Genomic DNA, 1,153,433 nt, shown 5'->3' with positions numbered 1-1,153,433 from the left:
ACACAGAGGACACATTTTAGACGTGTTTTCAGTTCCACATGTGCGAGGAGAATACGTTTATGAGCCACCTTGCACACATGCAGCATTACCGCTGTACAAGGTGGCCTTAAAAACGTACAAACGCCTGGGGGAGGGGGGACAGGTTCCCTTCAATTTCAGTTCTTGTGTCTGCGTGGCTTTTGCAGGACACGATGCCGGCTGCACAGCAGGGGAACAGCTGGCGGTGCTGAACCCCACTGACACATTGGCTGGTGTTTTTCTCTGTGCAGCTAGCAGTACCAGGCCCCAACTGGCGGTGTTAGAGCCCGGGGTCAGCAGGAGGAGGAGATGGAGCAGAGTGTAGGCCGAAGCCTGCACTGGCGGCAGCTTTGGGTCTGTTGTGCCTGCGTGGCAGTTGCAGGACACGTTGCCGGCTGCACAGCAGGGGAACAGCTGGCGGTGCTGAACCCCACTGACACATTGGCTGGTGTTTGGCTCTGTGCAGCTAGCAGTACCGGGCCCCAACTGGCGGTGTTGGAGCCCGGGCTCTGCAGGGGGAGCAGAGTGTAGGCCGAAGCCTACTTGAACCAATTTCAAAGGTAACCTTTAACCCCCCCTCAGGGGTTACAAAGTAGAAGAGCCACAGCTTATGCAGCAGTAGTGCTGCACAAGTCAAAGGTTGCTCTTTTAATTTTGCTCCTTGCACACGCTGAATGAAACACGTATAACATTTAGCCCTTTATACAGTCAAACTGTGTTGGAGGCGCGAGTTCCCTTTGTAATGAGACGCAGCACAGATGTCAAGAATCCCACCTTGGTGCTGGGTGCAGCCTCCTGAGCGCTGTTATTTGCTGTACAGGAGTCTGCGCTGTCGTGTTATCCCCTGGCCTAGCGCTGTTAGCGCTGCCCATCTTCTGACATCATTTAATGTCGGCCGGTGCGGTTCGCGATGACCATGAATCCCAGCCCCGCAGTGTCTTAACACTGTTAAAACACTGCGGGGCTGGGATTCATGGCCTGGCGCAGCACATATGTTCGCCTCTCACACTCGGGTCCTTACACCCGCTTCAGACTGTGCGGCGTCAGCTGATCCCTTATCGCATGCCACGGCCATGAAGCCGCACAGTCTGAGGAAGGCGGAAGGAGATGAGGGACAGGCGAACATATGCACTGCTCATGCCCATCAATCACACCCTCGCAGTCAAAATAAATAAGACACCGAGGGGCGTTGTGTCGGGCAGGGCTGCAGCAGAGGCGCAGCCAGCCAAACAATGATGCCAGAAGACGGGCAGCGTTACCAAGGAGCTTGTTGCGTGTCAATACAAAGGAAAATCACACCTGAGGGACGTTTTAATGGTCACAGAGGACACATTTTAGACGTGTTCAGTTCCACGAGTGCAAGGAGAATACGTTTCTGAGCCACCTTGCACACATGCAGCATTACTGCTGTACAAGGTGGCTGTAAAACATAGAAACACCTGGGGGAGGGGGGACAGGTTCCCTTCAATTTCAGTTCTTGTGTCTGCGTGGCGGTCGCAGGACACGTTGCCGGCTACACAGCAGGGGAACAGCTGGCGGTGCTGAACCCCACTGACACATTGGCTGGTGTTTTTCTCTGTGCAGCTAGCACATCTGGTGGTGTTAGAGCCCAGGGTCAGCAGGAGGAGCAGGGGGAGCGGAGTGTAGGCCGAAGCCTGCACCGGAGCAAGTTGAAAGGAAACCTTTAACCCCCCCCCCCCAGGCATTTGTAGCTGAAAGAGCCATTGTGTACAGCACTAATGCTGGAAAAGGTAAACTTAGCTCTTTTAATTATGGTCCTTGCACATGCTGAACCTAACACTTATGAAATGTGTCCCCTCACAGCGTTAAACCGTCCGGTAGGTGGAACTTTCCTTTGTCGTGTGACGCAGCACAGCCATCATTTTTACCCCCTTGGCGCCGTGCGCCGCCTCCTCAGCGTTGTTTGAATCTGTCCCGGAGTCTGCGCTGTTAGGTTAGCCCTTGGCCATGCACACATTTTGCGCTGCCCGTCTTCTGACATCATTTGGTGTCAGGCTGGCTGCACCTGTGCGGGTGCGCTGGCCGAGATCCCGCCTCGCAGTGTCGTCTAATGTAATCCCACCGCGGGCCTGGGATCCGTGGCCATGCGCAGTGCATATCCTCGCCTCTCACTCCCCTCCCTACGGCTTCTTCAGACTGTGCGGTGTCACGGCCGTGGCATGCTATTAGGGATCAGCTGACACCGCACAGTCTGAAGAAGCCGTAGGGAGGGGAGTGAGAGGCGAGGATATGCACTGCGCATGGCCACGGATCCCAGGCCCGCGGTGGGATTACATTAGACGACACTGCGAGGCGGGATCTCAGAAGATGTCAGAAGACGGGCAGCGCAAAATGTGTGCATGGCCAAGGGCTAACCTAACAGCGCAGGCTCCGGGACAGATTCAAACAACGCTGAGGAGGCGGCGCACGGCGCCAAGGGGGTAAAAATGATGGCTGTGCTGCGTCACACGACAAAGGAAAGTTCCACCTACCGGACGGTTTAACGCTGTGAGGGGACACATTTCATAAGTGTTAGGTTCAGCATGTGCAAGGAGCACCACGAAAAGAGGCACTTTTTCCCTTTGCATCATTACTGCTGCACAAGGTGGCTCCTTCAGTAACAAACGCCTGGGGGGGGGGGGGGACAGGTTCCCTTAAATTTAACTTGTTGTGCCTGCGTGGCGGTCGCAGTACACGTTGCCGTATACACAGCAGGGGAACAGCTGGCGGTGCTGAACCCCACTAACACATTGGCGAGGTGTTTGGCTCTGTGCGTACGGCACTTCTGGACGGCAACTGGCGGTGTTGGAGCCCAGGGACAGGTGGAGGAGGAGGAGGTAGGAGGGATTGCCACACACACAGCAGGGGAACAGCTGATGTTACTGAACCCCAATAACAGAGGAGGGACTGTTGACTGTGCGTACAGCACTTCTGGACGGCAACTGGCGGTGTTGGAGCCCAGGGACAGGTGGAGGAGGAGGAGGTAGGAGGAGGTAGGAGGGATTGCCACACACACAGCAGGGGAACAGCTGACGTTACTGAACCCCAATAACAGAGGAGGGACTGTTGACTGTGCGTACAGCACTTCTGGACGGCAACTGGCGGTGTTGGAGCCCAGGGACAGGTGGAGGAGGAGGAGGTAGGAGGGATTGCCACACACACAGCAGGGGAACAGCTGACGTTACTGAACCCCAATAACAGAGGAGGGACTGTTGACTGTGCGTACAGCACTTCTGGACGGCAACTGGCAGTGTTGGAGCCCAGGGACAGGTGGAAAAGCAGAGGAACACAATGTAGGCCGAAGCCTGAGAAAGTCGAAAGGGAACCTTTAACCCCCCCCCCCAATGCGTTTGTAGCTGAAAGAGCCAGCTTGTGCAGCACAAAAGATGCAAAAGGAAAAGGTGGCTCTTTTCATCATGCTCCTTGCAAACACAGAACTAAACACTTATAAAATGTGTCCCCTGAAACCGTGAAACCGTCCCGGAGGTGGGACTTTCCTTTGTAATATGACGCAGCACAGCCGTCATTCCTACCCCCCCGGCGCCGTGCCCCGGCTCATCAGCGTTGTTTGATTCCGTCCCGGAGCCTGCGCTGTTATGTTATCCCGTGGCCAGGCACACTTAGCGCTGCCCATCTTCTGACATCATTTGGTGTCAGGCTGTCTGCGCCTGTGCGGCCGCGCTGGCCGAGAGCCCGCCTCGCAGTGTCTTCTGATTTAATCCCACTGGGGGCCTGGGATCCATGGCCATGCGCAGTGCATATCCTCGCCTCTCACTCCCCTCCCTACGGCTTCTTAAGACTGTGCGGTGTCACGGCCGTGGCATGCTATTAGGGACCAGCTGACACCGAACAGTCTGAAGAAGCCATAGGGAGATGAGTGAGAGGTGGAGGTTCAGATATGCACTGCGCATGTCCATGGATCCCAGGCTCCCAGTGGGATTAAATCAGAAGACACTGCGAGGCGGGCTCTTGGCCAGCACGGCCGCACAGGCGCAGCCATCCTGACACCAAATGATGCCAGAAGACGGGCAGCGCTAAGTGTGCCTGGTCACGGGATAACATAACAGCGCAGGCTCCGGGACGGAATCAAACAACGCTGAGGAGCCGGGGCAGGGCGCCAAGGGGGTAGGAATGACGGCTGTGCTGCGTCATATTACGACGGAAAGTCCCACCTCCGGGACGGTTTTACGGTATCAGTGGACACATTTTATAAGTGTTAAGTTCTGCGTGTGCAAGGAGCTAAACAAAAATAGCTACCTTTTCCTTGTGCAGCATTACTGCTGCACAAGGTGGCTCTTTCAGTAACAAACGCCTTGGGGGGGGGGGACAGATTCCCTTACATTTCAGTTGTTGTGTCAGCGTGGCGGTCGCAGGACACATTGCCGGCTACACAGCTGGGGATCAGCTGACGTTACTGAAACCCAATAACACTGGGTCGTATGTTTTGACTGTGCAGACGACACTTCTGAGCCTCAACTGGCGGTGTTGGAGCCCAGGAATTACAGTTCAGGTGGTAGAAAGATGAACACAACAGGAGACCTGGATACTGTAGACAGTCACCTAATTATTTAATCAGGAAGAGGAGTGGCAAATTCCTGCGAGATCCAGGCCTTGTTCATTTTCAGGAAAGTAAGCCGGTCAACGTTATCGGAGGATAGTCGCATGCGACGGTCAGTTAGTACACCACCTGCAGCACTAAAGACACGTTCCGATAATACACTGGCCGCAGGGCAAGACAGCACCTCCAATGCATACTGGCTTAGCTCTGGCCATGTATCCAGCTTTGAGACCCAAAACTTGAAAGGGGAAGAGCCGTCTGGGAGTACAGCAAGAGGGCAAGACATGTAGTCTGTCACCATCTGACGGAACCGTTGCCTCCTGCTGACTGGAGCCGTCTGTGATGGTGTAGACTTTTGTGGTGGGCACAGAAAACTGTGCCACAGTTGGGCCATACTGGTCTTGCCTTGGGCAGAGGCACTGCTTCTGCTCCCTCTTTGTGCAGAGCCTCCACCACTGCCTGGATGCACTGAGCTGCTTTGGAATGCACTAGCAGCACTTCTCTCAGTTGGAATGGAGAAGATGATGGAATTGACCAGTGTGTCTTGGTACTCCCGCATTTTTCGCTCCCGGTTCAATGGTGTGATGAGGCTTTCTACGTTGTCCCGGTAGCGAGGATCGAGGAGGGTGAACACCCAATAATCAGACATGTTGAGAATGTGGGCGATGCGGCGGTCGTTTCTCAGGCACTGCAGCATGTAATCCACCATGTGCTGCAGACTGCCAACTGGCCAAGAAACGCTGTCCCCTGCTGGAGGCGTGATCTCTGCCCGCTCATCATCACCCCACCCTCGCTGTACACACTGAGTACTGGACAATTGTGTAACTCCCTCCTCTGGACGGATGTCTTCCTCCTCCATTGACTCCTCCTCATCCTCCTCACAAACTGTCCCCTGCCTACGCGTTTGTGAGGAACCACGTGGCGCTGACTGTCCAGAAGATGATGGAAATGGTGAATCCTCATCCTCCACCTCTTCCACAACATCATCCCTTAGCGCTTGCAGTGATTTTTCAAGCAGGCAGATAAGGGTGACAGTCATGCTGACTAGTGCATCATCTGCAACTCGCCATCCGCGTGGAATAATCAAAGGGACGCAAAACCTGGCAGACGTCATTCATAGTGGCCCACTCTGTGGTTGTGAAGTCTGTACGGTGCTGACTGCGACTTCTTTGCGCCTGAAGCAGCTGGTACTCCATTACAGCTTGCTGCTGCTCACACAACCGCTCCAACATATGTAACGTGGAATTCCACCTGGTAGGTAGGTCACATATGATGCGATGTTCCGGCAGGCGGTGTCGGCGCTGCAGAGCCGCAATGCGCGCTTTTGCCGTGCTGGAACGCCGCAAGTGAGCACACTCTAGGCGGACCTTGTGCAGCAGTGCATCAAGATCCGGATAGTCCCTCAAAAAGCTCTGCACGACCAAATTGAGCACATGTACCAGACATGGGATGTGAGTGAGGTTGCCGAGGCCCAGAGCTGCCACCAGATTTCGGCCATTATCACACACTACCATGCCTGGCTGGAGATTCGCTGGCACAAACCACACATCGCTCTCCTGCTTGATGGCATTCCAGAGCTCCTGCGCTGTGTGGCTACGATTCCCCCAAAAAATTAATTTCAAGACGGCCTGTTGACGTTTAGCCACGGCTGTGCTCATGTTGGTCGTAACAGGTACACGTTCATCACGGGTCCATGTGGAGGTGGACTGTGACGGCTCCTGCAGCGATGATTCTGAGGAACTGGTGTAAGAGGAGGAGTCAATGCGTACAGAATTGATTCCTGCAATCCTTGGAGTGGGCAGGACACGTCCTGCGCCACTCGCACGGTCTGTACCCGGCTCAACGACATTAACCCAATGGGCAGTGAGGGAAAGGTATCGCCCCTGTCCATGTTGACTGGTCCACGCATCGGTGGTGAGGTGGACCTTGCTACTGACGGCGTTCAGTAGCGCGTGTTTTATGTGTCCCTCCACATGCTTGTGCAGGGCAGGGACGGCTTGCCTGCTGAAGTAAAAGCGGCTGGGCACATTGTACTGTGGGACTGCCAATGACATCAAGTCACGGAAGCTGTCAGTCTCCACCAGCCTGAATGACAGCATTTCCAGTGACAGAAGTTTGGCAATGCCTGCAGTCAGAGCCTGTGCTCGTGGGTGGTTTGACGAGAAAGGCCGCCTTTTCTCCCATGCCTGTACTACCGATGGCTGTAGACTGGGCTGGGAGTGTGTGGATGACTGGGAAAGTGGTGCTGCGGGTGGAATTACAGCGGGTCTCTGGACAACAGGGCCAGAGGTTCTTCCACGGCGATCCTGGGAGGAAGCCGAACCAGCTGTGTGTGAGCTGGAGGAAGAGGCAACACGAGCTGAAGAGGTGGTAGCTGCCGCTGTTGGTTGGCCTAGCTCTTCAGTGTGTTTTTCTAACTCCGCCGGGTGCCTGGTGCGCACATGTTTCCACATTTTGGAGGTATTGAGGTTGCTGACATTTCGACCTCTTTTGACTTTTTGATGACACACCTTGCATCTGACATAGCAAATGTCATCTGCAACTGTGTCAAAAAAGGACCAGGCACTGCAAGTCTTGGGAGCGCCCTTTTTGGCTTTTGGAAGAGACATGCTCCTAACGGGTGCCAAAGCGGAGGCTGCAGGATCCGCAGTCTTTTCCCTCCCTCTCCCTCTTTGGGCCGTACGGGGAATCTCTTCCTCAGAGCTGCTCCCACCACCTTCCTGTCCCTCACGCCAAGATGGGTCAAGGACCTCATCATCTACACTACCCTCTGCCCCCAACTGCTCCTCCTGGGTAGTCTCAGCAGCAGAGCACGCACCAGTAAGTGGCACCTGAGTGTCATCATCAGCTGATGCGGCCTGCGATGTGGTGACCGGAGCCACTGGCCCACCCGCCTCTTCAGAGGAAGAGAGAAAAAGCTGTTGGGCATCACTGCACCCTGCCTCTTCTTCCATTTCTCCAATGCTGCTTGGCTGGCCCCCTGTTTCCAAGCCAAGAGATTCAGAGAACAGAAGTAGAGACGGCTCCTGCCCTGGGCTCTCTGTCTGCCTGGGCAATTTGGCAGGTGGTGAAGAGACAGATGGCTGCTCTCCAGTGCTCTGTGTCTGAGAGGATGTGGCACTAATTGAAGTTGATGCATTAGCTGCCATCCATCCGACAACGGCTTCAATTTGTTCTTCACGCAGCAGCGGTGTACGGCGCTCTGACACAAAGCTGCGCATGAACGACTGTTGCCTGGTGAAAGTGGGTGCTGATGAGTCACCGGTGGCCGCAGCAGGCACAGAATCCCCATGTCCCCTCCCTGCTCCGCGCCCACGCCCACGTGCCTTACTCACTGCCTTCTTCATCTTGGTTGACTGATAAAGATAAGCAGAAAAGTACTAACGGCTTTGTGTGCTTCCTGAACAACTCCTCCTAACAGGTATAAGAAACACTAATTTTCTAAAGTGTGGACTAGACTTTAATATGAGCTAATGTGGCCTACACAAATGTAAAGTGGTGTAACTGGTGTGTTTGGTGAACTTTATTATTTATTTATTTTTTGGGGGCTGAACTGACAACGGATAGAGCTGCAGTCACACGGAGACCGTGCAGACAGCCGTAAACGGCGCTGCAAGGCCCAAAAACCCTCCTCTACGTTATCCTATCTAGTGTTTTTCCACAAATTAGCTGGAGACGGGTGGAAAGACACTAATAGGAATTTTTTGAAAAAATGTGCAGCAGCCTGCACTACTTAAAACAAAATGAAAATTGATTTGGCGGTATGACGCAGTGAACAACCCTGAGCTGGAGACAACCAGGCTATGGCTGCTCATAGACTACAGGGCGAGCTGCAGTCACACGGAGACCGTGCAGACAGCCGTAAACGGCGCTGCAAGGCCCAAAAACCCTCCTCTACGTTATCCTATCTAGTGTTTTTCCACAAATTAGCTGGAGACGGGTGGAAAGACACTAATAGGAATTTTTTGAAAAAATGTGCAGCAGCCTGCACTACTTAAAACAAAATGAAAATTGATTTGGCGGTATGACGCAGTGAACAACCCTGAGCTGGAGACAACCAGGCTATGGCTGCTCACAGACTACAGGGCGAGCTGCAGTCACACGGAGACCGTGCAGACAGCCGTAAACGGCGCTGCAAGGCCCAAAAACCCTCCTCTACGTTATCCTATCTAGTGTTTTTCCACAAATTAGCTGGAGACGGGTGGAAAGACACTAATAGGATTTTTTTGAATAAATTAGCAGCAGACTACACTACTTGGAAAAAAAAAAAAAAAGGACAGTATGAGGCAATGAACCACCCTCCCTGAACTGAATACAACCAGCTATGGATGGCCTATGTGGCTGCACTCAGACTAGAGAGTGGGCTGCACTCACACACACACACACACAGACCTTGCAGATCGCTGTGAAAACAGCGCTACAAGGCAAAAGCAAGGTGAATAGTAGGTGAACACAGCGGTTGCTAAATTAGCCTTTGGAAAGCACAAAGAAGCAAATCGCTATCTCTAAACTGGCCCTCAGTCAGCAAACAGCGTCCTGTCACTAACTGAATTCACAGCAGAGTGATCGCAAAATGGCGCCAGCGACTTTTAAACTGCATCATGACATCATTTCAGCAGCCAATCACAGCCATGCCAGTAGTTTCATGCCCTCCATGCTGAACAGGATGTGCCCACACTTGAAATCATTCTCATTGGCTGAATTTCTGCATTTTGAATCTGGGAACTTCCGATTCCGGTATCCGATACGCAGCAAGTATCGGAATCCCGGTATCGGAATTCCGATACCGCAAGTATCGGCCGATACCCGATACTTGCGGTATCGGAATGCTCAACACTAGTGATAAGGTTAAAAAATGTTTGTTTGTCATTTAAACTCATTGATGGTGATGTGTGTCAGGGCTCTTTATATCACTGAAAGCAATTGCAGATACCTGTGCAAATTAGTTTGGCAGGTGTGTCCAAATAAAGGCAAGACTACTTAAGAAGGCTGTTCCACATTATTAAGCAGCGTACATTTTTTGCCAAAATGGGAAAGAAAAAGGATGTGTCGGCTGCTGAGAAGCAACAAATTATGGAGTATTTAGGTCAAGGCATGACTACAATCAACATTGCCAAGACACTTCATCGTGATCATCGCACAATCAAGAAGTATGTAGCTGATTCCCAGCACACACGTGTGCGTGCTGATAAGGAAAAATTGAGGACTCTTTCCAACAGGCAATTGCATAAGGTTAAAAGAGCAGCTGCAAAAATGCCTTGTCATAGCAGCAGACAAGTTTTTGAAGCTGCTGGTGCCTCCAACGTCCCCAGAACAACAAGATGCAGGGTCCTTCAGAGGTTTGCAGCTATGCGTAAGCCATCCTGTCGACCACCTCTATCCACTGCACACAAGCAGAAATGGCTCCAGTGGGCCAAACGATACATGAAGACTGACTTCCAAACTGTTTTGTTCACCGATGACTGCCGTGCAATGCTCGATGGTCCAGATGGACGGAGTGGAGGATGGCTGGTTGATGGACACCCCATGAAAACACGGCTAAGGCACCAACAAGGAGGAGGTGGAGTAATGTTTTGGGCTGGAATCATGGGGAGAGAGATTGTCGGCCCCTTTATGATCCCTGAGGGGTAAAGATGAACTCCATAATCTATGTAGAGTTTCTAAAACAACACTTCCTGCCATGGTTCAAGAGGAAGAACCGTGCTTTCCGCAGCAAGATCATTTTCATGCATGATAATGCATCGTCTCATGCTGCAAAAAACACATCTGCATCTCTGGCTGCTATGGGCATAAAAGAGGACAAACTTATGGCGTGGCCACCATCTTCCCCTGACCTCAACCCCATTGAGAACCTCTGGAGCATCATCAAAAGGAGTGTCTATGATGGCGGGAGGCAGTTCACATCTAAGCAACAGCTCTGGGAGGGTATTCTGTCCACATGCAAAACAATTGAAGCAGAAACCATCCAAAAACTGACAAATTCAATGGACGAGAGAGTTCAGAAGCTTCTTTCGAACAAGGGGTCCTATGTGCGAATGTAACATCACCTAGAATAAAGTTTTCACTTGAAAACTGTTTGATTTCATTTTGTAATAAGCTGATAATGTTTATAACTTCACAATTGACCATTTTCTGTTCAAAATAAAAAAAGAAGGGTGAAAACTCTGCTGTGCATAATAATTTGGAACAGGCATTTTGAGTGTTTATTTTTTTTAAAAAGATACTGTTTTCATAGGCAGCTTGTTCCAAAACGTTGCAATTATACTAGAATAGTAGATGACTGGAAAATAACAATGACTGCAATTTAGAGAAAATATGAGGGAATATTATTTGCATAATAATTTGGAACACAGTGTATAAATCTAATGGATATGTAATGGTTTACTGTATGTAAACCATGTCTCCTATCTGTCGGCATCTGCAATGATTGAACAGAAGAATTATCAGCTATTCTGCTTTCTATCTCTCTATGAAATATAAAGATATATATACAGTATATATTTGTGTGTCACTGATGTATATATACAGTACAGACCAAAAGTTTGGACACACCTTCTCATTTAAAATTTTTTCTGTATTTTCATGACTATGAGAATTGTACATTCACACTGAAGGCATCAAAACTGTGAATTAACACATGTGGAATCATATACTTAACAAAAAAGTGTGAAGCAACTGAAATTATGTCTTATATTCTTAGTTCTTCAAAGTAGCCACCTTTAGCTTTGATGACTGCTTTGCACACTCTTGGCATTCTCTTGATGAGCTTCAAGAGGTAGTCACCGGGAATGGTTTTCAATTCACAGGTGTGCCTTGTCAGGTTTAATAAGTGGGATTTCTTGCCTTATAAATGGCTTTGGGACCATCAGTTGTGTTGTGCAGAAGTCTGGTGGATACACAGCTGATAGTGCTACTGAATTGACTGTTAGAATTTGTATTATGGCAAGTAAAAAGCAGCTATATAAAGAAAAACGAGTGGCCATCATTACTTTAAGAAATGAAGGTCAGTCAGTCCGAAAAATTGGGAAAACTTTGAAAGTGTAACCAAGTGCAGTGGCAAAAAACATCAAGCGCTACAAAGAAACTGGCTCACATGAGGACCGCCCCAGGAAAGGAAGACCAAGAGTCACCTCTGCTTCTGAGGATAAGTTTATCCGAGCACCAGCCTCAGAAATTGCAGGTTAACAGCAGCTCAGATTAGAGACCAGGTCAATGCCACACAGAGTTCTAGCAGCAGACACATCTCTACAACAACTGTTAAGAGGAGACTTTGTGCAGCAGGCCTTCGTGGTAAAATAGCTGCTAGGAAACCACTGCAAAGGACAGGCAACAAGCAGAAGAGACTTGTTTGGGCTAAAGAACACAAGGAATGGACATTAGACCAGTGGAAATCTGTGCTTTGGTCTGATGAGTCCAAATTTGCGATCTTTGGTTCCAACCACCGTGTCTTTGTGCGACGCAGAAAAGGTGAACGGATGGACTCTACATGCCTGGTTCTCACTGTGAAGCATGGAGGAGGTGTGATGGTGTGGGGGTGCTTTGCTGGTGTCACTGTTGGGTATTTATTCAAAATTGAAGGCATACTGAACCAGCATGACTACCATAGCATCTTGCAGCGGCATGCTATTCCATCCGGTTTGCGTTTAGTTGGACCATCATTTATTTTTCAACAGGACAATGACCTCAAACATACCTCCAGGCTGTGTAAGGGCTATTTGACCAAGAAGGAGAGTGATGGGGTGCTACGCTAGATGACCTGGCCTCCATAGTCACCAGATCTGAACCCAATCGAGAAGGTTTGGGGTGAGCTGGACCGCAGAGTGAAGGCAAAGGGGCCAACAAGTGATAAGCATCTCTGGGAACTCCTTGAAGATTGTTGAAAGACCATTCCCGGTGAATACCTCTTGAAGCTCATCAAGAGAATGCCAAGAGTGTGCAAAGCAGTCATCAAAGCTAAAGGTGGCTGCTTTGAAGAACCTAGAATATAAGACATAATTTCAGTTGTTTCACACTTTTTTGTTAAGTATATAATTCCACATGTGTTAATTCATAGTTTTGATGCCTTCAGTGTGAATGTACAATTTTCATAGTCATGAAAATACAGAAAAATCTTTAAATGAGGTGTGTCCAAACTTTTGGTCTGTACTGTATATTATATATATGCATACACCTATACTATGTGCATATTTCTATTCTATCTATTCTATTGCAACCTGTCAGTGTGATTTTACTGTACACCACACTGAATTGTCAGCTTTTCAAAGGACACCGATGCGTATTTCTCTGATGATCCGTGTGGTGTGCAAGTTTTTCTGGCACCCATAGACTTTCATTGGCGTTTCTCGGCCAATATGCAGTGCAGATCGCAGCATGCTGCGATTTCACTCAGACATATAATACGGCCGAGAAAAAAACGGATGATTTGAGCTGCCCCATAGATTAACATTGGTCCGAGTGCTATGCGATTTTTTCTCTCATAGCACTCGTCCGTATTCCTCTCTAGTGTGACTCCGGCCTTATAGTTTGCCACCGTGATTGGGTTGCCTGGTTAGGGGCCCACTCAGAAGTTTTCCCCCCAACGCTCCAAACCCCTAGCTACGCCTCTGATGTGGACTTTCCCCATAGACTACCTCTTTACTTAAGAGGGTATATTATTCACATCTAAAGCTTTTTTTTAGCTTTAGACTGGAACTAATGGTATCAATAAATTAATGATAAATTCTAGACAAGGGAACATACACTGAGCACCAGAATGAGAGACCCTGGTTTGCCACAAGAAGGAAGAAAGGAGGTATAAAGTAGCAGTAGTAGCACATGTGCCTTGTCACTCCCTTGAAATGCTATGGCATTGACAAAAACAGCCCAGCTGTCACCTCCTCTGCCAATACCCTGTAGGTCAGTCTTTCATTACATCCTGGAAACAATGCTGTACTACATGCTCCTCCTGCCCCCTATTACTGGCCTAAGCAGCCATGTCCTGTGCTTACTGGCTCTGAGGAGAAGAGAGATTTACGAAGGAGCACTGCTTTTTATTCTATTAGACCTATTTCAGAACAGGACAGTAAAGTTTACCCATGACTGAATTTAAGATCATTGATACTAAGTATATTTTCTTAGGCCACAATGAGTTTTTGTTCAGTTTTTGATGCTACATAATCACTGTGTCAAAAATGCAGCGACTTACAGCTCCAGCAAAGTGGATGGGACTTATAGAAATCTCCTTCCACTGTGCTTCTTTTCTACTCTTCATAAACTCACCTGTGGTGCGTGTTTGAAATTCTCAACATGTCAATTTCTCTTAGGCTAGGTTCACATTTGCGTTCAGGAGGGCTGCAGATAGCTGCTTACTTCCTCCCTTCTTCCTCCCTGAAGCTCCGCCCACGCTCCGCCTACTGCTGTATGCATCCTGCGTGTCCCTTCGTAGCCATCTTTAACATTGGGTATGCAGCAGGGACTTGCGTTGTATGCGGATGCTTCTGCATGCGGCGATTTGAAGTGTGCGGCGACCGCACGAAAACAGTGGCTTTTCCCCACATACGGGGTATCGGCATACTCAGGAGAAATTGCACAACCAATTTTGTGGCTCATTTTCTCCGTTACCCTTGTGAAAATAAAAAAAGTTTGGTTCCAAAGTAAAGGCTTTGTGAACAAAAGTAAAATGTTCATTTTTTTTTTCCACATTGCTTTAGTTCTTGTGGAGCACCTGAAGGGTTAATAAACTTCTTGAATGTGATTTGGGCACCTTGAAGGGCACAGTTTTTAGAAAGGTTGTTAGGCTACTTTCACATTAGCGTAGTGCACTGCACGTCGCAATGCGACGTTGCGGCGCACCGACGTATACTGTGGAAGCGCCGCACAACAGGGGCAGCGAATGCTGTTTTTCAATGCATCCGCTGCCCCATTCTGAGGTGCGGGGAGGAGGAGACGGTGTTCCGGCCGCGCATGCGCGGTCGGAAATGCTGGACACGACACACCCAAAAACGTTACATGCAACGTTTTTGGTGGCGACGGTCCGACACAACACGACGCACGACGGTTGCGACGTGTGGCAATGCGTCGCACTGCGTCGCTAATGCAAGTCAATGGAGAAAAAACGATGCATAGCGATGTGCAGTGCACGATGCTTGTGTGAAAGTAGCCTAATATTTTCTGTCATATTGACCCCTCAAACTCACTTCAAATGTGAGGGGGTCCCTAAAAAGATGGTTTTGTAAATTTTGTTGGAAAAATTAGAAATCGCTGGTCAACGTTTAACCCTTATAAAGTCCTAACAAAAAAAAAATTATATTTCCAAAATTGTGCTGATGTAAAGTAGACATGTGGGAAATGTTATTTATTAACTATTTTGTGGAATATGACTCTGATTAAATTAAAAGTTTGAAAATTGCAAAATTTTCAAAAAATTTTCCAAATTTCCTTTTCTTCATAAATAAACAAAAGTAATATCAAATAAGTTTTACCACTAACATCAAGTACAATATGTCACAAAAAATTGGCTTGGTCATTAAGTACAAAATTGGCTCTGTAACTAAGGGGTTAAAACGTGACATACCAAAAAGACACACAAAGCACAATAAAAACACATATAAAAAACAAGAAAAAACACAAGTACTTAATTTAACAGGTGCAAAAATTCTGCAAAAAATCTGCATCATCAAAAATTCACCAAAAACTCATTGTGGGAATGTAGTCTTAAAGGGGTTGATCCAGATAAAATAATAAAGCTTATACTCACCTCCCGTGTCAGAGCCGTTCCCGCGATGTATACACTGCGCTCTCCCCAGGGCTGTGATGCAATGTTGTGATAGGTGATGCCAGCACCCAATCAGTGCTGGCTTCACTGTATCTGCCTTTGGACAAACTGAACATGAAGAGGAAGCCAGGAATCAGCTGCGGCCCGGACTTCCTCTTCATGTTCAGTTTGTCTTAAGGCGGAGACAGTGACGCCAGTGCTGACTGGGTGGCGGGCATTACATGTTATTCCACCACATCACAACCCCGGGACCGTGAGCACTAGTGTTGAGCATTCCGATACCGCAAGTATTGGGTATCGGCCGATATTTGTGGTATCGGAATTCCGATACCGAGATCCGATACTTGCCGCATATCGGATACCGGAATCGGAAGTTCTCAATTCAAACAGCACAAATTCAGCCAATGAGGACTGATTACAAGTGTGGGCACATCCTGTTCAGCATGGTGGGCATGAAACTACTGGCAAGGCTGTGATTGGCTGCTGAAATGATGTCATGCTGCAGTTTAAAAGTCGCTGGCGCCATTTTGGGCTCACTCTGCTGTGAATTCAGTTAGTGACAGGACGCTGTGTTCTGACTGAGGGCCAGTTGAGATAGCGATTTGCTTCTTTGTGCTTTTCCCAGGCTAATTTAGCAACCGCTGTGTGTTCACCTTGCTTTTGCCTTGCAGCGCTGTTTTCACAGCGATCTGCAAGGTCTCTGTGTGTGTGTGTGTGTGAGTGCAGCCCACTCTCTAGTCTGTGTGCAGCCATAGCTGGTTGTATTCAGGTCAGGGTGGTTCACTGCCTCATACTGTTCTATCCATTCCATTGTCCTTTTTTGCAAGTAGTGCAGGCTGCTGCACATTTTTTTCAAATAATTCCTATTAGTGACTTTCCACCCGTATCCAGCTAAATTGTGGAAAAACACTACATAGGATAACGTAGAGGAGGTTTTTGGGGCCTTGCAGCGCCGTTTACAGCTGTCTGCACGGTCTCCGTGTGAGTGCAGCTCGCCCTGTAGTCTGTGTGCAGCCACAGCCGGTTGTATCCAGCTCAGGGTGGTTCACTGACTCATACAGTTCTATCCATTCCATTGTCCTTTTTTGCAAATAGTGCAGCCCGCTGCACATTTTTTCAAATAATTCCTATTAGTGGCTTTCCACCCGTATCCAGCTAAATTGTGGAAAAACAGTACATAGGATAACGTAGAGGAGGTTTTTGGGGCCTTGCAGCGCCGTTTACGGCTGTCTGCACAGTCTCCGTGTGAGTGCAGCTCTCCCTGTTGTCAGTTCAGCCCCCAAAAAATAAATAAATAATAAAGTTCACCAAACACACCACTTTACAGTTGTGTATGCCACATTAGCTCATATTAAAGTCTAGTCCACACTTTAGAAAATTAGTGTTTCTTATACCTGTTAGGAGCTGTTCAGGAATAAGCACACTAAGCCATTAGTACTTTTCTGCTTATCTTTATCAGTCAACCAAGATGAAGGCAGGGAGTAAGGCACGTGGGCGTGGGTGCGGAGCAGGGAGAGGACGTGGGGATTCTGTGACTCATCATCACCCAGTTTCAGCAGGGAACAGTCCTTCATGCGCAGCTTTGTCGGAGAGCGCCGTACACCGCTGCTGCGTGAAGACCAAACTGAAGCCGTTGTCGGATGGATGGCAGCTAACGCATCGACTTCAATTAGTGCCACATCCTCTCAGACACAGAGCACTGGAGAGCATCCATCTGTCTCTTCACCACCTGCCAAATTGCCCAGGCAGACAGAGAGCCCAGGACAGGAGCCGTCTCTACTTCTGTTCTCTGAATCTCTTGGCTTGGAAACAGGGGGCCAGCCAAGCAGCACTGGAGAAATGGAAGAAGAGGCAGTGTGCAGTGATGCCCAGCAGCTTTTTCTCTCTGAGTCTGAAGCGGCGGGTGGGCCAGTGCCTCCGGTCACCACACCGCAGAACGCATCCGCTGATGACACTCAGGTGCCACTTTCTGGTGTGTGCTCTGCTGCTGAGACTACCCAGGAGGAGCAGTTGGTGGCAGAGGGTAGTGTAGATGATGAGGTCCTTGACCCATCTTGGCGTGAGGGACAGGAAGGTGGTGGGAGCAGCTCTGAGGAAGAGATTCCCCGTACGGCCCAAAGAGGGAGAGGGAGGGGGAAGACTGCGGATCCTGCAGCCTCCGCTTTGGCACCCATTAGGAGCATGTCTCTTCCAAAAGCCAAAAAGGGCGCTCCCAAGACTTGCAGTGCCTGGTCCTTTTTTGACACAGTTGCAGATGACATTTGCTATGTCAAATGCAAGGTGTGTCATCACAAAGTCAAAAGAGGGAGAAATGTCAGCAACCTCAATACCTCCAACATGTGGAAACATGTGCAGACCAGGCACGCGGCGGAGTTACAAAAACACAGTGAAGAGCTAGGCCAACCAACAGCGGCAGCTACCACCTCTTCAGCTCGTGTTGCCTCTTCCTCCAGCTCACACACAGCTGGTTCGGCTTCCTCCCAGGATCGCCGTGGAAGAACCTCTGGCACTGTTGTCCAGAGACCCACTGTAATTCCACTCGCAGCACCACATTCCCAGTCATCCTCACACTCCCAGCCCAGTCTACAGCCATCGGTAGTACAGGCATGGGAGAAAAGGCGGCCTTTCTCGGCAAACCACCCACGAGCACAGGCTCTGACTGCAGGCATTGCCAAACTTCTGTCACTGGAAATGCTGTCATTCAAGCTGGTGGAGACTGACAGCTTTCGTGACTTGATGTCATTGGCAGTCCCACAGTACAATGTGCCCAGCCTTTTATTTCAGCAGGCAAGCCGTCCCTGCCCTGCACAAGCATGTGGAGGGACAAATAAAACACGAGCTACTGAACGCCGTCAGTAGCAAGGTCCACCTCACCACCGATGCGTGGACCAGTCAACATGGACAGGGGCGATACCTTTCCCTCACTGCCCATTGGGTTAATGTTGTTGAGCTGGGTACAGATCGTGCGAGTGGCGCAGGACGTGTCCTGCCCACTCCAAGGATTGCAGGAATCCAGTCTGTACACATTGACTCCTCCTCTTACACAAGTTCCTCAGAATCATCGCTGCAGGAGCCGTCACAGTCCACCTCCACATGGACCCGTGAATGTTTACCTGTTACGACCGACATGAGCACAGCCGTGGCCAAACGTCAACAGGCCGTCTTGAAATTAATTTCTTTGGGGAATCGAAGCCACACAGCGCAGGAGCTCTGGAATGCCATCAAGCAGGAGAGCGATGTGTGGTTTGTGGCAGCGAATCTCCAGCCAGGCATAGTAGTGTGTGATAATGGCCGAAATCTGGTAGCAGCTCTGGGTCCCGGCAACCTCACTCACATCAATGTCTGGCACATGTGCTCAACTTGGTCGTGCAGAGTTTTTTGAGGGACTATCCGGATCTTGATGCACTGCTGCACAAGGTCTGCCTAGAGTGTGCTCACTTGCGGCGTTCCAGCACGGCAAAATCGCGCATTGCGGCTCTGCAGCGCCGATTCTGCCTTCCGGAACATCGCATCATATGTGACCTACCTACCAGGTGGAATTCCATGTTACATATGTTGGAGCGGTTATGTGAGCAGCAGCAAGCAGTAATGGAGTACCAGCTGCATCAGGCGCAAAGAAGTCGCACTCCGCGCCGTTCAGACTTCACAACCACAGAGTGGGCCACTATGAAGGACGTCTGCCAGGTTTTGCGTCCCTTCGATTATTCCACGCGGATGGCGAGTGCAGATGATGCACTAGTCAGCATGACTGTCCCCCTTATCTGCCTGCTTGAAAAATCACTGCAAGTGCTAAGGGATGATGTTGTGGAAGAGGTGGAGGATGAGGATTCACCATTTCCATCATCTTCTGGACAGTCAGCACCACGTGGTTCCTCACAAACGCGTAGGCAGGGGACACTTTGTGAGGAGGATGAGGAGGAGTCAATGGAGGAGGAAGACATCCGTCCAGAAGAGAGAGTTACACAATTGTCCAGTAGTCAGTGTGTACAGCGAGGGTGGGGTGATGACGAGCGGGCAGAGATCACGCCTCAAGCAGGGGACAGCGTTTCTTGGCCAGTTGGCAGTCTGCAGCACATGGTTGATTACATGCTGCAGTGCCTGAGAAACGACCGCCACATCACCCGCATCGCCCACATTCTCAACATGCCTGATTAGTGGGTGTTCACCCTCCTCGATCCTCGCTACCGGGACAACGTACAAAGCCTCATCACACCGTTGAACACACTGGTGAATTCCATCATCTTCTCCAGTCCAACTGAGAGAAGTGCTGCTAGTGCTTTACAAAGCAGCTCAGTGCGTCCAGGCAGTGGAGGAGGCTCTGCACAAAGAGGGAGCAGAAGCAGTGCCTCTGCCCAAGGCAAGACCAGTATGGCCCAACTGTGGCACAGTTTTGTGTGCCCGCCACAAATGTCTACACCATCACAGACGGCTCCAGTCAGCAGGAGGCAACGGTTCCGTCAGATGGTGACAGACTACATGTCTTGCCCTCTTGCTGTACTCCCAGACGGCTCTTCACCTTTCAAGTTTTGGGTCTCAAAGCTGGATACATGGCCAGAGCTAAGCCAGTATGCATTGGAGGTGCTGGCTTGCCCTGCGGCTAGTGTATTATCGGAACGCGTCTTTAGTGCTGCAGGTGGTGTACTAACTGACCGTCGCATGCGACTATCCTCCGATAACGTTGACCGGCTTACTTTCCTGAAAATGAACCAGGCCTGGATCTCTCAGGAATTTGCCACTCCTCTTCCTGATTAAATAATTGGGTGACTGTCTACAGTATCCAGGTCTCCTGTTGTGTTCATCTTTCTACCACCTGAACTGTAATTCCTGGGCTCCAACACCGCCAGTTGAGGCTCAGAAGTGCCGTCTGCACAGTCAAAACATACGACCCAGTGTTATTGGGTGTCAGTAACGTCAGCTGATCCCCAGCTATGTAGCCGGCAGTGTGTCCTGCGACCGCCACGCTGACACAACAACTGAAATGTAAGGGAACCTGTCCCCCCCCCCAGGCATTTGTTACTGAAATAGCCACCTGTTGTGTATCTGCTTTTTGGGCTCCCCTGGTGGTTGCTGGTGGTACTGGTGGCTTGTTTGCACTTTGCTTCTTCTGTTCACCTGCTTCCATCAGTGTTTGGGAGTTTCCTATTTAGCCTTGCTCTCCAGTCATTTCCTTGCCGGTCATCATTGTAACCAGAGCCTTCGGTTGCATGTTCCTGCTACTAGTCTGCTGATCAGCTAAGTGGACTTTGTCCTTTTGTTTTGTACCTTTTGTCCAGTTTGCAGTTTTTGTAATTCTCTGTAGCTGGAAGCTCTTGCGGGCTGAAATTGCCACTCCTGTGTCATGAGTTGACACAGGAGTCTTAAAGTAATTTCAGGATGGTTTTTGAAAGGGTTTTCAGTTGACCGTGAAGTCCTCTTTTGTATCCTTCTGCTATCTAGTAAGTGGACCTCTCTTTGCTAAATCTACTTTCATACTGTGTATGTCTTTTCCTCTTAATTCACCGTTATTACATGTGGGGGGCTGCTATCATCTTTTGGGGTATTTCCCTAGAGGTAAGCCAGGTCTGTTTCTTCCTCTACCAGGCGTAGTTAGTCCTCCGGCTGGCGCGTGGCATATAGGAAGCCGTAGGTATGCTCCCTGGCTACTGTTAGTTGTGTGGTAGATTTAGCTCACGGTCAACTCGAGTTTCCATCACCCGAGAGCTCGTTCGTTACTTATGTGTTTTTTACGTTCCCTTGCCATTGGGAACCATGACAGTATGACCGGCCCACAAAGTGTTAATTGTTTGGGCTGAAGCAGGAGAAAAAGAAGTGTTGAAGGGAAATTTTTTTTTTTTTTTCTTTCTTTCCCTCAGAGTTTTGCTGCCTAGCCCTTAATTGCTGTCTAGCTGCTTCTTACCTCCTCTTAACCCTTGAATGGCTCTGACCTTAGCTGTTTAACATGGATGTCCAGAGTTTGGCTGCAGGTTTAAATAATCTTGCTACGAAGGTTCAAAATTTACAAGATTTTGTTATACATGCTCCTATTTCCGAACCTAAAATCCCTACACCAGAGGTGTTTTCCGGAGATAGATCTCGGTTTTTGAATTTCAAATATAATTGTAAATTATTCCTTTCTCTCAGACCTCACTCCTCAGGAGATCCTGTCCAGCAGGTTAAGATTGTTATCTCTTTGCTGCGAGGTGACCCTCAAAATTGGGCATTTTCATTGGCACCAGGGGATCCTGCGTTGCTCAATGTGGATGCGTTTTTCCTGGCTTTAGGGTTGCTTTATGAGGAACCTAATTTGGAGATTCAAGCTGAAAAAGCTTTGATAGCCCTATCTCAAGGGCAAGATGAAGCGGAGATATACTGCCAAAAATTTCGTAGGTGGTCTGTGCTTACTCAGTGGAATGAGTGCGCCTTAGCGGCAAATTTCAGAGAGGGCCTTTCTGATGCCGTTAAAGATGTTATGGTCGGGTTCCCTGCGCCTACAGGTCTGAATGAGTCCATGACAATGGCAATTCAGATTGATCGGCGTTTGCGGGAGCGCAAACCCGTGCACCATTTGGCGGTATCTTCTGAAGAGACGCCAGAGAAAATGCAATGTGACAGAGTTATGTCCAGAAGCGAGCGGCAGAATTATAGGCGTAAAAATGGGTTATGCTTCTATTGTGGTGATTCTGCTCATGTTATATCGGCATGCTCTAAGCGTACCAGGAAGGTTGACAAGTCCATTTCAATTGGCACTTTACAGTCCAAATTTATTTTGTCTGTAACCTTGATTTGTTCATTATCAGTTATTACCGTGGATGCCTATGTGGACTCGGGCGCCGCTCTGAGTCTTATGGACTGGTCCTTTGCCAGGCGCTGTGGGTTTGATTTAGAGCCTCTGGAAGTCCCTATACCTCTGAACGGTATTGATTCTACACCTTTGGCTTGTAATAAACCACAGTTCTGGACGCAAGTGACTATGCGTATGACTCCAGACCATCAGGAGGTGATTCGCTTCCTTGTGTTGTACAATTTACATGATGTTTTGGTGCTTGGATTACCATGGTTACAGTCTCATAACCCAGTCCTTGACTGGAAGGCTATGTCTGTGTTAAGCTGGGGATGTCGGGGGGCTCATGGGGACACTCCTATGGTGTCCATTTCGTCATCTATTCCATCTGAGATTCCGGCATTTTTGTCTGATTATCGTGATATTTTTGAAGAGCCTAAGATTGGTTCACTCCCTCCTCACAGGGATTGTGATTGCGCCATAGATCTGATTCCTGGCAGTAAATTTCCAAAGGGTCGTTTGTTTAACCTATCTGTACCTGAACATGCTGCTATGCGCGAGTATATTAAGGAGTCCCTGGAAAAGGGACATATTCGTCCTTCTTCATCACCTTTAGGAGCCGGTTTTTTCTTTGTCTCTAAAAAGGATGGCTCTCTGAGGCCTTGTATTGATTATCGTCTCCTGAATAAAATTACAGTCAAATATCAGTATCCGTTGCCTTTGCTGACTGATTTGTTTGCTCGCATAAGGGGGGCTAAATGGTTCTCTAAGATTGATCTTCGTGGGGCGTATAATTTGGTGCGAATTAAGCAGGGGGATGAGTGGAAGACCGCATTTAATACGCCTGAGGGCCATTTTGAGTATTTGGTAATGCCTTTCGGCCTTTCTAATGCACCTTCTGTCTTTCAGTCCTTAATGCATGATATTTTCCGGGAATATTTGGATAAATTTATGATTGTGTACTTGGATGATATTTTGATTTTTTCTGATGACTGGGAGTCTCATGTTCAGCAGGTCAGGAGGGTTTTTCAGGTTTTGCGGGAGAATTCTTTGTGTGTAAAGGGTTCAAAGTGTGTTTTTGGGGTTCAAAAAATTTCATTTTTGGGGTATATTTTTTCCCCTTCTTCTATTGAGATGGACCCTGTCAAGGTTCGGGCTATTTACGACTGGACGCAGCCTACTTCTCTGAAGAGTCTCCAGAAATTCTTGGGCTTTGCTAATTTTTATCGTCGATTTATAGCTGGTTTTTCTGGCGTTGCTAAACCTCTGACGGATTTGACTAAAAAGGGTGCTGATGTTGCCAATTGGTCCCCTGCTGCCGTGGAGGCCTTTCGGGAGCTTAAGCGCCGCTTTTTGTCTGCCCCTGTGTTGCGCCAGCCTGATGTTTCTCTTCCCTTTCAGGTTGAGGTCGATGCTTCCGAGATCGGAGCGGGGGCGGTTTTGTCGCAGAAAAGTTCCGACTGCTCAGTGATGAGACCTTGTGCGTTCTTTTCGCGAAAATTTTCGGCCGCCGAGCGAAACTATGATGTTGGTAATCGGGAGCTTTTAGCCATGAAGTGGGCATTTGAGGAGTGGCATCATTGGCTTGAGGGTGCCAGACATCAGGTGGTAGTTTTGACTGATCACAAGAATTTAATTTATTTGGAGTCTGCCAGGCGCCTGAATCCTAGACAGGCACGTTGGTTGTTGTTCTTTTCCCGGTTTAATTTTGTGGTCTCGTACTTACCGGGTTCTAGGAATGTGAAAGCAGATGCTCTTTCTAGGAGTTTTGAGCCTGACTCTCCTGGGAATTCTGAACCTGCTGGTGTCCTTAAGGATGGAGTGGTTTTGTCTGCTGTCTCTCCAGATTTGCGACGTGCTTTGCAAGAATTTCAGGCGGATAGACCTGATCGTTGTCCGTCTGGTAGACTGTTTGTTCCTGACGAGTGGACCACTAGAGTCATCTCGGAAGTTCATTCTTCTACTCTGGCAGGTCATCCGGGAATTTTTGGCACCAGAGATTTGGTGGCTAGATCCTTCTGGTGGCCTTCCCTGTCTCGAGATGTGCGTGTTTTTGTGCAGTCTTGCGATGTGTGTGCTAGGGCCAAGCCTTGTTGTTCTAGGGCTAGTGGGTTGTTGTTGCCCTTGCCTATTCCGAAGAGGCCTTGGACGCACATCTCTATGGATTTTATCTCGGATCTCCCTGTTTCTCAGATGATGTCTGTCATCTGTGTGGTGTGTGACCATTTTTCTAAAATGGTTCATTTGGTGCCATTGCCTAAGTTGGCTTCCTCATCTGAGTTGGTCCCTCTGTTTTTTCAAAATGTGGTTCGCTTGCATGGTATTCCGGAAAACATCGTTTCTGACAGGGGTACCCAGTTCGTGTCTAGATTTTGGCGGGCAGTCTGTGCCAGGTTGGGCATTGATTTGTCCTTTTCGTCTGCTGTTGTGAATTTGTTTTTTGGGCTCCCCCGGTGGTCACTGGTGGTACTGGACTTGTGTGCTTCACTTTCTCTGTTCACCTGTTTCCATCAAGATATGGGTGTATCCTATTTAGCCTTGCTGCTCAGTTATTCTAGTGCCGGCCATCAATGTAACCAGAGCCTTTCTGTTGCATGTTCCTGCTTCTAGACTACTATCAGCTAAGTTGGACTCTTAGTCCTAAGTTTGTTTTGCATTTTTGTTCCAGTTCACAGTTATGTTATTTTTCTGTAGCTGGAAGCTCTTGTGGGCCGAAATTGCCACTCCGGTGTCATGAGTTGACACATGAGTCTTAAAGTAATTTCGGGATGGTATTTTAATAGGGTTTTCAGCTGACCGTGAAGTTCCCTATTGTATCTTCTTGCTATCTAGTAAGCGGACCTCGCTTTGCTGAACCTACCTTCATACTGCGTATGTCTTTTCCTCTGAACTCACCGTCAATATATGTGGGGGGCTTCTGTCTCCTTTTTGGGGGAATTTCCCTAGAGGTAAGCCAGGTCTGTCTTTTCCTCTATTAGGGTTAGTTAGTCCTCCGGCTGGCGCTAGGCGTCTAGGGATAAAATGCAGGTACGCCACCCGGCCACTGTTAGTTATGTGGTAGGTTTAGCTCACGGTCAGCTCGAGATTCCATCACCCAAGAGCTAGTCTGTTGTTTAAGTTCTCTGACGTTCCCTTGCCATTGGGAACCATGACAGTATGGCCGGCCAAGGGTTAAAACCGTTGGCAGAAGAAAGGAGAGAAAAAGAAGTCTGCAGATTTTTTTTTGATTTTTTTTTCCTTCTGAGTTTGCTTTTTAGTTGACTCAGTTGCATTTCTGCTCTAATTGCAGCCTTTGTCTCTCTCTCTCCTTCTAATCCTTGAATGGCTCTGATCTCACCTGATTAAAATGGATCCTCAGAGTTTGGTTACAGGTTTGAATAATCTTGCTACGAAGGTTCAAAATTTACAGGATTTTGTTATTCATGCTCCTATATCTGAACCTAGAATTCCTATACCAGAATTTTTCTCTGGGGATAGATCTCGTTTCCTGAATTTCAAAAATAATTGTAAACTATTTCTTTCCCTGAGATCTCGCTCCGCTGGAGATCCCGCACAGCAGGTTAAGATAGTAATTTCCTTGCTGCGGGGTGACCCTCAAAGCTGGGCATTTGCATTGGCACCCGGGGATCCTGCGTTGCTCAATGTAGATGCGTTTTTTCTGGCTTTGGGGTTGCTTTATGAGGAACCTAACTTAGAGATTCAGGCTGAAAAAGCCTTGATGGCCCTATCTCAAGGGCAAGATGAAGCTGAAATATACTGCCAAAAATTTCGTAAATGGTCTGTGCTTACTCAGTGGAATGAGTGCGCCCTGGCGGCGAATTTCAGAGAGGGTCTCTCTGATGCCATTAAAGATGTTATGGTGGGGTTCCCTGCACCTACAGGTCTGAATGAGTCCATGACAATGGCTATTCAGATTGATCGGCGTTTGCGGGAGCGCAAACCTGTGCACCATTTGGCGGTGTCTTCTGAGAAGGCTCCAGAAAATATGCAATGTGATAGAATTCTGTCCAGAAGCGAACGGCAGAATTTTAGGCGAAAAAATGGGTTGTGCTTCTATTGTGGTGATTCAACTCATGTTATATCAGCTTGCTCTAAACGTACAAAAAAGGTTGATAAGTCTATTTCAATTGGCACTTTACAGTCTAAGTTTATTCTGTCTGTGACCTTGATTTGTTCATTATCGTCAATTACCGCGGATGCCTATGTCGACTCTGGCGCCGCTTTGAGTCTGATGGATTGGTCCTTTGCCAGGCGCTGTGGGTTTGATCTAGAGCCTCTGGAAGTTCCTATACCTCTGAAGGGTATTGACTCTACACCATTGGCTAGTAATAAACCACAATACTGGACACAAGTGACTATGCGTATGAATCCAGACCACCAGGAGACGATTCGCTTCCTTGTGTTGTACAATCTACATGACGTTTTGGTGCTCGGATTACCATGGTTACAATCTCATAACCCAGTCCTTGACTGGAAAGCTATGTCTGTGTTAAGCTGGGGATGTCAGGGGGCTCATGGGGACGTACCTTTGGTTTCCATTTCGTCATCTATTCCCTCTGAGATTCCGGAATTTTTGTCTGATTATCGTGATGTTTTTGAGGAGCCTAAGCTTGGTTCACTACCTCATCACAGAGATTGCGATTGTACCATAGATCTGATTCTGGGCAGTAAATTTCCAAAGGGTCGTTTATTTAATCTATCTGTACCTGAACATGCTGCTATGCGAGAATATATTAAGGAGTCCCTGGAAAAGGGACATATTCGTCCTTCTTCATCTCCCTTAGGAGCCGGTTTTTTCTTTGTATCTAAAAAAGATGGCTCTTTGAGGCCGTGTATTGATTATCGACTCTTGAATAAAATTACAGTCAAATATCAGTATCCTCTGCCACTGCTGACTGATTTGTTTGCTCGAATAAAGGGGGCTAAGTGGTTCTCTAAGATTGATCTCCGTGGGGCGTATAATTTGGTGCGAATTAAGCAGGGGGATGAGTGGAAAACCGCATTTAATACGCCCGAGGGCCATTTTGAGTATTTAGTAATGCCTTTTGGTCTTTCAAATGCCCCTTCAGTCTTTCAGTCCTTTATGCATGACATTTTCCGTGAATATTTGGATAAATTTATGATCGTGTATCTGGATGATATTTTGATTTTTTCGGATGACTGGGATTCTCATGTCCAACAGGTCAGGAGGGTTTTTCAGGTTTTGCGGGCTAATTCCTTGTGTGTGAAGGGTTCTAAGTGTATTTTTGGGGTTCAAAAGATTTCTTTTTTGGGGTACATTTTTTCCCCCTCTTCCATTGAGATGGATCCTGTCAAGGTTCGGGCTATTTGTGATTGGACGCAACCTTCTTCTCTTAAGAGCCTTCAGAAATTTTTGGGCTTTGCTAATTTTTATCGTCGATTTATAACTGGTTTTTCTGATGTTGCTAAACCTTTGACTGATTTGACCAAAAAGGGTGCTGATGTTGCTGATTGGTCCCCTGCTGCTGTGGAGGCCTTTCGGGAGCTTAAGCGCTGCTTTTCTTCCGCCCCTGTGTTGCGTCAGCCTGATGTTACTCTTCCTTTTCAGCTTGAGGTCGATGCTTCCGAGATCGGAGCTGGGGCGGTCTTGTCGCAGAAAAGTTCCGACTGCTCCGTGATGAGACCTTGTGCGTTCTTTTCACGAAAATTTTCGCCCGCCGAGCGAAATTATGATATTGGTAATCGGGAGCTATTGGCTATGAAGTGGGCTTTTGAGGAGTGGCGTCATTGGCTTGAGGGGGCTAGACATCAGGTGGTGGTATTGACTGATCACAAGAATTTGATTTATCTTGAGTCTGCCAGGCGCCTGAATCCTAGACAGGTGCGCTGGTCGTTGTTTTTCTCTCGGTTTAATTTTGTGGTCTCATACTTACCAGGTTCTAAAAATGTGAAGGCGGATGCCCTTTCTAGGAGTTTTGAGCCTGATTCCCCTGGTGATTCTGAACCTACAGGTATCCTTAAGGATGGGGTGATATTATCTGCTGTTTCCCCAGACCTGCGACGGGCTTTGCAGGAGTTTCAGGCGGATAGACCTGATCGTTGCCCGCCTGGTAGACTGTTTGTTCCTGATGATTGGACCAGTAGAGTCATCTCGGAGGTTCATTCTTCTGTGTTGGCAGGTCATCCCGGGATCTTTGGTACCAGGGATTTGGTGGCTAGGTCCTTCTGGTGGCCTTCCCTGTCTCGAGATGTACGAGTTTTTGTGCAGTCTTGTGATGTTTGTGCTCGGGCCAAACCTTGTTGTTCTCGGGCCAGCGGATTGTTGTTATCTTTGCCTATTCCGAAGAGGCCTTGGACTCACATCTCTATGGATTTTATTTCTGATCTCCCTGTTTCTCAGAAAATGTCTGTCATCTGGGTGGTGTGTGACCGTTTTTCAAAGATGGTCCATTTGGTGCCCTTGCCTAAGTTGCCTTCCTCATCCGAGTTGGTTCCTCTGTTTTTTCAAAATGTGGTTCGCTTGCATGGTATTCCGGAGAATATCGTTTCTGACAGGGGGACCCAGTTCGTGTCTAGATTTTGGCGGGCGTTCTGTGCTAGGATGGGCATTGATTTGTCTTTTTCGTCTGCGTTCCATCCTCAGACTAATGGCCAGACTGAGCGAACTAATCAGACCTTGGAGACTTATTTGAGGTGTTTTGTGTCTGCGGATCAGGATGACTGGGTTGCCTTTTTGCCGTTGGCGGAGTTTGCCCTCAATAATCGGGCTAGTTCTGCCACTTTGGTTTCTCCTTTCTTTTGCAATTCGGGGTTTCATCCTCGTTTTTCTTCCGGTCAGGTGGAGTCTTCGGATTGTCCTGGAGTGGATACTGTGGTGGATAGGTTGCATCGGATTTGGGGACAGGTGGTGGACAATTTGGAGTTGTCCCAGGAGAAGACTCGGCATTTTGCTAACCGCCGTCGTCGTGTTGGTCCTCGTCTTCGTGTTGGGGACTTGGTGTGGTTGTCTTCTCGTTTTGTCCCTATGAGGGTTTCTTCTCCTAAGTTTAAGCCTCGGTTCATCGGCCCGTATAAGATTTTGGAGATTCTTAACCCCGTGTCCTTTTGATTGGACCTCCCAGCATCTTTTTCTATACATAATGTCTTCCATCGGTCATTATTGCGCAGGTATGAGGTACCGGTTGAGCCTCCCGCTCCGGTGTTGGTTGAGGGTGAATTGGAGTACGTTGTGGAGAAGATCTTGGACTCCCGTGTTTCCAGACGGAAACTTCAGTATCTGGTCAAGTGGAAGGGCTACGGTCAAGAGGATAATTCTTGGGTGATAGCCTCTGATGTTCATGCCTCTGATTTGGTCCGTGCCTTTCATAGGGCTCATCCTGATCGCCTTGGTGGTTCTTGTGAGGGTTCAGTGCCCCCTCCTTGAGGGGGGGGTACTGTTGTGAATTTGGTTTTTGGGCTCCCCCGGTGGTCACTGGTGGTACTGGACTTGTGTGCTTCACTTTCTCTGTTCACCTGTTTCCATCAGGATATGGGTGTATCCTATTTAGCCTTGCTGCTCAGTTATTCTAGTGCCGGCCATCAATGTAACCAGAGCCTTTCTGTTGCATGTTCCTGCTTCTAGACTACTATCAGCTAAGTTGGACTCTTAGTCCTAAGTTTGTTTTGCATTTTTGTTCCAGTTCACAGTTATGTTATTTTTCTGTAGCTGGAAGCTCTTGTGGGCCGAAATTGCCACTCCGGTGTCATGAGTTGACACATGAGTCTTAAAGTAATTTCGGGATGGTATTTTAATAGGGTTTTCAGCTGACCGTGAAGTTCCCTATTGTATCTTCTTGCTATCTAGTAAGCGGACCTCGCTTTGCTGAACCTACCTTCATACTGCGTATGTCTTTTCCTCTGAACTCACCGTCAATATATGTGGGGGGCTTCTGTCTCCTTTTTGGGGGAATTTCCCTAGAGGTAAGCCAGGTCTGTCTTTTCCTCTATTAGGGTTAGTTAGTCCTCCGGCTGGCGCTAGGCGTCTAGGGATAAAACGCAGGTACGCCACCCGGCCACTGTTAGTTGTGTGGTAGGTTTAGCTCACGGTCAGCTCGAGATTCCATCACCCAAGAGCTAGTCTGTTGTTTAAGTTCTCTGACGTTCCCTTGCCATTGGGAACCATGACAGTATGGCCGGCCAAGGGTTAAAACCGTTGGCAGAAGAAAGGAGAGAAAAAGAAGTCTGCAGATTTTTTTTTGATTTTTTTTTCCTTCTGAGTTTGCTTTTTAGTTGACTCAGTTGCATTTCTGCTCTAATTGCAGCCTTTGTCTCTCTCTCTCCTTCTAATCCTTGAATGGCTCTGATCTCACCTGATTAAAATGGATCCTCAGAGTTTGGTTACAGGTTTGAATAATCTTGCTACGAAGGTTCAAAATTTACAGGATTTTGTTATTCATGCTCCTATATCTGAACCTAGAATTCCTATACCAGAATTTTTCTCTGGGGATAGATCTCGTTTCCTGAATTTCAAAAATAATTGTAAACTATTTCTTTCCCTGAGATCTCGCTCCGCTGGAGATCCCGCACAGCAGGTTAAGATAGTAATTTCCTTGCTGCGGGGTGACCCTCAAAGCTGGGCATTTGCATTGGCACCCGGGGATCCTGCGTTGCTCAATGTAGATGCGTTTTTTCTGGCTTTGGGGTTGCTTTATGAGGAACCTAACTTAGAGATTCAGGCTGAAAAAGCCTTGATGGCCCTATCTCAAGGGCAAGATGAAGCTGAAATATACTGCCAAAAATTTCGTAAATGGTCTGTGCTTACTCAGTGGAATGAGTGCGCCCTGGCGGCGAATTTCAGAGAGGGTCTCTCTGATGCCATTAAAGATGTTATGGTGGGGTTCCCTGCACCTACAGGTCTGAATGAGTCCATGACAATGGCTATTCAGATTGATCGGCGTTTGCGGGAGCGCAAACCTGTGCACCATTTGGCGGTGTCTTCTGAGAAGGCTCCAGAAAATATGCAATGTGATAGAATTCTGTCCAGAAGCGAACGGCAGAATTTTAGGCGAAAAAATGGGTTGTGCTTCTATTGTGGTGATTCAACTCATGTTATATCAGCTTGCTCTAAACGTACAAAAAAGGTTGATAAGTCTATTTCAATTGGCACTTTACAGTCTAAGTTTATTCTGTCTGTGACCTTGATTTGTTCATTATCGTCAATTACCGCGGATGCCTATGTCGACTCTGGCGCCGCTTTGAGTCTGATGGATTGGTCCTTTGCCAGGCGCTGTGGGTTTGATCTAGAGCCTCTGGAAGTTCCTATACCTCTGAAGGGTATTGACTCTACACCATTGGCTAGTAATAAACCACAATACTGGACACAAGTGACTATGCGTATGAATCCAGACCACCAGGAGACGATTCGCTTCCTTGTGTTGTACAATCTACATGACGTTTTGGTGCTCGGATTACCATGGTTACAATCTCATAACCCAGTCCTTGACTGGAAAGCTATGTCTGTGTTAAGCTGGGGATGTCAGGGGGCTCATGGGGACGTACCTTTGGTTTCCATTTCGTCATCTATTCCCTCTGAGATTCCGGAATTTTTGTCTGATTATCGTGATGTTTTTGAGGAGCCTAAGCTTGGTTCACTACCTCATCACAGAGATTGCGATTGTACCATAGATCTGATTCTGGGCAGTAAATTTCCAAAGGGTCGTTTATTTAATCTATCTGTACCTGAACATGCTGCTATGCGAGAATATATTAAGGAGTCCCTGGAAAAGGGACATATTCGTCCTTCTTCATCTCCCTTAGGAGCCGTTTTTTTCTTTGTATCTAAAAAAGATGGCTCTTTGAGGCCGTGTATTGATTATCGACTCTTGAATAAAATTACAGTCAAATATCAGTATCCTCTGCCACTGCTGACTGATTTGTTTGCTCGAATAAAGGGGGCTAAGTGGTTCTCTAAGATTGATCTCCGTGGGGCGTATAATTTGGTGCGAATTAAGCAGGGGGATGAGTGGAAAACCGCATTTAATACGCCCGAGGGCCATTTTGAGTATTTAGTAATGCCTTTTGGTCTTTCAAATGCCCCTTCAGTCTTTCAGTCCTTTATGCATGACATTTTCCGTGAATATTTGGATAAATTTATGATCGTGTATCTGGATGATATTTTGATTTTTTCGGATGACTGGGATTCTCATGTCCAACAGGTCAGGAGGGTTTTTCAGGTTTTGCGGGCTAATTCCTTGTGTGTGAAGGGTTCTAAGTGTATTTTTGGGGTTCAAAAGATTTCTTTTTTGGGGTACATTTTTTCCCCCTCTTCCATTGAGATGGATCCTGTCAAGGTTCGGGCTATTTGTGATTGGACGCAACCTTCTTCTCTTAAGAGCCTTCAGAAATTTTTGGGCTTTGCTAATTTTTATCGTCGATTTATAACTGGTTTTTCTGATGTTGCTAAACCTTTGACTGATTTGACCAAAAAGGGTGCTGATGTTGCTGATTGGTCCCCTGCTGCTGTGGAGGCCTTTCGGGAGCTTAAGCGCTGCTTTTCTTCCGCCCCTGTGTTGCGTCAGCCTGATGTTACTCTTCCTTTTCAGCTTGAGGTCGATGCTTCCGAGATCGGAGCTGGGGCGGTCTTGTCGCAGAAAAGTTCCGACTGCTCCGTGATGAGACCTTGTGCGTTCTTTTCACGAAAATTTTCGCCCGCCGAGCGAAATTATGATATTGGTAATCGGGAGCTTTTGGCTATGAAGTGGGCTTTTGAGGAGTGGCGTCATTGGCTTGAGGGGGCTACACATCAGGTGGTGGTATTGACTGATCACAAGAATTTGATTTATCTTGAGTCTGCCAGGCGCCTGAATCCTAGACAGGTGCGCTGGTCGTTGTTTTTCTCTCGGTTTAATTTTGTGGTCTCATACTTACCAGGTTCTAAAAATGTGAAGGCGGATGCCCTTTCTAGGAGTTTTGAGCCTGATTCCCCTGGTGATTCTGAACCTACAGGTATCCTTAAGGATGGGGTGATATTATCTGCTGTTTCCCCAGACCTGCGACGGGCTTTGCAGGAGTTTCAGGTGGATAGACCTGATCGTTGCCCGCCTGGTAGACTGTTTGTTCCTGATGATTGGACCAGTAGAGTCATCTCGGAGGTTCATTCTTCTGTGTTGGCAGGTCATCCCGGGATCTTTGGTACCAGGGATTTGGTGGCTAGGTCCTTCTGGTGGCCTTCCCTGTCTCGAGATGTACGAGTTTTTGTGCAGTCTTGTGATGTTTGTGCTCGGGCCAAACCTTGTTGTTCTCGGGCCAGCGGATTGTTGTTATCTTTGCCTATTCCGAAGAGGCCTTGGACTCACATCTCTATGGATTTTATTTCTGATCTCCCTGTTTCTCAGAAAATGTCTGTCATCTGGGTGGTGTGTGACCGTTTTTCAAAGATGGTCCATTTGGTGCCCTTGCCTAAGTTGCCTTCCTCATCCGAGTTGGTTCCTCTGTTTTTTCAAAATGTGGTTCGCTTGCATGGTATTCCGGAGAATATCGTTTCTGACAGGGGGACCCAGTTCGTGTCTAGATTTTGGCGGGCGTTCTGTGCTAGGATGGGCATTGATTTGTCTTTTTCGTCTGCGTTCCATCCTCAGACTAATGGCCAGACTGAGCGAACTAATCAGACCTTGGAGACTTATTTGAGGTGTTTTGTGTCTGCGGATCAGGATGACTGGGTTGCCTTTTTGCCGTTGGCGGAGTTTGCCCTCAATAATCGGGCTAGTTCTGCCACTTTGGTTTCTCCTTTCTTTTGCAATTCGGGGTTTCATCCTCGTTTTTCTTCCGGTCAGGTGGAGTCTTCGGATTGTCCTGGAGTGGATACTGTGGTGGATAGGTTGCATCGGATTTGGGGACAGGTGGTGGACAATTTGGAGTTGTCCCAGGAGAAGACTCGGCATTTTGCTAACCGCCGTCGTCGTGTTGGTCCTCGTCTTCGTGTTGGGGACTTGGTGTGGTTGTCTTCTCGTTTTGTCCCTATGAGGGTTTCTTCTCCTAAGTTTAAGCCTCGGTTCATCGGCCCGTATAAGATTTTGGAGATTCTTAACCCCGTGTCCTTTTGATTGGACCTCTCAGCATCTTTTTCTATACATAATGTCTTCCATCGGTCATTATTGCGCAGGTATGAGGTACCGGTTGTGCCTTCCGTTGAGCCTCCCGCTCCGGTGTTGGTTGAGGGTGAATTGGAGTACGTTGTGGAGAAGATCTTGGACTCCCGTGTTTCCAGACGGAAACTTCAGTATCTGGTCAAGTGGAAGGGCTACGGTCAAGAGGATAATTCTTGGGTGATAGCCTCTGATGTTCATGCCTCTGATTTGGTCCGTGCCTTTCATAGGGCTCATCCTGATCGCCCTGGTGGTTCTTGTGAGGGTTCAGTGCCCCCTCCTTGAGGGGGGGGTACTGTTGTGAATTTGGTTTTTGGGCTCCCCCGGTGGTCACTGGTGGTACTGGACTTGTGTGCTTCACTTTCTCTGTTCACCTGTTTCCATCAGGATATGGGTGTATCCTATTTAGCCTTGCTGCTCAGTTATTCTAGTGCCGGCCATCAATGTAACCAGAGCCTTTCTGTTGCATGTTCCTGCTTCTAGACTACTATCAGCTAAGTTGGACTCTTAGTCCTAAGTTTGTTTTGCATTTTTGTTCCAGTTCACAGTTATGTTATTTTTCTGTAGCTGGAAGCTCTTGTGGGCCGAAATTGCCACTCCGGTGTCATGAGTTGACACATGAGTCTTAAAGTAATTTCGGGATGGTATTTTAATAGGGTTTTCAGCTGACCGTGAAGTTCCCTATTGTATCTTCTTGCTATCTAGTAAGCGGACCTCGCTTTGCTGAACCTACCTTCATACTGCGTATGTCTTTTCCTCTGAACTCACCGTCAATATATGTGGGGGGCTTCTGTCTCCTTTTTGGGGGAATTTCCCTAGAGGTAAGCCAGGTCTGTCTTTTCCTCTATTAGGGTTAGTTAGTCCTCCGGCTGGCGCTAGGCGTCTAGGGATAAAACGCAGGTACGCCACCCGGCCACTGTTAGTTGTGTGGTAGGTTTAGCTCACGGTCAGCTCGAGATTCCATCACCCAAGAGCTAGTCTGTTGTTTAAGTTCTCTGACGTTCCCTTGCCATTGGGAACCATGACAGTCTGCATTCCATCCTCAGACCAATGGCCAGACGGAGCGAACTAATCAAACTTTGGAGACTTATTTGAGGTGTTTTGTGTCTGCGGATCAGGATGATTGGGTTGCCTTTCTGCCGTTGGCGGAGTTTGCTCTTAATAATCGGGCTAGTTCTGCCACTTTGGTTTCTCCTTTCTTTTGCAATTCAGGGTTTCATCCGCGTTTTTCATCTGGTCAGGTTGAATCTTCGGATTGTCCTGGAGTGGATGCGGTGGTGGATCGGTTGCATCGGATTTGGGGACAAGTGGTGGATAATTTGGAATTGTCCCAGGAGAGGACTCAGCAGTTTGCTAACCGTCGTCGTCGTGTTGGTCCCCGCCTTCGCGTTGGGGACTTGGTGTGGTTGTCTTCCCGTTTTGTCCCTATGAGAGTTTCTTCTCCCAAATTTAAGCCTCGGTTCATCGGTCCTTATAGGATTTTGGAGATTCTTAACCCTGTTTCCTTTCGTTTGGACCTCCCGGCATCTTTCGCTATCCATAATGTGTTCCATCGGTCGTTGTTGCGGATATATGAGGTACCGGTGGTTCCTTCTACTGAACCTCCTGCTCCTGTGCTGGTGGAGGGTGAATTGGAGTACGTCGTGGAGAAGATCTTGGACTCCCGTATTTCCAGATGGAGACTTCAATATCTGGTTAAATGGAAAGGCTATGGTCAGGAAGATAATTCTTGGGTAACTGCCTCTGATGTTCATGCCTCGGATTTGGTTCGTGCCTTTCATAGGGCTCATCCAGATCGCCCTGGCGGTTCTTGTGAGGGTTCGGTGCCCCCTCCTTAAGGGGAGGGTACTGTTGTGTATCCGCTTTTTGGGCTCCCCTGGTGGTTGCTGGTGGTACTGGTGGCTTGTTTGCACTTTGCTTCTTCTGTTCACCTGCTTCCATCAGTGTTTGGGAGTTTCCTATTTAGCCTTGCTCTCCAGTCATTTCCTTGCCGGTCATCATTGTAACCAGAGCCTTCGGTTGCATGTTCCTGCTACTAGTCTGCTGATCAGCTAAGTGGACTTTGTCCTTTTGTTTTGTACCTTTTGTCCAGTTTGCAGTTTTTGTAATTCTCTGTAGCTGGAAGCTCTTGCGGGCTGAAATTGCCACTCCTGTGTCATGAGTTGACACAGGAGTCTTAAAGTAATTTCAGGATGGTTTTTGAAAGGGTTTTCAGTTGACCGTGAAGTCCTCTTTTGTATCCTTCTGCTATCTAGTAAGTGGACCTCTCTTTGCTAAATCTACTTTCATACTGTGTATGTCTTTTCCTCTTAATTCACCGTTATTACATGTGGGGGGCTGCTATCATCTTTTGGGGTATTTCCCTAGAGGTAAGCCAGGTCTGTTTCTTCCTCTACCAGGCGTAGTTAGTCCTCCGGCTGGCGCGTGGCATATAGGAAGCCGTAGGTATGCTCCCTGGCTACTGTTAGTTGTGTGGTAGATTTAGCTCACGGTCAACTCGAGTTTCCATCACCCGAGAGCTCGTTCGTTACTTATGTGTTTTTTACGTTCCCGTGCCATTGGGAACCATGACAGCCACCTTGTGCAGCAGTTATGCTGCACAAGGAAAAGGTAACTATTTTTGTTTAGCTCCTTGCACACGCAGAACTTAACACTTTTAAAGTGTGTCCACTGATACCGTAAAACCATCCCAGAGGTGCAGCCGCGCTGGACGAGATCCCGCCTCGCAGTGTCTTCTGATTTAATCACACTGCGGGCCTGGGATCCATGGGTATGCACAGTGCATATCTTCACCTCCGCCTCTCACTCATCTCCCTCCAACTTCTTCAGACTGTGCGCCGTCAGCTGATCCCTAATAGCATGCCACGGCCGTGACACCGCACAGTCTGAAGAAGCCGGAGGGAGGGGAGTGAGAGGCGAGGATATGCACTGCGCATGGCCATGGATCCCAGGCCCGCGGTGGGATTACATTAGACGACACTGCGAGGTGGGATTACATTAGACGACACTGCGAGATGGGATTACATTAGACGACACTGCGAGGCGGGATCTCGGCCAGCGCGGCCGCACAGGCGCAGCCAGCCTGACTCCAAATGATGTCAGAAGATGGGCAGCGCTAAGTGTGCCTGGCCAAGGGATAACATAACAGCACAGGCTCCGGGACAGAATCAAACAACGCTGAGGAGGCGGCACACGGCACCAAGGGGGTAGGAATGATGGCTGGGCTGTGTCACATTACAAAGGAAAGTCCCACCTCCGGGACGGTTTAACGGTGTGAGGGGACACATTTCATAAGTGTCTAGTTCAGCCTTTGAAAGGAGCATAATTAAAAGAGCCACCTTTTCCTTTTGCATCATTAGTGCTGTACAAGATGGCTCTTTCAGCAACAAACGCCTGGGGTGGGGGTTAAAGGTTCCCTTTCAACTTGTTCCAGTGCAGGCTTCGGCCTACACTCTGCTCCTCCTGCTGACCCCGGGCTCTAACACCGCCAGTTGGCGCCCGGAAGTGCTAGCTGCACAGAGAAAAACACCCGCCAATGTGTCAGTGGGGTTCAGCAATGCCAGCTGTTCCCCTGCTGTGTAGCCGGCATCGTGTCCTGCAAACGCCACGCAGACACAACAGACCTAAAACTGCCTCCAGTGCAGGCTTCGGCCTACACCCTGCTCCCTCTCCTCCTGCTGTCCCTGGGCTCTAACACCGCCAGTTGGTGCCTGGAAGTGCTGGATGCACAGTTAACACTTGCTGCCGTGTTATTGGGGTTCAGTAACGTCAGCTGCTCCCCTGCTGTGTGTGCTGCAATACCTCCTATCTGCTCCTCCTGCTGACCCTGGGCTCTAACACCGCTAGTTGGTGCCCGGAATTGCTAGCTGCACAGAGAAAAACACCAGCCAATGTGTCAGTGGGGTTCAGTAACGCCAGCTGTTCCCCTGCTGTGTAGCCGGCATCGTGTCCTGCAAACGCCACGCAGACACAAGAACTGAAATTGAAGGGAACCTGTCCCCCCCCAGGTGTTTGTATGTATAACAGCCACCTTGTACAGCAGTAATGCTGCATTTGTACAAGGTGGCTCATTAAGTTACTCTCCTTGCATACGCCGAATGCAACACGTCTAAAATGTGTCCCCTGAGACCATTAAACCGTCCCTGAGGTGTGACTTTCCTTTGTAATGACACTCAGTGACCCCCTTGGTAGCGCAGCCCTTCTTCTGACATCATTGTTTGGCTGGGTGTGCCTCTGCGGCCTCCCTACCCGACACAACGCCCCTCGATGTCTTATTTATTTTGACTGCGAGGGTGTGATTGATGGGCATGAGTATTGCATATCTTCGCCTGTTGTCACTCATCTCCTTCTGCCTTCTTCAGACTGTACGGCTTCATGGCCGTGGCATGCGATAAGGGATCAGCTGATGCTGCACAGTCTGAAGCAGGTGTAAGGACATGAGTGTGAGAGGCAAACATATTGACTGCGCAAGGCCATGAATCCCAGCCCCGCAGTGTGAATTACTGAAAAGACACTGCGGGGCTGGGATTCATGGGCATCATGAACCGCACCGGCCGACATGAAATGATGTCAGAAGCCGGGCAGCGCTAACAGCGCATGTCCAAGGGATAACACGACAGCGCAGACTCCTGTACAGCAAATAACGACGCTCAGGAGGCTGCGCCCAGCACCAAGGTGGGATTTTTGACAGCTGTGCTGTGTCTCATTACGAAGGGAACTCCCGCCTCCAAGACAGTTTGACTGTATAAGGGGCTAAATGTTATACGTGTTTCTTTCAGCGTGTGCAAGGAGCAAAATTAAAAGAGCAACCTTTGACTTGTGCAGCATTACTGCTGCACAAGGTGGCTCTTCTAGTGTGTAACACCTAAGGGGGGTTAAAGGTTACCTTTAAAATTGGTTCAATTAGGCTTCGGCCTACACTCTGCTCATCCCGCAGAGCCTGGGCTCTAACACCGCCAGCTGGTGCCCGGAAGTGCTAGCTGCACAGAGAAAAACACCAGCCACTCTGTCAGTGGGGTTCAGCACCGCCAGCTGTTCCCCTGCTGTGTAGCTGGCAACGTGTCCTGCAAAAGCCACGCAGACACAAAGCTGCCGCCAGTGCAGGCTTCGGCCCACACTCTGCTCCCTCTGCTCCTCCCGCAGAGCCTGGGCTCTAACATCGCCAGTTGGCGCCCAGAAGTGCTAGCTGCACAGAGAAAAACATCAGCCACTCTGTCAGTGGGGTTCAGCACCGCCAGCTGTTCCCCTGCTGTGTAGCTGGCAACGTGTCCTGCAAAAGCCACGCAGACACAAAGCTGCCGCCAGTGCAGGCTTCGGCCTACACACTGCTCCCTCTGCTCCTCCTGCTGACCCTGGGCTCTAACACCGCCAGTTGGCGCCTGGAAGTGCTAGCTGCACAGAGAAAAACACCAGCCAATGTGTCAGTGGGGTTCAGTAACGCAAGCTGTTCTCCTGCTGTGTAGCCGGCAACGTGTCCTGCCAAAGCCACGCAGACACAAGAACTGAAATTGAAGGGAACCTGTCCCCCCCCAGGTGTTTGTATGTATTACAGCCACCTTGTACAGCAGTCATGCTGCATTTGTGCAAGGTGGCTCATAAACTTATTCTCCTTGCACACGTGGAACTGAACACGTCTAAAATGTGTCCCCTGAGACCATTAAAACGTCCCTCAGGTGTGACTTTCCTTTGTAGTGGCACGCAGCAACCCCCTTGGTAGCGCTGCCCATCTTCTCACATCATTGTTTGGCTGGCTGCGCCTCTGCGGCAGCCCTGCCCGACACAACGCCCCTCGGTGTCTAATTTCTTTAGACTGCGAGGGTGTGGTTAATGGGCATGAGCAGTGCCTATCTTCGCCTGGCACTTATCTCCTTCCGCCTTCTTCACACTGTGCGGCCTCATGGCCGTGGCATGCCATAAGGGATCAGCTGGCGCCGCACAGTCTGAAGCAGGTGTAAGGACCCGAGTGAGAGGCGAACATATGTACTGCGCAAGGCCATGAATCCCAGCCCAGTGTGAAACAATGTAAAGACACTGCGGGGCTGGGATTCATGGGCATCGCGAACCGCACCAGCCGACATCAAATGATGTCAGAAGACAGACAGCGCATGGCCAAGGGATAACGCAACAGCGCAGACTCCTGTACAGCAAAATGCGATGCTCAGAAGGCCGCGCCAAGCACCAAGGTGGTATTTTTGCCAGCTGTGCTGCGTCTCATTAAGAAGGGAACTCCCGCCTCCACGACAGTTTGACTGTATAAAGGCCTAAATGTTGTACGTGTTTCATTCAGCGTGTGCAAGGAACAAAATTAAAAGAGCAACCTTTGACTTGGGCAGCATTACTGCTACCCAAGGTGTTGCTCTTCTAGTTTGTAACACCTGAGGGGGGGTTAAAGGTTACCTTTAAAATTGGTTCAATTAGGCTTCGGCCTACACTCTGCTCCTCCCGCAGAGCCTGGGCTCTAACACCGCCAGTTGGTGCCCGGAAATGCTGGCTGCACAAAGAAAAACACCTGCCACTCTGTCAGTGGGGTTCAGCACCGCCAGCTGTTCCCCTGCTGTGTAGCTGGCAACGTGTCCTGCAAAAGCCACGCAGACACAAAGCTGCCGCCAGTGCAGGCTTCGGCCTACACTCCGCTCCCTCTGCTCCTCCTGCTGACCCTGGGCTCTAACACCGCCAGTTGGTGCCCGGAAGTGCTGGCTGCACAGAGCAAAACACCCGCCACTCTGTCAGTGGGGTTCAGCACCGCCAGCTGTTCCCCTGCTGTGTAGCTGGCAACGTGTCCTGCAAAAGCCACGCAGACACAAAGCTGCCGCCAGTGCAGGCTTCGGCCTACACTCTGCTCCCTCTGCTCCTCCCGCAGAGCCTGGGCTCTAACACCGCCAGTTGGCGCCCGGAAGTGCTAGCTGCACAGAGAAAAACACCAGCCAATGTGTCAGTGGGGTTCAGTAACGCAAGCTGTTCTCCTGCTGTGTAGCCGGCAACGTGTCTTGCCAAAGCCACGCAGACACAAGAACTGAAATTGAAGGGAACCTGTCCCCCCCCCAAGGTGTTTGTATGTATTACAGCCACCTTGTACAGCAGTCATGCTGCATTTGTGCAAGGTGGCTCATAAACTTATTCTCCTTGCACACGTGGCACTGAACACGACTAAAATGTGTCCCCTGAGACCATTAAAACGTCCCTCAGGTGTGACTTTCCTTTGTAATGACACGCAGCAACCCCCTTGGTAGCGCTGCCCGTCTTCTCACATCATTGTTTGGCTGGCTGCGCCTCTGCGGCAGCCCTGCCCGACACAACGCCCCTCGGTGTCTAATTTCTTTAGACTGCGAGGGTGTGATTAATGGGCATGAGCAGTGCCTATCTTCGCCTGGCACTTATCTCCTTCCGCCTTCTTCACACTGTGCGGCCTCATGGCCGTGGCATGCCATAAGGGATCAGCTGGCGCCGCACAGTCTGAAGCAGGTGTAAGGACCCGAGTGAGAGGCGAACATATATACTGCGCAAGGCCATGAATCCCAGCCCAGTGTGAAACAATGTAAAGACACTGCGGGGCTGGGATTCATGGGCATCGCGAACCGCACCAGCCGACATCAAATGATGTCAGAAGACGGACAGCGCATGGCCAAGGGATAACGCAACAGCGCAGACTCCTGTACAGCAAAATGCGATGCTTAGAAGGCCGCGCCAAGCACCAAGGTGGTATTTTTGCCAGCTGTGCTGCGTCTCATTAAGAAGGGAACTCCCGCCTCCAAGAAAGTTTGACTGTATAAAGGCCTAAATGTTGTACGTGTTTCATTCAGCGTGTGCAAGGAACAAAATTAAAAGAGCAACCTTTGACTTGGGCAGCATTACTGCTACCCAAGGTGTGGCTCTTCTAGTTTGTAACACCTGAGGGGGGGTTAAAGGTTACCTTTAAAATTGGTTCAATTAGGCTTCGGCCTACACTCTGCTCCTCCCGCAGAGCCTGGGCTCTAACACCACCAGTTGGCGCCCGGAAGTGCTAGCTGCACAGAGAAAAACACCAGCCAATGTGTCAGTGGGGTTCAGTAACGCAAGCTGTTCTCCTGCTGTGTAGCCGGCAACGTGTCTTGCCAAAGCCACGCAGACACAAGAACTGAAATTGAAGGGAACCTGTCCCCCCCCCAAGGTGTTTGTATGTATTACAGCCACCTTGTACAGCAGTCATGCTGCATTTGTGCAAGGTGGCTCATAAACTTATTCTCCTTGCACACGTGGCACTGAACACGACTAAAATGTGTCCCCTGAGACCATTAAAACGTCCCTCAGGTGTGACTTTCCTTTGTAATGACACGCAGCAACCCCCTTGGTAGCGCTGCCCGTCTTCTCACATCATTGTTTGGCTGGCTGCGCCTCTGCGGCAGCCCTGCCCGACACAACGCCCCTCGGTGTCTAATTTCTTTAGACTGCGAGGGTGTGATTAATGGGCATGAGCAGTGCCTATCTTCGCCTGGCACTTATCTCCTTCCGCCTTCTTCACACTGTGCGGCCTCATGGCCGTGGCATGCCATAAGGGATCAGCTGGCGCCGCACAGTCTGAAGCAGGTGTAAGGACCCGAGTGAGAGGCGAACATATATACTGCGCAAGGCCATGAATCCCAGCCCAGTGTGAAACAATGTAAAGACACTGCGGGGCTGGGATTCATGGGCATCGCGAACCGCACCAGCCGACATCAAATGATGTCAGAAGACGGACAGCGCATGGCCAAGGGATAACGCAACAGCGCAGACTCCTGTACAGCAAAATGCGATGCTTAGAAGGCCGCGCCAAGCACCAAGGTGGTATTTTTGCCAGCTGTGCTGCGTCTCATTAAGAAGGGAACTCCCGCCTCCAAGAAAGTTTGACTGTATAAAGGCCTAAATGTTGTACGTGTTTCATTCAGCGTGTGCAAGGAACAAAATTAAAAGAGCAACCTTTGACTTGGGCAGCATTACTGCTACCCAAGGTGTGGCTCTTCTAGTTTGTAACACCTGAGGGGGGGTTAAAGGTTACCTTTAAAATTGGTTCAATTAGGCTTCGGCCTACACTCTGCTCCTCCCGCAGAGCCTGGGCTCTAACACCGCCAGTTGGTGCCCGGAAATGCTGGCTGCACAGAGAAAAACACCCGCCACTCTGTCAGTGGGGTTCAGCACCGCCAGCTGTTCCCCTGCTGTGTAGCTGGCAACGTGTCCTGCAAAAGCCACGCAGACACAAAGCTGCCGCCAGTGCAGGCTTCGGCCCACACTCTGCTCCCTCTGCTCCTCCCGCAGAGCCTGGGCTCTAACACCGCCAGCTGGTGCCCGGAAGTGCTAGCTGCACAGAGAAAAACACCAGCCACTCTGTCAGTGGGGTTCAGCACCGCCAGCTGTTCCCCTGCTGTGTAGCTGGCAACGTGTCCTGCAAAAGCCACGCAGACACAAAGCTGCCGCCAGTGCAGGCTTCGGCCCACACTCTGCTCCCTCTGCTCCTCCCGCAGAGCCTGGGCTCTAACATCGCCAGTTGGCGCCCAGAAGTGCTAGCTGCACAGAGAAAAACATCAGCCACTCTGTCAGTGGGGTTCAGCACCGCCAGCTGTTCCCCTGCTGTGTAGCTGGCAACGTGTCCTGCAAAAGCCACGCAGACACAAAGCTGCCGCCAGTGCAGGCTTCGGCCTACACACTGCTCCCTCTGCTCCTCCTGCTGACCCTGGGCTCTAACACCGCCAGTTGGCGCCTGGAAGTGCTAGCTGCACAGAGAAAAACACCAGCCAATGTGTCAGTGGGGTTCAGTAACGCAAGCTGTTCTCCTGCTGTGTAGCCGGCAACGTGTCCTGCCAAAGCCACGCAGACACAAGAACTGAAATTGAAGGGAACCTGTCCCCCCCCAGGTGTTTGTATGTATTACAGCCACCTTGTACAGCAGTCATGCTGCATTTGTGCAAGGTGGCTCATAAACTTATTCTCCTTGCACACGTGGAACTGAACACGTCTAAAATGTGTCCCCTGAGACCATTAAAACGTCCCTCAGGTGTGACTTTCCTTTGTAGTGGCACGCAGCAACCCCCTTGGTAGCGCTGCCCGTCTTCTCACATCATTGTTTGGCTGGCTGCGCCTCTGCGGCAGCCCTGCCCGACACAACGCCCCTCGTTGTCTAATTTCTTTAGACTGCGAGGGTGTGGTTAATGGGCATGAGCAGTGCCTATCTTCGCCTGGCACTTATCTCCTTCCGCCTTCTTCACACTGTGCGGCCTCATGGCCGTGGCATGCCATAAGGGATCAGCTGGCGCCGCACAGTCTGAAGCAGGTGTAAGGACCCGAGTGAGAGGCGAACATATGTACTGCGCAAGGCCATGAATCCCAGCCCAGTGTGAAACAATGTAAAGACACTGCGGGGCTGGGATTCATGGGCATCGCGAACCGCACCAGCCGACATCAAATGATGTCAGAAGACAGACAGCGCATGGCCAAGGGATAACGCAACAGCGCAGACTCCTGTACAGCAAAATGCGATGCTCAGAAGGCCGCGCCAAGCACCAAGGTGGTATTTTTGCCAGCTGTGCTGCGTCTCATTAAGAAGGGAACTCCCGCCTCCACGACAGTTTGACTGTATAAAGGCCTAAATGTTGTACGTGTTTCATTCAGCGTGTGCAAGGAACAAAATTAAAAGAGCAACCTTTGACTTGGGCAGCATTACTGCTACCCAAGGTGTTGCTCTTCTAGTTTGTAACACCTGAGGGGGGGTTAAAGGTTACCTTTAAAATTGGTTCAATTAGGCTTCGGCCTACACTCTGCTCCTCCCGCAGAGCCTGGGCTCTAACACCGCCAGTTGGTGCCCGGAAATGCTGGCTGCACAAAGAAAAACACCTGCCACTCTGTCAGTGGGGTTCAGCACCGCCAGCTGTTCCCCTGCTGTGTAGCTGGCAACGTGTCCTGCAAAAGCCACGCAGACACAAAGCTGCCGCCAGTGCAGGCTTCGGCCTACACTCCGCTCCCTCTGCTCCTCCTGCTGACCCTGGGCTCTAACACCGCCAGTTGGTGCCCGGAAGTGCTGGCTGCACAGAGCAAAACACCCGCCACTCTGTCAGTGGGGTTCAGCACCGCCAGCTGTTCCCCTGCTGTGTAGCTGGCAACGTGTCCTGCAAAAGCCACGCAGACACAAAGCTGCCGCCAGTGCAGGCTTCGGCCTACACTCTGCTCCCTCTGCTCCTCCCGCAGAGCCTGGGCTCTAACACCGCCAGTTGGCGCCCGGAAGTGCTAGCTGCACAGAGAAAAACACCAGCCAATGTGTCAGTGGGGTTCAGTAACGCAAGCTGTTCTCCTGCTGTGTAGCCGGCAACGTGTCTTGCCAAAGCCACGCAGACACAAGAACTGAAATTGAAGGGAACCTGTCCCCCCCCCAAGGTGTTTGTATGTATTACAGCCACCTTGTACAGCAGTCATGCTGCATTTGTGCAAGGTGGCTCATAAACTTATTCTCCTTGCACACGTGGCACTGAACACGACTAAAATGTGTCCCCTGAGACCATTAAAACGTCCCTCAGGTGTGACTTTCCTTTGTAATGACACGCAGCAACCCCCTTGGTAGCGCTGCCCGTCTTCTCACATCATTGTTTGGCTGGCTGCGCCTCTGCGGCAGCCCTGCCCGACACAACGCCCCTCGGTGTCTAATTTCTTTAGACTGCGAGGGTGTGATTAATGGGCATGAGCAGTGCCTATCTTCGCCTGGCACTTATCTCCTTCCGCCTTCTTCACACTGTGCGGCCTCATGGCCGTGGCATGCCATAAGGGATCAGCTGGCGCCGCACAGTCTGAAGCAGGTGTAAGGACCCGAGTGAGAGGCGAACATATATACTGCGCAAGGCCATGAATCCCAGCCCAGTGTGAAACAATGTAAAGACACTGCGGGGCTGGGATTCATGGGCATCGCGAACCGCACCAGCCGACATCAAATGATGTCAGAAGACGGACAGCGCATGGCCAAGGGATAACGCAACAGCGCAGACTCCTGTACAGCAAAATGCGATGCTTAGAAGGCCGCGCCAAGCACCAAGGTGGTATTTTTGCCAGCTGTGCTGCGTCTCATTAAGAAGGGAACTCCCGCCTCCAAGAAAGTTTGACTGTATAAAGGCCTAAATGTTGTACGTGTTTCATTCAGCGTGTGCAAGGAACAAAATTAAAAGAGCAACCTTTGACTTGGGCAGCATTACTGCTACCCAAGGTGTGGCTCTTCTAGTTTGTAACACCTGAGGGGGGGTTAAAGGTTACCTTTAAAATTGGTTCAATTAGGCTTCGGCCTACACTCTGCTCCTCCCGCAGAGCCTGGGCTCTAACACCACCAGTTGGCGCCCGGAAGTGCTAGCTGCACAGAGAAAAACACCAGCCAATGTGTCAGTGGGGTTCAGTAACGCAAGCTGTTCTCCTGCTGTGTAGCCGGCAACGTGTCTTGCCAAAGCCACGCAGACACAAGAACTGAAATTGAAGGGAACCTGTCCCCCCCCCAAGGTGTTTGTATGTATTACAGCCACCTTGTACAGCAGTCATGCTGCATTTGTGCAAGGTGGCTCATAAACTTATTCTCCTTGCACACGTGGCACTGAACACGACTAAAATGTGTCCCCTGAGACCATTAAAACGTCCCTCAGGTGTGACTTTCCTTTGTAATGACACGCAGCAACCCCCTTGGTAGCGCTGCCCGTCTTCTCACATCATTGTTTGGCTGGCTGCGCCTCTGCGGCAGCCCTGCCCGACACAACGCCCCTCGGTGTCTAATTTCTTTAGACTGCGAGGGTGTGATTAATGGGCATGAGCAGTGCCTATCTTCGCCTGGCACTTATCTCCTTCCGCCTTCTTCACACTGTGCGGCCTCATGGCCGTGGCATGCCATAAGGGATCAGCTGGCGCCGCACAGTCTGAAGCAGGTGTAAGGACCCGAGTGAGAGGCGAACATATATACTGCGCAAGGCCATGAATCCCAGCCCAGTGTGAAACAATGTAAAGACACTGCGGGGCTGGGATTCATGGGCATCGCGAACCGCACCAGCCGACATCAAATGATGTCAGAAGACGGACAGCGCATGGCCAAGGGATAACGCAACAGCGCAGACTCCTGTACAGCAAAATGCGATGCTTAGAAGGCCGCGCCAAGCACCAAGGTGGTATTTTTGCCAGCTGTGCTGCGTCTCATTAAGAAGGGAACTCCCGCCTCCAAGAAAGTTTGACTGTATAAAGGCCTAAATGTTGTACGTGTTTCATTCAGCGTGTGCAAGGAACAAAATTAAAAGAGCAACCTTTGACTTGGGCAGCATTACTGCTACCCAAGGTGTGGCTCTTCTAGTTTGTAACACCTGAGGGGGGGTTAAAGGTTACCTTTAAAATTGGTTCAATTAGGCTTCGGCCTACACTCTGCTCCTCCCGCAGAGCCTGGGCTCTAACACCGCCAGTTGGTGCCCGGAAATGCTGGCTGCACAGAGAAAAACACCCGCCACTCTGTCAGTGGGGTTCAGCACCGCCAGCTGTTCCCCTGCTGTGTAGCTGGCAACGTGTCCTGCAAAAGCCACGCAGACACAAAGCTGCCGCCAGTGCAGGCTTCGGCCTACACTCTGCTCCCTCTGCTCCTCCTGCTGACCCTGGGCTCTAACACTGCCAGTTGGTGCCCGGAAGTGCTGGCTGCACAGAGCAAAACACCCGCCACTCTGTCAGTGGGGTTCAGCACCGCCAGCTGCTCCCCTGCTGTGTAGCTGGCAACGTGTCCTGCAAAAGCCACGCAGACACAAAGCTGCCGCCAGTGCAGGCTTCGGCCTACACTCTGCTCCCTCTGCTCCTTCCGCAGAGCCTGGGCTCTAACACCGCCAGTTGGTGCCCGGAAATGCTGGCTGCACAGAGAAAAACACCCGCCACTCTGTCAGTGGGGTTCAGCACCGCCAGCTGTTCCCCTGCTGTGTAGCTGGCAACGTGTCCTGCAAAAGCCACGCAGACACAAAGCTGCCGCCAGTGCAGGCTTCGGCCTACACTCTGCTCCCTCTGCTCCTCCTGCTGACCCTGGGCTCTAACACTGCCAGTTGGTGCCCGGAAGTGCTAGCTGCACAGAGAAAAACACCAGCCAATGTGTCAGTGAGGTTCAGTAACGCCAGCTGTTCCCCTGCTGTGTAGCCGGCAACGTGTCCTGCAAACGCCACGCAGACACAAAGCTGTCGCCAGTGCAGGCTTCGGCCTACACTCTGCTCCCTCTCTTCCTGCTGACCCTGGCTCTAACACCGCCAGTTGGCGCCTGGAAGTGCTAGCAGCACAGAGAAAAACACAAGCCAATGTGTCAGTGGGGTTCAGCAACGCCAGCTGTTCCCCTGCTGTGTAGCCGGCATCGTGTCCTGCAAACGCCACGCAGACACAAGAACTGAAATTAAAGGGAACCCTTCCCCCAGGCATTGGCATGTATAACAGCCACCTTGTACTGCAGTAATGCTGTATTTGTACAAGGTGGCTCATTAAGTTACTCTCCTTGCACACGCCGAACGCAACACGTCTAAAATGTGTCTCCTGAGAACATTAAACCGTCCCTGAGGTGTGACTTTCCTTTGTAATGACACGCTGCACCCCTCTTGGTAGCGCTGCCCGTCTTCTGACATCATTGTTTGGCTGGCTGCGCCTCTGCGGCCGCCCTGCCCGACACAACGCCCCTCGGTGTCTTATTTATTTTGACTGCGAGGCTGTGATTGACGGGCATGAGCAGTGAATATCTTCTGCATGCTGCCACTTCTTCTCCTGTGAACCATGTTTTTGGATCTTGGATTTTATCTTTAATAAATTTTGATATTTTTGGAAGCTGGATTTTCTCCTCTATTTGTTCCAGTGAATATCTTCGCCTGTTGTCACTCACCTCCTTCCGCCTTCTTCAGACTGTACGGCTTCATGGCCGTGGCATGCGATAAGGGATCAGCTGGCGCCGCACAGTCTGTAGCAGGTGTAAGGACACGAGTGAGAGGCGAACATATTGACTGCGCAAGGCCATGAATCCCAGCCCCGCAGTGTGAATTAATGAAAAGACACTGCGGGGCTGGGATTCATGGGCATCGCGAACCGCACCAGCCTACATGAAATGATGTCACAAGACGGGCAGCACTAACAGCGCATGGCCAAGGGATAACACAACAGCGCAGACTCCTGTACAGCTAATAACGACGCTCAGGAGACTGTGCCCAGCACCAAAGTGGGATTTTTGACAGCTGTGCTGCGTCTCATTAAGAAGGAAAGTCATGCCTCCAAGACAGTTTGACTGTATAAGGGGCTAAATGTTATACGTGTTTCATTCAGCGTCTGCAAGAGATTCAAAACTTAAAGAGCAACCTTTGACTTGTGCAGCATTACAGCTGCACAAGGTGTGGCTCTTCCAGTTTGTAACACCTGAGGGGGGTTAAAGGTTACCTTTAAAATTGGTTCAATTAGGCTTCGGCCTACACTCTGCTCCCTCTCCTCCTGCTGTCCCTGGGCTCTAACACCGTCAGTTGGTGCCCGGAAGTGCTGGCTGCACAGAGAAAAACACCAGCCAATGTGTCAGTGGGGTTCAGTAACGCCAGCTGTTCTCCTGCTGAGTAGCCGGCAACGTGTCTTGCAAACGCCACGCAGACACAAAGCTGCCGCCAGTGCAGGCTTCGGCCTACACTCTGCTCCCTCTCCTCCTGCTGACCCTGGGCTCTAACACCGCCAGTTGGCACCCGGAAGTGCTAGCTGCACAGAGAAAAACACCAGCCAATGTGTCAGTGGGGTTCAGCAACGCCAGCTGTTCCCCTGCTGTGTAGCTGGCAACGTGTCCTGCAAATGCCACGCAGACACAAAGCTGCCGCCAGTGCAGGCTTCGGCCTACACTCTGCTCTCTCTCCTCCTGCTGACCCTGGGCTCTAACACCGCCAGTTGGCGCCCGGAAGTGCTAGCTGCACAGAGAAAAACACCAGCCAATGTGTCAGTGGGCTTCAGCAACGCCAGCTGTTCCCCTGCTGTGTAGCCGGCATCGTGTCCAGCAAATACCACGCAGACACAACAGACCTCCAAATGCCTCCAGTGCAGGCTTCGGCCTACACTCTGCTCCCCCTGCTGACCCTTTGCTCCAACCCCACTAGTTGGGGCTCTAAGAAGACAAGCTTGAATAGGTCCCCATCCTGGTTCCAGTACCGTCAGCTGGTTCCGGGCAGAGCCTTTGGCTTAGGTGCCTCCCTCTGGGTATCCGAGTTCCACCAACGTCAGGTGGTCCTTGGTAGTGCTTTCAGGCACGGGTAGCTCCTGCTTAGTAACCGGGTTCCAGTAATGTCAGCTGGTCCTCGGTAGTTCCATTGGCTCTTGGACCTTCGGCTACCCATCCGGGTTCCAGTACCGTCAGCTGGTTCTCGGCAGTGTCATTTGCTCTTGTACCTTCTGCTCCCCATCCTGGTTCCAGTACCGTCAGCTGGTTCCGGGCAGAGCCTTTGGCTTAGGTGCCTCCCTCTGGGTATCCGAGTTCCACCAACGTCAGGTGGTCCTTGGTAGTGTATTCAGGCACGGGTACCTCCTGCTTAGTAACCGGGTTCCAGTAACGTCAGCTGTTCCTCGGTAGTTCCATTGGCTCTTGGACCTTCGGCTACCCATCCGGGTTCCAGTACCGTCAGCTGGTTCTCGGCAGTGTCTTTTGCTCTTGTACCTTCTGCTCCCCATCCTGGTTCCAGTACCATCAGCTGGTTCCGGGCAGAGCCTTTGGCTTAGGTGCCTCCCTCTGGGTATCCGAGTTCCACCAACGTCAGGTGGTCCTTGGTAGTGCTTTCAGGCACGGGTACCTCCTGCTTAGTAACCGGGTTCCAGTAACGTCAGCTGGTCCTCGGTAGTTCCATTGGCTCTTGGACCTTCGGCTACCCATCCGGGTTCCAGTACTATCAGCTGGTTCTTGGCAGTGTCTTTTGCTCTTGTACCTTCTGCTCCCCATCCTGGTTCCAGTACCGTCAGCTGGTTCCGGGCAGAGCCTTTGGCTTAGGTGCCTCCCTCTGGGTATCCGAGTTCCACCAACGTCAGGTGGTCCTTGGTAGTGCTTTCAGGCACGGGTACCTCCTGCTTAGTAACTGGGTTCCAGTAACGTCAGCTGGTCCTCGGTAGTTCCATTGGCTCTTGGACCTTCGGGTAGCCATCCGAGTTCCAGTTCCATCAGCTGTTTCTCGGCATTTTCTCAGCCTTCTTGTACCTTCTGCTACATTTCCAAGTTCAAGACCCTAAAGACGATGACTCGGAAGACCACCCCTAAGATGACGACGACACCAGAGACGACAACCACTGAGATGATGACGACCCTGGAGACGACGACGACATGGGAGACCGAGAAGCAGAAGAACAAGAGGCTGCAGAACAAAGAGCAGAAGAACATTAAGCATAACACTAAATATCAGAGCAAAAGATATTATCTAAATTATAAGCAGAAGAAGACTAAGCAGTGTATGGGGGTGAGCCCGTTCCTCCTCGTGGTGCCCCTGGATAAAGCCTGATGCTGCAGGCCAAACTGAACGCGGACAAATCTAACTCTTTTGTGACAGGCAGAACGGAAGGTGTAATCTTCAAACTTTTATAGATAACAACTACGGGAATGCCTGTCACAAATAAGAATATGATGAAGAATTTGAATATGAAGAAGAATAATAGTTAAATAAAAAGAATATGAACAATGTAACAAAAAAAAATTATAGGTAGAAAATGAAGAAGAAGATGAATAAGGTGAAGAAGAACTTGATGTCAAAGATGCTGATGATGATGAAGAAGAAAGTGTGGGAGAAGTAAAAAAGAGGGTGAAGGGCGTGGAAGTAGTGAAACATCAATATCTGACAAAATAAAAAAAATCTTAACATAGTCAATATCTTTGTAACTCCGAACGTCTTAAAAAAAAATTAAAATTCCTGCTATTCTATTTGATTGGGCTAAACCTCTATGCCTTTAATGTCTCCGCCACCTCCCCGAATACATCCTACATTATTCTTAGTTGTTTTCCTTCATGTAGAATGAACCTACAAGGAAAGAAAGGGTTTATTTTAATTCTGATATTTTCGTCCCTTTGACTTGCATTGGTATCGGGTATCGGTATCGGCGAGATCCGATATTTTGCCGGTATCGGCCGATACTTTCCGATACCGATACTTTCCGATATCGGAAGGTATCGCTCAACACTAGTGAGCACCGATACCACTGGAATGGCGCTGGTACGGGAAGTGAGTATAAGCTTTATTATTTTATCGGGGCCAAACATTTAGTTTAAGAAGAGGTTGTCCTAGTAGTGGACAACCCCCTTAAAGTCTATTTATATTATATGATATTTACACAGGCTGACCATGCTTGAGATGCGCACTGACCAATCAGTAATAGCTTGGTCAGTGCGCATAGGCTTCCATTGTTCTTGGCAGCACAGGTTATATTCACACATGACAATGCACTGCGGTGAATAATGGTCTGTTGGGTAAGCTCATTTCACCCAAAAGACAAACATCTTAGGCTGGGGTCACACTTGGCGTAAGACAATACGCCACGTATTATACGTCCGTACTACGGCCGTAATACGGAGAAATGTTCCCAAAATATTGATCCGTAGTCAGGGTGTGTCAGCGTATTTTGCGCATGGCATCCTCCGTATGTAATCCGTATGGCATCCGTACTGCGAGATTTTCGAGCAGGCTTGCAAAACCGACATCTAATGGATTTATGTGCTCAAATGTTCGGGAAAACATATATACAGTATATATATATATGTCATTGAGACACATATATATATATTCTGTATTTAGATTTCATTCAGCGTGATATCTGTGAACAGCCGGTAATTCAATTGCCGGCTTTTCATTTCTCCTGCACAAACCCGACAGGATATAAGACATGGTTTACATATAGTAAACCATCTCATATCCCCATTTTTTTTGCATATTCCACACTACTAATGTTAGTAGTGTGTATGTGCAAAATTTCAGCGCTGTAGCTGCTAAAATAAAGGGTTAAATGGCGGAAAAAATTGGCGTGGGCTCCCGCGCAATTTTCTCCGCCAGAATGGTAAAGCCAGTGACTGAGGGCAGATATTAATAGCCAGGAGAGGGTCCATGGTTATTGTCCCCCCCTGGCTAAAAACATCTGCCCCCAGCCACCCCAGAAAAGGCACATCTGGAAGATGCGCCTATTCTGGCACTTGGCCACTCTCTTCCCACTCCCTGTAGTGGTGGGATATGGGGTAATGAAGGGTTAATGCCACCTTGCTATTGTAAGGTGACATTAAGCCAGATTAATAATGGAGAAGCGTCAATTATGACACCTATCGATTATTAATCCAATTGTTTGAAAGGGTTAAAAAACGCACACACACATGATTTAAAAGTATTTTAATGAAATAAACACAGCGGTTGTTTTAATAATTTATTTCTCTCTCAATCCATTTGCAGGCCCTCGCTTGGCAAAATAATAAACGCACAAGATACATACCTTCTGATGTCCTATCACGTCCCACGAGGTAATCCATCTGAAGGGGTTAACTAATATTACAGGCACGAGCTGCGATAAACCACTCGCTCGTGCCTGTAAGCCCCGGGTGCTGAAAGGAAAGCTGGATCTGTACTTACATTGAGTCGCGGTGATGCGCCCCTGCTGGATGTTCTCATGAACTGCAGCCTGGGAACTTTTTCCCATGCTCCAGGTCATATGAGGACATCCACCAGGGGGCGCATCACCGCGACTGAAGGAAATGTAGGTCAATGACCTACATTTCATTCATTCGCCGGGGAATTACAAGCACGAGCACACAGCTGCATTAGCAGGGCTCCTGCCTGTAAAATATTTTAACCCCTTCAGATGGATTACTTCATGGGACGTGACGGTTCAGCTGAGGGTATGTATCTTGTGCGTTTATTATTTTGCCAAGCGAGGGCCTGCAAATGGATTGAGAGAGCAATAAATTATTAAAACAACCGCTGTGTTTATTTCATTAAAATACTTTTAAATCATGTGTGTGTGTGTTTTTTAACCCTTTCAAACAATTGGATTAATAATGGATAGGTGTCATAATTGACGCTTCTCCATTATTAATCTGGCTTAATGTCACCTTACAATAGCAAGGTGGCATTAACCCTTCATTACCCCATATCCCACCGCTACAGGGAGTGGGAAGAGAGTGGCCAAGTGCCAGAATAGGCGCATCTTCCAGATGTGCCTTTTCTGGGGTGGCTGGGGGCAGATGTTTGTAGCCAGGGGGGCCAATAACCATGGACCCTCTCCTGGCTATTAATATCTGCCGTCAGTCACTGGCTTTACCATTCTGGCGGAGAAAATTGCGCGGGAGCCCACGCCAATTTTTTCCGCCATTTAACCCTTTATTTTAGCAGCTGCAGCGCTGAAATTTTGCACATACACACTACTAACATTAGTAGTGTGGAATATGCAAAAAAAAATGGGGATATGAGATGGTTTACTATATGTAAACCATGTCTCATATCCTGTCGGGTTTGTGCAGGAGAAATGAAAAGCCGGCAATTGAATTACCGACTTTTCACTAACACCGCTGCGTATGTCTCGCAAGTCACACTGCTGGTCCATGTGGAATCCGTATTTTTCTCGCCCCCATAGACTTTCATTGGCGATTTTTTTTGCGCAATACTCTGACAAACGCAGCATGCTGCGATTTTCTACGCCCGTACAACGCCGTATATTACGGATCCGTAATATACGCCTGATAGGAGCAGCCCCATTGAGAATCATTGTGCCGTATGTAATGCGAGTTTTACGGACGTAGTTTCTGCGCTCTTACGTCCGTAAAACACGCATGTGTGACCCCGGCCTGACTCTCTCGTTGAGTGATTAGTAGTCTGCTTACATTGGAGAAATGAATGTTCATGATAATTATGCAATGTAAATGCTACTTTATTGCAGTAAGCATGAAGATATGCAAAGTGAAGGTCTTAAAGGAAATCTGTAGGTAGAATCAACTATCCTAAGCTGTCTATATGAGCTTGTAGGTCATAGGAATCTGAATAAAATGATATCTTGATATCTGCAATCCCATGTCTTATTCCAAAGAAATCCAAATTTTCATTAATATGTAAAAGAGCTGTTAAGATCTATGGGGCGGGAATAGATCTCCATAAGAATCTGCCTCCAGAGCTCATTTTAAATAAAAAGGGGCATTACCAGTGTGAGACATGTAGATCAGCATAGCAGATTGTCAGACTTTACATATCACACAGATAAGACCTCCTTTCATTTACAGCTCTGGAGGCAAATTCTCAGGGAGATCTATATCCATCCCATAGATCTTAACAGCTCATAAATTTGGATTTCTCTTAAATAAGACTTTGGGTTGCAGCTATCACAGCATCATTTTATTCAGCTTCCTATGAGCTACATGCCCATATAGATGACTAAGGAGGGTTGATCCTGTTTAAAAGCATTGTCTATTTATCCTATTAGATAATCCTAACAGTTCACAAAAACACAAAACTTCTTGCACAAATAGCGCACAATGAAACAATCAAAATACAGAACAGAAAAAGATATAGACACAATTTGAACAATAATACAAAAGGAAAAAATTAAAAAGCACAATAGAGAAGCTAGTAATAGAGAAATTACAAGTCTCCTTTAAGACGTTAATGGTAAGATAGCTCATGCTATCAAGAACATGAGTTATTAATTGTTCCCATAGGAAGATCTTCTCTCCAAATGTATAATTCAAATTGAATTGTTGAAAATGGAAGCTCTCTATGCACTTAATTCCGTTTTCTTATCTTTCAGAAAACTGATCCCCAAGGACTTGTTTCTTCCAGAAAGTTAAAATGAAGACTTTGATTGTCATCATACAACTATATTTTATGTACATGTTTGTAATTATCAAAGAGTGACATATTTGCAAAAAATGGAAAAGTTATTTTCTATTAACAATATTTTATAGCCCAGCATTTCTACCTGGATATCTGCAATCAGCTGTAATCTACAGTATGGGGCAACTGACAGCACATGTCTAATTATTACATAGTTCCCATTCAAATCAGTGGGCTGTAGTGTAAGGCCCCCTTCATGAGTCAGTGTTTCTAGTTTGTGTGGTGACTATTTTCACATGTACTGGAGACACTTACACATGCAGACCCATTATAATCCATGGGGTTGCGCAATGTCCATGTGTTCACACGGACCACGTGTCAGTGTGACCCACATGTGGACATGTCCATTTTTTTCTGGCAGCACAACATCTCTGTGCTGTCTGTGTGACACGTAACGAAATAGAATGCAGAATAGATATGACAGATGTTTAGGTGTTAGATGGGCAAAGATAGAGATAGATAGATAGATAGATAGATAGATAGATAGATAGATAGATAGATAGATAGATAGATAGATAGATAGATAGATAGATAGATAGATGATATATAGATAGATAGATAGGTATTGGGTAGATAGAAAGATATCCATGAGATATTCAATTAGTGCCGTGTATGTCTAGTTTACTGTACATTTATTTAGCTAATAAATAAATGATAAAAACCGACGTTCGGTCCCCCCTTGTGACGTCACTTTCAGTATGGAGCGCTGAGACGCTCCAAAAGGGGGAGGAGACTAACCAAAGTGTTTCAAAGAGGCTCCGCTGATGAAGAAGAGTGCAGCCTCTTTGAAAAGCGTTGGTTAGTCTCCTTCTCCCCCTTTTTGAGCACCTCAGCGCTCCATACTGAAAGTGACGTCACAAGTAGGAGGAGCCTTTCGGCCATTTTTTTCACTCCTCGTGGTTTCCAGGAAGCGCTACCGGCCGGAGAGTCCCTGGTCCCACATTGTGCTCCACCACATGGCACATACAGTGCCGCAGCCCCGGTCATCTGCAAGCAGCAAGTAAACCTCCAGCAGCGCACCGCACTCCGCAGCATCCAACACATGTAGGTAAGCTGATAGCTACAGGTTTCTCTTTGGTGACAGGATTACGGGCTTATTATGCGGGCAGTTTGTTGAGTTGTCTCATTTTTATCATTTAACCATTGTTACTATCATTCTACTAATTGGAGTAGAATTGTTGCTTTGCTTGGTATTTGATCCTTGGGTCACTTTGTAGGGTTTTCGCCAGTATTATTCTATATTCCTACCATAGCTAAAGGGCTGGAACTGCTGAACATACATCCACCAAGAGATATAGCCAGCAAGGAAGTGCAGTGAAGGGTGAACATAATAATAATAATAATAATAATAATAATTTTTTATTTATATAGCGCCAAAATATTCCACAGCACTTTACAATTAAGCGGGGACATGTACAGAAAATAAATTCAGTACAAGTTAAGACAACTTTAACAGTGACATTAGGGGTGAGGTCCTTGCTCGCAAGCTTACAATCTACAAGAAAAACATAAAAATCATATAAAATGCCACTAAAAACGTGATATAGCAAACCAAAACGAGAAAATGCGAAACAACTGGAGAGGAGCACACCAAGAAGAGAAAACAAAGACAACAGAAACCATCAGAATTTGGACAGGTAAGAAAGAGGAATAGCTCAGCAGACAGAGGAACTGACTATGTAGCATCAACAGGTCACCAGATCGAATCTACAAATCAAGCAATGACAGCTCATTCCAAATCATTCCATTTCATTAAATCATCACACAGAAGCTGTGGTGGCGGGTCAATTGTTGCTGTGGCATTCACATACATTGTAGGGAAATATTGGGATACCATATGTGGAAACACAGAGGGTTGGTTGGGCACTCAGCTCCACTAGCCAGAACCGCATGGACCAGGGGTCGTCCCATCGAAAGCCTGCCCTTCTTTTAACATGGGCATAACGCTACTCAGACAACACAGGGTGAGGGTAAAACAGTGTGGCAATGCTTTATTGAATCACAAAACAGGCAGATAACATGTAGAACAGTCCCAGCAAAATACCCAAAGATGGTGCACATTACAGAGTCTCACCCTTCCACTGACTCACTGGGATAATGGCAGCTGTTACTTCAAATCTCCCAGGGTCATCTACTCCACCTGTGGCACGCACACAGAGAGGAGGTAACGACAAGTGTAGTAAGATAACAGTCTATTCAGGTACAAGGCCAGTTGACTGAAAGAGCACAACCTGGCTTCCCTGAGTATCTCTATGGAGCCAGGCAACTGGCGGGCCTCAATCCTGGCTTTCTCCAAACGTTCCCATGGTTCAGCGATGGTCAATTGAGCAGATCTGCATTCTTCCAACCGGGCCCGAGGGGTCCCCTAGGTTGTTTCTTGTAGAATGATAGATCCATGTCCCTTGTGATGGAGCCATGATGTATCGGCAGTAGTGTTGAGCATTCCGATACCGCAAGTATCGGGTATCGGCCGATATTTGCGGTATCGGAATTCCGATACCGAGATCCGATACTTTTGTGATATCGGGAATCGGTATCGGGATCGATATTAATGTGTAAAATAAAGAATTAAAATAAAAAATATCGATATACTCACCTCTCCGACGCAGCCTGGACCTTACCGATGTAACCGGCAGCTTCCATTCCTAAGAATGAGCGCTTTAAAGACATTAGATGACGTCGCGGCTTGTGATTGGTCGCGTGAGCGGTCACGTGACCGCCACGCGACCAATCACAAGCCGCGACGTCATCTAAGGTCTTTCAAGCGCTTGAAAGGTGAGTATATCAATATTTTTTATTTTTATTCTTTATTTTACACATTAATATGGATCCCAATCCTAATCGGCAGCAGTCCTGTAGGGTCCCTTGGACTTTCGGATGTCTTGACAGAATCTCTGGCTGTCTCTCTCTCTGTCTCTCAGTCTTCCTGTACACAGGCAGACCCTCCTTTTTATAGGTCAAAACTTTTTATTTAGGCATTCCACCACAGGCTTGGGGGAAGGAGGTAGGAGGTCATCCCTCACTGCTGGAGTGTTCAAACAACATGCAGAGATTGTCCTTCAATTGCAGAGCACAAATGGGTCATCAACATATTAACAACATTCAAACATTGTGCTTTTGTTTCCCAAATATAGTAGAACAATACTAGACATGGTGCTTCTTAGAATTATATCCTCAGAGGTCATAGTCTCTGGAAGCACAGGGGTTATCTCTGCAACTGTAACTCTATAACCATGGCAACAGATTGAAGGTTATCACTGTTCTTTACTTCAGTCCACTTTGCACTGATGAGGGGTCGTACCCTGAAACACTGTGTCTTCAAATTGAGATTCTGATTTGGCTTTTATCCTAAGTCATGTGACAAGGCTCATTAAGGGGTCGACATTGACTTTTAGGATTGCTACTTCCAATAGGTGGCACTAGAGTTCTAGTCCTCTTCCTCTCTGAAGAGACAATTTGCATATATCCCAGTGGAGCATTACGGCTTTAAGTCTCCTCATCTCAGCATGCTTAGCATGTCAATCTCTGCAAGAAGAAACAATACTTCTTGGATATCGGTCAGACGCCTCTCAGTCAAAGCAGATCTCCACTTTGCACTGATGAGGGGCAGTACCCCGAAGCAAAGTGTCAGCAAATTGAGATTTTGGTTTGGCTTTTATCCTAAGTCATGTGACAAGGCTCGTTAATGGGTCAACACTGACTTTTAGGATTGCTATTTCCAATAGGTGGCACAAGAGTTCTAGTCCTATTCCTCTCCGAAGAGACAATTTGCTTACTTCAGTCCCAGACACAAATAGGACAGAGGATGATGAATCAGAAGCTTTGTAGAATGAATAGGTATTTTCTTCTGATCAGGACAAATGACACTGGCATGTCCCACTTTCTTATATGTTGAACATTGGCCTGTATAAATATAAGTCTGTTTAGCTCAAAGGGCCCCAAGAACAGTAAATGTTATATGCCCTGATGATCAGCTGTTAAAAGGAGAGGGTTGCACTACTGCCATGCCTCTCTTACAACTGAATGCAGATGGACTCTGAGATATTAATGACTAGTGATGAGCGAATATACTCGTTACTCGAGATTGTTCGAGCATGCTCGGGTGTCCTCCGAGTATTTTTTTAGTTTTCGTAGATTTAGTTTTCCTTGCCGCAGCTGAATGATTTACATCTGTTAGCCAGCATAAGTACATGTGGGGGTTGCCTGGTTGCTAGGGAATCCCCACATGTAATCAAGCTGGCTAAGAGATGTAAATCATTCAGCTGAGGTGAGGAAAACTAAATCTCCAAGCAGTAAAAAATACTCGGAGGACACCCGAGCGTGCTCGGGAAATCTCGAGTAACGAGTATATTCGCTCATCACTATTAATGACCTATCCTAAGGGCTTGGGCAGATGTTATTCTATGGGACCACGCACATGTCCAATCTTTTCCTGTAAATCAGATCGCACTCAGTCATGATAGTCAGTTGGTCCATCAAAAAAATTGAACCGCACTCAGATGACATCTGAATGCAGTCCAATTTTCACGAACATACAGAATGGAGAAGATGGAAAAAATTTTGATCAAACTCTGATCAGAATAATGGGACCAATTTTCTCGGAGATGGAAATATACGGTCATGTGTCCCTAGCCTAAGGATCAGGGGCGGACACTCACAGCTTGGGGCCCCTGTGAAGGAAATGTGTCTGGGCCCCCCTCCTTTTAAGGCGACAAAGCTACATATATATATATTTTTGCCGTGAAGGGGCAGTGGGCTTCATACAGTCTGATCAGAATGTTAAACTGAAAACCTCATGTTCAGTATTTAAATTTTTGCCTAGCGGCTTTAGATCAACGTATGATTTTGGGATGTGCGGTTCATGCTCCTTTTTTTTCTTTTTGCACATAGCATGTAATTGTCTCTTTTTTTGGACCAGCACTCCTCCCATTTGGCTCAGGTGATTTTAATTAGCAGGAGACTGCAAAGTAAGGGGTCTAGCCCATTTTGGCTCTCACTGAAGAGCTGGAGGAAGGTGAGTTGAAATGCTCCCTTCATTTTGGTGCTGGTGCTGTGTGGGGGCCATTGTTGCTGTGGCTTTGTGCTGGTGGGGCGGCGCGGTCTGGAGTCTTGGGGACTCAGTCTCGCAGCATGGGTGCTGTGGGGCAACAGGCCGTCCGCCCTGCTGGTGCATGGCCGCTGCGGCGGTGGTCGCCGCACGGCTCCGCTCCGTTAGGGCGTTAGGACCCACTACGAGGTTTGCCGTGAAGGGGCAGTGGGCTTCATACAGTCTGATCAGAATGTTAAACTGAAAACCTCATGTTCAGTATTTAAATTTTTGCCTAGCGGCTTTAGATCAACGTATGATTTTGGGATGTGCGGTTCATGCTCCTTTTTTTTCTTTTTGCACATAGCATATATATATATATATCTATAATATAACGCTGGGAGCGTCACTCTGTCCGAAGCCTCTATAGACTGCGCAAGCGCAAGCGCCGGCGCAGTCTGGACCGCACAGAGCGACGCTCCCAGGAGATCGCGGTATGCGTAAGCGCTGAACGCACACCGCGATCTCCACCGGACAAGCAGGGACAAGCCAGGAGGCGGAGGGTGAGTATACTTACCTGACCCGTTCCACCGACGCGCTTCCGGGCCGTGACTGTCCCCCTGCTCCCGGAATCGGCGCCTGCGCAGTCCGCGCTTTCCGGCGCCATTTTCTTGAAGACACATTGCAGTGTCTTCAAGAAAATGGCGCCGGAAAGCGCGGACTGCGCAGGCGCCGACTCCGGGAGCAGGACCAAGAAAATGGCCGCACCCAGCACAGCCGCTGCGCCCAGCACAGCCACGCACAGCCACGCACAGCCGCCGCACCCAGCACAGCCGACCATAGCCGCCCACAGCCACGCACAGCCGCCGCACCCAGCACAGCTGCCCACAGCCACCCATAGCCACGCACAGCCGCCGCACCCAGCACAGCCGACCACAGCCACGCACAGCCGCCGCACCCAGCACAGCCGCCCACAGCCACGCACAGCCGCCGCACCCAGCACAGCCGACCACAGCCGCCGCACCCTGCACAGCCGCCCACAGCTACGCACAGCCGCACCCAGCACAGCCGACCACAGCCACGCACAGCCGCCGCACCCAGCACAGCCGACCACAGCCGCCGCACCCTGCACAGCCGCCCACAGCTACGCACAGCCGCACCCAGCACAGCCGACCACAGCCACGCACAGCCGCCGCACCCAGCACAGCCGACCACAGCCGCCGCACCCTGCACAGCCGCCCACAGCTACGCACAGCCCACAGCCACGCACAGCCGCCGCACCCAGCACAGCCACCGCACCCAGCACAGCCGCCGCACCCAGCACATCCGCCGCACCCAGCACAGCCATGCACAGCCACGCACAGCCGCCGCACCCAGCACAGCCTCCCACAGCCGCCCACAGCCACGGACAGCCGCCGCACCCAGCACAGCCACCGCACCCAGCACAGCCGCCCACAGCCACGCACAGCCGCCGCACCCAGCACAGCCACGCACAGCCGCCGCATCCAGCACAGCCGCCCACAGCCACGCACAACCGCCGCACCCAGCACAGCCACCCACAGCCGCCGCACCCAGCACATCCGCCGCACCCATCACAGCCGCCGCACCCAGCACAGCCGCCACAGCCACGCACAGCCTCCGCACCCAGCACAGCCACGCACAGCCGCCCACAGCCACGCACAGCCGCCTACAGCCACAGACAGCCGCCGCACCCAGCACAGCCACCGCACCCAGCACAGCCGCCGCACCCAGCACAGCCGCCCACAGCCACGCACAGCCGCCGCACCCAGCACAGCCTCCCACAGCCGCCTACAGCCACGCACAGCCGCCGCACCCAGCACAGCCGCTGCACCCAGCACAGCCACCGCACCCAGCACAGCCGTCCACAGCTGCCGCACCCAGCACAGCCGCCCGCACCCAGCACAGCCACATCACATACAGCCGCCCGCACTCAGCACAGCCACATACAGCCGCCCGCACTCAGCACAGCCGCCCGCACTCAGCACAGCCGCCCGCACTCAGCACAGCCGCCCGCACTCAGCACAGCCGCCACAGCCACGCACAGCCTCCGCACCCAGCACAGCCACGCACAGCCGCCTACAGCCACGGACAGCCACCGCACCTAGCACAGCCGCCGCACCCAGCACAGCCGCCCACAGCACAGCCTCCCACAGCCACGCACAGCCGCCTACAGCCACGCACAGCCGCCGCACCCAGCACAGCCGCTGCACCCAGCACAGCCGTCCACAGCTGCCGCACCCAGCACAGCCGCCCGCACCCAGCACAGCCACGTCACATACAGCCGCCCGCACTCAGCACAGCCACATACAGCCGCCCGCACTCAGCACAGCCGCCCCGCACTCAGCACAGCCGCCCGCACTCAGCACAGCCGCCCGCACTCAGCACAGCCGCCCGCACTCAGCACAGCCGCCCGCACTCAGCACAGCCGCCCGCACTCAGCACAGCCGCCCGCACTGATGGGGGCGCAGGATGGAGCAGCACGTGATAGGATGGGGGCGCAGGATGGGAGCACATGACAGGATGGGGATGAGGATGGAGCAGCACATGACACGGTGGAGTGGCACATGACAGGATGGGGGCGCAGGATGGAGCAGCACATGACACGGTGGAGCAGCACATGACAGGATGGGGGCGCAGGATGGAGCAGCACATGACACGGTGGAGCAGCACATGACAGGATGGGGATGCAGGATGGAGCAGCACATGACACGGTGGAGCAGCACATGACAGGATGGGGGCGCAGGATGGAGCAGCACATGACACGGTGGAGCAGCACATGACAGGATGGGGGCGCAGGATGGAGCAGCATATGACAGGATGGGAGCAGCACATACCAGGATGGAGACCATATTCCAATATAAATGCTCGCCACCCGGGCGTAGAACGGGTTCAATAGCTAGTATATATATATATATATATATATATATATATATATATATAGCTCCACACACACATACATGTATATATTATTATTATTATTTATTGTTATAGCGCCATTTATTCCATGGCGCTTTACATGTGAGGAGGGGTATGCATAATAAAAACAAGTACAATATTCTTAAACAATACAAGTCATAACTGGTACAGGAGGAGAGAGGACCCTGCCCGCGAAGGCTCACAATCTACAAGGGATGGGTGAGAATACAGTAGGTGAGGATAGAGCTGGTCATGCAGCGGTTTGGTTGATCGGTGGTTACTGCAGGTTGTAGGCTTGTTGGAAGAGGTGGGTCTTCAGGCTCTTTTTGAAGGTTTCGATGGTAGGCGAGAGTCTGATGTGTTATGGTAGAGGGTTCCAGAGTAGGGGTGATACGCGAGAGAAATCTTGTATACGATTGTAGGAAGAGGAGATAAGAGGGGAGAAGAGAAGGAGATCTTGTGAGGATCGGAGGTTGCGTGTAGGTAAGTACCGGGAGACGACGTCACAGATGTATGGAGGAGACAGGTTGTGGATGGCTTTGTATGTCATGGTTAGGGTTGTGTACTGGAGTCTCAGGGCAATGGGGAGCCAGTGAAGGGATTGACAGAGGGGAGAGGCCGGGGAATAGTGGGGGGACAGGTGGATTAGTCGGGCAGCAGAGTTTAGAATAGATTGGAGGGGTGTGAGAGTGTTAGAGGGGTGGCCACAGAGCAGGAGGTTGCAGTAGTCAAGGCGAGAGATGATGAGGGCATGGACTAGGGTTTTTGCAGATTCTTGGTTGAGGAATGTACGGATTCGTGAAATATTTTTGAGTTGAAGTCGGCAGGAAGTGGAAAGGGCTTGGATATGTGGTTTGAAGGAGAGATCAGCGTCAAGGATTACCCCGAGGCAGCGAGCTTGTGGGACTGGGGAGAGTGGGCAGCCATGCACTGTAATGGATAGGTTCGTTGGGGGGGTCGCGTAAGATGGGGGAAAGATGATGAATTCTGTTTTGTCCATGTTAAGTTTCAGAAATCTAGCTGAGAAGAAGGATGAAATAGTGGACAGACATTGAGGGATTCTGGTTAGTAGGGAGGTGATATCTGGTCCAGAGATGTAGATCTGTGTGTCATCAGCATAGAGGTGATACTGGAGGCCATGAGATTCTATGAGCTGTCCCAGGCCAAAGGTGTAAATGGAGAAGAGCAGGGGCCCAAGGACTGAACCTTGTGGGACTCCGACAGATAAGGGGCGAGGTGAGGAGGTGGTGTGTGAGTGGGAGATGCTGAATGTCTATAATGAATGAATATATATTTCATAGTCTCCTTTGTTATGCATATTGCTGTCCCTTATACAGTGCCCTCTCTTGTTATGTACAGCACCGTCCCTTACATGTTGGATTATATAGAGCCCTGTTTTTTATTACATACCGTCCTGTCTTGTTAGCTGTATAATGCAATGATGGCTGATGGAGCAAGGGAAAGCTTCTTTTGCAAAGGAGGAGCTGATGGACTGGTCATTTGGTCACCGGCTCCTCCATCAGCAGTCATTTTATATCTAACAAGAGAGGGGTCTATGTAATAAAAGAGGGCACTGTGAATAACCAAATTAACAAGAATACACTATGTAAGAGACAGCACTATACATAACAGCAGAGGAAGCTATATAATAAGGGACGGCACCATGTATAACTAGAGAGGATGGTACATAATAAGGGACGGTGTTATACATAATAAAAGAGGAAGCTATGTAACTAAGGATGGTGTTATACCTAATAAGTGAGTACACTATACACTAAGGCACTGTGCTATACATAAGTGAGTATACTATATACTAAGGGACTGTGCTATACATAAAAATTGACTACACTATATACTGAGGGATGTGCTATACATAATAAGCAAGTACACTATATACTATGGGACTGTTATACATAATAAGTGAGTACACTTTATACTAAGGGACTGTGTTCATCATAATAATCGATAATAACATCTGCCTCCACCTCCCCCTGTTCCTAAATCCATAATAAATCTCCCTTCCTCCCATCCCAATCCCCCACACCCCTCATTGTCCTCCTTCCCCCACCCCCATGATTGCCCTCTTCACCACCTCGATCATTGCTTTTTTCCCCACCACCCCATTTTTTCCCATTCCACCACCCCCATTATTGTCCTTTCCACTGCCACCATCATTGCCTTATCCCCACCACCCCATCATTACCCATTCTGTGACCTCCATCATTTCCTCCTCCTCCACATCCCCATTATTGCCATTTCCACCATTTCCCCCACCACCCCATTATTGCCCATTACACTGCCTCCATTATTTCCTCCTCCCCACCACTCCCATTATTGCCCTTTACACCACCCCCATCATTGCTTTCTCACCCACCACCCCTATCATTGCCCTCTCTGTCAACCCAATCATTGACTTCTACCCCATCATTGCCCTCTCCGTCAACCCAATCATTGCCTTCTGCCCCATCACCCCATCATTGCCCTCTCCGTCAACCCAATCATTGCCTTCTGCCCCATCACCCCCATTATTGTCCTCTCCGTCAACCCAATCATTGCCTTCTGCCCCATCACCCCCATCATTGCCTTGTCCTCCACCCACACACACAGACACATCAAGCACCATTCACCTCTTTCTACACACACACCTAAACTCTGTACACGGTATCCTGCAGCCTCGGCGGCGCTGAATGACACCGTCATTTAGCCGCTGCTGTGTGAGACAGGAAGCACGAGCAGGAAACAGGATGGATCCCTGAAGCTCTGCTCCTCTGCCATTTTCTCTTGCAGGCAGTGGAGCTGCAGGGATTTCTCCCTGCCTGCCACACATGAGGGCAATCTGGCCAGGAGCCCCGGAATCCTTGGGCCTGGTGAAACAGGCCAGATTGCCCTCATTATTAGCCACCCTGCAGGGCCCCCCCACCTCCGGCCCTGGTGCAGCCGCATTGGTTGAACAGGTGGTGGTATGTCCGCCTTTGCTAAGGATAGGCCATCAATATAAAGATCTCAGACAACCCCTTTAATCACTGACATATCAAATGTTCTAGAGCTTTTTGTAGTGGCCATGCGCTCTAACTAATAGATTTGGATATTTGGATCCTGAGTGCGGAACTCTTCTAAATTTTCTCAGAATTCCAAATAGAGAAAATAAGCTTCTTAAAATAGACATCTAATTTAACTTATTGACTGAAATGTGGCAGGTATTCATAACTATTAGTTATATAAATGGGCATTATTTTGTACAGATTTTACTTATAATAATACATTATATAATATTCTTTATATACACCAAATATCTATGTGCATATATCTGTTGCTGTGTATGTGTGTACCCAAGCTATCTGAAACAGTCAGAATTTTCGTGTATGGTTCATTTTCCTAATACAAGCCTTGCTGCTCCTACGCACACTTGGTGTTCTGCTGTGCTCTATTATACTTGCAGTGCCTGTCTAGATATTTCTTCTATTACCTGCCTGCTATAGCTGCCCCCACAGTACCACTTATAAGTTATAACCTTTCACAAGTCAGTATTTTGTCTTACAGTACAAAAGCAGATTAATATATAATTAATATTCTCGCCTATTGGTACATTTTTGCTCCTTATATTTGGAATTGGCTACACAATGTTGCTTGTTAATAAAGCATTCAGTATACTTTACCCTGAAATACACATACTATATTTTTTATTAGCTATTGCTCTGAATTGAGACACTACTACAATGAAAAATGTATCTTTATGCCCAGGTTCCACAAAAACTGGGCCAAGGAATGGAAATGTATTAATTGTAAATTTTGTAGGATGTCATCGCATTAACATTAAAAAAAAGACTGTTGGGGAACACCAGAGTTACAGTGCTGAATAGTGGGGGATTCAACAGATAAGGCTTATTATGTTATGATATTTTCTCATCTTGAGCATTTTATGATTATCACGGACAACCATGAAACGACGCTTAAATAGCCTTGAATCACATGGGGCATCGATCACATTCAACTTCTTTTTAGAAATTTAGGACGTATCAAACATTAATGGACCGTGAGGAGGTGAGTAACAATATTAAACCCACATGGGGCATTGTATAAAAGTGGAAAGACACATATGTCAATCTCATTAGGGGCCAGAATGGGATGAATAAATTTACATTAAGTTTACACTAAGTTTACCCTAATTTACACTAAGTTTAGATTACACTTGACCCATACATCTGACTTCTGTTAATATACAGTGTATATATATTGTATACTTGTAGTATTTTCCACAATAAAAGCTTGTCACTGGGGTCGGCTGATGGGACTACCACTCACATCAGCCTACGACTGCTGCCACTAATAACAGTAATAGCAGGTGGTGGCTGATGGGAGTATTCATCAGCCGGCGCCTGTGTTCTAAATGAATAATTTAAAAAAAGGCATGGGTTCCCCTGTATTTTTGATAACCAGCCAGGCAAAACTGACAGCTGCAGGCTGCAACCTTCAGCTGTCAGCAATAGCAAGGCTGGTTATCAAGAACAGAGAGATCCCCACAAGTGATGAGCAAATATACTCGTTACTCGAGATTTCCCGAGCACACTCGGTTGTCTTCCGAGTATTTTTTAGTGCTCGGAGATTTAGTTTTTAGTTTCCTTTGCCGCAGCTGAATGATTTACAGCTATTAGCCAGCTTGATTACATGTGGGGATTCCCTAGCAACCAGGCAACCCCCACATGTACTTAGCCTGGCTAATAGCTGTAAATCATTCAGCTGAGGCGATGAAAACTTAATCTCCGAGCACTAAAAAATACTCGGAGGACACCCGAGCGTGCTCGGGAAATCTCGAGTAGCTAGTATATTCGCTCATCACTAGTCCCCACTTTAAATAAATAATTTTAAAAAGATGGCGTGTGGTCCCCCCATTTTTGACAATCATTCACGCTAAATCAGACAGCTGGGAGATGATATTCACAAGTTAATAAGTGTAGATGGATATTGGCCCCCACAGCCTAAAAATAGCAGGCCATAGACGCCCAAAAAAGGTGCATTTGTACCCAGCTCTTCCCACTTGCCCTGTGGTGGTGTCAAGTGGGGTTCAAATTTGTGGGGTTGATGTCACCTTTGTATTGTTCAATCACATCAAGACCATGGGTTATTAATGGAGAGGCGTCGATAAGACACCAATCCATAACTAATCCTGTAGATATATTGTAAATAAACCCACGGCCAGAATAAAGTCTTATATTTAAAATAAAAAAACACACTTTTAGTTTTTTATTTATAAATAACAAACACAGTTATACTCGCCTAACACCCATTCCATTGAAGCCCTTGTCTCCTGTAATAAAACAAAAATAAAAAAACTAAATATTCCTTACCTGTCAATCGTTCTGTCCCATGCCATAATTCATGTCTGGGGATAACAGTTTTCAACCTGGATGGTGCCAAGATGTGACCACACAGGCTGAGAACCACTGATGAATGAGCTACTGCGAACTCAGCCTCAGTGACTAGCGATGACATCATTGAGGTTACTGCAGGTCACTAAGGCTGTGTTCCTTGCTGGGACTCTGAACTGCGCTGACCTCGGTGAGCTCACTGCTAGCACAGTGAGAAAACGTTTTTTATATTTATTTTTGTTAAAAGACTTTATTCTGGCTGTGTGCTTATTCACAATACTACTATAGGATTAGTAATGGATAGGTGTCTTATTGTTGCCTCTCCATAAGTAAACCATGGGCTTGATGTGAACTCCACTTGCCACCACCACAGGGCAAGTGGGTAGAGCTGATTTTTTCCAAAATTATGTATTTAGAGCGCAGACACCGGCTGATGAATACTCCCAGCAGCTGCTCCTGCTCTGGTTATTAGCAGCATCAGGTGTAGGCTGATGGGAGTAGTACTCATCAGCTGACACCAGTGGCCAGAGGTAAACTTTTTACCTCCAATGATAACTGCAGGTTCATGATGTCATTTGACAGCTTGGGAATCGCGGCTGTCTGACCAGCGGTAATGATTTTACCGCCGATCAGAGGCAGTGTTTGCCGCGCTGTCATGCACATGACAGCGTGGCAAACACTGGATGTTTGGGCCCCCCATTCAAGTCAATGGGGTCTGGGTTTGGGTACTATTCTGGTACCTGAACCCAAACTTTTTTTAACTGTTCGGCTGAACCTGTCGGACCCAAACATTAAGGCTAGGTTCACATTGCGTTAATGGGTGTCCGCTAGTGGACTCTTTTACATGGCGCAATTGTCGCAATTAACGCTATGTAACGGGTCCGTTAGCGCACCCATTGACCGCAATGTGCTAACGGGTCGCTAACGCATCGCTGACGCATGCCATTTTCGCTGCTTGTAGCGTCCGAGGTCCGTTCCTCGCTAGCGCAGATCGGGCATCTGCGCTAGCGGGATCGCCAAACGCGATCCCTTTTGGGACATTGCGTTAGCGCAATCCGCTAGCGTATGCGCTAAATGGATTGCCCTAACACAATGTGAACCTAGCCTAAGAGGTCTGCCCATATCTAGTAAGTACACCTCCCCAACTTCATTTCTTATCTACCCAGAGTTTTTAAAGCCTTCCCCCTCACTTTCCACAGTGCAAATCACAGTATATTTTTATTAATTGTTTGGAGAACCAGTTTCTCCACTTACTTACACTTTCTGTACTAGAGCAAGTTCTCATTAACATTAACTTTGTTTGACCTTTTAATAGCATGAAGACAATAGCCAAACATTTTCATACCTTACTAATGCACATACATTAAGGAGGTTGTCTATTATTTTAACATTGTTGACCTATCCTTAGCATAGGTCATCAATATCTGATCGGTAAAGGTGGGACACCTGGCACACCCGCTGGTCAGCTGTTCTAGGTGTCGATGGCGACTGGAAAGGCTCAGTTATGGAGTTGCTCCATCTACTGACATCCGGGTACTGCACATCTGCCCCCTATTCAAATCAATAGGAGGTGGATGTGCAATACCCGGCCACGGCTACTATCTGCCGATGGAGCAGCTCTGTAACTGAGCACTTCTGGCCACCGCCAGCACATAGAACAGATGATCGGCAGGGGTACCAGTTGTCGCATATCCATCGATCAGACATTGATGACCTGTCCTAAGGAGTGGCCATCAATGTTAAAGTAATATACAACCTCTTTAAATTCTAAATAGGAAATCATATTGACTTATGTATAATAAAAACAAATCTGTAAAATCTAGCTATTCCTTTTCAATATTCAGATTTCTAATCTTCTAATCTAGTCTTTGAGCTAGTTGAGGGAAATCTGCTGCTATAGTGTCTTCCAAACACAGTACATATAGATATGAGGGATTACTGTTTTCTTGCCTTAATGTAGCACACATGTAGAAGCTGCATCAACATGAAGGAAGTTATTTAGCAGTAAGTACACATACTAGAAAGCAGCAGTGCCGTCTCTGTGCCTCTCCACTCCTCCACCTCATCCCCTCTCTAATAACTTCAATATTCTACTGTAATCTGATTGCTCTGTGAGCTGGCAGTCCATCTTATTATAAGCAATTTTTCAGAATTAATTTTGCCTTCAGGATGCAAGAAAAATAGAGATTTGGATGTTTCGCCCCCAGCAGTTTGCACCCCAGCAGTTTGCCCCTGGGTACATTTTGCCCCCGCACATTTCATCCCCTTCATTTAGCCCCCAGGATGTTTCGTCCCCACACATTTCACCCCCCCACATTTCGCCCCCAGATGTTTCTCCCCCAGCAGTTCGTCCCCCAGCAGTTCGCCCCTGGGTACATTTCGTCCCCAGCATTTGGCCCCCAGGATGTTTTGCCCCCACACATCTCACCCCCGCACATTTCGTCCCCAGCAATTCGCCCCTGGCTACATTTCGCCCCCGCACATTTCATCCCCAGCATTTGCCAACCAGGATGTTTCGCCCCAAGTAGCTCACCCCTGGGTACATTTCACCCCCGCATATTTCATCCCCAGCATTTCACCCCCAGGATGTTTCGCCCCTGCACATTTTGCCTCCAGCAGTTCACCCCTGGGTACATTTCGCCCCCGCACGTTTCGTCCCCAGCATTTGGCCCCCAGGATGTTTCGCACCCACAGTTCGCCCCTGGGTACATTTCACCCCCCACATTTTGCCCCCAGTTGTTCGTCCCTGGGTACATTTCACCCCCGCACATTTCGTCCCCAGCATTTGGCCCCCAGGATTTTTCACTCCCGCACATTTCACCCCCGCACATTTCGCCCCAGCAGTTCACCCATTTCGCCCCCAGCAGTTTGCCCCCGAATGTTTTGCCCCCGGCAGTTCACCCCTGGATGTTTCACCCCTGGATGTTTGTACCCTTGTGGTTCATGAATTCCCGTCCGTCATCAATGTTTCGCCCCCAGCAGTTCGCCCCTGGATGTTTGTACCCTTGTGGTTCATGAATTTCCGTCCGTCATCAATGTTTTGCTCCCAGCAGTTCGCCCCCGGATGTTTGTACACTTGTGGTTCATGAATTCCCATCCGTCATCAATGTTTTGCCCCCAGCAGTTTGCCCCCGGCAGTTCGTCCCTGGATGTTTGTACCCTTGTTGTTCATGAATTTCCATCCGTCATCAATGTTCCCCCCCAGCAGTTCACCCCCAGCAGTTCGCCCCGGATGTTTGTACCCTTGTGGTTCATGAACTCCCATCTGTCATCAATGTTTTTCCCCCAGCAGTTCGCCCACAGATGTTTGTACCCTTGTGGTTCATGAATTTCCATCCATCATCAATGTTTCGCTCCCAGCAGTTCGCTCCGGGTAGTTCGCCCCGGATGTTTCACCCCTGGATATTTGTACCCTTGTGGTTCATGAATTCCCATCCATCATCAATGTTTCGCCCTCAGCAGTTTGCCCCCAGATGTTTGTACCCTTGTGGTTCTTGAATTTCCATTCATCATCAATGTTTCGCTCCCAGCAGTTCGCTCCGGGTAGTTCGCCCCGAATGTTTGTACCTTTGTGGTTCATGAATTCCCATCTGTCATCAATGTTTCGCCCCCAGCACTTTGCCCCCGGCAGATCGTCCCTGGATGTTTGTACCCTTGTGGTTCATGAATTCCCGTCAGTCATCAATGTTTCCCCCCTGCAGTTCACCCCCAGCGGTTCGCCCCCAGATGTTTGTACCCTTGTGATTCATGAATTCCCATCCGTCATCAATGTTTTTCCCCCAGCAGTTCGCCCTGGCAGTTCGCCCATGGATGTTTGTACTCTTGTGGTTCATGAATTCCGGTCTGTCATCAATGTTTTGCCTCCAGCAGTTCGCCCCCGGATGTTTGTACCTTTGTAGTTCATGAATTCCCATCTATCATCAATGTTTTGCCTCCAGCAGTTCGCCCACGGCAGTTCGCCCCTGGATGTTTTTACCCTTGTGGTTCATGAATTCCTATCCATCATCAATGTTTCGCCCCCCCAGCAGTTCACCCCCTGCAGTTCGCCCCGGATGTTTGTACCCTTGTGGTTCATGAGTTTCCGTCTGTCATCAATGTTTTGCCCCCAGCAGTTCACCCCGGCAGTTCGCCCCAGATGTTTGTACCCTTGGGGTTCATGAATTCCCATCTGTCATCAATGTTTTGACTCCAGCAGTTCACCCCAGCAGTTCGCCCCCGGATGTTTGTATCCTGTTTTGCCCAAAGAATTTTGTGTTTGGATGTTTCGCCAGTTTGTCCTTGTGGTTCATGAATTCCCGTCCGTCATCAATCCACATGCAACAAAAGTACTGTACAGAGTGCTGTCCAGGATGAAGCACATGCGGAGAGGGGGAAGGGGAACTTTCCAGAGGGCTGTGATCGAACAGCCTTGAATGTATCACAGGAAGCCTGAATCCGTCCACAATTTCTGCTACCAAGGGGGCCCGACTTCCTTAGTAACCACTGAAATCCTGCAGAACACAGAGCCTGCTGCTGTAACTTGGATGGGACTTTTCACACAAAACTAAATAAAATTTAGAAAATATTATATTTAAAAAAAAAACTAAAGCTCCTGGAAGGGGCTCTCCATTGGAAAAGATCAGTGCACAGGTACTATAACATATCAAAAGTTTTTTGTTTTTTTTAAGAGTTACACTTTAAATATATTGTTCTGCAATGTTGGTTGGTTTTGACCAATTGTTAATATGTTTCTGGCTGTTTGTAAAGTTATTTCTCTAGAAAACTCAAAGTTTTGGAATAAAAAAACCTGTAACTTGATCACATTTTTACATCTTAGACCAAAAATATGATTAGTGAGAAGTGAACCTGCCAAAGTTCTGTTCGGGCAGTTCTGTCCCAAACACAAGAAAATCCGAGTTCAGATTCAGCACCCCCAAACTATCATCTCCATTGAACTCAATGGGTATGGAGACTCAGAGGAGTGGAGGATCTGTCCACCACATCCTCATCACTGACCAGATAGTAAAATGAAAATATTTATATTGCTACTTACCCCTTTGCTGACATGGAGGGTCCTCTTCAGTCCTCTTCCATGCACTTCCACATTGTGTGAATATGTCATCGTAACCGAGGGAATCCCTTTCAGGATCCCTAGCTAGGGATTCCTTTGGTCAGGAAGACTCTCCACACAGGTCGGGACCTCAGCAAAGGGGAGAGAAGTGATTTTTATTTTCTGAGCAAACTCCGAACATTGCCTGTTTGGGGTTGATGTGGTTGAACCCAAGCAGGCAATGTTCGATACGAACCCTGAACTTTCCAGATCGGGTTTGCTCATCACTAGATACAGTATGATATGTAATGGATGACAACAAGAAGCCATTAAGTGTAACATCACTAGTACATGACAGTAAAATGATGGTCACTTGTCTTAGATCAGGGGTGTCAAACTCATATTCACCAACGGCCACACCAATTTAGTGGTTGTCCCCAATGGGCCATTTGTTACTGAAAGACTGGATGCACACAACCGAGTCCCGTCCAGAACATGCATTTCTCTGCACAGAGCAGTGCATGCCCCTGTATAAGGCATGTCACGGTGGATCAGCTCTTTACCAGGCGCTGTCACATCTTCCCTGGATCTCACTGAAATCGTGGAGAGCTATGGCTGCAGCTTCCAGTCACTTGTCATTGTCATTGGTGCTGAAAGTTGCTGATAAGCAGCTGGTTCAATGCAGAATACAACTGGACCCTATTCTTGCCCTAATCTGAGGAATGGGCATCAATAGAAAAAGGGATCCTGAAGTGAGAATACCACTTTTATCTGCTACTCCATTCTTTGGTATACTGGCAGAGTGTTCTGTGGGGGCCAATCCCAAAACCCCCTTCTAAAGACCTGATAAACAGGTTCTGTAGAAGCTGGTTAACCACCACTTTAAGGCCCCGTCTCACATAGCGAGATCGCTAGCGAGATCGCTGCTGAGTCACAAGTTTTGTGACGCAACAGCGACCTCCATAGCGATCTCGCTATGTGTGACACGTACCAGCGATCAGGCCCCTGCTGCGAGATCGCTGGTCGTGTCGGAATGGCCTGGACCTTTTTTTGGTCGTTGAGGCCCCGCTGACATTGCTGAATCGGTGTGTGTGACACCGATCCAGCGATGTCTTCACTGGTAACCAGGGTAAACATCGGGTTACTAAGCGCAGGGCCGCGCTTAGTAACCCGATGTTTACCCTGGTTACCAAAAAAAACAAACACTACATACTCGCCTTTCGGTGTCCAGGTCCCTGGCCGTCTGCTTCCTGCTCTCACTGACTGCCGGCCGTACAGTGAGAAGTGAGAGCACAGCAGTGACGTCACCGCTGCGCTCTGCTCTCAGTGTACGGCCGGATCTCAGTGAGAGCAGGAAGCAGACGGCAAGGGACCTGGACACCGAAAGGCGAGTATGTAGTGTTTGTTTTTTTTGGTAACCAGGGTAAACATCGGGTTACTAAGCGCGGCCCTGCGCTTAGTAACCCGATGTTTACCCTGGTTACCCGGGTGCTGCAGGGGGACTTCGGCATCGTTGAAGACAGTTTCAACGATGCCGAAGTCGTTCCCCTGATCGTTGGTCGCTGGGGAGAGCGGTCTGTGTGACAGCTCCCCAGCAACCACACAGCGACTTACCAACGATCACGGCCAGGTCGTATCGCTGGTCGTGATCGTTGGTAAATCGCTTAGTGAGACGGGGCCTTTAGTTCAGGAAAGCCAATATCTCAGTTCTGCAGAGATGGTTGATGGGATTAACCCTGTAGTCAGTCAACAATCCCCCTGCTTCCATACATAGCCTGCATTAAAGGGGTATTCTCATGCCGAACAGCAAAATAAGGCAGCATGTCTTCAGCAATCATGTTGTGGTAAGCATGCAGGCGATCTTCCCCTCCTGGTACTTACCTAGAGGTCTTCTGCTCATCTTTGCCTGATCTCCTGGCTGTATTGGATGGCGATCGCCATGCTGGATCCAGAGGCCACCACGAGTCCTTTCCTTCTTCCCAGCTTCCTCTTCTTCTGCCTGATCTCATCATGGCACTGCGCATGCGAAGCAGTGTCTTGGTGACAAGAGAGGCATCCTGCCCCCTGGATTGACTGATGAATGGGGCATGAGTGACGTCATGTCAGTGAGCGGCCTGGAGACATTCGGCCTCACTGCTGCGGCATTCATCATGCTTCATGGATCAGGGATCCAGGCAAGATGAAAAGACAGCCAGAGGCATGATGTCTTCATCATGGGTGATAATACTCCTTTAAGGCCAGCCAGAAGAGACACTGGGTGAGCTGCTGAAAAGGCAGCCACAGGAATCCCCAGCAATTGGGGTCCTGTATATTTTACCACCAGGTATGTTCAGCCCTAGATGTTTTGTTCCCTGCATGTTGACCCCAAAAGTTGAGGGTGAAACATCTGGGGTCAAAATGTTAGGGGCGAAACATCAGATGGCGACACATCCAGGGACAAAATGCTGTAGGAGAAACATTCGGGTGCGAAACATCTGGGGGCGAACTGCTGGGGGCGAACTGCTGGGGGCGAACTGCTGGGGGTGAAACATTGATGACAGATGGGAGTTCATGAACCACAAGGGTACAAACATCCGGGGGCGAACTGCCAGGGGCAAAACATCCAGGGGCGAACTGCCAGGTGCAAAACATCCGGGGGCAAAACATCCGGAGGCGAACTGGACAGGGGCGAACTGGGCAAACTGCTGGGTGTGAAATGTGCGGGGGCAAAACATCCTGGGGGCCAAATGCTAGAGACAAAATGTGCGGAGGTGAAATGTACCCAGGGGCAAACAGCTGGGGCGAAATGTGGGGTGCGAAACATCCTGGGGGCCAAATGCTGGGGAGCAAATGTGCAGGGGCGAAATGTACCCAGGGGCGAACTGCTGGGGGTAAAATGTGCGGGGGCGAAACATCCTGGGGCCAAATGCTGGGGACGAAATGTGTGGGGACGAAATATACCCAGGGGCGAACTGCTGGGGGTGAACTGCTGGGGGAAAAAAGCTGGGGGTGAAATATCCTATAACCAGAAAAATATACATTTAAATGGAACCTGTCATGTAAAAAAACACTATTAACTTGCAGATATGGGGTTAACCCTAGAACGCATACCCATAGAAATCTACACATTCACGCACCTGGGGCCTTTTAGGCCTGTTTACAATTATCATGGAATAACTCAAATAAAAATACTTTTCAAAGTTTATTGCAAAGTAAGGATGCATTCCCACTAGCGCAGGGGTCCGCCAGGACGGGATTCCGTAATGGATCTGACCTCCTGGTGACCCCAGCTAAGGCTGGCGGACGCATACCTGGGGCCTCGCAGGCCTGCCAGGTTACTTGTTTTCTATTTTCTGTAAAAATACTTTAGTTTAAATTTTGAAACTCTAGGTATTCCTCAGGTATATAGTTGTTAGTAATTTCCAGTTGTTCATATATTTTTATGTTATAGGCATTTCGGTATAACAATCTTTTTTTGGGACTACCCCATATTCACGCACCTGGGGCCTTTTAGGCCTGTGTGCAAATAACACGGAATAACTCAAATAAAAATACTTTTCAAAATTTATTTTATAATTGCAAGGTAAGGATGCATTCCAGCTAGCGCTGGGGTCCGCAAGGAGGGGATCCGTAATGGATCTGACCTCCTGGTGACCCCAGCTAAGGCTGGCGGAATCCCGCCATTCCGGCAGCCTTAGCTGGAGTTACCAGGAGGTCAGATCCATTATGGATCCCCTTCTGGCAAACCCCAGCGCTACTGGGAACACAGCCTAAGGCTACTTTCACACTAGCGTTTTTTTGCATACGTCGCAATGCGTCGTTTTGGCGAAAAAACGTATCCTGCAAAGTCGTCTGCAGGATGCGTTCTTTCCCCATTGACTAACATTAGCGACGCTTTGCGACGTATTGACACACGTCGCAACCGTCGTGCGACGGTGGCGTCGTGTTGTGGCGGACCGCCGGCAGCAAAAAAGTTACATGTAACGTTTTTTTGTGCTGACGGTCCGCCATTTCCGACCGTGCATGCGCGGCCGGAACTCCGCCCCCACCTCCCCGCACCTCACAATGGGGCAGCGGATGCATGGAAAAACAGCATCCGCTGCCCCCGTTGTGCGGCGCTTGCACAGTATGCGTCGGTACGTCGGGCCGACGCTAGTGTGAAAGTAGCCTAAGATGTGTATATTTCAAAACATAATTATGTGCATAAAACGCCAAATATAGGCATTCTATATGCAATTTTTTTATGAAAACATTTTTTGGTTGTAGCAAACTTGGTGCAGGAATATTTATTTGTAACTTTACATATTCCCCCAACAATTCTCGCATATTATTTTTTCGGCTGAATGCTCCTTGCATACATTTTGTCCGCAAGTAGAACAGAAACGCTCCGATTTTCTTTCCTTCTTTGCTGGACAACTATAGCAGCACTTTCTTTTTTTTTTCCTCTTTGCTCTGGATGTTCCAGAAAGCGTATTCCACATCGGATCATTGCCTCCATAATTTGCCTTGATAAGCATATCATGCTGCTTCTCTCCATCATAGTAGGCATCAAAAGTTCATAACAAAGTTCTGTCCAAAATAAAAGTCTCTTGTCTTTCCTGTTGGCATGGAATTCTGGATTAGTTTGACAATAAACAATGTAGCTATTGAGGGCTGACACATCAAGGATATTGGAAAAAAGGGCAACAGGCCAACGTTTAGTCTGCCTTTTGCACGAATACTCTCCAATCATTTCATCCATCTTGTCGACACCTCCTTTTGTCTTATTATAATGCAGTATGATTTCAGGTTTTTTTTTCCTGTCATTGGTGTTAATACTTCCATCATGATGCATTGTACTCAGTAATATCACGGATTTTTCTCTTTCTTGGCTTTATAAGACACCATTGTTGCTTGATTGCAGAAACCGAATACACTCTCGTAGATTGTTCGCTGTGCATTGTGCTTCATGATTGGAGGAAATTCGCGGCGGTTTGGCCTCATAGTACCAACAAGTGTAAGTTGCTTTTGAAGCAAAAAGTTGGCCATTTCAAAATTGGTAAAGTAATTATCCATTGTAATATTTGTATTATTTTTTTTTTATTTTTTTTATTATTTTTATGTTGTCATGCAGAATCCACACTCTTCCCAGCAATAGCAGAGTCATAAAAGTTCTTCCCCAGAAACAATACAGACAAAAAGACTGAGTATCACATGTAAACCTAGTACAGGCCTAAAAGGCCCCAGGTGTGTGAATATGGGGTAGTCCCAAAAAAAGGTTGTTATGCCGAAATGTCTGTAACATAAAAATATATGAATAACTGGAAATTACTAACAACTATATACCTGAGGATTACCTAGATTTTCAAAATTCTAACTAAAGTACTTTTACAGAAAATAGAAAACAAGTAACCTGGCAGGCCTGCGAGGCCCCAGGTATGCGTTCTAGGGTTAATCTGCAGGTTAATAGAATTCTGACACCATGCGGTCGACATGCCAGGAGGAGATGAACTTTATTTCCCCGGCAGTCTCGTTCTTTCAGTCATTGGGGCAGCGCTGATATGGTTTCAGTCATAAAAGCAGTGGTTGTATCCGTACTTCTGTCACTGACTGCCTGCTCAGCATATTTTTTATATTCACATGTTGTATTGATTTATGAAAGGTTTGTAAAAAATGACAGTGACCTGTTAGATGATGCAACCTACCCCCCAACTACCTCTATTGCATAACTCAGATGCCTCTGCCTTTCTTTTCAGTTTGGTTCCTCTGCATTTTATCTTCTGCAGTATACTCATACCTCCCAACTTTTGAAGACGGGAAAGAGGGATAAAGTTTGTGGCGCACAACGTGCGCCGCGGCAAATTTTAGGCCTCTGACCACACCCATTCATAACTAGTCACACCCATATCCATGTCCCTACCACACCCATTTAGCACTGCTGATCACACTGTTTCATAAAGAATAATTATAAACAAAAAAATATGGCCACACAGTGCTCCATACTGTATAATGGCCACACATGATGCTCTTTACTGTATAATGGCTACACAGTGCTCCATACTGTATAATCGCCCCACAATGCTCCATACTGTATAATGGCCCCACATGATGCTCCATACTGTATAATGACTGCACATGATGCTCCATACTGTATAATGACTGCACATGATGCTCCATACTGTATAATGACCGCACATGATGCTCCATACTGTATATTGGCTGCACATGATGCTCCATACTGTAAAATGACCGCACATGATGCTCCATACTATATAATGACTGCAAATGATGCTCCATACTGTATAATGGCCACACATGATGCTCCATACTGTATAATGACCACACATGATGCTCCATACTGTATAATGACTGCACATGATGCTCCATACTGTATAATGACTGCACATGATGCTCCATACTGTATAATGACCGCACATGATGCTCCATACTGTATAATGACCGCACATGATGCTCCATACTGTATATTGGCCGCACATGATACTTCGTACCGTATAATGGCCACACATAGCTACTCCTACACATGCGGCTGCGCTCCGTACACTTTGCACACACGGCTCCGCTCCGTACACACGGCTCCACTCCATACGCCTCATACACGGCTCCGCTCCGTACACCTCGTACACATTCAGCTCTGCTCCATACACCTCGTACACAATCAGCTCCGCTTCATACACCTCGTACACATTTAGCTCCGCTCCATACACCTCATACACACACGGCTCCACTCCATACACCTCATACACAGACATGGCTCTGCTACATCCACACTGTACACCTCCTGACCCCACACAAGGCAGCTTACTTACCTCATCCAGCAGCACCATGGCAAGTTGGCAACCAGCACAGCCGAGTCCTGCAATCCACGGCAGTCCCGATCATGTGACCTCTGACTCCTCCCCTCCTGTGACCTCATGACAGGTCCTGTGCGCACAGAGCAGCCAATATATGGTGTAAGGCTCTGTGGGTACAAGGATGACCGGCTGATACATTGCACACCTGCCAACCAGTGCGGGACATACTTGTCCTGGCCGTGACAGCAGGGGAGACTGTCAAAATCGGGACAGTCCCGCTGGATCCGGGACGGTTGGGAGGTATGGTATACTGTGTCTCATGTTACATGACTATCTGTAACAAGTAACCCCATTTTGGAAACTACATCCCTCAAGGAATTTATTTAGAGGTGCTGTGAGCACCTTGAATCAACAGGTGCTTCACAGAATTTGATATCGTTCAGTCGTCAAATTGAAAATTGAGATTTTTCCACAAAAAAATGTTACTTTAGCCCCAAATTTTTGATTTTCACAAGGGTGACAGGAGAAAATTAACCTCAAAATTTGTATTGCAATTTCTCCTGAGTAAGCCGATACCCCATGTGTGGTGGGAAACTCCTGTTTGGGCTCACTGCTAAAAGCTCCGAAAGGAAGGAGTAACGTTTCTGAGAGCAGACTTTGATGGAATGGTCTGTGGGTGCCATGTTTCATTTGGGGAGCCCTTGATGTGCCTAAACAGTGGAAGGCCCCTCCCAGAGTGACCCCATTTTGAAAACTACACTCTTCAAGGAATTTATCTAGCGGTGTGGTGAGCACCTTGAAACACGCAGGTGCTTCACAGAATAAAAAATAACATTTTTCCCACTAAAATCGTGCCGATTCACAACATTTTTCATTTTCACAAGGGTAACAGGAGTAAACAATTTCTACTCTGTGCACACCAATACCCCATATTTGGTTAAAAACAACTTTTGAGGCAAAATACAAAGCTCGGGAAGAAAGGAGCGCTTTGAAATAATAAAGGACTTTATTATTATTTATAATGACGTCAGTGAGGTGAACAGAGCTCAAATTTCTAATTTCATCGCGATTCACTGAACTACGCTAGCTCTTGCAAGCTCAGTATCTATGCTGGCTGGCATCATGCCAGCATTCAGACTGCCAACTAGAGGTAGCAGAGCTAGACTGTCACTTCATTTTTGGATTCATGGCAGCTCTGGTTTCACTATAATTTAAATATAGCTGTTTTCATTTAACGCCAGCAAGAGCTAATGTCAGTTTCCTTGCTGGCAGCTTCTGTGTTGCTGGTCAGCTGATGTGGGTGGTAAGCACAACTCCCACCATCCTTTAAATAGTCACCTGAGGCATCAGCTGAGACCAGCCGATGAGATGGGCCGTCTCTGGTACCAGCGTGTATCAGCTGCTTGAGGTCCTGGTTCTGAATCATCTGCTGTGTGGCGCTTGCAGCAGAAGCTTGAAAGCTAATTTTCCTTATTCCCTGTCTTTGTCTGTCTCGTGCTTGTCACTATACCCCTGTGTTTACACCATATGCAAGGGTGAGGCTAGCGTCCTTGCCATTCAGTGCACTAAACAGGGTATAGTGGGGTGACTGCTAGGGACGAGGCACATGATGGTGATGGGGGGAAGAACCCGCATAGGGTATTAGGGGAGCCTAGGGATAGGCACATGCTGAGTTAGGGGGTGCCCCATCCCTCATTCCCTATTGTTAGGGCATTCCTCCCCCTTTTTCCATCCCTGTTGTTGGTGTTTGTTCTGCCGTCCAATGGTCCAATCCTTGTGGGTCATGACATTATTGTAAGAAGATGGATCGGACCTGGGGTACCTCTCTTGCGCCGGTTCCAGAACTATCAGGGCTGTCACCATTGTTGCCCAGGGGAAAGCTTTCCAACCCGGACCGACCTTTGCAACCGACAGTAGGGAGCGTGACGAGAATAAAAGGCGCTGTGCGCAGGAAAGAGAGGGGAGACTTGGTGGGAAGACAGAATGTGCAGCAGGGCAAGGTTGGTGCTCTGTCCCCTTAGCATCGTGATAGCGCAGGCTCACGCTGTAGACTCCCTGTGTCCAGGTAAACTGACCGTGGACAGACTTCTGCAGTGTGCCCGTCGTCTCCTTTGACCGAAAGCTACAGACATTCTGGGCTGGTGTTTGCTGCGCGTGTGCCGCCTAAGACAGAGCGAGTGACTCATCCAGAACTGTACCATTCCTCATCCGCTTACTGCTGCCGAGCTGAGTAACGCTCCGGTGGTGCTACAAACTGTGCTGCACTCCATACAACGAACCTTGTATCTAGGACCACAAGGGCTCACCATTATCACCGGGAAAGAGACCCTCAGCTCCTTCAGGATGCCTTCGGAGTCATCACGCACCAGTTGCCTGAGCACCACCGTCGGGACTAAAGTCTCTGCAGCCAGGGATCAGGCGAAACTGATAAGATAACACTTTCATGAACAGTTGCTTTGTTTGTTTCCTTACCCCGTACTCATATATTGCTAGGATAACTTCCTGCAAAACCCTGATTAACTCATTACCTCCCTGAGTAGAATATACCCCTGTTAACAAATCTGTTAACTCTTGATCTGCCTCCTATCCGTTACTGCATCCCACTAGCTGCCCACCAACCCGTATTTTTTTCCTGTGAACCCATGGCTCATGCTGCGACCTTTGCTCACCTGAAACAGACCCTCATGGATGAGGTTATCGAGTTGCAGACTCAGGTGTTGCTGCAGCTTCAGCAGGTGATGGGTTTCTTGGTCTCGACTCAAGTCCTGGCTCAACTGGAACCCAAAATATCTCTCCATGATAGATTTTCAGGAAGGAGAGATAAATTTGTTGTACAAATACCCAAGTGTGACACCATTCTAAAAACTGCACCCCTCAAGGTGCTCAAAACCACATTCAAGAAGTTTATTAACGCTTCAGGTGTTTCACAAGAATTTTTGGAATGTTTAAATAAAAATGAACATTTAACTTTTTTCACAAAAAATTTACTTCAGCTCCAATTTGTTTCATTTTACCAAGGGTAATAGGAGAAAATGGACCCCAAAAGTTGTTGTACAATTTGTCCTGAGAACGCTGATACCCCATATGTGGAGGTAAACCACTGTTTGGGTGCAATGAAGAGTTCGGAAGGGAAGGAGCACCGTTTGACTTTTCAATGCAAAATTGACAGGAATTGAGATGGGACGCCATGTTGCGTTTGGAGAGCCCCTGATGTGCCTAAACATTGAAACCCCCCACAAGTGACACCATTTTGGAAAGTAGACCCCCTAAGGAACTTATCTAGATGTGTGGTGAGCACTTTGACCCACTAAGTGCTTCACAGAAGTTTATAATGCAGAGCCGTAAAAATAAAAAATCATTTTTTCACAAAAATGATTTTTCGCCCCTATTTTTTATTTTCCCAAGGGTAAGAGAAGAAATTGGACCCCAAAAGTTGTTGTTCAATTTGTCCTGAGTACGCTGATACCCAATATGTGGGGGTGGAACCATCGTTTGGCGCATGGCAGAGCTCGGAAGGGAAGGAGCGCCATTTGGAATGCAGACTTAGATGGATTGGTATGCAGGCGTCACGTTGCATTTGCAGAGCCCCTCATGTACCTAAACAGTAGAAACCCCCCCACAAGTGACCCCATATTGGAAACTAGACCCCCCCAAGGAACTTATCTAGATGTGTTGTGAGAACTTTGAACCCCCAAGTGTTTCACTACAGTTTATAACGCAGAGCAGTGAAAATAAAAAATCCTTTTTTTTTTTCCACAAAAATTATTTTTTAGCCCCCAGTTTTGTATTTTCCCAAGGGCAACAGGAGAAATTGGACCCCAAAAGTTGTTGTCCAATGTGTCCTGAGTACGCTTATACCCCATATGTTTGGGTAAACCCCTGTTTGGGCGCACGGGAGAGCTCGGAAGGGAAGGAGCACTGTTACTTTTTCAATGCAGAATTGTCTGGAAACCCCCCAATTATAACTGAAACCCTAATCCAAACACACCCCTAACCCTAATCTCAATGGCAACCCTAACCACACCCCTAACCCTGACACACCCCTAACCATAATCCCAACCGTAAATGTAATCCAAACCCTAACCCTAACTGTAGCCGTAACCCTAGCCCCAACCCTAACCCTAGCCCTAACCCTAATGGGAAAATGGAAATAAATACTTTTTTTATTTTTTTATTTTTCCCTAACTAAGGGGGTGATGAAGGGGGGTTTGATTTACTATTTATAGTGTTTTTTTATCGGATTTTTATGACTGGCAGCCATCACACACTAAAAGACGGTTTTTATTGCAAAAATTTTTTTTTTGCGTTACCACATTCTGAGAGCTATAATTTTTCCATATTTTGGTCCACAGAGTCATGTGAGGTCTTGTTCTTTGTGGGACGAGTTGACGTTTTTATTGGTAACATTTTCGGGCATGTGACATTTTTTGATCGCTTTTTATTCCGATTTTTGTGAGGCAGAATGACCAAAAAACAGCTATTCATGAATTTCTTTGGGGGGGGGGGGGGGCGCGTTTATACCGTTCTGCGCTTGGTAAAATGGATAAAGCAGTTTTATTCTCCGGGTCAGTACAATTACAGCGATACCTCATTTACATATTTTTATGTTTTGGCGCTTTTATACGACAAAAACTATTTTATAGAAAAAATAATTATTTTTGCATCGCTTTATTCTGAGGACTATAACTTTTTTATTTTTTCGCTGATGATGCTGTATGGCGGCTCGTTTTTTGCGGGACAAGATGACGTTTTCAGCGGTACCATGGTTATTTATATCCGTGTTTTTGATCGCGTGTTAGGCTACTTTCACACTAGCGTCGGGCTCGGCCCGTCACAGTGCGTTGGGCCGAGGTTACCGACGCTAGCGTTGTATACGCCGCACAACGGGGGCAGCGGATGCATTTTTCCAGCGCATCTGCTGCCCCATTGTGAGGTGCGGGGAAGGTGGGGGCGGAGTTCCGGCTGCGCATGCGCGGTCGAAAAAAGCGGACCGTCGGCGGCAAAAAACGTTACATGTAGCGTTTTTTTGTGCCGACGGTCCTCCACAACACAGCGCAACCGTCGCACGACGGTTGCGACGTGTGTCAATCCGTCGCAATACGTCGCTTAATGTTAGTCTATGGGGAAAAACGCATCCTGCAAGCACTTTTGCAGGACGCGTTTTTTCGGCCAAACGACGCATTGCGACGGATTGCAAAAAACGCTAGTGTGAAAGTAGCTTTATTCGACTTTTTGTTCGGCGGTATGATAATAAAGTGGTGTTTTTTGCTTTTTTTTTTTACAGTATTCACTGAAGGGGTTAATTAGCGGGACAGTTTTATGGGTCGGGTCGTTACGGATGCGGCGATACTAAATATGGCATCACATTTTATTGACAGATCACTGATCTAACACTTTGCTGTGCACTGTGTCAGATCAGCGATCACACAGCACAGCAGGGAGGCTTCCCGGCGCCTGCTCTGAGCAGGCGCTTGGTAAGCCACCTCCCTGCAGGACCCGGATGCAGGACCCGGATGCAGCCCCGCAGCCATTTTGGATTCGGGCCTGCAGGTAGGAGGAGGTAAGAGACCCTCGCAGCAACACGATCACATCGCGTTGCTCCGAGGGTCTCGGGGAAGCACGCAGGGAGCCCCCTCCATACGCGATGCTTCCCTATACCGCCGGAACACTGCGATCATGTTTGATCGCAGTGTGCCGGGGGTTAATGTGCCGGGGGCGGTCCGTGACCGCTCCTGGCACATAGTGCCAGATGTCAGCTGCAATAGGCTGCGCTCCCCCCGTGAGCGCGGCTGATCGCTCTTCGCTATGGACGTACTATTCCGTCCTTGGGAAGTAGGGCCCACCCCACATGGACGGAATAGTACGTCCAATGGTAGAAAGGGGTTAAACCAATGGTGTCATTCAAAAGTACAACTTGTCCTGCAAAAAACAATACCTCACACGGCCATATTGAAATGAAAATTAAAAAAAAAAGTTATGGCTTGAAGAAAAAGGAGAGCAAAAAATGCAATTTAATTATGCTGTAATCATAAAATGTGATATTCTGGTTTTTATTTTTAGATTCTGTCTCACAGTTGAAGTGTACCTATGATAAAACTTAGACCTCTCCTATCTTTGCAGCTGGGAAAACTTGCAAAATCGGCAATGTATGAAACACTTATTTTCCCCACTGTAGCCATTATATTAAAAAAAAGGAACGTTTATACAAGCCACTAGGTTAGTGTTGCTCTGATCGAGCGCTGCATTCCTCTATATAAACTTGTGCCCTGTCTATTTATAAAATACAAAAATGCATTTAGATTTTTCCTGGCAAAAAGTTATTACAACCATATGAAAATAGAATCAACAATCGGTAGGGCCTGCTAAAATATTGCACAAGACATCTCTTCTTACAGATTCCTATGGGATGACATGGGCCTTGCATAAAACAGACTAACCAACCCGTATTAAAAGCAAAAAAAATACGTTACTGGTAACGTTTTCTCATAACAATGTAATTTAAATGTACTCAATTAAAACTTTAAGGCTATGTGCACACGTTGCGGAATTGCCGCGCAAAGTTCCGCTGCAGTTGCTCAACTCCTGCCGCGGGTATATCGCATCTGGAATTGGCATGCGTATTCCCGCTAAACACTAGCGTTTTACAAGCGTAATTAGTTCGCAGAATGATTGACAGGTTGGTCACACTTGTCAAACATAGCGTTTGACAAGTGTGACCAACTTTTTACTATGGATGCTGCCTATGCAGCATCAATAGTAAAAAGATCTAATGTTAAAAATAATAAAAAAAATAAATAAATTAAAAAAATGATTATTCTCACCTTCCGACGTCACCCGATCTCCTCAGCGGTGCACGCGGTGGCTGGGATGCTGTGTGCGAAGGACCTGGGATGACGTCACGGTCACGTGACCGCGACGTCATCCCAGGTCCTTCGCACACAGCATCCCTGGGAACGGAAGCCGCTGCGTGCATCGCTGAGAGGGGGGAGGACTCCAGGGGCCATCAGAAGGTGAGTAAATCCCTATTTTTTTATTTTAATTCTTTTTTTTAACAATTATATGGTGCTCAGTCCGTGGAGGAGAGTCTCCTCTCATCCACCCTGGGTACCATCCGCACATGATCCGCCGGTAATGGTGTTTCCAGGAGTCCATCATGACAGCACCCCCAGGAAGTAGTCCTTCTTATCCTTGATAGGGACAGGAACACAGAAGAGGTTAAATAGCCCATTCCCCACCACCACCCTCTAGTGATTATTCCAAGTACCACACCAGGATGGATGCAACAATGTTTTTATTGAATTTACTTTCTACATACGTTTGTGTCACATAGCAGACAGGAAAGCCAAGGGAGGGAATATAAGGGGTGCTGTCATGATTGACACCGCTACCAATAGGACTAATTCTTACTTTCCAGGACATCCCTCCTGACGGCACCACCAGGAGAAATACCAAATAACTCCTACTAGGGTGGAATCATGGCTTGGAGGACTTTCCTCCCAAAAGGTCAACGGTTGGTTTGACAAAGTCCATCTTATAAGGTCTGCAAAAAGTATTTAAACTTGACCAGACTGCAGCTCTGCAGATCTAATCCACAGATGCCCCTGCGCTCTCTGCCGATGAAATCGAGATTACTCTTAATGAGCGAGCTTTGATGTTCTTTGGAGTTCTTCCCACCGAGATGTAGGCTGCGATGATTGTTGACTTTATCCACCTAGCAAGCGTAGATTTTGAGGTTTTGCTCCCCTTGTTTCTTCCTGCAAATTGGACAAAGAGGTTTGAGTCCATTCTTCAGTGAGTTTTAAGTGCTGTAGGACTGTCCTCCTCACACCCAAGGAGTGGAATGAGCATTCTTTTTCATTACAATAATTTTTTTTTTTTTTACAGAAGGCGGGTAAGAATCTCTTGACTTCTGCAAAAGCCGGTAATCATTTTAGGAAGGAACGCCATATCCAGTCTTGGAATGAAACAGTCCTCTTGAATTTTTAAATATGGGTCTCTTATAGAAAGGGCCTAAATTTCACCTATACGTCTTGCTGACGCTATTGCTACCAGGAAGACTGACTTGAGAAATACATATCTTAGGATGGCCTGGTCGAAAGGTTCGTATGGTTTCTTGCACAAGGTGATTAAAGGGAAGGTGCCACCAGTTTTCTTGTAGTTTGTTTTTTTGTGAAATTAAGCTTAAAATAGTAAATAAAATGTATTAATGCAATGTTTGCACTGTTTGCAAACATTTCTATATGAAAAATATTATATATTTTCTTACAAATATATATATTGACCACTAGGGGGAGCATTTTCCGTTTTAGACCTCAAGCAGCTATAGTAAGACTTACCAGCTTTACTGTTAGCTGGAAAATCTGGGCAGTAACTGCTGACATCAGCATTTCCCTCCCCTTTTGGGTGGTCTAATATCCCTGGGGCAGAATGAAGAGCAGCATCACAGGGCAGAGCCATTTTGTGTGTGACTGCCCTGTGATCTGCTATCACCAGCAGTTACTGCATCAGAAGCACAGTTAGTTTATGTGGTGTGTATGGAGCAGCATTGTCTGTGCAGAGCTGTCTGTGACTCATCCCTCAGTAAGGTAAGAAGGAGCTCCAGGTCTGCAGTGAATGGCCAGGCATTGTGGAGGGAGGGGAGAGATACATTGTATGGCTGAGAGAGGTGTCAGGTGTCACCTCTCTCTGCAGGCTGGGAATGAGGGTCTGTGTGTGAGGGGGGAGGCGGAGACACAGCAGAAGAAGCACATAGGGCAGCGTGTGAGGGGCAGAGGATGTCTGCCCAGTGCCTGGAGTACAGAGGGGCAGTGCACTTCTCTCCTGTGATAGAGAGTAAGTGGAGCTTGGCAGAGAGCACTGGGCTATAATAAAATGGCTGCTAGTCACACCTACAGCAGTGAGTTGTGCAGCCCACAGAGGCATGCCCAGCTCACTGCTAACACCTCTCCAATGTTATAGATAGGGTCAGCGCCGGTCTATTATCTCCTATGTCCATGGGGTGCTGTAAAATGACACTGTTAGTGCCCTGCTACTGCTGCAAAACCAAGATGTCAGCCCCCAGTTCCTTCTTTAAACACATATAACACACGAAATCTGTTTCACATGCATTTAAAACTTGGTTATAGCAGCATGTTATGCTACATTACAGTGATTTATTAATAATCTACAAACGCGGTACCTTACTTTTAAAGAAGCCTGTAAATTGTATTTCAGGCTTCGCACTTGTTCTTCAGGGAGTGAGGATCAGCATATGGGGATTATAGTCTCCCTTCTCATGGGTGATCCCCAATCCTGGGCCTTCTCCTTGCCGACCGATTCACCATCAGCAGTTGGTGAATGAACTTTTCATGGCATTGGCACTGGTGTATTGGAATACAGATGGCATCTCCCTGGCTAAGTCTAGACTCCATAAAATCAAGCAGGGGGGCCAGTTGGTTGAGGAGTATTGCTCGGAGTTTCGGAGATGGGCCACTGACACAAAGTGGAATGATCCTGCTCTTAGTAATAATTTCTGTCAGGGTCTGTCAGCTAGGCTTCAGGATACTCTGGTGCAGTATGCTACTCCTGGGTCGTTGGAAGCCACCTTGGCCCTTGCTATCCAGGTGGATAGATGCCTCAGGGAGAGACATACACCAAATCTACCCCCTGTTGTTCTTTCTAGGGAGAAGGACACATTAGTGCAGACAGACGAACCCATGCACATGTGAGGAGTCTCCTCTCAAACTAGGTTCCTTTTGGTTCGCCAAGTGATGGGTGCATGTTTTTTCTGTGGTGGTCTGACTGATCATTACATCAATGTCTGCCCAGCTCGCGCTAAAGTACGTACTCCATCACAAAAACTGTGTTCCCCTGGTCATGTGGTGGGATACAACCAGGGTGTGTTCATTTGCTCCACATTTACGTCTCAGTGTACCATTCCAGCTGAAGTGGTGGTTGGTGGAGAAGCTTAGACCATACCGATTCTTGTGAATTGTGGAGCTGGAATCAATTTGGTGGATTCTCGCTTTGTTCAGACCCATGGTCTAATCAGTATGACGCTGGCGAAACCCATTACCGTTCGGGTGATTGACTCAGTTCCTCTCAGCCAGGGGAGTGTGATCCAGGTTGTAGATAATATTAACCTGCGTATAGGGACTCTTCATGAAGAGTCCCTGTCGTGCTATGTCTTGGAGGGTATGCCTACTCCCATCGTCTGAGCCTTCCCTGGCTGAAGAGTCACAATCAGGTCATAGATTGGCATTTCAAGGAAGTAGTTAGTAGGTGTTACGCCGGTGGCAGTGGGAACCAATAGTGGACCTACTGGACCGTGATACCGAAACTCCCCCAAGCGAGCGCACCAGATTTTTCCAACCCCTATACAGGGATCATTAGGGAGCAAGCTCAGAGGCCTCTAGTACCATGGATGCCAGGACCAGGGGTCGGCTCAGGGGTAGCACACTAACAGAAATGGGACTGGGAAGTAGGGAGAGGGATAGAGCAAAGCGGGAAAGGCGCGGGAGATGTATGGAAGAGGTAAACCACAAGATGATGAGGGTACATGGCAGAGGGAGGCCAAAGTGGAGATGGTATGCAGACTTGAGAAGAGACGGAGGAGGAGATGGTAGCAGGCTCCAGGAGGATGCATGACAGAGGCGGACACTGAAAGAAAAGCAGGGAGACAAGGGGTTAAGGCATCAGCAATATAGGGCATCAGCAAGCGGCAGCAAGACGGGCCGGGATATGGGAGATTAACTCAACAATCAGGTGCCTCCACTAAGGGAGGGTGGCCTGAAATACCTAATGCCTGCCCCCTATTGGCATGTCAATACTGCCGGGTCAGGTCACAGCGCTGGATAAGGGGGATGAGGGAGTGTGTTGACGCGCCCGAGTAGGCACATGCCAGGAGACAGTCCAGGGAGAAGCCTGCAGCAGCGTGGGAGTGGCGACGATGAAGGGGGAAGGAGTGGCGAGCGTGGTGACGGCAGTGACAGCCCCGGGGCCGATGGCCATGAGCATGGTGGTAACAGTTGGGACTAGTCTTGTAAGGACTTCCTCCCCCTTTTCTATCCCCATTGTTGTTGTTTGTTGTGCCATCTGCTGGTCAAGGGATAAATAAAATATACAACTTTATTAGTCAATACAATAAAAATATGTGGAGGTGGGGGAAATGGCAAGTAGAGCAACGGACACAATTCCACGTGACACTCACATAATAGAAACATGTGATATGGAAATTTGGTTTGGATAAATTTATCCCTGTGTGTGCTGCGGCCGCTCCCAATAAGACTGAGTATTTTGAGCGCTCATCAAGAATGAGACTGCACAACATTGTGTCAATAACATTCCATCAATACTGATACTTTATTGTACATATATAGTTTTATAATTGCATATAGAAAGGAGTGGTTAGGGGTTGTTAGGGGTGGTTAGTTAATTACCATATTGTCTAGCTATTATTTCATTGGCTGACTGAGTAAATAATGTATTTAACTGAGTACATGGCATATTCGGACTGAAGTCTACCTGGCAACAAGCTGATTTAGCACTCTTGGATGTAGCTGTCACCCTTATCCTGCTATTTCAGCAAGACTTAGCGATATTCTAGACATTACTTCAGGACATCTGGCCTAAGTTCCTGTTTTTAGGTGTCTGAATCATACCGGAAAGTACCAAGAACCATCTGGCCTAGCTCATGTGGTTAAATTGAGCAATTGATTATAAACTAGCTGAGTATATAGATATATATATATTTGTCTTTATGTAAGTATATATGATTTAAAGGAGTATACATGCAAGTGAGATCTATATGATATATATATTTCCATCACAAGCCCCCCTTAGATATCACTCGCCCTAATCCTAGCCTCCTGTCCCAAAGCGCTGCAACTCTTTTGTGCTGCCGGTGAACTGACGCAAGCCTAACGCCTGCGCCCCACTCCACACAGACTTTTCGCAAATGGGTGGTCAGAAGATCTGTCCCTAACCGGGGTTCGTAGCAATCAGTCTCTTAGTCAACAGCATGTGTAGTGTATTCTTTATCAGGTAGGTCATCTATTCGGTCAGGCACGGCCTCCACAACATCATTCTGGCTTGGGTGTCATCTTATGGTAGGGGAGCTTTCTTGCAATATGATGAGTGGATCCAAGTGGGTCTTCCCTCCAGTTTCACAGAGGTTGGTGTCATCAGCAGCACTTGAACAGGACCATCAAATCTGGAATCGAGTGGTGTTACAAACTTTTTTCACCAACACCCAGTCTCCTGGCTTCAAGGAGTGTGTACCGGACACTGTATCTGGATCTGGCAATGAAGAAAAAAACTCGAGAATGGATGTTAGCAAGTTTCTTGGTGAGTTCAATTTACATAAGCAGACAAAGTATATTGCATAATCAGCTGCTGAGGGAAAGGATACCCCTAACCTGGGACTATACCCAAACAAAATTTCATATGGTGACAGCTTTTCTGGGCCTCTGGAAGTGTGCCTTACACTAAGTAGTGTGATTGGGAGGGTCTCCTGCCAGGGTTTGCGTGTCTCTTGGGCAACGTTCAACACCCTGTTCTTAAGTGTCCCATTCAGTCTTTCCACTTTCTCGCTACTCTGGGGATTGTAAAGAGTGTGTAGGCCTAAGTCTGACCTTACTGCTGACTAGATCTCTCGTGTGAGATTTGCTGTGAATGCGGGTCCCTGGTCACTCTCTATCACTTCTGGGACCCCATAGCAGCATATCTCGTCTCTGAGAATAGCTTCTTTGCAGTAGTCTTTGCTGACTGGTTCCACTTTGGGAAAGCTGCTGGCCATCCTGAGAACACGTCCATGACCACAAGGGCATATTCGAATCCTCCACTTGGTGGCATTTGGATGTGGTCTATCTGGATCCTCAGGAAGGGGTACAGTGGTCTGACAAGATGATGGGTGGGAACTTTCTCCATTCTTCCAGGGTTGCATTTGCCGCAGGTCAGACAGCTGCTAGTGAACTTGGCTGTTAGGGTGGAGATCCCTGGAGCGAACCAGTAAGCACCAATCAGATCATTCATCTGTGTCTTTAATCTGTGTGTGGGCCCATGTGCCCACTAGACCACCATAGGGTACATGCTTCGGGGTAAACAGGGTTTGTAGACCATTGCGTATACGCTTCCTTCTTCATGTGTTGCTCCCTTCCGCATCCAGCATTCCTTCTTGTCATTTTGGGGCTTGCTCTTGCAGCTTTTTGAACAGATCACAGGACGTCATTTGGTCAGGTTTCTTGTCTTCAGTCGTCATGTAGTAGCAGTCCGGCTCTACGACCTCTCTCAGTTTTCCATATTGTCTTCCTTTGACTGCTTCTTTGGCTGCCATATCCGCCATGTTGTTGCCTCGTGCCTCTACTGTGTTTAGTTTTCCATGCGCTTTGACTTTTAGTACTGCCACCACTTTTGGAAGTTGGAGTGCGTTCAGCAGGTCCTTAATGGCTCCATGATGCTTCACGGTTGTTCCGCTTGCTGTGATGAAGTCCCTTGCAGCCCAGATGGGTCCAAAGTCCTGTGCTATGCCATGCGAGTACCTCGAATCGGTATACATGTTTACAATCTTGTCTTCTGCCATCTAGTAGGCCTTCGTCAGCACTATCAGTTCTGCTTCCTGGGCTGACAGACCAGGCAGCAGACTTCTGGACCACAGGATCTCTTGATTGCTGGTCACTGCACATCCTGTGTGGAATCTTCCTTCATCATCTGCAAATCTGGAGCCATCCCCATAGAGGATCAACTCTGGGTTGGTCAGTGGCTCTTCTGCCACCTTGGGTAGTCCTGCTGTTTCCTGTTGCATGATGCTGAGGCAATCATGGTCACCTGTCCAGAGCAAATCCAGATCCCTTTGGAAGGCATCATGCAGATTTTGATCAGAATTTTGATCTGAGGGTCCATATCTGTATCCCCCCTTGGGAGTGGGAGTAGAGTGGACAGATTGAGAACTGTGCATCTGCAGATGGTGACATTGTCGGGCAGGAGTACAGAGCACTGGAGGCAAAGATGCCTGGCAGTGGAGAGATGTTTTCGCTGGGTTTGGTTGAGGATTGCTGAGATGTCATGCGGAGCCAGGATTTCCAATGGTTTTTCCAATGATGTCAGCAGTCCCGTCCAGGAGGGCATGTGCTGCTCTCATGAAGGAGGAAGAGGCTCCCCTTGCAACTGGATCCAGGCGAGCTGAAAAGTAGTCCAAAGGTCTCTGCTTTCCCCCCTGAAGCTGTGTCAGGACTCCAGTAGCAAGGCCTTCTTTTCCCATCAAGTTGTGACGGAATGGCTTCTCGTAGTCAGATAGGCCTAGTGCTGGCGCTGAGACTACAGAGCCTTTTAACTTCTTCAACGAGCTGAAGGCTGCATCTGTCAGGAGGAATGGGGTCACGCTGACGTATTCACACAGAGGCTGCATTAGGACTGAAGCATCAGGGATCCAGACTCTTCAATACGAAACTAGACCAAGGAAGGCCTGTAGCACCTTTGGAGTTGTTGGAGGAACCATCTTCTCCACTGTGGTCTTCCGGTCATCTGTCAGGTGTTTTCGCCTGGTGAGCAAATGTGTCTCTGGAACGTAACTCGCTTCAGACACCACTGGACTTTTGTTCTTTGAGACTTTTGCAATGCTGCTCCACCAGGTAGAGTAGGAGATACAAGAAATAGGCTTTACACGTGTCAAAGCCAACTGCACAAAGGAGTAGATTGTCCACTTATTGTAGCAGGGTTACTTCTGCATGTTCTGGGACCCAGTTGGTGAGGACTGCGGACATTGCTTTGGTGAACTGTGAAGGGCTGTTCTGGGCCCACTGTGGCATCACTGTCCATGTGTGGTGTCCCCCCTGGTGCGTTAAGGCAAACAGGTACTGGTCATCCGGATGAAGGGGAACACTGAAGAAAACATTAGCCAGGTCGGTCACTGTGAACACTTTTGCTGTGGCAGGCACATTTGAGAACAGAGTGTGCGGATTCGGCATAATTGCAGTTTCAAACACCGTGGCGTCATTCACAGCTCTCAGGTCATGTACCATTCTGAACTTGGCTGGCTCTCCTTTTACAGTCTTTTTCTTGACCGGGAAAAGCCGGGTATTACAAGGCGATGTGCAAGGAACAATGATTCCTATTTCCAGGTAGACCTTCAGTAGGTCAGAGGCAGCTTGACTCTAGGCCTGGCCTGGGCCTTACAAGGGTACGAGGTACATGGCTTGAGTGACACCCGTACTGGGGCAACTTGAGGTTTTCTCACGTCCTGGGGTCCCTTAGACCATAGACTTTCTGGTACTATGTCCAGTACCTCCTTGGGTAGGCCTCATCGGTTGTTTAATGTTCTTGTAGGGCCGCCAGCATGACTCTTCTTGGGTCAGGGATGAAGAAAGTGTCACTGTCCCATCTTCCTGGAACACTGTGGTTGCCTTCAGCTTCTGCAGTAGGTTCGCTCCCGGCAGGTTGAGTGGAAGGTCCTTGACACCACAAACCTGGACAGGATAGAGTGTCCTGGCTGAGTGCACACGCTCAGTGGCTTTGTAAGCTGAGAATGTCTGACTTGACCATCAATGCCCATGCGAGACACAGAGGATTCTGATAGGCAGGTGGGATCAGCGAGTTCCACAGGTGTCATCACACTTCTGGCTGCACCACGTTGGATCTGACAATGCCATCCATTTTAAGGGTAATTTGAGGTATTGGTCCTGCAGATGGGGTTTTACGTGTCAGGAGCATAGTGTCTTGCGGACCTGGCTTGCTTGCCTCTGTCCTATGGACGGGGTACTTCACTGCTTTCTGCACTTCTTCCTTGACCTGTTTCTCTGGACCAACTCTTGGGTTGCATGGGTGCTCCGCACTGGTTCCGGAAATGGCCAAACTTGCCACAGATGCAACACTTGACACTTCTTCTGTCTTCGTAGGGTGGTTGCGCTTCCAGGTTAGTGGTCACCATGAGAGGGGCCATCTTCTGCTACTTTGGCTACTGTGGACAACGGCATGACGGGTACCGTAGCGGCAGCGGGATCTGGCCTGCTGACTGAAGCTGCGGTAGTGAGATAGGGCCTGCAGGTGCGTCAGTGGTGAGGCCCGGGGGTGCCATGAGACCGGCGGCTGCACCCAACCCCAGGTCTTGGGGCATTACAGGGGCTGTGGCTGCATCTGCCATCACTTCTTCCCTTTGCTAACCTTATTGAGGTCGGTGTCTCCTCTCCAGAGTCTGCAGCGGTTCTTCCGGTATGTCGCTCGGCACTTTGCAGCATCTTCACCTCTGGCTCCCCTTCCGGCGTTCTCAGCAGCATGGCAACCGTTTCCTTCTTCGCACTCTTTGTGGCGCTATAATGGTGGCAGTTTTGGCTATAATTGGCAATAAACAGTCTCCTAGGCGTACATAAACTATTTTGCTGGGTCAGTCCACTGCCATTGACCTGTTCTCAGGCCTAGCCACTATCAGTGGTTTCCTGATTGGCTGTCTCAGTCCATGCACAAAGGCCTGTTTATCTGGTCATGAATGGTGAAGCCCAAGTCATGGAATACTTGCATTACTCTGCCATGAAACTTCTTTACAGACTCTGTCTTGTCTTGGCTCATGTCATGTAAGCTGAGGGCTTGTCCTGCCAATCTACCTTTGGCCCACTCTCTGAGCTGTTCAATTAGCTGTGGCCCTGACTCCCAAGCATGTACATCTAATTCTGCTGGAAGTTTAAATTGTTCCTTCATGATTGGCCAGAGTGCATCGCCTGCTTCTATTTCCATTTATGGCCCAGAGATCATTCCAGGTGGCTGCATATGTTTGCTGGTTCTGCTACATTCTTCAGTAAAATGGCATGGGATGCATCCCTGGGTCTGGAGGATTGTCACCTAACTTGAAGTGCAGTGCACATAGTGTAATGGTGGTGCCTCTATCTGCCACTGCATTCTTGGTGCCTGTGGGTTTCTTTTCCTAGTACTGGACAGCATGTATGATGTTCCCTCTTCATCTTCATCAGAGGAATAGTTGTGATAGCGTGTACTGGGGTCGTACACTGACTGATTTTGGACTTAGAAGTTGCCTTTTTTGTGTGAGGATGTCTCCCCCCTCTGCTGAAGCTGTGATGGATTAGGCTTATAATTGTATGTTGTTATGAATGCAGGCAGCTCTGACCGGTGCCGAAGTAAGTTGTACACTATCAATAGATGGTGATATCAGTCCTCCCCCCTCTGCACCCAGGGCTGAGCTGTCTGCTACCTGATGTGTCTGGGGGTTGCCTACTGCATTTTGTGTAAGGGGATTTTCACTTTCTTTCCCCAATATCACAACTGGCAATGGCTGGATTGTGCCAGGGACATAGAAGGGGAACCTTGTGCTTTAAGCATCACATTGTTTGAATTGGGCGTTGGCCCAGCAGAAGAAGAAGAAGAGGAAGAAGAAGGAGGAGGGGTTGATTAAAAGAGTATAGGAGGAGGAGGTGAGTGAATAAGGAGGAAATAGGTGTGGAGAAGGAGAATGAGGAGATAGAGAGAGATAGAAAGGTGCGGTAAAGAGAAAGGAGGAGAATCAAGGTGTGCAGAAGGAGGTGGAGAGAGAGAGAAAGAAGAAACAGGAGGATTGGTTGAAGGGAGTAAAAAAGAGAGGAGATAGGTGTGGTGGGGGAATGGAGAAGGAGGAGAGAGAGAGGGTGAGGAAAAAAAGGAGGAGGAGATGGGAGGTGTGGAGGAGAGAGAGACGGAGAGAGAGAGAAGAGAAAAATGTGGAGAAAGAGGAGAGGAAAGGAGAGTGAGAGAGAAGAATGAGGAGAGAAAGAGTGACAGAGAAAAAGGAGGATAGGGAAGAACAGAACAATAGAGAGGAGCAATGATGCCTTCTCCCTGTAGGGAGGGACGAGGCGCGCCACATACTGTGCAAAAAAAAAAAAAAAAACTCCCTATACCATGGATTCTGCTGAGAGCAGACTGCGCAGATCCAATATCTCCCGTCTCATACACACAAAAATCACTTCCTGTTTGCTCACATATCTTTCTGTACCACCTAAACGATGTAAGCTCTGCTGCCACTTCATACCATGTATTAGTATTCAGCAATTTAACATCAGCTAACTGCCCTTATTTTCCTTTCTACGTCATGCCATTCCGCAGCTTGAAGTCTGCCATTCTTATGAATTTCACATACTTTATAACTTCCAAAATTCTTCACATACTTAACACCTTCGTGTTCTGCCACTATCTGGGGGGCTGTTTTCTCATCAGGAAGTAAAAGACCCTCCTGTTGCTGGGCCACCTTATACCCCATGGCAAAAACCAAAATAAAAAACAAACAAAAAAGGAAAAAAACAGCAAAAACTTCTAAAAATTAGTATATAAAAACTCCAAAAAAACCTGGTGCACGATCAAAAACTCAAAATTTTGATACAGAAGGAAAAAACTTTTTTTTTTTTTTTTGAAAGATGAAAAATGTAAAGAGATTGAAGGAAAACTTTGGAAAACTTAAAAAACTTTAAAAAAAAACTTTAAAAAATATAAAAAACCAGAATAAAGACCTTCAAATGAGTAAAAAGTAAAAAAAACAGCTATATTTTTTTTCCTTCTCTCTGCGCTCAACGCAGTCAGAGACACACACTTCCCCTTTTCTTATGCTATTGTATCCAATATCACTAAAATCACGTATCTGAAAACACGTCTGTCGCATCAAAAATGATAGATACAATTTGTTTCACTTCTTCACAAATAGCTACACATAGCCAGCATTGCAGAAACAGCCAGGAAAAAACAAAACAGATGTGACAGTGTGATTTACGATGCATATATCTCTGCTTGCAGAGTGGAAAAGGGGAAGTTCAGAAAAGAGAAAAAAAAACAATTGTATGCACTTAAAACAGAGATACATGAATCGAACCAAACAGATACAGACGTCCGGGAGAAACCGTTGCCCTTTTATTCTGTGACACGTGCAGGTTGCGCTGGGAACAGACTACTGCCAATCGCACTGGGCACACCTGTGCCCGAGCCACCTGAGTGAGAAGCACAACAAGCGGGAAATCTACCACCCCGGTCCGGTCATCCTAACTGGATTGCCAGCACTACGGGAATCTGCAGTAGCCCTCTAAGTTATAACTACCCGTGCCTGGAACATGGGACTACCTGCCCTGGAACTACCTGTCCCTCCTATGCACGGGAATCCTGCAATAACTTATCGAGCGATTTGACCTCCTGCGGTCTGTTACCCAGCAACCACAAGCAAAACAGTCACCGTTCCTTCCTTGTCTCCTGGATCTCACACAAACACAGAACACATACACGGCACACAGCAGACACCTTGACTTATATCCCAGGGTTTGGATACAGGCTTTGGACTTTTTACACTACCTGGGAATGCGGTGGTGACCACACCTGACCGGCAAGAGGTATAGACCCGGACTGGGCACAGGGGACTTTCAGGTAAGATGATAACATTTTCTTACCTTACTTATGGTGCTGCGCAGTCTCCGTCCCATGAACCAAGGCCGTGGCCAACACCTCCGTCTCTCCGGTCAGCAGGGTCCCATGTGTTTCGTCCACGCCTCGCGTTGGGGGCCATTTGATATGGAAATTTGGTTTGGATAAATTTATCCCTGTGTGTGCTGCGGACGCTCCCAATAAGACTGAGTATTTTGAGCGCTCATCAAGAATGAGACTGCACAACATTGTGTCAATAACATTCCATCAATACTGATACTTTATTGTACATACATAGTTTTATAATTGCATATAGAAAGGAGTGGTTAGGGGTTGTTAGGGGTGGTTAGTTAATTACCATATTGTCTAGCTATTATTTCATTGGCTGACTGAGTACATAATGTATTTAACTGAGTACATGGCATATTCGGACTGAAGTCTACCTGGCAACAAGCAGATTTTGCACTCTTGGATGTAGCTGTCACCCTTATCCTGCTATTTCAGCAAGACTTAGCGATATTCTAGACATTACTTCAGGACATCTGGCCTAAGTTCCTGTTTTTAGGTGTCTGAAACATACCGGAAAGTACCAAGAACCATCTGGCCTAGCTCATGTGGTTAAATTGAGCAATTGATTATAAACTAGCTGAGTATATAGATATATATATATTTGTCTTTATGTAAGTATATATGATTTAAAGGAGTATACATGCAAGTGAGATCTATATGATATATATATTTCCATCACACATGTATAAAATGAATCAAAATGAAACATGAAAGTCAAAAATGATGTGTGAGAACTAGTGTTGAGTATTCCGATACCGCAAGTATCGGGTATCGGCCGATATTTGCTGTATCGGAATTCCGATACCGAGATCCGATACTTTTGTGGTATCGGGTATCGGTATCGAAACAACATTAATGTGTAAAATAAAGAATTAAAATAAAAAATATTGCTATACTCACCTCTCCGACGCAGCCTGGACCTCACCGAGGGAACCGGCAGCGTTCTTTGCTTAAAATGCGCGCGTTTACTTCCTTCCGTGATGTCACGGCTTGTGATTGGTCGCGTATAGCAATATTTTTTATTTTAATTCTTTATTTTACACATTAATATGGATCCCAGGGCCTGAAGGAGAGTTTCCTCTCCTTCAGACCCTGGGAACCATCAGGGATACCGTCCGATACTTGAGTCCCATTGACTTGTATTGGTATCGGGTATCGGATTAGATCCGATACTTTGCCGGTATCGGCCGATACTTTCCGATACCGATACTTTCAAGTATCGGACGGTATCGCTCAACACTATTCTCAACACATTCCACTATCTAATGAATAAAGATTTACAACTGGAATATTTAATTCAGTGATATCTAGGATGTGGGATTTTAGTGTTCCCTTTATTTTTTTGAGCAGTGTATGTGTGTATATATATATATATATATATATATATATATATATATATATATATATATATATATATATATATATATATACCGTATATACTCGAGTATAAGCCGACCCGAGTATAAGCCGACCCCTAATTTTGCCACAAAAAACTGGGAAAACTTATTGACTCGAGTATAAGCCTAGGGTGGAAAATGCAGCAGGTACCGGTGAATTTCAAAATTAGAAATAGATACTCCATACCATTCATTATGGCCCCATAGATGCTCCACATAAAGCTGTGCCATATATAATGCTCTGCACCGTTCATTATGGCCCCATAGATGCTCCACATAAAGCTGTGCCATATATACAATGCTCTGCACCGTTGCCCCATAGATAGCTGTGCCATATATATAGTGCTCTGCACCGTTGCCCCATAGCTGTGCCATATAGTGCTCTGCACCATTGCCCCATAGCTGTGCCATATAGTGCTCTGCACCGTTGCCCCATAGCTCTGCCATATAGTGCTCTGCACAGTTGCCTCATAGCTGTGCCATATAGTGCTCTGCACCGTTGCCCCATAGCTGTGCCATATAGTGCTCTGCACCGTTGCCCCATAGCTGTGCCATATAGTGCTCTGCACCGTTGCCCCATAGCTCTGCCATATAGTGCTCTGCACTGTTGCCCCATAGCTGTGCCATATAGTGCTCTGCACCGTTGCCCCATAGCTGTGCCATATAGTGCTCTGCACCGTTGCCCCATAGCTCTGCCATATAGTGCTCTGCACAGTTGCCTCATAGCTGTGCCATATAGTGCTCTGCACCGTTGCCCCATAGCTGTGCCATATAGTGCTCTGCACCGTTGCCCCATAGCTCTGCCATATAGTGCTCTGCACCGTTGCCCCATAGCTCTGCCATATAGTGCTCTGCACCGTTGCCCCATAGCTCTGCCATATAGTGCTCTGCACCGTTGCCCCATAGCTCTGCCATATAGTGCTCTGCACCGTTGCCCCATAGCTCTGCCATATAGTGCTCTGCACCGTTGCCCCATAGCTATGCCATATAGTGCTCTGCACCATTGCCCCATAGATGCTCCACATAAATCTGTGCTGCTGCTGCTGCTGCAATAAAAAAAAAAACAACACATACTCACCTGTCTTGCTTGCAGCTCCTCGGCGCCATCTTCCCGGCGTCTCTCTGCACTGACTGATCAGGCAGAGGGCGGCGCGCACACTATATGCGTCATCACGCCCTCTGCCTGAACAGTCAGTGCAGAGAGACGCCGGGAAGATGGCGCGACGCCCGGCGTGTGGAACGCGGACAGGTGAATATGACATACTTACCTGCTCCCGGCGTCCCGCTCCTTCCCCCTGCCTGTCTTCGGTGCCGCAGCCTCTTTCTCTATCAGCAGTCACCGGCACCGCTTCATTAGAGAAATGAATAGGCGGCTCCGCCCCTATGGGAGGTGGAGCAGCCTATTCATTTCTCTAATGAGCGGTCCCACGTGACCGCTCAGGGGAAGAGGCTGCGGCACCCGGAGACCGTGGGACGGGCAGGGGGAGCGCCAGGAGCCCCGGAAGCAGGTAAGTATATGACAGTGCTCACCCGCCGACCCCACCACCGATCATGACTCGAGTATAAGCCGAGGGGGCACTTTCAGCCCAAAAATTTGGGCTGAAAATCTCGGCTTATACTCGAGTATATACGGTATATATATATTTATATAGTATGCATACATACAGTGCCTTGTGAAAGTATTTGGCCCCCTGGAACTTTTCAACCTTTTCCCACATATCATGCTTCAAACATAAAGTTACCAAAGGTAAATTTTTGGTGACGAATCAACAACAAGTGGAACACAAATGTGAAGTTGAACAAAATGTATTGCTTATTTTAAATTTTTGTGGAAATTAAAAAACTGAAAAGTTGGGCGTGGAATATTATAAGGCCCCTTTAACTTAATACTTTGTTGTGCCACTTTTTGCTGTGATTACAGCTGCAAGTCGCTTGGGCTATGTCTCTCAGTTTTGTACATCAAGAGACTGAAATTATTGCCCAATCTTCCTTGGCAAACAGCTCGAGCTCAGTGAGGTTTGATGGAGATCGTTTGTGAACAGCAGTTTTCAGCTCTTTCCACAGATTCTCGATTGGATTGAGGTCTGGACTTTGACTTGGCCATTCTAACACCTGGATACATTTATTTGTGAACCATTCCATTGTAGATTTTGCTTTATGTTTGGGATCATTGTCTTGTTGGAAGACAAATCTCCGTCCCAGTCTCAGGTCTTTTGCAGTCTCCAACAGGTTTTCTTCAAGAATGGTCCTGTATTTGGCTCCATCCATCTTCCCATCAATTTTAACCATCTTCCCTGTCCCTGCTGAAGAAAAGCAAGCCCACAGCATGATGCTTCCACCACCATGTTTGACAGTGGGGATGGTGTGTTCAGGGTGATGAGCTGTGTTGCCTTTAAACCAAACATCATTTGGCATTGTGTTATGATCTGGTGGCCTAGGAGCAGCATGGACGAGCTCTGGAGTAGGTGGCCTCTATACTGACCGCAGACCCTGAACTTAACACCGCAACTATAAGTAGCCGTGGGATGTTCCTGTCACTCCCTCGACACCTCGTCACAGCCAGAGGACTAATTACCCCTAAAGAAAGAAACAGGAAAACTATCTTGCCTCAGAGAAAATCCCCAAAGGAAAGACAGCCCCCCACAAATATTGACTGTGAGAGGAGAGGGAAATTACAAACGCAGACTGAAAACAGAATTTAGCAAAGGAGGCCTCGCTACCTAGAAAGAAAAGACAGGACAGAGTACTGTGCGGTCAGTATTAAAATACTACAAAAATCCACCACAGAGAATACAAAAATCTCCACACCTAACTAAAGGCATGGAGGGTAACTCTGCGACTCCAGAGCTTCCAGCTTGGCTGAATAAATCCTTACACAGACAAAGCTGGACAAGAAAAAACATAGCAATTCACTGAACTATAAAGTCCACCGCATGTGGACTGCAAAAACAAAGCCAGGACTTATCTTTGATGATTTGGACAATCCAGCAGGAGAAACCAAGCAGAGATGTAAATCCTCCAGAAAATAATGGACAACTGGCACTCACTAAAGGGTGAAGCCAGACTAAATAGCCCCGTCCAAAGTGGAAGCACCTGATGACTGCTGTGAAGGACAAACAGCAGCACTACCACTTATAACCTCCAGAGGGAGCCCAAGAGCAGTACCCACAACAGAATTCACAACAGTACCCCCCCCTTGAGGAGGGGTCACCGAACCCTCACCAGAACCCCCAGGCTGAACCGGACAAGCCAAATGGAAGGCACGAACCAAATCGTCAGCATGAACATCGGAGGCAACCCAAGAATTATCCTCCTGGCCATAACCCTTCCACTTGACAAGATACTGAAGCCTCCGTCTTGAAAAACGAGAATCCAAGATCTTCTCCACAACATACTCCAACTCCCCATCAATCAACACCGGGGCAGGAGGATCAACAGAGGGAACCACGGGCACCACATATTTCCGCAACAAAGATCTATGAAAAACATTATGGATGGAAAAAGAGGCTAGAAGGGCCAAACGAAAAGACACTGGATTGATAATCTCAGAAATCCTATAAGGACCAATAAACCGAGGCTTGAACTTCGGGGAAGAAACCTTCATAGGAACATGACGAGGAGACAACCAGACCAAATCCCCAACCCGAAGCCGGGAACCCACATGCCGACGACGGTTGGCAAAATGCTGAGCCTCCTCCTGAGACAACACCAAATTGTCCACAACATGAGCCCAAATCTGCTGCAAACTGTCAACCACAGAGTCCACCCCAGGACAATCAGAAGACTCAACCTGCCCTGAAGAAAAACGAGGATGAAACCCAGAATTACAAAAGAATGGTGAAACCAAGGTAGCAGAACTAGCCCGATTATTAAGGGCAAACTCGGCCAATAGCAAGAAAGCCACCCAATCATCCTGATCGGCAGACACAAAGCATCTCAAATAAGTTTCCAAAGTCTGGTTAGTTCGCTCGGTTTGGCCGTTTGTCTGAGGATGAAATGCGGAAGAAAAAGACAAATCAATGCCCAGCTTAGCACAAAAGGACCGCCGAAACCTAGAAACAAACTGGGAACCTCTATCGGACACAATATTCTCCGGAATGCCATGCAAATGAACCACATGCTGAAAAAACAACGGAACCAACTCAGAAGAGGAAGGCAATTTAGGCAAAGGTACCAAATGAACCATCTTTGAAAACCGGTCACAGACCACCCAGATAACAGACATCCTCTGGGAAACAGGAAGATCCGAAATAAAATCCATAGAAATATGCGTCCAAAGCCTCTCAGGGACCGGCAAAGGCAAAAGCAACCCACTGGCGTGGGAGCAGCAAGGTTTGGCCCGCGCACAAGTCCCACAGGACTGCACAAAAGAACGCACATCCCGTGACAAAGAAGGCCACCAAAAGGACCTACTAACCAAATCTCTGGTACCAAAAATCCCAGGATGGCCAGCCAACACAGAACAGTGAACCTCAGAAATCACTTTACTAGTCCATCTGTCAGGAACAAACAGTTTCCCCGCTGGACAGCGATCAGGTTTATCAGCCTGAAACTCCAGAAGAACCCGTCGCAAATCAGGGGAGATGGCAGAAAGAATCACCCCCTCCTTCAGAATACCAACCGGCTCAAGAATCCCAGGGGAATCAGGCAAAAAACTCCTAGAGAGGGCATCAGCCTTAACATTCTTAGAACCCGGAAGATACGAGACAACAAAATCAAAACGGGAGAAAAACAGGGACCATCGGGCCTGTCTAGGATTCAGCCGTTTGGCAGACTCGAGGTAAATCAGATTCTTATGATCGGTCAAGACCACAATACGGTGCTTGGCCCCCTCAAGCCAATGTCGCCACTCCTCAAATGCCCACTTCATAGCCAACAACTCAGGATTGCCGACATCATAATTGCGTTCCGCAGGCGAAAACTTTCGAGAAAAGAAGGCACATGGTTTCATCAAGGAACCATCAGAATTCCTCTGAGACAAAACGGCCCCTGCCCCAATCTCAGAAGCGTCAACCTCAACCTGAAAAGGAAGAGAAACATCCGGCTGACGCAACACAGGGGCAGAAGTAAATCGGCGCTTAAGCTCCTGAAAGGCAGAAACAGCCTCAGAGGACCAATTAGCTACATCAGCGCCCTTCCTCGTCAAATCGGTCAGGGGTTTAACCACACTGGAGAAGTTGGCAATGAAACGGCGATAAAAATTAGCAAAGCCCAAAAATTTCTGAAGGCTCTTCATGGATGTGGGCTGGATCCAATCATGAATGGCCTGAACCTTAACCGGATCCATTTCTATAGATGATGGAGAAAAAATGAAGCCCAAAAAAGAAACCTTCTGTACTCCAAAGAGGCACTTAGACCCCTTCACAAACAAGGCATTATCACGAAGGACCTGAAATACCATCCTGACTTGTTTCACATGAGACTCCCAATCATCTGAAAAAATCAAAATATCATCCAAATATACAATCATGAATTTATCAAGAAAATTCCGAAAAATATCATGCATGAAGGACTGAAGCACAGATGGGGCATTAGAGAGTCCGAATGGCATCACAAGATATTCAAAATGGCCCTCGGGCGTATTAAACGCAGTTTTCCATTCGTCACCCTGCTTAATACGAACAAGATTATATGCCCCTTGAAGGTCAATCTTAGTAAACCAACTAGCCCCCTTAATCCTGGCAAACAAATCAGAAAGCAAAGGCAAAGGGTATTGGAATTTGACCGTGATCTTATTCAAGAGGCGATAATCAATACAGGGTCTCAAGGAGCCATCCTTCTTGGCAACAAAAAAAAAACCTGCTCCCAATGGAGAAGAAGATGGCCGAATATGCCCCTTCTCCAAAGACTCCTTTACATAGCTCCGCATGGTGGCATGTTCAGGCACAGACAGGTTGAAAAGTCGGCCCTTAGGAAACTTACAGCCTGGAATCAAGTCAATAGCACAATCACAGTCCCTATGCGGTGGAATGGAACTGGACTTGGGCTCATCGAAAACATCCTGGAAATCTGACAGAAACTCAGGAATTTCAGAAGAGGGGGAGGAGGAAATTGACATCAGAGGAACGTCATCATGAACCCCCTGACAACACCAACTAGTCACAGACATAGATTTCCAATCCAACACCGGATTATGTACCTGTAACCATGGAAACCCCAGCACAATAGCATCATGCAAATTATGCAACACCAGGAAACGACAATCTTCCTGATGGGCTGGCGCCATGCACATGGTTAACTGTGTCCAAAACTGAGGTTTATTTTTAGCCAATGGTGTAGCATCAATACCCCTCAAAGGGATAGGACTCCACAAAGGCTGTAAGGGAAAACCACAACGTCTGGCAAATTCTAAGTCCATCAAATTTAAAGCGGCGCCTGAATCCACAAATGCCATGACAGAGAATGACGATAATGAGCAGATCAGGGTCACAGGTAACAGAAATTTAGGTTGTACAGTACTGATGGTAACGGAATTAGCGATTCTCTTGGCACGCTTAGGGCAATCAGAAATAACATGAGCAGAATCGCCGCAGTAAAAGCACAACCTATTCTGACGTCTGAATCCTTGGCGTTCAGCTCTAGACACAATCCTATCACACTGCATTGGCTCAGGACTCCGCTCGGAAGACAATGCCATAGTGTGCACAACTCTGCGCTCACGCAATCGCCGATCAATTTGAATGGCCAGAGACATAGAATCACTCAGACCTGCAGGCGTGGGGAAGCCCACCATAACATCTTTAACAGATTCAGAAAGACCCTTTCTGAAAATTGCCGCCAAAGCATCCTCATTCCACTTAGTAAGCACAGACCATTTTCTAAATGTCTGGCAATATGATTCTGCCGCTTCTTGACCCTGACACAGGGCCAACAAGGTTTTCTCAGCATGATTCACAGAATTAGGTTCATCATACAATAACCCAAGCGCCTGAAAAAAGGTGTCTACATTAAGCAAGGCCGGATTCCCAGATTCCAGGGAAAATGCCCAATCCTGCGGGTCGCCACGTGACAGAGAAATGACAATTTTTACCTGCTGGATAAGATCACCAGAGGAATGGGGCTTCAGAGCAAAAAACAGTTTACAGTTATTTTTAAAGCTCAAAAATTTGGACCTGTCCCCAAAAAACAGATCGGGGGTAGGAATTCTAGGCTCTAAAACAGGAGTCTGCACGATATAATCAGAAATACCCTGTACTCTAGCAGCAAGTTGATCCACCCGAGAAGCAAGTCCCTGAACATCCATGTCAGCGCCTAACTCTTGAGCCACCCAGAGGTGAGGAGGGAAAAAAAAACACAACAGAGTACAGAAAAAAAAATGGCTCAGCACTTTCTTTCCCTTCTTTTGAGATGCGGTTAACTCATTGTTGGCCAGTTGTACTGTTATGATCTGGTGGCCTAGGAGCAGCATGGACGAGCTCTGGAGTAGGTGGCCTCTATACTGACCGCAGACCCTGAACTTAACACCGCAACTATAAGTAGCCGTGGGATGTTCCTGTCACTCCCTCGACACCTCGTCAAAGCCGGAGGACTAATTACCCCTAAAGAAAGAAACAGGAAAACTATCTTGCCTCAGAGAAAATCCCCAAAGGAAAGACAGCCCCCCACAAATATTGACTGTGAGAGGAGAGGGAAATTACAAACGCAGACTGAAAACAGAATTTAGCAAAGGAGGCCACGCTACCTAGAAAGAAAAGACAGGACAGAGTACTGTGCGGTCAGTATTAAAATACTACAAAAATCCACCACAGAGAATACAAAAATCTCCACACCTAACTAAAGGCATGGAGGGTAACTCTGCGACTCCAGAGCTTCCAGCTTGGCTGAATAAATCCTTACACAGACAAAGCTGGACAAGAAAAAACATAGCAATTCACTGAACTATAAAGTCCACCGCATGTGGACTGCAAAAACAAAGCCAGGACTTATCTTTGATGATTTGGACAATCCAGCAGGAGAAACCAAGCAGAGATGTAAATCCTCCAGAAAACAATGGACAACTGGCACTCACTAAAGGGTGAAGCCAGACTAAATAGCCCCGTCCAAAGTGGAAGCACCTGATGACTGCTGTGAAGGACAAACAGCAGCATTACCACTTATAACCACCGGAGGGAGCCCAAGAGCAGAACCCACAACAGAATTCACAACAGCATTGTTGCCAAAAAGTTTGATTTTTGTTTCATCTGACCAGAGAACCTTCTTTCACATGTTTGATGTGTCTCCCAGGTGGCTTGTTGCAAACTTTAAACAACACTTTTTATGGCTAACTTTGAGAAATGGCTTTCTTCTTGGCACTCTTCCATAAAGGCCAGATTTGTGCAGTGTATGACTGATTGTTGTCCTGTGGACAGACTGTCCCAATTCAGCAGTAGATCTCTGCAGTTCATCCAGAGTGATCATGGGCCTCTTAGTTGCATCTCTGATCAGTCTTCTCCTTGTTCGAGATGAAAGTTTAGAGGGACAGCCGGGTCTTGGTAGATTTCCAGTGGTATGATACTCCTTCCATTTCAATATGATAATATGATCACTTGCACAGTGCTCCTTGGGATGTTTAAAGTTTTGGAAATCATTTTGTATCCAAATCTGGCTTTAAACTTCTCCACAACAGTATCACGGACTTGCCTGTTGTGTTCCTTGGTCTTCATGATGCTCTCTGTGCTTCAAACAGAACCCTGAGACTATCACAGAGCAGGTGCATTTATACGGAGACTTGATAAAACACAGGTGGATTATATTTATCCTCATTAGTAGTGTTGAGCATTCCAATACCGCAAGTATCGGGTATCGGCCGATACTTGCGGTATCGGAATTCCGATACCGGTATTCCGATACTTGCCGCGTATCGGATACCGGAATCGGAAGTTCCCAGATTCAAAATGCACAAATTCAGCCAATGAGAATGATTCCAAGTGTGGGCACATCCTGTTCAGCATGGAGGGCATGAAACTACTGGCATGGCTGTGATTGGCTGCTGAAATGATGTCATGATGCAGTTTAAAAGTCGCTGGCGCCATTTTGCGATCACTCTGCTGTGAATTCAGTTAGTGACAGGACGCTGTTTGCTGACTGAGGGCCAGTTTAGACATAGCGATTTGCTTCTTTGTGCTTTCCAAAGGCTAATTTAGCAACCGCTGTGTTCACCTACTATTCACCTTGCTTTTGCCTTGTAGCGCTGTTTTCACAGCGATCTGCAAGGTCTGTGTGTGTGTGTGTGTGAGTGCAGCCCACTCTCTAGTCTGAGTGCAGCCACATAGGCCATCCATAGCTGGTTGTATTCAGTTCAGGGAGGGTGGTTCATTGCCTCATACTGTTCTTTTTTTTTTTTTTTTCCAAGTAGTGTAGTCTGCTGCTAATTTTTTCAAAAAAATTCTATTAGTGTCTTTCCACCCGTCTCCAGCTAATTTGTGGAAAAACACTACATAGGATAACATAGAGGAGGGTTTTTGGGCCTTGCAGCGCCGTTTACGGCTGTCTGCACGGTCTCCGTGTGACTGCAGCTCGCCCTGTAGTCTGTGAGCAGCCATAGCCTGGTTGTCTCCAGCTCAGGGTTCTTCACTGCGTCATACCGCCAAATCAATTTTCATTTTGTTTTAAGTAGTGCAGGCTGCTGCACATTTTTTCAAAAAATTCCTATTAGTGTCTTTCCACTCGTCTCCAGCTAATTTGTGGAAAAACACTACATAGGATAACGTAGAGGAGGGTTTTTGGGCCTTGCAGCGCCGTTTACGTCTGTCTGCACGGTCTCCGTGTGACTGCAGCTCTATCTGTTGTCAGTTCAGCCCCCAAAAAATAAATAAATAATAAAGTTCACCAAACACACCAGTGACACCACTTTACATTTGTGTAGGCCACATTAGCTCATATTAAAGTCTAGTCCACACTTTAGAAAATTAGTGTTTCTTATACCTGTTAGGAGGAGTTGTTCAGGAATAAGCACACAAATCCATTAGTACTTTTCTGCTTATCTTTATCAGTCAACCAAGATGAAGAAGGCAGTGAGTAAGGCACGTGGGCGTGGGCGTGGGCGCGGAGCAGGGAGGGGACGTGGGGATTCTGTGCCTGCTGCCGGCACCGGTGACTCATCAGCACCCACTTTCACAAGGGAACAGTCATTCATGCGCAGCTTTGTCGCAGAGCGCCGTACACCGCTGCTGCGTGAAGAACAAATTGAAGCCGTTGTCGGATGGATGGCAGCTAATGCATCAACTTCAATTAGTGCCACATCCTCTCAGACACAGAGCACTGGAAAGCAGCCATCTGTCTCTTCACCACCTGCCAAATTGCCCAGGCAGACAGAGAGCCCAGGACAGGAGCCGTCTCTACTTCTGTTCTCTGAATCTCTTGGCTTGGAAACAGGGGGCCAGCCAAGCAACATTGGAGAAATGGAAGAAGAGGCAGGGTGCAGTGATGCCCAACAGCTTTTTCTCTCTTCCTCTGAAGAGGCGGGTGGGCCAGTGGCTCCGTTCACCACATCGCAGGCCGCATCAGCTGATGATGACACTCAGGTGCCACTTACTGGTGCGTGCTCTGCTGCTGAGACTACCCAGGAGGAGCAGTTGGGGGCAGAGGGTAGTGTAGATGATGAGGTCCTTGACCCATCTTGGCGTGAGGGACAGGAAGGTGGTGGGAGCAGCTCTGAGGAAGAGATTCCCCGTACGGCCCAAAGAGGGAGAGGGAGGGGGAAGACTGCGGATCCTGCAGCCTCCGCTTTGACACCCGTTAGGAGCATGTCTCTTCCAAAAGCCAAAAAGGGCGCTCCCAAGACTTGCAGTGCCTGGTCCTTTTTTGACACAGTTGCAGATGACATTTGCTATGTCAAATGCAAGGTGTGTCATCACAAAGTAAAAAGAGGGAAAAATGTCAGCAACCTCAATACCTCCAACATGTGGAAACATGTGCGCACCAGGCACCCGGCGGAGTTAGAAAAACACACTGAAGAGCTAGGCCAACCAACAGCGGCAGCTACCACCTCTTCAGCTTGTGTTGCCTCTTCCTCCAGCTCACACGCAGCTGGTTCGGCTTCCTCCCAGGATCGCCGTGGAGGAACCTCTGGCCCTGTTGTCCAGAGACCCTCTGTAATTCCACCCGCAGCACCACTTTCCCAGTCATCCACACACTCCCAGCCCAGTCTACAGCCATCGGTAGTACAGGCATGGGAGAAAAGGCGGCCTTTCTCGTCAAACCACCCACGAGCACAGGCTCTGACTGCAGGCATTGCCAAACTTCTGTCACTGGAAATGCTGTCATTCAGGCTGGTGGAGACTGACAGCTTCCGTGACTTGATGTCATTGGCAGTCCCACAGTACAATGTGCCCAGCCGCTTTTACTTCAGCAGGCAAGCCGTCCCTGCCCTGCACAAGCATGTGGAGGGACACATAAAACACGCGCTACTGAATGCCGTCAGTAGCAAGGTCCACCTCACCACCGATGCGTGGACCAGTCAACATGGACAGGGGCAATACCTTTCCCTCACTGCCCATTGGGTTAATGTCGTTGAGCCGGGTACAGACCGTGCGAGTGGCGCAGGACGTGTCCTGCCCACTCCAAGGATTGCAGGAATCCATTCTGTACGCATTGACTCCTCCTCCTACACCAGTTCCTCAGAATCATCGCTGCAGGAGCCGTCACAGTCCACCTCCACATGGACCCGTGATGAACGTGTACCTGTTACGACTGACATGAGCACAGCCGTGACCAAACGTCAACAGGCCGTCTTGAAATTAATTTATTTGGGGAATCGAAGCCACACAGCGCAGGAGCTCTGGAATGCCATCAAGCAGGAGAGCGATGTGTGGTTTGTGCCAGCGAATCTCCAGCCAGGCATGGTAGTGTGTGATAATGGCCGAAATCTGGTGGCAGCTCTGGGCCTCGGCAACCTCACTCACATCCCATGTCTGGCACATGTGCTCAATTTGGTCGTGCAGAGTTTTCTGAGGGACTATCCGGATCTTGATGCACTGCTGCACAAGGTCCGCCTAGAGTGTGCTCACTTGCGGCGTTCCAGCACGGCAAAAGCGTGCATTGCGGCTCTGCAGCGCCGACACCGCCTGCCGGAACATCGCATCATATGTGACCTACCTACCAGGTGGAATTCCACGTTACATATGTTGGAGCGGTTGTGTGAGCAGCAGCAAGCTGTAATGGAGTACCAGCTGCTTCAGGCGCAAAGAAGTCGCAGTCAGCGCCGTACAGACTTCACAACCACAGAGTGGGCCACTATGAATGACGTCTGCCAGGTTTTGCGTCCCTTTGATTATTCCACGCGGATGGCGAGTGCAGATGATGCACTAGTCAGCATGACTGTCCCCCTTATCTGCCTGCTTGAAAAATCACTGCAAGCGCTAAGGGATGATGTTGTGGAAGAGGTGGAGGATGAGGATTCAGCATTTCCATCATCTTCTGGACAGTCAGCGCCACGTGGTTCCTCACAAACGCGTAGGCAGGGGACAGTTTGTGAGGAGGATGAGGAGGAGTCAATGGAGGAGGAAGACATCCGTCCAGAGGAGGGAGTTACACAATTGTCCAGTACTCAGTGTGTACAGCGAGGGTGGGGTGATGACGAGCGGGCAGAGATCACGCCTCCAGCAGGGGACAGCGTTTCTTGGGCAGTTGGCAGTCTGCAGCACATGGTGGATTACATGCTGCAGTGCCTGAGAAACGACCGCCGCATCGCCCACATTCTCAACATGTCTGATTATTGGGTGTTCACCCTCCTCGATCCTCGCTACCGGGACAACGTAGAAAGCCTCATAACACCGTTGAACCGGGAGCGAAAAATGCGGGAGTACCAAGACACACTGGTGAATTCCATCATCTTCTCCATTCCAACTGAGAGAAGTGCTGCTAGTGCATTCCAAAGCAGCTCAGTGCGTCCAGGCAGTGGTGGAGGCTCTGCACAAAGAGGGAGCAGAAGCAGTGCCTCTGCCCAAGGCAAGACCAGTATGGCCCAACTGTGGCACAGTTTTCTGTGCCTGCCACAAAAGTCTACACCATCACAGACGGCTCCAGTCAGCAGGAGGCAACGGTTCCGTCAGATGGTGACAGACTACATGTCTTGCCCTCTTGCTGTACTCCCAGACGGCTCTTCCCCTTTCAAGTTTTGGGTCTCAAAGCTGGATACATGGCCAGAGCTAAGCCAGTATGGATTGGAGGTGCTGTCTTGCCCTGCGGCCAGTGTATTATCGGAACGTGTCTTTAGTGCTGCAGGTGGTGTACTAACTGACCGTCGCATGCGACTATCCTCCGATAACATTGACCGGCTTACATTCCTGAAAATGAACAAGGCCTGGATCTCGCAGGAATTTGCCACTCCTCTTCCTGATTAAATAATTAGGTGACTGTCTACAGTATCCAGGTCTCCTGTTGTGTTCATCTTTCTACCACCTAAACTTAAATTCCTGGGCTCCAACACCGCCAGTTGAGGCTCAGAAGTGCCGTCTGCACAGTCAAAACATACGACCCAGTGTTATTGGGTTTCAGTAACGTCAGCTGATCCCCAGCTGTGTAGCCGGCAATGTGTCCTGCGACCGCCACGCTGACACAACAACTGAAATGTAAGGGAACCTGTCCCCCCCCCCAAGGCGTTTGTTACTGAAAGAGCCACCTTGTACAGAAGTAATGCTGCACAAGGAAAAGGTAGCTATTTTTGTTTAGCTCCTTGCACACGCAGAACTTAACACTTATAAAATGTGTCCACTGATACCGTAAAACCGTCCAGGAGGTGGGACTTTCCTTCGTAATATGACGCAGCACAGCCGTCATTCCTACCCCCTTGGCGCCGTGCCCCGGCTCCTCAGCGTTGTTTGATTCCGTCCCGGAGCCTGCGCTGTTATGTTATCCCTTGGCCAGGCACACTTAGCGCTGCCCGTCTTCTGACATCATTTGGTGTCAGGATGGCTGCGCCTGTGCGGCCGCGCTGGCCGAGAGCCCGCCTCGCAGTGTCTTCTGATTTAATCCCACTGGGGGCCTGAGATCCATGGACATGCGCAGTGCATATCTGAACCTCCACCTCTCACTCATCTCCCTACGGCTTCTTCAGACTGTGCGGTGTCAGCTGGTCCCTAATAGCATGCCACGGCCGTGACACCGCACAGTCTTAAGAAGCCGTAGGGAGGGGAGTGAGAGGCGAGGATATGCACTGCGCATGGCCACGGATCCCAGGCCCGCGGTGGGATTACATTAGACGACACTGCGAGGCGGGCTCTCGGCCAGCGCGGCCGCACAGGCGCAGCCAGCCTGACACCAAATGATGTCAGAAGATGGGCAGCGCTAAGTGTGCCTGGCCAAGGGATAACATAACAGCGCAGGCTCCGGGATGGAATCAAACAACGCTGAGGAGCCGGGGCACGGCGCCAAGGGGGTAGAAATGACAGCTGTGCTGCGTCATATTACGAAGGAAAGTCCCACCTACGGGACGGTCTCACGGTATCAGGGGACACATTTTATAAGTGTTTAGTTCTGTGTTTGCAAGGAGCATAATGAAAAGAGCCACCTTTTCCTTTTGCATCCTTTGTGCTGCACAAGCTGGCTCTTTCAGCCACAAACGCCTTGGGGGGGGGTTAAAGGTTCCCTTTCGACTTTCTCCAATCAGGCTTCGGCCTACATTGTGTTCCTCTGCTTCTCCTCCTGTCCCTGGGCTCCAACACCGCTAGTTGTTGCCTGGTAGTGCTGTACGCACAGTCAACAGTCCCTCCTCTGTTATTGGGGTTCAGTAACGTCAGCTGTTCCCCTGCTGTGTGTGTGGCAATCCCTCCTATCTCCTCCACCTCCACCTCCCCCTCCTGTCCCTGGGCTCCAACACCGCTAGTTGCCGTCCAGTAGTGCTGTACGCACAGTCCCTCCTCTGTTATTGGGGTTCAGTAACGTCAGCTGTTCGACTGCTGTGTGTGTGGCAATCCCTCCTATCTCCTCCACCTCCACCTCCCCCTCCTGTCCCTGGGCTCCAACACCGCTAGTTGCCGTCCAGTAGTGCTGTACGCACAGTCAACAGTCCCTCCTCTGTTATTGGGGTTCAGTAACATCAGCTGTTCCCCTGCTGTGTGTGTGGCAATCCCTCCTACCTCCTCCTACCTCTTCCACCTCCTCCTCCTCCACCTGTCCCTGGGCTCCAACACCGCTAGTTGCCGTCCAGTAGTGCTGTACGCACAGTCAACAGTCCCTCCTCTGTTATTGGGGTTCAGTAACGTCAGCTGTTCCCCTGCTGTGTGTGTGGCAATCCCTCCTATCTCCTCCACCTCCACCTCCCCCTCCTGTCCCTGGGCTCCAACACCGCTAGTTGCCGTCCAGTGGTGCTGTACGCACAGTCAACAGTCCCTCCTCTGTTATTGGGGTTCAGTAACGTCAGCTGTTCCCCTGCTGTGTGTGTGGCAATCCCTCCTATCTCCTCCACCTCCACCTCCCCCTCCTGTCCCTGGGCTCCAACACCGCTAGTTGCCGTCCAGTGGTGCTGTACGCACAGTCAACAGTCCCTCCTCTGTTATTGGGGTTCAGTAACGCCAGCTGTTCCCCTGCTGTGTGTGTGGCAATCCCTCCTACCTCCTCCTACCTCCTCCACCTCCTCCTCCTCCACCTGTCCCTGGGCTCCAACACCGCTAGTTGCCGTCCAGTAGTGCTGTACGCACAGTCAACAGTCCCTCCTCTGTTATTGGGGTTCAGTAACGTCAGCTGTTCCCCTGCTGTGTGTGTGGCAATCCCTCCTATCTCCTCCACCTCCACCTCCCCCTCCTGTCCCTGGGCTCCAACACCGCTAGTTGCCGTCCAGTAGTGCTGTACGCACAGTCAACAGTCCCTCCTCTGTTATTGGGGTTCAGTAACGTCAGCTGTTCCCCTGCTGTGTGTGTGGCAATCCCTCCTATCTCCTCCACCTCCACCTCCCCCTCCTGTCCCTGGGCTCCAACACCGCTAGTTGCCGTCCAGTAGTGCTGTACGCACAGTCAACAGTCCCTCCTCTGTTATTGGGGTTCAGTAACGTCAGCTGTTCCCCTGCTGTGTGTGTGGCAATCCCTCCTATCTCCTCCTACCTCCTCCAGCTCCTCCTCCTCCACCTGTCCCTGGGCTCCAACACCGCTAGTTGCCGTCCAGTAGTGCTGTATGCACAGTCAACAGTCCCTCCTCTGTTATTGGGGTTCAGTAACGTCAGCTGTTCCCCTGCTGTGTGTGTGGCAATCCCTCCTACCTCCTCCTACCTCCTCCACCTCCTCCTCCTCCACCTGTCCCTGGGCTCCAACACCGCTAGTTGCCGTCCAGTAGTGCTGTACGCACAGTCAACAGTCCCTCCTCTGTTATTGGGGTTCAGTAACGTCAGCTGTTCCCCTGCTGTGTGTGTGGCAATCCCTCCTACCTCCTCCTACCTCCTCCACCTCCTCCTCCTCCACCTGTCCCTGGGCTCCAACACCGCTAGTTGCCGTCCAGTAGTGCTGTACGCACAGTCAACAGTCCCTCCTCTGTTATTGGGGTTCAGTAACGTCAGCTGTTCCCCTGCTGTGTGTGTGGCAATCCCTCCTATCTCCTCCACCTCCACCTCCCCCTCCTGTCCCTGGGCTCCAACACCGCTAGTTGCCGTCCAGTAGTGCTGTACGCACAGTCAACAGTCCCTCCTCTGTTATTGGGGTTCAGTAACGTCAGCTGTTCCCCTGCTGTGTGTGTGGCAATCCCTCCTACCTCCTCCTACCTCCTCCACCTCCTCCTCCTCCACCTGTCCCTGGGCTCCAACACCGCTAGTTGCCGTCCAGTAGTGCTGTACGCACAGTCAACAGTCCCTCCTCTGTTATTGGGGTTCAGTAACGTCAGCTGTTCCCCTGCTGTGTGTGTGGCAATCCCTCCTACCTCCTCCTCCACCTCCTCCTCCTCCACCTGTCCCTGGGCTCCAACACCGCTAGTTGCCGTCCAGTAGTGCTGTACGCACAGTCAACAGTCCCTCCTCTGTTATTGGGGTTCAGTAACGTCAGCTGTTCCCCTGCTGTGTGTGTGGCAATCCCTCCTATCTCCTCCACCTCCACCTCCCCCTCCTGTCCCTGGGCTCCAACACCGCTAGTTGCCGTCCAGTAGTGCTGTACGCACAGTCAACAGTCCCTCCTCTGTTATTGGGGTTCAGTAACGTCAGCTGTTCCCCTGCTGTGTGTGTGGCAATCCCTCCTATCTCCTCCACCTCCACCTCCCCCTCCTGTCCCTGGGCTCCAACACCGCTAGTTGCCGTCCAGTAGTGCTGTACGCACAGTCAACAGTCCCTCCTCTGTTATTGGGGTTCAGTAACGTCAGCTGTTCCCCTGCTGTGTGTGTGGCAATCCCTCCTACCTCCTCCTACCTCCTCCACCTCCTCCTCCTCCACCTGTCCCTGGGCTCCAACACCGCTAGTTGCCGTCCAGTAGTGCTGTACGCACAGTCAACAGTCCCTCCTCTGTTATTGGGGTTCAGTAACGTCAGCTGTTCCCCTGCTGTGTGTGTGGCAATCCCTCCTACCTCCTCCTACCTCCTCCACCTCCTCCTCCTCCACCTGTCCCTGGGCTCCAACACCGCTAGTTGCCGTCCAGTAGTGCTGTACGCACAGTCAACAGTCCCTCCTCTGTTATTGGGGTTCAGTAACGTCAGCTGTTCCCCTGCTGTGTGTGTGGCAATCCCTCCTACCTCCTCCACCTCCTCCTCCTCCACCTGTCCCTGGGCTCCAACACCGCTAGTTGCCGTCCAGTAGTGCTGTACGCACAGTCAACAGTCCCTCCTCTGTTATTGGGGTTCAGTAACGTCAGCTGTTCCCCTGCTGTGTGTGTGGCAATCCCTCCTATCTCCTCCACCTCCACCTCCCCCTCCTGTCCCTGGGCTCCAACACCGCTAGTTGCCGTCCAGTAGTGCTGTACGCACAGTCAACAGTCCCTCCTCTGTTATTGGGGTTCAGTAACGTCAGCTGTTCCCCTGCTGTGTGTGTGGCAATCCCTCCTATCTCCTCCACCTCCACCTCCTCCACCTGTCCCTGGGCTCCAACACCGCTAGTTGCCATCCAGTAGTGCTGTACGCACAGTCAACAGTCCCTCCTCTGTTATTGGGGTTCAGTAACGTCAGCTGTTCCCCTGCTGTGTGTGTGGCAATCCCTCCTACCTCCTCCTACCTCCTCCACCTCCTCCTCCTCCACCTGTCCCTGGGCTCCAACACCGCTAGTTGCCGTCCAGTAGTGCTGTATGCACAGTCAACAGTCCCTCCTCTGTTATTGGGGTTCAGTAACGTCAGCTGTTCCCCTGCTGTGTGTGTGGCAATCCCTCCTATCTCCTCCACCTCCACCTCCCCCTCCTGTCCCTGGGCTCCAACACCGCTAGTTGCCGTCCAGTAGTGCTGTACGCACAGTCAACAGTCCCTCCTCTGTTATTGGGGTTCAGTAACGTCAGCTGTTCCCCTGCTGTGTGTGTGGCAATCCCTCCTACCTCCTCCTACCTCCTCCACCTCCTCCTCCTCCACCTGTCCCTGGGCTCCAACACCGCTAGTTGCCATCCAGTAGTGCTGTACGCACAGTCAACAGTCCCTCCTCTGTTATTGGGGTTCAGTAACGTCAGCTGTTCCCCTGCTGTGTGTGTGGCAATCCCTCCTATCTCCTCCACCTCCCCCTCCTGTCCCTGGGCTCCAACACCGCTAGTTGCCGTCCAGTAGTGCTGTACGCACAGTCAACAGTCCCTCCTCTGTTATTGGGGTTCAGTAACGTCAGCTGTTCCCCTGCTGTGTGTGTGGCAATCCCTCCTATCTCCTCCACCTCCACCTCCCCCTCCTGTCCCTGGGCTCCAACACCGCTAGTTGCCGTCCAGTAGTGCTGTACGCACAGTCAACAGTCCCTCCTCTGTTATTGGGGTTCAGTAACGTCAGCTGTTCCCCTGCTGTGTGTGTGGCAATCCCTCCTATCTCCTCCACCTCCACCTCCCCCTCCTGTCCCTGGGCTCCAACACCGCTAGTTGCCGTCCAGTAGTGCTGTACGCACAGTCAACAGTCCCTCCTCTGTTATTGGGGTTCAGTAACGTCAGCTGTTCCCCTGCTGTGTGTGTGGCAATCCCTCCTATCTCCTCCACCTCCTCCTCCTCCACCTGTCCCTGGGCTCCAACACCGCTAGTTGCCGTCCAGAAGTGCTGTCCGCACAGAGCCAAACACCTCGCCAATGTGTTAGTGGGGTTCAGCACCGCCAGCTGTTCCCCTGCTGTGTATACGGCAACGTGTACTGCGACCGCCACGCAGGCACAACATGTTAAATTTAAGGGAACCTGTCCCCCCCCCCCCAGGCGTTTGTTACTGAAGGAGCCACCTTGTGCAGCAGTAATGATTAGGGTTGAGCGAAACGGGTCGATCATTTTCAAAAGTCGCCGACTTTTGGCTAAGTCGGCGTCTCATGAAACCCGATCCGACCCCTGTGCTTGTCGGCCATGCGGTACGCGACTTTCGCGCCAAAGTCGCGTTTCAATGACGCGAAAAGCGCCATTTCTCAGCCAATGAAGGTGAACGCAGAGTGTGGGCAGCGTGATGACATAGATCCTGGTCCCCACCATCTTAGAGAAGGGCATTGCAGTGATTGGCTTGCTGTCTGCGGCGTCACAGGGGCTATAAAGGGGCGTTCCCGCCGACCGCCATCTTACTGCTGCTGATCTGAGCTTAGGGAGAGGTTGCTGCCGCTTCGTCAGAAGCAGGGAGAGCGTTAGGCAGGGTCCACTAACCACCAAACCGCTTGTGCTGTAGCGATTTCCACTGTCCAACACCACCTTCGGTGTGCAGGAACAGTGGAAGCTATTTTTTTTTTTTTTTTCCTCAGCGCTGTAGCTCATTGGGCTGCCCTAGAAGGCTCCGTGATAGCTGTATTGCTGTGTGTACGCCACTGTGGAAACCAACTGCTTTTTTCAAAGCACATATCCTCTTGTTCCTTTCTGCACAGCTATCTTTTTTGTTTGTCCACACTTTTTATTTAATTTGTGCATCAGTCCACTCCTATTGCTGCCTGCCATACCTGGCTTAGATTACTGCAGGGAGATAGTAATTGTAGGACAGTCCCTGTTTTTTTTTTTTTTTTTTTTTTTTGTGGGAGATTAAGATTGGCATTTCTGCTACAGTGCCATCCCTGTGTGTGCCATCTCTCACTGAGTGGGCCATAGAAAGCCTATTTATTTTTTCCGTGATTTGTGTTCTAAATTCTACCTCAACACAAAAACACTACATCAATCAGTGGTAGAAAAATATTGGCCTCAGTCAGGGCTTGTGTGCCACTGCTGTGTGTGCTATCTCTCATTCAGTGGGCTATAGAAAGCCTATTTATTTATTTATTTTTTTTCTTATTATTTGGTTTCTAAAGTCTCCCTGAAAAAAAAAAAAAAAAAAAAAACAGTGGGAGAGTAATATTGCCCTTTCAGCTTGTGTGCCAGTCTTGACTCCTGGGTGTGCCACCTCTCTCTCATTCAGTGGGCCATAGAAAGCCTATTTATTTTTTTGGTTTTTTTAATATTATTTGGTTTCTAAAGTCTCCCTGAAAATAAAAAAAAAAAAACTTAAAAAAACAGTGGGAGAGTAATATTGCCCTTTCAGCTTGTGTGCCAGTCTTGACTCCTGGGTGTGCCACCTCTCTCATTCAGTGGGCCATAGAAAGTCTATTTATTTTTTTTTTTAAATATTATTGGGATTCTAAAGTCTCCCTTAAAAAACAAAAAATACATAAAAAAAAGTGGGAGAGTAATATTGCCCTTTCAGCTTGTGTGCCAGTCTTGACTCCTGGGTGTGCCACCTCTCTCATTCAGTGGGCCATAGAAAGCATTTTTTTTTTTCCTTGATTTGTGTTCTAAAATCTACCTCAACACAAAAACACTACATCAATCAGTGGGAGAAAAATATTGGCCTCAGTCAGGGCTTGTGTGCCACTGCTGTGTGTGCTATCTCTCATTCAGTGGGCTATAGAAAGCCTATTTATTTATTTTTTTTTTTCTTATTATTTGGTTTCTAAAGTCTCCCTGAAAAAAAAAAACAAAAAAAAAAAACAGTGGGAGAGTAATATTGCCCTTTCAGCTTGTGTGCCAGTCTTGACTCCTGGGTGTGCCACCTCTCTCTCATTCAGTGGGCCATAGAAAGCCTATTTATTTTTTTGGTTTTTTTAATATTATTTGGTTTCTAAAGTCTCCCTGAAAATAAAAAAAAAAACTTAAAAAAACAGTGGGAGAGTAATATTGCCCTTTCAGCTTGTGTGCCAGTCTTGACTCCTGGGTGTGCCACCTCTCTCATTCAGTGGGCCATAGAAAGCCTATTTATTTTTTTTTTTAAATATTATTGGGTTTCTAAAGTCTCCCTTAAAAAACAAAAAATACATAAAAAAACAGTGGGAGAGTAATATTGCCCTTTCAGCTTGTGTGCCAGTCTTGACTCCTGGGTGTGCCACCTCTCTCATTCAGTGGGCCATAGAAAGCATTTTTTTTTTCCTTGATTTGTGTTCTAAAATCTACCTCAACACAAAAACACTACATCAATCAGTGGTAGAAAAATATTGGCCTCAGTCAGGGCTTGTGTGCCACTGCTGTGTGTGCTATCTCTCATTCAGTGGGCTATAGAAAGCCTATTTATTTATTTATTTTTTTTCTTATTATTTGGTTTCTAAAGTCTCCCTGAAAAAAAAAAAAAAAAAAAAAACAGTGGGAGAGTAATATTGCCCTTTCAGCTTGTGTGCCAGTCTTGACTCCTGGGTGTGCCACCTCTCTCTCATTCAGTGGGCCATAGAAAGCCTATTTATTTTTTTGGTTTTTTTAATATTATTTGGTTTCTAAAGTCTCCCTGAAAATAAAAAAAAAAAAACTTAAAAAAACAGTGGGAGAGTAATATTGCCCTTTCAGCTTGTGTGCCAGTCTTGACTCCTGGGTGTGCCACCTCTCTCATTCAGTGGGCCATAGAAAGCCTATTTATTTTTTTTAAAAAATATTATTGGGTTTCTAAAGTCTCCCTTAAAAAACAAAAAATACATAAAAAAACAGTGGGAGAGTAATATTGCCCTTTCAGCTTGTGTGCCAGTCTTGACTCCTGGGTGTGCCACCTCTCTCATTCAGTGGGCCATAGAAAGCCTATTTATTTATTTTTTTAAATATTATTGGGATTCTAAAGTCTCCCTTAAAAAACAAAAAATACATAAAAAAACAGTGGGAGAGTAATATTGCCCTTTCAGCTTGTGTGCCAGTCTTGACTCCTGGGTGTGCCACCTCTCTCATTCAGTGGGCCATAGAAAGCATTTTTTTTTTTTCCTTGATTTGTGTTCTAAAATCTACCTCAACACAAAAACACTACATCAATCAGTGGGAGAAAAATATTGGCCTCAGTCAGGGCTTGTGTGCCACTGCTGTGTGTGCTATCTCTCATTCAGTGGGCTATAGAAAGCCTATTTATTTATTTATTTATTTTCTTATTATTTGGTTTCTAAAGTCTCCCTGAAAAAAAAACAAAAAAAAAAAAACAGTGGGAGAGTAATATTGCCCTTTCAGCTTGTGTGCCAGTCTTGACTCCTGGGTGTGCCACCTCTCTCTCATTCAGTGGGCCATAGAAAGCCTATTTATTTTTTTGGTTTTTTTAATATTATTTGGTTTCTAAAGTCTCCCTGAAAATAAAAAAAAAAAAACTTAAAAAAACAGTGGGAGAGTAATATTGCCCTTTCAGCTTGTGTGCCAGTCTTGACTCCTGGGTGTGCCACCTCTCTCATTCAGTGGGCCATAGAAAGCCTATTTATTTATTTTTTTAAATATTATTGGGTTTCTAAAGTCTCCCTTAAAAAAACAAAAAATACATAAAAAAACAGTGGGAGAGTAATATTGCCCTTTCAGCTTGTGTGCCAGTCTTGACTCCTGGGTGTGCCACCTCTCTCATTCAGTGGGCCATAGAAAGTCTATTTATTTTTTTTTTAAAATATTATTGGGATTCTAAAGTCTCCCTTAAAAAACAAAAAATACATAAAAAAACAGTGGGAGAGTAATATTGCCCTTTCAGCTTGTGTGCCAGTCTTGACTCCTGGGTGTGCCACCTCTCTCATTCAGTGGGCCATAGAAAGCATTTTTTTTTTTCCTTGATTTGTGTTCTAAAATCTACCTCAACACAAAAACACTACATCAATCAGTGGGAGAAAAATATTGGCCTCAGTCAGGGCTTGTGTGCCACTGCTGTGTGTGCTATCTCTCATTCAGTGGGCTATAGAAAGCCTATTTATTTATTTATTTTTTTTCTTATTATTTGGTTTCTAAAGTCTCCCTGAAAAAAAAAAAAAAAAAAAAAACAGTGGGAGAGTAATGTTGCCCTTTCAGCTTGTGTGCCAGTCTTGACTCCTGGGTGTGCCACCTCTCTCTCATTCAGTGGGCCATAGAAAGCCTATTTATTTTTTTGGTTTTTTTAATATTATTTGGTTTCTAAAGTCTCCCTGAAAAAAAAAAATAAATAAATTAGGTGGGAGATTAATATTGACATTAGTGCTTGAGTGACAGTCCTGCGTGTGTGTCATCTCTGTGATTTTGTGCCACAGAAAACAGAGTGTGTAACATTGTGCCTGATTTTCCTTGTGGTCTCACCAACCTGTTAAGGGATATTGAAATCATACTGAAGTTATAGCTCACCGTGTAAGTTGTTTGACAGCAACAAATAAAGTTACTTTGGTTAAGATTTTAAAACAATGAGGAAGTCTGGTGCAAGAGGTCGTCGTGGGCGTTCATTGTCAGCTGGTAATGATGGTAGTGGTAGTGGAGCATCAGGTGGTCGTGGGGATAAAAATATTCCACCTAAGTCTGGAGCTGTGGAGCCAGTTTCGTCGTCAGGCTACACAAGGCCTCGAACGCTCTCTTTTCTGGGAGTAGGAAAACCGCTTTTAAAGGCGGAGCAGCAACAGCAAGTTTTGGCTTACATTGCAGACTCAGCCTCTAGCTCTTTTGCCTCCTCTTCCGAAACTGGTAAATGTAAAAGCAGCGCGTCGCTTGTGGATGTTCACGGTCAGGGACAAGTCGCTTCCTTGTCCTCCTCAGCAAAAACTACAACAAGAGAGAAGGATGCAGCAGGCGACACAACGGGTCACTCCATGGAGCTCTTTACACATACCGTCCCTGGCTTAGAAAGTGAAACATTTAACAGGCCATGCCCATTACAAGTATATTCTGACATGGAGTGCACTGATGCACAGCCACAGCCAGAGTACTATGCTGCTCCTTTGACTCAGACCACCACATTGCCCTCTCAGGGTACAGATCCACAATCAGACCCTGATGAGACTATGTTGCCCCGCCACGAACGCTATACCACCGACCGACACAGTGACACAGACGAAGTTGCACACGAGCTCGAAGAGGAGGTAATAGATGACCCAGTTATTGACCCCGATTGGCAGCCATTGGGGGAACAGGGTGCAGGCGGCAGTAGTTCAGAAGCGGAGGTGGAGGAGGGGCCGCAGCAGGCATCAACATCGCAACAGGTTCCATCTGCCGGGCCCGTATCTGGCCCAAAATGCGTGTCAAAGCCAAAACCTGTTGGAGGACAGCGTGGCCATCCAGTTAAAGCTCAGTCTGCAATCCCTGAAAAGGGATCCGAGTCTAGGAAGAGTGCAGTCTGGCATTTTTTTAAACAACATCCAACTGATCAGCGCAAAGTCATCTGTCAAAAATGTTCAACTAGCTTAAGCAGAGGTCAGAATCTGAAAAGTCTAAATACTAGTTGCATGCATAGACACTTAACCACCATGCATTTTCAAGCCTGGACTAACTACCAAACGTCCCTTAAGGTTGTAGCACCCTCGGCCAATGAAGCTAGTCAGCAACGCAACATCCCTTCCGTCACTGTAAGGCCACCATTTTCCGCACCACCGGCAGTATCTGTGCAGGTTTCTTTGCCAGCCAAAAGCAGTCAGGGTCAGGGAACCACCAGTTTTGTAGGAGGAAATATTGCATCTAGGGCACCGGCGGAAACAATACCGTCTCCAACCGTCTCTCAGTCTGCCATGTACACCGGCACACCCGAAAGTTCCACGATCTCCAGCTCTCCAGTCCAGCTCACCCTACATGAGACTCTGGTTAGAAAAAGGAAGTACTTATCCTCGCATCCGCGTACACAGGGTTTTAACGCCCACATAGCTAGACTAATCTCGTTAGAGATGATGCCCTACCGGTTAGTTGAAAGCGAAGCTTTCAAAGCCCTGATGGAGTACGCTGAACCACGATACGAGCTACCCAGTCGACACTTTTTTTCCAGAAAAGCCATCCCAGCCCTGCACCAGCATGTTAAACAGCGCATCGTCCATGCACTCAGGCAATCTGTGAGTACAAAGGTGCACCTGACTACAGATGCATGGACCAGTAGGCATGGCCAGGGACGTTATGTGTCCATCACGGCACACTGGGTGAATGTGGTGGATGCAGGGTCCACAGGCGACATCAATTTAGGGACAGTTGTGCCTAGCCCACGGTCTAGGAAACAGTTGGCTGTAGGCGTTCGCACCCCCTCCTCCTCCTCCTCCTCGTCCTCCTGCAGAAGCTACAGCTCTTCCACAGAACGCAGTCTGCCAACCACTCCATCGGCAGATGACACTGTTGCACACCAGTTGTCCCATTATGGGCCAGCTACTGCCAAGCGTCAGCAGGCTGTATTGGCTATGAAGTGTTTGGGCGACAACAGACACACCGCGGAAGTTCTATCCGAGTTCTTGCAACAAGAAACGCAGTCGTGGCTGGGCACAGTAGATCTTGAGGCAGGCAAGGTAGTGAGTGATAACGGAAGGAATTTCATGGCTGCCATCTCCCTTTCCCAACTGAAACACATTCCTTGCCTGGCTCACACCTTAAACCTGGTGGTGCAGTGCTTATTGAAAACTTATCCTGGGTTCTCCGACCTGCTCCTCAAAGTGCGTGCACTTTGCTCACATATCCGACGTTCGCCTGTACACGCCAGCCGTATGCAGACCTATCAGCGGTCTTTGAACCTTCCCCAGCATCGCCTAATCATAGACGTTGCAACAAGGTGGAACTCAACACTGCACATGCTTCAGAGACTGTGCGAACAGAGGCGTGCTGTTATTTATGTGTGGGAGGATACACGGGCAGGCAGTAGGATGGCAGACATGGAGTTGTCAGGTGTGCAGTGGTCTAAGATACAAGACATGTGTCAAGTCCTTCAGTGTTTTGAGGAATGCACACGGCTGGTTAGTGCAGACAACGCCGTAATAAGCATGAGCATCCCCCTAATGCGTCTGCTGATGCAAAGTTTGACGCACATAAAGGAGCAGGCGTCTGCACCAGAGGAAGAGGAAAGCCTTGATGACAGTCAGCCATTGTCTGGTCAGGGCAGTGTACAGGACGAGGTAGCGGGCGAAGAGGACGTGGAGGACGAGGAGGATGATGGGGATGAGTATATTTTTAATGCCGAACCTTTCCCGGGGGCACAGGAAATTGGTTGCGTGTCACGGCCGGGTTCTGGTTTTTTGAGGGACACAAGTGACGTAGATTTGCCTGCAACTGCCCCTCAACCAATCACAACCAGAGATTTGACAACTGGAACTTTGGCCCACATGGCGGATTATGCCTTACGTATCCTAAAAAGGGACACACGCATTACGAAAATGATGAACGATGACGATTACTGGTTGGCCTGCCTCCTTGATCCACGCTATAAAGGCAAATTGCAAAATATTATGCCACATGAGAACTTGGAACTAATATTAGCAACCAAACAATCAACTCTTGTTGACCGTTTGCTTCAGGCATTCCCAGCACACAGCGCACGTGATCGTTCTCACACGAGCTCCAGGGGGCAGCAGACTAGGAGTGTTAGGGGTGCACACATCAGAAGTGGCGTTGGACAGAGGGGTTTTCTGACCAGGTTGTGGAGTGATTTTGCTATGACCGCAGACAGGACAGGTACTGCTGCATCAATTGAAAGTGACAGGAGACAACATTTGTCCAGTATGGTTACTAACTATTTTTCATCCCTTATCGATGTTCTCCCTCAACCGTCATTCCCATTTGATTACTGGGCCTCCAAATTAGACACCTGGCCAGAATTGGCAGAATATGCATTGCAGGAGCTTGCTTGCCCGGCAGCAAGTGTCCTATCAGAAAGAGTATTCAGTGCTGCAGGTTCAATATTAACCGAAAAAAGGACTCGTCTGGCTACCCAAAATGTTGACGATCTAACATTCATTAAAATGAACCACAACTGGATTTCGAAATCTTTTGCCCCACCTTGCCCGGCCGACACCTAGCTTTCCTATGAAAAGCTCTTGCCTGTGAATTACTTTTCTAATGTCTAATTTGCTGCAGCTGATTGTACAGCATACGACATGTTTACACCTCCCTAAATGGCAAAACTCCCCACACGGGGCCGTGGTATCGCGACTTGGCGCAAGCACCCGTGAGACTGCTGTTTGTCTGAAGAGGTGGGTGTGCTCGCTTTTGGTTGATGGCATTGCTACTGGGTCCCTCATAGTACAATGTAGTGTCTCTGGCGGTGGTGGTGCGCACCCAACGTCAGACACACCGTTGTAACATGAGGGGCCCTGGGGCGGTCCCGCCAGCCTCAAGAGAGTTCCCCCCTACCCCAGCTCAAAATGTGCTCTACCACGTGCAAAATTATGTCGCACAGCTCCACCAATCTTTAGTCTATTCGCTGACATCATTCAATGTCTGGCACTGACAATACAAATTTGTAGACATCTATGATGCAACTTAAAGTAGTCTGTGTCTGTGTCCTATATTGGCACCATTAAATAGTTACTGCCAAATTACTATGTCAGAAACTCAGTAGATGAGCCCACCCCTGTACCTAAGTATGCCACCTTTTTTTTTGTTTTGGTTGTTTTGCGAGACATTAACATCTATTTATATTTTGGGAGTACTGGGACAGACACTCCTTGCACTACTCCTCCACTCACCACCAAGCTGCCTGTGTATCCATGTAACCGCTGTAAAGCTGCCATGAGCCTATTGTTTGTTATTTTAGGCCTTTGATAGCCTGTCTGCGGTCCCTACTTTAAATACTCCTCCACTCACCACCAAGCTGCCTGTGTATCCATGTAACCGCTGTAAAGCTGCCATGAGCCTATTGTTTGTTATTTTAGGCCTTTGATAGCCTGTCTGCGGTCCCTACTTTAAATACTCCTCCACTGACCACCAAGCTGCCTGCCCGTGTATCCATGTAACCGCTGTAAAGCTGCCATGAGCCTATTGTTTGTTATTTTAGGCCTTTGATAGCCTGTCTGCGGTCCCTACTTTAAATACTCCTCCACTGACCACCAAGCTGCCTGCCCGTGTATCCATGTAACCGCTGTAAAACTGCCATAAGCCTATTGTTTGTTATTTTAGGCCTTTGATAGCCTGTCTGCGGTCCCTACTTTAAATACTCCTCCACTGACCACCAAGCTGCCTGCCCGTGTATCCATGTAACCGCTGTAAAGCTGCCATGAGCCTATTGTTTGTTATTTTAGGCCTTTGATAGCCTGTCTGCGGTCCCTACTTTAAATACTCCTCCACTGACCACCAAGCTGCCTGCCCGTGTATCCATGTAACCGCTGTAAAACTGCCATGAGCCTATTGTTTGTTATTTTAGGCCTTTGATAGCCTGTCTGCGGTCCCTACTTTAAATACTCCTCCACTCACCACCAAGCTGCCTGTGTATCCATGTAACCGCTGAAAAGCTGCCATGAGCCTATTGTTTGTTATTTTAGGCCTTTGATAGCCTGTCTGCGGTCCCTACTTTAAATACTCCTCCACTCACCACCAAGCTGCCTGCCCGTGTATCCATGTAACCGCTGTAAAACTGCCATAAGCCTATTGTTTGTTATTTTAGGCCTTTGATAGCCTGTCTGCGGTCCCTACTTTAAATACTCCTCCACTGACCACCAAGCTGCCTGTGTATCCATGTAACCGCTGTAAAGCTGCCATGAGCCTATTGTTTGTTATTTTAGGCCTTTGATAGCCTGTCTGCGGTCCCTACTTTAAATACTCCTCCACTGACCACCAAGCTGCCTGCCCGTGTATCCATGTAACCGCTGTAAAGCTGCCATGAGCCTATTGTTTGTTATTTTAGGCCTTTGATAGCCTGTCTGCGGTCCCTACTTTAAATACTCCTCCACTGACCACCAAGCTGCCTGCCCGTGTATCCATGTAACCGCTGTAAAACTGCCATGAGCCTATTGTTTGTTATTTTAGGCCTTTGATAGCCTGTCTGCGGTCCCTACTTTAAATACTCCTCCACTCACCACCAAGCTGCCTGTGTATCCATGTAACCGCTGTAAAGCTGCCATGAGCCTATTGTTTGTTATTTTAGGCCTTTGATAGCCTGTCTGCGGTCCCTACTTTAAATACTCCTCCACTGACCACCAAGCTGCCTGCCCGTGTATCCATGTAACCGCTGTAAAACTGCCATAAGCCTATTGTTTGTTATTTTAGGCCTTTGATAGCCTGTCTGCGGTCCCTACTTTAAATACTCCTCCACTCACCACCAAGCTGCCTGCCCGTGTATCCATGTAACCGCTGTAAAACTGCCATAAGCCTATTGTTTGTTATTTTAGGCCTTTGATAGCCTGTCTGCGGTCCCTACTTTAAATACTCCTCCACTGACCACCAAGCTGCCTGCCCGTGTATCCATGTAACCGCTGTAAAGCTGCCATGAGCCTATTGTTTGTTATTTTAGGCCTTTGATAGCCTGTCTGCGGTCCCTACTTTAAATACTCCTCCACTGACCACCAAGCTGCCTGCCCGTGTATCCATGTAACCGCTGTAAAACTGCCATAAGCCTATTGTTTGTTATTTTAGGCCTTTGATAGCCTGTCTGCGGTCCCTACTTTAAATACTCCTCCACTGACCACCAAGCTGCCTGCCCGTGTATCCATGTAACCGCTGTAAAGCTGCCATGAGCCTATTGTTTGTTATTTTAGGCCTTTGATAGCCTGTCTGCGGTCCCTACTTTAAATACTCCTCCACTGACCACCAAGCTGCCTGCCCGTGTATCCATGTAACCGCTGTAAAACTGCCATGAGCCTATTGTTTGTTATTTTAGGCCTTTGATAGCCTGTCTGCGGTCCCTACTTTAAATACTCCTCCACTCACCACCAAGCTGCCTGTGTATCCATGTAACCGCTGTAAAGCTGCCATGAGCCTATTGTTTGTTATTTTAGGCCTTTGATAGCCTGTCTGCGGTCCCTACTTTAAATACTCCTCCACTCACCACCAAGCTGCCCGTGTATCCATGTAACCGCTGTAAAACTGCCATGAGCCTATTGTTTGTTATTTTAGGCCTTTGATAGCCTGTCTGCGGTCCCTACTTTAAATACTCCTCCACTCACCACCAAGCTGCCCGTGTATCCATGTAACCGCTGTAAAACTGCCATGAGCCTATTGTTTGTTATTTTAGGCCTTCGAAGCCTGTCTGTGGTCCCTCCTTCCACTAGGCCTCCACTGACCAGACCACTGCTGCCCGTGTACCCCTGGAACCAATTTTAAAGTGCCTACAGCCAGCCCATTTTATTGTGTTAGGCCTTCGAAGCCTGTCTGCGGTCCCTCCTTCCACTAGGCCTCCACTCACCTGACCACTGCTGCCCGTGTACCCCTGGAACCAATAATAAAGTGCCTACAGCCAGCCCATTTTATTATGTTAGGCCTTTGAAGCCTGTCTGCGGTCCCTCCTTCCACTAGGCCTCCACTGACCAGACCACTGCTGCCCGTGTACCCCTGGAACCAATAATAAAGTGCCTACCGCCAGCCCATTTTATTATGTTAGGCCTTCGAAGCCTGTCTAAGGTCCCTCCTTCCACTAGGCCTCCACTCACCTGACCACTGCTGCCCGTGTACCCCTGGAACCAATAATAAAGTGCCTAGAGCCTATTTTTTTATTTAATTTAATATTAATAAAGCCAGGATGAACTACGATATACCACGCTATGAGCTACCCAGTTGACAATTCTTTTGCGAGAAAAGCCATCCCACCCCTCCACCTGCATGTTAAAGACCGCATTGTCCTTGCATTCTGTCAATTTGTCAGTCCAAAGGTATACCTGACAACAGACACATGGACCTGTAGGCCTGGCCACGGAAGGTTACGTGTCCTTTGTGGCTAAATGGGTTAATGTATTGGATGCATGGTCCACACAGGGGACAGCCTGCAAAGTCTGTCTGCAGTCCCTAATTCAAGTTGTCCTCAACTGAATAAAGCTGAGCTTCTACCTTCTGGCTCTGATTAACTGCTGTTTTTAAAAAAATTGGCTGTTCCGTCCTTCTAAAGGTGTCTGCCCCTGCCTCGTGTTGTCCTCAACTGAATAAAGCTGAGCTTCAACCTTCAGTTCCAAACATACAACAGAAAACTGGTACAATACAAAAAGTGGCCTCCAGCTACAAAAACTTTCTCCTACAAGTAGTTAACTGACAGTTTTTTTTCCAGTGAAAACACAGATATGGCATCCAACGAGTGTTGTCCTGTCTCGTCTTCTTTATATTATTGCCAAGAAGCTGCAACTGAATAAAGCTGAGCTTCAACCTTCAGTTCCAAATTACCATTTTTAAAAAAGCAATTGGCTGTTCCGGCCTACTAACGGTGTCTGTCTGCCCCTGCCTGGTGTTGTCCTCAACTGAATAAAGCTGAGCTTCAACCTTCTGTTCCAAATTACCATTTTTAAAAAAGCAATTGGCTGTTCCGGCCTACTAAAGGTGAATGTCTGCCCCTGCCTGGTGTTGTCCTCAACTGAATAAAGCTGAGCTTCAACCTTCTGTTCCAAATTACCATTTTTAAAAAAGCAATTGGCTGTTCCGGCCTACTAAAGGTGTCTGTCTGCCCCTGCCTGGTGTTGTCCTCAACTGTATAAAGCTGAGCTTCTACCTTCTGTTCCAAACTACCATTTTTAAAAATGCAATTGGCTGTTCCGGCCTACTAAAGGTGTCTGTCTGCCCCTGCCTGGTGTTGTCCTCAACTGAATAAAGCTGAGCTTCTACCTTCTGTTCCAAATTACCATTTTTAAAAATGCAATTGGCTGTTCCGGCCTACTAAAGGTGAATGTCTGCCCCTGCCTGGTGTTGTCCTCAACTGAATAAAGCTGAGCTTCAACCTTCTGTTCCAAATTACCATTTTTAAAAATGCAATTGGCTGTTCCGGCCTACTAAAGGTGAATGTCTGCCCCTGCCTGGTGTTGTCCTCAACTGAATAAAGCTGAGCTTCAACCTTCTGTTCCAAATTACCATTTTTAAAAAAGCAATTGGCTGTTCCGGCCTACTAAAGGTGTCTGTCTGCCCCTGCCTGGTGTTGTCCTCAACTGAATAAAGCTGAGCTTCAACCTTCTGTTCCAAATTACCATTTTTAAAAAAGCAATTGGCTGTTCCGGCCTACTAAAGGTGTCTGTCTGCCCCTGCCTGGTGTTGTCCTCAACTGAATAAAGCTGAGCTTCTACCTTCTGTTCCAAATTACCATTTTTAAAAATGCAATTGGCTGTTCCGGCCTACTAAAGGTGTCTGTCTGCCCCTGCCTGGTGTTGTCCTCAACTGAATAAAGCTGAGCTTCTACCTTCTGCCTCTTACTAACTGCTGTTTTTTTAAAAAATTGGCTGTTCCGGCCTACTAAAGGTGTCTGTCTGCCCCTGCCTGGTGTTGTCCTCAACTGAATAAAGCTGAGCTTCAACCTTCTGTTCCAAATTACCATTATTAAAAATGCTATTGGCTGTTCCGGCCTACTAAAGGTGAATGTCTGCCCCTGCCTGGTGTTGTCCTCAACTGAATAAAGCTGAGCTTCAACCTTCAGTTCCAAATTACCATTTTTAAAAATGCAATTGGCTGTTCCGGCCTACTAAAGGTGTCTGTCTGCCCCTGCCTGGTGTTGTCCTCAACTGAATAAAGCTGAGCTTCAACCTTCAGTTCCAAATTACCATTTTTAAAAATGCAATTGGCTGTTCCGGCCTACTAAAGGTGTCTGTCTGCCCCTGCCTGGTGTTGTCCTCAACTGAATAAAGCTGAGCTTCAACCTTCTGTTCCAAATTACCATTTTTAAAAATGCAATTGGCTGTTCCGGCCTACTAAAGGTGAATGTCTGCCCCTGCCTGGTGTTGTCCTCAACTGAATAAAGCTGAGCTTCAACCTTCTGTTCCAAATTACCATTTTTAAAAAAGCAATTGGCTGTTCCGGCCTACTAAAGGTGTCTGTCTGCCCCTGCCTGGTGTTGTCCTCAACTGAATAAAGCTGAGCTTCTACCTTCTGTTCCAAATTACCATTTTTAAAAATGCAATTGGCTGTTCCGGCCTACTAAAGGTGTCTGTCTGCCCCTGCCTGGTGTTGTCCTCAACTGAATAAAGCTGAGCTTCTACCTTCTGCCTCTTACTAACTGCTGTTTTTTTTAAAAATTGGCTGTTCCGGCCTACTAAAGGTGTCTGTCTGCCCCTGCCTGGTGTTGTCCTCAACTGAATAAAGCTGAGCTTCAACCTTCTGTTCCAAATTACCATTTTTAAAAATGCAATTGGCTGTTCCGGCCTACTAAAGGTGAATGTCTGCCCCTGCCTGGTGTTGTCCTCAACTGAATAAAGCTGAGCTTCAACCTTCTGTTCCAAATTACCATTTTTAAAAATGCAATTGGCTGTTCCGGCCTACTAAAGGTGTCTGTCTGCCCCTGCCTGGTGTTGTCCTCAACTGAATAAAGCTGAGCTTCAACCTTCAGTTCCAAATTACCATTTTTAAAAATGCAATTGGCTGTTCCGGCCTACTAAAGGTGTCTGTCTGCCCCTGCCTGTTGTTGTCCTCAACTGAACAAAGCTGAGCTTCCACATTCTGGCTTTCGCCCTATACTATCAGATATTAAACTGCATTTGGCCTACTAGTGTGGTTATGCCCTTGAAACAGTGTCTGCTGCTCTTGGGTTTGCTACTCCACTGAACAAAGCAATGCCGCCTGTTTAGTCCTGTTACCAATTTTGAACTGCATTTAGCCTACTTTATTCTTTGGCCCTATATCTGTTTCCTCCTCATCCTGCCCATTGCCCAGCCACTGCTAGATGAGTCTGCTGGTACATTGACCTAGACCACTACATTCCCCTTATACTCTACACAGCCAGAATCTGACCCTGCTGAAAGTAAGGTTCCCCTTCCCGCATGTTATACCACCTTACACAGGGACAGAGAGGAAGGTGCAGATGAAAGTGCAGGTTCCTTCATCAGGTGGGGGGGCATACTCGTTGGCGACGTCACTGGCACAGGGCCCCTCAGAGTACGCAAAAGTGTCGCTGCTGGTGGGAGGCGCCCCCGCCATGCAAACACACATCGCTGTACTTTGAGGGGCCCTGTGCCAGTGCCAATGCGAACGAGTGGGCCCCCCCTGCTTGCTCAGGATCACAGCACTTGCAACGTTGAAATACTTACCTTTCCCTGCAACACCGCCGTGACGTAGTCCGCATTTCCTGGGCCCACGAAAAACTTGAGCCGGCCCTACTCCCCCCACAACTTTTGCCAAATGACCCCCAATTCCCTATGCCCAACTATTATTATAAAGTTAATTAAGATTGACAAGCTTCAGAAACAAGAATGGATGTTTTTGGCATTAAAATGGGCACTGTAGGTGTTTTCCTGGCCTCCACTCACTGCCGACTATGCTTCCCCATTGACTTGCATTGGGTTTCGTGTTTCGGTCGATCCCCGACTTTTAGCGATAATCGGCCGACTGCACTCGACTCGACTCTGGACAAAATCGGGTTTCACAAAACCCGACTCGATCTTAAAAAAATGAAAGTCGCTCAACTCTAGTAATGATGCAAAGGGAAAAAGTGCCTCTTTTTGTGGTGCTCCTTGCACATGCTGAACCTAACACTTATGAAAAGTGTCCCCTCCTACCGTGATACCGTCCGGTTGGTGGAACTTTCCTTTGTGATGTGACGCAGCACAGCCGTCATTCTTACCCCCTTGGCGCCATGCGCCGCCTCCTCAGCGTTGTTTGAATCAGTCCCGGAGCCTGCGCTGTTAGGTTAGCCCTTGGCCATGCACACATTTTGCGCTGCCCGTCTTCTGACATCATTTGGTGTCAGGCTGGCTGCGCCTGTGCGGCCGCGCTGGCCGAGATCCCGCCTCGTACTGTCTTCTGATTTAATCCCACTGGGGGCCTGAGATCCATGGACATGCGCAGTGCATATCTGAACCTCCACCTCTCACTCATCTCCCTACGGCTTCTTCAAACTGTACAGTCTGAAGAAGCCGTAGGGAGGGGAGTGAGAGGCGAGGATATGCACTGCGCATGGCCACGGATCTCAGGCCCCCAGTGGGATTACATCAGAAGACAGTACGAGGCGGGATCTCGGCCAGCGCGGCCAGCGCGGCGCACGGCTCCAAGGGGGTAAGAATGACGGCTGTGCTGCGTCACATCACAAAGGAAAGTTCCACCAACCGGACGGTATCACGGTAGGAGGGGACACTTTTCATAAGTGTTAGGTTCAGCATGTGCAAGGACCATAATTAAAAGAGCTAAGCTTACCTTTTCCAGCATTAGTGCTGTACACGATGGCTCTTTCAGCTACAAACGCCTGGGGGGGGGGGTTACAGTTTCCCTTTCAACTTGCTCCAGTGCAGGCTTCGGCCTACACTCTGCTCCCTCTCCTCCTCCTGCTGACCCTGGGCTCTAACACCGCCAGTTGGGGCCCAGATGTGCTAGCTGCACAGAGCCAAACCCCAGCCAATGTGTCAGTGGGGTTCAGCACCGCCAGCTGTTCCCCTGCTGTGTAGCCGGCATCGTGTCCTGCAAAAGCCACGCAGACACAAGAACTGAAATTGAAGGGAACCTGTCCCCCCTCCCCCAGGCGTTTGTACGTTTTACAGCCACCTTGTACAGCGGTAATGCTGCATGTGTGCAAGGTGGCTCATAAACGTATTCTTCTCGCACATGTGGAACTGAAAACACGTCTAAAATGTGTCCTCTGTATGACCATTTAACCGTCCCGGTGGTGTGACTTTCCTTTGTAATGACACGCTGCAACCCCCTTGGTAGCGCTGCCCGTCTTCTGGCATCATTGTTTGGCTGCCTGCGCCTCTGCGGCCGCCCTGACCCACACAACGCCCCTCGGTGTCTTATTTATTGGGACTGCGAGGGTGTGATTGATGGGCATGAGCAGTGCATCAGTTCGCCTGTCCCTCATCTCCTTCCGCCTTCTTCAGACTGTGCGGCTTCATGGCCGTGGCATGCGATAAGGGATCAGCTGACGCCGCACAGTCTGAAGCGGGTGTAAGGACCCGAGTGTGAGAGGCGAACCTATGTGCTGCGCCAGGCCATGAATCCCAGACCCGCAGTGTTTTAACAATGTTAAGACACTGCGGGGCTGGGATTCATGGTCATCGCGAACCGCACCGGCCGACATTAAATGATGTCAGAAGATGGGCAGCGCTAACAGCGCTAGGCCAGGGGATAACACGACAGCGCAGACTCCTGTACAGCAAATAACAACGCTCAGGAGGCTGCACCCAGCACCAAGGTGGGATTCTTGACATCTGTGCTGCGTCTCATTACGAAGGGAACTCGCGCCTCCAACACAGTTTGACTGTATAAAGGGCTAAATGTTACACGTGTTTCATTCAGCGTGTGCAAGGAGAAAAATTAAAAGAGCAACCTTTGACTTGTGCAGCACTACTGCTGCATAAGCTGTGGCTCTTCTACTTTGTAACACCTGATGGGGGGTTAAAGGTTACCTTTGAAATTGGTTCAATTAGGCTTCGGCCTACACTCTGCTCCCCCTGCAGAGCCCGGGCTCCAACACCGCCAGTTGGGGCCCGGTACTGCTAGCTGCACAGAGAAAAACACCAGCCAATGTGTCAGTGGGGTTCAGCACCGCCAGCTGTTCCCCTGCTGTGCAGCCGGCAACGTGTCCTGCAACAGCCACGCAGGCACAACAGACCCAAAGCTGCCGCCAGTGCAGGCTTCGGCCTACACTCTGCTCCATCTCCTCCTCCTGCTGACCCTGGGCTCTAACACCGCCAGTTGGGGCCCGGTACTGCTAGCTGCACAGAGAAAAACACCAGCCAATGTGTCAGTGGGGTTCAGCACCGCCAGCTGTTCCCCTGCTGTGTAGCCGGCATCGTGTCCTGCAAAAGCCACGCAGACACAAGAACTGAAATTGAAGGGAACCTGTCCCCCCTCCCCCAGGCGTTTGTACGTTTTACAGCCACCTTGTACAGCGGTAATGCTGCATGTGTGCAAGGTGGCTCGTAAACGTATTCTCCTCGCACATGTGGAACTGAAAACACGTCTAAAATGTGTCCTCTGTGTGACCATTTAACCGTCCCGGTGGTGTGACTTTCCTTTGTAATGACACGCTGCAACCCCCTTGGTAGCGCTGCCCGTCTTCTGGCATCATTGTTTGGCTGCCTGCGCCTCTGCGGCCGCCCTGACCCACACAACGCCCCTCGGTGTCTTATTTATTGGGACTGCGAGGGTGTGATTGATGGGCATGAGCAGTGCATCAGTTCGCCTTTCCCTCATCTCCTTCCGCCTTCTTCAGACTGCGGCTTCATGGCCGTGGCATGCGATAAGGGATCAGCTGACGCCGCACAGTCTGAAGCGGGTGTAAGGACCCGAGTGTGAGAGGCGAACATATGTGCTGCGCCAGGCCATGAATCCCAGACCCGCAGTGTTTTAACAATGTTAAGACACTGCGGGGCTGGGATTCATGGTCATCGCGAACCGCACCGGCCGACATTAAATGATGTCAGAAGATGGGCAGCGCTAACAGCGCTAGGCCAGGGGATAACACGACAGCGCAGACTCCTGTACAGCAAATAACAACGCTCAGGAGGCTGCACCCAGCACAAAGGTGGGATTCTTGACATCTGTGCTGCGTCTCATTACGAAGGGAACTCGCGCCTCCAACACAGTTTGACTGTATAAAGGGCTAAATGTTATACGTGTTTCATTCAGCGTGTGCAAGGAGAAAAATTAAAAGAGCAACCTTTGACTTGTGCAGCACTACTGCTGCATAAGCTGTGGCTCTTCTACTTTGTAACACCTGAGGGGGGGTTAAAGGTTACCTTTGAAATTGGTTCAGTTAGGCTTCGGCCTACACTCTGCTCCCCCTGCAGAGCCCGGGCTCCAACACCGCCAGTTGGGGCCCGGTACTGCTAGCTGCACAGAGAAAAACACCAGCCAATGTGTCAGTGGGGTTCAGCACCGCCAGCTGTTCCCCTGCTGTGCAGCCGGCAACGTGTCCTGCAACAGCCACGCAGGCACAACAGACCCAAAGCTGCCGCCAGTGCAGGCTTCGGCCTACACTCTGCTCCATCTCCTCCTCCTGCTGACCCTGGGCTCCAACACCGCCAGTTGGGGCTCTAGGAAGACAAGCTTGAATAGGTCCCCATCCTGGTTCCAGCACTGTCAGCTGGTTCCGGGCAGAGCCCTTGGCTTAAGTGCCTCCCTCTGGGTATCCGAGTTCCACCAACGTCAGGTGGTCCTTGGTAGTGCTTTCAGGCACGGGTACCTCCTGCTTAGTAACCGGGTTCCAGTAACGTCAGCTGGTCCTCGGTAGTTCCATTGGCTCTTGGACCTTCGGCTACCCATCCGGGTTCCAGCACCGTCAGCTGGTTCTCGGCAGTGTCTTTTGCTCTTATACCTTCTGCTCCCCATCCTGGTTCCAGTACTGTCAGCTGGTTCCGGGCAGAGCCTTTGGCTTAGGTGCCTCCCTCTGGGTATCCGAGTTCCACCAACGTCAGGTGGTCCTTGGTAGTGCTTTCAGGCACGGGTACCTCCTGCTTAGTAACCGGGTTCCAGTAATGTCAGCTGGTCCTCGGTAGTTCCATTGGCTCTTGGACCTTCCAGCACCGTCAGCTGGTTCTCGGCAGTGTCTTTTGCTCTTGTACCTTCTGCTCCCCATCCTGGTTCCAGTACCGTCAGCTGGTTCTGGGCAGAGCCTTTGGCTTAGGTGCCTCCCTCTGGGTATCCGAGTTCCACCAACGTCAGGTGGTCCTTGGTAGTGCTTTCAGGCACGGGTACCTCCTGCTTAGTAACCGGGTTCCAGTAACGTCAGCTGGTCCTCGGTAGTTCCATTGGCTCTTGGACCTTCGGGTAGCCATCCGAGTTCCAGTTCCATCAGCTGTTTCTCGGCATTTTCTCAGCCTTCTTGTACCTTCTGCTACATTTCCAAGTTCAAGAGACTAAACACGATGACCCGGAAGACCACCCCTAAGATGACGACGACACCAGAGACGACAACCACTGTGATGACGACGACCCTGGAGACGAAGACCCTGAAGACCACCCCGATGACGACGACCCCGGAGACGACAACCACCGTGATGACGACGACCCTGGAGACGATGACCCTGAAGACCACCCCGATGACGACAACCCCGGAGACGACGACCCTGGAGACGACGACGACCTGGAAGACCGAGAAGCAGAAGAACAAGAGGCTGCAGAACAAAGAGCAGAAGAACATTAAGCATAAGACTAAATATCAGAGCAAAAGATATTATCTAAATTATAAGCAGAAGAAGACTAAGCAGTGTATGGGGGTGAGTCCGTTCCTCCTCGTGGTGCCCCTGGATAAAGCCTGATGCTGCAGGCCAAACTGAACGCGGACAAATGTAACTGTTTTGTGACAGGCAGAACGGAAGGTGTAATCTTCAAACTTTTATAGATAACAACTACGGGAATGCCTGTCACAAATAAGAATACGATGAAGAAGTTGAATATGAAGAAGATAATAGTAAAATAAAAAGAATATGAACAATGTAACAAAAAAAATAATAGGTAGAAGATGAAGAAGATGAATAAGGTGAAGAAGTTGATGTCAAAGAAGCTGATGATGAGGATAATGAAGAAGAAAGTGTGGGAGAAGTAAAAAAGAAGGTGAAGGGCGTGGAAGTAGTGAAACATCAATATCTGACAAACTAAAATAAAAAAAAATAACAGTCAAAATCTTTCTAACGCCGAACGTCATAAAAAAAAAAAAAAATCCTGCTATTCTATTTGATTGGGCTAAACCTCTGTGCCTTTAATGTCTCCGCCACCTCCCCCAATACATCCTACATTATTCTTAGTTGTTTTCCTTCATGTAGAATGAACCTACAAGTTTATAAAGGGTTTATTTTAATTCCGATATTTTCGTCCCATTGACTTGCATTGGGATCGGGTATCGGTATCGGATTAGATCCGATACTTTGACGGTATCGGCCGATACTTTCCGATACCGATACTTTCCGATATCGGAAGGTATCGCTCAACACTACTCATTAGGCATTTAGGACAACATTGGATCATTCAGAGATCCACAATGAACTTCTGGAGTGAGTATGCTGCACTGAAATTAAAGGGGCCAAATAATATTGCGCGCCCCACTTTTCAGTTTTGAATTTCCAAAAAAATTTAAAATAACCAATCAATTTCGTTCAGCTTCACAATTGTGTTCCACTTGTTGTTGACTCTTCACCAAAAATTTACATTTGGTATCTTTATGTTTTGAAGCATGATATGTGGGAAAAAGTTGAAAAGTTCCGGGGAGCCGAATACTTTCGCAAGGCACTGTATAATGTATTAGTATACAGTACATTATAAATTGTGATTTGCATCACTAGTACATTATGATCTGCAGCACTATGTCACTGACTATTAGGAAAACAGCAGACTAAATGTCCAGACAGATCTTTAGTCCTCTCTAGGTCCCCAGGTCCAACTCCCTTTGTCTCTGGTGATAGCAGTGGAAAACTGGTGACTTAATTGAAGGTGAGAGTCACGATTGATCACAAATTTAATTGATTAAAATTGAGATAGAAGGTTCATCATATCCTGGCCATCAGACAAGTTAGCACCTTTGCAAGCACCAGGGAGGTCCATACATTACTTCTGATAGTGTTGTAAAAACTCAGCACTTCAGAATAATACTCCTTAGAGGTTGTCCAAAATTAGAAAAAAAATACATGACTACTTTCTTACAAAATTGTCTTCATACCTGTCTACAGCTTGTGCACGGTATTGCAGCTCAGCACCATTTACTTCAATGTAGATGATTTTCTAAGCCTGGGCAACTCCTTTAACATCTGGTGGAAAAAGGCTAGTTGGAAGTTGTTAATGGGTAGATATTGATAGAAATACTTAATTTAAGCAATTGCCTAGAGTACATTTTCTTTCAGTGTCCTTTTTATGAATTGACATTTAGAGATTATTTGCTTGCTATAAATAAATAGGCTGCTGTGTCCTGTTCAATCTATCAAAATGTTTTACTGTAAATAAGACGATCGGTAAAAATGGAAATCATAACAATCCACCTTTTTCCTAAACAGCTTTTCAAACCATACTTGTCATATTATCAACAAATCAAAGCACTCTGTATACAGCAATAACATATGTACTTCTAAGTCAGCTGAAGAACAAGGAGGTCACTCAGGGAAACATCATCCAGCGTTGAGCAGATGTGAAGGACCAGGGATGGTAAGGAGAACAGTTGCCCACCCTGCTTGTGTCCATGCCCATGGTAGAAAGGATTAAAGGTTTGAGAAGGTATTAACTCCATACAGGTCCTTACTATTATAGGTGGAGCAATGGAAACATCAAAGAGCGGCTTTGCTACACTGTTTCTGTAGTTCCCACTCATTTGTGAGGGAGTTACATAAACAGGGTACTTCAGCTGCTCCTGACTGTTTTCATAGCTCCACCTGTAGTATTGATCGCATGACCAATGATGCCCTCTAGATCCAGCCTTAGGGCTCTTTCAGAAATGCTGATATTTCTGGTACTTGAAAAACCAGTATTGGAGATATCAGTGTCCGTGTGTGTAATACTTTTGACACATGTGACAACCGTGTGCCGCCCGTGTGCTGCATCAGTACCACACGTACCGGCTCCTGGGAAGCAGCTGTACTAATCACGCTATTCGGCTGATGAGACTATTCATTAGCCGCCACCTGTGCTATAAATAAATAGACAAAATGGCATGGGTTTCCCTGTATTATGATAACCAGTCAGGCAAAACTCACAGCTGTGGGCTACATCCCTCTGCTGTTAGCTTCAGCAAGACTGGTTATCATGAATAGAGGGCTCCCCACTCTGTTTTTTTTAAATTATTTAAATAAATTTTATTAAAAAATAGTGTGGGTCCCCCCATTTTTGACAACCAGCCATGCTAAAGCAGATAGCTGGGGGGGGGGGTGGCATTCTCATGCTGGTAATGGGCCATGGATATTGACCCCCCAACCTAAAAATAGCAGCCCACAGCTTCCTAGAAAAGGCACAGCTATTACATGCGCCAATTCTGACACTTTGCCTAGCTCTAGCTACTTGCCCTGTGGCGATCGCAAGTGGGATTCATATTTGTGGGGTTGATGTCACCTTTGCATTGTCTGGTGACATCAATCCCATGGCTTAGTAATGGAGATTGTCAATCCTATAGTTGTATGGCAAATAAACACACGGCAAGAATAAAGTCCTTTCTTTGAAATAAAAAGACAAAACCTTTTTTCGTTTTTTATTTAAAAATAAAAAACAGTTATACTCACCTAACACTCATTCCATTGAAGACATGATCTCCTGTAATAAAAGAAAAAGAAAATACCACCACAGCCCTCACCTGTCCGATGTCTGCCCAATGCCGTAATCCATGTCTGGGGATAAATAGTTTTCAACCTGGACAATGACAAATTGCGAACATTCAGGCTGAGAACCACTGATGAATGAGCTCGCAGCAACCGTGATCAGGGGTGAAGTCATCAAGGTTACCGCTGGACACTGAGTCTGTGTTTCCAGCAGGCCAGAACTGCGGTGACCACAGCACCATGAGAAAAAGTCACTGACTTCACCGTAGTTCAGCTCAGTGAGTTCACCGCAGATCACCGTGATACGAGGGCTTCAATGGTATGGGAATTAGGTTAGCATAACTATGTTTGTTATTTTTAAATAAAAATGGAAAAATGTGTTTTGTTTTTGTTTCAAATAAAAGACTTTATACTTGCTATGTGTTTATTTACAACACAACTATAGGATTAGTAATGTACAGGCGTCTTATAGACACCTCTCCATTACTAACACTGGGCAAAGTGCCAGAATTGGCGCATCTAATAGATGTGCCTTTTCTGGGTCGCTGCGGGCTCATATTTTTAGGCTGGGGGGCAATATCAATGGCCCATTACCAGCCAGACAATACTAGCCCCCAGCTCTCTGCTGGTTGTCAAAATGGGGGGACCCTACTCCATTTTTTTAAATTATTTATTTAAATAATTTAAAAAAAATAGTGTGGTGACTCCTCTATTTTTGATAACCAGCCTTGCTGAAGCTGACAGCTGAGGGTTGCGGCCCACAGCTGTCAATTTTGCCTGGCTGGTTATCAAAAATACAGCGGAATCCACAACATTTTATTTAGTAACTTATTTATAGCGCAGGCAGTGGCTGATGAATACTCCCATCAGCCACTGCCTGCTCTTACTGTTATTAGCGGAAGCAGGTGTAAGCTGATAGGAGTAGTAGTCCTAACAGCTGCCACCTGCTTTTGCGGTTATCAGTTGAATACAACTCTCAACATTCTCCACTGCTAGCGCTGATCTCAGCGAGAGCAGGGGAGAATGATGAGAGTGGTCTTCATCACCCGGCACTAAGGACAAGCGCTAACAGTACCGCTGCTTCCCAGGTGCCGGTACGTGTCACGCTGATGACACATGATGCCCTTAAAAACAGACATGTCAGGGTATTTTGCCCATGGACACACCGCCCGTGGAAGCACACTGACGAGCACAAATGCATTCAATTGAATGGATCTACATGTGTGTCTCCGGTACATGTGAAAACTGTCACCACACGTATCAGACACACTGAAACAGCCCTTATGTATAGCTTTTGGCACCAATCATGTTCCACTAAAGCATTTTCCAGGCTCACATTTCCTGATCGTGGTAATGTGGCTCTATGTTGGAGACAAATACTCTGCAATAAGCAGGATTTAAACTTATCAAAAAGCAACTGAAACCCGCACAAAGATGATGAGAATGTACAGATTTTGTCCCTGATTAGAACACAGGCGAAATTGCATAGCTATGATTATGAACATCTTTTGAATTAGGCCAAGTTCACACGGCAGTATTTTGGTCAGAATTTCACATCAGTGTTTGTAAGCAAAAATCAGGAGTGGGTGATAAATACAGAAGTGTCTCTATTATACTTTTCCTATGATTGTTACACTCCTGGTTTTGGCTTACAAATGTTGAGGTGAAATACTGACCAAATACTGCCATGTGAATGGAGCCTTAAAGGGAACCTGACAGCGTATATGCGCTGCCTGATCCACAGGCAGCATGTAGCACACACTGGCTGCATGATTGCAGCCATATTTGTTTAACCCTGAAACTCAATGGATTTTTAGATAAAAATATAGTTTAAAAGCCACTGTGGACCAAGCTACGTGGGATACCAGTCAGATAGATGAGTTACTGGTGGCTCCTGCCAAACAGATCCCCTAGAGTGACAGGTCTCTCCCTGTACACACACGCAGGGAGAGACCTGTCAATCGCTGGCAGTGGGTGAGGAGAAGCCTGCCCCCTGGCTACTATTAAACTACCAACTACCATATATACTCGAGTATAAGCCAACCAGAGTATAAGCTGAGGCACCTAATTTTGCCACAAAAAACTGGGTAAGCTTATTGACTCGAGTATAAGCCGGGTATGCATTGTTCCCTCATCCCTGTCCTGCTATGCGTGGCTCCCCCGTCTTGTCCTGCTATGTGTGGCTCCCCAACCTGACCTGGTATGTGTGGCTCCCCCTGTTGTATGCCTGGCTCCCCCCTGTCCCATCATTGTAAGCATGGCACCCTCCCAACGTCCTACTCACCCTCCTCGCACCATCGCTGCATCTCCATTGTCCCGGCGTGGCAGCTCCCCTGTGCTGAGCGGTCATGTGGTACTGCTCATTAAGGTAATGAATATGCACTCTATGCCAATGGGAGTGGAGATGCGTGCATATTCATTACCTTAATGAGCAGTACCACGTGACCGCTCAGCACAGGAGAGCTGCCAGCGCCAGAACAACAGAGATGCAGCAACGGAGATGCAGGGACGGCACCAGGAGGGTGAGTATGATGTCTTCTGGAAGCCGGCGGCTGCAGCTGCAGCTGTCACTGTGCCACAGCTGCCGGCTCCTGATGCTGCTGCTCCGCTGCTCCCTCTTCCCACCTACTTTCTGGACAATGACTCGTGTATAAGCCGAGGGGTGCATTTTCAGCACAAAAAATGTGCTGAAAAACTTGGCTTATACACGAGTATATACAATATGTTGTTTTTCTTTGAAATGCCACAGTGTTTCAGACTATAACATACTAGGCTGAAACCATGTGGCCAGTGTCTGATACATGCTGCCCATGGATTGGGCAGTATTTTTATCAGCTGTCAGGTTCCCTTTAAAGGCATGAATTCATTTTTCTATTGCCTAAAGTATGTAGCTTTTGTCAGTCAAGGCATCTTATTTGTTTGACGAGCAATTTTACACATTCTGCAATATACAGTATATCATGAAAATTACCAATACTTTATACAGTAGAAAATACTGCAATAAACAACTGGAGGTATTCACAAATTGACCTTGCATTCTTTCAGGTGTGGATTAGATGTACTACTGCGACTGCCCCCTTTGAAATGAGAAAATATGCGACCTAAGTTGACGAGGAAGGGGCAGGTAAATGGAGGCCACCAGGTAGGATGACTATGCATGAGAAATGCATAGTTATATTGTTGTCCCAGAGTGGAGGGTCACTTTAATTATGAATGGATATAATATCTATTATATTAAGACTCTGAAATTACATGGCTTATAAATGTTCATTATAATGCTTCTTATTTGTTAAATTAATAACTTAAACCTATAAATGTCATCACCTATTTAAACCATGAAAATTTACATTTTTTAACTGCTCCCTGGGATCAGATCCTATTAATTAAACTAACATTATTCTGATAAATGTGATGGCTCACAGCCTGTAATTTTACAATCCCTGTAAGGAATAAAAAATCCAATCTCTCCATAGGACACAGCATTGCTGAAGCTTTTAGTTATTAAAACCGGATGAGGAGAAGAAAACTGCAATTAGCTCAATCTGTTATTTTAAGACAAATTGGATTTGTAATCCTTCTTAACTATATAATACCTAAGGGAGTGCCCTGGGTGCACTTATGGAAATTGTAACATTTTACAAGCTAGAACCAAGGATATTTCCTTATATTTATTTCTTGGTGTGAATAAATAGCATATTACTGCTGAAAATTAATTACTTTGTGGCAAAATCGTGATCTGCACAGATTTAGGCTATGTTCACACGTTCAGGATTTCCATCCTTTTTTTTTCCTGACTGAATCTGCAGGTCTCTGCAGAAAACGCAGGTGCGTTTTTTGGTGCGTTTTTGGTGCGTTTTTGGTGCGTTTTTTGGTGCGTTTTTTAGTGCGGTTTTTTGTGCGTTTTGTATGCAGTTTTCTCTGCAAATTGTCTGTGTTTGACACAAATAAAGCTTTAACTGCAGTGGGGGAAAAAAAAAAAAGAAATGATGTCATTTCCTTGGCCAACCCTTTTCTTCTTCCATCCTCCATTTTGGGACTAAACACCAAAATGAGTGGACGTGTTTTGAATGACAGCGCTCCGCGTTTTGCGCCGCATGCGTCACTGCAGCGCACGCATCCGGGCGCAGAGGACGCAGCAAGTTGCATTTTTGCTGCGTCCAAAATCAATCAAAAAAAGGACGCATGCGGCGCAAAACGCAGCGTTGTGCATGCGTTTTGCTGCGTTTTACTTTGCGTTGTGTGTTGCGGCGCCGACGCTGCGGCGCACAACGCAAATGTGAACATAGCCTAAGTGCCACGTATTTCAGTGCCACGTGCCACGTATTTAAGTGCCACGTATTTAAGTGCCACGTGCCACGTATTTCAGTGCCACGTATTTCAGTGCCACGTATTTCAGTGCCACGTATCACGTATTTAAGTGCCACGTGCCACGTATTTTAGTGCCACGTGCCACGTATTTAAGTGCCACGTGCCACGTATCTCAGTGCCACGTGCCACGTATTTAAGTGCCACGTGCCACATATTTAAGTGCCACGTGCCACGTATTTCAGTGCCACGTGCCACGTATTTCAGTGCCACGTGCCACGTATTTAAGTGCCACGTGCCACATATTTCAGTGCCACGTGCCACGTATTTCAGTGCCACGTGCCACGTATTTAAGTGCCACGTGCCACGTATCTCAGTGCCACGTGCCACGTATTTAAGTGCCACGTGCCACATATTTAAGTGCCACGTGCCACGTATTTCAGTGCCACGTGCCACGTATTTCTGTGCCACGTGCCACGTATTTAAGTGCCACGTGCCACATATTTCAGTGCCACGTGCCACGTATTTCAGTGCCACGTATTTAAGTGCCACGTGCCACGTATCACGTATTTCAGTGCCACGTATTTAAGTGCCACGTGCCACGTATTTAAGTGACACGTATCATGTATTTAAGTGACACGTATCACGTATAAGTGACACGTGTCACGTATTTAAGTGACACGTATCACGTATAAGTGACACGTGTCACGTATTTAAGTGCCACGTATTTAAGTGCCACGTATCCCACGAAGATTTTCCATGGAGAACAGACACATCCAGAGATATGTCTGCTCTCCACGGATGCAGCAACACACTGACAGGAGCCATAGTTCCTGTCGGTGTGTCACTGCGCATGCGCGAGCGAGTTTACCGGCGGTCATTGACCCCGGCACTCTCGCTTAACGGCAGTGCTGCGTGGGAAAGTTCAACGCAGCTGTACTGCTGTTAACCGAGACGCCGGAGTCATTGAACTCCGGAACAGTACGCGACACACTGCTAGGAGCTTCGCTCCTGGCAGTGTATCGCCGGAGAGCAGCCGATCGGCGTGGGACACTCGTTTTATGGATTCTGCGGACAGGGAGTATGGATTTGGTTTATTATTTTGCGATTTTTTCCTGGAGGATCGAGGGCTTCGCCTACAAGTGTGCTGTTGGTGAGTATATACTGTGTTATGTGTTGTATGTACTGTACTGTGTGTCATGTATGTGTATTGTGTGTAGGTGTTTGGTGTAACTTTACCATTGTGCTAAGTCGCCGGACACAGGGACAACTCTCCCATCCTAATACCGGATGGGAGTAGTAGTCCATACGGCGACTTAGCACAATGGTGGCACTAGCGTCGCATGGGGACACGCACACACACACGCATACACACACACATACACATACACACACACACACAGACACACACACACACATACACACACACACAGACACACATACCAAATCAATCAAACGGCCGACACGATCCCCATGCGCCGGTATGCCTCCATGTCTCTCCGCCCACGCACTTCCGGCCCCGCACTTCCGCCGGCTTCCCCGCACTTCCGGCTGCAGCGGTTCTGCACAACAAACCGCAGTAAAACCCGCAGATATATTTTTGATCTGCGGGTTTTACTGCGATTTTGACCTCACAATGGAGGTCTATGGGTGCAGAACCGCTGCGGTTCAGGAAGAAGAATTGACATGCTCCTTCTTTTTTCCGGGAGCTATTCAGCACGGCTTTTTTTTTAAATTTCCGGACCATGTGCACAGTGTGTCCTGTTTTCCATAGGGTACAGTGTACTGTACCCTGCATGGAAAACAGCTGCGGAACCGCAGCGGCAAAACCGCCGCGATTCCGCGGTAAAAAACGCACTGTGTGAACATGGCCTTATATGTTTTCGGTACCCTGTAAACATATTGTTTACTGTATATAACATAAATAAAAGGATAAGTTCACACTGTCTTTTTCCTCAACTAACAACACTATCAAATGAGTTGTCCTTTTTTTGCATGATAAAACTCTGCTCATATGTTTAAGGCTAGGTTTCCACGATGAGCTTTTTGGTGAGTTTACCTGTTGCAGCTTTTCTGCACTTATTATGTAAGATAAGTTACTTGCATTGTTTTAAAAACTAAGTAGTGTCAAAAACTCACAAAAACGTATCGTGGGAACGTAACCTCAGGCTTTCAAAGACGCCAAGCCTTAAAAAGAAGTTAGGTTATGTTCCCACTGTGTCTTTTTCCAGCTGACAAAAACGTCTGTTTTTAAAGCATTCTATAGGTATTTTGTTTAAGCTTTTTTCAATCTTTTTGGGTGTCTTCACACTGTCAATTTTTTTACCTTTTTCAAAGCACCATTCCCGTGTTTTTTATTGCTCCACTGGAGTGGTGCTTTAAATATAATGTCTTTGCCCCCTGTCCCTTACTCACCTGCCGCAGCCTTCATCCTTTTCCAGTGTCGCTCCTTTTGGTCTCCAGCAAAAAGTGACCTGCTGGCAGCTCCATTGTTTGATGGAGCGGCGCGGAGGTCACTTTTCAATATAAGTCTATGAGAGCCTTGTTCTAGCCTTGTTCTGGCTCCCATAGACTTGCATTGAGAGCTTGTGATGTGGCTTCTGAATTCTGGCCAATCAGAAGTTGCACTCACAAGATGGCGCTGCGGGACCGGACCGGCATCGAAAAACAGTGAAGACTTACATTTATTGCAATCTTAAATCTATTAAAGGGAACCTGTTACCCCGTTTTTTCAGTATGAGATAAAAATACCGTTAAATAGGGCCTGAGCTGGGCTTTACAATAGTATATTTTTTGTCCCCTGATTCCCCACCTGTGCTGCCGAAATACCTTACCAGGTATCTCTGCTTCAGGAAAATGGCCGCCGCGATCTCTATCTGTGCATGCGCGGCATCCGACGACCATTTTCCTGAAGCCCCGGGCAGCAGAGCACTCCATCTGCACACGCGCAGCCTCAGGAAGATGGCCGTCGCCACGGAAAAGCCGGTGAATAGTGCAGATCGTGCTCTTTGTCTGCCGCTGTGCAGTGCATTCGGCAGTTGCGCATGCGCAGAACACTACGCCCACGCCGGGAAGATAAGCAAGAGGTGGGGGAGAAAAAGCCATTTCACCATGCCCTTTTGACCAGACCAGCGTGATTGACAGGCGAAAACGGCGACTCTGGTAAGGTATTTCGGCAGTATAGGTGGGGAATCAGGGGACAAAAAATATACTATTGTAAAGCACAGCTCAGGCCCTATTTAACGGTATTTTTTATCTCATACTGAAAAAACGGGGTGACAGGTTCCCTTTAAACAGTAGATAAAAAGCTAGCATTTTTTAAAACAAAAACACTGACAAAATACTCCTTCTAGTATCTTTTTAGCCTTTCCATTGACTTGGATTGTAAAGTATTGAGTGTCTTCCAAGCAGAAAATACCAGAAGAATGAACTTGTCACTTCTTTTAAAAGCTTGGCCCTTTGAGAGCTTTAAGCATTTAAAAGTCATTCAAAAGCCTGAACATTTGAACGGCCAGTCATTTTCCCATACAAATTAATAGGACCATTCTTTTTATAATAATATAATAATTTTTAGTGAAATTTTTTTAACCAAAAAGCACTAAAAAAACTGCAGAAAAAACTGTGCGTTTTTTGTGCGTTTCCACTGCATTTTTACCTCTCAGAAATGACCAAAAATGCTGTGGAATCCTTATGCAAGCTAATTCAATGACAATCCTGAAGTGTTGTGCACATGATCAGTAAGTATTCTTTGAGCATTTGCAGTGAGTTTTTTCTGCAGCATGTCAATTCTTTGTACATTTCTGCAGTGTTTTTCACCCATTGACTTCAATTGAGTCAGTCAAATCTGCAGCAAAAACGCAGGTATAAAAACGTTTTTGGATTTGATGAGTTTTTGTTTTGCATTTTTACTAGCTTCCTATGGTGTTTCCCACGCTATCATCTGTGTGGCACCGGAGAAGAGGTTCTCATCAGCGGTAATGCTACCGCCAGTAAGACCGTCGGTCAGAGCGCTGCAGGATCATGCTGTCAGATGTTATTATTATTATTATTATTATTATTTATTGTTATAGCGCCATTTATTCCATGGCGCTTTACATGTGAGGAGGGGTATACATAATAAAAACAAGTACAATAATCTTAAACAATACAAGTCATAACTGGTACAGGAGGAGTGAGGACCCTGCCCGTGAAGGCTCACAATCTACAAGGGATGGGTGAGAATACAGTAGGTGAGGATAGAGCTCGTTGTGCAGCGGTTTGGTTGATCGGTGGTTACTGCAGGTTGTAGGCTTGTCGGAAGAGGTGGGTCTTCAGGTTCTTTTTGAAGATTTCGATGGTAGGCGAGAGTCTGATGTGTTGTGGTAGAGGGTTCCAGAGTAGGGGTGATATGCGAGAGAAATCTTGTATGCGATTGTGGGAAGAGGAGATAAGAGGGGAGTACAGAAGGAGATCTTGTGAGGATCGGAGGTTGCGTGTAGGTAAGTACCGGGAGACGACGTCACAGATGTATGGAGGAGACAGGTTGTGGATGGCTTTGTATGTCATGGTTAGGGTTTTGTACTGGAGTCTCTGGGCAATGGGGAGCCAGTGGAGGGATTGACAGAGGGGAGAGGCCAGGGAATAGCGGGGGGACAGGTGGATTAGTCGGGCAGCAGAGTTTAGAATAGATTGGAGGGGTGCGAGAGTGTTCGAGGGGAGGCCACAGAGCAGGAGGTTGCAGTAGTCAAGGCGAGAGATGATGAGGGCATGGACTAGGGTTTTTGCAGATTCTTGGTTGAGGAATGAACGGATTCGTGAAATATTTTTGAGTTGAAATCGGCAGGAAGTGGAAAGGGCTTGGATATGTGGTTTGAAGGAGAGACCAGCGTAAAGGATTACCCCGAGGCAGCGAGCTTGTGGGACTGGGGAGAGTGGGCAGCCATTTACTGTAATGGTTAGGTTCGTTGGGGGGGTCGCGTGAGATGGGGGAAAGATGATGAATTCTGTTTTGTCCATGTTAAGTTTCAGAAATCTAGCGGAGAAGAAGGATGAAATAGTGGACAGACATCGAGGGATTCTGGTTAGTAGGGAGGTGATATCTGGTCCAGAGATGTAGATCTGTGTGTCATCAGCATAGAGGTGATACTGAAAGCCATGAGATTCTATGAGCTGTCCCAGGCCAAAGGTGTAAATGGAGAAGAGCAGGGGCCCAAGGACTGAACCTTGCGGGACTCCGACAGATAGGGGGCGAGGTGAGGAGGTGGTGTGTGAGTGGGAGACGCTGAATGTCCGGCCTGTAAGGTATGATGAGATATAGGATAGGGCGAAGTCTGTGATGCCAAGGGATGAGAAGGTCTGTAATAATAGGGAATGGTCCACTGTGTCAAAGGCAGCCGACAGGTCGAGGAGGAGGAGAACAGAGTAGTGTTGCTTGCTCTTGGCGGTTAAGAGGTCGTTGGTGACCTTAGTTAGGGCAGTTTCAGTGGAGTGGTGTGACCGGAAGCCAGATTGCAAGCGGTCAAAGAGGGAGCAAGAAGAGAGATGGGAGGACAGTTCAAGGTAGATGTGTTGTTCCAGTAGTTTGGAGGCATAAGGGAGAAGTGATATAGGGCGATAGCTAGATACAGAGGATGGGTCAAGAGAGGGCTTTTTGAGGATAGGTATGATGGAGGCATGTTTAAAGCTTGAGGGGAAAACACCAGTTGTTAGTGATAGGTTGAAGAGATGGGTTAGGGTTGGGATGAAGACTGTGGTGAGGTTTGGGATGAGGTGGGATGGGAGTGGGTCAAGTGCACAGGTGGTGAGATGCGATCTTGAGAGTAGAGTGGAGAGTTGATCTTCTGTAATGGTGGAGAAGTTGGTTTTGGAGGTGGAGGGCTGGGAAGTCGGGAGGAAGGGCTCTGGGGCTTGTTGACCAAAACTGTCTCTGATGCTATCAATCTTCTGCTTGAAAAATGAGGCAAAGTCTTCAGCTGAGATAAGTGGGGAGGGAGGAGGTGCTGGGGGATGGAGGAGAGAATTGAAAGTGTTGAATAACTGTTTAGGGTTGTGAGACAGGGAGGATATGAGAGATGAGAAGTAGGTTTGTTTAGCTGTGGTGAGTGTGGTCTTGAAAGTAGTGAGGGACTGTTTGAATGCGATGAAGTGGTCGTTGGAGTGGGATCTTTTCCATCTGCGCTCAGCAGCCCTGGAAGCTCGCCTCAGTTCTTTGGTCAGGCTGGTGTGCCAGGGCTGTCTGTTGATTTTGCGAGCTTTGGTATGTGTAAGTGGGGCAGCAGATTCCAAAGCTACAGCTATTGTGGTGTTATATAGAGCAGCAGCGTCATCCGCATTGTGTATGGAACTTATGTCTGTGAAAGGGAGGAGGGATTCGGAGAATGAATGTAGGTCAAGATGTTTAAGATTTCTGCGAGGGTGTGAAAGTTTGTGGGGTGGGGATTGTAGACATGGAGTGGAGAGGGAAGAGAATGTGAGAAGGTTGTGGTCAGAGAGTGGAAGAGATGAGTTAGAGAGGTTAGATAGGGAGCAGAGGCGGGTGAAGATGAGGTCCAGTGTGTGACCATCTTTGTCTTTGGCTGCAGAAGACCATTGAGTGAGGCCGAAGGAGGAAGTGAGAGATAGAAGTTTAGTGGCAGCTGAGAGGGAAGTGTCAATGGGGATGTTGAAATCGCCCATGATGATAGTGGAGATGTCCGCAGAAAGGAAATGAAGTAGCCAGGTGGTGAAGTGGTCAAAGAAGGTGGTGGCTGGCCCTGGGGGGCGGTAAATAGCAGCCAGTTGGAGGTTGGAGGGGGAGTAGATGCGCACAGAGTGCACCTCAAAGTAAGGGAGGGTAACAGAGGGTGGCAGTGGGATTGGGGTGAAGGAGCAGTTATCTGACAGGAGAAAACCAACTACTCCACCATGCTTGCTGCTGGAGCGGGGTGTGTGAGAAAGGTGGAAGCCACCGTAAGAGAGTGCAGCAGGGGAGGCTGTGTCAGAAGGGGTGAGCCAGGTTTCGGTGATGGCGAGGAAGGAAAGTTTGGTAGTAACAAAGAGATCATGGATGTAGGAAGGCTTGTTACAGACAGAGCGAGCGTTCCACAGAGCTCCTGTTAGTGGGACTGGGGAAGTGGGGGCTGGGCGAATGGGTATAAGGTTAGAGAGGTTACGGAAGTTTGTGATGGAGCGTGGATGGGAGGTAGAAATGACTGTGGGAATATGGTGAGGAGGACCAGGATTTGGAGAGATATCACTAGCAGTGAGAAGGAGCAGAGATAGTGTTAGCAGGTGGGAGCAGGAGAGGGCATGAGGGGGCTGCCTGTGCTTTGAGACAAAGGATTGTATTTTAAGGAACAGTTCTGAGGAGGAGGTGAGATGGATGGGGAGGATTGAAGAGGAGATGAACAGTTCCTTATTTGGTGTGGGGATTGGGGGAGGTAGCAGAAAGTGAAAGATTATAGGGGTAAAAGTGACAACAAACAGAAACATTGTTTGCAGTGCCTGGCCAGTTACCTTCAGTTCCAATTCAGGTTTTAATTCTAATGTAATCCACACTTTTAGGACACACTTCTAGGGATCACACTGCAGACTGAAGTCTATGCAGACTTTTGCTAGGCAATATATGGAAAACTAAGTGCGTTCAGGTGTGAAGCAGAGAGGAGTGGTCTCTGCTCATCTTGGTCAGAGAATTAAGGGTGGACCAGATGCATACAATCAAGCCTAAGTAAACAAGGTCATAAATATCACAGGGTAAGTTGAGGTTAGCTGAAAGGCATACCATGAAATTGCTAGGAGCAGAGGAAAGTCTGTGTGCAAAGCTGGGTGATGTACTATGTGCACTTCATAGCAGGAGAGCTGGGTGGATGAACATACCATGAAATTGCTAGGAGCAGAGGAAAGTCTGTGTGCAAAGCTGGGTGATGTACTATGTGCACTTCATAGCGCGACTCCGCAGCTGTGACCTGCAGTAATGCTACCACCGGTAAGACTGTCGGTCAGAGCGCTGTGGGGTCATGCTGTTAGATGTCAGTGTGACCCCGCAGCTGTGGCTGTGACCCGCAATGGTGACCCGCAATGGTAAGCTTACTGCAGGTCAGAAGGCGTGGGCTGATGAGACTGCTGCTCCCATCAGGCTACATCTGCTGTCATTGATAACAGTGACTGCAGGTGCCGCTGATGGGAGACGTAGTCTCATCAGTCGGCGCCTGTGCTCACAGTTTTTAAAAAGTAAAATAATTAGATACATATTCAAATAAAAATTAAAAAAACCATTATACTCACTTAACACCAAATCCCCAATGCCCTCGTTACCTAGAAAAAATACGCAGTTAAAAAAAGCATATGCATTGTAAATGTGTTTACGTCACATGAAAGCACCCAAGATACGCATGTAAACAAACATATTGTCAAGGGGTTACTGCAACAGAGTGGAACCAGAAGACCACAGTGTCTGGTTGCTCCTACTCCGCCGCTGAAAAGAAGCAATTCTCCGGTTTATTAAACGTGTTTATTTCTTCCAGCAAAACAGGGGTTAATCGGCCATGTTGGAAATTGCTGTGCTCAGTTAGCCACTCCTTTTCCCTATAAAATCTGGTCTCTTTTACCTAGTTCTTGTCAGATGTAGGTCTTGCTTCATACCAATAGGAGGTAGTGACGTTGGTATGAGGAGTGCTGGAGGAGTTAGAAGTGACTGTTGTTTGGTTTGTACGCTTGACCATCCCTTATCCTTCCCTGTTTTGCTTTCTTCCCCTTTATGCACACCATAGGATAAATTCCTCTGTTATATGTGAGTGAATATTTTGTTTGTGTGGAGTTTTCAGTTTCCCCTTGCTTTGTTGCCCTATTTGTTGGGTTGGTGTACTGCAGTGCAGATTAGTGCCCCCTCTTCCCTGGGTGGGGGAAGGAGACAGAAGAAGGGCTAACTTAGGAGATAAGGCAAGGGCGGATGCTCCAGCGTCTTCGCCATCTGAAGTATAACGGGCAACAGTGCGAGCTAAGGCGCCCCCTAGTGTTAGGGCTAGGAAAGGAGCCCCTGGTCCCAGGTACAAGAGGCAGAACAAACAGGAAGTTGCCAAAAAACAAAGTGTTCAATAAAGTTATGTCCCAACTAGTGATGAGCGAATATACTCGTTACTCGAGTGGGTGACCTCCGAGTATTTTTTAGCGTTCGGAGATTTAGTTTTCCTCACCTCAGCTGAATGATTTACATCTCTTAGCCAGCTTGATTACATGTGGGGATTCCCTAGCAACCAGGCAACCCCCACATGTACTTATACTGGCTAACAGATGTAAATCATTCAGCTGCGGCGATGAAAACGAAATCTCTGAGCACTAAAAAATACTCGGAGATCACCCGAGCGTGTTCGGGAAATCTCGAGTAACGAGTATATTCGCTCATCACTAGTCCCAACCCCTTACATATACACTTGCACGCTTTAGTGCTTTTCAGGTAGCACTTAAGGGTGTTTTTAGCTGCCTTATTTAACATAATAAATAAATAAACTATATTGGGTCCCTCCTATTTTTGATAACCAGTCAAGGTAAAGTTGACAGCTGCGGGCTGATGTTATCAGGCTGGGAAGGTCCATGGTTATTGGGCCCTTCCCAGACTAAAATTATCAGCCTGCAGCCACCCCAGAATTGGCAAATTCATTAATGCCCCAATTCTGGTACTTTGCCCGACTCTTCCCAATTGTCCTGGTGCAGTGGCTATCGGGGTAATGGTAGTTGGTGCTGATGTCAGCTGTGATTTCTCAAGGTAACATCATGCCCTGGTGTTAATAATGGTGAGGAGTCTATCAGACACCCTCCTTACTAACCCAGTAATCCAAATAAAACACAGGCAAAAAAAACTTTAATTTAATAAAGACTCCCCCACACTTTTCCTGGTTCACCAATTTATTAGAAAAAAAAAGTCCCATGCAGGTCCGTCGTAATCCATCGAATCCAATGTCATCCAAAAATGGATACCTGAAAAACATTAAATAAGAGAATGTCCATTGTTCACCAATTTATTAGCAGAAATGTTCCTACAAAGTTCTGATGTAGTTCCCTTAATTCAGCTCTGGCGTCTGTGAATAGAAGTAAAGTTCCTGCTATTCACAGGCGCCGGGTACTGACGACAACACTCATCAGCGTTGCTGGCTCATGCTGCAGTAAGCGAGATCCAGATGTGGAATTTTCTGGAATAAGACATCGGATCACAGATATCAAGGTATCATTTTATTCAACTTTCTATGGCCTATGTACCCATATAGATGGCTTAGGAGGGTTAATCCCACTGACAGATTCCCTTTCCCTAAAGAGTTAAGCTTGCTAATTAAACCACTTCCAACAAATCAACTTGAAGAACTGGCTGTTTACCTTCTGCCTGATATATCCCACCTCATGAAAGGTGTAAGCGAGGTAATAATTTTTATTAATGTTCAAGTCGCCTGTCAGTGGTGTATGCGGCGCCCCAGGGTCCTGGTTGTCGCAGTGGTATTGCTTTCCTCTCGGGGAGAGTGGTGCTACGTTTGGAGGCGATGAAGAATAACTGCATCCAGGTAACACAATGCATGTAATATGTTCACACTCCAGACCAGAAGGGGGAGCTCTAAGCCTGTTTTAGGTGAACTCCCCTATAAGAACATCCTGATCTGGAGGGAAAGGGTTCAGTTCCTGTTATAAAGACAGAGGGAAAGGAAGCAAAGGAGCTGTGCATGCCCTCAGAGCTGCAGCTCCCAGAAAGAGACATTCAGAAGGCAGAATTGTATTGCAGCGAGCGTGAAGGAAGTCAGAGCAAAGGAGAGGATACCAGAAGGGGACCAGCACTACACAGGCTGCCTCCTAGAGGCGCAAAAGCCCAGTAGCCGGAACACCGAGGGAGTAAGGACCTTTATTCTTTGCTCCAGAGACCGGCAGGACAGCTAATTGCAGGTTACCTGTCCGTACCTATACCCAGGAGGCATGGTGGCACCCCTTAGAGGCTGGGGCATGCTAGAGTCCCTATAAACAGCCTCAAGCCACCAGTCATACGGGTTTTGTCCTATCCGACTACGGGGGACAGAGAGAGAGACACATCACATCTGTGAGACCCTTATGTGAAGCCATAGGCAGTTAAGGGACTACACCACTACAACGCAAAGGAAGGCTATTGATTTCCACCTGGACAAAGGGGACTCTGCACTTACCTCCAAACCGGCCGGACTCTGCCTGCCCTGTGATCTGGTGCCCTGGACTGTGGATACTGAAGTCTTCAGTAAAGGTAAAGAGACTGCAACCTTGTGTACTCGTTCTTCTCTGTGCCTCTCATCATTCACCATCTACACACCGGGAAGCCCTGAGGACATACTTCACTTGTGGGAAGGTATACCATCTAGCTGCCATAACATCACCCCAGCGGACCCATTAAAGCAGCGTCGGTCACCCTGACCGAATACCACAGGTGGTGTCACGAACACAAACTTTATCCCTTTAAAGACCTTTCCCTTTTACACGGATGTCCCAGGACCATGGACCGGGTCAGCCACCGTGACATCCCCCTGTGAACTGCAGGACCCGATACCGAGTACCCCACGGCCCCATGGGGGCGCTCCATGTACACTGTGTGTGTGTGTGTAAATATATATATATAAATACACTGCTCAAAAAAATGAAGGGAACACTAAAATACCACATCCTAGATATCACTGAATTAAATATTTCAGTTGTAAATCTTTATTCATTACATAGTGGCATGTGTTAAGAACAAGAAAACATAAAGATGATCAATGTACTTGCTGGATGGTGTGAGACATGATGTCCCAGATGTGTTCAATCGGATTCAGGTCTGGGGAATGGGCGCACAAGTCCATAGCTTCAATGCCTTCATCTTGAAGGAACTGCTGACACACTCCAGCCACATGAGGTCAGGTATTGTCTTGCATTAGGAGGAACCCAGGGCCAACCACACCAGCATATGGTATCACAAGGGGTCTGAGGATCTCATCTCGGTACCTAATGGCAGTCAGGCTACCTCTGGCGACCACATGGAGTGCTGTGCGGCCCTACAAAGTAATGCCATCCCACACCATTACTGACCACTGTCAAATCGGTCATGCTGAAGGATGTTGCAGGCATCAGATCGCTCTCCATGGCATCTCCAGACTCTGACACATCTGTCAATGCAAGCTGTGGCAAGAAGGTTTGCTGTGTCTGTGAGCGTAGTGTCCAGAGGCTGGAGGTGCTACAAGGAGACAGGCCAGTACACCAGAAGATGTGGAGGGGGCCATAGGAGGACAAGAACCCAGCAGCAGGACTGCTACCTCAGCCCTTGTGCAAGGAGGAACAGGAGGAGCACTGCCAGAGCCCTGCAAAATGACCTCCAGCAGGCCACAAATGTGAATGTGTCTGCACAAATGGTTAGAAACCGACTCCATGACGATGGTCTGAGTGCCTGGCTTCCACAGAGGGGTTTATGCTCACAGCCTGACAAAGTGCAGGATGATTGGCGTTTGCCACAGAACACCAGGATTGGCAAATTCGCCACTGGCACCCTGTGCTCTTCAGAGATGAAAGCAGGTTCACACTGAGCACAAGTGACAGACGTGACAGAGTCTGGAGATGCCGTGGAGAGCGATCTGCTGCCTGCAACATCCTTCAGCATGACCGGTTTGACAGTGGTCAGTAATGGTGTGGGGTGGCCCTCCATGTGCTCACCAGAGGTAGCCTTACTGCCATTAGGTACCAAGATGAGATCCTCAGACCCCTTGTGAGACCATATGCTGGTGCGGTTGGCCCTGGGTTCCTCCTAATGCAAGACAATGCCAGACCTCATGTGGCTGGAGTGTGTCATCAGTTCCTTCAAGATGAAGGCATTGAAGCTATGGACTTGTGCGCCCATTCCCCAGACCTGAATCCGATTGAACACATCTGGGACATCATGTCTCACACCATCCAGCAATGTCACATTGTACCACAGACTGTCCATGAATGCTTTGGTCCAGGTCTGGGAGGGGCTCCTCAGGAGACCATCCGCCACCTCATCAGGAGCAGGCCCAGGCATTGTAGGGAGGTCATACAGGCACGTGGAGGCCACATACTACTGAGCATCATTTCATTGTCTTGAGGCATTTCCATTGAAGTTGGATCAGCCTGTAACTTCATTTTCCACTTTGATTTTGAGCATCATTCCAACTCCAGACCTCCGTGGGATATTAGTTGTGATTTACATTGATCATTTTTAGGTTTTATTGTTCTCAACACATTTCACTATGTAATGAATAAAGATTTACAACTGGAATATTTCATTCAGTGATATCTTGTATGTTGGATCTTAGTGTTCCCTTTATTGTTTTGAGCAGTGTATATATAGATATAATTACATATATATTCACTTGCATTTGTTTTGTTAGTGCAAACATTATATTTGAACATGGTATGTAACGATATTATGATCTTCAATGGAGAATCTAAAAGAAGAGGTTGGACAAAGAAATTACATCACAATTCTTTTTTTTTTGTTAAATAATATATCTTTAATTAGCTTGCAAATCTGCAGAGAAAGCCGCATGAAAATCCGTATTAAATCCGCATCAAAATTGCATCAAAACTGTACGGATTTTCAACTGCATTTTCTGCTAAGAGAGGCAGAATCTGCGCAGATTTTTAAAAAGGCAAATCTACAACGTGCGCACATACCCTTAGTGAAATTTATGGGACCAAATAACTAAAAATTGGCATGTGCATATGTATTCACCCCTTTTTGCAATGAAGCCCCTAAAAAATTTCTGATGCAAGCAAATACATTCATAAGTCACATGCTTAGTGAAAGGAGGTCCACCTATGTGCAATCTAAGTGTTACATGGTCTGTCAGTATATACACATCTTTCCTGAAGGCTACAGAGGCTGCAACACCATTAAACAAGAGGCACCACTACCCAAACAACATCATGAAGACCAAGGGCATCTCCAAACAAGTCAGGGACAAAATTGTGGAGAAGTACAAGTCAAGATTGAGATATTAAAAATATCCTAATCTCTGATGATCCCCCAGAACACCATCAAATCCTTTATCATCAAATGGAAATAACATGGTACCACAGCAAACCTGCCAAGAGAGGGCACCCACCAAAACTCTCAGCCCGGGCAAGGAGGGCATTAATCAGAGAGGCAGCACAAATACCACAGCAGAGCTGCAGAGTTCCAAAGCAGAGGCTGGATTATCTGTCCATATGACCACAATAAGCCGTATACTCCATAGAGGTGTCCTTTATGAAAGAGTGGGAATAAAAAACTTTTATTTACAATTTTTGTGTGTAAGGTTCGTTTTGAGGTTGCCAAAAGACAAGTGGGAGACCCCACAAATGTCTGGAGGAAGGTGCTGTGGTCAGATGAGACCAAAATTGACCTTTATTGCCTCTAAGGTAAATGCTATGTCTGGTGCCAAAGCAACACAGCTCATCGCCCCAAGAACACCATCCCCACAGTTAAGTTTTTTTTTTTGCAGCAGGGACAGGAAAAATACTGAGAGTCAAGGGGAAGATGGATGGTGCGAAATACAGGGATACTCAGTGATTTGAGACTGCGACTGCTAAAGTAATACTTGAGTGGTTTAACTTCTTAACCCCGAAGCTTTTTTCTGTTTTGCGTTTTCGTTTTTTGCTCCCCTTCTTCTCAGATCCATAACTTTTTTATTTTTCCATCAATATGGCCATGTAGGGGCTTGTTTTTTTGTGAGATGAGTTGTACTTTTGAATGAAACCATTGGTTTTACCATGTCATGTACTAAAAAATGGGATAAAAATCCCAAGTGCAGTGAAATTGCAAAAAAAGTGCAATCCCACACATGTTTTCTGTTTGGCTTTTTTACTAGGTTCACTAAATGCGAAAACTGACCTGCCATTATGATTCTCCAGGTCATTATGAGTTCATAGATACCAAACATGTCTAAAATATCAATATCAATATCATTGAGCCACTCTGGGGAGATCTCAAGCGAGCAGTTCATGCTAGAGAGCCCAGGAATTTACAGGAACTCGAGGCTTTTTGCCAAGAAGAGTGGGCAGCTTTACCATCTGAGAAAATAAAGAACCTCATCCACAACTACCACAAAAGACTTCAAGCTGCCATTGATGTTAGAGGGGGCAATATCCGGTATTAAGAAATGGGGTATGTGAACTTTTGATCAGGGTCATTTGGGTGTTTTGGGTTGTCATTATGATGCAAAAAGAGAAAATACAGTAGATTGACAATGAATGGCTTCACCCAACCACTAACCACAACTGTATGTATAGCTCTGGCAAAATTTAAAAGACCACCACATCAAAACCCTGTCATGGCCAGCCCAATGTCCAGACCTGAACCCCATTGAAAACCTCTGGAATGTAATCAAGAGGATGATGGATAGCCACAAGCCATCAAACAAAGAAGAACTGCTTAAATTTTTGCGCCAGAAACTGTGTGGCAGACTTGTGGAAAGCATGCCAAGACGCAGGAAAGCTGTGATTAAACATCATGGTTGTTCCACAAAATATTGATTTCTGAACTCTTCCTGAGTTAAAACATTAGTATTGTTGTTTCTAAATGATTATGAAATTGTTTTCTTTGCATTATTTGAGGTCTGAAAGCGCTGGATGTTTTTAAAAAATGTTGACCATTTTTCTTTGTCAGAAAAAAAATACACAATTTATTGCTTGGAAATTCGGAGACATGTCAGAAGTTTATAGAATGAAATAACAATTTACATTTTACTCAAAAATATACCTATAAAGAGAAATATCAGACACACTGAAAATGTTGCAATGGTCTCTTAATTTTTGCCAGAGTTGTATATACTGTATGTATATAGAAAACTAGAGGAAGGAACATTCAAAATCTATTCGGAATTGAGCTTCTCTGTTCTGTGCTTTTTTATATTTAAAAAAAATGGGATAAAAAGGTGGATTAACTCCGCGCTGCTTGAAAGACAGAAGTCCAAATGGATATTAAGATGAAAAAGTGGCTTTATTCAACGCGTTTTGGAGTACTATGGCTCCTTCATCAGGAACACCACAAAAGTATAGTTATAAAAGTATACTTTTGTGGTTTCCTGATGAAGGAGTCATAGTACTCCGAAACGCGTTGAATAAAGCCACTTTTTCATCTGAATATCCATTTGGATTTCTATCTTTCAAGCAGCGCGGAGTAAGGCTGGTTTCACACTTGCGTTTTTGTCTGCAGCGTTTTTTGCACAAAAAACGCATGCGTTTTTTTCCCCTATATTTAACATTGAAAACGCATGCGTTTTTTTGCACATGCGTTTGGTCGCGTTTTCAAACGCATGCGTTTTTTGTCTGCATGCGTTCATTTTCAAAAATGCTACCTGCAGTATTTTCTTGCGCGTTTTTTTCGCGGCAAAAAAATGCATTGCTGTCTATGTAAACGCATGCGTTTTTAAGCACATGCGTTTGTTTGCGCTAAAAACGCATGCGTTTTTATAGAAAAAAAACAGAACTGAAGTGAACACACTGAAAAGCCACCCACCACCATCAAGGTGATAAAGGGATCTAAACCCTAACCCTAACTCTACCCCTAACCTCACCCCTAACCGTTTAATGAACATTTTCTGACAGTCATATTGCCACATATTTAAGTGCCACGTATCACGTATTTCAGTGCCACGTGCCACGTATTTAAGTGCCACGTGGCACATATTTAAGTGCCACGTGCCACGTATTTAAGTGCCACGTGCCACGTATTTCAGTGCCACGTATGCCACGTGCCACGTATTTCAGTGCCACGTGCCACGTATTTCAGTGCCACGTATGCCACGTGCCACGTATTTCAGTGCCACGTATGCCACGTGCCACGTATTTAAGTGCCACGTGCCACATATTTAAGTGCCACGTGCCACGTATTAAAGTGCCACGTGCCACGTATTTAAGTGCCACGTGGCACATATTTAAGTGCCACATGCCACGTATTTAAGTGCCACGTGCCACGTATTTGAGTGCCACGTATTTAAGTACCACGTATTTCAGTTGCACGTATTTCAGTGCCACGTATTTCAGTCACGTTTAGGGTTAGGGTTAGGGGTAGGGGTAGGGTTAGGGTTTTCTTGTTTTTTCTTGTGTTTTCTTGTGTTTTCTTGTGTTTTTCTATAAAAACGCATGCGTCTAAAAAACGCATGCGTTTTACCGCGTTTACATGCGTTTTTCACACATGCGTTTTTTTTTTAAAACGCATGCAGACAAAAACGCAAGTGTGAAACCAGCCTTAATCCACCTTTTTATCCCACTTTTTTTTTTTTTTTAACTCCGGCTGATCAGGAGGAGACCGGTGGATCTGCAGCAGCTAATATTTCTATGAACCTGTGTTTGGGCTTTATCTGGTGAGTAAAATCTGATTAGAGGTATCTCTTAATACCCAGATGAGACGGTATTGCGCTTTTACTTTCCTTCCAGCTTTTTCATATTTACTCATTTTATGACCATGACTATGCCAAAGATTTAACACCAGGTGGATTGGATATATAGTGATTATTTGAATATATTAAGATTTCAAAGTACACCAGCCTTATAAGGTGTAAAAGATCTATTTAATAACATAGGTGTTTTTACTGTGAAATCTTGAGATAATACTTATGCATGGCCCTGGTATTCCATGTATTCTATTCTTCAAAAAATGGGACATTGACATCTGCAGGAGAACAATTTTGTACCCTAATTATAGGATATATTACAAAATTTGGTATTTAAATGTATCCAACTACTGTTTTATAAAACAAATTGTAACCTATGCATTAAGAGAACTGCACAAATCAGTGCTGCCAATAATGCTGTAAACACGTCATTAATTGTAAGCAGAACATTTCCTATTATCATAACAGTTCTGCCATTTGTATTCTAACTCAGTGTAAAAACATTCTTCCCATGTAATGAGGCCATGCTGACAGTATCAGACAGTCCAGTTACAAACATACTAGGTAGCTTGTGCGTAAAACAATTTAGAAGCTAGCCAACATCTTTGGAATAGGGACATTAAAATCATGGGCAGCTCTACAAGAAGCTTGTGGTAATGGCAGAAGAAGGGTATAAGTTTATATCAGGTCGGCCAGTCCAATTAAAATGATGAAGGTTTGTCTAAACAGTTTATAAAGTTTGACATATTTTTACAGATTGGAACAGGGAAAGTCAAATACATGATGGTGCCGTTTTTAAACACATTTGTCATTGTCTTTATTGGTTTACTTTGCATAATGATAATAAAAAATAAATGTACAAAAAAGTAAAAAAGAAATTATACCTTACAGAAATGTGTCCTCTTCTCAAATATGCAAGCTTCATGATGAAAATTGAGTTTTGTTTACTTGTTACTGAAAATTATACTTTGGTCAGCTTGTAAACCTCCCTAGTGTTGTATGTGGAAATCTGTCAACTCTAAAAAGGAATTATAGGAGAGACATAATGTCACACAGCCCTCAAATACACCCTTCTCTTTACCATTTCACCCCTTTAAGGGATAAGGACTTACAACAGGACCTCAGGATTGTGCCCACCAGACAAATATACAAAGTTTAATAATAGAAGGATGGTTCAAGAATACAGATGAAATCAGAAGGCACAGATATAGGTGGAATGCCTAGGTCAGAATCAGTAGGATGGAATCTGAGGCAAAATTATCTGACCACCAGAGGGTTAATTCAGTCCAGGGTTAGCACCCTAGTCGGATAACAGGGATCAACTGTAGAAACAAAAGTATAAAATTATAACTGGCAAGGACTGGATTTCAAGGGAGGTGTCACAGGGTTACTGCAACAGTGTGGAGCCAGAAGACCGCAGCATCTGATTGCCCCTACTCAGGCACTAAGAAGAGGCTCTTCTACTTCATTTTAATGCTGTTTCATTTTTATGGCAGAATAGGGGTTATTCGGCCATGTTGGAAATCTCTGTGCTTGCAGCTGAGCTCAGTTAGCTACTCCTTTCCCCTTTATGGGCTCTGATACAATTCCTTGTCAGAGCTAGCCTTTGCTGCATGGCTTAAGGAGGGAAAGGTGTTCATTTGAGAAGGAGTGTAGGAGGAAGTTATCTGTGACTGTTGCTTGGTTTGTAAGTGTGGTAATTACCTATTCTTCTCTATTTTGGTTTATTCCCCTACCACCACTCCCCGGTTCATTCCTCTGTTATATGTGAGTGAAAATTTTGTGTGCCTGGAGTTTTCTGTTAACCCTTGTTTGTGTTGCCTTGTTTGTTGGGTTGCTGTACTACGGTGCACAGTAGCGACCCCTTTCCCTGGGTGGGGGAAGAGAACAGATGGAGGGATAAGTCAGGAGATAAGGCAAGGGCGGAGGCCCCAGCATCTTCACCTTCAGAAGTATCCCAGGGAGTAGGGTGAGCTAGGGCACCCTGTAGTGTTAGGAACAGGAAGGAGCCCCTGGTCACCCAACAGCTGTGTTGTGACAGGAAGATTTAGGCTTGGACTACACTATGACTTTGGCCAAAACACAGGTCAAAGATTGCTGAATGCTGCTGTGCCACTACACCACAGTATAATGCTCATGAAAATGGTCGCATTAAAACAAGCAAGGTACTGTGACAAGCAATTCACAAAATGGTTGCAGTACCACAATGCATCCTAGCAGGAAAAGTATGTTACAAGTATGTTCGATTTTTTAATTGTATTAATTGACCTTAAAATTCCGCATTTAGCTTTCGTTTTCTATCAGTGGTATGGGGAAAAAGACATATAATGCTATTGTGCTATACATTATCTCCTAAAAGACCACTCCACCCCATTGACTTTCACTAGTTGTGGGAACATAATAATTACCAAATCCTCGCTTGAGTGACAGATATTCCTAATGACACAGGCATAATAATAGAGTTTTTTGTAGAGGCACTATGTGGAGATACTAGGGTCAGTGAGTGCTCTCATCCTCTTGCCTGGCTGTCTTTAGAAAGACCACATGGATCAGGGCTCATCCTACTGAACCGTTCTCTTTCCTCATGGGCAGAATACTACTCAGACAACGCAGGGTGAGGATAACACAATGAACTGATACTTTATTGGATCATCAACAGTTAATAACATATATAGTACAGTCCCAGCAAATACACAAGATGGTGCAAATTACAGAGTCTTACGGTCACGTCCGAACACGAGTATGTCTGGCGGATGGCACAATAAATAGGTACAACGGGATGACAAAGAGAGAGGAAAGCCCTAACGGTAGGGAGTGAGTGATGGGACACCACCTGACCCTGACCTGTGCCTGTCGCTAAGCTTTCCCTAACACCATGTGTGGGTCCTCTCTCCCGCCGTCACGTGCCTTGTCCCTGGCTGTCACCTCTGCTAACTCTGGCTAGTGCACTGGCCATCAGGGACGCTAGCCTTGCCACTGCAGGTATATATAACACCGGGAAGCAGACAAACAAGGGACTGACAGATAGGGTTCAACTCAGCTCAGAATCCATGGGTTCACTGATGGGCAGTGTATCAAATCTGTATCCATCCAGTTGGAGCTATGGTGTCTTAGCTGCAGTCCTCTAGAGTCTCACTGAAGAAGGAGAGAGGTCCCTTTTTTACCCACAGCTGTCCTTCTGGGCATTATCCACAGGTTTGGGGGTGGGTGGCAGGAGGCAATCTCTCATTGTTCGAGTACTCAATAAACCTGCATATTTTGCCCTTCATTGTTTGCAGAGAAACAAGCTGCAGAGACTGATACAATAAGTAGCCAGCAGGCATTCACCAAATTAACAAACATAGATTGTAGAAAAGTATACTTTTGAGAACTGCACAAATCAGTGCTGCCAATAATGCTGTAAACACGTCATTAATTGTAAGCAGAACATTTCCTATTATCATAATAACAGTTCTGCCATTTGTATTCTAACTCAGTGTAAAAACATTCTTCCCATGTAATGAGGCCATGCTGACAGTATCAGACAGTCCAGTTACAAACATACTAGGTAGCTTGTGCATAAAACAATTTAGAAGCTAGCCAACATCTTTGGAATGGGGACATTAAAATCATGGGCAGCTCTACAAGAAGCTTGTGGTAATGGCAGAAGAAGGGTATAAGTTTATATCAGGTCGGCCAGTCCAATTAAAATGATGAAGGTTTGTCTAAACAGTTTATAAAGTTTGACATATTTTTACAGATTGGAACAGAGAAGTCAAATACATGATGGTGCCGTTTTTAAACACATTTGTCATTGTCTTTATTGGTTTACTTTGCATAATGATAATAAAAAATAAATGTACAAAAAAGTAAAAAAGAAATTATACCTTACAGAAATGTGTCCTCTTCTCAAATATGCAAGCTTCATGATGAAAATTGAGTTTTGTTTACTTGTTACTGAAAATTATACTTTGGTCAGCTTGTAAACCTCCCTAGTGTTGTATGTGGAAATCTGTCAACTCTAAAAAGGAATTATAGGAGAGACATAATGTCACACAGCCCTCAAATACACCCTTCTCTTTACCATTTCACCCCTTTAAGGGATAAGGACTTACAACAGGACCTCAGGATTGTGCCCACCAGACAAATATACAAGGTTTAATAATAGAAGGATGGTTCAAGAATACAGATGAAATCAGAAGGCACAGATATAGGTGTAATGCCTAGGTCAGAATCAGTAGGATGGAAACTGAGGAAAAATTATCTGACCACCAGAGGGTTAATTCAGTCCAGGGTTAGCATCCTAGTCGGATAACAGGGATCAACTGTAGAAACAAAAGTATAAAATTATAACTGGCAAGGACTGGATATCAAGGGAGTTGTCACAGGGTTACTGAAACAGTGTGGAGCCAGAAGACCGCAGCATCTGATTGCCCCTACTCAGGCACTAAGAAGAGGCTCTTCTACTTCATTTTAATGCTGTTTCATTTTTATGGCAGAATAGGGGTTATTCGGCCATGTTGGAAATCTCTGTGCTTGCAGCTGAGCTCAGTTAGCTACTCCTTTCCCCTTTATGGGCTCTGATACAAATCCTTGTCAGAGCTAGCCTTTGCTGCATGGCTTAAGGAGGGAAAGGTGTTCATTTGAGAAGGAGTGTAGGAGGAAGTTATCTGTGACTGTTGCTTGGTTTGTAAGTGTGGTAATTACCTATTCTTCTCTATTTTGGTTTATTCCCCTACCACCACTCCCCGGTTCATTCCTCTGTTATATGTGAGTGAATATTTTGTGTGCCTGGGGTTTTCTGTTAACCCTTGTTTGTGTTGCCTTGTTTGTTGGGTTGCTGTACTACGGTGCACAGTAGCGACCCCTTTCCCTGGGTGGGGGAAGAGAACAGATGGAGGGATAAGTCAGGAGATAAGGCAAGGGCGGAGGCCCCAGCATCTTCACCTTCAGAAGTATCTCAGGGAGTAGGGCGAGCTAGGGCACTCTGTAGTGTTAGGAACAGGAAGGAGCCCCTGGTCACCCAACAGCTGTGTCGTGACAGGAAGATTTAGGCTTGGGCTACACTATGACTTTGGCCAAAACACAGGTCAAAGATTGCTGAATGCTGCTGTGCCACTACACCACAGTATAATGCTCATGAAAATGGTCGCATTACAACAAGCAAGGTACTGTGACAAGCAATTCACAAAATGGTTGCAGTACCACAATGCATCCTAGCAGGAAAAGTATGTTACAAGTATGTTCGATTTTTTAATTGTATTAATTGACCTTAAAATTCCGCATTTAGCTTTCGTTTTCTATCAGTGGTATGGGGAAAAAGACATATAATGCTATTGTGCTATACATTATCTCCTAAAAGACCACTCCACCCCATTGACTTTCACTAGTTGCGGGAACATAATAATTACCAAATCCTCGCTTGAGTGACAGATATTCCTAATGACACAGGCATAATAATAGAGAGTTTTTTGTAGAGGCACTATGTGGAGATACTAGGGTCAGTGAGTGCTCTCGTCCTCTTGCCTGGCTGTCTTTAGAAAGACCACATGGATCAGGGCTCATCCTACTGAACCGTTCTCTTTCCTCATGGGCAGAATACTACTCAGACAACGCAGGGTGAGGATAACACAATGAACTGATACTTTATTGGATCATCAACAGTTAATAACATATATAGTACAGTCCTAGCAAATACACAAGATGGTGCAAATTACAGAGTCTTACGGTCACGTCCGAACACGAGTATGTCTGGCGGATGGCACAATAAATAGGTACAACGGGATGACAAAGAGAGAGGAAAGCCCTAACGGTAGGGAGTTAGTGATGGGACACTGTTGTGAATTCCGTTCTCGAACTCCCTCCTGTGGTCATGAATGGTACTTCGGTGAGTTCTGTCCGTGGACTCCCTCTGGTGGCTGTGAGTGGAGCTGCTGGTTCTGAGATTCCTTCCCCACTTGCCCTCGTTTAGGGCTAGGCTGGATTCGCTATTTAACTCCACTTAGATCATTACTCCATGCCAGCTGTCAATGTTTTAGTACTGGTTCAGATCTCTCCTGGATCTTTCTGAGGACCTGACTACTCCAGCAAAAGCTAAGTTCCGGCTTGTTCATTTGTTCTTATGGTTTTTCTTGCTAAGTTCTAGTCCAGCTGGCTTTCATGAAACTGCCTGGCTAGCTGGAAGCTCTGGGGGTGCAGAGTGGCACCACCGCACCGTGAGTCGGTGCGGGGGTATTTTTTGCACACTCTGCGTGGTTTTTGTAGTTTGTTGTGTTGACCGCAAAGATCCCTTTTCTATCCTCAATCTGTTTAGTTAACTGGCCTCTCTTTGCTAAAGCCTATTTCATCCTGTGTTTGTGATTTCCTCTTAACTCACAGTCAATACTTGTGGGGGGCTGCTTTTACCTTTGGGGAAATTTCTCTGAGGCAAGTGAGGCTTTGTTTCCTTTCTTTAGGGGTAGTTAGCTCTTAGGCTGTGAAGAGGCGTCTAGGCAGAGTCAGGCACGCTCCACGGCTATTTCTAGTTGTGTTGATAGGAGTAGGGTTTGTCCCGATTCCGTGTTTAACTATCAGGTCATTCCTGGTGCACCTAACCACCAGGTCCATAACAGTACAGCTGGCCCACAAAGTGTTAATGCATCTCAATAGAGGGAAAAGAGAAGTTCTGAGACCATTTTTTTTTTCTGCAGTGTGTTTTGCCTTTCTTTTCCCCTTAAACTCTGGGTGGTTCAGAACTCAGGTGTGGATATGGACATTCAAGGTCTGTCCTCTAGTGTAGATCAACTCGCTGCAAGGGTACAAAACATTAAAGATTATGTTGTTCAGAATCCTATGTTGGAGCCTAGAATTCCAATTCCTGATTTGTTTTCTGGGGATAGATCTAAATTTCTGAGTTTCAAAAACAATTGTAAACTGTTTCTTGCTCTGAATCCCCGCTCTTCTGGTGACCCTATTCAGCGAGTGAGAATCATTATTTCTTTGTTGCGTGGCAACCCTCAAGACTGGGCATTCGCCCTGGCGCCAGGAGATCCTGCATTGCGTAATGTAGATGCGTTTTTTCTGGCGCTGGGATTGCTTTATGATGAACCGAATTCTGTGGATCAAGCAGAGAAAATTTTGCTGGCTTTGTGTCAGGGTCAGGATGAAGCGGAGGTATATTGCCAGAAGTTCAGAAAGTGGTCTGTGCTTACTCAGTGGAATGAGTGTGCCCTGACAGCAATTTTCAGAAAGGGTCTTTCTGAAGCCCTTAAGGATGTTATGGTGGGGTTCCCCACGCCTGCTGGTCTTAATGAATCAATGTCCTTGGCCATACAGATCGATCGGCGCTTACGTGAGCGCAAAACTGTGCACCATTTGGCGGTATCCTCTGAGCAGAGGCCTGAGCCTATGCAATGTGATAGGACTTTGACCAGAGCTGAACGGCAAGAACATAGACGTCAGAATGGGCTGTGTTTTTACTGTGGTGACTCTACTCATGGTATCTCTGATTGTCCTAAGCGCACTAAGTGGTTCGCTAGGTCTGTCACCATTGGTACTGTACAGCCTAAATTTCTTTTGTCCGTTACTCTGATTTGCTCTTAGTCATCCTATTCTGTTATGGCATTTGTGGATTCAGGCGCTGCCCTGAATTTGATGGACTTAGAGTTTGCCAGGCGCTGTGGTTTTTTCTTGGAGCCCTTGCAGCATCCCATTCCTTTGAGGGGAATTGATGCTACGCCTTTGGCCAAGAATAAGCCTCAGTACTGGACCCAGTTGACCATGTGCATGGCTCCTGCGCATCAGGAGGATATTCGCTTTTTGGTGTTGCATAATCTGCATGATGTGGTCGTGTTGGGTTTGCCATGGCTGCAGGTCCATAATCCAGTATTGGATTGGAAATCAATGTCGGTGTCCAGTTGGGGCTGTCACTCCTTCTGAAGTCCCTGAGTTTTTGTCAGATTACCGGGATGTATTTGATGAGCCCAAGTCTAGTACCCTACCTCCTCATAGGGATTGTGATTGTGCTATTAATTTGATTCCTGGTAGCAAGTTCCCTAAGGGACGACTTTTCAATTTGTCTGTGCCAGAACACGCCGCTATGAGGAGTTATATAAAGGAGTCCTTGGAGAAAGGGCATATCCGCCCGTCGTCGTCACCATTGGGAGCAGGGTTCTTTTTTGTGGCCAAGAAGGATGGTTCTCTGAGAACTGGTATAGATTACCGCCTTCTTAATAAAATCACGGTCAAATTTCAGTACCCTTTGCCTCTATTGTCTGATTTATTTGCTCGGATTAAGGGGGCTAGTTGGTTCACCAAGATAGACCTTCGAGAGGCGTATAATCTCGTGCGTATTAAACAGGGCGATGAATGGACAGCATTTAATATGCCAGAGGGCCATTTTGAGTACCTGGTGATGCCATTCGGCCTTTCTAATGCTCCCTCTGTGTTTCAGTCCTTTATGCATGACATCTTCCGAAAGTATCTGGATAGATTCATGATCGTATATTTGGATGATATTTTGGTCTTTTCGGATGATTGGGAGTCCCATGTGAAGCAGGTCAGACTGGTGTTCCAGGTCCTTCGTGCTAATTCCTTGTTTGTGAAGGGATCTAAGTGTCTCTTTGGAGTTCAGAAGGTTTCCTTTTTGGGTTTCATTTTTTCCCCTTCTACTATCGAGATGGATCCTGTTAAAGTCCAAGCTATTTATGATTGGACTCGGCCTACATCTGTGAAGAGCCTTCAGAAATTTCTGGGCTTTGCCAATTTTTACCGTCGCTTCATCGCTAATTTTTCTAGTGTTGTTAAACCGTTGACTGATTTGACCAAGAAGGGTGCTGATGTGGTGAATTGGTCCTCTGCGGCCGTTGAGGCTTTTCAGGAGTTGAAACGTCGTTTCTCTTCGGCTCCTGTGTTGTGTCAGCCAGATGTTTTGCTCCCTTTTCAGGTCGAGGTTGATGCTTCTGAAATTGGAGCAGGGGCTGTTTTGTCTCAGAGAAGTTCTGATTGCTCTGTAATGAAGCCGTGCGCTTTCTTTTCAAGAAAGTTTTCGCCTGCTGAGCGTAATTATGATGTTGGCAATCGGGAGTTGTTGGCTATGAAGTGGGCATTCGAGGAGTGGCGACATTGGCTTGAAGGAGCCAAGCATCGCGTGGTGGTCTTGACAGATCACAAGAATCTGACTTATCTCGAGTCTGCAAAGCGGTTGAATCCTAGACAGGCTCGTTGGTCGCTGTTTGTCTCCCGTTTCAAATTTGTGGTTTCGTACCTTCTGGGTTCTAAGAATGTGAAGGCTGATGCCCTTTCAAGGAGTTTTGTGCCTGATTCTCCTGGGGTTCCTGAGCCAGCTGGTATTCTCAGAGAGGGGGTAGTTCTGTCTGCCATCTCCCCTGATTTGCGGCGGGTGCTGCAGGAGTTCCAGGCTGATAGACCTGACCGTTGTCCAGCAGAGAAACTGTTTGTCCCTGATAGATGGACTAATAGAGTTATCTCTGAGGTTCATTGTTCGGTGTTGGCTGGTCATCCTGGGATTTTTGGTACCAGAGATTTGGTGGCTAGGTCCTTTTGGTGGCCTTCTTTGTCGCGGGATGTGCGTTCTTTTGTGCAGTCTTGTGGGACTTGTGCTTGGGCTAAGCCCTGCTGTTCTCGTGCCAGTGGGTTACTTTTGCCCTTGCCGGTCCCGAAAAGGCCCTGGACGCATGTTTCCATGGATTTTATTTCAGATCTTCCTGTTTCTCAAAGGATGTTGGTCATCTGGGTGGTTTGTGATCGCTTCTCTAAAATGGTCCATTTGGTACCCTTGCCTAAATTGCCTTCTTCCTCTGATTTGGTTCCATTATTTTTCCAACATGTGGTTCATTTGCATGGCATTCCGGAGAACATCGTGTCTGACAGAGGTTCCCAGTTTGTTTCAAGGTTTTGGCGTTCCTTTTGTGCTAAGATGGGCATTGATTTGTCTTTTTCTTTGGCTTTCCATCCTCAGACAAATGGCCAAACCGAACGAACCAATCAGACTTTGGAAACCTATCTGAGATGCTTTGTTTCTGTGGATCAGGATGATTGGGTGACCTTCTTGCCATTGGCTGAGATCGCCCTTAATAATCGGGTCAGTTCGGCTACTTTGGTTTCGCCTTTTTTTTGTAATTCTGGTTTTCATCCTCGTTTTTCTTCAGGGCAGGTTGAGCCTTTGGACTGTCCTGGTGTGGATTCTGTGGTGGACAGGTTGCAGCAAATTTGGACTCATGTGGTGGACAATTTGACCTTGTCCCAAGAGAAGGCTCAACGTTTCGCTAACCGCCGTCGCCGTGTTGGTCCCCGACTTCGTGTTGGGGATTTGGTTTGGTTATCATCTCGTTATTTTCCTATGAAGGTTTCTTCTCCTAAGTTTAAGCCTAGTTTCATTGGTCCTTATAAGATTTCTGAAATTCTTAATCCTGTATCATTTCGTTTGGCCCTTCCTGCTTCTTTTGCCATCCATAATGTGTTCCATAGGTCGTTGCTGCAGAGATATGTGGCGCCTATGGTTCCCTCCGTTGATCCTCCTGCTCCTGTGTTGGTCGAGGGGGAGTTGGAGTATGTGGTGGAGAAGATTTTGGATTCTCGTATTTCGAGACGAAAACTTCAGTACTTGGTCAAATGGAAGGGCTATGGTCAGGAGGATAATTCCTGGGTTGTTGCCTCTGATGTCCATGCTGCTGATTTAGTTCGTGCCTTTCATTTGGCTCGTCCTGATCGGCCGGGGGGCTCTGGTGAGGGTTTGGTGACCCCTCCTCAAGGGGGGGGTACTGTTGTGAATTCCGTTCTCGAACTCCCTCCTGTGGTCATGAATGGTACTTCGGTGAGTTCTGTCCGTGGACTCCCTCTGTTGGCTGTGAGTGGAGCTGCTGGTTCTGAGATTCCTTCCCCACTTGCCCTCGTTTAGGGCTAGGCTGGATTCGCTATTTAACTCCACTCAGATCATTACTCCATGCCAGCTGTCAATGTTTTAGTACTGGTTCAGATCTCTCCTGGATCTTTCTGAGGACCTGACTACTCCAGCAAAAGCTAAGTTCCGGCTTGTTCATTTGTTATTTATGGTTTTTCTTGCTAAGTTCTAGTCCAGCTTGCTATCATGAAACTGCCTGGCTAGCTGGAAGCTCTGGGGGTGCAGAGTGGCACCACCGCCCCGTGAGTCGGTGCGGGGGTATTTTTTGCACACTCTGCGTGGTTTTTGTAGTTTGTTGTGTTGACCGCAAAGATCCCTTTTCTATCCTCAATCTGTTTAGTTAGACTGGGCTCTCTTTGCTAAAGCCTATTTCATCCTGTGTTTGTGATTTCCTCTTAACTCACAGTCAATACTTGTGGGGGGCTGCTTTTACCTTTGGGGAAATTTCTCTGAGGCAAGTGAGGCTTTGTTTCCTTTCTTTAGGGGTAGTTAGCTCTTAGGCTGTGAAGAGGCGTCTAGGCAGAGTCAGGCACGCTCCACGGCTATTTCTAGTTGTGTTGATAGGAGTAGGGTTTGCGGTCAGCAGAGTTCCCATTTCCCCAGAGCTCGTCCCGATTCCGTGTTTAACTATCAGGTCATTCCTGGTACACCTAACCACCAGGTCCATAACACATGACATCATTTCAGCAGCCAATCACAGCCATGCCAGTAGTTACATGCCTAACATGCAGAACAGGATGTGCCCACACTAATGATTCCTCATTGGCTGAATTAAATCAAACTGGCTCATTGCATTATGGGAACTTCTGATTCCGGTATCCGATATTGCAGTATCGGAATGCTCAACACTACTCTCCAGAGATGCTCAGTTGGGTTTAGGTCAGGGGTTGCCACCACCATGTTTCACTGTTAGGATTGTAATGGGCAGGTGATGAGCAGTGCCTGGTTTTCTCCACACATACCGCTTAGAATTATCACCAAAAGGTCTATTTTCGTCAAATCAGACCAGAGAATCCTATTTCTCAAAATCTGGGAGTCCTTCATGTGTTTTTTAGCAAACTCTTTGCGGGCTTTCATATGTCTTGCACTGAGGAAAGGCTGCTGTTGGGCCACTCTGCCAGAAAGGCCCGACTGATGGAGGGCTGCAATGATAGTTGACTCTGTGGAACTTTCTCCCATTTTCCTACTGCATCTCTGGAGCTCAGCCACAGTGATCTTGAGGTTCTTTACCTCTCTCAGCAAGGCTCTTCTCCCACGATTGCTCATGCTCAGTTTGGCTGGACTAGGAATACTTCTGGTGGTCCCAAAGTTTTTCTATTTAAGGATTATGGAGGCCACTGTGCTCTTAGGAACCTTGAGTACCGCAGAAATTCTTTTGTAACCTTGGCCAGATCTGTGCCTTGCCACAATTCTGACTCTGAGCACCTTGGCCAGATCCTTTGACCTCATGATTCTCATTTGGTCTGACATGCACCGTGAGCTGTGAGGCCTAATATAGACAGGTGTGTTCCTTTCAAAATCAAGTCCTATCAATTTAGTTAAACACAGCTCAACTCCATTGAAGGAGTAGAACCATATCAAGGAGGATCACAAGGAAATGGACAGCATATGACTTAAATATGAGTGTCTGAGCAAAAGGTCTGAATATTTATGACCATGTGATATTTCAGTTTTTCTTTTTTAATAAATTTGCAAAAATTTCTACATTTCTTTTTTTTCAGTCAAGATCGGGTGCAGAGTGTACATTAATGTGAAAAAAATTAACTTTTTTGAATTTACCAAATGGCTGCAATGAAACAAAGAGTGAAAAATTTAAAGGGGTCTGAATACTTTCCATACCCACTGTATATGGGGCTCATTATATACTGTATGGAGCAATGTATATGATCCCTTATAAACTGCATGGAGCATTATATGGGGCCCATTATATATTGTATGGCGCCGATTATACTGCATGGAGCAATACATGGGGCCCATGTAATGCTCCATACATTATATAATGGGCCCCATATAATGCTCCTCCATACAGTATATAATGGGCCACATATAATGCTCCATAGAGTAGAATGGACCCATGTAATGCTCTATACAGTATAATGGCCCCATATAATACTCCATACAGTATAATTGAGGCATATAATGCTCCATACAGTGTAATGGCTCCATTTATTGCTCCATACAGTATAATTGGCCTAATATAATGCTCCATACAGTTTAATGGGCACCATATAATACTCCTCCTTACAGTATATAATGGGCCCCATATAATGCTCCTCCATACAGTATATAATGGGTCCCAAATAATGCTCTTTACAGTATATAATGGGCCACATATATTGCTCCATGCAGTATATTATTGATCCCATATTTTGCTCTATACAGTATATAATGGGCCCCATATAATGCTCCATACAGTAAATAATAGGCCCTATATAATGCTCCTCCATACAGTATATAATGGGCCCCATATAATGCTCCGTAGAGTATAATGGGCCCCATATGATGCTCCATATTGTATAATGGGCCCCATATGATGCTCCATACTGTATAATAAGTCCCACATAATGCTCCATACAGTATATAATGGGCCCCATATAATGCTCCTCCATACAGTATATAATGGGCCCCATATAACACTCCATATAGTATACAGTGCCTTGTGAAAGTATTCAGCCCCCTGGAACTTTTTAACCTTTTCCCACATATCATACTTCAAAGATAAAGATACCAAATGTAAATTTTTGGTGAAGAATCAACACCAAGTGGAACACAATTGTGAAGTTGAACGAAATTTATTGGTTATTTTAAATTTTTGTGGAAATTCAAAAACTGAACAGTGGGGCATGCAATATTATTCGGCCCCTTTACTTTCAGTGCAGCAAACTCCCTCCAGAAGTTCATTGTGGATCTCAGAATGATCCAATGTTGTCCTAAATGCCTAATTAAGATAAATATAATCCACCTGTATGTAATCAAGTCTCCGTATAAATGCACCTGTTCCGTGATAGTCTTAGGGTATGTTTCCACGTTCAGGAAATGCTGCGTGTTTAACGCTGCGTAGAGCTGCAGCGTCAAACACGCAGCGTCCAGATGTTACAGCATAGTGGAGGGGATTTTATGAAATCCCGTCTCCACTATGCGTGGTAACACGCATTCGGCGGCCCTGCGATTCCGGACATGCGGCGCGTCTTTTTAAAATCGCAGCATGTCCGTTTACCTTGCAGCGACGCTGTGCCGCCGCAAGGGAAAACACAGGACTCTATGTGTGGGGAGTTATGATTCCGGATGTGTGCAATGAACACATCCGGCATCATCGCGTCTACAGAAGGGGCGGAGATTTGGGCAGAGCGAGTTTGCCGCTCCATCCAAACCGCCGGCCATCCTGAACGTGGACACGTACCCTTTGGGTTCTGTTTGAAGCACAGAGAGCATCATGAAGACCAAGGAACACAACAGGCAGGTCCATGATACTGTTGTGGAGAAGTATAAAACTGGATTTGGATACAAAATGATTTCCAAAACTTTAAACATCCCAAGGAGCACTGTGCAAGCGATCATATTGAAAAGGAGGGAGTATCATACCACTGGAAATCTACCAAGACCCTGCTGTCCCCCTAAACTTTCATCTCAAACAAGGAGAAGACTGGTCAGAGATGCAGCCAAGAGGCCCATGATCACTCTAGATGAACTGCAGAGATCTACAGCTGAGGTGGGACAGTCTGTCCATAGGACAACATTCAGTCATACACTGCACAAATCTGGCCTTTATGGAAGAGTGGCAAGAAGAAAGCCATTTCTCAAAGATAGCCATAAAAAGTCCATAAAAAGTTTGCAACAAGCCACCTGGGAGACACACCAAACACGTGGAATTAGGTGCTCTGGTCAGATGAAACCAAAATTGAACTTTTTGGCAGCAAAGCCAAACGATATGTTTGGCGTAAAGGCAACACAGCTCATCTCCCTGAACACACCATCCCTATTGTCAAACATGGTTGTGGCAGCATCATGGTTTGGGCCTGCTTTTCTTCAGCAGGGACAGGAAGATGGTTAAAATTGATGGGAAGATGGATGGAGCCAAATATAGGACCATTCTTGAAGAAAACCTTTTGGAGTCTGCATACGACCTGAGACTGGGACGGAGATTTGTCTTCTAACAAGACAATGATCCCAAACAAAAAGCAAAATCTACAATGGAATGGTTCACAAATAAACGTATCCAGGTGTTAGAATGGCCAAGTCAAAGTCCAGACCTCAATCCAATCGAGAATCAGTGGAAAGAGCTGAAAACTGCTGTTCACAAATGATCTCCATCAAACCTCACTGAGCTCGAGCTGTTTGCCAAGGAAAAATGGGCAAAAATGTCAGTCTCTCAATGTACAAAACTGATAGAGACAATCCCCCAAGCAACTTGCAGCTGTAATCGCAGAAAAACGTATTACGCTAAAGGAGCCAAATAATATTGCACGCCCAACTTTTCAGTTTTTGAATTTCCACAAAAATTTAAAATAACCAATAAATTTCGTTCGACTTCACAATTGTGTTCCACTTGTTGTTGATTCTTCACCAAAAATTTATATTTGGTATCTTTATGTTTGAAGCATGATATGTGGGAAAAGGTTGAAAAGTTCCAGGGGGCCGAATACTTTTGCAAGGCACTGTATAATGAATCTCATATATTGCTCCATACAGTGTATAATGAGCCCCATATAATGCTTCATATCTATATACACTCACCGTCCACTTTATTAGGTACACCTGTCCAACTTGTTAACACTTAATTTCTAATCAGCCAATCACATGGCGGCAACTCAGTGCATTTAGGCATGTAGACATGGTCAAGACAATCTCCTGCAGTTCAAACCGAGCATCAGTATGGGGAAGAAAGGTGATTTGAGTGCCTTTGAACGTGGCATGGTTGTTGGTGCCAGAAGGGCTGGTCTGAGTATTTCAGAAACTGCTGATCTACTGGGATTTTCACGCACAACCATCTCTAGGGTTTACAGAGAATGGTCCGAAAAAGAAAAAAAATCCAGTGAGCGGCAGTTCTGTGGGCGGAAATGCCTTGTTGATGCCAGAGGTCAGAGGAGAATGGGCAGACTGGTTCGAGCTGATAGAAAGGCAACAGTGACTCAAATCGCCACCCGTTACAACCAAGGTAGGCCTAAGAGCATCTCTGAACGCACAGTGCGTCGAACTTTGAGGCAGATGGGCTACAGCAGCAGAAGACCACACCGGGTACCACTCCTTTCAGCTAAGAACAGGAAACTGAGGCTACAATTTGTACAAGCTCATCGAAATTGGACAGTAGAAGATTGGAAAAACGTTGCTTGGTCTGATGAGTCTCGATTTCTGCTGCGACATTCGGATGGTAGGGTCAGAATTTGGCGTAAACAACATGAAAGCATGGATCCATCCTGCCTTGTATGGAGCATCTTTGGGATGTGCAGCCGACAAATCTGCGGCAACTGTGTGATGCTATCATGTCAATATGGACCAAAATCTCTGAGGAATGCTTCCAGCACCTTGTTGAATCTATGCCACGACGAATTGAGGCAGTTCTGAAGGCAAAAGGGGGTCCAACCCGTTACTAGCATGGTGTACCTAATAAAGTGGCCGGTGAGTGTATATAATCGTCTAAGGGGCACTTCCGTCTGTTTGTCTGTCTGTCTGTCACGGAAATCCCAAGTCGCTGATCAGCCCCGCCCTCGGCCACTAGCTCCGCCTATTTCTGCATGCGGCCGGCATGCGGCCTGTGTACCTATCTTTAACATTAGGTACGCAGGTCATGCCGCAGTATGCGGATGATTCCGCATGCGTCGTTTTGATGATGCGGCGACCAGCGTAGGACGCAGCTTGAAGCAATTTTTTTTTTCCGCATCGTCAAAACGACGCATGTGGAAGCATCCGCATACTGCGGCACGACCTGCGTACCTAATGTTAAAGATAGAAAAGAAAAATTGGAACAGCACAATGCTCACCAATGGGTGCCCGGCCTCCTGGGTAGAATGGTCCACTCATCTACCCAACTTGTATACATGAATAGAAAAAAGAAGGCAGCACTCCAAGTCCTCTTCAGGGTGAAATAATGTGAAGTTTATTCAGCCCACATCTCTGTGCGACGTTTCGGCTCACACTGAGCCTTTTTCAAGCAGTGGGTGTTACCAACAATAGTGTTTTTATAGGCATAATCTACCATAATTTACATAATTAACCATCAATCATTAATAAATACAACATTTTTATGACATATATACATAGAAAAGATCCTCTGTGCAATCCCAATCTCATAAAGTGACCTGTGCTAAAGTGCTAATATAATCGTATATCTTCACATTCATTTCTCTTGTTTTTACATATTCTTATTATTTTACAAAAAACCTTTATCACGTGCTTACATATATTCATAATTGTTTTCATTCCTTACCCTGCCACATATAGGTCAGACCACATGGAGGACGCTATATCTGCCATTATTGGCGTCCTACTTTCTCTACTGCGCATGTCCTGACATCATTCTCTTCTGTCATACCCTGCCAGCCAATCACAGTGTATTTTCCTTCGCGCATGCATTGAACTGTCGGCCAATAGCAATGTCATATTGAAATAATAAAAGATGAGCATGTTAAAAAACAGTGGAGTGTGAGAGCCTGCTATATGGAGAGATATTTGGCAATACATTATCACTTAAATGCATCCTCTGATAGCGATGGTATGGCATTGAAGGGGTATACATCAAGTTGGAGGTGCATTGGCAAGCGGAGATAGCCTGAAGAAGGTATTGTCCATTGTGCCAGAGTGTAAAATTCAAGTAATGAAGCCATAAAATATCTATAATCAGAAAAGATGCCCGAAATATGGAATATCGCTGCACTGGTGCCGCAATATAAATATATAAGCAAGGTCTTAAGTAAAATATATAAGAAGACATTAAGCCACATCCAAGATGGCGCTGCGGCACTAATAGAAGTGACAGTGCGCATGCGCGAAGGAAAATATACTGTGATTGGCTGGCAGGGTATGCCAGAAGAGAATTATGTCAGGACATGCGCAGTAGAGAAAGTAGGATGCCGATAATGGCAGATATAGCGTCCTCCATGTGGTCTGACCTATATGCGGCAGGGTAAGGAATGAAAACAATTATGAATATATGTAAGCACGTGATAAAGGTTTTTTGTAAAATAATAAGAATATGTAAAAACAAGAGAAATGAATGTGAAGATATACGATTATATTAGCACTTTAGCACAGGTCACTTTATGAGATTGGATATGTCATAAAAATGTTGTATTTATTAATGATTGATGGTTAATTATGTAAATTATGGTAGATTATGCCTATAAAAACACTATTGTTGGTAACACCCACTGCTTGAAAAAGGCTCAGTGTGAGCCGAAACGTCGCACAGAGATGTGGGCTGAATAAACTTCACATTATTTCACCCTGAAGAGGACTTGGAGTGCTGCATTCTTTTTTCTATTAATGTTAAAGATAGGTACACAGGCCGCATGCCAGCCGCATGCAGAAATAGGTGGAGCTAGCGGTGGAGGTGCGGCCGAGGGCGGGGCTTCACGGAGGAAGTCCGCAGCCCTCCGCAGCTGCTACAAACGCTAGTGTGAAAGGAGCCTTAACGCTGCTATAAACACTGTGTGACAAACTTTCTACTACTGATGCTGCCTATGCAGCATCAATAGTAAAAAGATATAATGTTAAAAATAATAAAAAAATTAAAAATGGTGCTATTCTCACCTTATGCCGTCCACCGATGTGCGCGAGCGGCGAGGCTGCCGCCAGCTTCCGTTTCCAGTGATGCATTGCGAAATTACCCAGATCACCGCTAAGTCATCTGGGTAATTTCGCAATGCATCACTGGGAACAGAAGCTGGCGGCAGCCTCGCACGCATCGGGACAACTTTGGTGGACGCTGGAGGGTGAGTATATAACTATTTTTTATTTTAATTCTTTTTTTAACAGAGATATGGTGCCCACACTGCTGTATACTACGTGGGCTGTTATATACTGCGTGACTGATATATACTATGTGGGCAGTGTTATATACTGCGTGGGCTGTGTTATTTACTGAGTGGGCTGTGTTATATACTACGTGGCTGCTATATACTACGTGGCTGCTATATACCACATGGCTGTGCTATATACTATGTGGCTGCTATATACTATGTGGCTGCTACACACTATGGGGCTGCTACATCCTACTGTATGTGGCTGTGCTATATACTACATGGCTGTGCTATATACTATGTGGCTGTGCTATACAGTATACTGCGTGGGCTGTCCTATTTTCTTGCATGGGCTGTGCTATATACTGCATGGCTGCTATATACTACGTGGCTGCTATATACTACGTGGCTGCTATATACTACGTGGCTGTGCTATATACTACGTGGCTGTGCTATATACTACATACTACGTGGCTGTGCTATATACTACGTGGCTGTGTTATGTACTACATGGTTGTACTATATCCTGCACCCCGAACCCCCGACATCCTGCGACCAATCAGCGACAGATACAGTCCAGCCACGAATTGACACGGGATTTAAACCACGTTTCGCTGATTGGTCGCGCACGGCTGGCCACAACCAATCAGCGATATTGGCGCGTTATTTAAACACCGCATAGGTCATTGGTCGTGCCCGGCCGGCCATTACCAATCAGCGACAGGCACAGTCCGGCTGCGAATTGGCACCAGATTTGAACCACGCTTCGCTGATTGGCCAGCTGGGCGTCACCAATCAGCAATATTGGTGTGGAATTTAACCCCCACTCACAGCGCGACGTACATACATACATACATACATACATATTCTAGAATACCCGATGCGTTACAATCGGGCCACCATCTAGTCTAGTATATAATCGTCTAATTCTATCTGTTTGTCTGTAACGGAAATCCCGTGTCACTGATTGGTCGCGGGCAGCTGGCGAGACGAATCAGCGATGGGCGCAGTCCAGCCGTGAATTCGGGATTTGAACCACACTTCGCTGATTGGTCACGCCCGGCCGGGTGCGACCAATCAGCTATATTGGCTGGAGATTTAAACCCCGCTGCGCTGATTGGTCGCGCCCGGCCGACCGCGACCAATCTGTGATATTGGCGTGGGATTTAAACACCGCTTCACTGATAATGTATATATTTTACCCAGAAAATCCTGTGTATTCATTGCATTATTCTTAAATCTTCATGAATAAACTACATACAGTACATATTCTAGAATACCCGATGTGTTAGAATCGGGCCACCATCTAGTAGTATATAATGGGCCCCATATAATGCTTCTCCATACAGTTTATATGTGCCCCGTATAATGCTCCATACAGTATATTATGGGCCCCTTATAATGCTCCTCCATACAATATATAATGGAAACCAAATAGTGCTCCGTACAATATAATTGACCCATATATTGCTCCATACACTATAATAAGCCCCATATAATGCTACATACAGTATAATGGCTTCAGATATTGCTTCCATACAGTATAATGGGCCCAATATAATGTTCCATACAGTATACTGGGTTTTATATAATGCTCTATACAGTATTTACTGGGTCCCATATAATGCTCCAGATAGTATAATGGGCCCCATATAATGATCCTCCATACAGTATATAATGGGCCCCATATAATGCTCCTCCGTACAGTATATAATGGGTCCCAAACAATGCTCCATACAGTATAATGGACCCCATTTATTGCTCCATACAGTATAATGGACACCATATTATGCTCCATACAGTATATAAATGGCCCCATATAATGCTCAATAGAGTATATAACGGGTCCCATATATTGCTCCATACAGTATATAATGGGCCCCATATAAAGCTCCTTATAGTATATAATGGGCCAAAATAATTCTCCATACAGTATAATGGACCCCATATAATGCTACATACAGTATACAATGGGCCCCATATAATGTTCCATACTATATATAATAGCTTCATATAATTCTCCTCCATACAGTATAATGGACCCATATAATACTCCATACTGTCATGAGTTTACCATGACAGAGAAGAGCCAAAAGACCGCAGCGCATGATTTCTCCTACTCCTGACCTGATTAGAAGCACTTCACCTTCATATTAAACAGTGTAAATTTCTTTTAGCAGCGCTGGGGTTAATCTGCTCAGTTGAGAGATCCTGCCCTTAAGGCTCTCAGCTGTGCACTGTGAGCCATTCCCATATCCTCTGTAAACTGGTACCTTCCTAGCGCTCATTGTCAGATTTAGCTTTTGCTGCATGGCTGGAGTTTGTTAGTGGTTACTACTGGAGAAGACATTTGGTGGATTTATCTGTGACTGTTGCTGGGTTTTGAGTGTGTGATAATTACCTTTCTTTTCCTACTTTGGTTTAACCCCATCCTTCATTCCCCAGTGCATTCCTCTGTTATATTGGTGAGTATATTTGTATGTTTGGTATCTTTCATCACCCCTCTTCGTATTACCTTGTGTGTGTATGTTTTTCATTATTTGTACTATTTGTACAGTTTTAACCCCTTAGTGACTACCAATATGTCTTTTTACTGACCTGCAATATAGGAGACTAGTATCCCCCGACGGGTGACAATCCAGCAGCTGTCAGCATTACACTACAGCTGTCAACTTGCTGCATCAGCCACGATCGGTGTTGGTACCAACTATATCCTTAACCCCTTAAATGCTGCTGTCAATAATCACTACAGAATCTAGATGGTTAAGAGAGTGTGGGGTCTCCCTCTTTAACCCCATTGGCACCCTGAGATCTTGATTGTGTGGTCCTGATGTTTGCCATGGCAATTCACAATCAAATAGCCGCCTTAGTGTCTGCCGGCTATAGGGGCCTGTTCAGAAGTTATCAGCATTTAGATGGTAAAAATACATTCCTTCATTCCTATTATGCCACTTTGCATTAATTCCTGAAAAGCACCTGAAGGGTTAATAAACTACCGGAAAGCAATTTTTAATATGTTGGGAGGTGCTGTTTTTAAAATGACATCACTTTTGGGGGTTTCCAATATATATATATATATATATATATATATATAGGAATTTTTATTAAATTTAAATAAATTAAATTTTTTTTATTTTTAGAAATAAATGCAAAAAAAATATCAACCTAGCTTTACCATTATCATGAAGTACAATGTTTCACAAAAATAATCTCTAAATCAACAGAATATGTTGAAGTGTTCTAGAGTTATTACCCACAGAAAGTGATACTGGTCAGATTTTAAATATTTGGCTTGGTCACTAAGGGGTTAACATTCTCAATAAAAAATCTTGTTTTCGGGATTATACTCCGTGGTGGTCTAGTACCTCTTGTCCTATCCAATTTATGAGTTAGGCCGGGGTGACACTTTTGTGTGTGCAATGCGAGAAACTCGCACGAGTCTCTCGCATCAATACCCGGCACTGCCACCGGCACTCGGGATCAGAGCAATCAGCTGCATAGAAATACAAATCCTTTTTAGATTTTCTTTTGTTGGAATATTGCGGTTGTGAACATATGATAAAGTTTGGGCACAGAAGGGAAAGGGAATGGTAGTCAGCTCACCACTAGGGTGGAGCGACTTTCATTATTTTAAGATCAAGTCGGGTTTTGCGAAACCCGACTTTGTCCAGAGTCGAATCGAGTGCAGTCGGCCGATTATCGCTAAAAGTCGGGGATCGACCGAAACACGAAACCCAATGCAAGTCAATGGGGAAGCATAGTCGACAGTGAGTGGAGGCCAGGAAAACACCTACAGTGCCCATTTTAATGCCCAAAACATCCATTCTTGTTTCTGAAGCTTGTCAATCTTAATTAACTTTATAATAATAGTTGGGCATTGGAAATTGGGGGTCATTTGGCAAAAGTTGTGGGGGGTAGGGCTGGTTCAAGGTTTTAGTGGGCCCAGGAAACGTGGACTACGTCACGGCGGTGGAGCAGTGAGAGGTAAGTATGTCAAGTTTGCAAGTGCTGTGATCCTAAGCAAGCAGGGGGGGGCCCACTCGTTGGCATTGGCACTGGCACAGGGCCCCTCAAAGTACAGCGGTGTGTTTGCACGGTGGGGGCGCCTCCCACCAGCAGCGACACTTTTGCGTACTCTGAGGGGCCCTGTGCCAGTGACGTCGCAAAGTATGACCCCCCACCTGATGAAGGAACCTGCACTTTCATCTGCACTTTCCTCTTTGTCCCTGTGTAAGGTGGTATAACATGCGGGAAGGGGAACCTTACTTTCAGCAGGGTCAGATTCTGGCTGTGTAGAGTGCAAGGGGAATGTAGTGGTCTAGGTCAATGTACCAGCAGACTCATCTAGCAGTGGCTGGGCAATGGGCAGGATGAGGAGGAAACACATATATAGGGCCAAAGAATAAAGTAGGCTAAATGCAGTTCAAAATTGGTAACAGGACTAAACAGGTGGCATTGCTTTGTTCAGTGGAGTAGCAAACCCAGGAGCAGCAGACACTGTTTTAAGGGTCCAACCACACTAGTAGGCCAAATGCAGTTTAATATCTGCTACTATAGGCCAAAAGCCTAAAGACTGAAGCTCAGCTTTATACAGTGGAGGACTACACCAGGGAGCGGCAGACACCGTTAGTAGGCCGTAACCACCAATTTTTGTTTAAAAAAGCACTTAATGACAGCCAGAAGGTTGAAGCTCAGATTTATTCAGTTGAGGACAACACCAGGGAGCGGCAGACACCGTTAGTAGGCCGTAACCACCAAGTTTTTTAAAAAGCAGCACTTAATGACAGCCAGAAGGTTGAAGCTCAGCCTTATACAGTTGAGGACAACACCAGGGTGCAACAGACACCGTTAGTAGGCCGTAACCAAAGTTGAAGGCCAAATGCAGTTTAATATCTGATACTTTAGGCCGAAAGCCTAAAGACTGAAGCTCAGCTTTATACAGTTGAGGACAACACCAGGGAGCGGCAAACAGTTATTAGGCCCCAACCACCAATTTTTTTAAAAAAAGCACTTAATGAGAGCCAGAAGGTTGAAGCTCAGATTTATTCACTTGAGGCCGACACCAGGGAGCGGCAGACACCGTTAGTAGTCCCTAACCACCATTTAAAAAAAAAAAAAACACTTAATGAGAGCCAGAAGGTTGAAGCTCAGATTTATACAGTTGAGGAAAACACCAGGGAGCGGCAGACACCGTTAGTAGGCCGTAACCAAAGTTGAAGGCCAAATGCAGTTTAATAGCTGATACTATAGGCCGAAAGCCTGAAGACTGAAGCTCAGCTCTATTCAGTTGAGGACAACACCAGGGAGCGGCAGACACCGTTAGTAGGCCGTAACCACCAATTTTTTTAAAAAACAGCACTTAATGAGAGCCAGAAGGTTAAAGCTCAGCTTTATACAGTTGAGGACAACACCAGGGAGCGGCAGACACCGTTAGTAGGCCGTAACCACCAAGTTTTTTAAAAAACAGCACTTAATGAGAGCCAGAAGGTTGAAGCTCAGATTTATTCAGTTGAGGACAACAGCAGGGAGCGGCAGACACCGTTAGTAGGCCGTAACCAAAGTTGAAGGCCAAATGCAGTTTAATATCTGATACATTAGGCCGAAAGCCTAAAGACTGAAGCTCAGCTTTATGCAGTTGAGGACGACACCAGGGAGCGGCAGACACCGTTAGTAGTCCCTAACCACCATTTTTTTTTTTAAAAACACTTAATGAGAGCCAGAAGGTTGAAGCTCAGATTTATACAGTTGAGGACAACACCAGGGAGAGGCAGACACCGTTAGTAGGCCGTAACCACCAAGTTTTTTAAAAAGCAGCACTTAATGACAGCCAGAAGGTTGAAGCTCAGCTTTATACAGTTGAGGACAACACCAGGGAGTGGCAGACACCGTTAGTAGTCCCTAACCACCATTTTTTTTTTAAAAAACACTTAATGAGAGCCAGAAGGTTGAAGCTCAGATTTATTCAGTTAAGGACAACACCAGGGAGCGGCAGACACCGTTAGTAGGCCGTAACCACCAAGTTTTTTAAAAAACAGCACTTAATGAGAGCCAGAAGGTTGAAGCTCAGATTTAGACAGTGGAGGACAATTTGAATTAGGGACTGCAGACAGACTTAGTGGGCTGTCCCCTGTGGATCATGCATCCACCACATTAACCCATTGCGCCGTAATGGACACGTAACCTTCCGTGGCCATGCCTACAGGTCCATGCGTCTGTTGTCAGGTGCACCTTTGTACTCACAGATTGCCAGAGTGCATGGACAATGCGGTCTTTACATGCTGGTGGAGGGTTGGGATGGCTTTTCTCGCAAAAGAAGTGTCGACTGGTTAGCTTGTAGCGTGGTACAGCGTAGTCCATCATGGCTTTATTAATATTAAATAAAATATATAAATAGGCTCAATGCAGTTTTAAATCGGTTACATGGATACACAGGCAGCATTATGGTCAGTGGATGAGGATTGCAAGGAGGGACCGCAGACAGGCTAACGAAGGCCTAAAATAACAAAAAATAGGCTCAAGGCAGTTTTAAATCGGTTACATAGATACACAGGCAGCATTGTGGTCAGTGGATGAGGATTGCAAGGAGGGACTGCAGACAGGCTAACGAAGGCCTAAAATAACAAAAAATAGGCTCAAGGCAGTTTTAAATCGGTTATATGGATACACAGGCAGCATTGTGGTCAGTGGATGAGGATTGCAAGGAGGGACCGCAGACAGGCTAACGAAGGCCTAAAATAACAAAAAATAGGCTCAAGGCAGTTTTAAATCGGTTACATGGATACACAGGCAGCATTGTGGTCAGTGGATGAGGATTGCAAGGAGGGACCGCAGACAGGCTAACGAAGGCCTAAAATAGCAAAAAATAGGCTCAAGGCAGTTTTAAATCGGTTATATGGATACACAGGCAGCATTGTGGTCAGTGGATGAGGATTGCAAGGAGGGACCGCAGACAGGCTAACGAAGGCCTAAAATAACAAAAAATAGGCTCAAGGCAGTTTTAAATCGGTTATATGGATACACAAGCAGCATTGCGGTCAGTGGAGGAGGAGGATTGCAAGGAGGGACCGCAGACAGGCGTACTAGGCCTAAAATAACTTAAAATAGGCTCATGGTAGTTTTAAATCGGTTACATGGATACACAGGCAGCATTGTGGTCAGTGGATGAGGATTGCAAGGAGGGACCGCAGACAGGCTAACGAAGGCCTAAAATAACAAAAAATAGGCTCAAGGCAGTTTTAAATCGGTTACATGGATACACAGGCAGCATTGTGGTCAGTGGATGAGGATTGCAAGGAGGGACCGCAGACAGGCTAACGAAGGCCTAAAATAACAAAAAATAGGCTCAAGGCAGTTTTAAATCGGTTATATGGATACACAGGCAGCACTGTGGTCAGTGGATGAGGATTGCAAGGAGGGACCGCAGACAGGCTAATGAAGGCCTAAAATAAAAAATAGGCTCAAGGCAGTTTTAAATCGGTTACATGAATACACAGGCAGCATTGTGGTCAGTGGATGAGGATTGCAAGGAGGGACCGCAGACAGGCTAACGAAGGCCTAAAATAACAAAAAATAGGCTCAAGGCAGTTTTAAATCGGTTACATGGATACACAGGCAGCATTGTGGTCAGTGGATGAGGATTGCAAGGAGGGACCGCAGACAGGCTAACGAAGGCCTAAAATAACAAAAAATAGGCTCAAGGCAGTTTTAAATCGGTTATATGGATACACAGGCAGCATTGTGGTCAGTGGATGAGGATTGCAAGGAGGGACCGCAGACAGGCTAACGAAGGCCTAAAATAACTTAAAATAGGCTCAAGGCAGTTTTAAATCGGTTATATGGATACACAGGCAGCATTGTGGTCAGTGGATGAGGATTGCAAGGAGGGACCGCAGACAGGCTAACGAAGGCCTAAAATAACAAAAAATAGGCTCAAGGCAGTTTTAAATCGGTTATATGGATACACAGGCAGCATTGTGGTCAGTGGAGGAGGAGGATTGCAAGGAGGGACCGCAGACAGGCCTACTAGGCCTAAAATAACTTAAAATAGGCTCAAGGCAGTTTTAAATCGGTTATATGGATACACAGGCAGCATTGTGGTCAGCGGAGGAGGAGGATTGCAAGGAGTGTCTGACACAGTTAGTACTGTCACAAAAAATAAATAGATGTTAATGTCTCGCAAAACAACAACAAAAAAAAAGTGTGGCATACTTAGGTACAGGGGTGGGCTCATCTGCTGAGTTTCTGACAAAGTAATTTGGCAGTAAGTATTTACTGGTGTCAATATAGGACACTGACCCAGACTACTTTAACTAGCATCATAGATGTCAACAAATTGGTATTGTCAGTGCCAGGCATTGAATGATGTCAGCGCATAGACTAAACATTGGTGGAGCTGTGCGCGATAATTTTGCACGGGGTAGAGCACAGTTTGAGCTGGGGGGGGAACTCTCTTGTGGCCGGCGGTACCGTCCCAGGGCCCCTCATGTTACAATGGTGTGTCTGACGTTGGGTGCGCGCCACTACCGCCAGAGACACTTTATTGTACTATGAGGGACCCAGTGGCAGTGCCGTCGACCAAAAGCGGGCACACTCACCTCTTCAGACAAACGCCACTCTAACGGGTGCTTGCGCCAAGTGGCGAGACCACGGCCCCGTGGGGGGAGTTTTCCCATTGAGGGAGGTGTAAACATATCGTATGCTGGACAAACAGCTGCTGCAAATTAAGAGATTGGAACACTCAGTAAGACCAGTCCACAAGCAAGACCTTTTTATAGGAAAGCTAGGTGTCAGCCGGGAAAGGTGGGGCAAAATAATTTGAAATCCAGGAGTGGTTCATTTTAATGAAGGTGAGATCATCCACATTTTGGGTAGCCAGACGAGTCCTTTTTTCGGTTAATATTGAACCAGCAGCACTGAATACTCTTTCTGATAGCACACTAGCTGCTGGGCAAGCAAGCTCCTGCAATGCATATTCTGCCAATTCAGGCCAGGTGTCTAATTTGGATGCCCAGTAATCAAATGGGAATGACGGTTGAGGGAGAACATCGATAAGGGATGAAAAATAGTTAGTAACCATACTGGACAAATGTTGTCTCCTGTCACTTTGAATAGATGCTGCAGTACCTGTCCTGTCTGCGGTCATTGCGAAATCACTCCACAACCTGGTCAGAAAACCCCTCTGTCCAACGCCACTTCTGATCTGTGTACCTCTAACACCTCTGCCCTGTAGCCCCCTGCAGCTTGTGTGAGAACCATCACCGGCGCTGTGTGCTGGGAATGCCTGAATCAAACGGTCTACAAGAGTTGCTTGTTTGGTTGCTAATATTTGTTCGAGGTTCTCATGTGGCATAATATTTTGCAATTTGCCTTTATAGCAAGGGTCAAGGATGCAGGCCAACCAGTAATCGTCATCGCTCATAATTTTAATAATGCGTGGGTCCCTTTTGAGGATACGTAAGGCATAATCCGCCATGTGGGCCAAAGTTCCAGTTGTCAAATCTGCGGTTGTGCTGGTTTGAGGGGCAGTTACAGGCAAATCTACGTCACTTGTCTCCCTTAAAAAACAGAAACCGGCCTTGCAACGCCACTAATTTCTGTTGGCCCAGGAGAAGCTTCCTCATTAAAAAAGTACTCATCCCCATCATCCTCCTCGTCCTCCTCCTCCTCTTCGCCCGCTACCGCGTCCTCTACACGGCCCTGACCAGACAATGGCTGACTGTCATCAAGGCTTTCCTCTTCCTCGGCTGCTGACGCCTGCTCCTTTATGTGCGTCAAACTTTGCATCAGCAGACGCATTAGGGGGATGCTCATGCTTATTATGGCATTGTCTGCACTAACCAGCCGTGTGCATTCCTCAAAACACTGAAGGACTTGACACAGGTCTTGTAGCTTCGACCACTGCACATCTGACAACTCCATGTCTGCCATCCAACTGCCTGCCCGTGTATCCTCCCACAAATACATAACAGCACGCCTCTGTTTGCACAGTCTCTGAAGCATGTGCAGTGTGGAGTTCCACCTTGTTGCAACGTCGATGATTAGGTGATGCTGAGGAAGGTTCAAAGACCGCTGATAGTTCTGCATACGGCTGGAGTGTACGGGCGAACGGCGGATATGCGAGCAAAGTCTGCGCACTTTGAGGAGCAGGTCGGGTAACCCCGCATAACTTTTCAGGAAGCACTGCACCACCAGGTTTAAGGTGTGAGCCAGGCAAGGAATGTGTTTCAGTTGGGAAAGGGCTATGGCAGCCATGAAATTCCTTCCGTTATCACTCACTACCTTGCCTGCCTCAAGATGTACAGTGCCCAGCCATGACTGAGTTTCTTTCTGCAAGAACTCGGACAGAACTTCCGCGGTGTGTCTGTTGTCGCCCAAACACTTCATTGCCAATACAGCCTGCTGACGCTTGCCACTAGCTGTCCCATAATGGCACACCTGGTGTGCAACAGTGGCAGCTGCGGATGGAGTGGATGTGCGACTGCGGTCTGTGGACGAGCTCTCACTTCTGCAGGAGGACGAGGAAGAGGAGGAGGGGGGCGAACGCCTACAGCCAACTCTTTCCTTGACCGTGGGCTAGGCAGAACTGTCCCAATATTGCTGTCCCCTGTGGACCCTGCATCCACCACATTCACTCAGTGTGCCGTGATGGACACATAACGTCCCTGGCCATGCCTACTGGTCCATGCATCTGTTGTCAGGTGCACCTTTGTAGTCACAGACTGCCTGAGTGCATGGACGATGCGGTCTTTAACATGCAGTTGGAGGGCTGGGATTGCTTTTCTAGAAAAGAAGTGTCGACTGGGTAGCTCGTAGCGTGGTACAGCGTAGTCCATCAGCGCTTTGAAAGCTTCGTGCAGCGCCCCAGAGTCCTGGTCGTTGCAGTACTGTGGCTCCGCCACTATGGGGAGCTATGGTGCGTCCGATGGCACTGAAGGAGTTCATCTGATCAGGTATCACAGACACCAATACATTTCACAGCCGGGCCTCCGGGGGGAGCTAAGGGTGCTATTCATTAGGCCACTCCCCACCATAGTGGGTAAACTGGGGGTCAGGCAGGAAGTTAGATCAGAAAGCTGACTGGGTTGGAACCAGGCAACACCTTGTGGCAGAGGGTGTTGTAGGGGAAGATACAGTAGAGTCTCTGTCAGGGGTGGGATCCTGACAGAGGCTTGGCAATGAGAACGAACGAAACGGGACCGTGCCTGCTCCGGGTAGCGGCGGTGCCCAAGAAAGGATTAGAAGAGAGATAGATTGTGCTGAGTGAGAAACGGGATCACGCAAAGGAGAAATACCAGTAGGAGTCGTGCTGTAAGACCGAAGCAACATCCTACTGAGGCGCACTACCGGTGGCCGGAACGCCGAGGGAGTAGAATAACATTCAGCTTCAAGCAATACTCCAAACAGCGGCAGGACAGTCAGTCTCAGGCGGGCTGTCTAACTCAAATCACCTATGAAGTCTTGGGAGGCAATTGTGGGAGAGGGGCGTCTCTAGGGTCCCGGAAGAACTCCAGGCCTACCCGTCAAACGGGTGCCGTTCCTACCCGAACCTCAGGGAGGGCGGAGGATTAGCAGAACATCATCTAGTCGAGTTGTGAGGGAACATCAGAAACAGACACAACAGTTGTGGGGTACTTTCCGTAAGCACAGCAGGGAAGGACTACAACACATAGCGCTAGGGGAAGGCACAGATTTCCTCCTGTGAAGAGAACTCTGGAAGTGTCATTGGACCGGCCGGACTTGCGCAGCCTGGTGAGCCGTATTCTGGATTGAGGACCCAGAGATCTTCAGTAAAGAGGTAAAGAGACTGCAACCTGGTGTCCTCATTATTTACCGTGACCTGCACCCCACAACTGCACCGTTACAACACCCCTTATTGCACCAGACGTCCCCCACTGACAGACAGGGCCACGGACCGGGTCTAGCCACCGTGACAACCCCAGAACTGAGACTCAGAGGCCCGGCTCCGGGTACCCCTTGGCCCTGCGGCGGTGTGGGGGCGCTCCAACTTGGCGTCACGAACAGGATCTACTTAAGCCTGAAGAATCAGGTCATGTGTGCCTTGGAACTGTGATTTACTGTGCTTGGACTGTACTTTATTGCAAAGACTGTGTGCTGCGCCACTTGCCGCCAAAATCCGCCGCCATTGCAGCGCTGAGGAGAGCGCCGGAAGAGAAGAGGGGCGTGGAGTGGGCGTAGGCAAGCTGGAGAGCACGAAAAACAATGGCCGCCCAGTCTAAATATTTCTGCACGGTGAGGACGTGTCCGTCAGCGGCAGAGATCCGCCTCCTAATCCTCAATGGAGGGCGAAGACCGAGAAAACGACACCGCCCACGAAGGAGAGAGCGGGAAAGAGACCCGGAAGCGACCCACGTGGAGGACGCCATGGCCAGCAGCTCTGAACCCGACAGTGGGGTTGAAGTGGAAACCTCCCCCGACTACCCGGATGAGCACAGCAGCCCGTCTTCCGTGGACAACACCAGATTCCTGAGGGCCGAGATGGAGGACTTATTCAACCAACTTCTCCAACTGAATGTGGGGGTCCAGGCTCCGCGCTTAGTGGTGCCGGCAGAGAGTTCCCGGACATCGGAGACCTCACCGGAGGAACCAGCGGGACCTGTCGCGGAAAGTGAACTCGCACCGATTGGTGAGTCCGCCGATCCTGCCCCGCTAGCAGAGGGTGTGTTAGTGGGCCCCGTTGCAGCGCCCCCTTCCCCTGGGACTCATAAGCTCCAACGTCTGTTGCCCTGGGAGGAAGCTACGGGCATGGAACATCGTATGAAGGCCCCGATCACACCAATCACCCTGTCCTGCGAGACCCATGTGGAGCGCACGGTATACCGCTGGGTGAACCCCGGACCCGACCTCATGGGATTCCCCGGGGTGGAGACGCGGGAAGGGGAGATGGTGCAGGCCCTGAGCTGGGACACATACCAGGCCCAGCTGGAACAGCAATGGAAGGAAGAGGACGAGGCGTACCGGGCTGGGATGGAGGCTTATCATCAGAAGGACCTGGCAGTAAAGGATCGGGCCTGCAAGGACCCCACCGCTCACCAGGCCCCGCGCAGGCAGGGCATCATCACCACCTTTAAGCTCCGAGGAGGCTGGGGCTTTATTAAGGAACCGGGGTTATACGCGGAGGTCTTTGTTAACCGCCGGGACGTTGAGTCGCATCTCAGGGAGGGCCACCCCGATCGAGACCTCTACCCAGGAGACAGTGTCATCTACACCAGACATTTTGGGGAGAAGGGGTGGTTCGCTCTGAATGTGCGCAAGAAGAGGTCAATGGAACCCCCGCCCAAGGTGCCGGAAAAACCGGCCCCTGTAGCCAAAGTGTCCCCGTGTGACCGGTCGGTGGCCACCTTGGTCACCCCCACCTGTACATTAACGGAAACTGTGACCTGCAGTCTGGCCACCACCACCACCACTGTAGTGGCCAAGGAGGCGCCTCCTCGAGTAACCGGTGTTCCTGCTGTGCCAGCACAGAGAGAAGTGGGGACACAGACCTTTATTACCGCACACGACCTGGTTGTGCAACAGACCCGAACCCATGGGGTGTACCTGGCAGCGGGAGTGGACCTGGAACCTGGGCTGCAGGGGTTCACCCGCCAGGTGGCGCCTCGTGGGGGATTCTGAAAAAGAGTAAGCATGAATGCTTTAAGAAAGTGTAAATAGTTCTTCTTTTTAACTGTTTGTTTACTGTTGCTGCTAAACCCGTTCAGGGTTAATTCCTTATGGATCCCTTTGTTGACCCGGGATCCTTGTTGTTTTGTTTATTTTTTCTAAGTTTTTGCACAAGTCTTAAAAACTGCCGCAATCATGAACAGTGCATGATACAAACTTCTTGTACATAGTTCACACCTTCTTAAGGGTGTTTCCTACTGGTTTTACTTAGAAAGAGACTCTTTGCGAAGATACCGCACCGGAGCCTTTGCTGAGTATGGACTGGTAGCTAGAGAACAAATGCTACCTCCTGAAGACTTGGTCCCTTCTTAAAGGGGACATCCACGTGTATATTTGAAGAATCGTATTGCTTTAAGATTGATGGATAGCAATAATGTCTTGATGAGCGAAAGTGATGATAATTCTTACATGTAAAAGTTATATGTATTTGATTGGTTAAATGTAGAGAAATGCAGATGATGTTTCCAGAAAGAAAATAGTAATGAAGATTGATGTTATAAGGGGATAGTTGAGAATGTTGATAAGAAACTAGGGATAGAACGTAAACCCTGAGTCTTCCATAGTAAGTTAGTTATTGTAAAGAAAGAGTTAATAATGTGTTACAGAAGACAGAAAGTGAACCCGTAGGGGTTGGGTAGTGAGTCCTCCTAGGAGCCATACGTAGACGGCTCAGTGCTTCTAAAACTGAAAGTAATGTTATGATCTATACTGTGTATAGAAGTTGAAAAGGCAGTAGGCCCTGGCTGAACGGGGCGGTCCTGTAACAGAAAGGAGAGGCAGTAGGTCTGGTGCCGATAGGACAGGCGGTCCTGCAGATTCAAAGAAGGAGAATGAAAAAAGTTAATTTACCTTATAATGTGATTATAGGAAGGTCTTTGGTGGATACAGAGTGTATGTCCTTAAAGGCAATGTTAAAGTATTGTTCAGCAATTTTTCCACTTAGTAGAATACCCGGTTGGGTAACAGGAGTTATTTATAGCCTGTAATTTATAATGTTTAATGTTTAACCATGTTTTGTAACGTTCAAGTATTCTCACCTCCCATAAAGGGAAGCTTGTTCAAGTATACGTATTGTTATTTGCACTCAACAAAAATTGTATGTCTTTTTGCTAAACTTGTATTGTTGTTTTCTTCTCAGTCCCGGAGTACTGTGTTTAACCAGGGGGGAGTGCAGCGCCCCAGAGTCCTGGTCGTTGCAGTACTGTGGCTCCGCCACTATGGGGAGCTATGGTGCGTCCGATGGCACTGAAGGAGTTCATCTGATCAGGTATCACAGACACCAATACATTTCACAGCCGGGCCTCCGGGGGGAGCTAAGGGTGCTATTCATTAGGCCACTCCCCACCATAGTGGGTAAACTGGGGGTCAGACAGGAAGTTAGATCATAAAGCTGACTGGGTTGGAACCAGGCAACACATTGTGGCAGAGGGTGTTGTAGGGGAAGATACAGTAGGGTCTCTGTCAGGGGTGGGATCCTGACAGAGGCTTGGCAACGAGAACGAACGTAACGGGACCGTGCCTGCTCCGGGTAGCGGCGGTGCCCAAGAAAGGATTAGAAGAGAGATAGATTGTGCTGAGTGAGAAACGGGATCACGCAAAGGAGAAATACCAGTAGGAGTCGTGCTGTAAGACCGAAGCAACATCCTACTGAGGCGCACTACTGGTGGCCGGAACGCCGAGGGAGTAGAATAACATTCAGCTTCAAGCAATACTCCAAACAGCGGCAGGACAGTCAGTCTCAGGCGGGCTGTCTAACTCAAATCACCTATGAAGTCTTGGGAGGCAATTGTGGGAGAGGGGCGTCTCTAGGGTCCCGGAAGAACTCCAGGCCTACCCGTCAAACGGGTGCCGTTCCTACCCGAACCTCAGGGAGGGACGGAGGATTAGCAGAACATCATCTAGTCGAGTTGTGAGGGAACATCAGAAACAGACACAACAGTTGTGGGGTACTTTCCGTAAGCACAGCAGGGAAGGACTACAACACATAGCGCTAGGGGAAGGCACAAATTTCCTCCTGTGAAGAGAACTCTGGAAGTGTCATTGGACCGGCCGGACTTGCGCAGCCTGGTGAGCCGTATTCTGGATTGAGGACCCAGAGATCTTCAGTAAAGAGGTAAAGAGACTGCAACCTGGTGTCCTCATTATTTACCGCGACCTGCACCCCACAACTGCACCGTTACAACACCCCTTATTGCACCGGACGTCCCCCACTGACAGACAGGGCCACGGACCGGGTCTAGCCACCGTGACAACCCCAGAACTGAGACTCAGAGGCCCGGCTCCGGGTACCCCTCGGCCCTGCGGCGGTGTGGGGGCGCTCCATTCGCTTTCAACTAACCGGTAGGGCATCATCTCTAATGAGATTAGCCTCGCAATGTGGGCGTTCAAACCCTGTGTACGCGGATGCGAGGATGAGTACTTCCTTTTCCTAACAAGAGTCTCATGTAGGGTGAGCTGGACTGGAGAGCTGGAGATCGTGGAACTAGCGGTGGTGCCGGTGGACATGGGTGAGTGAGAGACGGTTGGAGATGGTATTCTTGCCGGTGCCCTACATGCAGTGTTTCCTACTGCAAACCTGGTGATTCCCTGACTGCTTTGGCCTGGCGACGAAAGCTGCACTGATACTGCAGGTGGTGCGGGAAATGGTGGGTTTACAGTGAGGGAAGGGATGTAGCGTTGCTGACTAGCTTCATTGGCCGAGGGTGCTGCAACCTTTAAGGACGTTTGGTAGTTAGTCCAGGCTTGCAAATGCATGGTGGATAAATGTCTATGCATGCAACTTGTATTTAGACTTTTAAGATTCTGACCTCTGCTTAAGGTAGTTGAACATTTTTGACAGATGACTTTGCGCTGATCATTTGGATGTTGTTTAAAAAAATGCCAGACTGCACTCTTTCTACTATCGGATACCTTTTCAGGCATTGCAGACTGAGCTTCTTTAACCGGATGGCCACGCTGTCCTCCAACTGGTTTTGGTTTTGCCACGTGTTTTTGGCCAGATTCGGGCCCGGCAGATGGAACCTGTTGTGATGTTGATGCCTGCTGTGGCTCCTCCTCCTCCGCTTCAGAACTACTGCCGCCTGCACCCTGTTCCCCCAATGGCTGCCAATCGGGGTCAACAACTGGGTCATCTATGACCTCCTCTTCTATGTCGTGTGCAACTTCGTTTGTGTCACCGTGTAAGCCGGTGGTATAGCGTTCGTGATGGGGCACCATAGTCTCCGCTGGGTTTGATTCTGCCTCAGTACACTGCGAGGGCAATGTTCTGGTCTGAGTCAAAGAAACAGCATAGTAATCTGGCTGTGGCTGTGCATCTGTGCACTCCATGTCCGATTCAACTTCTAATGGGCATGGCCTGTTAACTGTTTCACTGTGTAACCCAGGAACGGTATGTGTAAAGAGCTCCATGGTGTAACCTGTTGTGTCGACTGACGCATCCTTCTCTGTTGTTCTGGGTGAAGGACACAAGGAAGCGACTTGTTCCTGACCAGGAGCATCCACTGACGATGCACTGCTCTGACATTTGGCACTTTCCGAGGAGGAGGCGAAAGAGCTAGAGGCAGAGGCAGCAATGAAAGCCAATACTTGTTCCTCCTGCTCCGGCTTCAAAAGTGGTTTTCCTACTCCCAGAAAAGAGAGCGTTCGAGGCCTTGTGTAGCCAGACAACGAACCTGGCTCAACAACTCGAGACTTAGGTGCTGTACTGCTTTTACCACGACCACCCGATGCTCCACCACCACTAGCATCATTACCAGCTGACAATGACCACCCACGGCCACGACCTCTTCCACTAGACTTCCTCATTGTTTGCAAAACGTAACCAAAGTAACGGTATTTGTTACTGTAAAACAACTTATAAGGTGAACTCAAACTTCTGTTGGATTTATATATACCTTTATAGGTGCCTGACACTGAAAGGAAAATCAGGCCCAATGTTACACACTAGGTTTTCTGTGCCCCAAAAATTTGAGACAGATGGCACACACAGGACCAGCACTCAAGCAGAAATGCCAATCTTAATCTCCCACTATTTATTTTTTTTTTTCTCGGAGAATTTAAAAAAAAAGAAAAAAAAACAAAACAATATTACACACTAGGTTTTCTGTGGCACACAATGAGAGACAGATGCCACACACAGCACTGGCACAGAGGCAGACTTGCCAATCTTTATCTCCCAGACTCCCACTATTAATTCTTTTTTTTACAGGGAGAGTTTACCCCCCCCCCAAAAAAATGGCCCAGTATTACACAGTGGTTTTTGGTGGCACACAATGAGACAGATGCCACACACAGCAATGGCACAGAGGCAGACTTGCCAATCTTTATCTCCCACTAATTATTTTTTTTTTTACAGGGAGAATTTAGAAAAAAAAAAAATTGGCCCAGTATTACACAGTGGTTTTCGGTGGCACACAATGAGACAGATGACATACACAGCAATGGCACAGAGGCAGACTTGCCAATCTTTATCTCCCACTAATAATTTTTTTTTTTACAGGTTGAATTTACCCCCCCCCCAAAAAAAAGGCCCAGTATTACACATTGGTTTTCGGTGGCACACAATGAGACAGATGCCACACACATCAATGGCACAGAGGCAGACTTGCCAATCTTTATCTCCCACTAATTATTTTTTTTTTTACAGGGAGAATTTACCCCCCCCCCAAAAAAATGGCCCAGTATTACACAGTGGTTTTCGGTGGCACACAATGAGACAGATGCCACACACAGCACTGGCACAGAGGCAGACTTGCCAATCTTTATCTCCCACTAATTATTTTTTTTTTTACAGGGAGAATTTAGAAAAAAAAAAAAATTGGCCCAGTATTACACAGTGGTTTTCGGTGGCACACAATGAGACAGATGACACACACAGCAATGGCACAGAGGCAGACTTGCCAATCTTTATCTCCCACTAGTAATTTTTTTTTTTACAGGTTGAATTTACCCCCCCCCAAAAAAAAGGCCCAGTATTACACATTGGTTTTCGGTGGCACACAATGAGACAGATGCCACACACATCAATGGCACAGAGGCAGACTTGCCAATCTTTATCTCCCACTAATTATTATTTTTTTTACAGGGAGAATTTACCCCCCCCAAAAAAATTGCCCAGTATTACACAGTGGTTTTCGATGGCACACAATGAGACAGATGCCACACACAGCACTGGCACAGAGGCAGACTTGCCAATCTTTATCTCCCACTAATTATTTTTTTTTTTACAGGGAGAATTTAGAAAAAAAAAAAAATTGGCCCAGTATTACACAGTGGTTTTCGGTGGCACACAATGAGACAGATGCCACACACAGCAATGGCACAGAGGCAGACTTGCCAATCTTTATCTCCCACTAATAATTTTTTTTTTTACAGGTTGAATTTACCCCCCCCAAAAAAAAGGCCCAGTATTACACATTGGTTTTCGGTGGCACACAATGAGACAGATGACACACACAGCAATGGCACAGAGGCAGACTTGCCAATCTTTATCTCCCACTAATAATTTTTTTTTTTACAGGTTGAATTTACCCCCCCCCCAAAAAAAAGGCCCAGTATTACACATTGGTTTTCGGTGGCACACAGTGAGACAGATGCCACACACATCAATGGCACAGAGGCAGACTTGCCAATCTTTATCTCCCACTAATTATTTTTTTTTTTACAGGTTGAATTTACCCCCCCCCCCAAAAAAAAAAAGGCCCAGTATTACACATTGGTTTTCGGTGGCACACAATGAGACAGATGCCACACACATCAATGGCACAGAGGCAGACTTGCCAATCTTTATCTCCCACTAATTATTTTTTTTTTACAGGGAGAATTTACCCCCCCCAAAAAAATTGCCCAGTATTACACAGTGGTTTTCGATGGCACACAATGAGACAGATGCCACACACAGCACTGGCACAGAGGCAGACTTGCCAATCTTTATCTCCCACTAATTATTATTTTTTTTTTACAGGGAGAATTTAGAAAAAAAAAAAAATTGGCCCAGTATTACACAGTGGTTTTCGGTGGCACACAATGAGACAGATGCCACACACAGCAATGGCACAGAGGCAGACTTGCCAATCTTTATCTCCCACTAATAATTTTTTTTTTTACAGGTTGAATTTACCCCCCCCCAAAAAAAAGGCCCAGTATTACACATTGGTTTTCGGTGGCACACAATGAGACAGATGCCACACACAGCAATGGCACAGAGGCAGACTTGCCAATCTTTATCTCCCACTAATTATTTTTTTTTTACAGGGAGAATTTACCCCCCCCCAAAAAATGGCCCAGTATTACACAGTGGTTTTCGGTGGCACACAATGAGACAGATGCCACACACAGCAATGGCACAGAGGCAGACTTGCCAATCTTTATCTCCCACTAATTATTTTTTTTTTTACAGGGAGAATTTACCCCCCCAAAAAAAATGGCCCAATATTACACAGTGGTTTTCGGTGGCACACAATGAGACAGATGCCACACACAGCAATGGCACAGAGGCAGACTTGCCAATCTTTATCTCCCACTAATTATTTTTTTTTTACAGGGAGAGTTTACCCCCCCCCCCAAAAAAATGGCCCAGTATTACACACTGGTTTTCGGTGGCACACAATGAGACAGATGTCACACACAGCAATGGCACAGAGGCAGACTTGCCAATATTTATCTCCCACTAATTATTTTTTTTTTTACAGGGAGAATTTAGAAAAAAAAAAATTGGCCCAGTATTACACAGTGGTTTTCGGTGGCACACAATGAGACAGATGCCACACACAGCAATGGCACAGAGGCAGACTTGCCAATCTTTATCTCCCACTAATTATTTTTTTTTTTACAGGGATAATTTACCCAAAAAAAAAAAAAAATGGCCCAGTATTACGCAGTGGTTTTCGGTGGCACACAATGAGACAGATGCCACACACAGCAATGGCACAGAGGCAGACTTGCCAATCTTTATCTCCCAGACTCCCACTATTAATCTTTTTTTTTACAGGGAGATTTTACCCCCCCCCCCCCAAAAAAAAAGGCCCAGTATTACATACTGGTTTTCGGTGGCACACAATGAGACAGATGCCACACACAGCACTGGCACAGACTTGCCAATCTTTATCTCCCACTATTTATTTATTTTTTTTTTCAGGGAGAATTAAAAAAAAAACAAAAACAAAAAAAAAACAATATTACACACTAGGTTTTCTGTGGCACACAATGAGAGACAGATGCCACACACAGCACTGGCACAGAGGCAGACTTGCCAATCTTTATCTCCCTGCAGTAATCTCAGAAAAGTATGGCAGGCAGCTATAAAAAGGACTGCTGCACACAAAAGTGTGGACAAACAAACAAGATAGCTGTGCAGAAAGGAAGGAACAACAGGATTTGTGCTTTGAAAAAAGCAGTTGGTTTGCACAGCGCACGGCGTACACACACAGCAACGCAGCTATCAGGGAGCCTTCTAGGGCAGCCCAGTGAGCTACAGCGCTGAGGAAAAAAAAATGTAGCTTCCACTGTCCTGCAAACAAAAGGTGGTGTTGGACAGTGGAAATCGCTACAGCACAAGCGGTTTGGGGGTGAATGTACCCTGCCTAACACTGTCTATCCCTGCTTCTGACGAAGCGGCACCTCTCCCTACGCTCAGATCAGCAGCAGTAAGATGGCGGTCGGCGGGAACGCCCCTTTATAGCCCCTGTGACGCGGCAGAAAGCAAGCCAATCACTGCAATGCCCTTCTCTAAGATGGTGGGGACTGAGATCTATGTCATCACGCTGCCCACACTCTGCGTCCACCTTCATTGGCTGAGAAATGGCACTTTTAGCGTCATTGAAACGCGACTTTGGCGCGAAAGTCGCGTACCGCATGGCCGACCCCACACAGGGATCGGGTCGGGTTTCATGAGACGCCGACTTTGCCAAAAGTCGGCGACTTATGAAAATGAACGATCCGTTTCGCTCAACCCTACTCACCACATCCAGAAGCGCCTTGCTGTATCAGGTGAAGCCGCACGGAGTCGTCCCAGTCCAGGACTTGGAAAGAAATCAAAGAAGAAGGAGGTCCTCCAGTGGCAAATATCCAATATATAAATTGATGATCTGGTTGGAATAAAAAGTTGTCGTTTATTATCTCAACATAAGAAATATAAAAACTGGTCATCTAAGAGGATGGCATGTAAAGAAACCGACGCGAAGTGCCCTAATCTTGTAGATTGTGAGCCCTCGCGGGCAGGGTCCTCTCTCCTCCTGTACCAGTTGTGACTTGTATTGTTCAAGATTATTGTACTTGTTTTTATTATGTACACCCCTCCTCACATGTAAAGCGCCATGGAATAAATGGCGCTATAATAATAAATAATAATAATAATAATCATGGTGTGTATCGCAACATACTGAACAGGATTCTGATAAACTTCCCCCATTCCCCACACAGGTGAGTTGTACAGAGACTGGATAATTACAGCAAATTTTAACCCAATAGGATGGGATTGGAAAGTACAAACAGATTACACAGACAAATAATGAAAAACAGCAAAGGAAAACCACTGATAAAAACAGAACATATTATGCATGACAAAGTTTCGCCTTTTTAAGCCCCCTCTTGATCCTCAACTTTGTAGTGCAGTAGTGGGTTATGGTCAGTGATGAATTTGTTTTTACCATGGTGTAGTTAGATTTCATCATTGATAAGGAACTTAAGCTTTGGTTCCTGTTTTGGCATTATCGACTACAATGGTATTCCTTCCTTGTGGCGAAGGTATTAAAGTGGAGGGGGTATTTGTTACAGAGAGATTAGTTTCATGTGCAAAAAAAAAATATCAGAAGGTTATCCTCCTGAGGTGTGTGAAATGATGAATTAACTGGTGTAGATTTTTGGAAGAAAAAAATGTAAGCGATCCAAGGATGAAAGGATGGGTGAAGGTGAGGGAATGGTGGGTGTGAACTCTGTAGTGTCCTGTTTCTTCATTTCATTTTTCAGTTTATTCAATTGCTCCCTGATACCTTAAATGAAGGGATCTAGGGGAAAAGGAGCAAATGCAAAAATGTAATAAAATAAAATCTCTAGATGAGGTCAGACATGTGACCTTTACAGCCAATCACTGGCCACAGTAGTGGCAGATCCTTTAATTAATTGTCTGTCCTGCTTATCCTGCCATAGAATACATTACAGCAGGTTTCTAAAGTAAGAAGCGAGCTGGCATTATCTACTAAGGCTATATTTGGCAACATGAGAATCAGACACATAATAATTTGCGAAGGATTATGTAACTGGGCAGTACTGTCTGAAGCAGTTGAGGTATTCTCCTCTTAGCCCTCAGGAGCACAGAACAGCCATTGGTACGGAGGTACACTGTGTCCTACAGCTTTGTACTATGTAATAAAGAGCACTTCTCTCCGGGAAGAGCATATTGATTTATTATTGTCACACAGACATAGCCTATAACTACGTGACAGCATCCTGTGATGAAAAGCACTCAATGGTTAAAGGGTTATTCCCAAGATAATGTGTTTTCCCTTATCCATATCTGGAAGGACCACAGGCAATGAATGGAGAAGAGGCCAAGCATTGAAAAGTCAGCTCCATTCAAGCTGAGGCTCTGCAGAGCCTGGTTCTCGTTCCTCATTTTCAGGATCACTGGTGGGCCCAGAGGTTGGATCCCCAGTAATCATGAAGTTATCCCTTATCCTTAGCTTAGTATTTTGGTAATAACACTTTAATAAGGGCACCTGTCAAACAGACATAATAATGGAAATGTGTGCAGGGGCAGATTAAGAGTAGCCTGGTCCCTGGGTAATTTAAAAGGTATGCCCCCCCCAGGTACCTGGTGTATCGCGTGACATGTCATATAGCGTCAGATAGATAGTGTCAGATAGATCATGTGATACATCTTGTGAGTAACACAGAGGTGCTCTGGGGCACATCTGAAAACATCAGCAATCGAAAATTTTCCCTTATGTACTGCACTATAAATAACATAGTGCTACACAAAATAGAGTAGGGGTGGAAGATTAATTTTCCTAAGGGGGCACATGATAGACCGTGACTATTGAGGACGCCGAACCAATAGGTTGAAATTAATTCTGCTTAATATTAATATAAAAACATAATTATTAATAATTGTATGAATTAATATTGAGCAAAATTAAGTATGCCGACATCCTCCAATATTCAGTATGACCAACAACATAGCCCCCTACATACAATATGAGCCCCCACAAGGCCCCTCAATCAACAACCAAAGCAATCAATCTATGGGGCCCTTATGCATATAAACCATAACAAAAAAAAAGGAAAAAATTATCTTGATTAAAAAGTTTAACCCCTTTACCCCCAAGGGGTGGTTTGCATGTTAATGACCAGGTAAATTTTTACAATTCTGACCACTGTCCCTTTATGAGGTTATAACTCTGGAACGCTTCATTGGATCCCGGTGATTCTGGCACTGTTTTCTCATGACATATTGTACTTCATGATAGTGGTAACATTTCTTTGATATGACTTGCATTTATTTGTGAAAAAAAAACGGAAATTTGGTGAAAATTTTGAAAATTTCGCAATTTTCCAACTTTGAATTTTCATGCCCTTAAATCAGAGACATATGTCACACAAAAAGTAACATTTCCCACATGTCTACTTTACATCAGCACAATTTTGGAACCACATTTTTTTGTTTTTTAGGGACCACATCACATTTGAAGTCACTTTGATGGGTCTACATGATAGAAAATACCCAAACGTGCACCATGCTAAAAACTGGACCTCTCAAGGTGCTCAAAACCACATTCAAAAAGTTTATTAACCCTTCAGGTGCTTCAAAGGAATTTTTGGAATGTTTAAAAAAATAAACATTTAACTTTTTTTCACAAAAAAAATTACTTCAGATCCAATTTCTTTTCTTTTACCAAGGGTAACAGGAGAAATTGGACCCCAAAAGTTGTTGTACAATTTGTCCTGAGTACGCTGATACCCAATATGTGCAGGTAAACCACTGTTTGGTCGCATGGCAGAGCTCGGAAGTGAAGGAGCACCGTTTGACTTTTTCAATGCAGAATTGGCTGGAATTGAGATCAGACACCATGTCACGTTTGGAGAGCACCTGATGTGCCTAAACAGTGGAAACCCTCAATTCTAACTCCAACCCTAACCCCAACACACCCCTAACCCTAATCCTAACCATAACCCTAACCACAAACCTAACGCTAACACACCCCTAACCCTAATCCCAACCCTAATCCCAACCCTAACCCTAATTTCAAACCCTAACCCAACTCTAGCCCCAACCCTAACCCTAACTTTAGCCCCAACCCTAACCCTAACTTTAGCGCCAACTCTAACTCTAACTTTAGCCTCAACCCTAACCCTAACTTTAGCCCCAACCCTAACCCTAACTTTAGCCCTAACCCTAACCCTAATGGGAAAATTGAAATAAAAACATTTTTTTATTTTATTATTTTTCCCTAACTAAGGGGATGATAAAGGGGGGTTTGATTTACTATTTATAGCGTTTTTTTAGCGGATTTTTATGATTGGCAGCTGTCACAGACTAAATGACGCTTTTTATTTCAAAAAATAGTTTTTGCATCACCACATTTTGAGTGCTTTTTTTTCCATATTTTGGCCCACAGAGTCATGTGAGGTCTTGTTTTTTGCAGGATGAGTTGATATTTTTATTTGTATCATTTTCGGGAACATGACATTTTTTGATCGCTTTTTATTCCGATTTTTGGGAGACAGAATGAGCAAAAACTGGCAATTCATGAATTTCTTTTTTTTGGGGGGGAAGGCGTTTACACCCTTCTGCATGTGGTAAAATTGATAAAACAGTTTTATTCTTCGTGTCATTATGATTACAGTGATAGCTCACCTATATCTTTTTCTATGTTTTGGTGCTTTTATACAATAAAATAATAATAATAATAATCTTTATTTTTATATAGTGCTAACATATTCCGCAGCGCTTTACAATTTTGCACACATTATCATCGCTGTCCCTGATGGGGCTCACAATCTAAATTCCGTATCAGTATGTCTTTTGAATATGGGAGGAAACCGGAGAACCCGGAGGAAACCCACGCAAACACGGAGAGAACATTCAAACTCTTTGCAGATGTTGTCCTGAGTGGGATTAGAACCCAGGACTCCAGCGCTGCAAGGCTGCTGTGCTAACCACTAACTATTTTATAGAAAAAATAATTGCTTTTGCATCGCTTTATTCTGAGAGCTATACATTTTTTATTTTTCCACTGATGGAGGTGTATTGTGGCTTGTTTTTGGAAGGACAAGATGACGTTTTTAGCGGTACCATGCTTATTTATATCCGTCTTTTTGATCGCGTGCTATTCCACTTTTTGTTTGACGGTATGATAAATAAAGCATTGTTTTTTGCCTTGTTTTTTTATGGGGTTCACTAAAGGGGTTAAATAGTGGGACAGTTTTATAGGTTGGGTCGTTACAGACACGGCAATACCAAATATGTGTACTTTTATTGTTTAGATTTTTTTTATCATTCAAATATTTATTTAGGGATCAAATAAATATTGATTTTTCTATTATTTTTTTATATATATATATTTTTAGAATTATTTAAAAAAAAAATGTATTTCATTCTAAGTTTTACATTGTGTCCCACTATGGGACAATCATTTTGTGCAGGCTGATCACTTCTATAGCATGCAGATCTGCATGCTATAGAACCTGTCAGCACTTTAGCTTCTATTACACTGACCTGAGAGACTTCCTGGTTATCACTGCGCATGACAGGATGTCTCTCAGGTCTGGAGACCCGGAGGTCGTCATGACATCGGGTCTCTATGGCAGCGATCGGGACCCTGCATCATGCAGTGGGGTCTCCAATCCAAAGGCAGAGGGGCTGTCAGCCCCTCTGCCGACTCCGAAATGCTGCAATCAGTGTTTCGGGGGTTAAAGTCCCTGGAGGCTGGCTCCCTAATTTGAAACACTATGGTGCCTCCGCACCTTGTTGACTGCCCCTATGTAGTCCGACCTCTACACAGACTGACTAGACATCCTCAATAGGTGATCAGATAATATGTAATGAACATATATAAATATGTACAATATAGATACTAGTGGACTGAGGTGTGTATCATCAATATTTTTCAACAATCTGACCAGAAAAAAAAAATAAAAAAGTCCAAGAAAAAACATATATGATGACCTTGTACAACAAAGAATAACCCTACAGAACATAAATGGCCATGTGGCAGTGCAATTAAAACCACAAACCATCCATATACCTCATAGTCACATTTCTATGGACATGCACTATCCTATATATATATATAGACCATATATGGCCTGAACATTTGTGAACTTAGCTTAATGGCATTTTTTTCTGACACGTTTCCCACATCTTTTGGTCATTCAGGGATTCATCAGGGAATTCCTCCAATCAGGACAAGAAAATGAGACTGTAAGCCGTACTACAATGAGGATAAAAGCTCACAGGCACAGGCAATATTCCCACCACAGAGCCCCCTACATACAGTATGAGCCCCCACATAGCTACCTATATAGAGTAAAAGCCCCACATAGCTCCTTATAAATAGTATGAGCACCCATATAGCTACATAGATAAAGCATGAGCACTGGCGTAACTCCTTACATACAGTATAAGCCCCAAATAGCTCCCTATATACAGAATGAGCCCCACATAGCCTCCATTATACTTATGTGCTCCCACATAACCTCCTATATGCAATATGAGATCGCACATAGCCTCCTATACACAGTATGAGACCGCACATAGCCTCCTATATACAGTATGAGACCGCACATAGCCTCCTATATACAGTATTAGCCCGCTGACTCAGTACTGGTGCGAAAGCGGAAGGAGAGTATAAATTTTTTTATTTTACAAAAGGGACTACTTCATTTAAAAATAGGTTGTCCTTGTAGTGGAAAACCCCTTTAAACCTACACATACCTTTATACCTTAACCCTACTAAAATAACTTCCTAAGCATGTTTTGGAAACCTATGATTGTCAGGTTTTCGACATTATGCTGGTAAACCTTATTTTTATGTTGTAATAACATCAATCAGATTTAATGTAGTCCATAATGACCAGTTTGTGCAACATATAATAAAGTAACTGCAATAATTTATTTTTAGACAGTGATCACTCATGTTATGTAACAGTTGGTAAAATTGCATAATAATAGGTGTTCCTTTTAAATTAGATAGATTTGCATAGATTGTAAGATTTGCTAGAGCTCTCACAAATCATTTGCAAATAGGAGCTACCTGTGAAGTATTGGAAAGCTTTGGGTAAAGTCGAGACGGGCAAAAGTAATATTGCACAGTGTACACTTTGTAAAAGAGAAGGGGGACCATGCTAATATCTTAAAATTGCTTCTGGGGTTCTGCAGTTGAAGGGAACCTGTCAATAGATCCACTTTTGCGCTGAACTTTCCTCCCACCTCTCATCTAAACTGCTTTTTGACAATCTATAATCTGGTTTCTGCCCCCATCACTCAACTGAGACAGCCCTGACCAAAATTACTAACGACCAACTTGCAGCCAAAGCTAACAGACAATACTCTGTACTCCTCCTTCTAGACCTGTCCTCTGCTTTAGACACAGTTGACCACTGCCTCTTACTACAGATCCTCTCCTCCTTTGGCATCAAAGACATCACCCTATCCTGGATCTCCTCGTACCTTTCCAACCGCACATTCAGCGTCTCCCACTCCCACACTACCTCCTCATCCCATCCTCTCTCTGTTGGAGTCCCCCAAGGCTCTGTTCTAGGACCCCTAAACTTCTCAATCTGTACACTTGCCTGGGACAACTCATAAAGTCCCATGGATTCCAGTACCACCTTTATGCTGCTGACACTCAGATCTACCTTTTTGGCCCAGACGTCACACCTCTGCTGTCCAGAATCCCAGAGTGTCTATCAGCCATATCCTCCTTCTTCTCCTCTCGCTTCCTCAAACTTTTCTCTACCGTCAATCTACTAAAATGCTTGTGCATGCCCTCATCATCTCTCGCCTTGACTACTGCAACATCCTTTTCTGTGGCCTCCCTGCTAACACCCTTGCACCTCTCCAGCTCCAGTCCATCCTTAACTCTGCTGCCCGACAAATTCATCTCTCTCCTCTCTACTCTTCCGCTTCCCCCCTCTTCAAATCTCTTCACTGGCTCCCATTCCCTCAGTGTATACAGTTCAAATTACTAATACTGACCTACAAAGCCATCCATCCTCCCAAGACCTCCTTCTCTCCTCCACACTTATTCGCTCCTCAACCAACCGCCTCCAATACTTCTCCCGAATATCCCCCATCCTCTGGAATTCTTTTCCCCAACACGTCCGGCTATCAACCACATTCGGATCCTTCAGATGGAACCTGAAAACCCATCTCTTCAGGAAAGCCTACAGCCTTCACTGACCCCGCTGCTTCCGCACCACTACCGGAGATACTGCCTCACCAACACCGGAGCTCCTGCAACCCTCAACCTATTGTCTCCTTCCTCATCATCCTGTAGAATGCAAGCCCGCATGGTCAGGGTCCTCTCCTCTCTGTAACAGTCTGTAATTGTTAGTTTGTTTACTGTAAGCGATATCTGTAATTTGTGTGTAACCCCTTCTCATGTACAGCACCATGGAATCAATGGTGCTATATAAATAAATAAATAATAATAAAAATAATAATAAATAATAGATCCATGCTGCCTGATTTATGAGCAGAATCAGAGAATGGCAGAGAGATTGCAGCCATGTTTGTCTTGTTAACATACTGTTAAAAGCCAACTGGGGACTATGTGTCTCGACTCACTGGTCCAAATTGGGCAGGATTGACAACTTGACTTTTTTTTTTGGACTGCTTACTAAAAATTCACTGACAAACAATATTTTTTGCAGACACATTGGAAAACCACAATGAATCATTATGATTATAAGTGATGCATGTCTATAACCCACAATTCTTGTAAACTGTAAAATGATGATAATTACAGTCAAAATATTCTGTATAAGTTTATTCAGCTTAAAAAAAAATCACAGACATCTTACATTTTTTTTTTTTTACCGGCAGGGCAAAAAAGTGTTCTATTTTTACGGACTGCCCTGGAATTTCTAGACGGTTGAGAACCCTGAAAGTGGATCCTCAGCCGGCTTCAAGTTGACTGACCAGTGACTCCCTTTGTTTATGATTCGAGATAGACCAGTCAGTCAAAAAGATTGAGTTGGGGAGAATCCGGACGGAGACTTGTTTTGTACTAGTCAGCTGAGACATTCAGACGTGGTGGGAGAAGTAACTGTTTTACTTGGGACATGCAGTAAGTACAATATCTGATTTATCACAACATTGAAGATGACAGGAAGCACAACGCATACCAAAGAGGTAATGAAGGCCAGTCTAGAATACAGTCCTGTCTGCTAATGATAATCCTTTAACAGCATAAGCCTGCAGATGTTGTACATGCCAATATTTAGGTGGATCACTTGATGCATCAGATATCTAGAGATTGACATTGATATAAAATGATTGACTAAAAGATCTTCTAACCAAACCTCCCCTTATGCTCAACAACACACTCCCTTTCTTTACTAATCACCATGCTTTTTTCATGGAAGCTGGGTAAAATACATTTCCGATAATCACGCAGCAAGCCTATTACATTCCTTTCTTGGAATACAAAAGAATTTGAAAGTAAGCATTTAACCTGTCCAATGTACGGTAATTTCCACCTAGCATTATACTGTACATCAAGTAAGACTCCAACGACATTGCCAAAAATTTGTGTGCCTACAAGCTATTTCAGTGACTCAGACTATTAATTTAACACTTCTCCAATATAGCAGTGGCTGTGAATATAAGTGGTATTATTTATTAAAATTTTATTCATTATTATAGGCAGTTTTATCACACTAATTGCATTCAGGACAAGATAATTCTATACTTGTGGGAGTTCATTTGTGTATGACCAAACCCTTAAAGAAGAGAAAGAAAATGAATAAAAATTGATTATTCTATAATGTAAAACACTGAGTAATTATAATTAAACATTTCTATCATTGCCGAGTATAGCATTAAATCTTGCATGATATGTTGATAAAAATCTAATTAAAAGGACTTTCAATGTATGACGTACCTACCTACTGACACTTTTATTTCTGATTGCAATAAATGGTGTTTGATATTAATGTTCCTGCATGTTACCCATTCCTGCATGTAGTCATACTATATCCTAATTGATACAAATCCTACAAACAGTGCGACTCACAGGTATATCATGACAGATGTTTACCCCAGATTTTTTTCTCCATTTGTAATTTACATTGAGCAGATGTTTGGAATAGTTTGGCTTGCTGAATAATTAAACTTCTGATTTTATAATGGATGCAATATATTCCATGACTCACTATTTGTTTTTTTTTCTTCTTTTATGGGTATTTGCCCCCTCTAAACATCTTTAGCATAACACATGATAGAAGAAATGGGGGTGGTCTGAAAGGGAGTATGGGCATGGGTGAGATGTGATGTGAGCTTGAGGACTTGACCACCAAAGTCCCTCCTACCTACACACAGGGCCGTCAGTATGCAATGTATATTTAATTGGTGTTGGATGCTGTAGCTTTAATATTTTGATCATAAAAGTATTTTTTTATTTGAATAGGACTTTGATATTCACATTTGCCTTCACATTTGAACAGCTGCATGTCTTGAATATTTTACGAACCACTGCAAAATCACTATCTGCCATGTGTCTTTAAAGTGTATTTGTCACATCACCATAAAAACTATTCAAGGTTTCCCCAAAAAGTCAAATTAGCCTTTATCCACAGGATAAGAGATGACTTGCTAATTGCTAAGGGTACAACTAATGGAACCCAGAATGATCCACAGATTGATGCTCTGGAACCCCGAGACTGGGAATCTGCTGCCCCACCCTAAATGGAATGTAGGTGCGCATGCGTGGCTTATGCTCCATTCATTGTCTATGGGACTGGTGAGTACAGTGCTTTGCTTTTTCTAGCAGTCCCATAGGCAATGAATGGAATGGAGGCCAAGCATGTGTACCTCCACTCTTGACTGAGCTACAGAGCTCAATTCTCAGGATTAGAGAGCCCCTTTATCAGAATAAATGGGGTTCCCGGAGGTTGGACCTTCAGCAATCAGCAAGTTATTGAATTGGGGATAAAGGGTTATTGTTGCCAAAAAATCAAGTTAAGTGTGATGCTGGTTATCATTACTTCTCACGGACAAGCCGGAGTCAAGAAGTCAGGGGTGAAATGCCAAAAGTGTACGTCAAAGGCAGAGGGACAAGACAGAAGAGTAAACAGGTCACAGTACAAGTTAGCAGTCCAAAAGAGTACGGATTAAGACAAAGGGGCTCGGCAAACGAATAGTCAAAGCGCTAAAAAAAGAGCATTGACCACACCTTTAAAAAATTATACATTGATCCAATGTCGTTTGAGAAAAATTTATAATACTGAGCATGAGAGCAAGACTAATAACCTCATGTTCAGTTTTATATATTTTTGCCTTGCGGCATTAGATCAATGTATGATTTTGGAGGCACTGTCCAGTCTCTTTTTTTCAGCATAAATGAATAACCAAGGGATCCAAAGTCAAGCAGCAAAAGATCAGAACAGCAGAACAATAAAGCACAAGGCATGCACTCAGCTAAGCAAAGCTGTGGCGGACAATGGTCTGACCATAGCCATCTAAATAGCCAGGCGATCACTGTTGTGAACTCTGTTCTCGAACTCCCTCCTGTGGTCAGGAATGGTATTTCTGTGAGTTCTGTCTGTGGGTTCCCTCTGGTGGCTGAAAGTGGAGCTGCTGGTCTGGAGGTGGCTTCCTCAGCTGCATCGTTTAAGACTGGGCTGGTTCCTCTATTTAACTCTGCTCAGATCGTTACCTGATGCCAGTTGTCAATGTATCTGTACTGGTTCAGATCTCAATTGGATCTCCTGATGACCTGTCTATTTCAGCAGAAGCTAAGTCCCTGTTAAGCTCATTTGTTGTTCATTTGTGTGCTGAATATATTTCTGAGTACCTGCTAAGTTTTGTCCAGCTGGCTATCATGATATTGTCTCGCTAGCTGGAAGCTCTGGGTTGCAGAGTGGCACCTACCGTGCCGTGAGTCGGCGCGGGGGGTTTCTTGCTCACTCTGCGTGGCTTTTTGTAGTTTTTTGTGCTGACCGCAAATATCCCTTTATCTATCTTCTGTCTATTTAGTAAGTCGGGCCTCCTTTGCTGAAACCTGTCTCATTCCTATATTTGTGCCTTCCTCTTAACTCACAGTCAATATATGTGGGGGGCTGCTCTTTTCCTTTGGGGAATTTCTCTGAGGCAAGGTGAGGCTATATTTCTCTTTAGGGGTAGTTACCTCTTAGGCTGTGAAGAGTCGTCTAGGCAGAGTCAGGTACGATCCACGGCTAATTCTAGTGTGTGTGATAATAGATTAGGGCTGCGGTCAGCAGAGCTCCCACTTCCCAGAGCTCGCTCTATTTTGCAGTTTTGACTATCAGGTCATTCCCGGTGCTCCTAACCACCAGGTCCAGCCATAACAGTACAACTGGCCACAAAGTGTTAATGCATCTCAATAGAGGGATAAGAGAAGTTCTGAGACCATTTTTTTTTCTCTGCAGTGTGTTTAGTCTTTTTTTTCCCCTAAACCTCTGGGTAGTTCAGGACTCAGGTGTTGATATGGACATTCAAGGTCTGTCCTCTTGTGTGGATAATCTCACTGCAAGGGTACAAGGCATTCAGGATTATATAGTTCAGAATCCTATGTTAGAGCCTAGAATCCCAATTCCTGATTTGTTTTCTGGGGATAGATCAAAGTTTCTGAATTTCAAGAATAATTGTAAACTGTTTCTTGCCCTGAAACCTCGCTCCTCTGGTGACCCTAGTCAGCAAGTAAAAATCATTATTTCCTTGTTGCGTGGTGACCCTCAAGACTGGGCATTCTCCCTTGCGCCAGGAGATCCTGCATTGCTTAATGTAGATGCGTTTTTTCTGGCGCTTGGATTGCTCTATGACGAACCAAATTCTGTGGATCAGGCAGAGAAACTCTTGCTGGCTCTATGTCAAGGTCAGGATGATGCTGAAATGTATTGTCAGAAGTTTAGAAAGTGGTCTGTGCTTACTCAATGGAATGAGTATGCTCTGGCAGCGATTTTCAGAAAGGGTCTTTCTGAGGGCCTTAAGGATGTTATGGTGGGGTTCCCCACGCCTGCTGGTCTGAATGAATCAATGTCCTTGGCTATTCAGATCAATCGGCGTTTGCGGGAGCAGAAAGTTGTGCACCATATGGCGGTGTCCTCTGAGCAGAGGCCTGAGCCTATGCAATGTGATAGGACTTTGACCAGAACTGAACGGCAAGAGCACAGACGTCAGAATGGGCTGTGTTTTTACTGTGGTGACTCCACTCATGCTATCTCTGATTGTCCTAAGCGCACTAAGCGGTCCGCTAGGTCTGTCACCATTGGTACTATACAGCCTAAATTTCTTTTGTCCGTTACTTTGATTTGCTCTTTGTCATCCTACTCTGTTATGGCGTTTGTGGATTCAGGCGCAGCCCTGAATTTGATGGACTTAGAGTATGCCAGGCGCTGTGGTTTTTTCTTGGAGCCCTTGCAGCATCCTATTCCATTAAGGGGAATTGATGCTACGCCTTTGGCCAAGAATAAGCCTCAGTACTGGACCCAGTTGACCATGTGCATGGCTCCTGCACATCGGGAAGATATTCGCTTTTTGGTGTTGCATAATTTGCATGATGTGGTCGTGTTGGGTTTGCCATGGCTACAGGTCCATAATCCAGTATTGGACTGCAAATCTATGTCTGTGTCCAGTTGGGGTTGTCAAGGGGCCCATGGTGATGTTCCAGCGTTGTCAATTTCTTCTTCCACTCCTTCTGATGTACCTGAGTTTTTGTCGGATTACCAGGATGTATTTGAGGAGCCCAAGCCCAGTGCCCTGCCTCCTCATAGGGATTGTGATTGTGCTATTATTTGATTCCTGGTAGTAAGTTTCCTAAAGGCCGACTTTTCAATTTATCTGTGCCAGAACACGCCGCTATGCGGAGCTATATAAAGGAGTCCTTGGAGAAAGGGCATATTCGCCCGTCGTCGTCACCGTTGGGAGCAGGGTTCTTTTTTGTGGCCAAGAAGGATGGTTCTCTGAGACCTTGTATAGATTACCGCCTTCTTAATAAAATCACGGTCAAATTTCAGTACCCTTTGCCTCTATTGTCTGATTTGTTTGCTCGGATTAAGGGGGCTAGTTGGTTTACCAAGATAGATCTTCGAGGAGCGTATAATCTTGTGCGTATTAAGCGGGGCGATGAATGGAAAACCGCATTTAATACGCCCGAGGGCCATTTTGAGTATCTGGTGATGCCATTCGGGCTTTCTAATGAGCCATCTGTATTCCAGTCCTTTATGCATGACATCTTCCGAAAGTATCTGGATAGATTCATGATAGTATATTTGGATGATATTTTGGTCTTTTCGGATGATTGGGAGTCTCATGTGAAGCAGGTCAAAATGGTGTTCCAAGTCCTTCGTGCTAATTCCTTGTTTGTGAAGGGGTCTAAGTGTCTCTTCGGAGTTCAGAAGGTTTCCTTTTTGGGCTTCATTTTTTCCCCCTCTACTATCGAGATGGATCCAGTTAAAGTCCAGGCCATTTATGATTGGACTCAGCCTACATCTGTAAAGAGCCTTCAGAAATTCCTGGGCTTTGCGAATTTTTACCGTCGCTTTATCGCTAATTTTTCTAGTGTTGTCAAACCACTGACTGATTTGACGAAGAAAGGTGCGGATGTGGTATATTGGCCCTCTGCGGCCGTTGAGGCGTTTCAGGAGCTGAAACGTCGTTTTTCTTTGGCTCCTGTGTTGTGTCAGCCAGATGTTTCGCTCCCTTTTCAGGTCGAGGTTGATGCTTCTGAGATTGGAGCAGGGGCTGTTTTGTCTCAGAGAAGTTCTGATGGCTCTGTGATGAAGCCATGTGCTCTCTTTTCTAGAAAGTTTTCGCCTGCTGAGCGTAATTATGATGTTGGCAATCGGGAGTTGTTGGCCATGAAGTGGGCATTCGAGGAGTGGCGACATTGGCTTCAGGGCGCCAAGCATCGCGTGGTGGTCTTGACGGATCACAAGAATTTGACTTATCTCGAGTCTGCCAAGTGGTTGAACCCTAGTCAGGCTCGATGGTCACTGTTTTTCTCCCGTTTCGATTTTGTGGTTTCATACCTTCCGGGTTCTAAGAATGTGAAGGCTGATGCCCTTTCAAGGAGTTTTGTGCCTGATTCTCCGGGAGTTTCTGAGCCGGCTGGTATTCTCAAAGAGGGGGTGATTTTGTCTGCCATCTCCTCTGATTTGCGGCGGGTTCTGCAGGAGTTTCATGCGGATAGACCTGACCGCTGTCCTGCAGAGAGACTGTTTGTCCCTGATAGATGGACTAGTAGGGTTATCTCGGAGGTTCATTGTTCGGTGTTGGCTGGTCATCCTGGAATTTTTGGTACCAGAGATTTGGTGGCTAAGTCCTTTTGGTGGCCTTCCTTGTCCCGGGATGTGCGTGCTTTTGTGCAGTCCTGTGGGACTTGTGCTCGGGCGAAGCCCTGCTGTTCTCGTGCCAGTGGGTTACTTTTGCCCTTGCCGGTCCCGAAGAGGCCCTGGACGCATGTTTCCATGGATTTTATTTCAGAACTCCCTGTCTCTCAAAGGATGTCGGTCATCTGGGTGGTTTGTGATCGCTTCTCTAATATGGTCCATTTGGAACCCTTGCCTAAGTTGCCTTCATCCTCAGATTTGGTTCCGTTGTTTTTCCAGCATGTGGTTCGTTTGCATGGCATTCCGGAGAACATTGTGTCGGACAGAGGTTCCCAGTTTGTTTCGAGGTTTTGGCGGTCCTTTTGTGCTAAGATGGGCATTGATTTGTCTTTTTCTTCTGCTTTCCATCCTCAGACAAATGGCCAAACTGAGCGAACCAATCAGACTTTGGAGACCTATCTGAGATGCTTTGTTTCTGCTGATCAGGATGATTGGGTGACCTTCTTGCCATTGGCTGAGTTCGCCCTTAATAATCGGGCCAGTTCGGCTACTTTGGTTTCACCTTTTTATTGTAATTCTGGTTTCCATCCTCGTTTCTCTTCAGGGCAGGTTGAGCCTTCGGACTGTCCTGGTGTGGATTCTGTGGTGGACAGGTTGCAGCAAATTTGGACTCATGTAGTGGACAATTTGACATTGTCACAGGAGAAGGCTCAACGTTTCGCTAACCGCCGTCGCCGTGTTGGTCCTCGACTTCGTGTTGGGGATCTGGTTTGGCTGTCATCTCGTTATGTTCCTATGAAGGTTTCTTCTCCTAAGTTTAAGCCTCGTTTTATTGGGCATTATAAGATTTCTGAAATCCTCAATCCTGTGTCATTTCGTTTGGACCTTCCAGCTTCTTTTGCCATCCATAATGTGTTCCATAGGTCGTTGTTGCAGAGATATGTGGCGCCTATGGTTCCTTCCGTTGACCCTCCTGCTCCGGTGTTGGTCAAGGGAGAATTGGAGTATGTGGTGGAGAAGATTTTAGATTCTCGTATCTCGAGACGGAAACTTCAGTATCTGGTCAAATGGAAGGGCTATGGTCAGGAAGATAATTCCTGGGTTCTTGCCTCTGATGTTCATGCTGCCGATTTGGTTCGTGCCTTTCATTTGGCTTGTACTAATCGGCCGGGGGGTTCTGGTGATGGTTCGGTGACCCCTCCTCAAGGGGGGGGTACTGTTGTGAACTCTGTTCTCGAACTCCCTCCTGTGGTCAGGAATGGTATTTCTGTGAGTTCTGTCCGTGGGTTCCCTCTGGTGGCTGAAAGTGGAGCTGCTGGTCTGGAGGTGGCTTCCTCAGCTGCATCGTTTAAGACTGGGCTGGTTCCTCTATTTAACTCTGCTCAGATCGTTACCTGATGCCAGTTGTCAATGTATCTGTACTGGTTCAAATCTCACTTGGATCTCCTGATGACCTGTCTTCTTCAGCAGAAGCTAAGTCCCTGTTAAGCTCATTTGTTGTTCATTTGTGTGCTGAATATATTTCTGAGTACCTGCTAAGTTTTGTCCAGCTGGCTATCATGATATTGTCTCGCTAGCTGGAAGCTCTGGGTTGCAGAGTGGCACCTACCGTGCCGTGAGTCAGCGCGGGGGGTTTCTTGCTCACTCTGCGTGGCTTTTTGTAGTTTTTTGTGCTGACCGCAAATATCCCTTTATCTATCTTCTGTCTATTTAGTAAGTCGGGCCTCCTTTGCTGAAACCTGTCTCATTCCTATATTTGTGCCTTCCTCTTAACTCACAGTCAATATATGTGGGGGGCTGCTCTTTTCCTTTGGGGAATTTCTCTGAGGCAAGGTGAGGCTATATTTCTCTTTAGGGGTAGTTACCTCTTAGGCTGTGAAGAGTCGTCTAGGCAGAGTCAGGTACGATCCACGGCTAATTCTAGTGTGTGTGATAATAGATTAGGGCTGCGGTCAGCAGAGCTCCCACTTCCCAGAGCTCGCTCTATTTTGCAGTTTTGACTATCAGGTCATTCCCGGTGCTCCTAACCACCAGGTCCAGCCATAACAGATCACCCTGAAATGGTGAAAACCCAAACTTTTATTTTCCCAAGGGTATCAGGAGAAAATGGAACACAAAATTTGTTGTTCAATTTCTCCTGAATACTCCAATATCTGATATGTAGGGGAAATCCACTGTTTGCATGCATGGCAGGGCTCAGAAGGGAGGGAGCACCGTTTGACTTTTTGAACGTAAAATTGGCTGAAATTGATGGCGGGCACCATCTCTTGTTTGGAGATCCCCTGATGTGCCTAAACAGTGGAAACCCCGCAATTCTAACTCCAACTCTAACACAGCCCTTAGCCCAACCCTAATCCCAACACACCTCTAACCACAACCCTAACCTCAACACCACCCTAACCCCAACACAACCATAAGCCACAGCCAACCTTAATCCGAACATAACCCCAACCCTAACCCCAACACAACCCTAACCCAACACAACCCTAACCCTAACACATTCCTAACCCTAGCTCTAACCCCAGCTCTAACCCCAACCCTAACCCCAACTCTAACCCAATACTAACTGCAGGGAATGGAAAAAATTTCAATTTTTTTCCATGTGCCCCCCATTTTCTTTCAGGAAAATAACATGGGGGGCAGGGAGACCGAGCAGGAGGATCCAGGGATGGCAGAGGTACAGGGGGGACTCAGGGTACCCCATTTCTATGCTAGATTATATCAGAGGAAAGAGAAATGAATTGAAAATCTGACCTTTTTTTGCGATCGCCATTATTCAGTGAATAACGGCAATCATGAGACTGGGGACTGTAAAAACTGACCTGAATCATGTTCTCTGGGATCTCAGCTACCCCCAGTAGCTGAGACTCCAGAGATTTTCTGTCGCTGGGGGTGCTATACCCTTATTTCTCAGCACCATTAAAAAGTGGCACTGAGGAATAAGTACCCTTCACTGTCGCCGTTAAAAGACATATCGACAGTCGTTAAGGGGTTAAAAAATGTTCCTTTGCAGAGATAATCTTATAAATGTGCACTGTTTGCTGTGTATTATGTAATGGCTATGTCTGACCATACAGGGACATGGTCTTATCATACCACAACTCATGGGCAGGGTAGGAAGCAAAAGAGAGTATACAGATATTACAGCAGGGGATCACAGCTGATTCTTTATGTGACATAAAGCATTTCCCTGCCTGTTTTTAAAAAATTATTTACCTCAAAGAATTATTTGCAATCCTGTGCTGTAATGTCTGTATACTTTTTTGCTTCCTCCCCTGCCCAGGAGATCCAGATACAGGTGAAATGAATCATGGAGGAGAGAGCGTCAGGTGACACTCCCTCTCCCATCATTACCCCTCTGCTTCTGAAGCAGCAGGAGCAATGATGTTATTTCACTATCTGTAGTATAGGTCATCAATATCATATCGGTGGGGTCCGACACCCGACATCCCCACTGATCAGATGTAACTATTATTTGCTTCAGTGGCAGCCACATGCAAACACTTTGAACAGAGCTGCACAGCGAAGTATCATTCAATATGTAGCATAGGCTGACGGGTACTGAAGAACATCTCCTATTCTTTATACGGCAAGAGAACACAGGATTGAAACCAAAAAGCTAGTGATGAGGGCTACAGATTAAAACAGGTATATGCACCCTGTTTGAAATCATAGATCAATGCTAAATCAATATGCTGTACGTGAGTATAACATTCCATGTAAGCTAACTGCGCAACTTATGAATTTTAAGGCGTCACTTATTGTCCCACCTTCTTAATGCAATGAGATCACTAATATTTGTATAATACAAGCACAATTAATGATTACCATATCATAATGGGTAGTAATAAAGCACAATATTACACAATAGTTAACTAAAATGGAAGTGGTCATACTTGTAGTATCAGTACTATTATCATTATATTATTATTATTATTATTATTTATTAACTAGATTGTGGCCCGATTCTAACGCATCGGGTATTCTAGAATATGCATGTCCCCGTAGTATATGGACAATGATAATTCCAGAATTCGCGGCAGACTGTGCCCGTCGCTGATTGGTCGAGGCAACCTTTATGACATCATCTTCGCCATGGCAACCATTATGACATCTACGTCGATACTGTGCCCGTCGCTGATTGGTCGAGGCAACCTTTATGACATCATCGTCGCTATGCTGTGCCCATCGCTGATCAGAGACGCGGGATTTCCAGGACAGACAGACAGACAGAACAACCCTTAGACAATTATATATATAGACTAGATTGTGGCCCGATTCTAACACATCGGGTATTCTAGAATATGCATGTCCCTGTAGTACATGGACAATGATGATTCCAGAATTCGCGGCAGACTGTACCCGTCGCTGATTGGTCGAGGCAACCTTTTTGACATCATCGTCGCCATGGCAACAATTATGACATCTACGTCGATACTGTGCCCGTCGCTGATTGGTCGAGGCCTGACAGCCTCGACCAATCAGAGAAGCAGGATTTCCATCATGACATCATCGTCACCATGCTGTGCCCGTCGCTGATTGGTCGAGGCCTGGCGGCCTCGACAAATCAGCAAATGAATAAATGGGACAGACAGACGGAAAATCCCTTAGACAATTATATATATAGATATTGCAACATTGATTCCATGGTGCTGTACATGACTGATACAGAGGGGTGAGGATCCTGCCCTTGCGGGCTTACATTCTACAGCAGTGCACTTTCCAAAATCATCAACTGCGACTCTGAGGTCAGCTTGTAAATTATAAAATAGTAGAATTTCTTATTCTTTTGTCATAACATATTGATAATGGAGCCAGGGTCGGACTGGGGTGCCTAGGGCCCACCAGGGGAATTGACTCTAGGGGCCCACCCCATGGCTACCATAAGCGGTTTTATTACTTTTCATTTTTTTGCCTCTCTCACTAAAACGTGAGCCTTTTAGCAAGCTGTACAGTGTGCAAAAGAGAACAGTATTGTGCACTGTTCTATATCAAAGTGTTTTTCGTTAAGTAATTTATTGATTGTAGTTAACAGAATCTGCTATTTAAAATCAGTAGTAGTTTTTCTCACACATAGAAATCCCTTGTCCTAGGTAAATTAACAAGTCCGTAAGCCAACGTAAACAATACTCAAAGTGAAAGCAAAATTTATCTAGCATTTTCAAGTGAAAAACTTTAATAAAATGAATCTACCTCTGTCACCATCTATCCACTCATATAAGGTATTTTACAATTGTCTTGAGAAATACCCAATATGTCAATATGCCAATATGTAGTGGTGTAAAACGTACCGTATATACTTGAGTATAAGCTGACCCAAGTATAAGCCGACGCCCCTAATTTTGCCACAAAAAAACTGGGAAAACTTATTGACCCAAGTATAAGCCTAGAGTGGAAAATGCAGCAGCTACCGGTAAATTTCAAAAATAAAAATAGATACCAATAAAAGTAAAATTAATTGAGACATCAGTAGGTTAAGTGTTTTTGAATATCCATATTGAATCAGGAGCCCCATATAATGCTCCATACAGTTCATGATGGGCCCCATAAGATGCTCCATACAAAATATGACCCATGTAATGCTCCATGCAGTTCATGATGGGCCCATAAGATGCTCCATACAAAATACGCCCCATATAATGCTCCAAACAGTTTATGATGGGCCCCATAAGATGCTCCATATTAAAATATGCCCCATATAATACTGCGCAAATGTTGATTATGACCCCATAAGATCTCCATAGACACATTTGCCCCATATAATGCTCCACAAATGTGGATTATGGCCCCATAAGATGCTCCATAGAGATATTTGCCCCATATAATGCTGCACATGGCCCCATACAGATATTTGCCCCATTTAATGCTGCACATGGCCCCATATATTTGCCCCATATAATGAATTTATCATGGGGGATGGGAATTTATCATGGGGGATGGGAATGGATCATGGGGGATGGGATCATGGGGGATGGGATGGAGGCTGCACTCACCCTGAAAAAATGTATTGCACTTTAGAAGCAGCACTGCAGGGTTAGAAAGAGAGATGCAGTCAGCACTTTCCGGGAGCGTGTCAGGCTCAGCAGCTCACCAAACAGCCTTCACTACAGTCTACAAGGCAGCCTAGGCAGGACAGAAGGAGCCTGTAGAGGAGAGAGTGCCTAGACAGTTCTTGTGGGGGTCAGACTCATTCACAGAGACACTCAAATGGCGGCAGGACAGCGGGAGCAGGGGCCCAGGAGAGCAGAGTGAAGTTAGTCAGTCACCGACTACTATTCACCACAGCAGCACACAGCAGGGCAGGAGACGGGAGAGCAGAGCGCAGCGTCACCACTTGATTAGTCACCATCACCAACAGAGCGGGAAAGCAGAGCGAGGTGCTTGTCACCGCCCACACAGATGTCCGTCAAGGTCCTTATACTGTGTGTGGCGACAGTGAGGGAGTGTCATGTCGGACGCTGTTCACACTAGGGCGTTCGACAGACAGCGGTAATTCCGCTTTTGTCCACTATGCGCTCAGTGGCGTCAGCTAGATTCTATCTAGCTGGTCCGGGGTTAATTTTGCTAGTACTCGGATTGGAAGCTGGGTCACGCCCACTGCCTTTAAATAGTTCTGCTGAACATTGGGCGTCGCCGATTATAGCTTCTGTCTTGTGCTTGGTTATCTCGGTCTGGAGTGGTGGTCTAGGAGAAAGAGTTTCATATCTGGTGGTGTATTACCCTTTGTCATATTTTCTCCTTCCTATATGTGTATTTGTTTTGCCCTGAGCACATATAGTGTATTCCTGTGTGACTGCGGCGTGGTGTATATTTTCCGTTATCCTTGTCTGTGCTAACTGTGGGTATTGGTGTGGTCTCCTCACTGGGTGGTGGGTGGTGGTTTCAGCTTAGGGTTGAAACAGGAGACAGGGTGAGGATGGAGGCCCAGACATGCACACCATCAGTGTAAACTCTGGGAGAGGGTCAGTCAGGGTTTCCCTAATCTGAGGGAAATCGCAGGGGCCCGGGTTGTAAGCTTTTGCCTACCTAGGTCTCCCGTGACAGGGAGCCAGCCAGTGTCCCCGCGGTCAGATGGTACGTGCGCGCGACACTGCAAAAACTTTGGACGCGCTTTTAAAGGGCCCGTTTTTTTAAAGGGCCCCCCTCGACCCCAGGGCCCACCGGGCATTTACCCGTTACCCCGCCTGGCCAGTCCGATCATGAATGGAGCACCCCATGAATCTGGAGGTCATTAACGGGGTGGTCACGGCGGCAGCGACCCGGTCCATGGCCCTGAGCGTCCAAGTAAAAGGGAAGAACTTTAAAGGGGTTGTTGAATAAAGAATACAGTTTGTTTGTGACGCAACCTGTGGTATTTGGTCAGGGATGACCGATGCTGCTTACAGGGATCCACTGGGGATGATGTTATGGCACCAGGAAAGGTATAGCTTTCCACAGGTGAAGCTGAATCTCCAGGGCTCCCAGTGTAGTAGAGACAGGTGGTAGATGATGTAGAAAGAATCAGAGGACACAAAGTCGCAGTCTCTTTACCTTTTACTGGTGTAAGGCAGCCACAGTCCAGTCTACGGATCACAGGTGAATGTATGGTCTGGCCAGCTTGGAAGCGATTCAGAAATCCCCCTAGCCAGGTGGGGTTGGAAGCCTTCCTGTCTGCACTGTGTTGTAGTCCCTTGCTGCCTTAGGCCTCACACAAGGTCCTCACTTTCTCTCTTTCCCTTTTAGTAGGACATTACCCGCATGGCAGGCAACTTGAGCCTTTTTACAGGTGTCTCTATGTATGACTCCGGGCACTATGTGTTGCTGTGCCTTCGGGAGTTAATGGTGGGCAGGCGAACTGCAATATTTTCATTAAGGGTGTGGTAAACTCCATTTAAACACAATACAAAACTATTTTTCCCTCGAAGAATTAATAGTAGCCCACAAGAAACATGCATGCTGTTGTAAAGATGTTTATGATGAGTTCATGTAAAATTGGAATTTTTCTTTAAATATACTTATTATCTACCATGAATGAATTCTCAAAAGTGGCTTTTTAAGTTTTAGAGGTTGCTGGTGTAGACTCTGAATTTTTCTTCTCCATCGAAGACTCTATTAGACATGTCAACTAGAAAGGAAAAATTAAACTGCTCCACCTAAGAAAAACAAGACTACCAATACATACTCCAGTGAGTCACTGATCACAGGGCACCTTTGGGAGTGGTGAGAATAAATAAACAGTAATAGAACAGATCCAGATATCAAAAGGGTTAAAGTTTACATAATGTCTTGTAGCATTGTTAATTCAGAAGCATGGGAAGTAATCATAGAATTTTCATGCTGCAGTTTTTGAAAAAAAAAAAAAAAAAAGCCATCTTCGAAAAGTTGTAAAATGTTTGTGCAACACAGAGTTATGCAATAATTTTGCTACTTTTGACATTTTCATTTTGAAGCAGCTCTGCCAAAATAGGTAGGAGGCTGAAAGGGGCTGTGGCGACACCAAATTCACCAAAAGTGTCAGCACTTTTTAAAGCTTATTTCTTTCATAGGGAAGGAATATGGACTATGTCTGAGAGTACAATAGCAGGATGAAAAAAGAAAAGGGAAAAAGCAAACTAGTGCTGACCCATACAGCATAGATAGCTGCTACTGACCAGTGAGAAGGGACACTGCTCAAAGACCTAAGAGAATTACTTTGTGTCTTACACTGTCAATTTTCTGGAATGTTATAGGTTCAACATGGGAATATCTTCAAACTTTCCAAGCATGAAACCGCAGTAACAATTTACACTGTAGAACCTCTTTAATCAATAGTTTAACCATTTGGTATATATGGACTTAGATGTACACTTGCTCCATGGTCTGCATGTATAGAGAAGGCCAATTATGCTAATAAGTGTCATCTTACTGTGATCTGACTCTCTTGCATAAGAGAGTCACATCACAGGTGCAGAGAAGACGAAGAACTTCATCTTGTCCATTTTCTGTGTTCCTGTAATTAGGACTGTACTTGGGATGACTTCCAAGTGCAGTCCAATGTTTAGACTTGACTAGGTGCGCATGATCCGATTTGCAGAACCACTCGCAGCATGCTGTGAATCGGCATTACTGCCCCGCAGTATAACATTGGTCCGAGTGCCATCCGATAAAACATTGGATAGCACTCGTCCGAGTTATAATACGCCAGTATGTACATTATATGAATAATGTAATTTGAAAAATGCAAATAGTGGTATTAAAAAAAATAAGCCCTCAAATACCTAGTTCTGGTTCTTCGAAGAAGGTAAGGAGGAAGCAAAAGTGCAAAGATGAAAAATGTCCCTGTCCTGGGCGGGTTTCTAATGCATGGAGACACTCATGGCATTGCCTCACAGGGTCAGCTGGATGAATGAGCTAAGTGAACAGTACAGCTCGCTCACTGGTGATGAATCATGCAGATGGCTCTCACAGCTGCCATTAGGTAGAGCTGAAAGTGCCTGTGATGTCATGAAACTGTGCTTGTGACTGTCTGTGTGCTCTGGGTCACATTGTGGAGATCAGGTTTCTCCTGCGCTGAACAATGACTCTGGATTATTTCTAGTAAAACGTGTTTAAGAGTTTCACTAATAATCACCTGCTTTTTCTAAGAACTAAACACCGGGACACTGCATAAAGCATGGAAGTCTCGGTAAAACAAATATGTCACATATGTGTTCAACATATATATATAAATATTATGCAAATAAAAGAATAAAAAATAACACCATTTAAAATTGAGAGTCCTCACTGGTTGATACCTTTTAATGGCTGACTGAAAAGATGGTAACAAATTGCAGGTTACAGAACCAGACCCCAATCAGAGGACAACAAATCATTCACTCCTTGCCTAGGAACTGTTCCAATATTTATGGACACAACTGTTTATCACTCTCCCATGACAGTTCTGTGCTGTGTTGTGCATAAATATGTGATTCTTCAGATGTTGTATTAGTCTATGCCTGATGAAGAGACGTATGTAGTCTCGAAAGCTTGCAATTTGTTACCATCTTTTCAGTTAGCCATTAAAAGGTATCAACCACTGAGGACTCTCAATTCTAAATATTTTTCTATCCACTGGCTAACACGGTACAAAGATATATATCTTTCCTGTAAAAAATAGCACAAATTTAGCTATAAAACTCAGTGGTCTACAGTGGCAGCGAGGATGTTGGGCATTATTCAATGAGTGCAGATTAAGGACAGACTTTAAAGAGACCCTGTCATGTAAAAAAATCTAGCCTGCAGATATGGGGTTAATAGCGCTCTGCCGCCGCACTGAGAGTTCTGCAGCCGGGAGGAAATTAACTTTACTCCTCCTGATATCCTGGGGCTTTCAGTCACAGAGGTACGGCTTCAGTCACTGCTCAGTACACAGTGAGCAGTGCCTATAACCACGTCCTAGCACTGACTGATGCACTGCTGAGCCAGCTCTGAGTCAGTGCCAGGGTATGGTCACAGCCGCTGCTCACTATGCACTAAGCGGTGACTGAAGCTACGCCGGCTGCACCCCTGTGACTGAAAGGAGGAATAAATAACCTATAGTACTGATCTACCCAATCATTAAGCTGGAGGGCATACGTATGCTCCCATGTAGTGCAAAAAGCATTGAGATCATATACAGAAAAATAGATAATCATAATTTTAAAACATTGTATAATACTTTATTGATAACTAGCAATCGTACAAACAATGAACATTGGACGAACATATAGAGACAGCCAGGGTTAGGCGGCCCTAAAAACTCACATAAGCCCAATTTATAGAGTTAGTATACAGAAAGTAAATTTAACCTCAAATGCATTTAGTTTCGTATTATGGAACAGGATTAAGTGTATAAATGTGAAAGACACTTGTCTGCTCATAGATAGAAAGCTTATATATGGCCATACAAACAATAACAGGTAAAGTGCAAGTGTCACATATTGTTGGCATACATAGTGATAGTGAACTATCAGTATAGCTATAACACTGTGTGAAGATTTTTCCACAGTAGCTAATAAATAAGGGAGTATCAACACCGTTAGACCAAGTTTATATTACCTGAATAGCTCTAATATGAGAAAAAAAATTCCTGAAGCCATAATTGCTGTGTAAGGAGCAGAGAGATACCGCAGCACCCTGCCAAGCTGCACATCAACGCGCGTCTCGCCCTCTAGGCTTCATCAGGAGGCATGGCTTAACTTTAAACAAGGGTTGCCTTTACAGTGATCATGATTAGAAAATCGAGAACAAGTGCGGGGGACCCTCCAATGACGCAGCTGGGAGAACATCCTGCATGGCTGGGCCAGTGGGGGGGGAACCCCTTACACACGTACATGCACACAACTTACACGTGCAGCAGAAGTCATATGGAAGCGTGTATGTGGGTGCCACCAATCGGCGCACGTGATCATGATGCCGCGCCTCTGGGACTGATGTAGGCGGTCGGCGCCGCACGTGATCAAAGGTAAGATGCATCATCATCCTACTGATCACCAAGGCAACCGGACACCCAGCCGGACTCCAGTGTGAGGCAGCGCATGAAAGAGGTGTGTCTGGGTGTTAAGCAGGACAATATAGAAGTGGGGCCATTATGCATGAGTACTCAATAGTAAGTAGACAGGTTCTAGTCCAGAGCATATAAGACTTAATTGCCTATAGATAGAACACTGTCTAAACAGATGGCTACATCGTAAATTCAATATATCGAATTATTTAAAGAGGAAGCCACTGCTTAATCCACAACAGTAAAGGATAAACAAAGAAACTGAGAAAATAAAAATATAATATAAAGAATAACAAGTGTTTTTGAAAAAAAAATAAAAAATAACAGGCATATTAGACACAGTACCAATAAATTATAATAAATATGTAATAAACTTTGCATGTTTCTGCTTTTTCTTGTTGACAGTTTGTGAATTGACTATACACTGTGTGCAGAATTATTAGCCAAGTTGTATTTTGATCCAATGATACTTTTCATACATGTTGTCCTACTCCAAGCTGTTCAGGCTTGAGAGCCAACTACCAATTTAGTAAATCAGGTGATGTGCATCTCTGTAATGAGGAGGGGTGTTGTCTAATGACATCAAAACCCTATATAAGGTGTGCTTAATTATTAGGCAACTTCCTTTCCTTTGGCAAAATGGTTCAGAAGAGAGATTTGACGGGCTCTGAAAAGTCCAAAATTGTGAGATGTCTTGCAGAGGGATGCAGCAGTCTTGAAATTGCCAAACTTTTGAAGCGTGATCACCGAACAATCAAGCGTTTCATGCCAAATAGCCAGCAGGGTCACAAGAAGCGTGTTGGGCAAAAAAGGCGCAAAATAACTGCCCATGAATTGATAAAAATCAAGCGTGAAGCTTCCAAGATGCCATTTGCCACCAGTTTTGCCATATTTCAGAGCTGCAACGTTACTGGAGAAACAAAAAGCACAAGGTGTGCGATACTCAGGGACATGGCCAAAGTAAGGAAGGCTGAAAAACAACCACCTTTGAACAAGAAACATAAGATAAAATGTCAAGACTGGGCCAAGAAATATCTTAAGACTAGTGTTGAGCATTCCGATACTGCAAATATCGGGTATCGGCCGATATTCGCTGTATCGGAATTCCGATACCGAGTTCCGATATTTTTGTGATATCGGAAATAGGAATCGGAAGTTCCTATAAGTTCCCAGGCGTGTGCGGTGCATATGGTTCCCAGGGTCTGGAGGAGAGGAGACTCTCCTTCAGGCCCTGGGATCCATATTCATGTAAAAAATAAAGAATAAAAATAAAAAATATGGATATACTCACCCCTCCGACGGACCCTGGACCTCACCGGTGCAAGCGTCTGCCTCCGTTCCTAAGAATGCAGTGAGTGTAGGACCTGCGATGATGTCGCGGTCTTGTGATTGGTCGCTTGACCGCTCATGTGACCGCTCACGTGACCGCGACGTCATCGAAGGTCCTTCCCTCTCTGCATTCTTAGGACCGGAGGCAGACGCTTGCAGCGGTGACAGCCAGGGCTCGTCCGAGGGTGAGTATATCCATATTTTTTATTTTTATTCTTTATTTTTTACATGAATATGGATCCCAGGGCCTGAAGGAGAGCCTCCTCTCCTTCAGACCCTGGGAACCATCAAGGATAGCTTCCGATATTTGTGTCCCATTGACTTGTATTGGTATCGGGTATCGGTATTGGCGATATCCGATATTTTTTGGATATCGGACGATCCAATCCGATACCGATACTTTCAAATATCGGACGGTATCGCTCAACACTACTTAAGACTGACGTTTCAAAGGTTTTATGGACTGATGAAATGAGAGTGACTCTTGATGGGCCAGATGGATGGGCCAGAGGCTGGATCAGTAAAGGGCAGAGAGCTTCTCTCCGACTCAGACGCCTGCAAGGTGGAGGTGGGGTACTGGTATGGGCTGGTATCATCAAAGATGAACTTGTGGGACCTTTCGGGTTGAGGATGGAGTGAAGCTCAACTCCCAGACCTACTGCCAGTTTCTGGAAGACAACTTCTTCAAGCAGTGGTACAGGAAGAAGTCGGTATCTTTCAAGAAAAACATGATTTTCATGCAGGACAATGCTCCATCACATGCCTCCAACTACTCCACAGTGTGGCTAGCCAGTAAAGGTCTCAAAGAAGAAAAAATAATGACATGGCCTCCTTGTTCACCTGATCTGAACCCCATAGAGAACCTGTGGTCCCTCATACAATGTGACATCTACAGGGAGGGAAAACAGTACACCTCTCGGAACAGTGTCTGGGAGGCTGTGGTGGCTGCTGCACGCAATGTTGATCGTAAACAGATCAAGGAACTGACAGAATCTATGGATGGAAGGCTGGTGAGTGTCATCATAAAGAAAGGTGGCTATATTGGTCACTAATATTTTGAGGTTTTGTTTTTGCATGTCAGAAATGTTTATTTCTAAATTTTGTGCAGTTATATTGGTTTACCTAGTGAAAATAAACAAGTGAGATGGGAATATATTTGGTTTTTATTAAGTTGCCTAATAATTCTGCACAGTAAAGGTACCTTCACACATAACGATTTCGTTAACGATATCGTTGCAACGTCACGCTTTTTTGTGACGTAGCAACGATCCCGCTAACGATCTCCTTATGTGTGACAGCGACCAACAATCAGGCCCCTGCTGGGAGATCGTTGGTCGTAGGGAATGATCAGGACCTTTTTTGGTCGCTGATCACCCACTGTCATCGCTGGATCGGCGTGTGTGACGCCGATCCAGCGATGTGTTCACTTGTAACCAGGGTAAATATCGGGTTACTAAGCGCAGGGCCGCGCTTAGTAACCTGATATTTACCCTGGTTACCATTGTAAAAGTTAAAAAAAAACAAAAAACACTACATACTCACATTCCGATGTCTGTCACGTCCCCCGCCATCAGCTTCCCGCACTGACTGGCAGTGCCGGCCGTAAAGAAGAGCACAGCGGAAGCTGACGGCAGGGGACGTGACAGACATCGGAATGTGAGTATGTAGTGCTTTTTTTTTTTTTTTAAACTCTTACAATGGTAACCAGGGTAAATATCGGGTTACTAAGCGTGGCCCTGCACTTAGTAACCCGATGTTTACCCTGGTTACCCGGGTGCTGCAGGGGGACTTCGGCATCATTGAAGACAGTTTCAACGATGCCGAAGTCGTTCCCCTGATCGTTGGTCGCTGGAAAGAGCTGTCTGTGTGACAGCTCCCCAGCGACCACACAACGACTTACCAATGATCACGGCCAGGTCGTATCGCTGGTCGTGATCGTTGGTAAGTCGTTTAGTGTAACGGTACCTTAATAGTTACCTGCACAAACAGATATCCTCCTAAGATAGCCAAATCTAAAAAAAAAACACCACTCAAACTTCCAAAAATATTAAGCTTTGATATTTATGAGTCTTTTGGGTTGATTGAGAACATACTTGTTGATCAATAATAAAAATAATCCTCTAAAATACAACTTGCCTAATAATTCTGCACACAGTGTAGAAATCAAGATGTGGACAGCCAAACCAGACGCACTCTCTTCAGAGGAGATGTACTTCAGGAAGTCCAGTAGTATCAAATTAAGGGCTCATACTCATTTGTGAGAAACTCGGAAGAGTCTCACATGTTAATACCCGGCGCTGCTGCCGGCACTCAGATCGGAGCGTGCAGCCACATAGGAATACATGCAGCCGCACGCTCCGCTCCTGAGTGCCGGGTGCAGAGCCGGGTATTGCCGTGCGAGACTCATCCGAGTTTCTCACAAGTGAGTATGAGCCCTTGTAATGAAATACTGAGAAGAATAGAAAAACAGTATAAAAGAGTAATGTGAATACACATTCATAAAAACATGAACAAAGGAAACCCTATAATTAAAATAGCACCAGATATTATAATAAAACAACATAATAATATTGTATTTACAAAAAAGACTTGAATCTCACAAACTCGGTCAGGTCATGTGGGGTAACAGTGTTCATTTTGTCTCTAACTGTAAGGCTGCCGTCACACTAGCGAGTTTTACGGACGTAAGAGCGCATAAAATACATCCGCAAAACACGCCTAACAAACGGCCCAATTATTCCCAATGGGTCAGGTCCTATCAGCCGTATATAACGCATCCGTAATATACGCCTTTCTACGGCCGTACAAAATCGCAGCATGCTGCGTTTGTCAGCGTATTGCGCAAAAAATACGCCAATGAATGTCTATGGGGGCGAGAAAAATACGGATTCCACACGGACCAGCACTGTGACTTGCGAGAAATACGCAGCGGTGTTAGTGAAAAGCCAGTAATTCAATTGCCGGCTTTTCATTTCTCCTTCCCCAACCCGACAGGATATGAGACATGGTTTACATACAGTAAACCATCTCATATCCCCTTTTTTTTTGCATATTCCACACTACTAATGTTAGTAGTGTGTATGTGCAAAATTTGGGCGCTGTAGCTTGTAAAATAAAGGGTTAAATCGCGGAAAAAATTGCGTGGGCTCCCGCGCAATTTTCTCCGCCAGAGTGGTAAAGCCAGTGACTGAGGGCAGATATTAATAGCCTAGAGAGGGTCCATGGTTATTGGGCCCCCCCGTGGCTACAAACATCTGCCCCCAGCCACCCCAGAAAAGGCACATCTGGAAGATGCGCCTATTCTGGCACTTGGTCACTCTCTTCCCACTCCCGTGTAGCGGTGAGATATGGGGTAATGAAGGGTTAATGCCACCTTGCTATTGTAAGGTGACATTAAGCCAGATTAATAATGGAGAGACGTCAATTATGTCACCTATCCATTATTAATCCAATTGTATGAAAGGGTTAAAAAACACACACACACGTTATTAAAAAGTATTTTAATGAAATAAACAAAAAGGTTGTTTTAGTATTTTATTGCTCTCTCAATCCATCCGGAAGACCCTCGCTTGGCAAAATAATAAACCAACAATATACATACCTTCTGATGAACTCTCAGGTCCCACGAAGTAAATCCATCTGAAGGGGTTAAATCATTTTACAGCCAGGAGCTGCGCTAAAGCACTGCTCGTGGCTGTAAAAACCCCGGGTGCTGAAAGGAAAGCTGGGTGATCTGTACTTACATTGAGTTGCGGTGAGGCGCCCTCTGGTGGATGTTCTCATGAACTGCAGCTTTGGAAAAGTTCCCACGCTCGAGTTCATATGAGTTCATCCACCAGAGGGTGCCTCACCGCGACTCAATGTAAGTACAGATCACCCAGCTTTCCTGGCTGTAAAATGATTTAACCCCTTCAGATGGATTTACTTCGTGGGACCTGACAGTTCATCAGAAGGTATGTATATTGTTTGTTTATTATTTTGCCAAGCGAGGGTCTTCCGGATGGATTGAGAGAGCAATAAAATACTAAAACAACCTGTTTGTTTATTTCATTAAAATACTTTTTAATAATGTGTGTGTGTGTTTTTTAACCCTTTCATACAATTGGATTAATAATGGATAGGTGACATAATTGACGCCTCTCCATTATTAATCTGGCTTAATGTCACCTTACAATAGCAAGGTGACATTAACCCTTCATTACCCCCATATCCCACCGCTACACGGGAGTGGGAAGAGAGTGGCCAAGTGCCAGAATAGGCGCATCTTCTAGATGTGCCTTTTCTGGGGTGGCTGGGGGCAGATGTTTGTAGCCAGGGGGGGCCAATAACCATGGACCCTCTCTAGGCTATTAATATCTGCCCTCAGTCACTGGCTTTCCCACTCTGGCGGAGAAAATTGCGCGGGAGCCCATGCCAATTTTTTCCGCGATTTAACCCTTTATTTTAGCAGCTACAGCACCCAAATTTTGCACATACACACTACTAACAGTAGTGTGGAATATGCAAAAAAAAGGGGATATGAGATGGTTTACTGTATGTAAACCATGTCTCATATCATGTCGGGTTTGTGAAGGAGAAATGAGAAGCCGGCAATTGATTTACCGGCTTTTCACATATATCGCGCTGAATTAAATATAAATACAGAATATATATATATGTGTCTCAATGACATATATGTATATATATATATATATATATATATATATATATATATATATACTGAATCTTGAATCTATATATATATACTGTATATATGTTTTACCGAACATTTGAGCACATAAATCCATTAGATGTCGGTTTTGCAATCCTGCGAGAAAATATCGCAGTACGGATGCCATACGGATTACATACGGAGGATGCCATGCGCAAAATACGCTGACACACCCTGCCTACGGATGACATACGGACCACTATTTTGGGAACATTTCTCCGTATTACGGCCGTAAAAAACGGACCGTATTGTCTTACGCTGAGTGTGACGCCGGCCTAACAATTTGCGTTTGAGATCCCCTCCTCTTATTCCCATATATACTCGATCAATCCCACACACTTTCAGACCTTTTGGGCTATTATTGTGTTGATTGCGAAAACGTCTGGGGATACTCTTACGTTTTTCAAAATCAATTTCTTTTTTTGCAATAACTATGCCCCTGTTATGTTCTTGGATCTGAATTTTTAGGGGTCTGGTGGTCACACCTATATATACTTGGAGGAATAAAGTTAATTTCCTCCCAGCAGCCGGGCTTTCAGTGCAGCGGCTGCACGGCTTCACAATGCAATTAACCCCACCTATGTGTCCGAGCTGTTATTTTTTTACAGTAACAAGGTTTTCTTAAATATTTGGTTACTGTGCCTATAGTGCCCATTCACTGCACCAGTGGGTATTAGAGAACTGATTAAAAAATAACCTAGTTTGCCGAAAAATAATTTTAGAAGACTAATTTCTCAATTTGATAATACGTAACAGTCGAAGAAGGCAACACTAATGTTAAAAATTATAAAATGCCTCCAAGAGGCAGCATGATGGCTCAGTGGTTAGCACTGTTGCTTTGCAGCACTGGGGTTCTGGGTTTAAATCCCACCAAGAACAACATCTGCAAGGAGTTTGTATGTTTTCCCTGCATTTGTGCGGGTTTCCTCCAGATTCCTCCCACACTCCAGACATACTGATAGGGACTTTAGATTGTGAGCCCCAATGTGGACAGTGATGATAACTTCTGTAAAGCGCTGTGGCATATGATAGCACGCAGTAGCATGGCTACCGGGGGGGGCAAAGGGGTCGGTCGTCCCGGGCCCCACGCTATGAGGGGATTCACCTGGAGCTAGGCTACGGTAGCTGTGTCAGTGTGCTGTGCACGCCGATAGAGTTACATTCTGCGGCAGAGCAGGGAGAATCGATCTCCCTGCTCTGCTACACAGCCGCTATGGGGCCCCTGAGCAGGCGCCTGGTGGCAGCAGTGGATCCTCCCCCACCCATCATCACAGGTTCAACTGTATCGGCTAGATGACAATACAGCTGACCACATTGATGAGACAATGAGTGTCACGATCCCTCTCCCATCATCCCCCTCTCAGCATCTGACGTCCCTGATGCAGACACTGACAGGGGTCACGATGACATCACTACTCGGCGCCTGCTGTCCGGAGATGTGCACGAGCATGGAGCAGCAGAGGAACGAGGAGGAGAGGTAAGTATTGGATGTATTTATTTTGTTATGGAGGTGCACTACTAAGGGGGTGCATTATATTACAATCTGCCTATAGGGGGCTGCATTTTATTAGTCTGCCTATCGGGGGCTGCATTATATTAGAGTCTGCCTATGGGGGCTGCATTATATTACAGTCTGCCTATGAGGGGCTGCATTATATTACAGTCTACCTATGGGGGGTTGCATTATACTATAGAGTCTGCTTATGGGGTGCTGCATTATACTAGAGAGTCAGCCTATTGGGGCTGCATTATACTATATAGAGTCTGCCTATGGGGGCCTGCATTATACTATAGAGTCTACCTATGGGATGGTGCATCATACCATATAGAATCTGCCAATGGGGGGGTGAATTATACTATATACAGTCTGCCTATGGGGGTGCATTATACTATACAGAGTCTGTCTATGGGGGCTGCATTATACTATATAGAGTATGTCTTTGGGGGTGCATTATACTGTATAGAGTCTGCCAATAGAGGCGCATTATGCTATATAAAGTCTGCCTATAAGGAGTGCATTATACTTTGTAGAGTTTACCTATGGGGCGTGCATTATACTATAGAGTCTGCCTATGGGGAGTGCATTATACTATAGTGTCTGCCTATGGGGAGTGCATTATACTATATAGAGTCTGCCTATGGGGAGTGCATTATACTATATAGAGGCTACCTATGGGGAGTGCTTAATAGAATATGGAGGCCTATGAGGAGTTAATTATAATATATGAAGGACTATCTGGTGCAATATACTATATAGAGGCTATGTAGGGGGCCATCATACAGTGTGGAGATTACAGTGACGGGGCCATCATACAGTGTTGGAGCCATCAAACAGTTTAGGGGATACTAAAAGGTCAGTATATATACTGTGTATAAGAGAGCATCATACTGTGTATAGGGGAGCTGTACAGGGGGGAGACTCAGGACATTATTAAATGTAAAGTGGGCACTTAGGCTGTGTGCCCACGTTGCATTTTTTATGCGTTTCCGCCGTGTTTTTTGCTGCAGCAGAAACGCTTACAAAACGCTTAAAAAGGCATTTCTATGCAATCCTATGGGATTCCGCTGTTGTTGTGCCCATGCTGCGGATTTTCCCGCTGGGAAATTGCATAGGCTACGTTCACATTTGCGTTGCGTCGGGCGCAGGTTCGGCGACGCATAGCAACGCATGCATCATGCACCCCTATATTTAACATGGGGGCGCATGGACATGCGTTGTCTTGCATTTTGTGACGCATGCGTCATTTTTTGCGCAAGCGTCAGGGCGCAGAGGACGCTGCATGATACAGTTTTTTTGCGCCAAAAATCATGCCAAAAATTGATGCATGCGTCACAAAACAATGCGTTTTGCATGCGTTTTGCATGCATTGTGCGTTGCGTCGCCGACGCAACGCCCAACAACGCAAATGTGAACGCAGCCATAGCGGTAAAATCCGCAGCATGTTCATTATTTCAGCAGAATCGCGTCGATTCCGCCATCATAGGATTGCATTGAAATGCTCACTTTACGCATGTGGCTATGCCCACCATGCATAAAGTGAGCGCTTCATGTGCGGATGTTACCCAGGGTTTGGAGGAGAGAAGACTCTCCTTCAGGCCCTGGTTACAATATTCCTTTAAGAAAATGAATTAAAATAAAAAATAGGGATATACTTACCTTCTGATGGCCCCCGGAGTCCTCCCGCCTCTCATCGGTGCACGTGGCGGCTTCCGTTCCCAGGGATGCATCGAGCGAATCACTTGAGATGATGTCGCGGTCATGCGACCGCAACGTCACAAAGGTCCTTCGCGCAAAGCATCCCTGGGAACAGAACATACCGGGAGCGCCGCTGAGGAGATCGGGGGCCGTCTGAAGGTGAGAATAATTATATTTTTTATTTTTTTTATTATTTTTAACATTCTATCTTTTACTATTGATGCTGCAGACCCTGGGTACCATCCGCACATGAATCGCTCACTTTACGCATTGTGGGCATAGCCACATGCGTAAAGCGAGAGTTTCAATGCCATCCTATAGCGGCGGAATCGCCGCGATTCCGCAGAAATAATGAACATGCTGCGGATTTTACCGCTATGCGATTCCACAGAGGGAAAATCCGCAGCATGGGCACAGCAACTGCGGAATCCCATAGGATTGCATGGGAATGCGTTTTTTTAAGTGTTTTCTAAGCGTTTCTGCTGCGGCAAAAACGAGGCGGAAACGAATAAAAAAAGCATCGTGGGCATACTGCCTTAGGGTGCATCATCCAGTTGTAAACAAGGTTACCTGTTAGGGGCCCACTCAGAAGTTTCATACCCCTATACCAAAATCCTAGCTACGCCTCTGATGGCACTATATAAGCAAAGCATGATAATCAGTATTATGCAAACTAAAAACTGTCCCAGCTTGGTATGAAGCTCATTGTGTACTTATACTTTATTAAGTATGTGCCTGTATCAGGATAGAAAAACATTAGCACCCTGATAGTACAAGATATTTGTGAAACATACCATTATGGCACACTTAAAACAAGAAGAAATGTCTAAGAACATGGATTTGATAATGTAATTCAATGGTGCCACCTACAGGCGTCATTGTATTTCTCTTTTTGTCAGATGCTGTACATAGCTTTAAAATATACTGTATATATACTTATTCATAGCCTTTAATCCTCCTTCACCACAGCTGACGATGCATACAATATACTCCATCTACCCTTTGTCCAATCCCTGGGTATAGGTGCTACTAGGAACAAGGCATCTGCATTATATAGACAACTGATATGACACATTGGTTCTTTCTGTAAAATACTCTATAGTTCATGTTTGGAAAGTGGGAAAATGTAGTAAATTTGAAAAACTAATCTCTATTTTCAGTTTTCTGATTTATGTTAGGTAAAATCTGTGATTTGACTTGTTAAACATAATTTGATATTTTGCACATTGCATGTAAATTGGTTCCTAATATATCTTTTTTTTTTTTTAGGATATAAAGGATTGGCTTTCAGCACACAGATGGGGGAAATACATTGTTGGGGAAATATAGGTGAACTGTTACCATCTCTTTTTTGTTGAGATCTGACACTCTTTTTTACACAATTTATGTATAGAGGTATAGATCTGTCTGTAATAAGCATACATTTTATTGTGACAGGGTCCCTGGTGCCGGTATGTGAGAGGAGATATGTGTCGCAAAGGTTGCTTTCCTGCATGATGTGAAAGCCATAAGTGTTTTCTCCACCATTATACAGCTCTGCCAAAAATTAAGAGACCACCACGTCAAAACCCTGTCATGGGCAGCCCAATCTCCAGACCTGAACGCCATTGAAAACCTCTGGAATATAATCAAGAGGATGATGGATAGTCACAAGCCATCAAACAAAGAACTGCTTAAATGTTTGCGCCAGAAGCAATGTGAAAGACTGGTGGAAGGCATGCCAAGACACATGAAAGCTGTGAGTAAAAATCATGGTTATTCCACAAAATATTGATTTCTGAACTCTTCCTGAGTTAAAACATTAGTATTGTTGTTTCTAAATGATTATGAAATTGTTTTCTTTGCATTATTTGAGGTCTGAAAGCACTGTATTTTTGGAACTTTGATCATTTCTCCTTTTCAGAAAAAAAATACAAAATGTATTGCTTGTTAGTTTATAGAATAAAAAAAAAATTTACATTTTACAAATAAAAGCTAAAAAAATCAGACAAAATGAACATTTTGCAGTGGTGTCTTAATTTTTGCCAGAGCTGTATGTGCTGAGAGCAATCCAGTCACTATACAGGCCTGGCTTTCATGGTAGGTAGGTCAGAGATATGTGGGATGCCTGCTCACCTCCAGAGTGTGGCTGGGGGGAGTTAAATGTCTTGCCAGTTTTGTTTTGCTCTGTCTGTGTGTGTGGAGGAAAGGAAGCCTCCATACTGAAGCTACTATGAGAGCTGCCATATGTGTAGTCCTAGAAGTACTGGGCAGGACGTTTTATGAACTGTTTACTTTCTTTTGAGCCAGAAAGGCTGTTTTTCTGTTAGCAATTTGGGTATTTTGGTTTATGACACAATAAAAAACCAAGAGACTTTAACCAAACGTGGTCCTGTGTCTACTTCGAGAAGCAGCTACAAGTCCTTCTCACTAAATTAGAATATCATCAAAAAGTTAATTTATTTCAGTTCTTCAATACAAAAAGTGAATCTCATATATTATATAGCGTCATTACAGAGTGATCTACTTCAAGTGTTTATTTCTGTTAATGTTGATGATTATGACTTACAGCCAATGAAAACTCAAAACTCATTATCGCAATAAATTAGAATGATTAACAAAAAACACCTGCAAAGGCTTCCTAAGAATTTATAAAGGTCCCTTAGTCTGTTTCAATGGGCTCCACAATCATGGGGAAGACTGCTGACTTGACAGATGTCGAGAAGGCAGTCATTGAAAGGAGGGTAGGCCACAAAAGGTCATTGCTAAAGAAGCTGGCAGTTCACAGAGTGATGCATCCAAGCATATTAATGGAAAGTTGAGTGGAAGGAAAAAGTGTGGTAGAAAAAGATGCACAAGCAACTGGGATAACCACAGCCTTGAAAGGATTCTTAAGAAAAGGCCATAGAACAATTTGTGGAAGATTCAGAAGGAGAGAACTGCTGTTTCAAAAGCCACCATATACAGACGTATACAGGACATGGGCAACAAGTGTCACATTCCTTGTGTCAAGCCACTCATGACTAGTAGATAGTGTTGAGCGATACCTTCCGATACTTGAAAGTATCGGTATCGGATAGTATCGGCCGATACCCGAAAAATATCGGATATCGCCGATACCGATACCCGATACCAATACAAGTCAATGGGACACAAGTATCGGAAGCTATCCTGGATGGTTCCCAGGGTCTGAAGGAGAGGAAACTCTCCTTCAGGCCCTGGGATCCATATTCATGTAAAAAATAAAGAATTAAAATAAAAAATATGGATATACTCACCCGTCCGGCGGCCCCTGGACCTTACCGATGTAACAGGCAGCCTCCGTTCCTAAGAATGATGAGTTTAGGACCTTCGATGACGTCGTGGCTTGTGATTGGTCGCGTGACCGCTCATGTGACCGCTCACGCGACCAATCACAAGCCGCGACGTCATCGCAGGTCCTAAACTCCTCATTCTTAGGAACGGAGGCTGCCGGTTACATCGGTAAGGTCCAGGGGCAGCCGGACGTGTGAGTATATCCATATTTTTAATTTTAATTCTTTATTGTTTACATGAATATGGATCCCAGGGCCTGAAGGAGAGTCTCCTCTCCTCCAGACCCTGGGAACCATACACTGGGAACTTCCGATTCCGATTTCCGATATCACAAAAATATCGGAACTCGGTATCGGAATTCCGATACAGCAAATATCGTCCGATACCCGATACTTGCGGTATCGGAATGCTCAACACTACTAGTAGACCATGCCAGAAGCATCTTACCTGGGCCAAGAAGAAAAAGAACTGGTTTGTTGCTCAGCAGCCCAAGGTGTTGTTTTCAGATGAAAGTAAATTTTGCATTTCATTTGGAAATCAAGATCCTAGAGTCTGGAGGAAGAGTGGAGAGGCAATCAATCCAAGCTGCTTGAGGTCGATCTGCTGGTGTACGTCCACTATGTTATATCAAGAACAAAGATAGCACAGCCATCTATCAGAAAATTTTAGAGCACTTTATGCTTCCTTCTGCCGACAAGCTTTTAGGAGATGGAAATTTAATTCTCCAGCAGGACTTGGCACCTGTCCACATTGCCAAAAGTACCAATACCTGGTTTAAAAACAACAGTATCACTGTGCTTGATTGGCCAGCAAACTCGCCTGACCTTAACCTCATAGAGAATCTATGGGGTATTGTCAAGAGGAAGATGAGAGACACCAGACTCATCAATGCACACGAGCTGAAGGCTGCTATCAACGCAACCTGGGCTTCCATAACACCTCAGCAATGCCGCAGGCTGATCGCCTTCATGCCACGCCGCATTGATGCAGTAATTGATGAAAAAGGAGCCCCGACCAAGTATTGAATGCATTTACTGAACATACATTTCAGTAGGCCAACACTGTGGATTTTAAAATCATTTTTCAAGCTGGTGGTATAAAGTATTCTAATTTACTGATATAATGACTTTAGGTTTTCTTTGGCTGTAAGCCATAATCATCAACATTAACAGAAATAAACACTTGAAATACATCGCTCTGTTTGTAATGAGTCTATATAATATATGAGTTTCACTTTTTGTATTAAAGAACTGAAATAAATTAATTTTTTAATGATATTCTAATTTAGTGAGAAGCACTTGTAAGTGAGCCGACCTTCCACATTATATACAGTACATTATGTACAATATAGGAAAGTTATGTTTATTGAGTCTACCAATAAAGGTCACTAAATGGAACTGCTACATGCAAGAATTCTTTGAACAAACAGAATCTTATCTCAGTAACCTCCAGCTATTGTGCTTTTGCCTTGAAAGTTAAAGAAGTAAAAGAACATTAGGAGTCTTCTAAGAATATGACTTATCAGTTCATTGTGACCTACATTAGCTAACAGAAGCTCATTTACTGCTCAGTTCTACCACACATTCCATTTTGCTACACAGTAAAAACTAAACGATTCTAGTTGTTCCTCTTTCCATTGCAGTTAACGATCAAGCTGACCTTTAATGGATCATTGCCATCAGTGAAAGATCACTTGATTGCTTAAAAATTAAAAATATTTGTATTGGGAAATACTGGAAAAATATGGGACAGTCTTCAGTGAATGTACAGTGCCAAAAGGTGGACCAGTAACCCCTTGTATGGACAAGGCAGGGTGAGGCCACACTTGACTTGAGCTACTCACAGCTTAATTACTAAGAACCTCATTTAATTTAATGTTATGTCAAAAGGCAGGAAAATTGTCTCTGCATTGGCTCACTTCATCCACTCCCATGTGTGGGTAGCTTGTGCCACCCATAGACCCAGTATGGCACCATTTCTTCAGTGACAATACTACCAACCTCATGCTTATCCTCCAACCAAGAAAAGTCAAGCTCCTTGGCTGACTGCTGAAGTTACCCAGATGGATTTCAAACTATATCTCTCATCATGATCCAACAATCCAAAGCAAGAGCAAAATTTGTAATATCTACTCCAGGGGACCTGATGGATGATTTTGAGTTTCAAGGGTTTTTTCCTGTACAGATACCCAGCCAAAAAGAATCAACTTCAATGCAAATGTTAAGCACTTAGACAGAGGAGAGATGATAGATGCATAGGAAAATCAACACCATCTATAATAATAATTGTATTTATATAGCACCAACATACTCCACAGCACTTTACAATTAAGTGGGGACTGGAGGTGTTCAAACAAAAAAAAATCACAAAGTAACATAGTTCAACAGTTCCGGGAGAAGTGAGTGCCCTGCTCGCAAGCTTACAATCTATAAGGAAATAAGGAAATAGGGGGACACAATAGGAAGAAATGCTTGTCATGTATGGTCCAGCCATCATTATAATAAATAGGGCATTCAATTAAGCTGCATGATCCGGTCATTAGCCAGTATCTGTTAAAGTACAGTTACTAAAGTGCATGGAGGAAATGAATAAGAAAAAACAGATTCTGAGGAAAAATTAGGAAGGAGGGAACAGAAGAGAGTTGGGTTAGTAAATTGAGGCGATAGACCTGTCTAAGGAGATGTGTTTTTAAAGCACACCTAAAAACGGTGGGGTTGGGTATTAGTCGGATTGTCCAGGGTAGTGCATTCCAGAAAACTGACGCAGCACAAGAGAAGTCTTGGAAATGGAAATGTGAGGTACAGATTATGGGGGATGTTAGTTTTAGATCGAGTGAGATTGGCCGAGGAAACGATTATGGGTCTCACTCAGGGGAAGCTGTCTGCCAAGCAGTACTGTTCTGAGTACAGGCAGTGGGCACCAGAAGTTTCTTGGAATGACTCAGCACTAAGAGGGTTATTCCAAAGAGGACTGTCCAAGCATTTAAAGGATGCGCTAGCCCTGCATCCACCACCTGATTTTCTGGAAGAAGCTATGACACATGCCATCTGTATGGACCGTAGGCTGCGAGAGAGGGGAGTGGTGAATCATGAGGCTCCGTTGTTACCTAATAAGCCTGAAGCCCTATCATTGATTGAGCCCATGGAGGTGGGGGTTATCTCCACAAAGGAAAGGGAGAGGAGATGCTGAAGAGAGAAAAATCTCTGTTTCTATTGTGGAGCTCCAGGCCATTGGAGAAGAGACTGCCCTCCTGTCCGCCGGTTTCCAAGGTCTTGGGAAACGCCTAGGTCTGGGTAGCTGCCGAGGAGGCTGCCCAGACCCTCAGGTACTGTCTTCCTCAATCTTCAAATTATTATTGAAAGTGGAACTTGGTGTGAACAATTGTTTTTTCCCCTCGTCTGCTTTTGTGGATTGCAGTTCTACTGTGAAGCTGACTGACTCTAAGTTGGTGGCCCATTGTGAGATAGGGACAGTCAGGTTAGGGAAACCCATGAAGGTCGTGGATATTGACTCTACACCTTTCACTAAGGAGGGGATCCTCTCCATTACTAAGGAGTTCGTCCTTAGGGTGGGCCCTGTTCATATGGATCATGTAGCCTGTTTTGTTCTGGACAACCTCCCTGCCGGGTTGGTCTTGGGGATCCCCTGGTTGCAATGTCATAATCCGGTCATTGACTGGAAGGCCCGGGAGATTGTTAAATGGGGGCCTAAATGTAAAAATAACTGTCCAATTTCTGTATCTGTGTCATCCGTCAGTCTGGAGGGTATTCTGGAGTACCTGAAGGACTTCGAGGACGTGTTCCCTGAAAGTCAGGCCGAGGGGTTGCCATCGCATCGCCCTTTTCATAGTGCCGTTGATCTTATTCCTGGGGCTAAGTTGCCTAAGGCCCGGTTGTTCAACCTTCCTGGTCCTGAGCGGTCTGCCATGAAGGAGTACATATCTGAAAGTCTCCGCAAGGGACATATTTACCCCTCTGTATCTCCTGTTGCAGCAGGATTCTTTCTTGTAAAAAAAAGACAGTGGCCTTCGCCCATGCCTTGACTTTTGGGAACTTAATAAGTTTACCGTGAGAAACATGTATCTCCTTCCACTCAGTCTGAGATAGCTGACCCAGGTTAATCGTCTGTAATCATTGTGCCTCTGTGTGTGTGTGCCTTGCTGTGTATGACCCGCTTTGCCCCCTGACTACTGCCCCTGTGTTTTGCTTGGTACTTCTCTGTCTATCCTGGCTTTCTGACCCCTTGGCTTGTTGCTGCCTAATCTGCTGTTTTGCCCCTGTGTACCTCGCTCCCGTCTGGCTCCTGACCCTTGCCTTGTCCTTTAACTACGCCTCTGCCTTAGTAGACTATGTCCTGCATTTTTGGTAGACCCTCTGTTCTTGCATGGTAGCTCCGCCCCATCACCCGCCCTTGTAGTGATCATGTGACCTGACTAGTTCAGGTCCTGTGTGCACTGTGTGCCTCATTCCTCCCTCTCCCTGCACTCCTGCTAGCGCCCCTTTAGGCTGCCTCTCTACAACACCAGGCAGCATCATTACAGTGGCATTACAGTGATTGGCTGGCCGCACAGCGTCATCAGGTCTATTTTAGACCAGGTGCCGCCCTGCATGTCACAGTCAGATCCGGACTCAGGCAGTGTAGGGAGGGTTGCTGCTGAGATAGTGAGAGATTTTCAATTTTATTAGTTTGTGTTGGTATACCATCTGTAGTACACAAATCCATCTCAGCCAACAGTCCTTCTGAGGACTAATCAAGGTGTATATAGGCAGGCAGTGTATGTGGGTATATAGATATCAGTGCTAGGCATGCAGGCAGTGTATGTGGCAGACCATTCCACTTCTGTCTGCTGCTGCTGCTGTCTATTACAGATATTTATATACATAGTCCGACTCCCAGGTATCCAGGGCCAGGAATAATTTTTTTTGGATCCTGATTTTTTTCTTTAAAAGCAATCCAGAGCACACCGTTTTTCTGCTCCATTTGCTGCTTGAACTGCGGAATACAGCCAGATCCTTTCTATATTACAGGGTAAAAATCCAGCTATTTTAAACAGAGGCTTGGCCGTCACATGGATCACATCTCAGTGCGCTGAAAATTCTACCATTTGTGGCCTACTGTTAAATCTTGTTGTAATGTCTTAGATAAGACACCAGTTTGCTAAAAAAAAAATTAGTTACCTACAGGCCAGCTATTTTAAACAGGGGTTTGGCAATCACACGGATCGCCTATTAGTGCGGTCAAAATTGTGCCATTTCAGGCTTCAATTTAAATTTTGTTGCAGTGTCTTATGCAGGTTATTAATACCAGTTTGCTGAGAAAGAAAATATTTACCTACAGGCAGGTATTTTACACTGGGGTTTATCTGCCACACGGATCACCTATCAGTGCTGTAAAAATTGTGGCATTTCAGGCCTCAATTTAAATTTTGTTCTAGTGTCTTAGATAAGACACCAGTTTGCTGAAAAAAAAAGTTACCTACAGGCCAGCTATTTTAAACAAGGGTTTGGCAATCACACGGATCGCTTATCAGTGCGGTCAAAATTGTGCCATTTCAGGCTTCAATTTAAATTTTGTTGCAGTGTCTTAGGCAAGTTATTGACACCAGTTTGCTGAAAAAAAATTATTTACCTACAGGCCAGATATTTTACACTGGGCTTTTCCATCACATGGATCACATATAAGTTTGCTCTAAATTCAGCCATTTGTAGTGAACGTTGAAAATATTTTACTCCATTGAGCTCGAAATGTTGCCCTTTAGGCTCGTGGAGATGGAAGCTTTCCACAACCTGATGGCAGCAGCTGTCCCTTGGTATTCGGTACTCAGCTACCATTATTTCTCTCTGTGTACCCTCCCTGCATTACACAAGCACGTGTCCCACAACATGTTGCAGTACCAGAGGGCCATTGTTGTGGAATTATTAAAAAAAATTCCCATCTGAAAACGCTGGTGACAGAGGTCACAGTTCATTGGACAACCAAGGAGTACAGGTGAGAGAGATACAACTCCAATCCAGCAGAGGCAGGGGAACACTGGCAAAAGTTCTGAGAGAGTTTTCTCAGACCATCCCATCACCCTGGCCCAGAGGTGCGGGGTACTCTCACAAGGAGTGCAAAGTTTGGGAAGATGCAGAGGGACTACCTTGCTGACCGTACCAACGTCCTCCGTGATTCCTCTGTGCCTTTTAATTATTGGGTATCCAAGCAGGACATGTGGCATAAACTGGCTCTCTATGCCTTGGAGGTCGTGGCCTGCCCTGCAGCTAGCGTTTTGTCAGAGCGGGTTTTTAGTGCCGCTGGTGAAATTATAACTGATAAGCGCCTCCGCCTGTCAATTGAAAATGCTGACAGGCTGACTCTTATAAAAATGAACAAGGGCTGGATTGGTCCAGACTTCTCTACACCACCGAATGATAACAGCAAAACATAACCTCCAATACAGTGTCTTTTTTTGGGAGGTGTATTCCCATGTACCTCTTCACACCCACACATGGGTATACGCTTCCTGGTTTGGGCTATTTGGTGTTATCCTCCTTCTTCTACTCATCCTCATCATCCACCACCACTAGATCACCATGGTGACTGTGGTCTGTGATGCAACAGCCAACTTATTGTGTAAAAGGGTGTTTTTGATGACCTTTAAAAAAAAGGTTACACAGTATGTTGTTGTGTACCCCCAGGGAACAATGTTTGTCAGCCCATACACTTAGTGTATAGGCATTACAAGAATAGGAGACCCGCTCTTTTAAATTGGGAAAAGACTTATAGGAGGACATCCTCCACGTCTCTTCAGGCACCACCACTAGAACACGAGGGTGAACATGTTCTGTGATGCAACAGCCACTATAGTTTTTTGCAAGGGTGTTTATGATGGCCATAAAAAAAATATTTACACAGTAGGTTGATGTGTACCCCCCAGGGGGAAATGTTTGTCATTAAAAATATAAGAGACCCGCTCCTTTAAACTGGGAAAACATTTTTCAGAGGCCATCCTCCACGTCTCTTCTGACACCACTAGATCACCAGCCAAGGTGCTCCATGATGCAACTGGATCGCCCCCCCAGAGTAGGGCAATGGGGTACTCGGCACCGGGTCCTATGGTTCGGGGGATGTCACGGTGGCTGACCCGGTCCGTGGCCCTCAGGGGTGTCCAGTAAAAGAGTTTATATATGGGCAAGGTGCAGTAAAGAATGAGGAGACAGGTTTGCAGTCTTTTACCTTGTTTACTGAAGACTTCAGATAGTATCCTCAGCCCGGAGCGCCAGATGACAGGGCAGGCAGAGTCCGGCCGGTCTGAAGGCAAATCCAGAGTCCCCTTATCCAGGTGGAAATCAGTAGCTTTCCTCTAGCGCCTGTGTGTTGTAGTACCTCCCTGCTGAGCTTCCCGGTAAGGTCCTCACAACTCTTGTAGATGTTCTAGATGTTATTTCTTCCTCTCTGTCCCCCAGATGGTATGGATAGGACAAACCCATATGACTGATGGCCTGAGGCTTTTTATAGGGACCCTAGAGACGTCCCGGCCCCCGCAAGTTGCCACTGTGTCTTCTTAGGTATTAAGGTCGGGCAGCCAACGTGGAATTGACTGTCCTGCCGGTCTCTGGAGCAAGGCTTGGAGACAGTTACTCCCTCGGTGTTTCTGGCTACCGGCTTCTGCGCCTCAGAAAGGAGCAGCTTGTTCCTGGCTGATCTCCCTCTGGTATGCCTCTCCTGTGCTCTGCTTTCCTGCACACTCTCTGCAGTATGTTCATTGTTCACCTTTTAGTGTCTTTTCCCAGGAGTTGCGGCACTTCATGCCAGCAGAGCTCCTCTCTTTCTCCCTGCCTGACAGGAACTGAACTCTGAACCCCCTTTCCCTCCAGATCAGGATGTTAAATAAGGGAGTTCACCCTGAACAGGCTTAGAGCTCCCCCTTCTGGTCTGGAGTGTGAACATGTTGTATGTGTGTGATACCTGAATGTGGCTGTCTTTCATTGCCTTCAGACATGACATCACTTCTCCCCTGAAAGGATAAGGACATCACTGGGACGACCAGGACACTGGGGCGCCGCACAACAGCCAAGTAATTTTTTTTAAGGGTGTTCAGGATGCCCGTTCCAAAAATGTTTACACAGTATGTTGAGGTGTAGCCCCCAGGGGGAAATGTTTGGCAGCCCATACACTTAGAGTATGGGCATTACAAGTATAGGAGACCCACTCCTTTAAACTGGGAAAACATTTTTCGGAAGCCATCCTCCACATTTCTTCCTTGGGGGATTGGAGTGCATGCAAATTTTGGGTAGGCCTTGTATTCACTTCATGGGCAAACTTTAAGTGACTTAAAAAATCATAATAATGGGAACTTTGGTTTCATGTGGCCATGCAGTACGTGGGTTCAAAGGCTTATTGGGGTGCGTGTAACTTTGGGGCAGGCAGGCCTTGCATTCAATGCATAAGCAAACAGTATGGGAGTACCAAATGAATAATGTGAACTAGGTATTCCTGTGGCCATTCAGTACGTGGCATCAAAGGCTTATTGGGGTGCGTGTAACTTTGAGTAGGCCTTGCATACAATCCATAATCAAACTGTATGGGAGTACCAAATGAATACTGGGAACATTGGTCACATGTGGTTATCCCTTACGTCTGTTGAATGGGTTGTTGGGGTGTGTCCAAATTTTGGGCAGACCTGCCACTCACTGCATACGCAATAACAGTAGAAGGGACCCACTGTTTAATAATGGGAACAACAAAGCATAGCTGGCTGATGGCTCTCTAAGACACGTTTCCTTACATACAAATCATTACCCTGGAAAGGATGTTCCTTAACATATTTCCCAGGAAAATCCATTTTAGTTTTGTTTTTGTATGTTTTATTGTGCACCTGTAAAAGTGGCATAAGACTCTGACAACATTGTTCACAGCTGTGACCTGGGAGTCAGAAATGCTTCCAGGGGTCTTCCCCATGATGTTCCCATGTCATATGAGCACTGTTTCCATCATTTTCAGATGTATTTAGACCTTAAAAGGACCCCCGGGGGGGTTGCGGCAAAAATGCTCAGTTTTCACATAGACTTACATTGGGCTCGTTGCTCGGGTGGAGAACCCGAGCATTCTAATTTTCTCGACCCAAGCAATGAGCACCCGAGCATTTTAGTGCTTGTCCATCACTAATAAACATATATTAATATGGTGGTAGTGGAAAATATTCAACCCCATGAATTATTACAAATCTCAAGATAAAGACTCAAGTGGTATGAAGAAAATCTACATACGTCAATGGTAGTAAGAGGGGCATGTCTAGTTGCAAGAAACACTCAGTCAAGAAAGAATAAATTGTACGTGAGGAGATATAAAAGTAAATGTGTACAGGTAAGACAGATGAGGTTCAACCCCTAGAATCCGAGATCCATGCCAAAAAAAAGATCAGAGAGTTAGATTAGATATAATTTATGAGAAGAGACGTGCATTGTTGGAAAACTCTCTAGATTGAATGCAAAGTATAGATATGTTAGGGCTCATACTCACTTGCGTGAAATACGGCCGAGTCTCACATGGTAACACCCAGCTCTGCCATCGGCACTTGGGAGCAGAGCGTGCAGCTCCATGTATTGCTATGCGGCCGCACGTTCCGCTCTGGAGTGCCGGCGGTAGAGCCTGGTTTTACCATGCGAGACTCGGCCGTATTTCACGCAAGTGAGTATGAGCCATTAGAGGAAAAGAAGGAACGGGATTATCTATTAGAAAATGGAAGCATTGTGGAAGTAAAGTAAGAGTATATCAGATAGTCAGGGGAAACTGTTTAACTGGCCTGGTATTTACTGTAAATGTACTAGTATGCTGACGTGTATGCACAAAGCAGGCCAAAAAGGAAGTAAGAAGAATAAAGAGAAATATCGGGTGAAAAAAATAGTGGTGAGGGAGAAAAGGTGGGGAGAGGAGGAAAGAAAAAAGAAGAAGAGGAACAGAAGGGGTGAAAAGGTGCAGACTGGGGGAAAGAAAGAGAGGGGCATAAAAATGAAGGGGGGAGAAAGGGGAAGGCAATACAAAATTATAAGAACATTAAATGGTTATAGGTAAGAATCCGTTGAAGCTTAAAGAGCGCGGCAGCACGGTGGCTCAGTGTTTAGCACTGCAGCCTTGCAGCGCTGGAGTCCTGGGTTCTAATGGACAACATCTGCAAGGAGTTTGTATGTTCTCCCCATGTTTGCGTGGGTTTCCTCCGGGTACTCCAGTCTCCTCCCACATTCCAAAGACATACTGATAGGGAATTTAGATTGTGAGCCCCATCGGGGACAGCGATGATAATGTGTGCAAAACTGTAAAGCGCTGTGGAATATGTTACCGCTATATAAAAATAAAGATTATTATTTATTAAAGAGAAAATGGTAGCAGGATGTTGGGATAATTGAAATTGAGCAGTGGGATGACATATTATCCTCAATTCCACAGCTGTCCACTAGTGAGGCACAAAGGCTAAACACGGTGTTTAGGGTTGTGATTCCTACGCATCCTCTGGTTTGTGTCTTGGGTTTTGTGGACTGGGTTGCTGAAGATGCAAACATAAGGTTGGCACTTACGAGAAGGTTTTACCAAATCAGGAAAATTATAGCAGCACACTGGTTGGTCAGGGTGCCACCTACGTTTAGGGATTTTATGGAAAAAATGAATCTAAATATGGGAGGACTGGAAAATACACCAAGGCATGGATGTAACAAGGTGGCATGGGGTGGTAGTCATAACCGAGTCCACTAGATCACAGTTAGTGAGCACCCCAGCCCCTTGCACATGAAAAAAACAGGAGTAGTCCCAACCCTGTACCACAGTCAAATTACCTTCTGCACTCGGTTGCTCTCCACACAGGAACAGCGAACTCCATATGCATCACATGCTCCGGTTCCAACAGTAGAGAAACTTGTTTAATAAAGATGAAATGAAGGAGATATGACTTCTTGTGCTTTCCCTAGCAAAGTCTATCACATCAACCACGGGTGCATCAGCAGAAACAGCAGCTTCCAATCGGCTCCTGGGAGCTAACAGTCTCTTGGAGAGCAACTCCTTAATCCTAGTGCCCGTTCCTATTGCCTGACAGTCCAGTGGCAATCCTTTCCCCAGCCGGGGGTCCTTTCTATCCCAAATGGGGACACACACATTCCCCAGATGGGGTCCCTTCTGTCCCAGACAGGGAAACATGTCTTGCCACTGTCAAGCCTGGCCGGGCTCTGCTGCAGAAGCAGGAAATTGCTGCTCCTTCCAGGCTGCTAACCCAGCCCCTTTATTAACTTAACTCTCTCTGTCCCTAAGCTTGTGCATGACAAACACAACACATCACAACACACATAGTATAAGAACAGGCATAACAAACACATTACATATTAATACATGACATTACAGTTTAAGCATAGATGAACCATCTGGGAGAATGGTACACACGTGTCTGACATATATAGGAGGAAGAAGGCAGTTGAGGGTCCCCGCCACCTCCTGACATGGATATTATGCCCTTACTTGGGTGTGCTGGGAAATATTATTTTTGTCGAGCAAGATATGTCTGATTAAGATCCCTGGAGTGATTCATATAAAATCTGTTTCCATAATGTCTTTCCTGTTTCAGGTGAAAACTAAAGAACTTGGAGACTTAGGACTTATCTTTCATAATGTTAAATTGCACATGAGTGTACGGATTGCCGTATTTAGCTTATATATGTTGATTAATATAATAAGATACTTGCTATTTGCTATGTGTCCCGAAACAAGGGGGTTGGGGGGTTGGATGGATGTAGTCTTTTGTTGTATGTTGAAAAATTCAATAAAAATGTATCTGATAAAAAAATAAGAGCATTAAATTTATATGAGGAAGATAATACTGTATGGGCTATGTTGTCTGTATATAGGTCAAGAGGATCCAGGGTGTGGGGTGGGATTCCCCCAATTAGAATAACCTAGAAAAATGAAACAATAAGGTGCTGTCATTCAGGTAGTATCTGTTACATTGTATTGTATGTACATTTACCATGGAATAAGATTGTAAAACAATGTATGCAAATAATATATGATAAGGCAGGGGACAATCTGTAGTCACCACCAGGCAGCATAAATCTAGTGACAGTGCTGACTGGAAACTGCTGCACAAAATACACTACCTTGTTTTTCATAGTCATCTGAACTCATTGTATTAACCCCTTCCCGACCTTTGACGCCATGTAGGCGTCATGAAAGTCGGTGCCAATCCGACCTGTGACGCCTATGTGGCGTCATGGAATGATCGCGTCCCTGCAGATCGGGTGAAAGGGTTAACTCCTATTTCACCCGATCTGCAGGGAGAGGGGGAGTTGTACTTCAGCCCAGGGGGGGTGGCTTTGCCCCCACGTGGCTACGATCGCTCTGATTGGCTGTTGAAAGTGCAACAGCCAATCAGAGCAATTTGCAATATTTCACCTATGAAAATGGTGAAATATTGCAATCCAGCCATGGCCGATGCTGCAATAGCATCTGCCATGGCTGGAAATCATGTTCTGCCCCCCCCCCACCGCCCCCGATCTCCTCACCAGTCCTCCGTTCTGTCCGGTACCCCCCTCTGTCCCCCTGTCCGCTCCCCCATGCTCCTGTCCGCTCCCCCCGTCCTCCGATCCCCCCATCCTGTGCTCCGATCCACCCCCCCACCACCCCCTCATACTTACCGAGCCTCCCGAAGTCGGTCCGTCTTCTCCCTGGGCGCGCCATCTTCCAAAATGGCGGGCGCATGCGCAGTGCGCCCGCCGAATCTGCCGGCCGGCAGATGCGTTCCATGTACATTTTGATCACTGTGGTAAACTTATCACAGTGATCAAAATAAAAAAATAGTAAATGACCCCCCCTTTATCACCCCCATAGGTAGGGACAATAATAAAATAAAGAAAATATTTTTTTTTTCCACTAGGGTTAGAACTAGGGTTAGGGTTAGGACTAGGGTTAGGGTTAGAACTAGGGTTAGGGTTAGGGGTAGGGTTAGGGTTAGGGGTAGGGTTAGGGTTAGGGTTAGAACTAGGGTAAGCGTTAGAATTAGGCTATGTGCACACGGTGCAGATTTGGCTGCGGATCCGCAGCGGATTGGCCGCTGCGGATTCATAGCAGTGTTCCATCAGGTTTACAGTACCATGTAAACCTATGGAAAACCAAATCCGCTGTGCCCATGGTGCGGAAAATACCACGCGGAAATGCTGCGCTGTATTTTCCGCAGCATGTCAATTCTTTGTGCGGATTTCGCAGCGTTTTACAGCTGTTCCTCAATAGGAATCCGCAGGTGAAATCCGCATAAAAAACACTGGAAATCCGCGGTAAATCCGCAGGTAAAACGCAGTGCCTTTTACCTGCGGATTTTTCAAAAATGGTGCGGAAAAATCTCACACGAATCCGCAACGTGGGCACATAGCCTTAGGGTTAGGGTTGGAATTAGAGTTAGGGTTGGAATTAGGGCTAGGGTTGGAAATAGGATTAAGAATAGGCTTGTGGTTAGGGTTATGGTTAGGGTTAGGGGTGTGTTGGGGTTAAAGTTGTGGTTAGGGTTGGGGTTAGGGTTAGGGTTGTGGTTAGGGGTGTGTTGGGGTTGGGTTGTGATTAGGGTTATGGCTAGAGTTGGGATTAGGGTTAGGGGTGTGTTGGGGTTAGGGTTGGGATTAGGGTTAGGGGTGTGTTGGGGTTAGTGTTGGAGTTAGAATTGAGGGGTTTCCACTGTTTAGGCACATCAGGGGGCTCCAAACGCAACGTGGCGCCACCAGCCAATCTTGCGTTCAAAAAGTCAAATGGTGCTCCCTCCCTTCCGAGCCCCGACGTGTGCCCAAACAGTGGTTTACCCCCACATATGGGGTACTAGCATACTCAGGACAAACTGGGCAACAATTATTGGGGTCCAATTTCTCCTGTTACCCTTGCGAAAATAAAACATTGCTTGCTAAAACATAATTTTAGAGGAATGAAAAATGATTTTTTTATTTTCATGGCTCTGCGTTGTAAACTTCTGTGAAGCACTTGGGGGTTCAAAGTGCTCACCACATATCTAGATAAGTTTCTTGGGGGGTCTAGTTTCCAAAATGGGGTCACTTGTGGGGGGTTTCTACTGTTTAGGCACATCAGGGGCTCTGCAAATGGAATGTGACGCACGCAGAACACTCCATCAAAGCCTGCATTTCAAAACGTCACTACCTCCCTTCCGAGCCCTGACTTGTGCCCAAACAGTGGTTTACCCCCACATATGGGGTATCAGTGTACTCAGGACAAACTGGTCAACAACTATTGGGGTCCAATTTCTCCTGTTACCCTTGTGAAAATAAAAAATTGCTTGCTAAAACATCATTTTTAAGGAAAGAAAAATGATTTTTTATTTTCACGGCTCTGCGTTGTAAACTTCTGTGAAGCACTTGGGGATTCAAAGTGCTCACCACATATCTAGATAAGTTTCTTGGGGGGTCTAGTTTCCAAAATGGGGTCATTTGTGGGGGGTTTCTACTGTTTAGGCACATCAGGGGCTCTGCAAATGGAATGTAACGCACGCAGACCACTCCATCAAAGCCTGCATTTCAAAACGTCACTACCTCCCTTCCGAGCCCCGACTTGTGCCCAAACAGTGGTTTACCCCCACATATTGGGTATCAGCGTACTCAGGAGAAACTGGACAAAAACTTTTGGGGTCCAATTTCTCCTGTTACCCTTGGGAAAATAAAAAATTGTGGGCTAAAAAATCATTTTTGAGAAAAGAAAAATTATTTTTTATTTTCATGGCTCTGCGTTATAAACTTCTGTGAAGCACTTGGGGGTTCAAAGTGCTCACCACACATCTAGATTAGTTCCTTGGGAGGTCTAGTTTCCAAAATGGGGTCACTTGTGGGGGAGCTCCAATGGTTAGGCACACAGGGGCTCTCCAAACGCGACATGGTGTCCGCTAACGATTGGAGCTAATTTTCCATTCAAAAAGTCAAATGGCGCTCCTTCCCTTCCGAGCCTTGCCGTGCACCCAAACAGTGGTTTACCCCCACATATGAGGCATCGGTGTACTCATAAGAAATTGCCCAACAAATTTTAGGATCCATTTTATCCTGTTGCCCATGTGAAAATGAAAGAATTGAGGCTAAAAGAAATTTTGTGTGAAAAAAAAGTACTTTTTCATTTTTGCGGATCAATTTGTGAAGCACCTGAAGGTTTAAAGTGCTCACTATGCCTCTAGATAAGTTCCTTGGGGGGTCTAGTTTCCAAAATGGGGTCACTTGTGGAGGAGCTCCAATGTTTAGGCACACAGGGGCTTTCCAAACGCGACATGGTGTCCGCTAACGATGGAGATAATTTTTCATTCAAAAAGTCAAATGGCGCTCCTTCCCTTCCGAGCCTTGCCATGTGCCCAAACAGTGGTTTACCCCCACATGTGAGGTATCGGTGTTCTCAGGAGAAATTGCCCAACAAATTTTATGATCCATTTTATCCTGTTGCCCATGTGAAAATGAAAAAATTGAGGCTAAAATAATGTTTTTTGAAAAAAAAGTACTTTTTCATTTTTACGGATCAATTTGTGAAGCACCTGGGGGTTTAAAGTGCTCACTATGCTTCTAGATAAGTTCCTTTGGGGGTCTAGTTTCCAAAATGGGGTCACTTGTGGGGGAGCTCCAATGTTTAGGCACACGGGGGCTCTCCAAACGCGACATGGTGTCCGCTAAAGATTGGAGCCAATTTTTCATTCAAAAAGTCAAATGGCGCTCCTTCCCTTCCGAGCCCTGCCGTGCGCCCAAACAGTGGTTTACCCCCACATATGAGGTATCAGCATACTCAGGACAAATTGGACAACAACGTCCGTGGTCCAGTTTCTCCTTTTACCCTTGGGAAAATAAAAAAATTGTTGCTAAAAATCATTTTTGTGACTAAAAAGTTAAATGTTCATTTTTTACTTCCATGTTGCTTCTGCTGCTGTGAAACACCTGAAGGGTTAATAAACTTCTTGAATGTGGTTTTGAGCACCTTGAGGGGTGCAGTTTTTAGAATGGTGTCACTTTTTTGGGGTATTTTCAGCCATATAGAACCCTCAAAATGACTTCAAATGTGAGGTGGTCCCTAAAAAAATGGTTTTGTAAATTTTGTTGTAAAAATGAGAAATCACTGGTCAAATTTTAACCCTTATAACTTCCTAGCAAAAAAAAAATTTGTTTCCAAAATTGTGCTGATGTAAAGTAGACATGTGGGAAACGTTATTTATTAACTATTTTGTGTCACATAACTCTCTGGTTTAATAGAATAAAAATTAAAAATGTGAAAATTGCTAAATTTTCAAAATTTTCACCAGATTTCTGTTTTTTTTCACAAATAAACTCAGAAATTATCGACCTAAATTTACCACTAACATGAAGCCCAATATGTCACGAAAAAACATTCTCAGAATTGCTAGGATCCGTTGAAGCGTTCCTGAGTTATTACCTCATAAAGGGACACTGGTCAGAATTGCAAAAAACGGCAAAGTCATTAAGGCCAAAATAGGCTGGGTCATGAAGGGGTTAAAGGGAACCTGTCAGCAGGATTACACGCCCCAACTATCTATATCAGGTGTGCACAATAGTTTTTGGTCCAAGGGTCGCAATGCGATACTAAACCATTCTCAAGAATTCAAAACATGTAAAGACTGAGGTACTTAAAGAGTAACCATTGTTTTAATTCTTATTTCATAAATCAATAGGACTCACGAAAATAAGCAACTTTGTAATATATTTTATCAGAAAAATGTGCTTCTTTCTGTGCCAGAATTGATCAGTCATTATCAAAATTCTCAATTCTGAGGTACAATCTGTATTCAGTGAAGACAGACTGTCCCATTACTGAGATAGATGGCGGCTCTTCAAAATATCCTCCCAAACTGCCCCTCGCAAAATACCCCTCCCCACACACACACGCACATACACTGTCCCTTTACAAAATATCCTCCGCACTGACCATCAGAAAAAAGTATCTCCCACAACCACTGACTCTCGCAAACATGTGCCCTCTTTCGGAATTGCCCTCCAGTAACATTAACCCGCTCGTTCCCTCATCCACAATGATAAGGCATTTAATCTTTGGCTCCTTGATGGAGTGATTACTATTGATCGCGCTGTCTCTGCTCCTCTGCGACACTTAGGTGCTGACGTTCCAGCAGCAGTGTGATGACGTCAGCATCATGCTAACTTCATCACGCCACTGCATATCGGGGCAGGGGTTGAGGAGAGCCCCCCTGCCCCATTCCTGGCGCCACACTGTTCAAGTGCATTTGCATCTGAAAGAGAAGCCTGTCCTAGAATGCAGGTACAGATGCATGTGAGCATGTGCAGTGGCAAGATCCTTTGCAGTGATATTGAGATGCTTATATTGTTTTTCAGAAAGAAAGGTCAAACAGAAGCTTGACAGATTTCTCTCAATAAAACAAGATGGCAGTTATTTTAATTTTACAGTGGTGACCTCCCAACACAAAGCAATTGTGATTTTGTTAATTAACATTAATTAATATCTAGCCACATCTGACACAAACGATGAATGTTGGTGTAAGGGGCGTAACATCCCCGGACGCAGAGATCGCCCACCAACGCCAGCAGAAACTTCAACTGGATATGTGTCCTCTGACACACATCCAGCTGAAGTGTATTGGAGCACACAGTCCCATCTGGTTCAGGAGAGGCAATACACACTGCTGTCCTTTGTGACGTGAAACATGGCAGTGACGTTATATGCTCCTTTCACACTCCCGAAGTCAGCTGCGGACTTCACAAGAGGACGTGCGTGGCAGGAGATTGAAGGAAAGGTATTTAAAAAAAAAATCTGTGGCCATACTAGTACATGGATAACTATGGGGGTGCATTATACTTTATGGATGACTATGGCGGTGGATTATACTTTATGGATGAATATGTGGGTGCATTATACTTTATGGATGACTATGGCGGTGCATTATACTTTATGGATGACTATGGGGAGCATTATATTTTTGGATGACTATGGGGTGCATTATACTTTATGAATGACTGTAGGGGTGCATTAGACTTTATGGATGACTATGGGGTACATTATACTTTATGGATGACTATGGGGTGCATTATACTTTATGGATGACTATGGCGTGCATGATAGTTTATGGATGGCTATAGGCTGTGCATTATACCTTATGGATGACTATGGGGGTGCATTATACTTTATGGATGACTATGGAGTGCATTATACCTTATGGATGACTATGGGGGTCCAATATACTTTATGGATGACTATGGGGTGCATTATATTTTATGGATGACTATGGGCTGTGCAATATACCTTATGGATGATTATGGAGTGCATGATAGTTTATGGATTATTATGGTGGTGCATTATACTTTATGGATGACTATGGGGTGCATTATACTTTATGGATGACTATGGGGAGCATTATATTTATGGATGACTATGGGGTGCATTATACTTTATGAATGACTGTAGGGGTGCATTAGACTTTATGGATGACTATGGGGTGCATTATACTTTATGGATGACTATGGGGTGCATTATACTTTATGGATGACTATGGCGTGCATGATATTTTATGGATGGCTATAGGCTGTGCATTATACCTTATGGATGACTATGGGGGTGCATTATACTTTATGGATCACTATGGGGTGCATTATACTTTATGGATGACTATGGAGTGCATTATACCTTATGGATGACTATGGGGGTCCAATATACTTTATGGATGACTATGGGATGCATTATATTTTATGGATGACTATGGGCTGTACAATATACCTTATGGATGATTATGGAGTGCATGATAGTTTATGGATTATTATGGTGGTGCATTATACTTTATGGATGACTATGGGGTGCATTATACTTTATGGATAACTATGGGGTGCATTATATTTTATTGATGGCTATGGGCTGTGCAGTATACCTTATAGATGACTATGGGGATGCATTATATTTTATAGATGAATATTGGGTGAATTATAATTTATGGATGACTATGGAGTGCATTATACCTTATGGATGACTATGGGGTGCTTTATACTTTATGGATAACTATAGCGTGCATTATACTTTATGAATAACTATGGGGGTGCATTATACTTTATGGATAACTATGGGGTGCATTATACTTTATGGATGACTATGGGGTGCATTATATTTTATGGATGGCTGTGGAGTGCATTATACCTTATGGATGACTATGGGGTGCTTTATACTTTATGGATAACTATAGCGTGCATTATACTTTATGGATAACTATGGGGGTGCATTATACTTTATGGATGACTATGGGGGTGCATTATACTTTATGGATAACTATGGGGTGCATTATACTTTATGGATGACTATGGGGTGCATTATATTTTATGGATGGCTATGGGTTGTGCAGTAAACCTTATGGATGACTATGGGGGTGTGTTATACTTTATAGATGAATATTGGGTGCATTATACTTTATGGATAACTATAGCGTGCATTATACTTTAGGGATGACTATGGAGTGCATTATACTTTATGGATGACTATGGGGGTGCATTATACTTTATGGATAACTATGAGGTGCATTATACTTTATGGATGACTATGGAGTGCATTATACTTTATGGATGACTATGGGGTGCATTATATTTTATGGATGGCTATGGGTTGTGCAGTATACCTTATGGATGACTGTGGGGGGTGTGTTATACTTCATAGATGAATATTGGGTGCATTATAATTTATGGATGACTATGAAGTGCATTAGACTTTATGGATGACTATGGGGTGTATTATACCTTATGGATGACTATGGGGTGCATTATACGTTATGGATGACTATGGGGTGCATTATATTTTATGGATGGCTATGGGCTGTGCAGTATACCTTATGGATGACTATGGGGGTGTGTTATACTTTATAGATGAATATTGGGTGCATTATAATTTATGGATGACTATGAAGTGCATTAGACTTTATGGATGACTATGGGGTGCATTATACCTTATGGATGACTATGGGGTGCATTATACTTTATGGATAACTATAGGGTGCATTATACTTTATGGGTAACTATGGGGTGCATTATACTTTATGGGTAACTATGGGGTGCATTATACTTTATGGGTAACTATGGGGTGCATTAAACTACATGGATTACAATGAGCTGTGCGATATATTGTACGGAGGACTATGGGGAGCGCATTGTACTTCTTCTATGGAGCCCCATGACTTCTGCGTACGCCCCTGGTGAGTATAATGGTTTATTTTCTTCTATACATTAAAGAACAGTGGCAGGCCAGAGGAAATATACCAAGAAGGGGAATATATATACTAGGATGGGGCCCAGGATAAGGGGCAAATAGCAGAAGGGACGATCTATGTACCACGATGGGACCAGGATGAGGAACATGTATACCAGGATGGAGGCTGTATATATCCATGATGGGGAGGGGGTGGAGTCCAAATCCTGCTCGGAGGTCATTAGACTCTAGATACACCACTGATTGGTGGCAGGCTGTATCACTGTGTGTTGTAAATGTCAGCCGATAGGATCACTTCTTTCATTTGTAATGCTACTTTGGGAAAATAAAAGCTGGTATCTGATTGGTGATCTTGATTATAACTATCAGGCAGGAAAGTGAAAGCAGTAATCTGATTGGTTGCTATGGGCAGCGGTTCTGCCTCACATCCACTCTATTTCTTCTGTATGAGGCCTATAAGTGTCATGTGACACACCGCTGTAGGACAGTGATTGCAGAGAGCGTCGTGCAGTGTCCTGAGGTAATGTTCTACACAGCCCTCACCCCTGAATCCATGACCAAAGATTTCTCAGCTTCTAGTTTAAGTTCTTGTTTCTTTTTTATTATTTAAGGAAACAAATATTGTAGTCTTGTCATATAATAGATTTTACGTACATACACTATTGGAAATGACTAATTTTAATAACCACTGATAAATTACATTGTAGTATGAAACCTAAAAAACTAAATGTCGCATAGGCCAGCATTACCTTGTTGTATTAATGCAGGATTAAAGGACAGAGATAGACAGACAGACATGAGATAGATAGATAGATAGATAGATAGATAGATAGATAGATAGATAGATAGATAGATAGATAGATATGGGATAGATAGATAGATAGATAGATAGATAGATATGGGATAGATAGATAGATAGATAGATAGATAGATAGATAGATAGATAGATAGATATGGGATAGATAGATAGATAGATAGATAGATAGATAGATATGGGATAGATAGATAGATAGATAGATAGATAGATAGATAGATATGGGATAGATAGATAGATAGATAGATAGATAGATAGATAGATAGATATGGGATAGATAGATAGATAGATAGATAGATAGATAGATAGATAGATAGATAGATATGGGATAGATAGATAGATAGATAGATAGATAGATAGATAGATAGATATGGGATAGATAGATAGATAGATAGATAGATAGATAGATAGATAGATAGATATGGGATAGATAGATAGATAGATAGATAGATAGATAGATAGATAGATAGACAGACAGATAGATATGGGATAGATAGATAGATAGATAGATAGATAGACAGACAGACAGATAGATAGATAGATAGATAGATAGATATGGGATAGATAGATAGATAGATAGATAGATAGATAGATAGATATGGGATAGATAGATAGATAGATAGACAGATAGATAGATATGGGATAGATAGATATGGGATAGATAGATAGATAGATAGATAGATAGATAGATAGATAGATAGATAGATAGATAGATATGGGATAGATAGATAGATAGATAGATAGATATTAGATAGATAGATAGATAGATAGATAGATAGATAGATAGATAGATAGATAGATAGATATGGGATAGATAGATAGATAGATAGATAGATAGATAGATAGATAGATAGATAGATATGGGATAGATAGATAGATAGATAGATAGATAGATAGATAGATAGATAGATAGATAGATAGATAAGAGTCAAAATTGGAACAGCATCTGATATTACCACAGTTGTGGTGCAGCGCTTTCCAAACCAATGATCCAATGGCTTCTAATAATAAGAGTAAAAAAGGAAAACAGCACAAAAAAATGAAAAAAGTGGGCTTTAATGCCTGAACGGCGTGGCAACGTTTCGGATATGATATGCTTTTTCAAGCTTGAAAGCTTGAACGTTCCTTTTTAACTCTTATTAGATAGATAGGTAGCATACCAAAACAAACACCCTCACATTAAGGCCAAATCATAGAGAAAAATATAAACTTTATTAATGCATAAAAACAATAAAATACAACCATAAAAATATTAGGGGTAGTGACCACCAGTGCAGCAGCAATGGTGGGTCACACACAGGATGCAACCTCAGTACACAAAGAAGTAAGGCAGCAGAAAGTGATTACATATGGAACATGTGTGGCAACAGGTATATAATAAATCCCTTTACATGGAGTAAGATATATGCATGTACATATGACACATAACACCATGCCCATAAGCAAAATCAATCAGCTAAAACAGCCTAACACAAATACTGACATACTGCATAGATGTAACATATAAATGTAAATATAGTTACCAGGAGGAAGAACCCGGGGACCCACCACACCCGACGCGCGTTTCGCACCGAAATGCTTCGTCCAGGGGTGGTTGGGTACTGGCCAAATGGGGGTTATATATTGGTCATGACCAATAGGAGCAAAGAGGAATTAAAATAAAAATACAAACACCTGTGACCATGCATCGTAGTGGACGAACGTACCTTAAGCCCAGACGCCGTGCGTGCAGCCCTAAAGGTAAAGTGCCTATTTTGCAGCACAAGTGCACCGTAAAGTGATCCACGTGGTTACGTGTATGGCGCTTGAAACAGGAAGTTTGTTCGGCGTCTCTCAGACGCTTACAACGCAGGCGCGCATTGCTAGGTCAGGAAACACATCTACTGCGCATGCGTACAATAAGGGAGCAACAGTTGCTAAAGCCAAGATACAACAACGCTGAACACAGAAGCCGGCAATATGCAGCCGCACTATAAAGTAATAGAATACAGGCGCATATGCTAAGTCTGATGCAGGAACGCACAGCGCAGACATACAAGGTGACGTGACAATATGAAGGAACCATTTATGAAAGGACAATAAAGATGGAACTGATAAGACCCAATAAGATAAGGGGAACTGGGAGTGGATAACAGGCTGTGCATATAATAAATACTGTGACATACACACACTGACTAGAAAAAAAAAATATTAAAGTGATAGCACAGAAAGTACAAATATGCACCAGTGAAGAGTGAAATGGACATGGTAAGTGAAAGATAGTGATGATCAAAAAAGAATATAAAATTAATACAGATAGTATAAAATTACTACAGATAATGAAATTAATGTGAAAATGGATGTGAGTATATCAAAGAGACACAACAGCTGGTTAATAAGTGAAAAACAGTATGGAGAAGACTCCATAAGCAGCCTATTAAATATATAAATATCACAGAAAAATAAAGCAAAATACAGTATGATATAAATACTAATAAAATAAAGTGACATAAGTGCATTCGAATAAATATGATTATTCCCAATAAGGGAACCACAAGCCAAGTGATGTATAAATAACAAATAACACAATATGTAACATATCCATAAAAGATTATATATAAATAAGTACAGATAATAGCTATGATAATATTAAAACATCAAAGAATTAATAATAACAACAACAAGAAGTGAAGATAAATCTGAAGATAAGTGTAATGCCACAAAGCACGTGTCCTCTTGAAGCAGCTGAAAATGACATCCTCTTGAAATATCATGATGGAATATAACCAAAGATACTAACCCCTAAAAAATACAATCAATTGTAAATAAAACACATGCAAGCAAACATATAATTTTTATTAAAATGAAGCCAGACTAAAAACATACAGAAGACAGCAATAAAAAGTCATAAAAACAATAGCTGGAACAGAACGGTCATATAGGTAAAAAGGGAACAAAGCTAGATAGATAGGTAGACAGACAGACAGACAGACAGACAGACAGACAGACAGATAGATAGATAGATAGATAGATAGATAGATAGATAGAAGGAATGGGATAGATAGAGATAGATAGATAGATAGATAGATAGATAGATAGATAGATAGATAGATAGATAGATAGATAGATAGATAGATAGATAGATAGATAGATAGATAGATATGGGATAGATAGATTCCAGAAAATGCGAAGTGAAGCCATTTAGGGAATGAATGGATCAGTGGTTGAGTCGTACATGACGCTCCATGCTAAGGGAGATAAAAGTTGCACATTCTGCTTATCGGTGCAGGTACCAGCAGCCAGACCCGCACCAATAATAACTTATCATTTATTCTTAGGCCACGTTCACACGTTCAGTATGTGGTCAGTATTTAGCATCAGTATTTGTAAGCCAAAACCAGGAGTGTAACAGTCATAGGAAAAGTATAATAGAAACATGTGCACAGGGTCGGACTGCGGTGCCTAGGGCCCACCAGGGTAATTAACTTTAGGGGCCCACTCTACAGCTACTATAAACTTTTGTTTAGATAATATACGAACAGGAATGTTAAACGTATTTGTAATAAACCTCGATAGGAAAATAAAGTGACTGTTCAAGCCAAGCAGATCATCATGGCGGCCAATCATTTATATACACCTTCCCACCTGCTTGTTTTCCATCCATGTCCATCCTTCTCTGACTTTATGAAGCCAGAGCAGTCAATTAAATTAGTGGGGGTGGAGAATGATGGAATACAAAAAGGTGGGAAGGTGAATGCACATGATTGGCCCCGTCGTGAAGCTCCGAGCAGCAGGACTTAGTTTGAACAGTCATTCTGTACTAACAGAGACCCTTTAAGGGTAACTTGTCACTTTGAGAAATGCTATTTATCTGCAGATATAGGGTTAATCTGCAGGTAAATGGGGTTTAAAGTCTGGTTAACTGGCTTAATGGGAAAGCGTTGGCTGCAGGGAGAAAATTAAGCTTTATTCTCCCTTCCGCCAGTTGCTTCCTGTGATGGGTCGGTGCAAGGAGGGAGACATTACAGTCACCGCTAACTACACAGCGTGCTGGAATAATGTCCCAGCACTGTGGATTGTGACATCTTCCAGGGAGCCCAACGTCAGGCTGGGCTTCACTGAATGACTAACATGGCAACAACACATGACAACCATCAGCAACCCGCAGCAAAAAAGAAGAAAAGGTCATATCCACATATACGGGAACACCTCAATGTATAAAAATACAATACTTTATTGGCAGGTATCAAAAATACATGAAGACAAAACACAGAAGCAAAATTTCTAAAAACACTAAAAACGCAAACATGCAACACAGACCTATACAAGTATCATGCCCTGATATAGGGGCAATGATAACCCACATCAATATTCCCCCAAGACAACAAGTACAAAATGGCTCTTGAAACATGATCAATTATATTATATATCGGAACCACAATAAGTAATCAATATATACATGACTCCATTAATATGCACAGTACCATATGGGCCTAAAGGGTAGTATGCTGGCGCAAAAGAAAAAAACCCAGGTTTTTTTTGTGTGTACCTAGTTCAGAGCACCAAAAGGCTCCTATCCCACATCTCTTCCCCAATTGCTCCTATGGCTCCGTTCTGAACCCCAGGATCCATGGGTATGAGTGCATATTGTTTTGAGGAATGGGCTTGTTAATCCTTGCCCCCTTTTCATCATTTTTATTTCCTCACTTTACATGCATTATTGATTGGAAAATGCCTTTTGGCACACACATATACATACACATACACACACATATACCATGCATACATACATATACATATACCATGCATACATACATATACATATACCATGCATACATACATATACATATACCATGCATGCACACATACACATACACCATGCATACATACATTCACATATACCATGCATACATACATAAACCATGCATACTTTCATATATATACACCATGTATACATATATATATACCGTGCATACTGTACATACATACACTTATACCATGCATACATACTGTACATACACATATACCATGCATACATACACATATACCATGCATACATACATACACATATACCATGCATACATGCATACAAAACTGTTCTGTGCATCGCGGCTGTCTGTGTGCGCGCAACCTCGCGCTTTTAAAAGGCCCGCTATTTTTTTAATTTATTTTTTCTTTTCTCCCCTTTACTGCTCTTCTGCAAGGGCCCACCGGGGATTTCCCTGGCACCCCGCCAGGCCAGTCCGACCCTACATGTGCACCACTTCTGTATTTATCACCCATTCCTGGTTTTGGCTGACAAATACTGAGACAAAAAATAATGACCAAATACTGAATGTGTGAACATTGCCTTAGGATATGTGATTACTTGTTTTCACCGTAGAATCCCTGTAAGTGCATATTTAATACTGTGTAATAGCCACAGGGCAGGGAGGGGCTAAACTTCCAAGTATTTAATCTCTATTGGAAATCAAGAATCTTCTCCTTTTTGATATCAGAGAGAACAAGTAACCTTCATACGCAACACAATCCACTATACCAAGACCAATACTCCCACATACAAGAAACAAATACCACCACATCATGACTAGACCACATGATACCACCACATGGTGACCAAATAATACCACATACAAGAGAAAAATAATGCCACAGGTAATACAGCAACCACCAGTGACATTATACACAGGAGCTCTGTATGTAGCGTCAGTGTACAGGTAATAAAAGGATCACCAGTGACATTATATACAGTTGCTCTGTTCATAGTGTATAGTGTACAGATAATATAGTGACCACCAATGACATTGTATGCAGGAACTCTGTACGCAGTGTTAGTGTACAGGTAATACAGGGACAACCAGTGACATTATACACATGAGCTCTGTACATAGTGTATAATGTACAGGTAATATAGTGACCACCAGTGACATTGTACACAGGAGCTCTGTATATAGTGTTGCTGCACAGGTGATACAGGGATCACCAGTGACATTATACACAGGAGCTCTTTATGTAGTGTCAGTGTACAGGTAATACAAGGATCACCAGTGTCATTATACACAGGAGCTCTGTATATAGTGTAAGTGTACTGGTAATAGAGATCACCAGTGACAGATAACACAGGAACTCTGTATATAGTGTATAGTGTACAGGTAATACAGGGATCACCAGTGACATTATACACAGGAGCTCTGTGTATATTGTCAGTGTACAGGTAATACAGTTATCACTGGTGACATTATACCCAGGAGCTCTATACATAGTGTCAGTATACAGATAATACAGTGATCACCAGTGACATTATACACATGAGCTCTGTATATAGAATCAGTGTACAGGTAATACAGGGATCAGCAGTGGCGTTATACAAAAGAGCTCTATATATAGGGTCAGTATACAGGTAATACAAGGATCACCAGTGACATTATACGCAGGAGCTCTGTATATAGTGTCACTATTCAGGTAATACAAGAGATCTGGTACTACAGGGATCATCAGTGACATTGCACACAGGAGCTCTGTATATAGTATACAGGTAATACAGTGATCACTAGTGACATTATACACAGGAGTTCTCTATATAGTGTAAGCGTACAGGTAATACAGTGCTCACCAGTGACATTATACATAGGAGCTCTGTATATATACAGGTAATTCAATGATGACTGGTGACATTATACGCAGGAGTTCTCTATATAGTATAAGTGTAGAGGTAGTACAGTGATCATCAGTGCCATTATACACAGGAGTTGTGTATATAGAGTCACTCTTCAGGTAATGCAAGAATTAGCAGTGACATACACAGGAGCTCTGTATATAGTATATAGTGTATGGTGTACAGGTAATACAGAGATTAGCAATGACATTATACATAGGAGTTCTGTATATAGTCTGAGTGTACAGGTAGTACAGTGATCACTGGTGACATTATGCACAGAAGCTCTGTATATAGCATCACTATTCAGGTAATACAAGGATTAGCAATGACATTATACACAGGAGCTCTGTATGTAGTATATAGTGTAAAGTGTGATAATGTGACTTACTACTGACGTCTGTATGTAATAATTATAGGGGATAACTCAGGAGACTCTTTGTGTGGAACAAGACAACTACAGGACACAGTTTTATAAGTGGTAAAGTCTATATTATCACACGGTGATACAAACAGGTGCAGAGAGAAACTCAAGTCCACAACACTTGGTGTAAATATTAAATGCAGCTAGCAGTCTATAGGAAACTTCAGAGGAAAATGCAATCACGCAGAAAGTCTATGAAGCACAATTATTCTTGAGGATACTTGACACGAATAAGTCCTTGCTTAGTCCAAAGCACAGATAGATATGCTTATAAGGCAGTTCAAATAATATCTTAGCTCAACCAGGGAGGCCTGGGTAATAGTCTCAGGTTCTTGCAGAGCAGCAACAGCTTACATGTCCAGCAAATGCAGATGGAAGTAAATAAGAGCAGCAGATGAAGGAGGATTACTGGAACTGGTGTATGCAGCAGGAACTCAGAGCAGAGAAGCAGGATAACCCCACAGGTTCACAGGAGCAGGTATATAGCTGTTACCTTTGGACAACTATCATTATTCCTGGATGCAGCACCTGAAGTGGCCAGAACAGGAGGCATTGGAATAACAGCATGATGGCAACAAGGCTAACACACGAGGGGTAAGTCAGCTACAGCGGTGCTGATTTTTTCCTTTTCTTCTTCTGTTTGATAACCTAAGAACTGTATCTCAGAATGATGGAACTCGCATTACTCCGGCTTAATATACAGATGGTTCTCTTTCAGACGTCTTAAAACAGTTTTGACATGTTCTTCATGTTCCTGTAGAGAGTCAGAAAAGATTAGTATATCGTCCAAATAGATCACTACAAACTGGTCCAAAAAATCTCTGAAAATGTCATTAGCAAGGTGTTGAAACGTTGCAGGGGTGTTACATAGCCCAAAGGGCATCACAAGAGATTCAAAGTGTCCATACCGGCATCTGAATGCTGTCTTCCACTCATCCCCTGGACGAATACGCACCAAATTATAAGCCCCACGAAGATCCATTTAGAGAACACCTTAGCATGGCGGACTCTTTCCAGTAATTCGGGAATCAGAGGCAAAGGATAACGGTTTCGTACGGTTACCTTATTGAGTTCCCGATAGTCAACACAGGGTCTCAGGGTCCCATCCTTCTTCTTTACAAAAAAGATAGGTGCCCCTGCTGGTGAGGAAGAAGAACGTATGAAGCCTTTGGCCAGATTTTCATCAATATACTCCTTTAAGGCTTGAAGCTCAGGTGCCGCCAAAGGGTATACGTTACCAAAAGGAATAGCTGCCCCAGGAAGCAACTCAATGGGACAGTCATAATGCCTATGTGGATTAAGCTGATCTGCATTCTTCTTGGCACAGATGTCAGAGAACTCTTTATATGCTTGAGGTAAAGAAAATACCTGTACATGTGGTTCCGTAGCCGTGGACTCAGGGACAGCTTCTGTTAACACTGAGTTGCTCCTTGATGGGAAAATAATCTCCTTGGTCTCCCAGTTGATAATTGGGTTCTGAGAACGCAACCAAGGAATGCCTAAAATCACAGGAAAATGAGGAGAAGAAATTAGCAAGAAAGAAAGTTGCTCCTGATGATTAGGCTCCAAAAAATTTCAAGGGGTACGGTCTCCTGATCCACAGGCCCAGAGATTAAAGGTGACCCATTCACTGTTTCCATGGTAATTGGAGAGGTTGTTTGCTGAATTTCAATACCATGTTCCTTGGCAAATGCGATATCCATGAAATTGCCACCTGCACCAGAGTCAATCATAGCTGCACTGGAAATCCACTGTCCTGAACACAGGATCTTAATAGGGAGAGAACAGTGAGAGTTCTTTTCCTTAAGCTCCTTGGGGGTGAAGTCATAAAAAGTGAATGGAATACAGCGTTTAAAGGCAGGCTACATTCAGAGATGTCAGATTCATCATCACAGTTTTCATACTCCCCTACTGCTGCTAGCACCTTGTTAGGCCGTCTAGGACACTTAGGACAATCGATCAAGAAGTGGTCAGACTGGCCGCAGTAGAAACATAGACATTCACGAAGGCGATGCTCCCGGCGCTCATTGATCTCGCGCCTCTGAATGGAATCAATTTGCATAGGCACCTCCTACACCTCCCGAGATGTTTTACCTGCAGGCTCTTTGGAAGGAAGGGAAAAGTTAGAAATACGGTTATATGCAGCAAATTTCTCCTGCCTACGCTCAGTAAGGCGAATGTCAATGTGCACACAATGCTGTATAAATGTCTCTAGCTCTTGTGGTGACTCAGAGCGAGCTAGTTCATCTTTTACAACCCCTTTTAAAAATAGGCAATTGTGCATAACTGTCCCAATTGGTATCTACCGCTAATCTCCTGAATTCAGTAGCATACTCAATAACAGAATGTTTAGCCTGGCATAAAGACAATAAAGCAGATTCAGCGGTTGCACGGCGATTAGGATCATCAAACATTAATGCCATAGCGGCCAAGAAATCATCCAAGTTATTTAACCGTGGGTCACGAGACTCAATCATCGGATTTGCCCAGGCGAGCGCTCGTGAGGTCAGCAGCATTATTACACACAATACTTTAGATCTATCAGTAGGAAAACGGTCAGCATGCACATCAAAATATAGCATACGTTGATTCACAAAGCCACAAAATTTGTCACGATCACCATTAAATCTGAATGGGGGCAACTTAGGTGGGCTAGCTGGTGGCGGTTGCCCAGAGGGAAAAGTCGCTTGTAAGCTATTTGCGTGCTTATGTCCTGAAAAGCCCGTCCATACTGGGACTCTATGCCAGCAAGTTTGTTTTCCTGGGCTGCCATGCGGGTGCTTAAGTCCTGCAAAGTCTGTCCAAACACTTGTTGATTGAGTTCAAAGCTTCCAAACTTCTTTTGCAGACCTTCCACATCTTTCTGCAGTGATCTAATTATGGAAAACACCTGCTCTAGTCTGCTTTCTGCAGTAATTGTTCCAGCAGTCTCCTTTCTTTTTTTTAGGCTAGAGTATCCTGTAATAATTATAGGGAATAACTCAGGAGACTCTTTGCATGGAACAAGACAACTACAGGACACAGTTTTCTTAGTGGTAAAGTCTATATTATCACACAGTGATACAAACAGGTGCAGAGAGAAACTCAAGTCCACAACACTTGGTGTAAATATTAAATGCAGCTAGCAGTCTATAGGAAACTTCAGAGGAAAATGCAATCACGCAGAAAGTCTATGAAGTACAATTATTCTTGAGGATACTTGACACGAATAAGTCCTTGCTTAGTCCAAAACACAGATAGATATGCTTATAAGGCAGTTCAAATAATATCTTAGCTCAACCAGGGAGGCCTGGGTAATAGTCTCAGGTTCTTGCAGAGCAGCAACAGCTTACATGTCCAACAAATGCAGATGGAAGTAAACACAAGCAGCAGATGAAGGAGGATTACTGGAACTGGTGTATGCAGCAGGAACTCAGAGCAGAGTAGCAGGATAACCCCACAGGTTCACAGGAGCAGGTATATAGCCAGGGAGTGACCAGAGGTGGAGTTTTATAGCAGGAAGACACAGTGCACATGAGACCAAAGACGCCATCTTGGAAAAGGGCAGTAATGCACAAAAGGTAATAAACAAATGTTCAGAGTCCTGACACTGTAGTCTTTCATCTTCACTTTTCTTCTTTATCAGGCGTAGACCAAGTAATCTATAGGTGATCACTTGTAAAGCACATTCGCCACTTTTTCCCCTGACTTCTATACTACATCAGATAAAGAAAAAAAGAGTCGTAGTGCTGCCCTGCACATTAACAGGACCTCCCTTTTGTTCCCCCCATGGAAGACAGTATCCTCAAAAGTAAATTATATTTCAGCAATAATAATTTCCCCTGATTGGCTCCTACAGTAATTATGTTCCTTACCTGCCACCATAAACCAATAATGTATGTTCCTCATTCTGGCCCCCATACAGTAATTATGCCACCCATCCTGGCACCCCTTTATATAATAACGTCCACGTTCCTGAACCCTATATTTAATAATATTCCAGATCCTGGACCACTTTATTTAATAATTTCCCCATCCTAAGCCCATTTATTTAATAATGTCCCTAATCTAAGCCCCTTTATTTAATAATGTCCCCACCCTAAGCCCAAATGTTTCCCCCATCCTGGGCCCCTATGTCACCTGTCTTAGGCCCCTTTGTCCCCCTGACCTAGACCTCTCAGCTGCCACACTCTGAGCCCACTACCCTGCCCATTCACAGAGGAAGGACAAAAAAATTATTTGCTTCCGCTTAAGGCTTCATATCCGGAGCGGTCGCTAAAATGGCCATCGGCTCTTGAGAGACAGCACCAGGCGTTAATGTCAGTGTACAATGCATAACAGTGATATTGATAGGCCGTCAGCCATTTAATGTCACTGCTATGCGCCAGGCAGTGACATCAGCGCCCGGCACATAGTAGTGACATTCAATAGCCAACGGCCTATCAGAGGCCGCGCACAGCAGTCATAGGTTGATAGGCTGGCAGCCATTTCAACATCACTACTGAAGTGTGCGACCCCTGATAGGCCCGTGGTCGCTCTAACAACATCAGTTACCTGCGGCGTGGATCTCCTCTATATCCAGCACGGGGGTACACCGACGGATTGTCCTGTGTCCCACTGAGCCAGTCCAACTCTGCATAAAGAGATGCTTTACTAGCCCAGAGTGGCAACTTTTCAGATGTGAACTTGAGAAAGGTTTATAGCTCAAAACTGAAACGTCGCCCCTAGGGGATAATAAAGCAAATCTTTACATTACATCTTTTTGGAGTGCTGCCTCTAGGTATTTCTTTATATCAGAAAGTTTTTTTTTATTTTAATTTAGGCAGATGTGGAAGAAATGCCGCAAAGTAAGAATCAATAATAGAAGTTTTAATAGTTGATGTTTATCAATTAACAAAATGCAAAGTGAATGAAAAAAATGAAATTTAAATCAAATCAATATTTGGTGCAATCATTTTGCCTTCAAAGCAGCATTAATTCTTCTAGGTATACTTCTACCCAGTTTTTTAAGGAACTCAGCAGGGAGGTTGTTTCAAACATCTTGGAGAACTAACCACAGATCTTCTGTGGATGTAGGCTTGTGCAAATCCTTCTGTCTCTTCATGTAATCCCAGTAATTTTTTATGATGTTCAGATTCGGCCTCTATGGGGTACTCCTTGTTCTTCTTTATGAATATACACTGCTCAAAAAAAATAAAGAGAACATTAAATCCCACATCCTACAGTAGATATCACTGAATGAAATATTCCAGTTGTAAATCTTTATTCATTATATAGTGGAATGTGTTGAGAACAATAAAACCTAAAAATGATCAAAGTAAATCACAACTAATATCCCACGGAGGTCTGGAGTTGGAATGATGCTCAAAATCAAAGTGGAAAATGAAGTTACAGGCTAATCCAACTTCAGTGGTAGTGCCTCAAGACAAGGAAATGATACTCAGTAGTGTGTGGCCTCCACGTGCCTGTATGATCTCCCTACAATGCCTGGGCATGCTCCTGATGAGGCGGCGGATCGGTCTCCTGAGAGATCTCCTCCCAGACCTGGACTAAAGCATCCGCCAACTCCTGGACAGTCTGTGGTGCAACGTGACGTTGCTGGATGGTGTGAGACATGATGTCCCAGATGTGTTCAATCAGATACAGGTCTGGTAACGGGTGAGCCAGTCCATAACTTCAATTCCTTCATCTTGCAGGAACTGCTGACACACTCCAGCCACATGAGGTCTGGCATTGTCCTGCATTAGGAGGAACTCAGGGCTAACCGCATCAGCAAATGGTCTCACAAGGGGTCTGAGGATCTCATCTTGGTACCTAATGGCAGTCAGGCTACTTCTGGCGAGCACATGGAGGGCTGTGCGGTCCCCCAAAGAAATGCCACCCTACATCATTACTAGTGTTGAGCGATACCATCCGATACTTGAAAGTATCGGTATCGGAAAGTATCGGCCGATACCGGCAAAGTATCGGATCTAATCCGATACCGATACCCGATACCAATACAGGTCAATGGGACACCAAGTATCGGACGGTATCCTGTATGGTTCCCAGGGTCTGAAGGAGAGGAAACTCTCCTTCAGGCCCTGGGATCCATATCAATGTGTAAAAGAAAGAACTAAAATAAAAAATAGGGATATACTCACCCTCCGACGCAGCCTGGACTTTACCGCCGTAACCGGGAGCCGTTGTACCTAAGAATGCGCGCTTGAATGGCCTTAGATGAGGTCACTGCGCTCTGATTGGTCCGTAGCGTGACCGCTACGCAACCAATCGCAAAGCAGTGACGTCTTCTAAGGTATTTCAAGCGCTTGAAAGACCTTAGGTGACGTCACTGCTTTGTGATTGGTCGCGGACCAATCAGAGCGCAGTGACCTCATCTAAGGCCCTTCAAGCGCGCATTCTTAGGTACAACGGCTCCCGGTTACGGCGGTAAAGTCCAGGAGCCGCCGGAGAGGTGAGTATATCCCTATTTTTTATTTTAATTCTTTATTTTACACATTGATATTAATCCCGATACCGATTCCCGATACCACAAAAGTATCGGATCTCGGTATCGGAATTCCGATACCCGCAAGTATCGGCCGATACCCGATACTTGCGGTATCGGAATGCTCAACACTAATCATTACTGACTCACTGCTAAACCATTCATGCTGAAGGATGCTGCAGGCAGCAGATAGCTCTCCACAGCGTCTCCAGACTCTGTCACATGTGCTCAGTGTGAACCTGCTTTCATCTGTGAAGATCACATTGCGCCAGTGGCGAATTTGCCAATCCTGGTGTTCTGTGGCAAATGCCAAGCGTCCTGCATAGTGTTAGGCAGTGAGCACAATCCCCATCTGTGGACGTCGGGCACTCAGACCATCCTCATGGAGTCAGTTTCTAACCGTTTGTGCAGAAACATGCACATTTGTGGCCTGCTGGAGGTCATTTTGCAGGGCTCTGGCAGTGCTTCTACTGTTCCTCCTTGCACAAAGGCTCAGGTAGCTGGGTTGTTGCCCACCTATGGCCCCCTCCACATCTCCTGGTGTACTGGCCAGTCTCCTGGTAGCGCCTCCAGCTTCTGGACACTATGCTGACAGACACAGCAAACCTTCTTGCCACTGTTCTCATTGATGTGCCATCCTGGATGAGCTGCACTACCTGAGCCACTTGTGTGGGTTGTAGAGTCCGTCTCATGCTGCCACAAGTGTGAAAGCACAACCAACATTCAAAAGTGACCAAAACATCAGCCAGAAAGCATTGGTACCTGAGATGTGGTCTATGGTCCCCACCTATAGAACCACTCCTTTATTGAGTGTGTCTTGATAATTGCCAATAGTTTCCATCCGTTGTCTATTCCATTTGCACAACAGCATGTAAAATTGATTGTCAGACAGTGCTGCTACCTAAGTGAACAGTTTGATTTCACAGAAGTTTGATTTACTTGGAGTTATATTCTGTTGGTTAAGTGTTCCCTTTATTTTTTTGAGCAGTGTAGTTCTTAATGACTATGGGCCCAATTCATCAATACTTTTAAAACCAAAAAAGTGGTGTAAACGCTTTAAAAAGTCGCAAAATGTTTACACAACTTGGAAGTGCACCAAAATTTTGCGACCTTTGTCATTTTCACATGTTTATACCAGCTCTGCCAAAATGGGCAGGGCTGGGGTGTGATGCCACAGCTCATCTTAATCATGATGAGCTGTTGCTTTCCCTATGTGAGATAGCAAGAACGCGGGATGCAGTGACGAGCAGGAGGCAGAACAAGAGTTAGCGGGTTTATTACAAGGATTACTCCATGCAGGGAGAGAAAGGGTTAAGGAGGAAATAAACTTGGGTTTCGTATCAGGGTAAGAACAAATGGTTAGGAAACTGATAAACTTATCAATCTGATGGTTTCCGTGCGATGGAAGCTTGAAATCCCACGATGGCGCTGTAGGTGACACGTGATGTTTCTGGCCTGTTCCTGTAGGAAGGTGAAGCACTGTCTCCCGATGGAAAAGGCATATCCTGGTTCTTTCAGGCAAGGTAGCGGGTTACCGAGGCGATGTCCACTAAGAGTAGCAGTCTCTGCTTCCACTGGAAGATGTCTCTGAACAACGTTGGTGCCGGGGATGTAGTTACCCTGTTCTGTTATGATCCGGTGACCTTGGAGCCGCATGAGACTTTCTCTGGAGTAGGTGGAACCTGTACTGACCGCAAACCATAAACTGACACCGCAACTAGAAGTAGCCGTGGGGTGTACCTAATACATCCTAGACACCTCGACACAGCCGGAGAACTAAATACCCCTATAGATGGAAATGGGAATTCTATCTTGCCTCAGAGCAGAACCCCAAAGGATAGGTAGCCCCCCACAAATATTGACTGTGAGTATTAGAGGAAAGACACACGCAGGCAGAAAACAGGATTTAGCAAAAGAGGCCACTCTAGCTAAATAGAAAAGGATAGGACAGAATACCAAGCGGTCAGCACCAAAACCCCAAAAATATCCACAGCAGATAATACAAAAACTCCACATCTAACCAAAGACATGGAAAGTATATCTGCATCTCCTGAGAATCCAACATGACTGAAAAAATCCAAACACAGTCTAAGCTGGACAAGAAAAAACAATGAATAGTACTGAATAGTAAAGCACACAGCATGTGTGCTGCAGAAACAAAACCCAGACACTTATCTTGGCTGATTTGGCAGCAGGGCAGGAAGAACCAGACAGAGATGCAAGACCTCCAAGAACAATGGACAACTGGCAAGGGCCAATGGATCCTGCAAACCCAAATACCCAGAGAGAGCTGCAATCAGCAGGGACACCTGCTCAGGACTGCAACCCAGGGACAACTGCACTACCGCCAACAACCACCGGAGGGAACCCAAGAGCAGAATTCACAGCAGTACCCCCCCTTGAGGAAGGGTCACCGAACCCTCACCAGAGCCCCCAGGCCGATCAGGACAAGCCAGATGAAAGGCACAGACCAGATCAGCAGCATGGACATCAGAGGCAAAAACCCAAGAATTATCCTCCTGGCCATAACCCTTCCATTTGACAAGGTACTGAAGCGTCCGCCTAGAAAAGCGAGAATCCAAAATCTTCTCAACCACATACTCCAACTCCCCATCAACCAACACAGGGGCCGGAGGATCAACAGAGGGAACCACGGGCACCACATATTTCCGCAATAAAGATCTATGGAAGACATTATGGATAGCAAAAGAGGCCGTAAGGGCCAATCGAAAAGACACCGGATTAATAATCTCAGAAATCCTATAAGGACCAATAAACCGAGGTTTAAACTTAGGGGAAGAAACCTTCATAGGAACATGATGGGAAGACAACCAGACCAGATCCCCAACCCGAAGCCGGGAACCAACACACCGACGACGGTTAGCAAAACGTTGAGCCTCCTCCTGAGACAACACCAAATTGTCCACCACATGAGCCCAAATCTGCTGCAACCTGTCAACCACAGAATCCACACCAGGACAGTCAGAAGGCTCAACCTGCCCCGAAGAAAAACGAGGATGAAAACCAAAATTACAAAAGAAGGGCGAAACCAAGGTAGCCGAACTAGCCCGATTATTAGGGCAAACTCGGCCAATGGCAAGAAAGCCACCCAATCATCCTGATCAGCAGACACAAAGCATCTCAAATTAGTTTCCAAAGTCTGATTAGTTCGCTCGGTCTGGCCATTTGTCTGAGGATGAAATGCGGAAGAAAAAGACAAATCAATGCCCAGCCTAGCACAGAAGGCCCGCCAAAACCTAGAAACAAACTGGGAACCTCTGTCGGACACAATATTCTCCGGAATACCATGCAAACGAACCACATGCTGAAAAAACAACGGAACCAAATCAGAAGAAGAAGGCAATTTAGGCAAAGGCACCAAATGAACCATCTTAGAGAACCGGTCACCAACAACCCAGATAACCGACATCCTCTGGGAAACCGGAAGATCAGAAATAAAATCCATAGAAAAATGCTTCCAGGGCCTCTCAGGGACCGGCAAAGGCAAAAGCAACCCACTAGCACGGGAACAACAGGGCTTGGCCCGCGCGCAAGTCCCACAGGACTGCACAAAAGAACGCACATCACGTGACAAAGAAGGTCACCAAAAGGACCTACCAACCAAATCTCTGGTACCAAAAATACCAGGATGGCCAGCCAACACAGAACAATGAACCTCAGAAATCACTCTACTAGTCCATCTATCAGGAAAAAACAGTTTCCCCACTGGACAGCGGTCAGGTTTGTCAGCCTGAAATTTCTGAAGAACCCGTCGTAAATCAGGGGAAATGGCAGAAAGGACCACCCCTTCTTTCAGAATCCCGACCGGTTCAAGGACCTCAGGAGAATAAGGCAAAAAACTCCTAGAGAGGGCATCAGCCTTAATATTCTTAAAACCCGGAAGATACGAGACCACGAAATCAAAATGGGAAAAAAACAAGGACCATCGAGCCTGTCTAGGATTCAGCCGTCTGGCAGACTCGAGGTAAATCAGATTTTTATGATCGTTCAAGACCACAATACGGTGCTTAGCTCCCTCAAGCCAATGTCGCCACTCCTCAAATGCCCACTTCATAGCCAACAACTCCCGATTGCCGACATCATAATTGCGTTCAGCAGGCAAAAACTTACGGGAAAAGAAGGCACACGGTTTCATCAAGGAACAAACAGGATCCCTTTGAGACAAAACGGCCCCTGCCCCAATCTCAGAAGCGTCAACCTCAACCTGAAACGGAAGAGAAACATCCGGTTGACGCAACACCGGGGCAGAAGTGAATCGGCGTTTAAGCTCCTGAAAGGCAGAGACAGCTGCAGAGGACCAATTCGTCACATCAGCGCCTTTCTTCGTCAAATCGGTCAAGGGTTTAACCACACTGGAGAAGTTAGCAATGAAACGGTGATAAAAATTAGCAAAGCCCAAAAATTTCCGAAGGCTCTTCACGGATGTGGGTTGAATCCAATCATGAATGGCCTGAACCTTAACTGGATCCATCTCCATAGATGAGGGAGAAAAAATGAAGCTCAAAAAAGAAACCTTCTGCCCTCCAAAGAGACACTTAGACCCCTTCACAAACAAAGCATTATCACGAAGGATCTGAAATACCATCCTGACCTGTTCCACATGAGACTCCCAATCATCGGAAAAAATTAAAATGTCATCCAAATATACAATCATGAATTTATCAAGATAAGTCCGGAAGATATCATGCATGAAGGGCTGAAAAACAGATGGAGCATTAGAGAGCCCGAATGGCATCACAAAGTATTCAAAATGGCCTTCGGGCGTATTAAAGGCAGTTTTCCATTCATCACCCTGCTTAATACGAACAAGATTATATGCCCCCCGAAGGTCAATCTTCGTAAACCAACTAGCCCCCTTAATCCTAGCAAACAAATCGGAATGCAGAGGTAAAGGGTATTGAAACTTGACCGTGATCTTATTCAAGAGGCGATAATCAATACAGGGTCTCAAGGAGCCATCCTTCTTAGCAACAAAAAAAAATCCCGCTCCCAACGGTGAAGAAGATGGCCGAATATGCCCTTTCTCCAAAGACTCCTTAACATAATTCCGCATGGCGGTATGTTCAGGCACAGACAGGTTGAAAAGTCGGCCCTTAGGAAAATTACAGCCTGGAATCAAGTCAATCGCACAATCACAGTCCCTATGCGGTGGAAGGGAACTGGACTTGGGCTCATCGAATACATCCTGAAAATAAGACAAAAACTCTGGAACTTCAGAAGAGGAAGAAGAGGAGATTGACATCAAAGGAACGTCATTATGAACCCCCTGACAACCCCAGCTAGTCACAGACATAGACTTCCAATCCAACACAGGATTATGTACCTGCAACCACGGAAAACCCAGCACGATAGCATCATGCAAATTATGCAACACCAGAAAACGACAATCTTCCTGATGAGCTGGCGCCATGCACATGGTCACCTGTGTCCAAAACTGGGGCTTATTTTTAGCCAAAGGTGTAGCATCAATGCCCCTTAAAGGAATAGGGTTCTGCAAAGACTGCAAGGGGAAACCACAACGCCTGGCAAACTCAAAGTCCATTAAGTTCAGGGCGGCGCCTGAATCCACAAATGCTTTGACAGAAAATGATGACAATGAGCAAATCAAGGACACAGATAACAGAAATTTAGGTTGTACAGTACTGATGGTAAATGAACTAGCAATCCTCTTTGTACGTTTAGGGCAGACTGAAATGACATGAGAAGCATCGCCACAATAAAAACACAACCTATTCTGACGTCTGAATCCTTGTTGTTCCGTTCTAGACAGAATCCTATCACACTGCATTGGCTCAGGCATCTGCTCTGAGGACAACGCCACAGCGCGCACAGTTCTGCACTCCCGCAAGCGCCGATCAATCTGAATGGCCAGAGACATAGAATCACTCAGACCGAAAGGCGTGAGAAACCCCACCATAACATCTTTAACGGATTCAGAAAGACCCTTTCTGAAAATTGCCACCAAAGCGTCATCATTCCATTTAGTCAACACAGACCATTTTCTAAATTTCTGACAATACAATTCTGCCGCTTCTTGACCCTGAGACAGGGCCAACAAGGTCTTCTCCGCTTGATCCACAGAATTTGGTTCATCATATAATAATCCTAAAGCCTGAAAAAAGGTGTCTACATTAAGCAAGGCCGGATTCCCAGATTCCAGGGAAAATGCCCAATCCTGAGGATCGCCACGCAGCAGGGAGATGACAATTTTAACCTGCTGAATGGAATCACCAGAGGATCGAGGTTTCAGAGAAAAAAACAGTTTACAGTTGTTTTTAAAACTCAAAAATTTGGACCTGTCCCCAAAAAACTAATCAGGAGTAGGAATCTTAGGCTCTAAAACTGGAGTCTGAACAATATAATCAGAAATATCCTGTACCCTAGCAGCAAGCTGGACTACACGAGAAGCTAATCCCTGAACATCCATGTTAGCACAAGACTCCTCAGCCACCCAGAGAAAAAGAGGGAAGGAAAGACAAAACAGGCTACAGAAAAAAAAATGGCTCAACACCTTTCTTCCCTTCTTCTGAGATGCATTTAACTCATTATTGGCCAGTTGTACTGTTATGATCCGGTGACCTTGGAGCCGCATGAGACTTTCTCTGGAGTAGGTGGAACCTGTACTGACCGCAAACCATAAACTGACACCGCAACTAGAAGCCACTCTAGCTAAATAGAAAAGGATAGGACAGAATACCAAGCGGTCAGCACCAAAACCCCAAAAATATCCACAGCAGATAATACAAAAACTCCACATCTAACCAAAGACATGGAAAGTATATCTGCATCTCCTGAGAATCCAACATGACTGAAAAAATCCAAACACAGTCTAAGCTGGACAAAAAAAAACAATGAATAGTACTGAATAGTAAAGCACACAGCATGTGTGCTGCAGAAACAAAACCCAGACACTTATCTTGGCTGATTTGGCAGCAGGGCAGGAAGAACCAGACAGAGATGCAAGACCTCCAAGAACAATGGACAACTGGCAAGGGCCAATGGATCCTGCAAACCCAAATACCCAGAGAGAGCTGCAATCAGCAGGGACACCTGCTCAGGACTGCAACCCAGGGACAACTGCATTACAACCACCGGAGGGAACCCAAGAGCAGAATTCACAACACTGTTCTTGACAATCTGCCTGGTCAGATCTAGGCCACACACTCTCGGCTGGTAGCGGAGTTGTGCAGGTCAGAGCTCCGGTAATCAGACTGGACGGACACACACTACCTCACGTCCCTCATGGTCAGTGTGCGCAAGATCTGAGGTACTGCATCGTGGGCCTGTGTTGTTGCGTAGCCCCGCAGAGAGTGAGTCAACCTTCTCCTGCTGCATGCTCTGTCTTCCCGCCAAGTGACCCGCTTTCCTGTGCACCACCCATTTATACCTGACACGCCCCCTACAGTTGAGTGCAAAGGTCTGCCCGGGTTGGAAAGCTCCCCCCCCTGTAACGCGTCTAATTTTTTCATAAACCCATAAACTTGCATTAGGGATTGTGATTCCAGAATCAGATCAACATTGGCCCATGCTTTTATATGAACCACTAAGTCCGCAAATGTACACAGACATGTAAACAGCCCTGTTGACCTTAAGATGTAATAATTCAATCCTTGAAAACCAAGTATAGAACTGAATGAGCCCTAAGGCTTTGTTCACCTTGAATTTTTGGAGTCCTCTCAACTAGGGTTGAGAGAAACGGATCAGACAATTTAAAAAATCACCGACTTTCGGCAAAGTCGGGTTTCGTGAAACCCGACCCGATCCCAGTGTGGGATCGGCCATGCTGTCAGCGATCTTCGCGCCAAAGTCGCGTTTCATATGACACTTTCAGCGCCATTTCTCAGTCAATGAAGGTGGACGCAGAGTGTGGGCAGCGTGATGACATAGATCTCGTCCCATCTTAGAGAAGGGCATGACAGTGATTGGCTTGCTTTCTGCGGCATCACAGGGGCTATAAAGGGGCGTGCACGCAGACCGCCATCTTACTTCTGCCGATCTGAGCATAGGGAGAGGTTGCTGCAGCTTCGTCAGAAGCAGGGATATTGTTAGGGAGGAAAGATTAACCCCCAAACCGCTTGTGCTGTAGCGATTTCCACTGTCCCACACCACCTTTTCTTTGCAGGGACAGTGGAGGCTAGATTTCTGTGCATCAGCTCTGTAGCTTATAAGGCTCCCTGATAGCTGCATTGCTGTTTGTACACCGCTGTGCAAACCAACTGCTTTTTTAAAAGCAAAAATCCTGTTGCTCCTTTCTGCACAGTTCTATTGTTTATTTGTCCACACTTTTGTGTGCAGCAGTCCTTTTTATTGCTGGCTGCTATACTTGTCCTAAGATCATTGTAGGGAGATTGTTATTGTAGTACAGTCCCTTTTTTTATATGTCTTCCAGCCACTTTCTGCCACTTATACTGTGTAGTGTAATACAGTGGGCATGTTTTTTTTGCAGCAGCAGTCTCCCACATATAAAAAGGGAGATTTATATTGCCACTAAGTGCATCTGCGTCAGTTCTGTTTGGCGTATATCTGCCAGCCACGTTCTGCCACTTATACTGTGTAGTGTAATACAGTGGGCCTGTTTTTTTTGCAGCAGCAGTCTCCCACACATAAAAAGTGAGATTTATATTGCCACTAAGTGCATCTGCGTCAGTTCTGATTGGCGTATATCTGCCAGCCACGTTCTGCCATTTATACTGTGTAGTGTAATACAGTGGGCCTGTTTTTTTTTGCAGCAGTCTCCCACACATAAAAAGGGAGATTTATATTGCCACTAAGTGCATCTGGGTCAGTTCTGTTTGGTGTATATCTGCCAGTCACTTTCTGCCACTAATACTGTGCAGTGTAATACAGTGGGCCTTATTTTTGCCGCAGTCTCCCACACATAAAAAGGGAGATTTATATTGCCACTAAGTGCATCTGGGTCAGTTCTGTTTGGCTTATATCTGCCAGCCACTTTCTGCCACTTACACTGTGTAGTGTAATACAGTGGGCCTGTTTTTTTTTTGCAGCAGTCTCCCACACATAAAAAGGGAGATTAATATTGTTTACACTTTCCCAAAAATGAGGAAGTCTGGTGGAAGAGGCCGTGGGCGGTCATTGCCAGCTGGTAATGATGGTGGTGGTGGAGGAGCATCTGGTGGTAGTGGGAAAAGCAAAATTGCACCTAAGGCTTGAGTTGTTGAGCCAGCATCATCGTCTGGCTACACAAGGCCTCGAAAGCTCCCTTTTCTGGGAGTAGGAAAACCGCTTTTAAAGCCGGAGCAGCAGGAAAAAGTTTTGGCTTTCCTTGCTGACTCAGCCTCTAGCTCTTTCGCCTCCTCGTTTGAAAGTTCCAAATTTAAAAGCAGAGAGTCGTCAGTGGATGCTCACAGTCAGGAACAAGTCACTTCCTTGTGTCCTACACCCAAAGCAAAAGTGAAGGATGCGGCAGGTGACACTACAGTTTACTCCATGGAGCTCTTTACACATACCGTGCCAGGGTTAGAAAGGGAAATAGTTCACAGCCCATTACAAGATGAATCAGACATGGAGTGCACAGATGCACAGCCTCAGCTAGATTTTTAGGCTGTTCCATTGACTCAGATCACAACATTGCCCTCGCAGTGTACTCAGCCAGAATCTGACCCTGATGAGACTATGGTGCCCCGTCCCGAACGCTATAGCACTTTACACGGTGACACAGAGGAAGGTGCACAGAACATTTAAGAGGAGGTGATAGATGACCCAGTTGTAGACCCAGATTGGCAGCCATTGGGGGAACAGGGTGCCGCTGGCAGTAGCTCTAAAGCGGAGGAGGAGGAGCCGCAGCAGGCATCAACATCGCAACAGCTTTCATCTGGCAGGCCCGTATCAGGCCAAAAACGTGTGTCGAAAACAAAACCAGTTTTAGGACAGCGTGGCCATCCGGTGAAAGCAGCACAGTGTGCAATGGCTGAAAAGGTATTCGATAGTAGGAAGAGAGTGCAGCGCCCCAGAGTCCTGGTCATTGCAGTACTGATGCTCCGCCGCTAAGGGGGGCTATGGTACGTCTGATGGCACTGAAGGAGTTCACCTGACCAGGTATCACAGACACCAATACACTTCACAGTCTGGCCTCCAGTGGGAGCTAAGGGTGCTATGTATTAGGCCACTCCTCACAATCTGGTAAAACTGGGGGTTAGATAGGAAGTTAGAGAGAAGCTGACTGGGTTGGAACCAGGCAACATCCTGTGGCAGAGGGTGTTGCAGGGGAAGATTCAGGGGGGTCCCTGTCAGGGGTGGGATCCTGACAGAGGCCTAGCGAACAGAAAGAACGTTACGGGACCGTGCCTGCACTTCATCGCGGCGGTACCCCAAGAAAGGACAAGAAGCGAGGTTTATTGTGCTGAGTGAGAAATGAGATCAACGCAACAAGGAGAAACACCAGTAGGAGTCGTGCTGTAAGACGAGGCAACATCCTACTGAGGCGCGCAGCCGGTGGCCGGAAACGCCGAGGAAGTATTGAGCTCCAGGCCTTACTTCAAACGTACGGCAGGACAGTCAGTTCTAGGTGGGCTGTCTCACCCAAAATCACCTAAGCAGACACAGGGGGCAACATTTGGAGAGGGGCGATTCTAGGGTCCCGGAAGAGCTCCGAGCCTACCCGTCATACGGGTGCGTCCTAGCCATATCATCTGGGGGGACGAAGAAGAACATCATAATCGAGTTGTGAGGGAACTTCAGAAACAGACACAACAGTTGTGACTTGTGAGGACTATCCCGTAAGCACAGCAGGGAAGGACTACAAGACACAAGCGCTAGAAGGTAGGCACAGATTTCCACCTACAAAGGGAACTCTGGAGGTGCCATCGGACCGGCCGGACTCGGGTAGCCCGGTTAACCGTATTCCGGACTGAGGATCCTGAAGCCTTCAGTAAAGAGGTAAAGAGACTGCAACCTAGTGTCCTCGTTATTCACCGCGACCTACACCGCACCACAACATCATCACATTCTCAACTTTCACTGGACGACCCTCAGCAGGGTCACGGACCGGGCCTAGGTACCGTGACAACCCCAGGACTGAGATGCAGAGGCCCGGTACCGGGTGCCCCTCGGCCCTGCGGCAGTGGGGGCGCTCCAACTTGGCGTCACGAACAGGATCTACTTAAGCCTGAAGAATCAGGTCATGTGTGCCTTGGAATTCTGATTTGTTGTGCTTGGACTGTGACTTATTGCAAAGACTGCGCATTGCCACTTGCCACCAAAAGTTCCCGCCAAAACCGCCGCCATTGCGGCACCATGTGGCGTGTCGGAAGAGCGGGGCGTGTCGTCGTGGGAGTAGCTTGGAAGAATGGCGCGAAAGTTGAGCCAGCCCCCCACAAGTACTACTATGTTCGGGAGATATGCCCTTCAACAAGGGAGGTCCGCCTCCTAGTCTGGGACGGCGGCGGGAAGAGGAACTGCCCCCCAGATGGGGGAAGGCCGGAAGCCCTGGACAATGCGGGGCAGAGCCAGATTGGCAAGATGACGAGCGAAGGTCTCCCAGAAGAGGGGGAGAAGGCCCGCACCAGTCCCAGCCAATGGGAGCTGAGCAAACTTTCACCAGGCTGCGAGGACCGGGAAATTCTCAGGGTGGAAGTGGAGGAGCTATGCCGTCAGCTTCGGAGTCTGTGTCGGCGAAAAGCCGCTACCAGTGAGGAGCCATGCCACCCCCAAGCGCTGGCACCGCCGGGGATACCGCGGAGGCGGATGGCGCCATTAACCCGGGCCGGGTGGCCGAAGAGCCCCTGCTTGTGGACATAGACTCCCCTCCACCCAGACCACCCGGACGGGTGTGTAGCCACCTTGAATGCGAGCGGCCGTGGGAGACGCTAAAGACCGCCGATGTCCCCTTACGGCCCACTGCGCAGCCCGTGAACCTCCAGGGTGAGTGGATGACCTTCAAGTGGACCCGCGCTACCACCAACTTGATCGGGTTCCCTGGAGAGGCTCAGCCCGAGGGGGAGAGCATCGAGGTTATCCACCAACGGGAATATTGCCAGCAGCTACGCCGACAGGAGGAAGAGTGGGCCCGTAAGAAGGAACTCCACCGACGGGCCGAGCGGGAAAAGGACCTCCAGGCCAAAATCCAGGTTAGGCGGGCAGCTGAGGAGGACTGGGGCCTGCAGCGCTATGGAGTCATCAGCACTTTTCGGATGCAGGGAGGTTGGGGCTTCATCAAAGAGCCCGGTCTCGCCTTGGAGGTATTCGTGAACCGGAGGGATGTGGAGGCACACCTCATCGAGGGACACCCAGGCCGGGATCTTTACCCGGGGGACCGCGTTCGGTACACCCGCCACTGGGGAGACAAACGGTGGTATGCTTTGCACGTGCGCAAGTACAAGCCAGAAGTGACTGTGCCACTTTCCTATGATTCCCCGGGACCGGCGGTCATTGCTCCAATCTCCTTGTGTGCCAAATGCCTGCGGACCATCACCCCGAGGAGAACCGTGAGTATACAGACCCCCATTAAGGGTGCGGATGCACTCTATGTGGTAGCCGGTGGTGGGCAGTACCCACGGAAGCCACCCCCAGTCTTAGAGGGATAAACCTCGATACCACGGAAATGTATATAGTTGATTGTTTTTCTTTTTGTTCTGCTGCTACAACCCGACTAGGGTTAACTCTTAAAGGGATCCCTTAGTTTACCCGGGATCCCTACTTTTGCCTTTTTGTTTTTGTTTCTTGTTCATCATTGTTGAAAAGAACTGCTGGATCATGTGCTGCATGATTACAAACTTATTGTAAATAGTTCGCACCTTCTTAAAGGTGCCCTCTACTGGTTTTACAAAGAAAAGGACTCTTTGCGAAGAAACTGTTCTTGGAAACAGCACCGGAGTCCTTGCTGTATACGAACTTGCAGCTTGAGAAGTTGCACTACCTCCGAGAGACTTGGTCCCCTCTTGAAGGGGACGTTCACCAATAGCACTTAAAGTCGAATAATGCTTACATGTCAAAGTTATATGTAGTTAGCTAGTTAATTGTAAGAAATGTTTAATAATGTGTTAGAGAATGAGGACAGGAAGTGAACCCGTACGGGGTTAGTCAGTGAGTCCTCCTAGGAGCCGTACAGATATGGCTCAGCGATCCTAAACTGAGAGAAGGTTGATAAGTTCTATACTGTGTATAGTAGCAGAAAGGCAGTAGGCCCTGATGAGGAATGGGGCGGTCCTGCAACAGAGCGAGAGGCAGTAGGCCTGGGGCAGATAGACAGGCGGTCCTGCAGATGTAAAGGTGGAAAATGAAGAAAAGTTGATTAGCCTTATAGTGTTTTATAAGAAGGTCTTTAGTGGATTCAGCGTATACGTCCTTAAAGGCCATGTTAAATTATTGTTCAGAAATTGCACTAAGTAGAATACCCGGTTGGGTAAGAGAAGTTATTTATAGTATGTTATTTAAAATATTAAACCATGTTTGTAACGTTCAAGTGTCCTCACCTCCCATAAAGGGAAGCTCTGTTCAAATTTACTTGTTATTGCATTTCAAAAATTGTATGTCTTTTTGCTGACATGTATTGTTGTTTTCTTCCCAGTCCAGGAGTACTGGATTTAACCGGGGGGGAGTGCAGCGCCCCAGAGTCCTGGTCGTTGCAGTACTGATGCTCCGACGCTAAGGGGGGCTATGGTACGTCTGATGGCACTGAAGGAGTTCACCTGACCAGGTATCACAGACACCAATACTGTTATGGTTTCCAATGGCAAGGAAACATCAGAAGCATAGAATAAACGGACAAGCTCTCGGGTGATGGAAACTAGAGCTGACCGCGATGCTAAACCTACACACCACACTAGAAGTAGCCAGGGGGCATTCCTGCGTTGTCTCTAGATGCCGCGCGCCAGCCGGAGAACTAACTACCCCTGGTAGAAGAAAACACAGTACTGGCTTGCCTCCAGAGAATGTCCCCACAGGAGATAGCAGCCCCCCACATATAATAACGGTGAGAGCAGATGAAAAGACACACGTAGTATGAAAGCAGATTTAGCACAGAGAGGCCCGCTAACTAAATAGCAGAAAGATACAACAGAGGACTTCGCGGTCAGCTGCAAAACCCTTCAAAACACCATCCTGAAATTACCTTAACTCATGTGACAACTCATGCCACTGGAGTGGTAATTTCAACCCAACAAGAGCTTCCAGCTGCAGAGATTCACATAAGTGCAAACTGGACAAAACATACAAAAATAGACTTAAGGACTAAAGTGTCCAACTTAGCTGAGCAGAAAACTGGGAGCAGGAACATGCAACAGAATCACTCTGGATACATTGATGGCCAGCATTAGAATGACTGAGGAGCAAGGTTAAATAGGATACTCCCACATCCTGATAGGAACAGGTGAACTGAGAAGACAAAGCTTGCAGGACACCAGTACCACAAGAGACCACCGGGGGAGCCCACGAACCGAATCACAACACAATACACTTCACAGTCTGGCCTCCAGGGGGAGCTAAGGGTGCTATGTATAAGGCCACTCCTCACAATCTGGTAAAACTGGGGGTTAGATAGGAAGTTAGAGAGAAGCTGACTGGGTTGGAACCAGGCAACATCCTGTGGCAGAGGGTGTTGCAGGGGAAGATTCAGGGGGGTCCCTGTCAGGGGTGGGATCCTGACAGAGGCCTAGCGAACAGAAAGAACATTACGGGACCGTGCCTGCACTTCATCGCGGCGGTACCCCAAGAAAGGACAAGAAGCGAGGTTTATTGTGCTGAGTGAGAAACGAGATCAACGCAACAAGGAGAAACACCAGTAGGAGTCGTGCTGTAAGACGAGGCAACATCCTACTGAGGCGCGCAGCCGGTGGCCGGAAACGCCGAGGAAGTATTGAGCTCCAGGCCTTACTTCAAACGTACGGCAGGACAGTCAGTTCTAGGCGGGCTCACCCAAAATCACCTAAGCAGACACAGGGGGCAACATTTGGAGAGGGGCGACTCTAGGGTCCCGGAAGAGCTCTGAGCCTACCCGTCATACGGGTGCGTCCTAGCCATATCATCTGGGGGGACGAAGAAGAACATCATAATCGAGTTGTGAGGGAACTTCAGAAACAGACACAACAGTTGTGAGGACTATCCCGTAAGCACAGCAGGGAAGGACTACAAGACACAAGCGCTAAAAGGTAGGCACAGATTTCCACCTACAAAGGGAACTCTGGAGGTGCCATCGGACCGGCCGGACTCGGGTAGCCCGGTTAATCGTATTCCGGACTGAGGATCCTGAAGCCTTCAGTAAAGAGGTAAAGAGACTGCAACCTGGTGTCCTCGTTATTCACCGCGACTTACACTGCACCACAACATCATCACATTCTCAACTTTCACTGGACGCCCCTCAGCAGGGTCACGGACCGGGCCTAGCCACCGTGACAACCCCAGGACTGAGACGCAGAGACCCGGTACCGGGTGCCCCTCTGCCCTGCGGCAGTGGGGGCACTCCAAGTGCAGTGTGGCAATTTTTTAACAAAGATCCGAATGATCAGTGCAAAGTTATATGTAAGAAATGCTCAAAGACCTTTAGCAGAGGGCAGAATGTCAAAAATTTAAATACAACGTGCATGCGTAGACATTTAACCAGCATGCACTTGCAAGCCTGCACTAACTACCAAACGTCCCGTACCGTTGGTGCACCTGCTCAGAATGAATGTAGTCAGCAACGCTACATTGCTTCTCTCACTGTAAGCCCACCAGTTAGGACACCACTAGCAGCAAATGTGGAGGTATCATCGCAAGGCCAAAGCAGTCAGGGAATCACAAGGTTTTTGGTAGGAAACACTGTATGTAGGTCAACATCTAGAATACCATCACCAACCCTCTCTCAATCTGCCATGTCCACCACCACCACCGCTTGTTCCACCATATGCACCTCTCCAGTCCAGCTAACCCTACAAGAGACTCTCGTTAGGAAAAGAAAGTACTCACCCTCTCATCCGCGTACACAGGGTTTGAACGCCCACATTGCTAGACTAATCTCGTTAGAGATGATGCCCTACCGGTTGGTTGAAAGTGAAGCTTTCAAAGCCCTGATGGCCTACGCAGTACCACACTATGACCTACCCAGTCGACACTTCTTTGCGAGAAAAGCCATCCCAGCCCTCCACGAGCATGTCAAAGACCGCATTGTCCATGCACTCAGGCAATCAGTCAGCAGAAAGGTTCACCTCACAACAGATGCATGGACCAGTAGGCATGGCCAGGGACGTTACGTGTCCATCACGGCACACTGGGTTAATGTGGTGGATGCAGGGTCCACAGGGGACAGCCATAGTGGGACAGTTCTGCCTAGCCAAAGGTCTAGGAAACAGTTGGCAGTAGGCGTTCGACAACCTTCTTCCTCCTCCTCCTCCACCTCCAGAAGCGAAATCTCATCCACAGAGCGCAGTCGCCCTACCACTCCATCCGCAGCTGCCAGTGTTGCACACGAGGTGTTCCATTATGGAACATCTAGTGGTAAGCATCAGCAGGCTGTGTTGGAAATGAAGTGTTTGGGCGACAACAGACACACCGCAGAAGTTCTGGCCGAGTTCTTGCAGCAAGAAACTCAGTCATGGCTGGGCAGTGTACATCTTGAGGCAGGCAAGGTAGTCAGTGATAACAGAAGGAATTTTATGGCTGCCATAGCCCTTTCAGAACTGAAACACATACCTTGCCTGGCTCACACCTTGAACCTGGTGGTGCAGTGCTTCATGAAAAGTTATCCGGGGTTACCAGCCCTGCTCCTGAAGGTGCGAAGACTTTGCTCGCACATCCGCCAGTCGCCCGTACACTCCAGCCATATGCAGAACCACCAGCGATTGCTGAAGCTTCCCCAGCACCGCCTAATAATCGACGTTGCAACAAGGTGGAACTCCACACTGCACATGCTTCAGAGGCTGTGCGAACAGAGGCATGCTGTAATGTATTTGTGGGAGGATGCACATACACGGGCAGGCAGTTGGATGGCAGACATGGAGTTGTCAGGTGTGCAGTGGTCGAAGCTACAAGACCTCTGTCAAGACCTTCAGTGTTTTGAGGAATGCACACAGCTGGTAAGTGCAGACGATGCCATCATAAGCATCAGCATCCCACTAATGAGTCTGCTGATGCAAAGTTTGATGCACATTAAGGAGCAGGTGTCTGCAGCTGAGGAGGAAGGAAGTCTTGATGACAGTCAGCCATTGTCTGCCCAGGGAACTCTCCTGGATGAGGTGGCGGACGAAGAGGAGGAGGAGGAGGATGATGGGGATGAATATTTTTGGGAGGAGGAAGCTTCTCAGGGGGCAATAGAAACTGGTGGCATTGCAAGGTCAGGTACAGGGTTTTTGCGGGAGACAACTGATGTTGATTTGCCAGAAAGTGCTCCTCAACCCAACACAAGCAGTGAATTGACACCTGAAACATTGGCCCACATGGCTGATTATGCCTTGTGTATCCTAAAGAGGGACCCCCGCATTATCAAATTGATGACCGATGATGATTACTGGTTGGCCTGCCTCCTGGATCCACTCTATAAAGGGAAATTGCAAAATATCATGCCACATGAGAACCTTGAGCAAATATTGGCTACCAAACAAGCAACTCTTGTAGACCGTTTGGTTCAGGCATTCCCAGCACACAGCGGCGGTGATGGTTCTCACACGAGCTGCAGGGGGCAACATGGCTGAGGTGTTAGAGGTGCACAAATCGGAAGTGGTGTTGGACAGAGGGGTTTTATGACCAGGTTGTGGAGTGATTTTGCAATGACCGCAGACACGACAGGTACTGCTGCATCAATTCAAAGTGACAGGAGACAACATTTGTCCAGTATGGTTACGAACTATTTTTCCTCCCTTATCGATGTTCTCCCTCACCCGTCATTCCCCTTTGATTACTGGGCATCTAAAATAGACACTTGGCCTGAATTGACAGAATATGCATTACAGGAGCTCGCTTGCCCAGCTGCTAATGTGCTATCAGAAAGAGTATTCAGTGCTGCTGGTTCAATACTGACTGAAAAAAGGACTCGTCTGGCTACCCAAAATGTTGATGATCTAACCTTCATTAAAATGAACCAATCATGGATTTCAAATTATTTTGCCCCATCTTCCCCTGCTGACACGTAGCTTTCCTGTAAAAAGGTCTTGCTTTTTGCCTCCTCTTACTGACTGCTCCAATTCCTCCATTTGCAGCTGCTGAATGTCCACCATAGGCCATTTTTACACCTCCCAAAATGGGCTGACTCCCCCCACGGGGCCGTGGTCACCACTTGGCGCAAGCACCCTTGCGAGTGCCGTTTGCCTGGACAGGTGGGTGTGCCCACTTTTTGCCAACGGCACTGGCACAGGGTCCCTCATAGTACAATGAAGTGTCTCTGGCGGTGGTGGTGCACACCCAACGTCAGACACACCATCGTAATATGAGTGGCTCTGGGCCAGTACCGCCGCCCACGAGAGAGTGTTCCCCCCAGCTCAAACAGTGCTCTACCACTTGCAAAACTTACCTCTCACTGCTCCACCACTGTTTAGTCTGTGCTGTTAAATCCTTCAATGGCACTGCCAATACAAATTTGTGGAAATGATAGATGATAGTAAAAATATACAGGGGCCCTGCCCTCCTTTTAGACCTGTGAATACTGTGCGCGAACTACCACTGTCTGCTACTCAGCAGAGGAACCCACCCCTCTACCTAGCTTTGCCACCTGTTTATGTAGGAACTTTTTTTGCAGACATTTAGCCCACTTTACTATTTTGGCCAACTAACTGTGTCAGCCACTTCTTCCAGTTGTCCTCCACCGAACAAAGCAATGCTGCCAGTTCACTCCTGTTACCAGTTTTGAACTGCATTTAGCCAACTTTTTTATTGTAGGCCTACTACCTGTGTCTGTCTGCGCCACTCATTACAGCTGTCCTCCACTGATCAAAGCAATGCCACCCGTTCACGCCTGTTACCAGTTTTGAACTGGATTTAGCCTACTTATTTTTTTGGGCCTACAAACTGTCTGCCCCTCATTACAGCTGTCCTCCGCTAAACAAAGCAATGACGCCACTTTTCTCCAGTTACCAATTTTGAACTGAATTTAGCCTACTTTTTTATTTTAGGCCTACTACCTGTGTCTGTCTGCGCCACTCGAGTCATTACAGCTGTCCTCCACTGAACAAAGCTGAGCTTCAATCTTGAGGCTTTCGGCCTGTATTTAGAATATGAAACTACATTTGGCCTACTAGTTAGGTTGGGCACTAGTATTGGTGTCTGCCGCTCCTTGGTGTTCTCCTCCACTGATCAAAGCTGAGCTTCAATCTTCAGGCTTTCGGCCTGTATTTAGAATATGAAACTGCATTTGGCCTACTAGTTTGGTTGGGCCCTACTAACGGTGTCTGCCGCTCCTTGGTGTTCTCCTCCACTGATCAAAGCTGAGCTTCAATCTTCAGGCTTTCGGCCTGTATAACATATTAAACTGCATTTGGCCTACTTGTTTGGTTGGGCCTACTAACGGTGTCTGCCGCTGCATGTTGTTCTCCTCCACTGAACAAAGCAATGCCGCCTGATTACTCCTGTTACCAATTTTGAACTTTATTTGGCCCACTTTATTATTTGGGCCTACTAACTGTGTCTGGCTGTCTGCCACTCATTACAGTTGTCCTCCACTGAACAAAGCAATGCCGCCTGTTTAGTCCTGTTACCAATTTTTAACTACATTTAGCCTACTTTATTCTTTGGGCCTATATCTGTGTTTCCTCCTCATCCTGCCCATTGCCCAGCCACTGCTAGATGGGTCTGCTGATACATTGACCCAGACCACTACATTCCCCTTGCACTCTACACAGCCAGTATCTGACCCTGCTGAAAGTCTGGTTCCCCTTCCCGCATACTATACCACCTTACACGGGGACAAAGAGGAAGGTGCAGATGAAAGTGCAGGTTCCTTCATCAGGTGGGGGGCATACTCGTTGGCGACGTCACTGGCACAGGGCCCCTCATAGTACACAAAAGTGTCTCTGCCGGTGGGAGGCGCCCCCGCCGTCAAACACCGCCGTACTTTGAGGGGCCCTGTGCCAGTGCCAATGAAAACGAGTGTGCCCCCCCTGCTTGCTCAGGATCACAGCACTTGCAAAGTTGAAATACTTACCTCTCCCTGCTCCCCACAACTTTAGCCAAATGACCCCCAATTTTCAATGCCTAGCTATTATTATAAGGTAAATTAAGATTGACAAGCTTAAGTAACAAGAATTGATGTTTTGGGCATTAAAATGGGCACTGTAGGTGTTTTCCTGTCCTCCACTCAATGCCGACTTTGCATTGGGTTTCGTGTTTCAGTCGGATCCCCGACTTTTCGCAATAATCGGCCGATTTCACCCGACCCGACTTTTGAGAAAGTCGGGTTTCGCGAATCCCGACTCGATCCTAAAAAAGTAAAAGTCGCTCAACTCTACTCTCAACACATGTGTTGGGGAAACCTAGCTCGTTAAATGGATGCTGTGACAGATGCCTAAGGCCAAGTTTCCACCATGAGTATTTGGTGCTTTTTTGATGTTACAGTTTTTCTGTAGCATTTCTGCAGCATTTATCTAAATTATGTAACTTGTGTTGTTTCATTGTGTTTTTCTCATGTTTTGCCTGCTGCAGTTTTTGTCTCTTTTTGGTCTGTCGTATGTTAACTAAAACTGCTTTTTTTTTTATAGTTCCTGTTACTTAGCTTTAATAAAACTTTGTTACCTATGTGTGGATTACACTCATTTTTAGTGCATTTCAGAAACTGCAGAAACACACAAACTGCATTTACTTTTTTACTTATGGATTTTGCTCATCATATTTAAGTTTAGCCGGAAAATCCACCAATAAAACGCCTACGGTATGTACGAGGTGTTGCAGATTAAAAAAATGGACTACAGGAGATTTTATACTGCATAAAAAAAGCATAAGATTTCTATAAATCCCATCCACTTTGCTGGAACTGTAATACTCTGCATCGTTTGCAAAAAAAATATTTAATGCAGCAAGGTGAGTATAATAAAACTTAACTTTTAATAAAACATATGAAAAATCCAACCAGAGTAGTACAACCTTAAGAGGAAGACATCTTGTTATCCCATGGATAATATATATATATATAGTTTTATATATATATATATATATATATATATATATATATATATATATATATATATATATATATATATATATATATTATAGTTATATATATAAAACTGGACAGACACAGGTGGACAATCTGTCCATGAAAGATCCAGACCTGAGATAAAATACACGTGCATAAATATGGCAGTGGTCAAAATGGCACCCATAAACAATGAGAAATTAATGGCTGGTTTTTATATATGTTTTATTAAAAGTTTAGTTTTATTATACTCACCTTGCTGCATGACATTGATGGACATGAGAGTGTTGGGTGAACTGGATGTCTGATCAGGGCCTGGCCACTGTTGGTGCCCTCTATTTTGTCCTTTGCTATATTTGCTCGGAGCAAAAATATACAGCATAAAAAATGCACGAAACACTCATCGTGGGAAATTCGTCCAACAGTGACATTTGAAAACTATATACTAATATGAGTTTCAGCTAAAGGACACATTATACGTTTTTTCATGACATACAGTGGGAATGGAACGTATTCAGTCAGACCCCTTTACATTTTTCACTCTTTGTTTCATTGCAGCCATTTGGTAAATTCAAAAAACTTCATTTTTTTTTCTCATTAATGTACACTCTGCACCCCATCTTGACTGAAAAAAAAAACAGAAATGTAGAAATTTTTGCAAATTTATTAAAAAAGAAAAATTGAAATATCATATGGTCATAAGTAGGGTTGAGCGAAACGGATCGGACATTTTCAAAAGTCGCCGACTTTCAGCAAAGTCGGGTTTCATGAAACCCGACCCGATCCCACTGTGGGATCGGCCATGCGGTCGGCGATCTTCGCGCCAAAGTCGCGTTTCATATGACGCTTTCCCCGCCATTTTTTCAGCCAATGAAGGAGTGTGGGCAGCGTGATGACATAGGTTCCGGCTTGCTTTGTGCGGCATCACAGGGGTTAAAACCGCCATCTTAACGTTTGGGATATAGCGATTTGCACAGTGAAACACAAACTTTGCAGGGACGGAGGAGAGAGAGAGAGAGAGAGAGAGAGAATTAAATAAATACCCATTGACCTGCATTGGGTTTCGTGTTTCGGTTGGCCCCCGACTTTTCACAATAATCGGCCGATTTCACACGATCCGACTTTCGAGACAGTCGGGTTTCACAAGACCCGACTCGATCCTAAAAAAGCAAAAGTCGCTCAACCCTAGTCATAAGTATTCAGAGCCTTTGCTCAGTATTGAGTAGAAGCACCCTTTTGAGTACAGCCATGAGTCTTCTTGGGAATGATGCAACAAGTTTTCACACCTGAATTTGGGGATCCTCTGCCATTCTTCCTTGCAGATCCTCTCCAGTTCTGTCCGGTTGGATGGTGAACGTTGGTAGACAGCCATTTTCACATCTCTCCAGAGATGCTCAATTGGGTTTAGGTCAGGGCTCTGGCTTGGCCAGTCAAGGATGGTCACAGAATTGTTCTGAAGCCACTCCTTTGTTATTTTAGCTGTGTGCTTAGGGTCAATGTCTTGTTGGAAGATGAACCTTTGGCCAAATCTGAGGTCCAGAGCATTCTGGAAGAGGTTTTCATTCAGGATATCTCTGTACTTGGCTGCATTCATGTTTTCTTCAATGACAACTAGTCATCCTGTCCCTGCAACTGAAAAACATCCCCATCATATGTCTTGCACTTAGGAGAGGCCTCCGTTGGGCCACTCTGCCATAAAGGCCCGCCTGGTGGAGGGCTGCAGTGATAGTTGACTTTGTAGAACTTTCTCCCATCTCTTCCTGCATCTCTGGAGCTCAGCCACAGTGATCTTGCAGTTCTTCTTTACCTCTCTCACCAAGGCTCTTCTCCCACGATTGCTCAGTTTGGCTGGACGGCCATGTCTAGGAAGACTTCTTGTGGTCCCAAACTTCTTCCATTTAATTATGGAGGCCATTGTGCTCTTAGGAACCTTGAGTACTGCAGAAATTCTTTTGTAACCTTGGCCAGATCTGTGCCTTACCACAATTCTGTCTCTGAGCTCCTAGGCCAGTTCCTTTGATCTCATGATCCTCATTTGGTCTGACATGTACTGTGAGCTGTGAGGTCTTAATTAGGCTGGTGTGTGCCTTTCAAAATGAAGTCCTATCAGTTTAATTAACCACAGCTGGACTCCAATGAAAGAGTAAAACCATCTCAAAGAGGTTCACCAGGAAATGGACAGCATGTGACTTAAATATGAGTGTCTGAGCAAAGGGTCTGAATACTTATGACCATGTGATATTTCGGATTTTCTTTTTTAATAAATTTGCAAAAATTTCTACATTTCTGTTTTTTTTAGTCAGGATGGGGTGTAGAGTGTATCAAATGGCTGCAATGAAACAAAGAGTGAAAAATGTAAAAGAGTCTGAATACTACCTACACTGCAGTTCTCGCGATGAGCTGAGCCAATCGCGAGAACTGCCGTGCCCGTGACCGCCGGGGACTGGGTTATCTCCGGTCACTAGCCAAGTTCTAAGATCTAATAAAAGAGTCTGTGTCATTATTTCAATTAAAGGACTTTATTCTGGCTGTGTCTTTATTTACCATATAACTATAGGATTAGTAATGGATAGGTTTCTTATAGACGCCTTTCCATTACTAAGCCGTAGGCTTGATGTCACCGGACAATACAAAGGTGACATCAACCCACAAATATTACCCCATTTGCCACCGCTACAGAGTAAATGGGAAGAGCCGGGTAAAGTGCCACAATTGGAGCATCTTTGGATGTGCCAAATGTGCGGTGGCTGTGGGCTGCTATTTTAAGGCTGGTGAGGGTCAAAATCCATGGGCCTCGCCAGCCTGAGAATACCAGGCCACAGCTGTCTGCTTTTTCTTTAGCTGGTTAACAAAAATAGGGGGACCCCACGCTATTTTTTTTGGAGGGGATCCCACTATTTTTGCTTACCATCCAAGGTAAGCAGACTTCTGCGGCCTGGTATTTTCAGGCTGGTAAGGTTCATGGATATTAGATCCTTACCAGCCTGAAATACCAGTCCCAGTATTAAAACTTGATTCCAGCTCACCTAGTAGCTCTATGCTCATCCACCTGGGGCTCAGACACCGGCCCCGCCCTGGCCTCACATCAAGGAAAATAGAAAAAATTGGAGTCCGGCTCAACAGGACTGGATTTTCCTTTTCTTTTTATTTTTCAAAAGAAAATGTAGTGCATACAAAAGAAAAATTTACCTGGTCGACATAAATTGACATGCTGCGGTCTGGAAAGACGCGGCACATGTCCGTCTCTGCGGGTGAGCCGTGGGCATCGGTGTACGCATAGTGGGCATGGGATTTCTTGGGATACCCAGCTGTAACAGCATCCTCTATGCTGTAACAGCTGGACGCTGCAATTTGGAAGCTGAAGATATACGCAGCATCCAACCCGCAGCGTTTACTGACTGTGTGCACATACCCCAATACATCTGCAAACAGGAAATCACATTTTTCCTTCCCAGAAGCCAACTTTCAATTAGCTTTATTTCAAGTGACAAAACAACTGCATGCAATGAAAAAACGCATCAAAAACGCCTGCGAAAAACGCAACTAAAATGCAGGTGACCTGCCAATGAACTCAGATGCAGATTTCGTGCAGATTTCACCTGAGTCAAATCCTGAGGAAATCCTGAGCATTCCTGATCATGTGCGCATACCCTGAAACTTTTCTGGCATATTTGCTAAATGTAGTGCTAAAATATGATGTGAACATGGCCTAAGATCACTGATGAACTAGTACAGGACAATGAGAAAATTTTACTTAGAAACAACCTAGAAGCATTGACAGCACCAGTGACCCCAGTGATTGGCTGCAGAGGTTACGTGTTCAGGCACAATAGCATAGCCAGCCACTAAATAAATATAAAACTTAGCCTTTAATATGTATACCTAAAAACAGTTTAAATAAAACATTTGCTGAAAGTGCTCATGGTTAGCAGTGCACTAGAAAAAAATGGCACAATCTCACCCAATTGTCGCCTCACGATCTACTGGAGATTTCTGTAACCTCAGGATCCGGATGCAGGAGGGGGGAGGTACACTAGGTTCTACTTTCCCTGTCGTGCCCAGTGTAAAAAAACTCCCGCCCTGACAAGGGCAGTACCCAAGTGTGAGCCTGTTTTTCTATAATGCCCTTGATAGATGTAGCCACCCTGGAAAAAATGTCTCCCTTCTTCTTCCCAACGCGTTTCCTCCCCTGTTCAGGGGGTTCATCAGGGGAAGTTGTCCAGGTTAGTGCCTTGGTGTAAAGGTAGAGCAGTCTCTACCTTTACACCAAGGCACCTATATTCTAGAGAGGTTATGTCTGCCACTGCAGAATACCCTTACTAACCTGGACAACTTCCCCTGATGAACCCCCTGAACAGGGGAGGAAACGCGTTAGGAAGAAGAAGGGAGATATTTTTTCCAGGGTGGCTACATCTATCAAGGGCATTATAGAAAAACAGGCTCACACTTGGGTACTGCCCTTGTCAGGGCGGGAGTTTTTTTACACTGGGCACGACAGGGAAAGTAGAACCTAGTGTACCTCCCCCCTCCTGCATCCGGATCCTGAGGTTACAGAAATCTCCAGTAGATCGTGAGGCGACAATTGGGTGAGATTGTGCCATTTTTTTCTAGTGCACTGCTAACCATGAGCACTTTCAGCAAATGTTTTATTTAAACTGTTTTTAGGTATACATATTAAAGGCTAAGTTTTATATTTATTTAGTGGCTGGCTATGCTGTTGTGCCTGAATTTTTGATAGTCAGATTGGTTTGGAGCCTGACGTTCCAGTCTTGTTGGCTGATATAGAGGTTACGTGTTCCGTAGTTATGACGCACCCCGTAGCCTGTCAGCAAAGACTGATAGCAGCACAGACATCACTGAACCTGCCGTGGATGAGTGCAGTTCATGTTGGTATTATACAAACCAGTATAAAAGCCAGTGTAAAAACATATTTATTCTTGGAAACTTCTTAAAGACTTAGAAATGCAGGTCACAAAACAATATGTTGTGTATCAATACAAAACATAAAACCATGTAATTCTCTTATTACTTTGCAGGAGTCTTTTTGTTAAGAAATGAGCACTGTTCTGTTTCCAGCATTTAAGTTTCTTTCGTTAGATTATGAGCATGAGGTAGGTTCATTTTTCTAGTTTTAACACCATTGACCGTATCCTGTACTGTTACAGTTTTCAATGAACTACGCCTTGAAAAGTAGTGTGTTTGGCACAAATGCCATTAAAATCTCACACCACTTTCCTAAACATAATAGTTTTTTCTTTGTGTTGAGTAAAGGTGCATGATATTCTAATCGCATGAACTGCAATCCATTTACTAAATATTCTACTAAAATGTATCCAAGCTGAACAGTGTAGAAACACCACCATTGAGTGCACTGCTCATATAACACAGATATACAAGGTGGGCCATTTATAAGGATAAACCTGGGTGGGCCATATATATGGATACACCTAAATAAAATGGGAATGGTTGGTGATATCAACTTTCTGTTTGTGGCACATTAGTATATGGGAGGGGGAATCTTTTCAAGCTGGGTGCAATTTTATAAATGGCCCACCCTATACATTCCTCAAAAGATAGGCCTGAATAATAGGATATACATGGCGTGCCCCATGGGGCCGTGGGGTACTTGGTACCGGATCCGACATGGCAGTTCTTAAAGGGAAAGGCCGCGGCAGCAATGACCCGGTCCGTGGCCCCGGGCCTCCAATAATAAAGCAATGTTTTTGTGGTAAATGGAAAATGGGAAAAAAGTTTATGGGGAGAAGAGGAAATGTTCGTGATGCCACCCATGGTGTTCCGCAATGAGGTGGTGGCCTGCATTGCAGTTCAGATCCTCTGGGGCAGATGGTGATGCAGCAGAGTTGGTGCAGCTCTCCACTGGTAAAGCTAACCCCAGGGCAGATGTAGTATAGAGATATAAGATGGCGGTGGTGACTATGCCAGACAGGTGCGATTGGAATAACGCAAAGGACACAACAAGGTGCAGTTTCCAGACTTTTACTTACAGTTCTTTATGGCACCCAGCCGGGTGTGCTGTGTCCTCCGGGTCTGTGGTCCAGCAAACTCCCAGGTAGATTGAACATGCACCTTTCCAGGATTCGTTACATATGCCTTTCTCTAGCCGTCTCTCTATGCTGGCTTCCACTTCTCCTGCCCAACACCTTACCCACAGTGTCCCAACCCAGCAGCCACTAACCTGGTCAGGGGACGTCCCCTGCGTCCCCTGGATTCTCTCCAGCTGCCTTTTTGGCAAAGTATGGGTGGATGTGGCTGTGACACTTGCAGAAGCCACAGTCTCCGGTTTCTTAGCTAGACTTGCAGTTAAGTTGACTTACTTACTTACTGTGACTTGGTCCCTCCACATCTGGATGTGGGCCCCATGGGTGGCTTCTGCCCTTCCCATGCCCCTAGGACCCCTTCTGTCCTTCTGGGAGCTTCTTTCTGTCTCTATTTCACTCTTCTTCCATTCTGTCTGTCAGGAGCTGCAGACCTGCACGTCTGTTCAGCTCCCCTTCCTCCCTCCTTCTCACTTTCTTTCCTAATTAGCTCCTCCCCTACTCTACCTACCCCTCCCACTCCCAAAACCCATTCCTATCCATCCTGGCATGAGGCCATCCTCCCTAAGGGTACCCCAGGTGCCCCGAATGAACTAGTGTGTGTTTGATGTGAGTGTTAGAGTCCTGGGTAGTGCTCCCTCATTACCTGAGAGTAGGATAATAATAATAATAATAATAATAATAATTTGTATTTATATAGCGCCAACATATTCCGCAGCGCTTTACAACTTATAGAGGGGACTTGTACAGACAATAGACATTACAGCATAACAGAAATCACAGTTCAAAATAGATACCAGGAGGAATGAGGGCCCTGCTCGCAAGCTTACAAACTATGAGGAAAAGGGGAGACACGAGAGGTGGATGGTAACAATTGCTTTAGTTATTGGGACCAGCCATAGTGTAAGGCTCGGGTGTTCATGTAAAGCTGCATGAACAAGTTAACTGCCTAAGTATGTAGCAGTACCGACACAGAGTGCTATTGACTGCATAAAGTGTATGAGAACATGATGCGAGGAACCTGATTATGTTTTTTTTTTTTTTTCTTTTCTATTTTTAATAGGCCACACAGGGATAGTTAGGTTAATGTGTTGAGGCGGTAGGCCAGTCTCAACAAATGCGTTTTTAGGGCACGCTTAAAACTGTGGGGATTGGGGATTAATCGTATTAACCTAGGTAACGCATTCCAAAGAATCGGCGCAGCACGTGTAAAGTCTTGGAGATGGGAATGGGAGGTTCTGATTATTGAGGATGCTAACCTGAGGTCATTAGCGGAGCGGAGGGCACGGGTAGGGTGGTAGACTGAGACCAGAGAGGAGATGTAGGGTGGTGCTGAGCCATGGAGTGCTTTGTGGATGAGGGTAGTAGTTTTGTACTGGATTCTGGAGTGGATGGGTAGCCAGTGTAATGACTGGCACAAGGTAGAGGCATCGGTGTAACGGTTGGTGAGGAATATGATCCTGGCAGCAGCATTCAGGACAGATTGGAGCGGGGAGAGTTTGGTAAGAGGGAGGCCGATTAGTAGAGAGTTACAATAGTCCAGGATACCACACCTCTGGATGAGGCGCAGTATCTCTGTGGCAACTGGACCCCAGGGGCGCCAAATACATTGACAAAAATATGAGATCGTTTCACCTGACAAATAATCATTTTTCTTGTACATCAAGTGATTAGCAGCCTGTGTACAAAGGAATAAAATAAGGCCTGCACACCTTTAGTATTAATTTAAGGTGCACAAATAGACTATATGGCCAATGTGTCAACATTAGTGTTGAGCATTCCGATACTGCAAGTATCGGGTATCGGCCGATACTTGCTGTATCGGAATTTCCGATACCGAGATCCGATACTTTTGTGGTATCGGGTATCGGGTATCGCAACAACATTAATGTAATAATGTGTAAAAAAGAGAATTAAAATAAAAAATATCGCTATACTCACCTGTCCGACGCAGCCGGGACCTCAGCGAGGGAACCGGCAGCGTTGTTTGTTTAAATTTCGCGCTTTTACTTGGTTACGTGAAGTCCCGGCTTGTGATTGGTCAGGGCGGCCATGTTGCCGGGACGCGGACCAATCACAGCAAGCCGTGACGAAATTACGTCACGGCTTGCTGTGATTGGTCCGCGTCCCGGCAACATGGCCGCCATTAACCAATCACAAGCCGTGACGTCACGGGAGGCTGGACATGCGCGTATTTTGAAAAGCGCGCGTGTCCAGCCTCCAGTGACGTCCCGGCAACATGGCCGCCATTAACCAATCACAAGCCGGGACGTCACGGGAGGCTGGACATGCGCGTATTTTGAAAAGCGCGCGTGTCCAGCCTCCCGTGACGTCACGGCTTGTGATTGGTCAGGGCGGCCATGTTGCCGGGACGCGGACCAATCACAGCAAGCCGTGACGAAATTACGTCACGGCTTGCTGTGATTGGTCCGCGTCCCGGCAACATGGCCGCCATTAACCAATCACAAGCCGTGACGTCACGGGAGGCTGGACATGCGCGTATTTTGAAAAGCGCGCGTGTCCAGCCTCCAGTGACGTCCCGGCAACATGGCCGCCATTAACCAATCACAAGCCGTGACGTCACGGGAGGCTGGACATGCGCGTATTTTGAAAAGCGCGCGTGTCCAGCCTCCCGTGACGTCACGGCTTGTGATTGGTCAGGGCGGCCATGTTGCCGGGACGCGGACCAATCACAGCAAGCCGTGACGAAATTACGTCACGGCTTGCTGTGATTGGTCCGCGTCCCGGCAACATGGCCGCCATTAACCAATCACAAGCCGTGACGTCACGGGAGGCTGGACATGCGCGTATTTTGAAAAGCGCGCGTGTCCAGCCTCCAGTGACGTCCCGGCAACATGGCCGCCATTAACCAATCACAAGCCGGGACGTCACTGGAGGCTGGACATGCGCGCTTTTCAAAATACGCGCATGTCCAGCCTCCCGTGACGTCACGGCTTGTGATTGGTTAATGGCGGCCATGTTGCCGGGACGCGGACCAATCACAGCAAGCCGTGACGTAATTTCGTCACGGCTTGCTGTGATTGGTCCGCGTCCCGGCAACATGGCCGCCCTGACCAATCACAAGCCGGGACCTCACGTAACCAAGTAAAAGCGCGAATTTTAAACAAACAACGCTGCCGGTTCCCTCGCTGAGGTCCCGGCTGCGTCGGACAGGTGAGTATAGCGATATTTTTTATTTTAATTCTTTCTTTTACACATTAATATGGTTCCCAGGGCCTGAAGGAGAGTTTCCTCTCCTTCAGACCCTGGGAACCATCAGGAATACCGTCCGATACCTGAGTCCCATTGACTTGTATTGGTATCGGGTATCGGTATCGGATTGGATCCGATACTTTGCCGGTATCGGCCGATACTTTCCGATACCGATACTTTCAAGTATCGGACGGTATCGCTCAACACTAGTCAACATATATATACATTATACGTCAGCACACTGCAGTTAATGAATGCATGAACTGCAATATTGCATGTTAAAAATGTAAGGTAGTTAGTTAACATTTTTTGATAAAAAAAAGAGCAAAAGCCATCCAACCACCTCAAGATGAACCTTTCATTTGGATGGTCTCTACCACTTGTGTCTGTCCTCTGCATGTGTCAAACCAGGTTTCATCTTAACTGGGAAAGTGAAAGGAAAAACAGGCATAGCTCGAATTTAAAACCTTGCTGGAGAAGATGGGTGGATAAAGGCTTCAAAGCAATAAGGGGGCTACACACCCAAAAGTATAGTGCAAAAAAATTTTTTTTAAAAAGAGCCTAACAAGGTTTTAAAAATGAGCTATGCTTGATTTCCTTTCATTTTCCCATTTTAGATAAGATAGACACAAGGGGCAGTTTGCCACATAGTTGAGGCACAAGTGGTTAGGGACCATCCATATAAAAGGTACACCTTACCGTTATTGGATGACATACGTCAGGCTTCTACCAACACTCTTTCTCCCTTGCCTGACATCACACTTTCACTTGTATTTGTATCCCAGATGCAGATAGCGTTAAAAACAATGATGGAGTAAGGAGCCGCCTGCTCCCTATTCCATTATTCTCCTTTCACTTCTGACATTTCAGTGTAGTGGGCACGATGCTGTCACTATGTCACACCCGCTTAGCGAAGCTTCCAAACATACATTGCAGAGACTGGAGCAGCGGACGAGGGTGGCAAGGTAAGTAATTTTCATTTTTTTATTTTTATATCATCAATGACTTTATCCCCATACACATAGTGTGGAAAGCTTTTCAGGCCATTAAATGTATGTGATGGACTGTGGGGGTGATTAAATTTTGTAGGGGCCATTATATTGTGTGGAGGGCTGTGTGGGTGTCATTATGCTGGGCTGAGGGCTATGTGGAGACCATTATACTGTGTAGAGGGCTGCACTGAGGCCACTATACTGTGTGTAGGCTATTATACTGCTTGGAGAGCTGTGTGGGAGCCATTATATTATATAGGGTCTATGATATTATGTCGAGGATTGTGTGGGGCCATTATACATTGTGGAAGGCTGTGTGGAGGGCACTAAACTATATGGAGGGCTGTATGGAGGCCAATATATTGTATAAAGTGATATAGGGGCAATTGCAATATGTGTTGAGCAATGTGGAGGTCATTATACTGTGTGGGGCCATTATATTGTGTAGAGTACTATAGGGTCAATTATGCTGTGTAGGCCCTTTATGCTATGTGGAGGGCTGTAGGATCATCATAATGTGTGGGTGCCATTATACTGTGTGGAGGGCTGTTGGGCTCATTAACCTGTCTAGAAGGTTTGGTGGCGGCCATTATATTGTGTAAAGGGCTATGAGGGGATCATTATACTTTTTGGAGGGCTGTATGGGCTGTAGTATTGTGTGGAATCTATTATACTGTGTGGAGGGCTACGTGGGATCTATTATACTGTGAGGAGAGATATGTTGGGGCCATGATACTCTGTGAAGAGCTGTGTATGAGGCCATTATGCTATGTGGGGGAGAAAAAAAAAAAGGAAGAAAAAGAAAAGGAAAGAGAAAAAGCCCCCCCCCCCGGCCGCGTCTGACAAGCGCATGTGGGCGGAGCCTACATCGCCCAATCATACAGGCCGGCGTCATGAAGCGGGGAGTCCTGGGAAGGTTCCCATTTTTTTTTTTTCCTCCGGCTCCACACAGGTGCTTGGTTTGGGATTGCACATGGGACTATATAAGGCTCTGGTTTGGCACATTATCACTCTGCCCCTTGAAAAAGCAGCAGCGAAACGCGTGTTGGGGTTTCTGTGCGGTGGGTCACGGCGTCCACGGGTAGGATATGCCTATCATTTCATCCCTATGTATTTTTGGCGCTGCACTGTCAGCTTTATTATAATGTGGCCGGGTTATTACATGTTACTTCCCACTTACATCCTGGTCTGTTTTTGCCTGTGATATGTGGCGTACTCTATTCCCATTTATTTTAGTGGATTTCCATTAGGTTGCTCTGTCCTCCATACATGCCATGTGATATGACATTCTGCCTTTATGTTTATTGTGCATTTTTTGGTATGTAGACTTATCATATATCTGTGAGCGCCTCTGTTCTATTGGATTGCCGGCCCCTGCCAGTTTGTATCATCATTCTGTAGACCTGTCCAGTTTTGCTTGTTTTCTTTGTTTTTATGTTTTGTACTTGTGTGTTTGGCTTTAATATTTGTACTATAATAAAGTTTCCATTACACTATGTGGAAGATTTTCTGGGAGGCCGTCATATTTTGTGTGGGGCAATTATACTGTGTGGGAGGCCACAATAAAGTATGTGGGGGCCATTATATTGTGTGTGAGAGGGAATATTATTCTTTGGGTAGGTATGTGTTGTGGACCATTATTTTGTTTATGGAGCTGTGTGGAGAGCATTATACTTTGTGGAGGACTGTGAAAAGGACCATTATGCGATGGGGACCATCATACTGTGTGGGGCCATCATATTGTGTGGAGTGCTTAGGGGCCCAATTAGTAAATTTGCTATGAGACCCCATGATTTCTATATACGCCCCTGACTGCACAGCTGCCAATAAATAAACATTCCAGAAATGCTGGCTCACAATAATCATGCGGTATAAATGGCTCTTTAGGACTGTAATGCTCAAAACAGAAAAGCTACACAATGCCAATTTTACTTTTTAACATGATGAAATAAAGATACCAAAGAAAAAAAGGGGAAACACTGGTGCTACAGGCAGTTGCTGGTGAAGAGACAATTGCTTACTGTAGAATGCTGCTGGTGAATACAACAGATTCTGTGTGGACCTGTTAGATAAGTAGTATAGATACTTGGTAAAAAAAAAAATATATATAGCATTCACCTGCGCTGTCTACATTACATAAGCAAAAATAAATAAATAAATAAATAAATGTGTGTAGTAAAGTGGATATAAGTTCAAAAAGCACTTACTCATTAGATCATCATTGATGATAAGGTATATTTTCTGATAAACCCTTATAGGTACTGGTAGAATTGTCTCGCTGGTATAGAGAGGAGCGGTTCCGAGGAATCTGTGTTGCCGCTGTACCGCTGCCGTAGCAGGACGGTGGGTTAGAACGATAGATGCGGCAAGAGCCACAAGACCGCGAAACCTCGCGTGCCCCGGCCGGAAGCAACGGGCGGAGCTACAGGTGACGTCACCAAGCTACAAGGCCAGAAAGAGCAGGTGTGCTAGACCAGCTAACAAACCAATGCATTTCAAGGGCTCTAGCCCTCTTCGTCTGACGTCACCTGTAGCTCCGCCCACCTCTCCGACCGCTACCTCAGCATTGCTTCCAGCCGGGGCACGCGAGGTTTCGCGGTCTTGTAGCTCTTGCCGCATCTATCGTTCTAACCCACCATCCTGCTACGGCGGCGGTACAGCGGCCACACAGATTCCTCGGAACCGCTCCTCTCTATACCAGCGAGACAATTCTGCCAGCACCTATAAGGGTTTATCAGAAAATCTACCTCATCATCAATGATGATCTAATGAGTAAGTGCTTTTTGAACTTATATCCACTTTACTACACACATTTATTTTTATTTATTTTTTTGCCTATGTAATGCAACATAGCGCAGGTGAATGCTATATATATTTTTTTACGAAATAAAGATACCATTTGGATAAAATCTGTGGTGCTGTACATTTATCTGGATGTTTTCATGGCTCCAGCTCCAACAAATAGTCTATGCACCTGGAGCGCCCCCAGACGCAGGACCGTGGGGTACTCGGTACTGGGCCTCTCTGTCTCGGTCCTGGGGTTGTCACGGTGGCTAGACCCGGTCCGTGACCCTGCTAAGGGGCGTCCAATGAAAGATGTGATGATGGTGCGTGGTGCAAGGTGCGATGAATAACGAGGACACAGGGTTGCAGTCTCTTTACCTCTTTACTGAAGGTTTCAGGATCCGCAATCCAGAGCACTGCTAACAGGGCTGGCTGAGACCGGCTGGTCCGAAGGCACATCCAGAGTTCCCTTTGCAGGTGGAAATCAGTGCCTACCTTCTAGCGCCTGTGTGTTGTAGTACCTCCCTGCTGAGCACCACGGGATAGTCCTCACAACTGTTGTGTCTGTTTCTGATGTTCTTTCTCACAACTATCGTATCTGTTCTGATGTTCTTCTCCATCCCCCAGATATGGCTAGGACGCACCCGTATGACGGGTAGGCCTGGAGTTATTCTGAGACGCCCCTCTCCCACAATTGCCTCCTATGTCTGCTTAGGTGATTTAGGTGAGACAGCCAAACTATAATTAACTGTCCTGCCGCTGTTTGAAGTAATGCTTGGAGCCCAATACTTCCTCGGCGTTCCGGCCACCGGCTACGCGCCTCAGTAGGATGTTGCCACGATCTTAAGGCACGACTCCTACTGGTTCTATTCTCCTTTGTGCGGTGATCTCGTTTCTCACTTCTCCACAATAAACCTCGCTTCGTGTCCTTTCTTAGGATGCCACCGCAACGGGTGCAGGCGCGGCTCCATAACGTTCAGTCCTTTTCGCTAGGCCGCTGTCAGGATCCCACCCCTGACAGAGACCCCCCTGAATCTTCCCCGTAACACCCTCTGCCACAGGATGTTGCCTGGGCAAAACCCAGTCAGCTTCTCTCTAACTTCCTATCCAACCCCCAGTTTTACCAGATTGTGAGGAGTGGCCTAATACATAGAACCCTTTGCTCCCCCTGGTGGCCAGAGTGTGAAGTGTAATGTGTGACTGTGATACCTGGTCAGGTGAACTCCTTTAGTGCCATCAGACGTACCATCACTCCTCTTAGTGGCGGAGCGTCAGTACTGCAATGACCAGGACTCTGGGGTGCTGCACTCCCCCCAGTTAAATCCAGTACTCCCGGACTGGGAAGAAGAACAACAATACATGTTAGCAAAAGACATACAAAATTTTGAAATGCAATGAACAAGTAAATTTAACAGTGCTTCCCTTTATGGGAGGTGAGGACACTTGAACGTTACAAACAGAAACATATTTACATTTTTACTCAAGGTTATAAATAACACTTATGACTAACTCAACTATAAATAACCATCATTACCCAGCCGGGTATTCTATCTACTAAGTGCAAATTTTTGAACAATAATTTAACTTTTCCTTTAAGGGCGTATAAGCTGAACCCACTAAAGGCCTACTATAAAACTCTAAGATATAAATTAACTTTGTCTTTATTTTCTAAATACAACACTTTTACTTTGAACATGCAGGACCGCCTGGCTTCTCGTCCGGGCCTACTGCCTCTTTTCTTCTATTAGCTCAATTTTTATTCACAGTACAAGATCAATCAATCATCTCTCTATGTTTTCCTGGAGGACTCACTAACCCCTACGGGTTCACTTTATTGAAATTCGGCTTTCAACTCTTTCCTGTCCTCAATCTCTAGTAACATCATTAAACAATTCCTATTGCTATCTAACTAACTACATACTATCCCTATGTAAACATTATTACAATCCAACTTTTTCTTAAGGCAACATCATACTTAAGTGCAACACATGAACATTCCCTTTAAGAGGGACTCAAGTCTCTTTGAGGTAGTGCAGACTCTCTATCTGCAAGTCCGTTTAAAGGCAAGAGCTTCTGCGCTGTATTCAAGAGCAGTCTTTTCAAAAAGCTCTCCTTTTTGTAAAACCAGTAGGGGGCACCTTTAAGAAGGTGCAAACTATTTACAACACAGTTTGTGAACCATTCACCGTCCATGATTCGGCAGTCTTTGTAAACAATGACGAACAAAAACAAAAACAAAAAGCAAAAACAATAGGGATCCCAGGTAAACAAAGGGATCCCTTTAAAAATAACCCTGGTCGGGTTTAAAGCAGCAAAACATCAGGAAAACAAACAAGTAACTATTTACATCCTCATGGCGCCGAAGTTTACTTAAACCACTCTGGAGGTAGCACCAGCGGGGGTAGTCCCTTTGGATATTGGCTACCGCCGGGTACTACGTAGGGAGGTCTCTCTTCCCAATTGGTGGTAACCGTGGCCTGACCACAAGGGGCGCCTTCACCATGGGGGACGATTTCACCGGCACCTTAGTCGGGGGTGTCACGGAACTTCCCCTTTTGTGGACGTTCAAGGCGAACCACCCCTTTTCTCCGAAGTGCCGGGTGTAGGTGACCTCATCCCCCGGGTAGAGATCCCGGTCCGGGTGGCCTTCCCTGAGGTGGGACTCTACATCTCGCCGGTTTACAAAGACCTCGGCATACAAGTCTGGTTCTTTAATAAAGCCCCAACCCCCACGGAGTCTAAAAGCCACTACGGTACCTCGCCTGCACGGGGCCTGGTGGGTGGTGTGGTCCTTGTAGGCCCGGTTCTTCACCTCTAGGTCCCACTGGTGATGGGCCTCCCGCTGGGCCTGATACTCCTTCCCTTCCTTCTCCCACCGTTGATCTAGCTGGGCCTGGTATTCCTCCCAGCTAAGGGCTTCCACCATCTCCCCTTCCTGCGTTTGTACTCCAGGGAACCCCATGAAGTCTGACCCTGGGTTCACCCAGCGGCATACGGTCCGCTCTGCATAGACCTCTCGCGCCACGGTGATCGGCGAGATCGGGTCCTTGAGGAGGTGCTCCATGCCCATGGCCTGATCCCAGGATGGAAGGTGCTGGAGTCTATGGGTCCCAGGGGGAGGTGGCTGTTGTGAACTCTATTTCTGGGCTCCCTCTTGTGGTCACAAGTGGTACTGTGTGAGTGCTGTCTTTCTGCAGGTTTGTGACTGGCATCAGCTGTCTCGTTATCTGTGGGCTGGTTTTCTATTTAAGCTCACTTGGACTCTCAGTCTATGCCTGCTGTCAATGTATTCAGTGCTATTCTGATTCCTTCTGACTACCTTGCTCCCAGTCTCTTCAAGAGAAGCTAAGTTTCCGTTTTGTTCATTTTTTGATCATCAGTGTTCTATTTGTTTCTTGTCCAGCTTGCTAATATGTGATTTCCCAGCTTGCTGGTAGCTCTAGGGGGCTGAGTTTCTCCCCCCACACCGTTAGTTGGTGTGGGGGTTCTTGAATTCTCAGCGTGGATATTTTGGTAGGGTTTTTTGCTGACCGCACAATTCGCTATCTGTCTTCTGCTATCTAGTATTAGCGGGCCTCATTTGCTGAATCTGTTTTCATTCCTACGTGTTGTCTTTTCTCCTTACCTCACCGTTATTATTTGTTGGGGGCTTCCTATATCTTTGGGGTTATTTCTCTTGAGGCAAGTGAGGTCTTGCTTTCTCTTTAGGGGTAGTCAGTTTTTCAGGCTGCGTCGAGACGTCCAGGATTTTAGGCACGTTCACCGGCTACCTTTAATGTGTTTGGATAGGATCAGGTTTTGCGGTCAGTCCAGTTACCATCTCCCTAGCGCTCGTGTCTATGTTTAGTTACTTAGCTAGTATTTCCTGTGATCCCCAGCCACTGGGATCATAACAGTACAGCAGGCCCATAATAATGTCTGTGTCAAGTTGGGGTTGTCAGGGGATTCATGGCGATGTCCCTTTGGTGTCAATTGCTTCCTCCACTCCTTCTGAGGTCCCTGAGTTTTTGTCGGACTATCAGGATGTATTTGATGAGCCCAGATCCGGTGCCCTGCCTCCTCATAGGGATTGTGATTGTGCTATAAATTTGATTCCTGGCAGTAAGTTCCCTAAGGGACGACTTTTTAATTTGTCTATACCAGAACATGCCGCGATGCGGAGTTATATAAAAGAGTCTTTGGCGAAGGGACATATTTGCCCATCCTCCTCCCCTCTTGGTGCAGGATTCTTTTTTGTGGCCAAGAAGGATGGTTCTCTGAGACCTTGTATAGATTATCGTCTTCTAAATAAAATCACGGTCAAATTTCAGTATCCTTTGCCATTATTGTCTGATCTGTTTTATCGGATTAAGGGATCCAGTTGGTTCACCAAGATAGATCTTCGTGGTGCGTATAACCTTGTGCGTGTCAAGCAGGGGGACGAATGGAAAACAGCATTTAATACGCCCGAAGGCCATTTTGAGTACTTGGTGATGCCTTTTGGACTCTCTAATGCTCCTTCTGTGTTTCAGTCCTTTATGCATGACATTTTCCGAGAATATCTAGATAAATTTATGATTGTGTATCTGGATGACATTTTGGTCTTTTCTAATGATTGGGAGTCCCATGTGAAGCAGGTCAGGATGGTGTTTCAGGTCCTGCGTGCTAATGCTTTATTTGTGAAGGGCTCAAAATGTCTCTTCGGAGTACAGAAGGTTTCCTTTTTGGGTTTTATTTTTTCTCCTTCTACTATTGAGATGGACCCAGTCAAGGTCCAGGCTATTCATGACTGGACTCAGCCTACATCTGTTAAGAGTCTTCAGAAGTTCTTGGGTTTTGCTAATTTTTACCGTCGCTTCATCGCTAATTTTTCTGGCGTGGTTAAGCCCTTGACGGATTTGACCAAGAAAGGTTCTGATGTGACTAATTGGTCTCCTGCGGCAGTGGAAGCCTTTCGGGAGCTGAAGCGCCGGTTTTCTTCAGCTCCAGTCTTATGTCAGCCTGATGTCTCTCTTCCTTTCCAGGTCGAGGCGGATGCTTCTGAGATTGGAGCAGAGGCTGTTTTGTCGCAGAGAAGCTCTGATGGCTCTGTGATAAAGCCTTGTGCCTTCTTTTCAAGAAAGTTTTCGCCTGCCGAGCGGAATTATGATGTTGGTAATCGGGAGTTGTTGGCTATGAAGTGGGCATTTGAGGAGTGGCGACATTGGCTCGAGGGAGCTAGGCATCGTGTGGTGGTCTTGACTGATCACAAAAATCTGATTTATCTCGAGTCTGCCAAGCGCCTGAATCCTAGACAGGCTCGTTGGTCGTTGTTTTTCTCCCGTTTAGATTTCGTGGTCTCGTACCTGCCTGGTTCGAAGAACGTGAAGGCTGATGCCCTTTCTAGGAGTTTTGTGCCTGACTCTCCTGGAGTTTCAGAGCCGGCTGGTATCCTCAAAGAGGGAGTGATTTTGTCTGCCATTTCCCCAGATTTGCGACGAGTGCTGCAGAAATTTCAGGCTGATAGACCTGACCGTTGCCCACCAGAGAGACTGTTTGTCCCAGATAGATGGACCAGCAGAGTTATTTCCGTGGTTCATTCTTCGGTGTTGGCAGGTCATCCTGGGATTTTTGGTACCAGAGATTTGGTGGCTAGGTCCTTCTGGTGGCCTTCCTTGTCGCGGGATGTGCGTTCCTTTGTGCAGTCCTGTGGGATTTGTGCTCGGGCTAAGCCTTGCTATTCTCGTGCCAGCAGTTTGCTTTTGCCTTTGCCTGTCCCGAAGAGGCCTTGGACGCACATTTCCATGGATTTTATTTCAGATCTTCCAGTATCTCAGAGAATGTCTGTCATCTGGGTGGTGTGTGATCGTTTTTCCAAAATGGTCCATTTGGTGCCCTTGCCTAAGTTGCCTTCCTCCTCCGATTTGGTTCCTTTATTTTTTCAGAATGTGGTTCGCTTGCACGGCATCCCTGAAAATATTGTGTCTGACAGAGGATCCCAGTTTGTGTCCAGATTTTGGCGGATTTTTTGTGCTAAGATGGGCATTGATTTGTCTTTTTCGTCAGCCTTCCATCCTCAGACGAATGGCCAAACCGAGCGAACTAATCAGACGTTGGAAACTTATTTAAGATGTTTTGTTTCGGCTGATCAGGATGATTGGGTGACTTTTTTGCCATTGGCCGAGTTTGCCCTTAATAATCGGGCTAGTTCTGCTACTTTGGTTTCGCCTTTTTTCTGCAATTCTGGTTTTCATCCTCGTTTTTCCTTGGGTCAGGTTGAGCCTTCTGACTGTCCGGGGGTGGATTCTGTGGTGGATAGGTTGCAGCAGATTTGGAACCATGTGGTGGACAATTTGAAGTTGTCACAGGAGAAGGCTCAGCGCTTTGCCAACCGCCGTCGCGGTGTTGGTCCCCGACTTCGTGTTGGGGATTTGGTATGGCTGTCTTCTCGGTATGTTCCTATGAAGGTTTCCTCTCCTAAATTCAAGCCTCGCTTCATCGGTCCTTATAAGATTTTGGAAATCCTTAACCCGGTGTCTTTTCGTTTGTACCTCCCAGCATCGTTTGCCATTCATAATGTGTTCCATAGGTCTTTGTTGCGGAGGTATGTGGTGCCTGTGGTTCCTTCTGTTGAGCCTCCTGCTCCGGTGCTGGTTGAGGGTGAATTGGAGTACGTGGTGGAGAAGATCTTGGATTCTCGTATTTCCAGACAGAGGTTTCAATATTTAGTTAAGTGGAAGGGCTATGGTCAGGAGGATAATTCCTGGGTTGTCACCTCTGATGTCCATGCGGCCGATTTGGTTCGTGCCTTCCATGCGGCTCATCCTGATCACCCTGGGGGTCTTGATGAGGGTTTGGTGACCCCTCCTCAAGGGGGGGGGTACTGTTGTGAACTCTATTTCTGGGCTCCCTCTTGTGGTCACAAGTGGTATTGTGTGAGTGCTGTCTTTCTGCAGGTTTGTGACTGGCATCAGCTGTCTCGTTATCTGTGGGCTGGTTTTCTATTTAAGCTCACTTGGACTCTCAGTCTATGCCTGCTGTCAATGTATTCAGTGCTATTCTGATTCCTTCTGACTACCTTGCTCCCAGTCTCTTCAAGAGAAGCTAAGTTTCCGTTTTGTTCATTTTTTGATCATCAGTGTTCTATTTGTTTCTTGTCCAGCTTGCTAATATGTGATTTCTCAGCGTGCTGGTAGCTCTAGGGGGCTGAGTTTCTCCCCCCACACCGTTAGTTGGTGTGGGGGTTCTTGAATTCTTAGCGTGGATATTTTGGTAGGGTTTTTTGCTGACCGCACAGTTCGCTATCTGTCTTCTGCTATCTAGTATTAGCGGGCCTCATTTGCTGAATCTGTTTTCATTCCTACGTGTGTCTTTTCTCCTTACCTCACCATTATTATTTGTTGGGGGCTTCCTATATCTTTGGGGTTATTTCTCTTGAGGCAAGTGAGGTCTTGCTTTCTCTTTAGGGGTAGTCAGTTTTTGTGATTGGTGGCGTGAGCGGTCACATGGGCGGCCACGACTAATCACAAGCCGTGACGTCATCTAAGGCCCTTCACGCGCTCATTCTTAAGAAGGAAGGCTGCCGGAAAGAAGCAGGGCGCGTCCGAGGGTGAGTATATACCTAATAGGAATATACTCACCCTCGGCTTCTTTCCGGCAGCCTTCCTTCCTAAGAATGAGCGCATGAAGGGCCTTAGATGACATCACGGCTTGTGATTGGTCGCGGCCGCCCATGTAACCGCTCAGGTGACCAATCACAAGCCGCGACCTCACCGCAGGTCATTCACGCGCTCATTCTTAGGAAGGAAGGCTGCCAGTTAGTACCAGGGTGCGTCCGAGGGTGAGTATATCAATATTTTTTATTTTGATTCTATATTTTACACTTAAATATGGATTCCGATACCGATTTCCGATATCGCAAACATATCGGAACTCGGTATCGGAATTCCGATACCAGATTCAGAAGATCGCCGACCTCATGGCCGACCCCACACAGGGGTCGGGTCGGGTTTCATGAAACCCGACTTTGCCAAAAGTCGGCGACTTCTGAAAATGGCCGACCCGTTTCGCTCAACCCTAGTGGAGATCTGACTGCTGTGCTCTTCCGGGTAGCTGGGGGTCCTCTGCTTCAAACCCGCATTCTGGGTCTGAGCAAATGGCTATGGCGTCCTCCACGTGGTTTACTTCCTGGCCTTTTTCCCGCTCTCTTCTTCGTGGGCGGTTTCGCTTTCTTTGTCTCCACCCTCCATTGAGAATCAGGAGGCGGATCTCGGTGGCTGACGGACACGTCCTCAAAGTACAGAAATATTTAGACTGGGCGGCCATTGTTTTCGCGCTCTTCAGCTTGTTTACGCCCACTTCCACTTCTTCTTCTCTTGCGCTGCTCTTAGCGCTGCAATGGCAGCGGTTTTTGCGGGAATCGGCAATACACAGGCTTTGCAATAAGTCACAGTTCAAGCACAATTCAGACACAGTTCCAAGGCACACATGACCTGATTCTTCAGGCTTAAGTAGATCCTGTTCGTGACGCCAAGTTGGAGCGCCCCCAGACGTAGGGCCGCGGGGTACTCGGTACCGGGCCTCTCTGTCTCAGTCCTGGGGTTGTCACGGTGGCTAGACCCGGTCCGTGACCCTGCTAAGGGGCATCCAATGAAAGATGTGATGATGGTGCGTGGTACAAGGTGCAATGAATAATGAGGACACAGGGTTGCAGTCTCTTTACCTCTTTACTGAAGGCTTCAGGATCTGCAATCCAGAGCACTGCTAACAGGGCTGGCTGAGGCCGGCTGGTCCGAAGGCACATCCAGAGTTCCCTTTGCAGGTGGAAATCAGTGCCTACCTTCTAGCGCCTGTGTGTTGTAGTACCTCCCTGCTGAGCACCACGGGATAGTCCTCACAACTGTTGTGTCTGTTTCTGATGTTCTTTCTCACAACTATCATATCTGTTCTGATGTTCTTCTCCGTCCCCCAGATGATATGGCTAGGACGCACCCGTATGACGGGTAGGCCTGGAGTTATTCTGGGACCCTATAGACGCCCCTCTCCCACAATTGCCTCCTATGTCTGCTTAGGTGATTTAGGTGAGACAGCCAACCTATAATTAACTGTCCTGCTGCTGTTTGAAGTAATGCTTGGAACCCAATACTTCCTCGGCGTTCCGGCCACCGGCTACACGCCTCAGTAGGATGTTGCCACGATCTTAAGGCACGACTCCTACTGGTTCTATTCTCCTTTGTGCGGTGATCTCGTTTCTCACTTCTCCACAATAAACCTCGCTTCGTGTCCTTTCTTAGGATGCCACCGCAACGGGTGCAGGCGCGGCTCCGTAACGTTCTGTCCTTTTCGCTAGGCCGCTGTCAGGATCCCACCCGACAGAGACCCCCCTGAATCTTCCCCGCAACACCCTCTGCCACAGGATGTTGCCTGGGCAAAACCCAGTCAGCTTCTCTCTAACTTCCTATCCAGCCCCCAGTTTTACCCAAGTGTGAGGAGTGGCCTAATGCATAGAACTTTTGCTCCCCCTGGTGGCCAGAGTGTGAAGTGTAATGTGTGACTGTGATATCTGGTCAGGTGAACTCCTTTAGTGCCATCAGACATACCATCACTCCCCTTAGTGGTGGAGCGTCAGTACTGCAACGACCAGGACTCTGGGGCGCTGCACACCCACTCACCAAAAAGTGGAAAGATGCAGTCAAGGTCACCTGAAAGAGTGAACTGTACTGATAAAGTATACCTATAATTTTAGAATGTTTTTTTTTTTATACGTTATGCCCCTTACACGTGCTGCTGATCTTTGGCAGTCTCAGTCCTGATACATCCACCTATAATTCAAGAAAACAGCTCTGACATACGTCATACACAGAGCATTGTTTGGGATCAATAGAAAGTCTTTGAAACCATGCTCAAAGCTGTTTAAGGCCATTAGACTTTCTGTTGCACACATGCACTATTGGGGTGGGTGATCTTAGCTCCTGTTCAGTTGCCAATCAACAGGATGTGTAAACAGCTTCAGACTGGAGCACCTTGGGCCCACCAGAGAAAATCATTATTAGCTACATAGAAATACATACATCATTAATCACTATGTAGCTACATAGAAATAAATACAAGTCCACCAATTGTGCGGTAAAACACGCTAATATCAGGGTGTAATAAAAGGTAGTACATGTCTTAATTATGTAGCAGGGGTTGGGGTAGCCCCCCTCATAGAATATAAAGTAGTGCCCTCAAAAAATATAAAGCAGCCCTCATATAGTATAATGCAGCCCCCTCATAGAATATAATGTAGCCCCACTCATGGAATATAATGCAGCCCTTCTAATATAGTATAATGCAGCACCCCCACAGAATATAATGTAGCCCCCTCAGAGTATAATGCAAACCATCTTATAAGGTATAATGCAGCTCCCCATAGAATATAATGTAGTCCCATCATAGAGTATAATGGCAGCCCTCCCTCATATAGTGTAATGTAGCCCCCCACAGAATATAATGTAGTCCTCTCAGAGTATAATGCAGCCCCCCACAGAATATAATGTATCCTCCTCAGAGTATAATGCAGCCCCCTCATAGGGTATAATGCAGCCCCACTCATAGGGTATAATGCAGCCCCACTCATAGGTTATAATATAGCCCCCCTCATAGGGTGTAATGCAGCCCCCCTCATAGGGTGTAATGCAGCCCCCTCATAGGGTATAATGCAACCCCTCATAAGGTATAATGTGCCCCCCACAGACTAAGTTTAAACCCATACATGAAAAAAATTTACTTGTGTCATCACTGTTTTGCATCAGTGTACGATCTGTGTGTCTGTTTTTACCAACAATCGTTAGTATTTTTCATGTGTGGATAAATTACAAAGATTCTTCTATCCTTTGCAATGTTAAATACATGCAGCTCACATATTGTACACTGCTGCCGTCAGTGTGCTGGACGGATTTTTCACAGACCTATAACTTGTATTGACCCTGGTCATCCGTGATGTCAGAGAAATATGCAAATTGTCTCTTCGGAGAGGAAGAAGACTAGAACTCTAGGTCCACCTATAGGAAGTAGCAATCCTAAAAGTCAATGTTGACCCTTTAATGAGTCTTGTCACATGACTTAGGATAAAAGGCTTTTATCCTAATTCATGTGACAAGGCTTGTTAAAGATTTAACATTGGCTTTTAGGATTGCTGTCATGATCCAGGTCGGGGTTTGCTTCTTGCTTTTCTTTCCCCAGCCTGGTTATGGTTGAGTTAACCTTTCCTGCCTCTCTTTGGTTTGTGGGTGGCTATTTATTGGTGACATTTCTGATAACATTCATCAGTGATAGTTCCAGTCTCTGGCTTGAGCAGCTGACCCGTATACCCTAGTGATCCGTCTGCCTCTGACTACCCGTATTTGTGCCTGATCTGTTCCCTATTCCTGACTTAGTGTGTGTTTGGTGGTTCCCTACAGTGTATGACTCGGCTTGAATTCTGAACCCTGCCTCCTGCTTTCCCTCTGGTACTACACTTCCCGTCTGGCTTTGACTCTTTGGCTCGTACCCTGATGTCTTCTGTGTCATGTTTTGGATCCTGCTCTCCCGTCTGGTTCCGATTTCTTGCTTGTCTCTGACCACATGCATTGCTGTGACCTTTGGTACTTCGTCTTCCTGTTTGTTGCTGACTGGCCTGTCTGACTACTCTGCCGCCTCCTAGTGGCGCTCTGCGCTTTGCACTGTGGTGCTGCAAGGTGAGTGATACCTGTTTCCCCTTACCTGCGCCCCCTAGTGGAGGTTTCGGGCAACTGCCTAGCAGTTACGTTACAATTGCTACTTTCTATAAGTGGCACTATTGTTCTAGTCTTCTTCCTCTCTGAAGAGACAATTTGCATATTTCCCAAAGGAGCATTGCAGCTTTAAGTCTCCTCATCTTGGCATGCGTAACATGTCACTCTCCGCAAAGAGCAACGTTACCCCTGTGATACCAGAGAAAAACCGACATTTCTCCGAGTTTTGCACGGACATGCGGTCTGTGAAAAAAGACGGACATGTGAATAGCACCATAGATTATAATGGGTACATGTTGTATTAATGGAAAAAAAAGGATACAACATGGACGTCTGAATGAGTCTTTAGGCAAATACAGTTGTGCTCAAAAGTTTACATACCCCGGCAGAATTTTTGCTTTCTTGGCCTTTTTTCAGAGAATATGAACGATAACACCAAAACTTTTTTTCCACTCATGGTTAGTGGTTGGGTGAAGCCATTAATTGTCAAACTACTGTGTTTTCTCTTTTTAAATCATAATGACAACCCAAAACATCCAAATGACCCTGATCACAAGTTTACATACCCTGGTGATTTTGGCCTGATAACATGCACAGAAGTTGACACAAATGGGTTGGAATGGCTACTAAAGGTAACATCCTCATATGTGACCTGTGGTTTAGATACACTGTGGGGCTCAGAAGGGAGGGTGGCATTTGGATTTGGGAGCGCAGAATTTGCTGAATTTCTTTTGGAGGGTGAGGAGCCATTTCGCCTTTGTACTACCAGTAATGTGGAAGCCCCCTATATTTCCATTAACACATAACAGACCTGAATGGGGACTTGCTTTTTTTGTGGAAGCTTTTCATAATGTTTGGGATCATATCTATCCGGCGCTCTACGCTGAGCACTTACTTTGGGGCTTGCATCTAAATCTCTGTGTGACGTGATTCAAATGAAAACCCGGAGGGATCCATTCGCTATAATGAGGCAGTAGAGTTGCTCTGGACTCCGTCTGGCCTCTGTTCAGCTGTGTCATTCTTTTCAGAAGTGCACAAAACTGTGGCCGACTGCACTTTTATGCAAGCCTAAAAAGACAGACACCACTGGATCACGGGTCAGATGGCATCCACAGTACCTACATCTGCCTCATTATAGGGAATCTACCATTGAGGGTTCTGTCTGAATCACATATTTCAGAGCTTTACACTAGTGATGAGCAAGCCTGCTCGCCACTACTCGGTGCTTGCGATGCTCGGAGCTCGCCAAGTATTTCCGGCTTTGCTCGGTGGGAGTTCAGGTCACCACCCTGCATGTTTGGTGCTCTTTAGAGCGCCAATCAACATGCAGGGATTGTCTACCGCACACTTTAATTCCACAGCCATGTTGTTTGTGGCATTAGCGTGATTGGCTGGCCGTACAGCGTCATCAGGTATATATCAGACCTGGCGCCGCCCTGCTCGTCACAGTCAGCTCCGGAATCAAGCAGTCTAGGACAGTTGCTGCTGAGATAGGAAGAGATTTTCAATTTTATTAGTTAGTGTGGTTATACCATCTGTAATACACAAATCCATCTCAACCAACAGTCCTTCTGAGGACTAATCAAGGTGTATATAGATATCAGTGCTAGGCAGGCAGGCAGTGTATGTGGCAGACTTCATTGCATATAGCAAGAAGGTCCATTCCAGTTCTCTCTGCTCCTGCTGCTGCCTATTACGGATATTTATATACATAGTCCCTGGTATCAAGGGCCAGAAAAAAATTTTTTGGCTCTTAATCCTGATTATTTTATTTAAAAGCAATTCAGAGCACACTGTTTTTCTGCTCCATTTGCTGTTTGGCACTGCAGAATACAGCCAGATACTTTCTATAAACGGATTGCCTATCAGTGCGGTCAAAATTGGGCCATTTCAGGCCTCAATTTAAATTTTGTTTCAGTGTTTTAGCCAAGTTATTGACACCAGTTTGCTGAAAAAAAAAATATTTATCTACAGGCCAGATATTTTACACCAGGGTTTTCCGTTACATGGTTAACATATAAGTTTGCTCCAAATTCAGCTATTTGTAGTGAATGTTGAAAATATTGTTGTAACGGGGTCTGCTGTGCTGGAGTACCTCTTTCAGTTCCACCCTGTGTTTTAGGAGGTCCACTCTGCTTTGGCTGGATTCTGAAGAGACTGGAGTGGCTTCATTACATGGGCGCATATAAAATATCACTGCTTCTCCACGTATTTCCAGTGTGACAACTCTTTACTCACAGGACACAGAATATATATCACAACAGATACAGAGGGCAGGCCAATTCAAAAGTGGCAGGCCAGACATACATTACAATAGCCGCAGGTGGCCGGAGCCTGACGATATTTACTGTGGGAATTACAAAGGTGGGGGAGGTCAGAAGGAGAATATCTTGTCCCCTCTGCCCAGGGGCGCAGCCTGTGGATGATGCATTAGGGACATGAATCTCACATGGAACCTATTATACATACATATGACTGCACAACATATTCTGGGTGCTGGGGGTTCTGTAACATGGCTCCCCCTTTCAGCGACGCGATCGGCATACACAGTCTGATCCTTAACGGATCGGTTTGGGGATGACTGAAGTTTATGGGGTTGGTACAAGTTACGTTAGTCCATCGGCGTTACCGTTTTGTTTGCCGGGTCTGTAGTGGATGGTGAAGTCCAGAGGTTGTAGGGCTAAACTCCACCGCAGTAATCTGGCATTGTCTCCGGACACCCGATTAAGCCACACTAGGGGATTATGGTCCGTTAGGAGGGAAAACTGTCATCCATACAAATATGGTTGTAACTTTTTGAGTGCCCATACTACTGCCAACTATTGAGACGCAGGTCTTTACTCACTACAGTCAAGTAAATAAGGCAGCACACTGCAGTGCTGAAACATGCAAACATGAAACATGAAAACTGAACTGCATTACTGCACTAGAAATATGAAAAATGAGAGCGTTTAGTGCATAAAAATGGCCAATTTTATGTGTACCTGGTAGCCACTTTAGAGCATCTCTTGTATACCAGGTCCTACGCTTTCCTTTCCTCGATGAGAATAAACGTCTCCATCTGAATGGGTACCTGTGAAAACTGGATATACTATTCTGTCCTTACAGAGGCCTGATCCAGAGGCCACTAAAATGTTTCCGTTCCTAGTGTCATACAGTAGGGGACCTGACTTTAAAATAGTTTGTAGCATCTAGTGTGTTATAGAGGCCTGATCCAGAGGCCACAAAAAATTATTCTGTTCATAGTGTAATACAGTAGGAGACCTGACTTTCGAATAGTTTGCAGCATCTAGTGTTTTATAGAGGCCTTAACCAGAGGCCACCAAAAATTATTGTAGTCCTAACATCATACATTAGGGGACATCTCACTTTCAAATTGTTTGTAGCATGTCTTCTTTGTCTTACAGGCCTCATCCACACTCAAACAATTCTTTCTTCTGGGACTAACACGATACAGCAAACCATATTTTACATTGGAATTTACTGTCATTGAAATTCAGCTGTTTGCAGAGGAGGTGCAGAGGTGGTGCAGAGTTTAAAATCTAATTTTTTGTTGCTAATACTGTGCTCTTACTACACTTAAAGCATGACTGGGAAAAAGGAAGGCCATGGTGGAAGGGTAACTAGGCTTGTTGTTCAAGGTGTACGTGGGGTAGGAGGTAATGTTTGAAAGCACAAGTGCACCATCGCCACGGCCTATACAAAGACAACTGGCAACTTCTTTTACTGGATGGGCTACTCCACTACTTTCTATGACAGCCACAAAGCGGTATGTCTTTTTCATGAAGCCCAAAAAGTGCATGTGCTCAAGTGGATGGCATGCTCCCTCCACCTCAACATCATACTCAGTACAGTCCGCAGAGGTGGCACCCAAATTCCCTTGCTTCCCCAACGTCACAACACTCCAACCGTACAACTGACTGTATGGAACCACAGATGGGTGAGTCTGAAGAGGTATTCACACATTCTATGGAATGATCATCAGAAGTGTTCTCTAAAGTTTCACAGAGTCAAGAGGAGGAAATCTGAACCAAGACCCAAATTGTTTTAGCTTGGATCAGGGGCAGGACGAAGCAGGGTCAGAACTGCTTCCTGACCCAAGTCATCAGATGCTAACCCCTAGAGGGAGAGGTAATCCTGATGAGACTCAGATGTCTGAGGTTCACGTGGATGGTACTGTGCTGTCAGGGCAGGAAGAGGAGGAGTGGGATTCCAAGGGCGAGGATAACACAGAGGTTGATGATGATGAGGTGTTAGATCCCGGTTGGCGTGAACAAAGAGGCACACAGCTGAGTAGGTCATCTGAGGAAGAAGACAAGGACGTTGTGCCATAAATCACAGATACGTAGTGATGCAGATCCGACAAGCAATGCACCCTCAGCCACAACTGTGGCTGTGACCAGCAGCATCCGTGGGTCTGCAGCTCACAAGGGTGGCAAGATTTGCCTAGCCTGGGCCTTTTTTGACACTGCAGAGGATGAGCCAACTCATGTAATATGCCAACTTTGCAAAAAAAAACTGAGTCGAGGTAAAAAGTGTAATAATTTGACTACTATATGTATGAACCTTCACATGTGCAATAAACATGCGTTACTTTCGGAATCCCACTGCACTACAATGCAGACCTCAACAACCATCAGCCACCCCATCAATTGCATCTGCTGTTTCTTCTTCCTCCTCTGTTACTACTGCCAGGCACTCCTTCTCGATGGCCGCAAAGCTTACTTCATGGGGCAGTAGTTTCCGACTCAGCAACCGGGTGTTCTTGGCCGTCCGGCCCGACTTGGCTCAGAACTGTCCCCAATCCAAACATAGAAGCCTCCGTGTGAACAATGAAACGTTTAGTTGGATCGGGTGCGGCCAATACAGGGGTATTGGTGAGGGCGTCCTTTAGCTGGCGGAAGGCTTCCTCACACTCTGGGGTCCAGGTTACCTGGCGGGGTTGGTTCTTATGGGTCAGATCAGTGAGGGGCTTGGCTACGCTGCTGTAATTGGGGACGAATTTCCTGTAATACCCTGCTGTCCCTAGAAATGCCATGACCTGGGTTTTCGTGCGTGGGGTGGGCCATTTGGCTATGGCCTCAATCTTGGCTGGTTTTGGTCGCTGTTTCCCACTTCCCACCCAATGTCCTAAATACTGAACCTCCGCTTTTCCCACGTGACACTTGTTTGGGTTCAGGGAGATTGCGGCCTTGTGGATCCTGTCTAATACTGTCTCTAGGTGATTTAGATGTTCTTCCCATGTCGCGCTGTAGATGGCGATGTCATCCAGGTAGGCACACGCATAGTCCTGGAGACCATCCAGAAGCCGGTCAGCCAGCCTCTGGAAGGTCGCAGGGGCATTCTTCACCCCAAATGGCATAACTCGAAACTGGAATAAGCTGAACGGGGTGACAAATGCAGACTTGGGAATAGCGTCAGGACTAAGCGGAATCTGCCAGTAGCCTTTGCATAGATCGATGGTGGTCAAATACCTTGCCCCCGCCAGCCGGTCTAACAGCTCATCCACGCGCGGCATGGGATACGCATCCGTCACCGTTTTCTCATTGAGCCTGAGATAGTCTACACAAAACCATGTAGTCCCATCCTTCTTGGGCACTAACACTACGGGGGATGCCCAGGGACTATCTGATTCTTCATTGACCCCTAAGCGCAACATCTCTCGTATCTCTTGTCACATCCCTTCTCGTACAGACTCAGGGACGTGGAAGGGGGGTTGTCTCAGGGGGGTCTGATCCTGGGTCTCAACCTTGTGTTGTGCCAGGTGGGTGTACCCAGGTCTCCCCAAAAACATCCTCTGTCGCTGCCTCAACAACGCCTCTGCCTGCTGTCTCTCCCGGGGACCTAGGTCTTCACCCCAGTGTACCTGGTCCCATGTTTTAGACTGAGTCCTCTCCCCTAAGACATCAGGCAAGGGGAGTCCGGCTAAATCCTCTGCTTCAGGTGCACAGATGGCCACTACCTCTTCAGGGCGCTCCCGGTAGGGCTTCAGCATGTTCACGTGGAACATGCGGACAACCCTGGGGTCGTCACAATCGGCGACATTATAGGTGGTGTCGGCTATTTTCCCCACTACCTGGTAGGGCCCCTGCCATGCAGCTTGGAACTTGTTCTACCTAGTGGGTTCTAACACCAGGACCTTCTGTCCTATCTCAAAGGTGCGTTCTCTGGCCCTCCGATCGTACCATACGTGCTGGTGCTGTTGGGCCACCTGCAGGTTCCCATGTACAGCCTGGGTCAGCTCCTGCAGGCGGTCCCGGAATTCCAGCACATAGGGTACAATAGGTACCCCTTCTATGGTGCCCTCCCCTTCCCAGTGTTCTAGCACTAAGTCTAGGGGTCCCCTTACCCGCCTCCCGTATACCAGTTCAAATGGGGAGAACCCCGTGGATTCTTGGGGTACCTCCCGATAGGCAAACAGGAGGTGTGGCAAGAATTTCTCCCAGTCCCTATAGGTCCTGGTAAAAGTCACAATGAGTTGTTTTAAAGTCCCGTTAAAGCGTTCACACAACCCATTGGTTTGCGGGTGGTACGGGGCACTCCTAATGGACTTTACGCAGCACAGTTTCCACAGTTGGTTGGTCACTTCTGCTGTAAACTGGGTACCCTGGTCTGAGATAATCTCCTGGGGAAATCCAACCTGTGAGAAAACCTGGAGCAGGACAGCTGCCATCGTCTCTGCCAATATGTTAGGTAACGCAACCGCCTCTGGATACCGTGTGGCATAATCTACCACTGTCAATATATACCTTTTCCCTGACAGACTGGGTTTGGCTAACGGCTCTATCAGATCGATCCCTACTCGGCTAAATGGCTCCTCCACAATGGGGAGGGGGCGTAATTTGGCCTGGCAGCGATCTCCTCTCTTGCCAATGCGCTGGCAATTGTCACAGGTCTGGCAGTACTGACGAACATCATAGGTTACCCCCGGCCTAAAGAAGTTTTGTGTCAGATGATGCCCGGTGCGACTGACGCCGAAGTGCCCGGCCAAGGGTATGTCATGAGAGATTTGCAATAACTCCTGCCTGTACTTCTTGGGAACTACCAGCTGTCATTTTATAGTGGGGCTCGTCCCTGTGTGGTGCTGCTCGGTAACCCGGTAGAGGAGTCCCTGCTGCCATACAAACTGATCCCCTTCCAGTACTCCTCTCCCCTCCTGTGCCTTCCACGATATCCCTCTAATGAAGGATCCTCAAGTAACTCCTTCTTAAATTCAGCTGGGGTGGCCCAAGAAATGTGTCTGGCTATGGGAATACGTGTAGGGCTGAGGTGTGTTACCTGGGCCTCCTCTGAGTGTGATTCCGCCTCCTCTGCTTGAGCTTGTCTCCGGGTGGTCACAGGATATGTCTCAGCCAGAGGGCCGACCGAAAAGGCAGACAACATAGGCCCCAAGTCATTTCCCATCAAGACATCTGCAGGCAATTCCTCCATCAAGCCGACCTCAACCAGGCCAGGTGAATCCTGGCATTGGGCAGTCGATGTATGGCTCCCCCTGCTACACAGACTGCCACTATCCGGTCCGTCTTCTCCTGGTCCCGGACGAGATGAGGCTTCACAAGGGTCAAAGTTGCTCCGGAATCTCTTAGTCCCTGTATACGTTTCCCATTAACCCACATGACCTGTCTATGCTGTTGTCGATTATCTGCCTGGGCCACCTGCACGGGGTCTACTTCATGCAGCACTTCCTACATCTCATCCATCCCCTGGTTAGTCATAGCCCCCAATGCCGGATCAGCTTCGCCTTGGTAGCAGTGTACAGCGGCCCGCCTGAAGGTAGCTGTTCCGCCTTTGGCCACTGGGTACGCTGAGTCCGGTTGAGACATTGTCTTTGCAGGTGGCCCAGCTGATGGCAGGTGTGGCATCGCACCCCAGGGGGACTGTGGTAGGTCGGGTTTTGAGCTGGTCCCCCGACAATCTTCTGTGGTTTGGGGGCTTCCAGACCCATGGGAGGACCCCTAGTGACCATCTTTGATCCGGCCGACAGACCTCCTGGCATCACGGTGTTCGTCGGCTAGACGAGCGGCCTCCTCAAGAGTAGTTGGTCGTCTGTCCCGAAGCCATTTCTGTGTCTCAGGGGTTAGTCCATTAAAGAATCGCTCTAACAAGAAGAGCTGGAGGACGTCCTCCTTAGTGATTGCTTGGCTCCATTGTACCCACTGTAGCAGTGACCGCCATAATTTACAGGCCCATTCAGTGTGGGTATCGGTTACCCATTTTATAAATCTGCGGAACTTTTGGCGGTATGCCTCTAGTGTCAGCACATACCGGGCCAAGATCAGTTCTTTGATCCGCTCATAGTCCATACAGTCCTCATCAGGCACCGTGCGATAGGCGTCCGCTGCCCGGCCGGTCAGCTTGCTGGCCAGAATCTGAACTCGTTCCTCCGACTTCACTTGATGCAGGGCACACTGCTGCTCAAAGTCCTGCAGAAAGCCATCAATGTCTTCCTCTGCCTCCCCCAACTGTCGGAAGGCATTATACTGGATCTTTTTGTGGCTTACTGTTGAAGGTACCTGGGCAGAGGCCAGAGCTCCCCCTGCTCGCTGACTCTCCTCTCTCCGCTCTGCCATCTCTATTTTGGTCCGCTTTGCCATCTCCATCTTGGCTAGCTCTATCCTGGTCTGCTCTGCCATCTTTTCTTTCAGATCCGTACGCACATCAGCCATCACCTCTCGTGTGAGCTCTACTGCAGGGTTTGGGCCATAGAACGCCAGCCTGTTCTTTACCTCCCTCTGGAATTCAGTCTCCTCCACGTTCACATTGGGGGGCGCTGCACTGTTGTGTTCCATGATGGCTGCTATCAAATCCGCTTTTGTTTTGTTGCTGGCGATTAACCCTCGAGCTTCCACCAGGTCTTTTAATGTAGTCCTCTTTAACTTCTGGTAGTTGTTTTCCATTCATTCCTTTCCTCCTGTAGATGGGGTATCACATCCCGCTGTCTGCCACCAGTGTAACGGGGTCTGCTGTGCTGGAGTACCTCTTTCAGTACCACCCCGTGTTTTAGGAGGTCCACTCTGCTTTGACTGGATTCCGAAGAGACTGGAATGGCTTCACTACATGGGCGGATATAAAATATCACTGCTTCTCCACATATTTCCAATGTGACAACTCTTTACTCGCAGGACACAGAATATATATCACAACAGATACAGAGGGCAGGCCAATTCAAAAGTGGCAAGCCAGACATACATTACTATAGCCGCAGGTGGCCGGAGCCTGACGATATTTACTGTAAGAATTACAAAGGTGGGGGAGGTCAGAAGGAGAATATCTTGTCCCCTCTGCCCAGGGGCACAGCCTGTGGGCTGATGCATTAGGGACATGAATCTCACATGGAACCTATTATACATACACTAGACTGTGGCCCGATTCTAACGCATCGGGTATTCTAGAATATGCATGTCCCCGTAGTATATGGACAATGATGATTCCAGAATTTGCGGCAGACTGTGCCCGTCGTTGATTGGTCAAGGCAACCTTTATGACATCATCGTCGCCATGGCAACCATTATGACATCTACGTCGATACTGTGCCCGTCGCTGATTGGTCGAGGCCTGGCGGCCTCGACTAATCAGAGACGCGGGATTTCCAGGACAGACAGACAGACAGACAGACAGACAGACAGACAGACAGACGGAAAAACCCTTAGACAATTATATATATAGATATGACTGCACAACATATTCTGGGTGCTGGGGGGTTCTGTAACAATTGTACTCCATTTAAAATGGGCAAAGCGTGTGGAATGGGACAGGGAAGTGGACGTGATGGTGATGGTGCATGCAGAGTCCAAGGCCATGGGCAAGCTGAAATTCTGCCACAACAAACACTCACATCTTCTCGCCCGACCTTCCAGTCCCAATTACTAGGGGACCGCAGCAGCACACCACTATTGAACCCAGAGCCATGTCAAAAGGTTGTTGGTTGGATAGTGGATAACACTTCCAGTCACTTTGCTACCACCATCACCACCACCCTGTCTTCCATATGGTCAAATCTTAGTTGCCGTGAGTCTGGACAGCATATTCCTCTCCCTGATCCTCCTTTCTCCCACCATGCCGAGTGCTTGGAGACAACTGATCCCACACTTGGACACTCTGAAGAGCTGTTCACTTTTCCATTTAAAGATTTGGGCCTCTCGCCCAGTCCACTTGAAGCGGGGCCAGGGGAGATCGCATGTAGTGATGCCCAAATATTTGAGCACCCATGGTCACACTAAGGCGATGGTGAGAAAATGTCAAGATGTGGACGATGATGAGACACAATTGCCAGAAAGTCAGGTGGAGGACCAGGGTGCGGAAGTGGAGGACGAGATGGTGGATGATATAATGATTGATCCAAGCTGGCAGGAGGACATGCAGAGCGAGGACAGCAGCACACAGGGGAAGGGAGGCGTAGCACCCCAATTGGCAAGAAGAAGCAGTGTGGTGGCCGCAGTGGTCTTCCCGAGTCTGGTTGTTTTTTAAAGACTCTGCCGATAACCCCATTTTCACCACACGCCAGGCCTGCATCAACAGGGGTAGCAAAACTACCAGCCTAACCAACACCAGCTTGATCAGGCACATGGCAGCAAAGCACTCGACTTTGTGGGCCGAAACCCAGGGTCCAGGAACAGTATCTGCGGGTGACACCACTGCTTCTTCCGCTGTTGTGCGTGCAAGCCAATCCCCTGTCCATGGTGAATGTAAAGATGCCTCCTGCCCTGCACCTGGTGTTGCAATCACTCAACTAGCACCATCAGCAAGCATGTCCTTGTCCCAGCGCAGTTGTCCATACCCCAGTTCTTGGAACGCAAGTGCAAATACACAGCCAACGTCCCACAGGCCACACTACTAAATTCATACATTTCTTGACTGCTTGAGCTCAAAATGTTGCCTTTTAGACTCATGGAGATGGAAGCTTTCCGCAACCTGATGGCGGCGGCCATCCCTTAGTACTTGGTCCCCAGCTGCCACTATTTCTCCCGGTGTGCTGTTCCCTAATTACACAAGCACATGTCCCAAAACATTAGCCGTGTCCTCAACAACGCAGTTACTGGGAAAGTCCACCTAACCACGGTCACGTGGATAAGTGCTTGTGGGCAGGGATGGTATATCTTGCTGACAGCACACTGGGTTAGCATAGTGGAAGCCGGGACCCAGTCAGACCTTGGGATGGAACACGTCCTCCCTATGCCGAGGATTGCGGGCCCTACGTCAATCAGGGTTGCCCCCACAGTCTACAGCTCCTGCACCTCCTCCTCCTCCTCTTCAGCCTCCAACTCCGAAATGACCACATCAGTCACAAGCTGGAAGCACGGCAGCACTGCCTCAGTCAAATGGCAACAAGCTGTGTTGAAGCTAATATGCTTAGGTGACAAACCGCACAATGCTGAAGAGTTGTGGACAGCTCTGAAAGAGCAGGCAGATCTGTAGCTGACACCGCTGAACCTACAGGAATGATCATGTGTGACAATGGCCAGAACCTAATGGCAGCTCTGAGGCGAGGTGAGTTCACACATGTTCCATGCCTGGCCCATATGCTTAACCTCGTGGTTCAGTGTTTTCTCAAAAGTTACCCGGAGCTACCAGATCTGCTCGTCAAAGTACGCCACCTGTGTGCCCAATTTAGAAAGTCAGCTACAACATCCACTGCCCTTGCCGTGCTTCAGCAGCATTTGCAGCTTCCGGCTCACCGACTGTTGTGTGATGTCCCCACGCGTTTGAACTCTACACTGCAGATGTTGGAAATGATTTGTGAGCAGAAGAGGGCAGTTGTTGACTACCAGCATCAACAAGGCCGTCGGTATTCAGTTCAGACTCCACACATAAGACCTCAGGAGTTGACATGGAGGTCACAGTTTGTTGGACAACCAAGGAGTACAGGCAAGAGAGATATAACTCCAATCCAGCAGAGCAGTGGAACACTGGCAAGGTTCTGGGAGAGTTTTCTCAGACCCTCCCATCACACAAGCCCTGAGGCACGGGGTATTCTCACAAGGAGTGCAAAGTTTTGGAAGATGCTGATGTTGCTGACCGTACCAACGTCCTCCATGATTACTCTGTGCCTTATAATTATTGGGTATCCAAGCTTGGCACGTGGCATGAACAGGCTAGGCCTTAGAGGTCCTTGCCTGCCCTGCCGCTAGCATTTTGTCAGAGTGAGTTTTTAGTGCCACTGGTGGAATTATAACTGATAAGCGCATATGCATGACAACTGAAAATGCTGACAGGCTGACTCTTAGAAAAATGAACAAGGGCTGGATTGGGCCAGAGTTCTCTACACCACTGATAACAGCATAACATAAACTGAAATCCAGTGTCTTTCTTTGGGAGTTGTATTCCCATGTACCTCTTCACACCCACACACGGGTATACGCTTCCTGATTTTGGCTATTTGCTGTTGTCCTCCTCCTTCTCCTCATCATCATCCTACACCACCAGGGTGACCGTGGTTCGTGATGCAACACCCACATCATTTTTTTAGAGGGTGTTAATGATGCCCGTACCAATAAAAAAAATGTATACAGTATGTTCATGTATACCCCCGGGGTAAATGTCTGTCAGCCCATACACTTAGTGCATGGGCATTACAAGTATAGGAGACCTGCTCCTTTGTAATTAAAATATTTTTTATGAGGCCCTCCTCCACATCTCTTCCAAGGGGTATTGGGGTGCGTCCAAATTTGGGCCAGCTCAAGCATTCACTGCATAGGCAAACAGTATAGGAGACCCACACCCTTTTGGGCCTTTGCCCCCTGTTGGGACCAGCAGTATGGAGTGGGCTGCTTTCTCACAGAACCTTCCATCCCCTGGTATCTCTCGACCAGTCCATCGGCATTCCGGGATCACCCTGGGCAATGAAAGTCTGTACGGGCCTCGGCAGGGAGTGCACAAACCGGTCCATCACCACCTGTTCTACCATCTGTGCAGGTGTAGAGGACTCTGGCTGCAGCCACTTCTGGACCTGGTGCAACAGGTCAAACGTTTGTCCCGGTGATACGCCCAACGGTGAACACGCTAGGCCCTGAGAGTGATTGTTACCCCCAAGCGTGCAATAATCTCCATTTTTAGCTTGCCATACTCTTTAGCGTCCTGCAAAGCTGAATCATAGTATGCTTTCTGGGGTTCCCCCGTCAAGTATGGCGTATGTAATGCTCTATTAATTGGCCTCCCCCTTACTCCACTTTCCTTTCTCCAGTCCATCCGTAATGCAGCAGCCAGGGTCGTCCATCTGGCTAATCGGTATTTGGACGCGTACGCTCTTCGCCAGTCATTACACTGGCTGCCCATTCATTATAGGATCCAATTCAAAGTACTTGTTCTCACCCACAAAACTCTCCACAGTGCAGCACCCCCTTACATCTCTTCCCTCATTTCTGTCTGTCGGCCTAGCCGATCGCTGCGCTCTGCAAATGACTTTTGACTAACCTCTGCACTAATCCGTACCTCCCACTCCCGACTCTAAGACTTCTCCCGTGTTTTGCCAATCCTCTGGAATGCTCTACCCCAAGAAATTAGGACCATCCACAACTTGCACAGTTTTAGGCGTTCCCTCAAAACACATTTGCTCAGTGCAGCCTATCACATTCCCTAATCAAAGTCATTTTATATGTGTGTGTGCGTAGTCCATTCACTATCTCTATCTATCCCCCACTCCCTCAAGACGGCTAGACCATCATTGTAAATATACACCTGTACTTTGTGTCTCCCTCACCTCATTGTAGATTGTAAGCTCTCACGAGCAGGGTCGTTTTATTTTGCTCTAATTATTGTATTATTGTTAACGTTGTTACTGATGACTGTTGTGTTTGAAACTGTTAAACTGTAAAGCTCTGCGGAATATGTTGGCGCTATATGAATAAAGATTATTATTATTATTGGGGTGCATCCACATTTGGGGCAGGCCTTGAATTAACTTCATGGGAAACAGTGTGGGAGTACCAACTTCCTAATAATGGGAACATTGCTTTCAGGTGGCCATCCTGTATGTCTGTTCAAAGGGTTATTGGAGTGCGTCCAAATTTTTGGAAGCCCTGCCAATCACTGCATAGGCAATAACAGTATAGGAGACCCACTGTTTAATAATGGAAACAACAAAGCATAGCCGACTGATGGATTCCTCGTGCGGTGTAAGTGATTAGGTGACTTTATTACAACGATACCAGATTTATATCGGATTTTTATTTTTGGCTGCTGTCACAGCCTAAAAAACGCTTTTTATTGCAGAAACTAGTTTTTTGCATCACCATATTTTGAGAGCTATAATTTTTCCATATTTTGGCCAGAGTAAAGTTAGGGTTTGTTTTTTATGGGATGAGTTGACTATTTTATTGGTACCATTTTCAGACACATTACATTTTTTGATCGCTTTCTGTTCATATTTTTGGGAAACAGAATGAACAAAAACTAGCAATTCAGGATTTTTGGGGGGAGGTTATGTCATTCTTTTTGTGGTAAAATTGATAAGGCAGTTTTATTCTGTGGGTCAGTACTATTACAGAGATACCTCATTTGTATCCTATTTAAAGTTTTGGCACTTTTACACAACAAAAACTATTTTATAGAAAAAATAATTATTTTTTGCATCGCTTTACTCTGAGAGCTATAACTTTTTCATTTTTCCACTGAAAGACCTGTATTATGGTTTGTTTATTGCGGAACAAGATTATGTTTTCGTGTTTATTTATATCCGTTTTTTTGATTGCGTTTTATTCCACTTTTTATTCAGCGGTATGATGATAAAACATTGTTTTTTGCCTTGTTTTTTTGTGGTGTTCACTAAAGGGGTTAACTAGTGGGATTGTTTTATAGGTCGGTCCTTCTAGACGCAGAGATACGTGTACATTTATTGTGTTTTTTTGTTTTTTTCATACAAATTTATATACAATATCTTTTATCTATATCTATAGTGCGTCGGGGTGCACTATTACAGGACGTGGTGACCCAGAAAGGTAGATATTAGTACCTCCCATAGTATGCACTTTTGCACTTTTATAGGATCGTTTGTTTTTGCTGTGTTATGGAACACTAACCGGGCATTGCACAGTGCACATTTGCACTTTGCACTGCTACAGTGCCTAAAAGTAGTATTCAACCCCCTGCAGATTTAGCAGGTTTAATAAGATGCAAATAAGTTAGAGCCTTCAAACTTCAAACAAGAGCAGGATTTATTAACAGATGCATAAATCTTACAAACCAAAAAGTTTTGTTGCTCAGTTAAATTTTTATAAATTTTAAACATAAAAGTGTAGGTCAATTATTATTCAACCCCTAGGTTTAATATTTTGTGGAATAACCTTCGTTTGCAATTACAGCTAATAATCGTCTTTTATAAGACCTGATCAGGCCGGCACAGGTCTCTGGAGTTATCTTGGCCCACTCCTCCATGCAGATCTTCTCCAAGTTATCTAGGTTCTTTGGGTGTCTCATGTGGACTTTAATCTTGAGCTCCTTCCACAAGTTTTCAATTGGGTTAAGGTCAGGAGACTGACTAGGCCACTGCAACACCTTGTTTTTTTGCCTCTTGAACCAGGCCTTGGTATTCTTGGCTGTGTGCTTTGGGTCGTTGTCTTGTTGGAAGATGAAATGACGACCCATCTTAAGATCCTTGATGGAGGAGCGGAGGTTCTTGGCCAAAATCTCCAGGTAGGCCGTGCTATCCATCTTCCCATGGATGCGGACCAGATGGCCAGGCCCCTTGGCTGAGAAACAGCCCCACAGCATGATGCTGCCACCACCATGCTTGACTGTAGGGATGGTATTCTTGGGGTCGTATGCAGTGCCATCCAGTCTCCAAATGTCACGTGTGTGGTTGGCACCAAAGATCTCGATCTTGGTCTCATCAGACCAGAGAACCTTGAACCAGTCAGTCTCAGAGTCCTCCAAGTGATCATGAGCAAACTGTAGACGAGCCTTGACATGACGCTCTGAAAGTAAAGGTACCTTACGGGCTCGTCTGGAACGGAGACCATTGCGGTGGAGTACGTTACTTATGGTATTGACTGAAACCAATGTCCCCACTGCCATGAGATCTTCCCGGAGCTCCTTCCTTGTTGTCCTTGGGTTAGCCTTGACTCTTCGGACAAGCCTGGCCTCGGCACGGGAGGAAACTTTCAAAGGCTGTCCAGGCCGTGGAAGGCTAACAGTAGTTCCATAAGCCTGCCACTTCCGGATGATGCTCCCAACAGTGGAGACAGGTAGGCCCAACTCCTCGGAAAGGGTTTTGTACCCCTTGCCAGCCTTGTGACCCTCCACGATCTTGTCTCTGATGGCCTTGGAATGCTCCTTTGTCTTTCCCATGTTGACCATGTTTGAGTGCTGTTCACAAGTTTGGGGAGGGTCTTAAATAGTCAGAAAAGGCTGGAAAAAGAGATAATTAATCCAAACATGTGAAGCTCATTGTTCTTTGTGCCTGAACTACTTCTTAATACTTTAGGGGAACCAAACAGAATTCTGGGGGGTTGAGGGGTTGAATAATAATTGACCCTCTGAAAAAACTTTTCACAATTTAAAAAAAAAATAAACAAAGAAATAACATTCTTTTTTGCTGCAGTGCATTTCACACTTCCAGGCTGATCTACAGTCCAAATGTCACAATGCCAAGTTAATTCCAAATGTGTAAACCTGCTAAATCTGCAGGGGGTTGAATACCATATATACTCGAGTATAAGCCGAGATTTTCAGCCCAAATTTTTGGGCTGAAAGTGCCCCTCTCGGCTTATACTTGAGTCATGATCGGTGGTGGGGTCGGCGGGTGAGGACTGTCATATACTAACCTAGTTCCGGCGTTCCTGGCGCTCCCCCTGCCCGTCCCACGGTCTCCGGGTGCCGCAGCTCTTCCCCTGAGCGGTCACGTGGGACCGCTCATTAGAGAAATGAATAGGCTGCTCCACCTCCCATAAGGGCGGAGCCGCCTATTCATTTCTCTAATGAAGCGGTGCCGGTGACCGCTGATAGAGGAAGAGCTGCAGCACCGGAGACCAGCTGTCTGGGGGAAGGAGCGGGACGCCGGGAGCAGGTAAGTATGTCATATTTACCTTCCCTCGTTCCACCCGCCGGGCACCGCGCCATCTTCCCGGTGTCTCTCCGCACTGACTGTTCAGGTCAGAGGGCGCGATGACGCATATAGTGTGCGCGCCGCCCTCTGCCTGATCAGTCAGTGCGGAGAGATGCCGGGACGGGACGCTGAGGAGCTGCAAGCAAGAGAGGTGAGTATGAGTATGTGTTGTTTTTTTTTTATTGCAGCAGCAATGGCACAGATTTATGTGGAGCATCTATGGGGCAACGGTGCAGAGCACTATATATATGGCACAGCTATGGGGGAAAGGTGCAGAGCACTATATGGCACAGCTATGGGGCAACGGTGCAGAGCATTATATATATGGCACAGCTATGGGGCAACGGTGCAGAGCACTATATATATGGCACAGCTATGGGGCAACGGTGCAGAGCATTATATATATGGCACAGCTATGGGGCAACGGTGCAGAGCATTATATATATGGCACAGCTATGGGGCAACGGTGCAGAGCATTATATATATATGGCACAGCTATGGGGCAACGGTGCAGAGCACTATATGGCACAGCTATGGGGCAACGGTGCAGAGCATTATATATATATGGCACAGCTATGGGGCAACGGTGCAGAGCATTATATATATATGGCACAGCTATGGGGCAATGGTGCAGAGCATTATATATATATGGCACAGCTGTGGGGCAACGGTGCAGAGCATTATATATATATGGCACAGCTATGGGGCAACGGTGCAGAGCACTATATGGCACAGCTATGGGGCAACGGTGCAGAGCATTATATATATATGGCACAGCTATGGGGCAACGGTGCAGAGCATTATATATATGGCACAGCTATGGGGCAACGGTGCAGAGCATTATATATATGGCACAGCTATGGGGCAACGGTGCAGAGCATTATATATATGGCACAGCTATGGGGCAACGGTGCAGAGCATTATATATATGGCACAGCTATCTATGGGGCAACGGTGCAGAGCATTGTATATATGGCACAGCTTTATGTGGAGCATCTATGGGGCCATAATGAATGGTGCAGAGCATTATATGTGGCACAGCTTTATGTGGAGCATCTATGGGGCCATAATGAACGGTATGGAGCATCTATTTTTAATTTTGAAATTCACCGGTACCTGCTGCATTTTCCACCCTAGGCTTATACTCGAGTCAATAAGTTTTCCCAGTTTTTTGTGGCAAAATTAGGGGGGTCGGCTTATACTTGGGTCGGCTTATACTCGAGTATATACGGTACTACTTGTAGGCACTGTATGTGATGCAGTGGTCTTTCTAGTTAGTTTGTCCACACGTATTAGTTCGTTTAATCTACTCTAGTTGGATCATTTTTTTGCACTATTTTATTAAAACTTTCACTTGTGGGAAGTACTATTTCTTACATATAAACTGGGTCAGCCACCATCATTTGTCTACTGAATTATTATATGTATTGATTTTTAATCCTGTTGTGCGCACATTGTTTGTTTTTACTTGCCAATTATAATTAATAAAGGCACTTTTATATCTACATTGTGCCTGGTACGTTTTCCGGTTATCCATAGGTCTGTTGGGTTTGCTTTATAATTAATATGCTGCAGCATGATCGCATATCTATTGTCCATATAATTAATTTGTTTCATGTAATCCTAATATTCTTAAAAATAGTGTATTTGAAAATGGTGCCGGCCACGCCTGCGGAGTAGCAGCTATCGGCGATCACCAGCAGCTCCATCTTGGAGGAGGACTTTTTTTTTTCCTCTAGCAAGATGGTGCCGCCGGCGCCATTTTCAAACTGATTTTTTTTTTTAATGAATGTCAGGATTACATCAAACGAATGAATTATATTCACAATAGATATGCGATCATGCAGCAGCTCATGCGCTACCACTAGCACCTGCCTGCAGAAGGGTGATTTTTTTTCCAAGCTATATATATATAATATTCATTATGTAAACTAGTGGGCAGGTCACTGAGGAATCTGTGACCTGTCAAAAGCCATACTGGTGAATACCTAAGCAGAGCACCATATAGAGCCCTGCCCACAGTCCTGCCCCGAAACACGAGAATATAGTTTACTCAAAACTGAAAATAAAGATTAAACAACAACCACAAGACGGATTTCGTCAACCAAGGTATAATTTTAATCAGTATAACGGCACCGACCTGACAGTGTGTAGGTTACTGTGCATAATCCTGCTGACAGGTTCCTTTTAAGTGGGGTAGTTTTGAAAATGGAGTAACTTTTATTTTTGCTGTTTCTAACCACAAATTGCTGCATTTGGAAAAACTACATAATAAATTCTGGGATTCATTTTATGTTAAGGTTCCTAGTGAAAATGAAAAACTGTTAGTTAAATCAATTTTTCTTAATTAAATGGAATTCAACAAAATTGATTTTCTTTTATTTTTCCATTATTTTTCATATTAATAACTGAAACATCTGAAAGCTGTTAAAAATGAGGTCCAGCCTTTTGTTAAACTGTCCCAACTTTATTGAGATATGAATCAACTTTAGATATGTGGTCTATGTTCTCTTGTGATTAAAATATGGCTCGAAAAGATTTAAAAATCATTGTATTCTTGTTATTTTTACATATTATGCAACATCCCCCCAACTATTTTTTTAATTGAGGTTGTATAAAAAAAAAAAAAAACAGGTATAAAGTTAGAGGTATAAAGTCCATATTTTTTTTCTAATAAAAAAGTTACAGTATGTCTGCAAGAACATATCATGAGTGACCTAACCTTGATTCAGGCTTGCATAGAGAGAAAAGGTACACTACTTCCATAGCATAATACAACTGGCCATTACTATAACAGTATTCCTTAAATATTTTTCTTTATATAATTTTATTGATAGTGAATAGTGTTGAGCGATACCGTCCGATACTTGAAAGTATCGGTATCGGATAGTATCGGCCGATACCCGAAAAGTATCGGATATCGCCGATACCGATACCCGATACCAATACAAGTCAATGGGACACCAAGTATCGGAAGGTATCCTGATGGTTCCCAGGGTCTGAAGGAGAGGAAACTCTCCTTCAGGCCCTGGGATCCATATTAATGTGTAAGATAAAGAATTAAAATAAAAAATATTGATATACTCACCCATGCGGAGGCCCCTGCACCTTACCGCTGTTAACCGGCAGCCTGCTTTGCTTAAAATGAGCGCGTTCAGCACCTTCCATGACGTCACGGCTTCTGATTGGTCGCGTGCCGCTCATGTGACCGCCACGCGACCAATCACAAGCCACAACGTCATTCTCAGGTCCTAAATTCCTAGAATGAGGAGGCGCGTCAGGGTGCGTCAGAGGGTGAGTATATCCCTATTTTTTATTTTAATTCTTTATTTTTTACATGGATATGGATCCCAGGGCCTGAAGGAAAGTTTCCTCTCCTTCAGACCCTGGGAACCATACACTGGGAACTTCCGATTCCGATTCCCGATACCACAAAAGTATCGGATCTCGGTATCGGAATTCCGATACCGCAAGTATCAGCCGATACCCGATACTTGCGGTATCGGAATGCTCAACACTAATAGTGAATACATGTCTATTATGAGAAACAATAAGCAATGTTTTTTATGTTTTGCTTAATTAGAATTACTTGAAGCAAAAACTTGCGACATCATGGATGCTGATCCCATTTCCCAAAGAAATTCTGCAAGAAGAAGAATATTTTCACAGCAACATATTTGTAAATGACTTATATAGAACACCATGGAAGAGACGTATGTTACTTTACTGTTCAACGAAAAGTTTTTAAAATGTAGTTTTAATATCGAAAATACGTACCACACAATGCATCTGGAGCGCCCCCATGGGGCCGTGGGGTACTTGGTACCGGGTCCTTCGGTTCACAGGGGGATGTCACGGTGGCTGACCCGGTCCATGGCCCTGGGACATTCGTCTGTGTAAAAGGGAACGGTCTTTAAGGGGAATATTCGTGACGCCACCTGTGGTATTTGGTCAGGGTGACCGACGCTGCTTTAAGGGGTCCGCTGGGGTGATGTTATGGCAGATAGATGGTATACCTTCCCACAGGTGAAGTGTATCCCCAGTGTTTCCCAGTGTGTAGATGGTGGATGGTGAGAGGCGCAGAGAAGAACAAGGACACGAGTTTGCAGTCTATTTACCTTTACTGAAGACTTCAGCATCCACATTCCAGGGCACCAGATCACAGGGCAGGCAGAGTCCGGCCGGTTTGGAGGCAAGTCCAGAGTCCCCTTGTCCAGGTGGAAATCAGTAGCCTTCCCTTGCGCTGCAGTGTTGTAGTTCCTTACTGCCTATATGGCTTCACGTAAGGTCCTCACAGATGTAATGTCTCTCTCTGTCCCCCATATAGGATAGGACAAACCTGTATGACTGGTGGCTAAAGGCTGTTTATAGGGACTCTAGCACGCCCCAGCCTCCACAGTTTGCCACCGCACCTCCTGGGTGTAGGGCAGACAGGTAACTTGAAATTATCTGTCCTGCCGGTCTGTGGAGCAAGGCATGAAGGTCGTTACTTCCTCGGTGTGCAGGCTACCGGGATTCTGCGCCTTAAAGGAGGCAGCCCACCACAGCGCCACCTAGTGTCAAAGTCAATGCCACTACTATTCCTTCAGTTACAGAGCTTACAGCCCCTCCAACAGTCACTACTACAACTGTGTGCATAATCACTACCACTGAGACTACTGCTGCCGCAAATACAATAGCTGACAACCGTACTAATGACTTGACCATGCATGATGTTGATGTAGTATCCGATGATGATCTGGATACAAATCCTTCTGGGCCAGGACGTGTCCGCTACCGACTGGTACCTTGCATACTGCTATAATAAAACAAAGAAAGCTTGAAAAGCCTGTAAATAGTTAACTGCCTTTTTGCTCCTAAACCCTATCAGGGTTTTCCATTTAAAGGGGTCCTCAGTTCCAGGAGGATCCCAAGTTCTACACATGTTTTGCACAAGTTGCTCTATTTAAAGACACTGGAGTCATGGACAGTGAGTGGCTCAAAAACTTTTCCTGTACAAAGTTGGCACCTTCTTAAAGGTGCTTCCTACTGGTTTTACAAAGGAAGCTTTTACAGAGACTGCTTTCAAAGAGACTGTTTCTAATGTTGTTAGAAAGTGTTTTGTCTTACAGAGACCTGAAGAAAAACCCATTGGTGTGGCAGAATTCTGGGTCAGGATACACGCCTTGTAGCCCGCCTAAGGCCAATGTGGGGGGTTCGTAACGGGTCCCTCGCATCACGTTACTTTTGTTGCTAAGCTGACTTGAATTTTGATGTGATTGATATTTGCACTACCTCAAAATGAAAGACTTAACTGTTGTTTGCACCCTTAAAGGGATGTTAATTTGTTGCACTTTTCCTAAAAGTGATAATGTTTGAAAGTATTGAGCAGTTAGATAGAATTGTATTAATATATAGTGAGTTAATATAATGATAGCTAGAAGAAGTTGAGATTTTGATCATATCGTACGAAGGTGGTGAATGATGTACTTTTGAATAAAATGAAGACTTAGATGGATATACTTTAGATCAATTGAAGAAGATAAAGTAAACCTTTTCAGGTTGTTCTCCTCCAGGTACTCGCTGGTCACCATCTTCTCTTCTAGGTTGTCGGTCACACGCGCACTCTACTCCTCCATGTTCTGGGGCGGGGCTCCTTCTTCTTCCCGACGTTGCAAATCAGGAGGTGCACCTCTTTGGCTGCTGGGCACGTCCTTGTCTCATAGCAGCAGTCGAAGGGGGCACTCATCACTTTTGGCGCCGCTTTGGTAGTCTCCTCCCATGTTGGCACGCCCTTCTTCACCGACGCTCCTCGTGGCACTGTAATGGCGGCGGTTTTGGTAGGATTTTTTGGCGGCAAATCACGGTTCATTAGTCATACAGTCTTTTAGGCGCACATGACCCGATTTTCAGGCTTTAGTAGATCATGTTCATGATGTCAAAGTTGGAGCGCCCCCATGGGGCCGTGGGGTACTCGGTAACGGGTCCTTCGGTTCACAGGGGGATGTCACGGTGGCTGACCCGGTCCATAGCCCTGGGACGTCTGTGTAAAAGGGAACGGTCTTTAAGGGGAATATTCGTGACGCCACCTGTGGTATTCGGTCAGGGTGACCGACGCTGCTTTAAGGGGTCCGCTGGGGTGATGTTATGGCAGATAGATGGTATACCTTCCCACAGGTGAAGTGTATCCCCAGTGTTTCCCAGTGTGTAGATGGTGGATGGTGAGAGGCGCAGAGAAGAACAAGGACACGAGTTTGCAGTCTATTTACCTTTACTGAAGACTTCAGCATCCACATTCCAGGGCACCAGATCACAGGGCAGGCAGAGTCCGGCCGGTTTGGAGGCAAGTCCAGAGTCCCCTTGTCCAGGTGGAAATCAGTAGCCTTCCCTTGCGCTGCAGTGTTGTAGTTCCTTACTGCCTATATGGCTTCACGTAAGGTCCTCACAGATGTAATGTCTCTCTCTGTCCCCCATATAGGATAGGACAAACCTGTATGACTGGTGGCTAAAGGCTGTTTATAGGGACTCTAGCACGCCCCGGCCTCCACAGTTTACCACCGTGCCTCCTGGGTGTAGGGCAGACAGGTAACTTGAAATCAGCTGTCCTGCCGGTCTCTGGGGCAAGGCATAAAGGTCCTTACTCCCTCGGTGTGCAGGCTACCGGGATTCTGCGCCTTAAAGGAGGCAGCCTGTGTAGGGCTGGTTCCCTTCTGGTATCCACTCCTTTGCTATGACTTCCTTCACCCTCTCTGCAATACAGTTCTGCCTTCGGTGTGTCTCTTTCTAGGAGCTGCAGCTCTTAGGGCATGCACAGCTCTCTGTTCTTTCTCCTTCGTTCTCTGACAGGATCCCACCCCTGACAGGGACCAACTCACTGAGCTGAGCTCAGCCAGCAACTCACTAACTTTCCCTACAGGCGACCAGTTTTACCTATGTGGGGAGTGACCTAATAAATAGGAGCAAGAGCTCCCCCTGGTGGCCTGGAGTGTGAAATGTGTTGCATGTTTGTGATACCTGGATGCAGTTGTCCTTCTTTGCCTCCAAACGTAACATCACTCTCCCCTAGAGGAAAATGACATTACTGCAATGACCAGGACCCTGGGGCGCTGCACATCCATAGTCAAAAGTATTTTCCATGAGACAAGTAACAATATGACATTAGACCGATGAAAGGGACATGAAATTCCACATCTTAATTTTGATAAAGGCCTATTTTTACAGAATTATTTCTCATGCTAATGGCGAACGATTTATGGTTTAAAAATTATTCACAATGATCTGATGGACGTGTCAATCACGGTAATGATAACAGTTATGCTCTTTACTATTTAGCATCAAACTATAATGCAGGAAATTTAGCAGTAGAAGAATCATTACTAAACATATGATAAAATCTAACACATGGGAAAAGCTTTAAGCAGATTTCCTAAAATCAGGCAAAGTCTCACAATAGCTTTGTTACACCCAATGGTGGCGCACGTTGATTTGTGGAACCACTGTGCCACAGGGCAGGGCCTGACTAGGAAGGGGAGTAGCTAAGCGGCTACCAGATATTCACTGGAGCTTCAATTGGTGGAGACAGACTGGCCTGCAAGTAGCTGCCTGGAATCACTCCTAGGCAAATCCCATACTGCAGTTGCTGAACCTAGAAGTCAGGTTCACTGACAATAATTAGGGCTATGTTTAGACACACTGGTCTAGGATATTGGATCAGGGACTGGCTGCACATGGACCGGGGACAATGTTTAGATAATGGGACCAGGTGACTTCGGGAACAGGACTGGCAGCCCCCGGATCAGGGGACTTTGGATTCAAGACTGGCCACTCTAGGACCACAGGACAATGTTCAGGCACTGGCCACATCGGGATCAGGGGACTTCAGATTCAGGACTGGCCACTCCATGTTCAGGGGACATCATTTATAGGACTGGTCACTGTAGGACCAGCGGACTACGGATACAGGACAGCTCACTCCAGGACTAGGGGACTACACTGTAACCAGGGTACAGGACACTGACTGCACTGGGACCAGGGATTCAGGTTCAGGACTCTGGCCACACTGGGACGAGGGATTTGGGTTCAGGACACTAGCCACATCGGAACCAGGGATTCGGGTTCAGGACTCTGGCTGCAAGGGACGAGAGATTCGGGTTCAAGACACTGGCCACACCTGGATCTGAGATTCGGGTTCAGAGCACAGGTCGCACCGGGACCAGGGGACCTCACAACTGCACTGGTAGGACAATAACTACCTAATGGCTCAGTTCGTTGCTTAGCGACTCCCTAAGGGAGAGGGAGCCTTTTACACAAAATGCCTCCCAGTAATTGCCTGGGAGCCATCTTGCAGATGAACACATTATGTTAAATGCTTCTCAGCCACAAGCTGAGGACATTTACTATATGGACGCACTGCACACCAGGAAGTAGCAGAAGCACTCCGGGGGAACCAAGCTGTAGGACTGGGGCAGTGAGTAAGTCGGCATCCCTTCATGGACAGAAAAGGGGATAATAGCATTACAAGTTTGAGTAATGCTGTGTTCACATTTTTGTCAGGAGTTCCATTTGGAGCCTTTGTTATAAATTCCTTAACAATTCAAATTCCTTAAGAAATCTTAAGCAAATTAGCTAATCTAAAAACAAGAGACATCTTAGCAAAATATGGTTTAATTAGGCTGATTTCACACATCCGTTTTTTGCCGTCAGGCACAATCCGGTGAATTTTGAAAAAAACAGATCCGGCAAAAATTGCCGCTGGATCCGTTTTTTTCTCATAGACTTGTACTAGCAACGGATTGCAATGGATGGCCTCACGTTTCATCCGTTTTTCTCCGGATCCATCAAAAATTTTTTTTACGGCGGCCGGAGAAAACAGACATAGTAACATTTTTTGTGTCCGTCGGAAATCCGTTGCCAAATTGTCTGCAACAAGCTTTCCTACATCCATTATCTTGTTATTACTCACAAACTTTCCTTTCTCGCCATCACCGAAACCTGGCTCACCCCTTCTGACACAGCCTCTCCTGCTGCACTTTCGAATGGTGACTTCCACCTTTTTTTTCACACACCCCGCCCCAGCAGCAAGCATGGCGGAGGAGTTGGTTTTCTCCTGTCAGATTAGTGCTCCTTCACCCCAATCCCACTGCCACCCTCTGTTACCCTCCCCTCCTTTGAGGTGTACTCTGTGAGCATCTACTCCCCCTCCATCCTCCAACTGGCTGTCATTTACCGCCCCACAGGGCCAGCCACCACCTTCTTTGACCACTTCACCACCTGGGTACTTCATTTCCTTTCTGCGGACATCCCCACTATCATCATGGGCGACTTCAACATACCCATTGACACTTCCCTCTCAGCTGCCATTAAACTTCTATCTCTCACTTCCTCCTTCAGCCTCGCTCAATGGTCTTCTGCAGCCACTCACAAAGATGGTCACACACTGGCCCTCATGTTCACCCGCCTCTGCTGCCTATCTAACCTCTCTAACTCACCTCTTCCTCTTTCTGACCACAATCTACTCACATTCTCTTCCCTCTCCACTCCTTGTCTACAATCCCCACCCCACAAATTTGCACAACCTCGAAGAAATCTTAAACACTTTGATCTACACTCACTCTCTGAATCCCTCCTCCCTCTCACAGACATAAGTTCCCTACACAATGCGGATGACGCTGCCGCTCTATATAACACCACAATAACTGTAGCTTTGGAATCTCTTGCCCCTCTCACACATACCAAAGCTTGTAAAATCAACAGACAGCCCTGGCACACCAGCCTGACCAAAGAACTGAGGCGAGCTTCCAGGGCTGCTGAGCGGAGATGGAAAAGATCCCACTCCAACGAGTGCTTCATCACATTCAAACAGTCCCTCACTACTTTCAAGACCACACTCACCACAGCAATACAAACCTACTTCTCATCTCTCATATCCTCCTTGTCTCACAACCCTAAACAGTTATTCAACACCTTCAACTCTCTCCTCCATCCCCCAGCACCTCCTCCCTCCCCACTCATTTCAGCTGAAGACTTTACCTCATTTTTCAAGCAGAAAATTGAGAACATCAGAGACAGTTTTAGTCGACAACCCCCAGAGCCCTTCCTCCCAACTACCCAGCCCTCCACCTCCAAAACCAACTTTTCCACCATTACAGAAATCCAACTCTCCACTTTACTCTCAAGATCGCATCTCACCACCTGTGCACTTGACCCGATCCCTTCCCACTTCATCCCAAACCTCGCCAGAGTCTTTATCCCAACCCTAACCCATCTCTTCAACCTATCACTAACAACTGGAGTTTTCCCCTCAAGCTTTAAACATGCCTCAATCACACCTATCCTCAAAAGCCCTCTCTTAGCCCATCCTCTGTATCGAGCTATCACCCTATATCACTTCTCCCCTATGCCTCAAAACTACTGGAACAACACTTCCATCTTAAACTCTCCTCCCATCTATCTTCCTGCTCCCTCTTTGACCGCTTGCAATCAGGCTTCCGGTCACACCACTCCACTGAAACTGCCCTAACTAAGGTCACCAATGACCTATTAACCACCAAGAGCAAGCAACACTACTCTATCCTCCTCCTGGACCTGTCCTCTGCCTTAGACACAGTGGACCATTCCCTGTTGCTGCGGACACTCTCATCCCTTGGCATCACAGACTTGGCCCTATCCTGGATCTCGTCATACCTAACTGTCTGAACATTCAGCGTCTCCCACTCACATACCACCTCCTCACCTCGCCACCTATGTGTCGGAGTCCCAAAAGGCTCAGTTCTAGGACCCCTGCTCTTCTCCACTTACACTTTTGGCCTGGGACAGCTCATAGAATCTCACGGTTTTCAGTATCATCTCTATGCTGACGACACACAGATCTACATCTCTGGACCAGATATCACCACCCGACTAACCAGAATCCCTCAATGTCTATCCGCTATTTCATCCTTCTCCGCTAGATTTCTAAAACTTAACATGGACAAAACAGAATTCATCGTCTTTCCCCACATCTCACGCGACCCCCCCAACGAACCTATCCATTACAGTAAACTGCTGCCCACTCTCCCCTGTGCCACAAGCTTGCTGTCTCAGGGTAATCCTTGACGCTGATCTCTCCTTCAAACCGCATAACCAAAGCCCTTTCCACTTCCTGTCGCCTTCAACTCAAAAATATTTCACGGATCCGTACATTCCTAAACCAAAAATCTGCGAAAACCCTAGTCCATGCCATCATCTCCCGCCTCGACTACTGTAACCTCCTGCTCTGTGGCCTCCCCTATAACACTCTCACACCCCTCCAATCTATTCTAAACTCAACCGACTAATCCACCTGTCCCCCCCGCTATTCCCCGGCCTCTCCCCTCTGTCAACACTGGCTCCTCATTACCCAGAGACTCCAGTACAAAAGCCTAACCATGACATACAAAGCCATCCACAACCTGTCTCCTCCATACATCAAAGACCTCGTCTCCCGGTACTTTCATGCACGCAACCTCCGATCCTCACAACATCTCATTCTCTACTACCCTCTTATCTCCTCTTCCCACAATCGTATACAAGATTTCTCTCGTGTATCACCCCTACTCTGGAACTCTCTACCGCAACATATCAGACTCTCACCTACCATCGAAACCTTCAAAAAGAACCTGAAGACCTACCTCTTCCGGCAATCCTACAACCTGCAGTTGACCGATTGACCAAACCACTGCACGACCAGCTCTACTCTCACCTACTGTATCCTCACCCATCCCTTGTAGATTGTGAGCCCTCACGGGCAGGGTGCTCTCTCTCCTCATGTACCAGTTGTGATTTGTATTGTTCAAGATTATTGTACTTGTTTTACTATGTATACCCCTCCTCGCATGTAAAGCGCCATGGAATAAATGGCGCTATAATAATAAATAATAATAATAAATAATTCATCATTTGCTAGAATGGAACCCTATGGTGCCGGATCCGTCCAATGATGGAATCCGGCGACGAATTCCATTTTTTAACTGAGCAAGCTCCATTTTTTTTTTTTAGGCTATGTTCAGTTGCTGATTCTGGTTTTCTCTCTCTCTCTCTCACCCCGGATCAGCTAGTCGTCTTTTCCTGGAACAGCTATTCGGATCCGGCAAAAAAAACAGATCCGTTGCATCAGTTTTTCACAATTTGTGACGGATCCGTTTTTGTCAAAATTTGCCAGATTCAGCCTGACGGCAAAAAACTGATGTGTGAAAATAGCCTTAGTGAGGTCCATCAGGCACGAGCAGCATTTCATTTTGCTACTAATTCATTAGCGTAATATGACACAGCTGCTCTTTGTATATATATATATATATCTTTATTTCTTTTTATTGTAAATACAGCTATTCCAATCTGCAAAGTAAATGAAGAGAACCCGGTAACAGAAGTGTGGAAAAGATTTGTGCCTTTTACAGACTTTCTGGAAAAGTATGTGAATGTAGATTATCTATTTATCTATCTATCTATCTATCTATCTATCTATCTATCTATCTATCTTATCAATTTATCTATATACAAAAATAGACAGCACCTTTTGTGTATTGATATGCATGCAAACACTCAATATGTATATAAATCTTGAACTTCATTACTGCTATATAGACTGTACTAGTAAAATTGAGGTATCTAGGGCATAAATCGGCTAATTTGTGGTGCCCATCAGCCATAACAAGGCATAGCTTTGTTGATGGAAATCTACTCTATCACTTACCTCTCCTGAACCAAAGCTTGGACTGAAGGAAGGAGTGCTTAGCCAAAATGTGAAGAAAGTCACCCCCAAAGCTACAGTACAAGAAAAAAACCCAGAAACATAATGATTAAATACCCTGCAGTAAATAAATAAACAGCATAGTGGATTAAAATAATATATGGTACTTAGCTAACATGTTTTTTGATTTAAAAAAATGCGAAAGCCATCCAACCTCGTCACGACGACCGTAATTTGGATGGCCATAACATTAATATTAAAATCCTTACCTTTTGTCAAGTGACATGCATGTAGATAAGTGCTGAGAGGGACTGAGCCCAACTAGTGGACCCATAGCCGAGGGAGACCACATCAATAATGCCCAGCTCTAAGGCTGGTTTCACACTTGCGTTTTTGTCTGCAGCGTTTTTTGCACAAAAAACGCATGCGTTTTTTTTCCTATATTTAACATTGAAAACGCATGCGTTTTTTTGCACATGCGTTTGGTCGCGTTTTCAAACGCATGCGTTTTTTGTCTGCATGCGTTCATTTTCAAAAATGCTACCTGCAGTATTTTCTTGCGCGTTTTTTTGCCGCGAAAAAACGCATGCGTTTTACCGCGTTTACATGCAGATAAAAACGCAAGTGTGAAACCAGCCTAAGAAAGGCAGGCCACACCTTATATGCACATGATACAAACAGACTGAAAAAACACAAAGGTATGAACTGGGAATAAAAAGCAAAGCAGCAACTCCTAAAAGAATGAAGCAAATATACACTGCTCCAAATAATAAAGGGAACACTGAAATCCCACATCCTAGATACCACTGAATGAAATATTCCACTTGTAAATCTTTATTCATTACATAACGGAATGTGTTGAGAACAATAAAACCTAGAAATTATCAACATAAATCACAACTAATATCCCACAGAGGTCTGGAGTTGGAATGATGCTCAAAATCAAAGTGGAAAATGAAGTTACAGATTGAACCAACTTCAGTGGAAAAGCCTCAAGACAAGGAATTGATGCTCAGTAGTGTGTGTGGTCTCTACATACCTGTTTGACCTCCTTACAATGCCTGGGCATGCTCCTGATGAGGCGGTGGATGGTCTCCTGAGGGATCTCCTCCCAGACCTGGACTAAAGCGTTCACCAGCTCCTGAACAGTCTGTGGTGCATGGTGCGAGACATGATGTCCCAGATATGTTCAATCGGATTCAGGTCTGGGGAATGGGCGGGCCAGTCCATAGCTTCAATGCCTTCATCTTCAACTGCTGACACACCCCAGCCACATGAGGTCTGGCATTGTCCTGCATTAGGAGGAACCCAGGGACAACCGCACCAACATATGGTCTCTCAAGGGGTCTGAGGATCTCATCTTGGTACCTAATGGCAGTCATGCTACCTCTGGCAAGCACATGGAGGGCTATGCGACCCTCTAAAAAAATGCCACCCCACACCATTACTGACCCACTGCCAAACTGGTCATGGTGAAGGATGTTGCAGGCAGCAGATCGCTTTCCTGTGTCTCCAGACTCTGTCACGTCTGTCACATGTGCTCAGTGTGAACCTGCATTCATCTGTGAAGAGTACAGGGCGCCAGTGGCGAATTTGCCAATCCTGGTGTTCTGTGGCTAATGCCAAGCGTCCTGCATGGTGTTGGACTGTGAGCACAACCCCCATTTGTGAACGTCAGGCACTCAGACAATCCTCATGGAATCGATTTCTAACCTTTTTATGCACATTTGTGGCCTGCTGGAGGTCATTTTGCAGGGCTCTGGTAGTGCTCCTCCTGTTCCTCCTTGCACAAAGGCTGACATAGCGGTCCTGCTGCTGGGTTGTTGCCCTCCTACGGCCCCCTCCATGTCTCCTGGTGTACTGGCCTGTCTCCTGGTAGCACCTCCAGCTTTTGGACACTACGCTGACAGACACAGCAAACCTTCTTGCCACAGCTCACATTGATGTGCCATTTTGGATGAGCTGCACTACCTGAGCCACTTGTGTGGGTTGTAGAGTCCGTCTCATGCTATCATGAGTGTGAAAGCACGACCAACATTCAAAAGTGACCAAAACATCAGCCAGAAAGCATTGGTACTCAGATGTGGTCTGTGGTCCCCACCTGCAGAACTACTCCTTTATTGAGTGTGTCTTTATAATTGCCAATAATTTCCATCTGTTGTCTATTCCATTTGCACAACAGCATGTGAACTTGATTGTCAAACAGTGTTGCTTCCTAAGTGGACAGTTTGATTTCACAGAAGTTTGATTTACTTGGAGTTATATTCTGTTGTTTAAGTGTTCCCTTTACTTTTTTGAGCAGTATAAATAGGTGCAAGCTGCTGCTACTGCAATATACAATCTTGTGCAAAAGTTTTAGGCAAGTTATGGGAAAATGCTGCAAATTAAGAAAGTGGCAGTAAGAAAATGCTGCAAATTAAGAAATTGTTAATAAATTATTTTTATCAATTAACGAAATGCAAAGTGAATGAACAAACGATACATTTAAATCAAAGCAATTTTTGGTGTGACCACTGTTTGCTTTCAAAGCTGCGTCAAATCTTTTATGTACACTTGCATAAAATCAGGGATTTTGTAGGATTATAGATAGGTGTATTAATGACAAATTACACTGCACAAGTGATACACAGTTATTAAGTGAAACAGAAACAGCCACGTAGGACACTTAACCCCTTAATGACTGCTGATACGCCTTTTAACAGCGGCAGTTAAGGGTACTTAAACAACAGCGCGCTTTTTAACGACGCTGAGGAATAAGGGTCTAGTGCCCCCCAGAGTCAGAATTTCTCCAGGGTCTCGGCTACTGGTGGTAGCTGAGACTCCAGAGAACATGACATTGTCTTTTACCAACCCCGGTGTTGCGATTGCCGTTATTAAAGGCATAACGGTGACCGCCAAAAAAGGCAGATTTTCCATTTAATTTCTCTCTCCTCTGATGTGATCGCACATAAGAGAAGAGAGAAATAGGGTCCCCTGAATCCCCCACGGTACCTCTGTTGTCCCTGCAACCCCCCACGTGAAGTCCCCTGGGCTGCCAACGTCTTCTTCCATGAGAAAATGGTGGGTGCATGCACAGTGCGCCCGCCAAGATCTGCCGGCCGGCACCTGGCAACAATAGGAACATTTTTCCTATTGGTTCATTTTGATCACTGTGATAGACCCTATCACAGTGATCAAAATTAAAGAAAATAGTAGATCAAACCCCTTTTATCACCCCCTTAGTTAGCTAAAAATAATAAAATAAAAATGTTTTACTTATTTCCATTTTTTATTAGGGTTAGAGTTTGGCTAAAGTGAGTTGAGCTAAAGTGAGTTGGGCTAAAGTTAGGGTTAGGGTTGGGCTAAAGTGAGATTGGCTAAAGTTAGGGTTAGGGTTGGGCTAAAGTGAGTTAGGCTAAAGTTAGGGTTAGGGTTGGGCTAAAGTGAGCTGGGATAAAATTAGGATTAGGGATGGGCTAAAGTGAGTTGGGATAAAGTTAGGGTTAGGGCTAAAGTTAGGGTTAGGGTTGGGATTACGGTTAGGGTTGGGATTAGGTTAGGGGTGTGTTAGGGTTAGATTTGTGGTTAGGGCTATAGGTTTGGGTTGGGATTAGGGTTTCATTGGGGTTAGGTTTGTTGTTAGGGTTATGGTTAGGGTTGGGATTAGGGTTAGGGGTGTGTTAGGGTTAGGGTTGTGGTTAGGATTATGGTTAGGGTTGGGATTAGGGTTAGGGGTATGTTGGGGTTAGGGTTGGAGTTAGAATTGGGGAGATTCCACTGTTTAGGTACATCAGGGGGTCTCCAATCGCGACATGGCACCATCATTGATTCCAGCCAATTTTAAGTTCAAAAAGTCAAGCGGTGCTCCCTACCTTCTGAGCCCTTCCATGTACCCAAACAGTGGCTTTTCCCCACATATGGGATATCGGCGTACTCAGAAGAAATTGCACAACAAATTTTGTGGTCGATTTTCTCCTATTACCCTTATGAAAATAAAAAAATTGGTTCCAAAGTAAATTTTTTGTGAAAAAAAGTTAAATGTTCATTTTTTCCTTCCACATTGCTTTAGCTCTCGTAAAGCACCTGAAGGGTTCATAAACTTCTTAAATGTAGTTTGCGCACCTTAGGGGTGCAGTTTTTAGAAAGATGTCACTTTTGATTATTTTCTGTTATATTGACCCCCCCAAAGTCACTCTAAATGTGAGGTGGTCCCTAAAAAATTGGTGGTGTAAATTTTGTTGGAAAAATGAGCAATAGCTGGTCAACTTTTAACCCTTATAACTTCCTAACAAATAAAGTTTGTTTCCAAAATTGTGCTGATGTAAAGTAGACATGTGGGAAATGTTATTTATTAAGTATTTTGTGTGACATATCTCTCTGATTTAAGGGCATAAAAATTCAAAGTTTGAAAATTGCAAAATTTTCTAAATTTTTGCCATATTTCCATAAATAAACACAAGTCATATTGAAGAAATTTTACCACTTACATGAAGTACAATATGTCATGAAAAATCTTTCCCAGAATCAGTGGGGTCTGTTAAAGCGCTCCAGAGTTAAAATAATATAAAGTGACAGTGTTCAGAATTGTAAAAATTGGCTTGGTCACTAATGGGGTTAAAACTTGGTGAGGAACAACCAAAATCTACTACAAAGTTGAGATTGTCAAAGACAATTTCATGTAACAGGTCATGCACCATGGCATAGCTGAGCATATTAATAGCACACAGGGTAGTAATAGGGCATCAGGAAGGTGTCTCACTGGCATAGATTTTAAAGCAGACTGGGGTTTCATGAAATTCAGTTAAAACTCTTATCAAGAAACACCAACAAATGGGCAATATTGAGGATCACAGATACTGTATAGGGTTTGGCCGAAGACACGCAGTGCAGCAGATGAAAGGCACATCATGTCAAAACTGGAAGATGTCCTATTGTCCAAGCTGACAGCAACCAATAGGATCCCATTGCGCTTATCTGTTTGGGATGTCTTGCCTGAAGTAGTCTTCATGGAAGAATTACGACCAAAAAAACATATCTTTGACTTGGAAACAAGGCCAAGTGACTCAGCTATGCACGTAAGTACAGGAACTGTGGTGCAGCAAATGGCAACAGGTTCTCTAGCCTGATGAGTCAATATGTGAAATATTTGACTTCACAGCAAGTCAGTCGGTATCAGAAGGACTGGAGAGCCATAAACTAATGAGTGTCTGCAGGCAACAGTGAAACATGAGGAGCTTTCTGGTAACTTTGTGGCTGAAGTTCAGCAAATGTAATTCGGGATATGGTCAGGATTAATGGTGTTCTAAATGCTGAGAAAATCAGGCAGATAATTATCCATCATGCAATACCATCAGGGAGACTTCTATTTTCTCCAAATTTATTCTGCAGCAGGACAATGACCCCCAAACATACAGCAAATGTCATTAAGAACTTTCTTCAGTGTAAGGCCATGTTCACACGTCCAGCATTTAGTCAGTATTTTAGATCAGTATTTGTAAGCCGAAACCAGGAATGGGTGAAAAATGCAGAGGTGGTGCACATGTTTCTATGACATTTTCCTCTGATTTTTCCACTCCTGATTATGGCTTACAAATACTAATGCTGAATACTGAATGTGTGAATGTAAGGGTGGTGGACTGTGCTGTCTCGTTTCTGCTCCTCAAGACACCAATCGCGTTATGTGTATTGTGTAGTGTGAATAATGTCTTGCATCTTTGTATATACCGTGATGTAATATGTTCCTATGTGAAATTAGTAATGTACAGTATAGGATGTGATAATATAATGCAAAGTGTAAGATGCAGCTAGTTGACTAGTATAGGTAGTGATGATGTTGGCAAGAGATCAGCAGTGAGCAGTGATGATGGAGTGGCAAATCTTGTTCGCACAGAGCGAGTCGTCCAAGGAGAAAGGAGGCCGAAGATGATTGTGCCAGCTCATGGACATGGTGAGCAAGGAGGTGAGGCCATTCGGTCTGCTGGAGAAGATCAAGGCCGAGCAGGTGCCAGGGCTGTGGACAACAGCCTGGTCTGACAACACATCATTTTATCTTAATTAACTTAATTTTCAGTAAGCCAGGAGGAATAGACTGTTATCTGTGTGTTGACTTTGGAATTTATGTGTTTCTTTCTGTTGGTCAAGACTCTGACATGTTGACTTTTCTTTTAGGTTAAATTGATATTTCTAAATGGTTGAATGGCTAATGTTTGCATCTTATGTCAGCTCCTACAACTCAGTCATTGAACAATGACGTTTGCTGATATGTTGATTACACATTCTCCAGGCCAGCCAGTTTGTTGACATGCAAACTAGAGGAGGAAAAACTATGCAAATATTTTAAATAATTAAGCAATAATATGTGATTTTGTCACCATTCTTCCTCTTTACCTCTGGATGCTGCCTTGAAGGACAGTTGTTAACTATAAAAAGAGGATGTGTCCCTCTCTAACATCATACTGATATACAGTGGGTACAGAAAGTGTTCAGACGCCTTTACATTTTTCACTCTTTCATTGCAGCCATTTGGTAAATTCAAAAAAGTTTACTTTTTTTCTCATTAATGTACACTCTGCACCCTGTCTTGACTGAAAAAATACAGAAATGTAGTAATTTTTGCAAATTTATTAAAAAACAAAAACTGAAATATCATGTCATAAGTATTCAGACCCTTTGCTCAGTATTGAGTAGAAGCACCCTTTTGAGCTAGTACAGCCATGAGTCTTCTTGGAAATGATGCAACAAGTTTTTCACAACTGGATTTGGGGATCCTCTGCTATTCTTCCTTGCAGATCCTCTCCAGTTCCGTCAGGTTGGATGATGAACGTTGGTGGACAGCCATTTTCAGGTCACTCCGGAAATGCTCAATTGGGTTTAGGTCAGGGCTTTGGCTTGGCCAGTCAAGAATGGTCACAGAGTTGTTTTGAAGCCACTCCTTTGTTATTTTAGTTGTGTGCTTAGGGTCATTGTCTTGTTGGAAAATGAACCTTTGGTCAAGTCTGAGGTCCAGAGCACTCTGGAAGAGGTTTTTATCCAGGATATCTCTATACTTGGCCGCATTCATGTTTCCTTCAATGACAACCAGTAGTCATGTCCCTGCAGCTGAAAAATACTCACCATAGCATGATGCTGTCACCACCATGTTTCACTCCTGGGATTGTATTGGGCAGGTGATGAGCAGTGCCTGGTTTTCTCCACACATACCTCTTAGAATTATCAACAAAAATGTCTATCTTCATCTCATCAGACCAGAGAATCTTATTTCTCATAGTCTGTGAGGCCTTCATGTGTTTTTTAGCAAACTCCATGTGGGCTTTCATATGTCTTGCACTGAGGAGAGGATTCCATCGGGCCACTCTGCCATGAATGCCCAACTGGTGGAGGGCTGCAGTGATAGTTGACTTTGTGGAACTTTCTCCCATCTCCCCACTGCATCTCTGGAGCTCAGCCACAGTGATCTTGGGGTTCTTCTTTACATCTCTCACCAAGGCTCTTCTCCCACGATTGCTCAGTTTGGCTGGACGGACAGGTCTAGGAAGACTTTTGGTGGTCCCAAACTTCTTCCAGTTAAGGATTATGGAGTCCACTGTGCTCTTAGGAACGTTGAGTACTGCAAAAACTCTGATGTAACCTTGACCAGATCCGCTCCTTGCCACAATTCTGTTTTTGAGCTCCTTGGCCAGTTCCTTTGACCTCATGATTTTCATTTGGTCTGACATGCACTGTAAGCTGTGAGGTCTTATATAGACAGGTGTGTGTCTTTCCAAATCAAGTCCTATCAGTTTAATTAAACACAGCTGGACTCCAATGAAGGAGTAGAACCATCTCAAGGAAGATCACAATGAAATGGACAGCTTGTGACTTAAATATGAGTGTCTGAGCAAAGGGTCTGAATACTTATGACCATGTGATATTTCAGTTTTTTTTTTTTTATAAATTTGTAAAAATTTGCAAGAATTTACCAAATAGCTGCAATAAAACAAAGAGATACAAATTTTAAAGGGTCTAAATACTTTCCATATCCACTTTATGTCCAAGACACCCAGAGATCCAAAGATCCAGAGACTCTTTGCAAGACAGCAGCCAATACATCATGGCTCCATCACGAGGGACACAGATTTAACATTCTATAGGATTTTAGCTTAGGTGACCATGCTCCCAGCTGAAAGAATACAGATGTGCTCCATTGACCATCACTGAACCATGAATACATTAGTGAAAGCCAGAAATGGGACCCACCGGTCACCTGGCTCAATGGAGATGTTCGGAGAGCCAGGTTGTGACCCTCCAGTCAACTGGCCTTTTACCTCAATGGACTGTCATCTTCCTAAGTTTGTCATTAACTTCTCTCTGAGTGCGTGCCACAGGTGGGGTAGTCAGTCCTGGAAACTCTGAAGTAACAGCTGTTCTTATACCGGCGGTTCAGCAGAAGGGTATTTTGCTGGGACTGTTCTATGTGTTATTTGCCTTTTTTATGGTTCAATAAATTACTGCCACGCTGTTTTACCCTCACCCTGTGTTGTCTGAGTAGTGTTGCGCCCAAGGTAGAATGAGAGCGGGTCTTCAGTCAGATGATCATTGGTTCATGCGGTTTTGGCTAATGGACTAGGGCACCCACTGACCCCTGTGTCGCTACACCTGTTTGGCAGACAGCGGAAGGGCCAGGCATCTAGAAATCTCCCAGACACCAGAGATTCCTCCTCTGACCCCTAAGGCTTCCCCTCTATCCCCGGGTGCACCTTCCCCAAGTATGAAGGTCATGCCGAGTCCTGGGAACATGCCCCTCACATCACAAGACAAGTGTATTGGGGAGGTGATCCAGGCCATGAAGTAGAGGGAGCAGTGAGTCTGTACTCAGTTAGACGGTCCTGACAGAGAGGAGCTTGGCCAGCAGATGACCCAGGGCACCATGAGGCATTATGATCATGGACAGAACTTCGGCTTTGTCATGGAGAAAAGGACGGGACACAAAATCTACATCAACCCCAGCTCCCTTCGGCTTGAGCCTAGCCTGTAAGAGGGCAAACATGTCCAGTTCCCGAAGGAGGTGGCAACATCCAGGATTTTCACATCTCCAAGAGTGAGAGTCAGAAACCCCAGTACCGGGGCAGATTTAAGCTCCTGTTAAGTCATGGCAGAAAACCGGGTCCCGGGACTGTCAAGTGTTAGCGGCCAATCCAGCCATGGTGTACATGGCTCAGGGAGCGCACATGACCATGTGTGTAAAGAGAGTAAAGGCCAAGGAAACCTGGGTCTGAACACAGCAACTTAAAAGCTTGTCACAGAAGGAAAGAAGGAGTTGGTCGAGAGGGCCCACTTGTGCCGATTGCACACATGTGCATTTCCCAGAGCTCAAAGGGGGTCCAAGACCCACAAGATCCTGGACTCTCCAATGTTGATGGCCACGGACTGCCTAGAAGTTTACCCCCCTTTCTCAGTTTTGTTGCGCTCTTTGAGCATCCCCCTGCGGGAGTGCAAAGACGCTACAGTCACTGGATGGTCCTACACCCTCTGCCGTGACTGGATTCCTACCAGTGGGGGAGGATACTTAGAAGGGAATATGTAGGGGGGAAATGGATTTTGTCCCATAGGCACTGTGTCCTTGCAGGAAGGACATATGTTTGGGGGGAGGTGGGATGGAAAACCTGACATCTCAACTGCATTGAAGAAGTTGGGTTGTGTTCCTGGACTGTCAGGGCTATTGATGTTTTAGCCTGAACTCTTTGTTTCTGGGGTCTCTTTTTTTCCACTCCTGATTATGGCTTACAAATACTGATGCAGAATACTGAATGTGTGAATGTAAGGGTGGTGGACTGTGCTGTCTCGTTTCTGCTCCTCAAGACACCAATCGCGTTATGTGTATTGTGTAGTGTGAATAATGTCTTGCATCTTTGTATATACCGTGATGTAATATGTTCCTATGTGAAATTAGTAATGCACAGTATAGGATGTGATAATATAATGCAAAGTGTAAGATGCAGCTAGTTGACTAGTATAGGTAGTGACGATGTTGGCAAGAGATCAGCAGTGAGCAGTAATGGTGGAGTGGCAAATCATGTTCGCACAGAGCGAGTCGTCCAAGGAGAAAGGAGGCCGAAGATGATTGTGCCAGCTCATGGACATGGTGAGCAAGGAGGTGAGGCCATTCGGTCTGCTGGTGAAGATCAAGGCCGAGCAGGTGCCAGGGCTGTGGACAACAGCCTGGTCTGACAACACATCATTTTATCTTAATTAACTTAATTTTCAGTAAGCCAGGAGGAATAGACTGTTATCTGTGTGTTGACTTTGGAATTTATGTGTTTCTTTCTGTTGGTCAAGACTCTGACATGTTGACTTTTCTTTTAGGTTAAATTGATATTTCTAAATGGTTGAATGGCTAATGTTTGCATCTTATGTCAGCTCCTACAACTCAGTCATTGAACAATGATGTTTGCTGATATGTTGATTACACATTCTCCAGGCCAGCCAGTTTGTTGACATGCAAACTAGAGGAGGAAAAACTATGCAAATATTTTAAATAATTAAGCAATATTATGTGATCTTGTCATCATTCTTCCTCTTTACCTCTGGATGCTGCCTTGAAGGACAGTTGTTAACTATAAAAAGAAGATGTGTCCCTCTCTAACATCATACTGATATACAGTGGGTACAGAAAGTGTTTAGACGCCTTTACATTTTTCACTCTTTCATTGCAGCCATTTGGTAAATTCAAAAAAGTTTACTTTTTTTTCTCATTAATGTACACTCTGCACCCTGTCTTGACTGAAAAAATACAGAAATGTAGTAATTTTTGCAAATTTATTAAAAAACAAAAACTGAAATATCACGTCATAAGTATTCAGACCCTTTGCTCAGTATTGAGTAGAAGCACCATTTTGAGCTAGTACAGCCATGAGTCTTCTTGGAAATGATGCAACAAGTTTTTCACAACTAGATTTGGGGATGCTCTGCCATTCTTCCTTGCATATCCTCTCCAGTTCCGTCAGGTTGGATGATGAACTTTGGTGGACAGCCATTTTCAGGTCACTCTGGAAATGCTCAATTGGGTTTAGGTCAGGGCTTTGGCTTGGCCAGTCAAGAATGGTCACAGAGTTGTTTTGAAGCCACTCCTTTGTTATTTTAGTTGTGTGCTTAGGGTCATTGTCTTGTTGGAAAATGAACCTTTGGTCAAGTCTGAGGTCCAGAGCACTCTGGAAGAGGTTTTTATCCAGGATATCTCTGTACTTGGCCGCATTCATGTTTCCTTCAATGACAACCAGTAGTCATGTCCCTGCAGCTGAAAAATACTCCCCATAGCATGATGCTGCCACCACCATGTTTCACTCCTGGGATTGTATTGGGCAGGTGATGAGCAGTGCCTGGTTTTCTCCACACATACCTCTTAGAATTATCAACAAAAATGTCTATCTTCGTCTCATCAGACCAGAGAATCTTATTTCTCATAGTCTGGGAGGCCTTCATGTGTTTTTTAGCAAACTCTATGTGGGCTTTTCCTTGCAGGTTCAGGACATATGTTTGGGGGGGGTGGGATGGAAAACCTGACATCTCAACTGCATTGAAGAAGTTGGGTTGTGTTCCTGGACTGTCAGGGCTATTGATGTGTTGGCCTGAACTCTTTGTTTCTGGGGTCCCAACCCAGTGGGACCAGTGTCAAGCTGATCCATCAAGGAGAAAGACCTTATCTGCCCCCCGGAAGAGAGATTGCTCTTTGTGTTGTGCATTGGTGTCTTGTAGGTGTTTGGATGTTCGAAGACGACCGTCATTAATGAGGGAAGGAATGTAAGGATGGCGGACAGAGCTGTCGGGTTCCTGCTCCTGAAGACACCAATCGCATTTTGTGTATTATATAGTGAGAATAATATCTTGCATCTTTGTATATATCGCTATGTGACATGTTCCTGTGTGATGATAATAATGTAGAGTATAGGATGTGATAATATAATTCATAAAGTAAGATGTAGATAGTTGACTGAAATACAGGTAGTGACAATAGGGTAAGTTAGGATAGAGTTAATGTTTGGGACTAGCCCACAGTGGCGGGGTTAGTGATAGGTCAAGTGACTGCTGTCACGATCCATTTTTTTCAGAGTTGCTGGGTTAGCTGATGTGGGTGGTGACCACTCCCACCATCCTTTAAATGATTACCTGATGCATCAGCTGACTGTTGGTGATAGAGTTTGCTCTATGGAGACCAGCCGTGCAGTTGAAGCTCTGTGGTGTCAACTTCTTATGGAATTTTGGAGTTCTGTTTCTGTGATATCTGTGGTGTGGAGCTTGACAGCAGAGTCTGGGAGCTAAATGTTGTGTTTTCACCTTGTCTTTCTCATGTTTGTCAATGTCCCCTGTGTTGAATCATTTGCAGTGGTGAGGCTAGCGCCCTTGCCGGCCAGTGCACTAGCCAGGGCAGTGCAAGGTGACAGCAAGGGACGACACTTTAGGCATTAGGGGAGTGCAGCAACAGACTCAGGTTTGAGGTTAGGTGGTGACCATCCCTTATTCCCTATCGGTAGGGCCTTCCTCTCCCCTATACCATCCCGTTATGTGTGTGTTGTGTCGTCCACTGACCGACCCCCTGCTGGGTCGATATATATTCTATGACATTATCACTAGTGTTGAGCATTCCGATACCGCAAGTATCGGGTATCGGACGATACTTGCTGGTATCGGAATTCCGATTCCGAGATCCGATACTTTTGTGGTATCGGGTATCGGTATCGAAACAACATTAATGTGTAAAATAAAGAATTAAAATAAAAAATATTGCTATACTCACCTCTCCGACGCAGCCTGGACCTCACCGAGGGAACCGGCAGCGTTCTTTGCTTAAAATGCGCGCTTTTCCTTCCTTCCGTGACGTCACGGCTTCTGATTGGTCGCATGCCGCCCATGTGGCCGCGACGCGACCAATCACAGCAAGCCGTGACGTAATTTTCAGGTCCTTCTAGGCATTCAGTATTTTAAAATTACGTTCCGGCTTTGTGATTGGTCGCGTCGCGGTCACATGGGCGACGCGACCAATCACAAGCCGTGACGTCACGAGAGGCAGGAGAGATGCAGAAATAGGCATCAGGACCTGAAATTACGTCACGGCTTGCTGTGATTGGTCGCGTCGCGGTCACATGGGCGGCACGCAACCAATCACAAGCCGTGACGTAATTTTAAAAATGCGCGCGTCTCCTGCCTCCCGTGACGTCACGGCTTGTGATTGGTCGCGTCGCCCATGTGACCGCGACGCGACCAATCACAAAGCCGGAACGTAATTTTAAAATACTGAATGCCTAGAAGGACCTGAAAATTACGTCACGGCTTGCTGTGATTGGTCGCGTCGCGGCCACATGGGCGGCACGCGACCAATCAGAAGCCGTGACATCACGGAAGGAAGGAAAAGCGCGCATTTTAAGCAAAGAACGCTGCCGGTTCCCTCGGTGAGGTCCAGGCTGCGTCGGAGAGGTGAGTATAGCAATATTTTTTATTTTAACTCTTTATTTTACACATTAATATGGTTCCCAGGGCCTGAAGGAGAGTTTCCTCTCCTTCAGACCCTGGGAACCATCAGGGATACCGTCCGATACTTGAGTCCCATTGACTTGTATTGGTATCGGGTATCGGTATCGGATTAGATCCGATACTTTGCCGGTATCGGCCGATACTTTCCTATACCGATACTTTCAAGTATCGGACGGTATCGCTCAACACTAATTATCACCAACCGTACTTTTTTCCGGTGAACCCATGGCTCAAGCTCAGGCTTTTGTTCAGCTGATCCAGACCCTCACAGATGAGGTTAAGGAGCTGCGGTGTCAGGTGGTGAAGCAGCTGCAGCAGGTGTTGGGGTTCTGGCTCTCGACTCATGTGCAGGCTCAATTGGAACCCAAGATATCTCTCCCTGACAGGTTCTCTGGAGGGAGAGATAATGTTTTGGTTTTTAAAGAGGCCTGTACGTTATGTTTCAGGCTCCGCCCTTGTTCTTCGGAGAGTGAGAAACAGTGTTTGGGGATTATAGTCTCACTTCTCAAGGGTGATCCCCAATCCTGGGCCTTCTCCCTGCCGACCGATTCGCCATCTTTGTGGTCAGTGGACAAGTTTTTTGTGGCATTGGTGCTAGTGTATTGGGATCCTGATGGCGTCTCTCTGGCTGAGTCTAGACTCTGAAAAATCAAGCAGGGGGTTTGGCCGGCTGAGACGTACTGCTCAGAGTTTCAGAGATGGGCCACTGACACTTAGTGGAACGACCCTGCTCTTAGGAGTCATTTCTGTCAGGGTTTGTCAGGTAGGCTACGTGGTCTTATAGTCATTACATCAATGTCTGCCCATCTCATTCCAAAGTATGTACACCATCTCAAAAGCAGCGTCCCCCTGGTCGTGTGGAGGAAGGCAACCAGGGTGTGTATATTTCCTCCATCTTTTCATCTCAGTGTATCATTATTCCTGCTGAAGTGGTGGTTGGCGGGGTTACTGAGACTATATCGATGCTTGTGGATAGTGGAGCTGGAGTCAATTTGGTGGATTCTCACTTTGTTCTGACCCATGGTCTGATTGGTAGGACGATGGCAAGACCCATTAGTGTTCAGGCAATTGACTCTGTCCCACTCAGCCAGGGGAGGGTTACTCAAGTCGTAGATCATATTAACCTGCATATAGGGACTCTTTATGAGGAGTCCCTGTCATGCTATGTCTTTTCTAGGGTATGCCAACTCACATTGTCCTAGGTCTTCCCTGGCTGAAGAGACACAACCTGGTCATAAATTGGCGGTCCAGGGAAGTAGTCAGCTGGGACCAGTCTTGTGAGGACTCCTGCCTGGGAGCTACGATCTCTGCCGTCTTTCTCCAACTCACCCCTTCTTCTCCATTGGGCGCAGCTGAGGTGCTGCCACAGAGTAGGGGCAAGACTCATCCCTCACCACAAGTAAACCCTGCATTTCTGAGCCCTCGTAGGAGGAGGGGTCAGGGGAGAGTGGTGGTTCCCTCTGTATGTTGTGAGGGTAAGAGTTTGGTGACACAGGGGGATGCCTCTGTTGTCAGTTCCTCAAAGATTTCATCATCCTTTGGCAAACGCATGCGTGGAAATAAACGTTCCGGTCCGGACCTATGTGTGAATCAATAAGTTTTGGTGTCCGCCAAAAACATCTTGTGGTACGCAACTGTGACCTGGAGTTCTAGGGTGATTGGGCCATATCAGGTGTCAGCCATTCTCAGCCCGGGAATTTTCCAGCTGGAGTTACCCCCAATAATGCATATACACAACATATTCCACAGCTCAGCGCTCTGGAGCTTTGTTGAGCATACGCTATTGACATCTCCATCTGGCTGCGTTTGCCGTAAACCTGACGATTAGGTGACTGCGGAGGTGTACCCTAGTGGATCGAGGCGTCCTCACCGTATGTCATTACTGGTGAGGTCTGGTGTTGAGGGTCCAGAGGCCCCTCATTGAAAGGGGGTACTGTCACAATCCATTTTTGGATTTGATGATCCATTTTTGGATTTGTAGCAGCTCTGGTTCAACTATGTTTTAAATGTAGCTTATTTCCTTTCAGGACCAGCGGGGGTTAATGTCAGTTTTCCCTCTCTGGCAATTTGCTGGAACTGCAGAGTTGCTGGGTTGGCTGATGTGGGTGGTGACCACTCCCACCATCCTTTAAATGGTCACCTGATGCATCAGCTGCCTGTTGGTGATTGAGTTTGCTCTATGGAGACCAGCCGTGTAGTTGAAGCTCTCTGGTGTCAGCTTCTAATGGAGCTTTGGAGTCCTGTTTCTGTGATATCTGTGGTGTGGAGCTTGGCAGCGGAGACTGGCAGCTAAGTGTTGTGTTTTCACCTTGTCTTTCTCATGTTTGTTACTGTCCCCTGTGTTGAACCATTAGCAGTGGTGAGGCTAGCGCTTTTGCCTGCCAGTGCAATAGCCAGGGCAGTGTGAGGTGACAGTGAGGAATGAGGTTCCTGATGGTGTTGGGGGGAAGGACCCACTTTGGGCATTAGGAGAGTGCAGGGACAGACTCAGGTTTGAGTTCAGGTGGTGACCATCCCTCATTCCCTATCAGTAGGACTTTCCTCTCCCTCATACTATCCCGTTGTGTGTGTGTTGTGCCGTCTGCTGACCGACCCCTGCTGGGTCGATATATATTCTGTGACAACTGCTTTCTGGGAGTTAGGGAGTTTGGGTTTGGAGTGCGCAGTGAGCAGTGCTGCCTAATAGGTAATTCAAAGTGAAAGGAGACTAAGGACTAAAGACTGATGAGATAGAGTGGCCTTCCAGAGAAGGGTCCTTAGATTGAATGCCAAGTCACATACCCCAGGGCTTGTAACAGAGAAGGTAATGGATTTAAGCAGGACTAGTGGGAGTCCCACGTTCAAGAGTTCCATGGCGTCAGTAGTTGTAGAAATCTGATGCAGAATAGATTTGCAAGTAAGGAGAATTGCTGATCAGGACTGTGGTGTTAAAACCAGGTTTGTGGCAAAGTAGAGAGAAACATTGTGCCTCACAAGCCTTGGAGTTAACTATGAAGGAAGGATACTGAAAGTGAAAAATGCTTTATACTGTAAAGGAACCATCAAAAAGACTTTGCAGCTGCTATCCCCATTATATAACTCTTACCAAGTTACCTTTCAGTAAAGAGTTTATTTTGGAATGGAAGTCTCTCTCATTGAACTGTAAAACATCTGGTCCTGGCCAGCCCACAACACTGGCTACCGGTGGCCTTCATGGGCGTAAGGCCCTCACAGCACAATTCGACTAACCCAGCCAGGACCACGCATTCATGTAGCGCGTCAGGTCGTAAAAGGAGATGAGTGCCTTGCCCATGTCTACCGCCCCACGCCATGCTACATGAACATGGTCTTAAACAGAAATAGGAGTCCTGGAAGTGATGATATGGCTCCCACAGAGCCCTGATCTCAACATCAAGTCTGTGTGGAATTACATGAAGAGTGTGGAATTACATGCTTCCACAGAAGAACAAACTACCTGCCGATTTCCTTCAAAAAATGTGCGTACATATAGCTGGAAGAATTGATATTTTGAAGGAACGGGTGGGCGCACCAAATATTAATTTGATTTACATTTCTCTTTCAGTTAATTCACTTTGCATTTGGTTGATAAAAATAATCTATTAACACTTTGTTTTTAAAGCATTCATAACTTTGCAGCATTTTTCTCCACACCTGCCTAAAACGTTTGCACAGTACTGTATATATATCAAAAAGTGCAGCAGCACACTGTGAACACCAGTCTATCTATTGTGATCAATAGTATCCATAAATATAATAAGCATCTTACAGTAGCTTATGTAAGCTGCAGTAAATACAGCTAATTCTACAAAACAATACTTGCTGTGTCTATAAATGACTGATTTTTACTATGTTTCCTGATTTATTGGGCTGTACAGCAGGTTATAGAACACAAAGACAAATAAAAATGAAAGCAAAATATTAGGTGCAGGATGAAAATATAAACGTAAAGCCAACAAGTTAATTTGTTATAAAAGCGGGAGCACCGCTAACCAAGACGCAGTCCGCAGGTCCCACACACAGGGCAACAAACTACCGTGGGCTAGACATTACCTCACCATCAACTAGCACTACCCATGTTTCTAAAAAACTAAGGATTTGCTTGATTTAGGCATTCTTATCTACATACCAAGCGATGGTATGATTAAGACTCGGGAGAGTCGAAATGTCATGTTTTGTTGCTAGATTTGATCGCTTTTCCTTATGTTTGTAGAATTGCTCCCATGTGTTACCTATATTGAGTTATGTTGAATAAATTCACACTATCTTGCATAATTGACCACTAGAGTGTGCGGTGTCTCTCGAATAATATTTGATTACTGGGACTTTTTCTAGTCCGTGACACCTGCACCTCGCCTTAAATTGACTGAGTGCACACCATTGTACCTTATCTTACTATCCTTTTTTGATTAGGCAGTCTGCACTATGTAAGAAAATATCCACTGATATTGTTCCAAGTTCAAACCCTTGCTCTCAGGTGGACCTAGAAGACGTGTATTCTGTGCCTGAACTTTATGTGCCTGAGGATAAGGATGTTCAAAAGGAATGTTGGAAGACTACTCTGCCAACGACCTTGGAAGGTAACACAGAATTTATATGGATTAGTCAGTAACATTGTGTTTCATTGTGAACATCTAGGAAACTGCATAGCTATTTCACTGTTATCACCAATGTACTTTAAATGCAGTAATCAAACAGTAATTGTTGTGAACTTCTCTAACTCGGCATTTAATAGTCCATAAAGTCAGATAAAGTAGCAATTGCTTAAAACACAGGAATGTAGCAGAAAAAAAAATTAAGGGTTTGTCTACGATAAAAAATTATTTTCCCCATTGAAGGGAACCTGTCACCCCCCACCCCCCCCAGGGGTTTGTAACTAAAAGAGCCACCTTGTGCCAGGGAGGCAGGTCTTTCCCCCCTAATCCAGATGCCTCCCAGCCGTCACTCATAGCCTCTGCATGCCGGGCGCCGCCTCCTCTTTCTTCATCAGCGTCCCCGGCGACTGCGCTGTAAGTTCGAAGGGCAGCGCAACTGCGCATGCCCGAAAAAAAAAACAGCTCAGGCGCTGGGGACGCTAATAAAGGAAGTGGAGGCGGCGCGCAGAGGCCATGATTGACGGCTGTGAGGCGTCTGGATTCGGGGGGAAAGACCTGCCTCCCTGGCAATTTCACGGTATGAGGAACAAATTTCAAAACCGATTCTTTCAGCAGTGCCAGGGACCCGAACTAAAAGAGCCACCTTGTCAGAATGCAGCAATAGTGCTGCACAAGGTGGCTCTTTTAGTTACAAACGCCTGGGGGGATGACAGGTTCCCTGTAAGCAGACAGCACTAGTCACTGAGCCAAGTGATTGGCTGCAGAAGTCACATACGCTGCAGTCTATCATCATAGGCCAGATCGGACACAGAGAAGCTGGACCTGGAAAGTGAGTATGTGTGAGTTTATTATTTGTACAGCTTTAACCCTATGTGTAAATAAATATCAATCCCTCTTTGAACCCCGTTCTGGCATCTGCTGTACGTGTATGGTGCAATGGGCAAAGAGTTTCCTCAAAGCACTGTACATGTACAGAAGCGAAGCCATATCCATCAGCAGTGAATGTCAGCTGTGTATTATAGCTATGGACACGGATAGTGCTAACATCGATTGTAGCAGTTTCACTAAAATATCAATAGCCATTGAAGACTGTAGACGATTGTGAGCAGGAGGGGGGTACTTTTTTCACTCTATCAGTCCATCCAGTGGTAGGATGCTGATGGTTTTCTATGACAACCCAAAGCCAAAGTCTTCCAGGTTTGCCAAGTCTGGTCGCCTGTTCGGGCCTGCCATAAGCAGATTCTAAGAGGCCTTATGTCAATGTAAAACTGACAGAATCAAAACCCTGCAATACATGAATATCGCAGTGTAATAGACCAATGATCAGAATAGGCAAAGTATAAAAACAGAATGTGCATTTTTGTTCATTCCGCATCATTCATTAAAACAATCTATGAACCCCAGAATGGTAAAAATAAAAAATACAGATCATTTTGCAAAAAAAAACCTCTCATACAGGTCAGGTCTGCAGCAAAAAGTAGAAAACCATAAAAATGGTTACAAATTGGATGTCATTGTAACCATATCAACTTCATCTATAAATCTGTTTCTTTATCCCATGGAATTGCAGTTTGTTCATTCACACCATAAAAATTAGATTAAAAAGTGATCAAAACTAAAGCTAAGCATACTTGTTTGGAAAACTTTCGCCAATCTCAAATTTGCCATGAATGTTACACATTCAAATTTGTGTTCGGATTCCCGAGCTATTTTCCTAAAAATCAGCAAAAGTCGGCCAAAGTTTGGTAAATGACCGACTTTATTAAGGGCTCTTTCAGGGTATGTTTCCACGGGCCGGATGACATCTGGATTAGCTGCGGATTGAACGCTGCATACAGCTGCAGCGTTCAATCCGCAGCGTCCAGATGTTACAGCATAGTGGAGGGGATTTTATGAAATCGCGTATCCACTATGCATGCGAACACGCATCTGGCGACCCTGCGTTTCTGGACATGCGGCGCGTCTTTTTAGACTGCAGCATGTCTTTTTATCTTGCGGTGATGCTCCGCAAGGTAAATAGCACAGTTGTACGTATAGGGTGCGGCGATTCCGGATGTGTTCAATGATCCGGAATCACCGCGCATACAGAAGGGGGCGGCGCTTTGAGCGGAGTGGGGTTTCCGCTCACACAGGAGAAGAAAAATTATGTTGTGGCACCCCAGGAGTCTGGTTGTCACAGTGGCATTGCCTCCCTCATGGAGGGTGATGTCATGCCTGGAAGCAAGGAGGGGTCCCCTTACCAGGTAATACCAGCATCCAACACCTTCCTGACTCCAGGCCAGAAGGGGGAGCTCTAACACTCGGTTTCAGGGGAGATTCCCTATAAGTTCTGGCCTGGAGGCAGTGTTAGTCAGTGTGATTCTAGTGAGAAGGCTGAGAGGGGAGGAGGCAAGTCGAGGAGAACCTGGGGAGTGGAGCTGTAGCCAGGCTCACCCCAGAACAGAGCGCTGATAAAATAGGACGCCAGAGTCCTTGGCTGTGTGGATGCTGTACGCCCCTACAGCTGAATCTGGAGAGCAGGGAACTGCAAGCTCCTTGGCCACACTCAACGCCTGGAGGCACCACAGCAGACTAAGATCTGGGGTTGCCAGTGAAAAGGCAGTGCCCGTGATAAGCTCACACTGTCTGCCATACAGGTTAGAAGCAACACGCAGGAGAGGAACTTGAGCAGAACTTAAAGCAGCAAGGACCTAAAAGAATAGCGCAGAAGGAAGGCATCCAAACCCACCTGGCTAGGTGGATCCAAAGTTGCTTCCAGGCTTCCCGAACCCCATCATCACATGTTACCCGTGCCCCGGACTGTACCTGCAACTAACAAGTAAAGGTAAAGGAAACTGCAATCCTTTTGTCCTCCAGTCATTTCCCGCACCCTCAGTCCTGCACCCCATCATCTACGATCCCTTACCAACTATACCAGTAGCCCTGGGGCCCCGCTTCACCTGTGGGAAGCAGAACCATCCCAGCTGCGTCACTATCAGCCCCAGCGATCCCCTTAAGCAGTGTCGGCCATCCATTGCCGAACACCACAGGTGGCGTTATGAACTAACTCCCCATAGACTCTATTTCTCCTTCATTTCATTAATTTTATTGGACGCCCAGGGCCACGGACCGGGTCACTGCTGCCATAACAATCCCCTTAAGAACCATCTGACCCGGCCCGAGTACCCCACGGCCCTAGCGGGCGCTCCAATTTCATTGGGATCACTGAAACTTGGTTGGAAGATACACATGATTGGAATACAAGGCTAGAAGGATACAACTTATTTGCGAGAAACAGACTTAACAAACGAGAAGGAGGTGTCACATTGTATGTTAGAAAGGCATATATCTGCACAGAGATTGAAGTTTCAGAGACTTTGAGTTCTGTGGAAACTGTTTGGGTAAGAATACAAGGAGAACACAACAGAAAGGACACCATTGTAGGCATTTACTAGAGGCTGCCTGTGCAAGCTGAAGATATGGATGAACTCTTTATTCATCAACTGGCCAAGTTCTCCAAAAAATATGACATAGTGGTCATCGGAGATTTCAACTATCCAGACATTTGTTGTTAATCTCTCTCAGGCAAAACTATCCGGTCAAGAAAATTCTTATCCTCTTTTGCTGACAACTTTATCTTCCAAAAAGTAGGGGAGAAAACAAGGGGATCTGCTACCTTGGATCTAATACTTATGAACAGGAAGGAAATGGATGAGGAAGTAAGAGTGGCTGGGACTCTAGGAGGTAGCGACCATGCTATATTAGAATTTTGGATAACTAGAGGAGGAAGACCTGTGAAGACTCAGACTTCAAGGTTACATTTCAGAAAGGCAGATTTTAAGGGATTCAGAAAGAGAATCGTAGAGATCCAATGGCTGGATATCCTTAAGGACAAAAATGTCCAGGAAGGATGGGAAATCTTGAACAATTAGATTCTCAAAGCACAATCATTAACAATTCCAAAAAGAGGGAAGAATACGAAGCATTTAAGGAAATCAGGATGGATGAACACAGAACTTAAACACATGCTAAAAAGGAAGAAAGAAATGTTTATCAAATGTAAAGAGGGAGGTATATCTAAAGAACAATATAATGCTGTCTGCAGAACCTGCAGGGCATGAATCTGATTATCCAAAGCTGACAATGAATTAAGGCTTGCAAGAGACGTCAAAAGCAGCAAAAAAGGATTTTGGGGATATGTCAAAAGTAAAAGAAAAGTCAAAGATGCTATAGGATTTTTACAGGATGAAAATGATGAAATGGTAAGAAAGGATGCTGAGAAGGCCGAACTTTTAAATTCAGCAAAGCATTTGACAAGGTATCTCACACCATCCTGATTGAAAAAATGACTAAGTATGGAATGGACAAGGCAACTGTTAGGTGGATTCATAACTGGCTTAATGATCGGACCCAAAGAGTGGTCGTAAATGGCTGCACATCCAGTTGGAAGAATGTCTCAAGTGGGGTACCACAGGGTTCTGTACTCAGCCCTGTATTGTTCAACATCTTTATCACTGATTTAGATGAAGGAATTGAGGGTACACTGATTAAATATGCTGATGACACAAAGCTAGGAGGAATAGCTAATACTAGAGAAGAAAGAGAGAGAATTCAAAAAGATATAAATGAACTGGAGCAATGGGCAGCAACTAACAAAATGGTTTTTAACAGGGGAATATGCAAAGTACTACATCTGGGCAATAAAAATGAAAAAAGCATAAACAGAATGGGAGGAATAGGGCTAAGTAACAGCACATGTGAAATAGACTTGGTTATACTAATAGATCATAAAATGAACATGAGTCAACAGTGTGATGCAGCAGCAGAAAAGGCAAGTGCAATTCTGGGATGTATTAACAGAAGCATACAGTCTAGATCATGTGAAGACATTAATGCCCTCTACTCCTCTTTGGTCAGACCTCATCTGGAATACTGTGTCCAGTTTTGGGCACCACATTTAAAAAAAGACATCAACAAACTCTAGCACGTTCAGAGAAGAGCGACCAGAATGGTGGCCGGTCTGCAAACCATGTCCTATGAGGAATGGTTACAGGATTTGGGAATGTTTAGCTTGCAAAAAACAAGACTGAGAGGAGACTTAATAGCTGTCTACAAATATCTCAAGGGCTGTCACATTGTAGAAGGATCATCTTTACTCTCATTTGCACTAGGAAAGACTAGAAGCAATAGGATGAAACTGAATGGGAGGAGACACAGATTAGATATTAGAAAAAACTTTTTGACAGTTAGGGTGATCAATGAGAGGATCAGGCTGCCACGAGAGGTGGTGAGCTCTCCTTCCATGGAAGTCTTCAAACAGAGGCTGGACAGACATCTGTCTTGGATGATTGAGTGAATCCTGCTTTGAGCAGGGGGTTGGACCAGATGACCAGGAGGTTCCTTCCAACTCTACCATTCTATGATTCTATGAATTTTGTGAGAAGCACATATATATATATATATATATATATATATATATATATATATATATAAAGAGAAGCAGCACCAGCAGGGGCGTACATGGAAATCATGGGACCCCATAGCAAAAGTCTGAATGGGCCCCCTCCACCCCCTCCTCATGCTCCGCCTTCAACAACTGGTGGCCGCCCTCACATGTACAACTACTTCCGGTGGGGCCCAGCATACACTGCTCTCTTTGGCTGGAAAGCTATGTCAGCCAGGGGGTGTGGTGTCCTTTTGCAAGTCCAGCCAGAGAGTTCAGCTGGGAACAGTGCAGGACTAGAAAGCAGGAATTAGGAGGAGCCAGTTACAGAGTGACGGCGGCGCGCACATTTAATTAAAGGCAAACGGCACAGCATAGCCCAGGGGCGGACATTGACAGCTTGGGGCCCCTGTGCAAGAAATGTGTCTGGGCCCCCTCCTTTTATGGTGACAAAGCTACATAAATATAAATATATATACAGTGCGTACGAAAAGTACTCACTCTTTGCTTCATTGCAGCCATTTGGTAAATTCCAAAAAGTTCATTTTTTTCTCATTAATGTACACTCTGCACTCCATCTTGACTGAAAAAAACAGAAATGTAGTAATTTTTGCAAATTTATTAAAAAAGAAAAACTGAAATATCACATGGTTATAAGTATTCAGACCTTTTGCTCAGTATTGAGTAGAAGCACCCTTTTGAGCTAGTACAGCCATGAGTCTTCTTGGGAATGATGTAACAAGTTTCTCAAACCTGGATGGATTTGGGTATCCTCTCCAATTCTTCCTTGCAGATCCTCACCAGGTCCGTCAGGTTGGATGGTGAATGTTGGTGGACAACCATTTTTAGGTCTCTCCAGAAATGCTCAATTGGGTTTAGGTCAGGGCTCTGGCTGGGCCAGTCAAGAATGGTCACAGAGTTGTTCTGAAGCCACTCCTTTGTTATTTTAGCTGTGTGCTTAGGGTCATTGTCTTGTTGGAAGGTGAACCTTCGGCCAAGTCTGAGGTCCAGAGCACTCTGGAAGAGGTTTTCTTCCAGGATATCTCTGTACTTGGCCGCATTCATGTGTCTTTTAATGAAAACCAGTCATCCTGTCACTGCAGCTGAAAAACACCCCTATAGCATGATGCTGCCGCCACCATGTTTCATTGTTGGGATTGTATTGGGCAGGTGATGAGCAGTACCTGGTTTTCTCCACACATACTGCTTAGGATTATAACCAAAAAGGTCTGTCTTCATCTTATCGGACCAGAGAATCTTATTTCTCATTGTCTGGGAGTCCTTCATGTGTTTTTTAGCAAACTCTATGCGGGCTTTCATATGTCTTGCACTAAGTAGAGGATCTGTCGGGCCACTCTGCCATAAAGGCCCGACTGGTGGAGGGCTGCAGTGATAGTTGACTTTGTGGAACTTTCTCCCATCTCCCTACTGCATCTCTGGAGCTCAGCCATAGTGATCTTGGGGTTCTTATTTACCTCTCTCACCAAGGCTCTTCTCCCACGATTGCTCAGTTTGGCTGGACAGCCAGGTCTAGGAAGACTTCTGGTGATCCCAAACTTCTTCCATTTAAGGATTATGAAGGCCACTGTGCTCTTAGGAACCTTGAGTACTGCAGAAACTCTGTTGTAACCTTTGCCAGATATGTGTCTTGCCACAATTCTGTCTCTGAGCTCCTTGGCAAGTTCCTTTGACCTCATTCGGGTCTGACATGGACTGTGAGCTGTGAGGTCTTATATGCCTTTCCAAATCAAGTCCTATCAGTTTAATTAAACACAGCTGGACTCCAATGAAGAAATAGAACCATCTCAAGGAGGATCACAAGGAAATGGACAGCATGTGACTTAAACATGTGTGTCTGAGCAAAGGGTCTGAATATTTATGACCATGTGATATTTCAGTCTTTCTTTTTTATTAAATTTGCAAAAATTTCTATATTTCTATATGGAGTTCAGAGTGTACATTAATGTGAAAAAAATGAACTTTTTTGAATTAACCAAATGGCTGAAACAAAGAGTGAAAAATTTAAAGGGGTCTGAATACTTTCTGTACCCACTGTATGTATATATATATATATATATATATATATATATATATATATATATATATATATATATATACTGCTCAAAAAAATAAAGGGAACACTTAAGCAACAGAATTAAACTCCAAGTAAATCAAACTACTGTGAAATCAAACGGTCCACTTAGGAAGCAACACTGTTTGACAATCAATTTCACATGCTGTTGTGCAAATGGAATAGAAAACAGATGGAAATTATTGGCAATTATCAAGACTAGTGTTGAGCATTCCGATACCGCAAGTATCGGGTATCGGCCGATATTTGCTGTATCGGAATTCCGATACCGAGATCCGATACTTTTGTGGTATCGAGAATCGGTATCGGGATCGATATTAATGTGTAAAATAAAGAATAAAAATAAAAAATATTGATATACTCACCCTCTGACGCGCCCTGGTTGTAACCGCCAGCCTCCGTTCATAAGAATGAGCGCTTGGAAGTCCTTAGATGACGTCGCGGCCTGTGATTGGTCGCGGAGCGGTCACGTGACCGCAACGCGACCAATCACAAGCCGTGACATCATCTAAGGTCTTTCAAGCGCTTGAAAGACCTTAGATGACGTCACGGCTTGTGATTGGTCGCGTTGCGGTCATGTGACCGCTCCGCGACCAATCACAGGCCGCGACGTCATCTAAGGACTTTCAAGCGCTCATTCTTATGAACGGAGGCTGGCGGTTACAACCAGGGCGCGTCAGAGGGTGAGTATATCAATATTTTTTATTTTTATTCTTTATTTTACACATTAATATGGATCCCAGGGCCTGAAGGGGAGTTTCCTCTCCTTCAGACCCTGGGAACCATCAGGATACCTTCCGATACTTGGTGTCCCATTGACTTGTATTGGTATCGGGTATCGGTATCGGCGATATCCGATACTTTTCGGGTATCGGCCGATACTATCCAATACCGATACTTTCAAGTATCGGACGGTATCGCTCAACACTAATCAAGACACACTCAAGAAAGGAGTGGCTCTGCAGGTGGGGACCACAGACCACATCTCAGTACCAATGCATTCTGGCTGATGTTTTGGTCACTTTTGAATGTTGGTAGTGCTTTCACACTCGTGGTAGCATGAGACAGACTCTACAACCCACACAAGTGTCAATGGAACATCAATGCAAGCTGTGGCAAGAAGGTTTGCTGTGTCTGTCAGCGTAGTGTCCAGAGGCTGGAGGTGCTACCAGGAGACAGGCCAGTACACAAGGAGACATGGAGGGGCCATAGGAAGGCAACAACCCATCAGCAGGACTGCTACCTCAGCCTTTGTGCAAGGAGGAACAGGAGGAGCACTGCCAGAGCCCTGCAAAATGACCTCCAGCAGGCCACAAATGTGCATGTATCTGCACAGACGGTTAGAACCTGACTCCAAGAGGATGGTCTGAGTGCCCGATGTCCACTGATGGGGGTTGTGCTCACAGCCCATCACCGTGCAAAACGCTTGGCATTTGCCACAGAACACCAGGATTGGCAAATTCGCCACTGGCGCAATGTGCTCTTCACAGATGAAAGCAGGTTCACACTGAGCATATGTGACATACGTGACAGAGTCTGGAAGCGCCGTGGAGAGTGATTTGCTGCCTGCAACATCCTTCAGCATGACCGGTTTGGCAGTTGGTCACTAATGGTGTGGGGTGGCATTTCTTTGGAGGGCCGCACAGCCCTCCATTTGCTCATCAGAGGTAACCTGACTGCTACTAGGTACCGACATGAGTTCCTCAGACCCCTTGTGAGACCATATGTTGGTGCGGTTGGCCCTGGGATCCTCCTAATGCAGGACAATGCCAGAACTCATGTGGCTGGAGTGTGTCAGCAGTTCCTGCAAGATGAAGGCATTTAAGCTATGGACTGGCCCACCCATTCCCTATACTTGAATCCGATTGAACACATCTGGGACACCAAGTCTCGCATCATCTACCAACGTCACGTTGCACCACACACTGTCCAGGAGTTGTAGGGAGGTCATACAGGCACGTGGAGGCCACACACACTACTGAGCATCATTTCCTTGTCTTGAGGCATTTGCAATGAAGTTGGATCAGCCTGTAACTTCATTTTCCACTTTGATTTTGAGCATCATTCCAACTCCAGACCTCCATGGGATATTAGTTGTAATCTACGTTGATTATTTTTAAGTTTTATTGCTCTCAACACATTCCACTATGTAATGAATAAAGATTTAAAACTGGAATATTTCATTCAGTGATATCTAGGATGTGGGATTTTAGTGTTCCCTTCATTTTTTTGAGCAGTGTGTGTATATATACTGTATATATATATCCACACACACATATATATATATTACATAATCTTCTTTATTATGTATATTGCTGTCCCTTATACAATGCTCTTTCTTGCTATGTACAGCACCGTCCCTTACATATTGGATTATATACTGTACTAGCTATTGAACCGATCTACGCCCGGGTGGCGAGCATTTATATTGGTATATGGTCTCCATCGTGGTATGTGCTGCTTCCATCCTGCACCCTAATCTTGTCATGTGCTGCTACCATCTTGGGCCCCCATCCTGTCATGTTCAGTCCCCATCCTGTTTTGTGTGCCTCCATCTTGTAATGTGCTACTGTCTTCCTGAGCACTCATCCTGTCACGTGCTCCCATCCTGTACCCCAATCCTGTCATGTGGTGGTCCTATCCTGTACCCCAATCCTGTCATGTGGTGCTCCCATCATGAGCCCCCATTCTGGTATGTGCTGCTACCATCCTGCGCCCCCATCCTGTCATGTGTGTAATAATTATAGGGGATAACTCAGGAGACTCTTTGCGTGGAACAAGACAACTACAGGACACAGTTTTATAAGTGGTAAAGTCTATATTATCACACGGTGATTCAAACAGGTGCAGAGAGAAACTCAAGTCCACAACACTTGGTGCAAATAATAAACGCAGCTTAGCAGTCTATAGGAAACTTCAGAGCAAAATGCAATCAAGCAAAAAGTCTATGAAGCAGAGTTATTCTTGTGGATACTTGACACGAATAAATCCTTGTCTTAGTCCAGACACAGATAGATATGCTTATAGGCAGTTCAAATCATATCTTAGCTCAATCAGGGAGGCCTGGTTAATAGTCTCAGGTTAATGCGAAGCAGCAGCAGCTTACATGTCCAGCAAATGCAGGTGGAAGTAAACACGAGCAGCAGATGAAGGAGGATTACTGGAAACTTGTGTATGGAGCAGGAACTCAGAGCAGAGTAGCAGGATCACCACACAGGTTCACAGGAGCAGGTGTATAGCCAGGGAGTAATCAGAGATCAGGAGCTGGATGCAAGGCAGAATACTCTAGCACAGTCTGAAGGCTGGGGTGGAGTTTTATAGCAGGAAGACACAGTGCACATGAGACCAAAGACGCCATCTTGGAAAAGGGCAGTAATGCACAAAAGGTAAAAAATGTTCAGAGTCCTGACATTGTGCTACTCTCTTCCTGAGCCCTCATCCTGTCATGTGCTCCCATCCTGTGCCCCCATGCTGTCATGTGGTGCTCCCATCCTGCACCCCCATGCTGTCATGTGCTGCTCCCATCCTGCGCCCTCATCCTGTCATGTAGTGCTTGCATCCTGCACCCACATGCTCCCTGAAGAAGCTACGTGTGAAACGCGCGTTGGAGTGCGGGGTTCAGGCACAGGAACGGTATCATGAGCAATGGTAAGATCCTTTATATGCACTTTGCACTTATAATTGACTATATCTCTTAGGGGATATGGGATAGGTATTATACAGGGATTGTTACCCCTCATTGAATATTGGCATTAAGGGCCATTAGCACTGTGCACTATGCACTTTATATTTCACATTATCTAGTGAAGTGGATAATAAGTCCATGAAATTTGAATGTACCATTAGTATGTACCTCCACTGGCTGGTTTTTACCATGGCTCATGTTTATATGGATATGTGAATTGGAGGCAAGGGCGTTATCAAGTACTATATATTATATTGAATGCTATAGCAAATTGCCTCTGTACTAACTCCTGTAAACTATACTTTGTGCCTCCTCCGGATTTCTGTGTTTTGTTTTGTTTAGTGTCCTTATAATATTACAATAAAATATTTGGTTTTATAAATTGGTGTTATTAGTGATATTTTCAGGTAGTTTTTTAGGTTATAAAAAATGTTTAGAGTCCTGACATTACTCCCTCCTTAGAACTCCCTCCTCCGGCCTCAGGATGATCCTGGACCTAGTTTCTCAGGGAATCTCTGATGAAAACGAGAAATCTTCTGTGGGGCATTGATGTTTTCCACAGGTTCCCAAGAGTCTTCCTCAGGGAGATATCCCTGCCATCTTATCAGATATTGGAGCCGATTCCTGCGAATCCTGGAATCAATAATTTCCTCCACCACAAATTGTTCTTGCCCATCAATCACCACAGGCTGCGGAGGTGGCACAACAAGTCCCTGGAAGGTATTAGGAGATACAGGCTTTAGTAAAGATACATGAAAAACTGGGTGTACCTTCATTGTCCTAGGCAGCTTCAGCCGGCAGGCCACAGAGCTCACAATACCGTTGATCTTGAAAGGGCCAATGAATTTCTGTCCAAATTTTTGTGAAGGAACGTTTAACTACAGATTCTTAGTTGCTAACCACACGGAATCTCCTACCTTGAACATGGGTGCAGGTTTACGGAATCTATCAGCCGATCTCTTATAACGTTCTTGAGCTTTGGTCAGGGATTCCTTCAGAACCTCCAGATTTTGTCTCATCGTCACTGCCGGAACCGGAGAATTAATTGGAGACCTAGGTAAAATACACGGATGATAACCCAGATTGGCAAAGAAAGGTGTAAATTTAGTGGAGGCGCTCTGAGAATTATTATATGAAAATTTGGCTAACGGCAACAACTCCAACCAATCATCCTGGAGATGGCTGACATAGCATCTTAGATATTGTTCCAAAGTCTGGTTGGTACGCTCAGTCTGACCATTTGTCTGGGGATGATAAGCGGAAGAGAGACAGACATTAATATTGAATGCAGAGCAAAACCCCTTCCAGAATCTTGAAGTGAACTGTACTCCACGGTCAGAGATGATCTCATCCGGAACCCCGTGCAACCGCAAAACATTCTGTATAACCAAGTGTTAGGGTTTGCGGAACGCACCAAATATGTTTATTGATGGGATTGGTGCGTTCGCAACCCGGGATCCACCGTGCAGGAAAGATCCTGCTGCTAAGTGAATGGCGGCACAATATGGCGGTATGAACCAGCTCTGTTAGCTTCACAGAGCGGCCGAGAAAGCAAAGCTCTGTGCCCTGTTAGACTCTCACAGAGGCACAGGCTAACTACCCAGATGAGAGCAGTCAGTGGTCATGCATGCACACAACACTCCTCGCCGGAGGTGCCAGCATTCTTGGGGCTTATTTCAGCCAGGTCCCTGAATACACTCATACACAATCTCCTCGCCGGAGGTGCCAGCATTCTAGGGGCTTATTTCAGCCAGGTCCCTGAACACATTCAAGCACATGACCACAGTGGCGCAAAGCACGTAACTTGGGAAGATACTAGCGCATGGCCGTGCGGCCATGCGAGCCTTAAATAGCTGCAGCACGTACAGGATCTTCCTATAAAGAACCAATGAGAGACTGCCACAGAGCCTGCGTACCTACAGGACCTTCCTAGAAGGACCAATAGATTTGGCTGCAGTACCTGAGCATGTGACCCTTGATCTCCACTGAGAGATCTTACCCTGGGCATGCTCAGTGTGTGCAAAGCAGGACTTAGTCCCAGAAAAGCCTGCTCGCCGCAGATCAGTGCAGGGTACAATAGCAGAGCCTGGAGAGGCAGCAGTAACCCTTTGCACAGAATCAGGCTCAGTGAGACGCTGGGACCGACGTCTCCGCTGAGCAGGCTCCACTGCGGCCGATGGAGAATGGGAGACCGCAGCAGACACGGATCGAGATTCCCCCTGTGCAGCAGAGGAAACTCAACTCCTAACACCAAGTTCACTGTATCTTTAGCCGAGGGGAGGCCGGTGCATGGAACAAAATGAGCAGCTTTAGTCAGGCGATCAACTACCACCATGATTGTATTCATGCCCCCTGATGTAGGCAGCTCCACAATAAAGTCCATTGATATAGACCCCCAAGGGTGGGACGGAACAGGTAGTGGTTGTAGAAGACCCGTAGGTGCCACATAAGGAGTCTTGTAATGGGCACATACCTCGCAAGAGAGAACATAGTCCTTGGTATCCTTCAGGCAAGTTGGCCACAAGAAGAATCGGCTCAGGAACTCTTGTGTCTTCTGTACCCCCCTGTGACCAGCCAACTTGGAGTCATGTACCAACTTGAGGATCTGCAGATGGACGACCTCCGGGACGTAGATAAGTCAATCTCTGAACCACATCCCACCCTTAAAGACAAGATTAATATCCACAGGTGGGTTGGCCAGAAATACATCACCTTCATAGGCCTCCCTGCACTCCTTCCACAAGTCCTGATCGTGGATAACTCCGATGAAATTGGCATCAGATAGAATGGTCTTGGATGGGGCTCCAGGTACGGAATCCGCAGCATGGATTCGGGATAAAGCATCAGCCTACCCATTACGAGAACCTGGATGGTACAAGATAACAAAGTTAAATTGATTTAAAAATAAGTTCCAACGAGCCTGATGAGGAGAAAGACATCTAGCGGATCTAAGGAACTCTAGATTGCGATGGTCAGTTAGCAGTATGATCTGTTGTGCAGCTCCTTGCAGATGATGCCTCCATTCCTTGAAAGCCGCAATAATAGCCAGCAATTCCTTGTCTCCCACGTCGTAATTCTTCTCTGCTGAGGTTAGTCTACGGGAAAAGAAAGCACAAGGATGTAGCAGACCCTTCTCTACAGTTCTTTGGGAGAGAATAGCCTCCAAAGCATTATCAGAAGCGTCCACCTCCACAATGAAAGGAAGTGTTGGATCTGGGTGTATCAACAACGGTGCTGATGTGAAACAGATCTTAAGCCGATCAAAAGCTTCTTGAGCCTGTGATGACCACTTAAAGGGCTTTTCCTTCTTTGTCAAGGAAGTAATGGGACGGACAATATCAGAAAAATTTTGAATGAAGCGTCTGTAGAAATTTGCAAAACCAATAAAACGTTGGACCTCCTTAACGTTCTTGGGTACCGGCCAGTCAAGGATAGCCTGAATCTTACCAGATTCCATGTTCAGCCCCTGGGGAGAGATGATATAACCTAAGAACTGTATCTCAGAATGATGGAACTCGCATTTCTCCGGCTTAATATACAGATGGTTCTCTTTCTGACGTCTTAAAACAGTTTTGACATGTTCTTCATGTTCCTGTAGAGAGTCAGAAAAGATTAGTATATCATCCAAATAGATCACCACAAACTGGTCCATCAAATCTCGGAAAATGTCATTAGCAAGGTGTTGAAATGTTTCAGGGGTGTTACAAAGCCCGAAGGGCATCACAAGAGATTCAGAGTGTCCATACCGGCATCTGAATGCAGTCTTCCACTCATCCCCTGGACGAATACGCACCAAATTATAAGCCCTACAAAGATCCAGTTTAGAGAACACCTTAGCATGGCGGACTCTTTCCAGTAATTCGGGAATCAGAGGCAAAGGGTAACGGTTTCATACGGTTACCTTATTGAGTTCTCGATAGTCAACACAGGGTCTCAGGGTCCCATCCTTCTTCTTTACAAAAAAGATAAGTGCCCCTGCTGGCGAGGAAGAAGGACGTATGAAGCCTTTGGCCAGATTTTCATCAGTATATTCTTTTAAGGCTTGAAGCTCAGGTGCCGCCAAAGGGTATATGTTACCTAAAGGAATGGCTTCCCCGGGAAGCAGCTCAATGGGACAGTCATAATGCCTGTGTGAAGGAAGCTGATCTGCATTCTTCTTGTCACAGATGTCAGAGAACTCTTTATAAGCTGGAGGTAAAGAAAATACCGGTACATGTGGCTCCGTAGTTGTGGACTCAGGGACAGCTTCTGTTAACGCTGAGTTGCTCCTTGTTGGGAAGATAATCTCCTTGGTCTCCCAGTTGATAATTGGGTTCAGAGAATGCAACCAAGGAATGCCTAAAATCACAGGAAAATGAGGAGAAGAAATTAACAAGAAAGAAAGTTGCTCCTGATGATTAGGCTCCAACAAAATTTCAAGGGGTACGGTCTCCTGATCCACAGGCCCAGAGATTAAAGGTGACCCATTCCACTGTTTCCATGGTAATTGGAGAGGCTCCTTGCTGAATTTTAATACCATGTTCCTTGGCAAATGCAATATCCATGAAATTGCCACCTGCACCAGAGTCAATCATAGCTGAACTGGAAATCCACTGTCCTGAACACAGGATCTTAATAGGGAGAGAACAGTGAGAGTTCTTTTCCTTCAGCTCCTTGGGGGGTGAAGTCATAGAAAGTGAATGGAATACAGCGTTTAAAGGCAGGCTACATTCAGAGATGTCAGATTCATCATCACAGTTGTCATACTCCCCTATTGCTGCTAGCACCTTGTTAGGCCATCTAGGACACTTAGGACAATTGTTCAAGAAGTGGTCAGACTGCCCACAGTAGAAACATAGACTTTCATGAAGGCGATGCTCCCGGCGCTCATTGATGTCGCCCCTCTGAACGGAATCAATTTGCATGGGCACCTCCTCCACCTCCCGAGAGGTTTTACCTGCAGGCTCTTTGGAAGGAAGGGAAAAGTTAGACACATGGGTATATGCAGCAAATTTCTCCTGCCTACACTCAGTAAGGCGAATGTATATGCGCACACAATGCTGTATAAATGTCTCTAGCTCTTGTGGTGACTCAGAGCGGGCTAGTTCATCTTTTACAATACTAGACAGACCCCTTTTAAAAATAGGCAATTGTGCATAACTGTCCCAATTGGTATCTACCGCCAATCTCCTGAATTCAGTGGCATACTCAATAACAGAATGTTTAGCCTGGCGTAAAGACAACAAAGCAGATTCAGCGGTTGCATGGCGATTAGGGTCATCAAACATTAATGCCATAGCGGCCAAGAAATCATCCAAGTCATTTAACCATGGGTCACGAGACTCAATCATCGGATTCGCCCAGGCGAGCGCTCGTGAGGTCAGTAGCATTATTACACACAATACTTTGGCTCTATCAGTAGGAAAACGGTCAGCATGCACATCAAAATATAGCATACATTGATTCACAAAGCTACGAAATTTGTCGCGATCACCATCAAATCTGAATGGGGGTAACTTAGGTGGGCTAGCTGGTGGCGGTTGCCCAGAGGGTAAAGTCACTTGTGCAGCTATTTGCGTGCTTATGTCCTGAAAAGCCCGTTCATACTGGGACTCTATGCAAGCAAGTTTGTTTTCCTGGGCTGCCATGCGGTTGCTCAAGTCCTGCAAAGTCTGTCCAAACACTTGTTGATTGAGTTCAAAGCTTCCAAACTTCTTTTGCAGACCTTCCACATCTTTCTGCAGTGATCTAATTATGGAAAACACCTGCTCTAATCTGCTTTCTGCAGTCATTGTTCCAGCAGTCTCCTTTTTTTTTTTAGGCTAGAGTATCCTGTAATAATTATAGGGGATAACTCAGGAGACTCTTTGCGTGGAACAAGACAACTACAGGACACAGTTTTATAAGTGGTAAAGTCTATATTATCACACGGTGATTCAAACAGTTGCAGAGAGAAACTCAAGTCCACAACACTTGGTGCAAATAATAAACGCAGCTTAGCAGTCTATAGGAAACTTCAGAGCAAAATGCAATCAAGCAGAAAGTCTATGAAGCACAGTTATTCTTGTGGATACTTGACACGAATAAATCCTTGTCTTAGTCCAGACACAGATAGATATGCTTATAGGCAGTTCAAATCATATCTTAGCTCAACCAGGGAGGCCTGGTAAATAGTCTCAGGTTAATGCAAAGCAGCAGCAGCTTACATGTCCAGCAAATGCAGGTGGAAGTAAACACGAGCAGCAGATGAAGGAGGATTACTGGAAACTTGTGTATGCAGCAGGAACTCAGAGCAGAGTAGCAGGATCACCACACAGGTTCACAGGAGCAGGTGTATAGCCAGGGAGTAATCAGAGATCAGGAGCTGGATGCAAGGCAGAATACTCTAGCACAGTCTGAAGGCTGGGTGGTGGAGTTTTATAGCAGGAAGACACAGTGCACATGAGACCAAAGACGCCATCTTGGAAAAGGGCAGTAATGCACAAAAGGTAAAAAATGTTCAGAGTCCTGACATTGTGCTACTCTCTTCCTGAGCCCTCATCCTTTCATGTGCTCCCATCTTGTGCCCCCATGCTGTCATGTGGTGCTCCCATCCTGCACCCCCATGCTGTCATGTGCTGCTCCCATCCTGCGCCCTCATCCTGTCATGTAGTGCTTGCATCCTGCACCCACATGCTGTCATGTGCTGCTCCCATCCTGCACCTCCATTTTGGTATGTGCTGCTCCCATCCCGCGCCCCATCCTTTCATGTGGTGCTCTCATCCTACGCCCCCATCCTGTCATGTGCTGCTCCCATCCTGCGCCCTTATCCTGCCATGTGCTGCTCCTATCCTGTGCCCCATCCTGTCATGTGCTGCTCCCATCCTGTCATGTGCTGCTGCCATCCTGCTCCCCCGTTCTGTCATGTGCTGCTCCCATCCTGCGCCCCCGTTCTGTCATGTGCTGCTCCCATCCTGAGCCCCAATTCTGTCTTGTGCTGCTGCCATCCTGCTCCCCCATTCTGTCATGTGCTGCTCCCATCCTACCCCCCGTTCTGTCATGTGCTGCTCCCATCCTGTGCCCCCATGCTGTCATGCGCTGCTCTCATCTTTAGACCCCATTCTGTCATGTACTGCTCCCATCCTACGCCCCAGTTCTGTCATGTGCTGCTACCATCCTGCGGCTCCATTCTGTCATGTGCTGCTCCCATCCTGCGCCCCCATTCTGACATGTGCTGCACCCATCCTGCGCCTCCATTCTGTCATTTGCTGCTCCCATCCTGTGCCCCCATCCTGTCATGTGCTGCTCCCATCCAGCTCCCCCGTTCTGTCATGTGCTGCTCCCATCCTGCGCCCCCACTCTGTCATGTGCTGCTTCTATCCTGCACCCCCGTTATGTCATGTGCTGCTGCCATCCTGCACCCCTGTTCTGTCATGTGCTGCCCTATTCTGTCATGTGCTGCTCTATTCTGTCATGTGCTGCTCCCATCCTGCGCCCCCACTCTGTCATGTGCTGCTTCCATCCTGCACCCCTGTTCTGTCATGTGCTGCTGCCATCCTGCACCCCTGTTCTGTCATGTGCTGCCCTATTCTGTCTTGTGCTGCTCCCATCCTGTGCCACAGTTCTGTAATGTGCTGCTCCCATCCTGTGCCCCCACACTGTAATGTGCTGCTTGCATCCTGCACCCCCATTCTGTCATGTGCTGCTGCCATCCTGCACCCCCGTTCTGTCATGTGCTGCCCTATTCTGTCATGTGCTGCTCTATTCTGTCATGTGCTGCTCCCATCCTGCGCCACTGTTCTGTAATGTGCTGCTCCCATCCATATGCCCCATACACTGCTCCATAAAGGTTGATGGCCCCCATAAGATGCTCCATAGTATATGCCTCATATGCTGCTCCATAAAGGTTGATGGCCCCCATAAGATGCTCCATAGTATATGCCTCGTATGCTGCTCCATAAAGGTTGATGGCCCCCATAAGATGCTCCATAGTATATGCCCTGTATGCTGATCCATAAAGGTTGATGGCTCTCATAAGATGCTCCATAGTATTATGTGACCTGTATGCTGCTACAATAAAATAAAAAATAACATACTCACTAGTGTTGAGCGATACCTTCCGATACTTGAAAGTATCGGTATCGGATAGTATCGGCCGATACCCGAAAAATATTGGATATCGCCGATACCGATACCCGATACCAATACAAGTCAATGGGACACAAGTATCGTATCGGAAGCTATCCTGGATGGTTCCCAGGGTCTGAAGGAGAGGAAACTCTCCTTCAGGCCCTGGGATCCATATTCATGTGTAAAATAAAGAATAAAAATAAAAAATAGGGATATACTCACCCTCTGACGCGCCCTGGTAGTAACCGCTGTAACCGGCAGCCTCCGTTCCTAAGAATGAGCGCCTGAAGGACCTTCGATGACGTCGCGGCTTGTGATTGGTCGCGTGAGCGCTCATGTGACCGCTCACGTGACCAATCACAAGCCGCAACGTCATCGAAGGTCTTTCACCCCTGCATTCTTAGGAACGGAGGCACCGCTAAGAGCAGGGGCCGCCGGACGGGTGAGTATATCAATATTTTTTATTTTTAAACCATACGCATCGCACACTTCCGATTCCGATATCACAAAAGTATCGGAACTCGGTATCGGAATTCCGATACCGCAAGTATCGGCCGATACCCGATACTTGCGGTATCGGAATGCTCAACACTAGTGACTACACTCTATACTGCGGGATGGCGCTATACATAATAAGTGAGTACACTATATACTATGGGACTGTGCTCTACATAATAAGTGAGTACACTATATACTAAGGGTCTGTGCTATGTATAAGTGAGTATACTATATACTAAGGGACTGAGTTAAACATAATAATCAATAACAACATATTCCTCCACCTCCCCTGTTCCTAACTCTATTATAAATCCCCCTTTCTCCCTTCCCAATCTCCCACACCCATCATTGTCCTTCTCCCTCAGCACCCCCATCATTGCCCTTTCCACCTCCTCTATCATTGCTTTTTTCCCACCACCCCATAATTGCACATTCCACCACCTCCATCAATTCCTTCTCCCCTATCACCCCCATCATTGCACTTTCCACCATCATTGTCCTTTCCACTACCACCATCATTGCCTTTTCTCCCACCACCCCCATCATTGCTATTCCACCACCTCCATCATTTCCTCCTCCCCCACGACCTATTATTGCCCTTTCCACCACCTCCATCATTGTTTTCTCCCCCACCACCCCCATCATTGCCCTCTCTGTCACCCCATCATTGCCTTCTCCCCATCATTGCCCTCTCCTCCACCTACACACAGACACACACACAGCACCATTCACCTCTCTGCACGTTCCCCCGCAGCGCTACGCACGCACGGATGCACGCACACACACACACTAACACAACCACCACTCATCTCTGCACACACACACACAGCAGACAGCAACTCTCACCTCTCTGCACACTCTCCTGCAGCCACAGCATCACCGTCACTGGCAGCTTCCTCTCACTGGCACAGCGGCCCGGCGCTGAATGATTATGTCTTCCAGCCACGCGGCTGACTGCTGTGTGAGACAGGAAGCGCAAGCAGGAAGCAGGATGGATCGCTGCAGCTCTGCTGCCATTTTCTCTTGTAGGCAACGGAGCTGCAGGGATCTCTCCCTGCCCGCCGCACCTGAGGGCAATCTGATCAGGGGCCCTTGGAGCCTCAGGACCAGATAAACAGGCCAGATTACACAGGCGGTATGTCCGCCCCTGGCACAGCAATTGCGGTCCGACTCCGGCCGGCCCCCTCACCCCTGGTGCCCCCATAGCAATCGCGTGGCCTGCCGCCATTGGCGGTATGCCACTGAGCACCAGTAAGCAGGTTTTGGTTAATCAGGATGCCAGACCTTCCAGAAAATCACCAATCCTCCAAATATTTAAAAAAATTTAAGGCAGCACACCATTTAGAGAAAAATTAGATAAGGTGGCTTAATAACCCAATGAGGCTTAGAGATGTTTCAGTTCAATTGAGAACCTTTTCAAAGCTTTATATACAGCTCTGGCAAAAAATAAGAGAGGACCACATCAAAACCCTGTCATGGGCAGCCCAATCTCCAACCTGAACCCCATTGAAAACCCTTGGAATGTAATCAAGAGGATGATGGATAGTCACAAGCCATCAAACAAAGAAAAACTGCTTAAATTTTTGCGCCAGAAGCAATGTGAAAGACTGGTGGAAAGCATGCCAAGATGCATGAAAGCTGTGACTAAAAATCATGGTTATTCCACAAAATATTGGTTTCTGAACTCTTGCTGAGTTAAAACATTAGTATTGTTGTTTCTAAATGATTAAGAACTTGTTTTCTTTGCATTATTTGAGGTCCGAAAGCACTGTTTGTTTTAATTTTGACCATTTCTCCTCTTCAGAAAAAAAATACAAAATTTAGAGACATGTTGTCAGAAGTTTACAGAATAAAAGAGCAATTTATATTTTACTCAAAAATATGCCTATGAAGAGAAAAATCAGACAAACTGAACATTTTGCAGTTACCACTTAATTTTTGCCAGAGTTGTATATATACTGTGTGTGTGTATATATATATATATATATATATATATATATATATATATATATATATATATATATATATTTATATATATATATATATATATACATATACATATATGTATATATATTTATATAAATAAATGTGTATATATTGTACTTTAGCAAGAAAGTATTGCTTGGAAAAACAATACGTTGCATGATCTCTATCTGGTTCAGATAAAACTGTACTTTCAACAAGCTTTGCATATTGTATAGGATAAGAAGCTTCGTAATGTATCTTATCGGAGAAATCAGCATCGTTACCTACTTATCAGCCATTTCTTCCCTCCCCCTGCTTCCTGAACTTGTCATCCACTCTGAAAAAAACAGCTCTAATCCATCTTGTCAGACAATATGAAGAGCCACCTCATATACAAATTATATGTAGAGGGTAAGGTGAGGGTGAGTGAGCAACAGGGAGAGGAGAGGAAACAGGCTAAGGAAGACAGAGAAAAATTGCGCAGATGTTTCTAACAAGTCTTTTACCTGACCCCAGAGCTCATTCACATCTGCACAGCTCAGTATTGCTGTATAATTTAATCAATGTTGCTTTTCTCTGTTTGTTAAAAAAATAAATCAAGAGCACATATTCTTGTTTGTTTGCTATGGTGTGTGTAGCCAAGATCACGGAAGCCAGTTTCCTTCCCTCTTGCTCTCAGTTGATTGCTGATTGAGAACTAGATGAAGCATTTGGTAAAAGTTCTGATAATGCAGGATTCAAGTAGGGCAAATATATAATGTTATTCTTCATCTAAACAAGCAGGACAGCTTATTTTGAAAAGGTCCTTAAAAGTACAGTTAACCCTTAACATTTGTTATAAACAAATGCCACAGACATATTACATGTAACTGAAACAATACATTTAACGAGAAAAATAAATTATCATTTATTATCACTGTTTAAATGTTTGGCATTTTCAGACTATCTTCTCCCTGAGGAAACTGTATTCTTGAACTACTTGGCACAATTTGGACAGCATGTAAATAGGCTAAGATCTCTTCTGAGCAGGCTAAAAACTTTTCCTGTACAAGACCCACTGGCGGACTGGCAAAAAAATCTTCATCCAGACAAAATGCTTTTTAGGTATGTTTATCTCTGATGGACAAAAATGGAATGACAATACACAATTGTTTATGGATATTAAAAATAAGGATGTTTAGATGAATATTTGTACAGTATATTAAACTTATATAGTCAGAGCCTGCTCCAGGTTTTCATAGGCCCCGAGTGAAAGAGTTTCTCTGGACCCCTATAACAAATACCACAATTCATTAATGAACACTTAAGAAATATAGGTATAGTACAAAGCTAAAGATTTCACCTACTTCTTAAACTACATTAGTGTTATCTATTGTAAATTCTACAATAGCTCAGAAACTGTCAAATCCTCGCAGCGCACAGTACATATGTGAGAGTGCGTTGGGGTCAAGTCATGTCCTGCATCACTTCCTAGTAAAATGGGTACGTTTTAAGTGTAACATTGTTTATTATGTACAATGAGTAGTTAGAGGCGCAAGTGAAGTGTAATAAGGAAGGTTTGAGCTGCAAATAAGACAACACCACAGGGGTGTCAGACTGCAAAAATTCAGTTAAAAGGTATCAGTCATTTCCACTGTGAAGACCTTCCTACGAGAGGAGTGGGACAGTCAAGAAGTTATATACTGTAATATGTATTGATAAAGTGTTGTATGTCTGATGGAGCAATAATATTCCCTAAGTTTTTTTCTTTTTATAAACAAACTTGGGATGTGTGGGTAACTTTTCCCCTATTATTTTGTCGTCCTTCAAAATCTCCTAGAAAGACCTTCCACTGCATTTCTAGCTCTTAGAAGGAGATGGCTATCATAGCCCTTATTTACAAATTTTTTAGTAAGTGACTCCACCTTCATAGCAAAATCCTGAGGTTTAGAGCAATTTCGGTAGGCATGCATAAACTGGCTCTTAGGGACATTAGTAAGCCAACTGGGTAAGTGAAAACTGTCAATTGAGATGTAACTATTGGAGTCTGTGGGTTTGTGGTATGTACGGGCCCTCATTTATTAGTAGAGTTTTTAACTGAAATTAATAAAAAATAAAACCCATGGACAAACCTACTCCAGGGCAACAAAAGAAAGGAAGATAAACCTAAAGATATTGGAGATATACAGTATCTATAATAAGTTAACCCAATTTAATGCTAATGCTCAAATTTTGAAAAAAATTGTGAAAAGACATTGGGAGATTTTGAAGGACGACAAAATAATAGGGAAAAGTTACCCACATTATAAAAAAGCAAAAAACTTAGGGAATATTATTGCTCCATGAGTCCAGAGTATTAATTCCTTAAAAAAATCGTGTAAACTATTACAAACGCAGAAACAGCACAGCATCTCTGGAGGAGGGACGGAATTTATTGTTCTTGACTTTATTACCCGTACTACACTACATTTACACTCTAAAATGTCCCTGAGATAAATTATATGTGGGACGTACCAAACGCCCTATGAATGTTAATGAACATTTGAGAAACATTAAGAACAAATTTGAAGGGCAACCCCTATCTAAGCACTACCTAGAACATCATGGTGGCTTAACTCACGGTACAGTGATTACGGGCTTAGAAATTGTTCATAAGCACTGGAGAAAAGGGGACTATATTAAACAAATGTCCCTAGCAGAGAGCCAGTGGATCTTTCACCTGGACTCCTTAAAGCCAAAAGGACTAAATAGTGAAGTGGAACTGTTTGCATTGTATTAATTCTTTTATGATGGAGGCAATAGACAGGATATAAGTCAGCCACGCTACTACCTGGACCATCCCTGACAAAGAAACCGTGGATTTCCAAAACGGGTATGAATTGGTCCTTACCGCTCCTCTTACTTAGCGGAGTCACATGTATCTCACGTGACCACCTACGTCATGCAGGTCCTGTTTGCCTCTTAGACGCTGTGACCTAGCTGGACTTCACCGCGGCGCATAGACAACCGCACACCCACGGAGAAGAGCCGCATGGAGTGCTTGTCACCAGCCAGGACAGCGATCCGTTAGATCTACTAACCAGCTGCCGCAAGCCACTTTTTTGAACTGTGTGAATATCCACAGAGGATTCTCTAATGCAGGGATTAGATATTATCGAACTGTAACTTCATCAAACAGAGGAACGGTAACAACCTTACAATACCACTTGCCTACTGAATCCTCTTTTTTATTGATGATTTATACTTACATTATGTCTAATAGACATTAATACCTTTGGATTTGTATCTTAACAATACTTATATATGAGCTAACTATGAATACCAGCAGGTTCCAGTGAGAGCACATAACACGGTATCCTTTTAATCATTGATTGGCTCAAACTGCATCACTGTTCTTAATCCTTATAGAAATCTTTTAGCAACATACTCACAACACTTTAGCAATACATATTACAGTATATAACTACTTGACTGTCCCACTCCTCTTGTAGGAAGGTCCCCATAGTTTATTATGTGATTACATATGTGTAATGTACAGTTGTGCAGTTTTATAAGACTAGGGATAGAGTTAGGAAACGATAGCATAAGTGTAGGATTTAGTTAGAGTAGTAAGAATGGTTAGAATTGGGTTTAGTAAAGTGGGGGGGCACTGTAGATTAGGAAGTTACATAAGTTCAGGACAGAAGTAGTTAAGGAAATAGGGGATTTCCAAGTTGGGAGGGGTAGGAGTATGTGTAGTTGGGACACTTCCTAGTTTAGTGCAGTTAGTAGTTGGATTGAGATCTGTAGGTTGATCCAGAAACGAGTTCAAGGAAGAACCAACAGTTCAGGACCATAGGGCTGAAAATCACATGGCTACGAGGAACGGGAGCAGCATGAGAACAGCAGCAACTAGGTAATGGAAGAGCCATCCTTTATATCGCCCTCAGAGGGGAAAACAGGTGGAGATTCCCAAGCAAGAACTAGTTCAGGAAGTCGGGATGCTGTCGTACCAAATGGTACATTTCAGAGACAAAGATTGTCTGGAGAGCAAGGGACAGCACAGCTGGAAGGAACTGTGATTAGTGAGAATTACTGTGCAATGTCTGTGACTGAACTGATCTTGTTGAGTAAAGTTGATATGATAAAAATGAAAGCGGAGTCTGTCTGTCAATGTGTGGTGACATGTGGAACTGGAACCGTGCAACTTGAGGAGATCTCCAATCCTAAAGTGAGTGACGTACATTACACACACACCAGATGACAGACAGGACATTATCTTTTCTTTGTGGGGTGCTGGAACAGCAGCCCCTTGCCATGACTACCACCCTGGCCACCTCACATGTGTTGGGGGGATTCAACAGTCTGCAGTCACAAAGAGTGACTGTAGACTTTTAATTTTAGGGCAGTCAGTATAGTCTTCCATACAGTATTATGGGCACCACAGTATTATGAGCCCCATATAACACTCCATATAGTATATAATGGCCCCATATAATGTTCCATACAGTATATAAAGGCCCCATATATTGCTCCATATAGTATATAATGGCTCCATATATTGCTTCATACAATATTTAGTGGCCCCATATATTGCTCCATACAGCATAATGGGCCCCATTGTTCACTGCGACAGAGAGGAGCCAGAAGACTGCAGCTTCTGATTTCTCACTGCACTTCACCTACTTATTAAACGGTGCAAATTTATTTGGGCAGTGCAGGGGTTAATCTGCTCTGTTGAGAACTCTTGGAGCCAAGGCACTCAGCTGTGCACTGTTAGCCATTCCCATCCCCTATATAATCTGGGTCCTGACTAACCCACATAGCTTATGCTGCATGCCTTGGAAGATAGTTGTTGGTGGATAGTTGAGAAGGCGTTTGGTGGATTTATCTGTGACTGTTGCTTGGTTTTGTAAGTGTGATAATTCCCTTCTCCTATTTTAGTTTAACCCCATCCTTCACTCACCAGTGCATACCTCTGTTATATGTGAGTGTATATTTGTATGTTTGGTATTTTTCTTTACCACTGTTTATATTATCTTGTTAGTCTAGTTGGTGTACTACGTTGCACTACTACTCCCCTCTTCCCTGGGTTGTAGAAGGGTACACACTGAGGGCAGATTCAGGAGCTAAGACAAGATATGTGGCACCGACATCTTCATCGTCAGAAGTAACCAAGGGAACAGGGCGACCCAGGGCGCTCTATAGCGTTAACAGCGTTATAGCGTGACATTAGCTCTGACCAAAAACTTTTTTTATATATTATTATTATTATTATTTTTGATTTATTATGGATCCTATTGCTGCTCTGACAGGGCAACTTCAGCAGCTCAGCCTGGTGGACGGTAATTTGGAGTTTCAGGTAGCAAAAACAATTGTTGTTTCTCATTTTGCAAGCCGTTCCCTCCAGTACCTGGTGCATTGAAAAGATAATGGTCCGGAGGAGACAATATAGGTACCAGCATCTGAAGTTAACACCAGAAGATAGGTTCATTCTTTTCATGTAGCTCATCCGGACAAACCTGGCCCTGAGTGTCTGGAGGCCCCTCATAGAAGGGGGGTACTGTTACTGTTATGAGTCTGCCACAACCTGCTGGGACCTGTGGTGCACCTAGGATCAGAAGATCACAGCGATAAATTGATCACAGGGTCTCTATGGAACCTGGACGACCATTCACATGAGTGGTGCAGGTTTACACTTTCTTTTGGTACGGAAGGGGTTAAGAGTTCTTAGTTTAAGTCTGCTGAGATTCCATCGGTTTTTAGTCTCAGCTGCTGCTTAGTGTACACTCCCCCTTCACTATTTAAACTCACTGCAGGCTTCTTCCAATGTCAGCAATAGGTTTTACTATCCTGAGTCTTACTAACCTGGAATAACTGTTGCATTCCTTTTGATTCTTGTGGATATCCTTTGTTTTGTGTTTCCGCTGTCTATCCCTTTCCATGTGTTGTCTTATCGTAGGGATAAGACTTGTGTCTTGCTGCCCAGCTCACTATCTAGGGCTAAGACTCAGGATCAGCCAGGGCTTAGGCATGTGATGGTTCACAGGGGAAAGGACCCCTCTAGGGCGATAGGGAGTGCAGGTGTCTGCATAACTTGAGTGTTGAGGGGTCATCATCTTCCACCTCTCCCTATCATCTAGGCTCCCCTTTATCAGCTCTCTCACCCCCTCCCTGTGTGGCTCACTCCGGGCTTCTCCCCGCTCTGGCGTGACACATATGCGTACATCCAAGGTCGGTAAGCACCAGCAAACCTGGACATATGGATACGTCATAGGTCGTAAATGGGTTATCGTTCATCAGGAGTATAGATTACGCAATTTTATGAACATGAATACTACTGACTCTAGTAGTTATCATGTCAGGATAATGATATCCTTTTTTCTTACATATAGGAACCATGTGATAGGGCACCTATGGCATTCCCCATGTCTGATGTATAAGTTCTGATACATATCAATGTAATTTTTCAGTAAATGGTTTTGAGTTAGATTTGTACTATATGAACTTAGTCATGCTGTGAAAATATAAATTGGAACACCCCCTTTGAAAAGTAAGATTTTAATCAATATGTCACTAAATACAAGAAAGTTTTCCAACATTTTGAAAGGATTTGAGTTTCACAGATCATTTTTTTAACGCAAAAACATGAAAGTAAGGTTAACAATATAACTTTCATAACCAAATCTTCATTTTGACTCAAATTAGTTGATGCAAATATCGTAACCTACTACTAGTGTTGAGCGATACCTTCCGATATTCGAAAGTATCGGTATCGGATTGGATCGGCCGATACCGGCAAAATATCGGATCTCGCCGATACCGATACCCGATACCAATACAAGTCAATGGGACACAAATATCGGAAGGTATCCTGGATGGTTCCCAGGGTCTGAAGGAGAGGAAACTCTCCTTCAGGCCCTGGGATCCATATTCATGTAAAAAATAAAGAATAAAAATAAAAAATATGGATATACTCACCCCTCCGGCGGACCCTGGACCTTAGCGGTGTAACCGGCAGCCTCCGTTCCTAAGAATGCAGAGTGAAGGACCTTCGATGACGTCGCGGCTTGTGATTGGTCACATGACCGCTGACGCGACCAATCACAAGCCGCGACGTCATCGCAGGTCCTACACTCACTGCATTCTTAGGAACGGAGGCTGCCGGTTACACCGCTAAGGTCCAGGGTCCGCCGGAGGAGTGAGTATATCCATTTTAATTTTTATTCTTTATTTTTTACATGAATATGGATCCCAGGGCCTGAAGGAGAGTCTCCTCTCCTCCAGACCCTGGGAACCATTCACTGGGAATTTCCAATTCCGATTTCCGATATCACAAAAATATCAGAACTCGGTATCGGAATTCCGATACAGCGAATATCGGCCGATACCCGATATTTGCAGTATCGGAATGCTCAACACTACCTTCTACATCTTGTATTTTTTGTGACATTTATGATTTGTAAGGACAACACCCAATCTTCTAGGCATGAAATGAACGAGTTGATGACATAATGCAACATTTTTTTCCGTTCTTCAAGAATGACCTCTTTTACAGCCTAGTTGCAAGATGGAGAGTGATGCTCATCTTGTTTCTTCCAAATTGCCCGTAGATGTTGGCTTCAGATCAGAAGACATACTTGGTCACTTAACCACTTTCACTCTGTTTTTCTTCAGAAATACAACAGATGTATATCACAAGTCTCAGTCCAATTGCTGGGTTTCCTGATCTGAACTGTCCCGTGTATGCATATGACACTGTTAGCTCTGATTAGGATACCCAGCACTTGGGCCAAGTGTCATGAGAGCACGATCCATGTTTCACAGAAATGTGAAAACTGCCTTAAGGAGCATCTTTATTGATTTTATTTGCTTAAATAATACCATTAATTCCAAAGTGCTGTACAGACATCATCGCCATTGATGGTGCTCAAGAGTATCCGGAGGAAACCCCCCCAAACACGGGCAAAACATAGTTCTAACCACTGAATCACGGTGACGGCTGTAACTTAGAGCACAACTATGGCACGCGAAACACTCTAACAGATTGAAGTTGGTGAACTGGTTTATCTGGTTTGGGGTAATAGCAGAAACATAACTTTTATCTTCTATAAGAATAGCAGCCTTTGTGAGCAATGGAATCACCTAAAAGTCACAATACCCATATTATATAATGAGAAAGAGAGCTACTGTGTGTAGTCTAAAAGAAACATTATACTTCTGTGAATTATCATGTCATTTCAATTTGTTTTGTAGAATGAATACATCAATAACGGGAAACCAGAAGCCAAATATGTTCATGGAAGAATTCCACGCTCTTCCTCCAAGCACAAAAGAGGTACAGGGCAGCATAGTCTAGCAGTGGCAAGTAAACACTACTAAATTTGTGTAACACACTGTATCTGATATGACAAGTGATTAGATAAAAACTGCTTTAGGCAAGATAATCGTCTGTACAGCTACTTTCTTATAAATCTTTACTGTGGACATGCTTTAGACAGTTTATTTTATATCTGATTATCAGAAAAGTACTGAACATCTCTACGTACACTGACATATGCCTTAAGGTACCTTCACACTAAACGACTTTGCAGCGAGGACGACGACGATCCGTGACGTTGCAGCGTCCTGGATAGCGATCTCGTTGTGTTTGACACGCAGCAGCGATCTGGATCCCGCTGTGATATCATTGGTCGGAGCTAGAAGTCCAGAACTTTATTTCGTTGCTGATCACCCGCTGTCATCGCTGGATCGGTGTGTGTGACACCGATCCAGCGATGTGTTCACTTGTAACCAGGGTAAATATCGGGTTACTAAGCGCAGGGCCGCGCTTAGTAACCCGATATTTGCCCTGGTTACCATTGTAAAAGTAAAAAAAAAACACTACATACTCACCTTCTGATGTCTGTCACGTCCCCCGCCGGCGGCTAATCTGCACTGAATGTGTCAGCGCCGGCCGGCCGTAAAGCAGAGCACAGCGGTGACGTCACCGCTGTGCTCTGCTTTACGGCCGGCCGGCGCTGACACAATCAGTGCAGGGAAGCCGCCGGCGGGGGACATGACAGACATCAGAAGGTGAGTATGTAGTGTTTTTTTTTACTTTTACAATGGTAACCAGGGTAAATATCGGGTTACTAAGCGCGGCCCTGCGCTTAGTAACCCGATGTTTACCCTGGTTACCCGGGTGCTGCAGGGGGACTTCGGCATCGTTGAAGACAGTTTCAACGATGCCGAAGTCGTTCCCCTGATCGTTGGTCACTGGAGAGAGCTGTCTGTGTGACAGCTCCCCAGCGACCACACAACGACTTACCAACGATCGCATCGCTGGTCGTGATCGTTGATAAGTCGTTTAGTGTAACGGTACCTTTACTGTCAGAGGCTGTAGATAGTCAGTCACCAGAAATACAGCACCAAATAATGTATCAAATGTGTCAACATTTATAGGTAGATACCCTACTATTGGTAAACATGAATCTTTAACACCACCTTTCTACAGCTTAAGTTAAAATATAATTTAGAGCAGGTAAGGCCTCTTTCATACTTCCGTTTTTTACAATCAGTCACAATCCGTCAAAATGTTGAAAAGACGGATCCTGTGCAGATTGTAAAAAACTGATGCACTGGATCCGTTTTTTGACGGATCCGTAGCGTTTTCCAAGCGATCTGTAGTATCGCTTGGAAAACTGATTGACAGGTCGGTCACACTTGTCAAACATAGTGTTTGACAAGTGTGACCAAGTTTTTACTATTGATGCTGCCTATGCAGCATCAATAGTAAAAAGATATAATGTTAAAAATAATAAAAAAAATAAATAAATAAACTTTATATTCTCACCTTCCGGCGTCCCCCGAAGCGTTCCCGATGCTCGCGATGCTCCCGTTCCCAGTAATGCCTTGCCAGACAATGACCTGTGATGACGTAGATTTTTTATTTTTTTAATTATTTTTAACATTATATCTTTTTACTATTGATGCTGCATTGGCAGCATCAATAGTAAAAAGAGAGAGAGAGAGCGAGAGAGAATTTCCCTGACTGGAAATTTTTCCACACATGCTCAGCTTCAAAAAATGGAACCTGTCACTGGATTCCTGCTTTTGACACACAGCGACGGATCCTGCGTCCATAGGCTTCCATTATAGCCAATGACGGATGGTGCAGGATCTGTCGCTGCGCGATTTTCCGACGTGCACAAAAAACGTTTTTATGTGCATTGTCTCCACCCGACGGACAGCGATTTTACGACCGATCCAGTGCACGTCGGATGAAACGCTAAGGCTACTTTCACACATCAGGTTTTTTGTTTCAGGCACAATCCGGCAAGTTTTGAAAAAAACGGATCTGTTGCAAATAGTGAATAAACTGATGCAACGGATCCGTTTTTCTGCCGGATCCGTTTTTATTTTTAACATGGAGTTTACAGTGAGTTCCTTCCTGGAAAAGGAGAGAGAGAGAGAGAGAGAGAGAGAGACCAGAACGGAAAATCTGCTTGATTTCTATGGAAAATGCTTTAAAAATGGCATCCGGATGCCGGAATCATTGTTTCACATCTCCGTTTCATGCGTTTTTGGCCGGTTCCGTCACTGTGCGCTTTTTTCGCCACACCAAAAAACGTTCCTCTGGACGTTTTCTCCGTCCGCCGGAAATGACTATTTGGACAGATCCGGAAAAAACGGATGAAACATCTGGCCATCAGGCGCAATCCGATGCTAATACAACTCTATGAGAAAAAAAATGGATCCGGCGTAAAAAAAACAACTGATCCGTTTTTTTCAAAACTTGCCAGATTGTGCCTGAAACAAAAAACCTGATGTGTGAAAGTAGTCTAATACAAGTCTATGAGAAAAAAACGGATCCAGCAGAAACATTTGCTGGGTCCATTTTTTTCACAAAACGATGGATTTTGACGGAAGCAAAAAGACGGGAAGTGTGAAAGAGGCCTAAAAGGTAATCAGTTCATCCTTCCTGACATTCACTAGATTTATTAAAGGTAGTTTAAAACTAACAAAATACATTGGTTAAAACACAAACAGGAAGAATGTGAAATACTTGTATTTTAGCCGCTTTGTTTTATTATTGTCACAGGTCCACCCCTCAGTGTGTCTGGGATGCAGTTACTTACAGTTCAGCCATCCATTCTGGTACAGAGGCATGCTGAAGTTGTCAGTATTTTGACAGCTTAGGTGTCCAGTCTGGTGCAGGGGCGTACTGAGCTGTCAGTGTTTTGATTGACAGCTCAGCCATCCAATCTGAGACTGGGAGTTGCTGGCTGTCTCCAGGTGCTTATTATCCCAGGTGATTGCCAGGCTACTTAACTGGGCTGTTACTCCCAGATCTCTGCCAGATGTACATTCAGCTACTATGTAGTTTGTCTCTCTGTGCCTTGCATTCTGTTGGTAGATCTTTTGTTGCCTGACCTTAGACTCATTGGGCAGCACAGTGGCTCAGGGGCTAGCACTGCAGTTTTGAATCGCTGGGGTCCTGAGTTCAAATTCCACCAAGGGCAGCATCTGCAAGGAGTATGAATGTTCTCCCCATGTTTGTGTAGGTTTCTTCTGGGTTCTTTGCTTTCCTCCTACATTCCAAAGACATACTCATAGGGAATTTAGATTGAGAGCCCCAATGGGGACAGTGTCGATAATGTGTGTAAAGCACTGTGGAATTAATGGCGCTATATAAGTGAGTTAAATAAATAAATAAAATTCTGACCATCCGTCTATTTAACCCCTTGTGCTTTGATTCGCTATCCTTCTGGTATTCTGACCTCAGAACATTACCTGACTGCACCTTTGTCTCTTCCTTCTTTTTATGACATACCTTCCTGGCCTTTGAGGAATGGATACATTTTTTTGGAGGGGGTGATTCATCCAGTTAATGTGGTCATTGCTCTCAAGAGCCTAGCTTACATTGAATTAGCTAAAAAGGTTAAGGGCCAGATGGTCCTTGTTCTCTAGGTTTAATTTTTTTATTACGTTCAGGCTGGGGTCTAAGAATATGAAAGCTGATACATTATGCCATAGTCTCGATTCAGTTTCTCCTCCAGAACCTCCACCCTCAACTATTGCCCAGGATATTGTGATTTCTATGGTAACCTCGGAATTTTAAAGAGGAGATGTAACAACTCTGCTGGCATCACGGCATGGCCTTGCATCTCTCACACTATCTTACCCACTACTCCAGGTCATGATGTGGTTTCTGTTTCATGCCAGCTCCATGTTCTGTGTCTCTGCTCTCTGCATGCTTCATGGCTGTGTGTATAGGGGGTCGGCGCCTGAACTCTCTGGTTCTTATAGGAATCAGGTGCATCTGTCTAATCTGTTCCTGACCAATTGCCAGGAGTCCTCCAGTATTTAGTGCAGCTCCACCCAGTGGTCTGGGCCTGTGCAATGTGTTAGCTCAGTTAGTGTTTAGCTTCTGAGTTTGCCAGGCCTTGCTCTGTGTTACTCCCTCTCTGGAGGCTTTTCTCTGTCCCTGTGTCTTTGTCCTTGTTTCTTGTCTTGTTCCATTTCCTTGTCTGAACTTAGTCTTATCTCGGTCTCCTTGTCTGTGGCTTCCTTCCCTGCTGTGTCTTTCCTCGTGTTCTCAGTCTGCTTACACTCCGCACTCTTGCGGCTCTGCCTGCTCTGTACCCTTGTGGCTTTACCTCTGCTCCGCACTCCTGCGGTTCTGCTCCTTTCTACTCTGCTTATCTTCTGCTGCTGCAGTTATCCCTTGCCGCAGCTCCTCTCCACATTCCTTGTGGCTCCGCTCTGCTTTGCTGCAGTAACCTCTCGCTGCAGCTCCTCTCCGTATTCCTTGCGGTTCTGCTCTGCTTAGCTTTTGTTGCTACACTATCTCTTGCTGCTCTACCATTCCTATCCGCAGCCTTGCGGTTCTCTTCCTATGTGAACAGATCCCAACCTGTTCCTTCATTCTCCTTTCCTTCTGGCTTGTTTCCGTACCTACATCTCCTGTGTGAACAGGCCCCTACCTGTTCCTTCATATTTCATATCCATTCCTGCACCTCCTGTGTGCACAGGTCCCTACCTGTTCCTTCATAAACCACATCAACCAGTCCTGTGTTGTCTGCAGTGCCTTCCAATCCAGTGTTCCTGCCGTTCCTGCTGTGCCTGCCAGTCCTGTGTTTCCTGCCGTCCTAGCCAGTCCTGTGTTTCCTGCCGTCCCTGCCAGTCCTGTATTCCTGCCAGCCCTGTGTTCTCTGCCGTGTCTCTGCCAGCCCTGTGTTCTCTGCCGTGTCTCTGCCAGCCCTGTGTTCTCTGCCGTGTCTCTGCCAGCCCTGTGTCTCAGCCGTGCCAGCCTACTCCTCTGAGTTTTAGCCGTGCTCTTCTGCCAGTCGTGCCTGATGCCCGCACCAATCCTGGTGTTCCTGTCTCCCAAGTGGGATCAGCAGCCACAGCCAGACACCACCCTGGAGTAGCACCTGGCAGCTGCCAGCTGCACAAACCTGACCTCACCATCAGAGGCTCCAGTGAAAACCCAGGCAGCTGTCATAGTCACGCCACTTCCATGGTAGTCTGGTTAGTGGCACAGTGGGGCCACAAACCCCCCGAGCTCATGCCCACCAGTCAGGGCGTGAGCATGACAGTTTGCACAGGCCATGGCCTCCGCTGTATCCCATGTCCTACCGCTCGCAGAGCATGATGAACTTTTTTGCTGCCCGTATGAGCAACCTGAAAAATTTGTTCCACCAAGGGTGGTTCAGATTTAAGAGACTTCTGACCCAATTTGTTGTGGATTCTGTTTGTGGGCTCCCTCTGGTGGTTACTGCTGGTACTGGGTGACTTTGGTGGGTTGCGGCCTTTGGTTTCCACCTGTCCATCAGAGGCTGGGTGTTTCCTATTTTACCTGGCCTTTCTGTCATTCCCTTGCCGGCTATCAATGTATTCAGATGTGCTCTGTTTGGTTCCTGCCTACCTGCTCCCAGATCTTTCAGGATAAGCTAAGTGCTGATTTTCAGTTGTTTGTTTTTTTGTCCAGCTTGCTTATTATGTCTCTATGCTAGCTAGTAGCTCTAGTGGACTGAGGTTCTCCCCATGTGCCATGAGTTGGCACATGGGTTCTTGTAATCTCAGGATGGTTTTTTTGATTAGGGTTTTTTGCTGACCGCTCAGACCCCTTTTGTATCGTTCTGCTTTCTAGTTTACAGCGGGCCTCAATTTGCTAAACCTATATATATCATCTCTATGTGTGTGCCTTCCTCTCATTTCACCGTCAATACATGTGGGGGGCAACTATACCTTTTGGGGTTCATCCCTCTGGAGGCAAGTGAGGTCTTTATTTTCTCTGCAGTACTAGTTAGCTCTTAGGCTGGTGCGTGGCGTCTAGAACCAATGTAGGCACGCTCCCTGGCTATCTCTAGTTGCGTTTGTCAGGCGTAGGGCAGCGGTCAGCCCAGGTTCCATCACCCTAGAGCTCGTCCGTTATATATTTGTACCTTGCTTGTCCTGTCCTATCCCTAGCCATTGGGGATTCATGACAGTATAGCCGGCCCACAAAGTGTTAATTGTTTGGGCTGAAGCAGGAGAAAAAGAAGTGTTTAAGGGAAATTTTTTTTTTTTTCCCTTCAGAGTTTTGCTGCCTAGCCCTTAATTGCTGTCTAGCTGCTTCTTACCTCCTCTTAACCCTTGAATGGCTCTGATCTTAGCTGTTTAACATGGATGTCCAGAGTTTGGCTTCCAGCCTGAGTAATCTCGCGGCAAAAGTTCAAAACATACAGGATTTTGTTGTTCACACTCCCATGTCTGAACCTAGAATTCCTATTCCAGAGTTCTTCTCTGGAGATAGATCTACCTTCCTGAATTTCAGGAACAATTGTAAATTGTTTCTTTCTTTAAAATCTCGCTCCTCTGGAGACCCGGCTCAACAGGTCAGGATTGTAATATCTTTCCTGCGGGGCGACCCTCAGAATTGGGCATTTGCATTGGCACCAGGGGATCCTGCATTGCTCAGTGTGGATGCGTTTTTTCTGGCATTGGGATTGCTCTATGAGGAACCCAACCTGGAGATTCAGGCTGAAAAGGCTTTGTTAGCCCTCTCTCAGGGGCATGATGAAGCGGAAATATATTGTCAAAAATTTCGGAAATGGTCGGTGCTTACTCAGTGGAATGAGTGCGCCCTGGCTGCAAACTTCAGAAATGGTCTTTCTGAGGCCATTAAGGATATTATGGTGGGGTTCCCTACGCCTACAGGTCTGAATGAGTCTATGGCTATGGCCATTCAGATTGATCGGCGTTTACGGGAGCGCAAACCCGTGCACCAGTTGGCGGTGTCTTCTGAACAGGCACCTGAGACTATGCAATGTGATAGAATTCAGTCCAGAAGTGAACGGCAAAATTATAGGCGGAAAAATGGATTGTGTTTTTATTGTGGTGATTCAGCTCATGTTATATCAGCATGCTCTAAACGCACAAAAAAGCTTGATAAATCTTTTGCCATTGGTACTCTGCAGCCTAAGTTCATTTTGTCTGTGACTCTGATTTTTTTCACTGTCTTCCATTTCCGTTGATGCCTATGTGGATTCGGGCGCTGCCCTGAGTCTTATGGATTGGTCATTTGCTAAACGCTGCGGTTTTAGTCTGGAGCCTCTGGAAGTTCCTATTCCTCTGAAGGGAATTGACTCTACACCATTGGCTATGAATAAACCGCAGTATTGGACACAAGTGACCATGCGCATGACTCCCGTTCATCAGGAGGTGATTCGCTTCCTTGTACTGTATAATTTACATGATGTACTAGTGCTGGGTCTGCCATGGTTACAAACTCATAATCCTGTCCTGGACTGGAAAACAATGTCTGTGTTAAGCTGGGGATGTCAGGGGGTTCATGATGATGCACCTCCGATTTCAATCGCTTCATCTACTCCTTCTGAGATCCCTGAGTTTTTGTCTGACTATAGGGATGTTTTTGAGGAGCCTAAGCTCAATTCGCTCCCTCCTCATAGAGATTGTGACTGTGCTATAGAATTGATTCCTGGCAGTAAGTTCCCTAAGGGTCGTTTATTTAATCTGTCACTGCCAGAGCATACTGCTATGCGGAATTATATTAAGGAGTCCTTGGAAAAGGGACATATTCGTCCATCTTCGTCCCCTCTGGGAGCAGGTTTTTTTTTCGTGGCAAAAAAAGATGGTTCCCTGAGGCCTTGTATAGATTATCGCCTTCTGAATAAGATTACAGTCAAATATCAGTATCCATTGCCATTATTGACTGATTTGTTTGCTCGCATTAAGGGGGCTAGGTGGTTCACTAAGATAGATCTTCGCGGTGCGTATAATCTGGTGCGGATAAAACAGGGTGATGAGTGGAAAACCGCATTTAATACGCCTGAGGGCCATTTTGAGTATTTGGTAATGCCTTTTGGACTCTCCAATGCTCCGTCAGTCTTTCAGTCCTTTATGCACAATATTTTCCGTGAATATCTGGATAAGTTTATGATTGTGTATTTGGATGATATTTTGGTGTTTTCTGATGACTGGGAGTCTCATGTTCTACAGGTCAGGAAGGTGTTTCAGGTTCTGCGGGCCAATTCTCTGTTTGTGAAGGGCTCAAAGTGTCTCTTCGGAGTCCAGAAGATTTCTTTTTTGGGGTACATTTTTTCTCCTTCTACTATTGAGATGGATCCCGTCAAGGTTCAGGCAATTTGTGACTGGACACAACCTACATCTGTTAAGAGCCTACAGAAGTTCTTGGGGTTTGCTAATTTTTATCGTCGGTTCATTGCTAATTTTTCCAGTATTGTTAAACCTTTGACTGATTTGACTAAAAAGGGTGCTGATGTTGCTGATTGGTCTTCTGCGGCCGTGGGGGCCTTTCAGGAACTTAAGCGCCGGTTTTCTTCTGCTCCTGTGTTGTGTCAACCAGATGTTTCACTTCCTTTCCAGGTTGAGGTTGATGCTTCCGAGATTGGAGCGGGGGCGGTTTTGTCACAGAGAAGTTCTAATGGCTCGGTGATGAAGCCATGTGCATTCTTCTCTAGAAAATTCTCGCCCGCCGAGCGCAATTATGATGTGGGTAATCGGGAGCTTTTGGCCATGAAGTGGGCATTTGAGGAGTGGCGTCATTGGCTTGAGGGTGCTAAACATCGTGTGGTGGTCTTGACTGATCACAAGAATCTCATTTACCTTGAGTCTGCCAGGCGTTTGAATCCTAGACAGGCTCGTTGGTCGTTGTTTTTTTCTCGTTTCAATTTCGTGGTTTCATACCTGCCAGGTTCAAAGAATGTGAAGGCAGATGCTCTTTCCAGGAGTTTTGTGCCTGACTCTCCTGGAGACTCTGGGCCTACTGGTATCCTTAGGGATGGGGTAATATTGTCCGCCATATCCCCAGACTTGCGACGTGCATTGCAGGAGTTTCAGGTGGATAAACCGGATCATTGTCCACCAGAAAGACTGTTTGTTCCGGATGATTGGACAAGTAGAGTCATCTCCGAGGTCCATTCTTCTGTGTTGGCTGGTCATCCTGGAATATTTGGTACTAGAGACTTGGTGGCCAGGTCTTTTTGGTGGCCTTCCTTGTCTAGGGATGTGCGTACCTTTGTGCAGTCTTGTGAAGTATGTGCTCGAGCTAAGCCTTGCTGTTCTCGGGCCAGTGGGTTGTTGTTATCCTTGCCCATCCCGAAGAGGCCTTGGACGCACATTTCCATGGATTTTATTTCTGATCTCCCGGTTTCACAGAAAATGTCCGTTATCTGGGTTGTGTGTGACCGCTTTTCTAAGATGGTTCATTTGGTGCCCTTGCCTAAGTTGCCTTCCTCCTCTGAGTTGGTCCCTTTATTTTTTCAGAACGTGGTTCGTTTGCATGGGATTCCGGAGAATATCGTTTCTGACAGGGGATCCCAGTTTGTGTCTAGATTTTGGTGGACGTTTTGTGCCAAGATGGGCATTGATTTGTCTTTCTCGTCTGCATTCCATCCTCAGACGAATGGCCAGACGGAGCGAACTAATCAGACCTTGGAAACTTATTTGAGGTGTTTTGTTTCTGCTGATCAAGATGACTGGGTTGCTTTTTTGCCACTGGCCGAATTTGCTCTTAATAATCGGGCTAGTTCTGCCACGTTGGTCTCTCCTTTTTTTTGTAATTCGGGGTTTCATCCTCGTTTTTCCTCTGGTCAGGTGGAGTCTTCGGATTGTCCTGGAGTGGACGTGGTGGTGGACAGGCTACATCAGATTTGGAATCAGGTGGTGGACAATTTGAAGTTATCTCAGGAGAAGACTCAGCAGTTTGCTAATCGCCGTCGCCGCGTGGGTCCCCGACTTCTTGTTGGGGATTTGGTGTGGTTGTCTTCTCGTTTTGTCCCTATGAAGGTCTCTTCTCCTAAGTTCAAGCCTCGGTTCATCGGTCCTTATAGGATCTCGGAGATTCTTAACCCTGTGTCTTTTCGTTTGGATCTCCCGGCATCGTTTGCTATTCATAATGTGTTCCATCGGTCGTTGTTGCGGAGGTATGAGGTGCCCGTTGTTCCTTCGGTTGAGCCTCCTGCTCCGGTGCTGGTGGAGGGAGAATTGGAGTATGTTGTTGAGAAGATCTTGGATTCTCGTGTTTCCAGACGCAAACTCCAGTATTTGGTTAAGTGGAAGGGTTATGGTCAGGAGGATAATTCCTGGGTGGTCGCCTCCGATGTTCATGCGACTGATTTGGTCCGCGCCTTCCATAGAGCTCACCCTGATCGCCCTGGGGGTTCTCGTGAGGGTTCGGTGACCCCTCCTCAAGGGGGGGGTACTGTTGTGGATTCTGTTTGTGGGCTCCCTCTGGTGGTTACTGCTGGTACTGGGTGACTTTGGTGGGTTGCGGCCTTTGGTTTCCACCTGTCCATCAGAGGCTGGGTGTTTCCTATTTTACCTGGCCTTTCTGTCATTCCCTTGCCGGCTATCAATGTATTCAGATGTGCTCTGTTTGGTTCCTGCCTACCTGCTCCCAGATCTTTCAGGATAAGCTAAGTGCTGATTTTCAGTTGTTTGTTTTTTTGTCCAGCTTGCTTATTATGTCTCTATGCTAGCTAGTAGCTCTAGTGGACTGAGGTTCTCCCCATGTGCCATGAGTTGGCACATGGGTTCTTGTAATCTCAGGATGGTTTTTTTGATTAGGGTTTTTTGCTGACCGCTCAGACCCCTTTTGTATCGTTCTGCTTTCTAGTTTACAGCGGGCCTCAATTTGCTAAACCTATATATATCATCTCTATGTGTGTGCCTTCCTCTCATTTCACCGTCAATACATGTGGGGGGCAACTATACCTTTTGGGGTTCATCCCTCTGGAGGCAAGTGAGGTCTTTATTTTCTCTGCAGTACTAGTTAGCTCTTAGGCTGGTGCGTGGCGTCTAGAACCAACGTAGGCACGCTCCCTGGCTATCTCTAGTTGCGTTTGTCAGGCGTAGGGCAGCGGTCAGCCCAGGTTCCATCACCCTAGAGCTCGTCCGTTATATATTTGTACCTTGCTTGTCCTGTGCTATCCCTAGCCATTGGGGATTCATGACACCAATTATAGTCTCTAATGCTCTATTCAAGCAACTTCAGGCCTATGAGGAGGAGCACAACCCAGCAGACCCGCCTAGGTTCTATGGGAATCCAGAAGAATGCCAAAGCTTCCTGGAACAGTGCTTGCGCTACATCCTGCAAAATGCAGATTGTTTCCCCTCTGACCGTTTTAAGGTGGGTTACATTATGTCCTACCTAGCAGGAGATGCTTTATTATGGATTTGTCCCCTCTGGGAAGCCAGGGATCCTATCTTCATGAGTCTTGGGGCCTTCCTGGTGGCCTTCCGTAAAGTCTTTGACAAGCCTCGTCCTGCTGCTCCTGTGAAGTCTTCCCCATCTAGATCCGAGAGGCGCTCCAGATGGGCAAAACCCGTGAAGAAACCTCCACGTCAAGCCATGACCGTCTGTGACCCTCCAGTTCCTCTACCCGCTAAAGCAGCTACTCAAACAGAACCCAAAAAGACTGTCAAGAGTGGACTGGCAAACCACCAGAAGGGCTTACTATGTCGCTGCTGTTGTGAGGAACACCTGGATAGCCTTTGTCCAGGGGATCTAAAGCTCCATAACCTCGGGCCAGTAGGAGAGACTGCCCTTGGTGAGAATAACTCCCTTCCTTTAAAATCTGTGTCTGTTCCAGTGCCTTGTGGGAGCTTCGGTACTGCAGATGTGTTCAAGCTGCAAACCAGACGGAGTCTAAGTGTGGTTCCTGTTCCACTGCTCCAGCATCCTGTAAAGGTGTTTGGTGATTGCCGAGTCCTACTTATGAACAGTCCAGTGTCGAAGGGACAACTACAGCTCCAAATTGGAGCATTATATGTAAAGAAATTTGTCTTTCACTTGCTGACCAGTTTGCCCATCGGTCGTTCTGAGCCGGGTACTCTACTGTCCAGTCCGGTCCGAAGACCCAGCATGGTGCTGCATTTTGAACTACCTAGTCTCCAGAGGTCTCTAGTTCCTATAATGCAAGGTCAGTCTACAGTGTTAACATCCTCTCCATCTGATTTGCTGGCTATTGAATCACGGTGTGTTGACCTCACTGAAGTAAAGGAAGCAGTGGCGTCCTCTCCGCACACCTCCAGTGTCAATACCAGTGACCAGTTCCCAGGAACATCCCTGTCACTTAAAAGTTTTTCTCTGAACTATGGGCAGAAGATGCTTCCTGTAAAGATGCCTTCAGACTCCATGTGGCAGGTGGATGAAGAAGTTGAAGCAGAAGCTCTTGTATCTCTGTTCTTCACCAATCCGGAGGAAGAGATGGTCCAGTTTTGTCAGAGTAAGAGGCTGATGGGGCTTCCTGAATGTATGCCTTCTGCTTCCAAGTGGCTACTTGATATTAAGACAGAGACTTACTCATCCTCTAATCCAGAAGAGGAGGTCCAGTTTTTTCAGGGTTCCAGGCTGAAAATGTTTCCTGTATGTATGCCTCCAGCTTCCATCTGGCTATTGGGTGAAGATTCCAAGACAGAAGTGTTCTCATCTCTGCTTTCCACCAGTCTAAAGGAGGTTCAATTTTCTTGTCATGATGGGCTTAAGTTGGATCCAGTGAACGTGTCTTCAGTTTCTAAAGAATCAGATTATGTTGTGGTCAAATCGCAAGCTTCCAAGTTCCTGCTTTCAGTTAACCAGGTGAAAGGAGTCCTGTCCCTTGTGTCTTCTGAGTGCGAAGTTGATCTTACTGGACTCAAAGAGACTGGGCAACCTGAGATCTCCAATGTCTCATCTACCTCATTCTACCAGAGGAATATTGTGATGGCTCTGACTATGTGTGCTCCTATCCTTCTTCTACAAGTTATTCTGGCGGGCTTGAAGAAGAGGGGCCGTAAAGGGGGGGGTACTGTAACAACTCTGCTGGCATCACGGCATGGCCTTGCATCTCTCACACTATCTTACCCACTGCTCCAGGTCATGATGTGGTTTCTGTTTCATGCCAGCTCCATGTTCTGTGTCTCTGCTCTCTGCATGCTTCATGGCTGTGTGTATAGGGGGGCGGCGCCTGAACTCTCTGGTTCTTATAGGAATCAGGTGCATCTGTCTAATCTGTTCCTGACCAATTGCCAGGAGGCCTCCAGTATTTAGTGCAGCTCCACCCAGTGGTCTGGGCCTGTGCAATGTGTTAGCTCAGTTAGTGTTTAGCTTCTGAGTTTGCCAGGCCTTGCTCTGTGTTACTCCCTCTCTGGAGGCTTTTCTCTGTGCTATTGCCTTGGTCTTGTTGTTTGCCCTCCAGGAGGCAGAATATCCTGGTCCCTGTGTCTTTGTCCTTGCTTCTTGTATTGTTCCATTTACTTGGCTGAACTTAGTCTTATCTCGGTCTCCTTGTCTGTGGCTTCCTTCCCTGCTGTGTCTTTCCTTGTGTTCTCAGTCTGCTTACACTCCGCACTCTTGCGGCTCTGCCTGCTCTGTACCCTTGTGGCTTTACCTCTGCTCCGCACTCCTGCGGTTCTGCTCCTTTCTACTCTGCTTATCTTCTGCTGCTGCAGTTATCCCTTGCTGCAGCTCCTCTCCACATTCCTTGTGGCTCCGCTCTGCTTTGCTGCAGTAACCTCTCGCTGCAGCTCCTCTCCGTATTCCTTGCGGTTCTGCTCTGCTTAGCTTTTGTTGCTACACTATCTCTTGCTGCTCTACCATTCCTATCCGCAGTCTTGCAGTTCTCTTCCTGTGTGAACAGGCCCCAACCTGTTCCTTCATTCTCCTTTCCTTCTGGCTTGTTTCCATACCTACATCTCCTGTGTGAACAGGCCCCTACCTGTTCCTTCATATTTCATATCCATTCCTGCACCTCCTGTGTGAACAGGTCCCTACCTGTTCCTTCATAAACCACATCAACCAGTCCTGTGTTCTCTGCCGTGCCTTCCAATCCAGTGTTCCTACCGTTCCTTCTGTGCCTGCCAGTCCTGTGTTTCCTGCCGTCCTAGCCAGTCCTGTGTTTCCTGCCATCCCTGCCAGTCCTGTATTCCTGCCAGCCCTGTGTTCTCTGCCGTGTCTCTGCCAGCCCTGTGCTCTCTGCCGTGTCTCTGCCAGCCCTGTGTTCTCTGCCGTGTCTTTGCCAGCCCTGTGTCTCAGCTGTGCCAGCCTACTCGTCTGAGTTTCAGCCGTGCTCTACTGCCAGTCGTGCCTGATGCCCGCACCAATCCTGGTGTTCCTGTCTCCCAAGTGGGATCAGCAGCCACAGCCAGACACCACCCTGGAGTAGCACCTGGCAGCTGCCAGCTGCACAAACCTGACCTCACCATCAGAGGCTCCAGTGAAAACCCAGGCAGCTGTCATAGTCACGCCCCTTCCATGGTAGTCTGGTTTGTGGCACAGTGGGGCCACAATCCCCCCGAGCTCACGCCCACCAGTCAGAGCGTGAGCGTGACAGGAGATCAGTAAAGTACAGTCACTGGCTGCTTCTACTACTCCAGGGTCCAAGTTATTTGTGCCTGTGTACCCAAGATTGCGGGTGTTACAGGAATTTCATGTCTTGAGTGGTCATCATGGAAAGCCATTGCTAGACTTTTTTGTCCATGTATAATGATATTAAAGATTTTTATCTCTTTGTGAAGTCTGCGCACGTGCTCAAGTCAGTCAAAGTCAGTCATTGGCTCCATTGCCAATTCCAGAAAGAGCGGTAACTAATTTGTCCATGGATTTCATCACAGATCTGCCTCTGTCTGGTGGGAAAACTGCTGTCTCGGTGTTAGTTGACCGATTCAGCTAACAAGCTCACTTTGTTCTGTTATCAGGATTATCTAATACAGAGACACTTTTCAAGTTTTCTTTCTCATATTCTAAGGTTACATGGCATTCCACTTAAAATTGTGTCTGATAGGGGAGTACAATTTGTCTCTAAATTATGGAAAGCTTTTTGAATTTTCATCTGCTTACCACCCTGAAACCAACAGTAGGACTGAGAAGACAAATTAATCTTTGGGACAAATTTTAAGTTGCTTTGTGACAGCTCGGCAGAAGGACTGGTCTTTGTTTTTAGCTCTCGCTGAGTTTGCTTTTTACAGTCAAGTAAGTCAGACTACTGGAACCTCACTGTTTTTATGTAATTATGATTTTCAGCCACATTTTGGTGAATTTTCTATTATTAGTTCTGAATGTCCTGTGGTGGATGTTGTCGTACAGAGACTTGGGGATGTCTGAAGAGAGGTTCAATAGAATATTGGGACTGTTCAGATTTGCCAAAAACTAAAGGCCTATAAGCTTTCAGTAGGTCATGTTTTTAAGATTGTGGATAAGGCTTGGTCTTCAAGAATTTCCACTTAGGGTATGTGCACATGTTGCGGATTTGGTTGTGGATCTGCAGTGGATTTGGCCCTGCGGATCCGCAGCAGTTTTCCATGCGGTGTACAGTACCATGTAAACCTATGGAAAACCAAATCTGCTGTGCCCATGCTGCGGAAAATTCTGCACAGAAACGTAGCATGTCAATTCTTTGTGCAGATTCCGCAGCGTTTTTAACCTATCCCATTATAGGAATCCGCAGGTGTAAAAACGCAGGCGATATCTGTACAAAATCTGCACAAAATCTGCAGAAAACCCACAGGGAATCCGCAGGTAAAACGCAGGTCATTTTACCTGCGGATTCTGCAGAATCTGCGCTGAAAAATCCGCAATGGAATCCGCAACATGTGCACATACCCTTAAATTGCCGTCGGCGAAGTTGGGTCCAAAGTTTATTGGTCCATATGAGATCCTAGAGGTGGTCAATCCGGTGGCATTTAGATTAAACATTCCGCCATATCTTTACATTCCTAGCATGTTCTATAAACTCCTATTGCAGGAGTTCGTCCCTTCAGCATTGTCTTCCTCATATCCACCTCCTCCGGTTTCGGCCAATGGTGGCTTGAAGTATGAACTTTGGATGGTTGTGGATTATCAGAGTCTGAAATTGTGTCCAATATCTCATCCGCTGGAGGGGACAAGGACCAGAGGAGAGATCCTTGTTCCCAGCTCGAGATGTTAAGGCCGATTGGTTTTTCAGGGCTTTCCATGTAAAATTTCCTGGGAAGCAAGTCTGGTGCAGGGGTGTGCTGAGCTGTCATTGTGTTGATTGACAGCACAGCTATCCAATCTGAAACTGGGAGGCGCTGGCTGTCTCCAGGTGTTCATCATCTATCGGTAGATCTTTTGTTCCTTGACCTTGGACCTCGATCTGACCATCCGTTTGTTTAACCCCTTCTGCTGATCCTCCATCCTCCTTGTATTCTGACCTTAGAACATTAGCTGACTACACCTTTGTCTTTTCCTTCTTTCTTCTGTTTATGAAGTACCTTCCTGGCTTTTGACCTTGGACCTCTTGACCTCTCTGCCTCAAGGCTAGTCAGTGAGTAGTGACTAGTGTCACAGTTTTAAATCCTTTAAAAAATCTAGTGTATTTTATTCCAGTACCCACGGACAGTGCCATAGAACTCCATTTTTTTCCCCTATTCATTCCATTCATCTTGTATCAAATTGGTGTTCCGCAAGGAGCTGCAGCAGTTGTACAATGTTATGCTTGTTTGCATTGCTCACAAGCTGAGAACATTTTAGTTGTTTAACTATAACATGGCACGGAGCGGTAGTCGTGGGTGAGGTCTCCTTTTCTTATGTCCCGGTACGCTATATAAAAGAAGATATCCTAGCTGGGTTCTGTCGTGAAGGCGATACACCTTCGCAGGCGGCATGATGCACTTGACTTTGGCTGGCCAGGACCTTATATTAACCAGTTTATGAAAGGAGATCACAAGTTCTTAACGAACGTTGCTTTGCAAAACAGTCATTGCGTGGCAGCTATCTAGACAGGATAGCAGGTGCACAACTTCTCGCACATTTCTTCATTAATACACAGCATCTCAATATACATTTTTGTTACTTCCTCGGCCTCACACATTCCTGCCTCCACTGGTCTTATTTCCTTCACCACCTCCCAGCTTAGCACCACAGTACATTTCGTGAATGTCATTTTCAATTCCCTCGTTCGATTCTTCTCATAGAGGATATGGATTGCCAATATGGCAGGACTCAGCTTTAAATTCTCTGACACATAGGGAACTACCGCTCTGCGCACTTATTTCATTTCACGCTCTACTTCATCCTGGCCTGTTACCTTTAAAGGGAATCTGTCACCAGTAAAAATGCAATTAACATGCAGATATGCAGCTAATCTGCAGGTTAACAGCATTATTATGTTGCCCGGCGCCAGCACATAGATGAAGGCAGCGGTGAGAACATTTACTTTATTCTCCTCATCAGCATTTGATTTCAATAATGTGGGGTTGGGCCGGCGCAGGTTTATTCAACGCTCGGAGTATACAGAACGTAACCGTACCCACTGCAATGACTGACAAGGGCTCTGTATTGCGGATGGCTGTGAGTCAGGGCCAGGAGCACAGTTACAAACAACAACTCTGTATTTTGAAGCTGAATGATGCTGGGGAGAATAAAGTTCATTTTCTCAGTCGACTGTGTGCAGGCGCCGGGCAGGTTAGTAATGCTATCAGCCTGCTGATTAACCGCATATGCGCAGTTAACCCCTTTCTGATATCAGACGTAATAATCCATCCTTGTGACCTGGGCCTATTTGACCACGGATGAATTATTACATTTCCGTGATTGCCTGTACACACGGGTAGTGTGTGGGCGATCGCCGCCGGGTGTCAGCTGATTCTGACAGCTGACACCCGGCGCTAAGTGCCAGGAGCGGTCATAAACCTTTCCAGGCACTTTAACCCCCGAAATGCTGAGATTGAACACTATCGCAGCATTCCCCGTGCCAGCAGAGGGCTGAAAGCCCCTCTTCCTCTGGATCGCAGACCCGCGGTGTGACACTGGGTCCTGATCGTTGACATGGTGATCAGATGTCGTCATGACAAAATCCGGATCAGAGCTAGGAAACATGCTGATCATGCACAGTGCATAATCAGCAAGTCTCTCTGTCAGTGCAGACTGCGATCAGCCTGCGAAAAATGATTGTCCCATAGTGGGACAAAGCAAAAAAGTTTAAAAAAAATGTTTAAAATAATTGCAAAAATATTTTTTTTAAAAAATCAAAAATAATACAAAAATCAAAAAATATTGCATTTACAAATAAATATTTTAGTGAAAAAAATATATAAACAATAAAAGTACACATATTTGGTATCACCGCATCCACATCGACCCAACCTATAAAACTGTCCCAATAGTTAACCCCTTTAGTGAACACAATAAAAAATCAATAAAAAACAAGGCAAAAAACAATGCTTTATCATCATACTGCTGAACAAAAAGTGGAATAAAACGAGATAAAAAAGACAGATATAAATAAACATGGCACTGCTGAAAATGTCATCTTTTTCCGCAAAAAACGAACCACGATACAGCTCCATCAGCGGAAAAATACAAAAGTTATAGATCTCACAATAAAAGGATGCAAAAATAATTATTTTTTCTATAAAATAGTTTCTATATGTAAAAGTGCAGCGCCCCAGAGTCCTGGTCGTTGCAGTACTGTGGCTCCGCCACAATGGGGAGCTATGGTGCGTCTGATGGCACTGAAGGAGTTCGTCGGATCAGGTATCACAGACACCAATACATTTCACAGTCGGGCCTCCGGGGGGAGCTAAGGGTTCTATTCACTAGGCCACTCCCCACCATAGTGGGTAAACTGGGGGTCAGGCAGGAAGTTAGATCAGAAAGCTGACTGGGTTGGAACCAGGCAACACCTTGTGGCAGAGGGTGTTGTGGGGGAAGATACAGTAGGGTCTCTGTCAGGGGTGGGATCCTGACAGAGGCTTGGCAACTTGAACGAACGTAACGGGACCGTGCCTGCTCAGGATAGCGGCGGTGCCCAAGGAAGGACCAGAAGCGAGATAGATTGTGCTGAGTGAGAAACGAGATCAAAGCAATAGGAGAAATACCAGTAGGAGTCGTGCTGTAAGACCGAGGCAACATCCTACTGAGGCGCACTACCGGTGGCCCGAACGCCGAGGGAGTATTACAACATCCAGCTTCAAGCCATACTCTAAACAGCGGCAGGACAGTCAGTCTAAGGCGGGCTGTCTAACTTAAATCACCTATGCAGTCTTGGGGGCAACTTGTGGAGAGGGGCGACTCTAGGGTCCCGGAAGAGCTCCGAGCCTACCCGTCAAACGGGTGCCGTCCCAACCATAACACCAGGGAGGGACGGAGGATTAGCAGAACATCATCTAATCGAGTTGTGAGGGAACTTAAGAAACAGACACAACAGTTGTGGGGACTTTCTGTAAGCACAGCAGGGAAGGATCGCAACACATAGCGCTAGAAGGAAGGCACAGATTTCCACCTGCTAAGAGAACTCTGGAGGTGCCATTGGACCGGCCGGACTTGCGCAGCCTGGTTATCCGGATTCCGGACTGAGGACCCAGAGATCTTCAGTAAAGAGGTAAAGAGACTGCAACCTGGTGTCCTCGTTATTTACTGCACTGCACCACTAACATCATCGATCCACATCTCTTCACTGTGCGCCCCTCGGCAGGGTCACGGACCGGGGCCTAGCCACCATGACGACCCCAGAGCAGAGACTCAGAGGCCCGGTACCGGGTACCCCTCGGCCCTGCGGCAGTGGGGGGGCGCTACAACTTGGCGTCACGAACAGGATCTACTTAAGCCTGAAGAATCAGGTCATGTGTGCCTTGGAACTGTGATTTATTGTGCTTGGACTGTACTTTATTGCAAGGACTGTGCTGTGTCATTTACCGCCAAAAACTCCCGCCAAAAGTCGCCGCCATTGCAGCGCCACGGGAAGCGCGGAGGGAGAAGAAGGGCGTGCCATGGGAGGAGATTACCAAAGCGGCACCAGAGGTAGCGACCGCCCCCTCCGACTCCTGCTGCGAGGGGACGACCTACCCAGCAGCAGAGGAGAACCGCCCCCTGACTTGCAACGGCGGGAACGAGGTGAAGGAGGAGCTCGACCTCGGAGAAATGGCGGAGCCAGGTGCATGCGTTGCCGCCGAATGCCTGACAGCAACGATGAGCAGCAAGTGCCCGAACCACAGCGAGGTGATCCTGGCCTGCCCCTGCCCATCAGAGACGGACTTGCATCCACCGCCGGTGAAGGACCTGAACTCCTTGGAGCCGCCGGTGGAGGAGCCGAGCTTACCTATCCCAGCCACGGAGCCATGGAGGGTGGAGCCACATCCAGAGACCACTCCGGAAGAGCCGCGGTCCGGGCTGCAGCCGATTCCAGTGTCCTTGTCAACGGACCGGAGCGACATCGGTGGAATCACATCAGGCGCAGGTATGGACGGCATCCCTACTCCCCTGGCCGATTCTGCTCTCCCGACTGATCCAACTCCACTGACCGATCCCGCTCCTGTGACCAATCCTCACCCCAGCAATAATCGTTCCTTCTTGGTGGAGCGGGTGATCCTCACCTCTAACGCGATGGGGAAGCTAGTGCCTCCGCTACCAACCAAGATGGGAGAACCCATAGATGTGGGCCTGGACGGGGTGATCCTCCGGTGGGACACCCCCTGGACCGGGCCGGATGGAACCCGGGAGGATGGCCTCACCCTTGTGGTACTTACCTGGGAACAGTATAAGCAATGTCTAATACAACACTGGAAAGATCGAGATGAGACCGAACAACATGACACACAACGTAGGAAGTCTGCGCCCGGCAGGAAGGACGTAGTAAAGTGGGGAACTGTGCTGGCCTACCACCCGAAGAGGGGATGGGACTCCATACAGGAACCGGGGCTACCAACTGATGTCTTTGTTACTAGTTACAACGTGAAAACCCCCTGCTGCAGTCGAGATGGTGACCCATTACAAAGGGGGGATCAGGTGACCTACACCCGTCATCGGAATGCACAAGGATGGTGCGCCCGGAACTTTCGGCGGTGTGAGCCTGAGAGAGCGCCCCCTGTTGCCCCGATCATGACTGATCCCGATTTGCCAGATCTTGTTCCTATCACCACTGTACGCCTTGTAGCGGCTACTGAACTTGCAAGCAGGATTAGCCTTCAAATCCAGACACCGGCTGATCTGATGGCGCCGGAGAGACCAACTACCAGCATGGGTGCTGCCTCAGCCAGGGGTGGGGAACCACCCTCGGCATCAAATGAGTAAGATATTACTACTTCTGAACATGTAAATAGTTCCTTAACTGTTTGTTCGTTTCCTGTTTTGCTGCTAGACCCGTCCAGGGTTAACTCTTAAAGGGATCCCTTTGTTGACCCGGGATCCCTATTGTTTTGTTTGTTTTTCTAAGTTTTGCACAAGTTTCCAGAACTGCCGCAATCATGAACAGTGCATGATACAAACTTTTTGTAAATAGTTTGCACCTTATTAAAGGTGCTCCCTACTGGTTTTACTTAAAGAAGGACTCTTTGTGAAGATACCACACTGGAACCTTTGCTGAGTATGGACTGGTAGCTTGAGAAGATACGCTACCTCATAGAGACTTGGTCCCCTCTTAAAGGGGATGTTCATTTGTTGCACTTAAATGGTGATATTGCTTTAAGACAGGTAGCAATAATGTTTTGACGAAAGAAAGTGATGATAATGTTTACATGAGAAAGTTATATGTATCCAACTAGTTAATTGAAAAGAAAATGTTTGATAATGTTGATAGACAACGAGGATAGAAGGTGAACCCTGAGTCCTCCTAGGAGCCATATAGAAATGGCTCAGTGCTCTTAAACTGAAAGTAATGTTATGCTCTATACTGTGTATAGTAGTTGAAAAGGCAGTAGGCCCGGGCTGAACGGGGCGGTCCTGTAACAGAAAGGAGAGGCAGAAGGTCTGGTGCCGTTAAGACAGGCGGTCCTGCAGATTTAAAGTAGGAGAATGAAAAAGTTAAATTGCCTTATAATGTGATTATAAGAAGGTCTTTAGTGGATTCAGAGTGTATGTCCTTAAAGGCAATGTTAAATTATTGTTCAACAATTTTGCACTTAGTAGAATACCCGGTTGGGTAAAAGCAAGTTATTTATGGCATGTTGCTATGACATTTAACCATGTTTGTAACGTTCAAGCGTCCTCACCTCCCATAAAGGGAAGCTCTGTTTAAATATGCTTATTGTTATTGCACTCAACAAAACTGTATGTCTTTTTGCTAACTTGTATTGCTGTTTTCTTCTCAGTCCCGGAGTACTGTGTTTAACCAGGGGGGAGTGCAGCGCCCCAGAGTCCTGGTCGTTGCAGTACTGTGGCTCCGCCACTATGGGGAGCTATGGTGCGTCTGATGGCACTGAAGGAGTTCGTTGGATCAGGTATCACAGACACCAATACATTTCACAGTCGGGCCTCCGGGGGGAGCTAAGGGTTCTATTCACTAGGCCACTCCCCACCATAGTGGGTAAACTGGGGGTCAGGCAGGAAGTTAGATCAGAAAGCTGACTGGGTTGGAACCAGGCAACACCTTGTGGCAGAGGGTGTTGTGGTGGAAGATACAGTAGGGTCTCTGTCAGGGGTGGGATCCTGACAGAGGCTTGGCAACTTGAACGAACGTAACGGGACCGTGCCTGCTCAGGATAGCGGCGGTGCCCAAGGAAGGACCAGAAGCGAGATAGATTGTGCTGAGTGAGAAACGAGATCAAAGCAATAGGAGAAATACCAGTAGGAGTCGTGCTGTAAGACCGAGGCAACATCCTACTGAGGCGCACTACCGGTGGCCGGAACGCCGAGGGAGTATTACAACATCCAGCTTCAAGCCATACTCTAAACAGCGGCAGGACAGTCAGTCTAAGGCGGGCTGTCTAACTTAAATCACCTATGCAGTCTTGGGGGGCAACTTGTGGAGAGGGGCGACTCTAGGGTCCCGGAAGAGCTCCGAGCCTACCCGTCAAACGGGTGCCGTCCCAACCATAACACCAGGGAGGGACGGAGGATTAGCAGAACATCATCTAATTGAGTTGTGAGGGAACTTAAGAAACAGACACAACAGTTGTGGGGACTTTCTGTAAGCACAGCAGGGAAGGACCGCAACACATAGCGCTAGAAGGAAGGCACAGATTTCCACCTGCTAAGAGAACTCTGGAGGTGCCATTGGACCGGCCGGACTTGCGCAGCCTGGTTATCCGGATTCCGGACTGAGGACCCAGAGATCTTCAGTAAAGAGGTAAAGAGACTGCAACCTGGTGTCCTCGTTATTTACTGCACTGCACCACTAACATCATCGATCCACATCTCTTCACTGTGCGCCCCTCGGCAGGGTCACGGACCGGGGCCTAGCCACCGTGACGACCCCAGAGCAGAGACTCAGAGGCCCGGTACCGGGTACCCCTCGGCCCTGCGGCGGTGGGGGGGCGCTACAAAAGCGCCAAAACATAAGAAAACGATATAAATGAGGTATCGCTGAGATCATACTGACCCAAACAATAAAACTGCCTTATCAATTTAATCACATAGGGAACGACATAAACCAACCCCCAAAAAACAGAAATTCCTCAATTGCTGTTTTTTTTCATTCTGCCTCCCAAAAATCGGAATAGAAAGTGATAAAAAAAAGTCATGTGCCCAAAAATGATATCAATAAAAATGTCAACCCGTCCCGCAAAAAACAAGTCATAACATGACTCTGTCTGCCGAAATATGGAAAGACAATAGCTCTCAAAATGTGGTGATGCAAAAACTATTTTTTGCAATAAAAAGAGTTTTACAGTGTCTGACAGCAGCCAAACATAAAAACCCAATTCAAATCTGGTATAGCTGTAATCGCACCGACCCGAAGAAAAAAGCCGCCTAATCATTTATACCGCACAAGGAACAGTGCAAAAAAAATAAAACCAGTTCTTCACCTACTGTTCATTTTTTTATTCTGCTTCCAAAAGATCGCAGTAAGGCTCGGCACACATTTATCCTGTGCTTTACGTTGAGCCCTTACGCCAGGGTTTCCATGTAAATCTCTGAAATACGTGATTCAGACGGAACCTCTGGCAGAAGATTCCCTATAATGAGGCAGATGGAGGCACTGTGGACACCGTCTGACCGGTGACTTTGCATTGTCCATCTTTTTAGGATTGCATAAAAGTGATGTACACCACAGTTTTGTGCACTTCTGAAAAGAAGGACACTGCTAAACTGAGGCCAGACAGAGTCGAGAGTAACTCTGCTGCCTCATTATAGTGAATGGATCCCTCGTGGGTTTCATTTGAATCACGTAACTCAGAGAAACAGATGGAAACCCCAAAGTAAGTTCTCAGCGTAGAGCGCCAGATGAGAGATCCCAAACATTATGTAAAATGTTCCTGTCACGGGGTCCTTCTCCGGTATCACACAATCAACAGAGCTAGAGTATAGTAAACAATTCCAAGACCTTTATTTAGGTAAAAATATGAAAGGTCCACATACGATCCACCACACAAAGGATAAAATAGTCCAGAATCCGAATGCAGTTCAGTAACAGGATAAAAGTCCAACAATCCAGCAGACAGAGGATTACATAGTCCATATACTCTTCTTTCTCTCTGAGGTGCTGTGAACACATCATCATTCCACACAGGACTGATCTCTGTCTCACCTCCCTGATATTTTTAAAAAGTCTCCCTCCTCATTCACAGGTCAGGAGGGGGAAGGTCTCAGGGGCTCATTGTTTCAACAAGCTAGGTCAACATGTCATTAACATATTAGCAAACAATACAGTACTGTGGGGGCTGATATCAGATGGCAGCAACAGCCATTCATCAATTAGCAAACAACTCCTACAAGAGAACACCATGAAAATAAGTAAAATAGAAATATACACAAAAATGATACCCACATAGCATATCACACCATCACAGTTCCCAATTAAAGCTTCAACTCAATCCATAAAAGAAGCAAGTCCTCACTCAAGTCTAACATCTGTTAATGGAAATATAGGGGGCTTCCACGTCACTGGTAGTACAAAGGCTCTGGAAAAGCAAAATGGCTCCTCACCCCAAAAAAGAAATTCAGCAAATTCTGTGCTCCCAAATCCAAATGCCCCCTCCTGTTATGATCCCAAGTGGCGGAGGATCACAAATAGATCAGCAAGTGATTAAACTAAGGACGAGCTCTAGGGAGATGGTAACTGGACTGATCGCAAATCTGAACCTATCCAAAACAACTAGAGGTAGCCGGTGAACGTGCCTAAAAAATTCTTAGACGTCTCGAGCCAGCCTGAGGAACTAGCTACCCCTAAAGAGAAAGAAAGACCTCGCTTACCTCCAGAGAAATAATCCCCAAAGATATAGAAGCCCCCAACAAATATTAACGGTGAAGTAAGAAGAAGGCACATACATAGGGATGAAATCAGATTCAGCAAAAGAGGCCCACTAGTACTAGAAAGCAGAAAATAGAGCAGGGGTCTATGCGATCAATAAAAAACCCTTACAAAATATCCATCCTGAGATTTCAAGAACCCACACACCAACTAACGGTGTGTGGGGAGAAACTCAGCCCACTAGAGCAACCAGCAAGCGAGGGAATTACATTTTAGCAAGCTGGAACAGAAAACATGATAAACACTGCTGATCAAAAAATGAGCAAACAAAACTTAGCTTATCCTGGATGGACTGGGAGCAAGGTAGTCAGAAGGAATCTGAGTAGCACTGATTACATCGACAGCCGGCAACAAGTGGAAGTAAAACAGAGCTAAATAGGAACCTCCCAGAGGATAACGAACCAGCTGATAGCCAGAGACCAGCAGGATAACAAACAAAGCCACCAGGGGGAGCCCAAAGCAAAAGTCACACCATACCACCAGTGACCACAAGAGGGAGCCCGAAAACAGAGTTCACAACACCCTCCCTTCTGAGCCCCACAGGGTACCTAAACCACATATAGTGTCAACGTTTAGCATTTCTGAAGCGATGAGAGCCTGCCTAACTTAATGGACATATGGCTCCAGAAGCACGGGCTGGATATAGCATACTGGTGACTGCAACGTACTGGTCACTACAGCATACTGTTCACTACAGCGTACCGGTCACTACAGCGGCAGTTTGCAAATTTCACTTGGCAATATTTATTGCTGCTTGTTTCTTGAAAATATTCATGGAGTCAAAATCAGCACTACACCTGTAGATAAATTCCCAAAGGGGTATAGTTTCCAAAATAAGGGTTAGGGGTGTGTTAGGGTTAGGTTTGTGGTTAGGGTTATGGTTAGGGTTGGGATTAGGGTTAGGGGTTTGTTAGGGTTAGGTTTGTGGTTAGGATTATGGTTAGGGTTGGGATTAGGGTTAGGGGTGAGTTGGGGTTAGGTTTGTGATTAGGGTTATAGTTAGGGTTGGAATTAGGGTTAGGGGTGTGTTGGGTTTAGGGTTGTGTTTAGGGTTGGGATTAGGGCTAAGGGTGTGTTGAGGTTAGGGTTGTGGTTAGGATTATGGTAAGGGTTGTGATTAGGGTTACCCCTATGTTAGTGTCAGGTTTGTGGTTAATGTTATGGTTAGGGTTGGGATTAGGGTTAGGGGTGTGTTGGGGTTAGGGTTGTGGTTAGGGTTATGGTTAGGGTTGGGATTAGGGCTAGGGGTGTATTGGGGTTAGGGTTGGAGTTATAATAGGGAGGTTTCAACTGTTTAGGTACATCAGGGGGTCTCCAAACGCGACATGGCGCCTCCATTGATTCCAGTCAATTTTTCGTTCAAAAAGTCAAACTGTGCTCCCTGCCTTCTGAGTCCTGCCATGCACCCAAACAGAGGTTTACCCCCACATATGGGGTATCAGCATACTCAGGACAAATTGCACAACAACTTTTGGGGTCTAATTTCTCCTGCTGTCCTTGGAAAAATAAAAATTTGGGGGCGAAAAGATCGTTTTTGTGGAAAAAAATATAATTTTCTATTTTCACGGCTCTACGTTATAAACTTCTGTGAAGCACTTGGGGGTTCAAAGTGCTCACCACAAGTTACTTCGGGACTCTAGTTTCCAAAACGGTGTCACTTATGTTGGGTTCCACTGTTTAGGCACATCAGGGGCTGTCCAAGGCAACATGGCGTCCGATCTCAATTCCAGCCAAATCTGTGCTGAAAAAGTCAAATGGCGCTTCTTCTCTTCCGAGCTCTGCACCCAAACAGTGGTTTACCCCCACATATAGGGTATCGGTGTATTCAGGAGAAATTGCACAACAACTTTTGTTGTTCATTTTCTCTTTTTACACTTGTGAAAATAAAAAAAATTGGTTCTGAAGTTAAATTTTGTGAAAAAAAGGTTCATTTTTTCCTTCCACATTGCTTCAGTTCCTGTGAAGCACGGAATGGGTTAATAAACTTCTTGAATGTGGTTTTGAGCACATTAAGGGGTACAGTTTTTGGAATGGTGTCACTTTTGGGCATTTTCTGTCATGTACACCCCTCAAAGTGACTTAAATGTGATGTGGTCCCTAAAAAAATGGTGTTGTAAAAATGAGAAATCGCTGGTCAAATTTTAACCCTTAGGGTCCCTTTCCACTTGCGAGATAAAAAACGGTCCGTAATCTGGACCGAAAAAACGGATGGAACGTATGCGATTTTCATGCGAGTGTCATGCGAGTACAATGCGATTTTTAATCGCATCATCCGTTTTTTATAATCGCATCATCCGTATGACATCCGTATTACTGTCCGATTTGTACGCACCGGTGTCCTTTGAAAAGCCGGCAATTCAGCGCGGTGTACAGTAAAATCACACTGACAGGTTAGAATAGAGTAGATATATACACATAGAATAGGTATATATACATATATATATGTCAGTGAGACACCTATATATGTATATTTATATTTAATGCAGCGCTAGATAGCATAAAAGCCGCTAATTCAATTGCCGGCTTTTAATTTCTCCTTCACAAACCCGACATGATATGAGACATGGTTTACATACAGTAAACCATCTCATATCCCCCTTTTTTTTGCATATTCCACACTACTAATGTTAGTAGTGTGTACGTGCAAAATTTGGGTGCTGTAGCTATTAAATTTAAGGGTTAACTCGCGGAAAAAATTGGCGTGGGCTCCCGCGCAATTTTCTCCGCCAGAGCGGTAAAGCCAGTGACTGAGGGCAGATATTAATAGCCAGGAGAGGGTCCATGGTTATTGGCCCCCCCATGGCTAAAAACATCTGCCCCCAGCCACCCCAGAAAAGGCACATCTGGAAGATGCGCCTATTCTGGCACTTGGCCACTCTCTTCCCACTCCCTGTAGCGGTGGGATATGGGGTAATGAAGGGTTAATGCCACCTTGCTATTGTAAGGTGACATTAAGCCAGATTAATAATGGAGAGGCGTTAATTATGACACCTATCCATTATTAATCCAATTGTAGGAAAGGGTTAAAAAACACACACACACATGATTACAAAGTAGTTTAATGAAATAAAGACAGCGGTTGTTGTAATAATTTATTGCTCTCTCAATCCATCAGGAACACCCTCGCTTGGCAACATAATAAACGCACAAGATACATACCCTCAGATGTCAGATCACGGCCCACGAGGTAATCCATCTGAAGGGGTTAACTAATATTACAGGCAGGAGCCCTGCTAAATGCAGCTGTGCTCCGTGCTTGTAATTCCCCTGCGAATGAATGAAATGTAGGTCATTGACCTACATTTCCCTCAGTCGCGGTGATGCGCCCCCTGGTGGATGTCCTCATATGACCTGGAGCGTGGGAAAAAGTTCCCAGGCTGCAGTTTATGAGAACATCCACCAGAGGGCGCCTCACCGCGACTCAATGTAAGTACAGATCCAGCTTTCCTTTCAGCACCCGGGGATTACAGGCACCAGTGAGTGGTTTATCGCAGCTCGTGCCTGTAATATTAGTTAACCCCTTCAGATGGATTACCTCGTGGGACATGATCGGACATCAGAAGGTATGTATCTTGTGCGGTTATTATTTTGCCAAGCGAGGGTTTCCTGATGGATTTGAGAGAACAATAAATTATTACAACAACCGCTGTGTTTATTGCATTAAAATACTTTTAGATCATGTGTGTGTGTGTTTTTTAACCCTTTCCTACAATTGGATTAATAATGGATAGGTGTCATAATTGACGCCTCTCCATTATTAATCTGGCTTAATGTCACCTTCCAATAGCAAGGTGGCATTAACCCTTCATTACCTCATATCCCACCGCTACAGGGAGTGGGAAGAGAGTGGCCAAGTGCCAGAATAGGCGCATCTTCCAGATGTGCCTTTTCTGGGGTGGCTGGGGGCAGATGTTTTTAGCCACGGGGGGGCCAATAACCATGGACCCTCTCCTGGCTATTAATATCTGCCCTCAGTCACTGGCTTTACCGCTCTGGCGGAGAAAATTGCGCGGGAGCCCACGCCAATTTTTTCCGCCATTTAACCCTTTATTTCAGCAGCTACAGCGCTGAAATTTTGCACATACACACTACTAACATTAGTAATGTGGAATATGCAAAAAAAAGGGGATATGAGATGGTTTACTGTATGTAATCATGTCTCATATCCTGTCGGGTTTGTGCAGGAGAAATGAGAAGCCGGCAATTGAATTAGCGGCTTTAATGCTATCTAGTGCTGCATTAAATATAAATATACATATATAGGTGTCTCACTGACATATATATATGTATATATACACATTCTATGTGTATATATCTACTCTATTCTAACCTGTCAGTGTGATTTTACTGTACACCGCGCTGAATTACCGGCTTTTCAAAGGACACCGGTGCGTAAAAATCGGACAGAACTCGCATGGTGCGAGTGCTGTGCGATTTTTTTCTCGCACCCATTGACTTGCATTGGCGAGTCTCGTCTGAGAATCGCAGCAATACGCAGCATGCTGCGATTTTTTTCTCAGCCGATCCAGATTTTTCTCAGTCCGATTTCGGCTGAGAAAAAAATCGCAAATCAAAAGACACCTATTAACTAACATTGGTCCGAGTGCAATCCGATTTTTTATCGGATTGCACGCGTCCGTTTTCCTCGCAAGTGGAAAGGGACCCTTATACTGTAACTTCCTAACGAAAAAAAATTGTTTCCAAAATTGTGCTGATGTAAAGTAGACATGTAGGAAATGTTATTTATTAAGTATTTTGTGTGACATATCTCTGATTTAAGGGCATAAAAATGTAAAGTTTGAAAATTGCAAAATTTTCCAAATTTTTGCCATATTTCCATTTTTTTCATAAATAAGCACAAGTCATAGCGAAGAAATTTTACCACTAACATGAAGTACAATATGTCACGAAAAAACAGGCTCAGAATCAGTGGGATACATTGAAGCGTTCTAGAGTTGTAACCACATAAAATGACAGTGGTCAGAATTGTAAAAATTGGCCTGGTCATTAAGTACCAAATTGGCTCTGTCACTAAGGGGTTAATAACAGTGCACTGACAGATTTTTCTTATTTTGTAAACTTAAAATAATGGACCAAAAAGTATCGTTATTAGTTATTTGTGATCAGGCAGACTGTTCTGTGCATTACACAGACTCAAACTGACGGTGTCACTGTTAGGCTATGTGCACAGGTTGCGGATTTTGCTGCGGATCTGCAGCAGTTTTCCATGCGTTGTACAGTACCATGTAAATGTATGGAAAGCCATATCCGCAGTGCACATGCTGTGGAAAAAAACGGGCGGATACGCAGCGCTTTATTTTCCGCAGCATGTCAATTCTTTGTGCGGATTCCACAGCAGTTTACACCTGCTCCTCAATAGGAATCCGCAGGTGTAAAACCGCACTTGAAATCCGCTCAAAAACCGCGATTAGGGTATGTGCACAGGTTGCGGATTTCCTGCGGATCTGCAGCGTTTTTTGCGGTGCAGAAACGCTGCAGACCCGCAAGTGATTTACAGTACAATGTAAATCAATGGTAAAAAAAAAAAAATGCTGTGCTAATGGTGCGGAAAATTCCGTGCGGAAACGCTGCGGATTAAAAGAAGTAGCATGTCACTTCTTTTTTGCGGATCTGCAGCGTTTTTGTAACCATTCCATTATATAAATCCGCAGGGGTAAAAAAACGCAAGAAATCCGCAAAAAATCTGCAGCAAATCCGCACCAAAAAGGCACAAAATCCGCACAAAAAACGCGACAAATACGCAGCTGCGTTTTCTGCCAAGAGATGCAGAATCCACACCAGAAATTCCTAAGCCTAATCCGCAACGTGTGCACATAGCGTTAATCTGCGGCAAATCCGCGGGTAAACCGCACTTGCGGATTTTGCAAAAACAGTGCGGAAAAATCCACACAACAATCTGCAACGTGTGCACATACCCTTAGAGGTAATAGCGTCTTTCTGTGGCTGAAATGATTGATGTGCCATATGTTCCATAACAGCCTCTGCTTCATCCCCAGTTATATGCTTGGACACAGAGGCATTTGCTACTGATACTTCCCAAATAGCTGGTGACCGTGGTTAAGGTGCTTCTGCTGTTGTAAAGGTCTGCCACATTCTTAGTCACAGTATGGTTTTTGTTTAGTTTTTTACACTATCCCATTCATTGCCAAAGCTACTTTTTACCATACATTTTGTACAACATTGGGGTTAAAAAGCTTGTCAATGGTTAACTATAATTATTCAATCCTTGCTTAATAGGATGTAATAAGAAATGTTAAAGCAGTATGGGTGTGACATATATGGTTGTCAAATTGAACAAGGTATACAAAATTAGACTTGCATAGTCAATTTTGTTTATTTTTTAAATCATTTTTCAACAAATTAAATACACTTTCCAAAAAATGACAAACTAAGAAATGCTAGCTATGTACATGAACAAAAAGCCAGACCCTGCAATAGAGCATTGCATTGGTTCGTCATGTACGAATGTCAAATTTGACTAGTAAATAGATGTGCAAAACAAAAGTTCAGGACATGATCATTTTGTGAGGTGGACAGTCATCATTAAACATCTTCGCAAAAATGATTTCACTAGAAATGCAAAAATTCAGCATAGTCACATTCCCTACATTAGCTTGTATAAAAGCAGTGATAGTCTCTTCTGATCTACTATACCATGTGATGTGATATAATATCATGTGATATGATATCTGCAAATCGTTATTGAGAAGCCCGCACAGTCACACCTGAGGTCACATCAGCCTTCATTGACTTGTAATATGATATGCCATAGGTCAAGCACCATGTGGTGTGCTGACGTTACCATTTTGCTATGGCAGTGACAAAAAGAAAATAAAAGAAAGTTTGTGATGCCAGGGTGCATTTGATTAACCTCTGCTTCCTGGTAGTGTGATGTAATGTGGTGCACTCCAAATAGTCCAAAAAACAGGGAGGCCAGAAGGGCTGTTGATACCTTTTACTTGTTTCATGAATACACAGGTACATCCAGATGAACGATGATTTAACAGAGATTTAAATCTAATGCAGCAATGAGTTAATTTCCAGTATAGTAATGCAGATATATAAATGGTGCAGAGACTTCTGAGCTTCAACTTCTGCTTATATGCACAGTCCTGATCACACAGCCATCTGAAGCAGAGGCTGTGGTTTCCTATCTACAGGAGCTACGGCTCCTCCTTTACCTGTTCCTTTAGCTTTTCTGGGACAACTACACTCCTTTTTCAAACAACTTTATTACAATTTTAACACAACACATTATATAGGAAAAGGGAAAGAGGATCTGAGTAGGAGTCAAGAATGTCCCTTTATTGGGGAACAGCACAGGTAAGCAGGGGAAGGGGAAGGAAAGGGAATATAAATAACTAACAGTAATGTGTTACATCAACGTAATGCGGTTGGGGACAACTACACTCCCGAACAAAATGTCTCCTTCTCTAACAATGCTAAGCCCAGGACCTGGTCATGTGGTCTAACCCTGTGACCTTATGGCCATATATGGAAAGCAGGGCTGCTTTGCTAACTCTTTATAATTTTCTGATCGCAGAACAAAATAAGTACATCACTCTATGCATATATAAAACACTTCTAAGGTACATTATCTGCAATGGGAAATGTTAACATAATGCAAACATAATGAAGTAGCAGCCAGCTTTGCTACATCTTAAAGGCACATTTAGGTTTGAGGTATTACTGACTAATGCAATCTTCTACCATAATCAGTGGCAGGCATTTTTTGGCAATTTGCGCAAATCAAATTGCAAACTATTCAAATTCTCCAGCACCTGCGAATTTCATAAAATTCGACTTTAATTCAATTTGTATATTTAGTTTTCAATGCTGAGAAATATAGGCAAGGCAGATTCTTATCCATCATGCAATACCATCATCAAATCTGTCTGGGATTACATGAAGAGACAGAAGGATGTGTCCAAACCTACATCCACAAAAGATCTGTGGTTAGTTTTCCAACCCTGCTGAGTTCCTTTAGAAACTGTGTGAAAGTCTAGAATTGGTTTGTTGCTGTTTTGAAGACAAAGGGCAGTCACACCAAATACCTTGGCTTGCAAAAGTATTCACCCCTCTTGGCATTTTTTATGTTGTACTACCTCATAACCTGGAATTTCAGGTTTTTTTAGGGTTTGCATCAGTTCATGTAAAGAACAAGTCTACAACTCTGAACATTTGGTTTTCTTTTTATGGTGGTGTCTCTTGTTAATGGTGTTGCAGCCTATGTATTTTCAGAGAAGGTGTGTATATACTGACAGACCATGTGACACTTAGGCCTGTTTCACACGTCAGTGGCTCCGGTACGTGTGGTGACAGTTTCCTCGTACCGCAGACACTGACACACGTAGATACATTAAAATCAATGTGTCTCTGCACATGTCAGCGTGTTTTCACGGACCGTGTGTCCGTTTGAAAAACACGGAGACATGTCAGTGTTCGTGGTAGCGCATGGATCACATGGACCCATTAAAATCAATGGGTCCGTGTAAAACACGTACCGCACACGGATGCTGTCCGTGTGCCGTCCGTGTGCCATGCAGGAGACAGCACTACAGTAAGCGCTGTCCCCCCAGCTTGTGGTGCTGAAGCCGCTATTCACTTCTTCTCTCCAGCAGCGTTCACTGGAGAGAAGGAATGAAAAATCAATGTTTTTTTATTTTTTTATCTTTAAAATAAAGATCCTTGTCACATCCCCCCTCCCACCCCCTGTGCGCCCGCCCGCTGGAAATAAAATACTCACCCAGCTCCCTCGATGCTTCCTCTCAGCGCCGCAGCTTGTCCTGTATGAGCGGTCACGTGGTGCCGCTCATTACAGTGATGAATATGCGGCTCCACCTCCCATAGGGGTTTTAACATATCATATACTAGAAAATAGGAAAAAATTCCAAGTGCTGTGAAAATGCAAAAAAAGTGCAATTCCACAGTTGTTTTTTGTTTTTACCATGTTCACTAAATGCTAAAACTGACCTGCCGTTATGATTCTCCAGGTCCTTACAAGTGCACAGACATACCTGGGTTCTTTTTTTATTTAAGTGGTGGAAAAAATCCCAAATTTGTTTAAAAAAAGATTGCACCATTTTCCGAGACTTGTTGTAACGTCTCCATTTTTCGTGATCTGAGCTTGGGTGAGGGCTTATTTTTTGCGCGCCATGGTGAAATTTTTATTGATTCAATTTTGGTGTAGATATGATGTTTTGATCGCTCGTTGTTGCATTTTTTTGCAATGTAGTGGTGAGTAAAAAAACAATTCTGGCAGTTTTAATTCTTTTCTCATCCCTTTTAGCGGTCGGGTTAATTTTGTTTTATATTGATAGATTGGGTGATTCTGAACATGGCAATACCAAATATGTGTATATTTGATTTTTTTTATTGTTTTATTTTGACTGGGGCGAAAGGGGGGTGATTTGAACGTTTACATATTTTTATTTTTTTTTACATTTTTAAAAACTTTTTTAAAAATTTTTTTTTAACTTCATGCATGCTTCAATATTCTCCATGGGAGACTAGAAGCTGCAGCACTTTGATCGCCTCTGCTACACACAGGTGATGATCACATCGCCTGTGTGTAACAGAAATGCTCACTTGCTATGAGTGCCGACCAAGGGGCGGCGCTCATAGCAATCTGGCAATGACAACCACAGAGCCACAGAGGTCTGCTGCAGACCTCTAGTTGTCATGCCAACCCATTGATGCCCTGCGATCATGTGACGTATCATCACCAACGGGTGGGATTAGTGACGCGCGAGTTAAATGCCGCCCTTAGAGATTGCTCCCACGGCTGTTGTGGGCACATGTCAGCTGTATAGATTAGCTGTCATGTGCCTGGAAAGGTGTGGGCTCAGGACCAGAGTCCGTACCAAACAGGGAGAATCCGACATGTGCGTACTATTATGCCACATGTCGAAAAGGGGTTAAAGACAATATAACTAACACAAAATGGACCCCAGACAGACCTTATAATAATCACTAGTGTTGGACCTGTCTACTTCAATTTGCATGAACTATGCATTGGATTTTTGGGAAATGTAAGACGCACTGCACTCCTACTAGTTGTTGCATGGATAGGGTCCCAATCCAAACTATAATACAAGATTAATCTGGCACTCTATTTTGAAGAAGTTCATTGCTTCATATAGATAAATCATGTATGAAAAAAATATTTCAAGTTTCAGTCTTATTGACCTTCATGAGAAACACATAAAGAGCATATTCAATCCGGTTATTTATAAGCAAATTTCTATTGGGTTTCTAAGAACCAACCAGTATAGAGATGCAGCATGGAGTGGTTGTGAGTGGCTTATGTCCCCCGGGGAACCCGTGCCTGGTGACATAAGTCACAACCACTCCATGCTGCATCAATTGTATATACTGGTTGTGTCTTGTAAACTCACTAAGAATTTGTTTAAATCAGGAATTTTGTTTGGTAGCAAAAACCGGGTGACAGGTTTCAGATTTAAGTCTAAAGTTTTTCATACTTAAATGACATTAGCCATATTAGACCAAGTCCAAATGGTACAACTGTGACCATTTTTCTTGACAAAAAATCTCTTGATTTTGAAGATGAAACGATGGTTTCTCGTTCAAATTCAGTTATCGTTTAACAATCACTAAGGTTGATGTCAGAAATGCTTTTCACTGTGAGGCTGCATGGTTTTGATGGGAAAATAACGCGTTCCTTGTTAATTCAATTAATTAGGCCATTCCATTTGGCTTAACATTCAAGTAAATCGCATTTTCTTCTATGTAATTAGGATTGTCTCTCTGTGCCTTGTACTCTGGAACTGAATCAGCATTCTACACAAACCAGAACGCAAGTTTCTGACCTCATGACAATTCTGCAGCTTGCTCCTGAAAAAATGTCAGAGGAAAGTGGAAAGACAAACACAACAGGTAATGTAGGTGCATGCTACATTTTTTATTGAAGCAACAGTATCGACTAACAATGTCTTCCTTTTTTCAGATCAATCAAAAGACAGTAAAAAATAGCAACTTATATGTACCAAAGTGAAGGTACTTTTGTATTAACTGCACTTGGTCATTAGTTTTTAATGCCCCTGTCCCAACTTAAGGCACTGATGGGGGTTTAGGTAGGCTCTTGGTTTTAGAGGTGTGATGAAATACAGTTTGCCCACCAAACATAATCTGGCACTGTTTTGGGAAAACTGTGTTTCAAGTGTTTATTTCTGTTAATGTTGATGATTATGGCTTAAAGGCAACCGGGATAACCGCAGCCTTGAAAGGATTATTGAGAAAAAGGTCATTAAAAAATTTGGGGGAGATTCACATGAAGTGGACTGTTGCTCAGTGGTCCAGTGTGATTTCAGATTAAAGTAAATTTAGCATTTAATTTGGAAATCAAGGTCCCAGAGTCTGGAGGAAGAGTGGAGAGGCCACAATCCAAGCTGCTGGAGTGTGTTTTATCAAGACCAGAGTCAGCGCAGCCGTCTACCAGGAAATTTTAGAGAACATCATGATTCCCGCTGCCGACAAGCTTTTTGGAGATGGAAATTTCATTCTCCAGCAGGACTAGGTAACTGTCCACACTGCCAAAAGTACCAATACCTGGTTTAAAAACAACAATATCACTGTGCTTGATTGGCCAGCAAACTTGCCTGACTTTAACCCCATAGAGAATTTATGGGGTATTATCAAGAGGAAGAAGAGAGACACCAGACCCAACATTGCAGACTATCAAAGCAACCTGGGCTTCCATAACACCTCAGCAGTGCCACAGGCTAATCACCTACATGCACTGCCATACTGATGCAGTAATTGATGCAAAAGGAGCCCCGACCAAATATTGAGTGCATTTACTGAACATACATTTCAGTAGGCCAACATTTCTGATTTTAAACTAATTTTTCAAGCTGGTGTTATAAAGTATTCTAATTTACTGAGATAATGACTTTTGGGTTTTCATTGGCTGTAAGCCATAATCATCAACATTACCAGAAATAAACACTTGAAATAGATCACTCTGTAATGACTCTATATAATATATGAGTTTCACTTTTTGTATTGAAGAACTGAAATAAATTAACTTTTTGATGATATTCTAATCTTGTGGGCACCACCTGTATTTAGGGCATTATTACACAGGAGAACCAGGAGTCAAAAAATAGCCAAAGGGTTAACAAACTCATGTAATTTATTGAAAATCCAAAAAATAAAATTTTCACATTATAAGTATAAAATATTACCATATAATAGACAATGCACGCCCCCTGAGGAAGCGGTTATAATTGGACGCGAAACGTGCGTTGGGGTAGCTGACTAGGATCCGGACGGGACCCCTCGGATACATGGGTAATTAATCCCCTCATTTAACCTCACTTGGTATACTTTTTGTACATAGGCATGTGGCGATTTTACCAGCATTACTGATAAGCTTATAATTTTGAATTGAATCACCATATGCCTATGACACTAATATTAATGTGTTGGCAGCATATTTGCTGTCTATTTGGTAACACTTGTTAGCATTTGTGATGTTTTTTACCTTCCCGGTCTGTGATCCTGGGTCATTGTTTGTATCCATGGATGTAGTCACAAGTTTTCTGAAATTGTCTATTATATGGTAATATTTTATACTTATAATGTGAAAATTAGATTTTTGGGATTTTCAATAAATTACATGAGTTTGTTAACCCTTTCGCTATTTTTTGACTCGTGGTTCTCCTGTGTAATAATAACGTTATTGGAGTCGCCATTTTTTATGGTGGAATTTATAAGTGATGTTCATTTATGCATACGTATTTAGGGCATGTTGACTTGGGACTCATAATTGCCTTACCAGCTAACTACTATAGTTATTTCCAATTCCAAAAAGAGGTTCCAGGTGAAATACACAAACAGCAGCAAACATGCAAAAACAGAAAATGAATAGGATATATGAAAATTGCATAGCATTTCAGTTTTTTTCATGGATTTAATTAAAAAATAAGGATGGATTCACACTTGATTTGTTGCAAATATTTCTGTCACTGGATATTCGTTACATGTATGAGTACGATTTCTCCTCTGGGATTTGCTTAAATTTCTGTAATCCTTAAGTGATGAATGAGGCAATCCTGGAAATTTCTGGTACAAGTTAGCGACACGCAAATTCATCGTATGTCCTGAGGTTAAAGTTTTTCCTTTTTTATAAAGGAGGTGTCACGAGAATCTTCAAGAGCGCACTGCTCCCCAGCTTCCCAGCTTTCTGTCTGCTGGTTGTGGGCTCCTGATCGATTGACAGTTTGGACCGGCGACATGGTTGCACCATTGGTCTGAACTGTGTGCACTCTCATGCTGCAAGCAGATGCAGATTTGCCTTCGCAGCATTGGAGAAGCACAAGAGCCCAAAAGCCTGTAGGATCCAGTTTCAGAGCAGCGCTTATGAGCTCTAAACTGAAGAGCTTGTTAGCACTTTGCTCCTTCCCAAGGAAATTACAGCAGTGGCCGGTATACTAGGTTATAACCAATACACTATAACATTAAAAATCCCTCTGTTCTTGAAAATAGTGAGTTTTTAATAAGAGAAAAATTGCTTGTTTTCACAAGCATTTTGCAAGTTTATCCATTTATGCTGTTCAGAATACATCTTTAAAAGACACGGGTGGCTGTGGTTAAAAGAAAAAGCTATATGATTGCTTAACAGTGGCGTTACAATTTTCCATGCTGTAGCTGTTCCATTTATTGGCAGACAGGTAAAACCCACAGTGAAATATATGTGATATATTGTGTAAAATGTGCAATACTAATTGAATCTAGATCGGGGTGGAAGAATACAGCTGTATTTCTTCTATTCACTCTGGCAGGTTTGATGTCATTATAGTTATTTTTCATTGTTTTGTAAATTTCTTCTAAACGTTGATTTTTGTATTTGTCAATGCACACTACAATGTACCTGCTGCGCTGAGCCCTTCACAACCATTATCTCAGCAGTGCAGAGTGTATGTGCTATCATTCAGGATTGACAGGAGTGTTTAATTTGATGGAAAGTGGATGGCTGCCTCGCCGCTACGTTTACAAGGAGAATAATAATCAGGGTTTGATAGGAGTAAATACCTTAAAGCAGCTGCAGATATATCAAACCATAAAGCACACATTTTAATCCCCAATCCACTTCATATGTCCTCCCTTGTTTTAATATTTCTTGTATTTATTTTCAGGCTTGTCTACCAAAATCTATCCTGAAGATCATTTCATTGAACAAATTACAAATGAAAGGAACTTAGATCCATGTAAAGAGGACAATGTGGAGAAGGCAGGTACATTAAGTAAACTGCAAGCAAGTCTTAGTACCTAGAGTTGTTTGTTAGTGTATCTAGGGTTTATAGACAGATAAAATAACAAAGTAATCTGTTACTCAACCTACCTGGATGCACTGCTCCTTCTTCATCGCTACTTCGGTTGATGGCAGGCTACAGCTGTGGCATCAGGATTTCGGCACATGTAACCATTGCAGCCAATGTAGACAAGTGCACTATAAGCCTATATATTATATTCTCAGAAATCATTTAAAGCAAATACCCAGTGATTGTGTTGCGAGCAGAGTGCAGACATACATCACTTGTTTGTAAGCTTTAGATCCCTTGACAAAATAGAGACTACGCTGTTTCCACACCAATGTAATGGGATGTTAACGTTATCATTTGGGTTACTTATAGAATATAACCACTTCCCACCCTATGATTTTCTATTAAGTCATAGAGCAGGTATGAGTGCATAGAGCAGTTTCAGGAACTAACACCTGCAAATGACGCAAGCATGGTAGAGCATCCATATGGAAACCTATCTGCCACTGTGCAATCACTTTGATCTTGCCGATTGGTTGCCTTGACAGTCAAGGTGCCTGCTGAAGACTTCCTGGCTATGATCTCATAATATACAGTTGTGCTCAAAAGTTCACATACTTCGGCAGAATTTTTGCTTTCTTGGACCTTTTTCAGATAATATGAATTATAACACCAAAACTTTTTATCCACTCATGGTTAGTGGTTGTGTGAAGCCATGTTTTTGGTTGTCATTATGATTTAAAAAGAGAAAACACAGTTATCATTCATATTCTCTGGAAAAAAGGGAAGAAAGCAAAAATTCTGCCTGGGTATGTAAACTTTTGAGCACAACTGTACCTTTGTTTTCATTATATGCCACAGTACTTTGGTACTGCGGTATATAGCACAAGCGATCAAATATCCCATGATCAATTCCAATATAGGAACTAAAAATAAACAAAAAACCTAATAACTAAAATCACCCCAGTTTTTCTCAGTTAAAAATGAAGACATAACAAATGAAAAAATATACATTTGGTAGTGCCAAAAGTCTGATCAATAAAAATTTGAAATTATTTAAGCCATATGGTATATGCAATAAAGAAAAAATGAAATTGCCACAGTTCCCTCAAAAATGCAATACAAAACAACCAAAATGCCTTATTTAATCCAAAATATTGCCATAAAAAATATCAGCTAGCAACTAGTGTTGAGCATTCCGATACCGCAAGTATCGGGTATCGGCCGGTACTTGCGGTATCGGAATTCCGATACCGGGATTCCGATACTTGCCGCGTATCGGATACCGGAATCGGAAGTTCCCAGATTCAAAATTCCGAAATTCAGCCAATGAGAATGATTCCAAGTGTGGGCACATCCTGTTTAGCATGGAGGGCATGAAACTACTGGCAAGGCTGTGATTGGCTGCTGAAATGATGTCATGCTGCAGTTTAAAAATCGCTGGCGCCATTTTGCGATCACTCTGCTGTGAATTCAGTTAGTGACAGGACGCTGTTTGCTGACTGAGGGACAGTTTAGAGATAGCGATTTGCTTCTTTGTGCTTTCCAAAGGCTAATTTAGCAACCGCTGTGTTCACCTACTATTCACCTTGCTTTTGCCTTGTAGCGCTGTTTTCACAGCGATCTGCAAGGTCTGTGTGTGTGTGTGTGTGTGAGTGCAGCCCACTCTCTAGTCTGAGTGCAGCCACATAGGCCATCCATAGCTGGTTGTATTCAGTTCAGGGAGGGTGGTTCATTCCCTCATACTGTTCTTTTTTTTTTTTTTCAAGTAGTGTAGTCTGCTGCTAATTTATTCAAAAAAATCCTATTAGTGTCTTTCCACCCGTCTCCAGCTAATTTGTGGAAAAACACTACATATGATAAAGTAGAGGAGGGTTTTTGGGCCTTGCAGCGCCGTTTACGGCTGTCTGCACGGTCTCCGTGTGACTGCAGCTCGCCCTGTAGTCTGTGAGCAGCCGTAGCCTGGTTGTCTCCAGCTCAGGGTTGTTCACTGCGTCATACCGCCAAATCAATTTTAATTTTTTTTCAAGTAGTGTAGTCTGCTGCTAATTAATTTAAAAAAATCCTATTAGTGTCTTTCCACCCGTCTCCAGCTAATTTGTGGAAAAACACTACATAGGATAAAGTAGAGGAGGGTTTTTGGGCCTTGCAGCGCCGTTTACGGCTGTCTGCACGGTCTCCGTGTGACTGCAGCTCGCCCTGTAGTCTGTGAGCAGCCGTAGCCTGGTTGTCTCCAGCTCAGGGTTGTTCACTGCGTCATACCGCCAAATCAATTTTAATTTTTTTTCAAGTAGTGTAGTCTGCTGCTAATTAATTTTAAAAAATCCTATTAGTGTCTTTCCACCCGTCTCCAGCTAATTTGTGGAAAAACACTACATAGGATAAAGTAGAGGAGGGTTTTTGGGCCTTGCAGCGCCGTTTACGTCTGTCTGCACGGTCTCTGTGTGACTGCAGCTCTATCTGTTGTCAGTTCAGCCCCCAAAAAAGAAATAAATAATAAAGTTCACCAAACACACCAGTTACACCACTTTACATTTGTGTAGGCCACATTAGCTCATATTAAAGTCTAGTCCACACTTTAGAAAATTAGTGTTTCTTATACCTGTTAGGAGGAGTTGCTCAGGAATAAGCACACAAATCCGTTAGTACTTTTCTGCTTATCTTTATCAGTCAACCAAGATGAAGAAGGCAGTGAGTAAGGCACGTGGGCGTGGGCGTGGGCGCGGAGCAGGGAGGGGACGTGGGGATTCTGTGCCTGCTGCGGGCACCGGTGACTCATCAGCACCCACTTTCACCAGGCAACAGTCGTTCATGCGCAGCTATGTGTCAGAGCGCCGTACACCGCTGCTGCGTCAAGACCAAATTGAAGCTGTTGTCGGATGGATGGCAGCTAATGCATCAACTTCCATTAGTGCCACATCCTCTCAGACACAGAGCACTGGAGAGCAGCCATCTGTCTCTTCACCACCTGCCAAATTGCCCAGGCAGACAGAGAGCCCAGGACAGGAGCCGTCTCTACTTCTGTTCTCTGAATCTCTTGGCTTGGAAACAGGGGGCAAGCCAAGCAGCATTGGAGAAATGGAAGAAGAGGCAGGGTGCAGTGATGCCCAACAGCTTTTTCTGTCTTCCTCTGAAGAGGCGGGTGGGCCAGTGGCTCCGGTCACCACATCGCAGGCCGCATCAGCTGATGATGACACTCAGGTGCCACTTACTGGTGCGTGCTCTGCTGCTGAGACTACCCAGGAGGAGCAGTTGGGGGCAGAGGGTAGTGTAGATGATGAGGTCCTCGACCCATCTTGGCGTGAGGGACAGGAAGGTGGTGGGAGCAGCTCTGAGGAAGAGATTCCCCGTACGGCCCAAAGAGGGAGAGGGAGGGGGAAGACTGCGGATCCTGCAGCCTCCGCTTTGGCACCCGTTAGGAGCATGTCTCTTCCAAAAGCCAAAAAGGGCGCTCCCAAGACTTGCAGTGCCTGGTCCTTTTTTGACACAGTTGCAGATGACATTTGCTATGTCAGATGCAACGTGTGTCATCAAAAAGTCAAAAGAGGGAAAAATGTCAGCAACCTCAATACCTCCAACATGTGGAAACATGTGCGCAACAGGCACCCGGCGGAGTTAGAAAAACACACTGAAGAGCTAGGCCAACCAACAGCGGCAGCTACCACCTCTTCAGCTCGTGTTGCCTCTTCCTCTAGCTCACATGCAGCTGGTTCGGCTTCCTCCCAGGATCGCCGTGGAAGAACCTCTGGCCCTGTTGTCCAGAGACCCGCTGTAATTCCACCCGCAGCACCACTTTCCCAGTCATCCACACACTCCCAGCCCAGTCTACAGCCATCGGTAGTACAGGCATGGGAGAAAAGGCGGCCTTTCTCGTCAAACCACCCACGAGCACAGGCTCTGACTGCAGGCATTGCCAAACTGCTGTCACTGGAAATGCTGTCATTCAGGCTGGTGGAGACTGACAGCTTCCGTGACTTGATGTCATTGGCAGTCCCACAGTACAATGTGCCCAGCTGCTTTTACTTCAGCAGGCAAGCCGTCCCTGCCCTGCACAAGCATGTGGAGGGACACATAAAACACGCGCTACTGAACGCCGTCAGTAGCAAGGTCCACCTCACCACCGATGCGTGGACCAGTCAACATGGACAGGGGCGATACCTTTCCCTCACTGCCCATTGGGTTAATGTCATTGAGCCGGGTACAGACCGTGCGAGTGGCGCAGGACGTGTCCTGCCCACTCCAAGGATTGCAGGAATCCATTCTGTACGCATTGACTCCTCCTCTTACACCAGTTCCTCAGAATTATCGCTGCAGGAGCCGTCACAGTCCACCTCCACATGGACCCGTGATGAACGTGTACCTGTTACGACCGACATGAGCACAGCCGTGGCCAAACGTCAACAGGCCGTCTTGAAATTAATTTTTTTGGGGAATCGTAGCCACACAGCGCAGGAGCTCTGGAATGCCATCAAGCAGGAGAGCGATGTGTGGTTTGTGCCAGCGAATCTCCAGCCAGGCATGGTAGTGTGTGATAATGGCCGAAATCTGGTGGCAGCTCTGGGCCTCGGCAACCTCACTCACATCCCATGTCTGGCACATGTGCTCAATTTGGTCGTGCAGAGCTTTTTGAGGGACTATCCGGATCTTGATGCACTGCTGCACAAGGTCCGCCTAGAGTGTGCTCACTTGCGGCGTTCCAGCACGGCAAAAGCGCGCATTGCGGCTCTGCAGCGCCGACACCGCCTGCCGGAACATCGCATCATATGTGACCTACCTACCAGGTGGAATTCCACGTTACATATGTTGGAGCGGTTGTGTGAGCAGCAGCAAGCTGTAATGGAGTACCAGCTGCTTCAGGCGCAAAAAAGTCGCAGTCAGCGCCGTACAGACTTCACAACCACAGAGTGGGCCACTATGAATGACGTCTGCCAGGTTTTGCGTCCCTTTGATTATTCCACGCGGATGGCGAGTGCAGATGATGCACTAGTCAGCATGACTGTCCCCCTTATCTGCCTGCTTGAAAAATCACTGCAAGCGCTAAGGGATGATGTTGTGGAAGAGGTGGAGGATGAGGATTCACCATTTCCATCATCTTCTGGACAGTCAGCGCCACGTGGTTCCTCACAAACGCGTAGGCAGGGGACAGTTTGTGAGGAGGATGAGGAGGAGTCAATGGAGGAGGAAGACATCCGTCCAGAGGAGGGAGTTACACAATTGTCCAGTACTCAGTGTGTACAGCGAGGGTGGGGTGATGACGAGCGGGCAGAGATCACGCCTCCAGCAGGGGACAGCGTTTCTTGGGCAGTTGGCAGTCTGCAGCACATGGTGGATTACATGCTGCAGTGCCTGAGAAACGACCGCCGCATCGCCCACATTCTCAACATGTCTGATTATTGGGTGTTCACCCTCCTCGATCCTCGCTACCGGGACAACGTAGAAAGCCTCATCACACCGTTGAACCGGGAGCGAAAAATGCGGGAGTACCAAGACACACTGGTCAATTCCATCATCTTCTCCATTCCAACTGAGAGAAGTGCTGCTAGTGCATTCCAAAGCAGCTCAGTGCGTCCAGGCAGTGGTGGAGGCTCTGCACAAAGAGGGAGCAGAAGCAGTGCCTCTGCCCAAGGCAAGACCAGTATGGCCCAACTGTGGCACAGTTTTCTGTGCCCCCCACAAAAGTCTACACCATCACAGACGGCTCCAGTCAGCAGGAGGCAACGGTTCCGTCAGATGGTGACAGACTACATGTCTTGCCCTCTTGCTGTACTCCCAGACGGCTCTTCCCCTTTCAAGTTTTGGGTCTCAAAGCTGGATACATGGCCAGAGCTAAGCCAGTATGCATTGGAGGTGCTGTCTTGCCCTGCGGCCAGTGTATTATCGGAACGTGTCTTTAGTGCTGCAGGTGGTGTACTAACTGACCGTCGCATGCGACTATCCTCCGATAACGTTGACCGGCTTACTTTCCTGAAAATGAACAAGGCCTGGATCTCGCAGGAATTTGCCACTCCTCCTCCTGATTAAATAATTAGGTCACTGTATACGTTATCCAGGTCTCCTGTTGTGTTCATCTTTCTACCACCTGAACTTAAATTCCTGTGCTCCAACACCGCCAGTTGAGGCTCAGAAGTGCCGTCTGCACAGTCAAAACATACGACCCAGTGTTATTGGGTTTCAGTAACGTCAGCTGATCCCCAGCTGTGTAGCCGGCAATGTGTCATGCAACCGCCACGCTGACACAACAACTGAAATGTAAGGGAATCTGTCCCCCCCCCCCAAGGCGTTTGTTACTGAAAGAGCCACCTTGTGCAGCAGTAATGCTGCACAAGGAAAAGGTAGCTATTTTTGTTTAGCTCCTTGCACACGCAGAACTTAACACTTATAAAATGTGTCCACTGATACCGTAAAACCGTCCCGGAGGTGGGACTTTCCTTCGTAATGTGACGCAGCACAGCCGTCATTCCTACCCCCCCGGCGCCACGCACCGGCTCCTCAGCGTTGTTTTATTCCTTCCCGGAGCCTGCGCTGTTATGTTATCCCGTGGCCAGGCACACTTAGCGCTGCCCGTCTTCTGGCATCATTTGGTGTCAGGATGGCTGCGCCTGTGCGGCCGCGCTGGCAGAGAGCCCGCCTCGCAGTGTCTTCTGATTTAATCCCACTGGGGGCCTGGGATCCATGGACATGCGCAGTGCATATCTGAACCTCCACCTCTCACTAATTTCCCTATGGCTTCTTCAGACTGTTCGGTGTCAGCTGGTCCCTAATAGCATGCCACGGCCGTGACACCGCACAGTCTTAAGAAGCCGTAGGGAGGGGAGTGAGAGGCGAGGATATGCACTGCGCATGTCCATGGATCCCAGGCCCCCAGTGGGATTAAATCAGAAGACACTGCGAGGCGGGCTCTCGGCCAGCGCGGCCGCACAGGCGCAGCCATCCTGACACCAAATGATGCCAGAAGACGGGCAGCGCTAAGTGTGCCTGGCCACGGGATAACATAACAGCGCAGGCTCCGGGACGGAATAAAACAACGCTGAGGAGCCAGTGCGCGGCGCCGGGGGGGTAGGAATGACGGCTGTGCTGCGTCACATTACGAAGGAAAGTCCCACCTCCGGGATGGTTTTACGGTTGCAGGGGACACATTTTATAAGTGTTTAGTTCTGTGTTTGCAAGGAGCATGATGAAAAGAGCCACCTTTTCCTTTTGCATCTTTTGTGCTGCACAAGCTGGCTCTTTCAGCTACAAACGCCTTGGGGGGGGGGTTAAAGGTTCCCTTTCGACTTTCTCAGGCTTCGGCCTACATTGTGTTCCTCTGCTTTTCCACCTGTCCCTGGGCTCCAACACCGCCAGTTGCCGTCCAGAAGTGCTGTACGCACAGTCAACAGTCGCTCCTCTGTTATTGGGGTTCAGTAACGTCAGCTGTTCCCCTGCTGTGTGTGTGGCAATCCCTCCTACCTCCTCCAACCTCCTCCTCCTCCACCTGTCCCTGGGCTCCAACACCGCCAGTTGCCGTCCAGAAGTGCTGTATGCACAGTCAACAGTCCCTCCTCTGTTATTGGGGTTCAGTAACGTCAGCTGTTCCCCTGCTGTGTGTGTGGCAATCCCTCCTACCTCCTCCAACCTCCTCCTCCTCCACCTGTCCCTGGGCTCCAACACCGCCAGTTGCCGTCCAGAAGTGCTGTACGCACAGTCAACAGTCCCTCCTCTGTTATTGGGGTTCAGTAACGTCAGCTGTTCCCCTGCTGTGTGTGTGGCAATCCCTCCTACCTCCTCCAACCTCCTCCTCCTCCACCTGTCCCTGGGCTCCAACACCGCCAGTTGCCGTCCAGAAGTGCTGTACGCACAGTCAACAGTCGCTCCTCTGTTATTGGGGTTCAGTAACGTCAGCTGTTCCCCTGCTGTGTGTGTGGCAATCCCTCCTACCTCCTCCAACCTCCTCCTCCTCCACCTGTCCCTGGGCTCCAACACCGCCAGTTGCCGTCCAGAAGTGCTGTACGCACAGTCAACAGTCGCTCCTCTGTTATTGGGGTTCAGTAACGTCAGCTGTTCCCCTGCTGTGTGTGTGGCAATCCCTCCTACCTCCTCCAACCTCCTCCTCCTCCACCTGTCCCTGGGCTCCAACACCGCCAGTTGCCGTCCAGTAGTGCTGTACGCACAGTCAACAGTCCCTCCTCTGTTATTGGGGTTCAGTAACGTCAGCTGTTCCCCTGCTGTGTGTGTGGCAATCCCTCCTACCTCCTCCAACCTCCTCCTCCTCCACCTGTCCCTGGGCTCCAACACCGCCAGTTGCCGTCCAGAAGTGCTGTACGCACAGTCAACAGTCCCTCCTCTGTTATTGGGGTTCAGTAACGTCAGCTGTTCCCCTGCTGTGTGTGTGGCAATCCCTCCTACCTCCTCCAACCTCCTCCTCCTCCACCTGTCCCTGGGCTCAAACACCGCCAGTTGCCGTCCAGAAGTGCTGTACGCACAGTCAACAGTCCCTCCTCTGTTATTGGGGTTCAGTAACGTCAGCTGTTCCCCTGCTGTGTGTGTGGCAATCCCTCCTACCTCCTCCAACCTCCTCCTCCTCCACCTGTCCCTGGGCTCCAACACCGCCAGTTGCCGTCCAGAAGTGCTGTACGCACAGTCAACAGTCCCTCCTCTGTTATTGGGGTTCAGTAACGTCAGCTGTTCCCCTGCTGTGTGTGTGGCAATCCCTCCTACCTCCTCCAACCTCCTCCTCCTCCACCTGTCCCTGGGCTCCAACACCGCCAGTTGCCGTCCAGAAGTGCTGTACGCACAGTCAACAGTCCCTCCTCTGTTATTGGGGTTCAGTAACGTCAGCTGTTCCCCTGCTGTGTGTGTGGCAATCCCTCCTACCTCCTCCAACCTCCTCCTCCTCCACCTGTCCCTGGGCTCCAACACCGCCAGTTGCCGTCCAGAAGTGCTGTACGCACAGTCAACAGTCGCTCCTCTGTTATTGGGGTTCAGTAACGTCAGCTGTTCCCCTGCTGTGTGTGTGGCAATCCCTCCTACCTCCTCCAACCTCCTCCTCCTCCACCTGTCCCTGGGCTCCAACACCGCCAGTTGCCGTCCAGAAGTGCTGTACGCACAGTCAACAGTCGCTCCTCTGTTATTGGGGTTCAGTAACGTCAGCTGTTCCCCTGCTGTGTGTGTGGCAATCCCTCCTACCTCCTCCAACCTCCTCCTCCTCCACCTGTCCCTGGGCTCCAACACCGCCAGTTGCCGTCCAGAAGTGCTGTACGCACAGTCAACAGTCGCTCCTCTGTTATTGGGGTTCAGTAACGTCAGCTGTTCCCCTGCTGTGTGTGTGGCAATCCCTCCTACCTCCTCCAACCTCCTCCTCCTCCACCTGTCCCTGGGCTCCAACACCGCCAGTTGCCGTCCAGAAGTGCTGTACGCACAGTCAACAGTCCCTCCTCTGTTATTGGGGTTCAGTAACGTCAGCTGTTCCCCTGCTGTGTGTGTGGCAATCCCTCCTACCTCCTCCAACCTCCTCCTCCTCCACCTGTCCCTGGGCTCCAACACCGCCAGTTGCCGTCCAGAAGTGCTGTACGCACAGTCAACAGTCCCTCCTCTGTTATTGGGGTTCAGTAACGTCAGCTGTTCCCCTGCTGTGTGTGTGGCAATCCCTTCTACCTCCTCCAACCTCCTCCTCCTCCACCTGTCCCTGGGCTCCAACACCGCCAGTTGCCGTCCAGAAGTGCTGTGCGCACAGTCAACAGTCGCTCCTCTGTTATTGGGGTTCAGTAACGTCAGCTGTTCCCCTGCTGTGTGTGTGGCAATCCCTCCTACCTCCTCCAACCTCCTCCTCCTCCACCTGTCCCTGGGCTCCAACACCGCCAGTTGCCGTCCAGAAGTGCTGTACGCACAGTCAACAGTCGCTCCTCTGTTATTGGGGTTCAGTAACGTCAGCTGTTCCCCTGCTGTGTGTGTGGCAATCCCTCCTACCTCCTCCAACCTCCTCCTCCTCCACCTGTCCCTGGGCTCCAACACCGCCAGTTGCCGTCCAGAAGTGCTGTACGCACAGTCAACAGTCCCTCCTCTGTTATTGGGGTTCAGTAACGTCAGCTGTTCCCCTGCTGTGTGTGTGGCAATCCCTCCTACCTCCTCCAACCTCCTCCTCCTCCACCTGTCCCTGGGCTCCAACACCGCCAGTTGCCGTCCAGAAGTGCTGTACGCACAGTCAACAGTCCCTCCTCTGTTATTGGGGTTCAGTAACGTCAGCTGTTCCCCTGCTGTGTGTGTGGCAATCCCTCCTACCTCCTCCAACCTCCTCCTCCTCCACCTGTCCCTGGGCTCCAACACCGCCAGTTGCCGTCCAGAAGTGCTGTACGCACAGTCAACAGTCCCTCCTCTGTTATTGGGGTTCAGTAACGTCAGCTGTTCCCCTGCTGTGTGTGTGGCAATCCCTCCTACCTCCTCCAACCTCCTCCTCCTCCACCTGTCCCTGGGCTCCAACACCGCCAGTTGCCGTCCAGAAGTGCTGTACGCACAGTCAACAGTCCCTCCTCTGTTATTGGGGTTCAGTAACGTCAGCTGTTCCCCTGCTGTGTGTGTGGCAATCCCTCCTACCTCCTCCAACCTCCTCCTCCTCCACCTGTCCCTGGGCTCCAACACCGCCAGTTGCCGTCCAGAAGTGCTGTACGCACAGTCAACAGTCGCTCCTCTGTTATTGGGGTTCAGTAACGTCAGCTGTTCCCCTGCTGTGTGTGTGGCAATCCCTCCTACCTCCTCCAACCTCCTCCTCCTCCACCTGTCCCTGGGCTCCAACACCGCCAGTTGCCGTCCAGAAGTGCTGTACGCACAGAGCCAAACACCTCGCCAATGTGTTAGTGGGGTTCAGCACCACCAGCTGTTCCCCTGCTGTGTATACGGCAACGTGTACTGCGACCGCCACGCAGGCACAACAAGTTAAATTTAAGGGAACCTGTCCCCCCCCCCCCCAGGCGTTTGTTACTGAAGGAGCCACCTTGTGCAGCAGTAATGATGCAAAGGGAAAAAGTGCCTCTTTTCGTGGTGCTCCTTGCAGATGCTGAACCTAACACTTATGAAATGTGTCCCCTCACAGCGTTCAACCGTCCGGTAGGTGGAACTTTCCTTTGTCATGTGACGCAGCACAGCCGTCATTTTTACCCCCTTGGCGCCGTACGCCGCCTCCTCAGCGTTGTTTGAATCTGTCCCGGAGCCTGCGCTGTTAGGTTACCCCTTGGCCATGCACACATTTTGCGCTGCCCGTCTTCTGACATCATTTGCTGTCAGGCTGCCTGCGCCTGTGTGGGTGCGCTGTCCGAGATTCAGCCTCGCGGTGTCGTGTAATGTAATCCCACCGCGGGCCTGTGATCCGTGGACATGCGCAGTGCATATCCTCGCCTCTCACTCCCCTCCCTACGGCTTCTAAAGACTGTTCGTTGTCAGCTGGTCCCTAATAGCATGCCACGGCCGTGACACCGCACAGTCTTAAGAAGCCGTAGGGAGGGGAGTGAGAGGCGAGGATATGCACTGCGCATGTCCACGGATCACAGGCCCGCGGTGGGATTACATTACACGACACCGCGAGGCTGAATCTCGGACAGCGCACCCACACAGGCGCAGGCAGCCTGACAGCAAATGATGTCAGAAGACGGGCAGCGCAAAATGTGTGCATGGCCAAGGGGTAACCTAACAGCGCAGGCTCCGGGACAGATTCAAACAACGCTGAGGAGGCGGCGTACGGCGCCAAGGGGGTAAAAATGACGGCTGTGCTGCGTCACATGACAAAGGAAAGTTCCACCTACCGGACGGTTGAACGCTGTGAGGGGACACATTTCATAAGTGTTAGGTTCAGCATCTGCAAGGACCATAATTAAAAGAGCTAAGTTTACCTTTTCCAGCATTAGTGCTGTACACGATGGCTCTTCCAGCTACAAACGCCTGGGGGGGGGGGGTTAAAGGTTTCCTTTCAACTTGCTCCAGTGCAGGCTTCGGCCTACACTCCGCTCCCCCTGCTCCTCCTGCTGACCCTGGGCTCTAACACCGCCAGTTGGGGCCCGGTACTGCTAGCTGCACAGAGAAAAACACCAGCCAATGTGTCAGTGGGGTTCAGCACCGCCAGCTGTTCCCCTGCTGTGCAGCCGGCAACGTGTCCTGCACCAGCCACGCAGGCACAACAGACCCAAAAGCTGCCGCCAGTGCAGGCTTCGGCCTACACTCTGCTCCATCTCCTCCTCCTGCTGACCCCGGGCTCCAACACCGCCAGTTGGGGCCCGGTACTGCTAGCTGCACAGAGAAAAACACCAGCCAATGTGTCAGTGGGGTTCAGCACCGCCAGCTGTTCCCCTGCTGTGCAGCCGGCATCGTGTCCTGCAAAAGCCACGCAGACACCAGAACTGAAATTGAAGGGAACCTGTCCCCCCTCCCCCAGGCGTTTGTACGTTTTTAAGGCCACCTTGTACAGCGGTAATGCTGCATGTGTGCAAGGTGGCTCATAAACGTATTCTCCTCGCACATGTGGAACGGAAAACACGTCTAAAATGTGTCCTCTGTGTGACCATTTAACCGTCCCGGTGGTGTGACTTTCCTTTGTAATGACACGCTGCAACCCCCTTGGTAGCGCTGCCCGTCTTCTGGCATCATTGTTTGGCTGCCTGCGCCTCTGCGGCCGCCCTGACCCACACAACGCCCCTCGGTGTCTTATTTCTTGGGACTGCGAGGGTGTGTTTGATGGGCATGAGCAGTGCATCAGTTCGCCTGTCCCTCATCTCCTTCCGCCTTCTTCAGACTGTGCGGCTTCATGGCCGTGGCATGCGATAAGGGATCAGCTGACGCCGCACAGTCTGAAGCGGGTGTAAGGACCCGAGTGTGAGAGGCGAACATATGTACTGCGCCAGGCCATGAATCCCAGCCCCGCAGTGTTTTAACAATGTTAAGACACTGCGGGGCTGGGATTCATGGTCATCGCGAACCGCACCAGCCAACATTAAATGAGGTCAGAAGATGGGCAGCGCTAACAGCGCTAGGCCAGGGGATAACACGACAGCGCAGACTCCTGTACAGCAAATAACAACGCTCAGGAGGCTGCACCCAGCACCAAGGTGGGATTCTTGACATCTGTGCTGCGTCTCATTACAAAGGGAACTCGCGCCTCCAACACAGTTTGACTGTATAAAGGGCTAAATGTTATACGTGTTCCATTCAGCGTGTGCAAGGAGCCAAATTAAAAGAGCAACCTTTGACTTGTGCAGCACTACTGCTGCATAAGCTGTGGCTCTTCTACTTTGTAACCCCTGAGGGGGGGTTAAAGGTTACCTTTGAAATTGGTTCGATTAGGCTTCGGCCTACACTCTGCTCCCCCTGCAGAGCCCGGGCTCCAACACCGCCAGTTGGGGCCCGGTACTGCTAGCTGCACAGAGAAAAACACCAGCCAATGTGTCAGTGGGGTTCAGCACCGCCAGCTGTTCCCCTGCTGTGCAGCCGGCAACGTGTCCTGCAACAGCCACGCAGACACCAGAACTGAAATTGAAGGGAACCTGTCCCCCCTCCCCCAGGCGTTTGTACGTTTTTAAGGCCACCTTGTACAGCGGTAATGCTGCATGTGTGCAAGGTGGCTCATAAACGTATTCTCCTCGCACATGTGGAACGGAAAACACGTCTAAAATGTGTCCTCTGTGTGACCATTTAACCGTCCCGGTGGTGTGACTTTCCTTTGTAATGACACGCTGCAACCCCCTTGGTAGCGCTGCCCGTCTTCTGGCATCATTGTTTGGCTGCCTGCGCCTCTGCGGCCGCCCTGACCCACACAACGCCCCTCGGTGTCTTATTTCTTGGGACTGCGAGGGTGTGTTTGATGGGCATGAGCAGTGCATCAGTTCGCCTGTCCCTCATCTCCTTCCGCCTTCTTCAGACTGTGCGGCTTCATGGCCGTGGCATGCGATAAGGGATCAGCTGACGCCGCACAGTCTGAAGCGGGTGTAAGGACCCGAGTGTGAGAGGCGAACATATGTGCTGCGCCAGGCCATGAATCCCAGCCCAGCAGTGTTTTAACAATGTTAAGACACTGCGGGGCTGGGATTCATGGTCATCGCGAACCGCACCAGCCAACATTAAATGAGGTCAGAAGTTGGGCAGCGCTAACAGCGCTAGGCCAGGGGATAACACGACAGCGCAGACTCCTGTACAGCAAATAACAACGCTCAGGAGGCTGCACCCAGCACCAAGGTGGGATTCTTGACATCTGTGCTGCGTCTCATTACAAAGGGAACTCGCGCCTCCAACACAGTTTGACTGTATAAAGGGCTAAATGTTATACGTGTTCCATTCAGCGTGTGCAAGGAGCCAAATTAAAAGAGCAACCTTTGACTTGTGCAGCACTACTGCTGCATAAGCTGTGGCTCTTCTACTTTGTAACCCCTGAGGGGGGGTTAAAGGTTACCTTTGAAATTGGTTCGATTAGGCTTCGGCCTACACTCTGCTCCCCCTGCAGAGCCCGGGCTCCAACACCGCCAGTTGGGGCCCGGTACTGCTAGCTGCACAGAGAAAAACACCAGCCAATGTGTCAGTGGGGTTCAGCACCGCCAGCTGTTCCCCTGCTGTGCAGCCGGCAACGTGTCCTGCAACAGCCACGCAGGCACAACAGACCCAAAGCTGCCGCCAGTGCAGGCTTCGGCCTACACTCTGCTCCCTCTCCTCCTCCTGCTGACCCCGGGCTCCAACACCGCCAGTTCGGGCCCGGTACTGCTAGCTGCACAGAGAAAAACACCAGCCAATGTGTCAGTGGGGTTCAGCACCGCCAGCTGTTCCCCTGCTGTGCAGCTGGCATCGTGTCCTGCAAAAGCCACGCAGACACCAGAACTGAAATTGAAGGGAACCTGTCCCCCCTCCCCCAGGCGTTTGTACGTTTTTAAGGCCACCTTGTACAGCGGTAATGCTGCATGTGTGCAAGGTGGCTCATAAACGTATTCTCCTCGCACATGTGGAACGGAAAACACGTCTAAAATGTGTCCTCTGTGTGACCATTTAACCGTCCCGGTGGTGTGACTTTCCTTTGTAATGACACGCTGCAACCCCCTTGGTAGCGCTGCCCGTCTTCTGGCATCATTGTTTGGCTGCCTGCGCCTCTGCGGCCGCCCTGACCCACACAACGCCCCTCGGTGTCTTATTTCTTGGGACTGCGAGGGTGTGTTTGATGGGCATGAGCAGTGCATCAGTTCGCCTGTCCCTCATCTCCTTCCGCCTTCTTCAGACTGTGCGGCTTCATGGCCGTGGCATGCGATAAGGGATCAGCTGACGCCGCACAGTCTGAAGCGGGTGTAAGGACCCGAGTGTGAGAGGCGAACATATGTGCTGCGCCAGGCCATGAATCCCAGCCCCGCAGTGTTTTAACAATGTTAAGACACTGCGGGGCTGGGATTCATGGTCATCGCGAACCGCACCAGCCAACATTAAATGAGGTCAGAAGATGGGCAGCGCTAACAGCGCTAGGCCAGGGGATAACATGACAGCGCAGACTCCTGTACAGCAAATAACAACGCTCAGGAGGCTGCACCCAGCACCAAGGTGGGATTCTTGACATCTGTGCTGCGTCTCATTACAAAGGGAACTCGCGCCTCCAACACAGTTTGACTGTATAAAGGGCTAAATGTTATACGTGTTCCATTCAGCGTGTGCAAGGAGCCAAATTAAAAGAGCAACCTTTGACTTGTGCAGCACTACTGCTGCATAAGCTGTGGCTCTTCTACTTTGTAACCCCTGAGGGGGTGTTAAAGGTTACCTTTGAAATTGGTTCGATTAGGCTTCGGCCTACACTCTGCTCCCCCTGCAGAGCCCGGGCTCCAACACCGCCAGTTGGGGCCCGGTACTGCTAGCTGCACAGAGAAAAACACCAGCCAATGTGTCAGTGGGGTTCAGCACCGCCAGCTGTTCCCCTGCTGTGCAGCCGGCAACGTGTCCTGCAACAGCCACGCAGGCACAACAGACCCAAAGCTGCCGCCAGTGCAGGCTTCGGCCTACACTCTGCTCCCTCTCCTCCTCCTGCTGACCCCGGGCTCCAACACCGCCAGTTGGGGCCCGGTACTGCTAGCTGCACAGAGAAAAACACCAGCCAATGTGTCAGTGGGGTTCAGCACCGCCAGCTGTTCCCCTGCTGTGCAGCCGGCATCGTGTCCTGCAAAAGCCACGCAGACACCAGAACTGAAATTGAAGGGAACCTGTCCCCCCTCCCCCAGGCGTTTGTACGTTTTTAAGGCCACCTTGTACAGCGGTAATGCTGCATGTGTGCAAGGTGGCTCATAAACGTATTCTCCTCGCACATGTGGAACGGAAAACACGTCTAAAATGTGTCCTCTGTGTGACCATTTAACCGTCCCGGTGGTGTGACTTTCCTTTGTAATGACACGCTGCAACCCCCTTGGTAGCGCTGCCCGTCTTCTGGCATCATTGTTTGGCTGCCTGCGCCTCTGCGGCCGCCCTGACCCACACAACGCCCCTCGGTGTCTTATTTCTTGGGACTGCGAGGGTGTGTTTGATGGGCATGAGCAGTGCATCAGTTCGCCTGTCCCTCATCTCCTTCCGCCTTCTTCAGACTGTGCGGCTTCATGGCTGTGGCATGCGATAAGGGATCAGCTGACGCCGCACAGTCTGAAGCGGGTATAAGGACCCGAGTGTGAGAGGCGAACATATGTACTGCGCCAGGCCATGAATCCCAGCCCAGCAGTGTTTTAACAATGTTAAGACACTGCGGGGCTGGGATTCATGGTCATCGCGAACCGCACCAGCCAACATTAAATGAGGTCAGAAGATGGGCAGCGCTAACAGCGCTAGGCCAGGGGATAACACGACAGCGCAGACTCCTGTACAGCAAATAACAACGCTCAGGAGGCTGCACCCAGCACCAAGGTGGGATTCTTGACATCTGTGCTGCGTCTCATTACAAAGGGAACTCGCGCCTCCAACACAGTTTGACTGTATAAAGGGCTAAATGTTATACGCGTTCCATTCAGCGTGTGCAAGGAGCCAAATTAAAAGAGCAACCTTTGACTTGTGCAGCACTACTGCTGCATAAGCTGTGGCTCTTCTACTTTGTAACCCCTGAGGGGGGGTTAAAGGTTACCTTTGAAATTGGTTCGATTAGGCTTCGGCCTACACTCTGCTCCCCCTGCAGAGCCCGGGCTCCAACACCGCCAGTTGGGGCCCGGTACTGCTAGCTGCACAGAGAAAAACACCAGCCAATGTGTCAGTGGGGTTCAGCACCGCCAGCTGTACCCCTGCTGTGCAGCCGGCAACGTGTCCTGCAACAGCCACGCAGGCACAACAGACCCAAAGCTGCCGCCAGTGCAGGCTTCGGCCTACACTCTGCTCCCTCTCCTCCTCCTGCTGACCCCGGGCTCCAACACCGCCAGTTGGGGCCCGGTACTGCTAGCTGCACAGAGAAAAACACCAGCCAATGTGTCAGTGGGGTTCAGCACCGCCAGCTGTTCCCCTGCTGTGCAGCCGGCATCGTGTCCTGCAAAAGCCACGCAGACACCAGAACTGAAATTGAAGGGAACCTGTCCCCCCTCCCCCAGGCGTTTGTACGTTTTTAAGGCCACCTTGTACAGCGGTAATGCTGCATGTGTGCAAGGTGGCTCATAAACGTATTCTCCTCGCACATGTGGAACGGAAAACACGTCTGTTGTGAATTTGGATTCTGGGCTCCCCCGGTGGCTACTGGTGGAATTGAACTGGTGTCTTCATCTTCTCTGTTCACCTGTTCCCATCAAGATGTGGGAGTCGCTATATAACCTTGCTGCTTTGTTAGTTGCTTGCCGGTCAACAATGTTATCAGAAGCCTCTCTGTGCTTGTTCCTGCTCCTAGACAACTACTAGATAAGTTGGACTCTTGTCCATGTTTGTTTTTGCATTTTTGTTCCAGTTCACAGCTGTAGTTTCGTTACTGTGTCTGGAAAGCTCTTGTGAACAGGAATTGCCACTCTGGTGTTATGAGTTAATGCCAGAGTTTTAAAGTAATTTCTGGATGGTGTTTTGATAGGGTTTTTAGCTGACCATGAAAGTGTCCTTTCTGTCTTCTGCTATGTAGTAAGTGGACCTCAAATTTGCTAAACCTATTTTCATACTACGTTTGTTATTTCTTCTTAACTCACCGCCAATACATGTGGGGGGCCTCTGTCTCCTTTCGGGGTATTTCTCTAGAGGTGAGCTAGGACTAATATTTTCCTCTGCTAGCTTTATTTAGTCCTCCGGCTGGTGCTGGGCATCTAGAATCAACGTAGGCATGCTACCCGGCCACTGCTAGTTGTGCGTTAGGTTTAGCTCATGGTCAGCTCAGTTCCCATCTTCCAAGAGCTAGTACATATATATGCTGATGCTATGTTCTCTTGCCATTGAGATCATGACAGTTTGACCGGCCCACAAAGTGTTAATTGTTTGGGCTGAAGCAGGAGATAGAGAAGTATTTAAGGGAAATTTTTTTTTTTTTTTTTTCCCTTCAGAGTTTTGCTGCCTAGCCCTTAATTGCTGTCTAGCTGCTTCTTACCTCCTCTTAACCCTTGAATGGCTCTGTGTCCACCTGTTTGTAATGGATCTTCAGAGTGTAACTGCAGGTTTGAATAATCTCGCCACGAAGGTACAAAATTTGCAAGATTTTGTTTGTCATGCACCTGTATCTGAGCCGAGAATTCCTTTGCCGGAATTTTTCTCGGGGAATAGATCTGGGTTTCAGAATTTTCGAAATAATTGCAAATTATTTTTGTCCCTGAAATCTCGCTCTGCCGGAGACCCTGCACAGCAGGTCAGGATTGTGATTTCCTTGCTCCGGGGCGACCCTCAAGACTGGGCTTTTTCATTGACACCAGGGGATCCTGCGTTGCTCAATGTGGATGCGTTTTTTCTGGCCTTGGGGTTGCTTTATGACGAACCTCATTTGGAGCTTCAGGCAGAAAAAACTTTGATGTCCCTATCTCAGGGGCAAGATGAAGCGGAAATTTACTGCCAAAGATTCCGTAAATGGTCTGTGCTTACTCAGTGGAATGAGTGCGCCCTGGCGGCGACTTTCAGAGAGGGTCTCTCTGATGCCATTAAGGATGTTATGGTGGGGTTCCCTGTGCCTGTGGGTCTGAATGAGTCCATGACAATGGCTATTCAGATCGATAGGCGTTTGCGGGAGTGCAAACCAGTGCACCATCTGGCGGTGTCCACTGAGAAGTCGCCAGAGAGTATGCAGTGTGATAGAATTCTGTCCCGAAGCGAGCGGCAGAATTTTAGACGGAAAAATGGGTTGTGTTTCTATTGTGGTGATTCTACTCATGTTATATCAGCATGCTCTAAACGCACTAAAAAGCTTGGTAAATCTGTTTCCATTTGCACCTCACCGTCTAAGTTTATTCTATCTGTGACCCTGATTTGCTCTTTGTCATCTATTACCACGGACGCCTATGTCGACTCTGGCGCCGCTTTGAGTCTTATGGATTGGTCCTTTGCCAAACGCTGTGGGTATGATTTAGAGCCTTTGGAGACTTCTATTCCTCTGAAGGGGATTGACTCCACCCCATTGGCTAATAATAAACCACAATACTGGACACAAGTAACTATGCGTATTAATCCGGATCACCAGGAGATTATTCGCTTTCTGGTGCTGTATAATCTACATGATGATTTGGTGCTAGGATTGCCTTGGCTGCAATCTCACAACCCAGTCCTCGACTGGAGAGCTATGTCTGTGTTGAGCTGGGGATGTAAGGGGGCTCATGGGGATGTACCTGTGGTTTCCATTTCATCATCTATTCCCTCTGAAATTCCTGAGTTCCTGTCTGACTATCGTGACGTCTTTGAAGAATCCAAGCTTGGTTCGTTACCTCCGCACCGAGAGTGCGATTGTGCCATAGATTTAATCCCGGGTAGTAAATACCCAAAGGGTCGTTTATTTAATCTGTCTGTGCCTGAACATGCTGCTATGCGAGAATATATAAAGGAGTCCTTGGAAAAGGGACATATTCGTCCATCGTCATCTCCCTTAGGAGCCGTTTTTTTCTTTGTGTCAAAAAAAGACGGCTCTTTGAGACCATGTATTGATTATCGGCTTTTGAATAAAATCACTGTTAAATATCAATACCCATTGCCGTTGCTGACTGATTTGTTTGCTCGCATAAAGGGGGCCAAGTGGTTCTCTAAGATTGACCTTCGTGGGGCGTATAATTTGGTGCGAATCAGGCAGGGGGATGAGTGGAAAACCGCATTTAATACGCCCGAGGGCCACTTTGAGTATTTAGTGATGCCTTTTGGTCTTTCAAATGCTCCGTCAGTTTTCCAGTCCTTTATGCATGATATTTTTCGCGATTATTTGGATAAATTTATGATTGTGTATCTGGATGATATTCTGATTTTTTCGGATGACTGGGACTCTCATGTCCAGCAAGTCAGGAGGGTTTTTCAGGTTTTGCGGTCTAATTCTTTGTGTGTGAAGGGGTCTAAGTGTGTTTTTGGGGTACAGAGGATTTCCTTTTTGGGATATATTTTTTCCCCCTCTTCCATTGAAATGGATCCTGTCAAGGTTCAAGCTATTTGTGATTGGACGCAGCCCTCTTCTCTTAAGAGTCTTCAGAAATTTTTGGGCTTTGCTAACTTTTATCGTCGATTTATTGCTGGTTTTTCGGATATTGCTAAGCCATTGACCGATTTGACTAAGAAGGGTGCTGATGTTGCTGATTGGTCCCCTGATGCTGTGGAGGCCTTTCGGGAGCTTAAGCGCCGTTTTTCCTCTGCCCCTGTGTTGCGTCAGCCTGATGTTGCTCTACCTTTTCAGGTTGAGGTCGACGCTTCTGAGATCGGAGCTGGGGCAGTGTTGTCGCAGAAAAGTTCTGACTGCTCCGTGATGAGGCCTTGTGCCTTCTTTTCCCGTAAATTTTCGCCCACTGAGCGGAATTATGATGTTGGGAATCGGGAGCTTTTGGCCATGAAGTGGGCTTTTGAGGAGTGGCGCCATTGGCTTGAGGGGGCCAGACATCAGGTGGTGGTATTGACGGACCACAAAAATTTGATTTATCTTGAGACCGCCAGGCGCCTGAATCCTAGACAGGCGCGCTGGTCATTATTTTTCTCTCGGTTTAATTTTGTGGTGTCATACCTACCGGGTTCTAAGAATGTTAAGGCGGATGCCCTTTCTAGGAGTTTTGAGCCTGACTCGCCTGGTAACTCTGAGCCCACAGGTATCCTTAAGGATGGAGTGGTATTGTCAGCCGTTTCTCCAGACCTGCGGCGGGCCTTGCAGGAGTTTCAGGCGGATAGACCTGATCGTTGCCCACCTGATAAACTGTTTGTTCCTGATGATTGGACCAGTAGAGTAATCTCTGAGGTTCATTCTTCTGCGTTGGCAGGTCATCCTGGCATTTTTGGTACCAGGGATTTGGTGGCAAGGTCCTTCTGGTGGCCTTCCCTGTCACGAGATGTGCGAGGCTTTGTGCAGTCTTGTGACGTTTGTGCTCGGGCCAAGCCTTGTTGTTCTCGGGCTAGTGGATTATTGTTGCCCTTGCCTATTCCTAAGAGGCCTTGGACGCACATCTCGATGGATTTTATTTCAGATCTGCCTGTTTCTCAGAAGATGTCTGTCATCTGGGTGGTGTGTGACCGTTTCTCTAAGATGGTCCATTTGGTTCCTCTGCCCAAGTTGCCTTCTTCTTCCGAGTTGGTTCCTCTGTTTTTTCAAAATGTTGTTCGTTTGCATGGTATTCCTGAGAATATCGTTTCTGACAGAGGGACTCAATTCGTGTCTAGATTTTGGCGGGCATTCTGTGCTAGGATGGGCATAGATTTATCTTTTTCGTCCGCTTTCCATCCTCAGACGAATGGCCAGACCGAGCGGATTAATCAGACCCTGGAGACATATCTGAGGTGTTTTGTGTCTGCTGACCAGGATGATTGGGTTGCTTTTTTGCCATTGGCGGAGTTCGCTCTCAATAATCGGGCCAGCTCTGCCACTTTGGTGTCCCCGTTTTTCTGTAATTCGGGGTTTCATCCTCGATTTTCCTCTGGTCAGGTGGAATCTTCGGATTGTCCTGGAGTGGATGCTGTGGTGGAGAGATTGCATCAGATCTGGGGGCAGGTGGTGGACAATTTGAGGTTGTCCCAGGAGAAGACTCAGCTTTTTGCCAACCGCCACCGTCGTGTTGGTCCTCGGCTTTGTGTTGGGGATTTGGTGTGGTTGTCTTCTCGTTTTGTCCCTATGAGGGTCTCTTCTCCTAAGTTTAAGCCTCGGTTCATCGGCCCGTATAAGATATTGGAGATTCTTAACCCTGTTTCCTTCCGTTTGGACCTCCCTGCATCCTTTTCTATTCATAACGTTTTTCATCGGTCATTATTGCGCAGGTATGAGGTACCGGTTGTGCCTTCCGTTGAGCCTCCTGCTCCGGTGTTGGTTGAGGGTGAGTTGGAGTACGTTGTGGAGAAAATCTTAGACTCTCGTGTTTCCAGACGGAGACTCCAGTATCTGGTCAAGTGGAAGGGATACGGCCAGGAGGATAATTCTTGGGTGAATGCATCTGATGTTCATGCCTCTGATCTGGTTCGTGCCTTTCATAGGGCCCATCCTGATCGCCCTGGTGGTTCTGGTGAGGGTTCGGTGCCCCCTCCTTGAGGGGGGGGTACTGTTGTGAATTTGGATTCTGGGCTCCCCCGGTGGCTACTGGTGGAATTGAACTGGTGTCTTCATCTTCTCTGTTCACCTGTTCCCATCAAGATGTGGGAGTCGCTATATAACCTTGCTGCTTTGTTAGTTGCTTGCCGGTCAACAATGTTATCAGAAGCCTCTCTGTGCTTGTTCCTGCTCCTAGACAACTACTAGATAAGTTGGACTCTTGTCCATGTTTGTTTTTGCATTTTTGTTCCAGTTCACAGCTGTAGTTTCGTTACTGTGTCTGGAAAGCTCTTGTGAACAGGAATTGCCACTCTGGTGTTATGAGTTAATGCCAGAGTTTTAAAGTAATTTCTGGATGGTGTTTTGATAGGGTTTTTAGCTGACCATGAAAGTGTCCTTTCTGTCTTCTGCTATGTAGTAAGTGGACCTCAAATTTGCTAAACCTATTTTCATACTACGTTTGTTATTTCTTCTTAACTCACCGCCAATACATGTGGGGGGCCTCTGTCTCCTTTCGGGGTATTTCTCTAGAGGTGAGCTAGGACTAATATTTTCCTCTGCTAGCTTTATTTAGTCCTCCGGCTGGTGCTGGGCATCTAGAATCAACGTAGGCATGCTACCCGGCCACTGCTAGTTGTGCGTTAGGTTTAGCTCATGGTCAGCTCAGTTCCCATCTTCCAAGAGCTAGTACATATATATGCTGATGCTATGTTCTCTTGCCATTGAGATCATGACACACGTCTAAAATGTGTCCTCTGTGTGACCATTTAACCGTCCCGGTGGTGTGACTTTCCTTTGTAATGACACGCTGCAACCCCCTTGGTAGCGCTGCCCGTCTTCTGGCATCATTGTTTGGCTGCCTGCGCCTCTGCGGCCGCCCTGACCCACACAACGCCCCTCGGTGTCTTATTTCTTGGGACTGCGAGGGTGTGTTTGATGGGCATGAGCAGTGCATCAGTTCGCCTGTCCCTCATCTCCTTCCGCCTTCTTCAGACTGTGCGGCTTCATGGCCGTGGCATGCGATAAGGGATCAGCTGACGCCGCACAGTCTGAAGCGGGTGTAAGGACCCGAGTGTGAGAGGCGAACATATGTGCTGCGCCAGGCCATGAATCCCAGCCCAGCAGTGTTTTAACAATGTTAAGACACTGCGGGGCTGGGATTCATGGTCATCGCGAACTGCACCAGCCAACATTAAATGAGGTCAGAAGATGGGCAGCGCTAACAGCGCTAGGCCAGGGGATAACACGACAGCGCAGACTCCTGTACAGCAAATAACAACGCTCAGGAGGCTGCACCCAGCACCAAGGTGGGATTCTTGACATCTGTGCTGCGTCTCATTACAAAGGGAACTCGCGCCTCCAACACAGTTTGACTGTATAAAGGGCTAAATGTTATACGTGTTCCATTCAGCGTGTGCAAGGAGCCAAATTAAAAGAGCAACCTTTGACTTGTGCAGCACTACTGCTGCATAAGCTGTGGCTCTTCTACTTTGTAACCCCTGAGGGGGGGTTAAAGGTTACCTTTGAAATTGGTTCGATTAGGCTTCGGCCTACACTCTGCTCCCCCTGCAGAGCCCGGGCTCCAACACCGCCAGTTGGGGCCCGGTACTGCTAGCTGCACAGAGAAAAACACCAGCCAATGTGTCAGTGGGGTTCAGCACCGCCAGCTGTTCCCCTGCTGTGCAGCCGGCAACGTGTCCTGCAACAGCCACGCAGGCACAACAGACCCAAAGCTGCCGCCAGTGCAGGCTTCGGCCTACACTCTGCTCCCTCTCCTCCTCCTGCTGACCCCGGGCTCCAACACCGCCAGTTCGGGCCCGGTACTGCTAGCTGCACAGAGAAAAACACCAGCCAATGTGTCAGTGGGGTTCAGCACCGCCAGCTGTTCCCCTGCTGTGCAGCCGGCATCGTGTCCTGCAAAAGCCACGCAGACACTTGCTCTTGTACCTTCTGCTCCCCATCCTGGTTCCAGTACCGTCAGCTGGTTCCGGGCAGAGCCTTTGGCTTAGGTGCCTCCCTCTGGGTATCCGAGTTCCACCAACGTCAGGTGGTCCTTGGTAGTGCTTTCAGGCACGGGTACCTCCTGCTTAGTAACCGGGTTCCAGTAACGTCAGCTGGTCCTCGGTAGTTCCATTGGCTCTTGGACCTTCGGCTACCCATCCGGGTTCCAGCACCGTCAGCTGGTTCTCGGCACTGTCTTTTGCTCTTGTACCTTCTGCTCCCCATCCTGGTTCCAGTACCGTCAGCTGGTTCCGGGCAGAGCCTTTGGCTTAGGTGCCTCCCTCTGGGTATCCGAGTTCCACCAACGTCAGGTGGTCCTTGGTAGTGCTTTCAGGCACGGGTACCTCCTGCTTAGTAACCGGGTTCCAGTAACGTCAGCTGGTCCTCGGTAGTTCCATTGGCTCTTGGACCTTCGGCTACCCATCCGGGTTCCAGCACCGTCAGCTGGTTCTCGGCACTGTCTTTTGCTCTTGTACCTTCTGCTCCCCATCCTGGTTCCAGTACCGTCAGCTGGTTCCGGGCAGAGCCTTTGGCTTAGGTGCCTCCCTCTGGGTATCCGAGTTCCACCAACGTCAGGTGGTCCTTGGTAGTGCTTTCAGGCACGGGTACCTCCTGCTTAGTAACCGGGTTCCAGTAACGTCAGCTGGTCCTCGGTAGTTCCATTGGCTCTTGGACCTTCGGGTAGCCATCCGAGTTCCAGTTCCATCAGCTGGTTCTCGGCATTTTCTCAGCCTTCTTGTACCTTCTGCTACATTTCCAAGTTCAAGAGACTAAACACGATGACCCGGAAGAACACCCCTAAGATGACGACGACACCAGAGACGACAACCACCGTGATGACGACGACCCTGGAGACGATGACCCTGAAGACCACCGTGATGACGACGACCCCGGAGACGACGACCCTGAAGACCACCCCGATGACGACGACCCCGGAGACGACGACCCTGGAGACGACGACGACCTGGAAGACCGAGAAGCAGAAGAACAAGAGGCTGCAGAACAAAGAGCAGAAGAACATTAAGCATAACACTAAACATCAGAGCAAAAAATATTATCTAAATTATAAGCAGAAGAAGACTAAGCAGTGTATGGGGGTGAGTCCGTTCCTCCTCGTGGTGCCCCTGGATAAAGCCTGATGCTGCAGGCCAAACTGAACGCGGACAAATGTAACTGTTTTGTGACAGGCAGAACGGAAAGTGTAATCTTCAAACTTTTATAGATAACAACTACAGGAATGCCTGTCACAAATAAGAATATGATGAAGAAGTAGAATATGATGAAGATAATAGTAAAATAAAAAGAATATGAACAATGTAACCCAAAAAATAATAGGTAGAAGATGAAGAAGAAGATGAATAAGGTGAAGAAGTTGATGTCAAAGAAGCTGATGATGAGGATAATGAAGAAGAAAGCGTGGGAGAAGTAAAAAAGAAGGTGAAGGGCGTTGAAGTAGTGAAACATCAATATGTGACATAAAAAAAAAAAAAATTAACATAGTCAAATTCTTTCTAACGCCGAACGTCATAAAAAAAAAAAAAAATCCTGCTATTCTATTACATTGGGCTAAACCTCTGTGCCTTTAATGTCTCCGCCACGTCCCCCAATACATCCTACATTATTCTTAGTTGTTTTCCTTCATGTAGAATGAACCTACAAGTGTATAAAGGGTTTATTTTAATTCCGATATTTTCGTCCCATTGACTTGCATTGGGATCGGGTATCGGTATCGGATTGGATCCGATATTTTGACGGTATCGGCCGATACTTTCCGATACCGATACTTTCCGATATCGGAAAGTATCGCTCAACACTACTAGCAACGCAAAAAAATAAAACTTCACATAACTCTTTGATAGAAAAATCATAGGTAAAATATAGGTAGGAAATATAGGTAGGGATGGGCGAACCCGAACGGTAAAGTTTGGGGCCTGTATCGAACACCTAATGTCTGTGCACAAACCCGGAACACGGACTTTTTCCAGAAGTCCTTCTTAAATTTTGGGTTCGGCAGCCAGAACAAAGCTTGTTGAAAGGCTGCAGCGTAACCAATAAACTAGCTTTTCTGGTGTGAGCACTTTCGGCTCCATTACAGCTGTGCCAAGTATTGGCATGGCTGTGATTGGCTTACGTAATATGTAAAGAAAAAAAAAAGACATGGGGTCCCCTCTATTTTTGATAACAAGGTAAACAGATAGCTGTGGGCTGCAACCCTCAGTTGTCTGGTTTATCTTGGTTTATCTTTATGTAACTAGAGGGGCCCCATGCCATTTTTACTAAATAATTTAAAAAAATAATTAAAAAAATGATGTGGGTTCCCTCCTATTTTTGATAACCAGCCAATGTAAAGCAGACAGCTGGGGGATGGTGTTCTCAGGCTGGGATGGTTTATGAATATTTGGCCCTCCTCAGGTTAAAAATAGCAGCCCACAGCTGCCCCAGAAAAGGCACCTCCATTAGATGCACCAATTCTGACACATTGCTTGGTTCTTCCAACTTACCCTGGTGCGTTGGCAAGCGGGGTAATATTTTTGGGTTGATGTCAGCTGTGTAATGTCCACTGATGTCAAACTCAGGGGTTGGTATTGGAGAGATATCTATAAGACACCCCCAGTACTAATCCTGTAGTTGAAAGTAATATACACACAACGAGAAAAGTAATTTAATTGTAAAAAGCACTCGCCTATCCTGTTTAACTCATTTATTACTTTTAAAATTAAATGCAAAGGGATCTATTGTAAATCCATCCCACGTTCAAGACTATTCCCATCTCTTCTACATCCATATGCAGTGCTGAGCGGTGACATCAGTAATGTGACCACTCAGCACGGCCGCCAGAACACACTGAGAGTAGAGTGTGAACCCAGCTGCTCTTCCGACAAGTGCTGATATCAGTAAGGTTATCGTAGTTCACAGCTGATATACTGCTATAATTTTAGTGATGTCACCGCTCACAGCATGAGAAATTTCTCACACTGCGAGCGATGATGTCAGTAAAATTAAAAGAAAAAAAGGGGTTTGGTACCATGTTAGCCAGTAGAAAAAATAATGCTTTCAGTGTGAAAAACAAGATAATTTTGTAGTTATGACACCTTTTAATGGCTAACAAAAATAAAATAAATGATGTTACAAAGCTTGCTTGTAATTATCTTATTATCTTGTTTGTCAGCAAGATTATCGCAGCTCACAGTCAATGAACTGCGGTAATCTTACATGTGTCACCACTCGCAGCATGAGAAATTTCTCACTCTGCGAGCGGTGACGTCAATAAAGTTACCGTAGTTCATCGGCTATGAACTGCAATAAGCTTACTGACATCAGTGATCTTCGCAGAAGCCTGATACTGTGATTAGGTTCCAGCTACCATGCTGAGCACTAATGTCACGGCTCAGCACTGCATCTAGATGTAGCAGAGTCGGGGATAGTCATGGGATGTGGGATTTACGGTGGCCCTTTTGGATTATTTTATTTTTCAAAGGTAATAAATGAGTAAAAGAGGGGCAGGGAATGTTTTGTACAATGAAAGCACTTTTCCCTGTGTGTGTTTTTTGCTTTTAACTACAGGGTTAGTAATGGGGAGTCATTTAGATGCCTCTTCATTACTAACCCCTTGCCTTGATGTCAGCAGACTTTACACAGCTGACATCAACCCCAAAACCATTACCCCTCTTGCCAGGGCACCAGGGCAAGCGGGAAGAGCCAAGTCTAAGTGCCAGAATTGGTGCTTCTAATGGATGCACCATTTCTGGGGCAGCTGAGAGCTAGTGTTACTAATTTGGGAGGGGGCCAATATCCATGGCTCCTTTGGATCTTATTAATATCAGCCTGTAGCTGCCTCCTCAGCCTTTGCTCTTTATTAAAAATAAGGGTGACTCCATGTCATATTCTTGGAGGACTTTTTAATAATCAGTAAAGGATGTAAAGACAGCTTGAAAGCCTGGGAAGCTTAATGGGTATGTATTTATTAGGTAAATACATGTACAGTAAGCTACAAATGCATTGCAGTAATTATATATATCATTGACATATTTCTTAATATGTACAAGCGCCGACTGGTGAATACTATCATCAGCATCACCTTTTCTCACTGCTATCAGAGAGAGCAGGCTAAGCTGATGAGAGTAGCAGTCATCAGCCGACGCCTGACTGGCATTTACCTTGTCACCGCTGATCACAGCTGCTGGCTCACATGCTGTCCTCTATGTGACAGCGTGGGAACCCGCAGCGGTCCGCGATACCCAGCAGCTGTGACCGGCGGTAACTTCAGTAAGGCTACCACCTGTCAAGGCCGGTGTTTCCCACGCTGTCACACAAATGACAGCATGGTAACAGCCGGATGTGCAGGGCCCCCATTCACTTGAATGGGATTCGGGTTTGGGATCAAATTCAGGTATTCTGGTACTGGAACCAAACTTTTTTATAAGGTTTGGCTAAACCCAACAGACCCGAACATCCACGGGTCCGCCCATGCCTAGTTATAGATCTCAGAAAATGATCTCACAAACCAATGTTTTTTTTCAAACTTCAGAGCAATACTGTAACCGGCTTCATGAGCAATGAAGCCGGTTTCAGTATTAACTGCACACTGCTCTCTAAGGAACAGTACACGTGAACCAAATATAGAATCAAGCGTAGTCAATGTGAAGGAGCTGTGCTTCAACAAATAAGAAATGCAGTGGATGGGTGGACCCTGGTCTCATTCAAAGATTCTACACATCCAGAAAAAAAGCTTTCATATGGCTATGCCAACGGAAAAATATAATTGAGGGTGAAACTAGGAATTAGGTCACCGCTCTACCTATCTCCTAGATAATAAATATAAGAAGCTGCAAGGTACCCACAAAGGGGTTAAAATAAAGCACTTACCAAATGTTTGAAGTGCCAAAAAACTTGGACTGCGGGCGTTTAGTGGAGCGCTGCAAAGGTGAAGGTGATTGCTCCTCCGTGAGTCCAAGATGAGGAAGTCCGGACGGCAGCGTGAGGTGGCAGACCCGGGTGGGAGCGTCCTCCCTGTGGGCGCCAAGCTGCTGCGTGCACGCCGAGAGTATGGACAAGCGGCGTCCTGGCCAGGGATGCCGTTCCACTGCAACGAGGAATAGGGGGGCGTGGTCTGGGTGACGTCACCCAGACCACGCCCCCCTATTCCTCGTTGCAGTGGAACGGCATCCCTGGCCAGGACGCCGCTTGTCCATACTCTCGGCGTGCACGCAGCAGCTTGGCGCCCACAGGGAGGACGCTCCCACCCGGGTCTGCCACCTCACGCTGCCGTCCGGACTTCCTCATCTTGGACTCACAGAGGAGCAATCACCTTCACCTTTGCAGCGCTCCACTAAACGCCCGCAGTCCAAGTTTTTTGGCACTTCAAACATTTGGTAAGTGCTTTATTTTAACCCCTTTGTGGGTACCTTGCAGCTTCTTATATTTATTATCTAGGAGATAGGTAGCGCGGTGACCTAATTCCTAGTTTCACCCTCTTTTGTATATATATGACAGGCTTGACGCAGTAGCCGTCTAGGCACCAGCAGCTTCCCCCACTCCTATATCCAATAACTTTTGGAGCGCCGGTGTATCTACTATTTTATTTTTTAGGAAAAATATAATTGTTATGGATCTTGGAAGAAGAGGAGGAAAAAATTAAATTGCAAATACAAAAAATGGCTGTCATTAAGGTGTTTGCTACAATTGCACTCGCAAATTAATATAACAGGGGTTTAAAACATATTTGCATCTATTAGTTTGATTGTGAAACCCTTTATTATGTTTTTTTCCTCCAAGTGTGTTTCAGGCCATACTATGACTATGAGATAGAGGTTCCCATGTCTGTGCCATGTTTGAAGCCTGAAGATAAAGTAATGAAGAGGTATACTAATCTCGCACCAGAAGAACTATCACCTGCTTCCACTACGTGAGTTACATTGTCTGTTCTCTAGTATATGGGTTGGGGTGAAATAATACGTAGATTTCTCTTATCTAGGAATACGTAGATTTCTCTTATCTAGGATTTAAACAAATTTATGAAGTACAAATCTTTTGAAAAGTCCCTACATTTTAGTCAATGTGCAAGTAGAAAGCAGTTACGTATGACACAATATGTATATGTTTCAAATAGGGCACATGTAGGCATACATTTGTCACCACACATGCCAATAAATTAGACTGCTGTCAACTCAGACTTGGCTGAAACTAAACCACTTATGATAAACTAGATGGTAGCCCGATTCTAACGCATCAGGTATTCTAGAATATGTATGTAGTTTATGTATGAAGATTTTAGAATAATACATTGAATATACAGGATTGATTGTTCGCGGCCACCACGCAGTATATAGCACAGCCACATAGTATATAACAGCCCACATAGTACATAGCACAGCCACGTAGTACATAGCACAGCCACGAAGTATATTGCACAGCCACGAAGTATATTGCACAGCCACGTAGTATATAGCACAGCCCACGTAATATATAACACAGCCCACGGAGTATATAGAACAGCCATGTAGTATATAGCACAGCCCACAGAGTGCATAACAGCCCACATAGCATATAACACAGCCACATAGTTTATAACAGCCCAGGCACGCAGTATATAACACAGCCCACGTAGTGTATAACACAGCCCACATAGTATATAGCACAGCCACGTAGTATATAGCACAGCCACGTAGTATATAGCACAGCCCACGTAGTATATAACACAGCCCATGTAGTATATTGCACAGCCCACGTAGTATATTGCACAGCCCATGTAGTATATTGCACAGCCCGTGTAGTATATTCCACAGCCCATGTAGTATATAGCACAGCCCATGGAGTGTATAACAGCCCACATAGCATATAACACAGCCACGTAGTTTATAACAGCCCACGCACGCAGTATATAACACAACCCACGTAGTGTATAACACAGCCCACGTAGTATATAGCACAGCCACGTAGTATATTGCACAGCCCACGTAGTATATAACACAGCACATGTAGTATATTGCACAGCCCATGTAGTATATTGCACAGCCCATGTAGTATATTGCACAGCCCGAGTAGTATATTGCACAGCCCGTGTAGTATATTGCACAGCCCACGTAGTATATTGCACAGCCCACGTAGTATATTGCACAGCCCACGTAGTATATTGCACAGCCCACGTTGTATATTACACAGCCCACGTAGTATATAGCAATGTGGGCATCATATCCCTGTTAGAAAAAAGAATTAAAATAAAAAATAGTTATATACTCACCTTCCGTTGGCCCCCGGTTCCAGGCGAAGCGTTTACCGATGCTCCCTGCCCGCTCCAGTCCCAAGAGTGCAATGCGGTCTCGCGAGATGATGACGTAGCGGTCTTGCGAGACCGCTACGACATCATCTCGCGAGATCGCAATGCATGGAGCGGTCACCGGGGCGTCGCAAGCAGCGGGAAAGGCCGGTTCTGGATCCGAGGGGCTGACAGAAGGTGAGTATATAACTATTTTTTATTTTTTTTATTATTTTTAACATTAGATCTTTTTATTATTGATGCTGCATAGACAGCATCAATAGAAAAAAGTTGGTCACACATGGTTAATAGCACCGTTAACAGACTGCGTTACACCGCGGCATAACGCGGTCCGTTAACGCTGCCATTAACCCTGTGTGAGCGCTGACTGGAGGGGAATATGGAGCGGGCACTGACTGCGGGGAGTAAGGAGCAGCCATTTTGCTGCCGGACTGTGCCCGTCGCTGATTGGTTGTGGCTGTTTTGCCTCGACCAGTCAGCGACTTGGGATTTCCGTGACAGACAGACAGAAGGACAGAAAGACGGAAGTGACCCTTAGACAATTATATAGTAGATGTTTACCATAGTATTCAATATCCCTAAAGTACTTTATTAACCACTTCTGACAATTTTTGTTTTTGTTATTTCATTCCCTTCTTCCAAAAACCATACATCTTTTATTTATCTCTACACGAAGGCTTGTTTTTGTGGGACAAGTTGCAGTTTTTAACGCCATATAAAGGAGATGTCTATTACTCGGACAACTCCTTGTCAACCATCATATTCCCCTGTGAAAAACTACAGCCTGGACTCACATTTGGTGATGGCGCTATTCCATCAACATCTATGCTGGGTCTCCTTCGCCTCAACTGTTGTCCAATCAGGGACCCCTGATGTGTCACTTTAGTATTACTTCCTTCAGACCAAACTATCATCCAGGAGAGCTGCTGCCGCTTTCTGACTTCCTCCAGATCTTAGTTATGTTCAAAGAAAGTGATAGTGAAACGGCCCTTTAGTGGCTGCTAATTGGATGCAGGACTCATGTGACATAACATCACGTAAACTCCGGGCGACCCAGCTAGATGTCTCTGGGACTGCGTCGGCATCTGAGGTGGTATAGGATGTTATTATTTTACATGGAGGAATATGGTGATTGAGAATGGGCTGTCTGTGTAGTGGACAACTTTAATTTACTATATAAGGCACTGAAAAAATACCTATCGAGTTAAATAATACATTTCTGCAATTGTTGCTCAGGTTTATTTTTTGCGGTTTTGTTTTTTGTTTATCACAACAAAAATAAACTTTTTTTATTCAACAAGTATACTAAGCAAGGACTGCATAAATTTGGCTTTACCATAATTATAAGTTAATATGCTACTCACATTGCACAGTCAATGCCAATGGAATAAAAGATGCTAAAAACTATAGGGCGATTGTGCTTGTTTTTTTTTCACCCATCCTCCCAAAGTAAATTGAATGGAAATAAATTAATAAGTTAAATATGCCAATGAAAAGTACAACTCTTCCTGAAAAAAAGCCCTCAGATAGCTAAAAAATAGCATGATCTTTGAAAGATAAATGAAGTTTAGCTTTCTGCTAATGATGTTTTGTTTTCAAGCTTTCACATTACAGATGCAGACACGGATATTTTGGAATGCATGGAGAGCCATATGGCTGGTAAACCACTGTTACTTAAAGGTAATTTTACTATAGGGTGTAGAGGCAGAATAAAACACATATTGATTTCAGGTTTGTCTGTGATATCTTGACTGCGTCAAACTTTATAATATAATGATTGTCAGCAAGAAATGTGATTGTGTAGATTTTAAAAAATGCAACATATTTGATGAAGAATGTGAACAATGGGTGTACAACAAGCAGAAGATTTACATTTTGGGCACACATCATTGTCGGCAACACATCATCTAGTATATTAGCATTCGTTCTATCCCATGAGTGCCAAATAACTGGTGTGAAGTCAATTGGTGATTGCTTACAGTTGCATATAAAAGTTTGATCACCCTTGGTCAAAATTTCTGTTATTGTGAACTGTTAAGCAAGTTGACGATAAAATGATCAAAAAGGAAAATGGGTTGATGCAAAAGTTTAGGCACCCCGCATGGTTGGTACCTAAATTTTATCTGGTGGTATCCATAAAGTAAGCTATGGCACTTCAAATAATATATAACCAAATCCGGACCTATGCAGTAAAAAAGCTGAAAGAAGAGAACTATATGTGATATTAAAACTTTTTTTCAAAACTTTATTGTGAATCATTAAAATACAAATAAAAAAGAAATGGCACAAAAACAAATATAGCAAAGTGTCCAAGGTGGGGGGGGGGCTTGTCCTATCAAAGGTGAGTATTTCACCCAATACTTGTGTAAATAACAATAATAACAGCAGGGGTAGTAGGAGTTGCAACTTCTCCCAATAATAATAAATACAACAATGGTATTTAATAGGGATAGTACAATAAGATGCACAGGTTAGGTAACCATGTTAACCATATGCTGAAATATACCTGAAGTAATATGGTCATGGTGATGTGCAGGCGTATTGTGCAGATAAACTGTGTAAATGTACAAAAATAATAGCTTCTTATAAGTATAATTAATTGGGTGCTTAAATCATCCCACATCACCACAGATGCACAGATTATACACAGTAGTGTGTTATATATAGATTATAATGTAGTTAAATAGCTCCATGCAATGATACTAAAAATATACAGCACTTTACCGTAGCACAAATCAACCACTGGACTGAGGAGTTAGGATAGGTAAGGTGTACCCCCTCACCCCAATTCACGTTTTGCCCTAAGCTTCTTCCTGGGGCATGTCTGGGTGAGGAGAGGGGGCCCTTATGAATGGACCACAGCCAATGAGCAAGAAGTACTAAGGCTTATGGAGCGCCCCCACTGCCGCAGGGCCGAGGGGTACCCGGTATCGGGCCTCTACGTCTCGGTTCTGGGGTTGTCACGGTGGCTGGGCCCGGACCGTGACCCTGCTGAGGGGCGTCCAGTGAAAGTTGAGAATGTGATGAGGTTGTGGTACGGTGCAGGTTGCAGTAAATAACGAGCACACCAGGTTGCAGTCTCTTTACCTCTTTACTGAAGGCTTCAGGATCCTCAGTCCGGAATATGGTTAACCGGGCTGCGTGAGTCCGGCCGGTCCGATGGCACCTCCAGAGTTCCCTTTGCAGGTGGAAATCTGTGCCTACCTTCTAGCGCTTGTGTGTTGTGGTCCTCCCCTGCTGTGCTTACGGGATAGTCCCCACAACTGTTGTGTCTGTTTCTGAAGTTCCCTCACAACTCGATTTTGATGTTCTTCTTCGTCCCCCCAGATGATATGGCTAGGACGGACCCGTATGATGGGTAGGCTCGGAGCTCTTCCAGGACCCTAGTGTCGCCCCTCTCCAACTGTTGCCCCCTATGTCTTCTTAGGTGATTAGAGTGAGACAGCCCGCCTATAACTGACTGTCCTGCCGTAGGTTTGAAGTAAGGCCTGGAGCTCAATACTTCCTCGGCGTTTCCGGCCACCGGCTACGCTCCTCAGTAGGATGTTGCCTCGTCTTACAGCATGACTCCTACTGGTGTTTCTCCTTGTTGCGTTGATCTCGTTTCTCACTCAGCACAATAAACCTCGCTTCTTGTCCTTTCTTGGGGTACCGCCGCGATGAAGTGCAGGCGTGATCCCGTAACGTTCTTTCCTGTTCGCTAGGACTCTGTCAGGATCCCACCCCTGACAGGGACCCCCCTAAATCTTCCCCTGCAACACCCTCTGCCACAGGATGTTGCCTGGTTCCAACCCAGTCAGCTTCTGACTAACTTCCTATCTAACCCCCAGTTTTACCAGATTGTGAGGAGTGGCCTAATACATAGCACCCTTAGCTCCCCCTGGAGGCCAGACTGTGAAGTGTATTGGTGTCTGTGATACCTGGTCAGGTGAACTCCTTCAGTGCCATCAGACGTACCATAGCCCCCCTTAGCGGCGGAGCATCAGTACTGCAACGACCAGGACTCTGGGGCGCTGCACTCCCCCCCGGTTAAACCCAGTACTCCTGGACTGGGAAGAAAACAACAATACATGTCAGCAAAAAGACATACAATTTTGAAATGCAATAACAAGTAAACTTGAACAGAGCTTCCCATTATGGGAGGTGAGGACACTTGAACGTTACAAACATGGTTAAATATTTTAAATAACATACTATAAATAACTTTTTCTTACCCAGCCGGGTATTCTACTTAGTGCAATTTCTGAACAATAATTTAACGTTGCCTTTAAGGACGTACACACTGAATCCACTAAAGACCTTCTTATAAAACACTATAAGGCTAATCAACTGTTCTTCATTTTCCACCTTTACATCTGCAGGACCGCCTGTCTATCTGCCCCAGGCCTACTGCCTCTCGTTCTGTTGCAGGACTGCCCCTTTCCGCCCGGGCCTACTGCCTTTCTGCTACTATACACAGTATAGAACTTATCAACCTTCTCTCAGTTCAAGATCACTGAGCCATCTCTGTATGGCTCCTAGGAGGACTCACCGACTAACCCCTAGTCGGGTTGTAGCAGCAGAACAAAAAGATAAACAATCAACTATATACATTTCCGGGATATCGAGGTTTACTCTTGCTCTGGCGGCCGTAGCTCCGCATAGACCTCGCCCGGCAAGGTGATTGGCGAGCTCGGGGCCTTTAAGAAGTGCTCCATACCCGTGGCCCGATCCCAGGGTGTAAAGCGCCGGAGTCTATAGGTCCCAGGGAGAGGGGGTAACGCGACGGGGCCTATCAGCAGGTCCTCTGCTGGCGAGGCAGGGTCGTTCTTCATACCTGCTTCAGATGCGGTCCCTCCGGTGCCGATCTGCTCCGTCTCTGCTGGGATCTGGAACGCTGGTTGCAGGGCCTTGCGTTGCGGCGTTGTCATCTCCGTTTGCAGCATCTCGCTTTCTGGCAAGGTCTTGCTTTCTGGCTTCGGAGCTCTGGAACTTCTTTCTTGCTCCGGACCAGACGAGGCTGCCGACAGACGTCTGGTGAGGCTCCCGATGAAGGTCCTCTTGCACCCGGCCTCAGTGCTCAGCTGCGTCCGCAGGAGTTGGTCGCTGAGCTCATCCACTCCGGCCGGCAGGAGGTCAGTATCAGCGATGGAGGCCTGGTCACGGTGTCCCTCCGGGTAGCTGGGGGAGTCCTCTGCTCCGACCCCACGCTCCGGTTCCGGGCAGCTCGCCATGGCGTCCTCCACATGGTTCGCTTCTTCTTCCTCGTCCTTTTCCCGCTCTCTCCTTCGTGGGCGGTTTCGCTTTCTTTGCCTCCGCCCACCATTGAGAATCAGGAGGCGGATCTCGGCTGCTGACAGACACGTCCTCAAGGTACCGAAATATTTAGGCTGGGCGCCCATTGTCTTTCGTGCTTTTCAGCTTGTCTACGCCCACTTCCATGCCCTTCTTCTTCTCCTGCGCTCTCCTTAGCGCTGTAATGGCGGCGGTTTTGGCGGGAACTTTTGGCAGCAAGTGGCAATACACAGTCTTTGCAATAAGTCACAGTCCAAGCACAATAAATCGCAGTTCCAAGGCACACATGACCTGATTTTTCAGGCTTAGGTAGATCCTGTTCGTGATGCCAAATTGGAGCGCCCCCCACTGCCGCAGGGCTGAGGGGTACCCGGTACCGGGCCTCTACGTCTCGGTTCTGGGGTTGTCACGGTGGCTGGGCCCGGTCTGTGACCCTGCTGAGGGGCATCCAGTGAAATTTGAGAATGTGATGAGGTTGTGGCGCGGTGCAGGTCGCAGTAAATAACGAGGACACCATGTTGCAGTCTCTTTGCCTCTTTACTGAAGGCTTCAGGATCCTCAGTCTGGAATACGGTTAACCGGGCTGCGTGAGTCCGGCCGGTCCAATGGCACCTCCAGAGTTCCCTTTGCAGGTGAAAATCTGTGCCTACCTTCTAGCGCTTGTGTGTTGTGGTCCTCCCCTGCTGTGCTTACGGGATAGTCCCCACAACTGTTGTGTCTGTTTCTGAAGTTCCCTCACAACTCGATTTTGATGTTCTTCTTCGTCCCAACAGATGATATGGCTAGGACGCACCCGTATGACGGGTAGGCTTGGAGCTCTTCCAGGACCCTAGTGTCGCCCCTCTCCAATTGTTGCCCCCTATGTCTTCTTAGGTGATTAGAGTGAGACAGCCCGCCTATAACTGACTGTCCTGCCGTAGGTTTGAAGTAAGGCCTGGAGCTCAATACTTCCTCGGCGTTTCCGGCCACTGGCTACGCGCCTCAGTAGGATGTTGCCTCGTCTTACAGCATGACTCCTACTGGTGTTTCTCCTTGTTGCGTTGATCTCGTTTCTCACTCAGCACAATAAACCTCGCTTCTTGTCCTTTCTTGGGGTACCGCCGCGTTGAAGTGCAGGTGCGGTCCCGTAATGTTCTTTCCTGTTCGCTAGGACTCTGTCAGGATCCCACCCCTGACAGGGACCCCCCTGAATCTTCCCCTGCAACACCTTCTGCCACAGGATGTTGCCTGGTTCCAACCCAGTCAGCTTCTGACTAACTTCCTATCTAACCCCCAGTTTTACCAGATTGTGAGGAGTGGCCTAATACATAGCACCCTTAGCTCCCCCTGGAGGCCAGACTGTGAAGTGTATTGGTGTCTGTGATACCTGGTCAGGTGAACTCCTTCAGTGCCATCAGATGTACCATAGCCCCCCTTAGCGGCGGAGCATCAGTACTGCAACGACCAGGACTCTGGGGCGCTGCACTTACGTGAGGTTAAGTATATATGAAGCTATTATTTTTGTACATTTGTACGGTTTATCTGCACAATACCCCTGCACATCACCCTGACCATGTTACTTCAGGTATATTTCAGCATATGGGTGACATGGTTATTTAACCTGTGCAGCTTATTGTACTATCTCTATTAAATACTTAAATATTGGCAAAGCGCTGAGCCTTCTCCTGTGACAACTTCAAATTGTCCACCACATGGTTCCAAATCTGTTGCAACCTATCCACCACAGAATCCACCCCAGGACAGTCAGAAGGCTCAACCTGACCCGAGGAAAAACGAGGATGGAAACCAGAATTGCAGAAAAAAGGCGAAACCAAAGTAGCAGAGCTAGCCCGATTATTAAGGGCAAACTCGGCCAATGGCAAAAAAGTCACCCAATCATCCTGATCAGCAGAAACAAAACATCTTAAATAAGTTTCCAAGGTTTGATTAGTTCGCTCGGTTTGGCCCTTCGTCTGAGGATGGAAGGCCGACGAAAAAGACAAATCAATGCCCATCTTAGCACAAAAGATCCGCCAAAATCTGGACACCAACTGGGATCCTCTGTCAGACACAATATTCTCAGGGATGCCGTGCAAGCGAACCACATTCTGAAAAAATAGAGGAACCAAATCGGAGGAGGAAGGCAACTTAGGCAAGGGCACCAAATGGACCATTTTGGAAAAACGATCACACACCACCCAGATGACAGACATTCTCTGAGAAACTGGAAGATCCGAAATAAAATCCATGGAAATGTGCGTCCAAGGCCTCTTCGGGACAGGCAAAGGCAAAAGCAAACCGCTGGCACGAGAACAGCAAGGCTTAGCCCGAGCACAAATCCCACAGGACTGCACAAAGGAACGCACATCCCGCGACAAGGAAGGCCACCAGAAGGACCTAGCCACCAAATCTCTGGTACCAAAAATCCCAGGATGGCCTGCCAACACCGAAGAATGAACCTCTGAAATAACTCTGCTGGTCCATCTATCTGGGACAAACAGTCTCTCTGGTGGGCAACGGTCAGGTCTATCCGCCTGAAATTTCTGCAGCACTCGTCGCAAATCTGGGGAAATGGCAGATAAAATCACTCCCTCTCTGAGGATACCAGCCGGCTCTGAAACTCCAGGAAAGTCAGGCACAAAACTCCTAGAAAGAGAATCAGCCTTCACGTTCTTCGAACCATGCAGGTACGAGACCACGAAATCGAAACGGGAGAAAAACAACGACCAACGAGCCTGTCTAGGATTCAGCCGCTTGGCAGACTCGAGATAAATCAGATTTTTGTGATCAGTTAAGACCACTACACGATGCTTAGCTCCCTCGAGCCAATGTCGCCACTCCTCAAATGCCCACTTCTGTTATGATCCTTAGTGGCTGAGGATCACGAATAGACCAGCAAGTGAATAAACTAAGGACAAGCTCTAGGGAGATGGTAACTGGACTGATCGCAAATCTGAACCTATCCAAAACAACTAGAGGTAGCCGGTGAACGTGCCTAAAAAATTCCTAGACGTTTCGAGCCAGCCTGAGGAACTAGCTACCCCTAAAGAGAAAGAAAGACCTCGCTTGCCTCCAGAGAAACTAATGGTGTGTGGGGAGAAACTCAGTCCACTAGAGCATCCAGCAAGCAAGGAAATCACATTTTAGCAAGCTGGACAAGAAAACATGATAAACACTGCTGATCAAAAAAATGAGCAAACAAAACTTAGCTTTGTCCTGGATGGACTGGGAGCAAGGTAGTCAGAAGGAATCTGAGTAGCACTGATTACATCGACAGCCGGCAACAAGAGGAAGTAAAACAGAGCTATATAGGAACCTCCCAGAGGATAACGAACCAGCTGATAGCCAGAGACCAGCAGGATAACAAACAAAGCCACCAGGGGGAGCCCAAAGCAAAAGTCACACCATACCACCAGTGCCCACAAGAGGGAGCCCGAAAACAGAGTTCACAACACACTTCATAGCCAACAACTCCCGATTACCAACATCATAATTCCGCTCGGCAGGCGAAAACTTTCTTGAAAAGAAAGCACAAGGCTTCATCACAGAGCAATCAGAGCTTCTCTGCGACAAAACAGCCCCTGCTCCAATCTCAGAAGCATCAACCTCGACCTGAAAAGGAAGAGAGACATCAGGCTGACACAAAACTGGAGCCGAAGAAAACCGGCGCTTCAGCTCCCGAAAGGCTTCCACGGCCGCAGGAGACCAATTAGTCACATCAGAACCCTTCTTGGTCAAATCCGTCAAGGGTTTAACCACGCCAGAAAAATTAGCAATGAAGCGACGCTAAAAATTAGCAAAACCCAAGAACTTCTGAAGACTCTTAACAGATGTAGGCTGAGTCCAGTCATGAATAGCCTGGACCTTGACTGGGTCCATCTCAATAGTAGAAGGAGAAAAAATAAAACCCAAAAAGGAAACCTTCTGTACTCCGAAGAGACATTTTGAGCCCTTCACAAATAAGGCATTAGCATGCAGGACCTGAAATACCATCCTGACCTGCTTCACATGGGACTCCCAGTCCTCAGAAAAGACCAAAATGTCATCCAGATACACAATCATAAATTTATCCAGATATTCTCGGAAGATGTCATGCATGAAGGACTGGAACACAGAAGGAGCATTAGAGAGTCCAAAAGGCATCACCAAGTACTCAAAATGGCCTTCGGGCGTATTAAATGCTGTTTTCCATTCATCCCCCTGCTTAATGCGCACAAGGTTATACGCACCACGAAGATCTATCTTGGTGTACCAACTGGACCCCTTAATCCGAGCAAACAGATCAGATAACAATGGCAAAGGATACTGAAATTTGACCGTGATTTTATTTAGAAGACGATAATCTATACAAGGTCTCAGAGAACCATCCTTCTTGGCCACAAAAAAGAATCCTGCACCAAGAGGGGAGGAGGATGGGCGAATATGTCCCTTCTCTAAAGACTCCTTTATATAGCTCCGCATTGCGGCATGTTCTGGTACAGACAAATTAAAAAGTCGTCCCTTAGGGAACTTACTACCAGGAATCAAATTTATAGCACACTATATCACAATCCCTGTGAGGAGGCAGGGCACCGGATCTGGGCTCATCAAATACATCCTGGTAGTCCGACAAAAACTCAGGGACCTCAGAAGGAGTGGAAGAAGCAGTTGATACCAAAGGAGCATCGCCATGAATCCCCTGGCAACCCCAACTTGACACAGGCATAGCTTTCCAATCCAGAACTGGATTATGGGCCTGCAGCCATGGCAGACCCAACACGGCAACATCATGCAAATTATGCAGCACAAGAAAGCGAATCACCTCCTGATGCACAGGAGTCATGCACATGGTCACTTCAGTCCAATATTGAGGCTTATTCTCAGCCAATGGTGTAGCATCAATTCCCCTCAGTGGAATAGGGAATTCCAAAGGCTCCAGGACAAAACCACAGCGCATAGCAAACGACAAATCCATCAGATTCAGGGCAGCACCTGAATCCACAAAAGCCATAACCGAGTAGGATGACAAAGAACAAATTAAAGTAACAGACAAAATGAATTTAGGCTGTATAGTACCAATGGTGACAGGTTTAGCGATTTTTTTAACGCGCTTAGAGCATGCTGAGATAACATGAGTTGAATCACCACAGTAAAAGCACAACCCATTTTGACGTCTATGATTTTGCCGCTCAATTCTGGTCAGAACTCGGTCACATTGCATAGACTCAGGTCTCTGTTCAGAAAACACCGCCAGATGGTGCGCAGATTTGCACTCCCGCAAACGCCGATCAATCTGAATGGCCAAAGCCATTGAGTCATTCAGACTTGCAGGCGTGGGGAACCCCACCATAACATTCTTAATGGCTTCAGAAAGACCTTCTCTGAAATTTGCAGCCAGGGCACCGACCATTTCCGAAATTTTTGACAATACACCTCAGCTTCATCCTGGCCCTGAGAAAGAGCCAGCAAGGCCTTTTCTGCCTGGTTCTCAAGATTAGGTTCCTCATAAAGCAGTCCAAGCACCAGAAAAAACGCATCCACATTCAGCAATGCAGGATCTCCTGGCACCAGAGAGAAGGCCCAATCTTGAGGGTCGCCACGTAACAAGGAGATAACAATTTTAACTTGCTGAGCGGAATCACCAGAGGAACGAGGTCTCAAAGATAGAAATAATTTACAATTATTCTTAAAATTCAGAAACCTAGATCTATCTCCAGAAAACAACTCAGGAATAGGTATTTTAGGCTCTGACATAGGGCTATGAACAACAAAATCCTGAATGCTTTGCACCCTTGCAGCAAGATGATCCACACTAGAAGTCAGACTCTGAATATCCATGTCTGCAGCTGAACACAAAACCACCTAGAGATTAAGGGGATGAGAGAAGCTGGACAGACTGCAGCAAAGATAGAGAGGAAAAAAAAATAAAAATTGTACTCAGGGCTTCTCTTATCCCACTTCTGCGATGCATTAAACACTTTTCGGCCTGCTGTACTGTTATGATCCTAGTGGCTGAGGATCACAAAACGGACTAGCTAAGTTTATGAACGTAGACACGAGCTCTAGGGAGGTGGTAACTGGACTGACCGCAAAACCTGATCCTAACCAAACACACTAAAGGTAGCTGGTGAACGTGCCTAAATTCCTAGACGTCTCGACGCAGCCTGAGAAACTAGCTACCCCTAGAGAGAAGGAAAGTAAGACCTCACTTGCCTCAGAGAAATAACCCCAAAGATATAGAAAGCCCCCAACAAATAATAACGGTGAGGTAAGGGGAAAATACAAACGTAGAAATGAAACAGATTCAGCAAATGAGGCCCGCTACTACTAGATAGCAGAAGACAGATAGGAAACTGTGCGGTCAGTAGAAAACCCTATACAAAATATCCACGCTGAGAATTCAAGAACCCCCACACCAACTAACGGTGTGAGGGGAGAAACTCAGCCCCCTAGAGCTACCAGCAAGCGAGGAAATCACATATTAGCAAGCTGGACAAGGACAGATAATAAACCAAGAAACATATTGAACACTGATGATCAAAAAAAGAACAAACAGAAACTTAGCTTCTCTTGAAGAGACTGATAACGAAGGACTGCAGGAGAGCTCCAAAATAGCACTGAAGACATTGACAGCAGGCAACAACTGAGAGTCCAGGTGAACTAAATAGGAAACCAGCTAACAGATAACGAGACAGCTGATCAAGCCTCAGACCTGCAGAATGACACAAAGAGCCACCAGAGGGAGCCCAAAGACAGCACGCACACAGTACCAGTTGTGACCACAAGAAGGAGCCCAAAAACAGAGTTCACAACATAGAACGTTACGGAGCTGTGCCTGCACCTCATTGCGGCAGCATCCTAAGAAAGGACAAGAAGCGGAGTATATTGTGGAGAAGTGAGAAACGAGATCACAGCACAAGGAGATAATACCGGGAGGAGTTCTGCCTTAAGATCGGCAACATCCTTCTGAGGCGCGTAGCTGGTGGCCGGAACACCGAGGGGGTAATAGGCTCTACGCATTACTTCAAACTACGGCAGGACAGTTAATTCCAAGTTGGCTGCCCAACCTTTAACCTAATGAAGACAACGGAGGCAAATTGTGGGAGAGGGGCGTCTCTAGGGTCCCTATAAAATAGCTCCAGGCCTACCCCGTCATACGGGTCGTCCTAGCCATATCATCTGGGGGACATAGAAAGAGAATATCAGAAACATACACGACAGTTGTGAGGACTCTCCCGTGGTGCTCAGCAGGGAAGTACTACAACACACAGGCGCAAGTAGGAAGGCTACTGATTTCCACCTGCAAAGGGAACTCTGGATGTGCCTTCAGACCGGCTGGATTCAGCCAGCCCTCTTAGCAGTACTCTGGATTGTGGATGCTGAAGTCTACAGTAAAAGGTAAAGAGACTGCAACCCTGTGTCCTCGTTATTTACTGCGATCTACACCATCATCATCTACCTTACTGGGAAGCCCTGCGGACATACTTCACCTGTGGGAAGGTATACCATCTAGCTGCCATTCCAACACCCCAGTGGACCCCTAGCAGCGTCGGTCATCCTGACCGAGTACCACAGGTGGCGTCACGAACACTTGACAAACTCACCACCCCTTTAATTGGACGCCCCTTACCAGGGCCACAGACCGGGTCGGGCCACCGTGACATCCCCAAAGCCGAGAGAGAGACCCGGTACCGAGTACCCCACTGCCCTGCACCTGGGGGCGATCCAACTTTGGCGTCACGAACAGGATCTACTTAAGCCCGAGAATCGGGTCATGTGTGCCTTGGAACTGTGTCTGAATTGTGATTGAACTGTGACTTATTGCGAAGACTGTGTATTGCCACTTGCTGTTAAAAATTCCCGCCAAAATTGCCACCATTACAGCGCCACGAGGAGCGCAGGAGAAGAAGGACGTGGAGTTGTGGGCGTGAACAAACTGAGAAGCGCGAAGAACAATGGCCGCCCAGTCTAAATATTTCTGTACCTTGAGGACGTGTCCGTCAGCAGCCGAGATCCGCCTCCTGATCCGCCTCCTGATCCTCAATGGAGGGTGGAGACAAAGAAAAAGAAACCACCCACGAAGAAGAGAGCGGGAAAAGGACCAGGAAGCGAGCCACGTGGAGGACGCCATGGCCAGCCGCTCAGAACCAGAGTGTGGGGTTGAAGCGGAGAACTCCCCCAGCTAACCGGAAGAGCACAGCAGCCAAATCTCCACGGTCGGCACCGATCTCCTGCAGATTGAGATGGAGGAATTGATCGATCAGCTCCTGCAACTACGGGTGAGGACCAAGGACCCGTACCAGGTGGCGCCGGCGGAGGACCCCCCGACATCGGTCCCTGTACCGCTACCAGAGCTGCTGCCGATATTTCCACCGATGCCGCCGCCAGCAGAGCCAGCCGCTAAGGAAGACGCCGCACCGGCCGGTAAGCCCGCCGACCCTGCCCCGCTAGCAGAGGACCTGCTGATAGGCCCCATTGCAGCACCATCTTCCCCTGGGACCCATAAACTCCAGCACCTTGCACCCTGGGACCAGGCCACGGGTATGGAGCGGTTCCTAAAGGCCCCGATTTCACCAACCACCTTGCCGGGTGAGGTCTACGCGGAGCGGACTTTGTGCCGCTGGGTGAACCCAGGGTCTGACTTCATGGGGTTCCCCGGGGTGAAGTCGCATGAAGGGGAGATGGTGGAGGCCCTTAGCTGGGAGGAATACCAGGCCCAGCTCGACCAACAGTGGAAGGAGGCGGATGAGAAATACCAGGCCCAACGCGAGGCCCATCACCAGCGGGACCTAGCAGTCAAGGCCCTAGCCCGAAAGGACCGCACCACCCATCAGGCCCCACGTAGGCAAGGCACGTCATAGCCTTTGGACTCTGTGGGGGTTGGGGCTTCATTAAGGAGCCAGGCCTGTATGCCGAGGTCTTTGTAAATCGGAGAGATGTGGAGTCCCACCTCAGAGAAGGCCACCCAGATCGAGATCTTTACCCGGGAGATATGGTCACCTATACTAGGCACTTCGGGGAAATAGGCTGGTTTGCTCTGAACGTGCATAAAAAGCAAGACTCTGTAGCACCTCCAACCAAAGTGCCAGTAAAATTGTCTCCCGTGGCAGTGGTGCCACCTCGTGGCCAGACTACCATTACTACAAAGACTACTGTTGTTACTCTGACGTGTACCATCATTAAAACCATGACCTGTACCATCGCCACGACTACCACTGTCGCAGCTAAAGAGTTGACCTCAATGATGGCTAGTGCCCCAGCCATCTCAGGACAGAAAACTGTGGGTACCCAGACTCCTGTCTGGAGTGAGGGAGCTCCTTGTACAGCACCTGGAGCCGCAGGTATCCGGGCGGATGGCCTCGCCCATTGCTACCTGCAGAGCTATGGCCGCCAGAACAAGAAAAAACCTCGGAGAACCAAAGATTGTATATAGTTAACTGTTCGTTTATCATGTTTTTGCTGCTTTAAACCCATCTAGGGTTAATTCTTAAAGGGATCCCTTTGTTGACCCGGTATCCCTATTGTCTCCAGTTTTTGCACAAGTTCATCATTGTTCTAAAATTCTGCCGAATCATGGACGGTGAATGATTCACAAACTGTTGCTGTACATAGTTTGCACCTTCTTAAAGGTGCTCCCTACTGGTTTTACAAAAAGAAGAGCTTTTTGAAGAGACTGTTCCTGATTACAGCGCAAAAGTTCTTGCTTTAAACTGACTTGCAAATTGATGGTTTGCACTACCTCAGAAGAGACTTGGTTTCCCCTTAAAGGGGATGTTCAATTGTTGCACTTAGCTTAAAACATGATAATGTTGCGATAGATAGATAGATAGATAGATAGATAGATAGATAGATAGATAGATAGATAGATAGATAGGTAATAATGTTCTTACATAGTAGTAGTATGTAGTTAGAAAGATAGTGATAAGGAATAAGAAATGTCTTATAATGTTATTGAATAAAACTGGTTAAAGTAATATTAGAATTTCATGAGAAGAAAAGCTGAAGAAAGATGCAGTAGGCCCGTAGGGGTACACAGATATTCCTGCATATGTGAAAGTAAAAGAGAAAAATAAAGAAAATGTTAATTTGCACTTGTGAGTTTTATAGCATGCCTTTAGTGGGTATACGCCCTTAAAGGAAAAACTTTGCACTTAGTAGATAGTATGCCCGGCTGGGTAATAACAGTTATTTATAGTTAGCTAATTAATAAGTGTTATTTAAAATCTTAAGCCCAATGTAAATATGTTTTTGTTTGCAACGTTCAAGTGTCCTCACCTCCCATAAAGGGAAGCACTGCTATATTTAATTGTTTACAGCATTCCAAAAATGTTGTATGTCTTTTGCTAACATGTATTGTTGTTCTTCTTTTACCAGTCCGGGAGTACTGGATTTAATGGGGGGAGTGCAGCGCCCCAGAGTCCTGGTCGTTGCAATAATGTCGCTCTGCCACTAAGGGGAGTGATGTTACGTCTGATGGCACTAAAGGAGTTCACCTGACCAGGCATCACAGTCACACACTACACTTCACACTCCGGCCACCAGGGGGAGCAAAAGGGTTCTATCTATTAGGCCACTCCTCACACTCTGGTAAAACTGGGGGTTGGATAGGAAGTTAGAGGAGAACGCTACTGGGTGAGACCCAGGAAAGACCTGTCAGGCAGACGGGGAGAAGGAGGAACATCTGAGCTGCAGACAGAGGTCCCTGTCAGGGGTGGGATCCTGGCAGAGACTGAGCGAGAGATAGAACGTTACGGAGCTGTGCCTGCACCTCATTGCGGCAGCATCCTAAGAAAGGACAAGAAGTGGAGTATATTGTGGAGAAGTGAGAAACGAGATCACAGCACCAGGAGATAATACCGGGAGGAGTTCTGCCTTAAGATCGGCAACATCCTTCTGAGGCGCGTAGCTGGTGGCCGGAACACCGAGGGAGTAATAGGCTCTACGCATTACTTCAAACTATGGCAGGACAGTTAATTCCAAGTTGGCTGCCCAACCTTTAACCTAATGAAGACAACGGAGGCAAATTGTGGGAGAGGGGCATCTCTAGGGTCCCTATAAAATAGCTCCAGGCCTACCCTGTCATACGGGTCGTCCTAGCCATATCATCTGGGGGACGTAGAAAGAGAATATCAGAAACATACACGACAGTTGTGAGGACTATCCTGTGGTGCTCAGCAGGGAAGTACTACAACACACAGGCGCAAGTAGGAAGGCTACTGATTTCCACCTGCAAAGGGAACTCTGGATGTGCCTTCGGACCGGCCGGATTCAGCCAGCCCTGTTAGCAGTACTCTGGATTGTGGATACTGAAGTCTACAGTAAAAGGTAAAGAGACTGGACTGCAACCCTGTGTCCTCGTTATTTACTGCGATGTACACCATCATCATCTACCTTACTGGGAAGCCCTGGGGACATACTTCACCTGTGGGAAGGTATACCATCTAGCTGCCATTCCAACACCCCAGTGGACCCCTAGCAGCGTCGGTCATCCTGACCGAGTACCACAGGTGGCGTCACGAACACTTGACAAACTCATCACCCCTCTAATTGGACGCCCCTTAGCAGGGCCACGGACCGGGTCAGGCCACCGTGACATCCCCAGAACCGAGAGAGATAGACCCGGTACCGAGTACCCCACTGCCCTGCGCCTGGGGGCGATCCACAAGTATTGGGTGAAATACTCACCTTTGACAGGACTGGACACATTGTTATATTTGTTTTTGTGCAATTTTTTTATTTATATTTCAATGATTCATAATAAGTTTGGGGAAAAATGTTTTAATATCACATATGGCTCTCGTCTTTCGGCTGTTTTATTACATACAGGTGTTTCTTATAAAATTAGAAGATCATCAAAAAGTTAATTTATTTCATTTCTTCAATACAAAAAGTGAAACTCATATGCACTGCTCAAAATAAAGGGAACACTTAACAGAATGTAACTCCAAGTAAATCAACCTTCTGTGAAATCAAACTGTCCACTTAGGAAGCAACACTGTTTGACAATCATTTTCTCATGCTGTTGTGAAAAAGGAATAGACAACAGATGGAAATTATTGGCAATTATCAAGACACACTCAATAAAGAAGTGGTTCTGCAGGTGGGGACCACAGACCACATCTCAGTACCAATGCTTTCTGGCTGATGTTTTGGTCACTTTTGAATGTTGGTTGTGCTTTCACACTCGTGGTAGCATGAGACGGACTCTACAACCCACACAAGTGGCTCAGGTAGTGCAGCTCATCCAGGATGGCACATCAATGCGAGCTGTGACAAGAAGGTTTGCTGTGTCTGTCAGCATAGCGTCTAGAGGCTGGAGACACTACCAGGAGACAGGCCAGTACACCAGAAGATGTGGAGGGGGCCGTATGAGGGTAACAACCCAGCAGCAGGACCGCTACCTCAGCCTTTGTGCAAGGAGGAACAGGAGGAGCACTGCCAGAGCCCTGCAAAATGACCTCCAGCAGGCCACAAATGTGCATGTGTCTGCACAAATGGTTAGAAACCAACTCCATGAGGATGATCTGAGTGCCCGACGTCCACAGATGGGGGTTGTGCTCACAGCCCAACACCGTGCAGGATGCTTGGCATTTGCCGCAGAATACCAGGACTGGCAAATTCGCCACTGGCGCCCTGTGCTCTTCACAGATGAAAGCAAGTTCACACTGAACACATGTGACAGAGTCGGGAGATGTCCTGGAGAGCGATCTGCTGCCTGCAACATCCTTCAGCATGACTGGTTTGGCAGTGGGTCAGTAATGGTGTGGGGTGGCATTTCTCTGGAAGGCCGCACAGCCCTCCATGTGCTCGCCAGAGGTAGCCTGACAGCCATTAGGTACCGAGATCCCTTGTGAGCCCATATGTTGTTGCAGTTGACCCTGGGTTCCTACTAATGCAGGACAATGCCAGACCTCATGTGACTGGAGTGTGTCAGAAGTTCCTGCAAGATGAAAGCATTGAAGCTATGGACTGGCCCGCCCGTTCCCCAGACCTGAATCCGATTGAACACATCTGAGACATCATGTCTCGCACCGTCCACCAACATCACGTTGCACCACAGACTGTCCAGGAGTTGGCGGATGCTTTAATCCAGGTCTGAGAGGAGATCCCTCAGGAGACTATCCGCCGCCTCATCAGGAGCATACCAAGGCGTTTTTGGGAGGTCATACAGGCACATGGCGGCCACACACACTACTGAGCTTCATTTTCTTGCCTTGAGGCATTTCCACTGAAGTTGGATCAGCCTGTAGCTTCATTTTCCACTTTGATTTTCAGCATCATTCCAACTCCAGACCGGGATATTAGTTGTGATTTACGATGATAATTTTTAGGTTTTATTGTTCTCAACACATTCCACTATGTAATGAATAAAGATTTACAACTGGAATATTTCATTCAGTGATATCTAGGATGTGGGATTTTAGTGTTCCCTTTATTTTTTGAGTAGTGTATTATATAGAGTCATTACAAACAATGTGATCTATTTCAAGTGTTTATTTCTGTTAAAGTTGATAATTATGGATTACAGCCAATAAAAACCCGAAAGTCATTATCTCAGTAAATTAGAATACTTTATAACACCAGCTTGAAAAATTATTTTAAAATCCAAAATGTTGGCCTACTGAAATGTATGTTCAGTGAAATGCACTCTGTACTTGATCACGGCTCCTTTTGCATCAATTACTGCATCAATGCGGCATGGAGGCGATCAGCCTGTGGCACTGCTGAGGTGTTATGGAAGCCCAGGTTGTTTTGATAGCAGCCTTCAGCTCATCTGCATTTTTGGGTCTGGTGTCTCTCATCTTCCTCTTGACAATACCCCATAGATTCTCTATGGGGTTAAGGTCAGGCGAGTTTTCTGGCCAATCAAGCACAGTGATACTGTTTTTAAACCAGGTATTTGTAATTTTGGCAGCATGTACATCCCAAGTCCTGCTGGAGAATTTAATTTCCATCTCCAAAAATCTTGTCAGCAGAGAGAAGCATGATGTGCTCTAAATTTTCCTGATAGACGGCTGTGCTGACTTTGGTCTTGATAAAAAAAAAAAACAGTGGACCTACACCAGCAGGTGACATGGCTCCCCAAACCATCACTGATTGTGGAAACTTCACACTAGACCTCGAGCAGCTTGGATTGTGTGCCTCTCCCCTCTTCCTCCAGACTCTGGGACCTTGATTTCCAAATGAAATGCAAAATTTACTTTCAACCGAAAACAATACCTTGGACCATTGAGCAACAGTCAAGTTTTTTTTCTTTTTGACCCAGGTAAGACACTTCTGGCATTGTCTATTGGTCATGAGTGGCTTGACACAAGGAATGCGACACTCGTAGCCCATGTCCAGGATACATCTGCGTGTGGTGGCTCTTGAAGCAATGACACCAGCAGCAGTCCACTCCTTGTGAATGTCCCCCAAATTTTTGGATGGCCTTTTCTTACCAATCTACCTCACTTTTTCCTTACACTCAACTTTCCATTAATATGCTTGGATACAGCACTCTGTGAACAACCAGCTTCTTTAACAATGTCCTTTTGTGGCATACCCTCCTTGTGGAGTGTGTCAATGACTGCCTCCTGGACATCTGTCAAGTCAGCAGTCTTCTCCAAGATTGTGGAGCCTACTGAAACAGACTAAGTGACCTTTTTAAATACTTAGGAAGACTTTGCAGGAGTTTTTTTGCTAATTATTCTAATTTACTAAGATAATGACTTTTGGGTTTTCATTGGCTGTAAGCCATAATCATCAACATTAGCAGAAATAAACACTTGAAATAGATCACTCTGTTTGTAATGACTCTATATAATACTGTATATGGAGTTTTGCTTTTTGTATGGAAGAACTGAAATAAATTAACTTTTTCATTATATTCTAATTTTGTGAGAAGCACCTGTACATGTTACTTTTTTTACGTTGTAGATTTCAACCATCAAAGCGTTTTTTGTTTTCAAATCTGCAGTGGGTAAATTCTTTCACCATTTTTCACCAATTCAAATAAACGGGGAAAAATGCAAGTAAAAGCGCATTAAAAATTCACTCACAAAAGATAGCAAAACACTTATGCAGCAATTTTCCTTCCAACACTCTGCTGCAGAAAAATGTTCTGGGTTGTTATCACCCAAAGCCTATTCCAACTATATGTAACTACAGTGCCCTGCGAAAGTTTTCAGCCCCCTGGAACTTTTCAACCTTTTCCCACATATCATGCTTCAAACATAAAGATACCAAATGTAAATTTTTGGTGAAGAATCAACAACAAGTGGAACACAATTGTGAAGCTGAACAAAATTTATTGGTTATTTTAAATTTTTGTGGAAATTCAAAAACTGAAAAGTGGGGCTTGCAATATTATTCTGCCCTTTTCCTTTCAGTGCAGCAAACTCACTCCAGAAGTTCATTGTGGATCTGTGAATGATCCAATGTTGTCCTAAATGCCTAATGATGATAAATATAATCCACCTGTGTGTAATCAAGTCTCTGTATAAATGCACCTGCTCTGTGATAGTCTCAGGGTTCTGTTTGAAGCACAGTGATCATCATGAAAACCAAGGAACACAACAGGCAGGTCCATGATACTGTTGTGGAGTAGATTAAAGCCGGATTTTGGTACAAAATGATTTCTAAAACTTTAAACATCCCAAGGAGCACTGTGCAAGCGATTATATTGAAATGGAAGGAGTATTATACCACTGCAAATCTACCAAGACCCGGCCGTCCCTCTAAACTTTCATCTCAAACAAGAAAAAGACTGATCAGAGATGCAGCTAAGAGGTCCATGATCACTCTGGATGAACTGCAGAGATCTACAGCTGAGGTGGGACACTCTGTCCATAGGACAACAATCAGTCGTACACTGCATAAATCTGGTCGTTATGGAAGAGTGGCAAGAAGAAAGCCATTTCTCAAAGACATCCATAAAAAGTGTTGTTTAAAGTTTGCAACAAGCCACCTGGGAGACACACCAAACATATAGAAGAAGGTGCTCTGGTCAGATGAAACCAAAATTGAACTTTTTGGCAACAATGCCAAACGATATGTTTGGCGTAAAGGCAACACAGCTCATCACCCTGAACACACCATTCCCACTGTCAAGCATAGTGGTGGCAGCATCATGGTTTGGGCCTGCTTTTCTTCAGCAGGGACAGGGAAGATGGTTAAAATTGATGGGAAGATGGATGGAGCCAAACACAGGACCATTCTTGAAGAAAACCTTTTGGAGTCTGCAAAAGACCTGAGACTGGGACGGAGATTTGTCTTCCAACAAGACAATGATCCCAAACATGAAGCAAAATCTACAATGGAATGGTTCACAAATAAACATATCCAGGTGTTAGAATGGCCAAGTCAAAGTCCAGACCTCAATCCAATTGAGAATCTGTGGAAAGAGCTAAAACTGCTGTTCACAAACGATCTCCTTCAAACCTCACTGAGCTGGAGCTATTTGCCAAGGAAGAATGGGCAAGAATTTCAGTCTCTCGATGTACAAAACTGATAGAGACATACCCCAAGCAACTTGCAGCGGTAATCGCAGCAAAAGGTGGCGCAACAAAGTATTAAGTTAAAGGGGACGAATAATATTGCACGCCCCACTTTTCAGTTTTTGGATTTCCACAATAATTTAAAATAACCAATAAATTTTGTTCAACTTCACAATTGTGTTCCACTTGTTGTTGATTCTTCACCAAAAATTTACATTTGGTATCTTTATGTTTGAAGCATGATATGTGGGAAAAGGTTGAAACGTTCCAGGGGGCCGAATACTTTCGAAAGGCACTGTATATTCCTGTTTAGCAACTACACATTGCACTCTGATTTCTAGCAGATAAATATGGTTCTACTGTATGTGATACAAACATTCCCTATATGCACTAATTTATAGCTACATATTATTGTATTGCATCTTTTAGTTCCGCTTAATAAGGATAAATCACAGCACTATACTATTAAGGAACTGAAAAGAAGAATATCTGTCAATCCAGACACATCTGTTGGTCTTTATTTGGAAGAAGATTGGAGCAAACTGGGATTGAACACAAAAGACCGAAACATCATAGAGCAATTGAAAATAGATTTTCCGAATAGAGAAAACCTAAATTCAACTGAAACTGAGTCATTCAAGACAATTCGTTCTGGCAAGCTGGAAAGTAAGTTCATACAGTGCAGATAACCAAGCACATATTAAACTATATACCATATATATATATCTACTATATAATTGTCTAAGGGTCACTTCCGTCTGTCCTTCTGTCTGTCTGTCTGTCACGGATATTCATTGGTCGCGGCCTCTGTGATTGAAATCCAAGTCGCTGATGGTCGTGGCAAAACGGCCACGACCAATCAGCGACGGGCACAGTCCGGCGGCAAATGGCCGCTCCTTCCTCCCCGCAGTCAGTGCCCGCTCCATAATCCCCTCCAGTCAGCGCTCACACAGGGTTAATGGCAGCGGTAACGGCCCGCATTATACCGCTGGTAACCCACTCCGTTACCGCTGCTATTAACCCTGTGTGACCAACTTTTGACTATTGATGCTGCCTATGCGGCATCAATAGTTAAAAGATCTAATGCTAAAAATAATTTAAAAAATTAAAAATTGTTATATACTCACGTCCGTCGGCCCCTCGGATCCAGAATGGGCCTTTCCTGCTCCTCACGACGCTACGGTGACCACTCCATGCATTGCGGTCTCGTGAGATGATGATGTAGCAGTCTCGCGAGACCGCTACGTCATCATCTCGCGAGACCGCTACGTCATCATCTCGCGAGACCGCAATGCACTCTTGGGACCGGAGCGCACGAGGAGCGTCGGTAAACGCCTTGCCTGGATCCGGGGCCAACGGACGGTGAGTATATAACTATTTTTTATTTTAATCTTTTTTTTTAACAGGGATATGATGCCCACATTGCTATATACAGCATGGGCTGTGCAATATACTACATGGGCTGTGCAATATAGTAGGTGGGCTGTGCAATATACTACGTGGGCTGTGCAATATAATACGTGGGCTGTGCAATATAATATGTGGGCTGTGCAATGTACTACATGGGCTGTGCAATATAATACGTGGGCTGTGCAATATACTACGTGGGCTGTGCAATATAATATGTGGGCTGTGCAATGTACTACATGGGCTGTGCAATATAATATGTGGGCTGTGCAATATAATACGTGGGCTGTGCAATATACTACGTGGGCTGTGCAATATACTACGTGGGCTGTGCAATATAATACGTGGGCTGTGCAATATACTACGTGGGCTGTGCAATATACTACGTGGGCTGTGCAATGTACCACATGGACTGTGCAATATAATACGTGGGCAGTGCAATATACTACGTGGGCTGTGCAATATAATACGTGAGCTGTGCAATATAATACGTGGGCTGTGCAATATACTACGTGGGCTGTGCAATGTACTATGTGGGCTGTGCAATATACTGCGTGGGCTGTGCTATATACTACGTGGGCTCTGCAATATACTACGTGGGCTGTGTTATACACTACGTGGCCTGTGTTATACACTACGTGGCCTGTGTTATACACTACGTGGGCTGTGTTATATACTGCGTGCGTGGGCTGATACAGTATATACTATGTGAGCTGTGTTATATGCTACGTGGGCTGTTATAAACTACGTGGCTGTGCTATATACTCCATGGGCTGTGTTATATACTACGTGGCTGTGCTATATGTTGTGAATTCCGTTCTTGGGCTCCCTCCTGTGGTTGTGAATGGCACTTTTGTGAGTTCTGCCCTTGGGCTCCCTCTGGTGGTTTCGAGTGGAACTGCTGCTCCTTGGGTTTAGTAGTAGCAGCTGCTTTCACTGATCGTTTCTCCTGCCTCTGCTATTTAACCTGGCTCTGGTCTTCATTCAATGCCAGCTGTCAATGTTTTTGGGTTGGATTCAGATCTCTCCTTGGATTTCTCTGATGGCCTGTCCATTTCAGCAAAATATAAGTTCTTGCTAGTTCTTTGGTTGTCCATTTGCTGTGGACTTTATTCTCAGCTCATGTTATGTTTCTTTTTATCCAGCTTGTCAGTATGATATATTCAGGCTAGCTGGAAGCTCTGGGGAAGCAGATTTGCCCTCCACACCGTGAGTCGGTGTGGAGATTATTTTTGTAAACTCTGCGTGGATTTTTAGTTTTTAATACTGACCGCACAGTATCCTTTCCTATTCTGTCTATCTAGATTAGTATTGGCCTCCTGTTATGGTTCTCAATGGCAAGAGAACATAGCCCAGCAAACATAAGTACTAGCTCTTGGAAGGATGGAAACTAAACTGACCATGAACTAAACCTGCCGCACAACTAACAGTAGCCGGGTAGCGTTGCCTACGTTTTTTATCCCTAGACGCCCAGCACCAGCCGGAGGACTAACTAATCCTGGCAGAGGAAAATATAGTCCTGGCTCACCTCTAGAGAAATTTCCCCGAAAGGCAGACAGAGGCCCCCACATATATTGGCGGTGATTTTAGATGAAATGACAAACGTAGTATGAAAATAGGTTTAGCAAAATTGAGGTCCGCTTACTAGATAGCAGGAAGACAGAAAGGGCACTTTCATGGTCAGCTGAAAACACTATCAAAATACCATCCTGAAATTACTTTAAGACTCTAGTATTAACTCATAACATCAGAGTGGCAATTTCAGATCACAAGAGCTTTCCAGACACAGAAACGAAACAACAGCTGTGAACTGGAACAAAATGCAAAAACAAACGAGGACTAAAGTCCAACTTAGCTGGGAGTTGTCTAGCAGCAGGAACAAGCACAGAAGGCTTCTGATTACAATGTTGACCGGCATGGAAGTGACAGAGGAGCAAGGCTAAATAGCGACTCCCACATCCTGATGGAAACAGGTGAACAGAGGGGATGATGCACACCAGTTCAATTCCACCAGTGGCCACCGGGGGAGCCCAAAATCCAATTTCACAACAGTACCCCCCCCTCAAGGAGGGGGCACCGAACCCTCACCAGAACCACCAGGGCGATCAGGATGAGCCCTATGAAAGGCACGGACCAGATCGGAGGCATGAACATCAGAGGCAGTCACCCAAGAATTATCCTCCTGACCGTATCCCTTCCATTTGACCAGATACTGGAGTTTCCGTCTGGAAACACGGGAGTCCAAGATTTTTTCCACAACGTACTCCAACTCGCCCTCAACCAACACCGGAGCAGGAGGCTCAACGGACGGCACAACCGGTACCTCATACCTGCGCAATAATGACCGATGAAAAACATTATGAATAGAAAAAGATGCAGGGAGGTCCAAACGGAAGGACACAGGGTTAAGAATCTCCAATATCTTGTACGGGCCGATGAACCGAGGCTTAAACTTAGGAGAAGAAACCCTCATAGGGACAAAACGAGAAGACAACCACACCAAGTCCCCAACACAAAGCCGAGGACCAACCCGACGCCGGCGGTTGGCAAAAAGCTGAGTCTTCTCCTGGGACAACTTCAAATTGTCCACTACCTGCCCCCAAATCTGATGCAACCTCTCCACCACAGCATCCACTCCAGGACAATCCGAAGATTCCACCTGACCAGAAGAAAATCGAGGATGAAACCCCGAATTACAGAAAAAAGGAGACACCAAGGTGGCAGAGCTGGCCCGATTATTGAGGGCAAACTCCGCTAAAGGCAAAAAAGCAACCCAATCATCCTGATCTGCAGACACAAAACACCTCAAATATGTCTCCAAGGTCTGATTCGTCCGCTCGGTCTGGCCATTAGTCTGAGGATGGAAAGCAGACGAGAAAGACAAATCTATGCCCATCCTAGCACAGAATGCTCGCCAAAATCTAGACACGAATTGGGTTCCTCTGTCAGAAACGATATTCTCCGGGATACCATGCAAACGGACCACATTTTGAAAAAACAGAGGAACCAACTCGGAAGAAGAAGGCAACTTAGGCAGGGGAACCAAATGGACCATCTTAGAGAAACGGTCACACACCACCCAGATGACAGACATCTTCTGAGAAACAGGAAGATCTGAAATAAAATCCATCGAGATGTGCATCCAAGGCCTCTTCGGAATAGGCAAGGGCAACAACAATCCACTAGCCCGAGAACAACAAGGCTTGGCCCGAGCACAAACGTCACAAGACTGCACAAAGCCTCGCACATCTCGTGACAGGGAAGGCCACCAGAAGGACCTTGCCACCAAATCCCTGGTACCAAAGATTCCAGGATGACCTGCCAATGCAGAAGAATGAACCTCAGAAATGACTTTACTGGTCCAATCATCAGGAACAAACAGTCTACCAGGTGGGCAACGATCAGGTCTATCCGCCTGAAACTCCTGCAAGGCCCGCCGCAGGTCTGGAGAAACGGCAGACAATATCACTCCATCCTTAAGAATACCTGTAGGCTCAGAATTACCAGGGGAGTCAGGCTCAAAACTCCTAGAGAGGGCATCCGCCTTAACATTCTTAGAACCCGGCAGGTAGGACACCACAAAATTAAACCGAGAGAAAAACAACGACCAGCGCGCCTGTCTAGGATTCAGGCGTCTGGCGGACTCAAGATAAATTAGATTTTTGTGGTCAGTCAATACCACCACCTGATGTCTAGCCCCCTCAAGCCAATGACGCCACTCCTCAAAAGCCCACTTCATGGCCAAAAGCTCCCGATTCCCAATATCATAATTCCGCTCGGCGGGCGAAAATTTACGCGAAAAAAAGGCACAAGGTCTCATCACGGAGCAATCGGAACTTCTCTGCGACAAAACCGCCCCAGCTCCGATTTCAGAAGCGTCGACCTCAACCTGAAAAGGAAGAGCAACATCAGGCTGATGCAACACAGGGGCGGAAGAAAAGCGGCGCTTAAGCTCCCGAAAGGCCTCCACAGCAGCAGGGGACCAATCAGCAACATCAGCACCCTTCTTAGTCAAATCAGTCAATGGTTTAACAACATCAGAAAAACCAGCAATAAATCGACGATAAAAGTTAGCAAAGCCCAAAAATTTCTGAAGACTCTTAAGAGAAGAGGGTTGCGTCCAATCACAAATAGCCTGAACCTTGACAGGATCCATCTCGATGGAAGAGGGAGAAAAAATATATCCCAAGAAGGAAATCTTTTGAACCCCAAAAACACACTTAGAACCCTTCACACACAAGGAATTAGACCGCAAAACCTGAAAAACCCTCCTGACCTGCTGGACATGAGAGTCCCAGTCATCCGAAAAAATCAAAATATCGTCCAGATACACAATCATAAATTTATCCAAATAATCACGGAAAATGTCATGCATAAAGGACTGAAAGACTGAAGGGGCATTTGAAAGACCAAAAGGCATCACCAAATACTCAAAGTGGCCCTCGGGCGTATTAAATGCGGTTTTCCACTCATCCCCCTGCTTAATTCGCACCAAATTATATGCCCCACGGAGATCTATCTTAGAGAACCACTTGGCCCCCTTTATGCGAGCAAACAAATCAGTCAGCAGTGGCAACGGATATTGATATTTAACCGTGATTTTATTCAAAAGCCGATAATCAATACACGGCCTCAAAGAGCCATCTTTCTTAGCCACAAAGAAAAAACCGGCTCCTAAGGGAGATGACGAAGGACGAATATGTCCCTTTTATAAGGACTCCTTTATATATTCTCGCATGGCAGCATGTTCAGGCACAGACAGATTAAATAAACGACCCTTAGGGTATTTACTACCCGGAATCAAATCTATGGCACAATCGCACTCCCGGTGCGGAGGTAATGAACCAAGCTTAGGTTCTTCAAAAACGTCACGATATTCAGACAAGAATTCAGGAATTTCAGAGGGAATAGATGATGAAATGGAAACCAAAGGTACGTCCCCATGCGTCCCCTTACATCCCCAACTTAACACAGACATAGCTTTCCAGTCGAGGACTGGGTTATGAGATTGCAGCCATGGCAATCCAAGCACCAACACATCATGTAGGTTATACAGCACAAGAAAGCGAATAATCTCCTGGTGATCCGGATTAATCCGCATAGTTACTTGTGTCCAGTATTGTGGTTTATTACTAGCCAATGGGGTGGAGTCAATCCCCTTCAGGGGTATAGGAGTTTCAAGAGGCTCTAAATCATACCCACAGCGTTTGGCAAAGGACCAATCCATAAGACTCAAAGCGGCGCCAGAGTCGACATAGGCGTCCGCGGTAATAGATGATAAAGAACAAATCAGGGTCACAGATAGAATAAACTTAGACTGTAAAGTGCCAATTGAAACAGACTTATCAAGCCTCCTAGTACGCTTAGAGCATGCTGAAATAACATGAGTTGAATCACCGCAATAGAAGCACAACCCATTTTTTCGTCTAAAATTCTGCCGTTCACTTCTGGACAGAATTCTATCACATTGCATATTCTCTGGCGTCTTCTCAGTAGACACCGCCAAATGGTGCACAGGTTTGCGCTCCCGCAAACGCCTATCGATCTGGATAGCCATTGTCATGGACTCATTCAGACCCGCAGGCACAGGGAACCCCACCATAACATCCTTAATGGCATCAGAGAGACCCTCTCTGAAATTCGCCGCCAGGGCGCACTCATTCCACTGAGTAAGCACAGCCCATTTACGGAATTTCTGGCAGTATATTTCAGCTTCGTCTTGCCCCTGAGATAGGGACATCAAGGCCTTTTCCGCCTGAAGCTCTAACTGAGGTTCCTCATAAAGCAACCCCAAGGCCAGAAAAAACGCATCCACATTGAGCAACGCAGGATCCCCTGGAGCCAATGCAAAAGCCCAATCCTGAGGGTCGCCCCGGAGCAAGGAAATCACAATCCTAACCTGCTGAGCAGGATCTCCAGCAGAGCGAGATTTCAGGGACAAAAACAACTTGCAATTATTTTTGAAATTTTGAAAGCAAGATCTATCCCCGGAGAAAAATTCAGGCAAAGGAATTCTAGGTTCAGATATAGGAACATGAACAACAAAATCTTGCAAATTTTGAACTTTCGTGGTGAGATTATTCAAACCTGCAGCTAAACTCTGAATATCCATTTTAAACAGGTGGACACAGAGCCATTCCAGGATTAGAAGGAGAGAGAGAGAGAAAGGCTGCAATATAGGCAGACTTGCAAGAGTTTCAATTATAAGCACACTCAGAACTGAAGGGAAAAAAAAAAAAAAAAAAAAATCTTCAGCAGACTTCTCTTTTCTCTCCTTTCTCTGCCAATTAATTAACCCTTTCTGGCCGGTCAAACTGTTATGGTTCTCAATGGCAAGAGAACATAGCCCAGCAAACATAAGTACTAGCTCTTGGAAGGATGGAAACTAAACTGACCATGAACTAAACCTGCCGCACAACTAACAGTAGCCGGGTAGCGTTGCCTACGTTTTTTATCCCTAGACGCCCAGCACCAGCCGGAGGACTAACTAATCCTGGCAGAGGAAAATATAGTCCTGGCTCACCTCTAGAGAAATTTCCCCGAAAGGCAGACAGAGGCCCCCACATATATTGGCGGTGATTTTAGATGAAATGACAAACGTAGTATGAAAATAGGTTTAGCAAAATTGAGGTCCGCTTACTAGATAGCAGGAAGACAGAAAGGGCACTTTCATGGTCAGCTGAAAACACTATCAAAATACCATCCTGAAATTACTTTAAGACTCTAGTATTAACTCATAACATCAGAGTGGCAATTTCAGATCACAAGAGCTTTCCAGACACAGAAACGAAACAACAGCTGTGAACTGGAACAAAATGCAAAAACAAACGAGGACTAAAGTCCAACTTAGCTGGGAGTTGTCTAGCAGCAGGAACAAGCACAGAAGGCTTCTGATTACAATGTTGACCGGCATGGAAGTGACAGAGGAGCAAGGCTAAATAGCGACTCCCACATCCTGATGGAAACAGGTGAACAGAGGGGATGATGCACACCAGTTCAATTCCACCAGTGGCCACCGGGGGAGCCCAAAATCCAATTTCACAACAGCCTCCTTTGCTAAAATCTGTTTTCATTTCTGTGTATGTCATTTCCCTCTCCACTCACAGTCAATATTTGTTGGGGGCTATCTTTCCTTTTGGGGTTTTCTCTGAGGCAAGATAGCTTTCTGTTTCCATCTTTAGGGGTAGTTAGTTCTCAGGCTGTGACGAGGTGTCTAGGGAGTGATAGGAACATCCCACGGCTATTTCTAGTGTTGGTGTTAGGATTAGGAACTGTGGTCAGTACAGATACCACCTCCTCAGAGCTCGTCCCATGTTGCTCTTTAACCACCAGGTCATATCAGTGTTGCTCCTTAACCACCAGGTCATAACAGCTATATACTCCGTGGGCTGTGCTATATACTACGTGGCTGTGCTATATACTACGTGGCTGTGCTATATACTACGTGGCTGTGCTATTTACTATGTGGGCTGTTATATACTACATGGCCGGCCGCGAACAATCAGCGACAGGTGCAGTCCGAATCCTGTGTATTCAATGTATTATTCTAAAATCTTCATAAATAGACTACATACATATTTTAGAATACCCGATGCGTTAGAATCGGGCTACCATCTAGTATATATATATATATATATATATATATATATATATATATATATATATATATATATATATATATATATTCACGATTCCTCTGCTCAGTGAGTGATTGCAATGCTGTTCTATGGAAACTGTCTTGCTGAGTTGTCTGTCTTGATTGACAGCTCAGCTGTCCAACTTGTGACTGGGAGGTTGTGGACTTTCTACAGGTGTTCGGTGTTCTGGTGATTACCCAGCAACTTAACTGAGCTGTCTGTCCCTGATCCCTTCCACACATAATTTGCATAATTTGTGCTTCTTGGTGAATGGTAGCCCGATTCTGTTGCTCTGAGTTCTAATCTTCTGCTGCCTGACCCTTTTGGACTGTCTTGTGACTATCCTTTTGTCTTCTCCTTTGGGTTTTGATCCGCTATCTCTTGTTATTGACCCTGGACTGTGACCTGAATTACACCTTTGTCTTTTCCCTTGGCTATCTATGTACTCTCTTGGTATTGACCCCGGAATGTCTGACTCTTCATCTTAATCTTCAGCCTCACGGTCTGTCTGTGAGTAGTAACTAGCGTCACATATATATTGTGAGGGGTTGACTTACTCTGCTGCCTGCAAAGGTAGACACAGGAACGCTCTTTGTGTAAGTCACCTGCTGGTTTATTATAGTACAGCATAAACCATGGAAAGGTTTAAAAAATAAACATGGCCTTTCTGGCAAAACGGCAAAACAAAAGATAAAGTATAGCAAAGTCTTTATGTTGGTGGTACTCGCCCGCAGAGGGCACCACTAGTCTTCAGCTCCACCTGGAGCCACATCTGGAGACCTTCCTCTCCAAACATACAACACAGAGGAAAAAAACAGTGGCTGAACATTTAACTCCCCTGCTACACCCTTGAGGTGGAGACATGGTGAGTAGGTGTCCCACCCATCTCTCACCTACTCACCAAAAACCAAGTCCCTTATCATGGCTGGTTAACCCCTTCAGCACATAGCATGCTGGAGAGCAACTTATGGGTTTTAGATCACGGAAGAAAGCAATCTTAGTTACCGGTATCTCCCCTCACATGCAGCGCCAGTGACCCTGTCGCTATATACAGTGTATATATATATATATATATATATATATATATATATATATATACTGTATATATATTACTAGCAATATACACACACGTGCGTATATTGCTAGTGGTATCTTAGGTTAACATAAAAGGGTAATCCTGAAAAAGATAGATTAAAAAAACATTATAATGCTATTAATAATAATATTTATCCTACTGCAGATTATCATTTACAATCTCTGTTGTTACTGCACAAAATAACCATACTAACCTTTTTTACATATAAATTCTGTTGCTCACCATGATATTTCAATTATGAATTGATAAAATCTAGACTTCATGCACATAAACGTATTTGGTATCTGTGTTTGACAGTTCCTAAATACGCTGCCAATTAGATTCTATTGGACTCTGATGTGCATCTGTGTACCTCCGGTTTCTCTTCTTATAAGAAAAGAAATGTGGCATGCTCCAGCACATGATTTATGAACTATAAACGACAAGCAATTATTTGGCAGAAATGTGCAGAAGTACCATATAAACGGCAATACACCTGGGCACAAGAGTAAAAAGGACTGAAAAGATTGGTGTATCGCCCATGAAGTGGTAAAGCCTGTTTTTGAAAGGTACCCTATCATGGTGCCCCTACCATGACAAAGGTGCCCCTACCATGGCATTTCTATTTCAAGAGCATCTTCTTCCCAAGAATGCAAATACCATTGATTACGATGGTAGAGGAGCGAACCATTGGCTCCCTCTTCCACCATTCAACCTGTGTGTCTGAATTTCAGTGCATCAGGCAGGATAATATCACTATGTCTTGCTTGCTGTGATAAACCTTAGTCCACACTGGAGTAGTGTATCAGAAAATGGGGCTACATGCGTAGTTTTCTTTTTTTATTATTGTCAGTATTTGTGGGGATAGGGGCTGTGAGGACATCAAACTATGTGGGCTCTGTGGAAAAATCATCTCATGTGTGGAGGCCATCCTATTGTGTCAGAGGGGCTGCAGTTTCTCCTGTTACTGTTGGCCTAATTCATATTGATCTGTATGTATTGCAACAACTATTGTTTGTTTAATATGATGTGATTTATATATCTGCATGCATATTGTTCACATGTCAACAAAGTTAAAAAAAAAAGAGTCCTCATTTACAGACAGGATGTTCCTCCTCCCCCTTCCCTGTGAGCACATTCTAGTGTGTGCAGCTGAAGCTGAATGTCACAGCAGATCTCTCTCTCTCTCTCTCTCTCTCTCAGAAACCAGGTTGATCCTGTTCTCATGTTGTAAGCTGGATGTTCTTAATTCTTAATAAATGAACATTCTCTGTTGCTCGTTGTGGACATCACGCTGATTAATCCGCTGCTAACAGTTACCATTGTGAAAATAAAAAAAATTGGGCTAAAAGAACATTTTTAGGGGAAAATTGTATTTTTCGCAGCTCAATGTTATAAACGTCTGTGAAGCACCTGGGGTTTTAAAGGGTCTAGTTTCCAAAATGGGGTCACTTGTATTTAGGCACATCAGGGGCTCTCCAAACTTAACTGAGCTGTCTGTTCCTGATCCCTTCCACACATAATTTGTGCTTCTTGGTGAGTGGTAGCCCGATTCTGTTGCTCTGAGTTCTAATCTTCTGCTGCCTGACCCTTTTGGACTGTCTTGTGACTATCCTTTTGTCTTGTCCTTTGGGTTTCGATCTGCTATCTCTTGTTATTGACCTTGGACTGTGACCTGAATTACACCTTCATCTTTTCCCTTGGCTATCTATGTACTCACTTGGTATTGACCCCGGAACATCTGAATCTTCTGCCTCACGGTCTGTCTGTGAGTAGAAACTAGCGTCACATATATTGTGAGGGGTTGACTTAGGCTACTTTCACACTAGCGTCGTGCACTGCACGTCGCAATGCGTCATTGTGGATAAAAAACGCATCCTGCAAAGTTGCCCGCAGGATGCATTTTTTCTCCATAGACTTTTATTAGCGACGCATTGCGACGCAGTGCCACACGTCGCAACCATCGTGCGACGGTTGTGCTGTGTTTTGGCGCACCGCCGCCACAAAAAAAGTTACATGTAGCTTTTTTTGTGCGTCGAGACCGCCATTTTCGACCGTACATGCACGGCCGAAACTACGCCCCCTCCTCCCCGTACCTTGCAATGGGGCAGCGGAAGCGTCCTAAGACTGCTTCCGCTGCCCACGTTGGGCATTTTTTGCACAGTATGTGTCGGTAAGTCGGGCCGATGCAGCGCGACGGCCCCGTACCGACGCTAGTGTGAAAGCAGCCTTACTCGGCTGTAGACACAGGAACGCTCCTTGTGTAAGTCACCTGCTGGTTTATTATAGTACAGCATAAACCATGGAGGGGTTTAAAAAATAAACATGGCCTTTCTGGCAAAATGGCAAAACAAAAGATAAAGTATAGCAAAGTCTTTATGTTGGTGGTACTCGCCCGCAGAGGACACCACTAGTCTTCAGCTCCACCTGGAGCATCCCACCCATCTCTCAACTACTCAGGAAAAAACAAATCCCTTATCATGGCTGGTTAACCCCTTCAGCGCATAGCATGCTGGAGAGCAACTTATGGGTTTTAGATCACGGAAGAAAGCAATCTTAGTTACACATATCTCCCCTCACATACAGCGCCAGTGACCCTGTCACTATATATATATATATATATATATATATATATATGTATTACTACCAATATACACACACACGTGCGTATATTGCTAGTGGTATCTTAGGTTAACATAAAAGGGTAATCCCTTATAATGCTATTAATAATAATATTTATCCTACTGTAGATTATCATTTACAATCCTAGGCCATCCTATTGTGTCAGAGGGGCTGCGGTTTCTCCTGTTACCCTTGTGAAAATAAAAAAAATGGGCTAAAAGAACAGTTTTAGGGTATAATTGTATAATTGTATTTTTCGCAGCTCAACATTATAAATGTCTGTGAAGCACCTGGGGTTTTAAAGGGTCTACTTTCCAAAATGGGGTCACTTGTATTTAGGCACATCAAGGGCTCTCCAAACGCGTCATGGTGTCCGATCTCAATTCCAGTTTCAATTCCAATTTTGCATTGAAAAAGTCAAACGGAGCTCCTTTCCTTCCGAGCTCTGCCATGTGCTCAAACAGTGGTTTACCCCCACATAGGGGGAATCAGCGTACTCAGGGCACATTGCACCACTTTTGGTGTCCAATTTCTCTGGTTACTCTTGTGAAAATAAAAAACTGAGGGCTTAAAATAATTTCTTTGGAAAAAATGTGATTTTTTTTTTATTTTCATAGATCCACGTTATAAACTTCTGTGAAGCACTTGGGGGTTCAAAGTGCTCACCACACATCCAGATACATTCCTTGAGGGAATGCAGTTTCCAAAATGGCATCACTTGCGGTGGATTTCCACTATTTATGCACATCAGGGGCACTCCAAATGCAACATGGCATCTGCTAATGATTCCAGCCAATTTTGCGTTCAAAAAGTCAAACGGTACTTTTTCCCTTCTGAGCCCTGCCATGCACCCAAACAGTAGTTTTCTCCCACATATGGAGTATCAGCGTACTAACCTGAAGTACAATATGTCACAAAAAAGAATCTCAGAATCAGTGGGATCCGTTGACGCGTTCCAGAGTTATTACCTCATAAAGTGACACTGGTCAGAATTGTAAAAATTGACCTGGTCATGAAGGTGAAAACAGGCTTGGACGGTGAAGGGGTTAAGCAATAAAATTAATATTAATTTAAAGTAATAATAATAATAATAATAATAATATTGAGCACAATTAATTTCAGCATCCACAAGAATCGTGGTCTCTCATGTGGTAACTCATGAAAATTAATTCCTCATTGCTAAACTTCAGTACGGTACTCTATGTTTTGACAACTTGTATTTTCCATAAAGGGATTGTGTCCATTGGGCTTATACACTGCATGTACACAAGTATTGGGACACATCTTAATTATTAAGGCTTTTAATTCAGCTGCACTGCCATAGGTATATAAAATTCAACCGCTCGCCATGCAGTCAGCCATAAAAAACATTTCAGAAAGAATTTGTAGTTCTAAAGAGCTCACTGAATTTAAGTGTGGTCCTGTAATAGGATGTCACTGCTGCAATAAATCAGTTTGTTAAATATCTTCCCTTCTTAATATTTACCACACAATCAACTGTGGTAGCGAAATTGAAAAGTGCACATGTTTAAGGACCACAGCAACTCAGCCACAAAGTGGCATACCTTGTAGAGTCACAGAGCTGGGTCGCCACGTGCTGAGGTGCATAAGTCGCCAACGCTCTCACAGATAAAGCATCATGGAATAAATGGCGCAATGATAATAAATAATAATAACGCTCTTCTGACTCTAACTACAGAGTTTCAAACCTTGCATAAGAATGGTAACAAAAAAATGCATTAGGTGCGTGCGAGCGTTACATAACCAAGCACAGTGCCGAGTATGGTGAAGTGGCGTAGGGCAGTGAAAAAGTGTTTTGTCGAGTGATGAGTCACGGGACATGACTAAGTTTGGCAAATGCTTGGAGAATTTTACCTGCACAACCATAATTTTTAGGAGAGATAATACCATGGGGCAGTTTTCTCAGAGGTTGACCTAAGTCACACAGTTCCAGGGTAGGGAAATTTTAACCCCTTAACAACCGCCAATATGCCTTTATACAATATGCTCATTAAGGGGCCTAATTCCTTTGTGCTGTTTTTCAATTTGCTGAGTATTAAGTGAATATTGCTCCCTCCCTTACTCGGTGGGTGAAAAACAGAAATTAGCTGTATATGACAGCTGACTCCCTGCGGCAACCTGAAAGGTTTTAGCATTGTTTAGTGCTGTTTAACCCCTTAGATGCCAAGTCAATTGCGACAGCATCAATCAATTCTTGTACTATTGTAGACAGTGTCAGACTGGCCATCTGGCAATTCTGGCAAATGCTAGAAGGGCCTATCTGGTTATGGTCTGCCTTGTCTGCTACGTTGTTAAGACCCCTTTCACACATCAGTTTTTTGCCATCAGTCCTTTGGCTCGACGGATCCGTCGCAGATTGTGAAATACTGATGCAACGGATTCGTTATTTCAACGGATCTGACTAGCAGATATGGCTAATTGGATCCTAAAAAAATCTTAGCATGCTCAGTTAAAAATCCGACCATAGCCTTCCATTTGAGCAAACGACGGACGGCGACAGATCCGTCACTGTCCATTTCGATGGACACAAAAGACGTTACTTTGTCCGTTGTCTCCGGTCGCTGGACAAACAATTTTCGACAGATCCAGCGAAAGACTAATGAAACATGAGGCCATCTGTCGCAATCCGTTGCTAATACAAGCCTATTGGTGTTCTCAAGGCTCCCATACTGTTAAGAGTTGTGATGGAGGTATCATTACAAATATTGGCCTTGTAGTAAATCTTGCTAATATTACACAGGGTAATATTAGTAATATATCCCACCTGGTGCTTGGGGATGGGGACAGCATGGACCTGTGTGATTTCAAATGCCAGGGCTGAAATTCAGCCCTAGTCCGTACCTGATTGTAGATTTGCTTAATCTGCATCCTAAAAATCAATCTAAATGCACACAAAGTCTTTTTCAGATTGGTACACTCCATAATAACCATCCAGAAAAAGTTCTAAATAAATGTATGAAAAAATGAACATTTGTATTACAATGTAAAAACAACTTGCTGTGCAAATATTCAGTCTTTTGCAATTTTTAACTGTCTCAGGTTGTCAAAGACTTGAAGTAAGTGATTTGTCCATTTTTTAAGATCTTTTCCAATTGGGAGCTGCTCCCTAGTTTGACACCAGGAATATGTTTCAGGAAAAACATCACCAACATTTTCCTGAATCGTCTTCCTTTAGTAAAATTTGGCATGTATGCTGGCTTCCTAAAGATGTTGTGAACCCATTCACTTAGGCTATTTTCAAATTTATCCTGTGCTCTCTACAGACCACTTACCTTGGAGATTCTGTGTATTTCCTTAATAAATGTGATTCAAATGAAACCACATACCCATTAACTATAATGGGGCAGATGGACTCTTTCTGGCCTCTGTTGCATCAGTGTGAATTTTAAGGATTTTTTTTTAGCGTAAAAAATTATGGTTGAAAGAACAAGAACGCAAAGACAAGCTATAAGAATGGGATCACCAGACAAATTAAAAATAAGAAATAACCTTTATTATAGAAGAGCTACACACGAAAAGTACATAAAAACACTTAAAAATTCAATTACAAGACTCAATCCATGATCAACCACATCGGGTGATGAACCCTGTCAGGCAACAAAGAAATCAATCTCTATAGATAAAAAATATATAGTGGGGATGTCACCTAGGTCACGGCAGTTCAGCCTGGCTGGGAATGGAGGCTCACTGACCGGAGGTAACCTTGATGACATCACCGCAAGTCACTGAGGCTGCGCTTGCAGCAGTTCAGTCACCAGTGGCTCTCAGCCTGGATGGTCACATTTTGGCACCGTCCAGGTTGAAAACTGTTTTTTCCCAGACATGGATTACAGCGTGAGACAGAACCATGGAGAGGTGAGGGGTATTGTTGTTTTTTTTATTTTAGTTGTATTACAGGAAAACGAGGGCTTCAGTGGAATAGGCGTTTGGTGAGAATAACTGTGTTTGTTATTTTTAAATAAAAAAGGAAAACTGTTTTATTTATTCTGGCTGTATCTAAATTTACAATACAACTGTAAGATTAATAATGGATAGATGTCTTACAGACGCCTCTCCATTACTAAGCCATGGGCTTGATGTCACCTGACAATACAAAGGTGACATCAACCCCACAAATATTAACCCCACTTACCACCACTACAGGGCAAGTGGGAAGAGCCGAGCAAAGCACCAGAATTGGTGCATCGAATAGATGTGCCTTTTCTGGGCATCTGTGGGCTGCTATTTTTAGGCTGGGTGGCAATATCCATGGCCACTTACCAGCCTGAGAATACCAGCTGAGAATACCAGCCCCCAGCTGTCTGCTTTAGCAAGGCTGGTTGTCAAAAACAGGGGGGGGGGACCCAAGCCGTTTTTTTACATTATGTATTTAAATAAATAAAAGGTACGACATACGGCATGGGGACCCCTCTATTCTTGATAACTACCCTTGCCGAAGCTGACAGCTGAGGGTTGCAGCCCCCAGCTGTGAGTTTTGCCTGGCTGGTTAACAAAAATACAGGGGAACCCACACTGTTTTTTGTTTTAATTATTTATTTACAGCGCAGGAGCGGATGATGAATACTCCCATCAGCCACTTCACTGCATTCAAACAGGCAACACTCGATTTTAAATCTGCTCTCACCTCTGCTAAACAGGCCTACTTCACAACCCTCATATCTTCCCTATCCTACAACCCCAAACAGTTATTCAAAACCTTTAACTCCCTCCTCCGCCCCCACTGCCCCCTCCAACCTCCCTCATCTCTGCTGAGGACTTTGCCACACACTTTAAAAATAAGATCAACCAAACAAGGCTAGTCTTCATTGTTCAACCACCACAACCCCTTTGTATATCAGACCAATGCCCAAACCCCATAACCTCCCTATCCAACATCACTGAAGGGGAGCTTAATTGTCTCCTCTCAAAATCGCACTTCACCACCTGTGTGCTCGACTCCATCCCATCCCACCTCCTCCCCAACTTCACCACCACACTTATCCCATCCCTAACCCACCTCTTCAATGTATCACTAAATTCTGGCACCTTCCCTTCTGCTTTCAAACATGCCACAATCACGCCTATCCTTAAAAAGCCAACCCTCGATCCAACTGGTATGTCCAGCTATCTCCCAATATCACTGCTCCCATTCGCTTCCAAACTCCTGGAGCAGCACGTCCATGCTGAACTTTCCTCCCACCTCTCATCTAACTTGCTCTTTGACAATCTGCAATCTGGTTTCCACCCCCATCACTCAACTGAGATAGCCCTGACCAAAATCACTAACGACCTACTTACAGCCAAAGCTAATGGACAATGCTCTGTACTCCTCCTTCTAGACCTGTCCTCTGCTTTTGACACAGTTGACCACTGCCTCCTACTACAGATCCTCTCCTCCTTTGTCATCAAAGACTTCGCCCTATCCTGGATCTCCTCGTACCTTTCCAACCACAGATTCAGTGTCTCCCACTCCCATACTACCTCCTCATCCCACCCTCTCTCTGTTGGAGTCCCCCAAGGCTCTGTTCCAGGACCCCTACTCTTCTCAATCTATACACTTGCCTTGGGACAACTCATAAAGTCTCACGGTTTCAAGTACCATCTTTATGCTGATGACACTCAGATCTACCTTTCTGGCGCAGATGTCACCACTCTTCTGTCCAGAATCCCGGAGTGTCTATCAGCCATATCCTCCTCCTTCTCCTCTCGCTTCCTCAAACTCAATGTGGACAAATCTGAACTCATCATCTTTCCTCCATCCCATAGAATTTTCCTTACCTGACCTATCTATCACAATTAGTGTTGAGCGATACCGTCCGATACTTGAAAGTATCGGTATCGGAAAGTATCGGCCGATACCGGCAAAGTATCGGATCTAATCCGATACCGATACCCGATACCAATACAAGTCAATGGGACTCAAGTATCGGACGGTATCCCTGATGGTTCCCAGGGTCTGAAGGAGAGGAAACTCTCCTTCAGGCCCTGGGATCCATATTAATGTGTAAAAGAAAGAATTAAAATAAAAAATATTGCTATACTCACCTCTCCGACGCAGTCTGGACCTTACCGAGGGAACCAGCAGCGTTCTTTGCTTAAAATGCGCGCGTTTACTGCCTTCCGTGACGTCACGGCTTGTGATTGGTCGCGTGCCACCAATGTGGCCGCGACGCGACCAATCACAGCAAGCCGTGACGCAATTTTCAGGTCCTGAATGCCTAATTCTAGGCATTCAGGATTTGAAAATTACGTTACGGCTTGTGATTGGTCGCGTCGCGGTCACATGGGCGACGTGACCAATCACAAGCCGTGACGTCACGGGAGGCAGGAAATGCGCGCATTTTAAAATTACGTCACGGCTTGTGATTGGTTGTGTGCCGCCCATGTGACCGCGACGCGACCAATCACAGCAAGCCGTGACGTAATTTCAGGTCCTGAATGCCTAATTCTGCATTCAGGACCTGAAAATTACGTCACGGCTTGCTGTGATTGGTCGCGTCGCGGTCACATGGGCGGCACGCAACCAATCACAAGCCGTGACGTAATTTTAAAATGCGCGCGTTTCCTGCCTCCCGTGACGTCACGGCTTGTGATTGGTCGCGTCGCCCATGTGACCGCGACGCGACCAATCACAAGCCGTAACGTAATTTTCAAATCCTGAATGCCTAGAATTAGGCATTCAGGACCTGAAAATTATGTCACGACTTGCTGTGATTGGTCGCATCGCGGCCACATGGGCGGCACGCGACCAATCACAAGCCGTGACGTCACGGAAGGCAGTAAACGCGCGCATTTTAAGCAAAGAACGCTGCCGGTTCCCTCGGTAAGGTCCAGGCTGCGTCGGAGAGGTGAGTATAGCAATATTTTTTATTTTAATTCTTTCTTTTACACATTAATGTTGTTTCGATACCGATACCCGATACCACAAAAGTATCGGATCTCGGTATCGGAATTCCGATACCCGCAAGTATCGGCCGATACACCGATACTTGCGGTATCGGAATGCTCAACACTAATCACAATTAACGACATCACACTTTCCCCCGTACTGGAAGTCCGCTGCCTCGGATTAACCTTTGACTCTGCCCTGTCCTTCAAACTGTGAGGATTCACAAGGGAAAAAAACGGAAAGTGGATCCACTGGACCATGATGACGATCCCCTCACGGACGAGCTGACCAGGTGGACCGCCCCCTATACAGGGAGAGTTAGGGGCAGGCCCGTGAGGGACTATCGCCACGGAAGCTGGGGAAACAAGACGAAAAAGACCAAAGAAGGCGTGGGACCAGGGGAAACAAAAGAGGCACCAGACTGACGTGAGCGGGAGAGACACAGAAGACTGCAATGATACAGGACTGAAGAGACTGGGGCAGCAGATACACTGGAATGCAGGAACTAGGAACGGCGGGAGGTCTGCAGGGACACAGGACTGCAAAGGAGCAGGACTGCGGAGATACAGGACTGGCGAGACAGGGACTGCTGGAACACTGGAATGCAGGGACCCTGACAGCAGAGACACAGGTATGGAGCTGGAAGAGGCAAGGAGAGAACCAGGATCAGGAAAAACAAGGAGTACACAGCACAGGCGAGAGGCCAAGAGCACTTGCAAACACAAACGATCTTCAGGCACAGAGGAGCGGACGGAAGCAGTTTACATACCAGCACGGCGCAACACTTCCGGGTGAAGATCCTCCAAGACGACAGAGAGGACGGAAAGGAACGTCAGCAGGAAGGCTAGAAGTGCGCGCGCGCAGTGCTGTATCTGGCGTGCGCAAGTGCCCGACGAGCAGCTGAGGCCAGGGGCAAGCGCAGAGAGGAAGACACCACAGGAGAGGAGGCGTGCCGATACGCCGAAGACAGGTGAGTATGACAGGGCACAGAAGGCGGCAGCGGCATGACACAAACCGCACATCCAAGCTCTCTCCACCTCCTGTCGCCTCCAGCTCAAAAATATCTCCAGAATCCGTCCTTTCCTTAACCGTCAATCTACTAAAATGCTTGTGCATGCCCTCATCATCTCCCGCCTTGACTACTGCAACATCCTTTTCTGTGGCATCTCTGGTAACACCCTTGCACCTCTCCAGTCCATCCTTAACTCTGCTGCCCGACTAATTCATCTCTCTCCTCGCTACTCCTCCGCTTCCCCCTCTGCAAATCTTTTCACTGGCTCCCATTCCCTCAGCGTATCCAGTTCAAATTACTAATACTGGCCTACAAAGCCATCCATAACCTTCCTCCTCCATATATCTCTGAACTAATCTCCCGATATCTTCCCTCACGTAATCTCCGGTCCTCCCAAGACCTCCTTCTCTCCTCCACACTTATTCGCTCCTCATCCAACCGCCTCCATGACTTCTCCTGGATATCCCCCATCCTCTGGAATTCTTTGCCCCAACATGTCCGACTATCAACCATATTTGGATTCTTCAGATGGAACCTGAAAACCCATCTCTTCAGGAAAGCCTGCAGCCTGCACTGACCCTGCTGCCTCCTCATCACTACCGGAGATACTGCCTCACCAACACCAGAGCTCCTGCAACCCTCAGCCTATTGTCTCCTTCCCCATAATCCTGTAGAATGCAAGCCCGCAAAGGCAGGGTCCTTGCCCCTCTGTATTAGTCTGTCATTGTTAGTTTGTTTACTGTAAGTGATATCTGTAATTTGTATGTAACCCCTTCTCATGTACAGCACCATGGATTCAATGGTGCTATATAAATAAATAATAATAATAATCAGCTGCTCCTGCTCTCGCTGTTATTAGCAGTAGCAGGTGTCGGATAATGGGAGCAGTTGTCCCATCAGCTGACATCAGTAACCAGAGGTAAACTTTAGATCTCTGATCACAGCTGAGCTCTCTTTTGACAGTGTGCGAACCACAGCTCTCTTTAGGAATAAGATTCGCCAGAAGTGTGGTGGTACACAACCACCACTTGCAGGGATAAGGGGTGAAAAATTGTGATGGTGTAAGAGTGTGCCAGAGTCGGGTCGCACTTCTCCCTTCCCCTTTAAGACAAATGTATTATTTTATGATTATTAACTTGCATGTCTGTTTTATAATGCTGTACAGTGTTGAAAAGGACAGCGCAGGATTAGAACTAGTAATTAGGAATGGGAAGCACAGTTTATTAGAAGTAAGGGGATGGGGTACTATAGTGCAGTATTGTTAGGAGACGTTAAGCTCACATCACAGGGCCGTTCCAGGTTGGTAGGAGCTAGAATTGGGCGTAGTGTACTTGAGTGTAGGAACTTCCTGATAAAGATCACTGTGTGTAGTGATGATATGGACATAGAAAACAGATAAGCCAAGGGACTGGAGAGAATTAAGGACATATGGGACCCCTAGAAGAAGCAGCATGCAGGCGGTCACTTTACAGTTCAGTTGTCATTCTTTGATTATCTGGTGCCTATGTCTGGAACTAGGCAGAATTATGGATGCCTCTTACTTCTTCCAAGGGAAGCTGGATAGAAGATCGACTGAAGCTAGTGGACCTAAGGGCACAGGAGCTGCAGGGGTGGAAGGAAAGTCTTCAGGACTAGGAATATTATTATTATTATTATTTATTTATATAGCACCATTAATTCCAAGGAGCTGTACATGAGAAAAGGGGTTACATACAGGGTTATAGATATCGTTAACAGTAAACAAATTTACAATGACAGACTGGTACAGAGAAGAGAGAATATCAGAAAGTACAGGGAAAGGTCAGGAACTGCAAAAGAAAATGGACTGTACTGTCATTGTACCGAAATTTCTATGTGTGAGTGACGTTGATTTGATGAAAATGAATCCTAAGTCTGGAATCGTTTTTGTGGACTCTGGAGCGGGAACCAGAGTAACATGACCGGAGGAGATCCCAGAGATTAACCCCTTCATGACCTTGGGATTTTCCGTTTTTCCGTGTTCGTTTTTCACTCCCCTCCTTCCCAGAGCCATAACTTTTTTATTTTTCCGTGAATTTGGCCATGTGAGGGCTTATTTTTTGCGTGACGAGTTGTACTTTTGAACGACATCATTGGTTTTAGCATGTCGTGTACTAGAAAATGGGAAAAAAAAATCCAAGTGCGGTGAAATTGCAAAAAAAGTGCAATCCCACACTTGTTTTTTGTTTGGCTTTTTTGCTAGGTTCACTAAATGCTAAAACTGAGCTGCCATTATGATTCTCCAGGTCATTACGAGTTCATAGACACCTAACATGACTAGGTACTTTTTTATCTAAGTAATGAAAAAAAATTCCAAACTTTGCTAAAAAAAAAAAAAAAAAAAAAAAAAATTGCGCCATTTTCCGATATCCGTAGCATTTCCATTTTTTATGATCTGGGGTCGGTTGAGGGCTTCTTTTTGCATGCTGAGCTGGGGTTTTTAATTATACCATTTCGGTGCAGATACGTTCTTTTGATCGCCCGTTATTGCATTTTAATGCAATGTCGCGGCGACCAAAAAAACGTAATTCTGGCATTTCGATTTTTTTCGCTACTCTGTTTAGCAATCAGGTTAATGCTTTTTTTTATTGATAGATCGGGCGATTCTGAACGCGGCGATACCAAATATGTGTAGATTTGATTTTTTTATTGATTTATTTTGAATGGGGCGAAAGGGGGGTGATTTAAACTTTTATATTTTTTTATTTTTTTCATATTTTTTTTCCTTTTTTTTTTAACTTTTGCCATGCTTCAATAGCATCCATAGGAGGCTAGAAGCTGGCACAACGCGATCGCCTCTGCTACATAGCAGCGATCTTATGTTCGCTGCTATGTAGCAGAAAATCAGGTGTGCTGTGAGCGCCGACCACAGGGTGGCGCTCACAGCTACCATGCATCAGTAACCATAGAGGTCTCAAGGACCTCTATGGTTACAATGGAGAAGCATCGCCGACCTCCGATCATGTGACGGGGGTCGGCGATGCGCATATTTCCGGCCGCCTGGCCGGAAGCGGTAGTTAAATGCCGCTGTCTGCATTTGACAGCGGCATTTAACTAGTTAATAGGCGCGGGCAGATCGCGATTCTGCCCGCGCCTATTACGGGCACATGTCAGCTGTTCAAAACAGCTGACATGTCCCGGCTTTGATGCGGGCTCACCGCCGGAGCCCGCATCAAAGCGGGGCTTCTGACCTCGGACGGGATATGTTGTGAATTCTGCTCTTGGGCTCCCTCCGGTGGTTGTAAGTGGTAGCGCTGCTGTCTCTGAATCACAGCATTTATCAGGTGTGTTCACTTTTTGAAATTTGGACTGGGCTATTTAGTCTTGCTTCACCCTTTAGTCAGTGCCAGTTGTCCATTGTTCCTGGAGGATTCACATCCCTGCCTGGTCTCTTCTGCTTTGTAGTTCTTTTCAACAAAGATAAGTTCTGGCCTTGATTTTGCTGTCCACATGCTGTGGTCTTATTGTTCAGTTCTTTTCTATGTTTTGTCTTGTCCAGCTTGGTCTGTATAAGGATTTTTTTAGCCAAGCTGGTATCTCTGGAGATGCAGATATACCCTCCATATCTTTAGTTAGCTGTGGAGATTCTGTATTTTCTGTGGTGGATATTTTCTAGTGTTTTAATACTGACCGCATAGTACTCTGTCCTATCCTTTCTATTTAGCTAGAAGTGGCCTCCTTTGCTAAATTCTCATTTCAGTCTGTGTATGTTTTTTCCCTCTCCTCTCACAGTCAATATTTGTGGGGGGCTGCCTATCCTTTGGGAATTTTCTCTGAGGCAAGATAGTTTTCCCTTTTCTATCTCTAGGGGTAATTAGTCCTCCGGCTGTGTTGAGATGTCTAGGGAGCGCTAGGTACATTCCACGGCTACTTCTAGTTGCGGTGTTAGGTTCAGGGTCTGCGGTCAGTACAGGTTCCACCTTCTCCAGAGTACGTCTCATGCTGCTCTTAGGCCACCAGATCATAACAGGGATAGTACGTCCGAGGTCAGAAAGGGGTTAAAGTGAGTGTTCTGTTCCTCATGCAACACATACCATAGACAGAACATCACAATTTATTTGTGGGGTGCCAGGGTGGGGAAACACATCAGCCCCTTGCCATGGTTACCACCCTGGCCACCTCACATTGGTGTGGACCTCACAAGAAAGAAAGATAAGTAAGGGTACTGGGGAAATGACGTGAAAAGCACATGTTGTTGAAAGAAGCAGAACAACACCTAAATTTGTCTGTTCTCAGGTCTGGAAATATGTGAAAAATGTAAACTACAATATGAGATCAGCAGCATATGAAATTTCCAACTGCTGGATCGAAATATTAAGAGAATTTGAAAGGAACCTGGAAGTAGGGGAGTTTGTTACACACTGACTGGGCGTTCCACAGGGCACAGTGAAAAGAGGCAGATGGAAGACGTGCACTGAATGTGAAAGAGAATCTGTCAGCAGATTTTTGCAATGTAATGTGGAAATAGTGTGGTGTGGGAAATATTAGCTTTCTCAACTCTGCTTCATGCTGCATCTAAGAACTCTGATTGTGTCACAACAGCTACATCCAGTAAACTAAGCGATACATCATTATAGACTTGCTCACTTTCCCTTTATTCTGCTACTCTCAGATTAAATAGAAAAAATCTGCTGACAGATTGCCTGTAAGCAGATAGCAAAGTTTCTATATGCAGCAGTGAAATTAAATTTGAGTGAGTGAGTTAAATTTAAAAGGACATGGAGGGCCCAGGTTAGGGGAAATATCTCACGTGAATAGGAGCAGAAAAGTATAGAGAGCAAGCAGATGGTTAAGTCATTTGTCAGCGTGTCTCTTGTGTTTTATGATAATAGTGGAAGGATTTTTGTGGTTTTAAAAATGTGAGAAAACCATGTGAGCTGTACATGGGAGAAGGGAGGAAACAAGGTCTGATGGATTGAGCGCACAGTGTATGAAAGGGGAATATATTTGAAAGAATACAGTAGCTAGAACATATCTAAAGCAGATATGGTAAAATCTTGCTGCACAAGTAAATTAGAAACAAGTTTGTGTGAATATCTTGCATGGCTTACTTGTCTTTTGCCTTGTCAAACTGCTATGTTTAACTGACTTTCAATTTGAGAAATGTGGAACTGTCTTGTTTACTTGTCTTGCACTTTGATGAATATGGCACTTTGACAAAATCTGTAAGAGTGCCATCCCACGACCCCTGCTCACGTGTTTTCTCCTTGGCTAGTCTAGATTTACAGTGAGTATGGAAAGTATTCAGACCCCTTTAAATTTTTCACTCTTTGTCTCATTGCAGCCATTTGGTAAATTCAAAAAAGTTCATTTTTTTCTCATTACTTACACTCTGCACCCCATCTTGACTGAAAAAAAACAGAAATGTAGTAATTTTAGCAAATTTGTTAAAAAAGAAAAACTGAAATATCACATGGTCATAAGTATTCAGACCCTTTGCCCAGTATTGAGTAGAAGCACCCTTTTGAGCTAATACAGCCATGAGTCTCCTTGGGAATGATGCACAAGTTTTTCACACCTGGATTTGGGATCCTCTGCATCTTCCCGGCAGATCTTCTCCAGTTCCATCAGGTTGGATGGTGAACATTGGTGGACAGCCATTTTCAGGTCTTTCTAGAGATGCTCAATTGGGTTTAAGTCAAGGCTCTGGCTGGGCCAGTCAAGAATAGTCAGAGTTTTCTGAAGCCACTCCTACGTTATTTTAGCTGTGTGCTTAGGGTCATTGTCTTGTTGGAAGGTGAACCTTCAGCCAAGTCTGAGGTCCAGAGCACTCTGGAAGAGGTTTTCATCCAGGATATTTCTGTACTTGGCCGCATTCGTGTTTCCTTCAATGGCAACCAGTCATCCTGTCCCTGCAGCTGAAAAACACCCCCATAGCATGATGCTGCCATCACCATGCTTCACTGTTGGGATTGTATTGGGCAGGTGATGAGCAGTGCCTGTTTTCTCCACACATGCCTCTTAGAATTATCACCAAAAAGCTCTATCTTCGTCTCATCAGACCAGAGAATCTTATTTCTCATAGCCTTGGAGTCCTTCATGCGTTTTTTAGCATACTCCATGCGTGCTTTCATACTGTATGTCTTGCACTGAGGAGAGGCTTTTGTCGGGCCACTCTGCCATAAAGGCCCAACTGGTGGAGGGCTGCAGTGATAGTTGACTTTGTGGAACTTTCTCCCATCTCCCTACTGCATCTCTGGAGCTCAGCCACAGTGATCTTGGGGTTGTTCTTCACCTCTCTGACCAAGGCTTTTCTCCCACGATTACCCAGTTTGGCTGGACGGCCAGGTCTAGGAAGACTTCTGGTGGTCCCAAATGTCTTCCATTTAATGATTATGCAGGCCACTGTGCTCTTAAGAGCCTTGAATACTGCAGAAATATTGTTGTAACCTGCGCCTTGTAACAATTCTGCCTCTGAGCTCCTTGGCCAGTTCCTTTGACCTCATGATTCTCATTTGGTCTGAAATGCACAGTGAGCTATGAGGTCTTATATAAACAGGTTTGCGCCTTTCCAAATCAAATCCTATCAGTTTAATTAAACACAGCTGGCCTCCAATAAAGGAGTAGAACCATCTCAAGGAGGATCACAAGGAAATGGACAGCTTGTGACTTAAATATGAGTGTCTGAGCAAAGGGTCTGAATACTTATGACCATGTGATATTTCAGTTTTTCTTTTTTACTAAATTTGCAAAAATTTCTACATTTGTTTTTTTCAGTCAAGATGGGGTGCAGAGTGTACATTAATGTGAAAAAATGAACTTTTGGGAATTTACCAATTTGCTGCAATGAAACAAAGAGTGAAAAATTTAAAGGGGTCTGAATACTTTTCGTACCCACTGTATATACAGTGGAGAAAAAATGTATTTAGTCAGCCACCAATTGTGCAAGTTCTCCCACTTAAAAAGGTGAGCGAGGCCTGTAATTGACATAGGTGGACCACAACTTTGTTTCTGGTGTCCTTCGACAGCTCTTTGGTCTTCACCATAATGGAGTTTGGAGTGTGACTATTTGAGGTTGTGGACAGCTGTCTTTTATAGTGATAACAAGTTCAAACAGGTGCCATTACGACAGGTAATAAGTGGAGGACAGAAGAGCCTCTTAAAGAAGAAGTTACAGGTCTGTGAGAGCCAGAAATCTTGCATGTTTTTAGGTGACCAAATACTTACTGTCCTCCATAATTTTAAAAATAAATCTTGCTAAATCAGACAAGGTGATTTTCTGGATTTATATTCTCATTTTGACTCTCATAGTTGTGGTCTACCGATGATGTCAATTACAGGCCTCTCTCATCTTTTTAGCACTAGGACTACTGGTCTGGTCACCCCCCCCTAGAACTACCAAATGGAGTCATTTTAACTCCAGTCTTGTTTTCTTTTTTTTTTAGAGTTTCTTGCTCCTGGTATTGTTGTAACCGTAGAATGCAAAATGGCAAGAATATTGTCAGGCTTAAATTCACTTCTTCTAGCCATATTAGCAATTAGCAAAACTGCAGGCTGTATTCTACAGAAATTATGTAGTCCACTCAAGAGTTCATTGGTTCACTGCCGGATGTCCTGTCTATGTCCTGTGTATGTCAAGTAGATTTGCAAAAATGTTAATTGTTGGGGCTGGCAGAACGCACTGAGTAAATAGTGAGATTATATATGGTGCGTTCACAGCCCGGGGTCCACCGTGCAGGAGAGAACCTGCTGCTGGCAAATGGCGGCACTATATGGCGGTAGAAGCGAACTCTGTTACTTCACAGAGTCGCCTATAAAGAAAGCACTGTGTCCTGTTTAGCTCACAGGAGTACACAGCAACTGCCAAGCAGATAGCAGTTTGTGGTCACGCAGTCAAAGAGGCAATCATACAATCTCCTCACCGGAGGAGCCGGTATTCTAGTGGCTTATTTCAGCCGGGCCCCTGAATGCATGCACACAATCTCCTCACCAGAGGTGCCGGTATTCTAGAGGCTTATTTCAGCCGGGGCCCTGAATACACACATGTATGACCACATTGGCGCAAAACTCATGACATGAATTGATACTAGCGCATGGCCGTGCGGTCATGCGAACCTTTCATAGCTGCAGCAAGTACAGGACCTTACCAGAAGGACCTATGGGAGGCTGCCACAGAAGTAGAGCACCTTCAGGACCTTCCTAGAAGGCCAATGGGATTTGCTGCAGCATCTAAGCATGTGACCCTTGATCTCCAATGAGAGATCTTACCCTGGGCATGCTCAGAAGGGGAAAAGCAGGACTTAGTCCCAAAAATGTCTGCTCGCCGCTGCCCAGTACTGGCTACAATGGCCGAAGCAGGAAAGGTAGCAGTAACCCTTTGCACAGAGTCAGACTGAGCGAGACGCTGGGACCGATATCTCCACTGAGCAGGCTCCACTGCGGCAGGAGAAGAATGGGAGACCACAGCGGAGATGGCCAGAGATTCCCCCTGTGCAGAGGTGGGAACTTGACACCTAACAGCTAATTATTCTAAGTCTAAGCCAACATTTATTCTAAACATACAAGAAAATGAAAACTAAAAGAAATAACATTTAGCGACAAAGACTAGCAAGATATAGTAGAGAGTCAAAATGACTCGCTTTGGTAATTAAAGGTAAATTTTGAAAAAAAGGTACTCTTTTTTTTCAAAAATCCTTTATTGTCACAAAATCTTTTTTTCGCATCCTAAATGAGTAAAGGTCACCGAGTCTCACGCCGGAATTCGGAAAAATGTAGCCACAGAAGAGAAATAAAAATTGCAAGGAGTCAAAATGACTCCATCGGTAGTTCTAGTGTTAAGTGGGAGAACTTGCACAATTGGTGGCTGACTAAATACTTTTTCCCCCACTGTGTATATAATTTTTATTATTCTAAATATAAAATAGTGGGGGCCTGAAGAACGGTCAGATCACCTCTTTTAGGCCCTTCACCTGTTTTCGATGTCTGAAGTAGTTAAAAGAAGTTACAAAAAACAGAATATATGCCTAGCAAGTGGTATTGACTTTTCCGTGTATATGTTGATTCTTTCTTATTTTTAACACTTTTTTTCAGGCAGGTTCCAAGCGCAATTTGCCTGAAAAAGATGCCAAATGTGCATATTTTAAAGGAGCATTTTATCAGATTTTATAGGGAATGGCAAAAGCAAACATTGTGTAAAGCTTTCATGGAATCTACATATTTTATAACAGTGAACACTAAGGATTGTTTGTGCATTGTGTTCATACTTCTGTTCTTGATACTGAGGAATGGTACAGAAGTGTACAATGTACGATTGTTGTATGGTACAAATAATCCTACACTTAAAGTGGTTTGATTGATTTTTATAAGTTAAGCTTTAACACCATATTATAAAAATAACACTTTTTAACCCTTTCTGGACCCTGCGAGTTTTTGTTTTTATGCTTTCGCTTTTTTCCTCCTGTTTTTTCCAAAACTGTAACTTTTTTATTTCTCCATGAGCATAACCATTTAAGGGTTGTTTGTGAGACCAGTTGTAGCTTTGAATGAGACCATTCATTTTAGCATATAATCTAGGCAATAACAGGAAAAAAATCCAACTAGGGTGAAATGGTTATTGTTTTATGGGGTCTTATTTTTAAGATGTTTAGTGTGGGGTAAAAGTGACCTGGCATTATTATTTTCCAGGTAAATACAATTAATGTGATGTCAAAATGCTAAGGTTTTTGTCATATTTTAGTGGTTAAAAATTCAGAATGGTTTAAAAAAAAGTTTGCATTGTCATTTTCTGAGACCCATATGATTTTTATCTTTACATTGATGGACCTGTATAAGGTCTTGTTTCTTTTGTGCTCTGAGTTGTAGCTTTGATAGAATTTTGGGTTACATACAACATTTTGATCACTTTGCATTGCATTTTTAGGGAAGTGTAGTGAATAAAAACAGCACTTCTGGCATTTCATTTTTTTTCATTTTTTGTCATTTGATGTACGATTTTAATAATTTTATATTGTGATAGATTTTTACATGCACAAAAATAGCAAATATGTTTATTTTAAAAAACTCTCTATTTTTCAGAGGGGAAAAAGAGGAGTGATTTAAGCTCTTCTCACCAAAGACAGTTTCACCTTCCTGACCATTCTAAATGTTTCAAATCTGACTTGTGTCACTTTGCGTGTGAAAATTTGCAAGGCATCCCAGTGATTATAACATGATTTTTTGTGACACATTGTACTTTTTATTAGTGTTCGGTTTATGTAACATTTGATAAAAATGTACAAAAATGTGCAACTTCTAATTCTTTTGCCTTTAAAACAAATCATAGAATCATAGAATGGTAGAGTTGGAAGGGACCTTCTGGGTCATCTGGTCCAACCCCCTGCTCAAAACAGGATTCACTAAATCATCCCAGACAGGTGTCTGTCCAGCCTCTGTTTGAAAACTTCCATGGAAGGAGAACTCGCCACCTCTCATGACAGCCTGTTCCACTCATTGATCACCTTAACTGTCAAAAAGTTTTTTCTAATATCTAATCTGTGTCTCCTCCCATTCAGTTTCATCCCATTGCTTCTAGTCTTTCCTTGTGCAAATGAGAATAAAGATGATCCTTCTACAATGTGATAGCCCTTGAGATATTTGTAGACATTTATTAAGTCTCCTCTCAGTCTTCTTTTTTGCAAGCTAAACATTCCCAAATTCTGTAACCGTTCCTCATAGGACATTGTTTGCAGACCGGTCACCATTCTCGTCGCTCTTCTCTGAACTTGCTCCAGTTTGTTGATGTCTTTTTTAAAATGTGGTGCCCAAAACTGGACACAGTATCCCAGATGAGGTCTAACTAAAGAGGGAGTAGAGGGCAATAATGACTTTGCGTGATCTAGACAGTATGCTTCTGTTAATACAACCCAGAATTGCATTTGCCATTTTTGCTGCTGCATCACACTGTTGACTCATGTTCAGTTTATGAATAGTCATACCACACAAAATAGGTCTTTTTTTAATTACTTTTAATTATAAGATGTTAGATTGCAGGGGCATATCTATGTGGCAGCTAGGGTGCATGTGCCTCTGTCTCGGACGGGAAAACTTAAGATACAGCAATACAGCAGCAGGGATGTAATGGTTGCAGAAGAGGCCGGACCCGTGGGAGAAGGGGGCCCTTGGGACGAAGAAGGTGCTTCCTCAACATATTTCTTATTTGCATCTCATGTTATGCAATTTTTTTTAAACTTTCAGAAAACTGTAATACAGAACACCGGTAATGTTGCTAGCATTATCTCCTGCAAAAAATTTACATCAGGCAGATCTGGCGATATTGTCTGTATTGTTGGTAATCTCAGTATTGCCTATAGAGTTGGTCTTGTTGGTACTGTTTGTTTTATTGATGTTATTGTTATTGCCTGTATAATACTGTCAATACTGTCAGTGTAGTCAGCATCATTTTGCCTTTTTTTTCAAAATCAGTGCAAAATAATATTGCGGTTAATCACAACACGGCTGCCATGTGTGAACATAACCAACCAACAATTGCAAAGCATGTTGCAGCTGCACCACAACCATGACATGATGGTTCTGCCAGACCTTCCCCTTAAGTTGTGTATAGCAGGGGGCACCAAACTGAATATTTTCCCTTTGTGCAGGAATATCTATATCCACATTGTTGAAGGGTTAAATATTTAGAAGCAATTTTTTCAATGAAATTTACAAAACCTGTATTTATAGGGACTATTTCACTTTTAAAATATCGTATTTTTCAGACTATAAGACACATCTAGGTTTTAGAGGCAGAAATTGGAAAAAATTGAAGCAAAAAATGTGGTCAATTCTGTACTTAATATCCCCTATCCTGGTATATATGGTCCCCTTATCCCCATCCTGATACATATGGCCCTATCCCTATCCTTGTTGGAATGGTCCCCCTCATCCCTATCCTGGCAGTAATGAACGCCCTCATCCCTATCCTAATATGCATGGCCCCTCATCCCTATCCTGGTATACATGGTCCCCTCATACCATCCTGGTATACATGACCCCCTCATCCCCATTCTGGTATACATGGCCCCCTCATCCCCATCCTGTGTGTATGACCCCCTTATCCCTATCCTGGCATGCATGGCCCCTTCATCCTCATCCTGGTATACATGGCCCCCTCATCCCCATCCTGGTATGCATGGCCCCCTCATTTCTATCCTGGTATGTATGGCTCCTCATCCATATCCTGGCATGCAGTGCCCCATCTCCATCCTGGTATGCATGGCCCCATCCTTATCCTTATATGATTGGCCCCCATCCCCATCCTGGTATGCAGGGACCCCATCTCTGTCCTGTTATGCATGGTCCCATCCTTATCCTGGTATGATTGGTCCCAGTCCCCATCCTGGTATGCATGGCCCCTATCAGAAAAACATAACAAAATCCATAAACCATTATACTTACCTTCCTGCACTCCCTCGCAGCTTCCTGTTCCGATGCCACCAGCTGCTTTATGCTTGTAAGCAGCACATGAGAGGGACATTGTGCGCTGCTTACAAGCCAAGGACAGTTGCCAGAATACTCACTGCTCCCCACGGCTTTCACCCATGCCACTACTAAAGGGAATGAATATTCACTGCATTCCACACTTATGGGAAGGGAACGCAGTGAATATTAATTGCCTTGAGTAACGGGCACACGCGAATGCCCGGCAGCTGCAAGAAGCCAGCTGCTGAGGCTAACATCATTGGCGCGTGGAAGGCAGTGAATATTAATTTCTCTTTAGCAGCGGGCACGTGAGTTAGCCACAGCCGCTGCTCCTGCCTCCTGTCACCCTCTGCTCTGTCGCTTCCCACCCCCACCTCCCTACGACAGCCAGAGCAGGTCCATCCAGACTATAAGACGCACGCCCCCATTTTCCTCCACATTTTTGGAGGAAAAAAGTGTGTCTTGTTGTCCAAAAAATACGGTACCTTTGAGGGGCCTAAGTATAAGAAAACCCTTAAACAAGACCCCATTTTAAAAACTGCACCCATTAACTCCTTCATCCCCAAATCTGTTTTCATTTTCCTGTCCATTCCAAATTTTACAATTCTGTCAAGAGTCATTTTATCAGGCAATATCTCTGGAACATTTCAACATATCCCAGTGAATCTGAAAATGTTTTTTCATGACTCAAATTTTCATATTTTGAATTTTTATGTCCTTAAACCAGATAGTTATACCACATAAAATAGATAATAAATATAATTTAACACATGGTTTTACATCAGCATCGACAAAACATGATTTTTTTTGTTAGAAGGATTAAAAATTTATTAGCAATTTTTCATTTTTCCAACAAAATTTACAAAACTACATTTTTAAGAACCACATCAAATTTGAAGTGACTTTGAGGTGCCTATGTGATAAAAAATACCCAAAAGTGACACTATTCTAAAAACTGCACCCCTCAAAGTGCTCAAAACCACATTGAAGGGGTTAATTAACCCTTCAGGTGCTTTACAGGAATAAAAACTATGTGGAAAGAAAAAAGGGACCATACAAATTGTTGGGCAATTTCTCCTGAGTACACTGATGGCGCATGGCAGAGTTTGGAAGGGAAGAACCGCAAATTGAATTCTGGAGCGCAAAATTGGCTGTAATAGATTGCGGAAGCCATGATGTACCTAAATAGTGGAAATATAAAAAAAAATTGACTGGAACTTCCAAACAGAAAAAGACAAAAGCTAAGAGAGTCACTCTATATATAACTAACAAACGCTATATGTACAATCAATATCTCAAATTGGAATTGCATTTCTAATGTAGAAAATAAGTTGAAAAATAAAGGTACTTAGCACATAAATTGGCCAATTCATTTGAGCCCAATAGCCCGCAACAAGGCATACTCCTTTATTGTGACCCTAAACCTAACATGATGCCTCCCCTGGGTTAAAAGCCTACAATTATATGGGCAGGTAGGATCATGCTCTATTTGCCCGGAAGAGGCATCATAAATCTGAAGATGACTGAAGAAACTTATCTAGAGGTATGATTAGCACCTTGAACCCACAGGTACTTCACAGAATTTTATAACGTTGAGCAGTGAAAATGAAAAAATACATTTTCCCAAAAATTGTTGCTTTAGCCACAAAATGTTCTTTTTCACAAGGGTAACAGGAGAAAATCGATGGCAAAATTTGGTGTGGAATTCTTCTGTTTGGGCACACGGCAGGGCTTTGAAGGGAAGAACCGCCAATTGAATTCTGTCTGGAACAGATTGTGGATGCCATTGTGGATGCCATGTCACAATTGAAGAGACCCTGACATGCCAAAACAACAGAAACCCCCACAAATGACCCCATTTTGGAAACTACACATGTTGAGGAATTAATCTAAGGGTGATATACAGTAGTGAGCATTTTTAACACTTAGGCGATATACAAAAATGTTATGCACATTAGGCTGAGTAAATGGAAAGTTTTATATTTTTCCGCTAAAATGTTTCTTTGGCCCCAAGTTTTACATTTTTTATAAATGCTAATAGGAAAAATGGACATCAAAGTTTCTTGGGCAATTTCTCATGGGCAATACCCTACATGTAATCGGGAACTACTTTTCAGGCACAGTGGGAAAACTCAGAAGGGAAGTAGCGCCATACTGTTGTGCAGATTTTGCTGTTATGTTTTCCAGGTGCTATAACCCACTGGAAGAGCCCCTGAAGTGCCAAAACAGCAGAACCCCACCTCCTCCTTATGTGACCACATTTTGGAAATTACACCACTGTATGCATTTATGTACAGGTGAAGTGACATTGACTCCATGGGTGTTTTCCACAAACAAGCAGCAGTAGATGTTGCTGAATGAAAATGGCAAATCTGCCATTTTAATGCCGTCACATTGTAGTGCCCATATATTGTAGTGCTCCTACATGCCCAGCTCAAACATTAGGACGCTAAATATGGTTTTGCCATACTGTGGGGCTCAGAAGGCAGGGGGGCATTGGATTCTGGAGTGCAGAATTTGCTGGATTTCTTTGAGGGGTGAGGAGCTATAGTGCTTTTCTAGAGTCTTTGTAATCTCTGAGTGACATGTTTCAGATGAAAACCCTTAAGGATCCATTCACTATAATGATGCAGCAGAGTTACTCTGGACTCTGTCTGGTCTCTCTTTAGCAATGTCCTTTTTTACCCAGAAGTGCACAAAACTGTGGCTAACCGCACTTTTGTGTACGCTTAAAAAGATGGACGCTGCTGGATAATAGGCCAGACGTCTTTATCTGCCTCATTATAGGGAATCTTCCACCGGAGGTTCCATCTGAATCACGTATTTCAGAGATTTACACGTAAACCCCGGTGTAAGTGTTCAGCGCAGAACGCAGGATGAATGTGCGCCGAGCTTTACTGCGATCTTTCAGAGGCAGAATGAACAAATCAGAAGCAGGTCAAGAATCTGTTATATTTATTTTATACTCCGCTCCTCATGCAGTATAAGTGATTAGACAGATTTATTCATAGGGGTGGTGCGATTACAGCAATATCAGATTTATATATTTTTTTTTGCTATTACACACACACTACAAGCTAAAAAAAAAAACTTTTTTTGCAAAAAAAATATTTTGCATAGCCATATTTTGAGAGCTATAATTTTTCTATATTTTTGCCATAGCGTCATGTGAAGGCTTGTTTCTTGCAGGAAGAGTTTCCAGTTTTTTGCAACCATTTTTGGACATATAACATTTTTTAATTGCTTTCTATTCCGATTTCTGCGAGGCAGAATGAACAAAACCCAGCAATTCAGGAACTGTTGTTTGGGTTTTACTTTTAATGCCGTTTACTGTTTGGTAAAATTGATAAGGCAGCTTTATTGTTCAGGTAAGTATAATTACAGCAATATCACAATTATATAATTTTTTATGTTTTGCCGCTTTTACACAATAAAAACTATTTTAAAAATATACTAATTTATTGGTATAATAATAATGTCAAACATGTGGACACTAACTGTGGTTTAAACACCACATACAGTATGTGTTAGTAGAGATGACGACATTTAGATTTGGGAATGCAGAGTTTCCTGGATTTTTTTTCAAAGGTAGCCATGTCATTTGGCCAGAGTCTTTGTGCTTCGAGTAACATAGCATCAGTCGGATTATGTATTCAGGTGTCATAATGTACCATACTGTAGTTGGACCCTTCAAGCTTATCAACTGGGCATTACATAAATTTGTTTGTGGAACCAGCGGTAAGGCCATTTCTCCAAGGTGTCCTGGATTTTCAACATGACAACGCCAGGCCACATTCTGCTCGTGCTGCTGTGTCTTTCTTCATGCATATCACATCATTGGTCAGAAATTGCAAAGGGATCTTCCAGTAGTGAATCCTGACGATTTGCATGCCCAAGTACATTCAGCATGGCAGAACATTCTGCACACAACCATTGAGAATATCATTGAAACTATACTCGATATTGTATAAGTAAAGATCATTTCTAAATTTTGTTTATTTTTTTTAAACTTTTTTTCAATCACTTGAATGTCATTAACATGTCTATCGGTCTTTTGATTTCCATAATTACAATACTTTTCCTTCTTGGTGTTGAAATTTTATTGTAGAGAGGTATAGGTGTGTATATATATATATATATATATATATATATATATATATATATATATATATATATATATATATATATATATATATATATATATACACACACACACATATACATATATACAGTGGGGAAAGAAGTATTTAGTCAGCGACCAAGTTCTCCCACTTAAAAAGATGATTGAGGCCTGTAATTGACATCAAAGGTGGACCACAACTATGAGAGTCAAGATGAGGAAACAAATCCAGAAAATCACCTTGTCTGATTTGGCAAGACTTATTTTTCATATTATGGTGGAAAATTAGTATTTGGTCACCTAAAAACATGCAAGATTTCTTTCTCTCACAGACCTGTAACTTCTTTTTTAAGAGGCTCCTCTGTCCTCCACTCATTACCTGTATTAATGGCATCTGTTTGAACTTGTTATCAGTATAAAAGACACCTGTCCACAACCTCAAATAGTCACACTCCAAACTCCACTATGGTGAAGACCAAAGAGCTGTCGAAGAACACCAGAAACAAAATTGTAGCCTTCAGCATGCTGGGAAGACTGAATCTGCAATAGGCAAACAGCTTGGTGTGATAAAATCAACTGCGGGAACAATAATAAGAAAATGGAAGACATACAAGACCACTGATAATCTCCCTCTATCTGTGGCTTCACGCAAGATCTCACCCCGTGGGGTCAAAATGATCACAAAAACGGTGAGCAAAAATCCCATAACCACACAGGGGACCTAGTGAATGACCTACATAGAGCTGGGACCACTGTAACAAAGGCTACCATCATTAACACACTACGCCTCCAGGTACCCAGATCCTGCAGTGCCAGACATGTCCCCCTGCTTAAGCCAGTACATGTCAGGGCCCGCCTGAAGTTTGCTAGAGAGCATTTGGATTATCCAGAAGAGTACTGGGAGAATGTCATATGGTCTGATGAAACCAAAGTACTGTTGAATTGTTTGGTAGAAACAAAACTCATCATGTTTGGAGGAGACAGAATGCTGAGTTGCATCCAAAGAACACCATACCTACTGTGAAGCATGGGACTGGCAACATCATGCTTTGGGGCTGTTTCTCTACAAAGGGACCAGGACGACTGATCCATGTACGTGAAAGAATGAATGGGGCCATGTATCATGAGATTTTGAGTGCAAACCTCCTTCCTTCAGCAAGGGCATTGAAGATGAAGCGTGGATGGGTCTTTCAGCATAATAATGATCCGAAGCACACCGCCAGGGCAACAAAGGAGTGGCTTCGTAAGAAGCATATGAAGGTCCTGAAGTGGCCTAGCCAGTCTCCAGATCTCAACCCCATAGAAAACCTTTGGAGGTAGTTAAAAATGGACCAACATACCACCAACAGTGTGTGCCAACCTTGTGAAGACTTACAAAAAACATTTGACCACTGTCATTGCCAGCAAAGGATATATAACAAAATTTTGAGATGAACTTTTGTTAATGAACAAATACTTATTTTCCACCATAATTTGAAAAATAAATCTTGACAAATCAGACAAGGTGATTTTCTGGATTCGTTTTCTCATTTTGACTCTCATAGTTGTGGTCTACCTAAGATGTCAATTACAGACCTCTCTCATCTTTTTAAGTGGGAGAACTTGCACAAGTGGTCGCTGACTAAATCCTTTTTTTCCCCACTGTATTTACTTTGAAAATTGGGGACATGTTCAATGCTTATTTCACTCGCTGTATATGTATATATTCACACACAGCATATAATATTATTTAACAAATGCAACATATGAAAAATCAGTTTGCTAACAATGAGTTAGGAAATCACCCTTAGTCTGTTTTCTTTCATTTGTTTCAGGAAATTTTGAGGAGAAGGTTTCACTAATAAATCAGAAGACAAACGTTCATAAATGCAAAATACAGACCTCTTGCAATAATTCCTCTCTGTCTGTGATAGCACCCCTGGCTTCACAGAGCAATGAGATCCCTGAGGATACTTCTAACAATACAGATATGAATACAGAAAATATAAAAGTACTTAGATGTGGAGAAAAAACAGATCAACCCAAAATATTTTGTCATTTACTTAAGAATGTTAAACAGTATGCATCACCAACCAAAGAAAGAGTATCAGTTACTAATGTGAGCCAAGCTAGCAAAAGTCAAGAGCAATCCTGTCGGCTGTACCAGAGTCTTAGTGGAGGTCTGAATGTACATGATACCCAAGTAAAAGACGATTGTGATCTACTTTCCGGTTTTATTGCTCTTAGAACCAAACAATCATTAGGCCGCAGTGAATGCAAACGTGAAGAGAATGTTTTATCCCAAGGTAGTGAGTATTTATTTTACTTCTCTTGCATGTCAGGTAAAGGCGTTAAAGGGGAATCACCATCTTCATCTATGTTGACATCACATTCTTTGCTTATATTTCGGCCTCATCAGACATTCATGATTTGTATCATACATAAAAACACAGACCATTGTTCATCAGTAGAGTTGAGCGACTTTTACTTTTTTAGGATCGAGTCGGGTTTTGCGAAGTCGGGTCGGGTGGAATCAGCCGATTATTGCGAAAAGTCGGGGATCCGACTGAAACACGAAACCCAATGCAAGTCAATGGGGAAGCAAAGTCGGCAGTGAGTGTAGGACAGGAAAACACCTACAGTGCCAATTTTAATGCCAAAAACACCCATTCTTGTTACTTAAGCTTGTCAATCTTAATTTACCTTATAATAATAGTTAGGCATTGAAAATTGGGGGTCATTTGGCTAAAGTGGTGGGGGGGTTAGGGCTGGCTCAAGTTTTTCGTGGGCCCAGGAAACACGGACTACGTCACGGCGGTGGAGCAGGGAGAGGTAAGTATTTCAACTTTGCAAGTGCTGTGATCCTGAGCAAGCAGGGGGGGCACACTCATTCGCATTGGCACTGGCACAGGGCCCCTCAAAGTACGGCGGTGTGTTTGATGGCGGGGGCGCCTCCCACCGGCAGAGACACTTTTGCATACTATGAGGGGCCCTGTGCCGGTGACATCGCCAACGAGTATGCCCCCCCCACCTGATGGAGGAACCTGCACTTTCATCTGCACCTTCCTCTTTGTCCCCGTGTAAGGTGGTATAGTATGCGGGAAGGGGAACCTGACTTTCAGCAGGGTCAGATTCTGGCTGTGTAGAGTGCAAGGGGAATGTAGTGGTCTGGGTCAATGTACCAGCAGACTCATCTAGCACTGGCTGGGCAATGGGCATGATGAGGAGGAAACACAGATATAGGTCCAAATAATAAAGTGGGCTAAATGCAGTTCAAAATTGGTAACAGGACTAATCAGGTGGCATTGCTTTGTTCAGTGGAGGACAACTGTAATGAGAGGCTGACACAGTGAGTAGGCCCAAATAAGTAACTAGGCTAAATACAGTTCAAAATTGGTAACAGGACTAACCAGGCGGAATTGCTTTGTTCAGTGGAGGACAACTGTAATGAGTGGCAGACACAGTTAGTATGCCCAAATAATAAAGTGGGCCAAATGAAGTTCAAAATTGGTAACAGGCGGTACTGCTTTGTTCAGTGGAGGAGAAAAGCAACGAGCGGCAGACACCATTAGTAGTCCCAACCAAACTAGTAGGCCAAATGCATTTTCATATTCAAAATACAGGCCGAAAGCCTAAAGATTGAAGCTCAGCTTTGTTCAGTTGAGGAGAAAAGCAAGGAGCGGCAGACATCGTTAGTAGGGCCCAACCAAACTAGTAGGCCAAATGCATTTTCATATTCTAAATATAGGCCGAAAGCCTGAAGATTGAAGCTTAGCTTTGTTCAGTGGAGAACACCAAGGAGCGGCAGACACCGTTATTAGGCCCAACCAAACAAGTAGGCCAAATGCAGTTTAATATCTGATATATGCTGGAAATTGAAGCTCAGCTTTGTTCAGTGGAGGAGAAAAGCAAGCAGCGGCAGACACCGTTAGTAGGGCCCAACCAAACTAGCAGGCAAAATGCATTTTCATATTCTAACCCCTTCATGACCCAGCCTATTTTGGCCTTAATGACCTTGCCGTTTTTTGCAATTCTGACCAGTGTCCCTTTATGAGGAAATAACTCAGGAACGCTTCAACGGATCCTAGCGATTCTGAGATTGTTTTTTCGTGACATATTGGGCTTCATGTTAGTGGTAAATTTAGGTCGATAATTTCTGAGTTTATTTGTGAAAAAAACGGAAATTTGGCAAAAATTTTGAAAATTTCGCAATATTCACATTTTGAATTTTTATTCTGTTAAACCAGAGAGTTATGTGACACAAAATAGTTAATAAATAACATTTCCCACATGTCTACTTTACATCAGCACAATTTTGGAAACAAATTTTTTTTTTGCTAGGAAGTTATAAGGGTTAAAATTTGACCAGTGATTTCTCATTTTTACAACAAAATTTACAAAACCATTTTTTTTAGGGACCACATCACATTTGAAGTCAGTTTGAGGGTTCTATATGGCTGAAAATACCCAAAAGTGACACCATTCTAAAAACTGCACCCCTCAAGGTGCTCAAAACCACATTCAAGAAGTTTATTAACCCTTCAGGTGTTTCACAGCAGCAGAAGCAACATGGAAGTAAAAAATGAACATTTAACTTTTTAGTCACAAAAATGATCTTTTAGCGAAATTTTTTTTATTTTCCCAAGGGTAAAAGGAGAAACTGGACAACGAACGTTGTTGTCCAATTTGTCCTGAGTACGCTGATACCTCATATGTGGGGGTAAACCACTGTTTGGGCGCACGGCAGGGCTCGGAAGGGAAGGAGCGCCATTTGACTTTTTCAATGAAAAATTGGCTCCAATCTTTAGCGGACACCATGTTGCGTTTAGAGAGCCCCCGTGTGCCTAAACATTGGAGCTCCCCCACAAGTGACCCCATTTTGGAAACTAGACCCCCCAAGGAACTTATCTAGAAGCATAGTGAGCACTTTAAACCCCCAGGTGCTTCACAAATTGATCCGTAAAAATGAAACAGTACTTTTTTTTCACAAAAAAATTATTTTAGCCTCAGTTTTTTCATTTTCACATGGGCAACAGGATAAAATGGATCCTAAAATTTGTTGGACAATTTCTCCTGAGTACACTGATACCTCACATGTGGGGATAAACCACTGTTTGGGCACATGGTAAGGCTCGGAAGGGAAGGAGCGCCATTTGACTTTTTGAATGAAAAATTAGCTCCAATCGTTAGCGGACACCATGTCGCGTTTGGAGAGCCCCTGTGTGCCTAAACATTGGAGCTCCCCTACAAGTGACCCCATTTTGGAAACTAGACCCCCCAAGGAACTTATCTAGATGCATAGTGAGCACTTATAACCCCCAGGTGCTTCACAGAAGTTTATAACGCAGAGCCATGAAAATAAAAAATAATTTTTCTTTTCTCAAAAATGATTTTTTAGCCCACAATTTTTTATTTTCCCAAGGGTAACAGGAGAAATTGGACCCCAAAAGTTGTTGTCCAGTTTCTCCTGAGTATGCTGATACCCCATATGTGGGGGTAAACCACTGTTTTGGCACACGTCGGGGTTTGGAAGGGAAGTAGTGACGTTCTGAAATGCAGACTTTGATGGAATGCTCTGCGGGCGTCAGGTTGCGTTTGCAGAGCCCCTGATGTGCCTAAACAGTAGGAACTCCCCACAAGTGACTCCATTTTGGAAACTAGACCCCAAGGGAACTTATCTAGATGTGTGGTGAGCACTTTGAACCCCCAAGTGCTTCACAGAAGTTTATAACACAGAGCCGTGAAAATAATAAATGTGTTTCCTTTCCTCAAAAATATTTTTTTAGCCCAGAATTTTTTATTTTTGCAAGGGTAACAGGAGAAATTTGACCCCAAAAGTTGTTGTCCAGTTTCTCCTGAGTACGCTGATACCCCATATGTGGGGGTAAACCACTGTTTGGGCACATGCCGGGGCTCGGAAGGGAAGTAGTGACGTTTTGGAATGCAGACTTTGATGGAATAGTCTGCGGGCATCATGTTACGTTTGCAGAGCCCCTGATATGCCTAAACAGTAGAAACCCCCCACAAGTGACCCCATTTTGGAAACTAGACCCCCCAAGGAACTTATCTAGATGTGTGGTGAGCACGTTCAACCCCAAAGAGCTTCACAGAAGTTTACAACGCAGGGCCGTGAAAATAAAAAATAATTTTTCTTTCCTCAAAAAAGATGTTTTAGCAAGCAATTTTTTATTTTCACAAGGGTAACAGGAGAAATTGGGCCCCAATATTTGTTGCCCAGTTTGTTGTGAGTGTTCTGGTACCCCATATGTGGGGGTAAACCACTGTTTGGGCGCACGTCAGGGCTCGGAAGGGAAATAGTGACATTTGAAATGCAGACTTTGATGGAATGGTCTGCGGGCATCACGTTGCATTTGCAGAGCCCCTGATGTGCCTAAATAGTAGAAACACCCCACAATTGACCCCATTTTGGAAACTAGACCCCTGAAGGATCTTATCTAGATGTGTGGTGAGCACTTTCAACCCCCAAGTGCTTCACAGAAGTTAATAACGCAGAGCCGTGAAAATAAAAAATAATTGTTCTTTCCTCAAAAATTATGTTTTAGCAAGTAATTTTTTATTTTTGCAAGGGTAACAGGAGAAATTGGACCTCAACAGTTGTTGCCCAGTTTGTCCTGAGTATGCTGGTACCCCAAATGTGGGGGTACACCACTGTTTGGGCGCACGTCGGGGCTTGGAAGGGAGGGAGCACCATTTGACTTTTTGAACGCAAGATTGGCTGGAATCAATGGTGGCGCCATGTTGCGTTTGGAGACCCCTGATGTGCCTAAACAGTGGAAACCCCTCAATTCTAACTTCAACACTAACCCCAACACACCCCTAATCCTAATCCCAACTGTAGCCATAACCCTAATCACAACCCTAACCCCAACACACCCCTAACCACAACCCTAACCCCAACACACCCGTAACCCTAATTCCAACCCTAACCCTAATCCTAACCCTAATCCCAACCCTAACCCTAATCCCAACCCTAACCACAACTGTAACCCCAACACACCCCTAACCCTATCCGTAACCCTAACCACAAGCCTAATCTTAACCCTATTTCCAACCCTAGCCCTAATTCCAACCCTAACTCTAATTCCAACCCTAACCCTAAGGCTATGTGCCCACGTTGCGGATTCGTGTGAGATTTTTCCGCACGATTTTTGAAAAATCTGCAGGTAAAAGGCACTGCGTTTTACCTGCGCTTTTACAGCAGATTTCCAGTGTTTTTTTGTGCGGATTTCATCTGCGGATTCCTATTGAGGAACAGGTGTAAAACGCTGCGGAATCCTCACAAAGAATTGACATGCTGCGGAAAATACAACGCAGCGTTTCTGCACGGAATTTTCCGCACCATGGGCACAGCGGATTTGGTTTCCCATAGGTGTACATGGTACTGTAAACCTGATGGAAAACTGCTACGAATTCGCAGCGGCCAATCCGCTGCGGATCCGCGGCCAATCCGTTGCGGATCCGTGGCCAATCCGCTGCGGATCCACGGCCAATCCGCTGCGGATCCGCGGCCAAATCCGCACTGTGTGCACATGCCATAACCCTAACCCTACCCCTAACCCTACCCCTAACCCTAACCCTAACCCTACCCCTACCCCTAGTTCTAACCCTAGTTCTAACCCTAACCCTAGTGGAAAAAGAAAAAAAAAATATTTTCTTTATTTTATTATTGTCCCTACCTATGGGGGTGATAAAGGGTGGGGGGTTTATTTATTATTTTTTTATTTTGATCGCTGTGATAGAACCTACCACAGCGATCAAAATGTACTTTGTAATGAATCTGCCGGCCGGCAGATTCGGCAGGCGCACTGCGCATGCGCCCGCCATTTTGGAAGATGGCGGTACCCAGGGAGAAGACGGACCGACTTCGGGAGGCTCGGTAAGTATGAGGGGGTGGTGGGGGGGTGGATCGGAGCACAGGGGGGGGATCAGAGGACGGGGGGAGCGGACAGGAGCACGGGGGAGCGGACAGGGGGACGGAGGGGGGTACCGGACAGAACGGAGGACTGGGGAGGAGATCGGGGGCGGTGGGGGGGGGGGGCAGAACATGATTTCCAGCCATGGCAGATGCTATTGCAGCATCGGCCATGGCTGGATTGCAATATTTCACCATTTTCATAGGTGAAATATTGCAAATTGCTCTGATTGGCTGTTGCACTTTCAACAGCCAATCAGAGTGATCGTAGCCACGTGGGGGCAAAGCCACCCCCCCTGGGCTGAAGTACCACTCCCCCTGTCCCTGCAGATCGGGTGAAATAGGAGTTAACCCTTTCACCTGATCTGCAGGGACGCGATCATTCCATGATGCCACATAGGCGTCATGGGTCGGATTGGCACCGACTTTCATGACGCCTACGTGGCGTCAAAGGTCAGGAAGGGGCTAAATATAGGCCGAAAGCCTGAAGATTGAAGCTCAGCTTTGTTCAGTGGAGGAGAACAGCAAGGAGCGTCAGACACCGTTAGTAGGCCCAACCAAACAAGTAGGCCAAATGCAGTTTAATATCTGATATATGCTGAAATTTGAAGCTCATCTTTATTCAGTGGAGGAGAAAAGCAAGCAGCGGCAGACACCGTTAGTAGGGCCCAACCAAACTAGTAGGCCAAATTCATTTTCATATTCTAAATATAGGCCGAAAGCCTGAAGATTGAAGCTCAGCTTTGTTCAGTGGAGGAGAACACCAAGAAGCGGCAGACACCGTTATTAGGCCCAACCAAACAAGTAGGCCAAATGCAGTTTAATATCTGATATATGCTGGAAATTGAAGCTCAGCTTTGTTCAGTGGAGGAGAAAAGCAGGAGCGGCAGACACCGTTAGTAGGGCCCAACCAAACTAGTAGGCAAAATGCATTTTCATATTCTAAATATAGGCCGAAAGCCTGAAGATTGAAGCTCAGCTTTGTTCAGTGGAGAACACCAAGGAGCGGCAGACACCATTATTAGGCCCAACCAAACAAGTAGGCCAAATTCATTTTCATATTCTAAATATAGGCCGAAAGCCTGAAGATTGAAGCTCAGCTTTGTTCAGTGGAGGAGAACACCAAGGAGCGGCAGACACCGTTATTAGGCCCAACTAAACAAGTAGGCCAAATGCAGTTTAATATCTGATATATGCTGGAAATTGAAGCTCAGCTTTGTTCAGTGGAGGAGAAAAGCAAGGAGCGGCAGACACCATTAGTAGGGCCCAACCAAACTAGAAGGCAAAATGCATTTTCATATTCTAAATATAGGCTGAAAGCCTGAAGATTGAAGCTCAGCTTTGTTCAGTGGAGGAGAACACCTAGGAGCGGCAGACACCATTATTAGGCCCAACCAAACAAGTAGGCCAAATGCATTTTCATATTCTAAATATAGGCTGAAAGCCTGAAGATTGAAGCTCAGCTTTGTTCAGTGGAGAACACCAAGGAGCGGCAGACACCGTTAGTAGGCCCAACCAAACAAGTAGGCCAAATGCAGTTTAATATCTGATATATGCTGAAAATTGAAGCTCATCTTTATTCAGTGGAGGAGAAAAGCAAGCAGCGGCAGACACCGTTAGTAGGGCCCAACCAAACTAGTAGGCCAAATGCATTTTCATATTCTAAATATAGGCCGAAAGCCTGAAGATTGAAGCTCAGCTTTGTTCAGTGGAGGAGAACACCAAGGAGCGGCAGACACCGTTAGTAGGCCCAACCAAACAAGTAGGCCAAATGCATTTTCATATTCTAAATATAGGCCGAAAGCCTGAAGATTGAAGCTCAGCTTTGTTCAGTGGAGGAGAACACCAAGGAGCAGCAGACACCCTTATTAGGCCCAACCAAACAAGTAGGCCAAATGCATTTTCATATTCTAAATATAGGCCGAAAGCCTGAAGATTGAAGATCAGCTTTGTTCAGTGGAGGACAGCTGTATTGAGTGGCGCAGACAGACACATGTAGTAGGCCTAAAATAAAAAAGTAGGCTCAATGCAGTTTAAAATAGGTTACAGGGGTACACAGGCAGCATTGGTTTGGTCAGCGGAGGACAATTGCAAGGAGTGGCGCAGACTTACTAGGCCTAAAATAAAAAAGTAGGCTCAATGCAGTTTAAAATGGGTTACAGGGGTACACAGGCAGCATTGGTTTGGTCAGCGGAGGACGATTGCAAGGAGTGGTGCAGACAGACTTACTAGGCCTAAAATAAAAAAGTAGGCTCAATGCAGTTTAAAATGGGTTACAGGGGTACACAGGCAGCATTGGTTTGGTCAGCGGAGGACGATTGCAAGGAGTGGCGCAGACTTACTAGGCCTAAAATAAAAAAGTAGGCTCAATGCAGTTTAAAATGGGCTACAGGGGTTCACAGGCAGCATTGGTTTGGTCAGTAGAGGACGATTGCAAGGAGTGGCGCAGACTTACTAGGCCTAAAATAAAAAAGTAGGCTCAATGCAGTTTAAAATGGGTTACAGGGGTACACAGGCAGCATTGGTTTGGTCAGCGGAGGATGATTGCAAGGAGTGGCGCAGACTTACTAGGCCTAAAATAAAAAAGTAGGCTCTATGCTGTTCTAAACTGGTAACAGGAGTAAACTGGCGGCACTGCTTTGTTCGGTGGCAGACAACTGGAAGAAGTGGCTGACACAGTAAGTTGGCCAAAATAGTAAAGTGGGCTAAATGTCTGCAAAAAAATGGTCTTAAATAAACAGGTGGCAAAGCTAGGTACAGGGGTGGGTTCCACTGCTGAGTAGCAGACAGTGGTAGTTCGCGCACAGTATTCACAGGTCTAAATGGAGGGCAGGGCACCTGTATATTTTTACTATCATCTATCATTTCAACAAATTTGTATTGGCAGTGCCATTGAAGGATTTAACAGCACAGACTAAACAGTGGTGGAGCAGTGAGAGGTAAGTTTTGCAAGTGGTAGAGCACTGCTTGAGCTGGGGGGGACACTCTCTCGTGGGCGGCGGTACTGGCCCAGGGCCCCTCATATTACGACGGTGTGTCTGACTTTGGGTGTGCACCACCACCACCAGAGACACTTCATTGTACTATGAGGGACCCTGTGCCAGTGCCGTTGGCAAAAAGTGGGCACACCCACCTGTCCAGGCAAACGGCACTCGCAAGGGTGCTTGCGCCAAGTGGTGACCACGGCCCCATGGGGGGAGTCAGCCCATTTAGGGAGGTGTAAAAATGGCCTATGGTGGACATTCAGCAGCTGCAAATGAAGGAATTGGAGCAGTCAGTAAGAGGAGTCCAAAAGCAAGACCTTTTTACAGGAAAGCTACGTGTCAGCAGGGGAAGGTGGGGCAAAATAATTAGAAATCCATGATTGGTTCATTTTAATGAAGGTTAGATCATCAACATTTTGGGTAGCCAGACAAGTCCTTTTTTCGGTCAGTATTGAACCAGCAGCACTGAAGACTCTTTCTGATAGCACACTAGCAGCTGGGCAAGCAAGCTCCTGTAATGCATATTCTGCCAATTCAGGCCAGGTGTCTATTTTGGATGCCCAGTAATCAAATGGAAATGACGTGTGAGGGAGAACATCGATAAGGGAGGAAAAATAGTTAGTAACCATACTGGACAAATGTTGTCTCCTGTCACTTTGAATTGATGCTGCAGTACCTGTCGTGCCTGCGGTCATTGCGAAATCACTCCACAACCTGGTCATAAAACCCCTCTGTCCAAAGCCACTTCTGATTTGTGCACCTCTAACACCTCTGCCATGTTGCCCCCTGTAGCTCGTCTGAGAACCATCACCGCCGCTGTGTGCTGGGAATGCCTGAACCAAACTGTCTACAAGAGTTGCTTGTTTGGTATCCAATATTTGCTCAAGGTTCTCATGTGGCATGATATTTTGCAATTTCCCTTTATCGCGTGGATCCAGGAGGCAGGCCAACCAGTAATCGTCATCGGTCATCATTTTGATAATGCGGGGGTCCCTTTTTAGGATATGCAAGGCATAATCAGCCATGTGGGCCAATGTTCCAGGTGTCAAATCACTGCTTGTGCTGGGTTGAGGAGCACTTTCTGGCAAATCAACATCACTTGTCTCCCGCAAAAACCCTGTACCTGACCTTGCAACGCCACCAGTTTCTATTGCCCCCTGAGAAGCTTCCTCCTCCCATAAATATTCATCCCCATCATCCTCCTCCTCCTCCTCCTCTTCGTCCGCCACCTCGTCCAGGAGAGTTCCCTGAGCAGTCAATGGATGACTGTCATCAAGGCTTCCCTCCTCCTCGGCTGCAGACGCCTGCTCCTTAATGTGCTTTAAACATTTGCATCAACAGACGCATTAGTGGGATGCTCATGCTTAGGATGGCGTCGTCTGCACTTACCAGCCATGTGCATTCCTCAAAACACTGAAGGACTTGACAGAGGTCTTGTAGCTTCGACGACTGCACACCTGACAACTCCATGTCTGCCATCCAACTGCCTTCCCGTGTATGTGTATCCTCCCACAAATACATTACAGCACGCCTCTGTTCGCACAGCCTCTGAAGCATGTGCAGTGTGGAGTTCCACCTTGTTGCAACGTCGCTTATTAGGCGGTGCTGGGGAAGCTTCAACGATCGCTGATGGTTCTGCATACGGCCGGAGTGTACAGTCGACCGGCCGATGTGCGAGCAAAGTCTTCGCACCTTCAGGAGCAGGGCTGGTAACCCCGGATAACTTTTCAAGAAACACTGCACCACCAGGTTCAAGGTGTGAGCCAGGCAAGGTATGTGTTTCAGTTCTGAAAGGGCTATGGCAGCCATATATCTGGAACTTTTCAAAAAACAAAAAATGTATCTAAGCACTAGCAGGCAGGGAATTGCAGTGTACCTGCCTGTTTTGTCCAGCGCAATTCTTCCCCGGCACAGAACGGTCATAGACTGCTCTTGCCGGCGATTTAGAAGCCTCTGCTGATGTCACGGAGGCTTCTTTTCTGGTCTGCTCTGTCGATGAGGCGGGAATTCCGAGGTCATCATGATTGACAGCCAGATCCTTGTTGCCTAACTGGGGGAGCTGGCTGTCAATCAAAATGACCTTGGAAGTCACACCCTGCCACGTCAGCAGAGGGGACTGAATCCCCGGCAGGAGCGGTTTGTGACCGCTCTGTGCCAGGGAGGAAAGTTGATGTGCACAACAGACAGGTAAGTTGCAATTACCTGCCTGCTAGTGCTTAGATTCATTTTTTGTTCTTGGTAAAGTCCCAGATATACCCTTTAATCATGGACGGTACATTAATGCCATTCCTGTGCTGTCTGTGATTTTCAAAAACCCATATACTTGTTTGGTTAATTTTGATCCATTTTCTGGATCAATAATGGACATATCTCCTGGAATTTTTTGTGGCCATGTTGGTCTGCAAAAAAATGCGGACATGTGAACAGTGACATAGGCTACATGTTCTAACCGTGAAAAACACGAAACACGTATGTACCGTAACTCACAGACATCTGAATGAGGCTTCAGTATGTACGTCTGAAAAAGCTCTTGGCTTACACACTAAATATGTCCATAAGTCTTCATAAGACAGAGGTAAAAAAAAGTGTCCATTTTACCTCTGTCTGGTATACGATAGTGTAGCTTGAAAAAAGTATTGATTTTTGCAGTTAAAAATAGATATGTAAAATGTATACATTTTCTTTTTCTAGGTATGATGCATCTGTGAAATATATGTCATTACAGCCTGTGAGTAATGGTTGGCACTTTATCGATTGCCTTCCTCACCCAAAGGCTGTAAAAGCATCTATTTCACAGAAACATGCTAAAGACACACTCTATCTTTTTATTCCCTAAACCTGTTTAAATATGTGTAGTGTGGTGTAAGTGCAATAAAGCACTTACTGATTGTCGTCTTTCGCGGTTTTCAACCTAGCTTCGGTCTTTTTCTGTATCACGTGACTTCAAATGCGACTCATTGGATTACACTGGGGTTTATATGTGAGTTGGAAGTGGCTTTTACAATGTAAGTCATCAGAACAAGGCTTGATAGATTTACTTTTTAAAAGCCACATCCAACTCCCACATAAACACCAGTATGATCCAGAGAGTCAGAATTGAAGTCATATGAGTGAGAAAAGGACCAGAGCAACACAGGATATGTGGTAGAAGCAACCAGTAAGTGTTTTATTGCACTTATACCACACTATACATATATAAAGACAGGTATAATAGGGAGCTGGATCATGAATGTGTCACATTGATAATTCTTTGAAAGAACACATGTACTTATCCAAAGTTTGTCAATTTCATGCATTCTTTTAAAAACCAAGCAACAAAGCCATGGTTATTCTTAATGAGATGCTTTTTATAAGAATGGGCCATATTATAATTTACTATGTAGACATAAGTAGGGATTGATGTGTAAGACAGAAAATGATCATACTACAGCATGTCCTTAATATACATAATTCCTTTTTCTTGGTTTAACCCCTTAACGACCGCAGATACACCTTTTAATAGCGGCAGTTAAGGGTACTTATTTCTCAGCACTGTTTCTTAATGACACTGAGAAATAAGGTTATAGTGCCCCCCCCGCGTCGGAAATTCTCTGGGGTCTCGGCTACCGGGGGTAGCTGAGACTCCAGAGAACATGATTTGGGTCGGTTTTTACAGACACCAGTGTTGTGATCACCACTGTTCACGGAATATCGTCAACCGCAATAAAAAAGTCAGATTTCCCATTTAATTTTTCTCTCTGATATGATCTAGCACATCAGAGGAGAGAGAAATGGGTTTCCTTGAGCCCCCCCACCCCACGCCCACCCCGATACCTCCGGTGTCCCTGGACCCTCCTGCATCCCCCGATTCTTCCTGGAAGTGCGGCCACCGAGATATGCCGGCCGGCACCCGGCAACAATAGGAAATTTTTCCTATTGGTTCATTTTGATAGACCCAATCACAGTGACCAAAATTAAAAAAAAATGTAAATGAAACCCAGTTTTATAACCTTCCTATATTGGCGTACTCAGGAGAAATTGCACAACAAATTTTGTGGTCCATTTTCCTCTAATACCCTTGTGAAAATAAAAAAGTTTGGTTCCAAAGTAAAATTTTTGTGAAAAAAGTAAAATGCTCATTTTTTTCCTTTCACATTGCTTTAGTTCTCATGAAGCACCTGAAGGGTTAATAAACTTCTTGAATGTGGTTTTGAGTACCTTGAGGGGTGCAGTTTTTAGAATGGTGTCACTTTGGGGTATTTTCAGTCATATGGCCCCCCAAACTCACTTAAATGCGAAGTGGTCCATAAAAAAATGGTTTTGTAAATTTTGTTGGAAAAATTAGAAATCGCTGGTCAACTTTTACCCCTTGTAATGTCCTGACAAAAAAAATTATATTTCCAAAATTATGCTGATGTAAAGTTGACATGTGGTAAATTTAAGGGTACAAAAATTAAAAGTTTGAAAATTGTAAAATAATCTACATTTTTGCCTAATTTCCATTTTTTCATAAATAAACGGAAGTTATATCGAAAAAAATTTACTGCTAACATTAAGTACAATATATCACGAAAAAACATTCTCAGAATCAGTGAGATAGTTTGAAGCGTTCCAGAGCTATAACTTTAGAAAGTGACAGTGGTCAGAATTGTAAAAATTGGCTTGGTCATTAAGTACCAAATTAGCTCTGTCACTAAGGGGTTAAAGTGAGCCTGTCACCATGAAACACCATTGGCGTAGCTAGGGGTTGAACACGGGTGAGGGAAGAGAAAAATTTGAGTAAGGGTACCGTCTCACAGTGGCACTTTGGTCGCTACGACGGCACGATCCGTGACGTTCCAGCGATATACTTACGATCTCGCTGTGTCTGACACGCTACTGCGATCAGGGACCCCGCTGAGAATCGTACGTCGTAGCAGATCGTTTGAAACTTTCTTTTGTCGTCAAGTGTCCCGCTGTGGTGGCATGATCGCATCGTGTAACAAAGGTGTGCACGATATTGTATACGATGTGCGCACAGTAACCAACGGCTTCTACATCGCAAATACATCATGAAATTATCGCTACAGCGCCGTGCATTGCGAAGTGTGACCACAGTCTACGACACTGGAGCGATAATGGAGCGACGCTGGAGCGTCACGGATCGTGCCGTCGTAGCGACCAAAGTGCCACTGTGAGACGGTACCTTAAGACCTTAACCAGATAACCATGTTTGCAACTACAGTGGTGCACACTGATTGTGGATATAGGGGAACCTCAGCAGATAACCATGCTGCCACTATAAATCTCTATGCAAAGACCAACAATGATATTACTGCCTTGTGGTGGCGAAAGAGTCAACAGATACCAGTCGTATATAACATCTAATAGATTACTTTATGGTTATAGATAGTGACTTACAAAGATGTTCTTTCTGACGGAGTCGTTAACTTTTCCCATCTTTTCCATCTTGCTCAGTCCACCATGACAACGTCTCCATCCACTACTCGTCTGTAGAGTTTATAGCAAGACACATTTTATTTGTCATATTTCCAGCTCTGTCACAAATGCTGAGCTTTCTGCTGCCATATTTATCCCTGTTACTTGACCTATTGTGTGGAACAAAACAAAGCTCATTTTAGTTCCATATACAGTGTGTACGGAAAGTATTCAGACCCCTTTAAATTTTTCACTCTTTGTTTCATTGCAGCCATTTGGTAAATTCAAAAAGTTCATATTTTTCACATTAATGCACACTCTGCACCCCATCTTGACTGAAAAAAAACCAGAAATGTAGAAATTTTTGCAAATTTATTAAAAAAAGAAAAACTGAAATATCTCATGGTCATAAGTATTCAGACCCTTTGCTCAGCATTGAGTAGAAGCACCCTTTTGAGCTAGTACAGCCATGAGTCTTCTTGGGAATGATGCAACAAGTTTCTCACACCTGGATTTGGGGATCCTCTGCCATTCTTCCTTGCAGATCCTCTCCAGTCCATAAGGTTGGATGGTGAACGTTGGTGGACAGCCATTTTCAGGTCTCTCCAGAGATGCTCAATTGGGATTAGGTCAGGGCTCTGGCTGGGCCAATCAAGAATAGTCACGGAGTTTTCTGAAGCCACTCCTTTGTTATTTTAGTTGTGTGCTTAAGGAATTGTCTTGTTAGAAGGTGAACCTTCAGCCAAGTCTGAATTCCAGAGCACTGTGGAAGAGTTTTTCATCCAGGATATCTCTGTACTTGGCCGCATTCATGTCCTTCAATGACAACCAGTCGTCCTGTCCCTGTAGCTGAAAAGCACCTCCATAGCATGATGCTGCCACCACCGTGTTTTACTGTTGGGATTGTATTGGGCAGGTGGTGAGCAGTGCCTGGTTTTCTCCACACATACCACTTAGAATTATCACCAAAAAGCTCTATCTTTGTCTCATCAGACCAGAGAATCTTATTTCTCATAGTCTGGGAGTCCTTCATGTGTTTTTTTAGCAAACTATGTGGGCTTTCATATGTCTTGCACTGAGGAGAGGCTTCCGTTGGGCTTCTCTGCCATAAAGGCCCAACTGGTGGATGGCTGCAGTGATAGTTGACTTTGTGGAATTTTCTCCTATCTCCCTACTGCATCTCTGGATCAGTGATCTAGGGGTTCTTCTTTGCCTCTCTCACAAAGGCTCTTCTCCCACGATTGCTCAGTTTGACTGGATGGCAAGGTCTTGGAAGACTTCTGGTGGTCCAAAACTTCTTCCATTTAAGGAATATGGAGGCCACTGTGCACTTAGGAACCTTGAGTACTGCAGAAATTCTTTTGTAACCTTGGCCAGATGTGTGCCTTGCCACAATTCTGTCTGAGCTCCTTGGCCAGTTCCTTTGACCTCATGATTCTCATTTGGTCTGACATGCACTGTGATCTGTGAGGTCTTTTATAGACCGGTGTGTGCCTTTCCAAATCAAGCCCTATCAGTTTAATTAAACACAGCTGGACTCCAATGAAGGAGTAGAACCATCTCATGGAGGATCACAAGGAAATGGACAGCATGTGACTTAAATATGAGTGTCTGCGCAAAGGGTCTCAATACTTATGACTAGAGATGAGCGAATTTGCTCAGGTTCCCTCTTATTCGGCAAGCTATAGCACTTGCCTGATAAGCTGCAGAGGGAACCTGGCTTCCTGGATTGTGCCGGCTGATCAGCTGCATGGGTCGCGGCTGTGTGACAGTCATGATAAATGCAACCTAACGCACAGGCTCTCAATGCATGTGTCTTGACTGTCGCACAGCCGAATAAGAGGGAACCTGAGCAAATTCGCTCATCTCTACTTATGACCATGTGATATTTTGTTTTTTCTTTTTTAATAAATTTGCAAAAATTTCTGCATTTCTGTTTTTTCAGTCAAGATGGGGTGCAGAGTGTGCATTAATGTGAAAAAAATGAACTCACGGGGGGAGCGCGGCCGATCGCGGCCGGGTGTCAGCTGACTATCGCAGCTGACATCCGGCACTATGTGCCAGGAGCAGTCACGGACCACCCCCGGCACATTAACCCCCGGCACACTGCGATCAAACATGATCGCAGTGTACCGGCGGTACAGGGAAGCATCGCGCAGGGAGGGGGCTCCCTGCGTGCTTCCCTGAGACCCCCGGAGCAACGCGATGTGATCGCGTTGCTCCGAGGGTCTCTTACCTCCTCCTCCCTGCAGCATCCCCAGATCCAAGATGGCCACGGCATCCGGGTCCTGCAGGGAGGTGGCTTCACTGCGCCTGCTCAGAGCAGGCGCCGGGAAGCCTGGAGGAGCTGTGCACATCAGATCGCCGATCTGACACAGTGCACAGCAAAGATGGGGCAATGTTATAGTGTAAAAAAAAAAATATTCACATGTGTAAAAAAAATTAAAAAAAATCTCCCCCCAAAAAATATATATATATTGTTCCTATAAATACATTTCTTTATCTAAATAAAAAAAAATAAATAAAAGTACACATATTTAGTATCGCCGCATCCGTAACGACCCGACCTATAAAACTGTCCCACTAGTTAACCCCTTCAGTGAACACCGCAAAAAAAAAAAAAAGGCAAAAAACAACGCTTTATTATCATACCGCCAAACAAAAAGTGGAATAACACGCGATCAAGAAGACAGATATAAATAACCATGGTGCTGCTGAAAACGTCATCTTGTCCCGCAAAAAACGAGCTGCCATACAGCATCATCAAAGAAAAAATAAAAAAGTTATAGTCCTCAGGATAAAGCGATGCAAAAATAATTATTTTTTCTAAAAAATAGTTTTTAGCGTATAAAAGCGCCTAAACATAAAAAAAATATAAATGAGGTATCACTGTAATCGTACTGACCCGAAGAATAAAACTGCTTTATCCAGTTTACCAAACGCAGAACGGTATAAAAGCCTCCCCCAAAAGAAATTCATGAATAGCTGGTTTTTGGTCATTCTGCCTCACAAAAATTGGAATAAAAAGCGATCAAAAAATGTCACGTGCCCGAAAATGTTACCAATAAAAACGTCAACTCGTCCCGCAAAAAACAAGACCTCACATGACTCTGTGGACCAAAATATAGAAAAATTATAGCTCTCAAAATGTGGTAACGCAAAAAATATTTTTTGCAATATAAAAGCGTCTTTCAGTGTGTGACGGCTGGCAATCATAAAAATCCGCTAAAAAACCCGCTATAAAAGTAAATCAAACCCCCCTTCATCACCCCCTTAGTTAGCAAAAAATAAAAAAATAAAAAAAATGTATTTATTTCTATTTTCCCGTTAGGGTTAGGGCTAGGGTTAGGGCTGGGTTAGGGTTAGGGCTAGGGTTAGGGCTAGGGTTAGGGCTAGGGTTAGGGTTAGGGCTAGGGTTAGGGTTGGGGCTAAGGTTAAGGCTACAGTTAGGGTTGGGGCTAAAGTTAGGGTTAGGGTTGGGGCTAAAGTTAGGGTTAGGGTTTGGATTACATTTACGGTTGGGAATAGGGTTGGGATTAGGGTTAGGGGTGTATCAGGGTTAGGGGTGTGGTTAGGGTTACCGTTGGGATTAGGGTTAGGGAAGTGTTTGGATTAGGGTTTCAGTTATAATTGGGGAGTTTCCACTGTTTAGGCACATCAGGGGCTCTCCAAACGCGACATGGCGTCCGATCTCCATTCCAGCCAATTCTGCGTTGAAAAAAGAAAAACAGTGTTCTTTCCATTCCGAGCTCTCCCGTGCGCCCAAACAGGGGTTTACCCCAAGATATGGGGTATCAACATACTCAGGACACATTGGACAACAACTTTTGGGGTCCAATTTCTTCTGTTACCCTTGGGAAAATACAAAACTGGGGGCTAAAAAATAATTTTTGTGGAAAAAAAAGGATTTTTTATTTTCACGGCTCTGCGTTATAAACTGTAGTGAAACACTTGGGGGTTCAAAGTTCTCACAACACATCTAGAGAAGTTTTTTGGGGGTCTAGTTTCCAATATGGGGTCACTTGTGGGGGGTTTCTACTGTTTAGGTACATTAGGGGCTCTGCAAAGGCAATGTGACGCCTGCAGACAAATCCATCTAAGTCTGCATTCCAAATGACGCTCCTTCCCTTCCGAGCTCTGCCATGCGCTCAAACGGTGGTCCCCTTCCCACATATGGGGTATCAGCGTACTTAGGACAAATTGGACAACAACTTTTGGGGTCCAATTTCAACTGTTACCCTTGGAAAAATACAAAACTGGGGGCTAAAAAATAATTTTTGTGGAAAAAAAAAAGTTATTTTATTTTCACGGCTCTGCGTTATAAACTGTAGTGAAACACTTGGGGGTTCAAAGCTCTCCCAACGCATCTAGAGGAGTTCCTTAGGGGGTCTACTTTCCAAAATGGTGTCACTTGTGGGGGGTTTCAATGTTTAGGCACATCAATGACTCTCCAAACGCAACACGGCGTCCCATCTCAATTCCTGTCAATTTTGCATTGGAAAGTCAAACGGCACTCCTTCTCTTCTGAGCTCTCCCATGCGCCCAAACAGTGGTTTACCCTCACATATGGGGTATCAGCATACTCAGGACAAATTGTACAACAACTTTTGGGGTCCAATTTCTTCTCTTACCCTTGGGAAAATAAAAAACCGGGGGCGAAAAGATAATTTTTGTGAAAAAATATGATTTTTTATTTTTGCGGCTCTGCATTATAAACTTCTGTGAATCACTTAATGGGTCAAAGTGCTCACCAAACATCTAGATAAGTTATTTAGGGGGTCTACTTTCCAAATTGGTGTCACTTGTGGGGGGGTTCAATGTTTAGGCACATCAGTAGCTCTCCAAACGCAACATGGCGTCCCATCTCAATTCCTGTCAATTTTGCATTGAAAAGTCAAATGGCGCTCCTTCCCTTCCGAGCTCTCCCATGCGCTCAAACAGTAGTTTACCCCCACATATGGGGTATCAGCGTACTGAGGACAAATTGGACAACAACTTTTGGGGTCCAATTTCTTCTCTTACCCTTGGGAAAATAAAAAATTGGGGGCAAAAAGATCATTTTTGTGAAAAAATAGGATTTTTTATTTTTGCGGCTCTGCATTATAAACTTCTGTGAATCACTTAATGGGTCAAAGTGCTCACCACACATCTAGATAAGTTCCTTAGGGGGTCCATTTTCCAAAATGGTGTCACTTGTGGGGGGGTTTCAATGTTTAGGCACATCAGGGGCTCTCCAAACGCAACATGGCATCCCATCTCAATTCCAGCCAATTTTGCATTGAAAAGTCAAATGGCGCTCCTTCCCTTCCGAGCTCTGCCATGCGCCCAAACAGTGGTTTACCTCCACATATGGGGTATCGGGGTACTCAGGACAAATTTTTGTACAACAACTTTTGGGGTCCATTTTCTCCTGTTACCCTTGGTAAAATAAAACAAATTGGAGCTGAAGTAAATTTTTTGTGAAAAAAAAGTTAAATGTTAATTTTTATTTAAACATTCCAAAAATTCCTGTGAAGAAACACCTGAAGGGTTAATAAACTTCTTGAATGTGGTTTTGAGCACCTTGAGGGGTGCAGTTTTTAGAATGGTGTCACACTTGCATATTTTCTATCATATAGACCCCTCAAAATGACTTCAAATGTGATGTGGTCCCTAAAAAAAATGATGTTGTAAAAATGAGAAATTGCTGGTCAACTTTTATAACTCCCTAACAAAAAAAAATTTTGGTTCCAAAATTGTGCTGATGTAAAGTAGACATGTGGGAAATGTTACTTATTAAGTATTTTGTGTGAAATATCTCTGTGATTTAAGGGCATAAAAATTCAAAGTTGGAAAATTGCGAAATTTTCAAAATTTTCGCCAAATTTCCATTTAAAAAAAATAAATAAACGCAGGTCATATCAAAGAAATTTTACCACTAACATGAAGTACAATATGTCTCAAGAAAACAATGTCAGAATCACCAGGATCCGTTGAAGCGTTCCAGAGTTATAACCTCATAAAGGGACAGTGGTCAGAAATGTAAAAATTGGCCCGGACATTAACGTGCAAACCACCCTCAGGGTTTAAGGGGTTAAAGGCGTTATTTGAAGAGCACCTGACAGAATCTGCCGCTATGTGTATAGGTACTATCACACTGACGCCATGTTGCTGTTGGAGAGCCACTAATGTGCCTAAACATTGAAACCCCCCACAAGTGACACTATTTTGGAAAGTAGACCCCCTAAGGAACTTATCTAGATGTGTGGTGAGCACTTTGATCCAAAAAATGCTTCACAGAAGCTTATAATGTAGAGCAGCAAAAATAAAAAATAATATTTTTTCACAAAAAACTTTTCGCCCCCAATTTTTTATTTTCCCAAAGGTACTAGAAGAAATTGTACCCCAAAAATTGTTGTGCAATTTGTCCTGGGTACGCTGATACCCCATATGTGGGGGTAAACCACTGTTTGGGTGCATGGCAGAGCTCGGAAGTTTTCCAATATGGCCGATTATCCCCTGTTTTGCTGGAAGAAATAAACATGTTTAATACACTTGGGAAGTGCTTCTTCTCAGCATACAGTAGTAGGAGCGACCAGACGCTGTGGTCTTCTAGCTCCGCTCCGTTGCGGTAACCCCGTGACACTCACCTAAACCTGAATCCTGGCAAGATCACCGGAAGACAGTCACAGGATGCAGGCGGACCTATGTTGGAATGTTATTATGCCAGGATACCCATTACATGGCAGAGATCAGTCATTCCACTCTTGCCTGGGACTTGTCCGGTGCGTCACCCTTGCGTTCTGTAGGCTGCAGTCCTAAAGTAGAGTGAATGGAGAATGTCTCCCTGCTCTATCATAGAGTTTAACTGTATTGGCATGACGTACGAAACACCAATACAGTTAATAGTGGCGGTCACTAGAGGTGGGCTCCTCTAATTGAGGGGCCCAAGGCAACCATACCCTTTGCCCCCCAGAAGATGTGCTATTGCGACATACCTATTAGGATAATGCTAAAACTATGATGCTCTATTAGGGGTATATTAGTGAGCACCGTACTTACTTTAAGTAACCCTTAAATTTAGAAAAAGGGGCTGAGAAAAAGAGCAAATACAGCGGGGAAAAAGTGTTTAGTCAGCCACCAGTTGTGCAAGTTCTCCCAATTACAAAGATGAGAGAGGCCTGTAATTGACATCATAGGTAGACCACAACTATGAGAGTCAAAATGAGAAAACAAATCCGGAAAATCACCTTGTCTGATTTGGCAAGATATATTTAGCAAATTATGGTGGAAAGTAAGTATTTGGTCATTAACAAAAGTTCATCACAATATTTTGTTAAATATCCTTTGTTGGCAATGACAGTTGTCAAACGTTTTCTGTAAGTCTTCACAAGGTTGGCACACACTGTTGGTAATATGTTGGCCCATTCCTCCATGCAGATCTCCTTTAGAGCAGTGATGTTTTGGGCCTGTCGCTGGGCAACACGGACTTTCAACTCCCTCCAAAGGTTTTCTATGAGATCTGGAGACTGGCTAGGCCACTCCAGGACCTTCACATGCTTCTTACAAAGCCACTCCTTCGTTGCCCTGGCAGTGTGCTTGGGATCATTATCATGCTGAAAGATCCATCCACGTTTCATCTTCAATGCCCTTGCTGATGGAAGGAGGTTTACACTCAAAATCCCATGATACATGGCCCCATTAATTCTTTCATGTACACGGATCAGTTGTCCTGGTCCCTTTGCAGAGAAATAGCCCCAAAGCATGATGTTGCCACCCCCATGCTTCACAGTAGGTATGGTGTTCTTTGGATGCAACTAAGCATTCTGTCTCCTCCAAACACAATGAGTTTTGTTTCTACCAAACAGTTCTACTTGGGAGAACATCATATGGTCTGATGAAACCAAATACTCTTCTGGGTAATCCAAATGCTTTCTAGCAAACTTCAGATGGGCCCGGACATGTACTGGCTTAAGCAGGGGCACACATCTGGCACTGCAGGATCTGAGTCCCTGGCGGCGTAGTGTGTTACTGATGGTAGCCTTTGTTATGGTGTTCCCAGCTCTACGCAGGTCTTTCATTAGGTCCTCCCATGTGGTTCTGAGATTTTTGCTCACCGTTCTTGTGATCATTTTGACCCCACGGGGTGAGATCTTGCTTGGAGCACCTGATCGACGGAGATTATCAGTGGTCTTGTATGTCTCTTCCATTTTCTTATTATTGCTCCCACAGTTGATTTCATCACACCAAGCTGCTTGCCTATTGCAGATTGTCTTCCCAGCCTCGAGCAGGGCTACAATCTTGTTTCTGGTGTCCTTCGACAGCTCTTTGGTCTTCACTATAATGGAGTTTGGAGTGTGACTGTTTGAGATTGTGGACAGGTGTCTTTTATACTGATAACAAGTTCAAACAGGCGCCATTACTATAGGTAATGAGTGGAGGACAGAGGAGCCTCTTAAAGAAGAAGTTACAGGTCTGAGAGCCAGAAATCTTGCATGTTTTTAGGTGACCAAATAGTGATTTTCCACCAAAATTTGCTAAATAAATCTTGCCAAATCAGACAAGGTGACTTTCTGGATTAGTTTTCTCATTTTGACTCTCATAGTTGTGGTCTACCTATGATATCAATTACAGGCCTCTCTCATCAGTGGGAGAACTTGCACAATTGGTGGCTGACTAAATACTTTTTTTCCCCACTGTACTTGTTCTATAAAGTCATAAGAGGTATCGTATGATCCCTCTTAGTGAATCAATAGCTGTCAAAAGAATCTTTTCTGCCAACCACTAGCGACATTAGGAGACATTTTAATGGTTGCAAATGGGTATCATAAACAATGCTATATTTTGTGTTACTGGTACTGTTCAAGGCTAAGCGTGAAACACAGTAATTCACAGAGAAGATAACTTTCAAAGATTCGCTTATCTGTAGAGTAACATCTATTTAGCAGGTTTAAGATTTAGATTAGCATCTAGAACATTATACACTGCTACCCCCTGATGATTCAAGAAGGTCAATATGAGGGAGAAGAAAGGCGTTGGGATATTTCTCTGGATAATTGCTAGTTCTACGTTATCATTTTTTTATCTTTCTCTTTTGATATTTAGCAAGGGGGACAGCTTTAATAACAAGCTATAAAATTATAATTTTTGAAGCTAGCATTATTCACATTATCAGAATAGAGTAATGAATTGTTATGACTAGCGTATGGTGCAGGGTGCCACTGTCCAGGTCCACAGGCCGCACAACCACAGACAGAGGGCCATATGTGGCCCATGTGTGGCACTTTGCCCACGTCTGGTGTAGATTATAAAAGCCCTCAGTTTCAGTCTTCTATCCTGATCTTACCTTTCCACTTTGATATCTATGCCACCAGCCCTGAAGCCTATTGACCTTGTAAAATACACACATATGAATAAAATAACAGACATTAGGGGAAATAACTCTGCTAGCTGTAATTCTGTGAAAATACATTGTCATGGCTGTGGATGGATCTTTTCACTGGGACTGAGATTTAGCTATATATGTGATTTAAATGGAATTACAATTTTTTCACCCATCTGAGAGCAGCATAATTTAGAGGCAGAGCCCCTGATTCCAGCGATGTGTCACTTACTGGGCTGCTTGTAGTACTTTTAATAAAATCATAATTTGCAGTTCTCTAATTGCTGAGCTCTGTATAACCCCGCCCTCACCACGGATTGGTAGTCTTGTCTGTACACTGTGAATAGGCAGGAAGCTGCCAATCAGTGGTGGGGTAGGGTTATACAGCACTCATGAATGTGGAGAGGTACATGGCAGCAGGTTTACTAGTACTCTAGTGATAATCTCCTGCTGAAAAAACTGTGATTTTATCAAAATTACAGCACTCAGCCTAGTAAGTGATAAATCACTGGAATTAGGGTCTCTGTCTCTACATCATAACTGTATCATTTGTTTCTTACCTTTTCTATTTTCTTTTAAAGCAAGTGATGTAGAAAATAACAGATCCTCCAACAAGGAAAATGTTCTGTTTTACAATGTCACTTCCCAAACCATGCCTGAGGAGTTTGCCAAATATCAGACCCTGCATGTTACTCCTTCAGGTAGGGTATACAGTATAAAGCAATGCTGCAGTGTTGAATCTTTACCGTATGTACTCTGTTATATAATATAGTCGGCATCTATCACATGGGGGAGCTTAGTTCCTGAGCCCCCACCACACATACGGATCCCCCTGCCCAGGTTGTTAATTCACATCCTAATTCAGGAAGGGGTTAGGTTAGGAATACTCCAGAAACCATATTCTTCTGCCCTCCAGAAAAGTGGAAATGACTGCAATTAAATTGGATTTTCAATATACTGTATTTTTTGGACTGTGATACTATGTGACTCATCTACCTGAAAGGGAGACCCCTCACCTGACATAGCCCCCTCCAGCTTAACTTACTGTCTGGCAGTCTCCTGCTCTTCACATAATAAAACAAGATAACCCTTTACTGGAAAAAAACATAAAAACTCTTGTGAGTGCTATTCTGAAGAGTGGCGCCCCAAAGACTCCCCTGGCCACTAAGGAGAACACTGTAGATGCTGAGGTGCCATTTCAGTGGGACTTTTTTGTATTCAGACTTTCTGACCATCTTATAATATATTACTTAAGTTATATTGTTAAAAAGGCAATACCTTTTCCTTATTATAAAGTGCTCTTCTCTAGCTCTCTGCTGACATCAAGTGTCCCATTTGTGTAACCACATCTTTATTTCCAAGTATAAGTGATTATATCTACACAAACTGTGACATTTTAATGGTCTTCACTATACCCTACTCTACTATACAGTCCCTAAAGCACAGGAATGCCTGTAAGCAAGAGAAAATGGACATGTAGGACACTAGTTCTACTACCTGGCAACAAAAATAAGAGGGGCCATGCACTATCCCTATTCCTGAATGAATGGGGAAAAAGACGTCCGGGAAAAAACTGGATCCCTGCAGACCTCAGTAACTAATTCTGGGACTTTAGGCAATTTCTTCCTTGGACCTGACAATTCTCAAAGTGGGGAACCATTTACTCCAAGGCACTCCTCTATGCGAATTGTTCCACTGACACACACTTCTAGTGCGCCCCTAGACCTTTCTCAAGGCAATCTTGGAGCCTTGATACCTTTTACTCTGCAAATATTACTGGTCCAACAACCCTATGTATCATTGAAAAAGCAACTCTGGAATTTAACCCATCATCAGATAAACCCCCTTTGACAGAAATCTGTCTATCCTCAACAAACGCTACTGGAAACCCTATAGCAGCAAAATCCCTTGAATCCAATATGCCTCCTAAACCACAAAGACCCCCATCAAAGGGCGTAAATAAGGTCACGCACCTCTGCAGACCGAACCGACCCTCCAGAGGTCCTAAGAGCTACCCAATCTCTTTTTGGCCTGGAGGAATCAGAACCATGGAACAATAACCTTGATGCCACTTCTTCCATTCCATTGGTTTTAACATATTGTGTACTGGAAAATGGGAATACAATTCCAAGTGCTATGAAACTGCAAAAAAAGCGCAATTCCACAATTGTTTTTTTATACCATGTTCACTAAATGCTAAAACTGCCCTGCCATTATGATTCTCCAGGTCATTACGCGTTCATAGACACCAAACATGGCTAGCTTCTTTTTTATTAAGCTGGTGAAAAAAAAAATCCAAACTTTGGTTAAAAAAAAACCTATAGTGTCTCCATTTTTCATGATCTCGGGTCGGGTGAGGGCTTATTTTTTTAGCGCTGATCTGTCATTCTAATTGATACCATTTTGGTGCAGATACGATTTTTTGTTTTTAAGTTTTTTCTCGTTACGTCATTTAGCGATCGGGTTAATTCTTTTTTATATTGATAGATCGGGCGATTCTGAACACTGCGACACCAAATATGTGTATTTTTTTTTTACTGTTTTATTTTGAATGGGGCGAAAGGGGGGTGATTTGAACTTTTATATTTTTTTTATTTTTAAACACATTAAAAAAAAACAAAAAAACAATGGTGTCGTTAAAAAGTACTACTCGTCCCACAAAAAACATGCCCTCACATGGCCATTTTGACCAAAAAATAAAAAGTTATGGCTCTGGGAAGAAGGGGAGCAAAAAAACGATTAAACGCAAGAAACAAAAAATACCTCCGGTCATGAAGGGGTTAAAATAAACTACCGTAGGGGGCTTTACTGAAACTGGAAAAACCCTTTAAGATATACTAAATGTATATAATCTGCACTTTCATAAGTATTATATTGCTTCATTCCACAGCGTAATGAGAGGTCTGTAATTGACAGGCCTATAATTAGGCTTTTAGCTGGGGATCCTTGTGTGAGTATATGTAAATTGTTGTCCGTTTATTGTGTACTGATGTGTTTTCTTCTGTCAACAGCTAGCCAGTGTCACGCTTACCAGGTCTTCCAAGCTGATGCTAAACTGGTACTAAGCACACTTGTGCACCTTGAAGTGTTGGCATGCATGGAGTGGAGCTTCAGATCGGTCCCCTTTGACCATACTCGCTTTTTGCTACGGAAACAAGAAAAAATAATCAACGATTGCTGCAAATCAGGTATGCTTTCTATAAGATGTAATAAAGGCATTGATAGACTTCCAATAACAGTAGTCGGCACCGCTCCATAGTATAACATTGGAGCGATGCACATCGGATAGCACTCTTCTGAGTTATATGCTGGCTACTCGCCAGTGAGAGTGAGCACTTAGGCTGACATACGTAACACCAGTTTTAATGAATTACCCCCAAAGTATGATAAGGAAAAATATTGCTCCTGTACAGCAGGGGTAAAGATGTACAGAAGATACAGAACACATGTCAGGACCAGAACGCATTCTTAAAAGCATAACATAAGTAAGAGTCAAGTTCTAAAGCGGGTATGTACAGTAGGTAAATATGACTAAACTATACAGGACTAATAATACAAAGGAGGCAGATTGAAGGCACAGCTCATCTTCTTCAGTTCTCTAAAAACCTGTTGTAAATAACATTTATATTTTTTTTTTAGGAAATAAAAATGATAAAGACCTGATTATATTCGAGAATGCTGCTCTTCTGCATATTCTGGTGACACTAAGAGACCTCGTATTGATGTGTTCTTTGGATGCTGCTCTAGGTCTCTGAGATATAAGTATATTATTATTCAAATAGAATGAGCTATTCAACTACAGTAAAACAAAAACATCTCCCCTAAAATCAAGAATATCTTGAATACTTGAGTTCTTGTCTTCTTTCAAGTTGTTAAATGCAACTACTTCTCATTTTTTACCTGGTCCTGAAAACCTGTGTATGTATGTCAGTGGAGCTGCCATATACAGTACTGTTGCTTGTCACCTAGAGCTTCTAGGCTTTGCGCACTTTCTACCAATACATGCAATTATGTATCTGCTGATATAACTATGCAAAGGAGTTTATCCTCAATTTACACTAATAGGGTGTAAGCTAACCCCCATTTATCTAATACTGAAATAGATAGCTCTAGGCCCTCGTCAGTACCCATTTAGCTCTTGTCTAACACACTTGAGCGTTCTCTGAAGACCTAGGGTAGGTCAATTATAGTCTAGCACTACCGTCATGACAGGCACGGAGATCAACAGCAGACCTGCTTCGATGCTCTGCGATCATGTCATGGGCGCACTAATGGGTGCATAGAATGACTTGCCCACCTGCCAAAGTACATTTAAAGCTGTTGTCACAGATTGATAGCAGCATTTAACAGGATAACAGTTGCGGGCAGAGATCAGCTCTTGGAGGCTGAATAATTCAGTTATCATCCACTGGGAAAGATGAGGTCTCTGTTTGCGAGCTCGCATTAAAGTCAGTAAGTCATATGTTAGTAAGGGGTTAATGTCAAGATATTTTGAAAATATTGTTTCAGTTTTCAACTTTTGCATAATATTAACATGCTTATTGATCCCATATATATTGTATATACACTGCTCAAAAAAATAAAGGGAACACTTAAACAATAGAATATAACTCCAAGTAAATTAAACTTCTGTGAAATCAAACGGTCCACTTAGGAAGCAACACTGACAATCAATTTCACATGCTGTTGTGCAAATGGAATAGACAACAGATGGAAATTATTGGCAATTATAAAGATACACTCAATAAAGGAGTGGTTCGCAGGTGGGGACCACAGACCACATCTCAGTGCCAATGCTTTCTGGCTGATGTTTTGGTCACTTTTGAATGTTGGTTGTGCTTTCACACTCTTGGTAGCATGAGACGGACTCTACAACCCACACAAGTGGCTCAGGTAGTGCAGCTTATCCAGGATGGCACATCAATGCGAGCTGTGGCAAGAAGGTTTGCTGTGTCTGTCAGCGTAGTGTCCAGAGGCTGGAGGTGCTACCAGGAGACAGGCGAGCACTGCCAGAGCCCTGCAAAATAACCTCCAGCAGGCCACAAATGTGCATGTGTCTGCACAAACGGTTAGAAACCGACTCCATGAGGATGGTCTGTGTGCCCGACATCCACAGATGGGGGTTGTGCTCACAGCCCAACACCGTGCAGGACCCCTTGTGAGACCATATGCTGGTGTGGTTGGTCCTGGGTTCCTCCTAATGCAGGACAATGCCAAGCCTCATGTGGCTGGAGTGTGTCAGCAGTTCCTGCAAGATGAAGGCATTGAAGCTATGGACTGGCCCGCCCGTTCCCCAGACCTGAATCCGATTGAACACATCTGGGACATCATGTCTCGCACCATCCACCAACGTCACGTTGCACCACAGACTGTCCAGGAGTTGGCAGATGCATTAGTCCAGGTCTGGAAGAAGATCCCTCAGGAGACCATCTGCCGCCTCATCAGGAGCATGCCCAGATATTGTAGGGAGATCATACAGGCACATGGAGGCCACACACACTGCTTAACATCATTTCCTTGTCTGGAGGCTTTTCCAGTGAAGCTGGATCAGCCTGTAACTTAATTTTCCACTTTGATTTTGAGCATCATTCCAACGCCAGTCCTCCGTGGGATATTAGTTGTGATTTACGTTGATCATTTTTAGGTTTTATTGTTCTCTACACATTCCACTATGTAATGAATAAAGATATACAACTGGAATATTTAATTCAGTGATATCTAGGATGTGGGATTTTAGTGTTCCCTTTATTTTTTGAGCAGTGTGTGTGTATATATATATATATATATATATATATATATATATATATATATATATATATATATATACACACACACACACACACGTATATGTTTGTCACATTTAAATGTTTCAGTTCACCAAACAAATTTGAATATTAGACAATGATAACACAAGTAAACACAAAATGCAGTCTTTAAATGAAGGCCTTTATTATCAAGGAAAAGAAATCCAAACCTACAGGGCCTTGTGAAAAAATGATTGCCCCCACTTTATCACATCTTTGGGAAGCGGAGTTCAAATTCCTTATCTACACGCAGGCCTGATTACTGCCACACCTGTTCTCAATCAAGAAATAACTTAAATAGGACTTGCCTGACAAAGTGAAGTCGAATAAAAGGTCCTAAAAAGCTAGACATCATGCCACGATCCAAAGAAATTCTGGAACAAATGATAAACAAGGTAATTGAGATCTATCAGCCTGGAAAATGTTAGAAAGCCATTTCTAAGGCTTCGGGACTCCAGCGAACCACAGAGAGAGTCATTATCCACAAATGGCAGAAACATGGAACAGTGGAGAACCTTCCCAGGAGTGGCTGGCCGACACAAATTACCCCAAGAGCACAGTGACAACTCATCTAACAGGTCAGAAAAGACCCCACAGCAACATCCAAAGAACTGCAGACCTCACTTGCCTTACTTAAGGTCCGTGTTCATGACTCCATCATAAGAAAAGACTGGGCAAAAATGGCCTGAATGACAGAGTTCCAAGATTAAAACCACTGCTGAGCAATAAGAAGATAAAGGCTCGTCTATAGTTTGCCAGAACACATGTTCATGATCCCCAAGACTTTTGGGAGAATACTCTGTGGACTGACAAGACAGAAGTTGACCTTTTTGGAAGGTGTATGTCCCATTACATCTGGCGTAGAAGTAACGCAGCATTTCAGAAAAGGAACATCATACCAACAGTAAAATATGGTGGTGGTGTGATGGTCTGGGGCAGGTTTCCTGCTTCAGGACCTGGAAGACTTGCTCTGGTAAATGGAACCATGAATTCTGCTGTCTATCAAAAAATCCTGAAGGAAAATGTCCAGCCATCTGTTTGTGAGCTCAAGCTGAGGCTCACTTGGGTTTTGCAACAGGACAATGATCCAAAACACACCAGCAAGTCCACCTCCGAATGGCTTAAGAAAAATAAAATTAAAAGTTTGGAGCAGCCTAGTCAAAGTCCTGACCTTAATCCAATTGAGATGCTGTGGCATGATCTTAGGCTACGTTCACACTAGCGTTGTGCGCCGCTGCGTCGGCGACGCAACGCACAACGCACGCAAAAACGCGTCAAAACGCACGCAAAAACGCTGTGTTTTGCGACGCATGCGTCGGTTTTTGCCAAAAATCGGACGCAAGAAAAATGCAACTTGTTGCGTTTTCTTGGTCCGACGCTTGCGGCAAAAAAGACGCATGTGTCGCACAACGCAACAAAAAAAACGCATGCGTCCCCCATGTTAAGTATAGGGGCGCATGACGCATGCGTCGCCGCTGCGTCGCCGACGCAAACATTAGCTTAACGCTAATGTGAACGTAGCCTTAAAAAGGTGGCTCATGCTCAAAAACCCTCCAATGTGGCTGAATTGCAACAATTCTGCCAAGATGAGTGGGCAAAATTCCTCCAGAGCGTTGTAAAACATCCATTTCCAGTTATCGCATCCACTTGATTGCTGTTGTTGCTGCTGCTAAGGGTGACCAAACCACTCATTAGGTTTAGGGGTCGATCACTTTTTTCACACAGGGCCCTGTAGGTTTGGATTTATTTTTCCTTTATTAATAAAGACCTTCATTTAAAAACTGCATTTTGTGTTTACTTGTGTTATCTTTGTATAGTATTTGCATTTGTCTGGTGATCTGAAACATTTAAGTGTGACAAACATGAAAAAGAAGGAGCATCAGCAACATCAGCAAGGAGGGAAACACAAGATGGTGCTCAGCATAAATTATTTTAATTATAGAACTTGTTTTATCCCATAATATGACAGTAAGGTTAATAATATAACTTTCATTACAAAAACTTTAGTTTTACTCAAATTAGTTGATGCAATAATAAAATACTGAATGAAAGAAAATTTGTGACTGTTACCTTGGAGTTCCGGTTAGTCAGAAGTTCTTTTACACTTCTCAAGTACTTGCTACTTTGTGTTAGTATATCACATAAAATCTCAATAAAAATACTTTTAAGTTTGTGGGTCTAACATGAAAATATGTGTAAAATTTAACGTGGTATGAACACTTTAAGGCATTGTATATATACATACTTACATGCCAACAAAGAAGGAAGAATCACATCACTCTCATTTCAAAGAAGTGAAGAATTGTATTTATTCTAAGACCATGTATACATGCGGCTAACAAGTCATTGCATGAGCGGAAGCTTTGTGTACCCAGGCTTGGAATATACATAGTTTTTTTCACTTCACTGTGTGCCTTTTACAGTCCAGTGGTCCAAGCTCCGTGGCTCACACCTTGCACTTTTTAATTTTATGCTGCCTTATCCCCTTTTTTTCCTTTAATATTTATTTCAGGGATTTGGCTGTTGAATGAAAGCTGTAGAGACCGTTTCCTAAATGTTTACTGACATAGTAGCTTTTGACTTGCTGCTTGTAGAAATGTATGTTAGAAAAATGCACCATCTAGTGGTATTATTCCCTTAGGTTTGTAAAGTTACACTGAAAAAAGCATAAAAGGGGCGATACATTTGCATATTTTTTTTACATTACAAGCGCTGCCATTTTTATGAGATCAGTTGAAGGTAATACCACCGCTTTGTCCTGTAAAACACACGGCTCCATACATCATGTGCGGTGTGTTTAGAGAATGTAGACCACGCTAGCCCACCATGTCTGCCCTCTTTCAGGCTTTCCGTGGTAGCATGGGCTTCTATTCAGACGTGCTTATGTTTTGGTGTTCTGTATTTACATGAAGGATGGATCCTGAGAACGAACACGCAGCTCTTCTAAATCTCTAGTACGATGGTCCTGTGATAGTTACACTCAGTCTCAGGCCTGTTTCTAATTTTTTAGTCACCCCTCCGACAAGGTGCTGATTAAACATTCACAGCAGGCGCCATAGGCCTCTTCATGATATACTGCCATTTACTGTATTGTAATCCTCCCACCTCTTTGGAGGACTGCTTACATTACAATTCTGTTTCTTTCTAGAATATTTGTGTAAAGCAATGCAGCAATACGAAAGTGTTCTCGGAGCCCATTTACATGACGTGTGGAGAAAGCTAAGGATCGTTCAGTTTGCCAGAGATAAAACAAAAGAGCCAAATCCGAAAATCACTGCATTTTTAAAGTGGATGGAGGACACAAATATGGGATGTGAACACCATAAAGTAAATCACCTGCACATTATTACTTTAGAATACATTACAGGAAAACCATAATAAGTTGTCAGCATGGACAAAAAAACATGTCTCAGATTAAATTTATTGGTGATATATGTAAAGAATGAATAAGTAGTATTATTACTGGGTATACATTATCTCAGAAAGTGATGGCAGAAAGCTGAGATATTCCACAAATCTAGGATCAGTATGGGACCTCTACTTAACCCCTTCATCCTAAAGCCTGTTTTCACCTTCCTGACCACGTCAATTTTTACTATTCTGACCACTGTCACTTTATGAGGTCATAACTCTAGAACGCTTCAACGGATCCCACTGATTTTGAGATTGTGTTTTTCGTGCCTTATTATACTTTGTCATAGCGGTAAAATTTCTTTGTTATGACTTACGTTTGTGTGTGAAAAAAGCTGAAATTTGGCAAACATTTTGAAAAATGTAATTTTTATGCCCTTAAATTAGTCATGTCACACAAAATAGTTAATAAATAACATTTCCCACATGTCTACTTTACATCAGCACAATGTTTGAAACATATTTTTTTGTTCTGAAATTATAAGGGTTAAAAGTTGACCAACCATTTCATTCTTTTTACAACTAAATTAACAAAATCATTTTTTAGGGACCACCTCACATTAGAAGTGACTTTGAGGGGCCTATATGGTAGAAAATACTCAAAAGTTACATGATTCTAAAAACTACACCCTTTAACCCCTTCACCCCCGGAGCTTTTTCCGTTTTTCCGTTTTCGTTTTTCGCTCCCCTCCTTCCCAGAGCCATAACTTTTTTATTTTTCCGTCAATTTGGCCATGTGAGGGCTTATTTTTTGCGGGATGAGTTGTACTTTTGAACGACATCATTGGTTTTAGCATGTCGTGTACTAGAAAATGGGAAAAAAATTCCAAGTGCAGTGAAATTGCAAAAAAAGTGCAATCCCACACTTGTTTTTTGCTTGCCTATTTTGCTAGGTTCACTAAATGCTAAAACTGACCTGCCATTATGATTCTCCAGGTCACTACGAGTTCATAGACACCTAACATGACTAGGTTATTTTTCACCTAAGTGGTGAAAAAAAATTCCAAACTTTGCAAAAAACAAAACAAAACAAAATTGCGCCATTTTCCGATACTCGTAGCGTCTCCATTTTTCGTGATCTGGGGTCAGGTGAGGGCTTATTTTTTGCGTGCCGAGCTGGCGTTTTTAATGATAGCATTTTGGTGTAGATACGTTCTTTTGATCGCCCGTTATTGCATTTTAATGCAATGTCGTGGCGACCAAAAAAACGTAAATCTGGCGTTTCGAATTTTTTTCTCATTACGCCATTTAGCGATCAGGTTAATGCTTTTTTTTAATTGATAGATCGGGCGATTCTGAACACGGCGATACCAAATATGTGTAGGTTTTTTTTTTTTTATTGATTTATTTTGATTGGGGCGAAAGGGGGGTGATTTAAACTTTTATGTTTTTTTTATTTTTTTCACATTTTTAAAAACTTTTTTTTTTTACTTTTGCCATGCTTCTATAGCCTCCATGGGAGGCTAGAAGCAGGCACAGCCCGATCGGCTCTGCTACATAACAGCGATCATCAGATCGCTGTTATGTAGCTAAAATGCAGGTGTGCTGTGAGCGCCGACCACAGGGGGGCGCTCACAGCCACCGGCAATCAGTAACCATAGAGGTCTCAAGGACCTCTATGGTTACAATGGAGGAGCATCGCCGACCCCCGATCATGTGACAGGGGTCGGCGATGCGCTCATATCCGGCCGCACGGCCGGATGCGGTAGTTAAATGCCGCTGTCTGCGTTTGACAGCGGCATTTAACTAGTTAATAGCGGCGGGTGATCGCGATTTCACCCGCCGCTATTGCGCGCACATGTCAGCTGTAAAAAACAGCTGACATGTCGCGACTTTGATGTGCGCTCACCGCCGGAGCGCACATCAAAGCGGGGGTCCCGACATGTGACGTACTATACCGTCACATGTCGGGAAGGGGTTAAGGTGTTCAAAACCAAATGCATGAGTTTATTAACCCTTCAAGTGCTTCAAAGGAACTTTTGGAATGTGGACGGAAAAAATAAACATTTTTTTTTTCTTTCACAAAAATTTTCTTTTAGACCTATTTTTTTTACTTTCACAAGGGTAAAAGGAGAAAATGGACCATAAAATTTATTTTGTAATTTCTCCTGAGCATGCCGATATCCTGTATGTGGAGGAAAACCACTGTTTGGGCACACAGAAGAGATCTGTAGGGAAGGAGCGCCATTTCACTTTTTGAATGTAAAAATTTGCTGGCATACTTAGAGGACGCCATGTTGTGTTTACAGAGCCCTTGATGCACCTAAACAGTGGAAACACCCCACAAGTGACACCATTTTGAAAAATAGACCCTTCAGGGAACTTATCTAGATGTGCATTGAGCACCTTGAACACCCAGGTGCTTCACAGAAGTTTATAATGTTAAGCAGTGAAAATGTAAAAAAAAACACATTTTTCCCACAAAAATGTTTTTTGAGCTACAAACTTAGCATTTTCATAAGGGTAACGGGAGAAATTGTACCACACAATTTGTTGAGCAATTTCACTGAGCATGAAACCCCATATGTTGGGGAAAACCACTGTTTGGGCACACATCTGGGCTTGGAAGGGAAGGAGCGCCGTTTGATTTTTTAAATGTAAAATTTGCTAGAATAATTAGCGGACACCATGTCACATTTGGAGAGCCTCTGATGTGCCTAAATAGTTAAACCCCCCTCCCCCCACAAGTGACACCATTATGGAAAATACACCCCTTAGGGAACTTATCTTGATGTGGATTGAGCACCTTGAACCCCCAGATGCTTCACAGAAGTTTATAACGTTGCCCCATGAAAATGAAAAAAATAAAATTTTTCTCACAAAAAATGTGTAAAGGACTCACCTGAGTTGGAATAGTGATATTGTAAGCAGGTAGCGTCGTCACGATATAGCCAGAGGTCGGTACACAGAGCAGCTGTGTAGTTGGAAGGATAACCAGGAATCATAGTCAGTATATAGCCAGAGGTCGGTACATGAAGCAGCAGTAAGATCTCGAGGATAAGCGGGAATCGTAGTCAGGATATAGCCAGAGGTCGGTACACGGAGCAGCAGAATAGTTGGGAGGATAAGCAGGTAACGTAGTCACGATATAATCAGAGAGCGGTACACGGAGCTGCAATAGGATCTTGAGGGTAAGCAGCAGGTGGGAAGAAGCTAGACTAATGGCTGGGAGCTCAATAATCTCGCAATGAAGGAAGTGCAGTGCCAGATTTAAGTTAGGGTGTTCAATCAGTAGATCACAGGTTGAGTCAATCAAGAACTTGGGGTGGAGACATCAGGAACTCAGGCTGGAGACATCAGGAACAACACAGGTACTAGTGTCTGATTTAGGGCTCATACTCACTTGCGAGAAAAACAGACGAGTGCAATCCGATAAAAGATCAGATTGCACTCGGACCAATATTATTCAATGGGTGACATCTCATTTGCAATATTTTTCTCAGCTGAAATGAGACTGAGAAAAAAATTGCAGCATGCTGCGTATCTCAGACGAGACTCGCCAATGTAAGTCAATGGGTACGAGAAAAAAAAATCGCACAGCTCTCGCACCATGCGAGTGCTGTCCGATTTTTACGCACCGGTGTCATTTGAAAAGCCTGTAATTCATGTCCGGCGTACAGTAAAATCACACTGACAGGCAGGGCTGGACTAGCCATCTGGTAATTCTGGCAAATGCCAGAAAGGCCTGTCTGGTCGTGGGCCGCCTTGTCTGCTACCTTGTTATTAGAATCTGAATTCTCAAGACACCAATACTGTTAACAGTTGCGATGGAGGACAAAGCTGCTGGCTCCGTCACTTGACCCAGCAGGCTGCTGGTGTCCGTTCTGGCTGTGACCTGCTTGAGGCCAGCACTAACAGGTGACGTTGGCAGTGCAATAACGTCACTGCATCGCGCCGCCAGCATCCACTGCGAGAATAGATAGGAGTCAGACGTTGCTGAGGATGAGATATCTGAATTATGTGATTATAGAGATTTTTTTAATCTTTGGGTGGTTGTGGGGGACCATCACACTATATAGGGCACAGTGAATTGGACCATCATAGTATATAAGGGACTGTGGGGAGGACCACCATAGCAAAGGGAGGGGACTGTGAGGTGGACCATCATACTACATAGGAGCTGTGAGGTGTACCATGATAATATATAAGGAGCTGTGGGTTGTACATTCATACTATATAGGAGGTGTTTTTAAGGGGACCATCATACTATATAGGGGGCTGTTGGAGGGACCATCATACTGTATGGGGGGGCTTTGAGTTGGACCATCATACTATATAGGGGGCTGTGATGTGGATCATCATACTATATAGTCCCCCCATATCTTCACTCCACGACACGGACAGCGCTACTGCTTTCTATAACTCCACCCTCACATCAGCCATAGACTCAGTCGCCCCTCTCATGCATGGCAAAGTGCGACAAACCAATAGGCAACCCTGGCATAACAACCTCACCAAAAAACTCCGACAAGCATCCAGGGTCGCGGAACGGCGTTGGAAAAAAACACTCCTGCCAGACGACTTCACCGCTTTCAAACAAGCTACACTTGAATTCAAACTAGCCCTCACCTCTGCTAAACAGACCTATTTCACTAACCTTGTATCTTCACTATCCTACAACACAAAACAACTGTTCAGCACATTTAACTCTCTCCTCCGTCCACCACTGCCACCTCCAACTCCCCTCATCTCTTCTGAGGACTTTGCCACCTACTTCAAATACAAGATCAACCAAACAAGGCAAACGTTTACTGTTCCACCACCCCAACCACTCCATATACCAGATCTCTGCCCTTCCCGCCCTTCCCCAATAACTTCCCTCTCCAACATCACTGAAAGAGAACTTACTCGCCTCCTTTCCAAATCACACCTCACCACCTGTACACTTGACCTCATCCCTTCCCACCTACTCCCCAACCTCACTAACATACTCATTCCAGCCCTAACCCATCTCTTCAACCTATCACTACCTTCTGGTACCTTCCCCACTGCCTTCAAACATGCCACCATCACACCCATCCTCAAAAAAGCTAACCTTGACCCAACTGCTATGCCCAGCTAACGCCCCATATCACTGCTCCCGTTTGCTTCCAAACTCCTTGAGCAGCATGTCCATGGTCAACTTTCCTCCCACCTCTCATCTAACTCTCTCCTTGACAACCTCCAATCTGGCTTCCGCCCCCACTACTCCACCGAAACTGCTCTGACCAAAATTGCTAACGACTTACTCACAGCCAAAGCTAACAGACAGTTCTCCATCCTCCTCCTTCTCGACCTGTCTTCTGCTTTCGACACAGTCGACCACTGCCTACTGCTACAGATTCTTTCTTCCCTTGGCATCAAAGGCCTTGCCCTGTCCTGGATTGCCTCATACCTTTCCGACCGCACATTTAGCGTTTCCCACTCCCATACTACCTCCTCGCCCGCCCTCTCTCTGTTGGAGTCCCTCAAGTCTCTGTCCTAGGGCCCCTACGTTTTTCCATCTATACCCTTGGCCTAGGACAACTCATAAAGTCCCGTGGCTTCCAGTACCACCTATATGCAGATGACACTCAGATCTACCTCTCTGGCTCAGATGTCGCCTCTCTGCTGTCCAGGATCCCGAAGTGTCTGTCAGCCATATCCTCCTTCTACAACTCTCGCTTCCTAAAACTCAATGTAGACAAAACCGAACTCATCATCTTTCCCCCATCTCGCATATCCCCCCTACCTGATCTATCTATTATGCTAAAGAACATCACGCTCTCTCCCACACCTGAAATCCGCTGCCTCGGAATAACTCTCAACTCTGCCCTGTCCTTCAAACCACACGTCCAAACTCTTGCCACCTCCTGTCGCCTCCAACTCAAAAATATTGCCAGAATCCGATTACTGCAACACCCTCCTCTGTGGCCTCCCTGCTAACTCCCTTGCACCACTCCAGTCTATCCTCAACTCTGCTGCTCAGTGAATCCACTTCTCTCCTCGCTACTCCCCTGCTTCTCCCCTCTGCAAATCCCTCCACTGGCTCCCAATTCCCCAACAAATCCAGTTCAAACTACTAAGACTGATCTACAAAGCCATCCACAACCTCTCTCCTCCCTATATTTCTGAGCTAATCTCCCACTATCTTCCCTCACGGAATCTTCGATCCTCCCAAGACCTCCTACTCTCCTCCACACTTATTCGTTCCTCACACAACCGCCTCGATTTCTCCCAAATATCCCCCATCCTCTGGAATTCCACGTCTCAACACGTCCGATTATCCACCACTTGCGGATCCTTCAGACGGAACCTGAAAACTCATCTCTTCAGGAAAGCCTACAGCCTAACCATTAACCATTCTAATAACCATTCTCCCGAGCTGCCACCCCACCAACCACCCGAGCTGCCACCTCACCAACCAACCGAGCTGCTGCCACGTCACCAACCACCCGAGCTGCTGCGTCGCCACCGCCAGAGCTGCCGCCTCACCAACCACCTGAGCTGCTGCCTCACCAACACCAGAGCTGCTGCCTCACCACCACCAGTACTGCCGCCTCACCACCACCAGTGCTGCAGCACCCCGACCTCCTGTCTCTTCCCCATTATCCTGAAGAATGTAAGTCCGCAAGGACAGGGTTCTCTCTCCTCTGTACCTGTCTGTCATTGTAAATTTGTTTACTGTTAATGATATTTATAACCCTTTAAGTAACCCCTTTTCTCATGTACAGCACCATGGAATTAATGGTGCTATATAAATAAATAATAATAATATAGGGGGCTATGAGATGAAACATAATATATGGGGGATTGTTGGTTGTACCATTATACTATATAGGAACTGTGAGGTGTACCATTATAATATATAATGAGCTGTGAGGTGTACCATCATACTATATGGGGGTGTTGGGATACCATCATACTAAATAGGGGGCTGTTGGAGGGCCCAACATACTATATGGGGGACTGTGAGGTGAACCATCATACTATACAGGAAGCTGTGAAGGGACTATCATACTATATACTGTAGGTGGCTGTGGGGGGGCCGTCATATAGTATTTTGGTTATGGGGGATCTCAGTAGTGTATGACAGATCTATCATACTGTGTGGGGTGGCTGTGGGGAGGACCAGCTTACTGTGTAGGGTGGTTGTGGTTGACATCATACTGTGTGGGGTGGCTGTGGTGGGCTGTGGTGGGCATCATACCTTCTGGAGGTCTATGGGATACATTATACTGTGTTGGCGGCTGTGGTGACCATCATACTGTATGAGATACTTATGGGGAACATCATACTGTATATGTGCTGTGGGGTCCTCATGCAGTCTAGGGGCTTTGGTAGACATCAGACTTTTTATAGGGGCCTGTGGTGGACATCATACTGTATGGGGGTCTGAGGTGCCTCTTCATACTGTATATTTGGGGCCATCATACTTTGTGGGGGCATAATATTCTATGGGGTCAATGTGAGAAAGAAATTAGCACAACTGGAGAATGGTGCTCAAGTAGGTTCCCAAACCATACAGATTTATGTAGAGAACTTGGCACACACCAGATGCTGAAGCATTTAATTCAAAAGGTAGATACATACAAAACCAGACGTTTCGGTCATATAGACCTTCCTCAGTGTACCGAGTGGTAATTATTGAGATTTAGGTGATCCCCCTGTAAGAAAAAGTAACTAAGTATAGATATTACTGGTATAGAGTGCTGCCAGTACAGAGTGGCTATGTGGACCCTGTCCTAGTTAGTTATGTGGGGATTGTGTGTGGGGATTATGTGGGGAATAATCCCCACATAACTAACTAGGACAGGGTCCACATAGACGTTCTGTATTGGCTGCACTCTATACCAGTGATATCTATACTGAGTTACTTTTTCTTGCGGGGGGATCACCTAAATCTCACCAATTACGATTCGGTACATTGAGGAAGTTCATTATAACTGAAACGTTTGGTTTTGTCTGTATCCACCTTTTGAGTTTAATACTGTACTTCAGCATCTGGTGTGTGCCAAGTTCTCTACTTATATAGCAATATTATTGGTATTAGAAATATTGATCTTGTAGTAAATCTTGATTTCCTCCATCCAGGGTAATATTAGTAATATATCCCCATCTGGTGCTCGGGGCCAGGAACACCAAGGGCCTGTGTGATTTTAAATGCCAGGGCTGAAATTCAGTCCCAGTCTGTCCCTGCTGGCATGTGTGGGGTGCATCACATTCACCTGTAGACCGCAGGCCTCTGCTTTCTCTCGGTCTCCTTCCTCAGGAGACGCTGCACATAACTCAGGCAACACACAGTTCATTGTAACAAGCAAACATTTATTGGGCACTGCAGTTCAAGTTCTTCAGACTGTAATATGCATTTTCGGGCACTTGTTATTCCTTGTTTCTTTAGTACAGTACGTCTCCAGCATCGCTGTCCATTCCTCCACAAATCTTGTGAGACATCGGCACTATCTTCAATGGAGCACGGTGACCCGCTCCTCTTCGCAGGCGCCAGATTCCCAGCCCCGCAGTGTGAATACATCATAACACACTGCGGGGCAGGATCTGGGGCCTCCGGTACACACAAGCGCGATATCCTGAGGTAAGTTCCCGGGCAGCACGCACGGCGCATGCCCGAGAACTGATTGCATAGCGCAGGCGCCGGTGACATCATGAGAAAGGAGGCGGCACTCGGAGGCCAGAAGAGAATGATGGACAGCTGCGAGGCGGTTGAGTCAGGGGGAGAAAACATTCCTCCCTGCCTCAATAGAGGTATGGCGGTAAATTTATAAAACTCATTATTTCAGCATTCCTAGGGATAATAAACATAAGAGCCACCTTCACAGAATGCAGCCTTAGTGCTGCTGAAGGTGGCTCTTTTACTTAATTAGGCCCTGGGGGGTGACAGGTTCCCTTTTAAATGGTTTTCCAGGGATTTCCTGACCAGTCCCACAGTGCACTCTTTGTTGTATCTGTACTGAGCCCAAGGCTCCGAATGTTGCAGGAATGTCCGCAAGAGATTCCAGTAAGGCCTCCCACTGCCTTGAATGATGGCTGCCCGCCATACTGTACTTCCCTATCTGACTATCAGGAAGTAGTCCTGTTTTACTAGGGCTTTTCTCTCCCACTATGGGCTAGTCCCAAGCTTTAACTATGTCTGTACCTACAGTATGTAGCTGGACAGATCACCACTACAAACATAAAGTATTACATTTACATGCATTATACATATTATACCCAGGCTTTGACTGGCCTACAGGAGAACAGGAAAATCCTCTGGTGGGTTACTGTGCAAGAGTGAGCCACTACCCTCTTATATGAGCAGTACTTGGCAACATATACTTGAATCACTACGTACAGATAAAGGCGACATCTTATGCATGGAACAATCTACCCAGTTTATTGTTATATAAATTTGTGATTGAGGATAATGTCACATTATCAGCAGAAAAGTGGGGCCCAGGGGTTGGTTACTGGTGGGCCCTTGGCACCCCAATCAAACACTACTTGTGTCTCTTGCATTCTGCAGTGCTGTGTCCTTGTCTTCAGTCTTCTATCAGGTAGTTTGTTGTGTAGGACATATGCTGCTTTAGGGCACTGCCTCGATTACACTTTTCACCCCTTAATTTCCACCAATACGTCTTTTAACTGACCTGAGATATAAGAGAATAGCATCCCCATACAGGTGACAATCCAGCAGCTGTGGGCTGCACCAGCCACAAACAGTGTTTGCACCTCCCAAATCTGTTTAACCTCTTAGATGCTGCTGTCAATAGTGACTACATCATATAAATGGTTAACAGAGTGTGGGAGCTTCTTTATTCAAATTGGTGCCCTCAGATCATGACTTTGTAGTCCTGATGTTTGCCATGGCAATTCATGACCAAATAGCGGCGGTTCACATTGCGTTAGTGCAGTCCGTTCAACGCATGAATTAAATGGACTGCGTTAACGCAAGTGCTGAAAAAGATCACGTTATGCGGTGGCGCTAGCGCAGATGCTTCATCTGTGCTAGCGGTGACGGACCCGAAAACGCTGCAGCCCACGTCTGAGGGTCCGTCACAGAATGATGGCACATCGCTAACGCATGCCGATTATGACATGCGTTAGAGATGCGCTACATAATGGCAGCTAATGGGTGCGCTAACTCATCCGTTACATAGCGTTAGTGCCGCTACGTAACGGATGCCGTCAGCGCATTGCCATTAACGCAATGTGAACCCAGCCTTAGAGTCTGACGGCTGTTGTAACATGTTAAGAAGTTAGCGGCATTTAGGTGGTAAAAATAAAGATTTTCATTCCTATCGTGTCACTTTGCATTAATTCCTGAAAATCACCTGAAGGGTTAATAAACTACCTGACTGCAGTTTTCATTATGTCAGGGGTTGCTGTTTTTAAAATGGTATAACTTTTGGAGGTTTTCCTATATATGGGACCCCTAAAGGCACTTCAAAGCTGGATAGGTCCCTAAAAAATACATTTTGTAAATTTCCTTGAAAAAATGAAAAATTGCTGCTACATTTTTAAACCTCCTAAAATGCTAACAAAATAAAATAACATTTTACAAATGATGCTGATGTAAAGCAGACATGTGGGAAATGTTAGTCATACCACAGCAAAACAATAATAAATATCTGGATTAAAGGGATAATCATTCAAAGTTTGAAAATTGCTAATTTAAAAAAAAAATTCTAAAATTTCTGACATTTTTTATAAATAAACACAAAACATATCGACTTAAATTTACCATTATCATAAAGTATAATGTGTCATGAAAAAATCACTGGGATTTGTCGAAGCGTTCCAGAGTTATTACCACAAAGTGACCCTGGTCAGATTTCAAAAATTTGGCTCTGTTACTAAGGGGTTAGTTAATGTATCGTGGGACAGGAGTTGACATTATGATACCACAATGGGTGGAGATATATGTGGTCTGCCTTCTGTAAATGGCGCCCCCCTATAATTCCTGTTTCAAGTTGTAGAGTATTGAGGGTAGTAGTGATCACTCATATCATTATAACTGTGTAATAAGAAAGTAAATACAAAAACTCCCATGACACTTTTATTTTTTCTTTTAACTTTTTTTATTGGAATAGCAATAAGCAACACTGTAATAAAAATATTACCGGCCCTTTAAGAAATTAAACCATGATCACAATGACTCTCAGGTCAGGCCCTATACAGACCACAGAACTAGCTGTGGGCATTGAGGACCAGCTGAGAGCCATTGGATCGAAAGATCCAGAGGAAGGCGAAGAAACCCCCCGGAGAGTTCTGCCTCAGGGGGGGGGGGGAAATTCCTTCCTGACCCCAGTTGTGGCGATCGGATATTTCCCTGGATCACATTTGTCCTGCTGCATATTGCTCTATATCTACATGTATAATAAGCTCAGGAGAGTCGATTTGTTCTTAGGAGCTTACAATCTAATATACAGTCTAATATACAATATACACCCTGCTCCTAGGAGCTTACAGTCTAATATACAATATACATCCTGCTCCTAGGAGCTTACAATCTAATATACAATATACACCCTGCTCCTAGGAGCTTATAATCTAATATACAATACACACCCTGCTCCTAGGAGCTTACAATCTAATATACAATATACACCCTGCTCCTAGGAGCTTACAATCTAATATAGAATATACACCCTGCTCCTAGGAGCTTATAATCTAATATACAATATACACCCTGCTCCTAGCAGCTTACAATCTAATATAAAATATACACCCTGCTCCTGGGGGCTTTCAATCTAATATACAGTATACATCCAGTTGAGAGCATGCAGAGTAATGTACAGGTAAATGAGGGAGGGGGAGCATAGGAGCTCACCACATTGACAGCTTGCGATCTTCAGTTAAGGCTAGAGACATGCTGGTGGGTGCCGCACCTGCTGGTCATTACAGTGATACTGAAATGACCAGATGGCATATGTCGGCACATCCAACCAGGAAATAAAAGTTGAAATATTTATTCGGGTAACATTTAAAAGAGCTTACAATCTAATATACAATATACAGGCTGCCCCTGAGAGTTTATAGACTAATCTACACCCTGCTCCTAGTTTACAATCTAATATACAATATACATGCTGATGAAAGCATACAGACTAATCTACACCCTGCTCCTAGTTTACAATCTAATTCCATGTATACGGTACTTTGATGATCTAATTAGCAATACCAATTCTGCTGCCAAAGGTGCATTTACACTGCACGATTACTGCGAACAAGAGTTTCTTAGGGACACTCGTTCACGACAATTGTACATAATTGTATCTAAACAGGCAGCAGATCATCCAATGAATAAGCAAAATGCTTGTTCATCAGGTGACATGATCTTTTGTGCCTCACAAAAAGATCATCGTTCTTGATGGCACACCCTCCTGTGTAAATAGGACATGTGCTGGCGAGAATATTGCACACTGAATGATTTATTACAGATTGCTCATTGAACATCTGAAGCTGAGTCTGCCAGTGGGAATAAGCCACACATTGGGAAATGTAATGCACCACAAGGCTTCTAAATATCTATGCTAGGCCGGCGTTAAGGGTGCAAACTTGATACTTGACCATGCACAAAGCAACTCCCTGCTTCTGCAGGCATACCAAATTTTTCAAATTCTGAAACGCACTTTTTTCCCTCCAAATTTTGGAGGAAAATGAGTGCGTTTTATAATCTGAAGGTAGCTTACCGAAGTGGCGACTGCGGTGGAGCGAGGTCACAGGAGGCAGGGTCGTTGCTTCAGGAGGCTGGCGGAGGCGGTAGGAGTGGGCCGATGCTGCTGGCACTAGGCTCTCACATGATGACGGCGCTGGTGAGCAGAGTCTCCTTTTCCATTGATTTCCCTGATATGAGCTTCGAAAAAATGGCTGCCGAAGGTGGTGCATGCGCAGATTGAGATCTCTGGAGGACGAGATCTCGTCTTCCAAGATCTTGTCTCCCAAGATCTCAATCCGTGCAAGCGTGGCTTCCGGCAGCCATCTTCTCAAAGCCCACCACAGGGAAATCAATGGGAACACAAACATCTTATGAGAGCCCAGGGCCAGCAGCATCGGCCCACTCCTGCCACCGCCAGCCTGCTGAAGCAGTGACCCTGCTTCCTGTGAAGCTGTCCCCCCGACAAGCTACCTACTATGCATGCACCGACACCTGCGGAGATGGACATGAGGCGTGTCTTTCCAGACCGCAGCATGTCTATTTATTTTGTGGAGACGCTCAGTCTATGCAAGATAAATATCACCCGTACAATGTATAGGACGCAGTGATTCCGCACGGTTCAATGAACACATGCGGAATCACCTGCGTTCAAAAGCCGGCAGTGCTTTGGACGGAGCTGACATGTGCTGCGTCCAAAGCGCTGCCGATTACTGACTGTGGGGACGTAGCCTTAGTCTACAAATTACATATGTATTTATAAAATAGAGTTGCAGACTTCGATCAGGCTTTGAGCAGAGTGCGATCAAAGTGGCATCTGTTTCTCTCACAGGTGGAGGGGGGGGGGAAATGTTTCTCCATTTTGACAGTCTGTGAAAATCGGAGAGAATATATATAAATATATGGATAAATATATTTATTTATATATATTTAATTCATTCATATATAGTAAGTATACATGACGCTGTAGAATTAATGGAGCTATGTAAGCGAGTAAAATAAATAAATATCTATGTGTTTGTGTGTATTTGTGCAATTCTATAAGCCTGTGCACAGAGTTGAATACAGGCTAATAGACTTTCTATCGAGCCTGTACATAGATTTGAGCCGGCTCAGGAAGAGCTCTGTGCTTCTGTCTATTGAGCAGCATACAGTGGGTTTCTCAGGACCCAGTCGCCCACTGATCAACTCCACATAAGGGCTCGTGCACACGACCAATTTTCTCATCTGAATGCATCCGTGGTTTTGACAGATATCACTCGTACATATGATTTTCTATGGGGCTGTGCAAATGTCAGATTTTTTCCTCGGACCCAGTGATCCATGGAAAAAAATCGATAATGCAAGTCTATGGGCCCGTGAAAAAATTTGACCCCACTTTGATGACATCTGAGTGCGATCCGATTTTCACAGACTGACATGATATAAAAGGTGAAGAAAAAATTTTTTTCCCCTCTCCACGTCCGAGAAAAACTGATGCCACTCTGATCAAACTCTGATCTGAGTCTGTAACTCTATTACGCCAGTTGCCATTTAATCAATTCTGCTCATTATATCCTGTGGTTCTTGTTCTGGTCCTCCTGCTGGCATCAAGCCACTACGTTGTCCATTGTTTCTGCTCAACCTTCCTGCTGCGCCACCGTCATCTGTCCGTGCTTCATTACAGCTGCTCATCTGCACTAGATGACACATAACACCTATCATTACAAAAAAGAGGATTAAATGGTAGGTCCTATTTAAGGAATCATTCTAATGCTCAAGAGACAACATGTCAGAGATATTTGCTGAGATTTTTTAGGGGTAGATGGTGCAGTTCTAAACATCACCACGAACAACCCAAAGGCACACAATGTGTGAATGGGGCCTTAGTGTTAAGTGAGCAGCTACCTACCGGGACTTGTTTTCCTCAAGCTGCTGCTTCTGGGGACACAAGGTGGTTCAGGATAATAACTTTATACATTCTGTACCAATTGTGAGGTCATGTGATATCTATGATGTCATGTGCCCTGTGATGTCATGTCCCCTGTCGTAATAATGGCCACTCGTGTGTTATGTATCAAGTTTCCAATTGTAGAATTAGTAAAACAAAATCACAGGCTGCAAATAACCACCAGCCTCATTTTTAATTGAGTCATGATGCACGTTAAAACCTAAACATTTCCACCATTTTATCCGTATCACCTATTGTTCTATGAACTAAAGGAAAACACAGGACGCCATACTGCAATTCCTGATCATGATAAACTGTCAGCTCCTGTTCACCCCTGATCTGACAGGACCAAGGGAGCTGACAATGGAGAACTGTAGCAGTCTGCAATTAAATTTATGTTACAATAGCGTTTTCACAACATTAATGGCAAAGCTACCCAAAAATGGAACCAAATGGAGTTGTCTTCCCTGGCTCACCCCTTTCTATATGGTTTTATTAGAGTACATGGGTGTCACAGAGGGCAAACCAGACGATTGCTGAGGGTCTTCAAGGTGAGCGGCACATGATCAGTTGATCGCTAATAAGTCCTCATTTGGGAAGAGGTTGTCCAGATTGGTAACCCCGGTTGGGCAGGGCTCACACTTACTTAATAAAGAACCAAAATGTTCATATTTTCCTTGAAATCTAGTCAATCACATGTTTTTTTTAAATCATAGAATCATAACAATCACAGGACACATGATACAGCAGGTTTTGCTAAGATTTTCTTGTGAAGGATGTAGTTCTGAATCCGACGACTAACCCCCCATCTATTCAATTTGTGAGTGAGGTCGTAAGTGAAGAGTTCCCTACCTGGACTTGTTTACTTCAAGCTGTCAGGCTCTAATGAAACAAGATGGCTCTGGTGCTGCACTTTGCACATTCTATGCCAATTGTGATGTCATATGATGTCTATGATTTTTATGTGCTTTGTGATGTCATCCAAACTGCCTGTTTAACCCCTTCACACCCAATGACATACTTTGAATTTTTGAACAGGTTATTTGGAAGCAAAAGGTTATTTGGAAGCAACTGCGCAACCAATGAAGGGACAATGGTAATCTTCCAAAACTATTCAACTGTCTACCACAGAAAGGACATCTAACCATAGGGACACACATATATAAAGCTCTGGCAAAAATTGAGAGACCACTGCAAAATTTTCAGTTTAAAAAAAACACAAAAATTGAGCTTAACTTGAGTTGGTAAACATGCAGAGGTTAAACACATGTTCACATTGGCCACAAAACATTAAAACCTACAAGAGAAAAAAAGTAAGCATAAACCCTGATATAGCTAAGTAAAAAAGCAAAAGTGCATTTAAATAACACAGAGTTTTTAGTAATACTGTTTTTTGATCAAAAAATAGCACAAAAGCTATCCCACCTCGTCAAGGTAACTCTGATCAGGACAGTCCTACACAGTCCTTTTGTCTGCCCTTATTCACACTGAGGTCAACATTGACACATGGTAAGGTTTTAATATTAGACAGTGTAGGACTGTCCCGATCAGAGTTACCTTGACGAGGTGGGATGGCTTTTGTGCTATTTTTTGATCAAAAGACAGTATTACTAAAAACTCTGTGTTATTTAAATGCACTTTTGCTTTTTTGCTTAGTTATATCAGGGTTTTTGCTTACTTTTTTTTCTCTTGTAGGTTTTAAAATTTTCAGTTTGTCTGATTTTTCTCTTTATAGGTATATTTTTGAGTAAAATGTAAATTGTTCTTTTATTCTATAAACTACTGACAACATGTCTCCGACGTTCAAGCAATACATTTTGTATTTATTTTCTGAAAATGAGAAATGGTCAAAATAACAAAAAAATGAATTGCTTGCAGACCTCAAATAATGCAAAACAAAAGTTCATAATTATTTAGAAACAACAATACTAATGTTTTACTCAGGAAGAGATCAGAAATCAATATTTTGTGGAATAACCATGATTTTTAATCACAGCTTTCATGTGTCTTGGCATGCTTTCCACCAGTCTTTCACACTGCTTTTGGGTGACCTTATCCACTCCTGGTACAAAAATTTAAGCAGTTCTTCTTTGTTTGATGGCTTGTGACTATCCATCATCCTCTTGATTATTACATTCCAGAGGTTTTCAATGGGGTTCAGGTCTGGAGATTGGGCTGCTCATGACAGAGATTTGATGTGGTGGTCCTTCATCCACACCTTGACTGACCTAGCTGTGTGGCATGGCGCATTGTCCTGCTGGAAAAAACAGTCCTCAGAGTTGAGGAACATGGCCTGAGCAGAAGGAATGAACTGTTTTTCCAGGATAACCTTGTATGCGGCTTGATTCTAGCCTTGCTGAAGCATCCACAGATCATCACAGATCCGCCACCAAATTTCACAGTGGGTGCAAGACACTGGCTTGTACGCCTCTCCAGGTCTCCATTTGACCATTAGACGAGAAGGTGTTGATTGCTGTTTTATTAATTATTTAAATACTTAAATATTTTTTGACAACCAGACAAGCTAAAGATGACAGCTGGGGGCTGGTATTGTCAGTCTGGTAAGGGGCCATAAATATTGATCCCACCAGCCTAAACATAGCAGCCCGCAGCCGCCCGAAAAGCCACATCTACTAGATGCGCCTATTCTGGCTCTTTGCCTGATTTTTCCCACTTGCCCTGTAGCGGTGGCAAGTGGGGTTCATATTTTTGGGGTTGATGCCACCTTTGCATTTTCAGGTGACATCAAGCCCACTGCTTAGTAATGAGAGATGTCTATAAAGCGTCTATATGGTAAATAAAGATACAGCAAGTATAAAGTTCTTTATTTGAAATAAAACAAAACACACTTTTCCATTTTTATTAAAAACTAGCTGAAGAGCCCGGGCATAGTAACTAACTGTGGTTAGTTATAGCACTTCTCTCATTTTCCCCCTCACACCTCTCATTTTCCCCCTCACACCTCTCATTTTTCCCCTCACTCTTCTCATTTTTTCCCCTCACTCCTCTCATTTTCCCCCTCACACCTCTTATTTCCCCCCTCACACCTCTCATTTTCCCCCTCATACTACTGATTTCCCCCTTCACACCTCTCATTTTCCCCCCTCACACCTCTCATTTTCCCCCTCACACCTGTCATTTTCCAGTCACTCCACTATTTTCCCCTCACTCCTCTCATTTTCTCCTGTATATAGTATATACCTGTATGTCATCTCCTGTATATAGTCTATACCTGTATGTCATGTTCCCTGTATATAGTATATACCTGCATGCCATCTCCCCTGTATATAGTATATAGCTGTGAGTGATCTCCTCCTGTATATAGTATATAGCTGTGTGTCATCTCCTCCTGTATATAGTATTTGTTGAACACAATATTAACCCCTAAACGACTGCCGATATGACTTTTAACGGCGGCAGTTAAGGGGCCTTATTCCTCCTGCACCTCATGCTCCTCCTTTATACATAGCATTTTTCTGCAGCACAGCTTTTCTCCTTTATAGTCGCCTCCTCCGGCAGCACCTCACACTCCTCTTCCATATACAATTGGAAGCACTTGATCCCGAGAGAAATTGCACTAATTGCAATAAAGCATATGGTATACACCGCCTACTATTTGTGCAACACCACACTTTTCTCCTTTAGACCTCGTTCACACAATATTTGGTCAGTATTTTTACCTCAGTATTTGTAAGCTAAAACTTGGAGTAAAACAATCAGAGGAAAAGTTCATTAGAAACACGACACCACTTCTGTATTTTTCTACCTCTCGTGGTTTTGGCTTATAAATACTCAGGTAAAATACTGACCAACTATTGAACATGTGAATTTGGCCTTCTACACAGCCTCCACCCGCAGCGCCTCACTCTTCTCTATACACAGCCTCATACTGCAGCAGCCCCTCCCTTCTCTCATTTTCCCCCTCACATCTTTATCCATGAGGCTCCTCCCTTTCCGTTGACGTCATACCTCACAGGAGCAACTCCATTCTAGACACAATGGAGCTAGATGTGACCTGTGCCTGCTATGTGGAGTGGGCATGGCTATGTGGAGTGGGCGTGGCTCGATACACACACACTCTCTCAATATATATATATCATAGTTAAACTCATCTAAGGCCCATTGCATTGAATCCCTCGTCTCCTGTAATAAAACAAGAATAAAAAAACAACAATATCCCTCACATGTCCATCGTTCTGTCCCACGCTGTAATCCATGTCTGGGGATAAATAGTTTTCAACCCGGCACTACACATGGAGGGCATGTATAGAGTGACAGACCTGTGCACTACACATGGAGGGCATGTATAGGGTGACAATACTCTCATACTCATCATTCTCTTTTTCACAAGATATATTTAAAAAACTTTGAAAGCAACAGTTCTGTCTTCACGTTTTTGAAGTGTGCTGGGGTTAGATCTTTTGTATTGTCTTACCGTTTTACCCCTGAGCACCTAACGGTGATTGAGCCTGATCCTATCCGCTTTTTGTATAGAGTGACAGACCTGTGCACTACACATGGAGGGGCAGTTAGTGACAGACCCCCATACTACAGATGGAGGGAATCTAGAAAGTGACAGGCCCTTGCACTATACACGGTGGGCAGATAGATAGTGACAGAAAAGGCCTGACTGGCTACCTGGCAAATGCCAGAAGGGCCTGTCTAGTCTTGGTCCACCTTGGCTGCTACATTGTTATCTGGATCTTCATCCTCAAGACGCCCACACTGTTTGCAGTTGTGACATAGCACAAAGTCGCTGGCTTCATCACTTACCCCAGCAGGCCACGGGCATCCCTTTTGTCTGTGACCTGCCAGCACCAACACTGTAGCATGAAAAACTGTAACGGTTGCACCATGAATTACCAAGAATGATTACCCTAGAATATTGAAACTGCATTACTGCCATAAAAATTTGAAAAAAAGGAAAAAAAGCTCTATATAGTGTATATATGAAATATTCATCTGCAAAATTGCTATGAAAATACAGTAAAAAAGAAGGTACTTAGCGCATAGATTGGCCAATATATGTAAACCCAACTGCCACGTCAAGGCATCCTTTAAAGTTGGGTCCCTGTCCTGATATGTCACCTTTCCTGGGAAAAAAAAAGCAAAAGCTGTAATAGGGCCCTCAATTAATACAACTCTTTAATAGCATTAGTCTTTTTATATTGGCCAAAGGGACTTTTGGGGCCCCCTATGCTCCAGGGCCCGAGTGCGATTGCAACCCTTACACCTACTGTAGTTTTGCCCCTGATCATTTTACCGTAAGTATGCGATTTGTATAAATGCGATCACGTGCTGACTGGTTGTGCACGGCCTCGCTCAATACAAGTGAAATTAGCAAAAGCCATGACGACCCGCTTTCATTGCCAGCACCGTAGATTCCTCACCGTGTGCATTATGAGGATTCAGAAGTATAAAGTTACATAGAATTTAGGTTTTATTTTGTTAAGCTTTGTTGCTACTTGTCTGTAGTATTGCAATATTATTATTTTGATATTATACTTATTAAATCTTATATAGCAGTATTATTAGTATTATTAGAAATATTGGTCTTGTAATAAATCTTGATTTCCTCCATCCAGGGTAATATTCTAATATACTCCACCTGGTGTTCGGGCGTGGGGACATCATGGGCCTCTGTGATTTCAAATGCCAGGGCTGAATTTCAGTCCCAGTCCATCCCTGCTGACAGGTTAAGAATTGAAAAGATAGAATAGATGTATACACATAGAATACATATATACAGTGCCTAGCGAAAGTATTCGGCTCCTTGGAACTTTTCAACCTTTTCCCACATATCATGCTTCAAACATAAAGATGCCAAATGTAAAATTTTGGTGAAGAATCAACAAGTGGAACACAATTGTGAAGTTGAACAAAATTTATTGGTTATTTAAAATTTTTGTGGAAATTCAAAAACTGAAAAGTGGGGCGTGCAATATTATTCGGCCCCCTTACTTTCAGTACAGCAAACTCACTCCAGAAGTTCATTGTGGATCTCTGAATGATCCAATGTTGTACTAAATGCCTAATGATGATAAATATAATCCACCTGTGTGTAATCAAGTCTCCGTATAAATGCACCTGCTCTGTGATAGTCTCAGTGTTCTGTTTGAAGCACAGAGAGCATCGTAAGACCAAGGAACACAACAGGCAGGTCCGTGATACTGTTGTGGAGAAGTTTAAAGCCGGATTTGGATACAAAATTTTTTCCAAAACTTTAAAACATCCCAATGAGCACTGTGCAAGCGATCATATTGAAATTTAAGGAGTATCATACCACTGCAAATCTACCAAGACCCGGCCGTCCCTCTAAACTTTCATCTCAAACAAGGAGAAGACTGATCAGAGATGCAGCCAAGAGGCCCATGATCACTCTGGATGAACTGCAGAGATCTACAGCGGAGGTGGGACAGTCTGTCCATAGGACAACAATCAGTCGTACACTGCACAAATCTGGCCTTTGTGGCAAGAAGAAAGCCATTTCTCAAAGATATCCATAAAAAGTGTTGTTTAAAGTTGGCAACAAGCCACCTGGGAGACACACAAAACATGTGGAAGGTGCTCTGGTCAGATGAAACCAAAATCAAACTTTTTGGCAACAATGCCAAATGATATGTTTGGCGTAAAGGCAATACAGCTCATCACCCTGAACATACCATCACCACTGTCAAACATGGTGGTGGCAGCATCATGGTGTGGGCCTGCTTTTCTTCAGCAGGGACAGGGAAGATGGTTAAAATTGATGGGAAGATGGATGGAGCCAAATACAGGACCACTCTTGAGGAAAACCTGTTGGAGTCTGCAAAAGACCTGAGACTGGGACGGAGATTTGTCTTCCAACAAAACAATGATCCCAAACATAAAGCAAAATCTACAATGGAATGGTTCACAAATAAATGTATCCAGGTGTTAGAATGGCCAAGTCAAAGTCCAGACCTCAATCCAATCGAGAATCTGTGGAAAGAGCTGAAAACTGCTGTTCACAAACGATCTCCATCAAACCTCACTGAGCTCGAGCTGTTGGCCAAGGAAGAATGGGCAAGAATTTCAGTCTCTCGATGTACAAAATTGATAGAGACATACCCCAAGCGACTTACAGCTGTAATCGCAGCAAAAGGTGGCGCAGCAAAGTATTAAGTTAAAGGAGCCGAATAATATTGCACGCCCCACTTTTCAGTTTTTGAATTTCCACAAAAATTTAAAATAACCAATAAATTTAATTCAACTTCACATTTGTGTTCCACTTGTTGTTGATTCTTCACCAAAATTTTACATTTGGTATCTTTATGTTTGAAGCATGATATGTGGGAAAAGGTTGAAAAGTTCCAGGGGGTCAAACACTTTCGCAAGGCGCTGTATATGCATATATATGTCAGTGACACACATATATATATATATATATATATACATATATATATATATATATATATATACACTCACTGGCCACTTTATTAGGTACACCTGTCCAACTTCTTGTTAACACTTAATTTCTAATCAGCCAATCACATGGCGGCAACTCAGTGCATTTAGGCATGTAGACATGGTCAAGACAATCTCCTGCAGTTCAAACCGAGCATCAGTATGGGGAAGAAAGGTGATTTGAGTGCCTTTGAACGTGGCATGGTTGTTGGTGCCAGAAGGGCTGGTCTGAGTATTTCAGAAACTGCTGATCTACTGGGATTTTCACGCACAACCATCTCTAGGGTTTACAGAGAATGGTCCGAAAAAGAAAAAAAATCCAGTGAGCGGCAGTTCTGTGGGCGGAAATGCCTTGTTGATGCCAGAGGTCAGAGGAGAATGGGCAGACTGGTTCGAGCTGATAGAAAGGCAACAGTGACTCAAATCGCCACCCGTTACAACCAAGGTAGGCCTAAGAGCATCTCTGAACGCACAGTGCGTCGAACTTTGAGGCAGATGGGCTACAGCAGCAGAAGACCACACCGGGTACCACTCCTTTCAGCTAAGAACAGGAAACTGAGGCTACAATTTGTACAAGCTCATCGAAATTGGACAGTAAAAGATTGGAAAAACGTTGCTTGGTCTGATGAGTCTCGATTTCTGCTGCATGGGGTCTAAGGGGTATCGTTTCTCCTTATGGAGAGTGACATACCATCTCTGGCTTGTCAAGGTAAGGAGGCTTATTTGCCGTACAATGCTCCTCTAGGAATTTAAATATGCAAATTGCCTCTTCTGAGAAAAAGAGGACTTAAACTCTACAGCGCCACCTATTGGAAGTAGCGATCCTACAAGTCACAATCAACCCTTTAACGAGTCGTGCAATATGACTTAGGATAAAAGCCAAATCAGTATCTCAATTCGCAGACACGGTGTTTCGGGCTGTTGGCCCTCGTCAGTGCGAAGCATGAGAACTGATTTGGCTAGGTGAGAGGCTCTGGACATGGGGTCTAAGGGGTATCGTTTCTCCTTATGGAGAGTGACATACCATCTCTGGCTTGTCAAGGTAAGGAGGCTTATTTGCCGTACAATGCTCCTCTAGGAATTTAAATATGCAAATTGCCTCTTCTGAGAAAAAGAGGACTTAAACTCTACAGCGCCACCTATTGGAAGTAGCGATCCTACAAGTCACAATCAACCCTTTAACGAGTCGTGCAATATGACTTAGGATAAAAGCCAAATCAGTATCTCAATTCGCAGACACGGTGTTTCGGGCTGTTGGCCCTCGTCAGTGCGAAGCATGAGAACTGATTTGGCTAGGTGAGAGGCTCTGGACATGGGGTCTAAGGGGTATCGTTTCTCCTTATGGAGAGTGACATACCATCTCTGGCTTGTCAAGGTAAGGAGGCTTATTTGCCGTACAATGCTCCTCTAGGAATTTAAATATGCAAATTGCCTCTTCTGAGAAAAAGAGGACTTAAACTCTACAGCGCCACCTATTGGAAGTAGCGATCCTACAAGTCACAATCAACCCTTTAACGAGTCGTGCAATATGACTTAGGATAAAAGCCAAATCAGTATCTCAATTCGCAGACACGGTGTTTCGGGCTGTTGGCCCTCGTCAGTGCGAAGCATGAGAACTGATTTGGCTAGGTGAGAGGCTCTGGACATGGGGTCTAAGGGGTATCGTTTCTCCTTATGGAGAGTGACATACCATCTCTGGCTTGTCAAGGTAAGGAGGCTTATTTGCCGTACAATGCTCCTCTAGGAATTTAAATATGCAAATTGCCTCTTCTGAGAAAAAGAGGACTTAAACTCTACAGCGCCACCTATTGGAAGTAGCGATCCTACAAGTCACAATCAACCCTTTAACGAGTCGTGCAATATGACTTAGGATAAAAGCCAAATCAGTATCTCAATTCGCAGACACGGTGTTTCGGGCTGTTGGCCCTCGTCAGTGCGAAGCATGAGAACTGATTTGGCTAGGTGAGAGGCTCTGGACATGGGGTCTAAGGGGTATCGTTTCTCCTTATGGAGAGTGACATACCATCTCTGGCTTGTCAAGGTAATAGGTAATAGGTGGCGCTGTAGAGTTTAAGTCCTCTTTTTCTCAGAAGAGGCAATTTGCAGATTTCTGCTGCGACATTCGGATGGTAGAGTCAGAATTTGGCGTAAACAACATGAAAGCATGGATCCATCCTGCCTTGTATGGAGCATCTTTGGGATGTGCAGCCGACAAATCTGCGGCAACTGTGTGATGCCATCATGTCAATATGGACCAAAATCTCTGAGGAATGCTTCCAGCACCTTGTTGAATCTATGCCACGAAGAATTGAGGCAGTTCTGAAGGCAAAAGGGGGTCCAACCCGTTACTAGCATGGTGTACCTAATAAAGTGGCCGGTGAGTGTATATATATATATAACTTTATATTTCATAGAGGTTATTAATATCTGCCTTCAGTCATTGGCTTTCCCTCTCTGGCGCAGAAAATTTTGCGGGAGCCCACGCCAGTTTTTCCCGTGAAAACATTCTTTTATTAAATACATACAGGTCCCAAATTTTACACCCACATACTACTAACAGTTCTAGGCACTGACATCTATAAATCTAACTGTTCTGTATGGATTTACTGTATGTAAACCATGCCTCCTATCCTGTCGGCTTCTGCAATGATTTTACAGAAGCTGACAAATTAATTATCGGCTATTCTGCTGTCTAACTCTCTATGAAATATAAAGATATATTTATGTGTGTCACTGACATACGGTATATATATATATATATATATATATATATATATATATATATACACACCTATTCTACGTGTATAGATCTATTCTATCTATTGTATATACATTACGCGGCATCTGCCGGCTTTTAATCTATATATATATGTGTGTGTTTTGAAGATTATTTGTTTTTAAAACGTTACATTTGTATTTTACAATGTGATTTTAACATGAGCCCTAACATGAGGAGGCGGTTCTCAGGGTTCCCGTCCAGCCATCTCAGATTATTGGTGTGGCCAATGTCCCTGCTAATGGATTCTCACCAACTATACTTCCATTACTGTATTTGATGAAAAAAAAATTAGTAAATAAAATGAAAAAAAAAATGAATAACAGGAAAAGGAGAAGTCATGGGTGTTCTGACTGTAAAAGTAAACTAGACGGCTACACTATTTTTCAAGCATTTCAAAACTGGGAGTGTATAAATAAATAGAAAACTGATCCTAAAGTGATATTGCCTTTAAAATCATATATAATAAGATAAATCATTTGTTGGGTATGTTCACACAATGTCTTCTACAGGTGGATTTTGCCTGGAAACTTCTTGAAAAAGCACTCAATAAATGTTAAAAATAATGAACATGTGTACTGCAATGTAAAAATGGCTTGCTGTGCATATGTTCTATTTTTTTATCTTCTTTTAACCACTTAAAGTTTCGCAAGCTGTGGGCTCCAGGTGTAAAAGTCTCATTGGGCCCCTTTAAGTATTGTTGGCACCACATAGTCCTCCATACAGTATTACATTTACCACATAGTCCTCCATAAAGTATTGTGTGCATCATATAGTTCTGAATACAATATTATGGGCATTGCATAGTCCTCCATACAGTATTATTGGCACCTGCTCCCTTCAGTTGAATGGGCACCATATAGTCCTCCTTACAGTATAATCAACTGCATATATTGCTCAATACAGTATATCTGAAATGTTGGCCTACTGAAATGTATGTTCAGTAAATGCACTCAATACTTGGTTGGTTCTCCTTTTTTTTCACCACTTAGATAAAGCATAACCTAGACATGTTAGGTGTCTATGAACTCGTAATGACCTAGAGAATCACAATGGCAGGTCAGTTTTAGCATTTAGTGAACCTAGCAAAAAATCCAAACAAAAAATACGCATGGGATTGCACCTTTTTTCCCCATTTTCTAGTACACGACATGCTGAAACCAATGATGTCGTTCAAAAGTACAACTCGTCCCGCAAAAAATAAGCCCACACATCGCCATATTGATGGAAAAATAAAAAAGTTATGGCTCTGGGAAGGAGGGGAGCGAAAAACGAACATGGGAAAAAAGAAAATCCCAAGGTCATGAAGGGGTTAAAAGCAAAGAAGTAACACATAACTGCATTATCCCTTTATACACAGTAATTTTTTTCAGCTTTCTTTCACAATTGCAGAAAAACCTTAATTTGTTACACTCTTTGATATCATTGGCCTGCCTGTTGACTTCAATACTAATGCAAAAACTTTAGCACTTATTTGTAGTTTAGAGCCTAATTTTAGCAGGTTTCTCTCATAAAATAAATTACAAGGTTACTTATTTTCATGTGCACTAGTGCTTTATGAAATACAAATTAAAATGACAGATTTAAAGAAATATATAATGCAATCATTTAGCATGTGGTTTGGGAAGTGTTTTACAGTTATCAGAGAACAATAAAGAAAATATATAGTTTCCTCTTTTTATATGGAATTCAAAACTATTTCCAAAACCAAAGGTGCACATGCTTTGTATGCAAATCTCCAGCACAAGGAAACCTGCAGCTCCATTTTATGTAGGTAGAGGGCAGTCTTGTGCTATCTGATGACAGTGTTATGCAAAATAATCAATTTTATCATTGGGATTCATTGGCTATAAACATAAATGTATTTATTTCATTGTAATAATGGGTAACATTGTAATACATTGTTTTTAATTTTCTTAGATTTTGTATTTTTCTTTTCTCTTTACAGGTCATCATGCTAACACAAATGGATGCAAACACCATAGAGGAAGCTCTAAATAATGCCAGTGTTAAGATTGGAGGTAAACATTCTACATTATCATTCAGATATATGTTTTATCTACGCAGCACTAGTAAGGCAAAATATTATAAGCTGGTGCAAAGCCTACCAGGCAAAGCCAAGCCTCAATATATCCAAAAAAGATGAATGCAGCACTCCAAAAGTCCAAAATATAGTGGTTTATTGTCCCATCATGTCCTGACATGATGGGTCAATGATAGATAGATAGATAGATAGATAGATAGATAGATAGATAGATAGATAGATACCGTAGATATGGGATGGAAAGATAGAAGATAGATAGATATGGGAGAGATAGATAGACATTATATACACGTGATTTTTATTTTGTGCATGTGTATAGAATTGTGCATTTGCATTTGTAAATGTGACTATTTTAAAAACATACTCACAACTTGCTCCTGCTATTATTAATTTAATTGTTATTATTTTATATAAATACACAATAGATAGATAAACACAAAATATGGTGTTAAATAGCCCCTTTCTTACTTTGAGGTCATAACTAAAATATTTGAAATTGTCTTGTATCGTTTCTAAACTGTTGTTTGCCATTGTGACAGGTTTAAAAGCAACTGTCTTATATCCAGCTACTAAAAATATATTTCTGGACACCACAGATGTGCTACACAGGTCAGTCAGAATTCCATATATTGAGATTGTTTGAAGTAATATAGATCAAATGTTAAGCTAGCTTCATCCATGTGTTACATCACCTGGAGGTGAATCAAGGTTTTCCTGCATCCGGGGCTGTAGCGTAGCTACCGGGGGGCAGAGGAGGCGGTCGCCCAGGGCCCCGCGCTCTCAGGGGGCCCACCCGGAGCTACGCTACAGCAGGCGCTCGGAGCAGCGGAAGAGCCAGGAAGAAGAGAGGTGAACAATCAGTGCTCTTTTTTGGCCAAGATGAAAGTAACGCGAGGGTCACGGGAAAGGCAGCAGTACATATGTGTCAATATCCCAACAGCCAACACTTACCTGTGTCCACCTTGATTACTACTCTCCATCTCCTCCTCCTCCATCTCTTCCTTCTCATTCCCTTCCTCAGCCCATCCACGTAGAAGAGACAGGACGCAACTTGTGTGGGTACTAGCCTCTATTGCGCTAGCAACCAGCTGTTCTTCCTCCTCAGCCTCCACCTCCTCTTTGTTACCCAAGCCAACTTGAGGAAGTGGACGCTGAGGTGGCATACCTTGACCAGAAGTTCTTGCAAATCTGGGTAGGTTTTCAAAAACTGCTGAACCACCATGTTTAGCACATGGGCCAAGCATGGTAAATATGTGAGCTTGCTAAGAACAGCCGCCATGAGGTTACTACCATTATCACACACAACCATGCCTGGCTGTAGGTTCAGCGGCTTGAGCCACAGATCTGTCTGGTCTGTTATTCTTTTCAATAACTCTGCCGCAGTGTGTGGTTTGTGTTGCATGTATGCCACTCAGTACATGAAGGTGATACAAAGGAAACATGAGTTCAATTGGAATCCTGCTCAGAGCAACCATTAATTATAATTCTTCACAGTCGAAGGGAGGTAACGGTTTACAGGCACACAGCTATGACACAGTTCTGAGATGAAGTTGATCACAAGGGTTTTATTCAACCTTCTTTTCATCACACAGAATCACTTCTCTTCATTCAGTGTTACATCAACATATATGAAAGTCTCTTTACAGATAACTTTTCTTCACAGATAACTTCTCTTCACATACAGTGCTTTAACCTAAGGAGAACTGTACCTTGCTACCTTGCTCATGCAGTGAGGTGGGGGGGAGGGGAGGAGTCCAGTGGGGGGGGGGCGAGCTTATAAAGATGCTTCTGGCTGTCCTGACTGCTTCTATGATTATAGAAATCACTTCCCTGGAAAAACTGGTCTATACAGCTTGTCTGACTTCAGTCTGACAGTAGACTCTCTAAAACACCTTACTCTTGGATGTCCAGGAAACAACAACAACAACTTTCCCAGTATCCCCTGGGGCTGAGCTGACCACTCAATTTCTGCTATCACCATTTTAACCCCTACAATAATTGCTGGATGATTCTAAATCAACAGTGCAGCTTATATCTGTCACATTTGTCTCCTAGACAAATTAGCTTCAGCAGAGCCTGTTGCCGCTTTGCTGAAGCAGTGCTGCAGAGCTTCCAACTTCCGGCTGATGTGGATGACTCGCTCTGAGATAACAAATCAGAGCTGAAGGATGAGCAGGAGAGGGTGTAGGAGGTGGAGGTAAAAGTAGTGCCTGCAATCCTCGACGTCGGTAACACATGTGCCATGTCATGGTTGGACTCTGTCCCAGCCTTCACAATGTTCACCTAATGTTCTGTCAGGGAAATGTAGCGTCCTTCACCAAAAGTGCTTGTCCATGTGTTGGTCATTAAGTATACAATCCCAGTAACGGCGTTGATAAGGGCACAAGTAATGTTCCTGGACACATGCTGGTACAACGTGGGGACAACACACCAGGAGAAATAGTGGCGGCTGGGGACTGAGTACCAAGGGTTCTCTGCCACTATGATTCGCAGAAATCCTCCATGTCTACAAGCCTAAACAGCAACATTTCCACTGCAAACAGCGTGAAAATGTGCCCGTTTAGCATTTGGGCCTGTGGGTGCCTGGGACCTTTCCTTTGCATTGCAAGGCCCAGACTGGAGACAGCTGATTGCCATACTAGGACAAGTTTTTGGAAGTGCCTGATGTTGATACCTCATAATGTGCAATGAAAAATGCAGGGCATCTGTGCCAGTGTCATGGACAGGGGAATTGCAAAGCACCTAACACAGGGGAAGAGTGAGTGGTGTCACCCGCTGGAACCAATTGTAGACCCAGGCGTTAGGTCCACCGAGTCGGGTGCTTAGATGACATGTGCTTGATCATGCTGGTGGTGGTTAGGTTCTCAGTGATCAGGCCCCTGCTAATCTTGGCACGACACAGGTTGCAAATGACCATTTTTTTGTCTCAGAAAACTCTTTAACTTCTTTCCGACATTGGATGTAATAGTATGCCAATGTCAGACACCCTCCCTTTGATGTGGGCAGTTGGAGCGCCCCAGACGCAGGGCCTCGGGGTACTCGGTACCGGGTCTCTCTGTCTCGGTCCTGGGGTTGTCACGGTGGCTAGACCCGGTCCGTGACCCTGCTAAGGGGCGTCCAATGAAAGGTGTGATGGTGGTGCATGGTGCAAGGTGCAATGAATAACAAGGACACAGGGTTGCAGTCTCTTTACCTCTTTACTGAAGGCTTCAGGATCCTCAATCCAGAGTACTGTTAACAGGGCTGGCTGAGACCGGCCGGTCCGAAGGCACATCCAGAGTTCCCCTTGCAGGTGGAAATCAGTGCCTACCTTCTAGCGCCTGTGTGTTGTAGTACCTCCCTGCTGAGCACCACGGGATAGTCCTCACAACTGTTGTGTCTGTTTCTGATAGTATTGTGTCTGTTTCTGATGTTGTTTCTCACAACTCTCTCTCTGATGTTCTTCTCCGTCCCCCAGATGATATGGATAGGATGCACCCGTATGACGGGAAGGCCTGGAGTTCTTCCGGGACCCTAGCGTCGCCCCTCTCCCACAGTTGCCCCCTATGTCTTCTTAGGTGATTTAGGTGAGACAGCCAACCTAAAATTAACTGTCCTGCCGCTGTTTGAAGTAATGCTTGGAGCCCAATACTTCCTCGGCGTTCCAGCCACCGGCTACGCGCCTCAGTAGGATGTTGCCTCAATCTTACGGCACGACTCCTACTGGCTTTTATCTCCTTTTTGCTGCGATCTCGTTTCTCACTTCTCCACAATAAACTTCTCCTCTCTTCCTTTCTTAGGATGCCACCGCAACGGGTGCAGGCGTGGCTCCGTAACGTTCTGTTCTGTTCGCTAGGTCACTGTCAGGATCCCACCCCTGACAGAGACCCCCCTGAATCTTCCCCCTGCAACACCCTCTGCCACAAGGTGTTGTCTGGATCCAACCCAGTCAGCTTCTGACTAACTTCCTATCTAGCCCCCAGTTTTACCCAAGTGTGAGGAGTGGCCTAATACATAGAACCCTTTGCTCCCCCTGGTGGCTGGAGTGTGAAATGTAGTGTGTGACTGTGATACCTGGTCAGGTGAACGTAACATCACTCCCCTTAGTGGCAGAGCAACATTACTGCAACGACCAGATCTCTGGGGCGCTGCACATTTAACATGTACTTCCGGCAATCGCGATGAAAATCAGCTTATCAGTGACCCAGGTCATGTGATCGCTGGTCATTGATGGGTTGGCGTGACAACCAGAGGTCTCCTGCAGACCTCTATGGTTGTCACTGCCAGATTGCTATGAGCACCGCCCGGTGATCGGCACACCTAGCAAGTGAGTAATTCACCCCCCTTTCACCCCATTCAAAATAAAACAATAAAAAAATCAAACATACACAGATTTGGTATCGCCACATTCAAAATCGCCCGATCTATCAAAAAAAGAGATTAAGCTGATCGCTAAACAGCATAGCGAGAAAAAAAGCAAAAACGCCAGAATTACAATTTTTTGGTCACCGCGACATTGCATTAAAATGCAATAACGTGCAATCAAAAAATCGTATCTGCACCCAAACGGTATCATTAAAAAGTCAGCGCGGAAAAAATAAGGTCTCACCCAACCTGAAATCGCAAAACAGAGACGCTACGGGTATCGGAAAGTGACGCAATATTTTTTTTTAACAAATCTCAGAATTTTTTTTCACCACTTAGATAAAAAAGAACCTATACATGTTCGGTGTCTATGAACTTGTAATGACCTGGAGAATCATATTGGCAGTTTTAGCATTTAGTGAACATAGTAAAAAAGCAAAAGAGAAAACAACTGTGAGATTGCACTTTTTTTGGAATTTCACTGCACTTGGAATTTTTTTCACGATTTCCAGTACACAATATGTTAAGACCAATGATGTAGTTCAAAAGTACAACTCATCTCGCAAAAAACAAGCCATCACATGGCCATAGTGACGGAAAAACAAGAAAGTTATGGCTCCTGGAAGAAGATGAAAATGAAAACAAAAATACCTCCAGTCATGAAGGGGTTAAAAAAGTCCCAGACTGGGGAACACCTAACTGTTTCATGGAGAAATTCACGAGTGTCGGTGCTCTGCAGAACAGTTGCCCACCTTCTCCGTCTGGTCATCCCAATGCTTCTTCCTTCGTGTTTCGGTGCTGCCAATCCCTCCCTCAGCGCTGCTGGCCTCGCGCTGCACACCAGCTTCCCAGGTTGGGTTGGTGACATCGTCATCCACCACCTCGTCTTCCACCATCGTAACCTTGTCCTCATCACTTGGTGACTTACCTGATTTATGGACAGCTGTGGCTCATCATCATCTACCTCCTTAGACAAAATTTGCCATTCCTCTGCATCATCTTCTTGTGACTGTGACTGCTCTAAGTTTTGTGCATAACTTCACAGCATCTCCTCCTGTCCTTCTTGGATCATGCAGGGTGAGAGGCCACAATCAAGAAATTATGTTGTAAAGATCTCCACCTTTCTCGATCACCTCACTACCTGGCTACTTCATTTCCTCTCTGCTGACATCCCCACTATCATCATGGGTGACTTCAATATCCCTATTGACACTTCCACCTCAGCTGCCTCTAAAATTTATCGCTGACTGCCTCCTTTGGCCTCACTCAATGGTCCTCTGAGGCCTCTCACAAAGATGGCCACACGCTGGACCTCATCTTCACCCTCCTCTGCTCCCTTACTAATCTCACTAGCTCACCTGTTATGGTTCTCAATGGCAAGAGAACATAGCCCAGCAAACATAAGAACTAGCTCTTGGAAGGATGGAAACTAAACTGACCATGAACTAAACCTGCCGCACAACTAACAGTAGCCGGGTAGCGTAGCCTGCGTTTTATCCCTAGACGCCCAGCGCCGGCCGGAGGACTAACTAATCCTGGCAGAGGAAAATATAGTCCTGGCTCACCTCTAGAGAAATTTCCCCGAAAGGCAGACAGAGGCCCCCACAAATATTGGCGGTGATTTTAGATGAAATGACAAACGTAGTATGAAAATAGGTTTAGCAAAATTGAGGTCCGCTTACTAGATAGCAGGAAGACAGAAAGGGCACTTTCATGGTCAGCTGAAAACCCTATCAAAACATCATCCTGAAATTACTTTAAGACTCTAGTATTAACTCATAACATCAGAGTGGCAATTTCAGATCACAAGAGCTTTCCAGACACAGAAACGAAACTACAGCTGTGAACTGGAACAAAATGCAAAAACAAACAAGGACTAAAGTCCAACTTAGCTGGGAGTTGTCTAGCAGCAGGAACATGCACAGAAAGGCTTCTGATTACAATGTTGACCAGCATGGAAGTGACAGAGGAGCAAGGCTAAATAGCGACTCCCACATCCTGATGGAAACAGGTGAACAGAGAGGATGATGCACACCAGTTCAATTCCACCAGTGGCCACCGGGGGAGCCCAAAATCCAATTTCACAACAGTACCCCCCCCCTCAAGGAGGGGGCACCGAACCCTCACCAGAACCACCAGGGCGATCAGGATGAGCCCTATGAAAGGCACGGACCAAATCGGAGGCATGAACATCAGAGGCAGTCACCCAAGAATTATCCTCCTGACCGTATCCCTTCCATTTGACCAGATACTGGAGTTTCCGTCTGGAAACACGAGAGTCCAAGATTTTTTCCACAACGTACTCCAACTCGCCCTCAACCAACACCGGAGCAGGAGGCTCAACGGAAGGCACAACCGGTACCTCATACCTGCGCAATAATGACCGATGAAAAACATTATGAATAGAAAAAGATGCAGGGAGGTCCAAACGGAAGGACACAGGGTTAAGAATCTCCAATATCTTGTACGGGCCGATGAACCGAGGCTTAAACTTGGGAGAAGAAACCCTCATAGGGACAAAACGAGAAGACAACCACACCAAGTCCCCAACACAAAGCCGAGGACCAACCCGACGCCGGCGGTTGGCAAAAAGCTGAGTCTTCTCCTGGGACAACTTCAAATTGTCCACTACCTGCCCCCAAATCTGATGCAACCTCTCCACCACAGCATCCACTCCAGGACAATCCGAAGATTCCACCTGACCAGAAGAAAATCGAGGATGAAACCCTGAATTACAGAAAAAGGGAGATACCAAGGTGGCAGAGCTGGCCCGATTATTGAGGGCAAACTCCGCTAAAGGCAAAAAAGCAACCCAATCATCCTGATCTGCAGACACAAAACACCTCAAATATGTCTCCAAGGTCTGATTCGTCCGCTCGGTCTGGCCATTAGTCTGAGGATGGAAAGCAGACGAGAAAGACAAATCTATGCCCATCCTAGCACAGAATGCTCGCCAAAATCTAGACATGAATTGGGTACCTCTGTCAGAAACGATATTCTCAGGAATACCATGCAAACGGACCACATTTTGAAAAAACAGAGGAACCAACTCGGAAGAAGAAGGCAACTTAGGCAGGGGAACCAAATGGACCATCTTAGAGAAACGATCACACACCACCCAGATGACAGACATCTTCTGAGAAACAGGAAGATCCGAAATAAAATCCATCGAGATGTGCGTCCAGGGCCTCTTCGGGATAGGCAAGGGCAACAACAATCCACTAGCCCGAGAACAACAAGGCTTGGCCCGAGCACAAACGTCACAAGACTGCACGAAGCCTCGCACATCTCGAGACAGGGAAGGCCACCAGAAGGACCTTGCCACCAAATCCCTGGTACCAAAGATTCCAGGATGACCTGCCAACGCAGAAGAATGAACCTCAGAAATGACTTTACTGGTCCAATCATCAGGAACAAACAGTCTACCAGGTGGGCAACGATCAGGTCTATCTGCCTGAAACTCCTGCAAGGCCCGTCGCAGGTCTGGAGAAACGGCAGACAATATCACTCCATCCTTAAGGATACCTGTAGGTTCAGAATTACCAGGGGAGTCAGGCTCAAAACTCCTAGAAAGGGCATCCGCCTTAACATTCTTAGAACCCGGCAGGTAGGACACCACAAAATTAAACCGAGAGAAAAACAACGACCAGCGCGCCTGTCTAGGATTCAGGCGTCTGGCGGACTCAAGATAAATTAGATTTTTGTGGTCAGTCAATACCACCACCTGATGTCTAGCCCCCTCAAGCCAATGACGCCACTCCTCAAAAGCCCACTTCATGGCCAAAAGCTCCCGATTCCCAATATCATAATTCCGCTCGGCGGGCGAAAATTTACGTGAGAAAAAAGCACAAGGTCTCATCACGGAGCAATCGGAACTTCTCTGCGACAAAACCGCCCCAGCTCCGATTTCAGAAGCGTCGACCTCAACCTGAAAAGGAAGAGCAACATCAGGCTGACGCAACACAGGGGCGGAAGAAAAGCGGCGCTTAAGCTCCCGAAAGGCCTCCACAGCAGCAGGGGACCAATCAGCAACATCAGCACCCTTCCTAGTCAAATCAGTCAATGGTTTAACAACATCAGAAAAACCAGCAATAAATCGACGATAAAAGTTAGCAAAGCCCAAAAATTTCTGAAGACTCTTAAGAGAAGAGGGTTGCGTCCAATCACAAATAGCCTGAACCTTGACAGGATCCATCTCGATGGAAGAGGGGGAAAAAATATATCCCAAAAAGGAAATCTTTTGAACCCCAAAAACGCACTTAGAACCCTTCACACACAAGGAATTAGACCGCAAAACCTGAAAAACCCTCCTGACCTGCTGGACATGAGAGTCCCAGTCATCCGAAAAAATCAAAATATCATCCAGATACACAATCATAAATTTATCCAAATAATCACGGAAAATGTCATGCATAAAGGACTGAAAGACTGAAGGGGCATTTGAAAGACCAAAAGGCATCACCAAATACTCAAAGTGGCCCTCGGGCGTATTAAATGCGGTTTTCCACTCATCCCCCTGCTTAATTCGCACCAAATTATACGCCCCACGGAGATCTATCTTAGAGAACCACTTGGCCCCCTTTATGCGAGCAAACAAATCAGTCAGCAGTGGCAACGGATATTGATATTTAACCGTGATCTTATTCAAAAGCCGATAATCAATGCACGGCCTCAAAGAGCCATCTTTCTTAGCCACAAAGAAAAAACCGGCTCCTAAGGGAGATGACGAAGGACGAATATGTCCCTTTTCCAAGGACTCCTTTATATATTCTCGCATAGCAGCATGTTCAGGCACAGACAGATTAAATAAACGACCCTTAGGGTATTTACTACCCGGAATCAAATCTATGGCACAATCGCACTCCCGGTGCGGAGGTAATGAACCAAGCTTAGGTTCTTCAAAAACGTCACGATATTCAGTCAAGAATTCAGGAATCTCAGAGGGAATAGATGATGAAATGGAAACCACAGGTACGTCCCCATGCGTCCCCTTACATCCCCAGCTTAACACAGACATAGCTTTCCAGTCAAGGACTGGGTTATGAGATTGCAGCCATGGCAATCCAAGCACCAACACATCATGTAGGTTATACAGCACAAGAAAGCGAATAATCTCCTGGTGATCCGGATTAATTCGCATAGTTACTTGTGTCCAGTATTGTGGTTTATTGCTAGCCAATGGAGTGGAGTCAATCCCCTTCAGGGGTATAGGAGTTTCAAGAGGCTCCAAATCATACCCACAGCATTTGGCAAAGGACCAATCCATAAGACTCAAAGCGGCGCCAGAGTCGACATAGGCATCCGCGGTAATAGATGATAAAGAACAAATCAGGGTCACAGATAGAATAAACTTAGACTGTAAAGTGCCAATTGAAACAGACTTATCAAGCTTCTTAGTACGCTTAGAGCATGCTGATATAACATGAGTTGAATCACCGCAATAGAAGCACAACCCATTTTTTCGTCTAAAATTCTGCCGTTCACTTCTGGACAGAATTCTATCACATTGCATATTCTCTGGCGTCTTCTCAGTAGACACCGCCAAATGGTGCACAGGTTTGCGCTCCCGAAGACGCCTATCGATCTGGATAGCCATTGTCATGGACTCATTCAGACCCGCAGGCACAGGGAACCCCACCATAACATCCTTAATGGCATCAGAGAGACCCTCTCTGAAATTCGCCGCCAGGGCGCACTCATTCCACTGAGTAAGCACAGCCCATTTACGGAATTTCTGGCAGTATATTTCAGCTTCGTCTTGCCCCTGAGATAGGGACATCAAGGCCTTTTCCGCCTGAAGTTCTAACTGAGGTTCCTCATAAAGCAACCCCAAGGCCAGAAAAAACGCATCCACATTGAGCAACGCAGGATCCCCTGGAGCCAATGCAAAAGCCCAATCCTGAGGGTCGCCCCGGAGCAAGGAAATCACAATCCTGACCTGCTGAGCAGGATCTCCAGCAGAGCGAGATTTCAGGGACAAAAACAACTTGCAGTTATTTTTGAAATTTTGAAAGCAAGATCTATTCCCCGAGAAAAATTCAGGCAAAGGAATTCTAGGTTCAGATATAGGAACATGAACAACAAAATCTTGTAAATTTTGAACTTTCGTGGTGAGATTATTCAAACCTGCAGCTAAACTCTGAATATCCATTTTAAACAGGTGAACACAGAGCCATTCCAGGATTAGAAGGAGAGAGAGAGAGAAAGGCTGCAATATAGGCAGACTTGCAAGAGATTCAATTACAAGCACACTCAGAACTGAAGGGAAAAAAAAAAAAAAAAATATCTTCAGCAGACTTCTCTTTTCTCTCCTTTCTCTGTCAATTAATTTAACCCTTTTTGGCCGGTCAAACTGTTATGGTTCTCAATGGCAAGAGAACATAGCCCAGCAAACATAAGAACTAGCTCTTGGAAGGATGGAAACTAAACTGACCATGAACTAAACCTGCCGCACAACTAACAGTAGCCGGGTAGCGTAGCCTGCGTTTTATCCCTAGACGCCCAGCGCCGGCCGGAGGACTAACTAATCCTGGCAGAGGAAAATATAGTCCTGGCTCACCTCTAGAGAAATTTCCCCGAAAGGCAGACAGAGGCCCCCACAAATATTGGCGGTGATTTTAGATGAAATGACAAACGTAGTATGAAAATAGGTTTAGCAAAATTGAGGTCCGCTTACTAGATAGCAGGAAGACAGAAAGGGCACTTTCATGGTCAGCTGAAAACCCTATCAAAACATCATCCTGAAATTACTTTAAGACTCTAGTATTAACTCATAACATCAGAGTGGCAATTTCAGATCACAAGAGCTTTCCAGACACAGAAACGAAACTACAGCTGTGAACTGGAACAAAATGCAAAAACAAACAAGGACTAAAGTCCAACTTAGCTGGGAGTTGTCTAGCAGCAGGAACATGCACAGAAAGGCTTCTGATTACAATGTTGACCGGCATGGAAGTGACAGAGGAGCAAGGCTAAATAGCGACTCCCACATCCTGATGGAAACAGGTGAACAGAGAGGATGATGCACACCAGTTCAATTCCACCAGTGGCCACCGGGGGAGCCCAAAATCCAATTTCACAACACTCACCCCTCCCCCTGTCTGACCACAACCTACTGACATTATCTTCCCTCTCATCTCCTAGTGTGCAACCCCCACTCCACAAACTCACTCACCCTCGCAGAAATCTCAAACACCTCATTTTACAATCACTCTCTGAGTCCCTTCTCCCTCTTATAGACATAGCCTCCCTTCATGACACAGATGCTGCTGCCACTTTTTATAACACCACAATAACAGCAACACTCGATTTGGCCGCCCCACTCTTGCATAGCAAAACTTGTACACTCAACAGGCAGCCCTGGCTGACCACCCTGACCAAAGAACTGAGATGGGCTTCCAGGATCGCTGAGCGGAGATGGAAGCGATCCCGCTCTGCCGACCACTTCACTGCATGCAAGCAGTCCCTCGCCAGCGTCAAGTCCACACTCACTGCTTCAAAACAAACTTACTTCTCATCTCTCATATCCTCCATGTCTCACAACCCTAAACAGCTTTTCAACACTTTCAATTCTCTACTCTGTCCCCCCGCACCCCCTCCCTCCCCTCTCATTTCTGCTGAAGACTTTGCCTCTTTCTTTAAACAGAAGATTGATATGATCAGAGAAAGCTTTGGCCCACAGAGCCTAATGCCCCTCTTAGCTGCTCAATCCTGTTCCTCCAAAACCAGCTTCTCCACCATGGCTGAATATCAGCTCTCCACCCTCCTGTCAAGATCACACCTCCCCACTTGCACGCTTGACCCGCTCCCATCCCACCTCATCCCTAACCTTGCCACGGTCTTCATCCCAACCTTAACACACCTCTTCAACCTCTCACTTACAACAGGTGTCTTCCCTTCATCCTTCAAACATACCAAGATCACACCCATCCTCAAAAAGCCCTCCCTCGTCCCATCCTCTGTGTCTAGCTATCGCCCGATATCTCTTCTCCCTTATGCCTCAAAATTATTGGAACAACATGTCCATCTCAAACTGTCCTCCCACCTCTCCTCCTGCTCCCTCTTTGACCGGTTACAATCTGGCTTCTGAGCCCATCACTCAAATGAAACTGCCTTAACTAAAGTCACCAATGACCTAGTAACTGCCAAGAGCAAGCGACACTACTCTGCCCTCCTTCTCCTGGACCTGTCTACTGCCTTTGACCCTGTGGACCACTCCCTTCTGCTATAGATCCTCTCATCTCTTGGCATCACAGACTTGGCCCTATCCTGGATCTCGTCATATCTGACAGACTGAACATTCAGTGTCTCCCTCCCCCACACCACCTCCTCACTCCGCCCCTTGTCTGTCAGTGTTCCAAAAGGCTCTGTTCTAGGACCCCTACTCTTCTCCATCTACCTTTGGCCTGGGACAGCTCATAGAATCCCACGGTATGAAGTATCATCTCTATGCCGATGACACGCAGATCTACCTATCCGGACCAGACCTCCTTACTTACCAAAATCCCACACTGTCTGTCTGCTATCTCTGCCTTCTTTTCTGCTCGCTTTCTAAAACTGAACATGGACAAAACAGAATTCATCATCTTTCCCCCATCTCACTCTACCCCTCCACCAGACCTATCTATCAATGTCAATGGCTGTTCACTTTCCCCAGTCCCACACGCCTGGTGCCTCGGGGTGATCCTCGACTCTGCCCTCTCTTTCAAGCCACATATCCAAGCCCTTGCCTCCTCCTGCTGTCTCAAACAGAAAAAAAACCCGGATCCGCAAATTCCTTGACTGCGACACCACAAAAACACTAGTGCATGCCCTTATCATCTCCCGCCTAGACTACTGCAACCTCCTACTCTCTGGCCTCCCCTCTAGCACTCTGGCACCACTCCAGTCCATCCTACACTCTGCTGCATGACTAATCTACCTGTCTCCCCGCTATTCCCCAGCCTCTTCCCTATGCCAAGCCTTTCACTGGCTTCCTATCGCCCAGAGACTCCAGTTCAAGACCCTTACAATGACATACAAAGCCATCCACAACCTGTCTCCTCCATACATCTGTGACATGGTCTCCCGGTACTTACCTACACGCAACCTCCGATCCTCTCAAGATCTCCTTCTCTCCTCCCCTCTCATCTCTTCTTCCCACAACCGCATCCAAGACTTCTCCCGTGCTTCCCCTATTCTCTGGAACTCTCTCCACAACACATCAACACATAGAGAGCTGGAGAATAGACTTGTAGATAGGATCGAGCCCAAGGTGGGAGCTCGTTTAGCAACGAATTTGATATCGCTCTGTATTAAAATTCGTTTAGTTCGACCACACTTAGAATACTGTGCACAATTCTGGTCTCCGGTGTATAAGAAAGACATAGCTGAACTAGAGCGGGTGCAGAGAAGAGCGACCAAGGTTATTAACCCCTTAAGCCCGTATGACGTACTATACCGTCGAGGTGGGGTGGGCCTTAATTCCCGGTGACGGGATAGTACGTCATACGCGATCGGCCGCGCTCACGGGGGGAGCGCGGCCGATCGCGGCCGGGTGTCGGCTGCATATCGCAGCTGACATCCGGCACTATGTGCCAGGAGCGGTCACGGACCGCCCCCGGCACATTAACCGCCGGCACACCGCGATCAAACATGATCGCGGTGTACCGGCGGTACAGGGAAGCATCGCGCAGGGAGGGGGCTCCCTGCGTGCTTCCCTGAGACGATCGGTACAAGGTGATGTACTCACCTCGTACTGAACGTCTTCTCCCTGCAGGCCCCGGATCCAAAATGGCCGAGGGGCTGTATCCGGGTCCTGCAGGGAGCACTTCCGGGTCGGAGCAGGCTGCAGATAAAAGCTGCAGCCTGCTCCGATGAAAGTATGATCGCCGATCTGATAGAGTGCTGTGCACACTATCAGATCTGCGATCTGTGATGTCCCCCCCCCTGGGACAAAGTAAAAAAGTAAAAAAAAAAATTTCCACATGTGTAAAAAAAAAATAAAAAAATTCCTAAATAAATAATAATAAAAAAAAAAATATTATTCCCATAAATACATTTCTTTATCTAAAAAAAACAAACAAAAACAATAAAAGTACACATATTTAGTATCGCCGCGTCCGTAACGACCCAACCTATAAAACTGGCCCACTAGTTAACCCCTTCAGTAAACACCGTAAGAAAAAAAAAAAAAAAACGAGGCAAAAAACAACGCTTTATTACCATACCGCCGAACAAAAAGTGGAATAACACGCGATCAAAAAGACGGATATAAATAACCATGGTACCTCTGAAAACGTCATCTTGTCCCGCAAAAAACGAGCCACCATACAGCATCATCAGCAAAAAAATAAAAAAGTTATAGTCCTCAGAATAAAGCGATGCCAAAATAATTATTTTTTCTATAAAATAGTTTTTATCGTATAAAAGCGTCAAAACATAAAAAAATGATATAAATGAGGTATCGCTGTAATCGTACTGACCCGACGAATAAAACTGCTTTATCAATTTTACCAAGCGCAGAACGGTATAAACGCCTCTCCCAAAAGAAATTCATGAATAGCTGGTTTTTGGTTATTCTGCCTCACAAAAATCGGAATAAAAAGTGATAAAAAATGGTCACGTGTCCGAAAATGTTACCAATAAAAACGTCAACTCGTCCTGCAAAAAACAAGACCTCACATGACTCTGTGGACCAAAATGTGGAAAAATTATAGGTCTCAAAATGTGGAGACGCAAAAACTTTTTTGCTATAAAAAGCGTCTTTTAGTCTGGTTTCACACTTGCGTTTTTATCTGCATGCGTTTTTTTTTAAAACCGCATGTGTGAAAAAATGCATGTAAACGCGGTAAAACGCATGCGTTTTTATAGAAAAACACAAGAAAACAAGAAAAAACAAAAAACCCTAACCCTACCCCTAACCCTACCCCTAACCTGAAATACGTGGCACTGAAATACGTGGCACTGAAATACACGTTTATATACGTATATACGTATATAAGTGCCACGATATTTCAGTGGCCACGTATATAAGTGCCACGTATTTAAGTGCCATGTATTTAAGTGCCACGTATTTCAGTGCCACGTATTTCAGTGCCACGTATTTCAGTGCCACGTATTTACGTGCCACGTATTTACGTGCCATGTATTTTTCAGTGCCTGAAATACGTGGCACTGAAATACGTGGCACTGAAATATCGTGGCACTGAAATATCGTGGCACTGAAGTATTTACGTGCCACGTATTTTTCAGTGCCTGAAATACGTGGCACTGAAATACGTGGCACTGAAATACGTGGCACTGAAATATCGTGGCACTGAAATACGTGGCACTTAAATACGTGGCACTTAAATACGTGGCACTTAAATACGTGGCTCTTAAATACGTGGCACTTATATACGTGGCACTTATATACGTGGCACTTATGACTGTCAGAAAATGTTCAGTAAACGGTTAGGGGTGAGGTTAGGGGTAGGGTTTCAGGTAGAATTGGGGAGTTTCCACTGTTCAGGCACATCAGGGGCTCTCCAAACGCGACATGGCGTCCAATCTCAATTCCAGCCAATTCTGCGTTGAAAAAGTAAAACAGTGCTCCTTCCCTTCCGAGCTCTCCCGTGCGTCCAAAAAGGGGTTTACCCCAACATATGGGGTATCAGCGTACTAGGGACAAATTGAACAACAACTTCTGGGGTCCAAGTTCTCTTGTTATCCTTGGGAAAATAAAAATTTGGGGGGCTAAAAATCATTTTTGTGGGAAAAAAAATATGTTTTATTTTCACGGCTCTGCGTTGTAAACTGTAGTGAAACACTTGGGGGTTCAAAGTTCTCACAACACATCTAAATAAGTTCCTTGGGAGGTCTAGTTTCCAATATGGGGTCACTTGTGGGGGGTTTGTACTATTTGGGTACATCAGGGGCTCTGCAAATGCAACGTGACGCCTGCAGACCAATCCATTTAAGTCTGCATTCCAAATGGCGCTCCTTCCCTTCCGAGCTCTGTCATGCGCCCAAACAGTGGTCCCCCCCCACAAATGGGGTATCAGCGTACTCCAGACAAATTGGACAACAACTTTTGGGGTCCAATTTATCCTGATACCCTTGTGAAAATACAAAACTGGGGGCTAAAAAATCATTTTTGTGAAAAAAAAAATAATTTTTATTTTCACGGCTCTGCGTTATAAACTGTAGTGAAACACTTGGGGGTTCAAAGCTCTCAAAACACATCTAGATAAGTTCCTTAGGGGGTCTACTTTCCAAAATGGTGTCACTTGTGGGGGGGTTTAATGTTTAGGCACATCAGGGGCTCTCCAAACGCAACATGGCATCCCATCTTAATTCCAGTCAATTTTGCATTGAAAAGTAAAATAGCGCTTCTTCCCTTCTGAGCTCTGCTATGCGCCCAAACAATGGTTTACACCCACATATGGGGTATCGTCGTACTCAGGACAAATTGCACAACAACTTTTGTGGTCTAATTTCTTCTCTTACCCTTGGGGAAATAAAAAAATGGGGGTGAAAAGATCATTTTTGTGAAAAAATATGATTTTTTATTTTTACGGCTCTGCATTATAAACTTCTGTGAAGCACTTGTTGGGTCAAAGTGCTCAACACACATCTAGATAAGTTCCTTAAGGGGTCTACTTTCCAAAATGGTGTCACTCGTGGGGGGTTTCAATGTTTAGGCACATTAGGGGCTCTCCAAACGCAACATGGCGTCCCATCTCAATTCCAGTCAATTTTGCATTGAAAAGTCAAATGGCGCTCCTTCCCTTCTGAGCTCTGCCCTGCGCCCAAACAATGGTTTACACCCACATATGGGGTATCAGTGTACTCAGGACAAATTGCACAACAATTTTTGGGGTCCAATTTCTTCTCTTACCCTTGGGAAAATAAAAAATTGGGGGTGAAAAGATCATTTTTGTGAAAAAATATGATTTTTTATTTTTACGGCTCTGCATTATAAACTTCTGTAAAGCACTTGTTGGGTCAAAGTTCTCACCACACATCTAGATAAGTTCCTTAGGGGGTCTACTTTCCAAAATGGTGTCACTTGTTAGGGGTTTCAATGTTTAGGCACATCAAGGGCTCTCTAAATGCAACATGGCGTCCCATCTCAATTCCAGTCAATTTTGCATTGAAAAGTCAAATGGCGCTCCTTCCCTTCCGAGCTCTGCCCTGCGCCCAAACAATGGTTTACACCCACATATGGGGTATCAGCGTACTCAGGACAAATTGCACAACAATTTTTGGGGTCCAATTTCTTCTCTCACCCTTGGGAAAATAAAAAATTGGGGGTGAAAAGATCATTTTTGTGAAAAAATATGATTTTTTATTTTTACGGCTCTGCATTATAAACTTCTGTAAAGCACTTGTTGGGTCAAAGTGCTCACCACACATCTAGATAAGTTCCTTAGGGGGTCTACTTTCCAAAATGGTGTCACTTGTTAGGGGTTTCAATGTTTAGGCACATCAGGGGCTCTCCAAATGCAACATGGCGTCCCATCTCAATTCCAGTCAATTTTGCATTGAAAAGTCAAATGGCGCTCCTTTGCTTCCAAGCTCTGCCATGCGCCCAAACTGTGGTTTACCCCCACATATGGGGTATCAGCGTACTCAGGACAAATTGTACAACAACTTTTGGGGTCTATTTTCTCCTGTTACCCTTGGTAAAATAAAACAAATTGGAGCTGAAATAAATTTTGTGTGAAAAAAAGTTAAATGTTCATTTTTATTTAAACATTCCAAAAATTCCTGTGAAACACCTGAAGGGTTAATAAACTTCTTGAAAGTGGTTTTGAGTACCTTGAGGGGTGCAGTTTTTAGAATGGTGTCACACTTGGGTATTTTCTATCATATAGACCCGTCAAAATGACTTCAAATGAGATGTGGTGTTATGACCCCAATGGCGAGGGTCTCAGAGGAACGTGGAAGTCTGCAGAATACAAAAATCCAGCTCATAGGGCAGTGGTAACTGGGTTGACCATATATCTACTCCTAACGCCAACACTAGAAGTAGCCGGGGATCATTCCTACGTTGATTCTAGATGACACGCGCCAGCCGGAGAATCTAGCTACCCCTAGTAGAGGAAAACAAAGACCTTTCTTGCCTCCAGAGAAGGGGACCCCAAAGCTGGATAGAAGCCCCCCACAAATAATGACGGTGAGGTAAGAGGAAATGACAAACACAGAAATGAACCAGGTTTAGCACAGAGAGGCCCGCTTACTGATAGCAGAATAAAGAAAGGTAACTTATATGGTCAACAAAAACCCTATCAAAATCCACACTGGAAATTCAAGAACCCCCGAACCGTCTAACGGTCCGGGGGGAGAACACCAGCCCCCTAGAGCTTCCAGCAAAGGTCAGGATATAGATTTGGAACAAGCTGGACAAAAATACAAAACCAAAACAAATAGCAAAAAGCAAAAGGCAGACTTAGCTGATATAACTGGAACCAGGATCAGTAGACAAGAGCACAGCAGACTAGCTCTGATAACTACGTTGCCAGGCATTGAACTGAAGGTCCAGGGAGCTTATATAGCAACACCCCTAACTAACGACCCAGGTGCGGATAAAAGGAATGACAGAAAAACCAGAGTCAAAAAACTAGTAACCACTAGAGGGAGCAAAAAGCAAATTCACAACAATGTGGTCCCTAAAAAAAAAATGGTGTTGTAAAAATGAGAAATTGCTGGTCAACTTTTAACCCTTATAACTCCGTCACAAAAAAAATGTTGGTTCCAAAATTGTGCTGATGTAAAGTATACATGTGGGAAATGTTATTTATTAAGTATTTTGTGTGACATATGTCTGTGATTTAAGGGCATAAAAATTCAAAGTTGGAAAATTGCGAAATTTTCAAAATTTTCGCCAAATATTCGTTTTTTTCACAAATAAACGCAAGTTATATCGAAGAAATTTTACCACTAACATGAAGTACAATATGTCACGAGAAAACAATGTCAGAATCGCCAAGATCCGTTGAAGCGTTCCAGAGTTATAACCTCATAAAGGGACAGTGGTCAGAATTGTAAAAATTGGCCTGGTCATTAACGTGCAAACCACCCTCGGGGCTTAAGGGGTTAAAAGACTGGGGGGTCTGCAATACCAAGATAGGTTATTACACTTGGGGCTGTTTAGTTTGGAAAAACGAAGACTAAGGGGTGGTCTTATTTTAATGTGTAAATATATGAGGGGACAGTACAAAGACCTTTCTGATGATCTTTTTAATCATAGACCTGAGACAGGGACAAGGGGGCATCCTCTACGTCTGGAGGAAAGAAGGTTCAAGCATAATAACAGATGCGGATTCTTTACTGTAAGAGCAGTGAGACTATGGAACTCTCTGCCGTATGATGTTGTAATGAGTGATTCATTACTTAAATTTAAGAGGGGACTGGATGCCTTTCTTGAAAAGTATAATGTTACAGGGTATATACACTAGATTCCTTGATAGGGCGTTGATCCAGGGAACTAGTCTGACTGCCGTATGTGGAGTCGGGAAGGAATTTTTTTCCCCAATGTGGAGCTTACTCTTTGCCACATGGTTTTTTTTTGCCTTCCTCTGGATCAACATGTTAGGGCATGTTAGGTTAGGCTATGGGTTGAACTAGATGGACTTAAAGTCTTCCTTCAACCTTAAAAACTATGTAACTATGTAACATCAGACTCTCACCTACCATAGAAACCTTCAAAAAGAACCTGAAGACTCACCTCTTCTGACAAGCTTACAGCCTGCAGCAATCCTCAACCTTCTGAACCACCGCACAATCAGCTCTACCCTCTCCTAGTGTATCCTCACCCATCCCCTGCAGACTGTGAGCCCTCGCAGGCAGGGTCCTCCCTCCTTATGTACCTGTGTGCCTTTTTTTTTGCTCATGCTTAATTGTATTTGTCTATATTTGCCCCCTTTTCACATGTAAAGCGCCATGGAATAAATGGAGCTATAAAAATGTATAATAATAAAAAGAGCTCCTCAGAGTGCCCTAGTGTGGGATCATTGGTCTCCTGGCACTCAACATGGTGGGTGGGAGGAAGGAGGATCAGGGTGATAATTAAGTGAACCAGACTGTTGGCTGGTGAGACTGGACTGTATGGAAGACTGGTAAGCATGTTGGAAGTATTATCTGCTATCCAACCGACCACTTGTTCGCACTGGTGTGGCTTCAGAAGTGTTGTCTCGTGCCTCCCTGCAAAGTGGGATAGGAAGCTACGTGTCGTGGATGGGTGTGTTTCTTGTGCTTCAGCAACAGGTGTAGTCGCACCTGCCCCACGTCCTCGGTGTCTGCATGCACCATGATCTGCATTTCCACTTCCCTTACCACTTGCCTTACGTATTTTCTAATTGCTGTTTCACTGGAAACAAAGATTATTTTTAATTAAAAAAAGCAAAATTGGTCACCTGCAGCAGTCAATGCATTTTTGGGGTGGTTAATACCTGTGTAATGTAACACAAAGCAAGTAAAACTGTATGGATGACTAATAGTGATGACGAGCGAATATACTCGTTACTCGAGATTTCTCGAGCATGCTCTGGGGTCCTCCAAGTATTTTTTAGTGCTTGGAGATTTAGTTTTTATTGCCGCAGCTGAATGATTTACATCTGTTAGCCAGCATAAGTACATGTGGGGGTTGCCTGGTTGCTAGGGAATCCCCACATGTACTAATGCTGGCTAACAGATGTAAATCATTCAGCTTCGGCAATAGAAAACTAAATCTCCAAGCACTAAAAAATACTCGGAGGACACCAGAGCATGCTCAAGAAATCTCGAGTAACGAGTATATTCACTCATCACTAATGACTAATTGAATACAGGAAAATAATGTGAACTTTTTTGCTGTTTTATATACCATCATAAGGTAACCCTAAGCACGTTGAACTGTATCGATGACAATATAGTCATTTTTTTCACCGACAAAAAAAAAAAATGTGGTCACGTACAGCCGCTATATATTTAGCAATGGACTGCAAAGCCCTAAGCATTGCCTTGAGGCTGTATTCTGCCACTATCCAAGCACCTGCAACTGTCCCTAGGCTAAATGCAGAATGTACCTGATACAAAGCACAGGACAAGCCGTCAGAAGGGCTGTTAGTATGATAGTTTATCATCAGCACCAGTATCAACACTAGAGGACTCTGATTAATTAAACTGTTCACACACAGGACTGGATAACTGCCCTCTCCCTCCAATTACAACGGTCCCTGAGCTGTGCAATGAAGTCAGTGTGCCAAGCGTTGTGGCGCCTGTCCTTTTATAACCTCTGATGAGGTAATGTGGCCAGCCAATCACAGTAATGCCATTACCAAGATGGCTACTGCATTGCAATGACTGGCAGGCAATCCCCGCATGTTTTTTGGCTGTGTAACAGGTGCCAAACATGTGGGGTGGGCACTTGAGCTTCAAATCCGAGCACTAGCCAATGCTCATCAAGTGCCAAGCACATCCAAGCACCCACATGCTCAAGCGATATCCAAGTATTACAGGGCATGTTCGCTCATCCCTAATCATAACTTCTCATGGTCATCTCTTTGGCAGCAATGTCCTGCAGTAGCTTCTCTAGCAGTCTGTACACTCTTACAGCCAAATCCCCACATGTATCACACAACAATCCATCACGCACAGGCACCGGCCTTCGATGTGGCCCTCATCTGCACATTCAGGGATCAGCTGACAGGCTTCTCTGATGTGGCTTCTCCTCACCCCTCTTAAAAGGCTAATTCCAAGTTTATCTGGAAGATTCATTCTTCACAGTCAGTAATAAAGCCATTACGTTCCCCTTTGCTGTGACAATTCTTACATATCTACTCTCATTCAAGTCTCCTGTACCAGGAACAAACTGCACTGACTGCAGGTCGGAATTAAAGGGGTTGTCAACTACTAGGACAACCCCTTCTTCATAAAAATGTTTGGCCCCATAAAATAATCAAGCCTATACTCACCTCCTGTGCTGGCGCCGATCCCACGGTCCTGGGGCTTACGTGCAGTTGTTGAGACACATGACACCAGCGCCCAATCAACGCTGGCATCACTGTCTCTGACCTGAGACAAATCAAACATGAAGAAGTAGTTTGGGCTGCAGCTAATCTTGGACTTCCTGTTCCTACTCAATTTGACAGGAGGCGAGGACAGTTAAGCCAGCGCTGATTGGGCACCGGCAACATGTGTCATAACAACCATACAAGGGCCTTGGGAGAGCGAGTGATGACACTGCGGGGATGGCACCAGCACGGGAGGTGAGTATAAGCGTTATTATTTTATGGGGGCCAAGTGAGGGGAATGAGAATAATTAATATTGATAATATTAATGCATTGTGTGCAAATCAGATTCGAGTTGTCATTTTTCAGTGATGTAAATAGAAACACAGAAATTTTTCAGTGATATAAATGATATAAATGTAGTTATATAAATGTAGTTATTTGACTTGATGCTATAGCTATTTACGTCAGTGGTTTTTATATATTTTATGGCATTAACTAGTTTACCAAAATGTTTAGCTTGACCAATTTACGGCAAACCTTCTAATAACTATGGCTTGCCCGATGCCTCTTCTAACTAGTAGGCCCTGCGCAAGGTCATATGTGCATTATTCTGCAACAATGACTTCAGGCCCAGCACATAGTAGCAGGTGCACAGTGCTCTGGTCTGGGGAACTACCAACATGGTTGCTGGACCAGTGTTTTGCAAATCCTTTTGCTCAACTCTAGCACTTATAAACGAAAGATAAAATCCAGACTGCAGTGGGTTTTTTTTGGATATAGTTCATGCTAAAATAATATTTTCTTTGGTTTCCTTACAGTCTAAGAAGCTATTCTTGTGTCATATCCAAAAACCAATATATAGGAAGTGACTTTCCATGGACTCATTTTTCTCTTGTTGTAGAGTATGATTGCACTGATTATTGGCTACAATTGTGTCAGACACTAAATGTTTCACACATGACCCTCAAAACAAGCATGCCAAATAATCCTGTACTGAGTAAGTAACTTTTCTTTGTTTGACCTCTTCAGAAATTAGATCTGTTCATAATAATTTTAACCTTCAAAGCATGGGATTTAAGGGGGTAAGGTCTGTCACCCCAATATGAGGAGACTTACACGCCTTTCATGCTCTTCCTGGAAATTAAAGGGAACCTGTCACCCCGTTTTTTGAAGATGAGCTAAAAATAGCGTTAAATAGGGGCAGAGCTGGGCGTTACATTAGTGTCTTTGTGTGCCTTTATTACCCACCTATGCTGCCGAAATACCTTTGTAAAGTCGCCGTTTTCTGCTGTCACTCACGCTGGTCTGGTCCTATGGGCGTGGTGACAGCGCTGTTTCTCCCCAGATCAGGCTCATCATTACGTTGGTGGCGTAGTGGTGTGCGCATGTCCAACAGAGAATATCCACTGCCCAGGAGATGAAAAAGAGAGCGATCTGCGCTATTCAGCCGTTTACCGGTGGGTGCGGCCATCTTTCCTGTGGCCGCGTGTGCGCAGATGGAGTGCTCTGCTGCCCGGGGCTTCAGGAAAATGGCCGCGGGATTCCGCGCGTGCGCAGATGGAGATCGTGGCGGCCATTTTCCTGAAGCCCCGGGCAGCAAAGCGCTCCATCTGCGCACGCGCGGCCACAGGAAAGATGGCCGCGCCCACTGGTAAACGGCTGAATAGCGCAGATCACGCTCTTTTTCATCTGCATCTGTCAAACTGCATAGTAAACATGGGACTAAAATATAGAAATATATGATTTTCACATCGATACTGATTTTTTAGACATGATTCTATTTGTTTGTTTTTTGAAGAAACCCCAATCCACAACAAGCACCTCTGTCACATGCTTATTCCATATGTCTTGCTGTCATCAGAGGAGCTTATCAACAACTCCGAATTACTTCACATCCTTGAGTCAAGGTAAAGTATCTATTATATGCACATAATTATACTGTCTGGAACCTTCCACACTCTTCAAACAAATGCATCTGTTCCTATTTGTTCTTGTTTTATTCTGCAAATCATCTAATAACAATTGCTATTATAATTGCTAATTAATTTAATGTGTTGAGTTTCCACAGGTCTACTTTTATATTACTAATAAATGCTGAGAATTTGTCATTAACTCTCTTGAAATAATAAGTAAATAATGGGGAAAAAGCATATAAATGTATAAACATAATATTCCTTTCTATTGAAACTTTGTGTACATATTTTATCATATCAAACAAAAGGTCTTTTAGGGTAGGTGCACAAGTTCAGTAATCGGCAGTGCTTTGGATGCAGCACATGTCCGCTGCGTCCAAAGAGCTACCGACTATTGAACGCAGGTGAATCCGCATGTGATCACTGAACCGTGAGGAATCACCGCATCCAATACATTGTAGAGGTGAGATTTATCTTGCGGAGGCTAGTGTCTCCACAAGATAAATAGACATGCTGCGGTCTGGAAAGACGTGCCACATGTCCGTCTCCGCAGGTAAGCCGCGGGCGTCCGTGCACGCATAGTGGACATGGGATTTCTTGAAATCCCATCCACTATGCTGTAACATCTGGACGCTGTGGGTTGGACGTTGCACAAGTACGCAGCCTCCAACCCGCAGCATTTACTTATCGTGTGCACATACCCACTCACTCAGCCCGAGATCCCAAAAAATGGAGACGCGGCATTTTTATTTATTTTTTTTATACAAACTTTGGATTTTTTTTTCACCACTTCAGTGAAAAAGAACCCATACATGTGTACTATCTGTGAACTTGTAATGACCTAGAGAATAATATTCGCAGTTCAGTTTTAGCATTTTGTGAACATGGAAAAAAAAAAAACAATTGAAGAATTGCACTTTTTTTGCAATTTCGCCACATTTGAATTTTTTTCGCATTTCCCACTGCATTATATGGTAAAATCAATGATGCCATTCAAAAGTACAACTCAACCGGCAAAAAACCAAGCCCTCACATGGCCATATTGAGGTTAAAAAAAGTTATGGCTCTGGAAAAAAGGGGAGCAAAATGCAAAAATGGAAAATCCCAAGGTTGTGAAGGGATTAATAGTAGTGATGAATGAGTATGCTCGTTACTCGAGTTTTCCAAGCATGCTCGGTTGTTCTCCAAGTATGTTTGGGTGTGCTCTGAGATTATATTTGAGTCCCTGCGGCTGCATGATTTGCGGCTGCTAGCCAGGCTGAATACATATGGGGGTTCCGTAGCAAACAGGCAATCCCTGCATGTGTTCGGGTTGTCTAACAGCCGCAAATCATGCAGCTGCGGAGACACAAACATAATCTACTAGAACGCCCAAAATACTTGGAAAACACCCGAGCGATCTTGGAAAACCCGAGTAACGAGCACACTTGCTCATCACTAGTTAATAGTATTAGTGTTCTCATATAGGCCAAACGATCCTCGTAACCTCTATGGACCATGTGTGACTGAAACCACTGCATTTACTATAGTTTCACTCCTGGTATAAACTTATTCTTAGGGCTCATTTCCACATGCGAGGCACACGTCCGTATCTCGCATGTGGAAACCAAGCTGTGGAGCCGGCACTCCAGAGCGGAGCGTGCGGCCGCATAGGAACACATGGAGCCGCACAGCTCCGCTCCAAAGTGCCGGCGCCACAGCTTGGTTTCCACATGCGAGATACGGACGTGTGCCTCGCATGTGGAAATGAGCCCTTAGGGTGAGTGATTAACATATAATTTGGCCCCAGTCGCGTCTTGCAATGTTTGTGTTGGAAGCAAGAAAAATGAGGAAATGTAGGGATCTGAGAGACTTTCACAAGGGAAAAAAATAAGGAGGCCAGGTGATTAAATTAAATTAGAACATCTCTAAAATGGCAGAACTTGTGAGGTATAACTAGTATACAGTGGTTAGTACATATTAAAAATGGACCAAGGAAGTACAACTATTGAACTATTGAACATGAGGGGCAAAGTTTAGATTCTTTCCCAATTCCACAGAAGAGATATTGTAGCACAAATTGCTGAAAGAATATATAACAGCTATGGTAGAAAAATGGCAGAAGACAGTGCACAGCAGCTTTATGTGTATAAAGATGTATAGCCATAGCTGCGATTATTCAGAATGCCAAAGCTGACCCGTTTGCCACTAAAAGTATCTACAATGGTCATGTGAGCATAAGTACTGTTAGGGTGAGCAATATTGGCACTCCTGATTGTCAAGCACACAAGCAGTGTTTAGGGAAACAGCTTGGATATATAAACTCATATGTTTAAAACAGAAAAGCTCAAGGCAGAAAAATAACAAAACTTGGCAGGAAACATGGATGTAAAATTAAAAACAATACCAGGAGACAATTAATGGTATACATTGTTCAGTTTGAGACAAAGGACAAAATTAGACTAACTTGTAATCAATAAGACTCGCATGTCTCCATCTTGTCATTGCTCACACAACTTAAAAGAGCCTATGAATGGTGGCTAAGATTGCTACTTATGGAACATTAAAGAAGCTCCCAGTAGGTGGTGATGGGATGAAAACTGATGGGAGAACTCTACAAGTTAGACCTGGAGACATCTGGAGTGATGGGTTTAACCCATAATAAGCGCAATACATGGAACACAACAGGACTCTATGGGTGAAGGCCAAGGATCCCACTTCTTAAAAGCATATAAAAGTTATTCTATGGACAAACGTATAGAGTTATTTGGCAAGGCGTGCAAGCATTATAATTATGGACTACGAAATAAAGCCTATAAAGAAAAGTACACTCTATCTAGAGTGCAATGTGGAGGGTCAATAATGTTGTGAAGCAACTTTGCTGCCACTGGAATTAGAGGCTTTGACCTTGTCCCGGGAACAATAAGATCTGAGATTATCAGAGCATTTTGGAGCAAAAGAAGCTCCCAAATATACAAATACTAGGTCTGAGTCCAACAAGATAGTTCCTACATCAGAATAATGACTAAAGCACTCATCCAAAGGTACAAAATGACTAAGAAGGAAAAGGTGGAAAGTTGAAAGCAATAAGTTATCAGTGAATTTGATCTCAATCCAATTGAAAGTGTTTGGAAAGAACTGAACTCTTCTGTTGGGAAAAGGATACCTGTAAATATGCAAGGGCTTCACAGAAATGCAGTGGAAAAACCTTGTCCGCTGGCAGGGAAACATGCAAACTACCTCCTACCTGTTGGAATGCCACTTCTGATTTGTACGTCCAGCACAATGGCTTTGGAAAAGGTATCGGGGATTTCTGCAGGTTGACTGAACTGATGGCAAAGACTACTGATGTACCCACTGGACCAGGGTTCTGCAAATCGATTTAGTGATTTGACAGGTCAACTTTTATTGTTACACGAACAAAACTGACACAATGGGTACACTGTCCATAAGAACCATAATCTATATGGGGAAAAAGCAACTCCCTAGATGAATAAATCGAGCAATAAGTCCCTAAAAGGAATAACACTGAATGATCAGTCATGATAGTAATAATAAAAATATAAACTTTATTTATCAATATATAAAACTTGATGACAAACAGTAATACTATATCCAAACAAATATAGTGAATTAATGGTGAGGGCACAATTAGAAAATCACCATGGGCACTAATAGGTCTTACAAGCAAGCTTATAAAGACAATTACTCATCACATCATATATCAAAATGAGAGAGCCAGATGTATATAATAATAAGTCCTGATTAGGGTTGAGCGAAACGGGTCGTTCATTTTCAAAAGTCGCCGACTTTTGGCAAAGTCGGCGTCTCATGAAACCGAGCCGATCCCAGCGTTGCATCGGCCATGCGGTACGCGACTTTCGCGCCAAAGTCGCGTTTCAATGACGCGAAAAGCGCCATTTCTCAGCCAATGAAGGTGAACGCAGAGTGTGGGCAGCGTGATGGCATAGGTCCTGGTCCCCACCATCTTAGAGAAGGGCATTGCAGTGATTGGCTTGCTGTCTGCGGCGTCACAGGGGCTATAAAGGGGCGTTCCCGCCGACCGCCATCTCACTGCTGCTGATCTGAGCTTAGGGAGAGGTTGCTGCCGCTTCATCAGAAGCAGGGAGAGCGTTAGGCAGGGTCCATTAACCACCAAACCGCTTGTGCTGTAGCGATTTCCACTGTCCAACACCACCTTCGGTGTGCAGGGACAGTGGAAGCTAAATTTTTTTTTTTTCTCTCAGCGCTGTAGCTCATTGGGCTGCCCTAGAAGGCTCCCTGATAGCTGTATTGCTGTGTGTACGCCACTGTGCAAACCAACTGCTTTTTTCAAAGCACATATCCTCTTGTTCCTTCCTTTCTGCACAGCTATCTTTTTTGTTTGTCCACATTTTTTATTTAAATTGTGCATCAGTCCACTCCTTATTGCTGCCTGCCATACCTGGCTGAGATTACTGCAGGGAGATAGTAATTGTAGGACAGTCCCTGTTTTTTTTTTTTGTTTTTTTTTGTGGGAGATTAAGATTGGCATTTCTGCTAGAGTGCCATCCCTGTGTGTGCCATCTGTCACTCAGTGGGCCATAAAAAGCCTATTTATTTTTTTGCTTGATTTGGGTTCTAAAATCTACCTGAAAAAAAATCACTACATCAATCAGTGGGAGATTAATATTGCCCTTTCTGCTTGTGTGCCACTCCTGACTCCTGTGTGTGCCATCTCTCACTCAGTGGGCCATAGAAAGCCTATTTATTTTTTATTATTTGGTTTCTAAAGTCTCCCTGAAAAAGAAAAAAAAAAAAAAACAGTGGGAGATTAGTATTGCCCTTTCTGCTTGTGTGCCACTCCTGACTCCTGTGTGTGCCATCTCTCACTCAGTGGGCCATAGAAAGCCTATTTATTTTTTTGCTTGATTTGGGTTCTAAAATCTACCTGAAAAAAAATCACTACATCATTCAGTGGGAGAAAAATATTGGCCTCAGGGCTTGTGTGCCACTCCTGACTCCTGTGTGTGCCATCTCTCACTCAGTGGGCCATAGAAAGCCTATTTATTTTTTTGCTTGATTTGGGTTCTAAAATCTACCTGAAAAAAAATCACTACATCAATCAGTGGGAGAAAAATATTGGCCTCAGGGCTTGTGTGCCACTCCTGACTCCTGTGTGTGCCATCTCTCACTCAGTGGGCCATAGAAAGCCTATTTATTTTTTTGCTTGATTTGGGTTCTAAAATCTGCCTGAAAAAAAATCACTACATCAATCAGTGGGAGAAAAATATTGCCCTTTCTGCTTGTGTGCCACTCCTGACTCCTGTGTGTGCCATCTCTCACTAAGTGGGCCATAGAAAGCCTATTTATTTTTTATTATTTGGTTTCTAAAGTCTCCCTGAAAAAGAAAAAAAAAAAAACAGTGGGAGATTAGTATTGCCCTTTCTGCTTGTGTGCCACTCCTGACTCCTGTGTGTGCCATCTCTCACTCAGTGGGCCATAGAAAGCCTATTTATTTTTTATTATTTGGTTTCTAAAGTCTCCCTGAAAAAGAAAAAAAAAAAAAAAAACAGTGGGAGATTAATATTGCCCTTTCTCACTCAGTGGGCCATAGAAAGCCTTTGTTTTTTTTAATAATTGGTTACTAAATTGTCCCTGAAAAAATCATTTTATCTTATTTGTTTTCTAAAGTCTCCCTGAGAAAAAAAAAAAATAGGTGGGAGATTAATATTGACATTTGTGCTTGAGTGACAGTCCTGCGTGTGTGGCATCTCTGTGATTTGGTGCCACAGAAAACAGAGTGTGTAACATTGTGCCTGATTTTCCTTGTGTTCTCACCAACCTGTTAAGGGATATTGAAATCATACTGAAGTTATAGCTCACCGTGTAAGTTGTTTGAGAGCAACAAATAAAGTTACTTTGGTTAAGTTTTTAAAACAATGAGGAAGTCTGGTGCAAGAGGTCGTCGTGGCCGTGGGCGTTCATTGTCAGCTGGTAATGATGGTAGTGGTAGTGGAGCATCAGGTGGTCGTGGGGATAAAAATATTCCACCTAAGTCTGGAGCTGTGGAGCCAGTTTCGTCGTCTGGCTACACAAGGCCTCGAACGCTCTCTTTTCTGGGAGTAGGAAAACCGCTTTTAAAGGCGGAGCAGCAACAGCAAGTTTTGGCTTACATTGCAGACTCAGCCTCTAGCTCTTTTGCCTCCTCTTCTGAAACTGGTAAATGTAAAAGCAGCGCGTCGCTTGTGGATGTTCACGGTCAGGGACAAGTCGCTTCCTTGTCCTCTTCAGCAAAAACTACAACAAGAGAGAAGGATGCAGCAGGCGACACAATGGGTTACTCCATGGAGCTCTTTACACATACCGTCCCTGGCTTAGAAAGTGAAACACTTAACAGGCCATGCCCATTACAAGTAGATTCTGACATGGAGTGCACTGATGCACAGCCACAGCCAGAGTACTATGCTGCTCCTTTGACTCAGACCACCACATTGCCCTCTCAGGGTACTGATCCACAATCAGACCCTGATGAGACTATGTTGCCCCGCCACGAACGCTATACCACCGACCGACACAGTGACACAGACGAAGTTGCACACGAGCTCGAAGAGGAGGTAATAGATGACCCAGTTGTTGACCCCGATTGGCAGCCATTGGGGGAACAGGGTGCAGGCGGCAGTAGTTCAGAAGCGGAGGTGGAGGAGGGGCCGCAGCAGGCATCAACATCGCAACAGGTTCCATCTGCCGGGCCCGTATCTGGCCCAAAACGCGTGTCAAAGCCAAAACCTGTTGGAGGACAGCGTGGCCATCCGGTTAAAGCTCAGTCTGCAATCCCTGAAAAGGAATCCGATGCTAGGAAGAGTGCAGTCTGGCATTTTTTTAAACAACATCCAATTGATCAGCGCAAAGTCATCTGTCAAAAATGTTCAACTAGCTTAAGCAGAGGTCAGAATCTGAAAAGTCTAAATACTAGTTGCATGCATAGACACTTAACCACCATGCATTTTCAAGCCTGGACTAACTACCAAACGTCCCTTAAGGTTGTAGCACCCTCGGCCAATGAAGCTAGTCAGCAACGCAACATCCCTTCCGTCACTGTAAGGCCACCATTTTCCGCACCACCGGCAGTATCTGTGCAGGTTTCTTTGCCAGCCAAAAGCAGTCAGGGTCAGGGAATCACCAGTTTTGTAGGAGGAAATATTGCATCTAGGTCACCGGCGGAAATAATACCGTCTCCAACCGTCTCTCAGTCTGCCATGTACACCGGCACACCCGAAAGTTCCACGATCTCCAGCTCTCCAGTCCAGCTCACCCTACATGAGACTCTGGTTAGAAAAAGGAAGTACTTATCCTCGCATCCGCGTACACAGGGTTTTAACGCCCACATAGCTAGACTAATCTCGTTAGAGATGATGCCCTACCGGTTAGTTGAAAGCGAAGCTTTCAAAGCCCTGATGGAGTACGCTGAACCACGATACCAGCTACCCAGTCGACACTTTTTTTCCAGAAAAGCCATCCCAGCCCTGCACCAGCATGTTAAACAGCGCATCGTCCATGCACTCAGGCAATCTGTGAGTACAAAGGTGCACCTGACTACAGATGCATGGACCAGTAGGCATGGCCAGGGACGTTATGTGTCCATCACGGCACACTGGGTGAATGTGGTGGATGCAGGGTCCACAGGGGACATAAATTTCGGGACAGTTGTGCCTAGCCCACGGTCTAGGAAACAGTTGGCTGTAGGCATTCGCACCCCCTCCTCCTCCTCCTCGTCCTCCTGCAGAAGCTACAGCTCTTCCACAGACCGCAGTCGGCCAACCACTCCATCGGCAGATGACACTGTTGCACACCAGTTGTCCCATTATGGGCCAGCTACTGGCAAGCGTCAGCAGGCTGTATTGGCTATGAAGTGTTTGGGCGACAACAGACACACCGCGGAAGTTCTGTCCGAGTTCTTGCAACAAGAAACGCAGTCGTGGCTGGGCACAGTAGATCTTGAGGCAGGCAAGGTAGTGAGTGATAACGGAAGGAATTTCATGGCTGCCATCTCCCTTTCCCAACTGAAACACATTCCTTGCCTGGCTCACACCTTAAACCTGGTGGTGCAGTGCTTATTGAAAACTTATCCTGGGTTCTCCGACCTGCTCCTCAAAGTGCGTGGACTTTGCTCACATATCCGACGTTCGCCTGTACACTCCAGCCGTATGCAGACCTATCAGCGGTCTTTGAACCTTCCCCAGCATCGCCTAATCATAGACGTTGCAACAAGGTGGAACTCAACACTGCACATGCTTCAGAGACTGTGCCAGGCGGGCTGTTATGTTTTTGTGGGAGGATACACATACACGGGCAGGCAGTAGGATGGCAGACATGGAGTTGTCAGGTGTGCAGTGGTCGAAGATACAAGACATGTGTCAAGTCCTTCAGTGTTTTGAGGAATGCACACGGCTGGTTAGTGCAGACAACGCCATAATAAGCATGAGCATCCCCCTAATGCGTCTGCTGATGCAAAGTTTGACGCACATAAAAGGATCAGGCGTCTGCACCAGAGGAAGAGGAAAGCCTTGATGACAGTCAGCCATTGTCTGGTCAGGGCAGTGTACAGGACGAGGTAGCGGGCAAAGAGGAGGTGGAGGACGAGGAGGATGATGGGGATGAGTATATTTTTAATGCGGAAGCTTTCCCGGGGGCACTGGAAATTGGTTGCGTGGCAAGGCCGGGTTCTGGTTTTTTGAGGGACACAAGTGACGTAGATTTGCCTGAAACTGCCCCTCAACCAATCACAACCGGAGATTTGACAACTGGAACTTTGGCCCACATGGCGGATTATGCCTTACGTATCCTAAAAAGGGACACACGCATTACGAAAATGATGAACGATGACGATTACTGGTTGGCCTGCCTCCTTGATCCACGCTATAAAGGCAAATTGCAAAATATTATGCCACATGAGAACTTGGAACTAATATTAGCAACCAAACAATCAACTCTTGTTGACCGTTTGCTTCAGGCATTCCCAGCACACAGCGCACGTGATCGTTCTCACACGAGCTCCAGGGGGCAGCAGACTAGGAGTGTTAGGGGTGCACACATCAGAAGTGGCGTTGGACAGAGGGGTTTTCTGACCAGGTTGTGGAGTGATTTTGCTATGACCGCAGACAGGACAGGTACTGCTGCATCAATTGAAAGTGACAGGAGACAACATTTGTCCAGTATGGTTACTAACTATTTTTCATCCCTTATCGATGTTCTCCCTCAACCGTCATTCCCATTTGATTACTGGGCATCAAAATTAGACACCTGGCCAGAATTGGCAGAATATGCATTGCAGGAGCTTGCTTGCCCGGCAGCAAGTGTCCTATCAGAAAGAGTATTCAGTGCTGCAGGTTCAATATTAACCGAAAAAAGGACTCGTCTGGCTACCCAAAATGTTGATGATCTAACATTCATTAAAATGAACCACAACTGGATTTCGAAATCTTTTGCCCCACCTTGCCCGGCCGACACCTAGCTTTCCTATGAAAAGCTCTTGCCTGTGGACTACTGTGAATTACTTTTCTAATGTCTAATTTGCTGCAGCTGATTGTCCAGCATACGACATGTTTACACCTCCCTAAATGGCCAAACTCCCCACACGGGGCCGTGGTATCGCGACTTGGCGCAAGCACCCGTGAGTATGCTGTTTGTCTGAAGAGGTGGGTGTGCTCGCTTTTGGTTGACGGCATTGCTACTGGGTCCCTCATAGTACAATAAAGTGTCTCTGGCGGTGGTGGTGCGCACCCAACGTCAGACACACTGTTGTAACATGAGGGGCCCTGGGCCTGTACCGCCGGCCACAAGAGAGTTCACCCACCCCCAGGTCAAACATTGCTCTACCACTTCCACAGTTATCTCTCACACTTCCACCAATGTTTAGTCTATGCGCTGACATCCTTCCATACCTGCCACTGACAATACCATTGTGTTGACATGTATGATGGTACTTAACATAGTCAGGGGCAGTGTCCTCTATTTACCACAGTAAATACTTTGCGCTAAATTAGTAGGTCTGAAACAACGCAGAGGATCCCACCCCTGAACCTAATGATTGCACCCTTTAGTGTTTTTGTTTTGTTTTAATGCGAGACATTCACATTTATTTTTTGTTTTTGACTACTAACTGGCATACACTCATTACAATCGGCCTCCACTGACCAGACCACTGCTGCCCGTGTACCCCTGGAACCAATTATAAAGTGCCTACAGCCAGCCCATTTTATTGTGTTAGGCCTTCGAAGCCTGTCTACGGTCCCTCCTTCCACTAGGCCTCCACTGACCTGACCACTGCTGCCCGTGTACCCCTGGAACCAATTATAAAGTGCCTACAGCCAGCCCATTTTATTGTGTTAGGCCTTCGAAGCCTGTCTGCGGTCCCTCCTTCCACTAGGCCTCCACTGACCAGACCACTGCTGCCCGTGTACCCCTGGAACCAATTATAAAGTGCCTACAGCCAGCCCATTTTATTGTGTTAGGCCTTCGAAGCCTGTCTGCGGTCCCTCCTTCCACTAGGCCTCCACTGACCAGACCACTGCTGCCCGTGTACCCCTGGAACCAATTATAAAGTGCCTACAGCCAGCCCATTTTATTGTGTTAGGCCTTCGAAGCCTGTCTGCGGTCCCTCCTTCCACTAGGCCTCCACTGACCAGACCACTGCTGCCCGTGTACCCCTGGAACCTATTTTACAGTGCATAGAGCCTATTTTTTTATTTTATTTAATATTAATAAAGCAAGGATGGACTACGATGTACCACGCTATGAGCTACCCAGTTGACAATTCTTTTGCGACAACAGCCATCCCACCCCTCCACCAGCATGTTAAAGACCGCATTGTCCTTGCATTCTGTCAATCTGTGAGTCCAAAGGTACACCTGACAACAGACACATGGACCTGTAGGCATGGCCACGGAAGGTTACGTGTCCTTTGTGGCTCAATGGGTTAATGTATTGGATGCATGGTCCACACAGGGGACAGCCTGCTAAGTCTGTCTGCAGTCCCTAATTCAAGTTGTCCTCACCTGAATAAAGCTGAGCTTCTACCTTCTGGCTCTGATTAACTGCTGTTTTTAAAAAAATTGTTGGTTCCGGCCTACTAACGGTGTCTGCCCCTGCCTGGTGTTGTCCTCAACTGAATAAAGCTGAGCTTCTACCTTCTGGCTCTGATTAACTGCTGTTTTTAAAAAAATTGGTGGTTCCGGCCTACTAACGGTGTCTGCCCCTGCCTGGTGTTGTCCTCAACTGAATAAAGCTGTGCTTCAACCTTTTGGCTATCATTAAGTGCTGTGTTTTTAAAAAATGGTGTTTAGGGCCTACTAACGGTGTCTGCCCCTGCCTGGTGTTTGTCCTCAACTGAATACAGCTGAGCTTCTACCTTCTGGCTCTGATTAACTGCTGTTTTTAAACAAATTGGTGGTTCCGGCCTACTAACGGTGTCTGCCCCTGCCTGGTGTTGTCCTCAACTGAATAAAGCTGAGCTTCTACCTTCTGGCTCTGATTAACTGCTGTTTTTAAAAAAATTGGTGGTTCCGGCCTACTAACGGTGTCTGCCCCTGCCTGGTGTTGTCCTCAACTGAATAAAGCTGAGCTTCTACCTTCTGGCTCTGATTAACTGCTGTTTTTAAAAAAATTGGTGGTTCCGGCCTACTAACGGTGTCTGCCCCTGCCTGGTGTTGTCCTCAACTGAATACAGCTGTGCTTCAACCTTTTGGCTATCATTAAGTGCTGTGTTTTTAAAAAATGGTGTTTATGGCCTACTAACGGTGTCTGCCCCTGCCTGGTGTTTGTCCTCAACTGAATACAGCTGAGCTTCAACCTTCTGGCTCTCATTAAGTGCTGTTTATTTTTAAAAAAATTGGTGGTTAGGGCCTAATAACGGTGTCTGCCCCTGCCTGGTGTTTGTCCTCAACTGAATACAGCTGAGATTCTACCTTCTGGCTTTTGGCCTATAGTATCAGATATTAAACTGCATTTGGCCTACTGGTGTGGTTGGGCCCTTGAAAAAGTGTTTGCTGCTCTTGGGTTTGCTACTCCACTGAACAAAGCAATGCCGCCTGTTTAGTCCTGTTACCAATTTTGAACTGCATTTAGCCTAATTTATTCTTTGGCCCTATATCTGTTTCCTCCTCATCCTGCCCATTGCCCAGCCACTGCTAGATGAGTCTGCTGGTACATTGACCTAGACCACTACATTCCCCTTGCACTCTACACAGCCAGAATCTGACCCTGCTGAAAGTAAGGTTCCCCTTCCCGCATGTTATACCACCTTACACAGGGACAAAGAGGAAGGTGCAGATGAAAGTGCAGGTTCCTTCATCAGGTGGGGGGGGCATACTCGTTGGCGACGTCACTGGCACAGGGCCCCTCAGAGTACGCAAAAGTGTCGCTGCTGGTGGGAGGCGCCCCCGCCATGCAAACACACCGCCTTACTTTGAGGGGCCCTGTGCCAGTGCCAATGCGAACGAGTGGGCCCCCCCTGCTTGCTCAGGATCACAGCACTTGCAACGTTGAAATACTTACCTCTCCCTGCTCCACCGCCGTGACGTAGTCCACGTTTCCTGGGCCCATTAAAACCTTGAACCAGCCCTACCCCCAACAACTTTTGCCAAATGACCCCCAAGTTCCAATGCCCAACTATTATTATAAAGTTAATTAAGATTGACAAGCTTCAGAAACAAGAATGGATGTTTTTGGCATTAAAATGGGCACTGTAGGTGTTTTCCTGGCCTCCACTCACTGCCGACTATGCTTCCCCATTGACTTGCATTGGGTTTCGTGTTTCGGTCGATCCCCGACTTTTAGCGACAATCGGCCGACTGCACTCGACTCGACTCTGGACAAAATCGGGTTTCCCAAAACCCTACTCGATCTTAAAAAAATGAAAGTCGCTCAACCCTAGTCCTGATCTTGGAAGAAAATGTGTACAGTTGGACAGTAATATGATGCGGCCACAAGATGGCAACCGAGTACAGAAACAGTATATAAGTTACGGTAACTATGAAAGTGATGAATTGTCCTCAAGCATAATAAAGTGCAATGCGGTGCTTACCCATGTGGGAAATTACCCAGGTGAGCATCCGTCGTCCTGACGCACATTTCGCGTTAGGCTTCCTCAGGGGGCTGTGTCTTGTATGAATTTAGACAGGCTGTTAACATTTTCTAATGATACATAGTTGGTATATAAACTTATTTTTGAAGATTTTGGCATTTAACTGTTGACTGTGCAAAACATTTTGACCACAACTGTAGAAAATTAAAGAATCTAGAACAAAGCAGTCCAAAAAGTCCAGATTCCAGGTATTTGTGAACAAGTGCAACATTTCAATCATCATGAGGTCATTTCCAGGATGACAATAAAGACCTGTTGGAGTTTGAAATACTGCAAATTCCCTGACCAAGAAACCACTTCAATTTTGGGCTTTATTTTGGTGTACTGGAGTCTTCTTTCTTCAAATATTTTCTGGGTCAACCTGAAATTGGTACAGCAATAGCTGTGCAACTACCCTATATAATTCGATCAGGTCCTTGAATTCTGCTGATTGTGCTTAATTGTTACAGGTGTGTCAGAGGGTGAAGATAGTTGCACTGCATCTAGCTGCAGAAGGTCTCAGTGGTTGGCTTTGCAGACTCCTAGTCCTTCTGACTTTAGGACCAAGTGGCAACCTCCCCTGGCTCTAGTTAACACACCTGGACCGGGGTGTTTATAACTCCCAGCTTGCTGCCGGAAGTTGCGGGTGATATTTCCATTTCACTGTTGTGGCTTGGAGTTGTAACAGTCGGCTATCTTCCTCTCAGCTGTTTGGAGGACGTCTGTGTTTCTCTCTGAGGCTATGTGCCCACGTTGCGGATCCGTGTGCTGATTTTTCCGCACCGTTTTTGAAAAATACGCAGGTAAAACACACTGCGTTTTACCTGCGGATTATCCGCAGATGTACCGCGGATTTCCTGCATTTTTTCTGCGGATTTCACCTGCGGTTTTACACCTGCGGATTCCTATTGAGCAGCAGATGATAAAACACTGTGGAATCTGCACAAAGAATTGACATGCTGCGGAAAATACAATGCAGCATTTCCGCACGGTATTTTCCGCACCATGGACACGGCAAATTTGTTTTACATAGGTTTACATGGTACTGTAAACCTGATGGAAAACTGCTGTGAATCCGCAGCGGCCAATCCGCTGTGGATCCGCAGGCAAATCTGCAATGTGTCTACTGAGTCTACTCAAACTAAGTGTTCCCCTTGTTTGTGTATCCCATCTGTCTTTAGTGGTAGTGGGGATTGACTAGTGCATCCTGTCCGGAGGAAGGGACAAGTTTTTTGTGTTTAAGGCTACTTTCACACTAGCGTCGTGCACTGCACGTCGCTATGCGTCGTTCTGTAGAAAAACGCATCCTGCAAAATTGCTTGCAGGATGCGTTTTTTCTCCTTAGACTTGAATTATCGACGGTTGCATCGTGTTGCGTCGGACCGTCGGCACAAAAAAAGTTGCATGTAACGTTTTTTTGTGCGTCGATAGCATCTTTTCCGACCGCGCACGCGAGGCCGGAACTCCGCCCCCGCCTCCCCGCACATCACAATGAGGCAGCGGATGCAATGTAAAACAGCATCCGCTGCCCCCGTTGTGCGGCGCTTCCACACTATGCGTCGGTGCGCTGCAACGTCGCATAGCGACATGCAGTTCACGACTCTAGTGTGAAAGTAGCCTAAGGAAGCTAGCAAACTTAATTTTAAACTTCGTCCTTACTCCTCCGGAAATGAAGACCAACAAGTGGGTATTGTGATCTTTTGCTACAGGGTGTTCTCTTTGCCGCAGGATTTGGTCTGTCTCCAGTCTGTGGAGGGATATTTTGGGGCTCTTGCCCTTATCTATGATGACCCTGACCAAGTCACCTTGGCTGAGTCCAGGTTGCGTCGCCTTCGCCAGGGTGATCAGTCAGTGGAGACATATCGCTCTGAATTCCACAGGTGGGCAACTGATACTAAGTAGAATGACCCAACTTTCGGAAGCCAATTTCTTCAGGGTCTAACTGAGAGGTTGAAGGATGATTTGGCAGTGTACAAAACCCCAGAGTCCTTGGAAGCTGCTATGTCTTTGGCTATTCATGTGGATAGACATCTTCGGGATAGGTGGGTAAGACAACCTTCTCCACAGCCTCTTTTTCGGGGTATTGCCCTTTTGCCAGGGGAGCGGTAAACCAGAACTGAGGAGGGCAGAGGAACCTATGCAGTTAGGGAGTGCCTCTGCATCGGGCATTTCACGGGAGGTTCGTAAGAAAAAGGGGGAGGGGGGGTTTGTGGGAAAAAGGGACATTTTATTGGGGCCTGTCCTTTGATGCCTAAACAAATGGAGACTCGTTGAACCCTTGTTGGTTCTCTGGAGTTAAATGATCAAGGCAGGGCCGGCGTCAGCACCCGGCGTACCCGGGAAAGTGCCGGGGCCCTGGCGAGACGGGGGGGCCCATTTACGGTGCCCAGCTGCAGCCGGAATACTCACCTCCGGGAGTCGGGCCGTCCGTCACCATGGATACAACGCAGCCAGAGTCACTTCCGGGCCGGGCCTGCTGCTGGGACTGAGTTTCACACAGCTGCGTCTGCAATACTCACCAGTCACCGCCGGCGCCGCCATCACCATGAATGCGAGTCACTTCCGGGTCGGCGGTCGCTCTGTTCTGTCACTGTGAGAGCTCGTCAGATTCCTAAGAGCTCAGAGAAGAGATCCAGCTGCTGTCATCCACGCGTCCAGGACAGGTCCAGGCGTCCAGTGGCAGCGCAGACACAGGGACAGCGGCAAGCAGAAAGACGAGCGGAGCAGGAGGCAGGAGCAGCAGTCAGGTGCCATAAGTTAATAGGAGGAATAAGGTGCCATAAAAATTCCTTTTCTGCCCTCTGCATGGCTTTCCCGTGACCTCTGACCTGTTTACAGGCCACTTACACAAACACAGATCTGAGCTGTGAATCGTAAATAGCAGACCCGGCCCCAGCACCTGTGTCCTGCAGAGGGGACATTGCAGGCTGTTTGCACAGACCTCTATGGTAATCCCTTTTCCTTGCCTTATTAACTATTGCACAGCTGGAGGCAGATTGCATTGGGCAGAGGTGCAATGTGCTGCATGCAGTCCCCCCTGTTTGGATGGGTACTATCACCTTCCATGCATGGCCACTGGAACAATCGCTATTGTTTGCCTTCACTCTCCTCCCAGGGGGTTTGCAGGAGCTGAATCATCTCCAGGGGAGATCCAAGTTCCAGCATTGCTGTGACCCTGATGTCAGAGGGGGCGCTATTATCATAGCACTGGCCATGCAACTGCAAAGAGGTGGGCGGCCATGACTAGATGCCTCATCTGTGCGGCCTGACCTGCCTGTTTGTAATGATGGATCTGGCAGTCTGTGCTACATACTGCGTGGGCTGTGCTATATACTGCGTCTGTGTGGGCTGTGTGTGTTATATACTGCGTGGGCTCAGGCTGTGTTATATACTTTGTGGGCTGTGTTATATACTGCGTGGGCTGCCTGTGTTATATACTACGTACGTGCCTGGGCTGCCTGTGTTATATACTACGTGGCTGTGCTATATACTACGTGGCTGGGCAATATATTACGTGGCTGTGCAATATATTATGTGGCTGTGCAATATACTACATGGCTGTGCAATATATTACATGGCTGGGCAATATACTATGCATCTGCTATATACTACGCATCTGTGCTATATACTACGCGTCTGTGCTATATACTACGCGGCTGTGCTATATACTACGCGTCTGTGCTATATACTACGCGGCTGTGCTATATACTACGCGGCTGTGCTATATACTACGCGGCTGTGCTATATACTACGAGGCTGTGCTATATACTACGAGGCTGTGCTATATACTACGAGGCTGTGCTATATACTACGCGGCTGTGCTATATACTATGCGGCTGTGCTATATACTACGCGGCTGTGGTATATACTATGCGGCTGTGGTATATACTACGCGGCTGTGGTATATACTACGCGGCTGTGCTATATACTACGCGGCTGTGCTATATACTACGCGGCTGTGCTATATACTACGCGGCTGGGCAATATACTACGTCACTGGGCAATATACTACGTCACTGGGCAATATACTACGTCGCTGGGCAATATACTTTGTGGCTGGGCAATATACTACATGTCTGTGCTATATACAGTACTACGTGGGCTGTGCTATATACTACGTGGCTGTGTTATACTACGTGGGCTGTGCTATACGCTACATGGGCTGTGCTATATTTCTCTGCTGTATCTGTGCAGGGGGGCCCACTGAGACTCTTTTGCCCGGGGCCCTCAAAAACCTGGAGCCGGCCCTGGATCAAGGGGTGCATTTTTCATCAACCTGCAGTTCCCAGTTTTTCCTGCCAGCAGAGGTGGTTCTGGAGAGCAAAACCAAAGAGATTTCTGTGTTTGTTTACAGTGGAGTCAGCATGGTTGATGCTGAGCTTGCCAGAACTCACAAGCTGGTTTGCTGTGCTTTAGCTAAGCCCACTTCCATCTTCGCCATTGACTCAGAGCCACTTGCACAGAAAGCTTTCATTCACATTGTACGTAATGTAAGACTGAGGATGGGTTCGGGTCATTGTGAGATAATTCTTTGCTATGTCCTGGACGGTCTCCACACTTCAATTGTATTGGGCCTTCCCTGTTTGGTGAAAAATAATCCATTGGTGGATTGGCAAGCCAGGAGAACTATTTAAGGATTTCATTGCGGAATGTCTGGAGAAGGGACACATCAAACCCTCATCTTCGCCCGTGGCGGCACGGTTCTTCTTCGTGAAGAAGAAAGATGGCGGTCTATGTCCCTGTTTTGATTTAAGGGCATTAAATCAAATTACAATCCGAGATCCATACCCCCTTCCTCTGATTCCTGATCTGTTCAGCCTGGTTGTGGGAGCTAGTGTGTTCTCCAAGTTGGATTTAAGGGGGGGCCTACAACCTGGTTAGAATCAGAGAAGGGGATGAATGGAAAACAGTATTCTATAACCCTGAGGGTAATTTCGAGTGTCTGGTCATGCTTTTCGGTCTGATCAATGCACCTGCAGTATTCCAGCATGTCATTAACAATATTTTCCAACATTTGGTGGGTAGGTTTGTGGTGGTCTATCTAGATGATATTTTGGTTTACTCACCTGATTTGGAGACACATTGGGGGTATGTTAGAAAGGTGCTGAAAATATTTAGAGATAACAACTTGTATGCCAAACTAGACAAATGTGTTTTTGCTATCCAGGAGGTGTAGTTTTTGGGGTACGTGTTGTCTTCTTCAGGTTTTTGGATGGATCCGGAGAAGATCCATGCTATCCTTGATTGGTACCTTCCCAAGAACCTGAAAGCTTTACAATGTTTTCTGGGTTTTACTATCCACCACCACCCATACCACTGAGTTGCCCCTGGAAGGAGGAACATTCGTGATAAAGTCCATGGACAAATGTGTCCATAGTCTATCCGGAATTGGCAAAGGCACCAATTCCCCAGCCAGCCGGACATGGGAACTTTTAGAACGGGCGCACACCCCACATCCAGTCACAAACTTTTTATATCTGATACCTTAGAGGGCCACCAGAAACCCGACATGAGCTAGCAATACCAGGATGATTTCCCCTTGAGAAAGCAAGTACACCGGAGGGCGAAACGCGCGTCGGGGGTTCTAGCTGGTGGATCCCACCTGGTGTTCCCTGTCATCGTACCCAGCACTGGTAAGCGCTGCTTGTTACATTCACTGCTGCTGTGCAGTGTGGTATATTCTATCTATTAGCCAATTCGGCATAATTACTTCCTGGCAGCACCTTTCCTTTGCTATTATGCACAGTGGTTACTTTGGCAGCTAACACTGGGGGATACCCGCTCCTTCTTAATCATCCTTGTGCACCTTAGTATATTTTGACTTTTGTATACTTTATGCAATTTTTGCTTGTTTAAATTTATTTATTTAATAATCTAATAAAAATTTCGATTTTTCAATTACCTATTTGCTCCTTTTTTGTACTCCTTTCCGTATAAGCACTTAACACAGAATCGTGAAACTCTTGCAGGAGACTGAGATGGAAACGTTCAGGTACAAACAATTTATCTGAAGGTTTATTAATAGGAGCTCGAGTTTGGGCCTCCAGAATTTCTCTCTGTAAATCAGATGAGATTTCGGCCACCACTACTCCTGGCTGAAGAATGGAGGAGGGGGGTTCTGGAGGGGACACAGTATCAAAGCTTCGGGATAAAGCATCAGCCTTAATATTCTTAGATCCTGAGCGGAATGTGATAGTTAAATGAAAATGAGAAAAAAAACGCCCACCAAGCCTTTCTGGGGGGTCAATCTCTTAGCAGACTCAATATGGGCCAAATTTTTGTGATCAGTGATAACTGTGATGGGATGGACGGCCCCCTCTGTAAAATGTCTCCATTCTTCAAAGGCCAACTTAACCGCCAACAATTCCCTATTGCCGACATCATAATTTCTCTCGCCAGAAGATAATTTTTTAGAAAAGATGGCACATGGCTTAAAATTAGTAAGGGTGGAAGGACCCTGAGACAAAATTGCTCCCACTCCCACCTGAGAAGCATCAACCTCCGCGATAAAAGGTCTTGACGGATCGGGTTGTACCAACACAGGAGCTGAAGTAAAACATTTTTTCAATGTCAGGAAAGAATTTTCCGCAGCCACGGACCAATTTATCACATCAGCCCTCTTGAGAGTAAGGTCCAGCAAAGACTTTACCACCTGCAAAAAACCCTTCTTAATAAACTTCCTATAGAAGTTAGCAAAGCCCAAAAATTGCTGCAACCCCTTTAAGTCATGAGGCTGCACCAAATCCGTAATGGCCTGTACCTTCTTAGAATCCCTGCGGAATCCCTCCCCTGACACAATTAGACCCAGAAAGGACAGTTCTTGTATGAAAAATGAACATTTCTCAAATTTGGCATGCAAATGATTCTCCCTGAGTCTTGAATAAGCACCATACACAGATGATGCAAGTGAGTTTGACTATCCGCCGAGTACACCAAAATGTCATCCAGGTAGATAATCATATAATGCACCTCGTAAATCAAGGGTTAAAAGCCCCTCGTAAATCAAGCTTAGAGAACCATTTGGCCCCGGTGAGTTGGTTAAATAATCACATAATGCCCAATTAGGTCAAAGAAAATAACATTAATGAAATTCTGAAAACAGCAGGAGCGTTAGTGAGACCAAAGGGCATAACCAAGTTTTCAAACAGCCCTTCATTCGTCAGAAATGCAGTTTTCCATTCATCCCCTTCCCGGACCCTTATAAGGTTATAAGCCCCTCTGTTGTGAATTAGACTTTTTGGCTCCCTCTTGTGGTTACTAGTGATATGACTCTGGGATTGTCTTCCCTCAGTTTGGCACCCACCTGGGTCGTTAGTCCAGGGGTGTTGCTATATAAACTTCCTGGATCCTTAGTCCAGTGCCTGGCATCGTTGTAATCAGATCCTTTCTGTTTACTCCTGTCTGCTGTTCCTGGTTCGTGCAAAATTAAGCTAAGTCCTGCTTCTTTGTTTTTTGGTTATTTGCTTTGCTCGTATTTTTGTCCAGCTTGTACTAAATGTGATTCCTGACTTTGCTGGAAGCTCTAGGGGGCTGGTGTTCTCCCCCCGGGCCGTTAGATGGTTCGGGGGTTCTTGAATATCCAGCGTGGATATTTTTGATAGGGTTTTTGCTGACCGTATAAGTCATCTTACTATATTCTGCTATTAGTCAGTGGGCCTCTCTTTGCTAAATACCTAGCTCATTCTTACGTTTGTCTTTTCCTCTTACCTCACCGTTATTATTTGTTGGGGGCTTGTATCCAACTTTTGGGGTCTTTTCTCTGGAGGCAAGAAAGGTCTTTCTTTTCCCTTCTAGGGTTAGTTAGTTCTCCGGCTGGCGCGAGACGTCTAGAACCAACGTAGGCACGTTCCCCGGCTGCTGCTATTTGTGGTGCTAGGATTAGATATACGGTCAGCCCAGTTACCACTGCCCTATGAGCTGGTTTTTTGTGTTTGCAGACTTAGTAATTATTTCTGAGACCCTCTGCCATTGGGGTCATAACAGTATGCCAGGCCCACATTGAATGTTTAATGCATTGCAGAAGTGGGATAATAAGAAAGGAAATTCTGAGTTTTTGGTTTTTTTTTCCTCTCTTCCTCCCCTTTACCTCTGAGTGGCTTGAGCTTGCTGCAGACATGAATGTCCAGACCTTGATTACAAGTGTAGACCAGCTTGCTGCTCGTGTGCAGGGCATACAAGATTTTGTTACCAGTAGTCCTATGTCTGAACCTAAAATACCTATTCCTGAACTGTTTTCTGGAGACCGATTTAAGTTTAGAAATTTCAGGAATAATTGTAAATTGTTTCTATCTCTGAGACCCCGTTCATCTGGAGATTCAGCTCAGCAAGTTAAAATTGTTATCTCTTTTTTACGGGGCGACCCTCAGGATTGGGCTTTCTCGCTAGCGCCAGGAGATCCAGCATTGGCAAATATTGATGCGTTTTTTCTGGCGCTCGGATTGCTTTACGAGGAACCCAATCTTGAAGTTCAGGCAGAAAAAGCCTTGCTGGCTATTTCTCAGGGCCAGGATGAAGCTGAAGTGTATTGCCAAAAATTTCGGAAATGGTCCTTGCTTACTCAGTGGAATGAGTGTGCTCTGGCCGCAAATTTCAGAAATGGCCTTTCTGAAGCCATTAAGAATGTGATGGTGGGTTTCCCCATTCCTACAAGTCTGAATGATTCCATGGCGCTGGCTATTCAAATTGACCGGCGTTTGCGGGAGCGCAAAACCGCTAATCCTCTGGTGGTGTTGTCTGAACAAACACCAGATTTAATGCAATGTGATAGAATTCAGACTAGAAATGAGCGGAAAAATCATAGACGTCAGAATGGGTTGTGTTTTTACTGTGGTGATTCTACACGTTATATCAGCATGCTCTAAACGCCTAACAAGGGTTGTTAGTCCTGTCGCCATTGGTAATTTGCAACCTAAATTTATTTTGTCTGTGACTTTAATTTGCTCATTGTCTTCTTACCCTGTTATGGCGTTTGTGGATTCAGGTGCTGCCCTGAGTCTTATGGATCTGTCATTTGCCAAGCGCTGTGGTTTTGTTCTTGAACCGTTGGTAAATCCTATTCCTCTTAGAGGTATTGATGCTACGCCATTGGCGGAAAATAAACCGCAGTTTTGGACACAGGTAACCATGTGCATGACTCCTGAACATCGGGAGGTGATTCGTTTTCTTGTTCTGCATAAAATGCATAATTTGGTCGTTTTGGGTCTGCCATGGTTACAGACCCACAATCCAGTCTTGGATTGGAAGGCAATGTCTGTGTCAAGTTGGGGCTGTCAGGGAATTCATGCTGATTCCCCGCCGATGTCTATTGCTTCCTCTACTCCTTCGGAAGTTCCTGAGTATTTGTCTGATTATCAGGATGTATTCAGCGAGTCCAGGTCCAGTGCTCTGCCTCCTCATAGGGACTGTGACTGCGCCATAGATTTGATTCCAGGTAGTAAATTTCCTAAGGGAAGACTATTTAATCTGTCTGTACCTGAGCATGCCGCAATGCGTTCGTATATCAAGGAGTCTCTGGAGAAGGGGCATATCCGTCCATCCTCTTCCCCTCTTGGTGCGGGATTCTTTTTTGTGGCCAAGAAGGACGGATCTTTGAGACCTTGTATTGACTATCGGCTTCTGAATAAAATCACTGTTAAATTTCAGTATCCTTTGCCTCTGTTGTCGGACTTGTTTGCCCGGATTAAAGGTGCCAAGTGGTTCACCAAGATAGATCTTCGTGGTGCGTACAACCTTGTGCGCATTAAGCAAGGAGATGAATGGAAGACAGCATTTAATACGCCCGAAGGTCATTTTGAGTACTTGGTGATGCCTTTTGGGCTCTCTAATGCTCCCTCAGTGTTTCAGTCCTTTATGCATGATATTTTCCGGAAGTATCTGGATAAATTTATGATTGTTTATCTGGATGATATTCTGGTTTTCTCTGAAGATTGGGACTCACATGTGGAGCAGGTCAGGATGGTGTTTCAGGTTTTGCGTAAGAATGCTTTGTTTGTTAAGGGCTCAAAGTGTCTCTTTGGAGTACAGAAGGTTCCCTTTTTGGGGTTTATTTTTTCCCCTTCTGCTGTGGAGATGGACCCAGTCAAGGTCCGAGCTATTCATGATTGGACTCAACCCACGTCAGTTAAGAGTCTTCAGAAGTTCTTGGGTTTTGCTAACTTCTACCGTCGTTTTATCGCTAATTTTTCTAGCGTTGTTAAACCTTTGACGGATATGACCAAGAAAGGTTCTGATGTTGCTAACTGGGCTCCTGCAGCCGTGGAGGCGTTCCAAGAGTTGAAGCGCCGGTTTACTTCGGCGCCTGTTTTGTGCCAGCCTGATGTCTCACTTCCCTTTCAGGTCGAAGTGGATGCTTCTGAGATTGGGGCAGGGGCCGTTTTGTCGCAGAGAGGCCCTGGTTGCTCGGTAATGAGACCATGTGCTTTCTTCTCTAGGAAGTTTTCGCCTGCTGAGCGGAATTATGATGTTGGCAATCGGGAGTTGCTGGCCATGAAGTGGGCATTTGAGGAGTGGCGTCATTGGCTCGAGGGTGCTAAGCATCGTGTGGTGGTCTTGACTGATCACAAAAATTTGATGTATCTCGAGTCTGCTAAACGCCTGAATCCTAGACAGGCCCGTTGGTCATTGTTTTTCTCCCGTTTTGACTTTGTGGTCTCGTATTTACCAGGTTCAAAGAATGTGAAGGCTGATGCTCTTTCAAGGAGCTTTGTGCCTGACTCTCCTGGAGTCGCAGAACCAGTTGGTATTCTTAAAGAGGGAGTTATCTTGTCGGCCATTTCTCCTGATTTGCGACGTGTGTTGCAGAGATTTCAGGCTGGTAGACCTGACTCTTGTCCACCTGACAGATTGTTTGTTCCTGATAAGTGGACCAGCAGAGTCATTTCCGAGGTTCATTCCTCGGTGTTGGCAGGGCATCCGGGAATTTTTGGCACCAGAGATCTGGTGGCTAGGTCCTTTTGGTGGCCTTCCGTGTCACGGGATGTGCGGTCATTTGTGCAGTCCTGTGGGACTTGTGCTCGAGCTAAGCCTTGCTGTTCTCGTGCCAGCGGGTTGCTCTTGCCCTTGCCTGTCCCGAAGAGGCCTTGGACACACATTTCCATGGATTTCATTTCGGATCTCCCGGTGTCTCAGGGCATGTTTGTCATCTGGGTGGTATGTGATCGCTTTTCTAAAATGGTCCATTTGGTGCCTTTGCCTAAGCTGCCTTCCTCTTCCGATCTGGTTCCTGTGTTCTTTCAGAATGTGGTTCGTTTACACGGCATTCCTGAGAATATTGTGTCTGACAGAGGATCCCAGTTTGTTTCCAGGTTCTGGCGATCCTTTTGTGCTAGGATGGGCATTGATTTGTCGTTTTCGTCTGCCTTTCATCCTCAGACTAATGGACAAACGGAGCGAACTAATCAGACTCTGGAGGCTTATTTGAGGTGTTTTGTTTCGGCAGATCAGGATGATTGGGTGACCTTCTTGCCGTTGGCTGAGTTTGCCCTTAATAATCGGGCTAGTTCCGCTACTTTGGCTTCGCCATTTTTCTGCAACTCTGGTTTCCATCCTCGTTTTTCCTCGGGACATGTGGAGCCTTCTGACTGTCCTGGGGTAGATTCTGTGGTGGATAGGTTGCAGCAGATCTGGAATCATGTGGTGGACAACTTAAAGTTGTCACAGGAGAAGGCTCAGCGTTTTGCCAACCGCCGCCGCGGTGTGGGTCCCCGACTTCGTGTTGGGGATTTGGTATGGCTGTCTTCTCGATTTGTTCCTATGAAGGTCTCCTCTCCTAAATTTAAGCCTCGCTTCATCAGTCCTTACAAGATATTGGAAATCCTTAATCCTGTGTCCTTTCGCTTGGATCTTCCGGTGTCGTTTGCCATTCACAACGTGTTCCATAGGTCTTTGTTGCGGCGGTACGTTGTACCTGTGGTTCCTTCTGTTGAGCCTCCTGCTCCGGTGTTGGTTGAGGGCGAGTTGGAGTACGTGGTGGAGAAGATCTTGGATTCTCGTCTCTCCAGATGGAGGCTTCAGTATCTGGTCAAGTGGAAGGGCTATGGTCAGGAGGATAATTCCTGGGTGGTTGCTTCTGATGTGCATGCGGCCGATTTGGTTCGTGCCTTTCACGCTGCTCATCCTGATCGCCCTGATGGTCTTGGTTCGGTGACCCCTCCTTAAGGGGGGGGTACTGTTGTGAATTAGACTTTTTGGCTCCCTCTTGTGGTTACTAGTGATATGACTCTGGGATTGTCTTTCCTCAGTTTGGCACCCACCTGGGTCGTTAGTCCAGGGGTGTTGCTATATAAACTTCCTGGATCCTTAGTCCAGTGCCTGGCATCGTTGTAATCAGATCCTTTCTGTTTACTCCTGTCTGCTGTTCCTGGTTCATGCAAAATTAAGCTAACTCCTGCTTCTTTGTTTTTTGGTTATTTGCTTTGCTCGTATTTTTGTCCAGCTTGTACTAAATGTGATTCCTGACTTTGCTGGAAGCTCTAGGGGGCTGGTGTTCTCCCCCCGGGCCGTTAGACGGTTCGGGGGTTCTTGAATATCCAGCGTGGATATTTTTGATAGGGTTTTTGCTGACCGTATAAGTCATCTTACTATATTCTGCTATTAGTCAGTGGGCCTCTCTTTGCTAAATACCTAGCTCATTCTTACGTTTGTCTTTTCCTCTTACCTCACCGTTATTATTTGTTGGGGGCTTGTATCCAACTTTTGGGGTCTTTTCTCTGGAGGCAAGAAAGGTCTTTCTTTTCCCTTCTAGGGTTAGTTAGTTCTCCGGCTGGCGCGAGACGTCTAGAACCAACGTAGGCACGTTCCCCGGCTGCTGCTATTTGTGGTGCTAGGATTAGATATACGGTCAGCCCAGTTACCACTGCCCTATGAGCTGGTTTTTTGTGTTTGCAGACTTAGTAATTATTTCTGAGACCCTCTGCCATTGGGGTCATAACACCTCTCATAAATCAAGCTTAGAGAACTATTTGGCCCCGGTGAGTTGGTTACAGAGATCAGGGATCAGGGGAAGAGGGTACATATTTTCCACCGTAATCTTGTTCTGTTCCCAATAGTCGAAGCACGGCCGCAAACCACCATCTTTTTTTTTTTTACAAAAGAGAACCCTGCTGCCCAAGTGAAACAGAAGGCCAAATATTCCCCTTGCAGAGACTCTCGGTTTTGTACTCCTTCATAGCTTGACGCTCTGGCTCAGACAAATTAAACAGACGAGCCTTGAGTAACTTGGCTCTTGAAACTAAATCAAGAGCACAATCAAAAGGTCTATGTGGTAGAAGCGCCTCAGCCTCACTTTCGGAAACCATGTGTTCAAAGTACTCCGGAGTACCCTCCAGACTGACAGACGACAATAACACAGATTTTACAGGGGTGACAAGAGGTACCAAGTTACAAAACAAACCGTTAGCCTTACATCCCCAATGAATGATCTCCCCCATGACCCAATCAATAATAGGGTTGTGGCGTTGAAGCCAAGGCATCCCTAATACCAGCCCTGCAGGAAAATTATTCAGAACAAAACAACTTAATTTTCAACATGAGTAGGACCCACTTTCAGCGAAAAAACTTCAGACATAGAGGAAATTCCATCACGGGTGAGAGGAGTCTATAGCCACGATTTTAACAGGATCTTTAAGCCTGACTCTCCCTATCTTATTAAGAGTCACCACCCGAGCATCAATCAGGTTAATAGTAGAACCGCAGTCAACAAAGGCGGTGGTCACTATGGGACCGCCAGCAAGTTCCAATTCCACCTGAAGAAGAAAAATGTACCTGACAGTCTGGGCAACTTCCTCGATCATTACCCAGACTAAGGCGTTTCTCAACAGCTTGGCTGAAGAAGGACAGGAGGGACAGTCCTTTTTCCAATGTCCTGAGGCTCCACAGTAAAAGCATAGCTGGTTGTCTCTATGGCATCTTCTCTCTCTTTCCTTCAATGAGATTGCCCCAACCTCCATGGGCTCAGGGTCTGACGCAATGTCACTCAGGTTGGAGTATAATGGAGACTCCTGCCTCATCACTCCTCTAACACAGAGCCTTTGGTCCATGCAAACCGCCTGAGTCATTGCGTCCTCCAGAGTATCGGGGGTGGATGTAATGCCAGAGCATCCTGTAGACAGTTGGACAGGCCCCTGTGGAACAACCCCCTCAGGGTGGCGGTGTTCCAGGACACTTCAGCAGCCCAGCATCTAAACTCTGAACAGAACCATTCCGCTGAGTGCTTCCCCTGTGTCACACTCATCACCATATCCTCTGCCAGGCACACTCTATCAGGCTCTTCATAAATGTGTCCCAGAGCCTCAAAATACAGATTCACTGACATACGTTCCGGTGCGGAGGGAGAGAGGGAGAAAGCCCATGTCTGTGGAGCCCCCCCTTAACAAGGACATAATGATCCCCACCCTCTGCCTTTCATTTCCAGAAGCACGGGGACGTAACTCAAAAAAAAACTTGCATCCTTCTTTAAAAACCCTAAACAACTTTTCATCCCCGGAAAAATTGTCAGGTAATTTTAACGGTGGCTCGGGGTCCATGAGAGACACATCAGTGGGGCCCCCATCCCGAGTCCCCGACAGAACAGCACCCTGTAAAGCGCCTGCAACATCTCTCTGCACTAGTAGATGCGAGTGAGCCTGGGCTTGCTGTTCCATAGACAGCTTCTGCATTAACAGAGAGAGCTCACTTACTTGATCCGAGAGAGCCCTTACCGGATTCATAATAGCAAGAACCCCACCACCCGACCAGATGGGAAGAGAATGTGGGGTCAGTTATATTGTCACAAGCCCCGGGTGTACCTGCCGCAAGGCGGGCGGCTCGCAGTAGTAAGGAAGACACAAGTAGAGTGGCGAAGAACTCAGTGAGCAGGACCTGAACTACGTGACTGAGGGGGAGTGGCCGAGGGTAGAGACAGGAGCCGGAGTGCCTGGGAGCCGGACAGTGCCGGAGAGAAGTCAAATGTGCTGAGGTCAAAACCGGGATATCAATGAGGCACGGGGGGGGTGAGACAGAAGGATAGTCAGGTGAAAGCCAGAGATCAGGGAGCTGAACCAAGCAATGGAGTACCAAAAGAGAGACAGGAGGTGACAAAGTCAAAACAGCCAGGCCAGGAGGTCAGAACAAAGGAAAACAGTCAAACACAGTATGCACACACACACCAGGGGGTCAGATACACAGACAGAACAAAAGTATAACTGACAGGGAAACTAGGTTCAGAGTGGGTTTAAATATCCCTCCCAGATGCAAAAGGAGGCCAGATACAATTAACCCTGAGAGGGCAGGACATGAACCCTGTCCAAACCATGACAATTATACTGTGCATAAGGGAGCTGTTAGCCCATTTTACAGTCTATAGAGGAGCTGAACATGGGGGAACTGAGAGTACATTATTACTAAGAGTACATTATTACTGTAGATGGAGGGTCTTGGGACATTACTAAATGTTAAGTGAGCACTTAACAAGCATTATTTTTATTGGGGTACTTAGGGAGCATTATTACTTTCTAGGGGCAAAATGTGGCCACTATTATCTAGGGCACTTACATAGAGTATTAAAATTTTCTGTGGGGCATTTTTACCATCTAGAGGGCACAAAGGAGGCATTTTACTTTGTAAGGGGCACCGTAGTAGGCATTAAATGGAGCAATGTTATTGTACCACACAGCAGGTGTAGTAATAGGGACACATTCGGCAGCAGCCCAGTATTGGAGTATCAGCAGGATGAATCATTTGTACAGGTTGGGGATAGATGAGGACAGTGCTGGAATTATGAGAAGTCAAATGTGTCTTTGTTGAAATTTCTGCAGATGAGTGGTTGCTGGAAGAAGTCATCATGTCAGTCTGGGCCAGATGGAAAACTGAACGACTATCTGAAAGAACGTCAGCTATAAATCATCTAATAATTTAATATGTAACTGTACAGTAATCTCTTGTATGTTCTGCAGCAGTGGTATCTATCTACCACTATAAGGTCACTGTATTTCAGTTATATCAGTTCTGGCCTTTGTATAGAGATGTATTTTCAGCCTGGTCATCTGCTAAAGTTCCCCTATGCCCCCAATTAGGGTGCACCACCATAGTTGTAATCAGGGTTACCTGGTTAGGGCCCACTCAGAAGTTTCACCCCCCTGAACACCTAGCTAAGCATCTGCTCACCATTGATGCTGTCAGCAAGAATAATTCCAAAAGGAAAAGATTGAATCAAGTTGGAGAATTGCAGCACTAAAAAACAGCTATAGCCAAGTGGAAGCTTTTTTCACATATGCTAAAAAAAGACACCTTTATGACTGCAAATAAGTAGTTTAACTAGTTCAGGACCATGTTCTACTCTACAGGAACATTCTAAAAGTTGCAGTAGAGCAGTTGCACGCAATCATGTCAAACACAGACGGACTCCCCAAAGAAAAGAGAGATGGTTTTCTACTGTCTCTGCCTTCCTGATTGATATAGACAGTAATAGGAAGTGCTAACGGTGTTTCCTCCACCAGATCAGGTGGTCATGTGATCGCTAAGTATAAGGCCGGGGTCAGACCTAACGTATCCAAATACGGTCCGTTTTTTACGGCCGAAATACGCAGAAAAGTTCCTGAACAGTGATCAGTATTCAATGCGAGGATGCGATTTTTTCTTCAAAAATTATCTGTGTGTCATCCGTATGAAATCCGTATGATTTTTTTCTCGCAGGCTTGCAAAATGGACATATCATGGATCCATCGGCTCAAATATTCTTAAAAACATATATACAGTCTATATATATATATATATATATATATATATATATATATATATATATTTGTCAGTGAGACACATTATATATATATATATATATTTATATTTAATACACAGCTAGATATCATAAAAACCGGTAATTCAATTGATGGCTTTTGCTATCTCCTTATCAAACCCGACATTATATGAGACATGGTTTACATGGTTTACATACATCCATTATATTTTTATATGTTCCTCACTAATAATGTTAGTAGTGTGTGTGTGTGTGTGTGTGTGTGTGTGTGTGTGTGTGTGTGTGTGTGTGTGCGCAAAATTTTGGAGCTCTAGGTGTTAAAATAAAGGGTTAAATCACGGAAAAAACAGGCGTGCTCTCCCGCGCAATTTTCTCCGCCAGAATGGGAAAATCAGTGACTGAGTGCAGATATTAATAGCCTAGAGAGGGTCCATGGTTATTGCCCCCCCTGGCGAAAAACATCTGCCCCCAGCCACCCCAGAAAAGGCACATCTGGAAGATGCACCTATTCCAGCACTTAGCCACTCTCTTCCCACTCCTGTGTAGCGGTGGGATATGGGGTAATAAAGGGTTAATGTCACCTTGCTAATGTAAGGTAACATTAAGCCAGGTTAATAATGGAGAGATGTCAATAAGACACCTATCCATTATTAATGCAATAGTAATAAAAAGTTTAAAAATACACACACATCATGAATAAAGTATTTTAATGAAATAAATAAACACATGAAGTTTTAATATCTTTATTGTACACTTAATCCAACTGACGTCCCTCGTCTTCTGAAAAAAAAGGAAAATAAAAAAGCAACAATATCCCATACCTGTCCGCCGTACAGTCATATCCCACGATGTAAATCCATCTGAAGGGGTTAAATACATTTACAACCAGGAGCCTTCTAATGCAGCCGCCCCTGGCTGTAAAAACTGGGAAATGAATGGAATGCAGCTTCGTTGACTTGCGGTGCTGTCATAGAAGCTGCGCCCCCTTGGTGGCATAAACTCATATGAACTCTAGCGTGGGAATATATTCAGAAAAATTCTTACTTTCTGTGGATCAGTTTCAATATGAATCCAAATCATAATGGTAAAATAAAGTGATCTCAGAAACTTCAAATAAGGCAAGGTCATTCATGCGAGACTATCCAGGGCCAGGATTTAACAAAAAGCCCAACTGATGGAATTTCCTCATTTCAAGAGCATACAAAGGTGTAATCAAGCAAGAAAGCATTAATCAAAAGAGAATAATGTGGACATGATTATTATTACCGGTAATATTATTATTACGACCTTCAGCTCAATCTCAAGCCATGGCTACCTGATTGATGAATGCTCCAGGAAAATCGATTTTGTGCAAACCTAGTGTCATGTCGGACGCTGTTCACACTAGGGCGTCCGACAGAAAGCAGTAATTCCACTTAAGTCCACTACTACACGCTCAGTGGCGTCGGCTAGATTTTATCCAGCTTGCTCGGGGTTAATCTAGCTGGTAATCAGGTTGGAGGCTGGGTCACGCCCACGGCCTTTAAATAGTCGCGCTGGCCTTTTGGGCGTCGCCGATTATAGCTTGTGCTTTATGCCTGGTGATTATGGTCTGGAGTGGTGGTCTTGTTGTAGGAATATCGTATCTGGTGGTGTATAATCCTTTGTCATATTTCTCCTTCCTATATTTGTATTTGTTTTGCCCTGTGCACATTATAGTGTTTTCCTGTGAGTCTGCGGCGTGGTGTGTTTTTAGTTTCCCTGTCTGTGCTTTCTGTGGGGATTGGTGTGTGGTCTCTTCACTGGGTGGTGGGTGGTGGTTTCAGCTTAGGGCTGAAACAGGAGACAGGGTCAGGCCTGGCGGCCCAGAAATGCACACCTTTAGTGTAACTTCTGGGAAAGGGACAGACAGGGTTTCCCTAGCCTGAGGGATATCGCAGGGGCCCGGGTAACCAACCTTAGTCTACCCTATTCCCCTGTCACACCTAGATAGGTCCACCAGGATCTTCTTTGCTGTTATCTTGATTTTTTCTAGCTATTGGGTTGCTGCTCTTCCTCTTCGCCTTGTTCCTTCTATTCTTCTGAGCTTGATCTCCTCCAGTGATTGCTATCTGCGTAAGATGTGTCCAATGTAGGCAAGCCGTAGTATAAACAACTTAATTTAATGGGTCAGCGGAGGTTGTCAAGAATTGTTCTGACCGATAGGCAATGAAAGGCAACTCCTCAGTCCCCAGATCATTAGACCTGTAAAGTATCTCTGGTACAAAGTAGAAAGGATGTTTAGATCCTATCAGTACCTACTGTACAAAATTTGCCAATATTCCTGCAGAACGATTTAACATATAGTGTAATTTATTGCTGTGATTCTAAAGGCCAAAGGAAGTCTAATCTAATATAATATAGCTATCTGTCACAACCCAGCTGTCGGGTCATGACAGGTTCCTTTCCTGGCCCTAACACTAGTGGGCACCCTAGCTCACCCTACTCCCCGGGATACTTCTGAAGGTGAAGATGCTGAACCCTCCACCCTTGTCTTATCTCCTGAGATAGCCCTCCGTATGTTCTCTTCCCCCACTCTGGGGGAATTACAATAAGGGTATGTGCACACGTTGCGGATTTCTTGCAGAAATTTCCTGAAGAAAACCGGAAATTTTCTGCAAGAAATCCGCATTTTTTTTTTTTGCGTTTTTTTTCCGTTTTTTTTCGCGTTTTTTTAGCATTCTGCAAGCGTAATTAGCTTGCAGAATGCTAAAGTTTTCCAAGCGATCTGTAGCATCGCTTGGAAAACTGACTGACAAGTTGGTCACACTTGTCAAACATACTGTTTGACAAGTGTGACCAACTTTTTACTATAGATGCAGCTTATGCAGCATCTATAGTAAAAGATAGAATGTTTAAAAATAATAAAAAAAATTAAAAAATGCTTATACTCACCCAGACATCTCATCAGCGGCGTCCGTTCGTCTTCCTATAGCTGGTCTGTGCGCACAGGGCCTTCCGTGACGTCACGGTCACGTGAGCGGTCACATGACCGCTCACGACCAATCACAGGACAGTGACGTCATCGGCAAGGTCCTTCGCCGCACATCAGCTACAGGAACCGAAGCGGCAGCATGCAGTGGAGGCGGGAAGACATCGAGGGTGAGTATATCGCTATTTTTTATTTTAATTCTTATTTTTTGACCAATTATATGGTGCCCAGTGCGTGGAGGAGAGTCTCCTCTCCTCCACCCTGGGTACCAACCGCACATAATCTGCTTACTTCCCGCATGGTGTGCACAGCCCCGTGCGGGAAGTAAGCAGATCAATGGACCCCTAGGTGTGCGGAATCCCCTGCAATTCCGCATTTTAATGAACATGTTGCTTTTTTTTCCGCGATGCGATTTTTTCGCGGAAAAAAAGGCTACATTTGCACAAAAAATGCGGAATACACTTAAAATAATGGGAGGCATATGTAAGCGTTTTTTTCGCGTTTTTATCACGTTTTTATAGCGAAAAAACGCGAAAAATACTTAACGTGTGCACATGGCCTTAGTGTTGAAAGTGTGTAATCACGGTGTAAAAATTGTGATCATTATTTGTTAAAGGAAATCTGGCACCAGGTTTTTTCTACATAATCTGAGAGCAGGATAATATTGAGACAAAGACCCTGATTGCAGCGATGAATCACTTATTGGTCTACTTATTGCAGTTTTGATAAACTCATGCTGATAAAACAGTGATTTTATCACTAGAGAACTAGTAAACCTGTTGTCATATAGTCCATCCAAGCCCACATCACTGATTGGCAGGGTTGTGATGATACACCGAAAGCTGCTAATCAGTGATGTGGGCAGGATTATACAGAGCTCAACAATTAGAGAACTGCTAGATCTGTCGCAGATAAAAATGATTTTATAAAAATGACAGCAAGCAGCCCAGTTAGTAATACATCGGTGGAATCAGGGAACTTATTCCCCTAAATCATGCTGCTCTGAGATGGAGTAACGAAAACCTGGGGGGACAGATTTCATTTAGCCAATGTAGAAGCTACAACTACTGTTTTATTATTCTGCGCACGTAAAAATATTAATGTATAAGTCTATATAACATTTTCTGTGTTACAGACATAATATGATGTTTATTGAGAGGAGCAATAACACATCTCTGAATTTATTTGGAAAGAAAAGTCACTGTGCCTTAATAACGGTTGATCTGTCCACTGTCATTATTATACAGGTATTAATATCATTTTCTAAAAAAAAAAATACATTTCTATGTAAAGTTAATTTTTACTCATGAAAACCAGTTTGACAGTTTAAAAGTAGGTGTTCTGTGCTAGATTGTCAGAGATTTTTGTGGGTCTGCATCGCCTACTTCATCCTATAAAGAGTACAACATTAAATAATAACTACACTTTTTTCACATATCAATAATAAAAGTGAAGAGAATAAACTTTGTAATATATCTTTTCTGAGAAATATGCTTCTTTTTCCACTTATCAATATTTTTTTTGTCTACTGCACTGATCATTCACTCTTAAATTGCTCCAATCTGTCAACTAATCGGTCTGCAGTACCTATTAAGGCCTATGTAGAGAGATGGGGGTAGCTGGAGGGAGAAATAGACAGCACATAAAACTAAAAATATAGTATACATTTGAAATAATGTCCAGAAATAGTATTATTCTTTATGTACACACACATGATATTAACAGTAGTTCTCTAGATGGTGGTTTGTGTGTGTAGCCACAGAAGTGCAGATCTGAATGGAGGTAAGAAAGGAAACCCTGGAGCTCGGCACACTGCTTTAGTGCGATTTCAGTGGAAAATCTTTGGCTGTCATTATACAGATAATAGGGGGCTTTGGGTTTCACTACTGAGAAGTGGGCAGGAGCTGCATGTGGCTCGCGATCCTCTGTCAGAGTTGAATGTGGCTCTCAAAGTCAGAAAGCTGGAGGACCCCTGGCTATGGGGGTTCATCTTCCTTTGTCTGACTTGTGTTTTCAGGAAAATTGAATAACATCAGGTTATTTTTTTCCCTTATAATCCTATTATTTAATTCAAAAGCAAGTGGCATAAGAGGTATTTGACAGATGCTCATCACCCATCATGATGCCATCATAGATGTGCATAGACGTTAATGAGAAATTGTCTATTTATAAGTTGAAACCTACAAGAGAAAAAGTAAGCAAAAACCCTGATGTAACTAAGTAAAAAAGCAAAAGTGCATTTAAATTAGAGTTTTTAGTAATACTGTTTTTTGATTAAAAAAAATAGCACAAAAGCCATCCCACCGCGTCAAGGTAACTCTGATCGGGACAGTCCTACATTGTCTAATATTAAAACCTTACCATGTGTCAATGATGTCAGTGTGAATAAGGGCAGACAAAAGTACTGGGCCCAACCAGTGAAACACCAGACTGTGGAAGCCATATATATAATCTCTAGCTCAGAAACAGGAAGGCCACACCCCGGCTTGCACAGAATGCAATAATACAAAGAAAAAAACAGTATTACTAAAAACTCTGTGTTATTTAAATGCACTTTTGCTTTTTTACTTAGTTACATCAGGGTTTTTGCTTACTTTTTCTCTTGCAGGTTTTAATGTTTTGTGGCCAATGTGAACATGCGTTTAACTTCTGCATGTGTACCAACTCTAGTTAAGCTCAATTTTTGTGTTTTTTTATTTATAAGTTGGTCAAAAGTTCATGCGTAGACGAATTCATGTATTTCTTTTTTTTACATTTAATTTTAGCAAGATTTCCTGTAAAAGTAAAGCAAAATTGTATGAAATAGCAAAAATGTATTCTTAATAAAATTAAAAATGTAGGAATTAATGCATAACACACAGAGTAAGAAAGGGAATAGACCCTACAGCCCTTCTCTCATTTTGTTTCTAGAAGTACAATGGCTCTTTGTTCACTTTGCTGAGGTTTGTGCGTGCTTATATGACTGTAGAAAAATGTGCCGTGATTTCAAAATATCCATTTAAAGCAATGAAAAATAGAGGTGGAAGTTGTTTAGATTTGCCTGTAGTAAATTACATTACATTAGAAGGAAATTGACTCTGATAATGCAACTAGGAATTCAATGCAAAGTACTTTAAGAACAATTAGCCACAAAACAATAAAAAGAGAGATATTGTACAAGAGAAATATGCTAAAGAAAGTACTACCCATTAAGTTAAAAACACAAAGTTAAGCACCATACAGGATATTGTCCTGAAGGTTTCAGACAAAGTGTGGCCCTGGGTAAAAATAAAAGTGAGGCCCCAAATGGTAAGGTATTGCACCACAACACAAAAACATTCAGCGTGCACTGACAAGAGTCGATTTCAGGCCATTGAATGAGCTCCAATTTACTATATTCAAATTGATAATTGGTCATTTATTGGACTGTTCACATAGGCCGACGAATAATTGCTTGTATGATTATTCTGTCCCTATAAACAATATCATATTATTGGCAGCAGTTCACCTGTTTACCCGGGGCCATGTGCAGCCGATAACAGTGATTTTCATACCGGCATAAACAATAAATCCGGCATAAACAATAGTTAGATGCTGTACCTTCTCACTGTCAGAGGTAAAACTAGGTGGGTAGAGATGTCTGAAGAAAGTAGAGCCTCTACAAGAAAAAGGAAAATTAAGCTATATGAAGAAGCGCTCCCCTCTTCCACAGACCTCAAAACAGCCCTAGCTACTGCTTCTGTGATTCACAGTCTATGCTATGATCACACATACTGCACATACTGTATAATCGTCTACAGACTCCCACTGAGCATATGTTGAATGTCATTGGTCGACAATTGCAAAGGGAGCTGCCAGCAGCGGATTTGATGATTTCCCCAAGTGCATTCTCCATTGTAAAACATTCAGCAAACAACCCTTAATAACCTCATTGATGGCATGCCAAGGCGTGTAAGTGCGTGTATTTCTGTGTATGGTGCTCATTCTTGATACTGAATAAATTGAGATGTTTTGAAAATTTTGCCTCCATTTTTTCAACAGTTGCATATCATTGAAATATCTTCTAATCCTCAACCTTTCCTTCTTGCTTTTGCAATTTCAATGTTGAGAGTTTGTCTGTGTGTTTGGGTGCTTATATAGAGCTGTGTGTGTGTATATACTGTATATGTATCTGTAGCGCCCCCACTGCCGCAGGGCCGAGGGGTACCCGGTACCGGGCCTCTGGGTCTCTGCTCTGGGGTTATAAACATAAACACCGTGTGCACTGCTATATTCAGGTGCAGAGACTAGGTACCCAAACCATATAGTAAACTAAAGAGAAGTCTCGCACTCAACTTAAGTATTTTAGTTTTGCAGAGTTTTATTGAGGTAGCACTGGAAACGTTTCAGCCTATGTCAGGCTTTCATCAGTCACGTGCTGTGCCTTTAAGAGTATGTAGATAGTACTCATAAATAGGACGCCGATCAAGCGTGATGCAGTGGGTAGAAGTCTTGTATAGAGATGGAGTGGTTAGTCAGTACCACTGAATACAAAGGAGCTCAAAAGCTCATGTGTGGGGCTCGGAGATAATCTCCTATATTGGCCAGCTATGGCTGTAGGAACCGGGGCTGGAGGGAAGCCCTGCTGCTGCGTGAGATCACCTCTCAGACGCGGAGTCCACCGTCTGTGACAGACGAGCGGTGGACTCCGCGTCTGAGAGGTGATCTCACGCAGCAGCAGGGCTTCCCTCCAGCCCCGGTTCCTACAGCCATAGCTGGCCAATATAGGAGATTATCTCCGAGCCCCACACATGAGCTTTTGAGCTCCTTTGTATTCAGTGGTACTGACTAACCACTCCATCTCTATACAAGACTTCTACCCACTGCATCACGCTTGATCGGCGTCCTATTTATGAGTACTATCTACATACTCTTAAAGGCACAGCACGTGACTGATGAAAGCCTGACATAGGCTGAAACGTTTCCAGTGCTACCTCAATAAAACTCTGCAAAACTAAAATACTTAAGTTGAGTGCGAGACTTCTCTTTAGTCTGCTCTGGGGTTGTCACGGTGGCTAGGCCCGGTCCGTGACCCTGCTGAGGGGCGTACAGTGATAGATGTAGATAGTGGTGGTGGTGCGGTGCAGTAAATAACGAGGACACCAGGTTGCAGTCTCTTTACCTCTTTACTGAAGGTCTCTGGGTCCTCAGTCCGGAATACGGTTCACCAGGCTGCGCAAGTCCGGCCGGTCCGATGGCACCTCCAGAGTTCTCCTTGCAGGTGGAAATCTGTGCCTTCCTGCTAGCGCTATGTGTTGTGGTCCTCCCCTGCTGTGCTTACGGGATAGTCCCCACAACTGTTGTGTCTGTTTCTTGTGTTCCCTCACAACAACTCGATTAGATGATGTTCTGCTAATCCTCCGTCCCTCCCGGTGTTATGGTTGGGACGCACCCGTATGACGGGTAGGCTCGGAGCTCTTCCGGGACCCTAGAGTCGCCCCTCTCCACAGGTTGCCCCCCAAGTCTGCATAGGTGATTTAGGTGAGAGCCCGCCTGTGACTGACTGTCCTGCCGTTGGTTTGAAGTATTGCTTGGAGCTAGATATATGAATACTTCCTCGGCGTTCCGGCCGCCGGTTGTGCGCCTCAGTAGGATGTTGCCTCGATCTTACAGCACGACTCCTACTGGTAATCTCCTTCTTGCTTTGATCTCGTTTCTCACTCAGCACAATATATCTCGCTTCTGATCCTTTCTTAGGGCACCGCCGCTATGCTGAGCAGGCACGGTCCCGTGACGTTCTTTCTTGTAGCCAGGCCTCTGTCAGGGTCCCAAACCTGACAGGGACCCTACCGAATCTTCCCCACAACACCCTCTGCCACAAGGTGTTGCCTGGTTCCAACCCAGTCAGCTTTCTGAACTAACTTCCTGCCTGACCCCCAGTTTACCCACACGGTGAGGAGTGGCCTAATAAATAGCACCCTTAGCTCCCCTGGAGGCCCGACTGTGAAATGTATTGGTGTATGTGATACCTGGTCAGATGAACTCCTTCAGTGCCATCAGACGTACCATAGCCCCCCTTAGCGGCGGAGCCACAGTACTGCAACGACCAGGACTCTGGGGCGCTGCACTCCCCCCCAGTTAAATCCAGTACTCCGGGACTGGGAAGAAAACAACAATACATGTCAGCAAAAAGACATACAATTTTTGTGAGTGCAATAACAATAAGCATATTTGAACAGAGCTTCCCTTCATGGGAGGTGAGGACACTTAAACGTTACAAACATGGTTAAATACTTTCAAATAACTTTTCTTACCCAACCGGGTATTCTACTAAGTGCAAAAATTTTTAAACATTAATTCAACATTGCCTTTAAGGATGTACACTCTGAATCCACTAAAGACCTTCTTATAACACATTATAAGGCTTAAGCAACTGTGCTACATTCTCCTACTTTACGTCTGCAGGACCGCCTGTCCTAACGGCTCCAGACCTACTGCCTCTCCTTTCTATTACAGGACCGCTCCTTTCAGCCCGAGCCTTCTGTCCTTCCACTACTATACACAGTATAGAACATGTTTTTCTTTCAGTTGGAGATTACTGAGCCATCCCTATATGGCTCCTAAGAGGACTCACCACTAACCCCTACGGGTTCACTTCCTGTCCTCATCCTTCTATTAACATTATTGAACATTTCTTACAATTAACTAATTGGTTACATTTAACTTTCACATATCAACATTATTACTTCTTTCAAAGCATCATCATTCCTTAAGTGCTATCGATGAACATCCCCTTTAAGAGGGGACAAAGTCTCTATGAGGTAGTGCAACTTTTCAAGCTGCAAGTCCGTATGCAGCAAGGACTCCAGTACAAGTTCCAATAACCGTATCTTCGCAAAGAGTCCGTCTTTTATATAAAACCAGTAGGGAGCACCTTTAAGAAGGTGCAAACTGTTGTGAAATTGGATTTTGGGCTCCCCCGGTGGCCACTGGTGGAATTGAACTTGTGTGCATCATCCCCTCTGTTCACCTGTTCCCATCAGGATGTGGGAGTCGCTATTTAACCTTGCTCCTCTGTCACTTCCATGCCGGTCAACATTGTAATCAGAAGCCTTTCTGTGCATGTTCCTGCTACCAGACAACTTCCAGCTAAGTCGGACTTTTGTCCTTGTTTGTTTTTTGCATTTTGTTCCAGTTCACAGCTGCAGTTTCGTTTCTGTGTCTGGAAAGCTCTTGTGATCTGAAATTGCCACTCTGATGTTATGAGTTAATACTAGAGTCTTAAAGTAATTTCAGGATGGTGTATTGATAGGGTTTTCAGCTGACCATGAAAGTACCCTTTCTGTCTTCCTGCTATCTAGTAAGCGGACCTCGATTTTGCTAAACCTATTTTCATACTACGTTTGTCATTTTCATCTTAAATCACCGCCAATATATGTGGGGGCCTCTGTCTGCCTTTCGGGGAAATTTCTCTAGAGGTGAGCCAGGACTATATTTTCCTCTGCCAGGATTAGTTAGTCCTCCGGCCGGCGCTGGGCGTCTAGGGATAAAACGCAGGCTACGCTACCCGGCTACTGTTAGTTGTGCGGCAGGTTTAGTTCATGGTCAGTTTAAGTTTCCATCCTTCCAAGAGCTAGTTCCTATGTATGCTGGGCTATGTTCTCTTGCCATTGAGAACCATAACAGTTTGACCGGCCCACAAAGGGTTAAATTAATTGGCAGAGAAAGGAGAGAAAAAAGAAGTCTGCTGAAATTTTTTTTTTTTTTTTTTCCTTCAGTTCTGAGTGTGCTTTCAATTGAATCACTTGCAAGTCTGCCTATATTGCAGCCTTCCTCTCTCTCTCTCCTTCTAATCCTGGAATGGCTCTGTGTTCACCTGTTTAAAATGGATATTCAGAGTTTAGCTGCAGGTTTGAATAATCTCACCACGAAAGTTCAAAATTTACAAGATTTTGTTGTTCATGCTCCTATATCTGAACCTAGAATTCCTTTGCCTGAATTTTTCTCGGGGAATAGATCTTGCTTTCAAAATTTCAAAAATAATTGCAAGTTGTTTTTGTCCCTGAAATCTCGCTCTGCTGGAGATCCTGCTCAGCAGGTCAGGATTGTGATTTCCTTGCTCCGGGGCGACCCTCAAGATTGGGCTTTTGCATTGGCTCCAGGGGATCCTGCGTTGCTCAATGTGGATGCGTTTTTTCTGGCCTTGGGGTTGCTTTATGAGGAACCTCATTTAGAGCTTCAGGCGGAAAAAGCCTTGATGTCCCTATCTCAGGGGCAAGATGAAGTTGAAATATACTGCCAAAAATTCCGTAAATGGTCTGTGCTTACTCAGTGGAATGAGTGCGCCCTGGCGGCGAATTTCAGAGAGGGTCTCTCTGATGCCGTTAAGGATGTTATGGTGGGGTTCCCTGTGCCTGCGGGTCTGAATGAGTCCATGACAATGGCTATCCAGATCGATAGACGTCTGCGGGAGCGCAAACCTGTGCACCATTTGGCGGTGTCTACTGAGAAGACGCCAGAGAATATGCAATGTGATAGAATTCTGTCCAGAAGCGAACGGCAGAATTTTAGACGAAAAAATGGGTTGTGCTTTTATTGTGGTGATTCAACTCATGTTATATCAGCATGCTCTAAGCGTACTAAGAAGCTTGATAAGTCAGTTTCAATTGGCACTTTTCAGTCTAAGTTTATTCTATCTGTGACCCTGATTTGTTCTTTATCATCTATTACCGCGGATGCCTATGTCGACTCTGGCGCCGCTTTGAGTCTTATGGATTGGTCCTTTGCCAAACGCTGTGGGTATGATTTAGAGCCTCTTGAAACTCCTATACCTCTGAAGGGGATTGACTCCACCCCATTGGCTAGTAATAAACCACAATACTGGACACAAGTAACTATGCGAATTAATCCGGATCATCAGGAGATTATTCGCTTTCTTGTGCTGTATAATCTACATGATGTGTTGGTGCTTGGATTGCCATGGCTGCAATCTCATAACCCAGTCCTCGACTGGAACGCTATGTCTGTGTTAAGCTGGGGATGTAAGGGGATGCATGGGGACGTACCTTTGGTTTCCATTTCGTCATCTATTCCCTCTGAGATTCCTGAATTCTTGTCTGACTATCGTGACGTTTTTGAAGAACCTAAGCTTGGTTCATTACCTCCGCACCGGGAGTGCGATTGTGCCATAGATTTGATTCCGGGTAGTAAATACCCTAAGGGTCGTTTATTTAATCTGTCTGTGCCTGAACATGCTGCTATGCGAGAATATATAAAGGAGTCCTTGGAAAAGGGACATATTCGTCCTTCGTCATCTCCCTTAGGAGCCGGTTTTTTCTTTGTGTCTAAGAAAGATGGCTCTTTGAGGCCGTGTATTGATTATCGGCTTTTGAATAAAATCACGGTTAAATATCAATATCCGTTGCCACTGCTGACTGATTTGTTTGCTCGCATAAAGGGGGCCAAGTGGTTCTCTAAGATAGATCTCCGTGGGGCGTATAATTTGGTGCGAATTAAGCAGGGGGATGAGTGGAAAACCGCATTTAATACGCCCGAGGGCCACTTTGAGTATTTGGTGATGCCTTTTGGCCTTTCAAATGCCCCTTCAGTCTTTCAGTCCTTTATGCATGACATTTTCCGTGATTATTTGGATAAATTTATGATCGTGTATCTGGATGATATTCTGATTTTTTCGGATGACTGGGACTCTCATGTCCAGCAGGTCAGGAGGGTTTTTCAGGTTTTGCGGTCTAATTCCTTGTGTGTGAAGGGTTCTAAGTGCGTTTTTGGGGTTCAAAAGATTTCCTTCTTGGGATACATTTTTTCCCCCTCTTCCATCGAGATGGATCCTGTCAAGGTTCGGGCTATTTGTGATTGGACGCAACCCTCTTCTCTTAAGAGTCTTCAGAAATTTTTGGGCTTTGCTAACTTTTATCGTCGATTTATTGCTGGTTTTTCTGATGTTGTTAAACCATTGACTGATTTGACTAAGAAGGGTGCTGATGTTGCTGATTGGTCCCCTGCTGCTGTGGAGGCCTTTCGGGAGCTTAAGCGCCGCTTTTCTTCCGCCCCTGTGTTGCGTCAGCCTGATGTTGCTCTTCCTTTTCAGGTTGAGGTCGACGCTTCTGAAATCGGAGCTGGGGCGGTTTTGTCGCAAAGAAGTTCCGACTGCTCCGTGATGAAACCTTGTGCTTTTTTTTCTCGTAAATTTTCGCCCGCCGAGCGGAATTATGATATTGGGAATCGGGAGCTTTTGGCCATGAAGTGGGCTTTTGAGGAGTGGCGTCATTGGCTTGAGGGGGCTAGACATCAGGTGGTGGTATTGACCGACCACAAAAATTTAATTTATCTTGAGTCCGCCAGACGCCTGAATCCTAGACAGGCGCGCTGGTCGTTGTTTTTCTCTCGGTTTAATTTTGTGGTGTCATACCTACCGGGTTCTAAGAATGTTAAGGCTGATGCCCTTTCTAGGAGTTTTGAGCCTGACTCCCCTGGTAATTCTGAACCTACAGGTATCCTTAAGGATGGAGTGATATTGTCTGCCGTTTCTCCAGACCTGCGGCGGGCCTTGCAGGATTTTCAGGCGGATAGACCTGATCGTTGCCCACCTGGTAGACTGTTTGTTCCTGATGATTTGACCAGTAAAGTCATTTCTGAGGTTCATTCTTCTGCGTTGGCAGGTCATCCTGGAATCTTTGGTACCAGGGATTTGGTGGCAAGGTCCTTCTGGTGGCCTTCCCTGTCACGAGATGTACGAGGCTTTGTGCAGTCTTGTGACGTTTGTGCTCGGGCCAAGCCTTGTTGTTCTCGGGCTAGTGGATTGTTGTTGCCCTTGCCTATCCCAAAGAGGCCTTGGACGCACATCTCGATGGATTTTATTTCGGATCTTCCTGTTTCTCAGAAGATGTCTGTCATCTGGGTGGTGTGTGACCGTTTCTCTAAGATGGTCCATTTGGTTCCCCTGCCTAAGTTGCCTTCTTCTTCCGAGTTGGTTCCTCTGTTTTTTCAAAATGTGGTTCGTTTGCATGGTATTCCGGAGAATATCGTTTCTGACAGAGGAACCCAATTCGTGTCTAGATTTTGGCGGGCATTCTGTGCTAGGATGGGCATAGATTTGTCTTTCTCGTCTGCTTTCCATCCTCAGACTAATGGCCAGACCGAGCGGACGAATCAGACTTTGGAGACATATTTGAGGTGTTTTGTGTCTGCAGATCAGGATGATTGGGTTGCTTTTTTGCCTTTAGCGGAGTTTGCCCTCAATAATCGGGCCAGCTCTGCCACCTTGGTGTCTCCTTTTTTCTGTAATTCGGGGTTTCATCCTCGATTTTCCTCCGGTCAGGTGGAATCTTCGGATTGTCCTGGAGTGGATGCTGTGGTGGAGAGGTTGCATCAGATTTGGGGGCAGGTGGTGGACAATTTGAAGTTGTCCCAGGAGACGACTCAGCTTTTTGCCAACCGCCGGCGTCGGGTTGGTCCTCGGCTTTGTGTCGGGGACTTGGTGTGGTTGTCTTCTCGTTTTGTCCCTATGATGGTTTCTTCTCCTAAGTTTAAGCCTCGGTTTATCGGCCCGTACAAGATATTGGAGATTCTTAACCCTGTGTCCTTCCGTTTGGACCTCCCTGCATCTTTTTCTATTCATAATGTTTTTCATCGGTCATTGTTGCGCAGGTATGAGGTACCGGTTGTGCCTTCCGTTGAGCCTCCTGCTCCGGTGTTGGTTGAGGGCGAGTTGGAGTACGTTGTGGAAAAAATCTTGGACTCCCGTGTTTCCAGACGGAAACTCCAGTATCTGGTCAAATGGAAGGGATACGGTCAGGAGGATAATTCTTGGGTGACTGCCTCTGATGTTCATGCCTCCGATCTGGTCCGTGCCTTTCATAGGGCTCATCCTGATCGCCCTGGTGGTTCTGGTGAGGGTTCGGTGCCCCCTCCTTGAGGGGGGGTACTGTTGTGAAATTGGATTTTGGGCTCCCCCGGTCGCCACTGGTGGAATTGAACTTGTGTGCATCATCCCCTCTGTTCACCTGTTCCCATCAGGATGTGGGAGTCGCTATTTAACCTTGCTCCTCTGTCACTTCCATGCCGGTCAACATTGTAATCAGAAGCCTTTCTGTGCATGTTCCTGCTACCAGACAACTTCCAGCTAAGTCGGACTTTTGTCCTTGTTTGTTTTTTGCATTTTGTTCCAGTTCACAGCTGCAGTTTCGTTTCTGTGTCTGGAAAGCTCTTGTGATCTGAAATTGCCACTCTGATGTTATGAGTTAATACTAGAGTCTTAAAGTAATTTCAGGATGGTGTATTGATAGGGTTTTCAGCTGACCATGAAAGTACCCTTTCTGTCTTCCTGCTATCTAGTAAGCGGACCTCGATTTTGCTAAACCTATTTTCATACTACGTTTGTCATTTTCATCTTAAATCACCGCCAATATATGTGGGGGCCTCTGTCTGCCTTTCGGGGAAATTTCTCTAGAGGTGAGCCAGGACTATATTTTCCTCTGCCAGGATTAGTTAGTCCTCCGGCCGGCGCTGGGCGTCTAGGGATAAAACGCAGGCTACGCTACCCGGCTACTGTTAGTTGTGCGGCAGGTTTAGTTCATGGTCAGTTTAAGTTTCCATCCTTCCAAGAGCTAGTTCCTATGTATGCTGGGCTATGTTCTCTTGCCATTGAGAACCATAACAGCAAACTATATACAAGAAGTTTGTATCATGCATTGTTCATGATTCAGCAGTTTCTTAGTAACGGAGCAAAAAGTAGAAAAACAAACAAAGAGCAATAGGGATCCCGGGTCAACAAAGGGATCCCTTTAAGAGTAACCCTAGACGGGTTTTAGAGCAGCAAAAAGCAGCTAAACAAACAGTTAACTATTTACATTTTCAGGTTTCCGAGGTTTAGTTGGATGGCTTCCAGGGCTGCACCTGGCACTTAACCCTTCTTGGCCTGGGAAGAGTGAGGTCCAGGGTTACACCCAGTGCTGGACAAACGCCGTTAACCCGTCTTTCATGTACGGTTAAATCATGCGCAGCGATGGATGTCTGCGCAGCTTGAGTATGGGCATTTGCTGCAGCAGAGGTAGCGGTTGCTGCAAGATCAGTCACTGGAACGGAGTCAGCAGCTGTGGCACTAGCAGTCACTGGAGTGGTGTCGGTCGTCAGGGCAGGGTCATTCTTCATACCTGCTTCAGATGCGGTTCCTCCGGTGCCGATCTGCTCCGTCTCCACTGGGGTCTGTAGCGCTGGTTGCAGGGCCTTGCGCTGCGGCGTTGTCTGTTATGACCCCAATGGCAGAGGGTCTCAGAAATAAATGCTAAGTCTGCAAACACAAAAAACCAGCTCATAGGGCAGTGGTAACTGGGCTGACCGTATATCTAATCCTAGCACCACAAATAGCAGCAGCCGGGGAACGTGCCTACGTTGGTTCTAGACGTCTTGCGCCAGCCGGAGAACTAACTAACCCTAGAAGGGAAAAGATAGACCTTTCTTGCCTCCAGAGAAAAGACCCCAAAAGTTGGATACAAGCCCCCAACAAATAACAACGGTGAGGTAAGAAGAAAAGACAAACGTAAGAATGAACTAGGTATTTAGCAAAGAGAGGCCCACTGACTAATAGCAGAATATAGTAAGATGACTTATACGGTCAGCAAAAACCCTATCAAAATTTCCACGCTGGATATTCAAGAACCCCCGAACCGTCTAACGGCCCGGGGGGAGAATACCAGCCCCCTAGAGCTTCCAGCAAAATCAGGAATCACATTTAGTACAAGCTGAACAGAAAATAAGAGCAATACAAATAACCAAAAAACAAGGAAGCAGGACTTAGCTTAATTTTGCAAGATCCAGGACCAGCAGACAGGAGCAAACAGAAAGGACTGATTACAATGATGCCAGGCACTAGACTAAGAATTCAGGAAGTTCATATAGCAACACCCCTGGACTAACGACCCAGGTGGGTGCCAAACTGAGGAAAGACAATCCCAGAGTCATATCACTAGTGACCACAAGAGGGAGCCAAAAAAGTCTAATTCACAACAGTACCCCCCCTTTAAGTAGGGGTCACCGAACCCTCACCAAGACCACCAGGGCGATCAGGATGAGCAGCGTGAAAGGCACGAACCAAATCGGCCGCATGCACATCAGAGGCAACCACCCAGGAATTATCCTCCTGACCATAGCCCTTCCACTTGACCAGATACTGAAGCCTCCGCCTGGAGAGACGAGAATCCAAGATCTTCTCCACCATGTACTCCAACTCGCCCTCAACCAACACCGGAGCAGGAGGCTCAACAGAAGGAACCACAGGTACAACGTACCGCCGCAACAAAGACCTATGGAACAAGTTGTGAATGGCAAACGACACCGGAAGATCCAAGCGAAAGGACACAGGATTAAGGATTTCCAATATCTTGTAAGGACCAATGAAGCGAGGCTTAAATTTAGGAGAGGAGACCTTCAGAGGAACAAATCGAGAAGACAGCCATACCAAATCCCCAACACGAAGTCGGGGACCCACACCGCGGCGGCGGTTGGCAAAACGCTGAGCCTTCTCCTGTGACAACTTTAAGTTGTCCACCACATGATTCCAAATCTGCTGCAACCTATCCACCACAGAATCTACCCCAGGACAGTCAGAAGGCTCCACATGTCCCGAGGAAAAACGAGGATGGAAACCAGAGTTGCAGAAAAATGGCGAAACCAAAGTAGCGGAACTAGCCCGATTATTAAGGGCAAACTCAGCCAACGGCAAGAAGGTCACCCAATCATCCTGATCTGCAGAAACAAAACACCTCAAATAAGCCTCCATAGTCTGATTAGTTCGCTCCGTTTGTCCATTAGTCTGAGGATGAAAGGCAGATGAAAACGACAAATCAATGCCCATCTTAGCACAAAAGGATCGCCAGAACCTGGAAACAAACTGGGATCCTCTGTCAGACACGATATTCTCAGGAATGCCGTGTAAACGAACCACATTCTGAAAGAACAAAGGAACCAGATCGGAAGAGGAAGGCAGCTTAGGCAAAGATACCAAATGGACCATCTTGGAAAAGCGATCACATACCACCCAGATGACAGACATGCCCTGAGACACCGGAAGATCTGAAATGAAATCCATGGAAATGTGTGTCCAAGGCCTCTTCGGGACAGGCAAGGGCAAGAGCAACCCGCTGGCACGAGAACAGCAAGGCTTAGCTCGAGCACAAGTCCCACAGGACTGCACAAATGACCGCACATCCCGTGACAAGGAAGGCCACCAAAAGGACCTAGCCACCAAATCTCTGGTGCCAAAAATTCCCGGATGCCCTGCCAACACCGAGGAATGAACCTTGGAAATGACTCTGCTGGTCCACTTATCAGGAACAAACAGTCTGTCAGGTGGACAAGAGTCAGGTCTACCAGCCTGAAATCTCTGCAACACACGTCGCAAATCCGGAGAAATGGCTGACAAGATTACTCCCTCTTTAAGAATACCAACTGGTTCTGCGACTCCAGGAGAGTCAGGCACAAAGCTCCTTGAAAGAGCATCAGCCTTCACATTCTTTGAACCTGGCAAATACGAGACCACAAAGTCAAAACGGGAGAAAAACAATGACCAACGGGCCTGTCTAGGATTCAGGCGTTTAGCAGACTCGAGATACATCAGATTTTTGTGATCAGTCAAGACCACCACACGATGCTTAGCACCCTCGAGCCAATGACGCCACTCCTCAAATGCCCACTTCATAGCCAGCAACTCCCGATTGCCAACATCATAATTCCCCTCAGCAGGCGAAAACTTCCTAGAGAAAAAAGCGCATGGTCTCATTACAGAGCAACCAGGGCCTCTCTGCGACAAAACGGCCCCTGCCCCAATCTCAGAAGCATCCACTTCAACCTGAAAGGGAAGTGAGACATCAGGCTGGCACAAAACAAGCGCTGAAGTAAACCGGCGCTTCAACTCTTGGAAAGCTTCCACGGCTGCAGGAGCCCAGTTAGCAACATCAGAACCTTTCTTGGTCATATCCGTCAAAGGTTTAACAACGCTAGAAAAATTAGCGATAAAACGACGGTAGAAGTTAGCAAAACCCAAGAACTTCTGAAGACTCTTAACTGACGTGGGTTGAGTCCAATCATGAATAGCTCGGACCTTGACTGGGTCCATCTCCACCGCAGAAGGGGAAAAAATAAAACCCATAAAGGGAACCTTCTGTACTCCAAAGAGACACTTTGAGCCCTTAATAAACAAAGCATTCTCACGCAAAACCTGAAACACCATCCTGACCTGCTCTACATGCGAGTCCCAATCATCAGAAAAAAACAGAATATCATCCAGATAAATAATCATAAATCTATCCAGATACTTCCGGAAAATATCATGCATAAAGGACTGAAACACTGAAGGAGCATTAGAGAGCCCAAAAGGCATCACCAAGTACTCAAAATGACCTTCGGGCGTATTAAATGCAGTTTTCCATTCATCTCCTTGCTTAATGCGCACAAGGTTGTACGCACCACGAAGATCTATCTTGGTGAGCCACTTGGCACCTTTAATCCGGGCAAACAAGTCCGACAGCAGAGGCAAAGGATACTGAAATTTAACAGTGATTTTATTCAGAAGCCGATAGTCAATACAAGGTCTCAAAGATCCGTCCTTCTTGGCCACAAAAAAGAATCCCGCACCAAGAGGGGAAGAGGATGGACGGATATGCCCTTTCTCCAGAGATTCCTTGATATATGAACGCATTGCGGTATGCTCAGGTACAGACAGATTAAATAGTCTTCCCTTAGGAAATTTACTACCTGGAATCAAATCTGTAGCGCAGTCACAGTCCCTATGAGGAGGCAGAGCACTGGACCTGGACTCGCTGAATACATCTTGATAATCAGACAAATACTCAGGAACTTCCGAAGGAATAGAGGAAGCAATAGACACCGGCGGGGAATCACCATGAATTCCCTGACAGCCCCAACTTGACACAGACATTGCCTTCCAATCCAAGACTGGATTATGGGTCTGTAACCATGGCAGACCCAAAACGACCAAATCATGCATTTTATGCAGAACAAGAAAACGAATCACCTCCCGATGTTCAGGAGTCATGCACATGGTTACCTGTGTCCAAAACTGCGGTTTATTTTCCGCCAATGGCGTAGCATCAATACCTCTAAGAGGGATAGGATTTACCAACGGCTCAAGAACAAAACCACAGCGCTTGGCAAATGACAGATCCATAAGACTCAGGGCAGCACCTGAATCCACAAACGCCATAACAGGGTAGGAAGACAATGAGCAATTCAAAGTCACAGACAAAATAAATTTAGGTTGCAAATTACCAATGGTGACAGGACTAACAACCCTTGTAAGGCGTTTAGAGCATGCTGATATAACATGTGTAGAATCACCACAGTAAAAACACAACCCATTCTGACGTCTATGATTTTTCCGTTCATTTCTAGTCTGAATTCTACCACATTGCATTAAATCAGGTGTTTGTTCAGACAACACCACAAGAGGATTAGCGGCTTTGCGCTCCCGCAAACGCCGGTTAATTTGAATAGCCAGCGCCATGGAATCATTCAGACTTGTAGGAATGGAGAAACCCACCATCACATTCTTAATGGCTTCAGAAAGGCCATCTCTGAAATTTGCGGCCAGAGCACACTCATTCCACTGAGTAAGCACGGACCATTTCCGAAATTTTTGGCAATACACCTCAGCTTCATCCTGGCCCTGAGAAATAGCCAGCAAGGCTTTTTCTGCCTGAATTTCAAGATTGGGTTCCTCGTAAAGCAATCCGAGCGCCAGAAAAAACGCATCAATATTTGCCAATGCCGGATCTCCTGGCGCTAGCGAGAAGGCCCAATCCTGAGGGTCGCCCCGTAAGAAAGAGATAACAATTTTAACTTGCTGAGCTGAGTCTCCAGACGAACGGGGTCTCAGAGATATAAACAAGTTACAATTATTCCTGAAATTCCTAAACTTAAATCGGTCACCAGAGAACAGTTCAGGAATAGGTATTTTAGGTTCAGACATAGGACTACTGGTAACAAAATCTTGTATGCCCTGCACACGAGCAGCAAGCTGGTCCACACTTGTAATCAAGGTCTGGACATTCATGTCTGCAGCAAGCTCAAGCCACTCAGAGGTAAAGGGGAGGAAGAAAGAGAGGAAAAAAAAACCTCAAAATTTCCTTTCTTATTATCCCACTTCTGCAATGCATCAAGCATTCAACTTTGGCCTGGCATACTGTTATGACCCCAATGGCAGAGGGTCTCAGAAATAAATGCTAAGTCTGCAAACACAAAAAACCAGCTCATAGGGCAGTGGTAACTGGGCTGACCGTATATCTAATCCTAGCACCACAAATAGCAGCAGCCGGGGAACGTGCCTACGTTGGTTCTAGACGTCTCGCGCCAGCCGGAGAACTAACTAACCCTAGAAGGGAAAAGATAGACCTTTCTTGCCTCCAGAGAAAAGACCCCAAAAGTTGGATACAAGCCCCCAACAAATAACAACGGTGAGGTAAGAAGAAAAGACAAACGTAAGAATGAACTAGGTATTTAGCAAAGAGAGGCCCACTGACTAATAGCAGAATATAGTAAGATGACTTATACGGTCAGCAAAAACCCTATCAAAATTTCCACGCTGGATATTCAAGAACCCCCGAACCGTCTAACGGCCCGGGGGGAGAATACCAGCCCCCTAGAGCTTCCAGCAAAATCAGGAATCACATTTAGTACAAGCTGGACAGAAAATAAGAGCAATACAAATAACCAAAAAACAAGGAAGCAGGACTTAGCTTAATTTTGCAAGATCCAGGACCAGCAGACAGGAGCAAACAGAAAGGACTGATCACAACGATGCCAGGCACCAGACTAAGAATTCAGGAAGTTCATATAGCAACACCCCTGGACTAACGACCCAGGTGGGTGCCAAACTGAGGAAAGACAATCCCAGAGTCATATCACTAGTGACCACAAGAGGGAGCCAAAAAAGTCTAATTCACAACAGTTGTCATCTCCGTTCGCAGCATCTCGCTTTCCGGCAGGGCCTTGCTTTCTGGCTTCGGAGCGCTGGAACTTCTTTCCGGCTCCGGACCAGACGAGGCTGCCGACAGACGTCTGGTGAGGCTCCCGATGAAGGTCTTCTTCCACCCGGCCTCAGTGCTCAGCTGCGTCCGCAGGAGTTGGTCGCTGAGCTCATCCACTCCGGCCTGCAGGAAGTCAGTATCAGCGGTGGAGGCCTGGTCACGGTGTCCCTCCGGGTAGCTGGGGGAGTCCTCTGCTCCGACCCCACGCTCCGGTTCTGGGCAGCTCACCATGGCGTCCTCCATGTCACTGAGTTCTTCTTCCTGGTCCTTTTCCCGCTCTCTCCTTCGTGGGCGGTTTCGTTTTCTCTGTCTCTGCCCACCATTGAGGATCAGGAGGCGGACCTCAGCTGCTGACGGACTCGTCCTCAAGGGGCAGAAATACTTAGACTGGGCGGCCATTGTCGTTCGCGCTCTTTAGCTTGTTTACGCCCACTTCCACGCCCTTCTTCTTCTCCTGCGCTCTCCTTAGCGCTGTAATGGCGGTGGTTTTGGCGGGAACTTCTGGCGGCAAGTGGCAACACACAGTCTTTGCAATAAGTCACAGTCCAAGCATAATAAATCACAATTCCAAGGCACACATGACCCGATTCTTCAGGCTTAAGTAGATCTTGTTCGTGACGCCAAGTTGTAGCGCCCCCACTGCCGCAGGGCCGAGGGGTACCCGGTACTGGGCCTCTGGCTTCTCTGCTCTGGGGTTGTCACGGTGGCTAGGCCCGGTCCGTGACCCTGCTGAGGGGCGTACAGTGATAGATGTAGATAGTGGTGGTGGTGCGGTGCAGTAAATAACGAGGACACCAGGTTGCAGTCTCTTTACCTCTTTACTGAAGGTCTCTGGGTCCTCAGTCCGGAATACGGTTCACCAGGCTGCGCAAGTCCGGCCGGTCCGATGGCACCTCCAGAGTTCTCCTTGCAGGTGGAAATCTGTGCCTTCCTGCTAGCGCTATGTGTTGTGGTCCTCCCCTGCTGTGCTTACGGGATAGTCCCCACAACTGTTGTGTCTGTTTCTTGTGTTCCCTCACAACAACTCGATTAGATGATGTTCTGCTAATCCTCCGTCCCTCCCGGTGTTATGGTTGGGACGCACCCGTATGACGGGTAGGCTCGGAGCTCTTCCGGGACCCTAGAGTCGCCCCTCTCCACAGGTTGCCCCCCAAGTCTGCATAGGTGATTTAGGTGAGACAGCCCGCCTGTGACTGACTGTCCTGCCGTTGGTTTGAAGTATTGCTTGGAGCTAGATATATGAATACTTCCTTGGCGTTCCGGCCGCCGATTGTGCGCCTCAGTAGGATGTTGCCTCGATCTTACAGCACGACTCCTACTGGTAATCTCCTTCTTGCTTTGATCTCGTTTCTCACTCAGCACAATATATCTCGCTTCTGATCCTTTCTTAGGGCACCGCCGCTATGCTGAGCAGGCACGGTCCCGTCCGTGACATTCTTTCTTGTAGCCAGGCCTCTGTCAGGGTCCCAAACCTGACAGGGACCTTACCGAATCTTCCCCACAACACCCTCTGCCACAAGGTGTTGCCTGGTTCCAACCCAGTCAGCTTTCTGAACTAACTTCCTGCCTGACCCCCAGTTTACCCACACGGTGAGGAGTGGCCTAATAAATAGCACCCTTAGCTCCCCCTGGAGGCCCGACTGTGAAATGTATTGGTGTATGTGATACCTGGTCAGATGAACTCCTTCAGTGCCATCAGACGTACCATAGCCCCCCTTAGCGGCGGAGCCACAGTACTGCAACGACCAGGACTCTGGGACGCTGCATATCTACAAATACAGACTATATAAATTTGTTACCTGTAATTTTACCTTCCTCGAATCCAAATGCAGCACATATTGGAAATGTTGCCTTTTGCTTTTTAAGGTAGGTGGCACAGGGGCTAAATGGCCAAGTAAACCTGCAGCAGTGTAGAGTCTTGCAGGGGACCGTCTGGAGATGTGAGTCAGGGCATTCGCCCAGTCTGTGCCTCCACCCCTTTATGCTGGCCCTGCTTTAAGGGAATGTTGCCGCTTTTGGTATTCTGATATCCAGGCATCAAAAGGAAATGTTCTTTCAATTCCCACCAGCCTCCTGATGAACCAATGTCTTAAAGGGGAAAAGCATTGAGGCAAAACAAAGTTTCCATGAGGCAGTATCTTAGTATTGGTAACTATGGGGAATACATCTATGCTTAAAGGGATGTGTACATATCAGACGTGAAGCTCTTTCCTTCTTGTAATATTGCTATGTCTTTGGTGAGACACATCACAACTTGTTTATTTATATGAAGAACCAACATTTAGGACATTGTATTGGTAATTATAGGGAATATACTTCTGCTTATATCAGAACAGAGTAGGCACACCTTACTTTGCTTGTGATTATCATGTTTTATTTTTAAGGGTCATCATTAAAGGATTAAGATTTGGCATGTATCTGTGTTGGTGATGTACCCTGGTTTTAGGGTGTGTGTGGACATTAGGGTGCCAAAGTAGCTCTAGGAAATACACATAGCTATCTAGAACGCACCTTATGTCCTGTCCCTTTAGGTTATTTGTCTTTTTGTATTTCATGGTTGTATGTAGCACACATATCTTGTTGGTGTTCAATATCTTTACCTTCATAGCACACTCATTTTTGTACCTGCAGACAATGCTGAGTGTGGACTCCAATTTTGCATTGTTTATTGTCATGTACAGTGTGGAAAAGACTAATTGCAACATGAAGGGATGAGGGGAAGGAAGCCCAGACACTAGGGAAAGGGTGAGTGGAGACCCCTGGGAAGATCTAATAACACCCTACCTGCCCTACATCCCTAAATTGGTTCCTCACCAGTCGCTGAGCAGGAAACCCAATCCCTTTATCTCCCTAGAGCTAAGCCCTAGATAGGGAGGGGGTAGGATGGGCATTGATCAGTCGCCACTATAAGCTAAATCAATTGAAAAGATGGGAATAGGCTTAACTAAAGTACAGCAAGCCAGCCCATGAGTTTTAGCAAACTCCACCTCAATCATGCTGACTCCAGCTCCACTGTCAACAATCACAGAAATATCCTCGGATTTGCTCTCTAGCACCACCTCTGCTGTCAGGACAAACCGGGAACTGCAAGTTGACGATAAATCCAGCCCTTTCTTATTTAACTCCAGACTACCAAGGGCCTCCTTTTGCTTAGGCATCACAGAACAGACCAAAATAAAATGTCCCTTTTTTCCACACAAAAATACACACTCCCTTCTTTTTGCGAATCTCCGGGGAATTGTGCGATGCAAAGGCACCTTCTGACTACATGGGTTCCTCCACCCTCCCCAGAACCGGTTCACTGTTAGACCGCTCCCCTGGCAAAGGGGCAATACCCTAAAAAAGATGCTCCGGAGAAGGTCTTACCCACCAAGCCCGAAGGCGTCTATCAACGCGAATAGACAACGACATAGCAGCCTACAAAGACTTAGGCGTTTTATACACTGCCAAAGCATCCTTCAACCTTTCAGGAAGGCCCTGAAGACATTGGCCTTGGAGAGCCAAGTCATTCCATTTAGTATCAGTTGCCCATCTGCGGAATTCGGAGCTGTATGTCTCCACTGACCGATTCCTTTGCTGAAGGCGAAGCAACCAGGACTCAGCCAAGGTGACTCGGTTAGTGTCAACATAGATCAGGTCTAGAGCCCAAAAAAATCCCTCCACAGACTGGAGACAAACCGAATCCTACGGCAAAGAGAAAGCACAGGACTGAGAATCTCCTTGTAGCAGAGAGATAACAATACCAAGTCTTTGCTCCTCATTTCCGGAGGAGTGAGGACAAAGTTTAAAATACAGTTTTCAAGCTTTCTTGAAAACAAAAACTTGTCTGTACCTCCGGAAACCCTGTCCACGAGGGCAACCTTGGGTTTCAGCTGGAGTGGCTACCCTCAGAGAGCCCCACATTGGCAATCTGGATCAGCTGTTGCTGCTGCAGAACCTCATGGCAGAGGTCAGTCACCTCCAGAGATAGACAGCATAGCTGCTCTGCCAGCCCTGCAACGGGATCCATAACCAAGGGAGAAAAGAAAAAAAAAACACACCCAGGGAAAAAAACATACACAAATAAAACCATGTGTCAGTTTTGTTTTGTTTTTTCCCTAAATATGCACAGCCGGGGATAATGTCATGCATTATCATGCATAGTGTGGGAAATACTAAGTGCAACACGAAGGGATAAGGGGAAGGAAGCCCAGACACTAGGGAAAGGGTGAGTGGAGACCTCAAGGCAGATCTAATAACACCCTACCATCCCTAAATTGGTTCCTCACCAATTGACGAGCAGGAAACCTAAGCCCTATATCTCCCTAGAGCTAAGCCCTGGATAGGGAGGGGTTGGGATACACACTGGTCAGTCCCCACTGTAAACTAAAGACAAAAGGGTAGACAGACAAGGTGAATGAACTTAGCTTGAGCAGACTCAGAGAGGTAACACCAAACGTCCTCAAACAGCTCCAGAGAGAAAGTTAGCCGACTGCTATAGCTCCAAGCCTTCACAAGGGAAAAATGTGAATATCACTCTCTGCAGCAGACTGGGGATTTATAAACACCCAGGTCCAGGTGTGTCAACTAGAGCCAGAGGGAGGTTGCCGCTGGGTTCAAGAGTCAGAAGGAGGCATCTGTAATGCCAAACACAGAGACCTTCTGCAGCCAGATGCAGAGCAACAGTCTGTTGCATCTGACACATCCGTGACATTTATTCTGAGGGTGCCAACCTCTGCTGTTAGACAGGGGTGCATTGAGGGGTGTTTAGAGGCATTCTGTAATAGATATTTGTTATCATCTTTCCTATTGCCTTATAACCTTGAAACAACTTCCTCCCGTATTTGTATTTATTATTTCATGCATGTCCATTTTGGGGTTTATGTTTGTAGGTTTGTGTTTTATTAAATATTTAGTAAATTGATTCTTTTAGGGGATTTTTTTTGTGGATTCTCCAGTCAATATAGATCACTGCTAATACAATGTTACAGCCTTCATAACAGACCCTGTATAGAACTAACCACACAGTCCCTGTACAGTATTAAACACGTACCCGGGCCTAGATTAGGGCGTGTGTGTCCAGTATTTTCACATAGGACACCGGGCCTGGCATCCAAGGCTTCTGACTGCAACAAATTTTCATATTATCTCTATAGCAGTGTTATTTTTTTCCAGAGTAGTGAAATAATGGAAAGTCTCCAGACAAAGATGAATGATCAGCTGAAAAACTTGTTGAACCCAAAACCACCATGGCTTTGATGAGGGCAGGTCAAAGAAAACAATGACATTAGTTTGGCATGTCTACTCACAAATGTTTTGTATGGTATAATGCATGAAGAAAAGCCACATAGACACCATCACGTGTTTCTCAACGCAAGCAATGAATAGCCAGGTCTTTCACCGGGAAGGAATAACCACGGGAAGGGCAGCATCCAAGAAAGGAAAACCACCTATGCCAAAACATGGTATCCATCCACAGACAGCTGTTTCGGGGTATTTGCCCCTCATCAGTGTGGAGTAGGAAACTGGCTATTAGGAGCAGTGCCTAGTGAAAAGACTATAAACATAAGGATGAATGACCTCGGGGAGATCAAAACATCCAACACCGCGGAGACACCATCACGTGTTTCTCAACGCAGTGATCCCCAAGGTCATTCATCCTTATGTTTATAGTCTTTTAACTAGGCACTGCTCCTAATAGCCAGTTTCCTACTCCACACTGATGAGGGGCAAATACCCCGAAACAGCTGTCTGTGGATGGATACCATGTTTTGGCATAGGTGGTTTTCCTTTCTTGGATGCTGCCCTTCCCGTGGTTATTCCTTCCCGGTGAAAGACCTGGCTATTCATTGCTTGCGTTGAGAAACACGTGATGGTGTCTCTGCGGCTTTTCTACATGCATTTGCATATTTCCCTTTAGGGATGGGGGCAGTGTTCTGGATCACACGTGATGGTGTCTCCACAGTGTTGAATGTTTTGATCTCCCCGAGGTCATTCATCCTTATGTTTATAGTCTTTTCACTAGGCACTGCTCCTAATAGCCAGTCTCCTACTCCACACTGATGAGGGGCAAATACCCCGAAACAGCTGTCAGGAGTGAGGTTTTCTGGAGGAATCCAGACTCTTTTGCAGAGAATTCTGTTTTTTTCTGTGGTAGTTTGTACTGACAGCTTTGAAGATGAGTTACGTGAAGAACACCATCCGAGTGACGTTGGAGCCATCTATCCGGGCAAGGAACAGCGAGGTCTTTATCGTTCGTGACCTTATTGAGGAAAAGGCGGGAGGAAAACGGGAGAACATCTATAGTATTAATGAGTTCCCTAATCAAGGTAACTACGACGTTACTTTTATGTCGGAACATTATTGCCTGAATGTCTATGAGTGGTTTCGGAATCATGCCGGAGATCCCTGTTTGAAGGGAGTTAAATGTGAACCACTGTTTGGTCTTCAGGAAAGGCAGGTGACTATCACTGTCTATAACCCTTTTACTGAACCTGCATTGTTGGAGAGCTTCCTCTCACAGTACTGTGACTTTGTTTCAAAGGGAGAGAAGCAAGTGAACTGTGGCACAGCCAGTGCCAGGCAGCAGCTGCCAAGGCAAACAGGATCATGGGGTGCATTAAAAGAGGTCTGGATACACATGATGAGAGCATTATACTGCCTCTGTACAAATCCCTAGTTAGACCGCACATGGAGTACTGTGTCCAGTTTTGGGCACCGGTGCTCAGGAAGGATATAATGGAACTAGAGAGAGTACAAAGGAGGGCAACAAAGTTAATAAAGGGGATGGGAGAACTACAATACCCAGATAGATTAGCGAAATTAGGATTATTTAGTCTAGAAAAAAGACGACTGAGGGGCGATCTAATAACCATGTATAAGTATATAAGGGGACAATACAAATATCTCTCTGAGGATCTGTTTATACCAAGGAAGGTGACGGGCACAAGGGGGCATTCTTTGCGTCTGGAGGAGAGAAGGTTTTTCCACCAACATAGAAGAGGATTCTTTACTGTTAGGGCAGTGAGAATCTGGAATTGCTTGCCTGAGGAGGTGGTGATGGCGAACTCAGTCGAGGGGTTCAAGAGAGGCCTGGATGTCTTCCTGGAGCAGAACAATATTGTATCATACAATTATTAGGTTCTGTAGAAGGATGTAGATCTGGGGATTTATTATGATGGAATATAGGAATATAGGCTGAACTGGATGGACAAATGTCTTTTTTCGGCCTTACTAACTATGTTACTATGTTACTATGTTACTATGTTTAGGAATCTTCAATTGTCGATACAAGTATCGTGTAAGGATCACAAGAGAACCTGGCAGTGTGGGTGGGTTCAGACACCCTCCGGCGAACTTTTCTGTGGCAGGGCATAGGGGTTTCCTCACGTACCCTGGGCAGTCTCTGTTTTGCAGATGTTTCTCTTTTGGACATGTTCAGGCAGACTGCCAGAAGGGGCAGTGTTGCCGAAACTGCAAGAAGGAGGGGCATATGGCTGGTGATTGCCCGATGGCTTAGACCTGTGACGTGTGTGGTAGTGGTGACCACATGTATAAGGATTGTCCGCGGAGGGCGCCTAGATGCTCAGAGAGTGAATGGAGAGAGGAGGAGGAGAGAAGGAGGAGGTTGGCAATTATCAGAAAGGAATCTGAAAGAATGGAAAGAGAGGAAACGAGGGAGAGGGAGAGAGAGAGGGAAAGACGCTCTGTGACTCCAGTTGACATTGTGCTAGCACCCCGTGGTTCTATGAGTGATGCACAAAAGAAAGATAAGGAGTTTTGGTCGGCGGCAAAAAAAGTAGAGAGGGGGTTTAATAAGGAAGAAGATCAGGAAGAAGATGAGGAAGAGGATGATGACTCTACTGTGCCTGAAATGTTTTCTCTTGAGGAAGCAATGGATGCAACTGAGGAAGACGTGCGCATTTCTGAAGCTGAGAGCCCTGTGCACCCCTCAGATCCTCAGAATATTGGAGGGTTTTCTTCAGATGAGGACAGGGGTGGGAAGAAGTGTCAGAGGGAGGAGGATGGGGAAAGTGATGAGGCATGCAGTAGTATGCCTCAGAGGAAAATTGGGCCAGCTAAAAAAAAAATGGAGTGAGCACAAAGGGGTTAGTGATTCAGAGACTAGTTGTTCAGTCCGAATGGCGGAGGAGGACAATGGTGATACTGGGTAGAATGAAAGCTCAGTGGATCTGTTTATTTTATTTTTTTCCCCTTTCTGTGAGTCTTGACCTTTGTCAAGGGCTTTTTGTGTAATGTGTGTAGTTTTGTGGTAATTTTTGCATTGTGTTTTTTGTTTTTATAGTATGGGTTTTTCTATAGTTTCTCAAAATGTGAGTGTTTTTAAGAAAGCGAGTAGGAGAGCAGCAATTTTGGATTTTTTAGCTTTGCAGAGTGCATCTATTTTTTGTTTGCAAGAATGTGGGATTGTGGATGGTGTGAAAGGGGATGAGTGGTCTTATCGTGCGTCTGTATGGTCTGGTAGTGCAAATAATAAAAATGATGGTGTGGGTATTTTAGTTAAGGGGCAGGAGGTTGTTTTGAATAATTATTTGGTGGTGGAGGTGGGGAGGTGTATCTTAGCAAATTTTGAATATAAAAATGCTAAGTTTTGTGTTATCAATATTTATGCGCCAGTAGAAAAAAATGAGCGTAAGTTATTATTTGAAAAAGTGAAGCTTTTTGTTCCAGGAAGAGTGCCTGTGGTGATTGTGGGTGATAAGAATTGTGATGTGGGGGGAGTGAATGTGGATATGTCTGGAAAAGTTTTGCTGGAGTTAAGGTACCGTCACACTCAGCGACGCTGCGGCGATATAGACAACGAGCCGACCTAAACTAGATCGCTGGAGCGTCGCTGTTTAGGTCGCTGTAGAGACATCAAACACAGCAACTCCAGAACGATGCAGGAGAGATCCAGTGACATAACGGCGACTCACTTCTCGTTCTCGCTGGTTGTTAGCTCCATGTCAAACATTGCTGGCGTCATTGCTTTTGATGTCAAACATGACGATACACGCCGACCTGGCGACAAAATAAAGTTCTGGACTTCTAGCTCCGACCAGCGATGGCACAGCGGGATCCAGATCGCTGCTGCGTGTCAAACACAACGAGATCGCTATCCAGGACGCTGCAACGTCACGGATTGTTGTCGTTCTCATTGCAAAGTTGCTGAGTGTGACGGTACCTTTAGTTACTGACTTTGATTTGAGTGATATGCAGCGTGTGTGTAAGGTTAACCCTTTGTTAGATACCTTTTTTTCTGATAGTGGAAGAGCACAGTCCAGGTTGGATTATTGTTTTATTTCTAAAAATATTATTCCTGTTGGATATAAACAGGATAGGGTCGTTTTTTAAGACCATGTTTGTGTGTTGTGCGAGTTAGATATTAATGTTAGTGGTGTGTTTGGAAAGGGTTTGTGGAAATTAAATGTGAAATTGTTGGAAAATGAAGATGTGAGGAAGGAGTATGTGAGAAAGTATGAACAGTGGTGTAAGAGTAAGGAAAATTTTGGGAATGTTTGTAAGTGGTGGGATTGGGTTAAGAGGCAGACAAAAAAGTTTTTTAAAAGTGTGGGGTATGAATTTGCGGCAATTAAGAGGGAAAAGTTTGTTAAGCTGAATGCCCGTTTATGTTTATTGTATAAATTGAGGAAAGGAGGAATGGAGGTGGAGGAGGGGATAGAAAAGGTTAAAAAAGAAATTAATGAGTTTTTGGAGGAGAAAGGGAAGAGTATTATTTTTAGGGCAAAAATTGATAGAATGGAGCAAGATGAAAGGTGTTCGAGGTTTTACTTTAAAAAGGTTTTTGGGAAAAAGCAGAGTATGGGTGTTTTGAATGCAATGGATGGAAGAGAGGTAAGTGGGGAGGATATGTGTGAACAGGTGGCTAAGTTTTACGAGGAGCTGTATGCAGTGAGGTGGAGGGATGAGGCTTTGGAGGAGGATGTACTAAGTGTATTAGAAAATAAATTGAGTGAGATGGAGAGAGAGAGAGTGATGGGTGAGGTGACAGGTGATGAGGTATGGAAGGTAATGAATAACATGGCGTTAAATAAGAATCCAGGAGAGGATGGTCTTCCTATAGAGTTTTATAGGGTGATGTGGCATGTGATTGGTAAGGATTTTGTGGATGTGTGTAAGTATATGTGGTCTAGTATGGAGGTGGCTGAGAGTATGCGTGCATGCGGGATGGTTGTGTTAATACCTAAAAAAAGGAGATTTGAAGAGTTTAAAAAATTGGAGACCGATAACGTTGTTGAATTGCGGTTATAAGATCTATGCGAAAGTAATGGCGAATAGGATGTGTGACGTGATAGAGAGTGTGATTGGGGATGAACAGCGCTGTGCGGTGCCTGGGAGACGTATACATGAGTGTGTGTGTGTGTGTGTGTGTGTGTGTGTGTATGTTGAGAGATTGTTTGTGGGACTGAGTCGGAAGAAGAGTGTATTTGTTTTGAGTTTGGACTTTGAAAAGGCGTATGATCGGTTAGCACATAGTTTTTTGTTCTGGGTATTATTGAGAATGGGGTTTCCGCCTGATTTTGTTTGGAGGGTGAGGAGCTTATATAAGGACATTTATAGTTGTGTTTTGATGAATGGTTATGTGGGTAGAAGAGTGAATGTTTTTTCAGGTGTGCGAAAAGGTTGTCCTTTGTCTCCTGTGGTTTTTATCTGTGGGATTGAACTGTTGCTTTGTATGTTGAGGAAAGATAAAGTGATTAGAGGTGTACAAGTGCCAGGAGGTGGGGGGAGGGAATGGAAGGTTAGTGGTTATATGGATGATGTGTGTGTGTGTGTGTGTGATTCAGAGTATTTTGTGAGGCGGGTGAAGTTATTAGTGTCTATTTTTTGTGGTGCGTCAGCATTTAAGGTGAATTGGGAGAAGAGTGAGTGTAAGGTTTTTGGGGGAGGGATTTTAAGTAAAGATGTAGGAGTGAATGAGGTGACTGGGTCTATTAAGGTTTTGGGGTGAAATTTTCAGAGAGTTTGGATGGGAAAGAAAGTTGGGATGATGCGAAAGGAAAGGTTGAGCGGAAGTTATGTTTTTGGAAGATGAGAAGTCTTTTGTTTTTTGGAAAAATTTTAGTTATTAAAAGTGTTATTTTGCCTACTTTCTTATATATTGCAGTGGTCTTTCCGCCAGGGTATATGTGTATGAGGGGGTTAAATAGGATTCTGTTTGTGTTTTTGTGGAATTCTAGAATGGAGAGGGCTAGGAGAGAGGTTTTGGTGAAATGTTTAGAAAAAGGTGGGTTGGGTTTTCCAAACCTTGAAGTGTTTTTTGGTGCAAATATTGTGGTTTTTGTGTTGAGGGTGATTAGGATGAATGGGAAGTTTTCTTGTCTGTGTAGGTTTTTGTTTGGGGCGTATTTATTCCGGTTGAGGTGGCGAGAGAGGGATCTGAGGTATCCGGTTGCTTTTGACGTGCCTAGATGGTATGTGTGGGTTTATACATTTTTGGTGACGTATGAGTTGTGTGATGTGGATGTTAGGTTGTTGAGTAATAAGAAGGCTGTGTATAGGATGATTGAATGTAGAGAGACAGAGTGTGGAATAAACATGGTTAGAGGGAATGATATAGAAAAAGTATGGAAGAAAGTGCAGTTGGACGGTATGACGAATAGGCAGAGTGAGATTGTGTGGCAGTCTTTGCATGGAGTGTTACCAGTTAGAGAATTTCAGAGGAATCGTGGGTTGGTGAGAAGTGATATATGTCCGAGAGGTGGGTGTGGTGGAAGAGAAAGTGTAATACATGTGTTTTGGAATTGTCATTATGCTAGGGAGGTGATTGGAAGAATGGGACCATTGTGTAAAGAATTGTGTGGTGTGAGCTTGTTATCGTTCGAGTTTTTCATGTTTGGTTTGGGCATGTGTGATGGAGTGAAGGAGAGAGTGTTGTGGTTAATGGTTGCATGTATAAAGAAAGTATTATGTGATGTGAGGAATGTGTATGTTTTTAAGAGGAAGGAAATTGTAGTAAAGAATAGTCTAAAAGTGATTTTGGGGAAGATGTATGTGTTTTTCTATGGGATAAAAGGAGAAGCGGAGAGGTGGATGCCGAAGGGATTTGGAAGGTGAAGAAGTGGAGATACCTTGTAAATATGTCTTGATTTGTTTTTTCTGATGTTGTATGAAACTGAAATTTTCCGATGATGATGGGAACAGCTTTTGTGTTTTGGATTTGACGCAGCTGTTTGGGAATTTTCTTTGGTCTTGGATTTCTGGACCGTGGATTTTCCCATCTGATGGAAGAAAAAAAAAACAAAACAGCTGTCTGTGGATGGATACCATGTTTTGGCATAGGTGGTTTTCCTTTCTTGGATGCTGCCCATCCCGTGGTCATTTCTTCCCGGTGAAAGACCTGGCTATTCATTGCTTGCATTGAGAAACACGTGATGGTGTCTCCGCGGCTTTTCTACATGCATTTGCATATTTCCCTTTAGGGATGGGGGCAGTGTTCTGGATCACTGCGTTCAGAAACACGTGATGGTGTCTCCGCGGTGTTGGATGTTTTGATCTCCCCGAGGTCATTCATCCTTATGTTTATAGTCTTTTCACTAGGCACTGCTCCTAATAGCCAGTTTCCTACTCCACACTGATGAGGGGCAAATACCCCGAAACAGCTGTCTGTGGATGGATACCATGTTTTGGCATAGGTGGTTTTCCTTTCTTGGATGCTGCCCTTCCCGTGGTTATTGCTTCCCGGTGAAAGACCTGGCTATTCATTGCTTGCTTTGAGAAACACGTGATGGTGTCTCCGCGGCTTTTCTAGATGCATTTGCATATTTCCCTTTAGGGATGGGGGCAGTGTTCTGGATCACTGCGTTGAGAAATGTGATGATGTCTCCGCGGTGTTGGATGTTTTGATCTCCCTGAGGTCATTCATCCTTATGTTTATAGTCTTTTCACTAGGCACTGCTCCTAATAGCCAGTTTCCTACTCCACACTGATGAGGGGCAAATACCCTGAAACAGCTGTCTGTGGATGGATACCATGTTTTGGCATAGGTGGTTTTCCTTTATTGGATGCTGCCCTTCCCGTGGTTGTTCCTTCCCGGTGAAAGACCTGGCTATTCATTGCTTGCGTTGAGAAACACGTGATGGTGTCTCCGCTTCTTTTCTACATGCATTTGCATATTTCCCTTTAGGGATGGGGGCAGTGTTCTGGATCACTGCATTGAGAAACACGTGATGGTGTCTCCGCGGTGTTGGATGTTTTGATCTCCCCGAGGTCATTCATCCTTATGTTTATCGTATGGTATAATGGGTATCACCTATCTTGATTTCAGCAAACCTTTGATACAGTCTCATTTGACAGCAAGTGTGGTTTCCAAGTATAAAAAAGTATTTGCATTTGAACATATTTATTGATATTGCATGATCCTACAGTGTAGACCATAAACTGGAGTTCTGTATGAGTTCCTTCCATGTCAGTTTGTGCCAAGGTAATTGCCAGCTTTGAATACTGTCCTAGTGTTGTGCTATAGGTCTCTGTAAGGTTACCTTTTGTAACAATGTGCCCTGACACACACTTCTAACAGGGGTGCACCTACCAAATTAAAGGGAAAAACCCTTTACTTCTGCAGCGCCCCAGAGTCCTGGTTGCTGCAGTAATGTTATTCCTCCACCAGGGGGAGTGATATTACGCCTGAAGGTAATAAAGGAGTTCATCTTTCCAGGTATCACAAACCAAACACCACACTTCACCCTCCAATCCACCAGGGGGAGCTACGCTCCTATCTAGTAGGGCACGCCTCACAGAAGGATAAAACTGGTGGTTTGGATAGAAAGTTAGTCAGACGCTGCCTGGGTTTGACCCATTGAGTACCTGTCAGGCAGACAGGGGGAAAAGGAGGAACATCTGAGCTGCAGACAGAGGGTCCCTGTCAGGGGTGGGATCCTGACAGAGGCCTAGCGGGATAGAAAGCTACGGAGCTGCTCCTGCCACACGTGCGGCAGCATCCTAAGAAAGGACACGAAGAGAAGTGTATTGTAGAGAGTGAGAAATGAAGTCACAGCACAAGGACAAAACACCGGGAGGAGTTCTGCCCTGTAAAGGCTGCCTCCTTCTGAGGCGCGTAGCCGGTGGCTGGAACACCGAGGGAGTAATTGACTCTACGCATTACTTCAGAGACCAGCAGGACAGTCAATTCCAAGTTGGCTGCCCGACCTTAATACCTAAGAAGACACAGTGGCAAATTGTGGGGGTCGGGGCGTCTCTAGGGTCCCTATAAACAAGCCTCAGGCCATCAGTCATATGGGTTTGTCCTATCCATACCATCTGGGGGACAGAGAGGAAGACATCTAGAACATCTACGAAAGTTGTGAGGACCTCACCGAGTTGCTCAGCAGGGAGGTAATACAACACACAGGCGCTAGTAGGAAGGCTACTGATTTCCACCTGGATAAGGTGACTCTGGATTTGCCTTCGGACCGGCCGGACTCTGCCTACCCTGAGGTCCGTCCCCTGGACTGTGGATGCTGAAGCTTCCAGTAAAAAGGTAAAGAGACTGCAACCTTGTGTCCTCGTTATTCACTGTGCCTTACATCATCCACCATCACCATCGCCACTTCTGGGAAGCCCTGGGGATACACTTCACCTGTGGGAAGGTACACCATCTTGCTGCCATCACATCACCCCAGTGGACCCCTAAGCAGCGTCGGTCACCCTGACCGAGTACCACAGGTAGCGTCACGAACATTATACAAACTACACCTTTAATTGGACACCCCTCAAAGGGCCACGGACCGGGTCAGGCCACTGTGACATGCCCCGAACCGAAGGACCCGGTACCGAATACCCCATTGCCCTTACGTGGGGGCGCTCCAACTTTCATGACTCATGGTGACTTCCACACCAGTAAATTTCATGGATCCTGACCTCCCTTTGCCATGAAGGTTGTGACATTTTTGGGTGTGGCCCCACTGTGCCACAGGCTGGGCTTACAAGGTAGAAGGTACAGGTGGATGGAGGTGAAGATATAGTCAGACAATCTGAGGCCATTGAAAACCTCTGGAACATAATCAAGAGGAAGATAGATAGTCACAAGCCATCAAACAAAGAAGAACTGCTTAAATTTTTGTGCCAGAAGCAGTGTGAAAGACTGGTGGAAAGCATGCCAAGATGCATGAAAGCTGTGATAATATATAATATTGATTTCTGAACTCTTCCTGAGTTAAAACATTAGTATTGTTGTTTCTAAATAATTATGAACTTGTTTTCTTTGCATTAGTTGAGGTCTGAAAGCACTGGTTTTTTTTTTAATTTTGACCATTTTTCTTTGTCAGAAAAAATACAAAATGTATTTCTTGGAACTTCGGCGACATGTTGTCAGAAGTTTACTTAGAATAAAAGAACAATTTACATTTTACTCAAAAATATACCTATAAAGAGAAAAATCAGACAAACTGAACATTTTGCAGTGGTCTCTTAATTTTTTCCAGAGCTGTACGTAGCCGAGGTCAGGAGCGGAAAGGTCAGGATAAATGGGTAGGTAAGTGGGGTCAGAAAACAGGAGAGACAATACAAAAAAGCACCTTACAGGAATTTAGACAGAGACTGAACTAAAACCTTAGATACGGAGAGTCATGGTGGGAGGAGCTGCCTAATAAATCCCCTGCTGCTTGAGGATAGGCTAGAGAATCTCACCTCTGCAGTACATAATGGGGTTAAATACATGCTGAAAGTGGCCGCCTGTCCCTATAGCCAGGTGGAGACTTACCAGCACCAGGAGGATGCAGCAGTGTTGGAAATGCTACAAGAGGCAGCTCAGCAAGACAACCCATGACTGGGGAGAGCAGAGCAGTGACTGCAGTAAGTAGAGCGGTGCTTACCACCTGTGTGAGTCACTGGCATGACAAACATTCTAAATACATACCATGTAAACTCATGCAGCAATAGAGAAAAAAGCCCCAGGTCCAGCAGAGCACAAACTAGGTATTAACAACAGAGAGTGCTGTCTTTTTCTGAACTATCCAGGAGTTTAATATAGGCTGCAGAATAAAAGAAACATCTCTTATGAGGTTACAAATAGTAACTCTAGTCTTCACACATCTTCTATCAATCAGGAGGAAGAGTAATGTATCTAGTCCAATGCCCAACTACACCACTCACTGTGGAAGTTTTTACGGATGGATAGGTCTTACACGTTTTTGATGGGTTTCCGCTGCAGACAGCAGCTTTTCACCTGTGGATTTTCTGCATCTAATACAAGTCTATGTGAAAAATCTGTACATAAAACAGCAAAAGAAATTGACATGTTGCGGATTTGAAACCCGCACCACAGGTCAGTTTGCACTGCGTAAAAAAAGCACAGTGGGCATGAGATTTCTAAAAAATCCTATCAACTTTACTGGAATTGTAAGGCCGTCTGCCCACAATGAGCTTTTGGTGAGTATTTTTACACTGCGCATTTTTGCAAAGTTGCCCGCAGGATGCGTTTTTTCTCCAAAACGACGCATTGCGACATGCGTCGTACGACGCTAGTGTGAAAGCACCCTTAGTAGTCATTGCCTTTACTTTGTTGGTATAAGGGGTTTTATCTAGGGAAGTCACACGTTAATAGGATTAAATAATGATGACTGATACCAATTAAATATGTATGAGTGCTTAAATGATTGAGACTGTTGGAGCCTGCTCTTCAAAGTGAATAGCAAACTCCGAATTAGATTCCAAAGCCTAAAAAATACATAGAGGCCAATTCACCAAAGCTTTTCTGCCAGAAAACTGTCCTAAAAGCTTTGAAAAGTCAAATTTTTTTGCGCAACGTGGAGTTCTGCAAAAATGTTACTACTTATCAGCTTTTCATGCCAGGTTGAAGCAGTTCCACAAAAATGTGTGGAGCTGGGGGGATTCTGGGAAGGACAGGGAGTACCCACACCCACCAATTAAGTTTATTAAAAATGCTCACTTTTTCTTTTCTGGAATAGCTTTTTTGACTTGTGGAACGTCATAGAGATGAAGCGCCAAATTCATTAAAGGGAACCTGTCACCCCAAAAATCGTATATGAGCTAAGGCCACCAGCATCGGGGGCTTATCTTCAGCATTCTGTATTTCTGTAGATAAGCCCCCGATGTAACCTGAAAGGTAAGAAAAACATATATTATACTCACCCAGGGGCGGTCCCGCTGTGGTACGGTCCGATGGGCATCGCGATCCGGCGCCATCTATCTTCATACGATGACGTCCTCTTCTTGTCTTCCTGCCACGTACTTTGCCCTGTTGAGGGAGGAGCAAAGTACTGCAGTGCAGGCGACGTGCCTCTCTGACCTTTCGCAGGGCCTCTCTGCCCTCAACAGGGCAGACAAAGTACGCCGGAGCCGAGGCAGGAAGAAAAGGACGTCATCGTATGAAGATAGGAGGCGCCAGACCCGGACCGCGACGCTCATAGGACTGGACCGCAGCGGGACCGCCCCTGGGTGAGAATAATATAACCTGTTTTTCTTACCTTACAGGTAACATCGGGGGCTTATCTACAGCATTACAGAATGCTGTAGATAAGCCCCTGATGCCGATGGCCTTAGCTCATATACGATTTTTGGGGTGACAGGTTCCCTTTAAGTGGCATGTGCCTCATAAAGAATTTGGCTCATTGTACTCCAGCGAGACCTTCATTAAGGCTGGCACATGCAACATCAGTTTTAATGATACACAAAAGCATGAGCGTCAGTTAATTACTACAAAGAGCGACTCAATAGCATATAACTAACACGGGAGAAACAAGAGTCAAAGAGCTGAGCAAAAAGAGTACCATAAAACTGTATTTATTGAAAATTCATGATCCATGATTCACACCCCCTGAGGAAGCGATCACATACGAACGCGAAACGCGCGTCGGGGCACGAATCCAGGATCCGGACGGGCCACTACGGACACCTATGGGTAATTAATCCCTTTAATTTTGTTACGAATATGTCACATATTGCGGGATGCTAGTGCATGATGCGTTATATGGTTGGTACGCCACTATGGTATACATTTTAGTACGCATTGGTACCAACTATATATATATATGCAGAGGATATTAGCTATAGTTACCGCAATAATCTGAATATTATTGTCCCGTCTTGTGTTCCTGGAGTATTAAAGTCGCACTTTGGATTTAGTCACTGTTTACAATTTTTAAATACTAAATATGATATGTTTTAGTGGATCATGAATTTTCAATAAATACAATTTTATGGTACTCTTTTTGCTCAGCTCTTTGACTCTTGTTTCTCCCGTGTTAGTTATCAGTTTTAATGAATTGGCCCATTAGTATTATATAAGATCACTTTTCTAAATGAATCTTATAACTTTTAGGGCTTGTTGACACATGGTAGATTTGTTGTGGACATTTCTGTCAGTAAAATCAGTTCAATTCATCTATATGGAGTTGCTTGATGGTAAGAACATGAATTTCAACAAACTTCATTTACTTCAATTAGATCAATAAGATATTTACAGAAATTTCTTCAGCAAATCTGCCACTTACACTCTAAAGGTACCTTCACACTCAGCAACTTTGCAATGAGAACGACAACGATCCGTGACGTTGCAGCGTCCTGGATAGCGATCTCATTGAGTTTGACACGCAGCAGCGATCTGGATCCCGCTGTGATATCGCTGGTCGGAGCTAGAAGTCCAGAACTTTATTTGGTCGTCAGATCGGTGTGTATTGTCATGTTTGACAGCAAAAGCAACGATGTCAGCAATGTTTTACATGGAGCTAACAACCAGCGAGAACGATAAGTGAGTCACCGTTACGTCACAGGATCGCTCCTGCATCGTTCTGGAGCTGCTGTGTTTGACGTCTCTACAGCGACCTAAACAGCGACGCTGCAGCGATCGGCTCGTTGTCTATATCGCTGCAGCGTCGCTGAGTGTGACGGTACCTTTAGGCCACATTCACAATAACAGTATTTGGTCAGTTTTTTTCCCCAGTATCTGTAAGCCAAAACCAGGAGTGGGTGATAATACAGAAGTGGTGCATATGTTTCTATTAGACTTTTCCTCTCATTGCTCCACTCCTGGTTTTGACTTACAGATACTGAGTTAAAATACTGACCAAATACTGAATGCATGACCAAAGCCTTAGGGTTCGCTCATATCTGCTTATAAAATCGTGAGAAAAGATCACATTGCACTTGCACCAATGTTATTCAATGAGTCAGTCAGTACTTATATGTGAGTTTTTCTCACCTGGAATTGCAGTGAGAAAAAAAATGCATGACACTCGCCAACTTTTATGGCTGAGAATCTCAGCGAGTTTATTTACGTATATGTGAGCGAACTCTTAAATAAATAAATATATATATATATATATATATATATATATATATATATATATATGCAATGATCAAAATGCCAACTTCAGATTTTGAACTGTTTGTTTTGTGACTATAGCCGTATGCTATTGCTACACAAATACTTCTCATTGTATTTTCATCCAACCATATGCAATGGCACCTTTTTGTATGAGTGGCAGCCTTCAGTCTGCAGAGAAATCAGCATTACAATTGCATGTGTATTATGACTTTTATAGCAAAATGTATATGCAGCGCCCCAGAGTCCTGGTCGTTGCAGTACTGATGCTCCGCCGCTAAGGGGGGTATTGGTACGTCTGATGGCACTGAAGGAGTTCACCTGACCAGGTATCACAGACACCAATACACTTCACAGTCTGGCCTCCAGGGGGAGCTAAGGGTGCTATGTATTAGGCGACTCCTCACAATCTGGTAAAACTGGGGGTTAGATAGGAAGTTAGAGAGAAGCTGACTGGGTTGGAACCAGGCAACATCCTGTGGCAGAGGGTGTTGCAGGGGAAGATTCAGGGGGGTCCCTGTCAGGGGTGGGATCTTGACAGAGGCCTAGCGAACAGAAAGAACGTTACGGGACCGCGCCTGCACTTCATTGCGGCGGTACCCCAAGAAAGGATGAGAAGCGAGGTATATTGTGAAGAGTGAGAAACGAGATCAACGCAACAAGGAGATAACACCAGTAGGAGTCGTGCTGTAAGACGAGGCAACATCCTACTGGAGGAAGTATTGAGCTCCAGGCCTTACTTCAAACCTACAGCAGGACATTCAGTTATAGGCGGGCTGTCTCACCCAAAATCACCTAAGCAGACATAGGGGGCAACAGTTGGAGAGGGGCGACTCTAGGGTCCCGGAAGACCTCCAGGCCTACCCATCATACGGGTGCGTCCTAGCCATATCATCTGGGGGGACGAAGAAGAACATCAGAATCAGTTGTGAGGGAACTTCAGAAACAGACACAACAGTTGTGAGGACTATCCCGTGGTGCTAAGCAGGGAAGGACTACAACACACAAGCGCTAGAAGGTAGGCACAGATTTCCACCTGCAAAGGGAACTCTGGAGGTGCCATCGGACCGGCCGGTCTCAGACAGCCCTGTTAACCGTATTCCGGATTGAGGATCCTGAAGCCTTCAGTAAAGAGGTAAAGAGACTGCAACCTGGTGTCCTCGTTATTCATCGCGACCTACACCACACCACAACATCGTCACTCTCCGCTTTCACTGGACGCCCCTCAGCAGGGTCACGGACCGGGTCTAGCCACCATGACAACCCCAGAACCGAGACAGAGAGGCCCGGTACCGGGTACCCCTCGGCCCTGCGGCAGTGGGGGCGCTCCAACTTGGCGTCACGAACAGGATCTACTTAAGCCTGAAGAATCAGGTCATGTGTGCCTTGGAACTGTGATTTATTGTGCTTGGACTGTGACTTATTGCAAAGACTGTGTATTGCCACTTGCCGCCAAAAGTTCCCGCCAAACGCCGCCGCCATTGCAGCGCCACAGGGAGCGCAGAGGAAGAAGAAGGGCGTACCATGGGAGGAGACTACCAAAGCGGCGCCAAAAGTAGCGACCGCCCCCTCCGACTTTTGCTGCGAGATGACGACCTGCCCAGAAACAGAGAGTAATCGCCCCCTGGGTTGCAACGGCAAGAGCCGAGACCAGAGTGGCCTCGCCCTCGAAGAAATGGCGGAGTCAGGTGCATGCACGGCTGCCGATCTCGAGACAGCGAAGGTGACCAGTGAGTCCCTGAGCGGCGACGCAGTGACCCCGGGTTATCCCCACCGACCGGAGACGGACCCGAACCCACCGCAGTTGAAGGACTCGAACTCCTTGGAGCCGCCGGCGGGGGAGCTGAGCCCACCTATCCCGACCACGGAGCCAGTAGGTGCGGAGCCATGGAGAGCAGAGCCATGTCGGGAGGCCGCCGAGGAGGAACCGCAGTCTGGGCTGCGGCCGATTCCAGTGTCCTTGTCAACGGAACAGATCGACATCGGTGGAACCACATCAGACGCAGGTATGGGAAGCGTTCCTGTCATGGTTCCCAATGGCAAGGGAATGTCAGAGAACTTAAATAACAGACTAGCTCTTGGGTGATGGAATCTCGAGCTGACCGTGAGCTAAACCTACCACACAACTAACAGTGGCCGGGTGACGTACCTACGTTTTATCCCTAGACGCCCAGCGCCAGCCGGAGAACTAACTAACCCTAATAGAGGAAAAAACAGACCTGGCTTACCTCTAGGGAAATTCCCCCAAAAAGGAGACAGAAGCCCCCCACATATATTGACGGTGAGTTCAGAGGAAAAGACATACGCAGTATGAAGGTAGGTTCAGCAAAGCGAGGTCCGCTTACTAGATAGTAAGAAGATACAATAGGGAACTTCACGGTCAGCTGAAAACCCTATTAAAATACCATCCAGAAATTACTTTAAGACTCATGTGTCAACTCATGACACCGGAGTGGTAATTTCGGCCCACAAGAGCTTCCAGCTACAGAAACATAACATAACTGTGAACTGGAACAAAAATGCAAACAAACTTAGGACTAAGAGTCCAACTTAGCTGATAGTAGTCTAGAAGCAGGAACATGCAACAGAAAGGCTCTGGTTACATTGATGGCCGGCACTAGAATAACTGAGCAGCAAGGCTAAATAGGATACTCCCACATCCTGATGGAAACAGGTGAACAGAGAAAGTGAAGCACACAAGTCCAGTACCACCAGCGACCACCGGGGGAGCCCAAAAACCAAATTCACAACAGTACCCCCCCTCAAGGAGGGGGCTGTTATGACCCCAATGGCGAGGGTCTCAGAGGAACGTGGAAGTCTGCAGAATACAAAAAATCCAGCTCATAGGGCAGTGGTAACTGGGTTGACCATATATCTACTCCTAACGCCAACACTAGAAGTAGCCGGGGATCATTCCTACGTTGATTCTAGATGACACGCGCCAGCCGGAGAATCTAGCTACCCCTAGTAGAGGAAAACAAAGACCTTTCTTGCCTCCAGAGAAGGGGACCCCAAAGCTGGATAGAAGCCCCCCACAAATAATGACGGTGAGGTAAGAGGAAATGACAAACACAGAAATGAACCAGGTTTAGCACAGAGAGGCCCGCTTACTGATAGCAGAAGAAAGAAAGGTAACTTATATGGTCAACAAAAACCCTATCAAAATCCACACTGGAAATTCAAGAACCCCCGAACCGTCTAACGGTCCGGGGGGAGAACACCAGCCCCCCTAGAGCTTCCAGCAAAGGTCAGGATATAGTTTTGGAACAAGCTGGACAAAAATACAAAACCAAAACAAATAGCAAAAAGCAAAAGGCAGACTTAGCTGATATAACTGGAACCAGGATCAGTAGACAAGAGCACAGCAGACTAGCTCTGATAACTACGTTGCCAGGCATTGAACTGAAGGTCCAGGGAGCTTATATAGCAACACCCCTAACTAACGACCCAGGTGCGGATAAAAGGAATGACAGAAAAACCAGAGTCAAAAAACTAGTAACCACTAGAGGGAGCAAAAAGCAAATTCACAACAGTACCCCCCCCTTAGTGAGGGGTCACCGAACCCTCACCACGACCACCAGGGCGATCAGGATGAGCGGCATGAAAGGCACGAACTAAATCGGCCGCATGAACATCAGAGGCGACCACCCAGGAATTATCCTCCTGACCATAGCCCTTCCACTTGACCAGGTACTGAAGCCTCCGCCTGGAGAGGCGAGAATCCAAGATCTTCTCCACCACGTACTCCAACTCGCCCTCAACCAACACCGGAGCAGGAGGCTCAGCAGAAGGAACTACAGGCACAATGTACCGCCGCAACAAGGACCTATGAAATACATTGTGAATAGCAAACGACACAGGAAGATCCAGACGAAAAGATACAGGATTAAGGATTTCCAATATCTTGTAAGGCCCAATAAAACGAGGTTTAAATTTGGGAGAGGAGACCTTCATAGGAACAAACCAAATCCCCAACGCGTAGTCGGGGACCCACACCGCGGCGGCGGTTGGCAAAGCGCTGAGCCTTCTCCTGTGACAACTTCAAGTTGTCCACCACATGATTCCAGATCTGCTGCAACCTATCCACCACAGAATCCACCCCAGGACAGTCAGAAGGCTCCACATGACCCGAAGAAAAGCGAGGATGGAAACCAGAGTTGCAGAAAAAAGGTGAAACCAAGGTGGCGGAACTAGCCCGATTATTAAGGGCAAACTCAGCCAACGGCAAGAATGTCACCCAATCGTCCTGATCAGCAGAGACAAAACACCTCAAATAAGCCTCCAAAGTCTGATTGGTTCGCTCCGTCTGTCCATTAGTCTGAGGATGGAAAACAGACGAAAACGACAAATCAATGCCCATCCTACTACAAAAGGATCGCCAGAACCTGGAAACGAACTGGGATCCTCTGTCAGACACAATATTCTCAGGGATGCCGTGCAAACGAACCACGTTCTGGAAAAACACAGGAACCAGATCGGAAGAGGAAGGCAGCTTAGGCAAAGGAACCAAATGGACCATCTTGGAGAAGCGATCACATATCACCCAGATAACGGACATGCCCTGAGATAGCGGAAGATCAGAAATGAAATCCATGGAGATATGTGTCCAAGGTCTCTTCGGGACAGGCAAGGGCAAGAGCAAACCGCTGGCACGAGAACAGCAAGGCTTAGCTCGAGCACAAGTCCCACAGGACTGCACAAATGACCGCACATCCCTTGACAAGGAAGGCCACCAAAAGGACCTGGCCACCAGATCTCTGGTGCCAAAAATTCCCGGGTGACCTGCCAACACCGAGGAATGAACCTCGGAAATGACTCTGCTGGTCCACTTATCCGGGACAAACAGTCTGTCAGGTGGACAAGACTCAGGCCTATCAGCCTGAAATCTCTGCAACACACGTCGCAGATCCAGAGAAATAGCTGACAAGATAACTCCATCTTTAAGAATACCAACAGGATCAGCGACTCCAGGAGCATCAGGCACAAAGCTCCTAGAAAGAGCATCAGCCTTCACATTATTTGAACCAGGTAAATACGAGACAACAAAATCAAAGCGGGAGAAAAACAATGACCAGCGGGCCTGTCTCGGATTAAGGCGTTTAGCAGACTCGAGATACATCAGATTTTTGTGATCAGTCAAGACCACCACACGATGCTTAGCACCCTCGAGCCAATGACGCCACTCCTCAAATGCCCATTTCATGGCCAACAACTCCCGATTGCCCACATCATAATTTCGCTCGGCAGGCGAAAACTTCCTAGAGAAAAAGGCACAAGGTTTCATAACAGAGCAACCAGGGCCTCTCTGCGACAAAACGGCCCCTGCCCCAATCTCCGAAGCATCCACCTCAACCTGAAAGGGAAGTGAGACGTCAGGCTGGCACAAAACAGGCGCCGAAGTAAACCGGCGTTTCACCTCTGGAAAGCCTCCACGGCAGCAGGAGCCCAGTTAGCTACATCGGAGCCCTTCTTGGTCATATCCGTCAAAGGTTTCACAATGCTAGAAAAATTAGCGATAAAACGACGGTAGAAGTTAGCGAAGCCCAAGAACTTCTGAAGACTCTTAACTGACGAGGGCTGAGTCCAATCAAGAATAGCTCGGACCTTGACTGGGTCCATCTCCACAGCAGAAGGGGAAAAAATGAACCCCAAAAAGGGAACCTTCTGTACACCAAAGAGACACTTTGAGCCCTTGACAAACAAAGAATTTTCACGCAAAATTTTAAAGACCAACCTGACCTGCTCCACATGCGAATCCCAATTATCAGAAAAAACCAAAATATCATCCAGATAAACAATCAAAAATTTATCCAGATATTTCCGGAAAATGTCATGCATAAAGGACTGAAAAACTGAAGGCGCATTGGAGAGACCAAAAGGCATCACCAAGTACTCAAAATGACCTTCGGGCGTATTGAATGCGGTTTTCCATTCATCACCTTGCTTAATGCGCACAAGGTTGTACGCACCACGAAGGTCTATCTTGGTGAACCACTTGGCACCCTTAATCCGGGCAAACAAGTCAGACAACAGCGGTAAAGGATACTGAAATTTGACAGTGATCTTATTTAAAAGCCGATAATCAATACAAGGTCTCAAAGATCCGTCCTTTTTTGCCACAAAAAAGAATCCCGCACCAAGAGGGGAAGAAGACGGACGAATATGTCCTTTCTCCAGAGACTCCTTGATATATGAACGCATAGCGGTATGTTCAGGTACCGACAGATTAAACAGTCTTCCCTTAGGAAATTTACTGCCTGGGATCAAATCTATAGCACAGTCACAGTCCCTATGAGGAGGCAGTGCACTGGACTCAGACTCACTGAAGACGTCCTGATAATCAGACAAATACTCCGGAACTTCCGAAGGCGTAGAAGAAGCAATAGACACAGGCAGGGAATCCCCATGAATACCACGACAGCCCCAACTTGAGACTGACATAGCCTTCCAGTCCAGGACTGGATTATGGGTCTGTAACCATGGCAGCCCTAAAACAACCAAATCATGCATTTTATGTAAAACCAGGAAACGTATCACCTCGCGGTGTTCAGGAGTCATGCACATGGTAACCTGTGTCCAATACTGCGGTTTATTTGCAGCCAATGGTGTAGCATCAATACCCCTAAGAGGAATAGGATTTTCTAATGGTTCAAGAGTAAAACCACAGCGCTTAGCAAATGAGAGATCCATGAGACTCAGGGCAGCACCTGAATCTACAAACGCCATGACAGGATAAGATGACAGTGAGCAAATCAAAGTTACAGACAGAATAAATTTAGGTTGCAAATTACCAACGGTGACAGGACTAACAACCTTAGCTATACGTTTAGAGCATGCTGAGATAACATGTGTAGAATCACCACAGTAGTAGCACAAGCCATTCCGGCGTCTATGAATTTTCCGCTCATTTCTAGTCAGGATTCTATCACATTGCATTAAATCAGGTGTCTGTTCAGACAACACCATGAGGGAATTTGCGGTTTTTCTATCACATTGCACCGAATTAGGTGTCTGTTCAGACAACACCATGAGGGAATTTGCGGTTTTGCGCTCCCGCAACCGCCGGTCAATTTGAATAGCCAGTGCCATAGTATCATTCAGACCTGTGGGAATGGGAAAACCCACCATAACATTCTTAATGGCTTCAGAAAGGCCATTTCTAAAATTAGCGGCCAGTGCACACTCGTTCCAATGTGTCAGCACGGACCATTTCCGAAATTTTTGGCAATACACTTCAGCCTCGTCCTGCCCCTGAGACATAGCCAGCAAGGCCTTTTCTGCCTGAATCTCAAGATTGGGTTCCTCATAAAGTAAACCGAGCGCCAGAAAAAACGCATCAAGATCAGCCAATGCCGGATCTCCTGGCGCCAGCGAAAAAGCCCAATCCTGAGGGTCGCCCCGTAAGAACGAAATAACAATTTTTACTTGCTGAGCAGAATCTCCAGATGAACAGGGTCTCAGGGACAAAAACAATTTACAATTATTCACGAAATTCCTAAACTTAAACCTGTCTCCGGAAAACAGTTCAGGAATCGGTATTTTAGGATCTGACCTAGGATTTCTGATAACATAGTCTTGTATGCCCTGCACACGAGTAGCCAGCTGGTCCACACTTGTAATCAAGGTCTGGACATTCATGTCTGCAGCAAGCATAGCCACTCTGAGGTAAAGGGGAAGAAGAAAAAAAAAAAAACTCAGAATCTTCTTTCTTATAATCCCTCTTCTGCAATGCATTAAACATTTAATACTGGCCTGGGAAACTGTTATGACCCCAATGGCGAGGGTCTCAGAGGAACGTGGAAGTCTGCAGAATACAAAAAATCCAGCTCATAGGGCAGTGGTAACTGGGTTGACCATATATCTACTCCTAACGCCAACACTAGAAGTAGCCGGGGATCATTCCTACGTTGATTCTAGATGACACGCACCAGCCGGAGAATCTAGCTACCCCTAGTAGAGGAAAACAAAGACCTTTCTTGCCTCCAGAGAAGGGGACCCCAAAGCTGGATAGAAGCCCCCCACAAATAATGACGGTGAGGTAAGAGGAAATGACAAACACAGAAATGAACCAGGTTTAGCACAGAGAGGCCCGCTTACTGATAGCAGAAGAAAGAAAGGTAACTTATATGGTCAACAAAAACCCTATCAAAATCCACACTGGAAATTCAAGAACCCCCGAACCGTCTAACGGTCCGGGGGGAGAACACCAGCCCCCCTAGAGCTTCCAGCAAAGGTCAGGATATAGTTTTGGAACAAGCTGGACAAAAATACAAAACCAAAACAAATAGCAAAAAGCAAAAGGCAGACTTAGCTGATATAACTGGAACCAGGATCAGTAGACAAGAGCACAGCAGACTAGCTCTGATAACTACGTTGCCAGGCATTGAACTGAAGGTCCAGGGAGCTTATATAGCAACACCCCTAACTAACGACCCAGGTGCGGATAAAAGGAATGACAGAAAAACCAGAGTCAAAAAACTAGTAACCACTAGAGGGAGCAAAAAGCAAATTCACAACAGGGGGCACCGAACCCTCACAAGAACCACCAGGGCGATCAGGATGAGCCCTATGAAAGGCACGGACCAAATCAGAGGCATGAACATCAGAGGCTGTCACCCAAGAATTATCCTCCTGACCGTAGCCCTTCCACTTGACCAGATACTGAAGTTTCCGTCTGGAAACACGGGAGTCCAAGATCTTCTCCACAACGTACTCCAATTCACCCTCAACCAACACCGGAGCGGGAGGCTCAACGGAAGGCACAACCGGTACCTCATACCTGCGCAATAATGACCGATGGAAGACATTATGGATAGAAAAAGATGCCGGGAGGTCCAATCGAAAGGACACAGGGTTAAGAATCTCCAAAATCTTATACGGGCCGATGAACCGAGGCTTAAACTTAGGAGAAGAAACCCTCATAGGGACAAAACGAGAAGACAACCACACCAAGTCCCCAACACGAAGACGAGGACCAACACGACGACGGCGGTTAGCAAAATGCCGAGTCTTCTCCTGGGACAACTCCAAATTGTCCACCACCTGTCCCCAAATCCGATGCAACCTATCCACCACAGTATCCACTCCAGGACAATCCGAAGACTCCACCTGACCAGAAGAAAAGCGAGGATGAAACCCCGAATTGCAAAAAAAAGGAGAAACCAAAGTGGCAGAACTAGCCCGATTATTGAGGGCAAACTCCGCCAACGGCAAAAAGGCAACCCAGTCATCCTGATCCGCAGACACAAAACACCTCAAATAAGTCTCCAAGGTCTGATTAGTTCGCTCAGTCTGTCCATTAGTCTGAGGATGGAACGCAGACGAAAAAGACAAATCAATGCCCATCCTAGCACAGAACGCCCGCCAAAATCTAGACACGAACTGGGTCCCCCTGTCAGAAACGATATTCTCCGGAATACCATGCAAGCGAACCACATTTTGAAAAAACAGAGGAACCAACTCGGAAGAGGACGGCAACTTAGGCAAGGGCACCAAATGAACCATCTTTGAAAAACGGTCACACACCACCCAGATGACAGACATTTTCTGAGAAACAGGGAGATCAGAAATAAAATCCATAGAGATGTGAGTCCAAGGCCTCTTTGGAATAGGCAAAGATAACAACAATCCGCTAGCCCGAGAACAACAAGGTTTGGCCCGAGCACAAACATCACAAGACTGCACAAAAACTCGTACATCTCGAGACAGAGAAGGCCACCAGAAGGACCTAGCCACCAAATCCCTGGTACCAAAGATCCCGGGATGACCTGCCAACGCAGAAGAATGAACCTCCGAGATGACTCTACTGGTCCAATCATCAGGAACAAACAGTCTACCAGGCGGGCAACGATCAGGTCTATCCGCCTGAAACTCCTGCAAAGCCCGTCGCAGGTCTGGGGAAACAGCAGATAATATCACCCCATCCTTAAGGATACCTGTAGGTTCAGAATCACCAGGGAAATCAGGCTCAAAACTCCTAGAAAGGGCATCCGCCTTCACATTTTTAGAACCTGGTAAGTATGAGACCACAAAATTAAACCGAGAGAAAAACAACGACCAGCGCGCCTGTCTAGGATTCAGGCGCCTGGCAGACTCAAGATAAATCAAATTCTTGTGATCGGTCAATACCACCACCTGATGTCTAGCCCCCTCAAGCCAATCCTCAAAAGCCCACTTCATAGCCAAAAGCTCCCGATTACCAATATCATAATTTCGCTCAGCGGGCGAAAATTTTCGAGAAAAGAACGCACAAGGTCTCATCACGGAGCAATCGGAACTTTTCTGCGACAAGACCGCCCCAGCTCCGATCTCGGAAGCATCGACCTCAACCTGAAAAGGAAGAGTAACATCAGGCTGACGCAACACAGGGGTGGAAGAAAAGCGGCGCTTAAGCTCCCGAAAGGCCTCCACAGCAGCAGGGGACCAATCAGCAACATCAGCACCCTTTTTGGTCAAATCAGTCAAAGGTTTAGCAACATCAGAAAAACCAGTTATAATAAATCGACGATAAAAATTAGCAAAGCCCAAAAATTTCTGAAGGCTCTTAAGCGAAGAAGGTTGCGTCCAATCACAAATAGCCCGAACCTTGACAGGATCCATCTCAATGGAAGAGGGGGAAAAAATGTACCCCAAAAAAGAAATCTTTTGAACCCCAAAAATACACTTAGAACCCTTCACACACAAGGAATTAGCCCGCAAAACCTGAAAAACCCTCCTGACCTGTTGGACATGAGAATCCCAGTCATCCGAAAAAATCAAAATATCATCCAGATACACGATCATGAATTTATCCAAATATTCCCGGAAAATGTCATGCATAAAGGACTGAAAGACTGAAGGGGCATTTGAAAGACCAAAAGGCATTACTAAATACTCAAAATGGCCCTCGGGCGTATTAAATGCGGTTTTCCACTCATCCCCCTGCTTAATTCGCACCAAATTATACGCCCCACGGAGATCAATCTTAGAGAACCACTTAGCCCCTTTTATTCGAGCAAACAAATCAGTCAGCAGTGGCAGAGGATACTGATATCTGACTGTAATTTTATTCAAGAGTCGATAATCAATACACGGCCTCAAAGAGCCATCTTTTTTAGATACAAAGAAAAAACCGGCTCCTAAGGGAGATGAAGAAGGACGAATATGTCCCTTTTCCAGGGACTCCTTAATATATTCTCGCATAGCAGCATGTTCAGGTACAGATAGATTAAATAAACGACCCTTTGGAAATTTACTGCCCGGAATCAGATCTATGGTACAATCGCAATCTCTGTGAGGAGGTAGTGAACCAAGCTTAGGCTCCTCAAAAACATCACGATAATCAGATAAAAATTCCGGAATCTCAGAGGGAATAGATGACGAAATGGAAACCAAAGGTACGTCCCCATGAGCCCCCTGACATCCCCAGCTTAACACAGACATTGCTTTCCAGTCAAGAACTGGGTTATGAGATTGTAACCATGGCAATCCGAGCACCAAAACATCATGTAGATTGTACAACACAAGGAAGCGAATCGTCTCCTGATGGTCTGGATTCATACGCATAGTCACTTGTGTCCAGTATTGTGGTTTATTACTAGCCAATGGTGTAGAGTCAATACCCTTCAGAGGTATAGGGACTTCCAGAGGCTCTAGATCAAACCCACAGCGCCTGGCAAAGGACCAATCCATGAGACTCAAAGCGGCGCCAGAGTCGACATAGGCATCCGCGGTAATTGACGATAATGAACAAATCAAGGTCACAGACAAAATAAACTTAGACTGTAAAGTGCCAATTGAAATAGACTTATCAACCTTTTTTGTACGTTTAGAGCATGCTGATATAACATGAGTTGAATCACCACAATAGAAGCACAACCCATTTTTTCGCCTAAAATTCTGCCGTTCGCTTCTGGACAGAATTCTATCACATTGCATATTTTCTGGAGCCTTCTCAGAAGACACCGCCAAATGGTGCACAGGTTTGCGCTCCCGCAAACGCCGATCAATCTGAATAGCCATTGTCATGGACTCATTCAGACCTGTAGGTGCAGGGAACCCCACCATAACATCTTTAATGGCATCAGAGAGACCCTCTCTGAAATTCGCCGCCAGGGCGCACTCATTCCACTGAGTAAGCACAGACCATTTACGAAATTTTTGGCAGTATATTTCAGCTTCATCTTGCCCTTGAGATAGGGCCATCAAGGTTTTTTCAGCCTGACTCTCTAAATTAGGTTCCTCATAAAGCAACCCCAAAGCCAGAAAAAACGCATCCACATTGAGCAACGCAGGATCCCCGGGTGCCAATGCAAATGCCCAGTCTTGAGGGTCACCCCGCAGCAAGGAAATTACTATCCTAACCTGCTGTGCGGGATCTCCAGCGGAGCGAGATCTCAGGGAAAGAAACAATTTACAATTATATTTGAAATTCAGGAAACGAGATCTATCCCCGGAGAAAAATTCTGGTATAGGAATTCTAGGTTCAGATAAAGGAGCATGAATAACAAAATCCTGTAAATTTTGAACCTTCGTAGCAAGATTATTCAAACCTGTAGCCAAAATCTGAGGATCCATTTTAATCAGGTGAGATCAGAGCCATTCAAGGATTAGAAGGAGAGAGAGAGGCAAAGGCTGCAATTAGAGCAGAAATGCAACTGAGTGAACTATAGAGCAAGCTCAGAAGAAAAAAAAAAAAATCTGCAGACTTCTTTTTCTCTCCTTTCTTCTGCCAACGGTTTTAACCCTTGGCTGGCCATACTGTCATGGTTCCCAATGGCAAGGGAACGTCAGAGAACTTAAATAACAGACTAGCTCTTGGGTGATGGAATCTCGAGCTGACCGTGAGCTAAACCTACCACACAACTAACAGTGGCCGGGTGACGTACCTACGTTTTATCCCTAGACGCCCAGCGCCAGCCGGAGAACTAACTAACCCTAATAGAGGAAAAAACAGACCTGGCTTACCTCTAGGGAAATTCCCCCAAAAAGGAGACAGAAGCCCCCCACATATATTGACGGTGAGTTCAGAGGAAAAGACATACGCAGTATGAAGGTAGGTTCAGCAAAGCGAGGTCCGCTTACTAGATAGTAAGAAGATACAATAGGGAACTTCACGGTCAGCTGAAAACCCTATTAAAATACCATCCAGAAATTACTTTAAGACTCATGTGTCAACTCATGACACCGGAGTGGTAATTTCGGCCCACAAGAGCTTCCAGCTACAGAAACATAACATAACTGTGAACTGGAACAAAAATGCAAACAAACTTAGGACTAAGAGTCCAACTTAGCTGATAGTAGTCTAGAAGCAGGAACATGCAACAGAAAGGCTCTGGTTACATTGATGGCCGGCACTAGAATAACTGAGCAGCAAGGCTAAATAGGATACTCCCACATCCTGATGGAAACAGGTGAACAGAGAAAGTGAAGCACACAAGTCCAGTACCACCAGCGACCACCGGGGGAGCCCAAAAACCAAATTCACAACACGTTCCTGTTCCCCCGACCAATCCTGCTCTCCTGACCGATCCCGCTCTCGTGACCGCTCTTCACCCCGACAATGACCGGTTCCTCTCAGCGGAGCTGGTGGTGCTCACCCCCGACACGATGGGAAAGCTGGTGCCTCCGCTACCGACCAAGATGGGGGAACCCTTAGATGTGAGCTGAGACGGGGTGATCTTCCAGTGGGACACACCCCGGATCGGGCTAGATGGAGCCCGGGAGGAGGCCCTCACCCTTGCTGTGCTCACTTGGGAACAATATAAACAATGCTTAATCCTACACTGGAAAAACCGAAAAGAGACAGCAAATTGACCCACCGAAAGTACAACACCCAAAGCCTGCGCACGGCAGGAAAGACGCGGTAAAGCGGGAACTGTGTTGGCCTTTCACCCAAAGCGGGGTTGGGGCTCCATACAGGAACCGGGACTACCGACTGACGTCTTCGTTACCAGTTGCAATGTGAAGACTCCCTTCGCAACCGATATGGTGACCCATTACTACAAAGAGGGGACCAGGTGTCCTACACTCGCCACCGGAGTGCACAAGGATGGTGCGCTCGGAACGTTCAACGTTGTGGGCCTGTAGAGGTGTCACCTGTTGCTCCGAACATGACCGATCCGGACTTGACAGATCTTGCTACTATCGCCAACGTGCACCTTGTTGCTGCTACTGAGTTTGCAGCCAGTTTTAGCCTTCGAATCCAGACACCGGGTGACCTGATTGCACCTGAGAGACCAACCACCGACACTGACGCCGCATCAGCTGGAGACCAAGGACCGAAGCCGCCGCGGTCAGGAGACGTCCACTACCGGCTGATGTCTTGCAACTTACTCTGAAGCTCTGAAATGCTTTACAAACTGTATATAGTTAACTGTTCGTCTTTCTATGTGTCTTTCTGCTGCTACAGCCCGACTAGGGTTAACTCTTAAAGGGATCCCTTCGTTTACCCGGGATCCCTATTTTTGCCTTTTTGTTTTTGTTTCTTGTTCATCATTGTTGAAAAGAACTGCTGGATCATGAACACTGCATGATTACAAACTTATTGTAAATAGTTTGCACCTTCTTAAAGGTGCTCCCTACTGGTTTTACAACAAAGAGAACTCTTTGCGAAGAAACTGCTCCTGGGAACAGCATTGGAGTTCCTGTTTACACGGACTGGCAGCGGGAGTAGCTGCACTACCTCGTAGAGACTTGGTTCTCTCTTAAAGGGATCGTTCACCAATAGCACTTGTAATGATGTCTTAAAAGAAGAAGTAATAATGCTTACATGTAAAAGTTATATGTAGTTAGCTAGTTGATTGTAAGAAATGTTTAATAATGTGTTAGAAGATGAGGACAGGGAGTGAACCCGTACGGGGTTAGTCGGTGAGTCCTCCTAGGAGCCATACAGAGATGGCTCAGTGATCTTGAACTGAGAGAAGGTTGATACGCCCTATACTGTGTATAGAAAAAGAAAGGCAGTAGGCCCAGATGAGGAATGGGGCGGTCCTGCAAAAGAGCGAGAGGAAGTAGGCCTGGGGCAGATAGACAGGCGGTCCTGCGAATGTAAAGTTGGAAAATGAAGAAAAGTTGATTAGCCTTGTAGTGTTTTGTAGTAAGCCTTTAGTGGATTCAGCTTATACGTCCTTAGAGGCAAAGTTAAATTATTATTCAGAAGTTGCACTAAGTAGAATACCCGGTTGGGTAATAGAAGTTATTTATAGTATGTTATTTAAACTATTTAACCATGTTTGTAACGTTCAAGTGTCCTTACCTCCCATAAAGGGAAGCTCTGTTCAAATTTACTTGTTATTGCATTTCAAAAATTGTATGTCTTTTTGCTGACATGTATTGTTGTTTTCTTCCCAGTCCAGGAGTACTGGATTTAACCGGGGGGGAGTGCAGCGCCCCAGAGTCCTGGTCGTTGCAGTACTGATGCTCCGCCGCTAAGGGGGGTATTGGTATGTCTGATGGCACTGAAGGAGTTCACCTGACCAGGTATCACAGACACCAATACACTTCACAGTCTGGCCTCCAGGGGGAGCTAAGGGTGCTATGTATTAGGCCACTCCTCACAATCTGGTAAAACTGGGGGTTAGATAGGAAGTTAGAGAGAAGCTGACTGGGTTGGAACCAGGCAACATCCTGTGGCAGAGGGTGTTGCAGGGGAAGATTCAGGGGGGTCCCTGTCAGGGGTGGGATCCTGACAGAGGCCTAGCAAACAGAAAGAACGTTACGGGACCGCGCCTGCACTTCATTGCGGCGGTACCCCAAGAAAGGCCGAGAAGCGAGGTTTATTGTGAAGAGTGAGAAACGAGATCAACGCAACAAGGAGATAACACCAGTAGGAGTCATGCTGTAAGACGAGGCAACATCCTACTGAGGCGCGTAGCCGGTGGCCGGAAACGCAGAGGAAGTATTGAGCTCCAGGCCTTACTTCAAACCTACGGCAGGACAGTCAGTTATAGGCGGGCTGTCTCACCCAAAATCACCTAAGCAGACATAGGGGGCAACAGTTGGAGAGGGGCGACTCTAGGGTCCCGGAAGACCTCCAGGCCTACCCGTCATACGGGTGCGTCCTAGCCATATCATCTGGGGGGACGAAGAAGAACATCAGAATCAGTTGTGAGGGAACTTCAGAAACAGACACAACAGTTGTGAGGACTATCCCGTGGTGCTAAGTAGGGAAGGACTACAACACACAAGCGCTAGAAGGTAGGCACAGATTTCCACCTGCAAAGGGAACTCTGGAGGTGCCATCGGACCGGCCGGTCTCAGAAAGCCCTGTTAACCGTATTCCGGATTGAGGATCCTGAAGCCTTCAGTAAAGAGGTAAAGAGACTGCAACCTGGTGTCCTCGTTATTCATCGCGACCTGCACCACACCACAACATCGTCACTCTCCGCTTTCACTGGACGCCCCTCAGCAGGGTCACGGACCGGGTCTAGCCACCGTGACAACAGAGAGGCCCGGTACCGGGTACCCCTCGGCCCTGCGGCAGTGGGGGCGCTCCATATACATATTATAGTCAAATAAAGATTACATATGTGACAAAAAATATTTTTTTTTGTTTTGAAGGATCTGGAGAAATTAATGCAAGATAAGTCGGCAGAGAATTTGATCTTAAAACTTGTAGCCTTGTCTCTGCAATACAGCTGGTGTTGGCTCCTTTTATATGATAAGAAGAGTAATCAATTTGAGTAAGTACCCCCTCTAAAAAGAAAACAAAATAAGGCCAACTTCACACGTCCTGGCTGGTGATTCCTGTACTGATTTGTGGTCCGTGTCCGTGTCTGTGTGACATCTTTGTAACATCCGTGTGCTGTCACTGTCAGTGTACTGTCAGTGGGCTGTCAGTGAGCTGTCAGTGAACTGTCAGCATGACACATATGGAATGAAAAGCAGCATAGAAATTAAAGAATTTTATGTATTAAAGATGTTCAAAGATAGAGATAGATAGCGATGAGGAATATGATAGATAGATGTCAGTCTGATTTCTAATCAGTGCTTTATTTTTCTGCACCTGCATTTATTGTATTTATTGACGGGCAGCACGGTGGCACAGTGGTTAGCACAGCAGCCTTGCAGCGCTGGAGTCCTGGGTTCTAATCCCACTCAGGACAACATCTGCAAAGAGTTTGTATGTTCTCTCCGTGTTTGCGTGGGTTTCCTCCGGGTACTCCGGTTTCCTCCCACATTCCAAAGACATACTGATAGGCAATTTAGATTGTGAGCCCCATCAGGGACAGCGATGATAATGTGTGCAAAATTGTAAAGCACTGCGGAATATGTTAGCGCTATATAAAAATAAAGATTATTATTATAAAGATTATTATTGTATAAATAAATGTAAAAAATGGAATGGGGTTCCCCTTAATTTTCATAACCAGCTGAGAGAAAGCTGACAGCTTGGGGCTGATGTTAATATTCTGGCAATGGGACAATAGAGGTGAGGGGGTGAGGAGAAGGCACAGGAAGGTGAGCACCCAGGCCAGAATTAAGGGATCGCGACCATTGCTCACCTTCCTGTGCAGCTCCCTGCTGTAGGGCCTCGATCGTAGGGGCAGCCATGGTGGTCAGGATGTCCGGGACAGCAGCTTCCAAGGGTCAGACAATAGCCATAAAGGTGCCCAGGGAATTAATATCGGGTCACCAGTTTTTGCTTAGCCTTTACTGTTTATTATAGGCGAGACCCTCCCAAAAAATGATGCGGAGACCCCCCTATATTTACTAACCAGCAAAGGCTAAACAGACAGTTGTGGGCTGATATTAATAGCCTAGGAAGAAGCCATTGATATTTCCCCTTCCCAAACTAAGAACATCAGCCCTCAGCAGCCCCAGATATTGCACATCCGTTAGATGCGCCAAATCTGATGCTTAGCCTCTGCTCTTCCCACTTGCCCTGATGCGGTGGCAAGTGGGGTAATAGTTATCGGGTTGATGTCAGTTGTTTTATGTTTGCTGACAGCAAGCCCAGGGGTTATTAATGGAGAGGTGTCTACCAGACACCCCCATTACTAACCCCATAGTCAAATTTAATAAAGAGACAGAGTAAAGTCCTTTAATTGAAATAAACACACAAAGTTCTTTAATTGAAATAAACACTCCCCGACCCATGTATTCACCAAAAAGTAAAAATAAAAAGGCAAAGTTATACTCATCTTTCCGCAGATAATCCATTAACGCCCATGTCCCATGACGATCCGAATGGTTTAGTAAGCGGTCACGTCAGTGATGCGACCTCTTACCACGCCCGCCAGAACACACTGAGCTTAACGTGAGAACATGGCTACTTGTGATCAGCGGTAACCTTTATGACAACAGTCATACGCATCCTTTATGGCTATTGGTCCCTTCCAGGAATATTAACATTAGCCCCCAACTGTCGGTTTTCCCTTAGTTGGTGAAGAAAATGATGGAGGACCCCACACTGTTTTTTTTTTTTTTTTTTAATCAGCGTTGCTTGGTTTCGCTGATCACAGGGAAACCAGGCGACAACGATGAGCGCTGCATTCAGAACCAGGCGCCTGGGAACAGTGCTAACTCTACTGCTTTTCCCAGGTGCCGGTAGGTGTCACAAGAATACAATGGATATCCGTGTGTCTGTATTTGCGGTCCTTAAAAACGGACCGCATATGGACATAAAAAAGGGATGTGTGAAGAAAGCCTAAATCTGTTCCTTGTAATGATGTTTGACAAATACATGATGGATGCTATAGATAAAGCTATATTGTATCAAGGTCTTTAACATGGGAACAAGTGCTTACTAAGGACATATTTTCCCTTAGTATATAAGTGAAAGATGTATAATCCTGCAAAGTTGAGTTTTCTAGAGACGCTCTACTTCACTTAAAGAAAACAGTTGTGAAACAATGATGTTCAAGCAGTTTTATTTTACTGAAAACAAGCACAATGGATTGCAAAACTTTATGATTTCTGTCACTTTAAGGGCTTGCTCACACTTTGTGTTTTTGCTGTGTTTTTTCCATACATTTTTCAAGGGTAAAAAACTCTGCACTTTACAATATCAGCAAAGAGAATGAGATTTCTGAAATCTCATGCACATGCTACTTAAGATTTCATTGCTGATTTGGTCAAAGTATCAAAGTATCTTTTTAAATCTGCAGCATGTCAATTCTTTTAGTGTTTTTCCTGAATTTTTTTCACCCATTGAAATGAATTGCGGAAAAAAAGTCATTAAAACAAAGTAAAAAATGCAATTAAAAGCACCTTAAAAATACACCTATTTTATGCACCGTTTTTCTTGCCAAAACTTTGGTTTTTGGTGCAGAAAAAGTTTGTTGCAAATACTCAATATGTGCACACACACCAACTTCACACGTCCTGATATTTCCTGCACTGGAAAAACCGGTACCGGTGCTATCCATGTCCGTGTGTAAAATACGTGCGCCATCCATGTGTTAATATGTATCATATACAGTTAGGTCCATATATATTTGGACAGAGACAACCTTTTTCTAATTTTGGTTATAGACATTACCACAATGAATTTTAAACAAAACAATTCAGATGCAGTTGAAGCTCAGACTTTCAGCTTTCATTTGAGGGTATCCACATTAAAATTGGATGAAGGGTTTAGGAGCTTCCGCTCCTTAACATGTGCCACCCTGTTTTTAAAGGGACCAAAAGTAATTGGACAATTGACTCCAAGGCTATTTCATGGACAGTTGTGGGCAATCCCTTCATTATGTCATTCTGAATTAAGCAGATAAAAGGCCTGGAGTTGATTTGAGGTGTGGTGCTTGCATTTGGAAGGTTTTGCTGTGAAGTAAACATGCGGTCAAAGGAGCTCTCCATGCAGGTGAAACAAGCCATCCTTAAGCTGCGAAAACAGAAAAAAAACCATCTGAAAAATTGCTACAATATTAGGAGTGGCAAAATCTACCGTTTGGTACATCCTGAGAAAGAAAGAAAGCACTGGTGAACTCATCAATGCAAAAAGACCTGGGTGCCCACGGAAGACAACAGCGGTGGATGATCGCAGAATAATCTCCATGGTGAGGAGAAATCCCTTCACAACAGCTAACCAAGTGAACAGCACTCTCCAGGAGGTAGGCGTATCAATATCCAAATCTACCATAAAGAGAAGACTGCATGAAAGTAAATACAGAGGGTTCACTGCAGGGTGCAAGCCACTCATAAGCATCAAGAATAAAAAGGCTATACTGGACTTTGCTAAAAAACATCTAAAAAAGCCAGCACAGTTCTGGAAGAACATTCTTTGGACAGATGAAACCAAGATCAACCTCTACCAGAATGATGGAAAGAGAAATGTATGGCGAAGGCGTGGTACAGCTCATGATCCAAAGCATACCACATCATCTGTAAAACACTGCAGAGGCAATTTGATGGCTTGGGCATGCATGGCTGCCAGTGGCACTGGGTCACTAGTGTTTATTGATGATGTGACACAGGACAGAAGCAGCCGAATGAATTCTGAGGTATTCAGAGCCATACTGTGTGCTCAGATCCAGCCAAATGCAGCCAAACTGATTGGTTGTCGTTTCATACTACAGATGGACAATGACCCAAAACATAAAGCCAAAGCAACTCAGGAGTTTATTAAAGCAAAGAAGTGGAATATTCTTGAATGGCCAAGTCAGTCACCTGATCTGAACCCAATTGAGCATGCATTTCACTTGTTATAGACTAAACTTCAGACAGAAAGGCCCATAAACAAACAGCAACTGAAAACCACTGCAGTGAAGGCCTGGCAGAGCATCAAAAAGGAGGAAACACAGCGTCTGGTGATGTCCATGAGTTCAAGACTTCAGGCAGTCATTGCCAACAAAGGATTTTCAACCAAGTACTAGAAATGAACATTTTATTTACAATTATTTAATCTGTCCAATTACTTTTGGTCCCTTTAAAAACAGGGTGGCACATATTAAGGAGCTGAAACTCCTAAACCCTTCATCCAATTTTAATGTGGATACCCTCAAATGAAAGCTGAAAGTCTGAACTTCAACTGCATCTGAATCGTTTTGTTTAAAATTTATTGTGGTAATGTCTATAACCAAAATAAGAAAAATGTTGTCTCTGTCCAAATATATATGGACGTAACTGTATGTGGCATCCATGTGCAGCATCCATGTAACAAGTACTGGAATAAAATGCAGAATAGAAATTACAGGTGTTTAGGTGTTTGATGTGCAAAGATAGATAGATATACGCTTCATACACTAGACGGGGGATCAATTGTGTGGGGACCTCCATGTGGATTATTAATTTTTTAATTAATGGGTAAAAGAGGGAAATTATCGAGGAGTGATTTTTACAAATAAATGACTTTTCTGTTTGTAAGTGCACTGATACCCCAAGTATGGAGGAAAACTACTGTGTGGGCGCATGGCAGGCTCGCAAAATTGTCTGTAATCGAGAGCGGACATAATGTCGCGTTTGGAGAGCCCCTGATGTATCTAAACAGTGGAAACGAGTGACACCATTTTGGAAACTAGACCTCCCCAAAGAACTTACCTAGATGTGTGGTGAGCACCATTAACACCCAGGTGCTTCACAGAAATTTATAATGGTGAGCCATGAAAATAAAAAAAATAACATTTTTTCCACAAAAATATTCTTTTAGCCCCAATTTTTTTTATTTTCACAAGGGTAACAGGAGAAAATTGACCCCAATAAGTGTTTTGCAATTTCCCCTGAGTACGTCAATACCCCACACTGTTGGTACAGATAGGCAGGGACCACAGGAAAGTTCACAGCAAACATGTTTAATTGTCCAAACTCACTCAGTGTACAGCACACGGTATCCTCCGGATCACAGCCAGGAAACAAGACAGTTCATAAATGTGTCTGGTTGCCAAGGGCAACTGCACCACTGTATCACACAGTGGGGTGCCAGGAGTTCACTATGCTGGTTCTGTGCTACCTCACACAGACAGATCTTCTGCAGAGCCGACTGCTCCACAGATTGCTGACACACCCAAACCCTTCCTGTAGGGCTTTTTTACACTGGAATCTGTGGCCATGGGCCACTTGTAAGATCCGGCCTGGAGGAAACGTACCGACCCCACTACATTCCAGCAGTCTGTTTAAAAAATAAAAGCCCATACCGGGTTTTCCTGAACAATTCCTTGGCCACATAACTTGACCAGGTTCATGCTTATTTTTATTCTGCCTTGTGACTCGCAGGCATCCTGCTGTGACCACAAGGTACTCCAGCGGATCTAATACGCTTCTGAGCGCATCCTGGGGGACACATAACGACCCGCGCAAATAACACAAGTCTCTGCCTCACAGCACATATCAGGGCACGGAAGGGAAGCAGCACTGTTTGTCTTTTTGAATGCAAAATTGGCTGGAATCGATAGCGGACGCCATGTCGCGTTTGGAGAGCCCCTGATGTTCCTAAACAGTAGACACTCCACACAAGTAACCCCATTTTGGAAACTAGACCCCCCCCCCCCAAGGAATTTATCTAGATTTCTGGTGAGCACCATGAACCCCCAGGTGCTTCACAGAAATTTATTACATTAAGCTATGAAAATTTAAAAAAATCACATTCTTCCACAAAAAGGTTTTTAGCCCCAATTTTTTATTGTCTTAAGCAGGGCCGGACTGGCCATAGGGCAGTTCTGGCAAATGCCAGAAGGGCCGGTGGCAGTAGTGGGCCGCTCGAATGTGCCGCTGTCGGCACACTCCCCACGCTGTCGCGGCGCACTCCCGGCCCCGCATTCAACTATACCGGCATCATAGACGCCGGTACAGTTGAATGCAATGATGGGAGAGAGCGTCTGCTGACGCTTCCTCTCCCATCATTCCCCGCTCTGCCTGCCGCTGACACTGCGGGTGCGCGATGACGTCATATCATCGCGCACCTGCTGTGTGACCGGGCGGGCAGACTGCGACTGCTGAGACCAGAGCCAGAGCAGCGCGGGACACGAGGAGAGAGGTGAGTAGAGTGTTTGTTTGTTTTTTTTATCAATGAGTGATGACTGGATTGTGGAGCTATTGGGGGGGGGGCTGCCTGCCTGCATTACATTCTATGGGGGGCTGCCTGCCTGCATTACATTCTATGGGGGCTGCCTGCCTGCATTACATTCTATGGGGGCTGCCTGCCTGCATTACATTCTATGGGGGCTGCCTGCCTGCATTACATTCTATGGGGGCTGCCTGCCTGCATTACATTCTATGGGGGGCTGCCTGCCTGCATTACATTCTATGGGGGCTGCCTGCCTGCATTACATTCTATGGGGGCTGCCTGCCTGCATTACATTCTATGGGGGCTGCCTGCCTGCATTACTTTCTATGGGGGCTGCCTGCATTACTTTCTATGGGGGCTGCCTGCCTGCATTACTTTCTATGGGGGCTGCCTGCATTACTTTCTATGGGGGCTGCCTGCCTGCATTACATTCTATGGGGGCTGCCTGCCTGCATTACATTCTATGGGGGCTGCCTGCCTGCATTACATTCTATGGGGGCTGCCTGCCTGCATTACATTCTATGGGGGCTGCCTGCCTGCATTACTTTCTATGGGGGCTGCCTGCCTGCATTACATTCTATGGGGGCTGTGCTGTATTACATTCTATGGGGGCTGTGCTGTATTACAGTCTATGGGGGCTGTGCTGTATTACAGTCTATGGGGGCTGTGCTGTATTACATTCTATGGGGGCTGTGCTGTATTACATTCTATGGGGGCTGTGCTGCATTACCTTCTATGGGGGCTGTGCTGTATTACAGTCTATGCGGGCTGTGCTGTATTACATTCTATGGGGGCTGTGCTGTATTATAGTCTATGGGGGCTGTGCTGTATTACAGTCTATGGGGGCTGTGCTGTATTACATTCTATGGGGACTGAGCTGTAATGCTGGATACAGCTGTAATTATATGTTATATAGTCGTGTTACACTCCCCTCACTTCTTGTAGCCTACAAGTGTACAAAGATATTATACAGTCACCATGCGACAAGTGGGCCTGTGTGACTTCAAATGCCAGGGCTGAATTTTAGTCCCAGTCCGGCCCTGGTCTTAAGGGTAACAAAATGGACCCCAATAATTGTGCAATTTCTCCTGAGAACGCTGATACCCCTTAAGTTGTGGTAAACTACTGTTTTTGCACATGGCAAGACTCGAAATGGAAGGAGTGGCTGTTTGGAGAGCAGACTTTGATGGAATGGAAGGTGCAAGCCATGTCGCATTTGTAGAGCCCCTGCTGTGCCTAAACAGTGGAAATCCCCCACAAGGGACCCCATTCTGGAAACTTAACCCACAAGATACTTATCTAGAGGCACAGTTATAGTAATGATTATAATGCTTTCTATTTTACTGGTGCATGAATTTATAATGTGGTGGTATGAACAAGTTGTGCAAAGTACATCAGATTATAAAAGTGTGTTGTGTCAACAGGGTAAAACAAAATGTTATTAATTTATGGACATGTGGTACACTTTGAAGCAATCCTTAACCCCTTAACCCCCAAGGTTGGTTTGCACGTTAATGACCGGGCCAATTTTTACAATTCTGACCACTGTCCCTTTATGAGGTTACTAGATGTTTCCAGCCAGCTAACGCTCGGCACGCTCATTGCTGTCTAATTAACGCTGCTGGTGATTAAACTAAAGTAAATAATGACAACATTCAATAGCGCTTACGCAGGTGGTAAATTAACTTAAAATGACAACTATAGTGTGGTGATGTGTTGGGGGCGGGATTATGTGTGGTGATGTGGTGGGGGGCGGGATTATGTGTGGTAATGGGTGGGGGGGCGGGATTATGTGTGGTAATGGGGTGGGGGGGCGGGATTATGTGTGGTAATGGGGTGGGGGGGCGGGATTATGTGTGGTAATGGGGTGGGGGGGCGGGATTATGTGTGGTAATGGGGTGGGGGGGCGTGATAATGTGTGGTAATGGGGTGGGGGGCAAGATTATGTGTGGTAATGGGGTGGGGGCGGGATTATGTGTGGTGGGGGGCGGGATTATGTGTGGTAATGGGGTGGGGGGGCGAGATTATGTGTGGTGATGTGTTGAGGGGGCGGGATTATGTGTGGTGATGTGGTGGGGGGCGGGATTATGTGTGGTGATGTGGTGGGGGGCGGGATTATGTGTGGTAATGTGGTGGGGGGATTGTGTGTGGTAATGTGGTGGGGGGCAGGATTATGTGTGGTAATGTGGTGGGGCGGGATTATGTGTGGTAATGTGGTGGGGGCGGGATTATCTGTAGTAATGTGGTAGGGGGCAGGATTACTTGTGGTAATGTGGTGGGGGGGCAGGATTATGTGTTTTAAGGTGGTGGGGGTGGGATTATGTGTGGTGATGTGTTGGGGGGCGGGATTGTGTGGTGATGTGTTGGGGGGCGGGATTATGTGTGGTGATGTGGTAGGGGGCGGGATTATGTGTGGTGATGTGGTGGGGGGCAGGATTGTGTGTGGAGATGTGGTGCGGATTGTGTGTGGTAATGTGCTGGGGGCAGGATTGTGTGTGGTGATGGGGGGTGGAGCTACTGTGCAGGGGGCGGGATTAGCGAGTAATCACGATGCCTCTTATATATATAGATAACTCTGGAACGCTTTAACGGATCCTGATGATTCTGACACTGTTTTCTCATGATATATTGTACTTCATGATAGTGGTAAAAATTTCTTTGATATTACTTGTGTTTATTTGTTAAAAAAACAGAAATTTGGTGAAAATGTTGAAAATGTTCACAATTTTCCAACTTTGAATTTGTATGCCCTTAAATCACAGAGATTTGTCACACAAAATACTTAATAAGTAACATTTCCCACATGTCTACTTTACATCAGCACAATTTTCGAACCAACATTTTTTTTGTTAGGGAGTTATAAGGGTTAAAAGTTGACCAGCAATTTCTCATTAAAAACATAATTTTTTTTTAGGGACCACATCACATTTGAAGTCACTTTGAGGGGTCTATATGATAGAAAATACCCATGTGTGACACCATTCCAAAAACTGCATCCGTCAAGATGCTCAAAACCATATTCAAGAAGTTTATTAACCCTTCAGGTGTTTCACAGGAATTTTTGGAATGTTTAAAAAAAAATGAACATTTAACTTTTTTTCACAAAAAATTTACTTCAGCTCCAATTTCTTTTATTTTACCAAAAGTAACAGGAGAAATTGGACCCCAAAAGTTGTTGTACAATTTGTCCTGAGTACGCGGATACCCCATATGTGGGGGTAAACCACTGTTTGGGCGCATGGCAGAGCTCAGAAGAGAAAGAGCGCAGTTTGACTTTTCAATGCAAAATTGACTGGAATTGAGATAGGATGCCATGTCGCGTTTGGAGAGCCCCTGATGTGCCTAAACAGTGGAAACCCCCAACAAGTGACACCATTTTGCAAAGAAGACCCCCTAAGGAACTTATCTAGATGTGTGGTGAGCACGTTGACCCACCAAGTGCTTCACAGAAGTTTATAATGCAGAGCTGTAAAAATAAAAAATCATATATTTTCACAAAAATGAAATTTCGCTCCCAATTTTTAAATTTCCCAAGGGTAACAGAAGAAATTGGACCCCAAAAGTTGTTGTGCAATTTGTCCTAAGTACGCTGATACCCCATATATGGGGGTAAACCACTGTTTGGGTGCATGGCAGAGCTCGGAGGGAAGGAGCGCCTTTTGACTTTTCAATGCAAAATTGACTGGAATTGAGATAGGACATCATGTCGCGTTTGTTAGATTAGGTGAAAGAATGCGGGGAGGATTTGCACATGTTTTATGAGATTCTGGCTGAATATTCAAGATTTTTCTGTGGTTTCAGACAAAAACAGAATCTGGACAAAAACAACAAGACGTCCTTGACAGTTTCTGGGAATTATTGACCACTGCTATGTAGAATATCCGGGAAATCGTGCTAAATGAGACTCAGATGATAACATTGCACAATACTTGTTTTTCTGTTATTTTTCTGATATTTAAAAGATGAAGATTAACCATTTCTTTAACAGAGAGCCCCTGATGTGCCTAAACATTGAAATACCCCACAAGTGACACCATTTTGGAAAGAAGACCCCTAAGGAACTTATCTAGATGTGTTGTGAGAACTTTGAAACTCCCAGTGTTTCACTACAGTTTATAACGCAGAGCCGTGAAAATAAAAATAATTTTTTTTTCAACAAAAATTATTTTTTAGCCCCCAGTTTTGTATTTTTCCAAGGGTAACAGGAGAAATTGAATACCAAAAGTTGTTGTCCAATTTGTCCTGAGTATGCTGATACCCAATATGTGGGAGGGAACCACCGTTTGGGTGCATCGTAGAGCTCAGAAGGGAAGGAGCGCCGTTTGGAATGCAGACTTAGATGGAATGGTCTGCAGGCGTCACATTGCGTTTGCAGAGCCCCTGATGTACCTAAACAGCAGAAACCCCACACAAGTAACCCCATATTGGAAACTAGACCCCCAAGAACTTACCTAGATGTGTTGTGAGAACTTTCAACCCCCAAGTGGTTCACTACAGTTTATAAAGCCGAGCCGTGAAAATAAAAAAATCCTTTTTATTTCCACAAAAATTATTTTTCAGCCCCCGGTTTTGTATTTTCTCAAGGGTAACAAGAGAAATTGGACCCCAAAAGTTGTTGTCCAATTTGTCCTGAGCACGCTGATACCCCATATGTTGGGGTAAACCCCTGTTTGGGCGCACGGGAGAGCTCGGAAGGGAAGGAGCACTGTTTTACTTTTTCAACGCAGAATTGGCTGGAATTGAGATCGGACACAATGTCACTTTTGAGAGCCCCTGATGTGCCTAAACAGTGGAAACCCCTCAATTCTAACTGAAACTCTAACACAAACACACCCCTAACCCTAATCCCAACCCTAACCATAACCCTAACCACACCCCTAACCCGAACAAGCCCCTAACCCTAATCCCAACCACACCCTTAATCCCAACACACCCCTAACTCCAACACACCCCTAACCCTAATCCCAACCATAACCCTAACCACACCCCTAACCCTAATTCCAACCTTAATCCCAACCGTAAATGTAATCCAAACCCTAACTTTAGCCCTTAACCCTAACTTTAGCCTTTACCCTAACCCTAACTGTAGCCCCAACCCTAGCTGTAGCCCCAACCCTAACTGTAGCCCTAACCCTAACTTTAGCCCTAACCCTAACTTTAGCCCCAACCCTAACCGTAACTTTAGTCCCAACCCTAACTGTAGCCCAAACCCTATCTTTAGTCCCAACCCTAACCCTATCCTAATGGGAAAATGGAAATAAATACATTTTTTAAATGTTATTATTTTTCCCTAACTAGGGGGGTGATGAAGGGGGGTATGATTTACTTTTATAGCGGGTTTTTTAGTGGATTTTTATGATTGGCAGCTGTCACACATTAAAAGACGCTTTTTATTGCAAAAAATAGTTTTTGCGTCTCCATATTTTGAGATCTATAATTTTTCCATATTTTGGCCCACAGTGTCATGTGAGGTCCTGTTTTTTGCGGGACGAGTTGACGTTTTTATTGGTACCATTTTTGGGCATGTGACATTTTTTGATCGCTTTTTATTCCGATTTTTGTGAGGCAGAATGACCAAAAACAGTGCAATTACAGCGATACCTCATTTATAACTTTTTTCATGTTTTGGCTCTTTTATACGATAAAAACTATTTTATATAAAAAATAATTATTTTGGTATCGCTTTATTCTCAGGACTATAACTTTTTTATTTTTTTGCTGATGATGCTGTATGGTGGCTCGTTTTTTCCAGGACAAGATGACGTTTTCAGCGGTACCATGGTTATTTATATCCGTCTTTTTGATCGCGTGTTATTCCACTTTTTGTTCGGCGGTATGGTAATAAAGCGTTGTTTTTTGCCTCGTTTTTTTTTTTTTTCTTATGGTGTTTACTGAAGGGGTTAACTAGTGGGGCAGTTTTATAGGTTGGGTCGTTACGGACATGGCGATACTAAATATGTGTACTTTTATTGTTTGTTTGTTTTTATTTAGATAAAGAAATGTATTTATGGGAATAATATATATTTTTTTTCTTTATTTAGGAATTTATTTTTTATTTATTTTTTTACACATGTGGAAAAAAATTTTTTTTTACTTTGTCCCAGGGGGGGACATTACAGATCGGTGATCTGACAGTTTGCATAGCACTCTGTCAGATCACCGATCTCACTTAGAGTGCAGCAGGCTTACCAGCGCCTGCTCTGAGCAGGCACTCGGTAAGCCACCTCCCTCCCTGCAGGACCCGGATGCCACGGCCATCTTGGATCCGGGACCTGCGGTGAGGAGGGAGGTAGGAGACCCTCGGAGCAATGCGATCACATCGCGTTGCTGCGGGGGTCTCAGGGAAGCCCGCAGGGAGCCCCCTCCCTGCGCGATGCTTCCCTATACCGCCGGTACACCACGATCATGTTTGATCGTGGTGTGCCGGGGGTTAATGTGCCGGGGGCGGTCCGTGACCGCTCCTGGCACATAGTGCCGGATGTCAGCTGCGATATGCAGCTGACACCCGGCCGCGATCGGCCGCGCTCCCCCCGTGAGCGCGGCCGATCGCGTATGACGTACTATCCCGTCGGTGGTCATTCGGGCCCACCCCACCTCGACGGGATAGTACGTCAGATGTCAGAAAGGGGTTAATAACTACTATTTTTTTTTTTCTAAAAGAAAATCGCACGTCACTTACACTGAGACATCCGCTACTCTAATGCAGTACCTCCCTACCTATAAAGCTACTCTGTACTAACTACTACCATTTTTTTTCTAAAAGAAAATCGGACGTCAATTACACTGCAACTTCAGTTCCCTTAATGGTCATCCTCTCTACCATAAAGCTACTCTGTACTAACTACTATTAACCGATTTTATTTTTTTTTACAAAAAAATAATGTCACTAACACTGCGACATCAGCTACTCTACCTATATTTAAAAAATGAAAAAGTCCCTTAGCGCAGACTCTGATCAGCAGCCATACTGATCAGAGCACTGCAGCCTCGGGAAGAGCACTAATGCTCAGAGTAGGATGCCAAGCACACTGAAAAGGCTCAAAAAAGTGCACCAAAAATACTAATGGGAGTGGGGAATTTGAGGTGGGGTGATGGGGAGGGGGAGCTGGAGCAGGAACAGAGATTTGGGAACTCCTGCTGCTGCTGTGATCACAGATAGTTCACAAAGCACACAGACCGCACAGGATATCACAGGAGGCAAAAGACAGATCGCAGGAGGATTTTCTCTCTTTCGGTTACACAGAGAGGGTATACAACCGCTTTGCAAGCCAACTCTGAGGTAAAGATGGCATGCAGAATGGTGATCGCTATTTTACAGGAACCCTTTTGGCACGGATTGCTCAGTAACTATTCAGTCAATCATCGCCAAAAGGATTAATCAGCCAAGGTGACATTGTGTTCATCCCATCTTTTGTGATTGCTGTGATTGTTGCTGTCTCACACAGCACCAATCACAGCCTGTAAATTATTTTTGTTTTTTCTACAACTTTATTGCGACATCGCTGTGATTGGCTGGTTAGAATTGATCAGCCAAACATAGCGATCACTGACACGGGGTGACATGCAGGGACGGCTTGCTGTCAGAGACAGCAGACATCTTAACTCGGTTATTTATGAGCCACATACATTTTTAAAATGAACAATAATACCACATACAAGGAACAAAGACCATCACACCATGACTGGACCACATATTACCACCACATAGTGACTAAATAATACCATGTACAAGTGAGAAATACTGCCACACCGTGACCAGATCACATATTACCACCACATAGTGACTGAATAATACCACATACAAGGAACAAATACCACCACACCGTGGCCAGACCACATATTACCACCACATAGAGACTGAATAATACCACATACAGTACAAGGAACAAATACCGCCACACCATGAAAAAACATATTACCACCACATAGTAGCCAATAATACCATATACAAGGAAAAAATACCACCACACCATGACCTGACCACATATTACCACCACATAGTAACCAAATAATATCACATACAAGGAACAAATACTGCTACACCATGACCAGACCACATATTACCACCACATAGTGAGTGAATACTATAATACTGATCATTAATAAAATAATATTAATATTGCCATAAATGCTAATATACACTCACCGGCCACCTTATTAGGTACACCATGCTAGTAACGGGTTGGACCCCCTTTTGCCTTCAGAACTGCCTCAATTCTTCGTGGCATAGATTCAACAAGGTGCTGGAAGCATTCCTCAGAGATTTTGGTCCATATTGACATGATGGCATCACACAGTTGCCGCAGATTTGTCGGCTGCACATCCCAAAGATGCTCCATACAAGGCAGGATGGATCCATGCTTTCATGTTGTTTACGCCAAATTCTGACCCTACCATCCGAATGTCGCAGCAGAAACCGAGACTCATCAGACCAAGCAACGTTTTTCCAATCTTCTACTGTCCAATTTCGATGAGCTTGTACAAATTGTAGCCTCAGTTTCCTGTTCTTAGCTGAAAGGAGTGGTACCCGGTGTGGTCTTCTGCTGCTGTAGCCTGTTGTGAATTTGGATTCTGGGCTCCCCCGGTGGCTACTGGTGGAATTGAACTGGTGTCTTCATCTTCTCTGTTCACCTGTTCCCATCAAGATGTGGGAGTCGCTATATAACCTTGCTGCTCTGTTAGTTGCTTGCCGGTCAACAATGTTATCAGAAGCCTCTCTGTGCTTGTTCCTGCTCCTAGACAACTACTAGATAAGTTGGACTCTTGTCCATGTTTGTTTTTGCATTTTTGTTCCAGTTCACAGCTGTAGTTTCGTTACTGTGTCTGGAAAGCTCTTGTGAACAGGAATTGCCACTCTGGTGTTATGAGTTAACGCCAGAGTTTTAAAGTAATTTCTGGATGGTGTTTTGATAGGGTTTTCAGCTGACCATGAAAGTGTCCTTTCTGTCTTCTGCTATGTAGTAAGTGGACCTCAAATTTGCTAAACCTATTTTCATACTACGTTTGTTATTTCATCTTGATTCACCGCCAATACATGTGGGGGGCCTCTGTCTCCTTTCGGGGTATTTCTCTAGAGGTGAGCTAGGACTAATATTTTCCTCTGCTAGCTTTATTTAGTCCTCCGGCTGGTGCTGGGCATCTAGAATCAACGTAGGCATGCTACCCGGCCACTGCTAGTTGTGCGTTAGGTTTAGTTCATGGTCAGCTCAGTTTCCATCTTCCAAGAGCTAGTTCCTATATATGCTGATGCTATGATCTCTTGCCATTGAGATCATGACAGTTTGACCGGCCCACTAAAGGGTTAAAATCCTTGGCTGAGAAAGGAGAGAAATAAGTAGTCTGCGGAAATTTTATTTTTTTTATTTTTTTTTTTTCTCTCTTTGAATGGCTCTGTGTCCACCTGTTTGTAATGGATCTTCAGAGTGTAACTGCAGGTTTGAATAATCTCGCCACGAAGGTACAAAATTTGCAAGATTTTGTTTGTCATGCACCTGTATCTGAGCCGAGAATTCCTTTGCCGGAATTTTTCTCGGGGAATAGATCTGGGTTTCAGAATTTTCGAAATAATTGCAAATTATTTTTGTCCCTGAAATCTCGCTCTGCCGGAGATCCTGCACAGCAGGTCAGGATTGTGATTTCCTTGCTCCGGGGCGACCCTCAAGACTGGGCTTTTTCATTGACACCAGGGGATCCTGCGTTGCTCAATGTGGATGCGTTTTTTCTGGCCTTGGGGTTGCTTTATGACGAACCTCATTTGGAGCTTCAGGCAGAAAAAACTTTGATGTCCCTATCTCAGGGGCAAGATGAAGCGGAAATTTACTGCCAAAGATTCCGTAAATGGTCTGTGCTTACTCAGTGGAATGAGTGCGCCCTGGCGGCGACTTTCAGAGAGGGTCTCTCTGATGCCATTAAGGATATTATGGTGGGGTTCCCTGTGCCTGCGGGTCTGAATGAGTCCATGACAATGGCTATTCAGATCGATAGGCGTTTGCGGGAGCGCAAACCAGTGCACCATCTGGCGGTGTCCACTGAGAAATCGCCAGAGAGTATGCAGTGTGATAGAATTCTGTCCCGAAGCGAGCGGCAGAATTTTAGACGGAAAAATGGGTTGTGTTTCTATTGTGGTGATTCTACTCATGTTATATCAGCATGCTCTAAGCGCACTAAAAAGCTTGGTAAATCTGTTTCCATTTGCACCTTACCGTCTAAGTTTATTCTATCTGTGACCCTGATTTGCTCTTTGTCATCTATTACCACGGACGCCTATGTCGACTCTGGCGCCGCTTTGAGTCTTATGGATTGGTCCTTTGCCAAACGCTGTGGGTATGATTTAGAGCCTTTGGAGACTCCTATTCCTCTGAAGGGGATTGACTCCACCCCATTGGCTAATAATAAACCACAATACTGGACACAAGTAACTATGCGTATTAATCCGGATCACCAGGAGATTATTCGCTTTCTGGTGCTGTATAATCTACATGATGATTTGGTGCTAGGATTGCCTTGGCTGCAATCTCACAACCCAGTCCTCGACTGGAAAGCTATGTCTGTGTTGAGCTGGGGATGTAAGGGGGCTCATGGGGATGTACCTGTGGTTTCCATTTCATCATCTATTCCCTCTGAAATTCCTGAGTTCCTGTCTGACTATCGTGACGTCTTTGAAGAATCCAAGCTTGGTTCGTTACCTCCGCACCGAGAGTGCGATTGTGCCATAGATTTAATCCCGGGTAGTAAATACCCAAAGGGTCGTTTATTTAATCTGTCTGTGCCTGAACATGCTGCTATGCGAGAATATATAAAGGAGTCCTTGGAAAAGGGACATATTCGTCCATCGTCATCTCCCTTAGGAGCCGGTTTTTTCTTTGTGTCAAAAAAAGACGGCTCTTTGAGACCATGTATTGATTATCGGCTTTTGAATAAAATCACTGTTAAATATCAATACCCATTGCCGTTGCTGACTGATTTGTTTGCTCGCATAAAGGGGGCCAAGTGGTTCTCTAAGATTGACCTTCGTGGGGCGTATAATTTGGTGCGAATCAGGCAGGGGGATGAGTGGAAAACCGCATTTAATACGCCCGAGGGCCACTTTGAGTATTTAGTGATGCCTTTTGGTCTTTCAAATGCTCCGTCAGTTTTCCAGTCCTTTATGCATGATATTTTTCGCGATTATTTGGATAAATTTATGATTGTGTATCTGGATGATATTCTGATTTTTTCGGATGACTGGGACTCATGTCCAGCAAGTCAGGAGGGTTTTTCAGGTTTTGCGGTCTAATTCTTTGTGTGTGAAGGGTTCTAAGTGTGTTTTTGGGGTACAGAGGATTTCCTTTTTGGGATATATTTTTTCCCCCTCTTCCATTGAAATGGATCCTGTCAAGGTTCAAGCTATTTGTGATTGGACGCAGCCCTCTTCTCTTAAGAGTCTTCAGAAATTTTTGGGCTTTGCTAACTTTTATCGTCGATTTATTGCTGGTTTTTCGGATATTGCTAAGCCATTGACCGATTTGACTAAGAAGGGTGCTGATGTTGCTGATTGGTCCCCTGATGCTGTGGAGGCCTTTCGGGAGCTTAAGCGCCGTTTTTCCTCTGCCCCTGTGTTGCGTCAGCCTGATGTTGCTCTACCTTTTCAGGTTGAGGTCGACGCTTCTGAGATCGGAGCTGGGGCAGTGTTGTCGCAGAAAAGTTCTGACTGCTCCGTGATGAGGCCTTGTGCCTTCTTTTCCCGTAAATTTTCGCCCGCTGAGCGGAATTATGATGTTGGGAATCGGGAGCTTTTGGCCATGAAGTGGGCTTTTGAGGAGTGGCGCCATTGGCTTGAGGGGGCCAGACATCAGGTGGTGGTATTGACTGACCACAAAAATTTGATTTATCTTGAGACCGCCAGGCGCCTGAATCCTAGACAGGCGCGCTGGTCATTATTTTTCTCTCGGTTTAATTTTGTGGTGTCATACCTACCGGGTTCTAAGAATGTTAAGGCGGATGCCCTTTCTAGGAGTTTTGAGCCTGACTCGCCTGGTAACTCTGAGCCCACAGGTATCCTTAAGGATGGAGTGGTATTGTCAGCCGTTTCTCCAGACCTGCGGCGGGCCTTGCAGGAGTTTCAGGCGGATAGACCTGATCGTTGCCCACCTGATAAACTATTTGTTCCTGATGATTGGACCAGTAGAGTCATCTCTGAGGTTCATTCTTCTGCGTTGGCAGGTCATCCTGGCATTTTTGGTACCAGGGATTTGGTGGCAAGGTCCTTCTGGTGGCCTTCCCTGTCACGAGATGTGCGAGGCTTTGTGCAGTCTTGTGACGTTTGTGCTCGGGCCAAGCCTTGTTGTTCTCGGGCTAGTGGATTATTGTTGCCCTTGCCTATTCCTAGGAGGCCTTGGACGCACATCTCGATGGATTTTATTTCAGATCTGCCTGTTTCTCAGAAGATGTCTGTCATCTGGGTGGTGTGTGACCGTTTCTCTAAGATGGTCCATTTGGTTCCTCTGCCCAAGTTGCCTTCTTCTTCCGAGTTGGTTCCTCTGTTTTTTCAAAATGTTGTTCGTTTGCATGGTATTCCTGAGAATATCGTTTCTGACAGAGGGACCCAATTCGTGTCTAGATTTTGGCGGGCATTCTGTGCTAGGATGGGCATAGATTTATCTTTTTCGTCCGCTTTCCATCCTCAGACGAATGGCCAGACCGAGCGGATTAATCAGACCCTGGAGACATATCTGAGGTGTTTTGTGTCTGCTGTCCAGGATGATTGGGTTGCTTTTTTGCCATTGGCGGAGTTCGCTCTCAATAATCGGGCCAGCTCTGCCACTTTGGTGTCCCCGTTTTTCTGTAATTCGGGGTTTCATCCTCGATTTTCCTCTGGTCAGGTGGAATCTTCGGATTGTCCTGGAGTGGATGCTGTGGTGGAGAGATTGCATCAGATCTGGGGGCAGGTGGTGGACAATTTGAGGTTGTCCCAGGAGAAGACTCAGCTTTTTGCTAACCGCCGTCGTCGTGTTGGTCCTCGTCTTCGTGTTGGGGACTTGGTGTGGTTGTCTTCTCGTTTTGTCCCTATGAGGGTCTCTTCTCCTAAGTTTAAGCCTCGGTTCATCGGCCCGTATAAGATATTGGAGATTCTTAACCCTGTTTCCTTCCGTTTGGACCTCCCTGCATCCTTTTCTATTCATAACGTTTTTCATCAGTCATTATTGCGCAGGTATGAGGTACCGGTTGTGCCTTCCGTTGAGCCTCCTGCTCCGGTGTTGGTTGAGGGTGAGTTGGAGTACGTTGTGGAGAAAATCTTAGACTCTCGTGTTTCCAGACGGAGACTCCAGTATCTGGTCAAGTGGAAGGGATACGGCCAGGAGGATAATTCTTGGGTGAATGCATCTGATGTTCATGCCTCTGATCTGGTTCGTGCCTTTCATAGGGCCCATCCTGATCGCCCTGGTGGTTCTGGTGAGGGTTCGGTGCCCCCTCCTTGGGGGGGGGTACTGTTGTGAATTTGGATTCTGGGCTCCCCCGGTGGCTACTGGTGGAATTGAACTGGTGTCTTCATCTTCTCTGTTCACCTGTTCCCATCAAGATGTGGGAGTCGCTATATAACCTTGCTGCTCTGTTAGTTGCTTGCCGGTCAACAATGTTATCAGAAGCCTCTCTGTGCTTGTTCCTGCTCCTAGACAACTACTAGATAAGTTGGACTCTTGTCCATGTTTGTTTTTGCATTTTTGTTCCAGTTCACAGCTGTAGTTTCGTTACTGTGTCTGGAAAGCTCTTGTGAACAGGAATTGCCACTCTGGTGTTATGAGTTAACGCCAGAGTTTTAAAGTAATTTCTGGATGGTGTTTTGATAGGGTTTTCAGCTGACCATGAAAGTGTCCTTTCTGTCTTCTGCTATGTAGTAAGTGGACCTCAAATTTGCTAAACCTATTTTCATACTACGTTTGTTATTTCATCTTGATTCACCGCCAATACATGTGGGGGGCCTCTGTCTCCTTTCGGGGTATTTCTCTAGAGGTGAGCTAGGACTAATATTTTCCTCTGCTAGCTTTATTTAGTCCTCCGGCTGGTGCTGGGCATCTAGAATCAACGTAGGCATGCTACCCGGCCACTGCTAGTTGTGCGTTAGGTTTAGTTCATGGTCAGCTCAGTTTCCATCTTCCAAGAGCTAGTTCCTATATATGCTGATGCTATGATCTCTTGCCATTGAGATCATGACAGTAGCCCATCTGCCTCAAAGTTCGACGCACTGTGCGTTCAGAGATGCTTTTAGGCCTACCTTGGTTGTAACGGGTGGCGATTTGAGTCACTGTTGCCTTTCTATCAGCTCGAACCAGTCTGCCCATTCTCCTCTGACCTCTGGCATCAACAAGGCATTTCCGCCCACAGAACTGCCGCTCACTGGATTTTTTTTCTTTTTCGGACCATTCTCTGTAAACCCTAGAGATGGTTGTGCGTGAAAATCCCAGTAGATCAGCAGTTTCTGAAATACTCAGACCAGCCCTTCTGGCACCAACAACCATGCCACGTTCAAAGGCACTCAAATCACCTTTCTTCCCCATACTGATGCTCGGTTTGAACTGCAGGAGAATGTCTTGACCATGTCTACATGCCTAAATGCACTGAGTTGCCGCCATGTGATTGGCTGATTAGAAATTAAGTGTTAACAAGAAGTTGGACAGGTGTACCTAATAAAGTGGCCGGTGAGTGTACACTAGAGCTCTGTACATAGTATACAGTACAGTGTATAGTGTAATACATAATACAGTGATCACCAGTGATATTACACACAGGAGCTCTGTATATAATGTCAGTGTACAGGTAATACAGGGATCACCAGTGACATTATACACAGGAACTCTATATATAGTGTATAGTGTACAGGTAGTACATAGATCAGAAGTGATATAATACACAGGAGCTCTGTATATAGTATACAGTGAATAGTTTAAGTGTACAGGTAACACATTGACCCAGTGGTAACATCTCCGGTTGAAATCCTTCATCTCAGCTTTTTTTCTTTATCCATTGTAGACCGCCAACAATTCTTCCAGCTGGGATTCGTCTTTGCATAAAATAACATACAGTTACAGAGCACCGCTTCCAAAGCACATTCCCCAACTTCTACATTATGCAGCTGAACAGACATGCACCCACCATTAATATATAGTTAGTTATTATGCAATCCACCATTCCAAATATAAATTGTAATCCACCACTGTGCCCCCACTAACTATAAATAGCCACTCTCCCCACACAATAAATATATAAATTAATTAGCACCTGTACTCTTTGCCCCAATTCATTACCAATCACACTCCTGCATCCTCAACACCCCCCTCTCTGAACTTTCTGCTTCCCAGATTCATTATATTTAAACGCCTTCCTCCGCCCCAATTCATTATGTCATGTTCTCTCTCTCTAACCCCCACCCCCAATTCATCATCATCATTCATTCTCCCCCACACTCAATTCATCATCATTTGTTGTACCCCATCTTCAATTCATCATCAGTTGCTCCCCCACACCCTCAATTCATTATCATGTGCTGTACCCCCAATTCAACATCATTTGCTCTCTTCCCCACCACCGTCAACTCGTCATTTGCTATCCCCCACCCACAAATCAACATTATTTGTGCTCTCCTACTTCAGTACATCATTATTAACTGTCCTCTTCCCACACCCTCAATTCATCATCACTTGCTCCCCGCCCAGCCCAATTTAATTAATTTTATTTAAAAAAATGTAATACTTATCTCTCATACGATCCCCTGCAGCTCTATTTCTGGGCTGGTATCCTGGCAAGTGATGTCATTTCGTATGCGATGTCACCAGCGCGTCACAGCAGAGGAGGAGGGAATCCCTTGGAGCTGTACAGAAGTTCAGTTTTGTGGCCATGGAGCTCCAAGAAGGCTCTCTCCTCACCGAAATGTGTGGTGCACAGGTGTACAATTCTTTATTATACTCTGGGGCCCAGTGAGCAGAAGCACGGGTGGGCCAGACTGGATCCGGGCCCCCCCTCTTTGTTTCTACTCACCACGCCCCATACAGCAGTAAGGGCAGTGATGCTTCCCAAGGGCACTGTACATGAGGAGCCAAAAGCACTGTGAGGGTTTCACTTTTAGTGGCATGTATCTAGTAATACTTAAATTTTAAGATTTCCACCCAAAAGTCTAAATGTATTTTATAGATTAAATAACACTTTTACACTTTTATCATTTCAGGTACAGTCTTTCAAGTGATGCCCTGCACAGTGTTTGTTTAATTTATGCTGCTATAATCCCCTTTACTTCAAAATCTCAAGACATGGACATAAAGGTACAAATGGGATTACCACAAATACAATCAAAAATATAATTATAATCATAAATAGAATTTCAATTTTATGAACATTTGCACAAGAAAGTATCTAGACATTTTATCTCTTAGGCCGGGGTCACACTTGCGAGTGCATTGCGAGAAACTCGCGCGTGCTCTTGCAGTGCCGGGTATTGAGGCAAGAGACAAGCGTGAGTGTCTAGCATTGCACTTGCAAGTGTGACCCCGGACTTATAATTTTAGCCAGACATACAGCTCTGGCAAAAATTAAGAGACCACCACATCAAAACCCTGTCATGGGCAGCCCAATCTCCAGACCTGAACCCCATTGAAAACCTCTGGAATGTAATCAAGAGGATGATGGATGGTCACAAGCCATCAAACAAAGAAGAACTGCTTACATTTTTACGCCAGAAGCAGTGTGAAAGACTGGTGGAAAGCATGCCAAGATGCATGAAAGCTGTGATTAAAAATTATAGTTATTCCACAAAATATTAATTTCTGAACTCATCCTGAGCTAAAACATTAGTATTGTTGTTTCTAAATGATTATGAACTTGTTTTCTTTGCATTATTTGAGGTCTGAAAGCACTGTTTTTTTATTTTGACAATTTCTGCTTTTCAGACAAAAAAATACAAAATTTATTGCTTGGAAATTCGGAGATATGTTGTCAGAAGTTTATAGAATAACAGAACAATTTACATTTTACTCAAAAATATACCTATAAAGAGAAATATCAGACAAACTGAACATTTTGCAGTGGTCTCTTAATTTTTGCCAGAGCTGTATGAGTGGTGCAACCTGTGCAGATGCATAGGGGCCCAAGAGGTAAAGGGGCCCATTTCCACCTCCAAAACAGATGTAATTGTGCTTTATGATAAACTACCCACGTGGTCAAAATTGTTGGTACCCCTCATTTAATGACAGAAAAACCCACAGTGGTCACAGAAATAACTTGAATCTGACAAAAGTAATAATAAATAAAAGATCTATGAAAATGAACAAATGAAAGTCAGACATTGTTTTTCAACCATACTTCCATAGAATTTAAAAAAAATAAAACTCATGAAATAGGCCTGGACAGAAATGATGGTACCCCTGAAGATAATGTGACAAAAGGGACATGTTAAATCAAGGTGTGTCCACTAACTAGCATCACAGGTGTCTACAATCTTGGAATCAGTGAGTGGGACTGTATATAGGGCTACAGATACTCACTGTGCTGTCTGGTGACATGATGTGTATCACACTCAACATGGACCAGAGGAAGCGAAGGAAAGAGTTGTCTCAGGAGATTAGAAAGAAAATTATAGACAAACATGTTAAAGGTAAACGTTATAAGACCATCTCCAAGCATGCCTGCAGGAGGAAAACTGATGACAAATCAGAGACGGATAATACGAATGGTAACAAAAGAGCCCAGAAAACCTTCTAAACAGATTAAAGGTGAACTTCAAGCTCAAGGAACATCGGTGTCAGATCGCACCATCCGTCATTGTATGAGCCAAAGTGGACTTCATGGGAGACGACCAAGGAGGACATCATTGTTGAAAAAATATCATAAAAAAGCCAGACTGGAATTTGCCAAACTACATGCTGACAAGCCACAAAGCTTCTGGTAGAATGTCCTATGGACAGATAAGACAAAAATTGAAGTTTTTGGCAGGGCACATCAGCTCTATGTTCACAGACGGAAAAATTAAGCAAATCACGAAAAGAACACTGTTCTACAGTGAAACATGGAGGAGGCTCTGTTATGTTCTGGGGCTGCTTTGCTGCATCTGGCACAGGGTGTCTAGAATCTGTGCAGGGTACAATTAAATCTCAAGGCTATCAAGGGATTCTAGAGAGAAGTGTGCTACCCAGTGTCAGAAAGCTTGGTCTCAGTCGCAGGTCATGGGTATTGCAACAGGATAGTGACCCAAAACACACAGCTAAAAATATCCAAGAATGGCCAAGAGGAAAACATTGCACTATTCTGAAGTTGCCTTCTATGAGAATTGACCTAAATCCTATTGAGCATCTTTGGAAAGAGCCGAAACATGCCGCCTGGAAAAGGCAACCTTCAAACACAAGACAACTGGAGCAGTTTGCTCTTGAGAAGTGGGCCAAAATATCTGACGAGAGGTGCAGAAGTCTCATTGACAGCTACAGGAGTCGTTTGATTGCAGTGATTGCCTCAAAAGGTTGTGCAACAAAATATTAAGTTAAGGGTACCATCATTTCTGTCCAGGCCTATTTCATGAGTTTTATTTTTTTTTAATTCTGTGGAAGCATGGTTGAAAAACAATGTCTGACTTTCATTTGTTCATTTTCATAGATCTTGTATTTATTATTACTTTTGTCAGATTCAAGTTATTTCAGTGATCATTGTGTTTTTCTCTGGCATTAAACGAGGTGTACCAAAAATGTTTACTATGTGTGTATGGGACTGCAAAGTGCCCATATATTGGTCTTGCACAGGGGCCATCTGTCTGAGTCCTCCACTGGTTATAGCACTAAATGGCTTATTGAAGATTTCATGCTCTTCTAATATATCCTAATGATAATACGTTAGTTGATGTGACTCAGTGAATAAAGAACAAGTTTTTCATTTTCAAAAACACTAACAAGCTTACTATTATTATCATTTGTAATAGACCCTTTATTATAAAGAGATTTGACAGATTGTAAATATTTCTGCAATAATCATCTTATCCTCTTTCAGCAATCTTCTGCCTGCTAGCTCAGTTAGGTGTAAAAAAAAATACATTGGGCTTCACCTACCCTCCCCAGGTCCAGCACTGTACTGTTTCTGGATGGGCACAAGGATATAGTCTACAACATAGCCATAGCATTGCTACTTTGCACCAAAGTGAAAACCATATTTAGGTGTTAATTACGATGCCTGATTATAATCTAAATAAATCTTTTCTCCTTTAATACCCATTTTGGCTCAGTACATCCAGAAGACTCCTGCTTTAGATTGTCTGAAATCTTCCAAAAAATACCTAAATACTGAGACAAATTAATGTTTATAGACAGTTGTACATTTATATACCTGTAGCCTGTCAAAGTGTTTCTTTTTCATATCCCACCAAGGACTACATCTTTTTATCTTCTCCCCATGTTTGTGTGGGTTTCCTCCGGGTTCTCCGGTTTCCTCATGCACTCCAAAGACATGCTGATAGGGAATCTAGATTGTGAGCCCCTTTGGGGACAGTAATGACTGGCTATAAAGCGATGCATAAAAGAAGCAAGTCATAATAAATAACAATAATAAATAGGGCAAGCAAAAACAAATAACATACCAAAATAATGTGCCAAAAAAAAAAGATATGGAAAGAAAGTGTTTCTGCTTTAAAGGAATACTAAACCTAAAGTAAATGATAAATGTAAACACTTGCCACAATTGTTTGATTCGGGAACATGTGTAACATGTAAAAATCCTGCAGACTAAGGGTTTGTGCATATCACATCTTTCAGACACCATTGTGCCCTCTGAGTTCTGCTAGAGGAAGACCCTGCAGATCATGCTGGCCTCTTTTGTCCTGAATCATTTGTTTCGGGTGTCTTTGATATAGTTTTTTTCACCGTTTTCAATTGTGTTTTTTCTTTGGAATGGTGGGGTTTTTTATATAAACTATTGGTAGTTGCTTAAAGAATGGTCAGGTGACTTCTTTAGATGCTTCACAAATGAACGGCAAATTCGTGTTTACATTGCCATGAATATGTTCATTTCTTAGCACTTTTAAAACGATTTTGCTAAGTAACCTACAGACACTGTCAGATTGACAGTGTTAAACTGATTAAATTAATGATATCTGAGGTGAAGACATCAGTCTCGTGGTTCTTGTGTAATCAGTATTAGAAGTTTTCAGTTAACGAGATGCTCGTGGTTTGGGGCCAGACTGTAAGAAGAGTCTTATTCTCCTGCTCTAAGCCAGAGAAACCAAGGAAATGCCTGCCCACAGGACGCTCCGAAGCATATTCTGTCTTTATGATGAGGAACAGGTTTGTGCCTCTGGATGACCTGTGGGCAGGTCTTTCCTTGTTTTTTTTCTGGCCTAGTGCAGGAAGATAAGACTCTGCCTACAGCCTACCCTGGAGCACAGGCATCTCAATAGCTGAAAATTTTGAACATTGGTTACACAAGAACCACAAGATGGATTTCTTCACCGCAGGTGTCATTTTAATCAGGATAACAGCGCCAACCTGACAGTTTCTGTAGTTTACTTAGCAAAATCCTGCGGACAGGTTTGCTTTAAGTGTTTTTTCAAGTGGATTTCAGGCAGAAAAATATTGTATGCACACTCACTATGACTGACATTTAGAAATTTTGCAGAGAACACAGGGATTTTTGGAATGGGTAACTATTGACTTGCAGCCAGGAGGGTAAAACATTTCAATAGTTCCAAAAACTAATTGTCAAAAATTGCTAAGCAAAACTGCAGACATTTAAAGCTTTGAAATGTATGTTTTTGATTCACCATTATTTAGCGGTAAGACATGAAAAAAACAAGTGTCCTGTCCTCACTATAAGTTAAAAATGCTACAATTTACAGTAAAACGTGTGTGGCTCCATTACATGTCACACTATTACCTTAATATGTTTTCAACCCCCTTATGTTAGGGAGAGAAAAAAATTCTGATCATCGAGAACATTTTGGTAAAGTGATGAAAAGCTGACATCTATGACAAATTTTCCCTTTCCTTAAAATGTTTTCCTATGTTAAAGGTCTATATTTCTGATTACATATTTTCCTTACTTAATGCGTGAATATTATTTTCACTTCTGCTTTTTGGAATGTGATCTGGCAGGGCATTCTCCAAATTTTACATCTAGGAAACCTTTTAACAGGTTGCAAAAGGCAAAACGCATGCAGGTTTATTCCATATTTAGTTTTTGTTCTGCACATTTCACAGATTATTATGCAACAAAATGTAATAAAATATACAAACTGAAATGCATGAAATAAATATAATTATACCATAGCTGTTCTTCTGCTTAGGTTTTAATGTCTTTTGGAGCAAATGAGACCGGACAATTGATTCATCAGATTGTAAATTACACCCTTATGTCATGTAATAGTGACCCCTACAAGTGGTTAGACAGACCATGGCTTTCTATTCTCATTTCTGAGGTACGTTTTCACTTAATAGGTTAATTTGGGCATTAAAGTATTTGCTATTAAATATTATTAAGTTACAAGTTAAATTATCTGATTTTTACTGAATTGTATAGAAAAAGAATCATGTTCCTTGAGAGTAGAGATAAGCGAATTTGCTCGGGTTCCCTCTTATTCGGCAAGCTATAGCGCTTGCCAAATAAGCTGCAGAGGGAACCCGGCATTCTGGATTGCGCCAGTCCATCAGCTGATCGGCACCGCAGCTGCATGTATCGTGGCTGTGTCACAGTCATGACACATGCATGGAAAACCCAACAAACAGGCTCTCCATGCATGTGTCATGACTGTCATCCAGCCGCGACACATGCTGCTGCGGAGCCAAACAGCTCATCGGCCGGAGCGATCCAGGAAGCCGAGTTCCCTCTGCAGCTTATTCGGCAAGCGCTATAGCTTGCCGAATAAGAGGGAACCCGAACAAATTTGCTCATCTCTACTTGAGAGTTTTATTGTAGTTTTGCTAGTTTGTACGATCACTTTATTTCAGCACAAAAATATATTTCACCTTGTTACCAATTACAAAATGAAAGTCTACCTTGTTAAAAGCTTTTAATAGCTAAAAGATACCCAATATTTCAAGAATCATATATTTACTCTCCTTTTACACATGTATTAACCATAAATGTATGTTGAGCATGAGGCCGGGGTCACACTCAGCGTAGGGTAATACGGTCTGCATTTTACATGCGTAATACGCAGAAATGTTCCCAAAATAGTGATCCGTATGTCATCCGTAGGCAGGGTGTGGCAGCGTATTTTGCGCATGTAAACCTCCATATGTAATCCGTATGGCATCCGTACAGCGAGATTTTCTCACCAGCTTGCAAAACGGACGTACAATGGATCCATGGGCTCAAATATTCATGAAAACATATATACAGTATGTATATATATATATATATATATATATATATATATATGTCAGTGAGACACATATATATATATATATGTCAGTGAGACACATATATATATATATATATATATGTCAGTGAGACACATATATATATATATATGTCAGTGAGACACATATATATATATATATATATATATATATGTATATGTATATATTTATATTTAATACAGCGCTAGATAGCAGAAAAGACGGTAATTCAATTGCCGGCTTTTGCTATCTCCTTCCCAAACCCGACAGGATATGAGACATGGTTTACATACAGTAAACCATTTCATATCTCTTATTTTTGTACATATTCCTCACTAATAATGTTCCAAGTGTCTGTGTGCAAAATTTGGGGGCTCTAGCTGTTAAAATAAAGGATTAAATCACGGAAAAAAATTGGCGTGGGCTCCCGCGCAATTTTCTCCGCCAGAATGGGAAAGCCAGTGTATGAGGGCAGATATTAATAGCCTAGAGAGGGACCATGGTTATAGGACCCCCCTGGCTAAAAACATCTGCCCCCAGCCACCCCAGAAAAGGCACATCTGGAAGATGCGCCTATTCTGTAACTTAGCCACTCTCTTCCCACTCCCGTGTAGCGGTGAGATATGGGGTAATAAAGGGTTAATGTCACCTTACAATAGCAATTATAGTAGACAATAGTAGAAATTTTTGCAAATTTATTAAAAAAGAAAAGCTGAATATATAATAGAAACTTGTCACTACTTCTGTATTTATCAAAATACTGACCAAATACTGAACGTATGAACATGGCCTAAAGGGAATCTATCAATAGATCTGGGATCAACATTGCTAAGCCGTCTATATGGTCATACAGCTCATGGAAAGTTGAATAAAATGATACCCTGGTGTGAGGGACGAGGGAGCGCCATTTTAATTTATTAATTTCAGGCCCAATATATTATCCAGAGTTCTCCCTCTACTCCCAGAACTGTGGCCCCCACCCATGAGATAAATACACAAATTCTTCAAAGAACAAAAAATTGCCATGTGGCTAGTGTTAGAAGCATTAATTAATGTGAGGGAGAAAAGAGCTGGGACCCCTTGCTGTCTTTAGTGCAGGGCTGCAAGGTAACACTGGAAACCCCAGACGGAGAGGCACCGGAATATAGAGATTAATTATTAGAGTACCATGCATCTCAGGGTTAAGTCCAATATACCCAGAATCCTGGGAGCCCTCCGCACACACACCTGTGTCTCATCGTTCTCTAGCTGTCCCAGATACTGAGCTATCGAGACTGGCCACGTCATCGTGCCCCATCTGTCCCATGATCCTGCCCCATCTGTCTCCATCGTATCCATCCTGCCCCATGATCCTGCACCATGTGTCTCCATCCTACACCATGATCCTGCACCATGTGTCTACATCCTGCCCCATGACCCTGCCCCATCTGTCTCCATCCTGCCCCATATTCTTGCCTCATTTGTCTCCATCCTGTCCCGTGTCTCCATTCTGCCCTGTGTCTCCATCCTGCCCCATGTCTCCATTCCGCACCATGTGTTTACATTTTGCCCCGGGTCTCCTATCCTGCCCCCGTGTCTCCCATCCTGCCCCCGTGTCTCCATTCTGCCCCGTGTCTCCATTGTGCCCCATGTCTCCATTCTGCACCATGTGTTCTTGCGGCGATGTTCCCTCCAGGCATTTCAATCGCGGACTTGCTGGCAAATGACAATGACATCATACACCGGTGATGTGCGCGCTGATGTCAGCTGCCAGCCTCCGATTGGCTAGTGGCTTTTAACTGTTACTGTGGGGCACGCACGACAATAGAGCTTAACTGAACCTGTGTCTCGGATGCAGGTTCAGTTCTGCACCGGCAGAAGCCTGCCACTGGGGCCCAGTGAGCAGAAGAGACAGGGCCCGATGGGGGCCCCCTCTTCTCATCGGGTCCCATATGCCAGTCAGGGCAGTTATGCAGATGACGGCCCTGTGTACTGACGATTTTTCGCTTATAGGGGCTGTGTGCGCGCTATTCACGCTGGGTGTCAGCTAGTTCTAACAGCTGACACCTGGCACTTTAGCACCCTAAATGCAGTCATCGCGGGCTCGATCATTGCCATGGTGCCATTGCCCGGATGTCATAAAGACATCCGGGTCACCAGGCACTAGCAAACTTGTTAGATTATGCACAGTGCAGGCCCACAGTTCTAATGCATTGCAATTCATTGAAACTGCGATCAGACTCCAGAAAGTAAAAGTCCCATAGAGAGACTAAGTAAAAAATTTAAAAAATTGTAAATATACTGTATATATATATATTTAAATCACAAATAATACAAAAAAATGACACCTATGAAACTGTCCCATTATTTAACCTTTTTAGTATACGTCGTACAAAAAAAAAAGAAAAACTATGCAAAAATTATGCCTTTTCTTCATAAAGCCAAACAAAAAGTGGAATACAATGCAATCAAAAAAACAAATGTAAATAAAAATGGTAGCAATGAAAATTTAATCTCGCAAAAAAAAGCTGCCACACAGCTCCTCCAGTGGAAAAATAAAAAAGTTATAGCTTTCAGAATAAAGCAATGCAAAAATATTTTTTTATAAAAGCGCCAAAAGACAGGAAAACAATATAAATATGGTGTTGCTGTAATTATACTGACCCGAAGAAAAGAATCAAAAAATGCCATGTGCCCAAAAATGGTACCAATAAAAACGTCAACTCGTTCTGCAAAAAACAAGCTCTCAGAATACATAATACAAAAAATTAGAGCTCTGAAAATATCGTGATACAAAAACTAGCTTTTGAAAAAAAGTGTCTTTTGGTATGTTACAGCAGTCAAACATAAAAAACCCCAAAGATTAAAGTTGCCTAATCACTTATACTGCACTAGCAAGGGCATAAAAAATAAATAAAATCAATTATTTAGCTGTTGTTGATTTTTTTTGCACTCTGCCTCCTAAAGAGCGCAGTAAGGCTCACATTTATCCTGCGCTCTGCGCTGAGCGCTTACACCTGGTTACCATCTCTCAAGTACATCATTCAGACGGAACCCTGGGAAAAAGATTCCCTATAATGAGGCAGATAGAGTCACTGTGGATGCCGTCTAACCAATGATCCAGCGGTATCCGTCTTTTTGGTGTGCATAAAAGTGTGGTCAGCAACAGTTTTGTGGACGTCTGAAAAGAAGGACATCGCTGAACAGAGGCCAGACAGAGTCGGTAATTAAGCCTGCAATGCTACTGCTCAAGCCTGCTAATAAGATGGAGGAAATACTTAAGCAGTTGACCCTCACCCAGCAGCAACAGGAGCAGTAGCAACGGCAGCAGGAGCAGAACCATCAGCAGCAGCAGCTGTTGTATCAGCAGCAGCAGCAAAAGACTAATGAGCTGATCCTACAGCAGGTTGCGGCTATGCGAGAGGCACCCTCACCAGTGACCCCGATCTGTTCTGAGGCCCGGTACAAGGTCTGGTCAGCACTGAGCAAGATGTGTCCTGAGGACAATATGGAGGCTTTCCTCACCATGTTTGAGCTCACAGCAGAGTGAGAGAGCTTGTCGAATTCCCAGTGGGCTGAAGTGGTGGCCCCGTTCCTGACAGGAGATGCCCAGAAGGCCTATTTTGACCTCAGTCAGGATGATGCCCTGGACTATGTGAAACTGAAAGGTGACATCCTTGCCCGACTGGGGGTTAATACGTATGTACTGGCCCAACAGGTGTACCAGTGGTCCTTTGTGGAGACTTGCTCCGCCAGGTCTCAGGCATAGACTTATTACAGCTTGTAAAGAAATGGCTTCAGCCTGATCGAGAGGGTGGTGGTTGATCGGCTAGTAAGAACTCTGTCAGCCGTTATTCAGCGTTGGGTGGGCCAAGGGGATCCTGGCACCCTAGACCAGGTGGTCAGCCTGATTGAGTGGTATGCGGCCACTCAGGAGTTTATACGGGACTCTGCTACACTACGGTTATCACGTCGGGCCCCGCCCGCCAGCCCAGGAGCTTGGGAATGGTCCACGACCCTCTGCTGAGGCCAATCAAGACCAAGCCCGTGCTGAGGGGGTACCCCAAAGTGAGAGTGACAATAGACCCATTTCCTCTAAACTGGCCCTGAGGTCCAGTCGTACCACAGCTATTAGGTTTTGGCGGTGCTAATGGCCAGGACATGTGGCTGCCAACTTTCCCTGACAGCTGAACCTATGGACTGTATGTATACTCACCATATGCTGATGTACGCCCAGGCCGTTTTCACCCAAGATCCGTTCATCCCAGCGGGTGAACCGCATCTGTGCCAGGTGCGTGTCGATAGACACCAGGCTGAGGCCCTCCTGGACTCAGGGAGCCTAGTGACACTTGTGCATGGGTCATTAATCTCGGGCTTAAAACCCACTGGGAAAAATGTGGGTGTTGTTTGTACTCATGGTGAACTCCACGAGTACCCAACAGTGGAGGTCTCATTTGTTATGCCCGAAAAAAGACTGGCACATCCAAACTAGTGTGAATAGGTGCATACCAGGAACAGCTACCTCCATACACAATATACAGAAAAGGTTGCACTCTATCGTGTCAAAGCATGTCTAATATGAAATACATGAAATATGAATAGCAAAATGGTTTTTGAACATTAGGAAAATATGTAGGCTTTGCTGACAGAGGTGTCCACATTCACCTAGGCATACAGACATTGGCCTTCGGTAAATGTTTACATTTGGACAGGGAGGTCAGTGACCCATCAGTTTAATGACACCACCTTGACGATGGTTGATGGGCTCACACTATTTGATCAAATTCTGTGCAAAGCGTCTCTCAAATATTTTCCTAATGTTCAAAAGCCATTTTGCTATTCATATTTCATATATTTCATATTAGACATGCTTTGACACGATAGAGTGCAACCTTTTTTGTATATTGTGTATGGAGGTAGCTGCTCCTGGTATGCACCTATTCACACTAGTTTGGATGTGCCAGTCTTTTTTCTGTCATTTCTATGTTAGCTTACTGACTGAGCACTCCTCCCGTCACCATGTGGTTTTTAATTACATCTAATCACACTTGGTTCCGACCAACCCATATGTAGGCTTTGCTGACAGAGGTGTCCACATTCACCTAGGCATACAGACATTGGCTTCGGTAAGTGTTCATATTTGGACAGGGAGGTCAGTGACCCATCAGTTTAATGAGACCACCTTGACGATGGTTGATGGGCTCACACTATTTGATCAAATTCTGTGCAAAGCGTCTCTCAAATATTTTCCTAATGTTCAAAAGCCATTTTGCTATTCATATTTCATATATTTCATATTAGACATGCTTTGACACGATAGAGTGCAACCTTTTTTGTATATCATTTGTTATGCCCTGCGTGGAGATTAAACCTGTGATGGGGAAGTAAAGACTCTTTCTTATGGGGCTGTCCTGGGAAGGGATTTGCCCCTCTTATGGTCTCTGTGGCAAAATAAAATTAACCCTCCCCGGGCAAATATTTTTCTGGGTGCAGGCCTGAAGATCCCAACACAGGGTTCTTGCCGTAGAGGTCACCCTCATAGGGAAAAAGTGTGAACCCGATAGGTTTCCCCTAGAGGTGATGGCAGGAGCGGTTGAAGAGACCCTGACAATCCCTGAGCTGGAAGTGCCCCGGGTACCTTTTGGACTGCCCAGCTACAGGATCCTACACTGACCTGGGCACAGGAAAGAGTAATCGAGGTAAATGGGGTGGCTCAGCAACCAGGTGCGGAAACGGTGTTCCCACGTATGGCGATCAACCAGTAGTTACTATACAGGGTTGAGAAAATCGGGGACGAAGTGATAGAACAACTGGTAGTGCCCCAATCCTACCGATGAGCAGTACTCGAAATGGCTCACACCCTCATGCTGGGAGGGCACTTGGGGGCTAAAAACACACCGAAGCGCATATTCCATTTTTTGGGGCCTGGGGTCTACACGTCTTCGCTGAGGTACAGAAGTATTGTGAAACGTGTCCTAAGTGCCAACTAATCTCACTCACTGCAAACTACTGGAGTCTATTGGTACCTCTGCCCATTATAGAGGTACCTTTTGAACGGATTGCGATGGATCTGGCAGGGCCAATAGTAAAATCTGCCTGAGGCCACCAACACATATTGGTGGTAGATTACACACCTTGGCTAAGCTTATCACCCGGAAGTTGTTTGCCATGTTCTGTCATCTTGGGCTACCGAAGGAGATCCTTACTGATCATGGGACTCCTTTTATGTCCAAGGTGAATAAGCAGCTGCGCAAGCACCTCAAAATAATGCAGTTGCACACGTCAGTGTACCACCCCCAAACTGACGGATTAGTCGAGCGCTTTAACAAAACCCTCAAGTCCATGTTGAACATGGTAGTTTCCAAGGACGGAAGGGATTGGGACATGTTGCTGCCCTACTTGATGTTCACCATTCCCTAGGTACCGCAGACTTCCATGGGATTTTCACCCTTCAAGCTACTGTATGGCAGGCAACCTCGGGGTCTACTGGACGTAGCCAAAGAGACTTGGTAGCAGGAACTTACTCCACTTATGAGTGTATTTGAGAATGTCACCAATATGCAGGACCGGATTGCAGCGTACATGCCTATATTAAAAGAGCATTTGGTGGATGCTCAGGCAGCCTAGAGCCGCGTATGTAACAAAAAGGCCACGGTACGCTCCTTTAAAGCAATAGATCGGGTTTTAATCTTGGTACCCACCACCAAAAGCAAGCTTATGGCCAAGTGGCATGTGCCATATGAAGTTCGGGAAAAAGTTGGGGAGGTGAAATACCAAGTTCAACCTTTATCCAATGCCCCGGGTGGACAAGCTGATCGAGCGATGGGGCAGGCCTAGTACTTTACCACGCTCGATCTGACAAAGGGTTAATGGCAGGTACTATACCTCTCACGGAGTCAACAAAAGAGAAGGCCAACTTCATAATACCAGAGGGTCTGTTGTCATGATTCCCCAATGGCATGGGAACATCAGAAACACAAAAATAACAGACTAGCTCTCGGGTGATGGAAACTCAAGCTGACCGTGACCTAAATCTACCACACAACTAACAGTAGCCAGGAAGCATTCCTACGGCTGCCTAGATGCCATGCGCCAGCCGGAGAACTAACTACTAGGGTTGAGCGACTTTCATTTTTTTAAGATCGAGTCTGGTTTTGTGAAACCCGATTTAGTCCAGAGTCGAGTCGAGTGAAGTCGGCCGATTATCGCTAAAAGTCGGGATCGACCGAAACACGAAACCCAATGCAAGTCAATGGGGAAGCATAGCCGGCAGTGAGTGGAGGCCAGGAAAACACCTACAGTGCACATTTTACTGCCAAAAACATCCATTCTTGTTTTCTGAAGCTTGTCAATCTTAATTAACTTTATAATAATAGTTGGGCACTGGAAATTGGGGGTCATTTGGCAAAAGTTGTGGGGGTAGGGCTGGTTCAAGGTTTTAGTGGGCCCAGGAAACATGGACTACGTCATGGCGGTGGAGCAGGGAGAGGTAAGTATTTCAACGTTGCAAGTGCTGTGATCCTGAGCAAGCAGGGGGGGCCCACTCGTTCGCATTGGCACTGGCACAGGGCCCCTCAAAGTACGGCGGTGTGTTTGATGGCGGGGGCGCCTCCCACCGGCAGAGACACTTTTGCGTACTATGAGGGGCCCTGTGCCGGTGACATCGCCAACGAGTATGCCCCCCCCACCTGATGAAGGAACCTGCACTTTCATCGGCACCTTCCTCTTTGTCCCTGTGTAAGGTGGTATAATATGCGGGAAGGGGAACCTTACTTTCAGCAGGGTCAGATTCTGGCTGTGTAGAGTACAAGGGGAATGTAGTGGTCTAGGTCAATGTACCAGCAGACTCATCTAGCAGTGGCTGGGCAATGGGCAGGATGATGAGGAAACAGATATAGGGCCAAAGAATAAAGTAGGCTAAATGCAGATCAAAATTGGTAACAGGACTAAACAGGTGGCATTGCTTTGTTCAGTGGAGTAGCAAACCCAAGAGCAGCAGACACTGTTTCAAGGGCCTAACCACACTAGTAGGCCAAATGCAGTTTAATATCTGATAGTATAGGCCGAAAGCCAGAATGTGGAAGCTCAGCTTTGTTCAGTTGAGGGCAACACCAGGCAGGGGCAGACACCGTTAGTAGGCCGGAACCACCATTTTGTTTTTTAAAAAACACTTAATGAGAGCCAGAAGGTTGAAGCTCAGCTTTATTCAGTTGAGGGCAACACCAGGCAGGGGCAGACACCGTTAGTAGGCCGGAACCAGCAATGTGTTTAAAAACAGCAGTTAATCAGAGCCGGAAGGTAGAAGCTCAGCTTTATTCAGTTGAGGGCAACACCAGGGAGGGGCAGAAGCCGTTAGTAGGCCCTAACCACCATTTTGTTTTTTAAAAAACACTTAATGAGAGCCAGAAGGTTGAAGCTCAGCTTTATTCAGTTGAGGGCAACACCAGGCAGGGGCAGACACCGTTAGTAGGCCGGAACCAGCAATGTGTTTAAAAACAGCAGTTAATCAGAGCCGGAAGGTAGAAGCTCAGCTTTATTCAGTTGAGGGCAACACCAGGGAGGGGCAGAAGCCGTTAGTAGGCCCTAACCACCATTTTGTTTTTTAAAAAACACTTAATGAGAGCCAGAAGGTTGAAGCTCAGCTTTATTCAGTTGAGGGCAACACCAGGCAGGGGCAGACACCGTTAGTAGGCCGGAACCAGCAATGTGTTTAAAAACAGCAGTTAATCAGAGCCGGAAGGTAGAAGCTCAGCTTTATTCAGTTGAGGGCAACACCAGGGAGGGGCAGAAGCCGTTAGTAGGCCCTAACCACCATTTTGTTTTTTAAAAAACACTTAATGAGAGCCAGAAGGTTGAAGCTCAGCTTTATTCAGTTGAGGGCAACACCAGGCAGGGGCAGACACCGTTAGTAGGCCGGAACCACCATTTTGTTTAAAAACAGCAGTTAATCAGAGCCGGAAGGTAGAAGCTCAGCTTTATTCAGTTGAGGGCAACACCAGGGAGGGGCAGAAGCCGTTAGTAGGCCCTAACCACCATTTTGTTTTTTAAAAAACACTTAATGAGAGCCAGAAGGTTGAAGCTCAGCTTTATTCAGTTGAGGGCAACACCAGGCAGGGGCAGACACCGTTAGTAGGCCGGAACCAGCAATGTGTTTAAAAACAGCAGTTAATCAGAGCCGGAAGGTAGAAGCTCAGCTTTATTCAGTTGAGGGCAACACCAGGGAGGGGCAGAAGCCGTTAGTAGGCCCTAACCACCATTTTGTTTTTTAAAAAACACTTAATGAGAGCCAGAAGGTTGAAGCTCAGCTTTATTCAGTTGAGGGCAACACCAGGCAGGGGCAGACACCGTTAGTAGGCCGGAACCACCATTTTGTTTAAAAACAGCAGTTAATCAGAGCCGGAAGGTAGAAGCTCAGCTTTATTCAGTTGAGGGCAACACCAGGGAGGGGCAGAAGCCGTTAGTAGGCCCTAACCACCATTTTGTTTTTTAAAAAACACTTAATGAGAGCCAGAAGGTTGAAGCTCAGCTTTATTCAGTTGAGGGCAACACCAGGCAGGGGCAGACACCGTTAGTAGGCCGGAACCAGCAATGTGTTTAAAAACAGCAGTTAATCAGAGCCGGAAGGTAGAAGCTCAGCTTTATTCAGTTGAGGGCAACACCAGGGAGGGGCAGAAGCCGTTAGTAGGCCCTAACCACCATTTTGTTTTTTAAAAAACACTTAATGAGAGCCAGAAGGTTGAAGCTCAGCTTTATTCAGTTGAGGGCAACACCAGGCAGGGGCAGACACCGTTAGTAGGCCGGAACCAGCAATGTGTTTAAAAACAGCAGTTAATCAGAGCCGGAAGGTAGAAGCTCAGCTTTATTCAGTTGAGGGCAACACCAGGGAGGGGCAGAAGCCGTTAGTAGGCCCTAACCACCATTTTGTTTTTTAAAAAACACTTAATGAGAGCCAGAAGGTTGAAGCTCAGCTTTATTCAGTTGAGGGCAACACCAGGCAGGGGCAGACACCGTTAGTAGGCCGGAACGACCATTGTGTTTAAAAACAGCAGTTAATCAGAGCCGGAAGGTAGAAGCTCAGCTTTATTCAGTTGAGGGCAACACCAGGGAGGGGCAGAAGCCGTTAGTAGGCCGGAACCACCATTTTGTTTTTTAAAAAACACTTAATGAGAGCCAGAAGGTAGAAGCTCAGCTTTATTCAGTTGAGGACAACTTGAATTAGGGACTGCATACAGACTTAGCAGGCTGTCCCCTGTGTGGACCATGCATCCAATACATTAACCCATTGAGCCACAAAGGACACGTAACCTTCCGTGGCCATGCCTACAGGTCCATGTGTCTGTTGTCAGGTGTACCTTTGTCAGTGTAGGCCTATTGGAAGGAGGGACCGCAGACAGGCTTCAAAGGCCTAACACAATAAAATGGGCTGGCTGTAGGCACTTTAAAATTGGTTCCAGGGGTACACGGGCAGCAGTGGTCTGGTCAGTGGAGGCCTAGTGGAAGGAGGGACCGCAGACAGGCTTCGAAGGCCTAACACAATAAAATGGGCTGGCTGTAGGCACTTTAAAATTGGTTCCAGGGGTACACGGGCAGCAGTGGTCTGGTCAGTGGAGGCCTAGTGGAAGGAGGGACCGCAGACAGGCTATCAAAGGCCTAAAATAACAAACAATAGGCTCATGGCAGTTTTACAGCGGTTACATGGATACACGGGCAGGCAGCTGGTGATGAGTGGAGGAGTATTTAAAGTAGGGACCGCAGACAGGCTATCAAAGGCCTAAAATAACAAACAATAGGCTCATGGCAGTTTTACAGCAGTTACATGGATACACAGGCAGCTTGGTGGTGAGTGGAGGAGTATTTAAAGTAGGGACCGCAGACAGGCTATCAAAGGCCTAAAATAACAAACAATAGGCTCATGGCAGTTTTACAGCGGTTACATGGATACACGGGCAGGCAGCTGGTGATGAGTGGAGGAGTATTTAAAGTAGGGACCGCAGACAGGCTATCAAAGGCCTAAAATAACAAACAATAGGCTCATGGCAGTTTTACAGTGGTTACATGGATACACAGGCAGCTTGGTGGTGAGTGGAGGAGTATTTAAAGTAGGGACCGCAGACAGGCTATCAAAGGCCTAAAATAACAAACAATAGGCTCATGGCAGTTTTACAGCGGTTACATGGATACACAGGCAGCTTGGTGGTGAGTGGAGGAGTAGTGCAAGGAGTGTCTGTCCCAGTACTCCCAAAATATAAATAGATGTTAATGTCTCGCAAAACAACCAAAACAAAAAAAAAGGTGGCATACTTAGGTACAGGGGTGGGCTCATCTACTGAGTTTCTGACATAGTAATTTGGCAGTAACTATTTAATGGTGCCAATATAGGACACAGACACAGACTACTTTAAGTTGCATCATAGATGTCTACAAATTTGTATTGTCAGTGCCAGACATTGAATGATGTCAGCGAATAGACTAAAGATTGGTGGAGCTGTGCGACATAATTTTGCACGTGGTAGAGCACATTTTGAGCTGGGGTAGGGGGGAACTCTCTTGAGGCCGGCGGGACCGCCCCAGGGCCCCTCATGTTACAACGGTGTGTCTGACGTTGGGTGCGCACCGCCACCGCCAGAGACACTACATTGTACTATGAGGGACCCAGTAGCAATGCCGTCAACCAAAAGCGAGCACACCCACCTCTTCAGACAAACAGCAGTCTCACGGGTGCTTGCGCCAAGTCGCGATACCACGGCCCCGTGTGGGGAGTTTGGCCATTTAGGGAGGTGTAAACATGTCGTATGCTGTACAATCAGCTGCAGCAAATTAGACATTAGAAAAGTAATTCACAGGCAAGAGCTTTTCATAGGAAAGCTAGGTGTCGGCCGGGCAAGGTGGGGCAAAAGATTTCGAAATCCAGTTGTGGTTCATTTTAATGAATGTTAGATCGTCAACATTTTGGGTAGCCAGACGAGTCCTTTTTTCGGTTAATATTGAACCTGCAGCACTGAATACTCTTTCTGATAGGACACTTGCTGCCGGGCAAGCAAGCTCCTGCAATGCATATTCTGCCAATTCTGGCCAGGTGTCTAATTTGGAGGCCCAGTAATCAAATGGGAATGACAGTTGAGGGAGAACATCGATAAGGGATGAAAAATAGTTAGTAACCATACTGGACAAATGTTGTCTCCTGTCACTTTCAATTGATGCAGCAGTACCTGTCCTGTCTGCGGTCATAGCAAAATCACTCCACAACCTGGTCAGAAAACCCCTCTGTCCAACGCCACTTCTGATGTGTGCACCCCTAACACTCCTAGTCTGCTGCCCCCTGGAGCTCGTGTGAGAACGATCACGTGCGCTGTGTGCTGGGAATGCCTGAAGCAAACGGTCAACAAGAGTTGATTGTTTGGTTGCTAATATTAGTTCCAAGTTCTCATGTGGCATAATATTTTGCAATTTGCCTTTATAGCGTGGATCAAGGAGGCAGGCCAACCAGTAATCGTCATCGTTCATCATTTTCGTAATGCGTGTGTCCCTTTTTAGGATACGTAAGGCATAATCCGCCATGTGGGCCAAAGTTCCAGTTGTCAAATCTCCGGTTGTGATTGGTTGAGGGGCAGTTGCAGGCAAATCTACGTCACTTGTGTCCCTCAAAAAACCAGAACCCGGCCGTGACACGCAACCAATTTCCTGTGCCCCCGGGAAAGGTGCGGCATTAAAAATATACTCATCCCCATCATCCTCCTCGTCCTCCACCTCCTCTTCGCCCGCTACCTCGTCCTGTACACTGCCCTGACCAGACAATGGCTGACTGTCATCAAGGCTTTCCTCTTCCTCTGGTGCAGACGCCTGCTCCTTTATGTGCGTCAAACTTTGCATCAGCAGACGCATTAGGGGGATGCTCATGCTTATTACGGCGTTGTCTGCACTAACCAGCCGTGTGCATTCCTCAAAACACTGAAGGACTTGACACATGTCTTGTATCTTAGACCACTGCACACCTGACAACTCCATGTCTGCCATCCTACTGCCTGCCCGTGTATCCTCCCACAAATAAATAACAGCACGCCTCTGTTCGCACAGTCTCTGAAGCATGTGCAGTGTTGAGTTCCACCTTGTTGCAACGTCTATGATGAGGCGATGCTGGGGAAGGTTCAAAGACCGCTGATAGGTCTGCATACGGCTGGCGTGTACAGGCGAACGTCGGATATGTGAGCAAAGTGCACGCACTTTGAGGAGCAGGTCGGAGAACCCAGGATAAGTTTTCAATAAGCACTGCACCACCAGGTTTAAGGTGTGAGCCAGGCAAGGAATGTGTTTCAGTTGGGAAAGGGAGATGGCAGCCATGAAATTCCTTCCGTTATCACTCACTACCTTGCCTGCCTCAAGATCTACTGTGCCCAGCCACGACTGCGTTTCTTGTTGCAAGAACTCGGACAGAACTTCCGCGGTGTGTCTGTTGTCGCCCAAACACTTCATAGCCAATACAGCCTGCTGACGCTTGGCAGTAGCTGGCCCATAATGGGACAACTGGTGTGCAACAGTGTCATCTGCCGATGGAGTGGTTGGCAGACTGCGTTCTGTGGAAGAGCTGTAGCTTCTGCAGGAGGACGAGGAGGAGGAGGAGGAGGGGGTGCGAACGCCTACAGCCAACTGTTTCCTAGACCGTGGGCTAGGCACAACTGTCCCTAAATTGATGTCGCCTGTGGACCCTGCATCCACCACATTCACCCAGTGTGCCGTGATGGACACATAACGTCCCTGGCCATGCCTACTGGTCCATGCATCTGTAGTCAGGTGCACCTTTGTACTCACAGATTGCCTGAGTGCATGGACGATGCGCTGTTTAACATGCTGGTGCAGGGCTGGGATGGCTTTTCTGGAAAAAAAGTGTCGACTGGGTAGCTCGTATCGTGGTTCAGCGTACTCCATCAGGGCTTTGAAAGCTTCGCTTTCAACTAACCGGTAGGGCATCATCTCTAACGAGATTAGTCTAGCTATGTGGGCGTTAAAACCCTGTGTACGCGGATGCGAGGATAAGTACTTCCTTTTTCTAACCAGAGTCTCATGTAGGGTGAGCTGGACTGGAGAGCTGGAGATCGTGGAACTTTCGGGTGTGCCGGTGTACATGGCAGACTGAGAGACGGTTGGAGACGGTATTGTTTCCGCCGGTGCCCTAGATGCAATATTTCCTCCTACAAAACTGGTGGTTCCCTGACCCTGACTGCTTTTGGCTGGCAAAGAAACCTGCACAGATACTGCCGGTGGTGCGGAAAATGGTGGCCTTACAGTGACGGAAGGGATGTTGCGTTGCTGACTAGCTTCATTGGCCGAGGGTGCTACAACCTTAAGGGACGTTTGGTAGTTAGTCCAGGCTTGAAAATGCATGGTGGTTAAGTGTCTATGCATGCAACTAGTATTTAGACTTTTCAGATTCTGACCTCTGCTTAAGCTAGTTGAACATTTTTGACAGATGACTTTGCGCTGATCAGTTGGATGTTGTTTAAAAAAATGCCAGACTGCACTCTTCCTAGACTCGGATCCCTTTTCAGGGATTGCAGACTGAGCTTTAACCGGATGGCCACGCTGTCCTCCAACAGGTTTTGGCTTTGACACGCGTTTTGGGCCAGATACGGGCCCGGCAGATGGAACCTGTTGCGATGTTGATGCCTGCTGCGGCCCCTCCTCCACCTCCGCTTCTGAACTACTGCCGCCTGCACCCTGTTCCCCCAATGGCTGCCAATCGGGGTCAATAACTGGGTCATCTATTACCTCCTCTTCGAGCTCGTGTGCAACTTCGTCTGTGTCACTGTGTCGGTCGGTGGTATAGCGTTCGTGGCGGGGCAACATAGTCTCATCAGGGTCTGATTGTGGATCTGTACCCTGAGAGGGCAATGTGGTGGTCTGAGTCAAAGGAGCAGCATAGTACTCTGGCTGTGGCTGTGCATCAGTGCACTCCATGTCAGAATATACTTGTAATGGGCATGGCCTGTTAAATGTTTCACTTTCTAAGCCAGGGACGGTATGTGTAAAGAGCTCCATGGAGTGACCCGTTGTGTCGCCTGCTGCATCCTTCTCTCTTGTTGTAGTTTTTGCTGAGGAGGACAAGGAAGCGACTTGTCCCTGACCGTGAACATCCACAAGCGACGCGCTGCTTTTACATTTACCAGTTTCGGAAGAGGAGGCAAAAGAGCTAGAGGCTGAGTCTGCAATGTAAGCCAAAACTTGCTGTTGCTGCTCCGCCTTTAAAAGCGGTTTTCCTACTCCCAGAAAAGAGAGCGTTCGAGGCCTTGTGTAGCCTGACGACGAAACTGGCTCCACAGCTCCAGACTTAGGTGGAATATTTTTATCCCCACGACCACCTGATGCTCCACTACCACTACCATCATTACCAGCTGACAATGAACGCCCACGACGACCTCTTGCACCAGACTTCCTCATTGTTTTAAAATCTTAACCAAAGTAACTTTATTTGTTGCTGTCAAACAACTTACACGGTGAGCTATAACTTCAGTATGATTTCAATATCCCTTAACAGGTTGGTGAGACCACAAGGAAAATCAGGCACAATGTTACACACTCTGTTTTCTGTGGCACAAAATCACAGAGATGACACACACGCAGGACTGTCACTCAAGCACTAATGTCAATATTAATCTCCCACCTAATTTATTTATTTTTTTTTCTCAGGGAGACTTTAGAAACCAAATAATATTAAAAAAAAAACAAAAAAAAAAAGGCTTTCTATGGCCCACAATTAGAGAGAGAGAGGTGGCACACCCAGGAGTCAAGACTGGCGCACAAGCTGAAAGGGCAATATTACTCTCCCACTGTTTTTTTAAGTTTTTTTTTTTTTATTTTCAGGGAGACTTTAGAAACCAAATAATATTAAAAAAACCAAAAAAATAAATAGCCTTTCTATGGCCCACTGAATGAGAGAGAGAGGTGGCACACCCAAGAGTCAAGACTGGCACACAAGCTGAAAGGGCAATATTACTCTCCCACTGTTTTTTTTAGTTTTTTTTTTTTTATTTTCAGGGAGACTTTAGAAACCAAATAATATTAAAAAAACCAAAAAAATAAATAGCCTTTCTATGGCCCACTGAATGAGAGAGAGAGGTGGCACACCCAGGAGTCAAGACTGGCACACAAGCTGAAAGGGCAATATTACTCTCCCACTGTTTTTTTATGTATTTTTTGTTTTTTAAGGGAGACTTTAGAAACCCAATAATATTTAAAAAAAAAAAAAAAAAAAAAGGCTTTCTATGGCCCACTGAATGAGAGAGAGAGGTGGCACACCCAGGAGTCAAGACTGGCGCACAAGCTGAAAGGGCAATATTACTCTCCCACTGTTTTTTTAAGTTTTTTTTTTATTATTTTCAGGGAGACTTTAGAAACCAAATAATATTAAAAAAACCAAAAAAATAAATAGCCTTTCTATGGCCCACTGAATGAGAGAGAGAGGTGGCACACCCAGGAGTCAAGACTGGCACACAAGCTGAAAGGGCAATATTACTCTCCCACTGTTTTTTTATGTTTTTTTTTTTTTCAGGGAGACTTTAGAAACCAAATAATATTAAAAAAACCAAAAAAATAAATAGCCTTTCTATGGCCCACTGAATGAGAGAGAGAGGTGGCACACCCAGGAGTCAAGACTGGCACACAAGCTGAAAGGGCAATATTACTCTCCCACTGTTTTTTTATGTTTTTTTTTTTCTCAGGGAGACTTTAGAAACCAAATAATATTAAAAAAACCAAAAAAATAAATAGCCTTTCTATGGCCCACTGAATGAGAGAGAGAGGTGGCACACCCAGGAGTCAAGACTGGCACACAAGCTGAAAGGGCAATATTACTCTCCCACTGTTTTTTTATGTATTTTTTGTTTTTTTAAGGGAGACTTTAGAAACCCAATAATATTTAAAAAAAAAAAAAAAAAAAAGGCTTTCTATGGCCCACAATTAGAGAGAGAGGTGGCACACCCAGGAGTCAAGACTGGCACACAAGCTGAAAGGGCAATATTACTCTCCCACTGTTTTTTTATTTATTTTTTTTTTTTTCAGGGAGACTTTAGAAACCAAATAATAAGAAAAAAAAAAAATAAATAAATAGGCTTTCTATAGCCCACTGAATAAGAGATAGCACACACAGCAGTGGCACACAAGCCCTGACTGAGGCCAATATTTTTCTACCACTGATTGATGTAGTGTTTTTGTGTTGAGGTAGAATTTAGAACACAAATCACGGAAAAAATAAATAGGCTTTCTATGGCCCACTCAGTGAGAGATGGCACACACAGGGATGGCACTGTAGCAGAAATGCCAATCTTAATCTCCCACAAAAAAAAAAAAAAAAAAACAGGGACTGTCCTACAATTACTATCTCCCTGCAGTAATCTAAGCCAGGTATGGCAGGCAGCAATAGGAGTGGACTGATGCACAAATTAAATAAAAAGTGTGGACAAACAAAAAAGATAGCTGTGCAGAAAGGAAGGAACAAGAGGATATGTGCTTTGAAAAAAGCAGTTGGTTTCCACAGTGGCGTACACACAGCAATACAGCTATCACGGAGCCTTCTAGGGCAGCCCAATGAGCTACAGCGCTGAGGAAAAAAAAAAAAAATAGCTTCCACTGTTCCTGCACACCGAAGGTGGTGTTGGACAGTGGAAATCGCTACAGCACAAGCGGTTTGGTGGTTAGTGGACCCTGCCTAACGCTCTCCCTGCTTCTGACGAAGCGGCAGCAACCTCTCCCTAAGCTCAGATCAGCAGCAGTAAGATGGCGGTCGGCGGGAACGCCCCTTTATAGCCCCTGTGACGCCGCAGACAGCAAGCCAATCACTGCAATGCCCTTCTCTAAGATGGTGGGGACCAGGATCTATGTCATCACGCTGCCCACACTCTGCGTTCACCTTCATTGGCTGAGAAATGGCGCTTTTCGCGTCATTGAAACGCGACTTTGGCGCGAAAGTCGCGTACCGCATGGCCGACAAGCACAGGGGTCGGATCGGGTTTCATGAGACGCCGACTTAGCCAAAAGTCGGCGACTTTTGAAAATGATCGACCCGTTTCGCTCAACCCTACTAACTACGCCTGGAAGAGGAAGGAACAGACCTGGCTTACCTCTAGTGAAATTCCCCAAAGATGATAGTAGCCCCCACATATATTAACGGTGAGTTCAGAGGAAAAGACATACACAGTATGAAGGTAGATTTAGCAAAGCGAGGTCCACTTACTAGATAGAGGAAGGATACAAAAGAGGACTTCACGGTCAGCTGAAAAACCCTTTCAAAAAACCATCCTGAAATTACTTTAAGACTCCTGTGTCAACTCATCACACAGGAGTGGCAATTTCAGTCCACAAGAGCTTCCAGTAACAGGAAATGACAAAACTGTAAACTGGACAAAAAATACAAAACAAAAGGACAAGAGTCCACTTAGCTGATCAGCAGACTAGTAGCAGGAACATGCAACTGAAAGACTCAGGTTACAATGATGACCGGCAAGGAAGTGACTGGAGAGCAAGGCTAAATAGGGAACTCCCAAAACTGATGGACGCAGGTGAGCTAAGGCAGAAAAGCACACACAAGTTTCCAGTACCACCAGCCACCACCAGGGGAGCCCAAAAAGCGGATCACAACAGTACCCCCCCCTTAAGGAGGGGGCACCGAACCCTCACAAGAACCGCCAGGGCGACCTGGATGAGCCCTATGAAAGGCACGAACCAAATCCGAGGCATGAACATCAGAGGCAGTTACCCAAGAATTATCTTCCTGACCATAGCCCTTCCATTTAACCAGATACTGGAGTCTCCGCCTGGAAATACGGGAGTCCAAGATCTTCTCTATAACGTACTCCAATTCACCCTCAACCAGCACAGGAGCAGGAGGCTCAGCAGAAGGAACCACCGGCACCTCGTATCTCCGCAACAACGACCGATGGAACACATTATGGATAGCGAAAGATGCCGGAAGGTCCAAACGAAAGGAAACAGGGTTAATAATCTCCAAAATCCTATAGGGACCGATGAACCGAGGCTTATATTTAGGAGAAGAAACCCTCATTGGGACAAAACGGGAAGACAACCACACCAAGTCCCCCACACGAAGGCGAGGACCAACCCGACGCTGGCGGTTAGCAAACCTCTGAGTCCTCTCCTGGGACAAATTCAAATTGTCCACCACTTGTTCCCAAATCCGATACAACCGATCCACCACAGCATCCACTCCAGGACAATCCGAAGACTCCACCTGACCAGAAGAAAAACGGGGATGAAACCCCGAATTGCAAAAGAAAGGGGAAACCAAGGTGGCAGAACTAGCCCGATTATTAAGAGCAAACTCCGCCAACGGCAAAAAGGCAACCCAATCATCCTGGTCCGCAGACACAAAACACCTCAAATACGTCTCCAAAGTTTGATTAGTTCGCTCCGTCTGGCCATTAGTCTGAGGATGGAAGGCAGACGAAAAAGACAAATCAATGCCCAACCTGGCACAGAATGCCCGCCAAAATCTAGAAACGAACTGGGTACCCCTATCAGAAACGATATTTTCAGGAATACCATGCAAGCGAACCACATTTTGAAAAAACAAAGGAACCAACTCAGACGAGGAAGGCAACTTCGGCAATGGCACCAAATGAACCATCTTAGAAAAACGGTCACACACCACCCAGATAACAGACATCCTCTGAGAGACAGGAAGATCAGAAATAAAGTCCATCGAGATGTGCGTCCAAGGCCTCTTCGGAATAGGCAAGGGCAACAACAACCCGCTAGCCCTAGAACAACAAGGCTTGGCCCGAGCACACACATCACAAGACTGCACAAAAACACGCACATCTCGAGACAGAGATGGCCACCAGAAGGATCTAGCCACCAAATCCCTGGTACCAAAAATTCCAGGATGACCCGCCAGCGTAGAAGAATGAACCTCCGAGATGACTCTACTGGTCCAATCATCAGGAACAAACAGTCTACCAGGTGGACAGCGATCAGGTCTATCCGCCTGAAACTCTTGCAAAGCACGTCGCAGATCTGGGGAAATAGCGGATAATATCACCCCATCCTTAAGGATACCTGTAGGTTCCGAATCACCAGGGGAATCAGGCTCAAAACTCCTAGAAAGGGCATCCGCCTTCACATTCTTAGAACCTGGCAGATACGAGACCACAAAATTAAACCGAGAGAAAAACAACGACCAGCGCGCCTGTCTAGGATTCAGGCGCCTGGCAGACTCAAGGTAAATCAGATTCTTGTGATCAGTCAAAACCACCACCTGATGTCTAGCACCCTCAAGCCAATGACGCCACTCCTCAAATGCCCACTTCATGGCCAAAAGCTCCCGATTACCGACATCATAATTTCTTTCGGCGGCAGAAAATTTTCGAGAAAAGAACGCACAAGGTCTCATCACTGAGCAATCGGAACTTTTCTGCGACAAAACCGCCCCCGCTCCGATCTCGGAAGCATCGACCTCAACCTGAAAGGGGAGAGAGACATCGGGCTGGCACAACACAGGGGCAGACGAAAAGCGGCGCTTAAGTTCCCGAAAGGCCTCCACAGCGGCAGAGGACCAATTGGCAACATCAGCACCCTTCTTAGTCAAATCCGTAAGAGGCTTAGCCACACCAGAAAAACCAGTTATAAATCGACGATAAAAATTAGCAAAGCCCAAGAACTTCTGAAGACCCTTTAGAGAAGTAGGCTGTGTCCAGTCACAAATAGCCCGAACCTTGACAGGGTCCATCTCAACAGAAGAAGGGGAAAAAATGTACCCCAAAAAGGAAATCTTTTGAACCCCAAAAACACACTTAGAACCCTTTACACACAGAGAATTCTCCCGCAAAACCTAAAAAACCCTCCTGACCTGCTGAACATGAGACTCCCAGTCCTCAGAAAAAATCAAAATATCGTCCAAATACACAATCATAAATTTATCCAGATATTCACGGAAAATATCATGCATAAAGGACTGAAAAACTGAAGGTGCATTAGAAAGGCCGAAAGGCATTACTAAATACTCAAAGTGGCCCTCAGGCGTATTAAATGCGGTTTTCCACTCATCCCCTTGCTTAATTCGCACCAAATTATACGCCCCACGGAGATCAATCTTGGAGAACCACTTAGCCCCCCTTATGCGAGCAAACAAATCAGTAAGCAGCGGCAACGGATACTGATATTTGACAGTAATTTTATTCAGGAGTCGATAATCAATACAAGGCCTCAGCGAGCCATCCTTTCTAGAGACAAAGAAAAACCCAGCTCCTAAAGGTGATGAAGAAGGACGAATATGTCCCTTTTCCAGGGACTCCTTAACATACTCGCGCATGGCAGCATGCTCAGGTACAGATAGGTTAAACAAACGACCCTTTGGAAATTTACTGCCTGGAATCAGATCTATGGCGCAATCACACTCTCTGTGGGGAGGGAGAGACCCAATTTTAGGCTCTTCAAAAATATCCCCAAAATCCGACAAAAATGCCGGAATCTCAGAGGGAATAGATGACGAGATAGAAACCAAAGGTATGTCCCCATGAGCCCCCCGACATCCCCAGCTTAACACAGACATAGTTTTCCAGTCCAGTACTGGGTTATGAGATTGTAACCATGGTAATCCAAGCACTAACACATCATGTAAATTATGCAACACGAGGAAGCGAATCATCTCCTGATGGTCTGGAGTCATACGCATAGTCACTTGCGTCCAGAACTGTGGTCTATTACAAGCCAGAGGTGTAGAATCAATACCCTTCAGAGGTATAGGAACTTCCAGAGGCTCCAAATCAAACCCACAGCGCCTGGCGAAGGACCAATCCATGAGACTCAGAGCGGCGCCAGAGTCCACATAGGCATCCACGGTAATAACTGATAATGAACAAATCAGAGTTACAGACAGAAGAAATTTAGACTGTAAAGTGCCAATAGAAACAGACTTGTCAACCTTCCTAGTACGTTTAGAGCATGCTGATATAACATGCGCGGAATCACCACAGTAGAAGCACAAGCCATTTTTGCGCCTATAATTCTGTCGCTCGCTTCTTGACAGAATTCTGTCACATTGCATTTTCTCTGGCGTTCCTTCAGAAGATACCGCCAAATGGTGCACGGGTTTGCGCTCCCGCAAACGCCGATCAATCTGAATCGCCATTGTCATGGACTCATTCAGACCTGTGGGCGTAGGAAACCCCACCATGACATCCTTTACAGCATCAGAAAGGCCCTCTCTGAAATTTGCCGCTAGGGCACACTCATTCCACTGAGTAAGCACAGACCATTTACGAAATTTTTGGCAGTATATCTCAGCTTCATCTTGCCCTTGAGACAGGGCTATTAAAGCTTTTTCAGCTTGAATCTCCAAATTAGGTTCCTCATACAGCAACCCTAAAGCCAGAAAAAACGCATCCACATTGAGCAACGCAGGATCCCCTGGTGTCAATGAAAATGCCCAATTTTGAGGGTCACCTCGCAGCAAAGAAATCACAATCTTAACCTGCTGAACAGGATCTCCAGAGGAGTGAGGTCTGAGAGAAAGGAATAATTTACAATTACATTTGAAATTCAGAAACCGAGATCTATCTCCGGAAAATACCTCTGGTGTAGGAATCTTAGGTTCAGAAATAGGAGTACGTATAACACAATCCTGTAAATTCTGAACCTTCGCAGCAAGATTATTTAAACCTGCAGCCAAACTCCGGAGAGATCAGAGCCATTCAAGGATTAGAAGGAGAGAAAGGCAAGGCTGTAAATAGAGCAGAAATACAACTGAGCCAACTAAGTAGCAAACATGAGAGGGAAAAAAAAAAAAATCTACAGACTTCTTTTACTCTCCTTTCTTCTGCCAATTACTTTAACAGTGGCCGGTCATACTGTCATGATTCCCCAATGGCATGGGAACATCAGAAACACAAAAATAACAGACTAGCTCTCGGGTGATGGAAACTCAAGCTGACCGTGACCTAAATCTACCACACAACTAACAGTAGCCAGGAAGCATTCCTACGGCTGCCTAGATGCCATGCGCCAGCCGGAGAACTAACTACGCCTGGAAGAGGAAGGAACAGACCTGGCTTACCTCTAGTGAAATTCCCCAAAGATGATAGTAGCCCCCACATATATTAACGGTGAGTTCAGAGGAAAAGACATACACAGTATGAAGGTAGATTTAGCAAAGCGAGGTCCACTTACTAGATAGAGGAAGGATACAAAAGAGGACTTCACGGTCAGCTGAAAAACCCTTTCAAAAAACCATCCTGAAATTACTTTAAGACTCCTGTGTCAACTCATCACACAGGAGTGGCAATTTCAGTCCACAAGAGCTTCCAGTAACAGGAAATGACAAAACTGTAAACTGGACAAAAAATACAAAACAAAAGGACAAGAGTCCACTTAGCTGATCAGCAGACTAGTAGCAGGAACATGCAACTGAAAGACTCAGGTTACAATGATGACCGGCAAGGAAGTGACTGGAGAGCAAGGCTAAATAGGGAACTCCCAAAACTGATGGACGCAGGTGAGCTAAGGCAGAAAAGCACACACAAGTTTCCAGTACCACCAGCCACCACCAGGGGAGCCCAAAAAGCGGATCACAACAGTCTGTACCACTATGTTGTCTTGCCCTTTGGACTACTTGGGGCACCAGCCATGTTCCAGAGACTAATGGACATAGTGCTATAACCCCATCAGATGTATGCATCAGCTTACTTGGATGACATCATCATCTTTAGTACTGACTGGCATACCCACATATCCAGGGTACAAGCGGTGGTGAATTCGCTCAGAGCCACGGGTTTGACAGCGAATCCCAAGAAATGTGCAGTCGGGCTTGAGGAAGCCTGGTACTTAGGGTACGTGATCGGCCGTGGGGTTATCAAACTCCAAATAAATAAGATCAAAGCCATACAGAACTGGCTCCAACCTGTTACCAACAAACAGTTGAGAGTGTTTCTCGGCATCGTTGGGCATTACCAGAGGTTTATACCTAATTTCTCTGGGAGAACGACACCCCTATCCGATCTCCTAAAGGCATAGAAGTCAGTCATGGTGTGGCAGAATCCTTATGTGGAGGAAGCATAGCAGTCTATGAAGGTGGCTCTGTGTGGACGGCCCATCCTCATCAGCCCCAACTTCAAGAGAGACTTCGCCGTGCAGATGGATGCCTCCAACGTCGGCCTAGGAGCAGTCCTGTCGTAGGACGTGAATGGAGAGGAACATCAAGTCACCTACATGAGTAGGAAACTCACCACAGCCAAGAAGAATTATAGCATAGTGGAGAAGGAGTGCCTAGCTATTAAGTGGGCCCTGGAGTCCCTAGGCTATTATTTGCTCGGTCGACCATTTCGCTTGGTGACGGATCATTTACCCTTGGTCTGGATGAGAAATGCCAAGGAAAGGAATGCTCGGGTCACTCGATGGTTCCTGTTTCTGCAAAATTTCAATTTCACTGTGGAACATTGTGCAGGGAATGCACAAGGGAATGCAGATGCCCTGTTGCAAGCACCCTGTATGGTGACAAGTGTTCAACCCCATAAGTTTAAACAGAGGGGGATATGTGAGGAAGTGAGAGGGATCATATGTGAGGGTCGATATGTGTCTGTGAGGGAGAGCCAGGGCCGTAGTCGTGGCTGATAGTATGTGCTTTAGCACGCCCTGGTCTCCCGTCACATGAATATAATGTCCCCTCTTTTGTGTACCTTCAGCCGCATCATCTGCACCATCAGGGTCCCATCTGAGCAGCTGGGGCTTTGCTGCTGGTGTTGTTGCATAAAATGAAACAGAGTTCATGTTCAACTTTAAACAATTAACTTTACTTTCTTCTCTTCGCAGAATATCCTTATTATGTCAATATAGGGTTCCAAACAGTTCTCATTCTCCACTTTCCCTGTGCTTCCTACAGCCTTAAGTACATGCCCGGGTCCTACCTCCTCTTGCAGTAATGTAGCGTCCTCCCTGTTCAGACTCACTGCACCTAGGAGTTCCCTCGTCCGTTTCGCTCCAGATCTGAGGGCATCAGCCCATGCGGCAAGCTGCCACATGATGAGCCACCTGCGTCCCCGTACTGCGTGGACCTTCACTGTAGCCTCCACTCCACCACTGCTGTCACACTGCTGCTTGGCTGTACTTCTGCCCCACTGGGCCTTGAATAGCTGAGTTCCTTGTCTTAAACGTTGCGGGTCCCACTGTGTTGCCCCATGCCTTGGGCCCTCTGGGACTGTCTTGGCTCTCTGGCCCCCTCCTGAGCTATCTCAGCTCCCAGGCTTTTCTAGAAAACTTTCAGGAAATGCTCCTGTCTTAACCACAGCTGGCCCCTCCTATATTAATTAGTTACTATACTAAGCTTCTATTACCTAATCCTACTGTGCCCCATCTAGTGTCCCAATTAAGGTACTGCACTTTCCCTAAGTAACCATCTTCATTAAACAGCATATACATAAAGACAATATATAAATATATGTTCATAACAGCACTAGATACGGCATTTACAGTGCCTTGCAAAAGTATTTGACTCCCTGGAACTTTTCAACCTTTTCCCAGATGTCATGCTTCAAACAAAGATACCAAATGTAAGTTTTGGTGAAGAATCAACAACAAGTGGAACACAATTGTGAAGTTGAACAAAATGTATTGGTTATTTTAAATTAATGAGGAAATTCAAAAACTGAAAAGTGGGGCGTGCAATATTATTCGGCCCCCTTACTTTCAGTGCAGCAAACTCACTCCAGAAGTTCCTTGTGGATCTCTGAAGAACCCAATGTTGTCCTAAATGCCTAATGATGATAAATATAATCCACCTGTGTGTAATTAAGTCTCCGTATAAATGCACCTGCTCTGTGATAGCTCAGTGTTCTGTTTGAAGCACAGAGAGCATCATAATAACAAGGAACACAACAGGAAGGTCTGTGATACTGTTGTGGAGAAGTTTAAAGCCGGATTTGGATACAAAATGATTTCCAAAACTTTAAACATCTCAAGGAGCACTGTGCAAGCGATCATATTGAAATGGAAGGAGTATCATACCACTGCAAATCTACCAAGACCCGGCCGTCCCTCTAAACTTTCATCTCAAACAAGGAGAAGACTGATCAGAGATGCAGCCAAAAGGCCCATGATCATTCTGGATGAACTGCAGAGATCTACAGCTGAGGTGGGACAGTCTGTCCATAGGACAACAATCAGTCGTACACTGCAGAAATAGGCATCAGGACCTGAAATTACGTCACGGCTTGCTGTGATTGGTCGCGTCGCGGTCACATGGGCGGCACGCAACCAATCACAAGCCGTGACGTACTTTAAAAAATGCGCGCGTCTCCTGCCTCCCGTGACGTCACGGCTTGTGATTGGTCGCGTCGCCCATGTGACCGCGACGCGACCAATCACAAGCCGGAACATAATTTTAAAATCATGAATGCCTAGAATTAGGCATTGAGGACCTGAAAATTACGTCACGGCTTGCTGTGATTGGTCGCGTCGCGGCCACATGGGCGGCACGCGACCAATCACAAGCCGTGACGTCACGGAAGGAAGTAAAAGCGCGCATTTTAAGCAAACAACGCTGCCGGTTCCCTCGGTGAGGTCCAGGCTGCGTTGGAGAGGTGAGTATAGCAATATTTTTTATTTTAATTCTTTATTTTACACATTAATGTTGTTTCGATACCGATACCCGATACCACAAAAGTATCGGATCTCGGTATCGGAATTCCGATACCCGCAAGTATCGGCCGATACCCGATACTTGCGGTATCGGAATGCTCAACACTAGTGGCAAGAAAAAAGCCATTTCTCAAAGATATCCATAAAAAGTGTCATTTAAAGTTTGCAACAAGCCACTTGGGAGACACACCAAACATGTGGAAGAAGGTGCTCTGGTCAGATGAAACCAAAATCGAACTTTTTGGCAACAATGCCAAACGATATGTTTGGCGTAAAGGCAACAGCTCATCACCCTGAACCCACCATCCCCACTATCAAACATGGTGGTGGCAGCATCATGGTTTGGGCCTGCTTTTTTTCAGCAGGGATAGGGAAGATGGTTAAAATTGATGGGAAGATGGATGGAGCCAAATACAGGACCATTCTGGAAGAAAACCTGTTGGAGTCTGCAAAAGACCTGAGACTGGGACGGAGATTTGTCTTCCAACAAGATAATGATCCCAAACTTAAAGCAAAATCTACAATGGAATGGTTAACAAATAAACGTATCCAGGTGTTAGAATGGACAAGTCAAAGTCCAGACCTCAATCCAATCAAGAATCTGTGGAAAGAGAAGAAAATTGCTGTTCACAAACAATCTCCATCAACCCTCACTGAGCTCGAGCTGTTGGGCAAGGAAGAATGGGCAAGAATTTCTCTCTCAATGTACAAAACTGATAGAGACATACCCCAAGTGACTTGCAGCTGTAATCGCAGCAAAAGGTGGAGCAACAAAGTATTAAGTTAAAGGGGCCGAATAATATTGCACGCCCCACTTTTCAGTTTTTGAATTTCCACAAAAATTTAAAATAACCAATAAATTTCATTCAACTTCACAACTGTGTTCCACTTGTTGTTGATTCTTCACCAAAAAATTACATTTGTTATCTTTACATTTGAAGCATGATATGTGGGAAAAGGTTGAAAAGTTTCAAGGGGCCGAATATTTTCGCAAGGCACTGTACAACATTTTTTGACAGGCAGTAATGGTGACATCATGACTACAATGTACATGATCACTGCTGCCAATTCTGAGCTCAGTAGCTTTGCAGAAAAACATAGAATTCTATCTAACATAGAGACACAGTGGGATTCATGTTTCAAAACTTTTTTGCCTAAAGTAGAAATTGTCTTTAGTGCTTCTATAAAATTAATCTATAATATAAAACTATATAATATAGATATATACTGTATATAATATATATATAAAACTATAAAATAGTTTGATGACAAGTAGTAGAAACTATTCTTTAGCGAAGAGTACAATTTTTTTAAATCCTATTAGAGAAGTTGCCCAGGACCTTAACATTGATGGCCTATCCTTAGGATAGATTATCAATGTCTGATTGGTGAGGGTGTGATATTCGGCACCCCTCTGATCAACTGTTCCCAGTGTCAGCAGCGGTCGGAACTACACAGTTAGAGAGCTGCACTGCACAGCTTATGTGAGAATAGAAAGGATGCAGGATACAGTGATGAGCAGGAGGCAGAGCAAGAGTTAAAAGGTTTATTACAGGGGTTACTCCATGCAGGGAGAGAAAGGGTTAAGAAGAGAGTTAAACTAGATATTACGTCAGGGTAAGAACAAACGGTTATGAAACAGGTAAACTTATCAGTCTGATGGTTTCTGGCCTGTCAAAGCTTGAAATCCCACTGTGAGACACCCGTAAGAGACACGTGAAGTTTCTGGCCTGATCCTGAAGAAAGTTGATGCGCTGTCTCCTGATGGAAGCGGCTTATCCTGGCTCTCCTAGGCGAAGTCCTGGATTACCGGGACGACGTCTGTGCTGTGAAGTTGTCTGTACTACCACCGGACTGGATCTCAGTTCAATGGCAGAGGCGGGGATGACGCTAACCGGCTCTGGATGGTTCAGCGGATCCGTGGGAAGGATTCCCCGAGAACTGGGGTAAGTGGGCATGCAGATATACGTTCCTCAGAGTCGGTCTGCTCAAGGGCTGGAGTACTGCAGCGCAGGTCTGGACTATTGCTTAACCCCATGGAGAGTGGATAAACCTTCTCGTGCTGCGCACTCTGTCTTCCCGCCAACTGACTCACTTTCCCGCGCACCGTCCCATTTATCCCTGATTTGACATGCCCTCTACAGTCAGGTGCAAAGGTCTGTCCGGGTCAGGAAGCTTTCCGCCCTGCAACAATGATGACAGCCCCGATAGTTCCGGAACTAACACGAAAAAGGTATTACCGGCTATGTCCATCTTCCTACACTTATTTAACAGAATAGTTGTCGTGGCTGGGTACTGCACATTAACCCCCTATTCAAATCAATAGTGTGTAGATGTGCAGTGTCCGGACACGGCCACTATTACATTGAACTAGCTATGCTGTGCGATTCAATAACTGATCAGTTAAAGCCAACGACGACATCAGGAACAGCTGATTGGCAGGCGTGCCGAGTGTTGTACCCTCATCGATCAGACATTGATGACCTAGCCAAGGATTAGCAGCATCAAGTATCAGAGTATAGTCTAGTTACCAGGTTTTAAGGTTACTGTTCCTGTGTTCCCTGAATTTGTCCCTGTCCGTCCAGTCTGCATGTGATCCTGTCCGTTCTACTGAATCCTGTTCCTGAGCCCACCATGTTTCTATCTAAGCCTAAGCCTGACACGTCTTGCATGCAACGATACCGCTACTCTCATCTGTCCAGTCTGAACCTGCACCTGTGATCATGTACCAAAGTCCATCCAGTGTGCCTGTACCTATCTTGTTCATGCCTTATCCAGCATTTGTCGCACAACCGCATCCCTCCTTTTTTCCAGTATCTGCGCAGTCCAGCTTTCCTGCCCCCTTGTGGGTCAGCTGCCGCTTTTCCGGGGTCTTTTCTGGAGTAGCACCTGGTGTCCACCTGGGTTCAAGTCTAACCACACCATCAAGGGCTCTAGTGAAGGACCAAGCGGTCGCTTGCTTATGCCCCTCCAGGCTCTCCCTGACCTGACATTACAATTGATGTACAATGTACAAATAGTGGATGAGGTGATGTATTCATGTACTGATGTCTGCATTTGCTTGTATATATGCAGGTGGGTGCTTGTCTGCGTGTGTGCGCAACTGCGCATGTTTACTTATATGTCTTTGTATCTGGAATTGTATGAATTTTTTTAAGATACGTGTATGTAATAGTGCATTGTGGTGTGTAAAAATATTATATGTTTGAGCACATTTACTAAATCTAAAGGGCTTTTTCACATATGTGTTAGGGAACTCCTTTTGTCTTTCCACAATTAGGAATAGACAAATAAAATTAATACCTTTGCAAACCTTGACATAACCTTAGGGATGTGCTTCTATGGAGCTGGTTCAATAGCTGAGCCTGTTCCATATTGAGATGTCGGCTGTGATACATAGCCAGTATCTGCCTGTAACAGCAGTGATCAGAGCTTGCCTTGGTTGCTGATTTACGTATTTAAATGCCTTTGACAGTCACTGACAGCAGCATTTAGATAGCATGATGGCCAATGCATGCACTCACTAGCTCCCATCATCTACCCGTGGCGCAGTTGCGAGTTGCTCATGGGTTGGCATGTTATACCATCTAGGAAGCCTTCACTGACCTTGAGCTCCTTGGAAAATGTCACTATCAAAATACTGGGACTTTATTACAACACGCTCACTTTATAGTTAGTGGTGACTGTAACGTCCCCTTATACTGACCCTATAACAGGAAGCCAGTGGCAGCAGGGAGAATAAAACTTAATTTTCTCCCTGTAGCCAATGCTTTTCCAGAAAACCAGCTAATCAGGCTTTAAATGCTATTTATCTGCAGATTAATCCCGTATTGTCAAAAAATAGCGTTCCTCGAGGTGACAAGCTACCCTTAAAGAGGTAACCAGTACACTTATAGGATTCACTCTGACTCCTACCATTGTGACATGTACTATTAGGACTCGGCTTTTTTCACACTCTTTGCGCTTGTAACATTACCGGTCCATATGCAATTTGCATAAAAACATTAACTAGCCATCTGATTTCTCTTCTTCTTCTGTCATTGTGTAGCGCCCCCACCACCACAGGGCCGAGGGGTACCCGGTACCGGGCCTCTGAGTCTCTGCTCTGGGGTTGTCATGGTGGCTAGGCCCCGGTCCGTGACCCTGCCGAGGGGCGCACAGTGAATGATGTGGATAGATGAATATTAGTGGTGCAGTGCAGTAAATAACGAGGACACCAGGTTGCAGTCTCTTTACCTCTTTACTGAAGATCTCTGGGTCCTCAGTCCAGAATACGGTTCACCAGGCTGCGCAAGTTCGGTCGGTCCAATGGCACCTCCAGAGTTCTCTTCACAGGTGGAAATCTGTGCCTTCCCTCTAGCGCTATGTGTTGCGGTCCTTCCCTGCTGTGCTTACAGAAAGTCCCCACAACTGTTGTGTCTGTTTCTTAAGTTCCCTCACAACTCGATTAGATGATGTTCTGCTAATCCTCCGTCCCTCCCTGATGTTCTGGTTGGGACGGCACCCGTTTGACGGGTAGGCTCGGAGCTCTTCCGGGACCCTAGAGTCGCCCCTCTCCACAAGTTGCCCCCCAAGACTGCATAGGTGATTTAAGTGAGACAGCCCGCCTTAGACTGACTGTCCTGCCGCTGTTTAGAGTATTGCTTGTAGCTAGATGTTGTAATACTCTCTCGGCGTTCCGGCCACCGGTTGTGCGCCTCAGTAGGATGTTGCCTCGGTCTTACAGCACGACTCCTACTGGTATTCTCCTTATTGCTTTGATCTCGTTTCTCACTCAGCACAATCTATTTCGCTTCTGATCCTTCCTTGGGCACCGCCGCTATCCTGAGCAGGCACGGTCCCGTTACGTTCACTCAAGTTGCCAAGCCTCTGTCAGGATCCCACCCCTGACAGAGACCCTACTGTATCTTCCCCCCGCAACACCCTCTGCCACAAGGTGTTGCCTGGTTCCAACCCAGTCAGCTTTCTCATCTAACTTCCTGCCTGACCCCCAGTTTACCCACTATGGTGGGGAGTGGCCTAATGAATAGAACCCTTAGCTCCCCCCGGAGGCCCGACTGTGAAATGTATTGGTGTCTGTGATACCTGATCAGATGAACTCCTTCAGTGCCATCAGATGCACCATAGCTCCCCATAGTGGCGGAGCCACAGTACTGCAACGACCAGGACTCTGGGGCGCTGCACTCCCCCCTGGTTAAACACAGTACTCCGGGACTGGGAAGAAAACAACAATACAAGTTAGCAAAAAGACATACAGTTTCGTTGAGTGCAATAACAATAAGTATATTTGAACAGAGCTTCCCTTTATGGGAGGTGAGGACACTTGAACGTTGCAAACATGGTTAGATATCATAGCAACATGCTATAATTAACTTTTCTTACCCAACCGGGTATTCTACTAAGTGCAAAATTGTTGAACAATAATTTAACATTGCCTTTAAGGACATACACTCGGAATCCACTAAAGACCTTCTTATAATCACATTATAAGGCAATTTAACTTTTTCATTCTCCTTCTTTAAATCTGCAGGACCGCCTGTCCTAACGGCACCAGACCTACTGCCTCTCCTTTCTATGCAGGACCGCCCCGTTCAGCCCGGGCCTACTGCCTTTTCAACTACTATACACAGTATAGAACATAACATTACTTTCAGTTTAAGAGCACTGAGCCATCTCTACATGACTCCTATGAGGACTCAGGGTTTACCTTCTATCCTAATTATCTATCAACGTTATCAACCATTTTCTTTATATTAACCCCTTCACCCCCAAGGGTGGTTTGCACGTTAATGACCGGGCCAATTTTTACAATTCTGACCACTGTCCCTTTATGAGGTTATAACTCTGGAACGCTTCAACGGATCTTGGCGATTCTGACACTGTTTTCTCGTGACATATTGTACTTCATGTTAGTGGTAAAATTTCTTCGATATAACTTGCGTTTATTTGTGAAAAAAACGAATATTTGGCGAAAATTTTGAAAATTTCGCAATTTTCCAACTTTGAATTTTTATGCCCTTAAATCACAGACATATGTCACACAAAATACTTAATAAATAACATTTCCCACATGTCTACTTTACATCAGCACAATTTTGGAACCAAATTTTTTTTTTGTGACGGAGTTATAAGGGTTAAAAGTTGACCAGCAATTTCTCATTTTTACAACACCATTTTTTTTTAGGGACCACATCTCATTTGAAGTCATTTTGACGGGTCTATATGATAGAAAATACCCAAGTGTGACACCATTCTAAAAACTGCACCCCTCAAGGTACTCAAAACCACTTTCAAGAAGTTTATTAACCCTTCAGGTGTTTCACAGGAATTTTTGGAATGTTTAAATAAAAATGAACATTTAACTTTTTTTCACACAAAATTTATTTCAGCTCCAATTTGTTTTATTTTACCAAGGGTAACAGGAGAAAATAGACCCCAAAAGTTGTTGTACAATTTGTCCTGAGTACGCTGATACCCCATATGTGGGGGTAAACCACAGTTTGGGCGCATGGCAGAGCTTGGAAGCAAAGGAGCGCCATTTGACTTTTCAATGCAAAATTGACTGGAATTGAGATGGGACGCCATGTTGCATTTGGAGAGCCCCTGATGTGCCTAAACATTGAAACCCCTAACAAGTGACACCATTTTGGAAAGTAGACCCCCTAAGGAACTTATCTAGATGTGTGGTGAGCACTTTGACCCAACAAGTGCTTTACAGAAGTTTATAATGCAGAGCCGTAAAAATAAAAAATCATATTTTTTCACAAAAATGATCTTTTCACCCCCAATTTTTTAATTTTCCCAAGGGTGAGAGAAGAAATTGGACCCCAAAAATTGTTGTGCAATTTGTCCTGAGTACGCTGATACCCCATATGTGGGTGTAAACCATTGTTTGGGCGCAGGGCAGAGCTCGGAAGGGAAGGAGCGCCATTTGACTTTTCAATGCAAAATTGACTGGAATTGAGATGGGACGCCATGTTGCATTTAGAGAGCCCTTGATGTGCCTAAACATTGAAACCCCTAACAAGTGACACCATTTTGGAAAGTAGACCCCCTAAGGAACTTATCTAGATGTGTGGTGAGCACTTTGACCCACCAAGTGCTTCACAGAAGTTTATAATGCAGAGCCGTAAAAATAAAAAATCATATTTTTTCACAAAAATGATCTTTTCACCCCCAATTTTTTATTTTCCCAAGGGTAAGAGAAGAAATTGGACCCCAAAAATTGTTGTGCAATTTGTCCTGAGTACACTGATACCCCATATGTGGGTGTAAACCATTGTTTGGGCGCAGGGCAGAGCTCAGAAGGGAAGGAGCGCCATTTGACTTTTCAATGCAAAATTGACTGGAATTGAGATGGGACGCCATGTTGCGTTTGGAGAGCCCCTAATGTGCCTAAACATTGAAACCCCCCACGAGTGACACCATTTTGGAAAGTAGACCCCTTAAGGAACTTATCTAGATGTGTGTTGAGCACTTTGACCCAACAAGTGCTTCACAGAAGTTTATAATGCAGAGCCGTAAAAATAAAAAATCATATTTTTTCACAAAAATGATCTTTTAACCCCCATTTTTTTATTTCCCCAAGGGTAAGAGAAGAAATTAGACCACAAAAGTTGTTGTGCAATTTGTCCTGAGTACGACGATACCCCATATGTGGGTGTAAACCATTGTTTGGGCGCATAGCAGAGCTCAGAAGGGAAGAAGCGCTATTTTACTTTTCAATGCAAAATTGACTGGAATTAAGATGGGATGCCATGTTACGTTTGGAGAGCCCCTGATGTGCCTAAACATTAAACCCCCCCACAAGTGACACCATTTTGGAAAGTAGACCCCCTAAGGAACTTATCTAGATGTGTTTTGAGAGCTTTGAACCCCCAAGTGTTTCACTACAGTTTATAACGCAGAGCCGTGAAAATAAAAATTATTTTTTTTTTCACAAAAATGATTTTTTAGCCTCCAGTTTTGTATTTTTACAAGGGTATCAGGATAAATTGGACCTCAAAAGTTGTTGTCCAATTTGTCTGGAGTACGCTGATACCCCATTTGTGGGGGGGGGACCACTGTTTGGGCGCATGACAGAGCTCGGAAGGGAAGGAGCGCCATTTGGAATGCAGACTTAAATGGATTGGTCTGCAGGCGTCACGTTGCATTTGCAGAGACCCTGATGTACCCAAACAGTACAAACCCCCCACAAGTGACCCCATATTGGAAACTAGACCCCCCAAGGAACTTATCTAGATGTGTTGTGAGAACTTTGAACCACCAAGTGTTTCACTACAGTTTATAACGCAGAGCCGTGAAAATAATTTTATTTTTTTTTTCACAAAAATGAAATTTAGCCCCCAGTTTTGTATTTTCACAAGGGTATCAGGATAAATTGGACCCTAAAAGTTGTTGTCCAATTTGTCCTGAGTACGCTGATACCCCCTATGTGGGGGGGAACCACTGTTTGGGCGCATGACAGAGCTCGGAAGGGAAGGAGCGCCATTTGGAATGCAGACTTAAATGGATTGGTCTGCAGGCGTCACGTTGCATTTGCAGAGCCCCTGATGTGCCTAAACATTAAACCCCCCCACAAGTGACACCATTTTGGAAAGTAGACCCCCTAAGGAACTTATCTAGATGTGTTTTGAGAGCTTTGAACCCCCAAGTGTTTCACTACAGTTTATAACGCAGAGCCGTGAAAATAAAAATTATTTTTTTTTTCACAAAAATGATTTTTTAGCCCCCAGTTTTGTATTTTTACAAGGGTATCAGGATAAATTGGACCTCAAAAGTTGTTGTCCAATTTGTCTGGAGTACGCTGATACCCCATTTGTGGGGGGGGACCACTGTTTGGGCGCATGACAGAGCTCAGAAGGGAAGGAGCGCCATTTGGAATGCAGACTTAAATGGATTGGTCTGCAGGCGTCACGTTGCATTTGCAGAGCCCCTGATGTACCCAAATAGTACAAACCCCCCACAAGTGACCCCATATTGGAAACTAGACCTCCCAAGGAACTTATCTAGATGTGTTGTGAGAACTTTGAACCCCCAAGTGTTTCACTACAGTTTACAACGCAGAGCCGTGAAAATAAAACATATTTTTTTTCCCACAAAAATGATTTTTAGCCCCCCAAATTTTTATTTTCCCAAGGATAACAAGAGAACTTGGACCCCAGAAGTTGTTGTTCAATTTGTCCCTAGTACGCTGATACCCCATATGTTGGGGTAAACCCCTTTTTGGACGCACGGGAGAGCTCGGAAGGGAAGGAGCACTGTTTTACTTTTTCAACGCAGAATTGGCTGGAATTGAGATTGGACGCCATGTCGCGTTTGGAGAGCCCCTGATGTGCCTGGACAGTGGAAACTCCCCAATTCTACCTGAAACCCTACCCCTAACCTCACCCCTAACCGTTTACTGAACATTTTCTGACAGTCATAAGTGCCACGTATTTAAGAGCCACGTATTTAAGTGCCACGTATTTAAGTGCCACGTATTTCAGTGCCACGTATTTCAGTGCCACGATATTTCAGTGCCACGATATTTCAGTGCCACGATATTTCAGTGCCACGTATTTCAGTGCCACGTATTTCAGGCACTGAAAAATACGTGGCACGTAAATACTTCAGTGCCACGATATTTCAGTGCCACGATATTTCAGTGCCACGTATTTCAGGCACTGAAAAATACGTGGCACGTAAATACGTGGCACGTAAATAAGTGGCACTGAAATACGTGGCACTTAAATACGTGGCACTTAAATACGTGGCACTTAAATACGTGGCACTTAAATACGTGGCCACTGAAATACGTGGCCACTGAAATATCGTGGCACTTATATACGTATATACGTATATAAACGTATATTTCAGTGCCACGTATTTCAGTGCCACGTATTTCAGGGTAGGGTTAGGGGTAGGGTTAGGGTTTTTTGTTTTTTTCTTGTGTTTTTCTATAAAAACGCATGCGTTTTACCGCGTTTACATGCATTTTTTCACACGTGGTTTTTTTAAAAAACGCATGCAGATAAAAACGCAAGTGTGAAACCAGACTAAAAGACGCTTTTTATAGCAAAAAAGTTTTTGCGTCTCCACATTTTGAGACCTATAATTTTTCCACATTTTGGTCCACAGAGTCATGTGAGGTTTTTTTTTTTTTGCGGGACGAGTTGACGTTTTTATTGGTAACATTTTCGGACACGTGACCATTTTTTATCACTTTTTATTCCGATTTTTGTGAGGCAGAATAACCAAAAACCAGCTATTCATGAATTCTTTTGGGAGAGGCGTTTATACCGTTCTGCGTTTGGTAAAATTGATAAAGCAGTTTTATTCGTCGGGTCAGTACGATTACAGCGATATCTCATTTATATCATTTTTTTATGTTTTGACGCTTTTATACGATAAAAACTATTTTATAGAAAAAATAATTATTTTGGCATCGCTTTATTCTGAGGACTATAACTTTTTTATTTTTTTGCTGATGATGCTGTATGGCGGCTCGTTTTTTGCGGGACAAGATGACGTTTTCAGCGGTAACATGGTTATTTATATCCGTCTTTTTGATCGCGTGTTATTCCACTTTTTGTTCGGCGGTATGGTAATAAAGCGTTGTTTTTTGCCTCGTTTTTTTTTTTTTTTTCTTACGGTGTTTACTGAAGGGGTTAACTAGTGGGCCAGTTTTATAGGTTGGGTCGTTACGGACGCGGCGATACTAAATATGTGTACTTTTATTGTTTTTGTTTGTTTTTTTTAGATAAAGAAATGTATTTATGGGAATAATATTTTTTTTTTTTATTATTATTTATTTAGGAATTTTTTTTTTTTTTTTTTTACACATGTGGAAATTTTTTTTTTTACTTTGTCCCAGGGGGGGACATCACAGATCGCAGATCTGATAGTGTGCACAGCACTCTATGAGATCCGCGATCATCCTTTCATCGGAGCAGGCTGCAGCTTTCATCTGCAGCCTGCTCCGACCCGGAAGTGCTCCCTGCAGGACCCGGATACAGCCCCTCGGCCATTTTGGATCCGGGGCCTGCAGGGAGAAGACGTTCGGTACGAGGTGAGTACATCACCTTGTACCGATCGTCTCAGGGAAGCCCGCAGGGAGCCCCCTCCCTGCGCGATGCTTCCCTGTACCGCCGGTACACCGCGATCATGTTTGATCGCGGTGTGCCGGGGGTTAATGTGCCGGGGGCGGTCCGTGACCGCTCCTGGCACATAGTGCCGGATGTCAGCTGCGATATGCAGCCGACACCCGGCCGCGATCGGCCGCGCTCCCCCCGTGAGCGCGGCCGATCGCGTATGACGTACTATCCCGTCGGCGGTCATGGGGGCCCACCCCACCTCGACGGGATAGTACGTCAAATGTCGGGAAGGGGTTAACATCAAACCTTCTCATTATCTTTCTCGCTAACATGCATGCTGGACACCACGCCTACCCCTACGGGCCCACTGCATCCTTCTATTATCTTTCACTTTTTCTTTTCAGAAAACATCATCAGCATTTCTTCACAATTAACTAGTTGAATACATATAACTTACTCATGTAAACATTATCATCACTTTCTCTTTATCAAAACATTATTGCTATCTCTCAGTCTTAAAGCAATACTATTCTCTAAGTGCAACACATGAACATCCCCTTTAAGAGGGGACCAAGTCTCTATGAGGTAGCATATCTTCTCAAGCTACCAGTCCGTACTCAGCAAAGGTTCCAGTGTGGTATCTTCACAAAGAGTCCTTTTTGAAGTAAAACCAGTAGGGAGCACCTTTAATAAGGTGCAAACTATGTACAAAAAGTTTGTATCATGCACTGTTCATGATTGCGGCAGTTCTTTTCAACAGGAAACAAAAAGTGGAAAAACAACCAAAAAGCAATAGGGATCCCGGGTCAACAAAGGGATCCCTTTAAAAGTTACCCTGAACGGGTTTAGCAGCAAAACAGTAAAACAGTAACTATATACATACTCATGGTATCGAGGTTTATCCTTCCAAGTCTGGGGACGGCTTCCGTGAGTACCGCCCTCCTCCTGCCACCACGTAAAGGGCATCAGCACCCTGGATAGGGGTCTGGGTACTCACGGTTCTCCTCGGAGTGATGGCCCGCAGACACTTGGCACACAGGGAGATGGATGCAATGGCCGCGGGTCCCGGTGAATCATCTGAGGATGGTGGTGTCACTTCCGGCTTGTATTTACGCACATGCAAGGCATACCACCCCTTGTCTCCCCAATGGCGGGTATACCGAACCCGGTCCCCTGGGTAGAGATCCCGGCCTGGGTGTCCCTCCATGAGGTGCGCCTCTACGTCCCGCCGGTTTACAAACACCTCCAAGGCAAGGCCGGACTCTTTAATGAAGCCCCAACCTCCCTGCAGTCGAAAGGTGCTGATCACACCGCAGCGCTGCGGGCCCCAGTTCTCCTCAGCAGCCTGCCTGACCTGGGCTTTAGTTTGAAGGTCCTTCTCTCGCTCGGCCTGACGCCAGAGCTCCTTCTTGCGGGCCCACTCCTCTTCCTGCTGGCGCAGTCGCTGGCGGTATTCCCTTTGGCGGATGACCTCAATACTCTCCCCTTCCTCCTGGACATCCCCTGGAAACCCCATCAGATTGGTAGCGGCCGCGCGGGTCCATTTGAAGGTTACCCATTCTCCCTGAAGCTGCGTGGGCTGCTTGATGGGTCGTAGGGGGCTATCGGCTGTCTGCAGAATTTCCCAGGGCCTCTCGCATTCGATGCGACTACACACCCGCCCGGGTGGTCGTGGTGGGGGTGAGTCTATATCCACCAGCAGGGGCTCTTCAGTCGCCACGCCAGGGTCGGCGCCGTTACCTGCTTCTGGAGCATCTCCGGTGCCGATCTCCTCTGTTGTCGGCTGCGGGATCGGTGCCTGATGCTGGTGCGGCTCCTCGCCGGGGGTGGTTGCTCGCTGGCACAGGCTCCGGAACTGTCGGCACAGCTCCTCTACCTCCGCCCCGAGGATCTCCTGATTCGCGCAGCCTGGTAAGAGCTCCTTCGGCTCCCATTGGCGGGGCCTGGTACGGATCTTCTCTCCCTCTCCGGGGTGACTTCCGCGCTCCATGCTGCCAATCGGATTCTGCCTTGTGGCGTTCAGAGGTTTTCGCTCTTCCCCTTCCGGAGGGCGGCCCCTCTCTCCTCCACCGTCCCACACTAGGAGGCGGGCCCTCCTCCTTGATGGGCATATCTTCTGGACATAGTAGTACCTGTGAGGGGCGGGCTCCATCTTCGCGCCACTCTTCCAGGCTACGCCCACGATGACACGCCCCATCCTTCCTGCGCGCCACATAGTACCGTAATGGCGGCGGTTTTGGCGGGGAATGTCACAGCACAGTCTTTGCAGCATAATACAGTCCAAGCACAGTAAATCACAGTTCCAAGGCACACATGACCTGATTCTTCAGGCTTAAGTAGATCCTGTTCGTGACGCCAAAATTTGTAGCGCCCCCACCGCCGCAGGGCCGAGGGGTACCCGGTACCGGGCCTCTGAGTCTCTGCTCTGGGGTTGTCACGGTGGCTAGGCCCCGGTCCGTGACCCTGCCGAGGGGCGCACAGTGAATGATGTGGATAGATGAATATTAGTGGTGCAGTGCAGTAAATAACGAGGACACCAGGTTGCAGTCTCTTTACCTCTTTACTGAAGATCTCTGGGTCCTCAGTCCAGAATACGGTTCACCAGGCTGCGCAAGTTCGGTCGGTCCAATGGCACCTCCAGAGTTCTCTTCACAGGTGGAAATCTGTGCCTTCCCTCTAGCGCTATGTGTTGCGGTCCTTCCCTGCTGTGCTTACAGAAAGTCCCCACAACTGTTGTGTCTGTTTCTTAAGTTCCCTCACAACTCGATTAGATGATGTTGTGCTAATCCTCCGTCCCTCCCTGATGTTCTGGTTGGGACGGCACCCGTTTGACGGGTAGGCTCGGAGCTCTTCCGGGACCCTAGAGTCGTCCCTCTCCACAAGTTGCCCCCCAAGACTGCATAGGTGATTTAAGTGAGACAGCCCGCCTTAGACTGACTGTCCTGCCGCTGTTTAGAGTATTGCTTGAAGCTAGATGTTGTAATACTCTCTCGGCGTTCCGGCCACCGGTTGTGCGCCTCAGTAGGATGTTGCCTCGGTCTTACAGCACGACTCCTACTGGTATTCTCCTTATTGCTTTGATCTCGTTTCTCACTCAGCACAATCTATCTCGCTTCTGATCCTTCCTTGGGCACCGCCGCTATCCTGACCAGGCACGGTCCCGTTACGTTCGCTCAAGTTGCCAAGCCTCTGTCAGGATCCCACCCCTGACAGAGACCCTACTGTATCTTCCCCCCGCAACACCCTCTGCCACAAGGTGTTGCCTGGTTCCAACCCAGTCAGCTTTCTCATCTAACTTCCTGCCTGACCCCCAGTTTACCCACTATGGTGGGGAGTGGCCTAATGAATAGAACCCTTAGCTCCCCCCGGAGGCCCGACTGTGAAATGTATTGGTGTCTGTGATACCTGATCAGATGAACTCCTTCAGTGCCATCAGACGCACCATAGCTCCCCATAGTGGCGGAGCCACAGTACTGCAACGACCAGGACTCTGGGGCGCTGCAATTGTTTCAGTGGAAAAACGCAGACGATAAAGAGGCTGGCATATGATTTTTAAGTAGGCAAACTGCATATAGAATGGTAATTTGACAAGTGCAGGGAGTCAACACAACTTGCTGTTTGAGTAATTCTGAAAAACTATGAGAATAACATGCAGTTTCCAATTCAGAGTTTTTATTCTGACATTGTGTCCTGTTACAATATCTCAGAAGTACGGTAAGCTTGGTTTTGGTTCTGTGTTCTGGTGCTGTATCTATGTTGCAAGCTCAGTTCTGTTTCCTCATCTGGGCAGTAGGTTTGTCTGTTACCGTATCTATTTGCACACTTCTCCTTAAGAAAGCATTACATGAAACGTGCGTTGGGGCAGCATGGTGGGATCATCTATCCTCCCTTATTATGGGTAAGCAATACATCTTAAACTAAGCAGTATGTATCACTTTAGGTCATTGTTACTTTGAATCTACATGCTTTTAATTATTTTTTTATTTTCTTGGACATTGAGGCTATCCTTACCATAAGCAAGCTCAAGATGGGCTGCCGCAACTCGAGGACCACTGCTCTGGGCTTGACCCCAGGACAAAATTTGCCAGCCATCCCGATTGTTATCATAAGGCTAGACATACTTCAGCACTGATTTATAAAAAATGAAACTGGGGTGGTTGACTTACAAGAATAAAGTATTTTACAGTAACAGATTTAAAGTGAACCACTCAGCACAATTTTGTATGACATAGCTGTAATGACTGTCACACCGTAAACAGCTATAAAGGGGCAGGACGGCGTACTGGGACCCGCACCTGACCCTGCCACAATAAAGGGGCCCTGGCTTTCCCTTATCTCAGGGGTACCTGATGATGGTTAGGAGGCCTGAGCCGCCAGCGTATCCCTGTCTTCTGAGTTGGCCCTATCAGGGGCCCCCTCTCCCCCCAAAGGAGGTGGACTGCACCAGTGTAACTATACAACAAACAACAGGGTAAACAGACAAGGTAACTAAAAGTCTCAAACTCACCAAATGCTCACACAACCACAGAGGAAACACAGAGAAGGGAAGAGAAGGAATAAACTAGGAAGGAAAACAGGTTTTACATGCAACCAAAACAGCAGACACCAATCTCTGTAAATAAACCTCCAACTCCAACTCCAACACTACGCTCCTTCAACCTCCAAGCCAGGCAGTAGAACTGATCACTGACAATAGCTGAAGTCAGGACTGGGTCTATATAGAGGATCAGATTACAAGATCCACTTCAGCTGAGAGACCCAGCTCTCAGCAACACAGCAATAAGGTTAACTCCTGCACTGCTGGCACAAAGCAGCCAGGTCAGAATACAGGTGAAGAGCTTCTGTACACTGTGTGTGAACGAGGCCCAGAGCGCTGCGGTTCTCTGGAACCTCTCTGTCGCGGAAGCCCCGTGACAATGACGCTGTAATATTGATTACATTAATACTTTTGATAAAGAAATCCACTTTGTTGTTCTTCTGTAATAAGCATTTGAAGTTTTCTGCTAATTAGGGTTCTCCTCCTGGTCTCTGATTTCCTAACCCCTCCACCTGCCTCTGGTCTGTGAATGATAGGTCACTGATTATGTCAAACAGAGCAAGGCAGGTCATTCACAGATGGGGGCAGGCAGAGGGACCAGGGAAATCACAGACAGGAAGAAAACCCTGTGTACAGTCCGACCCCTGTGCACCGAAATCTAGCAGAAAATTAGCAAAACAATTTAAAATGCTGATTAAAGAAGAATCGCAAAATGGATTTCTTCATCAAAGGTATCAACGTAATCAGCATTATAGCGCCATTACAGCCATGTCTTTACTTAGCATTACAAAATCGTGCCGACAGGTTTTCTTTAAATTATAAGCTAGCCCAATGTCAATAATTTTTCTTTTATTATTGATGGAGCACAAAAACTAAATGCAATATCACCAATATTTTCTAGGCAGAGAAAGTTTTGGTTTCATTCCCATGCATTAATCCTATGGTGGCTCAGCTACTTGTACACAGAGGATCCTCATTACAGTGGTTACTTTCTGCAACCAATGACCAACTTAAAGAACTTTTCCCAGAAGTGCCATCAAAAGTTTTAAAGGTAAGATAATAATGTGTTTGAAAAAAATAAATCTAAAATTTTGATAATATTGACTGCAACATTTTTATCATAAGGCACTGTAAGCTTTTAGTGTAGGTTTTTAGGTATTGCAATACATATCATCAAAAATGACCTGTTTAAATAAGGGTTTTGTGTTAAATGTATTTTTTTAATAATTGCTTTTTTTTACAGCAAAATCTTTATTTAAAAAAGTAATCTTGCAATTTTCACACTGGTCACTAGTTTTTTTTTACATCCTGTCCTTTCGGTAAGAGTTTACAGCAGTTTCCTTATCATCAGAGGCAGGAAAACAATGACAAGTAACAACTCTATATAAAGCTGATAACAAAGGATCCATCAATCACAATAGGCAATTTCACAGACACTGCTCCCCCTCCCTTCACATTTCCCATTGCACAGGCTATTTAGATGCTTCAATACAAATGATAGGGCCACTTCATTGTGGCTAATGTACACTTGTTTTCTTAAACAGGAAGTTGGAGCAAAATTTTTATTTTTAACCCCTTTCCGACATGGTCCATAATAATACGTTCCTGCGCCCTGGTACTTATTTGCGCCGGACAGATTATTATGTCCACGCGATCATGCATGTAAACAGTCTGTGCAAACGCGCTAAATGTCAGCTGATTCTGACAGATAACACCTGGCACTAAGTGCCAGGAATGGTCCCGCACCACTCCCGGCACTTTAACCCCATAAATGCTACGATCTAACTCGATCGCAGCATTTTGGAAGCCAGCAAAGGGATGACAGCCCTGGATCGGACACTCGCATCTTCATGCGGGGTCCCGATCGTTGCCATGGTGGCCTGATATCATCATGACGACATCCGGGTCACCAGAGCTACGAAAGTTGCTTGATCATGTGCAGTGCATGATCATCAACTTTATCTCTCAGTGCAGAGCTGACAGTTTGCGTAGCATAGGGATGCTGCTGCATCCCCATGCTATACAAGCGATCAGCCTGCAAAAAATAATGGTCCCATAGTAGAACAAAGTAAAAAGTTTTTTAAAAAAGTTTAAAAAATGTACAATAATTTTAAAATTAAAAAAAAAATTATGATAAAAAAATCTAAAGATATTGTACCCATAAATAAATATTTGTATGAAAAAAAATATAAACAATAAAAGTACACATGCTTGTTCCTGTTTCATGTTCTTTTCAAAGCCATGTTCGCACAGGCATCCATAACCATGAGTAAGGCTCCAAGGAGCTGAAATGCGTAGGTCTCAGTCACATTGGAATTGCATGCACAGTTAGTTCATTTTTCTACAATAAATTTGGATTTTATCATAACATTGCTGCCTTGCTGGATTTTCGTTCCTCTGCTTTGCCTCAGCCGGTTCCAGGCTTGTCCATGCAAAACAACCAGCAGGATCCATGCTGCAACTTGGGTGAGCTGACTCTCCTTTCCCATTTCCCTCTCTCTATGACCTATAAAATTGCCCCACTAGTTAACCCCTTTAGTGAACACCATAAAAAAACAAACAAAGAACAATGCTTTATCATCATACCGCTGAACAAAAAGGGGAATACAGTGCAATAAAAAAACGGACAGAAATCAACATGGTACTGCTGAGAGCGTCATCTTGTCCCACAAAAAAACAAGCTGCCACACAGCTCCAGCAGCAAAAAAATAAAAGTTATAGCTCTCAGGATAAAGCGATGCAAAAATAATTATTTTTTCTATAAAATAGTTTTTCTTGTGTAAAAGTGCCAAAACATAAAAAAATACAAATAAGGCATCGCAGTAATCGTACTGACCCGAAGAATGAACCTGCCTTATTAATTTTACCACATGCGGAATGACATAACCCCCCAAGGAAAAAAAAATCCTGAATTGAGGTTTTTGTTCTTTCTGCCTCCCAAAAATCGGAATAGAAAGCGTTCAAAAAATATCATGTGTCTAAAAATGGTACCAATGAAAACATCAACTAGGCCCACAAAAACAAGCCCTCACATAACTCTGCGGGTCAAAATATGCAAAAATTATAGCTCTCAAAATATGGTGATGCAAAAAACAGCTTTTGCAATACAACACATCTATTAGAGTGTGACAGCAGCCAAACATAAAAACTCGATATAAATGTGGTATCGCTGTAATCACACCAACATCGACCCGAAGAATAAAGTCGCCTAGTCACTTATACCACACAAGGAATGACATAAAAAATTAAAAACAATTCATCACCTGCTGTTGATTTTTTCATTCTGCCTACCAATGATCGCAGTAAGGCTCGGTTCCCCTTTAATCTTGCGCTCTGCGGTGAGCGCTTACACTGGGTTTTCCATGTAAATCTCTAAAATAAGTGATTCAGATGGAACCCTTGATGGAAGAGTCCCTATAATGAGGCAAATGGAGGCACTGTGGACGCCGTCTGACCTATGATTTGGCAGTGTCTGTCTTGTTAGGATAGCATAAAAGTGCCATTGGCCACAGTTTTGAAAAGAAGGACACCACTAAACAGAAGCCAGATGGCTTCCAGATTAACTTTGCTGCCTCATTATAGTGAATGGATCTCTTGGGGGTTTCATCTGAATCACGTCACTCAGATATTTAGATGGAAACTCCAAAGTAAGTGGTCGGCGTAGAGCGCCAGATAAATGTGATCGTAAACAGTATGTAAAATTTTCCCAATAAAAGCTTCAACTCAATCCACAAAAAAAGCAAGTCCCCACTCAGGTCTGTCATCAGTTAACAGAAATATAGGGGGCTTCCACATTACTGGTAGTACAAAGGCTCTGGAAAAGCAAACTGGCTCCATAACCGTCCAAAAGAAATTCAGAAAATTCTGTGCTCCCAAATCCAAATGCCCCTCACTTCTGAGTCCCACGATGTACCTAAACCACATATAGCATTTACATGTTTGACATTTCTGAAGCGATGACAGTCCTCCTAAGTTACGGGTGAATGTCTCCAGAAGCATGAGCTGGGCATAACGTACTGGTGACTGCAGCGTGCTGGTCTCTTCAACGGCTGCTTGTTTCTGGAAAATACCCATGGAATCAAAATCGGCACTACACCTGTAGATAAATTCCCAAAGGGGTATAATTTCCAAAATGGGGTCACTTGAAGGGGGATTCTGCTCTTCTAGCAATTAGGGGCTCTGTATATGGAGTCTGCAAACTCTTCTAGGAAAATCTGCACTACAGGAGGCAAATAGCGCTCCGTGTCTCCCGAGTCTCTCCGTATGGCTAAGTAGTACTGTACAGTGACATATGGGATATTGCCATGTTCAATAGAAATTGTGGACAAATTTTGGTGCCATTTTTACCCACTTCTTGTGTGAAAATGTAAAATCTGGGGGTAAAACTAAATTTTGGTGGTAAAAATGTAGTTATATTTTCTTCACTGCCCAATGGTATAAAATTCTATGGCACACCCGTGGTGTCAATATGATCACTGCACCCCTAGATGAATTCATTAAGACATGTAATTTGAAAAATGAGGTCACTTATGGGGGGTTCTGCTGTTCTGGCACCTAATGGGCTCTCCCAGTGGGTCATGGCAGCTGCAAACCATAACAGTAAAATCTGGCGCTCCTTCCCTTCTGAGCTTTGCACTGTGCCTGAAAAATATTTCCCAATTACATGTAGGGTAATGAAATACTCAGGAAAAAATTGACCTGTTTGTTGTTAAAAAAAAAAAATGCCCATTGAAAAATTAAAAACTGGGGGCTAAAACAACATTTTGGTGGTAAAAATGTAATTTATTCTTTCTTCACCGCTCAATGGTATAAAATTCTGTGAATGCACATGTGGTGTCAATATGATCACTGCACCCCTAGATGAATTCATTGAGGAGTGTAGTTTGTAAAATGAGTTCACATATAGGGGGTTTCTGTTGTTCTGGCACCTCAGGGGCTCTGCCAATGTGACATGCCACCCTCAAACCATTCCAGCAAAATCTGAACTTCAATATGCCGCCTCTTCCCTTCTGAGCTTTGCACTGTACCTCAAAAGTAGTATTCCCCCACATATGGGGTATTAACGTAGTCAGGAGAAATTGCACAACAAATTGTATGGTGCAATTTCTCCTGTTACCCTTATGGAAATGCAAAATTTGGGGCTAAAATAACATTTTTGTGGGGAAAATATGATTTTTCTATTTTCACAACTCAACGTTATAAATATCTGTGAAGCACCTGGGGGTTCAAGGTGCTCACCACACTTCTAAATACATTCCTTTGGGGGTCTAGTTTCCAAAATGGGGTCACTTGTGAGGGGTTTCCACTGTTTAGGGGCATCAGAGACTCTCCAAATGGGACATGACATCTGCTAATGATTCCAGGAAATTTTACATTCAACAAGTCAAATGACGCTCCTTCCCTTTCCGAGCTTGCCATGCACCCAGAAAGTAGTTTTCTCCCTGATATTGGGTATAGGCGTACTCAGGAGAAATCCCACAAGTTTTTGGGGTCCATTGTTTCCTGTTATCCTTGGAGAAATGAAAAAAATTGGAACTGAAGTAAATTTTTTGTGACATTTTTATTTTTTTCCCACATTCCAAAAATTCCTGTGAAGCGCCTGAAGGGTTAATAAACTTTTTTTAATGTGGTTTTGAGCACCTTGAGGGGTGCAGTTTTTAGAATGGTGTCAAGTTTGGGTATTTTTTAACATATAAATTCTCAATGTAACTTTAAATGTGACGTGATTCCTAAAAAAATGGTGGTGTAAATTTTGTTGGAAAAATGAAAAATCACTGTTCAACTTTTAACCCTTATAACTTCCTAAGGAAAAAAAATGTGGGTCCCAAAATTGTGCTGATGTAAAGTAGACATGTGGGAAGTGTTATTTATTAACTATTTTGTGTGACATACAGTATTTCTGTGATTTAAGGGCATAAAAATTCAAAGTAGCGAAATTTTCAAAATTTTCTCAAATTTCCATTTTTTCAGAAATAAACATCATACTGAATAAATGTTACCACTATTATTAAGTACAATATATGTCACAATAAAGCAATCTCAGAATCACGGGGATCTGTTGAAGCTTTCCAGAGTTATTACCTCAAAAAGTGACAGTGGTCAGAATTGTAAAAATTGGATTGGTTATTGTCACGACCGCTCATACTTACCTGTCCGGCCAGCACTCTCCCGACGTCTCTCCTGGCCGCATTCTGCCCGACTTCTCCGGCTCCAGGCACTTCGACGGTTCGCGCATGCGCCGTAGTGCTTCTTCCGCCGCCTGGGATTCTGGGAGGTCGTGACCCGGTGGCTCCGCCTCCAATATGGCGGCGCCCACCGGGTATTTCTGTTCGGCGCTTACCCAGGTAAGGTGCCTGTGAATCTGCTGTGACGCCTTTTAGTTTAGGTGTCCCTTAGCCATCCTCAGGCCCTTCCTGTTCTCTCAGCTATCAGCCTTACATGCCCTTGTCCTTCTCTGTTAGTTTGTCACCACTCCTTTGTGTTCTCTCTTTCCATCCTTTCCCTATCTCGTCCTGTCCATGTCCTATGGTCCTATCCTGTGTCTGTTTTCCTCAGTGTTACCGTCATTTACTGTTTCTGTTTCATTTTCAGTTCTCCGCCTCAGCTATCGTTGGTTCCTGCATATTCCCTTTCGTTCTGCTACTTCGTCTTGACCCAGTCGTCCCTTTGGCTCTAGCAGTTTAGGTTCCATCCTCCTAGGGCCTGCTCCTAATGCTCCCTGTATAGGGGGCGCATCCACCAGGTTTGCTCGCCCTTGGGGGCTCTGGGGCCGTGACCCAGAGGGTCCACTCCCGGGTTATTCCTTCTCTCTGTAGCGTGATAGTATTCACAGGCCATGGATCCCGCTGGAGCCTCAGCCGCTTAGAAAGAGTTAGTCGTTTTACGAGAAAACCAGTCCCGTATGATGTCTTTTATAAAGTCCATGGAGTCTCGACTGTCTGCTCTTTAGACCTCTGACCCCAGTAATGCTTCTCAGTTGGCCAGCTTACAACAAGAGCTGGCGCAACAGCGAGACATTCAGGCTCATATTTTAAGTTACAAGGCTTCCGTAGATACTCGACTTCTCTCCTTGCAGTCTGCTGCGTCTGTTCCCGCTCCTCCCTCGGCTCCTCACCCTCTTCCCCATCTGGCTAAACCACCACGCTATAACGGTGATCCCAAATTATGTCGGGGATTCTTAAATCAGTGCCGCCTCCATTTTGAGCTTCTGCCTTTACAATACCCTACTGATCGGGCCAAGATAGCTTTGATAATTTCTCATCTGGAGGGGGATGCGCTGACGTGGGTGAATCCACTTTGGGAGCATGATGACCCTGTAGTTTCGCAGTTAGCTAACTTCTTTGAGACCTTCCGTCAAGTATTTGATGAACCTGGTCGCCTGGCCTCTACTACTGAGTCCCTATTTAATTTACAGCAGGGGTCTTTAACTGTGGGTCAGTACGCCATTTAATTCCGCACTCTAGCCTCCGTTTTAGGTTGGAATAATGAAGCTTTGGTGGGAGCATTCTGGCAAGGCTTATCCGGGCGTATTAAAGATGAGTTAGCGGATCGCGATACACCAACCAACCTAGAGGATCTTATCTCTTTGGCTACCCAAATTGACCTTCGATTTCAGGAGCGAGCCCGTGAGAGGAGGAATCCTTGGCCTTCCCAGCCTTCTCGTAGACCACCTAGTCCTCGTTCCAGGGTGTCCACCTCCGTACCGGCGTCGGAACCGATGCAAGTAGATCGGCTCAAAATGTCTGAGCAACGTCGCCAGGAGAGACGCACCCAAGGTCTTTGTTTTTACTGCGGCAGTGCCTCCCATCTTCTTCGTGCTTGCCCGGATCGTCCGGAAAACTCCTCCGCCTAGGCCAGGTAATAGAGGCCTCCCTAGGTGCATGTGATACCTCTCAACCCCTCACTCTTTCAGTCTTACTGCACGTTTCTGGTAAATGTTTTTCCTTGCTAGCCTATACTGACTCGGGTGCTGCGGGGAATTTTATTCGGCTAGAAGAGGTAGTTAAATTCTCTGCTCCTGTTAGGACCTTAGAGAATCCCCTCTTTCTCGCCTCTGTGGATAGCAAACCTCTGCAGGAGACTGTAACCCAAATCACACAGATAGTTGAACTCCAGGTAGGGGTTTTGCATAAAGAGAAAATTGCGTTCTATGTTTTGGCCAATATTTTGCATCCAGTACTCCTCGGCCTACCATCGCTGCGGACCCACGAACCTGCTTTGGATTGGCATAATGGCAATATTCTTCGTTGGGGGAGATTCCTGTTGGGCTTGGTGTCTGCTGCCGATGCGTCCTGTTGGTGTTTCTCGCCCTTCCCTCATTCCTTCTGGTTTGCCTTCTGTTTACAGTTCCTTTTCTGATGTCTTTAAAGGGAACCTGTCACCCCCAAAATTGATGGTGAGGTAAGCTCACCGGCATCAGGGGCTTATCTACAGCATTCTGTAATGCTGCAGATAAGCCCCTGATGTTACCTGAAAGAGGAAAAAAAGACAGTATACTCACCCAGGGGCGGTCCCGCTGCGGTCTGGTCAAATAGGTGTCTCAGGTCCGCTCCGGTGCCTCCTATCTTCATTCCATGACGTCCTCTTTTGGTCTTCACGCTGCGGCTCCGGTGCAGGCGTACTTTGTCTGCCCTGTTGAGGGCAGAGCAAAGTACTGCAGTGCGCATGCGCCGGGCCTCTCTGACCTTTCCGGCGCCTGCGCACTGCAGTACTTTGCTCTGCCCTCAACAGGGCAGACAAAGTACGCCTGCACCGGAGCCGCAGCATGAAGACCAGAAGAGGACGTCATGGAATGAAGATGGGAGGTGCTGTATTGGACCTGAGACTCCCATCGAAGCGGGACCGCCCCTGGGTGAGTATAATCTAACGTCTTTTTCTCCTCTTTCAGGTAACATCGGCGGCTTATCTAAAGCATTACAGAATGCTGTAGATAAGCCCCTGATGCCGGTGAGCTTACCTCACCATCGATTTTGGGGGTGACAGGTTCCCTTTAATTAAAAAAAAGCAGAGAATCTTCCTCCGCATCGCTCCTACGACTGCCCAATAGAACTTATTCCTGGAACTATGCCTCCGAGAGGAAGAATCAAGCCCCTTTCGCCAGCAGAGACTCAAGCCATGTCTGAGTATGTTCAAGAGAATCTCGCAAGAGGCTTCATTCGGAAATCCTCTTCTCCTGGCAGTGCTGGCTTCTTTTTCGTCAAAAAGAAGGATGGCTCTCTTCATCCTTGTATAGATTACAGAGGTTTGAATAACATTATGGTGAAAAATAAATATCCATTACCGCTAATCTCCGAGCTCTTTGATAGTTTTAGAGGAGCACAAATATTTACTAAGCTTGACCTTCAAGGAGCCTACAATCTGGTTTGTATCCGTGCAGGGGATGAGTGGAAGACCGCCTTCAACACCCGTGATGGTCACTACGAATACTTAGTCATGCCTTTTAGTCTCTGTAATGCTCCTGCTGTATTTCAAGAGTTCGTCAACGATGTCTTCAGAGATTGTCTCTAATTATAGTGTCGAAGTCTATCTGGACAACATTCTCGTCTTCTCCCCAGATCTCTCCACTCATCGGCGTGACGTTCTTCTAGTCTTACAACGTCTCAGGGAGAATCATCTTTTCGCCAAGATCGAGAAGTGTGTCTTCGAGCAGTCTAGTGTACCCTTTCTTGGATTTATTGTCTCTGATTCTGGTCTGAAGATGGATCCAGCTAAGGTGTCTGCTGTTCTCGATTGGCCACAGCCCATTGGGGTAAAGGCCATTCAACGTTTTCTTGGCTTTGTCAATTATTACAGACAATTTATTCCTCATTTCTCCTCCTTAACCAGGCCCATCTCTGCTCTCACCCACAAGGGAGTCGATTCCAACAACTGGCCTCAGGAGGCAGAGGACGCTTTTCAAACTTTGAAACAAAGATTTGCTGCTGCCCCAGAGTTGCACCGTCCGGATGCCAACAAACCCTTTGTTCTTGAGGTGGATGCATCTTCCGTAGGAGTTGGAGCAGTTCTTCTTCAAAGGTCCTATTCCGGACGCATTGTCACCTGTGGCTTCTTCTCTAAATCCTTCTCCTCCTCTGAATGTAATTATTCCATTGGTGACAAAGAACTGTTGGCCATTAAAGTGGCTTTAGAGGAGTGGCGTTATCTTCTCGAAGGGGCTGTTCATCCCTTCATCATTTTCATGGATCATAAAAATCTGGCTTACATTCAGTCTGCCCAAAGGCTAAATCTTCGGCAAGCCAGATGGTCCCTGTTTTTTGGACATTTTGACTTTGAGCTCCACTTTCATCCTGGTGATAAAAACATCAGAGCCGACGCTCTCTCAAGATCCTTTCAGCCTTTGGATGAAGTGGAGGATTCTGCACATATTATTGATCCTGCCAGGATCATTTCCATGGCTCCTTTAAATGTTGTTTCTCCTACTCCAGGGAAGACCTTCGTGGCAAGCAGTGACAGAATGAGAGTTCTGCAGTGGGGTCACTCCTCCAAGTTTGGCCGGACACGCAGGAGGTAAGAAGTCTCTCTCTTATATCACGTCATTATTGGTGGCCGACTCTTTGCCAAGATGTCTTGGATTTCACCGCTTCATGCTCCTCTTGCGCCAGAAACAAGGTTCCTCTGCAGTTACCTTCTGGACTCTTGCATCCACTTCCCGTGCCGTCAGTTCCATGGAGTCATATTGCCATGGATTTTATCACGGATCTCCCTTGCTCCTCGAACTGCACCGTTATCTTGGTAGTTGTGGATCGATTTTCCAAGATGGCCCACTTCATTCCTTTATCTGGACTACCGTCTGCTCCTGAATTGGCAAAGATCTTCGTCCATCATATTTTCCAACTTCATGGCTTCCCTCTGCATATTGTTTCAGATCTAGGAGTCCAGTTTACAGCTCGATACTGGAGGGCTTTGTGCGGTCTAATTAAAGTAACTCTTGATTTCTCCTCCGCTTATAATCCTCAGTCTAATGGTCAGGCTGAGCATGTTAACCAAGTTCTCACGTCCTATCTACGACATTTCTCCAATGCTCATCAGAATGATTGGGTTTCCCTGCTTCCATGGGTAGAATTCGCCTACAACAATCACCCCAGTGAATCCTCTTCCAAGTCTCCATTCTTTGTGGTCTTTGGGCAACACCCCGGCATTCCTCTTCCCGTTTCTTGCACCTCAGGCGTACCGGCGGCGGATTCTCTATCCTTGGAGTTTTCCAAAATTTGGCAAGAGACTAAAGAGGCTCTTATAAGAGCTGGTAATCGAATGAAAAAGTATGCAGACAAAAGACGTCTTGACGCTCCTCCACATCAACCGGGAGATAAGGTCTGGCTTTCTTCTTGTTACATTAGATTAAAGATTCCCTCTCAAAAACTAGGTCATCGTTTCATTGGTCCCTTCGAAATTTCTAGTCGGATCAATGATGTGGCCTATAGGTTGAAATTGCCTGCCTCTTTGCGAATTCCCAATACTTTTCATGTCTCGCTTCTTAAACCCGCAGTCTTCAATCATTTTCACTCACCCCAAACTCATTTCCCCTCATTTTCCACTACTGATGATATATTCGAGGTTAAGGATATTCTTGCCCAAAAGACTGTTAGGGGTCGGACTTTATTTTTAATTGACTGGAAGGGATTTGGTCCTGAGATGTCGTGGGAACCCCGGGAGAATATCAATGCACCCCATATTTTAAAGAGATTTCTTTCCAGCTTTAAAAAGAGGGGGAGTAAGAGAGGGGGTACTGTCACGACCGCTCACACTTACCTGTCCGGCCGGCGCGCTCCCTATATCTCTCCTGGCCACATTCTGCTCCACTTCTCCGGCTCCATGCACTTCGGCGGTTCGCACATGCGCCATAGTGCTTCTTCCGCCGCCTGGGATTCTGGGAGGTCGTGACCCGGTGGCTCCACCTCCAATATGGCGGCGCCCACTGGGTATTTCTGTTTGGCGCTTACCCAGGTAAGGCGCCTGTGAATCTTCGCTGCTGTGACGCCCTTTTAGTTTAGGTGTTCCTTAGCCATCCTCAGGCCCTTCCTGTTCTCTCAGCTATCAGCCTTATGCAGCGCCCCCACTGCCGCAGGGCCGAGGGGTACCCGGTACCGGGCCTCTGAGTCTCTGCTCTGGGGTTGTCACGGTGGCTAGACCCGGTCCGTGACCCTGCTGAGGGGCGCCCAATGAAAGGGTGTGCGAGATGGTGGTGATGTTGTAGTGGTGCGGTGCAGGTTGCAGTAAATAGCGAGGACACCAGGTTGCAGTCTCTTTACCTCTTTACTGAAGGCTTCAAGATCCTCAATCCGGAATATGGTTAACTGGGCTGCGCAAGCCTGGTCGGTCCGATGGCACATCCAGAGTTCCCTTTGCAGGTGGAAATCTGTGCCTACCCTCTAGCGCTTGTGTGTTGTAGTCCTTCCCTGCTGAGCACCACGGGATAGTCCTCACAACTGTTGTGTCTGTTTCTCATGTTCCCTCACAACTCGATTCTGATGTTCTTCCACGTCCCCCAGATCTTATGGTTAGGACGCACCCGTATGTGTTGTGATTCGGTTCGTGGGCTCCCCCGGTGGTCTCTTGTGGTACTGGTGTCCTGCAAGCTTTGCCTTCTCAGCTCACCTGTTCCTATCAGGATGTGGGAGTATCCTATTTAAGCTTGCTCCTCAGTCATTCTAATGCTGGCCATCAATGTATCCAGAGTATTCTGTTGCATGTTCCTGCTCCCAGTTTTCTGCTCAGCTAAGTTGGACACTTTAGTCCTTAAGTCTATTTTTGTATGTTTTGTCCAGTTTGCACTTATGTGAATCTCTGCAGCTGGAAGCTCTTGTTGGGCTGAAATTACCACTCCAGTGGCATGAGTTGTCACATGAGTTAAGGTAATTTCAGGATGGTGTTTTGAAGGGTTTTGCAGCTGACCGCGAAGTCCTCTGTTGTATCTTTCTGCTATTCAGTTAGCGGGCCTCTCTGTGCTAAATCTGCTTTCATACTACGTGTGTCTTTTCATCTGCTCTCACCGTTATTATATGTGGGGGGCTGCTATCTCCTGTGGGGACATTCTCTGGAGGCAAGCCAGGACTGTGTTTTCTTCTACCAGGGGTAGTTAGTTCTCCGGCTGGCGCGCGGCATCTAGAGACAACGCAGGAATGCCCCCTGGCTACTTCTAGTGTGGTGTGTAGGTTTAGCATCGCGGTCAGCTCTAGTTTCCATCACCCGAGAGCTTGTCCGTTTATTCTATGCTTCTGATGTTTCCTTGCCATTGGAAACCATAACAGTATGGCCAGCCCAAATGTTTAATCTATAGGCTGAAGCAGGAGAGAAAAGGAACTGTGTGAAACCTTTTTTTTTTTTTTTTTCCTTCCTCTGAAGTTGCACTCCAGCTCTAATTGCAGTCTCCTGTTTTCCTCTCCTCTTAACCCCTGAATGGCTCAGACTTTATCTGTTGAAATATGGATCTCCAGAGTCTGGCTACCAATTTGAATAATCTTGCCTCTAAAGTTCAGAATATACAAGATTTTTTGTTACATGCTCCTCGGTCTGAACCTAAAATTCCTATACTGGAGTTTTTTTCTGGAGATCGATCTTGTTTTCTAAATTTTAAATACAATTGTAAATTGTTTCTTTCGCTGAGATCTCATTCTGCTGGAGATCCTGCCCAGCAAGTAAAAATTGTTATTTCTTTACTGCGGGGTGACCCCCAAAATTGGGCATTTTCATTGGCACCAGGGGATCCTGCGTTGCTCAATGTGGATGCGTTTTTTCTGGCTTTGGGGTTGCTTTATGAGGAACCAAATTTGGAGATTCAGGCTGAGAAAGCCCTAATAGCCCTCTCTCAGGGGCAAGATGAAGCCGAAATATATTGCCAAAAATTTCGAAAATGGTCTGTGCTTACTCAGTGGAATGAGTGCGCTCTGGCGGCAATTTTCAGAGAAGGTCTCTCTGATGCTGTAAAAGACGTCATGGTGGGGTTTCCTGCGCCTACTGGTCTGAATGAGTCCATGACAATGGCAATTCAGATTGATCGGCGTTTACGGGAACGCAAACCTGTGCACCAGTTGGCGGTGTCTTCTGAAGAGGCACCACAGAGTATGCAATGTGATAGCTTTCTGTCCAGAAGCGAACGACAGATTTATAGGCGCAAAAATCATTTGTGCTTCTATTGTGGAAATTCTACTCATGTTATATCAGCATGCTCTAAACGAACAAAGAAAGTTGATAAATCCTCTGCTATTGGCACTTTGCAGTCCAAGTTTATTTTGTCTGTAACTCTAATTTGTTCGTTATCTTCTATTGTTGCGGATGCGTATGTGGATTCTGGCGCCGCTTTGAGTCTTATGGATTGGTCCTTTGCCAGGCGCTGTGGGTTTGATCTAGAGCCTCTGGAAGTTCCTATACCTTTAAAGGGTATTGATTCTACACCATTGGCTAGTAATAAACCACAATACTGGACACAAGTGACTATGCGTATGACTCCAGACCATCAAGAGGTGATTCGCTTCCTTGTACTGTATAATCTACATGATGTGTTGGTGCTGGGATTGCCATGGTTGCAAACTCATAACCCAGTCCTTGACTGGAAAACAATGTCTGTACTAAGCTGGGGATGTCAGGGAAATCATGGGGACACATCTTTGGTCTCCATTGCTTCATCTATTCCCTCTGAAATTCCTGAGTTTTTGTCTGATTATCGTGAGGTTTTTGAGGAATCTACTCTTAATTCTCTTCCTCCTCACAGAGATTGCGATTGCGCCATAGATTTGATCCCTGGCAGTAAATTTCCTAAGGGTCGTCTATTCAATCTGTCTGTACCTGAACATGCTGCCATGCGAGAGTATATTAGGGAGTCCTTGGAAAAGGGACATATTCGTCCTTCTTCGTCTCCTCTTGGAGCGGGGTTCTTTTTCGTAGCTAAAAGCGATGGTTCTTTGAGACCTTGTATTGATTATAGACTCTTGAATAAGATCACAGTCAAGTATCAGTATCCTTTGCCATTGCTGACAGATTTATTTGCTCGCATTGAGGGGGCGAAGTGGTTCTCTAAGATTGATCTTCGCGGTGCGTATAATTTGGTGCGAATTAAGCAGGGGGATGAGTGGAAAACCGCATTTAATACGCCCGAGGGCCATTTTGAGTATTTGGTGATGCCTTTTGGTCTGTCAAATGCCCCTTCGGTCTTTCAGTCTTTTATGCACAATATTTTCTGTGAATATCTGGATAAATTTATGATTGTGTATTTGGACGATATCTTGATTTTTTCTGATGACTGGGAATCTCATGTTCAACAAGTTAGGAGGGTTTTTCAGGTTTTGCGGACCAATTCTCTGTTTGTTAAAGGTTCAAAGTGTGTTTTTGGGGTTCAGAAGATTTCTTTTTTGGGGTACATTTTTTCCCCCTCTTCTATTGAGATGGATCCTGTGAAGGTTCGGGCTATTTGTGACTGGACGCAACCGACTTCTCTTAAGGGCCTTCAGAAATTTTTGGGCTTTGCTAACTTTTATCGTCGATTCATAACTGGTTTTTCTAGCGTTGTCAGGCCTTTGACTGATTTGACTAAAAAGGGTGCTGATGTTGCAGATTGGTCTCCTGCTGCTGTGGAGGCCTTTTGGGAGCTTAAGCGCCGTTTTTCTTCTGCTCCGGTGTTGTGCCAGCCTGATGTTTCTCTTCCTTTTCAGGTGGAAGTTGATGCTTCCGAGATCGGAGCGGGGGCGGTTTTGTCGCAGAAAAGTTCAGATTGTTCAGTGATGAGACCTTGTGCGTTCTTTTCTCGAAAATTTTCGCCCGCCGAGCAAAATTATGACGTCGGTAATCGGGAGCTTTTGGCGATGAAGTGGGCATTCGAGGAGTGGCGTCATTGGCTTGAGGGTGCTAAACATCAGGTGGTGGTCTTGACTGATCACAAAAATTTGATTTATCTTGAGTCGGCCAGACGTCTGAATCCTAGACAGGCGCGCTGGTCGTTGTTTTTCTCCCGGTTTAATTTTGTGGTTTCGTATCTGCCGGGTACTAAGAATGTGAAGGCGGATGCCCTTTCTAGGAGTTTTGAACCTGATTCCCCTGGTGATTCTAAACATACGGGTATACTTAAGGATGGGGTGATATTGTCTGCTGTCTTCCCAGACCTGCGACGTGTTTTACAAGAGTTTCAGGTGGATCGGCCTGATCGTTGTCCGCCTGGTAGATTGTTTGTGCCGGATGAGTGGACCAATAGAGTCATCTCGGAGGTTCATTCTTCTGCGTTGGCAGGTCATCCGGGAATTTTTGGTACCAGAGATTTGGTGGCTAGGTCCTTCTGGTGGCCTTCCCTGTCTCGGGACGTGCGTACTTTTGTGCAGTCTTGCGATGTTTGTGCTCGGGCCAAGCCTTGTTGTTCTCGGGCTAGTGGGTTGTTGTTGCCCTTGCCTGTTCCTGAGAGGCCTTGGACACACATCTCTATGGATTTTATTTCTGATCTCCCTGTTTCTCAGAAGATGTCCGTCATTTGGGTGGTGTGTGACCGCTTTTCTAAGATGGTTCATTTGGTGCCCTTGCCCAAGCTGCCTTCCTCATCTGAGTTGGTGCCCCTGTTTTTTCAGAATGTGGTTCGGCTGCATGGTATTCCGGAGAATATCGTTTCCGACAGGGGATCCCAGTTTGTGTCCAGATTTTGGCGGGCGTTTTGTGCCAGGATGGGCATTGATTTGTCTTTTTCGTCTGCATTTCATCCCCAGACAAATGGCCAGACGGAACGTACTAATCAGACCTTGGAGACTTATTTGAGGTGTTTCGTGTCTGCTGATCAGGATGACTGGGTCTCCTTTTTGCCGTTGGCTGAGTTTGCCCTTAATAATCGGGCCAGTTCTGCCACTTTGGTCTCCCCTTTCTTTTGCAATTCAGGGTTCCATCCTCGTTTTTCATCTGGTCAGGTGGAGTCTTCGGATTGTCCTGGAGTGGATACCATGGTGGATAGGTTGCATCGTATTTGGGGGCAGGTGGTGGACAATTTGGAGTTGTCCCAGGAGAAGACTCAACGTTTTGCTAATCGCCATCGTCGTGTTGGTCCTCGTCTTCGTGTTGGGAGCTTGGTGTGGTTGTCCTCCCGTTTTGTCCCTATGAGGGTCTCTTCTCCTAAGTTTAAGCCTCGGTTCATCGGTCCTTATATGATTTTGGAAATTCTTAACCCTGTGTCTTTTCGTTTGGACCTCCCAGCATCCTTTGCTATCCATAATGTCTTCCATCGGTCATTATTGCGGAGGTATGAGGTACCACTTGTGCCTTCTGTTGAGCCTCCTGCTCCTGTGCTGGTTGAGGGTGAATTGGAGTACGTGGTGGAGAAAATCTTGGACTCCCGTGTTTCCAGACGGAGACTTCAATATCTGGTGAAATGGAAGGGCTACGGTCAAGAGGATAATTCTTGGGTTACAGCTTCTGATGTTCATGCTTCTGATTTGGTCCGTGCCTTTCATAGGGCTCATCCAGATCGCCCTGGTGGTTCTTGTGAGGGTTCGGTGCCCCCTCCTTAAGGGGGGGGTACTGTTGTGATTCGGTTCGTGGGCTCCCCCGGTGGTCTCTTGTGGTACTGGTGTCCTGCAAGCTTTGCCTTCTCAGTTCACCTGTTCCTATCAGGATGTGGGAGTATCCTATTTAACCTTGCTCCTCAGTCATTCTAATGCTGGCCATCAATGTATCCAGAGTATTCTGTTGCATGTTCCTGCTCCCAGTTTTCTGCTCAGCTAAGTTGGACACTTTAGTCCTTAAGTCTATTTTTGTATGTTTTGTCCAGTTTGCACTTATGTGAATCTCTGCAGCTGGAAGCTCTTGTTGGGCTGAAATTACCACTCCAGTGGCATGAGTTGTCACATGAGTTAAGGTAATTTCAGGATGGTGTTTTGAAGGGTTTTGCAGCTGACCGCGAAGTCCTCTGTTGTATCTTTCTGCTATTCAGTTAGCGGGCCTCTCTGTGCTAAATCTGCTTTCATACTACGTGTGTCTTTTCATCTGCTCTCACCGTTATTATATGTGGGGGGCTGCTATCTCCTGTGGGGACATTCTCTGGAGGCAAGCCAGGACTGTGTTTTCTTCTACCAGGGGTAGTTAGTTCTCCGGCTGGCGCGCGGCATCTAGAGACAACGCAGGAATGCCCCCTGGCACTTCTAGTGTGGTGTGTAGGTTTAGCATCGCGGTCAGCTCTAGTTTCCATCACCCGAGAGCTTGTCCGTTTATTCTATGCTTCTGATGTTTCCTTGCCATTGGAAACCATAACACGTATGACGGGGAGGCTCGGAGCTCTTCCGGGACTCTAGCGTCGCCCCACTCCTGTTGTTACCCCCCTGTGTCTTCCTAGGTCAATTGGGTGAGACAGCCCGCCTATAACTGACTGTCCTGCCGTAGGTTTGAAGTTTGGCTTGGAGCTCTATACTTCCTCGGCGTTCCGGCCACCGGTTATGCGCCTCAATAGGATGTTGCCTCGTCTTACAGCACGACTCCTACTGGTATTCTCCTTGTTGCATTGATCTCTGTTGTGTATCCGCTTTTTGGGCTCCCCTGGTGGTTGCTGGTGGTACTGGTGATTTGTTTGCACTTTGCTTCTTCTGTTCACCTGCTTCCATCAGTGTTTGGAAGTTTCCTATTTAGCCTTGCTCTCCAGTCATTTCCTTGCCGGTCATCTTTGTAACCAGAGCCTTCGGTTGCATGTTCCTGCTACTAGTCTGCTGATCAGCTAAGTGGACTTTGTCCTTTTGTTTTGTACCTTTTGTCCAGTTTGCAGTTTTTGTAATTCTCTGTAGCTGGAAGCTCTTGCGGGCTGAAATTGCCACTCCTGTGTCATGAGTTGACACAGGAGTCTTAAAGTAATTTCAGGATGGTTTTTTAAAGGGTTTTCAGTTGACCGTGAAGTCCTCTTTTGTATCCTTCTGCTATCTAGTAAGTGGACCTCTCTTTGCTAAATCTACTTTCATACTGTGTATGTCTTTTCCTCTTAATTCACCGTTATTACATGTGGGGGGCTGCTATCATCTTTTGGGGTATTTCCCTAGAGGTAAGCCAGGTCTGTTTCTTCCTCTACCAGGCGTAGTTAGTCCTCCGGCTGGCGCGTGGCATATAGGAAGCCGTAGGTATGCTCCCTGGCTACTGTTAGTTGTGTGGTAGATTTAGCTCACGGTCAACTCGAGTTTCCATCACCTGAGAGCTCGTTCGTTACTTATATGTTTCTTACGTTCCCTTGCCATTGGGAACCATGACAGTATGACCGGCCTGTGTTAAACTTATTGGCAGAAGAAAGGAGAGAAAAAAGAAGTCTGTAAATTTTTTTTTTTTTCCCTTCTTCCTCTATGCTTGCTCCATAGTTGGATCTGTTGTATTTCAGCTTTAATTACAGCCTTTGCCTTTCTCTCCTTATAATCCTTGAATGGCTCTGAGCTCACCTGTTTAAAGATGGATCCTCAGAGTTTGGCTGCAGGTTTAAATAATCTTGCTACGAAGGTTCAAAATTTACAAGATTTTGTTATACATGCTCCTATTTCTGAACCTAAAATCCCTACACCAGAGGTGTTTTCCGGAGATAGATCTCGGTTTTTGAATTTCAAATATAATTGTAAATTATTCCTTTCTCTCAGACCTCACTCCTCAGGAGATCCTGTCCAGCAGGTTAAGATTGTAATCTCTTTGCTGCGAGGTGACCCTCAAAATTGGGCATTTTCATTGGCACCAGGGGATCCTGCGTTGCTCAATGTGGATGCGTTTTTCCTGGCTTTAGGGTTGCTTTATGAGGAACCTAATTTGGAGATTCAAGCTGAAAAAGCTTTGATAGCCCTATCTCAAGGGCAAGATGAAGCGGAGATATACTGCCAAAAATTTCGTAGGTGGTCTGTGCTTACTCAGTGGAATGAGTGCGCCTTAGCGGCAAATTTCAGAGAGGGCCTTTCTGATGCCGTTAAAGATGTTATGGTCGGGTTCCCTGCGCCTACAGGTCTGAATGAGTCCATGACAATGGCAATTCAGATTGATCGGCGTTTGCGGGAGCGCAAACCCGTGCACCATTTGGCGGTATCTTCTGAAGAGACGCCAGAGAAAATGCAATGTGACAGAGTTATGTCCAGAAGCGAGCGGCAGAATTATAGGCGTAAAAATGGGTTATGCTTCTATTGTGGTGATTCTGCTCATGTTATATCGGCATGCTCTAAGCGTACTAGGAAGGTTGACAAGTCTATTTCAATTGGCACTTTACAGTCCAAATTTATTTTGTCTGTAACCTTGATTTGTTCATTATCAGTTATTACCGTGGATGCCTATGTGGACTCTGGCGCCGCTCTGAGTCTTATGGACTGGTCCTTTGCCAGGCGCTGTGGGTTTGATTTAGAGCCTCTGGAAGTCCCTATACCTCTGAAGGGTATTGATTCTACACCTTTGGCTTGTAATAAACCACAGTTCTGGACGCAAGTGACTATGCGTATGACTCCAGACCATCAGGAGGTGATTCGCTTCCTTGTGTTGTACAATTTACATGATGTTTTGGTGCTTGGATTACCATGGTTACAGTCTCATAACCCAGTCCTTGACTGGAAAGCTATGTCTGTGTTAAGCTGGGGATGTCGGGGGGCTCATGGGGACACTCCTTTGGTGTCCATTTCATCATCTATTCCATCTGAGATTCTGGCATTTTTGTCTGATTATCGTGATATTTTTGAAGAGCCTAAAATTGGAAAACTCCCTCCTCACAGGGATTGTGTTGCGCCAGCCTGATGTTTCTCTTCCCTTTCAGGTTGAGGTCGATGCTTCCGAGATCGGAGCGGGGGCGGTTTTGTCGCAGAAAAGTTCCGACTGCTCAGTGATGAGACCTTGTGCGTTCTTTTCGCGAAAATTTTCGGCCGCCGAGCGAAACTATGATGTTGGTAATCGGGAGCTTTTGGCCATGAAGTGGGCATTTGAGGAGTGGCGTCATTGGCTTGAGGGTGCCAAACATCAGGTGGTAGTTTTGACTGATCACAAGAATTTAATTTATTTGGAGTCTGCCAGGCGTCTGAATCCTAGACAGGCACGTTGGTCGTTGTTCTTTTCCCGGTTTCATTTTGTGGTCTCGTACTTACCGGGTTCTAGGAATGTGAAGGCAGATGCTCTTTCTAGGAGTTTTGAGCCTGACTCTCCTGGGAATTCTGAACCTGCTGGTGTCCTTAAGGATGGAGTGGTTTTGTCTGCTGTCTCTCCAGATTTGCGACGTGCTTTGCAAGAATTTCAGGCGGATAGACCTGATCGTTGTCCGTCTGGTAGACTGTTTGTTCCTGACGAGTGGACCACTAGAGTCATCTCGGAAGTTCATTCTTCTACTCTGGCAGGTCATCCGGGAATTTTTGGCACCAGAGATTTGGTGGCTAGATCCTTCTGGTGGCCTTCCCTGTCTCGAGATGTGCGTGTTTTTGTGCAGTCTTGCGATGTGTGTGCTCGGGCCAAGCCTTGTTGTTCTAGGGCTAGTGGGTTGTTGTTGCCCTTGCCTATTCCGAAGAGGCCTTGGACGCACATCTCTATGGACTTTATCTCGGACCTCCCTGTTTCTCAGAAGATGTCTGTCATCTGGGTGGTGTGTGACCGTTTTTCTAAAATGGTTCATTTGGTGCCATTGCCTAAGTTGCCTTCCTCATCTGAGTTGGTCCCTCTGTTTTTTCAAAATGTGGTTCGCTTGCATGGTATTCCGGAAAACATCGTTTCTGACAGGGGTACCCAGTTCGTGTCTAGATTTTGGCGGGCAGTCTGTGCCAGGTTGGGCATTGATTTGTCTTTTTCGTCTGCATTCCATCCTCAGACCAATGGCCAGACGGAGCGAACTAATCAAACTTTGGAGACTTATTTGAGGTGTTTTGTGCCTGCGGATCAGGATGATTGGGTTGCCTTTCTGCCGTTGGCGGAGTTTGCTCTTAATAATCGGGCTAGTTCTGCCACTTTGGTTTCTCCTTTCTTTTGCAATTCAGGGTTTCATCCGCGTTTTTCATCTGGTCAGGTTGAGTCTTCAGATTGTCCTGGAGTGGATGCGGTAGTGGATCGGTTGCATCAGATTTGGGGACAAGTGGTGGATAATTTGGAATTGTCCCAGGAGAGGACTCAGCAGTTTGCTAACCGCCGTCGTCGTGTTGGCCCTCACCTTCGTGTTGGGGACTTGGTGTGGTTGTCTTCCCGTTTTGTCCCTATGAGGGTTTCTTCTCCCAAATTTAAGCCTCGGTTCATCGGTCCTTATAGGATTTTGGAGATTCTTAACCCTGTTTCCTTTCGTTTGGACCTCCCGGCATCTTTCGCTATCCATAATGTGTTCCATCGGTCGTTGTTGCGGAGATATGAGGTACCGGTGGTTCCTTCTACTGAACCTCCTGCTCCTGTGCTGGTGGAGGGTGAATTGGAGTACGTCGTAGAGAAGATCTTGGACTCCCGTATTTCCAGACGGAGACTTCAATATCTGGTTAAATGGAAAGGCTATAGTTACATAGTTATTGAGGTTGAAGGAAGACTTTAAGTCCATCTAGTTCAACCCATAGCCTAACCTAACATGCCCTAACATGTTGATCCAGAGGAAGGCAAAAAAAAACCATGTGGCAAAGAGTAACTCCACCATGGGGAAAAAAATTCCTTCCCGACTCCACATACGGCAATCAGACTAGTTCCCTGGATCAACGCCTTATCAAGGAATCTAGTGTATATACCCTGTAATATTATACTTTTCCAGAAAGGTATCCAGTCCCCTCTTAAATTTAATTAATGAATCACTCATTACAACATCATACGGCAGAGAGTTCCATAGTCTCACTGCTCTTACAGTAAAGAATCCGCGTCTGTTATTATGCTTAAACCTTCTTTCCTCCAGACGTAGAGGATGCCCCCTTGTCCCTGTCTCAGGTCTATGATTAAAAAGATCATCAGAAAGGTCTTTGTACTGTCCCCTCATATATTTATACATTAAAATAAGATCACCCCTTAGTCTTCGTTTTTCCAAACTAAATAGCCCCAAGTGTAATAACCTATCTTGGTATTGCAGACCCCCCAGTCCTCTAATAACCTTGGTCGCTCTTCTCTGCACCCGCTCTAGTTCAGCTATGTCTTTCTTATACACCGGAGACCAGAACTGTACACAGTATTCTAAGTGTGGTCGAACTAGTGACTTGTATAGAGGTAAAATTATGTTCTCCTCATGAGCATCTATGCCTCTTTTAATACATCCCATTATTTTATTTGCCTTTGTAGCAGCTGCCTGACACTGGCCACTGAATATGAGTCTGTCATCCACCCATACACCCAGGTCTTTTTCATTGATGGTTTTGCCCAGAGTTTTAGAATTAAGCACATAGTTATACATCTTATTACTTCTACCCAAGTGCATGACCTTACATTTATCCCCATTAAAGCTCATTTGCCATTTATCAGCCCAAGCTTCTAGTTTACATAAATCATCCTGTAATATAAAATTGTCCTCCCCTGTATTGATTACCCTACAGAGTTTAGTGTCATCTGCAAATATTGAAATTCTACTCTGAATGCCCCCTACAAGGTCATTAATAAATATGGCTATGGTCAGGAAGATAATTCTTGGGTAACTGCCTCTGATGTTCATGCCTCGGATTTGGTTCGTGCCTTTCATAGGGCTCATCCAGATCGCCCTGGCGGTTCTTGTGAGGGTTCGGTGCCCCCTCCTTAAGGGGAGGGTACTGTTGTGTATCCGCTTTTTGGGCTCCCCTGGTGGTTGCTGGTGGTACTGGTGATTTGTTTGCACTTTGCTTCTTCTGTTCACCTGCTTCCATCAGTGTTTGGGAGTTTCCTATTTAGCCTTGCTCTCCAGTCATTTCCTTGCCGGTCATCTTTGTAACCAGAGCCTTCGGTTGCATGTTCCTGCTACTAGTCTGCTGATCAGCTAAGTGGACTTTGTCCTTTTGTTTTGTACCTTTTGTCCAGTTTGCAGTTTTTGTAATTCTCTGTAGCTGGAAGCTCTTGCGGGCTGAAATTGCCACTCCTGTGTCATGAGTTGACACAGGAGTCTTAAAGTAATTTCAGGATGGTTTTTTAAAGGGTTTTCAGTTGACCGTGAAGTCCTCTTTTGTATCCTTCTGCTATCTAGTAAGTGGACCTCTCTTTGCTAAATCTACTTTCATACTGTGTATGTCTTTTCCTCTTAATTCACCGTTATTACATGTGGGGGGCTGCTATCATCTTTTGGGGTATTTCCCTAGAGGTAAGCCAGGTCTGTTTCTTCCTCTACCAGGCGTAGTTAGTCCTCCGGCTGGCGCGTGGCATATAGGAAGCCGTAGGTATGCTCCCTGGCTACTGTTAGTTGTGTGGTAGATTTAGCTCACGGTCAACTCGAGTTTCCATCACCCGAGAGCTCGTTCGTTACTTATATGTTTCTTACGTTCCCTTGCCATTGGGAACCATGACAGATCTCGTTTCTCACTCAGCACAATATACCTCGCTTCTTATCCTTTCTTGGGGTACCGCCGCTATATCGTGCAGGCGCGGTCCCGTAAAGTTCTCTCTGGTTGCTAGGCCTCTGTCAGGATCCCACCCCTGACAGGGACCCCTCCGAATCTTCCCCTACAACACCCTCTGCCACAAGGTGTTGCCTGGTTCCAACCCAGTCAGCTTTTTTTCTAACTTCCTGCCTAACCCCCAGTTTTACCAGATTGTGAGGAGTGGCCTAATAAATAGAACCCTTAGCTCCCCCTGGAGGCCAGACTGTGAAATGTATTGGTGACTGTGATACCTGGTCAGATGAACTCCTTCAGTGCCATCAGACGTACCATAGCCCCCCTTAGCGGCGGAGCAACAGTACTGCAACGACCAGAACTCTGGGGCGCTGCACTCCCCCCGGTTAAATCCAGTACTCCTGGACTGGGAAGAAAACAACAATACATGTCAGCAAAAAGACATACAATTTTGGAAAATGCAAGTACAAGTAAACTTTTCAGCAGAGCTTCCCTTTATGTGAGGTGAGGACACTTGAACGTTACAAACATGGTTAAATACTTCAATTAACATACTATAAATACTTTTCTTACCCAACCGGGTATTCTACTAAGTGCAAAATCTTTGAACAATAATTTAACATTGCCTTTAAGGACGTACTCGCTGGATCCACTAAAGACCTTCTTATAACACATTATAAGGCTAAACAACTTTTATGCATTCTCCTTCTTTAAATCTGCAGGACCGCCTGTCCTAACTGCTCCAGACCTACTGCCTCTCCTTTCTGTTACAGGACCGCCCCTTTCCGCCCGGGCCTACTGTCTTTCTACTACTATACACAGTATAGAACATATCATTTTTCTTTCAGTTCAAGATCACTGAGCCAGCTCTGTATGGCTCCTAAGAGGACTCACCACTAACCCCTACGGGTTCACTTCCTGTCCTCGTTTTCTAGCACATTATTAAACATTTTCTATTAAATACAACATTAACCTTCCTTTCTTACTTTCTTACTGACTTGTATGCAGGACGCTATGTCTACCCCTACGGGTCTGCTGCATCTTTCTTCTAGCTTTCACCTTTACAGGACTTTATTTCAGAGCACATTACCAACATTTCTTACAATCAACTAGTTAGTTACATTTAACTTCTTCTTTCAAGACATTATTGCCATTTAACCATCTTAAGGCAACACTGTTCATAAGTGCAATATGTGAACATCCCCTTTAGGAGGGAACCAAGTCTCTATGAGGTAGTGCAACTTCTCAAGCTGCAAGTCTGTTCGCAGTAAGGACTCCAGTGCTGGTTTCTAGACCAGTGTCTTCGCAAAGAGTCCTTTCTTTATGTAAAACCAGTAGAGAGCACCTTTAAGAAGGTGCAAACTATTTACAACATCAGTTTTTGAATCATTCACCGTCCATGATTCGGCAGTCTCTTGATAACTGAGGCAACAAGTAGAAAACAAACAAAAGGCAATAGGGATCCCGGGTCAACAAAGGGATCCCTTTAAGAGTTAACCCTGGACGGGTTTTAGCCGCAAAACAGTAGAAAAACAATGAACTATTTACATTTGCAGAGTGTGAGTATAGTTACTTGAACCACTCAGGAGGCAGCACCGGCGGAGGCAACCCCCTAGGGTATTGCGCACCACCTGGTACTGCGTAAGGAGAAGTGTTGTCCCATCTAGGGGTCTGCGTACCCACTGTCTTCTGTTCTGGAGCAGCAGGGGCACCACCCACCTGAAGAGGCGCCTCCCTGGCCACGAAGGTGGTTGAGGTGACGATGCTGCATGTCGTGGTCTTGACCATAGTACACGTGGGAGTGACCTCGGTGGTCCCGGTGATGACCATGGGCTGACCACAAGGGGGCACCTTTGCTACAGGGGTCAGCTTCACTGGCACCTTAATCGGGGGTGTCACAGGGTTCTGCCTCTTGCAGACATTCAGGGCAAACCACCCTTTTTCCCCAAAATGCCGGGTGTAGGGGACTTCGTCCCCCGGGTAGAGATCCCGGTCTGGGTGGCCCTCCCTGAGATGTGACTCCACATCCCGCCGATTGACGAAGACTTCGGCGTATAGGCCCGACTCTTTGATAAAGCCCCAACCTCCACGGAGTTTGAAGGTGGTGATGGTGCCCTGCCTGCGCGGGGCCTGGTGAGCGGTGGGGTCCTTGCGGGCCCGGTCCTTGACCGCCAGGTCTTTTTGATGGTGGGCCTCCAGCCCGGCCTGGTACGCCTTGTCCTGCTCCTTCCACTGCTGTTCCAGCTGGGTCTGGTATTCTTCCCAGCTCAGAGCCTGCACCATCTCCCCTTCCCGTGTCTTCACCCCGGGGAACCCCATGAGGTTGGATCCTGGGTTCACCCAGCGGCATACCGTGCGCTCTGCATGGGCTTCACACAGCAGGGTAGTTGGCAGAATCGGGGCTTTCAGGAGGTGCTCCATACCCGTTGTCTCCTCCCATGGTAACAGGCGCTGGAGTCTATGGGTCCCAGGGGGAGGGGGTGCCGCAACGGGGCCTACTAGCAAACCCTCTGCCAGCGGGACGGGATCGGCGAACTCACCGGCCAATGCAGGCTCCTCCTCCGCGGCGGGTTCCGCTGGTGGTGTCGGCGAGGGCCTCAGCAGCAACTCTGGTAGCGGTACAGGATCCGATGCCAGAGGACTTTCTTACGGCGCGACCTGGTGCGGAGCCTGGGCCGTCACGTTCAGCTGAAGGAGCTGGTGGATCAAGTCTCCCATCTCAGCCTGCAAGAGATCAGCGCTGTCCGTGGAGAATTGGCTGTGGTGCTCGTCCGGGTAGTTGGGGGAGACTTCGGTTTCAACCCCACATTCGGGTTCCGAGCTGCTGGCCATGGCGTCCTCCACGTGGGTCGCTTCCGGATCCTTTTCCCGCTCTCTCCTTCGTGGGCGGTTTCGTTTTCTCTGTCTCCGCCCACCATTGAGAATCAGGAGGCGGATCTCGGCTGCTGACGGACACGTCCTCACGGTGCAGAAGTATTTAGACTGGGCGGCCATTGTCTTTCGCGCTCTCCAGCTTGTCTACGCCCACTCCACGCCCCTCTTCTTCTCCTGCGCTCTCCTCAGCGCTGTAATGGCGGATTTTGGCGGCAAGTGGCGCGGCACAGTCTTTGCAATAAATCACAGTCCAAGTATAATAAATCACAGTTCCAAGGCATACATGACCTGATTCTTCAGGCTTAAGTAGATCCTGTTCGTGACGCCAAAATTGCAGCGCCCCCACTGCCGCAGGGCCGAGGGGTGCCCGGTACCGGGCCTCTGAGTCTCTGCTCTGGGGTTGTCACGGTGGCTAGACCCGGTCCGTGACCCTGCTGAGGGGCGCCCAATGAAAGGGTGTGCGAGATGGTGGTGATGTTGTAGTGGTGCGGTGCAGGTTGCAGTAAATAACGAGGACACCAGGTTGCAGTCTCTTTACCTCTTTACTGAAGGCTTCAAGATCCTCAATCCGGAATATGGTTAACTGGGCTGCGCAAGCCTGGTCGGTCCGATGGCACATCCAGAGTTCCCTTTGCAGGTGGAAATCTGTGCCTACCCTCTAGCGCTTGTGTGTTGTAGTCCTTCCCTGCTGAGCACCACAGGATAGTCCTCACAACTGTTGTGTCTGTTTCTCGTGTTCCCTCACAACTCGATTCTGATGTTCTTCCACGTCCCCCAGATCTTATGGTTAGGACGCACCCGTATGACGGGGAGGCTCGGAGCTCTTCCGGGACTCTAGCGTCGCCCCACTCCTGTTGTTACCCCCCTGTGTCTTCCTAGGTCAATTGGGTGAGACAGCCCGCCTATAACTGACTGTCCTGCCGTAGGTTTGAAGTTTGGCTTGGAGCTCTATACTTCCTCGGCGTTCCGGCCACCGGTTATGCGCCTCAATAGGATGTTGCCTCGTCTTACAGCACGACTCCTACTGGTATTTTCCTTGTTGCGTTGATCTCGTTTCTCACTCAGCACAATATACCTCGCTTCTTATCCTTTCTTGGGGTACCGCCGCTATATCGTGCAGGCGCGGTCCCGTAAAGTTCTCTCTGGTTGCTAGGCCTCTGTCAGGATCCCACCCCTGACAGGGACCCCCCTGAATCTTCCCCTACAACACCCTCTGCCACAAGGTGTTGCCTCGTTCCAACCCAGTCAGCTTTTTTTCTAACTTCCTGCCTAACCCCCAGTTTTACCAGATTGTGAGGAGTGGCCTAATAAATAGAACCCTTAGCTCCCCCTGGAGGCCAGACTGTGAAATGTATTGGTGACTGTGATACCTGGTCAGATGAACTCCTTCAGTGCCATCAGACGTACCATAGCCCCCCTTAGCGGCGGAGCAACAGTACTGCAACGACCAGGACTCTGGGGCGCTGCACTTACGTGCCCTTGTCCGTCTCTGCTAGTTTGTCACCACTCCTTTGTGTTCCCTATTTCCGTCCTTTCCCTATCTCGTCCTGTCCATGTCCTATGGTCCTATCCTGTGTCTGTTTTCCTCAGTGTTACCGTCATTTACTGTTTCTGTTTCATTTTCAGTTCTCCGCCTCAGCTATCGTTGGTTCCTGCATATTCCCTTTCGTTCTGCTACTTCGTCTTGACCCAGTTGTCCCTTTGGCTCTGGCAGTTGCAGTTCCATCCTCCTAGGGCCTGCTCCTAATGCTCCCTGTATAGGGGGCGCATCCACCAGGTTTGCTCGACCTTGGGGGCTCTAGGGCCGTGACCCAGAGGGTCCACTCCCGGGTTATTCCTTCTCTCTGTATCGTGATAGTTATTAACGTGCAAACCAACTTCGGGGGTAAAGGGGTTAATACAGATTGTGATGTGACAAAAATATCGCTACAAACAAAAAACTCATAACCTGATTTAAACAATAGGACATTTTCTTATGATACCTTCCCTTTAAGCCGCATTTCTTAAAGTAATGAATCTTTACAGCTTTGTGCTGCCACTACTCCAATATTTGGCTGAGATAGGGAGTCAGGTATTGTCTGGTAGCCTTCACCAACCTTAATATGACCTGGCTTACCTACTAAGAGTGTTTGCAAATGAAAGTGAAGTTATAATTATCAGAAATCCATATATGAGCTTTGGATCCATCATGCTTATTAATTTTTTTTCAGCACTTTAGTGATATCACTGCCAATCATCAGCTGAGCTTATCTGTCTCCTCACCAAGATCTTCTCAAAATCCAACCAGAACTGAAAAAACAAGCAAAAGTCAAAGCAAAGATAATATATCTCAACCAGTGCCATCTCCAGAATTTGACACCTTTAAGAGATCTGCCATGTCTGATCCATCAGTAATGTTTGGCCAGAGTTGCCACATGAAGACAGATTTTGCTAAGCCTCTAAAGCAGTGGACATTGTCAGATAAAGAAAAATATCAATCTGCATACCTACAAGATAATACAGTTGAGATGCCGTTCTCCTCTGGACAACACAGTTTATCGCACAAGGTTTCCCATCATCCCAAACCTGTTTTCAAAAGTAAAGCACAAGAGCCAAGCTTTTCCATTAACCGTCAAACCTTCTTTGCCGATTTATTAAGTGAACAGAATTCGACAAATCCATTAAACTGTGTAGATGATATCACAAATGCTATGTGTATTAGCCAGCCACAACCTGCAGAGATGCAGAGGGGTCCATTAACACAATCACAGAAGACCTTTCTCAACCATCCTTTCACAGCCAGCAGCAATGAAGAAACAGGCTCTTATTTCTCCCAAAAAATTGTTGTTGCAAAGAGATTAAAAGTGAATAGTATCACGACAAAAGAAGGAATGTCAGAAGGTACAGTGTGTTTCTTGACATAAGATAAGGTATTAAGTATGAACATATAAGGATAAGGCATACACATTCTTAAATTGGGATGACACATTAATTGAGCAATATTTTTTCTATACTGCCAGCTGATTATAAAGCTATATACTAAATCCATAGTAAGCAACACCTTTAGTCTGCTGTATTGTGGGAAAATCCCATTTAAATGTTACCATCCATAACATTGGTGAGAGTGAAGGAAAATTATGTTTTTGCTAAATATTCTTGTTCTTTCATATTTTTGGAGAAGAAAGCTTGAACTGGTTTTTTTATGCTTCATATCTATTTTTGTTATATTAGATGTTCCCCAAAAGGTCAAAATCGAGTAATAAACCACTCCTCTCCTGCTAGTTTGCAGTAAAAGGAGCCTTAATACAGCAAGGTAAAAAGACTTTGCTGTACAGGTTGGACCTGCACAACACTCTGACAAAAAAATGTGGGTGGTCTAACACATTGCAGTCTAAAAAATTCCTGCTCTGTGGCAACAAGTTGGTAAGGCCCTTCCCAGTTTCAGCATGGCAACTGCACAAGTTTCAGCATGGCAACTCCACAAGAAAAGTCCAAAGAAAATTGTTTGATGAATAAGGTATTAGGCTGGAGTAACGTATGAAAAATCGGTCCGAGTCTCCCTGCCGAGAGTCGCACAAGTGTAATGCGAGTGTCATGCGAGTACAATCCAATTTTTCACACCTAGCATCCAATTTACATCCGACTGCAATGCGATTTTAACATGAGCTTTTATATAGAGAAATTCTCTATGTCATTTACACATCGTTTTCAAAGGAAATATTCTTCAAAACACACACACATATACAGTGCCTTGCGAAAGTATTCGGCCCCCTGGAACTTTTCAACCTTTTGCCACATATCATGCTTCAAACATAAAGATACCAAATATAAATTTTTGGTGAAGAATCAACAACTGGAACACAATTGTGAAGTTGAGCGAAACTTATTGGTTATTTAAAATTTTTGTGGAAATTCAAAAACTGAAAAGTGGGGCGTGCAATATTATTCGGCCCCTTTAACTTAATACTTTGTTGCGCCACCTTTTGCTGCAATTACAGCTGCAAGTCGCTTGGGGTATGTCTCTATCAGTTTTGTACATCGAGAGACTGAAATTCTTGCCCATTCTTCCTTGGCAAACAGCTCAAGCTCAGTGAGGTTTGATGGAGATCATTTGTGAACAGCAGTTTTCAGCTCTTTCCACAGATTCTCAATAGGATTGAGGTCTGGACTTTGGCTTGGCCATTCTAACACCTGGATATGTTTATTTGTGAACCATTCCATTGTAGATTTTGCTTTATGTTTGGGATAATTGTCTTGTTGGAAGACAAATCTCCATCCCAGTCTCAGGTCTTTTGCAGACTCCAACAGGTTTTTTTCAAGAATGGTCCTGTATTTGGCTCCATCCATCTTCCCATCAATTTTAACCATCTTCCCTGTCCCTGCTGAAGAAAAGCAGGCCCAAACCATGATGCTAACACCACCATGTTTAACAGTGGGGATGCTGTGTTCAGGGTGATGAGCTGTGTTGCCTTTATGTCAAACATATCGTTTGGCATTGTTGCCAAAAAGTTCGAGTTTGGTTTCATCTGACCAGAGCACCTTCTTCCACATGTTTGGTGTATCTCCCAGGTGGCTTGTTGCAAACTTTAAATTACACTTTTTATGGATATCTTTGAGAAATGGCTTTCTTCTTGCCACTCTTCAATAAAGGCCAGATTTGTGCAGTGTATGACTGATTGTTGTCCTATGGACAGACTGTCCCACCTCAGCTGTAGATCTCTGCAGTTCATCCAGAGTGATCATGGGCCTCTTGGCTGCATCTCTGATCAGTCTTCTCCTTGTTTGAGATGAAAGTTTAGAGGGTCTTGGTAGATTTGCAGTGGTATGATACTCCTTCCATTTCAATATGATCGCTTGCACAGTGCTCCTTGGGATGTTTAAAGTTTTGGAAATCATTTTGTATCCAAATCCAGCTTTAAACTTCTCCACAACAGTATCACGGACCTGCCTGTTGTGTTCCTTGGTCTTCATGATGCTCTCTGTGCTTCTAACAGAACCCTGAGACTATCACAGAGCAGGTGCATTTATACGGAGACTTGATTACCCACAGGTGGATTATATTTGTCATCATTAGGCATTTAGTACAACATTGGATCATTCAGAGATCCACAATGAACTTCTGGAGTGAGTTTGCTGCACTGAAAGTAAAGGGGCCGAATAATATTGCACGCCCCACTTTTCAGTTTTTGAATTTCCACAAAAATTTTAATTAACCAGTAAATTTCGTTTAACTTCACAATTGTGTTCCACTTGTTGCTGATTCTTCACCAAAAATTTACATTTGGTATCTTTATGTTTGAAGCATGATGTACGAGAATAGGTTGAAAATTTCCAGGGACCCAAATACTTTCACAAGGCACTGTATATATATATGTATATAGTTGCTCAAAAGTTTACGTACCCCAGTACAATTTTTGCTGTCTTGGCCTTTTTTCAGAGAATATGAATGACTTTTTCTCCATTCATGGTTGGTGGTTGGGTGAAGCCATTTAGTGTCAAACTACTGTGTTTTCTCTTTTTAAATCATAATGACAACCCAAAACATTGAAATGACCCTGATCAAAAGTTTACATACTCCATTTCTTAATACCGTGTACTGCCCCCTCTAACATCAATGACAGCTTGGAGTCTTTTGAGGTTCTTTATTTTCTCAGATAGTAAAGCTGCCCACTCTTCTTGGCAAAAAGCCTCCAGTTCTTGTAAATTCCTGGGCTGTCTAGCATGAACTGCGTGCTTGAGATCTCCCCAGAGTGGCTCTATGATATTGAGGTCAAGAGACTGAGATGGCTACTCCAGAATCTTCACTTTGTTCTGCTGTAGCCAGTGACAGGTTGACTTGGCCTTGTGTTTTGGATCGTTGTCATGTTGGAACATCCAAGTACGTCCCATGCGCAGCTTCCGGGCTGATGAGTGCAAATTTGCCTCCAGTATTTGCTGATAATGTGCTGCATTAAACTTTCCTTCAATGTTGACCAAATTACCTGTGGCTTTGTAGCTCACACATCCCCGAAACATCAGCAATCCACCTCTATGCTTTACAGCAGGAATGGTGTTCCTTTCATCATATGCCTTGTTGACATCTCTCCAAATGTCACGTTTATGGTTGTGGCTAAAAAGTTTCATTTTGGCCTCATCACTCTAAATTACCTTGTTCCAGAAGTTTTGAGGCTTGTCTCTGTGCTGTTTTGCATATTGTGGGTGAGATACTTTCTGGAATTTGCACAGTAATGGCATTCTTCTGGCAACTTGACCATGCAGCCCATTTTTCTTCAAGTGCCTCTTTATTGTGCGTCTAGTTTTAAGAGAGTCCAGTATTTCAGATGATGTTATTTGTGGGTTTTTCTTTGCATCCAGAACAATTTTCCTGGCAGATGTGGACGACATTTGGTTGGTCTACCTGACTGTGGTTTTGTTTTTACAGAGCCCCTGATTTTCCATTTGTTAATCACAGTTTGAACGATGCTGACTGGCATAATCAATTCTCTGCATATCTTTTTGCATCCCTTTCCAGTTTTATACAGTTCAACTACCTTTTCCTCTAGATCCGTTGACAATTCTTTTTCTTTCCCCATGACTCACAATCCAGAAATGTCAGTGGCTGGATGAAAGATGCAAGAGTCTGTCTGGATCCCATAAACTCACTCAGTTTATGCACACACACTGATTACAAGCAAACAGGTCACAGGTGAGGATGTTACCTTTAGTAGCCATTCAAACCCATTTGTTTCAACTTCTTTGCCTATTATCAGGCCAAAATCACAAGGACATGTGAACTTTTGATCAGGGTCATTTGGATGTTTCGGGCTGTCATTATGATTTAAAACGAGAAAACACAGTAGTCTGACAATAAATGGCTTCACCCAACTACTAACCATGAGTGGAGAAAAAATGTTGGGGTTATCATTCATATGGCCAAGAAAGCAAAAATTGTGCTGGGGTATGTAAACGTTTGAGCACAACTGTATATATACATATACAGTGTGTCCGTAAAGTCATGGTGCACATTTGACCAGTCACAGGATCCAGTTATAGTTTACATTTTGGCGGCCTTTCTCTGGCCCAATCATATCAGACCTGTTTATGAGGAGAGATAACAAGAACCAATTAAACAACACAAACTCATTTAAGCTGTTGCTGAGCCCCCATCAGATTAACCCCCTGATATACTGAACTCTGATTAATACACTGCCAGGTCTGTGACATCATGCAACCACAAGATTATGCCAGCTGTGTGGTTTTCCATGCCAGTCGAGATGTGGACGGTACAGAGGAAAGTTCAGTGTGTTCTGTGGCTCGCTAAATTCAAATTCATGACCAAAGTGCTACGTGAATATCGGTGCGTTTATAATGAAGCGCCACCACATAGCAATAACATTACTCTGTGTGATAAGCAGTTGAAGGAAACTGGCAGTTTGGTGGAGAAACCCCGTTCTGGTAGGCCATCAGTCAGTGACGAGTCTGTAGAGGCTATCTTGACATGTTGGAATTGTGTGCAGTGCCACAATTTCCAGAAGGTGTCATCTTTCAACAGGACAGCACTCCTCCACACTACGCCACCATTGTTTATGAGTTTCTGGATAGAACATTCCCCCGGCGGTGGATAGGCAGGGGTTCTGTCAAGCCATGGCCACCACGATCCCCGGATCTGACGCCTTTAGACTTTTACTTTTGAGGTTATGTGAAGCAACATGAGTACATTGAACGTATCAATGACATTAATCACTTAAAACAGAGAATCACAGACGTTATTCACTCTGTTACGCCAGGCGTCCTTACCCGTGTGTGGCAAGAACTTCATTATCTTTTGGATGTGTGTAGGGCAAAAAATGGAGCCCACATCGAACTGCACTGAATAGGTATGAAACTGGGAGAGTTTTTCTTTTATTTGGAGCAGATTTCACATTTCTATAGTTTTTTGTTGCTTTCCAGTGACTGGTCAAAAGTGCACCATGACTTTACGGACACACTGTATATGTGTGTATCACTGAAACCTATATATCTATGTATTCTGTGTTTATATATCTATTCTATTTATTCTATTCTGTCACTCTGTGATTTTACTGTTCACTGCAGATGAATTGCCGGCTTTTCAAAGGACATTGGTGCGTAAAAATTGGACAGCACTCGCATGGTCCGAGTGCTGTGTGATTTTTTTTCTCGCCCCCATAGGCTTGCATTGGCGAGTCTCGGCCGAGCCTTGGTGCCAATCGCAGCCTGCTGCGATTTTACACATATGCCGAATACGGCTGAGAAAATAAACGCTGATGTGAGCTGCCCCATAGATTAACACTGGGCCGAGTGCTATGCGATGTTTTCTCCTATAGTACACAGCCGTATTCTATGGTAGTGTGACTCCGGCCTTAGTCAGACATCCGTTTTTAGCATAAGAGTTCTATCCTTGATTTTCACAGATAGTACTCATACCTTTGATATTCTATGGGGCCATTCACATGTCCGATTTTTTGCCTAGACTGAAAATATCTGAGATGTGTCCTATTTTGATCCGAGGGTCATATCAAAATCAGCAATGCATGTCAAAGGGTCCGTGAAAAAATCAGACTGCACTGTGGATGCTAATCCACGTACTACAGTATATCAGGGGTAAGAAGCTAGCTCCATTTTGGAAGCTCATATACTTACCTCCATGTAGAGTACCTGTTTCTACGTGAAAAAAAAAAATTTCAACACCTTCTTCTGTTTAACAGTCAATAAAAATTGTACCGCACACAGATGCCATCCAAGTGCACTCTGATTTATGTTGCAAACCCACAAACTTGCATTGTTGATCTTGATCTGATACCCGGTTCAATATTAAACATGCCTCCATGATTTTCCGTGGACAAAAAATCACGGACCTGTGAACTGCCCCATTTATTATAATGAAATGTTTGTGGAAATCCTCTGTGCTTCTGAATAGTTGAAAAGACGTCAGTCTGAGATTGAATTTAATAAATATACTGCGGTTTTTATTCTACGCGTTTCGAAGTTACAAGAAATTCTTGCAGATGTACATGTGGTCCTTCTTTCCTGAAGAAGTTCTTGTAACTTTGAAACGTGTAGAATAAAAACCACAGTATATTTATTCAATTCAACCTCGGACAGACGTCTTTTCAACAATTCAGCAGCACAGAGAATTTCCATGACCATTTCTTCCAATACAGACTTCCTATTGTTACATTGTAACCTGTGGATCTGCAGCCGCTGATAAAGACTGCCTACAAGCATAAAAGAATTTCAACCAGGTTAGCACAATCTGACACGTTTACTTTGACTCTTATGTGGAATAAAACCCTATTGTGCACTATTCTCTTTCCCCAGTATATACCCATTTATTATCATAGCACAAATGGCACTTGTATGCAAACAGTGGACGTGTGAATCAGCCTGAAATCTTGTTTCTCACCAGACTGACACAAAAGATGCCCATGAGCTGCATATTTTTCAGTTACATTGTGGCCACCATGGCCATACTTTTAGCCATGTTTCCAGTATGTGTGATATCCATCTTTTTCATGGATACCACACGTATAGTAACTATGCACATGTCTGTTTTTTTCCGGCAGCATGGATAACAAAGGCCAATACAAGTCTATGGGTCTGTGAAAAACAGGAACAGCAACCATGTGCCATCTGTGTGTGTTGTCTGTGTTGTAATTGATTTCTTTCTTGATCCATACCGTAAAAAGACACAGATCACACTGATGGTAAAAATTGACACACTGAAGATGACACACTGATCCAAAACACTGATGACTATTTTTTCACGTGTTTAAACACAGATGCATGAAGGGGTCTAAGTAGAAGTTAATTATTAAATTAAATTCATTTTTTTACATTTCTTAATTTGAAAACAGAAACAATTACTCAGCTGTCCCAACTGAAGAGGAGAAAGTTGACTTACGAGAAAGTTCCAGGAAGATGCGATGGTCAAACTCGCCTCAAGTTTTTTTGAATAAATATTTACAATTTCTCTGTAAGTGAATAAAAAACTATTTCTGTGTAAGTAAATAAAATACGTCTACCAAACTGGCTATCATGGTAAATTATGGAAAATGTCAGGTTTTGGGTGAAAAGTATCTTTATTTTCAATTTGTTTTCTCCTGTGAAAATGTATTTGTCATCCCTGAAAGTGACATATCTATAAAGGTCACATTTGCCACTGGTTCTTCTAACAACACTATCACTATAACTCCATTGATGGGTCACAGCGACTTAGCAATGCAGTGTTATAGGTGTGCTGCAGCCCAGCCATAAAAAGTGGTTGCAATGATTGGAAGGTTGGAATTAGCATTCCTGTACTTGGCTGGGACTACAGACCAGCTGAGGAGTTAGTCTGTACTGGGGGATGGGATGGAGAAAAGGGCAAAGCCACCAGAGATTAACTGTCTGAACCTCCTCCTTGCGTTTGGGCCTTACCAGTGGAACGCCATGCCAATTGATAAGAACAGGAAGAAATGAATTATTATACACTGCTCAAACAAATTAGGGAACACTTACATCGGATCTCGGTGAACGAAATATTCAAGCTGAAAATCTTTACTGATATAACTTGTGTAACTAGTTGAGAACAAATTTAAAACAGTCAATGAAAACCAAACTGGTCAATCAATTTGAGGGCTGGATAACAGTTCCCCTAAACCCACCACAAAAATCAAAGTAGAAAATTGAAATCATAGGCAGATCTAATTTGTATGAATTTCATCATGGGGCATCACGTGAGTTTCCGGGACATTCTGCATCTCTACACAGAAGTGTCAGATTCACTGATGCATTATATGCCAGAGGTTCTCAAATGGATTAAGGTATGGTGAATTTGAGAACCAGACAAAAACATAAATGCCTTTATCATCCAGGAACTGCCTACACACTGGCCAAATGCGAAAAGGCATAGTCTTATCCCAGGAGAAACTCAGGGGACACTGCAATAACTCTTAGGATTTCATCCTAACAACAGTCAATTGGTAATCATGTGGAGATTTGTGCAACCCTAGAAGCATATGCCGCCCAAGCCCATCACTGACCCACCACCCTCCCAGTCATGCTGTATAATGTTGCAGGCAGCAAAACATTCACCATTATGTCTCAAGACGTTTTCCTTTTGTGCTCATTTTGAGCCTGTCAAGAGAATGGGGTGCCAATGGCATACCTCAGTAATTTTGCCAACTGCAAATTGAGCTGCATACTGCTCAGCTGTGAGCACAGGTCCAATTACAACATATTGTGCCCTCATGCTAACCTCATGGTGTCTACCATTTGGTCAGGAACATGTACATCTGCTGGAGATAATATTATAGGGGTTGTGACAGGGTCACTGGCAATGTAAGTGAGGCAGATATGTATCACTAATATTGCTATCTTACGTGATGTGAAAACCCCAAAGTTATGCGCCAGCATATTATGTGCTGAGAGGGGATTAATCAGCCATGACAGAGTTGGGCTTTTTTTGTGAGTGGCTGTAAGGGATGGGTGGGACCGCCACTCACCATATCTCCTCCCCAAGGGTGTGGGTCAACAAGTTAAATGTCTGACCACTGAGGCTTTTTTTCGGTCTGTGGATCTGGAGGCAGGAAAATGCAGAGAAGTGTTTGTGCTAGACTCTATTGATTGGACCCTGAGCGGGCGGATCCTCATAAGCTTTTGGACTGTACTATATGTCATTTTTGTTTTCCCATTTGCCAGAAAAGGCCATGTTGGTGTTGTTGAACCATGCACTATTTTTATGAAACAGTATTTTCAAAGCATCTCAATTTATTTAGTATTGAGAGAGTCAGGCAGTCACAGAAATACAAACACTTACATGCTTTGGTATACTATCAATAAAGTTATTATTGGTTGTCTGAGGAATGTTCTGCAACCTTCATTGTACTTGGGAACGCGAATCTTCAAGAATCGTTGCTGAGATCTCTTCCTTTGTAATTTGTAATTGCTGGCAAATAACATCCCAGATGTGCTCAATGGGAGACAAGACTGGAGTCAATGCAGGCCTTGTTAGCACATTAGGCCACACAGGCTGCTCATAGTAGTACAAGCAACATGCTGCCTGGCATTATCATGTTGAAAAAGGGTTCCTGGCACACTTTAGAAAAATGACAATCTCTCTTTCCTCAATCAAATCAATGTCACACCAACCTTTTAGTGTACCTGGAATAAAGACTAGAGAGGTCCAGCTACTGTACATTATGCAACCCACACCATAACCCTTTGAATAGGACTGGTATATTTCCTTATAGAATGTTAGAGTTTGAAGGGACCTTAAGGGTCATCATGTCCAACCCTCTGCTCAATGCAGGAGTCATTAAACCATCTCAGACAGATGTTTGCCCAGCCTCTGTTTGAACTCCTCTTCAAGACGTTGCCCACTGTGACAGTGGTGGCTGTGGACCTACTGCGTCACTAGCTGGGCTTACCTTAGAGGAGCGTTACTAAGTGGCTACCTGGTCGTCACTAGAGCCTCTAATGGTGAGGATAAGCTTGGGCCACAGGTTAGCCACTAGGTTCCACTTCAGAGCAGTGTCCAGACCTGCAGTAGCTGACCAACAGATCAAGGCAGGGACACGTGGTACAGAGGACAAAAACATAGTAGACAGTCCGAGGTTAGGGCAGGCAGCACAGGTTCAGAAGGCAAATCTGAAGTCAGGAGCAGAGAGATCAGACAGAACAAGTAGACAAGCCAAGTCAATAAAAAGAGACAAAACAGGAACACACCTAGACTGAAAGCTAGCAACAAACAGCAGACTAGAACCAAAGCTCAGGCACGGAGTGGAAGGAGGAGCTGCCTAATACATCCCTTGCTGGTAGGGGATAGGCTGGAGAAGCTATGCTCTGCAGAACACAGCATGGTTACATTCCTGCAGAGACTGGCCGCACCTCCCTATAGCCAGGTGGAGACAGCAGGAAGATGCAGCAGTGCTGGGGAGTTTTACAAGAGGCAAACTCAGAGACACTACAGTGAGAGAACAAAGCAGTGCTCGCACAGACCAGGATGGCTCTGAAAAGACTTGCAAGTTACCAGCGTGACACCTGCGTGATGTCTAAACCAATCTTTGGCTATAATTGCATACAAGACAAAAGCGAATCATGTCACTTAAGAGGACAGACCTCCATTCCAGCCTCCATTGCTGTTTTGCTCAGCGCTATGATAGCCTATTAGTGATGTGAGATCAATTGGACACTTGTAGCTGAACATCTGGCTCGAAACCCAGTCTCGTGCAGAGAAGATAGTATTCTGCTACAGATAGATCTGGATAAGTTGGAAACTTGGGCCGAAAGGTGGCAGATGCGGTTTAACAATGATAAATGTAAGGTTATACACATGGGAAGAAGGAATCAATATCACCATTACACACTGAACGGGAAACCACTGGGTAAATCTGACATGGAGAAGGACTTGAGGATCCTAGTTAATGATAAACTTACCTGGAGCAGCCAGTACATAAAATATATGTACATACTGTTCTTAAAGAACATTTACTTTAAGAAGAGATTGTCCTAGTAGTGGTCAGACCCTTTAACAAAACCCAGCTATTGTTTTTGAATATTAAGTCCAGTTAATATTTCCACAATTCTAGGCTGTGTAATATGTCTTCAGTGCTGACTTAGACTGCACACTCCAGATGGGAAGAGCTGTCTACTCAGGTCATGTGACCCTGATTCCATCATCAGAGGTCCTTCCGCACCCTGATATTGCAGCCTGCTTATGATTGGTCTGCATCATACTGGAGGCAGGCGTACATGCTCCCAGTTAGGTGACAAACATTTGATTGCTAAGAGGGGATAAATAATCATTTTATTCCATTCCGGAACACCTAATTACATAGTGTGTTCAATTCAACATGAAACATTTGGCCTTCTTTTGTATAACTTGTTTTCAGACTTCCATTGAATGAGGAATGTAGAAACGGTATTCTATAGCTTTGTGTGCTACTGAATCTGGGACACTTAGATTCTAACATAATCTATGTATCTAGGTAAATTACGATTGCAGTGTAAAAAGATTAATTTGCACTGCAAGCTTGATGATTACACTACAACAAAGGTGTAAAAACAAAGAAACAAAGAATGTTTCCCAATGGCCATCACCATACTTTATTGAATACAAAAATGGGACATTTGAAGGGAATCTATTACAATAAAATACTCTTTAAGGGTTCTCCTCTACACAAGCAGGAATGCATTGTGTTCCAGCCTCCCGATTGCTGGATGGGCGCTCCTGCATAGGCGACAGTTCAGGCAACATAGTCGTGCTGCTGACAAGAACTGAGTGCTCGCTCGGTGAAGAGCGTACAAGATCAATGTGAAAGATCTTAGAAGCACTGCACATTTTCAGCCACTGCTTCAACATTCCAGTGGTGACTGGTCCCCTTGGTTACAAGCTGTAAACAATTAGAGATACAGGGAGATCGGTGGCAACTTTTAAAAGAGTTGTCCACTACTGTACAACACCTTTTCAATGTTCCCAGAAAAATGACAAAAACACATTTAACTCCTGGACCAACACTCCTGCCCACTGAATGAAGTGTCCCAGCGAGCAGGGGCTGCTGATGAGCTGCAGCTTTTATGGTTTTGTAGGACGGAAGTGTGAAGGCTGCTGCCCATACACTGCCATGGATAGGCAGAAGTGCCTACGAGACCTAAACAATGTCATGGGATCGCCAGGGAACACATCTCTCTGAATTCCCTCAGTCTGAGATGTATGTTTTTTATATTTTACAAGGTACATTGAAAAGGAATTGTCCAGTGGTGGACCCTTTCAATAAAAATTAAGGTAGATAGCTAGAAGATATGAATGACCCCTATTTAAGACACTCCATTTTAAAATGTTGTTTTCCAGTTTCCATGTCTAGCACTGTATGAGACATGATGGAGGAATACATTACTGACATAGCATAATGGAATAAACGGGTGCATATTTTTTTTTACCATCTCTGGCCGCCATTGGTGTTCTTTTTGACAAAACATAATTTGACTTATTTTAACAAACACTGTACTATCCTGTGTAGCCATTTTTTGGAACAGCTTTTTATGGAACGTGTAAAGGATGTTCTTGGGGAGTTTGGGAATTTTTTGCTTTTTACTCATTTATTTACTTTTCTTTATATAAATCTGTCACTCAAACATGAGACATTTTAATATTTTGTATTGCCCCATTATTAGCACTTTCATGATCTATTTACACTGTTTTGCAGTACATCTGCAGCAGACACGTTGTTATGTAGGGGGACGCAGTAGGAAGCTGACACATACAAACAGCCAGTTCACACTTTATGTAGTAATGTCATCAGCAGTGCCCACACAGAAATAATCTGCTGCCTGATTAACAGTGTTCTATGGCACCTACCATATGTAAGAACATGGATGACTGACACTTAGCCAGGGTACAGTGGTAAAAATAAATAGGTCACCACGTTCACTTCTAGGGACCAAAACATTAAAATCAGGACAAAGTGTATGCTGCAAGTAACATAGTTTCTCTAGCAGGGTGAGCCCCATCCCGGTTTCTGTCAACCAAGAGTGGTGCCCCTCTCTCCAAATTGATGAGGTCCCATTGTCATTCCTTTTCGGGTGAGGATGCAAACAATTGCAGTATGTATCCTTCTTCGGAGAATGATGACAATCTTTTAATATGATCACCACAGTCATTTTTTTTCACAAATTATTTTATTGATGTCATTTAATGAAAATATTACAACCAATAAGAGTGAATGGGATAGCAAAGTGATGCTGGGGTCAGGTATAGGCACAAAGAGGCTTGTGAGGGGCGTTGTGTGGAAAAACATGTGTGGTCATTAAAAGCTGAAGGTATACGTTTCTAGATGACCTAAGGATGACTTTTGGTTTAGAGATAGGGAGGAAGAATTGGTTTATTTGTTTTGTGCAGTATATGTAGTTACAAACCCAAGGGTGAGACACCACAGATTACCCTAATATTTGTCATTAATTCTGAGGATAAGGCAAGGGTAAACTATAAACTGATGTTGTCTACAAATTGTTCGTAAATCTCAATGGCTCTAAGGGTACCGTCACACATTGAAATTTCCATCGCTGCGACGGCACGATCCGTGACGTCGCAGCGATCGTATGATTATCGCTCCAGCGTCGTAGACTGCGGTCACACGTTGCAATCACGGCGCTGGAGCGATGCCGAAGTCCCCGGGTAACCAGGGTAAACATCGGGTAACTAAGCGCAGGGCCGCGCTTAGTAACCCGATGTTTACCCTGGTTACCAGCGTAAACGTAAAAAAACAAACCGTACATACTCACCCGTCGGTGTCCTTCAGGTCCCTTGCCGTCTGCTTCCTGCTCTGAGTGCAGCCGTACAGTGAGAGCAGAGCGCAGCACCGCTGTGATCTGCTCTCACTTTCCGGCCGGCACTTAGAGCAGGAAGCAGACGGCAAGGGACCTGAAGGACACCGACGGGTGAGTATGTACGGTTTGTTTTTTTACGTTTACGCTGGTAACCAGGGTAAACATTGGGTTACTAAGCGCGGCCCTGCGCTTAGTTACCCGATGTTTACCCTGGTTACAAGCGAACACATCGCTGGATCGCTGTCACACACAACGATCCAGCGATGTCAGCGGGTGATCAAGCGACGAAAGAAAGTTCCAAACGATCTGCTACGACGTACGATTCTCAGCAGGGTGTCTGATCGCAGTAGCGTGTCAGACACAGCGATATCGTAACGATATCGCTAGAACGTCACGAATCGTAACGTCGTAGCGATGGAAATTTCAATGTGTGACGGTACCTTAAGGCAAATGTTACTGAAAGATCCCCTTTGATAAATCAATGTGAAAATCACTGTGCCTTTGAAGGCCGAAAGACAAATATATTGTGAGTGTGATTACATTAGTAATGCGTTTTTACACAAACATTTTTTACATACAGGCTCTTCAAAACAAACACTCTGGGAAATATGTTAATTGTGCAAACTTAAAATTTTGGAGAAACTACATTAAGAAAATAAAACTGCAATATATATTTAAATAAAGGTATATTTCAGAGTATTATGAGATTTCATCGGTCAGTATCAATGTGTTATCTATAAAATAATTATATCTGTCAAGAAAAAACAATTATTTACCTTAAATAGAAAATGTTAGCAATATTTATTCTAACTTTCAATCTCTGAGAACGAACTTCCCGATGAAATATTCAGAGGTGTTTTCAGATCTGGAGATTCTGTGACATAGCTAAACTGCTGCATTTACACATCAATGTTTTTATTGTTGTTCAGAAAAGAAAATGCACAAAAAGCTGTAAGATAATCTTTGGAAAAGGACTAATAAATATTGGAAAAGTGAAGGCTTTGGCCACATTTGGAATGGCACCAGAGAGGAAGACTGTATCTATATTCCACATCTTCAAGCTTTAAGTGACACATACCTGGAATTAAAAACAGTGAAAACTATCAAACAAAAAATTCATACAGAAATTATTCAAGTATATACAGAGGCATGATCTCAAGTGTTTTCCTCTATAGTCTCGTGGATATACACAGTTTAAATGGATTCTATGGTTTTATATTAAATGGCTATTATACTATATGTAAAAATACAAGCCACATTCAGTAACAGTGAAACGTTTTGACACATCTGATCATGTTATGGTTCTCCTTGTTCTTTTTGGAATGTGCACTTTGTAGATTCAGACAGAAGGCAGTAAAACACCAAAGGAACACATATGGAAACAAGGAGTAAAGAAACATGTGAAACAAGTGGAATATGTGTTAAATATTAGATTCTTCAAAGTACCCTCCCCCCCCTTTACTTTATTGCCAGTTTTATACTCCCTTGACATTCTTTCACAGTTTTAATAGGCAGACACCTGAAATAGCTTACAATGCACATGTATGCCTTGCCAAGAGTTCATTTATGGAATCACCGGCCTTCAGAAAGTGTTTGCGACAATCAATAGATTCAATGTTGGTAACACAGTTCCATAGAGTGATGCGATACTCTATTCCACAACTTTTCTATGACAGTTTATGGCAAAAACCCTCAACTAACTAAAGAAAACTACAGTCCTTCATTACTTTAAGACACAAAGGATAGTCAATCCAGAAAATTGCTAGCACATTATAGGTATCCTGAAGTGCAGTCAATGAAACAAACAATTACTATGATGAAACTGCATTTCAGGAGGACTGCCCCAAGATAACATTACCAAGAATTATCTCTGCTGCATAGGATAAGTTCATCATTTATCAGCCTCAGAAAATGCAAACTGACTGCACATTAGATAACAGCACTTATAAATGATACACATAGATCAAGCAGCACACACATCTCAACATCAACTGTCTAGTGGAGACTGCAATAATCCGTCCTTTATGGTTGAATTGCTGCTAAGACGTCACTAGTGAAGACTGCAAACTAGTGACTTGTTTGCACCAAACAACACAAGTACTGCACTTAAGATCAGTGAATTTAGCAGACTCTGGAGCTGTGGTACATTGTTCTGTTGGTCAGAGACACCTGCACAAATATGGCCTTCATGGAAGAGTCATCACAAGAAAACCTCTCCTGCGTCCTCACCATACAATTCAGAGTCAGAACTATGCAAAAAACATCTAAACAAGCCTGATGCATTTTGGAAACAAGTCCCATGGACCGATGAGGTATTTGGCTGCAGTGTTCAAAGGTATATGTGAAGAAAAATTCTTGATGCAAACATAACACCCTTTGTAAAAAAAAACTGAAGTTGACAAGAGGATGGCTTCTACAAATGGATAATGATCCTATACACAAGCCGGCATTTGACACTAAGTACTAGAGGTCCAGTGCCTTAGGCCTCTTTCCCACTTTCATCTTTTATCTCCCGTCGCAATCCGTCGAGTTTTGAAAACACAGGATCCTGCAAATTTTTTTGCAGGATCCTGTTTTTTTCCATAGATTTGTATTAGCGACGGATTGTGACGGATGGCCATCCGTTTCATCCGTCGCGCACTGGATCCGTCGGAAAATAGCGGTCCGTCAGGAACAAAAAACGTTCAGAGGAACGTTTTTTGTTCACGTCAGAAAATCGGTCAGCGACAGGTCCTGCGCTGTCCGTCGTTGGCTACAATGGAAGCCTATGGACACAGGATCCGTTGCTGACCGTCACACGCAGGAATCCAGCGACAGATTTTTTTCATTCTGAGCATGCCCAGATGGATTTTTTAGTCAAGGGAAAAAATCTCTCTCTCTCTCGGCAGCGCATCCGTCATAACACTGGATGCGTTGCCTACGTTTTAACGCTATTTTCTGAACATCCGTTGGTACTTCTTCCCGACGCAATAGAATGGGACACTGCCGACGGAAGTGTGAAATAAGCCTTAGGCTGTGGGTTGCCAGGAGAGGTGACAAAACAGGACAGGGACTCAATTATGAAGGACGCCTTGACGTGACAATTGGGCTCACATACATTGGCCAATTTATGCGCGAAGTACCTTTCTTTTTTCATAGCAATTTTTGCAGATAAATATTTCATGTGTACATTATATAGTGCTTTTTTTCTATTTTCTATGGCAGTAATGCATTTTCAATGTTCTTGAGTAATCATTCTTGGTAAATAATGGTGCAACCTTTATCGTTTTTCAATCAGCTCCCTGACCTCATGTGAGGCGGTGTCCAAACACTGCTAATGTCATGACAGCACAATGAGGAGACCTCATTACGCTGCCGACATCAATGTAGGGTGCTGTGGAGGAGGACAAGCCAGATCCTGGAGCAGGTAAGGGCATACAGAGCAGAAGATAAGGGGAGAGGAGGCGCTGTATGTAGAACATGGTGGGGGTACTCTGGAGAACATGGGGTATGTCTCTGGAGATCGTGGGGGGACTCTGGAGAACATAGGGGGGACTCTGGAGAACATAGGGGCGACTATGGAGAACATAGGGGGGACTCTGGAGAACATAGGGGGGACTCTGGAGAACATAGGGGGGACTCTGGAGAACATGGGGAAACTGGAGAACAAGACAGGAACCCTGGGGAAAATGAGTGGGGAAACTCTGGAGAACACAGGGGGGGGGAACTCTGTATACAGAACATGAGGGGAACTCTGTATGGAGAGGACAGTGTGGTTTTTAGTTTGAAGGGGTGGTGTGACTTTCATATTTCACCAGGGCAGACAGTGTGGTGGGAATATTTTATAACAGAGAATAGTCTGTATACCATGTACCATCAGTAAGACAGTATGGGAGTCATTTTTTGCATAGGGAGAATAGTGTGGGGTAATTATTTATTCACTAGCATTTAAGCATAGAGCTTACTTAGGTTACAGCATGGTTGTTATTTTTATTCAGGAACTTTATGACACTTAAATTTAAAATCACCATTTTGGGATGTGCTGCAGAAGTCCGGAGAAGATGGAAGCAGAAACGAGATAAGGCTGTGAAAAGTAATGGAGTCAGGTACTTAGAGCTAAGGTGCATTTACGGTATATTGGTCAGTTGCAGCCTTTAAACGACTGCTGAGCTGCTATATGAGGCCGATCAGCAGCCGCTTAGTAACCTGTTTAAACAGGATGTGGCCTCCCTTTCATGTGCACAGGACGATCGTTAACCTGATCATCTTGTGCACGTACAAAGCATTGTTCTCAGTAGCACATGTGTACACCGGACAATGTGTTGCTGAGAACGATGATATATAAAAGGAGTCTTTCACCCCCAAAATGTCAATTATTCTGCAAACACATTTATATAGGGGATATAACCCAGGCATGTACAGTTACTTAATATTTTATTTTTTAAATGCAAATGAGGGCGTTTCTGTGCACCCTTGACGTGGCCCATTTCTTGGTGCACCATTACATCCTCCTATTTGCATATTAAAGCCATTCCCTTGTTGTAATTCAGAGATCCTTTGGTGAGAGTCAGTGCTGCCTAAAATAACTTTGCATATCTGAGCTAATGCCCTGACACAGTAGCGCTCCCAGTGTCACTGTGAACGCACACACAGTGTGCTTTAGGCTGCAGATGCAATGAGGAGGAAGGGCATTGAAGTGAGCAGACAGCACATCACAATGTCTTGCTCCCCTCCTCACTGAAGCCGCTCGCTCACTACTTCCAGGTGCACCAAGTGGCAGCCGCAGACAGACCGGATCCAGGCATCAGAATGTGCCCAACATAGCGTGCCCACCCGCACTGACACTGGGAGTGTGCTGCTGTGCTCCTCTAGCATGGGTGCGCAAGCAATGTTACACTGTGCTCTTACCAACGGATCACTATCAAGACAAGGGTTTGGCTTTAAAGGGAACCTGTCACCAGGTTTTCCTCATACAAAGTATGGCCAGCATCTATACGCCATCTGTTATAGCATTCTGGTATGCTGTCTGTACAAGGCACAAAAAATATGTTTTATTACACCCACAGACGGCGCGGTCTGGTCCGATGGGCTTCTGTGGGCTTGATCCTGCGCCTCCTCTCTTCTTACAATAGCTGTCTTCCTTCCCTGCTTTATGTGGATGACATGTCCTACGTCATCAACATGGTGTTCCCCATTGCACTCCTGCACAGTTGCACTTCTCTCTGCCCTGCCGAGTGCAGAGCAAAATTCAGTGGTGCGCATGCGCCAGCTTTACCTACATGTCATCAGTGCTCTTTTGCCTTTCCTGGCTCATGCACATGACAGTACTTAGCTCTGCCCTCACCATCTGTGAGCATAATAAAAGCTTTTCTTGTGCCTTGCATAGGTGATGGAGGACATACAGACAGCATGCCAGAATGCTTTAACTGTGGGTGTATAGGAGCTCGCCCTACTTATATGGGGAAATAAATCAGTAGTAGTAATTATAAACCTGAGATATAACCAGAGTGATATTGACCAATGTTCGGATTATACTTGGATACTCTGAAACATAATGATGCTGATTGTAGTAATCTAATTCTGAGTTTTATAGAGTATAGTGAGGATGACAATGGTTGAGCTTTCACTAGACACTCCATAAACCCGAATGAGACTGACAGTGGTGAAGTATAAACTGTCTACAAATTCTATAAAAATATAGTGGGGCTGACAGTAGTTAATTAATTACTAGAAATACTGCAGCAGTCCTGAATGAGACTGACAGTGGTTATTTGTCCACTGTACATATTATACATAAGTAGGACTGGCAATGCTTGTCCCTGCTAAAAGCAGTCACTTCTTTGAGCCACTTCATGTCTTGGGAAACCTGATGTGCTTAAAAAAACTCAAAAGACTGAACATATGAACAGCGAGTAGCTTTTATAAGGCAGTATAGAGTTCATTCTTTTTAGCATATATTTACCACTTTCATACGGGTTACAGAGGGTATGTGTCCACGTTCAGGATTGCATCAGGATTTGGTCAGGATTTTACGCAGGTAAAATCTGCACCAAATCTGCACCTGAGGTTACTGGGAGGTCACCTGCGTTGTTCTTGCGTTGTTTCAGCAATGTAAGGACATGCTGCGTTCTTAAAAGACGCGCCGCATGCCCGTTTACACGGGTATGCCGCATGCGTCTTTTACTGCATAGTGGAGACGGGATTTCATGAAATCCCCTCCACTATGCTGTAACATCTGGACACTGCGTGTTTGACGCTGCGGCTCTACGCAGCGTCAAACACGCAGCATTTCCTGAACGTGGAAACATACCCTTAGTCTGACTGATCAGTAGGGAACGTGACCACTTAAAGTGCCTAGGGCAGCATGAATGCCAAATATAGCCCTGCCTAAGCACAAGTCAAAATCCACAACAGACTACCTCAAAAGGCGCTAGCTGAAGGTTTTACAGTGGCCCTCACAGTCCTCTCATCTGAAAATCATTGAAAATCATTGAAAATCGGTGGCTAGACCTCAAAATAGCAGTGCATGCAAGACGACCCAGAAATCTCACAAAACAAAAGAAGAATTTTCCAAGGAAGAATGGATGAAAATCCCTCAAGCAAAAATTGAAAGTCTCTTGGTTGGCTACAAAAAGTTATTACAAGCTGTGATTCTTTCAAAAAGGGGTGCCACTAGGTACTAACCATGCAGGACACCCAAAGTTTTGCTTTCAGACCATTTGTTTTTCTAATTTTTGAAATGTAAAAGATGAAAATATCTATACATTTTTTTGCCTAAAATACAAAGTGTGTAATCTTTAACTTTAGACCTTTTAGAGATCATTTCATGTTGAACTTGCTTCAACAGGGGGGTCCAAACTTTTACATGCCACTTTACTTGTGTGGAGAACACTGGGAGGCATGGAGGGGGAGGGGTGATGACAAGAGTGTGTTTTGCTGATGACACTTGATGATTTATTCTGATGTACAATGAAAAATTATATTGTAGTACAAATTAGCCAGAAAAATCTTTGTAGATACTTTTGTCTTTTTTGGGCATTAAAGTATTTTTTAAGAGTGTCACCTTTATTAGCTAACCAGAAAAAAAATATTTGCAAGCTTTCAAAGCTTGAGATCCTTTATCAGCCTACTTAATCAAGTTGGCTACGGTACTCTTCAAAGTCTTTTTTTGTGCCTGTTGAGGAATGGTTCTCCGTGTGTCTTTCAAATGAAATTCCTTCTCTCTGTTGGATCCTTGCAAAATGATGGGAGAATTATCTCCTGAGACATGTGGAATTCTGTTGTCACTGTCCTACTCCAGGATCACACAATCAACAGAGCGTGATATGAGTGAACAGTTCCAAGAACCTTTATTACATGCAAACCGAAAGGACCATAAAACAATCCACCACACAGAGGATAAAATAGTCCAGGAACACAGTTACACTCCAGTAATGGGATAAATGCCCAGGGAGAAGAGAGTATATTCCAGGGTAATCAGGGTTTCTCCATGTCTCTCTGGATTGCTGGCCTTAGCATTAGCATCCCACAAAAGATCTATGTTATTGGTCTCCATGTCCTCCTCAGGCCCCCTCCTTATATCCAGAGGTAGGCAGACAGGTAGGATAGTTTTCAGGCCCTCCAGACCTGGGAACTGTGCCTCAGAGATCAAGGCACTGCATGGGGTGATTTGCGGCATTTGGAGAGCAAAGGGTCATAAATGGACAGTCAGGAAATGTCAGCAGGGGTTCATCAAGAGGCATGGACACATTCAGGATGCAGATGGTAACTGAGTTAATTCACTTATTGCACCTTTTGTAAAGGTACCGTTACACTAAACGACTTACCAACGATCACGACCAGCGATACGACCTGGCCGTGATCGTTGGTAAGTCATTGTGTGGTCGCTGGGGAGCTGTCACACAGACCGCTCTCCAGCGACCAACGATCAGGGGAACAACTTCGGCATCGCTGAAACTGTCTTCAACAATGCCGAAGTCCCCCTGCAGCACCCGGGTAACCAGGGTAAACATTGGGTTACTAAGTGCAGGGTCGCGCTTAGTGAATGTGTCAGCGCCGACACATTCAGTGCAGGGAAGCTCTCGGCAGCAGCGCGCCATCAGAATGTGAGTATGTAGTGTTTTTTTTTTAACTTTTACAATGGTAACCAGGGTAAATATCGGGTTACTAAGCGTGGCCCTGCGCTTAGTAACCCGATATTTACCCTGGTTACAAGTGAACACATCGCTGGATCGGCGTCACACACGCCGATCCAGCGATGACAGCGGGTCATCAGCGACGAAATAAAGTTCTGGACTTCTAGCTCCGACCAGCGATATCACAGCGGGATCCAGATCGCTGCTGCGTGTCAAACACAACTAGATCGCTATCCAGGACGCTGCAACGTCACGGATCGTTGTCGTTGTAAAGTTGCTGATTGTGAAGGTACCTTAAGACAAGACGGGAAATACACAGAATGATACAGAGCAACAACACGACACTCCTAAAAAAAATATATATATATCAACATAGATGACAGAATGATACCCCACACACCATATCAAACTATCACAGTCACCCTTGGTAAAAAAAAAAAAAAAGAAAAAAAAAAAAGATAGATCTAGACATAACACAATTCTATCTTCTAGGATATTCAGATATGGTTCTCTGATTGACAGAGCCTGCAGTTCACTAACTATTCTTGCCATTGATATGGCTACAAGGAAAGCTGCCTTCAAGGAGATTTTTATTTAAATCCAATGAAGTTATTGGCTCAAAACAAGGTAGAGCTAGACCCTTGAGGACAATATTTAGGTCTCAAGGTGGGATTATGTTGGCCCTTTTTGGGTGTACCCGGGAAGCTGCGGACATGAATCTTTTTATCCACCGATGAATTGCTAAATCCTGGTAAAAGAACTAAAGGCTGACAGCTGGACTTTGAGAGGATACTATATTTTAAGCATCTTCCCAGACTATTCTGTAGGAAATCAAAGATTCTGGCTCTGTCTGAATGAAACGGATCCGGAGAAACAGCACCATGCCATGAGCAAAAGGTCTTCCATATTTTCCCATAGATGGTACTAGTTATCTGTTTTCTGCTCTTCTGAAGGGTACCTATGACCCTATCTGACACAACTTTTGCCTTTTAAGATGTTGACTTCAGAAACCAAGCAACTAGACACAGATTTTGCAGGGCTGGATGGAAAATTGGACCTTGCTGTAGAAGCTCACAAGCCGGAGGGAAGATAAGAGGGTTCTCCGACCGCAGGTTGTTTAATGTCCCAAACCAGCTCCTTTATGGCCAGAAGGGTTCTATAAAGATTGTATTGACTCCCTCCATCCTGATTGTCTGCACTGTTTTTGGTAGTATGGGAATCTGGGGGAAAGTGTAGGCCAACTTGAATTCCCAGAGATGGGTGAATGCGTTTACGGCCACACGCGCCATTTGGATACAGGGAGAAGTATTTACCTACTTTTGCATTTTGCCGGTTCGCAAATAAGTTCACCTCTGGTTGGCCCCATTTCCTGGTTATCATGTAAAAAATCTTGGTCTTCAGACTCTACTTGCCCAGGTATATTTATTTCCTGCTCAGGAAGTCTGCTTTTGTGTTGGCAGAATCTCTTACATAGAGTGCAGATAGGGACAGAAGATGTTGATCTGCTCAAGAGAAGATTCTTGCTGAGACTGCTCTCAGATTTCCATATTTCATACTTCCCTGATGACAAAGGAGAGCCACTGTTATCGAGTTGTCAGAATATATCCTTACATGCACCCTCTGGAGTAATTAAACTGCAGTTTTGAGGGTCTCTTCTACTGCTTTTAGCGCTCTGAACTTTGATGATTGAATGCTTATCTCTTGAGACCAGACCCTTTGAAAAGAAACTCGGGAGACCATTGCTCTCCATCCTCTTTTGCTGGCATCTGTCATTATAGTTGGATTGAATTTAATCCAGGCTTCTTTTGCTAGATTCTCTGGATTGAACCCCAGCCCAGGTGTAATGTGCTGCTGCAGTGCAGTATAGTGCAACCTCCACCAGAGGGTGCTGTTGAGGGAAGAGAGGTTGCACACACAGCGCAGCAGCAAAGGTGCCACAGGTAACGAAAGAGTAGTCAGACAAGCTGAATCCAAAACTGTCAGGAGCCGAAGTACCAAAGATAACAGCAAAACACGTAGTCAGGGACAAGCAAGAAGTCAGAGCCTACAGGAAACGTGGTAACCAAAACTTGAGATGTAAGAAGAAGTCAGGGTACAAGCCAGAGTCGAAGCGAGTCGGGGAGTGTGGTATCAGAGACGGAAAACAAGGGGCGAAGTCCAGAGATCAGGTCGACTCATACACGGGTACAGGCAGTCAGAGGCATAAGGAACACTAAGGTATACAGATCAGGGGCTCAAGCCAGGAAGCATGAACTATAGCTGACACTGGCCCACAGGCTGCAGGACTGAAATAGCCCACTCAGCTTCAAAATGAGGCAGAGGGGATTAACTCCTGCATGACCAGTCCAGAGACAAGACAGCTGAAAACAAACTCAAGACTGGGTCATGACACCAGGGAGGATTTTGCTTAAACGGGCAAATAAATTCTTCTGTTTTGAAATTTGGGGGATCTGTTCCAGCAGGAAAAGAAATAAAAGTTTGAAGAATTCTCATATGAGTTAGGGACCATGGTACTGCTTGGATACATGATGTCATGGTTCCCAGGACAGGCATTGAGAACCTTATGGAGACTGACTTCTGACTTCGCAGAGAAGACATTCTGAACCTTATTCGTATTTGCATGTCTTGGTATAAAGGATGCCCATTCTTGAGAATCCAGAAGGAATCCCAGGAAAACTTTTCTGGTTGATCTAAGTCAACTTCTGGATATTATCATGAACCAGGTACACCATCTTCTTTTTTATTTCAATTCCTCAAACATTTTATCTTGGACTGTTCGGGTCATCTCTTCTTCCTCAACTTCCTTTACATTTCTTACTACTGTCAGTGTTTCTCCATGTCCTCAAAAGAAAAATAATATTTTTTGTCCCCTTGTTCAAAAGCTTTGAGTCGGGATTAATTTTTCTTACTCCAGCCAATCTTCAGGGATGGATGCATGGGCTTTTTATGAATCTAAACTCTTCTCTAAAATTATCTTTCTCTTTTTGGGCACAGGAGGTGCCAGAGAAACTAACTGAGAGAAAGTGGCTAGGGAAGTCTGAATTTCCTCATGTACAATCCCTAACAATCTTTTCTGTGCACTCCTGCCGTAATTGATTTTTATGGGAGATTCTTATTACAAACGACACATCTACAGACCACAGACTTAGCTCTCGTTTTTGGTGTATGATCCTTGTCCCCCTGAAATAAAGGGAAGAAGGTATGACCTCATACTACTCACAAAATTGATGGGGAGTGAAGAGAAGATGCACCCTCCAAGGATATAAGGGATCAGTCCTACCTTAGGGTGTCCTCTTGTCAGGGTCATCTATAGCAGAGTGACCATAACCCAGAATGGTAGGCATCCCTCTGATGCGACTCCTCCCCTTTCTGAAGAATCCCCCCATTAATTCCAATCTGGAGAAGGACTCCCTGAAAACCATTGGCGTCCTCCTCCCACGATTTACTATTTTTCCAGCCCAGAGGGCTGAATAACAACGTACGCTCCATTGTGGAATGCAACTGGAAGTGACAGCAATTGAAGAGGACCGCCATCCCGTGTCACTTCCGGGGAGCTCTCACTGCACATCGGCAAGGAAGGGAAGGAGCAGGGAGGCTGGGGAGCTAAGGGAGGACCTCTGCCCACCTCTGATCATCATTTTCCGGAGAACGGAGGGTTCATGATCCTTGGGGACACAGGAATAGATGGAGAGGAGGAAAGCAGCGTAATCAACCTCACTGTTCGGCAAAGTCCAGCTATTCTCTCCATCCCAGCGTCTGCTACCCGCAGATCACCGGGTTGATTTCTTCATGCCTCTAAGGACAGGAAAAACTGAGGATATGATGTGGGGGAGGGGCTATTTATCCTCTTTGTGTTTCCTGTCCCTATTAAGGCAGGGAGCCAACATGTGCTGTTGTGGAGGGTGATGGAAGAAATTAAGATTTGTGTTACAAATTAAGAGGTGATGGGAATGATGGCTTAGGAGTTTGCTGATCTGAAGACAGTTTAGTGAAGGTGATAAGTGTGTACATAGTGAGCTATAAATCCAGATATTAGATTGATATTAGATTGAGTCCTTTTGTCAATGACCTGAACATTTTCATCAGCTTGAATCTCCAGATTTTTCTGTGTCCTTCTTAAAGGGACCTTTCAAGATTAAAACTTTTAAATCTGTAATACTGTGTCCCAATCCAGAGAAGTGCTTTTAAACAGGCATGGCCAGCTAATTACTTATAGTGTGCCTGTGTAGATTCATCCACGTTTGTAGTTTTAGTTTAGTTTCCCCAATATAGGTTCCCTTTGGGCACCTTGTACACTGTATCATGAACACTACATTGGAGGAGGTACATGTAAAGAAATCCATGATTCATGATTTGTGTTGGGTATGTGGACTGTATTTGTTAATATGTGGATACAAGTCCATCATTTTTACTGTTACAAGGGAGTGTGCCCGTCTCTGATGGTGATGGGAGGACCACATCTGACAAGGAGATTCCTTAACTTAGAGGGCTGTTTGCAGAAGATTACTAGTAAATCTGGGAATAATTCTTTCAGTCTGTGGTCCCTTTGGAATATAGGTTGAAGATCAGAACCAATTTTCCTTAGGATGCTCATGTGGGGGTTGTATGTGACCAAAAGACACATATCTTTCCTCTATTTATAGTCCAGGAAGCAGCTTCTTGGAATCCTTGCGGCTCTGTGGATCTCTTCATCTATTACCAGTTGATGGTATCCTTTATGTAAGAATGTATTCCTCAGTGATAACAGGCGCAGTTCTCTATCTTTACTGTCTGAATAGATTCGAATATACCTCAGATCTTGACTATAGATTATGGATTTTTGTGTATGTCTTGGATGAAAGCTATTCCATCTAAGATATGCCAAATAACACAACACATCCCACTGATGTTTGTATGATATTGCCTTTGATGTATATGATCGTGTCCAATAAATGTATTTGAGACTTTGAGAAGTCAAGGGTGAGCTTGATGGTTGGGTAGAACTTGATGAAGTTATTGTAGAAGGCAAACAGATCCTCTTTTAAGCCTGTCCAAATTATTATTATGGGCAGCACCGTGGCTCAGTGGTTATCACTACAGCCTTGCAGTGCTGGGGACCTGGGTTCAAATCCCACCAAGGACAACATCTGCAAGAAGTTTGTATATTCTCCCCCTGTTTGCGTGGGTTTCCTCCGAGGTGTCCGGTGTCGTCCCACATTCCAAATACATACTGAAAGGGAATTTAGATTGTGAGCTCCATTGAGGACAGCAATCATAATGTATGTAAAGTGCTGCAGAATAGGATAATGCTATATAAAAAAAAGAATAAATAAATAATTAGCAGATCATTAATGTAGAGGAAGTATTCTAGAGGTTTAATAACACAAGATGATAAAAACTCCTCCTTTAGTTTAGTATCAAATCTCCATTAGACTAACTCCAGATCATCAAACACATGAGCCATCACTCCCACCACCTCTCCATTTGTAACAAAAACCCCTTAATTTTACCACCTTACTCTAACTTTACAAGGCAAATGTCCTGTTGTAACATATCTTAAAAGGGTTGTCCGGTCTAAAACGCCAAGTCTGCAGTCACTCTGTCACTGCAGACATGTGAATCCTCACAGCGCACGTGACCGCATATATGCAATATGCACACTCCTGGAAATAATCCAACCAGACAGTTTCCGGAGCACCCAATTCAAGTGTTTTGTGTGAAGCCGGAAACAGTCTAGCCAGATTCTATCCAGGAATATGTGTAAGAGGGTGGTGCTGTTATGGATAGTAACAAGCTCCCACTTTAAGAGACAGCACCCCCTTGTCTGGTGTGATGGAATGTTCTGCTTCCCCCTGCTAGAGATTGTGAAGATGAACTGCCCTAGATTAAGGGGAGGAGTTGAGCCTGAACTGTGTGTGTGAGCTGAAGCTGCTAGAGAGAGAACTTTGTGCTGTTTGCTACAAGAAAGGACCCACAGCCTGGGACGGAGTGTACTTGTGAAATTTGCAAGACTTTTCCGGGTACAGCAAAGGTGGCTGTTCTGTGCTAGTTTGTGAAGCCACGAAGATACAGAGAAAGGGACTTACAGTTTCCAGGAGCATCCCTAGGATCCAGAAGCAAGGAGAAGACCACGCTTCACAGAGCTGACAGAAAGTCGCGCGCACCACCATATTAGACTGCTGGGGGCCCCCCTGGGACTGGACCTGAGTCCCCAACATCACCGTGAGTCTGTTCCTGTTTGGTGCACCTGTTAGGGCCTAGTGTAGGCCTCAGTAGTCAGTACACAGGAGCCATGTGGCCTGCTTAGTAAAGGCCAGGGAGGTTATATGTAGAGTAGGTAGAGTAGCATCGTTATTTGTTTATTGTTTAAATTTGCTTGTGAGACATATTTTGAGTCTGTAATAGTTGGAGCACCATGCTATTTTATGGACAAGATAACGTTTATAACTATTGTAAAGTGTCTCTTGCCATTGCATACCCCTGTTTGCATCTTCCTAACCCACTTCATTCCTTGCCTCCCAATAAATCTACCCTTTGTTGTTTGCACCTCATCTTGTGTACAGTAGTCTTCCTGTGCCGTGGTGGTCCCCCGGCCATTGCTTCAATGAAGAACACCTTGCCCGGCTTGGACAGGTACTCGGAAGACTGTGGGCCCATAACCTGAAGGTGAAGCCAAATAAGTGCCACCTCTTCAAGAGAGAGATCGAGTACCTAGGCCACATAGTGTCACAAGATGGAGTTCTACCCTCGCCAGAAAAAGTGGCTGCTATCCAGAAGTGGCCAGTCCCTCGAACAGTGAGAGAACTCCAGGCCTTCCTGGGACTCGCTGGGTACTACCGCCGGTTCGTTAAAGACTTCGCGAAGGTGGCAGGTCCTCTCAATGAGTTGCTGAGGGGGACCGCTGGAGTGCCGAAGACCCAGCGCATCCCCTGGGCACAGGGACAACACGAGGCCTTCCAGATTATAAAGAATGCCCTTACCTCGGCCCCGATTTTGGCCTACGCAGACTTCGATCAACCGTTCCTGTTGTACACAGATTGTAGCCTTCATGGACTCGGTGCAGTACTTTCGGAGATACAGGATGGACATGAGAGAGTCATCGGGTATGCCAGCAGGTCCCTGCGAGACAGCGAAAGAAACCCTCACAATTACAGCTCCTTCCGGTTTGAGCTCCTGGCCCTGGTGTGGGCCATGACAGAAAAGTTTGCAGGCTTCCTGACAGATACCAAGATTCAAGTTCGAACAGACAATAATCCCCTGGCCCACCTTGAGAATGCTAAAGTGGGGGCCTTAGAACAACGGTGGGTGGCCCGCCTAGCCAAGTTCGACTTTACCATCCGTTATCGTTCTGCTACCGAAAACGCAAATGCTGATGGGCTGTCAAGAGTGACTGTGGAGACTGCAGTGGGGGATCTTGATGAGCAACTCAAAGAGGAGGAAACCCCATACTTTTGTAAGTTTAATCCCCAATGGTTGCGGCCCAGTCAAGAAGGGAGGCCTGCGCATTACCCCGGTCCCTGGGGAGAACCAATGAGGAATGGGGAAACGTTCAGAATGAAGACGAAGGGCTGAGACAGATGAAATGGTGGGTAACACAAAAGCGGAAGCCTGGCAAACAAGAGAGAGATGATCTGGACTCTGAAATGAGGAGTGTGTTGCACCAGTGGGATAGACTGGAAGTGCGAGAGTCAGTGCTATATCGTAAGAGGCAACAGCCAAAAGATATGGAAGTAAGGTGGAAAGTGGTCATCCCAGGAAGAATGGCTTAAGAAGTAGCTAAAGAAGCCCACGAATTTGGAGCGCACTTCGGCCCACACAAAGACCTACCAATGGTTACAGAAGTATGTGTATTGCCCCCGGTTGGAGCTTGAGGTTTGCCGGCAATGTCGAGTATGTGACCTCATTAAGAGTACTGAACAGAGGGCATCCATCCAGACCATACAAACTAAGGAACCGCTAGAAGTCTTGATGATCGACTATCTCCTCGTGGGACACTCGGCCCGGGGGCTGCAATACTGTTTGGTGATGACCAAACATTTCTCTAAGTTCGCAGTAGTCACTCCGACTAGAGATCAGACTGCGGAATCGGCGGCGCGAGCCATCTGTCAACACTTAATCTGGGTGTATGGGTGCCCAAAGCGCATCCACTCCGACCAAGACGCATGTTTCCAAGGCAAGGTGATGGAAGAATTGTATCGCATGTATGGCATCGAGCGGTCCCGGACCACTCCTTACCACCCTCAAGGCAACAGAGCTTGTGAATGCTTCAACAGAACCTTACTCCAAATGCTGAGAACATTGGAGGAGGATAAGAAGGCGTGTTGGCCAGACTATCTGCCAGAATTGGTCTGGACCTACAACAATCGGGTCCACTCCACCACGGGTTATACCCCCTATCTACTGTTGTTTGGAAGAGCTGGACGAGAGATCATTGAGCTGAATTTGGAACAGCCAGAGGAGCTGATGGAGCGAACTGTCACCTCATGGGTGAAAGACCATCGGCAATGACTGCAAACGATACGGCGGTTGGCGGGTCAGCAGCTGCAAGAAAAAGAACATACGGGCCGCAAACCGACTCAAGAGATAAAGCTCCAACCTGGAGACCGAGTATTAGTCAGAGAGAAACACCCTAAGGGAAAACTAAGTGAGAGATGGGAAGTACAGCCGTACAAGGTTATCGAGCGAGTGTATGCTAACGGCCCTGTCTACAAGGTACAGATTGAGAGTGGGGCGTCCGCCCCTAGAGTACTTCAGAGAAATATGCTGAGGCCCTGCCGATCCGAGACCTGTTCTACGCCATTGTCGCCTGAAGGCACTACTCCACTTCCTGAATCTGTCATGCCTGATGGTGAAATCGATGACGAGTGGTGGACCGTCCCTGATGTAGGGGGTCCTCAGCCACACGTGAGAACGAGACCATACAAGAGCCCATGATGACTCCAGCAGCAAGTGTTCCTCTGGAAGATAGTCAAGCCTTGCCTGACAGCCAAGAGCTCCGGAGATCCCAGAGGTCTAATGCAGGGGTCCCACCAGTCCGATATGTAGAACAGTGTGCTCTGTCTGTTTTTTCAACTTTGTTGCCTCCTCTATAGGTGCTGTTTCCGCATTGCACGTTCCTTCAGTACACTTCGACCTTGATGCTGTGATGGCCGAGGACGACCATCATTAAGAAGGGAGGCATGTAAGAGGGTGGTGCTGTTATGGATAGTAACACGCTGCCACTTTAAGAGACAGCACCCCCTGATCCAGGTTTGCAGGTCGCCTTGCTTGCACCGGCCTTTTCAGCTTTGCCCATAAATTTTCAATAGGATTAAGATCAGGGCTTTGTGAGGGCCACTGCAAAACATTGACTTTGTAAGCCTTAAGCCACTTTGTTACTATTTTTGCAGTGTGCTTCGTGTCATTGTTCATTTGGAAGACCCATTTCCTCCCAAGCTTTAACTTCCTGACTAATGTCTTGAGATGTTGCTCCAGTATTGCCTCATAATCTTCTTTTCTCATGATGCCACCTACTTTGTGAAGTGCACCAGTCCTTCCTGCAGCAAAACAACCCCACAACATGATGCGGCCACACCCATGTTCCACAGTTGGGATGGCGTTCTTAGGCTTCCAAGCATCTCCCTTTTTCCTCCATACGTAGCGATAGTCATTATACTCAAAAAGTTCAATTTTAGTTTCATCAGACCACAGGACATGTCTCCAAAAATTAAGGTCTTTGTTCCTGTGCGCATTTGCAATCATTAATCTGGCTTTTTTATGTTTCTTTTGGAGTAATGGCTTCTTCCTGGCAGAGTGGCCTTTCAGTCCATGTTGATACAGTACTCGTTTCACTGTAGCTATTGACACAATCTTACAAGCTTCTGCCATCATCTTCATAAGGTCTGTTGCTTTTGTCCTTGGGTTGATATGCACATGTTGGACCAAAGCACGTTAATCTCTGGGACACAGAACCCATCTCCTTCCTGAGCGGTATGATGGCTGGACATTCCCATCTTGTTTGTACTTGCGTATAATTGTCTGTACAGATGAACAAGGCATCTTCAGGTATCCTTGTACCCAAGGATGAGCCAGATTTATGCAAGTCCACAATTCTCTTCCTGATATCTTGGCTGATTTCTTTAGACTTTCCCATGATGCTACAGAAAGCAGTGTGTTTCAGGTGTGCATTAAAATACATCCACAGGTGTGTGATATGATCTGGTGGCCTAAGAGCAGCATGAGACGTACTCTGGAGAAGGTGGTACCTGTACTGACCGCAGACCCTGAACCTAACACCGCAACTAGAAGTAGCCGTGGAATGTACCTAGCGCTCCCTGGACATCTCGACACAGCCGGAGGACTAATTACCCCTAAAGATAGAAAAGGGAAAACTATCTTGCCTCAGAGAAAATTCCCAAAGGATAGGCAGCCCCCCACAAATATTGACTGTGAGAGGAGAGGGAAAAAACATACACAGACTGAAATCAGAATTTAGCAAAGGAGGCCACTTCTAGCTAAATAGAAAGGATAGGACAGAGTACTATGCGGTCAGTATTAAAACACTAGAAAATATCCACCACAGAAAATACAAAAACTCCACAGCTAACGAAAGATATGGAGGGTATATCTGCATCTCCAGAGATACCAGCTTGGCTAAACAAATCCTTATACAGACCAAGCTGGACAAGACAAAAAAACATGGAAAAGAACTGAACAATAAGGCCACAGCATGTGGACAGCAAAAAATCAAGGCCAGAACTTATCTTTGTTAAAAAGAACTACAAAGCAGGAGAGACCAGGCAGAGATGTGAATCCTCCAGGAACAATGGACAACTGGCACTGACTAAAGGGTGAAGCAAGACTAAATAGCCCAGTCAGATTTGCAAAAAGTGAACACACCTGACAAATGCTGCGACTCACGAGACAGCAGCGCTACCACTTACAACCACCGGAGGGAGCCCAAGAGCAGAATTCACAACAGTACCCCCCCCTTGAGGAGGGGTCACCGAACCCTCACCAGAGCCCCCAGGCCGATCCGGACGAGCCAAATGAAAGGCACGAACCAAATCATCAGCATGAACATCGGAGGCAACAACCCAAGAATTATCCTCCTGGCCATAACCCTTCCATTTGACAAGATACTGAAGCTTCCGCCTCGAAAAACGAGAATCCAAAATCTTCTCAACCACATACTCCAACTCCCCATCAATCAATACCGGGGCAGGAGGATCAACAGAGGGAACAACGGGCACCACATATTTCCGCAACAAAGATCTATGAAAAACATTATGGATGGAAAAAGAGGCTGGAAGGGCCAAACGAAAGGACACTGGATTGATAATCTCAGAAATCCTATAAGGGCCAATAAACCGAGGCTTAAACTTAGGGGAAGAAACCTTCATAGGGACATGACGGGAAGACAACCAGACCAAATCCCCAACCCGAAGCCGGGAACCAACACACCGACGACGGTTAGCAAAACGCTGAGCCCCCTCCTGAGACAACACCAAATTGTCAACAACATAAGCCCAAATTTGCTGCAACCTGTCAACCACAGAGTCCACCCCAGGACAATCAGAAGGCTCAACCTGCCCCGAAGAAAAACGAGGATGAAAACCAGTTACAAAAGAAGGGTGAAACCAAGGTAGCAGAACTAGCCCGATTATTAAGGGCAAACTCGGCCAATGGCAAGAAAGCCACCCAATCATCCTGATCAGCAGACACAAAGCATCTCAAATAAGTTTCCAAAGTCTGATTAGTTCGCTCGGTTTGGCCATTTGTCTGAGGATGAAATGCGGAAGAAAAAGACAAATCAATGCCCAGCCTAGCACAAAAGGCCCGCCAAAACCTAGAAACAAACTGGGAACCTCTATCGGACACAATATTCTCCGGAATGCCATGCAAACGAACCACATGCTGAAAAAACAACGGAACCAAATCAGAAGAGGAAGGCAACTTAGGCAAAGGTACCAAATGAACCATCTTAGAAAACCGGTCACAAACCACCCAGATAACTGACATCCTCTGGGAAACCGGAAGATCCGAAATAAAATCCATAGAAATATGCCTCCAAGGCCTCTCAGGGACCGGCAAAGGCAAAAGCAACCCACTAGCGCGTGAACAGCAAGGGCTGGCCCGCACACAAGTCCCACAGGACTGCACAAAAGAACGCACATCCCGTGGCAAAGAAGGCCACCAAAAGGACCTACCAACCAAATCTCTGGTACCAAAAATCCCCGGATGACCAGCTAACACAGAACAATGAACCACCGAAATCACTTTACTAGTCCATCTGTCAGGAACAAACAATTTCCCCACTGGACAGCGGTCAGGTTTATCAGCCTGAAATTCCTGAAGAACCCGTCGTAAATCAGGGGAGATGGCAGAAAGAATCACCCCTTCCTTCAGAATACCGACCGGCTCAAGGACCCCAGGAGAATCAGGCAAAAAGCTCCTAGAGAGGGCATCAGCCTTAACATTCTTAGAACCCGGAAGATACGAGACCACAAAATCAAAACGGGAGAAAAACAGGGACCATAGGGCCTGTCTAGGATTCAGCCGTTTGGCAGACTCGAGATAAATCAGATTCTTATGATCGGTCAAGACCACAATACGGTGCTTGGCCCCCTCAAGCCAATGTCGCCACTCCTCAAATGCCCACTTCATAGCCAACAACTCACGATTGCCGACATCATAATTTCGTTCCGCAGGCGAAAACTTTCGAGAAAAGAAGGCACACGGTTTCATCAAGGAACCATCAGAATTCCTCTGAGACAAAACGGCCCCTGCCCCAATCTCAGAAGCGTCAACCTCAACCTGAAAAGGAAGAGAAACATCCGGCTGACGCAACACAGGGGCAGAAGTAAATCGGCATTTAAGCTCCTGAAAGGCAGAAACAGCCGCAGAGGACCAATTCGTCACATCAGCGCGCCTTTCTTCGTCAAATCGGTCAGGGGTTTAACCACACTGGAGAAGTTGGCAATGAAACGGCGATAAAAATTAGCAAAGCCCAAAAATTTCTGAAGGCTCTTCACGGATGTGGGCTGGATCCAATCATGAATGGCCTGAACCTTAACCGGATCCATTTCTAAAGATGAGGGAGAAAAAATGAAGCCCAAAAAAGAAATCTTCTGTACTCCAAAGAGGCACTTAGACCCCTTCACAAACAAGGCATTATCACGAAGGATCTGAAATACCATCCTGACTTGTTTCACATGAGACTCCCAATCATCTGAAAAAATCAAAATATCATCCAAATATACAATCATGAATTTATCAAGATAATTCCGAAATATATCATGCATGAAGGACTGAAACACAGATGGAGCATTAGAGAGTCCGAATGGCATCACAAGGTATTCAAAATGGTCTTCGGGCGTATTAAACGCAGTTTTCCATTCGTCACCCTGCTTAATACGAACAAGATTATATGCCCCTCGAAGGTCAATCTTAGTAAACCAACTAGCCCCCTTAATCCTAGCAAACAGATCAGAAAGCAAAGGCAAAGGGTATTGGAATTTGACCGTGATCTTATTCAAGAGGCGATAATCAATACAGGGTCTCAAGGAGCCATCTTTTTTGGCAACAAAAAAAAAAACCTGCTCCCAATGGTGAAGAAGATGGCTGAATATGCCCCTTCTCCAAGGACTCCTTAACATAGCTCCGCATGGCGATATGTTCTGGCACAGACAGGTTGAAAAGTCGGCCCTTAGGGAACTTACAGCCTGGAATCAAGTCAATAGCACAATCACAGTCCCTATGCGGTGGAAGGGAACTGGACTTGGGCTCATTGAATACATCCTGGAAATCTGACAAAAACTCAGGAATTTCAGAAGAGGGAGAGGAGGCAATTGACATCAAAGGAACGTCACCATGAACCCCCTGACAACCCCAACTAGTCACAGACATAGATTTCCAATCTAATACCGGATTATGCACCTGTAACCATGGGAAACCCAGCACAATAGCATCATGCAAATTATGCAACACCAGAAAACGACAATCTTCCTGATGGGCTGGCGCCATGCACATGGTCAGCTGTGTCTAAAACTGAGGTTTATTTTTAGCCAACGGTGTAGCATCAATGCCCCTCAAAGGAATAGGACTCTGCAAAGGCTGCAAGGGGAAACCACAACGTCTGGCAAATTCTAAGTCCATTAAGTTTAGAGCGGCGCCTGAATCCACAAATGCCATGACAGAAAATGACAATAATGAGCAGATCAGGGTCACAGATAACAGAAATTTAGGTTGTACAGTACTGATGGTAACAGAACTAGCGATTCTCTTGGTACGCTTAGGGCAATCAGAAATAACATGAGCAGAATCGCCGCAGTAAAAACACAACCTATTCTGACGTCTGAATCCTTGTCGTTCAGCTCTAGACACTATCCTATCACACTGCATAGGCTCAGGACTGCGCTCGGAAGACAATGCCATAGTGTGCACAACTCTGCGCTCGCGCAAGCGCCGATCAATCTGAATGGCCAGAGACATAGAATCACTCAGACCAGCAGGCGTGGGGAACCCCACCATAACATCTTTAACGGATTCAGAAAGACCCTTTCTGAAGATTGCCGCCAAGGCATCCTCATTCCATTTAGTCAGTACAGACCATTTTCTAAACTTCTGGCAATATGATTCTGACGCTTCTTGACCCTGAGACAGGGCCAACAAGGTCTTCTCAGCATGATCCACTGAATTAGGTTCGTCATACAATAACCCAAGCGCCTGAAAAAAGGTGTCTACATTAAGCAACGCAGGATTCCCAGGTTCCAGGGCAAATGCCCAATCCTGGGGGTCACCACGCAGCAGAGATATAACAATTTTAACCTGCTGGATGGGATCACCAGAGGAACGGCGTTTCAGAGCAAAAAACAGTTTACAGTTATTTTTAAAGCTCAGAAATTTGGACCTATTCCCAAAAAACAAATCAGGAGTTGGAATTCTATGCTCTAAAACCGGAGTCTGAACAATATAATCGGAAATACCCTGTACTCTAGCAGCAAGTTGATCAGAAGCTTCCAAACACTTAATATCACGATATGGTCAGTCCAGAATTATTTAAAGGCATAGTACTCTTAGTGTATGTAGACTTTTGACTTTGCAGTAAGTAATAAAAATGCCTTAAAACATTCTCTTTCCCTCATTATTCTGGCATTTGGCAAATATTAATAATTATAGTAATCCTAATTAACTTAAAACAGGAAAGGTTTATTCTGACTTCATGTCACATACTGAGAAAAACATGCATATATAGTGCATGTAAACTTCTGGTTTCAACTGTATATAATCAAGATGGGGGGGCCCGGTCCAAATCTTGCAAAGTTTTCACACGTTGTACTGTGTTACCAAAGATTTTAGTGGCATCATATTTGTATAAATAAAGGAATCTATGTAAATCCTTTCTACTATGACTGGGCAGGAAATTTTCAGTAGTATTGTGGAGCAAATCAATGATAGAAAACTGATGTATGCAGAAGTGCAACTTGAACATCCTTTGCCATACTGCAAGATGTGTAATGGGTCCTTGTGTCTCGCTTTGAGGGACATTCTGCATGGCTTGGATGTGACTATTACTTCTGTAACCTAACGGCATTGCCCCTGATAGTGGTCACTGTCAGCAGTTTTAGGTTATACTTACATCAATCAGTGATCAAGCATGTCAACTGCTGTCTTACAAGAGTGAACATGACCTAGGCTCACGGAATGGATTACTCCCTGCGGGCATCCCAACTAGCAGAGCATCCTTACAGGCATTCTGCATACAATACTGTTGAAGCTCCGCTGCTGCTTGAGAAACCTGCAAAAAAAAGACAAAAATATAATAAACGGATGGGAACTTCTCCTACAGACAACAAACTGTGATGCTCACTAAAACTGGAAGGACTGTTAAGGACTTGATATACATAGCCAGCACATAAGAGAGGTTGATCAGTTTCCTGCAAGTATCACAAGTGGAAAGGTTAATTTAGATCCAGGCCATTAAAAGACCATTAATTGGCTATAAACAAGAAGATTGATGGTCACTTACTGGCTTATTTAGGCAGACGGAAGAAACATTCTATGGGCCAAGAATGATTAATAAAATAATTGCTCGTTATACAAAATTATGTAATTGGAAGCATATCCCCTGTTCACAACTATAACGATTTTTAAGTAGGATTTTTTTTTAAAATTGCATCTGTTTAACGATTGTTTTGCTTGTTCATCGGATGGTTGCCGGTTGGGTTAGATAGACTGCTCACTCCCTGATTATTGGCTCATCTAAATGGGCCAATACACTGATTTTAAGAATTAAAAAAAAAAGTCGCTAAAAATGTAAACTGGATACACAACAGAAAATGGCCTCATGGCGCGTTCATTCCATGATACCCAGTAAATAAATGTCTGCAGAATCATAGTCTTGTATGGGTGGTAGTTAGACTTTCTCAGTAAAATACTGCTGGTTTCCCACAAGCTAATATTATACTTTCCAGGAGTAATTGCTTCCTTGTGGTTAAAATAGATTATGGGAACTTGCTTAGTGAAAGGCTGAGCTTCACAATCTCAAAACTAACTATTAAATTCTAATCACACACTATTCTGATGTTTAAAGGGAACTCACAATTAGCTATCTAAGTGAAGTTGAGGCCATCTAAGGCTTGTTATAATCTTTCCAATAATGTCCAGGGTGTAGCTTTGAAAGGAGAAAATGATGTTATAATCACATTACAATAACGTAGATTCCAGCTCACCACTGACTTTGACCCCTTCCACTCGGAGCTCGGACAACGGCTCTGCCACAGCCCAGATAAACAATAAATGGAGAAATGGTCCAGATTCACAACCAGATTCTTCTTTATTTAGATTAAACCCATACACAGGACATATGTGCATGGATTTCATCCAAGTAAAGAAGAATCTGTTCAGGAAAAAACATAATCACATTACACCACTTCTTTTCCCGTCATATGGGTGGGGTGCAGCACTGAGGAGTCACATTATTCCCATAATATCCAGTGCCCAGGTGATTGCTGTCATGCTTAGCCTGTGAATGTGTAGAGTGGGCTACAATATTGTTTCCCTTCACTGCTGCCTGTAAATTACACCCTGTATGTAGCTGAAAATGTAACAACAAGCCCCAGACTACCCTACATTTATATTTACTTTTCTGAAAATGACAACTAATGGAGCAGCAAGAGATCAGTCCTGTCAACAAGCCGCTTCCAACTGAAAAAAAACATTTTCTCATGTGCTGTGTCTTTCAATTGGAGGAGGATGATGGATGGGTTCTGGTCACATGCTCCTCCATCAACTGTCATTTTAAGAACAGGAGAGCGGTGGAGTTGATGAGAAAGGCAGCAGTAAAAAGTACAGTAGGAGTATCTGTAATACTTACACAGTGGAGAAAATAAGTATTTAATACACTGACGATTTTGCAAGTTTTCCCACCTATAAAGAATTGAGAGGTCTGTAATTCTTATCGTAGGTACACTACAAATGTGAGAGACAGAATCTTAAAATGAAAACCAGAAAATCACATTGTATGATTTTTACATAATTAAATTGCATTTTATTGCATGAAATATATATTTGATACAATAGAAAAACAGGACTTAATATTTGGTACAGAAACCTTTGTTTGCAATTACAGAGGTGGGTAATATTGAGTTTCAGCAACCTCCAAAGGCTAGGCCACTCCAGGACCTTGAAATGCTTTTTAGGGAGCCACTCCTTAGTTGCCCTGGCTGTGTGTTTCAGATAATTTTCATGCTGGAAGACCCAGCCACAACCCATCTTCAATGCGTTTATTGAGGAAAGGAGGTTGTTGGCCAAAATCTCGTGATACATGACTCCATCCTGCCTTAAATACGGTGCATTTGTCCTGTCCCCATTGGGTCATTCCATGGTAGCTTACGTTACAACACAATACACAGTAACTTACGTTACAAAGATGAGGGTAACTTACCTTACAATAAGTTTAATCCATTTGATGGTAACTTACTGTAACGTAAGTTACCATCAGCTTAGTAACAAAAGTTACTATACTGTGCGGTAAGGTAAGTTATCTATATTTCTTGTAATAAAAACTGTTGCTTTTAACTTGAGAGGTTAAAATACATTTTTTAAAGTTGCTGGGACTATCGTGTTTTAATACAATAAAAATAGTGCTTCTCCCGTTTACCAGAACAGAAAATTTGTCAGACTCATGAAGGACAATTGCCTTTCCTTTTTTTGTAACGTAACTTACCAAGTAATAACACCGTATTTTGTATTTAATTTTATTGTTGAAAAATCAAACTGTGTTGAAATCTATTGAAAATAAGAATATAAAAATGTTATACACTGGCGCTTAGTCACCTGAAGATGATAAGACGGGGGCCACAGAAGCAGCGGGTGGTAAAAAACAGGTTCTGTGCAGGACCCTGTTAGACAGATTAACCAGTAAATAATATTGAAGAATCACTGCGCTAAACTGAGGCTCGAGCAATAATGAATTATTGTAGTTGATATCAGCAATTATTGATATTGTACAGCACTTACTTACATTGTTGCTGCTGTTGTGGTGTATGCCTAGGGGACCCCTGTAAGTAAAGAGTTGCCCTCGGCTGCAGCGGCTTGCTAATATAAAAGTAGAATATACAAGATGTTAAATGGATGTACTAATTTGGTTGTGGCCTGCAAAATAAATTGCCAGGGGTATTGGTATAATACACTTACTTTTTGAAAATATGTAGGCTGCACATAAAGCGATGTTAAGTGGGATTAGTGTTTGATTTCAATGGTGTGATGAACCAGTACTAGTAGACAATAGAGTAAAAATCCCATCAGTTATTTAGATTCTTCCATTAACCTCACCAACAACCATCCAAAAAAGCATAAATTGGTGTCAATTGGCACTCACCAGTTTCCACTCAGGTGAGCAAATGCAGGGAAATCAGAAGAGTAGTCCAATGGATGCGGTATTATTTGTACTGCTCTATGAGCACAGCGACTTGTAATCGGACGCTGAGGACACGGCGTGGTGATTAGGGCGGAGCTAGTGTGACGACACAAATAGCTAACCCTGACAAAGAGGGGAGCCACCCCTTGAAATGCGTTGGCAGCTTGTCTCTCTCGCGCACCCGTCCCTGCTATTTGTGACGTCACACTAGCTCCGCCCTAATCTCCACGCCGTGTCCTCAGCGTTGCTTCCGGCCGGGGCATGCGAGGCGCTGGTGGTTTCTTGTTACTCGCTGGTATACTACCGCCCAGGAACCTCGGACTCTGGCGCAAATCCAATTACAAGTCGCTGTGCTCATAGAGCAGTACAAATAATACCGCATCCATTGGACTACTCTTCTGATTTCCCTGCATTTGCTCACCTGAGTGGAAACTGGAGAGTGCCAATTGACACCAATTTGTGCTTTTTTGGATGGTTGTGGGTGAGGTTAATGGAAGAATCTAAATAACTGATGGGATTTTTACTCTATTGTCTACTAGTACTGGTTCATCACACCATTGAAATCAAACACTAATCCCACTTAACATCGCTTTATGTGCAGCCTACATATTTTCAAAAAGTAAGTGTATTATACCAATACCCCTGGCAATTTATTTTGCAGGCCACAACCAAATTAGTACATCCATTTAACATCTTGTATATTCTACTTTTATATTAGCAAGCCGCTGCAGCCGAGGGCAACTCTTTACTTACAGGGGTCCCCTAGGCATACACCACAACAGCAGCAACAATGTAAGTAAGTGCTGTACAATATCAATAATTGCTGATATCAACTACAATAATTCATTATCGCTCGAGCCTCAGTTTAGTGCGGTGATTCTTCAATATTATCTATTGACAATAGTTTAATGTACTATATACAGTACATTCACTCCTTTTTGTGCCTGCCTTCAAAGAACAGTCTGTAGCCAGTTTTTGGCTTGTGAATGTAACGTAAGTTACAATGGCATAACCCCTAGTTGCAGAAAAGCACCCCCCAAAGTATGATGCTCCCGCCACCATGCTTCACGGTTGGGACAGTGTTCTTGGGGTTGTATTCATCCTTCTTAAACACAGTGAGTGAAATTGATAACAAAAAGTTCTATTTTGATCTCCTCCGACCACATGACCTTCTGCCATGCCTCCTCTGAATAATACAGGTGATCACTGGTGAACTTCAAATGGGCCTGGTCATGTGCTGGCATGAGCAGGTCTTCCCGTATAATTTTGAGCTGACTGTTGGCCTTTCTCAATCATCCTTACCCCACAAGGAGAGATCTTGCATGGAGCCACAAACTAACGAAGATTGACAGTCTTGTGAAGCTTGTGTTTCTTCCATTTTCTAATAATTAAGTCAACGGTTGTTGCCTCAGTCCATCTCAGCTTTGTGCTGGTCTACAATTTTGTCCCCGGTGTCCTTACACAGCTCTTTGATCTTGGCCATGGTGAAGAGGTTGAAGTGTGATTGTGTAGACAGGTGTCTTTTATACAGGTAACGACTTCAAACAGGTAAAAAATTATACAGGTAATGAGTGCAGAGTAGGAGGACTTCTTAAAGAAAACCTAAACGGTCTGTGAGAGCCAGAATTCTTGCTGGTTGGTAGGTGATCAAATACTTATTTCATGCAATAAAATGCAATTTAATTATTTAAAAATCATATAATGTGATTTTCTGTTTTTATTTTAAGATTTTGTCTCTTACAGTTGAAGTGTACCTATGATAAAGATTACAGACCTCTCCTTTCTTTGTAGGTGGGAAAACTTGCAAAATCAGCAGTGTATCAAATATTTATTTTCCCCACTGTATATTACTAAGTACCACAAAATCATATCCCTACTAGGGATGATCAAATAGCTTCAGATAAGTGTTTATCCAAATAGTTATAGCGCTTCCCGAATAGCTGCCTCGGTAACATGGAGCGCTTCCGATGATCAGTTGTTCAGAGCCGAGGCTGCAAGTGTTGCGGCTGTGTGACAGTCACAACACATGCATGGAGAACCCAACAAACAGGCTCTCCATGCATGTGTTGTTACTGTCACACGACATATGCAGCCGCGGCTCCGAACAACTGACCATCGGGAGCGCTCCAGGTTACCGAGGCAGCTATTCGGGAAGCGCTATAACTATTCAGATAAGCACTTATCTGAAGCTATTTGATCATCCCTAATCCCTACACATTTGCAAATTAAACAAAGTAGACAACCCCTTTAAAGGAGTATTCTTTCAGTGATTCCAAGAATAGGGCTCAGCCTCCTAAAAACAGGTCAGTCTTGAATGAGAGGTGATTATGTTCGGCCTCCACCTAATCATCATCTTTGGAACTGCCAAACACAGCGCTTTACTATTTTTGCCAGTCCTGTAGACAATATATGGAGAGGACAAGCACCTCTGCTCCATTACAATTGGGGCTTTGTCCTGTTGTTGGAATTCCAAGCCCCATTCTCATGATTGTTGACGGTCACAGCAGTTGAACCCTTAGTGATCAGTAAGTAGGTCAGCAGGGTTTTGCAGGGTAATCTGAGGATAGCATGTGGTAGGGGTTAAAACACAGAATTCAAGGATGTGTAACAGGTCAAGTTGTATGCTGTTGTTTATTTACAGGGACGATTTTATGACCTTGAGATTATCCTTACTGTGACTAGCTGGCAAGCTCTTGCAAGTCTGATTCTGCTCCCTCCTGTAATAGGCACCTCAAGGTTAGAGACATTGTATATACACAGCCTGGTGGGGGCGGGGCTAGCTTTCTCAGCTCTGCTTCATTCTAAATCTAAAAGCTCTGATTGTGTCAGAACGGCTGCACCCAGTAATCTAAGTGATACATCGTTGGATTCAGCTTCTCTTTGCCTGATGAGGTAGCAAAAAACTGCTGACAGATTCCCTTTAATTGTGGTGGTTTCGGGACCACCCTTTTGATATTAATGACCTATCAGTATTAAAGTCCTGCAAAAACTTTATTATTTCTCATTCCGTTTATATCCACTTCTAGATTTAGTTACAAAAAGAGCATCAAAACCTGCAGAGGCATTTCCCCAAAATCCGGAGTTTGTTTCTTTAACAAACTGAACAGTTCAGCAGTTGTCTGTACATAACAATACAGCAGTGCCACCCACTTGGTCTTCCACCCACCTGCCAAGCTGCAGTACCAATCACACTGGCATGGAGCAGTGCCGACACTATTTCTGCACTCTCCCACGCACTGCAGATCCAGGCGGGAAATCAGTGTTTACTTAGCGATGCTGGAAGTGTGCAAGGAAATACACAGAGCAGAAATCATTCATGTGCAATAGTTGTTTGTGGTGACCTGCTCGGTGCACAGCATTTACGCTTCGTTTTATATGTCCAATGTTTCTAATTATAGTTTCACGCAGGAAACATTTTATCCAAAGGGAACAGTTCTTCATTCCTGTAATAATGCCATCAATTTTGCAGTGTTCTCTACCTTGCGATTTAATTGGTCTTAAACACCCCGAGCCAAATATACTAGGGTGAGGTACGTGGGAAAACTACAATATTGGAAAGCCAAATTCATACAAAGAGGGATAAACACATCATAAAGGTAACCCTATTGGTCTTATGGGGGAGAGACGCAGCCATGGTTGGCGCCATTCTATCTTTCCACAGACATTGTAAACTGGTACAAGACGTACCCCCTTACAGACACCACCATTGTATTACAAGTGTTGGTGGAAAGGTTGTTAGAAATATAAGACAGACATAAAAAACACAATGGTAACAAAAAATGGTGCCCAGTTTAGTTTCCACTGTATAGATATGCACCATGTCCTCCACTTCGACAACAATGCTTTTATTTTTTCATTGGGTCTAAAATATATAATATTTTGAAAATGTTATGATAAAATATGATTTGTGTATCCAGCTTCTTTGCACACCTATAGGTCCCAATGTTATTCCTACTGATCCAATGAAGTGACCAGTTTAGCCTGAGCAGGTTGGGTTGAGCTGGCCATAGAATTAAGATATTCATCAGATCCAGATAAATTTTGTAAAATCTGATGACAATCTGATGTCTTTGGTGATCAGACACACCAGATTAGCAGCAGATACTCCTTACGTTCGGTGGATCTGCCAATGATCTGTAAATAAATGTCGTGTCTATATACCCTGCCTCACTCATCAATCCCCTCCATTTTTTGCTCACCTACAGGTAGTAGAAGAGTCCAGACTACAGTAGTACTTTGTACTAATAACCTTACTTTAAGATAGGTCATCAATATAGGACCAGTAGTAGCAGCAGCTGGATGTAGACATAATAGGAACTGGAGCACCGCAACTCCATCACATTGTTTGGTGTCAGCTGATGGGTATGGCCAATGTACCCAACTCCAGCTACTAGAGTACGGAGGTGCAGTATTCAAATTCACTAAGCATTGACACAGACTGCTGCCAGAGGCTTTAACAGCTGATAGGCAGGGTGCTGGGTGTTTGTCCTCAACCAATCTGATACCGATGACTTAAATGCACTTGACAACCCCTTTAAAGTGAAGTCATCATCAGAAATTACCTACATATTAAATTAGTTTTTGTGCTAATTTTATTTTTTTAACTTTGGCATTTTTTAATCGTATCACAATTTTTATTAACAAAATAAAAAACATAAATCATGCATCTTTCACACTGACCACTGGGGACTTTTTGGACTCCTAACTTCCTGTTGTTTCAGGAAACAACACATGCACATAATCACAATGGTTAGATCCAGAACTTATCTTTTGTACTGAATTGTCTATTCAGCCTGGGCAAGGATCACTGAAAAAGGAACTATTGTAACTTGTGGATCCTGTGTTATCAGTGGTGTATAGAGGTGTTACCTGACATAGTAATCCTGTCTCTTATTAAAAGAAAACTCCTGTAAACTCTTCTCGAAAGGACAGTAAGTAGGAGTCTAAAAAATCCCCAGCGGCTGGTGTGAGAATTGTAAGATTACTATTTTTTTTTCAATAAAGATCATAATATTGAAAAAATATATTATATTATACCATCAGTTTGAAATAGTAGAGTACATTTATTAATATACATCAGTCTGTCATAGATGTCTTTGAAAAACATGACTTTTAGGCTAAACACCAGATTTATAAAGCTCCTACATCTCATTTTCCACCACATAAGCCAAGCAGAACTCATTTATAGAATATTTCCATAAATTTTCTAAAAAAAAAAAATGTGGAGACAAATCTCCATAGATGAGTTTTCACCACATTACAGCCCCGGGGAGAACGAGTGCCGCCACCACAGGAACAGTGCTGGCGTGGGAGGTGAGTATAGGCTTTATTATTTCATTGGGGCTGAACATTTAGTGGTTATCCCTTTTCAGAACAATTTCACCTGGAACCTGCCGGAAAATGCGCCATTATTAATCCGCATATAATGCACAGCAATGTAAAAACGACAATTCTCTGCCCATGTTCAGACTTTTATTACTTCTTTTAACCAATTTAGGGTTGGTAAACCATGAAATGGTTAAAAAAGTAGCATGGTCATTCTATGGGAAAGCCATTCACTGCTTATAGTTTAACATACAGATAAAAAGATGCCGGCAAAGGAGCCACTTTAGGGGAATGTCCGCTGGATGTATCCTGAAGTGGTTTTGACTAAGATCATGTGCACATACCCTAATACGATGACATCTTTGTGACTTCCCACCATCAGAGTGGGACTCTTAGGCAGTCACTCGGGATGTTAGACACCTCTTCCCTAACACTATGTGGAACGTTTTTCTGTCCTGTTGTGTATTGGAAAGTTGCAGAGTTTCCTAATAGAGAGTGATAAAACCTTTCTGTAAATTAAACCGTGATGTGTAAGTACGGCTGCGGTAGATAGTAGATAGTGACATATCTATTTCTAGCCAATGATACGTTTACTTCTCCTGCATATGACACCATGGAAGCATGGCCGCACAGACCCCTTATGTCGCAGAGTATCATGTGAGCAGATAATATCTCACTGGCAGTTTCTCGTAAGGATAAGCTCCCATTATCATTACCAATCATTTCACTATCTGGGTTCACAGCTGATCTAGCTGGCAGACGGTTTGGTTTCTTCTACAGGGCATGCAAAATCAATAGCTTGGAAACACAGGAGCGAAACATTGAGTAAATAGAGGCATGCATTATTCAGCACACCCACCGCCTGCAGGCTGGACCCTGCACACAATGCCCCAATTGTCTCACAGACGGAGAGGACAACTCGGATGCTCGCGCCAGCGCGTGATACAGTAAATATAGCTCATATCGTACTTTAGAAGGCGATTTAGAGGCAAAGAAAGGAAATGGAGATATAAACTTTACAAATACAGTCTACAGCTGTAAAAGAATATAGTTGTACACACAACAACCTGTTTAAGTATCAACTGCTTAAAAAATAAATTAAATCACATTTTTTTTTCACAGACACTGCAAAATGTCCTGTATTTTTAGGATTGTCCAGCCAGTCACTGGCTAACATGGTACCAAGATATATATCTTTCCTGTATCAAAATGTAGGACTGTCCAAAAATGTACAGACTGTCTACCAAAGTGCAGCCGGTGGGCCACATCTGGCCCTCTGGCTGGTCCAGTCTGGCTTGTGGACCGATACAACTGAAGAGTTGACAACAGTGGCCCACGGGTAGCACCATGAGGCCGCTCATTTTCCCGCTAAATATAATGGTAGAGAAGGGAGCCACCGGCTCCTTCTTCCACAAATCAGGCCCAGCGACTGAGACACCAGATGTGATAACGTCACTACATCGCAACTGCAAAGAGCGGAGCAGAGAGCTGGGGGAACGGGAGAGGTGTGTTTGTTTTTATATGTGTGAATGTGTGTGGAATGTGGGTCTGTATATGGGGGAGCTATGTGGTCGCTCAACCTGTATATAGAGTATATCACAAAAGTAAATACACCCCTCACATTTTTGTAAATATTTTAATTATATCTGTTCATGGGACAACACTGAAGATATGACACTTTTATACAATGTAAAGTAGTCCGTGTACAGCTTGTTTAACAGTCTAAATTTGTTGTGCCCTCTAAATAACTCAACACACAGCTGTGAAGAATATTGGAGATATAATTTCATGTCAATCATATGTATCCTATCTGGCATTGGATCATAAAACCCCCTTCAGCTTGCAGCTGTATGAGAAAGCTGGAACATAGCTCTGCAGGGGGGCCAAGCCTCAAAAGCTGTGAGTGACAGATCTCACACCTTGACCAGCTCAGAGCAGAACAAAGGTATGCTTGAAATATAGAGTTCTGCTGAAGCTGCAGACACCTTCTAAAATGTTCCAGAAACATAATTCCATGAGTTATGGCGATAAAATACGTCATAGCCGTACAACATGTATATTTCCGAGATCACCAGAACATGCTGAATGCCCGCCTAGGTTTCAACCTGTTCTCGAACCCAGGGGTATGGAGGTATATGGAACAGTCAGTAAAAATTAGATAGCAAAGCTGTGTTTGGTCTTACCGTGTAGCAGGGGCCTGGACAGATCCGATAGAGCTAAAACCGCCTCCCTAGGACCATCTATTAAGGAATTATGACCCATTTTACGTTTTGGAGTTTTTAGCTGCGGAGGCAAGGGGAAGGAATTTAGGGTCAGCTCAGAAAACAGGAGGGGAGTGACCCACAGGGGATAAAGACTATTGTAATGCCATGTGGGCTCTTTCTGTTATGTAGGTGGCCCACTTTGACAGTGAGGGCTACGTCGAGTAATGTGCTGTGCAGGACATAGGAGCCAGTTGGCAGCCCATGCCCCCTGTGGCCCAGAACACACATAATCACCCGGATATTGACATGATCCTTCTGCTTATATCTTTTGTTCTAACACTATCAGTATATGCATATCTGACCATTGTATATTTATGTATTTATGTATATAGTGTATTGTCTAGTGTGCCCTTAATGTAATTAAATATATAATTTAATCCTGGGCTGCTCTTTTATCTTGATCCACATGTCGATTTTTCGGTTTAACTTTCCATGCTACCGGGGCTTGCTTCTGGCCCGATATAATCCAGTTAACGGACCGGGTTTATATCTATTGGGGAACTGGTGGCAGTCCTACTGGACAAGCAGCTCTGTTTCACTAGTGCTAGTGAAAGGGGCCTCTCAGCCTGTCAGGAATGTGAGCGAGTATGGTGTCACGTCAGTGACTGAGTAGGCCACATCATCTCACTCCCCGTACCTCCCTGTGCCCGTGTGAATGGGGGGGTCTGTGTAAAACTATACCAAGCTACCTTATATTGCTCAGGGGGTGCAGACCATCACGTTGGTGAAAGGGGGAAGACTGCATTATGTGATACATATGACGTAATTGTGAGGCGGGGTGGCGAGATGCGGATTCATCACAACAGTCAATGTATAAACCACTGGCAGCAAAAGTGAGTTCATCCCTAAGTGAAAATATCCCAAATTATGCCCGATTAGCCATTTTCCCTTACCGATGTTATGTGACTCATTAGTGTTAGAAAGTCTCAGGTGAGGATAGGGAGCAGGTGTGTAAAATTTCGTATTATCGCCCTCATACTCCAGGGATATGATCATACTACGCATTTTTTCAGCAAATTTTTGGCTGTGTTTTACAGTACCAGCTAGGTCTATGAGATTTCAGAAATCTCATGCACACACCTTGCTTTTTTGCCATCAGTATTTAGAGTTTTGCATGGTTTTTTGCACAATAGAGCATGTCACTTTCATGTTTTTCTGCGTTTTTCACAGATTGACATGAAGGGTGGTGAAAATCTGCAGGAAAAATGCAGGTTTCAGGTTTTGCTACATTTTTATGTGCCAAAACCTGATTCTGTAGAATAGGACTTTTTTTTGCACTAAACTTTATTGGCATCTACAAGAGACAAATCTAGCATGCCAAAAAAAGGCAACAAAATCGCAAGAAAAATCAAGTAAAACCTGCTTTTTTCAGCAGCTTCTTTCCCACCAAGAGATCAGGTTTTGCTGAAGAAAAAAAAAATGCTGAAAAACGCCTAGTTTGAACTTACCCTAATACTGGTCATTGGAAGTTCTACATGGTACCTCATGGCAAAGGACTCTCTTAAGATCTGAAAAAAAGAATTGTTTCTGTAGATAAAGATGGCCTATAATAAGATTGCCAACACCTTGAAACTGAGCTGTAGCATGGTGGTCAAAACCATACAGCGGTTTAACAAGACAGGCTCCACTCAGAACTGGCTTTGCCATGGTCGACCAAAGAAATTGAGTGTACATATTCAGCATCATATCTAGAGCTTGTCTTTTCAAAATAGTGCTGCCGACATTTCTTCAGACGTTACCGGGGTGGGGGGGGGTCAGCCTTTCAGTGATCAGACCATGCGCCACTGCACACTGCATCTCATTGGACTGCATGGCTTTCGTCCCAGAAGAAAGCGTCTTTTAAAGATAATGTAAAAGAAAGTCCGCAAACACTTTGCTGAAGACGTGCAGACTAAAGACATGCCTTACTAGAACCATGCCCTGCGGTCTGATGAGACCAAGATAAACTTATTTAGTTCAGATAGTGTCAAGCATGTGAGCAACTAGATGAGGAGAACAAAGACAACTGTGTCTTGCCTATAGTCAAGCATGGTGGTGTGAGTGTCATGGTTTGGGCTGCATGAGGGCTACGGGCTGTGGGGAGCTTCATTAAGGGAACCATGAATACCACCATACACATAATGAAGCAGAGCATGATCCCATCCCTTCGTGAACTGGGTTGCAGGGCAGTATTCCAACAAAATAACAACCCCAAACAAACCTCCAAGACCACCCCTGCCTTGCTAAAGAAACTGAGGGTAAAGGTGCTGAACTGACCAAGCATGTCTCCAGACCTAAACCCGATTCAGCTTCTGTGGGGTCTGTTCAAATGGAAGGTGGAGGTGCGCAAGGTCTCCTTCATCCACCAGCTCCAAGATGTCATCATGGAGGAGTGGAAGAGGATTCCAGTGGCAAACTGTGAAGCTCTAGTGAACTCCATGCCCAAGAGAGTTAAGGCAGCGGTTGTAAATAATGGTGGCCACACAAAATATTGACACATTGGGCACAATTTGGAAATTTTTACTTAGGAGTGTACTCACTTTTGTTGCCAGTGGTTTAGACATTAATGGCTACATGTTGAGTTATGTAGAGGGCACATCAAATTTACACGGTTGTACAGTGACTACTTTACATTGTATCAAAGTCTCATATCTGAAAAGAAATTAAATATTAATAAAAATGTGAGGGGTGTACTTACTTTTGTGAAATACTGTAGGTTGTCTATGTGGTGGATCATACGCATATAGGGGGCTATGTGTGGTCATAAATTGTATATAGGGGGTATGATTGGGATCATACTGTATATAAGGGGCTGGGTGTGGGTTTATACTGTGGGGGCTGTGTGGGGCGCATACCATATATAGGGGTTATGTGTGGGCACATATTGTATATAGGGGCTATGTGTAGGCACATACTGTATATAGGGGCTATGTGTGGGTTCATACTGTATATAAGGGGCTATATGTGGGCTCATACTGTATATAGGGGCTATGTGTGGGCTCATTGTTAATAGGGGCTATGTGTGGCCACATACTATATATAGGGCTATGTGTGGGCTCATACTGTATATAGGGGCTATGTGTATGATCGTACTGTATATAGTAGGCTATATGTGGTATTATGCTGTATATAGGGGCTATGTGGGGCCCATACCATATATAGGGGTTTATGTGCAGGCTTATACTATATATAGCGGATTATGTGGGGGCTCATACTGTATATACAATGGGGAAAATAAGCATTTGATACACTGCCGATTTTGAAAATTTTTCCACCTACAAAGAATGGATAGGTCTGTAATTTTTATCGTAGGTACACTTCAACTGTGAGAGACAGAATCTTTAAAAAAAATCAAAAAAAATCACATTGTGTAATTAATTTGCATTTCATTGCAAGAAATATATAATTGATACAATAGAAAAACAGAAGTTAATATTTGGTACAGAAACCTTTATTTGTAATTACAGAGGTCAGACTTTTCTGTAGTTCTTGATCAAATTTGCATACACTATGGCAAGGATTTTGACTCACTCCTCCATACAGATCTTTTCCAGATTTTTCAGGTGTCAGGGCTGTCGATGGGCAACATTAAGTTTCAGCTCTCTCCAAAGATTTTCTATTAAGTTCAGGTCTGGAGACTGGCTAGGCCACTCTAGGACCTTGAAATGCTTCTTACGAAGCCACTAGTTAGTTGCCCTGGTTGTGTGGTTCGGTTCATTGTCATGCTGGAAGACCCAGCAGCGACCCATCTTCAGAGCTCTGAGGGAAAGAGGTTGTTGGCCAAAATCTCGTGATACATGACACTATCCATCCTCCCATCAATACAGCATCCTGTCCCCTTTGTAGAAAAGTGTGATGTTTCCCTCAACAAGCTTCATGGTTGGAATGGTGTTCTTGGGGTTGTACTCATCCTTAGTGTTGAGCGATACCGTCCGATACTTGAAAGTATCGGTATCGGATAGTATCGGCCGATACCCGAAAAGTATCGGATATCGCCGATACCGATACCCGATACCAATACAAGTCAATGGGACACCAAGTATCGGAAGGTATCCTGTATGGTTCCCAGGGTCTGAAGGAGAGGAAACTCTCCTTCAGGCCCTGGGATCCATATTAATGTGTAAAATAAAGAATAAAAATAAAAAATATTGATATACTCACCTCTCCGACGCAGCCTGGACCTTACCGATGTAACCGGCATCTTCCGTTCCTAAGAATGAGCGCTTGAAAGACCTTAGATGACGTCGCGGCTTGTGATTGGTCGCGTGAGCGGTCACGTGACCGCCACGCGACCAATCACAAGCCGCGACGTCATGTAAGGTCTTTCAAGCGCTTGAAAGACCTTAGATGATGTTGCGGCTTGTGATTGGTCGCGTGGCGGTCACGTGACCGCTCACGCGACCAATCACAAGCCGAGACGTCATCTAAGGTCTTTCAAGCGCTCATTCTTAGGAACGGAAGATGCCGGTTACATCGGTAAGGTCCAGGCTGCGTCGGAGAGGTGAGTATATCGATATTTTTTATTTTTATTCTTTATTTTACACATTAATATCGATCCCGATACCGATTCCCGATATCACAAAAGTATCGGATCTCGGTATCGGAATTCCGATACAGCAAATATCGTCCGATACCCGATACTTGCGGTATCGGAATGCTCAACACTACTCATCCTTCTTCCTCCAACACGGCGAATAAAGTTGATACCTAAAAGCTCTATGTTGGTCTCATCTGACAATATGACCTTCTCCCATACCTCCTCTGGATCATCCAGATGGTCACTGGCAAACTTCAAATAGGCCTGGACATGTGCTTGCTTGAGCACGGAGACATTGAATGCCCTGAAAGATTTTAATCCATGGCGGTGTAGAGAGTTACTAATGGTAATATTTGAGACTGTGGTCCTTGCTCTCTTCAGGTCATTAACCAGGTCCTCCCATATAGTTCTGTGTTGATTCCAGGACTTTCTCAGAATCATCCTTAACCCACGAGGCGAGATCCTGCATGGAGCCCCAAACGAAGGAAGACTGACAGTCATCTTGTCTTTCTTCCATTTTCTAATAATTGTGCCAACAGTTGTTGTCTTCTCACCAAGCTGCTTGCCTATTGTCCTGTAGCCCATCCCAGCCTTGGGCAGGTCTACAATTTTGTCCCTGGTGTCCTTAAGACAGCTCTTTGGTCTTGGCCATGGTGAAGAGATTTGAGTGTGATTGCATGTGTGGATAGGTGTATTTTATACAGCTAACAAGTTCAAACACGTGAAATTAATACAAGTAATGAGTGCAGAGTAGGAGGGCTTCTTAAAGAAAAACTAACAGGTCTGTGAGAGCTAGAATTCTTGCTGTTTGGTAGGTGACTAAATTCTTATTTCATGCAATAAAATACAATTTAATTATTTTAAAATCATAAGGGTGGTTTTCTGGTTTTTGTTTTTAGATTCTGCTTGTCACAGTTGAAGTGTACCTATGATAAAAATTACAGACCTTTCCATTATTTGTAAGTGGGAAAACTTGCAAAATCTACAGTGTATCATCATCAACAAGTTAACTTATTTCAGTTCTTCAATACAAAAATTTAAACTTATATACAACCCCTGGCAAAAATTATGGAATCACCGGCCTTGAAGGATGTTCATTCAGTTGTTCAATTTTGTAGAAAAAAAGCAGATCACAGACATGGCACAAAACTAAAGTCATTTCAAATGGCAACTTTTTGGCTTTAAGAAACACTAAAAGAAATCAAGAACAAAAAATGTGGTAGTCAGTAATGGTTACTTTTTTTAACCAACGATAGGGGAAAAATTATGGAATCACTCAATTCTGAGGAAAAAATTATGGAATCACACAGTAGATTTTCATACCCAAAAATATCACCTGCCTCAAGTTAGATCTGCTCGTTAGTCTGCATCTAAAAAGGAGTAATCACACATTGGAGAGCTGTTGCACCAAGTCTACTGACATGAATCATGGCTCCAACATGAGAGATGTCAATTGAAACAAAGGAGAGGATTATCAAACTCTTAAAAGAGGGTAAATCATCATGCAATCTTGCAAATCATGTTGGTTGTTCACAGTCAGCTGTGTTTAAAATCTGGACCAAATACAAACAACATGGGAAGGTTGTTAAAGGCAAACATACTGGTAGACCAAGGAAGACATCAAAGCGTTAAGACCGGAAACTTAAAGAAATATGTCTCCAAAACAGGAAATGCACAACAAAACAAATGAGGAAAGAATAGGTGGAAACTGGAGTCAACGTCTGTGACCGAACTGTAAGAAACCATCTAAAGGAAATGGGATTTACATACAGAAAAGCTAAACGAAAGCCATCATTAACACCTAAACAAAAAAAAACAAGGTTACAATGGGCTAAGGAAAAGCAATCGTGGACTGTGGATGACTGGATGAAAGTCATATTCAGTGATGAATCATGAATCTGCACTGGGCAAGGTGATGATGCTGGAACTTTTGTTTGGTGCCATTCCAATGAGATTTATAAAGATGACTGCCTGAAGAGAACATGCAAATTTCATTGATGATATGGGGCTGCATGTCAGGTAAAGGCACTGGGGAGATGGCTGTCATTACATCTTCAATAAATGCACAAGTTGATGTTGATATTTTAGACACTTTTCTTATCCCGTCAATTGAAAGGATGTTTGGGGATGATGAAATCATTTTTCAAGATGATAATGCATTCTGCCATAGAGCAAAAAGTGTGAAAACATTCCTTGAAGAAAGACACATAAGGTCAATTGTTGTGAAATTGGATTCTGGGCTCCCCCGGTGGCCACTGGTGGAATTGAACTTGTGTTCATCATCCTCTCTGTTCACCTGTTCCCATCAGGATGTGGGAGTCTCTATATAACCTTGCTCCTCTGTCAGTTTCATGCCGGTCAACAATGTAATCAGAAGCCTTTCTTTGCATGTTCCTGCTACTAGACAACTCCCAGCTAAGTTGGACTTTCGTCCTTGTTTGTTTTTGCATTTTGTTCCAGTTCACAGCTGCTGTTTCGTTACTGTGTCTGGAAAGCTCTTGTGATCTGAAATTGCCACTCTGGTGTTATGAGTTAATACTAGAGTCTTAAAGTAATTTCTGGATGGTGTTTTGATAGGGTTTTCAGCTGACCATGAAAGTGCCCTTTCTGTCTTCCTGCTATCTAGTAAGCGGACCTCGATTTTGCTAAACCTATTTTCATACTACGTTTGTCATTTCATCTAAAATCACCGCCAATATATGTGGGGGCCTCTGTCTGCCTTTTGGGGAAATTTCTCTAGAGGTGAGCCAGGACTGTATTTTCCTCTGCTAGGATTAGTTAGTCCTCCGGCTGGCGCTGGGCGTCTAGGGATAAAACGTAGGCACGCTACCCGGCCACTGTTAATTGTGCGGCAGGTTTAGTTCATGGTCAGTTTAGATTCCATCTTCCAAGAGCTAGTTCTTATATATGCTGGGCTATGTTCTCTAGCCATTGAGAATCATGACAGTTTGACCGGCCAAAAAGGGTTAAATTATTGGCTGAGAAAGGAGAGAAAAAAGAAGTCTGCTGAAATTTTTTTTTTTTTTTTTCTCTAGTTCTGAGTGTGCTCATAATTGAATCACTTGCTAGTCTGCCTATACTGCAGCCTTCCTCTCTTTCTCTCCTTCTAATCCTTGAATGGCTCTGTGTTCACCTGTTTGAAATGGATCTTCAGAGTGTAGCTACAGGTTTGAATAATCTCGCCACGAAGGTACAAAATTTGCAAGATTTTGTTGTTCATGCACCTATGTCTGAACCTAGAATTCCTTTGCCTGAATTTTTTTCAGGGAATAGATCTTGCTTTCAAAATTTTAAAAATAATTGCAAATTGTTTTTGTCCCTGAAGTCTCGCTCTGCCGGAGATCCTGCACAGCAGGTCAGGATTGTAATTTCCTTGCTCCGGGGCGACCCTCAAGATTGGGCTTTTGCATTGACACCAGGGGATCCGGCGTTGCTCAATGTGGATGCGTTTTTTCTGGCCTTGGGGTTGCTTTATGAGGAACCTCATTTAGAGCTTCAGGCGGAAAAAGCTTTGATGTCCCTATCTCAGGGGCAAGATGAAGCTGAAATATACTGCCAAAAATTCCGTAAATGGTCTGTGCTTACTCAGTGGAATGAGTGCGCCCTGGCGGCGATTTTCAGAGAAGGTCTCTCTGATGCCATTAAGGATGTTATGGTGGGGTTCCCTGTGCCTGCGGGTCTGAATAAGTCCATGACAATGGCTATTCAGATCGATAGGCGTCTGCGGGAGCGCAAACCTGTGCACCATTTGGCGGTGTCTACTGAGGAGACGCCAGAAAATATGCAATGTGATAGAATTCTGTCCAGAAGCGAGCGGCAGAATTTTAGACGAAAAAATGGGTTGTGCTTCTATTGTGGTGATTCAACTCATGTTATATCAGCATGCTCTAAGCGTACTAAGAAGCTTGACAAGTCTGTTTCAATTAGCACTTTACAGTCTAAGTTTATTCTATCTGTGACCCTGATTTGTTCTTTATCATCTATTGCCGCGGACGCCTATGTCGACTCTGGCGCCGCTTTGAGTCTTATGGATTGGTCCTTTGCCAAACGCTGTGGGTATGATTTGGAGCCTTTGGAAGCTCCTATACCTCTGAAGGGGATTGACTCCACCCCATTGGCTAGTAATAAACCACAATACTGGACACAAGTAACTATGCGTATTAATCCGGATCACCAGGAGATTATTCGCTTTCTGGTGCTGTATAATCTACATGATGTTTTGGTGCTAGGATTGCCATGGCTGCAATCTCATAACCCAGTCCTCGACTGGAAAGCTATGTCTGTGTTAAGCTGGGGATGTAAAGGGACTCATGGGGACGTACCTTTGGTTTCCATTTCATCATCTATTCCCTCTGAGATTCCTGAATTCTTGTCTGACTATCGTGACGTTTTTGAAGAACCCAAGCTTGGTTCACTACCTCCGCACCGGGAGTGCGATTGTGCCATAGATTTGATTCCGGGTAGTAAATACCCTAAGGGTCGTTTATTTAATCTGTCTGTGCCTGAACACGCTGCTATGCGAGAATATATAAAGGAGTCCTTGGAAAAGGGACATATTCGTCCTTCGTCATCTCCCTTAGGAGCCGGTTTTTTCTTTGTGTCTAAGAAAGATGGCTCTTTGAGGCCGTGTATTGATTATCGGCTTTTGAATAAAATCACGGTTAAATATCAATATCCGTTACCACTGCTGACTGATTTGTTTGCTCGTATAAAGGGGGCCAAGTGGTTCTCTAAGATTGATCTCCGTGGGGCGTATAATTTGGTGCGAATCAAGCAGGGGGATGAGTGGAAAACCGCATTTAATACGCCCGAGGGCCACTTTGAGTATTTGGTGATGCCTTTTGGTCTTTCAAATGCCCCTTCAGTCTTCCAGTCCTTTATGCATGACATTTTCCGCGATTATTTGGATAAATTTATGATTGTGTATCTGGATGATATTCTGATTTTTTCGGATGACTGGGACTCTCATGTCCAGCAGGTCAGGAGGGTTTTTCAGGTTTTGCGGTCTAATTCCTTGTGTGTGAAGGGTTCTAAGTGCGTTTTTGGGGTTCAAAAGATTTCCTTCTTGGGATACATTTTTTCCCCCTCTTCCATCGAGATGGATCCTGTCAAGGTTCAGGCTATTTGTGATTGGACGCAACCCTCTTCTCTTAAGAGTCTTCAGAAATTTTTGGGCTTTGCTAACTTTTATCGTCGATTTATTGCTGGTTTTTCTGATGTTGTTAAACCATTGAGTGATTTGACTAAGAAGGGTGCTGATGTTGCTGATTGGTCCCCTGATGCTGTGAAGGCCTTTCGGGAGCTTAAGCGCCGCTTTTCTTCCGCCCCTGTGTTGCGTCAGCCTGATGTTGCTCTTCCTTTTCAGGTTGAGGTCGACGCTTCTGAAATCGGAGCTGGGGCGGTGTTGTCGCAGAGAAGTTCCGACTGCCCCGTGATGAGACCTTGTGCTTTTTTTTCCCGTAAATTTTCGCCCGCCGAGCGGAATTATGATATTGGGAATCGGGAGCTTTTGGCCATGAAGTGGGCTTTTGAGGAGTGGCGTCACTGGCTTGAGGAGGCCAGACATCAGGTGGTGGTATTGACTGACCACAAAAATTTAATTTACCTTGAGTCTGCCAGGCGCCTGAATCCTAGACAGGCGCGCTGGTCGTTGTTTTTCTCTCGGTTTAATTTTGTGGTGTCATACCTACCGGGTTCTAAGAATGTTAAGGCGGATGCCCTTTCTAGGAGTTTTGAGCCTGACTCCCCTGGTAATTATGAGCCCACAGGTATCCTTAAGGATGGAGTGATATTGTCTGCCGTTTCTCCAGACCTGCGGCGGGCCTTGCAGGAGTTTCAGGCGGATAGACCGGATCGTTGCCCACCTGGTAGACTGTTTGTTCCTGATGATTGGACCAGTAGAGTCATCTCTGAAGTTCATTCTTCTGCGTTGGCAGGTCATCCTGGAATCTTTGGTACCAGGGATTTGGTGCCAAGGTCCTTCTGGTGGCCTTCCCTGTCACGAGATGTGCGAGGCTTTGTGCAGTCTTGTGACGTTTGTGCTCGGGCCAAGCCTTGTTGTTCTCGGGCTAGTGGATTGTTGTTGCCCTTGCCTATTCCGAAGAGGCCTTGGACGCACATCTCGATGGATTTTATTTCGGATCTGCCTGTTTCTCAGAAGATGTCTGTCATCTGGGTGGTGTGTGACCGTTTCTCTAAGATGGTCCATTTGGTTCCCTTGCCTAAGTTGCCTTCTTCTTCCGAGTTGGTTCCTCTGTTTTTTCAAAATGTTGTTCGTTTGCATGGTATTCCGGAGAATATCGTTTCTGACAGAGGGACCCAATTCGTGTCTAGATTTTGGCGGGCATTCTGTGCTAGGATGGGCATAGATTTGTCTTTTTCGTCTGCTTTCCATCCTCAGACTAATGGCCAGACCGAGCGGACTAATCAGACCTTGGAGACATATTTGAGGTGTTTTGTGTCTGCGGATCAGGATGATTGGGTTGCTTTTTTGCCATTGGCGGAGTTCGCCCTCAATAATCGGGCCAGCTCTGCCACCTTGGTATCCCCGTTTTTCTGTAATTCGGGGTTTCATCCTCGATTTTCCTCCGGTCAGGTGGAATCTTCGGATTGTCCTGGAGTGGATGCTGTGGTGGAGAGGTTGCATCAGATTTGGGGGCAGGTAGTGGACAATTTGAAGTTGTCCCAGGAGAAGACTCAGCTTTTTGCCAACCGCCGGCGTCGGGTTGGTCCTCGGCTTTGTGTTGGGGACTTGGTGTGGTTGTCTTCTCGTTTTGTCCCTATGAGGGTTTCTTCTCCTAAGTTTAAGCCTCGGTTCATCGGCCCGTACAAGATATTGGAGATTCTTAACCCTGTGTCCTTCCGTTTGGACCTCCCTGCATCTTTTTCTATTCATAATGTTTTTCATCGGTCATTATTGCGCAGGTATGAGGTACCGGTTGTGCCTTCCGTTGAGCCTCCTGCTCCGGTGTTGGTTGAGGGTGAGTTGGAGTACGTTGTGGAAAAGATCTTAGACTCCCGTGTTTCCAGACGGAAACTCCAGTATCTGGTCAAATGGAAGGGATACGGTCAGGAGGATAATTCTTGGGTGACTGCCTCTGATGTTCATGCCTCCGATCTTGTCCGTGCCTTTCATAGGGCTCATCCTGATCGCCCTGGTGGTTCTGGTGAGGGTTCGGTGCCCCTCCTTGAGGGGGGGGTACTGTTGTGAAATTGGATTCTGGGCTCCCCCGGTGGCCACTGGTGGAATTGAACTTGTGTTCATCATCCTCTCTGTTCACCTGTTCCCATCAGGATGTGGGAGTCTCTATATAACCTTGCTCCTCTGTCAGTTTCATGCCGGTCAACAATGTAATCAGAAGCCTTTCTTTGCATGTTCCTGCTACTAGACAACTCCCAGCTAAGTTGGACTTTCGTCCTTGTTTGTTTTTGCATTTTGTTCCAGTTCACAGCTGCTGTTTCGTTACTGTGTCTGGAAAGCTCTTGTGATCTGAAATTGCCACTCTGGTGTTATGAGTTAATACTAGAGTCTTAAAGTAATTTCTGGATGGTGTTTTGATAGGGTTTTCAGCTGACCATGAAAGTGCCCTTTCTGTCTTCCTGCTATCTAGTAAGCGGACCTCGATTTTGCTAAACCTATTTTCATACTACGTTTGTCATTTCATCTAAAATCACCGCCAATATATGTGGGGGCCTCTGTCTGCCTTTTGGGGAAATTTCTCTAGAGGTGAGCCAGGACTGTATTTTCCTCTGCTAGGATTAGTTAGTCCTCCGGCTGGCGCTGGGCGTCTAGGGATAAAACGTAGGCACGCTACCCGGCCACTGTTAATTGTGCGGCAGGTTTAGTTCATGGTCAGTTTAGATTTCATCTTCCAAGAGCTAGTTCTTATATATGCTGGGCTATGTTCTCTAGCCATTGAGAATCATGACAGTCAATGTCATGGACTGCAAATAGTCCGTATCTCAATCCAATTGAAAATCTTTGGTGGAAGTTGAAGAAAATGGTCCATGACAAGGCTCCAACCTGCAAAGCTGATCTGGCAACGGCAATCAGAGAAAGTTGGAGCCAGATTGATGAAGAGTACAGTTTGACACTCATTAAGTCCATGCCTCAGAGACTCAAGCTGTTATAAAAGCCAGAGGTGGTGTAACAAAATACTAGTGATGTTTTGGAGTGTTTTTTTGTTTTTCATGATTCCATAATTTTTTTCCTCAGAATTGAGTGATTCCATCATTTTCCTCTATGCTTGGTTAAAAAAAGTAACCATTACTGACTACCACATTTTTGGTTCTTGATTTCTTTTAGTGTTTCTTAAAGCCAGAAAGTTGCCATTAGTTTTGTGCCATGTCTGTGATCTTCTTTTATTCTGCAAAATTAAACAACTGAATGAACATCCTCCAAGGCTGGTGATTCCACAATTTTTGCCAGTGGTTGTATTATATAGAGTCATTACAAACAGAGTGATCTATTTCACGTGTTTATTTCTGTTAATATTGATGATTACCACAAAAGTCATTAACTCAGTTAATTAGAATGCTTTATAACACCAACTTGAAAATTGATTTTAAAATCCGAAATGTTGGCCTACTGAAATGTATGTTCCGTAAATGCACTAAATATTTGGTCGGGGCTTCTTTTGCATCAATTACTGCATCAATGCGGCATGGCATGCAGGCGATCAGCCTGTGGCACTGCTGAGGATTTTAAGGAAGACCAAGTTTTTTTAAGGTCAAGCGAGTTTGCTGGCCAATCAAGCACAGTGATATTGTTGTTTTGAAACCAGGTATTGGTACTTTTGGCAGTGTGGACAGGTTCCAAATGAAGTGCAAAATTTACTTTCATCTGAAAACACCTTGGACCACTGAGCAACAGTCCAGTTCTTTTTCTCCTTGAACCAGATAGGACGCTTCTGGCATTGTCTATTGGTCGTGAGTGGCTTAACACGAGGAATGAGACACTTGTTGCCCATATCCTGGATATGTGTGTGGTGGCTCTTGAAGCAATGACTCCAGCAGTAGTCCACTCCTTGTGAATCTCCCCAAAATTTTTGAATGGCCTTATTTAGCAATGACATTTTGTGGCTTACCCTCCTTGTGGAGTGTGTCAATGACTGCATTCTGGACATCTGTCAAGTTAGCAGTCTTCCCCATGATTGTGGAGCTACTGAAACAGACTAAGGGACCTTTTTAAATGCTTAGAAAGCCTTTGCAGGTTTTTTTTTATTAATTATTCTAATTTACTGAGATAATGACTTTTGGGTTTTCGTTGGCTGTAAGCCATAATCATCAACATTAGCAGAAATAAACACTTGAAATAGATCACTCTGTTTGTAATGACTATATAATATATGAGTTTTACTTGTAATGAAGAACTGAAATAAATTCACTTTTTGATGATATTCTAATTTTGTGAGAAGCACCTGTACTTATTTCCCCACTGTATATGGCTGTCCGACAGCACCCTTAATATGATTTGCAGAAAATTATAGATACATATTGTTGATCACTGTAGATATAACAGTCAGCCAATGAAAAGTGCAACAGGTAAATGACACAACATGCTTATTTTCCTTTAACATCTAAAGATGTCCAGCAGTGCCATCAGTTCAGAACTGCAGCAACCAGTGCGACCCAGCTACACCCATCTTCTGTTCAGAGAAGTCTGGCCAGAAATGGTCGGGGTCACACTTGCGAGTGCAATGTGAGAAACTCGCTCGAGTCTCTAGCATTAATACCCGGCACTGCCACCGGCACTCGGGACCGGAGCGTTCAGCTGCATAGAAATACATGCAGCCACACACTCGGGTCTCGAGTGCTGGCGGCAGTGCTGGGTATTGACGTGAGAGACTCGTGCAAGTTTCTCGCATTGCACTCGCAAGTGTGACCCCGGCCTTAGTGGAAGAATTGTGGCCAAAAGCCATACTGTCAACATGGAAACAAGGCCCAACTGACTTTCAAGTCTGCACACAAACTTAGGAATTAATGTGCAGAAAAACTGGCAGTAGGCGTTATGGACTGACAAGGGAAAATATAAAAAATAGAAGCCAGTTTGTTCACCGAAGGGTAAGGAGAACAAAACAAAAATTAGGGTATGTAGGTAATAGAGAAGCATGCAGGAGGTTCCTTGCAAGTTTGGGCTTTGCTCAGCATTAATTCCTTCACCCTTGAGGCATTTTCTATTTCTGTTTTTTGTATACCTTCTTCCCAGAGTGATAACTTTTTATTTTTCCATCAATATGGCCACGTGAGGGCTTGTTTTTTGCGGGACGAGTTGTACTTTTCAACAACACCATTGATTTTACTGTATAATGTACTGGTAAATGGGAACAAAATTCCAAATGCAGTGAAATCTCAAAAAAAAGAGCGATTCCACAATTGTTTTTTGTTTACCATGTTCGCAAAATGCTAAAACTGCCCTGCCATTATGATTCTCCAGGTCATTACGAGTTCATAGATACCAAACCTGTTTAGGTTCTTTTTTATTTAAGTGGTGAAAAAAATCCAAAATTTGTTTAAAAAAAAAACAAAAAATGACACTAGGCGGCACTGCAGAGACAGGGGCGCTGATGGGTGAGGTTTGTGACATGTGCATGTTAAATGTTGCTATCAGAGATTGACAGCGGCATTTAACATGTTAACAGCCGCGAGTCAACAAATCAAATCAGCAGTCATGTGCCGGAAAAGATACGGCATGGCACAGGTCATGAAGGGTTTAATGATGCCTTCAAGGCTGAGAAGTACAGGCTGATACTCATCTGTTATGCAATATCATCAGAGTAGCATCTGATTGGCTCCAAATTTAGACCGGGGTCACACTAGAGAGTTTTACAGACGTATGAGAAGCGCAAAAACAACGCATTGCACACGGACCAATGATTCTCTATGGGGCAGCTCCTATCTGCCGTATATTTCGCAACTGTATTTTACATGCGTAGAAAATTGCAGCGTTTGTCAGTGTATTGCGCAAAAAATCCGCCAATGAAAGTCTATGGGGGCGAGAAAAATCCGGATTACACACGGACCATCAGTGTGACTTGCGAAAAATATGCACCGGTGTTCTATAGAAAAGCCGGCAATTCAGCGCGGTGTACAGTAAAATCACACTGACAGGTTAGAATAGCATAGATAGAATAAATGTCTACACATAGTATGGGGTGTATATATATATATATATATATATATCAGTGAGACACATACACAGTACAGACCAAAAATTTGGACACACTTTCTCATTTAAAGATTTTTCTGTATTTTCTTGACTATGAAAATTGTAAATTCACATTGAAGGCATCAAAACTATGAATTAACACATGTGGAATTATATACTTAACAAAAAAGTGTGAAACAACTGAAATTATGTCTTATATTCTAGGTTGTTCAAAGTAGCCACCTTTTGCTTTGATGACTGCTTTGCACACTCTTGGCATTCTCTTGATGAGCTTCAATAGGTAGTCACCGGGAATGGTCTTCCAAAAATCTTGAAGCAGTTCCCAGAGATGCTTAGCACTTGTTGGCCCTTTTGCCTTCACTTTGCGGTCCAGCTCACCCCAAACCATCTCGATTGGGTTCAGGTCTGGTGACTGTGAAGGCCAGGTCATCTGGCGTAGCACCCCATCACTCTCCTTCTTGGTCAAATAGCTCTTACACAGCCTGGAGGTGTGTTTGGGGTCATTGTTCTGTTAAAAAATAAATGATGGTCCAACTAAACGCAAACCGGATGGAATAGCATGCGGCTCCAAGATGCTGTGGTAGCAATGCTGGTTCAGTATGCCTTCAATTTTGAATAAATCCCCAACAGTGTTACCAGCAAAGCACCCCCACACCAGCACACCTCCTCCTCCATGCTTTATGGTGGGAACCAGGCATGCAGAGTCCATCCGTTTACCTTTTCTGCATCGCACAGACACGGTGGTTGGAACCAAAGATCTCAAATTTGGACTCATCAGACCAAAGTACAGATTTCCACTGGTCTAATGTCCATTCCTTGTGTTCTTTAGCCTAAAAAAGTCTCTTTTGCTTGTTGCCTGTCCTTAGCAGTGGTTTCCTAGCAGCTATTTTACCATGAAGGCCTGCTGCACAAAGTCTCCTCTTAACTGTTGTTGTAGAGATGTGTCTGCTGCTAGAACTCTGTGGCATTGACCTGGTCTCTAATCTGAGCTGCTGTTAACCTGCGATTTCTGAGGCTGGTGACTCGGATAAACTTATCCTCAGAAGCAGAGGTGACTCTTGGTCTTCCTTTCCTGGGGAGGTCCTTATGTGAGCCAGTTTCTTTGTAGCGCTTGATGGTTTTTGCAACTGCACTTGGGGACACTTTCAAAGCTTTAGGCTGTGTGCACACCTAGCAGATTTTTTGCATTTTTTTTGCGGTTTTTCGCTATAAAAACGCTATAAAACCGCGAAAAAACGCTCACATTAAGCAACCTATTTAATAGAATGCACTCCGCATTTTTTGTGCACATGCTGCATTTTTTTCCTGAGCGGAATCGCATTCCAGAAAAAAACGCAGCATGTTCATTAAATTTGCGGAATCGCGGCGATTCTGCACACATAGGAGTGCATTGATCTGCTTACTTCCCGCATGGGGCTATGCCCACCATGCGGGAAGTAAGCAGATCATGTGCGGTTGGTACCCAGGGTGGAGGAGAGGAGACTCTCCTCCACAGACTGGGCACCATATAATTGGTTAAAAAAAAAAGAATTAAAATAAAAAATAGTGATATACTCACCTTCTGGTGGCCCGATCTCCTCAGCGACTTCCGTTCCTATAGATGGTGTGTGTGAAGGACCTGCGATGATGTCGCGGTCACATAACCGCGATGACGTCGTGGTCACGTGACCGCGACGTCAATGGAAGGTCCTGCATACACAGCATCTATAGGAACGGAAGCCGCTGAGGAGATCGGGCCACCAGAAGGTGAGTATAACCATTTTTTTTATTTTTTTTTATTATTTTTAACATTCTATCTTTTACTATAATGCGGCATAGGCAGCATCTATAGTAAAAAGTTGGTCACACTTGTCAAACACTATGTTTGACAAGTGTGACCAACCTGTCAATCAGTTTTCCAAGCAATGCTGCAGATCGCTTGGAAAACGCTAGCATTCTGCAAGCTAAATTATGCTTACAAAACGCTAGTTTTCTGCGGGAATATGCATGCCAATTCTGCATGCGATATACCCGCGGCAGGAGGCGCAGAATTGCCGCAGAAATTTCCACGGCAATTCTGCAACGTGTGCACTTAGCCTTACCAATTTTTCCGACTAACTGACCTTCATTTCTTAAAGTAATGATGGCCACTCGTTTTTCTTTACTTAGCTGCTTTTTTCTTGCCATAATACAAATTCTAAAAGTCTACTCAGTAGGACTATCAGCTGTGTATTCACCAGACTTCTGCACAACACAACTGATGGTCCCAACCCCATTTATAAGGCAAGAAATCCCACTTATTAAACCTGACAGGGCACACCTGTGAAGTGAAAACCATTCCGGTGACTACCTCTTGAAGCTCATCAAGAGAATGCCAAGAGTGTGCAAAGCAGTCATCAAAGCAAAAGGTGGCTACTGTGAAGAACCTAGAATATAAGACATATTTTCAGTTGTTTCACACTTTTTTTTAGTATATAATTCCACGTGTTAATTCATAGTTTTGATGCCTTCAATGTGAATTTACAATTTTCATAGTCATGAAAATACATAAAAATCTTTAAATGAGGTGTGTCCAAACTTTTGGTCTGTACTGTATATATATATTTATATTTAATACAGAGCTAGATAGCTTAAAAGCCGGTAATTCAATTGCCGGCTTTTGCTATCTCCTAATCAAACCCGACAGGATATGAGACATGGTTTACATACAGTAAACCATTTCATATCCCTTATTTTTTACATATTCCTCACTACTAATGTTAGTAGTGTCTGTGTGCAAAATTTGGTGGCTCTAGGTGTTAAAATAAAGGGTTAAATCACGGAAAAACAAAATTAAAAAAACTGATCTAGAGAATGTGTGGTGAGCACCTTGAACCCCCAGGTGCATCACAAAAATTTATAATGTAGAGCAGTGAAAATTAAAAATCAAATTTTTTCCACAAAAATCATGTTTTACAAGGGTAACAGGAGAAAATGTACCCGAATATTTCTTGTGCAATTTCTCCTCAGTATGCTGATACTGCATGTGTGGAAGAAAACCACTGTTTGGGCGCACGGCAGGGTTCAGAAGGGAAGAAGCATCATTTGACTTTTTTAACTCAAAATTGGCTGGAATCAAGAGCGGACGCCATGTCGCGTTTGGAGAGCCCCTGATGTGCCTAAACAGTGGAAACCGACCACAAGTAATCCCATTTTGTAAACCAAACTCTTCAAGGAACTTATCTAGATCTTTGAACCCCCAGGGACTTCACAGAAGTGTATGATGTAGGGCATAGGGGGGGAAAAAAATCACATTTGTATCACAAAAATATTTTTTTACCCCAATTTTTTTATTTTCTCAACGGTAACAGGAAAAAATGGACCCCAAAATTTGCTGTGCAATTTCACCTGTGTGCCAATACCCAATGTGTTGGGGAAAATTACTTTTGATGTACAGTTCAAAGCTCAGAAGGGAAGAAGCATCATATGGGAGTTGAGATTTTGCTGGAGAGTGCCATGTCACATTAGCAGATCTCCTGAGGTGCCAGAACAGCAGAAACCCCCCCATAAGTGATGTCATTTTGCAAACTACACCTCTCAATGAATTGATCTAGGGTGCAGTGATCATATTGACACCATATGTGCCTCACAGAAATGTATACCATTGGATGTTGACGAATAATTACATTTCTTCCACTAAAATGTTGTTTTAGTCCCAAATTTTTAATTTTTATAAGGGCTAATAGGACAAAATGGAACTCTAAGTTTGTTGTGCAATTTCTCCTGAGTGTGCCAATACCCTACATATAATCGGGAGCTACTTTTGAGGCACCGTGCAAAGCTCAGAAGGAAACGAGCGATATATTATAGTGTAGATTTTACTGTTATGATTTGAGGGTGCCATGACCCACTGGAAGAGATCCTGAGGTGCCAGAACAGCAGAACACCCCCATAAGTGACCCCATTTTACAAATTAAACCTCTCATTGAATTCATCTAGGGGCGCAGTCATCTTATTGACACCACGGGTGTGTCACTGAATTTTATACTATTTGGCAGTGAACAAACAATAATTACATTTTTACCACAAAAATTTTGTTTTAGCCCAAGATTTTACATTTTCACAAAGAAAAATGGGTAAGAAAATAGCACCAAAATTTTTCACTCAATTTCTGCTGAATGTAGAAATACCCCATATGTGGCTGTGCAGTACTGATTAGCCACACGGCGAAACTCGGGAGGGATAAAGCGCAGATTTTCTTAGAATAGTTTTATGACTCAATATACAGAGCCCCTAAGTGCTAGAAGAGCAGAATCCCCCCTCAAATGACTCCATTTTGGAAATTATACCCCTGCCAAACGTGTGCAGTAAATGTGGTTTAGGTACACTTGAAGTTCAGAAGGGTGCGGTAATTTGGATTTGGGAGAGCAGAATTTGCTCAATTTCTTTTGGGGGCTTGAGGAGCAATTTTGATTTCCGTCAACAGATGATGGACCTGAGTGGGGACTTGCTTTTTTGTGGATTGAGTTGAAGCTTTTATTGGCAACATTTTACATAATGTATGGGATCACATTTATCCTGCAATCTACTCTGAGCACTTACTTTGGGGTTTCCATCTAAATCTCTGAGTGACGTGATTCATATGGAACACCGCGGGGGATCCATTTCCTATAATCAGGCTGCAGAATCATTCTGGACATCAGATGTGATTCTGCTGTAGTCATCGAGGCTTCACAGACTCCCCACCTGACGCAGTGAACTTGACAGCATGGGAAAATGATCAGAAACTTTCCCACATTAATGAGTTCATGTCCGGTCAGGAGGGGAGGCTGCACAGGCAGCTTTTTCATTCATTACACAGTGGTTTACAGCCAGGCCGGTAGCATTAGCACCGCTCCAGGTTGTAAACTATTTAACCCCTTCAGATGGATTGCAGCGTGGGACTTGACTGTACAGCGGGCAGGTTTGGGATACTGTAGCTTTTTTATTTTGGAATTTTTTACAGAAGAACGAGGGCTTCGCTTAGACTGAGAGTGTAATAAAGATGTTAAAACTGTGTGTTTCATTATTTCATTAACCCCTTAACGACCGCCGATACGCCTTTTAACGGCGGCCGCTAAGGGTACTTAAACCACAGCGCCGTTAATTAACGGCGCTGTGGAAAAAGTGAATAGCGCCCCCCAGAGTCGGATTTTCTCTGGGGTCTCAGTTGCCGAGGGTAGCCGAGACCCCAGAGAACATGATTCGGGGGGTTTTTACCGACCCCCGAGTTGCGATCGCCGGAAATTAACCGTTTACCGGCGGTCGCAACAAAAAAAAAAAAAACGCGATTTGCCGTTTAATTTCTCTGTCCTCCGATGTGATCGCACATCGGAGGACAGAGAAATGTGGTCCCCGATGGCCCCCAATAGCCCCCCGATACTTACCTACCTCCCCCGGTGCTCCTCGTGGCTCCCGATGGGCGCCATCTTTTTTCCGGAAGATCTTTGGGGTTTCGGCTGCCGGGGGTAGCCGAGACCCCAAAGAACATGATTGGGGTCGGTTTGCACCGACCCCTGTTTTGCGATCGCCGGTAATTAACAGTTTACCGGCGACCGCAAAAAAAAAAAAAGCGATCTGTAATTCTCTGTCCTCTGATGTGATCGCACATCAGAGGACAGAGAAATAGGGGGATTCGGGGACCCTAACATACTCACCCGGTGTCCCTGGGTCCTCTTCTGTCTTCTCCTGCCAGCCGGCTTTTTCATCATGGCGGGCGCATGCGCAGTGCGCCCGCCATCTGCTGCCATCTGCCGGCCGGCAGGAGAAGACGAGTTGGGGCTAAAATTAGGGTTAGGGTTAGAGTTAGGGTTAGAGTTAGGGTTAGAGTTAGGGTTGGGGCTAAATTTAGGGTTAGGCTACTTTCACACTAGCGTTTTTTGGCTTCCGTCGCAATGCGTCGTTGGAGAAAAAACGCATCCTGCAAAAGTGCTTGCAGGATGCGTTTTTTCTCCATTGGCTTGCATTAGCGACGCATTTCAACAGATTGCCACATGTCGCATCCGTCGTGCGACGGATGCATCGTGCTTTGGCGGACCGTCGGCACAAAAAAAGCTACATGTAACTTTTTTGTGCGACGTGTCCGCCATTTCCGACCGCGCATGCGTGGCTGGAACTCCGCCCCCGCCTCCCCGCACCTCACAATGGGGCAGCGGATGCGTTGAAAAAACAGCATCCGCTGCACCCGTTGTGCGGCGCTTACAACGCTAGCGTCGGTACGTCGGCCCAACACACTGCGATGGGCTGAGTACGACGCTAGTGTGAAAGTAGCCTTAGGCTTCTTTCACACTTGCGTCGGTACGGGGCGGTCGCAATGCGTCGGCCCGACATACCGACGCACGTTGTGAAAATTGTGCACAACGTGGGCAGCGGATGCAGTTTTTCAACGCATCCGCTGCCCAGTCTATGTCCTGGGGAGGAGGGGGCAGAGTTACGGCCATGCATGCGCGGAAATGGCGGACGCGACGTACAAAAAAAAGGTTACATTGAACTTTTTTTGTGACAACGGGGGCTAAAGTTATGGTTAGGGTTGGGGCTAAAGTTAGGGTTAGGGTTGGGGCTAAAGTTAGGGTTAGAGTTGGGATTAGGGTTAGGGTTTGGATTAGGGTTGGGATTAGTGTTACGTTTGGGATTAGGGTTGGGATTAGGGTTAGGGTTGGGATTAGGGTTAGGGATGTGTTGGATTTAGGGTTTTGATTAGGGTTATGGTTAGGGTTGAGATTAGGGCTGTTTTGGGGTTAGGGTTGTGATTATCGTTAGGGTTGTGATTAGGATTATGGATCGGGTTGAGATTAGGGTTAGAGGTGTGTTGGAGTTAGGGTTGGAGTTATAATTTGGGGGTTTCCACTGTTTAGGTACATCAGGGGGTCTCCAAACACGACAGCCAATTTTGCGCTAAAAAAGTCAAATGGTACTCCCTCCCTTCTGAGCTCTGCCGTGCGCCCAAACAGTAGTTTACCCCCACATATGGGGCATCAGCGTACTCGGGATAAATTGGACAACAACTTTTGGGGTCCAATTTCTCCTGTTACCCTTGTGAAAATAAAAACTTGGGGGCTAAAAATCTTTTTTGTTTGAAAAAAAAATATTTTTTTATTTTCACTACTCTGCATTATAAACTTCTGTGAAGCACTTGAGCTTTCAAAGTTCTCACTACATATCTAGATAAGTTCCTTAGGGGGTCTAGTTTCCAAAATTTGGTCACTTGTGGGGGTTTCTACTGTTTAGGTACATCAGGGGCTCTGCAAACGCAACATAACACCCACAGACAATTCTATCAAAGTCTGAATTCCAAAATGGCGCTCCTTCTCTTCCGAGCTCTGCCGTGTGCCAAAACAGTGGTTTACCCCCACATATGGGGTACCAGAATACTCAGGACAAATTGGAGAACAAATATTGGCATCCAATTTCTCGTTACCTTTGTGAAAATAAAAATTTGGAGGCTAAAAAAATCTTTTTTGTGGGAAAAAAAATATTTTTTATTTTCACTACTCTGCATTATAAACTTCTGTGAAGCACTTGGGCATTCAAAGTTCTCACCACATATCTAGATAAGTTCCTTGGGGGGTCTATTTTCCAAAATGGGGTCACTTGTTGGGGGTTTCTACTGTTTAGGTACATTAGGGGTCTGCAAACGCAACATAATGCCCGCAGACAATTCTATCAAAGTCTGCATTCCAAAATGGCGCTCCTTCCCTTCCGAGCTCTGCCGTGCGCCCAAACAGTGGTTTACCCCCACATATGGGGTACCAGCATACTCAGGACAAATTGGACAACAACTATTGGGGTCCAATTTCTCTTGTTACCCTTGTGAAAATAAAAATTTGGGGGCTAAAAAAAATCTTTTTTGTGGGAAAAAAATATTTTTTATTTTCACTACTCTGCATTATAAACTTTTGTGAAGCACTTGGGCATTCAAAGTTCTCACCACATATCTAGATAAGTTCCTTGGGGGTCTATTTTCCAAAATGGGGTCACTTGTTGGGGGTTTCTACTGTTTAGGTACATTAGGGGTCTGCAAACGCAACATAACGCCTGCAGACAATTCTATCAAAGTCTGCATTCCAAAATGGCGCTCCTTCCCTTCCGAGCTCTGCCGTGCGCCCAAACAGTGGTTTACCCCCACATATGGGGTACCAGCATACTCAGGACAAATTGGACAACAACTTTTGGGGTCCAATTTCTCTTGTTACCCTTGTGAAAATAAAAATTTGGGGGCTAAAAAAATCTTTTTTGTGGGAAAAAAAATATTTTTTATTTTCACTACTCTGCATTATAAACTTCTGTGAAGCACTTGGGCATTCAAAGTTCTCACCACATATCTAGATAAGTTCCTTGGGGGGTCTATTTTCCAAAATGGGGTCACTTGTTGGGGGTTTCTACTGTTTAGGTACATTAGGGGTCTGCAAACGCAACATAACGCCTGCAGACAATTCTATCAAAGTCTGCATTCCAAAATGGCGCTCCTTCCCTGCCGAGCTCTGCCGTGCGCCCAAACAGTGGTTTACCCCCACATATGGGGTACCAGCATACTCAGGACAAATTGGACAACAACTATTGGGGTCCAATTTCTCTTGTTACCCTTGTGAAAATAAAAACTTGGGGGCTAAAAAATCTTTATTGTTAAAAAATATATATTTTTTATTTTCACGACTCTGCATTATAAACTTCTGTGATGCACTTGGGCATTCAAAGTTCTCACTACACATCTAGATAAGTTCCTTGGGGGGTCTAGTTTTCAAAATGGGGTCACTTTTGGGGGGTTTCTACTGTTTAGGCACATCAGGGGCTCTCCAAACGCGACATGGCGTCCGATCTCAATTCCAGTCAATTTTGCATTGAAAAGTCAAATGGCGCTCCTTTGCTTCCGAGCTCAGCCATGCGCCCAAACAGTGGTTTACCCCCACATATGGGGTGTCGGCGTACTCAAGACAAATTGTACAACAACTTCTGGGGTCCATTTTCTCCTGTTTCCCTTGGTAAAATAAAAATTTGGAGGCAAAAAGATCATTTTTGTAGAAAAAATGCGATTTTTTTATTTTCACGGCTCTACGTTATAAACTTCTGTGAAGCACCTGGGGGTTTAAAGTGCTCACCACACATCTAGATAAGTTCCTTAAGGGGTCTAGTTTCCAAAATGGTGTCATATGTGGGGGGTCTCCACTGTTTAGGCACATCAGCGGCTCTCCAAACGTGACATGGCGTCCGATCTCAATTCCAGCCAATTCTACATTGAAAAAGTAAAACGACACTCCTTCTCTTCCAAGCTCTGCGGTGCGCCCAAACAGTGGTTTACCCCCATATATGGGGTATCGACGTACTCAGGAGAAATTGCACAACAACTTTTGTGGTCTAATTTCTCCTGTTACCCTTGTGAAAATAAAAATTTGGGGGCAAAAAGATCATTTTTGTAGAAAAAATGAGATTTTTTATTTTCACGGCTCTACGTTATAAACTTCTGTGAAGCACTTGGGGGTTCAAAGTGCTCACCACACATCTAGATAAGTTCCTTAAGGGGTCTAGTTTCCAAAATGGTATCACTTGTGGGGGGTTTCCACTGTTTAGGCACATCAGGGACTCTCCAAACGCGACATGGCATCCGATCTCAATTCCAGCCAATTCTGCATTGAAAAAGTCAAACGGTGCTCCTTCACTTCCAAGCTCTGCGGTGCGCCCAAACAGTGGTTTACCTCCACATGTGGGGTATCGACGTACTCAGGAGAAATTGCACAACAACTTTTGTGGTCTAATTTCTCCTGTTACCCTTGTGAAAATAAGAATTTGTGGGCGAAAAAATCATTTTTGTGAAAACAAATGCGATTTTTTATTTTCACGGCTCTACGTTATAAACTTCTGTGAAGCACTTGGGGGTTCAAAGTGCTCACCACACATCTAGATAAGTTCCTTGGGGGGTCTAGTTTCCAAAATGGTGTCACTTGTGGGGGGTTTCCACTGTTTAGGCACATTAGGGGCTCTCCAAACGCGACATGGCGTCCGATCTCAATTCCAGCCAATTCTGCATTGAAACAGTCAAACGGTGCTCCTTCACTTCCAAGCTCTGCGGTGCGCCCAAACAGTGGTTTACCTCCACATATGGGGTATCGGCGTACTCAGGAAAAATTGCACAACAAAATTTGTGGTTAAATTTCTGTTTTTACACTTGTGAAAATTAAAAAAAATGGTTCTGAAGTAAAATGTTTGCAAAAAAAAGTTAAATGTTCATTTTTTTCTTCCACATTGTTTTAGTTCCTGTGAAGTACGTAAAGGGTTAATAAACTTCTTGAATGTGGTTTTGAGCAGCTTGAGGGGTGCAGTTTTTAGAATGGTGTCACACTTGGTTATTTTCTATCATATAGACCCCTCAAAATCACTTCAAAGGTGATGTGGTCCCTAAAAAAAACATGGTGTTGTAAAAATGAGAAATTGCTGGTCAACTTTTAACCCTTATAACTCCCTAACAAAAAAAAAATTGTTTCCAAAATTGTGCTGATGTAAAGTAGACATGTGGGAAATGTTATTTATTAACTATTTTTTGTGACATATCTCTCTGATTTAAGGGCATAAAAATACAAAGTTTGAAAATTGCAAAATTTTAACAATTTTCGCCATATTTCCATTTTTTTCATAAATAATCGCAAGTAATATCGAAGAAATGTTACCACTAACTTGAAGTACAACATGTCACGAAAAAACAATCTCAGAATCAGCGGGATCCGATAAAGCGTTCCAGAGTTATAACCTCATAAAGTGACACTGGTCAGAATTGTAAAAATTGGCTCGGTCATTAAGTACCAAATTGGCTCTGTCACTAAGGGGTTAAAATACTTTAGTGTGTGCGTGTGTGTGTGTGTGTGTGTGTGTGTGTGTGTGTGTGTGTGTGTGTGTGTTTTTAACCCTTTCATACTATTGGACTAATAAGGGATAGGTGTCTTATTGACACCTCTCCATTATTAACCAAGCTCAATGTCACCTTACAATAGCAAGTTGACATCAGCCCCTTATTACCCCATATCCCACCACTACAGGGCAATGGGAAGAGAGAGGCTAAGTGCCAGAATAAGATGTAAGATGTGCCTTTTCTGGGGTGGATGGGGGCAGATGTTTTTAGCCGGGGGGGTCCTATAACCATGATCCCTGTCTGGGCTATTAATATCTGCCCTCAGTCACTGGCTTTCCCACTCTGGTGGAGAAAATTGTGCTGAAGCCCACGCCAGTTTTTCCCGTGAATTAATCCTTTAATTTAACACCTACAGTTCCCAAATTTTACACACACACACTTATAGCATTATTAGTCAGGGACATATCAAAATCTAATGCATATGCAATGGTTTACTGTATGTAAACCATGTCTCATATCCTGTCAAGTTCTGTAATGATTTTACAGATGCTGACAATTGAATTATAGGCTATTCTGCTATCTAGCCCTGTATGAAATATAAAGATATATCTCGCCATACTGTAATGAGAAAAAAAATCGCATCCTCGCATTGCACACGGATGACATACGGATCACTGTTGGGGAACATTTCTGCGACTCTCGGCCGTGAAAAACTGACCTTTTTTTATACGTGGTGTGTGACGCCAGCCTTATAGAGGAAATCAAAGAGAGAAGGGCAGACATACCTACCAATATATGAATGTATGTGCCCTCATGTATTTTTATTTAATCTGTTCTTATAAGGACACTACATGGTGGAACATACGCTAATTACATATATTCTGTATACATTCTGCTTTTTTTTAAAAAAAATTGTAATCCATCCCGTTCCAATGCTTGATTTTCCCTGACCATTAAAATTCCTTTCACAAACCCTATTAAAATTGTATACTGTTGGGTAGAAAACGGAGGAAATCAGAAAATCCATTAAAATCTTTCACATTTACTTTCCAGGAAGTGGGACTGTGGGTGATTTATAAATAATGAAGAAATGGACACACATAATGGAGAGACTCATGAGCATAACACGTTGCTGAAAAATATTTTTCAACGATAATCACAAATTTGGGAGAACTATAGATAGTCGTTAACCTGTTTTTTTTACTTCTTCAATAGGTTTGGATTTTTCCTAACACACTAGCACTGTAAGAACATTGCTCATAATACCATGCCATAATGTTTGGCCAAAACATGACATTAAACTAAGCTCTCCAGTGGTGGAGAGGTGAAGGATGACCATCCCCTCTCCTAGTTCCCTTAGTTGCTGGCATTCTCACACTGGGTTAAGTTTTGCTCTACGTTGGCGTGGTCATCACTGCACTTAGCATCTTGCAGAAAAAAAGGGGAATTCAGCAGTCCTGACATTGTATCTGGCAGACTGATAAGTCATGTCACTGCACAACCCTACTGAGAGTAAATCCTTCTTGGTGTGAGATGCTGCCAATAAATCCCAAATACCCCAGATCAGAACAGTAAAAGCTCCAAGTAGCACAATCATTACCTTGATCCTCTCCACACTGGCTTCCAGCTTCAGCTGCTCCACCAGTCTTTGCATGGTGCTCAGGCTAGAGTTAGAAGACATGTCTACCCAGGAGAGAGAAGAGTTCTATCTGCTACTTCTCCAGATACTTCTCTGATCTCAGGGCAGGAAATGATCTCACAAGTAGCTAAACTCACAGTCACTAGCACCCAGAGCTGAACAGCAATTCTCCAAACAGGAGAATAAATAGGGATTATGGCGCCCCCTAGTGGCAGTAATAGAATATAACATTTGTACGATGTCAACCTAAACAGAAAAGTCAGATTTCAAGAATCAATTTTGCAAATATTTCTACTGCTAGTATTAGCTCATATATGTTTGGCCTCCTTCACATCTTTCAGTGTTTTTTTTGTATTTTGAGTTCTGTCAAAGAACTTGGACAGAGCATAGTCCGCCACTACAAAACCACAGTAATGGCGCAGTACAAGGAAAATATATGCAGTGATGTCACATAATGGGGATGGAAGAGAAACAAATTGATATAAAAGAGTTAATAAATGTACTGAAGTCAGTGCCGATCAGGGATAATGAAAACAGTGATGTCACAATGTATGACTAATAAATAAAATGTCACACTAGAGATTATAAATACAGTGATGACAAAGTGCAGGAACAATATGAAAGAGTGTAGGGATAACGCCATGTCACAGTACATAGCTAATACATGTAGTGGTGTCACAGTACACGAATAATAAATGCAATGCAATGTACAAGGGTACACACATCACAAAATAGGCAAAATAAACAAAATTACTATATGGTATATGCAGGGCCGCCATCAGGGTATTATTGCCCTGACTGGCTTATGGGGCCCGCTGAGCAGAGGGGGCCCATATTGGGCCCCGTATCTTCTGCTCACCAGGCCCCAGCGGCAGGATTCTGCTGATGCAGTAACTGAACCTGCGTCCGAGATGCAAGTTCAGTTAGGCCTCAAGCACACGCTCTGTATTTGGTCACCCACAGGAGTGGTTGATAAATAGAAACATGTCACCACTTCTGTATATACTTTTTCTCTCACTGTCCCACTCCTGGTTTTGGCTACATATACTGATGTAAAATACTGACCAAATACTGAACATGTGAATGTGGCCTTAAATTCTATTGCCGTGTGGCCCGCATGCCAATAGTTAAAAGCCGCCAGCTAATAGGAGGCTGGCAGCTGATATCAGCATGCACGTCGCCGGCGTATGACGTCATTGTCATTCACTGGCGAGTACACGCTTGAAATACCTGGGGTGGACGTCAGGGCTGGACCATGGCCAGGTATGGAGTAAGTGTTTTTGTTTTGTTTTTTATAATTTTTATTGAAAGCGGCAAGCCACAATATGTTTGGGAGGCAGTATGGAGCCACATGGGACATGTGTCTCCATCCTGCCTCATCTGTCTCCTTCCTGCCTCATGATCCTGAACCATGTAACATGGTGCAGGATGGAGACACATGGTGCAGGATCATTGGGCAGGATGGAGACAAATGGGGCAGGATGGAGACACATGTCCCATGTGGCTCCATACTGCCTCCCAAACATATTGTGGCTTGCCGCTTTCAATAAAAATTATAAAAAACAAAACAAAAACACTTTCTTCTTGTCTGGCCGTGGTCCAACGCAGGATGGAACCAGATCATGGGGCAGGATGGAGAAAGATGGGACAGGATGGAGACAGATGGGGAGTGATGGAGACAGATGGGGAGTCAGATTGGACGGGATGAGGAGACAGATGGGACGGCATGGGGAGACAGATGGGACGAGATAGGGAGACAGATGGGACGGGATGGGGAGACAGATGGGACGGGATGGGGAGACAGATGGGACGGGATGGGGAGACACATGGGGCAGGATGGGGAGACACATGGGGAGAATGGATACTCATGAGGGCAGGATGGGAGAACATATGGATTGAGCCAGGAATGAGACACAAGGGGGCCAGGATGGGGGAAATTATTACCCTAGGGGCGAATTAAGGGATATTATTACTGCAGTCATGTATTTTATTTTTTGAGGATACTGTTTTCCATGTAGGGGTCCTGTTACTGTGCAGAGCAACATTGTTGCTTTTTCCCCATCATCTGGTGTAGTGTAGACGTTGGGAAAAAATTAAGTAATGTGCTCTCCAAGCAGTGCACTAGAGAACTGTGTTATTTCCTGCAGAAGAAGTGGCTGGAAGAAGTGATGGCGGTTTGTGCTGGATGAAGATGAAAAGTAAAGATGAAGGACTTCACCTAGAGACGTCACTGGTGAGTCGATGTGTTACCTGTACACTGACACTATACATTGTATACACTATACATCGTATACGTTATACAGGGGTCTTGTGTACAATGTCACCAGTGATCACTGTATTACCTGTACACTGACACTATATACGGAGTTCCTGTGTACAAGGTAACCAATGATCTGTACACTGACACTGTATACAGAGCTCCTGTGTATAATGTTCCTGATCACTGTATTAGGCTACTTTCACACTTCGTTTTTTTTTAATCCGTCACAATGCGTCGGTGCAACGCATCGACGGATGTGTCATAAAAAAGTGAAAAACGGATGCAACGCATACAGTATTTCGACTGATCCGCTAGACAGTTCCGTCAAAAAACTGGATCCGTTGCATCCGTTTTTACCATCCGTTTCATCCGTTTTTTTGACGGATTCGTTTTCCATGCCTAAAAATGGGAGTCTCCCAAATGTGATTGGCTACTGGAAAATAGGGAAACCAATATATTGACTGGCTGGCTGTCTTCAGGCTGGCAGGAGTCTTGCTGGCACATTTGGGGGTGACGCCCCAGGCCAGGTTTATATAGATTTGGGGCCTGTCTGGCCAATTGGCTACAAATTCCTGATTATCAGCATGCTCAGTGTAAAAAAACGGATTCCAGCGCTGGATTCCGTCATACGACGTGTCACGACGGATCCTGCGTCCACGACGTATTCCGCAGGATCCGTCGCGACACGTTTTCCCGACGCAGACAAAAAACGTTACATTGAACGTTTTTTCCAGACGACGGTCCGCCAAAACATGATGGATCCGTCCCACGACGGATGCGACGTGTGGCTATCCGTCGCGATCCGTCGCTAATACAAGTCTATGGGAAAAAAACGGATCCTGTGGGCACATTTGCAGGATCCGTTTTTTTCCCAAAATGACGCATTGCAACGGATCTGAAAAGACGGAAGTGTGAAAGAGGCCTTACATGTACACTGACGCTGTATACAGAGCTCCTGTGTATAATGTCCCTGATCACTGCATTACCTGTACATTGACACAGTATACAGAGCTCCTGTGTACAATGTCACCGTTGATCACTGTATTATCTGTACACTATACACTATATACAGCGTTCCTGTGTACAATGTAACCAGTGATCACTGTATTACCGCTACACTGACACTATATACAGAGTTCCTGTGTATAGTGTAACCAGTGATCACTGTATTACCTGTACACTGACACTGTATACAGAGCTCCTGTGTATAATGGCACTGTACTACCTGTACATGGACACTGCACACTAAGTATAGATCTCTGGTGTATCATGGGACTTATGGTGATATTAGTATTGTGGGTTTTTTTCTATTAATAATCAGTATTGTAGTATTTGGTCACTATGTGGTGGTAATATGTGGTCTAGCCATGGTGTAGCTGTATTTGTTTCTTGTATGTGATATTATAGGTCACTGGTGGATTGGAGTGTGAAGTGTGGTGTGATGCTGTGATACCTGGAAAGATGGACTCCTTTATTACCTTCAGACGTAATATCACTCCCCCTGGTGGAGGAATAACATTACTGCAGCAACCAGGACTCTGGGGCGCTGCACCCCAACCCCCCCGTTAAGTCCAGCACTCCCGGGCTGGGAAAAGAAAACAACAATACATCAGCAAAAAGACATATAAATTTTTGGAATGCTGTAAACAAGTAAATATAACAATGCTTCCCTTTATGGGAGGTGAGGACACTTGAACGTTACAAACAAATACATATTTACATTGTGCATAAGGCAAATGGGAAACAGTTATTATCTATCTATGAAATGCAATTACCCATACAGGTATTCTATTTATTATCTACTAAGGGCTATCTCACAACAATAAATTAACATTTTCTTATCTAAGTGCAAAGTCTATTAACCATCTATCTATGGTTCTCAGGAGGACTCGCTAACCCCTACGGGTTCACTTTATTGAAGTGCAGAACAGGTTTCACCTCCACTACAGGCTATACTGTATCTTTCTTCCAACTTCCTTTGTCCTCAATTTTATTCAAAGTACATCTCAACATTTATCAGACATTTCTTATCACTAGCTTTCTAACTACATACTATCACTATGTAAAACATTATTGCTATCTAACTTCTTAAAGCAACATTATCACTTTTAAACATTCCCTTTAAGAGGAAATCTCAAGTCTTTTCAGAGGTAGCGCAAATAATCACATCATTAATTTCCAAGTTCACTTAAGGCAACATGACATGATGCAATATGAGGGACCCGTAACGAACCCCCGAACGTTGGTCTTGGGTCGGCTACAAAACGTGTAATCCTGACCTGGAATTCTGCCGCACCAACGGGTTTTTCTTCAGGTCTGTGAAGCAAAGCAGTTATTTTACAGCAATACAGTTCTGGTACAATTCTTAGGCACACATGACCCGATTTTTCAGGCTTAAGTACATCCTGTTCGTGACGCCAAGATTTGGAGCGCCCCCACGTTAAGGGCAATGGGGTGCTCGGTACTGGGTCCTTCTCAGTTCGGGGAATGTCCGTGGCCCTTTGAGGGGTGTCCAATTAAAGGTGTAGTTTGTACGGTGTTCGTGACGCCACCTGTGGTATTCGGTCAGGGTGACCAACGCTGCTAGGGGTCCGCTGGGGTGATGGAGTGGCAGCTAGATGGTATACCTTCCCACAGGTGAAGTTTGTCCCCAGGGCTTCCCAGATGTGTGGATAGTAATGGTGGACCATGTGAGGCGCAGGGAATAACGAGGACACAAGATTGCAGTCTCTTTACCTTTTACTGGAAGCTTCAACATCCACAGTCCAGGGTGCAGACCACAGGGTAGGCAGAGTCCAGTCGATCTGAAGGCAAATCCAGAGTCCCCTTATCCAGGTGGAAATCAGTAGCCTTCCTACTAGCGCCTGTGTGTTGTAGTACTTCCCTGCTGAGCACCACGGGATAGCCCTCACAACTTTCGTGGATGTTTCTGATGTTCTTTCTCTCTGTCCCCCAGATGGTATGATAGGACAAACCCGTATGACTGGGATGGCCTGAGGCTTGTTTATAGGGACCCTAGAGACGCCCCGAACCCCACAATTTGCCACCGTGTCTTCTTAGGTATTAAGGTCGGGCAGCCAACTTGGAATTGACTGCCCTGCCGGTTTCTGAAGTAATGCGTAGAGTCAATTACTCCCTCGGTGTTCCCTCGTTGTTCCGGCCACCGGCTACGCGCCTCAGAAGGAGGCTGCCTGTCTCGGGGCAGAACTCCTCCCAGTGTTTTCTCCTTGTGCTGTGACTTCGTTTCTCACTCTCTACAGTACACTTCTCTTCGTGTCCTTTCTTAGGATGCTGCCGCACGTGGGGCAGGCGCAGCTCTGTGTCTTTCTGTCTCGTGCTAGGCCTCTGTCAGGATCCCACCCCTGACAGGGACCCTCTGTCTGCAGCTCAGATGTTCCTCCTTTCCCCCAGTCTGCCTGACAGGTGTTGCCTGGGCCGAGCCCAGTCAGCTTCTCACTGACTAGATGTTACCTGGGCGAAGCCCAGCCTGCTTCTCCCTAACTTTCTATCCAAACCACCAGTTTTACCCTTCTGTGAGGAGTGCCCTACTAGATAGGAGCATGGCACCCCCTGGTGGATTGGAGTGTGAAGTGTGGTGTGATGCTGTGATACCTGGAAAGATGGACTCCTTTATGACCTTCAGACGTAATATCACTCCCCCTGGTGGAAGAATAACATTACTGCAGCAACCAGGACTCTGGGGCGCTGCATGTCCCCAGGGGTTCCCGATGTGTAGATGGTGGATGGTGAGAGGCGCAGAGAAGAACGAGGACACAAGGTTGCAGTCTCTTTACCTTTACTGAAGACTTCAGCAGCCACAGTCCAGGGCACCAGATCACAGGGCAGGCAGAGTCCGGCCGGTTTGGAGGCAAGTCCAGAGTCTCCTAGTCCAGGTAGAAATCAGTAGCCTTCCTCTAGCGCCGTGGTGTTGTAGTCCCTTACTGCTAAGCTTCTCATAAGACCACAGGGCAGGCAGAGTCCGGCCAATTTGGAGGCAAGTTCAGAGTCCCCTTGTCCAGGTGGAAATCAATAGCCTTCCCTTGCGCTGTAGTGGTGAAGTCCCTTACTGCCTATGGCTTCACATAAGGGTCTCACAGATGTGGTGTCTCTCTCTCTGTCCCCCGTATAGGATAGGACAATACCCGTATTACTGGTGGCTTGAGGCTGTTTGTATGGACACTAGCATGCCCCAGCCTCTGAGGGGTGCCACCGTGCCTCCTGGGTGTAGGTGCGGACAGGTAACCTGCAATTAGCTGTCCTGTCGGTCTCTGAAGTAAAGCATAAAGGCCCTTACTCCCTCGGTGTGCCGGCTACCGAGATTCTGCGCCTCAGAAGGAAGCAGCCTGTGCAGGGCTGGTCCCCTTCTGGTATCCTCTCCTTTGCTTCGACTTCCTTGCACGCTCACTGCAATACAGTTCTGCTTTCTGAATATCTCTTCCTAGGTGCTGCAGCTCTGAGGGCATGCACAGCTCCGTGTCCTTTCTCCTTTGTTCACTGACAGGATCCCACCCCTGTCAGGGACCAACTAACTGAGCTGAGCTCAGCCAGCAACTAACTAACTTTCCCTACAGGCGACCAGTTTTACCTATGTGGGGAGTGACCTAATAAATAGGAGAAGAAGCTCCCCCTGGCGGCCTGGAGTGTAAAATGTGTTGCATGTTTGTGATACCTGGATGCAGTTATCCTTCTTTGCCTCCAAACGTAATATCACTCTCCCCACGAGGAAAGCAATACCACTGCGACGACCAGGACCCTGGGGTGCCGCACAGATATGACCCTTCTGTAGACTTTTGTTAACATATTCTTTCATAGTGGTCCGTTCAGGCCCCGACAAATTGTAACAGCGATCTTTAGGTAAATTGGCGCTAGGAATAAGATCAATAGCACAATCATAAGGATGATGGGGAGGTAGTATTTCCACCTCTTTTTCCGAGAACACATCCCTGAAGTCCTTTATATACTCCAGCAGACCCTTCAGAGCATATTTGTACAGTTTTTAGGCATTTCTTGCAACAAATGGGGCTCCATTTAACAATCTCATTCTGCCACCAATTAATAACAGTATTGTGAATCTGCAACCATGGAAGCCCCAGTACCAACCCAGATGGTAAATTATCCAACATAGAATCCACAAAGGAGATGGATTCAGAGTGGATTGCTCCCAGTTCGAGTGTGAAATCCACAATTTACCTCTTGACCAAATTCAATGTTAACAGTGTCTTGTCAAGGGCAAAGATTTAAATAGGTCTTTCTAAACTAACTGTCCCTAACCCTAAGGGTACCGTCTCACATTGGCACTTTGATCGCTACGACGGCACGATCCGTGACGTTCCAGCGATATCCATACGATATCGCTGTGTCTGACACGCAGCTGCGATCAGGGACCCCGCTGAGAATCGTACGTCGTAGCAGATCGTTTGAAACTTTATTTATCGCTGGATCTCCCGCTGTCATCGCTGCATCGGTGTGTGTGACACCGATCCAGCGATGCATTTGCTTGTAACCAGGGTAAACATCGGGTTACTAAGCGCAGGGCCGCGCTTAGTAACCCGATGTTTACCCTGGTTACCATCGTAAATGTAAAAAAAAAAAAACAGTACATACTTACATTCCGGTGTCCGTCAGGTCCCTGGCCGTCTGCTTCCCTGCACTGACTGTGAGCGCCGGCCGTAAAGTGAAAGCAGAGCACAGCGGTGACGTCACCGCTCTGCTTTGGCCGGCACATACACAGGATGCAGGAGGAGTGCAGGGAAGCGGACGCAGGCACCGGAATGTGAGTATGTGTTTTTTTATTTTACGTTTACGCTGGTAACCAGGGTAAACATCGGGTTACTAAGCGCGGCCCTGCACTTAGTAACCCGATGTTTACCCTGGTTACCCGGGGACTTCGGCATCGTTGGTCGCTGGTCGCTGTCTGTGTGACAGCTCTCCAGCGACCACACAACGACTTACCAACGATCACGGCCAGGTCGTATCGCTGGTCGTGATCATTGGTAAATCGTTTTGTGTAACGGTACCCTAACTTCAGAAGCAGCCCCGAATCAATAAAGTTAGCAGCAGACCCACAGTCAATGAACACCAATGCTGATCACACCTGGTTCTCGAAGGATAACATCATATTTATCAGTACTTTACTGGCAGACAGGGTGACCTCTTCGGCCGTCACCCAGACTCAGACATTCTCCCAACGGTTTGCTATCCTGAGGACAAGTTGGAAAATTCTTGAGAAAATGCCCAGAGAGACCACAGTACAGACAGAGCCTGAGATCCTGTCCATGCTTTTTCTCCACAACACAAAGACTGGCAACTTTAGCTTCCGATGGCTTTACCTCAGATTAATGAATCTGTTCTGGGGAAGTATAATGGGCAGCCTGCTGTTTACCATGTCTCAAAGATTCTGCGATCCATATGTATGGCCTGGGTCATGGCCTCCACCAGAGTACAAGGGACGCTATGAAGGACCAGAGCATCCTTAAGGGTTTCGGAAAGGTCTTTGTGGAACTGATGTAAGAAGAAGAACCGATCCCGGGGTACCTCTCTTGTGCCGGGTCCGGAACGGTCAGGGCTGTCTCCTCTGTTGTTTGGGGGAAAGCTCAGAGACCCTGATCGACCTTTGCACTACAGAGCAGTGGGCATGGCTACTAGGGGGAAGCCTGACGTGCGCGCGTACGCAGACAGATTTGGCGGGAAGAAGCAGCGCGTGGCAGGGAGAAGTGAGCGCTCCGACTCCTGAGCACCGGAATAGTGCAGGCCCACGCTCGTGCTTCCCTGCGGTAACTCACAAAGACTGTGACCAGTATCTTGCTGTGTGCCCGCTGGCTCATTCGACGAGAGGTGCCAGACACTATGGACCCGTGAGTGACGCGTGTGCACCGCTCAGGAAGGAGCAGGTGAATCATTGTGAACTGTGCTCTTACTCCCCGGTGTACATCTGTGAGCCACACCGGGCTCCGTTAGAGTTGTGGACTGTACTGCACCCCGCACAACAAATCCTGGACCAAGGAACTCGTTAACGACGCCGAGGACAAGCCGCTGCTGTCGGGATTCAACTCAAGGACGCCCACAGGACGACACTGGATCTTCTCCGTGCTGATCGTGTTGGCGCCACTGTACCCACTGAGGGCTCTTTAGTCAAGAAGCCGTCGGACTGATAAGTTAACCCTGGAGAACTGTTGTTTTCTCTATTACATACTTTGCCCCATCCCGTATACCAACTGTTAAACCCCAGTTTTATCCTTTCTCCTCCCTGCGTGGAGTATACCCCTGTTCAAGTAAAATTATGTGAACTCTTGCTCTGTCTCCTGTCTGTTACTGCATCCCGCAACCTGCTCACACTGACACCTGAAAGCTGCATCATTCCACAGAACTTCAGTGGACCACTGCCTTAGTTCAGTATAGTAGTCTTCAGCTCTTTGACCTATCAATGCCAGATTCATGATCTTAGTCTCAGCGACCTGGATCCTGTCGGGTAAACATCATATCTCAGAACTAAATTGTCAAAAAAGACCAACAGAAAACCGCTTGGGGACTTGCCCAGGTCAGTGGACTCCTTTGCAGTAGGGACATGATTATTCCAAACTGTTGGAACTTCTCCCCTAAAGACTGGGACACAGGGTAAAAATAATGTACAGCTCTACTTGAATACCCTAAACTGGTCTTTCTCTCCTGAAAATGTATCAGAAAGGCCCATTACAGGTTCACGAGAGACTAACTGTACGTCAGAGAGCAATGACGTCACAGCCACTACCGGCAGTTGAGGCCTATAGGAGGTCTTCATTAAATTAATTATCTGACCCTGCAACTGACGTTGTGAAGACTCCATACTCTGGGAATTAATTGGCCAGATCCTGAGTAGTGTTGAGCATTCCGATACCGCAAGTATCGGGTATCGGCCGATACTTGCGGGTATCGGAATTCCGATACCGAGATCCGATACTTTTGTGGTATCGGGTATCGGTATCGAAACAACATTAATGTGTAAAATACAACATTAATGTGTAAAATAAAGAATTAAAATAAAAAATATTGCTATACTCACCTCTCCGACGCAGCCTGGACCTCACCGAGGGAACCGGCAGCGTTGTTTGCTTAAAATGCGCGCGTTTCCTGCCTCCCGCGACGTCACGGCTTCTGATTGGTCGCGTGCCGCCCATGTGGCCGCGACGCGACCAATCACAGCAAGCCGTGACGAAATTTTGAGGTCCTGGAAGCTTAATTCTAGGCATTCAGGATTTTAAAATTATGTTCCGGCTTGTGATTGGTCGCGTTGCGGTCACATGGGCGACGCGACCAATCACAAGCCGTGACGTCACGGGAGGCAGGACACGCGCGCATTTTAAAATTACGTCACGGCTTGTGATTGGTTGCGTGCCGCCCATGTGGCCGCGACGCGACCAATCACAGCAAGCCGTGACGTAATTTCAGGTCCTGAATGCCTATTTCTGCATTCAGGACCTGAAATTACGTCACGGCTTGCTGTGATTGGTCGCGTCGCGGCCACATGGGCGGCACGCAACCAATCACAAGCCGTGACGTAATTTTAAAATGCGCGCGTGTCCTGCCTCCCGTGACGTCACGGCTTGTGATTGGTCGCGTCGCCCATGTGACCGCGACGCGACCAATCACAAGCCGGAACGTAATTTTAAAATCCTGAATGCCTAGAATTAGGCTTCCAGGACCTCAAAATTACGTCACGACTTGCTGTGATTGGTCGCGTCGCGGCCACATGGGCGGCACGCGACCAATCAGAAGCCGTGACGTCGCGGGAGGCAGGAAACGCGCGCATTTTAAGCAAACAACGCTGCCGGTTCCCTCGGTGAGGTCCAGGCTGCGTCGGAGAGGTGAGTATAGCAATATTTTTTATTTTAATTCTTTATTTTACACATTAATATGGATCCCAGGGCCTGAAGGAGAGTTTCCTCTCCTTCAGACCCTGGGAACCATCAGGAATACCGTCCGATACTTGAGTCCCATTGACTTGTATTGGTATCGGGTATCGGTATCGGATTAGATCCGATACTTTGCCGGTATTGGCTGATACTTTCCGATACCGATACTTTCAAGTATCGGACGGTATCGCTCAACACTAATCCTGAGTCATTTGCATCAAATTCGCCACCTGATCACAGAGCGTGTGCACATGCTCCATACTGGCGAAAAAGAAAATCATATTGGCGAAACGTAATGTGACATGGAGTCACATCTCATGGCCAAGCCATGAGATGGGATAGTCAAGAAGTCAAAGGTCAAAAGCCAGTAGAATACATCATAAAGAGAAGGAAGAGACAAGGTGTAGTTAGGTAATGTTCTGAGGTCAGAATACCAGAAGGATAGCAGATCAGAGCAGAAGGGGCTAAACAGACGTATGGTCAGAACAAGGTCCAAAGTCAGGCAATGAAAGAACGCAAGGCACAGAGAAACAAACCAAACAGCAGCTGAATGTATATCTGGCAGAGGTCTGGGACTAACAGCCCAGATAAGTATCCTGGCAATTACCTGGCACAATGAACACCTGGACACAACCAGCACCTCCCAGTCTCAGATTGGACAGCCAAACTGTCAATTAACACACTGACAGCTCAGCACACCCCTGCACCAGACTTAAACGGTTGAGCTGTCAGTAACTGCATCCCAGACACACTGAGGGTGGAACCATGACAACAATCTTACAAACAGTAATACCAGAGGTGACTCTGAAACGGCTTCTCATTCCACAGCTCACAGCTCCCAAACTCCAGGGTACAGCAAGGTATCACTGGCAACTATTCAAGCTAATAGGTGAGCATTTATACCAGAGGGGAGAGGCAAACTCAGAACAGCTGAGACAACTCAGGACTATAGATGAGCGAACCTTTCAAGGTTCAGTTCAGAGTGTTGAACGTCTCGATGTTCGCCAAACATATCAAAACCCCATTGAATCCAATGGAAGGCAAAACCAAATGCATAGCCAACACCTTTGGGGGGGTATTGTTATGGACCTGGTGGTTAGGAGCACCCAGAATGACCTGATGAGTAAACTAGTAATCGGAACAAGCTCTGGGAAAGTGGGAACTCTGCTGACCGCAAACCCTACACCTATCACACAAACTAGAAATAGCCGTGGAGCGTACCTAACTCTCCTTAGACGCCTCTTCACAGCCTAAGAGCTAACTACCCCTAAAGATAGAAATAGAAGCCTAACCTTGCCTCAGAGAACTTCCCCAAAGGTAAAGGCAGCCCCCCACATATATTGACTGTGAGTTAAGAGGAAAGTCACAAACACAGGAATGAAACAGGTTTTAGCAAAGGAGGCCAGACTTCACTAAAATAGTCAGAGGACAGAAAAGAGAACTATGCGGTCAGCACAAAAAGACTACAAAAAAACACGCAGAGTAGGCAAAAAGACTCCCCACACCGACTCACGGTGTGGAGGTGCCACTCTGCACCCCAGAGCTTCCAGCTAGCAAGGGAACATCATGATAGCAAGCCGGACTAGAAGTTAGCAGCACTAAGAAATATATTCAGGAAGCAGCAACAACAAATGAACTAGCAAAGACTTAGCTTCTGCTGGAGTAGACAGGTCCTCAGAGAAGTCCAAGAGAGATCTGAACCAATACTGAAACATTGACAGCTGGCATCAAGTAACGATCTGAGTGGAGTTAAATAGGGAAGCCAGCAAGCAATAAACGAGAGCAGCTAACAAAGCCAACCTCAGTGACCAGCAGTTCCGCTCAAAGCCACCAGAGGGAGTCCAAGAGCAGAACTAATCAAAGTACCATTCATGACCACAGGAGGGAGTCCGAGAACAAAATTCACAACAGTACCCCCCCCTTGAGGAGGGGTCACCGAACGCTCACTAGGGCCCCCAGGCCGATCAGGACGAGCCAAATGAAAGGCACGAACTAAATCGGCAGCGTGGACATTGGAGACAACAACCCAGGAATTATCCTCCTGACCATAGCCCTTCCACTTAACCAGGTACTGAAGCTTCCGTCTCGAAATACGAGAATCCAAAATCTTTTCCACCACATACTCCAACTCCCCCTCAACCAACCCCGGAGCAGGAGGATCAACGGAGGGAACCATAGGCGCCACGTACCTCCGCAACAACGACCTATGGAACACATTATGGATGGCAAAAGAAGCTGGAAGGACCAAACAAAATGACACAGGGTTGAGAATTTCAGAAATCTTATAAGGACCAATGAAACGAGGCTTAAACTTAAGAGAAGAAACCTTCATAGGAACATAACGAGAAGACAACCAAACCAAATCCCCAACACGAAGTCGAGGACCAACACAACGACGGCGGTTAGCGAAATGTTGAGCCTTCTCCTGGGACGTCAGATTGTCCACTACGTGAGTCCAAATTTGCTGCAACCTGTCCACCACAGAATCCACACCAGGACAGTCAGAAGGCTCAACCTGCCCCGAAGAAAAACGAGGATGAAAACCAGAATTGCAGAAAAAAGGCGAAACCAAAGTAGCCGAACTAGCCCGATTATTAAGGGCGAACTCAGCCAATGGCAAGAAGGTCACCCAATCATCCTGATCAGCAGAAACAAAGCATCTCAGATAGGTTTCCAAAGTCTGGTTGGTTCGTTCGGTTTGGCCATTTGTTTGAGGATGGAAAGCCGAAGAAAAAGACAAATCAATGCCCATCTCAGCACAAAAGGACCGCCAAAACCTAGAGACAAACTGGGAACCTCTGTCCGACACAATGTTCTCCGGAATGCCATACAAACGAACCACATGTTGAAAAAACAATGGCACCAAATCAGAGGAGGAGGGTAATTTAGGCAAGGGTACCAAATGGACCATCTTAGAAAAGGGATCACAAACCACCCAGATGACAGACATGCTTTGAGAGACAGGAAGATCTGAAATAAAATCCATGGAAACATGCGTCCAAGGCCTTTTCGGGACTGGCAAGGGCAAAAGCAACCCACTGGCACGAGAACAGCAGGGCTTAGCCCGAGCACAAGTCCCACAGGACTGCACAAAAGAACGCACATCCCGTGACAAGGAAGGCCACCAAAAGGACCTAGCCACCAAATCTCTGGTCCCAAAAATCCCAGGATGACCAGCCAACACTGAGCAATGAACCTCAGAAATAACTCTGTTAGTCCATCTATCAGGGACAAACAGCTTCTCCGCTGGACAACGGTCAGGTCTATCAGCCTGAAACTCCTGCAGCACCCGCCGCAAATCAGGGGAGATGGCAGACAGAATTACCCCCTCTTTGAGAATACCAGACGGCTCAGGGACTCCCGGAGAATCAGGCACAAAACTCCTAGAAAGGGCATCCGCCTTCACATTCTTAGAACCTGGAAGGTATGAGACCACAAAATCAAAACGGGAGAAAAACAGCGACCATCGAGCCTGTCTAGGATTCAACCGCTTGGCAGACTCGAGATAAGTCAGATTTTTGTGATCCGTCAAGACCACCACGCGGTGCTTGGCTCCCTCAAGCCAATGTCGCCACTCCTCGAATGCCCACTTCATAGCCAGCAGCTCCCGATTACCAACATCATAATTATGCTCAGCAGGCGAAAACTTTCTAGAAAAGAAGGCACATGGCTTCATCACAGAGCCATCAGAACTTCTTTGAGACAAAACAGCCCCTGCTCCAATCTCAGAAGCATCAACCTCGACCTGAAAAGGGAGCGAAACATCTGGCTGACGCAACACAGGGGCCGAAGAAAAATGGCGTTTCAGCTCCTGAAAAGCCTCAACGGCCACAGAGGACCAATTCACCACATCAGCACCTTTCTTTGTCAAATCAGTCAAAGGTTTAACCACACTAGAAAAATTAGCGATGAAGCGACGGTAAAAATTAGTAAAGCCCAGGAATTTCTGGAGGCTCTTCACAGATGTAGGTTGAGTCCAATCATAAATGGCCTGAACTTTAACAGGGTCCATCTCGATAGTAGAAGGGGAAAAAATGAAGCCCAAAAAGGAAACCTTCTGAACTCCGAAGAGACATTTGGACCCCTTCACAAACAAGGAATTAGCACGAAGGACCTGGAATACCATTCTGACCTGTTTCACATGAGACTCCCAATCATCCGAAAAGACCAAAATATCATCCAAATATACAATCATGAATCTATCCAGATACTTTCGGAAGATGTCATGCATAAAGGACTGAAACACAGATGGAGCATTTGAAAGCCCGAATGGCATTACCAGGTACCCAAAATGGCCCTCGGGCGTATTAAATGCTGTTTTCCATTCATCGCCCTGTTTAATACGCACAAGGTTATACGCCCCTCGAAGATCTATCTTGGTGAACCAACTAGCCCCCTTAATCCGAGCAAACAAATCAGACAGCAGAGGCAAAGGGTACTGAAATTTGACCGTGATTTTATTGAGAAGGCGGTAATCTATACAGGGTCTCAGAGAACCATCCTTCTTGGCCACAAAAAAGAACCCTGCTCCCAACGGTGATAAAGACGGGCGAATATGCCCTTTCTCCAAGGACTCCTTTATATAACTCCGCATAGCAGCGTGCTCTGGCATAGATAAATTGAAAAGTCGGCCCTTAGGAAACTTACAACCAGAAATCAAATTTATAGCACAATCACAATCCCTATGAGGGGGTAGGACACTGGATTTGGGCTCATCAAATACATCCTGGTAATCCGACAGAAACTCAGGGACTTCAGAAGGAGTGTAAGCAGAAATTGACACCAATGGAACATCGCCATGTACCCCTTGACAACCCCAACTAGACACAGACATTGATTTCCAATCCAATACTGGATTATGAACCTGTAGCCATGGCAAACCCAACACGACCACATCATGCAAATTATGCAACACCAAAAAGCGAATATCTTCCTGATGTGCAGGAGCCATGCACATGGTCAACTGAGTCCAGTACTGAGGTTTATTCTTGGCCAACGGCGTGGCATCAATTCCCCTTAATGGAATAGGATACTGCAAAGGCTCCAAGAAAAAACCACAGCGCCTGGCAAACTCCAAGTCCATCAAATTCAGGGCAGCGCCTGAATCCACAAATGCCATAACCGAGTAGGATGACAAAGAGCAAATCAGAGTAACAGACAAAAGAAATTTAGGCTGTACAGTACCAATGGTGACAGACCTAGCGAACCGCTTAGTGCGCTTAGGACAATCAGAGATAGCATGAGTGGGGTCACCACAGTAAAAACACAGTCTATTCTGACGTCTGTGTTCTTGCCGTTCAGTTCTGGTCAAAGTTCTATCACATTGCATAAGCTCAGGCCTCTGCTCAGAGGACACCGCCAAATGGTGCACAATTTTGCGCTCGCGCAAACGCCAATCAATTTGGATGGCCAAGGACATTGATTCATTCAGACCAGCAGGCGTGGGGAATCCCACCATAACATCCTTAAGGGCTTCAGAAAGACCCTTTCTAAAAATTGCTGCCAGGGCACACTCATTCCATTGAGTAAGCACAGACCACTTTCTAAACTTCTGACAATATATCTCCACTTCATCCCGACCCTGACACAAAGCCAGCAAGATTTTCTCTGCCTGATCCACTGAATTCGGTTCGTCATAAAGCAATCCAAGCGCCAGAAAAAACGCATCTACATTAAGCAATGCAGGATCTCCTGGCGCAAGGGAGAATGCCCAGTCTTGAGGGTCGCCACGCAACAAAGAAATAATAATTTTTACTTGCTGAATGGGGTCATCAGAGGAGCGGGGTCTCAAAGCAAGAAACAGTTTACAATTATTTTTGAAATTCAGAAACTTAGATCTATCCCCAGAAAACAAATCAGGAATTGGAATTCTAGGCTCTAACATCGGATTCTGAACTACATAATCTTGAATGCTTTGTACTCTTGCAGTGAGATGATCCACACAAGAGGACAGACCTTGAATATCCATATCTACACCTGAGTCCTGAACCACCCAGAGATTAAGGGGAAAAGAGAGACAAAACACACTTCAAAGAAAAAAAAAATGGGTTCAGAACTTCTCTTATCCCTCTTTTGAGATGCATTAACACTTTGTTGGCCAGCTGTACTGTTATGGACCTGGTGGTTAGGAGCACCCGGAATGACCTGATAAGTAAACTAGTAATCGGAACAAGCTCTGGGAAAGTGGGAACTCTGCTGACCGCAAACCCTACACCTATCACACAAACTAGAAATAGCCGTGGAGCGTACCTAACTCTCCCTAGACGCCTCTTCACAGCCTAAGAGCTAACTACCCCTAAAGATAGAAATAGAATCCTAACCTTGCCTCAGAGAACTTCCCCAAAGGTAAAGGCAGCCCCCCACATATATTGACTGTGAGTTAAGAGGAAAGTCACAAACACAGGAATGAAACAGGTTTTAGCAAAGGAGGCCAGACTTCACTAAAATAGTCAGAGGACAGAAAAGAGAACTATGCGGTCAGCACAAAAAGACTACAAAAAACCACGCAGAGTAAGCAAAAAGACTCCCCACACCGACTCACGGTGTGGAGGTGCCACTCTGCACCCCAGAGCTTCCAGCTAGCAAGGGAACATCATGATAGCAAGCCGGACTAGAAGTTAGCAGCACTAAGAAATATATTCAGGAAGCAGCAACAACAAATGAACTAGCAAAGGCTTAGCTTCTGCTGGAGTAGACAGGTCCTCAGAGAAGTCCAAGAGAGATCTGAACCAATACTGAAACACTGACAGCTGGCATCAAGCAACGATCTGAGTGGATTTAAATAGGGAAGCCAGCAAGCAATAAACAAGAGCAGCTGACAAAGCCAACCTCAGTGACCAGCAGTTCCGCTCAAAGCCACCAGAGGGAGTCCAAGAGCAGAACTAACCAAAGTACCATTCATGACCACAGGAGGGAGTCCGAGAACGGAATTCACAACAGGGTATAAAGCTACCAAAACAAATAGTATAATAGCACTTGCATGGATGCATGGTACAGGGCCTGGGACAGGGCTTGGAACAGCATTTCTAGCTTAAACATTGATCAGTAACAGGTGGATGAGTAACTAGTGTAGGCCTGGTGCTCTGAGAGCCCTGACAAATTCAGACAACACATATGAAGGAGACATAACTTGGAGTCCAAACATTTCCAAGAATTAAGGGCAGACACCAGGAAAAGAGGCATTAATTGACCCACAGTAGAAATTTTATAATGGCACAGCAGCAGTCAGCAATGGGCCATGTATGAGGTATCAGGGTCTGGGCTAGCATTTAGAGCTTTAAATTTAAGTTTAAATTAAGATTAGGTGGGTGAGGGACCAGTGTAAGCCTGCTGTGCTTGGAGCCCTGATACCTCATGCAACAGCTCAATCTGTTTTTTTGCTCATGTGGAGCAAATATCAGCTTGGTAGACCAGTAATGTTTAAAAAAGAAATTAAAGAATAAATCTCAGGTAACACAGGTAGTTGACTAATCAATTCACCCACAGTAGAAATTTTGGCATGACACAGCAGCAGTCAGCCATGCATGATGTACAGTATCAGGGTCTGGGATGCCATTTAGAGCTTTGAATTTAAGGTTAAAGTAAGATGAGCTGCATGAGGGGTTGATGGCCACAAACATCAGTTTTGTAGACTACTATGGGTAGAAAAGTTTAAGGATAGTAACACAGATATTTGACTGAAAGTAAGAGTAGGCCTGCAGGTACTACTGCTACAGGCAACACACATGAAGGAGACCCAACGTGGAGTGCAAACATTTCAAAAAATTATTGCCACACACCACTAAAATGGCATAAATTTCCGAAGAGTAAAAATAGTGTAATGGGGCTTTGACACCCTTTCCACTACAGGCAACCCACCAGATGGAGATCCAACTTGGAGTCTCCACATTTCAAAAAATTGTTTGTAACATCAGTCGCAACAGCAGGCACAGAACCCACGACAAAGGTGTCACAAACTGCAAAAACGCGAGATCAATGCAATACACTAAAACTACACCATGGCCTAGTATTCTGCCACCGATATACGTGGATGAGATGTGTCTGAGGGATGTGATCACAAATCGCTATATAAACAATGGCGGACAGCGTTACTCACTAACTGTGCTCCTAGTCCTTATCAGCTGTGCGTGGTGATCCGGAAGGATGATGCAGTGATACATTCAACAGGTTTTATTTACAGTACCTTGGTGAGATGAGGACTGTAGGTTAGAGGTATTACAGGATCACCAGATAGAGATAGTAGAAGCTCCAGGTTAGAGGTAACAAGAGAATTCTTTCTCCAGCTCTGCAGCACATGTGAGATCTAAGATGGCACAGAGTACAAAACAGGAAAAGAAGGAAGAAGATAGGAGGAACTAAAGACAGAAAGGCATTGTGGGAAAGTTCCTTAAGGAATATTACAGTGTGATACAGCAATGGCCAGTAGATGGCAGCAAAGTACAACAAATACAATAAATGATAGAACTAGGTATATTACCATTACTTAAATGTCCATGTATGGCTGAAAGTCTATCAGAATAAACTGAACAGCACACCTAGTCTTCCCGGTCTGTGACTGGGGTGCAAAAGTTTTGGAGATCCAGGACATGTTCATCTTGATGAAAGCTAGGCGGTCTACACTTTCAGTGGACAGCCGGATGCGCTTATCCATCAGGACAGCACCAGCAGTGCTGAACACACGTTCTGAGAGAACGCTGACTGGTGGGCATAACAAAACCTCCAAGGCATGACAGGCAAGCTCAGGCCACTTCCATTTTTGAAGACCAAAATGCAAAAGGATCCAAGCCCCTCCTGATGGCGTTGATATTGAGGTCAAGATACTCCTGCACCATCCTCTCCAGTCGTTCACAACGTGTCAGACTTTTACTCTGTTATGCTGGTGCATGGGCTGGTCTAAAAAATGTGTGAAACGACTCACAGAATTAGCTTCTGCCACTTACATTGATGCTGCTAATGTTTTTGCATTGACAACGTTCACGGGGTTGGAAGTCTATAACTGCAATGCACACTGTGTGCTTCACTGCTGTCTTGGGGAAAACCATTCTTAAGATTGTCTACATGCGTATTTTGATGCTCCAGTATGTGCGCATCCTTTTCCAGGGGGGAGCATGTGGCAAAATTTAGTCTTGTACCGTGGATCTAACAGAGTGGCAACCCAGTAGTCTCCACTATTTCTAACCCTAAAAATATGGGCATCATGTTGCAGATAGTGCAGCAAGCAGGCACTCATGTCTCGCGCGCTTCCATGAGGTCCAAGTCCATGGTGTGTTGGTGTCCAGGTAACACTCAAGCTTGCTTCCTCCGTCCTTTCACGCCAACCTGGCAGTGCCCATAGTGCCCGGCGAGGAGGGGGGACCAGAGCAGGCCCCCTTCCTCACCGGGCCCCCTGTTATGACCCCAGTGGACAGGGTCTCAGAGGAACGTGTAAGTCTTCAAGATACAAAAATCCAGCTCATAGGGCTGTGGTAACTGGGTTGACCAAATAGCTACTACTAACGCCAACACTAGAAGTAGCCGGGGATCATGCCTACGGTGATCGCTAGATGACTCGCGCCAGCCGGAGAATCTAACTACCCCTAGGAGAAGAAAACAAAGACCTCTCTTGCCTCCAGAGAAAGGGACCCCAAAGCAAGATACAAGCCCCCCACAAATAATAACGGTGAGGTAAGAGGAAATCACAAACACAGAAATGAACCAGGTTCAGCAAAGAGAGGCCAGCTTACTAATAGCAGAATATAGCAAGATAACTTATCTGGTCAACAAAAACCCTATAAAAATCCACGCTGGAGATTCAAGAACCCCCGAACCGTCTAACGGTCCGGGGGGAGAACACCAGCCCCCTAGAGCTTCCAGCAAAGGTCAGGATACAGATAGGAACAAGCTGGACAAAAATACCAAACAAAACAAAAGCAAAAAGCAAAGAAGCAGACTTAGCTTGAAAAACAGGAACCAGGATCAGAGGACAAGAGCACAACAGATTAGCTCTGATTTCAACGATGCCAGGCATTGAACTGAAGGTCCAGGGAGCTAATATAGCAACGCCCCTGAACTAACGGCCCAGGTGAGGATATAGAAAAAGACAGACGCTCCAGAGTCAAATCACTAATGACCACTAGAGGGAGCAAAAAGCAAAATCACAACAGTACCCCCCCCTTAGTGAGGGGTCACCGAACCCTCACCACGACCACCAGGGCGATCAGGATGAGCGGCGTGAAAGGCACGAACTAAATCGGCCGCATGAACATCAGAGGCGACCACCCAGGAATTATCTTCCTGACCATAGCCCTTCCACTTGACCAGGTACTGAAGCCTCCGCCTGGAGAGACGAGAATCCAAGATCTTCTCCACCACGTACTCCAACTCGCCCTCAACCAACACCGGAGCAGGAGGCTCAGCAGAAGGAACCACAGGCACAACGTACCGCCGCAATAAGGACCTATGAAACACGTTGTGGATAGCAAACGACACAGGAAGATCCAGGCGAAAGGATACAGGATTAAGAATTTCCAATATCTTGTAAGGACCAATAAAACGAGGTTTAAATTTGGGAGAGGAAACCTTCATAGGAACAAAGCGGGAAGAAAGCCACACCAAATCCCCAACACGTAGTCGGGGACCCACACCGCGGCGGCGGTTGGCAAAGCGCTGAGCCCTCTCCTGTGACAACTTCAAGTTGTCCACCACAAGATTCCAGATCCGCTGCAACCTATCCACCACAGAATCCACCCCAGGACAGTCAGAAGGTTCCACATGACCCGAAGAAAAACGAGGGTGGAAACCAGAGTTGCAGAAAAACGGCGAAACCAAGGTGGCGGAACTAGCCCGATTATTAAGGGCAAACTCAGCTAACGGCAAGAAGGTCACCCAATCGTCCTGATCAGCAGAGACAAAACACCTCAAATAAGCCTCCAAAGTCTGATTAGTTCGCTCCGTCTGTCCATTAGTCTGAGGATGGAAAGCAGACGAAAACGACAAGTCAATGCCCATCCTACTACAAAAGGATCGCCAGAATCTGGAAACGAACTGGGATCCTCTGTCTGACACAATATTCTCAGGGATGCCGTGCAAACGAACCACGTTCTGGAAAAACACAGGAACCAGATCGGAAGAGGAAGGCAGCTTAGGCAAAGGAACCAAATGGACCATCTTGGAGAAGCGATCACTAGTGTTGAGCATTCCGATACTGCAAGTATCGGGTATCGGCCGATACTTGCTGTATCGGAATTCCGATACCGAGATCCGATATTTTTGTGATATCGGGTATCGGTATCGAAACAACATTAATGTAAAAATGTGTAAAAGAGAGAATCAAAATAAAAAATATTGCTATACTCACCTCTCCGACGCAGCCTGCACCTTACCGAGGGAAGCGGCAGCGTTCTTTGTTTAAAATTCGCGCTTTTCTTTCCTTTACGTGAGTCCCGGCTTGTGATTGGTTGCGTGCCGCCCATGTGACCGGGACGCAACCAATCACAGCAAGCCGTGACGTAATTTCAGGTCCTTCAGGATTTTAAAATTACGTTCCGGCGTTGTGATTGGTTGCGTCGCAGTCACATGGGCGACGCAACCAATCACAGCAAGCCGTGATGTAATTTCAGGTCCTTAAGGATTTTAAAATTACGTCCCGGCTTTGTGATTGGTTGCGTCGCAGTCACATGGGAGACGCAACCAATCACAAGCCGGGACGTCACGGGAGGCTGGACACGCGCCCATTTTAAAATTTTAAAATGCGCGCGTGTCCAGCCTCCCGGCTTGTGATTGGTTGACCGCGGCGCAACCAATCACAAGCCGGGACGTCACGGGAGGCTGGACACGCGCCCATTTTAAAAAGCGCGCGTGTCCAGCCTCCCGTGACGTCACGGCTTGTGATTGGTTAATGGCGGCCATGTTGCCGGGACGCGGACCAATCACAGCAAGCCGTGACGTAATTTCGTCACGGCTTGCTGTGATTGGTCCGCGTCCCGGCAACATGGCGCCGTGACCAATCATAAGCCGGGACGTCACTGGAGGCTGGACACGCGCCCATTTTAAAAAGCGCGCGTGTCCAGCCTCCCGTGACGTCACGGCTTGTGATTGGTTAATGGCGGCCATGTTGCCGGGACGCGGACCAATCACAGCAAGCCGTGACGTAATTTCGTCACGGCTTGCTGTGATTGGTCCGCGTCCCGGCAACATGGCCGCCCTGACCAATCACAAGCCGGGACTTCACGTAACCAAGTAAAAGCGCGAATTTTAAACAAACAACGCTGCCGGTTCCCTCGCTGAGGTCCAGGCTGCGTCGGACAGGTGAGTATAGCGATATTTTTTATTTTAATTCTTTCTTTTACACATTTATATGGATCCCAGGGCCTGAAGGAGAGTTTCCTTTCCTTCAGACCCTGGGAACCATCAGGAATACCGTCCGATACTTGAGTCCCATTGACTTGTATTGGTATCGGGTATCGGTATCGGATTGGATCCGATACTTTGCCGGTATCGGCCGATACTTTCCGATACCGATACTTTCAAGTATCGGACGGTATCGCTCAACACTAGCGATCACATATCACCCAGATAACAGACATGCCCTGAGACACCGGAAGATCAGAAATGAAATCCATGGAGATATGTGTCCAAGGTCTCTTAGGGACAGGCAAGGGCAAGAGCAACCCGCTGGCACGAGAACAGCAAGGCTTAGCTCGAGCACAAGTCCCACAGGACTGTACAAATGACCGCACATCCCTAGACAAGGAAGGCCACCAAAAGGATCTGGCCACCAGATCTCTGGTGCCAAAAATTCCTGGGTGACCTGCCAACACTGAGGAATGAACCTCGGAAATGACTCTGCTGGTCCACTTATCAGGCACAAACAGTCTGTCAGGTGGACAAGAATCAGGCCTATCAGCCTGAAATCTCTGCAACACACGTCGCAGATCTGGAGAAATAGCTGACAAGATAATACCATCCTTAAGAATACCAACAGGTTCAGCGACTCCAGGAGCATCAGGCACAAAGCTCCTGGAAAGAGCATCGGCCTTCACATTCTTTGAACCTGGTAAATACGAGACAACAAAGTCAAAACGGGAGAAAAACAATGACCAGCGGGCCTGTCTAGGATTCAGGCGTTTAGCAGACTCGAGATACATCAGATTTTTGTGATCAGTCAAGACCACCACACGATGCTTAGCACCCTCGAGCCAATGACGCCACTCCTCAAATGCCCATTTCATGGCCAACAACTCCCGATTGCCCACATCATAATTTCGCTCCGCAGGCGAAAACTTCCTAGAGAAAAAGGCGCAAGGTCTCATAACAGAGCAACCAGGGCCTCTCTGCGACAAAACGGCCCCTGCTCCAATCTCTGAAGCATCCACCTCAACTTGAAAGGGAAGCGAGACATCAGGCTGGCACAAAACAGGCGCCGAAGTAAACCGACGTTTCAACTCCTGGAAAGCCTCCACGGCAGCAGGAGCCCAATTAACCACATCGGAGCCCTTCTTGGTCATATCCGTCAAAGGTTTCACAATGCTAGAAAAGTTAGCGATAAAACGACGGTAGAAGTTAGCGAAACCCAAGAACTTCTGAAGACTCTTAACTGACGAGGGCTGAGTCCAATCAAGAATAGCTCGGACCTTGACTGGGTCCATCTCCACAGCAGAAGGGGAAAAAATGAACCCCAAAAAGGGAACCTTCTGTACACCAAAAAGACACTTTGAGCCCTTGACAAACAAAGAATTTTCACGCAAAATTTTAAAGACCATCCTGACCTGCTCCACATGCGAGTCCCAATTATCAGAAAAAACCAGAATATCATCCAGATAAACGATCAGAAATTTATCCAGATAGTTCCGGAAAATGTCATGCATAAAGGACTGAAAAACTGAAGGGGCATTAGAGAGCCCAAAAGGCATCACCAAGTACTCAAAATGACCTTCGGGCGTATTGAATGCGGTTTTCCATTCATCCCCTTGCTTAATGCGCACAAGGTTGTACGCACCACGAAGGTCTATCTTGGTAAACCACTTGGCACCTTTAATCCGGGCAAACAAGTCAGACAACAGCGGCAAAGGATACTGAAATTTGACAGTGATCTTATTTAAAAGCCGATAGTCAATACAAGGCCTCAAAGATCCGTCCTTTTTAGCCACAAAAAAGAATCCCGCACCAAGAGGGGAAGAAGACGGACGGATGTGTCCTTTCTCCAGAGACTCCTTGATATATGAACGCATAGCGGTATGTTCAGGTATCGACAGATTAAACAGTCTTCCCTTAGGAAATTTACTGCCTGGAATCAAATCTATTGCACAGTCACATTCCCTATGAGGAGGCAATGCACTGGACCTGGACTCGCTAAAGACATCCTGATAATCAGACAAGTACTCCGGAACTTCCGAAGGCGTAGAAGAAGCAATAGACACAGGCAGGGAATCCTCATGAATACCACGACAGCCCCAACTAGACACTGACATAGCCTTCCAGTCAAGGACTGGATAATGGGTCTGTAACCATGGCAGCCCCAAAACAACCAAATCATGCATTTTATGTAGAACGAGAAAACGTATCACCTCGCGGTGTTCAGGAGTCATGCACATGGTAACCTGTGTCCAATACTGCGGCTTATTTTCTGCCAATGGCGTAGCATCAATACCCCTAAGAGGGATAGGATTTTCTAATGGTTCAAGAATAAAACCACAGCGCTTAGCAAATGAGAGATCCATAAGACTCAGGGCAGCACCTGAATCTACAAACGCCATGACAGGATAAGATGACAGTGAGCAAATCAAAGTTACAGACAGAATAAACTTAGGATGCAAATTACCAACGGTGACAGGACTAACAACCTTAGATATACGTTTAGAGCATGCTGAGATAACATGTGTAGAATCACCACAGTAGTAGCACAAGCCATTCCGGCGTCTATGAATTTTCCTCTCATTTCTAGTCAGGATTCTATCACATTGCATCAAATCAGGTGTCCGTTCAGACAACACCATGAGGGAATTTGCGGTTTTTCTATCACATTGCATCACATCAGGTGTCTGTTCAGACAACAACATGAGGGAATTTGCGGTTTTGCGCTCCCGCAACCGCCGGTCAATTTGAATAGCCAGGGACATGGTATCATTCAGACCTGTGGGAATGGGAAAACCCACCATAACATTCTTAATGGCCTCAGAAAGGCCATTTCTAAAATTAGCGGCCAGTGCACACTCGTTCCAATGTGTCAGCACGGACCATTTCCGAAATTTTTGGCAATACACCTCAGCCTCGTCCTGGCCCTGAGACATAGCCAGCAAGGCTTTCTCTGCCTGAATCTCAAGATTGGGTTCCTCATAAAGTAAACCGAGCGCCAGAAAAAACGCATCAATATCAGCCAATGCCGGATCTCCTGGCGCCAACGAAAAAGCCCAATCCTGAGGGTCACCCCGTAAGAATGAAATAACAATTTTTACTTGTTGAGCAGAGTCTCCAGACGAACAAGGTTTCAGGGACAAAAATAATTTACAATTATTCCTGAAATTCCTAAACTTAAATCGGTCTCCTGAAAACAGTTCAGGAATCGGAATCTTGGGTTCAGACCTAGGATTTCTGGTAACATAATCTTGTATACCCTGCACACGAGCGGCAAGCTGGTCCACACTTGTAATCAAGGTCTGGACATTCATGTCTGCAGCAAGCTTAAGCCACTCTGAGGTAAAGGGGAAAAGAAAAAAAAAAAAAAAAAAAATGAGAGAGGGAAAAAAAAACTCAAAATTTTCTTTCTTATAATCCCACTTCTGCAATGCATTAAACATTTAATACTGGCCTGGCATACTGTTATGACCCCAGTGGACAGGGTCTCAGAGGAACGTGTAAGTCTGCAAGATACAAAAATCCAGCTCATAGGGCTTTGGTAACTGGGTTGACCAAATAGCTACTCCTAACGCCAACACTAGAAGTAGCCGGGGATCATGCCTACGGTGATCGCTAGATGACTCGCGCCAGCCGGAGAATCTAACTACCCCTAGGAGAAGAAAACAAAGACCTCTCTTGCCTCCAGAGAAAGGGACCCCAAAGCAAGATACAAGCCCCCCACAAATAATAACGGTGAGGTAAGAGGAAATGACAAACACAGAAATGAACCAGGTTCAGCAAAGAGAGGCCAGCTTACTAATAGCAGAATATAGCAAGATAACTTATCTGGTCAACAAAAACCCTATAAAAATCCACGCTGGAGATTCAAGAACCCCCGAACCGTCTAACGGTCCGGGGGGAGAACACCAGCCCCCTAGAGCTTCCAGCAAAGGTCAGGATACAGATAGGAACAAGCTGGACAAAAATACCAAACAAAACAAAAGCAAAAAGCAAAGAAGCAGACTTAGCTTGAAAAACAGGAACCAGGATCAGAGGACAAGAGCACAACAGATTAGCTCTGATTTCAACGATGCCAGGCATTGAACTGAAGGTCCAGGGAGCTAATATAGCAACGCCCCTGAACTAACGGCCCAGGTGAGGATATAGAAAAAGACAGACGCTCCAGAGTCAAATCACTAATGACCACTAGAGGGAGCAAAAAGCAAAATCACAACAGCCCCCTATGCCAGAAAGGGCAGTAATGCCCTGATGGCGGCCTGTCTTTATATAACCTGTATGATATAAGTCAATGAAGTGATATAAATTACTGTGTAATATATACAACCCATCGGGAAATGGCCTCATATCACAGTTATATTCCTTATTCAATCAACCAAGAGATGATGCGAAATTGAAGGTCATAGAACAATTGGAGGAAGACCTTCAAATCTTTCTCACACCTCAAAGATGGTATAAATGTTATGAAAATATCCTAAGGGGAAGTAACCAAATTTAATTAACTGAGACATCTCTTAAATTATTCCATAGAATTCACTATGTTCCCAGCTATCTACATAATATTTATCATTCAATCTCTAATAAATGTTTTAGAGGATGCATCGATGTGGGAGATACACTTCATATATGGTGGACATGTCCAATAGTGAAGTCCCTCTGGAAAGATGTAATAAAACTAATTAATACAGTTCTAAATAAGGAATTGCTCCTAACACAGGCAGTGTTACTTTTAGGAGACAGACCAATTAATGCTAACAATAAAATTTGTCGCCTTATTGATTTTATTTCTATGGCAACCAGAAACCATATTGCTGGACAATGGAAAACTAATACGTTGTCGATACTCCAGGTGAAGAGAAGGATTAACTTAATAATGCTATATGAAAAAATTGAGGCTACTAAGTCTGACACTATTGATACTTTTCGGAGTATATGGGATCCTTGGATCCAAGCTCAGAATGACGATGACCTTTCTAGAACATTGTCTCTAGCTACATGACACAAGATTAATAATAATATATAATAATAATAATAATTTTATTTATATAGCGCCAACATATTCCGCAGCGCTTTACAACTTATAGAGGGGACTTGTACAGACAACAGACATTACAGCATAGCAGAAATCACAGTTCAAAACAGATACCAGGAGGAATGAGGGCCCTGCTCGCAAGCTTACAAACTATGAGGAAAAGGGGAGACACGAGAGGTGGATGGCAAGATTATGCTTATACGCCTTGATAACCTTAATTCTTGGTTCATTCAATCTGGTATCTTACGTCAACTTAACTCTCATTAACCCCTTCCCGACCTGTGACGCCACGTAGGCGTCAATCCGACCTGTGACGCCTATGTGGCATTATGAAGGGGTCGCGTCCCTGCAGATCGGGTGAAAGGGTTAACTTCAATTTCACCTGATCTGCAGGGACAGGGGGAGTGGTACTTCAGCCCAGGGGGGGGGTGGCATCACCCCCCCGTGGCTATGATTGCTCTGATTGGCTGTTGAAAGTGAAACAGCCAATCAGAGCGATTTGTAATATTTCACCTATGAAAATGGTGAAATATTACAATCCAGCCATGGCCGATGCTGCAATATCATCGGCCATGGCTGGAAACCCTGATCTGCCCACCCCACCGCCACCGATCGCCTCCGTCCGCCTGTCCGCTCCCCCGTCCTCCTGTCCGCTCCCCCCGTGCTCCGATCCCACCCCCCCGTGCTCCGATCCCACCCCCCCGTGCTCCGATCCCCCCCCCGTGCTCCGATCCCCCCCCCTCATACTTACCGAGCCTCCCGGTGTCCGTCCGTCTGCTCCATGGGGGCCGCCATCTTCCAAAATGACGGGCACATGCGCAGTGGGCCCGCCGAATCTGCCGGCCGGCAGATTCGTTCCAGGTACATTTTCATCACTGTGATAAAACCTATCACAGTGATCAAAATAAAAAAAATAGTAAATGAACCCCCCATTTATCACCCCCATAGGTAGGGACAATAATAGAAATAAACAAAAAAAAGAAAATATATTTACTTTTATTTTTCCACTAGGGTTAGGGTTAGGGCTAGGGTTAGAATTAGGGTTAGGGCTAGGGTTAGGGTTAGAATTAGGCTATGTGCACACGGTGCAGATTTGTCTGCGGATCCGCAGTGGATTGGCCGCTGCAGATTCGTAGCAGTTTTCCATCAGGTTTACAGTACCATGTAAACCTATGGAAAACCAAATCCGCTGTGCCCATGGTGCGGAAAATACCACGCGGCAACGCTGCATTGTATTTTCCGCAGCATGTCAATTCTTTGTGCGGATTCCGCAGCGTTTTACACCTATTCCTCAATAGGAATCCGCAGGTGAAATCAGCACAAAAAAACACTGGAAATCCGTGGTAAATCCGCAGGTAAAACGCAGTGCATTTTACCTGCGGATTTTTCAAAAATGGTGCGGAAAAATCTCACACGAATCCGCAACGTGGGCACATAGCCTTAGGGTTAGGGTTGGAATTAGAGTGAGGGTTGGAATTAGGGCTAGGGTTGGAAATAGGGTTAAAATTAGGCTTGTGGTTAGGGTTATGGATAGGGGTGTGTTGGGGTTAGGGTTGGTATTAGGATTAGGGTTGTGATTAGGGTTAGGGGTGTGTCGGTGTTAGGGTTGTGGTTAGGGGTGTGTTGGGGTTAGGGTTGTGATTAGTGTTATGGCTAAAGTTGGGATTAGGGTTAGGGGTGTGTTGGGGTTAGTGTTGGAGTTAGAATTGAGGGGTTTCCACTGTTTAGGAACATCAGGGGTCTCCAAACGCAACATGGCGCCACCATTGATTCCAGACAATCTTGCGTTCAAAAAGTCAAATGGTGCTCCCTCCCTTCCGAGCCCTGACGTGCGCCCAAGCAGTGGTTTACCCCCACATATGGGGTATCAGCATACTCAGGACAAAAGGGGCAACAAATATCGTGGTCCACTTCTCCTGTTGCCCTTGTGAAAATTTAAAATTACTTACTAAAACATAATTTTTGAGGAAAGAAAAATGATTTTATATTTTCACGGCTCTGCGTTATAAACTTCTGTGAAGCACTTGGGGGTTCAAAGTGCTCACCACACATCTAGATAAGTTCCTTCGGGGGTCTAGTTTCCAAAATGGGGTCACTTGTGGGGGGTTTCTACTGTTTAGGCAGATCAGGGGCTCTGCAAATGCAACGTGACGCCCACAGACCATTCCATCAAAGTCTGCATTTCTAAATGTCACTACTTCCCTTCCGAGCCCCGACGTGTGCCCAAGCAGTGGTTTACCCCCACATATGGGTATCAGCATACTCAGGACAAACTGGACAACAACTGTTGGGGTCCAATTTCTCTGTTAACCTTGTGAAAATAAAAAATTGCTAGCTAAAACATAATTTTTGAGGAAAGAAAAATGATTTTATATTTTCACGGCTCTGCGTTATAAACTTCTGTGAAGCACTTGGGGGTTCAAAGTGCTCACTGCACATCTAGATAAGTTCCTTGGGGGTCTAGTTTCCAAAATGGGGTCACTTGTGGGGGGTTTCTACTGTTTAGGCACATCAGGGGCTCTGCAAACGTAACATGATGCCCGCAGACCATTCCATCAAAGTCTGCATTCCAAAACGTCACTACTCCCCTTCTGAGCCGCGACATGTGCCCAAACAGTGGTTCCCCCCCACATATGGGGTATCAGCGTACTCAGGACAAACTGGACAACAACTGTTGGGGTTCAATTTCTCCTGTGAAAATAAAAAATTGAGAGCTAAAAAATAATTTTTGAGGAAAGAAAAATGATTTTTTTATTTTCACGGCTCTGCGTTATAAACTTCTGTGAAGCACTTGGGGGTTTAAAGTGGTCACCGCACATCTAGATTAGTTCCATGGGAGGTCTAGTTTCCAAAATGGGGTGACATGTGGGGGAGCTCCAATGTTTAGGCACACAGGGGCTCTCCAAACACGACATGGTGTCCGCTAATGATTGGAGCTAATTTTTCATTCAAAAAGTCAAATTGCGCTCCTTCCCTTCCGAGCCCTGCCGTGTGCCCAAACAGTGTTTTACCCCCACATGTGAGGTATCAGTGTACTCAGGAGAAATTGCCCAACACATTTTAGGATCCATTTTATCCTGTTGCCCATGTGAAAATGAAAAAATTGAGGCAAAAAAATGTTTGGGTGAAAAAAAAGTACTTTTTAATTTTTACAGATCAATTTGTGAAGCACCTGGGGGCTCAAAGTGCTCACTATGCATCTAGATAAGCTCCATGGGGGTCTAGTTTCCAAAATGGGGTCACTTGTGGGGGAGCTCCAATGTTTAGGCACACAGGGGCTCTCCAAACACGACATGGTGTCCGCTAAAGATTGGAGCCAATTTTTCATTGAAAAAGTCAAATGGCGCTCCTTCCCTTCCGAGCCCCGTTGTGCGCCCAAACAGTGGTTCCCACCCCATATGGGGTATCGGCGTACTCAGGACAAATTGTTCAATAACTTTTGGGGTCCAGTTTCTCTTTTTACCCTTGGGAAAATAAAAAAATTGTTGCTAAAAGATCATTTTTGTGACTAAAAAGTTAAATGTTCATTTTTTCCTTCCATGTTGCTTCTGCTGCTGTGAAGCACCTGAAGGGTTAATAAACTTTTTGAATGTGGTTTTGAGCACTTTGAGGGGTGCAGTTTTTAGAATGATGTCACTTTTCTGTATTTTCAGCCATATAAACCCCTCAAACTGACTTCAAATGTGAGGTGGTCCCTAAAAAAAATGGTTTTGTAAATTTCGTTGTAAAAATGAGAAATCGCTGGTCAAATTTTAAGCCTTATAACTTCCTAGCAAAAAAAATTTTGTTTACAAAATTGTGCTGATGTAAAGTAGACATGTGGGTAATGTTATTTATTAACTATTTTGTGTCACATAACTCTCTTGTTTAACCCCTTTCTGACATCGGACGTACTATCCCATCGAGGTGGGATGGGCCCGTATGACCACCGATGGGATAGTACGTCCAGCGCGATCGGCCGCGCTCACGGGGGGAGCGCGGCCGATCGTCAGCTGGTTATCATAGCTGACATCCGGCACTATGTGCCAGGAGCGGTCACGGACTGCCCCTGGCACACTGCGATCAAACATGATCGCAGTGTTCCGGCGGTATAGGGAAGCATCGCGCAGGGAGGGGGCTCCCTGCGTGCTTCCCTGAGACCCTTGGAGCAACGTGATGTGATCGCATTGCTCCGAGCGTCTCTTACCTCCTATCCCTGCAGGCCCCGGATCCAAAATGGCCACGGGGCTGCATCCGGGTCCTGCAGGGACTACTTCCAGGTCCAGAGCAGGCGCTGGTAAGCTTGCAGCGCTGTATGTCAGATCGCTGATCTGACAGAATGCTGTGCATCAGCGATCTGTGATGTCCCCCCTGGGACAAAGTAAAAAAGTTAAAAAAAGAAAATTCCACGTGTAAAAAAAAAATTAAAATTCCTAAATAAAGAAAAAAAAAGAATATTATTCCCATAAATACATTTATCTAAATTAAAAAAAAACAATAAAAGTACACATATTTAGTATCGACGCGTCTGTAACGACCCAACCTATGAAACTGTCCCACTAGTTAAACCCTTCAGTGAACACCGTAAGAAAAAAAAAAAAAACTAGGCAAAAAACAACGCTTTATTATCAAACTGCCGAACAAAAAGTGGAATAACACGCGATCAAAAAGACGGATATAAATAAACATGGTACCGCTGAAAACGTCATCTTGTCCCGCAAAAAACGAGCCACCATACATCGTCATAAGCAAAAAAATAAAAAAGTTATAGTCCTCAGAATAAAGCGATGCCAAAATAATTATTTTTTCTATAAAATAGATTTTATCGCATAAAAGCGCCAAAACATAAAAAAATGATATAAATGAGGTATCGCTGTAATCGTACTGACCCGAAGAATAAAACTGCTTTATCAATTTTACCAAACGTGGAACGATATAAACGCCTCCCCCCAAAAAAATTCATGAATAGCTGGTTTTTGGTCATTCTGCCTCACAAAAATCAGAATAAAAAGCGATCAAAAACTGTCACGTGTCCGAAAATGTTACCAATAAAAACGTCAACTCGTCCCGCAAAAAACAAGACCTCACATGACTCTGTGGACCAAAATATAGAAAAATTATAGCTCTCAAAATGTGGAGATGCAAAAACTTTTTTGCTATAAAAAGCGTCTTTTAGTGTGTGACAGCTGCCAATCATAAAAATCCGCTATAAAAAACGCTATAAAAGTAAATCAAACCCCCCTTCATCACCACCTTAGTTAGGGAAAAATAATAAAATTAAAAAAATGTATTTATTTCCATTTTCCCATTAGGCTTAGGGCTGGGGTTAGGGTTAGGGTTGGAGCTAAAGTTAGGGTTAGGGTTGGGGTTAAAGTTAGGGTTAGGGTTGGGGCTAAAGTTAGGATGAGGGTTGGGGCTAAAGTTAGGGTTAGGGTTTGGATTACATTTACGGTTGGGATTAGAGTTAGGGGTGTGTCAGGGTTAGGGGTGTAGTTAGGGTTACCATTGGGATTAGGGTTAGGGGTGTGTTTGGATTAGGGTTTCAGGTAGAATTGGGGAGTTTCCACTATTCAGGCACATCAGGGGCTCTCCAAACGCGACATGGCATCTGATCTCAAGTCCAGCCAATTCTGCGTTGAAAAAGTAAAACAGTGCTCCTTCCCTTCCGAGCTCTCCCGTGTGCCCAAACAGGGGTTTACCCCAACATATGGGGTATCAGCATACTCGGGACAAATTGGACAACAACTTTTGGGGTCCAAGTTCTCTCATTATCCTTGGGAAAATAAAAATTTGGGGGGCTAAAAATCATTTTTGTGGGAAAAAAAAGATTTTTTATTTTCACGGCTCTGCGTTGCAAACTGTAATGAAACACTTGGGGGTTGAAAGTTCTCACAACACATCTACATAAGTTCCTTGGGAGGTCTAGTTTCCAATATGGGGTCACTTGTGGGGGGTTTCTACTGTTTGGGTACATCAGGGGCTCTGCAAATGCAACGTGACGCCTGCAGACAAATCCATCTAAGTTTGCATTCCAAATGGCGCTCCTTCCCTTCCGAGCTCTGCCATGCGCCCAAACAGTAGTTCCCCCCCACATACAGTGTATCAGCGTACTCAGGACAAATTGGACAACAACTATTGGGGTCCAATTAATCCTGTTACCCTTGTGAAAATACAAAACTGGGGGCTAAAAAAATCATTTTTGTGAAAAAAAAAAAATTATTTTCACGGCTCTGCGTTATAAACTGTAGTGAAACACTTCGCGGTTCAAAGCTCTCAAAACACATCTAGATAAGTTCCTTAGGGGGTCTACTTTCCAAAATGGTGTCACTTGTGGGGGGTTTTAATGTTTAGGTACATCAGGGGCTCTCCAAATGCGACATGGTGTCCCATCTCAATTCCAGTCAATTTTGCATTGAAAAGTCAAACGGCGCTTCTTCCCTTCCGAGCTCTGCCATGCGCCCAAACAGTGGTTTACCCCCACATATGGTGTATCAGCGTACTCAGGACAAATTGCACAACAACTTTTGGAGTCCAATTTCTTCTCTTACCCTTGGGAACATAAAAAGTTGGGGGCGAAAAGATCATTTTTGTGAAAAAATATGTTTTTTTATTTTTACGACTCTGCATTATAAACTTCTGTGAAGCACTTGGTGGGTCAAAGTGCTCACCACACATCTAGATAAGTTTCTTAGGGGGTCTACTTTCCAAAATGGTGTCACTTGTGAGGGGTTTCAATGTTTAGGCACATCAGGGGCTCTCCAAACGCAATATGGCGTCCCATCTCAATTCCAGTCAATTTTGCATTGAAAAGTCAAATGGCGCTCCTTTCCTTCCGAGCTCTGCCATGCGCCCAAACAGTGGTTTACCCCCACATATGGGGTATCAGCTCAGGACAAATTGTACAACAACTTTTGGGGTCCATTTTCTCCTGTTACCCTTGGTAAAATAAAACATATTGGAGCTGAAATAAATTTTGTGTGAAAAAAAGTTAAATGTTCATTTTTATTTAAACATTCCAAAAATTCCTGTGAAACACTTGAAGGGTTAATAAACTTCTTGAATGTGGTTTTGAGCACCTTGAGGGGTGCAGTTTTTAGAATGGTGTCACACTTGGGTATTTTCTATCATATAGATCCCTCAAAATGACTTCAAATGAGATGTGGTCCCTAAAAAAAATGGTGTTGTAAAAATGAGAAATTTCTGGTCAACTTTTAACCCTTATAACTCCCTAACAAAAAAAATTTTTGGTTCCAAAATAGTGCTGATGTAAAGTAGACATGTGGGAAATGTTACTTATTAAGTATTTTGTGTGACATATCTCTGTGATTTAAGGGCATAAAAATTCAAAGTTGGAAAATTGCGAAATTTTCAAAATTTTCGTCAAATTTCAATTTTTTTCACAAATAAACGCAGGTAATATCAAAGAAATTTTACCACTATCATGAAGTACAATATGTCACGAGAAAACAATGTCAGAATCACCGGGATCTGTGAGTTATAACCTCATAAAGGGACAGTGGTCAGAATTGTAAAAATTGGCCTGGTCATTAACGTGCAAACCACCCTTGGGGGTAAAGGGGTTAACAGAATAAAAATTCAAAATTTGAAAGTTGCAAAATTTTCAAAATTTTTGCCAAATTTCCATTTTTTTCACAAATAAATGCAAAAATTATCGACCTAAATTTACCACTAACATGAAGCCCAATATGTCACGAAAAAACAATCTCAGAACCGCTAGGATCCGTTGAAGCGTTCCTGAGTTATTACCTCATAAAGGGACACTGGTCAGAATTGCAAAAAACGGCCAGGTCATTAAGGTCAAAATAGGCTGGGTCATGAAGGGGTTAATAACACTCAATGTTCCTGTACCCCCCCTTTTTCTTTTTCTCTTCCTTCCCCCTCCATTAACCCGAATATAATTGAGTTAAAATTGTTATATACTGGATTTATGTAAATACTATCTTCAAGGATAATGTAACTTTCCTCATCTTATTTTATATTTGAAAACCATTTTCCGTGACTACCTCTTGAAGCTCATCAAGAGAATGCCAAGAGTGTGCAAAGCAGTCATCAAAGTGGATCGCCCCGTCATGGCAGCGGGGTACTCGGTACCGGGACCTTCGGTTCACAGGGGATGTCACGGTGGCTGACCCGGTCCGTGGCCCTGGCACGTCCGTGTAAAAGGGAAAGGTCTTTAAAGGAGAAATCTTAGTGACGCCACCTGTGGTATTCAGTCAGGGTGACCGACACTGCTTTAAGGGGTCTGCTGGTGTGATGTTATGGCAGCTAGATGGTATACCTTCCCACAGGTGAAGTATGTCCCCAGGGCTTTCCAGTATCTAGAAGGTGGAAGGTTGAGAGTCGCAGAGAAGAACGAGGACACAAGGTTGCAGTCTCTTTACCTTTACTGAAGACTTCAGCAGCCACAGTCCAGGGCACCAGATCACAGGGCAGGCAGAGTCCGGCCGGTTTGGAGGCAAGTCCAGAGTCCCCTAGTCCAGGTAGAAATCAGTAGCCTTCCTCTAGCGCCGTGGTGTTGTAGTCCCTTACTGCTAAGCTTCTCATAAGGTCCTCACAGATGTTGTAGATGTTATGTCTCTCTTTCTGTCCCCCAGATGGAAAGGACAAACCCGTATGACTGGTGGCTTGAGGCGTTTTACAGGGACTCTATCATGCCCCAGCCTCTAAGGGGTGCCACCTTGCCTCCTGAGTGTAGGGGTGGACAGGTAACGTGAAATTAGCTGTCCTGACGGTCTCTGGGGCAAGGCATAAAGGACTGTTGCTCCCTCGGTGTTCCGGCCACCGGGATCCTGCGCCTCAGAAGCAGGCAGCCTGTGTATGGCAGAACTCCTCCTGGTATCCACTCCTTTGCTATGACTTCTTCACCCTCTCTGCAATACAGTTCTCCTTCAGTGTCTCTTTCTAGAAGCTGCCGCACTTAGGGCAGGCACAGCTCCGTATCCTTCTGTCTCGATCTCTGACAGGCTCCCACCCCTGCCAGGGACCAACTACCTGAGCGAAGCTCAGCCAGCAACTGTGTAACTTCCTCCCCAGGCAACCAGTTTTACCTAAGTTTGAGAACTGCCCTAATAAATAGGAGCATAGCTCCCCCTGGTGGCCTGGAGTGCGAAATGTGTTGCATGTTTGTGATACTTGGATGCAGTTGTCATTCTTTGCCTCTAAACGTAATATCACTCCCCCCTAGAGGAAAATGACATTACTGCAACGACCAGGACCCTGGGGCGCTGCAAAAGCAAACAGTGGCTACTTTGAAGAACCTAGACTATAAGACATATTTTCAGTTGTTTCACACTTTTTTGTATATAATTCCACATGTGTTAATTGATAGTTTTGATGCCTTCAGTGTGAATTTACAATTTTCATAGTCATGAAAATACAGAAAAAACCTTAAATGAGAAGGTGTGTCCAAATTTTCGGTCTGTACTGTATATATACACATATATATTGTGGTGTGACTGGTGGTCACGTGGTTAATGGGAGGTATGTGTCACAGGGATGGATGCTCCCTGCGATGTAACCCGGAGTGTTTTTGCACATAAAGCAATAAGGAGTTGCTTAGTATATTTGGGTCCGGGTTACGGGTAGCTATGAGAGCTGGGAGGGTCTGGCTACCCATATACCTCACCCCTAGGTAAGGGGCACAACTATACCTATCTATATGTGTTTCAGGACCTGTGGTGATGTCACAACCACATGTCTAATCATGTGATGGGTTCCTGGGTGTGGTTTCAGGCTACCTAATGGAGGTGTGTTTGGTACATGGGAGTGAGTGTGTGGGAGTCTGGCAGGGTGGACACACTTCCATGTGTCCTGGCTGGACAGTACTGAGACCGTGTTTAGGCTAGAGAGCCTGCGTGCTGAACATAGCACAGCCTGTGTGCCCCCAGACCCGAGAGAGCGGAGCTCTACTATGGACATTAAGAATTCATCTGTCTGACATAAGACTGTTTATTGTTTGTTCATGTTGCTATGTGGTTTATGGAGCAATAAACCCTGTGAACTTTTAAAGGAACGTGTCTCCTGAGTGTCACCCACCGCACCTGAGCGAGTACAACCCCTACAATATATATATACATACACATATATATACTAGATGGTAGCCCGATTCTAATGCATCGGGTATTCTAGAATATGTATGTAGTTTATTTATGAAGATTTTAGAATAATACATTGAATACACAGTATTCGGCCGGCCGCGACCAATTAGCGAAGCGTGGTTCAAATCCCGCGCCAATTCACGGCCGGACTGCGCCTGTCGCTGATTGTTCGCGGCCGGCCACATAGTATATAGCACAGCCACGTAGTATATAGCACAGTCTGCCGCGAATTCTGGAATCATCATTGTCCATATACTACGGGGACATGCATATTCTAGAATACCCGATGCATTAGAATCGGGCCACAGTCTAGTATATATATATATATATATATATATATATATATATATATATATACATACATACATATATATATATATATATACATATATACACAGTAAAGTTCAAATCATCGCCCATTCAAAATAGAATAAAAAGAAAATCAAACATACACATATTTGGTATCACGGCGTTCAGAATCGCCCAATCTATCAATAAAAAAAAGGATTAACCTGATCGCTAAACGGCGTAGTGAGAAAAAAATTAAAAAACGCCAGAATTACGTTTTTTTGGTCGCCGCGACATTGCATTAAAATGCAATAACAGGCGATTAAAAGATCATATCTGCACCAAAATGATATAATTAAAAACGTCAGCACAGTACACAAAAATTAAGCCCTCACACAACCCCAGATCACGAAAAATGGAGACACTAAGGGTATCGGAAAATGGCGCAATTTATTTTTTAACAAAGTTTGGAATTTTTTTTCACCACTTAGATAAAAAAGAACCTAGAAATGTTTGGTGTCTATGAAATCGTAATGACATGGATAATCATAATGACAGGTCAGTTTTAGCATTTAGTGAATCTATCAAAAAAGCCAAACAAAAAACCAGTGTGGGATTGCACTTTTTTGCAATTTCACCGCACTTGGATTTTTTTCCAGATTTCCAGTACAAAACATGGTAAAACCAATGGTATTGTTCAAAAGTACAACTCGTCCCACAAAAAACACGCCATCACATGGCCATATTGACGGAATACAAAAATGAAGGTTCTTAGCGCACAAATTGGCCAATTCATGTGAGCCCATCAACCGCGACAAGGTGACACTTCTCTGATGGGTCCTATTATCCTAAATTTGCCTCTCTTGGGCTATAAACCCACAGTTCAGCGCATAGTGGAAGGCTCCCAATCTGACCTGGCAAATGGGGTTCAATTCGTTTCCAGGCTGCCTGGACTCCACCGTCACCTATTGCCGGTACCCTGGATTGAGACTGTCTACCAACAGTAAACCAAGTAAAGAGACTGCAACTCTGCATCCTCCGCTTATTTCCGGCACCACATCATCCTTGCCCAAACACCCCGGGAGCCCTGGGGACCCAGCTTCACCTGTGGGTAGCGATACCATCCTTGCTGTAGTACTATCACCCCCAGAGGACCACTTTAAGCAGCGTTGGTCACCCCTGACCAAGTACCACTGGTGGTGTCACAAACTTTTCCTATTCCTACAAACTTTATTCAAATCCCTTTTAAGACCATCCCTTTTACTTGGGCGCCCAGGGCCACGGACCAGGTCACCGCCACTGTGACCACCCCTTTAATAATGACCGGACCCAGTACCGAGTACCCCACGGCCCTGGCGGGCGTTCCAACTTGGCATCACGAACAGGGTACTGTGTGCCATAGACTGCGTTGAATTTGTATGTGAGCTGCCATAGCATAGCAGCATAGTGGAGCGCGAGGAGTAGAGGGAGGTGTACCTTCGTGGGCGGAGCCTGGAAAAAGAGGGCGGAGAGGAAGGGGGCGCCGTGCAGAGAGATCCGCAAATGAAGAAGCCAGAGGAAGAACCGGGAGGAGCACCGTGCCGAGCACAGGAGGAAACCGCAGCAAACTCCGGTGGTGAGATGTCAGGCCTGATTGAGGTTAGCACGGGGGAAAGGGATAAGTCCGACCAGGAAGGAGATTTGATGGCGGTCGCAGCCGCAGCCCCCACGACGCCACCAGGCCCCGCGGCAGCCGCAGCCGCAGGCCCCATGATGCCGCCACACCCTATGGTGGCCGTAGCCCCTAGGAACCAGCCGGACCCCGCCGCAGCAATAGCTCCTATAATGCCGCTATCCATGCCCTATATACCGGGATCGGCCTGGCTGCCACAATATTCAGGGGAGTCCCACACGCTGAGTGAATTTAAAGAAAAGCTCTGCTGCCTATTTGACGTATACCCCCTGACGGAAGATCAAAAAGTCAACATTCTAACTGGTCAATTAATTACTATGCCCTTAATCTCCAGGAGGCACTACGGGCCATTAAACAGGTTCACCTTAACAGCGTGCAGGATGGGGACAAGCTATTAAAGGAGCAGTTCATGGAGGGACTCCTGTCCAGCACCCACAGGACACAGCTGCGCATCCTACCTTGCAAATTCCTGACCTGGACTTTGCACATTTTAAAGACAGGGCCATCCAGGTGCTGCATGAACCACAGCCCAGCCGTATAGTGCCCCCTAGACGTCCAGCAATCACGTACCACCAAGAGGTGGCACCATGTCATCAGGTCCCCGTTGAGGCCAACGCACAGATCCTGGATGATGATCCCTCAACAGAACTGCGCCTCCAGGTCCAGGAACTGACTAAAAGCGTAGCTGCACTAGCCAGAACCGTGCAGTCCCTGCAGGAATCCCCAAACCAGAAAATCCAGCTGGCTTCCAGTCCAGATGACGTCCCCTGGCAACGACAGAAGAGGATCCTGTTATGATCCTTAGTGGTTGAGGATCACGAATTACTCCAGCTAAGTAACAAACATAGGACAAGCTCTAGGGAGGTGGCAAACTGGACTGACTGCAAATCTGAACCTATCCAAAACACACTAGAAGTAGTCGGTGAACGTGCCTAAAAAATCCTAGACGTCTCGAGCCAGCCTGAGGAACTAACTACCCCTAGAGAGAAAGAAAGACCTCTCTTGCCTCCAGAGAAATAATCCCCAAAGATATAGAAGCCCCCAACAAATAATAACGGTGAGGTAAGAGGAAGGCACATACACAGGGGTGAAAACAGATTCAGCAAATGAGGCCCACTAATACTAGATAGCAGAAAATAGTAAGGGGTCTGTGCGGTCAGTAAAAAACCCTAACAAAATATCCACACTGAGATTTCAAGAACCCCCGCACCAACTAACGGTGTGGGGGGAGAAACTCAGTCCCCTAGAGCAACCAGCCAGCGAGGAGATCACATCTTAGCAAGCTGGACAAGAAACATGATGAATGCTGATAATCAAAAAATGAACGGACAAAAAACTTAGCTTGTCTTGGAGAGGCTGGGAGCAAGGTAATCACAAGGAATCTGAAGAGCACTGAATACATTGATAGCAGGCAAGGAACTGAGTATCCAGGTGAGTTAAATAGGAAACGAACCAAGGATAATGAACCAGCTGATACAGCCAACCTGCAGAAGACAACACTACACAGTACCGCTTGTGACCACTAGAGGGAGCCCAAAAATAGAGTTCACAACAGTACCCCCCCTTGAGGAGGGGTCACCGAACCCTCATCAAGACCCCCAGGGCGATCAGGATGAGCCGCATGGAAGGCACGAACCAAATCGGCCGCATGAACATCAGAGGCGACAACCCAGGAATTATCCTCCTGACCATAGCCCTTCCACTTCACCAAATACTGAAGCCTCCGTCTAGAGATACGAGAATCCAAAATCTTCTCCACCACGTACTCCAATTCACCCTCGACCAGCACCGGAGCAGGCGGCTCAACAGAAGGAACCACAGGTACCACATACCTCCGCAACAAAGACCTATGGAACACATTATGAATGGCAAACGATGCTGGGAGATCCAAATGAAAAGACACCGGGTTAAGGATTTCCAAGATCTTATAAGGACCGATGAAGCGAGGCTTGAATTTAGGAGAGGAGACCTTCATAGGAACATACCGAGAAGACAGCCACACCAAATCCCCAACACGAAGTCGGGGACCCACACCGCGGCGGCGGTTGGCAAAGCGCTGAGCCTTCTCCTGTGACAACCTCAAATTGTCCACCACATGGTTCCAAATCTGCTGCAACCTATCCACCACAGAATCCACCCCAGGACAGTCAGAAGACTCAACCTGACCCGAGGAAAAACGAGGATGGAAACCAGAATTGCAGAAAAAAGGCGAAACCAAAGTAGCAGAACTAGCCCGATTATTAAGGGCAAACTCGGCCAATGGCAAAAAAGTCACCCAATCATCCTGATCAGCAGAAACAAAACATCTCAAATAAGTTTCCAACGTCTGATTAGTTCGCTCGGTTTGGCCATTAGTCTGAGGATGGAAGGCCGACGAAAAGGATAAATCAATGCCCATCTTAGCACAAAAAGTCCGCCAAAACCTGGACACAAACTGGGATCCTCTATCAGACACAATATTTTCAGGAATGCCGTGCAAGCGAACCACATTCTGAAAAAATAGAGGAACCAAATCGGAGGAGGAAGGCAACTTAGGCAAGGGCACCAAATGGACCATCTTGGAAAAACAATCACACACCACCCAGATGACAGACATTTTCTGAGATACTGGAAGATCCGAAATAAAATCCATGGAAATGTGCGTCCAAGGCCTTTTGGGACAGGCAAAGGCAAAAGTAAACCGCTGGCACGAGAACAGCAAGGCTTAGCCTTCCATTTCCGAAATTTTTGACAATACACCTCTGCTTCATCCAGACCTTGAGAGATAGCCAGCAACGCTTTTTCTGCCTGATTCTCAAGATTAGGCTCCTCATAAAGCAGTCCAAGAGCCAGAAAAAAAGCATCTACATTAAGCAATGCAGGATCTCCTGGCGCCAGAGAGAAGGCCCAATCTTGAGGGTCGCCGCGCAACAAGGAGATAACAATTTTAACTTGCTGAGCGGAATCACCAGAGGAACGAGGTCTCAGAGACAGAAATAACTTACAATTATTCTTAAAATTCTGAAACCTAGATCTATCTCCAGAAAACAACTCAGGAATGGGTATCTTTGGTTCTGACATAGGGCTATGAATAACAAAATCCTGAATACTTTGCACCCGTGCAGTAAGATGATCCACACTAGAAGTCAGAGTCTGAATATTCATGTCTGCAGCTGAGCTCAAAACCACCCAGAGTTCAAGGGGATGAAAGAAACTAAACAGACTGCAGCAAAGGAAAAGCGGGAGGAAAAAAAAATATATATATATACTCAGGTCTTCTTTTTATCCCACTTCTGCGATGTATTAAACACTTTCTGGCCTGCTATACTGTTATGATCCTTAGTGGTTGAGGATCACGAATTACTCCAGCTAAGTAACAAACATAGGACAAGCTCTAGGGAGGTGGCAAACTGGACTGACCGCAAATCTGAACCTATCCAAAACACACTAGAAGTAGCCGGTGAACGTGCCTAAAAAATCCTAGACGTCTCGAGCCAGCCTGAGGAACTAACTACCCCTAGAGAGAAAGAAAGACCTCTCTTGCCTCCAGAGAAATAATCCCCAAAGATATAGAAGCCCCCAACAAATAATAACGGTGAGGTAAGAGGAAGGCACATACACAGGGGTGAAAACAGATTCAGCAAATGAGGCCCACTAATACTAGATAGCAGAAAATAGTAAGGGGTCTGTGCGGTCAGTAAAAAACCCTAACAAAATATCCACACTGAGATTTCAAGAACCCCCGCACCAACTAACGGTGTGGGGGGAGAAACTCAGTCCCCTAGAGCAACCAGCCAGCGAGGAGATCACATCTTAGCAAGCTGGACAAGAAACATGATGAATGCTGATAATCAAAAAAATGAACGGACAAAAAACTTAGCTTGTCTTGGAGAGGCTGGGAGCAAGGTAATCACAAGGAATCTGAAGAGCACTGAATACATTGATAGCAGGCAAGGAACTGAGTATCCAGGTGAGTTAAATAGGAAACGAACCAAGGATAACGAACCAGCTGATACAGCCAACCTGCAGAAGACAACACTACACAGTACCGCTTGTGACCACTAGAGGGAGCCCAAAAATAGAGTTCACAACAGGATCCCACCAATCAGAGGAAGAGACAACGACCGCTACCATCAGGACAGACGACCCATCTGTCACCGCTGTAACCAGGCGGGACACATCGCAAGGTTCTGTCATTTAAACGAGCGACCCCTGGGGCAGAGGGCCAACCCCCAGGAGTAAGACGACCAGAAGGCCCACAAAGCTGGCGAGCCAAGTACGTCGGAGGATGACCGGTCCTCCCCATTGTGATCGACGGTATCCCGATGAACTCTTTACTGAACACCGGCTCTCAGGTGACGACTATGCCTTACATTCTTTACAAATGGTACTGGGCTGACTCTAATATTACCAGTGGCCCAGATAGTGATTTGACAATAGTAGCCAGTAATGGTCAGCCTTTGCCACAAGTGAGGTACAAGGAGGTAACCATTAAGGTGGGGTGGGTAGAATTGAAGGCCCAAGGACTGGCGATTGTCGATATTGACCGGCGAGAATGTAACCCTATGATGACCTTAGGTATTATTGTCATAGAAAACTGTCTTGTCAAGGTTATTGTTTTGTTAGAACAGGTGGCCGAAACTGCTGGTTCCAGTGAGCAGCGTGTCCTGCAAAAATAAATCAGAGCCCTGATGCGGAGACAACAGGTAGAATTGTCTGGTGGAGAAGTGGGCCATGTCACAGTGAGTGATCCGATCCCCACTGCAATACCCCCCAGGAGTGAAATGTTAATCTGGTGTTGGGCAGCAATAGGCCTCAGAGGTAAAGACTACCAGGCCCTGGTAGAACCTGTGTATTCAGGTAGTAGGCCCACCATCCTGACAGCCAGAGGGGTGGTTGATGTCCGCAAGGGCAGGGTACCAGTACGTGTTTTTAACTGTGGAGAGAAAGTGGTCCCCTTACACAGATATGCCACACTTGCTAAACTGTTCACTGTTAATGATAATGCAATAAAAGCAACAGAACCCTTGGTCCCGTCCGACCAGGCGGAGGACAATGGCTCTGCAGGACAGTTGGAGGTTTGGTGCCAGAAGTTATATGTGGGCACTGACTCTACCCTTTCACACCAAAAACAGGGGGCTTACCGGGTGGTCCATGAGTATGAGCGGGTATTCAGCAAACACCCACTAGATTTTGGGCAGGTAAAAGGGGTCCAACATCATATCCCCACTGGAGGTCATCCGCCCATTAAAGAGAGGTACCGGCCTGTACCTCCAGCTCACTACCAATGTACCAAGAGTATGTTATGAGAGATGAAGGAGGCTGGGGTAATCAGAGGCAGTTGTAATCCCTGGGCAGCTCCATTAGTCCTCGTTAGAAAGAAGGATGGTACAATGAGGATGTGTGTCGACTACAGGCAGATTACCCGCATTACACACAAGGATGCCTACCCGTTGCCCAGAATTGGAGAGTTATTCGCTGCTTTAAAATCTGCTATTTCTCCACCTTAGATCTCACTAGTGGGTACTGGCAGGTTCCCGTGGCAGAGGCGGATAAAGAAAAGACCGCCTTCACGACACCGATGGGCCTCTCCGAATTCAACTACATGACGTTCGGACTTTGCAAAGCACCAGGAACGTTCCAGAGAATGATGGAGTGGTGTCTCGGGCACAAGAATTTTGAAACCGTCCTGTTGTACCTGGAAGATGTCATCGTATTCTCCAAGACTTATGAAGACCACCTGAAGCACCTGGCTAAGGTGTTTGAAGCTCTGTCTAACTTTGGCCTTAAGGTAAAGCCGTCCACGTGCCACCTTTTAAGGCCCAAAGTACAGTACCTGGGTATGAAGAAACCAGAGTATATCTTAATTACCCAGACAGCTATGTTTTTGTAAACCAATAAGAACTGACTTTTCATCTGTATATTGGCTTGTAGATTTAAGTGTTTATGTCTGGTGGTTCAAGAAAACAGACTTGCAAACTGATATACCATTTAACATACTGTGTAAGTCTGAAATAGTGACTTGTACATAGTGTGTGTTTATCTTTGTTTATTGATGTGCGCTGATATGCTAATTGTGCATTGAATTCCTGAACCTGCTTGGTAACTTCTAAAGCAGAGAGGGAAAGACTGTGCAAATAGATTGAATGGTCAAGTAATACTACTTGATCTCATCACCATTGTTTACCTTATCTTGATGTTGGACTGAAGGACAATGAGGTAATTATAAAAATAGCTTACATGTCTTGGGTATAAAAAGACTCAGATCACATCATGAGAGGTGAAGTAACACAAAGCTACCAGCCAGACATTCTGCAAACCACCCAACAGACAATAGAAAGGACTGCAGCCAATTCATCATGGCGCCATCACGAGGGACACTGATCTATGATTCTATAGGAAACAACCTAGGGGTTTTCAGCTCCGGTTGGAAGGACACAGATCTGATCCAGCGACCATCTCTGAACCATGGATATGTTTGGAGAAAGCCAGGTTTGGGACCTGCTGGTCGCCTGGTTCCATGGAGATGGTCAGATAAGCCAGGTGGTGACTCTCTTGTCAACTGGCTTTGGACCTTGTATGGACTCTACGGACTGTTCTTAGTCATCTCCCTACGCTTGTCGTTACCTCTTCTCTGTGTGTATATCACAGGTAGAATAGCGACCCTGGGAGCTCTGATATAACATCTACCATTACATTATCCCGGCGAGACAATGGAAGAGTGAGACCCTGTAATGTGCACTATGTTGGGGTAATTGCTGGGACTGTTCTGTTTGCTACTGTGTGTTGTGGTTCAATAAAGTATTGCCGCATTGTTTTACCTTAACCCTAGGTTGTCTGTAGTGTATTGCCCACCGGGAGATAGAGCGGGCATTCAGTGGTATGAGCCCTGGTCCATGCAGTCTTGCTAAAGACAGCCGGGCCAGCGGATGAGAGCACCCACTGAACCCGTTTCTCTACACTGGGCCATGTGGTAAGCGCTGAAGGAGTGGCACCAGACCCTGACAAGGTCACCGTGATCAGGGACTGGCCGAAACCCAGCAACATCCACGAAGTCCGGCAGTTCCTCGGGTTGGTAGGCTACTACCGAAGGTTCATAAAGGATTTCACTAAGATAGCCGCACCCCTGCAAGACCTGTTAGTGGGCCAATCCTAGAAGACCAAGAACAAGGGTCCTCTGTTTGAGTGGAACGACAGGCTGGAAGGATCCTTCACTCGGTTAAAGTTGGCTCTCACGGGAGATGAGGTACTGACCTACCCTGTGACCAAATATTTGTGCTCTACACAGACGCCAGCAATCTGGGACTGGGAGAGGTGTTGTCCCAGGTGCAGAAAGGCAAAGAGAGTAATTGCCTATGCCAGCAGGAAGCTTGGTCCCACGGAAAGGAACCCCGAAAACTACAGTTCCTTCAAGCTGGAGTTCCTCGCCATAGTCTGGGCGGTAACGGAGAGGTTCAAACACTACCTTGCCTGAGCAAGATTCACCGTTTTCAAGGACAACAATCCGCTGACCCACGTGGAAATGGCAAACCTAGGTGCATTGGAGCAGCGATGGATGGCCCGGTTGTCCAACTACGAATTCACCATCAAGTACCGTGCAGGGCACAAGAACGCAAATGCCGATGTGCTGTCCAGGATGCCCCATTTACCAGAGGTGGGAGAAGATCTGACAGCACTAGAAGATATTGAGTTACCAGCCTTCCACCGCCGAGGCGACTCAGTACTCCCATCATGTGAAGAACAAGCGCAATGACAGGCGAGAAGCCACGCTGAACCCATTGCCCCACCATGGATGGGCAGAGGCGCAGGATAGCAACCCAGCAGTTCGTCTGGTAAAAGAACTGTTGACCTAAGCTGATTCACACTGTGGTCCAGATGCTCCACAAGAGACTCAACAGCTGTGGAAGGAGAAGGGCAAACTGTTTATCTATGACGGTAAGCTGTGTCGGAGGAATATTGACCCACTCACTCTTGAGCTAGTCTGGCAGGTGGTAGTCCCGAGACAAGATGCGCCAATGGTCTTGGAAGCATACCACGATGGAGCAGGACACTTCGGATGGAAGAAGTTAGAGGTCCTACTTCTTGGGAGGTTCTGTTGGATTGGCATAAGAGCCATTGAAAAGTGGTGCCGAGAGTGTGGGCCATGCAACCTACGCAGAAATGACCGTGACAGCCAGAGGGCTCCTCTACAGCCCATAGTCACCAAACAGCCACTTGAATTGGTCGCTCTGGATCATGTGAAGCTAACCCCAAGCCGGTCAGGCTATGTCTATGCTTTGACCATAGTGGACCATTACTCCATTCCTGGTAGTCGTGCCTGTCAAGGACCAGACGGCGAAGACGGCTCCCAAGGCATTCCAACAACACTTTTGTCGACCACATGGTTACCCTGAAAAGGTACTCATCGACCAAGGCCCAGCCTTTGAAGCAGAAGTATTCCAGGAGTTCTGTCACCTGTACAGATGTAAAAAGATCAGGACAACACCGTACCATCCACAGAAACTGTATGTGTGAAAAGATGAATCAGGTGGTAATTGATTTGCTGAAGACTTTGCCCCTGGAAGAGAGAAACCTGTGGCCAGAGAAGTTGCCGGACTTGGTAGATCTGTACAATCATATCCCGGTGAATTCCAACTCCACTCCAGCTTACCTAATGAGAGGAAGACCTAGCAAATTACCTGTTGACCTTGGTATGGGAGTCCTAACACCAGAAACAACCTCACCAGATGAAGATTGGGATACTGAGCGACAGCAGAAATATCACCAAGTACAAGAATGTGTGGAAAGAAGATTGTCCCAGGCAAGACAGAGACAAGAAAGAAACGATAATCAATGTGCCCCTGCAATTCCCTTGTCACAAGGTGAACAAGTTCTAAAGTGGAAAAGGATGCACAAACTTGATGACCAGTGGGAAGCAGAACCATATACCATCTTACCATCAAACTTTGATAAGCAAAAGACGGAGGAGAAACCTCGACTGCAGTATCAAGCAATCATCTTAAAGTGTGCCCTGACGTACTGAGAGACAAGTAAAAAGACTCAGGTACTTCTCAACCCACAGAAGAAAAGGAATAGAGAATCCATACTGTTCTTGGAGACTTTCCCCAGTCATGGACTCAGGTAAATCAAGCGATAGTGGTGCCTGTTTTGACCTTTTCCCAGTTGGAAATACCAGAAGGAGATGTGACTCAATACCGTCCTGAAGCAAAAGAGACTCTACACCGGCGGGCTCAAGTAGAAGACGTCACACCAGCAGTGGAGCAAGAGAATCCACCCCCTGCTATCTGTGAATCTGTCATGCCCACAGTGAGCAGAAATACTCTTAGTAGATCAAGTACACCTGTGCCACCTAGAATCCCCAGTAGCGTAGCCATAAAAGAGCGCATAACACCAGTGATAGCAAGCCTAGTGAATCTGGTCAGATCACACTTTCTCACTCCAGGCCAGAAGGGGGAGCTCTGAACCCAGTTTTCAGAGGAGCATCCCTAGATAATATATATTCTGGTCTGGAGGAGGCGTTAGTCTGGTGCAGACAAGGAACAGTGAAGGAGCACAGAAGAATTCAGGAGCTAGAGGAGAGCTGCGAGTGAGCTCCCTCTAAGCTACAGACTAGAAACCGGGCCTCGGGAGCCCGAGGCTGTGTGGAACTACCAGTCCCACGCAGAACCGGAGGGCAGGAAATTGGAAGTGACTTGTCCACATTACACCTGAGGTACAGCAACAGCCAGAGCCCGGAGTCAACGTGGATAGAGACCCCAAGGAAACGGCTCGAGTTGCCTACTGTGCAGGTACTGTCCCAGGACAGGAGAGAGAGGACCTTATCAGGAAGCCACAGACAGCAAGGGACTAACATTCAGCGCATAGTGGAAGGCTCCCAATCTGACCTGGCAAAGGGGGTTCAATTGGTTTCCAGGCTGCTTGGACTCCATCGTCACCTGTTGCCGGCACCCTGGACTGAGACTATCTACCAACAGTAAACCAGGTAAAGAGACTGCAACCCTGCATCCTCCGTTTATTTCCGGCACTGCACCATCCTTCCCCAAACACACCGGGAGCCCTGGGGACCCAGCTTCACCTGTGGGAGGCGATACCATCCTTGCTGCAGTACTATCACCCCCAGAGGACCCCTTTAAGCAGCGTCGGTCACCCCAGACCGAGTAGCACAGGTGGCGTCATGAACTTTTCCTATTCCTACAAACTTTATTCAAATCCCTTGTAAGACTGTCCCTTTTACTTGGGCGCCCAGGGCCACAGACCAGGTCGCTGCCACCGTAACCCCCCCTTTAATAATGACCGGACCCGGTACCGAGTACCCCACGGCCCTGGCGGGCGTTCCAACTACATAACTGTGTTTGCATATATATTGGTCTCTATAGAGTGCTGCTGCATCCTTCATATACACCTACTGGAGTTAGACACTCAGACGTAGACTACTGGTGTATACACCCAAAAATAATGCATGACAAAACGCATGGTGGCTCTGTGGGCATCATTATATTCTATGGACTTGTTAGCACACATGCCTTTTTCCTGTTTTGCAAGGAGTGTTCTGGACATAAACCCTGCCAGGACCAATGAACGTGGGCAAAATCACAAGGTGATAGGAGCCTAAAGCTGGTTGGATGCAGTCAGCTTCAGAATGACACAAGCAGGCTGTGCTACAAGAGCTGTGCACTATGGAATCAAATCTCCCTCCCTTCTTGACAAATAAAAAAATAGATTGTTTTTACAATAACTTTGCAATATTAAGCATTCATGAACCCCTTTAAGGGATTCTCCTCCTTATAACATTTCCACAGGCTATGTGCCCACGATGCGTTTTTTTAAGCGTTTTTTTTCCTCGTTTTTCTGCTGCAGAAACGCTTAAAAAACCCTTACAAAACGCATCACATTATTTTTAATGGCATTCCGCATTGTTGTGCCCATGCTGCGTTTTTTCCTGCAGTGGAAACGCATCGTGTAAAAAAACGCAGCATGTTCTTTAATTTTGCGGAATCGCGGCAATTTTGCTTTTATATAATTGTATTGGGACGTATGGAAATAAAACACGAGAAAAAAGCGACAAATACGCGAAAAAAACGCTAGAAAACCGTGAGCAGATTTCCTGGCAAGGGAGTCCGGTTTGGATGAGGAAAATTCTGCTTACATTCTGCAATGTGGGCACATAGCCTTAGGCCTCTTCCACACGTCCGGTACGTGTGGTGACAGTTTTCACATGTACCAGAGACACTGACACAGGTAGACCTATTCAAGTGAATGGGTCTGTGCACATCAGTGTGTGTCAGTGGGCAAAACACGCTGACATGTCCGTTTTTTACCGTCAGCATGGGCCACAAAACATCCCGCATATGTGCGCACGCATAACACACATGGATGTCTTCTGTGTGACATGCGCCAGCAGGGGAGAATGATGAGTGTTATATTCAAGTGATAACAATGAGAGCAGGCGGCGGCTGATGGGACTATTACTCCCATCAGCCTACCCCTGCTGCTGCTAATAACAGTGACAGCAGGAGCCATATGGGAGTATTCTTCACCCGCCGCCTGCGCTGATCGCTGGCAGAGCAGGAGACAATGATGAGAGCTGTGTTCAGCACCAGCTGCTGGGGAACAGCACTTACTGTACTGCTGCTTCCCTGGTGCCCGTCCATATGGTACCGATGCAGAACAGGTTGCCAAATGTGTGCCGCAAGTATTACACACACCGACACAGTCATCTCCCGTACCATTTTTTTCTGGTACCGGAGATATCAGAATGTGTGAAACTGGCCTTTACAGCCACGGTCACACGTTTAGTATTTGGTCAGTATTTTACTTCAGTCTCTATATAAATCTCACCAAAACTGACACTTTTTAAGCTGGATAAACAATGTAAATTTTATTTTTACTACATATATAACAACATCAATAAAAACACACAAACTATGGAAAGGGGACTCAAGTATAGGAAAAAGACCGGCGGGTATGGCTTCAAAGTGGCATGATTTATGTCAGGTACATAACAAGGCTAAGTAACCAATATCACAAAAATAGTAGTATATAACTATTTACACATTATATATAGTATACAGTCCATCAGCTCAAGCTGCAAGCGGTGGTGATCAAGCACCACATAAAGTGCTTTAGCACAATATAATTAATATAACAGAGTCCAATTGAATACAAAAGGTAAATAAGAAAGGTGCCAGAGCACCACCGCCTGTAGTGCTGCAGCGTGTTTCAAAAGTGAGACCAATATGTAAAACATGAAGTATATCTACCTAATAAAAGCCAGGGACCCACCACACCCGACGCGCGTTTCGCTATGGAAAGCTTCGGCCAGGGGTGAGTCTCTATAGAAGCCAAAACCAGAAGTGGGTGATAAATACAGAAGTGGTGACGGATTTCTAACAAACTTTCCCTCTGACTGTTCCACTCCTGGTTTTGGCTGATACTGAGGTAAAATACTGACCAAATACTGAACGTGTGACCGCAGCCTGACCAGCCTCCCAGGGGTGAAGCTCCCCCTGCTCCTTCCCAGCACTTGTTCCTTCCCTCCTGTGTTACTCTTGTCCAGCTATGTGCCTGTTAATAAAGTTATTGCAGCGAGCGGCCGCTCCTCCCCGGAGTCACGTTGCAGCTGGCGGCTGCTGACATGGCGGTCCCGGGGAAGGCGGAGGGGGAAGCGGTAGTCCCTCTCCTCCTTCCCGGGTCCTCCATGTCTCTTCGGTTGGTCGTCCTGTTCCTGAGCTTGGCATGTCTCGCCGGGCAGTCGGCGGCGCTCACAGAAGGGCTGTACTGCGGCCGGCAGGTGTGCTACGACGTCCTGGGGGTGAGCAGAGATGCCAACAAGGCGGACATCGCACGGGCATACCGGCAGCTGGCCAGGAAGTATCACCCGGACCGGTACCGGACGCCTGAGGACAAGGAGACCGCGCACAATCACTTCCTGCAAGTGGCCACCGCTTATGAGACCCTGAAGGTAACACGTCAGCGGGGCACCGCGCGCACTATGGGGGGGCACGGCTCGCACTATGGGGGGGCACGGCTCGCACTATGGGGGGCACGGCTCGCACTATGGGGGCAGGGTGTAGCGGCGCTGACACGTGCTGCCACCCGCTGCGGACCGTTACGCGGTGCTGTGATGATGTCCACACTCGGTGCCAGGCAGGCAGCTTTGGCTCGGCTCCCCACTACATGTAATGGCTGGCATGACTGCTCGGGTGTGTTGGCCTCTTCTCATTGGTCAGTGGCTGCGCACTTTAGCTGTACACATAGAGAACAGATGCTGCAGTTCTGGGGTCTCCTCACCATGGAGCCCACCATACTCTGACCATGTGTGTGTTCTGTCTTGTTACTGACCACGCAGGGACATAGGAGTGTCACCTCCATATAGCGTCCAGAGCGCATCTCTCTTTAAACAGTAGCTGAACCTCTATAACTTTAAAATGTATATATTTATCTGCAAGCAAATCAGTGAGGGTCTGGGTTCTGAGACCACCACCGATCCCTTAGCGCTTTTACTTGATTGTTCACACAGAGCGGCGCACAGATACGCTGGGAAGCTCAGGCTTTGTGGTCTGTGCTTTCTATTGAATCTGTAGCCCACTCAAACAGGAGCGATTGGTGGGCTTCTCTTCCGCTCTGTTGACAGAGGGTGACTGCTGTCATGCTGATTGACTCTCCACTGCATAACTGCTGGGAGCCGGCTGACAATCAGCATGACGTCAGCAGTAATGGCCCAGCACCAGAGCTGTCCGGCAGTAGAAGAGCCGCTCTGTTGATGTGGAGCGGGTGATAACTGCTCTGAGCCTGCGCCAAATAGAACAGACAGGTAGTTGCTAACTGGTTAGCAACTGTTAGTTAATAATAAAAACTTAGTCCTAGATAACCCATTTAAGTGTATTTAAAGGGTATATCTGTGACAAAAAATGTGCCTAAGCACTAACTGGCAGGTACTTGCTGCCTACCTGCCTGGTGCCGTTCTTCCCCAGCACAGAGCGGTCATAGACCCTCCTGACCCGACATGGCGTGACTTCTGTTGTCATTCTGATTGTTCTGATTGACAGTTGGCTCCCCCAGTTAGGCAGCAGGAATCCAGCTGTCAATCAGAATGTTGTCAGAAATCCCGCGATCTATCAACAGAAAAGAAACCTCCGGTCTGTAGATGTGACATCAGCAGAGGCTTATGAGTCTATGCCGGGAAATAACGGAGCTCTGCACAACAGGCAGGTAAGCTGCAATTACCGGCCTGTTAGTGCTTAGGCACATTTTTTGTTTTTCCTAAAGTCCCGAATATACCCATTAAAGGGCACCTGTCACCCCGTTTTTTCCGTATGAGATAAAAATACTGTTAAATATGGCCTGAGCTGTGCATTACAATAGTGTATTTTATGGGCCCCGATTCCCCACCTATGCTGCCGAAATACGTTACCAAAGTAGCCGTTTTCGCCTGTCAATCAGGCTGGTCTGGTCAGATGGGCGTGGTGTCTTCCCCCAGATCTTGCTTAGTTCGCATCTCTGCTTCAGGAAAATGGCCGCCGCGATCTCCATCTGCGCACGCGCGGCATCCCGCGGCCATTTTCCTGAAGCCCCGGGCAGCAGAGCGCTCGATCTGCGCACGCGCGGCCACAGGAAGATGGCCGCCCCCACCGATCACCAGGGGAATAGCGCAGATCGCACTCTTTTCCCTCCCCTGTGCAGTGGATTCTGGACTTGGGCATGCGCACACCACTACACCACCAACGGAAAACTAAGCAAGATCTGGGGGAAGACACTACGCCCATCTGACCAGACCAGCCTGATTGACAGGCGAAAACGGCTACTTTGGTAACGTATTTCGGCAGCATAGGTGGGGAATCGGGGTCCACAAAATACACTATTGTAATGCACAGCTCAGGCCCTATTTAACAGTATTTTTATCTCATACGGAAAAAACGGGGTGACAGGTTCCCTTTAATCCTGAGCTCTATTCATTACAGCACAAAATTAGTCACATTGGTCATTAGGATGAGGGCAGACTTCCAAATTTACCCATCATCAAACAGTTTCCATCCTGCCCCTGGCATATTCATTGGGTGCAGCCACTCACTGTGTTTGTGCCCTTGAAAATGCTGCATGTGTCTAACAAAACGAGTGACACCATTTATAAACTGGAGTATGTAAGAAAAAAAACCTACAGCTGCATGTTTAGTGGTGTGACTACCTCCAAAAGCTTAGAATGATTAGCGCACCACAACTCCAGTGTATATGCTAAAATAGGCGGATGGATGTCATACAGTGGGTTGCATTAAGAGGGTCATACATCTTGGCAGACCCCACGGGTCTATGCATTACATGGGTGACCTTTATTTTGAATGACTGGCATGTGATGCTAAGTGTCTCCCTGCAGCTGCTGCTAGGGAATTTTTTTGGCCAAGCATGACTTCCTGCAGTGAGAGCTGACTGCTGGGGGTAGAGCAGGTGGACAAGCAAGGACACTATTGCCCTGGCTTCTTTTTGTGTAAAAGGCTGTCTTCAGGAGCCAACCACTTTAGAACAAAAAGAAGGAAAGAACTATGCATATGATTCACACACCTGATAGATATGATAATAAAATAACTTTATTAGCACCTACTGGCAAACATCAAAAACGTTAAAAAAAATAAATAAAAAAAAGTGATCTTCATGAAACCCCTGGATATAATGACAATCAAAAACAGGATACACAATACTACAATCTGCATATGTGCTTTGTCAAGTCAAGCAGAAATAAAGTCAAGTAACTCATACGGTTATATTATGAGGGTACAAACCAATACAAAAGATAAACACCGTAAGTCTAAGTCACTGTAAATATAAACACATGTATAGATGGGTGTTGCCAAGATAAGGCTACTTTCACACTAGCGTCGTGCACTGCACGTCGTTATGCGTCGTTTTGCAGAAAAAACGCATCCTGCAAAAGTTCTTGCAGGATGCGTTTTTTCTCCATAGACTTTTATTAGCGACGCAGTGTGACGCATTGCCACACGTCGCAACCGTCGTGCGACGGTTGCGTCGGACCGTCGCCACCAAAAAACGTTGCTTGTAACGTTTTTTGGTGCGTCGTCTGCAGCATTTCCGACCGCGCATGCGCGCCCGGAACTCCGCCCCCGCCTCCCGGCACCTCACAATGGGGCAGCGGATGCGTTGGAAAACTGCATCCGCTGCCCCTGTTGTGTGGCGCATTCACAGCTAGCGTGGGTGCGCTGCAACGTCGCATAGCGACGTGCAGTGCACGACGCTAGTGTGAAAGTAGCCTTATAAACGAAAACCATATGACTACCGACAAAAAGTAGCATGTTATGTAAACAACATGGGGTACATAATGTGGACAGGACCCCTCGATTGCGTATGCATGCATTACATAACCCCCCATGCACAGCCCATAAGGTGGGACAGAGATGAAGCACCTGAACACAAACCGCATATGAACAAGTGAAACAAAGTACATAAGACTTCGTACAGGACACCTAGTATATTATCCATATAATGCAAGGTGCTCAGATAAAGTACCTGCCTGCAACAATTAATAGTGCACATGTAATTGGAAGTCCATGAAGTGCAAGGTGCTCAGATAAGGCACCTGCCTACAATAGTGAATAGTGCATCTAAAATTAGTTTCTCAATGTAACGACACAGCTGTTGGGGGACCAGGGGCTCCTTCCATGTCCCTAACACTAAGGGGCACCCTAGCTCGCCCTACTTCCCATGATACTTCTGAAGGTGAAGATGTCGGGGCCTCCACTTTTGCCTTATCTCTTGAGTTAGCCCTCCGTCTGTTCTCTTCCCTCACCCAGGGAATAGGGGCGCTACTGTGCACCGTAGTACACCAACCTGACAAACAAGGGTTAACAGAAAACTCCAGGCATACAAAATATTCACTCACATATAACAGAGGAATGCATGGTTTGGAGGTAGGGGAATAAACCAAAATAGAAAAGGATAGGGAGTTACTACACATACAAACCAAACAACAGTCACAGATAACTCCTCCAACTTTCCTTCTCATACCAACTCCTCTCCCTCCCTTAGCCATGTAGCAATTAAGCTAGCTCTGACAAGGATTTGCAACATTATAAAGGGGAAAAGAGTGGCTAACTGAGCACAGCTGTGAGCACAGGGATTTCCACCATGGCTGATTAACCCCTGTTCTGCCAGAAGGAAAAACCACATTTAAAATGAAATAGAAGTGCTTCTCAGCATTAGGCCGGGATCACACGTGCGAGAAATGCATCCGAGTCTCGCATGGTAATACCCGGCATTGCCGCCGTCTCTCTGGAGCGGAGCATGCGGCCGCTTGTATTGCTATGCGGCCGCACTCTTCGCTCCTGAGTGACGGTGGCAATGCCGGGTATTACCATGCGAGACTCGGACGTATTTCTCGCATGTGTGATCCCGGCCTTAGAGTAGGATCAATCGGACGCTGCAGTCCTCTGGCTCCACACTGTTTTGGTAACTCCGTAACACTCAAGTAATGCAAGGTGCTCAAATATAGGATCGCCAGAAAAGTGCATAAGTGCATGGTTACCCAGCCAGGGGTGAGGAACAAGCCCCATGCGTATCGCTGCTCACGCAGCTTTGTCAGGGAAAGTGAGCTGTTCAAGCCAGTAAGTGCATATATAAATACCTGATTGGTGTTTGCTTGTGGTCCCCTCACGTATCAGGGAGAGGCATGGCTTAGCACATGATCAGTCTGTCTAGCGCTGTCCGGGACAGGGAAAGACAATTAGCATTCATCGGAGCCGAGGCTGCGCATGCATGTTCAGCTGTTCATAGCTGAACACTGTCTAAATATGTGTTAGTATTGGGCTGCAGCATGTAAGGCTGTAACTAGATTTTTAGCTGGCGGCCCATGCATAAATAAATAGTGCAAAGAATGGGGCAAAACCAAACTAGGCATGTAGTTGATGGACAGGCATTATATGCTTGCTGGGGGTCCCTTCCCAAGAGGTCCACAACAACTGCACACAGCTCCAAGATTATCAAGCTAACATGAGGATGGTTTGAGATATGGGGCTTACAATTGTGTTTCCAAGTACCATAATGGTGGATCATGAATAAGAATCCCTAAAAGCACTAGAAGGTGGATGCCTATTTATAGTTTTCAACCAGCGGCGATATTATGGCTGCAGATATAAAATTAAACTGCACTATGATGGAGTACTAGAATGGGTAAAGAAATAGGAGTATCCATAGCATGTGCCGCATCCAGCATACAAATATATGCCAATATGACTATGTACTAGGGGCACAGTCAATGCATGGTTTAAGATGTGGGGCTTCCAATTGTGTTTCAAGGTGCCACAGTGGTAGATCGAGAATAAGGAGCCCTTTCAATACTTAAAAGATGAAGTATATTTATGGTCTGCACCCAGCGACGATATTATGGCTACAGATGTAGAATAAAGCCACACTATGATAGAATACTGATATTGGGGAAGAAAAGTATACATAACTAGCATGTCAGACACCAGGTCTATCTATCTATCTATCTATCTATCTATCTATCTATCTATCTATCTATCTATCTCCAGGAGTCCCTTTGAGAGCCATGGGATAGGTGTTACTTCTAGATCAGTGGGGGTCTGACTGTTGGGACCATCACCAATCAGTAGAGTGGGTACTTCTACTGTATCTATTTTCAAATCTAGCAGCAATGTACATATTCTACCATTCATTCTCTTATGTGACTGCCAAGTGCTGCACTTGGCTTTCTCCAGCCGTTCCTGTAGAGAATAAATAGTTCTGCAGCATAGCATGTGCACAGTTGTTCTATTCTAATGGGAATAAGGGTACTGTCACACAGTGCCATTTTGATCGCTACGACTGCACGATCCGTGACGTCGCAGCGTCGTATGATTATCGCTCCAGCGTCGTAGACTGCGGTCACACGTTGCAATCACAGCGCTGGAGCGATGCCGAAGTCCCCGGGTAACCAGGGTAAACATCGGGTTACTAAGCGCAGGGCCGCGCTTAGTAACCCGATGTTTACCCTGGTTACCAGCGTAAACGTAAAAAAAACAAATAGTACATACTTACATTCCGGTGTCTGTCCCCCGGCGTCTCAGCTTCTCTGCACTGTGTAAGCACAGCGGCCGGAAAGCAGAGCGGTGACGTCAGACGTCACCGCTGTGCTCGCTTTCTGGCTGGCCGGCGCTCACAGTGCAGAGAAGCTGAGACGCCGGAGGACAGACACCGGAATGTGAGTATGTACTGTTTGTTTTTTTTACGTTTACGCTGGTAACCAGGGTAAACATCGGGTTACTAAGCGCGGCCCTGCGCTTAGTTACCCGATGTTTACCCTGGTTACAAGCGAACACATCGCTGGATCGCTGTCACACACAACGATCCAGCGATGTCAGCGGGTGATCAAGCGACGAAAGAAAGTTCCAAACGATCTGCTACGACATACGATTCTCAGCAGGGTCCCTGATCGCTGCTGCGTGTCAGACACTGCGAGATCGTATGGATATCGCTAGAACGTCACGAATCGTACCGTCGTAGCGATCAAAATTGCACTGTGTGACAGTACCCTAACACCTGTGTTTTTCCATCTAGAAGTTATTACCTATCCTGTGGAAGGGGGATAACATCTTACAGCTGAAATACTCCATTAAATACAGAATAGCATCAAGAGCAGTATAGGTGCTTCTTCAGGTTTTGTTTGAAGCTAAAAACTGCTATAATGCTAGTAAGACTGATATAGATGTGTTCTATAGAATGGAGAAATCAAAGTATTTGGTTGGCCTACTCTTTTTTATTTATTTTTTTATTATTACTAAAAAAAAAGGCATATAATAATAATCTCTTTATTTATATAGCACCAACATATTCTGCAGCGCTTTACAGTTTGCACACATTATCATCGCTGTCCCCGCTGGGGCTCACAATCTAAATTCCCTATCAGTATGTCTGTGGAGTGTGGGAGGAAACCGGAGAACCCGGAGGAAACCCACCCATATGCAATGTATAATAAGAAAGACAAAAGTCTGATTAATTTTCAAAAGTTGCTATTATTTACTGGTAAGCATTCCAACAATATAGTATAAGTACAAGAAAATTCTTCCCAGCTCTCTGCATGGATATAAGGAAAATGCATGCTGCATAGAAAAGCCTTCAGAGCTAGTATAACCGGTAAGCAGCGTCAGACTGGGATGCCAAGTGCCCACCAGTAACCAACTCCAGGGCCCCACTTTTCAACTACGTGCAAATGTTACATTATCCTCCATCACTCATTTATATAACAATGGACTAGGCAGATAGTTAAATGGATAAGATGCTACCTTTGTACATAGTGATTTAAGTATATTGTGCCACTCTTGCACAGGGGACCACCGGTGTGTTCTCCTATTCTCCAAGACTGCCAGTAAGTCCTGTGAGATGATCCAAAGCAAATTCATGGAGTAAGCTGCATCAGCTGTAGATACAACCAGTCTTTCATGGACAGGGAATGGGCGTGCTCTCTCGCACCTGTTATGATGTTTTAGGTGCGGGTCCCGTTTTTTCAGTGTATGGTCTATATATGGTTCTTGGAAGCCATTTTGCTGCGCAGCTGTTGCATCACTTTTCTTTTGAGTGTTCAGTAATTGCTTTTTTGGTTACCATCATGGACACCCATGCATCAGGTAACAAGAAGCACATGACCACCTGTTGTGGCCAACAGCAGCCAAAAACAGAAAGAGCAAGCATGCATGTTAGCTCTGTCTCTTGCTATATCTATGGTTACAAGAACAGCACCACACATTTATAAAGTATTCTATAGAAACTATACGTTAGGTATCTATGATAATATCCCTCTGATGAAGACTATTCACCCTCGTGTTTCTGATGTTAATGTGCCCATTGGTATCAGTGGAATCTTGTACCCGGCTATGCTTGGGAGGCATGATGTAAATCTTTTAGCCTGGTATACAATAGTGGGCATCTACAGTTGGTGCAAGTGTTCCACGCTAATATATAACACGTTGGTCTTACAGTTGCAAAGACATTTTGCAGTAATTTTATGTTCTCTTAACAGTGTCAGCCATATGAATATTGGTGTTAATTTCGTGAGACTGCTGGTTCTAATAAATATATCTGAACCTATGTAAAATTGACAATAATCTTTTTTTTGTCTTTGGATAGGATGAGGAAACTCGGAAAGATTATGATTACATGCTGGATCACCCTGAGGAGTACTACAGGCACTACTATCATTATTACAGCAGGCGTCTGGCTCCGAAAGTGGATGTGAGGATAGTCATCCTTGTTACAGTGTGTGTCATCTCACTCTTTCAGGTAAGTATTGTAACTACTTCCAGACCCCCCATAAACTATAAATGACCAGGCGGTCTGAATCTCGCTGCATTCCCAATCTCTGTGTGCGCAGTGCTGTACAAGCAGTCCCCAACTTAAGGCCCCGTCTCACATAGCGATTTACCAACGATCACGACCAGCGATACGACCTGGCCGTGATCGTTGGTAAGTCGTTGTGTGGTCGCTGGGGAGCTGTCACACAGACAGCTCTCTCCAGCGACCAACGATCAGGGGAACGACTTCGGCATCGTTGAAACTGTCTTCAACGATGCCGAAGTCCCCCTGCAGCACCCGGGTAACCAGGGTAAACATCGGGTTACTAAGCGCAGGGCCGCGCTTAGTAACCCGATGTTTACCCTGGTTACCAAAAAAAACAGACAGTACATACTCGCCTTTCGGTGTCCGTCAGGTCCCTTGCCGTCTGCTTCCCGCTCTGAGTGCCGCCGTACAGTGAGAGCAGAGCGCAGCGGTGACGTCACTGCTGTGCTGTGCTCTCACTGTATGGCGGCACTCAGAGCAGGAAGCGGACAGCAAGGGACCTGACGGACATCAGATGGTGAGTATGTACTGTTTGTTTTTTTTTACATTTACGCTGGTAACCAGGGTGTAAACATCGGGTTACTAAGCGCGGCCCTGCGCTTAGTAACCCGATGTTTACCCTGGTTACCAGTGAAGACATCGCTGGATCGGTGTCACACACACCGATTCAGCGATGTCAGCGGGACCTCAACGACCAAAAAACGGCCCAGGCCATTCCGACACGACCAGCGATCTCACAGCAGGGACCTGATCGCTGGTACGTGTCACACATAGCGAGATCGCTACTGAGGTCGCTGTTGCGTCACAAAACTAGTGACTCAGCAGCGATCTCGCTAGCAATCTCGCTATGTGAGACGGGGCCTTTAAGAACAACGTACGACTCCCAGTAACGAACTTAAGATGTAAAAATAAACGCTGCCCCTGCCCACTATCTGGTCCTTTTTTTTCTGTTGCATGCCGTATCTCTGGCTTTCTCACTATAGGTCAGAACTTCCAGCCTCATGGGTCATTGAATGTTGTAAGGTCACAATGTGAAGACATGCTGCTTATTAAGCACAGTGACCTTCAAGGCCTGGATGCAGCTGGAAGTTCTGGCGTGTAGTGAAAAGGTCTGACATACGCCACGAGATGGTGGAAAGAAGAGCAGCGAGGGGGCTGTAGAGGTGAGTGATGAGGTGATTATTGGTAAAACAAAATATGTAATACCTCTCCGGCCATCCCGCAGCTTACTGCCTACTTAATGTTAAAAATGGACACTTAATTCCTTTATTTGTCTACCAATATCTGAAAAAAAGTATGAAATATAAAAATTTAATGCCACATATGACAAAAAAATGCAGAAATTATTTATATATCTAAAGGAGAGAAAAAAAAAGTACAGCTCTTTAAACCGCATGTCTGAAAAAAAACAAATGTGTCTGGTCAAGAATTGGGTAAATTCGCCTGGTCTTGAATTGGGTAAGTTGAAATTCATCCATGCAATAGCATGGCTGCAAAGGATGTGCTTACAAAAGCAAAAAATTAAATTGTGGTTGCTTGACTGCTCGTCCTTTTCAGCCTCTTTGGCATTGTGCTGACAGCCAAGTAGGAGAAAAACAGCTGGGCAGAGTATATATAAATGAAAAAAATTATGTACCTACCCCCCATTTTTGATAACCAGCTAAGGTAAATCAGACAGCTGCAGGCTGATTATCTGGCTGGGGGGTCCATGGATATTGGGTCCATCCCAGGCTAAAAATACCAGCTCACAGCTGCCCCAGAAGTGGCACATCACATTAGATGTGCCAATTCTGGCACTTTGCATGGCTCTTCCCGATTGCCCTGGTGCAGTGACAATGGGAGTAATTTTAAATGCATGGTGAGAATAAAACATGACTGCAAAAGTGTATGTAGACTTTCAACATGGAAACTAACCATACAGAGGCACTTCCAAATATTAGTTGTCAGATGCAATAATTTTTTAAGGCATCTGCTGGTTGTGCATGACCATTAGATTGCCATTTGGATCTTACCTGACAGTCTGACTCGTGCCTATGGTAACTGTTAGTACAAAACGTGTGAAATCCTGAATGCAATGTAGTGTTGGTGACTTTGTGAAGTTTGTCTGTACTGGAGACAACATAGAAAGTACTTTTATGATCAGACTTGAGTTAACGTTTTAGAAAATGTGGTACAATTCAAATCAGTAAAGTTCTAGCTGTGGTTGTCACATAATTATAGTGAATATTCTTCAGTTTTACAGCTGGAGGAGCAGCTATAATGAAGCCATTAAATACTTAGCAACAGTGCCAAAATACCGAATCCAGGCCACTGAAATTGCAAAGCAGCAAGGTCTACTGAATCGTGGAAAAGAAAGAGGGAAGAACAAGAGATCAAAAGAAGAAATTAAAGAGGAAGATGAGGAAATAATTAGGGACATTATCAAGAACAAAATAGACATTAAAGGAGGCTATCAAAAACCCCAAATCTATGACATCCTCCTGTTCCAAATCATCATGTTTCCCTATTATTTCATCCAGTACATGAGTTGGTATATCCGATGGGTGTATACATTTAATATCAAAGGAGAGGAGTATGGTGAAACAGAAAAACTCTACCTCATCCGTAAACACATGAAAATGTCACAGTCTCAGTTTGACAGTTTAGAAGATGAACGAAAGAAAATATTTCTTGAGGAAGAGCTGTGGATCCGAGTGAATTACGACGTAAGTAGATTTTTAACACACACAGTCACCACCAGCCTATGTAGGATCATTAACCTACATATGCTGTAACAAAACAGCAACTGTGAGGCTACGTCCCCACAGTCAGTAATTGGCAGCGCTTTGGACGCAGCACATGTCCGCTGCGTCCAAAGCGCTGCTGGTTTTTGAACGCAGGTGATTCCGCATGTGTTCATTGAACTGTGCTGAATCACTGCGTCCCAATACATTGGATGGGTGATATTTATCTTGCAAAGACTGATCATCTCCGCAAGATAAATAGACATGCTGTGGTTTGTAAAGACACGCCGCATGTCCATCTCCGCATGTAATCCGCGGGTGATGGTGCACGCATAGTGGAGATGGGATTTCTTGAAATCCCATCCACTATGCTGTAACATCTGGCCGCTGCAGATATATGCAGCGTCCAACCAGCAGCGTTTAACTGACCATGGGAACATACCCTCAGAAATCTGCATGAAATGCAATATCTGTTTATTTTTTTTAAAAATGTAAATAAAAATTGCGTGGGCTCCCGCATAATTTTCTTAACCAGTAGAGGGAAAGCCGAGGGCTGATGTTAATATTCTGGGAAGGAGCCAATAGCCAAAGGTTCCCAGGCTATTAAGATCAGCTCACAGCTGTTTGCTTAGCCTTTACTGACTAGTTTACAGGGGAACCCCCCCCCCCCCCCCCTCAAAAAAATCGACATGGGGTCCCACTATAAAATCGAACCAGCAAAGGCTAGGCAGACAGCTGCGGGCTGATATTAATAGCATGGGAAGGGGCCATAGATATTGGCACCCCCCAGGCTAAAAACATCAGCTCTCAGCCGCCCTAGAAATGGCGCATCTTATAGATGCGCCAATTCTGGCACTTAGCCTTGCTTTTCCCACTTGCCCTGTAGTGGTGGCAAGTGAGGTTCATATTTGTGGGGTTGATGTCACCTTTGTATTGTTAGGTAACATCAAGCCCACAGGTTAGTAATGCAGAGGTGTCTGAGACACCTATCCATTACTAATCCTATAGTTACATGGTAAATAAAGGCACAGCCAGAATAAAGTTCTTTATTTGAAATAATCACACAGACTCCTTTATTGAATCTAAATTTACCATACTTACTGAACGCCTAATCCCTGACACACTCTTCTGCAAACAATCAAAAAATAATAAACCAAGATATAATGCTATCCTGTCCGACGTAGTTCATTTAATCCTGAGTGTCCCACGGCGATCTCATGTGTAGGACAGTCGCATCGGGAGACTATTCTCCCATCGTTAGCTCATGCTGTCTGTTATATGAGACAAAAGACGTAGCCGAATGGGGGTAGTAGTCCCATCAGATGACGCCTGGGTACACGCACACAGACACACACATTCTCCGCCCACACACTCTTCCGCCTTCTGACATAATTTCCCTTTGACAATTCACAGCGTTCTTGGCAGCAAATCCGCAAAGCTTTTTACACCTGGGTTTTTGCTGCGGAGTTGCCTGACTTAATGGAAGTCAATGGGTGCAGAAATGCTGCAGATCTGCAAAAATAATTGACATGCTGCGTAAAATAAAGCTCTGTAAATAAGGACGGAAATTTCCGCATCATGTGCACAACACTTCAGGAATGTCATTGATTAACATTGCTTAAGTAATCCATTTCAGCGTGGAAAAAACACTGCAGAAACGCAACAATTCCGCATGATGTGCACATAGTCTTATGTTGTAAAATGCATACCAGATTTGTTTCTGTCTTTCTTGTTTTCTTGGGCACTTCACCGGAGACTATCGTAGAGAATTGCAATCAGTGCACTTTCTTAATATATAATACTCTGTACTTTACTGTACATTTTGTTGTCATTTTTAATAGATGTACAAAAAAGCACAGGAGGAAGAAATGAAGAAAAAGATGGCTTCAGATCCACGATGGAAGAGATATAGAAGATGGATGAAGAATGAGGGACCAGGAAGACTCACATTTGTAGATGACTGACAATGCTGTCTTGCTTGGTCCTATAGATATTTTGATAAAATAAAATATAGTTTTTTGTGTTTCCAGCACACGACAGTGATCCTGATCCCTGAATGCAAATATTGGATACATACCCTTGCCCTTTGTATTTAGGTACTTGTGGGCATGTTCAGGGCAGATGTTCACGAAAATGACACTGTGCTTTCCCTGTGTCTAAATGATCTTACTAGAAATGTTTTCTAATTCTGGGGTGGCACCAGTTATTGGCTATGCTTTTGCATCAAATGTGCATGGCTTTGCCTTACTGACATTGACATTTGTAAAGTTTACAATGATACCCAAAATCAGCCTATTTGTCTTGGTGCTTTACCTTTAGGAGCCACCATCAAGAACAAACACCCTGGCTGAAGAAGTGGACCAAAAATTAGTATTGATCATTTTTAACAGATTGTGTTACAATTAAAGGCTAATTTTAATGTATATTTTCTCAACATTTTTATAGCTTACTGGGATTTTATGATTATTTATGCCCACGCAGAATTAATAGAATTTTTGGAAAATAAGCAGTTTTTAGAAATATGGTTATAACTGATCCCATGGAAAAAAACGAATTCTGGTACTGGATGTAAAAACTGCACCATGTAAATGTTGTGGAAAAACTGATGGTATGCATCCAGAGAAGCGGAAATGTTACAAAAATGCTGCTTGTAAACAAAAAATAATTGATACAAAGTTGGTGAAAATGCAACTGATTCCAACTATTTGTTGCTACTGTGATCATCGCTTGGATTTGTGCTGCCCTAGTCCGGGGTACAGTCCTCCACCCCAGCCAGTCTGCGTCTGTGCCCTGTGAGCTTAATAGGCCCCAAGATGCACATTGTGACGTCGCATGAGGCCTCGTAAGCATCGGCGTTTTAGACTTACAGTATGTACAATGTTTGATCTTACAAGTTTTTACTCTAAAAAAAAAAAAAAAAGCACAAAAGACAAAAAAGAACATCTTTGAATTTGTGCAAAATTCATTAACCCATATGTGCTGCTTAGAAGAATTTGGCACAAAAATGCTTAGAGTACCCCAAGACATAAAAGAAAAGTCAGTCTAAAATATGTAACTGATGAATAAAACCAACAAAGTGCAACTAAGTGCCAATAAATTATGAAATGCCAACCTAGTAGGCCTGTATGTTTTGCTTGCACTACTTTTAAGGGGAGAATGCACTTGTTATTTTTTTAGTACTTTGTTGGTTCTATATCTATGTTTTATGCATTTATCTAATGTGTAATTCATTATATAACACCCGAGTTACAGCTCTAACATTCCTCTGTGCCATATGTACTGTGTTTCCTACACCCTGACCCCGAGCCCTCAACTTTTTGTTTGTAACCATTCCATTGTTAATTTTTAAAGAGGTTTTTGATATTATGTCTTGTAAAAATTGCTGTTTTATCCTGTTGTAGGTTTAAAGTATAGAAGGACGTTCAATTGCCAAAGCCAGAGAGAAGCCGCTTCTAGGTCGATTGCTGCGCTAGTGTGACCATTGGTCTTTGGGGGTAAAAAATGGAGCAACAGTGCAGCTTACAACAAAGCTTCGCTCAAGCTGCTATCTAAAGTGTTCTGTAAACTCCTTTTCATCTATCATCACTGTTCACATTGGATTGTCACATCTCTACTATTGATACGTCTAACTGATGGTGTAAAGAAGCACCAACTTTGAAGTTAAAATTAGACAATATCAAAATTGTATAATTTTTAGTATAAAAAAAGACTTTTGTGCTGAACGTATAATAGCCCTTTACAATCTCGTTAAGACTTTCTGCATCTTTTTCGAGGGAACCCGTCAGGCGATCCATGCTGCTCTATTTATACCCTGGGTTTCTATAGTGCCCGCCACTTGGGCAGCACTAATCACCTTACAGGTTCCCTATATATATATATATATATATATATATATATATATATACAATGCAATTACTTTATAACCACTGTAAGGGGTTGACTCAGCCGCTTTCAGAGGTAGACACTGGTACACTTCTGGGGTCAATCATATGCTGGTTTATTATAGCACAGCATAAACCATGACGGGGTTTAACAAAATACCATGGCCTTTTTGGCATAACGGCAAGACAAAAGATAATGTATAGTCATAGCAAAAATATGAACAAGCTCCCGGGAGATACTGTTCGCCGAAGAGTTCCTTAGTGGTACTGCTTCAGGGTACCAGGTCGCATAGTCCATGACCATTAGGATGTATTGATGCCCCTGTGCAGACTTAACTAGGGGACCTTAAGATCCAAGCAGTTTGACAAAAATGGTCTTGATAAATGGAAAAAAAACAAAAGAAAAACAAAGAGCCGTAAAAAAGTACCTTTTAATATTAATGATTAAAAGTGCACAAAACCAAAAAATAGGGAAAGTTGAGGGTCTATGCTGTAAATTTCAATGATATACAGACTGGTGGATCGAGTGGTCAACCACAGATTGTTAAATGCACAAGGAATGGACTAGGGAAGATAGAATGTGCCATACCCTATAGAGGTCCCTTCCTGACAGCGGAGGTTGGCACCCTGGGAACGAAAATGTCCAATTTTCAAATACAAGATGTGAAATCAGCCTAAGGGCTCATTCAGACAGCCATATTTAAAGGCAGTGCGCTAATCGGACAGAACACTGATCCAATAATAACCATTGAGCCTGTGAACAACAACCAAAAATGAAAGGATATACTAGTCTGGTCTGATTAACTCTAGAACGCTTCATCGGATCTTGGTGATTCTGAATGTTTTTCGTGACATATTGTACTTCATGATGGTGGTAAAATGTCTTCAATATGACTTGTGTGTAACATTTCCCACATGTCTACTTTACATCAGCACAATTCTGGAACAAAATTTTATTTTGTTAGGAAGTTATAAGGGTTAGAAGTTGACCTACAATTTCACATTGTTACAATAAAATTTACAAAACCATTTTTTTTTAGGGGCCACATCACATTTGAAGTCACTTTGAGGGGTCTATATGGCTGAAAATACCCAAAAGTGACACCATTCTAAAAACTGCACCCCGCAAGGTGCTCAAAACCACACTCAAGAAGTTTAACCCTTCAGGTGCTTCACAGGAATTTTTGGAATGTGGGAAAAAAATGAACATTTAACTTTTTTTCACTAAGAAATTTACATCAGATCCATTTTTTTTTATTTTGACAAGGCTCACAGGAAAAATGGACTCCAAAATTTGTTGTGTAATTTCTCCTGAGCATGCTAATACCCCATATGAGGGGGGAAAAAATACTGTTTGGGCGCACGGCAGAGCTTGGAAGGTAAGGAGCGCCATTTGACTTTTTGAATGCAAAATTTGCGGGAACAATTGGCAGACACCATGTCACGTTTGGAGAGCCTCTGATGTACTTAAACAGTGAAAATTCCCCACAAGTGACACCATTTTGGAATCTAGGCCCCTCAGAGAACTGATCTATATATGTGGTGTGCACGCTGAACCCTCAAGTGGTTCACAGAAGTTTATAACGTTGAGCCATGAAAAAAAAAAACATTTCCCACAAATATGTTTTTAGCACAAAATATTGCATTTTCATAAGGGTAATTGGAGAAATTGCACCAAACGATTGTGTAATTTCTCTTGAGTGCGCCAATACCCCATATGAGGGAGAAAAACACTCGGCGCACAGCAGAGCTAGGAAGGGAAGAAGCGCCATTTGACTTTTTGAATGTCATTAACGGATGTGATGTCCCATTTGCAGAGCCCCTGATGTGCCTAAACAGTGGAAGAACCCCACAAGTGACCCAATTTTGGAAAGGACCCCTCAAGGAATGCATTTAGATATATGACGAGTAGGGTTGAATAAGTGCTTATCCGAATAGCTATAAAGCTTATCGATTAGTTGCCTTGGTAACTCGGCTACCTGGAGTGCTGCCAATAATCAGCTGTTTGGTGCCGCAGCTGCATGTGTCACGGCTGTGTGACAGTCACAACACGTGTATGGAGAGCCCAACAAACATCTAAAGTTATTCAATCAACCCTAATGGTGAGCTCCTTGAACCCCTAGGTGCTTCACAGAAGTTTACAACATTGAGCTGTAAAAATAATAAAATCACATTTTCCCTACAAAAATGTTATTTTGGCCCCAAAATTTTGCATTCTCATAAGGGTAACAGGAGAAGTTGCACCATACATTTTGTTGTGCAATTTCTCCGGAGTATGCCGATACCCCATATGTAGGGAATACTACTTTAGAGGCACAGTGCAAAGCTCAGAAGGGAAGAGGCGCCATACTGGAGTTCAGATTTTGCTGGAATGGTTTGAGGGTACCATGTCACATTGGCAGAGCCCCTGAGGTGCCAGAACAGCAGAAACCCCCTATATGTGAACTCATTTTACAAACTACACTGCCCAATGAATTCATCTAGGGGTGCAGTGATCATATTGACACCATATGTACCTCACAGAATTTTAAACCACTGAGCGGTGACAAAAGGAATAAATTACATTTTTACCACTAAAATGTTGTTTTAGTCCCAAGTTTTTAATTTTTCTAAGGTCTGACAGGAATTTTTTTTTTTTTTTTTACAACAAACTGAGTTTTCTTGAGTGTGCCAATACCACCCTACATGTAATCGGGAAATATTTTTCAGGCACAGTGCAAAGCTCAGAGGGCAAGGAGCACCATATTTTACTGTTATGGTTTGCAGGTGCCATGACCCATTGGGAGAGCCCATGAGGTGCCAGAACAACAGAACACTCCATTTTACAAACTACACCTCTCAATGAATTCATCTAGGGGTGCAGTGATCATATAGACACCATGGGTGTGTCACAGAATTTTATACCATTGGGCAGTGAAGAAAAAAATAACTTTTTACCACCAAAATTTTGTTTTAGCCCCAGATTTTATATTTTCAGAAAAGAAGTGGGTAAAATTGGCACCAAAATTTGTCCCACAATTTTGACTGAACATGGCAATACCCCATATATAGCTGTACAGTACTACTTAGCCGTACGGAGAGACTCGGGAGGAACGGAGCGCTATTTGCCTCCTGGAGCACAGATTTTCCTAGAACAATTTATGGACTCCATAAACAGAGCCCCTAAGTGCTGGAAGAGCAGAACCCCCCTCAAGTGACCCCATTATGGAAACTATACCCCTTGGGGAATTTAAAGGTGTAGTGACGATTTTGATTCCATGGGTATTTTCCAGAAACAAGCAGCAATGAATGTTGCCGAGTGAAAATTGCAAACTGCAGTTGTAGTGACCAGTACGCAGTAGTGACCAGTATGTTACAGTCACCAGTACGTTATGCCCAGCCTATGCTCATGGAGACATGTACCCGTAAGTTAGGCAGGCTCTCATCGCTTCAGAAATGCCAAACATGTGGACGCTTATATGTGGTTTAGTACACTGGGGCTCAGAAGATTGGATTTGGGAGTGGAGAATTTGCTGAATTTCTTTTGGTGGGTGAGGAGCCATTTCAGTTTTCCAGAGCCTTTGTGCTACCAGTAAGTCCCCTATATTTCCATTAACAGATGACAGACCTGAGTGAGGATTTACTTTATTTGCAGATTGAGTTGAAGCTTTTATTGGGAACATTTTACATAACGTTTGGGATCACATCTGGCGCACTATGCTGAGCACTTTGGGGTTTCTATATAAATCTCTGAGTGAGGTGACTCAGCTGAAACCCCCAAGGGATCCATTCACTATAATGAGGCAGCAGAGTTACTCTGGACTTCAGCTAGCCTCTGTTGAGCTGTGTCATTTTCAGAAGTGCACAAAACTGTGGCCGACGGCACTTATATGCAATCCTAAAAAGATGGACACCACCGGATCACAGGTTAGTCGGCGTCCACAGGGCCTCCATCTGCCTCATTATAGGGAATCTTCCACCAGAGGTTCTGTCTGAATCATGTATTTCAGAGATTTACACAGAAACCCCATTGCAAGCGAAGAACCTTATTGCGATCTTTGGGAGGCAGAATGAAAAAATGAACAGTAGGTGAAGAATTGTTTTTATTTTTTACACCATTCCTCGTGCGGTATAAGTGATTAGGCGACTTTATTTTTCAGGTCGGTGCAATGACAGCTATACCAGATTTATATTGGGCTTTATGTTTGGCTCTGCGTCACACATTAAAAGGCACTCTTTATTGCAAAAAAATAATTTTTGCATCACATTTTGAGAGCTATAATTTTTCCATATTTTGGCCCACAGAGTCATGTGAGGGTTTGTTTTTTGCAGGACAAGTTGACATTTTTCTTGGTACCATTTTCGGGCACATGTCATTTTATGATCTCTTTCTATTCCAATTTTTGGGTGGCAGAATGAACAAAAAACAGCAATTTAGGAATTTTTTTGGGGGGGTTGTGCTGTTCTGTGTGTGGTAAAATTGATCAGGCAGTTTTATTCAGGTCAGTACAATTACAGCGATACCTTATTTACATTTTTTTATGTTTTGGCGCTTTTACACAATAAAAAATATTTTATAGAAAAAATAATTCTTTTTGCATTGCTTTATTTTCATAGCTCTAACTTTTTAATTTTTCTGTTGTTGGAGCTGTATGGCAGCTTGTTTTTTGCGGGACAAGATGACGCTTTCAGTGATACCATGTTTAGTAATATCCGTCTTTTTTATCGCGTTTTATTCCACTTTTTGTTCGGCAGTATGATGATAAAGCATTGTTTTTTGCCTTTATTTTTTATGTTGTTCACAAAAAAGGGGTTAACTAGTTTGACAGTTTTATAGGTCAGGTTGTTGCAGACGCGGCGATACCAAATATGTGTACTTTTATAGTTTTTTTTTTTTTTTTAATATTTATAGATACAATATCTTTAGATTTTTTTATTATATATATATACAGGGGTTGGACAAAATAATGGAAACACCTGTAAACATCAACAAAAGTTAGTTTAATATGGTGTAGGTCCACCTTTTGCGGCGATTACAGCCTCAATTCTCTGAGGTATGGATTCATACAAGGTGTGAATTATTTCCAAAGGAGTTTTAGCCCATTCTGCAGTTAAAACACCCTTCAGTTCTTTGAGTGACGATGGTGGCAGAAGTCGACGTCTAACCTCAATCTCTAAAATCGACCATAAATGCTCAATAATGTTGAGGTCTGGGGATTGTGGGGACCAGATGAGATGCTCAACTTCATTAGAATGTTCCTCGTGCCATGCTTTAACGACTTTAGCTGTATGAATTGGTGCATTATCATCCTGAAAGATGGCGTTCCCCTCCGGGAACAGTGATTGAACCATTGGATGCACTTGGTCGCCCAAAATGCCTAAATAATCTCGGCTGTTAATTCTTCCATGAAGGGATATCATTGGCCCGGTGGATCTCCACGAAATAGCACCCCAGATCATCACAGAACCTCCGCCATGTTTTATGGTTGGGAGAAGGCAGTCTGGATGGAATGCTTCTTTCGGCTGTTTCCAAATGTACACTCGGCCGGAGGTCGGAAATAGGGTAAACGATGATTCATCTGAGAATATCACATGTTTCCACTGCTCGAGGGACCAATTCAGGAGGTTTCTACACCACTCTAAACACTTGGAAACATTTGTCATTGAGAGCAGCGGTTTTCTAATTGCAGCTTTTCCGTGGAATCCAGATTTGTGCAGCTCACGACGAACAGTTTTCGTGGAAACTGGGTTCTGTAGGTGTTCATTGAGCTCAGCAGTGATTTTCGGAGCCATGGTCTTGTGATCCTCTCTCACAATTCGCTTTAGAGTCCGACGGTCTCTCTCAGTCAACTTTGACTTTCGGCCGGACCTGTGCTTTGCTGCAGACGTTTTTCCTTCTCTTTCAAACGCAGTCATTACTTTGGAGACAGTACCTCTTGACACGCCAAGCATTTGGGCACTTTCTGTTACACTAGCGCCTGTCATACGAGCACCAACAATTTGGCCTCTTTGAAAATCCGAGAGGTCTGCCATTGGTATCAGGTTCTCATCAATGTTCTTACATTTCTGCAAAACAAACAGTTAATTTACATACACATATCACATAACACAAATAATCAACTACATAACATTACCATATGTCACAGTTTACATGTTTATAACATGTTCGAAGATTATGATGCCAAAACGTTAGGTGTTTCCATTATTTTGTCCAACCCCTGTATATATATATCTACTATATAATTGTCTAAGGGTCACTTCCGTCAATTCTGTCTGTCCTTCTGTCTGTCTGTCTGTCACGGATATTCATTGGTCGCGGCCTCTGTCTGTCATGGAAATCCAAGTCGCTGATTGGTCGCGGCAAAACGGCCACGACCAATCAGCGACGGGCACAGTCCAGCGGCAAAATGGCTGCTCCTTCCTCCCCGCAGTCAGTGCCCGCTCCATAATCCCCTCCAGTCAGCGCTCACACAGGGTTAATGGCAGCGGTAACGGACCGCGTTATGCCGCGGGTAACGCACTCCGTTACCGCTGCTATTAACCTTGTGTGACCAACTTTTTACTATTGATGCTGCCTATGCGGCATCAATAGTTAAAAGATCTGTTAAAAATAATTTAAAAAAATAAAAAATCGTTATATACTCACCGTCCATCGGCCCCTCGGATACAGAACCGGCCTTTCTCACTCCTCGCGACGCTCCGGTGACCGCTCCATGCATTGCGGTCTCACGAGATGATGAAGTAGCGGTCTCGCGAGACCGCTACGTCATCATCTCGCGAGACCGCAATGCACTCTTGAGACCGGAGCGCGCGAGGAGCGTCGGTAACCGCTTCGCCTGGATCCGGGGCCAACGGAAGGCAAGTATATAACTATTTTTTATTTTAATTATTTTGTTTAACAGGGATATGATGCCCACATTGCTATATACTATGCGGGCTGTGCAATATAATACGTGGGCTGTGCAATATACTATGTGAGCTGTGCAATATACTACGTGGCTGTGCAATATACTACGTGGGCTGTGCTATACACTACGTGGGCTGTGCAATATACTACGTGGACTGTGCAATGTACTACGTGGGCGGTGCAATATACGGCATGGGCTGTGCTATATACTACATGGGCTGTGCAATATACTACGTGGGCTGTGTTATACACTACGTGGCCTGTGTTAAACACTATGTGGCCTGTGTTATACACTACGTGGGCTGTGTTATACACTACGTGGGCTGTATTATACACTACGTGGCCTGTGTTATACACTATGTGGGCTGTGTTATATACTGCGTGCATGGGCAGTTATATACTATGTGAGCTGTGTTATATGCTACGTGGGCTGTTATAAACTACGTGGCTGTTTTATATGCTATGTGGGCTGTTATACACTCAGTGGGCTGTGCTATATACTACATGGCTGTGCTATATACCCCGTGGGCTGTGTTATATACTACATGGCTGTGCTATATACTCCGTGGGCTGTGCTATATAATCCGTGGGCTGTGCTATATACTACGTGGCTGTGCTATATACTACGTGGCTGGGCTATATAGTACGTGGCTGTGCAATATACTACGTGGCTGTGCAATATACTACGTGGCTGTGCTATTTACTACGTGGGCTGTTATATACTACATGGCCGGCGACAAACAATCAGTGACAGGCGCAGTCCGGCCGCGACTTGGCGCGGGATTTGAACCAAGCTTCGCTAATTGGTCGCAGCCAGCCGAATCCTGTGTATTCAATGTATTATTCTAAAATCTTCATAAATAAACTACATACATATTCTTGAATACCCGATGCGTTAGAATCGGGCTACCATCTAGTATATATATATATATATATATATATATATATATATGTATATAGCCACATATATATTTACAATCATTTAAAAAGATTGTTTACTTTTTTACTTTGTCCCACTATGAGACTATGATTTTTTGCAGGCTGATCACTTGTACAGCATGGGGATGCAGCAGCATCCCCATGCTGTAGGAACTGTCAGCTCTGCACTGACAGAGAAAGTTGCTGATCATGCACTGCACATGATCAGCAACTTTCCTAGCTCTAGTGACCTGGATGTCGTCATAACACCATGGCAACAATTGGGACCCAGTGTCATGCCTCCGGGTCTCCGAGCCAAAGGCGGAGGAGCTGACATCCCCCTGCCGGCTCTAGGAATGCTGTGATCGCGTTTAATCGCAGCATATAGGGAGTTTAAGTGCTGGGAGCAGTGCGTGACTGCTCCTGGCACTTAGTGCCAGGTGTCAGAATCAGCTGACACCCAGCGGCAATCACCCGGGCACAGCACCTGTGCGCGGGCGATTGTGATGACGTAATAAGCCATCCCTCATCAGATAGGCACAGGGAAGTATTATGAGTCTGACAAATGTCAGAAAGGGGTATATATACTGTATGTCTATACATATTAGTCCATATACATATGAAGATAACACATTCAGATATGATAAACACACAAATGTCTCTCAAGAAGATTTAAAGACAGGCCACAAGAATGTAGAGTTAAAAAAAAAACATGTATTTTTATTTAAATAAAAAAAAAGGTAAAAACCTCAAACTCAAATACACAATCCAATCACGATGTAGAAAGTACCTCCGATCTACCACAGATCTCATGAAAACATCTATATATATAATTGTCTAAGGGTTTGTCTGTCTGTCTGTCTGTCTGTCTGTCCTGGAAATCCCGCATCTCTGATTGGTCGAGGCCGCCAGGCCTCAACCAATCAGCGACGGGCATAGCATGGCGACGATGATGTCATAATGGAAATCCCGCGTCTCTGATTGGTCGAGGCCGCCAGGCCTCGACCAATCAGCGACGGGCACAGTATCGACGTAGATGTCATAATGGTTGCCATGGCGACGATAATGTCATAAAGGTTGCCTCGACCAATCAGCGACGGGCACAGTCTGCCGCGAATTCTGGAATCATCATTGTCCATATACTACGGGGACATGCATATTCTAGAATACCCGATGCATTAGAATCGGGCCACAGTCTAGTATACTAATATCAAGATGTCAATAACAATACAAAAAATATATTTTAGCAGGCCACTAAGTGGCTGTGTGCCATATAAATTGACATGAATGATAACGGCAAACATGTATGAGAGTACCTAAAAGTCAGAGGTGTATCTAGCCTTTCCAGCACCCAGGGCAAAGGATCAGTTTGGTGCCCCCCCCAAAAAAAAAACCTCCCCCATTTGAACCCTAACTATTGAAACTGTATGATCAAGCCAAGGTACATTCCTGAATCTCCATAATGTTAAAATAGATACCAATAAAAGTAAAATTAATTGAGACATCAGTAGGTTAATTGTTTTTGAATATCCATATTGAATCAGGAGCTCCATATAATCCTGCATAAAGGTTAATAATGGCCCCATAAGATGCTCCATAGACACATTTGCCCAATATAGTGCTGCACAAACGTTATGGCCCCATAAGATGCTCCATACAGACACTTGCCCCATACAGTGCTGCACAAACGTTATGGCCCCATAAGATGCTCTATACAGACACTTGCCCCATACAGTGCTGCACAAATGTTATGGCCCCATAAGATGCTCCATACAGACACTTGCCCCATATAGTGCTGCACAAATGTTATGGCCCCATAGATGCTCCATAAAGACACTTGCCCCGTTATAGTGCTGCACAAAGGTTATGGCCCCCATATAGTGCTGCACAAACATTATGGCCTCCATATAGTGCTGCACAAACATTATGGCCCCCATATAGTGCTGCACAAACATTATGGCCCCATATAGTGCTGCACAAACATTATGGCCCCCATATAGTGCTGCACAAACATTATGGCCCCCATATAGTGCTGCACAAACATTATGGCCCCATACAGTGCTGCACAAAGGTTATGGCCTCATACAGTGCTGCACAAAGGTTATGGCCCCCATATAGTGCTGCACAAACATTATGGCCCCCATATAGTGCTGCACAAACATTATGGCCCCCATATAGTGCTGCACAAACATTATGGCCCCATATAGTGCTGCACAAACATTATGGCCCCCATATAGTGCTGCACAAACGTTATGGCCCCCATATAGTTCTGCACAAATGTTATGGCCCCATAAGATGCCCCATACAGATATTTGCCCCATTTGCTGTTACTGCGATAAAAAAAAAATCACATACTCACCTCTCCGTCGCTCAGGCACCCGGCACTTTCAATATTGACCTGCTCCTCATTCCAGCCGCTGCTCCATCTTCCGCCTCCTCTGCAGTCTGCACTGACGTTTAGGCAGAGGGCGCGCACTAACTACGTCATAGCGCCATCTGACCTCAGCGTCACTGCAGAAGATAGAGCGGCGACTGGAACGAGGAGCAGGTGAATATCACGCAGCGCTGCGCTCCCCTCCCCGTATACTCACCTGCTCCTGGCGTGGTGCAGTCCCTGCTTCCCCGGCGCTGCTGCTTCCTGTACTGAGCGGTCACCGTTACCGTTCATTACAGTAATGAATATGCGGCTCCACCCCTATGGGAGGTGGAGCCACATATTCATTACTGTCATGAGCGGTACCATGTGACCACTCAGTACAGGAAGAAGCCGGGGCGCCGGGCAGCCAGGGACTTGCAGGGACAGCGCCAGGAGTAGGTGAGTATAATTAGACAGCCCCCGCTCCCTGGCCCTGCCAACCCCCTCCTTGGACTGCCGCATCATTAGGCGGCCCGCTGGCGCCCCCCTGTTGGCTGCGCCCGGGGCACATGCCCCGGCTGCCCCCACGTGGATACGCCACTGCTAAGAGTAAACATGCAAAGTGCATAAGTGTAAATGTAAACAACCACAACTACAGGACAAGTATTTGGAGGGCCACGAGTAAGAAAGTACCGAGGGTATAACCCTAACACCAGGTACTAAATAATACCTAACCAAAATGCCTGGACATAGCGGGTTGCTTTACAGCCATGGAAAGAAACCTCAAAGGTCGTCCTTCCGGCTCTGGGTTTGTTCCCACATCACATACAATTGGTTGCCAAGTAAACATCACCATGGGTCGTCACTTCCGGTATTCTAGTTTGGTCCCCACATCCGGATGTACACAAATTACGTTGCTTAGTTACAGTATTAGGCCCGTCACTTCCGCTTTTCATCGATACGCGCGTAGGGGTTCCCAGGTCTCGTGTCATCTTACTGCGGTAATTATGCTTTGAGGTTTCTTTCCATGGCTGTAAAGCAACCCGCTATGTCCAGGCATTTTGGTTAGGTATTATTTAGTACCTGGTGTTAGGGTTATACCCTCGGTACTTTCTTACTCGTGGCCCTCCAAATACTTTTCCTGTAGTTGTGGTTGTTTACATTTACACTTATGCACTTTGCATGTTTACTTTTAGGTACTCTCATAAATATTTGCCGTTATCATTCATGTCAATTTATATGGCACGCAGCCACTTAGTGGCCTTTTTTGTATTGTTATTGACATCTAGATATTAGTATATGTTTTCATGAGATCTGTGAGATACTTTCTACATCGTGATTGGATTGTGTATTTGAGTTTGAGGTTTTTACCTTTTTTTTATTTAATTAAAAATACATGTTTTTTAACTCTACATTCTTGTGGCCTGTCTTTAAATCTTCTTGAGAGGCCTTTGTATATATATATATATATATATATATATATATATATATATATATATATATATACTGTATATATATATGTCTGTCTGAACTCATTCTTAGGGCTTCTTCAGACAACCGTATTTTTGGTCCGCAATTGGAGCAATATTATTCAATGAGGCAGTGCAGATGAACAATTTTTTTCCATGACCGAATCTGCTTGTGAAAAAAATGCACAGCATACACTAGTAGACTGTTGCATAGGTGGCTCGCCCTTACAGATTTCTGGTCTTTAATGGCCTGTGCTGGCTTAAAATAATAATTTCAGTTGGAACTTGCCCTTGAGTCCATCACTGTCTCATTGCTGCTTTTTTTGGTGTCTTTACTATCTGCAGCAGAGGCCATGGTTGTGGTGCACATCAACTCTGCAGCTAATCAATCATTGAGCTACCGTAAGTTGCTCATGCTGTCAACATCGACTAATGGCTGCAGAAGTGGCATGTGTTGTAGTCATGACATCATGCCGGACTCGGGAAAGTGAAATCTATTAGCAGACACCTTACAATAAAAAATTATACTTACTTCTTTCACCTGCAGCATTTAGTCACAGTAGTCATTACATTACATTTTTGATGTCTCAGAGAAGCTGAATGCCTCTGGTGTGGGGGGGCAACTACTTTTTTATTCAATATAGTAGGCTGGAGGCATTTAAAAGGGTTTTCCAACAGTGGAAAACCATTTAACGCCTCTTGCCGGGTATAGTACGTCATGAGCGGGTGTAAAAAACCCCCCACAGTAACAGGTCCATGCCGTAGCAGTCACCGACAGCTGGCCGATATAGGAACAGATGCGGGGACCCATTTCTGTGGTCCCCACTCTCCGATCACCATAACATCTCCTATAGCCACTTCCCCACATGATTACCTCCAGGAGCTCGGCTCTGCTGACATGGTGTCTGCAAACTATTGCAGACAATTTTGCAAATCAAAAATCAAATAGAACTCCTTCCCTCCTGAGCCCTGCCGTGAGCCCAAACAAGGGTTTCTGACCACAAATAGGGTATAAATGTAATCAGAAACTTCACAACAAATTGTATGGTCCATTTTCTCCTGTTACCCTTGAAAAAATGAAAAATTTGGGGCTAAAACAACATTTTTGGGAAAAAATGTACCTTTCCCAGTCCAATGTTTTAAAATTCTTTGAAGTACCTGTGGGTCCAAGATGCTCACCACACCTCTAGATAAATTCCTTGAGGGGTGTAGTTTCCAAAAGGTATAAGGGGATGAAATTGTAGCCCACATCAGCTTCCAGCCTGATAACAGGGACAGCCAAATGGACAGAGAAGCAGGTGAGGTGGACATGCTATGTTGTGCATGCCTTTCAGTAGTCGACAAGCTTGGACTGGCCCACAGAAGAACGGGAGAATCCTCTGGTGGGCCCCTGTGCAAAAGGGGGCTACCACCCTCTTATATTAGCAGTGCTTGAGGCAATATACTTGAATCACTATGTACAGACAAAACCAGCATCATGTTCATTTAACAATCTACCCAATTCATTGTTACATAAATTTGTGATTGAAGATAATGTTACATTTGAATGTAGCTGAAAAGTGGGGCCCTGAAGTTGGTTACTGGTGGGCACTTGGCACTGCAGTCTGACGCTGGTAGGCGAGACTTATTGTGTGTATGGCAGCGCTCATCAATGGGTGCCTGATAGCTGATCCCTGCTGCACCACCCAGGCAGCTCCTGCAACCTGTGAATAAAATGTATTAAAGGGAGCCTGTCACCCCAAAAATCAAAGATGAACTGCGGCCACCGGCATCAGGGGCTTATCTACAGCATTCTGCAATGCACAGTATAATGCAGCCTCCCCCGCTCACAGTATAATGCAGCCTTCCCCACTCACAGTATAATGCAGCCTCCCCCACTTACAGTATAATGCAGCCTCCCCCGCTCACAGTATAATGCAGCCTTCCCCACTCACAGTATAATGCAGCCTGTTGTGGATTCTGTTTGTGGGCTCCCTCTGGTGGTTACTGCTGGTACTCGGTGACTTTGGTGGGTTGCGGCCTTTGGTTTCCACCTGTCCATCAGAGGCTGGGTGTTTCCTATTTTACCTGGCCTTTCTGTCATTCCCTTGCCGGCTATCAATGTATTCAGATGTGCTCTGTTTTGTTCCTGCCTACCTGCTCCCAGATCTTTCAGGATAAGCTAAGTGCTGATTTTCAGTTGTTTGGTTTTTTGCCCAGCTTGCTTATTATGTCTCTATGCTTGCTGGTAGCTCTAGTGGACTGAGGTTCTCCCCATGTGCCATGAGTTGGCACATGGGTTCTTGTAATCTCAGGATGGTTTTTTTGATTAGGGTTTTTTGCTGACCGCTCAGACCCCTTTTGTATCGTTCTGCTTTCTAGTTTACAGCGGGCCTCAATTTGCTAAACCTATATATATCATCTCTATGTGTGTGCCTTCCTCTCATTTCACCGTCAATACATGTGGGGGGCAACTATACCTTTTGGGGTTCGTTCCTCTGGAGGCAAGTGAGGTCTTATTTTCTCTGCAGTACTAGTTAGCTCTTAGGCTGGTGCGTGGCGTCTAGAACCAACGTAGGCACGCTCTCTGGCTATCTCTAGTTGCGTTTGTCAGGCGTAGGGCAGCGGTCAGCCCAGGTTCCATCACCCTAGAGCTCGTCCGTTATATATTTGTACCTTGCTTGTCCTGTGCTATCCCTAGCCATTGGGGATTCATGACAGTATAGCCGGCCCACAAAGTGTTAATTGTTTGGGCTGAAGCAGGAGAAAAAGAAGTGTTTAAGGGAAATTTTTTTTTTTTTTCCCTTCAGAGTTTTGCTGCCTAGCCCTTAATTGCTGTCTAGCTGCTTCTTACCTCCTCTTAACCCTTGAATGGCTCTGATCTTAGCTGTTTAACATGGATGTCCAGAGTTTGGCTTCCAGCCTGAGTAATCTCGCGGCAAAAGTTCAAAACATACAGGATTTTGTTGTTCACACTCCCATGTCTGAACCTAGAATTCCTATTCCAGAGTTCTTCTCTGGAGATAGATCTACCTTCCTGAATTTCAGGAACAATTGTAAATTGTTTCTTTCTTTAAAATCTCGCTCCTCTGGAGACCCTGCTCAACAGGTCAGGATTGTAATATCTTTCCTGCGGGGCGACCCTCAGAATTGGGCATTTGCATTGGCACCAGGGGATCCTGCATTGCTCAGTGTGGATGCGTTTTTTCTGGCATTGGGATTGCTCTATGAGGAACCCAACCTGGAGATTCAGGCTGAAAAGGCTTTGTTAGCCTTCTCTCAGGGGCATGATGAAGCGGAAATATATTGTCAAAGATTTCGGAAATGGTCGGTGCTTACTCAGTGGAATGAGTGCGCCCTGGCTGCAAACTTCAGAAATGGTCTTTCTGAGGCCATTAAGGATATTATGGTGGGGTTCCCTACGCCTACAGGTCTGAATGAGTCTATGGCTATGGCCATTCAGATTGATCGGCGTTTACGGGAGCGCAAACCTGTGCACCAGTTGGCGGTATCTTCTGAACAGGCACCTGAGACTATGCAATGTGATAGAATTCAGTCCAGAAGTGAACGGCAAAATTATAGGCGGAAAAATGGATTGTGTTTTTATTGTGGTGATTCGGCTCATGTTATATCAGCATGCTCTGAACGCACAAAAAAGCTTGATAAATCTTTTGCCATTGGTACTCTGCAGCCTAAGTTCATTTTGTCTGTGACTCTGATTTTTTCACTGTCTTCCATTTCCGTTGATGCTTATGTGGATTCGGGCGCTGCCCTGAGTCTTATGGATTGGTCATTTGCTAAACGCTGCGGTTTTAGTCTGGAGCCTCTGGAAGTTCCTATTCCTCTGAAGGGAATTGACTCTACACCATTGGCTATGAATAAACCGCAGTATTGGACACAAGTGACCATGCGCATGACTCCCGTTCATCAGGAGGTGATTCGCTTCCTTGTACTGTATAATTTACATGATGTACTAGTGCTGGGTCTGCCATGGTTACAAACTCATAATCCTGTCCTGGACTGGAAAACAATGTCTGTGTTAAGCTGGGGATGTCAGGGGGTTCATGATGATGCACCTCCGATTTCAATCGCTTCATCTACTCCTTCTGAGATCCCTGATTTTTTGTCTGACTATAGGGATGTTTTTGAGGAGCCTAAGCTCAATTCGCTCCCTCCTCATAGAGATTGTGACTGTGCTATAGAATTGATTCCTGGCAGTAAGTTCCCTAAGGGTCGTTTATTTAATCTGTCACAGCCAGAGCATACTGCTATGCGGAATTATATTAAGGAGTCCTTGGAAAAGGGACATATTCGTCCATCTTCGTCCCCTCTGGGAGCAGGTTTTTTTTTTCGTGGCAAAAAAAGATGGTTCCCTGAGGCCTTGTATAGATTATCGCCTTCTGAATAAGATTACAGTCAAATATCAGTATCCATTGCCATTATTGACTGACTTGTTTGCTCGCATTAAGGGGGATAGGTGGTTCACTAGGATGGATCTTCGCGGTGCGTATAATCTGGTGCGGATAAAACAAGGTGATGAGTGGAAAACCGCATTTAATACGCCTGAGGGCCATTTTGAGTATTTGGTAATGCCTTTTGGACTCTCCAATGCTCCGTCAGTCTTTCAGTCCTTTATGCACAATATTTTCCGTGAATATCTGGATAAGTTTATGATTGTGTATTTGGATGATATTTTGGTGTTTTCTGATGACTGGGAGTCTCATGTTCTACAGGTCAGGAAGGTGTTTCAGGTTCTGCGGGCCAATTCTCTGTTTGTGAAGGGCTCAAAGTGTCTCTTCGGAGTCCAGAAGATTTCTTTTTTGGGGTACATTTTTTCTCCTTCTACTATTGAGATGGATCCCGTCAAGGTTCAGGCAATTTGTGACTGGACACAACCTACATCTGTTAAGAGCCTACAGAAGTTTTTGGGGTTTGCTAATTTTTATCGTCGGTTCATTGCAAATTTTTCCAGTATTGTTAAACCTTTGACTGATTTGACTAAAAAGGGTGCTGATGTTGCTGATTGGTCTCCTGCGGCTGTGGGGGCCTTTCAGGAACTTAAGCGCCGGTTTTCTTCTGCTCCTGTGTTGTGTCAACCAGATGTTTCACTTCCTTTTCAGGTTGAGGTTGATGCTTCCGAGATTGGAGCGGGGGCGGTTTTGTCACAGAGAAGTTCTGATGGCTCGGTGATGAAGCCATGTGCATTCTTCTCTAGAAAATTCTCGCCCGCCGAGCGCAATTATGATGTGGGTAATCGGGAGCTTTTGGCCATGAAGTGGGCATTTGAGGAGTGGCGTCATTGGCTTGAGGGTGCTAAACATCGTGTGGTGGTCTTGACTGATCACAAGAATCTCATTTACCTTGAGTCTGCCAGGCGTTTGAATCCTAGACAGGCTCGTTGGTCGTTGTTTTTTTCTCGTTTCAATTTCGTGGTTTCATACCTGCCAGGTTCAAAGAATGTGAAGGCAGATGCTCTTTCCAGGAGTTTTGTGCCTGACTCTCCTGGAGACTCTGGGCCTACTGGTATCCTTAGGGATGGGGTAATATTGTCCGCCGTATCCCCAGACTTGCGACGTGCATTGCAGGAGTTTCAGGTGGATAAACCGGATCGTTGTCCACCAGAAAGACTGTTTGTTCCGGATGATTGGACCAGTAGAGTCATCTCCGAGGTCCATTCTTCTGTGTTGGCTGGTCATCCTGGAATATTTGGTACTAGAGACTTGGTGGCCAGGTCTTTTTGGTGGCCTTCCTTGTCTAGGGATGTGCGTACCTTTGTGCAGTCTTGTGAAGTGTGTGCTCGAGCTAAACCTTGCTGTTCTCGGGCCAGTGGGTTGTTGTTATCCTTGCCCATCCCGAAGAGGCCTTGGACGCACATTTCCATGGATTTTATTTCTGATCTCCCGGTTTCACAGAAAATGTCCGTTATCTGGGTTGTGTGTGACCGCTTTTCTAAGATGGTTCATTTGGTGCCCTTGCCTAAGTTGCCTTCCTCCTCTGAGTTGGTCCCTTTATTTTTTCAGAACGTGGTTCGTTTGCATGGGATTCCGGAGAATATCGTTTCTGATAGGGGATCCCAGTTTGTGTCTAGATTTTGGCGGACGTTTTGTGCCAAGATGGGCATTGATTTGTCTTTCTCGTCTGCATTCCATCCTCAGACGAATGGCCAGACGGAGCGAACTAATCAGACCTTGGAAACTTATTTGAGGTGTTTTGTTTCTGCTGATCAAGATGACTGGGTTGCTTTTTTGCCACTGGCCGAATTTGCTCTTAATAATCGGGCTAGTTCTGCCACGTTGGTCTCTCCTTTTTTTTGTAATTCGGGGTTTCATCCTCGTTTTTCCTCTGGTCAGGTGGAGTCTTCGGATTGTCCTGGAGTGGACATGGTGGTGGACAGGCTACATCAGATTTGGAATCAGGTGGTGGACAATTTGAAGTTATCTCAGGAGAAGACTCAGCAGTTTGCTAATCGCTGTCGCCGCGTGGGTCCCCGACTTCTTGTTGGGGATTTGGTGTGGTTGTCTTCTCGTTTTGTCCCTATGAAGGTCTCTTCTCCTAAGTTCAAGCCTCGGTTCATCGGTCCTTATAGAATCTCGGAGATTCTTAACCCTGTATCTTTTCGTTTGGATCTCCCAGCATCGTTTGCTATTCATAATGTGTTCCATCGGTCGTTGTTGCGGAGGTATGAGGTGCCCGTTGTTCCTTCGGTTGAGCCTCCTGCTCCGGTGCTGGTGGAGGGAGAATTGGAGTATGTTGTTGAGAAGATCTTGGATTCTCGTGTTTCCAGACGCAAACTCCAGTATTTGGTTAAGTGGAAGGGTTATGGTCAGGAGGATAATTCCTGGGTGGTCGCCTCCGATGTTCATGCGACTGATTTGGTCCGCGCCTTCCATAGAGCTCACCCTGATCGCCCTGGGGGTTCTCGTGAGGGTTCGGTGACCCCTCCTCAAGGGGGGGGTACTGTTGTGGATTCTGTTTGTGGGCTCCCTCTGGTGGTTACTGCTGGTACTGGGTGACTTTGGTGGGTTGCGGCCTTTGGTTTCCACCTGTCCATCAGAGGCTGGGTGTTTCCTATTTTACCTGGCCTTTCTGTCATTCCCTTGCCGGCTATCAATGTATTCAGATGTGCTCTGTTTTGTTCCTGCCTACCTGCTCCCAGATCTTTCAGGATAAGCTAAGTGCTGATTTTCAGTTGTTTGGTTTTTTGCCCAGCTTGCTTATTATGTCTCTATGCTTGCTGGTAGCTCTAGTGGACTGAGGTTCTCCCCATGTGCCATGAGTTGGCACATGGGTTCTTGTAATCTCAGGATGGTTTTTTTGATTAGGGTTTTTTGCTGACCGCTCAGACCCCTTTTGTATCGTTCTGCTTTCTAGTTTACAGCGGGCCTCAATTTGCTAAACCTATATATATCATCTCTATGTGTGTGCCTTCCTCTCATTTCACCGTCAATACATGTGGGGGGCAACTATACCTTTTGGGGTTCGTTCCTCTGGAGGCAAGTGAGGTCTTATTTTCTCTGCAGTACTAGTTAGCTCTTAGGCTGGTGCGTGGCGTCTAGAACCAACGTAGGCACGCTCCCTGGCTATCTCTAGTTGCGTTTGTCAGGCGTAGGGCAGCGGTCAGCCCAGGTTCCATCACCCTAGAGCTCGTCCGTTATATATTTGTACCTTGCTTGTCCTGTGCTATCCCTAGCCATTGGGGATTCATGACAGCAGCCTCCCCCGCTCACAGTATAAGGCAGCCTTCCCCATTCACAATATAATGCAGCCTCCCCCGCTCACAGTATAATGTGGTCTCCCCACTCACAGTATAATGCAGCCTCCCCCACTCACAGTATAATGCAGCAGCTCCCACTTACTGTATAATGCAGCAGCCCCCATCTCATTGTACAATGCAGCAGCCCCCACTCACAGTATAATGCAGCCTCCCCCGCACACAGTATAATGCAGCCTCCCCGCTCACAATATAATGCAGCCCCCCCGCTCACAGTATAATGCAGCCTCCCCCACTCAGAGTATAATGCAGCCTCCCCCACTCACAGTATAATGCAACCTCCCCACTCACAATATAATGCAGCCCCCCGCTCACAGTATAATGCAGCCTCCCCCACTCAGAGTATAATGCAGCCTCCCCCACTCACAGTATAATGCAGCAGCTCCCACTTACTGTATAATGCAGCAGCCCCCTCTCACTGTACAGTATAATGCAACACACACTCACATGCCCCTTACCTCCCCTTGTTCCCCGCACTGTTCCAGGCTCTGCTCCGGTCTCATCGGTGCTCCAGGCTCTGGTCCGGTCTCATCGACTCTGTTCACTGCTGGCTCAGCGTGGCGCACGACAAGTGACATCACTGCGCACCCGCTGAGTCTGAAGCAGAGGAGAAGTGATTGGAGAGAGCGTCATCTGTCATCATTGCCGATAACCTGAATGCGGGGGGCGGTGCCGGGCCCCATAGCGGCTGTGTGGCATGCCACTGGCTGGGGGCCCCTGGAGGATTGGGGGCCCCAGGCAGCTTCCTGGTCTGCCTGCCCCTAACGCCGGCCCTGCTAGGTGTAGGTAAGTAATGGGCAACCAACAGAATCAAAAGTCATGACATGCACGCTGCTAATTCTAATTAATAACAGTGTGGACTGAAATTAGTGAGGTAATTCATTCTGTGAAGAAACAGGTGTCAATTAACCTTAACCCCTTAGTGAGGAGGCCAAATTTTTAAAATCTGACCAGTGTCACTTTAAGTAGTAATAACTCTGGAATGCTTCAACAAATCCCAGTGATTTTAAGATTGTTTTTCGTGGCACATTATAATTTATGATAATGGTAAATTTAGGTCAATATGTTTTGTGTTTATTTATAAAAAAATATCAGAAATTTGACAAAAATGTAAACAAATTAATAATATTCAAACTTTGAATGATTATCCCTTTAATCCAGATAGTCATACGACAGAAAAACATTAATAAATAACATTTCCCTCATGTCTGCTTTACATCAGGACCATTTGTAAAATGTTATTTTATTTTGTTAGCATTTTAGGAGGTTTTAAAATGTGTCAGTAATTTTTCATTTTTTCATGGAAATTTACTTTTTTTTTTTAGGGACCTATCCAGGTTTGAAGTGACTTTATGGGTCCAATATATTGGAAACCCCCAAAAGTGATACCATGTTAAAAACAACACCTCCTGGCATACTGAAAACTTCTGTCAGGTAGTTTATTAACCTTTCAGTGCTTTTAAGGATTTACTACAAAGTGGCATGACAGAAATGAAAATGTGTATTTTTCTCACCTAAATGTCGCTAACTTCTGAACAGGCCACTGTAGGCAGCAGACTCTAAGGCCGCTATTTGCTCGTGAACTGCCATGGCAAACATCAGGACCACACAATCATGATCTCAGGGTGCCGATGGGGATAAAGAGGAAGTCTCCACATTCTTTTAACCATTTATATGATATAGTCACTATTGACAGCAGCATCTAAGGGGTTAAACAGATATGGATGAACGCTGATCATGGCTAATGCAGCAAGGGGTCGGTGTTGGGACCTATTCTCTTCGACATATTTATTAACGATCTGGTAGAAGGTTTACACAGTAAAATATCGATATTTGCAGATGATATAAAACTATGTAAAGCAATCAATACAAGAGGTGATAGTATTCTGCTACAGATGGATCTTGATAAGTTGGAAACTTGGGCCGAGAGGTGGCGGATGCGGTTTAACAATGATAAATGTAAGATTAGACACATAGAAAGATGGAATCAATATCATCATTACACACTGAACGGGAAACCACTGGGTAAATCTGACATTGAGAAGGACTTGAGGATCCTTGTTCTGTCTTCATACACGTTGATACGGTGTGTGATCCAACATACAGCATAAACCACTTCTGTCTTCCAAATAAGCAGACTGTTCTCTGTAGTCTAACTTGTTTATTGGTAACAGGTATTGAAAATGCGGTAACACTAAAGGAATACAAATGACATATATAAGTATTGGGCTAAACAATCACACAGCTGATACTTTACAACTGACAAAGAAAGTATTCAGTATGATGCAACCTATGTACATAACTACATACAGTAAGTCCCTGGTAATCACATTTCCTGTGTACTGGCTGCTATACAGTTAATCACATTCTGTACAACACTACATTGCAAGAACAGGGATAATGATCTTACCGGATAACCTTTACCAGGATGGCAACTAAGTAAGGTATTTCCAGCACAGCAGAAGAACCCGTGTGTCCAGGAAGAACACAGAGGGAAAATGGAAGTTCCTCATCCCAAAATGCCTTTGTGCAACCCACAATGCAACGCTCTAATTATTACTAAAAAAACTCAGGTTATAAATTTAACCACCACTGGGTGGTGCTATAACACAGCAAAAACCAAAACACTAATAGTAGTGAACCTTTAATGTATGAAACGAACACCCTGTCCTTCATTAGAAAGGACAGAACACTCCCCGCTTGGCATCAACCGATGCCACCTACAGGTTCTTTTGGCGAAAACAGTAAGACAAGTTCCACAACCGGTCTGAGGAATTAAACGAACGAGGGCACGAACAAACAAATTCCAAGTTGAGAACCTGGTGAAACGGTGGGATTTGAGGTGATTGTCTTTAGTCACCGTACGTAGAACGGATACCTGAGGGCGGATTTCCTCATCTGCTTCTGGATCTACCAGTTCGAAGGTGTTTGACTCGTCAATGTATTGCGTCGAACGGCATAAGAATGTAGGGCCAGTAAACCAGGTTGTGTCCTTAAGGTGTCTTGCTTCAACGGATCTGGTTGCGTGGTCCGCAGGATTGTGGTGTGTGGACACATAGTGCCACTGTTTAGGGTCGGTGGATCTCCTGATCCTTAGCACCCGATTGCTGACATAGACATAAAAGCGACGAGTTTCATTGCAAACGTACCCCAGCACTACCTTGCTGTCAGTGTAGAACTCGACTTCTTTGATTTCCAGGTCCATTTCTGTCGAGATAAGCTCAGCTATCTCTACTGCTAGCACAGCTGCACAGAGTTCCAGTCTGGGTACTGTGTGTTCATGGAGTGGGGCCAGTTTTGTCCGGCTCATAACAAGCCTTATGTGGCATCGTTCGCTGATGATAGTAGTTTTCAAATACGCCACTGCTGCAATTGCTTTGGTTGAGGCATCACACAAGATACAAAGCCTTTGCATCTTGATTTCTGTTGATGTCACAGAAGCATATGGTCGTGCCACGTAGAGACTTGACAGGGCTTCTAAAGAGTTCTTCCATCTTACCCACAAGTCTCTTTTCTCGCTGGGAAGCGGATCATCCCAATCGGACGTCTCTTGGGTGAAGTCTCTCAACATCATTTTACCTTGGATAGTTACAGGGGTTACAAATCCCAGAGGATCGTACAAGCTGTTTACAACGGACAGGACGCCTCTACGCGTGAAGGGTTTCTCTTCTTCGCTGATCTGGAAGGTGAATGCATCCTTTTTCAAATCCCAGAGTAAACCCAGGCTCCGCTGCCTGGGAAGGGAGTCCATGCTTAAATCCAAGTCTTTTAAATCGGTTGAGTAATCTTGAGAGGGAAAGGCTGCCATTAGTTTTTGGCTGTTGGAAGCAATTTTGTGCAACCTCAAATTGGATGAAGCGAGCATTTCTTGAGCCCTTTTCAGGAGACTGACTGCCGACTCATCTGTGGGTGTGGACTCTCTGGCTGAATGTCTAAGGCCATAGATAGCGACGGCAGGGGAAGGGCTGTTCCCGAAGATGTGTACCTTCATACGATATTCCACGATGTCCTTGTACGGGTCATTATCGCGGTACCAGAAAAACCTCAAGTAGTTTCTGTGTTCTTCTTTAACAAGGAAGCAGTGAAACATCTGTTGTATGTCGGCCATAAATGCTACTGCATCTTTGCGGAAACGAAGAAGTACTCCCAGAAATTTGTTGTTGAGGTCTGGACATGACAGAAAGACGTCGTTTAAAGAAACACCTTCGTATCTGGCACTTGAGTCAAATACCACTCTTATCTGACCTGGTTTCTTTGGATGATACACGCCGAAAATAGGTAAGTACCAACATGTCTCGGAATCTTGAAGTACAGGTGCAATTTCCGCATGGCCACTCTGAAAAATTCTCTCCATGAAGGTAAAGAAGTGTTCTCTTGTTTCTGATGCCTTATGCAGTTTGCGTGTAAGGGAGACAAATCGACTGTAGACAAGTTCTCTGTTGTTGGGTAAGCGTTGCCTCTGTGGTTTGAATGGTAAAGGTGCGACCCAACTCTTTGATTCATCTCTTACTATCTCTCGCTCCATGATGTCCAAGAACAGTCTGTCCTCTATGGACATTGCTACCTGGTTGTCTTCTCTTGTCCTGTGGAAAACTGTGCACCCTATATGATCTTGCTCACCGTCGCATGCATGGTCTTCACAGGAAGGATTAGCTAACGGACAAGGTGGAGGGGTGTGGTGTGGCAATTCTTTAATCAGGAAACTGCTCTCGCATGGCTGGAAGAGAGACGGACATCCATTCTCGAGGGTATTGGTGAGCATGCTGTTGACTGATGTCGGCCTGTGTGCTCCACCCAAACAGACGTCTCCCACAATGACCCATCCTAGGTCAAGTCTCTGAGCATATGGGGCATTTTGTGGGCCGTTAATCTGTCCTCTAGCCTTGTGGACCCGTAGTATGTCTCTTCCGAGGAGTAAGACGATAGGAGCTCCTTGGTCAAGCTCCGGTATCAGGTGAGCTATATGTCATGTCGGACGCTATTCACACTAGGGCGTCCGACAGACAGCGGTAATTCCACATTCGTCCACTATACGCTCAGTGGCGCCGGCTAGACTTTATCCAGGTTGTCCGGGGTTAATCTAGCTGGTAATCGGGTTGGAGGCTGGGTCACACCCGTGGCCTTTAAATAGTCATTCTGGACTTTGGGCGTCGCCGATTATAGCTTGTGTCTTGTGCCTGGTGATCTCGGTCTGGAGTGGTGGTCTAGGAGAAGAAATATTGTATCTGGTGGTGTATTATCCTTTGTCATATTTTTCCTTCCTATATTTGTATTTGTTTTGCCCTGTGCACATTAGAGTGTTTTCCTGTGTGTCTGCGGCGTGGTGCGTTTTTAGTTTTCCCTGTCTGTGCTTTCTGTAGGGGTTGGTGTGTGGTCTAAACACTGGGTGGCGGGTGGAGGTTTCAGCATAGGACTGAAACAGGAGTCAGGGTCAGGCCTGGCGGCCCAGACAAGCACACCATCAGTGTAAATTCTGGGAGAGGGACAGACAGGGTTTTCCCTAGTCTGAGGGATATCGCAGGGGGCCGGGTAACCAGCTGTAGTCTTTCCAGTACCCGCATGACATTATACATCTCAAGTGGGTGTGATGAGCTGCTACCTCTGGTGTAGGTATCTCAGACCTGTTGTCGGGAATTTGGTTGCACTCAAGTATTGATGGCAAGGATAAGCAGGTTTGACCGTCTATAGCAGTGATGGGCAACCTTTTGAGCTTGGTGTGTCAAAATTCGCCAAAAAAACGAACATAACTTGGGTGGTGTGTCACCTTGATAAAAAAAACATAATTTTGCGACATGTATAGTTTAAATAACAAATATGTATAATTATAATTAACTTACCTGCTTAGTGACTTCTTTGTTCATCTGTCAGTTGGTTTCTTTTGTTGGTCTTGCTATTATTTAACTTGTGTGGGGTGCCGTGAACTAAGATAAGTGAGGGGGAGGGGGAATTCTTCCAGTGATGGCGAACCTGTGGCACTCCAGCTGTTGCAAAACTACAATTCCCATCATGTCTTCACAGCCAAAGCTTTTGCTTTGAATGGCCAGGCATGATGGGAATTGTAGTTTTGCAACAGCTGGACTGCCACAAGTTCCCCATCACTGAATAATTTAGTGACTTTTTTGTTGCTGAATTTCATTAGCTAAATGTTCAATTGAAGGTTGGTATTTTGTACACTTCAAGCCCAAGCAAGCGCTACTAAGTTCATCTGTCAATCTGTTTCTTTTGTTGGTTTTGATATTATTTAATGCTGAGAATAAGGTCTCACAAAAGTAGGTAGAGGGAAAAATAGTGAGTTAAGCCATTGCTATATTTTTCAGGGTGCTAAAAGTGTCTGGTAACCTATTCCAGGCACTCCAAATTTCCTGTTCATAGTGGCACTCCTCTTGATTCTCCAAGCGGCACCTTTCTAGATTCTCAAGCTTTGACCTCAAGTCAACAAAAAACTCTATAGACTCTACTTTGAATCCGGTCGCTTTTATCCCCTCCTTCTCGACAGTACCTGCACATGTCTTCAAGGAGTACGGAGAGCCGGGACCAGCAATGTTGAAGGTGTCGAAGAGAAAGGACTTAGAGACCTGTTGCTCTGATCGTCCAAGATTGCGTATACCTTGATTGCCTTATCCCGTTGGCTCACTGGGAATACTCTGACAAGACAGATCCTCGAGCAGGATCTTCCTGCTACGAGTTCCTTGCAGATCTCTGTACACTGAGAAGTGACCACTGGGGTGTCTATGTCAGTGTCCATCTGTTTTTCGGCAGACTCTTCTACTCGCGATGATACCCCCGAGGGTGGTCCAGGGTGTAAAGCCGTGTTGTGCTCCACACTACTACATTCTGCGCATTTCACGCTGGTTTCACAGTTTTTGGCGAAGTGTGAGGTCGTCGCGCAGCATCTGAAACATATCTTGTTTTCCTTTAGGAAACTCTTACGGTCTTGTAGAGACTTCTCCCTGAAGGCTCTACATTTTAGTAGAGGATGAGGTTTCTTGTGTAGGGGGCAGTGTTTGCTGAGATCCTGAGGTTTGTCCTCTTCTGGAGAGGACTTACTTGCCCTGTAAGGAAAACCTGTGGAGGTAACATTAGTTTTGTGAACTGCCACTGGTGTTTTACTGGGTTTTACACCGGAGGCAGTGGTACACGACATAGTGAAATCGAAACTGGGGTCATTTCTAACTTTAGCCTGCTGAGCAACAAAGTCTACAAACACCCTGAAAGGAGGAAATGGTACCTTATGAGCCTGTTTGTAACGGGACCCGTGACTGACCCACTTTTCTTGTAAGTTGTAAGGGAGCTTTTGGACAATCGGGTTGACACCTCTGGCAGTGTCCAGGAATGCCAACCCTGGTAGGTCACCTTCTGCCTGAGCAGCATGTACCTCCATTAACAAGTCGCTCAGTTCCCTGAGCTTTTGATAACCCTTATTTGCTATCTTGGCAAAATCATCAATTCTTTTATACAAAGCGTTTTCTATAGCTTCTATTGACATATAACATTCTTCGAGTCTCTCCCACACCATGGGAAGTCCTGTGTGTGGGTACTTTATGTTAATGTTCCTGATTCTTTTGGCGTGTTCAGCTGACTCGTTCCCAAGCCACTTTACCAGTAGATCTAACTCTTCACTACTGGAAAGATCCAAGTCTCTGATGGCGTTCTGGAAGGAGGCTCACCATGCTCTGTAGCTTTCAGCTCGATCAGTGAACTTTACAAGTCCCTTGGTCACCAGCTCCCGGCGGGTAAAGAACCTTGCAAAGTTCATAGTGGCTGAGTCAGTGCCAACATGAGCTGGTGTGCTGTTGTCATGCTGTGTGTGTGGTGCATCCTCATACCTGGTAGGAGCTTCTGGCTTAGGAAAGTTTGTATAAAACCGTTCCGAAGCGAAGGGTGTCCCTGTCAGTCTGGGAGGAGGCCGTACCTTCTGTTCTGTAAGACGGTAGTGGTGGTCGACGTCTTTTCGCAGTATACCTTCCTGCTTCCAGTACGGTGTTTGGAGGAAGGATCTCTGGTAATCTGTGCAGGCTGGTTGGTGTAACGGATCAGAGTTATCGTCTATTTTAGGATGTTGATGGACATATTCTGAGACGCGTTGGGCTGGGTCCTGTCGATCAAGGTCTGGTCCACGTAAGTCGCTGTCTCGCTCAGATTCAGGAAACTCCATGGCTTCTAAGAACTCAGCTTTGGCTATTGCGGCTGCTGCTTCTTTTTCAGTGGAGAGCCTTTCCAAAGTTGCTCGCAGGCGTGCTGTATCTGCGTCTCTATCGGCTTGCAGGCGGGCTCTTTCTGCTTCTTGCTCTGCTTGTCTTAACTTTAACTGCATCTCTTGTGCAGCGAAGGAGGATCTTACTTTTGCCGCCTCAGACCTGCACGGGCGAGGGTGACAGACCTTTTCGAGGAAGACTTACTAGAGCGGCTTGTTTGGGACCTCATCCCGAGTGAAGATGCTCGACTTGCAGACATTTCGTGTCCGTTTGCAGGCTGTAGGACGTCTCAGAGCGGGTAGGAATGACTTCAGCGTGGACTGAGACGTGTCGTGCTTGGTGGGCTGCACTCTGGGTACTTGTGACTGTATGGCAGCCGCTGTGGTATCTGCAGGCAGTGCGGTGTGGTACAAGCGGCTGCATAAGTGGTATTTACTATCGCTGGCGTCTAGCCTCCTTTTTCTGTCATCGCCGGCGTCTAGCATCCGTTTTACTGTTCTGTCTTTATACACGTTGATACGGTGTGTGATCCAACATACAGCATAAACCACTTCTGTCTTCCAAATAAGCAGACTGTTCTCTGTAGTCTAACTTGTTTATTGGTAACAGGTATTGAAAATGCGGTAAAACTAAAGGAATACAAATGACATATATAAGTATTGGGCTAAACAATCACGCAGCTGATACTTTACAACTGACAAAGAAAGTATTCAGTATGATGCAACCTATGTACATAACTACATACAGTAAGTCCCTGGTAATTACATTTCCTGTGTACTGGCTGCTATACAGTTAATCACATTCTGTACAACACTACATTGCAAGAACAGGGATAATGATCTTACCAGATAAACTTTACCAGGATGGCAACTAAGTAAGGTATTTCCAGCACAGCAGAAGAACACGTGTGTCCAGGAAGAACACAGAGGGAAAATGGAGGTTCCTCATCCCAAAATGCCTTGGTGCAACCCACAAAAACACAGGTTATAAATTTAACCACCACTGGGTGGTGCTATAACACAGCAAAAACCAAACACTAATAGTAGTGAACCTTTAATGGATGAAACGGACACCCTGTCCTTCATTAGAAAGGACAGAACAATCCTAGTTAAAGGGAACGTCACCCCCAAATTCGACGATGAGCTAAGCCCACCAGCTTCAGGGGCTTATCTACAGCATTCTGTAATGCTGCAGATAAGCCCCCGATGTATCCTAAAAGATGAAAAAGAGGTTAGATTATACTCACCCTGGGGCGGACCCGCTGCGGTCTGGTCCGATGGGCGTTGTGGTCCGGTCCGGGGCCTCCCATCTTCTTACGATGACGTCTTCTTCTTGTATTCACACCGCAGCTCTGGCATACTGTCTTCCCTGTTGAGGGCAGAGCAAAGTACTGCAGTGCGCAGGCGCCGGGTCTCTCTGACCTTTCTTGTCGCCTGCGCACTGCAGTACTTTGCTCTTCCCTCAACATGGCAGGAAAAGTACGCCAGAGCTGGAGAATGCTGTAGATAAGCCCCTGATGCTGCTGGGCTTAGCTCATCGTCAATTTTGGGGGTGACAGGTTCCTTTTAATAATAAACTTACCTGGAGCAGTCAGTGCCAGGCAGCAGCTGCCAAGGCAAACAGAATCATGGGGTGCATTAAAAGAGGTCTGGTGTTGTGATCCGCTTTTTGGGCTCCCCCGGTGGTGGCTGGTGGTACTGGAGACTTGTGTTTACTTTTCTGCCTCAGCTCACCTGCTTCCATCAGTTTTGGGAGTTCCCTATTTAGCCTTGCTCTCCAGTCACTTCCTTGCTGGTCATCATTGTAACCTGAGTCATTCAGTTGCATGTTCCTGCTACTAGTCTGCTGATCAGCTAAGTGGACTCTTGTCCGTTTTGTTTTGTATTTTTGTCCAGTTTACAGTTTTGTCTTTTCCTGTTACTGGAAGCTCTTGTGGACTGTAATTGCCACTCCTGTGTCATGAGTTGACACAGGAGTCTTAAAGTAATTTCAGGATGGGTTTTTGAAAGGGTTTTTCAGCTGACCGTGAAGTCCTCTTTTGTATCCTTCCTCTATCTAGTAAGTGGACCTCGCTTTGCTAAATCTACCTTCATACTGTGTATGTCTTTTCCTCTGAACTCACCGTTAATATATGTGGGGGCTACTATCATCTTGGGGAATTTCACTAGAGGTAAGCCAGGTCTGTTCCTTCCTCTTCCAGGCGTAGTTAGTTCTCCGGCTGGCGCGTGGCATTTAGGCAGCCGTAGGAATGCTCCCTGGCTACTGTTAGTTGTGTGGTAGATTTAGGTCACGGTCAGCTTGAGTTTCCATCACCCGAGAGCTAGTCTGTTATTTTGTGTCTCTGATGTTCCCATGCCATTGGGGAATCATGACAGTATGACCGGCCAACGTTAAAGTAATTGGCAGAAGAAAGGAGAGTAAAAGAAGTCTGTAGATTTTTTTTTTTTTTTTTCCTCTCATGTTTGCTACTTAGTTGGCTCAGTTGTATTTCTGCTCTATTTACAGCCTTGCCATTCTCTCCTTCTAATCCTTGTATGGCTCTGATCTCTCCGGTTTAAGGATGGACCCTCAGAGTTTGGCTGCAGGTTTTAATAATCTTGCTACGAAGGTTCAGGATTTACAAGATTATGTTATACGTACTCCTATTTCTGAACCTAAGATTCCTACACCAGAGGTATTTTCCGGAGATAGATCTCGGTTTCTGAATTTCAAATGTAATTGTAAATTATTCTTTTCTCTCAGACCTCACTCCTCTGGAGATCCTGTTCAGCAGGTTACGATTGTGATTTCTTTGCTGCGAGGTGACCCTCAAAATTGGGCATTTTCATTGACACCAGGGGATCCTGCGTTGCTCAATGTGGATGCGTTTTTTCTGGCTTTAGGGTTGCTGTATGAGGAACCTAATTTGGAGATTCAAGCTGAAAAAGCTTTAATAGCCCTGTCTCAAGGGCAAGATGAAGCTGAGATATACTGCCAAAAATTTCGTAAATGGTCTGTGCTTACTCAGTGGAATGAGTGTGCCCTAGCGGCAATTTTCAGAGAAGGCCTTTCTGATGCCATTAAAGATGTTATGGTGGGGTTCCCTGCACCTACAGGTCTGAATGAGTCCATGACAATGGCGATTCAGATTGATCGGCGTTTGCGGGAGCGCAAACCCGTGCACCATTTGGCGGTATCTTCTGAAGAGACGCCAGAGAAAATGCAATGTGACAGAATTCTGTCAAGAAGCGAGCGGCAGAATTATAGGCGCAAAAATGGCTTGTGCTTCTACTGTGGTGATTCCGCGCATGTTATATCAGCATGCTCTAAACGTACTAGGAAGGTTGACAAGTCTGTTTCTATTTGCACTTTACAGTCTAAATTTCTTCTGTCTGTAACTCTGATTTGTTCATTATCAGTTATTACCGTGGATGCCTATGTGGACTCTGGCGCCGCTCTGAGTCTCATGGATTGGTCCTTCGCCAGGCGCTGTGGGTTTGATTTGGAGCCTCTGGAAGTTCCTATACCTCTGAAGGGTATAGATTCTACACCTCTGGCTTGTAATAGACCACAGTTCTGGACGCAAGTGACTATGCGTATGACTCCAGACCATCAGGAGATGATTCGCTTCCTCGTGTTGCATAATTTACATGATGTGTTAGTGCTTGGATTACCATGGTTACAATCTCATAACCCAGTACTGGACTGGAAAACTATGTCTGTGTTAAGCTGGGGATGTCGGGGGGCTCATGGGGACATACCTTTGGTTTCTATCTCGTCATCTATTCCCTCTGAGATTCCGGCATTTTTGTCGGATTTTGGGGATATTTTTGAAGAGCCTAAAATTGGTTCTCTCCCTCCCCACAGAGAGTGTGATTGCGCCATAGATCTGATTCCAGGCAGTAAATTTCCAAAGGGTCGTTTGTTTAACCTATCTGTACCTGAGCATGCTGCCATGCGAGAGTATGTTAAGGAGTCCCTGGAAAAGGGACATATTCGTCCTTCTTCGTCACCTTTAGGAGCTGGGTTTTTCTTTGTCTCTAAAAAGGATGGCTCGCTGAGGCCTTGTATTGATTATCGACTCCTGAATAAAATTACAGTCAAATATCAGTATCCGTTGCCGCTGCTTACTGATTTGTTTGCTCGCATAAGGGGGGCTAAGTGGTTCTCCAAGATTGATCTCCGTGGGGCGTATAATTTGGTGCGAATTAAGCAAGGGGATGAGTGGAAAACCGCATTTAATACGCCTGAGGGCCACTTTGAGTATTTAGTAATGCCTTTCGGCCTTTCTAATGCACCTTCAGTTTTTCAGTCCTTTATGCATGATATTTTCCGTGACTATCTGGATAAATTTATGATTGTGTATTTGGACGATATTTTGATTTTTTCTGAGGACTGGGAGTCTCATGTTCAGCAGGTCAGGAGGGTTTTTCAGGTCTTGCGGGAGAATTCTCTGTGTGTAAAGGGTTCTAAGTGTGTTTTTGGGGTTCAAAAGATTTCTTTTTTGGGGTACATTTTTTCCCCTTCTTCTGTTGAGATGGACCCTGTCAAGGTTCGGGCTATTTGTGACTGGACGCAGCCTACTTCTCTAAAGGGTCTTCAGAAATTCTTGGGCTTTGCGAATTTTTATCGTCGATTTATAACTGTTTTTTCTGGTGTTGCTAAGCCTCTTACGGATTTGACTAAGAAGGGTGCTGATGTTGCCAATTGGTCCTCTGCCGCTGTGGAGGCCTTTCGGGAACTTAAGCGCCGCTTTTCGTCTGCCCCTGTGTTGCGCCAGCCCGATGTCTCTCTCCCCTTTCAGGTTGAGGTCGATGCTTCCGAGATCGGAGCGGGGGCGGTTTTGTCGCAGAAAAGTTCCGATTGCTCAGTGATGAGACCTTGTGCGTTCTTTTCTCGAAAATTTTCTGCCGCCGAAAGAAATTATGATGTCGGTAATCGGGAGCTTTTGGCCATGAAGTGGGCATTTGAGGAGTGGCGTCATTGGCTTGAGGGTGCTAGACATCAGGTGGTGGTTTTGACTGATCACAAGAATCTGATTTACCTTGAGTCTGCCAGGCGCCTGAATCCTAGACAGGCGCGCTGGTCGTTGTTTTTCTCTCGGTTTAATTTTGTGGTCTCATATCTACCAGCTTCTAAGAATGTGAAGGCGGATGCCCTTTCTAGGAGTTTTGAGCCTGATTCCCCTGGTGATTCGGAACCTACAGGTATCCTTAAGGATGGGGTGATATTATCCGCTATTTCCCCAGATCTGCGACGTGCTTTGCAAGAGTTTCAGGCTGATAGACCTGATCGCTGTCCACCTGGTAGACTGTTTGTTCCTGATGATTGGACCAGTAGAGTCATCTCGGAGGTTCATTCTTCTACGCTGGCGGGTCATCCTGGAATTTTTGGTACCAGGGATTTGGTGGCTAGATCCTTCTGGTGGCCAGCTCTGTCTCGAGATGTGCGTGTTTTTGTGCAGTCTTGTGATGTGTGTGCTCGGGCCAAGCCTTGTTGTTCTAGGGCTAGTGGGTTGTTGTTGCCCTTGCCTATTCCGAAGAGGCCTTGGACGCACATCTCTATGGACTTTATTTCTGATCTTCCTGTCTCTCAGAGGATGTCTGTTATCTGGGTGGTGTGTGACCGTTTTTCTAAGATGGTTCATTTGGTGCCATTACCGAAGTTGCCTTCCATCCTCAGACTAATGGCCAGACGGAGCGAACTAATCAAACTTTGGAGACGTATTTGAGGTGTTTTGTGTCTGCGGACCAGGATGATTGGGTTGCCTTTTTGCCGTTGGCGGAGTTTGCTCTTAATAATCGGGCTAGTTCTGCCACTTTGGTTTCCCCTTTCTTTTGCAATTCGGGGTTTCATCCCCGTTTTTCTTCTGGTCAGGTGGAGTCTTCGGATTGTCCTGGAGTAGATGCTGTGGTGGATCGGTTGTATCGGATTTGGGGACAAGTGGTGGACAATTTGAATTTGTCCCAGGAGAAGACTCAGCGGTTTGCTAACCGCCAGCGTCGGGTTGGTCCTCGCCTTCGTGTTGGGGACTTGGTGTGGTTGTCTTCCCGTTTTGTCCCAATGAGGGTTTCTTCTCCTAAATTTAAGCCTCGGTTCATCGGTCCCTATAGGATTTTGGAGATTATTAACCCTGTTTCCTTTCGTTTGGACCTCCCGGCATCTTTCGCTATCCATAATGTGTTCCATCGGTCGTTGTTGCGGAGATACGAGGTGCCGGTGGTTCCTTCTGCTGAGCCTCCTGCTCCTGTGCTGGTTGAGGGTGAATTGGAGTATGTTATAGAGAAGATCTTGGACTCCCGTATTTCCAGGTGGAGACTCCAGTATCTGGTTAAGTGGAAGGGCTATGGTCAGGAAGATAATTCTTGGGTAACTGCCTCTGATGTTCATGCCTCGGATTTGGTTCGTGCCTTTCATAGGGCTCATCCAGGTCGCCCTGGCGGTTCTTGTGAGGGTTCGGTGCCCCCTCCTTAAGGGGGGGGGGGTACTGTTGTGATCCGCTTTTTGGGCTCCCCCGGTGGTGGCTGGTGGTACTGGAGACTTGTGTTTACTTTTCTGCCTCAGCTCACCTGCTTCCATCAGTTTTGGGAGTTCCCTATTTAGCCTTGCTCTCCAGTCACTTCCTTGCCGGTCATCATTGTAACCTGAGTCATTCAGTTGCATGTTCCTGCTACTAGTCTGCTGATCAGCTAAGTGGACTCTTGTCCGTTTTGTTTTGTATTTTTGTCCAGTTTACAGTTTTGTCTTTTCCTGTTACTGGAAGCTCTTGTGGACTGTAATTGCCACTCCTGTGTCATGAGTTGACACAGGAGTCTTAAAGTAATTTCAGGATGGGTTTTTGAAAGGGTTTTTCAGCTGACCGTGAAGTCCTCTTTTGTATCCTTCCTCTATCTAGTAAGTGGACCTCGCTTTGCTAAATCTACCTTCATACTGTGTATGTCTTTTCCTCTGAACTCACCGTTAATATATGTGGGGGCTACTATCATCTTGGGGAATTTCACTAGAGGTAAGCCAGGTCTGTTCCTTCCTCTTCCAGGCGTAGTTAGTTCTCCGGCTGGCGCGTGGCATTTAGGCAGCCGTAGGAATGCTCCCTGGCTACTGTTAGTTGTGTGGTAGATTTAGGTCACGGTCAGCTTGAGTTTCCATCACCCGAGAGCTAGTCTGTTATTTTGTGTCTCTGATGTTCCCATGCCATTGGGGAATCATGACAGTCTGGATACACATGATGAGAGCATTATACTGCCTCTGTACAAATCTCTGATTAGACCACACATGGCGTACTGTGTACAGTTTTGGGCACCGGTGCTTAGGAAGGATATAATGGAACTAGAGCAAGTACAAAGGACAGCAACAAAATTAATAAAGGGGATGGGGGAACTACAATACCCAGAGAGATTAGCAAAATTTGGATTATTTAGTCTAGAAAAAAGACGACTGAGGGGCGATCTAATAACCATGTATAAGTATATAAGGGGACAATACAAATATCTCTCTGAGGATCTGTTTATACCAAGGAAGGTGACGGTCACAAGGGGGCATTCTCTGCGTCTGGTGTAGAGAAGGTTTTTCCACCAACATAGAAGAGGATTCTTTACTGTTAGGGCAGTGAGAATCTGGAATTTCTTGCCTGAGGAGGCGGTGATGGCGAACTCAGTCGAGGGGTTCAAGAGTGGCCTGGATGTCTTCTTGGAGCGTAACAATATTGTATCTTACAGTTATTAGGTTCTTTAGAAGGACGTAGATCTGGAGATTTATTCTGACAGAATATAGGCTGAACTGGATGGACAAATGTCTTTGTCTATGTAGCTATGTTACTATGTAAGTTGTCAGCTATAGTGTACAGCCAACAGCTGCTGGATTGTCACCTGTATGGGGATACTATTCTCATATCTCAGGTCAGTAAAAAGACGTATTGATGGTCATTAAGGTTATAGGAGGGCAGCAAATGTTATACCTGCTGGTTTTAGCCCTTCAGTAACCTGCAACCATCAGAAGAAGCCTACATGATGCCAAACTATTTGCAAGAAACCCGTGTAAAATACGGTTGCTGAAAAAAGATGTGTTGGAAAGGTTACAATTTTCTAAAGAACGCTGTGAGGCAGTGACCCCTGTTCCAGCTAGGGGGCGCTGTATGTGCTCTGCAGAATGTGCATGGAAACGTAGTGAGGCCATGAGGCCGTATTACAGACACAGGTGTGGCTGTAACTAGAATAATGAAGCAGTGACTGATTAAAAAGCCCTGTAGTAATGGGAGAGGGGTGTCAGTGTGTTCTTGGAAGCAGACTGGGCAGATGTCTGCAGAGCTCTCTCTGTGTGGAGCAACACAGAGGCTAAAGGAACCAGAGAGACTGACACCCTGCGTCTTGGGCTGTCTTATGTGTACCCGGCTGCACTCCAGAGGATAAAGAGTGCAGTACGCTGAGTGAGTACAGAGACTTGTTACCGGCGTGCGCTCACCCAGGGAAACTGGACAGAGGGAAGTTTGGCCTGTGTATTGACTGCGTCATATAGCCATGCATTATTAATGGACTGTATGAAGAAGCTGAATACTATATTGACTGTGTGAAGTAACACAATAAAAGAACTTTTGTTTGACCTTGTTTTGGGTCACTGCCGTTTCACTGTGTATGGTCATACCGCTGCATCACATATGGTGGAGAATGCGGGCATGTGAACTGAGGCATACCCAAAGCGTGCTGCATGTCAGTGATTAAGCCTGCAAAGCTACAGTTTAAGCCAGCTGATAAAATGGAGGAGCTTTTGAAGCAGTTTGCCCGCTCACAGCAGCAGCAGCAAGAGGCGCTGCTATTACAGCGACAACAGTTGGAGCTACAAAAGCAGCAACAGCAGCAGACTACTGAATTGTTGATGCAGCAGTTCGCGGCTATGCGAGAGGCAGGTTCACCAGGGACAGCATTCCGGTCTGAGGCTCGGTACAAGGTCCGGTCAGCGCTGAGGAAGATGGAGCCTGAGGACGACATGGAGGCTTTTCTCACCCTCTTTGAAAGTACTGCGGAGCGGGAGAGCTTGCCGGAGACTCAGTGGGCTGAGGTGGTGTCCAATTTCCTGACGGGAGATGCCCTGAAAGCCTTCATAGACCTCAGTCGGGACGATGCCCTGGACTATGGGAAGCTGAAAGGTGAGATCCTTGCTAGACTGGGGGTTAATACATATGTGCGGGCCCAACGGGTGTTCCAATGGTCCTTTTCCGAGACTCGCCCTGCCCGATCTCAGGCTCATGACTTGCTGCAACTAGTTAAAAAAATGGCTTCAGCCTGAGACATTAACCCCGTTCCAGATGGTAGAGAGGGTGGTGGTTGACCGCCTGGTGAGGGCTCTGCCAGTAGCCATACAGCATTGGGTGGGACAAGGGGACCCAGGCACTCTGGATGAAGTGGTGGGACTGGTAGAGCGATATACAGCCACTCAGGACTTTATACGGGGCACTGCTCCATTTCGGCTGTCACGTAAGGTTTCCCCAGCCCAGGAGCCGGGGAAAACTAAAACGGCTCCTGGGCACAGTCATGCTGCAGCGATCAGGTGTTGGCGCTGCCAAGGGCCTGGCCATGTGGCTGCTAACTGCCCATTGGTGTCTGAACCTATGGACTGCAAGTATGGTCGCCGTATTTCTATGTATGCTCAGCCAGTTGGTACCACCACTACAGGCACGCACCGCCGACAGCGAACCCCAGCTGTGCCAGGTACTTGTGAATGGGTGCCGATCAGAGGCTCTTCTGGACACGGGGAGTAAAGTGACTCTGGTCCACCATTCCCTTGTTGCTGGGGACAACACCAACGGACAGAAAGTAGAGGTGATGGGTATCCATGGGGAAATCCGGGAGTACCCGACCGTGGAGGTCAATGTTTCTACACCATGTGGAGACATTAGACATGTGGTGGGAGTGGCAAAGACCCTTCCCTATGGGACTGTGTTGGGAAGAGATTTTCCCCTGTCTTGGTCCCTGTGGGAGACCAGGGTAAACCCTCTCATGGAAAAAGTCATACCGGTTGCAGAACCCAAAGATATTGAAATACCTGCCATAGGGGTCGCCAACCTAGGGACAGAGTGTAATCCCGACAGGCTTCCCCTAGAGGTAATGGCAGGAGAAGCTAAAAATGTTTTGGGCGTAGAACCCGAAGATCCTAAGATGTATGCCACAGGGGTCGCCAATTTAGGATTAGAGTGTAATCCCGATAGGCTCCCTCTAGAGGTTGTGGCAGTAGAGGTTGTGGGGACCCCATTGAACCCTGAGCTGGAGGTGTTCCCTGGTAAGGTTGGGACAGCTCAGATCCAGGGTCCCTTTCGGAGACGCAGATATAAAAGACGCAGGTATGAGAAGAGCCGAGAGTGTATGATCGCAGAGGCGACTGGGGACGTGCGCATGAGGAACTCTATGGCACCGGTCAAGGATGGGGCCGGGGGTCAGGGTAAGTTAGATAGAGCGCTCGCTAGACAGCAGTGTCGGGAGGCTCCGGTTCGGGTGCGGCGTAGTACAGATATATGCTCAGAGTTGCCAGCGCGGTCTGTGGCGTTTCAGCATGATATAGTCACTGAGGCTCGGGTAAGGGTACAGAGGAAACGGTACCAGGGGCCCGAAAGCAGATACTTAGGTGACAGACTGACCCGTGGGGATAATGAACCTGAAGTAAACAAAGTAAAGACCACCCAAAACTGGCCCAAATCTGCGGTTAATCAGAAAAGAGGGCTTGGCTTCTGCAATAGAGATCGGGGTGGGTGGTCCCGTAATGAAATATGGAGGAGAAATGCAAAGGGGAGGGATGCGTGCGTTGATCGATGGTTCCGGTCCCTACTTTGGTTTCTTAATGTAGTGAGCAAGGATGTCAGGGGGGCATACCGATGCCCTGTCTTTCGCCCTTACGGGGTAACAAATGTTCTACCCCACAGGCAGGGCAGTTTCTAGCCCAAAAATGACACAGGGCGAGAGTAGGAAATTTCTCCCCCCCCCCCCCCCCCCCGGCACCGAAAATAAGGCTACGTTCACATTTGCGTTGTGCGCCGCAGCGTCGGCGCCGCAGCGTCGGCGCCGCAGCGCACAACGCAAACAAAAAAAACGCGGCAAAACGCACGCTAAAACGCTGCGTTTTGCGCCGCATGCGTCGTTTTTGCCCGCAAGTTGGACGCAAAAAAAATGCAACTTGAAGCGTTTCTTGCGTCCAACGCTTGCGGCCATGCGGCGCAAAACGCAGCACAACGCATGTCCATGCGCCCCCATGTTAAGTATAGGGGCGCATGACGCATGCGGCGCCGCTGCGGCGCCCGACGCTGCGGCGCTGACCGCAAATGTGAACGTAGCCTAATACTATCAGTGTGGGAGTGGCCGAGCTGCCTCATCCTGGCTGTTCATTCTCGCTGTTCATCCAGCGCGGAGCGGAGGTGAGTGGCGGCGCCGAGGTGGCCGCAACCATTATGTGCGGTGCGGGGGGGGGGGCGCGGCGACGCGAGGCGATGATCTGACCGCTCAGCTGTCAGATTTGCAGCTGAGTTCGGGCAGGGCGCGCCCGCGCTCAGCACTGAGCGCGGCATCCGCGCCCCTGACAGCCCTTAAACAGCAGCAGCAGCGGGCAGGGGACCACCGGGGCCCGAGGCCTCTCCTGCGCCCCCCGGCCCCACGGCGCCCCGTGTGGCCGCCCTGCCCGCCCTGTTGAAGAAACGGCCCTGCCCACAGGTATGAACAGGGTGGGAGGATATGTGAGGCAGTGACCCCTGTTACAGCTAGGGGGCACTGTATGTGCTCTGCAGAATGTGCATGGAAACGTAGTGAGGCCACACAGGTGTGGCTGTAATTAGAATAATGAAGCAGTGACTAATTAAAAAGCCCTGTAGTAGTGGGGGAGGGTGTCAGTGTGTTCTTGGAAGCAGACAGGGCAGATGTCTGCAGAGCTCTCTCTGTGTGGAGCAACACAGAGGCTAAAGGAACCAGAGAGACTGACACCCTGCGTCTTGGGCTGTCTTACGTGTACCCGGCTGCACTCCAGAGGATAAAGAGTGCAGTGCGCTGAGTGAGTACAGAGACTTGTTACCGGCGTGCGCTCACCCAGGGAAACTGGACAGAGGGAAGTTCGGACTGTGTATTGACTGCGTCATATAGCCATGCATTATTAATGGACTGTATGAAGAAGCTGAATACTATATTGACTGTGTGAAGTAACACAATAAAAGAACTTTTGTTTGACCTTGTTTTGGGTCACTGCCGTTTCACTGTGTATGGTCATACCGCTCCATCACAATGCATTGACGTAAAGAACCTATGTTTGTTCCTTATCATTGACTATATACTGTATCTTGCCTATTTGAGCATATTATATTTTTTCTTTATCAAAAATCAGTACATGGAATGTATAGCTATTCTACAAACGCATTGTGGTGAATATTGCATAATTATCTGAACCTATGTCCGCCTACCTTCTGATTCTGGGCTATATTTTATTGATATCTGACATATCTCCCCTATACATGTCACCCCTTCTAGGGTGATCCCTAACTGTTTAGACTTCCTCCTTATCAGTTATTACTGTTCTGAGATTCATTCTAACATCTAGGGAAACTCAGGGATAGACGACTTGGGTGCGGGGGCACTATTTGCGTACTGTCTTTAGGCTGCCAACCCCTAGGTCAGGAAGCCTCACTCTAGGGGGTATTAGGGAAAGATTAATCCATAGAAATAGAATGCAATTCTCTATACCCTTTTTGCTTCTTTTTATATCCATTATAATACTTACCACTGTATGTGCAGTCCTGAGAGACTTTTCTGACAACAGTCATTAGGTATATCCATGACAAGGACCTGTCAGACAATAGCCCACATACTACCAGCATTATAATTTGTATCTTATATCTGGGATATAGGTTCCTATGGTTGGAGAGCAGTGAATGGACAAATATTTCCTATATATCTTTTTTTATTTCATATGCACATTCTCACAGGTAATTTTTGTTGGGATTTTTGACATTTTAATCATAAAATAAGTTTGAAGGGAATGTTTTTGTTAGCTATTTTGATATTTCCTCATGTGAATACCACATATTATTAACTGTGGGCCACAATTTGCAAAAATCTGATACAGAAGATAATAAAATGAAATATTCAGAGCTAAAATAAACTCTCAAATTAAAGCTCTGCGCACAAGGAGTCTTTTTGCTGAGTTTTCGGAACAGAAACTGAGCGAAAGCTCAATGTTTTTTGAGGAGTTATGCTCCAAAAACTCCTTGGAAAACTCATAGCCTACGCCTGGTTTTTCGGACAACTTATTTTGAGTCAAATTGGATTGAGAAGGAAAGAGCAATCAATGTAAGTCCTTTATATATTCCATTCCTTTTTAATCTAATTTTGTTTTTGCTTAAAAGATTGATTTCTGACCCAAAAACTTCAGGTTTTTTTTGGGGCAAAAAGTATCTGTGTGATTTACTGTGAGATGAGACCCTGATCCAACGTCCACTTTGGTATTCCGTGGCAGCCATACCAGAGCAGTCCAGACTGTCTCCGCTGACATTCGAATGTTGGCATCCTGGACCCCTATTGCAATTACTAGACACTTGTGATACCAAGACATCGCAGCGTGACATGTCATGATATCATGGGAATCTAGTAATTGTACAAAGTGCCCAGGATGCCGGCATTCCAGAGTCGGACTGATGATTCGGCTCCCATGGAGTACCAATTTGGACAGCTGACCAGGATAATGCAAATGTTTTTGCTCATCTCTATTAATTGACGTTTTTTCACACTATTTTTAGAACTTGACTTGTAGGTGCATAGGTTGTGTATTAATCTAACAAACCTCACATCTTCAGACATATTGAAAGTTGTGACAAATTTATCAGTCCCCACATTTTGATAAATTTGACACACAAATCTGCAATGTTGCCTTCAAAAATGTCACACATAAAAAAAAAAAAAATACTTACGCAGTCTTTTAGCTATTGGTTTAAAAGAAATGGGAAATAAAAGTACGGTCTCAGGGTATGTGCACACGCTGCGGATTTTGCTGCGGATCCGCAGCTGCGGTTTCCCATGCATTTACAGTACCATGTAAAGCTATGGGAAATGAATTTCGCAGTGCACATGCTGCGGAAAAAAACGCGCGGAATCCGCAGCGGTTTTTCACCTGCTCCAATAGGAAACTGCAGGTGAAAAACCGCAGCGGAAACCGCAATAAAAACCGCGATAAATCCGCAGTAAAAACGGCAGCGGTTTTGCACTGCGGATTTATCAAAACCGCTGCGGAAAATTCCGCAATGGAATCTGCAGCGTGTGCACATGGCCTTATTGTTCATGGTGTTACTTTAGAGTGATATATTTTCATTCGCTGTATGATAGTATTATTGGATTACTTTAAGAGGTCACAAGATGCTCTGTAAAATGTCATTGACACCTGTAAGAGCTTCTGAAGATTTTGAAATCAGATGTATAAAGGATTCATATGCATAAAACGGGCACTGGCATGTACAGCCGGTAGGTGCCTATGTGACTTGGAGTCAAATGCACGGTGTCCTGTACCTTTCTCTACACTCTTTTTGAACAAAACTTTAGTCACCTGAAGTAAAATAGAAAGATATATAATTCCGCTTTTCTATGTCTCTATATGTAGAATATAGGGTACATGCACTATGCAGTTACATCTGTGATGCCCCAGGGTCCTGGTCGTCACAGTGGCATTGCTGTCCTCACAGGGATAATGATGTTACGCTTGCAAGCGATGAAGGATAACTCTCACCAGGTAACACAAACATGCAACATGTTCACACTCCAGGCCACAAGGGGGAGCTTTTGATCCTTTTTCTAGGTGACTCCCCTGCATATATATTGTGGCTTGGAGGGAAAGTTAGTCAGATAGTGCAGGAGAGCAGACTGGAGCAGTCTGAGGCAGGAAAAACGTATGAGGAGCCGTGCAGCCCCGAGAAAGTGCTGCAGCTCCTGGACAGAGATAATACTGAAAGCCGAAGAGATTGTAGTGAGCGTGTGGGAGAGCGAAGCACAGGAGAAGGAACACCAGTGGAGCAGTGAATTAGCTACCTCCCTGACTGGCGCTGATTACCGGTAGTCGGAACACCGAGGTTGTGAGGGACTCTAAGATTGACAGCAGAAATCGGAAGGACAGCTGGATTACATATCACCTGTCCGCCCTAAGGCTATGTGCACACGATGCAGAATTGGTGCAGATCCGCAGCGGATTTTTCCACACAGAAACGCTGCAGTTCCGCACTGTGATTTACAGTACAATGTAAATCAACAGGGAAAAAAATAAGCTGTGCTATTGGTGCGGAAAAATCTGCACTGAATCGGCTGCGGATTGAAAAGAAGTGCATGTCACTTCTTTTGTGTGGAACTGCAGCGTTTGTGCACCCTTCCATTATAGAAATCCGCAGTGGTAAAAACGCACAAAATCCGCATTAATTCCGCATCAAAACTGCACAGAATCCGCGGCAAATCCACGGCAAATCTGCACTTGCTGTTTCTGCCAGGAGATGCGGATTTTGTGCGGAAAATTTTGCACCCCAATCCGCAACGTGTGCACATAGCCTAATGCCCACCAGGCACAGTGACACATAGAGCCCGGGTTGTGATAGAGACCCTGTAAAAAGGCTCAAGCCACCTGTCATACGGGTTTTTGTCCCACCTTTATGGAGGACAGAGAAGAACTGTGAGGACCTTATCAGAAGCCATAGGCAGTAAGGGACTACATTACCACAGTGCTATGAGGAAGGCTTTTAACTCCACCTGGTAAAGGGGAACTCTGAATTCGCTTCCAAGCCGGCCGGACCCTGCCTGCCCTGTGATCTGGTGCCCTGGACTGTGGCTGCCTGAAGTCTTCACTAGTAAACCAGGTAAAGAGACTGTAAACCTGTGTCCTCGTTCTTTACTGCACCATTCACTAGCTTCATCTACACACCAGGAGCCCTGGGGATACACTTCACCTGTGGGAAGTTATACCATCTAGCTGACACAACATCACCCCAGAGGACCCCTTAAAGCAGCGTCGGTCCCCAATGACCGAATACCACAGGTGGTGTCACGAACATAAACTGTAATCAATACCCCTCTTACATGGGCGCCCAGGGCCACGGACCGTGTTGCCACCGTGACATCCCCCTGTGAATACCTGACCCGATACCAGGTACCCCACTGCCCTGGTGGGTGTTACACATCTTCTTTAAATGCTGCAGTAATACTGTGGGCTACACACACATAGACACAGAAGTCACAATAATTATTATTTTCAGCATTCTTGGCAAAAAGAACAATGCTTAACCAGATCCTGACAGCTGAGACATGCTGCCAATCCATGAGCACCATGCATCAGGCACTGGCATATTTCACCCAGGCCTGTTTGACACTGAAACGCCAAGCGTTTCAGAGAAAATCATACTTTGAAAGCCACTGGGACCGAGCTGCATGGCAATCTAGTCAAATGGGCGGGTCCCTAGTGTCTTTTCCCTGCCCACTGCCTTAGAGTGACCGGTCTCTCCCTGAATGTATAGGGAGAGACCTGTCACTTCAGGAGGGAGGGCGGGGAGACGTCACCGGAGACCAGACTGGCCGACATCATGCAGCCAGTGTCTGATACATGCGGCTCATGGACAGGAGACTAGTCAGATGGGCAGATCCTTGGCTTTTCCCCACCCACTGCCACAGAGTGACAGGTCTCTCCCTGAATGTATAGGAAAAGACCGGTCACTCCAGGAGAGAGGACAAGGAGAAGCCACCAGTGACCAGGCTAGCCGGCATCATACAGCCAGTGTCTGGTACATGTGGCTTGTGGATTGGGAGACTAGTCAGATGGGTGGATCCTTGGCTTCTCCCCACCCATTGCCACAGAGTGACAGGTCTCTCCCTGAATGTATAGGGAGAGACCTGTCACTCCAGGAGAGAGGACAAGGAGAAGCCACCAGTGACCAGGCTAGCCGGCATCATACAGCCAGTGTCTGGTACATGTGGCTTGTGGATTGGGAGACTAGTCAGATGGGTGGATCCTTGGCTTCTCCCCACCCATTGCCACAGAGTGACAGGTCTCTCCCTGAATGTATAGGGAGAGACCTGTCACTCCAGGAGAGAGGACAAGGAGAAGCCACCAGTGACCAGGCTAGCTGGAATCATACAGCCAGTATCTGGTACATGTGGCTCGTGGATCGGGCAGCACATATCGGCTGTCAGGTTACCTTTAACATTACATCTTTTTTGGACAGGGTAAACTAGCCGAGTTTTTCAAGAGGAAGACACTTCTGGAAACATCATCATGTTTTGGTCATTTATTGTGTACTTTTTGACCTCCTGAACGTTTTTATTTTTTTAGTATTTTCTTATTCTTATTGGTGTTTTCTGGACTAATTTTTAACTTCATTCAGCAAAACAGCTTCTGAAGCGAAGTCACCGGCGAGTCGCGACATGCTCAAAAGGACACCCAGGGGCCTCTAGAGCAGCGCCATTGACGCAGGGCGTCCTCAGACACCTGAAGAATGGCCACTTCTTCCAACCATTTAGTGTCTTCGGGGACTTGAAGTGGATAAAAGATGCTCAAAAGACTGAACATGTGACAGCGAGGCGTTTTTTACATAGAAATATTCATGTGCATTCTTTTGGGCGTTTTTATGTCAATTTTTCAGGTTGTTTTTTTTAAACGAAATCCACCTGAAGACGACGCTGTGCCCAGACAGTAAAGATGCCCAGTCAGAGAGACCCCTCTATAACAGCACATCATGGTATTACGCCACCACTACAGGGGGCATATGTTCCGGAAACGTATTAGCTAAACAACAAAATCCCACCCTGCCCCTGTAAGTCACACATCTGCCAGTATGCCACCTCTGCCCCCGTGCAGGGCCCTTCAGCTGTTACTGTCTATATATAACTAGCAGCACATACACCACGCATGCCATGGGGACGGCAGGGCCAGCAGTGCCACTAGCGGCGGGCACACAGCTGGCAACCCCTCCCGGTGCCATCCCCTCTCCTCCAGGAAGTCGTGCAGTCCCCGCCCGCCGGCCGGCCCCGCCTCTGCTAGCACTGCCGGTGAACATGGCTGCTGCTGTGCCTTCAGCTGCTGCTCAGGATGAGCTCAGTAAGTTAGCTGCCATTCTCCTGGGGTGAGGGGCACCGAGGGAGGAGGGGGCGCCGCCGTGACTGGGCATGGCTGTACAGTGTGTGTATCCACCGGCGGTGTGGGATATCTGTGAGAATGGGCTGTGGCAGGAGGCACGACTGCAGCCCTCTGTACTGAGGAAGGGCATGGCCCTGGCACTGCTGTCTCTACTGGCTCTATACATGTGCTGGCCAGGGGGCTATGTGATGGCAGACAGGAGTGAGAAGGCCTGTGCCCGGCGCTGGATACAAGGCCTCTCTGCAGGACGTGCACAGTCATAGGCTGGAAGTGAAAGCAAATCTGGAGCTAGTCCCTGCCTCCATGGCACTGGCCCCTGCCTCCATAGCACTGGTCCCTGCCTCCATAGCACTGGTCCCTGCCTCCATGGCACTGGCCCCTGCCTCCATAGCACTGGTCCCTGCCTCCATAGCACTGGTCCCTGCCTCCATGGCACTGGTCCCTGCCTCCATGGCACTGGTCCCTGCCTCCATGGCACTGGTCCCTGCCTCCATGGCACTGGTCCCTGCCTCCATGGCCCTGGTCCCTGCCTCCATGGCCCTGGTCCCTGCCTCCATGGCCCTGGTCCCTGCCTCCATGGCCCTGGACCCTGCCTCCATGGCCCTGGCCCCTGCCTCCATGGCACTGGCCCCTGCCTCCATGACACTGGCCCCTGCCTCCATGGCACTGGCCCCTGCCTCCATGGCACTGGCCCCTGCCTCCATGGCACTGGCCCCTGCCTCCATGGCACTGGCCCCTGCCTCCATGGCACTGGTCCCTGCCTCCATGGCCCTGGTCCCTGCCTCCATGACACTGGCCCCTGCCTCCATGGCACTGGTCCCTGCCTCCATGGCCCTGGTCCCTGCCTCCATGACACTGGCTCCTGCCTCCATGGCACTGGCTCCTGCCTCCATGGCACTGGCTCCTGCCTCCATGGCACTGGCTCCGGCCTCCATGGCACTGGCTCCGGCCTCCATGGCACTGGCTCCGGCCTCCATGGCACTGGCTCCGGCCTCCATGGCACTGGCTCCTGCCTCCATGTCACTGGTCCCTGCCTCCATGGCACTGGTCCCTGCCTCCATTGCACTGGTCCCTGCCTCCATGGCACTGGTCCCTGCCTCCATGGCACTGGCTCATGCCATCATAGCAACTAGTCACTGATGCTTCTCCCACATGTTACAGGGGTCTCCCACTAATGATCTGTGTGATCCACTGATAGACACATGTCAGGGCAGCCAAAGGTGGCTCGTACTCCTGCGCAGAGGTGTACAGGGAATGAATAGCCACCTGTTACCAGTAAACCAAAAGGCGCGGGCCCCTTGTACCCCAAATAGTACCTTGATTTTTAAGACAATCAGATCTGTCATAAATATCCATAATGGGAAACCTTACACTAAATACACAATATTAATAGTAAATATTATATATTGCTGTCATATTTTACATGTTTACTGCCACAACACCATGATGGATATGTCATCAGACGGCATATTCTGAAGCGATTCTTCCCCAGAAGCCAGCTCCTCACATAATGCACCTGGCAGTGGCTGCTCTGGCTCTCCCTGCATACAGTACACCTTGCCATCTGTGTTATAGGCAGGTTCGGAGGCACATTTCGTTCGTCACATTGAAAGGAGTGAATGCAGTGAAAAACTACGACACATTGTCTTGCTGTAGATTTAAAAAATGTCAATTTTCAGGCAGAAAAAAAAGTCAGAATTTGGATGAGGTTCGGAAAAAATGCTCCTCTTGCCTGGTCCTATGATCTGCGGTGGCTTTCTCCTGTGCAGATCTCTAGATTAAATCCGCAGTGATTCTGTGTGATTCTCTTGGGTCACATTGCTATGCAGATATGTGTCTGGGAATCTGTGTGACGACACATCCAAAGTGATGTAAAATACGGATACACTAATGGCATCAGACCATTTCTGGATGAAAATCGATTTCTCATATGTTCATCTGACCCAGATCTCATGCTGCTCCCCAGTTATTCCCCCTCAAAATGAATACATTGACAACAACTGGTAACTGCCATTTCTTTTGTCTAATGTCTGTGTCATTTAAGGCTGTTATCTACAGGTAGTTGCTAACCGCTTTGCCTCTTCTGTCGTGCGACAATCTCTCTTGGCTCACAGCGGTCACCTGGTGGCCGGAGCAGCAATTCTCCCGCTTACTGTAACCTTACGTTGACAGATCAGTTCCTCCTTTTCCACTCTTCTTAGTCGACGGAACATCATGTTGATTGACAGCCATCTCTCAGCTGCCTAAGGACTTATTTGGCACTTCAGTATTTGATTAGTATTTGGCATGCCAAAGCCAGGAGTAGAGCTTGGAAAACTAAAATTGAAAGGTTGACACCTGTTCTGTGTTCTTGAGACATTCCTGGTTTTGGCATACAAATACTGATGAAATACTATTTCAAAAATACTAATGACAACCCATCAGCAGAGTGGAAGAGAAGGAAATGCCCTGTCGACGTAATCTCACAGGAAGCAGGAGAATCGCCAGTAGGAGTGTTACATGACTGCTGTGAGCCGTGAGAGATCGTCGCATGGGAGAACAAGCAGGTAGATATTAACTACCTGACGATAACTGCTTAGCCCTATAGAAATAAAAAGTCCTGTATAACCCCTTTAAACCCTTCCGGACATTTGCAGTATATGTATACGTCATGACCAGGAAGTACTTCCCGACAGATGCAGTATATATACGTCATGGCGATCTCCAGCGCAAAGGAGGCTGCACAGACGATCACCGCCGGGTGTGAGCTGCTTCAGACACCCGGCACTCAGTGCCAGGAGTGGTGCCCGCACTGTTCCCAGCACTTTATCCCGCTAAATGCTGCAGAATTTAGCAGGTGTGCAGAGTGAGGAAGCATACTCTGCCCTCCGATCGATGCTCCCGCGAGGTCATTTCAGGGGCCTAATCATGGCGATGGTGACCTGATGTCGTCATGACAACATCCGGGTCACCAGAGCTAGCAAACTGGCTACACCATTCTCGATCATGGTGTTTTAGCAAGTCTGTCTGTCAGCTGATAGTTTGTACAGCATAGCAAAGCTCCTGCTTTGCTATGCTTTATAAGTGATCAGACTGGAAAAAGTGAAAGTCCCATTGTGGGACAAAGTAAAAACAAAGTGAATAAAAGTATATATTTATTTATTTTTACAATCGCAAAATAGTAAAAAATATATTGTACACATAAATATTTTTATGAAAAAACAAAACAAAAAAGTACACATTTTGTATTGTCACATCCAGAACGACGCGACCCACTAGTTAATCACTTTAGCGAACACTGTAAACAAAAAATAAATAAACTAGGCATAAAACAATGCTTTATCATTACACTGCTGAACAAAAAGTGGAATAAAACGCGATTAAAATGACGAATGTAAATAAAAATGATATCTCTGAAAACGTCATCTTGTCTTGCTGTTTTTTGTTCACTCTGTCTCCCAAAAATCAGAATACAAAGCGATCAAAAAATGTCATGTGCCCGAAAATGGTACCAATAAAAATGACAACCCGTCCCACAAAAAAAAAAAAGCGCATACATGACTGTCGGGCGAAATATGGAAAAATTAGAGCTCTCAAAATATGGCAATGTAAAAACTATTTTTTGCAACAAAAAAAAAAAGAATCTTTTAGTGTGTGACCTAGTATAAATCTGGTATCGCTGTAATTGCACCGACCCGAAGGATAAAGTCATCTAATCAATTGTACCACATGAGAAACAGCGTAAAGAATTAAAAAAACAATTCTTCACCTGCTATTGATTTTGGCACAATCATGAAGTAGTATATGTTACAAAAATTCACATCACAGCTGATGATGCAGCCACGAGTCTCAAATCCCTGACCGCATATAGCGAGCCAAGAGTCGGATCACCTGACCAGCGCATCCTCACAGGCTAAATGTAATCACTCATTGGGTATTTCCTCGTGGGCCAAATGTAATCCCCCTGCGGGCCATGTTTGGCCCACGGGCCAGAATTTGACATTTGTGCATTAGCAGTATGTTTTGGGTCATTGTCCTGTTGGGGTCATTCCATATCAAGTGATCCAAATATGAATATTTTTTTTACCTGACGTCTTTAGATTTTTTTTATTTTTTGTTTTTATGAAGTACAACTTTAGTTAATTACAAATTAAAAGTTTAGAATTTTTTTCTTCATCAGTTAATTTTTTACAGATTTTTAAAGTTTTGAAAAAGCATGGATTTTGGCCTGGTATGGCTTTACATTTTTTATCATATCTCGGGCTAGAATTAAGATAAAGAGGTGGGAGAGGCATCATTTTTCTCAGAACGGTACCGGCTTTCATTTGATATGTCACAAGACTATGTTTCTTTATATTTTGTTTTGGAGAAATCAAATTAAAAATGTTGATGCACAATTGTGAAAAAAAGCGTAGCTTCTAAAATTGTGAAAACATGCATGTGTGTTACTTGTGTCCTTGTTTATATTTGTACAGGGATTCAACTTGGGATCTATCACATTTGTATTTTTTTTTTAAGCCTTGAATCATCTGATTTTATGTTTGTGTGAGTTTCTTCCTTTTTTCTTTTCAAATTACAACTTATTGAATTCAACATTTATATGTAACAATAAAGAAACACAAAAAACAACTACTGAAGTGCCAGAATAAATGCATCTTAATCATCGTAACAACTTGCTCAGCATTTTCAACCTGAATTCATTGAACAAGCCAAAAGAAAAAAGGTGATCACATCCTCAAGTGTGATTTTCTAAATACAGTCTCGTCCTAATTATATGTTAAAAACAAGATTAAAAGAACCAATATTTCTACCACCTATTTATACATGTAACAATTTTTTTTCTACTATATCACTAAACATGTCATTTCTGAAGTGTTTAAGAAGAATAGTCCAGTAGTTAAATCCTCGTTCTATAAAATATGAACTAATCAAACAATTAATAGTAGGTTTTTACACTGGCCTGTGATCATCAATGTGTCCCTTCTAGTGGGTGAAATGTCATCTTGCCCATAAGCGCTAACTAGCAATGGCCGTCTCCTTCTGTGTCAGAGTATGTGCGGCTGTCATGGTGCTCGGCTCCACCTCCGTTATATCTGATTTTTGTTCACTTTTACAATGTCTGATTTTCTTGGATAGACATAGGACGGCGCTGGACCAGAAGGTGCAGAAAAGTCACTTCTACGTCTTCATTTTCACAATCTTTGGAGAGTCCAGTAGCCGTCAGCGCTAATCATATTCACAGGTCACATCACCAGTTGTGTCATCCATTGCCGATCTTGTGCCGCCTTCTAGCACTTCATGGACGTCACTGTCTTTATTTCCACTACATGGGATGACAGTCCGGTATTGCTGAGTCCCTGTGATGGGTTCTGCTTCCTGTAACCGATGTTCTCACAAACTCTCCTCCTCTTCGTAGTCCTGGTTCGTACAATACATGAACTGGATGTTAGGAGTATTTTTCTCCCTCCATTTGAGGAGTTTCCTGGGTGTTAAGATTTGGCGTGAATACGGCCTGTGGAGGCCCGAGCTGCCGGCCTGTCATCTGCTCTGCATTCACCGTCTACCCCTGGTCATCCTCAGCCCTAACAAAGCTTCTCCTCTGTCCTCTCCTGCTTCTAAGCTCTAACATAATAAAATAATACAGTAATATCTAGCAATCATGGATTATTTGGTAAATATGGACCCCACACTTCTACACCACAGGCTGAACAGACCTGAAATCAAGATTTTTGAACTGACACTGTAATAGTTTTATTTTTTAAAATATGATCCCATCATGATCCCAGCTTGTGTTTTGGTACAGATGTGAATAGGAGCATAGCAGGCACATGTGCAGTTTTTGAAATTTTTAAATTAAACGTTTTTTTCGGAAATGCGTTTTAAAGTTTTGCGCTTGCGTTCGCATAGGTAAAATATTATCAAAGATACTCTTGTGACATATCAAGTGAAAGCCTGTACAGTTCTGAGTAGAATGGTGTTTATTTTGTTTCTCTATCTCTTTTCTAGCCTGAGTTATGGGGAGAAATGTAAAGGCAGGCAACACCGAAATTCGCACTTTTTCCGAACTTTGAAAATCAATAAAAAATAAAAAAAAAATCTAGAATTTTTTTTTTCCTTCACATTTTGCATTCTCTGACACACTATTACCAAATAACAAAATCTCAAAAGAATTAAAAATATAGTGGTAAAAATCATTGGTTCACTTGACATGGAATGACCCGTTGGAAGGTGAACCTCCATCCCAGTCTCAGATCATTGATAGACTGAAACCGTTTTTGTTTAGCTCTAGTATTTTCCTGTATTTTGCACCATCCTTCTTACCTTCGACTCAGACTGTTTTCCCTATCCCTGCTGCTGAAAAACATCCCCACAGCCTGATGCTGCCACCACTATGTTTCACTGTGGGAATAGTGTTCTTGGGGTGATGAGCGGTGTTGCTTTGGCGACAGACAGCGTTTACTTTGGTGGCCAAAAAGTTAAATTTTGGTCTCGTGTGTCCACATCATTTTCCTCCATATATTTGGAGTTTTTATGGCTTATGAAAGTAACTGCTTTCACCAGAAATTGTAGGGGCTACATAGCAAAAGGGGTGAATACATATGCACACGCCAATTTTAGTTTTTTTTCGATCTTAGCATTTTATTCATTAAGTATGTGCTTGGGTGATCCCAATTGATCAGGTCGTTCCCTCAGTTACTTTGTTTTCAGCAAACCAGCAATAGAGCACACTGTAAGGAGAGAATGTGGCAAGCAGGGAGAACGGATACCGGTCCTTCTCTGGAAACAGACTTCACTAATGACATCCTGTTTCAGGGAGATGTGATGGATGTTTTGGGGGTGTAGCTGGTGTTTGTTCTCCCTGCTTGCCATTCTCTCCTCTTCGGTGCCAGCTTGTCGATTTTCTTTACAGCTGACATGAGTGCATTGCCAATTGACAGCCCGCGCATACTCAGTAGAGCGGTGGCTAGCTTAGCCCCTGAAATGGCTGTTACTGATGACACTTTGTTTCAGCGTGGGGACAGCAGCTGTGGCAGTGACTGCAGCTCCGGCCTCCTGATGACATCTTGTTTGAGTATCCAAGTATGCACTGGGGATTCTCAAACATACAGTCATCTGATGTTAAAAAACAAACAAACAGGCAAGAGGTTAGAGTAGAATGGAGATGGTAGAGAATTGTTAATTGAATTACATTAGAAAAGTGATTATTAAATAGACATTTAGTATAAGAATTACTTTTGCTTTCAGACTACCCATTTAACTTTTTTCTTCATACATTGTGGTGTTAGTATGTTCATAAAATACAGAAATACAGCATGCCACTATATTAAGGCTGGGAACCTGATAGTTGCTTCACCGATAAAGCTTATAGCATTGTTTGGACTGAAGTTAGCGTCGGTGAGATTTGTCACAGATGACCTGTGTACGCATTGGCTGCCAATATGTGAAAGTTTATTTCTACAGTTCAGCGCCTTATGTCATGCTGAAACATCAGAGGACTCGTATATAAAAGCTAGTGCTGCGAAGCCTGCAACCGATAGATCACTTCTTCTGGTTGCCAATCTGCCATGGGAAAATAACCGCTTCAATCTGATGGAAGGTTTCTTTAATGTAGATCTGTGATCTGTTGTGAAGTAGACTTCTTCAGTGTCCTAGTTTATTTTATTATGTTTTTTATTTTTTACAGATCAGCTTGAACGTGTCTTTTTACGCCTTGGCCATGCAGAGACAGATGAGCAACTACAGAGTATAATTTCCAAATTCTTGCCTCCCGTTCTTCTCAAACTCTCCAGTGCTCAGGAAGGAGTACGCAAGAAGGTAAATGTTTTGTATAGGACTGGCTGTTCTTAGCATACTAGTTTCTTATGGGGTTCTAAGATCAGGTTCATGTGGTTAAACTGCTTCAATTTAAAGGGTATGTGCATGCTATTTTTATGTTAAAGGACTATTCCCATCTCCCAAGATCCTATCCCAATGTGTAGTTGGTGTAATAATAATTATATTAGCAAATACCTCCAATTAGTATAGTTTTTCTGATTCGCTTTGTCTCTTTTCTCATGTGCAGGCATTGCAGGACCTTAGATATCCATGGTTACGACCACTGATAGAGTGACAGCTAGTTGCTTGTGGTCATAACCATGGATACCTAAGGTCCTGCAATGCCTGCACATGAGAAAGGGAGACAAAGCGAACCAGAAAAACTATTCTACATTAGTACATTTGCTAATATTATTACACCTTCTACAAATTGGGATCTGATCTTGTAGATGGGAATACCCCTGTGACAGATGTGTTGGGGACAAGATAATTTAGCACTTACCAATATATAAGTATTAGGCTATGTGCACACTTTAAGTGGTGTAAAAATTTCTGCAGAATTTCTGCATTTCTTGGCAGGAAAACACTGTGTAAAATTGGTGCTTTTTTTTATTGTGTTTTTACAAGCGTTTTTGATTCAGACTTTTCCCACTCACGGGCTTTATATTTAAATCTGCAAGTTAAAAATAAGCAATGTGTGCATTAGACGAAGATTCTGATTCACTTTGCTGGCATCAGGAAACCCTTCACGTTTTGTGATAAATCTGCACCCTGTGCACAGGCCCTTACTGGTTCTCCTCCCTACTCACTGACTGCACAGCTCTCCTGTTCTGAATATGGAAATTGATAAAAAAAAAAGCTTAATGCCAGATCTGCCCATCAATTAGTCCAATTACATACCAGCTTTCCCATGTATACTGTTTTTCAGTTGGAGTGGACCGGTGAACAGGTCTGGTCAAATGCTCCCCCTTCTCCTGGCAGCTATTTTGGAAAGAGGAGAGTTGTGCAGTCTGGCAGATAGGCAGCACTAACAAGTTCACAAGGAGAAGCTGTAATGCATATGTATTAGGGACATAATTTTGTAGCACTTACTAACCCTTTTCTTAAAAAAAAAAATGATAGCGTGGACAATCCCTTTAAAATTATACTCTGTACCATTTTGAAAAACAAGCTTCAAATTTAGTGGAATATAAGCTAGTCAATCACAAAGGATGATTAGATGAGATTGTGTTGTGATCTATGCTGTTGTGTCCTGTACTGGATGGGAATAGAGCTGCACTCTTATTTTCCTTCCATTAGGGCTCTTTCAGACGTCAGTGATTCCGGTACATGTGGTGACAGTTTTCACATGTACCGAAGACACACACACCCATTCAAGAGAATGGGTCTGTGCATATGTCTGTTTCCACAAACCGTGTGTCCATGGGCAAAACACGCTGACATGTCTGGTTTTTTTTCAACAGCAGCATGGGCTGCAAAACGTCGTTCACACTGATTAATCACAGATGACATCCGTGTGTCATCAGTGTGACACATACCGGTGCCTGGGAATCAGTGGTACTGTTTGTGCTTTTTCCTGGAGACGGGTGCTGAGGACAGCTCACATCACTGTCCCCTGCCCTGCCTGCCATTAGCGCTAGCATAGGGCAATATTGAGAGTTGTATTCAAGTTTTAACAGCGAGAGTAGGCGGCGGCTGATGGGAGAATTCATCAGGTGCCGCCTCTGATATAAATAAATAATTTAAAAAATGGCGTGGAGTTCCCCTATATTGTTGAAAACCAGCCAGGCAAAACTGACAGCTGCAGGCTGCAACCCTCAGCTGTCTGATTTAGCAAGGCTGGTTATCATGAATAGAGGGGTCCCCATGCTATATTTTTGAATTATTTAATAATTTTAAAAATGGCGCGGGATCCCCCCCATTTTTGACAACATGCCAAGGTAAAGCAGACAGCTGGAGGCATCTATTAGATGGGCCAATTCTGGTTCTTTGCCTGGCTCTTCCCACTTGTCCTGTGGCAAGTGGGGTTCATATTTGTGGGGTTGATGTTACCTTTATATTGCCAGTGACATCAAGCCCACGGATTAGTAATGCAGAGGTGTCTGTTAGGCTTCTTTCACACTAGCGTTGTACTCGGCCCGTCGCAGAGCGTCGGGCCGACGTACCGACGCTAGCGTTGTTTGCGCCGCACAACGGGTGCAGCGGATGCTGATTTTCCACGAATCCGCTGCCCCATTGTGAGGTGCGGGGAGGTGGGGGCGGCAGCAAAAAACGTTACATGTAACTTTTTTTGCAGCCGACGGTCCGCCACAACATGGCGCAACCGTCGCTCGACGGTTGCGACGTGTGGCAATGCGTCGCAAATGTGTCGGTAATGTTAGTCAATGGGGAAAAAACGCATCCTGCAAGCACTTTTGCAGGATGCGTTTTTTCGCCAAAACGACGCATTGCGACGTATTGCAAAAAACGCTAGTGTGAAAGTAGCCTAAGACACCTATCCATTATTAATCCTACAGTTGTATGGTAAATAAACACACAGACAGAATAAAGTCCTTTATTTGAAATAAAAACAAAACACTTCCTTTTTTATTTGAAAATAACAAAAAGATATACTTAACGAACACCCATTCCACTGAAGCATCTCGTCTCCTATAATAAAACAAAAATTAAAAACAACCATATCCCTCACCTGTTTGTCATTCTCTCCCAAGTCGTAAACCATGTCTGGGGATAAACAGTTTTCAACTTGAACGGAGCCAAGATTTGACCATCCAGGCTGAGAACCACAGGGGAATGAACTGCTGCAAGCGCAGCATCTGTGACAAGCGGTGAAGCCACTGAGTCTGCGTTCCCAGCCGGGATGAACTGCGGTAACCTCAGCACCATGAGAAAGAGTCAGCATTCAGTTCAGTGAGTTCACCGCAGTTCAACTCTGTGAACTCACTGAGCAGAACTGCTGAGCGCTGCACCGTGAGACTTTTTCTCACGGTGCTGAGGTCTCCACAGTTCAGCCCGGCTGGGAACACATCCTCAGTGACCTGTGGTAACCATGATGATGTCACCGCTGGTCACTGATTCTGCGCTTGCAGCAGCTCATTACCCAGTAGTTCTCAGCCTAGACGGTTGCATCTTTGCACCCTCCAGGTTGAAAACTGTTTATCCCCAAACATGGATCACAGCATGTAACAGAAAGACGGACAGGTGAGGCATATGGTTGTTTGTTTTTTTTTTTTACAAGAGACCATGGCTTCAGTGGAATTGATCTTTGGTGACTATAACTGTATTTGTTATTTTTAACTAAAAAATGAAAAGTGTGTTTTGTTTTTATTTCAAATAAAGGACTTTATTCTGGCGGTGTGTTTATTTACAATATAACTATAGGATCAGTAATGGACAGGCGTCTTTTATAGATGCCTCTCCATTACTAATCCGTGGTCTTGATGTCAGTGGACAATACTAAGGTGACATTAACGCAACAAATATGAACCCCACTTGCCACCACCACAGGGCAAGTGAGAAGAGCCGGGCAAAGCACCAGAATTGGCGCATCTTATAAATATGCCTTTTCTGGGGTGACTGCAGGCTCCTATTTTTAGGCTGGAAGGGGGCAGTATCCATGGCCCCTTACCAGCCTGAAAATACCAGCCCCCAGCTGCCTGCTTTAGCTTGGTTGGTTGTCAAAAATGGGGGGCCTCACGCTGTTTTTTAAAATAATTATTTATTTAAATAATTTAAAAATATAGCGTGGGGACTCCTATTCTTGATAACCAGCCTTGCTAAAGCTGAGAGCTGAGGGTTGCAGCCATCAGCTGTCAGTTTTGCTTGGCTGGTCATCAAAAATACAGGGAGCCCCACATCATTTTTTTTTATTTATAGTGCAAGCGGCGGCTGATGAATATTTCCATCAGCCACTGCCTGCTCTCGCTGTTAATAGTTGAATACAACTCTCTACATTGTCCCCTGCTAGCGCTGATCGAAGCGCAAGCAGGGGACAGTAATGAGAGCTGTTTTCAGCACCCAGCGCCAGGGAACAGCGCGAACAGTACAGCTGATTTCCAGGTTCCGGTACGTGTGATACTGATGTATTGCCACAGGTATTAAACACACATACACATGGACACAGATATCTCCGGTACTGGTTTTTCCAGTAGCGGAAACATCAGGACATGTGAGAGAGCCCTTACAGGAAGCCTTGAATGTATGATGCAGGTATAAAATGTATGATTTATTTGTAAATTAAAGGGGTTGTCCTGACATTTAACATGTGATACCCAACACCTCTGCTGATGAGCTGTTTCCAGTTTTGGCAGCAGCCGGAACTGCTCAGTTACGGAGCTCCACATCACAGCTCCGTTGACTGTATAGTGGCCACTGCGAGGTACTGCACTTCTGCCCCAACACAAATGAATAGGGGGTGGACTTGCAATACTCTGCCGCTGCCACTATTCCGTCAACAGGGCTATCTTATGCTGCTCTGTAACTGAGCAGTTCCAGCCAATACTGGGGACAGCTGATCAGTGGAGGTGCCAGATATCGCACAGCCACCGATCAGACATTGATGACCTATCCTAAGGAGTGCCATCAATGTTAAAGTTCAGACAACCCCTTTAATTGCATTATACTTGCAGTAAGAAAGCCAACCTTCTTCTATTTCTTCATTTTCCTAGGTTATGGAGTTACTTGTTCATTTGAATAAAAGGATAAAGAGTCGGTCAAAAATACAGTTGCCTGTGGAGACCCTTTTAGTCCAGTACCAGGACCCAGCTGCTGTCTCTTTTGTCACGGTGGGTATATACAGAGTGTTTGTTGTGAGAATTAAAGGGGTTGTATGGTTATAACAATCAAATTATATCAATCAGTTTTGTTTTTGGGGGGGTTAGTAAGGGTAAAGAACATTTTAACAATTTTTGTTCGACTGTCAATTGGAAAGACAAGTAATCACATTTATTACCATTGTACATAAACCACAAATCTACAAGTAAATAGATTGGGACAACTACAATATAGATTACGGCTACAGGATCTTTTAAGACCACATTTTCTAAATGCATGAAAATTAATATGGAGATTAGTCCCCATTTTGCCACCATAACAGCTTCCACACTTCTTTTCCGTGAAGAACAAAATTTTGAAGCATTTGTGAGGTCAGACATTGATGTTGGGCAAGTGGTCCTGACTCATTGCTGTTCTAGTTCAGCCCTAAGAGCTACTGATTGGCCACGGGTATATATTAGGCTGTCAAGTTCCGGTCAGGAGTCCCTCGGCCAATCCGTGCATTGCGGTCTATGTAAATCTAGCCTAACATTCTGCACTTTGTGGCTGAGTTGCTGCATTTCTTAAATGATTCTACTTTTTAATAACACCACTCCTAGTTGATCATGGAATAATTAGGAGGGAAAAAAATTCTTGAATTGACTTGTTAGAATAGTGACATCCTATTACAAGACAACGGGCGAATTCAGTTTTCTCATACCGTAAAGTACAGATGACGTTACACAGGCGTTAAGCCTGCACATTACTGGATCATCAGTAATGAAAACCATTTTGGAATATCTGGATGGAACATTGCATAGTTCTCATTTGGCAAAGCTTTTAATGAAATGTGGAAAGAGCAGTGACAACTTTTTTTTTAATAAAAAGTTAGCAGGGTTATCATTTCTTAATATAATTGTACAAATCAAATGTTGCATTGTCTCCTGAAAAGCACATTATATTGTAGATTTACAGGCTAACAAAAGATTTGTTTGCGTATATTTCTTTTTAGAACTTTACAATAATCTACATAAAAATGGGATACCCCCGCCTGCCGATGGAGAAGCAGTGTGAACTAGCACCAAGTCTCCTAACTGCTATGGAAGGCAAGCCTCAACCCCAGCAAGACAGGTATGCTAGGTTTTAGCTCTGCTTGTCTACTTCTGTAATCTTGTGTAACGTTACAGAATTAGAAGTTCTGCACTAAATTCTTATTATCAGAACATTGGAGAGCTTCTCCAATCTTAAGACAGCCATTTACAGGAACCTGCAATAGAAACATTTATTTGACTCCTCAGTATAATATTAGAGGATGAAGGTGAATTGACACCATTACAGTAAATACTAATAGTTTGTTGATGGCTATAATGTATTAATGTATGATTAAATCTTATTTTTTATATATTGAAAAGTTTTCAGATTTAAAGATGTTTATAGGAGTTCATACTGATGGCCTTTTCTTAGTATATGTAATCAATATCAGATTGATGGGGTTCAACATCGGCAAATCGGTTGTTCATGGTGCCACCGTCAGCCAGATGTTCTCAGTTACGGAGCGGAACTACACATCTCCGTCAACTTTGTAGTGGTTGCTCCTGGGTACCGCAGATCTGTCCTTATCTAAATGATTAGGCCTGGATCGGCAATACCCAGAGTACTGCAGACCAAATTTTATTCAGATCAGTAGGCATGGATCTGGAGTACACAGTTGACCAAGCAGTGTAGTTCCGCTACACAACTGAGCATATCCGGCCACTGCCATAGCCAGGAACAGATGATCAGCAAGGTTGCCAGGTGTTGCACCTCCACCAATCTGATATTGATGACCTATCTAAAGAGTAGGCCATCAATATAAAGTACTGGGCCAGCCCATTAGCATTTAAGAGGTTGTTCAGTAGTGAACACACCCTGTTAGCCAGCATACTGTTAACATTTTTACATGAGGTTTAGATTATTAAGCTCTTGTTGACAATACATTACATAATAGATTTTTTAGCTTATTTTTTTTCTTTATTTCTTTGAAATCTTTTACAGTTTAATCCATCTCCTGATACCAGCCCTCTATCATATGAAGTATTCAAGCGAATCCTCCAAGTCCACAACAATATTTAACCTTGCAGAAAAACCAAAGACTGTTCAGCTGCTTTTGGACTTTATGTTGGATGTTCTCCTGATGCCTTACGGGTAAAATATTTCTCCAGTTGTTGTTTGGCACATAAAGATCATCTTTTACCCATTGGACTTACTGCACTCTAAGCATAGCTAATGCCACACTAAATTCTTGATTTTTCCTAGATTTGTGTTGAATGAACCCCAGAATCGCCAGAGTGCACCCTCTGGTCAAGGCTCCTCATCAGGGGGTACAGGTGGCGTGGGAATTCCTCAGCCTCCACCTGGCTTAAGCTTCTATGCTGCAAAGCGAGTGGTGGGAGACAATCCATGGACAGCAGAGCAACTAGAGCAGGTACTTAAAGTAACCACATATTGTTAAGAATATGTCATGTGCACAGACTGAACTAATATGGCACAATTTGGGTCTAATACTGGTACTTGATATTACAGTGCTGTACTATGACCTGCATATTTTCGTCAGTGTAACCTGAGCTTTATATAGTTGCAACTTGTGCAAAAACTTACAAAATGTCTGTTTTCACAAAACTGTAACTTTTTTGCATTGGTCTCGCCGAATGTTTAATCCCTTCACGACATGCGCCGTACCAGTTCTGCGCATGTCGTGTCTTCCCTTTTGATGTGGGCTCCGACGCTGAGTTTTGAACAGCTGACATGTGCCCAGAATAGCCGCTGGTGGAATCGCAATCCACCCGCAACTGTTAACCCATTAAATGCCGCTGTTAAACTCTGACAGCGACATTTAACGCGTGCTTCCGGCAATCGCACTGGGAATACTGCCCATCGGTGACCCCATCACGTGATCGCGAGTCACCGGTGGGTCGGCATGACAACCAGAGGTCTCCTGCAGACCTCTATGGTTATCACTAACAGATTGGCAGGACAATGCAAGGAAAGAGAAGGGTGGTCACATCTGGCTTTCCCGTTTTTGCATGGATGATCTAATAATGGTAGTTGATGTGTGTTGCTTTAATCCTCCTTCCGGTGATGTAAGCTACCATTCTGTTCCTGCAGTGTAAGCTTGGGATAGTGAAGTTTGTAGAGGCAGAACAGGTGCCGGAGCTGGAAGCTGTTATCCATCTGGTCATCGCCTCCAGTGACACTAGGCATGGCGTGGCCACTGCTGCAGATCTGGAGCTGAAGAGTAAGCAGAGGTGAGATGCAAACAGCAAAGTGTCTCCTAGGAACATCCTCCATCACAGGTCTCCTTTCAGAAACTTGATCTTGGATATTTGTTATGCACTTCCCTTATATTCTGAATGCATCTTAACCAACGGCGACCCTTTTGTGTATATATTAACATTATTTTTGTATTAGTTTATTAATTTAATCTTCTTTACCTTGAAGCTTAATTGATTGGAACGATCCGGCCATTATCAGCAAAATGTACAAAGTTTATCTGGGAGACATACCTCTTAAAACAAAGGAGGTACGTAATCATTTAGAGTATAACTCATCAAGCGGTGGAAATAGTTTCTTCTCAGTCACACTATTTTACTACCTGGTCTTTGAAATGCCCTTGTTTCAACCCAGCCCAACCACCCTATTTATCTTTTTTTTTTTTGCGCTTTAGTTTTAGTTTTTTGCACCTTTTTTTTATCATCACGTCCTTCTAAGAGCCAGAACTTTTATTTATTTTTCCTTCCACATAGCCATGAAGTCTTGTTTTTTATGTGCGAGGTGGTAACTATGAATGACACCATTCATTCATCTGACCATACAACTGGTTAATAAATGGCACCACTCTATACAATGGGATCAACCTGACCAACTGCATGAAAATAAAGAGAAGTGGTATGCAAAAAGGACCATCCAAAATAATGTTTATTGTACATAAAACCAAAGACATTGGTTTCATGTACAATAAACATAAACCAAATGGCTGTTAATCACATAAACCCATAATAACCAAAGACATTGGTTTCATGTACAATAAACATAAACCAAATGGCTGTTAATCACATAAACCCATAATAGAGTTTTAATTCTGCCCTATTAAACAATCACCTGGTTAACCAATAGCACAAAAATAGTAAAAACACAAATAAAGTGCTTAGTGCTAGATATGCAAAGCACTAGCAATAAAAACAAACCATGTTCAATGATAATATAACAATAAGGAATACCGTATATACTTGAGTATAAGCCCCGAGGCACCTAATTTTGCCACGGAAAACTGGGTAAGCTTATTGACTCGAGTATAAGCCAGGTATGCATTGTCCCCTCATCCCTGTCCTGGTATGCGTGGCTTGCCCCATCGCTGTCCTAAGTGTGGCTCCCCCCGTCGCTGTCCTGCTATGTGTGGCTCCCCCCGTCGCTGTCCTGCTATGTGTGGCTCCCCCCGTCGCTGTCCTGCTATGTGTGGCTCCCCCCGTCACTGTCCTGCTATGTGTGGCTCCCCCGTCCTGTTCTGGTATATGGCTCTCCCCCGTCCTGTCCTGGTATATGTGGCTCCCCTATCCTGTCCTGGTATGTGTGGCTCCCCTGTCCTGTCCTGCTATGTGTGGCTCCTTCCTGTCCTGGTATGTGGGGCTCCCCCTGTTGTATGCATGGCTCCCCCAGTCCCACATGGCTCACCCCCCGTACCATCGTTGCATGCATGGCTCACTCCCCCTTCCCTCGTCCTACTCGCCCTCCCTGCGCCGTCGCTGCATCTCCGTTGTCCCAGTGTGGCACCTCTTCCTGTGCTGAGCGGTCACGTGGTACTGCTTATTAAGGTAATGAATATACGATTCATTCCTATGGGAGTGGAGACGTGTGCATATTAATTACCTTAATGAGCGGTACCATGTGACTGCTCAGCACAGGAAGAGCCGCCGGGATGGAGATGCAGCGACGGCGCGTGGAGGGGGAGTATGATGTCTTCTGTTAACAGGCTCCTGCCGCTGGCCAATGACTCGTGTATAAGCCGAGGGGGGCATTTTCAGCACAAAAAAATGTGCTGAAAATCGCAGCTTATACACGAGTATATACGGTAGTTTAAAAAAAAAAAAAAAGTACATGCAGTAGGTTAATGCAATGTATAGATGGACAATATATGTCACATAAGGTGAGTGTGTATAAAAATCACCTAACCATGTTAGACATAATGTACAGGATGCAAATAATTAATATATATCACATGAGCTGAATTTATGGTAAAGCTCATTGATCCCTAGTAGGCATAATCACCAAACCAATCATATCCTAATAGTGAATATGAAAAAATGAATATAATATAAAAATATGAAAGCAACATAAACTAAACTATGGGTCAAAAACCAAGCAATAAATGATTTACAGAAATTATGTATGGAAATGTTGATTAGTTAAATACAGAAGGAAAAAAACAAAAAAGCTAATTAAAAACATGAGTCCGTTCATGTATGAAACAAGACCTGATAGAGTAACCTGGATTGTAAAGAATGCATCGATAGGGGAAGAAAAGTGATACCATCTACCACTGGAAAGGTGGCGTTATCAGGCCCAAGGATGCAGTCAAACAGGCTTTCCGAATTGCCATACATCTGGACGCTAAATGTGGTTTAGGCTCAGAAGGGAGGGGGCATTTGGATTTGCGCAAATTTGCTGAATCTCTTTTGGGGGGCGAAGAGCCATAGGACTTTTCCAGAGCCCGCGATTACAACAGTACCAGATTTATATGTATTTGTTTTTCTGTTTTGTGCTGTCACACACTAAAAGATTCTTTCTCCTTCGCCTCTTTGGGGGACACAGACCGTGGGTGTATGCTGCTTGCCACTAGGAGGACACTAAGGCTACTTTCACACTAGCGTTAACTGCATTCCGTCACAATGCGTCGTTTTGCCGAAAAAACGCATCCTGCAAAAGTGTTTGCATGATGCGTTTTTTCGCCATTGATTAACATTAAGCGACGCATTGTGACGGATTGCCACACGTCGCACCCGTCGTGCGACGGATGCATCGTGCAGTGGCGGACCGTCGGGAGCAAAAAACGCTACATGTAACGTTTTTTGCTCATGACGGTCCGCTTTTTCCGACCGCGCATGCGCGGCCGGAACTCCGCCCCCACCTCCCCGCGCTTCCCCGCAGCTCACAATGGGGCAGCGGATGCGCTGGAAAAATGCATCCGCTGCCCCCGTTGTGCGGCGGAGACAATGCTAGCGTCGGGAACGTCGGCCCGACGCACTGCGACGGGCCGAGCCCGATGCTAGTGTGAAAGAAGCCTAAGTGATACAAAGAAAGTTAGCTCCTCCCCTGCAGTATACACCCTCCTGCTGGCCCCCAGCCAACCAGTTCTTGCTTAGTGTCTGTAGGAGGCACTTGGGTCTGTTTTCAGACCCCAACATTTTTTATTTTTATTTTCTGTAAATTTTTATTTTTTAATTAACGGAGTGAAGGGGGCGACGGATTCCTTTCTAGGGTCCGCTCTCCCCCGAACCATCAACAGGCAAGCACAGCGAGTATACCTCCCCGTACCTTTCCTGCGATGACTGGGGCACGCCTAATTTACGCTAGGGCGACGGTTCCTATACGGTCCCGATCTCCCCCCTGTAAGATGGCGAGCACATAGAGTATACCTCTTATGTGCATCTCCCGGGCAATTAAGCCCTCACCTGTTGGCGTCATGTAGTCCCCACAGTAGCCGTAAGTCCCCTGCGGCAGGCACATATGAAAATGGACAGAGACTCTATCCCCCGGCCAAGGGAGGATCGATTGAGCTTATTCCCTCGCAATAGAGGCTGCATCTCTGCTCGGTGGTGGTGAGTAGTTTCCTTCCTCACGCTGCCTGCGTGGAAGGTGCGGTCCTGGTCCCTGGGGAGAGGTGCCGCTGGCCGGTACGCCAGCTGCAATCATTCGGCGCTACGTCGCGGCCCGCCGACGCACTCCACCGGCAGGCTCCATAAATTTAGTCCCCGGCTTTTTCAGCCGGACTAGGCCGCAGTTGAAATCCCCCGCCAACCGCCGGAGCCCCGCCCAGCTCACTTCAGGGGCGACAGTGCCTTCACGGTCCCGATCTCCCCACACCAGCAGCAGGCGACCACATGGAGTGTCTCCTCCATGTATCCTCTCCTGGCGCCAGGCCTACAGCCGGACAACTGGCCCTGTCCACCCGGACTGAACTCTGTGGATGTACAGAGGCCCCTCTCTATGGCGTCCGAGCAGCCCCCACTGTCCCACCTCTGTGAAAGCGGATGGCACAAGGAGGCGGACGGTTCCTCTCCACCTCCCTAACAAAAGGGATGATGGATTGAGGTTTATCCCTCTATCCCTGCACCGTCCACGCTGCAATACCCGACATCCGTGGCGGCTCCATGCCGGGACGTGCACCGTTGGTGAGTGGATCCTGCCTGCGATGGGCTTCTGCAGCGGGATATTCACAGGCAGTCTCAGGCTTCCCTGTGGCCCACCTCCCTGAGGTAACGCTCCAGCTGGCTACAAAATTTAGCCCCCGGCTTCGTCCGATGTGTAGGCCGCACCCCGGAAGCACACTGTGGCGCCCTAAGGCGGCTCTGCCTTTTTTCCTGGCGCTTTTCGCCTGGCACGGAAGCGCTCAATTTTCTCGAGCAACGCCCCTCACTTCTACGCTGGCGCCGGCTGCAGAAATTTAGGCCCCGGCTTAGGCCCACGTCGTGCCTGTGGCTCCGCCCCCTGAATTGGCGCTTCTCGCTCGCTGCGAGATTTTACCTAAACCCGCATGACCAGTATTCCTGGTCTTAAAGGCACTTGACCAGTGTTCCCTGGTCTTAAAGGCACGTGACCAGTATTCCCTGCTCTTAAAGGCACGTGACCAGTATTCCCTGCTCTTAAAGGCACGTGACCAGTATTCCCTGCTCTTAAAGGCACGTGACCAGTATTCCCTGGTCTTAAAGGCACGTGACCAGTATTCCCTGGTCTTAAAGGCACGTGACCAGTATTCCCTGCTCTTAAAGGCACGTGACCAGTATTCCCTGGTCTTAAAGGCACGTGACCAGTATTCCCTGGTCTTAAAGGCACGTGACCAGTATTCCCTGGTCTTAAAGGCACATGACCAGTATTCCCTGGTCTTAAAGGCACACGACCAGTATTCCCTGGTCTTAAAGGCACATGACCTGTATTCCCTGGTCTTAAAGGCACACGACCAGTATTCCCTGGTCTTAAAGGCACACGACCAGTATTCCCTGGTCTTAAAGGCACACGACCAGTATTCCCTGGTCTTAAAGGCACACGACCAATCCGAAGCTGGTCATAAATGAGGAGTCCTCTGCCGCTGATCCCAGTTTATCCCAGTGTAACTAGTTCCCTCAGTGGACTTCGTCACTGCCGCAACCCATGGTTTTTCTGACCAAGAAATTGAATCCCTCCGTGATCCCTCCGTGGCTCGGAGTGCTCACAGGACCGATATACATGGTCCCTCTCCAACATGGGATCCGTCGGCTAGCAGGGGCCGCGAGTATTCTAGAAACGTACAGGCATCTACAAACTGGAAGTTCTCATTTCATGATCTCTCTCCAAGGATTTGCTGACAAGACTCTGAACACGGATCGGATATTGCCTTGGACCTGGACTTGCCAGAGTTTCAGTAAAGGATGACTCGCCTATTTATATCATCATCCAATCTCTGTACATTGACGAGGACTCCGGTCCTGCTCTAGACTACACAGTGTCCCTCATAAGGAGACTAAACTCCCTCGTAGAGCATTTGCCATCCAGTCCGGATATGCGATTCACTGGACAGAAGCCTCTAAGTGGGATGCCATGCCTGGTCTGATTTTTAAGGGCGACAGGCCCTTTAAAGGGCGCCGATCTCCCCACACCATCAACAGATGGGCACACGGAGTGTCGCCTCCAGGTATCCTCTTCTGCATCCAGGCCTAACGCCAGACAACCTGTCCTGTCCACCCGGAGACCTGAACTCTGTGGATATACAGAGGCACCCTTTTCGGGCATCTGAGCACCCCCCTCTGCATCACCACTATTTAACAGAAGATGCAAGAAGGCGGATGTTCCCTCTCCACTTCCCTGTTAAAAGGATGGTGGATCGAGGGTTCCTAATTTTTAACTCTGCAATGACCTGCTGGAAGCAGCCACACATTCTGCCACTTGGCAGATTAACCGGGTACAATCTCCTGTGGTTTACCTACCAGTATCCCTGCCCGATGTGTCATCAATTAAAAATGCCACGATCTGTCACATAGCAAATCTGGTTTGTTCCGTTTTGCGGCTACGGGTCCAGCCCTCTACCCTCCCTAGCCGCCGCATGGATTGCTAGAGCAACGGTCTCCTGCCCGGAGACCTTAACTACTTTGATTCACACCAGTAACCCTTTCCTGAAGACAGTACAGCTGGTCAATCTAATCTTTTGAGCGGGAGATTAACGAAGGATCGTACGTTCCTACAGCCCCGACCAACAGTGAAAGGGTTGTCCAGGACAGTCTAGATCTAAGGGATCTTGGTTCCTAAAAGGGGAACGAGAAGTAGGACCGATCCCGGACCTCAAACTTCTAACAACCTTTCATAAGGTGGTTCTTCTTCGAATGGAGTTCCTCCGCTCAGCCATTACTTCAACAGAAAAAGGTGCAGTTTCTGGCATCCATCGACATTCGTGATGCTTACCTTCTTCAAAAATTCCTTCGCTTTTCCATTCGTGAACAGCATTTAAGTCACGACATTGTCCTTCGGCCTTGCTACCGCACCCAGAGTGTTCGCAAGGGTCATGGCGGCTGTCATGTTCCTCTTGCACCTAGAGGCGTGGTCGTCCTGCCCTGTTTGGCCACTGTTTACCTGCCCTTGCAGGACTACGCTTAAGGTACCTTCACACGAAGCGACGCTGCAGCGATAGCGACAACGATGCCGATCGCTGCAGCGTTGCTGTTTGATCGCTGGAGAGCTGTCACACAGACCGCTCTCCAGCGACCAACGATGCCGAGGTCCCCGGGTAACCAGGGTAAACATCGGGTTGCTAAGCGCAGGGCCGCGCTTAGTAACCCGATGTTTACCCTGGTTACCAGCGTAAAAGTAAAAAAAACAAACAGTACATACTCACCTGCGCGTCCCCCAGCGTCCGCTTCCTGACACTGACTGAGCTCCGGCCCTAACAGCACAGCGGTGACGTCACCGCTGTGCTTTCACTTTCACTTTAGGGCCGGCGCTCAGTAAGTGTCAGGAAGCAGACGCTGGGGGACGCGCAGGTGAGTATGTACTGTTTGTTTTTTTTACTTTTACGCTGGTAACCAGGGTAAACATCGGGTTACTAAGCGCGGCCCTGCGCTTGGTAACCCGATGTTTACCCTGGTTACCAGTGTAAAATATCGCTGGTATCGTTGCTTTTGCTGTCAAACACAACGATACACGGCGATCGGACGACCAAATAAAGTTCTGGACTTTATTCAGCAACCAGCGACATCACAGCAGGATCCTGATCGCTGCTGCGTGTCAAACTAAACGATATCGCTAGCGAGGACGCTGCAACGTCACGGATCGCTAGCGATATCGTTACAAAGTCGTTTCGTGTGAAGGTACCTTAAGTCGTCTATATCACTTGCGATACCCTCTTACCTGGACTGGTGGCTAGACTTCTCATTTCCAGCCCAGCAGATATCCTTTTTGAGGATGATCCGGTACTCCTCCAGAAGGGTGGTAAATCTCCCTCCAGACAAGGTCATGGTCCTTCAACAGGGAGCTCGCGCACTTGATCACTTATCCCCTCATTTCATTCGATTTGCTGGGAGGGTTCTGAGGAAAAAATGGAGACGACAATGGAAGCAGTTTCCTTCGCTCCGTTAGTTTTCAGCAAGTCAAGCAGACTTTCAGATGATAGTCTCTGAGCTCCTTCTTCATCCAGGGCCTTTCTCCCGGTTCAATGGTTACTAGTAACTTCCAATGCCAGTCCTCTTCTCCCGATCATTGCTCTGGAGATCCGAAAGGTAGTCCTACAGTAGGTCCACTGCCTTATGGCGGGTCAACCCATCTGAATTCAATTGGACAATGCCACGGCTGGCCATACGTCAATCATCTAGCAGGTACCCACGTTCAGGCACCATGGCCGCAGTACCTCACATTCTCACATGGGCCGAGATCTATCACTCGATGATCTCGGCAGTACATATCACAGGAGTATAACTCTGGGTTGTGAACCTATTCAGCCGTCAGGGTTTCGCCTCAAGTGAGTGGGAACTTCACCCGGAAGTCTTCCATCAGACCTGCCTTCACTGGAGCTCTCCAGTTGTAGTTCGGATGGCGTCCTGACTGATCGCCTGTGTACTCCAGTTTGTCGTTCGGCCTCTAGATCCAAGAGCCCTCGCACTGCATGCTCTGGTACTTCCGTGGTACCAGTTTCCACAACTCCCCGTTCACTACTTCCGAAAGCTTTTCAGAAGCAGAAAGGGCCCCAGTGATCCTCAGAAATCCGCACTGACCACGTCAGTTTGTTTGCTTGCGGAGCTGGTAGCTTTCTGTCTTTCTGCAACAAAACTGCAAGTAGGGACCACCTCGCAGGAAGTTTTCACATGTAGTTCTTCCCTATCGCATACCGTAAGATCATTGGGATCTATTCTATTAGGGAAGGTCACCCCTTTTTTCTCGGCGATATCCTCATCCTGACGAGTCTTCGGTGCTAACGGGTCCTTTCAGACTTTTTTCCCTTATTTCCTTCAAGGCAAGGTTGTCCTCAGGCCTTCCCCGTCCCTTGTTACCAAGGTGGTATTGTATTACCACTGTTATGAGGGCATAGTTCTTCCCTCATTTCTTTCGGTACCAGTCCACAAAATGGAATGAGTTCCCCATATTCCGGACGAAGCGAGTGCTCTGAGTAAGTACGTCTCGAGGACGGCGTCCTTCCGAAGGTTGGACACTGTATCTTGGGCTTCCTGACGGTAAGAGGAAGGCTTCCTGACGTTTTCAGGAAGGTTTTAGCCATCTTCATCGGCCATTTAGCCTGGTGTATTCCTTTCACCATCCAGGAGTCCTTCCGTGTTAGATGTCAGCCTATCTCCCTGTCTATCATGGGTTCTAGGCACCAGGCGTCGACAAGACACGCCTGCAAGCTTGCGGATTCGTCCAGTCCGCATGCATTCTTGAAGCATTATAATTCCCAGACTTCCACAGATGTGAGTCTGGGCAGGCGGACTCTGCAGGCCGCGGTGGCGCACTTGTAAGTAGCGGTTACACAGAGCCTGATCTGATGTTGTCCCCACCCAGGGACTGCTTTGGTACGTCCCACGGTCTGTGTCCCCCAACGAGGCGAAGGAGAGAGAGGGATTTTTGTGTACTCACCGTAAAATCCTTTTCTCCGAGCCAATCATTGGGGGACACAGCTCCCACCCTGGTATTGGCTTATGCTTGTTTTTATAATCCGATATGCTATACTCTCATATATATAATATGACATGCTGTAAGCTAATATATGATGTTACTGATCTCCTACTGCTTTTTGCACCGAACTGGTTGGCTGGGGGCCAGCAGGAGGGTGTATACTGCAGGGGAGGAGCTAACTTTCTTTGTATCACTTAGTGTCCTCCTAGTGGCAAGCAGCATAACACCCCACGGTCTGTGTCCCCCAATGATTGGCTCGGAGAAAAGGATTTTACGGTGAGTACACAAAAATCCCTCTTTTTTTTTTTTTCAAAAAAACAAGTTTTTGCATCACCATATCTTGAGAGCTATAATTCTACCGATAGTCATGTGAGGGCTTGTTTTTGCGTGACGATTTGACTTTTTTTTGTGAATGGGTTAACTAGCGTGACTGTTTTATAGATTGGGTCCTTTTGAACCTTTTTATTTTTACATAAAGATACATACAGTATTTCTGGGTTTATTTATTTTTTTTTTATTATTATTTTGTCATTTTTATTTTTTTTGTTTTAATTCAAAGTTTTATTGGTTTTATCAACAAGCAAACAAAGATGCAAAAATACATGAATCGATCAAGATATTAACTCTAGAGAAAAGTAGACAAGGGAGGACAATATCTCCCAAAATGCTAAAGTAGTGATTAATGATTTAACAACCTAAAAAAGTCAAGTGTTAATCATTATTCCAACAAGGCAACCCAGTGATCGCCTTGGATTTGAAAAGAAGGTTGAAGGGGACTTTAACGATAAAGCAATAGAATAAAGTTAGAGAGAAACAGTGAGTGAAAAGTAAAAGGGCGTAGAAAGCGAACACACAGACAAAAACAAGGTGGAGACCATCATGTTTTGACCTTGTTAAGGCGCAACTGGCAAGAGTGGAATTATTTTATCTTGACTTGCCTAACGATGGATCTGTAGCTTTTTTTTTTTTTTTTAATTAGCTGTATTGTTTTTTTTCTCCTGTATTTGACTAATCATCATTTCCATGCATCATTTCTGTAAACCATTCTTCTAAGGATGGAGCGACTGGAGCTTTCCAATGACATGGGATGACCAATTTTGTGATTTTTTTTTTTTTATATTATTTTACATTCTTTTTAAATTAGTCCCTCGATGAGACTTTTATTATACTAATCCGAGAAAAGATAGATGGAGATAACGCCCAAAAAAGATAATAAAAATAGAATTCTTTATTATGTGTAAAAGTATAGATAATTAATATAGATAATACATGTCACATTTTGTACGAAAAAGGGTTCCTTTCTGGGCGACAATACACGTACCATCTACACGGGTATTTATGTAGTGATAACCTGATATATATCTCTAAACACCTGATCCTGGAGAACACACAGGACCAAACCAGGATAAAATAATGCCTATCAATATACAATGATTTAATAAAACCTACAAGAAACAAAATGAGCAAAAAACTCTGCTGTAACTAAATAAGTAAAAAGCAAAAATGATTCTAAATAACTCAGGGTTCTTAGTAATACTGTTTTTGATCAAAAATAGCATAAAAGCCATCCCACCGTTGACTGATCGGGACAGTCCTATGCTGGCTAATATTAAAAACCTTATCATGTGTCAGAGTTGACCTCCGTGTGTGAATAAGGGCCGACAAAAGGACCGGGTCCCAACCAGTGGACACCAGTCTGGGGAAGCTTTTAAATGTAATTACCAGCTCAGGAAAGGGAGGCCACACCCCGGCTTGCACAAAATACAAAAATACAAAGAAAAAACACAAAAACTGAGCTTGTATTAAGATGGTATACATGCAACACATAAACGTATGTCCACATTGGCCAAAAAGCGCATAAAACCTACAAGAAACAAAATGAGCAAAAAACCTGCTGTAACTAAATAAGTGAAAAGCAAAAGTGCATTTAAATAACGCAGGGTTCTTGGTAATACTGTTTTTGATCACAAATAGCATAAAAGCCATCCCACCACGACAAGGTGCTCTGATCAGGACGGTCCTATACTGTTTAATATTAAAAACCTTACCATGCGTCAGAGTTGACCTCAGTGTGTGAATAAGGGCAGACAGAAGGACCGAGTCCCAATCTATGCACACCAGTAATGTATACATATACAATATATATATTATATATACATGGTGCAGCATCATTTCAATGCATTATATATTGTCATTATTACACTGACCGAAGCCTCTTAGACCATGCTCCTGGAATGGTCTAAGCTGACCGCCGTCGCTGACAGACCATGAGGTTGGGTTGCCATGATGACTATCAGGACTTTGTGATTACATAGTGGGGTTGCTGATCGGATGGGAGAGGGAAGCCCCTTCCCTCTCCTAGCCTCCTGGATATTGGGTTCGATATCGATCGCAGCATTTAGAGGGTTAAACAGCCAGGGGCAGTGAGGTCAGTGCTACTAGCTGTGACAGCCGGGGCACAGCTGTCACGAAAGCTGAGATCCCGGCGGCGATGGTGCTGGCATAGCTCCTGTGCCATGCACAATCTCCATGATGTTCCTATACGGATCTGTAACCCTTACCAAAGTATGACATATTGGTATATCGAATGTCATGAAGGGATTAAATACTGCTGTTAGAGAGTGACCGCGGCATTTGAGGACTTGACTGGTGTGGGCAGTTGATTGCTGTGTAACACACACTCATCATCTGCTATTAATGATGCATGCGCCGTTCCTGAGTCTGCATCAATGACAAGTCTCATGTCGGAAAGTAGTTATTCTCAAGGTAATTAAAATAACACTGTTGTTATTATTAATATTATTATTATTATTATTATTATTATTATTATTATTATTTTAAGGGAAATTTATTAAAGCCAGAGCTAAAGAGAGATCCCGTCAGTACTCGTGTTAAACTAAAAATTGTCCCCCATCTCCTGAGATCAAGATTGGCGGCTGAGTTATTTCCTGCTAATATACAGGTATTGTGTTTTTCCTACAAATGATATGTATTCTGTTCTGTAGTCTCATCTTGCTGCATTCCCGATAAGTCAATCCCATGTCTTATTTGTGCTACACTATTGCAGGTGGTCTATGATGGGCTTTTTGGTGGAAACACGAATGCAAAATTAAGATTGCTGTCACTGCAATTTGTGCACCATATCTGTGGAGCGTAAGTACCAGGAATACTTTTATAGCTATGAAGAACGCATGACATGAGGTTGCCTGGGCAAAACAAAAATATACCGTTGGCTAGGTATTAGTGATGAGCGAGCGTACTCAGATAAGGTGTTATCTGAGTGTCCTTGGCGTATTCAAAAAATATGGACGAGTCCCCGCTGCTGCATGTCTTGTGGCTCTTTGACAGCCGCAACACATGCAGGGGTTGCCTAACAAACAGGAGTTCCCTGCATGTGTTGCTGCTGTCTAACAGCCGCAAGACATGCAGCCACGGGGACTAGACCATATTTTTCGAGCATGCCCAAGATACTCTGTTAGCACCCGAGCATGCTTGGATAACACGTTATCTGAGCACGTTCACTCATCAGTACTTGGTATGTTTAACCCCCCCAAAAAAGACTCTACACTCACATCCCTGCATTTATTGTGATGTCACTGCATGGTCTGAATTTACCCCAGCAGAAAGTAATCTGCATTCAAAACCGCAGCGTGATCGCTGAGACCTGTGTTTGGTTTCAAACGGTCAGGTGACTTACGCAGCATACCATGCATGACACCCTGGGCATGTTATCATTAGTCTTTGGTTTGCCTTGCTCTATTTGAAGACCCCAATACCCAGTACATAGATGTCAGACAAATAATCATTCTGTGGACAGCTCCTTCCCCGTGCTCACAAACATAGGAAGGCTCTGATCAGGCAAGTGACCGGTGTTCTCTATAAGGGACTTCCTCCAGACTTCTGTGCAGTGTCGAAATTCAACAGGCTGGATCATTCTTTCCCCAAACTTCATTTGTTGGGGGAAATTGGGAGGCCACCAAAACGGTCAGGTTTAGTAATCTTTTATCTAATTTGTACAGAAAATGACATGCCCACTAGGCTAATGATTCCTTGATATTTGTCATCCTATGTCTTATTTCAGAGAAATCCACTTTTTCTTCATATGTAAATGAGTTGTTCAGGTTGTGAGTGTGCCTCCAGGGCTTATTTTAGATGATATGAGAGGTTCAGATTAGGAGAACAGGCTGTCATTTGTTAAATGTCTCACACTGATAATGCCCCACTTCATTTAAAATAAGTTTTGGATGCTGATTTTCGGGAAGATCTATGTCCGGCCCGTAGATCTTAACAACATCTCTTTTAATTAATAAGAAAAATGTGTATCTGTTTTGAAAAAGACATCAGATTGCAGATACCAAGGTGTCATTTTACTCACATGCCCATATAAATGGCTTAGGAGGGTTAACACTACTGACAGATTCGCTTTTAAAAAAAAAAACATCCTTTCTGGTCTGGATGTAAAACAATGTAATGTAATTTTATAGTCCCTTATTACAGGTTCCCTGAATTTTAATTGGTTACTTTATTGATATTAATTACCAAATGCCTTAGTATCCAAAGTAATTAACATTTATTTTGGTTTCCAACAGGTGCCCGGATGCTAAAATGAAGCCTTTAGGTCCTATGCTATTGAATGGGCTTACAAAACTGATTAATGAATACAAAGAGGTAAGGATTCTATATTTCTTTAAAGGGATCCTGTCAGCAGGATTGTGCACAGTAACCCACAGACAGTGTCAGGTCAGCGCCGTTATACTGATTAAAATGATACCTTGGATGATGAAATCTGTGTTGTGGTTGTTGTGTAATCTTTATTTTCAGTTAATGATGTGCCCGTACATATGGTGCCTGCCGTGTCTGCGCAGTAGCAGCTATCGGTGTATATAGAGGTGATCCAATAGCTTCTAATGCGCTGGCGGCACCATCTTGCTGGAGATTGCGCAACAGCAGATATAGGATCTATATATACCTAGCTGAATAACCTCAAAATAACTGAAAATAAAGATTAAGCAACAACCACAAGACAGATTTCATCAACCAAGGTATCATTTGAATCAGTATAATGGCGCTGACCTGACACTGTAGTTTACTGTGCATAATCCTGCTGACAGGTTCCCTTTAAATCTTGGATCCAGTCAGATATTGTGAGTAAAATATTAGCTTAGACACCACTCTTGAAGCACAGCTGAAATCTGTCTTCGGCTACTGTTAATCTAATACGTTTGCCCACCTGAAAGCAAATTCAGAATTCTGTTCATTTACTGTTACCAAAAAATATTGTATTATTCACTATTGAATCACATCTGCCAAATGTATGTAGACAGCAGGATGCTGGTTTACAAGGGTAATGGCAACATTTTGGCTATGAGGGAAGAAAATCCATGATTATGTGTTAAATTTTGGAATTTTACCATATGCACTGCTCAAAAAAATAAAGGGAACACTTAAACAACAGAATATAACTCCTAGTAAACCAAACTTCTGTGAAATCAAACTGTCCACTTAGGAAGCAACACTGTTTGACAATCAATTTCACATGCTGTTCTGCAAATGGAATAGACAACAGATGGAAATTATTGGCAATTATCAAGACACTCAGTAAAGGAGTGGTTCTGCAGGTGGGGACCACAGACCACATCTTCGTACCAATGCTTTCTGGCTGATGTTTTGGTCATTTTTGACTGTTGGTTGTGCTTTCACACTCGTGGTAGCATGACGGACTCTACAACCCACACAAGTGGCTCAGGTAGTGCAGCTCATCCAGGATGGCACATCAATGCGAGCTGTGGCAAGAAGGTTTGCTGTATCTGTCAGCATAGTGTCCAGAAGCTAGAGGCACTACCAGGAGACAGGCCAGTACACCAGGAAACGTAGAGGGGGCCGTAGGAGGCCAACAACCCAGTCGCAGGACTGCTATCTCAGCCTATGTGCAAGGAGGAACAGGAGCACTGCCAGAGCAAAATGATCTCCAGCAGTCCACAAATGTACATGTGTCTGCACAAACGGTTAGAAACTGACTCCATGAGGATGGTCTGAGTGCCCGACATCCACAGATTGGGGTTATGCTCACAGCCCAACACCGTGCAGAACGCTTGGCATTTGCGACAAAACACTAGGATTGGCAAATTTGCCACTGGCGCCCTGTGCTCTTCACAGATGAAAGCAGGTTCACACTGAGCACATGTGACAGAGTCTGGAGACGCTGTGGAGAGCGATCTGCTGCCTGTAACATCCTTCAGCATGACCGGTTTGTCAGTGGGTCATTAATGGTGTGAGGTGGCATTTCTTTAGAGGGCCGCACAGCCCTCCATGTGCTCGCCAGAGGTAGCCTGACTGCCATTAGGTACCTAGATCCTCAGACCCCTTGTGAGACCATATGTTGGTGTGGTTGGCCCAGGTTTCTTCCTAATGCAGGACAATGCCAGACCTCATGTGGCTGGAGTGTGTCAGCAGTTCCTGCAAGATGAAGGCATTGAAGCTATGGACTGGCCCGCCTGTTCCCCAGACCTGAATCCGATTGAACACATCTGGGACATCATGTCTCGCACCATCCACCAACGTCACGTTGCACCCCAGACTGTACAGGAGTTGGCGGATGCTTTATTCCAGGTCTGGGAGGAGATCCCTCAGGAGACCATCTGCCGCTTCATCAGGAGCAGGCCCAGGCGTTGTAGGGAGGTCATACAGGCACGTGGAGGCCACACACTACTGAGCATCATTTCCTTGTCTTGAGGCATTTCCACTGAAGTTGGATAAGCCGGTAACTTCATTTCTCCTACGCCTCATTGGGGGACACAGGACCATGGGTGTTATGCTGCCGCCACTAGGACTAGGAGGACACTAAGTAATACAGAAAGAATAGCTCCTCCCCTGAAGTATACACCCTCCTGCTGCCTCCAAGTGAACCAGTTCTTGCTTAGTGTCTGTAGGAGGCACTTGGGTCTGCTTTCAGACCCCACCGTTTTTTTATTTTAATTTTTTAGTTTTTATTCTATTTTTTCCCTTAACAGAGCGAATGGGGGCGACGGTTCCTTTCTGGGTTCCTATTCCCCCCGAATCATCAACAGGCAAGTACGTGGAGCGTTCCTCCCGTATCCTTTCCTGCAACGTTGGATGCCAGCCCTGAGCTCACTTGCGGGCGACGGTTCCTTCGCGTTCCGATCTCCCCCCTCCATAGCAGGCGACCACATGGAGTAGCCCTCCATCTACCTCTCCTGGAGCCAGGTGCGTAGCCGGACATAAATATGTATGGCATCCGTGCAGCCCCCCTCTGCATCACCACTGATATAGCGGATGACGCAAGGCGGCAGAAGCTCTCCTCCCCCTCCCTGACAATGGCGACGGTGGATTGAGCTCCGGCCCACCGCATCTACCGTGAGTACACTGCGGGGGCTGAGGCGCTGGGGGGTCCTGGTCCCCGGGGTATGGGAGGTCCGCACCTTTAAAGCCCGGGTCCGTGGGTGGTCCGCAGTGTGGCAATTCATTCAGGGAGTGTGGCTTAAGAATGGCCCTAATAGCAGTCACGGCGCTGTAGGCCGCAACCGCAGATTTAAAATTTAGCCCCCGGCTTTTCCCCTTCATACAGGCCAGAGTTTTGGCCACGCCCACCGGCAGTTACCGCCGCCCACTCTGGCGCTTCTCGTTCCCTGAGAGACACTCACTTTCTGATCTCGGCGGCCATCTTGGTTCACCCACAGGGCTGATGCTGCAGCGCTGCTCCAGCCTTTTCAATCACAGCCTTCAGGACTAGCGATTCTTGTGAATAAGTCCCGTGCATCACGCTGCGGACCTCCCCTGAGGACTCAAGACACAGGACCATGGGTAAGCTCCAGAAACATAGCTTAACCCTTCCCCTGTTAGTAAGTGCTCTCCTCAAGGCTATGCTATACCTCAATCAAAGCCTCAAAAAGTCTGGGAAAACCCACACTATGTTTTTTGCGGCATGTACGCTCGTAAGGTGTCATTACCCCGGGGTCACAATACTGCATTATGCACAGCTTGTGAACCAGTGACTGCTCAAGAACCACCTGTTACTGATACCTAACCCAGTGAGCTTAGTCCCCCTGAGTGGGCTACCTCCCTTACCCGGTCTATGGCATCCCTGGCAAAAGCGTTAGAATCGTTCCGAGACCCTTCCTCTAACCAGGGCACTATTTCGGATGACTCTTCCGATGATCTAAACCACTTGTACTCCAGGGGTCGTACCTTGCAAGGAGCTCTCGCTCTTCCAGGAACAGGACTCATGCCATATCCTCAGACCATCACCGGGATTCGGATTTTGAGAGCTCCATTTCTCACTTCCCTTCCATTGGGGCTAGTAGAGAACCTGTTTCAGAGGACGATTCTGATACGTCCCTAGATCAGGAATTTCGTCACGATCAGGAGACTCTCGACTTTCTCATTGAGTCAGTGAATAAGGCTTTGAAGCTTGAGGAGGAACCTTTATCTAAAACGGATCATGCCATGTCCTTTAAGAGGACCAAGCGAGCTCACAGAGTGTTCTCCACTCATCCCGAATTTAAGGAAATCGTTGATTCTCACAAGATCCGTCGAGATAAACGATTCACAGGGCAGAAGCCCATGGAGTCAAAATATTCCTTTGCCCAGGATCCAAGAAAAGATTGGTCGCAGTCTCCCCCGATCGCGCCTGGCTACGAAATCTGTTTTATCCTCCTCGGAGGGCGCCTCTATTAAAAGACCCAAACGATCGTCAGATCGACACTATAGCGCGTTCAGCCTTTGAAGCCTCAGCAGCCGCACTCTTCCCATCTTTTGCCGCTACGTGGGTGGCTAAGGCTATGACCCACTGGGCTGAGGTCTTATCTTCAGCGGTGCTGGATACCAATCTTCCCCCCGGCATAGCAGACCTCGCTACTCAGATAGCCAGAGTTGGAGATTTCATAGTAACCGCGTCCCTGGACGCCGCTAACTGTGCTTGTCATGCAGCAGCAAACGCCATCACCATCCGGAGGTCCTTATGGCTCAGGGACTGGCGTGCGGATTCTGTTTCCAAAAAAAAGGAAAGCCATTGACTTCTCTACCACATCAGAGCGGTCGCCTTTTTTGGCGGAAAGCTCGACCAATTGATTTCCGATGCCACTGGAGGGAAGAGTAAATTTCTCCACAACCACAGGCTCGGTCCCGATTTTTTTCATTACAACTCAAACTGGTCCTCTACTTCCTCATCTCCCGGTTCCAGCCGGGCACAACGTGCAGACAGAGGTTCCCAGGCCTCTTATGCACCTTTCCCTTGATGGAGGGGCAGGCCTAGGCAGTCGGGATTCAGAGGCTCCAGAATGGGCAGATCTTTCACACAGTGACTCCCTGTGGTATCCGGGAGACACCCTCAAAGTAGGCGGCTGCCTGCTTTCCTCCTGTGCCGTGTGGCTCTCGGTCGTTCACGACGAGTGGATCCGCATCTTAGTGGTCTCCGGATACAAGATAGACTTCTTATCTCGTCCTCCCAGGGCAAACGCTTCAGAGTTCTTCCAAGCTATATGCTCTTTGAGTAAAGACGGACATATTATTCCGGTGCCTTAAAGCGCATGGTTTCAAGGTTTTTATTCAAACCTCTTCATGGTTCCAAAGAAGGACGCTACAGTACGGCCCATACTAGACCTACAACTGCTGAACACTTTCGTCAGGGTGTAACGGTTCCAGATGGAATCTCTTCGTTCTGTCATCGCCTCCATGGGAAAAGGAGAGTTCCTGGCGTCTATAGACATCCAGGACGCGTACCTCCACATTCCTATTTTACCTTCCCACTAAAGGTTTCTTCGCTTCGCAGTTCAGGAACAACAGCTCTGCCCTTCAGCCTCGCCATCGCCCCCAGGGTACTTACAAAGGTCATGGTGGCTGCCGTGGCCATACTCCACTCCCGAGGAGTGATGGTGCTACCGTAACTTGACGAAATCCTCATCAAAGGCCCCTCTTTCCGCACCTGCAAGGAGGCCGTGAACATCACAATAGATACTCTTTCTCGCCTGGGTTGGAAGATAAACTTCAAAAAATCTTCCCCAGCACCGGCTCAGCGAATTTCCTCTCTAGGAATGATACTGGACTCGTCCCAGGGCTTGGTGCTTCTTCCCCCGGAAAAGATCTCAGCCTTATAGCGGGAATCTCAGAAGCTCTCCCAATCGCAGACTCACTCTTTGCGGTTCAGTATGAGAGTCCTCGGCAGGATGGTAGCAGCCTTGGAGGCGGTTCCATTTGCCCGAATACACCTCCGTCCCTTACAGCATGCCCTCCTGGCCGTTTGGGACAGGAACCCGTTCTCCCTCCCACTGTCGGTTCGTCTTTCCCCAGCAAGTCAGACAGTTTCTCAGGTGGTGGACATTAAAGTCCTCCCTAAATCAGGGGAAGTTTTTTCTTCCAGTACATTGGCCAGTTGTGACAACAGATGCCAGTCTTCTAGGCTGGGGAACAGTGTTCTTACATCACACTGCTCAGGGCCGCCGGTCACTTCAGGAATCACGCCTTCTGACCAACATCTTAGAAATTCGGGCAATCAGGTTAGCTCTCCTCCAATTCTATCCCTTCCTGGCGGGTCGTCCCATCAGGATGCAGTCCGACAATGCCACTGCAGTGGCATACATCAACCGACAAGGGGGAACCTGCAGCATGGCAGCCATGAACGAGGTAGGCTACATTCTCCGTTAGGCAGAGGAAAACCGCTCAATGATTTCTGTGTTTCATATCCCGGGATTGGACAATTGGGAGGCAGATTTCCTCAGTCGTCAAGGCCTCGACTCCGGTGAGTGGTCTCTCCATCCGGAGATTTTCCACCAGATCTGCTGTCGTTAGGGCTCCCCCGATGTGGATCTGATGGCCTCACGGCTAAATTCCAAGGTTCCCGACTTCATAGCTCGGTCCCACGATCCAGCAGCAATCGGGGCAGATGCACTCGTACTCCCGTGGCATCATTTTTGGCTTCCGTACATATTTCCCCCGCTCCCCTTACTGCCGTGCGTCATCAGGAAGATCAGAGCGGAGGGAGTACCGGTAATCCTGATTGCGGTTGGTGCGCCGGTCGTGGTATGCGGAATTAGTTCAACTAGTCGCCAATGTTCCCTGGCAATTACCGAATTGCGCAGACCTCCTTTCACAGGGCCCCATTTACGACCAGAACTCCGAGGCCCTGTGTTTGATGGCATGGCCGTTGAGTCCTGGGTTCCAGCCCAGGCAGGTTTCTCTCCGGAAGTCATCTCTACCATGATCAGCGCTAGACAGCCTACGTCTATGCGCATTTATCATCGCACTTGGAAAATCTTTTTTTCCTGGTGCAACGACCGGGGACGTTCTCCTCTTGAATTTTCCATTCCTTCCATCCTCAGATTTTTACAAACTGGTTTGGACTTAGGTCTCGCCCTTAGTTCTCTCAAGGGGCGGTTTTCAGCCCTGTCCGTTCTGTTCCAACGCAGGATTGCTAACAGATTACAAGTGAAGACGTTCATTCAGGAAGTCTCCCATAGGGTGCCGCCCTATAAGATGCCGTTGGAACCATGAGACCTTAATCTGGTCCTCGGAGTCTTGCAAGAAGCTCTTTTCGAACCTCTACAGGAGGTTTCCCTGTCTTTTCCTTCAAGGAAGGTTGCCTTCCTGGTTGCGGTCACATCCATTAGACGAGTCTCAGAGTTGGCGGCTCTGTCTTGTCAAGTTTCCGTTCCTGAATTTTCATCAGGATAGGGTGGTTTTGAGAACATCCCCGTCCTTTTTGCCAAAAGTTGTCTCATCCTTTCATCTCGATCAGGAGATTGTCTTACCGTCTCTCTGTCTGGCACCAGTACATCACATCGAGAAGGCCCTCCACACACTGGATTTAGTGAGAGCTCTCAAGAGATGCATCTCGCGGACGGCGTCCTTCCTCAGGTTAGATGCCCTGTTTGTGCTCCAGGAAGGGCCAAGGAAGGGGTTTCCCACTTCCAAGGCGACAATAGCAAAATGGATTCGTTCAGCTATTCAGGAGTCCTACCGAGTCAGAGGTCATTCTGTCCCAGCAGGGATTAAGGCTCGTTCCACTCTGTCAGTGGATGCGTCTTGGGCCATCCTGCACCAAGCTTCGGCAGCACAAGTTTGCAGAGCTGCGACCTGGTCCAGTCTGTATATGTTTACAAAACATTGCCATATTCATTCTCAGGCCTCGGCAGATGTGACCGTCGGCAGACTAATTTTGCAGGCGGCTATGCTGCATCTGTAACCTGTGGGTACAAGGAGCAATTACAGTTGATTGTTCCCCACCCAGGGACTGCTTTAGGACGTCCCATGGTCCTGTGTCCCCCAATGAGGCGTAGGAAAAATAGGGATTTTTGTGTACTCACCGTAAAATCCTTTTCTCCAAGCCAATCATCGGGGGACACAGCACCCACCCTGTTAGCCTAACGGCTTTGGTTTTCTGTGTTGCCTTAGTTTTGACATAGTTCATCCTGGCTAAATGTTAAGCTCCTACTGCTTTATCGAACTGGTTTACTTGGAGCCAGCAGGAGGGTGTATACTGCAGGGGAGGAGCTATTCTTTCTGTATTACTTAGTGTCCTCCTAGTGGCAGCAGCATAACACCCATGGTCCTGTGTCCCCCAATGATTGGCTCGAATAAAAGGATTTTACGGTGAGTACACAAAAATCCCTATTTTCCACTTTGATTTTGAGCATCATTCCAGCTCCAGACCTCCGTGGGATATTACCGTATATACTCGAGTATAAGCCGAGATTTTCAGCCCATTTTTTGGGGCTGAAAGTCCCCCTCTCGGCTTATACTCGAGTCATACCTGGGGGTCGGCAGGGGAAGGGGGAGCGGGGGCTGTCTAGTTATACTCACCTACTCCCGGCGCGGTCCCTGCAGTCCCTTCTTCTTCCAGTGCTGCATATTCTTCCTGTACTGAGCGGTCACATGGTCCCGCTCATTACAGTCATGAATATGCGGCTCCACCTCCCATAGAGGTGGAGCCGCATATTCATGACTGCAATGAGCGGTAACGGTGACCGCTCAATACAGGAAGAAGATGCAGCGGTGGAAGAAGCAGGGACCGTGCCAAGAGCAGGTAAGTATATGGGGAGGGGAGCGCTGCGCGATATTTACCGCTCCTCGTTCCGGTGCGGCTCAGTCATCAGCGTCCTCTGGCTGTGACGCTCAGGTCAGAGGGCGGGGTGACGTAGTCAGTGCGCGCCCTCTGCTGAGCGTCAGTGCTGGAGACGGAGCCGCACGAGGAGCAGGTAAAAATTGAAAGCGCCGGCGTCCTGAGCGAAGAGAGGTGAGTATGTGATTTTTTTTTTTATTGCAGCAGCAGCATTATATATTGCACAGCTTTACATGGAGTATCTATGGGGCAATAATCAACGGTGCAAAGCATTATATATGGCACAGCTTTGTATGGAGCATCTATGGGGCCATAATGAACGGTGCAGAGCATTATATATGGCACAGCTTTCTATGGAGCATCTATGGGGCCATAATGAACGGTGCAGAGCATTATATATGGCACAGCTTTCTATGGAGCATCTATGGGGCCATAATGAACGGTGCAGAGCATTATATATGGCACAGCTTTCTATGGAGCATCTATGGGGCCATAATGAACGGTGCAGAGCATTATATATGGCAAAGCTTTATATGGAGCATCTATGGGGCCATAATGAACGGTGCAGAGCATTATATATGGCACAGCTTTCTATGGAGCATCTATGGGGCCATAATGAATGGTGCAGAGCATTATATATGGCAAAGCTTTATATGGAGCATCTATGGGGCCATAATGAACGGTATGGAGCATTATATATGGCACAGCTTTATATGGAGCATCTATGGGGCAATAATGAACGGTATGGAGCATCTATTTTTATTTTTGAAATTCACCGGTACCTGCTGCATTTCCTACCCTAGGCTTATACTCGAGTCAATAAGTTTTCCCAGTTTTTGGTGGCAAAATTAGGGGGTCGGCTTATACTCGGGTCGGCTTATACTCGAGTATATACGGTAGTTGTGATTTACGTTGATAATTTTTAGGTTTTATTGTTCTCAACACATTGCACTATGTAATGAATAAAGATTTACAACTAGAATATTTCATCTAGGATGTAGGATTTTAGTGTTCCCTTTATTTTTTTTGAGCAATGTATTTTAATTTTCTAGTCTTACATTCTTTACTCACTTTTCTTGTTCTTAGTTTCAGGGCTTTTTAAAAGAGAAAATTTGCATATAGCCAGTACTTTTCATGCTATATTATATTGTTGAATCATGTAGAGTAAAGGTACATGCTGAAGAAATTAAAAAAAAAAAAAAAAAAAAAAAAGAACCTTGATGTTTCTGATCATTCTAGAAAGACTGGAATTTTTAAGGGACAATATTTTATTTTCATTAAAATCCTAAACAATAGCATTGTTGGATTTTTGTTATACTAGCACACTGATAGCGGGTAACACTGTGTCTGATATTTCTTTATTCATGCCTTAATTTAGTTAAAATGTAAAATATGTCTTTTTGGGGTGGAAATATGTTTTTACAATTTTTATTTCCTAATTCTGTCAAGGATCCAAAGTTGCTCTCCATGGCTTATTCGGCAGTCGGCAAACTTTCAGGGTATGTTTGCTACTACAATACTGTCTGATAAATTTCCCAGACTCTGAACTGTCATTACATTGAATTTTTGCTTTTCTTTATCTCTATCTAGCCGGATGCCTCAGCTTTTCACAAAGGACCTTGCTTTAGTTCAGCAGTTTTTTGAAGCCATGAGGAAGGTGAGAAGATTCTAGTATGCTCCATGATAGCAGATTTTTTTTTTTTGTATGTGATGACTATTCAATAGAAAATTGCTGGAAATACAGCCATAAACAAAGAGTGTTATGTTTTAAAGCGATCTGATCAGCTGTCATGTGCCCATAACAGCCTCAGGTGAAATCGCGATCCACCTACAGCTGTTAACATGTTAAATGCCGTTGTCAGTCTCTGACGTCAGCATTTATAACATGCCCGCACCCAAAGTGTGTCACTACTTTCACACACCAGTTTTTTGCCGTCAGGCAGGATCCGTTGAATTTAAAAAAAAAAACGGATCCAGCACAAAATGTGAAAAAGTGATGCGACGGATCCATTTTTTTGCTGGATCCATTTTTGTGTTTTTTTTTTTGTTAAATCGGGGATGGACTTTGGATTGAGAGAGATTTACTAATTTTTGACGGATCCGGCAAAAAACGGATGAAACGTTAGGCCATCAGGCGCTAATACAACTCTGAGAAAAAAAGGCCAGTGGCTGGCATTCATATATACATTCTGCTATACATAGCAGGGCTTCAGCCCTTCTGTGTGTGTAGCACAAGCGATCAGACAATTGCAGCTTCATAAAGTGAAAATATATGTTTTTAAAAATATTTATGTTCAAATCACCCCCCTTTTGCCCCATTCAAAATATAACAAAAATAAATACAAACGTACACATATTTGGTATTGCCGCGTTCAGAAACGCCCAATCTATCGAAATATAAAAAGAATGAGGGCATCACAGTGGCTCAGTGGTTAGCATTGCAGCCTTGAGGACCTGGGTTGAAATCCCACCAAGGACAACATCTGCAAGGAGTTTGTATGTTCTCCCTGTGTTTGCGTGGGTTTCCTTCGGGTTCTCCGGTTTCCTCCCACATTCCAAAGACATCCTGATAGGGAATCTAGATTGTGAGCCCCAATGGGGACAGCGATGATAAAGTATGTAAAGTGCTGTGGAATTAATGGCACTCTTAAAAATAAGATGATAATAAAAAAATACATATATTTGTTATTACTGCATTCATAAAATTCTGAGGTATCAAAATATAAAATTAATGCAATCGGTAAACGGCAATTTAAAGGCATAGACAATTAAATAAACCAATATCCATTTTTTTATTTGAAGGTACATTTTTTTTGCAAATTTATTTTTTTTTTTTTCCAGAATAAATACATATTTTTATTTTTTTTAAAATAATATTTCTTCTTTAGATTCTGGATGGTAGCGTTCGCTATTCTACAACCATGGTAGCTATGTGCATGGGTTGAATTTATGTCGCAGGGACTTTGGGTTGTTGGTTGATTGACTGATTGTTTTAGAACATCTGTATGCATGACTATGAATGTTATAACGGGCTTATCCAGCTCTATAAAATGGACCATGTACTGTAATTTGAGATCCGATTGTTGGCACCCGTGCCAATCAGCCTATTAAAGAGGCCGCAAGGGCCACCTCCTTTTCGTAGTGTCATTCATTTGGTAGAGACTATGATGCCAGGAATAGTCACTACCAAATGTCTGTAGCCATATCTGGTAAAGATATATATTAGGCCGTGCTGGCTGGAGCACCTTGGCCTTTCAGCGGTTGTGGTGAAAGACTGATTCCTACCAATCTAATAAGGATAAGCTAGTGCTGGGAAAGACTTTTAGTAGCCTGCGGACACAGAGAGATTTCGTGAATATATGACAAAATGTGAGATTTTAGGAGCTTGCCCAACAACACAATTCACTGTTCAAGCTGGTCATCACTATTCCATGCACCACAAGGAACCTGCCATCAAAAGCATGGTGAGATCCACCACCAAAGAAATGCTGTATTGAAGGCGGGCTTCGCTCTACACTTATTATGTGACACCTACATCCAGAAATTGTATCTGGGATCTGCTCTTCTACGTGCAAATGTCAAGTAACTCCTAGAAGTGTTGATGTTGTTTTGTTGCCATCAGTTCTTCCCGATTTTCCAGTTGTGACTGCTCCGGATTCCTGTTGCTGTTCAGTTTTTTATCAGTAAGGCAGGAATCATCCATGCATTTTTACCGCATTTAGTGACAAGAGAGTGTGCTCGGGTAAGATGTTATCTGAGCATGCTCGAGTGCTAATAGAGCATCTTTGGCTCAGGGTTTTGTTACCTCACCTGCGAACAGCATAATATGGGGGCACAGACCCTGATTCTTGCGATGTGTCACTTACTTTACTGGGCACTGCAGATTTAGCAGTTCCCAGAATGCTGAGCTCTGTATAACCCCCCCACATCACTGATTAGCAGCTTTCTGTGTGCACTGAGCATACGCATAATGCTGTCAATTGGTGGTGGGGAAGTGGTAGAACTACCTGGCAGCAATTTTACTAGTCCTCTGCACTGAGCTGCCCAGTAAGTGACGCATCGCTGGAAGAAGAGTCTCTGCCTCTACATTATGCAGTTTTCAGAATAGGTAGCAAAAATCTGGTTACAGATTCCATTTATAAATCCCTAACTGCTTATGGCTGAGGGCTAAACATTAAGTTACTTTTTTGTGTGACTCACATCTGTCAGCATGTAAATAGCCTATTCTAACCGCATGGAGTACTCTTCCTACTTGGCCTAACTTGGGAATAATGATTATGCATTTTACTTTTGGTGTTATTTGCTTATTCTTGTATCTGGCCAATATCAAGTATTTATGGAAGTGCAAGTCTATAGTTGATTGTCGTATTTTTGTATTTCTATTAAACGTATTATCTAATAAAACAATGCCATATCACTGTTAGGGTATAGTCAGACGTCTGTTCAAACAGGTCTGTGATCAGTCCACAATGTACGGACTGATCCCAACCTGAGCATGACTGCTTCATATGTAGCTGTCACACTCGGGTCGGGAGACCCGCGGCCAGTCCGGGCATTGCAGTTCCATCTCAGACCGATTTGCACGGGGGTCTGAATACACCCTTATTGTGAAAATTTAGACGCAGTTGGACTGAACATATTATAGCAGTACAATCATCTGAACCTCTGCCATAAAAAGGCAGCCAATCCGCAGTCTCCTGAACATCTTCCATAGAAACATTATGATGCAGTTGTTAATACAGAATTGTACTATTAATAAATGTTGCTTTAATCAATAGTTGAAGCAAACATAAAAAAGTGTAATATATCTCATCAAAGAAATCTGCTTCCTTACACATTTACAAGGCACTACTCTCACCATTTTTCTGAATTTTTCAGCCACTCTGAAAGACCAGCCCCACTCAGTCTTGCTCATACAAGAGAGATTGTCAGTTCACTGTGGTGTCAGGTTACACAGCCCATATTGCTGTATGGAGAGACTTGGGGAGACACAGAAAGATTGTGCTGAACTTTGCCCATATTGCTGTATTGAGAGACTTAGGGAGACACAGAAAGATTGTGCTGAACTTTGCCCATATTACTCTATGGAGGGACTTGGGGAGACACAGAAAGATCATGCTGAACTTTGCCCATATTACTCCATGGAGGGACTTAGGGAGATACAGGAAGATCGTGCTGAGCTTTGCCCATATTGCTCGAGGGACTTGGGGACACACAGAAAGATCGTGCTGAGCTTTGCCCATATTACTCTATGGAGGGACTTAGGGAGACACTGAAAGATCGTGCTGAACATTGCCCATATTACTCTATGGAGGGACTTAGGGAGACACTGAAAGATCGTGCTAAGCTTTGCCCATATTACTCTATGGAGGGACTTAGGGAGACACTGAAAGATCGTGCTGAACTTTGCCCATATTACTCTATGGAGGGACTTAGGGAGACACTGAAAGATCGTGCTAAGCTTTGCCCATATTACTCTATGGAGGGACTTAGGGAGACAGATAGATTGTGCTGAACTTTCTATCAAGTGTTTTCATTTCACCCAGTTCTGGATTTACATCTACACTGAACACTCCTGCTGTATATTTTCATCCATGCTGTTGCTGATGCTTTTCTCTGTGTGTGGAAAAAAATAAGATTGGAGAGATCACAGCAGCTCTTCTTCTCACACTAGAATAAATTTAAGTGATAGATCCTGAATACGGAAAACTGGTAAAAATGCAGGTTATCTAATGGCCAGATATAGTGTTATCACTCATGTACACACAGGACATCGTATTCTGAAAAGTTACTTGAAAGGACATTTACTCTTTAAAGGGATCAAAGCAGAGGCATAGCTAGGGTTTTGGTTCAGGGGGGGGAAGCTTCTGAGTGGGCCCCTAACCAGGTAACCTTCATTACAATTCGGTGACGCGCTCTAATAGGGGAGGAGAACCTCAGCAGATGACCGCGCTATTACTGAAGATAATCTGTATATGACGACCAACATGGATATTACTGCCATATGGTCAGTGGTAGATACCAGTCCTACAGAACATATAAGAGATCACAGTACAGATAATGACTTACCACTGATGTTCTCTGATGGAGTCGTTAACTTTTCTCGTCTTTTCCATCTGGCACAGACCAACATGACAACTTCTTTCAGCCAGGACTCGGCTGCAGAGAATACAACAAAGACATATCACTTCGTATATTCCAGCCCCATCACCATCTATTCCCAACTTACACAAACTCCTCATCCTGCTGATATCCCAATACTAAGCTGCTGCTGCGATATGTGTCCCTATTACTGCACCTGCTGTGCGGTTCTCTGTGCCTTCTAAATTCTAAAGCGACTCTCTATAATATAGTAATGCCGGGTGCAAGTGCCCTAGAAAACAGTGCCCACATTTTGCTCTCTAGAAAGCAATATTGCCATGTGTGCCCCTTTGATAGTCACAGTAACGTGAGATCCCCTATAACAAGAAGTGCCCACTTTACATTTAATAATGTCCCGAGTCTGCCCCCCTGTACAGCTCCCCTGTACAGTATAATGCCCCCTCACTGTATAGTACCATCCACACAGTATACTGACCCCTTAGTAACCTCCAACACTGTATGATGACCCCTTCACTGTAATCTCCACACTGTATGATGACCCATTAGATGGCCTCCATATAGTATAATGCACCAGATCATCCTAAATATAGTATAATGCACTCCCCATAGGTCTCCATATAGTATAATGCACTCCCCATAAGCCTCCATATAGTATGCACTCCCCCATAGGACTCCATATAGTATAATGCACTCCCCGTAGGCCTACTCTATAGCACAAGGCAGCACCCATAGGCAGACTCTATAGCACAAGACAGAACCCCCATAGGCAGACCCTGTAGTATAAGACAGCACCCCATAGGTAGACCCTGGAGTATAAGGCAGCACCCCATAGGCAGATTCTGAAGTATAAGGCAGCACCCATATAGGTAGACCCTGTAGTATAAGGCAGCACCCCATAGGCAGACTCTAGTAAAAGGCAGCACCCCATAGGCAGACCCTGTAGTATAAGACAGCCCCCCATAGGCAGACTCTAGTAAAAGGCAGCACCCTATAGGCAGACCCTGTAGTATAAGGCAGCACCCCATAGGCAGACTCTAGTAAAAGGCAGCACCCCATAGGCAGATCCTGTAGTATAAGACAGCACCCCATAGGCAGACACTGTAGTAAAAGGCAGCACCTTATAGGCAGATTCTGAAGTATAAGGCAGCACCCATATAGGCAGATCCTGAAGTATAAGGCAGCACCCCTATAGGCAGATCCTGAAGTATAAGGCAGCACCCCTATAGGCAGATCCTGAAGTATAAGGCAGCACCCCTATAGGCAGATCCTGAAGTATATGGCAGCCCCCCAATAGGCAGATCCTGAAGTATAAGGCAGCACCCCTATAGGCAGATCCTGAAGTATATGGCAGCCCCCCAATAGGCAGATCCTGAAGTATAAGGCAGCCCCACTATAGGCAGATCCTGAAGTATAAGGCAGCACCCATAAAAAAAACAATAAATAAATACTCACCTCTCTTCCTCCTTGTTCCAGTGGTGCTCCGACCTCCCGCTCAACTTCTGACAGCGGGCGCCGGGTGGTGACGTCATCGCGCCCACTGTCTGGAACTGTAATTCCCCTTGGAAGCATTTTACCTCCTGTGATACTTATTATGTGACTTTTACAGCCAGGATTATAGCTTTAATATTAAATCTAGTTTCTTTTTTCACCTTTAGGAAGATATGGATGTCAGGCTCTCAATCCAAGAAGCCTTGTCAATGATGGTTGGAGCTTACACAAACTTAGAAGGCGCTCAACTGACCCTCATGGAAGCTCTTGTTGGATCATACTTAGTAAAGGTAAAATGATACATTTTAATCAACCCATATTAACCCCTTTCTGCCAGCTGACAGAATAGTGCATCAGCTGGCAGACTTCCCCGCTTTGAAGTGGGCTCCGGCTGTGAACCCACCTCAAAGCCGCAACATGTCAGCTGTTTTGAACAGCAGACATGTGCCCGCAATAGGCGCCAGCGGAATCGCGATCCGCTCACGCCTATTAACTAGTTAAATGCCGCTGTCAAATACTGACAGCGGCATTTGACAAGCCCTTACAGTCACCGGGCTCTGGGGAGGAGGGGAGCGAAAAACGAAAACGCAGCTCCAGGGGTTAAACGGGTTGTCCAGTGAAGATAACACCTAGCTGCAGGATAGGTTGTAGCTAATAGATTGGTGGGGGTCCGACTGCTGGGGTCTTCACCATTCAGCTTTTATTTCCTTTACCCCCATTTAGAATGGAGCGGCTGTGCGCATGGCCGATCTCCGCTTTATCATTCTTTATGGTGCTGCTGTAAAAAGCCACATGCAGTACTCCGCAGGGAATTAGTGCAGCTGCCGGTCAATCATGTGCTCCTCTGACCCATGTAAATTGAGATAACAGCAGTAAGTGTCCTGTTCTGATGATTGTTGCCAGTCCCAGCAGTCGACCTTCCAAGGATCTATAAGTTATGACCTGTCCGGTGAATAGGTGATAATAAATCTTCACTAGACAACCCTTTTCAGTGATTGCGCACTGCCATGAGAAATTTCACTATCAAATTGACTGGTATATTACCTCTGGAAATGTTACACATTGATTAATAGTGGTAATTGTTGAGTTGTTTAATGTTCATTTTGTATCATTTTTTTGTTCTTGTTTTTCATTTAGCCTGAAGTCCAGGTTCGACAAGTAGCAGTAAAGTTTGCAAGCAACGTTTTTTCTCCCGACCACATACCTTCAAGATATTTGCTGTTGCTTTCAGCCGGAGATCCGTAAGATGACTATTATGCAATATTTTCTATTCAAAAGGATTGCCTTGATTCCACTTTGACATTGCGGCACTGAGCCTTAACCCCTTTCTGACATTAGACGTAATCTTCTGTCCATTGGCGGCATTCTGGAAGCCAGCAGAGGGCTGATTGTCCCATAGTAGGACAAAGTAAAAAAAAATGTTTAAATAATTGTAAAATTATATAAAAAAAAAATCAAAACTAATAATAAAAAAATCAATATATATTCTATCTCTAAATAAATATTTGAATGGAAAAAATATAAACAATAAAGTACACATATTTGGTATCGCCGCGCCCGCAACGACCCAACCTGTAAAACTATCCAACTTTTAACCCCTTTAGTGACACCATAACAAAAATAAAAAAACAAGGCAAAAAACTGCTTTATCATCATACCACCAAACTAAAAGTGGAATAACACGTGATCTAAAAGACGGATATAAATAAACATGAAAACGTCATCTTGTTCCACAATAAACAAGATATCCTACGGAAAAATTAAAAAAGTTATAACTCTCAGAATAAAGAGATGCAAAAATAATTATTTTTTCTATAAAATAGTTTTTATTGTATAAAAGTGCCAAAACTGGCTTATCAATTTTACCACATACAGAATGGTATAACCCCCCCAAAAAACGAAATTCCTGAATTGCTGGTTTTTGTTCATTCTGCCTCCCAAAAATAGAAAGCGATCAAAAATTGGCATGTGCCCGAAAATGGTACCAATAAAAACATCAACTCGTCCCACAAAAAAAGCGAGACCTCACATGACTGTGGAAAAAATATGTAAAAATGATAGCTCTCAAAATGTGGTGATGCAAAAACTAATTTTTGCAGTAAAAAGTGTCTTTTAGTGTGTGCCAGCAGCCAAACATAAAAACTCAATGAAAGGCCTCTTTCACACATCCTGATATTTCCGCTACCGTATAGCATGCTTGTGCCTCATCAGTACCACAAGGACGGGCGCCAGGAAAGAAGCGTTACAGTAAGTGCTGTTCCCCGGCGGCTGGTGTTGAACACGGCTGTCATCATTCTTCCCTGCTCTGCCGGCGATCAGTGCGAGCAGGGGAGAATGATGAGAGTTACATTCAAGTGATAAAAGAGACAGTAGGCGGCGGCTGATGGGACTATTACTCCCATCAGCCTACCCCTGCTGCTGCTAATAATAGTGACAGCAGGAGCGGCGTTTGGGGGTATTCATCAGCTGCCACCTGCGCTGTAAATAAATAAATGAAAAAAAAAACGGCGTTGGTTCCCCTGGATTTTCTATAACCAGCCAGGCAAAACTCACAGATGGGGGCTGCAACCCTCAGCTGTCAGCTTCAGCAAGGTTGGTTATCAAGAATAGAGGGTTCCCCACGCTGTTTTTTAACCCCTTCATGACCTTGCCGTTTTTTGCAATTCTGACCAGTGTCCCTTTATGAGGTAATAACTCAGGAACGCTTCAACGGATCCTAGCGATTCTGAGATTGTTTTTTCGTGACATATTGGGCTTCATGTTAGTGGTAAATTTAGGTCGATAATTTCTGAGTTTATTTGTGAAAAAATCGGAAATTTGGCAAAAATTTTGAAAATTTCGCAATTTTCACATTTTGAATTTTTATTCTGTTAAACCAGAGAGTTATGTGACACAAAATAGTTAATAAATAACATTTCCCACATGTCTACTTTACATCAGCACAATTTTGGAAACAAATTTTTTTTTTGCTAGGAAGTTATAAGGGTTAAAATTTGACCAGTGATTTCTCATTTTTACAACAAAATTTACAAAACCATTTTTTTTAGGGACCACCTCACATTTGAAGTCAGTTTGAGGCTTCTATATGGCTGAAAATACCCAAAAGTGACACCATTCTAAAAACTGCACCCCTCAAGGTGCTCAAAACCACATTCAAGAAGTTTATTAACCCTTCAGGTGTTTCACAGCAGCAGAAGCAACATGGAAGTAAAAAATGAACATTTAACTTTTTAGTCACAAAAATGATATTTTAGCGAAACTTTTTTTATTTTCCCAAGGGTAAAAGGAGAAACTGGACCACGGACGTTGTTGTCCAATTTGTCCTGAGTACGCTGATACCTCATATGTGGGGGTAAACCACTGTTTGGGCGCACGGCAGGGCTCGGAAGGGAAGGAGCGCCATTTGACTTTTTCAATGAAAAATTGGCTCCAATCTTTAGCGGACACCATGTCGCGTTTGGAGAGCCCCCGTGTGCCTAAACATTGGAGCTCCCCCACAAGTGACCCCATTTTGGAAACTAGACCCCCCAAGGAACTTATCTAGAAGCATAGTGAGCACTTTAAACCCCCAGGTGCTTCACAAATTGATCCGTAAAAATGAAAAAGTACTTTTTTTTCACAAAAAAATTATTTTAGCCTCAATTTTTTCATTTTCACATGGGCAACAGGATAAAATGGATCCTAAAATTTGTTGGGCAATTTCTCCTGAGTACGCCGATACCTCATATGTGGGGGTAAACCACTGTTTGGGTGCACGGCAAGGCTCGGAAGGGGAGGCGTGCCATTTGACTTTGAATGGAAAATTAGCTCCAATCGTTAGCGGACACCATGTCGCGTTTGGAGAGCCCCTGTGTGCCTAAACATTGGAGCTCCCCTACAAGTGACCCCATTTTGGAAACTAGACCCCCCAAGGAACTTATCTAGATGCATAGTGAGCACTTATAACCCCCAGGTGCTTCACAGAAGTTTATAACGCAGAGCCGTGAAAATAAAAAAATAATTTTTCTTTCCTCAAAAATGATTTTTAGCCCAGAATTTTTTATTTTCCCAAGGGTAATAGGAGAAATTGGACCCCAAATGTTGTTGTCCAGTTTGTCCTGAGTACGATGATACCCCATATGTGGGGGTAAACCACTGTTTGGGCGCACGGCAGGGCTCGGAAGGGAAGGCACGCCATTTGGCTTTTTGAATGGAAAATTAGCTCCAATCATTAGCGGACACCATGTCGCGTTTGGAGAGCCCCTGTGTGCCTAAACATTGGAGCTCCCGCACAAGTGACCCCATTTTGGAAACTAGACCTCCCAAGGAACTAATCTAGATGTGTGGTGAGCACTTTGAACCCCCAAGTGCTTCACAGAAGTTTATAACGCAGAGCCATGAAAATAAAAAATAATTTTTCTTTTCTCAAAAATGATTTTTTAGCCCACAATTTTTTATTTTCCCAAGGGTAATAGGAGAAATTGGACCCCAAAAGTTGTTTTCCAGTTTCTCCTGAGTACGATGATACCCCATATGTGGGGGTAAACCACTGTTTTGGCACACGTCGGGGTTCGGAAGGGAAGTAGTGACGTTTTGAAATGCAGACTTTGATGGAATGCTCTGCGGGCATCAGGTTGCATTTGCAGAGCCCCTGATGTGCCTAAACAGTAGGAACTCCCCACAAGTGACTCCATTTTGGAAACTAGACCCCCAAGGGAACTTATCTAGATGTGTGGTGAGCACTTTGAACCCCCAAGTGCTTCACAGAAGTTTATAACGCAGAGCCGTGAAAATAATAAATGTGTTTCCTTTCCTCAAAAATATTTTTTTAGCCCAGAATTTTTTATTTTTGCAAGAGTAACAGGAGAAATTGGACCCCAAAAGTTGTTGTCCAGTTTCTCCTGAGTACACTGATACCCCATATGTGGGGGTAAACCACTGTTTGGGTACATGCCGGGGCTCGGAAGGGAAGTAGTGACGTTTTGGAATGCAGACTTTGATGGAATGGTCTGCGGGCATCATGTTACGTTTGCAGAGCCCCTGATATGCCTAAACAGTAGAAACCCCCCACAAGTGACCCCATTTTGGAAACTAGACCCCCCAAGGAACTTATCTAGATGTGTGGTGAGCACGTTCAACCCCCAAGTGCTTCACAGAAGTTTACAACGCAGAGCCGTGAAAATAAAAAATCATTTTTCTTTCCTCAAAAAAGATGTTTTAGCAAGCAATTTTTTATTTTCACAAGGGTAACAGGAGAATTTGGACCCCAATATTTGTTGCCCAGTTTGTTGTGAGTACGTTGATACCCCATATGTGGGGGTAAACCACTGTTTGGGCACACGTCAGGGCTCGGAAGGGAAGTAGTGACATTTGAAATGCAGACTTTGATGGAATGGTCTGCGGGCGTCACATTGCATTTGCAGAGCCCCTGATGTGCCTAAACAGTAGAAACACCCCACAAGTGACCCCATTTTGGAAACTAGACCCCCGAAGGAACTTATCTAGATGTGTGGTGAGCACTTTCAACCCCCAAGTGCTTCACAGAAGTTTATAACGCAGAGCCGTGAAAATAAAAAATAATTGTTCTTTCCTCAAAAATTATGTTTTAGCAAGTAATTTTTTATTTTTGCAAGGGTAACAGGAGAAATTGGACCCCAACAGTTGTTGCCCAGTTTGTCCTGAGTACGCTGGTACCCCAAATGTGGGGGTAAACCACTGTTTGGGCGCACGTCGGGGCTTGGAAGGGCGGGAGCACCATTTGACTTTTTGAACGCAAGATTGGCTGGAATCAATGGTGGCGCCATGTTGCGTTTGGAGACCCCTGATGTGCCTAAACAGTGGAAACCCCTCAATTCTAACTTCAACACTAACCCCAACACACCCCTAATCCTAATCCCAACTGTAGCCATAACCCTAATCACAACCCTAACCCCAACACACCCCTAACCACAACCCTAACCGCAACACAACCGTAACCCTAATTCCAACCCTAATCCTAACCCTAATCCCAACAGTAACCCTAATCCCAACCCTAACCACAACTGTAACCCCAACACACCCCTAACCCTATCCGTAACCCTAACCACAAGCCTATTCTTAACCCTATTTCCAACCCTAGCCCTAATTCCAACCCTAACCCTAAGGGTATGTGCCCACGTTGCGGATTCGTGTGAGATTTTTCCGCACGATTTTTGAAAAATCTGCAGGTAAAAGGCACTGCGTTTTGCCTGCGGATTTACAGCAGATTTCCAGTGTTTTATTGTGCGGATTTCACCTGCGGATTCCTATTGAGGAACAGGTGTAAAACGCTGCGGAATCCGCACAAAGAATTGACATGCTGCGGAAAATACAATGCAGCGTTTCTGCACGGAATTTTCCGCACCATGGGCACAGCAGATTTGGTTTTCCTTAGGTGTACATGGTACTGTAAACCTGATGGAAAACTGCTTCGAATTCGCAGCGGCCAATCCGCTGCGGATCCGCGGCCAATCCGCTGCCAATCCGCGGCCAATCCGCTGCAGATCCGCGGCCGATCCGCTGCGGATCCACTGCGGATCCGCAGCCGATCCGCTGCAGATCCGCGGCCAATCCGCTGCCGATCTGCTGCGGATCCGCGGCCAATCCGCTGCAGATCCGCTGCCGATCCGCTGCCGATCCGCTGCCGATCCGCTGCGGATCCGCTGCCGATCCGCTGCAGATCCGCGGCCAATCCGCTGCCGATCTGCTGCGGATCCGCGGCCAATCCGCTGCAGATCCGCGGCCAATCCGCTGCGGATCCGCTGCGGATCCGCGGCCGATCCGCTGCGGATCCGCGGCCGATCCGCTGCGGATCCGCGGCCGATCCGCGGCCGATCCGCTGCCGATCCGCTGCGGATCCGCGGCCGATCCGCTGCGGATCCGCTGCTGATCCGCTGCGGATCCGCGGCCGATCCGCTCTGTGTGCACATGCCATAACCCTACCCCTAACCCTAACCCTACCCGTAACCCTACCCCTAGTTCTAACCCTAACCCTAGTGGAAAAAGAAAAAAAAATATTTTCTTTATTTTATTATTGTCCCTACCTATGGGGGTGATAAAGGGGGGGGGTTTATTTATTATTTTTTTATTTTGATCGCTGTGGTAGAACCTACCACAGCGATCAAAATGTACCTGTAACGAATCTGCCAGCCTGCAGATTCGGCGGGCGTACTGAGCATGCGCCCGCCATCTTGGAAGATGGCGGCGCCCAGGGAGAAGACGGACCGACTTCGGGAGGATCGGTAAGTATGAGGGGGTGGTGGGGGGGTGGATCGGAGCACAGGGGGGGGGATCGGAGGACGGGGGGAGCGGACAGGAGCACGGGGGAGCGGGCAGGAGGACGGGGGAGCGAACAGGAGGACGGAGAGGACCGGGCCACATAACGGACGACTGGGGAGGAGATCGGGGGCGGTGGGGGGGGCCAGTACATGATTTCCAGCCATGGCAGATGCTATTGCAGCATCGGCCATGGCTGGATTGCAATATTTCACCATTTTCATAGGTGAAATATTGCAAATTGCTCTGATTGGCTGTTGCACTTTCAACAGCCAATCAGAGCGATCGTAGCCACGTGGGGGCAAAGCCACCCCCCCTAGGCTGAAGTACAACTCCCCCTCTCCCTGCAGATCGGGTAAAATAGGAATTAACCCTTTCACCCGATCTGCAGGGATGCGATCATTCCATGACGCCGCATAGGCGTCATGGGTCGGGAAGGGGTTAAAATTATTAAAATGAATAATTTAAAAATTGGCATGGGGTCCCTCCTATTTTTGACAACCAGCCTTGCTAAAGCTCACATCTGGGGGCTGGTATTCTCAGGCAGGTAAGGAGGGGCCATGGATACTGACCACCCTAGTCTAAAAATAGCAGCCCGAAGCTGCCTAGAAAAAGCACATCTGTTAGATGTGCCAATTCTGGCGCTTTGCCCGGCTCTTCCCATTTGCTCTGTAGCGGTGGCAAGTGGGGTTCATATTTGTGGGTTTGATGTCACCTTTGTATTGTCAGTAGACATCAAAATGTTGATGCTAAAAATGTAGTTATTTTGTCTTCACTGCCCAATGGTATAAGATTCTGTGACACACTCATGGTTTCAATATGATCACTGCACCCCTAGATGAATTCATTGAGAGGTGTAGTTTGTAAAATGGGGTCACTTATGGGGGGTTCTGCTGTTCTGGCACCTCATGGGCTCTCCCAATGGGTCATGGCAGCTGCAAAACTTAACAGTAAAATCTGGTGCTCCTTGCCTTCTGAGCTTTGCACTGTGCCTGAAAAATATTTCCCAATTTACATGTAGGGTATTGGCACACTCGGGAAAAAATGGACCTTACATTGTTGTATAGAAAATTCCTAATAGCCCTTAGAAAAATTCAAAACTTGGGGCTAAAACAACATTTAAGGCTACTTTCACACTGGCGTCGGCACGGGGCCGTCGCCATGCGTCGGCCCGTCTTGCCGACGGACAGTGTGATTATTTTGCACAACGGGGGCAGCGGATGCATTATTACAACGCATCCGCTGCCCCATTGTGAGGTGCGGGGAGGCGGGGGCGGAGTTCCGGCCGCGCATGCGCGGTCGGAAAAGACTGTATCGACGCAGCAAAAAATGTTACAAGCAACGTTTTTTGCTGGCGACGGACCGACGTGACACGAGTGGCAATGCGTCGCACTGCGTCGCTAATGTAAGTCTATGGCGAAAAAACGCATCCTGCAAGCACTTTTGCAGGATGCGTTTTTTCTCCAAAACGACGCATTGCGACGGAGGACAAAAAACGCTAGTGTGGAAGTACCCTTAGTGGTAAAAATGTAATTTATTCTTTCTTCCCCGCTCAGTGGTACAAAATTCTGTGAGGAACATGTGGTGTCAATATGATCACTGCACCCCTAGATGTATTGATTGTTGAGTATAGTTTGTAAAATGAGTTCACATATAGGGGGGTTCTGTTGTTCAGGCACCTCAGAGGCTCTGCCAATGTGACATGGCACCCTCAAACCATTCCAGCAAAATCTGAACTCCAATATTGGCGCCTCTTCCCTTCTGAGCTTTGCACTGTGCCTCAAAAGTAGAATTCCCCCACATATGGGGGTGTTGGCGTACACAGGAGAAATTGCACAACAAATTGTATGGTGCAATTTCTCTTGTTACCCTTATGAAAATGCAAAATTTAGGGCTAAAATAACATTTTTGTGAGGAAAATGTGATTTTATTAATTTCACGACTCAACGTTCTAAACTTCTGTGAACCCCACTCTTGTTCAAGGTGCTCAACATGCCTCTAGATAAGTTCCTTGGGGGGGTCTAGTTTCCAAAATGGGGTCACTTATGGGAAGTTTCCACTGCACATCAGGGGCTCTCCAAACGCGACCTCGTTCGATCTTCATTCCAGCCAATTTTGCATTGAAAAAGTCAAATGGTGCTCCTTCCCTTCCGAGCTCTGCCATGCGCCCAAACAATGGTTTACTCCGACATATGGGGTATTGGCACACTCGGGACAAATTGTACAACAAATTTTGGAGTCTAATTTCTCCTGTTACACTTGGAAAAAATAAAAAATTTGGATCTGAATAAAATTTTTGTGAAAAAAGTTAAATGTTCATTTAAAAAAAAAATTAAAAAAAAAATTAAAAATTCCGGTGAAACACCTGAAGGGTTGATAAACTTCTTGAATGTGGTTTTGAGCACCTTGAGGGGTGCAGTTTTTTGAATGCTGTCACTTTTGGGTATCTTATATCGTATAGACCCCTCAAAGTGACTTCAAATGTGACGTGGTCCCTAACAAAAAAAAAATGATGTTGTAAAAATTACAAATCGCTGGTTAACTTTTAACCCTTTATAACTCGCTAACAAAAAAAATTTTTGGTTCCAAAATTGTGCTGATGTGAAGTAGACATGTGGGATGCTGATGTAAAGTAGACATGTGGGAAATGTTACTTATTAAGTATTTTGTGTGACATAGGTGTGTGATTTAAGGGCATGAAAATTCAAATTTCTGATTTTTTTCACAAATAAATGCAAGTCCTATCAAATAAATTTTACCACTAACATGAAGTACAATATGTCACGAGAAAACAGTCCCAGAATCACCAGGATCCATTGATGCGTTCAAGAATTATTACCTCATAAAGGGACAGTGGTCAGAATTGTAAAAATTGTCCCGGTCATTAACGTGCAAACCACCCTCGTGGGTAAAGGGGCCTTAAGCTGTCTAGTGGATGTTTGCTGCATTGTAGAATGTAGCCTAGTGTTCTTAGACTGGGTTAAGAATGGCTGTTGTGTTCTTCTTTAAAGGGAATCTGTCAGCAGGATTTCACCCCACCCCTAAATTATTTATATGTGTATGTAGCTCTTTCAAAGAGAAGTTGAGCAATACTTTTACATGGCCAGTCTGTTCTTCCATTACTGAGAAATCAGTGTTTGAATTGTTCTGCAAATAAGGCTGAAGCCTCTGTCACTCCAGATCTACTCTCCTCCTTCTTCTGCTTGACTGACGTCCTTTCCCTGAAGTCACATAGTGGCTGTCAATCAAGCAGAAGAAGGAGGAGGAGGAGCTTGGCAGGCTATAGAGCTGGAGTGACAGAGGCTTCCAGTGTACTATAGTCCTTCATCCCCTTTTGTATATCAATTCAAACATTGATTTCTCAGTAACAGAAGACCAGACTGGCCATGTAAAGGTATTGAGGGACTTGGATAATCTACCTGTCATAGAATTAGTTTAGGTAGTGAAGAAGTCTAGAATAAAAATCTGCTCCCATAATCCGTTCTCTTTCTGAAATCAGAAGAACCCAGTGCCTTCACACTGATTTAGAGCATATACCAAAACAAAATCTGTCCTGGTGATAGAATCCTTTGAATGCCTACCCACCCACTCAATGTAAATATATACGTTAACAGTTGACGTTCCCCAGTTGAGAGTCTTGCTATGACAATTTTATGTATGACATTAATACCTTGTCAGTGCAGAACACAGCATTTCCGTGTGTGGAAGCTTACATTTCCACATTTTCCAGGAAGCTGGAAGAATGTAACATTTATACAATAGTTACCTTCCTAGCCTATCCCTATACGCAGATCATGTTGGCAGACTACGAAGCCCACCCATTCCATTTCCATGACCAGTTTTTCATTTTATTGGCTACAGTTGAAACCAGAAGATTACGTACACTATATAAAAAGACACATGTGGAGTTTTTATCCAATGTCTGATATGAAATCAGAATAACCTTTCCCATCTTGGGACAATTACCATAATTATGAATATTTCTAGTTTCATCTGTTTATGTGGTGCTGTACATGGAATGAATACCAATTGTAAGCTACAGGGGATGGTTAGTGTCCATAGTCTTGTGAGTCATTGTGCCTGATACATTCGGTGTATTTGCAGGAGAGAGGAGGTCTATGGGGAAGCACAAAGAGCCCTGAGAACATTTTCAGCAAACAGTGAAAATGAAGGCACCCCTTTGAAACTCCCATCTTTCCCAGTAATGGTCAGCCATATTATGGATAAGGTAAGCCTTAAACATGCGTTACAGATAATCCAGAACTTGTAGTGTTTTATTGGTAAACTTCCTTGGAGTTTTTTTTCTGTTTTATATTTACTGAAGCGAGACTTGTCAAATCTAACTCTGTGTAAAGAAGAGCTGCCACATAGGCACCGCTGAGTTAGATCTCTATACTTTCCATTCATGTTCCCAGAAGTTTTTTTACTCAACAGCAAACAGTGGGTAAAAAAAGTCATCCAGATAGAAAACTGTATATCCAGGCAAATAATGATTGACTGTTTTATTACAGGTGCATTCTTTAAATCCTGCATGAAAATGGAAATTAATAGGTTATTTTATCTTATGGTTTTTATCTCTTCCTTATAGGCATCCAGCCGAATGAAAACGCCTGTTAAATTTGTAACAACCACATCTGTTCTCCCTTTTAACCCTGCTGCGTTTCTAGAGGTATATATTTCATTGCTAAAGTAACATTCTATCATAATGACCCAATGTAAAAGTTCTTTATTTTTATCCTATTTTTTTTTTCTGCCTAGATAATTCTATATTTGAGAATGTGCCTAGCCCATAGTGCTGGCGTCGACCCAACCTGCCAGTCTTTAGCAGATATGCAGGATCAGGCCCCAGCTCTGGGACGCTATGTTAGACAGCTAATGTCCGATGACATGAACGCAGCAGACTCTTCCAAAGATGGAGACATGAACCCTGTGGAGATGTACATAAGCCTCATTCAGCAACTGTTATCTGCAGCTGGAGGTACAATGTGGAATCAAAGTCTATATTAATTTCTCATTTAAGGCTTATTGATTATTTAATCAATATTTGTATTATTATATTATATATCAATATTTAATCAATATTTATATTATATAGCAATATGTATATTATATGTATATATATATTGATATATATTTATACTATATTATATAGCAATATTTCTATTATATCATATATTATATATATATATTTATGTTGTATTATCAATGTTTAATCAATATTTATTATATTATATATCAATATGTATATTATGTGTGTGTGTGTGTGTATGTGTGTGTATATATATATATATATATATATATATATATATATATATATATATATATATATATATATCTATATCTATCAATATTTAATCAATATTTATATTATATCACATATATTATATTTACAAGTATAGAAGGAAGAAATAGAAGTGGCACTCACCCCAATGTTGCTGTAATTCAATGTCCTTTATTCATGTTGCGAAAAAACAGACATAATGTGGAGAGGCGGCTGGTGAGAGTTGCGGTGCGGGGAGGAGGAAAAGGACGACGGCCGTTTGGCGCTTGTGCGCTTCCACGGGTCCTGGACATTATGTCTGTTTTTTCGCAACATGAATAAAGGACATTGAATTACAGTAACATTGGGGTGAGTGCCACTTCTATTTCTTCCTTCTATACTTGTACAATACTTGGCGTTGAGCACCACTCGCACGTTGCCGATCTATATGTGCCGCACGTGTCCTAAATAGGATCCTACGTCTGCTATTGAACTGCTTGTTGCCACGCTGCCTAGTGCCGTTCTCACTCCAAGCTTCTCTTATATTATATTTATATTATTAAATTATCAATATTTAATCATTATTTAAAAGTGATTGATTTTACTTCGGTCTGATTAAGATTCACTGCAAACTAATTCTTGATAAGTTTTTTTTCTTAATTGCAGGTTTACAAGTTATGTATTGCCTCCTTGAGATAGTATCTGTATATCCACAGAAGCTGGCTGCCTTGTTAGTAGATAAAGTAGAATGGATAAAGGTAAGTACCAGATCATCACATCTCTACCTGTGTCTCTTACAAATAAGTCACTTTGCCCAGTTGCTTTCTCCTGTATTTGCAGTTTGCACGTATTCTTATAAAGACGCTGGGCCACGTCTTATTGGTAATTTGTGTTTTCTCAGAGCCTGATGACTGCTAACAAGGAGGAAATGCGGGAGCTAGCGGCTCAGTTATATGCTCTAGTTGTAGTTACTTTATCTGGTCCGGAGCTAAAATCTAAAATTCAGGGCCTGATCAAGACTGCTAAGGATCCCCATGTAAGTATCAAGTTAGTTTCTTGTACTTCAGTTATTGAATGTGTCATTTGGCTATGTATTGTGGTTTGGACCATCTACTAATCTTACATGGAGCTTGGTACATGGGTATAAATGTGATATTTATAAAAGATTGCTGCCAGCACCATAACAAGCAATGCAGGAAAAGGTACTAGGGTAAAGTTCGTCGGAAATAATTTTTTTTTTTTTCTTAAAGTCCCCAGAGGCTCAACATGGATCTCTGCTGGCCCTGGGATATCTGATTGGAAGATATTTGGACACCACCAAGACTAGGAGAGGGCCCCAGGATATGGAGCAACTAGAATCCTTGTCTATTCTTGAACAGAATGAAACCATCCAAGCTTGCGTGGAAACCATTGGTAAGTCTGTTACATAGTGATGTGGTTTTAAGCCTTTACTTCATGTAAATCCTGAATCCAGGCATGCAATAACTTTGTTTTGAAAAGTAAAATTTGTCTAGATATAGTTGCACAGTCAAGGTTCATTCACATGTACATGCAAAACCGCAGGAGATTTTCAGATTTTGGGGCTATTAAATAACCCCCCAAAAATTTCAGTATACCCATGTTCCATGCCACTGTTTCAGCTCAGATGTGTAATTAGATGTGAGTTCTGGATCCTGTGATTACCAGATTTGCAGAAGTCACGTGACAGCGCATCGTTACTGGTAGCCTGGTGTACTGAGACCAGCCAGAAACCACCGGAGTATCAGATGAACAGAACATTTCCGCAACGTGTGGTTCGCAACTTGTGAATGAGATGTGTTCAAACCTTCGCTGCGTCTGTATTATGTTTTGGGTTCTCCATCTGTAAATCTCTGTATGGACAAAGGTGTAAAGTGTAACTGTGCTTTCAGGAGGACTTGGCAGCAGGATGTCTGTGTCTGCCTCTAGCTCCTTGCTCCTTCCCTCTCCATACAACTTCATAAGCACCAGCTGTCATCTCTTATTTCAGTAATGGGAAAGTCTCTGTTCACTGAAGACACATTTTTTTTTAACTCAAGTAGATTTTTATTAAGAATATCAGCACAATTTACACATTATATTCTTGTTTTCAATACAAACTTCCCCCCCTAACCAATCCCCAACATTCCCAACTTTTCCCACCCCCGCCCAAGAAGACAGCCCACCTCTTCCAATATCGCCACCATCAATAATACTGAATGAAAAGCATCCCGTGTAAGGCCGCAGACCTCTTATTCTATCCTTACCAAGTTAGGCCCTAGACTCTCCCACTCCACGTATCTACCTATCCCAATTCTAGCCACGGAGACCACAGTTTATCAAACATTTCTATTTTCCCTCTTTTCTTATAGATCCCTTTTTCCAATGTCAGACCCTGCTTCACATATTGGAGACATTTTCTTCTTGTAGGTGGTTCAACCCTAATCCAATTTCGCGCTATTACCTTTCGGGCCATATACAACAATCTGGCAATCGCCATCTTCATGGTGTTATCCACTCCAATCTCATCCACATATCCCAGCAAACATACCAATGGATCCCTTGGCACCTAACATCTATACGCTCCTTCCATACGACTCAAAACCACTAACCAAAAAGCAGCCAATCTCGGACACGTCCACATCATATGAAATATATCAGCACTTGCAGACTTACACCTTGGACAATCCGAGTCAGCACGCAGACCTGCTTTATATAACTGAAGACAGATTTTACCCTTGACTTGAGAATATTGAGCATGAAAGATCAGTCCAGGAGGAAAAAGAAGGCGGTTAACCAGATGATATTTATTACAAATTAATTTAAGAACTAAAAATTAAAATCCGGGTTCCAAGCTAAAGCTGGTTATGTTTGAAAAGTGTTTTGCTAATGATTACCATGTTTGTTGTGATAAGCTGAGTGGTTAACAATCTAAAGAACGTTCATACTATCATTCCATAATTTACATGTCTCTGTATAGCCAACATGCATCTATGTTACAGGGAATCTGTCAGCAGGAGGTCACCCCTAAACTATTTAGCTCTAAGTGCAGCTCGTTCTAAGACAAGTTCTAGAATATCTTTACCTATGGTCTGTTACAGTTACAGAGAAATCAGCCTGGTAATGGATGTACAAATGAGGGTGAAGTGCCTTCAGTGCATGGAGGATGTTCTCAAGCCTCTCTTCTCCCAAGCTCCGTTCCCCACCCAATGTTGCCTCCTCTTGCTTATTCCACAGCTCTTTTGCAGTGTGACTTCAAGCCAAGAAGCTGGGCTATCCATTAAGCAGGAAAAGGCGGCTCTTTGTGTGGAATAGAGCCAGAGTGACGGAGACCTGAGAAGTCTTTCCAAAAGCACTTCAGCTTTATTTGTGTGTCCATTGAAATGCTGATTTCTCTGGAATGGAGCAATGGACTGTCTAGGTAAAAGTATTGCTGGAATTGTGTTTTGAAAGAGCTGCATGTGCTATAGATATAAATAGTTCGGGGGCTAAATCCTGTTGACACATTCCCTGTAACACCTTCATGATCTTGCAATTTTTTTTTGCTTTAGTTTTTTCCTCCCCTTATTGCAAGAGCCATAACCTTTTCTTTATTTTCTCCTTCGCCGCATTGGGGGACACAGGACCGTGGGTGTATGCTGCTGCCACTAGGAGGCTGACACGAAGTAAATATAAAAAGGGTTAACTCCTCCTCTGCAGTATACACCACCCACTGGCTCCGGATAGAACCAGTTCATTCTTAGTGTCCGTAGGAGGCACACTGGGGTTTGCTATTCAGACCGTACTTTTTTAATTTTTATATTTTTTAAACCTTTTTGCGCAAGAGGAAGACTGGGGTGACGGACCCTTTCAAGGGGCCGATCTCCCCCAAACAACAGGCGAGCACGGCGAGTGTCGCCTCCCCGTATCCTCTCCTGCGACGTGGGATGCCAGGCCTGAGCTATTTTAGGTGCGACGGTTCCCTTCAGGGCGCCGATCTCCGCGCACCAGCAACATATCGGAACACGGAGTGTCACCTCCATGTACCCCCTTCTGAGCCAGGCCGCAGCCGGACAACCTGCCCTGTGAAATCCTAGGGGAGCGAACCCTTGGGATACACAGAGGCTCTCCCCCCATGCACCGTCCCTATTGAAGCCCTGACCTGCGTGCAGAGTAGCAGCTCTGCCCATTACTTCCTCCAGGAGGAGGAACCCTCAGTGAGTTTTCCATCTGGGGGGGCTCCTGAGTGCGTCTCGGGCACGGCGGTGATTTCCGGCCAGGCACCGCTAATTTAGTCCCCGGCTTCAGCCCTTGCTGAGCCGCAAGCCGGTAATCCCGCCCCCTTCCGCGCGTCACTCCGGCTGTCTCGCCCACCTGCCTGGTGCTTCTCGCACGCTGCGGAAAGCGCCTCTCTGTTCTCGGCGGCCATATTTTGCCACCCAGCTGGCTCAGCACAGCATGGCAACCTCCCTCTACCCTTGAGGTCCGGGGCTGCATGCTTGGGCACAAAACTCTCGGGGTCACAGGTCCTGGGTAAGTGCTCTGCCACACTTCCCTCAGGCTTCCTTCCATTTTTTCCTCACGTGCTCTGCTGTTTTTCAGCAGCACTATTAGCTTCCTGCAGTATTTTAGGGGTTAATAGGGATACAACATGTCTCTACCTAAAACCTCTAAAAAGACCACTAAAACAGTGTTTTTTTGCTTCATGCACCTCCTGTCAGGCTGCTTTACCAGGGGGGCATACTGATCCGCTCTGGCTTGCGATCCCAAATGTGCTCAGCAGCCCCCCACCGTGACCAAACCCATGCTGACCAGTCCTCCTGAGTGGGCCTTGTCACTTTCGCAATCTATGTCGTCTTTGACTAAGGTCATCGAGTCCCTCCAGGATCCTTCCAGGACCACAACCGCTAATCCGTCTGTCTCAGAGAATTCCCCTACATCAGGGGAACCATTGGCCTGCGGGGGCCGTCCTCGCTTAAGGGTCAGACAGGCATCGAGAAAGCGGGTACATAGCTCGTCCCCCAGGCCCTCTGGTGCATCGGCGTCCGTTAGCTCTGTTTCTTGCTCTCCCTTTCCAGGATTGGACAGCGAACGTGACTCTGAATCTGGGTCGGATGGGCCCCTTGAATAGAGTCCCCAGGTTATCAGGCTACTGTGGATAGTATCATTGAGGCCGTCAACCAGTCACTGCAGGTCGATGAAGAATCTATTTCATCACACACGGATACTGCAGTGTCTTTTAAAAGGACTAAACGTCCTCATAAGGTGTTTCCCAATCACCCTGAGTTCCAGGACATAGTCCAGTGACATAGGGAGCACCCAGACAAATACTTTGCAGGTCTGAGATCGTTGTAGACCAGATATCCTTTCTCCCCTGACCTCCGCAAACAATGGATGGAATTTCCTCCAGTGGATCCTCCCGTATCGTGTTTATCCTCCAAGACTCTGCTGTCCCTTCCGGATGGATCTTCCATTAACCCCTTCCCGACCTCCGCCATAGTATTACTGCGGAGGTCGGGTCCCCTGCTTTGATGTGGGCTCCGGCGGTGAGCCCGCCTCAAAGCCGGGACATGTCAGCTGTTTTGAACAGCTGACATGTGCCCGCAATAGCGGCGGGTGAAATCGCGATTCACCTGCCGCTATTAACTAGTTAAATGCCGCTGTCAAATGCTGACAGCGGCATTTAACCGGCGCTTCCAGCCGTGCGGCTGGAAATGCATACATCGCCGACCCCCGTCACATGATTGGGGATCAGCGATGCGTCAGGATAGTAACCATAGAGGTCCTTGAGACCTCTATGGTTACTGATGCCGGCCTGCTTTGAGCGCCACCCTGTGGTCGGCGCTCATAGCAAGCCTGCAATTCAGCTACATTGCAGCGATCTGATGATCACTGCTATGTAGCTGAGCTGATCCAGTTGTGCCAGCTTCTAGCCTCCCATGGAGGCTATTGAAGCATGGCAAAAGTAAAAAAAAAAAAAACAGTTTAAAAAAAATATGAAAAAAAATATAAAAGTTTAAATCACCCCCCTTTCGCCCCATTCAAAATAAAACAATAAAAAAACCCCCAAACCTACACATATTTGGTATCGCCGCGTTCAGAATCGCCCGATCTATGAATAAAAAAAAGGATTAACCTGATCACTAAACAGCGTAGTGAGAAAAAAATTTGAAACGCCAGAATTACATTTTTTTGGTCGCTGCGACATTGCATTAAAATGCAATAATGGGCGATCAGAAGAACGTATCTGCACCAAAGTGGTATCATTAAAAATGTCAGCTCAGCACGCAAAAATTAAGCCCTCACACGACCCCAGATTACGAAAAGTGGAGACGCTACGGGTATCGGAAAATTGCACAATTTTTTTTTTTTAACAAAGTTTGGAATTTTTTTTTTTACCACTTACACTGTGTTCCAAATTATTATGCAAATTGGATTTAAGTTTCGTAAAGATTTAATTGTTTTGTTTTTCAAATAAACTCATGGATGGTATTGTGTCTCAGGGCTCAATGGATCACTGAAATCAATTTGAAACACATGTGATAATTAGTTTTCCAGGTGATTCTAATTAAAGGAAAACTACTTAAAAATGATGTTCCACATTATTAAGCAGGTCACAGGTTTCAAGCAATATGGGAAATAAAAAGGATCTCTCTGTTGCTGAAAAGCATCAAATAGTGCAATACCTTGGTCAAGGGATGAAAACAATCGATATTTCCCGAAAACATAAGCGTGATCATCATACTGTGAAGAGATTTGTGGCCGAATCTGAGCACAAACGTGTTTGTGCTGATAAAGGCAGAATGAGGAAGGTTTCTGCCTGGCAAGTTCATCGGATTAAGAGAGCAGCTGTTAAAAAGCCATTACAAACCAGCAAACAGATATTTGAAGCTGCTGGTGCCTCTGGAGTCCCTCGAACTTCAAGGTGTAGGATCCTTCAAAGGCTTGCTGTGGTGCATAAACCTACTATTCGGCCACCCCTAAACAATGTTCACAAGCAGAAACAGTTGCAGTGGGCCCAGACATACATGAAGACTAATTTTCAAACAGTCTTGTTTACTGATGAGTGTCGAGCAACTGTGGATGGTCCAGATGGATGGAGTAGTGGATGGTTGGTGGATGGCCAGCATGTCCCAACAAGGCTGCGACGTCAGCAAGGAGTGGAGGAGTTATGTTTTGGGCCGGAATCATGGGGAAACAGCTGGTAGGGCCCTTTAAGGTTCCTGAATGTGTGAAAATGACCTCTGCAAAGTATATAAAGTTTCTGACTGACAATTTTCTTCCATGGTATAAAAAGCAGAAACGTGCCTTCAGGAGCAAAATCATCTTCATGCATGACAATGCACCATCTGATGCTGCAAAGAATACCTCTAAGTCATTGGCTGCTATGGGCATAAAAGGAGATAAACTCATGGTGTGGCCACCATCTTCCCCTGACCTCAGCCCTATAGAGAACCTTTGGAGGATCATCAAGCAAAAGATCTATGAGGGTGGGAGGCCGTTCACATCAAAACAGCAGCTCTGGGAGACAATTCTAACTTCACGCAAAGAAATACAAGCAGAAACTCTCCAAAAGCTCACAAGTTCAATGGATGCAGGAATTGTGAAGGTGATATCAAAGAAGAGGTCCTATGTTAACATGTGACTTGGCCTTTTAGGATGTTTTGGAGTTAAATAGCTTTTTTGTTCAGTGAATGTGACCTCCTAATGCCACAAATTCCACAAATGAGCATTTTCAGTTCTTTAAAACATATCAAATGTTTAGAAATTATACTGTGCCTAATAATTTGGAACAGTGCATTTTGAGTTTTTATTCATTTTGGACATTATACTGTTATCATTGGGAGGTTTCTCCAATAAAATTTGATGTATATTCTAACTGGTGATGACTTTTATTAGACTGACTGTCATTTGCCTCGACCTTTTAGGAAAATCCGAGAAAAATGTAATTTGCATAATAATTTGGAACATAGTGTAGATAAAACGTAACCTAGACATGTTTGGTGTCCATGAACTCGTAATGACCTGGAGAATCATAGTGGCAGGTCAGTTTTAGCATTTAGTAAACCTAGCAAAAAAGCCAAACAAAAAACAAGTGTGGGATTTCACCGCAATTGGAATTTTTTTCCTATTTTCTAGTACACGACATGCTAAAACCAATGATGTCGTTCAAAAGTGCAACTTGTCCCGCAAAAAGCAAGCCCCCACATGGCCATATTGATGGAAAAATAAAAAAGTTATGGCTCTGGGAAGGAGGTAAGCGAAAAACGAGAACGTTAAAACAGAAAAGGGCAAGGTCTTGAAGGGGTTAAAGATCCCACAGATTGTCTGACAGCCTCGCTCGTTTGGTATTTGAAGCATCTGGCTCGGCACTTTTTCCCTCCTTTGCAGCGACCTGGGTAGCCAAAGCCATGGATTACTGGGCAGATTCCCTGCATAAGGCCATACAGAAGATTGACCTTCCTTCTGAGTTAGCGGAGTTGGCCAATCAAATTTCTTTGGCCGGTGATTATTAAATGCTTCCCTTGATGCGGCTAATTGCTCTGCGCTTACAGCTTCCAACGCAGTAGCTATTAGAAGGGCACTATGACTGAGGAACTGGCGAGCGGATTCTGCATCTAAAAAGTCCTTAACATCTCTTCCCTATCTCAGCGGTTGTTTATTCGGAGAAAAACTGGACCAACTGATTTTGGACGCTACAGGCGGGAAGAGTAAATTCCTCCTCCAGCAGAGAGTTAGGCGCCCTAGCCACCGTCAGCTGCACCGTCTGTCCTTTTGCAGCAATTATGGGTGGTTCTCGATGACTAGTTCCCCCGGTTCGGGGCGCCCCGCTCACAGGGGCAAGAGTCCTCAGTCCTAATGCAAACTCAACCACTTGCGGCAGGGCTGCCCCAAGCAGTCCAGATCTGGGGGATCCAGACCCTTCAGATCCTCGACTAAATGACTCGCAAACTTTTCCGGACAACACCATCAGAGTAGGCAGCTGCCTACTTCTCTTTGGCAATGTCTGGCTCGCAGTCGTTCACGACGAGTGGGTCAAAGATCTGGTGTCCTTCGGGTACAAAATAGAATTTTCTTCCCCTCCTCCAACCCAATTTTTTTTCTCCACGTCCAATCGAGGCTGGTACTCGGGCTCAGGCCTTTTACCAAGCCATCGGGTCTCTCCACCGAGACCGGGTCATTACCCCAGTCCCAGACAACGAAAGGTTCCAAGGGTTCTATTCAAACCTGTACACGGTACCAAAGAAGGACGCCTCAGTCAGACCCATCCTGGACTTAAAGCTTCTAAACAGATTCGTCAGAGTCTGGTATTTCAGGATGGAGTCCCTCCATTCCGTCATCTCCTCGATGGAACGAGGGGAGTTCATAGCCTCCATCGACATTCGGGATGCCTATCTTCACATCCCAATTTTTCCTCCTCACCAAAGATTTCTTCTTTGCGGTTTGCGGAGAACATTTTCAGTTCACAGCCTTGCCCTTCGGCCTCGTCAGCACACCCAGGGTATTTACAAAGGTCATGGCGGCTGACATGGCCATTCTACACTCGGGGCTTAATCATTCTACCTTACCTAGACGACATACTGATCAAAGGCCCATCTTTCCAAGCCTGTGAGGAGTGCGTCCGCATTTCTTTGGATAATCTTTCGCGGCTTGGCTGGTTATTCAACCTTAACAAGTCCTCTCCCGTTCCGGCTCAGCAGATTTCCTTCCTGGGCATGATCTTGGACACTTCCTGAGGGTTGGTGATTCTCCCTCAGAACAAGGTCCTAGCCCTTCAACAGCGAGTCTGGGCGCTCTGTCTTCTCCTTGTTCCATCCGTTTCAGCATGAGGATTCTCTGGAAGATGGTAGCCGCAATGGAAGCAGTCCCGTTCGCCCAACTCCATCATCGGCCCCTGCAACACGCACTCTTGGAAGTAGTTTCCACCATGATCAATGCTCGAAAGCCGGTGTCTGTGCGTATCTATCATCGAATCTGGAAATTTTTCGACTGGTGCAGAAGCATAGTTTGTCCTCCGCTCAATTTCAACATTTCCACCATTTTGGAATTTCTTCAGTCCGGCCTGGACTTGGGTCTAGCGCCGAGTTCCCTCAAAGGGCAGGTCTTGGCCTTTTCCGTCCTGTTTCAGCTCTAAGATCGCTTCCAAACCCCAGGTGAAAACATTCTTTCAGGGAGTCACCCACGTGGTACCTCCCTATAGAGCGCCTCTAGACGTCTGAAACTTTAATTTGGTCCTGGGTGTCCTACAAGAGTCTCCCTTCGAGCCATTGCAGGACATCTCCCTATCTCTCATGGAAGGTTGCCTTCCTTGTAGCGATTTACTTTGATCAGAAGAGTCTCGGCGTTGGCTGCTCTTTCCTGCCATGCTCCGTTTCGTTTTTTTCATCATGAGAAGGTGGTTCTCAGACTGTCTCCATCCTTCCTTCCTAAAGTGGCATCTTCTTTTCACCTTAACGAGGATATCGTGCTTCCTCGTTTTGTCTTGGTCCGGTTCACCGAGTGGAAAAGGCTTTTTATTCCTTAGATCTTGTGAGAGGTCTTAGGAAGTACGTATCTAGGACAGCACCTTTTCATCATTCGGATGCCCTGTTCGTGCTCCCGGCGGGACGCCAAAAGGGATTGGCTGCTTCTAATCGACAATAGCCAGATGGATTCGGTTGACTATTCATGAAGCTTACCGTGTAAGAGGCTAGCCGATTCCAGCGGAGATCAAGGCACACTCCACTCGGTCAGTAGGCGCTTCATGGGCCATTCGGCATCAAGCATCTGCGGAGCAAGTTTTACAAAGCGGCGACCTGGTCCAGCCTGCACACTTTCTCAAAGCATTATGATGTCCATACTCAGGCATCTGCTGACGCGAGCCTACGGTAGACGTATCTTGCAGGCAGTGGTAGCGCATCTTTAGATAGCATGTGCCGTGAGTTTACTCTGTTATGTTTTTACTTCCCGCCCAGGGACTGCTTTGGGATGTCCCACGGTCCTGTGTCGCCGAATGTGGCAAAGGAGAAATAGGGATTTTGTTTGTACTCACCGCAAAATCCTTTTCTCCAAGCCATTCATTGGGGGACACAGCACTCACCCTTTTGGCCTGTTGCCTATGATGAGTGTTATAGTTTTGTACCTACGGTTAATTTTTGTTAATCTCCTACTGCTTGGTCACTGAACTGGTTCTATCGGGAGCCAGTGGGTGTTGTATACTGCAGAGGAGGAGCTAACCCTTTTTGTATTTACTTAGTGTCAGCCTCCTAGTGGCAGCAGCATACATCCACGTCCTGTGTCCCCCAATGAGTGTCTCTGAGGAAAGGATTTTACGGTGAGTACACAAAAATCCCTATTTTTCTGTCCCTATAGCCAAAACAGGGCATGTTTTTTTGTGAGACGAATTGTACTTTTGAATGACACCATCCATTTTATCATGTGATACACTTTAAAGTGGGAAATAATTCCAGGCATGTTGAAATTGCAAAAAAAGTGCAATTCCACTATTTTTTTATTTTTTTTTTACCATGTTCACTATATGATACAACTAACCTGGCAATATGATTCTCCAGGTCAGTACTAGTACACAGATACCAAACATGTATAGGTTTCTATTTTTTTTATTTTAGTAGTGAAAAAAAATTCGGAATTTGTAAGAATAAATTTTTTTGTGTCACCATTTTCTGAGACCCTTCACATTTTATTTTTCTGGATCTGTGCCTCTGTGATGACGTTTTTATTGGTACTATTTTGAGGTAGATCTGATGTATTTCACCGATCAGATTAATTTACTTTATTTGGGTAGATCGAACATTGATCGAAAATTTCAGCAATACCAAATATGTGTATGTATTTATTTTTACGGAATAAAAAGATGATTTTGAACTTTTATGTTTTTCTTTATATTTTTAAAAACTTTTTTTTTTTTTTTACTTTATTTAATAGTTCCCATAGTGCTATGTATAGCAGAAATCACGATCTCCTATGAACGTCCGCCACAGGCTGGTGTTCACAAGAGGATTGTAATGACAGGGCAGATCTCCAGCTGTCATGGCAACTAATTGGCACCCAGCGATTACGTGACATGGGTGCCGATGGGCAGGATGAATGACGTGCTTCCAGAGAGCGTGTGTTTAATCAAACTGTATGTGATTGGCAGCAAGATTTAACTGGTTAACCGCCACAGGTGGAGCGGTGCTCCACCCGCAGCTGTTAAAGGCATATAATGACTGATTAAATGAGCCATCATGTGCGGGGAAAGATGTGGACTTGGCGTGCAGCCGTTACAGTATTTATAATGCCATGCTTAGGCTTTTGTTGCTGGATGCTTCTGTATGAAATGGCACATTATGTCCATCAGCACCACAAAGGTCAGAAGGATACTCTGAGCCAAATAAACACTGCAGATGAATTGTAAATGCCCCCTTAAAGTTCAAAATTACCCAAAAATATAATCTTATGCAAAATCCTAGACTTCATCTCTGAAACAATATGTTGTATATTTGCTATGTATGGCTATATTTTTCATGTAGTATAAGTACGTAGCCTCTGTCAGCTTAAAAAGAATGTGTCATCAAAAAAATGAAATATTTTAATCAGGTTTTTGTTTTAAACTTATTTTTTTATTACAAGCTTTTATCAATTTTCCATATCCCTTTCAATATAACAAAAATAAGAAACTGTAATTTTCACACTGACCATTAAGCCTAATGTGACTCATACTTTCTGTTCTGTGCAGAAAACTTTTCAGCATTATCACACACAGGATTACAATGAAGGGTAACACCTTTGCATACAGTAGATAATACATGATCCAGTGTAATTCCTCTCCTTCAGAATTGCCAATGCCCAGATTAAAGCATGCACATTAAAATGGAACTGTACTTTCAAACAAATCAATAGTACAGGCGATTGTAGGAAACTGTAATATAGTTTGTCAGTGAAATCATCTTCCTGAACTTGTCATCCACATTAAAAAAGCAGCTGAAACCAGGCTTGCTCAGAGGAGATAGACTGCAGATTTCTTGGGACACAGCCCATTATCCTTTATGGAAAAGAGGAGTGGGGAGCAGGAAAAAGTACATAGAGCCGCAGCATGAAAACCTGTTTCTCTGTAACGCGTGTTTGACCTCATATCAGAGCTTGCTTCAGATCCCAACAGCTGAGCTCTGCTGTAGAACACCCTCCATATTGCCGCAGCTTGTCTCCGTGGGCTAAAAAGTGAATGAAGAGCAGGCAGTCCCCTCTCTGTGCTGTCTATAGGAGAAATCACTGCAGCTGGGCTCCCCTGGGCTCCCAGTGGATTGTAATTTACAGAAACCGCATGGAGAGGAGAAAACTGCTGAGCATGCAGGATATACCGTAAGTTACAGAATGGCCGGAAATGGTGTGTTTCCTCATGTATACCTTATTCTGAACAGTTACTTGGAAGCATAAATACTTCTACAGAAATAAATAAGGTCACAGCCAGTCTGTTGCTGCTTATGTCCATATGAAGAACCGGAAGCCGGAGTGTAAAATTAGATCTAGTGGCCAGTGTGAAAATTGTAATTTTTTTTAAATGTTAAAAATAAAAAATCATTATTTAAACAAAAAAAATAACACATTTACCATTAAAAATCTGATTTAAACAATAGGTTATTTTCTTTTTTTTTTTTAAAGCGGATACACTTGGACAATATATCTTCAGTGTAAGGGTGCCGTATAAATCAGACCACAATTCTCGGACAGGCTGCGACTCTCCCGACCCGAGCATGATGGCTGCATATATATGAAGTTGTCACTCTGGTCGTAAGAGCCGCCGGCCAGTCAGTGCATTGTAGTCCAATCTCGGCCCATTTTTACGGCCGTCTGACTGCACCTAAAATGAGGGAAACACAATCATTCTGCTATCCAAATTTTGTTGTAAATTTTTTACTATCAGGTACATATGCGGTGTACTTATTTTGTCCAGGTACATTATTGGAAAATGGATCTCCTTTGTCAATTGCTGCAATAACTGCTTTGGGAGAGATTGGACGGAATGGGGCTCTGCCAATACCAGATGAAGGGTCTGGGCTCACCAAAAAGCAGCTAGTAGAAAGTCTATTGGCTAGAATCCCTTCAGGCAAAGAGACAAACAAGGTAAGGGGTACTTTATTCACTATTTCTGATTTGTGTTCAATATACTGTATATTAGAAGTTTTATGCCTCTCACATTACATCAAATATTTAGTTAGTGACTTGGGAATATAAGCATGAAATATACCTTGTTAATAGCGTTCTAAGTAGTGCTGAGTGAATGTGCTGGGATAAGGTGTTATCCGAGCATGCTCGTTGCCAGGAGTGTCTTCGGCGTGCTCGAATAATATGTTCGAGTCCTCACGGCTGATGGCCACAACATATTCAGGGATTGCCTAACAAACAGGAAATCCTTGCATGTATTGCAGCTGTCGAACAGCACGTGTTAGTATAGTGCTGCATTAGGCTGTAATGTTTGCGTCTGGACTAGCCGTCTAGTGTAATAATGGCCCTAGGGCTAACTGGTATAACCCTGTGCTGACATTTATAACTAGTACTGAGGTGTTCTCCATTTCCAACATCTATACATCTGTCTACTTTTGAATGTATGCTCTCTTAAACGATGTTTGGGAGTAATTGCGCACACCACTTTTTTTTTCATGTATACCATTCGGGGTGTGTTTCCACTGTCCTTATCATCAGCACTTTGGACGCAGCTCCGTCCAAAGCTCTGCCGGCTTTTGTACGCGCTGTGATTCCGCATGTGTTCATTGAACCATGAGGAATTACCGCATCCTATACATAGGATGGTGATATTTATCTTGTGGACACTGAGCGTCTCCGCAAGATAAATAGACATGCTGCGGTCTGGAAAAACGCGCCACATGTCCGGTTACGCAGGGAAGCCATGGAAACATACCCTAAGATTGTGACTTTGTATCACCCTGTGCACTGTTCTCCCTTTTTCAGTGACAGTATTTCTGTGTAGTTTAAACTGCCTAGTACTCTTGGAATGTTTGTAACTCGATTTTCTTGAATTTATGGAGGTACTCTGTTTTGTACAATGACTTTAACCCCTTCGTGACATGCGCCGTACTAGTACGGCGCTGCCGGCACTGCATTAGTGCCAGCCGCAGTACTAGTACGGCGCCCCGATCACCGCGGTCTCACGCTGAGCGCCGCGGTGATCGGGTGCGGGTGTCAGCTGTATATGACAGCTGACACCCCGCAGCAATGCCCACGATCGGCGCTGTCGCCGATCGCGGGCATTTAACCCCTCTGATGCCGCTGTCAATAGTGACAGCGGCATAGAGGGGGATCGCGCAGGGACAGGGGCTCCCTGCGCTCTCCCACCGGAGCAGAGCGATGAGATCGCGCTGCTCCGGTGACCTGGAAGGAGTCCCCGGATCCAAGATGGCCGCGGGACTCCTTCCGGGTCATAAGATGACCCTGCTTGCCGGCGTCTGCTGAGAATCCTCATAGCAGGCGCCGGCAAGCCTCTGTTACGTGCCTGTCACATCGGTGATCAGACCGAGTGCTATGCACACGGTCTGATCACCGATCTGTGATGTCCCCTCCTGGGACAAAGTAAAAAAGTAAAAAAAAAATTTTTCCAAATGTGTAAAAAAAAAAAAAAAAAAAAAATTCCTAAATAAAGAAAAAAAAAATAAATATATTCCCATAAATACATTTCTTTATCTAAATAAAAAAACACCACACAATAAAAGTACACATATTTAGTATCGCCGCGTCCGTAACAACCCCACCTATAAAACTATATCACTAGTTAACCCCTTCAGTGAACACCGTAAAAAAAAAAAAAAAAAAACCGAGGCAAAAAACAACGCTTTATTCTCATACCGCCAAACAAAAAGTGGAATAACACGCGATCAAAAAGACGGATATAAATAACCATGGTACCGCTGAAAACGTCATCTTGTCCCGCAAAAAAAAAGCCGCCATACAGCATCATCAGCAGAAAAATAAAAAAGTTATAGCTCTCAGAATAAAGCGATGCAAAAACAATTATTTTTTATATAAAATAGTTTTTATTGTGTAAAAGCGCCAAAACATAAAAAAATTATATAAATGAGTTATCGCTGTAATCGTACTGACCCGAAGAATAAAACTGCTTTATCCTTTTTACCAAACGCGGAACGGTATAAACGCCCCCCCTAAAAGAATTTCAGGAATTGCTGGTTTTTGTTCATTCCGCCTCCCAAAAATCGGAATAAAAAGCGATCAAAAAGTGTCATGTACCCGAAAATGGTACCAGCAAAAACGTCAACTCGTCCCGCAAAAAACAAGATCTCACATGACTCTGTGGACCAAAATATGGAAAAATTATAGCTCTCAAAATGTGGTGATGCAAAAACTATTGTTTGCAATAAAAAGCGTCTTTTAGTGTGTGACGGCTGCCAACCATAAAAATCCGCCCAAAAAACGCTATATAAGTAAATCAAATCCCCCTTCATCACCCCCTTAGTTAGGAAAAATAATAAAATTTTAAAAAATATATTTATTTCCATTTTCCCGTTAGGCTACTTTCACACTAGCGTCGGTACGGGGCCGTCGCGCTGCGTCGGCCCGACATACCGACGCATACTGTGCGAGCGCCGCACAACGGGGGCAGCGGATGCTGTTTTTCCACGCATCCGCTGCCCCATTGTGAGGTGCGGGGAGGTGGGGGCGGAGTTCCAGTCGCACATGCGCGGTCGGAAATGGTGGACCGTCGGCACAAAAAAAGTTACATGTAACGTTTGTTGCTGCCGGCTGTCCGCCACAACACGACGCAACCGTCGCACGACGCTTGCGACGTGTGTCAATACGTCGCTAATGTTAGTCTATGGGGAAAAAACGCATCCTGCAGATGACTTTGCAGGATGCGTTTTTTCGCCAAAACGACGCATTGCGACGTATGCAAAAAAACGCTAGTGTGAAAGTAGCGCTAGGGTTAGGACTAGGGTTAGGGTTGGGGTTAGGGTTTCAGTTAGAATTGGGGAGTTTTCACTGTTTAGGCACATCAGGGGCTCTCCAAACGCGACATGGCGTCCGATCTCAACGCGTTTGTTTGCGTTAAAAACGCATGCGTTTTTATAGAAAAAAAACAGAACACACTGAAAAGTCACCCACCACCATCAAGGTGATAAAGGGATCCAAACCCTAACCCTAACCCTACCCCTAAACTCATCCCTAACCGTTTAATGAACATTTTCTGACAGTCATAGTGCCACGTATTTCAGTGCCACGTATTTCAGTGCCACGTATTTCAGTGCCACGTATTTCAGTGCCACGATATTTCAGTGCCACGATATTTCAGTGCCACGATATTTCAGTGCCACGTATTTAAGTGCCACGGTATTTCAGTGAAATACGTGGCACTGAAATATCGTGGCATTTACGTGAAATACGTGGCACTTAAATACGTGGCACTTAAATACGTGGCACTTAAATACGTGGCACTTAAATACGTGGCACTTAAATACGTGGCACTTAAATACGTGGCACTTATATACGTGGCACTTAAATATCGTGGCATGTACATGAAATACGTGGCACTTATATACGTGGCACTTATATACGTGGCACTTATATACGTGGCACTTATATACGTGGCACTTATATACGTGGCCACTGAAATATCGTGGCACTTATATATGTATATACGTATATACGTATATAAACGTATTTCAGTGCCACGTATTTCAGTGCCACGTATTTCAGGTTAGGGGTAGGGGTAGGGTTAGGGGTAGGGTTAGGGTTTTTTGGTTTTTTCTTGTTTTCTTGTGTTTTTCTATAAAAACGCATCGACTAAAAAAACGCATGCGTTTTACCGCGATTACATGCGTTTTTTCACACATGCGTTTTTAAAAAAAACGCAAGTGTGAAACCAGCCTTATCCTTGGGAAAATAAAAACATGGGGGCTAAAATATAATTTTCGTGGAAAAAAATATATTTTTTATTTTCGCGGCTCTGCGTTATAAACTGTAGTGAAGCACTTGGGGGTTCAAAGTTCTCACAACACATCTAGATAAGTTCCGTGGGGGGTCTAGTTTCCAATATGGGGTCACTTGTGGGGGGTTTCTACTGTTTAGGTACATCAGGGGCTCTGCAAATGCAACATGACACCTGCAGACCAATCCATCTAAGTCTGCATTTCAAACGGCGCTCCTTCCCTTCCGAGCTCTGCCGTGCGCCCAAACAGTGGTTTATCCCCATATATGAAGTATCAGCGTACTCAGGACAAATTGGACAACAACTTTTGTTGTCCAATTTCTCCTGTTACCCTTGGGAAAATAAAAATGTGGGGGCTAAAATATAATTTTCGTGGAAAAAAATATATTTTTTATTTTCGCGGCTCTGCGTTATAAACTGTAGTGAAGCACTTGGGGGTTCAAAGTTCTCACAACACATCTAGATAAGTTCCGTGGGGGGTCTAGTTTCCAATATGGGGTCACTTGTGGGGGGTTTCTACTGTTTAGGTACATCAGGGGCTCTGCAAATGCAACATGACACCTGCAGACCAATCCATCTAAGTCTGCATTTCAAACGGCGCTCCTTCCCTTCCGAGCTCTGCCGTGCGCCCAAACAGTGGTTTATCCCCATATATGAAGTATCAGCGTACTCAGGACAAATTGGACAACAACTTTTGTTGTCCAATTTCTCCTGTTACCCTTGGGAAAATAAAAATGTGGGGGCTAAAATATAATTTTCGTGGAAAAAAAAATTCTTTTATTTTCATGGCTCTGCGTGATAAACTGTAGTGAAACACTTGTTGGTTCAAAGTTCTCACAACACATCTAGATAAGTTCCGTGGGGGGTCTAGTTTCCAATATGGGGTCACTTGTGGGGGGTTTCTACTGTTTAGGTACATCAGGGGCTCTGCAAATGCAACATGACACCTGCAGACCAATCCATCTAAGTCTGCATTTCAAACGGCGCTCCTTCCCTTCCGAGCTCTGCCGTGCGCCCAAACAGTGGTTCCCCCCAATGTATGGGGTATCAGCGTACTCAGGACAAATTGGACAATAACTTTTGTGGTCCAATTTCTCCTGTTACCCTTGGGGGAAAAAAAATTGCGGGCTAAAACATCATTTTGTGGAAAGAAAAAATGATTTTTTGATTTTCACAGCGCTACATTCTAAACTTTAGTGAAACAACTGGGGGTTAAAAGTGCTCACCACACATCTAAATAAGTTCCTTAGGGGGTCTTCTTTCCAAAATGGTGTCACTTGTGGGGGTTTCCACTGTTTAGGCACGTCAGGGGCTCTCCAAACACGACATGGGTTCCGATCTCAATTCCAGCCAATTTTGCATTGAAAAGTCAAATGGCGCTCCTTCCCTTCCGAGCTCTGCCATGCGCCCAAACAGTGGTTTATCCCCATATATGAAGTATCAGCGTACTCAGGACAAATTGCACAACAACTTTTGGCATCCAATTTATCCTGCTACCCTTGGGAAAATAAAAAATTTGGGGCAAAAAGATCATTTTTTGTGAAAATTAATATTAATTTTTTTTTACGGCTCTACATTATAAACTTCTGTGAAGCACTTGGAGGTTCAAAGTGCTCACCACACATCTAGATAAATTCCTTAGGGGGTCTTCTTTCCAAAATGGTGTCACTTGTGGGGGTTTCCACTGTTTAGGCACGTCAGGGGCTCTCCAAACACGACATGGGTTCCGATCTCAATTCCAGCCAATTTTGCATTGAAAAGTCAAATGGCGCTCCTTCCCTTCCGAGCTCTGCCATGCGCCCAAACAGTGGTTTACCCCCACATATGGGGTATCAGCGTACTCAGGACAAATTGCACAACAACTTTTGGGGTCCAATTTATCCTGCTACCCTTGGGAAAATAAAAAATTTGGGGCAAAAAGATCATTTTCTGTGAAAATTAATATTAATTTTTTTTACGGCTCTACATTATAAACTTCTGTGAAGCACTTGGAGGTTCAAAGTGCTCACCACACATCTAGATTAGTTCCTTAGAGGGTCTACTTTCCAAAATGGTGTCACTTGTGGGGGTTTCCACTGTTTAGGCACGTCAGGGGCTCTCCAATCGCGACATGGGCTCCGATCTCAATTCCAGCAAATCTTGCATTGAAAAGTCAAATGGCGCTCCTTCCCTTCCGAGCTCTGCCATGTGCCCAATCAATGGTTTACCCCAACATGTGGGGTATCGGCGTACTCAGGACAAATTGTACAACGACTTTTTTGGTCCAATTTCTCCTGTTACCCTTGGTAAAATAAAACAAATTGGATCTGAAGTAAAAATTTTGTGAAAAAAAAGTTAAATGTTCAATTTTTTTTAAACATTCCAAAAATTCCTGTGAAGCACCTGAAGGGTTAATAAACTTTTTGAATGTGGTTTAGAGTACCTTGAGGGGTGCAGTTTTTAGAATGGTGTCACTTTTGGACATTTTCTGTCATATAGACCCCTCAAAGTCACTTCAAGTGTGAGGTGGTCCGTAAAAAAAATGGTTTTGCAAATTTTGTTGCAAAAATGAGAAATCGCTGGTCAACTTTTAACCCTTATAACTCCCTAACAAAAAAAAATTATGTTTCCAAAATTGTGCTGATGTAAAGCAGACATGTGGGAAATGTTGTTTATTAACTATATTATGTGATATAACTCTCTAATTTAAGGGCATAAAAACGAAAAATTTGAAAATTGCTAAATTTTCATAATTTTCGACAAATTTCTGTTTTTTTCACAAATAAGTGCAAGTCATATCGAAGAAGTTTTACCACTATCATAAAGTACAATATGTCACGAGAAAACAATCTCAGAATCACCAGGATCCGTTGAAGCGTTTCAGAGTTATGACCTCATAAAGTGACAGTGGTCAGAATTGTAAAAATTGGCCGTGTCACTTAGGTGAAAACAGGCTTTGGGGTGAAGGGGTTAAGGGATTGCTTACATCTGTGTAAAATTGACGAGTGCAATATGAGAGAAGATCGCATTGCACTCACAACAATGTTATTCAATTAGACAGTTTCCATCTGCAAGTTTTTCCTCACCTGGAATTGGGGTAAGGAAAAAATCACAGCATGCTGCTTTATGGCCATGTAAAACAGCAGAGACTCACCAATGCAAGTCATTGGGTGCGAGGAAAAAAAAAAACACACGGACCATGCTTGTGCTGTGCGATTTTTTTATTTTTTATTTTATTTTTACTCACCCATCTTATAGGAAACCCGACATTTCACCAGCTGAGTACAGTAAATTCACAGCCTGAACTAATAGAATAGACATAGGTACAAAGATGTCATTGAGATATAATTAGTGCAGTTCGTGTGTAGCTAATGTATTTAGCTAATAAAGAAAAAACATGGCGTGGTGTCCCCCTTATTTTTATTAACCAGCTGAGGAAAAGCAGGCAACTGAGAGCTGGTCTTAATAGCCTGGGAAGGTTTACTGGTTATTAAAAAGGTGTGGACTCAAAAAAAAAAAAAAAAAAAAAAGACGTGAGGTCCCCCCTATTTTTAATAACCAGCAAAGGCTAAGCAGAAAGCTGTGGGCTGATATTAGTAGACTGGGAAGGGGCTATAGATGTTGTCCCCCTCCCAGACTAATAACACCAGTCCTCAGCTGCCCCAGAAATGGTGTATACATTAGATGCTCCAATTCTGCCGCTTAACCTCTGCTCCACTGTGCGGTTTTTTTTTGCGGGACCAAAAAACGTTCCTCTGGACTTTTTCTCCGTCCGCCGGAAACGACTATTTGGACAGATCCAGTAAAAAAAACAGATGAAACGTCTGGCTATCAGGCTCAATCCGGCGCTAATACAACTCTATGAGAAAGAAACGGATCCGGCGTAAAAAAACAAAACGGATCCATTTGTTTTTTTTTCAAAACTTTCCGGATTGTGTGTATGTATGTGTATATATATATATGTGTGTATGTGTGTGTATATATATATATATATATCTCTAATTGACCTATCTTTGTCTATCTATATCTGTATATAAGATTGTTTTATTAGTTAGAAGAGTAGCTTGAAATGACAGAGAAATACTGTATGTAAATGCTAATGTTAAAAATGGATTACATACTCATGTCAAACGGATGCTAGGTGCGGAAAAAACGCATGACACTCACCTGACACTCTCCAACTTTTCTGTCTGAGAATCTCAGCTACTGTATATACGCAGATGTAAGCGCACCCTGAATATCTAGTATTGCTGCTAATCCATTGGGTGGTTGTTTTAGGCTAAAGAACGGGCCATAAGAACATTGGGATATTTTCCTGTTGGGGACGGTAACTTTTCCCATCAGAAGAAGCTTCTGGAAGGACTAATGCAATCTGTGGAAGTAAGTTACCTGCTCTCTTTACAACTCAGCCTAATAAGGTGTATTTTTACATTCATGAACATGCATATTTCATCCTCCCTGGCTTCTTAAAGGGGTTGTCCACTACTGGACAACCCTTATCCATTCAATTAAGGACCTCATGGTCTCTCATTGGCTGCTCCCTGCACAGGACACACGGGTCATGGCCACACAAGGCCCATTCATACATATAAATAAAGAAACTAGACAATGTTTGGAATGAATGGCCGTGTCATTTATTTTTGAGTTACTTGAAATCTAATCACATACCAGTTTAACTTTAAACTTAACTCTTAAATTCACCATCAGTTTTAACCACCGTAAATGACCAATCCACCCAATAAGGGCGATTTCCCCACAAAATAAATGAACACGACGGGAAAGTACATAAAATTAGGGAGGGAGGGCGGGATCTTCGGTTTCTTCAGGGAACCGTTGAATGAGGTAATTTCATAAATTCAGGGCTTTTTTTAAACAGAAAAAGCCCGCCAAACACCAACCCACCAATGAGAAACCGTTATCTTAAGCGCAAAACAACTGGAAATAACCGGTTTAAACTGCTCATGGTCTTATTACCACGGCTAACTATAATATTCCAGTTTACCTCATAAACCACTCAATAAAGGCCGACAAGTTGTTTTTCAGGGCCTGTGTGTCCATGAGACCCCCCCTATAATGTTTTATTATGGACGGGGGAGGGCTAACATGGCCACACAAGGCCCATTCATACATAAAAATAAAGAAACTAGACAATGTTTGGAATGAATGGCCGTGTCATTTATTTTTGAGTTACTTGAAATCCAATCACATACCAGTTTAACTTTAAACTTAACTCTTAAATTCACCATCAGTTTTAACCACCGTAAATGACCAATCCACCCAATAAGGGCGATTTCCCAAACGCCAGGGGTCAAAGAGCCATGGCCCCCCCACTATGACACAGCCATTTTTCCACCATTGTCTGAAGGTTTAAATTAAATATATCTAGGCCTATATCCGAAAGATGAATTAAATCATTTCTGTAAAACCCAGGCAAAAAACCCTCCAGATCCTCATGCCTGAAGGAAAAGCCATTAATCATAGGAAGGAATTTAGCCATCTCTCTGTTAACCCTCTTTCTTATTTTTTCCAAAAAAGACATTGCACTCTTATTCCATAACAATCTGGGAATGATCTCTGAAAAAGCAAAAGACGTATAAGGAAACGATTGCTTAAGAAAAATAATATCTGCTCTCAAGGTAGCAATTAAATCTAGTGTTTTGATTTTTCCGAGATCATTTCCGGCTAAATGCAAAATAACTAAGTCAGGGTAAGGAAGTTTAAAACAACATTTGTTAAATTCAGTAACTAGTCTATCCCAAGACATGCCTCGAACGCTATGCCAAAAAATTTGCACCGTCTCATGGCCGAATGAAAGGTTCTCAGAGTAGGAACGTTGGCAAGCCCTCTTCTGCGCCCAGAATATATAGGAATTTCCTAGAATCCAAACCACCCTGGGACCTGAAAGCAAACTAAAGTTAATTGTCATATAAATCATGGCGTACGTAAAGTTTAAATCTCCCCGATTCCCACCTGCCCAATTTCATTATTTCAGAATCATGAAGGCCAGAACTTGCTGCCTCTGTTGCTGCTCCTATTCTAAATGAATGCGAGATAAACCTTAAATGCTCTTTTCCTAGCAACCGTAGACACTTTTTAAAAACCTAATTAAATTGAAAAATGGTCGCAGGGGTGCCGTCCAAATGAACAAATAGAGGGCCAGAAACGCAGGGCCTAATGCGTAACCAATTCTTGGTGTTGACAACTGGACTAAATTTTTGATCCGGCATAGCGTTAATTTTTAGCCTAATACCCCTACCCAGCTGATCAGTCTTGGATCGCCTGACAAATAAAAACAAATGGGACTCATACAAAGTCACATCCGAGGCCATGAGTCCAGAAGGATCCGTTTTCTTGAAGGCAACTAACTCGCCTACCCTTAAAGCACCAAAAAATGCCAGCGAAAAAGCCGATGAAAACAAAAGGGTCTCGAAAGCATTGAGACAGACTGTTTGAAGAGATAGGCATAAAGCATTCAAAAGAGGGAGTGAGATAGGGCGTCTAGAGTCCGGCTTGAATTTAGATCTTTTGAAACCCTTTAAAAATTGTTTAATCGGGAATAAGCCTGTCAATGGAATTTTGCCAAATGATTTCAGAAAGAATGACACACCAGCGAGTGACTTGGCTACCGCCGAATAAGATAGACCCTTGTGACATAAAAATTCAACAAATCTCAAGCCGGAAATAGGGCTAGATATACTGAAATCCAAATTGTTCAAGTTACAAAACGTGATCCATTGCTGCCATGCGGCTGAATAGTCAGCCCATGATCGCGCAGACAATGAATGTTCAATAAAATGAGGTATCAATTCAATACCATGTCCCAAATCTCTTGAGGGCAAGGCGTCGTGTCCACGTCTGCGTTGGGCACCTGTTGGCGAAACATTTGCCATTGTTGACTACAGAGAGAATCCGTAATCGATGCTAACACACTTGTTCCGAATTTGGCTTTCAACCAGATGTTGAATTTTAGGCAGGTTAAAACTATCCGTCTCAAAAACCTAGCCGCCCAAAAATTTTTGGAAGAAAGGGTGTTAATTGAAAAAATAACGCCTTTATTACTGGAAAGAATTAAGATCCTGGCATTCTTCATCTGGTGACCCCATAGGTGCAAACCTATGAGAATAGTGAAAATTTCTAAAACCATAGGGCTCCCTATCAATTGTTCAGACATCCAGGCATCCGGCCATGGATGAGCAAACCAATGTGTAGAAAACAAAATTCCGCAGCCTGAATCGCTATTGGCTGAAAATGCAAAATTCAAATCATCTGGCAAAACAAAAGCGGACTGCCAACAGGACTTGCCATTGAATCCTGATAAAAAGGATAGCCAAATCTTTGCGTCTTCCTTTAGATCTGCTGACACCCTAATGTGAGACTCAGGGGATGAAAAACCCATCGTTGCGTCATAGAGCCGTCTGGAAAAGACCCTGCCCATGGGAATGACCCTTAAGGCAAAATTTAAAAGCCCTAAAAGAGATTGCATCTCTTTCAAGGTCACTTTCTTTTTTGACAACATTTTTTTTAAAGATTCGCCTAATTTAAAATTTTCTTCTTCAGGGAACCTGCATTCCATTTTACTGGAATCCAACGTAATGCCCAAGAATTCAATGACTTCCGTAGGAGGGCATGTTTTTTCGTGTGCCAGCGGTACACCAAAGGTGTTGCACATCGTCATGAAGCTATTTAGCGTTGCAAGGCAATTAGCCGAATGGGGGGGACTGACAAAAAGAAAGTCATCCAGGTAATGGAGAATACCTGCATCCCGAACGTTCTGCTCTAAAACCCAGTGTAAAAAAGACGAAAAGGTTTCAAAATAAAAGCAGGATAAAGAAAACCCCATGGGAAGACATCTGTCAAAGTAAAATTGATTCTCAAAATGGAAGCCTAAAGAATTAAAACCCGATGGGTGAACAGGGAGCAACCTGAATGCGGACTTGATGTCAGATTTCGCCATTAATGCATTCCTGCCAAATCTTCTGAGTAGGTCGACAGCTGTATCAAAAGATGAGTAAGTGACTGAACACAGCGTTTTATCGACCTCATCATTGAGGGAAGAGCCAATGGGGTAAGATAAATGGTGAGTCATACGGAAACTACCAGGTTCCTTCTTAGGTACAATACCTAACGGGGAAATACGGAAATTAGAAAAAGGAGGGGAAGAAAAGGGGCCTGATACCCTGCCCAATTTCAACTCCTCATTAATCTTTTTTCTGGCAACTTCGAGGTGACAATTCAGGGAAGACAAATTTTTTACTATGACGCATCCAGGGCCTTTAAATTGCGGAATTTCAAAACCTGAAGAAAAACCGTTAAGTAAGAGCTTACTGCTCTCCCGGTTTGGATAAATGCTTAGCCACCAAAGCATTTCTCCCAGCTTCACTGGGGTCGGAGCTTTTTGAATTAAAATCTCTGGGGGCTGTTTGTGAGGATTGCTTCCGAAAGCATTTAGACATTGGGTGCGGATTTCCACAGAAGGAGCATTCATGGCGAAACCTGCATGAGTTATTCCATTTGCAGACCGACTCATTAAATGCAAAACAGACTCCCTTTTTGGCTATGCTGGAAACCGGCTGTTTGCTCGTGTAGTGTCTTTGCGGTAACATAAGATTAATCCATAAACCCACATCTTTTACCCCCCAATTCACATCAGGGTGATCCGCTAACTTCTGCCTAAACGCCTCATCATAGTGAAGCCATGCTAGGCCTCCAAAATTACGGTAGGCCTCCAATATGATATCAATATGCTGAAATAGTTTACTGCATAAATGAGGGAACTTCTCTCCCAAGACTGCTGAGTAGATCGAAATGGCCTGAATCCAATTGTTAAACGACTTCAGAGAGCTGCGTTTGGAATCATCAACATCAGATTTGTCTTCCTTCTTTTCAGGTCTACTCAGATGGTCTTTACGAGGGAGAAGGGAAAATAAATCTATATAATTGTTATTCCAAATGTGCTCTTTAGTTACCGAGCTCAAATGGAAGCCCAGGGGGGAAAGGTCACAGGTTAAAGCCTCCTTAAAGGGGTTCTGAGGAGGAGGGTCATATTCCCCTATAGGTTTGGTTGAGGAGGATGGGACAGGGTTAACTATTTCCCCCAAAGATTCTGATAAAACACTTTTTATTATATCCCTAAGCTGGTGATGTGGAACAGACAGGGGTACATTAAACATCTCACCCCTTCCTGAAGACTCTCCTCTGTTCGTCCCATCAGCTGAGCAGCCAGTACTCCAGCCCTGAGGGGAGGGCGAGTACAGCTGTGGGTGAGCTGGAGAAGAATTCTGTCCATCGTCCGAATCCTCTTCTTGGGCGCTGACAGGCGATGCCTGCAGCTGGGCGCTGGAGACCGGAGTTGAGGTAGCTGCCGCCTGACAGGCTGATGCCGCCGCAGCGCTATTACGGCTGCGGGGGGCGGGTAACCTGCAGGCAGCTTCAGAAGTCGCCGCCCGGTGGCCGCGCTGAGAATCTCGCTCTGGACTGCGAGATTTCCTGGTAGATGGGCGGCGGGACTTCTTGCGTACATCCGGTGCGCGGCTGCTGGACCTCGCCGGCTGTGATGGCGGCGAGTATGATCTCCGGGGCGTCTTCCTCCTCCCCCGGCTGGAGTGGCTCACCGCTGGTTCTTCAACTTGACCCGACGGAAGGACCGGAGGAGACCGCACCGGAGTAGGGGGGACAGCGTCAGAAGCTGCAGGTACAGGTTTAATAGCTAGGCAGCTCTGAAGCCAGTCCGCCCCGTCCTCCTGGCCGGCCCTGGTCAGGATCTGTTGTAATAGGCTCTCCATCCTTCACCTGGTATCTTCGGTTTCTTCAGGGAACCATTGAATGAGGTAATTTCATAAATTCAGGGCTTTTTATAAACAGAAAAAGCCCGCCAAACACCAACCCACCAATGAGAAACCGTTATTTTAAGCGCAAAACAACTGGAAATAACCGGTTTAAACTGCTCATGGTCTTATTACCACAGCTACCTATAATATTCCAGTTTACCTCATAAACCACTCAATAAAGGCCAACAAGTTGTTTTTCAGGGCCTGTGTGTCCATGAGACCCCCCCTATAATGTTTTATTATGGACGGGGGAGGGCTAACATTCTCTGGGAACAGCGCAGGAGGTGACTATGCTCTGTTTTTATTTTATATGGTGTCCTGAATTGTTGAACTTGGGTTTGTCCAGTAGTGGGCAACCCCTTTAAGTTAACATTCTGTGGATGGATTTGCATTGATGGCATAAATGTCTGCTCCTCCCAGAAATGGCTTTAAACTCAAATATCTGACTTTTATGCTAAAAATGAATTTGTAGTTACATGTTTCTAGCTACAGACCCTGCCGTCAGAAAGTGCTTGACATATTCACCATCAGCTTACTTTATGGCCAGTTATATACAGCGAAATCCAGAAGCTGTAGAAGATAAATGGGACAACATTTTTTAAGAAACACAATTGCATTATGTGCATTTAAGTGAAACATAAAATATCACTGCTTGTGAATATACTAAGTTTAGCATTAACATGTCTTGAGTAGTATTCTGCTACAATCCCACATGCCTTCAGTGCTTTGTTACCAAAAAGTGTATTGTATTGACTTTCCATTCACTCTGAGGCGAGCTCCTCTGTGAGTAAGGGGAATCTGTCAGCAAAAATGGACTGTTCAAATAAGGCACAGGCGCTCCATGCGCCCTTCGCTTGGTTAAGCAGTTCGATACACCTTCCCACCTACTTTTTTTTTATCTATCTCTGTCCCCCTCTTTCTTGACTTACACCTCTAAGATTACAGAAGCCAGAGGAGGATACAAATATATGGAAAGTCAGTAAGGTGGGAAGGTGCACTGTTTGGTCATGCTAAAGATACAACAACTTTTTGTTCTTGGTTTGAATAGTCATTTCATGGTGACAGGTACCCAAGTGGTTCTCTAGCTCTTCATTTCTTAGAATGCTGTAAAATAAGATTGACTAATAACTTACCGACAATCTGTTAAAGGGAATCTGTCACCCCCCCCCAGTCTTTTCAAACTAAGAGAGCCACCTTGTGCAGCAGTAATGCTGCATTCTGACAAGGTGGCTCTTTTAGTTCTGGGTGCTGTAACTGCAGAAATAATCCGTTTTTTAATTTGTCCAAAATACCTTGTCTTCAGTCAAGGAGGCCGGCGTTTCCCCCCTGCTTTAGACGCCACACAGCCGTCACTCACATCTTCTTGGCGCCGCCTCCTCAGCGCTGTTTTGAAACTAGCTGGCTCCTGCGCTCTTTTTTCCTGCCTGGTGCAGGCGCAGTGAGCGCTGCCCGTCTTTCCTCATATGCAGTCCAGTTGACTGCGCCTGTGTGGCTGCCCTGCTTGTGAATCCCAGCCCCAGCCAACTTATGATTTATACACATTGCGGGGCTGGGATTCACAAGCAGGGCGGCCACACAGGCGCAGTCAGCTAGACTGCATATGAGGAAAGACGGGCAGCGTTCACTGCGCCTGCACCAGGCAGGAAAAAAGAGCGCAGGCGCTGGCTATCTTCAAAACAGCGATGAGGAGGCAGCGCCCGGCGCCACCAAGAAGATTTGAGAGTCTGCTGCAGGGGGGAAACGCCTGCCTCCTTAACTGAAGACAAGGTATTTCTGACAAATTAAAAAACTGATTATTTCTCTAGTTACAGCACCCAGAACTAAAAGCCACCTTGTCAGAATGCAGCATTACTGCTGCACAAGGTGGCTCTTTTAGTTTGAAACGACTGGGGGGGGGTGACAGGTTCTCTTTAAAACCTGTTTTGCCTCACAGAAAGCAGCAGCTGTGATCCCTCACAGAAAGCAGCAGCTGTGATCCCCTGCTGTCCCGTCTGTATACTCTTTTGCTTCCTCCCCTGCCCAAGAGATGTGGTATAATCAGACCATGTCCCTGCATGGTCAGAAACGGCCATTACACAGTAGGGGCAGATTTAAAGGATTATCTCAGCACAGGAACATTTTATATACACACATCCAATTGTAGAAATGATTATTATTCTAAGATCGATTGAATAAAAGGTATTTTATTTGTGGGAAAACCCTTTTTAACATTCACCTTCCTTTTTTAGGCAAAACAGATTGAGCTCCAGTTTACTATAGGGGAGGCGATCACAAATGCAGCTGTCGGAACAAAGTCCACTGCCGCCCGTGATGTTTGGATTGTAGCTGAGGATGATTATCACCCATGTGCAGGTAACTCGGGTCTACTATTAGCACGCCGCATCAATACACATCCTAAGCACCAAACCAGTTTGTTTTTCTAACATTTTTTCTTTCTGTATATGTTAGTCTTCTGTGTGTATAACTTGAATGCTGTTTATCATTGGTACATTAGGTGTAAAAGACAATGATGTTGTTACATGGGTGTTGGACCAGATTCTTACCAGGCATGTTGTCAGTGTGAATCCACATGTCAGACAGGCGTCATGTATATGGCTGCTATCTCTTGTCAAGAAACTTAGCGAACACCAGGAAATAAAGGTGGGTTATAAGGCTACTGTCTCTTACAGTCTGGCTGGTATATATGTAGATTGTGGTCTTTCATTCAGATGCATATATTGTCATATTATCTTAGAAAGTAAAGGAGTTTTCTATGACTGTGATATCCATAATGTCTCTAAATGGATACCAAAGACACTACACAGTGTACGGAGCTGTGGTGTGCTAGTTCTGGACACATCTGATCACTATGGGAGTGTACATAGCTCCAAACAGCTGATCAGTGGGGGTCCTGGTTATCGAACTCCCACCGGTATGGACCCCCATTGGCAGTTCATCTGCCATTTGCACAGAAGATTGGTAGTGTTGAAATCATACACTCTTCATTCTTTCCATTGGTATCTGCCATAGAGTAAGAGTCTGGACATATTAGATTAGTGGCAGTTTTGTGAAAATAATCTCGTGGGTGGCCATCATTAGTACCACATATATGTTTATACTTGCATGCGGGTGCAACTTAATTTTTCTTTCTTTTACAGTCCAAGCTGAAAGAAATCCAAAGTGCCTTTATATCGGTCCTTTCTGATAATGATGGTATGTACTTTTGTGCCTTGAATTGGATTCTTCAATGCGACTTTTATAGTATTTCATAGCAATATTTAAAGTGGTACATGCAACAGATCTGATTATTTGCAGTTATTCACTCCAAATCACTAAATACAGCACCGTCCCCACATCTACACACATTTTCCTCTATTCAAGCCATGTAATAAGCAGATATTATTTTACTTTTAATAATGAGGGCTTCGTGATTGCACTGATTTAGGTGGTATCTCAGTGCAATATCTCAACAGCCTTCAGGGCTAAAACCTCAAGGGATCGTAACCTGGCATAGAAGGAAGATATTGCAAAAATATTGTACCACCTTTACCGTATGGTAAAACATCAGGACCACAATAAAATCAACTATAGAATGAAATATTAGAGAGATTATTGATTTTCCTCCTCTTATGCTTATAAATAATCCTGTACAACCAGAAGCAATGACCAACACTATTAAATACAGTGAAAGCTAGTCATAGCTGCCCTATAAATTATCTATACATCTATTGGAGAATCTTAAATATAGCTACTGTTTATAGACGCTTATACAATTAATGTCTCAGTCCATTTATCAGCCTAACTCCTTGGAAAATATTTGATAATTGCACAAAATCTGTTGCAGAACTTAGCCAGGATGTTGCTTCGAAAGGTCTTGGGTTGGTATATGAACTGGGCAGTGAACAAGACCAACAGGAGCTGGTGTCCATACTTGTGGACACACTCATGACTGGGAAAAGGTACTGTGACTCCTTGTGTTCTCAGTGTGTGTGTAACTGATATTGCTAATGCTAAGGTGATATTTCACCACGCCGGTGTAATGTAGAGTTTCCGTAACTGTCTGCAGCTGCGTGTACATTTTCTATAGTTGAGACATTTCGGACTGGATTTTGTGCATGGTTGTTGCTAATAATGATTTAATGGGTAACATTGCTACAACAGGAGCAGAATAATCAGCAGTTGTTGATATGTCTGTTGCTTTTTTTTGTGTTTGTTTTTAGACTATTAATGCTTTATTTCAGGGTAAAACACGAAGTTTCTGGAGACACTGAGGTTTTTCAAGGCTCATCCATAGGCAAAGCTCCAGATGGGTAAGTTTACATCTTCTAAAACGCTAAGGTGACGGCCAGTATGGTTACACTTAATTTATTTTTGTTTTACCCTTGTTAAATTGGCCACAGCAACCAAACGGAAAAGTGCCAGTATCTCTAAATAATTGTGTGCACAATTTGAGTTTTTGTTGCTTTTTTTTTTGCACAGCTTTGTCACAAAACCTGAAGGGTTTCCTGATGCCAGCAAAGTGAATGAGAATCCTGAAGTGTCATGCTTATTTTTTCCTTGCAGATTTAACTCCTTAATGACCGCTGATTTTAATGGTGACAGTTAAAGGTACTTATTCCTCAGCACCACTGTTTAACGGCGCTGAGAAATAAGGGTATAGCGCCCCTCCAGAGTCAGAAAATCTCCAGGGTTTTAGCGACCTGGAGAGGTGTTTACGGTCCCCTGTCACCGAATAACGGCGATCACAAAAGAAAAAAAAAATTCAAATTTACAATTCATTTGTCTCTTCTCTGATATGATCTAATATATCAAAGGAGAGTGAAATGGGGTGCATTGAGGCCCCTCAATACCTCCGCCATCCCCGTACTCTCTGGCTCCATCCCCTGGCCCTCTGCTTCATTTTTCTGGAAGAAAATGGCAGGTGCATGGGCACTGCCGAGATCTGCCGGCCAGTAACAATAGGAAACTTTTCCTATTGGTTCATTTTGATCACTGTGATAGATCCTAATCACAGTGATCAAAATAAAAAAGTAGTAAATCAAACTTTGTCACCCCCGTAGTTACATAAAAATTCAAAAATATATTTTTTAAATTTATTCTATTCTTTGCAGTTAGGGTTCGGGCTGTGTTATGAGTTGGGGTTAGGGTTGGCTTTAGGGTTGTGTTAGGGTTGGGGTGAGGGATGTGTTGGGGTTGGAGTTAGAATTGGTCTTTTTTAAAAAAAAAAAAAAAAAATTACGATATGACGGCTAGTGTTAAGCACAAGTGCTCGATACTCAAGTTTGCATCGAGTGCTCTGGTATGCACCGAGTATCGCAGATTCCCGTATGTTTTTTTTGGGGGTGTCTAACAGCCACAAAACATGTGGGGCAGGGGCTCGAACACCCACGATATTCGGTGCATATCCAAGCAGCCGATGCAAACTAGAGTAGCGAGCACTTGCTCTCAACACTAATGACGACATATTCAATATGACGACCTAATGTTATCAAGTTTTGTTTAGTACCTGTGGGTTCAAAATGCCCCTGCATAAAATCCTTGAGGGGTGTGGTTTACAAACTGGGTTCACTTGTGGGGGTTTCCACTGTTTAGGCACATCGGGGGCTCTCCAAACGTGACATGGCACCCGCCATCGATTGCAGCCAATATTGCTTACAAAAAGTCAAACGTTTCTCCTTCCCTTCCGAGCTCTGTCGTGCACCCAAATAGTAGTATTCCTCCACATATGGAGTATTGGCATACTTAGGAGTTATTGCACAACACATTTCTTTATCGCTTCATTGGAGGACAGAGGACAACCATGGGTGTATGCTGCTGCTGCTAGGAGGCTGACACTATGCAAAAAAGGAAAAAGGCGTAGCTCCTCCCCGGCAGTATACACCCACCGACAGGCACCAAGCACCTCAGTTTGTGCTTAGTGTCTGTAGGAGGCGGACCTGGATCTTCAGATCCGCTGCTAATCTTGATTCCTTTACAGGTTTTGTTGTTTTAATTAACATTTTGGCTTTTCTTTTTCAGATACAGCATTCAGGGATTCAGGGTGCAATCTTTCACCCTGCCTCCCCAGGAGGGCGGCTGAGCGAGCAGTGTGGTGTCGTCCGCATCGCAGCTCTCAGACCGCCGGCAGGACATTATCCCCTGTCACCCTCCCAGGTGCTCCCGGGTCTTTATGGTGGCGGTCCTTGCCAAACAGTCCCCCTCACCCCTCTCCTCGGAGAGGGCGACGGTGGTCACCAGCGGTGACCCTCCCCCTTGTTTTGGGGTCGAGGCCGTCTTCTGGACGAAGGATTCTGTTCCAGCGACCCCTCTCTCATCGGGCCCCTGGTCGATCCTCTCTCCCTCTACCTGTGGAACCGGAACATGCAGGTACCAGCGCTTCAGCAGCCGCTCCCCCGCAGCAGTATTTCCCTGTCTAAATGTACAGTGCTTTCACACAGTCAAGGCCGTTTTTTACTTTCACTTTCACTTTTCACCACTGCGGCCGGCCACGCCTCCTCCGATAGGCCATGCCCCCTCCTTGTTCGGCGCTCTTTTCCTCCTCCACTCAGAGGGGTTTTTACATCCCGGGCACACCCTTCCCTTTCAGTGCGGCCCTATCAGGAGCCTTGGCTTATTCCTCTCAGTACAGCACCGCCCCTTCTTCTCTGCTGGCACTTCCTGCTTCAGCAGCTCCGTGCACAGGAGACATCGTGTGTTGGGGGACACAGATAACTCTGCTCTGCGGTGCGGTAGGATTGCGACGCTATATTGGCCCCTCCCTGGTATTATCCATACCACTGTAGGCCCTTTAGCCTTTTCTGTAGTATAGTGCTGCAGAATATCCTTATGTCCAACTCTTCTGGAGCCTTCTTTACCAAACCTACCATAACTCACTACGCCTGTGCTCGTTGTAAGATAAAGTGGTCTGTAGGCCAATCGTCGCCTCTCTGCCAGTCCTGCAGTCCTCCTGCCATGTCTGCCCCGCAGGAAGCTTCTGACTCTCGGGATGGGAGCGCTCTCCCTCCCCCTGAGTGGGCCGTTGCTATCTCGCAGTCGGTCTCTGATTTGACTAAGGTATCTCAGTCCCTGGTCCAGGCGCTTGAACGTCTTCCACAGCCTTCAGCCACCAGCGCTCCGACCGTCTTCCATGGCGAGTCGGCCGCACCTGACCCTGAACCACAGGGAGACAAATCAGCCAGCCGCTCTAGAAAGATGACTCTGTCTGGCTCTTCGTCTGGTTCTCCAGGTCCCTCCGCAGCGCTCAAGCTGCTCTCCTCCTCCCAATTCCCCTCTTCGGAGGAGGACATTGGGTCTGATGTGGATTCCCAGTCCGGTTCTGACTCCGATTCAGACCAGACTTCTAGCATGCAGGCTGTCGTAGATAGTCTTATTTCGGCTATATCGCTAACCCTCAAACTAAAACAAGATGAGGTTTCCCCCCAGGATTCCTCTGTCTCCTTTAAGTGGGTGAAGCGTCCCTCTCGCTCCTTTCCTACCCATGAGGAGTTTGAGTCTACCCTGTCTAAACACTGGGAACATCCCGAAAAACGTTTTTCGGGTAGAAAACATCTGGACGTGCTCTATCCCTTTAGCACCGATCTTCTCTCCAAGTGGGCTGAATCTCCCAAGGTCGATCCACCGATCTCCCATCTTTCCTCCAAGACTGTTCTCTCCTTACCGGACGGCGCGTCGCTTAAGGACGCATCGGACAGACAAATTGAGGCGCTGGCCAAATCAGCTTTTGAGGCAACGGGTTCTTCCCTCTGCCCCAGCTTTGCTTCCACATGGGTGGCTAAGGCCATATCTGCCTGGGCCAAGATTCTCCGCCGAGGCATTTTGGCTTCGGCCTCCCCTACCGAGCTGGCTGACCTCGCCGACCAGATTAACCACTTAGGGAAATACCTTCTCACTGCCTCCTTAGATGCAGCAGCCTGTTCAACCAGGGCAAGCAGCAACATTGTCGCTATGCGCTGCATTCTTTGGCTCAAAACATGGAATGCAGATGCTACTTCCAAAAAGTCTCTCACCAACTTGGCGTTTCAAGGTTCCAGGCTTTTTGGCGCTCGTCTGGATCAAATTATCTTAGACGCGACTGGGGGCAAGAGTACCTCTCTCCCCCAGTCCAAGCCAAAACGCTTCTTTAACCCAAAGGCTCCTCGAACATTTCGCCCCTTTTGTCCGTTTACAGCCTCAGATTCCTCTTCGCAACAACAGCGACCCGCTACCACGGGTGAACGTAGAAAACCCTCTTACAAGCCAGCTCCCATGTGGAGATCCAGGGCTCCACCTCCCAGGTCTTCCGGACCTCGCTCCAACAGATACCTTTCCAAGTGACGGGTCGCCCCCACCTGGGAGTCTTTCCAGGGTGGGAGGCAGGCTTCTCTTCAAAGACGAAATGAACCCTTAAAAAATTTCCTTCAGACCAGATTATATTAACCCCTTAACGACCGCCGATACGCCTTTTAACGGCGGCCGCTAAGGGTACTTAATCCACAGCGCCGTTAATTAACGGCGCTGTGGAAAAAGTGAATAGCGCCCCCCCAGAGTCGGATTTCTCTGGGGTCTCGGTTGCCGAGGGTAGCCGAGACCCCAGAGAACATGATTCGGGGGGTTTTTACCGACCCCCGAGTTGCGATCGCCGGTAATTAACCGTTTACCGGCGGTCGCAACAAAAAAAAAAAACGCGATTTGCCGTTTAATTTCTCTGTCCTCCGATGTGATCGCACATCGGAGGACAGAGAAATGTGGTCCCCGATGGCCCCCAATAGCCCCCCAATACTTACCTACCTCCCCCGGTGCTCCTCGTGTCTCCCCATGGGCGCCGCCATCTTTTTTCCGGGAAAAAATGGCGGGCGCACGCGCAGTGCGCCCGGCACCCGGATGTTCTTTGGGGTCTCGGCTGCCGGGGGTAGCCGAGACCCCAAAGAACATGATCGGGGTCGGTTTGCACCGACCCCTGCTTTGCGATCGCCGGTAATTAACAGTTTACCGGCGACCGCAAAAAAAAGCGATCAGTTATTTCTCTGTCCTCTGATGTGATCGCACATCAGAGGACAGAGAAATAGGGGGATTCGGGGACCCTATCATACTCACCCGGGGTCCCTGGGTCCTCTTCTGTCTTCTCCTGCCAGCCGGCTTTTTCATCATGGCGGGCGCATGCGCAGTGCGCCCGCCATCTGCTGCCATCTGCCGGCCGGCAGGAGAAGACAAGTTGGGGCTAAAATTAGGGTTAGAGTTAGGGTTAGGGTTAGGGTTAGAGTTAGGGTTAGGGTTGGGGCTAAATTTAGGGTTAGGGTTAGGGTTAGGCTACTTTCACACTAGCGTTTTTTGGCTTCCGTCGCAATGCGTCGTTGGAGAAAAAACGCATCCTGCAAAAGTGCTTGCAGGATGCGTTTTTTCTCCATTGGCTTGCATTAGCGACGCATTGCGACGGATTGCCACATGTCGCATCCGTCGTGCGACGGATGCGTCGTGCTTCGGCGGACCGTCGACACAAAAAAAACTACATGTAACTTTTTTGTGCGACGTGTCCGCCATTTCCGACCGCGCATGCGTGGCCGGAACTCCGCCCCCGCCTCCCCGCACCTCACAATGGGGCAGCGGATGCGTTGAAAAAACAGCATCCGCTGCACCCGTTGTGCGGCGCTTACAACGCTAGCGTCGGTACGTCGGCCCGACACACTGCGATGGGCCGAGTACGACGCTAGTGTGAAAGTAGCCTTAGGCTTCTTTCACACTTGCGTCGGTACGGGGCGGTCGCAATGCGTCGGCCCGATGTACCGACGCACGTTGTGAAAATTGTGCACAACGTGGGCAGCAGATGCAGTTTTTCAACGCATCCGCTGCCCAGTCTATGTCCTGGGGAGGAGGGGGCAGAGTTACGGCCACGCATCCCCGGAAATGGCGGACGCGACGTACAAAAAAAAAAGGTTACATTGAACTTTTTTTGTGACGACGGGGGCTAAAGTTATGGTTAGGGTTGGGGCTAAAGTTAGGGTTGGGGCTAAAGTTAGGGTTAGAGTTGGGATTAGGGTTAGGGTTTGGATTAGGGTTGGGATTAGTGTTACGTTTGGGATTAGGGTTGGGATTAGGGTTAGGGTTGGGATTAGGGTTAGGGGTGTGTTGGATTTAGGGTTTTGATTAGGGTTATGGTTAGGGTTGAGATTAGGGCTGTTTTGGGGTTAGGGTTGTGATTATCGTTAGGGTTGTGATCAGGATTATGGATCGGGTTGAGATTAGGGTTAGGGCTGTGTTGGGGTTAGGGTTGGAGTTAGAATTGGGGGGTTTCCACTGTTTAGGTACATCAGGGGGTCTCCAAACACGACAGCCAATTTTGCGCTAAAAAAGTCAAATGGTACTCCCTCCCTTCTGAGCTCTGCCGTGCGCCCAAACAGTGGTTTACCCCCACATATGGGGCATCAGCGTACTCGGGATAAATTGGACAACAACTTTTGGGGTCCAATTTCTCCTGTTACCCTTGTGAAAATAAAAACTTGGGGGCTAAAAATCTTTTTTGTTGGAAAAAAATTTTTTTTTTTATTTTCACTACTCTGCATTATAAATTTCTGTGAAGCACTTGAGCTTTCAAAGTTCTCACCACATATCTAGATAAGTTCCTTAGGGGGTCTAGTTTCCAAAATTTGGTCACTTGTGGGGGTTTCTACTGTTTAGGTACATTAGGGGTCTGCAAACGCAACATAACGCCCGCAGACAATTCTATCAAAGTCTGCATTCCAAAATGGCGCTCCTTCCCTTCCGAGCTCTGCCGTGCGCCCAAACAGTGGTTTACCCCCACATATGGGGTACCAGCATACACAGGACAAATTGGACAACAACTTTTGGGGTCCAATTTCTCTTGTTACCCTTGTGAAAATAAAAATTTGGGGGCTAAAAAAATATTTTTTGTGGGAAAAAAAATATTTTTTATTTTCACGACTCTGCATTATAAACTTCTGTGAAGCACTTGGGCATTCAAAGTTCTCACCACATATCTAGATAAGTTCCTTGGGGGGTCTATTTTCCAAAATGGGGTCACTTGTTGGGGGTTTCTGCTGTTTAGGCACATCAGGGGCTCTCCAAACGCGACATGGCGTCCGATCTCAATTCCAGTCAATTTTGCATTGAAAAGTCAAATGGCGCTCCTTTGCTTCCGAGCTCAGCCATGCGCCCAAACAGTGGTTTACCCCCACATATGGGGTGTCGGCGTACTCAAGACAAATTGTACAACAGCTTCTGGGGTCCATTTTCTCCTGTTACCCTTGGTAAAATAAAAATTTGGAGGCAAAAAGATCATTTTTGTAGAAAAAATGCGATTTTTTTTTATTTTCACGGCTCTACGTTATAAAGTTCTGTGAAGCACCTGGGGGTTTAAAGTGCTCACCACACATCTAGATAAGTTCCTTAAGGGGTCTAGTTTCCAAAATGGTGTCATATGTGGGGGGTCTCTACTGTTTAGGCACATCAGCGGCTCTCCAAACGTGACATGGCGTCCGATCTCAATTCCAGCCAATTCTACATTGAAAAAGTAAAACGACACTCCTTCTCTTCCAAGCTCTGCGGTGCGCCCAAACAGTGGTTTACCCCCATATATGGGGTATCGACGTACTCAGGAGAAATTGCACAACAACTTTTGTGGTCTAATTTCTCCTGTTACCCTTGTGAAAATAAGAATTTGTGGGCGAAAAAATCATTTTTGTGAAAACAAATGCGATTTTTTATTTTCACGGCTCTACGTTATAAACTTCTGTGAAGCACTTGGGGGTTCAAAGTGCTCACCACACATCTAGATAAGTTCCTTGGGGGGTCTAGTTTCCAAAATGGTGTCACTTGTGGGGGGTTTCCACTGTTTAGGCACATTAGGGGCTCTCCAAACGCGACATGGCGTCCGATCTCAATTCCAGCCAATTCTGCATTGAAACAGTCAAACGGTGCTCCTTCACTTCCAAGCTCTGCGGTGCGCCCAAACAGTGGTTTACCTCCACATATGGGGTATCGGCGTACTCAGGAAAAATTGCACAACAAAATTTGTGGTTAAATTTCTGTTTTTACACTTGTGAAAATAAAAAAAAAAATGGTTCTGAAGTAAAATGTTTGCAAAAAAAAGTTAAATGTTCATTTTTTTCTTCCACATTGTTTTAGTTCCTGTGAAGTACGTAAAGGGTTAATAAACTTCTTGAATGTGGTTTTGAGCAGCTTGAGGGGTGCAGTTTTTAGAATGGTGTCACACTTGGTTATTTTCTATCATATAGACCCCTCAAAATCACTTCAAAGGTGATGTGGTCCCTAAAAAAAACATGGTGTTGTAAAAATGAGAAATTGCTGGTCAACTTTTAACCCTTATAACTCCCTAACAAAAAAAAAAATTGTTTCCAAAATTGTGCTGATGTAAAGTAGACATGTGAGAAATGTTATTTATTAACTATTTTTTGTGACATATCTCTCTGATTTAAGGGCATAAAAATACAAAGTTTGAAAATTGCAAAATTTTTTAAATTTTCGCCATATTTCCATTTTTTTCATAAATAATTGCAAGTAATATCGAAGAAATGTTACCACTAACTTGAAGTACAACATGTCACGAAAAAACAATCTCAGAATCAGCGGGATCCGATAAAGCGTTCCAGAGTTATAACCTCATAAAGTGACACTGGTCAGAATTGTAAAAATTGGCTCGGTCATTAAGTACCAAATTGGCTCTGTCACTAAGGGGTTAAATAAAATATATTTTTTATTAAAAATAAATTGCAATCACAAAAAACATCACCAAAACGTATGGAAATTTTTATTATTATTAAAATTGTATAATCTACAACAGATATTTATTTATTAAGCATATAAAACATACAACTATAGATAATATGTATCTCCTCCAATCGAGGTTTTCTTAGGGATAGATAAAAAAATATATAAAAATCCCGTATGTGCAAGACAGGGCAAGTCCAAACTGATCAGTATAATAAACATAAAAATATATATAATGCAGCAAATAATAATTTAATAATATAATATGTGATAAAAATCAGTCAAATAAATTTGTGAATAATATGTGTGTATATCCATATATACACACACACACCTATTGTGTGCAGCAAAATAAATCAATTCATAATAAAGTGCAATAGTGCAATAAAAAATAAATTGCATACAAAACAACCAGTGTGTCCACAAAAGTTGTGAGCCAAAAACAAAAAACAAATAATTATATATTACCCAGTAAAAGCGCTGCCAAATGTGCCAAAATATATTATGAATACTGACCAGTTAGGAGTACCACTGCCCTGCACACACCACTCCAACGCCATTTCGCTCACTGCTTCATCAGGGAGCGAACTCCCTGATGAAGCATATACACACATATTATTCACAAATTTATTTGACTGATTTTTATCACATATTATATTTTGTTTGATCCTTGGACACCCTGACCCGTCTCGGCTGGATTATCAACCGGACCAAATCCTCTCTGATTCCATCCCAACGACTGTCCTTCCTGGGCATGGTGTTCGACAAGAACTTAGCTCGGGTCTTCCTCCCAGAGGACAAGTTCTCAGTACTCCTCAAGGCGGTCCACCTTCTCAAACGGTGGACGTTGTCCTCCTCTCTCCTGAGAGGAAGATCATTTCTTCCCCTTCAGTGGCAGGTCATCACCACCGATGCCAGCCTTCCCGGGTGGGGAGCAGTCTTCCGACAACACACGGCTCAGGGCCGTTGGACCACCCAGGAAGCTCTCCTTCCCATCAACCTTCTGGAGATCAGGGCAATCTTCCTTGCGTTAATCCGCTGGCAGTCTCTTCTGTTGAATTTTCCCGTCCGCATCCAGTCAGACAATGCCACGGCCGTGGTGTACTTAAACCACCAGGGCGGGACACGCAGCAGCCAAGTAATGGCAGAAGTGGCAAAGATTCTTCGGTGGGCGGAACGCCACATTCCGGCCATATCAGCCGTCATATCCCCGGGGTCGAAAACTGGGCAGCCGACTTTCTCAGTCGCCAGGGCCTAGCAGCGGGCGAGTGGTCTCTCCACCCAGCAGTCTTCAATCAAATTTGCCTCCGCTGGGGTACGCCAGACGTCGATCTTATGGCGTCCCGGATGAACCACAAGGTCCCTCAGTTTGTCGCCAGGTCCCGGGATCCTCTTGCCGTCGGCCACGACGCCCTGGTAATTCCATGGTCCCAGTTTGTTTCCCTGCCTGTTCCCACCCCTCCCCTTGATTCCAAGGGTGGTAAAGAAGATCAAGTTGGAAGGGATTCCAGTCATACTGATAGCGCCGGACTGGCCAAGGCGGCCGTGGTACGCCAAGCTCGTAAACATGCTCGCGGACACTCCTTGGAGACTCCTGGATCGGCCAGATCTCCTTTCGCAGGGACCTCTTTACCACCAGAGTTCTCAGTCGCTGAGTTTAATGGCATGGCCGTTGAGGCTGCAGTCTTGAAAAACTCTGGTCTCTCTTCCCAGGTCATACAGACCATGATCAGAGCCAGAAAACCGGCTCCTTCCCGCATCTACCATAGGTACTGGAAAGCGTTCTTTCGCTGGTGCGAAACCAATGAAGTTTTTCCAATGTCCTTTTCTCTTCCGGATCTTCTCGGTTTCCTCCAGTCTGGTCTCGATTCGGGCTTATCCCTCAGCACTCTCAAGGGACAAGTGTCCGCTCTGTCGATTCTCTTCCAGAGTGACCTTTCCTCCATTCACCAGGTTCGGACTTTTCTACAGGGAGTTGCGCATATCGCCCCTCCTTTCCATCCTCCCTTGGAACCTTGGGACCTTAACCTGGTCCTTGGCGCTCTTCAGGCTGCTCCCTTTGAGCCTCTTCATGACGTGCCCTTTTCCCTTCTCTATTGGAAGGTCGCCTTCCTCATTGCCATTACATCCATCAGGAGGGTCTCCGAGTTGGCAGCCCTGTCATGTCGTTCCCCTTTCCTGATTCTTCATCAGGATAAGGTCGTTCTTCGACCGGTTCCTGAATTCCTTCCCAAGGTGGTCTCGGCTTTTCACATCAACAAAGACATTGTCCTTCCATCATTTTGCCCTTCTCCGGCTCATCCTTTGGAGAAGTCTCTTCACAAGCTTGACGTGGTCAGGGCCATTCAGGTCTATCTTTCTAGAACCGCTCCCTTCCGTCAATCCGATTCTCTCCTTGTCGTTTCTGAAGGTCGTCGGAAGGGCTTTCAAGCGTCTAAATCCACCATTTCGCGCTGGATTCGCTCGGCAATTTCAGAATCGTACCATGTTCATGAGGCACGTCCTCCCCCGGGGGTGCGAGCTCACTCCACCAGAGCTGTCGGAGCTTCTTGGGCTGTTCGCCACCAGGCCTCCGCCTTACAAGTTTGCAAGGCCGCAACCTGGTCGTCTTTGCACACGTTTACGAGATTCTATCGGGTTCATACCCAAGCCTCGTCCGATGCAGGTCTTGGTAGGAAGGTACTGCAGGCGGCGGTCGCACACCGGCCGACCTGAGACCTTTTCTCTTTTCCTTTCTACCCACCCTTTTCCGGGACTGCTTTTGGACGTCCCATGGTTGTCCTGTGTCCCCCAATGAAGCGATAAAGAAAGAGGGATTTTTGGTACTTACCGTAAAATCTCTTTCTTGGAGCCTTCATTGGGGGACACAGCACCCTCCCTACTGGTTTGTTCTGGTACCGTGTTTGGGGCCTGGAGACCCTAGTTGAGTTGGTACTTTTACTGTTATGAGTTCTGTCGCTTCTCCTACTGCTTTTTGCACTAACTGAGGTGCTTGGTGCCTGTCGGTGGGTGTATACTGCCGGGGAGGAGCTACGCCTTTTTCCTTTTTTGCATAGTGTCAGCCTCCTAGCAGCAGCAGCATACACCCATGGTTGTCCTGTGTCCCCCAATGAAGGCTCCAAGAAAGAGATTTTACGGTAAGTACCAAAAATCCCTCTTTTCTGTTCCATTTTCTCCTGTTACCCTTGTGAAAATAAAAAAGTTGGGGTCTAAAGTAAGTTTTTAGTGAAAAAGTTAAATTTTAATTTTTTCCTTCCACATTGTTTAAGTTCTCGTGAAGCACCTGAATTGTTAATAAACCTTTTGAATGTGATTTTGCACACCTTGAGCGGTGCAGTTTTTAGAATGGTGTCACTTTTGGGTATTTTCTGTCATATGGGCCCCTCAGAGTCACTTCAAATGTGAGGTGGTCCCTAAAAAAATTGTTTTGTAAACTTTGTTGGGAAACTGAGAAATCATTGGTCAACTTTTAACCCTTATAACATCCTAACAAAAATATGTTTCCAAAATTGCTCTGATGTAAAGTAGACATGTGGGAAATATTTTTTTTATTAACTTTTTTGTGTGACACAAATCTCTGATTTAAGGGCAAAAAAATGAAAAGTTTGAAAATTGTGAAATTTTTGCCAAATTTCCGATTTTTTTGATAAACGCAAGTCATATCGAACAAATTTTACCATTATTAGGAAGTACAATATGTCATGAATCAGTGCGATCAGTTGAAGCGTTCCAGAGTTAACACCTCATAAAGTGACAGTGGTCAGAATTGTAAATATTGGCCTGGTCATTAAGGGTCAAAATTGGCTTGGTCACTTATTGGTTAAATCTGAAGCGTGTCAATTTTTTCAGCATTTTTTGTTGCAGATTTCATCCATATTAATGAGTGGGGAAAATCTGCAGGAAACACACATCTAAGAAAAATATATATCAAAAACACACCCAGTTCACTCAGCATTTTTCCTAACAAGACATACAGAAACGGTGCACACTTTTCTGTTCCAGATACTTAATGTGTGTACATAAATCTGCACCTAATCTGCAAGTCAAAATAACCAGTGTGTGCTTGAGATTTCAGGATTCTTATTCACTTTGCTGTCATCAGGAAACCATTCAGGTTTTGTGATAAATCTAGACAAAGAAAAACCATGACAAAAACGCAGCATGTGCACACTACCTACTAAAAATGGTTATTTTTATTTATAAGTATATGGATAACTTCACCATTTAATTGGAAATCTTGTTTAAATGGTGATTATGATAATGATATTATGATGAATATTTAGAACATGAGAATAAATTAGACTTTGAAGATCTGGACGGGAGCCATAGGAATAGACCAGACCACCTCTTGGCTGGTAGAATAAGTCCCCTTATGATCACTGTGAAATGGTTTATCTCCAGCAATGTATGCAAAGCAGACTGGCAGAAATAGTATATTTTGGGTCTAAAAGAAAGCGTGTAGACATGTTCACAGTACACCCGAGTTCGTAAGAAACCACTCATTATATTCTGGACTCCCTGTGCCAATGATATGTATTGTATTATGATCCGAATATGCTATGGGCATAGGCATTGTTCTAAAGCCATTAATTTTCATCGCATGACGTGCTGTAAATTGAAAAGTAAGACTTTCATAAGATAGGAATAGTGTACAAGAAGGCAATGTGTATACTTTTATTTCTTCTCATTCATGATTTTCCAAAGACAGGGGCTGTCCACCTACAAGGAGCTGTGTGCACTGGCTAGTGATCTTAGCCAACCAGATCTCGTGTACAAGTTTATGAATTTGGCTAACCACCATGCTATGTGGAACTCAAGGAAGGTAAGAGCCTTCATTTGTAGGTACATTTTAGAGTTTCTCCTAGAGTACTTGTTTTCAGAGCACACTACCGGTTTCACTGGCAAACCCTCACTCCATTCAAGAGTTACCATTATTCGACTCCTCAACCCATATTTTTACCTTTATTTGTCCTGTCCTTGGATCTGTCTGCATGTATAACTACTAATGTCCAGTACAAGTTAGGCACATACAAAACAGGAGCTTCACCCATACTTGCCACTTGGCTAAAAATTAAAGTGCATTTTGGAGTAAAACCATGTGCAGTTACTCCTGTGTGGTACGTGGCTAAACAACTTCACCGGTGAAGTGAACATCACTCATTATCTAGTGACAATGGCACTTGTCATGGGGTGGTGGTGTACAATCGGCAACAAGTGAACTTTTGGTCCTGAAGTTGGCGTGCTGAAAAAAGAGAAAATGAGCAAACATAAGGATCTGAGTAACTTTTATAATGACCACATTGTGAGGGCAAGTTGACTGGGTCACGCCATCTTCAAAATGGTAGATCTTGTGGGGTGATCCCAGTATGCTGTGGATAATATTAATGAAAAGTAGTCCAAAGACATCCAGCAAACCAATAAGTCATGAGCACCCAAGGCTTATTGATGGGCTTCAAAGCAAAGGCTAGACCTTCCTGTCCTGTCTCACAGAAACACATTGCTAAAGGAGTTAATGCTGTCTATGATAGGTCTCAGAACAAAAAGCAAAGCGGGTTGCTGCACATGGGGGCTGCATTGTATACACCTGTCCATTGCCCAAAGCACCTACAAATGAGTATGGAAACTTCAAATCTGTACAAAGAGGAATGAAAGTAGGTGACCTGAATCTTCTATTTTACATTGTGTGGACATTCTGGTGTACGGCCTCTGTTTGCAGAGCAATGCCCTAAAGGTGGCCACAGTTGTGACTGACGTTATTTTGTAGATACCACTAAAACAGTTTCCACCTTCTGCATACCCTGACGGAAGCTAAAGCTGTTTTTCCTTACGATTTACCCTATTCATTGCACATATTTGTGTAATTAAAAGTGGAATCTTATCTGCTTGTATTTTTCCTCTTTCTGTTTAGGGTGCAGCATTTGGCTTCAATGTGATTGCCACCAGAGCTGGAGAACAGCTTGCTCCTTTTATGTCACAGCTGGTCCCACGTTTGTATCGCTATCAGTTTGACCCCAACACTGGAATCCGTCAGGCTATGACTAGTATTTGGAATGCTCTAGTCACTGACAAGGCTACGGTGAGTCTATGCTAATGCGAAGCAGGGGGTCACCTATGAGCAAGACACAAAACGTCAGCATTAATGGCTAATGGACCAAGATCAATAAGCAATTTTTCACAATTTTGTTCTCTACAAAAAGATTTTCAGGTTTTCCTTAACACTTAAAACTTTACTGTATTACATGTCTAACATGTTGTTTTTCATTATAAAATGTCATACATCGATGGTCTTTTTATAAAACTAGAATTTGGTATATTTCTAAAATGTTAATGCTCAGAATAATCTGTTGAAAGTTGTTCAAAGTTGTAAAACTGTCACATTCTTTCCAGGTGGATAAGTACCTGACAGAAATTCTTCAAGATTTAATAAATAATCTTACAAGTAACCTATGGAGGATCCGTGAATCCAGGTATGTAGTTAGGTTGTATGAATCAAGCAAGTCGCTGCTTTACCATTAAATGATCAGTTATTTCAGCAAACTGGGAGTAAATAAATCTAAAAGTGAGTATAAGAAACATTGTAATGTACAGTATCTTATTGGAGAAGTGTCCTTCTTTCTACACTTATAAACCACTTCTTCTCCTGCCTCGTGAACGCTATAAAACAGCTAAGATTTATCCTTCTCACGACTGACTGCCAGCTCACTTAGGGGTGAGAATAGAGCTGTCTATAAAAGTGTACAGAGAGGTGAGGGGGAGAGCAGAGAGAGAACAGCGCTGCTGATTTCTAGCAAGTGGTATAGCTCACCCCAAAGCTGGATACACGGCAACACTGCTGAGTACTTATGTCCTCCACACTACTGCTGATTCTGAACTTCAAACCGACAGTAGAGATTTAATCCCATGTGTCTCTGTGTATTGTGTCAATGTAAAACATAGAAAGAGGGCATGAAGAGAGGACAGCTGATGGAAAATACAGGATGTAAGTCGAATAATAACCAGAAATAGTGTTATTCCTCATGTACAGACACATTAAGCGGAACATAACCGCATGAATCAGATACTGGTTATAAAATCTCAGCCGTGTATGTTTGACTCTGAAACGCTGCAGTGTTACAGGGAAAAACATAGAGAAAGACCTTTCAATCCATGGCAGGGGGTGGGGAGAAGGAGACGGTGAACCGCCCGTCTGACTGGTCAAACATGACTGGCTGTGATGATACAGCTAGTGACTGATACTTGCTGCCTTTGGTTCGGGCAGCATGTATCTGCTGACAGGTTCTATTCTACGGCTAGCCTGAATCATCTATGCGTTGCCTTGTCATCTATGCGTTAAATCTTGTTTGTACACATTACTACATAATGTGACCTACTGCCAGAGCAAATGTAACCCATATATATCAATTTAACTAAAATATCTTTAAATTTACTAATATTAAAGAATCTACTGATTGCTTGTTATCCGAGAAGTCCTAATAAAAACTGTGCACTTGGTATTGTTGATAGTAGTAGTGGAATTTGTGTTGTTTGCCCTTTGTTTCAGCTGTTTAGCATTAAATGACTTACTACGTGGACGTCAGCTTGACGATGTTGTCGACAAACTTCCTGAGATATGGGAGACGCTCTTCAGAGTCCAAGATGATATAAAGGTAAACTTGTTTTGTGGGTGTGATACTCGGCTATGTGGCACACAGCACTTTATGCACAGGCACCCAACAATTCAAACACTGGTTTATTGTAGTGTCCCATGAGGGCTATTCGTGAGTTCAGTAATTGACTTCCATTTTCATACAGTCTCCTGTACCATTATTATTATTTATTATTATAGCGCCATTTATTCCATGGCGCTTTACATGTGAGGAGGGGTATACATAGTAAAAACAAGTACAATAATCTTGAACAATACAAGTCACAACTGGTACAGGAGAGAGGACCCTGCCTGCGAAGGCTCACAATCTACAAGGGATGGGTGAGGATACAGTAGGTGAGGATAGAGCTGGTCGTGCAGTGGTTTGGTTGATCGGTGGTTACTGCAGGTTGTAGGCTTGTCGGAAGAGGTGGGTCTTCAGGTTCTTTTTGAAGGTTTCGATGGTAGGTGAGAGTCTGATATGTTGTGGTAGAGAGTGCCAGAGTAGGGGTGATGCGTGAGAGAAATCTTGTATGCGATTGTGGGAAGAGGAGATAAGAGGGGAGTAGAGAAGGAGATCTTGTGAGGATCGGAGGCTGCGTGCAGGAGATCTTGTGAGGATCGGAGGCTGCGTGCAGGAAAGTACCAGTCACAGACGAGACGAGGTCACAGATGTATGGAGGAGACAGGTTGTGGATGGCTTTGTATGTCACGGTTAGGGTTTTGTACTGGAGTCTCTGGGCAATGGGGAGCCAGTGAAGGGATTGACAGAGGGGAGAGGCTGGGGAATAGTGGGGGGACAGGTGGATTAGTCAGGCAGCAGAGTTTAGAATAGATTGGAGGGGTGCGAAAGTGTTAGAGGGGAGGCCACAGAGCAGGAGGTTAGAGTAGTCGAGGCGGGAGATGATGAGGGCATGTACTAGGGTTTTTGCAGACTCTTGGGTTAGGAATGTACTGATCCATGAAATTTTTTTGAGTTGAAGGCGGCAGGAAGTGGAAAGGGCTTGTATATGTGGTTTGAAGGAGAGATCAGAGTCAAGGATTACCCCGAGACAACGATCTTTTGGGACTGGGGAGAGTGGGCAGCCGTTTACTGTAATGGAAGCAGGGAGCAGGAAGATAGATGGGAGGACAGTTCAAAGATGGACGTGTTGTTCCAGTAGTTTTGAGGCATAGGGGAGAAGTGATATAGGGCGATAGCTTGATACAGAGGATGGGTCAAGAGAGAGCTTTTTGAGGATAGGTGTGATTGAGGCATGTTTAAAGCTTGAGGGGAAAATACCAGTTGTTAGTGATAGGTTGAAGAGATGGGTTAGGGTTGGGAAGAAGACTGTGGCGAGGTTTGGGATAAAGTGGGAAGGGATCGGGTCAAGTGCACAGGTGGTGAGATGCGATCTTGAGAGTAGAGTGGAGAGTCAATCTTCTGTAATGGTGGAGAAGTTGGTTTTGGAGGTGGAGGGCTGGGTAGTTGGGAGGAAGGGCTCTGGGGGTTGTCGACTAAAACTGTCTCTGATGTTCTCAATCTTCCGCTTGAAAAATGAGGCAAAGTCTTCAGCTGAGATGTCTATTTGTATTCACATTCTTGCTGTTTTCCTTTATTTCTCACCAGGAGTCAGTCCGGAAAGCAGCAGAACTGGCTTTGAAAACTTTAAGCAAGGTATACTCCTGTTTTCACCATTATCCTTGTAAAATACCATGTATGCTTGTCAACTGACTTGTAATTAGTGATTGGTCGCGCACGGCTCGCCGCGACCAATCAGCGATATTGGCGCGGTATTTAAACACCGCTTCGGTCATTGGTCGTGCCCGGCCGGCCGCGACCAATCAGCGACAGGCGCAGTCCAGCCGCGAATTGGCGCCAGATTTGAACCACGCTTCGCTGATCGGCCAGCCGGGTGCGTCCAATCAGCGATATTGGCGCGGAATTTAACCCCCACTCACAGCGCGACTTACATACATATTCTAGAATACCCGATGCGTTAGAATCGGGCCACCATCTAGTTTTCATATAATTGGTAAGATCATGGTAAAATGGGGGATGTTGGACATCTCCCTGTCGTGTATTGTCCGAGTACTGTCTCCAATCTATCCTTGTTTGAGATGTTTCACAAAGGCTCCTATTACAGTTACTGATCATGGACACGCAGGTTCTATACTGGTAGCCTGCTAGTTTATTTAATAGGAATGGGAGTAAATGGCCTTGAACTGGTTGAATATCCCGACCAAGCATATTTTTGGAGTTTTTTTTACACGCAGCTTAAAGAGCTGTAAATATTGTTCTCTTTGAAATATTCATGTAATTTTTGCATCTTTTGTCGTGATACATAGGGCTTCATTTTTATGTTACTGTCGTATTCTGTTTTTTATGACCACAAAGGACTAACAAAATTCCTTTAAAAATGTATTCCATAGTCTGTAGCAAATATTTGTGTATATCGGACATGTTTTATTTTTAAGGGGAGGGTCTAGTGTTTTTTTTTATGTATTCATTTTATTTCTCATGTATCTTACACATTGTGCTTCCCGTAAGTTCATAAAAGACCTTTTGGAGGGCATTTCACTATAACTGGGGCTAGTATATTAGCCCCAAATATAAGGGAAATGCAACCTAAAGGCTACATAGCAGAGCTTTCTGGTTCTCCGATGACCCAGCAGCCCCTGCACCCTACCTATACACTGCGCCCTACCTATACACTGGGTCCTACCTATACACTGGGTCCTACCTATACACTGGGTCCTACCTATACACTGGGTCCTACCTATACACTGGGTCCTACCTATACACTGGGTCCTACCTATACACTGGGTCCTACCTATACACTGGGTCCTACCTATACACTGTGCCCTACCTATACACTGCGCCCTACCTATACACTGCGCCCTACCTATACACTGCGCCCTACCTTTACACTGCGCCCTACCTTTACACTGCGCCCTACCTTTACACTGCGCCCTACCTTTACACTGCGCCCTACCTTTACACTGCGCCCTACCTTTACACTGCGCCCTACCTTTACACTGCGCCCTTCCTATACACTGCGCCCTACCTATACACACCCTTGTTTGGTGCTGTGTAAACAGCGATGGAGAAGGTCTATTGCCATCTGTGCCTTCTCTATGAGGGACTCATGTAACTGGGCTACTACTTGTATGCAGTGATGTTTTAGAGCCTGGACGTTTAGAGTCCAAGCAGTCCAGAGGCAGTTAAAGAAGAATAATTACAGACTTTTTACTTAAATATTTACAGATGGAGGGAACACCTATTGTTCTGCTGGATAAGGCTTTCTTAGGTTATCCAATGAAAACTTTTTTATTTTTCCTTCAATATAGCCATCGGAGGGCTTGTTTTTATTTACTGTGTTCACTAAATGCTATAACTTACCTGCCAAAAGGTTGTCTAGGTCATTAAGAGTACATAGATACCAAACATGAATAGGTTCTTTTTAAGTGGTGAAAAAAAAAATCAGAAATTTGTAGGAAAAAAAATATTCTCTTATGTCGCCATTTTCCGAAACCAGTAGCGTTTCGATTTTTTAGGATCTAGGGCTCGGTGATGGCTTATTTTTTTTGTGCCCTGAGATAACGTTTTTATTGATACTACTAGATGGTGGCCCGATTCTAACGCATCGGGTATTCTAGAATGCACAGCCACGTAGTATATAACAGCCCACGTAGTACATAACACACCCCATGTATATAGCATAGCCAAGTAGTATATTGCACAGCCACGTAGTATATAGCACAGCCACGTAGTATATAACACAGCCCACGCAGTATGTAACACAGCCCACGTAGTATATAGCACAGCCACTCAGTATATAGCACAGCCACGCAGTATATAACTCAGCCCACGTAGTATATAGCACAGCCCACGCAGTATATAACACAGCCCATGCAGTATATAACACAGCCCACGTAGTATATAACATAGCCCACGTAGTATACAACACAGCCCACGTAGTATATAACACAGCCCACGTAGTATATAACACAGCCCACGTAGTATATAGCACAGCCCACGCAGTATATAACACAGCCCACGCAGTATATAACACAGCCCACGCAGTATATAACACAGCCCACGTAGTATATAACACAGCCCACGTAGTATTTAACAGCCCACGTGGTATATAACACAGCCCACGTAGTATATAGCACAGCCCACGTAGTATATAACACAGCCCACGTAGTATATAACACAGCCCACGTAGTATATAACACAGCCCACGTAGTATATAACACAGCCCACGTAGTATATAACGCAGCCCACGTAGTATATAACGCAGCCCACGTAGTATATAACACAGCCCACGTAGTATATAACACAGCCCACGTAGTATTTAACAGCCCACGTGGTATATAACACAGCCCACGTAGTATATAGCACAGCCCACGTAGTATATAGCACAGCCCACGTAGTATATAACACAGCCCACGTAGTATATAACACAGCCCAAGTAGTATATAACACAGCCCACGTAGTATATAACGCAGCCCACGTAGTATATAACGCAGCCCACGTAGTATATAACACAGCCCACGTAGTATTTAACACAGCCCACGTAGTATTTAACACAGGCCACGTAGTACATAACACAGCCCACGAAGTATATAGCAATGTGGGCACCATATACCTGTTAAAAAAACAATTAAAATAAAAAATAGTTATATACTCACCTTCCGTCGGCCCCCGGATCCAGCCGAGGCCTTTACTGATTTTCCTCGCGCTCCGGTCCCAAGAATGCATTGCGGCAATGAGTCGAGATCATGTAGCGGTCTCGCTACGTCATCATCTCGCGACACCGCTACATGATCTCGAGTCATTGCCCCAATGCATTCTTGGGACCGGAGCGGTAAAGGTTGCGGCGGGCTTCGGAAGGTGAGAATATAATGTTTCGGGTTTTTTTATTATTATTTTTAACATTCTATGTTTTTACTATTGATGCTGCATAGGCAGCATCAATAGTAAAAAGTGAAGCGGTGTTCAAATCCCGCCCCAATCAGCGACCCAGGATTTCCGTTACGGAAGTTACAAACAGACGGAAGTACCCGTTAGGCTATATATATATATATATATATTATATATATTTCGGGTTAGATACAATATTTTGATCACCTCTTATTGCAATGTTGCAGCTGCCAAAATATAACGGAATTCTATTTATTTGATTTTTTTTCTTTTCTCTCGTTATGCCATTTACCGATCAGATTATTTACATTATATTTTGATAGATCTGACATTTCTGAATGCAGTGATGCCAAATGAATGTTTTGGGGTTTTTTTTAATCATTTTTAGTGATGAGCGAGTATACTCGTTACTCGAGACTTCAGAGCATGCTCAGGTGGTCTCCAAGTATTTTGGCGTGCTCTGAGATTTAGTTTGTGTTGCCGCTGCTGCATGACTTACTGCTGCTGGACAACCTGAGTACATGTGGGGGTTGCCTGGTTGCTAGGGAATCCCCACATGTACTCAGCCTGTCTAGCAGTCGTAAATCATGCAGCTGAGGCGACACAAACGAAATCTCCAAGCACTAACAAATACTCAGAGACCACACGAGCGTGCGCGGAAAACTCAATTAAACGAGCATACTCGCTTATCACTAATTGTTTTATTTTGAAAGAGGGAAGTGAAGTAAACTGTTGTTTTTTTTTTTACATTTTCTTCTTTTTACTGGCTTCACAATAGTCCCCTTAGGAGACTTGAAGCTGCGATCATCTGATTGCCTGTGCTACACGTAGCAGTGCTTCAGCACTGCTATGTGTAGCATAAATCATGAGGAAATTTGGAATGGCAGGCACGGGGATCTTATGTAGACCCCGGGCTATCATGATAACCCATCAGCACGTGACTGGTGACGGTGGGCGGGTCTTGTAACGTGCTTCCGCCCAGCGCGTGTTAAATGCCACTGTCAGAGATTGACAGCGGGATTTAACTTGTTAACAGATTATGGCTGTTAGAGGCACCTGACAGACAACTGAAAGAAGCAGGCTCAGCGCCAGAGCCCAAATCAAAGGCATGGACATGACCGATTATGTACCTATACGTCATAGGTCGTGAAGCGGTTAACCCCTTTCTGACCTCGGACGGGATAGTACATCTGAGGTCAGATCCCCCTCTTTGATGCAGGGCTCCCCGGTGAGCCCGCATCAAAGCCGGGACATGTCAGCTGTTTTGAACAGCTGACATGTGCCCGCAATAGCGGCGGGTGAAATCGCGATTCACCCGCCGCTATTAACTAGTTAAATGCCGCTGTCAAACGCAGATAGCGGCATTTAACCGGCGCTGGCGGCCGGAAATGACTTCATCGCCGACCCCCGTCACATGATCGGAGGTCGGCGATGCTTCTGAATAGTAACCATAGAGGTCCTTGAGACCTCTATGGTTACTGATCCCCGACAGCTGTGAACGCTACCCTGTGGTTGGCGCTCACAGCACACCTGCATTTCTGCTACATAGCAGCGAACATCAGATTGCTGCTATGTAGCAGAGCCGATCGTGTTGTGCCAGCTTCTAGCCTCCCATGGAGGCTATTGAAGCATGGCAAAAGTAAAAAAAAAATGTTAAAAAAATTAAAAAATATATAAAGTTTAAATCACCCCCCTTTCGCCCCATTCAAAATAAATCAATAAAAAAAATAATCAAACCTACACATATTTGGCATCGCGGCGTTCAGAATCGCCCGATCTATCAATAAAAAAAGCATTAACCTGATCGCTAAACGGCGTAACGAGAAAAAAATTTGAAACGCCAGAATTACGTTTTTTTGGTCGCCGCGACAAATAGTATCATTAAAAACGCCAGCTCGGCACGCAAAAAATAAGCCCTCAACCGACCCCAGATCATGAAAAATGGAAACGCTACGAGTATCGGAAAATGGCGCAATTTTTTTTTTTTTGGTATTTTTGTTTCACCACTTAAATAAAAAATAACCTAGTCATGTTAGGTGTCTATGAACTCGTACTGACCTGGAGAATCATAATGGCAGGTCAGTTTTAGCATTTAGTGAACCTAGCAAAAAAGCCAAAAAAAAACAAGTGTGGGACTGCACTTTTTTTGCAATTTCACCGCACTTGGAATTTTTTTCCCGTTTTTTAGTACATGACATGGTAAAACCAATGATGTCGTTCAAAAGTACAACTCGTCCCGCAAAAAATAAGCCCTCATATGGCCAAATTGACGGAAAAATAAAAAAGTTATGGCTCTGGGAAGGAGGGGAGCGAAAAACGAACACGGAAAAATGGAAAATCCCAAGGTCATGAAGGGGTTAAAATTATCTGTCACCAGTCTTTACAAAACAATCCATATTACTAAACAGATCATTTGTTTGTTAAATGGGAGTTCTGTACCTAAAATGTCCTTTCTAAATACCAATCTTTATGCCATAGCCCCTTTTGTTATTCGCTTTATTATACAATACTGTACACTACTCCTTATCTAGCTAATCACTAAATGTGTTTTTTTTTGCTTCACTTCTTGTGATGGACACCTTCTGAAGATGTCCTAGATCAGGGGGCTGCACAAAATGATCAACTTGAAAATTTCCATGCTCTATTTGGTCAAACAATTAGCTCCTAATTTGATGGCTGGAGCTCTCTCTCTTTGGGGCAGCGGTGATGTTAAGTGGTCATGTTGCTTTTCACAACTGCGTATCCAATTTGTGTCGGTCTGGAGCTCAGTCAAGTTTGTGATAAGTTTTGTAAAATTCTCGCAGCAGTAAGTTGTTAAGAATACAGGTATATTCCGCTGCAGGTCTCCTCAAGTGGGAAATTGATCATTGCTCACATTACATTTATAGAACTCAAGTAGTGGGAGGCTTGCTTTATACATAACATAGGAGACTGTGGTATACATCACATAGGAGACGCTGGGGCATATACACCACACAGGATTCACTGGGGCTGCAGCATATACATCACATAATAGACAATGGGGTTGCAGCATATACAGGTGCTTCTCACAAAATTAGAATATAATCAAATAGTTAATTTATTTCAGTTCTTCAATATAAAAAGTGAAACTCATATATTTTATATAGAGTCATTACAAACAGAGTACATTTAAAGTATTTATTTCTGTTAATGTTGATGATTATGGCTTACAGCCAATGAAACCCAAGAGTCATTATCTCAGTAAATTAGAATACTTTCACACCAGCTTGAAAAATGATTTTCAAATCCAAAATGTTGGCTCAAATCCAAATGTACGTTTAGTAAATGTACTCAATACTTGGTTGGGGCTCCTTTTGCATCAATTTCTGCATCAATGCGGTGTGGCATGGAGGCGATCAGCATGTGGCACTGCTGAGGTGTTATGGAAGCCCAGGTTGCTTTGATAGCAGCGTTCAGTCCATCTGCATTGTTGGGTCTGGTGTCTCTCATCTTCCTCATGACAATAACCCATAGATTCTTTATGGGGTTAAGGTCAGGCGAGTTTGCTGGCCAATCAAGCATAGTGATACTGTTGTTTGTAAACCAGTTATTGGTACTTTTGGCAGTGTGGACAGGTGGCAAGTCCTGCTGGAGAATGAAATTTCCATCTCCAAAAAGCTTGTCAGTAGAGGGAAGCATGAAGTGCTCTAAAATTTCCTGGTAGATGGCTGCGCTGACTTTGGTCTTGATAAAACACACTCCAGCAGATGACATGGCTCCTCAAACCATCACTGATTGTGGAAACTTCACACTAGACCTCATGCAGCTTGGATTGTGTGTCTCTCCACTCTTCCTCCAGACTCTGGGACCTTGATTTCCAAATGAAATGCAACATTTACTTTCATATGAAAACAACACCTTGGACCACTGAGCAACAGTCCAGTTCTTTTTCTTCTTGGCCCAGGTAAGACGCTTCTGGCGTTGTCTATTGGTCATGAGTGGCTTGATACAAGGAATGGGACACATGTAGCCCATGTCCTGGTTATGTCTGTTTTTACTGGCTCTTTAAGCAATGACTCCAGTACCAGTCCACTCCTTGTGGATCTCCCCCAAATTTTTGAATGGCCTTTTCTTAATCCTTTCTAGGCTGTGGTTATCCCGGATGCTTGTGCACCTTTTTCTACCACACTTTTTCCTTCCACTCAACTTTCCATTAATATGCTTGGATACAGCACTCTGTGCACTGCCAGCTTTTTTAGCAATGATCATTTGTGGTTAACCCTCCTTTAATGACTGCCTTCTGGACATCTGTCAAGTCATCAGTCTCCCCCATGATTGTGGAGCTTACTGAAACAGACTAAGGCTAGTTTTACATTTGCGGGCGAGGGCTTTGCAGAGGGCTGCGTAGTTCCTCCGGGAAGCCCCGCCCACTGCCGCGCCTCTTCCTTCAGCTTGGCATGTGTCCTGCGTACCCTATCTTTAACATTGGTTACACAGGCCATGCGGATGCCTCCACATGCATCATTTTGACGCTGCACCTACCTGCGTCGAACGCAACATGTTACATTTTGTTGCGGTCTACACAGCGTGAAAATGACGCATGCGGAGGCATCCGCATGGCCTGCGTACCCAATGTTAAAGATAGGGTACGCAGGATAATAATAATAATAATAATAATTTTTATTTATATAGCGCCAACATATTCCGCAGCACTTTACAACTTATAGAGGGGACTTGTACAGACAATAGACATTACAGCATAACGGAAATCACAGTTCAAAACAGATACCAGGAGGAATGAGGGCCCTGCTCGCAAGCTTACAAACTATGAGGAAAAGGGGAGACACGAGAGGTGGATGGTGACAATTGCTTTAGTTATTTGGACCAGCCATAGTGTAAGGCTCGGGTGTTCATGTAAAGCTGCATGAACCAGTTAACAGCCTAAGTATGTAACAGTACAGACACAGAGGGCTATTAACTGCATAAAGTGTATGAGAACACGATGCAAGGAACCCGATTATGTGTTGTTTTTTTTTTTTTCTATTTTTAATAGGCCACACAGGGATAGTTAGGTTAATGCGTTGAGGCGGTAGGCCAGTCTGAACAAATGCGGTTTTAGGGCACGCTTAAAACTGTGGGGATTAATCGTATTAACCTAGGTAGTGCATTCCAGAGAATCAGCGCAGCACGTGTAAAGTCTTGGAGACGGGAGTGGGAGGTTCTGATTATTGAGGATGCTAACCTGAGGTCATTAGCGGAGCGGAGGGTACGGGTAGGGTGGTAGACTAAGACCAGAGAGGTGATGTAGGGTGGTGCTGAGCCATGGAGTGCTTTGTGGATGAGGGTAGTAGTTTTGTACTGGATTCTGGAGTGGATGGGTAGCCAGTGTAATGACTGGCACAAGGTAGAGGCATGCCGTCGTGGGCGTAGCTGAAGGAAGAGGTGCAGCAGTGGGCGGAGCTTCACGGAGGAACAACGCAGCACTCCGCAAAGCCCTCATCCGCAAATGTGAAACCAGCCTTAGGGACCTTTTTAAACACTTAGGAAGCCTTTGCAGGTGTTTTTTATTAAATTAATCTAATTTTACTGAGATAATGACTTTTGGGTTTTCATTGATCACTCTGTAATGACTCTATATAATATGAGTTTCACTTTTTATATTGAAGAACTGAAATAAATTAACTTTTTGATGATAGTTTAATTTTGTGAGAAGCACCTGTAGATCACATAGACGCTGGGTCTGCAGCATATACATCACATTGGAAACGCTGGATCAGTAGCATATGCATCACGTAGGAGACACTGCAGCATATCACAGGAGATGTTTTGGCTGGAGCATGCACATCACAGGAGACGCTGGAGCACATACTTCAAAGGAAACATTTGGAGCACAAATCACAGGAAACATTGGGGTTGGAGGCTGGAGCACATAACTCTGCCCACAAAGTACATTCTGCTGCTGGCCCTGGCCCCCAGCGTTAGCATGTAGTTCATCAATGCATGCGTGCTCACAGTGCAAAAGAGGTTTAACCCCCTCTCTCCTAAGCTTGTTTTCATCTTCCTGGCCAGACCATTTTTTTTCAATTCTGACCAGTGTCACTTTGAGATACTAACTCTAGAACACTTCCACAGATCCCACCAATTCTGAGATTTTCTCGTGGCATATTTCATGATAGTGGTAAAGTTTGTTCGATATTTTTTTTTGGCTAGAATCGAAAGCGGACGCCATGATGTGCCTAAACAGTCGAAACTCCCCCCATAAGGGACCCAATTTTGAAAACTAGAGCCTTCAAGGAATTTATCTAGTTGTGTGGTGGGCACCTTGAACCCCCATGTGCTTCACAGAAATGGATAAAGTTGAGCCGTGAAAATAAAAAAAAAAAATCAAATTTTTTCAACAAAATGTTTGTTAGCCCCAATTGTTTAATTTTCGCAAGGGTAATAAGAGAAAATGGACCGCAAAAATTGTGTATGAATTTATAATGTGGTCGTATGTGTAACTTGTGCGGAGTATATCAATTATAAGGCTATGTGCACACGTTGCAGATTTGACTGTGGAATTTTCTGTGCAGATTCTGCATTTCTTGGCAGAAAACGCAGGTCAGAATCTGTGCCTTTTTAATGAAAAGGCCAGATTTTTTTGGGTGCAGGTTTCACAATAGTAAATTGCGTCTTTTCATATTCCCTTCTTGGAGCATACTCTGCACCTTGTTTGTGATCTTCCCTTCTTCGCTATTGGGGGAATCTCTCCTGGAAAATGTTGACCTGGGACGATATGGGCACCATTAGTTGCAGAAGTACTGGGACCCTCACCCTCTTGAGTGCCTTGATGACTACTTCCTGAAAATGAAGAAAGGTGCACAAAAGCATTGTATACTGCCATTTTTTTCTACCAAACTTTAGTTTTCGCATGGCACTATTTGGTTTGAAGACCTGATCTAAGAGATCTACAACTCCCATGTACTTAATATAATCCAGGATGCAATCTGGCTTTGGGACTTGTGTTATGGTACCTCTGACATTTACAAGGCAGCTGTTATCACAATGTATGGTGATCAAGATAAGAACAACCCTCTTGCCCTTATACTTGTCTCTGCATTGGGCTCTGCTGTCGCCTTCTCAGCAGTTAGCCAATTATCGGCTTAGGGAGGGTTCTCTGATTTTTATTTTTTTTTGCACAGTGTCACATACAACTGTACCTCTAACAGAGAGGGTCTTGAAGAGTGGGATACTGGTGTAAAAGTTATCTAGGTAGAGGTGATAACCCTTATCCATCACTGGGTGCAGCAAGTCCCACACAATTTTCCCACTCAACCCCAGGACAGGGGGGCATTGAGAAGGGTCAATCTGGATGATCTTCCTTTAGTAGACGCTAAAGCTGTGGGTGTACCTTTAGGTACTTTCGCACAGCTTGTACAGTTTCATTCCTAATTTTAACCTCCCTTTGAAATGAACCAGAGATTGATGTCACTGATATAGAGATGCCCCTTTGCGGGGTGTCCACCTCAGCAAATTTTCTGCTGAAGTGGTCAACTACTGGCCAAATTTTGTATAGACGATCAAAGTTAGGATCGTCACTATAATGCAAAAACTTTTGGATCACTTCAAATCGTGTCCTTGTCGTGGCCATACGGAATACCGGTGTACTGTAGAGAATATCAGTACTCTAGTATGCCTAAGCTTTGTATATCTGACTATGCTCATATGCAGTACCATGCCCCAAAATGTCATAATTTCTGCTGCATTTACAGGGGTCCATCTGTTATATGAGGACGTAGGATTTTGGGTGAAAAATTGAAGGGCATCCAAATTTGTCTGGGTCACCATAATATTTATTATTTTCTCGCTGGAAAAGAATTTGAAAAAGTTAATTTAATTTCAGGCCAGTGGTGTCAAACTGGATTCCTGAGCTGCCCATGAAATCTGGAATAACGGGCTGATCATTTTCAGGGGTTGGAGTCCACATGGGATCAATTGCTGCAGGAGTTGCCTAGGTCCTAGGGTGCCGTGCTGGGGGTCCTTCCTCGCTAGATGAGGAGGAATAGAGGAATGTGGGATCTTCCTCACTGGCCAACTCCGTGTTGGAGGCAAAGAATTCATATGCCTCCTCTGGTGAATAGCGTCTTCTTAAGGAATCTGCCATTTTTATTTTGTTCTTCAAAACACAGGGGTTGTGTGTGTAAGTAGTGCTTTTACACATGTATTGTGTTGGTGTAAAAGGTACTATTTTGGGCGTGTGCTAGCGATGCGTCCGACATTGCATTCAATGGCGGCATTAACGGACTACGTTACACCGCGTTATGCCGCGGTGTAACGTAGTCCGTTTAACGGAGTCACTGAACGCAATGTGAACCCAGCCTAACACTGCGCTCCCCTCATGCACTAGCTACCCAGCAATAAAAATGTTATTGTTTTTTCTTGTAAAAGAAATACGCTCTCTGCCTACCTATAAAGCTTCTCTGTACTTTTTATATTTTTTGTGAAAGAAAATCAGATGTCACTAATACTGCAAATCGCTACCTATAAAGCTACACTGTACTAACTACTATTATTTTTTTTGTAAAAGAAAATCAGACATCACTAACACTGCGATGTCCGCTACTCTTAACTAGCTAAAAAAAAAAAAGAAAATCAGTTGGCGCTGACTTTTATCAGCAGCCATACCGATCAGAACGACGTGGCAACGGGAAGAGCACGAATGCTCAGGGCAGGACGCCGTGCAAAAAAAATTGCACCAAAATTGGGAGTGGGGGGATGGTGGGGAGAATGTAACAGGGATTAGGGAACTGTTGCTGCTGTGATCATAGATTGCAGGAGGTTCGCACTGGCCACCAATGAATTTTCTCTCTAAGGTAACACAGGGTGGGATACAACTGCTCTGCACGCCAACTCTAAGATAAAGATGGCATGCAGAGTGGTGATCTCCTATTTCAGATTAATCCCTTTGATGCTGATTGGTTAGTAACTATTGTTCAGGCCATCAGCTCCAAAGGGATTAATCAGGAGAAGTGATGTGGTGATCACCCCACTATTTTTTTGGTAACTTTATTATGGCATTACTGTGATTGGCTGATCAATTCTGACGAGCCAATCACAGTGATCTCCGATGCATGGGGAGGGCGACATGCAGAGATGGACAGCAGATATCTTAACTCTGTCACTGCGATGCAACCCAGTAACCAGAAATAGCGGTGCTGTATATATACTTCGCTATGCGGGAACTCCGCTTCTGCAGTTCCGTATGTATACGGCATATGTCTGGAAGGAGTTAAAGGGCCAGCAGCTGTCAAAACGCAGATTCTGGCCCGAGCACTGCGGTCCCCAGGGAATCTGTCCCCAGGGAATTTGCCGAGGGTCGCTGAAAAGGTCATATAAGGCCTAAAGCTCCCCACCCCTGTCCAAGATCCATGGTGATGTTGTGGGAGAAGTGAGGGCACCGCCCACAATCTATCACTGCTGATGATGCTAACTGTGAAGAAAGACATTGTCAGGGAACAGAGATAAAAGGAGTGAGTGATGGCAGGGCCGCCCCACAGCTTCTAGCACTGCCCTCAAATGAATCCTCATCAGGGGGTGGTGATAGAAGCTATGTGTCTGACTCCACCATCGCTCCCTGCTGGTGTCACACACTTATTCTATCTCCACCCCCTGATGACATCTTTCATAGAAAATGCGTCAGATTTAGAAGCAGAGTGCCAGAACTGCGCTCACCTTTCTCACAGATTCTAGCACCATGACCATGAATTCAGGACATCTTCAGATCAAAGAAACTGTCAAAACTGCAGCTCAGCCCCCCAATGGCCTCCTGTTCCAAGAGGGGTGACAGACGCAGGGAAGTGGGTGCAGCCCCAGCTTCCTGTGACGTTCTGGTTGTGACTCCTCTCAAATGAAAAGTCACAGGAAGTGCAGTAAGAAAAAAACACATTTTTTAGATTAGATAGATAGGGAGAAGGGTAGCAAGTGTAGAGTATTTTATAATCAAGCTATTTAGAAAGGACATTTTAGGTAACTGACCACCCCATTAATACGTTTATACAGCCATTTAATGGCTGTATAATTCTGATGTTCTGCTAGAGCTGGCCTCATAAAATACTCTTTTGATTATCATGACTATAATACTTTTTTAAAGTTTTCACCCATAAGTACATTAGTCTCATGAATGATGTCTTTGAGATCTAGTTTATAATGTATGCCGTTTATGTTGTAAAATATGATGATGGGATCTACGCTAATATATACATTTTCACTTTAATCCTGAATATTCTCCTTTGACCTGTAAGGTATGCATAAGGATGTGTGAACCATGCAAGGGTGCAGCTGGTCAGAAAACAATTGCTGTTCTTTTACCGTGCCTTCTGGACAAGGGTATTATGAGCACAGTGACTGAAGTCCGGGCTCTTAGGTAAGTGGACCAGAGTTTGTATGTTAATTGTATTAATGTTACCATTCACTTGCCTGCTTAAAGAGAAAGAGAAATCTAAAATAACTTAAGCATGTCAACCTGACAGAGTATTGTATTCTGCCCGTAGAGGGAACTCACTAGTTATTCCTGTGATTACAGCAGCCTCTTCACTTTTTCTAAACAAGCAGTCAATACCTTAAGTAACTATAAGCTTTGTGAAAAGCTATACTACAGTATGTAACGCCTTATGAGGATAGCGCTATTACACTCTGATAACAGAGCACCAGATGTGGTATCATTCACTGGTTGATTTCACTTTGTTTCCTGTAGCCTTATTAGCCTTTATATTAATTGAATATCTCTCACTCTTCTTCCTAGTATCAACACGTTGGTTAAAATCAGTAAAAGTGCTGGAGAATTATTGAAACCTCATACCCCAAAACTCATCCCAGCTTTGCTGGAATCTTTGAGTGTTTTAGAACCTCAGGTACTGAATTATCTAAGTCTACGAGCTACAGATCAGGAAAAGGTAAGCATTAACAACCTCTTCTAGTTTCCTGTATAACTTACTGATTAAGCAGAATTAAATGTTAGCGCTTCAAAAACCCTTTGGTCTGCCCTTATAGTTATAAAAAAGCATTATAACGACACTTTACTGTGTAAATTGTACTTTCAACAAACTTTGCATAAATTAATAGTACAGATGAATATAACAAACTTTGTAGTGTATCCTATCAGCTTCCCCCTTCTCCTTCCCCTTGCCTCTTTAATTTATCATCCACTTGGGCCTCGATCCCACGTCTTGATACAGGAAGAACCAGTACTGGTGAGATCCGTGGGCCATCTGTATGTACCTATGTGACAGCCGTATGCCTCATCCGTATGCCGTTCGTGTGACCGATACCAGAGCCTGGGAGCAAGTGGTACAGTTTGCGCTGATCTCAGGCGCTGGTGGCTGAAGACAGCTCTCATCATTGTCTCCTGCTTGCGCTGAGATCAGGGCAACCAGGAGACAATGATGGGAGTTGTATTCAGCAGCAGCTGTGTACCTCCTGTGTAACATACAATACAGACCAAAAGTTTGGACACACCGTCTCATTTAAAGATTTTTCTGTATTTTCATGACTATGAAAAGTGTACATTCACACTGAAGGCATCAAAACTATGAATTAACACATGTGGAATTATATACTTAACAAAAAAGTGTGAAACAACTGTAATTATGTCTTATATTCTAGGTTCTTCAAAGTAGCCACCTTTTGCTTTGATGACTGCTTTGCACACTCTTGGCATTCTTTTGATGAGCTTCAAGAGGTAGTCACCGGAATGGTTTTCACTTCACAGGTGTGCCCTGTCAGGTTTAATAAGTGGGATTTTTTGCCTTATAAATGGGGTTGGGACCATCAGTTGTGTTGTGCAGAAGTCTGGTGGATACACAGCTGATAGTTCTACTGAATAGACTGTTAGAATTTGTATTATGGCAAGAAAAAAGCAGCTAAGTAAAGAAAAACGAGTGGCCATCATTACTTTAAGAAATGAAGGTAAGTCAGTCCGAAAAATTGGGAAAACTTTGAAAGTGTCCCCAAGTACAGTGGCAAAAACCATCAAGCGCTACAAACATGAGGACCGCCCCAGGAAAGGAAGACCAAGAGTCACCTCTGCTTCTGAGGATAAGTTTATCCGTGTCACCAGCTGCTCAGATTAGAGACCAGGTCTATGCCACACAGAGTTCTAGCAGCAGACACATCTCTACAACTGTTAAGAGGAGACTTTGTGCAGCAGGCCTTCATGGTAAAATAGCTGCTAGGAAACCACTGCTAAGGACAGGCAACAAGCAGAAGAGACTTGTTTGGGCTAAAGAACAAAAGGATGGACATTAGACCAGTGGAAATATGTGCTTTGGTCTGTTGAGTCCATATTTGAGATCTTTGGTTCCAACCACCGTGTCTTTGTGCGACGCAGAAAAGGTGAACGGATGGACTCTACATGCTCTACATGCCTGGTTCCCACAGTGAAGCATGGAGGAGGAGGTGTGATGATGTGGGGGTGCTTTGCTGGTGACACTCTTGGGGATTTATTCAAAATTGAAGGCATACTGAACCAGCATGGCTACCACAGCATCTTGCAGCGGCATGCTATTCCATCCGGTTTGCGTTTAGTTGGACCATCATTTATTTTTCAACAGGACAATGACCCCAAACATACCTCAAGGCTGTGTAAGGGCTATTTGACCAAGAAGGAGAGTGATGGGGTGCTACACCAGATGACCTGGCCTCCACAAAAATCCAAGAAGAGGTTAAACCGCACCCTATGACCATACAGCCTCCATGTGCATAAGGGCGCACGTCAATACCAGGGGGTCCAACCCGGATACAAGACCATATTCAAAAAGAATCAAAAAGACAGCGCCACAATGGACAGTGAAAAATATCTTACACTTTAATCTGCCTCCTGCGGCGATGTTTCGGACCAAAACGTGCTTGATAAAGGTCCTTGGACCGAAACGTCGCCGCAGGAGGCTGATTAAAGTGTAAGATATTTTTCACTGTCCATTGTGGCGCTGTCTTTTTGATTCTTTTTGAATATGGACCTGGCCTCCACAGTCACCAGACCTGAACCCAATCGAGATGGTTTGGGGTGAGCTGGACCGCAGAGTGAAGGCAAAAGGGCCAACAAGTGCTAAGCATCTCTGGGAACTCCTTCAAGATTGTTGGAAGACCATTCCCAGTGACTACCTCTTGAAGCTCATCAAGAGAATGCCAAGAGTGTGCAAAGCAGTCATCAAAGCAAAAGGTGGCTACTTTGAAGAACCTAGAATATAAGACATAATTTCAGTTTGTTTCACACTTTTTTGTTAAGGATATAATTCCACATGTGTTAATTCATAGTTTTGATGCCTTCAGTGTGAATGTACAATTTTCATAGTCATGAAAATACAGAAAAATCTTTAAATGAGAAGGTGTGTCCAAACTTTTAGTCTGTACTGTAAATAATTAAATAAATTAAAAAAAAACGGCATGGGAGCAATTTTCATAACCAGTAGAGGGAAATCCCACAGCTGGGGACTGATGTTGATAATCTGGGATAAATGACAATACACAATAAGATTCCCAGCTGTTTGCTTAGACTTTCCTGGTGAATTTACTGGGAACCCCAGAAAAAAAATGGCCTGAGGTCACCCTATAAATTCAAACCAGCAAAGGCTAAACAGACAGCTGTAAGTTCATAGTAATAGCTTGGGAAGGGTTCATGGATATTGCCCCCCAGGCCACGAACATTAGACCTCAGCCGCGGCTGCCTCAGAAATGCTGCATCCATAAGATGAGCCAAATCCGGTGCTTAGCCTCGCTCTTCCCACTTGCCTTGTGGCAATAGCAAGTGGGGTAATAGGGTTGGGGTTGATGAACCTTTGTATTGTCAGGTGACATCAAGCCCACGTGTTGGTAATTGCTAACCCCATAGTAAGTTTGGAAATAAACACACAGCAAGAATAAAATCCTTTCTTTGAAATAAAAATCACCACCCTGTTTTACACTTATTTGAAAGCAAAGTTATACTCTATTGAAGCCCTTGGCCCATGTAAAAGACAGAAAATGATAAAAAACCATAATACTCACCTTACGCCTAATCCATTGAAGCCCTTGTCCGTCGTAAATAAAAAAAAAAAAGAAAAAAAAAAGCAAATAATAACCATATCCCTCACCTGTCCGACATGAAGATAAGTGGTGGCATGATGCGAACGTCCAGGCTGATGGCACACAGCAGCTCATGGTTTTCAGCCTGAATGGTTGCATCATGCCACCGTTCAGGCTGTAAGCCAGATATTGCTGAGAAGGATTGTGGTGTGAGACAGCATGGCTTATGTTCACGCAATCAGGAGACATTGATGAAAGCTGCCTTCAGCCGCCGGCACCTGGGAATAGCGGAAACTCATCTGTGTGTCATCAGTGTGTGCGGCACGCATTTTGTCCATGCTGCACAAAAAAAACCTGACATGTCTGCGGGTTTTTTTCACACGAACACACTGTCGGTGTGAAAAACCTAACATGTGCACACCACCATTGAATACAACGGGTGTGTGTGTGTGTGTCTGTATTTGCGGTACTTAAAGACGGACTGCATACGGACATAGAAAACGGATGTGTGAAGAAGGCCTTGCTCAGATGAGACAGACCGCCAGCACAGTGAGGAGTCACATTTACAGCCCTTGTATAGCCGCTAGGATTCTCCCACCAGCCCACAGTCAATTACAAATTTATAGATGGAGCCTACAAAGGGGAAAACTGGTGAAGATGCAGGATATGATTGTCAGAAATAGTGTTACTCCCCATGTATACAGTTTATTCTAAAAAGTTACTTGAAAATCTGTTTATCCTTTAAACTATTAGAGCAGTGATGGGGAAATTCCAATGAATAAGCTCTCAAAGTATTCCCTTTTTTATTTTATTTTTTTTCTAATTAAAACAGGCTGCAATGGACAGTGCAAGACTAAACGCTGCTAAATCCTCCCCAATGATGGAAACCATAAATATGGTAAGTAAATGTTCGACGGATTACGGACATTGTGTTTAATGTCTTGTTTTAAGTTTCGCTTTCATATAGCATAGTATTTCTCTTCCTCTACTTAAACTGGGTGAATAAAGAAATGCCATTTCTCACAAAATGCTTACTCCTTACAGTGTATTCAGCATCTGGATGTCAGTGTCCTGGCTGAACTAGTTCCAAGATTGTGTGAATTGATCAAAAGTGGACTGGGGCTGGGTACTAAGGTAAGAGCAAAACATACACCTACATTATGCAGTATTTATACCTGACAGCTGTCAGCGGTGACTTACCCCAATAGGAATGGTCAGTTGCAATCAATTGGCCAGCTGCTGTAGGAAGGGAGATAGATGGACAGTGCAAACTAAGAGCGATAGATTTATCATAGTATTTCATGCAGTTTGCTAAATCCTGGTACATATTTAGTCTGTCTAGTCTTAGTTTACATATCCTGGTTAAGTATGTGTTCCACAATTTTGTCTTCGTTTTTGGTGGAATGTCACATGTCAGGCGACACATCTTTCTGCTAAGTTTATCTAAGCCCTTTTTTATTAGCAGGGCCAATCCATCTTGTCTGACAAGGCACAAAAAGTATCTGAAATACATAGGCCTCCATTCATTAAGGCGAACAATTTTCTTGCCAGTGTGAGGGGCCTGCTGGAGTCTGAGGCTCCTGATTTCTGAAGAGGTGCTCTGTGCCATAAATCTTACTCCAGTCAGAGACTGGAGTAAAAAGTTTGGCAACCTAGTTCATCATGAATTAGACGATCTGTGTCATCATGACCCTGTCCTGGCTCAGCACCTCCAATTGTGGCAAAGCTGAGCAAAATTGGTGTGAAAACACCAAAAGTCACAACATTTTTGCACAACTTAGCGTTGCACAGAGATTTTTGCGACTTTTCAAAGTGATTTACTTTGATCAGTCAGGGCATAATGAATAAGGCACAATTAGCTTGAAAAATCTCTTCCATTATTCTTAAAGTGGACTACCTCCAAAGTTTTTTTTTTTGCCAACTATTAGTCAGTAATGGTATCTGTGCAGTAGTCAAATAATTCTGCATACTTCCTTTAATTGTCTGAAAATTTCGATTATACAAGTCATCTGTTTAACTCCTACATTACTGAGCCCGCATCTTTTTCGGCACATAACAGCTGATTTGATCAGCTGTCATATGCCTCTAACAGCTTTGGGTGGAATTGCAATCCACCCGCTGCTGTTAAAGGGAACCTGTCACCCCCCTCAGGCGTTTGTAACTAAAAGAGCCACCTTGTGCAGTTCTAATGCAGCATTCTGACAAGGTGGCTCTTTTCGTTATGATGCCTGCACACGCTGAAATAAACACTTATAAAATGTGCCCCCACATACCCTGAAATCGTCCCGGAGGCGGGACTTTCCTTCCTAATTAGATGCAGCACAGCCGTCACTCCGGAGCTGTGCGCGCCAGGCGCCGCCTCCTCTTGCAGCATTATCGTCCCCGACGCCTGCGTTGTAAGTTTTTTTTTTTATGGGCCACCTTGTCAGAATGCAGCATTAGTGCTGCACAAGGTGGCTCTTTTAGTTACAAACGCCTGGGGGGGGTGGTGACAGGTTCCCTTTAACTTGTTAAATGCTGCTGTCAATCTCTGACAGCAGCATTTAACATGATTACGTTGGAAGCGCATCACTAACTCTGCCCATCGGCGCCCCTGTCACATGGTCGCTGGGACCCGATGGGCTGGCATGACAACCGGGGGTCTGCAGGAAACCCCATTGGTTGTCATTGCCGACCTGCTATGAGCCCCGCCTCATGGCCGGCTTTCATGGTAGATGAGCATTTATGCTACACATCGCAGGGCTGCAGCCCTGCTACATGTAGCGCAAGTAATCAGAAGATCGCAACTTCAAGTTTCCATAGAAGACTATTGAAGAAAAGTTATTATAAAGTGTAAAAAAATAAAATAACATTTTCAAATCACCCCCCTTTTGCACCATTCAAAATAAAATAATAATAAAAAATCAAACATAACCATATTTGGTATCGCCGATTTCAGAGACCCCCGATCTATCAAAATATAAAAAGACATAATCCGATCGGTAAATGGCATAACGAGAAAACAATTAAAAATGCCAAAATTACGTCAGCTCGGCGCCAAAAAATAAGCCCTCAACAGCTCCAGATCCTGAAAAATAGAGATGCTGCGGGCTTCGGAAAATGACACCATTATATATATATATATATATATATATATATATATATATATATATATATATATATATAAATTTTTATTTTTTTTTCTTAACAAGTGTTTTTTTTTTCCACCACTTAAGTAAAACAGAACCTATATGTGTTTGGTATCTGTGAACTCGTAATGACCTGGAGAATCATAATGGCAGGTCAGTTTTAGCATTTAGTGAACATGGTAAAAAAAAAAAAGAACCCAAAAAACAATTGTGGAATTGCACTTTTTTTTGCAATTTCACCTCACTTGTAATTTTTTTCCCCATTTTCCAGTACACTATATGGTAAAATCAATGCTGTCATTCAAAAGTACAACTCGTCCCGCAAAAATTAAGCCCTCACATGGCCATATTGACGGAAAAACAAAAAAGTTATGGTTCTGGGAAGAAGGGGAGTGAAGAATGAATAAGGAAAAAAATGGCCCTGGGGTGAAGGTTGTTTTTTATCTACTGTATATAGATAGCTTTAGCCCAGGATCAGTCTTATGTGCTTCTAAACAATGCTCTTTATGTTGAAGGGAGGATGTGCCAGTGTTGTTGTATCTTTAACGACACAGTGTCCCCAGGATCTGATGCCTTATTCCGGTAAGTTACCTTCTCAGAAAAAGTGTTTTTAGATGTCATGAATCATCTCTGCCTAAAAATGTAAGATAAAGAAACGTAAAGCTGAATGGAAAGTATCAACTGAGCAATAAATAAAGTATAGCCTCTTTTGTTTCAAAATAATGCATAGAACATGGTGACCGGTAAATACAGAGCAAAAAGCTGCTTGAGTACTGATGTCCTGCATTATTATTGCCTTATTACCTTTATATACATTCTATACTTTCTAAGTATGTATAATGCATCTTGTTGATCATATCGATTCTGTTTAACACTGTGGTGCCTTCATTGAACGTGACTCAAATACCCCATTTCTTACCATAATAAATTACCAAGAAAACAGAAAATAATTCCTGGATAAGCTTTTCTAAACTATTCTTCGACAGGTAAACTTATGAGTGCTTTATTAAATGGACTATGTGATCGAAACAGTGTAATACAGAAGTCGTATGCCTTTGCGCTGGGACATTTAGTCCGGGTAAGTTTCACAGACCCATTAGTTGGATTGCATTCTTAAGGAAGCACTCCTCCTCCTCCCATCAAAGTTTTTATCCTCTTAATATATTGCAATTCTCATATTATATGGCACTGTGTACTTACAGTTGTTCATTTTACCTTTCTACTCAGCTAATTCTTCTAATTTCCATTATGTCCATGACATCACATGATTAAAAACTGACTAGCTGAATCCTTCTAAGCTGTATGTGGAAACAGGAGGTCAATTTTCTCTGCACAAGTCATGTCACTGCAAAAGTCCCTGGTAGGCAGGAGGGAGCAGCTGGGTCAGGAGGTGAAGAGGCGGATGATAAATGCAGGGACAAGAGACTTCCTGTTTCTACATAGAGTAGATAAAAGAGAAGCATTAACTGAGTAAAAAGGCTAAATGAGCAATTGTAAGTACACAGTGCTATATATGATGATTGCAATATAGTATGAGATTATAAACTTTGATGGGAGGAGGAGGAGTGCTGCTTTAATTTGAATTGCCTTTGTATATTGACTGCATTCCTTTTATATGGTTTTGTTTACAGACAGCCAGGGATACTAGCACTGAAAAACTTCTCCAGAAGCTGAGCAGCTGGTACATGGAAAAGGAAGGTAAGCGACATTATCACATTTCAACAGCTTTGTCGTCGTCAATGTTAGCAGTGTAGTATCATGGGTGTGGGTATAAACAACCCTTTTTTATTATTTAACTTTTTAAGCAGACCATTTGTATTAATAACATATGTTTTACAAACCCACCCAACCCAATAAACAACGTAATGTCAAAGTAAACTGAAGTCCGTTTTTGTAGCTGGCGTAGTGTCTAACTTGTTGATATCCTGATATATATTGTAGTAAGGCAACCTTTTGTATATTGAAGAGAACAATATCTTGTCATGGGAACTGATTTCTATCTGTTGCAATATTTCACCCGCTCGTCTGTATCACCTTTATAGAGCCAGCATACAGAGCAGGGTGCACGTTAACAGTCCATGCTATCAGCCGCTACAGCCCCGATGTGCTAAAGAACCACTCAGGGATGGTGTTGCCTTTGGCCTTCCTTGCAATGCATGAGATTGCAGATGATGAGAAAGGAGAAAAAGAAGACTCCAACCTTTGGAGAGAAGTGTGGCTGGAAAATGTGCCCGGTATGTAAAGTTTCCTACGGAGTTGGGAACCAGTTCACAGATTTTGATATACAAAACAACAAGTTCGTATGTTATCCAGATTTTTCAGATCTACCAAATGTTTAGTCATGTCACCACTTCGTAGTTTGTGGAAGGTATAAAATTGCACTAAGTTTTTTTTCATTTGTTACGGTATAATTAACAAACTAATGATTGATCTCTAATATATACAGGAAGTATCAGTGGCGGCATTCGATTGTATATGAAAGAGTTAATAGACATTTCGCAGAAAGCTCTGCAGTCTCCATCTTGGAAGATGAAAGCACAGGGTGCTGCAACCATGGCTTCAATTGCAAAGCAACAAACTGGATCTCTGGTTCCTCCACACTTGGGAATGGTGATTGGCACGCTCTTGCAGGGTTTACCAGGAAGAACATGGACTGGGAAGGTATGGACTGCACTATTTTCTAAGTCAATACAAGTAGTGGCCCAGTCACATTAAAGGGGTGGTCTGGCATAAAGTATTGATTAGTTGTCATCAGTATCAGATTGCTGGGGGTCTGACACTCAGGTGCTACCGATCAGATGTTAACAGCTCCACCTGCGGCTGAGCTCCTCTCAGTATGTACGGCCATTGCCGAGAACTGCAGTTGCTCTTTTCACTTCTGTTCAGTATTTACCATATATACTCGTGTATAAATCGAGTTTTTCAGCACATTTTTTTGTGCTGATAATGCCCCCCTCGGCTTGTACACGAGTCGTTGTCCCAGTTTATGGTGGGGGAGAGGCAGAGCAGCGGGTCACAGGAGGCAGGAGCCGGCGGCTGCAACTAAAGCCTGTGCCCGCTGCTAAAGGTAAATGAATATTCACTGCACTGGCAATGAATATTAATTTCTCTTATATCGCGCACAGTTACAGCTGCAGCCGATGGCTTCCAACAGCTGCTGGGCTCTCACAGGTGCCTGCTCATTAAGGTAATAAATATTCACACCTCTCCACTCCCATAGGCTGGATAGAGGTGAATATTCCTTACCTTAATGAGTGGGGACATGTGATCGCCCGGCCGCAGAAGCTGCTGGAAGCCAGAACAAGATGCTGCGAGGGCGCACAGGGAAGATAAGTAGGATGCTTTTTGGTTTTTTTTACTGCTTTTCTCATTGGGGGCCATATATACAAGGATGAGGACGAGGAACCATGCAGACAAGGATGGGAATAAGGAGCCATGCAGACAAGGATGGGAATAAGGAGCCATGCATACAAGGATGGGAATAAGGAGCCATGCAGACAAGGATGGGAATAAGGAGCCATGCAGACAAGGATGGCAATAAGGAGCCGTGCATACAAGGATGGGAATAAGGAGCCATGCAGACAAGGACAGGGATGGGGAGCCATGCAGAGAAGGATGGAATTAAGGAGCCATGCATACAAGGATGGGAATAAGGAGCCATGCATGCAAGGATGGGAATAAGGAGCCATGCAGACAAGGATGGGAATAAGGAGCCATATAGACAAGGATGGAATAAAGAGCCATGCAGAGAAGGATGGGAGTAAGGAGCCATGTATAGAAGGATGGGAATAAGGAGCCATGCAGACAAGGATGGAAATAAGGAGCCATGCAGACAAGGATGGGAATAAGGAGCCATGCAGACAAGGATGGGAATAAGGAGCCATGCAAACAAGGATGGGAATAAGGAGCCATGCAGACAAGGATGGGAATAAGGAGCCATGCATACAAGGATGGTGTCACGGGGGTCCTAATCCGGTACCACACAATCAACAGAGCAAGAGAATAGTTAACAATTCCACGACCTTTATTTAGGCAAAGATACGAAAGGTCCATATATACGATCCACCACACTGAGGATACAATAGTCCAGAACACGAATGCCATTCAGTAACAGAATAAAAGTCCAACAATCCAGCAGAGGATAGCATAGTCCATATACTCTTCTTTCTCTCTGGTATCCTCTTCACATCATGGTTCCACACCAGACTAGTCTGTGTCTCACCTCCCTGATATTTACAAGTCTCCCTCCTCATTCACAGGTCAGGAGGGGGAAGGTCTCAGGGGCTCATTGTTTCAACAAGCTAGGTCAACATGTCATTAGCATATTAGCAAGCAACATTATTCACTGACCCTGTGGAGAGATAACAATACAGAACTGTGGGGTGAATATCAGATGGCAAATAACAACTCATCCTACAAGAGAACACCCTGAAAATAAGTAAAATATAAATATACGCAAAAATAATACCTACATAGCATATCATACCATCACAGATGGGAATAAGGAGCCATGCATACAAGGATGGGAATAAGGAACCATGCAGACAAGGATGGGAATAAGGAGCCAATGCAGACAAGGATGGGAATAAGGAGCCATGCAGACAAGGATGGGAATAAGGAGCCATGCAGACAAGGATGGGGATAAGGAGCCATGCAGACAAGGATGGGGATAAGGAGCCATGCAGACAAGGATGAGAATAAGGAGCCATGCAGACAAGGATGGGAATAAGGAGCCATGCAGACAAGGATGGGGATAAGGAGCCATGCAGACAAGGATGGGAATAAGGAGCCATGCAGACAAGGATGGGAATAAGGAGCCATGCAGACAAGGATGGGAATAAGGAGCCATGCAGACAAGGATGGGAATAAGGAGCCATGCAGACAAGGATGGGGATAAGGAGCCATGCAGACAAGGATGGGGATAAGGAGCCATGCAGACAAGGATGGGAATAAGGAGCCATGCAGACAAGGATGGGAATAAGGAGCCATGCAGACAAGGATGGGGATAAGGAGCCATGCAGACAAGGATGGGAATAAGGAACCCGGCTTATACTTGAGTCAATAAGTTTTCCCTGTTTTTCGTGGCAAAATTAGGTGCCTCTGCTTATACTCTGGTCAACTTATACACTAGTATATACGGTTCATCTGGTCACCACTTTAAACCTATGGCTGGGAATTCCAGTTGTAAGATGCCCACCGATATGATATTGATGCCCTATCCCATGTATAGATGATCAGTATCCCAAGTAGTGGAGAACCTGTTTAATGCTTCCACAAATCTGCTAAACAAACTACCGTAATTTCATACATGTTTTGTAGGAAGAACTTCTCAAAGCTATTGGAACAGTGGTTTCTAGCTGCAGGTGAGTGATACTATTTGTTTCAAAAGGCAGAAATCTATAACCATACTTACTATTTTTTTATTTTCTTCTCTATGATCCACATTGCAGTTAAACTCAATTGGCATACAGTACTGTTCAGTCGTTTGTCAAATGTGTAAAAATGCTACAAAGTATGAATGCTTTCAAAAATGGAAATGTTAGTCATTTGTTTATGAAGTAAAAAATGCAAAGTGAATGGATAAAGACAGGGTCAAAATGGCATCAACTCTTTTGGGTATGCTTGCACGCAGTTTTTGAAGGCGCTCAGCAGGTGATTGTTCCAAACATGTCATTTCTCTGGATTTAAACTTGTGTAAATGCTTCTGTCTCTTCAAGGAATTTCACACAGACTCGATGTTGTTGAGATCAGAGCTGTGTGGGGGGCCATGTCATCACTTCTAGGACTCATTGTTCTTTGTTACGTGAAAGATAATTCTTAAAGGGAATCTGTCAGCAGGCTTTTGCTGTGTAATCTGAAGACAGCAGGAGATAGAGGCTAAAACACAGAATTCAGGGATGTGTTACTTGTTAAAGTGTGTGATGCTGTTTACTAACTGTGAAGGATTTATCACTAAGATTAAGGCTATGTGCACACGCTGCGGATTTCGCTGCGGAACCGCAGCTGCGGGTCCGCAGCGGTTACCCATAAGTTTACAGTACAATGTAAACCTATGGGAAATTAAATCCGCAGTGCACATGCTGCGGAAAAAAACGAGCGGAAATGCAGCGGTTTATTTTCCGCAGCATGTCAATTGTTTGTGCGGATTCCTCTGCGGGTTTCCACCTGCTCCAATAGAAATGTGCAGGTGAAAACCCGCAGAGAAAACCGCACTAGAAACCGCGATAAATCCGCAGTAAAACCGCAGCGGTTTTTCACTGCGGATTTATCAAATCCGCAGCGGAATCCGCAGTGTGGTTACAAGCCCTAACATTGCTTGTCTGGCAACTAAGCAGCTCACTGTCTATGGGCATTGTGCATGGAGATCCTGGTGGGGGCGGGGTTAGCTTTCTCAGCTCTGCTTCATTGTAAATCTAAAGTGTACCTAGAAGATGCTGTGTTGAAGGCAAAGGGCAGTCATCCCAAATATCGATTGAATTTAGATTTCTCTTTTGTTCCTTCACATTGTATTTTATTAATTAATGACACTAAAGTAACAATACTATTTTTTAAAGCAACTCTTACTTTACAGATTAGTTTCCACACTTTCCAAACACTTTTTACTTTGTCTTTTTTTTTTTCAAACTACTATGTGCTTATGTTTGTGAAATCGAACAGAACCGCCTAGGAATTAAATAGGTTCCTATGTCCAAAATAAGTGTCTTCAGGTCTGGTAACAAATATAAAATACTGATTGCCAGCTTCTCTGGATGCCAAAAATTAACCACATGTTGGCTTTCTGCTGTAATGCCAGCTTTCAGGCTTGCATAGTATAAACTGTTCTGCCTATTAAATGCTTATAATTTCTGTAATTTTCCTTTATTTTCTATGTCTGCTTTTGTATCCTATTTATGTATTGGCATAATACACTTAATGACATAAATCATACAATGGTTTTGACCTATCTGTTAGCCTTATTAATTTGCTGTAACAGCTTTACATCATACAGTAGAGATTTTGTCATCTAAAAGTTCTGATATTAAAGACATTTCATCATAAACAAGCAACTTTCCAATTTACCTCTTATTAAAAATGGTCTCCATCCTCAAGAATGTAGGGATATTTAATATTATAGTTTACTTCTCATTGACTATGTTTACTCCGGAGCATATTATTAGCTAAGCCTTCAACATCTAATAGCTGAGGGTCCTTGTCCCAAGTGCTCTTTGGCCAATGCTGCTGTTTCAGACATTGCTGTTGTGGGACCAAGCATTAAGATTAGTAACGACATTGGAACGAAAAAAGATGTTACTGTGCTATTTCTAAAGATGCAGCATTTCCAATATAATATTTTCCCCTGTTCACAGCAAGCAGCTGAAGGAGCCAGTTCCTTCACAGCCAAGTATAGAAGATATTATTCAGGCAGTATTAAAAGAGTGCCGGAAAGAAAATGTCAAGTACAGGATTATAGCACTGAAGTGTGCAGCTGACGTACTGGAATCGACAAAGGAGGATCACTTCCAAGAATTAACTGGCATACTATTTCCCTTTATACAAAAGGTAAAATCCATTTCAGTAGATGTTAATACAAATTCCTAAATGATTTTGTATATGCTGACAAAATGTTCATTCAGTTGCATCACTATTCTAGTCAATGTTTGCCTATCACATAGTCATTATTACATGTATTAGAGAAATAGTGAGAAAAATAATAATAATAATCTTTTATTTTTATATAGCACCAACATATTCCGCAGTACTTTACAGTTTGTACACATTATCATCGCTGTCCCCGATGGGGCTCACAATCTAAATTCCCTATCAGTATGTCTTTGTAGTGTGGGAGGAAACCGGAGAACCCGGAGGAAACCCACGCAAACACGGGGAGAACATACAGACTCCTTGCAGGTGTTGTCCTTGGTGGGACTTGAACCCAGGACTCCAGCGCTGCAGCATTGAGGAGTCGGAGTCTGAGGTTTCAGAGCCCTGGCCTGAATATCCTCTATGGATTGGGCAGTACCTCAGCTACCTGTACCCTCATGCTACTTAGCTAGCTCCAAGGCTGACCAACAATATGATGACTTGACTCTGCTATTGGATAGTGTCCCCTTTCTATGAGCTTTTTGTGGGTTTTTCTCCAATTTACATTATTGGTATTAATCTTGAGATTTCATATTATTATTGGATGTAATCACACCTTTGAAATTATGTTCTTTTCTGTCACTACATAATTTATTCATGTCTGTATGTTTCCAGGTTTTTTCCCAGTCTGATGAAGGGTGTTCTACCCATGACGTTACACATGTGTATGTCGACTGTTGTGTGATAAATGGACATGAAATATTCCTAATAAAATCTAATTAAGCTTCTCTACGTGCCTTTAGTGTGCAGTTGATTCCCTCTATCCACTACAGTTTGACAGGATCTCTGTGGTTGGCTCTTAAGGAATTAGGACCCTCCACAAATTTAACCATTCCCAAAGGGCATGCCACTTACCCTTTTGATAAAATGCATCTGTGAGATGTCAGATCAATGTAGCATTTTAGTATGTAAGATGTATTAAGTGCAACATGGTCCCAATCACCAAACTGGTTGGGGGCACTGGATTTAGGTTGCTCTCATGCAGAACTTCAAATGGGACTTTGGAATTCCACTTTTTTTAAGTGGACGTTACTTGGACTTAAAAATATTAATCTCAATCTAATTCCTTTATGTCTTGCAAGGTAGGTCCTTACTGTGACTGACTTGATCTATTTAGCAAAGGGAAAGGAAGGCTCTGGTAGGACAGATCTGAGCTCCCTGTCAAATGGTTTCTTACTATTAACAGCCTATGAAATGTCTTGCACACAGGCATCTAAGGAAACTGTGGGGGCTCGATCACCAAAGGAAGAGGAGGATGAGGAAGAGCATGAAAAAGCAAAAGAACAGCACACAGAGTCTTTGGTGTGCGCCTTCTCAACTCTTGGCAAGGCCTGGCCCAGAAATCCTGACACCCAGCGTAAGTTCTGTCAGTGCACACTGGGACATGCAGTACAGCTGAAAACGTTAGCAAAAAACGGAGATGTTGCCCTTAGCTTCAGCTCTAGATTTGATACCTACAACTTGATTTGTTGCTATGGGTAATAATTGTTCTTTTTGACTGCACTTATTTTCATGCATGAAGCTCAGACTGAAAATAATGCTGATAATACTGATAATCACTCTGTGTGGATCTAGTTTCAATACCAGACTGTGCAGTGCTCACCTGGGTTGGCTGTATGTAGCAGGCCCAACACTGTAGAGGGCTTGTGAGGCCACCAGGTCCACACGCTGGTTCCTAGGCTGGAACTGGAGTCACCGTTTGAGAATCAGAAATAACTTGCTGGATATTCCGTTCGCTGCCAGTGGATGAAGGATGTCCAAGGTCAGGTAGATGAAGGGCTTTTTATGGTATTACACGTTTCTGAGTTGATCCAACTCCTACTTGAGGTACATACGTATGACCTGACTTTGGACATCCTTCATCCATGGAATAGCCCGCACATTTTTCTGATTCTCAAACGTTCTGTGTTACACAAACCACGTGTTTAATATTGTATATGTCCCGTTTCTGTCTTCATTGTCCAATAGGCTGCTACCGTTTTGAAGTCTGTAGATTAATGTGCGAGAGGCTCAAGCTAAGCACATGGAAAGTTCAGCACGCCGTCCTTCAGTCCATGAACGCCTATTTTCAGGGGTAAGTTTGGTCGTGGTAAACCTTAAATGTTAGTTCTTCACAAATGAACTTTGTTGTTACTCTTGTTGAACTATAATAAATGTCTCTGCTCACATCTGCGGCAGAGGCACCGTTGGTTTTTACGTAAGCTGCTTACAGCCCTGCAGATTATGGTGGCTGTGTAGTCATTGCAGTTTTATGCTAGCTGAGATTACTGTGGCAGAAATGTTTCTTTTCCTGATAATTACTACAATGAATCCGCCCACGCTGCACAGTGTGATAGCTTCTCTAGTACAGCAGTATGCAAGGTAAACAGTGAGAAGTACTAGGCAAATGGTCAGTCTAGAATTATTAACATTTCCCCCAGCAATCATCTGCTGCCATCTCCAGATGTAAACCTCTTACCCACAGACCACGGCATTGTTTGCTACACAGTGTATTTCCTACACTGTACCCCCAAGTGCTGCCAGAGATGGTACCCGCTCGTAGGTGTCACTCGACTAGCATATGGACTGCACACTGGACTGTCAAAGACAATGGACTGATTCTCTCCATGGACCCTCTTTCAAGCAATACTTAGTTCCCCATTCAAATGGTACATCAAAAACAGAGTGCATTTGGACACAAAAATGTTAAAAATCGTATCAGTATGGAAGAGAGTAAAGAACCTAAGTGTATTTTTGTCTGGGAGTCATGTTGTATTTCATTGTTTTATTGAGAATACAATAATGCCTTTCTTTTTTTCTAGCTTGATGATCTTAGAAAAGGAGCATTCAGACAGTACAGCCCTGACAGAAATCCTCACAGAAGCCTGTTCAGCACTTGCACATTCTCTAGGTACTGCATTAATCTTTGTATTGTTCCTAGTGATGAGCAAGCGTGCTCAGATAAGGTGTTAACTAAGGATGCTCGAGTATCTTCGGCGGGCTCTAATACTATGTTCGAGTCCCCGCGGCTGCATGTTTTGCGGCTGTTCGACAGGCTCAACATGTGCAAGTATTGCCTAATAAACAGACAATCCTTGCACGTGTTGTGGCTGTTGAATTGTCACGAGAAATGCAGCGGCTGGCACTCGAACATAGTATTTGAGCACACCGAAGCTGCTCTATTAGCACTCGAGCATGCTCTGATAACACCTTATCCTGGCACACTCGCTCATCACTAATTGTTACCATGATATATAATTTTAGCACTTGCCTTTCAGTTTTTCTGGCTTATAGCTGCAAATCACCTGCATAGACAAAGGTAAAATTCTGACTGTCTTTATCCACCCGTAGAGGGCACTAAGAGATCAATTAATCAAGGTGATAATGCTCAGAATTTTTTTGTGCAACTCTGCACTTGCCAGTCCAGACCGGCTGCTCCACTATGAGCATGGTGTGAGTTAGACTGGTCAATTTCATCATTAGGTATGCCACTATAGTGGCGTAACTTACTCCAGAAATGGCTAGCGTGTTTTTGACCTCAGCACACACTGAGAATCAGACGCCCCTGATTCATTAAGCAGCAATCGCCACTTACTAAATCGGGGCAGTTTACTCCAGCGATGGCTTCATTAAGATTGGTACAGCGTACGCCAATCTTAATGAATAACCCCCTAAGTATTCGAAAAGCTTCCCTAGTGGCTGCTGCAGAAAGTATTTTACTATTTCTCTCTATGGAGTAGAACTGGAGCTCTACATCACAAATAAAACTGTGACCCCTATTGAAAAACAATAATATTGATAGGTAGCCATGAACATTGGTTGCTTTAATAACATCTTATTGCTGTATTTATCGGCAGTATTCTGATATGTGTATTTCCATTTGCCAGAAAATAAGAGTTATGCATCTGTAAGACAAGAAGCCATCTCGGTAATAGAAGTAATGCTACAGAAACTTGAAGGTAAGTGTATGTGAATACTGACGGTGCTTTCCGAACATAAACCAAGAGCAATGATTATGTTAAAGAGCTGGAAATGTAATAGATTCATTATAATAAGAGTAAGTATTACGGAATCTGAGTACATAATTCTAACCTTAACGGTATGTGCACACGTTCAGGTTTTTTCGTGGTTTTTTCGCGATAAAAACGCTATAAAAGCTCATTAAAAACGCATACATTATGCATCCTATCATTTAGAATGCATTCTGCATGTTTTGTGCACATGGTGCGTTTTTTTCCGCGAAAAAAACGCATCGCGGTAAAAAAAAGCAGCATGTTCATTAATTTTGCGGATTTTCCGCATTTTTCCCGCAATTCTATGCATTTGGAAAAAAAACGCACAAAAAAAGCATCAAACGCATGAAAAAACGCAAAAAAAAACGTATTCGGATTTCTGGCAGAAATGTCCGTTTTTTGTCAGGAAAATTTCTGCAAGAAATCCTGACGTGTGCACATACCCTAAATGTTTCAAAGATTATATTGGGAGAATCCATTTTTGTTTGTTTTGTTTCTGTGTGTTCTAATTGCCGACACACCTCAAACAGACTTGTGAATAGACAAATATATTTATATATCTATAGTGACATGTAAACGTTTGGGTACCCTTAAAATTACTATCATTGTGAATAGTTAAGCAAGTTGATGATGAACTGATCTCTGAAAGGCTTACAGTGAAAGATGACACATTTCCTTTCTATTTTAGGCAAAAAATATTGTCATATTTTACATTTTAAAAATTACAAAAAGGAAAATGGGCCGATGCAAAGGTTTGGAAACCCTTGGAGATTTATGTGCTCAGATAACTTTGACCAAGGTGTCAGACCTTATTTAGTCTGTTATGGTTATGGCTTGTTCACTATCATCGTTAGGAAAGGCCAAATAATGCAAATTTCCCAGCTTTATAAAAACCCAGCTTCCTTTAACCTTGTGCCAAAAAACAGCAGCCATGGCTTCTTCTAAGCAGCTGCTTAGCACCCTGAAAATTGTGGAGGCCCACAAAGCAGGACGGGGCTATAAGAAGATAGAAGTTGCCCTTTCATTAGTTCGAAATGTAATTAAGAAATAGCAGTTAACAGGTACAGTGGAGGGCAAGATAATGTCTGGAAGACCAAGCAAAATGTCAGTGAGAGCTGCTTGTAGGATTGCTAGAGAGACAAATCAGAACCCCTGCTTGACTGCAAAAGACCTTCAGAAAGATTTAGCAGACTCTGGAGTTGGGGTACCCAAACCCCTGATCTAAACATCATTGAAAATCTGTGGTTAGATCTCAAAATAGCAGTGTATGGTGCCCAAACTTTTGCATCAGCCCATTTTCCTTTTTGCAAATTTTAAAATGTAAAAGATAAAAATATATATTTTTTGTCTAAAATACAAATCTTTAACTTTAGGCATTTTAGAGATCATTTAATCTTCATCTTGCTTAACTGTTCACAATAACAGTAATTTTTACCAGGGGTGCCCGAACTTTCACGTGACAGTCTTCTCCACAGCAGCGTCAATACATGGGGAGCCTCTATCACTCTTTGGTGGTGAGGAATATCTCTTTTTACAATTGTCTTAAAACGCACTAATAAACACATTTAGAGAAAAAAAAAAAAAAGAAAATGTGTATCTTCTTGGCCAGCATGTATAATAATTTGCCATCAGGTCTATTTTAATTTATAGCTCATGATATGACACCATCTATATTACAGCCCAAAAGCAAACGCTTTTTGTTCTTTGTATAATTTTGTTGGTTGTATCATTATTTTTCCAGATTCAGAACAATGGGAAAGCCTTACAATAGACAACAGAAACCTGCTCATCACATCTTTATCTACGATGGAACTCGACGGCAGACCAGACCTGAGAGAGAAAGGATTGTTGCTGAAGAAAAAGTTGGGGAACTTAAATTAATATGTATGAAAATGGTTACCTGTGCAACTTACCCAAACACGCTTCGTGGATTTTGAGATGAATTCAACACAAGATTACATTTGCGATGTAGCATGCATCATTCCACGCCTAAAATAAATATTTCCATGACATTTATTTGCTTGTACATTTTCTGCATTTTATAGATCACAATAATGGGTAAGCACATGTGTATAGACAGCTGCAGGTTTACATGAGCATTTTATGAGGGCCCCTATGTACTACAGTAACAAACTAAAGTCTGTTTTTAAAAAAATCTCTTAATTGGGCAACTGATTATTTATAAATTATTAAAACACATAACTGTGTTTATCCGCCATTCTCTGATAATATTTTTGTTGTTCTTTTCTCTGTTTAGCAATATATAACTGATTCAGGCAAGGTGCCCACTGCGTTTCGCACTTACCTACAGAGTAGTTCTAGAGCTTTCCCGATTTCTACTACAGGGTGATTCACTCTTACAGTAGTTCAGGAATTGAAAGAGCTCATTCAAGAGAATAGAATTAGCTATTGCCGTATTTTCTTTCCTTTGGGGCCATTTGAGGGGTCGAGTGTGCAGTAACAAGCCACAAACATTACAGGCCCCCCTCCAAGAGAACATACAGCGAGAAATTCAGGCTATGACCCCATTCACCCTGTGCATTCAATACATTCAACAATATGGAACGGCATGTGCAGGCGTGCTTGGATGCAAACGGTGGACATTTTCCACACCTGCTTTAAAACGTCAGTTTCTCATGAACCACAGTCCATATTTCAGTACAATATATTGTCTCCTTTAGACGTTACAGCTATTTTCCAATAAAGTAGCGAATAAATCACCCTGTATAGTGTTACTATAGACTGCCATTGGTCAGAGTCAGGCCAAAAGTGTGTTCTTTCAGCCTCTGTCTGGTCGGTATATGTCTGAATCAGGTCTATTTAACTATATAGGAAAGTGCAGCAGACTGGTCTTTCCTATGCAATTGCTTTATCTTGTTACCTTATGGAGGACAGATGCCTCGGCATCCGTACTGACAGTGGCCATTGTTAAGCACATACTTACTGAGCGTGTACACCCGACAATGGGTACAAATGCAGTATGTACCTAGCCTAATACCTTAAATTGTTAGTGAACATCATTATGGCCCAGTAAAAGAAAAATACCTTCCAAAAAATGTCCAGACTTTGACAAAATTTCACTTACTCTCAAAAGCCTTTGGCTCCAATGAACCTAAAACGGCAATCGGGGATAAGGGTGTAACGCCACCCAGAGTCTGAAAATCTCTGGGGTTTTAGCTACCGGGGGAGGATGAGAACCTGGAGAATAAGACCAGGACCTTCGCCGTCCCCTGGGCCCTCCTACACCAGCCCTCCACATCCTCTTCCTGAAAAATAATGGTGAGCGCATGTGCAGTACGCCCGCCGAGATCTGCCAGCCGGCAACAGCAGGGAATTTTCCTATTGGTTCCTGGCTTGATTACTAGAATAGACACTATCACAGTGATTAAAAGCCAATAATTAATAAATCACCCCCCTCCCATGTGTCATCCCCTTAGATTAACCCCTTCGTGACCCCAGCTTTTATTGGTTTTGCGTTTTCATTTTTCGCTCCCCTCCTACCCAAAGCCATAACTTTTTTATTTTTCCATCAATATGGCCATGTGAGGGCTTATTTTTTCCGGGATGAGTTGTACTTTTGAACGACATCATTGGTTTTACCATGTCGTGTACTAGGAATTTGTTTTCCCATTTTCAAGTGCTGTGACATTGCAAAAAAAGTGCAATCCCACACTTGTTTGTTTGGCTTCTTTGCTAGGTTCACTAAATGCTAAAACTGACCTGCCATTATGATTCTCCAGGTCATTACGAGTTCATAGACACCAAACATGTCTAGGTTCTTATTTATCTAAGTGGTAAAAAAAATTCAAAAGTTTGCTTAAAAAAATAAAAAATAAATAAAAAAATAAATAAATAATTGCGCAATTTTCCGATACCCGTAGCGTCTCCATTTTTCGTAATCTGAGGTCAGGTGAGGGCTTACTTTCTGTGTACCAAGCTGACGTTTTTAATTATATCATTTTGGTGCAGATACGTTCTTTTGACTGCCCGTTATTGCATTTTAATGCAATGTCGTGACGACCAAAAAATGTAATTCTGGCGTTACTAACTTTACTCTGTCGCCTCATTGGGGGACACAGGACCATGGGTGTTATGCTGCTGTCCACTAGGAGGCGACACTATGCATAATCTGAAAAAGATTAACTGTGGCTCCTCCTCTGCAGTATACACCCCTGGACGGCATCAGCCTTCTCCAGTTTTTGCTTAGTGTCGCATAGGAGGCACACTTAAAAGATTTTTACAATCCCTCCTAGCAATACAGCGCTAGTTGAGGACATAATTTCTTCCATCCATCGGGTGCTGGACATTTCTGATCCGCCACCAGAGGCCCCAGAACATAAGATTTCCTTTGAAGGACCTTTGAAGCCGCCTAAGGTTTTCTCTAACCACCCAGAGTTTAAGGCGATCCTTAAAAAGCAGCTCTCACAGCCTGAGAAAAAATTCGCTAATCGCAAATATCTGGAGGCGAGGTACCCCTTCCCACAGAAGGACACCAAGGAATGGACAGATCCACCTGAAGTGGACCCCCCAGTCTCTAGGCTAGCAGCACAGACCCTCCTTTCACTGCCAGATAGCTCAACCCTCAGGGATGCAGCAGACCGGCAGGTAGAACGCATGGCTCGTTCAATTTTCGAGGCAACAGGGGCATCCCTGGCTCCCGCGTTCGCCTCAGTTTGGGCTGCCAAGGCCATTCTGGCCTGGGCAAAGAATTTACAAGCTCTCCAAGCATCCGCTCCTGAGCTGTCGGACCAAGCGGTTCAAATAGCAGTTGTAGCAGACTACATGCTCCATGCAGCTCTGGATTCAGCAAGGGGAGTAGCGGGCATAGCATCAAACGCCATCACGATTCGGCGTATCCTCTGGCTGCGGGAATGGAAAGCGGACGCAGCCTCAAAGAAGTCCCTCACGCACCTCCCCTAACTCAGTGGGAGACTTTTCGGTGAACAGTTGGACACTATGATATCCAACGCCACCGGGGGTAAGAGTACTTCTCTTCCCCAACTGAAACCTAAACGCACTTACAAGAAGCGTAACCAAACTCGATTCCGATCCTTTCGGAATTCCTCCGGCTGGTCCGTCTCGCGTCCAGCACAAAATCGTAACCGTTCCCCACGCAGGGACAACTCACGATCGACGCAAAGGTCGGACAAGACCTGGCAGTCAAAAGAAGGCCAGCCTAAGCCCAGAGGAGGAAAATCTCAGACTTTCTCCTCATCATGACTCACGGACTCCGGAAGACACCACACTAGTAGGCGGCCGACTTTTGCTCTTTCATCAAGTCTGGCTGCCTATTACAGAAGACAGGTGGGTCAGGGAACTAGTGTCTTCCGGATACAAAATAGACTTCACCTCCAACCCACCGGACCGATTCTTCCTCTCTGTCCCCCCAAAACCGCCAGCCAAGGCTCGTGCCTACCACCAAGCGGTCTCCTCGCTTTTTCAAGCAGGAGTCATAGTACCGGTACCCACGACCGACCGCTTCCGAGGGTTCTACTCCAATCTGTTCGTAGTTCCCAAGAAAGTCAGCGTACGGCCCATACTAGACCTAAAACAGCTCAACAAATAAGTACGGGTCCGTCATTTCCGCATGGAGTCCCTTCGGTCCATCATTGCATCCATGGAGAAGCGAGAATATCTCGCCTCCATAGACATACAAGACGCATACCTGCATATACCCATTGCACCTGCCCATCAGAGGTTTCTCAGGTTCGCAATAGGCCAGGACCACTACCAATTCGTGGCTCTCCCTTTCGGACTCGCCACGGCTCCCAGAGTTTTCACCAAAGTCATGGCAGCCATCATGGATGTCCTGCAGTCCAGAGGCATAGTAGTCGTTCCATACCTGGACGATCTACTCATCAAGGCTGCCACCTTCAAGGACTGCGAGCTCAGCATCTCAATCACAACCGATACTCTCAGTCGCATGGGCTGGTTAATCAACCTACAAAAGTCATCACCAACCCCGAGTCAGTCCCTGACCTTCCTGGGAATGTTATTCAACACCTCCAGGGGTCTAGTGCTCCTTCCCAAGGACAAGGCACTGGCTCTCCGACTAGCAGTTTGCACCCTCCCCCGCAAACCCCCTCGATCTCTCCGGTTTGCCATGAGAGTCCTCGGCAAGATGGCAGCAGCAATAGAAGCGGTCCCATTTGCCCAGTTTCACCTCAGACCTCTCCAACTAGCCATTCTCAAGTCCTGGGACAGGAATCCCTTTTCTCTCGACAGGGAGTTCCAGCTAACGTCGTCAACCAGGAGGTCCCTGCACTGGTGGCTCAAGCCAACCTCGCTAGCAAAGGGGAAATCCTTTCTCACAGGTCAATGGAAAGTTCTGACCACCGACGCGAGCCTGACGGGTTGGGGTGCGGTGCACCTACACCACAGGGCACAGGGCAAGTGGTCCCCAGTGGAAGCGACCAAGCCCATCAACATCCTGGAAATTCGTGCCATCCTTCTGGCATTGAGGGCCTTCCATCACTTACTGGCAGCGCAGCCTCTCACATCAGAATACAGTCGGACAATGCCACGGCTGTGGCATATGTGAATCACCAAGGGGGGACCCGCAGTACCCAGGCGATGCGAGAAGTGTCACACATCCTCCGCTGGGCGGAGGACACAGGGTCGGTTCTTTCGGCGGACCACATTCTGGGTGTGGACAACTGGGAAGCAGACTTCCTCAGCCGACAAGGAATAGACTCGGGAGAGTGGTCTCTCCATCCCGAAATTTTTCACCAGATCTGTCTCCGCTGGGGGACCCCGGATGTGGACCTAATGGCATCCCACTTCAATGCCAAGGTCTCCAACTTCATGGCCAGAACACACGATCCGTGGTCGCTCGGAGCAGACGCTCTGGTTCAGGACTGGACCCAGTTCCAGCTTCTGTATATTTTTCCACCTCTCCCCCTGATATCCAGAGTGGTGAGGAAGATCAAACAAGAGGGAGTTCCAATCATCCTAATTGCATCGGACTGGCCCAGACGCACATGGTACGCCGACATCGTACAACTCACAGCAGACGCCCCCTGGCGTCTCCCCGACCGCCACGATCTATCTCAAGGCCCGTTCTACCACCAGAACTCAGGGGCTCTCAATTTGACGGCGTGGCCCTTGAGACCTGGGTTCTAACCCAGGCAGGGCTCTCGCCGGACGTCATTAGAACCATGATCAGGGCACGGAAGCCAGCCTCTGCCAAGATTTATTACCGTACCTGGAAAGCTTTCTTTACCTGGTGCGAATCTCGTGGCCAGATCCCACTCCCTTATTCCCTACCCAAAGTACTTGGTTTTCTCCAATCGAGTCTGGAGGCCAGGCTGTCATTGGGCTCGCTTAAGAGCCAGGTGTCAGCCCTCTCAGTGCTTTTTCAAAGGCGCATTGCTACCAAGCCGCAAGTAAGGACTTTCCTTCACGGGGTTTCCCGATTGGTTCCCCCCTACAGACGACCACTAGAAACGTGGGACCTTAACCTGGTCCTGACAGCATTGCAGGAACCACGCTTCAAACCCCTTAAGGAAGTCCCGCTCCGCCTTCTTTCCCAGAAGGTGGTTTTCCTGGTGGCAATCACCTCGCTACGCAGGGTGTCTGAACTGACAGCACTCTCCTGCAGACGGCCCTTCCTGGCTTTTCACCAGGACAAGGTAGTTCTTCGTACGGTCCCATCCTTCCTTCCGAAGGTTGTGTCCAACTTCCACCTCAATGAGGAAATTTCACTACCATCCCTTTGTCCGGTTCCGGTTCATAGAGTGGAGAAGGCTCTGCATACGCTTGACCTTGTCAGGGCATTGCGTATATACGTGTCTAGGACTGCGTCCTTCCGGAGGTCTGATTCTCTTTTCCTCCTTCCGGAAGGCGGCCACAAGGGTCTGCCAGCTTCCAAAGCTACCCTTGCCAGGTGGATCAAATCCACCATACAAGAGGCCTACCGCCTTAAGAATTCTCCTCTTCCAGACGGTATTACGGCACACTCTACACGGGAGGTAGTGGCCTCCTGGGCCATTCGGCACCAGGCTTCGGCACAACAAGTGTGTAAGGCGGCCACTTGGACTAGCTTACACACGTTTACTAAACACTACAGGGTTCATACCCAGTCCACAGCGGACACAAGCCTGGGTAGATGTGTCCTGCAGGCGGCGGTGCCCTAAGTATAGGGGCCTGTCTGCACAATATTCGTCCATTGCTTTCTACCCAGGGACTGCTTTAGGACGTCCCATGGTCCTGTGTCCCCCAATGAGGCGACAGAGTAAAGGAGATTTTTGTGTACTCACCGTAAAATCTCTTTCTCTTAGCCTCTAATTGGGGGACACAGCTCCCACCCTGTTGCCCTTTCCGGGCCGTTGTAACTGTTGAGTTCTCATATTGTTTTCTTGAGCTCGTACATAGTTGCCTTCTTACAGGCATAATTATGTTATTCATGTTACGTTCCTCCTACTGCTTTTGCACAGAACTGGAAAAGGCTGATGCCGTCCAGGGGTGTATACTGCAGAGGAGGAGCCACAGTTAATCTTTTTCAGATTATGCATAGTGTCGCCTCCTAGTGGACAGCAGCATAACACCCATGGTCCTGTGACCCCCAATTAGAGGCTAAGAGAAAGAGATTTTACGGTGAGTACACAAAAATCTCCTTTTTTTCTCGCTACGCCGTTTAGCGATCAGGTTAATCCTTTTTTTTTATTATTGATAGATCGGGCGATTCTGAGCACGGCGATACCAAATATGTGTAGGTTTGATTTTATTTTTATTGTTTTATTTTGAATGGGGCGAAATGGGGGTGATTTAAACTTTAATATTATGTTTATTTTTTTCATATTTTTTTATAGCTTTTTTTTTTTTTTACTTCTGCCATGCTTTAATAGCCTCGATTGGCTCTGCTACATAGGAGCGAAGCTCAGATCGCTCCTATGTAGCAGAATTACAGCATTGCTATGAGTGATCACATGACGGGGTCAGCGATGCGCTCATTTCCGACCCGATGGCTGGAAGCGCTAGTTAAATGCCGCTGTCAGCGGCATTTAACTAGTTAATAGCTGCGGGTGGATCGCGATTCTATCCGTCGCTATCGCGGGCACATGTCAGCTGTTCAAAACAGCTGAAATGTCCCGGCTTTGATGCGAGCTCGCCGCTGGAGCCCACATCAAAGCAGGGGATCTGACCTCTGACGTACTATCCCATCTGAGGTCCGAAAGGGGTTAAATTATTTTTACTGCATGATTTACAGCTGTTAGACAGCTTGAATACAGGCAACCCCCACATGTACTCAGGCTGGCTAGCAGCCGTAAATCATGCAGCTGCGTCAACAAAAACTAAATATCCGAGCAGTTACAAATACTCGGAGACCACCTGAGCAACGATTATGCTCGTTCATCACTATTAAGGATGTAAAAGATTGAACGTTTGAAGATTGCTATTTTTTTTTGCCAAAATTGCGATATTTTTGCAAGTCATATAGAACAAATTTTACCGGTATCATGAAGTACAATATGACATGAAAAAACAGTCTCAGAATCAGTGGGATCTGTTGAAGCGTTCCAGAGTTATTACCACCTAAAGTGATCAGATTGAAAAAATTTGGCTTGGTCATTTAGGTTAAAATTAGCTGGGTCACTAAGGGGTTAAGTATTTTGACAAATCTTTTAATTTAGCACAGGAGGTTAATTGGTCCAATGTTTTGGACTAATGAGATTTTACTGTTTATAGTGTACCAATTATTAGTTTTCGGAGCTCTAGTATGGAAATGAGGCTAGTTGCTTGTTCATCACTACAAATTATTTCTTGTTCGTCTTATTGGGGGACATAGTAATCGTGGGATAATCTGCTGCCACCTGGAGGCTGACACTATTAATGCAACTAATTGAAAATTGGCTCCTCCCTGGCAGACTATACCTTGCCTGCTAGCACCAGGCTCATCAATTTTTCATAGTGTCAGATGGAAGCAACCAAGGTGTGAGTCTCACACCTGGTTTAGGCCTTTAGAGGCCAGGTTAAGAGTTAACCTTTTCTTTTTCAGATGGATTGTTTTTAGGGTAACTGGGTTTAATTGTGCACTCTATTTCACACAAACAGAGGCTGAGAGTACAAGCTGTTTTGTTCAGTCAGTACCCTCTCGAGCCTGTATGGCTAGACCATGATGCAGACGGGGTATAAGGTACCGGGACAGTGGTCTTCTAGCCTTGTGGTTTCCTGTACGCCCGCCCGTCCTCTATAGCGTGCATGTGTTTGCATGGAGCAAAATACGGAATGTCCAACTTCTAGCCACAGGATCACGCTTCTTCGAGACAGATTAGTTAAGTAGGTCTCTTGTTACAGCCCTACATTGCGCTGGCTTCCCAGTTGTTTGGTGTAGTAGCGTCTCCTTTTGTCACGTCTGAGCCCTAGCAGGTACTCTGTTTCCCCAGTTTTAGCCCTGAGCACCTCCCACTCTCCTTCAGATCTTCGAGTGTCAGCCCTGGGTCGGGGGGGGATTTTATGGAAGAGGGTTCCTTTCCGTGCCATTAAGGGTTACGTGTGGCTATTGGTGTATAGATAAAAGCTCCAGTATGGTGGTGGTGTGTGTCTGTCACATTAGATGTTCAATCTCTAAGCCTGTGTATACTCGGATCACGTGCACTGTGGGTGATATCAGACTTGGATGTAGCCCTGCGCTTTTCGCACTCAGTGTTACTCTTCACAATCAGTTCTTTAATTCTTCTCAGACCTCTAGTCAATCCATGTATATGTGGGGCCATGCCCGCTGATTTATCAGGGTTGCCAGAAGCTGTTCATCTGCCGGTCAATCAGCACAGTCATTGTACACACACCCCTGGCCAATCAGCGCATTTGGTGGCTCTCCCTTGCTGGTCTATCAATGGATTCATCATTTGCCCGCCCTCTAACCAATCACAGTAGGCAACTGACCCACAGGCTGCCCATGGGCCCGCTTTCTGCCAGCAGGCCCATGGAGGTTCTTCCTCCATCGTTCCTCTTTTTGATCCACGCACCTTCACCAGCCTGCCACTTGGCCCGCAGTCACAATTTTGTCGGGCTTTACTGTGTTCTCAAACCTTAGCGACCCTCAAACTGGGTAGGTTGCTTGTTGGGGGCTCCCCATCCCTTCTATCACCAATTGGTTTTCGTATTAGTCCCTGTGCCTTCTCTGGTCCTCAAGGTTGGAGTCCAGAGAGGACCCTGTACTCTTGGCTATACAGCCTGCCCTAGTATGTTTGCATCTCGTGCAAGGTCTGGTTTCTTTTGTACTAAACCTTAGCATATCACACTGCTGGTACCCCCTCCTTCCTCTGCTGATTGCGGCTTAGGGGACCCCCCAGAGCCTGGGTATGTGGAAATTCTTTTCCATCTGCATAGGTCCTGCCTTTGGCTCTTCTGTATCTTACCCCCTGATAGCAGTTGTTACCATCCTTAGTACTATGGCCATGGCCCAGTGTGACATCCACCAGCAGGACAGCACCAGCATGGCTTAGGCTACGTTCACATTTGCGTTGTGCGCCGCAGCGTCGGTGCCGCAACACACAACGCAAACAAAAACGCAGCAAAACGCATGCACAACGCTGCGTTTTGCGCCGCATGCGTCCTTTTTTTCATTGATTTTGGACGCAGCAAAAATGCAACTTGCTGCGTCCTCTGCGCCCGGACGCGGGCGCCGCAGGGACGCATGCGGCGCAAAACGCAAGTGCGACGCATGTCCATGCGCCCCCATGTTAAATATAGGGGCGCATGACGCATGCGGCGCCGACCGCAAATGTGAACGTAGCCTTAGAGTGGAAGCTGTCCAAATAGCCTTGGATCAAGTTCGCTACACTTCCCTGGTTATCCTTTGGTAAGAGCAAGTTTTTCAAAGGTTCAATCTTTAGCGATTTACACTTCTGGCACAGCCGGCAAGGTTGTCATCACTCATTCGCGGCGATCAGGTGCGGGTGGCAGCTCTAAGTGACAGCTGACACCCCGCAGCAACGCCCACAATCAGTGCTAGCACCAATCACAGGCATTTAACCCCTCTGATGCCGCTGTCAGTAGTGACAGTGACATAGAGGGGCATCGCGCAAGGAGAGGGCTCTCTGCACACTTCCATCAGGACAATGCAATGTTATATATACACTGCTCAAAAAAATAAAGGGAACACTTTAAAAAACAACAGAATATAACTCCAAGTAAATCAAACTTCTGTGAAATCAAACTGTACACTTAGGAAGCAACACTGATTGGCAATCAATTTCGCATGCTGTTGTGCAAATGGAATAGACAGCAGATGGAAATTATTGCCAATTATCAAGACACACTCAATAAAGGAGTGGTTCTGCAGGTGGGGACCACAGACCACATCTCAGGAGCAATGCTTTCTGGCTGATGTTTTGGTCACTTTTGAATGTTTATTGTGCTTTCACACTCGTGGTAGCATGGCATGAGACAGACTCTACAACCCACACAAGTGGCTCAGGTAGTGCAGCTCATCCAGGATGGCACATCAGTGGGAGCTGTGGCGAGAAGGTTTGCTGTGTCTGTCAGTGTAGTGTCTGGAGGCACTACCAGGAGACAGGCCAGTACACCAGGAGACGTGGAGGGGGCCATAGGAGGGCAACAACCCAGCAGCAGGACCGCTAACTCCACCTATGTGCAAGGAGGAGCACTGCCAGAGCCCTGCAAAATGATCTCCAGCAGGCCACAAATGTGCATGTGTCAGCACAAACGGTTAGATACCGACTCCATGAGCCGTCCACAGATGGGGGTTGTGCTTACAGCCCAACACCGTGCAGGACACTTAGCATTTGCAACAGAACACCAGGATTAGCAAATTCACCACTGGCGCCCTGTGATCTTCACAGATAAAAGGTTCACACTGAGCACATGTGGCAGACGTGACAGAGTCTGGAAATACTGTGGAGAGCAATCTGCTGCCTGCAACATCCTTCAGCATGACCGGGAATGCAGTGTGTCAGTAATGGTGTGGGGTGGCATTTCTTTGGAGGGCCGCACGGCACTCCATGTTCTCGCCAGAGGTAGCCTGATTGCCATTAGGTACCGAGATGAGATCCTCAGACCCCTTGTGAGACCATATGCTGGTGCGGTTGGCCCTGGGTTCTCCTAATGCAGGACAATGCCAGACCTCATGTAGCTGGAGTGTGTCAGCAGTTCCTGCAAGATGAAAGCATTAAAGTTATGGACTGGCCCACCCATTCCCCAGACCTGAATCCGATTGAGCACATCTGGGACATCATGTCTTGCTCCATCCACCAATGTTACGTTGCACCACAGACTGTCCAGGAGTTGGCGGATGCTTTAGTCCAGGTCTGTGAGGAGATCCCTCAGGAGATCATCCGCCGCCTCATCAGGAGCATGCCCAGGCATTGAACAGTAGGGAGGTCATACAGGTACGTGGAGGACACACACTATACTGCAAATATCGGGTATCGGCCGATATTCGCTGTATCAGATTTCCGGTACTGAGTTCCGATACTTTCAAGATAATGGATACCGGAATTGGAAGTTCCTATATAGTCCATGAGCCGGGCCAGATATCGGTACCACCCGGAGTGACTAATTTTCTTTGGTATTTTTAGGTAGATGCATGTCTGTAGTTTATTTTTTGATATGATAGCCCTTACATATACGTAGCTTATTAACCCCTTCAGCCCTAGGCCTATTTGTACCCAAGTGCCTAAGCCAATCTGACCTGTGCCACTTCATGGGCTAATAACTTTGGAACGCTTTCACCTATCCAAGCCATTCTGAGATTGTTTTCTCGTGACATATTGTACTTCACGTCAGTGCTAAATGGGAGTCAATATATTTTACCTTTCTATATAAAAAAATGCTAAATATTCGGAAATTTTGGAAAAATCGGCAATTTTTTAACTTTGAAATTTTCTGCTTTTTACAAAAATACTGATACCCCCCATAATAGTTATTAATTTACACTCCCCACATGTTTACTTCATATTGGCATCATTTTGAAAATGAAACCTTATTGTTTTACGACGTAATAGGGCTTATAGTTTTATGCGCAATTTTTCACATTTACAGCAAAACCCACTTTTCAAAGGACCAAGTCACTTCTGAAGTCACTTTAAGGGGCTTACATAACAGAAACCACCCATAAATTACCCCATTTTGCAAACTACACCCCTCAAGCTGTTCAAAACTCATTTTTAAAAACTGTTAACCCTTTAGGTGTTCCACAGGAATTTTAGCAGAATGAAGGCGAAATTTCAAAATTTCATTTTTTTTCCAGATATTACATTGTAATCCAATTTTACCTGCAACCTAGCAAGGGTTAACGGCAAACCCAAACTTGGTTACCCTAATTCTGCAGTTTATAGAAACACCCCACATGTACTCGTAAACTAAAGTATGGGCACACAGCACAGCTCAACACGGAAGGAGCGCTATGTGGTTTTTGGGTGGCGGATTCACTGGAAGAAATCTAGGGGGCCATGTCACATTTGAAGGCTGCCTGAGGTACCCCCACAGTGGAAACCCCAAAAAGTGACCCTATTTTGGAAACTACACCCCCAAGGAATCTTTTAGGGGGTATAGTGACCACTTTGACCCAACCAGTGTTTCACAGTAGTTGGAAACACTTGGTTGAGAAAATGGAAAAAGTGCATTTTTTACATGAAGGTGTCATTTTAGGCTCATTTTTTTATTTTTAAGAGGTGTACCAGCAAAAAATGCACCCCACTATTTGTTCACCAATCTCTCCCGAACACAACAACACCCGATATGTTGTCGTACACTGCAGTATTGGGGAACGGCAGGCCTCGGAAGGGAAGGAGCGCCAAATGACTTTTGGAGTGCAAATTTTACTGGAAGAAATCTAGGGGGCTATGTCACATTTGAAGACACCCTGAGGTGCCCCAACACACGCACACACACTGACACATACACGTTCTGTGCTGAACAGGACTCTCCGGTCTTCTCTGCAGAGCTCCTATCTCCCTCTGTAGAGGCTGACACCTCCCAGGCTTGTGACTGATCACATGGCCGTGACATCACCACAGGTCCTGTAGTCCTGTACTGTGTGCTGCTGCTGGTAAGGAACTTGTGGAGAGAGGGGGAACAGTCACCTAGCACCAGCGCTCCCAGCTCTAAGAACGAGCGCCTCATGAAGGTGGGCCCCTGCCTCCTCCTTCCCTGCGCGGCGGCCTTTC

General features: G+C 45.3%; 4 protein-coding genes and 1 long non-coding RNA gene across 9 annotated transcripts; 3 read left to right on the top strand and 2 right to left on the bottom strand.

The window, feature by feature from the left end:
- The first annotated feature begins 265,726 nt into the window (after positions 1 to 265,726).
- Positions 265,727 to 815,319, top strand: SHOC1 (shortage in chiasmata 1). Of its 5 annotated transcripts, none has more exons than XM_077251003.1 (28): positions 265,727 to 265,780; positions 305,705 to 305,779; positions 346,046 to 346,175; positions 354,783 to 354,867; positions 373,040 to 373,206; positions 395,913 to 396,075; positions 403,186 to 403,267; positions 439,346 to 439,484; positions 442,748 to 442,846; positions 473,244 to 473,373; positions 476,345 to 476,424; positions 496,881 to 497,117; positions 535,442 to 535,915; positions 559,863 to 559,982; positions 562,293 to 562,469; positions 562,921 to 563,028; positions 568,234 to 568,412; positions 595,186 to 595,258; positions 595,821 to 595,890; positions 618,402 to 618,580; positions 619,382 to 619,490; positions 653,392 to 653,503; positions 707,097 to 707,218; positions 729,677 to 729,770; positions 734,762 to 734,893; positions 778,942 to 779,091; positions 807,526 to 808,195; positions 815,149 to 815,319. In XM_077251003.1, exons 2-28 carry the CDS (start codon positions 305,723 to 305,725, stop codon positions 815,244 to 815,246), a joined length of 4,236 nt encoding a protein of 1,411 aa, XP_077107118.1. In that variant the 5' UTR covers positions 265,727 to 265,780; positions 305,705 to 305,722; the 3' UTR covers positions 815,247 to 815,319. The 5 variants fall into 5 exon arrangements, with proteins under 5 accessions (XP_077107118.1, XP_077107127.1, XP_077107108.1 ...); XM_077251012.1 differs by lacking the exon at positions 265,727 to 265,780 and adding an exon at positions 293,155 to 293,273 and having other exon boundaries at positions 535,442 to 535,912; XM_077250993.1 differs by lacking the exon at positions 265,727 to 265,780 and adding an exon at positions 293,155 to 293,273.
- A 5,527-nt stretch (positions 815,320 to 820,846) lies between these two features.
- On the bottom strand, positions 820,847 to 884,452 carry GNG10 (G protein subunit gamma 10). Its single transcript, XM_077250980.1, has 4 exons — positions 884,300 to 884,452; positions 845,312 to 845,470; positions 822,040 to 822,677; positions 820,847 to 821,301 (listed from the first exon to the last, which is right to left on the bottom strand). Exons 1-2 carry the CDS (start codon positions 884,378 to 884,380, stop codon positions 845,345 to 845,347), a joined length of 207 nt encoding a protein of 68 aa, XP_077107095.1. The 5' UTR covers positions 884,381 to 884,452; the 3' UTR covers positions 820,847 to 821,301; positions 822,040 to 822,677; positions 845,312 to 845,344.
- LOC143791689 (uncharacterized) lies at positions 846,948 to 848,431 on the bottom strand. The gene is made up of 3 exons (XR_013219923.1): positions 848,371 to 848,431; positions 848,198 to 848,271; positions 846,948 to 847,101 (listed from the first exon to the last, which is right to left on the bottom strand). It is a non-coding gene; the product is annotated as an uncharacterized LOC143791689 (long non-coding RNA).
- Positions 884,453 to 937,467: 53,015 nt separating the features above from the next.
- On the top strand, positions 937,468 to 951,366 carry DNAJC25 (DnaJ heat shock protein family (Hsp40) member C25). The gene is made up of 4 exons (XM_077250971.1): positions 937,468 to 937,845; positions 946,011 to 946,163; positions 948,455 to 948,925; positions 950,785 to 951,366. The coding sequence occupies exons 1-4, from the start codon at positions 937,519 to 937,521 to the stop codon at positions 950,905 to 950,907; spliced, it is 1,074 nt and encodes a 357-aa protein (XP_077107086.1). The 5' UTR covers positions 937,468 to 937,518; the 3' UTR covers positions 950,908 to 951,366.
- Positions 951,367 to 998,299: 46,933 nt separating this feature from the next.
- On the top strand, positions 998,300 to 1,140,318 carry ECPAS (Ecm29 proteasome adaptor and scaffold). Its single transcript, XM_077250898.1, has 49 exons — positions 998,300 to 998,455; positions 1,006,158 to 1,006,288; positions 1,010,956 to 1,011,072; positions 1,012,053 to 1,012,171; positions 1,013,075 to 1,013,224; positions 1,013,336 to 1,013,504; positions 1,014,185 to 1,014,324; positions 1,014,518 to 1,014,599; positions 1,026,264 to 1,026,383; positions 1,026,489 to 1,026,574; positions 1,028,011 to 1,028,089; positions 1,037,943 to 1,037,992; positions 1,038,084 to 1,038,150; positions 1,044,251 to 1,044,373; positions 1,045,221 to 1,045,324; positions 1,055,460 to 1,055,583; positions 1,055,944 to 1,056,024; positions 1,056,114 to 1,056,333; positions 1,057,282 to 1,057,373; positions 1,057,517 to 1,057,651; positions 1,057,866 to 1,058,028; positions 1,070,525 to 1,070,694; positions 1,078,784 to 1,078,885; positions 1,086,561 to 1,086,684; positions 1,086,827 to 1,086,972; positions 1,087,470 to 1,087,524; positions 1,088,156 to 1,088,270; positions 1,088,553 to 1,088,621; positions 1,101,736 to 1,101,853; positions 1,102,940 to 1,103,107; positions 1,103,419 to 1,103,498; positions 1,104,572 to 1,104,677; positions 1,106,265 to 1,106,312; positions 1,119,806 to 1,119,927; positions 1,120,306 to 1,120,456; positions 1,124,395 to 1,124,460; positions 1,124,607 to 1,124,696; positions 1,127,206 to 1,127,272; positions 1,127,677 to 1,127,768; positions 1,128,322 to 1,128,388; positions 1,128,733 to 1,128,924; positions 1,129,137 to 1,129,351; positions 1,132,010 to 1,132,053; positions 1,134,037 to 1,134,229; positions 1,135,520 to 1,135,667; positions 1,136,279 to 1,136,384; positions 1,137,112 to 1,137,200; positions 1,138,177 to 1,138,248; positions 1,140,044 to 1,140,318. The coding sequence occupies exons 1-49, from the start codon at positions 998,413 to 998,415 to the stop codon at positions 1,140,181 to 1,140,183; spliced, it is 5,550 nt and encodes a 1,849-aa protein (XP_077107013.1). The 5' UTR covers positions 998,300 to 998,412; the 3' UTR covers positions 1,140,184 to 1,140,318.
- The last annotated feature ends 13,115 nt before the right edge of the window (positions 1,140,319 to 1,153,433 follow it).

The sequence above is a fragment of the Ranitomeya variabilis genome, chromosome 1 (assembly GCF_051348905.1).
Source record: "Ranitomeya variabilis isolate aRanVar5 chromosome 1, aRanVar5.hap1, whole genome shotgun sequence".
Taxonomy (NCBI): Eukaryota; Metazoa; Chordata; class Amphibia; order Anura; family Dendrobatidae; genus Ranitomeya; species Ranitomeya variabilis.
Note: the sequence above shows the minus strand (reverse complement) of the source record. Positions and strands in the feature narration are given on the sequence as shown.

Bases quoted from the DNA above. Each gene is read 5' to 3' on its own strand.
- SHOC1 (XM_077251003.1), top strand. From the start codon at position 305,723: ATGAGCACTGTTCTGTTTCCAGCATTTAAGTTTCTTTCGTTAGATTAT. The intron at 559,983-562,292 runs GTAGGGTATACA...TTCTGTCAACAG, and splicing joins CCTGCATGTTACTCCTTCAG to CTAGCCAGTGTCACGCTTAC. The intron at 779,092-807,525 runs GTAAGATAATAA...ATTTTTTTTCAG, and splicing joins TGCCATCAAAAGTTTTAAAG to CACTTTAGTGATATCACTGC.
- GNG10 (XM_077250980.1), bottom strand. From the start codon at position 884,380: ATGTCTTCTAACTCTAGCCTGAGCACCATGCAAAGACTGGTGGAGCAG. The intron at 845,471-884,299 runs GTAATGATTGTG...TTTTTTTTGCAG, and splicing joins CCAGTGTGGAGAGGATCAAG to GTTTCTCAAGCAGCAGCGGA.
- DNAJC25 (XM_077250971.1), top strand. From the start codon at position 937,519: ATGGCGGTCCCGGGGAAGGCGGAGGGGGAAGCGGTAGTCCCTCTCCTC. The intron at 937,846-946,010 runs GTAACACGTCAG...GTCTTTGGATAG, and splicing joins CCGCTTATGAGACCCTGAAG to GATGAGGAAACTCGGAAAGA. The intron at 946,164-948,454 runs GTAAGTATTGTA...AATATTCTTCAG, and splicing joins GTGTCATCTCACTCTTTCAG to TTTTACAGCTGGAGGAGCAG.
- ECPAS (XM_077250898.1), top strand. From the start codon at position 998,413: ATGGCTGCTGCTGTGCCTTCAGCTGCTGCTCAGGATGAGCTCA. The intron at 1,056,334-1,057,281 runs GTACAATGTGGA...TCTTAATTGCAG, and splicing joins ACTGTTATCTGCAGCTGGAG to GTTTACAAGTTATGTATTGC. The intron at 1,078,886-1,086,560 runs GTAAGTTACCTG...TTCCTTTTTTAG, and splicing joins GACTAATGCAATCTGTGGAA to GCAAAACAGATTGAGCTCCA.